Source organism: Candoia aspera, chromosome 6 (genome assembly GCF_035149785.1).
Source record: "Candoia aspera isolate rCanAsp1 chromosome 6, rCanAsp1.hap2, whole genome shotgun sequence".
NCBI classification, from domain to species: domain Eukaryota; kingdom Metazoa; phylum Chordata; class Lepidosauria; order Squamata; family Boidae; genus Candoia; species Candoia aspera.
The window spans coordinates 5017321-6170753 of record NC_086158.1 but is presented as its reverse complement, the minus strand read 5'-3'; the positions used below and the strand labels follow the sequence as shown (position 1 = coordinate 6170753).

The 1153433-nt window shown below is 44.4% G+C and overlaps 21 protein-coding genes across 30 annotated transcripts; 8 read left to right on the top strand and 13 right to left on the bottom strand.

The window, feature by feature from the left end:
- Positions 1–44399: 44399 nt before the first annotated feature.
- On the top strand, positions 44400–56249 carry LOC134499617 (uncharacterized). Its single transcript, XM_063306344.1, has 2 exons — positions 44400–44480; positions 54807–56249. Exon 2 carries the CDS (start codon positions 54833–54835, stop codon positions 55958–55960), a length of 1128 nt encoding a protein of 375 aa, XP_063162414.1. The 5' UTR covers positions 44400–44480; positions 54807–54832; the 3' UTR covers positions 55961–56249.
- A 1911-nt stretch (positions 56250–58160) lies between these two features.
- Positions 58161–65042, bottom strand: LOC134499616 (PHD finger protein 13-like). Its single transcript, XM_063306343.1, has 6 exons — positions 64552–65042; positions 64288–64331; positions 61145–61237; positions 60511–61009; positions 59847–59891; positions 58161–59536 (listed from the first exon to the last, which is right to left on the bottom strand). The coding sequence occupies exons 1-6, from the start codon at positions 64574–64576 to the stop codon at positions 59310–59312; spliced, it is 933 nt and encodes a 310-aa protein (XP_063162413.1). The 5' UTR covers positions 64577–65042; the 3' UTR covers positions 58161–59309.
- Positions 65043–71987: 6945 nt separating this feature from the next.
- Positions 71988–95345, bottom strand: ABCF3 (ATP binding cassette subfamily F member 3). Of its 2 annotated transcripts, none has more exons than XM_063306340.1 (21): positions 95233–95345; positions 92159–92306; positions 91801–91880; positions 90399–90451; positions 89851–89948; positions 88596–88718; positions 87938–88204; positions 87743–87823; positions 86993–87052; positions 86637–86693; positions 86230–86252; positions 85267–85322; positions 84932–85132; positions 82769–82845; positions 81816–81860; positions 80093–80225; positions 78699–78787; positions 77634–77725; positions 76246–76378; positions 74830–74917; positions 71988–73173 (listed from the first exon to the last, which is right to left on the bottom strand). In XM_063306340.1, the coding sequence occupies exons 1-21, from the start codon at positions 95306–95308 to the stop codon at positions 73015–73017; spliced, it is 2139 nt and encodes a 712-aa protein (XP_063162410.1). In that variant the 5' UTR covers positions 95309–95345; the 3' UTR covers positions 71988–73014. The 2 variants fall into 2 exon arrangements, with proteins under 2 accessions (XP_063162410.1, XP_063162411.1); XM_063306341.1 differs by lacking the exon at positions 95233–95345 and adding an exon at positions 93949–93995.
- A 23090-nt stretch (positions 95346–118435) lies between these two features.
- On the top strand, positions 118436–148881 carry LOC134499613 (cytochrome P450 2J5-like). Its single transcript, XM_063306339.1, has 9 exons — positions 118436–122481; positions 124046–124208; positions 127431–127580; positions 127721–127881; positions 129536–129712; positions 137810–137951; positions 141960–142147; positions 144883–145024; positions 148493–148881. Exons 1-9 carry the CDS (start codon positions 122305–122307, stop codon positions 148681–148683), a joined length of 1491 nt encoding a protein of 496 aa, XP_063162409.1. The 5' UTR covers positions 118436–122304; the 3' UTR covers positions 148684–148881.
- Positions 148882–182898: 34017 nt separating this feature from the next.
- Positions 182899–208573, top strand: LOC134499858 (cytochrome P450 2J5-like). The gene is made up of 9 exons (XM_063306728.1): positions 182899–183066; positions 189592–189751; positions 198534–198683; positions 198872–199032; positions 200554–200736; positions 202878–203019; positions 205914–206101; positions 207238–207379; positions 208383–208573. The coding sequence occupies exons 1-9, from the start codon at positions 182899–182901 to the stop codon at positions 208571–208573; spliced, it is 1485 nt and encodes a 494-aa protein (XP_063162798.1).
- A 15071-nt stretch (positions 208574–223644) lies between these two features.
- LOC134499857 (cytochrome P450 2J5-like) lies at positions 223645–243353 on the top strand. Its single transcript, XM_063306727.1, has 9 exons — positions 223645–223815; positions 231749–231815; positions 235098–235247; positions 235539–235699; positions 236703–236879; positions 239953–240100; positions 241284–241471; positions 242365–242506; positions 243151–243353. The coding sequence occupies exons 1-9, from the start codon at positions 223645–223647 to the stop codon at positions 243339–243341; spliced, it is 1395 nt and encodes a 464-aa protein (XP_063162797.1). The 3' UTR covers positions 243342–243353.
- Positions 243354–248435: 5082 nt separating this feature from the next.
- On the bottom strand, positions 248436–291959 carry LOC134499612 (cytochrome P450 2J5-like). The gene is made up of 10 exons (XM_063306338.1): positions 291870–291959; positions 291126–291514; positions 267952–268114; positions 264052–264201; positions 263674–263834; positions 261610–261786; positions 256572–256713; positions 254813–255000; positions 254150–254291; positions 248436–249025 (listed from the first exon to the last, which is right to left on the bottom strand). The coding sequence occupies exons 2-10, from the start codon at positions 291291–291293 to the stop codon at positions 248820–248822; spliced, it is 1497 nt and encodes a 498-aa protein (XP_063162408.1). The 5' UTR covers positions 291294–291514; positions 291870–291959; the 3' UTR covers positions 248436–248819.
- Positions 291960–318954: 26995 nt separating this feature from the next.
- LOC134499610 (cytochrome P450 2J5-like) lies at positions 318955–361714 on the bottom strand. Its single transcript, XM_063306336.1, has 10 exons — positions 361610–361714; positions 360859–361126; positions 341845–342007; positions 337934–338083; positions 337556–337716; positions 335493–335669; positions 331775–331916; positions 330013–330200; positions 329353–329494; positions 318955–319401 (listed from the first exon to the last, which is right to left on the bottom strand). The coding sequence occupies exons 2-10, from the start codon at positions 361024–361026 to the stop codon at positions 319196–319198; spliced, it is 1497 nt and encodes a 498-aa protein (XP_063162406.1). The 5' UTR covers positions 361027–361126; positions 361610–361714; the 3' UTR covers positions 318955–319195.
- Positions 361715–387234: 25520 nt separating this feature from the next.
- On the bottom strand, positions 387235–414476 carry LOC134499611 (cytochrome P450 2J2-like). The gene is made up of 9 exons (XM_063306337.1): positions 414261–414476; positions 410089–410251; positions 402247–402396; positions 401866–402026; positions 396456–396632; positions 395194–395335; positions 391958–392145; positions 391311–391452; positions 387235–387484 (listed from the first exon to the last, which is right to left on the bottom strand). Exons 1-9 carry the CDS (start codon positions 414426–414428, stop codon positions 387279–387281), a joined length of 1497 nt encoding a protein of 498 aa, XP_063162407.1. The 5' UTR covers positions 414429–414476; the 3' UTR covers positions 387235–387278.
- A 42496-nt stretch (positions 414477–456972) lies between these two features.
- LOC134499609 (cytochrome P450 2J2-like) lies at positions 456973–486536 on the bottom strand. The gene is made up of 9 exons (XM_063306335.1): positions 486277–486536; positions 479294–479456; positions 474699–474848; positions 474318–474478; positions 468899–469075; positions 467636–467777; positions 463768–463955; positions 463116–463257; positions 456973–457405 (listed from the first exon to the last, which is right to left on the bottom strand). The coding sequence occupies exons 1-9, from the start codon at positions 486445–486447 to the stop codon at positions 457200–457202; spliced, it is 1500 nt and encodes a 499-aa protein (XP_063162405.1). The 5' UTR covers positions 486448–486536; the 3' UTR covers positions 456973–457199.
- A 36783-nt stretch (positions 486537–523319) lies between these two features.
- On the bottom strand, positions 523320–686532 carry LOC134499608 (cytochrome P450 2J2-like). The gene is made up of 9 exons (XM_063306333.1): positions 686359–686532; positions 669522–669684; positions 666723–666872; positions 662126–662286; positions 661324–661500; positions 657886–658027; positions 654107–654294; positions 645121–645262; positions 523320–523559 (listed from the first exon to the last, which is right to left on the bottom strand). Exons 1-9 carry the CDS (start codon positions 686530–686532, stop codon positions 523369–523371), a joined length of 1488 nt encoding a protein of 495 aa, XP_063162403.1. The 3' UTR covers positions 523320–523368.
- Positions 541985–1070755, top strand: ABCC5 (ATP binding cassette subfamily C member 5). Of its 6 annotated transcripts, none has more exons than XM_063306328.1 (30): positions 1008563–1008697; positions 1011315–1011494; positions 1030489–1030646; positions 1031082–1031237; positions 1032898–1033045; positions 1037421–1037654; positions 1038818–1038991; positions 1039904–1040051; positions 1040433–1040581; positions 1041589–1041696; positions 1043257–1043607; positions 1046404–1046475; positions 1047329–1047453; positions 1047976–1048048; positions 1049136–1049339; positions 1050093–1050236; positions 1050780–1050882; positions 1051577–1051761; positions 1054556–1054702; positions 1055026–1055155; positions 1056494–1056647; positions 1057867–1057995; positions 1058309–1058495; positions 1059063–1059152; positions 1062379–1062568; positions 1065155–1065314; positions 1065839–1065917; positions 1066406–1066519; positions 1068124–1068288; positions 1069194–1070755. In XM_063306328.1, exons 2-30 carry the CDS (start codon positions 1011366–1011368, stop codon positions 1069293–1069295), a joined length of 4308 nt encoding a protein of 1435 aa, XP_063162398.1. In that variant the 5' UTR covers positions 1008563–1008697; positions 1011315–1011365; the 3' UTR covers positions 1069296–1070755. The 6 variants fall into 6 exon arrangements, with proteins under 6 accessions (XP_063162399.1, XP_063162400.1, XP_063162398.1 ...); XM_063306326.1 differs by having other exon boundaries at positions 1050780–1050888; XM_063306327.1 differs by having other exon boundaries at positions 1030486–1030646.
- Positions 551974–578211, top strand: LOC134500524 (cytochrome P450 2J6-like). The gene is made up of 9 exons (XM_063307860.1): positions 551974–552144; positions 555146–555308; positions 557704–557853; positions 561348–561508; positions 562468–562644; positions 565928–566069; positions 566733–566920; positions 569206–569347; positions 578021–578211. The coding sequence occupies exons 1-9, from the start codon at positions 551974–551976 to the stop codon at positions 578209–578211; spliced, it is 1485 nt and encodes a 494-aa protein (XP_063163930.1).
- On the bottom strand, positions 727531–783769 carry LOC134499607 (cytochrome P450 2J5-like). 2 transcript variants are annotated; one of them, XM_063306331.1, is made up of 9 exons: positions 783442–783698; positions 776012–776174; positions 775050–775199; positions 765738–765898; positions 765272–765448; positions 754580–754721; positions 753195–753382; positions 730515–730656; positions 727531–729081 (listed from the first exon to the last, which is right to left on the bottom strand). In XM_063306331.1, the coding sequence occupies exons 1-9, from the start codon at positions 783607–783609 to the stop codon at positions 728891–728893; spliced, it is 1482 nt and encodes a 493-aa protein (XP_063162401.1). In that variant the 5' UTR covers positions 783610–783698; the 3' UTR covers positions 727531–728890. The 2 variants fall into 2 exon arrangements, with proteins under 2 accessions (XP_063162401.1, XP_063162402.1); XM_063306332.1 differs by lacking the exons at positions 775050–775199; positions 776012–776174 and having other exon boundaries at positions 783442–783769.
- Positions 786508–809447, bottom strand: LOC134499854 (cytochrome P450 2A3-like). The gene is made up of 9 exons (XM_063306724.1): positions 809280–809447; positions 797297–797459; positions 796644–796793; positions 796321–796481; positions 795285–795461; positions 793204–793345; positions 788857–789044; positions 787764–787905; positions 786508–786686 (listed from the first exon to the last, which is right to left on the bottom strand). Exons 1-9 carry the CDS (start codon positions 809445–809447, stop codon positions 786508–786510), a joined length of 1470 nt encoding a protein of 489 aa, XP_063162794.1.
- On the bottom strand, positions 836915–882871 carry AP2M1 (adaptor related protein complex 2 subunit mu 1). 2 transcript variants are annotated; one of them, XM_063306323.1, is made up of 11 exons: positions 882826–882871; positions 866423–866539; positions 856309–856574; positions 854765–854853; positions 849388–849523; positions 849131–849272; positions 846791–846910; positions 842703–842838; positions 840595–840692; positions 840318–840429; positions 836915–837999 (listed from the first exon to the last, which is right to left on the bottom strand). In XM_063306323.1, exons 2-11 carry the CDS (start codon positions 866494–866496, stop codon positions 837865–837867), a joined length of 1308 nt encoding a protein of 435 aa, XP_063162393.1. In that variant the 5' UTR covers positions 866497–866539; positions 882826–882871; the 3' UTR covers positions 836915–837864. The 2 variants fall into 2 exon arrangements, with proteins under 2 accessions (XP_063162393.1, XP_063162394.1); XM_063306324.1 differs by having other exon boundaries at positions 854771–854853; positions 882826–882870.
- On the bottom strand, positions 887537–938976 carry DVL3 (dishevelled segment polarity protein 3). Of its 2 annotated transcripts, XM_063306319.1 has the most exons (16): positions 938780–938976; positions 917285–917354; positions 909616–909737; positions 908097–908203; positions 907121–907256; positions 905712–905805; positions 905428–905497; positions 904550–904689; positions 903671–903747; positions 901089–901156; positions 900012–900062; positions 899749–899898; positions 898063–898194; positions 895147–895314; positions 893983–894195; positions 887537–891414 (listed from the first exon to the last, which is right to left on the bottom strand). In XM_063306319.1, the coding sequence occupies exons 1-16, from the start codon at positions 938944–938946 to the stop codon at positions 890996–890998; spliced, it is 2184 nt and encodes a 727-aa protein (XP_063162389.1). In that variant the 5' UTR covers positions 938947–938976; the 3' UTR covers positions 887537–890995. The 2 variants fall into 2 exon arrangements, with proteins under 2 accessions (XP_063162389.1, XP_063162390.1); XM_063306320.1 differs by lacking the exon at positions 900012–900062.
- EIF2B5 (eukaryotic translation initiation factor 2B subunit epsilon) lies at positions 950072–977814 on the bottom strand. The gene is made up of 16 exons (XM_063306322.1): positions 977637–977814; positions 970305–970429; positions 967323–967508; positions 967030–967207; positions 965786–965866; positions 964494–964571; positions 963248–963557; positions 961632–961777; positions 960849–960987; positions 959788–959889; positions 958642–958749; positions 958359–958449; positions 955508–955631; positions 954082–954207; positions 952726–952836; positions 950072–951841 (listed from the first exon to the last, which is right to left on the bottom strand). Exons 1-16 carry the CDS (start codon positions 977790–977792, stop codon positions 951776–951778), a joined length of 2127 nt encoding a protein of 708 aa, XP_063162392.1. The 5' UTR covers positions 977793–977814; the 3' UTR covers positions 950072–951775.
- Positions 1070756–1076102: 5347 nt separating the features above from the next.
- RNPEPL1 (arginyl aminopeptidase like 1) lies at positions 1076103–1104137 on the top strand. The gene is made up of 11 exons (XM_063306318.1): positions 1076103–1076929; positions 1084879–1085019; positions 1087282–1087433; positions 1087800–1087916; positions 1090332–1090567; positions 1092688–1092801; positions 1094924–1095036; positions 1096201–1096309; positions 1098084–1098311; positions 1101100–1101242; positions 1102016–1104137. The coding sequence occupies exons 1-11, from the start codon at positions 1076153–1076155 to the stop codon at positions 1102283–1102285; spliced, it is 2400 nt and encodes a 799-aa protein (XP_063162388.1). The 5' UTR covers positions 1076103–1076152; the 3' UTR covers positions 1102286–1104137.
- A 4089-nt stretch (positions 1104138–1108226) lies between these two features.
- CAPN10 (calpain 10) lies at positions 1108227–1129607 on the top strand. The gene is made up of 12 exons (XM_063306317.1): positions 1108227–1108430; positions 1109718–1109849; positions 1111845–1112041; positions 1113246–1113463; positions 1114413–1114554; positions 1116090–1116256; positions 1116455–1116738; positions 1119333–1119535; positions 1120599–1120854; positions 1122129–1122334; positions 1123527–1123572; positions 1127502–1129607. The coding sequence occupies exons 1-12, from the start codon at positions 1108287–1108289 to the stop codon at positions 1127529–1127531; spliced, it is 2025 nt and encodes a 674-aa protein (XP_063162387.1). The 5' UTR covers positions 1108227–1108286; the 3' UTR covers positions 1127532–1129607.
- Positions 1129608–1133097: 3490 nt separating this feature from the next.
- LOC134499598 (cytochrome P450 2J2-like) lies at positions 1133098–1153151 on the bottom strand. Its single transcript, XM_063306316.1, has 9 exons — positions 1152895–1153151; positions 1146609–1146771; positions 1142429–1142578; positions 1141759–1141919; positions 1140004–1140183; positions 1139421–1139562; positions 1137728–1137915; positions 1136191–1136332; positions 1133098–1134443 (listed from the first exon to the last, which is right to left on the bottom strand). Exons 1-9 carry the CDS (start codon positions 1153057–1153059, stop codon positions 1134265–1134267), a joined length of 1470 nt encoding a protein of 489 aa, XP_063162386.1. The 5' UTR covers positions 1153060–1153151; the 3' UTR covers positions 1133098–1134264.
- Between the last annotated feature and the right edge of the window lie 282 nt (positions 1153152–1153433).

Sequence of the window (1153433 nt, the reverse complement as noted above, 5' to 3'; positions counted from 1 at the left end):
GCAATCTGCAGCAAAATCAGGGCTTGAGCTCACGGGAGGAAAGGGGGATGCGGATACTTCGAGGGCTACCCGGAGCGGGGGAGAGCCTGGGGGAAAAGCATACAGCACCCGTTATTCAAAGAGGTAACGAGGCAAAACAGAGTATGGGCTTAGACGGTGCAGAGGAAGCTTGCCACTGGTTTGAAGCAGCCTACAATGCCAACTACTCAACCACTACCCCGGGTGCATGAAGGCTCTGACCCAGACTCTCCCCCATTGCTCCGGGCCCACCATTCCTCCTTGTCCTGCTCCTTCAGCTGCTCAGTCTCTCTCCATCGCACACAGCTGCCAGGATGTCTTGCTTCTCTTGCATTGAGCTGTGGGCCGGAAATGCAGCCGTGCCTTCCCTGCTCTGGGCTGCAATCTGCAGCAAAATCAGGGCTTGAGCTCACGGGAGGAAAGGGGGATGCGGACACTTCGAGGGCTACCCGGAGGGGGGGAGAGCCTGGGGGCAAAAGCGTACAGCACTCGGCATTCTCAGGCGGTCTCCCACCCAAGCGGAAACGAGGAAAACGGAATATGGGCTTAGACGGTGCAGAGGAAGCTTGCCACTGGTTTGAAGCAGCCTACAGTGCCAACTACTCAACCACTACCCCGGGTGCCTGAAGGCTCCGACCCAGACTCTCCCCCATTGCTCCGGGCCCACCATTCCTCCTTGTCCTGCTCCTGCAGCTGCTCAGTCTCTCTCCATCGCACACAGCTGCCAGGATGCCTTGCTTCTCTTGCATTGAGCTGTGGGCCGGAAATGCAGCCGTGCCTTCCCTGCGCTGGGCTGCAATCTGCAGCAAAATCAGGGCTTGAGCTCACGGGAGGAAAGGGGGATGCGGATACTTCGAGGGCTACCCGGAGGGGGAGAGACTGGGGGCAAAAGCGTACAGCACTCGGCATTCTCAGGCGGTCTCCCACCCAAGCGGAAACGAGGAAAACGGAATATGGGCTTAGACGGTGCAGAGGAAGCTTGCCACTGGTTTGGAGCAGCCTACACTGCCAACGACTCAACCACTACCCCGGGTGCATGAAGGCTCCGACTCAGACTCTCCCCCATTGCTCCGGGCCCACCATTCCTCCTTGTCCTGCTCCTGCAGCTGCTCAGTCTCTCTCCATCGCACACAGCTGCCAGGATGCCTTGCTTCTCTTGCATTGAGCTGTGGGCCGGAAATGCAGCCGTGCCTTCCCTGCGCTGGGCTGCAATCTGCAGCAAAATCAGGGCTTGAGCTCACGGGAGGAAAGGGGGATGCGGATACTTCGAGGGCTACCCGGAGCGGGGGAGAGCCTGGGGGAAAAGCATACAGCACCCGTTATTCAAAGAGGTAACGAGGCAAAACAGAGTATGGGCTTAGACGGTGCAGAGGAAGCTTGCCACTGGTTTGAAGCAGCCTACAATGCCAACTACTCAACCACTACCCCGGGTGCATGAAGGCTCTGACCCAGACTCTCCCCCATTGCTCCGGGCCCACCATTCCTCCTTGTCCTGCTCCTTCAGCTGCTCAGTCTCTCTCCATCGCACACAGCTGCCAGGATGTCTTGCTTCTCTTGCATTGAGCTGTGGGCCGGAAATGCAGCCGTGCCTTCCCTGCTCTGGGCTGCAATCTGCAGCAAAATCAGGGCTTGAGCTCACGGGAGGAAAGGGGGATGCGGACACTTCGAGGGCTACCCGGAGGGGGGGAGAGCCTGGGGGCAAAAGCGTACAGCACTCGGCATTCTCAGGCGGTCTCCCACCCAAGCGGAAACGAGGAAAACGGAATATGGGCTTAGACGGTGCAGAGGAAGCTTGCCACTGGTTTGAAGCAGCCTACAGTGCCAACTACTCAACCACTACCCCGGGTGCATGAAGGCTCCGACCCAGACTCTCCCCCATTGCTCCGGGCCCACCATTCCTCCTTGTCCTGCTCCTGCAGCTGCTCAGTCTCTCTCCATCGCACACAGCTGCCAGGATGCCTTGCTTCTCTTGCATTGAGCTGTGGGCCGGAAATGCAGCCGTGCCTTCCCTGCGCTGGGCTGCAATCTGCAGCAAAATCAGGGCTTGAGCTCACGGGAGGAAAGGGGGATGCGGATACTTCGAGGGCTACCCGGAGCAGGGGAGAGCCTGGGGGCAAAAGCGTACAGCACCCGTTATTCGAAGAGGTAACGAGGCAAAACAGAGTATGGGCTTAGACGGTGCAGAGGAAGCTTGCCACTGGTTTGAAGCAGCCTACAATGCCAACTACTCAACCACTACCCCGGGTGCATGAAGGCTCCGACCCAGACTCTCCCCCATTGCTCCGGGCCCACCATTCCTCCTTGTCCTGCTCCTGCAGCTGCTCAGTCTCTCTCCATCGCACACAGCTGCCAGGATGCCTTGCTTCTCTTGCATTGAGCTGTGGGCCGGAAATGCAGCGGTGCCTTCCCTGCGCTGGGCTGCAATCTGCAGCAAAATCAGGGCTTGAGCTCACGGGAGGAAAGGGGGATGCGGATACTTCGAGGGCTACCCGGAGGGGGAGAGACTGGGGGCAAAAGCGTACAGCACTCGGCATTCTCAGGCGGTCTCCCACCCAAGCGGAAACGAGGAAAACGGAATATGGGCTTAGACGGTGCAGAGGAAGCTTGCCACTGGTTTGGAGCAGCCTACACTGCCAACGACTCAACCACTACCCCGGGTGCATGAAGGCTCCGACTCAGACTCTCCCCCATTGCTCCGGGCCCACCATTCCTCCTTGTCCTGCTCCTGCAGCTGCTCAGTCTCTCTCCATCGCACACAGCTGCCAGGATGCCTTGCTTCTCTTGCATTGAGCTGTGGGCCGGAAATGCAGCCGTGCCTTCCCTGCGCTGGGCTGCAATCTGCAGCAAAATCAGGGCTTGAGCTCACGGGAGGAAAGGGGGATGCGGATACTTCGAGGGCTACCCGGAGCGGGGGAGAGCCTGGGGGAAAAGCATACAGCACCCGTTATTCAAAGAGGTAACGAGGCAAAACAGAGTATGGGCTTAGACGGTGCAGAGGAAGCTTGCCACTGGTTTGAAGCAGCCTACACTGCCAACTACTCAACCACTACCCCGGGTGCATGAAGGCTCCGACCCAGACTCTCCCCCATTGCTCCGGGCCCACCATTCCTCCTTGTCCTGCTCCTGCAGCTGCTCAGTCTCTCTCCATCGCACACAGCTGCCAGGATGCCTTGCTTCTCTTGCATTGAGCTGTGGGCCGGAAATGCAGCCGTGCCTTCCCTGCGCTGGGCTGCAATCTGCAGCAAAATCAGGGCTTGAGCTCACGGGAGGAAACGGGGATGCGGATACTTCGACGGCTACCCGGAGGGGGGGAGAGCCTGGGGGCAAAAGCGTACAGCACTCGGCATTCTCAGGCGGTCTCCCACCCAAGCGGAAACGAGGAAAACGGAATATGGGCTTAGACGGTGCAGAGGAAGCTTGCCACTGGTTTGAAGCAGCCTACAGTGCCAACTACTCAACCACTACCCCGGGTGCCTGAAGGCTCCGACCCAGACTCTCCCCCATTGCTCCGGGCCCACCATTCCTCCTTGTCCTGCTCCTGCAGCTGCTCAGTCTCTCTCCATCGCACACAGCTGCCAGGATGCCTTGCTTCTCTTGCATTGAGCTGTGGGCCGGAAATGCAGCCGTGCCTTCCCTGCGCTGGGCTGCAATCTGCAGCAAAATCAGGGCTTGAGCTCACGGGAGGAAAGGGGGATGCGGATACTTCGAGGGCTACCCGGAGGGGGAGAGACTGGGGGCAAAAGCGTACAGCACTCGGCATTCTCAGGCGGTCTCCCACCCAAGCGGAAACGAGGAAAACGGAATATGGGCTTAGACGGTGCAGAGGAAGCTTGCCACTGGTTTGGAGCAGCCTACACTGCCAACGACTCAACCACTACCCCGGGTGCATGAAGGCTCCGACTCAGACTCTCCCCCATTGCTCCGGGCCCACCATTCCTCCTTGTCCTGCTCCTGCAGCTGCTCAGTCTCTCTCCATCGCACACAGCTGCCAGGATGCCTTGCTTCTCTTGCATTGAGCTGTGGGCCGGAAATGCAGCCGTGCCTTCCCTGCGCTGGGCTGCAATCTGCAGCAAAATCAGGGCTTGAGCTCACGGGAGGAAAGGGGGATGCGGATACTTCGAGGGCTACCCGGAGCGGGGGAGAGCCTGGGGGAAAAGCATACAGCACCCGTTATTCAAAGAGGTAACGAGGCAAAACAGAGTATGGGCTTAGACGGTGCAGAGGAAGCTTGCCACTGGTTTGAAGCAGCCTACAATGCCAACTACTCAACCACTACCCCGGGTGCATGAAGGCTCTGACCCAGACTCTCCCCCATTGCTCCGGGCCCACCATTCCTCCTTGTCCTGCTCCTTCAGCTGCTCAGTCTCTCTCCATCGCACACAGCTGCCAGGATGTCTTGCTTCTCTTGCATTGAGCTGTGGGCCGGAAATGCAGCCGTGCCTTCCCTGCTCTGGGCTGCAATCTGCAGCAAAATCAGGGCTTGAGCTCACGGGAGGAAAGGGGGATGCGGACACTTCGAGGGCTACCCGGAGGGGGGGAGAGCCTGGGGGCAAAAGCGTACAGCACTCGGCATTCTCAGGCGGTCTCCCACCCAAGCGGAAACGAGGAAAACGGAATATGGGCTTAGACGGTGCAGAGGAAGCTTGCCACTGGTTTGAAGCAGCCTACAGTGCCAACTACTCAACCACTACCCCGGGTGCATGAAGGCTCCGACCCAGACTCTCCCCCATTGCTCCGGGCCCACCATTCCTCCTTGTCCTGCTCCTGCAGCTGCTCAGTCTCTCTCCATCGCACACAGCTGCCAGGATGCCTTGCTTCTCTTGCATTGAGCTGTGGGCCGGAAATGCAGCCGTGCCTTCCCTGCGCTGGGCTGCAATCTGCAGCAAAATCAGGGCTTGAGCTCACGGGAGGAAAGGGGGATGCGGATACTTCGAGGGCTACCCGGAGCAGGGGAGAGCCTGGGGGCAAAAGCGTACAGCACCCGTTATTCGAAGAGGTAACGAGGCAAAACAGAGTATGGGCTTAGACGGTGCAGAGGAAGCTTGCCACTGGTTTGAAGCAGCCTACAATGCCAACTACTCAACCACTACCCCGGGTGCATGAAGGCTCCGACCCAGACTCTCCCCCATTGCTCCGGGCCCACCATTCCTCCTTGTCCTGCTCCTGCAGCTGCTCAGTCTCTCTCCATCGCACACAGCTGCCAGGATGCCTTGCTTCTCTTGCATTGAGCTGTGGGCCGGAAATGCAGCCGTGCCTTCCCTGCGCTGGGCTGCAATCTGCAGCAAAATCAGGGCTTGAGCTCACGGGAGGAAAGGGGGATGCGGATACTTCGAGGGCTACCCGGAGGGGGAGAGACTGGGGGCAAAAGCGTACAGCACTCGGCATTCTCAGGCGGTCTCCCACCCAAGCGGAAACGAGGAAAACGGAATATGGGCTTAGACGGTGCAGAGGAAGCTTGCCACTGGTTTGGAGCAGCCTACACTGCCAACGACTCAACCACTACCCCGGGTGCATGAAGGCTCCGACTCAGACTCTCCCCCATTGCTCCGGGCCCACCATTCCTCCTTGTCCTGCTCCTGCAGCTGCTCAGTCTCTCTCCATCGCACACAGCTGCCAGGATGCCTTGCTTCTCTTGCATTGAGCTGTGGGCCGGAAATGCAGCCGTGCCTTCCCTGCGCTGGGCTGCAATCTGCAGCAAAATCAGGGCTTGAGCTCACGGGAGGAAAGGGGGATGCGGATACTTCGAGGGCTACCCGGAGCGGGGGAGAGCCTGGGGGAAAAGCATACAGCACCCGTTATTCAAAGAGGTAACGAGGCAAAACAGAGTATGGGCTTAGACGGTGCAGAGGAAGCTTGCCACTGGTTTGAAGCAGCCTACACTGCCAACTACTCAACCACTACCCCGGGTGCATGAAGGCTCCGACCCAGACTCTCCCCCATTGCTCCGGGCCCACCATTCCTCCTTGTCCTGCTCCTGCAGCTGCTCAGTCTCTCTCCATCGCACACAGCTGCCAGGATGCCTTGCTTCTCTTGCATTGAGCTGTGGGCCGGAAATGCAGCCGTGCCTTCCCTGCGCTGGGCTGCAATCTGCAGCAAAATCAGGGCTTGAGCTCACGGGAGGAAACGGGGATGCGGATACTTCGACGGCTACCCGGAGGGGGGGAGAGCCTGGGGGCAAAAGCGTACAGCACTCGGCATTCTCAGGCGGTCTCCCACCCAAGCGGAAACGAGGAAAACGGAATATGGGCTTAGACGGTGCAGAGGAAGCTTGCCACTGGTTTGAAGCAGCCTACAGTGCCAACTACTCAACCACTACCCCGGGTGCCTGAAGGCTCCGACCCAGACTCTCCCCCATTGCTCCGGGCCCACCATTCCTCCTTGTCCTGCTCCTGCAGCTGCTCAGTCTCTCTCCATCGCACACAGCTGCCAGGATGCCTTGCTTCTCTTGCATTGAGCTGTGGGCCGGAAATGCAGCCGTGCCTTCCCTGCGCTGGGCTGCAATCTGCAGCAAAATCAGGGCTTGAGCTCACGGGAGGAAAGGGGGATGCGGATACTTCGAGGGCTACCCGGAGGGGGAGAGACTGGGGGCAAAAGCGTACAGCACTCGGCATTCTCAGGCGGTCTCCCACCCAAGCGGAAACGAGGAAAACGGAATATGGGCTTAGACGGTGCAGAGGAAGCTTGCCACTGGTTTGGAGCAGCCTACACTGCCAACGACTCAACCACTACCCCGGGTGCATGAAGGCTCCGACTCAGACTCTCCCCCATTGCTCCGGGCCCACCATTCCTCCTTGTCCTGCTCCTGCAGCTGCTCAGTCTCTCTCCATCGCACACAGCTGCCAGGATGCCTTGCTTCTCTTGCATTGAGCTGTGGGCCGGAAATGCAGCCGTGCCTTCCCTGCGCTGGGCTGCAATCTGCAGCAAAATCAGGGCTTGAGCTCACGGGAGGAAAGGGGGATGCGGATACTTCGAGGGCTACCCGGAGCGGGGGAGAGCCTGGGGGAAAAGCATACAGCACCCGTTATTCAAAGAGGTAACGAGGCAAAACAGAGTATGGGCTTAGACGGTGCAGAGGAAGCTTGCCACTGGTTTGAAGCAGCCTACAATGCCAACTACTCAACCACTACCCCGGGTGCATGAAGGCTCTGACCCAGACTCTCCCCCATTGCTCCGGGCCCACCATTCCTCCTTGTCCTGCTCCTTCAGCTGCTCAGTCTCTCTCCATCGCACACAGCTGCCAGGATGTCTTGCTTCTCTTGCATTGAGCTGTGGGCCGGAAATGCAGCCGTGCCTTCCCTGCTCTGGGCTGCAATCTGCAGCAAAATCAGGGCTTGAGCTCACGGGAGGAAAGGGGGATGCGGACACTTCGAGGGCTACCCGGAGGGGGGGAGAGCCTGGGGGCAAAAGCGTACAGCACTCGGCATTCTCAGGCGGTCTCCCACCCAAGCGGAAACGAGGAAAACGGAATATGGGCTTAGACGGTGCAGAGGAAGCTTGCCACTGGTTTGAAGCAGCCTACAGTGCCAACTACTCAACCACTACCCCGGGTGCATGAAGGCTCCGACCCAGACTCTCCCCCATTGCTCCGGGCCCACCATTCCTCCTTGTCCTGCTCCTGCAGCTGCTCAGTCTCTCTCCATCGCACACAGCTGCCAGGATGCCTTGCTTCTCTTGCATTGAGCTGTGGGCCGGAAATGCAGCCGTGCCTTCCCTGCGCTGGGCTGCAATCTGCAGCAAAATCAGGGCTTGAGCTCACGGGAGGAAAGGGGGATGCGGATACTTCGAGGGCTACCCGGAGCAGGGGAGAGCCTGGGGGCAAAAGCGTACAGCACCCGTTATTCGAAGAGGTAACGAGGCAAAACAGAGTATGGGCTTAGACGGTGCAGAGGAAGCTTGCCACTGGTTTGAAGCAGCCTACAATGCCAACTACTCAACCACTACCCCGGGTGCATGAAGGCTCTGACCCAGATTCTCCCCCATTGCTCCGGGCCCACCATTCCTCCTTGTCCTGCTCCTGCAGCTGCTCAGTCTCTCTCCATCGCACACAGCTGCCAGGATGTCTTGCTTCTCTTGCATTGAGCTGTGGGCCGGAAATGCAGCCGTGCCTTCCCTGCGCTGGGCTGCAATCTGCAGCAAAATCAGGGCTTGAGCTCACGGGAGGAAAGGGGGATGCGGATACTTCGAGGGCTACCCGGAGGGGGGGAGAGCCTTGGGGCAAAAGCGTACAGCACTCGGCATTCTCAGGCAGTCTCCCACCCAAGCGGAAACGAGGAAAACGGAATATGGGCTTAGACGGTGCAGAGGAAGCTTGCCACTGGTTTGAAGCAGCCTACACTGCCAACTACTCAACCACTACCCCGGGTGCATGAAGGCTCCGACCCAGACTCTCCCCCATTGCTCTGGGCCCACCATTCCTCCTTGTCCTGCTCCTGCAGCTGCTCAGTCTCTCTCCATCGCACACAGCTGCCAGGATGTCTTGCTTCTCTTGCATTGAGCTGTGGGCCGGAAATGCAGCCGTGCCTTCCCTGCTCTGGGCTGCAATCTGCAGGAAAATCAGGGCTTGAGCTCACGGGAGGAAAGGGGGATGCGGACACTTCGAGGGCTACCCGGAGGGGGGGAGAGCCTGGGGGCAAAAGCGTACAGCACTCGGCATTCTCAGGCGGTCTCCCACCCAAGCGGAAACGAGGAAAACGGAATATGGGCTTAGACGGTGCAGAGGAAGCTTGCCACTGGTTTGAAGCAGCCTACAGTGCCAACTACTCAACCACTACCCCGGGTGCATGAAGGCTCCGACCCAGACTCTCCCCCATTGCTCCGGGCCCACCATTCCTCCTTGTCCTGCTCCTGCAGCTGCTCAGTCTCTCTCCATCGCACACAGCTGCCAGGATGCCTTGCTTCTCTTGCATTGAGCTGTGGGCCGGAAATGCAGCCGTGCCTTCCCTGCGCTGGGCTGCAATCTGCAGCAAAATCAGGGCTTGAGCTCACGGGAGGAAAGGGGGATGCGGATACTTCGAGGGCTACCCGGAGGGGGAGAGACTGGGGGCAAAAGCGTACAGCACTCGGCATTCTCAGGCGGTCTCCCACCCAAGCGGAAACGAGGAAAACGGAATATGGGCTTAGACGGTGCAGAGGAAGCTTGCCACTGGTTTGGAGCAGCCTACACTGCCAACCACTCAACCACTACCCCGGGTGCATGAAGACTCCGACTCAGACTCTCCCCCATTGCTCCGGGCCCACCATTCCTCCTTGTCCTGCTCCTGCAGCTGCTCAGTCTCTCTCCATCGCACACAGCTGCCAGGATGCCTTGCTTCTCTTGCATTGAGCTGTGGGCCGGAAATGCAGCCGTGCCTTCCCTGCGCTGGGCTGCAATCTGCAGCAAAATCAGGGCTTGAGCTCACGGGAGGAAAGGGGGATGCGGATACTTCGAGGGCTACCCGGAGCGGGGGAGAGCCTGGGGGAAAAGCATACAGCACCCGTTATTCAAAGAGGTAACGAGGCAAAACAGAGTATGGGCTTAGACGGTGCAGAGGAAGCTTGCCACTGGTTTGAAGCAGCCTACAATGCCAACTACTCAACCACTACCCCGGGTGCATGAAGGCTCTGACCCAGACTCTCCCCCATTGCTCCGGGCCCACCATTCCTCCTTGTCCTGCTCCTGCAGCTGCTCAGTCTCTCTCCATCGCACACAGCTGCCAGGATGTCTTGCTTCTCTTGCATTGAGCTGTGGGCCGGAAATGCAGCCGTGCCTTCCCTGCTCTGGGCTGCAATCTGCAGCAAAATCAGGGCTTGAGCTCACGGGAGGAAAGGGGGATGCGGACACTTCGAGGGCTACCCGGAGGGGGGGAGAGCCTGGGGGCAAAAGCGTACAGCACTCGGCATTCTCAGGCGGTCTCCCACCCAAGCGGAAACGAGGAAAACGGAATATGGGCTTAGACGGTGCAGAGGAAGCTTGCCACTGGTTTGAAGCAGCCTACAGTGCCAACTACTCAACCACTACCCCGGGTGCCTGAAGGCTCCGACCCAGACTCTCCCCCATTGCTCTGTGCCCACCATTCCTCCTTGTCCTGCTCCTGCAGCTGCTCAGTCTCTCTCCATCGCACACAGCTGCCAGGATGCCTTGCTTCTCTTGCATTGAGCTGTGGGCCGGAAATGCAGCCGTGCCTTCCCTGCGCTGGGCTGCAATCTGCAGCAAAATCAGGGCTTGAGCTCACGGGAGGAAAGGGGGATGCGGATACTTCGAGGGTTACCCGGAGCGGGGGAGAGCCTGGGGGCAAAAGCGTACAGCACCCGTTATTCGAAGAGGTAACGAGGCAAAACAGAGTATGGGCTTAGACGGTGCAGAGGAAGCTTGCCACTGGTTTGAAGCAGCCTACAATGCCAACTACTCAACCACTACCCCGGGTGCATGAAGGCTCTGACCCAGATTCTCCCCCATTGCTCCGGGCCCACCATTCCTCCTTGTCCTGCTCCTGCAGCTGCTCAGTCTCTCTCCATCGCACACAGCTGCCAGGATGTCTTGCTTCTCTTGCATTGAGCTGTGGGCCGGAAATGCAGCCGTGCCTTCCCTGCGCTGGGCTGCAATCTGCAGCAAAATCAGGGCTTGAGCTCACGGGAGGAAAGGGGGATGCGGATACTTCGAGGGCTACCCGGAGGGGGGGAGAGCCTGGGGGCAAAAGCGTACAGCACTCGGCATTCTCAGGCGGTCTCCCACCCAAGCGGAAACGAGGAAAACGGAATATGGGCTTAGACGGTGCAGAGGAAGCTTGCCACTGGTTTGAAGCAGCCTACAGTGCCAACTACTCAACCACTACCCCGGGTGCATGAAGGCTCCGACCCAGACTCTCCCCCATTGCTCCGGGCCCACCATTCCTCCTTGTCCTGCTCCTGCAGCTGCTCAGTCTCTCTCCATCGCACACAGCTGCCAGGATGCCTTGCTTCTCTTGCATTGAGCTGTGGGCCGGAAATGCAGCCGTGCCTTCCCTGCGCTGGGCTGCAATCTGCAGCAAAATCAGGGCTTGAGCTCACGGGAGGAAAGGGGGATGCGGATACTTCGAGGGCTACCCGGAGCAGGGGAGAGCCTGGGGGCAAAAGCGTACAGCACCCGTTATTCGAAGAGGTAACGAGGCAAAACAGAGTATGGGCTTAGACGGTGCAGAGGAAGCTTGCCACTGGTTTGAAGCAGCCTACAATGCCAACTACTCAACCACTACCCCGGGTGCATGAAGGCTCTGACCCAGATTCTCCCCCATTGCTCCGGGCCCACCATTCCTCCTTGTCCGGCTCCTGCAGCTGCTCAGTCTCTCTCCATCGCACACAGCTGCCAGGATGTCTTGCTTCTCTTGCATTGAGCTGTGGGCCGGAAATGCAGCCGTGCCTTCCCTGCGCTGGGCTGCAATCTGCAGCAAAATCAGGGCTTGAGCTCACGGGAGGAAAGGGGGATGCGGATACTTCGAGGGCTACCCGGAGGGGGGGAGAGCCTTGGGGCAAAAGCGTACAGCACTCGGCATTCTCAGGCAGTCTCCCACCCAAGCGGAAACGAGGAAAACGGAATATGGGCTTAGACGGTGCAGAGGAAGCTTGCCACTGGTTTGAAGCAGCCTACACTGCCAACTACTCAACCACTACCCCGGGTGCATGAAGGCTCCGACCCAGACTCTCCCCCATTGCTCTGGGCCCACCATTCCTCCTTGTCCTGCTCCTGCAGCTGCTCAGTCTCTCTCCATCGCACACAGCTGCCAGGATGTCTTGCTTCTCTTGCATTGAGCTGTGGGCCGGAAATGCAGCCGTGCCTTCCCTGCTCTGGGCTGCAATCTGCAGGAAAATCAGGGCTTGAGCTCACGGGAGGAAAGGGGGATGCGGACACTTCGAGGGCTACCCGGAGGGGGGGAGAGCCTGGGGGCAAAAGCGTACAGCACTCGGCATTCTCAGGCGGTCTCCCACCCAAGCGGAAACGAGGAAAACGGAATATGGGCTTAGACGGTGCAGAGGAAGCTTGCCACTGGTTTGAAGCAGCCTACAGTGCCAACTACTCAACCACTACCCCGGGTGCATGAAGGCTCCGACCCAGACTCTCCCCCATTGCTCCGGGCCCACCATTCCTCCTTGTCCTGCTCCTGCAGCTGCTCAGTCTCTCTCCATCGCACACAGCTGCCAGGATGCCTTGCTTCTCTTGCATTGAGCTGTGGGCCGGAAATGCAGCCGTGCCTTCCCTGCGCTGGGCTGCAATCTGCAGCAAAATCAGGGCTTGAGCTCACGGGAGGAAAGGGGGATGCGGATACTTCGAGGGCTACCCGGAGGGGGAGAGACTGGGGGCAAAAGCGTACAGCACTCGGCATTCTCAGGCGGTCTCCCACCCAAGCGGAAACGAGGAAAACGGAATATGGGCTTAGACGGTGCAGAGGAAGCTTGCCACTGGTTTGGAGCAGCCTACACTGCCAACGACTCAACCACTACCCCGGGTGCATGAAGACTCCGACTCAGACTCTCCCCCATTGCTCCGGGCCCACCATTCCTCCTTGTCCTGCTCCTGCAGCTGCTCAGTCTCTCTCCATCGCACACAGCTGCCAGGATGCCTTGCTTCTCTTGCATTGAGCTGTGGGCCGGAAATGCAGCCGTGCCTTCCCTGCGCTGGGCTGCAATCTGCAGCAAAATCAGGGCTTGAGCTCACGGGAGGAAAGGGGGATGCGGATACTTCGAGGGCTACCCGGAGCGGGGGAGAGCCTGGGGGAAAAGCATACAGCACCCGTTATTCAAAGAGGTAACGAGGCAAATCAGAGTATGGGCTTAGACGGTGCAGAGGAAGCTTGCCACTGGTTTGAAGCAGCCTACAATGCCAACTACTCAACCACTACCCCGGGTGCATGAAGGCTCTGACCCAGACTCTCCCCCATTGCTCCGGGCCCACCATTCCTCCTTGTCCTGCTCCTGCAGCTGCTCAGTCTCTCTCCATCGCACACAGCTGCCAGGATGTCTTGCTTCTCTTGCATTGAGCTGTGGGCCGGAAATGCAGCCGTGCCTTCCCTGCTCTGGGCTGCAATCTGCAGCAAAATCAGGGCTTGAGCTCACGGGAGGAAAGGGGGATGCGGACACTTCGAGGGCTACCCGGAGGGGGGGAGAGCCTGGGGGCAAAAGCGTACAGCACTCGGCATTCTCAGGCGGTCTCCCACCCAAGCGGAAACGAGGAAAACGGAATATGGGCTTAGACGGTGCAGAGGAAGCTTGCCACTGGTTTGAAGCAGCCTACAGTGCCAACTACTCAACCACTACCCCGGGTGCCTGAAGGCTCCGACCCAGACTCTCCCCCATTGCTCTGTGCCCACCATTCCTCCTTGTCCTGCTCCTGCAGCTGCTCAGTCTCTCTCCATCGCACACAGCTGCCAGGATGCCTTGCTTCTCTTGCATTGAGCTGTGGGCCGGAAATGCAGCCGTGCCTTCCCTGCGCTGGGCTGCAATCTGCAGCAAAATCAGGGCTTGAGCTCACGGGAGGAAAGGGGGATGCGGATACTTCGAGGGTTACCCGGAGCGGGGGAGAGCCTGGGGGCAAAAGCGTACAGCACCCGTTATTCGAAGAGGTAACGAGGCAAAACAGAGTATGGGCTTAGACGGTGCAGAGGAAGCTTGCCACTGGTTTGAAGCAGCCTACAATGCCAACTACTCAACCACTACCCCGGGTGCATGAAGGCTCTGACCCAGATTCTCCCCCATTGCTCCGGGCCCACCATTCCTCCTTGTCCTGCTCCTGCAGCTGCTCAGTCTCTCTCCATCGCACACAGCTGCCAGGATGTCTTGCTTCTCTTGCATTGAGCTGTGGGCCGGAAATGCAGCCGTGCCTTCCCTGCGCTGGGCTGCAATCTGCAGCAAAATCAGGGCTTGAGCTCACGGGAGGAAAGGGGGATGCGGATACTTCGAGGGCTACCCGGAGGGGGGGAGAGCCTGGGGGCAAAAGCGTACAGCACTCGGCATTCTCAGGCGGTCTCCCACCCAAGCGGAAACGAGGAAAACGGAATATGGGCTTAGACGGTGCAGAGGAAGCTTGCCACTGGTTTGAAGCAGCCTACACTGCCAACTACTCAACCACTACCCCGGGTGCATGAAGGCTCCGACCCAGACTCTCCCCCATTGCTCCGGGCCCACCATTCCTCCTGGTCCTGCTCCTGCAGCTGCTCAGTCTCTCTCCATCGCACACAGCTGCCAGGATGTCTTGCTTCTCTTCCATTGAGCTGTGGGCCGGAAATGCAGCCGTGCCTTCCCTGCGCTGGGCTGCAATCTGCAGCAAAATCAGGGCTTGAGCTCACGGGAGGAAAGGGGGATGCGGATACTTCGAGGGCTACCCGGAGGGGGGGAGAGCCTGGGGGCAAAAGCGTACAGCACTCGGCATTCTCAGGCGGTCTCCCACCCAAGCGGAAACGAGGAAAACGGAATATGGGCTTAGACGGTGCAGAGGAAGCTTGCCACTCGTTTGAAGCAGCCTACACTGCCAACTACTCAACCACTACCCCGGGTGCATGAAGGCTCCGACCCAGACTCTCCCCCATTGCTCCGGGCCCACCATTCCTCCTTGTCCTGCTCCTGCAGCTGCTCAGTCTCTCTCCATCGCACACAGCTGCCAGGATGCCTTGCTTCTCTTGCATTGAGCTGTGGGCCGGAAATGCAGCCGTGCCTTCCCTGTGCTGGGCTGCAATCTGCAGCAAAATCAGGGCTTGAGCTCACGGGAGGAAAGGGGGATGCGGATACTTCGAGGGCTACCCGGAGCAGGGGAGAGCCTGGGGGCAAAAGCGTACAGCACCCGTTATTCGAAGAGGTAACGAGGCAAAACAGAGTATGGGCTTAGACGGTGCAGAGGAAGCTTGCCACTGGTTTGAAGCAGCCTACAATGCCAACTACTCAACCACTACCCCGGGTGCATGAAGGCTCTGACCCAGATTCTCCCCCATTGCTCCGGGCCCACCATTCCTCCTTGTCCTGCTCCTGCAGCTGCTCAGTCTCTCTCCATCGCACACAGCTGCCAGGATGTCTTGCTTCTCTTGCATTGAGCTGTGGGCCGGAAATGCAGCCGTGCCTTCCCTGCGCTGGGCTGCAATCTGCAGCAAAATCAGGGCTTGAGCTCACGGGAGGAAAGGGGGATGCGGATACTTCGAGGGCTACCCGGAGGGGGGGAGAGCCTTGGGGCAAAAGCGTACACCACTCGGCATTCTCAGGCAGTCTCCCACCCAAGCGGAAACGAGGAAAACGGAATATGGGCTTAGACGGTGCAGAGGAAGCTTGCCACTGGTTTGAAGCAGCCTACACTGCCAACTACTCAACCACTACCCCGGGTGCATGAAGGCTCCGACCCAGACTCTCCCCCATTGCTCCGGGCCCACCATTCCTCCTTGTCCTGCTCCTGCAGCTGCTCAGTCTCTCTCCATCGCACACAGCTGCCAGGATGCCTTGCTTCTCTTGCATTGAGCTGTGGGCCGGAAATGCAGCCGTGCCTTCCCTGCGCTGGGCTGCAATCTGCAGCAAAATCAGGGCTTGAGCTCACGGGAGGAAACGGGGATGCGGATACTTCGACGGCTACCCGGAGGGGGGGAGAGCCTGGGGGAAAAAGCGTACAGCACTCGGCATTCTCAGGCGGTCTCCCACCCAAGCGGAAACGAGGAAAATGGAATATGGGCTTAGACGGTGCAGAGGAAGCTTGCCACTGGTTTGAAGCAGCCTACAGTGCCAAGTACTCAACCACTACCCCGGGTGCATGAAGGCTCCGACCCAGACTCTCCCCCATTGCTCCGGGCCCACCATTCCTCCTTGTCCTGCTCCTGCAGCTGCTCAGTCTCTCTCCATCGCACACAGCTGCCAGGATGCCTTGCTTCTCTTGCATTGAGCTGTGGGCCGGAAATGCAGCCGTGCCTTCCCTGCGCTGGGCTGCAATCTGCAGCAAAATCAGGGCTTGAGCTCAGGGGAGGAAAGGGGGATGCGGATACTTCGAGGGCTACCCGGAGCGGGGGAGAGCCTGGGGGAAAAGCATACAGCACCCGTTATTCAAAGAGGTAACGAGGCAAAACAGAGTATGGGCTTAGACGGTGCAGAGGAAGCTTGCCACTGGTTTGAAGCAGCCTACAATGCCAACTACTCAACCACTACCCCGGGTGCATGAAGGCTCTGACCCAGACTCTCCCCCATTGCTCCGGGCCCACCATTCCTCCTTGTCCTGCTCCTGCAGCTGCTCAGTCTCTCTCCATCGCACACAGCTGCCAGGATGTCTTGCTTCTCTTGCATTGAGCTGTGGGCCGGAAATGCAGCCGTGCCTTCCCTGCGCTGGGCTGCAATCTGCAGCAAAATCAGGGCTTGAGCTCACGGGAGGAAAGGGGGATGCGGATACTTCGAGGGCTACCCGGAGGGGGGGAGAGCCTTGGGGCAAAAGCGTACAGCACTCGGCATTCTCAGGCGGTCTCCCACCCAAGCGGAAACGAGGAAAACGGAATATGGGCTTAGACGGTGCAGAGGAAGCTTGCCACTGGTTTGAAGCAGCCTACACTGCCAACTACTCAACCACTACCCCGGGTGCATGAAGGCTCCGACCCAGACTCTCCCCCATTGCTCCGGGCCCACCATTCCTCCTGGTCCTGCTCCTGCAGCTGCTCAGTCTCTCTCCATCGCACACAGCTGCCAGGATGTCTTGCTTCTCTTGCATTGAGCTGTGGGCCGGAAATGCAGCCGTGCCTTCCCTGCGCTGGGCTGCAATCTGCAGCAAAATCAGGGCTTGAGCTCACGGGAGGAAAGGGGGATGCGGATACTTCGAGGGCTACCCGGAGGGGGGGAGAGCCTGGGGGCAAAAGCGTACAGCACTCGGCATTCTCAGGCGGTCTCCCACCCAAGCGGAAACGAGGAAAACGGAATATGGGCTTAGACGGTGCAGAGGAAGCTTGCCACTGGTTTCAAGCAGCCTACACTGCCAACTACTCAACCACTACCCCGGGTGCATGAAGGCTCCGACCCAGACTCTCCCCCATTGCTCCGGGCCCACCATTCCTCCTTGTCCTGCTCCTGCAGCTGCTCAGTCTCTCTCCATCGCACACAGCTGCCAGGATGCCTTGCTTCTCTTGCATTGAGCTGTGGGCCGGAAATGCAGCCGTGCCTTCCCTGCGCTGGGCTGCAATCTGCAGCAAAATCAGGGCTTGAGCTCACGGGAGGAAAGGGGGATGCGGATACTTCGAGGGCTACCCGGAGCAGGGGAGAGCCTGGGGGCAAAAGCGTACAGCACCCGTTATTCGAAGAGGTAACGAGGCAAAACAGAGTATGGGCTTAGACGGTGCAGAGGAAGCTTGCCACTGGTTTGAAGCAGCCTACAATGCCAACTACTCAACCACTACCCCGGGTGCATGAAGGCTCTGACCCAGATTCTCCCCCATTGCTCCGGGTCCACCATTCCTCCTTGTCCTGCTCCTGCAGCCGCTCAGTCTCTCTCCATCGCACACAGCTGCCAGGATGTCTTGCTTCTCTTGCATTGAGCTGTGGGCCGGAAATGCAGCCGTGCCTTCCCTGCGCTGGGCTGCAATCTGCAGCAAAATCAGGGCTTGAGCTCACGGGAGGAAAGGGGGATGCAGATACTTCGAGGGCTACCCGGAGGGGGGGAGAGCCTTGGGGCAAAAGCGTACAGCACTCGGCATTCTCAGGCAGTCTCCCACCCAAGCGGAAACGAGGAAAACGGAATATGGGCTTAGACGGTGCAGAGGAAGCTTGCCACTGGTTTGAAGCAGCCTACACTGCCAACTACTCAACCACTACCCCGGGTGCATGAAGGCTCCGACCCAGACTCTCCCCCATTGCTCCGGGCCCACCATTCCTCCTTGTCCTGCTCCTGCAGCTGCTCAGTCTCTCTCCATCGCACACAGCTGCCAGGATGCCTTGCTTCTCTTGCATTGAGCTGTGGGCCGGAAATGCAGCCGTGCCTTCCCTGCGCTGGGCTGCAATCTGCAGCAAAATCAGGGCTTGAGCTCACGGGAGGAAACGGGGATGCGGATACTTCGAGGGCTACCCGGAGCGGGGGAGAGCCTGGGGGAAAAGCATACAGCACCCGTTATTCAAAGAGGTAACGAGGCAAAACAGAGTATGGGCTTAGACGGTGCAGAGGAAGCTTGCCACTGGTTTGAAGCAGCCTACAATGCCAACTACTCAACCACTACCCCGGGTGCATGAAGGCTCTGACCCAGACTCTCCCCCATTGCTCCGGGCCCACCATTCCTCCTTGTCCTGCTCCTGCAGCTGCTCAGTCTCTCTCCATCGCACACAGCTGCCAGGATGTCTTGCTTCTCTTGCATTGAGCTGTGGGCCGGAAATGCAGCCGTGCCTTCCCTGCTCTGGGCTGCAATCTGCAGCAAAATCAGGGCTTGAGCTCACGGGAGGAAAGGGGGATGCGGACACTTCGAGGGCTACCCGGAGGGGGGGAGAGCCTGGGGGCAAAAGCGTACAGCACTCGGCATTCTCAGGCGGTCTCCCACCCAAGCGGAAACGAGGAAAACGGAATATGGGCTTAGACGGTGCAGAGGAAGCTTGCCACTGGTTTGAAGCAGCCTACAGTGCCAACTACTCAACCACTACCCCGGGTGCCTGAAGGCTCCGACCCAGACTCTCCCCCATTGCTCCGGGCCCACCATTCCTCCTTGTCCTGCTCCTGCAGCTGCTCAGTCTCTCTCCATCGCACACAGCTGCCAGGATGCCTTGCTTCTCTTGCATTGAGCTGTGGGCCGGAAATGCAGCCGTGCCTTCCCTGCGCTGGGCTGCAATCTGCAGCAAAATCAGGGCTTGAGCTCACGGGAGGAAAGGGGGATGCGGATACTTTGAGGGCTACCCGGAGGGGGAGAGACTGGGGGCAAAAGCGTACAGCACTCGGCATTCTCAGGCGGTCTCCCACCCAAGCGGAAACGAGGAAAACGGAATATGGGCTTAGACGGTGCAGAGGAAGCTTGCCACTGGTTTGGAGCAGCCTACACTGCCAACGACTCAACCGCTACCCCGGGTGCATGAAGGCTCCGACCCAGACTCTCCCCCATTGCTCCGGGCCCACCATTCCTCCTTGTCCTGCTCCTGCAGCTGCTCAGTCTCTCTCCATCGCACACAGCTGCCAGGATGCCTTGCTTCTCTTGCATTGAGCTGTGGGCCGGAAATGCAGCCGTGCCTTCCCTGCGCTGGGCTGCAATCTGCAGCAAAATCAGGGCTTGAGCTCACGGGAGGAAAGGGGGATGCGGATACTTCGAGGGTACCCGGAGCGGGGGAGAGCCTGGGGGAAAAGCATACAGCACCCGTTATTCAAAGAGGTAACGAGGCAAAACAGAGTATGGGCTTAGACGGTGCAGAGGAAGCTTGCCACTGGTTTGAAGCAGCCTACAATGCCAACTACTCAACCACTACCCCGGGTGCATGAAGGCTCTGACCCAGACTCTCCCCCATTGCTCCGGGCCCACCATTCCTCCTTGTCCTGCTCCTGCAGCTGCTCAGTCTCTCTCCATCACACACAGCTGCCAGGATGTCTTGCTTCTCTTGCATTGAGCTGTGGGCCGGAAATGCAGCCGTGCCTTCCCTGCTCTGGGCTGCAATCTGCAGCAAAATCAGGGCTTGAGCTCACGGGAGGAAAGGGGGATGCGGACACTTCGAGGGCTACCCGGAGGGGGGGAGAGCCTGGGGGCAAAAGCGTACAGCACTCGGCATTCTCAGGCGGTCTCCTACCCAAGCGGAAACGAGGAAAACGGAATATGGGCTTAGACGGTTCAGAGGAAGCTTGCCACTGGTTTGGCGCAGCCTACACTGCCAACGACTCAACCACTACCCCGGGTGCATGAAGGCTCCGACCCAGACTCTCCCCCATTGCTCCGGGGCCACCATTCCTCCTTGTCCTGCTCCTGCAGCTGCTCAGTCTCTCTCCATCGCACACAGCTGCCAGGATGCCTTGCTTCTCTTGCATTGAGCTGTGGGCCGGAAATGCAGCCGTGCCTTCCCTGCGCTGGGCTGCAATCTGCAGCAAAATCAGGGCTTGAGCTCACGGGAGGAAAGGGGGATGCGGATACTTCGAGAGCTACCCGGAGGGGGAGAGACTGGGGGCAAAAGCGTACAGCACTCGGCATTCTCAGGCGGTCTCCCACCCAAGCGGAAACGAGGAAAACGGAATATGGGCTTAGACGGTGCAGAGGAAGCTTGCCACTGGTTTGGAGCAGCCTACACTGCCAACGACTCAACCACTACCCCGGGTGCATGAAGGCTCCGACCCAGACTCTCCCCCATTGCTCCGGGGCCACCATTCCTCCTTGTCCTGCTCCTGCAGCTGCTCAGTCTCTCTCCATCGCACACAGCTGCCAGGATGCCTTGCTTCTCTTGCATTGAGCTGTGGGCCGGAAATGCAGCCGTGCCTTCCCTGCGCTGGGCTGCAATCTGCAGCAAAATCAGGGCTTGAGCTCACGGGAGGAAAGGGGGATGCGGATACTTCGAGGGCTACCCGGAGCGGGGGAGAGCCTGGGGGAAAAGCATACAGCACCCGTTATTCAAAGAGGTAACGAGGCAAAACAGAGTATGGGCTTAGACGGTGCAGAGGAAGCTTGCCACTGGTTTGAAGCAGCCTACAATGCCAACTACTCAACCACTACCCCGGGTGCATGAAGGCTCTGACCCAGACTCTCCCCCATTGCTCCGGGCCCACCATTCCTCCTTGTCCTGCTCCTGCAGCTGCTCAGTCTCTCTCCATCGCACACAGCTGCCAGGATGTCTTGCTTCTCTTGCATTGAGGTGTGGGCCGGAAATGCAGCCGTGCCTTCCCTGCTCTGGGCTGCAATCTGCAGCAAAATCAGGGCTTGAGCTCACGGGAGGAAAGGGGGATGCGGACACTTCGAGGGCTACCCGGAGGGGGGGAGAGCCTGGGGGCAAAAGCGTACAGCACTCGGCATTCTCAGACGGTCTCCCACCCAAGCGGAAACGAGGAAAACGGAATATGGGCTTAGACGGTGCAGAGGAAGCTTGCCACTGGTTTGAAGCAGCCTACAGTGCCAACTACTCAACCACTACCCCGGGTGCCTGAAGGCTCCGACCCAGACTCTCCCCCATTGCTCCGTGCCCACCATTCCTCCTTGTCCTGCTCCTGCAGCTGCTCAGTCTCTCTCCATCGCACACAGCTGCCAGGATGCCTTGCTTCTCTTGCATTGAGCTGTGGGCCGGAAATGCAGCCGTGCCTTCCCTGCGCTGGGCTGCAATCTGCAGCAAAATCAGGGCTTGAGCTCACGGGAGGAAAGGGGGATGCGGATACTTCGAGGGCTACCCGGAGGGGGGGAGAGCCTTGGGGCAAAAGCGTACAGCACTCGGCATTCTCAGGCGGTCTCCCACCCAAGCGGAAACGAGGAAAACGGAATATGGGCTTAGACGGTGCAGAGGAAGCTTGCCACTGGTTTGAAGCAGCCTACAATGCCAACTACTCAACCACTACCCCGGGTGCATGAAGGCTCTGACCCAGATTCTCCCCCATTGCTCCGGGCCCACCATTCCTCCTTGTCCTGCTCCTGCAGCTGCTCAGTCTCTCTCCATCGCACACAGCTGCCAGGATGTCTTGCTTCTCTTGCATTGAGCTGTGGGCCGGAAATGCAGCCGTGCCTTCCCTGCGCTGGGCTGCAATCTGCAGCAAAATCAGGGCTTGAGCTCACGGGAGGAAAGGGGGATGCGGATACTTCGAGGGCTACCCGGAGGGGGGGAGAGCCTTGGGGCAAAAGCGTACAGCACCCGTTATTTGAAGAGGTAACGAGGCAAAACAGACTATGGGCTTAGACGGTGCAGAGGAAGCTTGCCACTGGTTTGAAGCAGCCTACAATGCCAACTACTCAACCACTACCCCGGGTGCATGAAGGCTCTGACCCAGATTCTCCCCCATTGCTCCGGGCCCACCATTCCTCCTTGTCCTGCTCCTGCAGCTGCTCAGTCTCTCTCCATCGCACACAGCTGCCAGGATGTCTTGCTTCTCTTGCATTGAGCTGTGGGCCGGAAATGCAGCCGTGCCTTCCCTGCGCTGGGCTGCAATCTGCAGCAAAATCAGGGCTTGAGCTCACGGGAGGAAAGGGGGTTGCGGATACTTCGAGGGCTACCCGGAGGGGGGGAGAGCCTGGGGGCAAAAGCGTACAGCACCCGTTATTTGAAGAGGTAACGAGGCAAAACAGAGTATGGGCTTAGACGGTGCAGAGGAAGCTTGCCACTGGTTTGAAGCAGCCTACAATGCCAACTACTCAACCACTAACCCGGGTGCATGAAGGCTCTGACCCAGATTCTCCCCCATTGCTCCGGGCCCACCATTCCTCCTTGTCCTGCTCCTGCAGCTGCTCAGTCTCTCTCCATCACACACAGCTGCCAGGATGTCTTGCTTCTCTTGCATTGAGCTGTGGGCCGGAAATGCAGCCGTGCCTTCCCTGCGCTGGGCTGCAATCTGCAGCAAAATCAGGGCTTGAGCTCACGGGAGGAAAGGGGGATGCGGATACTTCGAGGGCTACCCGGAGGGGGGGAGAGCCTTGGGGCAAAAGCGTACAGCACTCGGCATTCTCAGGCAGTCTCCCACCCAAGCGGAAACGAGGAAAACGGAATATGGGCTTAGACGGTGCAGAGGAAGCTTGCCACTGGTTTGAAGCAGCCTACACTGCCAACTACTCAACCACTACCCCGGGTGCATCAAGGCTCCGACCCAGACTCTCCCCCATTGCTCCGGGCCCACCATTCCTCCTTGTCCTGCTCCTGCAGCTGCTCAGTCTCTCTCCATCGCACACAGCTGCCAGGATGCCTTGCTTCTCTTGCATTGAGCTGTGGGCCGGAAATGCAGCCGTGCCTTCCCTGCGCTGGGCTGCAATCTGCAGCAAAATCAGGGCTTGAGCTCACGGGAGGAAAGGGGGATGCGGATACTTCGAGGGCTACCCGGAGCGGGGGAGAGCCTGGGGGCAAAAGCGTACAGCACCCGTTATTCGAAGAGGTAACGAGGCAAAACAGAGTATGGGCTTAGACGGTGCAGAGGAAGCTTGCCACTGGTTTGAAGCAGCCTACAATGCCAACTACTCAACCACTACCCAGGGGGCATGAAGGCTCTGACCCAGACTCTCCCCCATTGCTCCGGTCCCACCATTCCTCCTGGTCCTGCTCCTGCAGCTGCTCAGTCTCTCTCCATCGCACACAGCTGCCAGGATGTCTTGCTTCTCTTGCATTGAGCTGTGGGCCGGAAATGCAGCCGTGCCTTCCCTGCGCTGGGCTGCAATCTGCAGCAAAATCAGGGCTTGAGCTCACGGGAGGAAAGGGGGATGCGGATACTTCGAGGGTTACCCGGAGCGGGGGAGAGCCTGGGGGCAAAAGCGTACAGCACGCGTTATTCGAAGAGGTAACGAGGCAAAACAGAGTATGGGCTTAGACGGTGCAGAGGAAGCTTGCCACTGGTTTGAAGCAGCCTACAATGCCAACTACTCAACCACTACCCCGGGTGCATGAAGGCTCTGACCCAGATTCTCCCCCATTGCTCCGGGCCCACCATTCCTCCTTGTCCTGCTCCTGCAGCTGCTTAATCTCTCTCCATCGCACACAGCTGCCAGGATGCCTTGCTTCTCTTGCATTGAGCTGTGGGCCGGAAATGCAGCCGTGCCTTCCCTGCGCTGGGCTGCAATCTGCAGCAAAATCAGGGCTTGAGCTCACGGGAGGAAAGGGGGATGCGGATACTTCGAGGGCTACCCGGAGGGGGGGAGAGCCTTGGGGCAAAAGCATACAGCACCCGTTATTCAAAGAGGTAACGAGGCAAAACAGAGTATGGGCTTAGACGGTGCAGAGGAAGCTTGCCACTGGTTTGAAGCAGCCTACAATGCCAACTACTCAACCACTACCCCGGGTGCATGAAGGCTCTGACCCAGATTCTCCCCCATTGCTCCGGGCCCACCATTCCTCCTTGTCCTGCTCCTGCAGCTGCTCAGTCTCTCTCCATCGCACACAGCTGCCAGGATGTCTTGCTTCTCTTGCATTGAGCTGTGGGCCGGAAATGCAGCCGTGCCTTCCCTGCTCTGGGCTGCAATCTGCAGCAAAATCAGGGCTTGAGCTCACGGGAGGAAAGGGGGATGCGGACACTTCGAGGGCTAACCGGAGGGGGGGAGAGCCTGGGGGCAAAAGCGTACAGCACTCGGCATTCTCAGGCGGTCTCCCACCCAAGCGGAAACGAGGAAAACGGAATATGGGCTTAGACGGTGCAGAGGAAGCTTGCCACTGGTTTGAAGCAGCCTACAGTGCCAACTACTCAACCACTACCCCGGGTGCCTGAAGGCTCCGACCCAGACTCTCCCCCATTGCTCCGGGCGCACCATTCCTCCTTGTCCTGCTCCTGCAGCTGCTCAGTCTCTCTCCATCGCACACAGCTGCCAGGATGCCTTGCTTCTCTTGCATTGAGCTGTGGGCCGGAAATGCAGCCGTGCCTTCCCTGCGCTGGGCTGCAATCTGCAGCAAAATCAGGGCTTGAGCTCACGGGAGGAAAGGGGGATGCGGATACTTCAAGGGCTACCCGGAGGGGGGGAGAGCCTTGGGGCAAAAGCATACAGCACCCGTTATTCAAAGAGGTAACGAGGCAAAACAGAGTATGGGCTTAGACGGTGCAGAGGAAGCTTGCCACTGGTTTGAAGCAGCCTACAATGCCAACTACTCAACCACTACCCCGGGTGCATGAAGGCTCTGACCCAGACTCTCCCCCATTGCTCCGGGCCCACCATTCCTCCTTGTCCTGCTCCTGCAGCTGCTCAGTCTCTCTCCATCGCACACAGCTGCCAGGATGTCTTGCTTCTCTTGCATTGAGGTGTGGGCCGGAAATGCAGCCGTGCCTTCCCTGCTCTGGGCTGCAATCTGCAGCAAAATCAGGGCTTGAGCTCACGGGAGGAAAGGGGGATGCGGACACTTCGAGGGCTACCCGGAGGGGGGGAGAGCCTGGGGGCAAAAGCGTACAGCACTCGGCATTCTCAGACGGTCTCCCACCCAAGCGGAAACGAGGAAAACGGAATATGGGCTTAGACGGTGCAGAGGAAGCTTGCCACTGGTTTGAAGCAGCCTACAGTGCCAACTACTCAACCACTACCCCGGGTGCCTGAAGGCTCCGACCCAGACTCTCCCCCATTGCTCCGTGCCCACCATTCCTCCTTGTCCTGCTCCTGCAGCTGCTCAGTCTCTCTCCATCGCACACAGCTGCCAGGATGCCTTGCTTCTCTTGCATTGAGCTGTGGGCCGGAAATGCAGCCGTGCCTTCCCTGCGCTGGGCTGCAATCTGCAGCAAAATCAGGGCTTGAGCTCACGGGAGGAAAGGGGGATGCGGATACTTCGAGGGCTACCCGGAGGGGGGGAGAGCCTTGGGGCAAAAGTGTACAGCACTCGGCATTCTCAGGCGGTCTCCCACCCAAGCGGAAACGAGGAAAACGGAATATGGGCTTAGACGGTGCAGAGGAAGCTTGCCACTGGTTTGAAGCAGCCTACAATGCCAACTACTCAACCACTACCCCGGGTGCATGAAGGCTCTGACCCAGATTCTCCCCCATTGCTCCGGGCCCACCATTCCGCCTTGTCCTGCTCCTGCAGCTGCTCAGTCTCTCTCCATCGCACACAGCTGCCAGGATGTCTTGCTTCTCTTGCATTGAGCTGTGGGCCGGAAATGCAGCCGTGCCTTCCCTGCGCTGGGCTGCAATCTGCAGCAAAATCAGGGCTTGAGCTCACGGGAGGAAAGGGGGATGCGGATACTTCGAGGGCTACCCGGAGGGGGGGAGAGCCTTGGGGCAAAAGCGTACAGCACCCGTTATTTGAAGAGGTAACGAGGCAAAACAGACTATGGGCTTAGACGGTGGAGAGGAAGCTTGCCACTGGTTTGAAGCAGCCTACAATGCCAACTACTCAACCACTACCCCGGGTGCATGAAGGCTCTGACCCAGATTCTCCCCCATTGCTCCGGGCCCACCATTCCTCCTTGTCCTGCTCCTGCAGCTGCTCAGTCTCTCTCCATCGCACACAGCTGCCAGGATGTCTTGCTTCTCTTGCATTGAGCTGTGGGCCGGAAATGCAGCCGTGCCTTCCCTGCGCTGGGCTGCAATCTGCAGCAAAATCAGGGCTTGAGCTCACGGGAGGAAAGGGGGATGCGGATACTTCGAGGGCTACCCGGAGGGGGGGAGAGCCTGGGGGCAAAAGCGTACAGCACCCGTTATTTGAAGAGGTAACGAGGCAAAACAGAGTATGGGCTTAGACGGTGCAGAGGAAGCTTGCCACTGGTTTGAAGCAGCCTACAATGCCAACTACTCAACCACTACCCCGGGTGCATGAAGGCTCTGACCCAGATTCTCCCCCATTGCTCCGGGCCCACCATTCCTCCTTGTCCTGCTCCTGCAGCTGCTCAGTCTCTCTCCATCACACACAGCTGCCAGGATGTCTTGCTTCTCTTGCATTGAGCTGTGGGCCGGAAATGCAGCCGTGCCTTCCCTGCGCTGGGCTGCAATCTGCAGCAAAATCAGGGCTTGAGATCACGGGAGGAAAGGGGGATGCGGATACTTCGAGGGCTACCCGGAGGGGGGGAGAGCCTTGGGGCAAAAGCGTACAGCACTCGGCATTCTCAGGCGGTCTCCCACCCAAGCGGAAACGAGGAAAACGGAATATGTGCTTAGACGGTGCAGAGGAAGCTTGCCACTGGTTTGAAGCAGCCTACACTGCCAACTACTCAACCACTACCCCGGGTGCATGAAGGCTCCGACCCAGACTCTCCCCCATTGCTCCGGGCCCACCATTCCTCCTTGTCCTGCTCCTGCAGCTGCTCAGTCTCTCTCCATCGCACACAGCTGCCAGGATGCCTTGCTTCTCTTGCATTGAGCTGTGGGCCGGAAATGCAGCCGTGCCTTCCCTGCGCTGGGCTGCAATCTGCAGCAAAATCAGGGCTTGAGCTCACGGGAGGAAAGGGGGATGCGGATACTTCGAGGGCTACCCGGAGCGGGGGAGAGCCTGGGGGCAAAAGCGTACAGCACCCGTTATTCGAAGAGGTAACGAGGCAAAACAGAGTATGGGCTTAGACGGTGCAGAGGAAGCTTGCCACTGGTTTGAAGCAGCCTACAATGCCAACTACTCAACCACTACCCAGGGGGCATGAAGGTTCTGACCCAGACTCTCCCCCATTGCTCCGGTCCCACCATTCCTCCTGGTCCTGCTCCTGCAGCTGCTCAGTCTCTCTCCATCGCACACAGCTGCCAGGATGTCTTGCTTCTCTTGCATTGAGCTGTGGGCCGGAAATGCAGCCGTGCCTTCCCTGCGCTGGGCTGCAATTTGCAGCAAAATCAGGGCTTGAGCTCACGGGAGGAAAGGGGGATGCGGATACTTCGAGGGTTACCCGGAGCGGGGGAGAGCCTGGGGGCAAAAGCGTACAGCACGCGTTATTCGAAGAGGTAACGAGGCAAAACAGAGTATGGGCTTAGACGGTGCAGAGGAAGCTTGCCACTGGTTTGAAGCAGCCTACAATGCCAACTACTCAACCACTACCCCGGGTGCATGAAGGCTCTGACCCAGATTCTCCCCCATTGCTCCGGGCCCACCATTCCTCCTTGTCCTGCTCCTGCAGCTGCTTAATCTCTCTCCATCGCACACAGCTGCCAGGATGCCTTGCTTCTCTTGCATTGAGCTGTGGGCCGGAAATGCAGCCGTGCCTTCCCTGCGCTGGGCTGCAATCTGCAGCAAAATCAGGGCTTGAGCTCACGGGAGGAAAGGGGGATGCGGATACTTCGAGGGCTACCCGGAGGGGGGGAGAGCCTTGGGGCAAAAGCATACAGCACCCGTTATTCAAAGAGGTAACGAGGCAAAACAGAGTATGGGCTTAGACGGTGCAGAGGAAGCTTGCCACTGGTTTGAAGCAGCCTACAATGCCAACTACTCAACCACTACCCCGGGTGCATGAAGGCTCTGACCCAGACTCTCCCCCATTGCTCCCGGCCCACCATTCCTCCTTGTCCTGCTCCTGCAGCTGCTCAGTCTCTCTCCATCGCACACAGCTGCCAGGATGTCTTGCTTCTCTTGCATTGAGCTGTGGGCCGGAAATGCAGCCGTGCCTTCCCTGCTCTGGGCTGCAATCTGCAGCAAAATCAGGGCTTGAGCTCACGGGAGGAAAGGGGGATGCGGACACTTCGAGGGCTACCCGGAGGGGGGGAGAGCCTGGGGGCAAAAGCGTACAGCACTCGGCATTCTCAGGCGGTCTCCCACCCAAGCGGAAACGAGGAAAACGGAATATGGGCTTAGACGGTGCAGAGGAAGCTTGCCACTGGTTTGAAGCAGCCTACAGTGCCAACTACTCAACCACTACCCCGGGTGCCTGAAGGCTCCGACCCAGACTCTCCCCCATTGCTCCGGGCCCACCATTCCTCCTTGTCCTGCTCCTGCAGCTGCTCAGTCTCTCTCCATCGCACACAGCTGCCAGGATGCCTTGCTTCTCTTGCATTGAGCTGTGGGCCGGAAATGCAGCCGTGCCTTCCCTGCGCTGGGCTGCAATCTGCAGCAAAATCAGGGCTTGAGCTCACGGGAGGAAAGGGGGATGCGGATACTTCGAGGGCTACCCGGAGGGGGAGAGACTGGGGGCAAAAGCGTACAGCACTCGGCATTCTCAGGCGGTCTCCCACCCAAGCGGAAACGAGGAAAACGGAATATGGGCTTAGACGGTGCAGAGGAAGCTTGCCACTGGTTTGGAGCAGCCTACACTGCCAACGACTCAACCACTACCCCGGGTGCATGAAGGCTCCGACCCAGACTCTCCCCCATTGCTCCGGGCCCACCATTCCTCCTTGTCCTGCTCCTGCAGCTGCTCAGTCTCTCTCCATCGCACACAGCTGCCAGGATGCCTTGCTTCTCTTGCATTGAGCTGTGGGCCGGAAATGCAGCCGTGCCTTCCCTGCGCTGGGCTGCAATCTGCAGCAAAATCAGGGCTTGAGCTCACGGGAGGAAAGGGGGATGCGGATACTTCGAGGGCTACCCAGAGCGGGGGAGAGCCTGGGGGCAAAAGCGTACAGCACCCGTTATTCGAAGAGGTAACGAGGCAAAACAGAGTATGGGCTTAGACGGTGCAGAGGAAGCTTGCCACTGGTTTGAAGCAGCCTACAATGCCAACTACTCAACCACTACCCCGGGTGCATGAAGGCTCCGACCCAGACTCTCCCCCATTGCTCCGGGCCCACCATTCCTCCTTGTCCTGCTCCTGCAGCTGCTCAGTCTCTCTCGATCGCACACAGCTGCCAGGATGCCTTGCTTCTCTTGCATTGAGCTGTGGGCCGGAAATGCAGCCGTGCCTTCCCTGCGCTGGGCTGCAATCTGCAGCAAAATCAGGGCTTGAGCTCACGGGAGGAAAGGGGGATGCGGATACTTCGAGGGCTACCCGGAGGGGGGGAGAGCCTGGGGGCAAAAGCGTACAGCAATCGGCATTCTCAGGCGGTCTCCCACCCAAGCGGAAACGAGGAAACCGGAATATGGGCTTAGACGGTGCAGAGGACGCTTGCCACTGGTTTGAAGCAGCCTACATTGCCAACTACTCAACCACTACCCCGGGTGCATGAAGGCTCTGACCCAGACTCTCCCCCATTGCTCCGGGCCCACCATTCCTCCTTGTCCTGCTCCTGCAGCTGCTCAGTCTCTGTCCATCGCACACAGCTGCCAGGATGTCTTGCTTGTCTTGCATTGAGCTGTGGGCCGGAAATGCCGCCGTGCCTTCCCAGCGCTGGGCTGCAATCTGCAGCAAATTCAGGGCTTGAGCTCACGGGAGGAAAGGGGGATGCAGATACTTCGAGGGCTACCCGGAGGGGGGGAGAGCCTGGGGGCAAAAGCGTACAGCACCCGTTATTCGAAAAGTTAATGAGGCAAAACAGAGTATGGGCTTAGACGGTGCAGAGGAAGCTTGCCACTGGTTTGAAGCAGCCTACAATGCCAACTACTCAACCACTACCCCGGGTGCATGAAGGCTCTGACCCAGACTCTCCCCCATTGCTCCGGGCCCACCATTCCTCCTTGTCCTGCTCCTGCAGCTGCTCAGTCTCTCTCCATCGCACACAGCTGCCAGGATGTCTTGCTTCTCTTGCATTGAGCTGTGGGCCGGAAATGCAGCCGTGCCTTCCCTGCGCTGGGCTGCAATCTGCAGCAAATTCAGGGCTTGAGCTCACGGGAGGAAAGGGGGATGCAGATACTTCGAGGGCTACCCGGAGGGGGGGAGAGCCTGGGGGCAAAAGCGTACAGCACCCGTTATTCGAAGAGGTAACGAGGCAAAACAGAGTATGGGCTTGACGGTGCAGAGGAAGCTTGCCACTGGTTTGAAGCAGCCTACAATGCCAACTACTCAACCACTACCCCGGGTGCATGAAGGCTCTGACCCAGACTCTCCCCCATTGCTCCGGGCCCACCATTCCTCCTTGTCCTGCTCCTGCAGCTGCTCAGTCTCTCTCCATCGCACACAGCTGCCAGGATGTCTTGCTTCTCTTGCATTGAGCTGTGGGCCGGAAATGCAGCCGTGCCTTCCCTGCGCTGGGCTGCAATCTGCAGCAAAATCAGGGCTTGAGCTCACGGGAGGAAAGGGGGATGCGGATACTGCGAGGGCTACCCGGAGGGGGGGAGAGCCTGGGGGCAAAAGCGTACAGCACTCGGCATTCTCAGGCGGTCTCCCACCCAAGCGGAAACGAGGAAAACGGAATATGGGCTTAGACGGTGCAGAGGAAGCTTGCCACTTGTTTGAAGCAGCCTACACTGCCAACTACTCAACCACTACCCCTGGTGCATGAAGGCTCCGACCCAGACTCTCCGCCATTGCTCCGGGCCCACCATTCCTCCTTGTCCTGCTCCTGCAGCTGCTCAGTCTCTCTCCATCGCACACAGCTGCCAGGATGTCTTGCTTCTCTTGCATTGAGCTGTGGGCCGGAAATGCAGCCGTGCCTTCCCTGCGCTGGGCTGCAATCTGCAGCAAAATCAGGGCTTGAGCTCACGGGAGGAAAGGGGGATGCGGATACTTCGAGGGCTACCCGGAGCGGGGGAGAGCCTGGGGGCAAAAGCGTACAGCACCGGTTATTCGAAGAGGTAACGAGGCAAAACAGAGTATGGGCTTAGACGGTGCAGAGGAAGCTTGCCACTGGTTTGAAGCAGCCTACAATGCCAACTACTCAACCACTACCCCGGGGGCATAAAGGCTCTGACCCAGACTCTCCCCCATTGCTCCGGGCCCACCATTCCTCCTGGTCCTGCTCCTGCAGCTGCTCAGTCTCTCTCCATCGCACACAGCTGCCAGGATGCCTTGCTTCTCTTGCATTGAGCTGTGGGCCGGAAATGCAGCCGTGCCTTCCCTGCGCTGGGCTGCAATCTGCAGCAAAATCAGGGCTTGAGCTCAAGGGAGGAAAGGGGGATGCGGATACTTCGAGGGCTACCCGGAGCAGGGGAGAGCCTGGGGGCAAAAGCGTACAGCACTCGGCATTCTCAGGCGGTCTCCCACCCAAGCGGAAACGAGGAAAACGGAATATGGGCTTAGACGGTGCAGAGGAAGCTTGCCACTGGTTTGAAGCAGCCTACACTGCCAACTACTCAACCACTACCCCGGGTGCATGAAGGCTCCGACCCAGACTCTCCCCCATTGCTCCGGACCCACCATTCCTCCTTGTCCTGCTCCTGCAGCTGCTCAGTCTCTCTCCATCGCACACAGCTGCCAGGATGCCTTGCTTCTCTTGCATTGAGCTGTGGGCCGGAAATGCAGCCGTGCCTTCCCTGCGCTGGGCTGCAATCTGCAGCAAAATCAGGGCTTGAGCTCACGGGAGGAAAGGGGGATGCGGATACTTCGAGGGCTACCCGGAGGGGGGGAGAGCCTGGGGGCAAAAGCGTACAGCAATCGGCATTCTCAGGCGGTCTCCCACCCAAGCGGAAACGAGGAAACCGGAATATGGGCTTAGACGGTGCAGAGGACGCTTGCCACTGGTTTGAAGCAGCCTACACTGCCAACTACTCAACCACTACCCCGGGTGCATGAAGGCTCTGACCCAGACTCTCCCCCATTGCTCCGGGCCCACCATTCCTCCTTGTCCTGCTCCTGCAGCTGCTCAGTCTCTCTCCATCGCACACAGCTGCCAGGATGTCTTGCTTCTCTTGCATTGAGCTTTGGGCCGGAAATGCAGCCGTGCCTTCCCAGCGCTGGGCTGCAATCTGCAGCAAATTCAGGGCTTGAGCTCACGGGAGGAAAGGGGGATGCAGATACTTCGAGGGCTACCCGGAGGGGGGGAGAGCCTGGGGGCAAAAGCGTACAGCACCCGTTATTCGAAAAGTTAACGAGGCAAAACAGAGTATGGGCTTAGACGGTGCAGAGGAAGCTTGCCACTGGTTTGAAGCAGCCTACAATGCCAACTACTCAACCACTACCCCGGGTGCATGAAGGCTCTGACCCAGACTCTCCCCCATTGCTCCGGGCCCACCATTCCTCCTTGTCCTGCTCCTGCAGCTGCTCAGTCTCTCTCCATCGCACACAGCTGCCAGGATGTCTTGCTTCTCTTGCATTGAGCTGTGGGCCGGAAATGCAGCCGTGCCTTCCCTGCGCTGGGCTGCAATCTGCAGCAAAATAAGGGCTTGAGCTCACGGGAGGAAAGGGGGATGCGGATACTTCGAGGGCTACCCGGAGGGGGGGAGAGCCTGGGGGCAAAAGCGTACAGCACTCGGCATTCTCAGGCGGTCTCCCACCCAAGCGGAAACGAGGAAAACGGAATATGGGCTTAGACGGTGCAGAGGAAGCTTGCCACTGGTTTGAAGCAGCCTACACTGCCAACTACTCAACCACTACCCCGGGTGCATGAAGGCTCCGACCCAGACTCTCCGCCATTGCTCCGGGCCCACCATTCCTCCTTGTCCTGCTCCTGCAGCTGCTCAGTCTCTCTCCATCGCACACAGCTGCCAGGATGCCTTGCTTCTCTTGCATTGAGCTGTGGGCCGGAAATGCAGCCGTGCCTTCCCTGCGCTGGGCTGCAATCTGCAGCAAAATCAGGGCTTGAGCTTACGGGAGGAAAGGGGGATGCGGATACTTCGAGGGCTACCCGGAGGGGGGGAGAGCCTGGGGGCAAAAGCGTACAGCACCGGTTATTCGAAGAGGTAACGAGGCAAAACAGAGTGTGGGCTTAGACGGTGCAGAGGAAGCTTGCCACTGGTTTGAAGCAGCCTACAATGCCAACTACTCAACCACTACCCAGGGGGCATGAAGGCTCTGACCCAGACTCTCCCCCATTGCTCCGGGCCCACCATTCCTCCTTGTCCTGCTCCTGCAGCTGCTCAGTCTCTCTCCATCGCACACAGCTGCCAGGATGTCTTGCTTCTCTTGCATTGAGCTGTGGGCCGGAAATGCAGCCGTGCCTTCCCTGCGCTGGGCTGCAATCTGCAGCAAAATCAGGGCTTGAGCTCACGGGAGGAAAGGGGGATGCGGATACTTCGAGGGCTACCCGGAGGGGGGGAGAGCCTTGGGGCAAAAGCGTACAGCACTCGGCATTCTCAGGCGGTCTCCCACCCAAGCGGAAACGAGGAAAACGGAATATGGGCTTAGACGGTGCAGAGGAAGCTTGCCACTGGTTTGAAGCACCCTACACTGCCAACTACTCAACCACTACCCCGGGTGCATGAAGGCTCCGACCCAGACTCTCCCCCATTGCTCCGGGCCCACCATTCCTCCTTGTCCTGCTCCTGCAGCTGCTCAGTCTCTCTCCATCGCACACAGCTGCCAGGATGCCTTGCTTCTCTTGCATTGAGCTGTGGGCCGGAAATGCAGCCGTGCCTTCCCTGCGCTGGGCTGCAATCTGCAGCAAAATCAGGGCTTGAGCTCACGGGAGGAAAGGGGGATGCGGATACTTCGAGGGCTACCCGGAGCGGGGGAGAGCCTGGGGGCAAAAGCATACAGCACCCGTTATTCAAAGAGGTAACGAGGCAAAACAGAGTATGGGCTTAGACGGTGCAGAGGAAGCTTGCCACTGGTTTGAAGCAGCCTACAATGCCAACTACTCAACCACTACCCCGGGTGCATGAAGGCTCTGACCCAGACTCTCCCCCATTGCTCCGGGCCCACCATTCCTCCTTGTCCTGCTCCTGCAGCTGCTCAGTCTCTCTCCATCGCACACAGCTGCCAGGATGTCTTGCTTCTCTTGCATTGAGCTGTGGGCCGGAAATGCAGCCGTGCCTTCCCTGCGCTGGGCTGCAATCTGCAGCAAATTCAGGGCTTGAGCTCACGGGAGGAAAGGGGGATGCAGATACTTCGAGGGCTACCCGGAGGGGGGGAGAGCCTGGGGGCAAAAGCGTACAGCACCCGTTATTCGAAGAGGTAACGAGGCAAAACAGAGTATGGGCTTGACGGTGCAGAGGAAGCTTGCCACTGGTTTGAAGCAGCCTACAATGCCAACTACTCAACCACTACCCCGGGTGCATGAAGGCTCTGACCCAGACTCTCCCCCATTGCTCCGGGCCCACCATTCCTCCTTGTCCTGCTCCTGCAGCTGCTCAGTCTCTCTCCATCGCACACAGCTGCCAGGATGTCTTGCTTCTCTTGCATTGAGCTGTGGGCCGGAAATGCAGCCGTGCCTTCCCTTCGCTGGGCTGCAATCTGCAGCAAAATCAGGGCTTGAGCTCACGGGAGGAAAGGGGGATGCGGATACTTCGAGGGCTACCCGGAGGGGGGGAGAGCCTGGGGGCAAAAGCGTACAGCACTCGGCATTCTCAGGCGGTCTCCCACCCAAGCGGAAACGAGGAAAACGGAATATGGGCTTAGACGGTGCAGAGGAAGCTTGCCACTGGTTTGAAGCACCCTACACTGCCAACTACTCAACCACTACCCCGGGTGCATGAAGGCTCTGACCCAGACTCTCCCCCATTGCTCCGGGCCCACCATTCCTCCTTGTCCTGCTCCTGCAGCTGCTCAGTCTCTCTCCATCGCACACAGCTGCCAGGATGCCTTGCTTCTCTTGCATTGAGCTGTGGGCCGGAAATGCAGCCGTGCCTTCCCTGCGCTGGGCTGCAATCTGCAGCAAAATCAGGGCTTGAGCTCACGGGAGGAAAGGGGGATGCGGATACTTCGAGGGCTACCCGGAGCGGGGGAGAGCCTGGGGGCAAAAGCATACAGCACCCGTTATTCAAAGAGGTAACGAGGCAAAACAGAGTATGGCCTTAGACGGTGCAGAGGAAGCTTGCCACTGGTTTGAAGCAGCCTACAATGCCAACTACTCAACCACTACCCCGGGTGCATGAAGGCTCTGACCCAGACTCTCCCCCATTGCTCCGGGCCCACCATTCCTCCTTGTCCTGCTCCTGCAGCTGCTCAGTCTCTCTCCATCGCACACAGCTGCCAGGATGTCTTGCTTCTCTTGCATTGAGCTGTGGGCCGGAAATGCAGCCGTGCCTTCCCTGCGCTGGGCTGCAATCTGCAGCAAATTCAGGGCTTGAGCTCACGGGAGGAAAGGGGGATGCAGATACTTCGAGGGCTACCCGGAGGGGGGGAGAGCCTGGGGGCAAAAGCGTACAGCACCCGTTATTCGAAGAGGTAACGAGGCAAAACAGAGTATGGGCTTGACGGTGCAGAGGAAGCTTGCCACTGGTTTGAAGCAGCCTACAATGCCAACTACTCAACCACTACCCCGGGTGCATGAAGGCTCTGACCCAGACTCTCCCCCATTGCTCCGGGCCCACCATTCCTCCTTGTCCTGCTCCTGCAGCTGCTCAGTCTCTCTCCATCGCACACAGCTGCCAGGATGTCTTGCTTCTCTTGCATTGAGCTGTGGGCCGGAAATGCAGCCGTGCCTTCCCTTCGCTGGGCTGCAATCTGCAGCAAAATCAGGGCTTGAGCTCACGGGAGGAGAGGGGGATGCGGATACTTCGAGGGCTACCCGGAGGGGGGGAGAGCCTGGGGGCAAAAGCGTACAGCACTCGGCATTCTCAGGCGGTCTCCCACCCAAGCGGAAACGAGGAAAACGGAATATGGGCTTAGACGGTGCAGAGGAAGCTTGCCACTTGTTTGAAGCAGCCTACACTGCCAACTACTCAACCACTACCCCGGGTGCATGAAGGCTCCGACCCAGACTCTCCGCCATTGCTCTGGGCCCACCATTCCTCCTTGTCCTGCTCCTGCAGCTGCTCAGTCTCTCTCCATCGCACACAGCTGCCAGGATGCCTTGCTTCTCTTGCATTGAGCTGTGGGCCGGAAATGCAGCCGTGCCTTCCCTGCGCTGGGCTGCAATCTGCAGCAAAATCAGGGCTTGAGCTCACGGGAGGAAAGGGGGATGCGGATACTTCGAGGGCTACCCGGAGCGGGGGAGAGCCTGGGGGCAAAAGCGTACAGCACCGGTTATTCGAAGAGGTAACGAGGCAAAACAGAGTATGGGCTTAGACGGTGCAGAGGAAGCTTGCCACTGGTTTGAAGCAGCCTACAATGCCAACTACTCAACCACTACCCCGGGGGCATGAAGGCTCTGACCCAGACTCTCCCCCATTGCTCCGGGCCCACCATTCCTCCTGGTCCTGCTCCTGCAGCTGCTCAGTCTCTCTCCATCGCACACAGCTGCCAGGATGTCTTGCTTCTCTTGCATTGAGCTGTGGGCTGGAAATGCAGCCGTGCCTTCCCTGCGCTGGGCTGCAATCTGCAGCAAAATCAGGGCTTGAGCTCACGGGAGGAAAGGGGGATGCGGATACTTCGAGGGCTACCCGGAGGGGGGGAGAGCCTGGGGGCAAAAGCGTACAGCACTCGGCATTCTCAGGCGGTCTCCCACCCAAGCGGAAACGAGGAAAACGGAATATGGGCTTAGACGGTGCAGAGGAAGCTTGCCACTGGTTTGAAGCAGCCTACACTGCCAACTACTCAACCACTACCCCGGGTGCATGAAGGCTCCGACCCAGACTCTCCCCCATTGCTCCGGGCCCACCATTCCTCCTGGTCCTGCTCCTGCAGCTGCTCAGTCTCTCTCCATCGCACACAGCTGCCAGGATGTCTTGCTTCTCTTGCATTGAGCTGTGGGCCGGAAATGCAGCCGTGCCTTCCCTGCGCTGGGCTGCAATCTGCAGCAAAATCAGGGCTTGAGCTCACGGGAGGAAAGGGGGATGCGGATACTTCGAGGGCTACCCGGAGGGGGGGAGAGCCTTGGGGCAAAAGCGTACAGCACTCGGCATTCTCAGGCGGTCTCCCACCCAAGCGGAAACGAGGAAAACGGAATATGGGCTTAGACGGTGCAGAGGAAGCTTGCCACTGGTTTGAAGCAGCCTACACTGCCAACTACTCAACCACTACCCCGGGTGCATGAAGGCTCCGACCCAGACTCTCCCCCATTGCTCCGGGCCCACCATTCCTCCTGGTCCTGCTCCTGCAGCTGCTCAGTCTCTCTCCATCGCACACAGCTGCCAGGATGCCTTGCTTCTCTTGCATGGAGCTGTGGGCCGGAAATGCAGCCGTGCCTTCCCTGCGCTGGGCTGCAATCGGCAGGAAAATCAGGGCTTGAGCACACGGGAGGAAACGAGGATGCGGGCACTTCGAGGGCTACCGGGAGCGGGGGAGAGCGTGGGGGAAAAGCCTACAGCACCCGGTATTCGAAGACGTAACGAGGCAAAACAGAGTATGGGCTTAGACGGTGCAGAGGAAGCTTGCCACTGGTTTGAAGCAGCCTACAGTGCCAACTACTCAACCACTACCCCGGGTGCATGAAGGCTCCGACCCAGACTCTCCCCCATTGCTCCGGACCCACCATTCCTCCCTGTCCTGCTCCTGCAGCTGCTCAGTCTCTCTCCATCGCACACAGCTGTGAGGATGCCTTGCTTCTGTTGCATTGAGCTGTGGGCCGGAAATGCAGCCGTGCCTTCCCTGCGCTGGGCTGCAATCTGCAGCAAAATCGGGGCTTGAGCTCACGGGAGGAAAGGGGGATGCGGAGACTTCGAGGGCTACCGGGAGCGGGGGAGAGCTTGGGGGAAAAGCCTACAGCACCCGGTATTCAAAGAGGTAACTAGGCAAAACAGAGTATGGGCTTAGATGGTGCAGAGGAAGCTTGCCACTGGTTTGAAGCAGCCTACAGTGCCAACTACTCAACCACTACCCCGGGTGCATGAAGGCTCCGACTCAGACTCTCCCCCATTGCTCCGGGCCCACCATTCCTCCCTGTCCTGCTCCTGCAGCTGCTCAGTGTCTCTCCATCGCACACAGCTGCCACGATTCCTTGCTTCTCTTGCATTGAGCTGTGGGCCGGAAATGCAGCCGTGCCTTCCCTGCGCTGGGCTGCAATCTGCAGCAAAATCAGGGCTTGAGCTCACGGGAGGAAAGGGGGATGCGGACACTTCGAGGGCTACCGGGAGCGGGGGAGAGCGTGGGGGCAAAAGCGTACAGCACTCGGCATTCTCAGGCGGTCTCCCACCCAAGCGGTAACGAGGAAAACGGAATATGGGCTTAGACGGTGCAGAGGAAGCTAGCCACTGGTTTGAAGCAGCCTACAGTGCCAACTACTCAACCACTATCCCGCGTGCATGAAGGCTCCGACCCAGACTCTCCCCCATTGCTCCGGGCCCACCATTCCTCCCTGTCCTGCTCCTGCAGCTGCTCAGTCTCTCTGCATCGAACACAGCTGCCAGGATGCCTTGCTTCTCTTGCATTGAGCTGTGGGCCGGAAATGCAGCCGTGCCTTCCCTGCGCTGGGCTGCAATCTGCAGCAAAATCAGGGCTTGAGCTCACGGGAGGAAAGGGGGATGCGGACACTTCGAGGGCTACCCGGAGGGGGGGAGAGCCTGGGGGCAAAAGCGTACAGCACTCGGCATTCTCAGGCGGTACTCCACCCAAGCGGTAACGAGGAAAACGGAATATGGGCGAAGACGGTGCAGAGGAAGCTTGCCACTGGTTTGAAGCAGCCAACAGTGCAAACTACTCAACCACTACCCCGGGTGCATGAAGGCTCCGACCCAGACTCTCCCCCATTGCCCCGGGCCCACCATTCCTCCCTGTCCTGCTCCTGCAGCTGCTCAGTCTCTCTCCATCGCACACAGCTGCCAGGATGCCTTGCTTCTCTTGCATTGAGCTGTGGGCCGGAAATGCAGCCGTGCCTTCCCTGTGCTGGGCTGCAATTTGCAGCAAAATCAGGGCTTTAGCTCACGGGAGGAAAGGGGGATGCGGAGACTTCGAGGGCTACCCGGAGGGGGGGAGAGCCTGGGGGCAAAAGCGTACAGCACTCGGCATTCTCAGGCGGTCTCCCACCCAAGCGGTAACGAGGAAAACGGAATATGGGCTTAGACGGTGCAGAGGAAGGTTGCCACTGGTTTGAAGCAGCCTACAGTGCCAACTACTCAACCACTACCCCGGGTGCATGAAGGCTCCGACCCAGACTCTCCCCCATTTCTCCGGGCCCACCATTCCTCCTTGTCCTGCTGCTGCAGCTGCTCAGTCTCTCTCGATCTCACACAGCTGCCAGGATGCCTTGCTTCTCTTGCATTGAGCTGTGGGCCGGAAATGCAGCCGTGCCTTCCCTGCGCTGGGCTGCAATTTGCAGCAAAATCAGGGCTTTAGCTCACGGGAGGAAAGGGGGATGCGGAGACCTCGAGGGCTACCGGGAGCGGGGGAGAGCTTGGGGGAAAAGCCTACAGCACCCGGTATTCGAAGAGGTAACGAGGCAAAACAGAGTATGGGCTTAGACGGTGCAGAGGAAGTTTGCCACTGGTTTGAAGCAGCCTCCAGTGCCAACTACTCAACCACTACCCCAGGTGCATGAAGGCTCCGACCCAGACTCTCCCCCATTGCTCCGGGCCCACCATTCCTCCCTGTCCTGCTCCTGCAGCTGCTCAGTGTCTCTCCATCGCACACAGCTGCCAGGATGCCTTGCTTCTCTTGCATTGAGCTGTGGGCCGGAAATGCAGCCGTGCCTTCCCTGCGCTGGGCTGCAATTTGCAGCAAAATCAGGGCTTTAGCTCACGGGAGGAAAGGGGGATGCAGAGACTTCGAGGGCTACCCGGAGGGGGGGAGAGCCTGGGGGCAAAAGCGTACAGCACTCGGCATTCTCAGGCGGTCTCCCACCCAAGCGGTAACGAGGAAAACGGAATATGGGCTTAGACGGTGCAGAGGAAGCTTGCCACTGGTTTGAAGCAGCCTACAGTGCCAACTACTCAACCACTACCCCGCGTGCATGAAGGCTCCGACCCAGACTCTCCCCCATTGCTCCGGGCCCACCATTCCTCCCTGTCCTGCTCCTGCAGCTGCTCAGTCTCTCTCGATCGCACACAGCTGCGAGGATGCCTTGCTTCTGTTGCATTGAGCTGTGGGCCGGAAATGCAGCCGTGCCTTCCCTGCGCTGGGCTGCAATCTGCAGCAAAATCGGGGCTTGAGCTCACGGGAGGAAAGGGGGATGCGGAGACTTCGAGGGCTACCGGGAGCGGGGGAGAGCTTGGGGAAAAGCCTAGAGCACCCGGTATTCGAAGAGGTAACGAGGCAAAACAGAGTATGGGCTTAGACGGTGCAGAGGAAGCTTGCCACTGGTTTGAAGCAGCCTATAGTGCCAACTACTCAACCACTACCCCGGGTGCATGAAGGCGCCGACCCAGACTCCCCCCCATTGCTCCGGGCCCACCATTCCTCCCTGTCCTGCTCCTGCAGCTGCTCAGTGTCTCTCCATCGCACACAGCTGCCAGTTTGCCTTGCTTCTCTTGCATTGAGCTGTGGGCCGGAAATGCAGCCGTGCCTTCCCTGCGCTGGGCTGCAATCTGCAGCAAAATCAGGGCTTGAGCTCACGGGAGGAAAGGGGGATGCGGACACTTCGAGGGCTACCCGGAGGGCGGGAGAGCCTGGGGGCAAAAGCGTACAGCACTCGGCATTCTCAGGTGGTCCCCCACCCAAGCGGTAACGAGGAAAACGGAATATGGGCGAAGACGGTGCAGAGGAAGCTTGCCACTGGTTTGAAGCAGCCAACAGTGCAAACTACTCAACCACTACCCCGGGTGCATGAAGGCTCCGACCCAGACTCTCCCCCATTGCTCTGGGCCCACCATTCCTCCCTTTCCTGCTCCTGCAGCTGCTCAGTGTCTCTCCATCGCACGCAGCTGCCAGGATGCCTTGCTTCTCTTGCATTGAGCTGTGGGCCAGAAATGCAGCTGTGCCTTCCCTGCGCTGGGCTGCAATCTGCAGCAAAATCAGGGCTTGAGCTCACGGGAGGAAAGGGGGATGTGGACACTTCGAGGGCTACCCGGAGGGGGGGAGAGCCTGGGGGCAAAAGCGTACAGCACTCGGTATTCTCAGGCGGTCTCCCACCCAAGCGGTAACGAGGAAAACGGAATATGGGCTGAGACGGTGCAGAGGAAGGTTGCCACTGGTTTGAAGCAGCCTACAGTGCCAACTACTCAACCACTACCCCGGGTGCATGAAGGCTCCGACCCAGACTCTCCCCCATTGCTCCGGGCCCACCATTCCTCCTTGTCCTGCTGCTGCAGCTGCTCAGTCTCTCTCGATCTCACACAGCTGCCAGGATGCCTTGCTTCTCTTGCATTGAGCTGTGGGCCGGAAATGCAGCCGTGCCTTCCCTGCGCTGGGCTGCAATTTGCAGCAAAATCAGGGCTTGAGCTCACGGGAGGAAAGGGGGATGCGGAGACCTCGAGGGCTACCGGGAGCGGGGGAGAGCTTGGGGGAAAAGCCTACAGCACCCGGTGTTCGAAGAGGTAACGAGGCAAAACAGAGTATGGGCTTAGACGGTGCAGAGGAAGTTTGCCACTGGTTTGAAGCAGCCTCCAGTGCCAACTACTCAACCACTACCCCAGGTGCATGAAGGCTCCGACCCAGACTCTCCCCCATTGCTCCGGGCCCACCATTCCTCCCTGTCCTGCTCCTGCAGCTGCTCAGTGTCTCTCCATCGCACACAGCTGCCAGGATGCCTTGCTTCTCTTGCATTGAGCTGTGGGCCGGAAATGCAGCCGTGCCTTCCCTGCGCTGGGCTGCAATTTGCAGCAAAATCAGGGCTTTAGCTCACGGGAGGAAAGGGGGATGCAGAGACTTCGAGGGCTACCCGGAGGGGGGGAGAGCCTGGGGGCAAAAGCGTACAGCACTCGGCATTCTCAGGCGGTCTCCAACCCAAGCGGTAACGAGGAAAACAGAACATGGCCTTAGACAGTGTAGAGGAAGCTTGCCACTGGTTTGAAGCAGCCTACAGCGCCAACTAGTCAGTATGGCTGTAGATGCCGCTGCTTTTAAGCGTTCTAGAGGCTGGCCACACAGTGCCCTACCGTGCCACACCGCCACTGTTGCTAATTTGGAGGAAAGTCAGATTGTCGGTCTATTGGTGTGGGTTGGTGGTGTAATAGGAGGTGGAGGAAAAAGGGGAATTTGGAACAAGAAGCAGACATGGGCAGGTTGGACGCGGTAAGGTCAAGTAGCCAGTTTTAAAACAATGTAAGGAAAAAATAATATAGATAAAAACCAAATGTAAAGTGTAAAATACATATCCATAGGTATCAAATATTAAACATCTCCTGAATAAGATATTGTAATATATTAAACGTTTTTAAGATATACCATGCGTACTTTGTATATTGAATAGTATCTCACCCAAAATTTCAGTTTTCTTATGTTTAGAGTTCATATTTTAACTTGATATATCACTCAATCTATTGTTCTTTATAGGTTTTATAACAACCTGTACTATGTTCACCAAGTTCAATAGGGAGATACAGATTTTGTTTAGAAAATGGATATGTAATATCTTATATTAATTTTCTAATGATGTACTGGAAGATATTCTTCTTATGACCTATTAGATTTGTTGACTCTCCTCCTGTATTGTACTACCTGTACCTTAATTTTCCTCCTTTCATGGGATTTGTTTCATCGTTTTCTAATATTAATAGTAAATAGCAATTAAATTTTTTTAAAAAACGCTATTGACCGGACTTCCCTGTTTTGCGTTTGAGTTGTACTCGTAGTCTGCTGGGATGATCCTGACAGGAAGGATAGGAGGTTCTTTTGGTAGGAACGTGGGTCTTTCCTGTGCAAAAGTCGCTGCATAATTCATTTCTGAGCACTTTACTCTGCTTGTCCCAGGATCCTGTCCTGTGAAAAAGTTTTATTAAGTTTTTAATTCAAGAGGAAATGAAACATTTTGGAGGAATTGAGGATTCTTATCTTTTTGTGGGGGGGCGGTTATTGTTCTGTCAAAGGCTAGCTTGGGACACTGAATTCATAGGGGATACCGTCAGTCTTGTGAGGTAGTCCAGGTAAGGAACACACCAAGAAGTGCTAGCTCTAACTTAATTGTAAGGTTACATTAACAGAATCTTGCAAGCCTGAAATTCTTTATAGCCCAAGAAACTAGAGAGGATCCCTTCTGAGCCTCTTGCCCCATCCCCATTCCTTCTGAGGGCTCAGCTGCCTCTTATTTGACCGTTATCTAGTCTGCAGCTCTTCCTGTCTCCCAAGGTCATTCCCACATACCATTGCAGATACAAACCAGTTTCCTATGGGTATTAACTATTCTTTCTTGAACATATTTTCCCCGTTGTGAAAAACGAGATTTAGATAGATGCCTGCTCAAAAGGTGAATTGCGACCCATCGTTGGGATTCATATCAAGGCCACCACCAGCAGGTGTGCAAGTTGCGCGCGGCACGAAGGCGCTACGACACGGTGGTGGTGGTGGTGGTGGTGGGGGGGGGGGGGGGGGGGGCACCAAATTTAGTTTCAAAAATCAAATTCTCCACTCCGAACACGAAGCGCGTGTGCTCGTTTACGCCAGATTTCGCTTCTTGCGACGCCAGCGCTGTTTATGAGTTCAGAGAAACCCTATCTATTGCGCAATCTGAAGCTATCAGCGCCAAACCTCCCGTCTAGTTTTAACCACAGTCCTTCCTGTTTCTCAATGGAAAAAAAAAACAGCCAATGAAATTAGGGGCTGGGTGGCAAAAAGCTTTCCGCACAAAGGCGCCTTACAGGTCAGCGGCGGTGCCGCTTCGTATACTGGGAAAGGCGTTGGGCTGGATGCCCTCAACGGCCCCCGTTCAAAACGATACTTCCGGATCTTGAACTGAGCCAGTCAAATCATCTGTGCCAAAAGCAGCAACAGCGACGTCGTAAGACCGTGTAGAACAGCCGCTCTCCACGGCCGTTTATCTCTCTGGCTGGGAACCATGGGAAGTATAGTCTGTAGACATCTGGAAGGCCCCATTTCGGGAGAAAGTCATTCCAATCACCCAGGGGGCCTTTGTACGTGCGGGCCCCTTCTTTCCACTGGTTTTATCCGTCGGGTTATTATTATTTTCATTTGCTTTTTAAGAAACGAACCCCGCCTCACAACGCCTCTCCTCTCGCGTTCTGAAAAACGGTTGCCAGCGGAGGCGGGGCCGAGGAAATCCGTTCGCTCCGAAGGGCGCATGCGCGGCTTTCCTCGGCGTCCTCGCGGGGTTTCCCTTTTTCCAGAGCGCTTTTCTCCCGCGCGCGCGAGCTTCGCGTTTCCTCCCTTGGCCCGGAGCAGGGTGGTAAGTTTGCTGCGTGAGCGGCGCTCGCCTTTTCCGCCAGGCTGGGTGAGCGGCGCCGCTTTTCTGTTTCCCTTTTGCTTGCTTTCCAATCTGCGCCCGAGGACCGAGAAGCGAATACAGTGCAACTAGAGAAATGGGTTCAGTTTCTTCGTTTGAGATGGGAGAGTGATTCGGAGGAGCTGCTCCGTATGACAAGTTGGGAAGCTTGCTTTCTCTCTCTCTCTCTCTTTCTCTCCCCCCTCCCTTCTTTCGTTCGTTCGTTTTTGAGGTGGCTCAGAAAAGCCCGAGAGGGCTAAAACTATGAATGGGTGTAGGTCACACATTGTACGAAGCTCGGATTGTTTAATCCTGGCTTGCTGAACAAATCCCAGTTCGCTGGGTTTGCGCCTCACAGCATTGCGGCGTAGCGCGAGATCGGTTTCCGGGCGCAGTTTTCCTCTTGCGCTTAACTTTAGTAGCAGGCGGAAAATATTGAAATTGACCGGCCGCCAGTTCGCATCCGAGAGAGGAAAAAAACAGGTGGCTCGCTGTGGAATAGTTGTAATACGATGCTCGCTGACTGTAATGGACTTTAAAATAGTTTATAGGTGTGCTTTTGTAGTGTACGCGGGGAAATGCATGAAGTCTAGACCCTGGAAGGGTTAAAGTAGGCTTCCTGAACCTTGGCGACTCTAAGCTGTGCCGACTTCAACCCCCAGAATTCCCCAGCCAAAGCTGCCTGGGGAATTCTGGGGGTTGAAGTCCGCACAACTTAGAGTCGCCAAGGTCCAGGAAGCCTGGGTTGAAGGATCTGCCCATAATGGCAGGATAAACCGAATTCTGGAAAATCAAATCAGACATCAGGAGGGAGGGCTTCCCGCCAGATGTGGTTTTATAAGGAGAGCCCTCAGGTGCATTTTGGTGTTGAGGTTTCCATCTGGGAAAGAAGCAACGGGGGGGATGCATTCAGCCAGCTGGCAGCAAGTAAATTCACTAGATCTGGTGAATTTGGAGAGTAAGCTAGGATCTGTGAAGGTAGCAGCAGGATAAATGTGTGGGAGGTTGGGTGTTGATGAGGGAGCAGCTATGCCCTGGAACGAGAGGGCCTGGGCTCAAACACTCCCGAAAACCATTGTGCATTCCTTCTTTCCAACTTTCTTCTAGGTCTCTGACCTTATATATAATCAGGATTTAGAATTCCTAATGAACCTGTGGTGCTCCTTCTAGAAAAGAGATGGAATCTTTCTGCCAGGGAGATTCCTGAAGGAAGAAGATTGTGAGGATGTAAAATCCTGCCATTATAATTGATGGGTTTTGTAGTAATTAGTGTAGCATGCTGGCAGTAGGAGATGGAATTGTTGATTAGGGTTGTTAAGGCTTCAGTTAGGCTCCGGGCTGGTGAGATCAAAAGGCCGGCAGTTAGGTGTGGAATTTGCAGCTGGGACTCAGGCCATTAGACAGATAAAAGCAGAGGGGAGGGTTACTACAGCACCTAGCCGTTAAGGGGAGTGGCTGAGGAGGGAATGTTTACACCAGCAATTGCACCGGCAGTCCTCGCTCTGATCTTTGTATTGGAGCTGATCATTTGTATTGATGGAGAACTCTTACATATCCTCAGATGGCTTGTGTTGGGAGGCTCTACATTAATAACTAGGACCAGGTTCATCACAGAAAGATCAGACTCAGGATTGCTGCGCAGTTGCTGGTTTAAACATTCCCTTCTCAGCCACCCCCCTGTGCTCCTTCCTGAAAAGAGATGGAGTCTTTCTGCCAGGGAGATTCCTGAAGGAAGAAGATGCTGTTGCCTCCTCCCGGTTGAACCAGGGGCAGAGCAGATTTCTTTGAAGTAAAAGGGCTGGTGGCAGCTGCCATAGCCAGCTGTGCACTCAGAGCTGTGGGAAGCGTGCAGCAGGGCTGTGGGAGATCTCAAATGCCCTGCCCCTTGTGTACACCATCCCCAGCTTCTGTGGATATTAGAGTGTGCTCTAATAGATGGCTAAACATAGAAAAAGGAACTCTGGTGTTGGCCTAGTTGGCAGAACATGCTGAGCTATTTTGTGGTTGGTTTAGTTTTGATGACGGATGCTTCCCTCCAAAGGTCTAGGCTGAGAAGTGGTTTGCTCATGACTTTGACAGATTTTACATACGCAGTACTTAAATACAAATATATCATTCACATATATTATATGTAGCATTCATATGTTAGGGACATTTGCACTTGTATCATGGCCCTGAAACCATGCTGTATTTCCTAGAAGCGTTCTGTTTACTTTCTCCCTGTTCCTTTCTCACAGGCCTACAGGCCTTGATAGATAGCTGTGTGCATAGAAACAAGATATGGTGTACATTCCGAGGACAGCTTCTCCAGAGGAAAGGCACTGTTTAAGAACGGTCGAGGGGCCCTCGCAAGGATGGAAGGAAGTCCCTTATAAGGAGTGATGAGAGGGTAAAGGAAGGAAATTCCTCACATGGAATAAGGCTAAGGTGGATCATGGGTAACTGAGTAAGGGGTGGTCTTCTGAAGGAGCAGTTGAATGGAAGGTACATAATGTGCGGTAAGGAGGGGGTCCTGCGCAGCCGCCCACCTAACAGCTGGATGTCGTTGCTTTTGCGCTTGGGTGAAGAATAAAGAACTTAATTTCACGCAGCTGCCTGTGTCTTTGATCCCAGCTCAGAAACGAACCTGGTAAGGAAATATAAAAAATTTCTAACAGCTTCACAGTGTTGTGTGAATTTGGGTTTGGGGGTGATTCAGAATCACCCCCAAACCCGAATCGAGTATTATGTAAATGCCACTTTATGCGTTGGGTGAAGAGTATAAACTGCGATTTTGTACCAGCGGGGTAGTGTTAACAAGGCTCCTTTGCCAACATCTGGAGCACAACCACAGGTTTGTGACGTGGATGCTAGGTTGCCTATCCTAGAAGCCAGCTGGCCAGGTCTCCTGGGTTTGGGGGAGTAGGGATCCCCAAACTTCCCCTCCCTGCTGGGTCCAGCAAATTAAGGATACAACTACTGTGGAATATCCCTTTGCCTGTATCTTTTAAGGTGTGGTGTTTCCCTCCCTTGGAACTATCTAGAAAACTCATGTAAATTAGTACAAATATCTGTTTAGATCAGTGTATCTCAACCTGGTTGGCAGAGTGCTAGAAAGCATTTGGCCCAGGAGAGATCAGAAAAGTCACACACCAGGCATTTCTGTAAAAATAAATTTATTCACAGGAAGCACAAAAACATATTTACAGGCTTCGGCATTCTCACAGGCTTTCAGAGAGGAGAGAGATCTGCCTCAGCTGCTACTCTCTACATGCCTGAAGAGAAGGGAAAACTGAAACTAAAACAAGTCCAGGCAAGGTTCCTCCCCCTCAGTGCAAGTATTAACACCTGAAAAGGGGACAATTAAATTCAACCTCTTAACCCGGTCAAAATGATTAGTTACCATAGTAATCTTAATCTGTAGCAGAAAACAATATACTAACAAACCTTGGCCACTTGAAGATGTGTGGACTTCAACTCCCAGAATTCCTCAGCCAGCATCTCAAGAATTTTCTCAAGCCTTGTCATTGCAGGTTTCAGGGTCTGTACTCCTCAAACCCTTGGAATAAGTTATCAGAGATAATGAACTCTCAAACCACCTCCCTCAAAACAAGGAAAAACATAATGCACTCTTTAATAATTACAGGATCTCTGACTTCGTTTAGTCAGCAAGGTTTTGCTATGTCCGATTCCTGTTGCCCCTATTTACAGAATTTGTGGGTAATCCCTGATCCAACAAACTGACATGCTAAGTGAGCTTTAATGGTAGGAAGTGCTATCTCCTCTGCATCACCTCAGCTGGGCCTGTTCAAAGTCGTAGCAAAGCAAATGCCCAACATGCTAAGCTTGGATAGTGTTGGTTTTGGCGGGCTTAGCATGTTGTGTGAACCCAGCTCTTTTAATTTGTTTGTGGTTGCCTGCTTGGTGCAGATCCAGAAAATGAGTTAATTTAGTTTCATTGTGTTGTATAAACCTGGCTTATGTGACACTGCAGCAGGTCCCCGGTTTAAGAATGAGTTCTGTTCCTAAGTCTGTCCTTAAGTCGAATTTTATTGTTGGAAGGTTTCAAAACGCACCCCGCTTTTATATTTTTCCTTGGCAAACCGCCACCCCCCCCAGAACACTGTCTTCCCCCAATATTGCCTTCCCCTTGAGCAAGGTAAAAGGTTAAAAGTTACAAAATAGACTGAGTTCCAAAAGGGGATGCCAGAGAGTAATATGCAAAAGGAAGCCCAACTTTAAACAAAGGATTCCCTTCCAATTTAATCAGAAACCTTGGAACACAAAAGGCCGCTCATTCACAGAATTTAGCAGAGCCCATTCAGGTGAACAGCCAAACAGATCTCCATAATCAGATAACAAAAGGTCCCTTCCAAGGTGAACAGTCCAGGTTGTAGACTAAGCCACAGCCCCGCAGGGAACCCAGATGACCAGGAAACACCAACAGCAGGGGGCCTGACCACAGAGCGCCTCCTCTCTGAAATCCGGTAAACTGCACTTCTCTCAAGCTCCAAGGGAGTGGGAAAACCTTTGCATAGCAACCACCAAGCTCTCCTATATAAGGGGCTGGTGGGGAAATACATGAGTGCCCACCTTCCAACCAGCATACTCTGCACATTTTCTTGGAGAATAAAATTATTTCTGCTCAAGCAACTGCCTGCTTTTTTTAATTCCCAGCTCAGGATGAACCCTTGGTAAGTTTTCCTTCCAACAGTATGTAAGTCAGAACAGTTATTTAGCATCAGTTAGTCAAATGTTTGTCTTAACATATAGTATATCTTTTACCTTTCTATGCATATAAAACACTTAAACACTTCCAAATACACTAAAACATCTTTAACATAATAATACACTAAGTAGTATTGTGTATTTAACCCGAAACATTGTACTTAACTCAAATTTTTAATATAGTCTTTATGGCAGTCCATTCTTAACTAGGAGTTGTCTGTAAACTGGGTCTAGCTTTTGTTTACATCCACTGGGGTTCTTCCTACAGCTTTGCCCTCTGATTTGTACCCTGCTTGCTGGTTGGAGAACAAGTGTGGATTTTGTGTTCTCCTTTTCTCTTCCGTTTTGCAAGTAGTTACGGCCCTTCCAGCTCCTCTGTTACAGAATTTTCCCTTTCATTCACTCTCACCCCTCATGTTTGCTTACTTGGCTAGAAGAGATTTCGAGGGCTAGCCATTGTGTTTGGTTTTGGCATGAAGCAATGCAGAACTCAGCCTAAGCGTAAACCTGACATGGTGTAAAACAGTCGTTTGAACAAAAGCTAGACCCAGTTGACAGACGAATGGACTGCCATAAAGACTATATTAAAAATTCGAGTTAAGTACAATGTTTTGGGTTAAATACACAATACTACTTAGTGTATTATGTTAAAGATGTTTTAGTGTATTTGGAAGTGTTTAAGTGTTTTACATGCATAGAAGGTGCACTGCAGGAGCAGCATGCAGTCTGTGCTGTTTTCATTTTTATTTTTGTTCCTTCTCACCCTCACCCAGCAGCTGTTCTGAAGTTGGATCTGGTTGGCATTGTCAAAGAACAAACAGTAAATTGAGATCTCAAAATCATTCGGAGTATTCTTTGTATCATATTTTGGAAGAAGCCCCAGTGAAGCTGGGGAAATTTACTTTTTAAGTAGGCAAGCCTACAGTTGTATTTTGTGAATCAAGAAGGGAGAGTCTTTGCAATGGAGAAAAAAAAAAGTGTAAAGGATTAAGTTGCATTCCTTTCTCAAAGCTGTTTAGGATATATATGGGTAATAGAGTAGGATAAGCAATATGGTGAGAGGTTGGATACATTCTAAAGAACCATATTTCTTCATATTAATATCTTAATTTGTCTTCTAGATAAACTACTTACACACACGTGCACATATATATATATACACACACACGTATAGTATATTGAATTTCCAGCTTCACTACCATAAAGGCACAAGCCTTTTTTTTTTAAACCTTTTTCTGCCTTCCAAAAATGTTTCTTGTTTATCAAGTCCAGAGTATTGGAATGCTTTACAGGTGTTTTGTATGTTGAATGAAAACATGTTTTTTTTAGTTTTCATTAATAGCTTTGGAGAGGGAAGGGGAAACCTTGCATAACTTTAACACCTTTCAGCTGGTAGCTGTTGCATGAGAATATTAATGAACTGGGTGGGACTTGGTTGCTGAGGTTAATTTCATACTTGTACAAGTGGAAGGGGCCACAAGGGTCATCTGATCCAATTGTAGTAATCATTTAGTATTGGGATGGGAGACCATGCAGAATTGTAGCCTAGATTGGGAAGTAAAAAAAATTCTAGAAGGTGACAGTGGGAATCCAGACATGCTTTGCTGTCATGAAAATTACATGGAATTACATAAATCAAGCTTGACTCAAAGGAGAGCCAGTTTGGTCTAGTGGTTAAGGTGCTGGGCTAAAAACCAGGAGGCTGTGAGTTCTAATCCTGACTTAGGCATGATAGCTGGCTGGGTGAGCTTGGGCCAGTCACTCCCTCAGCCCAACCTACCTCACAGGGTTGTTGTGGGGAAAATAGGAGGAAGGAATATTAGGTATGTTCACTGCCTTTATTTATAAAAATAATAAAGGCAGGATAATAAATCAGTGTTTTTCCACTTTGGCAACTTTAAGATGTGTGGACTTCAACTTCCAGAATTCTGCAGCTAGCGTGTCCACTTATCTTAAAATTGCCAAGGTTGAAAAACACTGCTTTAAACAAACAGGTTTATCTGTAAATCTCAGATGCTGACTTCCATAGGGGCCTCAACTCATCTTTCTCCTGTGCGTACTGCACCTCATGGGAAGAGATCTTGCTCACAGAGGGGCCTTTTCTGATTCCTTTCTCCCTGTTGATGGAAAAGATGAAAGAGCATGTAGGGGGTGATTTGTTATGCTCCAAAATATACCAGTAGAGCTTTAGCTGCTTTTTTTTTTTTTTTTTTTGGCAGCAGCCATGCTGGGTGGGGAATTCTGAGAAATGAAGTCTTTGTACTTACAGGGAGGACTGCATTAAGCCTTTTTTTGGAGTCATAATGTACCATGTGGTTTGAGTGAATCCAACTGTTGTGGCTAATAAACCATGGGTTATATTTTACCTGCACTTGCAGATACCAAGCTTGATCAGTTTTAACCTTGGTAGTGTTGTTGTGGCTTGATGTATTGTGCAAAGTTGGTTAGTTTATATTTCGGAGTTGTGAGTGAGCCAGCAGGAACTAGGTTAAGAGGGTTGCATGAACGTACCCACTGAGTGCTTCAAAGCCATAGCAGTTGCTTCGCCTCTTTAAATCTTGTTAAACAGTTTGTGCTATGGTTAGATTCAAAGTAGTTGAACTCTGTATGTGCTGCCTTTGTAATGAGCTGCTTTCTAAACTTATTTCACTATTGTCCCAGATCACACTAAGCTTGCTTGCTTTTGGCTACATGTGTGATGTGAACCCATTCAGAGAAGTTTGGAAACATGATTTATGGGGTAATCCTGTGTGCATACTTGGTTAACAGTGGCTTACTCAACAAACCGTATTTTGATGTGTGAACCTAGTCCCTGGAAAAGGCTATGTTGGAAATATATACATGTTTTGATGAGATCTAAAATGAAGAGCTCCCTGCAAGCTGATCTGCTCTCATTATCCAGAGTCAATCCTCAGCCCCTTAAAGCCTCCTTGGGATTTTAAATCATAAGAGAGCAAAGAGAATGATGAGGCTGAAAGGGCTTTTTGGACGCAGCTTTCCTCAACCAAGTATTTTCAAGGCAGATCAGACCTTGCTACAGAGCCAGCATGATTAAAACGGCCTCATTGGCTAAAGTACAGGTAGTCCTCACTTAATGACCGTAATTGGGACTGGAATTTCAGTTGCTAAGTGAAGTGGTCATTAAGCAAATCCAACCCGATTTTATGACCTTTATTGTAGCAGTTGTTAAGCGAATTATTGCAGGCATTAAGTGAGCCATGTGGTTGTTCCCCATTGATTTTGCTTGTGGCTGGGAAGGTCGAAAATAGCAATCATGTGTCCATGGGACGCTGCGATAGTCATAAATGTGAACTGGTTGCCAAGTGCCCAAACTATGATCCCATGACTGCAGGGACGCTGCAATGGTCATAAGTGTGAGGACCAGTTGTAAGTTGTTTTTTAGCACTGTCGTAAGTCCAAACTGTCACTAAACAGGTGGTTGTTAAGCGAGGACTACCTGTAAGTAAATGGGAGCGGTAGTCCAGCAATTTAGAGGATAAAGACAGGACATAAAGCAGGCAATGCTCTGGAAGCAGGCTAGGCGCAAACAGCGTTCAGAAAAGCATTCATTTTTGTGAACTCAGCCTGTTCTTTTGTTTGCAGCCAATAGAATAGGAGGATCTCCCAGATCTTTGCAGGCTCCATTGCTTACAGAGGAAAATGACACTTTGTGCATGTGCAAGGGGGTGTGTCCACCTGTTTCCAATCTGCTTCTGTGAGACTGGGCTGAAGCTGCCGTAGCTAAAGATGAAGCAGGCACCTAAGCAGAGAGGACCGAAAGCCAGGAATCTTGTCTAAAAGGTCCCTTAAGGGAGGTAGATCAGAAGGAAACAGGCCATTAAGGAAACAAAGGGAAAAAAATGTCACCTGAACCAGACAAAGGAAGGTGGGCCTGAGCATGTGGAAAAATACCCCAATCCCAGCTATCAACAAAGCAAGAACTTTTGGGGATAAAAAGGGGTCCTGAAGGCTGGCTGGGGAATTCTGGGTGTTGAAGTCCACACATCTGAAAGTTGCCAAGGTTCAGAAATGCTGCTCTAGCTAGTGCCTGGCAGCCTAGTTGAAAAGGAGGTGAGTAACTGTAGATGAGTGTGTGTGTGTGTGTGTGAGAGAGAGTGAAAGAGCAAATGCAACCAGTAAAGTTTTGCTGTTATTTTAAATTCACTGGGTCTCCGTGTATTACAAAGAAGCTGTTGTGCCTCAAGTTTTTTTTTTTTTTTTTTAATAGTATGGCATAGCAGTTCGGTGTTCATGCTGCTTTTTCTTGCTGGGAAATCCTTGTGAGGTCCAGCAGCCAGATGTGTAGGCTATTTAGCCATGACAAGTTGTGTTGCTGGGGTGCACCATGAGGAGGCTGGTCTACATTGCAGCGAGTTGGGCTGAGAGAGAGGGACTGGCCCAAGGTCACCAAGCTAGCTTTCGTGCCTAAGGCGGGGCTAGAACTCACAGACTCCTGGTTGGAAGTGATTTGTGTGCGTCCCTAATTATTTTCCAGCTGTTGACCAGGGCTGTGTGTCTTGTCTGCTCTAGCCTCACCTATCTGGAAAACCCAGGTCGAAAGCAAGGGGGAGTCACAAGATCTGCATGCCTCAACAGGGTGTGAGTGTGTGAGTGAATGACCATAAGCCAAACCTGGGAGTGCATGTAAGTGTGCAATCAGCAGCACACATACAATCTCATTTAAAATACTCTAGGCTTACCCTGCTGTTGGCTGAAAAGGCTTCTAGAATGGTTTGGATACATGTTCCATTATGCTTACTTGCAGACTTATAATATAAAAGGTGGAAATCAAAAGGAAGGGGGAAGAGGAAAAATGCAAACTTGGGCACCAATTTTTTGCATTAAATTGCCGACAGTGTTATACCAGCTGGATATGATCATTTGAGAGATGCAGTGTAAGAAAGCTGGAAACCTAGCCCTGAAAGATACTTGCATTCTTGTTTAGGTATTTGTCATGTTCGCCGTTGCAATGTTTAAGGTTCATCGTAACGTTTTGCATGCCATGGTGCTGACGCGCGTTCCGGTTGGGAGGGAGCTGCTGGGAGACCTTGTACCAGGCTTTCTATCTGTTCTCATGGGTATGGAATGTGTTTGGGTTATCGTTTGTGTTCAAGGTCCTTTTTACCCGTTGATTAGCAGAACTCGTTAGGAGCACCTGGGATGGGGAATTTGAAACGGTTGTACGGGGGGAGGGCTTACATTCGCACCAAGGGTTTTTAGTTTGTATTTGGCGCGCTTTTGCTCATTCTCAGCTTTCTTTGTACTTGCATACTATTCTTAAATAAACCAGATTTGATTCAAGCTCTTGCTTGTGAGTCTGAGTATAATCTAGGATAGGCAACCATTACAGTATTAAAGTAGTCGCTATAGTTACTGTAGATGCGTGTGGCACATGGTCTGTGTTATATCTCTTGTACTTTTCAAGAGCTACTTGGTCACCTGTGGATGATTTTGTCTTTTTAGCCATAGATGAATAAAAGGCAGCCAGATACAACTAGTGGAGCAGAAATTCCAGGAGATGATTTCCTAGGTATCTCTTCATCTGCCTTAACTCTTTCCTTCTCTCTCTCCCCCCTGCCCCAGATATTTGCAGAACAGGAAATTGAAAAATGGGGAGACCCAGGAAAACGTCTGGCAATGTTGCATCTCCACGACCAGCTGCTGCAGCCCCAAAAGCAGGTCGGGTTGCTCCTCAATCATCTGCCTCTTCCAGGTCAACCCCTGCAACCTGCGCAGACCCAACGGGTCCTGCTCCTAAGAGTGGAAGTGGTAGAGGATCATGCCCAGAGAAGGTAGCCTGTGCCACAAAGCCCAGAGGAGCAAGGCAGAGTGGCCAGCCAAGGTCTGCAGCAGCCTCTGATGGCCAACGAACAGACGCAAGGAACAGCAGCGGAGCAGTGGCCAAGAGCTCCACTGCATCGGGTGGAGCAAAGTCTTCTGCTGCTTCTGGTGGCCCGTTACAGGCCATGAGCAAAACCCAAGGCAAAGGGAGGGACCTGCCTGCGCCCCTTCCCCCTGAAAAAGTGGCTGAGATCGAGAGGAAAACACGGGGTCAGCGGACAAACCCCGAATGGCACAGTTGGCGGGCGAACCGCATCACGGCCTCCATCGCTCCCAAGATCTCCAACAGCAAGTTTGCAAATGGCCGGACCTCAGAGGTGCCTCAGTCGTACCTGAAAGCGGTGGTGGAACCGGGTTCTGCGGTACAGACCCCGGCCATGTCTTGGGGTGTCCGCAACGAGAAGAAGGCAGTGCAAGCCTATGAAATCCTCAAGTCCAGCACAGCAAGGAAGAAGGTGAGTGTGCATGACTGTGGCCTCTTTGTGGACAAAGAAAAGACGTGGCTGGCTGCCAGCCCTGATGGCATTGTCCGGGAAGCGGATACCGGCAAGGAGCTCGGCCTCTTGGAGGTCAAGTGTCCCTACAAACACAGAAATAAGACCGTGACTGAAGCATGCAAAGACAAAACTTTCTGTCTGGAAAAGGAGGGTAGTTCCTACTCATTGAAGAAAAACCATCACTATTATGCACAAGTTCAGTATCAGTTGGGAGTCACCCGCCAAAAGAAAGCTGATTTTGTTGTTCACACCAGCAAAGAAACAGCAATCGTCCCGGTGGATTTTGATCCTGTTTACTGGAAGCAATCGGTACCCAAGCTAGAGAAATTCTACACAGATGCTGTAGTCCCTTATCTGGAGGAGAAGAGCAGCTCTGCAGCCTGGGTGAAGGAAGAATGAAGCTGGGGAGTTTCTAGTTTTTTCTTCAGAGATGTGCCTTCAAACGTTATCTATCCTCCTTTGCTGTTTCATCTCCAAGAGGACAGAAGGAGCTGTTGCCTTTGCGTTTGAATGCAGCTTTGTACATAGAGCAGCCTAGAGCATAGCCTGCCTGCTCTCTGTGTGCCTGTCCGCTAGCAGTTTAGAACAGCAGGGCTCCAGTGGCTGCATTCCTCCCAGAAGCATGTGAAAAAACACTCCCAGACCAGTGTTTCTCAACCTTGAGAACTTTAAGATGTGTGGCCTTCAGCTCTCAGAATTCTCCAGCCAGCCATGCTGCAGACTTCTGGGAGTTGAAGTCCACACATCTTAAAGTTCCCAAGATTGAGAAACACTGGACCAGACCAATGTCTAGAGGAGCCCCATCTTTTCTGCTGAAGGCTGTGAAAATAATTGCTTATCCTTTTATTGGACCAGGCAGCAGAGATCACACTGTAGTAGATCAGGAGGAGGAAAACCTGCCTTGCTGCTTTCGTAGTTCCAGATCTATTTCCATGTAACTTCTACGTAGACGATCTCTGAAGCCGAAGTGGTTTTTCCTTGAGATGTACTGACTACCAGAAGCACTAAGGGCCTGGAGCACGATATGCTAAAAATCAAGCACTTTAATGTTTTGATTGGTGGCAGAGCTAAATTCTCATTGAATGTGCTGACAGTATTTCCTGGGGCCTGCATTGTCCAAGAAATATCCTGTCTGATAGCAAAGGCCACAAGTCGCATGGAATAAGGTGGTTACCTGGTTAATTAAGAGCTGTAGGTTTTGAGCATGGAAGACTTCAATTTGGTTTTGATCCATTTCCTTTCTGAATTGTAAATGGTGTGGAACAGCATGCCCTAGGTTTTGTATCCAGAACAATAGGTTAACCAGCGGGGGAAAAAATTATATATTGTTTCCGCAAGAGGATCAACATGCTGACCCACTGTTTTTCAGCAAAAGTGAAAAAGCACCTCTGCTTGGGAAGTTAAAAAAAAACCTTTGTAATTAAAAAAAAAGCAAATTTTGGGGAATTGCAGCTGAGGTTTTGAAAAGGCGGTTTGTTTGCAACATTTTTCTTTGAGCATAGTAAAACACAGTTGCTTATGTTAGAGCATAGTAAAACACAGTTATGTTTGCCCCTGGCTTTAGTTGTGAAAATAAAAATAATTCATACTGGATATTGTCCTGTGGTCTTTAGTGCAAACGGAAATAGAGTGAGAAAATATGGTATAATGCCCTATTCATTCTTATTTTTACTACTTCCCCACCAAGAATATCCTAATGTCTTTTTGTTAAGGCAGGGAATTGATAATTTATCCCGTGCCTTTCTGCTCAAGAGCACAAGATGTCTGGAAATGAGGCTTAAATCCATGCCGTGAGGAGGAAAAAACAAAAGGAATTGATTTGGGATAGGTGCAATGATGCCACCTCTATTCCAACCCTGACTGAACTGTTGAGCCAGAGATTCAAGTGTCTGCCTTTAAAGCTTAACCTATTATTATTGGCATTAGAAACATTAACATGCCATGAGATTAAACTGAGCAAGCCTTGGCTCCAATGCAATCTTGCCTTGTGGGGTAGCAAGCAGGGGGGAACGAGAACAAATTGTGATGCACGGTAGTGGATGAGAAAGAATGGAGGTTATTGAATTCAAACTTGGGGATATCGGACAAGAGCCTTGCGTGCAAATGCAGTCTGTCCATGGAGTGGTGGTTTGATTTGCATCGAAATGAAGCAGTAACAGCTGCTTAAAAGTATTTTAATCTATACATCACTCAGACACCCAGTATACAGCATGTACTGTGCTACCTTACATTTTTAAAGAGACTAACTGTAAAAATGTAAACACTCAAGGGTGGGGGGGGGCAGAGGTACTGATTGAATCACAGGCAAGGTCTGGATTTTTGCTCTTTAGCAGTGACCAAGCAGCCTATTCCAAACAGGGCAAAACCACATTAAAACTTCTGCACATTCCGTGTGCCATCAGAACAGAGCTTTAGATCAACGTGTGGCTGAAGGTGCAACGCGTGGATGAGATGAAATAAAGAAGGCACATGGGTCAAATTGGAGAAGGCTCGGTGGATTGGATAGAACAGTGTTTCTCAACCGTGGCCATTTTAAGAGGTATGGACTTCACTCCCAGAATTCCCCAGCCAGCATGGCTGGCTGGGGAATTCTGGGAGTTGAAGTCCACACCTCTTAAAATGGCCACGGTTGAGAAACACTGGGGTAGAGTGACAGTCATCTTTGAGACAAGCATTTGCTTGCTGGCACAATTTTCCTGGGAACTACCAGTAGTTTGCATAGTACACAGATCTTGTCTTTCTTTTAGCAATCCCCAGAATGCTCTTCCAAAAGCAGCCTGGAAACAAGCAGGACCCAATCTGCTTCTGCCAGGTGGCCCACCATCCATCTACCTTGGCTCCCCCTTTTTAGATCCTAAGAGGGCCCCACTGCCTTTCCCAGTTTGCCCCCTTCCCGCGAGACCCACATTCCCTTCAAACAAGACAGTAGTGCAACTGGAAGTCTAGGCTGGGTAAGTGAGTCGAGTAGGTACAACTAAATATTTTCTAAGCCTCTGCATACCAAGTATGTACAGTAAGGGAATATTAAACCCCCCTTTCCTGGTCCAATAGTGACTAGCCTGGTGATAGCATGGCATCTTGCTCGAATGCTGAAAGAACGGGGAGCAGGATGCACGGCTCTGGTGTTTGATGCCAGCTGTCCTGGGGACAGAGCCCTCCAGAGGGGCTGCAGGAGATTCCTCCCTAAGCTGTGTGCGCACAAAGAGGGGACTGTCCCCCTGGAAGTGTGCTTTTGGGAAAGGGGTCAAGGAGCTTCCCAACCCACTGTTCTAAGGGGCAAAGAACGACCACAAAACCGGGGTGCGCAATCTCACCCATTCTAAGTCCAAGCAGCTAGCGTACCACAGAGAAATTCTGTTTGGGCCTACTACTCCCTTTTTTGTCTGCTGAGAAAAGGCACCTCTGCACAAGGGCAGAGAGGCTACTGGCTGACTTAGTGCATTGCCTGCTGCAATTCCACCCACCCCCTCCCCAGACGTCCCCCGCGCCTGCCAGGCGTCTGTGCATTTGCTGCTCTAGCATAACCCTGAGATCTCAACAGCACCCTCGACAGACCATTTCGGGAAAGAACCTCAGTGTGTCCTCTTCCCCATTTCGACATTTGGAATAAGATACCCATGTCAACGTTTTGGAAACTCCCAGGGATGCCTCGCTTCTCTCCCTAGGGCAGTTCCCACATTTTGATTGTCTTGGCAGCAGAAATCCAATCAAAGCTCTGAGGGCGGCCCCTCATCCCGCCCAGCTACAGTTAATCACAGAAGCGCTTGCGGGGGACGGTCCGGGCTCTGTTTGACCGGCGAATCTCTTGCTTTGCGTCACGGCAGCGTTGACAGATGAAGATCTCAGGCACGTTGGACTTGCGAATCTTTGCGCAGGAGAGGTGTATCCAAGTAGCGCACTCGTTGCATTCGATCATTGGCCGCCCAGCAAAGGGCTTTAAGCAGAAGCAAGTGATTAAATCCCAAGCATCATCTTCTGCGTAGGATGAAAAAGGAAGTGTTAAAAGCAATGGACGGCTCCTTTGCTTGGGTTTCTCAGCCAGCACATCCCGATCTAACGTTGTGGTTAATAAGAGATTTTCTTTTTAGGCTCTTTAGAGATTAGAAATTAGCCCTGTTTTAACTTCCCTTCACTTTTAACCCACTTACCTTACACAAAAAGTTTTAAATGCAATGCCTGTTGTGATTGAGCGAGCCTCTATGGGCTTATGAAAGAACCCAACTAAAATGCATTTTCTCCCCCTACTGGCAGCTAGTGATGCTACCATAAGCCTCGATCAACTCACCATCTGTTTTGGAGTCTGAGGCCGCAACAAACTCCTTTGGCAGATCTGCAACGGGGAGAGAGAGAGACGTGTCAGATAAAGAGGGTCGTTGCGTTGGAATTCTGACCTTGGATACGCTGCTTACTGCCTGGGTGCGCATAGCACCCTTCAACCCCAACAGAGTAGGCCATAGAAAATTGAATGAAGCGGACACTATGCCTTTAATTGACCTGGTTAAGGAGGTTGTGTGAATCTAGCCCTTTAATTGACCTGGTTAAGGAGGTTGTGTGAATCAAGCCGTTCTCAATCAACAGACTCTGGAAAATTCTTGTAGTTTATTGGATCCTGGTGTTAGACTGTAAACGTCATGTTGCCTAACCTCTACGTGCACAAAGTCCACTGACTGTAGGGAAATGACGCCATTTGGCACTCGTCACGGTAATAGGATCACTCACAGGGAAGATACAAGCCAAGTCACTTCCAACGGTTCTCTAGGGCAGGCTGGGGAATTCTGGGAGTTGAAGTTCACACATCTTAAAAGTTACTGAAGCCGAGAAACACTGCTCGAGGGGGCCACTGTGTTAAAGGCCTGTGGGCTACATGGATCAAGGTTTGATGGTGGAGCTGGTTAAGGGGATCAACCTTGTTGGATTTCTTCTGAAAGTACCACCACTTGCATACTTACTGCTAAGCTGTGGGCCGCCTCCTTCAAGTTCTTCCGTGCTTTGCCCCACAACATTCCAAGAGGCAGGGCTGATTCTCTCCTCCTCAGGCTTCTCTTCAGTGTAAAGCCCAGGGATCCAGTCTTTCTCCAGGAGAGGTCTGGATGGGAGTTCCTGGAGACAGGGTTTCAGCTCCTTCGCTTCCTCACAAGCCTCAAGTGTTCTCTGCACATGGTCCTTCAAGGGGATCAACCCCTTGTCCGCCACTTGGTTCACACTGAGCTTCTTTGCCGACTGCTTCCTCTTCTTAGTTTGCTGGTGCCGACCGGTGCAAAAGCTACTGGCAACGTTAGGGCAGCTCAGCAGCTCTCCTGTCCCCTTGTACACTCTGCTCCTGGCTCCTCCATCATCTGAAAGCACTTGGGAGTCGCAGGACTGCGATGATCCCCAACTGTCACTGTCTTGTGTGCTTCCTGTACTGTTCTGAGGGCTCCTGTTGCCTCGATATGTCCATGGCTCATTCTGGGAGTGGAAAGAGAGAACGTCACGAGACCTGCCTTACAGTGGACAGGAGAGGCTGGGAACCCCCAGCAACACAGAATATGAAAGCAGGGAAAGAGGAAAGCACATGGCTCCGTGACCTGCAACTTTTCTTACCTCCTTTGGATATGGAATGTAGCCTGCGTAGGCTAGCACAAAGGTGCAGAACTGATTGAAGTCTTCTACAGTTCTCTGTCTTTTCTGGGGGGGCTGCAAAGACACATGGGTTTACAATCTGGATCTCAGTACCTTAAGGGTATCAACAAACTTTTTTTTTTAACCCGTTCAATCGTGTCTGATTCTCGGAGACTGCCTGGACAAGTCCCTGCAGTTTTCTTGGCAGGGTTTTTCAGAAGTGGTTTGCCACTGTCTTCTTCCTGGGGCTGAGAGAGAGTGACTGGCCCAGGGTCACCCAGCTGGCTTTGTGCCTAAGGCAGGACTAGAACTCTGGGCCTCCTGGTTTCTAGCCTGATGCCTTCACCACTACACCCACCTGGCTCTCACTTTGATACTTAGATATTTACAAACTAGTTCAGCGTAAATAGTAAGAGTTTCTGTGACACCGCCCCAACAAGTGGAATGCTGTGAGAACACAGCCAATGCAGGTTAGTCAACAAAACTCAGGCAATCTCTGATATCTGTCCCATTCCGTTCCACCCTACTCGTACCAACAAACTACCATCTTGCCAATATGTCCTTGGTCAGCACTGTGAGCAAAATACCCTTTAAGGCAGATTGCTTGCTGTCCAAATATAAGCACCTCCCTTACTCAGAGACAGGCCATTGATCATCCCAGCTCAATATCATTGACAGTCAACATGCAACACCAGGTCAGGCAAAGACATGGGGTGCACCTCACACAAGGGGCTAAGCTTGGTTAGCACTGAACCTGGTTTGTGTGGGAGATTTCCCCTTTCAAACCATCCAACGTGGCTGGCTGATAATTCTATTATTTAATTACACATCATGTGAAAAATGCTTCCTTCTCTCAGCCCTGAATCTCCCTGTGTCTAGTTTCAGTCAATGACTTCAGGCGCTAACACTGAGAGAAAGAGAATGCATCTTTTTTTGCCCGGTGCTTATGCTGTGTGATTTTGTACCCTTCTAGCTCTATCATGTCTTCCTTTATTATCCTTCAGCCCAAGCTAAAGTGCCCCCACTGATGTAGTCTTTTCTTGTAAGGGAACTGCTGCAGCCCACTGATTTTTGGGAACTAGCTCTGTAATGATGATCTTAAAGTGTGAGCTGACCAGAACTGTACGCTGAACTCCAAGCATTGTCGCGTCATAATGTTTAAACCCAGCCTAAATCCTTCAGTGTAGTTTTACAAACACGGAAAACAGCTTCATTCAAAAACCAAGTTAAAGATGATTTGGATATACAGCCAGGAGACATTTTACAGGCAAAACATGCTTTCTGCCTCTGTGACACTGTCACTTCCCCCGAGGATCCCAGCTTATCTTAACACAACGTGGGGAGAATTTTGTTTTTAACAGTCGGCACATCGAGCTTCCCAAGATAAAATAAATATTATAAACAGGGAGAATACACAGGCCACCGAATCTCAATTTCTTAGCACGACAGATAGCGCAGTTTGGCCCTGGGGTTTTCTTGGTCCCAAAACCAAAGAGAAAGAGAGTGGATTCCAGCAGTAAATTTCAGAGCCGCCAGAGACGGCTCTCCAGGGAAAGGAACTCTCCTGCTATTTGGTGGGGAAAATGGTGATAACAGTGATAATGGTGTGGAAGTGTTGAGACATTTCCCTGCAGGCTCCCTGTCAAAGCAAACAAGTTCTCTTGCCCTGCAGACAAAGGAAAGCAGGAGCTCAGATTCCAGCCAAAACAAGGGAGGTGGAAGAACTCTTAATATCCCCCTTCCCCATTTTGAAGCATACCAGGACAGCTTTTGCAAAAGGCTGTGCTTCAATAGCCCCGCATTGATTGAAATGCCCTGCCAAGCTGTCCAATGGCCCTTATGGAGAAGGGAGAGAACCCTAAGAAATGACAAGGGGAATAATCTGGCCCAGCCCCCCAAGTTGAGAAGGAGGCAGGGCAAGTAACTGCCCTGTGGGAGAAAACCTTCCCCCCTTCAAAAAGGGGGGAGGGAGGATGGTTAGAGTAAAGGGCGGAGTCTTTCCTACCCTCATGTCTGTAAGGAACTATAAGCTCCCCTGGGGAGTACTTGGAAGAAAAGGATGCTGTTCCTCATGGAGGTTACATTTAGGGAAGAGAAAGTTGTCTGAATGCATCCAGGCCAGGTTCCCTAAAAAGGAGGCTTTCCTGCCAACTCTCGAAACAGGAAGAGAGAGGGGCATTAATGGGAGTAAGATTATCACAACAAACACAAACTAACTACATCCATCTTTGCAGGGAGGGAGAGGAGGAGATAAGCCACCAGGGTGACCCTGCGACTAAGGGGGCGGAGCCACCAAACCCTGGAAATTTCCTTTTTCCGAGTGGAGAATTGTCCTCTCTACACACCAAGACCTCAGCAGAGGCGGCGGGAGACCCCCCCCGCAAAAAAATGGGGGGGGGGAGGAGAAATACTAAGGGAGAGGGCAACTCACCAAAATGCCATCCGATCGTGCGGCGTAAAAAAATAAAGAACGAAAGCAGGCCAGCTGAGCGCGCGGAGCTCGCGCACCACACTCTCGGCCCCCCTCCACAAAGGGACCAAGCGAACTTTTTGCCCCCCGCCCCGCCCCATGCTGGGCCGGCTTCTGCCTGCGCCCCGAGCCAAGGACACCGGGAGGGCCGGGCTCCAAACCACGCTCCCACTCGGCTGGTGCTTAAGATGGCGCCTGCGCCACCGCCACCGTCCGGGGAAAAGACCGGGGGCACACGGGGGAACTTCGCCGCCGCCGCCGCCCCGCCGCAGCACCGGAGGGAAGGAGGCCAGCGGGCCCCGCCCCGCCGGGCTCCCCCGCTAAAAGGCTCCCGCGCCAGAAAACGCGGGACTGCGCTGCCAAACTCCTCCCCGGGCCCCGGAGCCGGGGCGGAGCCGCCGTCGCGCCAAGGAGACCCGGAGAGCGCCGCCCCCCCCGCCAACCTGAAGGCGCCCGCTCTCCGCCCCCGCTCCAAAGCAGGGGGGGGTGTCTCCACGGGGCCGCCGCCAGCCCGCCCCCCCCCCCGTCGGAGCCCGGCCGGTGGGCGCGCCCGCCCGGTTCCCTTCCTCCCTGCCCCGCCGCTCTCCTCCCCGAGGGCTGCGCGCCGCTGCCACCCGGGCAGGCGCAGGGGACCGGGACGCCAGCTCGCACTCACCTCGTCGAAGGGGGGGACGCCCGGACTGGGCACGGGGCTCGCTCCTGAAGGGGGAGAGAGGAGATGGGGCGGTTAGTCGCGCCGGGAAAGCAGCCGCCCTGCCCCACCCCACCCAGCGCGGCCCGGACACCGTCGCCCTCTGCCCGGGAGGCCAGGCGCGCTTTTGGCCCCGGCCCGGGGCCTCCCGCTTGCAAGCAGCCCCGCCACCCCCCACCCCCCCCGCCGGCACCGGGGGCGAAGCTGGCGGCTGCGCGGCGCACCCACCTGCGTCCTCCTCGGGGCTGTTCATCCCCGCCGCGACTCGAGCCGACCGCTGGTCCGCCCGCCCCCGCTCTCGGCCGCGGCTCCCCAAGTGCGGGCGCGCAGGGATCGGGCCGGGGCGGCGAGCTAGGCCGGCTGACCCCGGGCGGCGGAGCAGCGGGATCGCCGGCACCGCGCGGAAAGCGGGCTGCGGTGCTGGGCGAGAGCCGGGCAAGGCGAGGGCGAGGGCGGCGGCGGCGGGGCGCGCTTCCTCCTTCTCCGGCGGCGACGCAACGAGGGCTGGCGGGACTCGCCGCTCGCCTTCCCAGCCCCCTGCTGCAACCGGCGCCGGCTGTTGAGCGCCAACCCCGCCTCCCCCGGGCCGGCTCCGCCCAGCCAGGACTGGCGCGGGAGGGCAGTACCACCTGGGAAGGAAGGGGAAGGGGCGGGAGCGCGCGTGCAGAAGCCAGCGCGGGGGGAGCTTCGACGGAGTCCTCCTCCCGCCCCCCCTTCGCGCTCACTCCCTTGGATTCGCCTACCAGCTGAAGCGCCGCGGGGGGCCTGGCTGTTTTGCCCCGCTGCCCGGACATCTCCGCCAGCGCCTGGCTGGGCGACGGCATCGCTCTAGAAGGGGAAGGTGCCAGCTTTGCGCCAGGATCTCCGGGCAGAGAACCAACTTTCCCTCCTTCCTTCCTTCCCTCCCGGTGGGACAGCCGCGGGGATTTTCCATCCCCGTCCCGCCAGAAGCGCGGGGTGATGGCGCTTTCCCCCTTCTCTTTTGCCGAAGGGGGCCGAGGCGCACCCGAACCGGCTTGCGAGGCTTCCTCACGTCATCCCTGGGGCCTTCCAGATGTGCCTGACTCCGGTTCCCGTCCTTCACAGCCTGCAGAGCTGAGTGGGCGAAGTGGTGAAAGAAGGAGACAGGAGCCTCCACAGACGCTCCAAGGGCTGCAGGTCTCGGAAAGCCTACCGGTTCCTACTCCGGATGGACATTGGGTGTTGACGAAGGGAATTGTACTCTTAGTTTGCCAGGGGTGGACGAAGGCTGCTTTTTCCATCATCTTCCAGCGGCATGGATAAAAAGCCTGTGGGAAGTTTTCTTCAGTCTTCAGATTCACAGACTCTTCTGGGGTAAAAGCCGAGGGAAGCAGTCCTGCTTTTGTGGCCCTGCAAACTTTAGAGTGGAATCTGACCGACTGCTGTGTGGGATTGCTCAGGCCAAGGGTCTGATGCTCAGCGGAACTGAAAAACTGTTCTTTCTTTTTCAGGCATGTTTAAAGCACCATCTGATTAACCTGTGCCCAAGACCATTTTGCAAACAGGATGTAACCAGGTGATTCTGAGGGTCTCAAAGGGAACGACCGGTGCTTTTGTGTGCATAGTGCATTCTGAGTGGAGGGTTGGTTCCTGCTATGTGCCATGTTTCAGACAGAGCATACTAAAACTTAGTTTTGCTGGAATAATAAAACTGGACCATCCTGTTTCAGACTGTAGGTGAACATCCGTATAAATAAATGGTATTTTAAAAAGTTAGTTTTAACTGAAACTTAACAATTGTTTCACTTTCCCTGTCTAACACATTTGCCTTGGTTTGGTACATTAATTTTCATTAATACCTCTTATGGTTTATGTAATATCCATTGCAAATTATTCAGGTTCTCAGCCTTAACTTCTGCATAAAAAATGGACACTTTTGCATGCCCCCCAACTAACCTTGCCTTTTGTTACAAATGCCCCTTATGCATTTATCCATGAATACACTGAGCAGTCGAAGAGACATCACCCATTTTTGTTTTACTCCTTGTTCAACACTGAATTATCCAGTTAGCATTCAGTTTATTCCCCTATACTGTAGCCTTTACTTCCATCAGTTATACATTCATCTACCAACCTTCAAATGTGGAAAACATGTCATAATTCAAATCTATTCACTTTCCCTAAATCAACAAATGCACAGTAAATTTTTGTGCTTTCATACATTTCCCAGTGATGTGCTGAAAAGCCAAAACCTGGGTTTTCACATCTCTTACTCAGCATAGAGCCACACTGCACTTCCCAAACTTTGTGTATTGTTGTCTTGTACCCTTGTGATCACAATTCTGCCAAACAACTTCCCCAGCACAACTTAAATTAGTCCCTCTGCAGTTTGTGCGTTCGCTCTGACAACTTCCTTTAAGTAGCGGGACAATAACAGCATTCTTCTGGCACAGATGTGGTCTTCACACAGCCACTCTGTTTGCAAACCACATCTGTATTTAACATTTTTTTCAGTTATACTCTCCATCCCTGAAGCATGTTACAACATGTTCACAGCATTTAGGACTTCCTTTTCATCCGTATTTTTTTTCTTGGACGTTCACATTTAGAGTGGCCGGTTCAGTGGCACCACCTTTCTCATGCAAAACTAACATACTTTCTGCAGCATTCCCTCCCTCGAGTTTCAATCCACATCATTTTTATTTTCAGTTCCACGCATTGTGCTAGAAGCTTTCTATTTAGCTTTCTTCACTGACTTCCAAAACAATGTTTAATGTTTTAATTTCTATAAAAATCGCTCTGCATTTTGTAATATTACCCATTCTCTTTAACTGCGTTATTTGCAACACTTTATATGTGGATTATACATCTTTTCGTCATCTTTTCTGGAGCGATCGTTCTCTTACCTCCCAGCAAACATTCTTTTTCATACTGCCAATTAGTCCAACTCCACACACTTCTGTGGTATTGTGTAACCCAGGGTTTCTCAACCAAGGTTTTGTGGCACCCTAGGGTTCCGCAAAGGGTCACTAGGGATTCCCTGGGAGATCATGATTTATTTAAGAATGATTTCAAATTCGGGCAACTTCACATTACAGACGTAAATTTCATTCTTTATTTTCAGTTTAAGAACACTGTTAGGTAAAGGTAAAGGTTTCCCTTGACATTAAGCCCAGTCGACTCTAGGGGGCGGTGCTCATCTCCGTTTCAAAGCCAAAGAGCCGGCGTTTGTCCATACACACTTCTGTGGTCATGTGGCCGGCATGACTACACGGAACGCCATTACCTGCCCGCCGAAGTGGTACCTATTAATCTACTCACATTTGCATATTTTCGAACTGCTAGGTTGGCAGGAGCTGGGACTAGCAACAGGAGCTCACCCCGTCATGTGTATTCGAACCGCCGACCTTCCGATCGGCAAGCTCAGCAGCTCAGCGGTTTAACCCACAGTGCCACCGCATCCCTTAAGAACACTGTTAATGCATATATAAAGGCATACCCATGAAACAAATATAATAATTTTGTAACTTCTGGCCTATATTTGAGCCTGAATGTGCAAGGGTTCCCCGAGGCCTGAAAAATATTTCATGGGTTCCTCCAGGGTCAAAAGGTTAAGAGGGTGGTATAACCCAATTCTTTTGACTCTCTTCCAAGCAGCTTCCACATCCTGTTTCCTTGTCCACTTTCCAGTCATTCTTTTGAGAGAATGATCTGTCTTCTTTTTCGTAAGGACTCATAGTTTTTCTTCCTATAATCATTCTACTTACACTTTTTTTCTTGCTTCATTCCTCCATTTTTCCCAAGGTATACTGTTGACACTTGCCAGAAATGATGTGTCCCATATTCAGAACCTGTCCTCATCCTTGTCTCCTTCTTCACTAATTCTTTGAGTCTTTCATTATAAATAATACAGTCAATCATGCTTTTAGGTGTATGTTCATCTTGGGAGCATCCTGTCCAATCAGGCAGAATTAGCCTGCTCCAGTTCCCATCCATTAAGCTATGTCATCTGATGGGATCTAGGAAGTAGACCTTCTTTGTTATAAAAGACTACCTGGGCAGGCAGAATATATGGATGAGGCCTTTCTTCATCAGATGAACAGTGTCTCAATAGCGGTAATGGTGGTTTTCAGTTATCCTGACATCTGCTAAAAATCTAACTTTGCCAAGAATCAGAGGTCCAACAAATCCTTGTCCTGTCTCACTGACAACTTCATTTGTCAGAAGGTGCAAGAAAGAACAAGGGGGTCTGCTTATCCTGCACTTTATCCTCACCACGAGGGATGAATTGGCTGAAGCAATAAAGGTATTAGCATTTTGGGGGAAAGTGATCATACTGTCTTTATGATATCTGTAAGATGAGCAACCGAGAACAGGTAGACCTGCATACAGGACTTTAGAAGAGCAAATTTTGTTGAGCTCTGAGGAATGTAGATCAGATCCATCCACTGGTTTGAAATCCTGAAGGAGAAAAGTGTCCAGGAAAGATGGGAAAATGAGATCCTGAAGGCATGATTGCCAACAATCCCCATCAGAAGGCCAAAGGGGGATGGGGGAGGCCATTGTGGATATATGGAGAGCTCTCTGAAATGCTAAGAAGAAAAAGGAACATGTAGAGGAAATGGAAGGAGAACATCACCAAAGCCGAATACAAGGTAGTTGTCCTAACAAGCAGGAACCATGCCGAGACGAGGAATAGGTCTCTAGTGTTTTATTACTGCTACATTAGACAGAAAATCCTACCAAACTGAAGCAGTGTGAGAAAACCCATACAGATAAACCCCAAAAGTCAAGGTGGGTCTGTTCTGGGTCTTTTTGAGTGGCAGCTCAAAGTCTCTAAACTACGCATGCGTTTTCCCGCCTGGATAGGGGCCCCCTCCTGCTCACTATCAGTGCTCATGACAGTAGTCTCCAGAAAGTTCAAGAATTCTTTCAGAAAAACTAAAACTCAAAACGAGTTGAGTTGTTGTGACATGCCATCAATCAATCGATCAATCAATGATTTAGATACGTTAGAAATAAAAGGAAAATTGATGGGGATGTAGATCCTTGTTTAAAGAAAGTGGTAAATTGGTAAGGCAGAACTTCTCAACTCCTGTTTTGTCTGTTTGCTCAGAAGGGAAAAGAAGCCCGAGCTGATCATTGCCGTGCCACTGGGAGAATGAGTGAATTTCAGCTTAGGATAGAAAAGCAAAGGGTAAGAGAAAATTGAGCTAATTTAAATGAATTGAAATCTCCAGTGCCAGATGAATGTACAGATGAAATCTCCCATGTACTGAAGAAACTAGCAGAGGTCACAGCAGAACCATTCTTAGTTTTCTTTGATATCTTCTGGAGGACTGCTGAGATCCCAGAAGACAGGAAGAAGGCAAATGTCATTCCCATCTATCAAAAGGCGAAGTTAAGTGTCATCTTGACATCTCTACTGGGCAGGTCCTTGAACAGATTATCAGGCAACATAATTGTCAGCACTTGGATAAGCATCCCGCAATTAATAGAAGCCAGCATGAGGTTCTTGCAGACAAATTATGCTACACTATCCTGATTTCTTTTGAGAGAATTATTAGCTTAATAGTTGAGGGGACTGCTGTAGACATGATGGATCTGAACTTCAGCAAAGTCTTCATCGGATAACCTCATGATACTCTCCTTCAAAACATGATAAAATATGGACACCCTTTGGGTGTGATCATTCAGCAAATGAACTCTGGGTGCTTTTTAATGGCTCCACTACAACTTGGAGGGAAGAACTGAATGGAGTGTTCTGGGCCCTGTGCTTTTCAACATTTTTATCAATGATTTAGATGAGGAAGTTGAGGGATCACTTGTAAAATTTGCAGAAGGCACAAAACTGGTAGGGATGGCTAATAATTTTTGAGTGGAAGAACAAAGATTCAAAAAGATCTGGACAGGCTTGTGTGAGCTGAAATGAACAGAATGGAATTTAACTGAAGTGTCACGTTCTAGATCTGGCTAGGAAAAATGAAAGGCACAAATATAGCATGGGAGAGACTTGGCTTGGCAGCAGTACATGGGAAAGGTGTCCAGATATCATTGTTGACCATGAATTAGTGGTGTGATACAGCTGCTAAAAAGGTAGCTGCTATCTTAGGATGCATTAACAGGATCAGAGTCCAGAACATGGGAATTATTTGTTCTACTCTGTTCTGTCCTGGTCCGACCTCATGTGGAGTTCTGCATATAATTCTGGACACCAGAAGTCAAAAATAGTGTGACAAATTGGAGCAACTTCAGGGGACAGCTACCAATATTGTGAAGGATCTGGAAACCAAGCCCTATGAGAACAGTTGGAATCTATGTTTAGCCTATAGGAAATATGACTAACCGGAAATGTAATAGCCTGAAGGGTCATCACACAGAAGAGGAAGTTGATTTATTCTCTATTACCCCAGAGAGCAGGACCAGAACCAGTGAATTAAGCCTACAAAGAAGTTTCAGTTCAAGCTAGGCATCAGGAGGAACTTACTTAACTTTACAAGCTGTCAACCAGTGCAACCAGAGATCCTGAGAGTATGGATGATGATTTTTCAGAGATGTATAGTGGATCCTGCACCCAATGAGGGATGGGTGGAGATGGGCTATATGATCTCTACTTTCTCTTCCAACTCTGCTTCTGTGATAACAATCCAGCCTTTTTGACCTATTCTCTCACCCTTTCACTCATAATCTAAATACCACTAAACTCTCATGTCTGTAACCTTCAACTGGGCAAAACGGTGCATTGTAGGGCAACCGTTTTTGAACCAAGGTACCTCAAATGGGCTAACTTACAGAATGTGTCCAAAATCCGGGACCCATGACTCTTGTGGAATAGAAATTTGGTAAATTTTGTAAAACGTTTTATGACACAAAATTATCATAAAACATTTTATGACGTAATACATTTCCTACATGTCATAAAACATTTCCTGTGGTCAACTCCTGGTGTTTGACTGGGCTATACAGTTCAATATGGGCTATTTTCAAGGCACATACATCTCTCTTTGAATTTTTAAGAACTTTTCCAGGACATTAGCAGCCTCTGCTATTGTTGGAGGCATTGAGGAATCTGGAGATATCTCTGAAACGATGACCCAACGGGTACAGGTTGTCTAGTAATTTTGTAAAGCCTTTTGGTCCAGGCAAATGGGAAAAGTGGCACTTAGGAAAAGCAGACATTCACAGGTCCTGATGCAAAGGCAGCTTGTTGTATTGTTTGGGTTTCATTTGTATACAGCTGCTTTACCCAATGTGTTTAACCTGGTCAGGTAAAGACCAAGCTCAACATGATTGTTTACTGAATCATGGTTCATTTCTGTGGTTTAGTAGGCTGGGAGAACAAGGCTGAGTAGTTCATTGTTGTGCATGCAAAAGATGGTTTACCTTGATAAACAGGCTCAATGTGTTGTGCGAATGTAGATATTCAAGCCAGTGTTCAGACCTGTTCCTTGAGTTCACCGAGTACCCTAATACTCCCAATGCCTACCCTACACTCAATGAGTATCTGCTACAGTATTCTTCCTTTATCTGCTTCTGGACTGTTTCCAAGAACATTTTAGCAAACAACACAGAGATTCTATGCTGTCCAATTAGTCGATCATACAAATGCACTTTGTGAATGGAGTATACCGTCCGCTCTCCTGGACGCTTTTTTTTGGGCCAAGGTAGAGCTATTCATGCTGCTAAAGAGCAAGTAAATGAAATCCAAGACCAGAGAGATCCCATTTTATTTACACAGTGATCTCAGTGCTGATGAACAGGGGGTTGAAAGTGTATGTTGCAATGTAAAACCCCTTAATGTTATTATCAAGACGTGGTGCGTTAGCTGGGATAGAACTTAGTCCTACAAGGAGTGTAGGCCTTTCGAGACTCGGGAGACTAATGTGGGCACGTGGGCCACTTTTAGCGATAAGCCCCCAAACAGAAGAGCCACGGCCACCACCTTCTGGCAGAAGAGGAGAAGCTGCTGCATTTCCACCACCCGGCACGCTGCATCGTGGGACTGTCTGTACTGCGTCTACCTCATTTCAAGATCACATCTGAGAGCAGTGGTGAGGAGGGTCTCCTATCAGCATACAGAAAGCATCACCTTCTGAGTGGGAAAGAAAGGGACCTTTGAGGCCACGCCATGGAGAGAGAAGCCGTTTCAAGAGAACCTGGCTTGTGCGCTCGAGTGGTGCTTGGAGGGGCCGCACCTCTTCACAAAAGGCAGGGGGAAGGAAAGGAAGGGTCCTCACCCTGCCAGCGTCAAAGGGATGGTTTGGAGCTCCGCCCCGTTTCTGGGAGGAGCTACTGCATGTGCAACATCTAGCAGCATCCGACACCCAGAAGCCTTCTTACATTCCTCGGCAGTGGGTTCGGCTCTACAAACAGGCAGGGGGAGAGAAGGGGCTACTGGGAGCAGCAGCTTCTCCTCCCCACCCCAACTGCCCCTCCACTAAAACAGCCCTGGATGCCCCCACCTCTCCCTTTGCGGTCCTTCGGTCCCTGCCCAGCAGAGACGTGGCACAGATCGAGCAGCAGAATTGGCGACTCGGTTCCTTTCTTCCTCTCTTCTGCAGTCCCCAGCAGATGCTGGTTTCTTGGGGAAGGAAGGTCAGCTCAGCAGATGGCACAGCCAATGTTCACCCAATGGCAGTGGAATCCCCTGCGACCCTGTCGGGCAAGCGGAGGGCTGCTGTGTGGTGTGCTCCCCACCAGCTCACGCACGCAGTCTGGGCACTCCTGGCTTTATAGAAAACCTTCCTTCCGGAACTGCTCCTGCAAGATGTCTCTGTACTCATCAAAGCCTCCCTCAATACGCTGAACAGTGCCGTTCCCGCACACCCACAGCTCCTTGCACACCAACCGGATGAACCTTTCATCGTGGGAAACCAGGATCAAGCCGCCCTAGAACAAGAGGGAGGAAGGAAGCCTCACATCATAACCGGGGAGAGCTTAGGCTCCAAAGTTAGCTAGTAGTCTCTCCTGCTCCCTCATCACAACTTTCTTGCTGTTTGGTTCTTAATACAATTAAGATCCTCCCTGCCATTGGCAGTAACTGAATTTCTACTTGAAGGCCTGCTCTGCATTATGATCTTCAAACTCCTAAGCGGGTGACAACAGCTGGTTGGCCTTATCTGAGCTTGGAAGCTAAGTAGGATTAGGACTTGGATGAGAGAACTCCAGGAATATCAGGCTATAGACTAGATGCGACTGGTAAATTGGACAAACATCCCAGAGGTTGGCAAGGGCAAACCACCTACAGACTCTTGGATTGTGGGGATTCTCTGAGCTTGGGTTTTTCATTTGCAGATGGTTCATCAGCTGCCTAGGCAACATCTGTAATGACATCTCTGCAAATAAAAACCCAAGCTGGAAACTCCTACAACCCGATGCTCTAACCCTGAGCTACCTATAATCTCTAGGCTGCACTTACAGATGGTTGAGAAGAACACTACACGGGTGCATCCATAAAGTCACCAGGTGTTGTAGTTGATTTGGCATCTCTACCTTCATGTTCAACATACAGTAGAGCAAAAAATGATAAAAGCTCAGCCAGCCATCCCCAGCCTGGTATTTTCTGGTCTGCTTGGAAAATGTGGGGATTGTAATTTCAGCACGTAGAGAGAACATCATCTTGGGGAAGGCTGGGCTAAACTCCACTGGCTAAGCATTCAGGGACAACTTACAGAGTGTTAAACCTTGGGCTAATAGTCCCATTTTGGGGAAGCTTTAAATCATGGGTGTCCAGCCTTTTGGCTTCCCTGGGCCACACTGAGCGAAGAGGAATTGTCTTGGGCCACATGTAAAATATATAATATAGTTAATGCATATAAGTAATAAAACTTGATTTATTTTTTAATATTTTTATTATAAAATTTTAAAAAGAGGGCAATGTAAAACTACTGGGATATTGGACCCTGTTTTTGTGAAACTAATGCATCAGTGTTTGGCTCGATGAAAGTGGTTGCCATTCTCAGTGAGTTCTCAAGGTGTTTGTCAGAAATTTTAATTCTAATTTTACTCTTCATCCCTGGGGCCACATTACTAGCTGTTCAGGGCCGCATGTGGAACTCGGGTTGGGCACGCCTGCTTTAAAGGGAAACATTGTGCAAGACAATGCACAAAAAAACCAAGACAGCCTTTGGCCCTGCCTGCTCTGATGACTTCAGTTTTCCACTTGCCCTTCCATCTGTTTCAGAAAAAAACACTACGGCATGGGATTTGGTTATGACTAAACAGGGCTATGCAGTGTTCTGTATTCAACCTTCAAATGTTGCTTTGCAGTGTGAACTTAGCTCCTAAGTGCAGCACCTTAAAGCAGCCGTGCCTTTCCTCAGGATTGTATGACAGATTGTACCAAGGTGGAAAAAGATGAGGCTGCTTTAAGCTGTTGCAGACAGATGCTACACGATCTGATGCGTCTTCTGGGGATCCAATCCCAGGTACAGACCTATTATCGATCCACGCCTCTCCCCCCACCAAAACTAAAATTTACAAGAAAAGAATGAACTAAACGTGCCGCTGCTAACATGCTGTACAAAGCCAACGCTGCAGATTTACCCGGAATTTGTTGAGTGCTTTTGCGAGAGCTTCAATGGTCTCCATGTCCAGGTGGTTTGTTGGCTCATCCAGTATATAGAAATTGGGACTAGGAGGAAAAGAAATTACAATCACAATAATCTGATTCTTCTGCAGGAGTTCCAAAGGAAGCGTCCATATTTATCAGGCATGGGCAAAATGCTGTTACAGATATGCAACATTCTGGAGAGGTCTGGAATATTCAGTTTCTGCCCTGATCTATCTGCTCATTCTGGGCTGGTACTTTTCCAGGAATTAGTATTCTGGAAGCAGCTTGTGATGTTCCACATGATGTTGTTCTGGGTAGAACAGGCCTGTTTTGGGGGCCAGACCATGTTCAGAATACTTCGAACTACTTCGAATTAGGAAGGCTAATTTATAGAAAAGTGCCAGATCACCACCATACCAGCCAGACCATGAGATCTGGAGAGAAGCAGAACATTCCAGAACTGTTTGGAACACACTGTTCCTGGAATGGGAGGGTCTGCCCTTCCCTATCCAGGGAACAAGCCTGCTGTCCTGACCCTTCATCCTAGGGAGACAAGAAATCCCAGAGGCTGCCCAACCCAATGAATGCAAGACCCCCACTGGCCATCAACCGAGATTCTCAAAACACTGTGACCGTCTCCTTGAAGGAAGTTGGGAAGGAAGGTGGTAAAATGTAAGCCTTCATCTTGGGCAGACAGGCCACAGCTCAGGTGGAGTCCAAGTGCCTTGGCTGTGGAAAATGCAGGTCCAAAGACCCCGTCATTCTTATTCACAAGAGTCACGGTTGTCATGACCTCGTTGCAAGGCACAAAGAGCCTCACAACGTAGATCATGATCATCAAGGAATAGAGGAAGAAGATAATTAAACCAGGGATTAAAACAAGCACCCAAAGCACCCACACCCAGGGACCCATATACAGTTGAAAAGAAGGACATCGGATGAGCAGAGATAAGCCGCACCTGGTGCCCCGGAGGGCACACCAGAATCAAGAGGACAAGAGAAGACAGACACCGGGAAAACGCCCATGCAGCCATCAAGGATCCCATCAAGAGGGATTGGGACAATAGAGGGTGGAGGAGCCCGGGGCCCTACAAGAGGGTATAAAAGGGGCACCTCCACACCACACACCCCCGTTCCCGTTTTTCGTTCTGTCAGCCACCATTCCAATAAACCAGAAATCCTTAATACCCATTAAGTGAGTCTGTGTCTTATTGCGAAGCGAGACTGACCCTGACACGATATGCTTCTACCTGGTGGCACAAGGAAGTCATAGGGATGCTTCTGTTCCATGAGAAGGACTACAAAGTCACCCCCAGACTGAGTAATTTATTTATTTAGCATATTTTTATTACTGCCCATCTCCCCCACTTGGGGGACCCGAGTAATGCAAGAAAAAACGGCAGGATTACCAAGGCATGGTCATCTGGGCAAAAGCCACTCTGCTCTTCTGTCCCCCCGACAGGCTGGCAACAGGGCGGACAGCCAACTCTCCAGAGACTCCATAGCACCCCAGCTGATGGCGGTACTCTTCCTCGGTCTTCCCTGGATCACGTGGGCAGAAAGAGAAGCGTGAAACTCATGCCTAGAAAGTTTTTAGGCAAGATAGCTAAACCAAGAACCATCTGTGACTGGGAAGCCACATTAGGGGATGCTACTGGCCATGCGGATGAGGGATTAGGGGAGTTAAAATAAACGCTATTTTGAACATTAATTTGTGGCTGGATTCATGCAGCATCTTAAAATGCGTTGTTTTAAACACGTTTTGCTGGGACATAAAGGCCCACGCCCCGTGGTTTACAAACCGTAATGGACAAATTTATTCACAATGGTATGAATCCAGCCAGTCTGTAGACCATGATTTGTGGCTTATTCAGAGAGATACAAAAAGTGGGACCCGGGGGCCTATCGGGCCCACCGGCATCCTTTCTCTGCCTCTCAGAGCTCATTCAGAATAGATGAGCAAAAAACAAAGATCCCCCCCACCCCTTTTCTGTTTCTTAGAGACGAGATGTGATAACTGCAACCCTCTATTACCATTAAATCCAATTCATACGTAAATCCAGTAGAAGTCTTTTAGTGGAAGAAGCGTACAGAATGGCGAAAAAAGTTGTGAATGAATATTCCCATGCTTTGTTGGACTTAAATAGCCCAACGAGTAGAAGATTCCCCTCCCTCGCTCTGGTATGCAGCCCCCCTTTCCCTCAGTTCATGCCAGTCTCTTGCAGGTGTCTACAATGGCTCAGCCAGTTGACCTTGGGCACGAGAGTCCAAACGTGATGCCTTCTCACTCCTGACTGTGCCCCCTCCCTTCTACTGACTTGCAAGGTCTGACACGTGTTGACTTCATTCATGCATGCGAGTCCAATCAGATGTTCTGGGAAGGTTTTATCGGGGAGCATGACACGTGAAGAGGAAAAATAGGTGCCTTAAGACCAATGCCGTAACATTGGTGGCTTCTGGAGAATGGCCTTTGACGTGCTGGACAAAACCCAGTGTGGCCCATGAATGGATGAAAGTTATTGCTGGCTTACCGTGTTCCAGGAACCCTGCCAAGTGTAGCTTAATAAACTCTGGCTATAATCCATGTCTTAGAATGAGGTTATAAACTCAGGTCACTGTCTTTAATCTTCAGTGTCCAGTGAGAAGAGCAGGGTGGGGGAAAATTGCACGTAAGGTTTTCTGACTGTTAACTAACTCCTGGCAAACTACTAGTAGACAACAGGTACTTGGTCATGTGGGCTATGAGACTGTGGGAGCTGAAATCTAACAAACCGTGAAAGGGCGTGTGGTAGCTTACCTGGAAATTTTTTTGCTAGTAGCTCTGTGGCACTAATGTCCAAATCCAGCTGATCCACATGATGCTGGCTGAAATAGCCAATTTTAAGATTTCTGCCAGGCAGGAGAAACCGTTGTTACCGCCAGAGTTTGAAATGGCCTATTGCTGAAAATGCCTAGCGGAAGGAATAACTTACTCTTTTGATAGATAAATGTGTTCCCCTGGCTGTCAAGGAGGGAATAAGAAGTACAAACTGAACCTCACTTCTGTTGCTTAAGGAGATCTACTGCTTATCACTGTTCTGTTAGGGCTCTGGAGCATTTCAGGATCAATTCCAGAAAGGGACTTTGGTGCACATGGCGTGCTGACATCACGTCTATCTATAACTCTTCAAAGCCTCTGCATCTTCTCCCAGGATCACTTGACCACAGCAAAGGGCTGCCTCTTTTCCAAGGTCAATCCTCCCTCCTGGTGGCTTCCCTCTGCCCACCCTGGCTGAGGGGGTAGAGGTATGGGGAGTGGGGGAAGAGGAGGAGACAAGGCTGGCATTGCTCAGGGCCTTGTGTTCTGCAGCCCTCAGAGTGAGACAGAATGGCAGGAAAGAAGGGCAGAGGTAAGAAGCAGCAGTGCTGTATCTCCCAGCAAACATTGGCAAGCTCGGGGTAGCCCACCTCCCCTAGTGAAGGAAGGAGCTGCAGGAAAAAGCATGCGCTCCTGGTGTAGCTTTGTCCAGCTGTACTGGTGGTGAGCTGATAAGCCCTGGCCTGAGCTGTGATGGTGCTTCAAAGTGGAGCATATGTTGCACAAAATGGGCACAAAATGGGCTATATGTGGCCTTTAGCCTGTGAATTCAAGACCCCTATTCTAGTCAAGGTTCTGAGATTTTAGCAAAAAATTCCCATCTTTGCAGAGAGATTAAAAACGTATCTCCAAAGTAGATAGAAAGCAACACAAAGCACAGGCACCGCAGGAACCTAGGATACTGCCAGAGTTACTTAGCAACAAGTTCGCAATATTCTACAGTGTGTTCTCTCCTTCCCGTTCCACCGTATCTCTGCCATGCTCCCTGACTGGTTTGAAAACTACCTGTGAGCATGTCTAATCCCTTGCACAGGTGCTAGGTCTCCCATCAGGATCTTCAGCATGGTAGATTTGCCAGCTCCATTCTCTCCAACCTAGGAGTAAAGAATATATAACTTACAGAAACATCTTCCCAAACTCTATCTTAGGATGCGAGAACTCAGGGAAAGGGGAAAAAACGTTGATGTCTGTATATTTACTTACAGCCTTCTTAGTCTGCTTTTTAGTCAAAGAAATGCCCAGAGTAGCTTACTTGCAAATAATGGTAGAAAAGGATGGGAAGGGAAGAGGGGAGCAGTAGCAAATTCAGGTACTAATTCCTGACATTGAAGAACTTGTTGTGGCCAAATGAAATGGTGCTGTGGTTAAACACTGCCACGCAATCATGCTATACAGCCTGGCACTTTCCTTTTTTGCTTTTTGGTTAACAAAAGCTAAAATTAAGTAGGTCCCCAAATACAAGACTTTAGGTAGTATGCCAGACATGGTGCACATAGGTTAAAGTAAAGCTAAGTGTATTTGGCAGTTAATGAATCTGGGATAAACTACTTAAGTTCAGGCAGAACTGTCAAGCTTTAAGCAACCTCACCTGCAGTTTCTATGAAAAAAATATGGAGGTCAAGCTGCCACATGCCAGCCACATTCTTGCTGTTTATTGTCACAAAACTCAAACATCGCTAGTTTTGCACGAATCTTCCTTTACAATTGTGGGAATGATTCTTAATACATAGCTCAAATAATTTGGGACCCCTGTGAACTGAATTAGCATCTGTTGAACACAAGCTTTTACAAGCCAAGAATCTCAGTGTGTCTTTCCAGTGATGTCCTCTCTAGTGCTTCAGTTTACATGAGAAAATTCCCTTTTACAACTCAAAAAGAATGACAGTCTGGGATAGACTGACCGACTGGTCGGGTTTTTGAGGCTAAAATATTGTTCTATAAATGGAATTCTTACTTTACTAGTATGTCTTGATCTGGGTGTGCCACAGCTCAAACAGGAGGGCTGTCTTTACGTGAGTCCATTAAAGAGCTATGGGCTGCATTTCCACACCCTGCAAAGCTTGGTTAGTGTTTATTTTGGTTGCTTTTTTGTGGCTTAGGGTATTATGCCTGTTGGTTTATTTATGCTCACTGAATTGTGCTACTCCAGAAGTGGGTTAATTCAGTAACCAGGTTAAGCATGCTGTATGAATACGGACAATACATTTTCCTACTGAGCTGATGAGAGCATAGCAACAGTTCTTATTAGGCTCTTCTGTTAAAAACACTTGCAGCGTTTCTTTTTTTCTCGGTCCATCCACTGATACAAAACAATTGCTGAAGGGCTGGATTTTTGTTTGTAGTAGAGAATGCTTTATTGCTCCCATGTAGTTAACCTTTTGCTGAATATTTTATCTTACCACACAGATGCGGGAGTCCAGGTCAGCAGAGACAGAGAGGGAGCAGAAGATATAGCTATTGGGCTCATAGTAAAAGTCCACTTCATCAAGCTGCAAGATGGGAGGAGAAAACTTCTCAAAGCCATCTGGGAACCTGCAAGGGGGGAAACAAAAAGGGTCACAGGAATGAGCAAAAACGGAAGTGGCCAAAAGGGTCCTCATCCCCTCCACTAGATCAGGAGGATCACCTTTGCATTAATTTTGCCTTAGGCAGAACGTAATGTGGTAGGAATGCATAGCAACTGCATTTATAGAAATGTTGTATTTAATGTAAGAATGCGTATGCACTGCAGACATTACTTAGAGGTATGATCTAAGGTGCACAATACTGCCATTCTGTTGAAGCTAAACAGTCCTACAACTGGACAGTACCTAGATGGGGGACGGGCTGGGAATTCTAGACGTTGCCACAGGAGAACAAAAGCTGGGATATTAACTTATCAAATATTGAATTAACTTGATTCAATCCTTATAAAATCCACGTAAGGCAGGCCAGCATTATCGTTTCCATCTTGCAAATTAGATGCAGAGGCTGGGCGATTTGGCGAAGGAGCTCATAGCAGAGGCCAGGTTCAAATGAGAGATTCTCCATTTCCTAGGTCCACATTTTGTTATACTAGATCGCTAGGATACTGCTCGTACTACAAGGAACCGTCACTGCAGTCTGCTAGAGGAGTTGTGTGAACAGAATGACTGTCCCACGAGACAAGACGCTGCAGAGCTTTTCAGCCTTTGGCAGCAGCACTGGGCCAGGAGGATGTGAAAAGGCCAAAGTGAAGAACATGTGGACCATTTACTGTCTTTCCATGCAGCCAGAAGATATTTAAATATCCTGCATTCAAAAAAGCCTTTGACAAAACCTTCCACGGGTATTTTACTGGGATGTGAAGCCTTCAGAGGCCTACAAGGAAATCAGTGAAATAGCCGAGAAGAAAAGATGCATCTGGTACAAACAGTTTTGCCGTTAACTTGAACATACCAGGGCCAGCAGTCTGAACAGAAAGCAGGTACTTTTTGGTACAGAGCTTCTGAACGTGCAGCTGTCTATGCACTCATTGGCTACTGATAATACACTGTGCATTTCTAGACTGACTGACTAGCTATGACTGGAAGTTATTGACCACACAGGATTTGCAAGACCAAGAACGGGCATTCAGGAAGCCAGCCCCAGGCGGCTCGCAAGCAGGCTGGCAGATGGCTGCTGCCGGGCGAGGGAGAGTGCGTGGGCAGCTGCAGCAGCATGTGAGCGATTTGGGGCCCAGGGGTGGCTGCTGCCGGGTGGGGGGTGGTGTGGTGCAGCGGCGCGCTTGAGCGATTTGGGGCCTGGGAGCGGCTGCTGCTGGGCAGGGGAGACTTAATGGAGCAACTTGTGACCTTCCCTGCTGGCTTCCTCATTGACTTTGCTTGTGGGAAGCTGGCAGGGACTGCCGCAAATGGCCATCACGTGACTGTGGGATGCTGCGACAGCTGGAACCTTGAGGACCATTTGCAAGCATCACTCGTTCAGTGCCACTGCATCTTCAAATGGCCAATGAATGCGTGGTCACTAAGTGAGGACTACCTGTACGGAGTCTGAGAAGGCCGACAGGAGAATGGGTCCGCTTGTGGGTAAGAAGACTTAAGTCTTTCGTTCCCTATGAGGCTAGAATGCCGGGCTTCCTCGTGCCTATTAAGATTCACTTACTTCATTATCACCTCAGATTCTTTGTCCACTGGTTTCAGTTTTGGCCTGATAGAAAGAGAGAGACTAATCAGCCTTGTAGCAATAAGGGATGGGTATCAAATATCCAACTGCTGACATTTAGAAGCAGGTAAGTTCTCAAGACTGAGGCCTTGAGAACCACCATAACTACTCCCTGTGGATTTTGTTATAAAATAGGAAAAAAAAAAATAACTTGCAGAGGAGGATAAGTTTTTTTAAATTCTGTCTTATAGAGACAGAAAGAGGAGGAGTTTGCCAATTTCCCTTGGCTTAGTATGGAAATCGCTTTAGACTGTCACCTGAGCTATTCTTTATTTCCTCTTTTATGGGAGGGAAGAATTTTCTAAAAAATTCAAAACCCGTAACCATGGGGAGAAGCGAAAGAGGGATAAAGGGAAATTATTGGGCTAAAGCCCGCCATCTGGCTATTTCGCGCTTTCTGGATCAGAGATTCTCAGCCTTTGGCTGAGTTGGTGGAACCTAAAATCAAGATCACTCAAAATAGAGACAAGCAGCCCAGGTTTCCCTATGTTTACCAGCATCCTGTTGATATATTTGTCCGTTACAGTCAGGTTTAAAGGGGTAAACATTGGCAATAATACCGTTGATAATGGTTGCTTTGTCACTATAACTGTGAAATAACGATTGAGAGATAACTGGGGCTGAAGTTTGTCACAGGAGCAGCCTTCCCCTCACCAAGAAGTACATCCAAATAATGAGAGCTAATCAGAGCAAAGTATTGTTTTAGTTTCCAAATGGCGAGACGAATGCCGCAGAACGTGAGTGGGACATGTTGGCGCGTGTCCCAACGGCACACGGGCACCATTTCAGAAATGGCTCCAAAACGGCTCCTCGGTCTGCAGGTCCTGCAATTATCAAACCGTGGACAGAGCTAGACAGTCTGCCTGGACGTTCCTCTTCTTTTGGATACTCACAGCTTCTCCAACAGTTTTAGCTTGCTCTGAACTTGAGACGCCCGGTTTGCATTATAGCGAAATCGATCGATAAAGACCTGCGGGGGAGAAGAGAGAAGCCGAGTCACATATGCAGGAGGAAGCAGCTGCTGTTGCAGAGACACAGTCTGGCAAACAAAGCTTGAAGCAACGATCCAAACTACAGGGAGTCCTCGCTTAACAACCACAACTGGGACCAGGATTTCAGTTGCTAAGTGAAGCGGTCGTTGAGCAAATCTGACCCGATTTTACGACCTTTTTGCGGTGGTTGTTAAGTGAATCACCGCGGGCGTTAAGCTAACCACATGGTTGTTGAGCAAATCACACAGTTCCCCATTGATTTTGCTTGCCAGAAGCCAGCCAGAAAGGTTGAAAATGGTGACCACATGACCATGGGACGCTGTGACGGTCATAAATGTGAAGCGCTTGCCAAGCGCCCAAGTCATGATCAAGTGACCGCAGTGATGCTGCAATGGTCGTAAGTGTGAGTTCCAGCCATGCGTTGCTTTTTTAACAGCGTTGTAAGTCCGAACCATCACTAAATGAATGGTTGTTAAGCGAGGACTAGGTAAAGGTAAAGGTTTCCCTTGACGTAAAGTCCAGTCGTGTCCGACTCTAGGGGGCGGTGCTCATCTCCGTTTCAAAGCCTTGGAGCCGGCGTTGTCCATAGGACACTTCCGGGTCATGTGGCCAGCATGACTCACGGAACGCCGTTACCTTCCCGCCGAAGCGGTACCAATTAATCTACTCACATTTGCATGTTTTCGAACTGCTTGGTGTGCAGGAGCTGGGACAAGCAACGGGAGCTCACCCCGCCGCGCGGTTTCGAACCGCCGACCTTCCGATCGACAGCTCAGCGGTTTAACCCGCAGCGCCACCGCGTCCCTTTAAGCGAGGACTACCTGTAGTTTATTTATGTGAGTGTGCCATAGGGGTTTGGAATAGAGGGCTTTTCAAAACTGCACACCCTGAAGTGAACTGAACACGGTAAGAAATGAATCAGATCTCCCCTCCCTCTCTGAAAGCAAACCAGAGCATTGGGATGATACGCAGCGGAGGCTGAAGAAAGTATCTTCTGTATACGCGGAGCTGTAATATTCAAAATGTTATTTATAATGTTCTTACTGCTGGTGCACAAAAAATTCTAAGTCTTTGGCCTGTACTAATAATGGAGGCACAGGCATATTTATTTATTTATTTTTCACATTTCTATCACCGCCCATCTCCCCCTAAAACATAGCTGGAACAGAATGGAAAAGAGTTATAAAAGCCTCTTCTCCATCTTATGGAGACTTAGCACTAAGTCTGTGATAGTATCAGCTCTCACCATAAACGAATAAAGGCCTACATTTCCAAGATGGAGAATTGTTCACTGAGATGTGTTGAGGGCTCTCGCTCGCTTTCTCTCTCCCCCTCTCCCCACATCCATTTTACACTCTTGTGTAAAGAGTGCCCAACTCAAAAGACTCTGGGAAAATTGTAACACATTAAAATAAGAAAAGCAACTCTAGCAACCCAAATTATAAATAATTGATAACGAATCAATCAACCCTCCCCCAAGATGGATGTTGGTAAAACTAACCAGGGTTGAAGGCCCAGCGAAATAAATCTGTTTCTAAAGATATTACAGAAAACACAAGGACAGAAGCTTTATGGCGTTCCGATGGTGGAGTTCCAAGGGGAGTGCAGGGGCTGTCACAGAGGAGGTCTGTCTTCTTGCCCACGCCCCCTCACTTCAGATAGAGGGGGGCTCTTAACAGACCTTCCCAAGATGTTCTCACTGGAAGAGCAGATTCAACGAACCACACCACATGCTAAGCTACCCATCCACCCTGCCTCAAAAATCTAACTGAGGTTAAAGGGAGCTTCCACGTTTGAGAGCCACATTAAGCACACTGTGCAAACTCGGGCATAAAGTAAAATCCATCAGAACTTCATTCATCTGCACACTTAAGGAAAAAATCCTGGTTTGTCTTTAGATGATGGTTACATAATACACAGAGGGAAGCATCTGAGAAGAGGCAGCCCCTCTTTTGTCTAGTGCGCAGGATAAAAAGCCTTATTTTAAAGACCTGTTCCTGGTGCTGCTCATGTGGCATCGTTGGATCAGCATCAGCTCCACCACTAACAATACCACTCTCTGACCTGGATATGCTCCCGGTATTGCTGCTGGGCCTCGTATTCACGCTGCTGGTTTTTCAGCCGTTCTTCCTTGATCTTGACAAAGTTCTCAAAGTCCCCACGGTAACTGTCAAGCCGCTGTGAGTGCAGGTGGATGACATCTGTAGCCACGGCATTTAAGAAGTTCCGATCGTGCGACACTACAAGGATGGTGGACTGCCAAGTCTAGAAGGGCCCAGAATCAAAAGGTGGCAAGATTAAGGCCTCAGCCAGATCCAAAGGCCCCAAGCTAATTCCCTTGAACTAACCCCTGCCCAACTGTGGATGGCACATCTCTGGCTTTCAAACTTTGAACAAACCTGCAAATAATTTTCCAGCCAGATGATCGCCCTCACGTCCAGCATGTTGGTTGGCTCTGGAAGTGAATGAAAAGAGGTTGTTTTTCCATGAGAGGCAATTCCATAGAAAGGTGACTGCTAAGCACACAGCCCCTTTGGACAAAACTCACAGGGGAAAATTAAAAAAAATGTCTCTTGGGTCTGCCCAGTGCTCATGATGGAATGGCCAAATTTTGAATTAAACAGGTTGAAGAAACAATGCCTCAACAGTTCTAATACCCCATGAACATGATCCAAACCAAACAAAGGAAATGAGTTAATTTAACACAGAGATAGCCAGCTCTTTCATAACACTCGCAAAATACTTTATGGAGCAGGCAGAACCAAAGTTTTTTGGTGGAGATTGGTAAGGTTTTACGTGATGAAATGGGTGCCTAAAACCTTGCAAAGATTTAGGGATCCACTTCCCCTCTTTAACCTTCCTTCCAAATTAGGCTGATTTTCCCCATTTTGGGGTGGTGGGTTACTGGGCTAAATGGGTGTCTTAATTGTACCAATCAAAGTGAAATGGGTGTCTTAATTGTCCACAAGGCTTAAGCCTTCAAAGTAACCCCTTACAATATAGGCTTAAAATTCTGGCCTGCATGTGCCACGGATGCCGTATCTCTCTGACAACTCCCAAATGCAAGAAAATTGGTCACACCATCCTAGTGGGTCATATTAATAAATCAGGCAAAAATGGTTCTGGCAACGTTTCCCAATCTTGGCGACTTCCAGATGCTGGAAGTGTGTGGATTTCACCTCCCAGAATTCTGAGTAATGGCTGTGTGGAAACCCTGGGTCAGAGCAATTTGAAAATCAGGAGGCTGCCAGGGGTGCAGGAAAAAGACCACATAAGCATTCCCTGGAGGATTCTTTGAAGTGGGTTTGAGTAGTCTGCTCCACCCCTTCCCTTCCTCCCACATATTTCCAGAAAAGACTTACCATCAAGCAGGAGAAGGTCAGGCCTGAGGACATTAAAATCAACAGAAGAGGAGACAGATGTGAACATTATTAGTACAGCAATCATTATTAGTACAGTTACATGGAGGATGTAACTGCCATTTTGCGTAGGCATTTCTCAGTCTAGTCTTTGCATTGGAAATGATCACTTGTATTAATAAAGAACTCTTTTATATCCTTTTATATCCTTTGATTATAATTCAGAGACTTTGTAATAAGAGTCTCTGAATTAATAGCTAGAGGATCACAACCATCACACTGTTCTAGATCCTTCCTCAACACAATTAACTGGGATTAAAAATTCAAGTTAGGTTTTACTCCATCGTCGTTATTATCAACACATTTTCTGGGAAGGATTTTGAGCAGAACAGAGATCCTTGAGGACTTACCGGGCAAAAAGGGCACGAGCCAAAGCCAGTCTCATTCTCCAACCTCCTGAAAACTCTCTGGGGGGAAGGAATAAAGGAGAAATCAGTTTCTCTGGGCCAGATGGACACCAGTTTGCCTGTAGATACAGAAGGTCGCCTTACATTTCTCAAGGGCTGGTGTCAGAGATGGCCAAGTTCACTTCCCCCTCTATCACAATTGTAATGTGAAGGGACAGCTACCAGGCTTCCTATCTCTGGAAGCGCCCCTCTGTCCCAGCACCTAGCAGTAGGCAAGATCAAAAAGAAAAAAAAAATCTAGGATCCCATAGTTCAAATCACAGAAGGGCAAAATTCAGTCTTGGGTAAAGCCCACTTACTTGGTTGTTTGTTGTTGCATCTTTGCACTGAAACCCAGCCCAGCCAGAATAACAGACGCTCTGTAGGAGGAAAGGAGAGTAACTGTAATTCCTCGATTCCAGAATCTGGATAGGACTAAAAGAGAGTATGAAAGGCTTTAGGAAAAGCACGGACTACTGTAAGAACTTGGAATAAGGATTGATTGGAAGGGTAAGTATTCAGCTAGGGGAACTAGCCACAAGTTCTTCCTTCATCAAAAGCATATCAAATAGATAAGGAAAAACTAACAAGCAGGAGAAAGAGCAGCTCAACATGACCCCTCAAAGCACGATGACTGGACAGCCTCGTGGTCCCTCACCAAGCCCCTCTCTTTCTCATCCTGGTGTTTCTATAGATGGAAAAGCCAAAGCAACTAAGAGGGTTTTCTGGCAGCCGGGTTGCCCTTCTACAGCATCCTAAACCATGACTCCAGGAAGATGTGAAGTCCATTCTGCTGATGTTGGATGAATGTTCTTTCCCTGAGAGAACCAGAGAAGCAGCCAATTTTCATTCAGAATTTAGGAGACTTGAGTTCTTAGTGGAATTTTATTACTCTCTGTTGATGAAGAGGCTGCCTTTTCCCAGCCAAATGGGAAATTACCACAGACTTCTGTGCATCAGGATTCGCTATTTTAGACCTGGATAATTGCGATTCAGCTGCACTTTTGCCAGGAGTTTCTCAGAAAACCAAGCATGTAAATGCAGAGCTGTATCTACGAGTTTCACCTTACCTTGCTGGGGCCTTGTCTGCCTCAATCTCTTCTAGCCTGGCATAGATTTCTGACAGTCGAGCGCCTTCTGTGCCTACTCCCCTGGAAGGAGACAGAAAAGCAGCATGGTAGTTTGTAGACAGCCAAGGAAAACCAGCTCTGCTCCAGAGGATGCCTGCATCTGAGTTAGAGAGCATTCCCTGGGAACAAGGTTACCTTCCAGAATTAACCCGGGCAGTCAGCTCCTTTTCCTCCTTCAGCAGGCCCTCACGAACCGTGTCACATTCCAGCACGCTCTGCAGGGCTGGTGTATCATCCCCTGCCACTTCTTGCTCCACGTGAAGAATGCTGATATGCGAGGGGATGCGCAAATTACGGCTGGCGATCATCTTCAACAACGTGGTCTTGCCCAACCCATTCCGGCCTACCAAGCCATAGCGCCGTCCATAGGCCAAGTTCAGATCTGCACCTGTGAGGAGGACCCTGAAAGAGGAGAATAAAGGACAACTTTAATCTGCGCATAAAACAATGGGGAGTTTTTGAGACAGATGTTTGGAAACCTCACTTGTGCCATGTCAGGTAACAACTTTACTGGACCTGATAGGTGGAGTACAATTGCAGGAATATGGAGCAACTTGTCTAGAAAGTCACCCCACACCTAGATGCGCACCATAATTTTTCACAATCCAGCATTAATCCTTTTCTATGCTCACATCCATTCAACACAAATACTAACGTCTTCCCCCTATAATGACGTTTGAGTTGAACATCATGCTAGGCCTAACCATGAGTTAGCTTAGAGGGTTATGCCAAACAAGTCTAAATTGCCAATTCTGAGATGCTATATAACGTAACCCATAGCTTGAAGACTCACCGCTCACCGAAGGACACATCAAAGTTTTCAATGCGCACATCGTAGGACTTGTTCTTGCCTGACATCTCTAGGCGGTTCTCTTTCTTACTGGCAGCTTGGCTGGCAGATGCTTCTTCAAGAACCCTGCAGTCCAGCACAAAATCAAGAGGAACTATTAAGACAAGGGAGAGCAAATGCTTCTTCCTGTTATATGGAAAGTGTCAGTTTCCCCATGTGCAATAATGCAGTTCTCGCTAGGTGAGGTCATCTGTTGGCTTGGGATCAGGTATCCTCAGTATGCTGATGATACCCAATTATACATCTTGACCCTGGGCTACCCAAGTGATGTCATCAGTGTCTTGTCCCAGTATCTGGAAGCTGTGAGGGTCTTGATGCCAGTTTAATCCTGACACTTCCCCACTCAAGACAGGTGTGTAGTTTGGAGCTTTCTGGACGTGCCGCTCCTGCTCAAAGAGTAGGTGTTAACTGTAGCCAAGACGACCTTTGCACAGATTCATCTTGTACACCTACTGCTCCCATTCCTGGACTGGAAGCCCCTCCAGGTGGTCACTCACACCTTAATTACCTTGAGTGGACTACTGCAATGGTGCAGTCCTTGAAGAGCACTTGGAGGTTACAGCTGGTCCAGGATGAGGCAGAGTGGATGGTAATGGACATGCCCTGGCTCTATTGTTCTGCAAACTGCACAGGTTGCCACTTGGTTCCCAGGTGCAATTCAAAGTGCTGGTTACCACCTATAAGGCCCTTTATGGCTTAGGGACTGGCTAATTTGAGGGAACACTTATGGCTATCCTGTATGATCAGCCAGAGTAGGTGCTCTCTGGTCTCTTCAATTAAACAGTGTCATCTATAGGGACCTAGAAAGTGCACCTTCTCTGTCATGGTACCTGCCCTCTGCAACACCCCCCGCCCCAAAAGATTCATATGGCTTATGCTCTGATGAAGTTCAAGAAGTCTTTCAAAACCTGGTTCTTGCCCCAGGCCTTGGGTTAGGATGGGTGCCAAGCTCCTGTACAATTCTATTTGACTGGAATGCAGTTGCTAAATGAGGTTATGTTCTATTCTATTCCAATTTAATTCTCCTTTATGCCAGCCCCACCCTGATCTCCTCCACTTCCTTCCCTGAAATCAGTGGAAAGACTTATGTAAGTCATTAGGAAATTGAGTCTGGTTCTTATAATTAACCCTTGGCAAGCCCTCCCCAACTCTGAGAAGCAGATAACCCTCCACCCCAAGATGATCATCCCTCACTCACAACGGGCTCCCAGATTTGACGGAATCTCGCTCCTGCTTCTTGCATTGCTTTGCTTTAAGGCGGGCCTCGGCTTTCTCCAGCTTTTTGGCATTCACCATCTGCAACGCAGGAAGTGGACAAGAAGCAAACATCAGAGGTACCCACCAGCAGCCAGGTGGAAGATGTGAGAGGAAGGGAGAAGAAGAGGATAGGCAGGTACTTGGTCTGCTCTTTTAACAAGGAGTTTGATTTGGGAGTTTTGTGGTCTTTTTTTGAGATTCCAAGAATGTCAACATAACTGAATTCTGTATCTGTGGATAAAAGGGCCAGGGCACAACAGCAAAAAAAAGCTGTTTAATGGGGCTCTAAAGCAAATGTGGGGAGCTGGTGGGTCTCCAGATGGTTTTGAACTACAGCTCCCAGCATCCCACAGTACAAGCCATACTAGCCGGTGCAACTAAGAGTTTCCCCACCTTGCTCCAGAATGGGAGGGATCCAGCTTTGAAACTTACGCCGACTCAATTGTTTGAGATCAACAGTAACAAAAACTGCTGCTCTGGTGCCCTTACCGAGGTCTGATCTCTCTTCAACAGCAATCCTGGCAACAGGTCCAAGTTAGAATCTGAAACCAACAGAAGACATTTCTTGCTTCAAGAATCCCAGCATGAATTCAGACCCTTTTCCCTCTTCTTCTTTAAGAACGTGCCAGGCTGCATATGCAATAAATATGGAACCTTCCATTAACTGGTGCATTTAGCATATCAGATATTTAACTAACAGATCACCCAACTCCATCATACCCCAATGTTTCCAGTTTTGGCATGCTGAAACATGGCAGCCACACCGAGTGAGTGAGTGTGTGTGTGTTAAAAATCTGTGTAAAGATTTTCCCTACTCCCCCCCCCCCACACACACACTATAATTCTTGTCACTTCCAGAGCTTGCTCTTCCCAGCCATGCTGAAGCCACAGTGCTCCACTTCTGGTATAAGTGGGAACAAAGTTTTCACCCACTGCAAGGTAACCCACCAGCCTTTCTCATGGCTTCCTCTTCCTCAAAATAATTAACATGCAGTCCTCTAAATCTGCTCTAGAAAGGAGAAAGGTCTCCCATCATTATAATTCAGAAGATCTTTCCTCCCCAGATCCCCCAATTTGTACCACACTCGGTACTGCACAGGCTGTTCATTAAGCCAGACTTGGAGGAGGGGGCCTGGCTGCATATTGCACAAAGCTCCCCCTCCTTCTCCAGGATCCCTCTGCAAGCAAACGTTGCACAGGTTCCTTCAGGAAGAAACCGGATCTTCATGCTCTGAATTGCTATAATTTTCTCTCCTGGGTTTGAAAGGACAGGACAAAGGGGTGGGGAGATAAAGAGCTAGAACTGTTTTAAGCTGGGCTGCTGCTGTTGTAACTCAATGGTCACAAAATCATAACCACGATAAAAGGTTGTCCTGAGTTCAGGTGGCTTTGAAGGGGGATAAGACAAGTTAAGATTCTATCAAAAGAACTGCCAGATGCAGAGGCAATCCACCACCGAACATCCGATGCACTTGGGAGGGAGTAAAGCTGTGCACATTTTGAACACGACTGTGAAAAAGTGCTCTGGACCTCACGTGAGCATAGTTTCCCTGTGCTGTTCGTTAAAGTTTCGTTAAGGCCTCTGTACAAACCTGAAAAAAAGTGCTGCTGCTTTAAGAGTCCCATTAACATCAATGAATGGATTCTTTAAAGAAGCTGTATCTCCCCCCACCGCCCCAAATTTATCTGGCAGCCTGAAAAGGGTTGGGCTGAAAAGGGTTTCCATGAAGCCTTTTTTTGGAATCCTCTTCAAGGCATGCAGTCCTAAAAGGAGGAAACTACATGCCTTCATTGACCTCTGGTTGGTACTGGTAAAGAAATGGGTGGATCCCTCAGGGTCCTTACGTACTGAACCTATAAAGGCAAGCAGCTTCACTGCTGCACTACTCACCATAACTGTCAGCGATCTTAGAAAGCTGAATTGGGGCATCCAGGAGCACCTGCCTGCTGCTCGGAGAGTTTTCGTTCTCCCTGTCCAGATACAAGAGTGGTTAGTTAAGAAACTCCAGATTCTTCCCCGGTCACCTCATCCCATTACTGTGAACCCCTCCCACATTTGGGGATGATCGTTCAGCCAGTGCAACAACAGCAAGTGCACTGACTCCCCTGATACTTAATTAAAATAACATATAAATGTTGCCTGGGTTCTAAAATTGTACCCAAAGGGTCTTGGTGGAACCTGGATCTCTAGTGGCTGCTTTATGCACAAAATCACACGTGAAATCTGACTTGCGTAAGAGTCAACTTACAGGTGAAGGGTGTTGAACATACGCTGGCAGACTGCACGGATGTCCACATCATCTTTGGAGTCGCGGGACACATCTTGCAAGAGCTCACCCACAGCTTCAAACAGATCATCCACCGACTCAAAATCTGAGCTGCCGCTATGCAGGACCCCTGCCAAGGAAACCAATTGTTAATGCAAGGCTGAGTCCCACATAATTTTACAGCAATGTTTCTCAACCTTGGCAACTTTAAGACGGGTGGACTTCAACTCCCAGAATTCCCCAGCCAGAATTCTGGGAGTTGAAGTCCACCCGTCTTAAAGTTGCCAAGGTTGAGAAACACTGTTTTAGAGGCTTAGTTAGCAAAATGCTTGAAAGAGGGAAAGAATCCCATTCTCCCTGCAGATGACATTTTGCCAACCCTCACTGGCACAGACGCTGCTCATCTATATGTGCATCTTGTTTCTGATATTGGGAATAATGGCAATAGAGCAGGGTGGGATGATGGGAAGAAAGAAGGTGAATTAAATCCAGGGAGTAACTGCTTAGCCCACACTTCCTGAACCTGCTGCCTCCAGATGTACTGGTTTACAACTCCCATTATTTCAACGCAATAAAGCATGGTAGCCAAGCTTCAGTGAACATATGGGAACCATCACCCGCAAGCAATAAATACACTGTTTTAATTTTTTCAAGAAATGTTTGCCACATTTCATCCTCAGCCATTCATAGTCTTATAAAGAAAAAAAGAAGTTTCCCAGGATCAAGTGGAAACTGCAGAGAAGAATCTGCACACTTCTGGAAAAGATGTGCCAGCAGACAAGCAATATATTTATCGCACATATTAAACAAACAAACAAACAAACGAATATCTGCCCTCCTATAGGCCCTGAAATTATTTTCAGCACTTTACATGGTTAGCTCACATCTCAGTTAAACAATAGTGTTTTCCCCCTTCTCATCTTACAGTGCAGATTTAAACTACAATACTAATTATAAAATAGAAGCTCATACAGTTATTTAATCCAGAGTTAAACAGATATGACCATGCATATGCTGTTACTTCAGCCACAGTTTAGCTACGTGGGATGTCTCCTACTATAACACAAAATGGCACACCTTGCAGCTGTAGCCACAGAGCCTCACCTAGGCCTTGGCTGATCCATACCCTACAATGGCTTGCCAGAGTGACTCAGAATTAAACTTTGGAAGGGAAACAAGAAGAAGAGGGAAAGTGTTTTATCATTCCCAAATGCCAGGCCTGGAAGGACAGGATCCATCTCTTGAAACAAAAAGCAACATCTCAAGGCTTTAGTACCCTGAATTCATCTCAACAGAAACTTAACTGAAATAAAAGAGACTTACTTCAGTATAAACACATATTGAATTATGGGTGAAAATGAAATATGAAAAGCAATTTGCTCAATACTTAGCTGAGAGTGACAGATGAAAATACAGACTCAGCAATAATTAAGGAACAATTCAATTTAAAAACATATATGCTTTTTTATAGCATGTCCTCCTTTATAGATACATGAGCTTTTCACACTGGTGCTCATATTTTTCTTACAGAGGTCACGGGCTAAAAATATGTGAGAGCATCTACTCTGGAATAAGATATTGGACTTGCTGTATAAGTATCCAGCTACTATCTGCTTACATTTATACAGAGCTTTTGAATATACAAAGCATTTCACATGTATGACCGACAGTGTGAGATGGTACTATTATCTCCATATTTCAGAGGGCTGGAGAGCAGCTGCTAAGAGTTGTGAGACCTGATGTCAAACCAAAAGTTAACAGAAGAAATGAACTCTTTCCATAAGATGACCCTTGCCCACAAACAGCACTCCCAACAATTACTCAAATATATTTTAAACCAATTTCCAAGCAAGATAGCTGGAATGGGGGGTTACAGAAGTTGATTTCCCAATACACCTGTTGAAAGGAGGGCAGCCTCTAATCTGAACCACATCTTCCACTTCTGAGCAGCATTTCCCAACATGAGACCTTGTGGACATGCTGGGAGGGAAACTGACAGAGATTAAGATACAGATTTTCTTGGGTTGAGCAAACTAACAGAGTCAAGCTGATGTGGATGGAATACGACAGCTGCAGCCTAGGACAGGGAAGTTGAAGAAGCATGTCAGAACAAGGCATTAGCAAATCATTTTCTGTATTGCTGGCAAGAAAACTTCATAGCTATGTCCATGAAATCATCCAGAGTCAAGCTCCTGTATAAAACAAACTTGAGCTTACCTTTCTCCTGGACATGGCTATGTATTTTCTAAGTAAGTGACATATCGTTGATATTGACATCTTCTGGGGTGTTTGAGTCCAGCCCAAACTCCAGAATTGCTTTTTGAAACAGAGAATGTTGCTTTATAGGTAGAAAGTCTATAATTAAGAGGGAAGTTGGCTCATTGTCATTTAGAGTTTTAAATCTAAACAGGCAGTTTTTAGGCTCTGAAATGCAATGCTTTTTCTGCAAGCCCTTAGTTTCACCCAATAGTCCCAAGTGGAAAAATGTCCCAGGAAGATGAATTGTTAGATTTCTTGGATGGGAGACCACTAGGAAATCTCAGGAACGCGTGCACGAAGTTGCTAGCAGTCGAACGCAACTGGAAGGTGCTTTTACCAGGAGTTGAGCTTGGAGAAAAAGCTGCTGCCGCTTCTCCTCTTTGCCTAATTTAAGGCTGCTCGTAATATGCTGGGAAGCGCAAACCTTCGCTGATCTGGAGAACAAGCGCTTCACCTAGCAAAAGCCCCCCCCCCCATTCCAGGCATGGACGAGTCCAGGGACGCGCTGTCCACAAGGGTCGAATACAGGCGACGCTTCCAAGAGGAGGTACCAATGCACTGGGGAAGGGGGGGAGATCCAGGAATCTCGTGATCCTCCGGGCCCATCGTGCGATGTTCAAGCGGTCCCTCCTGCCCGCCAGGGGCCCAAGCGACCCTTCCAGCTGCGCCTGGGAGACTCCACCGCCCTCGCAGTCTTCAACCCTCCCCAGAAGCCGGAACAGCCACCGCGGGAACGGGAAGCCGAGGCCCAGGCCGACCCCAGACCCCCAACCTTTCGCCGGCGCAGCCTCACCCACCGGTCACGTATTCGAACATCTCTCCGTCGAGTTCCGGGAACTCCCTCCGCAAAATCTCCGCGCAGGAGGCCGCCATGGCAGCCCGGCCGCTGGGCCTTCCTCCCTCAGCCGCCGGCTGCAGCGTTGGCTACCGCGGTGCTTCCTGGAAAATGTAGTTTTCCGTGTTGGCCGTAGGCCGGCGCAGAGGTTTCTGGGAAACCGAGGCTGGCTGAGGCGGAATGGCGGCCCTTAGGCCCTGCTTCCTTTGGAGCGCAAAGCAAAGTGGCTTAGTGGACATCAACCTTAATAACCAGACGAGGCCTCTGTGTGTATCTCTGCTCATATCGCAGCTGGTGGCAATTCCTGGTTGATCTCCAAAAGCCAAATAAGGTCAGTTTGGATGGGAGACCACTAGGAAAGCCCAGGGCTATTGGCTAAACTGGGAAATTCATGGTGGAATAAGACAATGGGAAATCTCTTGGCAAGAAAAAAATAAGCATGCCCATGAAGTCATCAGGAATTGAATGTAAGTCAGAGACTTTGGCATAGCAGATAATAATAATAATAATAGTAAAAAATTTGTATGCTGCCCGACTCTCTGATAACAGCATCTTGGTTGATTTCCATCTATCTAACCAGGTCAGGCTTAATGCTTGGATGGGAGACCACCAGGAAATCCATAGCTTTACGCTAGACTGGGCAGTTCAAAAAGGCTTCTCAGAATTAGGCAGCAGCAACCCATTTTTATCTTATCTTATCTTATCTTATCTTATCTTATCTTATCTTATCTTATCTTATCTTATCTTATCTTATCTATCTTATCTATTATATTTTTATACTGCCCTTCTCAAAATGACTCTGCGCGGTTTTGTTGTTGTTTATTCATTCAGTTGCTTCCAACTCTTCGTGACTTCACGGACCAGCCCACGCCAGAGCTTCCTGTCAGTTGTCAACACCCCCAGCTCCCCCAGGGACGAGTCTGTCACCTCTAGAATATCATCCATCCACCTTGCCCTTGGTCGGCCCCTCTGCCTTTTGCCTTCCACTCTCCCCAGCATCAGCATCTTCTCCAGGGTGTCCTGTCTTCTCATTATGTGGCCAAAGTATTTCAGTTTTGCCTTGAATATCATTCCCTCAAGTGAGCAGTCTGGCTTTATTTCCTGGAGGATGGACTGGTTTGATCTCCTTGCAGTCCAAGGCACTCTCAGGATTTTCCTCCAACACCACAGTTCAAAAGCATCGATCTTCCTTCTCTCAGCCTTCCTTATCGTCCAGCTGTCACAGCCATATGTTATTAGGGGGAACACCATTGCTTTAACTATGCGGACCTTTCTTGTCAGTGTGATGTCTCTGCTCTTAACTATTTTATCGAGATTTGTCATTGCTCTTCTCCCAAGGATTAAGCGTCTTCTGATTTCCTGACTGCAGTCAGCATCTGCAGTAATCTTCCCACCTAGAAATGCGAAGTCTTTCACTGCTTCTATATTTTCTCCCTCTATTTGCCAGTTATCAAGCTGGTTGCCATAATCTTGGTTTTTTTGAGGTTTAGCTGCAAGCCAGCTTTTGCACTTTCTTCTTTCACCTTCATCATAAGGCTCCTCAGTTCCTCTTCACTTTCAGCCATCAAAGTGGTATCATCTGCATATCTGAGATTGTTAATGTTTCTTCCAGCGACTTTAACTCCAGCCTTGTATTCCTCAAGCTCAGCTTGTTGCATGATGTGTTCTGCATACAAGTTGAATAGGTAGGGTGAGAGTATACAGCCCTGCCGTACTCCTTTCCCAATCTTAAACCAGTCCGTTGTTCCGTGGTCTGTTCTTACTGTTGCTACTTGGTCGTTATACAGATTCTTCAGGAGGCAGACAAGATGACTTGGTATCCCCATACCGCTAAGAACTTGCCACAATTTGTTCTGGTCCACACAGTCAAAGGCTTTAGAATAGTCAATAAAACAGAAATAGATGTTTTTCTGAAACTCCCTGGCTTTTTCCATTATCCAGCGGATATTGGCAATTTGGTCTCTAGTTCCTCTGCCTTTTCTAAACCCAGTTTGTACATCTGGCAATTCTCGCTCCATGAATTGCTGAAGTCTACCTTGCAGGATCTTGAGCATTACCTTACTGGCATGTGAAATGAGTGCCACTGTTCGAAAGTTTGAACATTCTTTAGTGTTTCCCTTTTTTGGTATGGGGATATAAGTTGATTTTTTCCAGTCTGATGGCCATTCTTGTGTTTTCCAAATTTGCTGGCATATAGCATGCATTACCTTGACAGCATCATCTTGCAAGATTTTGAACAGTTCAGCTGGGATGCCGTCGTCTCCTGCTGCCTTGTTATTAGCGATGCTTCTTAAGGCCCATTCAACCTCACTCTTCAGGATGTCTGGCTCTAGCTCACTGACCACACCGTCAAAGCTATCCCCGATATTGTTATCCTTCCTATACAGGTCTTCTGTATATTCTTGCCACCTTTTCTTGATCTCTTCTTCTTCTGTTAGGTCCTTGCCATCTTTCTTATTGATCATACCCATTTTTGCCTGGAATTTACCTCCGATGTTTCTAATTTTCTGGAAGAGGTCTTTTGTCCTTCCTATTCTATTGTCTTCTTCCACTTCCACACATTGCTTGTTTAAAAATAATTCCTTATCTCTTCTGGCTAACCTCTGGAATTTTGCATGTAATTGGGCATATCTCCCCCTATCACTGTTGCCTTTTGCTTTCCTTCTTTTTGGGCTCCTTCTAGTGTCTCAGCAGACAGCCATTTTGCCTTCTTGGTTTTCTCTTTCTGTGGGATGTATTTTGTTGCCGCCTCCTGACAATGTTGCGCACTTCTGTCCATAGTTCTTCCGGGACCCTATCTATTAAGTCCAGTCCCTTAAATCGATTCTTCACCTCCACTGCATATTCCTTAGGGATATTAGTGAGCTCATATCTAGCTGATCTGTGGGTCTTCCCTAATCTCTTTAGTCTGATCCTAAATTGTGCAAGAAGAAGTTCGTGATCAGAACTACAGCCAGCTCCAGGTCTTGTTTTTACCGACTGTACAGATGTCCGCCACCTTTGGCTTGAAAGGATGTAGTCAATCTGATTTCGGTGTTGTCCATCTGGCGAAGTCCATGTATAAAGCCGTCTCTTAGGTTGCTGGAAGAGAGTGTTTGTTATGCAGAGTGAATTGTCTTGGCAAAATTCTATCAGCCTATGTCCTGCTTTATTTTGTTCTCCCAGGCGATACTTACCTGTAATTCCAGGTGTCATTTGTCTCCCCACCTTAGCATTCCAGTCTCCTGTGATGAAAATAACATCTCTTTTAGGCGTGTTGTCCAGTAGGTGCTGCAGATCCTCATAGAACTGCTCTACTTCAGCTTCTTCAGCATCTGTGGTTGGGGCGTATATCTGGATCACTGTGATGTTAGATGGCTTGCCCTGAATTCGAACTGAGATCATTCTATCGTTTTTTGGATTGTATCCAAGCACTGCTTTAGCCACTTTACTATTAATCATGAAGGCTACTCCATTTCTTCTGTGGTCCTCTTGTCCACAGTAATAGATCTGGTGGTCATCTGATGTGAAGTGGCCCATTCCAGTCCATTTCAGTTCACTGACACCCAGAATGTCTATCTTTAATCTTGACCTCTCCCCAATAACCACATCCAATTTGCCCTGGCTCATAGATCTTACATTCCAGGTTCCAATGGTGTGTTGATCCTTAGAACATCGGATTCGCCGTTCACCACCAGCACCGCCGGCCGCTAGCCGTCCTTTTGGCTTTGAGCTAGCTGCGTCATCACGTCTGGGGCTAGTTGAGCTCATCCTCTGTTCCTCCCCAGTAGCATTTTGACCATCTTCCGACCTGGGGGTCTCATCTTCCGATGGTATACCGACATATCCCTGGTTGTACTGAATAACAGTTGAAGATCAATTAAAAATACATTATAAAAATACAAATCTACAAATCTAATAAAAACTCTGGAATATTAAATAGGAAATATAATATATAATATATAAACCCAAGATGGTGAAATTGCAGTCTTGTTAAAATTTCCTGAGGCCACATCAGGGCACCAGCCACCCCCATGATGAACTATCCCCCCTCCCACCCCACAGCCACCTTATGGAAGACCAGGAGAGTGGGAGCTTGTCTTATTTCCACATTGTTGGCAAAAAAACAGCAGTTAATCTCAGTTTGGAGATTTTGCCTTTTCAGCTTTGCCTTAAAACACCTGATTATTTCTTCTGGTTTTATTTTTTATTAATTTACCAAACAAGCTGCAAAAAAAGCAACAACAAAAAAAGGGAATACATATACCTACATAAGCTTTACAGTAGAGCAAAATTTGAAGTGAAATCATGAGTAAAAAACAAAATTTTAAAACGTAATACAAATATTTTTTAAAAAAGAAAAAATATAGGAAAAAGCATTCTACTGGAACCCCTTTCCCCCCTTTTTTTCCTCAACCGCTAATTAGCAGTTAAATTAGCGGTTGGGAATTTATACTATTAAAATAGTATAAATATTTTTATACTATGCTTTGGACACCTATGATTATTGCTTAATCCTATTTGGATTGTTTTGATTATTTTTTAAGCGGTTTCTCTTTTTCTTCAAAAATATTTTAAGTATCTTAGCTGGCCTTGCTGTGTAGTATGTTGTATATAAAGCAACCATTCCTGCTCAAATTTGGTTAGACTTCTGCTGTAAATATAGACAGTCATTTTTGCCATTCCTGCTTATTCTCCAATTAGTCTCCAAATCTTACATTGTCAGCAAGGTTTCTCTTTTCCAGCGTTGTGGCAGATTGATTTCTGCAGCTATCAGTATATATCTTAATAAATTATGGTGCTTTTCATTATTATTTTCTGAGATTATACTAATAAAATATGTGTGGTTTTTATTTGAATTTTATTTTCAGAATTTTCTGTATGTTTTGGTTTATTTCTTACCTTTGAGTCTTTTTGCATAACCATTACATATGGTAAAATGTTCCTTCTGGGTGACCAAAGGAACCATAACTGATCTAACCAGCCACCTGCAGTTTCACTGTCACAGTGATGGGGAGTTAGACATGCATGGCTTAATTAAGACGAACATGTGCAATTGGCAAGATCAACCAGGTGTTGCCTGGTTGACACTTGTGGGAAGCATGAAACAGATTGCTCTGGCCGCGGCTGTTTTTGTACAACGTGGTAAATTAGTGTGAAACAAGCCATGGTTCTCAACCAGGGTTCTGTGGAACCCTAGGGTTCCACTAGAGGTCACTAGGGGTTCCCTGGGAGATCACGATTTATTTAAAAAATTATTTCAAATTCAGGCAACTTCACATTAAAGAGGCATGTTGCATTCTTTATTTTTAGTTTAAGAACGCTGTTAATGCATCTATACAGGCCTACCCATGAAATGAATATACTAATTTTATAACTTCTGACCTATATTTGAGCCTGAATGCGCAGGGGTTCCCTGAGGCCTGAAAAATATTTCCAGGGTTCCTCCAGGGTCAAGAGGTTGAGAAAGGCTGGTTTAGTGATTAACCCCAATGGGTGGGGTTCAGACAGTATGTCCTAAACCAAGGTTTGCAAACCACAGTGTCTAGGTTCACTAAGCCTGAATCAAACCAGCTCTCCGTAGCAGGTGTTGAGGTGGGCTGGCCCTCCTTCTCTCTTATCCAGCATTACTTCAATGTTTAGATGATATTATTGTTGTTGTTGATTGCACAGCCAGCCAGATGTTTAGGCTGGATTTGGCATTTTTGTTCACCTATCGAGTCCTTCCCAAGGACCTGGGATAGGCAGATGTTGTTGTTTAATAATAGTAAAGGTAGCTTTGCAAGATGTAGGCTGTTCCAAGTAAAGCTGCCTTTTGCAATTGACTGATGGTGATTTTGTCAATGCTGATGGTGTTCAGTGGTGCTCCAGATGTTTTGGAATTGCACCCAAGGAGCCTATTACTATTGGTAGTATCTTTGCTTTCTTTGGCCGCAGTCGTCCTACTTCTATTTGCAGGTCTTTGTATTTTGTGATTTTCTCCAGTTCTTTCTCTTTTATTTTGCTGTCTCCAGGTATTGCAATGTCCACTATCCAGACTTCCTTCCTTCCACCTGAAGTGGGTCCTGAGAGATGACATTGTTTAATCGAAGGAATCCAGAGTGCGCCAACCATGCAGGATTGAATTGGCCGGGCAGATGTTATGGGAGACAGGCAGTCCCTCAAGTAACCAGGCCCTATGCCTTGTATATTTTTTGTATTCAATAAAAAAGGTAACTTACAGTATTTCAGCAAAGAATGCGAGAGAAAGATATAGTGTTAAATCTAAATAATAGTCTAATTTTAAACCAGAGAAAAAGTTCTGGCATGTTGATGTTAAGCCACCAGATGGCAATATGGACTTGCTTTGGATGTGCATTTCATTTACTGTTTCATTAGCCTAATGCCTATGTATCAGTAAGCTATAAACAGGGGCTTGTTGTTGTTGTTTATTCGTTTAGTCGCTTCCGACTCTTCGTGACTTCATGGACCAGCCCACGCCAGAGCTTCCTGTCGGTCGTCAACACCCCCAGCTCCCCCAGGGACGAGTCCGTCACCTCTAGAATATCATCCATCCATCTTGCCCTTGGTCGGCCCCTCTTCCTTTTGCCTTCCACTCTCCCTAGCATCAGCATCTTCTCCAGGGTGTCCTGTCTTCTCATTATGTGGCCAAAGTATTTCAGTTTTGCCTTTAATATCATTCCCTCAAGTGAGCAGTCTGGCTTGATTTCCTGGAGGATGGACTGGTTTGATCTTCTTGCAGTCCAAGAAACAGGGGCTTACAATTCATAAAGATCAGGTTTGTGTGACGTGCTAGATCAAAACCAGGCAAAGCCACATATGATGTGAACCCGGTAAGCTAAACAGAAATAACAGATTAATAGTAGGTTAAGTCAACACCAAACAACGTTATTGCCTAACATGATGAACAAACCCAGTTTCTTTTTTTAAAATAATTTTTATTGAAAAATATTTTAAAAGAATAATAAAAGACAATACAAACTACTCAGAAAGGAAAAAAGAAAGAAAGAAAGAATAGAAAGTAGAAAAAAGAAAAAGAGGAAAAAAATAAGAAAAAGAGAAATATTAAAAGAAGTGACTTCAGAGCAGGTATTCAAGAGGGAGTGGGGGGGTGGGGGGAAGCCTCAGGGGCTCCCCGCTTTGTGAGAAAATCAATTAGACAGCAAACAATGGAGCCACAAAGACAACATGAAAAGCTAGCACAACTGAAAGTGGCTGACACCACCACAGGAGCAGCTGGACTGTTCGCTCTTAGAATCGTAGGACAAGCTTAGAAAAATTCCTACATACTTGAGATGCTGGAAAGCTCCCAGCTCAACTTGGAATGGGTGAGAAACAAGCTATTTTTCTAAACAGAAACTGGCAGAGATTTTTGGAAAATTATGGTAAACAAAATTGGCCAGAATGGGAAACTTTTAATTGCTGTCAACTGAAACTTTTGAAACTTTTTTTTTTGGTGAAAAGAAGAAGAAAAAATAAAAATAAAATAAGAATGGGATACTGGTATTGTTGGGCACAACTTCCAGATGAAATTTGTCCCTGCAATCCAGAAGTCCACTGTAACACTGTCTCAAGACTTTCTTCTAATTTGGCCACGAAGCAAAATTAACCCTATTAAAAGTATTCAAAGAAATACCAGAAAACTAATTGTTCAGAGCTCTGATGAAACTCATGATGCATTTTACACCAAGTAGCACAGAAGAGATTTTAAGCAGGTGCAGCTTAGTACTAAAAATGAAAAAGATCTTGAAGCTATAGTTGTTTTCTTTTTGTGAATTAATTTACCACTGACCTTTGTAATTTTTTTTAATAAGTATTGCTCAGGGTAGAGTAATGAGCCAATTGGAAAGAGGGGGAATACAATGCTTAAACCAGGGTTTCTCAACCAGGGTTCCGTGGCATCCCAGGGTTCCACTGGAAGTCACTAGGGGTTCCCCGGGAGATCACGATTTATTTAAAAAATTATTTCAAATTCGGGGAACTTCACATTAATGAAGTAAGTTTCATTCTTTATTTTCAGTTTAAGAACACTGTTAATGCATATATACAGGCCTGCCCATGAAGTGAATATAATAATTTTGTAACTTCTGGCCTCTATTTGAGCCTGAATGAACCCTCAGGGGTTCCCCGAGGCCTGAAAAATATTTCCAGGGTTCCTCCAGGGTCAAAAAGTTGAGAAAGGCTGGCTTAAACCGATGGGAACTGACTCCACCCCACCCCACCCCGCTTTTCAGGACTTTTGCAAAACTTTTTATTCACAGAGCCCTGGGGACGAAGAAAACCAACAACAGAAGGCTGGATACTATACTAAAGTTGTTGGAAGTTGAATTGGAAGGAAAATTGTTTTTATACCTTTTCTGTCAAAACACTCTAAATTGCCTTATGGGGAGAAACTTGCTCTGCTTACCTGAGGCAACCTTAACCTGCTTTCCTGGCAAGGTAGGCTTGATTCACCAGTTGTTAGTGGTTTGCCATGGGCCCCTTCTTTCCCTAGACCAGTGTTTCTCAACCGTGGCTACTTTAAGATGGGTGGACTTCAACTCCCAGAATTCCCCAGCCAGCCATGCTCTCCAGTTTTTATCAAATTTGTTTTGGAAAGGGAGGAAGGAGATGTTGGATCTTTGCTTTCTGCAGACCAAGTCAAGATTCATGTAAAACCCTTCCTTCCTCCTCCATGAGTGCCACAATATCCTCTTTCACCAGAACCCAAAGAAGGCATCCGCTCAATATCAACTTCTTTTATGGGCAACCGAGTAATTGTTTCTCTGCGCTCCGCCTGCAACACACCACTGCTAACAAAAGAACCTGGCAGGCCTTGGAGACTGGTTCAGGACTGGCACATAATTAAATTACGTTGTCCCGCTTCACCCAGTGGTACCCAATTGTTCGTCAATTATTGCCCAAATCCCTTGGGATGCAAAATGTTTCCTGGTGATAGACTTGAGGGTTCAGGACAGCTGCGGGGAAACATTCAGCATTTGCAGCTTGTCGTAAGTCTTTTACAGGAACTCCAAACTCCAAAGGAATTAGCCATCGGGCACTGCTGAACCCATAAAAGTATGACGAAGGGGTCACAAACAGCTTGGCAGATCTAGCAGCTCAAAAGGCTGCTGTCGAGCCACTTAACCTTTGAAGGTGTCATGAGTGAGGATGGCGAGCAGGGGGCTCCCATCCAGGCTGTAAAACGCATGCGTAGTACTGAGGAATTAGGTGGCCATTCAAAGAGACACAGATCGGGCCCGCCTTAGTCTTTGGGGTTTATATGTCTGGGTTTTCCCACGCTTCTTCAGTTTGTTAGGATTCTCTGTTATGTAGCAGTAATAAAACACTAGAGACCTACTCCTTGTCTCAGTGTGGTTCCTGGCTGTTAGGACAGAAGGGTTGGCAAGTGTTCCCACAGAGTATGTTCTCACCGTGGGATCTCTCAGGTATGAGAATGACATTGACTACTGGAAAGAGAAATGTGAAGCAGCGAAGGATGTCCAAGGTATGCGGAGAATTCTGGACCAGAGGGCATGCCTACCCAGTGCTATTTACCTCATAGCCACTGAATGGTACCATCGACATTCAGGGCATAAAGGGAGAGAGGCATTGAAAGCCTTTATTACAAGAACCCGGTTTGCCCCGGGATTGGAGACAATCCCACAGGGTTGTGATATTGGCCATCAAAACTCTCCCTGTCCCAGAAGGCCCCAGCTGCCACTAGGGGGGTCGACCAATGCCCCCAGCTCCCTTGCAGCATTTGCAGCTGGACTTTGCAGAGCTCCCGCGAATGGAGAAAAAAAAGTATCTTCAAGTGATGGTCTGCCACCTAACTGGCTGGATCAAAGCTTTTGCCTCCAGAGACTGTACTGCAAAGGCCATAGCCAAGGACTGGTCCTGAGGTCTTCATCTCCAGAACACTGGAAACCTGGAATTTTTTTTAAATTAAAGTTTTTATTTTAATAATATATTTTTATGATGATTTTTACTTATTCGCTGTTTTATCTAATTGTCGTACGCTGCCCAGAGTCGCTTTGTGTAAGGAATGCCTAAGACCAAATAAAAGACTCAGACTCTAAATCAAGTTTAAGCTCTGGCTTTTATTTAGAATAGAATGCACACCAGTAAAAAGCTGAGAGTGAGGGAAGCGCGCCAAAAGTTGAATTAAATAGTCTCGCGCCAAACAGCGCTCCACCCCCACACTCCCCGGGTGTGCCCCACGAGTTCCACAGACTGACAGTTCATCAAGGCTTGATAGGTGAGAGGTCGTCAAGCCCCATTTGCCCCGGGCATCGCCTTGTTTATCTTCCTGCGAGGTAATGGTCCATTACCGGGCGATTAGACCTCGATATTCCTCGAAAGCCCGGACGCGCCCTTCCGAACCTCGCCCTGATCATTTCTTTGACAATGGTGTCAATGGTCGATTACCGGGCGATGAGACCTTGTTGTTCACTAGATCTCCCAAACCCATTACCTTCTTTGTCCGGTTTATCGCCCGCCCCTCTCCAGTCATTGACATGCATCCGCGCTTTGTCATGCGAGCCGTTACAATGTCGCAAACATCGCAACGGCGATCATGACACTTTGTGTGAGGTGGGCAGTCACCTAACTATGACAAATAAATAAATAAATAATGCTTGGGCATCAAGCATCATCTCCATGTTGGAACAGGGAGATCAAAACAGCCCTTAGGAAATATTGCCAGGAAACAGGTTGGAGGTGGCCTCAGGCTTTGTTGTTGGTGTTAGGCATCCTCCAGCAAAAGGGGACCTTTTTGCCATCTCAATGCATCTGTTGTGCAGGGGCAGGGGGGGGATGAATTAACTGCCAAACAGTTTCTACCCTAACGTCAAACAGGGAAACTTTTCAAGGTTCTCTTAGTTGTGCCACAGAGAACACTCCACAGATCCCGTGCAATTTGAGATGTTAACTGCTGTCAGACTCCCCGATCAAATGTTCCCAGAACATGTTTATCGGACTTGCATCCACCTTCATGAAACCCGTGTCAGCAGACTGCGAGTCACCAGCAGGGAGGGGGACTTTGACTGGAATGTGAATTATTTTGTTTGGGTTAGATACCTCTGCCCAAGGTTAATGGCCAGCATACCGTTCAAGCCATCTGCTGGTATGGGGAGGTACATGCCTTTCAGGGTAGTAAGGGTGGGAATTAGAACTTTGTGTGATTTTAAACTGCAGAACGCACGGGAAATGCCATTCGCAACTTTTACCTTGTCTCAAACGCTTCACTTCATTAAGCAGTGAAATGAGCAAAAGTCTCTGGACTGTCACTGAGTGAATGCTTGAGCATTCTGGTCATTACAACTGCTCACTTCCTTACTAAATATCAAAGTGGCTCAGCAAACTATTAATAGTTTGAGAACCAAATGGGGGAGTGGTTGCCTGGAATTTTAGGCTTCGTTATTATCTTTTAAATAAAGGTGATAATTAGCATTTTAGCATGGCATCCACGCCTCCTTTTGAAGTTCAGGAAATCCTGTTTTCCTTTTAGCCAAAACCATTTCTTTCTTTCTTTCTTTCTTTCTTTCTTTCTTTCTTTCTTTCTTTCTTTCTTTCTTTCCTTTCTTTCTTTCTTTCTTTCTTTCTTTTCCTTCCTTCCTTCCTTCCTTCCTTCCTTCCTTCCTTCCTTCCTTCCTTCCTTCCTTCCTTCCTTCCTTCCACATGCAAAAACTTGCCTTTTCAGCAACGAAACAATAGGGAGCGTATTCTGGAAGTCCTTGAATACACTTGCAAGTGTTAAGAAAAAAAGAAACTCAATTGGGAAAGGGAGTGATGTAACTCATAAATTTGCCACTTGTGGAATGTTATCTAGAATCAATGTCTTCTATTGTTTGGTTCGTTGCTTCTTGGCCCATCTTTCACAGATACTGAATATATGTATTATTTGTTTCTGCAACCTATAGAAAGACTTGACACCCCCACCCGCTTAATAAATGCTTTTCACTTTGCCTGAAGTGCTTGTGGTTTGTATTGTCAGGAGGGCAGAAAAGCCACTTTGCAAAGGTATAGTGTTTCTCTCCCAAATTCAGGGACTAGATTTCTTTTCAGCCCCACGCCACTTGGGTGCCTGAGTTTTAAAGGCAGCAATCTGAGCAGGCCGACTTATAACGGCAGTTCTGGCAGTCCCAGTTGCCATGGTTAGGCAAATCCCACATGGTTGCAGTGTCCCATGGTCACTTGATCGCCATTTGCAACCTCCTGTCGGCTTCCCCGTTGACTCTGCTTGTCGGAAGCCAGCAGAGAAGGTTGCAAATGGTGATCGTGTGACTGTGGGATGCTGCTACTGTCGTAATTGTGAGCCAGTTGCCAAGCACCCTAATTATGATCATATGACTGTGGGGATCCTGCAACTATGAGGACCCGTCGTAAGTACCTCTCGTTCAGTGCCTTTGAATGGTCGCTGAATGAGTGGATGTTAAGCAAGGACTACCTGCAAATATTATTACGCTATTCTGCAGGAATGTAGTTTGCTTCCTTGCTTAAAACAGGCACGCTAGATCACTGTTTAAGAAGCTTTTTCTGTGTCTCAGTCTTTGGTAACTTCAGGCCGATCTCCAATCTATCATGGCAAGATGGCTTATTCTGAAGACGATGGCTTTTCAGTTTCAGGCAGTCCTACACGCAATAGATCAGTGTTTCTCAACCTTGGCAACTTGAAGATGCGTGGATTTCAACTTCCAGAATTCCCCAGCCAGTTTGCTGGCTGGGGAATTCTGGGAGTTGGTCCACACTTCTTAAAGGTGCCAAGGTTGAGAAACACTGCGATAGATTATTATGCTCACTCATTCCAGACTTGTTTCAGGGCAGGTTATGGGGTTGAGGCTATCTTGATCAGCCTGATAGATTATCTGCTCTTGAGAGGAAGTGAAGGAAACTTCTCTGTTGATTCTCCTACACACAGAAGTTGCCCCGTGGAGACGCTCAAGGTCTCCCTATATTTTGTCCTCATTTATAGGAAATGATGGGGACAGATTGACAAGAGGTTTGAAGCTAAGTGTTAATAGTGCACCAGAGGCACCCAGATCCATGTCTCCATATAAATGTCATCATCAGGCTCCCCTCATGGTTTGCCTACAAAGAGAAATGGGCTGGATGGGTAAGGAAAAATCAACTGAAACTGAATCCAGATGAGACGGAAAATTTAATGGTGAGATGCCATAATTCCAGGTTTGTGATAGACCTGGATGGTAAGAGCAGGTATGCAGCTTGGGAATGATTCAGAATTCAGCTTATTTATTTATTTTATTTATTTATCAAATTTTATCACTGCCCATCTCCCCCCCCCCCAAAGGAGGGACTCTGGGTGATTTACAACAAAAACAAATTATCATTATAAATACAATAAATATAAATAGACAGTTAGCTCGATCCCTGATGCTTCAGAAGGACCACCCTGGAGTGACTCAGAAACTTCATTTGGTACAAAATGCCAGATTGGTTTAATCTTGCAGAGACCAGGTTATACCCATTCGGAAAACCCTGCCTTTGTGGCTGATTTATTGCTGGGCACAATCTAATGATTGCTGAACGGCTTGGACCAGGGGTACCAGAGAGAATCGCTCTTCCCGCACGATTTGCACCTCCTACATTTTCATCTGGCTGCTACTTACAAGGAGAGCTCACTCCCCAATGGGATACAGAGATACCTATCCAAGTTGGCTTTTAAGAAGGTTTTCAAAGCACATCCTTTTCAGTTGATCTTAACAACGTCCTGTTAATGTTTTGAAAGCTTCAGATGCCTGATGTCTGAAGTAGCAATTCATAATTTTATTTTATGATGGTTTGCTGTTCTGCTTTTCACACACACCCCACAGGAACTTTGGTAGCCGATGGTGTAAAAACGGAAGGGAGGGAGGGAGGGAGGGAGGGAAGGGATTGTTAGGCTATCAGTCGCAACTGATGATTGCTGAAATCACACCAGGGAGCAAGATGGGAACATCCCCCTGCTTGTCCTTGTGAACTCTTTGAAGGCATCTGCTGGGCCATCCATGACACAGAATGCTGAACCAGCAGGGGCATCAGGCTGACCCAAGTAAGACTCTCCTGATATTTGGTCTTCTTTCGTATCATCTGTGTCATCTGATCAGTCTCCTGATAGCAGCACACGGGGCTCTTGGGACAATTAACTTCCTACTACTTGTTAAGCTATGAGACTGAACAGGCATAGTTTTATATCTCTGATCTTGCAAATTATAAAGGAACACATGATCAAAGCCTATTTCCAACTCTACCAACCCCCCTTCCACCCTCCCAGACTGCTTAAGAATCCCAGGCGATATCAAGTATGTAATACTTAGTGTTGAACTTAATTAACTTAATCGTCCCAGGATGCTTGACTACAACTGGGGCAGGATGTGTCTTTTCCCAGCTCAGATTGATGTGGCATAGTTACATGAAGCTGATGACACCTCTTCGCTATTTGATATGTGTTTCATTTTGATTAGCACAACTGGCCCTCTATGGGGCAGAGTTTGTGACTCATCACAGGGCTCCAATTACTAGGAAGAAGCGAAGCTTTTGGCTGGAGCTGCCTGTTAAGCATATACCTCCTTGCTTAGTGTTTAATTGGGACCTGGGCCCAGAGGTATCCAAAGTGATGCAATAACAACATTTGTGTAATGATATCACAGTGTAAGCTCTACTCTTCTGTACCTGCCTCACAACATACACACAAGTGCATTAGGCAAGAGTTTTGTCACGATGCATGTTTCATTAGTCCCTCTCCCCACCGCCCACCCGGATACCTACCATGCCTGGGCCTTTTACAAAATAGGGGTAAAATTTGAAGCCCTTTACAGTTGGGGATTCCGTTATCGGAATAACATTTTCTGCTGTGTGATCTGCCAAGATCCTCCATGGAAACTTCCTTAATTGCTTCATGTTCAGCAATTCTTGGGAGCCTTGTCAAGAGTTGTTATTCTTATTGCTATTTATTAGATTTAATATAGCCCCCACTCCAGTGGACTCTTACAAAATGCAATACTAAGTTAAAACAATTAAAAACTTAAACAGGACAGCCCAGACTAAACAGCCATTAAAACCAATCGTAACAGGCACCCCTCCCCCAACACATTAACCCCAGGCCTGGGACCAAAGCTAGGTTTTAAGGGCTTTTTGGAGCCCCAGGAGAGTGGGGACCATCCATGTCTCTGGGGGGCTGCTGTTTCAGAGGGTGGGGGCGGCGACAGAGAAGGCACACTTCCTAAGTCCCGCAAGATGGCAACGTTTAATAGAAGGGCCCTGGAGTGCACCCACTTTGCCCAAACAAGCTGGGCAGGCAGAAACAATGGGAGAGAGGCAGACCCCCAGATAACCAGTACAAACCAGTATTTGTACAAATGAAGCCTGGGTCTTCCTCTTGTGCTTTAATAGCACTCAGCAGATGGCAGAGACCTTTCTTTTAAGAATGCTTTGAATACACTCAGCTATATAGAAACTCCCAGGGTCCCTTGGGGCAGATCTGCACGTTGTGCTTGCCCTCTGCAGGAGGGGCCACCCACTGCTCCTCAAGGGCCAGAAGGGATGGCGTCGTCCTCCCACTACCAGCCCGTCGCAAATGCACCCCTGTCTGTTCTGGCGCTTGATTTCCAGACTGCCATTCTCCTTGCTAAGCCCTCTTATGCTTTTACAAGTGGATGCAGTCCCAGATCCAGCTCAGACTGGCTAGGGCTGCAATGGGGGGGGGGGGGGGGAGGAACCGGGGCATGTGCCCCAGGCACTGTGAAGGGGCGCCAAAATGAGCACTGGGGTGTGTGTGCCAAAATAGGTGTGGAATCCTTGTTTGCCCTGGGTGACACAGACCCTAGTTGCGGCCCTGAGATTGGTTACAGCCTCTGCCAGCCCCTTCCTCTCCAGCCACTGCCCTCTCCCTGGGTAGCCATGCTGAGATGGGCTGCTATGTTCTCTGCTGGTTGGCAGCTCCCCTTTTTTAAAATTATCTTGTGTTGATTCATCAACGGCCCATTAAGTCAGTGAGTTTAATGAACTTTGCTTGTCCTGTGGTTTCTCTGTATATAAGCTCATGGCTCCATTCAACCCCGTTGTCTCCCAGCAGGCACCCTTTCAGTTACTGTTCAGGCTGGATAAAGCCTGCTCCCCTTGCTTGCCCACAGTACTGCAAAGTTTCCATCCCGTCCCCTCCCCTCTCCTCCCCTCCCTTCTAAAGCTTTTAAGTTGAAAGTAGTCCGATTAAAGCTACACAATGTCAGTGTATGCTGCTTTAGCTGGGGCCCAGCTATATGGAAGAGGTAGCTGCAGATTAATTTCGGAACAGCTTCAAAACTGGATTTTAAAGCCTTGGTCTGAAAGCATTCCAGTCAGAAAGACGAATTCCCAGACTCTTTTAAGACAGTTTTGGATGTGATAGAGTAGAGAGCAACAGTGTTGTAGAAATGAAGACTAGGACGCTCGGGTCTTCATTAAGGAAAAGAGTTTAATATGCGCATAGGTTCAGACAAGCTCAAGCTTCAAATTCTGAACCCCGAAGGTTCGGGGTCCTACTTCTTTTATACCCCCCCATTGGGTGATTATACAGCCTAGACTAAGTGTCAACTTCGAGATATATGATACAACTTTAAAAACAAGCTGGGTGAGAAAAGCCTGGAGGGAGCTGGAGAGCTTCCCTCCCGTACCTTATCTTTGCTCAATTAGCTGCTACAGAATACACATGGCTCTTCTCCACATTCCACACTTGCAACAGATAGCTTACTTGCAATAGACAATTGCCTGATGAAAGGGCTTTAGTTTTCTGTTGTTTCCTTGACCCTAATTCCAATTCCACCTCATTCCCCCCTTTGAAAGTATTCAGCCTTTTCAGGGCAGATTACTTTCACTAAGGTTATCATCGGGGATAGACTGATATTCCCACATGGCCAGGACTTGTAAGGTAGCCTCTTTTTTGCCAATAGTGAGATACTGTTGGTGATCGCACAGGGCAGTATCACACACCCCGCAGCGATTAATCCAGTTAGGGCTACGATAGCCTGGAGTCCTGGTAGCTTTGGGAACAATTCCCCAAAAACGTCTCCCAAATGCAGTCCCTTCCAGGTCTGTACAGGCACGTGGGATAGTTTCACCATCCTATCTGTGATTTCTTGTACCACTTTTCCACTTTCATCTATTTCAATGCAACAATTTGACAGATTAAAATTTCCACACGCTCCTTCAGGACATTTCGGACCAGGATGGCCCACATTATAAGAATAATCAATCCCTATTTTCCACATCTCCCATCTACCAAAATTTGAAATGCAAAAAGTGTTCCCCTTAATTCCCCTCATTCCCCCCACCAGAGTCACCAGGGTGACGATTATCCACAGCTTCTCCAGTGCGTAGAGGGTCAGCTTCCGGGGGTGACCCAGCAGTGGGATGCAGTAAAACTTCCCCGGTTCCTGGTGGTGAGTTCTTAAAGAGTTCAATCCTAAGAGGATCAGCTGTTGGGCATACGTGCCACTTCCCCTGGTCCTTTGCTATTAGCTAATATTAGTATTTACACCTTAAAATCTCCTCCAACCAAGATCTATATGATATTGCTTTATATGGATATATATATAGATCTTCCTTATTTACAAACTGTATTTTTCTATACCTTACAATTCCCCCCTTTTAATCTTTATCAGTTTGTTCAATTTGTAACTCGAATTGTTGTAAAATGTTTCTTGCCTCTAGATATCCTGGAGTATCAACTCCCCAGACAGTGCAGCCAGACCCTGAAAGGCCCGAGCAACAGTTCCGTCGGGGGCTGTGCTGCCCAGAATAAAGGCGCAACAGCTCCCCCCCAGCACCACACAGACTCCCCCTTTCTCCGCCAACAGCACACCCAATGCCATCCCACTCTCCCAGGCCACCCCACTAGTGGCATCCAACCGTTCTGCAATACCCTTCACAACATCTCCGGTACAGTTCATGAACCCTTGTTGGCCACAATAGATGTAGTTGATCCAATCCACATCCCCGTCGACCGTCACCCACCAAAACAGAAAGGATTCAAATCCCGCCAAAGTTTGGCCTCTAGCCCTGACCTCAGGCACTCCCCTAGGCACTTCCACCCCGTCTACACACACTTCACTGTCAAATGATCCTCCCGGTGCATCTCTCTTATTCCTTCTGGGTTTTAAGTACCCCTTTTAAATGCAAGAGTAAATGGAATGGCCACTTAGCTGCTGCTCACAAGCAAGCTGGCCAGCCTTGTGCTTCAGCTGCTTAGAGAAGTTTGCCACAGGCCGTTTTCAATTTCCCAATTTCTGAGTTAGTACCCCATTTGCAACCCCTTTGTTTCTGGAAGCAAACAAAACAAAACAAAACAAAAGGCTTCCTGAGGTTGGCAAACCTAAAGCTGGAGCTTTCTCTTCCCCCGTAAGGCTTTATATTATCTCAAAAAAGGGGAGAGCCCCAGTCATTCGGATGTCTGAAGACTTATTCTCAGGAGAACAATTGGCAAGGCCTGGGGCCACCTCAATTTCGCCTCCTGAGCCAATTTTGCCACTGCCCTCTTTAAGAGCCCATTAGCTTTTTCTAAATCCATGTCCACCATGAAGAGTTGTCAAGATGCTGATTCTAGGGAGAGTGGAAGGCAAAAGGAAGAGGGGCCGACCAAGGGCAAGATGGATGGATGATATTCTAGAGGTGACGGACTCGTCCCTGGGGGAGCTGGGGGTGTTGACGACCGACAGGAAGCTCTGGCGTGGGCTGGTCCATGAAGTCACGAAGAGTCGGAAGCGACTAAACGAATAAACAACAACAACAATGAAGAGTTGTCAACCCACACAACCAGCAATTAAGATATTTAGCCTGACAAGCTATTTTCTGAGTTAAAGCTATTAAGGTGTTAAATTTTTCACCCTCCTTCAATAGTTGTTCATCAGTCCACTCGTGACTCAGGCGCCAGCCTATAAGGCTAACAAATTCAAACCAGTGGATTAACCGTAGTTCCATACTACAGGTAGGCTGGATTTCAGAATTGTATCTTAATACCTTTTCATATGGAAATATAAATTCCCTATTGTTCTAAATTGAGTACATCTTCAAAGCTTCCCTTGAACCCTGTGACTCTCTTTTCCAGGTTCAGGGATCCGTATGGTCATCAAAACTACAAGGTATTAGACAAAAAAGTTCAGGCGCATTTTTTTTCTTTTTCTGCACAGTCCAGTGTCCAGCAGTATTTGGCAACACCAGTGTCTTCTTTAGGGTTTCTCCCAACTCAGTTGCTGACTCCCCTCCATCTGGTTTAACTCGATTTCCAGACTTAAAAGGATGCGTCTGCTGTTCCAACAGTTAGACTCTGTGTTCCTGTAGATAGGGAGACAAGGACAAGACTTGCGCAGATAACTGTTTCAAATACTTGCAGACAAATTTCTTCCCCATGGCATGCATGTCTCCTACTTCTCCACTAAGAATTCCAAGATAGAGTCACCCATCTCAACTGGACTGACTGCTAGTCTGTTCTTAGGAGCAATCCAGAGACTTAGTATTGTCACTAAAAAGGCCTGTGTCCATGTTAATCCTGCCTTTGGTCCTAGCCCCTCCAAGTGTCTTTTTAGCCTACAAAGAAAGCCTTTCACCCATTCTAAGAAACAGTTCACCCCAAACTCCCCTTTTGGAGGTTCCCCTGGAGTTGAACTTGGTTGGCCTTTGGGTTGTCCTTTTGGCATACCACACATCTCTCACACACACCTGTTTGGCTTTCAGAAAGATTCCAGGACAAAGAAAGAGTCTAGACACACAATCCCCTAAAGCGTTTGTCCCACATGACTAGATTGGTAGGTGTAGTTTTGGATATATTTAAGCACTACTTTGGATAAAACTAATTTTCCTGCCTTAGCAAAATACCACCCTAAGTAAGTAGGCTGGCCATCTCTTCGCCACCTGACCCAATTGCTTAAACAACAAGTCTCTCTCTTTTTTTTTTTTAAACCCCCCAAATTGGGTTAAGACTTTTACAGCCAAACCTCTAATTTTAATATATATATAATGACTTAAAGTCATTTTTTTTCAATGATAACAATATTATACTTCAATTGCCAATATTTAATTCCCCAATAACTTCCCTAAAATCAAAACTTGTAGAACTAGAAAAAAAAAAGCATTGACATAAGAGTTTATCTAGTGTTTGGACTGTTTCCATAGTCAAAATTGTTAAAACAAAAAACAAAAACAAAACTCCGATAGATCATACCAGTCCATGGAAGCTCTACTAAAACCATATGTTGTCCAAAAAAAATTTTTTTTCTCTCTCCCTCTCCTGTTTTTATCATCATGTGCCATGTTGAGGAGGTATTAAAATTTAATCCATATAAAATTTATGAAAACACACACACTTTTCTAAAACTGGAATGCCAGGGGCAGAGCAGAGTGGAGCTGTAAGAGCAAAGGGGTGCCCCCCCCTTCTCTGAGTCATTGCTTCTCTGAAACTGCCCACATTCCCCCCCCCCCTTTTCACAAGAAGAGTAATCATTTCCTTCTACAACAGAAAGAGAAATCTCTGAAACTTAAAAGATTGTCCCCGGTGTGTGTAAAGGTATTGTAAAAGGAAGAATCCTAAAAAGATGGGGGAGTAAAGGATCTTCTGTAAAAGCATTGCCCCTCCCCTCTGTCACCCTTCTGTCCCCTCATCTGGGTCCTCAAGCCTGTAACAAGCAGGCAAGAGGCAGACTGAAGGGGGGAGTTTGGGTGAGACTGGGCAAATAATGAAACACACATACCCCTCCTCAAACAATTAAAAAAAGTGGGAAAGGATCGACAAAAACCTTTCAACTTTCCCATAATATGCATTCAAATTACACAAATCACAACACACACACACAAAACCAGAATTAATGGTGGATGCAGGCATGGCCAGAACCTGCAGCCTCCTAAGGAATAGACTCACATAATCTCTCAACTCTCTTTTCACAACTCAAAACAGTTTCTCAACCTTATATGTACGTGCACATTCAGACAAACAAATGCTCCCAAAAAGAAAACTGCACACCAATGCCTCAACAGGCTGTTGCCACATGCAATCCATCACAGCCCTGCAGGAACACAGAAGCTCTTCCTCCCTGCCTCTCAGCCAGGAGAAAGGAATGCTTTATTAAAAGGGCGATCGCTCCCATCAAGATGAATCTAGCCGCTCCCATGCCTATTGGAGACAATCCACACTCAACTGCCCTATTGTGATTCAACTCAACTCCCTTCCCAGAGAGCCTGCGTCTCTCCAGGTCCTTTTCGTGCCTGTCTGTTTCCCAAGCTCTCCATCCCATGGAATACCTCCTCGATCAATCTTCCGAGAATTCCCCTGCCTCCCCCTCTTTGGGGCCGCAAACCTTGAGTTAAAAACAAGGCATTTCATCTTTCTTTTTCTCTCTTCCTCCTGGGGTTGCCCTGCAAACACCCTGTTCATTTATGGGCTCTGCCAGAATATCCTCCCAACCTTTTCCTTTCCTGTCCTATTTCAATAACCATCCTCTGTTCCTCCAGTGTCGGGAAGACTGATAACAAAGTCTGAATATCTTGTCACCTTGGATTGTGGGTTTGCATCAATCCAATCCACAGACTCTCAACTAAATCACTGACACTTCATCCATCCAACCTTCCATCCACATACAGTTGCCAATCCTCAGCTCTCGTTTCCAGATTCGAATTAAGCAAACAACACAAAACACAAGGCTTGTGTTCCTCAGTGTGACCTTTGGTATACCCTTTGCATAATTGGTTTAGTTACTATTTCTATCCCTTCTGGCAACATTAGTTTATTGTTACTGCCCCATGGGTAATCCAGCTTGCTTCTTCCTCTGGGGTTAGGATAACTTTACTTAAGCTCCTGTAATTGTGGTGTTATTACAGGGAAAAACTTCTTTCCCTTTAGTCCCCTCTCTAACCATATTTTCCCAAAATTGTGTACCACCCCATAGGCATTCTTTCTCTCAAGTCATCTCAACATCACAAGTTCATTCTTATTTCTCCTTCACTTTATTTAATTCACTTTTGCCCAATTCCCTTCCACACAAATTAAAGTGGTCACCTACTCACAGCACTGAACACATGGCACAATCAAATCCCATGTCCCTCCATTCGCAGCAAAGCCAAAAATGTGGGAGACCCGCAGCCTGGCCAGGGCTATGGATTTCCAAAAAAAAAGCGGACTCTCCTTAGGTATGTTTCTAGGTAATTCTGGAAGGGACACCTTCCTTTCGGAACTTTTATTGTTGCCCATATTGATTACTGCCTTCCCTCACCCTGATCCCTGATCAGTACAGCCCTCTCTTGACCTTCTTGTTGTTTTTAACCCCCCCCCCCCAAGGTAGAGCACTCCAGCCTCGCTGGATTTGCTTTTCAGCAATTTTAAGCCTCTGACTGTCGAGGGGGTAAAACCGGGCCGGCCTCCCAGCAGGCGCTGGCTAATTTTAAAGTCCGACCTCAACCTAACACATTGAACCAGTCATGCGGGTCTCCGCTTTACAGCGAATCGCCACTGATCTATGCACTGAAACTGATCCCAATGTCCATCTTCGGTCACCTTCTGATGGACTTTACTAATAACATTAGAATTGAATGTCCCCTCTTCTGGCCAGCCGACCCCGAAGGTGGGCCACTCATTTCTACAAAAAAATCTTCAGTGTCTGGGTCAGCCAGGGGATCTCCATAATCTCCACCAAAAGCATCAGAAAAGTTTCTCACCATACACTTCAGTGGGGTGTCGGAGGTGCCACTTCCTCCCCCCATTTTCTTCTATTTTCTTCTACAACCTGAGGTTCGGGGCAATCCAGTCACCCCCCTTTTCTCCACAGACTTCACCCTGCTGGTCTCCCAGCAGACGCTGGCTCTCTTTAAAGACCACTAACTTCCCGTCCGGTCTCCCAGCAGTCGCTGGCTGTCTTTAAAGACTAGGGATGACGGTATTTGCGTGAAAAAGGGTTTCTCGGACCTATGTTTTTCTCCTAGGGTTCCCTCCCTGGGTTCCTTACACACTACAGCCGACCTGTGGCACCGGACTCTCACCAGGAACTGCGACTGTTTAACCACCCACACAACCTACACAGACTTCATTGGGCACGCCGGCCCTATCTGTTTCTCTTAGTGTGCCCTCCCTGGGTTCTGCACACACTACAGCCGACCTGTGGCACCGGACTCTCACCAGGAACTGCGACTGTTTAACCACCCACACAACCTACACAGACTTCATTGGGCACGCCGGCCCTATCTGTTTCTCTTAGTGTGCCCTCCCTGGGTTCTGCACACACTACAGCCAACCTGTGGCACCGGACTCTCAATGGCTACCACCAGGAACTGTGACTGTTTAACCACCCACACAACCTATATGGACTTCATTAGGCACGCCGGCCCGAGTCCAGGGGGGTGTATGGGCCCCCTCTTCTATCCTCAAGCAGGATAGGTACCCCTTAGTTTAAGTATATACTCGCCTCAGTTATCTTGGTTCCACGTTCACTCAGCCCGTCATTCGCACCACGCCGGCCGGCTCTCCATTCAGACCTCTCTTTTCCTTGTCATGAAGGGTTCTTGGAATCGGGAGGAAGAGTCCCAGGGATCGAACCGTCGACTCGGTCGAGACCTTCAGGAGAACTCTCCTGCGGTGCCTAGGCATCGACTCCAGGCGGCGGCTCCATGCCTTGGGGTTCCTCCCGTTCCAGCAAAAAATCGCCCTCGAGCAGTCCCATCTGGGTCGCCAAAATTGTTGTAGAAATGAAGACTAGGATGCTCGGGTCTTCATTCAGGAAAAGAGTTTAATATGCACATAGGTTCAGACAAGCTCATGCTTCAAATTCTGAACCCCGAAGGTTCGGGGTCCTTCTTTTATACCCCCCCATTGGGTGATTATACAGCCTAGACTAAGTGTCAACTTCGAGATATATGATACAACTTTAAAAACAAGCTGGGTGAGAAAAGCCTGGAGGGAGCTGGAGAGCTTCCCTCCCGTACCTTATCTTTGCTCAATTAGCTGCTACAGAATACACATGGCTCTTCCCCACATTCCACACTTGCAACAGATAGCTTACTTGCAATAGACAATTGCCTGATGAAAGGGCTTTAGTTTTCTGTTGTTTCCTTGACCCTAATTCCAATTCCACCTCAACAGTATATGGATTTTGGAAAAAATATTTAAAATAATAGTAATTACAGTACTCAAGGCCACAAGTAGATGTGTCAGAACGTTAAGTAGTTCCTGATTAGTGAAAAGAAACTGGGCGATTTGACTACGTGCCTTTTTTTCCCCCCTAAGGAAGCATAGAAATCTAGAAACAACATTGATATGGTTTGGTGAATCCAATAGCTCTTTTGGCATCATGAACCCTAGTGACAAGTGGGTAGAACTGACAATATTTTATAATGGGATATTGGCCAATTCTAAGGGTCATCTTGGTTTGTTTATCTGCTAGGTGTGGCTCCTGACTAGATGTGGAGTGCACAATTACAGGTAGAAACTTCCTCAGGTCTAATTAGTGGAGGTATGCAAACATCTCTCTTTAATTCAGCTATTCATACGTAGCTATTTCCATACTGCTAGAACAGTTTTGACCTTTTGCATCCAGAATGTGGTTTTAAAAGGTTCAGATGCTGCAAGCCCGTGTAGAGTTTTGGCAAAGACTTTCCAAAATCAACCTACACATTATATTCATGAACGTCTGGTAAGCCGTTTTGAGACAGGTCTACAGCGGTGCTTGTGAGCCTTTTGAATTTTCAGTATTTCTGCATAAATGTAGAAATACATCCAGAAGATCAAAAATGTGATCTGATTTCCGCACAAGTCCTAAAATGATGCGTATAGCCCATTTCTGGTTACTCAAAGTCTTTGCCCTACTCATCCAGCATGAGGCATAAAGAGAACCCAATTAAGCAAATGAGTCAAAAAACATTATACTTGTTCATTGATTTACTGAGGTAAGTGATCCAAAGCTATCTATTTGTGTGTGGCAAAAGTATGTGAACCTTTGCTTCCAGTAACCGGTGTACCTCCCTTGGGCAGCAGTAACTGCAGCTAAACGTTTCTGATAACTGTTGATCAGTCCTGCACATCGGCTTGGAGAAATTTTAGCCCACTTCTCCTTACAGAGCAGCTTCAATCCAGAGATGTTGGTAGGCTTCATTGCATGAGCTGCTAGCTTCAGATCTTTCCACAACATTTCTATAGGATTAAGGTCCTTAAAGAAGGACCCTAGGTGGTGTGGGTGCTGTGGCAGCGGGCAGGGCTGGGCAGCAGGGGCAGCTGGTGGCAGCGGGTAGGTGGGAGGCCAAAAGGGTAGAGGTGGGGGGGAGATAGGCAGTTGGGTGCAGTTCAAGGGGAGGCAGAGGAGGTCGTCCCTCACCTTACCGAGATTCGGGGCTGGGAGGGACCAAGCTGGGAATGGCTTGGACTGGGATGGGTCCTCACCTAGCGGCTGGTGGGATTCGGTTAATGGCGGCAATGGGGACTGCTGGGATTGCCATCGCTAAGCGATGCAGTCATGTGACATTGCACTTTATGACCACATCGCTTGGCGATGGAAATTCTGGTCCCAATTACTGTTGTTAACCAAGAACTACCTCTACACAATTTGGGGCTCTTCCTTGATTCACAATCCCTGTCTGATGAGCAGGTGGCAGCTGTGGTCAGGCAGGCCTTTGCACAGCTTCATCTGATGAGCCAGTTGAGCCCTTTCCTAGATCGGGGTCCTTCAGACAGTCAATCATGCCCTCATCACCTCACGGCTTGGCCACTGCAATATGCTCTACATGGGGCTGCAGTTGAAGACCACCTGGAAGCTTTAACTGGTCCTGAATGCAGCTGTGTGGGCAGTGATGGGCATGCCTCGCTGTGTGCACATTACACCTCAGCCTTGTGACCTGTGCTGGTTACCACTTTGCTTCCTGGTGTGATTCAAGGTGCTGATTGTTACCTATAAAGCCCTACGTGGCATAGGGCCTGGTTACTTGAGGGACTGCCTACCTCCCAGAGTATCTGCTCAACCAGTTTGATTTGGCAGGATTGGTGCATTCCAGGCTCCATCGATTAAACAATGCCACCTATTGGGACCCTGGAAGTGCGCCTTCTCTGTAGCAGCGCGTGCCCTCTGGAATGAGGTTCCCCCTGAGATTCGAACTACTCCCACCCTACTGGTATTTCAAAGGGCCTTGAAGACCTGGCTTTTGCCCAGGCCTTAGGCAAGGACAATTGATGTCCCCTTTTTCTTTGTTCCCATCCAGTTTTGTCATTTCTGCCATCTTTATTTTTGTTTGTTTGTTTGTTCCCTTGTTTTTAAAAGTTTTTAACAATTTTGTAAACTGCCCAGAATCACTGAGAGTTGGCCAGCATATGATAATGATAATGATAATGATAATAATATGCAGTAATTGAATGCCACTGTGTTTTGAGAAACTATTCCAACTGCAGTCACATGGAACAAACTCTTATCTTGCCTGGAGCTTCCTGGCTGTGAAAAAAGAGCTGGTTCACTAAATTGCATCCCCTTGTAGAACCCGTCTGTATGACTGGATCTTCCACCTTTTTCTTCTCTCAGATGGTGGGAAGTTAATGTTGCTGTGGCAGAAAGAGATGAGTTTAGCTCATTCTATGTTGGCATGGGGGATTTTTCCAAAATGGCTCCTGATAGGTAGGCACTGGTGATGTTGCCATGATCACTGGGGACCTGTTTATCATTCTTCCCCAGTTGTCTGCTGCTTGGAAGAGTGTTCCCCCCACTCATTACTTTCTGGGCTCAGTGAAAAGAGAATTTGATCTGCATGGTACTAGCCCACGTTGCATCCCAGTCCAGTTGACCACAGACTGCTGTGACATATACCCTTGCTTTCAGCTCCTTCCAAGACACTTACCATTTTTATCCTTCTTACTAACCACAGGTGTCATGTCATTTCGACTCTTGTAAGGAGGAACACATTCCTACACAAATTACATGTCATACAAGCATTTATGTTGTAAACAAGTCCTGAGCGGAGTATATAAAGAGCTCTTTAAGGAAAACAAAAATGCTAGACACTACGCTGTGTAAGATATTGGAGAAAACAGATTTGATCCACCCAGCTGTCCTGGAGACACTGAAAGAGAAAAAGGGAAAGTGGAACAATGGGGCAATTCTGGACATTTCCAATGGTTTTGTTTCTGCTGCTGGGTCTTTCAGTTGTGTACTTTCTGAAACAACTCTGGTTACGTAGAAAATATCCTCCTGGACCTTTTCCACTTCCTTTAATTGGAGTCAGCTGGCAGACTGGTTTTAAACTTACTCCTGATATTCTAGTTCAGGTACTTTTTCAATGTGTATTTTATTTCTTGATTATGAAGTTTATTGAAGAGCACTGTAGTCATTTGATTTCTGTGGCAGTGATGGAGAAGGATCTTGTGTCTGTAAAATCTGGATAATGAATATATGATATTTAGGGGAGCTGAGAATTTGTTTAGTAGAGAAATGGATAGTGATACAGTTAGTCCTTATTTAGTGACCCCAATTGGGACTGGTCGCTAAGTGAAACCACGACTGTGCTTGTGATATTACTTCAGCTTTCCTTTGCTTTACAGACCTGCGAAGGTTGTAAATGTGATGACTGGCCATGAAGTTACTTTTTCATCACTGTCTTAACTGTGAATGGTCGCTAAACAAGGCAGTCGCTAAATGAGGACTACCTATATATGTGATCAGGAAAACACCTGCTGGTTTTACAGATTGTCTCTCTCTCTGGGATGAAATCTTGCTGTCTCTACAATTACGAGTTTAAAAGAATGCCAGTTTTCTCATCCATCCATCCATCCATCCATCCATCATTCATTCATTCATCATATTTATACAGAAATATGGAAAGAAGTCTCTTCTCCTTATTTACAGCTCCAGCAATAAGCATTTGTTTTATTATATTATGAACACTGGAATTAGGATGATTCCTGCACATTGCAGAGAAGTTGTGCGACCCTTGTGTGATAAAGGTATTCCCAGGCTGTGCAGCTCCAGCCCAGCCTGTGAAGAATCTAGTGTGCATCCCAGACAGGCTAGCTTAGAGACCTCTTGGCACCAGCTAAGGAGTCTCTCAGGTTAGGTGGCTCCAAATTGGGCTGCAGGGAAGCCTTCTCTAAGCGGTCCTTCCATTTGAAAGTAGCCGGGGGTGTGGAAAAGCCTCTTTCAGGCTGCTGGGCTCACTGAACTGCTCCCCGGGTGACCAGTGGATAAGAGGCCAGCAGCAGGAAGGGACCCAAACCTCTTGCTTCCAGATGCTGCAGAAGAAGATTGAGGAAAATCACCACCTGCAGCGAAGTCTAAAGTTCCTCCTCCTCTGAAGGCATCCAGCTTGGAGCTCTCTTGGCTCATGCCGAAGGTCTTCCAAATGGGCAGATTCAGTGTAGGCAGTCTTGAACCCACTTGACCTGGCAGCTTTTAGCCCAGGCTAGGAAAGAAGGCTAGGACGAGACTTTCCCTGTAGCACTTGTCCAATTCTTTCCTTGGCAGCCTAGACTGTTTCACTGAAGCAAACCTGTGTCACTTTGCCCAGTTCATTCCCAGCAATGGGCTGCAACAATCTGGTGTAGCATGTTTAGTCCTTTGCCACAACAAGACAGAAAATGATAGACAGAGAAAACCAGGGAAAGAAAGGCGAGAATGTAAGAAGAGGAACCTTGGCTGAAAAAGCAAAATTAGGAGGGGGAACAGGCTGAGAAGAGATGATTATAAGTCAGATGGGAAGCTGAAGAGCAGATCTTCAGAATGATGATCAAGGTGATGTTGATGATGGTGACGATTTTTACACCTCGCTTGCTGTGAAAGAAGGAACCAAATACTCTTGTTTGTCTGAATATAATATTTCCTTTTTCCAAATGGCAGCTCGCAAAACGTTATGGAAATATTTACACGATACTGGTTTGGAATTTGCCGATAATAGTACTGTCCGGATACCAAGTAGTAAAACATGGGTTGATCAACCATTCCGAAGATTTCTCTGAGCGAGTAGAGACCCCTTTTTTAAGGGCTGTGTCCAAAGGAAAGGGTAAGTTGTGAAATGTACTTATTTTCCTTTCCTTTTATTTACAGTATTTACCACAGGATATATGCTGTTCAGTCCAGCAAGGCTCAAAATGGCTTTCAAAACAACAACTTCAGAATAAAAACCATAATAAGCAGTGCCATGAGGAACAGCCCCAACATTTCAATACACGATCTCATTTCTGATCCATTCCGATAAATACTACATTAACAGCTATGGATTATTTAAGTCTGTCTCTTTCATGAGCTGGGGAATTGCTGAAGGCCACGTCATGGGGACATAGCAAAAAAAAATATTTTGGGCTACAGCAGGTTGTGTGTGGTGCACATAAAAACTGTGTAGAGCTTCAGTCGCAGCCACTAACTGTGTGGAGCTTCATCGCAACCACCATGACTCTTTTGACCCTGTTCTGTGGACACCCCTGAATGGTTGGGTAGAAATTGGGACATGACCTCAAAGTAATCCATGGGTTTTCCCAAGTGATATATGATGGTTGGGTCTTCTGGGAAGCATCTGAGCAATGTGCCAATGGAAGACTGCATTTCTGAGTTTGGGTGAGATCTGGAATAAAATCTGTACCAGTCTTGAGCAGTGCAGCCCCAGAAATAGATGTTCACTATTACGACCATCCCCTGGAGGGGTAGTCGTACTTCTGTGGTACCCAGGAGGACAACCAAAACTGAGGAGCTGAGTCTCCCCCAGGTTTACTCAGAATCATGGCAAAGAGTGTGATGGGGTCTCTAAGCTAAGGGTTATCCATGCAATGCTAAAAAGCTAGAGGGGCCTTTATGCAGCTTTGGCTGATGTCCTAGTTGTGGCCCTACCTGGCACAGGAGGATCTACTATAGTAACTCACACCCTCATTACCACCTGGATAGTCTACTGCAATGTGCTTTGCCATGGCTGCCTTTAAAGACTGCTCAGAAATTTCAAGTGGTCCAAAACACAGCAGCCATGTGCTAACAGTTTCATGACACTGGACACATATAACACCAATACTGTAAACCTTGCACTGGTTACCAGTTCAGTCCCATGTACAGTTTAAACAATTTAACCTTCAAAGCCCTTTAGCATTTGACAACTGGCTACTTGCAAGCCCATATTCTCCAACCTGCATCAGGCTGACTCTACTAGAACATTGAGGAAGAAGATCTTCATGGTCCCACAGTTCTGGGCAGTGGGAGGAATGAAAGCTAGTAGGTGCTGCTTCTCAATGGCAGGATTAGTGCTGTGGAACAGCCTGCATGTGGAAATCAGGCTATCCCTTCCTTAGTGGCCTTTAGAAGTGGAGCCAATTAGTGGATGGCTAGGACCACTGAATTGGAGCAGAGTTTAGCACAGCAGAGAAGCTGTGCGCAGAAAAAGAATATTATATTAGATAGCTTTAATGAGCACGTCAGAGAAACATAGGTTATTGATTTTACACACTCAGCCCTCCCAAGCATGAAGAATTACACACTTAGACATAGTAGGTTTAAAAGTAAAATAAAAAGAGTCTTACTGATTCTTGGTTCTGTTACATCCATCTCTGATGGAAAATTGATGTTCCTTGTTTCTTCTGTTCTTTCCCTATACTTAGTGATCTCTTAGTCCTATAGCTGCTAAGAGCTGCATGGAAGAAAGGGCTAAGCATATGGCTTTAGGCCCAAGATGGAGGGAGAAGCAAAACATGCTTCTTCTCCGATGGTGAAAGAGGAAGAGAGAGAGACAGGAAGTGGGAGTGGCAACAAACAGCTTCCTCAACAGCACAGAGAGTTAGCATCCTAGAGCAACCATCCATATGCTAATGAGGCATGCTGGATTTGCCAGGACTTCCAACAAGAAGGCTGTTAAAAACTGAGCTTTGCTGGAGGGCATTCCAGTGATGCTCACTGTCTTTTAAATTCTTCATTGCTAGGTGATATGTGGTTGATAACATTATGATTGAATTCATCTTTGTTTTACACTGTGGATGTTTTAATTGTTTTCCTTGCATGTCATGAAATTGCAGTGGAGATGTAAATTCAGTAAATAACTAAAATAATAAATAAAAGATGCAGCTCAAGCAATTGCAGTCTGCTGCAATCGGAATAGATGTACTGTACGTAGTAGAGAGCCGTGGCTTGATGCCAGTGTCAGATTACATATTATTGATGCAACGTTAACAAATGGAATTGGGAGTTCTAAGGGCTAAAGTCACTGACCTTGAGGGTAGAGCCAGGAAAACGAAGCTGTGTGTAGTCGCTGTAGCTAAATAGGTATAAAGGTGAACGGGTACACTGACTGTGTATAATTCTGATCAAGTCTCTTGCAAATTAAGCTCAGCTTCTAGTACTCCCATGGATATCTCCCTATTTTTTCTTAGCAGCTGTACAACAATGGTTTGCCACTGCTACCTTCTGGATGCGTTTTTTCTTTTTTAATTTTCCAGTCTAGTCTACAGCCCTGGGGTTTTCTGGTGGTCTCCCATCCAAGTAGTAACCAGATGCAAAACTGCTTAGCTTTTTAAGATCAGCCAACAGCGGCTGGTTGTATAATTGCACTAAGGAAGAATTCCTAGGTAGAACATAAGCAATTTTTTTACTCCAGGGCCCTGTGTATATGGGAGTGCATACATGCCCAACTATTTATCAATGTTCACTTCCTTTATTAGGAGAAAGGAGAAAGCCATAAGACTTCCCTTTCCCCTTGCAAAGAATGAGGGAGGTACTTATTTATTTCATTCATTGATTTATATCATTGTTTTTTCAAGTTGGCTGGAGAATTCTGGGAGTTGAAATCCACACATCTTAAAGTTGCTGAGTTTGGAAAACACTGATTTATATGGCTGCCCATCTTACAATGTGACTTTGGGCAGCTAAGAATACATGAAGAACAATACAAACGAATTAGGAATTAGCAAGGATTCCAGATCAGATCTAATGACAAGACATGCTTAAAACAAACCTGGATATGTAAACCAAATTGTGGCTTCAAAGGAGAATTTATGGCTTAAAAAGTAGGCATGATGTGTTACCTGGTCCTGGTCTCAGACAATCAAGCCGATGTGAACAAATCCAGTTTTAGAATTTTGTGTTCAAGAATATTTCCTTAAGCTTGTGTCTGATTCTGCATCATTCTAGTAAATTCTTTATGCCTGCAAGAATATACAGATATGACCTGTCCTCTTCTAAGCTGATGATTTAATCATTTTGATGCATCTCTTTTTGCGAGTAATAATTTCTCACTTATTTCTGATGGATCCAGGTATTATTCTTTCCAATGGCCACACCTGGAAGCAGCAGAGGCGATTTGGTCTGCTTACTATGCGGAAACTTGGACTGGGGAAGAAAGGCATAGAGGGTCAAATAGAAGAAGAGGCCCATCGACTGGTGGAGATCTTTGCCCATGCAAAGGGTAGGTGACACCAGCTAAACCTGCTGGCCTGCATAAATCTTTATATTCCATTTCTGCAGGCACTGGGATGGAATTCCAGGCCTTCTTACTGCCATCCTCATGTATTATATTCACCTGACAATCAATTTCTTAATTTTCAGGTCAGCCCCTGGATCCTTTGCTGCCAATCACTAATGCTTTCTTCAATTTGATAACCATTTTGGTGTTTGGGTACCGATTCCCTCTTGAAGATGAAAACTTCCAGAAACTAACGGAAGCCATGAGTTTTGGCTCAAGATTTATGGGTAGCTTCTGTCATGTTGTAAGTAAGCTTTTGTTTTCCTACCAGGTTGATTCAGACTGGTCTGAAAACCTGTTATAGTGGCCTAAAAACCTATATTATAGCAATAAGAGCCCTGGACTTTTAACGAGAGAGAGAGTGTAAATGAATGTATGGAGTAAACAGTGCAGTGAGGGGGGAAAGCAGAGGGAAAGGCGAGAGACTACAGGTAGTCCTCACTTAACGACCACTAGTCCAGCAACCGTTCAAAGTTACGAGGGCACTGAATGAGTGGGACATCACTGGCCTTGTAGTTGCAGCCGCCACAACGTCCACATGATCCCAATTCGAGCACTTGGTGACCAGCTTGGAATTACAACGGTCGCAGCATCCCACAGTTGCATGATCCCCATTTGCAACCTTCACTGCCGGCTTCCAGCAAGCAACGTCAATGGGGAAGCCAGTGGGAGGTTGGAAATGGTGACCAAGTGATGTCATGCTTAACGACGGCATGGGATTCACTTAACGATGGCAACTGGAAGTGCCAGAACTGCCATCATAAGTTAGCGCAGTCATGTGACATTGCGTTTTATGCCGCGTCACTTAGGGATGGAGTTGCCGTCCCAATTACCATCGTTAAGCAAGGACTACATGTAACTATGTGTATGTGACAAAACTCTACTTTTTCGTATGTCACAACTGACCTCATATTGAAGTCCTGAATAGCAATAAATTAGATTTTCTTTCCCCCCCAAAACTTATCCCATTAAATCTTTTTAATGAAATGGCATAACTATTGTAAATTAGTCAACACCTTTATCATCTAACCCAAACCCATTATGATAATTGTCCACTAGAAAATGTCTTATTTGTTGGCTTGTCTCAGAGCATCTGAGGTGGATCATTTTTGCTCATAATTGCCCATTTCTGCCATAATTGGGCAAAGCAACAGTCAGTCACCCTAGATAAGTTCAGATTCACTTATCCCTACATCCAATAAATCTGAGCCTAACCCTTAGAGGGAAGAAAGAAGACATAAATTGAAGAAGAGGAAAGAAGGGCCTGCCCAACAACATCAAAGCAGGAGCTCCAGGTGATCTATCTCATTTCTCTGCAATGAAGCCTGAATATGTTCTGAAACTCAGATTTAATTCAAGTAGCTAATAACCAAACAGTTTAGCTAGTCTGGCTACATTGATTTTATTTGGAATTCCATCCAAGTGACTGTTGCCTTATTTTGTTTTTCCAGTATTCCTCTGTTCCCAGTAATATCCTTTTTTTAATATCTAGAGGTTTGATTTCATTGGTTAATAGGAAACGTTTTATTAAAACATGCCCATGTGCAAGATGTCTGTTCCTTGTTTTTCAGGACTGACCCAAGGTTTTTAAGGTCTATAAACCCAGGCTTTGGGATGGAAGATTGAAAGCTCCTTCTGTTTTATTTTCTAAGAGGCTGAAGGGAGAAATCCTAGATTGCAGAGCTAAGCACTCCTCAGCTGGGCAGATTAAGGGGTGTAGGGCCTGGATGCCATGTCCACCATTTTGCTTGTTTTGACCCCCTTCATAGATATCACTGTGCACTAGCAATGATCCGGCCCATGTTACCAAACAGTTAATTCCAAGGAGTGGCTCATAGGTTGTGTTACTGTGACAGAGAGGAGATGATGATGATGATGATGATGATATTCTCTTTTAGATTTATGAAGTATTTCCCTGGCTGATGCGACATATTCCTGGGCCTCATCAAAAGACATTGTCCTACATGGAGTTTATATATGAATTGGCAAAGGAGGAGATAGAGAAGCACAAGGATGACCAGTCCTCTCATGAACCCCGGGATTTCATTGATCACTATCTTCTTCAGCTGAACAAAGTAGGTATCTTTTCTCAGTGGAGTACTTTCTTTGCTAATTTTGGAACCTAAGCAACAGCCCCACCATTTGAACAGAGTACTGTAATTGCATCATTCAGATTAATCTCTCCGCCCCCTCGACTGCCTTCATAGTATTAAAGAAGGCTGTTTCCCTTGCTACATGGCAATCTTCTTGTCATGAGTACTGATGGTGAGCAGGAGGGGGCCCCTATCCAGGGGGAAAAACGCATGCATAGTACTGAGGAGTTAAACAGCCATTCAAAGAGACACAGATCAGACCCGCCTTGACTTTTGGGGTTTATCTGTCTGGGTTTTCCCACGCTGCTTCAGTTTGTTAGGATTTTCTGTCTTGTGTAGCAGTAATAAAACATTAGAGACCTATTCCTTGTCTCAGCGTGGTTCCTGACTGTTAGGACACTTCTTAAGTAAACATTAGAGCTATGAAGCCCATACATTCACAGGCAGAAAGGTGCTTCAGAGCATGCAGGGGATGCTCATGTAGTCCCTGTCTGCAACTAAAGATTGTGTTGCTTCTTGGAATCATGTGGCCCAGCTGCAGCTTAATCCCGGAAAAAGATGCATTTGGCTTAAGGAGCTGCAGACAGATGCTATGTTGGTGCAATCACAGAGCCCGAAGCATCTTTTGCCTACACATCCAAAGTGCTTCCCAACCTTGGTAAATATCCACTTTGGACATGTATCCAAAGTACTGTAGCGTTCCCTGCTATGACTAAAGCATAACATCTGCAGAACGATCATAAGATTTCCTAGGCCTCAGGTTTTATTGGTCTATGATTTATCTGTCCTTCTAGACTGGTGAGTACTGAGGTCTCCTGATGATTCACAATGTAAAGATGAAACAGTAAAAACTAAATCTTTTAGGCATGTGTGGCTTTGAGTCAATCTTGACTTCTGGTGACTGCCTGGACAAGTCCCTGCAGTTTTCTTGGCAAGATTTCAGAGGTGGCTTGCCCTTGCCTTCTTCCTAGGTCTGAGAGAGAGGCCCAAGGCCCAAGGTCATCCAACTGGCTTTGTGCCTAAGGCGGGACTAGAAATCACAGTCTCCCAGTTTCTAGCCTGGTGCCTTTACCACTGCACCATGCTGGCTCTCAATCTTTTATGAGTCAAATATAATTAAGTCAGAACCGAGGCTATTAAAAACAGCATGAAATTACCACCTACTTAAAGCCTATCTTAAGGCCTTTAGAAAAGGTTAGCTCTCATCTGCTCCCATCAACCCAGGCCATTAGTATCATCTGCCCTGTGGGAAGGACCCTAGATATCTCTTTGTTTTTAAATGACATTTATTGTATTTTTATCTATAGTTGTTTATGTTGATTGTATTGATCTATTATTATCTGCAAAAGGCAGAATATCAATCATTTAAATAAGTACATATATAAACTCAGCATGGAATGCATTGCAAAGATCTGGGACAGCTATAGAGAAGGGAACCATGAATTATACCCACAGCTATTCAGGTGGACCTGTTCAGGTTATCTCGGTGAGCATGGAGGGAAATATAATTAAGAAAATGATCTCTTACATAATTCACTCCATCACCTCAGGATTTCAAAGACTCCTTCAAGTTAAGTTTGACTCCTGGTGAATTCATGGAATAGAACCATGAACTTTTTCAGGAATAATGCAGAAGTGGTTTGACATTTTTTCCTTCCCTGCTGTTTTCTCAACTTTCCCAGTCTATTTGAGAACCTTGAGATTCCTGTCTGAATTATAACCAGTCCCATCTTGTTGACCTTCTTCAAGATCAGCTAGGGATGGCCCGAAAGAATATGGTCTTTTCATTATCCTTGACTATATGAAAGGACAGCTAACAATGGCATGGGACAATATATACATGGGAAGTGATCATTCATAAGATGTCCAACTTTCATATTGAGGATTAGAGTTCATTCCATGTCAAAGTTATACTAAATTGTGGCACTGTCATCATGTTTGTTTAGTTATTTTTCCCTTCTGCTTCTTTCACAATGTCAATTTACATGTTTCCAGCTTAGGCTGGCTAATTTATTTTATTTTTATTTATTTATTTATCAAATTTGTCACCGCCCATCTCCTCCCACCAGAGGGACTCTGGGCGGTTTACTACTGAAGTAATTGATCAAAACAATAAATATAAAATACAAATGCAATACATAAAAACATAAATACCATTAATAAATAACTAAAAAGATAGGAGTAAAAATAAAGTCCAAGTGGCAAGATCTAACACAGTCCATGTACATGAGGAGCACCCTAGGGTGCCAGCCATCCCCAAGCAGAGCTGCTCCCTTCTCTGCCCCAAGCAAGACGGCAGAGCCAAGTCCGGAAGGCCAGGAGCGATGGGGCCAACCTCACCTCCGGGGTCAGCCTGTTCCACAGGGTGGGAGCTTCTGCAGAGAAGGCCCACTTCCTGGACCCCGCCAAACATAATTCTCTTGTAGACGGGGTCCACAGCATGCCCTCCCTGCATGATCAGGTGGGACGGGTTGATGTAATGGGGAAGAGGCAGTCCCTCAGGTAACTACACAGTAATGACACAGTATTATATCAACTTTGTACAAATATGCAGTCAGTGACTACTTTATGATAAGGGATGGGCCAAAGGCTTAGTGGAAAAACCCTTCTGGGCATCACCTTCTTAGACTTGGACTTCCTCTTATCTCTAGCTGTCATAGTATCAGAGTCCCCCATTGGGGGAGATGGGCGGTGACATAAATTTAATAAATACATAAATAATGATGTTTGGTTGAAGCCCTGACTGCGACTCTCCTTCCCTCTGATGCAGTAATTTATTTATTCAATGTTTTGTCCACTGCAATTGAGAGAGGGAGTTGGAATTGAACTCTGAGATAATTTATGCAGAGTCTCAAAGCTAACTTTCTACCTCACAGTATCCCACACTGAAGGAAGGTCTTGTGTGTAGAAGTAGATGAGAAGCCCATGGAGAGAATAAAGAAGGATTATCACATGAACAGGACAATGAAATAGAGGAATGATTTTGGCAGCAATGGGATGGACAGACAAAGAGAGGATCAGGCCAAGGCAATTAAACAGCAGAATGCAAATGGATGTGGTAGTTGTACAACCAGGGTGTAAAGTGTGGTTTGTGCCATGAATACAAGAAATGATCTGATATTTTTCAGTTTATAAAGGGTTAGGGCTAGGGTTAGGGTTAGGGTTACTTACTTGGTAGAAAAGAAAAGAGAGATACACAGAAGTTGATAAAATCAACAAACCACGTGTCTTTTCAACTGGGTGAAAAGCAGGTTGGAAAAGCAGACACAGAAAATGATTTGAGGACCCACAAGATGGTGATTCTTCATTGATGGACCTGGAGCACTGTGGCCCTGCCCGATCTTATTGGGCAGGGAGAAACAACCAGAGAAAGGCAGGTCCATAGATTTCCAGGCCCTAAGCCGTAAAGGGATTTATATGTAACAACCACCACCTTGAATTGCACCTGGAAGCCAGCTGGTAACCAGGACAGCTTGCAAAAAAGTGTTACATGGACAAAATTAGGAATGCCCTTAGCTAATTAAGAAGTTGCATGCTGTAGCTTCCAAGTGGTCTTCAGGGGCAGGCCATTGTGGACTACATTGCAGTAGTCCAAATGGGAGACTAAGGCATCAGCAACTGTGAAAATGGTCTCTAATCCAGAAAAGGGCATTGCTGGTGCCCCAGATGAGTCTGGCCAGAGGCCCTCCTGACTAAGGCTCATGCGAGCAAAGTAGTTATGGGCTGCCTAAAATGGTCTCTCCTCCCCGGGCAATCACTGCCTTAAACATTCAGCCAATGTCTGAATGCCATATTCAGAGGCTGTGGCTATATCCCCTTTTTGGGAGAGATGGGCGGTGATAGAAATTTGAAAAACAAACAAATACATAAATAAAATAAATAAAATATCAGCTAAGAATTGCTACCACGTGGCTGAAGAGAAGCTCTGTAATGTTCATTGAGAAAGTAAGCTTTGAGCCTCCATATCGGAATAAGAAGCAACAAAAAGAGCTGCAGCTTAAGCCCTTGGTGGTGTTTTTTAGAGGGTTATGGACTCATGAGGTTTTGATGTCACCCTTCACATGGAAAAGGAAGAGACAGACATCAGGCCACAACCAAGGATCCTGTCTGCAAATGATCAGAATGGAAGTATGAGAGAGATGGAATAAGAACATTGGAATGAGGAGGCCAGTTGTAGGGAAGACAGTCACAGCTGGGCTGGAATCCTATTCTTATCCCACAGTTCAAGATAATGGTCACGCATGGGATTGGGTTGTTAGAAACAGTTGTTCCAACCCTCCCAAGTATACATATTCAATTCAAGTATATCTGTATTGCTGCCCAGAAAACAACACTGCCGTATCCATAAAGTCACAAGGATTTGAGCTTGACTTGAAGGAGATTTTACTTTGGTTTTCACTTTTTTTTAAGTGTTTCCCCTTTCCTCTCCAAGCAGTCTGACTATTGTCATCACATTCTTGTTAAAGAGGTAAAGAACATATCTGTGAAGCCCCACACAGATGGGCAAGATCAAAGAAGCAAGAACTGCACAGATTTCAGTAAGGATTCATTCATGGTCATCTGGGTAAAATCAGACACTTGGAAACTATAAATGGAATTTTCCAGCCTTCTTCCTAGTAAGTTCATTAAGGTGAAGTCTCTTTGAAGGATTTGAAAGGCTTCTTCCCAGGTTCCTTGCCACCTGGACTAAGTTGATGTTTATGAGATAAACTGCCAATTCTCACCTCCTATCTATTTTTATATCTAAATTCCCTTCCTTTCCTCTCCAAGCCTCCTCACAATCTCTCACATCACCTTATAGATGCTGTACATGTCCTCCTAACTAAAAACGAAGGACTGATGTCCCTTTCTAGACAGCAGGAGAATGTGACCTGGTTCATGCTCCTTGATCTCTCAGTAGAGTTTGCCACAACTGACTGTGATTTCCTTTTGTAACTCTTGATGGGTTGGGAACTGGAGGTTTGTACAGTGATTCTGATCCCATTGCTGGGCCAGTTCCAGAAAAAGTGGCAAAGGAATTGGCAATTGAAATCTATCTGGTACCCTATAATATGTATAATCTCTATGAAGTCATTGTCAACCATGTCAGTCATCAGATCCTGGCTATCAGAAAAAGCTAAATGGGGTTTAGCGCTTGGATGGGAGATCTCCAGGAGATCCCAGGTCTGTAGGCTACACTGAAAAGTTTAAAAACATCCTGGAATAAGGCAATCGTTTACTAGTTCCATATTGTCTATGTAATCACTTAATTACACATGCTAGCAAAATAATGTTTACAGTTGGATCATCCAATGCAGATGAGAATTCTCGATTGGAAAAGTGATGCCAGATGTTCCAGCTGGCTTTAGAAAAGGCCAAGGAGTATGAGACATTATTGCTGATGCATGCTGGATAATTAAGGAAGCCCAAAAGAAGTCATACATGCTTCATTGATTATAGAATGGCCTTCAGTTGTATCAGTCACATCAAGCTGTGGAATGTGCTTACAAAAATGGGAATTCCAGAACATCTCAGTGTCCTCATGTGAAACCTATATACAGGTCAGGAAGCCACAATATGGAGAGAGCATGGTGAAACAGGCTGGCTCCAGGTTGGCAAAGGAATAAGATGAGGCTGGGCACTCTTCCCTTATTTATTCAGCCTACAGTATATGCTGAATATGTATATTGAGAGAGACTGGATAGGAAGAAGATGAGCGTGGTTGTAAAATTGGAGGAAGAAACATCAACAATCTGCACTATGCTGATGACACTCCTTCGATAGCCAAAAATGTAAAGGATTTGCAAGCTGTAGTAATAAAAGTCAAGGAGCACGGTGAAAAATGTGACTAAGGTTAAATATAAAGTAGAGCAAACTAATGACAGCAGGTACAACAACCAGTCAAGACACTGAAGTGGTGGATAGCTTCTGCCTTTTAGGATCAACCATCAACAATAAAGGAAAAAGCAGTAAGGAAATACACAGTAGACAAGCATTTGGTAGAGCAGCCATGAAGACCTTGGACTCCTGAGAACACCCTGGATGGACAAGACTAAATATAAAGCAGGGCAAACTAATGACAACATGGATCATTGAACAAATCAACCCACAGTTCTCATTTGAGGCACAAATGACCAGGCTCAAATTATCCTATTTCGGACACATTATGTGAAGACCCAGCTGCCTGGAGAAGGCTCTAATGCTGGGAAAAGTGGAAGGAAAGAGAAGAAGAGGAAGACCAGCAGCAGGATGGATGGACTCAGTTACAGTGGTGATAGGTTCTAGCTATTCTTTCCACTGAAATTAGAAGTTATGCCTATGTTTAATTCACACTTGGGCGAGTTGAATAAGGTCAGTACACTGAAGCTGAATTTCAGTGAGATAGTAATGCTGTAAATGGCAAGTTCTCTGGTATGAAAATTAAGAGAGGAAGCCTGCCTTATATGGAGGCCTGCCTTACCTTGGGTCATTCTTATGAGGAGCAGATTTATAGTTTGGGAAATTGCAATCTCTAAATACAAGTTGCAGCTTGCACAAAATTTAATTGTGAGTTTAGGCTGGCTGGCTGGCTGGCACAGCATGAATCTTTCAAACTGCACAGCAGAGACAGCCTCAGAGCCCTTCACTTCAAGGTCCATAGGAATGCTACTTTATTGTTTATAATAACAGAACCATGAAAGCCCACCAAAGTTCCTTTGCCCCTTCTTATACCACATAAAGTCAATGCAGGGTTATTTTGAGTTTTCCAGGACTAGGTTGTCATTTCTTTTCCCTTCACAGCTCTTGGGGGTCTTCATGAGGATTATCTCCACATTCCTCTGTGCAGCTTCTCATTCAGGGTAGAGAGGACAGTGCTCTCATCTGTGTCAAGGATTCTGGTTTAGTTCCTTGCCTATGAGCCTTGGTGCCACCCAGTTACCCAGCTCTCTGTTCTTCTGACTACAGCAAGTATCACTCACCACTGGTTGCTCTTGGTCATTGAGACCAATTCAAAATGTTAATTTTGATACATACAACCACTGTTTCTCAACCTTAGCAATGTGAAGAGGTGTGGACTTCAACTCCCAGAATTCCCCAGGCAGTAGGCTGGCTGGGGAATTCTGGGAGTTGAAGTTCACACCTCTTCACACTGCTGAGGTTGAGAAACCTTGCATACAGCTATAAATGGCTAAATGGAGAATGACTTATGATCTTCTGGAGAGGTCCTCTTACTTATTCCATCATCAGCTAAAGCTCTGGCTTCTGGAGATCTTGAGGATTCTCCATGCAGAGAATCCTCAACTGCAGAGGAATAGACCACTATATCAGTGAAGAAGATGCTTTTTGCTAGGGGTTTGATTAATAATTAGGACTGTATATCAGTGTACAGAGGCTTAAGGGTTATGTTTTGTAATAAAAAAGGAAAAATGCATTGAAATATTTTCTATTTAACCATTTTTCCTAGGAGAAATCCCAAATGGAATCTACAGTGTCTCCCTAAAAATGAATTATCTTTATAAGCATAGCTGGAGGCGTATTGATCAGTTATAGATAAAAAGTTGTTAAAAGCTTCCCACAAATGTTTTCAGAGTCCAAAAATATTAACATTATCATTTCTTTCGCAAGCTATGTCACTACTTGTCCACATTTTTATAGCCATAGTAGGGTCTTTGTGATTTCAGCATTATAGTACATTACTTTGGACTGACTGAAATTACTCTAGATGTGTGCTTAGTACATCAGTGGCAGTCGAGATAATGGGACTGGGAATCAAAGTCAAGAGGGGTACCTAAAATAACAAGATGATGACTGTGACTTCACAAATTAAGCCCTTCCACTTTTTGACGTCTGTGCAACTTATGCCATTATAAAGGGTGGGGCTTTGGTCACATGGTTGCATCCATCCTCTTCACTTTTTTGCCTCCCTGAAAGGAATGGGCTCAGTTCCAGAAAGGGATTCTAGATGGAACTTCAGAATAAACTTTTTCTGTCTCCTCATTAATGGCCACGGTAGATTACTATCCCAGCTCAGAACTCTTGGCAGGTATGCTTATCCAGGAAACAGTCGATCTGTACTTTCCTTCTTCTGATATTTCACCTTCTTTTTCATGATCTATACAGAGCAAGAGTGATCCCAACAACACCTATGATGAAGATAATTTGGCTGAGTGTATTGTCGATTTTTTTATAGCTGGGACAGAGACAAGTGCCACCAGTTTGCAATGGGCACTGCTTTTTGTCACAAATCATCCAGATGTCCAAGGTGAGAGATACATGATTAAAGAGGTGTTCTTCACCCCATGGGAAGGAACTTATTTTCTCTAGCAGGTAGTTGTAATCTTCCTTGGAATTCATACAGGATGGATTATGAACATTTAAAATAAGGAACTTGGGAAAAGATGCCCTTCAAATGTAATAATCCAATTTAGACCTTTAATGGAATCTACTTCAAGCAGGACGCATTAATTTTTTATATTTGGGAAGCACTAGAAGACAATGGAGTAACTTTGATATATATCCAAAAGGGGGGAAAAACCCCACATTTCCTTCAGTACAGTCAATTTTGATACTACATGTTCTGAGTAAACATGTTCAGTGGAATTTTAGTGGTAATTACATGTCTACTCACACACCGATCTCTTTGAATTCAATGAAACTTACATCTAGTGGGGAATAGGATTGAAATCTTAATAAGTTCAAGAGATATTTAATTTTTTTGTCAGATACTTTCACATTTTTATCACCGTTTTCCTTCTTTAATATATAACAAGTTCATTGAACTGGTAATACTTAATTTATTAACTCTGTGTTCATTTTAGAAGAGAGTGTGTGTACAAAAGAAGTTTGTAAGCATATGATTTTTGTATTTGTAAAAGATACCTGTGTAAGTTATCATATCCTCAGGCAGGATTTATTTATTTAATATAGAACTTAAATATAACTACTCCCCAATAATCTAGAAAGAAGATGTGAACCTAACCTTCCATTTAACCCCCATTCTGATCTGTACAAATGAATTCCATTCTTTTACCTTTGTGCCTTTTACCAAAAAGTTGTGCCTTTTACCAAAATGACAATGTTATTTCTCCAGCATTGACTTACAGCATCTTCTGAAGTCATCCAGTAATCGTTATGACAAAATAAGAATGGCTTGTGTTATGATGCCCTAGCAAGGGCTTCATCACTTGTACCCCCTTGCGGACCTTCACAAGACAGCAATGGCTGGGTGATGCTGTGAAGATGTTGTAAGTTAAAGGCTACTGCCTAGGAGTGTCTTTTTCTCCCTTTCACCACGAGCAGGCAGTTACAATGCCGTGCGGGTCCAAGTAGTAGAGAGAGATTCAACTGTCACCTGATCTTTTTGCTTACGAAGTAAGATGCGTTGACAGTGAGTGAGGCTAGACCAGTTATTTCCCCTAGCTTCCTGGAGCCATTCTGTCAAGAGGAAGGGTTAGAACAAGGACGTTTTCCATTTCTCCCTCTTACTTCTTAGAAACTTTCTATTTTTTCTCCCCCTTTTTTTTTGCGCTCCCCATCGGCACATCACCTGCCATAAAATCATCCTATCCTTACCTGTCAGTCAGTCAGTTGGCACTGAGAGACAGTGTTGGAGATGATATCATTTCTTTGATCAAGTTCTGTCATGTTGGTGTCACTCTTAGTGACCATGTAGATAGGCTTTTTCCAAGGTGATCTGATTTTGTCCTGGCCTTTTAGGTCTCTCACCGGTGAATTCATTTTCTTTTAATTGAGTGCGTCCACCTTGTTGCTGGTTGCCTTTTTATTCTTTCTCTTCCACATGTCCCACCATGATGGACTTCTTAAGGGAGGTCTTTACATAATGTGTCCAAAATACGATATTTTGTGCCTTGAGCGAGAACCCTAAATTGATTTGTTCTATGATCCATTTGTTTTCTTGGATAACCATGGTATTTTCAGGAGTGTTTTCCAACACCGAAAATTTGAAAGCATCAATACTCTTCCTATCCTGCTTCTTCAAAGTCTGACTTTTGCTTGCCTCAACGAAGACCTGCTCCTTGGTATCAGGAGTGGACATCCCATGGACCACAAGTTTCCCTTTTTTTCTGAAGCCTCTGGAACCCCCTCTCCCCTTTTCAGTGGGAAATCAGATATGTATCCGTTAAAGTTAATAACAACAAAAAAAGCCCAGTGCAAGGGCCACCATTCCAGTTCTATGCCTTAAATGCTGTCTTTCCATTTGATCATTGTCATATCTGTTGTGGCTCAGTAGTATGGCTTTTGGCTTAAGAAAGATTGGTCAATTTTCAGCCTGACCTGCTTCATTTCAATGGAGGCTGAAAACAGAAGGTTATATGCTTTCGGTATTCTACTTTTTCTTCTTCTGTTATCTCTAAGGTACTGTAGATCAGTAGGGACGCGGTGGCGCTGCGGGTTAAACCACTGAGCTGCCGATCGGAAGGTCGGCGGTTCGAAACCGCGCGGCAGGGTGAGCTCCCGTTGCTCGTCCCAGCTCCTGCTCACCTAGCAGTTCGAAAACATGCAAATGTGAGTAGATCAATAGGTACCGCTTCGGCAGGAAGGTAACGGCGTTCCGAGTCGTCATGCTGGCCACATGACCTGGAAGTGTCTATGACAATGCCGGCTCCAAGGCTTAGAAACGGAGATGAGCACCGCCCCCTAGAGTCGGACATGACTGGACTTTACGTAGAGGGAAACCTTTACCTTTACTTTACCGTAGATCAGTAGGCTACATAAGACCATATGGCAGCCTTTCTCAACTTTTTGACCCTGAAGGAACCCTTGAAATATTTTTCAGGCCTTGGGAAACCCCTGCACATTCAGGCTCAAACATAGGCCAGAAGTTACAAAATTATCATATTCATTTCCTGTGTAGGCCTGTATATACTGTATGCACTAACAGTGTTCTTAAACTAAAAATAAAGAATGAAACTTACCTCTTTAATGTGAAGTTGCCCAAATTTGAAATAATTTTTTTGATAAATTGTGATCTCCCAGGTGATCCCTGGGAGATCTCTCGCAGAACCCTAGGGTTCCACAGAACACTGGTTGAGAGGCCCTGCCATATGGATTCATTTCATCCAGTGTTGTTAGAGCTTTACTCCCAGGGCAAATAATTCTTCTAGGTTTAGTTTTGGTTTTCTGAAATGGATCCCTGTTTAGGACCTCATTGATACCTTTAGGTAAATTTTAAAGCAAGAACAAACATCACTTCCATAATAGTTCATGGATCCCTTCTTGTGATCAACTGGATTCTTAAAGAGCTAGGATAGTAACTGAGCAATGTAAGGATGCCAGTGTTGCTTGTCTTCTCATCACTGGGGTAAGATTGCCTCATTATCTTCTTCTTTCCATGCAAATTGCTCACCCAACCTTTTGAATGTTCCATCGTAGACAGTGATTCTTCAACCTGATTTCTCCTTTGTTCCTTTTTCTTCTCTTTTGACATCCCAGGTTGAGACCCTTTCTTTGTTACATAAAGTCCTTCAATTAGTTTTCTCTTTTTGTCATCTAGAAGGAGAGGTAGAAGTAGGACTCCTTCCAAAACTTCCACTCCTTGTGGATTGAGGCTTGCAAGACAGAATTCTAAGGAAACCTCTTTCTTTTTGAGATCTTAGCTTATTCCCTCCAAGGAGAAAGGTAACGCTTGAGACATTAGTTTTAGAGAACATTCCCTGAAATGGTTGTGTAATGTAACAAACTGGCCTTCTCTTCAGACACCTTTGTTTGGAAAAGAACTGTAGGTTCTTCTGATGGAGTTGGTTTCAGCTCTCATTATCCCTGACCATTGGTCATGGTGGCTGAGGCTATTGGGACTGCCCCAAATAACATCTGGAGGAGAGGTTCAACATCCCTATATTATACACTTAGTTTTTGCCTTGGCCGACAGAGTTTTTGACCATTATAATTCAGTTATGACTCCTCACCTTTATTAAACCCGTGTCTGGACCACTGGATAGCATAAAAAAAAAAGTCTTCTCCTCTGAATTCTCTTTCTCCTTATTTTCCTGATAGTGGTCCAGCTGCTGAACTCTTTTAACTGATCTTGCTTTGTTGCCAGAGCCTACATGGGAATGAGAAATAAAGATTATTGGTTAAGTGTTGGCCTTCAGAAGGAAGAACTGCTCCCTAGCCTAGCCAAATTGTTCTTCAATTAAAAAGACACCTCCCTGTAGGCAAAACAAAGAGGACACAGGGATCTGGGTCATGGTCTGATGAATAAGTTGAGGTCACAGGTAAAGAAACCACTTTGTTCTCTTATTTTCCTCAGATAAAGTATACCAGGAGATGGAAAATATTTGTTGTTCCTCAGGCTCAATTTGCTATCAAGATCGAAAGAAACTGCCCTATACCAATGCTGTGATTCATGAGATCCAGCGTGCTTATTATATCTTAAGTTTTGGCCTTGCCAGAAGATGCAGGAAGGATGTGAACATGCTTGGTTTTCACATTCCAAAGGTACAGAAAATTTATACCACTACACTCCTGTATCAAAGGCAGCTCTTTTAGATATTATCACTTGGGAATTTCTGATCTGGCACAGAATCTGATAGGTGAGAAATTGTTTTCTTTCTTCCCCCAGAAATAGGAAGAGCAAGAACCATAATATGCTAGTTACAAGTTATATATTTGTATTGTCATTTGGGATGAAAATTTGGAGCCCAAAACCAATGTTTGAGGTATTGCATAATACAAAGTTTCAGAGTATGTGGTGGGATTGTGAAGTTTATGGAAATTAACATTTCAGTATACTGTATCGAAAAGAAATAGGGGATTCCACAGTTGAAGAGAAGTTACTAATGCAAGATAAATATGTCATACACTGACATGAAGTTATTTAAATAGGACTAATAAATTTGCTTCAACATACAAGAATTTCAGAGTCTCATACCCATTTCCAATACAAAATTCTGATCCCCCCTGTTGTTAATGGATTTTGCTTGGTGCAGCTGTGTTGACCATATGCCAATAACTTAGTAGACTAAGACTTATGGAGATTCACATGGAATATGATATGTTGATGGTAACTTCAGGAGCAATTGGCCTAGTTTAAAACATCAGCCTTCTGGTAATTTCTTAAGATTAACCCAGTGTTTCTCAACCTTAGCAACTTTAAGAAGTATGGACTTCAACTCCCAGAATTCCCCAGCCAGCATGGAGAGATAAAGGCCACAGACTTTCCATTGATGACAATAGCAGTGCTATTTAGCATCTCCATGTCTGTTCATGCGCATGGATTGGCACATAATTATTCTAGCCCAGATACTATGCCATAAAATAAAATATGAAGGGAAACTACATCTTCTGTCTTTTATCAACTGGGTAGCGGAGTTCTTATCTCCATCACTAAACCATTCTTGTTTACAGTTTAAAGTCACAGTTCACAGTTTAACCACCAGTTTTCCCTTTACATTCTAACGTCCCCAAAAGCAATTGCCAGAGGCTAGGAACACTTTGTTTTCCTTCACTCTGTCCTGATGAATCTGCTTGCAGAGTATAGCTATATCTTTTCCCCACTGTCAGAAAATAGTACGGTGTTGGGTCAGACTTAGCACTTCTTTTTCATCTCTGGCTTGTACCATTTGTGAAGGGATATTTATTCCTACCTCTTGCTAATCATTGTTGTTTTCATCATGGTCCATTGAATTAGCTGAGTTTGTACAACACCCTCAACTAAAACTTATCATACCATATGATGGTTATCCAAAGGTAACTGTTTTATTGAGAGGCTGATGGTGATTGGGTGCTCTTAATACATGTCAAACACATTTTCTGAGCCCAGAAACTAGAAGCTGCTTATTATGGTGGTGTTCATGTAACATGCTTAACTAGATCAGCTAATAATACCTACCAAGTATTATGGTGGCTGCTGGAGAGAATGGTGTGTGGTTTACCTCTATATGTCTATTGATGGCTGATTTGTCTGAATGCCAAGCTTCCAGACAAGTCAGCCATCAATAGACACATAGAGATAAACCACATTTACACACCATTCAAAAGAGACAATAAAAAAAGCTAAGGAGGAAACAAAAAGACCAGAGCACATCCTCTCCAGCGGCCCACACCCAGATAAGCAGGGATTAACACCAGACAGACAATCAAGCAGAAAACAATACCCCAATCAAGGAACTACCAAGGAGACAACCAACATCCCCACCAACACTGGCAGGGCAAGCTACTGTATATAAACAGGGGGCAAACTCCACACTCACGAGCACTGATGAAGTTACCTAGCTGGGTAATGAAACGTCTGCAAGCAAAAACCAAGCTCAGAGAGCACCAAGGACCCCACAGTTTGGGGTGTAGTTGTGGGGTGAGCATAGAAACAGCTCATAAGGTTGTTCTTATTATTTTCTTCAAAAGAAAAAAAGATATGTGTTTCAGCATGGGCATCTGAGGGAGGGACCAAATGAGTCCCTGTGATAGTCTTCAGTTCTGACAGTCTTCAGTGCTCAGCTATTGACCAGAAAGGGCATACGTTGGCTAGTAATTCTTTTCCTAATAACTTTATTAAACTTTTAAACAAGAAAGATAAAAACTAATATTTAAGATAAGGGGAAAAAAAGTAAAGAAAGAAAGAGAGGACAAAGCCTAAAATGCAGAAAGAAAAGAAAGGAAGAAGAAATATAGAGAAATGACTTCCGATTTTCTTTGACAACAGTTATAGATATAAATTTAAATTGAAGTCTTATTCTAAGGTTACGACATAACTTTCATTTTTTCTATCATCTAATACTTTTTCTGATAATCAAACCCATATATCATAATTTCATTTTTTTTCCTGTTTCATGCAAAAAGTCCAAAAGGGGTTTCCAATTGGCACATTGGCTAGTAGTTTTCTGGGAGCTGAATTCCTAGGCTTGCAACATGTAAAGGTGTCCCTGGCTATGCCAACCTGGTATTTGAAGAGAGTTGATAATGCCTATCACTGTCGGAATTAGGGTTGTGCATGTTTCATGCTGGAGTCAGAAGGTTGGAAGGTGGAAAGGCTGTTTGTCAGGAAGTGATCTAAGTAAGGTCGTCCTATTTTTTTCTGGATCAATAAAGAAATATTGCCATGGCAATTTGACAGGGATGATGACTGCCACAAACACTGCAATTTCATTCATATGCCTGAAATATATTTTGAATAAGAATAGAATAGCTGAGTGTTGATTTAGAAGCATTCTGAGTCAGCTGTTTTTTCCTTCCAGGGATCTATAATTGTACCTGATCTCCGCTCAGTTCTTCTGGATCCCACGGAGTGGGAGACACCTGAAAAATTCAACCCCAATCATTTTTTGGACAAAGATGGAAATTTTGTGGCTAGAGAAGCATTTCTTCCATTTGGAGCAGGTAAATGTATTTTATTGTTGTTTATTCGTTTAGTCGCTTCCGACTCTTCGTGACTTCATGGACCAGCCCATGCCAGAGCTTCCTGTCGGTTGTCAACACCCCCAGCTCCCCCAGGGACGAGTCTGTCACATCTAGAATATCATCCATCCATCTTGCCCTTGGTCGGCCCCTCTTCCTTTTGCCTTCCACTCTCCCTAGCGTCAGCATCTTCTCCAGGGTGTCTTGTCTTCTCATTATGTGGCCAAAGTATTTCAGTTTTGCCTTTAATATCATGCCCTCAAGTGAGCAGTCTGGCTTTATTTCCTGGAGGATGGACTGGTTTGATCTTCTTGCAGTCCAAGGCACTCTCAGCATTTTCCTCCAATACCACAGTTCAAAAGCATCGATCTTCCTTCGCTCAGCCTTCCTTATGGTCCAGCTCTCGCAGCCATATGTTACTACGGGGAACACCATTGCTTTAACTATGTGGACCTTTGTTGTCAGTGTGATGTCTCTGCTCTTAACTATTTTATCGAGGTTTGTCACTGCTCTTCTCCCAAGGATTAAGCGTCTTCTGATTTCCTGACTGCAGTCAGCATCTGCAGTAATCTTCCCACCTAGAAATACAAAGTCTTTCACTGCTTCTACATTTTCTCCCTCTATTTGCCAGTTATCAATCAAGCTGGTTGCCATAATCTTGGTGTTTTTGAGGTTTAGCTGCAAGCCAGCTTTTGTACTTTCTTCTTTCACCATCATAAGGCTCCTCAGTTCCTCTTCGCTTTCAGCCATCAAAGTGGTATCATCTGCATATCTGAGATTGTTAATGTTTCTTCCAGAGATTTTAACTCCAGCCTTGGATTCCTCAAGCTCAGCATGTCGCATGATGTGTTCTGCGGACAAGTTGAATAGGTAGGGTGAGATTATACAGCCCTGCCGTACTCCTTTCCCAATCTTAAACCGTTGTTCTGTGGTCTGTTCTTACTGTTGCTACTTGGTCGTTATACAGATTCTTCAGGAGGCAGACAAGATGACTTGGTATCCCCATACCACAAAGAACTTGCCACAATTTGTGATGGTCCACACAGTCAAAGGCTTTCGAATAGTCAATAAACAGAAATAGATGTTTTTCTGAAACTCCCTGGCTTTTTCCATTATCCAGCGGATATTGGCAATTTGGTCCCTAGTTCCTCTGCCTTTTCTAAACCCAGCTTGTGCATCTGGCAATTCTCGCTCCATGAATTGCTGAAGTCTACCTTGCAGGATCTTGAGCATTACCTTACTGGCATGTGAAATGAGTGCCACTGTTCGATAGTTTGAACATTCTTTAGTGTTTTCCTTTTTTGGTATGGGGATATAAGTTGATTTTTTCCAGTCTGATGGCCATTCTTGTGTTTTCCAAATTTGCTGGCATATAGCATGCATTACCTTGACAGCATCATCTTGCAAGATTTTGAACAGTTCAGCTGGGATGCCGTCATCTCCTGCTGCCTTCTTATTAGCAATGCTTCTTAAGGCCCATTCAACCTCACTCCTCAGGATGTCTGGCTCTAGCTCACTGACCACACCGTCAAAGCTATCCCTGATATTGTTATCCTTCCTATACAGGTCTTCTGTATATTCTTGCCACCTTTTCTTGATCTCTTCTTCTTTTGTTAGGTCCTTGCCATCTTTGTTTTTGATCATACCCATTTTGGCCTGGAATTTACCTCCAATGTTTCTAATTTTCTGGAAGAGGTCTTGTCCTTCCTATTCTATTGTCTTCTTCCACTTCTGTGCATTGCTTGTTTAAAAATAATTCCTTATCTCTTCTGGCTAACCTCTGGAATTTTGCATGTAATTGGGCATATCTCCCCCTATCACTGTTGCCTTTTGCTTTCCTTCTTTCTTGGGCTCCTTCTAGTGTCTCAGCAGACAGCCTCTTTGCCTTCTTGGTTTTCTCTTTCTTTGGGATGTATTTTGTTGCCGCCTCCTGACAATGTTGCGCACTTCTGTCCATAGTTCTTCCGGGACCCTATCTACTAAGTCCAGTCCCTTAAATCGATTCTTCACCTCCACTGCATATTCCTTAGGGATATTAGTGAGCTCATATCTAGCTGATCTGTGGGTCTTCCCTAATCTCTTTAGTCCAATCCTAAATTGTGCAAGAAGAAGTTCGTGATCGGAACTACAGTCAGCTCCAGGTCTTGTTTTTACCGACTGTACAGATGTCCGCCACCTTTGGCTTGAAAGGATGTAGTCAATCTGATTTCGGTGTTGTCCATCTGGTGAAGTCCATGTATAAAGCCGTCTCTTAGGTTGTTGGAAGAGAGTGTTTGTTATGCAGAGTGAGTTGTCTTGGCAAAATTCTATCAGCCTATGTCCTGCTTCGTTTTGTTCTCTCAGGCCATGCTTACCTGTAATTCCAGGTGTCATTTGACTGCCCACCTTAGCATTCCAGTCTCCCGTGATGAAAATAACATCTCTTTTAGGCGTGTTGTCCAGTAGGTGCTGTAGATCCTCATAGAACTGCTCTACTTCAGCTTCTTCAGCATCTGTGGTTGGGGCGTATATTTGGATCACTGTGATGTTAGATGGCTTGCCCTGAATTCGAATTGAGATCATTCTATCATTTTTTGGATTGTATCCAAGTACTGCTTTAGCCACTTTACTATTAATTATGAAGGCTACTCCATTTCGTCTGTGGTCCTCTTGTCCACAGTAGTAGATCTGATGGTCATCTGATGTGAAGTGGCCCATTCCAGTCCATTTCAGTTCACTGATGCCCAAAATGTCTATCTTTAATCTTGACCTCTCCCCAATAACCACATCCAATTTGCCCTGGCTCATAGATCTTACATTCCAGGTTCCAATGGTGTGTTGATCCTTAGACCGTCACATTCGCCATTCACCACCAGCACCGTCGGCTGCTAGCCATCCTTTCGGCTTTGAGCTAGCTGCGTCATCATGTCTGGGGCTAGTTGAACTCATCCTCTGTTCCTCCCCAGTAGCATTTTGACCATCTTCCGACCTGGGGGTCTCATCTTCCGATGGTATACCGACATATCTCTGGTTGTACTGATCCATTGAGTTTTCACGGCAAGAATACTGGGGTGGGTTGCCATTACCTTCCCCAGGGATCGCATTTAGTCTGACCTCTCTGTCATGACCTTCCCGTCTTGGGTGGCCCTTCACGGTTTAGCTCATGGCATCATTGAGGTGCTCAAGCTCCAGCACCACGACAAGGTAATGATCCTTTGCTGAAGAAAATGTATTTTATACTCATAACTATAACCTCAAGTGGCATAAACAGACATCCTGCTGTTTCAAAGCAGGCTGGCAAAGCTTCTCTGTTGGCCATCAGGCAGCTTCTGAGCCCTGTCTTTATGGCCTCCACGGCCACCAAGTTGTCATATGATTCTTAAGGTCAAACTCATTATTGATAGAGACACCTGCTTAGAACAATATATCGTTTAGTTTCTTACCTGCTGCTATCCTCTGTTTCCTCTTCAGGGGCTCGTGTGTGTTTAGGGGAGCAGATGGCGAGGATGGAGATTTTCCTTTTCTTTACCAACCTGCTGAGGAACTTCAGGTTCCAGCTGCCTAAAGGAGTTAAACAATTCCGACAAGATCCTATAAACGGACTTACAGTCCATCCCCATTCTTACAAACTCTGCGCTGTTCCCCGCCACAATTCATTGTAAAGATCAGAATAATGATAGTGGCTTACTTATTACTGGGAAATTCTAAGTCTCTAATCAGTCTTCAAGCAGATCTGTTAACTGTGTTAATATGGCCTAGCTGACTACAACATCCTTCCATTCCCTAACTCCATGCACTTGCTGTGCACAGTCAGGAATCTTCTAATTGGTAATTCCCAGAATCATTGCAAAAAAAGATGGGAGGCTGGCACCTTCCTTCTCATTTCCTTCAGAGGTGTTTTTCTTCAGAGCAAAAAAATATAATTGACCCCCCCCCCCATAGTATGGTTGGGGTTGAGGCTACCTGTCACGTTCACCGTTTCAATGTTTTGTATACATCGTAACGTTTCGCATGTCATGTTTCTGATCCGTGTCTATCAGGTGCGGGGTGGGGACTTTCAGCTCTGCTGGGCTGTTATCTCTGTGCTGTTGCTCTGAAAGAATGTATGTTTGGGTTAGGACATGCATTCAAGGTTGCTTTCCCAGGCCGATCTGTGACGCTTGCCAGCACCTGGGGTGGTGGTGGTTACGCTGCTGGGGTGAGGGGCGGGATCGGGTTAGAGGCGAGGGTTTTTAGTTTGTATTTGGGGCGCTTTTGCCTATTCTCAGCTTTCTTCGTATATGCACACTATTCTTTCAATAAACCAGTTTTATTCAGAAACTGCTGGTAAGACTGAGTCTGTTGGGATAGGCAATCGTTACACTACCACTGACAGAGTTGGAGAGGCTGAACCCAATCTCCACCCATTCCAGGCCTCTTTTCAGATCCCATGTGGTTGCTATGAGATGACAACTGAAAGGGCCACAAAGATGGAGTGCCTAGAGATACCCTTTGGTGAATTATTCTTGACAGAGACAGGGGAAAGGTTAACCTTGTTTAGATGATATGACTGATCTGGGAGAATTAGTTCAATCTCCTGAAGTCTCATGGTTCTGCAGAGCTCAATCTAACCCCATCAGAGTTAACGAGCTGGATTAATTGACCCAGGTTTTGCATGCTCACCCCAATTCCCTTGGCCCAGCTGGCCATGACGTGCAAACCAGGCTGTAAGTTTTAAATGAATCAATGTCACTGAGAGTGTTTCCAGATGACCAGATTCACAGCTGAGCCAACAGGACTGTTTTTCAATCAGTGCTCAATTGCTGACCAACTTCACTCCACTCTCCCACCCTATATCCATGCTGAGACACCTTGTGGCTCATTTGGCCACAAGGTGCCTCAGGGATGGATGTCATAGTCCTGTCTGTCATTTTATAATCACAGTTGTGATTGTTTTTAAGCTAATTTTCTTCAGATGAAGAAGATACTTTCTCATTTTGTTGAAACACAGTATTATAATCTCTGTGTATAGCTAGGAATGTTCCTTGTAATTCTAGGTCAATGGCCCCCACGTGTACACACACATTCTTCCACATGGATGAATGAAGACACACTTAATGTACCATTAGGACTGTTGCTGACACACAACTGATTTCCAGAATATCTACTTTTCAAGTACATCATTGCAGTCAAAACTGAACCAAAATTCAGAGTACACTGATCATTTAATAGCAAGGAATTGTAATGGTTGCCTAGCCCAAATACTCAGACTCACAAGAGGTTGCTAAATGAAATCTGATTTATTAGGAAACTTTAGACAAATGCAGAGAAAGCTGAGAATGACAGAAAGCGTGCCAAATACAAACTAAAAACCCTCGGCTGCAAACGTAACGCCGCCCCCAGCAGCGTCACCCCCACCCATCCCAGGTGCCTGTAACCGTCTTTCCTTCTAGCCGGGGAAAGCAACCTTGAATACATGAGGTAACCCAAATACATTCCAAGCCTGCAGCCAAGAGATAAGCACTCCCAAGCAGGAACCGTCCTCCCTTCAGAGATGAAACACGCATCTGGCTAATGACATGCGAAACGTTACGATGTACCAAGCACATTGAAACGGTGAACATGACATACTGCCCCCCCAAAAAAATTTGAGGGACCCGGTTTAGAGGGGTATGTGGAATGGAATCGGGCAACAAGGATAGGAGAAGCCATGTCGTGGGCAGCTACCCACTCAGGATGAGGGAAATGCTTCCAGCGAACTAAATATTGTAGTGTATTGCGAATGCGTCTAGAGTCTAAGATTTCTTTAACTTCAAAGTGTTGTTGGCCATCAATCATGATGGGAGGCACATTTAGACAGTTTGGCATACAACTCAGCTTTTCGAAGCTTGCGAAGCACCTGTTTGACCAGAGATACATGTTCTTCCATAGTTTCAGTATAAATCAATACATCATCCAGATACACCAATACCCCTTTAAACAGATGTTCATGAAGTACCTCATTAATCAATTGCATAAACACCCCAGGAGCCCCAGCCAAACCAAAAGGCAGAACCTTATACTGAAACGCTCCCAACGGGCAGTTGAATGCTGTTTTCCACTCATCCCCCTCTTTGATCCTCACACGGTAATAGGCTTCTCTCAAATCTAGTTTAGAGAAGATTCTCCCTTTGGCCAGATGAGACAACATATCCTTTATCAAAGGCAAGGGATATTTATTGGATATTGAGACTGCATTTAGCCCCCGGAAATCGGTACAGAGTCTTAATGTCCCATCCTTTTTTGGGCGGAAGAGGACCGGTGCTCCCACTGGGGAGTTGGCTGGTTCGATGAACCCACGAGCCAAGTTTTTGTCCACAAATTCTTGGAGCAAAGTTAATTCCTTTTGCGTCATTGAGTAGATTTTTGGCTTAGGTAATTGGGTATTGGGCATCAGTTCAATGGCACAGTCTGTTTTCTGATGAGGGGGCAGTTGATCCGCTTCTTTCTCTCCAAACACATCAGCAAACACCTGGTATTCCACAGGCAGGCCCTCCAGAGGAGGGGCCGGGCAATGCGGAGTCGCAGCTGCCGCTACCCCCACCACCTCCTCTGGGGTTTCCCTTCCCTCAGGTGCTTGATAAAATCCGTCCTTAAAGGTGACAGTTCGATAAACCCAGTTTATTTGGGGATTTTGCTGGACCAACCAGGGTACTCCCAAAACCACTAGCGGACCCCCCACCGGAGCCACCACAAACGACAACCCTTCCCGATGGCTACCCATTTGTAAGGCCACTAGCCCAGTGAAATGCGTGACCGGTTTGCCACCAGCCATGGACCCATCCAATTGCGTAAAAGCAATGGGTCGTTGCAAGGGAAAGGTGGGTAGCTCCAGGGCTGCTACCACATCAGGGTGCATCAAACACCGTGAACACCCCGAGTCAATCATGGCCCACACTTCTATTGTCTTAGATCGGGAGCCCAACTTTAACTTCACCGTGAGAATGCAATAACTGCCACTCACCGACATCGGCTCGCGCCCTTCTTCCACCACCTGCCCTGCGGTGCCCTTTAAAGCAGATGGCTGGCATTTCCCGCCGGCTGCAACAATTCAGGTTCCCCCTCGTCTTCATAGAACGGTACGCTGTCCACTTCACTATCGGCCACCGTTGCTTTCATTTTCCTCAGCAAGGAAGGAGACTTCGCCGTCGACTTTCCCTGTCGTTCATCACCCTTCGCCCGCGGGCACGCCGCCGCACGATGTCCCTCTTTACCGATCGCAGGCATTGCCCCTTCGCATAACGCCTATCCTTCTCCTCTTCCCAGGATCTTTGGCCGGTTCTTCCACCGGTGCCCGGCGGGTGACTAGGTTTCCCATCTCGCCCCGACTTCGCTGCTCTCCTCTGGGCGAACACCTCATGGGCATGTTCAGCCCTCCCAGCGAGCTGGATCCACTCGTACAAACTGTACGGGTCATCCCGTCCTAATGACCAGCATAGCACTTCTGTATTTAGGCCATCCTTGAACAGCTCGATGATGGTTGCTTGTGACCAGTCGTCCACTTTCCCCGCCAGTGCCTTAAACTCCAGCGCATAATCAGCCACTGATCTCGATCCCTGCTTAAGCTCTCTTAAGGCACGCTTCGCCCGCTCTTTAGCTAAGGGATCTTCGAAGTGCTGCCGTAAAGCCCAGAGGAACTCGTTGAATTTTTCCAGCTCGGGCGCTTCTGACTGGCACATCTGTACATACCAGTCTGCCGCCCTCCCTTTAAGTTTGGTAGCAATGGTGATAATTTTCGCTTTTTCTGAGCGAAAGAGCGACCCCCACTCCTCCATGTATGCCTTGGCATTTGTTAGGAAGAACGAGAGTTTTGTTGGGTCCCCATCGAACTTGACGGAGAAATCCCTCAAACCCCCCGCCGACGGGCTGTGCCCCTCCACTGAGGGTTCAGTTGGTCCGACAGCTCTTGCCTGCCGCCGCTCAGGGACGGGCAGAGACGTTGCGGGCAGCGACGCTAACTCCACTCGGACAGCCTGGTCCCCTTCTTTTGGACGTGCTGCCCTTCTCCGCTCAGGGGACTGCCCATGGGACGAAGGGGTCGAATGCCGCTGGCTTGACCCCTCCCATGTTTCCTTCAGCGAACTCAGGTCCAGACTCATCTGTTTCAGGATAGTTTCTAACGAGTCCATTTTCGACTCCAACACTCGGATACGGTCCGGAGTGGGGGAGTCCCCTTTTGGCGGCACTTGGATTACTGTAGGGGATAGCGGGTACCTCTGCCACCAGGATGGGCCCCCCACCACCGAGACGTCCACCCGGCTTTCATCCCAGGTGACCAATTCACCCGGGGTGGTTACGGTGGTCTCCAGCGCGGTTTTCATGCCTGCTGCTTCGCCTTCCGACCCTGAACTCGCCTCCTCTCAAATTGCTGAGAGCTCACCCGGGTGGGGCGGCCAGTTCCCCTTCACTCGACTTCTCACTTTCCACTAGTAATATGTCAGGATCAGTCATCGCCAGCACTCTCCCTCACAGGGTCGGACAAGCCTGTCTTTTCCTGGAAAGGGGCCAGCGGAATTTCGAGTTTTGGGATTCTCAGCTTTATGTAATGGTTGCCTAGCCCAAGTACTCAGACTCACAAGAGGTTGCTAAATGAAATCTGATTTATTAGGAAACTTTAGACAAATACAGAGAAAGCTGAGAATGACAGAAAGCGCACCAAATACAAACTAAAAACCCTCGGCTGCAAACGTAACGCCGCCCCCAGCAGCGTCACCCCCACCCCTCCCAGGTGCCTGTAACCGTCTTTCCTTCTAGCCGGGGAAAGCAACCTTGAATACATGAGATAACCCAAATACATTCCAAGCCTGCAGCCAAGAGATAAGCACTCCCAAGCAGGAACCGTCCTCCCTTCAGAGATGAAACACGCATCTGGCTAATGACATGCGAAACGTTACGATGTACCAAGCACATTGAAACGGTGAACATGACAGGAATTCTCAAAGAATGTTATATATGTTGATTAAACTAAGCTAAGATACAAACACTGGCATTTTATGTATTTGATTTTATTTTAAAAGCTTCATCCTCCATATTAGTTTGTTCAAGGTGATTAATTAAAGCCAACTTTAATCTTATGTGAAAGAACAACAGTATTTCTAAGAATAAAAATTAAACATGACAATAAAACAGACCCAAGAACTATTATTTCCAACCAACTACTTTCTTAAAAAGCCATTTTTTTTGTATTCACTGCCTGAAACAACTAATTGTGCCCCAACAAACATCTGTTAATGCACTTCTTTAGAAGGTAGTCACAGCTACAGGGAAGTTTTAAAACTAGGGAAAGAACTTCCAACCCTCACTGGATGAAGGTCACAGATGCCAGGCTTAGATCCTTTTCCTTTCCTGAATCCTTCCAACTGGAAAAAGGCACTCCCTCCTTCAAGCATCTCTGTGCCTGAGAAATTGGGGAGAGTGCCTTCTCTGCTGCAAATGGAATGAATAAACATCCTCTTACCTATGCAAGAAAGGAAGACAACAGTAATTTCTCACCCCTTTGTCATATAAAAGGTGATCCACCTGCCATCTTCTGCATGGAGAAAAACCTTCTCTAGGATGAACTGGCTCCATCCTGGCCCTTCAGATCTTCCACCGGTCACCCATCACTGCTGTAACTGAGTCCATCCACTTTGCTGCTGGTCATCCTCATCTCCTCTTTCCCTTCTCATTTACCCAGCATTACAGACTTCTCAGGAGAGCTGGGTCTTCACATAATGTATCCCAGATATGATAGTTGGAACCTGGTCATTTGTGCCTGAAGTGAGAACTCTGGGTTGATTTGTTCAATGATGCATTGGTTTGTTTTCTTGTCTGTCCATGGTATTTTCAGGAGTCTTCTCCAACATCAAAGTTCAAAAGCATCCATACTGTTTCTGTCCAGCCTCTTCAAAGTCCAACTTTCACTTCCACACAGGGAATATCACCGTCTACACTATTCTGATTTTAATAGGTATAGACACATCACAGTATCTGAATATCTTTTCAAAGGCCTTCATTGCTATCCTATTAAATACTTGTCTGCAGCATATTCCTTCACTGTTGACAGTTGATCCTAAAAGGCAGACGTTATCTGCCTCTTTAATATCAACACAGTCTTAAACTTAAGTCTGTATTATAGCCTTAGAGCCAGATAACATAATATGCATGAAATATGTATCAGATATATAAACACATTCACCTAAAATCTATAGATATAAATAAAAGTAAGCACAAAATACAATAACATAGCAATAATAGTGGTGATCACCAAGGTAGTCATATAAAATTGATGGGAGTTTCATTGTCAGCTCTAAGGCTGGTTGCTGATTATGGTGGCCATTAGTGTGGTCATCTTTACATTTAATCATTGCCCATTTTTTCTTTTTCACTGTGCTCCTTGACTGTCATTATTGGAGCTTGCAGATCATTTGCATTTTCAGTTTTCAGAGTAGTGTCATTAGCATAGCACAGATCATTGATGTTTCTTCCTCCAAGTCCACACTCATTTTCTTCCAATCCAGCCTCCCTACTCAGCATACAGATTGAATAAATGTGGAGACATTTTGCTGACCTGGAGCCAGCCTCTTTCAACTTGTTCCAACCAGATTCTGGCTTCCTCTCCTGTATATAGGCTTATCATGAGGACAATGAGATGTTCTGGGATTCCCATTTCCTTAAGGACATTCCATTGCTTGACATGGCCAATGCAATAAAAGACCTTTTATAATGAGTGAAGCACATTTCGACTTCTTTTTGGTATTCACAACTTAACCCAACCAGATTTTTTAATTACAACTGAATCCTACATCTACATACAGTATATTTAAACTTTAGGAACCTCTGATATTTACTGTATTTATTTCGTGTCTATAATTCTTGCTGCCATCGTTATGAGGATACTTTTGTTTAAGTAGCTAACGAGCATAGAATATTGTCAGTAAGCCCCATCCTGACAAAACGGAGTGCTGCAGGCATAAGTGAATCCTTCCCAGGAGGGGTCATGATTGCTAGCCAATGCCAACTTTTCTGGAATCCTGACATGTCAAAAACTGTGATCAGAGGCAACAAAACAGCCACCCTATAAGGACCAAGGATCATTCTTCATGTGTAGAACTCCAGAACAGCAAGTCAAAAAGAGCTTACTTCTTAAACAGTTTGGGAAACATTTTACTTTTAAGACGGGATGTGACACTTTTGCATTGGTTCAACACAAGTTGGGTTGTTTAATGGACAGTTTGGAAGCTGCTGTGCTGTTCTTTCCTCTTCCTCTTCAATCTTTGCCTTAAAGGAGATGCAGGGGAAACAGTACAAAAATACTGCGATGAAACCCTTGAAAACAGCTATCTGGAAACCGTGGAATAAGAGGTTGTTGACATTTATACTTACAACTGGTGCAAAAGAAAGTCGGAAGTCATTTTTAATATTTATTTTCTTTCTTTTCCCTTTCTTTTCCTGCACTTTTAGCTTTGTTCTTTTCTTATTTCTCTTTGTTCTTCTCTCTTTATTCTAAATATTAGTTCTTGTTAGTTTTCATCTTTCTAGTTTTTTTAATAAACATATTTAAAAAAAAGAAAAAAAAACACCCAGCTATCTGGTGGGATTGATGATCCTCTAAAGGACAGAGGCATTGGAGAATGTAATCCAGCTAGGTTGGTAAGGCAGCCTAGTTTTCAGTGATGTTTGTGTTATAAACAATTATGTGATTTGCTGATTATACGAGCTTCCATGTGGCAGCGGAAGTTCTCTGTGTAAACAAAGATCCTTATCGTGCTATGAATGTTGATCAGCTCACTAAAGTAATAATAATAGAGATGGCATCCTCATCTGTCCGATGAATATTTACTGTCATTGATAGAATGTCACATGGAAACAAAAGGCCTCATATGTTTTTGGTTTCTGAACATATAATAAGTCTTAACTGGTGGTAGCACACACATCTTAGTTTGAGCAGACATCTGGGCTTAAAAAATAAGCAGCAGCAGGTCTGGTTGATATCTGGATGAGAAAATATGGTGGAGTTAAAAAAGATATTCTGAAAGAAAGCATTTGCAATCCACTTTAAGAAAACTAGAATATTCTCTTCGATTGAAACTAGAATGATGCCTCTGTGGATCATCAGGAGCTGAACCTGAGTCAAGGAAAGACTTTTTCTAATGAAAACAAAGCACTATAAGGGTGTTGGGTCAGAAGGAAAGGCATTCTGGAAAAATTTTTATTTCTATTTCTAATTTTATATTTAAATTATACCCAATTAACCATTTTGTGACGCATTTTCTAAAAAAAAAGTCATTTATCATTTATCTTTAGCACAGGAATGTGTTAGGGTGGGGCCAAACTGTGTATGGGAGTGATGGGTGGGAATCTGAGTCATAGAGCCTATCTGTGATCAGTCATTAAAGGAAGAGAATGTTCCTAAAGGCTTCGGAATGTTATGGAATTATGGGAAACAGGAGGAACATGGCATGGAGAATGAGGAGCATAGGCTAAACTCTGGGATTGAGGTAGAAAAGTGAAGAGGAGCTAAAGGATAAGAGGTGAAAGAGGAAGGAAAATGGAGTAGCAAGGGAGTGAACATACAGAAAAAGTCTGAGTTCACACAACATGTTTTACCAGCTCAGATCAAAACCCAGAACCCAGAATTTGCACAACATGCTCAGCTTAAGTAGTGCTAAGCTTTATTGTGGTGAGTGTGCTGTGCAAAACAGTCCCTTTGGTTGGTTTGAGGTCTAATGAATAGCCCAACTCTGAAAAAAAGGTTAATTCAGTAACCTGGTTAAATGTGGTGTGTGAATGGAGCAATACTCATGAAGTCCAAAATTCTCCAGCACGAGGGGCCTGAAAAACCTGTGAACAATTACTCAGGTATGGTTTAGGATGAGGACGATTTATGTTTCCTTTATATTGTTATAGTTGGTATTTGTTAGTCAATGAAAATCATGTAAGTAGTTTCTGAAATGAATGCCGATCTGTCCTATCTCATCTGCCCACCCCCCAGTTCTAAGGTATTAATTTGCATCCGGTCATCTTAAGGGTGTGAAAAGGTCCAATCTTCCCCTCTTCCCCTTTAAATTAGGATGACGACTAAAGAGCAGAAAAGTCTGATTTATAGGTGTACAACTCGAGTTTAAAACCTGCATTCCTGATCCTTCACATAATTATTTACTTCCTACATTTCTAAGTCTTCCTAATTATCAAATAGCTGTGCCCTGACCTGCTTTCTGATACCAGATCTTCCCCAAGGCTCAAAGGTTGCCTATCCCTTTCATAAGGTGGCAACACATAACTGAGAACAGGAAACTATATTAAAATAAACCAGTGCAAAATTTAATAACAGAGAACAGCAGTGAAATATTTAGCACTTTTAAATATGTATATATAATTTTTATTGAAAGAGAATTTTACACAAGATATAGAACACTATAGAAGCATAAAAAGTGAAGTAGAAAAACAAAAAGTGATATGAAAGAATAAAAGCAAAAGTAAGAGAGAACAAAAGACACAAAAAAAGAAAAAGAAAGAAAAAGGAAAAGGAAAGTATCTGAAGAAGCAACTTCTGATCTTCTTTGCAACAGTTACAAACAGGATTATTACCATTTCCATCCTCCCAAATTGCATATCATGGTTCCCTTTTTCCTACAAGCAATCAGTAAATCCCAAAATCTCCAATTCATTTTTGTCCATTTTCAGCAAAAAGTCCACAAAGGGTTTCCAGTCTTTTATAAAGGTAATGGTTCCCTTCTTAAATAAGTCAGCTGAGCCATCTCGGCAAGTTCTGCATTCTTCACGATCCATTCTTCCGCTGTGGGTATTTCTGCATCCCTCCATCTTTGTGCATATAATAACCTTGCTGCAGTTACCATATATAAAACTGATCGTCCATGAGTCTTTTCTAATGGACCATCCATAAGTCCTAACAATATTTAGCACTTAAAAAAAAAGCAGAGGCAATGAAAAGCCAGAAAGAGTAAAGTTTTGAATTTAATTCTGAAAATATCTTAACAAGCATAAAAAGGAGTCTCTCTGGGAAGGACCTTTCATAACCCTCATAAAAATAGTTCCATAGGGCTTTCTTCTCTTGTCCTATGAAGTTGTCTTAATCTCACCGACTCATTAGTGAGACAACCTTAAGCCATATTTTGGTGTATCCGTGTTAAATACTGTTTTTCCTTTTTTTTTTTTTACACTGCCTGAGGGCAGCCTTAATGTGTGTAAAATCTGGTCTGTCACCCATTAACCTGGAGCAAATTCAGGGGCCTGGTAGGAGCCAGGCACAAAGGCAACATAATGTAGATCTCCTCTGCAGTTGGGAGAAAACATGGTGTTTGCAGAACGATGTCACAGCACAATCCCCACCCTTTTCTGCTTACATCCTGATGCTGGAGACAAGTACTGTCATGAGCACTGATGGTGAGCAGGAGGGGGCCCCTATCCAGGGGGGAAAACGCACGTGTAGTTTAGAGACTTTGAGCTGTCATTCAAAGAGACCCAGAACAGACCCGCCTTGACTTTTGGGGTTTATCTGTATGGGTTTTCTCATGCTTCTTGTCCGAACAGTCAGAAATCACGCTGAGATGAGGAGTAGGTCTCTAGTGGTTATGACTGCTACATAAAACAGAATCCTAACAAACTGAAGAAGCGTGGGAAAAACCCAGACAGATAAACCCCAAAGGTTAAGGCGGGCCTGATCTGTGTCTCTTTGAATGGCTGCTTAATTCCTCAGTACTACACATGTGTTTTCCCCCCTGGATAGAGGCCCCTTCCAGCTCGCCATCAGTACTCATGACACTTCTTCAGTTTGGTAGGATTTTCTGTCTACTGTAGCAGTAATAAAACACTAGAGACCTACTCCTCGTCTCAGCGTGGTTCCTGCTTGTTAGGACAAGTACGCAACTCATGGGTTTGCACCATGGAATCATGATCCCCGTTTTATTCTTTGTATCCCACTTGCCCCCTCTGTGGACACCTAAGCAGGATGGGGATCAGTGGTGGACAATGCAGACAATGCATTTCATGGCAGGATAGCTTTTTCTCCCTCGAGGATGGGTGGAGAGCACTTTGCCTCCCCCTTCGTTAGCTAGTGATATCACCACTTTTTCAGAAATTAGAGACCTTGAAAATTATCTTCAGATCTGAATAGATGTTGGTAGCAGGAAGAAGTGATCCATGCCATTTTAAGGGATGGAGAACTATTAAATTTGTACTTGTTGTGATGCAGATAGGAAGTCATTTCTTTAAACATTGCTCTTTTTTCTTATTCCTTTCCCCCCCACTCTTTTCTTTTCCTTTTTTCTTTGCACTTTTTCTTTCTTTTTTTCCTACTCTTTTCTCTCTGATTTCAGTTTGCATTATATTTTATTATTGTTAAAATCCTAAATATATATATATATATATATATATATATATATATATATATATATATAAAGATCTGAATAGAGGTATATTGAATTATAATGGATGGGACACCTCTTGGGAATCCTAACTGCAAATTGTTTAAATCTTTAAAGAAGAAAATTAGTACTCTGCACTGGTTCAAGAAACAACGTGGATCAGAAATATATTGATATGGAAGCAGCCCCACATATCAGTAATGCAGACAAAAAGGTGATTTTAAGAAAGAAGGAGGGACCTTGACAGAGATGACGAAACCTGAAACACATTAAAAATCAAAATCATTTATTGGATGGAGGAATGATTGGTGAAGATGACAGAATTTGCAGCTGGCAAAATTGACTTATTTGATTAGGGAAAAGACAATAACTACATTTGTTAGTGACTGGAAACCCTTTATGGACTTTTTGCTGAAAATGGAAAAAAAACGAACTTGTGATTTATGGGTTTTAGAATTACAAAAAGAGGTGACTTCCGACTTTTAACAGCAAGGATATACAACAATTTTTCATAATCAATCCCTTACTCTATATTAAACCAAAATCACATTATTTCTATAAATCATTCCATTGGCACATTATAAAAATCACTAAATACTGTTGCTCCATCTCCTTATGTTAAAAGAAAAGAAAGAAATACGTATATACAGTATATAAACCTCCTAATCAACTACCCCCTCAAGGATAACATTTATCTTATTATTTCCTTCCTACTACTATTCTACACATTCCTGTCTACTATAATAAAGATCAAACTAAAAAGCATATAAATTGTCTACCATTATACAACAATTTTAATAATCTTAATTATATTAAACCCAAAAGCAAATATTTTTTTTATTCCTTAGTAATCTTAATCCAAATCATTAAAGATAAATGAAATCAGCCAAACCCTAAGAGCAATCCAAATAGATATTCTTAAACCTTTATCCCACTTCAAAATAAACCAGAGCATTTACATATTCCCACAATGCGCACAGAGCTTTTTTCTTACAGAAATCAAACAGCCCAACTGCCCCCCTCAAAAACTCTGACTTCTCTTCAGGAGACTTCCCATACATAATAACCCCTTCTTTTCCATGGCGTTCCACCAGAAGATCAATTTCACTTATGGCTTGCAACTCGCTCTCTCCATTTAATTTCTTCAACGCGACTATCTGATCTTCATCCAGCATTTCAACAGAGATCGAAGAGACATTTCTGTTGCTGTTAAATTCTTCAATTCCATCCACGACATCCCCATCCAAGTGATACATTTTAAAGCTCATATTTTCCACAATGTCCTGAATGCCTTGCATAAAAACTTGGTAAGGATCAGAAAGAATCTGTCTGAAATCACAGTGGAAGTCAGAGAGTTTCTTCAAGATCCTCCATGCCTCAAACAGTAGACTATAGTGCCCCCTAGGAGCTTAACTAGTGAAAGTTGAGGATATGAAGGAGTTACAGAGTATGTTTACACAAGTGAAAGTGATATGCAGACAGTTCCCCAAGGAAAGTAGAAGCAGAAAACTGAAAGTTCAAAACAGCCAATTCAATGTGTAGGAAAATGTTAATATCTTCAAATTTAGTACAAAAATAAGAACAAGGAGACAATTATTTACTCTCAATCCTTCTTAGTATTTGGATGGAAAACAAGCTAAAACTTAAAAAAGATTTAAAAAAAAATTAATCCCCCAAAAAACAATAAGCACCAAGACAACCGCTTCTCCTTGCTGTCGAAAGCCTCTCTTAGGGTACATATACTTACAAAAATATATATAAATTGAGTGATTTAGAAATGGGGTGGCCAGTCTCAATGTCCCTTTAAGGCTACAGCATGGCTTGGAAAATGGTGATGTCCCAGCATCCTGGCTACTCTTACCAGTCGAGCGCAAATGCTGTGATCTTCTGGCTGCAAGCCACCATGCGGAGGACAAATGGGTTGATTCCAAGTGATTTCCTGTCCCAGAAAAACTCTCCTGGGCTTCAGGAAAAACCTGCCTGAGCCCCCCAAAAATGCATTGTCAGTTCTACCTGCTAAGCCTGCAGGGACAGCTGTTCAGTCCACCATGTCCCACTGGAAGTCTTGTGATTTATGGGTTTGATGATTAGAAAGAGTAGAATATGGAAAGAAGGGAGCCATGATGCAACTTGAGAGAGAGAGGATAAAATATAAGTGCATTTATAACTGCTGTAAAGAGGATAGGAAGCGGCTCCTTTATATCTTTTTTTTCTTTCTTTCTTTCTTTCTTTCTTTCTTTCTTATTTACTTATCACATTTCTTTACTTTTAAAAAATTGTATTTTTATTCTGTTTTTAAAAATAATATATTATTTTATAATAAATATTTTTTATTTTTTTAAAAAATTAATACATTAAATAAGAGTTAATTTTTTTAAAAAAGATCATTTTGGGGGATGCAGCTATAAATTGTTACTTAAATAAAACAGGGTCAGAACAAATGAAAAACTGCATGATACAATGAATGCAAAATTTCAGAGAAGTAATTACGGTGAAACAATGGGAAGAGTTTATAGGAAAAAATCAGTAGCGTTCAATCCAAGCTACAATCTGAGGGAAATTGGTACAAAATGTTTTATAGAGGATATATAACTCCTCCAGTGATTACCAGGATGGACAAATGCTAGAAATGCCATAATAAAGAAGGAACATGTGATGGCCTTGTAAAAAAAAACCCAGAAGTATTGGAAAGAAATACTCCAAAATATTAAAGAAAATTAAAAATAACTTTTGAATTGAAACCCTGAACACTTTTATTAAGACTCTTTCCAGAGAGTATAAAAGAGAAGTACCATAATTAATTAAGATCCATGTTGACCGTGGCAGAAACTAACTTGGCACATCTTTGGAAAAGGGAAACCTTGGCAACCATACAAGAATGGGAGACCAAAATTAGAGAAGAGGCAAAAATGACTGTATATATTCATAACAGAAATTTAATTAAATTCAAGCAGGAGTGGCTCCTTTATATACAATATTTCACACAGCAGGACAAGTTTAGACATCTGGAATACAGCTTCTAAGAAAAAGAGCCAAGAGACCAAACAAAGATAGCAGAGGAAATGATTTAAACAGACATAAACAATAATATCTAGTCCTCAAAGAAAAGTGCAAACATCTGAATAGCCGTTAATGGTTGGGAACAATGGAAGGCAAAGGGGAAATGTGCTATTGTAATATTATAAACAGAGTTTTTATGCTCTGTTTCTTACTTTGCTTAAAGCATTCCACTTTTTGGCATCTATATTCTTACTACTTAATATGAAGACAGCAATCTACAGTTGACGCTGAACAATTTCTCAGACGCCTCTGTGCTCTTCAGCCTGACTATCAGCCTGAATAAGACTAAAGAACTTCACCAGCCTGCACCACATACCAACCCCGTAGAACCAAAAATCACTGTTGACTTTAAAAAGTTTATAAAGTTTATAAAGAGGGACTGCAACTCCACCCGTCTTTAGTCCAGACGTAGCCTCCAGGACTGTCAATAAACCAATTGGTGCTTCAGTGTGAGCTGCCTTGGTGTGGAGGGCAGAAGAAATGGCCCTGAGGGACAGGAGGAACAGCCACTACCAAGGCAATGGTCAGATAAAAGACGTCTGTGTCCTGAGCAAGAATGTAGTGTAAATAAACATCTCAGATGAGACCCTCCCTAATTCTCACAAAGATAAAGGGAGGGGGTGGGGAAGCGCATTCAGACTTGCAAGATTCTGTTACTATAGCTTTACAATAAAAGTAGTACTGACCTACATGACATTGGATTCCTAATCTGATCTACCCTGAAGGGCTGACATCAGGTCTCTGGTCCAAATGTACCCCTAAGATACTCTACTGTAAATGGAATATTTTGTTTTGATTCTCTTCACCACCCAACATTTCTTTGGATAGATAGGGAAGCCATATAAATTGGATCAATACATTTGGCTGATGCCCAGGCTGCTTACAAGTTTCAAGCCGATAAGCATCGTTCCTTGCAACATGACTTCAAGATTGGGGATCAGGTGTATCTATCTACCAAATTCATCAAGTCACCACAACCCTCTAAAAAACTTGCTCCCAAGTTCATTGGTCCTTTCCCTATTGTTGGTCTTATCAATCCAGTTACTGTTAAGTTGGACCTGCCTCACAATTTGAAACACTTGCACCCTGTTTTCCATTGCAGCTTGCTCAAGCCTATGCACCACTCCTCCCGCTGGCATCCCCAACCTCCTCCTCCTGCTCCGATCATGATTGATGGCCAACAGCACGTTGAGGTCAAGGAGGTCATTGATTCTCGCAAGCTTCATGGCACCCTCCAGTATCTGGTCCGATGGAAACACTTTCCTCATCCTGAATGGGTGTCTGCTCGCCATGTTAACGCTCCTGATTTAATTCGCCGTTTCCACTTGGCTTACCCTTTGAGGCCTGCTGTTTAGTGTTTTCTTTCTTTTGGGGGGGCAGTATGTCATGTTCACTGTTTCGATGTGCACTGTACATCGTAACGTTTCACATGCCATGGTGCTGACACGCGTTTCTGTTTGGGAGGAAGCTGCTGTGAGACCTTGTACCAAGGTCTGTATCTGTATTCATTACAATGGAATGTGTTTGGGCTATGTTCTCTGTTCAAGGACTTTTCCTGCAGACCATCAGAAGCTGTTAGGAGCACCTGGGATTGTGAACTTGGGAAGATTCTACAGGGAGAGGGATCTCATTTGCACCGAGGGTTTTTAGTTTGCATTTGGCGCGCTTTTATCATTCTCAGCTTTCTTTGTGATCCTGCATACTATTCTTTAATAAATCAGATATCTTTGAATTCCTGCTTGTGAGTCTGAGAGTGTTTTAGAATAGGTATTCATTACACATATGAACATTCTTAGCAAGTGCTAACAGAGAATAAGGCTGTGTAACAAAACAACACAGCTTTGCAAGAATGCCACCACATTGCGTAACAAACATGTGATGGACAGGGGAAGGGTCCTTTCTGAACAGAAGGCATGAATGGACACAGAAATGAAGCAAATCTTAATCAATTAATGTGGGCCAGGTGAGCCCTGCAGAAGGGCTTAATTTACTTTCGTATATGTGATTATAACAAACCTGTAACAAATGACAACAAATTTATTTTGTTTTTGAGAGGCTCCTTTAGACTTTGAGTCCTTAAGTTGCAGCTTGTTTAGTTTACACCTAAGTCAGTCTGCTAGGGAATTCACATTGCACAGGTCTGGGTATCCATAACAAAAGCAAACTTTCATGTGAAAACAGCAATCCACACAGTCTGAAATCACTAGCTATTATCTCCGTGGCTTGGGAGGGGCTCGGCAGGAGCTGCTCCATCTCAGTTGATAAGAACATCTGAAGGAAACTGTAGAGGTTCTTCCTACAAAGCATTTGGTTTTAGGAACTTGTTCTGAGAGTGCAGGAGACCTGCATTTCATTTCTCTTGTGCTCCTCATGTTAATCCAAATGAGTTGTGATCAGAGAGAGATGAGCTGAATTATTTGAAGGAAAAGCTAGAAGTTTGACTGGGAATATCTTGTTTTCATGACTCTGGAATTTAGTTCAAATGTTCCACCAGCTGATAAGAATATATGATCTCCATTGGGTGGAGGAACTGAGCATTAGCAAATCACAGCCCATTTGCTGCATGCATCATAACCAGTTTATTGCCCAATTATGGAAATTATCACTAGGCATATAGCCTTCTATCAATTGTTGCAGCTTCAGTCTTCAAACTGGTCTTTCTATCTCTTATCAGGAGGATTGTTATGTCTTTTTAACAACATGTTGTAGTTACTTTCAGGAAGGTTATTTGAAATAATATGCACAGCATCAGTTTGAAGGAAGCCATCAATACCTGCAAATTACAGGTAATTAAGAATTATGACTATGTGACCTACTTTCTTTAGGCAGTGTGGTTACGAAATGGGGACAGCCATCTTCTTTCCCAAGGAGTATCCCAGTGATATCAACAGTAAAGGAACCAGCAGTCAAGAAAAATGCCACAGCCTAGCACTTGGTAGAATAGTAACGAAGATCTTTGAAAAGATATTCAGATGCCAGGAGGTGTCAATACCTACAAAGGTCAGAATCATGGGTTTTCCTCTGATACTCTATGGAAGTAAAAGTTGAATTTTGCAGAACAGAATAGAATGAGTATTGACATTTTTGAACTTTGGTGTTGGAGAAGATTCTTGAGAATACCGTGGACAGCCAGAAAACAAACCGATGGATCATTGAATAAATCAACCTAGAGTTCTCACTCAAGGCACAAATAATCAAACTATCATATTATGTTACATATCATGTGAAGGCCTAGCTCTCTTGAGAAGTCTACAATACTGGGAAAGGTGGAAAGAAAAAGAGGATGACGAGTACATGGACTGGTTACACAAGCAATGGGTGCACCACTGGAAGAACTTAAGAGCCAGGTTGGGGCACAGTGTCCAGGAGAAAATCTATCCATGTGGTTGCTAAGAGTTGACACTGACTTGATGGCACATAATCAATCAATCAATCTATCTGTCTGTCCCAGGGATATTTTACTATATTTTAGTACCATTGTCTTCTGTCAAAAGATTAGTATGGCGCAACATCCACACAATTAAATTGCTATGGCATTTGTACATCCAGGCTTGCAAAGTAAATCACTTAACAGGTTTATTTAAGCAATACAAGAAGGAACTGAGCTTGCCATTCAGATGGCAGAACGTCGCCTTTTGTAATCTTCCTAATCTAATCTTCATTTAGTTGTTACTTTCTCATGTTTGACAGGTAGCTTGAGGTTGACAACATCTTTTCTCCCAAATCACAAAAATTCTCATGTCTAATATCATTCAGTGTTTATTTTCCAGAGATGCATTTATATATGTGACAGTGGTACTCCCAACATCTTGAATTTCTGTGCAGGGCCTTTGACAACTCTTCTGTCACTTCCTGGAGGTCAATCTATCTAAGAATCAAACAAGGAATTTATGACTCTAGCAGTTTTCATCTGATAGTCCTTACAAATTTGAAATCCACTGAGGCAGTGTCAATAAATAACAGCATCTTAGAACAAGGAATCTACCTTCCTTTCTATCCCACTTGCTGTGAGTTTCTTCTTCCCATAACCCTTTGTATTGCATTTCATATTTTCTTGGAGATGCTCCAACATTTTTATCCAAATTAAATTGTGCAGGGCATGCTTTTTCTCAGACACTTCATAGAGGTAGCACGTGACAGCTGCTTAGAGCTGTCGTTTAGCTTGGCTTGACATTTTTTACAAGATCAACTTCTGCAAAGGCGAATGCTCTCAAATCCTTTTGGTTTCTCCTTCTAGTCACTCCTAGTATGAAAGCCGATCTTGCAGGCTGCAATCAAAGAAGCAAAAAACCCACACAGACCACCATGAGGCGTTTTAATGCTAGAATTAGAAGTCAAGGGCAGGATCTTGGAAGCTGAGATACGAACCTCCAGCCTCCTTTCATGAAAGTTCATTCAGGTGGAGTCTCTCTTCTTCCTGGGATTTTTATAGCTTGGCAGCATCCTCATGATTTCTTGCAAATAATCACCAACCTTACCTTTTGCAGAGTAAAACAGTCCAAAAATATTATCAATGCGTATGTTGAAGACAGTCAAATCTGTTTCTCCATGCCAGGGTCATCAGACAATGCCGAGACTCCCTTCCATGCTTCTGTTTCAACAGGGCTGGATGGGAGAAAATTGAAACGGGATCCTTCCAGACCTGTGATACATCTGTCTGTTCTGGATAGGATCCTGCTCTCCCACAAACAGCAGGTACACAGCTGGGCAGCGATTCTGGATTCAGATCCCTCCCTGGTCCCTCTGGTGGTGTCCATGGCTGGCTGGAACTGATGAAGCTGATAAAGGTTCCAACTGTCAAGCCATCTGCATCCATTCCTAGGCAATCATTACCTGAAATTATCTGAGCGGTGTCCCGTTTATCGATAAACTCCAGACTTGGTTTCTGTCATGCATGCTGCACAGGGCTGCCTGTTAGAGGATGAGAAAAGAAACAGCTACACCCCCCCCCCCCATTCTCTGAATTACATCTCAACACTACAGTGACACGTCTTTGTTTTGGTGCTTTTAGGTAAATAATTTGGGTTTACTTTGCATATATATAGTGGCCATAGCTTAACAAACTACAGTATAGAGAAGATCTATTCAGACATTTTTCTATTAAGCTTTTCACAGTTTCTTAATGGTGAATTCCCATTCTTCCTGGTTCCTGTAGGTGTTTCTTATCATGGCTCAGTCCATTAGACAGCTTCAAGTGCTTTCATGTCAGCCTTCCTAGGTAGACCAGACAGGAAACACGACCAGATGAGCCAATTCTACTTTATTGCAAGGCTACATTGACAGAATCTTGCCAGTCTGGAAGTACAAATCTCCCCCCGTCTCCTTTACAGCCTGGGAAGCTAGGGAGGGTCCCTTCTGAGTCTCTTTCTCCACCCATTATGCAGCTGTGGGCTGTGCCCTCTCTTACCTGACCATTCCCTAGGGAGCAACTCTTTGCCCCGTCTCCCAAGGTCTTTCCCACATACCATTTCATCGCTTCTCAACTTGCTTTTAGTTTAGAGAAAAGGATGGAAAGAGGGAGAAATAACTCATTCCTGAACTTCTAGGAATTCCAGCACCTTGATCAAGCTGTCCTCAAGTTGACTTCTACTCTGTCCTTTGTTCTTAGATCTTTGGCATTTTGTAGCCTGTTGATGGGTAATTGAAAAATCAATCAAACCAAAAGGTTTATGTGGAACAAAGAAAGGCGCATCACTATGACATATGAGAAGTTCTGAAGTTCTTTTCATTTCCAAAAGAGCAACAATGATACACACTAAAATAGAAGATTATTACTTTTTAAACCCACCATAAAACCCAACACATTTCAGAGTTTTTTAATCCAGTGGACCCAAAACCTGGACAGCTCATACAGCTTAGAGAAAACAGTATCCACTTCTACTATTCCTGCTATATCAGAAGGACTTTTTTTTATCAATCTCTTTAATTTAGGAATTTTAAAAGATTATTTATTATTTGATGGATATGTGATATGTAGAGATAGCATTTAACCGCCTGCTGTCATTTCTTTCTTGTTTAGTTTGTTATTACTTTTTTTTTTTGCTTTTTTTGTTTTTTTCCCCATTTTTGTGTGGGGTGTTTTTGGAAAGATTTGTTTAAATCATAAAAAACCATTTTTTTTAATGAACGCAATTTAAACAATTGCCCTGTTATTATATTATTATGTCTATGATGCTGGGAGAACATCTGGTGCCTGAGAAGCATCGTCATTTAAGTTAACACAGAAGTAGCTGCTATCAAGTTGGATGACATAGAAGGGACTGAGTCAGCTCTATAATGCTATACTTTAACAAAACAGATCCCACTCAGAAATAACAAAGGAAGTACACAACTTAACGAAAGAATTTCCTACGGATACCCTATACAGACACACCTCCAGAGACACAACCACAGCTCTTCTGCTATCCAAAATATTCTATCCATCAAGTATGGATAGCTTAGATAGTTTCTTACAATGATAGGAATTACATTTAGGGAACAGATGCAGACTGCCCTTCTTCAGAAAAGAAACAAGCTTCCAGCCTGATACATTAAAAAAGTGGAAGGAAACAGAGATGAGTGTTAATGTTTTCTACTACAGATTAAGGTTACTATGGTAACTAATCATTTTGGCCGGGTGAAAAGGTTGAATTCAACTGTCCCCTTTTCGAATGTTAATTTTTGCACCTGGGGGAAAGAACTTGCTTGGACTTGTTTTAGTTTCTGTTTCCCTTCTGTGTAGGCATGTAGCTGCTCTCATTGAGAGCCTGCAAGAATGCAGAAGCTTTGAAATATGTTTTGCTTTCTGTAAATAAAACTATTTTTATAGAAATGCCTGGTGTGTGACTTTTCTGATCTCTCCTGGGCCAAAGGCTTTCCCAGCAATCTGCCAACAATGAGTTCTGACACTTCCTAGAGAGCCCAAGTATAGGTGCCTTCTTTTGAAATAGGGTACTTGCTGGAATTCTGTTATAATTTAAGTCTTCCTTCTGTTGAATACTATTGTCAGGGTAGCCTTACTCCCAATAAGACATGGACTACATACAAAAAGTTGTATGTAGTCCATGTTTTATTGGGAGTAAGGATTTCCTGTTTATTGGAAGCAGATTGCATACAGAGAAAAAGATGGGAATGCGGGCGTGGTAGCGGGGTACCCCATTTATACCCTGGTGGTGGACCTTGTCCTCCTCCACCCCCCATTGTCCCACAAGCCGGGTCCAGATGGGCGATCTGAATTGGTATGGGTCTGACGATGGGCGATCCGGGTGATCTCTGTTGGTTTCCTTTGTCCTTTTGCCTTCGTCCGGTGCAGGTGCATCCCCCGGGGTAATGTGTGGGAGTTTCCCTGATCTGTTAATGGTTTCTAGGTCCGGGCTGAGGTGTGTTTCTATTGTCCTGGTGATTGTTTTAGGAGTTTGTGTGCTTAAGGGATGATGTGTGTGTTTAAAGGATAATAGTTATCCCTTCCTCTTTCCTGATGGGCATGTTCCCCGTTGTGATGCACTTATGCCTTGCAACAGGGAACATGACATGCTGCCCCCCTAAGGAAATTCTAAGGTGCCGGTTTGTCCGGGTATGCTTCGTGGAAGCTTTTGACAAGCCGTTTTGCTGAAACGTTTTGCGCTTGGACCCACTCCAGGTGGGGAAAATGTCTCCATTTGACGAGGTACTGTAAGGTGCCCCTTAGCCTCCTGGAGTCTAGTACCTCCTTAATTTCAAAATGTTGTTGACCATCTATCATGATAGGTGGGGGCAGGGGGGGGGTTGTTGTGCCATTTTGAAGGGGTGGCTGGTTTCAGTAGGGCACAGTGGAACACTGGGTGTATGCGCCTCAAGTTGTGGGGTAGCTCCAACTTGAAAGTCACTGGGTTGATAATTTCTATGATTCGGAACAGTCCAATGAATTTGGGTGCCAGTTTCTTTGAGGGCTGTGGGGACTTGATGAACTTAGTGGAGAGGTAGACCCTATCTCCCACTTTGTAGTTCGGTTGCACCACCCTGTGGTTATCTGCGAACTTTTTGTATGTAGCTTGCACGTCTGCGAGAGCCAGCTGGATGACAGGCCAAACCATGGCCAGTTGTGCTGCCCAGTCATCTGGGGAACAGGGCGGGGTGTCTGGTTGGGGCAGTTCCGGGATTGGAACAAAGTCTCTACCGTAAACCACTTTGAATGGGGTGTGACCTGTGCTCTGGTGCACTGCATTGTTGTAGGCTACCTCTGCAAAAGGTAGCAGGTCCACCCAATCGTCCTGTTGATAGTTTATAAATGATTGTAGGAATTGCTCCAGGGTGGAGTTAAGAATCTCCGTAGAGCCATCTGTGTGGGGGTGCCAAGCCGTGGACAGTGCCTGCTTGGTACCGATTAGTTTTAAAAATGCCTTCCAGAACCTGGAGGTAAATTGTGTCCCCCTATCAGTCACCAAACAGGAGGGGGTGCCGTGGAGTTTATAGATGTGATTTAGGAAGAGGCGTGCCAGCTGTTGCATGGAGGGGATGGACGCGCAGGGTATAAAGTGTGCCTGCTTGGAAAAATAGTCTTTTACCACCCAGGTGACCGTTTTTCTTTGGCTGGGTGGTAGATCTACAATAAAGTCCATCGAAATTTCCTCCCAGGGGTGGGAGGGGCTTGCTACTGGCTGCAACAGTCCTTGGGGCTTCCCCACTTTATATTTTGACATGGCACATGTGGGGCAAGCAGCGACATATTCTTTAACGTCCTTCCTGAGAGTAGGCCACCAGAATTGTCGCCTGATTAAATGTAGTGTTTTGACAAATCCAAAGTGCCCGGCCATCTTGTCATCGTGAGAGCAGTTTAAAACTTCCGCTCGCAATAGCTCTGGCATGTACAGGTTCTTCTGTCTCCAGGCTAGACCGTTCGTGAAAGATACATTGTGTTGGTTGGTTTGCAACCATGTATCTGTTTTGAGGGCTTGAATGAACTGTTGTTGCAAGTTCGGTGAAATTGACCTGCATCTCCCTCCGTCCACGGGTGTTTGTGCTGGGGTGCATTGGGTTCTTGTCTGGCTGCGCGTGATGGCAGAGCAGCCGAGCTGTGTGTCGGTCCACACAGTACCCACAATGTCCGATGGCATCCTGAGGCCATCTGGAAAGAGCATCTGCTAGGAAGTTCTTCCTCCCCGGTATGAACTTTAATTTAAAGTTAAATCGGCGGAAGAACTGCGCCCAGCGTACTTGCTTGGGGCTGAGGCGTTTTGGAGTGCTGAGAGCCTCTAGGTTTTTATGGTCTGTTCAGACCTTGAAGGAGCAGGTGGCCCCTTCCAGGAGGTGCCTCCATGTCTCTAGGGCTGCCTTGACCGTGAACACCTCCTTTCCCCACACGTGCCATCTCCGTTCCGTTTTGGAGAACTTGTGGGAAAGGTACGCACAGGGCTTCAGCTGATTGTCAAAATCCCGCTGAAGCAGGAGTGCCCTGATGGAGAAGTCGGACGCGTCGACTTGTACGACAAAGGGCTTGGTGGGGTCGGGGTGTTGCAGCACTGGCTCTGCTGTAAAGAGGCTTTTGAGGCGATCAAAAGCCCTTTGACAGTCAGCAGTCCAGTTCAGGAGCGCTCCCGGGTTCCGTGACTTTTGTGTGTCACCCAAGCCCTTTGTCCAGAGTAGGTTAGTTAGAGGCAGCACAATTTCCGTCAGCCCCTGGATAAAATCCCTGTAGAAATTCGTGAAACTGAGGAAACTTTGCAGTTGCCTCCTCGTGCATGGGCACTCCCACGCCAGGATGGCTTGGACCTTACTTGGGTCCATCTCGATGCCCCTCGCCAAGATTCTGTATCCTAGGTAGTCAATTTGTGATTTATGAAACTCGCACTTGGAGAGCTTGGCGAATAGCTCTGCCTTGCGGAGTTTCCGGAGCACTTGCTTCACTAAGCATTTGTGCTCTTCTTCCATCTCTGAATAGATTAAAACATCATCTAGGTAGACAAGTACCCCCTTGAATAAGTGGTCATGCAAGACCTCATTAATTAACTGCATAAACACTCCCGGTGCCCCCGCCAACCCAAATGGTAAGACTTTAAATTGAAAAGACCCCAGCGGGCAGTTGAAAGCCGTCTTCCATTCATCCCCCTCCCATATTCGTATTCGGAAATAGGCTTCCCTCAGGTCCAGTTTTGAGAATATGTTGCCCTTTGCCAGGTGGGCAAGGATGTCCTTGATGAGGGGTAAGGGGTATTTATTTGAGATGGACATGGCATTCAAACCACGGTAGTTGGTACAGAGCCTCAGTGACCCGTCCTTTTTTTCCCGAAAGAGGACTGGGGCTCCGACTGGTGAGTTTGCGGGCTCAATAAAGCCCCGCGCTAAATTTTTATCTACGAACTCCCTTAATGCTGCCAGCTCCTTCTGGGTCATCGCATAGATTTTGGGCTTTGGTAAGGGTGTGTTAGGGACCAGTTCTATAGTGCAGTCTGTTTTTCTATGGGGTGGGAGTTTGTCAGCCTCCTTTTCGCCAAACACATCGGCAAACTCTACATATCTGGCTGGCAGGCCCTCCAGGGTTGCTGCCTCCAGATGCATTGATGTAGTCACCATCCTCCCCATTGCAGCACGGGGAACCTGATCCCCTGTGGGTGCTCGATAGCGCCCATCTGAAAACATGATTTCCCTGGTTGTCCAGTTTATTTGTGGGTTGTGTTGTACTAGCCACGGGATCCCTAGGATGATTAGGGGTTGGCCCACCGGTGCCACGACGAACGGCATTCTTTCTTTGTGGCTGCCGAGCTGCAGCGCAACTTTGTGTATTGGGTGACCGGGCCCCCTCCCGCTGCTGATCCATCCAACTGTGTAAAAAACAATGTGGTGCTGAAGTGGATAGCAGCGGAGGTTTAGCGCGGCCGCCAGGTCCGGGTGCATAGGGCACTTGGAGCAGCTGGAGTCAATTAGCGCCCAAACTTCTGCCGTTTCTCCACCGTGGGTCAGGGTGACTTTCACGTATAGGGTGGGACAATTAGCACTCACCCCGAAATTGTCGCACCTCTTGTTTTCTTCCACCTGTCCTCTGGCGCTCCTCAGGGCAGGTGGCTGGCGTTTCCTGCCGGTTCGTCTTTGTCGCTTTCCTCTTCTTCAGTGGAGTAGGGGAAGTCCTTTGCTGCGGTTTCCCCCATCGCGGCTGACATTTTCCTGGGTGCTGGGGTTGGCTTGGTTGGCATCTTCCACGAGCTGTCTCTCGCCTTCAGTTTCGGGCAAGCTGCCGCCTTGTGGTCCTCCTTCTTGCACCAAAGGCACTGACCCTTGGTGAACTGTCAGTCTCTTTCTTCCTTCCAGGGCTGGGGTCTCGACCTCGCTGGTCCTGCTGCTGCTTGGGGTCCTCTTGCTGCCTCTGCATGCTGCGCTTCCCTCTTTGCCTGGAGGAAAGTGTCCTGGGTGTCCTCTGCCTCTCCGGCCAGCAGGATCTGCTCCACCAGAGTGTTGGGGTTGCTCCTGCACAGTGCCCACCTGAGTACATTCAGGTTTAGACCCTCCTTGAACCGCTCAATGAGGGTGGACTGCGACCAAACTTCGACCTTCCCAGCCAGGGCTTGGAACTCCATGGCATAATCTGCCACGGAGCGCTGTCCTTGTTTGAGGGTTTTCAGGGCTCTTTTCGCCCTTTCCCTTTCCAGGGGGTCCCTGAAGTGCAGGTCTACTGCCCAGAGGAACCCATTGCAGTTCTCGAGCTCTGGGCAGCTCTTATACCTGCCTGGCATAACTGGACATACCAGTCAGTAGCCCGTCCTTTTAATTTGATTGCGATGGCATTTACTTTGCCCTTTTCCATTCGAAAGCAGGGACCCCATTCCTCCATATAGTTCCTTGCGTTTGTGAGGAAAAAGGAGAGTTTTGTGGGGTCCCCATCGAACTTAACCCTGAAGTCCTTTATCGCCGCTCTTGGTGGGCTCCAAGCCGCATCTGAGCGTCAAGGTGTGCTTCGGGCGGTCAGGGCTCTTTGGTCTCGACATGGGGATTCCCTCCATTGGGCTTCGGGTGGCATTGGTACCATCTCCTGCTGGCTCCCGCTTTGTTCTGGTTGTCTTACCATCAGGGTGGGAGGGGAGGGGGAGTAGCCCATCTGGCGGGTTCCTGGAAACGGACTCTGCCTGGTGCTGTGTCGTCCTCCAGACCTCTCCTCCGGCTCTCCGGCTGGAGCGTCTTCAAGGGGGGGGGTAAGGGGTGTCGGGCTTCTGGTGCCTGGCCCCTCCGCGCCCCGGCTGTGGGATTCGTATGCCTCTGCTAACCTCAGGAGCATCTGCTGCATCGCCTCCAGCTTGTCCTCGACTGCACTCAGCCTTGCCGCTGTTCTCAAGCCCTTCTCGGTGCAGTGGCCCTGCTGCTCTCCTTCGGTTCCTGATGCCGTGGATGATGGGACGTCCCGCGGGTCCCCCGAGGCTCCGGGTGATCCGGGCGAGGATTCCTCCGTCTCGTCAATGGTGACCCATGTGCCTTGGGACTCCAAACTTTTGCCTTCCACTCTCCCCAGCATCAGCACCTTCTCCAGGGTGTCCTGTCTTCTCATTATGTGGCCAAAGTATTTCAGTTTTGCCTTTAATATCATGCCCTCAAGTGAGCAGTCTGGCTTTATTTCCTGGAGGATGGACTGGTTTGATCTTCTTGCAGTCCAAGGCACTCTCAGAATTTTCCTCCAACACCACAGTTCCAAAGCATCGATCTTCCTTCTCTCAGCCTTCCTTATGGTCCAGCTCTTGCAGCCATATGTTACTATGGGGAACACCGTTGCTTTAACTATGCGGACCTTTGTAGTCAGTGTGATGTCTCTGCTCTTAACTATTTTATCGAGGTTTGTCATTGCTCTTCTCCCAAGGATTAAGCGTCTTCTGATTTCCTGACTGCAGTCAACATCTGCAGTATTCTTTGCACCTAGAAATACAAAGTCTTTCACTGCTTCTACATTTTTTCCCTCTATTTGCCAGTTATCAATCAAGCTGGTTGCCATAATCTTGGTTTTTTTGAGGTTTAGCTGCAAGCCAGCTTTTGCACTTTCTTCTTTCACTTTCATCATAAGGCTCCTCAGTTCCTCTTCGTTTTCAGCCATCAAAGTGGTATCATCTGCATATCTGAGATTGTTAATGTTTCTTCCAGAGTTTTTAACTCCAGCCTTGCATTCCTCAAGCCCAGCATGTCACATGATGTGTTCTGCGTACAAGTTGAATAGGTAGGGTGAGAGTATACAGCCCTGCCGTACTCCTTTCCCAATCTTAAACCGTTGTCCTTTGGTCTGTTCTTACTGTTGCTACTTGGTCGTTATACAGATTCTTCAGGAGGCAGACAAGATGACTTGGTATCCCCATACCACTAAGAACTTGCCACAATTTGTTATGGTCCACACAGTCAAAGGCTTTAGAATAGTCAATAAAACAGAAATAGATGTTTTTCTGAAACTCCCTGGCTTTTTCCATTAGCCAGTGGATATTGGCAATTTGGTCCCTAGGTCCTCTGCTTTTCTAAACCCACCTTGTACATCTGGCATTTCTCGCTCCATGAATTGCTGAAGTCTACCTTGCAGGATCTTGAGCATTACCTTACTGGCATGTGAAATGAGTGCCACTGTTCGATAGTTTGAACATTCTTTAGTGTTCCCCTTTTTTGGTACAGGGATATAAGTTGATTTTTTCCAATCTGATGGCCATTCTTGTGTTTTCCAAATTTGCTGGCATATAGCATGCATTACCTTGACAGCATCATCTTGCAAGATTTTGAACAGTTCAGCTGGGATGCCATTGTCTCCTGCTGCCTTGTTATTAGCAATGCTTCTTAAGGCTCACTCAACCTCACTCTTGAGGATGTCTGGCTCTAGCTCACTGACAACACCGTCAAAGCTATCCCCGATATTGTTATCCTTCCTATACAGGTCTTCTGTATATTCTTGCCATCTTTTCTTGATCTCTTCTTCTTCTGTTAGGTCCTTGCCATCTTTGTTTTTGATCATACCCATTTTGGCCTGGAATTTACCTCAGATGTTTCTAATTTTCTGGAAGAGGTCTCTTGACCTTCCTATTCTATTGTCTTCTTCCACTTCCACGCATTGCTTGTTTAAAAATAATTCCTTATCTCTTCTGGCTAACCTCTGGAATTTTGCATTTAATGGGGCATATCTCCCCCTATCACTGTTGCCTTTTGCTTTCCTTCTTTCTTGGGCTCCTTCTAGTGTCTCAGCAGACAGCCATTTTGCCTTCTTGGTTTTCTCTTTCTTTGGGATGTATTTTGTTGCTGCCTCCTGAACAATGTTGCGCACTTCTGTCCATAGTTCTTCTGGGACCCTATCTACTAAATCTAGTCCCTTAAATCTATTCTTCACCTCCACTGCATATTCCTTAGGAATATTAGTGAGCTCATATCTAGCTGATCTGTGGGTCTTCCCTAATCTCTTTAGTCTGATCCTAAATTGTGCAAGAAGAAGTTCGTGATCAGAACTACAGCCAGCTCCAGGTCTTGTTTTTACCAACTGTATAGATGTCCACCACCTTTGGCTGCAAAGGATATAGTCAATCTGATTTCGGTGTTGTCCATCTGGTGAAGTCCATGTATAAAGCCGTCTCTTAGGTTGTTGGATGTTTAGTTAGTTGAAAAAATAATCCTCTCCACACAAGTAGAAACTGTCCGTATACTCAAGAAATGCTACATCAGAATCCAACTAACACAGCAGTGTTGGCAACATTTGAAAACCTAGGGTTTCACAGAAACAAAACAAGTAAAAAGAGTCAGTTACAATGGTACAAAGGAACCCAGATTAAACGTATTTCATTTACATTTAAGTTTCTTTTAAATTGAATCTCACTTCTTTTGGTCTTATAATCACGAGCTTCCTGTAGCATGGGAACTTATGATGCTGAAGCTATTTTGCGTATCATCATTTGGGATGTGATGCAATAGGAAATCATTTGGAGTGGTGATACAAAGGAGTTGTAGAGAGTAAGGAAGATGACCTTGATGGAGACATGCAGGAACTGTTACCTAGACAAAAGGGGCTAAAACATTTTTAAAGTCCAGAATGAGATAACAGTCAGAACTTACTTTGACAGACACCTCCCTAATTCACTGAACTATTAGGAGGAGCAGGAGGTGCAGTGCAGTCAGACTTGCAAGATTCTGTTATGATAGCCTATCTCAATAAAGGTAGTTTTAGCCTTCCTGTGGAGTTGATTTCCTGGTCCGGTGTCAGCACCTGATCATTACAGATTGTAAAAGTCCTTGCGGTTCCCCCCCCACCCCTTTCTCTTTGCTTGGGCACAGACGTGGCATGATGTGACATAGGATTGTACATCAGCACAGAGGGAGGGCCACCAAAATTGGTGCCTCACCAAGTGGAGAGTTTTTGTGAAGGCAAAATGACCTGCAGATTTAATATCATGGGAACGGTGTAAAATTGTCTGGTGAAGAGACTCGGGCACGTAGATTTTGCCTTACAATACCAGACGTTGTCAATTTCAGTTAATTGGGCTTTGTTACATTGTAGCCAGGGATCCTTAGAGAGGCCTGAAGCAGTTCCTCTTTTAGGTCAGCCTGCACTTCCACTTTCCCAGCTACTGCTTGTTTCCAACAAGTCAGTTAGAGGCAAAGCAATTTGAGCAAACTGGGGGATAAAATTTCAATAGAAATTTGCGAAGCCTAGAAAACTTTGAAGTTGACGCCTGGTGCGAGGGGGTTCCCACCTCATGATGTCTTGTACTTTGGCAGGATCCATTTCAACCCTCTTGGAAGAAATACGATAGCCCAAATAGTCCACCTGGGACTTGTGGAACTCGCATTTAGAGAGCTTGGCATACAGCTTAGCATCTCTCAGTTTGCGCAAGACTTTCTTGACAAGCTGAACGTGGTCTTTGAAGTTGTCAGAATAGATTAAAATGTCATCTACGTAAACCAGGACCCCTTTTTACAAATGTTCATGGAGGACCTCACTGATATATTGCATAAACAGTCCAGGAGCCCACGCTAACCCAAATGGGAGGACTTTGTATTGATAGGAACCTAGAGGGCGGTTAAATGCTGTTTTCTATTCATTCCCCTCCCGAATTTGAATTCTAAAGTAGGCTTCTCTGAGGTCAAGTTTGGTGAATACCTTTCCCTTCAATAGGTGTGATAGCATGTCCTTCATTAAGGGGAGAGGGTATTGATTGTTTATTGAGATGGCATTTATTCCACGGTAATCCATGCAGAGTCTCAGAGAGCCATCTTTCTTCACCCGGAAGAGCACTTCAGCTGCCAAAGGTGAATTGGCAGGCTCAATGAATCCCCTCTCTAAGTTTTTATCAATGAATTCCCCGAGAACCTATTTCTCAGTTTCTGACATAGCATACATTTTAGGCTTACATAGTTTAGCCTTTGGGTCAATTTCAATGGCACAGTCAGTTTTTATGTGAGGAGGCAATTGGTCACACTCCTTCTCATTGAACACATCAAGAAAGTCTGTATACTCTGGTGGAATGTCGGCTGTGACACAGGTTCTGCCGCAGGGGTGTGGTTGAGGAGGGTGCTGGTTACATTCCGTCCAGGGTGTGGTACAGTAAGGAGGTTGCCAGCCCCATTTTTAAATAATAAAGCACCTGAGTCCCAGTCAATTTGTGGCTTTCTACTCTTTAGCCATGGGAATCCCAGGATGATAGAATAGTTGGCAATAGGAACCACAATAAATTGCAAGGTTTCTTTATGCCCCCCCAACCTCATGGCCAAAGTCTCAGTTTGGAATTCCACAGGACCCCCGTGGGCAACTGAACCATCCATCTGAGTGAAAATAATTGGATTTTTAAGTCTTTTGGTTTTAAGGCTCAGTGTGTCAATTAGGGCAGGGTGTATCAAGCATTTTGTGCACCCCGAGTCTAACATAGCTGTCAGATAGGCTTTGTGCCGAGTTCTTAAGTTTTTCAGTTCTACTTTCACCAGCAAGGTGGGGCAATCATCACTCACCAAAGGGTCTTCTTTGTTGTCTATCTCTTTGTTGTCTATCTCTGAAGTAGGCACATTGCACCCTGGAGTTTCCACCTGCTCACGGGTGCGATTTAGAACAGGTGAAATTTGTTTCCCACTGGCTCCAGTTCCTCCTGTTTGGAGTCTTCACTGGAGTCAATCAGGGACTTCACCTCTGGATCCTTTCTGGCCAGCGCCATTGCAGTGGCTGCCTTGCCTCTAGTTGGTGGGGTTTTAGCCGGTTTGGTTGCTCCTTTTGGGGCATCTGACTCCCCATGTGGGCATGCTGCTCTGTGGGTGGGTGTCCTTCCTGCATTTAAAACAGCTGCCTCTTTTCCCTGGCTGGTCTTTCCAGTCCTCCTTGTCATGGAAGAGTTCTTGCTGGGTGAAGGGAAATTGACCTGGGGCTACAGTATTTCTTCCCATTGTTTGCGCTCGGAGTTGCCAGAGGAATTGTTATTGGGTATTCTCCACCTCCCTTGCTAGGCAGATCCCTTCTTTCAAAGCGGGGGGGGGGGGGTGTGTCTCCACAGCAGAGCGCCCATCTCAGGATTTCTGGCTGCAAGACCCCCTTGAAGTAATCAATCTTAGTGGTTTCCGACCAGTCCATAACTTTTCCAGCAAGAGCTTTGAACTCCATGGCATACTCCACCATGGTCCTTCCCCCTTGCCTAAGTTGCTGGATACCTGTCTTCACCCTCATCTTGTCAAGTGGGTCCTTGAACCGATCCCTCAGTGCCCTCATGAAGTCACGCAGGTTGCTCAGCTCCAGGGCCATGGCATCATGCAGTTGCACAAACCACTCTGCTGCAGGTCCCCGTAGTCTGGCTCCTACTTGGCTCACTTTCTTGTACTCAGTAGGAAAGCAAGACCCATTTTCCTTCATGTATATGGACATGTTGGTCAAGAAGAACACCAACTGTTGTGGGTCTCCATCGAACTTAACTTGTATGTCTTTCAGGGTTGCAGCTGGTGTCACCCTGCTGGGCAGAGCTCTTCCCCAGTCACCTTGGCTCTCTGGGTGGCTTCCACTCCGCCGGCGCCTCACTGGGGATTTGAAATCCTGGGTTGGGGTTAGGGTACGCTGTCTTCCTTGTGAGTCTGATGACGCCACTCTGGATAGCTGAGTCGAGATTTCTGCCAAGGGGTACGCCATGGTCTCCAGGGTTCTCAATACCTGCTGCAACACCACTTCCATAGCAGACATCCTCACCTCCAAGTTCTACATTTCTTGCAGAGTTCCATTGGGGTCTGGAATGGTCCCATGCGACCCCGGCCTCCACAGGTGGAGGGGCTCTTCCCTCTTCCTCTCTAGTACCAAGCTGGGAAGGACCCATCTGTGGTTCTTCTATGTGGTTCTACTTGGCATCTGAGGCTCTCTCATGAAATTGAGGGAATGGAGGGCACTTTCCAACTTCATAGTGTTGAGCCAGGGTTCCATCTCCCACTCACTGTCCCTGCTCCCTGAACTCTCCTCCATCTCAACTTTTTCTTCTTCCACTTTGGCATACAGCACTGTCCTCTCCGATGACGGTAAAGGCGATGGCTGCTTAGCCCAGAATTTTCTGTGTTTAGACATGGTTCGTCAATTCTCAGCTGATTACTTGCTCAGGAAGAGTTTTTGAAAGATGGATTCGCAGCTTAATGTCAGCACCTGATCATTTGAGCATTCACACAAACACAGTCAGGAAGCTGGGATTCCTTTAACTGTTTTAATGAAGCATAATGAACGGTACAGAAGGCAAGCTGCGAATAAAGATTTCCCGCTCAAACCTAACTTAAAACTACATTCCCTTAGTTAGTCCCCTTTCCCATGAAACCATGTCATCCCCCCCTCCCATCCAGATGGTATTCCTGGCATATCTCAACCCCATGTCCTTGATGTCCTCCATAGCCATAATAAACCACTTCACACTCCAACTTCACACCCCCTCCCATCTGGCAACATGGATTCCATTCCTTAAAGAAGGAAATGATGGTAGGTGCTCCAATAAGGGTTTCTGTGAAACCTTTGATCGGGGAGATCTGACATCTGGTCTCCCTGGTGGGGCTGACAGGTGTCAACTCATCTGATTCTTCCACGCTTGAAGATCACAAATCCACTGTTCACACAGTGGCCTTTGACTGAGAGGGACTGGCCACCTACTGTAGCTGCTATTTTTGTCCATCTGCTGATCTGAAGGCTTGACTGTTCTGGGCTGAGCGTAGCATTTGGCATGTATCACTTCCCCAATTGTAACTCACCCAACTGTATGTAGAACTGTGTTGCTAAATTCTCTGCCCTTCAATTATGTAAATGAAGAGCATCCAAGCCTTAACTATGTTTTCATATTCTATTATAACAGGTTTGAAGAGAAGGCATTCCTATCATTATTGAATATGGTGTAAGAAGTGGTGTTTACATTTTTATCATGGAGAGTATAAAAGGTTGAAAAACAAAGGTGTCCTCTCTCAGGAAGGCAAAATCCAGAGGAGAAGGCAGATCCAGCTCCAGCCAGCTTGAAATATACAAAAAGCAGTTTTTTAAAAAAAGGCAAAAAAATGGAGACAATTGGAAAATTGTTTGCTCTGTTCCTGTTTGGGGTACTGTTGTATTTCCTGAAACAGCTTTGGTCCCGCAGAAGTTACCCTCCTGGGCCCTTTCCACTTCCTTTCATTGGCGTTGCCTGGCAGACGGGAATCCGAATAACTCCGACACTTTTAATTAAGGTATTGTCTCCCCAAACCAGTGACTTAAATCATGACGTTATTTAGCAAGGAGAATATTTTGTTCCTGCTAGGTCAATAAAACTTTCTGGAAGGTAGTTATGGAAATTGGCTTAGCAGAAATGCTTCCTGGTAGAGTTTCATTCACCAGATGTTGACCAGATATGATACCATAGCTTTGTATCCTATGATTTATTTAATAATTAACATCATCCCACCTGGTATATAATGACTCTTCTGCTACTTTATCTACCAATAATCAGTTATTTTCTTATAAAACAACAAAATGACTGGCTGCATAATTTGCTATGTTTAATGTGTATATTAAAATGGAAGTAAGTTGTATGTAAGTGTGCGTACAGGTGTAAACTTATTTTTTATCTGGTGCCTTTTATAGTTTATTACATGTAAGTTTCTGTTTTTATGTTTGTTAGCTGGGCAGAGGTATTTGATTAAGATGGGTGTCCATAGAAGTTTGTAATAATAATAATTTATGATTACAAAGTTTGTAATAATAATAATAATAGTAATAATAATCTATCACCTCTCTCTGAATGAATGAATGAATGAACGAATGAAAGAAATACTATTAAAGTGGAAAGACAAGTAGCACTTTTTGAAAGTTATTCTGGGTTGTGTCTTTCATTCTATTGACTAGTCCTTTAACCTTAACCAGAACAATATTACATGATGTATCATTCAGATTAAAATCCCAAAAAGATTAAAGGCCTCAAGGTGCTTTCCTTTTCTGTGCATTAATTCTGCATATGGCCCTCGGTATTCTGGTACTACAGTTCTTCTCTCAAAAATTACAGGAATAAATTCACATTATCCTTAAATTGTGGACCAGTGCAATGATTCTTTTTTTTTTTTGGCCATAGGAACTGACTTTTAGTTTTCTTTTTTCAGTTCTTTATTATATATTTTGAAAGCACACAAGAAATAAGTAGATGAAAATCAGGTACAGATACCAAAACACAAGTAGATAAACAACAAATCTGAAATATCATGAAAGTGATATATTCTAATGCATCATTAGAAGTTTATAGTATATTTCACACCCATTTTCTAGATAAAATCTAGTATCCATGTTGAGCTTTAAGCTAAAAAATACTTGGTTAACATTCTTCAAATGATTAAAACCAGAAGTGGCAAACAACACATTCTACAAATTCTATAAATTATACAGTGTTAAAATATGAACTTTGAAAGCAAATTTGGGGTATGGCACAATTCCATGCTTAATATTATAATCCAATGGTTTCCATTTAAAATTAAATTCTGAGTTGGATTTACTTTTTAAACACAAAGTTATTCTAGACATTGAGGCATACACCTACAATTTGGTTAGCCATTCTTCTAAAGAGGGAATCAAAGGTCTTTTCCAATAAAAGGCATGTGAAATTCTTGTATCCTTTAACATATACAGTGATAATTCAATATATTTTGAAGGGGTGTATGGTTTGGTGAAATCTAGTAAAAATACCTCAGGTTGCAATAGGATGGCAACCTTCAAATTTTGTTCCAGTCAATATAATGATTCTAAATACAAATTCATACAGGTAATTATTTGCTACATATCCTAATGCATATCCCCAAGTTTGCTTTCACTGTCGATGTTTATCTGACTATTAAGGGACAAAGGATGGCTTTCATGGGGAAACCGATAATGGGCCTTTTTAGTTACCCATCAGGAATCTAGACAAAAATTCTAATTCTCCAAGCTTTGGCTTGTGAAATTGATAACACCACAGATTAAAACCTTTTGCTAGCTAAATAACAGTAGTATCTTTAAGAAAGCTAGGAAGTTATTTTTCCCCATCTCACTTATGAAACTCTTTCCAAATTATGCTGGCATAAATGTTTTAGTTAATACCCCCAAACCAATGCAAATGAATATAATCAACTGGGCTTACTGTGTTAATGCCTTTTTTCTTAATTTTCTTTCTGTAATACTTTGCAACATAGGTATACTTTGATTGATTGATTGATTGATATACAGTCAATCAATCAATCAATCAATCAATCAATCCTTTGTGCTGTTGTTCAAATACCCTCAAAACCACAGCCATCCAACAACATCATGCAGCTGCTTGATTCCAAGTTCACCAAAAAGCCTTTGTACTTCAAGGGCTTTTAAAGAGCATTCTTTTCCTTCTTTCCCCCTCAGTCTCATTTTTCCCATGCACAGCAGACCTGAATTCCTTGATTTACCCTCTTCTGGTTCTCTGCCTTCTGTATACCTTCTCCCCTTTGCTTTCTTGATTGCTTTGGAAATTTCAATTCCTGTAGATCAGCCAGCAGTTTACCATTGCCAATCATTCCCCAAACGTGAAGCATTAGCTGTCTGTGAAGATGCGTTCTAAGTCATTGGTTAACATCCTTCGCATATGTCTTTCCTCCGGTGTTCATCCTTCTCATCTCTCTGGTCCTTCATCCCCCACCCCAGTCAACCAACAACATGCCCCAAATCTGATTTTGTATGCAAATGCCCTGCCATATTTCACCGTAACAGCCTGGCATTGTGTCAGCTCTTAGTATGTCATCACACTAATTGCTGCAAATCAATTGCCTATCATTACAGCCTGGCATTCTATCAGCTCATAGAATGTTATCACAGTAATTGTTGCAAGATCATTTTGGAGCTGGGTGGATTACAAGTTTGACAAATAAATAGAAACCACTAGTTTATATGGTGCCTATGGAAGATTTGTATTTTACATCCTTGGTACCTTCTAGTTTTGTGTAACTAGGGATTTTAGCTGGATTGGTGAGAACCAGTTTTGTCTAGTGGTTAAGGCAACCAGCTAGAAATCAGGAGAGTTCTAGTCCTGCCTTAGGCACGAAAGCCGGCTGGGTGACCTTGGGCCAGTCTCTCTCTCTCAGCCCAACTCACCTCACAGGGGTGTTGTTGTGGGGAAAATAGGAGGAGGAAGGAGTAGTTGGAATGCTTGCCACCTTGAGTTATTTATAAAAATAATAAAGGCAGGGTATTAAATAAATAAATAAATAGGTATTCTGGGTCATTTTTTAAAAATGTATTCCCCTTCTCACCAGTTGGGGGTGGTGGTGGTGGAACATTGTTTCATGGACATTTTGAATTGGCTTGCATCAAAACTTTCTAACCCTACCAGACCTACCGATGAGTTTGATTATTCTGGCTGGTTGCAAAGTTGGTGTTTGGACAATCCAAGCTGTTACAGGTGGATTTCAGTTTTTAAAGAATGTGCTCATTTATCTCTACTACTTTCTGCCATAAGTTTCCTTTCAACAGTGCTTTTCCTGGTCTGTTCCAGCCCATTCTATCTTTATACCAACTCTAACTCACCTATTCTTTTTCTAACAAGTCCCCTGGTCTAAAATGCAATTACAAGCTATTCCTCCAAAGAAGAAAAGAGGACCTTCCCTTGCTGATCACTAACACAGACAACCACAAATGAAACACACCCTCTTCCAACAGAGTCTCCTCTCTCTCCTCAGTCCCCAGCTCCATATTAGTCCTTATTATTAAGAACTAATAATAAACTAGTGCTAAGAACTGATTTCATTCAGTAGAGGACATAAAATCAGCTATGATGGACAACTTGGTTCATCTAATCTAACATTCAGGGTCTCAGCCACCCAGGTGAATTTAGAAGTTCACAAGGAAGAGTCAGAGGTCCATCGGCCTCTTTTACTGTTGCTTCCGCAGCTGCTTTTTTGTCTGCGCTGCTTGGGATTCAGTTGGCAGTACAGAACCATCAGAATGAATAGTCTCTGACAAACCAGCCTTCCATGGATTTATCTAGTTCCCTACTTAAAGCTGTCTAAATTGATGGTCATCAACACATCTGGCAGCAGTGAATCCCACAGTTTTTGCATTGCATACATAAGGACTTTGTTTTATCAGACCTGAATCACGTTGCATTTAATTTCGGGGGATGATCCTGATTTCTTGTTTTGCAAGAGAGAAAGAAAAAATTATCTCTGTTCAACTTGTTCCATACTGTGCATAATTTTAATGCTTCTATCAGGCCCCCTTTCTTAAGGGGCAACAACAGGGCAGGGAAGGTGGGATTTGCTGGTTGTTTATCTATAGTAGCTTGCCCTACTTATCTTGGCTGGGAATTGATTTCTTCCTTAATAGCTTCTTGATTAGGATATTGTTTCTTCCGATTGTTTATATGGTGCTATTTACTGCAAGACAATATTCACGCATAAGGAAAGCAATAGGGTGCCATTATGTCCTGTACTCTGGAAAATACTGTCTTTCGTGGGATTCTGGTTGGGATTGTGTGACATGCCACTGATGCATATTGAGCACTGGCTACCCAAAAAGGAGCACTTTCTTTTGGTCACCAACCTATAGCTTAGGAAGATAATGCACAGTGCATTTCTGCCCCAGGTGCCTGCAGATGCCTCTCTTTTCTTTAACAAGATGCAAAGCATGCCACTCTTGCAGGAGGCCAGCATGCTTGTGCTCACCATAAAAAAAACACTTCTAGAATTAGCTGATGCTAAAAGTAGAACTTGCGATCAGTGTTCAACTTACTTCATGTGGACCAGCCTCCTTGCCTCTGATAGGGCCATCCTTACAACAGGAGGCCTTTCCCCCTTGTGTCTGTCACTGCTGATGGTTGCCAATATACAGGTGGCATCATTATGCAGTACTTCATAAGGTACATGATTGAAGACTTCAGACCATTTGCTAAGACTTTTCATTCCCCACAGGTGAACTTCTTCTAGATGTTGCTTAAAGTCTTTTCTAGGAAATTGACCAAGGTAGCACCTGACTAACCATGGTGTTTGTACTCAAGAAGTACAAAGAAAAAGAGAAGGATTTCAGCAAGGAGAGAGGGTGAATTGTGCAGCTATTGCTCACCATCGCTGTGCCTGCCTGGCTGCCTTGAAGATGTGGGATCATTGCTGGTAACCATGAAGTAGAGCTTGAGATTTGTCTGTGTGGCAGCAAGGCGTCAGCCATGAGAAGCATGGCCCATCCAGCCCATCTGTCTTGTGGCTGACATCCACCAATTCAGCATGAAGCAGCAGCCACCTATGCCTGTTTGTGCAACAAACCATGTGTTGCAGCAGTAGCAATGTCCCTTCTCACATGTCTCATCTTCATCAGATTGTAGGGAGAAAGAGGCAAGCAGTGTTCATGCCCACCCATCCTCTCCCAAGGTTGAGTTGGCCAGTGTAGAGTACACATTTGTGTTGAAGCAATCCCAATTCTTCTTCCTTCTATGCCTGATGTAGGGAAGACACCATCTACCTGATGAAGGTAATGCAGGGATACTCTATTCAGGAGCAAAAGCTGGAGGAAGTGTTGGAAGCCGCATTCACTGCCATGCTGAAAGGAAACACATTTGACTTATGTTTCCTTTGAGCCACTCTGCTGTTTATCTGCTGACTGCTGCTTCCTTGGGAGATACCTTGCTCAACTTCAGAGCTGGTTCCTTGCCACAAATTAAGAGCATACATTTTCATGTGCTGTCACCTGTTGCCAGAATACCTGGCTGATGCTTACGCAGAACCATGTAAATAAAGTTCAAAATTGGATTGTGAAACATTGTCCCCGGGGTCATAGCACGCCTTGTTCAATTGTGGTGGGGCTCTGTTGGTGCTTCTGGATTGATATTGAGGAAGCAGAGGCCAGCTAGACCTGAGCATTACTTCTCTGCTTGTCCCAGCAAAAGATCCTCCCCCTCCCCCACACCCCTCAAATTGATCTCTGATTGTGTCCCAGGACTGTCCAACATTGTAAATCCTGCTGCAGAGAATGATATTCAATGGCTGTTGGTCTACCCAAGTCAGATATATTCCCATGCCTCTGCCTTTTAACATGATCCATTCTTGCACTGCTTTCACTAAAACCAACTAAAAGAAAAGGTACAAATATTGCTAACTATTAAAGGGTTAATAATAGGGGATGCAGATAGGCCCCAAAATGTTTCGTTCTCTGCTCTCCACAAACAAAGCCCAGCTTGGTTTATTTCAACCTGAACATACATTTATATATTTGCTGTTCCTCCTCACCCTGACCCTCTTCTGACCTAGTTTAGACTTAACCAATGGCAGGACGAGCAATGCCATCTGCTTTTGTGCATCTGAGCTGAACAAACTCTAGTCCCTTGAAAGGTAGGGTGACTGTTGACTTTGTTTAGCTTCTGCTCTATTGGACCAAGCAGCTCCTCCAAAGTGAGGGCCTGGAAGACTGGAAACAGTGGTCTAAAGGAAGAAGAATTCAGCCTAATCTCAGAATTGCTTGTCTTGTGTTAGTTAATGCTGAAGGGTTTAATGCATTGGAAACAACAAGCTAATTGCAATTGATAAAGCAACAAGCCAAGTTAGGGGCAAAACTATTGGAACAAGGAATTTTGTGGGGCACTCAGAACACTTAAAACCATTGCTCTGAACTCAGAATATTTTGCACACCTTTGATCAGATTCTGCAGCTTTGGGAAAGCCTTAGTTCATATAGTAGTTGGAAATAAACGACTAGGACTGAATGTAATATTTGCATTTTCTGTTTTGATTCAAATGGCAGCTGGCTAAGCAATATGGAAACATTTACACAATATGGTCAGGACACATGCCTATAGTAGTATTCTCTGGATTTCAAGCAGTAAGAGAAGCCCTTATCGAAACAGAAGATTTTGCTGAGCGACAAATGACTCCATTTATTAGAGATGCCTTTAAAAACAAGGGTAAGTTTTCATGAAGCTTAAGGGGCTAGTTATCGGTTCTCTGGTGAAATAGCAGAGAATTTTCAAGCAAATGACAACAAAGGAAATCTCTGAACGGATCAGCCTCTCATGGGTTCTTTTTAAACTATGCCCAATTTGATTGCCTCAGGCTCAAAAGATCCCCCCAAAACACTGGACCCTAGACAACTGGATTTTTTATATCTGCCTATAAGGCAGTGCTTCTCAACCTTGGCCACTTCAAGCTGTGTGGACTTCAACTCCCAGAACTCCCCAGCTAGCCTAGGAAATTCTGGGAGTTGAAGTTGAATTCTGGGAGTTGAAGTTGAATTCTGGGAGTTGAAGTTGAATTCTGGGACTTGAAGTCCACACAGCATGGAAGTGGCCAAGGTTGAGAAACACTGCTCTAAGGATTGGGGAGATGTTTTATTTTGAAAAAATATAAAAGTGAAACTTACAAATATATAGGTGACTATTTTCTATAGCTATTATCCTATACTCTGTCTCTATTACCATACAATGTTATCCTATATGCTATTACTAATTATTCTATACAGTGTTATACTACTATTTCTACACTACATTCTGTACTATGACTTCTATACTATTACAGGTTACTTGTCTACTATTACTAGCATACTATTCCTATTCCTAGTATAGAGCAGTGTTTTGCCCTTACCAACCCTGGTCTGACTGTCAATCCTCTCTCCTCTCTGGGATTTCTTCTATTGCATTGCTGAGCAGCTTGTAAAGCACCTGCACCTTCTCAGGGTTGTTCTGGGTTTTGCTTTGCTGCTGCTTTTTTTCTCTGGACCCTCTAGTCTTTGTGAAGAAAAAAGTTTTTTTATTTGGCTGCTTTCCATCTGTTACTCCTGCAGAGCTTCAAACACACACTCACACATACCTCTCCTCCCCCAGCTGTTTCAAGGTTGCAGCTTTTATAAGCCACTCTGCCATCCTGATGCGGAAGAGAAGGCTCAAATAGGAGGGAAAGAAGGCAGTGTGGGTGCCTGCAATTTTTTTTTAAGCAGCCTGCTCTTCCACACAGCCATCTTGAAGTTTTTTCTCTAGGGCTGGAATTGGGATTCAATTCACTTCCAAAAGGTGTCATTTCAGACATTGAAACTGCCACATCCAAGCTGCTGGTTTAACCTGGTGTTTTCTTGTCCAAGGTTTTCAAAATTTTTTCAGGCTGTGGAACCTATGAGTTAAAAAAAAATTCTGGAATCCATTATTAAGAGGCAAAGCTTTATAATGGAGAATTGGCTGTGTTCAAGTGGACTTTGTCTTGAGTCTCATGGAAACCCATCACGTTCTCATCTAGAGATCCACAGAACACAGTTTGAACAACCCTGCTGTAGTCCATGAGTTGACACCGAAATATGCTGACATAATTTGCTCTGTTCCAAAACTGAATTACAACGTAACTCGGTAATGAGGCCAGTGTGTTTGCTCTCCTTACCGCTTTACTGGTGGGACAAAGAAGCAGTTAGATTTTGTACTGGTGGGAAAAACATCAAACAGTTCCTTTCTCCTACATGAGGTATTAGGATGCACTTAAGCTATTTTTACTGAAGAAGACAGAATCGAAGTACCAGATACATTGATGTGGGCCAGAGTCCTGCTTTGCAAATCCTTGCAGATTGGGGCAGATGATATATGCTATAAAATAAGTAAGAGAAACAGAGAGAGAAAGGGAGGGAGGGAATGGGAAGAGCACTGAGAAATCAAATGGGAAATTCTCATTAATATGCAGAAATTCCTGATCAGTGGGAGAAAGTGGTGATGGCATGACCAGGCACACAAGTATCAGCAAAATGCATGAATGGCAAGTACAGGGGGTTGGAAAAACTGGCAATGAAGCAAGAGTGGTAGCTCCTTTGAAGGCAGGATATACAATTCAGATATTGTTTTCTGCTTTATTGTTCATCTGGTTTTAATCCCTTCTTAAGCAGGGATTAATCTGCGTAAGCAGGGATTAAGCCTAACATACAGTTTATATACAGTAGCTTGTTCTGCCACAGTTGGTGGGGGTGGGGTTTTCTCATTGGCAGTTCCTTGATTAGGGTATTGTTTCCCGCTTGATTGTTTGTCTGGTGTTAACCCCTGCTTAAACAGGGAATAACCTGCTTATACAGGGATTAAGCCTAAACAGGCGTGTGTGATACGTATGTAAAGGAGGGAGACTTTGATTGTACAATCATGACCACTATCTTTTTCTGACATCCCCCCCCCCCAATGTTCCCTACTGCTTCTTCAATAGGGATTAAGTAGTTTAGCACCCTCCAGTTGCTTTGAACCAATTCTCATAATCCCAAACTGGCACAGTCAAGGATGGGAGCTGTTCTCCAAAACACCTGGAGGGCACTGCTTTCTTTCCTGATAGATCTGTGCCCAGTACTGTGCTTTTATTTGAAAACATGTTCTTTGGAAGTTCTCAACCAACCATTTTCATTTAATCTGCATCCGTCGTGAATCACTTGCTTCTATGTGATTCACTGCATTTGCAGAGCCTGGAGGAAAAACAAAAATGTTAAAATGCATTCCAGACATGCAAAAGTGCTGCATAATGCCTATTATCCATTGCCTATTTATTTCCTGGTTCGTCTTCTAAAATGGTCCCAGGATTTTTTTTTTCTTTGAGTAGTCAGTGCTGCTTATAAAACAACTGATAGCATCAAGTTCTTCCATTCAACATTTCTCTTTTCCCTTATTTTTAAATATCCTTCTCAGTTCATACCAATAATAGCCTGTTTACTGTATTCTTTTTACCACTTGATTTGAGCTTCATCATTTACTATCTCAGTTTCTATTCTGGGTTCTGATCATCATCCATTGGTGCCTGAATTATCATAGAAATTGAAAGGCGATTCCATTTTTATTGCATATTCTTTTAAAATAGCAATTCTACCTGCAAAATCTTTTAGATCTTTTATGCAAAATATAGCCATTGATCTATGGCAGTGTTTCTCAACCCCAGCAACTTTAAGATGTGTGGACTTCTGGGAATTCTGGGAGCTAAGTCCACATATCTTAAATTTGCTAAGATAAGCCCACATATCTTAAAATTGCTGAGGCTGAGAAACACTGACCTGAGGTATTGAAAAAGTTCCATTTGTTCAACATGCTGCTGGGAGAGGTCATTTGGGATTTTAGAGCAAGGTGTCATTAATAGGCTGATGTCAGCCCTACAGGGTAGAACAGACTAAGAAACCAATGCCCTATAAGTCAGAATTATTTTTATTGAATCAGCTGTAGTAACAGAAACTTGCAAATCTAAATGTGCTTCCTCGCTCCATCTTTTCCTTTATTTTTATGTGAACTAGGGAGGGGCTTGTCTGAGATGTTTTCTCATGTTATTTTCTTGGCCCGGACTCAAGCCCTGCTTATATGACCACTCCCTTGGTAGCTGCTGTTCCTCCTGTCCTTCAAGGCCATTCCCTATGCCCTCTGCAGCTGAAGACAGTCAGCTCCCTTCCCTCCAGCTCCAAGGAAGCAATCACTACCCTGAAGATTGCCTAAATTTGATCAAAGACTGAGAAGGAAAATGAAATTACGTTAAAAACAGAGGTAAAAAAGAAACTGTTCTTTGGTACTGAGATTCAGTCTGGTTTGCATTCTCCCTGAAAGAGCAGATTTGTCATCTGTGAGTGCTCCTTGATCTTCAGCTGTTATTGGATTCACAGGTGTCTGCTGGGGCAAGAAGTGTCTTTGCACAATTATGTCTAGTGTATTTCTTTATTTCTGTATTTCTTCTTGAGCCAGGTGGAGCTGATGATGATGGGGCTATGTAGGGCTGTCCTTGAAATGCCTGGAAGTGCAGTTGGTATAAAGTGTCGCAGCATAGGCCACTAACCAGCATAAGGTGATCATAGGATATCTGAACTGAAAGATCTGTCCTGGTTGCCAGTTGCTTACTGGGCATTTAATGTTTTAAAGCCTGACTGTCTAATGGCCAACTTCTCCCATTAAGAACCTGTCCAATATTATTCCTGTAAGGAAAAAACAAAAGCTTTGAATGCTTTGAATGTAAAGACATCAGAGGGTAACTATTTTAAGATATACCCCAAGATATCTTGCATAAATGAAAAGAGTCTAAAATGTATGTTGATGAACTAAGAAAAGCAGATTTCATCTTTTAAATGGGATTTTCCATTTAAACTGATGGTCTTTCATGGAAGGCAAGTTCTCATGACAGCTGAAATAGGTCCTTTTATGCGACAAAATTTTTATTTATATATTTATTTAATATTTCAAGTTTTGTCACCACCATCTCACTCAAAGAGTGGGCGGTTTACAAGAACACTAAGATAAATACAGATTAAAATACAATACAAACAGTATTTTTAAATAAAATATAAATAAAAAATAAAATCCTTTAAGCCTTTGAAATCCGATCAAAGTGCTTCAGCAATCAGAATACAGTATTTTGCCCCTTGGAACAGAAAGAAACCCTTATTTTATCTGGATGGGACTGATACTATCATGTGTGAAACTAGCCATTTAACTGAAATATGAGCAGTCAGCTAATCTGGGATCTTGCCATGTTCTTGCTGTTACTTATTTTCCTAAAATCATGGGGCTACCAAGGCCATCAGGATCAAACCCCTGAAATTTTATCTTTATAGTTTGCAAATCTTAATTCTACCTGACTGCTGTTATATTGTATACAGTTATTGTCAGAGTGGAAATAATCTTCTTAAGCAGTGGATCAGAGAGGGGATGTCATGAGTGAGGATGGTGAGCAGGAAGGGGCTCCCATCCAGGCTGTAAAGCGCATGCGTAGCACTGAGGAATTAGGTGGCCATTCCAAGAGACACAGATTGGGCCCACCTTAGCCTTTGGGGTTTATCTGTCTGGGTTTTTCCCACGCTTCTTCAGTTTGTTAGGATTTTCCTGTTATGTAGCAGCAATAAAACACTAGAGACCTGTTCCTTGTCTCAGCATGGTTCCTGGCTGTTAGGACAGGGGAGGCACATTCATTCTCGCAAACGTAAAACCACCCTGGAGGAATTTCAGCCAGACAAACTGAGGGATGTGCTATTCAGTTTACTGTACCTAAGGAAAGAACACTTCTTTGGAGCAGGATCTTGTGTCGTCCCCTCCCCTCCCCTCCCTCCCCTCCCCTCCCCTCCCCTCCCTCCCTCCCTCCTTTCCTTCCTGGTGTTAGATGCTATGAAGTTAGAATCACAGAATCATAGAGCTGTGAAATTAGAAGCAGAACCCCAAGAATCAGTTAGTCCAATGATTTGCAATATGCAGGAAAATCAATCCATAAAAATCTTCAGAGGTGATTATACAACATCTGTTGGTTGTATAGATCTTACTGTCAGGAAGTTGTTTTATATTTAAACAGAATCTAGGTAACTGCCATTTGTACCTGTTATTTCTGGTCCTACTTTCTGTGGCCGCGGAAGATAGTTCTTGGCCATCTTCCTTGCAGCTTCTCTTTATGTACCTGAACATGGCTATCAGGTCTACCCTAAGTCTTCTTCTCTCCAGACAGAACATCCCAAGTTCCTTCAGATTGTCTTAATTTGGCATATCCTCAATGTGCCTATGGGATATTTGAAAGCTGGGGCTGAATCTTTTCTATCTCAGGTATCTAGAAAAATGATGATGTGATGAAAATGTAGATCTGTTATTACTCTATAGCTACTGGCCATCTTACTCGGATAATGCTAAGTCAAATAAAGATTCTATCTGATGTGGTAAGGCACTGAATTAATAAAAAAGTGGGGACATAATTCTCAGTAGGGATTTAAACGGTGCACTCTAACATAATAGGAAGTTGGAGACCAATTAATTCCAGTGCCAAGATTATACTATCTACTTCAGGACTGCACAATTTCTATCAGCTTAAGAGTCTGCAAAACTGTTTTTGGTCCTACTTATTTTGGGAGGGCTCAGGGGTCTACAGAATGGGTGCTACCATGGCTGCTATTTAGTCCAACTCCCTGGTCAACACAGGAATCCAAATTAAAGCATCCTGGATAGATGGAGGTCAGGTCTCTGCTTGTGTAATGGTATGTGGGAATGACCTTGAGAGATAAGGGGAAGAGCCACAGCCAGGGGAACAGTCAGTTAAGAGGTAGCTTAACCCACAGAAGGAATGGGGGCATGGCAAATGTCTCAGAAGAGACCCTCCCTCGTTTCTTGAGCTGTAAAGGGGATGGGGGAGAAATGTACTTTCAAACTTGCAAGATTCTCTTGATGAAACCTTACAATAAAGTAGAATTAGTTCATCTGGGCATGCTTCCTGTCTGGACTATCTTGCTAGGCTGACAGCTTGAACGCATCCAGTGAAGGGGAGCCATTATCTATCCTGGGTAATTGGTTCCATCAAGGCTTGATATTCATAGGTGTGTGCAAATTGTGTGATAATTTGGAATAGTATTGTGTTGTTCAAGTTTTGAGAATGGACTTGGAGGACAACATTTAGTTTTGGAACACCTGTATGAAGACTTTGAATAATTGGGCATAAAAGACAGCCAGTTGCCCTGGCAAGACAAATCATCCCCTCTTGTTTTTCTTTTTTTGCAGCTCCCACAGTACCACTGATATGTTCACAGTCCATTTGTTCTCTTCCTAGAATCAAGGGAGTAAATATGAATGGCATAGAACATAGAACTAGTTTATTTGCAGAAAACATTCTATTATTTTTCCCTAACCCACTATAAGCTATTTTATGTTCTTCATTTTGTGATGCCTTAGATGTACGTATAAACAAGAATAAATGGATCCCCTCCCACCTTTTCTGCATCTCTAGATTTGCAGTGTGAATATCAAGGGTTACCAGGACTATAGCTGTTTGTTTAACAAATACTATTAATAAGTTATTAACACATTTATAGCCTATTATTGTATTGGCTAATTCCTGGAAATTACAATCCATTTCTGAAAATGAATAAAGACCTATGATAGACGTATTTGAAAAAAAGAAATTCTGCTTCCTTGAAGGATAGGTTAAAAAACAAAGAACAGCCAATGATTTCAGTTCATCTTTATATCATCAACCCTTATCTCTCATTCTGTCAAAGGATAGTGTAATGGGATGTGGGAATGACCTTGGGAGACAGGAGGAAAAGCCGCAGTCTGATCAACCAGCATGTAAAAAATATTGCAGTCCACAGAAGGGGAGGAGGGGTGAGAAGCGTTTCATAAGGGACCCTCCCTAGTTTTCTGAAGAGTAAAAGGAAAGGAGGGGAGAAATACTTTCAGTCTTGCAAGATTCTGTTACTGTAACCTAACAATAAAGATAGGTAATTCTGGTTGTGTGTCTTGTCTGGACTACCTCAAAGGGCTAACAATCTTAAATGCTATCAGTCTTAGAGCATTAGAACAAAGTGCATTAAGTAATACAATTAGATTCTCAACCTCCCCCAAAAAACCCATGGGGAGAAATTTATCAATCTCTTGATATATATTTAGTAATATGCCTTATACATAATCTTTTATAAAATATTAGGGTGAGATGTCAGTGAAGATTCTCAGTTATCCAGGTGGAATTACCTGTAAATTGAGTCATGGCAACTGGATTTCTTTCTTTTTGGTAGAAACGTTTCACTGCTTGTCCAAGCACCTTCTTCAGTCTGGGCAAAGGTTGGTGAGGGGACACCATATATGTCTTCCAGAGTGGCTGCATTGTCCCTACACCTGAACGGCTTGTTAATTGTGCCATGGAGGAATGGATTGTCTTTGGGATGTCTTACTCCTAGATCCCTTGCTCATCCCCAAGTGGATCGTTAAGTGTGGCCTTCCTGGTGAAAAAGCAGCATGAAAAATGTGGGACAAGTTGTGTCTGAGGCCTCTGCCTCTATTGAGGGAAGGATTTTCCACTTTGGTATGAATGGATTCCTTAAGAGGGAGGGTTTAGACACAACTTGTCCCACATTTTTCATGCTGCTTTTTCACCAGGAAGGCCATACTTAACGATCCACTTGGGGATGAGCAAGGGATCTAGGCATAAGATATCCCAAAGACAATCCACTCCTCCATGGCACAATTAACAAGCCATTCAGGTGTAGGGACAATGCAGCCACTCTGGAAGACATATATGGGGTCCCCTCACCAACCTTTGCCCAGACTGAAGAAGGTGCTTGGACAAGCAGTGAAATGTTTCAACCCAAAAGAAAGAAATCCAGTTGCCATGACTCAGCCTACAGATTAGGGTAAGATATTCTACTGGCTGGGTAAATATGGAGATATGAGTGGCAAGTGATAAATGCTCTGCTATTCCATTTTTTACTTGGTTGTAATTGTACCTGGAATCAAATTATTTAATGATAAGGTTCTTCTTCTTTTTTTGCAGGGGAGGACCTATAGGCTTTCCCTGGAAGTGAAAAGATCATAGACTCAATAGCTTTGGAATATTTGAGCAAAGATTCCAAATATAAGTATCTGGAGCATGCACAATCAACATGGAAAAATCAAATTATAACTTTGAAAAAGGCAGATGTGAGACATGACTGGTAGAGGTTAGTGTAGGGAGGGAGTAAAGAAAACCATATAACAATGGCTGAATATTGTAGGTCTTTGACTTCTCTGCTCTGTTTAATATAATGCATGAGATTTCAGATCGGATACAATCTCGTTCTGACAGTCTCACCTGCACCATTGGAACAGACAGAAGCTGATTTTGCATCACTGACCATGTTGTTCATAGATTCTGAAAAAAATGAGAGCTCTGGGATGCCGTGCATAATTTGCACAAAAACAAACTAAGCTACCCAACAATATTTAATGGTTATTAGTATAATTTCTTACTGGTTTCCAATGGCTTCAGGTATTATATTTGCAAATGGTCCAAGCTGGAAGCAGCAGAGGCGGTTTGGTCTGGTCACCATGCGGAAACTTGGACTGGGGAAAAAAGGCATAGAGGGTCAAATAGAAGAGGAAGCTTATCGGCTGGTGGAGATCTTTGCATGTGCAAAAGGTATGTTATGTACAATCTCGGTATGTTTCAGAGTGATATCTCTGGTTTTCTTCTTAGTGGTTAAAAATAAATGTTGGCTGATGGATTCCCAACTACCTCCTTTCTTCTGTCCTGAAATCCCACTGTGGATATAAATAGGCAAAGTAGAATAATATCTGTCTGATGGTAATTTTTTTTTTCATTTCCAGAACAGCCACTAGATCCTTCATTGCCTATCACTAATGCAGTCTCCAATTTGATATGCATTTTGGTTTTTGGATACAGATTTTCTGTTGAAGATGGAAAATTCCAGAAAATGTTAGAAAATTTTAATTGTGCTATGAAATTTGGAGGCAGCTTTTTTTATCTGGTGAGTTGTCTTCTTCTTGTTTACTGATTCAGACAGGTCTTCTGGAGAACTTCATCCTATCCTCCATCATCTTTCTGATAACTTTTATTATAGAGATTCATTTATCAGTGTAAACAAAAGAGACTGGAGCTTAACACAGAATTTTAGCTGTGGAGGGCAACCACATGATCCCAGGAAGGCAACTGTTTTAAGGACTCGCTGAGAGCTCCTGCGTGAACAACTCCATGCATACCTCTTCAGATCTGAAGTTCAGCAAAACCCTAAAGTCTTTACTGGAATTTTTCTGGGGAGAGGTGGGATAAATAGCATAATAACCTATCACTGAACCTTGAATTCTCAAAGATTAGTGGTTTGAAACAAAGCAGGAGCAGGATAAGTTTTAAAAAAATAAGGCCAGAGACTCACAGAAAGAGCTATCAAAGGACCCAGTGCCACCTCTAGGTGGACCCAGTGCCCCAAATAAATGAAAACCTTTTTCAGAGGGGCTTGACCTCCCCTCCCCTCCCATGTGTGCCCTGCCTCCATAGGTATAAGTGCCTATAAGTGTTTTTGACTCACAGTCCGGTCAACCCACTTCATTTCCTCCAATACATTGGATTGTGAAACTCTACTTCATGCTTTGTCAAACAAGTGCCACATTGGACTTCTATTTATCCCCCTTCCTCCCCCTTTCATCATCTGGACTCATAGAATCCAAAAGGCTTGGATTATAGATTACACCATGCAGTCTGCAAGATTCAAAATGGACACCCCTTTCTCTCAAACCCTAACATAATCAAAGTGGAAGCATCAGAATAAAAATCAACATAATTGTAATTTTAATATCTTTGAAAATGTAGGAGGGGCAGTTTGGTGTAGAGTTCTTTGTCTTAGGTGTGAAGCCAGCTGGGTGACCTTGGGCCAGTCACTCTCTCTCTCTCTCAGCCCTAGAAGGCAGGTGATGGCAAGCCACATCTGAAAACTGGCCAAGAATACTGCAGGGAGTAGTCCAGACAGTTGCCAGAAGTCAGCACTGATGTGAAGGTGTGCACACACACACACACAGAAAGCGTAGAGAAATAATTGCTCATAGCAACATCTGTCCTCTTCAGGAACTCACCTGAATGAGAAAGAAGATAAATCAGCAGGATATTCTCAGAAAGATCATGCCTTGGTTCTGGGGTCAGCATGGACTACCCATCTACCATATTTCTAAACATTCAAGTTTAATCTTTGGAACTGTCTTTTAATACAATCCTATGAAGCCAAAGTTAAAGTTCTGTAATGTGTATTCATAAACTAAATGTGATGGACAAAGCCTTCCAGGCAAAAGGTGAAACAGGTGAACTGGTCAGATTAGGTAAAAAGTATGTCCCTGATCAATTCAGCCCACTGGCATCCAGGAGCCATTTACTGAATATATACAAACTATATAGCCTTAAGAATTATGAATTATTCAGACAATCTTATCAAAGTGGTAAACTCAGGTAATTGGCTGATGATATTATTATGATAGGATTTTTTCTTGCATCTTTCCTTTAGCTGTATGAGTTGTTTCCACAGTTGATGAAATATCTTCCAGGGCCTCATCAGAGGGCAATGCGTTCTTTAGGCTTTGTGATCTCATTTGCAAAGGAAGAGATAGAGAAGCACAGGGAACTTCAGTCACTGCATGAGCCACAAGACTTCATTGATTACTACCTTCTTCAGATGGAGAAAGTAAGTGTCTGGCACTATGGAAAGAAGTTTTTGTGGGTCTTCAGAACTCAGAATAGCATCCCACTTTGCCAGGACCAACATACTGAACAATTTTGCTGCATTGTTCAGATATAAATTCGTTCCTTCACCTATCCTTCCCTCCACTTTGTTGCTTGAAACAAATTGCCAGAGTCCTGCATGTCTGGATTGATTAATTAAGCATACATTTTGTGTGCAAATATCATTCATCTGAGGACTCAGTCAACTGTGATTAAACAGGAACATCTGCAGCGCCCACAAGATATTTTTATGGGCTTCAGATAATATTTGCATGTAGATGGTTCCCAATCACTTTTCCCTATACAATAGAATGAAAAGGCCTAGTGCAGTCTTTCATTACTTGTGATGGGAACGTGAATGGAATTCTCTAGCACATGGAGGTCATCAAGTTGGGGTGAGCTGGCCTATTGTACTCTGTTCGAGGATACAGGTATGGTCTATGTATATTGGATTTGCTGTGCTCAGACCTTTGGAAGTTCTCTTGAAGGCTATTTAAAAAAACACACAGATTTCCCATTCCATCAGAACCTATTTTAATTCTAAATCCAAAAAAGCTTACCAAGTTCTTCAATCCAGTAGATTTAGGCTAAAATGGTTAGTAAGTCCTATATATAAACATGCATGAAAATAATTGGAAAGATTGGAGTATTTTTTATTCCCCCATGAATTGGATGAGATGCCTCATGATTCCATGTGGCAGCAGATTTGTGTTATGGCAACATTCCTATGGACTTCAATTTTTGTACTTAAAAGTGCTGCAGATTAGGGTCCATTCCAAATTTAAACTGGCCCCAAGGCATAATTAATGCAAACAACATTTTACAGCATAGAAGAAGGCCAGCTTTTGCTTTGCAATCAGGGACTTTTGCAGTCTGTGTGTGTGTGTGTTTGTGTGTGTGTGTGTATGAAAAATGTCAAGATGGTGGTTGCAAATGCATGATTGAGCTCCATCCTTTTTACATGCATCTTGCAATTACATCTTGAATGCTATGCAATTATTGGGAAGGCAGTTCCAAATATACACGATAAGGTAGAAAGACCGAGTTCTTTGAAGCTGCAGCAAAGCATTGGGTATTAATCGGTGCACTTAGGATGAAAGCAAGATGGCCAGAAAAGACTTCTGTATTTTTCTCCTCAAAGAACCAGAGATCCACCAACCAGAGTCCAACAGAGAAGTTGTATATCTAGAACCAAATTGTTCTGAGCAAAGGAATCTGTTCTGAATTCTGCAACTAAGCAGGGGTCTCAGTATTTCCATGCAAATGCCAACCCCTGGTGAGCTCTAGCTTCCAAGAATATCTATTTTGGGAAGCGGGGTGCATTCATTTTATTAAAAAGAATGGAAAGACAGTAACAAAACAGGTAATCGAGTACAGAGAGCAAGGGAGAAAAAAGAGGACATTGTCCTAACTTCTAGTGTGCTTTTTATACAATTTATTCCTCATTCCAAGGCAGTGTTTCTCAACCTTGGCAACTTTAAGATGTGTGGACTTCAACTCCCAGAGTCCCCCAGCCAGCAAACTGACTGGGGAACTCTGGGAGTGTATTTATTTTATTTTATTATGTATTTATTCAATTTATATTGCCACCCATCTCAGACTAGTGACTCTGGGCAGCTAAGTTGAAGTTGAGTTGAAGTCCACACATCTTGAAGTTGCCAAGGTTGAGAAACACTGTTCTAAGCAGTTGTGTTTTGTTGAATGTGCCTGAGAGAGATTTCAGAGGGCCTTTCCCAATACTGAACTGAAATGTTCTCCACCCATTTGCAGAATACTGTATGGGCATGACATTGGCTGTCCCCTTTGCCAATCATTATCCTCTCTCAACTGGCTCTGTTTCAAGTCACTGCTAGACCCGATTTCCCTCCATGGCAATAGGAGACAAAGCCTGCATTGCTTCTCAAAGGAGATTCAACCTTGAATCTTAAGCAAAGAACCCCCAAAGATGTGTGGACCCCTTTGAGATGCAAAGATCTTTTTGCATCTGGAAAGGAAATGAAAGATGTAGTCTACAAAGGGAGGACCTCCCTTCAACACAGCAGAAAATGATGAATTGGGACTTTTAGGTTGATTTAAACAAGACTTCATATTTTCTATTATCTACAACAGAGTAAAGATGACCCTGAATCTGCTTATGATGAAGAGAACCTAGCTCAGTGCATTGTTGATTTCTTTATCGCAGGGACAGAGACCACTGCCACCACCCTGCAATGGGCACTGCTCCTCATGGTGGCTTATCCCGAGGTTCAAGGTGAGAATGATGTGTTACAAGGGTGTGAAATGCTTCTCCTGGTCCTGAAATTGACGTTTGCTTTCGTTTTAGCAATAGATTCCAAGATTTCCTGCTTGAGTAGATGAGCAATTGATTATTGCTCATCTCTAACTCGCAACTATAAAGAGGAAATCCAAAACCAGCAAGAAATGCTATTTAATGGAACAGACTGCAAAGCGAATGCCTGCTTGACTGATGTCTTGAAAGGGTATAAGATAGTAAACTAAACTCAGTGTCTTTGATATGCATTTGATATGCATTTTCTCCTGTTTTTTCCCCTACATCAGATTTCCTCTCTTTCTCATAACAGCAGGGCGACCCTATCGGAGCTGCCAAAATCTAAATCCATATCAGATGGCCATAACTGGACTCTTTTCTGCCATCTATTGGTTGTCTGGATTTTGCAGCCCAAATATGGCAGCCCCTCATAAGGGTAAACATGCAGAACTTGGGTCCTAGAAGTCTTTCTAAGTCCTTACAATAGCTCCACACTGGGTCATGTGGCCAGGATGGATGTTGCAGAGGCTTAAACATATATTGTTGGAAGCATTCTGACCCCCACTTCCATGCATCGGGTTAGGATTAGAGCTAGGGCTAGGTTTAATTTTTTTCCAGATGTTTTCCTCCACAGCTCTTGGATGGATCTGGACTATTTTTAGATTTAACCTTTCTTTTGCCAGCATCTCTCCACACACAGATTTGGTCCTGTTCCGCACAGCTTTCAGAGGGTTAGCTGCTGGTGGGCAGGAAGATAGACAACTAGATGGACAGACCAAGTCTTGAGCCCCTTTATATAATTCCTTTCCAACATTCGGTGGGGTTGGGAAGAATACAAAGTCTCTTTGAAGTCAAACTTAGATCATGGTGAGGATATGGACTCATCCATGTGTTCTTGGCAGTGTTTCAGAGCAGTTTACTCTCCTTTTCTTCAGGGATGTCTTTTCATCTTGTCTAGCTTGCAGCCCTGGGATTTCCTGCTTAGCTACTGAGTTCAGACATCTTTTGAGGTGCTGCTATCTCAATAATACTATCTTAGATTCTATAATATTATAATATTTTACTCTCCAAAACTTCCCTGGATTCATCCTTATCAAGCATGAGAATGGATATTCTTTTTTGTTGTTGAGAGAGTATCAGTAGCAAATTTTCCTGCCACTGCATGAGAGGACACTTCCAAGAGTGGGCTTAGCTCACACAAGTCTCCCCAGTTCTCTACGTTTGATTAAAATTTACCATACCGGAGATCTTAACCATGTATTGTAATGAAAGCTGGTAGCTAATCATGGCCCATAATTGATAAAGGAGATACTGTATTAGTATGTCTATGTATTCTACCTACAATGAAACCTTGATTTAGCAGGCCTTGGAACAACAGATTTGCATGCAGTGGACCAAATTTACATCACTTGCATGATGTTGTTATGCAAATAAAGCAAATGATGTCATTTGTATTATTTGCATGAAGCAAATGATCCAGTTACATAAGAACATCATCACACAAATGACATCAATTGCTGCGGTGTTGTGCTTTCATATTTTATGGACATTTGTAAATAACAGACACCTTCTTCACCAATTAGTCCACAGAAATGAAGGTTCTCTGTATGTATGTATGAATGTATCTCTTTTTCTTTTTGAATATATGACTCATCCCTACCCAAGGAGAACAAGAATTCTGCTCACCCAAAATTCATGCTTTGGCTGTCATAGTAGTTTAGTTGGCTCTAAATGAACAGTTGGCTCCAAAATAATACTTTGAAACACCACTGAAGACTGACCTTCTGTCTTTGTGAAATAAACCAAAATTCTAAGAGATCAGCTTGATTCTTTCAAGGCAGTCAGATGCATCTATGCCTGAAAGCAACTGAAGCAACGGTTAAACGCTGCAGATGGCCTTTTGTGGCAATATGGAACAGGATTCATTTGTCACTTCTTGAAGGGACTTAGTTGGCTGAAAACCCAGGGAAGGTTTGGAGAATTTATGGAAGGGAATGGAAATTTAGGGATTCAGCAGAATGAAGTAGCTTGGTCACCAAACACAACAGATTGGCACTCTTCTTAGGTACTTTTACTTCTGCCATTAAGTCTGCAAATACAGTGTCAGTTATTCTCATTTCCATTCAATCTGGAAAAAAAAATCTAAATATTCTTGTGCTTTCAGTTGTCTCTTTGAGGCACCTTCCCCTGCCTGAATGCTCTCCAGATAGACTTCACCTCCCACAGTTCTCTGCAATGGCTGTGCTGGTTGAGGAATTTGGGGAGCTGGAGTTCACAGATCTATGGGGCATTCCAGCTGAAGATGGATGCTACAAAGCATTAAAGGAAAAAAAAAAGTACTTTGTGCAGGTAAAGACAAATATGGCAAAATGAAAGAGGCATTTGAACAGAGTTGGTGAAACAGCTATCCCAAATAATAATTCTGTAAGTTTCTGCAGCTCACAGTTCATTTTGATGTATTGACATATCAGTAAGCTGAAATTGACACATCAGGAGGGTGCCTTTTTTGGGAAACATGACTACAGAGGATCCTGGTGTTTTAAAGGAAGCTGATTGCTATATACAAAAACAAGAGATCAGCTTCCTTTAAAACACCAGGGTCCTCTGTAGTCGTGTTTCCCAACAAAGGCACCCTCCTGATGTGTCAGTTTCAGCTCCCAGAATTCCCCAGCTAGAATGGCTATTGCTGAGAAATCTGGGAGTTGAAGTCCACCTATCTAGAAACTCTCCAGGTGTAGAAACACCACCTTATGCTCTGCCGTCACAACTCAGTTCTTACTCAGGTCCTTTGTGGAATATGTCCCATGTTCTTCAGTGAATGCATCAATTGTAGTGGAGAATCTGAGATAATTTTCCTTTTCTATCATGGCCTTCAGAGAAAGTCCGCAAGGAGATAGAAGACACTTTGAATCCCTCTCATTCAATCTGCTATCAAGATCGGCTGAAACTCCCATATACCTATGCTGTAATTCATGAAGTTCTTCGTTTGAAATATGTCTTAATTGTTGGTGTTCCTAGGCAAAGTGCCAAAGATGTGAACCTCTATGGGTTTCACATTCCAAAGGTACTGAAGCTGATACAAAATTGATTGTATTTATTAACATATGAGAGGACGTTTCATTCACTAAGGAATTTCCTGTGCAATGGACATGTTGAAACCCTATTTTTTTTTCCTAATATGAAAGTCAAGAAATTCATGCACTGAATACAAGTAATGATTCAATTGTTGGGAAACATAAGACGTTTCACGTTTTTCAATAACGTGAAAAACTTTATTGCAGTCATTAACCAGCACAATTTTTCAATAATATGCTCTTACATTTTTTGTGACCAAGAGTAACTGAAACCTGCTGCTATATTTCATGAGACCCACATTAGCTTCATTTGACTTGGTTATTGACTTAATCCATTTTCTGTGTTTGCACAATACATGAACCAGCCTTTCTCAACCTTTTGACCCTGGAGGAACCCTGGAAATATTTTTCAGGCCTCGGGGAACCCCTGCACATTCAGGCTCAAATACAGGCCAGGAGTTACAAAATTATTATTCATGTGTAGGCCTGTATATATGGATTAACAATGCCCTTAAATTAAAAATAAACAATGAAACTTACTTCTTTAATGTGAAGTTGCCCGAATTGGAAATAATTTTTTAAATAAATTGTCATCTCCCGGGGAACCCCTAGTGACTTCTCATGGAACCCTAGGCTTCCACAGAACCCTGGTTGAGAAGCAGACTAGGTTCACACAGCACCCTAAGCACCCACAAAACCGAACCAAGGTTAAGACTGGTTACTTATTGTATGCTGTATGAACGCAGCCACTAAGCCTGTAGCTGATCTGGTTAAGTGCCTTGTATGAACACAGTCCATGAGATGTTGCTGTCAATAATGAGGTCCTACATGGGAAGATTCCAGTTCTCTAGCAGGTTGCCACCCATGTGCATTTCCTTTGCACAAACACTCATTTGTTTCCTGTAAAAATGGTGTGTAATGGATAGTCAGCTGATTCTCAAGGAACAAATACCTTCAAACATTCTGCACTGGGGGTGGGGGAATTGGCCTAGCCTACATTTTAGTGAAGGTGGCAGTAGGAGATAGTTATTATCTTCCTTATGCAGTTAAGGGAAATTTGCTAGGAATTAGGAGGCTCTAGAAACTTGATCAGCTGTATGTTAAAATGTATTTCTTCCCCCTTCAGGGGACTTTGGTTGTTACAGATCTGAACTCAGTTCTTTATGATCCCAAGAGATGGGAGACCCCTGAAAGGTTCAACCCACACCATTTTTTGGACAAGGATGGACAATTTATATCTAGGGAAGAATTTTTGCCATTTGGAGCAGGTAAATCTGTAACCCATGTTTACCTGAATTTTATTTATTTATTTATATTTATTTATTATTGCATTTATTATTAAATTTATATACCACCCATCTCACTATGGAAGTGACTCTGGGTGGCTTACAAATAAAAGGTCATATACATGTTAAAAGAGAAAAACTAAAAGGTGGAGAGGGCATCTTCAAACAAGCAACCACACCCAGGGCTGCCTACCACTGTTGGATCTATTAGAATAGATTAAAATATTATCTATTAGAATATTAGAATATTTAAAGTAAGTTCCTCTGCTGTACATAATGGGCTATCGCCATTTTCTTGTGATTTATAGCATCATCCAGCCACTGTCGTGCTGAGATATCATTAATAAGGAGAGGCTGTATAATATCTTAATGGTGGCTGGTGACACTCTAAATGCATCCAAGCCCCTGTTGATGTGCTCTCCTCCTGTTCTTCAGACCAACCTTTGTTTGGCTTGTCCAGTTTTGTCCACAATAATACTATAAGCTGCTTTGAGCGCTTATGAAAGGAGAGGTGTGGGCTATAAATTCCATATATAGATAAACAGAAATAAAAGGAATGCTTCTGTAATTGATAATGAGACGTTGGAACTTCACTGGCAGGGATTGGGAGGTTGTCCATCACTGACTATTCTTGTCTTCTGTGCTCTTCTGGTTGTGATAGTCATTTTTCCGAAGGATTGCATTTGATTAATAATCAAAGGAAAATCACAAGAGTGCTATGCTTTACTTATGCCAGCCCCTAAGCTGTGGAAAGACCCTTCCTTTTTGAAACTGCAAGCTATGGGGACAAGTGCTGGTAGCCAAGAGGGTAAAGGAAAATAGAGAAGTAGAGGTTCCAAGAATAGAATTTTAGAGTAGACCACCTGAAGAAATGAGCTTTTGCCTACCAATCCAAATTCCTCTGTTAGGATTGAAACCGGAAACCTTAGTGAATAAGTGTCAATCACTTCTAACCACTTCTATTTTCCTCATCTATCCATTGCAGGGCCCCGAGTGTGCCTGGGTGAGCAAATGGCGAAGATGGAGCTCTTTCTTTTCTTGACCATCCTGCTGAGGTCCTTTAGGTTTCAGCTGCCAGAAGGAGCCAAAGAAGTCTGTCAAGAACCTATGGTGGGAATATCATTGCACCCTCATCCTTACAAACTTTGTGCTGTTCCTCATTGTAGGACACCATAAAACCAAGACAATTACCATAAATTTGAATGTTGCTCTTTACCCTTTGACTGAAATTCCACCCTGAGCATATTGCTCAGATTTGCTTGCCCTAAAAGCTCTTAGGACATTGGGGACTGTTCCATGTGAAAAAGGATTTGCTAAGATGGGAAAAATTACAATTGTCTCTTATGGGGAGACTATCTATGATTAAGATGAATGTCTTGCCCAGGATGTCGTTTCTTTTTCAGACTATACCAATTTTGTTGACAGATTTACCATTTAAAGAATGGCAGAGAGATATTTCAAAGTTCATTTGGCAAGGCAAGAAACCAAGAATTAAATATAAATTGTTACAAGATGCCAAAGAATGAGGAGGTTTGGGTTTGCCTCATTTAAAATTGTATTTTGATGCCTGTTGTTTGCTTTGGATGAAGGAATGGATAACTTTGAAGAATAAGAAATTATTACAGCTTCAAGGACATGAATTAAGATTCAGGTGGCACAACTATTTGTGGTATGATAAAGTAAATAAGGATTTTTTAAAAAATCACTTTGTCAGGAGTGCCATACTAAGGATCTGGAACAAATGTTAGGTAAGATTGTCTCCTAATGTACCATTGTGGTTCTCACCTCAAGAAGCACTTGTTAGAAGAGAAAACATGGGAGGAATAAGTTGGTTAAAGTATAAAGATTTGTTAATTTTTGAAGAGGGTGAACCAAAGCTTAAAACAAGAGAAAATGTTAGAGTTGGAAGGTTTTACATGCCATTGGTTTACTTATGTACAATTGCCAGAACATTTTAAATTGGATAAAAAGAACTATAATTTTGTTAATGAAATAACTCAATTTGAAACAGAACTCTGCATAAATGATGAACATGTTATTACTAAGATGTATTAAATGTTGTTACAGATGAGTATGGAAGATGAACATGTTAAAGACTGCATGATTAAATGGGCTAAGAACTTTGGATATAATGTTATGTTGGAGCAGTGGGAAAATATGTGGAACAAAGGTTTGAAATTTACTCTGAATTATAATTTAAAAGAGAACTTTTATAAAATGATGTATTGCTGGTATTTAACCCCTGACAAGTTGTCAAAAAGGTATAATGGTGTGATGAATGTTTGTTGGAAATGTTGACAGGGTGAAGGGACTTTTTATCATCTTTGGCGGACCTGTGAGAAGGCTAACAAAATTTGGGAGCAAATATGCATGACTATTCAAAAGATTCTCAAAGTGAATATACAAAAAAACAAAAACAAAACAGAGCTGTTCCACTTGAGTTTGATGGAGGAGTTAGAGAAAGAATATGGAACTTTGCTTCTGTATATGATTATAGCTACAAGGCTTTTATATGCACAATGATGGAAAGATTTACAAATGCCTACAGTGGAAGACTGGATTATTAAATTAGTGGAGTTGCCTCCGATGGCTAAGTTTAATAAGAGACAATACTGCCTCTGGATTTGCCTCTACTTGGCAACCACTTTTAAATTACTTGCTTGTGTTGGAAAAAAATGAAGTTTTGATTGTGGGTTTTAGTGATTACATGGTTTGTCTTGATAAAAATAATGTTACTACGATTTAACTACTGGTAAGAGATTATATTTTAAATTTTATCTGTATCTGTATTGGAGAAAGCTGGAAGTCATTTTCCCTATCCGTTTTTCTATTTTCACTTTTACAGTTTTTTCTTTTTTCTTTAGCTCTATTTTCTAACTTTCCTATATTTTCTATTTTGTATTTTAACTATACTTTGAAAACTAATAAAGTTCTTATAAAAAAAAAATAACGTCAGGACTATTCCTAGTCCTTACCATTTGTCTTATTTTCATACTGTTCTTTCACCTGAAAGAGCTATACAAAACATGATAAATACCATCTGCTGTAAGACTATCACAGTCAAACCATAAACAATTAAAGCAATTTTGTACAGAACAAACGAAAAAGGAATAAAACAAGGGGAACGCTGTGATTTAGTAAAAGGGCCATTGGTTCTGCTGGGGCCATTGTTACTCTGTTAGTGCACAGGTGAAAACAATGTTTCTAATAAAGTTTAAAACAAGATAGCCCAGGGACCACTTGCCTTCCACCAGCAGAGAAATCCACAACTGTGGCTTTGCCACTAAAAAAGCCCTTCTTGTCATGAGTAAGGATGGCGAGCAGGGGGCTCCCATCCAGACTGTTAAGCGCATGCGTAGCACTGAGGAATTGGTCAGCCATTCAAAGAGACACAGATCGGGACCGCCTTAACCTGCGGGGTTTATATGTCTGGGTTTTTCCCACGCTTCTTCAGTTTGTTAGGATTCCTGTTATGTACTAGCAATAAAGCATTAGAGACCAGTTCCTTGTCTCAGCGTGTTTCCTGGCTGTTAGGACACTTCTTTGGCCCTACATTGCAAAGTACACCTGTCATGAGTAAGGATGGCGAGCAGAGGGCTCTCACCCAGACTGTCAAGCGCATGCGTTGCACTGAGGAACTGTTCAGCCATTCAAAGAGACACAGATCGGGACCGCCTTAACCTGCGGGGTTTATATGTCTGGGTTTTTCCCACGCTTCTTCAGTTTGTTAGGATTCCTGTTATGTACTAGCAATAAAGCATTAGAGACCAGTTCCTTGTCTCAGCGTGTTTCCTGGCTGTTAGGACACTTCTTTGGCCCTACATTGCAAAGTACACCTGTCATGAGTAAGGATGGCGAGCAGGGGGCTCTCACCCAGACTGTCAAGCGCATGCGTTGCACTGAGGAACTGTTCAGCCATTCAAAGAGACACAGATCGGGACCGCCTTAACCGTTGGGGTTTATATGGCTGGGTTTTCCCACGCTTTCTCAGTTTGTTAGGATTCTTGTTAAGTACTACTAATAAATATTAGAGACCAAGTCCTCGCCTCAGTGTGTTTCCTGGTAATCAGGACAACACCCACGGGTAGACCATGAACATGGCCTCCTTGGCTGGTCTTAGTACATGAGTTAGGTGGAATTGGAGAGGCATATATTTATCATATAATTGGTGCATAATACAGTAATGAAGACTCATATTGTAATGAATGCCTCTCCAAATAAAGTACTCAGACTCAAAATCAAAGTTTAAGTTCTGATTTTATTAAGGATAGAGTGCAAACAGAAAGAAAGCTGAGAATGAGAAAAGCGCGCCTAAAGTCAAACTAAATAGCCCCGTTACAAACAGAGTCCCCCCCCCCCTCAATCATCTCAAATTCACATTCCCAGGTGCTCCTAACGAGTTCTGCTGGTCAATGGGCAAAAAGACCTTGACAGAAAAAGATAACCCAAACACATTCCTGCTTGGCACAGTGAGATACAGCTCCCTGTACAAGGTTTATCAGCAGCTCCCTCCCAGCCAGGAACGTGCGTCAGTGCTCTGGCATGCGAACTGTTACAATGTACAAATACATTGGAACAATGAACATGACACATATTCTGAGAAAGGTGGAAGATTGAAATCAAGGAAGTGTGATCCATCAGACACTGGTGATGCATTACACACAACAGCTCATTCAGCAGCATTCCTGTTTCACAGAATTGGAAGGGACCTTAGAGGACAATCTAGTACAATCCTCTGTTCAATGCAGGTTCTACTGGAGCATCTCTGATAGATGACCAACCAGCCAATGTTTAAAGAACCTCTAGTGAAGAAGAATTCATCATGTGGCAGCCTCTTCCACTGGCTGACATCTCATACAATGCAGACATTTATTTATTTACTTACTTACTTACTTACTTAATGAATTTATATAGCTGCCCATCTCAAACAAGTGACTCTGGGCAATGAACAATACTAAAAATAAAAATAAAACAATAACAATTACAAAAATCAAAACACACAGCAGAAATACAACAATCATTAATCATCAATTCAGCCAGGAAACACTTGGGGCCCCAGGCCTGGGCACAGAACCAGGTCTTTAGGGCCCAGGGAAAGGCAGCAGGGTCAGGGCCAACCCAAGCTCCAGAGGGAGAGTATTCCAGAGGGCCAACGCTACGGCAGAAGTTCCTCCTGATGTCCAGCTTAAACCTGCTTCCTTGTCATTTTAAGCCATTCGTTCTGGTCCTGCCCTCTGGAGCAATAGAGATTAAATCCATTTCCCTTCTGTGACAGCCCTTTAAATATCTGAAGATAGCCTTTCCACCTCCTGCTGGAAATGTTCCTAAGGTGAAGGAGCCTTTTACCATCTTTGATGGACCTGTAAGAAAGCTAAGAAAGATTAGGGCCAGCTATGCATTATAATTCAAAAGATTCTTAAGGTGAATGTACAATTGAAACTGGAAGTTTTCTTTTGGGCTTGATGGATAAACAACTTGAAACAAAATTTGGGACTTGTTTTTGCGTATGACAACGGCAGCAAGACTTTTGTATGCACAAAGGTGGAAGGATTCACAAATTCCCACAGTGGAAGAATGGATAGTGAAATTAATGGAACTGGCAGAGATGGCAAAATTGACAGCATTGATTAGAGAAAATAATTTGACTGGTTTTGTTTCTATGTGGAAACCGCTTTTGGACTTTTTGCTTGCAACTGAAAAAAATGAAGCTGTTTACAATGGTTGTTAAGTGAACCACTGCAGTCGTTATGTGAATCCCACTTCCCCAATGGATGTTTTTGCCAGAAACTGGCAAAAAAGATCACAAATTGCAATCATGTGACCACAGAATGCCGCAACTGGTCGTAAATGCGAGTTGGCTTCCAAGTGCCCAAACTGCAGTCAGGTGACTGTGTGGGGATGCGACAATTTGCAATGGTCATAAGTGCGAGTACAGGTCATAAGCACTTTTCCTGAGGCCATCATAACTTTAGACCATCATTAAATGAATGGTTATTAAGCGAGGACTACCTGTAACAGTTCCCTCTGGTGACTCCTTTAATTATTATGTTGGTATATTTTTCTGAGGTTTCAAAGGCAGCCTAGTTTGCAATCATGATTGTTTTGAAAGATTATTAATTATGCTGTTTGCTGATTATATCAGTTTCCATGTGGCAACTGAAGTTCTCTGTGTAAACAAAGATTCTTATTATGTTACTTACATTGATCAGCTCACTAAATGGAGGTGTCATCCTCACTATCTGTCCTATGAATAGCTGCTGTCTTTATTTTATAGTAATTTTATTAAGCATTACAATTAAAATGATAAAAACAATACAAACTAAAATAATAAAAGAAAAGAAGACTAGAAAGTGCAGAAAATAAAAAAGAGAAAAAAAGAGAAAAGAAAGAGAAAATAAGAATATATTAAAAAGAAAAATATACAAAGAAATGACTTCCCCCTTCATCACAACAAGTATAAACAATTTTAATAACTCATCACCTTCTCTTAAAATACAAATAATCTCTTCTTCCCATATCCCATTTCTTATCTATAAACAAATCCATACAACCTCATTTCAGTCCTGATGTCAGCAAAATCCATTAAGGGTTACCACAGATAAAGCATATCTATTTTAACCTTGATCAAATAAACCAACTTTATATTCCTTCCCTTTGCTTACAACAATCTTGATCTTTAATCCCTTTAAATCATGTCCCCAAACTTGATTTCCTTTCATTTTCTCTTTTTCTCTTCTCAGAAAATTCTTTAAAACTTTAACTAATCTCTTTTGTAAATCCAATATAGGAAAGTTATCCAGTTCACTCTTTTGGTTTGTTATTTGTATATCCCTTTTAATTATCAAGACATCAGCCGGTTTCATTTGTTTCATTTGTATATCCAGTGTAGCATCTTTTTCCATATCATTCTTCTAGTCTGCCATTTTTAAATCCACTTTCAGATCAGTCTCAGTCTTGTTGGGTAAAATGTGTTCCCCTTCCATAACATCTTTTAAACATAGTCTATCTATAATGGCAGACATTCTTAAAGTTAACTTTTGGGTCTATTGTTCACAAATATCCCTCAATATGTCCAATGTTACAGTATTTTGCTCTGTTCTGTATTAGTAAATTAAATTTAAATGTTCTTCTCCTTTAAGTATAATCTTTTAATTCCTTCTGGCTCCCTCTAGGATCCAATCTTCAAAGTCCCATCCTATCATGTTTTTTTTTCAAGAATTCAAAACAGCAGCATTTTCCCATGGGAAGGATTCTTATAATTAATATCAAAATCTTATTTCAAATCCATCTGGACCCTTAGTCCATTTGTAGCTTTCCAAAATCAATGTTCTAATCACCCTTTTGCTGTTAATTGCAAAATAAAAAAATATTTTTTTTAAGTTCTTAAACTTGCATTTAAAATTTCTTTCATTAGGGATTGAAGGAAACTCATCTGGTGTGTAAAACATGTGAATACAAAGATTCCTAATATCCAAAAAACCCAGTTAATATGCAATTTCTAAAAGTGATTAAGAAAGGACGTGTGCGAACCCAGTGTCCTTTTGAAGGGCCTGACTGCACTTTGGGCAACTATGGCATTCCCTTGTCTCCCAGAGCATTAAACCTTCCGAAGACCGCTGTCTGGTAGTCTCCTCATGAGGAACAACTGTCTGGAGCACTTGTGGGCAATCTCAAGTTCTTTTCTTGTTTGGAGAGGAATCCTGAAGAGCCGGTCCACTCGCTGGCTCTTCATTCCACCATGGTCATTGGCTCTGCTCTCATCAGAGCCATCTTCAGTTCATAATTTCTTCCCTAGAAGCATGAATAGCCACTGTCTTTGACAGAAGGACACATTGAAATGAAAGTCCTCATATTTTGGGGTTTCTGAACATAAAATAAGGCTTAGCTTGTGGTAGCATACAGCTTGATCACACCTCTGGGATGAAAAGGTGAGCAGAACCAGATCTGGCTGGCATGTGGATGAGAGAAGGTGATGGAATTTCAGGGCGGTAAGAGTGGAGTTGTAAGATATGTGGAGGCTGTTTCCTGGGCCTTTTTTTCACTGAACATGTCTTGGAAATCCTTCTGTCATTGATGGGAGAGCTTAAAAGCAAAGCTAGCTCCTGCATTCAGTTTAAGAACAAATCCCTTCCTTTTGCCAAAATAGTATTTGCTGGGGGCAGCAAGCATTCCTGGTTAATGTTTTAAGAGGATTATTCTTTTCCCTGCAGAAATCATATGTTACACAAGGCAAGGAGGTTTCTACTTTCTGTTCCTGGATCCCTGTATAAATAGTATTTGCTGCTAGAGGCCAGTGGTACTCCAAACATTTACTTGAGGAAGCACCTATTTTCCCAGACAATCCATTTATTATAACATTACAGTATATTATTATAAATAATATAACATAATAATCCTGAGCAACTAGCCAAACTAGTCCCAGTGCAGAGGAAAAAGGATAAACTGCCACCACATAGAATTGCTTACTTTTTTTCCCTATGTCCATGTATCCAAATAGGAATAGACCCGGTGCGCAATCTGGAGGTCCTCCTGGACTCATGACTCCTGCTTGATGAGGCTTTGCACAGCTTCATATTGTGCGCCAGTTGAGCCCGTTCCTAGATCGAGGGGCCCTACTCATGTTCACTCATGCCCTGGTCACTTCCCAGCTGGACTACTGCATTGTGCTCTACATGGGGCTGCCCTTGAAGAGTATCCAGAAACTTCAGCTGGTGCAAAATTCAGTGGTATGAGCAGTTATTGGTGTTCATAGAAGAACATGTGTCACACCTCTGCTTTGCGAACTGCATTGGTTACCAGTTTGTTTCCAGGTCCCATTCAAGGTGCTGGTGTGGACCTTTAAAGCTCTTCATGGCATGGGACCAGGCTATTTGAGGGACCCCCACTCCCTGATTTCAGCAGCCCATCCTACCAGATCCAGCAGAGAGGGCATGTTACGGGTTCTGTCGTCTAGGAGCTACATTGGGCAGGCCCTAGGCAGCGGGCATTTTCTGCTTGGTGCCCATGTTGTGGAATCTTCTGCCCCCTGAGGTGAGGTTGGTCTCCTCACCTCTGAGCTTCTGAAGGTTCCTCAAGACCTAGTTATGTCAGCAGGCCTGAGGACCTCAGGGGATGGGTGAACTAGTGAGGCAACACTGTTATTATTAATATCCCCTCATCTATATTCTTTAGTTTGGTTTTTATAGTTTTTAATGTTTTCTAATATTTAATAATGATAGTGGTTTTAGATATTTAAACTGTTTTAGCTTTGTTGTATGTTGCCCAGAGTCGCTTACTTGTGAGATGGGTTGCTGTATAAATTGGATGGATGGATGGATGGATGGATGGATGGATGGATGGATGGATGGATAGATAGATAGATAGATAGATAGATAGATAGATAGATAGATAGATAAATAAATAAATAAATTAGAAGAGAAGGTCTCTGATTGACTCTAACCAAAGGACTCTTTTAACACTGGTATGACTAAGAACATCTAAAGACTGTCTCACTCACTCATGGGCTGGAGAAGCGGTGAAGGCAATGTCATGAGGACATAGCAGACAAAAGAAGTCAGCAAGGCATGTTTGTGCCCTCATGAGGTGCAAATGGGGAAAAGCTTTAGGTGGAATGAGAAAGAACCTCAAAATGTGCACATTGTATCTTAAGAGGTAAAACTGCTTGCTTATCCCTGGTGAAAGTCCACCAGCCCTTTGCTTTACTCCTTCTTCAGGGTGAATCAAATCTGGCTGGAAGTCCAGTAGATGGAAGGAAAGAGATAGAGAAAATTCTGTTTCCGGTTTCGTCTGGTGGCTGTCTGGCCCACATGTGGCAACCTATCTTCTAAGAATGAGGCTATGACTCACATTCATCCACTAAGGTGTTAATACTTCCCAAATTTCAGGGGTGCAGCATATTCCAAAACATGGGTGCCACAACGGAGAGACCACACCAATGAGCACTCCCCAGATCCCATTCAGCTGTTGTCAGTATACATAGTGGGACTTCCCTGATGATCTTGGTGATCAACTAGATCTATAATGGCAAGAGGGATTTGACAGAGAATCTGGTCCCAAGTTGTTCTGAGACTTAAATGTGAGGATCAAAACCATGGATCTGGTTCAGGAGCTAACTGGTAGCCAGTGCCATTGCTTCAACAAAAGTGGAACATGGGCATGGCCAGGTGCCCCAGTCAGCAACCTGGTTGCCATATTCTGTACCAACTGCAGTTTCTAGTCCAGTGCGAGGGTGTCTCACATAGTGTGCATTACAGTTAACTAAATGTAGGATTACCAGCACATGAACAGTGAAAATGGAAACTAAGATGTCCCTGCCCAGAAAAGGACATACAGTGACTGGGGTCCCAACTGAAACTGGCAGTAGGCATGCCTAGCTATAGGACAATGATGATTAGGAGCACTCCCAAGCTATGTACCTATTCTTCTTGGGGAACTTTAATCCCATTCAGAATGGGCAAATTCTCCAGTTCTCAAAGCCAGGCATCACCTGTGCTCAAGATCTTCATCTTGTCAGGGCTCAGCCTGAGTTTATGGACGATCACCCACCCATTGCTGTATCCAAACATTAGTTCAGGCCATGCTGTGATGGAACATAAACCTGGCCCTAGGAATGGGGAAGGGATGAATGAACTGTTCATGGAGGAGAAGGTTCAGAAGAGATGACTCAGTCTGGGGAAAGAAGAAAACGTGATGACACTTAAAATAACCCCACGTTGATTCTGTCTGGTATAAGATGTAGTAGAGAGAAAAGCTGAGAGGCTTTCAAGATTCTGTTGTTATACCCGATAATAATAAAAAGCGTTCCTGAAACCCCTGCTGGTCTTGTTTCCTGGCCTTGTCTACCTTGAAGGACTGACACATCACAGTTTCTCCTGATTCAAATGTTATGAAGTATAACGGAGTGTCATCTGCATATTGGTGACCCACCTGGCTCCAAAACCTTTGATACCACCCCCAGTGGTTCCATACAGATGTTCTAGAAGTCCAGCCATTCATTGAGTAAAGATAGATGAACTGGCCTACACATCTAATGTTCTCAGCTTCAACCACGGAAATCTTGACAATACACTGATAGGGTCTGAGCTGTTTATAATTAAGGTCTTGGGTCATAATATACAGCTTGGTGGAGATGTTGACTCATTGTGCAGCTGCTCTACAGGTCTGTGCTAGGGATCTTTAAGAAGAGGATGGAAAATAAACATGCCAGCACTTGAATGTCCTTTACAAATCTATGGGGCGTCACTAATGGAATATGGTACAAATAATCACCACATCTGTAAAAGCATATCAGAACTGGAAAAGATACAAAACAGGGCAACCAAAATAATCAAGGGGGTGGTGCACATGTCTTACAAGACAAGGACAGAATATTTGAAAAGAATGACAAGGTAAGGCAACGACATTATCAACAGTGGCCTAGGAAGTGCCTGAATTTTGTCCTGGGCAAGGAAGTAACATGATCTCTCTCTTTCTGGGCATGTATGTATTTCATCCCCATTGACTAATCTGGATGTGTGTATATGTATTACCTGCGTGTGTGTATGTAAAAAGGATTCCGTTTAGGTACGTCTTTCTGATCTTTCTTCAAATGGCATTTAGATGTGTTTGGGTGAAGGTGTGCGTGGAGAAGCACTGGGCAGCTGCACACACTCCAGGCTGGGCCAGATGACCAGGAGGGAGAGGTGCTTAGAATGGAAGGGTTGGCAACAGCCTGAGAGACTGCCCAGCTGAATCTCCTATAGGGATGCATGAGGGGAATTGGGGGAGATTTTTTTTTCCCCAGCTGCCTGATCCAGCCCAATTTTGAACCCAATCATTCTTTTACCTGCTTTTACCACAACACAAAATTTAGTCCTGCTCTGTTCTGTTTTCAGGGACTTATCTGGCTGATGGACTGGCTGACAGACAAAGACCCCCTCCATCCCCCTTTATATAATTTCCTTCCAATATTCCATTAGGTGGGGAAGAATAAAAAGTGACTGAGAAGGAGATGTCTCTGACATGTATAAAATCATGCCTGGCATGGAGGAACTAGGCAAGGAGAAGTTTTCATCCATCTCTCCAAACAGTTGTGACAAGTATGGCCCTACCCTAATTAGAGTTAGGATAGCATTTATTGCTGGTTGCATAGATGCTAGATTTAATCTTTTGCTCAGATCAGTTCTTACTTGAAGGACAGGAACTCAAAACCATGGTGCATGAGTAGTGATCTCCAGACTGAACTACCTCAATCAGCTTTTCCATGGCTGGGGTTCCATAGTCTCACTGTTGTCATGAACAGATCACTTCCTGATTAAGGATGTCTTACAGTGATGACCAAGCCTTCCAGAGGAAATGGGCCTTTTAGAATGACTAGCCTGCTGGATCCAGGGGGAATTTCAAGAGGCTTTGGAGGGCTTTACACTTGATTCTGCTAGTGATTCTGTCAGCGCCCTGGTGAACTCTCCAGTGAAGTAAATACAATCCTTTCTTAGTATCTTCTCCAGCCAAAATTAGCTGCATGAAATATAGAACTATAGGAGCTTAAATGACAAGGGAGGTGACTAGAGGGCAAACAGAGGAGGATCATTGTGAATCTGATGACTTGCCACCAAGCTCAGTTAAGGCCTAAGCTGTGGCAATACATGTGGCAAAGGATTAATTTATTCCATGTGTATTGCCCTGGCGAGTTTACATCTAGCAGACATTTCCCAGGTTTCTAGGATTTAATCTGAGCTCCTTCCATTTTGGGTAGCTGCTGGCAGCTATGTCTGAAAAGAACAGCTTAAATAACTTCAGAAGTTCAGCAAACTCAGCTAAAGACACATCCAGCAATGCTGTAAGATTACATTGGACCTGCTTTAGCCTGTGATGTCCGAAGAATGTCTTTTTCTGCATGATCCAAATGCTCACTAAGAATATCAAGAGAGGTCCATCTTTGGATGCCATTAGTTGATTAGGTCATAATTTGGGACCAAGCTTCTTAGATATTGCCTCAAAATTGCTTGCTGAAGCTGAAAGAATCTCAGATATACAAAACGCTACTTCGAATGTTCTATGGGAGGACACTTCAGAATGTGGAGTCATGAGGAGGGGGTGATGACTGGGCATAGTTTTGTGGTTTGAGAGAACTGTGGCTTGCCCTTCCTGATGTGAAATGGAATGCAGGGCAAGCTAGGGCTTCAGATAAATATCCCAACTTTTTTGGTGGAGTTCCAAAGGAAGGACATGTACGTAGGACTTCACTTAGACCACCTAACTCAATATGGGGTTTATCTGTGCTCTCCCAAGGGACAACCTAAGATTGTCCAAAAGGATGACTATCTTTACAGGAATGAGGTGCCAGGTTATGCTGCCCACATTTGGTTAGAAATAAATAATTGCTTACCTGCCAAGCCCAATGCAGGTGTTCAGGTGAGTGTCGGTACATACAAGGTAACACTGCGTCAGCAGGGCAATTACCGCCCACTCTTTTACTATGGCTTATCCAGATAACCTTACTGACGATCCATATGAATGATCACTAATGCCCAAATAACCCTACTGCTCTTGAATCAGGACAGCCTATCAAAGATATTATTCAGCAAAATGCTTCCTGTCACATTGAACCTCAAGGTAAGGCCAAAGGGTGGCATAGAATGGGTGAAAAACAACCTTGAGCAAGTGCCAATGAGCTGCAGAAGGGAAGAAAAATCTCCTTTGGCAATCTGACTGGCATTTGTCCACACCACTTCATTAAGAGAGGGTGGGAGCCTGTTGACTAGCAAAGAAGGAGAGGCAGAAAGCAATGACAAGGACTTCTGCATCTTCTGCTCCCCCTGTCCCCCAACTTGTGGGGAGTGACTGTGTATTCCAAGCTGCTTAACTTGGTACTCCAGGATTATATTGACCAATAAGGAGGCAACCTGCTCCTCCATTCTCAGGTGGGATAGAGGCAACCATCTACCTGCTCCTATCATAACTGCATCTTCTTCTAATAACAGGGTTCCCAGAATTGTACAAGCACCATTCTTTGTGGGATGGATGTTGAAGAAATACTTTGCTGGATTATTTCAGTTTTCAAGGGAACACAGCATGGGGTGTTTGCCTGGAAGGTTTTGGAGATTGAAATCTGTTGATTTTGGCCACAATGGAACTTGAAATTGAGTTTTCTCTCCTAATCCCACCCTAGGCATCTTGATGGCATTCTTGCCTAATTCCATTCTTACACAGCTTTATTCTCTGTTAGCACTTGCCAAATACAGCCTCTACAGTTTCTCAGAGCTTAGGACCTCACCATGTCTAAATTTGGTGTTGTCCAAATGTTTGGGAATCCTTGAGCAGATATTCTCTGACACTGCTTCTCTAATATTAAAGAGGCAGGGACGGTTGTGCTGGGGCATGGACAGTGAGAAGAAGATATGGATCTGTGGTATGTCAACTACTCCCTACTGAAACCAGTGAGAAGGAATTCATATACAGTATGTATGTATGTATGTATGTATGTATGTATGTATGTATGTATGTATATGATCAAAAACAAAGATGGCAAGGACCTAACAGAAGAAGAAGAGATCAAGAAAAGGTGGCAAGAATATACAGAAGACCTGTATAGGAAGGATAACAATATCGGGGATAGCTTTGACGGTGTGGTGAGTGAGCTAGAGCCAGACATCCTGAAGAGTGAAATCAGATAATCTGAAATGATATCTTGGAGATGTTTGCCAAATGAACCACGGACCATTTTAAAGTCTATAGTGGGTGGCAGTTCACTTTTATAGGGTGCTGTAGAAACTATATTGAGCAAACTTACTGCAGGTGACAGCATTTAGCTGATCTTAGCTGATCTCAAAAGCTAAGAAGGAACAGACTTGGTTAATTCTGTATAGCAGCCTTTCTCAACCTTTTGACTCTGGAGGAAACCTTGAAATATTGTTCAGGCCTTGGGGAACCCCTGCACATGCAGGCTCAAATATTTATAGGCCAGAATTTACAAAATTATTATATTTGTATCATTGTAGACCTGTATATAGGCATTAACAGTGTTCTTAAATTAAAAATAAAGAATGCAATGTACCTCTTTAATGTGAAGTTGCCCAAATTTGAAATCATTTTTTAAATAAATTGTCATCTCCCAGGGAACCCCTAGTGACTTCTCATGGAACCCTAGGGTGCCACAGAACCCTGGTTGAGAAACCCTGGTGTATAGGGAGAACAGTCCAACTGCTCCTTGAAGCAAGTGGGGAGGATTGGGGTGGAGGTGACAGTAATGGTGGCAAGACATCATAGTACTCTGGTTAAAGCAGGGGGAGAGAAAATCCCAGAAGCTGGGAACTGGGATGAGATGGGAGTTTCTGCCAACTGGAAACATACCTCTTCACAGCACTTTTTTCTGGATCAGGAGCTTCCCCAGATCCTCACAAGCTCCATGACATTTTGGGAACGCAGGAAAAAAACCCCCTCAAAGAATTGAGAGTTTTCTGTATTTCCTTGCTGCCATCTCACATGGCTATTTGCATTTCTGCAACCTAGATTTGATAGTGCTGTTCAGAGGTATCCTTTTGTATGTGTGTTTTAATCACAGTATAAGAGAGCCGGTTTGGTGTAGTGGTCAAGGCAGCAGACTAGAAACTGGGAGACCGTGAGTTGTAGTCTTACTTTGGGCACGATGCCAGCTGGGTCACCTTGGGCCAGTCCCTCACTCTCAGCCCTCGGAAGGAGGCGATGGCAAACCACTTCTGAAACCTTGTCAAGAAAACTGCAGGGACTCCTCCAGGCATCAACACTGACTTGAAGGCTTGCACACGCACACACACACAAGGTATCTGCAAACCCAGAAAATGGACTAATTCAGTAATCTTGATAAATGTGTTCTGTGAATACAACCCTTAACTATGTGCTAAGTTAAGTGTTCTAGATTACGTATATCAAATTGGACCTGTGCTTGACCCAGTGTGAATTTTACTTGCTGCTTCCAGTTCCTTCAATTATATGAACAATTCATGCTTGAATTAACCATGCCTGATAAGATGCATGTGGATGGTGCAGTAAAAATTGCATCACTAGTATTAGCATGAGCCTTAATGGATTCATACCTGGCAGCTGATCTTGCAAGCTTATTAGTCTAATGATGTCAGTCAAGTGATTTTCTACTTTCATTTAAAAGGGTGTTGTAGGCTGACTGAAAGAACTGGAACTGTCTATGAGAAAGCTGAAGCCAGAGGAAGAAGGTTCAGCACATCTATGTGTAACTAGTCAAGCACTGAGGGAGAAAAAGAGAAGAAAAAAGAATGTCTCTGATACAGCTCTTGTCGGTCACCATTCTTTTGTGTCTTTTGATGCTCTACCTCCTAAGACAATTCTGGTTACGCAGTCATTATCCTTCGGGGTGGCTTCCACTGCCTACCATTGGAAGCTTATGGCAAGCTGGCATCAGGCTTTATCAAGAGACTCTGTCTAAGGTAACCCTTCTGAATTAATTGCTAAATTAAATTTGTTAAGTTCAGTGACTTAAAGGATTTTGGAAGAGGACTGTGAACTATTTTCCATTGAAAAGTAATGTTGGTTAAAATGATCTGGGCCATACTTGGGCACATTGTTTTAAACCCTGGGAAGAAATCCAGTGAAGACTTCTTGGAGCTCAGTCTTCAAGAAGAAAGAGAGGGAGGGAGGGAGATGCCATCAGATCGGATCTCAGAATTGTTTTCTCCGTTCTACTGGCAGAGCCAGATGGAGGCATAGGCTAAGCAAGCTACAGCTTAGAGCCTCATAGTCTGAAGGGGTCTCTCAAAATTCTGATTCCTCCCCCCCCCATTTGTTACAGTTTTATTCTAATTTCATATATGAAAGTCTTCATAAATTAAGGCCTCCTGTATGACTCACTTGACCCTCATTAGTTATGATATGCCTTCACACCTTCTGTTCAAAGAGGGTTCTTCTCCATCTTAGGCATCTTGATGGCATTCTTGCCTAATTCCATTCTTACACAGCTTTATTCTCTGTTAGCACTTGCCAAATACAGCCTCTACAGTTTCTCAGAGCTTAGGACCTCACCATGTCTAAATTTGGTGTTGTCTATGAGAATCCTTGAGCAGATATTCTCTGACACTGCTTCTCTAATATTAAAGAGGCAGGGACGGTTGTGCTGGGGTATGGACAGTGAGAAGATATGGATCTGTGGTATGTCAACTACTCCCTACTGAAACCAGTGAGAAGGAATTCATATACAGTATGTATGTATGTATGTATATGATCAAAAACAAAGATGGCAAGGACCTAACAGAAGAAGAAGAGATCAAGAAAAGGTGGCAAGAATATACAGAAGACCTGTATAGGAAGGATAACAATATCAGGAATAGCTTTGACGGTGTGGTCAGTGAGCTAGAGCCAGACATCCTAAAGAGTGAGGTTGAGTGGGCCTTAAGAAGCATTGCTAATAACAAAGCAGCAGGAGACGACGGCATCCCAGCTGAACTGTTCAAAATCTTTCAAGATGATGCTGTCAAGGTAATGCATGCTATATGCCAGCAAATTTGGAAAACACAGGAATGGCCATCAGACTGGAAAAAATCAACTTATATCCCCATACCAAAAAAGGAAAACACTAAAGAATGTTCAAACTATCGAACAGTGGCACTCATTTCACATGCCAGTAAGGTAATGCTCAAGATCCTGCAAGGTAGACTTCAGCAATTCTTGGAGCAAGAATTGCCAGATGTACAAGCTGGGTTTAGAAAAGGCAGAGGAACTAGGGACCAAATTGCCAATATTCGCTGAATAATGGAAAAAGCCAGGGAGTTTCAGAAAAACATCTATTTCTGTTTTATTGACTATTCGAAAGCCGTTGACTGTGTGGACCATAACAAATTGTGGCACGTTCTTAGCGGTATGGGGATACCAAGTCATCTTGTCTGCCTCCTGAGGAATCTGTATAACGACCAAGTAGCAACAGTAAGAACAGACCATGGAACAACAGACTGGTTTAATATTGGGAAAGGAGTACAGCAGGGTTGTATACTCTCACCCTACCTATTCAACCTGTCCGCAGAACACATCATGCGACATGCTGGGCTTGAGGAATCCAAGGCTGGAGTTAAAATCTCTGGAAGAAACATTAACAATCTCAGATATGCAGATGATACCACTTTGATGGCTGAAAGTGAAGAGGAACTGAGGAGCCTTATGATGGTGAAAGAAGGAAGTGCAAAAGCTGGCTTGCAGCTAAACCTCAAAAAAACCAAGATTATGGCAACCAGCTTGATTGATAACTGGCAAATAGAGGGAGAAAATGTAGAAGCAGTGAAAGACTTTGTATTTCTAGGTGCGAAGATTACTGCAGATGCTGACTACAGTCAGGAAATCAGAAGACGCTTAATCCTTGGGAGAAAAGCAATGACAAATCTCAGTAAAATAGTTAAGAGCAGAGACATCACACTGACCACAAAGGTCTGCATAGTTAAAGCAACGGTGTTCCCAGTAGTAACATATGGCTGCGAGAGCTGGACCATAAGGAAGGCTGAGAGAAGGAAGATCGATGCTTTTGAACTGTGGTGTTGGAGGAAAATTCTGAGAGTGCCTTGGACTGCAAGAAGATCAAACCAGTCCATCCTCCAGGAAATAAAGCCAGACTGCTCACTTGAGGGAATGATATTAAAGGCAAAACTGAAATACTTTGGCCTCATAATGAGAAGACAGGATACCTTGGAGAAGATGCTGATGCTAGGGAGAGTGGAGGGCAAAAGGAAGAAGGGCCGACCAAGGGCAAGGTGGATGGATGATATTCTAGAGGTGACGGACTCGTCCCTGGGGGAGCTGGGGGTGTTGACGACCGACAGGAAGCTCTGGCGTGGGCTGGTCCCTGAAGTCACGAAGAGTCGGAAGCGACTAAACGAATAAACAACATGTATATATATACACACACACAATGTATGTGTATGTGTGAAGAGAGACACAGAGGAATGGAGGGAGCGAGGGAACAAGAAAATGCTACTTTTTTAGTGTGATGAATTTAGTAAGATTTAAGTCTTGCTTTGCTTCTAGAACTCCTTAAGGAGCAGATAGTTTGCTCTATAAAGTGCAGTTCTTTATATGTGTTCGCTCAGAACTAAGCCACTTCATCATTTCTAATTATTCCTATTAAGTACAGGTACTTCAGAAAGGATTGTTACCTTGTCATGGTGCTGGAGCTTGAGCACCTCAATGATGCCATGAGATAAACCATGAAGGGCCACCCAAGACGGGAAGGTCATGACAGAGAGGTCAGACTAAATGCGATCCCTGGGGAAGGTAATGGCAACCCACCTCAGTATTCTTGCCGTGAAAACTAAATGGATCAGTACAACCAGAGATAAGTTGGTATACCATCGGAAGATGAGACCCCCAGGTCGGAGGATGGTCAAAATGCTACTGGGGAGGAACAGAGGATGAGTTCAACTAGCCCCAGACGTGATGACGCAGCTAGCTCAAAGCCGAAAGGACGGCTAGCGCCCGACGGTGCTGGTGGTGAACGGCGAATCCGATGTTCTAAGGATCAACACACCATTGGACCCTGGAATGTAAGATCTATGAGCCAGGGCAAATTGGATGTGGTTATTGGGGAGAGGTCAAGATTAAAGATAGACATTCTGGGTGTCAGTGAACTGAAATGGACTGAAATGGGCCACTTCACATCAGATGACCACCAGATCTACTACTGTGGACAAGAGGACCACAGAAGAAATGGAGTAGCCTTCATAATTAATAGTAAAGTGGCTAAAGCAGTGCTTGGATACAATCCAAAAAACTATAGAATTATCTCAATTTGAATTCAGGGCTAGCCATCTAACATCACAGTGATCCAAATATATGCCCCAACCACAGATGCTGAAGTAGAGCAGTTCTATGAGGATCTGCAGCACCTACTGGACAACACACCTAAAAGAGACGTTATTTTCATCATGGGAGACTGGAATGCTAAGGTGGGCAGTCAAATGACACCTGGAATTACAGGTAAGCATGGCCTGGGAGAACAAAACAAAGCAGGACATAGGCTGATAGGATTTTGCCAAGACAACTGACTCTGCATAACAAACACTCTCTTCCAACAACCTAAGAGACAGCTTTATACATAGACTTCCCGAGGTGGACAACACCGAAACCAGATTGACTACATCCTTTGCAGCCAAAAGTGGTGGACATCTATACAGTCGGTAAAAACAAGATCTGGAGCTGACTGTAGTTCCGATCACGAACTTCTTCTTGCACAATTTAGGATCAGACTAAAGATTTTAGGGAAGACCCACAGATCAGCTAGATATGAGCTCACTAATATTCCTAAGGAATATGCAGTGGAGGCGAAGAATCAATTTAAGGGACTGGACTTAGTAGATAGGGTCCCGGAAGAACTCTGGACAGAAGTTCGCAACATTATTCAGGAGGTGGCAACAAAATACTTTGGGAGGGGGTGCTGCTGTTCATCTTCTAATGTAAATCATCAGGAGTCAATTCTGATTGCAGTGGGATATAAATGCACTTAATCAAATACATTAATAAATACTTAAAATGTAAAGCAACAGGAAAACTTGACACACTGCTTGAGATAAAAGTACAGAAACCATTACATGAAAAGACAACATATTGGTTTTTGATGATTAGTATCCTTTTGCTCAAAAGCCCTAATTTCAGTGGAGCTATTTCACATTCTTAGCCAAAAGTTCCCTCTAATATCCAGCCAGGTGGCCTATTAAGGTAAGTTTATTAACATCTATGCTAATTTTATCTCTTGCAAAATATGGCTGCCCCAGCATTTCCCAAGCAGTTGCTAAAACCTCACTCAGAGGAAGATAACATTCTGTAAATCAGGGCAGCTTTCCCAGACCTGCCTTATATAGCTGAAGTCGATATTGTGTCAGCTTAAGTAGGTAGAACAAATAATTAAAGAGCCAGCCCAGATGTGTCTGCATGTTCTCTTTCTGTCTGCTTGCAACATCTCCGTGTGCAATATGTCCTAGATAATTCTGCATCATAAAATTAAATCTACCTATGTCTTCTTTCAGCCCAAAGACTGCATCCCTACAACAATCCTTAACCAGGTTATTGAAACACATTTTCTGGGCTTGCACAGTACATTGAACAATTGATGAACTCAATGGGCTTAGTCTGCATGGTGCAAAAGCAAACCAAGGTTAAAAGTAAGCAAGCTCAGTGCACTTTGCAAATGCAGATGTATGCCTTCAGTTGATTTGGTTCACCATGCTTTGTGAACAGATACGCACAAAGAATTTTAAGAACTGGAACAGAGCCAATGAGAAAAAAAAAACCCTGTCCTTCTCTTCCTTTATCTATATTGGGAGCATGTTAATTTGGTCCCTATTTTGGGCAGGGAATTAGAGTTAATGGCCTACATGGGTCCGTCCAAATTCAGGGCCTGCTATGTCTGTAGTGTTGGCTAAAATGTTATGCTGTTGTGAATTGGAGCTCAGTCAGAAGCAGTTCCAAGAACTAAGCTTGTCAAGCTGAGGAGTAAAAGCAGGTTGCTGGAAGATAGGACGATTGTATGCCATATTTTGCTACGTGACCCAAAGCTAGCCTGTGCCTTTGCTGCACTAGGTGACAGTGTGCTGAAATCAGTACTGCTGGGACTGTTTAGCTTGAAGAAGAGAAGGCTGAGGGGAGACAGGATTGCAATTTTCAAATACTTGAAGAAGGGCTGTCATAGGGAAGAAGATGTGTGGATTTATTATCCAGAGCTCCCAGGGTAGGACAAGAATCAACGGTTGGAAGGTCTACAGAAGGAACCAACCTTGAAATAAGGAGAAGTTTCCTGACCATGAGAACTATTAAAAGCAGGGGAACAGCTTGCCTCCTAGAGTCATAGGGAGCTCCATCACTGGAAGTTTTCAGACAAAGATTGGACAGCAGGTTGGACAAGAAGACCTCCAAGGTCTGGTAATACATGCCAAGTCAGACATGTGATTAAATCCCAGAGGAGGGATGCCTTGTTACAGGCTGACCTGGCATCCAGCAGCAGCATCCGGAAGCCTGGTTTAATTTATAGGGCAAAATAAGCTTCTAAAGAAACAATAGAAGCAAAATAAGGTACTGTTCATCAGTTATCTCTGGAAAGAGCTTAACACCTGGCTGTTTGCCTGGACATGGGGGTCAGGAAGATAGTGAGGCCTGTGTGGTTTGTTGTTACTTCGAGTTTTTTAAAATTCTTGCCTGCCATTTCTTTTCCTTTGATTATACTGTATGTTGTGTGTGTTTTTTCTTTACAGTCATTTACAGTATATTGCTGTTTTAATTTTAATGCTTCTGAATTGCTTTGGTGAGAGGGGCGGCCATATCAGTAGAAAGAAACAAATAAATGTATCTTCAGAAAATAGCTTTTCCTGGTGTCGGATCCAGCTGCTAAATCTTAAAGCTTACAAAACACCCTTAACATGATGAGAATGGTGGAAGAATTTATTATTGGGTCTCTTGCTGCATTCAAAGCCCCAGTCAGATTAAGGCTGTAACGTGATAGGTAGTCCTCTTTTAGCGACCACAGTTGGGACCACCAACTTGGTCATTAAGCGAAGCAATTGCTAAGTGAAACCTTATGATTTTCCTTCAGCTCTTGTTTGTTTTACAGACCTGTGAAAGTTGTAAGTGCAAGGAGTGGTTACAAAGTTACTTTTTCATCACCATCATAACTGCGAATGGTTGCTAAACAAGTTGGTCACTAAACAAGGACTACCTGAAACTGTATTCACCCAATACCCTTAACCTGGCTACTGAATTCATTTTTGGGGGATTCACATAATACAGTGGATAATAAACCAAGCCAAAATGGTGGGCTTATATAACACCCTAAGTTACCAAAAAACCCTATTTTAACTAAAATTAATGCCGGCCAAGTGTATCACGTTATGCAAATGTAACCACTACATCTTTTTATTTGGATGTTGTACTGAAGGGGAAGAGGAGAAGGACCTAGATAACAGACATGCCGATGCCAGCTCACCACTTTTTCTAGGATTGGGTCTCACTGCCTCTGACTCCTTCATGGTTCAGCTTGGTCCTCCTCCTTTCTCCATCTGAGAATTACACCGACCTGGTTAATGCTGGAACTGGAAATGTTTTGTTTGTGCATGTGGGCATTCCTGAGAGCAGGCATCTGAGCAATAATCAATGAAACAGAAAATACAATATGGGGTAGGCAAAGCCTAGCAGCTAGGTAACTACATCCTGCCTGGAGCAGAGTGGAAGAGTGTATGGGTGCTGTATGGGTGGATTCCAGGGAAGAAAGGCAGAAGGTTAACTTTGTCTTTCCCTTTGCCCGATCTTTGTCTAAGTTTGTTGTTGTTGTTTATTCGTTTAGTCGCTTCCGACTCTTCGTGACTTCATGGACCAGCCCACACCAGAGCTTCCTGTCGGTCGTCAACACCCCCAGCTCCCCCAGGGACGAGTCCGTCACCTCTAGAATACCATCCATCCACCTTGCCCTTGGTCGGCCCCTCTTCCTTTTGCCCTCCACTCTCCCTAGCACCAGCATCTTCTCCAGGGTGTCCTGTCTTCTCATGATGTGGCCAAAGTATTTCAGTTTTGCCTTTAATATCATTCCCTCAAGCGAGCAGTCTGGCTTTATTTCCTGGAGGATGGACTGGTTTGATCTTCTTGCAGTCCAAGGCACTCTCAGAATTTTCCTCCAACACCACAGTTCCAAAGCATCGATCTTCCTTCTCTCGGCCTTCCTTATGGTCCAGCTCTCGCAGCCATATGTTACTGCGGGGAACACCATTGCTTTAACTATGCGAACCTTTGTTGTCAGTGTGATGTCTCTGCTCTTAACTATTTTATCGAGATTGGTCATTGCTCTTCTCCCAAGGATGAAGCGTCTTCTGATTTCCTGACTTTGTCTAAGAGAGAACACAAAATAAATCCTTAATGCTGTCTCTATTGCCCCCTTGTGGTCAATGGGTCATGAGGTGCTGAAGAATCAGCATCTTTGGATTTGTACCCCCATAAGTGAAAAGCATCACAGGAACAAAACCGTTAGGAGAGGGAAGATTAATTATGTGCAGTCTTGAAATTGCCTTCAAGAACCTGCCACAAGAATTAAAATATTTGGTGTCCATATGATACCTGTAGAAAATAGGGTGGAAAAGAGTCAACTAAGTAAACTAACTTGCAGCTGAATTTGCTGTTTGGAATCAACATGGGAAATCCCTTCTTGCATTTCCTGCAATCTTGTTTATTTGTTCTCCAAAAATACAATTAGGAAAGAGTATTCTCATTACTCTAAAACTTTTTTTTTTTTTTGCCATGGATAGAGGGGAAGATTCCCAGCAGGAGAAGCTGAAAATTCCATTTTCACTTGAAAGAACCCCATCCAAGAATAACATTTCTTATTTTTTATCTCGATCCAAACAGCAGTTGAAAGAACAGCATGGAATCTCTAAGACATCTACGACTCCTTATGGTAGCATACCCGATGAAAATGGTAAGTTTTTATAAAAAATAAAAGCATTGGTGCTAGTCTTCTCTTTGGAAACCTTGGATGCTTCCACACAAGGTTTCTGGCATTCCGACCTGAACTTGGGATTTTATTTATTTATTTATTTATTTAATTTGTGTCCCGCCTTTATTATTTTTATAAATAACTCAAGGCGGTGAACATACCTAATACTCCTTCTCTCCTCCTATTTTCCCCACAACAACAGCTCTGTGAGGTGGGTTGGGCTGGGAGAGAGTGACTGGCCCAGGGTCACCCAGCTGGCTTTCATGCCTAAGGCGGGACTAGAACTCTCACACCACACCTGATTGGCTCTTGGACTGAGAGAGGGAGTGACTGGCCCAGAGTCGCCCAACTGGCTTTCGTGCCTGAGGTGGGACTAGAACTCTCACACCACACCTGATTGGCTCTTGGGCTGGGAGAGAGTGATTGACCCAGGGTCACCCAGCTGGCTTTCATGCCTAAGGCGGGACTAGAACTCTCACACCACACCTGGTTGGCTCTTGGGCTGAGAGAGGGAGTGACTGGCCCAGAGTCGCCCAACTGGCTTTCGTGCCTGAGGTGGGACTAGAACTCTCATACCGCGCCTGATTGGCTCTTGGGCTGAGAGAGAGGGACTGGCCCAAGGTCACCCAGCCGGCTTTCATGCCTAAGGCGGAACTAGAACTCACAGCCTCCTGGTTTCTAGCCCAGCACCTTAACCACTAGGCCAAACTGGCTATTACTGGGGATCTGGATGTTGTGAGAAAATGCTCACTTTAAATTAGAAACCAAAATGATTGGAAATAGATGCAACAAAGTTTATAGGAACGCATTATGGTGATCACTACATGTCTCACCAACAGACTGTGGGAGGGAGAGATGTGAGTAAATCATCTCTACAGATTATGTAAGTTTGATTGGTCACCTGAAAAAAGGGAGATAAAAGAAGCAATACAATTACAATATGACCCTTACACAGGAATGCTTTGATAAACTTTTGGAATTGCCTCCCTATTACACTTCACACTAGTAGAACCCTTTCAAATAATATCAGCATGTACAATAAACAACACTGTTTGTGTTGCTAGTATCCTTTTACACCAGTCCATTCACACTCACAAGGAAGGTGTAATGGTAAGTGGGAAAGGCCTTGGGAGACGGGGCAAAGAGACGGTGCCTGGGGAACGGTCAGATAAGAGGGAGCAGAGCCCACAGCTGGATAGTGGGCGGGTCAAGAGGCTCAGGAGGGACCCTCTGTAGCTTCTCAGGCTGTAAAGGAGACAGGGGGAGTTGCAAGATTCTGTCAATGAAGCTTGACAATAAATTAGAATTAGCTCATCTGGTTGTGTTTTCTGTCTGGTCTACCTCATAAGGCTGACAGAAGGACAGCTGTCTGGTTTCTGTCTCCATTCCAGGGTCACCGCACTGAGCTACATACACTTTAATACTTAACCTAACAGAATATACGATTTATTTCTAGAGGATGCAAATAAACATATAAATTACAGCCAACCATTTCTGTTGGTAGTTTTCAGGTGCTTCAAATTCATAAGCAGTTCCCCATTGGTCAGGGAGATCACAGTGAACGTAGTTTGTGCGTTGGCAGCCCGTCTGTGCTAGGGACTCTACCACAGAGTTCTATAATGAAGACCCTTACCTTTCAGACACTCTATATTTCCAACTCTTTTCTTTGGAGTACGTATTAGGTGGAACAGCTCCACTGCATTCTGGAGATGGGACCACACAGCACATTAACCCATCCTTAATCCAGAAAGGCAAAAAGTTACTTTAGAGGGCATAAGTATCCCAAAAGAGACCAAACATGTTTTTTCTTAGAATTGCGCTGTGGCTGTGGAGGACAGCCATGTGATCCCTGGAAAAGTCACAGCTGCTTAAAGGAGTTGTGGGCTGGTGCTTTCTGAGCATCCATGCATTTCCTGACAGTTTTGTTTTTTTCCACTTTGAATACAAAGTGCTATGTGGAAGACATGAAACTTCATCAAGAAAGACACAGAAAGGCAGTGAGCTACATTTGTTGAGAGGAATTGATAGAACAGATAATAAAAAGCTACACTCTTCTAGTTTATGGTTGTGGATCTTCTACCTTAACAATATACAAACCAAAATACTTAATGATGGAAATATTCATAATTTCCAGATCTCCTCCACTTCCAGACTTAGAATCCTACAAGGAATGGACTAAGTGGTTGAGCACATGATTTGCATACAGAAAATACACAGTTTAAACCTCAGAATCTCCTGGTAGGGCTAGAAAAAAGTCCTCCTGGTATATTGCTGCCCTCAATGCCACCCTCACTGATCTGTGGAAACATTAGCACTTTGATTCAACAGAAGGGCTTTCCTGTGTTTTTATCCTGGGCCGAATCCATGTTTTGCAAACACTCAGTTGCAGACGTTTTCCCAGTCAACTATTCCACGTGACTCATCAGCACTAAAACTGGGGTGGTCAAGTCTACTTAAGTGATAAAAATGTCTTATATGAATGTATGAATCTATTGTCTCCTATCTTTGATTATCTAAACGCTCTCTATTGGCCAATAACAGAGACACAATATTACATTACAGAGACTCATTTTGTGTCAGCATGGAATTGTATAGATTTTATGGATGAGATAGGTCTTATATGCACTAAATTGAAGAGGGGAAGAATTCACTATATTTACATTTTGATAAGAACATACTAAGTTCTCACTTCTTCTCTTGGTATAAAAATCTAAAGCTAATTATCTCGTAGTATTTGCACTTACTGGAATCTTGCAATGCAGGTCACCAAACCAAAAATATTATTTATTATTATTATTTATTTTATTTTTATCCCGCCTTTATTATTTTTATGAATAACTCAAGGTGGTGAACATTTATTTATTTATCAAATTTTATCACCTCCCATCTCCCCCCAAAAGGGGGGACATATACAGCAATGTATAGATTATGACAAAGCTAACCTCAGTATACTCAGGAAAACAGCTTAGAAATGCAGCATATGTTAATTATTTGCAAAACAAAAATGATGACATATTAGGAAAAAAGGTGCCCCCAAATGCATCCAGTATAGATATTTGTGCTCATTTATTTTTCTATTGCAGAACACAGGAAAAAAAATCAATTCAAGATGGAAACTTTGTGAGAAAATGTAATTTACAGACTCTTTTGTCCTAAATATGAACTACCCTTTTGGTGGTTGATAACATAATGCATTGCTTTATTGCTTTCTTTATTTTTGTCATCAAGGGTTTCTTTCTTTCTCTTACTTCTTAATGGTCTCAGATCTGGTATTTTCAGATGGAGATATCTGGAAGCAGCAAAGAGAGGTGGGGCAACTTATGTTGTCAACGCAGGAGGAAGGGAAGAAAGGAGTTGAGAGCCAGGTTGAAGAGGAGGCCCCTCGGCTGGTGAAGACTTTCGCACGTGTAAATGGTACGTAGCACTGGGAGATTATGTTGGCACTTACTTTGCTTTGCCCAAATGTTGATGGAGTCTCTGCAGGCTTTGAAGCACAATCTAGTACATTTTCAGTTGCATTCTAACATATATAGTCTCCTTTTCGGGAGAGATGGGCAGTGATAGAAATTCAAAATATAAATAAATAAATAAATAAATAAATAAATAAAAAAAATATAAAAAAACAATTAAGTGGGTTCCACCATGAAATTCCAACCTGATATTAGGACGGTAGTGGAAAATATTTGTCAACAATTTCATTTGTAGGGCAGCCATTTGACCCTTTGAACGCCATCACCACTTCTATTTGCAAAATGGTCTGGACCATGACGTTTGGCCACCGGTCCCCTCTTGAAGACAAGGAAGGCCAACAAGTGACTGATGCCATTGAATCTGCTGTAAAATCTGGAGGGAGTTTTGTTTATGCTGTAAGTTGTTCTTTGCTTTATTGCTGAGACAGGAAATTCTCCCCAAAGGACTGAAGCTTTCAGAGAGCCATTGTGATGACCTTAAGTGAGGGCGAAAAGAATTGCAATCTGGTCTTGTCCCACATGCAGTTTGTGATTGACTCAGGCCAAGACAAGATCAGCCATTCAGCTCAGCTCAGCCAGGACAACAAGGATGCTTCTGCATAATGGACTAAATTTAATCCTACAGTTTTACTTCCTTACAATTCCTACTTTAAAATATACTGCTGACTGTATTTTCCCCTCCCTCCTTCCCTCATTCACTCACATCACAGTACTCATTAATGTAATCTAGTTCACAAAGATAGGTGGATAAAAGGTGTGGAGTGATAGATCTCAGTGTAGGTGTGTGCGCAGACGTACATAGATGCGTGGATAGCCAGGATGAAGAGGAGGCGCCTTGGCTGGTGGAGACTTTCACACATGTAAATGGTACATAGAACTCAGAGATTACTTTGGCACTTACTTATACTCTGCCCAAATGTTCATGGAGTCTCTGCAGGCTTTGAAGTACAATCTAGCACATTTTCAGTTGCATTCTAAGATATATATAAAAATAATTAAGTGGGTTCCGCCATGAAATTCCAACCTGATATTAAGAAGACAGTGGAAAATAATTGTGAATAATTTCATTTGTAGGGCAGTCATTGACCTTTTGAATGCCATCACAACTTCCATTTGCAAAGTGGTCTGGAGCATGATGAGAAATCTGTGTGAGAGGGAATAAATGGGAGAAAAAGAGAGAGGTGGAAGAAATGAGATGGCAGAAGGACAGAGAGGAAGAGAAAAGGAGTTTTCCAGCCCACAATTATCATTGGCCTCCTTCATTTGTTTTTCATGAGAGAATGCATCTGCACCTTCAGAAAATAAAGCTTCTCTTATTGAGAAATGCTTGGCCCAGAGTTGGGTGGTCCCTTGGGTGACTCTTGGCAGTGACTTTACTTTGCTCATGTCTCCTCCATAGCTACATAAACAGTTCCCATGCCTCATGAGATATTTCCCAGGGCCGCACAAAAATGCCCTGTCTAGCAAAGAGCTGGTGCTTTCCTTTACAAAGAAGGCGATAAAGAAACATAAAGAGGCAGAGGCAATGAAGGAGCCACAAGATTTCACTGATTTCTATTTGCTACAAATGGAGAAAGTAAGTATTCGTCTCATACTTTCTTACTACTGTGTATTTGTTTCTATCTATCTATCTATCTATCTATCTATCTATCTATCTATCTATCTCTATCTATCTATCTATCTATCTATCTATCTATCTCTATCTATCTCTATCTATCTATCTATCTATCTATCTCTATCTATCTCTATCTATCTATCTATCTATCTATCTATCTATCTATCTATCTATCTCTATCTATCTATCTATCTATCTATCTATCTATCTCTATCTATCTCTATCTATCTCTATCTATCTATCTCTATCTATCTCTATCTATCTATCTATCTATCTATCTATCTATCTATCTATCTATCTATCTATCTATCTATCTCTATCTCTATCTATCTCTATCTATCTATCTATCTATCTATCTATCTATCTCTATCTATCTCTATCTATCTCTATCTATCTATCTATCTATAGCTCCCTACCTACCTACCTACCTACCTACCTACCTACCTAATTTGTCACCGCCCATCTCCAGGGCTAGTCAAAGGAATCAACACATTCCTTGCAATACTGAGGTTTTTTAGGTGTCAAGAAGGCATCTGAGCTTCTTCATATTACACTTATTTTTGGAACTCCTGCTTGTTGCACTTTCCCACACTTCCCTTTGCTATTACAGTGGGAGATTACCCACAAATAAACATAGATTGGAAATTCTGGGGAAAAGTATCAAAAGTGGTGGATACCACTGAATGTCATTGAAGAACTTGAGTTGTGAATGCCATTGAATGACCAGGGAGTTTAAATAACAACTGGTTGGTATTTAAGGATTTTATCTATGTAGAATCAAAGAGTTGGAAGGGGTTATTGAGTTATACCCCCTTACTCAATGCAGGAATCCAAATCAAAGTATCCCTAAGAGATGGCCGTCCAACTCTTCACGAACACATCTAGCGATGTCTTAATGAAGATTCATAGAACAATCAGATAACTAAAGGAGGTGGTAATTTCTCAAGTTCATTTTATTGTGGGATATTTATAATGCTGGATGCCAGTGAAGATTCTGTGTTGAAAATAATGACTTTGAAGTTAGCTTTTGTCTGTTGAAATGATGTGCTTGTTTCATGAAAATTTACTATCCAACCTGTGATTTGCCATAGATAGAGATTTGAGTGTTTCACATGGTGGGGATCAAGCAGCTTGTAACTGGCAAAACAGAATGGAGTATGGAGATATTGTAAGAACAAAGTTCCAGAATAATCCTAATTTATGCCAAGCCTGATCCATTGCAAAAGTCATGTTTGCCCTTGTAGCTACAGTATAGGAGAATAGGGCTTGTTCCAACTTTATCTTTTTGGGTGACATAAACATAAGTTGTCACCTGGGCACCACCATTAGATGAAGAGCAAGTGAAGTTCTACCCCACTGCTACATCCCTGATTTCTACTCCTAGTGGAATCCCACCAATATGTTATTGCTACTCTCAAAAGTCTGAAGAATCCAATTAGTGCTGCATGTGATTTTTGAAGGGGCATTTGGATATCATTCCACAAGGGCATAAACATAGGATCAACAGATTTCTGAATGGAGCCATGAAGTAAAAGGATTGTAAGTATAAGTTGCAGAATCTCCATCAGTCTGCTACCTTGAAAATCTTTACACTGATTGATAAACAAGGCATAAGATGATGCATATGATAAAGCATTTAGTCATGTTGCTTTCTTAGCACCACACACTTGCAGAAAAATTCTGTATTTTCCCCTTGCCGCTACCATATGGATTTTTGCTGTAAACCGCCCAGAGTCTCTCTGATGGGAGGAGATGGGCGGTGACAAATTTGATAAATAAATAAATATTTCTAGTTGACTTAAGGTTTAATGTGATTGAACTAACACAGTGATTGTCAGCCTTGTGAGGTAGTCCAGACCAGAAGCACACCCAGAAGAACTAATTCTACTCTATTGTAAGGTCACATCTTGCAAGTTTGAAAGTACATTTCTCCCCCGTTGCCTTTACAGCCCAAGAAACTGGGGAGGGTCTTTTCTGAAATGTTTTCCACACCCATATAACTGCTGTGGGCTAAGCTGCCTCTTATCTGACCATTCTCCTGGCTGTGGCTCTTCCCCTTGTCTCTAAAGTTCTTAGCCACAAACTTTACTTGTATTCTCCTGTGACTACAGTGCTCCCTGTCAAGTTCAGTTCAGAGGAGGTGTAATCACAGGAAAACACAAGTAAGATAAACAAATTACAGGTATCCCATTCAAAATTTCTGCCACTAATTGGCCAATGGCCTATGTGGTAACTATGACAAGGTAGATGTGGATTTAATGTTACAGAACAGGATTCATTTTACAAGATGTGATGCATTTGGAGAAGTAGAACAAAGCTGGTCAAGAGAAGGAGGAAGAATGGAAGGATCTGGATATAATGCTCCTGTGCTCCTCTACCAGATAAGCTAGGAACTGAAGGGTCCCTAGCCAAAGGTAGTTAAACCATATTGGGCAAGTATGAGGAACTATGTCCACACTGCCCTAGATGTGACAAAAGAGAGTCAAGAAAAAGCTGGTCATTAAGAGATGGCAAGTACTGTCCCCTCCTTAACACCAGTTAGCCCTTAGGCAGGTTGACACACCTGCCAAAGCCAGATGTCTAATCTGTCCTGTGGCCAAAGGTGTTATGGCCCTGGAGGAGAGGGAACAGAAGGGCAGTATTAGCCTAAAAATACCAATAAGCATTTGGTCAATCCTCTCCCCTTGGTTCACCTGACTGCCCCTGGTCAGAATGGTTGTTGAAGCCCATGGCAAAGACCGTGTTGGAACGAGGGGAGGGGAGGCACTTCTTTAACACTAGTGCAGTTTTAAAGGCAGTGGCAACAATAGGGCAGAAATAGGAGGGTGTCAGGGAGGGGTAAATTGGGAAGGGTCTTGAGAACAGGATCTGAGAAATATTTTTCTAAACTCACAAAAAGTGTGCAAAGATCCTAGTACATTACTAGCAAATGTATGATCTTGTAGAATAGGGAGCCACACAGAAGGTATGGCAAGGTTGGAAGACTAGGCAAGAACTTGTAAATGACATTTGCTTTGCTTTTCTTTTTTATCACAAACAGAGCAAGGCTGGGCACAATTCTGCCTATAATGAAGAGAACCTGGCTGAATGTATTTTGGACTTCCTTATTTCAGGGACAGAGTCAAGTGCAATCACCCTGCAGTGGGCACTGCTGCTGATGGCATCTCATCCCGACATTCAAGGTGGGAGAGGGCTAGACCATGGAAAGGAGATTGTTATTGATCCCGGTTAGGGCAGAGGGGATGGTTTCCATTTTAGTACAGCACCCAAGGGTCCCTGCTTTTAAAAAATAGTAAGAGGGAAGCTGTTGCTCTGAGCAGTGCTTGAACTGAGCTTGGCAGCCTGAACATCTCCAGAAGGTACAGTAAGTAAAAATGTCGAATTGCTCCCAGCAGCATTCTTGGGGTGGGGAGTGGCATCGGGTGGGAAGATGACTTCTTCGGTAGCTCCTGAACTTATTCCTGGGGTGATTTTTGCAACTTTATAAAAGAAAATTAAAGATGAGTTATTATGCACAGACAAGCTGCAACTTGGAGCAGCAGGTTTAGTTTTTTTGTTTGTTTAACGAGCAGAAGAAATAATAAGCACAGTTTTGGCTATCTCCTTGTAAATAATTCCCCACCACCCTAGAATGATGTCATTTTCACTCACCTCTTACAGGAAAAGAAATTCTTCAACTACTTTTTTGGGGGGGGGGGTTATGTGATGGGGGAAATTTCACTAACATTGATAATTCCTTCTGTACTTGTTTTCTTCTGAGATACTTGCAGCTCCACAGAATGGCAGCTCAGTGTTGCTTTCACACCACACACTAAGTTAGCTCATCTCCTGGGTTTGAATAATACAGTCAGCCATAACCCAGCTTATTGGGCTGGCTTCCCACAATATATTAAGCCCAAACCAAAGTCACTAACCCAGCTTGATATCAACCAAGCTTGGGTGGTTGTGTGCAGTAGCTGCTAGGTTTGTGACTTGGTAAAGCACCTTGTGGGAACACAGGCGAAGCCAAGCGTTCCCTAGAATGTCTCAGGCTTCCCTCCAGATGGGCTGCAAAGGAATATCCGTGGATGTATTGTCTTGGAGCACTGGGAGCAGTGCTACCATCCACCTGGGAAAGACAAGACTGAGAAAGTCAGGTTTTGGCATTGTGTAGCAACGAAAGTTGGCATGCGGTGTAGGACCAGGAAGACCCAGATTCAAATCCACCTTCAATGACTTTGCTCAGTGATTTTCTTTCAGTCCAACCTACTTCATAGGGCTGCTGTTAAGGGGAGTAGCCTAACTAGGACTGCCTTACCCAGCAATCATGGCACAGCAATGCACATTTCTGAAAGTAAAATGTTCTCCCCCTATCATTCTCCTCAGATAAAGTTCACAAGGAGATGGAAAAGATTTTGGGTTCCTCCAACTCAGTTAGCTATCAAGATTGGAAGAAACTACCTTATACCAGTGCTGTGATTCACGAGATACAGCGAACCAAACATGCATTCTTATTCAGAATCATCAAACAATGTGCAAAGGATGTGAATGTCTTTGGTTTTCTCGCTCCCAAGGTATAGAAGAGTGATGATATAGCAATGAGTGAGTGAGTGAGTGAGTGAATGAATGAATGAATGAATGGCTCCTATATATTCTGCCTGTGACTCCGTTGCAGGCCCTGCCCTATAAAAGACTCTTTCCCCAAGATCCAGCAGGCTCCTATCCTCCTGGCCTTCCAGAAGATCTTGAAAATTTGGCTCTTCCCATGAGCGTTGTGGTAGGGTGAGGCTGAAGTCCAGCAAAACTGAACGCTGAAGGATGGAGGAGTGTTTGCCTTTGGGATGCTGAGAGTTTTTGTTATAGTTTTGTGGGTTTGGGATGTTTAATTTTCAGGATTATAGCATATAAGATGGAGGGCCATATAAATATTATAAATGAATAAAAAACAATCCATTTAGACTCTTTATTGCATCAGTAAAGATCTGTTGATTTCTTCTTTTCATAGAATCCTAGAGCTGTAAAGTACCTTAGGTCAACTACAGACATCTAGTTCAATCCCCACTCAGTGCAGGATCCACTAAAGCATCTCAGACAGAGGACCATCAGCCTCTGTTTGGAGACCTCCAGTGAAGCTGTACTGAAATCTCCATGTAGCAGCCTGCTCTTTCCACCAGTGGCTACAGCTCATAGGTTTTGTGAGGATTTCAAAAAATAGAAGGAAGAATATAATATTACTTTATCCATGTTCAGAATGATTCTTTACTCTCCCCGTTTCATGAGAGACACACAAACTGGTCTAGGATCAGATGTGCCACAGAAACACACTATGATCCGTTCCAAATGGATGAAGTTTATACACACTCTTTGAAAAGTGCTCATTAATTATTCCTGTGAAAGTGGGGAAGTAATCTGAAATGGGATAGTTTGGATACATTCTGAGTTAACTTTTTAAAAAAATTATTTCCAGGGAACTTTTATTAATCCAGATCTGAATTCAGTATTTCTTGATTCCAAACTATGGGAGACACCTGAAAAATTCAACCCAAGTCATTTTTTGGACAAGGATGGACAATTTGTTGCCAGAGAAGAATTTCAAGTACTTGCTACTGGTAAATCTAGAAGTGGTTTATTGTCATATTGACTGTGCTGTTTTATGTAGGAGGTTTGTTTTAAGTAGGAAAGTTGTGTTTTATTTTCAAAGACAAAAGGCACATTTAGTCCATGTAGCAGGATTTGGAGATTAATTATGAGTCCCTAAATTATCTGTTTCTTATTTAAACTTGAAATCTTTCAACGTTCTATAACTTGGTTAGTGAAAGAAGAAAAATACTTTGTGTTGCAGAAATAGGGCCATGACAAGGTTTATGAGTCCTGCTAAATCATTGTTGGCTAGATTTTCACCACACACTAAACTATAGTAGCATGATTTACAGACCACTCTTCATGTGGGTTAATACAATACATGGTAATCTGGAATTAAATTCCTAACAAGGAATAAAGTTAAGCAATATTGGGAGAATGAAGATGGTTTTCATATACTAAAATTACTTATGACTCTTGTGTCTCAGCCAGTTCTCAGAGAGTGCTAGCTGAAATGAGAGAAGAGATATGGAGGAGGGTTTCAAGATGGTTAGGAGGGCATCTTGCAAGACTGTATCCTCAGATACCTTCCTTTCTCAATGCTATCACTGGTTGTTGTCTCATGATTATTTTGCTATGGTATTTGAAATTACACTTCCCATTTCCTCCACAGGGTCAGATGTATCTTTAGAGGATAAGTTAGCAAGAGCTGAGCTCTTTATCTTCTTTACGAATCTGCTCAAGACATTCGTCTTCCAGCTACCAGAAGGGGAGGAAAAACCCAGCAAAGAACCAAGGACTGGGTTGATAACATACCCTCATTCTTATAAAATCTGTGCTGTTCCTCACTGCAAGACATCATAAATTATCATTATCATTAGCACACTCTGGTTTTACAATAAATTTATCCCATTGTGAAGTTCAACCTTGGCTTGCTCAATTCAGTCTTGGGTAGAAATCCACAGAACTTGAGTCAAATCTTTGATGGATTGGATTGCTCAGTCTGTAATTATTGCCTGAGAAATTCTTCGTTGTTTGATATTATTACTCTAGTGTACAATATTGGTTCCTTGCAATACATAACCTTTTTTTGATTATGTGCCATCAAGTCTTTTTCGACTCCTAGTGACAACATAGATAGATTTTCTCCATGACAATCTATCCCTAACCTGTTCTTTAGGTCCCCCAATGGTGCACTCATCCCCATCATAATACATAACATTACATTCTCTCATTTTGTGCTTTTGGAAAAATGTTCAAAAATCTTTATTGACTAAATTGTAGGTAACCTGTTTTTACAGCATTGGGAATATAGCACATTCTCTTTTACAAGTTGATTGGTAGTGTGGAATCAACACAGAACTCAAAGCAAAAATAATCAAGGCTGACTGCAGTCTTTATTGACACAGTGTGCACCAGAGGGGTCCTCACCAAAACGGTGGGTGCCTCCCCTGCAGGCAAAATAAATTCACTGTTATTTATGCATTACAGAAAAGGAAATGATGTAAGCATACATCTTCATCTGATGATGCAGGCAAGCACACATCTTCATAAGCAATAGACCTCAAGTTACTTTCTGTCCTACTTACCTACTCTGAAGAAAGCCGTTGTCTTGGTGGGAAGAAGGGAGGGAGCAAACTTCTTGAATACAGGGATTCGTGGGTTGCTCTAGGAATGTCCTGATAAAAGTCAGCAAAAGCTGCAGAAGCTGGTGTGAGATGACTTCCAAGGTCGTTGCCACCTACCTGTAATACAGATGAGTGGAGAGGTTAAACAATTTAAAGGAAAAAAAATTGGAAAATGAGAAATAATAAATAGAGAAATGGAAAAAGATTTGGTAATTTGGCACTCCTGGAATTAAGAGAGAAAGAGTTTTGTTCTAGACTGAGAGCAGTTCCAGAGGAACCTGGTGAAGATATTACAGAGCGGGTTGTTGAATCCTTAGGAAAAAAATTGGAATGGGATGAAGAAGATACGGATGCAGAAGTGGACAAAGTGCACAAAATTAATACAAGACATGCAAAACTAAGAAATGTGCCAGGAGATATATTTGTGCGCTTTGTCAGGAAGAAGATAAGAGACCAGGTTCTACAACATTTTAACATGAAGTTATGGATAAATAATCCAGAAGTAATTTTGTTCTATAAAATTTTGTTGCGGAATATTGGAATTGGAGGAAATACAATTGGATCAAAACGACGGATCCGCAACAACATCAAACACAACAAGAGACTGAGGAAGGGACTATTACACTGGAAGCTACAGGTGTAGACTTTGCTAATGAAGGACTGTGAAGACAGTAGAACTGATCTGTTTGATTGGGGACAAAACAAGCAGCACTTTTATGGAAACCCTTTATGGACTTCTTGCTGAAAATGGAAAAAAAATGAGTTGGTGACTTTGGGATTTGTAAATGAAAAAGGGTTGAATATGGGATAGAGTGAACCTAGGTAATGTAATCTTGGAGATGGAGGAGGGAATAATACATTTGTTTATAAATGCTGCAATGAAGATTGGAAGTTACTTCTTTAATTATCTTTTTCTTTTTTTCTTCTTTCTCTGTAACGTCTTTCAAACTTTTTCTTTTCTTTTTTCCTGTTCATTAATTTTTCTTTATATATGTTTTCCTAATTTTCTTTTATTCATGTAAACATCATATGTATATGTGCATGTACAGGTATTTATTTATTTAAATTTCTATCACTGCCCATCTCCCCCAATGGGGGACTCTGGGCAGTTTACAATAAAAATAATGATAAAAGCCTAAAAACCTAAATTACAATCTACCAACATGAATAAGATAATACATATAAAATCCAAGATGAGATAAGATCGAATTTAATAAGGGGTGCTATGGTGCCAACCATCCCCAGGTGGAGGTGTTACCCTCCCCATCCCAAGCAAGGTGGCAAAACCAGGTCTTCAATTTCTTGTGGAAAGCTGGGAGTGAGGAAACCCATCTCAACTCTGGGGGCAAGATATTCCAAAGGGCGAGCGCCACTGCAGAGAAGGCTCCTGGACCCCACTAGATGAAATTCCTTTGCTGATGGAGTCCATAGCATGCCCTTTCTCCCTGACTGGGTGGGGTGGGTAGATGTAACGGGGAAGAGATGGTCCCTCAGGTAGCCTGGTCCCATGCCATGTAGGGCTTTAAAGGTGATAACCAACACCTTGAATTGGACCCAGAAGCAGACTGGTACCCAATGCAGCTCACGCAGCAGTGGTGTCACATGTGCCGATTTAACAGCACCAATAACTGTCTGCACAGCCGCATTCTGGACCAGCTGCAGCTTCCGGATACTCTTCAAGGGTAGCCCCATGTGGAGTGCATTGCAATAGTCTGCGTGGGAGATGACCAGGGCATGAGTGACTGTTCGGAGGGCATCTCGATCCAGGAATGGGTGGAGCTGGTGCACCGAAGATGTGCAAAGGCCCTCCTGGCTGTGACTTCCACCTGCTCTTCAAGCAGGAGTTGTGAGCCCAGGAGGACCCCCAAGTTCTGCACTGGTTCCAAATGGGGCAGTGCTACTGCAGTGCTACCGCATCAAAAACCAGAGATGACAACTTCCTGGAAACCGAGGGGCCATCAATCCACAGCCACTCTGTCTTACCAGGGTTCAGTTGAAGACTGTTGTTCCCCATCCAGACCTCCACAGCCCCCAGGCACTTGTAGAGGGTGGAGACTGCATCACTTACTTCACCTGGGATGGAGATATATAACTGGGTATCATCTGCATATTGGTGATACCTCATCCCATGGTGACGGATGATCTCACCCAGCAGTTTCATGTAGATGTTGTATAGGAGAGGAGAGAGAACCAAACCCTGAGGCACCCCACAATGGAGGGGTTGAGGGTCGGATCTCTCTTCTCCTATCACCACCGACTGGGAACCACCCTGGAGGAAGGAGGTGAACCAGCGCAAAACTACACTGCCCACCCCTAACCCACTGAGCCACCTCAAAAGGATACCATGGTTGATGATATCAAAAGCTGCTGAGAGGTCCAGGAGAGCCAGGATGGATGCTCTTCCTCCATCCCACTCCCATCAGAGATCATCCATAAGTGTGACCAATGCGGTCTCCGTCCCATATCCTGGCCTGAAACCTGACTGAAAGGGGTCCAGATAATTTGCTTCTTCCAGAAACTTCTGGAGCTGCAACGCAACCGCTTTCTCAACCACCTTTCTCAAAAAGGGAAGGTGGGAGACAAGGCGAAAATTGCCCAATATAGTGAGGTCCAGGGATGGCTTCTTGAGGAGGGGGTGTACCAGTGCCTCCTTAAAGGCAGCCGGAAACACCCCCTCCCTCAGGGTTGCATTAACCATCGCCTGGACCCAACCACAAGTTACCTCCCGGGCTCATTTTACCCGCCAGGAAGGACATGGGTCAAGGTAGCATGCGGTTGCGTTAACATTCCAGAGGATCCTGTCCACTTCCTCAGGCCCAACAGGATCAAACCGTTCCCAGATAACAGGGTAAGTATGCTCCCTGGGCATCTCCCCAGACTCCACATCATGCTTAGAGTCCAACTTAGAACGGATCTGAGCGATTTTATCCTGCAGATGCTTCGCAAACTCTTCCATGCGGCCCTGTAGATGGGTCACTGAGTCTGCCTGACCCAGAAGAGATTGAGCGATCTTAAACAGGGCCATTGGGTGACATTCTGTGGATGCAATAAGAGTGGAAAAATATGTTTCATCACTCTTACCGCCACACGGTAGGCCTTAATAGTGGCTCTAGCTTGTGTTCAGTCAGATTCAGTCTTCGTCTTCCTTCAGCGATGCTCCAGATGTCCCTTAACCCTCTTCAAAACCCTCAACTCTTCTGTAAACCATGGGGAGTGACGGGCTGAACAAGATAAGAGAGGTCACACAGGCGCGATACTGTCCAAGGCTGCGGTCGCAGCTTTATTCCAGGCTGCGGCCAGGACCTCCACTGAATTGTGCAGCAGATCCTCAGGAATAACCCCCAGCTCCCTCTGAAACCCTACTGGGTCCATCAGTCGCCAGGGGTGGACCAATCAAATGTGTCCTGCCTCCCTGCGGAGTGGGGCAGCACAATAGAACCTCAGGGTCACCAGGGTGTGGTCTGACCATGACAATGGGGACAGATCTAACTCTCCCCTCAGATCACATTGCCACTGCTTAGACAAGAAAACCAAGTCTGGGGTGAGGCCACTGTCTCGAGTTAGGTCCCGAATAATCTGGGACAGGCCCATGGCTGCCATGGTAGCCATGAACTCCTGGGCCGCCTCCGAGACATGTCCCAGGGACGACAGGTTGAAGTCCCCCAGAACTATAAGCCTCGGGAACTCCACCGCCAACCCTGAGACGGCCTCCAGCAGCCCAGGCAGGGAGATTGCTATGTGGCAGGGAGGCTGGCACAATAGCAACACCCCCAACTGTTCTCACAAACCCAGCTTGACAAACAGGGTCTCACAACTGGCCACTTGTGGAGCAGTGCCCCTGAAAGCCACTAAAGATTCTCTGATGACAACTGCCACCCCTCCTCCCCTGCCTTGGTGTCTTGGCTGGTGCCACACCTGGAACCTGGCCAGGCACATTTCAGAAAGGGCTACTCCCCCTTCTGAACCCAGCCAAGTCTCAGTGATACATGCCAGGTCTGCCCCCTCCTCTGCGCTCAAGTCATGTATAAGGGGGGCTTTGTTGTTCACTGACCTGGTGTTAAAAAGCAGGAGCTGGAGACCAGGGCTCATGAGGATCTGCCATCCTGGCCCCACCAGGAAAAATGAGAGGGGAAATGCTCAGTTTAGGAAAGACCTAGTTTGGATGCTGTATAAGCTGAGCAGATATACTCTACCAAGGGTCTATGCACTGAGAATGCTTCCCATTTCTCTCTGGAAGACATAGGATTAAAAAGTTTAATTTTAATACTTTTTGCTCTGGACAGAAAATGTGAAGTCCATAGGAGAAACAAAAGAAAAAAGATACTAAGAGTAAATTGAAAGTGACATGTTTTATTGACACCGAAAAGGAAACCAAGGTAAAACTTAACAGGCTCACTTAGCACATTGTTCACACACAACCTCCAGGTCTTTCATTGACCTGGTTAAGCATGCTGTATCAACCCAGCAACGGGTTTAAGAACTTTCAGCACAGAGTAAATGCAGGTAGTTGTTAGTTGCCGTCCAGTCATTTACGACTCATGGTGACCCTGTGTGTAACAGAACAAAATGCTGTTTGGATTTGCACCGTATGGCCAACTGTTCCACTGTTCGCATCCGTTGTTGCTGTAACATGGAGGCAGAACATGAAATTAAGTGAACAGGCATATAGGAAACACCATACTGAAGAAGTACACTGCAATTAGTATTAAACTTTTCATGGTGTTTTTATAAGGTTTATGCCTGTGTGGGGAACAGCACAGAGTTTGTAAGGATGTGGATGCATTGTTAACTTTGCAATAGGTGCTTGATTGAGTTCTTTCACTCCTTCAGGCAGCTGGAAGCTGAAGGCCCTCAACAGGCTGGTCACAAAGATGAAGGTCTCAATTCTGGCCAGCTGCTCTCCCAGACATGCACGCTCACCTGAAGATGAGACAAGGCACACACAAAGGGAATAATCATCTATTCTCAGGGTATATCCCCATCAGCCTTCAGCAAAGGATCGTTACCTTGTCGTGGTGCTGGAGCTTGAGCACCTCAATGATGCCATGAGCTAAACCGTGAAGGGCCACCCAAGACGGGAAGGTCATGACAGAGAGGTCAGACTAAATGCGATCCCTGGAGAAGGTAATGGCAACCCACCCCAGTATTCTTGCCGTGAAAACTAAATGGATCAGTACAACCAGAGATATGTTGGTATACCATCGGAAGATGAGACCCCCAGGTTGGAAGATGGTCAAAATGCTACTGGGGAGGAACAGAGGATGAGCTCAACTAGCCCCAGACGTGATGACGCAGCTAGCTCAAAGCTGAAAGGACGGCTAGCGGCCAACGGTGCTGGTGGTGAACGGTGAATCCGATGTTCTAAGGATCAAGACACCATTGGACCCTGGAATGTAAGATCTATGAGCCAGGGCAAATTGGATGTGGTTATTGGTGAGATGTCAAGATTAAAGATAGACATTCTGGGCATCAGTGAACTGAAATGGACTGGAATGGGCCACTTCACATCAGATGACCACCAGATCTATTACTGTGGACAAGAGGACCACAGAAGAAATGGAGTAGCCTTCATAATTAATAGTAAAGTGGCTAAAGCAGTTCTTGGATACAATCCAAAAAACGATAGAATGATCTCAATTTGAATTCAGGGCAAGCCATCTAACATCACAGTGATCCAAATATATGCCCCAACCACAGATGCTGAAGAAGCTGAAGTAGAGCAGTTCTATGAGGATCTGCAGCACCTACTGGACAACACGCCTAAAAGAGATGTTATTTTCATCACGGAAGACTGGAATGCTAAGGTGGGCAGTGAAATGACACCTGGAATTACAGGTAAGCATGGCCTGGGTGAACAAAACGAAGCAGGACATAGGCTGATAGAATTTTGCCAAGACAACTCACTCTGCATAACAAACACTCTCTTCCAACAACCTAAGAGATGGCTTTATACATGGACTTCACCAGATGGACAACACCGAAATCAGATTGACTACATCCTTTCAAGCCAAAGGTGGCGGACATCTGTACAGTCGGTAAAAACAAGACCTGGAGCTGACTGTAGTTCCGATCACGAACTTCTTATTGCACAATTTAGGATCAGACTCAAGAGATTAGGGAAGACCCACAGATCAGCTAGATATGAGCTCACTAATATTCCTAAGGAATATGCAGTGGAGGTGAAGAATCGATTTAAGGGACTGGACTTAGTAGATAGGGTCCCGGAAGAACTCTGGACAGAAGTGCGCAACATTGTTCAGGAGGCGGCAACGAAATACATCCCAAAGAAAGAGAAAACCAAGAAGGCAAAATGGCTGTCTGCTGAGACACTAGAAGTAGCCCAAGAAAGAAGGAAAGCAAAAGGCAACAGTGACAGGGGGAGATATGCCCAATTAAATGCAAAATTCCAGAGGTTAGCCAGAAGAGATAAGGAATTATTTTTAAACAAGCAATGCGCAGAAGTGGAAGAAGACAATAGAATAGGAAGGACAAGAGACCTCTTCCAGAAAATTAGAAACATTGGAGGTAAATTCCAGGCAAAAATGGGTATGATCAAAAACAAAGAGGGCAAGGACCTAACAGAAGAAGAAGAGATCAAGAAAAGGTGGCAAGAATATATGGAAGATCTGTATAGGAAGGGTAACAATATCGGGGATAGCTTTGACAGTGTGGTGAGTGAGCTAGAGCCAGAAATCCTGAAGAGTGAGGTTGAATGGGCCTTAAGAAGCATTGCTAATAACAAGGCAGTAGGAGACAACGGCATCCCAGCTGAACTGTTCAAAATCTTGCAAGATGATGCTGTCAAGGTAATGCATGCTATATGCCAGCAAATTTGGAAAACACAAGAATGGCCATCAGATTGGAAAAAATCAACTTATATCCCCATACCAAAAAAGGGAAACACTAAAGAATGTTCAAACTATCGAACAGTGGCACTCATTTCACATGCCAGTAAGGTAATGCTCAAGATCTTGCAAGGTAGACTTCAGCAGTTCATGGAGCGAGAATTGCCAGATGTACAAGCTGGGTTTAGAAAAGGCAGAGGAACTAGGGACCAAATTGCCAATATCCGATGGATAATGGAAAAAGCCAGGGAGTTTCAGAAAAACATCTATTTCTGTTTTATTGACTATTCTAAAGCCTTTGACTGTGTGACCATAACAAATTGTGGCAAGTTCTTAGTGGTATGGGGACACCAAGTCATCTTGTCTGCCTCCTGAAGGATCTGTATAACGTAGCAACAGTAAGAACAGACCACGGAACAACGAACTGGCTTAAGATTGGGAAAGGAGTACAGCAGGGCTGTATACTCTCACCCTACCTATTCAACTTGTACGCAGAACACAGCATGTGACATGCTGGGCTTGAGGAATCCAAAGCTGGAGTTAAAATCTCTGGAAGAAACATTAACAATCTCAGATATGCAGATGATACCACTTTGATGGCTGAAAGCAAAGAGGAACTGAGGAGCCTTATGATGAAGGTGAAAGAAGAAAGTGCAAAAGCTGGCTTGCAGCTAAACCTCAAAAAAACCAAGATTATGGCAACCAGCTTGATTGATAACTGGCAAATAGAGGGAGAAAATGTAGAAGCAGTGAAAGACTTTGTATTTCTAGGTGCGAAGATTACTGCAGATGCTGACTGCAGTCAGGAAATCAGAAGACGCTTAATCCTTGGGAGAAGAGCAATGACAAATCTCGATAAAATAGTCAAGAGCAGAGACATCACACTGAGAACAAAGGTCCGCATAGTTAAAGCAATGGTGTTCCCCGTAGTTACATATGGCTGCGAGAGCTGGACCATAAGGAAGGCTGAGAGAAGGAAGATCGATGCTTTTGAACTGTGGTGTTGGAGGAAAATTCTGAGAGTGCCTTGGACTGCCAGAAGATCAAAGCAGTCCATCCTCCAGGAAATAAAGCCAGACTGCTCACTTGAGGGAATGGTATTAAAGGCAAAACTGAAATACTTTGGCCACATAATGAGAAGACAGGACACCCTGGAGAAGATGCTGATGCTAGGGAGAGTGGAGGGCAAAAGGAAGAGGGGCCAACCAAGGGCAAGGTGGATGGATGATATTCTAGAGGTGACGGACTCGTCCCTGGGGGAGCTGGGGGTGTTGACGACTGACAGGAAGCTCTGGTGTGGGCTGGTCCATGAAGTCACGAAGAGTCGGAAGCGACTGAATGAATAAACAACAACAAACATCCCCATCAGCAAGTAAACCTGAAAAGATTTGTAACATCCCCTGTTGATGCTGCTCAGTCAGGGTGCTGACTTTAACTCAAGTGGCACCTGTAGCTAATCCAATGGCCCACCATTCCAAAGGCAAAGCTCTACAGCATGAAAAACTCATCTGGCATGTTTTCCCAGAGATTGGCCTATAAGAGGGAAGTCACGTTCTCACCTCTCTCTCCACCAACTTATTCTAGGGTGCATCAGGCTCCAGCTGGAGTAGAGGGAGGTGGTATGGACATAACCTATAGGAATTCCCTTTCACTGACCAAACACCTACTCTGACAGTCTACCAACCTGGTATATGTGCTTGCTAGATCTGGAGGGATGTTGGGATAATCCTCTGCAAAACAGCCTTACTTTCTGGCCTCATCATAGTAACTGCCAGTGTGGCATTGGACAACCTTTGACTTCTTTTCCTCGGGGATTTAAACATTCATGCTCAGTTTGTCAATGCAGGAATGGCCAAGGATGTCAGGTTTGCCATGACTACTATGGGTCTGTCCCAACTGCTATGGAGCCCCAGATGCTGGGTTTGGTATTTTGTTTCTATCTGAAGAAGAATAAGCTTTGCATTGGACTTATTGCCATGGAGAGATGTGGACTGCCATTCTGCAGGGATGGAAATCAACTTCTGTAGAAATTGCTGATTACGTTCTACAGATCATCTTCTGCAGGGATGAAGGGCCCTAAAATAGTCTGGCCCATGTACCTGATTGATCTGGTTGGACTACACTAAGGGAATTTTATGCCTTGTCTTTTCTGGAGTCCTGGCTGATTTGTGAAATATGGAAGTGGCCCAGGTAGTTACAGCATGACTCAGGAGTGCATCTTTCTACTAGTAGAGTTTAATCACCCCTTGGTTTATGATTATAGTTCATTCTCAAATATAGCAGGTGATCCAGAGAGCAATGATCTCCCAGCTCCAGATGCATTTGGATGAAACTGGACCCATTTCAGGTGGGGCTTTATCCAGACTCTGCTACTGAATCTGTTTTGGTTATCTTGGCAAAGGAGCTATGCCAGAAAGGTGATGTGAGGAAGGCTAATTCTCCTGCATCCCTCAGTTGCTTTCAGGCCACCGACCACGGCATCCTTCTGGGCCTTTTTTTGGAACGGGGCTTTTGGGGCACAGTGGTTCCAATCTTCCCTGTGGGATTATACCCAGATGGTGATTCTGGGGGATTACTATATCATTAGATCATTGAACCTGGGACAGGTGAATGGAGTGTGGGAGTGGAGTGACATCAGTACATGATCCCATGTCTAGTGCTTCCTACCACCCAACTCGAATGAAATAACCAGTATCCTTCAAGGTGGCTTCATCCTGAGAAATGGTTGGCTTTATCAAGGAAGGAAAACAGGCTGAAATCAAATCCAGACCAAAGGGAGGTACCACTGCTAAGGAGAAAGATGGACTTGGGCACTGAGGTGGAATTTATTTTGGAAAGGACTAAACTCTCCCAGAAAGAGCAGGTCTGAAGTTCAGGAGTCCTTGCTAACCCCCAGGTATTACTGGATTTACAGACAATAGTTGCTGCAATGTACAAGTGCTTTATACAAGATAATAGTGCCATCTTGTACACGTCTTACAAAGCCCTACTGTGTAAGTTTGCAACCTAAATCTAACTAGTATTCCTTTGTTCTTCAAAGTTCATAGCCTAAGAAGAACTTCAACCTCTTTGAGTTTTGAAAGTAGAAGGAATCAGGATTTCTTGGTTCCATATTCAGACCATGATGACCTCAGAGCTACCCGGGGTGGTTGAGGTGGGGATCTATAAAATGTAAGCTGCTCTGGACCCACGGATTTACCTATTCCGAATGGGAGAAACGCTTCTCGAGCGATGAACTTCCCATCCTTGTCTAAAAAGTGATTTGGGTTGAATTCTTCAGGCGTCTCCCATTGTTCAGGATCATGAAGAACAGAGCGCATGTCTGGGAAAATAAAGGCCCCCTGTGAAGGAAGAGATGACCAAACAGAGCAGTTTCATAAGGGAAACAGGGAAAAACAGTCAAAGAACATTGATGAAGCATTTGCTCACAGCTTGCCTTTCTGGACCCATATCTGTTCATTTTCGAAGGAGTTTCTGACAGCAGCGGCTGCTCAACAGCTGAGCTTCCCTTCTCCCCTTCCTTCCATGAAAACAAAGGGCTGGCTCCATATTGCTTTATCACTCCAGGTTGCCCCAGGAAGGGGACATATCAGTGAAGAAACATGGCCATATATGACTACAAGTCTGAACTGAAGTTCAGCCCTTAATTTCCTATCATCATTTTTTCCTAGAATAATTATAAAACATTCAAGGATCTAGCTTTAACCACCCCCCACCCCAAAATAAATATGTTCTTCTTGCCCATTTGATTTTGCACAAGTAAACTGGCAGTTCCTGAGCAGGTGGCATCTATCCAAGTGCCATCTTCTGCTTTTCCTTCCATGTTGGACTTCTGGAATGCAGCCAGAAGGAGTTTCTCTACCTTTGGAATGTGGAAAGCCCTCATCTTCACATCCTTTGTACTTTTCCTGGGAAGGCCACTAATCAAGACATATTTGAAACGCTGCATTTCATGCAGCACAGCATTGGTGTAGGGCAGCTTCTTCCGATCTTGATAGGAAATTGACCCCGAGAAGCCAAACACATCTTCAATCTCCTTCTGGACTTTCTCTAGAAAAAAATGATGGAAATAGAAGCTTCATTTCCAATATTGTGCTTCACTTATTTATTTCCTAATTTTAATCGTCGGTAGGATTTTAGGAAGTGGAATAGCCTTCATAGCATTAAATGTAATCCCATCTTCCTTTTGTATAGTATGAAAGAATTGTAGTGGCATTGTGGAAGACCATTGTTATCTCAAAGAGTTAAGTGACAAATGTTGATTTTCTCCCTCACACAAGTAAGATTAGGGTTTACTTTGAGCTATGCTGATGTTTAATTGGCTTGTTTTTATTTCTGTTTGGCATGAGGGGTGGAGATAAAACCACAAGGTTGTTACTTTGAGAATAAGCCCACTCTTCCAACAGCCCTTCCAAAAGTCTGGAGTGGCGGGGGAGGGATGAGGGGAACCCCCACCCCCGATTGTTTTGTTAAGCACTGGCTTAACTGTAAAGCTTCCCAAGCTTTGGGGTGAGGTCATAAACCGGTGCTCCAGACCCCAGTCAAGGTAAGGCCATACAGCCTCGGTAACATGGAAACTTGGTCACGAGGTTTCAGAGCCAGCCTTGCATAGAACCTTTAGAATTGTTTTGGAGGTTGGATACTTCTGTACAGATTCAGTGCACTGGATGCTGTAGAACATTGCCACCCTGGGGGGTCCCTGTTGCCTTGGTCAGGAGACTCCTGGCAACATAAAAGGGACTGGGTGTCAACTTGCTTAGGAATGTTATGATTTCTCTTTATGCTATGCTTTTGATGCCTTTGTAGTGTCTTTGGACGCTGCTGGCTCTTCGGCCATGAAATGGAGATGAGCACTGCCCCCTCATGTTGCACACAACTAAACGGGAACCTTTACCTTTTATAATCTGCCTAAACTGTGTTTGTTTAACTTTGTTTGCTTAAGTTTATAATAAAGCTTAAAGTTTCTTTATCCACTGGTGTGCTTTATTTATTTATTTATTATTTTTATTATTCAGATTTTGCTACTGCCCATCTCCCCCAAAAGAGGGACTCTGGGCGGTTTACAAGAAAGTTAAAACTATAATAATAAACAATTAAAATCCTATAAAAATAAAACAATTTACAAACATAAAATACAATATAAATAAATGTAAAATACAAGGGGCTATTAAATTCTAAAACCCAATAATTCTCTGGAAAATAATCTGGATCAAATTTTTGTGCAGCCCTTGTACGTTCATTATCATACTCTGCTTTGGTCATCTACATACGATTTAGGCTTAAAACAAGTACCAAATCTGAAAACATCAGTAGATTTCTGCATTTAAACTGGGTTAAATGCTTTAGATCTGTACAGATTCTGAGTTTTTAGTTCATCACTCAGTATTTTATTGGAGATATCAAGGAAGGAGCTCTGTAAGTACATTCTTTGCTTTCCTTTATTTGTGGTAAGATCATATTCCTGACTGTAGGTTCAAGAATCCACATAGGAAAATTATTATGAAGAATAGATTCAGTTTATCATTCAATAGCCATTAATATTTCAAATAATTTCAAATAATTCCCGTGTGTCTTGGAACCTCAGAGTGGCCCTTTTTTCTCAATGCCCAGATTTCTCTCACCTTGGATGTTCGGATGATTTGCCAAGAGGAGAAGGGCCCACATCAGAGTAGCAAAGGTTGTGTCTGTTCCAGCAGCAAAAAGATCAAAAATACACTGAGCCAGGTTCTCTTCATTGTAGGTGGAGTTGGGGTCATTCCTGCTCTGATATTTAAAATGGAAAATGAAAATTACATTGAATTCTATGCAACTTTCCTGTGGTTATTTTTGCTACTTTGTCACAAGTCATGAAAGTAAGTATATTTCTGGTTGTTAGATAGGACAATCAATGCCTTAGAGGAGGGTTTCTCCACCATGGCAACTTTAAGACCTGTGGGCACATGGCACCGACTGACCTAGAAAAAGCATTTGATCAAGTACCACATGACCTCATCTGGCTATCACTTAATTCATACAGTGTATCTGCTGTGTTCAACTTCTGTCCTGATCTTTATTCTCTGTATGGACACTGTAACCAGAAACCTACAGTCACAACACCCATGGATGCTGTTATATGCTGACAATATCTTGATAGACAGTGAAACGTGAAGCAGCCTCAAACAATTAATAGCAAGGTGGAAGGTGCCTCTTAATGGTTTAGGAAGGAGGCTGAAGATTAACAAGCCTGGATACCTTGAATGTGCTGACCAGACCAATGGTACACTCAAGACTGTAATCAAATGAAATAAAGTGACCAGTTCAAATAGGTGGAGTCATAACTGACTTCTGATTGTGAGGCACTACTGCACTACCATGCCTTGTGACTGTAGAGACACTACAGACCATGTGAAATGGTGAGCACAGTGCAAAGTAACTTCAAATTGATTAAAGTTGCTTCTAAAAAAAAATCATTCTGGGTCTTTTTGTGAAAACATTGGAGATCTTTTTTCCTTATTTCAAAATGTTCAAAATACTTTGTGAAAGTATCTGTCCTTTTCCAATCATTTCAGGAATGAGTCAAGTATGAATTAGTCAAAAGTCCTTACCCTCCAAGGAGTGGTAGGAGTGAGAAGATGACAAATGTAAGCTACTAATTTCCATCTCCCCCCAACAAAGAACCTTCCGTGTCTAACGAGAGCAGAGGTACAATATAGCTCTTATTTAGAAGCAAACTAATTTGTTGTTTATTTATTTGTTCAGTCGCTTCCAACTCTTGGTGACTTCATGGACCAGCCCATGCCAGAGCTTCTGTCAGTCGTCAACACCCCCAGCTCCCCCAGGGACGAGTCCATCACCTATAGAATATCATCTATCCATCTTGCCCTTGGTCGGCCCCTCTTCCTTTTGCCCTCCACTCTCCCCAGCATCAGCATCTTCTCCAGGGTGTCCTGTCTTCTCATTATGTGGCCAAAGTATTTCAGTTTTGCCTTTAATATCATTCCCTCAAGTGAGCAGTCTGGCTTGATTTCTTGGAGGATGGAGAAAGGCTGAGCTTTATGCTAAACTTTCTAAGTGTGAATTTCATAAGACTCAGCTTGACTACTTGGGGTACAAAATTTCAGACAAGGGTATTGAAATGGGCCCTGCGAAGATTCAAGCTATTTTGGAGTGGGAGCACCCATGTACTCGCAGGCAGCTCCAGAGTTTTCTTGGCTTTTCCAACTATTATCACCAGTTCATTCAGGGGTTCGCAGAAATTGCATTGCCTCTCACTGATTTATTACATACGAAGGGGCTGGGGGACACACGAAAGGTGAAGAACCCGGGAGCATTGCTCAATTGGACACCTGAATGCCAGTTGACTTTCAACAAACGTAAAAGCCTGTTCACTGCTGAACCCATTCTGCAACACCCTGATCCCACTAGAACCTTTGTGGTTCAAGTGGATGCTTCCGATTTCTCAATTGGAGCACTCTTGCTGCAGGCGGATGCTGCGGGCCACCTGAAGCCTTGTGCGTATCTGTCCCGCAAATTTTCTGAGACGGAAAGGCGATGGCATGTTTGGGAAAAAGAGGCTTTTGCAGTCAAGGCTGCTTTGGACACATGGCACCACCTCTTAGAGGGGGCCAAATGTCCTTTTGAGGTTTGGACTGACCATAAGAATTTGGAAGCGCTCAGCTCACCCCGTAAACTCAGTCCTAAGCAGATCCGCTGGGCTCAATTTTTCAGTCGCTTTCATTTTAAATTGAGGTTCATTCCGGGTAAGAAAAACTTCCTGGCTGATGCGCTTTCCCGCCTGCCCCAGGACTCTGTCCAGGCACCTGACGTTGTGGGTACACTGTGGACAGAACCACAGTTGGGACTGCAAGCTGTCACTCGCAGTCAGACTTGTGCGCAGCTGCCCTCTGCTTCAGTTTCACCGGCTGGGGGAAGACCGGAGGTTCCTTCGCAATTGCAACAAAAGTTTCTCTCAGAACTGAAATCTGACACTTGGTTGCAAGCGAATAGAGACAATGTTACATTTGACCGAGGCTTCTCATGGAAGCAGAACCACCTCTATGTCCCTGACAGTTTGCGAAGGGAGATTTTGAGTAGGTCTCATGATGATAAAGTGGCTGGTCATTTTGGCTTCGTGAAAACCTTAGACCTGGTGCGCTGCCAATTCTGGTGGCCTACATTAAGACGTGATGTCAAGGAATATGTTGCTTCGTGTCCTGTCTGTGCCATGTCAAAATGGAAGGGAGGCAAACCGCAAGGCTTGCTACAGCCTGTGGCCAGTCCCACCCATCCTTGGGAGGAGATCTCCATGGATTTTATTGTTGACCTGCCTCCTAGTCAGAGAAAGACTGTGATTTGGGTGGTGAAAGACTACTTTTCCAAACAAGCCCATTTCATTCCATGTGCCCCCATTCCGTCTGCTCAGCAGTTAGCCCTATTCCTAGTCCACATCTACAGGATTCATAGGAGCCCTTCCCGTTTGGTCACAGACCACGGAACACAGTTTACTTCTCAGTTTTGGAGGGCATTTTTTAAAGCTAGTGGGCACTAAGCAAGCATTGTCCACTGCGTCACATCCTGAGACTGACGGATCTACAGAGGCTCTTAATTCTACCCTTGAACAATTTTTGCGGGCATTTGTCAACTATCAGCAAGACAATTGGGTTGATCTCCTGCCTTTTGCTGAAGTCGCTTACAACAACACCGTCCATCAGAGCACAGAGCACACCCCTTTCCATACTGTGTTTGGCAGGGATTTTGTTCCCATTCCTGATTTACCTCAACCCACGACACCGCCCTGTTCTGCTTCTGATTGGGCTGCACACCTGGCTGATTCTTGGCCAGTTATTCAACAGGCGTTGGCGGATGCCCAGTCTACCTACAAACTGCATGCTGATAAGAGACGGGCCTTTCAACCTGCTTTCAAAGTTGGTGATAAGGTCTACCTTTCCACCAAATTCATTAAGTCTCCTCAGCCGTCAAAAAAATTGGCTCCTAAATTTGTTGGTCCTTTTCCCATTGTGGGGGTTGTGAACCCTGTCACGTTTAAATTGGATTTGCCTCACAATCTTAGATGTTTACATCCTGTTTTTCACTGCAGCTTGCTCAAGCCTGTCAACCACTCTGATCGCTGGCATCTCCAACCTACACCTCCTGCGCCAATTATGATTGACGGACAGCAACATTTTGAGGTGAAGGAGGTCCTTGATTCTCACAGGCTTCATGGCACCCTGCAGTACCTCATTCGGTGGAAGCATTTCCCCCACCCTGAATGGGTGGCTGCCTGCGATGTTCAATATCCTATTTTAGTTAGATGCTTTCATATAGCTTATCCTATGAAACCTGCTCCTTAGTAATTTTTGGGGGGGCGGTATGTCATGTTCACCGTTCCAATGTTCCTGGTACATCGTAACATTTCGCATGTCATTTCACTGATACGTGTTTCATCTGGGAAGGGCAGAGGATTCCATCTCGGGGAGTTATCCTTTGGCTTCTGGGTTGGAATGTGTTTGGGTTATCTCATGTCTTCAAGGTTACTTTCCCAGGATAGTAGTTGAAATGGTTACCAGCACCTGGGGGGGGGGGAGTTTGCAACGGCAGGGCGAGGGGAGGGATTACGTTTGAGGCAAGGGTTTTTAGTTTGTATTTGGCGCGCTTTTACTCATTCTCAGCTTTCTCTGTATTTGCATACTACTTTTTTAATAAATCAGATATCATTAAGTACCTGCTTGTGAGTCTGAGTATATTAGGATAGGCAATCATTACAGAGGTCTCTTGTCCTTCCTATTCTATTGTCTTCTTCCACATCAGCACATTGCTTGTTTAAAAATAATTCCTTATCTCTGCTGGCTAGCCTCTGGAATTTCGCATTTAATTGGGCATATCTCCCCTTGTCACTGTTGCCTTTTGCTTTCCTTCTTTCTTGGGCTACTTCTAGTGTCTCAGCAGACAGCCATTTTGCCTTCTTGGTTTTCTCTTTCTTTGGGATGTATTTTGTTGCCGCCTCCTGAACAATGTTGCGAACTTCTGTCCAGAGTTCTTCTGGGACCCTATCTACTAAGTCCAGTCCCTTAAATCGATTCTTCGCCTCCACTGCATATTCCTTAGGAATATTAGTGAGCTCATATCTAGCTGATCTGTGGGTCTTCCCTAATCTCTTGAGTCTGATCCTAAATTGAGCATGAAGAAGTTCGTGATCTGAACTACAGTCAGCTCCAGATCTTGTTTTTATTGACTGTACAGATGTCCGCCACCTTTGGCTGCAAAGGATGTAGTCAATCTGGTTTCGGTGTTGTCCATCTGGGGAAGTCCATGTATAAAGCCGTCTCTTAGGTTGTTGGAAGAGGGTGTTTGTTATGCAGAGTGAGTTGTCTTGGCAAAATTCTATCAGCCTATGTCCTGCTTCATTTTGTTCTCCCAGGCCATGCTTACCTGTAATTCCAGGTGTCATTTGACTGCCCACCTTAGCATTCCAGTCTCCCATGACGAAAATAACATCTCTTTTAGGCGTTTTGTCCAGTAAAACTGAATTTAGCATAGGCTAAATTCAAAATTGGAACTGAATGAAAAATAAAGACAGACCCAAAATGAAGGAACACAATATCAGTACTCCTCCTGTTTACTGCTAGCCAGGAAGGTCATCCGAATTCCTTGCCCACGTATGGAACTACAAGAAACCCATACCTTCTCCATCTGAAGAAGGTAGTGATCGATGAAATCTTGTGGCTCGTGCAGAGAGTGGAATTCCTTGTGTTCCTCTATTTCCTGCTTTGCAAAGGAACGGATCAACTCTGCAGAAGCCAGGGCCTCCTTGTGGGGCCCTGGGAGGTAGTTCATTAACCGTGGGAAGAAATTATACATCTAATTGAAAACAGAAAAACAGCAAAGGTTATTTATTTATTTCCCACCACAATTATAGAGGACTCCCAGCAGCTCACAGTAACAGACAGCACTTAATAATCAAACACAAATATTACAAACTCAGTAAACGTGGCAGAAAAATACATGGTGTCAGACCCCCAAAGCCCCCCAGAAAAACTCTGTTTCTAACTTCTTCTAGGAAGCAGATAATGTTGGAGAGAGAATGATTATTAAAAAGCTATGATAAAATTCTCTTCTTGTCTACAGCAGCCTCTGTAAATATGCTTACCTGTGGCTAACTGAGCTGTGATTTAATACATTAGCCCAAATGGATTCCAGGCTCAATAATCCATTAACGACATGGGTTGGATTTTCACAGTCTGCTAGTTTGTTGTCTAGATTGCTTGAGTTAGCACCTCAGGATAATGCTTTGAATCAAAAATGGGCATCCCTGATCAAAGTGATTCAGATGTCCCCAACCCTGTTAGTGTTTCAGACGACACTGAAGGCCTGATCGTTTCCAAAAACGTTTGAGTCAAGTGGCTAGATGAGCTCTGTTATTCCTGATGACAAGTGAGGTCATTGTTTATCCTTGGGTTGGGGGGTTATATCTGGTGGGTTTGCCTGTTTTAACCCTGTCAGCCACCCAGAGCCACAGGTATGACTGGAGAGTTCACAGGTTCAGAGGAGGTGTTGAGAGGTGTAACACAGCTACATTCTAGGCCCTGCATTCTGACCTGAAGGAAAGTTAGAAGACACGATTATCAGATTTGCAGATGACACAAAGGTGTGGGGGAGGGGTATAAGAAAACGCCTTAGAAGACTGTATTCAAGAGAATCTTGACAGGAACACATGAAAAATCTTACCTACAAGTAGGAAAAATCAAAGGCATATTTCTGTATTATGGGAGACAATACATGTGAAAAGCATCTAGCTGTCTTGTTGGATCACTAGCTGACCATAAGCTAACAAGGTGTTGCAGCTGCCAGAAATGGAAAAGGAGTCCTAGGGTAGATCAGCAGAAGCACAGCGTCAAGATCAAGAGGAATCATTGTTCCTCTGATTCCTCATAATTCAGACCCCAGTGGAATATTGCATCTAGTTCTCTACACTAAACTTCAGAACAACATTTACAAATTGAAGTGTATTTGGGGGAGAGCAGCTGACATGACCAGGGTCTTGGAAGGAAAAACTTAAAAGGAACCATTGGAAGCAGTAGGTCGGTTTAGCCCGGAGAAAAGAAGACTGCAAGGGACCATGATCGCTGCCCTCAGGTATCTGAAGGAGCATCGCGTAGAAGAGAAGCAGGATGGCTCAGAGTTGCTCCAGAAGCCAGGGGAACATAATGGGTTTAAATTATAAGGAAGCAGATTTTTCTTGGGTGTCAAGAGATAATGGTAGGAACTGTTCAATGATGGGCTGAGGAAGTGGTGGATCACCTTTTTCTAGAGGTGGGTGTTTAAACATGGGGTAGATGGGCATCTGCTGGTGGTACTGAAATGATGGATTCTTGCACTGGGGAGAGCCACTTTGGTGCAGTGGTTAAGGCACCAGCCTAGAAACCAGGAGACCATGAGATCTTCTAGACTCAGGCACTCAATCAACTGGGTGACCCTGGGCCAGTCCCTCTCTCTCAGCCCTAGGAAGAGGGCAATGGCAAACTACTTCTGAAATCTTGGCAGGAGAACTGCAGAGACTTGTTCAGGAAGTCACCAGGACTGACTCGAAGGCACACAGACATACTGGGGAGAGAAGTATCTTAGATGACTTACAAGGCGTCCTCCATGCCTTACTTTCTGTGATTGTCATGCCTTACATTCAGTCAATACTGGTAGAAACGTAGGGTTCTGGGGACCTTTGTCTCTTTAGTAGAAAATATGACTCACCATATAGAAAAATTCACCAATGACTTCCAAAATAATTTTAAGGGCTTGAATGAGCTTCTGGAAGTTTTCATCTTCAGGAGCAAACTGATGTCCAAAACTCAAAGCACATATGACATTACAAACTGAATTTAGCACTGGAATTAAAGGGTCAAATGGCTGTCCTGCAAATGAAGATATTTTATAATTAATTCAGCCTCTCCTGTTAACCCGTTAATACTAAAGAACAGAACTCCTAAGGGGATGAGGGAAGCAAATTGGGAACTCTCGTCATTTTTAAAAAAAATATCAAATATATCTGTTTTTATTTGAAATACCCAGAGTGGAAAAGACTTCTGCAGACAGGGACATGAGCCCGTGTCTTTGCCCCAAATGACATACCCTTTGTTTGTGCAAAGATCTCTACCAGCTTCTGAGCAACTTCCTCTATTTGATGCTCAAGGCTCTTCTTCCCCAGGCCCAGCTTCCGCAAAGCAGAGACGCCGATGTGTCGCTGCTGTTTCCAGGTGTGGCCATTTGAAAGAATAATTCCTGAGGGCATCATCAGACAATGATAAATTATTTCCGATAACATTCATGTGAAAAAATGGTTGATGAGACTTTGCAAATCTTTTCGTGGCTTGACGGTGCCCTGGAGGGGAGGAGGTTCTCTTTACCAATAACCTTAATGTCTGCAGCTGGTTCCTTACCTTACAGGCATGTGAACCTTTAGCCATCTAAGAACCAATCGTACCTGGTGTGGTAAAAGCAGGTTAGGCGAGAAGGAGAGGAGGTGAAAGTCTTTGTGGAAATGAAGGAGGAATAGGAAAAAAAATCAAACTCTTAATATTACCTGGTGAGTCAGGAATACCACTTTTACAAACTGGGTGGTGAAAATTTTAGTTTTCTTTCAGGTGTGACCATTTGAAAGTCCAATATCTGAGGGCATCCGCAGACAATGATAAATCATTTCTGATAACTTTCATGTGAAAAATGGTTAGATCTAGTTCTTGCCAAAAATCTCTCTGGATTTCAGGTGGGAATATGAAACTCTTGTGACATGCTGCAATTTTATAAGATTCTGGCCATGTATGCCCAAATGAAGATAAAGTGACTTTTTATAAATTTATGGAGAGAGTAGTGGATTTTTCCTATGGGAGTTAGTATTTGATGGGGTATTGGAATGGTCTCCCCCCAACTGGACAGGACTTCTGAGAAAAATATTAAAATTATTCTGGGTAAATTGCCAAAAGTTTTCTTTGATTTGATGGACAATTTCGGGTTGGTTGATGTATGGGCACAGAAGAATGGGAGTTCAAGAGGGTACAGCTATTTTTCAAAACGACACAGATCTTTTTCAAGAATAGATATGAGTTGGATTTCAAGAGACCCGGCTACTGACATTATGTCAGGTGGGCCATTTTTAGAGTATGGACTAAAGAGAAATCTAGGTTGTGCCAAGAAGCAAGAAACATTCTATAGAGGAGAAACAATAAGAAAACACAAATGGTTAACTCGCCGTGATGTACTAGAATTTTCTCAAAGGAATTGTAAGATAAAATCAAGAGAAGAGTTAACAGTAGAAGGATATCTTGTCAATGGTTTTCTTATGTAAAATTATCAGAAAGAGTTAAAGTGGATAAAATACTTTATGGTTTTGTACAATCTAAGATTGAGTTTGAAATAGAATTGTGCACAAATGAGGAACACGTTATTGATAAAATGTATAAACCTCTATTGACATATGAGACAGAAGCAGAAGAAGTGAAAGAATGTATGATAAAATGGGCCAAAAACCTTGGTTACAATATACAAATGGATCAATGGGAAAATATGTGGCTGAAAGGATTGAAATTTACATTATGTTCTAATCTTGAAGAGAACTTTTATAAAATGATGTATCATTGGTATCTGTCACCAGAGAAATTGTCTCAAATGTGTAAAGGGACTTTGAATCTTTGATGGAAATAGGAACAACAAGAAGGGATATTTTAGTATGCTTGGTGGATGTGTAAAACAGCTAAAAAGGTTCGATACAAATACATGCATTAATCCAGAAGATTTTAAAGATTAAAGTCCAATTGAAACCAGAGGCTTTTCGTTTGGGACTAATGGACAGGCAATTAGAAAAAAGTCATGGAACTTTATTTCTAGAGTTTATACAGTAAAGTAAAGCAAACAAGGTAGCAAAACCCAAGATGCATTGTCATTAACCTTCTTAATGCCCATATGAGGGACAATATTCCTTGAAATGCTCATGAGCTGGAAGAGATAAGATGGGCAGTGCATAAATTTGATAGAGAAATAAATAAATAAATATATTTTGAGAAATGGTATTTTGATCCTGGAACAAATATAAATCAAGTTGATTACAAAAATTCAAAATTATTAGCTGACAGGTTGGAAAAGTGAAAGCCAAATTACTGCATTAATATAAGTCTCTAAAAACCAAAGTGCTCCTAACTTTTTTTAAAAATAAGGGATTCTTAATGTTACCCAAATGCTGTCTTTCTGTGCAATTCCTTTGGAATGGCCTTGCACTCATTTGCCCGCTCCCTACTGTCTTCAAGAAGCTCTCCATAACCAACTTTTCATGATTCTGTTGGCTTAATTTATTGTTTCATTTTTATTGTTTCCTTCTCTTTGTTGTCGTTTATGTTGGTCATTTATGAAGATGTTTAAATTGTCAACCTGCAGTCATCATAAATGGCTGAGACTCAACTGATTATGGTGGGGTATAAAACCAACCAACCAACCAACCAACCAATCAATAAGTGAAATAATTAAACAATGGAGGAAGTCAGTAATTACTTAAGTGTATTGGAACTTTCAGACTTATCAGCAGGTGACCGTCTTAATTAGTCTGCCATCCATGACAATAACCTGCAGCTTGACTAAGAAATCAGCTGACCACTGGAGAAAGGCTGATGACAATCTCCTCCGTTTCCAGATCATGCACCATTTCCTCTGAGGTGAACATGAAGTCTACCATGTAACTGCCAATATGAAGTGGGGCTGAGATAACTGGGGAGAAGCCCATGGTTGCCACTTTGACCATAATTCTTAAGCAGCACTGGACCCATCCACAGGTTTTGGTAGTTGAAACCCCCAACCCTTACGTTCCCCAGTAAAATGTGCCCAATCAGTTTGTTCATCTTCCACCATATTGTGCATGGATGAGGTCTTATTCCAAATCGACCTAAGATTTACCAACAGTAGCCTGAGAACAAGGCTCCTAGCAATCTGACCTCCCTGCCTCCAAGAGATACTGGCCCAGAAATGGGGATCTGCACCAAAGTGTTGGTCACAGTTATTCTGGCATGGCCAGTTCTCATCATCAAACTTCCCTCTGCCAATTACCATAGAAATCTGGCCATACCAGGAAACCCCAAACTGGTTCCGTTCCATCTTATACACGCCTCACCTCACCCCACTGATTTCAGTCAAATGCTATCATACTAAAATGCTGACTTCCAACATACAGCAGATGATAAGCTTAAGTTCTCCAGCAGTTATATTTGTTAGACACATCCTATGCCTTTTTCCATTCCACATCAGAGCTCATCTGAGATTATTTGCTAGTAACTCAGTCCTTTGTTGAATTGATTAATAAACATAATAAAGAGCATGTCCTCCTAACATCTTCAATAGCTACAAGCAATAGTTATCTTATTTTTTCTAATGTGCCATAAATATAACTTGAATCAAGAATTAACTTTTTATAAACCAGATGCAACAGAAGTTGGAAGAATATTTTCTTATCACACTTTGAGAATCTATTAGTTGTGTGGGATGACCTCAACACACATACAGTTAAGTGGATTTGGTAAAACAAAAAGAGGTAGGACAGGCGATCAATGAATGTAGATTGAAGACATATGCGGGTGGTCAATATGAAATTAGTACCTTTCGACGGGTTGGTCCTATAGAGAGTATTGATGAAACTCAACTTTGCAAAACAAATATATGAAGGATGAGGGAAGGGGTCAAGAGGAAGGGGAAGCTGGAGAAAGTTGTAGCTGGATGAGGTGGATGAGATCCTCAGAAGAAAGAGGTAGAAGTTTAAGGAAAAGAGGCAATGTCTGAGTCAAAGTATGGGTGTAACCGACCAGACGGAAAGATATGGACATAGACAATAATTAGGTGTAAAGGGAATTGAGCAATATTTGTTTTGCTTATCTCATGCCTTTAAATCATTTTGTGTGTTATGACTTACTCTTTTTCTGTGCTATGCATAATATTACCACAAACTGGAAGCGTGTGATGGTTATTTATGTACAATTCCGTACTATTTGCACTTACCCTTTCCTTTCCCTAAAGCATTCAGGAAAAGATCATCTGGTCGATCAGAGAATACTTCTGAGAAGCTGGTCATTCCTTCTTTCACAGTTTTGAATCCAGACAGCACTACTAAAGGGGTACGCCCTAAAAGCATGGTGGATATATTTCCATATCGTTTTGCATTCTGCCAGGTGAATCAAAGATGAGAAATGTTAACAATCAAATAAAACAGATTATTTGCCAGTAATATGTCACCTAAATGCTCAATTCTAAGGCCTTTCAGCATATGCCATTCTCTTCTCTTTAGAATTCTTTTTTTCCTCAGATCCCTGCCCAGAACTTCTTTAACTACTTCCATTTATTCTCCTGGGATGTTCCTTCTTCTCTGTTTCTACTTGAAATCCACCATCTCCCATTTGTTGGCTCCCTTCTCCCTTGCCTGGGATGAGGGAGGATCTGCTGAATGCCCAGTCCTTCTGTGACAGACAGATAGGTGAGTCAGTCATTGTCTGAAACTGCTTGTCCATGAGCCACATCCTTTGAGCACTGAAATTTGGATGGTTTTCAGAAGCTTTCTCACCCTGTTTGCTCTCTGCTTTGTTAAGCCATCCACTCCCCATGTTCCAACTGACAGCTACTGTCTATTGTGGCCTCCTTGGTGCTCTCTAAGCCCAGTTGTTTTCTTGCAGATGTTTCATTATCGCATACTCACTGGCACTGATGGTGCTACCTGGTCAGGTAATGAAACATCTGCAAACAACCAACCAAGCTCACAGAGCACCAAGGACTCCATAGCTCAACCCTGAGCTACAGAGATTCTCTTCTATTGGACCCACATATGGGCAAGGTGTTGTTGTTTATTCGTTTAGTCGCTTCCGACTCTTCGTGACTTCATGGACCAGCCCACGCCAGAGCTTCCTGTCGGTCGTCAACACCCCCAGCTCCCCCAGGGACGAGTCCGTCACCTCTAGAATATCATCCATCCACCTTGCCCTTGGTCGGCCCCTCTTCCTTTTGCCTTCCACTCTCCCTAGCATCAGCATCTTCTCCAGGCTGTCCTGTCTTCTCATTATGTGGCCAAAGTATTTCAGTTTTGCCTTTAATATCATTCCCTCAAGTGAGTAGTCTGGCTTTATTTCCTGGAGGATGGACTGGTTGGATCTTCTTGCAGTCCAAGGCACTCTCAGAATTTTCCTCCAACACCACAGTTCAAAAGCATCGATCTTCCTTCGCTCAGCCTTCCTTATGGTCCAGCTCTCGCAGCCATATGTTACTACAGGGAACACCATTGCTTTAACTATGCGGGCCTTTGTTGTCAGTGTGATGTCTCTGCTCTTAACTATTTTATCGAGATTTGTCATTGCTCTTCTTCCAAGGATTAAGCGTCTTCTGATTTCCTGACTGCAGTCAGCATCTGCAGTAATCTTTGCACCTAGGAATACAAAGTCTTTCACTGCTTCTACATTTTCTCCCTGTATTTGCCAGTTATCAATCAAGCTGGTTGCCATAATCTTGGTTTTTTTGAGGTTTAGCTGCAAGCCAGCTTTTGCACTTTCTTCTTTCACCTTCATCATAAGGCTCCTCAGTTCCTCTTCATTTTCAGCCATCAAAGTGGTATCATCTGCATATCTGAGATTGTTAATGTTTCTTCCAGAGATTTTAACTCCAGCCTTGGATTCCTCAAGGCCAGCTTGTCGCATGATGTGTTCTGCATACAAGTTGAATAGGTAGGGTGAGAGTATACAGCCCTGCCGTACTCCTTTCCCAATCTTAAACCAGTCTGTTGTTCCGTGGTCTGTTCTTACTGTTGCTACTTGGTCGTTATACAGTGTCATGAGTGCCGTTGAGCTAAAGTCATCAGCGCAATGGCACACATGACAATGACAAGGAAATAAGTGAAGGGGCACAAGTTAAGTAGCCATCAACCCACAACGACTAACGGCTAACAAACAATAGCTAAACGGATCACGGAGCCACCCAAGCCATCAGCGGCAATACAACGGGGATCGCCCAGCTGAAAGCAATCAGCAGAAGAATGGAAACCTGATGATGGGCGATCCTGGAAACCCTCACCCACCGGCAGGGCAACGCATGGGACAAAGGGGGGTGACGTGACCGTGAGCGAGGGGGCGCTGACCGGCGCGGGGTATTTAAACCCCGCACCGGCGCGCTCCTGTCACTCTCAGCTTTTTTCTACCAACGCTGTACCTGCCCTGCAATAAACCAGAGCCTGATTCGCAAACCAGTGTCTGAATGTTATTCAGAGGGAGGCAGAGGAGCCGCGCGGCAAGAGACAGAGGAGGACCGACCAAGGCCAGAGGCACCGCGGACTCCCGGAACCATGGACGCCCACCCCACCCGACCCGAGCCTCAGCTCCAACCCCAAGGGGAGATGGCGACGGAGGCAACCCGACCGCGGGAGGGAGCAGCACGACTTCCGAAACCAGCGGAGGACCCCGCGCCCCACATCGCACCCCAGCAACGGGCGTGGAGCGACAGCCCCACGCCGCTCAACACGGAGGAGGACGACGGAGACACCCATCAGACGGCGGAGGAAGCGGACCCGCGGCAGAGGGACGATGAACCCCGCCGGCAACCCACCCCCGAGGACGCGCCAACGGAACCGGCCCCAGCGGCGGCGCGGGCTGTGGACGAGGAGGCACGAGCTGAACTCGCGGCCATGCGGGCTCAGCTGACGGAACTCCGGACCATGCTCCAGGCGCTTATGCCCCCCGCGCCACCCAACGACGTCCCCGCACAAGCCCACACCCCGAGCGAAGCATCGAACCCACACGGGCCAGCGGAGGGCCAGCAGACGGCACAGGCGGCCGACACCACACCCCGAGAAGCGAGAGGCGGGGCCGCACAAAACGCCCGGGCCCCAAAGGACTTCCCCATCTTCTTCGATGGGACCCCCACAAAACTCTCGTTTTTTGTGACCAACGCTAGGGAGTTCATGGGGAGGCACGGACACTCCTATGACTCCGAGGCCGACAAGATCGCCGCCGTGGCGATCAAACTCCAAGACAGGGCGGCGGACTGGTACGTCCAACTGTACGAGTCCAGCTCCCCCGCCCTCGCCACCTTCCCTGCTTTCATCAAAGAGATGAAAAACTACTTCGAAGACCCCCTAGCCAAAGTACGGGCGAAAAGCGCACTCCAAAGACTTAAACAGGGCACCCGCACGGTCCCTGACTACGCCCTGGAGTTCAAAGCCCTTGCGGGGAAGGTCAGCGACTGGTCCGAGACCACCCTGCTGGAAATCTTCAAAAGGGGGCTCAACCGCGACGTTCTCCAATGGGCCCTCTACCGCGACGACCCAGAAACGTTACACGGGTGGATCCACCTCGCGGGGAAAGCCGAACACGCGCACCGCACCTTCCTCATGACAACCACGGAAGACACAAACGATGCCGGGAAAAAGGTACCCGCACCACACGGGGGGATGGCCGGCCCCATATACCCAAAAAAGAAGTTCAACCGGGAGCCCTGCGGGAGGTGTGGCAAATTAGGGCACAAGACGGCGGATTGCTTCGCCAACCGACCGCCGACCAGCGCGCCCAAGCCCACCCCGAAAATTAGCCCCAAACCACCCAACCCGGGGCCGCCGCCTCACCGCCGAATGACCGTGGCCACAGCGACACCGGAAGAGGGCTGGGACGCTTACTGGGGGGAAGAGGACAATACCGACCCCGACCAGCCGGCGGGAAATGCTCCCCGCCTGCTCTGAGACGCGTGGCGAGGCAGGCGGTGGGACAGCAACGCGGACCACCTCAACGAAACGACAAAAGCTCCGTAATATTGGCAGCAATTCAACTCTCTACCGGCAACGGAGCCACCACGGCCGCGGCACTAGTGGACTCGGGGTGCTCAAAAAACCTCATCCACCCCGACCTAGTCGCCAAACTCGACCTCCGCTGCTTCCCCCTCCCCACGCCGCTGGCATTCCACCAGCTGGACGGCTCTACAGCGGGAGGGAAACCAGCCACGCTACAAACCGAGCCGGTCACCCTGCAAATGGGCACTCACACCGAGCGCACATCGTTCGTAGTCACGCACATCGGACGGCCCATTGCAGTCCTGGGGATGCCATGGCTCGCGACAAACAACCCGCGGATCAACTGGGCGACCCGCACCTTCACATTCGGCGACGGCGAGTATCGAGCACCAGTTCCAGCTGGCAAAAGCAACCCCACGGTAGGACGAGCGGAGGCGACCACACAAGACAACGCCGCTACCACAGCAGACCTACCAGAACAATACGCCGACTTCTCCGAGGTCTTCGGAGAGGCAGAGGCTGACCAACTACCCCCCCACCGCAAGACGGATTGCCGGATCGACCTACTGCCCGACGTCCCCTTACCTCGACCAAAAATCTATTCGATGACCCCGAAGGAGATGGCAACCCTCCGGGAGTTCATCGATAAAAACCTAGACAGGGGATTCATAGAGCCAGCATGCTCACCGGTCGGAGCCCCCGTCTTATTCCGGGAGAAGAAAGACGGGACCCTACGGCTCTGCACCGACTACCGGGGCCTAAACGCGGCTTCCCTGTCCAACAAATACCCCTTACCCCTGGTGAAGGACATGCTCGCCCACCTGTCCACGGGCAAAGTCTTTTCCAAATTGGACCTTCGCGAGGCGTACTATCGCATCCGAATCAGGGAGGGGGACGAATGGAAGACGGCGTTTAACTGCCCCCTAGGCGCTTTCCAGTACAAGGTACTGCCCTTCGGACTCGCGGGGGCCCCTGGGGTGTTCATGCAGCTCATCAATGAGGTACTGCATGAACATCTGTTTAAAGGGGTCCTGGTCTACATCGACGACGTCCTTATTTACACAAAAACGCACGAGGAACATGTAACCCTGGTCAGGCAAGTCCTCGACAAGCTCAGAAGGGCGCAGCTCTATGCAAAGCCTACAAAGTGCGAGTTTCACAAAGAGCGCCTAGACTATTTGGGGTATCGAATCTCCGGGGACGGCATCGAAATGGACCCCGCAAAAGTCGAAGCGGTGCTAAACTGGGAGCGGCCCCGCAACAGACGGCAACTACAGAGCTTCCTGGGATTCGCGAATTTCTACAGGTCATTCGCCCGGGGGTTTGCTGAGATAGCCCTCCCCTTAACGGACCTCCTCAAAACCAAGGGGTGGGGGACACCCGACGCGCCAAGAACCCAGGCACAGTGCTGAATTGGACTCCCGCGTGCCAGACCGCATTCGACAAGCTGAAAGCACTGTTCACTACGGAGCCAATCCTCGCGCACCCGGACCCAGAACGGCCGTTCGTGGTCCAAGCCGACGCCTCAGACTTCTCCCTGGGAGCCATCCTGCTACAGAAAGACCCCACGGGACTCCTGAAACCATGCGCCTACCTGTCAAGGAAGTTCTCCGAGACAGAGAGGTGATGGCACGTCTGGGAGAAAGAAGCCTTCGCGGTGAAATCGGCACTAGAGACATGGCGACACCTACTCGAGGGAGCCACCCAACCATTCGAGGTCTGGACGGACCACCGGAACCTCGAGGCCCTACGAACGCCTAGACGCCTTAGCCCAAAACAGGTCCGATGGGCCCAATTCTTCAGCCGCTTTGATTTCCAGCTGAAGTTCATGCCGGGCAAGAAGAACTTCCTGGCCGACGCCCTCTCCCGACTGCCTCAAGACGAAGAGCCCGCCCCAGACACCATTGGGACGGTCCTATCCGCCTCGCAACTGGGGATGGCCGTGACCACCCGAAGCGGCGCACGGAGGCAGCTCGACTCTACGGCGCAGCCGACGGCGGGACAACCGGCGACGGAAAGAAGCCAACCGCAACTACCAGGGGGAATGCGCACGGACCTCGCCGCCGCCCTCAAAACCGACCCCTGGTTCCTGGCAAACCCCGACAAGGTAACGATGGCGCAAGACCTGGCATGGGGGGAAGGCAGAATCTACGTCCCGGACTCGCAACGCCAGGCGATCTTGCATAGGTCACACGACGCCAAGCAAGCGGGACACTTTGGGTTCCTCAAGACCCTACACCTAACACGGCGTCAATTCTGGTGGCCCGCGCTCAGGCGAGACGTAAAAACCTACGTGGCATCCTGCCCAACGTGCGCTAGGGTCAAACGGGCACCAGGCAAACCCGCGGGGCTATTGCAACGGGTGGCAGAACCCTCCCGCCCATGGGAGGAAATCTCTATGGATTTTATAGTGGACCTCCCACCCAGCCAGAAGAAAACGGCCATTTGGGTGGTGAAGGACTACTTCTCAAAGCAGGCCCACTTCATCCCCTGCACGTCGGTCCCATCCTCACAACAGCTAGCCAAACTCTTCCTCATCCACGTGTACAGGCTACACGGATGTCCCGCACGTGTGGTGACCGACAGGGGCACACAGTTCACCTCCAAATTCTGGCGGGCCTTCCTGAAGCTGACGGGGACCCAACAGGCCCTATCTACGGCTTGGCACCCTCAGACGGACGGAGCCACTGAGGTTCTTAATGCCACCTTAGAGCAATTTATACGATCATATACTAACTACCACCAAGACGACTGGGCTGAACTGCTCCCGTTCGCCGAAGTCGCATACAACAACGCCGTCCACATGAGCACGGGGAAAACTCCGTTCGAAGTAGTCTCGGGGCGCGACTTCGTCCCCATACCGGAGCTACCTCAACCCCCGGAACCCCAGGTGGACGCGAGCGACTGGGGACGGAAGATCGCGGAAGCATGGCCAGTAATCACGGCGGCGCTGAAGGAGGCACAGGCTGCCTACAAAGAGCAGGCCGACAAGCACCGGCGCGAACAACCGACGTTCCAGGCGGGGGATATGGCCTATCTATCCACCAAGTTCCTAAAGTCAACCCAACCCTCGAAAAAACTGGGGCCTAAGTACATTGGGCCGTTCCGAGTCACGCAAATAGTGAACCCGGTAGCAATACGCCTGGACCTGCCACACAACCTCCGGAGACTCCACCCGGTGTTCCACACCAGCCTCCTAAAACCGGCAACCACCTCCCGATGGCACCCAAGCACGCCACAGCCCGCACCGCTAATGATCGACGGGCAGCACCACTTCGAGATAAGGGACATTCTCGACTCCCGCAAGCAACGAGGAACTCTACACTATCTGGTCAGGTGGAAACACTTCCCCCACCCGGAATGGGTGGCGGCGCACAACGTTAACGTGCCTGACCTGACCAGAGCATTTCACCGGGCATACCCCGACAAACCGCAACCAAGGTCAGCAAAACCAAACCCCCCCCCGCAGGCCCCCCCCCGCCTCCCGTGCCCCAAGGGAAAGGGCCCCCCCCAAGCCCGCGACTTGGGTGGACCTTCCCCCCCCCGGGACTCACTCCCCCCGCCCCGGGCCCACGGGGTGGTGACAAACGATCGCCAGCACCCTCCCCCCGCCCCCCGGCCGCGGGGGAGTGGCAAGCAAGTTAACAGGGCAACCTGGGGGCAACGCCCAGGAGACACAACAAAGGCGACGCACTCTAAATAAGAAAAGAAGGGCCCTACCTGGAGCTGAGAAGCACCCGACCAGCCACGCCTCTCGCCTCGCCGAACTGAGCCAAACAAACAGGGTGTGGCTGGAGCATGCGCACGCCAGGTCAGGACCCGAGCATGCGCACCATGGACACACCCTGGGAAGACACGTGGCAGAGGGAGGAGCAAAGGGAGGGGCGACAACTACTCCGGCGGGAACTTTGAAAAAAAAAAAAAAAAAATGTGGCGTTTTGACAGCTCCACGGGGAAAACCCAGAAAACCGGGGGAGAACACTATTCGAAAAGGGGGCAGTATGTCATGAGTGCCGTTGAGCTAAAGTCATCAGCGCAATGGCACACATGACAATGACAAGGAAATAAGTGAAGGGGCACAAGTTAAGTAGCCATCAACCCACAACGACTAACGGCTAACAAACAATAGCTAAACGGATCACGGAGCCACCCAAGCCATCAGCGGCAATACAACGGGGATCGCCCAGCTGAAAGCAATCAGCAGAAGAATGGAAACCTGATGATGGGCGATCCTGGAAACCCTCACCCACCGGCAGGGCAACGCATGGGACAAAGGGGGGTGACGTGACCGTGAGCGAGGGGGCACTGACCGGCGCGGGGTATTTAAACCCCGCACTGGCGCGCTCCTGTCACTCTCAGCTTTTTTCTACCAACGCTGTACCTGCCCTGCAATAAACCAGAGCCTGATTCGCAAACCAGTGTCTGAATGTTATTCAGAGGGAGGCAGCGCATGACATACAGATTCCTCAGGAGGCATACAAGATGACTTGGTATCCCCATACCACTAAGAACTTGCCACAATTTGTTATGGTCCACACAGTCAAAGGCTTTAGAATAGTCAATAAAACAGAAATAGATGTTTTTCTGAAACTCCCTGGCTTTTTCCACTATCCAGCGGATATTGGCAATTTGGTCTCTAGTTCCTCTGCCTTTTCTAAACCCAGCTTGTACATCTGGCAATTCTCGCTCCATGAATTGCTGAAGTCTACCTTGCAGGATCTTGAGCATTACCTTACTGGCATGTGAAATGAGTGCCACTGTTCGATAGTTTGAACATTCTTTAGTGTTTCCCTTTTTTGGTATGGGGATATAAGTTGATTTTTTCCAGTCTGATGGCCATTCTTGTGTTTTCCAAATTTGCTGGCATATAGCATGCATTACCTTGACAGCATCATCTTGCAAGATTTTGAACAGTTCAGCTGGGATGCCGTCGTCTCCTGTTGCCTTGTTATTAGCAATGCTTCTTAAGGCCCACTCAACTTCACTCTTCAGGATGTCTGGCTCTAGCTCACCGACCACACCGTCAAAGCTATCCCCGATATTGTTATCCTTCCTATACAGGTCTTCTGTATATTCCTGCCACCTTTTCTTGATCTCTTCTTCTTCTGTTAGGTCCTTGCCATCTTTGTTTTTGATCATACCCATTTTTGCCTGGAATTTACCTCCAATGTTTCTAATTTTCTGGAAGAGGTCTCTTGTCCTTCCTATTCTATTGTCTTCTTCCACTTCCGCGCATTGCTTGTTTAAAAATAATTCCTTATCTCTTCTGGCTAACCTCTGGAATTTTGCATTTAATTGGGCATATCTCCCCCTATCACTGTTGCCTTTTGCTTTCCTTATTTCTTGGGCTACTTCTAGTGTCTCAGCAGACAGCCATTTTGCCTTCTTGGTTTTCTCTTTTTTTGGGATGTATTTTGTTGCCGCCTCCTGAACAATGCTGCCAACTTCTGTCCAGAGTTCTTCCGGGACCCTATCTACTAAGTCCAGTCCCTTAAATCTATTCTTCACCTCCACTGCTTATTCCTTAGGAATATTAGTGAGCTCATATCTAGTTGATCTGTGGGTCTTCCCTAATCTCTTTAATCTGATCCTAAATTGTGCAAGAAGAAGTTCGTGATCTGAACTACAGTCAGCTCCAGGCCTTGTTTTTACCGACTGTACAGATGTCCGCCACCTTTGGCTGCAAAGGATGTAATCAATCTGATTTCGGTGTTGTCCATCTGGTGAAGTCCATGTATAAAGCCGTCTCTTAGGTTGTTGGAATGGGCAAGGTGGATGGATGATATTCTAGAGGTGACGGAATCGTCCCTGAGGGAGCTGGGGGTGTTGACGACCGACAGGAAGCTCTGGCGTGGGCTGGTCCATGAAGTCACGAAGAGTCGGAAGCGACTAAACGAATAAACAACAATGGGCATCAAAGGCTTTAGAATGCACGCGGATGGGAGAAATGTGAAGGTAGGCAAAGCCCCACCAAGGGATAACTATTCTTTGTGCACAGATGCCTAGGACAGCATGCCCTGCCCACCAGTGCCAGACACAAATCTCCAATAAGCTGCACAGCTGGATGGAAAATAGCTGAACAAAGCAGCCGAAAAATGGCATGGCTAATGATCACGGCTGCTCACCTCAGGCTAAACAAATACCAGCACACCACAGATCACCCCAAGGAGCAACTGGAACAAACCATGAACCAGAACACACGGGAATGTGGACCACCCCCATCAAGACTACATTGCTAAGACAAGCTGAAGAAGGAAAACAAATCTCCAAACCACAGTGCTCAAGCCAAACCCCAGAAGCAAAGAGGTACCTGATCCCAAATGGGTAGTCAACATGTCCAGCTGCCCACTCTCCCTGTAGAACACAACCTCCTCCCGAAGGGCTTCAACTATAGCATGCGCGATGCTAATCAATTTGATTTCTTTGCAGCCTTAGAAGCAGCATTGAAAACCACAGCATTTGCCCCAGAGACCCGAGAAAACATAAGGCAGACGATCATACCACAGACCAGAAGAACCCAGAGGCAGAACCAACTCTCAGCAGAGGACAGAGCAGCCCTCAAAAACCTAGTGAAGGGCAAACCATCACCATCCTCCCAGCAGACAAAGGCTGAACCACAGTGATCGTGGCCAGAACACAATACATAAACAAGCCAAAGAATTACTGGAGGACAAAGAAACCTACATCCCAGTAAACACCGACCTAGTGCAGAAGCTGGACAACCTGATCAAGAGGACCCTGAATGACCTAAGGAAGAAAGGTCAAATCACAAACAAACAATGGTGGATGAAAATCAGTGGACCCATCCTCCCACGCTTCTATAGGTGCAGCACTAGCAAAAGAATCCATGGCAGCAGTCCGACACAACACGCCTGACCTAGCCAAATACGCTACGATCGAAATACCCAGAATCATGGACCTCATTGACCTCTGCCTCACCACCTACTCCCAGTTTGATGGACAAACATACCAACGGGTCAGAGGGACACCCATGGGATCACCGTTCTCAGGACTCATAGCCGAGACCGTAATGCAGCATCTAGAAACTACAGCACTCCCAGACATACAACCCAAAGGATGGATCCCGTATGTAGACAACACCTTTGTCATACCAAAGGAGCAGTTCTATCTCCATACAAAATATTGGGTAAGTGGTTAAAAAAAATGACCAACCTCCCTGTGATATATGATTCATGCAGATACTGTGGAGGAGAGCCATGTTAGTCTGTGTATGGCAGAACCAATTTCTCTGGCTCCAGAGAAAGGCAGAAAAGCTGGGGACAAGAGGCTGCAAGTACTGCATATTTTTGATACAGAAGTGATGCTGAACAGCTGGTCTGCTGCTGCTGCTGCTGTTGTTTTCCGCCTCCTTTCAGTGTATCTCTGCCGAAAGGGCAACAGAGACCTTTCCTGAGCTGAAATGGTAAAATCTATTCAGGGGCAAAGGAAGGTTTTCCCCTACCACCCTTACACAGACAGACAGACAGACAGACAGACAGACAAATTAGTCTCAGAGGAAAGGAATGTGGGTCTAGTAGCAGACCCTTAATGGTAAGGAGGAGCACCAGCATGATTTTGCAAGACATACCACATGCTGCTCAGATTACTAACAGGGCAAACTGGTCACTGGCTTTCCCCAGACCAAGAAGAGAAAGGGAATGAGCTTTTCTCTCTCTGCAGCTGAATCACTCCTCTGAGAATGCACATGCTTTGCTTGGAAGACACCCATGGACAAACAAATGTGTACAAACATTCCCTGGTCATAAATTCTTTTTTCTTCTGTTCTGTGTAACTGTTGCTTGGAGATACATTAGTTTAAGTAAAATCTGATTGGTGCTTCCTCAAGGGTTGAATCCTGATGCTTCTGTAGTGTTCAGGCATCCCAAAATAATTCTACAGTTCTCAATCACTTTAAAAGAATCTGCTACCACATCCTGAATTTTATGGTTGTTGAACCTACATCTTGAGTTGTACAATTCTTCTCCCTCTGATTTTCTGGTGAAATAGCGGAACCCAGAAGAAGAAAGTAGCTCTCATTATCTAGACAAAAGTCTTACTTCAGTTTATTTAGCACAGAATGTCTAATTATGGTAGGGCCCTACTGGAGGAATATTACTAGAGTACTATAATTCTGCCAACAGTAGTGCCTGACTAAATGATATTCCCCGTCACACACAGTTTCTTGCAAACCATTTTTGAACACTAAGAAGTTTGGTATCTTCCATGGTTAAGGGCCTAGGTGCTGGAGAATGTGCCAGAAGAGGAGAGGGAGTTAAATTAGACTTTATAACCACCATTCTCCAGCTCATCCTGTACTACATACCAAGCAGATATGAAGGGTGTTGTCATGTTCACTGTTTCAATGTAGTTTATACATCATAACCTTTCACATGCCGTGGTGCTGATGCGCGTTTCTGATTGGGAGGGAGCTGCTGTGAGACCTTGTACCGAGCTCTGTATGTGAAATCAGTACAATGGAATGTGTTTGGGTTATTTTCTCTGTTCAAGGACTTTTCCCGCAGACTGTCAGAAACCGTTAGGAGCACCTGGGATTGTGGACTTGAGAAGATTCTATGGGGGGAGGGATTTCATTTGCACCTAGGGTGTTTAGTTTGAATTTGGCACACTTTAATCATTCTCAGCTTTCTTTCCGATCCTGCATGCTATTCTTCAATAAATCACATATCTTTGAAACCCTGCTTATGAGTCTGATATCCATTAGAGTAGGCAATCATTACATAAAGCTGAGAATCCCAAAATTATACCGTTAGCTCCTACCAAGATTAGTTTCTTGTGAGGGAAAGTAGTTAACGATGGCTGAGTCGAAATCCATGACCGGGGGACTCGAGGAAACAGCTAGCTTGATGCCCGAGTCGACGGTCAAAAGTGGAGAACTAAACATCACCACAGAACCTTCGGAATCCTGAGACCTGTCAAAGGATGAATCAAATTCCAATTCTGATTCAGAAGAATCCAACAATGGGGAAGAGCCAAAGCAACCGGCACCAAGCGAATCGCTCACCGAGTTGATCATCTTGGATGAAGTGGGGGACCCCCAACCAGGAACGTCGGGGACACCCTGGAAATATCAGTTCCCACTAACCCCAGACAAAGAATCTACTATGGTGTCGACTGAGAGGAAACCGGGCACACAAAAGAGAAGGGACTCTCAAATCCCTGAGAGACTAAGAGTGGTGGAAGCCAAAATAGAATCGATAGACTACATGCTGAAAAACTTGTCTTTGTCACTGAAGGGGCAGGGGAGACGCAGAGGAGATCCCAGCTTCCCGCAACCATCCCCATCCTCCCATCTAGACCACCGGCGGAACGGCGCCGGAGATGGTTCCGGGATGACTCTCCACACCGCAGAGCCTGGCCATCAGTTTCCCCACCCCGTAAAGGTAAACCTACTGTAACCTGGGGCCAAACCACTCAAGCGCCTACTGGTTCCACTCCAGCCAGAGGCGGAGTGAGAGACTTTTCTGTCAAATTTGATGGGGATCCAACAAAGTTATCTTTCTTTTTGACTAATGCTAAGAATTATATGAGAGAGTTTGGGGCATGCTTCCCTTCCAAAGAGTCTAAAATAAATGCCATTGCCACCAAGTTGAAGGGTCAAGCAGCTGACTGGTATGTTCAATTAAGTGATGCTGACTCCCCTGCACTTGATTATTTTGATGATTTCATCTGGGTGTTAAAGCTGCATTTTGAAGATCCTCTAGCCAAGGCAAGAGCTAAGAAGGCGCTGAAGGATCTTACCCAGGGCCAAATGTCAGTAGCTGATTACGCTCTAGAGTTTAAAGCTCTGGCTGGTAAAATCACTGACTGGTCTGAGTCAACTCTAATAGAGCATTTTAAAGAGGGATTCAACCGAGACATCCTGCATTGGGCATTGTGTAGAGACGACCCGAGTCATTGTACAACTGGATCTGTCTGGCAGGAAAGGCTGAGAATGCTCAGCAGACCTTCCTGCAAACCAGAAAATCTGAAAAACCACACGCCACCATGAGAGGACCCCGAAGTGCTGCGACTGCTGCCCGGCCAAGCCAGAGAGCCTGGGATGAGGAGAGAGATTGGCGCTACACAAGGGGTCAGTGTCTCCAATGCAGAAAGGATGGTCATCGAGCAGCTGATTGCCCGAAGGCCCAGGCTGGAGATCGAGCAGGAAAGCCACCAGGCAAATCGCCCCCTGCTTCACGGCGAATGACAGCGGCCAAAGGAACAACTGACGCTGAAGAATTAATCTACTTTTTGGGAGAGGCTGAAGATGAATTTAAAGACGCAGTGGGAAATGCCAGACACCTGCCATGAAGGGCGCCAGCAGGCAGGTGGAAGAGGATGGGTGCGAAGATGCTCTGGTGAGTGTTGACTGTCCCACTTTAGCAGTAAAAGTGAAATTGGGTTCCTGCTCATCTACCAAGGTGTGGGCTTTAGTTGACTCTGGGTGTTCCAGGTGTTTAATTCACCCTGATATGGTTGCCGCTTTGGAACTGCCAAGTTTCCCCCTCCAGCGTCCTTTGATCTTTACACAGCTGGATGGTTCAGCTGCGGGGTGGGGGGGTGCGGCAACCCATTTCACTGGAACTGTGAATGCAATGCAAATGAGCAGCCACCATGAGACTTTGAAATTAATTGTAGCACCTGTTGGCAATCCCTTGGTAATCCTCGGGATCCCATGGCTGACCTATCGAAGCCCCTATATAAATTGGGAGCACAGAACTGTGACTTTTAAAGATGGATTTTACCAAGCTCCTACAGTGGAGATAGTCACCCATGCGGGGGTTGGAAGGGCAGCGATGGCCCCGCCGCACCCTGACTTGACACATTTAGAAGGCTTGCCTGCTCAATACCAAGAATTTGCAGGTGTATTTGGGGAGATGGAACCAGATCAGTTACCCCTTCATAGGAAAACTGACTGTGCAATAGAGTTGGCCCCCAATGCTCAATTACCCAAGCCAAAAATTTATCCAATGACTCAGAAGGAGCTGGAGGCACTCCGGGACATCATTGACAAAAATCTGTCAAGGGGGTTTATTGAACCTGCGAATTCCCCAGTTGGGTCTCCTGTGTTGTTCCGGGAAAAGAAAGATGGCATGCTTTGGCTCTATACAGACTATTGAGGGTTAAATTCCATCTCTATTGTCAACAAGTACCCTCTTCCCCTCATGAAGGACATGTTAGCTCATTTGTCAAAGGGCAAGATTTTCTCCAAGCTCGATCTTTGCGAAGCCTACTTTCGCATTCACATAAAAGCTGGGGATGAGTGGAAAACTGCTTTTAATTGCCCACTAGGATCATTTCAGTACAAAGTCCTCCCTTTTGGATTGGCAGGGACACCCGGAGTATTCATGCAATTAATTAATGAAGTATTACATGATCATTTATTTAAAGGGGTCCTGGTTTATTTAGATGATGTTCTCATTTACACTGAAACCGAGGAGGAAAACGAATGCCTCCTCAAATAGGTATTATGCAAACTTAGAGATGCCAGACTCTATGCCAAACTTTCCAAATGTGAGTTTCACAAAGTCCAACTTGACTATCTGGGCTATCAAGTGTCTGACTGGGGTATAGAAATAGACCCTGCTGTCATGTTCACTGTTGCAATGTTTGATTTACATCGTAATGTTTCGCATGCCATGGTGCTGACGGGTGTTCTGGTTGGGAGGGAGCTGCTGGGAGACCTTGTACCAGGCTGTCTATCTGTTTTCATGGGGATGGAATGTGTTTGAGTTATCATTTGTGTTCAAGGTCTTTTTACCCGTTGATTAGCAGAACTCGTTAGGGGCACCTGGGATGGGGAATTTGAAATGGTTGTACAGGGGAAGGGCTTACATTCACACCAAGGGTTTTTAGTTTGTATTTGGCATGCTTCTGCTCATTCTCAGCTTTCTTTGTACTTGCACACTATTCTTAAATAAACCAGATTTGATTCAAGCTTTTGCTTGTGAGTCTGAGTGTATTTTAGGATAGGCAACCATTACATAAAGCTGAGAATCTTTGTAATTCCCGTTAACTCCTTCCAAGGATATTCCTTGCGAGGAAATTAGTTAGCGATGACCGAATCAAGACCACCATCCGAGGACCTGGAACTGCAAGCTGGACCAGCGCTGAAGAGCCCCCATCCCCCCGACCTTTCGTTCTACCTGAGGGGCTCCAGCTCAAGCCCTGAGCTGGGGGGATCCAGCGATGAGGGAGAACCCAAGGAAGAGGTGGCTGGGACTTCCTGGAAGTATCGGTTCCCCTTGACTCCTGAGGGAGAGTTGACCAAAGTGGCCCCAGAGAAGCGACCTGACACCTGACGAGAGGAAAGATCAGTGACCCCCGAGAGGGTGAGGAGGTGGGAGGCGAAGGTGGAGTCGATGGAAGACCTGCTGAAAACCCTGTCGATTGCGAAGGGGGACCAGGGAAGCCGCAACGAGAGTCCTCCTTCCCGCAACCCTGCCCCCTCCTCCTAGTGGACCACAGCTGGTGCGAGGCTGGAGAAGACATCGCGAGGGAGCCTCACCATGGAGAGGGTCCTCTGGGGTGTCCTGGGCCCCTACAGCTCCAACCACACCTGCATCCCCTCCAACTGGGAAGGTGGCAAAGGACTTTGCTGTCAAATTCAATGGAGACCCCACCAAAATCTCCTTTTTCATAACCAATGCAAAAAACTACATGAAGCAATATGGGTTGTGCTTCACCTCTGAAGAGGCTAAGAAATTGGCCATCACCCCTAAGCTGAAGGGCAGAGCAGCGGACTGGTATGTCCAACTGACAGAAGCGAATGCTTCTGAGCTCAGGTCGTTCGACGACTTCATGTTTGCCTTGAAGCTGTTCTTTGAAGACCCCCTAGCCAAAGCCAGGGCTAAGGAGGTGCTCAGGGAACTCACCCACGGACCCAGATTGGTAGCTGATTATGCCCTTGAATTCAAAGCTTTGGCGGGCAAGGTTCCCGACTGGTCCCAATCAACACTCATCGAGAGATTCAAAGAAGGGCTTAACTGAGACGTCCTCAGGTGGGAACTGGGCAGAGATGATCCGGAGTCACTGTACAAGTGGATCTGTCTGGCCAGAAAGGCTGAGCATGCCCAGCGCACCTACATGCAGACCCATCGAACCAAGAAAACAACAACGGGGACCCCGGAGCAGAGCAACAGCTGCCCCACCAAGCCACCAAGCTGGGGAAGAGGAGAAGGATAGCCGCTATGCATGAGGGCAGTGCCTCCATTGTGGGAAAGGAGGCCATCAAGCCACCAAGTGCCCGAAGCTCAAGTCCAGAGAGTGAACAATGAAAGCCCCGGCTAAATTGCCCCAACTGTCATGCCGAATGACCACAGCCAAAGGTGCCACTGACCTGGAAGAAGCCCTGTATCTCTATGCAGAGGTTGAAGAAGATGCAAAAGAGCCGGCGGGAAATGCCAGCCACCTGCCCTAAACGGCGCCCTGGGGCAGGTGGAGGAAGATGGGCATGAGGATGCTATGGTGAGTGCTGATTGCCCCACCCTGGCAGTGAAAGTGAAGCTGGGCTCTCACACCCAAACCACAGAAGTTTGGGCTCTGGTTGACTCTAGGTGTTCGAGATGCCTCATCCACCCGGATCTAGTGACTGCCCTAGACCTGCTCAGTTTCCCTCTCCAGCAGTCTTTAATTTTTACCCAGCTAGACGAGTCAACAGTGGGAGGGGGTCCAGCAACGCATTTCACTGGGACTGTAGCAATGCAAATGGGCAGCCACAAAGAGGCTTTAAAATTCATCATTGCTCCTGTGGGTGATCCCATGGTAATTCTAGGGATCCCTTAGCTAACTTGGCGAAACCCCTACATAAACTGGCAGCACCGAACCCTTACCTTTAGCGATGGGTCTTACCAAGCCCCTCCAGTGGGGAGACCCTTAGTTGGGGGAGGGGAGCCAGGGCTGCAATTGCAGTGCCACGCCCCAACTTACTGCAGCTCGAAGTGCTGCCGGACCACTACCGAGACTTTGCAGACGTTTTTGGAGAAATGGAGGCAGACCAGCTACCACCCCATCATAAAACTGATTGTGCAATCGAGTTGCTCCCCAACACGCAACTGCCTAAACCGAAAATTTACCCAATGACCAAGAAAGAACTAGAGGCACTGTGTGAGTTCATTGACAAAAACCTGGCATGAGGATTCATTGAAACTGCCAATTCCCCAGTGGGCGCGCCTGTGCTCTTCCGGGAAAAGAAAGACGGCACCCTCAGACTCTGTACAGACTATCGGGGGTTAAATTCAGTCTCCCTATGTAACAAATATCCTTTGCCTCTAATGAAAGACATGTTAGCCCACCTGTCAAAAGGGAAAATTTTCTCTTTTCCCCCTTTTCATGGGGATGGAATGTGTTTGGGTTATCATTTGCATTCAAGGTCTTTTTACCCGTTGATTATCAGAATTCGTTAGGGGCACTTGGGATGGGGAATTTGAAACGGTTGTACAGGGGGAGGGCTTACATTCACACCGAGGGTTTTTAGTTTGTATTTGGCATGCTTCTGCTCATTCTCAGCTTTCTTTGTACTTGAACACTATTCTTAAGTAAACCCGATTTGATTCAAGCTTTTGCTTGTGAGTCTGAGTGTGTTTTAGGATAGGCAACCATTACATCTGCAAAAATTCAGGCAATTCTGATTTGGGAGCATCCCTGCACCCAGAGGCAATTACAAAGTTTTCTAGGTTTCAGTAATTTCTATAGGGAATTTATTCAGGGGTCCACTGAGATTGCTCTGACCCTCACTGATTTACTCCGTACCAAGGGCTTGGGGGAGACACGCAAAGTAAAGAACCCTGGGGCGGTGCTGAATTGGATGCCTGAATGCCAGGCAGCTTTTGAGAAGTTGAAAACTCTTTTCACTGCTGAGCCTATTCTACAGCACCCTGATCCTGAACGCACCTTTGTGGTCCAAGTCGATGCTTCTGACTCCTCGATTGGGGCTATTTTGTTACAAAGGGATTCAGAAAATCGCCTAAAATCCTGCGCTTATCTATCCAGGAAATTCTCTGAAACAGAGTGCCATTGGCATGTTTGGGAAAAGGAGGCGTTTGCAGTAAAGGCAGCTTTAGAAACTTGGCAGCATCTCCTTGAAAGTGCTAAATGCCCTTTCGAGGTTTGGACCAATCACAGGAATTTGGAAGCCCTCCACACCCCACAATGTCTCAGCCCTAAACAGATTCGCTGGGCTCAGTTTTTCAGTTGCTTTAACTTCCAGTTAAAATTCATTCTGTGAAAGAAAAGCTTTCTGGTCGATGCTTTGTCACATTTACCTTAGGACCTTGCCCAGGTGGCAGAAGTGGTTGGAACTGTTCTCTCTGAACCACAACTGGGCTTGGTTGCTGTCACTGGGAGCCAAACCCATGTGCAGGCACCCCTGCCCCCAGCACAGTCTGGGAAGCAGAAAGTGCAAGTTCCTTGTCAGTTACAGAAGGACTTTCTCCAGGCACTGAAATCTGATACTTGGTTGCTAGCTAATAGAGATAATGTTTCTTTTGAAAACAGTCTTGCTTGGGTGGAACACCAACTCTATGTGCCTGAAACATTAAGAGCTGATGGTTTGCAGCATTCCCATGATGATAAACTTGCTGGACACTTTGGTTTTGTTAAAACCTTACATTTGGTTTGCCATCAATTTTGGTGGCCAACCTTAAGATGTGATGTTAAAGACTATGTTGCTTCTTGTCCTGTCTGTGCCATGTCCAAACGTAAAGGGGGGAAACCACAGGGGCTTTTACAGCCAGTGGCCAGCCCATCCCACCCCCAGGACCAGATTTCTATGGATTTCATTGTGGACCTGCCTCCCAATCAGAAGAAAACTGTCATTTGGGTCATAAAGGATTTTTTCTCTAAGCAAGCTCATTTCATTCCATGTGCATCCATCCTGTCAGCCGCACAATTGGCGCGCCTATTTTTCCACCACATCTACCACCTCCACGGTAGCCCCTCCCACTTAATTTTGGACCGCGGCACACAGTTCACTTCTCAATTTTGGAAATCATTTTTAAAATTGATTGGCACTAAACAGGCACTGTCCACATCGTCCCATCCACCACTGACGGTTCTACTGAGATTTTAAATGCCACTCTTGAACAGTTCCTTAGAGCATACATTAACTACCATCAGGACGATTGGGTGGAGTTGTTACCTTTTGCTGAAGTTGCTTACAATAATGCTGTCCGTCAAAGTACCGGACAAACCCCTTTTTGTATGGTTTCTGGTCACGACTTTGTTCCCATCCCTGAACTGCCACAGCCCTCTTCCCCAACATGTTCCGCATCTGACTGGGCTGTTAAACGGTCTGCTTCCTGGCCAGTAATTCAACAAGCTTTGGCTGATGCCCAGGCTGCTTACAAGTCTCAAGCTGACAAGCATCGTTCTTTACAACACGACTTTAAAGTTGGGGATCAGGTGTATCTATCCACTAAATTTATTAAATCGCCTCAACCCTCTAAAAAACTTGCTCCCAAATTCATTGGTCCTTTTCCTGTTGTTGATATTGTCAATCCAGTTACTGTTAAATTGGAACTGCCTCAGAATTTAAAGCGCTTGCACCCTGTTTTCCATTGCAGCTTGCTTAAGCCTGTGCACCACTCGCCATGTTGGCACCCTCAACCTCCTCCTCCTGCTCCAATTATGATTGACGGCCAACAACACTTTGAAATCAAGGACATCGTTGATTCTCGCAAGCTTCGGGGCACCCTGCAGTATCTGGTCTGATGGAAACCCTTTGCTCAACCCGAATGGGTGTCTGCTCACCATGTTAACGCTCCTGATTTAGTTAACTGTTTCCACCTTGCTTATCCTTTGAAACCTGCTGCTTAATGTATTCTTTATTTTGGGGGGGGCAGTATGTCATGTTCACTGTTTCAATGTACTTTATACATCGTAACGTTTCACATGCCATGGTGCTGACGTGCATTTCTGTTTGGGAGGAAGCTGCTGTGAGACCTTGTACCAAGCTCTGTATGTGAAATCAGTGCAATGGAATGTGTTTGGGTTATTTTCTCTGTTCAAGGACTTTTCGCGCAGACCATCAGAAACCATTAGGAACACCTGGGATTGTGGACTTGAGAAGATTCTACGGGGGGAGGGATTTCATTTGCACCGAGGGTGTTTAGTTTGAATTTGGCATGCTTTCATCATTCTCAGCTTTCTTTTCGATCCTGCATGCTATTCTTCAATATATCAGATATCTTTGAAACCTTTGTTTATGAGTCTGATATCCATTAGAATAGGCAATCATTACAGGTATGCACAGAGAAACCTATTCTATTCCTTCTTCTCCAGCCAGCTACCTATGAGTCATTTTCTGAAACTGATGTTTCAGAACCTTAGGACCTCAGACCCAGAAAGGCTTTGGAGTTACGTATATTTATGATTTTTACATCATTTTGCCAGATGTTACGGGGAACAGACTCAATACAATTTAGTAACTGTGATTTGTGGCTCCTGCAAGATCAATCATGGTGCTGCAGGAAGGCAATGGGCTCAGCTTGGAAAGATCTGTACAAGCTCATATCTTTGTGAAGGTGCAGGGCAGGGTCAAAAAAGTCACGATGCAACTGCATGATCAAAGACCTGCCTCTATGTTTCGTGTGTTGTGATAGACACAGAAAGGGACCTCACAGAAAGGGATTCTGGGTGGTTTACAATTAAACAGTACCCAAAAAATCAAAAATTAAAACAAGGAAACAAACAATATAAACATTAAAAACAACAGCTAAAGGCAAACAGTACGATCCACTGGGAGAGCAGAGCCATTCAAGAACAGGACAGCCAATTTATGGGCTCCACCCCACTCTCTGATCCCCAGGCCAGACGGAAGAGCCAGGTCTTCAGGCCCTTCCAGAAGGCCAGCAAGGTCGGGGCCAGCCTGACCCCGGTGGGGAGGGGGGAGCTCAACTGAATTCAGTTCTTCATATTTCAAAGGACTTAATTATTGTAAATAGTTATTTAATAAAGAATAATTATATTCCTCCGCCTGGTTTCATAGTCTCAACAGGACACGGGGGTCCCGCCAGATGACACTCTCTAGTGGACAGAACCCACGACAGCCCATTGGCTATTCTTAGGCTGAGGTTTTGTAAACCGTTCCCTGACAATAGGCCCCTTGAATTCAGCAAGCTTTAATTCTGAGTAGACATACAGGAATTATACAAGGAGACCTATAGGCATTATAATTGGCTGAATTTGCTGAACCAAAATCTTTACCTCTTTCTGGTTTTATTTTTTTTCAATGTAGGTCCCCTTAATTATAAGAAACAAAAATAAAAGTTTCTGATGACTTGATTGATATTTATCTGGGGCTGCCACACCCTAGCTGAGTGCAAACCCTCAGTGGAAATAATTGAGTTGGAGATGATGATGCCTCTTGTGTCTGAAGAGACAAAGGTGTGAAAGTAATAGGAAGGAAACAGAAATTCAATAACTGGAAAAATCCATTGAATGTTACATGGAAATATTTGACTGAAGACAGGAATAAACATTGGATGGAATGGATGGAAATTCTGGAGGATGGTTTACATACATCCAGCCCAATTCCAATTAGGGAGGGTTTTAAGGAATTCTACTAAATTTTAGCTACAGTTCCGATTTATTAGAATGACCTAATTCTGACAGTGGTGGTGATTGTGATGCAGCCTTTATCAGAATCTCACCACGGTGATGTCAGTATCAAACATCTGGCTGATATAGGGTTAAAAGGCTTGTCCCACACCCAATGCAGTACCGGGATAACAATGGTTTCAGTTCCACACAACATGCCTCTTTTGCTTTTAGTTCTGTTTAGTCTTCTTGCCAGCTAAAGCCCCCGCATTTACTCCTATAAATTGGTGCCTGTCATTCCATTTTACTGGAGAGAGTAAATGCAGATTATAAGGTTCTTGTATATCACACATATTCTTATCATCTTTTGACTATAGAACGTTTGCCATTTAGGGAAAGTTTGAACTCAAAAGCAATAATGAAAATTTTATCATTAGAGAATTGCAGAATTAGAAGGGGCCATTTAGGCTATCAAGCTCTACCTACTGTCCAGGGCAGGAATACAAAATAAAGCATCTTCAACAGAGGGATGTCTAGCCTCCATTTGAACAGAGTGGAGGGGAATCCATCCTCTGACAAATTGCTTCCATCATCAAAGGCTTCTTGGTGAGACTGAACTAGAATCTGCCTTCTAAAAATTTAACCCCATTATTTCACATCCTGCCCCGTGAAACGGTGGTGAGCAGGACTTGCCTGGAATCATCTGGCAGGATGAGGAAAATAATCAATAAGGTGTCATCACTATCACTTGATTAATTGTATTCCTCATCGTGCAAGAATATTTCACGAGGTTTATACACATCTGTCCATAATTATTGAACAAAGAAAGCAGTTGAGAATTACCTTACTTATTACTGGTTGATTATTCAGAATAAAATACCTTAAGGAAAATATCTTCCTGAAGTCCAGTCACATTAGCCCACAAGGTCCCAATGAGAGGTAGAGCCAAGGGACCAGGAGGCAAATGTCTTCGAGTCCAGAGCTGATTCAGGAAGAACAGAAGCAGCAGAGCCAGCAGCAAAAACAACAAAAAGGCCCCGATCGCCATCGTTGTCCAGCTAGTTCTGTCTCTTCAATGCTTTCTAGTCGATCTGGAGGTGGCTGTATCCTTTTACCTGATGCGTTTGCTTTGCCTCCTGTTTTATATACTCCATTGAGTGAAAACAAAGTGCAATATGTCTTCTGATGCTCTAATTAGCACTGGTGTTTTGCCACCATTATATTATCATGTTAATTCACATTACTGAGGTTACTTCTGACCATGTGACACTAAAATAGAAGAGGAGGAGATTTCATTTTAAATCAAGGGCAGAATAACCCAATTTGTCCTAAACATATTTTGCCAGAATTATTTGAAGACAATGGTGTACTGAATGTCCATGAAATCTACCTTGTTGGGTCACCAAACTATTACCCTGCCCAGTGTTAGGTCTCATGTATGCACCTGGAAGAACCTAATCAGGACATTATGATTGTATTGCAAATGGCCCAGAGTCCCCTTTTGGGGGAGATGGGTGGTGACAGAAATTCAAAATATAAATAAATCAATAATCATTTTTAAAAAAAAACCCTCACTCAACTTCCCCTGCAAAGAAGGAAACCTCTTATGAGGGCTTCATCCTACCTGAGAACCATCTCTGGATCTGCGGAGTTGATCAGCCTTCTGCAAAGGAAATGAGTCTAATTCTGATGCTCTTAAGGAGGGGCTCTTCTGATGGATTCTGCAGCAGCTGTTATTGTTTAAAAGGCTGGGTGCTTCCTGCAAGCATCAGATTATAGGGAGATAAATACAGATGTGTAGCAATGCCTACCTAACAATGAGGTCACCACCTCACCTGCCTGACCCATGAGCTTATCAGGAACAATTGCCCAACTCTGAAGCATCAATTAACCCAACAGGGATCAGGCAGGTTCAGGAGTACTTAGTCATCCTTCAGGATACTGTGTTTTGCCTTGTGGGCCACTATTTCTATTATTCTTTGTATTCCTTACAACCAACTTACTGATTGCCTTGATTTTTCCCAATCTGAGCACAGCCTGAAAGTGGAATCTTTTAAAGATTTCTTTCTGAAGCTCACAACTGCCCTTGTTCCTGAGCACCAGGTGTTTTCCTTTTCTCTTGGGTGCCCAGCAGAGCTCTAAGATGACTCTGGTTTCACTGGTTTCTAGGATCATTCCACAATTATCCTTTCATAGGACCACCCTTATGGTAAATTGGGGTCAGGCCTGTGCCTCCAGGATAAGAATCTCTCATTTCTCTCCTTGAATCACCTTGTTGCTTGTGATTAATTTACTCATTTCCTTAATGTGTAAGTTGTCCCATTCACCAAAGTGACTCTAGGTGGCATACGACACATGACTTCCTTTCCGTGACTTCTTTTGCCCCCACCTCATCTCCTTGATCCCACATGATGGCATACTTTTATCAATGGGACCTACAGCAGCCCAGTCCAATTACTTCTAATAGGAGGGGCAGATGTATGTAATTGGAGTATGACCATTTTGTACAAATCTAGGCACCCAGCGAATTGCATTCAGCCCAAAAATGTTACTCAGTTAAACTAAGTAGTCCATCACTCCTTCGTACATTCCACTGGATTCTCCCCCCCCCCCCGAAAGCTGAAAGTGAAGCCATTAATTAGCACTTTGGGTGAGCATCCATGTTCCCTTTCAACCCTGGCTGTTGTAATTACTCAAAAGTATGACTTGGGGGAGTAAGTTACCATCCCTTAGCTGTTGGGGGATCTTTCAAGAGCTTTGTAAGTCACAGCTGGTCCATGTCTTCTCCATTCCACTCTTTATGACTAGTTAAAAGGAATAGGAAACAGAACAATACAAGGAATGCATTGTTGTATCAGCACTGAGTATCTTAATTAAAAGAGCACAAGAATTCATTTGCAAACTGCATAATCAGTTGGAGGAAGTTAACGACTTAGTCTCAACCTCAATAAGGAATCAATGTGTGATGACCAAACTTATTACTCTATTTGACATGGTTATAGGCCTTTGAGTGGGGGCTTACAGATGCTTTGACCTACATGTCCCATCTTTCCTAACCACTCAGTAAACTGCCTTTGGCTGCAGGGGATGATGATCCAAAACATCAGAGTAACCCAGGCTGGGAAGGCTGATCTGTAAATAGTACAAATGAACTTTACCAAGAAAGGTAGTCAGAAGAGATAGGTATTTTTATAATTTCTCCATGTTCTTCTGGTAAGATAATGGGAAACCCATCTTCCTGCATAGGAGAAGGGCAGAAAAAGCAGACAAGCAACTAAACAGAAGTAAAATTCTTATAGTCATGCACAAACGCACACAGACAGAAAATATCCTCACCATGGCTAAAAGTAAACAACCCCAGCCTGCTGTTCACACGCAACTTTTAGACTTTTCATTGACTTTGCTAATCACGTTATGTGAATCAGAGCCAAAGGTGACAATAAGACTGATGTCACGTTATAGCCTTGACTCCTGGATCTTTTGGTACAAAGGACCAATCAGTCCTTGTAATCTTCTAGAGTAGATTGGAAACTAATAAACAATCCTTTGGATCCTCTCCAGCTGTTGACGTTATTGGGTGAGTTTTCCACCACAGTGGGAATAAAGGAAATATTTTTTCAATAGCAGCTATAAATATTCTTCAACATTTTAGGATGTTACTGTTGATTTGTCATTTTGTGTTTGTATTATTTGTGTAAATAATTGAATAAAGACTATTTCAAAAAATATAGATATATAACAGGCCAAGAACATTTCCCAGATTGACCCAAAGGCACTTTAATTTCCAGAGCTGCTTTCTCCCTATTTCTCAGGAAGATGGCTTTGTCTAAGATCACACCAGTCAAGCTGATGGAACATAATTTCAAAAGGAAAGCAGCACAACATCTTAGTAGCATTGTGTCCAGAAAAGATCAGTAAAAAAAATAATTAGTCCCCTCAGTATGGAGCATAGATGGTTGTAGATTATTAACCACAGTTTAAGAGTTTACACAAGACACATAACCAGGGTGCCTTCCAGATGAAAACACAGTTCCAGATCTGGAACAAGATGAGCCTCCTGGTAATCCGATTATATTCTAGTCATGGATTTAGTATTGTAAGAAGTCTCTCTCAGCGGATGATCTGCGCTCTCACTAGAGTGGAATCTCTTTATCCCTCCCAGTTTCTGAGTTCCCATCATGGTTCTGAGCTAACCTAATGAGATAAATGAGATAAAGGGGCCTAGAGGCAGATCTGTCGTTCTGCCAGCATTGCTGGTTTGGAAGGAAGTGGAGGCAATAAGTGGACAGCTAGTAAAGCTGATTTTTTTTTTTTAAATTTCTGTGAAGAGGGAAGGGATGTGTGAATATTTAAACAAAATCCAGGGAGCAGCCACTTATACGGATTACTTCTCCTCCTAGTTCCTGAGGCCATGGAAAATAGTTCTTGACCCTCTTCCCTGGAGCTTCTCTTTATCTCCCTGAGCACTGCTTTCACGTCTCACCTCAGCCCTCTTTTCCAGATTGAATATCCCACCCAGAGTCCCCTTTTCAGGAGAGACGGGTGGTGATAGAAGTTTGAAAAATAAACAAACAAACAAACAAACAAACATGCTCTGGTTTCACACAGCAGGTGTAACTGGGTCATTTCTCCTAAGAGAGAAATGCTCCTCTCTCAGAGCTTCCACGAGGACAACACAGGAGAAGGAGGAGAGGTACAGGGTGTGCCATGGAGAAACTTCTGCTAGGTGTGCCACCCTTGGCAACGTGCCCTGGGTTCTAGGGTGAAGCCCTCCGTTGCTATCATGCATCCAGCTGCTCCTTCAGTGCAACTTCTCTATTGTTGCTTCTTCGTTCCTTACATATGTTTGTTTGTTCGTTTAAAACATTTGTATGGCCGCCCATCTAAAAACACAACTCTAGGTGGCTCACAACAACAATAAAACCCAGAGGTATAAAAATCACAAACCATAAAGCCATAGAAGCAAAACAAATCCTGGCACCTCAATCATCCCCTTGGGATGCCGAACAACCAACTCGAGACACCCACCTCTACCCCACCACCTGGGTACAAAGCCAGGTCTCGATGGCCTTACGAAAGGCTAAGAGGGTGGGGGCCTCTGGATCATGTCCTTTTGTTTGCAAGTTTTTAAAATTATGATGATCACGGGCACATTTGTTTATTTATTTATCAAATTCATCATTGCCCATCTCCTCCCACTGGAGGGACTCTGGGCAGTTTACAAGAAAATCCTCAATAAAACAATAAATATATAAAATACAATATAAAATTACATATGATTAATAATATAGATAAAAATAAAGTCCAGATGGCTAAATCTCATTCAGTCTTCACGTGGAAGGGGTGCTTCAAGGCACTAGCCAACCCCAGGTATGACTCCTCTCCTCCCTGCCCCAGGCCAGCTGGCAGAGCCAGGTCTTCAAGTTTCTCCAAAAGGCCAGGAGCGATGGGACTAGCCTCACCTCCGGGAGCAAGATGTTCCAAAGGTCGGGCATGACTGCAGAGAAGGCCTACCTCCTGGACCCCGCCAGATGGAATTCTGTTACTGACGGGGTCCTCAGCATGCCCTCTCTGCAAGATCGGGTGGGCCGGGTAGATGTAACGGGGAAGAGATGGTCCCTCAGGCAGCCTGACCCCATGCCATGTAGGGCTTTAAAGGTGATAACCAACACCTTGAATTGGACCCAGAAGCAAACTGGTACCCAGTGCATCTCACGTAGCAAAGGTGTTATATGCGCCCTTCTAGGGGTGCCACAAATAGCCCACGCGGCTGCATTTTGGACCAGCTGAAGTTTCTGGATACTCTTCAAGGGTAGCCCCATGTAGATTGCATTGCAGTAGTCAATATGGGAGATAACAAGGGCATGAGTGACCATTCAAAGGGCCTCCCGATCCAGGAAGGGGCATAACTGCTGCACAACATGAACCTGCACAAAGGCCCTCCTGGCCATGGCTGCCACCTGCTCTTCGAGCAGGAGCCGTGAGTCTAAGAGGACCCCCAAGTTATGCACCAGGTCTGTCTGGGGCAGTGCAACCCCTTCCAGAACCAAAGATGACAACGTCCTGGATAGGGAAGAGCCCTTAACCCACAGCCACTCTGTCTTACCAGGATTCAGCTGAAGTCTGAGGTTCCCCATCCAGGCCCCCACAGCCTCCAGGCACCTGGAGAGGGCAGTCGCAGCATCACTTACTTCACCTGGGATGGAGATATACAGTTGAGTATCATCAGCATACTGATGATTCCTCATCTCATGGTGACAGATGATCTCACCCAGAGGTTTCATGTAGACGTTGAATAGGAGAGGAGAGAGAACCAAACCCTGCAGCACCCCACAATGGAGGGGTTGACAGTTGGATCTCTCCCCTCCTCTCATCACTGACTGGGACCGGCCCTGGAGGAAGGAGGTGAACCAGCGCAAGACCACGCTGCCCACCCCCAACATCCTGAGTTGCCCCAGAAGGATACCATGGTTGATGGTATAGAAAGCTGCTGAGAGATCAAGAAGAGCAAGGATGGATGCACTGCCACCATCCCGCTCCCGCCAGAGATCATCCATAAGTGCGACCAATGCAGTTTCCATCCCAGATCCGGGCCTTAATCCTGACTGAAAAGGGTCTAGATAATCCGTTTCATTCAGAACCCTTCGGAGCTGTAATGCCACCACTTTCTTAACCACTTTCCCCAAAAAGGGGAGGTGGGAGACTGGGTGAAAATTGACCAATATAGTAGGGCCCAGCAATGGTTTCTTGAGGACGGGCTGTACCAATGCCTCCTTAAAGACAGATGGAAACCACCCCTCCCTCAAGGATGTATTAACCATCGCCTGGACCCATCCACCTGTCACCTCCCGAGCAGCTTTCACCATCCAGGAGGGACATGAGTCTAGCTGGCACGTGGTGGTGTTTACTGTCCAGAGGATCCTGTCCACTTCCTCAGATCCAACAGGATCAAACTGTTCCCAGATAACTAGGTAAGTCGGCTCCCTTGGTATCTCCACGGACCATGCCTCATGCTTGGAGTCTATTGTAGAGCGGATCCGAGCGATTTTATTCTGCAGATTCTCTGAAAACTCCTCCACGTGGCCCTGTAGGTGGATCACCCAGCCCACTGTCCCCAAAAGGGATCGAGTGATTTTAAACAGGGCCATCGGGCAGCATTCTGCAGACGCAATAAAGGCGGAGAAGTATTGGTGCTTCGCCGCTCTTATCGCCACCAGGTAGGCCTTAATAGTGGCTCTAACTCGTGTTCGGTCAGATTCGGTCTTTGACTTCCTCCAGCGCCACTCTAGACGTCTCCTAATCCTCCTCAGAACCCTCAGCTCTTCCGTGAACCATGGGGAGTTTTGGGTTCGGTGGGGTAAGAGAGGTCGCACCGGCGCGATCCTGTCCAAGGCCTCAGCCACCTCTCTATTCCAAGCAGCAGCCAGGGCCTCTGCTGGACCATGCAGCAGATCCTCCGGTATAACCCCCAGCTCCCTCTGAAACCCTACCGGGTCCATAAGTCACTGGGGGCGAAGTAATTGAACGGGTCCAGCCTCCCTGTGGAGGGGGGCAGCATAGGAGAATCTCAGGGCCACCAGGGCATGGTTTGACCATGACAATTGGGACAGCTGTAACTCTCCCCTCAGATCATGTTGCCACTGCTCTGACAAGAAAACCAAGTCCAGGGTGAGACTGCCATCTCAAGTTGGGTCCCGAATAATCTGAGACAGGCCCATGGCTGCCATGGTAGCCATGAACTCCTGAGCTGCCTCCAAGGCACGCCCCAGGGATGGCAGATTGAAGCCCCCCAGTACCATAAGCCATCTCGGGGTTGGAGTCTCATCAGTAGTTACTAGAGAAAACTAATTTATTGAATGAATAGTATGCAAAGTACGAAGAAAGCTGAGAATGAGCAAAAGCGCGCCAAATGCAAACTTAAAAAGCCTTCCTCCCGTTGCGAACCCTCCCCTCAGGCTAGCATAGCAACCACCCCCCCAGATGCTAGCAACCGTTAGAATCGGCCTGAGAAAGTAACCTTGAACAGCAGAGATACCCCAAACATACATTCCAGAAGATTACAAGTCAGCACAAAGGAAATTTACCAGCGTGGCCAGGCAGGCATGCAACTGCAGATATGACATGTGAAACGTTACGAGGAACCATAAACATCGGAACGGGAACATGACACCTGCCCTACAACCCCCAGAGACTCCCTCCAGCCCCATTCCAGCATCTCCAGAATCCCCAATCTGAAGTAGGGACCCTCCATCACTCATACCCTCTCATGCATGCACAGTTACCCACAAGGTGGTGGCAGGCCCTCTGGCACACCAGCTCCCACTCGGCGCCGTCAGGTCTCAGCCATCACCAGCCCATTCACCATTCACTGCAATACCCCCACCAGCTCGTCCTCTCTCTCTGGTCAGCCAGAGGGGTATCCCACATCCTGCTTCTCACTCTCCCACACCACACCTACACCTACACACACTCCCCAACTCCCCCCCCATCTCTGGGGGGCCCTACAGCTCTCCACTTTTACTGGGCAGGTAGAGAGGGGATGGCTATTTTTTCAATGCCAAGTCCCCCACTCCAGGTCACTGAGGCTTATGGCGCTGACGTCTGCACTCCTGGGTCTGTCACGTTGGCTGGTTGGTTCTCCCAGACTCTCCCAGCCAGGCTGGTCTTCCATGACCGGTCTACCGGACTGTCCCACTGCCGGTCTACCGCACCACCAAGTTGCCTCCCAGAGACTGTGGCAGGGTTCATGGAATGTAAGACAGGACTACAGGAATTAGGCAAGGACTTTGTTCCTTAAAATGGTGACCTCTAACAGAGTGTAGCAGAGATAAGGGAAATAAGAAACACTTTAATGGATGGTATCAAGATTCAAAAAGATCTCAACAAGCTGCAGAAAGGGAAACCGGCCAGATGAATTTCAAGAGGAAGAAATGTAAAATCACAGGCATCCATATTTGGTTGGGGGGGATCATTCTAGGGAGGTGTAGTTGTGACCTGCAGTTTTCTTGGCAATATTTTTCAGAAGTGATTTGCCATTGCCTTCTTCCTAGGGCTGAAGACCTGTGACTGGCCCAAAGTCACCCAGCTGGCTTTCATGCCTGAGGTAGACTGGAACTCATGGTTTTGTGGTTCACAGTCCAGTGCCTTTAACCACTCCACCAAACTGGCTCTTGGAAAGAGACTAGTGAGTGAAGGAGCATGACCATCCATGACCACAGCTCTGAATTTCAGTTCAGCCCTTCATCCCTTGCCATCTTGCTAGAATAAATGAAAAACATTTGGGGTTCTAGTTTTGAACTCCGCTCAGTTTGTGACCTTACACTCATAAGAAACTATTACGTTATTCTTCCCACCTGATTTTGCACAACTCCACTGGCAATTGCTGAGCAGATAACATCTGTTCAATTGCCACCTTGTGCTTCTCATTCCATGTTGGACCATGGAATGCAGCCAGAACAAGTTTCTCTACCTTTGGAATGTGGTAACATTTTCCTGGGAAAGCCAAATAGCAAGACATATTTGAAACACTGCATTTCATGAAGCACAGCATTGGTGTAGGGCAGCTTCTTCCCATCTTGATAGGAAATTGACTCCGAGAAGCCAAGCAGACCTTCAATCTCCTGCTGGACTTTCTCTACAGAAAAATGATGGAAACAGAAGCTTCATTTTCAATATTGTGCTTCACTCCTTTATTTATTTATTTCCTAAATTTAATCCTCAGTAGTATATTAGGAAGTGGAGGAGCCTTCAGAGCATTAAATATAACCCATTGTCCTTTTCTGTGGTAGAAAAGAGTGCAGATTTAACTATATTTCCTGGGCTCTGATTTGATCCAGTCTAATCTGATTCAGAATATTGATGCAAATGGTTGCTTTAGCTCAAGGATTCCACTGAATCTCCTTCAGTCAAGTCGATCTCCAGAATTCAATCGGAACCAGTTTGGAAATCTGATTCAGTTTACAACCCCCCCCCCCCCAATAATTGTCTGGAAAATAATCTGGATCAAATTTTTGCACAGCCCTCACCTCGTAGGTTCACTATTGTACTCTAATTTGTTTGCCTACACACTATTCATTCATTCATTCATTCATTCAGTCAGTCAGTCATACATTGATTCATTCATCACATTTTGCCATCGCCCATCTCCCCCCAGAAGAGAAACTCTGGGTGGTTTGCAATAAATTTTGGGTGAAAACAAGTGCCAAATCTGAAAACATTAGTAGATTTCTGCACTTCAAGTGTGTTAAATGCTTTAGATCTGTATGGATTTCCAGGTTTTAGTTCATCACTCAATATTTTATTGAGGATAACAAAGAACACTCTCTGTATGTACGTTGTTTGCTTTCCTTTAATTGTGGTCAGTTCATATTCCTGACTGAAGGTTCAAGAATCCACATAGGAAAACTATTATGAAGAATAGATTCAGCTTATCATTCAATAGCCATTAATGTTTCAAATAATTTCAAATAATTCCTATGTGTCTTGTAACCTGAGAGTGGCTCTTTTTCCCGATGCCCAGATTTGTCTCACCTTGGATGTTCAGATGATTTGCCAAGAGGAGCAGGGCCCACATCGTAGCGGCAAAGGTTGTGTCTGTTCCAACAGCAAAAGAGTCAAGAATACACTCAGCCAGGTTCTCTTCATTGTAGGTAGAGTTGGGGTCATTCCTGCTCTGATGTTTAAAAAGGAAAATGAAAGTTACATTGAATTCTGTGCAACTTTCCTGTGGTTATTTTTGCTCCTCTGTTGAATGTCATGATAAAAAGTATTCTATTCTTTATTATTACGGTCACAGAACAGAATTAAAGAATAAGTGTATTTCTTCTGGTTAGGTAAGACCATCAATGCCTTAGAGGAGGGTTTCTCCACCATGGCAACTTTCAGACGTGTGGGCACATGGCACCGACTGACCTAGAAAAAGCATTTGATCAAGTACCACATGACCTCATCTGGCTATCACTTAATTCATACAGTGTATCTGTTGTGTTCAACTTCTGTACTGCTCTTTATTCTCTGTATGGACACTGTAACCAGAAACCTACAGTCACAACACCCATGGATGCTGTTATATGCTGACGATATCTTGATAGACAGTGAAACATGAAGCAGCCTCAGACAATTAATACCAAGGTGGAAGGTGCCCCTTAATGGTTTAGGAAGGAGGCTCAAGATTAACAAGCCTGGATACCTTGAATGTGCTGACCAGACCAATGGTACACTCAAGACTGTTGTTATCAAATAAAATAAAGTGACCAGTTCAAATAGCTGGGCTCATACCTGACCCAAAATATGCAAAATCCTTGAGCTCAAGGTTGTGAAAACATATGTCCTTTTCCAATCATTTCAGGGAATGAGTTAAGTATGACTTGATCAAAAGTCCTTACTCTCCAAGGAGTGGTAGGAGTGAGAGGATGACAAATGTAAGCCCCTAATTTCTGTCTCCCCCCACAAAGAGCCTTCCATGACTAATGAGAGCAGAGGTACAATATAGCTCTTATTTATAAGCAACCTGAATTTAGCATAGGCTAAATTCAGAAAAGGGAGCTGAATGAAAAAGAAAGAAAGACCCGAGAAGAAGGAACACAATATCAATACTCCTCCTGTTTACTGCTAGCCCGGAAGGTCATCTGAATTCCTTGCCCACGTATGGAACTACAAGAAACCCATACCTTCTCCATCTGAAGAAGGTAGTGATTGATGAAATCTTGTGGCTCCTGCAGAGAGTGGAATTCCTGGTGCTCCTCTATTTCCTGCTTTGCAAAGGAACGGATCAACTCTCCCCTCCTTGTGGGGCCCTGGGAGGTAGTTCATTAACCGTGGGAAGAAATGATACATCTAATTGAAAACAGAAAAACAGCAAAGGTTATTTATTTATTTCCCACCACAATTATAGAAGGCTCTCAGAGGCTCACAGTAACAGATAGCACTTAATAATCAAACACAAATATTACAAACTCAGGAAAACATGGCAAACAGTATATGGTGTCAGACCCCCAAAGCCCCCCAGAAAAACTCTGTTTCTAACTTCTTCTAGGAAGCAGATAATGTTGGAGAGAGAAAGATTATTTAAAAGCTATGATAAAATTATCTTCTTGTCTACGGGAACCTCTGTAAATATGCTCACCTGTGGCTAACTGAGCTGTGATTTAATACATTAGCCCAAATGGATTCCAGGCTCAATAATCCATTAACTACATGGGTTGGATTTTCACTAGTTTGCTTGAGTTAGCCCCTCAGGATAATCTTTGGAAGAAAAATGGGCATCCCTGATCAAAGCGATTCAGATGTTCCCAGCCCTGTTCGTATTTCGGAAGGCACTGAAGGCCTGATTTTTTTCCAAAAACATTTGGGTCAGATGGGTAGATGAACTCTCCTATTATTGATGGCAAGGGAGGTGATCGTTTATCCTTGGGAGCTGGTCCAACTGGTTTGTGTGTTTTAACCCTGTCAGCCACCCAGAGCCACATCCCATGGTCCAGCTATGATTGGATAGTTAGCCAGTTCAACCTCTTGTCCAACTAAAGAAAAGCACGATTCTCTATTTCACCCTCTAGTCCAAGTGGGCTGTCCTTCACCCCTCCCACCCTTCCCCCACTGTTGAATGCTGCAATCATTGCTGGAGAATAACCTTTCTGAGGCAGCTCAGCATTGCCTGTCTGTGGTGCTTTGCACAGCATAAACATGTGATTCTCCTCAACAGGGGGAAGAGGTGATGTGATTGACTTCTGTGAGGTGTTCTGTGTTCTGGAATCCAGAAAAAAGATCTACCTTCAGGGGGCAAGTTGGCAAGGGTGTCCCTGTGATATCCCGGGACTAGACTTGATCAAGATTACTCTGGAGGGCAGGGATGACTTATGGGCTCAAGCTGTTGGAAGCTGGAGAGGGATTTCCAAGGTATTAGGTTGACTGAAAGAGTCACAGTATGGATTCATGGAGAAGAGGGCTATTTAGTGCTCTTCCAAAATACTGTCTTGGGTGACAGTCCCAATAGAGACCTACTGTCGTATCTTAGAGTGAAGAACCACGCTGAGATGGTATCTTGGTCTCTAGTGTTTATTGAACTACTCTATTAGACAGAAAATCCTGCCAAACTGAAAGACTGTGGGAAACCCACAGAGATAAACCCAAGACTTAAGGCAGGCCTGCTCTGAGTTTCTTTGAAGGAAGGTTCAAAGCCTCTAACCTATGCATGCGTTTTGTTGATGTTTTCCTACTAACGATTAAGACTGCTATTGTACCAAATCATTTTGGCCAGGTGAAGAGTTTGTATTTGATTGTCTCCTTTCACGTGCTTGATGCAAATCGCCTGGGGGGAGGAACCTGCCCGGACTTGTTTCTCACTTCCTCTTTTTTCTCTCTGCCGATATGTAGCAAGCCAGGAGAGCTAAGTCCTTTAAATATGTTTTGCTTTTGTTTTGCTTTTTGTAAATAAATTATTTTTATAGAAATGCCTGGTGTGTGACTTTTCTGATCTCTCCTGGGCTAAAGGCTTTCCCAGCATTCTGCAACAGGTTATGTGCCCAGTGAGCAACCCAGTAAAACCAAGAGAGATCAGCTCCACACCTCATGACAATTTAAAGGCAGGTAGCAAAGACCTGTGAAGATTTTCTTTGGAGCCACCTGGAGATTTTCCAGCAACTGCTGGTCTACAGGACAAAGAAGCTAGCTGAGGTGACTTGCAAAAGAAGGAAGAAGCCATGGCTACCTCCCAGCCCTCAGCGATGCCTCTGGAGCGCCTATCAGAGACCAACTATTTGAATTGGGCCCTGAAGATGGAGATGTATCTTCGCAGAGAGAATCTTTGCCTGCCAATTGGTGAGCAAAACCCCCCAAATCCCAGTGCTGAATGGCTGAGACAGGATGAGCGGGCTAGAGCCACCATTATCTTGGGAGTTGAGGACAATCAGCTAGTCCACGTGTGAGGCATGCAGTCTGCAAAGCAACTTTGTGATGCTTTGAGAGACTTATACAAGTTTAGATACCTAAAGGCAACAGCAGGGAGTAAAGTTACCCTGACGAAAAAGCTGTACAGAGCCTACCTTGCAGAAGGAGATAGCCTTCCTGAGCACCTGCATTATATTCAGCAGCTGTTTGTTGAGTTGCAGGAGAGAGGAATGGAATTTACACCTCTCACAAAATCCTATATTCTCCTGTCCTCACTGAATGAAACATGGGACACGCTGATTTGTACCCTGGAGGCTATGCCTGAAGCAGACCTCACCCCATCGTATGTTACACAGCGCTTACTCACTGAATGGGAGAAGAGAGAGGAAAGATCCCCCCCCCCATCTCTTCTGGAAAGCTGCAATACCAGAAAATGAGGGAAAAGAAAGGAAAGGAACCTGAGGCCCCAGCGCTAGCCAGCCAGCAATGCTTCACTTGTGGTTCAGCTGGACATTTGCAAAGAGACTGTGCCATGAGACCCAAGAGTAGAAAGACAGAGAAGAAAAACAGAAGGGCAACACAGAAGAACGCTCTTCAGACAACCCAAATTGAGCAGGTTGCTGAGAAGGGTAATTCTGATGTATGGGTGTTAGATTCTGGGGCCAATTGTCATTTATGTAATTGTAAAAGCTCTTTTGTGTCACTGTCTAAAACTGAAAGACAAAGTGTATCTTTGGCTGATGGGTCTGTGACCAAAATTATGGGACAAGGTGACTTGTATTTATCCTGCTTAGGAGAAACTGTAAAAGGTGTGTTGTATGTGCCAAATTTACAATCAAACCTTTTATCTGTGGCACAATTGGCTGCAACAGGGTATATCATAACATTTAAGAAAAATGGTTGTGAGATACGTAAAAATGGGAAATTGTGTGCTACTGGTATGTTAAAAGACTCCTTGTACATTGTGCAAAATGCAAGGAAGCCAAGCTGCAAGGCTGCAGTTGGCAACACTCCATATCATGACCAATGTGTACACCTGATGCACAGGAGATTTGGTCATGCTAATTTCAAATATATAGCACAAATGCCACAGCTGTGTGCTGACCTAAAGATAAAACCCTGTGATAAATACTTAGATTGTGTAGTTTGCAAAGAATGCAAAACACTAAAAGCTCCTGTGAGTAAGCACAGTGACAGAGTTACAACTAGACCTTTGGAAATTGTACACTCTGACATTATTGGTCCTTTTGCTCCAAGTCTTGGACAAGCAAGGTATGCAATGACCATCACTGATGATTTCTCAAGATACACATTTATCTACATCTTAAAACATAAAGATGAGGCATTTGAGAAATTTAAAAGTTTTGTGACATGGGCAAATGGAAAATTCCCTAGGCCTGTATCTGCACTCCAATGTGATAGAGGAGTACCTTTCTCACAAATTCAGAAGGTTCCTAGTGGAAAAGGGGATAGAACAAATTCTTTCTAACCCTTACACCCCTCAGCAAAATGGTGTTGCTGAAAGAAAGGGCAGAACCTTGCAAAATGCGATGGAATGCATGATTAAAGATTCACAATTATCCTTTAAGTACTGGGGAGAGGCCATATCTACTGCCACTTATGTACAAAACAGATTGTATAACTGTTATTCAGGACACTCCATTCCATTTGTTTTATGGTGTGAAACCAAAGGTAAACCATCTTAGAGTGTTTGGTAGCACTGCATGGGTTCACATTCCAAAACAGCAGAGAAGGAAAGGAGGCCCCACAACAAAGAAAGCCATCTTTGTTGGCTATGAACAAAGCCAAAGGAGCTACAGGTTCATAATGGGAGAGAAATTAATAATTAGCAAAAGCGCTTCTATTGCTGAACAAAACTGGGGGAGATTAAATTCTAGCTCTCCAGTTCAACTGACCACCACAAGAGAACAGCAAGGACTTGCTGATGGTGATCTTTTGCCTGATGAGGACATTAAACCAGAAAAGCAAACTGAAGATCTGTCTCATGAGACAGATACTTCTCAGGAAAGTGATAGGAGTCAAAATTTAAGCCCGGTATTACCTCACAGATCTCAGAGGAGTAATAAAGGCGTTCCTCCATCACGTTTTCAGGCTGAAACAGTAAAGGCTTTTCACATATTCACAGAACCTGAGTCTTTAGAACAAGTGAATGCTTTACCACCTGAGATTGCACAAAATTGGCATTCTGCCATGCAACAGGAATTAGCATCCTTGAAAGAAAATAAAACATGGAAACTGGTAAATCTACCTCCCAATGAACGCTGTCTGGGTTGTAGGTGGGTTTTCAAACTGAAAAGGGATGCTGATGGCAAAATCCAAAAATATAAAGCAAGGTTGGTTGCAAAAGGGTTCACTCAAAGGAAAGATTTAGACTTTGACAAGACTTTTGCACCAGTTACTAAAGGTGAATCAATTAGATTACTGTTAAAAGTTACTGCACTAAAAGGAATGTCAGTTAACCACTATGACATTCAGACTGCATTTCTCTATGGTGAATTAGACCACAAATTATACATGCATCAAACCCCCTTGCTATGAAAAAGGGGAGAATCTAGTCTGTGAACTGCAGAAGTCAATCTATGGGTTAAAACAAGCTGCTAGATCCTGGAACCAAAATCTAGATGAAAAACTGCAGAATTTTGGTTTTGAAAAAGGAAAAGCAGATCCCTGTGTATATATGAAGAAGGACAAACAAGGCTGTATTTATCTGTGCATTTATGTTGATGATTTGCTGCTGTTCACATCAACAGAAAAACAAAGGCTTGATTTTGAAGCCTGCATGAAAAGCCATTTCATATTAAAAAGCAATTGGAGTTGTGACCAATTACCTAGGTTTGGAAGTACACAGAGAGAAGGATGGTAGCTTTCTGTTAAACCAATGTAGTAAAATTCAAAAGCTCCTAGAGGATTTTAGCATGCAAGACTGTAAACCAGTCTCTACTCCGATGATAATAGATTTTCAGAAAGATATAGGAGAAACTCAGTTAACTGAGGCAGAGAAATATAGATCTGCAATTGGAAGTTTACTGTACATTGCAAATCATTCTCGCCCAGATATCTCAAATTCTGTGGCCATTTTAAGTAGACAGGTAGAGAAGCCTACATCTACTGGAAAAGCAGCATTGAAGAGGTTAATGAGGTATTTGCAAGGAACAAAGAATTATTGCCTGAAGCTAAATGCCTCTGGAACCGAGAAATTGCAGGCTTTTGCCGATTCTGACTGGGGAGCAGATGTCAGTGACAGAAAATCCACTTCTGGGATTTTAATTCAATTTGCTGGGTCTAGCTTAGGCTGGCATTCTAGAAAACAAACACTTGTTGCTCTTTCCACTGCAGAAGCAGAGTTTTATTCTCTAACACAAACCTGTAATGAGGTTACATGGTTTAAACATTTGTTAAAAGACATAGGCATGGAAGTGAACCAGCCTATAACTTTTTATGAGGATAATCAAGCTTGCATTGCTATGGCAAAATCTGAAGCCTGCAGAAATAGAACAAAACATATCGATATTAGATATCAATATATCAAAGATATGATAAGCAAAGGAGAAATAATGTTAAAATATTGTGAATCAAAAGACATGATTGCTGATATTTTAACCAAACCTCTTCCTGTACCAAGACACAAAGAGTTGTCAGAGAAGATTGATTTGCATCTTAATCTATAGTGTAAAAAGGGGAGTGTTGATGTTTTCCTACTAACGATTAAGACTGCTATTGTACCAAATCATTTTGGCCGGGTGAAGAGGTTGTATTTGATTGTCTCCTTTCACATGCTTGATGCAAATCGCCTGGGGGGAGGAACCTGCCCGGACTTGTTTCTCACTTCCTCTTTTTTCTCTCTGCCGATATGTAGCAAGCCAGGAGAGCTAAGTCCTTTAAATATGTTTTGCTTTTGTTTTGCTTTTTGTAAATAAATTATTTTTATAGAAATGCCTGGTGTGTGACTTTTCTGATCTCTCCTGGGCTAAAGGCTTTCCCAGCATTCTGCAACACGTTTTTCCCCCTGGATAGCACCCCACTCCTGCTCACCATCAGTACTCATGACATCACCCTCCCCTCAAGATTCACATTCCATTACAGCCCGCTCCCTTCCAGTGTTCCCTCCTCCCTCCAAAGTCTCATGAGAGTCCATCTCCTCCTCCAAGCTCCCATGGGAACTGGGCAATGGTGGGAAATCTTCAAAGGAAAACTCTTCTAAGGATGAGTCGCTGCTGCTCTCCAAGTCTGATAATGCTTCTGGCCCAGGTGGCTGCTTCTGGAAAATAGCTAGATGATTATAAGATTCCTTCCCCTCCCCTTTGGGAAATGCAAGCCCGAGATGGAGGGCTGAGGCTCCCCCTCCCCCTTCTCCTTCTCCTCCTGCTCTGTCCTCTGGACTTCTCGCAGGCATGGAGGTTGCCAACTTACCAACCCCTTTGCTTGGGATTCCTCTGCTTGCTCAGCCAAGTGAGAAATCTCTGGGAGAGTGCAAGGTTTGGGTTTGTGAGAGAAAAGCCAATGAAATTGTTGAACCAGTACTGGTGCGTGTCCATCTCTGGCATTTTCCCATGTTCTCTCTTCCTCAGGGTATTGTTTCCAGTGTGTTTAATATTGGATGCTCCTTTCCCTCCTCCTAGAGTCCAGAATTTCCTCGACTTTATATTCTTCCTCCCCATCCACCATTACTGGAGGTTGAGGGGCAGCTGTGATTGCAATGCACTTGGGGGGGATCTTTGGCTAGCAATGATCTGTGAAACACAAGATGGATTTTCATGGAGGCTGGCAACTGCAAACGATAAGCCACTGGATTTATCTGCTGCACCACAGTGAAAGGGCCTACAAACCTAGAGTCCAACTTTTTGGAAGGCCTGCTAGAAGTCAAAAACTTGGGGAAGAGCCATACTTTGTCTCCTTCAGCAATCGCTGGCCCTTCTTGTCTGTGGGCATCTGCAGCTCTCTTGTAAGCATTTTTTGCTCTCTTCAACTGTTCCTTTAACAACTCCTGTGTGGCTTGTTGCTCCTTAAGAAAATCTGCAGCTGCTGGAACTGTTCCCTGCTGGGAGGAGGTGAGCAAGTCCTGAGGGTTAACCCCATAGAGTGCTTGGAAAGGGGACATCTTGGTAGAAGAATGCACAGAGTTGTTATCAGTAAATCCTGCCATGGGGAGCAGGGCTGGCCAATTGTCTTGCCAATAAGTGGTGTAACACCTGAGATATTGCTGCAATCATTGGTCAATTTTCTCAGCTTCTCCACTCGATGACAGATGATGCAATGAGGATAGGTGGATCTGGACCCCTAATGACTGGGAAAGGGGTCTCCAAAACCTGCAAGTGAACTGAGGACCTCTGTTGCTCACCAAGTGATCAATCGTGCCTCTATATCTCAAAACATGATCTATAAACAACTGCACTGTGGCTTGTGCAGATGGGAGGCCTTTGCAAGGAATAACATGTGCCATTTTGGTGAAGAGGTCCACCACCACTAGTATGGAAGTGAATCCCTGGTCCGGAGGTAAATCAGTGATGAAGTTCATGGAGACTATATACCAAGGGCCAGGGAGGTGTGGGAAGGGGCTGCAAGAGTCCTGTGGGCCTCCCTGGGATAGCTTTGGCCCACCTACAGGTATGACAAGAAGCAACGTAACTGCTAATGTCTGCAGTCATCTTAGGCCACCAGTAGTCTTTCAGAGCTCTATGGGGTGTTTTGAAAACACCTCCGTGCCCAGCCGTTTGATGGTCATGGCAGAGTTTCAGTACCTCTTCCCTCAATGAGAGGGGAATGTATAACCACCCACTATGCCAGAGAGTTCCTGTTTCTGCAGTGAATGGGGAAGCAGCGCCTTGCAGGGCTCCCTGGAGGTCATCCATCCTGGCCCTGGCATCTGGGTCCTGCTGCTGCTGAGCTTTGTCCCTTGCAAAGAGGTCCTCCGCCTGTCTGCCTTCTGCTAAGATCTCTGTCTGGTTCTTCCCAGGTGACTGATCAAAGTTATGAGGTTGTAATACTGTAGCCTGGGCCTCTTGGTGTGCAGCTGAAACGGCCTGAGTGGTGTGGGACAAGGCATCTGCTAAGCAGTTCTGAGTTCTGGGCAAGTAAGAGATAACAAAACTGAAAGGGGAGAAAAACTGGCTCCATCTGATTTGGCATGGGGTAAGCGATCTGGTGTTTTGTAGAAGCTGTAAATTCTTGTGATCTGTGCAAAGTTTCACCTCAAAGGTCATACCTTCTAGCCAGTGCCTCCAGTCTTGGAACGCTGCTTTAATTGCAAGCAACTCCTTGTTAAAAACATCATAGTTTCTCTCTGACAGTGAGAGCGTGCAAGAGAAAAAGGCACAAGGAAGCATCTTCTTCCCTTCCTGGTCGGTAGTCTGGAATAACACAGTGGCAACTGCAAAATCTGATGTGTCTGAGTGTATTATGAATTGATTCGTGGGATCTGGATGTTTTAGAAGGGGCTGGGATGCAAACAGTTGCTTAGATTCTTGGAAGGCTGCTTGCTCCTTTTCCCCCCAAAAGAATTGGGTTCCTTTCTTCAAAAGCTGTGAGAGGGGCTTAGCCCTGTCAGCAAACGTATGTATAAAATGTTGATAAAAAATGGGCAAACCCCAGAAATCTCTGTGCCTCTTTCACATTGCGGAGAGAGTTCCAAGAGAGAATTGCCTGGACCTTTGAAAGGTCCCTAGCTATGCCTTCTGTCGATATTCTATAACCCAGAAAATGTAATTGAGTTAAATTGGAAGCCCACTTCTCTAGCTTGGCAAACAGCTTCTCTCTTCTCTCAGTCTTTGTAAGACCTTATGTACATGTGTTACATGCATTGTAGCATCCTTAGAGAATATTAATAAATCATCTCGATGGATGATCAGATGCTTATCTAATAGATGAGGGAAAATTTGATTCATAAATTGGGAAAATACAGCCCCAGCATTAGCTAAGCCAAAGAGGAGAACACGGTACTCAAATTTCCCATACCAGGTATCGAAGGCCGATAGATATTCATGCCCTTCTTTCATCTGGATTAGATTGTATGCATTCCTGAGGTCCAACCTAGTAAAAATGCATGCCTTCTGTAAGAGAGGGAGCAGGTCGGATATCAGAGGCAGCGGATTGCGTTCTCTTAGGGTGATTTCATTGAGAGAACTGTAATCGTGGACTACTTGCATGGGTGCCTCCTTTGCTTCCTTCTGTGCTGAAGGTGCCAACTGGTCAGGCTTCTTGGGTACAAAGAATGTAGGGGCAGATGCTGGGGGTGTAGGTGGCCGGAAGAATCCCTTTTGGAATTTAGTGTCCAAATATTCTTTCAGAGTAGCGAGTTCCTTGGGCTACATGGTATATTGTTTTTTTGCTGGAATTTCCGCTCCTGGTTTCAGTTCAATAGGGCAATCACAGTCCCGATGGGGAGGGAGTGCTGCGGCCTCTTGTTCGCTGAAAATGTCTGTGAAATCTGCATACTGGGCTGGTAGTTGCACCCCTCCTGCTCCAACGACTGTGCTGGTTGTTGGAGACAGAAGGGCGGCTTGTATCTTACGATGTCGGCATTCCTTAGCTGGGAAGGAGATTGCTCCTGTAGCCCAGTCCAACAATGGGTTGTGGAGCTTCAGCCAAGGCATGCCCGGGATTATAGGTACTTTAAGTGACGCAATGACATAAAGTTGAATCCACTCAGTATGGTCTCCTGTCGTTAGTTGCAAAGGTTCTGTGAAACTTCTAACCGGCCCTGCCTTGAGGGGCTGGCCGCCAATGGTCTCAACCTCTATGGGATGTGTCAATTCTATGGTTGGGATGTTGAGGTCTTGTACAGTCTGTACATCAATAGAATTGGTGGAAGCTCTGTAATCCACGAGGGCCTCTAGCTTGACCTGGTGCTCTGGGTTTACGTGCATTATGACTGGTAAGTAGTAAAAGGATTGCCTGGAATCCTCAGAATGAGCCCTTCTTAATTGATTGATGGTCTCCCTGCTGAGCTCTGTGGAGGGAGACCGACGGCGTTTCCCTGGTTGGAAGTCAAGGTGGAGGTGGCTCTTGGTTCTTGTTTTCCTTGTGGGCCACTATTTCTATTATTCATTCTATTCCTTACAACCAACTTACTGATTGCCTTGATTTTTCCCAATCTGAGCACAGCCTGAAAGCGGAATCTTTTAAAGATTTCTTTCTGAAGCTCACAGCTGCCCTTGTTCCTGAGCACCAGGTGTTTTCTTTTTCTCTTGGGTGCCCAGCAGAGCTCTAAGATGACTCTGGTTTCACTGGTTTCTAGGATCATTCCACAATTATCCTTTCATAGGACCACCTTTATGGTAAATTGGGGGGCAGGCCTGTGCCTCCAGGATAAGAATCCCCCATTTCTCTCCTTGAATCGTCTTGTTGCTTGTGACTAATTTACTCATTTCCTTAATGTTACCAAAGGGACTCTAGGTGGCATACGACACATGACTTCCTTTCCCTGACTTCTTTTGCCCCCACCTCTGCATGCCAAGAGTATGTACTCCCAGCAGGGTCACCCCAGGTGTGAAGGTCATCCCAGCAGCCCAGGTAAAGCAAGCAGGCACCTATATTGGGCAGCCAAGATATAGGAAGAGGCTGCAGGCGGAGGATCACTTTAGTGACGATGGCAAAGGCATCAACTCATACTAAGCAGGAGAAGGCAATGGTAAAGCACTCCCAGGTATTTACCAAGAAACCACACGGAGAAAATATTTATTTATTTATTTATTTATCTAATTTGTCACCGCCCATCTCCTCACACTGGAGGGACTCTGGGCAGTTTACAACAAGATAGTCAATTAAAACAGTAAATAAAATACAAATACAATATGTAAAAGATAAATAACATTAATAAATAGATACAGAAATAAGGATAGGAATAAAATCCAAGTGGCAGATCTAATTCGGTCCATGTGTATGAGGAGCCCTCTAAGGTGTCTGCCATCCCCACGTGGAACTCCTCCTTTCTCTGCCCCAAGCAAGAGGGCAGAGCCAAGTCTTTAGATTCCTCAGGACGGCCAGGAGCAATTGGGCTAACCTCCCCTCCACAGGGCGAGAGCTACTTTCTGGACACTGACAAGCGAAATTCTCTTGTAGACAGGATACGCAACGTGACCTCTCTGCATGATCGTGTGGGATGGGTTGATATAATGAGGAAGAGGCGGTCTCTCAGGAAACCTGGTCCAAACCATGTAGGGCTTTTTAAGGTATTTTATGGTATTATTAAGCTATTTAAGGTAATAACCAACACCTTGAATTGGACCCAGAAGCAAACTGGCACCCAAGGCTGCCAGGGGTCCACCATGTTGCTGATGCCCATCCATCATGCCAAAGCCTACTGTGCCACCAGGGCCCACTCCCTGCACTAGGAGGGGCTGGTCCCACAAAAACCTGCTCTTTGCAGTGAGGTCCACCATTCCACCAACATCCAGCTGCACTGGTGGCCCATCGATCTATTCAGGCCCATCCCCTGCACAACCAAGGTCCCCCTGTGCCATAGAACTCCCCAATGCCAAGGTTTGCTCACTGTAGCTCCAAAGTTTGTCATGCCCCCAGAGTCCACCCCACTGCCATGGCTGATCCTGGGGCTCAGTGTGCCAGAACCTACCGCTCTGCTCATTGCCCCCACAGCCTCAACCAGACAGCTCCAAAGGCAGGCCCAAAGAATGCCACGGCCTCACATGCTGGGCTCTGCCATACCACCGAGCTCCGTGTTGTTCCTCACCACTCCATCCAGGGGGCCTGTCCACCCCCAATACAGGTATAAAAACCCTCCAATAATCTTCCCCAAATCACTGGAGGCAGAAATTATGGGGTCAGGGAGAGTTTGAGGGTGTCAGGAATCTCCCCTTGGAGCGGCGCCAAGGTGTGAATCTTGTCAGACACACTTCTCCCCACTTTTTGAGTCACCACATCAAGATGCTGCCAGTTGCAAAAATAATAAACCAGCCCCTGTCCTTGGGGGAAACTTATTCCGAGAAACCCTAACTTGGCAGGCAGTAAAAAGGGACAGCAGGAGATTTGCACTTTCAGACTAGCAAGCCTGATGTCAGCACGCCCAGGTCAACCAGGCAGGAAACGCAGAGAGGAGGACCGATTGCAGCTGAACGTCAAGAGGCAGAAGGAATTGACACCTCTGGAGCCTGCCAAGCTGTGAACAGGAGGATTTCTCGAAGAAGTTAGAGGATCTTATGTAACTTTAACCACAGTGCACAAGACAGCTGCCCCCCTAATTGACTTGGTCTCTGTGCCGTATACAGAAGGCTGCAAAAACAGTGCCAATGTGAGTTTGTCTCTGACACCCCTCGAAGACAGGCCACTGGACAGACAGCCACCCTGCATCACTGAAGATTCGAATACGCCACCAGGAGATGCAGATTCAGTTCCACCAATTACAGAGCCTGCAGATCAGCCCTTGCTGAACTCTGTCCTAGCTATATTAAACGGCACTTGGGCATCGGACATGGGCTGTTCCAGCGCAGCAGTGGGCAGTGCAGGAGCCACCGGATATGATCCCCAGTGTTTCCCAGGACATGTCTCCAGTAATACGTTTGCCTGCCCAAACTGAATGATATTCAGTGTAGAGATCACCCTTCAGGATTTTTGGAAGAAACTGTTCCAAGGTGATAGGAGATGTCTGTCAGTCCCCACCAACTCAAATGCCTCTTTCAGACTTGCAAGATCCTGTTAATGTAGCCTAACAATAAAATAGAAGTCACTCATCTGGTCATATTTCCTGCCTGGTTTACCTGTCAAGGGCTGACATCAGTCTTGCAAGTGATTGAAAGAACCAATCTCCTGTGGTCCCATTTTACTGCCTGCCAATCGAAGAGGATCTCTGTAGCTCAGGGTTGAACTGGGGAGTCCTTGGCGCTCTCTGAGCCTGGTTGTTTTCTTGCAGATGTTTCATTGCCAGACTAGGCGACATCTTCACTGCAAAGAGACAATAGAAAAGCCCAAAGACCAGGACACTCCCTGGCCAGCAATCAACACCCAGATATGCAAAAAGCCACACTAGGATTAACACCAGATGAACCGTCAAACAGCACAGCACACCCTAATCAAGGAACTATCAACTCAGGCAATCAACCAAGCAGCAAACAACAATCAAAGAACTCCCAAGGAGAGAACAACCCCCCCCCCCCCACCAACACAAGCCGGGCAAGCCATGGTATATAAACTGAGAGCAAGGCCCACTCCCTCTTCGCACTGAAGATGCTGCCTAGTCTGGCAATGAAACGTCTGCAAGAAAACAACACGGCTCAGAGAGCACCCGGGACTCCACTGCCTGCCAAGTTAGGGTGGATTCTAAATTTCTTTCTCTGGCCATTACTCCTTTGGGGGCTCCCCACGCTTTTATCTGATCGTTCCCTAGGCTGCATCTCTTCCCCCCGTCTTCCAAGGTCTCCATTACACCAGTGAATCTCCTGGCTGACTTCAGATTGGAATCTGGATTTCCGAGGACTGTGGAAATCGGCTGCAGTTCAATTGAATTAAATTGCAGCGATGATTCGATTTGAATGTTTTGATTCAGAAAGTGGGTTCCATTCAGATATTCAGTTGAATTGCCTTCAGATAGAATCTTGGTATCAGTTCTTTGCATAGACTTAATCTATTTTTCCAAACTTTGTGTAACTGCATAACCCTCCCTCCCATTTCCCTCAATTCATTGGCTACTGAGTATCATGGGCTACTGAGTTTAAAAGTACACTGTTAAGTCTGCTGTTAATATTTATTTAATTTCTTAAAGGCTTCTCTTGCAAACCAAGAGAATTTGGGACACTCTTGAAAACTGGCTGCTACAATCGACAGTCCAGTCCCCTAAATCAGAGATGATCTTACCAGGGGACTTCAATCCCAGGGTGACTTCTGATAACAGATCTCTCTCCTCACATTTCAATGCCCCATACAGCTATTCCGTGACTTAGGACCACACTTGGGACTGGAATTTCCATTGTAAGTCATTGCGGTCATAAGTCGAGTCAGCAAGTGAGCAGACCCGATTTGACAAACATTTTTAAGGTGATTGTTAAGCGAATCATGGGTCATTAAGCAAATCAATGCAGTCATTAAGTGAATCCATCTTCCCCAATGGGCATTTTTGATTGGAAAATGGCAAAAAAGTCACAAAACGTGATCATGTGACCACACAACACTGCAACCAGCTGTCAATGTGAGCCAACCGCATTTTCCCATGGGAAGAATACTTATAATTAATTTCAAAATCGTATTTCAAATCTATCTGAACCCTTTGTCTGTTTATAAGTTTCTAAAATCAAGACTGAGGAAAAAGAGGTCTCTGTTTTCTCCTTCTCCTTTCTGGATTATACATTAAAAGAGAAAAAAGGCTCCAACTCAGAAAGCAGCAAAAATCGCAAAAGGGAGGAGAGGATAATTTGTAGAGCAAATAACAGAAAGAGGCATTACACCGGAGATTTTACAAAAGATGTTTGAAGAAATGGGGAGGAACGTCACAGCATCAGTGACAGCATCAGTGACTGTGGCTGCATCAGTTAAGAGAGATCTGGCTTTTCTGGAAGGGAGAATGGAAGAAAGATTTGGAAACATGGAAGAAAAGATGTACAAAGAATTTAAAGAAAATTTGAAGACTTTGCTAACAGAGGAATGGATTGCAAAGATGGCCGGGTTTGCAGAGATGGCAGAATTAATCTGTTTGGGGAAAAAACTATGTAATTTTATGAAAGATTGGAAACCCTTTATGGAATTTTTGCTGAAAATGGAAAAAAAAAAGAGTTGGTGACTTTTGGATGTGTAGAGTAAAAAGGGTTGAATATGGGAGAGAGTGAAACGAGGTAATGTCATAGGAGAGATGGAGGAGGGATGATAGGTTTGTCTGTAACTGCTGCGATTCAGATCGGAAGTCGCTTCTTAGACTGTCTTTTTCTTTTTTCCCCTCTTTCTTTATCTGTACTGCCTTTCATGCTTTCTTCTTTTCATTTTTCCTGTTTCTTAATTTTTCTTGATATATGTTTTCCTATTTGTTTTTTATTCAGGCAAAAATAATATATTTTATGATTTCTATCATTCATTTACTTGATTTCTATACGTGTCCACCAGGAACCCTGGGAGAGGAACTGTTCCGTTCCCCCTGGGCCTGCTGACTGGCCCAGACTCCTCCCACAGGCATCCAGGCTGGTGTCCAGCTAGTCAGATGGCCACACCTGGACATTTGACTGCCATAACTATGTCCCCATCTGGCTGGTTTAGCCACCCCCTGCCTTTTTCAAGGATGTACCTGCATCCATTGGCTGCCAGCTTAGTGCACCTCATACCACCCACACCCTCAGCCTAGCAAAAAGAAAGCCAACCCAGACGGTATGCGGGCAAAGGGGAGAACAGAAAGAGATGGCAAACAGATGAGGAAGCAACTTATGGACAAATGCAACAGCTACAGGGAAATAAGTCAACTGCCAAGACCACAAGTCATGGTAAGTGGCCCATCTCTTTTGGGAGCTTGGTTTGGGAGCTCAGCTGGGGAGCTCAGTAGCAATGTTGCTTAAGAGCAGAGCTTGGAGCCTAGCCTAGAGCTCAGCAACAACTTTGTTTCTGCAACTATGGTTGTAAAAGAAGTGACCAAGCTGAGGCAGCACAAAATAAAAACAGCTAAAACTCAAGGAAATACAAATAAAACAAGATGGGCCCAGATTGGTTAGAAGGCTAGAGCAACTCAGCCTTCAGCATTTCCAGAATGAAGCTGGGGATGGTGCTAACCTGATCTCTACTGGGAGTTGGCAGCCCTGCTGCCTGCTTCAGGGTAGAGGTAGGGCTACCCTCCATCACCATTAGAATAGTCCTTGCATTGTTGGGGCACTCTAAGAAACTAGAAAGCCTTCAAGAATCCCACCTTCCCAAATTCCGTTTCCTCCATTACCAAACGTTTGTCATCCATCCTAAAAAGGTATCCCCTACCACCCTTAGGAGCTCTTGGAACAGAGAAAGTATTAGAGATTGGCTTTTTGAAAGGGATGTCAATAAAGATGGCAGTGCAGTACAATTGTCCAAATTTTCATCTTGGTCCCATCAGATCTTCTTGCAGATGTGTCTCCAACTGTCAGCAGCCAAGTTGCTACTTTTGCTCTGCTGTCATTTAAATTTAGAAAGAAATGCTTAAGTTCTTTGTTGTAGCCTTGGTTTTATTTTGCTGTAACCTTTCTACATATTATACTCCTTTTATTATTTTATTGTACAATATTTACTGTTATATTACTGTATTCTATGGCACGTTACATGTTATGAGCTTGGTTACAACAATAATTTGACTGACTTACTGACTGACTTACGCTGCTGGGGGTCTGTCCCAGAAAACAGGCACTGCAGCCGAGGATCAGTGGTTCCTTGCTTCAGATCCATTAAGTTCCTCACAGTGGGAAGCTACCAGAGGATTTTCCCCTGCTGACCTAATAGGTTGAAATGATTCTGGCTGGAGCAGGCAGTTCTGTAAGGATCGCGGTACCCAGCCATAAAGGGCTCTAGAGGTCAAAACCAGCACTCTGGAAGGAATTGGTAGCCAACGCAGGGCCCATTGGGTAGGTGCACTTGGCACATGGACCACTGTGGTTTGGACTAACTGCAGCTTCCAAGCGGTCTGTAAAGGCAGCCCCACGTAAGGTATATTTTGGGTTATAATCCAAAGGTTTAGGAAAGACCTAGGTTGGATGCTCTATAAACTGAGCACATACAGCATACTTTCCCAAGAGTCTATGCAATGAAAATGCTTCCCTTTTCTCTTTGAAAGACATAGGATTAAGAAGTGTAATTTTAATAAAAGCTACCTTTTGCTCTGGCTGGAGAAATGAAAAAAAATGAAAACAAGATACTAAGAGTAAATTGCAGGCAATGTTTTTTATTGGAACTCAAAAGGAAACCAAGGCTTACTTAGCGCATTGTTCACACACAACCTCCAGGTCTTCTGTGGACCTGGTAAAGTATGTTGTGTAAACCCAGCAATGGTTTGAAAAAGTTTCAGCATAGCGTAAATGGAGGCAGAAGATGAAATTAAACAAATAGGCATATAGGAGGCATTTACCAGGCTGAATAAGTGTACTGTAATTAGTTTTAAGCTTTTCATGGTGTTTTTATAAGGTTTATGCCTGTGTGGGGAACAGCACAGAGTTTGTAAGGGTGTGGGTGCATTGTTAACTTTGTAATAGGTGCTTGATTGAGTTCTTTCACTCCTTCAGGCAGCCGGAAGCTGAAGGCCTTCAACAGGCTGGTCATAAAGATGAAGGTCTCAATTCTTGCCAGCTGCTCTCCCAGACATACACGCTCACCTGAAGATGAGACAAGGCATGCAGAAAGGGAATGATCATCTATTCTCCAGAGTATGTCCCCATCAGCAAGTAAATCTGAAAAGATCTGTAACTGCCCAGGAAGATGTCCTAATTGAATCTTAGTATCTTCTCGCTGACTCAATTACTAGAGTGTGCCCAGGGTGCCGCACTGGGGGGTTTCCAAAATGAGTGCTGGGGGGAGCCACAATGGGCCCAGAATCCATGTTTGCCTCACGTGACACAGACCCTACTTTTGGGCCTGGTGGAGTCCTGGCTGATTTCTGAAACATGGAGGTGGCTCAGGCAGTTAGAACATCACTCAGCCTCTTTCTATTAGTAGAGCTGAAGCTGGTCTTATCAGTGCTTTTGGTTCTCTGCCCAGGAAGGAACCAGATAATATAATACATAAGCTGGAAAATCTTAAGAAAACCTAATTGGTCACGATTGCTACAGCAGAACCACTTATTCATCTTGTGTCTTGAAATACTGACACAAATTGCCATTATTCGGTGGACAATCAAATGGATGGAAATCGCCACCCAAATAACAATTGTTCCAGCCTTTATGGGATGAATGGGGAGCCAGCTGGAGAGTGCCAGACCTTGCTAACTATTGAGGAGGAAGTATTTCCCATACCACAGACAGATGCCAAACAATGCTCTTTGGATCATAGACCTTTCCCACATGATGCCCTTTTCTTACACCCCCTGGAGCCTACTAGCCTTCTTCCCCAAAATCTAGATCTGGATACTGCTACTGGAAGTTCTAAAATCATCCTACCCCACAAACTCGGGTGGTGTCACTGCAGGCAACACTAGAGGAAACTCCAACTCTGGCCCCGATCCAGAAGAAAGGCGCTGTATGTACAGCTAATTCACTGATAGTACCCTCAGACTCTAAATGACTCTTGCCTACAGAAGGGGGCATCTCTATCCTCTCCTGGAATGTTGCAGGCTGGAAAGCAAAGAGGTCAGATGTTTCATTTATGGAAGATATTTCTTCTTTCGATATTCGTTTGTTCCAAGAAATATGGGCTAGGGAGGATCTATTACTATCTGGATATATTCCCTTTACTTTGAATGCAATTCCCAGTGCAAAAAAGGTGGACCATCCGGTGGCCTGAGCTCTCTGGTTTCTGTTAAGCTCAATGTCGCAGCATTTATGCTGGAGTCATGCTCAAATGTGGCTCTAGCCCTCCTACTCAGACTTACATTTTACACTGTACTACTTGTTAATGTATATTTTTCCCCTGTTTGTGGGCATAGAGAAATAAATAATTGGGGATCAGTTTGACACCTACATAAATTTGCTATCACGTCAATACTCAGACTCTATCATAACAATAGCTGGTGATATGAACGCATGGATTGGCCAATCTGATGCCTCTCTGCAAACTCATTTTAAGTGGCCAATGCCCCCTAAAACAGATGTGGGCGATTTATCAGCCAGACAATCTAAAGAGCAAAAATGTAATGTTGCAGGATTTCGTTTGGCTCAATTTGTGGACAGTTTAGATCAAGTTATACTTAAAGGCACTGTCAGGGGTGACATAAAAGGGGAGTTTACATTCTGGTGCCCAAATGGGGCCAGTGTAGTTGATTATATGATTTCCCAGAACTTTGTACATCATATAGTTTTTTTGTTGTTTATTCGTTCAGTCGCTTCTGACTCTTCGTGACTTCACGGACCAGCCCACGCCAGTGCTTCCTGTCGGTCGTCAACACCCCCATCTCCCCCAGGGACGAGTCCGTCACCTCTAGAATATCATCTATCCATCTTGCCCTTGGTTGGCCCCTCTTCCTTTTGCCCTCCACATGTCATATAGCTTATATCTATATCGGAACTCGCCCTGATAGTGACCACTTACCACTAATTTGTCTTTCTGATGCTAAAACAAACCTCGAACTCGCCCTGATAGTGAATCTGCTGTAATCTCAGATGTGATTCCCTCTTGCAATGACCTCCCGGATTGGCTGCCAGTATCCATAGCTGAGGTTAAAGATCTTATTGTCCAACTAAAACCAGGTAAAGCATCCGGAGGTGATTTTATCCCCCCAGAATTAATAGGGGAAAACAGAGACTGGTGGGCCCCAGTTTTGGCCACCTTATCTTATTTATTTATTTATTTATTTATTTATCTATCTAATTTATCCCTGCCCATCTCCTCCCATCAGAGGCCTCTGGGAGGTTTACAACAAATGATTAAAACCATCAGAATAATAAAATACAATAAAAATACTATAAATAGAAATAAAAATAAAGAATAAAAATCTAAGCGATGAAAGATCTAAAACAGTCCACGTGTGGGAGGAGTGGTCTATAACAACCATCCCCATGTAACTCTATTCCCCTCTCCACCCCAAGCGAGGCAGCAGAACCAGGTCTTCAGACTCCGCCAAAAGCCCAGGAGCAATGGGGCCAATCTCACCTCTGGGGGCAGCATGTTCCACAGGTCGGGAGCTACTGCAGAGAAGGCCCGCTTCCTGGACCCTGCCAGATGGAATTCTCTTGCAGACGGGGTCTGCAACATGCCCCCTGTGCACGATCGGGTGGGACGGGTTGATGTAATGGGGAAGAGGTGGTCCCTCAGGTAACCTGGTCCCATGCCATGTAAGGCTTTAAAGGTAATAACCAACGCCTTGAATTGGACCTGGAAGCAAACTGGTACCCAATGCAGCTCATGCAGCAGTGGTGTTACATGTGCCCTTCTGGGGGCACCAAAAACAGCTTGCGCAGCTGCATTCTTGACCAGCTGATGCTTCTGGATACTTTTCAAGGGTAGCCCCATGTAGAGCACATTGCAATAGTCTATCTGAGAGATAACAAGGGCATGAGTGACTGTTCGAAGGGCCTCCTGGTCCAGGAAGGGGCGTAACTGGTGCACAGCAGGTAGCTGCACAAAGGCCCTCCTGGCCACAGCTGCCACCTGCTCTTTGAGCAGGAGCCGTGAGTCCAGGAGGACCCCCAAGTTACGCACCGGGTCTGTCTGGGGCAGTGCAACCCCATCCAGAACAAGAGATGTTAATGTCCCGGATACAGAAGAACCATTAACCCACAGCCACTCGGTCTTACCAGGGTTCCGTTGAAGCCTGTTGTTCCCCATCCAGGCCCCCACAGCCCCCAGACACTCGGAACGGGTGGTCACGGCATCACTTATTTCACCCGGGATGGAGACATACAATTGAGTATCATCAGCATACTGATGATACCTCATCCCATGGTGACGGATGATCTCACCCAGCAGTTTCATGTAGATGTTAAAAAGGAGAGGGGAGAGTACTGATCCCTGTGGCACCCCACAAAGAAGGGGCCGTGGGGCCAATCTCCCCTATCAACACCGACTGGGACCGCCCACCCCCAACTCCCTGTGTTATTTACATACATTAATAACACAGGACAATTTCCATCTGACTGGAGTTGTTGTACCAATATACAAAAATAAAGGAAATAGACTTGACCCAACAAATTATAGGCCTATCAGTTCATTAAACAGAATAAATGAGCTTTATGCCAGATTTTTTATATTCAAAGTTAGTGGATTGGGTACAGAATGAAAATATTATTGCTGAAGAACAGGCCGGATTTAGAGAGGAACAGTCAACACCAGATCATGGTTTGGTTCTTCCACCATTTGGCAGAAACATATTCTACCCCCACCCCCTTTGTGGTTCCTTTTTTGCAACCATGTTGATTTTAAGTCAGCTTTTGACCTAATACCAAGGGAGAGGTTCGCAGGATAGTCTGAGACATTCCATGATTGAAAAAAGGCTGCTAGCTCTTATTCAGTCGCTTTATTCAAACACCCCCCTGAAAATTAGATGCACCCCCTGGGGACATCTATCTAAAGCAGTCTGAACTTATAGAGGTTTATGACAAGGTTGCGTATTAGCTCCATTACCTTTCAATTTTTATCGAAATCCAATAATTCAAGTTCCAGCCCATCATCCACCTATTTTGGTTGACTGTGCAATTTAAAAATTACTGGGCGTCTCTATGCAAAGCCTGTGCTCATTAGGATTTGATAATGCTAGAACTGCCCTGAAACAAAGAATCTGGGATATAGATCTCCAAACAAATTTAAGTAAGGTGCTATACCCCAATATCTGCCATTTTCTTCCAGAAGGGTTCATTCCAGCTTATTTGTCATCCATCACAATTTTGAAATTTCGTAAAGCTCTCACCTTAGCCAGACTGGACGCACTGCCCTCAGGAGTCCTGTTTGGACGTTTTAAGGGTACTCCTATGCGCCTTTGGTTATGTCCATCTGGTGACGGCTCAATAGAAACTCTAAGGCATATGATACTATACTGTTCCCTATATAAGGACTCTAGACAGATCCTTATATATCCATTACTGAAGAAATTTCCAGGCGGGGAGTATGATTTTTAAATAATGCTACTTCTTTCAGACAAGGACCTGAAAATATCCTTCCAGGTTGCCCAGTATTGTGCTACCATCTGCACATATATGCTGCACCATCACACAGATTTAGAATTTCATAACATAGTATTATATTTCAATTTATTTCAGTATTTTCATTCTTAATTAATTTTAGATCGTAGTGCACTAACAGTGCTTAATCACCCCTTAACCAATTATTATAGTTGTTGTTTATTCTTTTAGTCGCTTCCGACTCTTCATGACTTCATGGACCAGCCCACGCCAGAGCTTCCTGTTGGTCGTCAACACCCCCAGCTCCCCCAGGGACGAGTCCGTCACCTCTAGAATATCATCTATCCATCTTGCCCTTGGTCGGCCCCTCTTCCTTTTGCCCTCCACTCTCCCTAGCATCAGCATCTTCTCCAGGGTGTCCTGTCTTCTCATTATGTGGCCAAAGTATTTCAGTCTTGCCTCTAATATCATGCCCTCAAGTGAGCAGTCTGGCTTTATTTCCTGGAGGATGGATTGGTTTGATCTTCTTGCAGTCCAAGGCACTCTCAGAATTTTCCTCCAACACCACAGTTCAAAAGCATCCATCTTCCTTCTCTCAGCCTTCCTTATGGTCCAGCTCTCGCAGCCATATGATACTACGGGGAACACCATTGCTTTAACTATGTGGGCCTTTGTTGTCAGTGTGATGTCTCTGCTCTTAACTATTTTATCGAGATTTGTCATTGCTCTTCTCCCAAGGATTAGGCATCTTCTGATTTCTTCACTGCAGTCAACATCTGCAGTAATCTTTGCACCTAGGAATACAAAGTCTTTCACTGCTTCTACATTTTATCCCTCTATTTGCCAGTTATCAATCAAGCTGGTTGCCATAATCTTGGTTTTTTTGAGGTTTAGCTGCAAGCCAGCTTTTGCACTTTCTTCTTTCACCTTCATCATAAGGCTCCTCAGTTCCTCATCGCTTTCAGCCATCAAAGTGGTATCATCTGCATATCTGAGATTGTTATTGTTTCTTCCAGAGATTTTAATTCCAGCCTTGGATTCCTCAAGCCCAGCTTGTCGCATGATGTGTTCTGCATGCAAGTTGAATCGGTAGGGTGAGAGTATACAGCCCTGCCGTACTCCTTTCCCAATCTTAAACCAGTCCATTGTTCTGTGGTCTGTTCTTACTGTTGCTACTTGGTCGTTATACAGATTCTTCAGAAGGCAGACAAGATGACTTGGTATCCCCATACCACTAAGAAGTTGCCACAATTTGTGATGGTCCACACAGTCAAAGGCTTTAGAATAGTCAATAAAACAGAAATTGATGTTTTTCTGAAACTCCCTGGCTTTTTCCATTATCCAGCGGATATTGGCAATTTGGTCTCTAGTTCCTCTGCCTTTTCTAAACCCAGCTTGTTTTGTTGTTTATTCGTTTAGTCGCTTCCGACTCTTCGTGACTTCATGGACCAGCCCACGCCAGAGCTTCCTGTCGGTCGTCAACACCCCCAGCTCCCCCAGGGACGAGTCCGTCACCTCTAGAATATCATCCATCCACCTTGCCTTTGGTCGGCCCCTCTTCCTTTTGCCCTCCACTCTCCCTAGCATCAGCATCTTCTCCAGGGTGTCCTGTCTTCTCATTATGTGGCCAAAGTATTTCAGTTTTGCCTTTAATATTGTTCCCTCAAGTGAGCAGTCTGGCTTTATTTCCTGGAGGATGGACTGGTTGGATCTTCTTGCAGTCCAAGGCACTCTCAGAATTTTCCTCCAACACCACAGTTCAAAAGCATCGATCTTCCTTCGCTCAGCCTTCCTTATGGTCCAGCTCTCGCAGCCATATGTTACTACAGGGAACACCATTGCTTTAACTATGCGGGCCTTTGTTGTCAGTGTGATGTCTCTGCTCTTAACTATTTTATCGAGATTTGTCATTGCTCTTCTTCCAAGGATTAAGCGTCTTCTGATTTCCTGACTGCAGTCAGCATCTGCAGTAATCTTTGCACCTAGGAATACAAAGTCTTTCACTGCTTCTACATTTTCTCCCTCTATTTGCCAGTTATCAATCAAGCTGGTTGCCATAATCTTGGTTTTTTTGAGGTTTAGCTGCAAACCAGCTTTTGCACTTTCTTCTTTCACCTTCATCATAAGGCTCCTCAGTTCCTCTTCACTTTCAGCCATCAAGGTGGTATCATCTGCATATCTGAGATTGTTAATGTTTCTTCCAGAGATTTTAACTCCAGCCTTGGATTCCTCAAGGCCAGCTTGTCGCATGATGTGTTCTGCATACAAGTTGAATAGGTAGGGTGAGAGTATACAGCCCTGCCGTACTCCTTTCCCAATCTTAAACCAGTCTGTTGTTCCGTGGTCTGTTCTTACTGTTGCTACTTGGTCGTTATACAGATTCTTCAGGAGGCATACAAGATGACTTGGTATCCCCATACCACTAAGAACTTGCCACAATTTGTTATGGTCCACACAGTCAAAGGCTTTAGAATAGTCAATAAAACAGAAATAGATGTTTTTCTGAAACTCCCTGGCTTTTTCCATTATCCAGCGGATATTGGCAATTTGGTCTCTAGTTCCTCTGCCTTTTCTAAACCCAGCTTGTACATCTGGCAATTCTCGCTCCATGAACTGCTGAAGTCTACCTTGCAGGATCTTGAGCATTACCTTACTGGCATGTGAAATGAGTGCCACTGTTCGATAGTTTGAACATTCTTTAGCGTTTCCCTTTTTTGGTATGGGGATATAAGTTGATTTTTTCCAGTCTGATGGCCATTCTTGTGTTTTCCAAATTTGCTGGCATATAGCATGCATTACCTTGACAGCATCATCTTGCAAGATTTTGAACAGTTCAGCTGGGATGCCGTCGTCTCCTGTTGCCTTGTTATTAGCAATGCTTCTTAAGGCCCACTCAACCTCACTCTTCAGGATGTCTGGCTCTAGCTCACCGACCACACCGTCAAAGCTATCCCCGATATTGTTATCCTTCCTATACAGGTTTTCTGTATATTCTTGCCACCTTTTCTTGATCTCTTCTTCTTCTGTTAGGTCCTTGCCATCTTTGTTTTTGATCATACCCATTTTTGCCTGGAATTTACCTCCAATGTTTCTAATTTTCTGGAAGAGGTCTCTTGTCCTTCCTATTCTATTGTCTTCTTCCACTTCCGCACATTGCTTGTTTAAAAATAATTCCTTATCTCTTCTGGCTAACCTCTGGAATTTTGCATTTAATTGGGCATATCTCCCCCTATCACTGTTGCCTTTTGCTTTCCTTCTTTCTTGGGCTACTTCTAGTGTCTCAGCAGACAGCCATTTTGCCTTCTTGGTTTTCTCTTTCTTTGGGATGTATTTTGTTGCCGCCTCCTGAACAATGCTGCCAACCTCTGTCCAGAGTTCTTCCGGGACCCTATCTACTAAGTCCAGTCCCTTAAATCTATTCTTCACCTCCACTGCATATTCCTTAGGAATATTAGTGAGCTCATATCTAGCTGATCTGTGGGTCTTCCCTAATCTCTTTAGTCTGATCCTAAATTGTGCAAGAAGAAGTTCGTGATCTGAACTACAGTCAGCTCCAGGCCTTGTTTTTACCGACTGTACAGATGTCCGCCACCTTTGGCTGCAAAGGATGTAGTCAATCTGATTTTGGTGTTGTCCATCTGGTGAAGTCCATGTATAAAGCCGTCTCTTAGGTTGTTGGAAGAGAGTATTTGTTATGCAGAGTGAATTGTCTTGGAAAATTCTACCAGCCTGTGTCCTGCTTCATTTTGTTCTCCCAGGTGATACTTACCTGTAATTCCAGGTGTCATTTGACTGCACACCATTCCAGTCTCCTGTGATGAAAATAACATCTCTTTTAGGCGTGTTGTCCAGTAGGTGCTTCAGATCCTCATAGAACTGCTCTATTTCAGCTTCTTCAGCATTTGTGGTTGGGGCGTATATTTGGGTCCCTGTGATGTTAGATGGCTTGCCCTGAATTCGAATTGAGATCATTCTGTCGTTTTTTGGATTGTATCCAAGCACTGCTTTAGCCACTTTACTATAAATTATGAAGGCTACTCCATTTCTTCTGTGGTCCTTTTGTCCACAGTAGTAGATCTGGTGGTCATTTGATGTGAAGTGGCCCATTCCAGTCCATTTCAGTTCACTGACACCCAAAATGTCTATCTTTAATCTTGACATCTCACCAATAAGCACATCCAATTTGCCCTGGCTCATAGATCTTACATTCCAGGTTCCAATGGTGTGTTGATCCTTAGAACATTGGATTCGCCGTTCACCACCAGCACCGTTGGCCGCTAGCCGTCCTTTCGGCTTTGAGCTAGCTGCGTCATCACGTCTGGGGCTAGTTGAACTCATCCTCTGTTCCTCCCCAGTAGCATTTTGACCATCCTCCGACCTGGGGGTCTCATCTTCCGATGGTATACCAACATATCTCTGGTTGTACTGATCCATTTAGTTTTCACGGCAAGAATACTGGGGTGGGTTGCCATTACCTTCCCCAGGGATCGCATTTAGTCTGACCTCTCTGTCATGACCTTCCCGTCTTGGGTGGCCCTTCACGGTTTAGCTCATGGCATCATTGAGGTGCTGAAGCTCCAGCACCACGACAAGGTAACAATCCTTGCTGAAGAATGATTATAGAGAATTCTTAAATATTACTGGTGATCCAGAGAGCAATGGTCTCCCAGCTCTAGATGCATTTGGATGAAACTGGGCCCATTTCAGGTGGGGCTTTATCCAGACTTTGCTACTGAATCTGTTTTGGTTATCTTGGCAAATGAGCTATGCCAGAAACATGATGTGAGGAAGGCTAATTCTCCTGCATCCCTCAGTTGCTTTCAGGTCACCGACCATGGCATCCTTCTGGGCCTTCGTTTGGAACTGGGCTTTTGGGGCACAGTGGTTCCAATCTTCCCTGTGGGATTATACCCAGAAGGTGATTCTGGGGGATTACTATATCATTAGATCATTGAACCTGGGACAGGTGAATGGAGTGTGGGAGTGGAGTGACATCAGTACATGATCCCATGTCTAGTGCTTCCTACCCCCCAACTCGAATGATATAGCCAGTATCCTTCAAGGTGGCTTCATCTTGAGAAATGGTTGGCTTTATCAAGGAAGGAAAACAGGCTGAAATCAAATCCAGACCAAAGGGAGGTACCACTGCTAAGGAGAAAGATGGATTTGGGCACTGAGGTGGAATTTATTTTGGAAGGGACTAAACTCTCCCAGAAAGAGCAGGTCTGAAGTTCGGGAGTCCTTGCTAACCCCCAGGTATTACTGGCTTTACAGATAATAGTTGCTGCAATATACAAGTGCTTTATACAAGATAATAGTGCCATCTTGCACACGTCTTACAAAGCCCTACTGTGTAAGTTGGCAACCTAAATATAACTAGTATTCCTTTGTTCTTCAAAGTTCATAGCCTAAGGAGAACTTCAGCCTCTTTGAGTTTTGAAAGTAGAAGGAATAAGGATTTCTTGGTTCCATATTCAGACCATGATGACCTCAGAGCTACCCGGGGTGGTGGAGGTGGGAGTCTATAAAATGTAAGCTGCTCTGGACCCACGGATTTACCTATCCCGAATGGGAGAAACGCTTCTCGGGCGATGAACTTCCCATCCTTGTCAAAAAAGTGATTTGGGTTGAATTCTTCCGGCGTCTCCCATTGTTCAGGATCACGAAGAACAGAGCGCAGGTCTGGGAAAATAAAGGCCCCCTGTGAAGGAAGAGATGACCAAACAGAGCAGTTTCATAAGGCAAACAGGCAAAAACAGTCAAAGAACATTGATGAAGCATTTGCTCACAGCTTGCCTTTCTGGACCCATATCTGTTCATTTCCAGAGCTGTTTCTGACAGCAGCGGCTGCTCAACAGCTGAGCTTCCCTTCTCCCCTTCCTTCCATGAAAACAAAGGGCTGGCTCCATATTGCTTTATCACTCCAGGTTGCCCCAGGAAGGGGACATATCAGTGAAGAAACATGGCCATATATGACTACAAGTCTGAACTGAAGTTCAGCCCTTAATTTCCTATCATTTTTTCCTAGAATAATTATAAAACATTCAAGGATCTAGCTTTAACCACCCCCCACCCCAAAATAAATATGCTCTTCTTGCCCATTTGATTTTGCACAAGTAAACTGGCAGTTCCTGAGCAGGTGGCATCTGTCCAAGTGCCATCTTCTGCTTTTCCTTCCTTGTTGGACTTCTGGAATGCAGCCAGAAGGAGTTTCTCTACCTTTGGAATGTGGAAACCCATCATCTTCACATCCTTTGTACTTTTCCTGGGAAGCCCAAGGAGCAAGACATACTTGAAACGCTGCATTTCATGAAGCACAGCATTGGTGTAGGGCAGCTTCTTCAGATCTTGATAGGAAATTGACCCTGAGAAGCCAAACACATCTTCAATCTCCTTCTGGACTTTCTCTAGAAAAAAATGATGGAAATAGAAGCTTCATTTCCAATATTGTGCTTCACTTATTTATTTCCTAATTTTAATCGTCGGTAGGATTTTAGGAAGTGGAATAGCCTTCATAGCATTAAATGTAATCCCATCTTCCTTTTGTATAGTATGAAAGAATCGTAGTGGCATTGCGGAAGACCATTGTTATCTCAAAGAGTTAAGTGACAAATGTTGATTTTCTCCCTCACACAAGTAAGATTAGGGTTTACTTTGAGTTATGCTGATGTTTAATTGGCTTGTTTTTATTTCTGTTTGGCATGAGGGGTGGAGATAAAACCACAAGGTTGTTACTTTGAGAATAAGCCCACTCTTCCAACAGCCCTTCCAAAAGTCTGGAGTGGCGGGGGAGGGATGAGGGCAACCCCCACCCCCAATTGTTCTGTTAAGCACTGGCTTATCCGTAAAGCTTCCCAAGCTTTTGGGGTGAGGTCATAAACCGGTGCTCCAGACCCCAGTCAAGGTCAGGCCATACAGCCTCGGTACCATGGAAACTTGGTCACGAGGTTTCAGAGCCAGCCTTGCATAGAACCTTTAGAATTGTTTTGGAGGTTGGATACTTCTGTACAGATTCAGTGCACTGGATGCTGTAGAACATTGCCACCCTGGGGGGTCCCTGTTGCCTTGGTCAGGAGACTCCTGGCAACATAAAAGGGACTGGGTGTCAACTTGCTTAGGAATGTTATGATTTCTCTTTATGCTATGCTTTTGATGCCTTTGTAGTGTCTTTGGACGCTGCTGGCTCTTTGGCCATGAAACGGAGATGAGCACTGACCCCTCATGTTGCACACAACTAAACGGGAACCTTTACCTTTTATAATCTGCCTAAACTGTGTTTCTGTTTAACTTTGTTTGCTTAAGTTTATAATAAAGCTTAAAGTTTCTTTATCCACTGGTGTGCTTTATTTATTGATTTATTATTTTTATTATTCAGATTTTGCTACTGCCCATCTCCCCCAAAAGAGGGACTCTGGGTGGTTTACAAGAAAGTTAAAACTATAATAATAAACAATTACAATCATATAAAAATAAAACAATTTACAAACATAAAATACAATATAAATAAATGTAAAATACAAGGGGCTATTAAATTCTAAAACCCAATAATTCTCTGGAAAATAATCTGGATCAAATTTTTGTGCAGCCCTTGTACGTTCATTATCATACTCTGCTTTGGTCATCTACATACGATTTAGGCTTAAAACAAGTACCAAATCTGAAAACATCAGTAGATTTCTGCATTTAAACTGGGTTAAATGCTTTAGATCTGTACAGATTCTGAGTTTTTAGTTCATCACTCAGTATTTTATTGGAGATATCAAGGAAGGAGCTCTGTAAGTACATTCTTTGCTTTCCTTTATTTGTGGTAAGATCATATTCCTGACTGTAGGTTCAAGAATCCACATAGGAAAATTATTATGAAGAATAGATTCAGTTTATCATTCAATAGCCATTAATATTTCAAATAATTTCAAATAATTCCCGTGTGTCTTGGAACCTCAGAGTGGCCCTTTTTTCTCAATGCCCAGATTTGTCTCACCTTGGATGTTCGGATGATTTGCCAAGAGGAGAAGGGCCCACATCAGAGTAGCAAAGGTTGTGTCTGTTCCAGCACCAAAAAGATCAAGGATACACTGAGCCAGGTTCTCTTCATTGTAGGTGGAGTTGGGGTCATTCCTGCTCTGATATTTAAAATGGAAAATGAAAATTACATTGAATTCTATGCAACTTTCCTGTGGTTATTTTTGCTACTTTGTCACAAGTCATGAAAGTAAGTATATTTCTGGTTGTTAGATAGGACAATCAATGCCTTAGAGGAGGGTTTCTCCACCATGGCAACTTTAAGACCTGTGGGCACATGGCACCGACTGACTTAGAAAAAGCATTTGATCAAGTACCACATGACCTCATCTGGCTGTCACTTAGTTCATACAATGTATCTGCTGTGTTCAGCTTCTGTACTGCTCTTTATTCTCTGCATGGACACCATAACCAGAAACCTACAATCACAACACCCATGGATGCTGTTATATGCTGATGATATCTTGATAGACAGTGAAACATGAAGCAGCCTCAAACAATTAATACCAAGGTGGAAGGTGCCTCTTAATGGTTTAGGAAGGAGGCTGAAGATTAACAAGACTGGATACCTTGAATGTGCTGACCAGACCAATGGTACACTCAAGACTGTTGTTATCAAAAGAAATAAAGTGACCAGTTCAAATAGCTGGGCTCATACCTGACTTCTGATTGTGAGGCACTACTGGACTACCATGCGTTGTGACTGTAGAGACACTACAGACCAGGTGAAATGGTGAGCACAGTGCAAAGTAACTTCAAATTGATTAAAGTTCCTTCTAAAAAAACCATTCTGAGTCTTTTTGTGAAAACATTGGAGATCTTTTTTCCTTATTTCAAAATGTTCAAAATACTTTGTGAAAGTATCTGTCCTTTTCCAATCATTTCAGGAATGAGTCAAGTATGACTTAATCAAAAGTCCTTACCCTCCAAGGAGTGGTAGGAGTGAGAAGACGACAAATGTAAGCCACTCATTTCCATCTCCCCCCACCACAAAGAACCTTCCGTGTCTAACGAGAGCAGAGGTACAATATAGCTCTTATTTAGAAGCAAACTAATTTGTGGTTTATTTATTTGTTCAGTCGCTTCCAACTCTTCGTGACTTCATGGACCAGCCCACACCAGAGCTTCCTGTCAGTCGTCAACACCCCCAGCTCCCCCAGGGACGAGTCCATCACCTATAGAATATCATCTATCCATCTTGCCCTTGGTCGGCCCCTCTTCCTTTTGCCCTCCACTCTCCCTAGCATCAGCATCTTCTCCAGGGTGTCCTGTCTTCTCATTATGTGGCCAAAGTATTTCAGTTTTGCCTCTAATATCATGCCCTCAAGTGAGCAGTCTGGCTTTATTTCCTGGAGGATGGACTGCTTTGATCTTCTTGCAGTCCAAGGCACTCTCAGAATTTTCCTCCAACACCACAGTTCAAAAGCATCCATCTTCCTTCGCTCAGCCTTCCTTATGGTCCAGCTCTCGCAGCCATATGTTACTATGGGGAACACCGTTGCTTTAACTATGCGGACCTTTGTTGTCAGAGTGATGTCTCTGCTCTTGACTATTTTACTGAGATTTGTCACTGCTCTTCTCCCAAGGATTAAACGTCTTCTGATTTCCTGACTGCAGTCAGCATCTGCAGTAATATTCGCAACTAGGAATACAAAGTCTTTCACTGCCTCTATGTTTTCTCCCTCTATTTGCCAGTTATCAATCAAGCTGGTTGCCATAATCTTGTTTTTTTTCAGGTTTCGCTGCAAGACAGCTTTTGTACTTTCTTCTTTCACCTTCATCATAAGGCTCCTCAGTTCCTCTTTGCTTTCAGCCATCAAAGTGGTTCATCTGCATATCTGAGATTGTTAATGTTTCTTCCAGAGATTTTAACTCCAGCCTTGGATTCCTCAAGCCCAGCTTGTCGCATGATGTGTTCTGCATAAAAGTTGAATAGGTGGGGTGAGAGTATACAGCCCTGCCGTACTCCTTTCCCAATCTTAAACCAGTCTATTGTTCCGTGGTCTGTTCTTACTGTTGCTACTTGGTCGTTATACAGATTCCTCAGGAGGCAGACAAGATGACTTGGTATCCCCATACCACTAAGAACTTGCCACAATTTGTTATGGTCCACACAGTCAAAGGCTTTAGAATAGTCAATAAAACAGAAATAGATGTTTTTCTGAAACTCCCTGGCTTTTTCCATTATCCAGTGGATATTGGCAATTTGGTCCCTAGTTCCTCTGCCTTTTCTAAACCCAGCTTGTACATCTGGCAATTCTCGCTCCATGAACTGCTGAGTCTTCCTTGCAGGATCTTGAGCATTACCTTACTGGCCTGTGAAATGAGTGCCACTGTTTGATAGTTTGAACATTCTTTAGTGTTTCCCTTTTTGGTATGGGGATATAAGTTGATTTTTTCCAATCTGATGGCCATTCTTTTGTTTTCCAAATTTGCTGGCATATAGCATGCATTACCTTGACAGGCATCATCTTGCAAGATTTTGAACAGTTCAGCTGGGATACTGTCTCCTGCTGCCTTGTTATTAGTGATGCTTCTTAAGGCCCAATCAACCTCACTCTTCAGGATGTCTGGCTCTAGCTCACTGACCACACCGTCAAAGCTATCCCCAATATTGTCGTCCTTCCTATACAGGTCTTCTGTATATTCTCGCCACCTTTTCTTGATCTCTTCTTCTTCTGTTAGGTCCTTGCCATCTTTGTTTTTGATCATACCCATTTTTGCATGGAATTTACCTCCGATGTTTCTAATTTTCTGGAAGAGGTCTCTTGTCCTTCCTATTCTATTGTCTTCTTCCACTTCCGCACATTGTTTGTTTAAAAATAATTCCTTTTCTCTTCTGGCTAACCTCTGGAATTTTGCATTTAATTGGGCATATCTCCCCCTATCACTGTTGCCTTTTGCTTTCCTTCTTTCTTGAGCTACTTCTAGTGTCTCAGCAGACAGCCATTTTGCCTTCTTGGTTTTCTCTTTCTTTGGGATGTATTTTGTTGCCGCCTCCTGAACAATGCTGCCAACTTCTGTCCAGAGTTCTTCCAGGACCCTATCTACTAAGTCCAGTCCCTTAAATCTATTCTTCACCTCCACTACATATTCCTTAGGAATATTAGTGAGCTCATATCTAGCTGATCTGTGGGTCTTCCCTAATCTCTTTAGTCTGATCCTAAATTGAGCAAGAAGAAGTTCGTGATCTGAACTACAGTCAGCTCCAGGTCTTGTTTTTACCAACTGTATAGATGTCTGCCATCTTTGGCTGCAAAGGGTGTAGTCAATCTGATTTTGGTGTTGTCCATCTGGTGAAGTCCATGTATAAAGCCATCTCTTAGGTAGCTGGAAGAGAGTGTTTCTTATGCAGAGTGAGTTGTCTTGGCAAAATTCTATCAGCCTATGTCCTGCTTCGTTTTGTTCTCCCAGGCCATGCTGACCTATAATTCCAGGTGTCATTTGACTGCCCACCTTAGCATTCCAGTCTCCCGTGATGAAAATAACATCTCTTTTAGGCGTTTTGTCCAGTAAAACTGAATTTAGCATAGGCTAAATTCAAAATTGGAACTGAATGAAAAATAAAGAAAGACCCAAAATGAAGGAACACAATATCAGTACTCCTCCTGTTTACTTCTAGCCAGGAAGGTCATCATAATTCCTTGCCCACGTATTGAACTACAAGAAACCCATACCTTCTCCATCTGAAGAAGGTAGTGATCGATGAAATCTTGTGGCTCGTGCAGAGAGTGGAATTCCTTGTGTTCCTCTATTTCCTGCTTTGCAAAGGAACGGATCAACTCTGCAGAAGCCAGGGCCTCCTTGTGGGGCCCTGGGAGGTAGTTCATTAACCGTGGGAAGAAATTATACATCTAATTGAAAACAGAAAAACAGCAAAAGTTTTTTATTTATTTCCCAACACAATTATAGAAGGCTCTCAGAGGCCCACAGTAACAGATAGCACTTAATAATCAAACACAAATATTACAAACTCAGGAAAACATGGCAAACAGTATATGGTGTCAGACCCCCAAAGCCCCCCAGACAAACTCTGTTTCTAACTATTTCTAGAACACAGATAATGTTTGAGGGATAAAGATTATTAAAAAACTGTGATAATATTCTCTTCTTATCTACAGGAGCCTCTGTAAATATGCTCACCTGTGGCTAACTGAGCTGTGATTTAATACATTAGCCCAAATGGATTCCAGGCTCAATAATCCATTAACTACATGGGTTGGATTTTCACAGTCTGCTAGTTTGTTGTCTAGTTTGCTTGAGTTAGCACCTCAGGATAATCTTTGGAAGAAAAATGGGCATCCCTGATCAAAGCGATTCAGACGTCCCCAACCCTGTTAGCATTTGAGAAGGCACTGAAGACCTGATCGTTTCCAAAAACGTTTGAGTCAAGTGGCTAGATGAACTCTGTTATTCCTGATGGCAAGTGAGGTCATTGTTTATCCTTGGGTTGGGGGGTTATATCTGGTGGGTTTGTCTGTTTTAACCCTGTCAGCCACCCAGAGCCACAGGTATGACTGGAGAGTTCGCAGGTTCAGAGGAGGTGTTGAGAGGTGTAACACAGCTACATTCTAGGCCCTGCATTCTGACCTGAAGGAAAGTTAGAAGATACGATTATCAGATTTGCAGATGACACAAAGGTGTGGGGGAGGGGGTATAAGAAAACGCCTTAGAAGACTGTATTCAAGAGAATCTTGACAGGAACACATGAAAAATCTTACATACAAGTAGGAAAAATCAAAGGCATATTTCTGTATTATGGGAGACAATACATGTGAAAAGAATCTAGCTGTCTTGTTGGATCACTAGCTGACCATAAGCTAACAAGGTGTTGCAGCTGCCAGAAATGAAAAAGGAGTCCTAGGGTAGATCAGCAGAAGCACAGCGTCAAGATCAAGAGGAATCATTGTTCCTCTGATTCCTCATAATTCAGACCCCAGTGGAATATTGCATCTAGTTCTCTACACTGAACTTCAGAACAACATTTACAAATTGAAGTGTATTTGGGGGAGAGCAGCTGACATGACCAGGGTCTTGGAAGGAAAAACTTAAAAGGAACCATTGGAAGCAGTAGGTCGGTTTAGCCCGGAGAAAAGAAGACTGCAAGGGACCATGATCGCTGCCCTCAGGTATCTGAAGGAGCATCGCGTAGAAGAGAAGCAGGATGGCTCAGAGTTGCTCCAGAAGCCAGGGGAACATAATGGGTTTAAATTATAAGGAAGCAGATTTTTCTTGGGTGTCAAGAGATAATGGTAGGAACTGTTCAATGATGGGCTGAGGAAGTGGTGGATCATCTTTTTCTAGAGGTGGGTGTTTAAACATGGGGTAGATGGGCATCTGCTGGTGGTACTGAAATGATGGATTCTTGCACTGGGGAGAGCCACTTTGGTGCAGTGGTTAAGGCACCAGCCTAGAAACCAGAAGACCATGAGATCTTCTAGACTCAGGCACTCAATCAACTGGGTGACCCTGGGCCAGTCCCTCTCTCTCAGCCCTAGGAAGAGGGCATGGCAAACCACTTCTGAAATCTTGGCAAGAGAACTGCAGAGACTTGTTCAGGCAGTCTCCAGGACTGACTCGAAGGCACACGCACATACTGGGGAGAGAAGTATCTTAGATGACTTACAAGGCGTCCTCCATGCCTTACTTTCTGTGATTGTCATGCCTTACATTCAGTCAATACTGGTAGAAACGTAGGGTTCTGGGGACCTTTGTCTCTTTAGTAGAAAATATGACTCACCATATGGAAAAATTCACCAATGACTTTCAAAATAATTTTAACGGCTTGAATGAGCTTCTGGAAGTTTTCATCTTCAGGAGCAAACTGATGTCCAAAACTCAAAGCACATATGACATTACAAACTGAATTTAGCACTGGAATTAAAGGGTCAAATGGCTGTCCTGCAAATGAAGATATTTTATAATTAATTCAGCCTCTCCTGTTAACCCATTAATACTAAAGAACAGGACTCCTAAGGGGATGAGGGAAGCAAATTGGGAACTCTCGTCATTTTTTTTTTTAATATCAAATATATCTGTTTTTATTTGAAATGCCCAGAGTGGAAAAGACTTCTGCAGACAGGGACATGAGCCCGTGTCTTTGCCCCAAATGACATACCCTTTGTTTGTGCAAAGATCTCTACCAGCTTCTGAGCAACTTCCTCTATTTGATGCTCAAGGCTCTTCTTCCCCAGGCCCAGCTTCCGCAAAGCAGAGACGCCGATGTGTCGCTGCTGTTTCCAGGTGTGGCCGTTTGAAAGAATAATTCCTGAGGGCATCATCAGACAGTGATGAATTATTTCCGATAACATTCATGTAAAAAAATGGTTGATGAGACTTTGCAAATCTTTTCGTGGCTTGACGGTGCCCTGGAGGGGAGGAGGTTCTCTTTACCAATAACCTTAATGTCTGCAGCTGGTTCCTTACCTTACAGGCATGTGAACCTTTAGCCATCTAAGAACCAATCGTACCTGGTGTGGTAAAAGCAGGTTAGGCGAGAAGGAGAGGAGGTGAAAGTCTTTGTGGAAATGAAGGAGGAATAGGAAAAAAAATCAAACTCTTAATATTACCTGGTGAGTCAGGCATACCACTTTTACAAACTGGGTGGTGAAAATTTTAGTTTTCTTTCAGGTGTGACCATCTGAAAGTCCAATATCTGAGGCCATCCGCAGACAATGATAAACCATTTCTGATAACTTTCATGTGAAAAATGGTTAGATCTAGTTCTTGCCAAAAATCTCTCTGGATTTCAGGTGGGAATATGAAACTCTTGTGACATGCTGCAATTTTATAAGATTCTGGCCATGTATGCCCAAATGAAGATAAAGTGACTTTTTATAAATTTATGGAGAGAGTAGTGGATTTTTCCTATGGGAGTTAGTATTTGATGGGGTATTGGAATGGTCTCCCCCCAACTGGACAGGACTTCTGAGAAAAATATTAAAATTATTCTGGGTAAATTGCCAAAAGTTTTCTTTGATTTGATGGACAATTTCGGGTTGGTTGATGTATGGGCACAGAAGAATGGGAGTTCAAGAGGGTACAGCTATTTTTCAAAACGACACAGATCTTTTTCAAGAATAGATATGAGTTGGATTTCAAGAGACCCGGCTACTGACATTATGTCAGGTGGGCCATTTTTAGAGTATGGACTAAAGAGAAATCTAGGTTGTGCCAAGAAGCAAGAAACATTCTATAGAGGAGAAACAATAAGAAAACACAAATGGTTAACTCGCCGTGATGTACTAGAATTTTCTCAAAGGAATTGTAAGATAAAATCAAGAGAAGAGTTAACAGTAGAAGGATATCTTGTCAATGGTTTTCTTATGTAAAATTATCAGAAAGAGTTAAAGTGGATAAAATACTTTATGGTTTTGTACAATCTAAGATTGAGTTTGAAATAGAATTGTGCACAAATGAGGAACACGTTATTGATAAAATGTATAAACCTCTATTGACATATGAGACAGAAGCAGAAGAAGTGAAAGAATGTATGATAAAATGGGCCAAAAACCTTGGTTACAATATACAAATGGATCAATGGGAAAATATGTGGCTGAAAGGATTGAAATTTACATTATGTTCTAATCTTGAAGAGAACTTTTATAAAATGATGTATCATTGGTATCTGTCACCAGAGAAATTGTCTCAAATGTGTAAAGGGACTTTGAATCTTTGATGGAAATAGGAACAACAAGAAGGGATATTTTAGTATGCTTGGTGGATGTGTAAAACAGCTAAAAAGGTTCGATACAAATACATGCATTAATCCAGAAGATTTTAAAGATTAAAGTCCAATTGAAACCAGAGGCTTTTCGTTTGGGACTAATGGACAGGCAATTAGAAAAAAGTCATGGAACTTTATTTCTAGAGTTTATACAGTAAAGTAAAGCAAACAAGGTAGCAAAACCCAAGATGCATTGTCATTAACCTTCTTAATGCCCATATGAGGGACAATATTCCTTGAAATGCTCATGAGTCGGAAGAGATAAGAGGGGCAGTGCATACATTTGATAGAGAAATAAATAAATAAATATATTTTGAGAAATGGTATTTTGATCCTGGAACAAATATAAATCAAGTTGATTACAAAAATTCAAAATTATTAGCTGACAGGCTGGAAAAGTGAAAGCCAAATTACTGCATTAATATAAGTCTCTAAAAACCAAAGTGCTCCTAACTTTTTTTAAAAATAAGGGATTCTTAATGTTACCTAAATGCTGCCTTTCTGTGCAGTTCCTAAGGAATGGCCTTGTGCTCATTTGCCCGCTCCCTACTGTCTTCAGGAAGCTCTCCAGAACCAACTTTTCATGATTCTGTTGGCTTAATGTATTGTGTCATTTTTATTGTTTCCTTCTCTTTGTTGTCATTTATGTTGGTCATTAACGAAGATGTTTAAATTGTCATCCTGCAGTCATCATAAATGGCTGAGACTCAACTGATTATGGTGGGGTATAAAACCAACCAACCAAAAAACCAATCCAATCAATCAGTAAGTGAAATAATTAAACAATGGAAGTAATTAAGTAATGTAATTACTTAAGTGTATTGGAACTTTCAGACTTATCAGCAGGTGACCGTCTTAATTAGTCTGCCATCCATGACAATAACCTGCAGCTTGACTAAGAAATCAGCTGACCACTGGAGAAAGGCTGATGACAATCTCCTCCGTTTCCAGATCATGCACCATTTCCTCTGAGGTGAACATGAAGTCTACCATGTAACTGCCAATATGAAGTGGGGCTGAGATAACTGGGGAGAAGCCCATGGTTGCCACTTTGACCATAATTCCTAAGCAGCACTGGACCCATCCACAGGTTTTGGTAGTTGAAACCCCCAACCCTTACGTTCCCCAGTAAAATGTGCCCAATCAGTTTGTTCATCTTCCACCATATTGTGCATGGATGAGGTCTTACTCCAAATCGACCTAAGATTTACCAACAGTAGCCTGAGAACAAGGCTCCTAGCAATCTGACCTCCCTGCCTCCAAGAGATACTGGCCCAGAAATGAGGATCTGCACCAAAGTGTTGGTCACAGTTATTCTGGCATGGCCAGTTCTCATCATCAAACTTCCCTCTGCCAATTACCATAGAAATCTGGCCATACCAGGAAACCCCAAACTGGTTCCATTCCATCTTATACACGCCTCACCTCACCCCACTGATTTCAGTCAAATGCTATCATACTAAAATGCTGACTTCCAACATACAGCAGATGATAAGCTTAAGTTCTCCAACAGTTATATCTGTTAGACACATCCTATGCCTTTTTCCTTTCCACATCAGAGCTCATCTGAGATTATTTGCTAGTAACTCAGTCCTTTGTTGAATTGATTAATAAACATAATAAAGAGCATGTCCTCCTAACATCTTCAATAGCTACAAGCAATAGTTATCTTATTTTTTCTAATGTGACATAAATATAACTTGAATCAAGAATTAACTTTTTATAAACCAGATGCAACAGAAGTTGGAAGAATATTTTCTTATCACACTTTGAGAATCTATTAGTTGTGTGGGATGACCGCAACACACATACAGTTAAGTGGATTTGGTAAAACGAAAAGAGGTAGGACAGGCGATCAACGCATGTAGATTGAAGACGTATGTGGGTGGTCAATATGAAATTAGTACCTTTCGACCGGTTGGTCCTATAGAGAGTATTGATGAAACTCAACTTTGCAAAACAAATATATGAAGGATGAGGGAAGGGGTCAAGAGGAAGGGGAAGCTGGAGAAAGTTGTAGCTGGATGAGGTGGATGAGATCCTCAGAAGAAAGAGGTAGAAGTTTAAGGAAAAGAGGCAATGTCTGAGTCAAAGTATGGGTGTAACCGACCAGACGGAAAGATATGGACATAGACAATAATTAGGTGTAAAGGGAATTGAGCAATATTTCTTTTGCTTATCTCATGCCTTTAAATCATTTTATGTGTTATGACTTACTCTTTTTCTGTGCTATGCATAATATTACCACAAACTGGAAGCGTGTGATGGTTATTTATGTACAATTCCTTACTATTTGCACTTACCCCTTCCTTTCCCTAAAGCATTCAGGAAAAGATCATCTGGTCGATCAGAGAATTCTTTTGCGAAGCTGGTCATTCCTTCTGTCACAGTTTTGAATCCAGACAGCACTACTATAGGGGTATGACCTGAAAACATGGTGGATATATTTCCATATCGTTTTGCATTCTGCCAGGTGAATCAAAGATGAGAAATGTTAACAATCAAATAAAACAGATTATTTGCCAGTAATATGTCACCTACAGTCTTTCCTAAATGCTCAATTCTAAGACCTTTCAGCATATGCAATTCTCTTCTCTTTAGAATTCTTGTTTTCCTCAGATTCCTGCCAGAACTTCTTTAACTACTTCCATTTATTCTCCTGGGATGTTCCTTCTTCTCTGTTTCTACTTGAAATCCACACTCTCCCATTTGTCGGCTCCCTTCTCCCTTGCCTGGGATGAGGGAGGATCTGCTGAATGCCCAGTCCTTCTGTGACAGACAGATAGGTGAGTCAGTCATTGTCTGAAACAGCTTGTCTGTCATGACCCCGTTGCAAGGCACAAAGAGCCTCACAACGTGGATCATGATCATTAAGAAAGAGAGGAAGCAGATAATCAAATCAACGCTTAAACCAAGCACCCAAAGCACCCACACCCATGGACTCATATGCAGATGAATAGAAGGACTTCAGATAAGCAGCGATAACCCGCACCTGGTGCCCTGGAGGACACACCTGACCCAAGAGGACAAGGACAGCAACCAGGAAAACACCCACACAGCCATCAAGAAACCCATCAAGGGGAATGGGGACAATGGAGGGTGGAGAAGCACGGGACCCCGCAAGAGGGGTATAAACAGGACACCTCACCACCGCACCCCCATTCCTGTTTTTCTCTCTGTCAGTACCATTTCAATAAACCAGAAATCCTTAATCCCTATTAAGTGAGTCCATGTATTATTCAGAACAAGGCTGGCCCTGACATTGTCCATGAGCCACATCCTTTGAGCATTACAATTTGGATGGTTTTCAGAAGCTTTCTCACCCTGTTTGCTCTCTGCTTTGTTAAGCCATCCACTCCCCATGTTCCAACTGACAGCTACTGTCTATTGTGGCCTCCTTGGTGCTCTCTAAGCCCAGTTGTTTTCTTGCAGATGTTTCATTATCACATACTCACTGGCACTGATGGTGCTACCTGGTCAGGTAATGAAACATCTGCAAACAACCAACCAAGCTCACAGAGCACCAAGGACTCCATAGCTCAACCCTGAGCTACAGAGATTCTCTTCTATTGGACCCACATATGGGCATCAAAGGCTTTAGAATGCACGCGGATGGGAGAAATGTGAAGGTAGGCAAAGCCCCACCAAGGGATAACTATTCTTTGTGCACAGATGCCTAGGACAGCATGCCCTGCCCACCAGTGCCAGACACAAATCTCCAATAAGCTGCACAGCTGGATGGAAAATAGCTGAACAAAGCGGCCGAAAAATGGCATGGCTAATGATCACGGCTGCTCACCTCAGGCTAAACAAATACCAGCACACCACAGATCACCCCAAGGAGCAACTGGAACAAACCATGAATCAGAACACACGGGAATGTGGACCACCCCCATCAAGACTACATTGCTAAGACAAGCTGAAGAAGGAAAACAAATCTCCAAACCACAGTGCTCAAGCCAAACACCAAAAGCAAAGAGGTACCTGATCCCAAATGGGTAGTCAACATATCCAGCTGCCCACTCTCCCTGTAGAACACAACCTCCTCCCGAAGGGCTTCAACTATAGCATGCGCGATGCTAATCAATTTGATTTCTTTGCAGCCTTAGAAGCAGCATTGAAAACCACAGCATTTGCCCCAGAGACCCGAGAAAACATAAGGCAGACGATCATACCACAGACCAGAAGAACCCAGAAGCAGAACCAACTCTCAGCAGAGGACAGAGCAGCCCTCAAAAACCTAGTGAAGGGCAAACCATCACCATCCTCCCAGCAGACAAAGGCTGAACCACGGTGATCGTGGCCAGAACACAATACATAAACAAGCCAAAGAATTACTGGAGGACAAAGAAACCTACATCCCAGTAAACACCGACCTAGTGCAGAAGCTGGACAACCTGATCAAGAGGACCCTGAATGACCTAAGGAAGAAAGGTCAAATCACAAACAAACAATGGTGGATGAAAATCAGTGGACCCATCCTCCCACGCTTCTATAGGTGCAGCACTAGCAAAAGAATCCATGGCAGCAGTCCGACACAACACGCCTGACCTAGCCAAATACACTACGATCGAAATACCCAGAATCATGGACCTCATTGACCTCTGCCTCACCACCTACTCCCAGTTTGATGGACAAACATACAAACGGGTCAGAGGAACACCCATGGGATCACCGTTCTCAGGACTCATAGCCGAGACCGTAATGCAGCATCTAGAAACTACAGCACTCCCAGACATACAACCAAAAGGATGGATCCTGTATGTAGACAACACCTTTGTCATACCAAAGGAGCAGTTCTATCTCAAAAGCGGAGAACTAAACATCACCACAGAACCTTCGGAATCCTGAGACCTGTCAAAGGATGAATCGAATTCCAATTCTGATTCAGAAGAATCCAACAATGGGGAAGAGCCAAAGCAACCGGCACCAAGCGAATCGCTCATGGAGTTGATCATCTTGGATGAAGTGGGGGACCCCCAACCAGGGACGTCGGGGACACCCTGGAAATATCAGTTCCCACTAACCCCAGACAAAGAATCTACTATGGTGTCGACTGAGAGGAAACCGGGCACACGAAAGAGAAGGGACTTTCAAACCCCTGAGAGACTAAGAGTGGTGGAAGCCAAAATAGAATCGATAGACTACATGCTGAAAAACTTGTCTTTGTCACTGAAGGGGCAGGGGAGACGCAGAGGAGATCCCAGCTTCCCGCAACCATCCCCATCCTCCCATCTAGACCACCGGCGGAACGGCGCCGGAGATGGTTCCGGGATGACTCTCCACACCGCAGAGCCCTCTGGCCATCAGTTTCCCCACCCCGTAAACGTAAAGCTACTGTAACCTGGGGCCAAACCACTCAAGCGCCTACTGGTTCCACTCCAGCCAGAGGTGGAGTGAGAGACTTTTCTGTCAAATTTGATGGGGATCCAACAAAGTTATCTTTCTTTTTGACTAATGCTAAGAATTATATGAGAGAACCGCTGAGCTGTCGATCGGAAGGTCGGCGGTTCGAAACCGCGCGGCGGGGTGAGCTCCCGTTGCTCGTCCCAGCTTCTGCACACCAAGCAGTTCGAAAACATGCAAATGTGAGTAGATTAATTGGTACCGCTTCGGCGGGAAGGTAACGGCGTTCCGTGAGTCATACTGGCCACATGACCCGGAAGTGTCCTATGGACAACGCCGGCTCCAAGGCTTTGAAACGGAGATGAGCACCGCCCCCTAGAGTCGGACACGACTGGACTTTACGTCAAGGGAAACCTTTACCTTTACCTTTTCCCTTCCAAAGAGTCTAAAATAAATGCCATTGCCACCAAGTTGAAGGGTCGAGCAGCTGACAGGTATGTTCAATTAAGTGATGCTGACTCCCCTGCACTTGATTATTTTGATGATTTCATCTGGGCGTTAAAGCTGCATTTTGAAGATCCTCTAGCCAAGGCAAGAGCTAAGAAGGCGCTGAAGGATCTTACCCAGGGCCAAATGTCAGTAGCTGATTACGCTCTAGAGTTTAAAGCTCTGGCTGGTAAAATCACTGACTGGTCTGAGTCAACTCTAATAGAGCATTTTAAAGAGGGATTCAACCGAGACGTCCTGCATTGGGCATTGTGTAGAGACGACCCGAGTCATTGTACGACTAGATCTGTCTGGCAGGAAAGGCTGAGAATGCTCAGCAGACCTTCCTGCAAACCAGAAAATCTGAAAAACCACACACCACCATGAGAGGACCCTGAAGTGCTGTGAGTGCTGCCCGGCCAAGCCAGAGAGCCTGGGATGAGGAGAGAGATCGGCGCTACGCAAGGGGTCAGTGTCTCCGATGCAGAAAGGATGGTCATCGAGCAGCTGATTGCCCGAAGGCCCAGGCTGGAGATCGAGCAGGAAAGCCACCAGGCAAATCGCCCCCTGCTTCACGGCGAATGACAGCAGCCAAAGGAACAACTGATGCTGAAGAATTAATCTACTTTTTGGGAGAGGCTGAAGACAAATTTAAGGAGGTGGTGGGAAATGCCAACCACCTGCTATGAAGGGCGCCAGCAGGCAGGTGGAAGAGGATGGGTGCGAAGATGCTATGGTGAGTGCTGACTGTCCCACTTTAGCAGTAAAAGTGAAATTGGATTCCTGCTCAAGGTCTACCAAGGTGTGGGCTTTAGTTGACTCTGGGTGTTCCAGGTGTTTAATTCACCCTGATATGGTTGCCACTTTGGAACTGCCAAGTTTCCCCCTCCAGCGTCCTTTGATCTTTACACAGCTGGATGGTTCAGCTGCGGGGTGGGGGGGTGCGGCAACCCATTTCACTGGAACTGTGGCAATGCAAATGGGCAGCCACCATGAGACTTTGAAATTCATTGTAGCACCTGTTGGCAATCCCTTAGTAATCCTGGGGATCCCATGGCTGACCTATCGAAGCCCCTATATAAATTGGGAGCACAGAACTGTGACTTTTAAAGATGGATTTTACCAAGCTCCTACAGTGGAGATAGTCGCCCGTGTGGGGGTTGGAAGGGCAGCGATGGCCCCACCGCGCCCTGACTTGACACATTTAGAAGGCTTGCCTGCTCAATACCAAGAATTTGCAGGCGTATTTGGGGAGATGGAACCAGATCAGTTACCCCCTCACCGGAAAACTGACTGTGCAATAGAGTTGGTCCCCAATGCTCAATTACCCAAGCCAAAAATTTATCTGATGACTCAGAAGGAGCTCGAGGCACGACGGGGCTTCATTGACAAAAATCTGTCAAGGGGGTTTATTGAACCTGCGAATTCCCCAGTTGGGTTTCCTGTGTTGTTCCGGGAAAAGAAAGATGGCATGCTTTGGCTCTATACAGACTATTGAGGGTTAAATTCCATCTCTATTGTCAACAAGTACCTTCTTCCCCTCATGAAGGACATGTTAGCTCATTTGTCAAAGGGCAAGATTTTCTCCAAGCTCGGTCTTTGCAAAGCCTACTTTTGAATTCGCATAAAAGCTGGGGATGAGTGGAAAACCGCTTTTAATTGCCCACTAGGATCATTTCAGTACAAAGTCCTCCCTTTTGGGTTGGCAGAGACACCCGGAGTATTCATGCAATTAATTAATGAAGTATTACATGATCATTTATTTAAAGGGGTCCTGGTTTATTTAGATGATCTCATTTACACTGAAACCGAGGAGGAAAACGAACGTCTCCTCAAAAAGGTGTTACGCAAACTTAGAGATGCCAGACTCTATGCCAAACTTTCCAAATGTGAGTTTCACAAAACCCAACTTGACTATCTGGGCTATTGAGTGTCTGACTGGGGTATAGAAATGGACACTCTTGTCATGTTCACCGTTGCAATGTTTGACTTACATTGTAATGTTTCACATGCCATGGTGCTGACGTATGTTCCGGTTGGAAGGGAGCTGCTGGGAGACCTTGTACCAGGCTGTCTATCTGTTTTCATGGGGATGGAATGTGTTTGAGTTATCGTTTGTGTTCAGGGTCTTTTTACCCATTGATTAGCAGAACTCGTTAGGGGCACCTGGGATAGGGAATTTGAAACGGTTGTATGGGGGAAGGGCTTACATTCGCACCGAGAGTTTTTAGTTTGTATTTGGCGTGCTTCTGCTCATTCTCAGCTTTCCTTGTACTTGCACACTATTCTTAAATAAACCAGATTTGATTCAAGCTTTTGCTTGTGAGTCTGAGTGTGTTTTAGGATAGGCAACCATTACATAAAGCTGAGAATCTTTGTAATTCCCATTAACCCCTTCCAAGGATATTCCTTGTGAGGAAATTAGTTAGCAATGACCGAATCAAGACCACCATCCGAGGAGCTGGAACTGCAAGCTGGACCAGCACTGAAGAGCCCCCATCCCCCCGACCTTTTGTTCTACCTGAGGGGCTCCAGCTCAAGCCCTGAGCTGGGGGGATCCAGTGATGAGGGAGAACCCAAGAAAGAGGTGGCTGGGACTTCGTGGAAGTATCGGTTCCCCTTGACTCCTGAGGGAGAGTCAACCAAAGTGGCCCCAGAGAAGCGACCTGACACCCGACAAGAGGAAAGATCAGTGACCCCCGAGAGGGTGAGGAGGTTGGAGGCGAAGGTGGAGTCGATGGAAGACCTGCTGAAAACCCTGTCGATTGCGATGGGTGACCAGGGAAGCTGCGATGAGAGTCCTCGCTCCCCGCAACCCTCCCCCTCCTCCTAGTGGACCGCAGCTGGTGCGAGGCCAGAGAAGACATCACAATGGAGCCTCACCATGGAGAGGGTCCTCTGGGGTGTCCTGGGGCCCTACAGCTCCAACCACACCGGGGTCCCCTCCAACCAGGAAGGCGGCAAAGGACTTTGCTGTCAAATTCGATGGAGACCTCACCAAACTCTCCTTTTTCATAACCAATACAAAAAACTACATGAAGCAATACGGGTTGTGCTTCACCTCTGAAGAGGCTAAGATATCAGCCATCACCCCTAAGCTGAAGGGCAGAGCAGCGGACTGGTATGTCCAACTGACAGAAGCGGATGCTTCTGAGCTCAGGTCGTTCGACGACTTCATGTTTGCCTTGAAGCTGTTCTTTGAAGACCCCCTAGCCAAAGCCAGGGCTAAGGAGGCGCTCAGGGAACTCACCCAAGGACCCAGATCGGTAGCTGATTATGCCCTTGAATTCAAAGCTTTGGTGGGCAAGGTTCCCGACTGGTCCCAATCAACACTCATCGAGAGATTCAAAGAAGGGCTTAACCGAGACGTCCTCAGGTAGGCGCTGGGCAGAGATGATCCGGAGTCACTGTACGGATGGATCTGCCTGGCCGGAAAGGCTGAGCATGCTCAGCGCACCTACATGCAGACCTGTTGAACTGAGAAGGCGACAACCCTATCACAGGGACCCCGGAGCGGAGCAACAGCTGCCCCAGCGAGCCACGAGGAGAAGGATTGCTGCTATGCATGAGGGCAGTGCCTCCATTGTGGGAAAGGAGGCCATCGAGCCACCAAGTGCCCGAGGCTCAAGTCCAGAGAGTGAACAATGAAAGCCCCAGCTAAATCACCCCAACTGTCATGCCGAACGACCGCAGCCAAAGGTGCCACTGACCTGGAAGAAGCCCTGTATCTCTATGCAGAGGTTGAAGAAGATGCAAAAGAGCCGGCGGGAAATGCCAGCCACCTGCCCTAAACGGCGCCCTGAGGCAGGTGGAGGAAGATGGGCATGAGGACGCTATGTTGAGTGCTGATTGCCCCACCCTGGCAGTGAAAGTGAAGCTGGGCTCCCACACCCGAACCACAGAGGTTTGGGCTCTGGTTGACTCTGGGTGTTCGAGATGCCTCATCCACCCGGATCTAGTGACTGCCCCAGACCTGCCCAGTTTCCCTCTCCAGCAGTCTTTAATTTTTACCCAGCTAGACGGGTCAACAGTGGGAGGGGATCCAGCAACTCATTTCGCTGGGACTGTAGCAATGCAAATGGGCAGCCACAAAAAGGCTTTAAAATTCATCATTGCTCCTGTGGGCGATCCCATGGTAATTCTAGGGATCCCTTGGCTAACTTGGCGAAACCCCTACATAAACTGGCAGCACCGAATCCTTACCTTTAGCGATGGGTTTTACCAAGCCCCTCCAGTGGGGAGACCCTTAGGTGGGGGGGGAGCCAGGGCTGCAATTGCAGTGCCACGCCCCAACTTACCGCAGCTCAAAGGGCTGCCGGACCACTACCAAGACTTTGCAGATGTTTTTGGGGAAATGGAGGCAGACCAGCTACCACCCCATCGTAAAACTGACTGTGCAATCGAGTTGCTCCCCAACACGCAACTGCCTAAACCGAAAATTTACCCAATGACCAAGAAAGAACTAGAGGCATTGCGTGAGTTCATTGACAAAAACCTGGCACGAGGATTCATTGAAACTGCCAATTCCCCAGTGGGCGCGCCTGTGCTCTAATGGGAAAAGAAAGACGGCACCCTCAGACTCTGTACGGACTATCGGGGGTTAAATTCAGTCTCCCTATGTAACAAATATCCTTTGCCTCTAATGAAAGACATGTTAGCCCACCTGTCAAAAGGGAAAATTTTCTCTAAACTCGACCTCCATGAAACCTACTTTTGCATACGCATACGGGCTGGAGACGAGTGGAAAACTGCTTTCAATTGCTGAGGAGGAGCATGAATGCCTTCTTAGGCAGGTGTTAGCAAAACTGAGGGCAGCCAAGCTGTATGCCCAACTGTCCAAATGTGAATTTCACAAAACCCAACTAGACTATTTGGATTATCGAGTCTCTGACAAGGGGATTGAGATGGACCCTGAGAAAATTAGGGCCATCTTAAATTGGGAATGCCTTCGCACCCGACGCCAGCTACAAAGTGTTCTGGGGTTCAGCATCTATTACTGCCAGTTCATCCAGGGGTTCGGTGAAATTGCCTTGACCCTTACCGACCTGCTTCGCACAAAAGGGTTGGGGGAAACACGTAAAGTAAAACACCCTGGGGCAGTGTTGAACTGGACTCCAGAATGCCAGGCTGCATTCAAGAAACTAAAGACTTTCTTTACTGCAGAACCTATTCTGCGGCACCCTGATCCTGAACGCCCCTTTGTTATCCAAGTAGATGCCTTTGACTTTTCTATTGGAGCTATATTGCTGCAAAAGGACTCTGACAACATCCTGAAACCCTGCGCTTATCTGTCCAGGAAATTTTCTGAGACTGAGCGCCGGTGGCATGTTTGGGAAAAGGAGGCTTTTGCTGTCAAAGCTGCTCTAGAAGCTTGGTGCCACCTCCTCGAGGGGGCTGCCTACCCGTTTGAGGTTTGGATGGACCACAGGAACTTAGAGGCTCTCCACACACCCCGCCGCCTCAGCCCCAAACAAATTTGCTGGACTCAATTTTTCAGTCGGTTTAACTTCCGACTGAAATTCATACCCGGCAAGAAAAATTTTCTCATGCTTTCTCCCGCTTGCTGCAAGATTTTGACCAAACCCCTCAAGTAGTTGGTACTGTTCTCTCTTCGCCACAATTGGGACTGGCTGCCGTCACCCGAAGCCAAACCTGTGCTCCGCCTGTGCAGAGCACCACCCCAACCCCACCCCTCAGGCAGCCGCTCCCTTGTCAATTACAATCAGACTTTCTGCAAGCAGTGAAATCTGACACTTGGTTGCTGGCTAATCGAGACAAAGTATCCTTTAAGGATGATCTTCCATGGGTCGGCCACCGCCTTTATGTGCCTGAAACTTTACGAACTTCAGTGTTGCAACGATCCCATGATGATAAATTGGCAGGCCATTTCAGGTTCATCAAAACCCTGCATTTGGTCCACCACCAATTTTGGTGGCCTTCGCTGCAGCGGGATGTCAAAGACTATGTTGCCTCTTGCCCTGTCTGTGCCATGTCCAAACGCAAAGTGGGAAAACCACAAGGTCTTCTCCAATCTCTTGCTAACCCCTCTCATCCCTGGGCTGAGATCTCTATGGACTTTATTGTTGACCTCCCACCCAGTCAAAAGAAAACTGTCATTTGGGTGGTAAAAGACTTTTTCTCCAAACAAGCATATTTTATTCCATGCGCCTCCTTGCCATCTGCTCAGCAGCTAGCTCACCTCTTTCTATGCCACATCTACCGTCTCCACGGCTGCCCCTTCCGTTTGGTGACCGACCGCAGGACACAATTTACCTCTCAATTTTGGAGGGCTTTTAAAAAACTGATTGGCACCGAACAGGCATCGTCAACGGCATCGCATCCGGAGATGGACGGATCTACTGAGATTCTTAACTCCACCATGGAGCAATTTCTTCACTCCTACACCAACTACCATCAGGACAATTGGGTCGAACTTCTGCCCTTTGCAGAAGTTGCTTACAACAAAGCCATTCACCAGACTACTGGGCAAACCCCTTTTCGAGTTGTTTTCAGCCAGGATTTTTTTCCTATTCCTGAATTACCTCAACCCCCGTCTACCTCCTGCTCGGCTTATGATTGGGCTGTGCAGCTGGCTGAATCCTGGCCCATCATTCGGCAGGCTCTGGACGATGCCCAGGCTTCCTACAAACGTCACGCTGAGAGACACCATTCTCCCCAACACACCTTTAATGTTGGGGATCTGCTTTACCTCTCCACAAAGTTCATCAAATCCCCTCAGGCTTCAAAGAAGCTTGCCCCTAAATGTATTGGGCCATTCCCCATTGTGGCTCTTATCAATCCTGTTACTGTCAAACTCAAGTTGCCTCACAATTTAAAACATTTGCACCCTGTTTTCCATTGCAGCTTGCTCAAACCAGCTCACTCCTCCGCTCACTGGCATCCCCAACCTCCTCCACCTCTGCCGATCATGATTGATGGCCAGCAACACTTTGAAATCAAAGAGGTTGTCGACACCCGCAAGCTTTGCAACCCCCTGCAGTACCTAGTTTGCTGGAAGCACTTCCCCCACCCTGAGTGGGTACCTGCTCGACATGTCAATGCTCCTGATTTGGTTCACCACTTTCACCTCGCTTATCCTCTCAAGCCTGTGGCTTGATGGTTCTTTTCACCATTATTGCTTTTGCTTTGCTTTCTTTTGGGGGGGTGGTATGTCATGTTCACCATTGCAGTGTTTGATTTACATCGTAACGTTTCGCATGCCATGGTGCTGACGTGCGTTCTGGTTGGGAGGGAGCTGCTGGGAGACCTTGTACCAGGCTACCTGTTTTCATGGGGATGGAATGTGTTTGGGTTATCATTTGCGTTCAAGGTCTTTTTACCCGTTGATTAGCAGAATTCGTTAGGGGCACTTGGGATGGGGAATTTGAAACGGTTGTACAGGGGGAGGGCTTACATTTGCACCGAGGGTTTTTAGTTTGTATTTGGCATGCTTCTGCTCATTCTCAGCTTTCTTTGTACTTGCACACTATTCTTAAATAAACCCAATTTGATTCAAGCTTTTGCTTGTGAGTCTGTTTTAGGATAAGTGACCATTACATCTGCAAAAATTCAGGTGATTCTGAGTTGGGAGCATCCCTGCACCCAGAGGCAACCACAAAGTTTGCTAGGTTTCAGTAATTTCTATAGGCAATTAATCCAGGGGTTCGCTGAGATTGCTCTGCCCCTCACTGATTTACTCCGTACCAAGGGCTTGGGGGAGACACACAAAGTAAAAAACCCTGGGGCAGTGCTGAATTGGATGCCTGAATGCCAGGCAGCTTTTGAGAAGTTGAAAACTCTTTTCACTGCTGAGCCTATTCTACAGCACCCTGATCCTGAACGCACCTTTGTGGTCCAAGGCGATGCTTCTGACTCCTCGATTGGGGCTATTTTGTTACAAAGGGATTCGGAAAATCACCTAAAACCCTGCACTTATCTATCCAGGAAATTCTCTGAAACAGAACACCATTGGCATGTTTGGAAAAAGGAGGCGTTTGCAGTAAAGGCAGCTTTAGAACCTTGGCAGCATCTCCCAGAAAGCGCTAAATGCCCTTTCGAGGTTTGGACCGATCACAGGAATTTGGAAGCCCTCTGGACCCTGCAACATCTCAGCCCTAAACAGATTCACTGGGCTCAGTTTTTTAGTTGCTTTAAGTTCCAGTTAAAATTCATTCTGTGAAAGAAAAGCTTTCTGGCTGATGCTTTGTCACGTTTACCTGAGGACCTTGCCCAGGTGGCAGATGTGGTTGGAACTGTTCTCTCTGAACCACAACTGGGCTTGGTTGCTGTCACTGGGAGCCAAACCCGTGCGCAGGCACCCCTGCCCCCAGCACAGTCTGGGAAGAGGAAAGTGCAAGTTCCTTGTCAGTTACAGAAGGACTTTCTCCAGGCACTGAAATCTGATACTTGGTTGCTAGCTAATAGAGAGAATGTTTATTTGGAAAACAGTCTTGCTTGGGTGGAACACCGACTCTATGTGCCTGAAACATTAAGAGCTGATGTTTTGCAGCATTCCTATGTTGATAAACTTGCTGGACACTTTTTTGTTGTTTATTCGTTTAGTCGCTTCCGACTCTTCGTGACTTCATGGACCAGCCCACGCCAGAGCTTCCTGTCGGTCGTCAACACCCCCAGCTCCCCCAGGGATGAGTCCGTCACCTCTAGAATATCATCCATCCACCTTGCCCTTGGTCGGCCCCTCTTCCTTTTGCCTTCCACTCTCCCTAGCATCAGCATCTTCTCCAGGGTGTCCTGTCTTCTCATTATGTGGCCAAAGTATTTCAGTTTTGCCTTTAATACCGTTCCCTCAAGTGAGCAGTCTGGCTTTATCTCCTGGAGGATGGACTGCTTTGATCTTCTTGCAGTCCAAGGCACTCTCAGAATTTTCCTCCAACACCACAGTTCAAAAGCATTGATCTTCCTTCTCTCAGCCTTCCTTATGGTCCAGCTCTCGCAGCCATATGTTACTACGGGGAACACCATTGCTTTAACGATGCGGACCTTTGTTGTCAGTGTGATGTCTCTGCTCTTAACTATTTTATCGAGATTTGTCATTGCTCTTCTCCCAAGGATTAAGCGTCTTCTGATTTCCTGACTGCAGTCAACATCTGCAGTAATCTTCGCACCTAGGAATACAAAGTCTTTCACTGCTTCTACATTTTCTCCCTGTATTTGCCAGTTATCAATCAAGCTGGTTGCCATAATCTTGGTTTTTTTGAGGTTTAGCTGCAAGCCAGCTTTTGCACTTTCTTCTTTCACCTTCATCATAAGGCTCCTCAGTTCCTCTTCGCTTTCAGCCATCAAAGTGGTATCATCTGCATATCTGAGATTGTTAATGTTTCTTCCAGCAATTTTAACTCCAGCCTCGGATTCAAGGCCAGCTTGTCGCATGATGTGTTCTGCATACAAGTTGAATAGGTAGGGTGAGAGTATACAGCCCTGCCGTACTCCTTTCCCAATCTTAAACCAGTCTGTTGTTCCATGGTCTGTTCTTACTGTTGCTACTTGGTCGTTATACAGATTCTTCAGGAGGCAGACAAGATGACTTGGTATCCCCATACCACTAAGAACTTGCCACAATTTGTTCTGGTCCACACAGTCAAAGGCTTTAGAATAGTCAATAAAACAGAAATAGATGTTTTTCTGAAACTCCCTGGCTTTTTCCATTATCCAGTGGATATTGGCAATTTGGTCCCGAGTTCCTCTGCCTTTTCTAAACCCAGCTTGTACATCTGGCAATTCTCGCTCCATGAACTGCTGAAGTCTTCCTTGCAGGATCTTGAGCATTACCTTACTGGCATGTGAAATGAGTGCCACTGTTCGATAGTTTGAACATTCTTTAGTGTTTCCCTTTTTTGGTATGGGGATATAAGTTGATTTTTTCCAATCTGAAGGCCATTCTTGTGTTTTCCAAATTTGCTGGCATATAGCATGCATTACCTTGACAGCATCATCTTGCAAGATTTTGAACAGTTCAGCTGGGATGCCGTCGTCTCCTGCTGCCTTGTTATTAGCAATGCTTCTTAAGGCCCACTCAACCTCACTCTTCAGGATGTCTGGCTCTAGCTCACTGACCACACCGTCAAAGCTATCCCCAATATTGTTATCCTTCCTATACAGGTCTTCTGTATATTCTTGCCACCTGTTCTTGATCTCTTCTTCTTCTGTTAGGTCCTTGCCATCTTTGTTTTTGATCATACCCATTTTGGCCTGGAATTTACCTCCAATGGTTCTAATTTTCTGGAAGAGGTCTCTTGTCCTTCCTATTCTATTGTCTTCTTCCACTTCCGCGCATTGCTTGTTTAAAAATAATTCCTTATCTCTTCTGGCTAACCTCTGGAATTTTGCATTTAATTGGGCATATCTCCCCCTATCACTGTTGCCTTTTGCTTTCCTTCTTTCTTGGGCTACTTCTAGTGTCTCAGCAGACAGCCATTTTGCCTTCTTGGTTTTCTCTTTCTTTGGGATGTATTTTGTTCCCGCCTCCTGAACAATGCTGCGAACGTCTGTCCAGAGTTCTTCCGGGACCCTATCTACTAAGTCCAGTCCCTTAAATCTATTCTTCACCTCCACTGCATATTCCTTAGGAATATTAGTGAGCTCATATCTAGCTGATCTGTGGGTCTTCCCTAATCTCTTTAGTCTGATCCGACATTGTGCAAGAAGAAGTTCGTGATCTGAACTACAGTCAGCTCCAGGTCTTGTTTTTACTGACTGTATAGATGTCCACCACCTTTGGCTGCAAAGGATGTAGTCAATCTGATTTTGGTGTTGTCCATCTGGGGAAGTCCATGTATAAAGCCATCTCTTAGGTTGTTGGAAGAGAGTGTTTGTTATGCAGAGTGAATTGTCTTGGCAAAATTCTATCAGCCTATGTCCTGCTTCGTTTTGTTCTCCCAGGCCATACTTACCTGTAATTCGAGGTGTCATTTGACTGCCCACCTTAGCATTCCAGTCTCCTGTGATGAAAATAACATCTCTTTTAGGCGTGTTGTCCAGTAGGTGCTGCAGATCCTCATAGAACTGCTCTATTTCAGCTTCTTCAGCATTTGTGGTTGGGGCGTATATTTGAATCACTGTGATGTTAGATGGCTTGCCCTGAATTCGAATTGAGATCATTCTGTCATTTTTTGGGTTGTATCCAAGCACTGCTTTAGCCACTTTACTATTAATTATGAAGGCTACTCCATTTCTTCTGTGGTCCTCTTGTCCACAGTAGTAGATCTGGTGGTCATTTGATGTGAAGTGGCCCATTCCAGTCCATTTCAGTTCACTGACGCCCAAAATGTCTATCTTTAATCTTGACATCTCACCAATAACCACATCCAATTTGCCCTGGCTCATAGATCTTACATTCCAGGTTTCAATGGTGTGTTGATCCTTAGAACATCGGATTCGCCGTTCACCACCAGCACCGTCGGCCGCTAGCCGTCCTTTCGGCTTTGAGCTAGCTGCGTCATCACGTCTGGGGCTAGTTGAGCTCATCCTCTGTTCCTCCCCAGTAGCATTTTGACCATCTTCCGACCTGGGGGTCTCATCTTCCGATGGTATACCAACATATCTCTGGTTGTACTGATCCATTTAGTTTTCACGGCAAGAATACTGGGGTGGGTTGCCATTACCTTCTCCAGGGATTGCATTTAGTCTGACCTCTCTGTCATGACCTTCCCGTCTTGGGTGGCCCTTCATGGTTTAGCTCCTGGCATCATTGAGGTGCTCAAGCTCCAGCACCACGACACGGTAACGATCCTTTGCTGAAGCTGGACACTTTGGTTTTGTTAAAACCTTACATTTGGTTTGCCATCAATTTTGGTGGCCAACCTTAAGACGTGATGTTAAAGACTATGTTGCTTCCTGTCCTGTCTGTGCCATGTCCAAACGTAAAGGGGAGAAACCTCAGGGGCTTTTACAGCCAGTGGCCAGCCCGTCCCAACCCTGGGACCAGATTTCTATGGATTTCATTGTGGACCTGCCTCCCAATCAGAAGAAAACTGTCATTTGGGTCGTAAAGGATTTTTTCTCTAAGCAAGCTCATTTCATTCCATGTGCATCCATCCTGTCAGCCGCACAATTGGCGCGCTTATTTTTCCACCACATCTACCACCTCCATGGTAGCCCCTCCCACTTAATTTCAGACCGCGGCACACAGTTCATTTCTCAATTTTGGAAATCATTTTTAAAATTGATTGGCACTAAACAGGCACTGTCCACATCGTCCCATCCACAGACTGACGGTTCTACTGAGATTTTAAATGCCACTCTTGAACAGTTCCTTAGAGCATACATTAACTACCATCAGGACGATTGGGTGGAGTTGTTACCTTTTGCTGAAGTTGCTTATAATAATGCTGTCCGTCAAAGTACCGGACAAACCCCTTTTTGTATGGTTTCTGGTCATGACTTTGTTCCCATCCCTGAACGGCCACAGCCCTCTTCCCCAACATGTTCTGCATCTGAGTGGGCTGTTAAACGGTCTGATTCCTGGCCAGTAATTCAACAAGCTTTGGCTGATGCCCAGGCTGCTTCTAAGTCTCAAGCTGACAAGCATCGTTCTTTACAACACGACTTTAAAGTTGGGGATCAGGTGTATCTATCTACTAAATTTATTAAATCACCTCAACTCTCTAAAAAACTTGCTCCCAAATTCATTGATCCTTTTCCTGTTGTTGGTATTGTCAATCCAGTTACTGTTAAATTGGAACTGCCTCAGAATTTAAAGCGCTTGCACCCTGTTTTCCATTACAGCTTGCTTAAGCCTGTGCACCACTCGCCATGTTGGCACCCTCAACCTCCGTCTCCTGCTCCAATTATGATTGACAACCAACAACATTTTGAAATCAAGGACATCGTTGATTCTCGCAAGCTTCGGGGCACCCTGCCATATCTGGTCTGATGGAAACCCTTTGCTCATCCTGAATGGGTGTCTGCTCACCATGTTAACACTCCTGATTTAGTTAACTGTTTCCACCTTGCTTATCCTTTGAAACCTGCTGCTTAATGTATTCTTTATTTTGGGGGGGCAGTATGTCATGTTCACTGTTTCAATGTAGTTTTTACATTGTAATGTTTCACATGCCATGGTGCTGATACACATTTCTGTTTAGGAGGAAGCTGCTGTGAGACCTTGTACCAAGCTCTGTATGTGAAATCAGTGCAAAGGAATGTGTTTGGGTTATTTTCTCTGTTCAAGGACTTTTCGCGCAGACCATCAGAAACCATTAGGAACACCTGGCATTGTGGACTTGAAAAGATTCTATGGGGGGAGGGATTTCATTTGCACCGAGGGTGTTTAGTTTGAATTTGGCACGCTTTCATCATTCTCAGCTTTCTTTCTGATCCTGCATGCTATTCTTCAATAAATCAGATATCTTTGAAACCTTTGTTTATGAGTCTGATATCCATTAGAATAGGCAATCATTACAGGTGTGCACAGAGAAACCTATTCTATTCCTTCTTCTCCAGTCAGCTACCTATGAGTGATTTTCTGAAACAGATGTTAGTCTTAGGACCTCAGACCCAGAAAGGCTTTGGAGTTATGTAACAATGATTTCTGCTAAAGGCAGTATATTTATGATTTTTACATCATTTTGCCAGATGTTATGGGAACAGACTCAATAGAATTTAGTAACTGATTTGTGGCTCCTGCAAGATCAATCATGGTGCTGCAAGAAGGCAATGGGCTCAGCTTGGAAAGACCTGTACTAGCTCATATCTTTGTGAAGGTGCAGGGCAGGGTCAAAAAAGTCATGATGCAACTGCATGATCAAAGACCTGCCTCTATGTTTCATGTGTTGTGATAGACACAGAAAGGGACCTCACAGAAAGGGATTCTGGGTGGTTTACAATTAAACAGTACCCAAAAAATCAAAAATTAAAACAAGCAAACAAACAATATAAACATTAAAAACAACAGCTAAAGGCAAACAGTACGATCCACTGGGAGAGCAGAGCCATTCAAGAACAAGACAGCCAATTTATGGGCTCCACCCCACTCTCTGAACCCACAGGCCAGATGGAAGAGCCAGGTCTTCAGGCCCTTCCAGAAGGCCAGCAAGGTCGGGGCCAGCCTGACCCCAGTGGGGAGGGGGGAGCTGAACTGAATCCAGTTCTTCATATTTCAAAGGACTTAATTATTGTAAATAGTTATTTAATAAAGAATAATTATATTCCTCCACCTGAATTTAGCAAGCTTTAATTCTGAGAAGACATACAGAAATTATACAAGGAGACCTATAGGCATTATAATTGGCTGAATTTGCTGAACCAGAAGCTTTACCTCTTTCTGGTTTTATTTTTTTTTAATGTAGGTCCCCTTAATTATAAGAAACAAAAATAAATGTTTCTGAAGACTTGATTGATATTTATCTGGGGCTGCCACACCCTAGCTGAGTGCAAACCCTCAGTGGAAATAATTGAGTTGGAGACGATGATGCCTCTTGTGTCCGAAGAGACAAAGGTGTGAAAGTAATAGGAAGGAAACAGAAATTCAATAACTGGAAAAATCCAATGAATGTTACATGGAAATACCTGACTGAAGACAGGAATAAACATTGGATGGAATGGATGGAAATTCTGGAGGACGGTTTACATACATCCAGCCCAATTCCAATTAGGGAGGGTTTTAAGGAATTCTACTAAATTTTAGCTACAGTTCCGATTTATTAGAATGACCTAATTCTGACAGTGGTGGCGATTGTGATGCAGCCTTTATCAGAATCTCACCACGGTGATGTAAGTATCAAACATCTGGCTGATAAAGGGTTAAAAGGCTTGTCCCACACCCAATGCAGTACCGGGATAACAATGGTTGCAGTTCCACACAACATGCCTCTTTTGCTTTTAGTTCTGTTTAGTCTTCTTGCCAGCTAAAGCCCCCGCATTTACTCCTATAAATTGGTGCCTGTCATTCCATTTTACTGGAGAGAGTAAATGCAGATTATAAGTTTCTTTTATATCACACATATTCTTATCTTTTGACTATAGAACGTTTGCCATTTAGGGAAAGTTGGAACTCAAAAGCAATAATGAAAATTTTATCATTAGAGAATTGCAGAATTAGAAGGGGCCATTTAGGCTATCAAGCTCTACCTACTGTCCAGGGCAGGAATACAAAATAAAGCATCTTCAACAGAGGGATGTCTAGCCTCCATTTGAACAGAGTGGAGGGGAATCCATCCTCTGACAAATTGCTTCCATCATCAAAGGCTTCTTGGTGAGACTGAACTAGAATCTGCCTTCTAAAAATTTAACCCCATTATTTCACATCCTGCCCCGTGAAACGGTGGTGAGCAGGACTTGCCTGGAATCATCTGGCAGGATGAGGAAAATAATCAATAAGGTGTCATCACTATCACTTGATTAATTGTATTCCTCATCGTGCAAGAATATTTCACGAGGCTTATACACATCTGTCCATAATTATTGAACAAAGAAAGCAGTTGAGAATTACCTTACTTATTACTGGTTGATTATTCAGAATAAAATACCTTAAGGAAAATATCTTCCTGAAGTCCAGTCACATTAGCCCACAAGGTCCCAATGAGAGGTAGGGCCAAGGGACCAGGAGGCAAATGTCTTCGAGTCCAGAGCTGTTTCAGGAAGAACAGAAGCAGCAGAGCCAGCAGCAAAAACAACAAAAAGGCCCCGATCGCCATCGTTGTCCAGCTAGTTCTGTCTCTTCAATGCTTTCTAGTCGATCTGGAGGTGGCTGTATCCTTTTATTGGATGCTTTTTTGGTTCTTCCTGTTTTACACACTCCATTGATTGGAAACAAACAGCAATACATCTTTTGATATTCTCTATGATTAGCATTGTTGTTTCATCAACAAGATATTATCATATTAATCCACATTAATGAGGTTACTTCTGACCATGTGACACTCAAATAGAAGAGGAGGAGATTTCATTTTAAATCAAGGGCAAAATAACCCAATTTGTCCCGAACATGGTATTTTGCCAGAATTATTTGAAGATAATGGGGTACTGAATGTCCATGAAACCTACCTTGTTGGGTCACCAAACTATTACCCTGCCCAGTGTTATGTCTCATGTATACACCTGGAAGAACCTAATCAGGACATTATGATTGTATTGCAAATGGCCCAGAGTCCCCTTTTGGGGGAGATGGGCGGTGACAGAAATTCAAAATATAAATAAATCAATAATCATTTAAAAAAAAAAACCCTCACTCAACTTCCCCTGCAAAGAAGGAAACCTCTTATGAGGGCTTCATCCTACCTGAGAACCATCTCTGGATCTGCGGAGTTGATCAGCCTTCTGCAAAGGAAATGAGTCTAATTCTGATGCTCTTAAGGAGGGGCTCTTCTGATGGATTCTGCAGCAGCTGTTATTGATTAAAAGGCTGGGTGCTTCCTGCAAGCATCAGATTATAGGGAATAAATACAGATGTGTAGCAATGCCTACCTAACAATGAGGTCACCACCTCACCTGCCTGACCCATGAGCTTATCAGGAACAATTGCCCAACTCTGAAGCATCAATTAACCCAACAGGGATCAGGCAGGTTCAGGAGTACTTAGTCATCCTTCAGGATACTGTGTTTTGCCTTGTGGCCCAATATTTTTATTACTCTTTCTATTCCTTACAACCAACTTACTGATTGCCTTGATTTTTCTCAATCTGAGCACAGCCTGAAAGCGGAATCTTTTAAAGATTTCTTTCTGAAGCTCACAGCTGCCCTTGTTCCTGAGCACCAGGTGTTTTCCTTTTCTCTTGGGTGCCCAGCAGAGCTCTAAGATGAATCCGGTTTCACTGGTTTCTAGGATCATTCCACAATTATCCTTTCATAGGACCACCTTTATGGTAAATTGGGGTCAGGCCTGTGCCTCCAGGATAAGAATCCCCCATTTCAATCCTTGAATCACCTTGTTGCTTGTGATTAATTTACTCATTTCCTTAATGTGTAAGTTGTCCCATTCACCAAAGGGACTCTAGGTGGCATACGACACATGACTTCCTTTCCCTGACTTCTTTTGCCCCCACCTCACCCCCAAGTCCTGCTGTGCTGCTTCATCATGGTGGGAGGTATTCCTGGGAGGGATGAGCGAGGAACGTTGGGACTGCATGCCAAGAGTATGTACTCCCAGCAGGGTCATCCCAGGTGTGAAGGTCATCCCAGCAGCCCAGGTAAAGCAAGCAGGCACCTATATTGGGCAGCCAAGATACAGAAAGATGCTGCAGGCAGATGATCACTTTAGTGATGATGGCAAAGGCATCAACTCATACTAGGCAGGAGAAGGCGATGGTAAAGCACTCCTGTATGTTTACCAAGAAACCACATGGATAGAAAATATTAATTTACTTATTTACTCAATTTATAAGTTGTCTCAATGACCAAAGTGACTCTAGATGATATGTAGTACATGAAAACATAAAAGGTAAAAGAAGCAATAAGAGAAATCACAAAACCACATTAAACTACTGTATTGGGAAGGAAAACACCATGAATACCAAAGAATTAAAATCAGTGTGGGGTTGCAAATCGCCCTGCTGAAAAAGCCAAACTCTTAGAGCTTTCCTAAATGACAGCGGGGTCAGAGGCACGTGGCCCTCTGCAGGAACTCCTATGCTAAGGGTCAGGAATGGCCAAGAAAAGGTACATTTCCTTGATCCCACATGATGGCATACTTTTATCAATGGGACCTACAGCAGCCCAGTCCAATTACTTCTAATAGGAGGGGCAGATGTATGTAATTGGAGTATGACCATTTTGCACAAATCTAGGCACCCAGTGAATTGCATTCAGCCCAAAAATGTTACTCAGTTAAACTAAGTAGTCCATCACTCCTTCGTACATTCCACTGGATTCTCCCCCCCCCCCCAAAAGCTGAAAGTGAAGCCATTAATTAGCACTTTGGGTGAGCATCCATGTTCCCTTTCAACCCTGGCTGTTGTAATTACTCAAAAGTATGACTTGGGGGAGTAAGTTACCATCCCTTAGCTGTTGGGGGATCTTTCAAGAGCTTTGTAAGTCACAGCTGGTCCATGTCTTCTCCATTCCACTCTTTATGACTAGTTAAAAGGAATAGGAAACAGAACAATACAAGGAATGCATTGTTGTATCAGCACTGAGTATCTTAATTAAAAGAGCACAAGAATTCATTTGCAAACTGTATAATCAGTTGGAGGAAGTTAACGACCTAGTCTCAACCTCAATACGGAATCAATGTGTGATGACCAAACTTATTACTCTATTTGACATGGTTATAGGCCTTTGAGTGGGGGCTTACAGATGCTTTGACCTACATGTCCCATCTTTCCTAACCACTCAATAAACTGCCTTTGGCTGCAGGGGATGATGATCCAAAACATCAGAGTAACCCAGGCTGGGAAGGCTGATCTGTAAATAGTACAAATGAACTTTACCAAGAAAGGTAGTCAGAAGAGATAGGTATTTTTATAATTTCTCCATGTTCTTCTGGTAAGATAACCCATCTTCCTGCATAGGAGAAGGGCAGAAAAAGCAGACAAGCAACTAAACAGAAGTAACATTCTTATAGTCATGCACAAACGCACACAGACAGAAAACATCCTCACCATGGCTAAAAGTAAGCAACCCCAGCCTGCTGTTCACACGCAACTTTTAGACTTTTCATTGACTTTGCTAATCATGTTATGTGAATCAGAGCCAAAGGTGACAATAAGACTGATGTCACGTTACAGCCTTGACTCCTGGATCTTTTGGTACAAAGGACCAATCAGTCCTTGTAATCTTCTAGAGTAGATTGGAAACTAATAAACAATCCTTTGGATCCTCTCCAGCTGTTGACGTTATTGGGTGAGTTTTCCACCACAGTGGGAATAAAGGAAATATTTTTTCAATAGCAGCTATAATTATTCTTCAACATTTTAGGATGTTACTGTTGATTTGTCATTTTGTGTTTGTATTATTTGTGTCAATAATTGAATAAAGACTATTTCAAAAAATATAGATATATAACAGGCCAAGAACATTTCCCAGATTGACCCAAAGGCACTTTAATTTCCAGAGCTGCTTTCTCCCTATTTCTCAGGAAGATGGCTTTGTCTAAGATGACACCAGTCAAGCTGATGGAACATAATTCCAAAAGGAAAGCAGCACAACATCTTAGTAGCATTGTGTCCAGAAAAGATCAGTAAAAAAAATAATTAGTCCCCTCAGTATGGAGCATAGATGGTTGTAGATTATTAACCACAGTTTAAGAGTTTACACAAGACACATAACCAGGGTGTCTTCCAGATGAAAACACAGTTCCAGATCTGGAACAAGATGAGCCTCCTGGTAATCCGATTATATTCTAGTCATGGATTTAGTATTGTAAGAAGTTTCTCTCAGTGGGTGATCTGCGCTCTCACTAGAGTGGAATCTCTTTATCCCCCCACTGGAGGGACTCTGGGCAGTTTACAACAAAATCCTCAATAAAACAATAAATATATAAAATACAATATAAACTTACATATTATTAATAATATAGATAAAAATAAAGTCCAGATGGCTATATCTCATTCGGTCTTCAGTGGAAGGGGTGCATCAAAGCACTGGCCAACCCCAGGTATGACTCCTCTCCTCCCTGCCCCAGGCCAGCTGGCAGAGCCAGGTCTTCAAGTTTCTCCGAAAGGCCAGGAGCGATGGGACTAGCCTCACCTCCGGGAGCAAGATGTTCCAAAGGTCGGGCACTACTGCAGAGAAGGCCTACCTCCTGGACCCCGCCAGATGGAATTCTCTTACTGACGGGGTCCTCAGCATGCCCTCTCTGCAAGATCGGGTGGGCCGGGTAGATGTAACGGGGAAGAGATGGTCCCTCAGGTAGCCTGGCCCCATGCCATGTAGGGCTTTAAAGGTGATAACCAACACCTTGAATTGGACCCAGAAGCAAACTGGTACCCAGTGCATCTCACGTAGCAAAGGTGTTATATGCGCCCTTCTAGGGGTGCCACAAATAGCCCACGCGGCTGCATTTTGGACCAGCTGATGTTTCTGGGTACTCTTCAAGGGTAGCCCCATGTAGAGTGCATTGCAGTAGTCAATATGGGAGATAACAAGGGCATGAGTGACCGTTCAAAGGGCCTCCCGATCCAGGAAGGGGCGTAACTGGTGCACAACATGAAGCTGCACAAAGGCACTCCTGGTCATGATAAAAAGTATTCTATTCTTTACTATTACGGTCACAGAACAGAATTAAAGAATAAGTATATTTCTTCTGGTTAGGTAAGACCATCAATGCCTTAGAGGAGGGTTTCTCCACCATGGCAACTTTCAGACGTGTGGGCACATGGCACCGACTGATCTAGAAAAAGCATTTGATCAAGTACCACATGACCTCATCTGGCTATCACTTAATTGATACAGTGCATCTGTTGTGTTCAACTTCTGTACTGCTCTTTATTCTCTGTATGGACACTGTAACCAGAAACCTACAGTCACAACACCCATGGATGCTGTTATATGCTGACGATATCTTGATAGACAGTGAAACATGAAGAAGCCTCAAACAATTAATATCAAGGTGGAAGGTGCCTCTTAATGGTTTAGGAAGGAGGCTCAAGATTAACAAGCCTGGATACCTTGAATGTGCTGACCAGACCAATGGTACACTCAAGACTGTTGTTATCAAATGAAATAAAGTGACCAGTTCAAATAGCTGGGCTCATACCTGACCCAAAATATGCAAAATCCTTGAGCTCAAGGTTGTGAAAACATATGTCCTTTTCCAATCATTTCAGGGAATGAGTTAAGTATGACTTGATCAAAAGTCCTTACTCTCCAAGGAGTGGTAGGAGTGAGAGGATGACAAATGTAAGCCCCTAATTTCTGTCTCCCCCCACAAAGAGCCTTCCATGACTAATGAGAGCAGAGGTACAATATAGCTCTTATTTATAAGCAACCTGAATTTAGCATAGGCTAAATTCAGAAAAGGGAGCTGAATGAAAAATAAAGAAAGAGCCGAGATGAAGGAACACAATATCAATACTCCTCCTGTTTACTTCTAGCCAGGAAGGTCATCCGAATTCCTTGCCCACGTATGGAACTACAAGAAACCCATACCTTCTCCATCTGAAGAAGGTAGTGATCGATGAAATCTTGTGGCTCCTGCAGGGAGTGGAATTCCTGATGCTCCTCTATTTCCTGCTTTGCAAAGGAACGGATCAACTCTCCCCTCCTTGTGGGGCCCTGGGAGGTAGTTCATTAACCGTGGGAAGAAATGATACATCTAATTGAAAACAGAAAAACAGCAAAGGTTATTTATTTATTTCCCACCACAATTATAGAAGGCTCTCAGAGGCTCACAGTAACAGATAGCACTTAATAATCAAACACATATTTTACAAACTCAGGAAAACATGGCAAACAGTATATGGTGTCAGACCCCCAAAGCCCCCCAGACAAACTCTGTTTCTAACTTCTTCTAGGAAGCAGATAATGTTGGAGAGAGAAAGATTATTAAAAACCTATGATAAAATTATCTTCTTGTGTACGGGAATCTCTGTAAATATGCTTACCTGTGGCTAACTGAGCTGTGATTTAATACATTAGCCCAAATGGATTCCAGGCTCAATATTCCATTAACGACATGGGTTGGATTTTCACAGTCTGCTAGTTTGTTGTCTAGTTTGCTTGAGTTAGCCCCTCAGGATAATCTTTGGAAGAAAAATGGGCATCCCTGATCAAAGCGATTCAGATGTTCCCAGCCCTGTTAGTATTTCGGAAGGCACTGAAGGCCTGATTTTTTCCAAAAACATTTGGGTCAGATGGGTAGATGAACTCTCCTATTATTGATGGCAAGTGAGGTGATCTTTTATCCTTGGGAGCTGGGGGTTGTCCAATTGGTTTGTGTGTTTTAACCCTGTCAGCCACCCAGAGCCACATCTCATGGTCCAGCTATAATTGGATAGTTAGCAGGCTCAACCTCTTGTCCAACTAAATAAAAGCACGATTCTCTGTTTCACCCTGTAATCCAAGTGGGCTGTCCTTCACCCTTCCCGCCCTTCCCCCACTGTTGAATGCTCCAGTCATTGCTGGAGAATAACCTGTCTGAGGCAGCTCAGCATTGCCTGTCTGTGGTGCTTTGCACAGCATAAACATGTGATTCTCCTCAACAGGAGGAAGAGGTGATATGATTGACCTCTGTGAGGTGCTCTGTGTTTTGGAATCCAGAAAAAAAGATCTACCTTCAGGGGGCAAGTTGACAAGGGTGTCCCTGTGATATCCTGGGACTAGACTCGATCAAGATTACTCTGGAGGGCAGGGCTGACTTATGGGCTCAAGCTGTTGGAAGCTGGAGAGGGATTTCCAAAGTATTAGGTTGTCACAGTATGGATTCATGGAGAAGAGGGCTATTTAGTGCTCTTCCAAAATACTGTGTTGGGTGACATTCCCAATAGAGACCTACTGTCGTATCTTAGAGTGAAGAACCACGCTGAGATGGTATCTTGGTCTCTAGTGTTTATTGAACTAGTCTAGTAGACAGAAAATCCTGCCAAACTGAAAGACTGTGGGAAACCCACAGAGATAAACCCAAGACTTAAGGCAGGTCTGCTCTGAGTTTCTTTGAAGGAAGGTTCAAAGCCTCTAACCTATGCATGTGTTTTGTTGATGTTTTCCTACTAACAATTAAGACTGCTATTGTACCAAATCATTTTGGCCGGGTGAAGAGGTTGTATTTGATTGTCTCCTTTCACGTGCTTGATGCAAATCGCCTGGGGGGAGAAACCTGCCCGGACTTGTTTCTCACTTCCTCTTTTTTCTCTCTGCCGATATGTAGCAAGCCAGGAGAGGTAAGTCCTTTAAATATGTTTTGCTTTTGTTTTGCTTTCTGTAAATAAATTATTTTTATAGAAATGCCTGGTGTGTGACTTTTCTGATCTCTCCTGGGCCAAATGCATTCTAGCACTCTGCCAACAGCCTTTGTGACAACACAGATGGCAAACAAGGATGTAGAATGCTTTCCCAGCATTCTGCAACAGCTTATGTGCCCAGTGAGCAACCCAGTAAAACCAAGAGAGATTAGCTCCACACCTCATGCACAATTTAAAGGCAGGTAGCAAAGACCTGTGAAGATTTTCTTTGGAGCCACCTGGAGATTTTCCAGCAACTGCCGGTCTACAGGACAAAGAAGCTAGCTGAGGTGACTTGCAAAAGAAGGAAGAAGCCATGGCTACCTCCCAGCCCTCAGCGATGCCTCTGGAGTGCCTATCAGAGACCAACTATTTGAATTGGGCCCTGAAGATGGAGATGTATCTTCGCAGAGAGAATCTTTGGCTGCCAATTGGTGAGCAAAACCCCCCAAATCCCAGTGCTGAATGGCTAAGACAGGATGAGCGGGCTAGAGCCACCATTATCTTGGGAGTTGAGGACAATCAGCTAGTCCACGTGCGAGGCATGCAGTCTGCAAAGCAACTTTGGGATGCTTTGAGAGACTTGTATGTAAAGACAACAGCAGGGAGTAAAGTTACCCTGACGAAAAAGCTGTACAGAGCCTACCTTGCAGAAGGAGATAGCCTTCCTGAGCACCTGCATTATATTCAGCAGCTGTTTGTTGAGTTGCAGGAGAGAGGAATGGAATTTACACCTCTCACAAAATCCTATATTCTCCTGTCCTCACTGAATGAAACGTGGGACACGCTGATTTGTACCCTGGAGGCTATGCCTGAAGCAGACCTCACCCCATCGTATTTTACACAGTGCTTACTCGCTGAATGGGAGAAGAGAGAGGAAAGATCCCCCCCCCCATCTCTTCTGGAAAGCTGCAAGACCAGAAAATGAGGGAAAAGAAGGGAAAGGAACCCGAGGCCACAGCACTACCCAGCCAGCGATGCTTCACTTGTGGTTCAGCTGGACATTTGCAAAGAGACTGTGCCATGAGACCCAAGAGTAGAAAGACAGAGAAGAAGAACACAAGGGCAACACAGAAGAAGGCTCTTCAGACAACCCAAATTGCACAGGTTGCTGAGAAGGGTAATTCTGATGTATGGGTGTTAGATTCTGGGGCCAGTTGTCATTTATGTAATTGTAAAAGCTCTTTTGTGTCACTGTCTAAAACTGAAAGACAAAGTGTATCTTTGGCTGATGGGTCTGTGACCAAAATTATGGGACAAGGTGACTTGTATTTATCCTGCTTAGGAGAAACTGTAAAAGGTGTGTTGTATCTGCCAAATTTACAATCAAACCTTTTATCTGTGGCACAATTGGCTGCAACAGGGTATATCATAACATTTAAGAAAAATGGTTGTGAGATATGTAAAAATGGGAAATTGTGTGCTACTGGTATGTTAAAAGACTCCTTGTACATTGTGCAAAATGCAAGGAAGCCAAGCTGCAAGGCTGCAGTTGGCAACACACCATATCATGACCAATGTGTACACCTGATGCACAGGAGATTTGGTCATGCTAATTTCAAATATATAGCACAAATGCCACAGATGTGTGCTGACCTAAAGATAAAACCCTGTGATAAATACTTAGACTGTGTAGTTTGCAAAGAATGCAAAACACTAAAAGCTCCTGTGAGTAAGCACAGTGACAGAGTTACAACTAGACCTTTGGAAATTGTACACTCTGACATTATTGGTCCTTTTGCTCCAAGTCTTGGACAAGCAAGGTATGCAATGACCATCATTGATGATTTCTCAAGATACACATTTATCTACATCTTAAAACATAAAGATGAGGCATTTGAGAAATTTAAAAGTTTTGTGACATGGGCAAATGGAAAATTCCCTAGGCCTGTATCTGCACTCCAATGTGATAGAGGAGGAGAGTACCTTTCTCACAAATTCAGAAGGTTCCTAGTGGAAAAGGGGATAGAACAAATTCTTTCTAACCCTTACACCCCTCAGCAAAATGCTGTTGCTGAAAGAAAGGGCAGAACCTTGCAAAATGCAATGGAATGCATGATTAAAGATTCACAATTATCTTTTAAGTGCTGGGGAGAGGCCATATCTACTGCTTGTTATGTACAAAACAGATTGTATAACTCTGTGATTTAGGACACTCCATTCCATTTGTTTTATGGTGTGAAACCAAAGGTAAACCATCTTAGAGTGTTTGGTAGCACTGCATGGGTTCACATTCCAAAACAGCAGAGAAGGAAAGGAGGCCCCAAAACAAAGAAAGCTACCTTTGTTGACTATGAACAAAGCCAGAGGAGCTACAGGTTCATAATGGGAGAGAAATTAATAATTAGCAAAAGCGCTTCTTTTGCTGAACAAAACTGGGGGAGATTAAATTCTAGCTCTCCAGTTGAACTGACCACCACAAGAGAACAGCAAGGACTTGCTGATGGTGATCTTTTGCCTGATGAGGACATTAAACCAGAAAAGCAAACTGAAGATCTATCTGATGAGACAGATGCTTCTCAGGAAAGTGATAGGAGTCAAAATTTAAGCCCTGTATTACCTCGCAGATCTCAGAGGAGTAATAAAGGCGTTCCTCCATCACGTTTTCAGGCTGAAACAGTAAAGGCTTTTCACATATTCACAGAACCTGAGTCTTTAGAACAAGTGAATGCTTTACCACCTGAGATTGCACAAAATTGGCATTCTGCCATGCAACAGGAATTAGCATCCTTGAAAGAAAATAAAACATGGAAAGTGGTCAATCTACCTCCCAATGAACGTTGTCTGGGTTGTAGGTGGGTTTTCAAACTGAAAAGGGATGCTGATGCCAAAATCCAAAAATATAAAGCAAGGTTGGTTGCAAAAGGGTTCACTCAAAGGAAAGATTTAGACTTTGACAAGACTTTTGCACCAGTTACTAAAGGTGAATCAATTAGATTACTGTTAAAAGTTGCTGCACTAAAAGGAATGTCAGTTAACCACTATGACATTCAGACTGCATTTCTCTATGGTGATTTAGATCACAGATTATACATGCAGCAACCCCCTGGCTATGAAAAAGGGGAGAATCTAGTCTGTGAACTGCAGAAGTCAATCTATGGGTTAAAACAAGCTGCTAGATCCTGGAACCAAAAAGTAGATGAAAAACTGCAGAATTTTGGTTTTGAAAAAGGAAAAGCAGATCCCTGTGTATATATGAAGAAGGACAAACAAGGCTGTATGTATCTGTGCATTTATGTTGATGATTTGCTGCTGTTCACATCAACAGAAAAACAAAGGCTTGATTTTGAAGCCTGCATGAAAAGCCATTTCATATTAAAAAGCAATTGGAGTTGTGACCAATTACCTAGGTTTGGAAATACACAGGGAGAAGGATGGTAGCTTTCTGTTAAACCAATGTAGTAAAATTCAAAAGCTCCTAGAGGATTTTAATATGCAAGACTGTAAACCAGTCTCTACTCCGATGATAATAGATTTTCAGAAAGATATAGGAGAAACTCAATTAACTGAGGCAGAGAAATATAGATCTGCAATTGGAAGTTTACTGTACATTGCAAATCATTCTCGCCCAGATATCTCAAATTCTGTGGCCATTTTAAGTAGACAGGTAGAGAAGCCTACATCTACTGGAAAAGCAGCATTGAAGAGGTTAATGAGGTATTTGCAAGGAACAAAGAATTATTGCCTGAAGCTAAATGCCTCTGGAACTGAGAAATTGCAGGCTTTTGCCAATTCTGACTGGGGAGCAGATGTCAGTGACAGAAAATCCACTTCTGGGATTTTAATTCAATTTGCTGGATCTAGCTTAGGCTGGCATTCTAGAAAACAGACACTTGTTGCTCTTTCCACTGCAGAAGCAGAGTTTTATTCTCTAACACAAACCTGTAATGAGGTTACATGGTTTAAACATTTGTTAAAAGACATAGGCATGGAAGTGAAACAGCCTATAACTGTTTATGAGGATAATCAAGCTTGCATTGCTATGGCAAAATCTGAAGCCTGCAGAAATAGAACAAAACATATCGATATTAGATATCAATATATCAAAGATAGGATAAGCAAAGGAGAAATAATGTTAAAATATTGTGAATCAAAAGACATGATTGCTGATATTTTAACCAAACCTCTTCCTGTACCAAGAAACAAAGAGTTGTCAGAGAAGATTGGTTTGCATCTTAATCTATAGTGTAAAAGGGGGAGTGTTGATGTTTTCCTACTAACGATTAAGACTGCTATTGTACCAAATCATTTTGGCCGGGTGAAGAGGTTGTATTTGATTGTCTCCTTTCACATGCTTGATGCAAATTGCCTGGGGGGAGGAACCTGCCCGGACTTGTTTCTCACTTCCTCTTTTTTCTCTCTGCCGATATGTAGCAAGCCAGGAGAGCTAAGTACTTTAAATAGGTTTTGCTTTTGTTTTGCTTTTTGTAAATAAATTATTTTTATAGAAAAGACTGGTGTGTGACTTTTCTGATCACTCCTGCGCTAAAGGCTTTCCCAGCATTCTGCAACACGTTTTTCCCCCTGGATAGCACCCCACTCCTGCTCACCATCAGTACTCATGACATCACCCTCCCCTCAAGATTCACATTCCATTACAGCCCGCTCCCTTCCAGTGTTCCCTCCTCCCTCCAAAGTCTCATGAGAGTCCATCTCCTCCTCCAAGCTCCCATGGGAACTGGGCAATGGTGGGAAATCTTCAAAGGAAAACTCTTCTAAGGATGAGTCGCTGCTGCTCTCCAAGTCTGATAATGCTTCTGGCCCAGGTGGCTGCTTCTGGAAAATAGCTAGATGATTATAAGATTCCTTCCCCTCCCCTTTGGGAAATGCAAGCCCGAGATGGAGGACTGAGGCTCCCCCTCCCCCTTCTCCTTCTCCTCCTGCTCTGGCTTCTGGACTTCTCGCAGGCATGGAGGTTGCCAACTTACCAACCCCTTTGCTTGGGATTCCTCTGCTTGCTCAGTCCAGTGAGAAATCTCTGGGAGAGTGCAAGGTTTGTGTTTGTGAGGGAAAAGCCAAAGAAATTGTTGAACCAGTACTGGTGCGTGTCCATCTCTGGCATTTCCCCATGTTCTCTCTTCCTCAGGGTATCCTTTCCAGTGTATGAAATATTGGATGCTCCTTTCCCTCCGCCTAGAGTCCAGAATTTCCTCGACTTTATATTCTTCCTCCCCATCCACCATTACTGGAGGTTGGGGGGCAGCTGTGATTGCAATGCACTTGGGGGGATCTTTGGCTAGCAAGGATCTGTGAAACACAAGATGGATTTTCATGGAGGCTGGCAACTGCAAACGATAAGCCACTGGATTTATCTGCTGCACCACAGTGAAAGGGCCTACAAACCTAGAGTCCAACTTTTTGGAAGGCCTGCTAGAAGTCAAAAACTTGGTGGAGAGCCATACTTTGTCTCCTACAGCAATCACTGGCCCTTCTTGTCTGTGGGCATCTGCAGCTCTCTTGTAAGCATTTTTTGCTCTCTTCAACTGTTCCTTTAACAACTCCTGTGTGGCTTGTTGCTCCTTAAGAAAATCTGCAGCTGCTGGAACTGTTCCCTGCTGGGAGGAGATGAGCAAGTCCCGAGGGTTAACCCCATAGAGTGCTTGGAAAGGGGACATCTTGGTAGAAGAATGCACAGAGTTGTTATCAGTAAATCCTGCCATGGGGAGCAGGGCTGGCCAATTGTCTTGCCAATAAGTGGTGTAACACCTGAGATATTGCTGCAATAATTGGTCAATTTTCTCGGCTTCTCCACTCGATGACAGATGATGCAATGAGGATAGGTGGCTCTGGACCCCTAATGACTGGAAAGGGGGTCTCCAAAACCTGCAAGTGAACTGAGGACCTCTGTTGCTCACCAAGTGATCAATCGTGCCTCTATATCTCAAAACATGGTCTATAAACAACTGCACTGTGGCTTGTGCAGATGGGAGGCCTTTGCAAGGAATAACATGTGCCATTTTGGTGAAGAGGTCCACCACCACTAGTATGGAAGTGAATCCCTGGTCCGGAGGTAAATCAGTGATGAAGTTCATGGAGACTATATACCAAGGGCCAGGGAGGTGTGGGAAGGGGCTGCAAGAGTCCTGTGGGCCTCCCTGGGATAGCTTTGGCCCACCTACAGGTATGACAAGAAGCAACGTAACTGCTAATGTCTGCAGTCATCTTAGGCCACCAGTAGTCTTTCAGAGCTCTATGGGGTGTTTTGAAAACACCTCCGTGCCCAGCCGTTTGATGGTCATGGCAGAGTTTCAGTACCTCTTCCCTCAATGAGAGGGGAATGTATAACCACCCACTATGCCAGAGAGTTCCTGTTTCCGCAGTGAATGGGGAAGCAGCGCCTTGCAGGGCTCCCTGGAGGTCATCCATCCTGGCCCTGGCATCTGGGTCCTGCTGCTGCTGAGCTTTGTCCCTTGCAAAGAGGTCCTCCGCCTGTCTGCCTTCTGCTAAGATCTCTGTCTGGTTCTTCCCAGGTGACTGATCAAAGTTGTGAGGTTGTAATATTGTAGCCTGGGCCTCTTGGTGTGCAGCTGAAACGGCCTGAGTGGTGTGGGACAAGGCGTCTGCTAAGCAGTTCTGAGTTCTGGGCAAGTAAGAGATAACAAAACTGAAAGGGGAGAAAAACTGGCTCCATCTGATTTGGCATGGGGTAAGCGATCTGGTGTTTTGTAGAAGCTGTAAATTCTTGTGATCTGTGCAAAGTTTCACCTCAAAGGTCATACCTTCTAGCCAGTGCCTCCAGTCTTGGAACGCTGCTTTAATTGCAAGCAACTCCTTGTTAAAAACATCATAGTTTCTCTCTGACAGTGAGAGCGTGCAAGAGAAAAAGGCACAAGGAAGCATCTTCTTCCCTTCCTGGTCGGTAGTCTGGAATAACACAGTGGCAACTGCAAAATCTGATGTGTCTGAGTGTATTATGAATTGATTCGTGGGATCTGGATGTTTTAGAAGGGGCTGGGATGCAAACAGTTGCTTAGATTCTTGGAAGGCTGCTTGCTCCTTTCCCCCCGAAAAGAATTGGGTTCCTTTCTTCAAAAGCTGTGAGAGGGGCTTAGCCCTGTCAGCAAACTTATGTATAAAATTTTGATAAAAAATGGGCAAACCCCAGAAATCTCTGTGCCTCTTTCACATTGCGGAGAGAGTTCCAAGAGAGAATTGCCTGGACCTTTGAATGGTCCCTAGCTATGCCTTCTGTCGATATTCTATAACCCAGAGAATGTAATTGAGTTAAATTGGAAGCCCACTTCTCTAGCTTGGCAAACAGCTTCTCTCTTCTCTCAGTCTTTGTAAGACCTTATGTACATGTGTTACATGCATTGTAGCATCATTAGAGAATATTAATAAATCATCTCGATGGATGATCAGATGCTTATCTAATAGATGAGAGAAAATTTGATTCATAAATTGGGAAAATACAGCCCCAGCATTAGCTAAGCCAAAGAGGAGAACAAGGTACTCAAATTTCCCATACCAGGTATCGAAGGCCGATAGATAATCATGCCCTTCTTTCATCTGGATTAGATTGTATGCATTCCTGAGGTCCAATCTAGTAAAGATGCGTGCCTTCTGTAAGAGAGGGAGCAGGTCGGATATCAGAGGCAGCAGACTGTGTTCTCTTAGGGTGATTTCATTGAGAGAACTGTAATTGTGGACAACTTGCATGGGTGCCTCCTTTGCTTCCTTCTGTGCTGAAGGTGCCAACTGGTCAGGCTTCTTGGGTACAAAGAATGTAGGGGCAGATGCTGGGGGTGTAGGTGGCTGGAAGAATCCCTTTTGGAAGTTAGTGTCCAAATATTCTTTCAGAGTAGCGAGTTCCTTGGGCTACATGGTATATTGTTTTTTTGCTGGAATTTCCGCTCCTGGTTTCAGTTCAATAGGGCAATCACAGTCCCGATGGGGAGGGAGTGCTGCGGCCTCTTGTTCGCTGAAAATGTCTGTGAAATCTGCATACTGGGCTGGTAGTTGCACCCCTCCTGCTCCGACGACTGTGCTGGTTGTTGGAGACAGAAGGGTGGCTTGTATCTTACGATGTCGGCATTCCTTAGCTGGGAAGGAGATTGCTCCTGTAGCCCAGTCCAACAATGGGTTGTGGAGCTTCAGCCAAGGCATGCCCGGGATTATAGGTACTTTAAGTGACGCAATGACATAAAGTTGAATCCACTCAGTATGGTCTCCTGTCGTTAGTTGCAAAGGTTCTGTGAAACTTCTAACCGGCCCTGCCTTGAGGGGCTGGCCGCCAATGGTCTCAACCTCTATGGGATGTGTCAATTCTATGGTCGGGATGTTGAGGTCTTGTACAGTCTGTACATCAATAGAATTGGTGGAAGCTCTGTAATCCACGAGGGCCTCTAGCTTGACCTGGTGCTCTGGGTTTGTGTGCATTATGACTGGTAAGTAGTAAAAGGATTGCCTGGAATCCTCAGAATGAGCCCTTCTTAATTGATTGATGGTCTCCCTGCTGAGCTCTGTGGAGGGAGACCGACGGAGTTTCCCTGGTTGGAAGTCAAGGTGGAGGTGGCTCTTGGTTCTTGTTTTCCTTGTGGGCCACTATTTCTATTATTCATTCTATTCCTTACAACCAACTTACTGATTGCCTTGATTTTTCCCAATCTGAGCACAGCCTGAAAGTGGAATCTTTTAAAGATTTCTTTCTGAAGCTCACAGCTGCCCTTGTTCCTGAGCACCAGGTGTTTTCTTTTTCTCTTGGGTGCCCAGCAGAGCTCTAAGATGACTCCGGTTTCACTGGTTTCTAGGATCATTCCACAATTATCCTTTCATAGGACCACCCTTATGGTAAACTGGGGGCCAGGCCTGTGCCTCCAGGATAAGAATCCCCCATTTCTCTCCTGGAATCGCCTTGTTGCTTGTGACTAATTTACTCATTTCCTTAATGTGTAAGTTGTCCCATTCACCAAAGGGACTCTAGGTGGCATACGACACATGACTTCCTTTCCCTGACTTCTTTTGCCCCCACCTCACCCCCAAGTCCTGCTGTGCTGCTTCATCATGGTGGGAGGTATTCCCGGGAGGGATGAGCGAGGAACGTTGGACTGCATGCCAAGAGTATGTACTCCCAGCAGGGTCACCCCAGGCGTGAAGGTCATCCCAGCAGCCCAGGTAAAGCAAGCAGGCACCTATATTGGGCAGCCAAGATATAGGAAGAGGCTGCAGGCGGAGGATCACTTTCGTGACGATGGCAAAGGCATCAACTCATACTAGGCAGGAGAAGGCAATGGTAAAGCACTCCCAGATATTTACCAAGAAACCACATGGAGAAAATATTTATTTATATATTTATCAAATTTGTCACTGCCCATCTCCTCGCACTGGAGGGACTCTGGGCAGTTTACAACAAGATAGTCAATTAAAACAGTAAATAAAATACAAATACAATATGTAAAAGATAAATAACATTAATAAATAGATACAAAAATAAGGATAGGAATAAAATCCAAGTGGCAGTTCTAATTCAGTCCATGTGTATGAGGAGCCCTCTCAGGTGTCTGCCATCCCCATTTGGAACTCCTCCCTTCTCTGCCCCAAGCAAGAGGGCAGAGCCAATTCTTTAGATTCCTCAGGAAGGACAGGAGCAATTGGGCTAACCTCCCCTCCACAGGGCGAGAACTACTTTCTGGACACTGACAAGCGAAATTCTCTTGTAGACAGGATCCGCAACGTGACCTCTCTGCATGATCGTGTGGGATGGGTTGATATAATGGGGAAGAGGCGGTCTCTCAGGAAACCTGGTCCCATGCCATGTAGGGCTTTTAAGGTGATAACCAACACCTTGAATTGGACCCGGAAGCAGACTGGTAACCAGTGGAGTAGAGGTGTTATGTGCACCGATATCAGGGCACCAAAAATAACCTACGTGGCTGCATTCTGGACCAGCTGTAGTTTCTGGATACACTTCAAGGGTAACCCCATGTAGAGCACATCTCAATAGTCTATATGTGAGATGACCAGGGTATAAGTGACTGTTCGAAGGGCCTCCCAATCCAGGAAAGGCATAGCTGGCACCCAACACAAAGTTGAGCAAAGGCCCTCATGGCCATGACTGCCACCTGCTCTTTGAGCAGGAGTCATGAGTCCATGAGGACCACCAGATTACGCACTGGGTCTGTCTGGGGCAGTGCAACCCCATCCAGAACTAAAGATGTTAAATTCTCTGATAACAAGGAGGCCCCCACCCACAGCCACTCCATCTTACCAGGGTACAGCTGAAGCCTGTTGTTCCCCATCCAGACCCCCACAGCCCCCATGCACCAAAAGAGGATGGTCACAGCATCACTTACTTCACCCGGGATGGAAACGTATAATTGAGTATCATCGCCATATTTATCATACCTCATCCCTTGATAATGGATGATTTCACCCAGAGGTTTCATGTAAATGTTAAAAAGGAGTGGAGAGAGTGCTGAGCCCTGTGGCACTTCACGAAGGAGGGGCCACAGGCCAGTTTGCTTGCTCCCTATCAACAACAATTGGGACCGGCCCTGGAGGAAGGAGGTAAACCAGCGCAGGACCACGCCACCTACCCCCAACTCCCTGAGCCAACCCCAAAGGATACCATGGTTGATGGTATCGAAAGCCGCTGAGAGATCAAGGAGAGTGAGGATGGATGCACTGGCTCCATCCCACTCCCACCAGAGATCATCCATAAGAGTGACCAACGGAGTTTCCATTCCATATCTCGGCCTGAAACCTGACTGAAAGGGGTCCAGATAATCCAGAAACCTCTGGAGCTGCAAGGCTACCACTTTCTCCCAAAATGAGGCGGTGGGAGACTGGACAAAATTTGTCCAAACAGTAGGGTCCAGCAATGGTTTTCTGAGGGGGGGGGGTGCACCAGCACCTCATTAAAGGGTTAAACACTCTGTCTCTCAATGATGCATTTACCTCATTTGGAACCAACCATATGTCACCTTCTCAGCTGCTTTCACTAGCCAGGAGGGGCGATGGTCTAATTGATAGGTGGTGGCATTTACTCTCTGTAGGATCCTGTCCACTTCCTTGGGCCCAACAGAATCAAACTTTTCCCATATAACAGGGTCAGTCTGTTCCCTCAGTATCTTCACAGACCCTACTCCATGCTTGGAGTCCAACTTAGAGTGGATCTGAGTGATTTTATCTTGCAGATGCTCAGAAAACTCCTCAACATGGCCCTGAAGATAGGTCACCGCCCCCCCCCCCTTCCCAGAAGGGATTGAGTAACCTTAAACAGGGTCACTGGGTGGCAATCTGTGGATGCAATTACTCTGCAGAGTAATATTGACATTTTGCTGCTCTTATCACCACAAGGTAAGTTAATAGCGGCTCTAGCTTGTCTTTGGTTGGGTTCAGTCTTTGTCTTCTTCCAGCGGGTCTCTAGACATCTCCTCACCATCTTCAGAACCCTCAGCAACTCTGTAAACCACGGGGAGTGCCGGATTCCATGGGACAAGAGAGGTTGCACAAGCACAATCCTGTCCAAGGGCCTGGCTGCCTCCCTATTCCAAGCGGTAGCCAGGGCCTCTGCTGGACCATGCAGCAAATCCTCGGGTATAACCCCCAGTTACATCTCAAACCCTGTCAGGTCCTGCTGGGGACAGACCAATCAAATAGGTCCTGCCTCCCTGAGGAGGGAGGTAGCATTGGAGAATCTCAAGGCCACCAGGGCATGATCTGACCATGATGATGGGGACAGCTGTAACTGTCCCTTCAAATCACATTGCCATTGCTCTGACAAGTAAACCAAGTCTGGGGTGAGGCCACTCTCCTGAGTTGGGTCCTGGATAATTTGGGACAGGCCCATGGCCAGCATTGTGGCCATGATCTCCTGAGCCACCTCCAAGGCACACCCCAGGGATGGCAGGTTGAAGTCCCCCAAAACCATAAGTCTGGGGAACTCCACTGCCAGCCCTGAGATGGCCTCCAGCAGCTCAGGCAGGGAGGTTTCCATGCAGCAGGGAGGCTGGTACAGCAGCAACACTCCCAACTATTCTTGGGAACCCAACTTGAAAAACAGGGTCTCACATCCAGCTACTTGTGGAGCAGCACCCCTGAAGGCCCCTAGAGACTCTCTGATGACAACAGCCATCCATCCTCCCCTGCCCTGGCATCTTGGCTGGTGCCACACCCAAAACCCAGCTGAACACACCTCCAACAGAGCTACTCCTCCTTCTGGGCCCAGCCAGGTCTCAATAATACATACCAGATCTGCTTCCTCCTTAGTGATGAAATCACACATAAGGGAGGCTTTGTTGTTAACTGACCAGTGTTAAGAAGCAAAAGCCAGAGACCAGGGTCCCCACGAGTCTGCTCTCCAGGGCCTGGGTTTGAGCACAGAGGGCTGGAACATGCCACCGGTAACAAACACTGAGGGCGTCTTCCCCAAAATGGCTCACCCTCTGGCTCCTGTCATAACATCCCCAGCCTGTCACCAATTCAATTGCATGGCCCGACCCGCAACCCCCAGAACCAACAGATCCAGTACCCAATCCTGGGCCCCTAGAATCCCGTGTTAAGGGACCCTCCATCCTTTCATGCAATCTCACCAACAACCATCAGCCACAGGGTGATGGTGGGTCCCCCAGTGTATCAGCTGTCACCCTCAGTGCTGTTAGAACCCAACCATCACTCCTCCATCCACCCTATCCTCTCCTCAGCCCTTCTCACCAGTTAGCAGGGGACACCTTATCCATTACTCCACCACCTCTTGTCTCCTATTCAAGGGGTGAGTGCTCTTCATTCACGCTGGAGGGCCCTAATAACCTCATCCCCCACTCTCACTAGGTAGGCAGGGAGGGGGTGACTAATGTCCCACCACCTTAGGCCCCCCAGGCACATGGGGTACAAAACTTCCCTGATGCCTCCATTTGATAAAGGGGCCCAGAGAGCACTTGTTTCCCCTCACCACTAGGGCCTATTGCGCCGAGACTCACCACACTCCCACAGTCCGTTATATTTCCAAGGTCCGCCAGGTTGCACTGTTCGGGGTCTTCACCACTCCAACCAGGGGCTCTGGCTGAGGGGATTGAAATAGTCTAGGTCCATCGTTCCCCTTCCACCAATGTCCTCCACAACAGGGGTCGTTATTGCTCCTGGTCCTGCACCACCCAAGTCCACTGCACTGCCAAGGCCTGCTTCCATACCATTGAGGCCCATGCCACAAAGGCCCGTCTGCTGCCCCCAAAATCTGCCATGCTGCCAGGGGTCCACCATGTTGCTGATGCCCATCCATCATGCCAAAGCCTACTGTGCCACCTGGGCCCACTCCCTGCAAAAGGAGGGGCTGGTCCCACAAAAACCTGCTCTTTGCAGTGAGGTCCGCCATTCCACCAACATCCAGCTGCACTGGTGGCCCATCAATCTATTCAGGCCCATCCCCTGCACAACCAAGGTCCCCCTGTGCCATAGAACTCCCCAATTCCGAGGTTTGCTCACTGTAGCTCCAAGGTTTGCCATGCCCCCAGAGTCCGCCCCACTGCCATGGCTGATCCTGGGGCTCAGTGTGCCAGAACTTACCGCTCTGCTCATTGCCCCCACAGCCTCAACCAGACAGCTCCAAAGGCAGGCCCAAAGAATGCCACGGCCTCACATGCTGGGCTCTGCCATACCACCAAGCTCCGTGTTGTTCCTCACCACTCCATCCAGGGGCCTGTCCACCCCCAATACAGGTATAAAAACCCTCCAATAATCTTCCCCAAATCACTGGAGGTAGAAATTATGGGGTCAGGGAGAGTTTGAGGGTGTCAGGAATCTCCCCTTGGAGAGGGGCCCAGCACAGGTTTGCGGTCGACATTTTGGATCCTAGCCATCATTGTTTATTTATTTAAAATATTTGTATGGCCACCCTTCTAAAAACACAACTTCAGATGGCTCACAACAACAATGAAACCCAGAAGCATGAAAATCAGGCCTGAGGTAGGACTGGAACTCATGGTTTTCTGGTCCACAGCCCAGTGCCTTTAAACCACCCACCAAACTGGCTCTTAGAAGGAGACTAGTGAGTGAAGAAACATGACCATCCATGACCACAGCTCTGAATTTTGGTTCAGCCCTTAATCCCTTCCATCTCCCCAGAATAAATGTAAAACATTTGGGGTTCTAGTTTTGAACTCTGTTAAGTTTGTGACTTTACACTCATAAGAAACTATTATTTTTTCTTCCCACCTGATTTTGCACAACTCCAGTGGTAATTGCTGAGCAGATAACATCCTTTGTACTTTGCCTGGCAACCCCAAATTCCATTATTTTAAAGAACACAAATGATCATTTGGAGATATTTTTTTCAATTTTTTTTTCTAATAAGCCTATCCATGAATATGAAGTAAAGCTCCTTTTTGTATTTGTATCCCACACTTTTCTTCAAGGCACTATATATTTCCTGATCTTGATCCTCACAGATAGAAAGCTCCCCACTGAATTTCATGGGTGACTGCTGGTTGGATTTCAGACTTGCAAGATTCTCTTAATGTCACCTAACAATAAACAGGGGTCCAAAAATCATCAAGCCATGGTAACCCAAAGTAAAGACTCTGTAATTGAATCTACTGAGAAAGGGGAAACCCCCACCCCCCAAAACCCCCTGCCCTTCAACTTCTGAGTCACAGAAGGGTTGAAAACCAAAATCAAAACAACTGTGTTTTGCAAACTAACCAGACTTACATACAAATCACCCTTAATAGACTCAACAGCACATGGTGGGGTTCAAAAAAGAAATACGTTATTCCCTAAGTCAGCTACTTTGATGTCATTCCTGCGCAGTTTACTTACAGTGGGTGGAATGGCTTCCTGGTAAGTTGAGTTGCACACGAATCGTACTGACATTCAATGAGTCCAGAATTCCAATATAGTATGCTTCTTAAAACAAAGCCTATGCCGACCACTTTCCTAATATTTCCAAGGTGTGAATCTTGTCAGAAACACTTCTCCCCACTTTTTGAGTCACCACATCAAGATGCTGCCAGTTGCAAAAATAATAAACCAGCCCCTGTCCTTGGGGGAAACTTATTCCGAGAAACCCTAACTTGGCAGGCAGTAAAAAGGGACAGCAGGAGATTTGCACTTTCAGACTAGCAAGCCTGATGTCAGCACGCCCAGGTCAACCAGGCAGGAAACGCAGAGAGGAGGACCGATTGCAGCTGAACGTCAAGAGGCAGAAGGAATTGACACCTCTGGAGCCTGCCAAGCTGTGAACAGGAGGATTTCTTGAAGAAGTTAGAGGATCTTATGTAACTTTAACCACAGTGCACAAGACAGCTGCCCCCCTAATTGACTTGGTCTCTGTGCCGTATACAGAAGGCTGAAAAAACAGTGCTAATGTGAGTTCGTCTCCGACACCCCTCGAAGACAGGATACAACTCCAAAAATGACAGAATGATCTCAATTCGAATTCAGGGCAAGCCATCTAACATCACAGCGATCCAAATATACGCCCCAACCACAAATGCTGAAGAAGCTGAAGTAGAGCAGTTCTATGAGGATCTGCAGCACCTACTGGACAACACGCCTAAAAGAGATGTTATTTTCATCATGGGAGACTGGAATGCTAAGGTGGGCAGTCAAATGACACCTCGAATTACAGGTAAGCATGGCCTGGGAGAACAAAATGAAGCAGGACATAGGCTGATAGAATTTTGCCAAGACAACACACTCTGCATAACAAACACTCTCTTCCAACAACCTAAGAGACGGCTTTATACATGGACTTCACCAGATGGACAACACCGAAATCAGATTGATTACATCCTTTGCAGCCAAAGGTGGCGGACATCTGTACAGTCGGTAAAAACAAGACCTAGAGCTGCTGTAGTCCAGATCACAAACTTCTTCTTGCACAATTTAGGATGAGACTAAAGAGATTAGAGAAGACCCACAGATCAGCTAGATGTGACCTAACTAATATTCCTAAAGAATATGCAGTGGAGGTGAAGAATAGATTTAAGGGACTGGACTTAGTAGATAGGGTCCCGGAGGAACTATCGACAGAAGTTTGCAACTTTGTTCAGGAGGCGGGAACAAAATACATCCCAAAGAAAGAGAAAACCAAGAAGGCAAAATGGCTGTCTGCTGAGACACTAGAAGTAGCCCAAGAAAGAAGGAAAGCAAAAGGCAACAGTGATAGGGGGAGATATGCCCAATTAAATGCAAAATTCCAGAGGTTAGCCAGAAGAGATAAGGAATTATTTTTAAACAAGCAATGCACGGAAGTGGAAGAACACAATAGAATAGGAAGGACAAGAGACCTCTTCCAGAAAATTAGAAACAGCGGAGGTAAATTCCAGGCAAAAATGGGTATGATCAAAAAGAAAGATGGCAAGGACCTAACAAAAGAAGAAGAGATCAAGAAAAGGTGGCAAGTATATATGGAAGACCTGTATAGGAAGGATAACAATATTGGGGATAGCTTTGACGGTGTCGTCAGGGAGCTAGAGCCAGAGAGTTTGAATGGTCCTTAAGAAGCATTGCTAATAACAAGGCAGCAGGAGACGACGGCATCCCAGCTGAACTGTTCAAAATCTTGCGAGATGGTGCTGTCAAGGTAATGCATGCTATATGCCAGCAAATTTAGAAAACACACGAATGGCCATCAGATTGGAAAAAATCAACTTATATCCCCGTACCAAAAAAGGGCAGCACTAAAGAATGTTCAAACTATCGAACAGTGGCACTCATTTCACATGCCAGTAAGGTAATGCTCAAGATCCTGCAAGGTAGACTTCAGCAACTCATGGAGCGAGAATTGCCAGATGTACAAGCTGGTTTTAGAAAAGGCAGAGGAATTAGGGACCAAATTGCCAATATCCGCTGGATAATGGAAAAAGCCAGGGAGTTTCAGAAAAAACATCTATTTCTGTTTTATTGACTATTCTAAAGCCTTTGACTGTGTGACCATAACAAATTGTGGCAAGTTCTTAGTGGTATGGGGACACAAAGTCATCTTGTCTGCCTCCTGAAGCATCTGTATAACGACCAAGTAGCAACGGTAAGAACAGACCACGGAACAACAGGCTGGTTTAAGATTGGGAAAGGAGTACGGCAGGGCTGTATACTCTCACCCTACCTATTCAACTTGTATGCAGAACACATCATGCGACAAGCTGGCCTTGAGGAATCCAAGGCTGGAGTTAAAATCGCTGGAAGAAACATTAACAATCTCAGATATGCAGATGATACCACTTTGATGGCTGAAAGTGAAGAGGAACTGAGGAGCCTTATGATGAAGGTGAAAGAAGAAAGTGCAAAAGCTGGTTTGCAGCTAAACCTCAAAAAAACCAAGATTATGGCAACCAGCTTGATTGATAACTGTCAAATAGAGGGAGAAAACATTGAGGCAGTGAAAAACTTTGTATTTCTATGTGCAACGAATACTGCAGATGCTGACTGCAGTCAGGAAATTAGAAGACGCTTAATCCTTGGGAAAAGAGCAATGACAAATCTCAATAAAATAGTCAAGAGCAGAGACATCACACTGACAACAAATGTCTGCATAGTTAAAGCAATGGTGTTCCCCCTAGTAACATATGGCTGCGAGAGCTGGACCATAAGGACGGCTGAGAGAAGGAAGATTGATGCTTTTGAACTGTGGTGTTGGTGGAAAATTCTGAGAGTGCCTTGGACTGCAAGAAGATCAAACCAGTCCATCCTCCAGGAAATAAAGCCAGACTGCTCACTTGAGGGAATGATATTAAAGGCAAAAATGAAATACCTTGGCCACATAATGAGAAGACAGGACACCCTGGAGAAGGTGCTGATGCTAGGGAGAGTGGAGGGCAAAAGGAAGAGGGGCCAACCAAGGGCAAGGTGGATGGATGATATTCTATAGGTGATGGACTCGTCCCTGGGGGAGCTGGGGGTGTTGACGACTGACAGGAAGCTCTGGCGTGGGCTGGTCCATGAAGTCACGAAGAGTCGGAAGCGACTAAACGAATAAACAACAACAAACCACCTTTAGGAGCTCTTGGAACAGAGAAAGTATTAGAGATCGGCTTTTTGAAGGGGATGTCAGTAAAGATGTCAGTGCAGTACAATTGTCCAAATTTTCGTCTTGGTCCCATCAGATCTTCTTGCAGATGTGTCTCCAATGTCAGCAGCCAAGTTGCTACTTTTGCTCTGCTGTCATTTAAATTTAGAAAGAAATACTTAAGTTCTTTGTTGTAGCCTTGGTTTTATTTTGCTGTAACCTTTCTACATCTTATACTCCTTTTATTATTTGATTGTACAATATTTACTGTTCTATTATTGTATTCTATGGCACGTTACATGTTATGGGCTTGGTTACAACAATAATTTGACTGACTTACTGACTGACTTACACTGCTGGGGGTCTGTCCCAGAAAACAGGCACTGCAGCCGAGGATCAGTGGTTCCTTGCTTCAGATCCATTAATTTCCTCACAGTGGGAAGCTACCAGAGGATTCTCCCCTGCTGACCTAATAGGTGAAATGATTCTGACTGGAGCAGGCAGTTCTGTAAGGATCGTGGTACCAAGCCATAAAGGGCTCTAGAAGTCAAAACCAGCACTCTGGAAGGAATTGGTAGCCAATGCAGGGCCCATTGGGCACTTGGCACATGGACCACTGTGGTCTGGACTAACTGCAGCTTCCAAGCGGTCTGTAAAGGCAGCCCCACATAAGGTGTATTTTGGGTTATAATCCAAAGGTTTAGGAAAGACCTAGGCTGGATGCTCTATAAACTGAGCACATACAGTATACTTTCCCAAGAGTCTATGCAATGAAAATGCTTCCCTTTTCTCTTTGAAAGACATAGGATTAAGAAGTGTAATTTTAATAAAAGCTACCTTTTGCTCTGGTTGGAGAAATGAAAAAAAATGAAAACAAGATACTAAGAGTAAATTGCAGGCAATGTTTTTTATTGGAACTCAAAAGGAAACCAAGGCTTACTTAGCGCATTGTTCACACACAACCTCCAGGTCTTCTGTGGACCTGGTAAAGTATGTTGTGTAAACCCAGCAATAGTTTGAAAAAGTTTCAGCATAGCGTAAATGGAGGCAGAAGATAAAATTAAACAAATAGGCATATAGGAGGCATTTACCAGGCTGAATAAGTGTACTGTAATTAGTTTTAAGCTTTTCATGGTGTTTTTATAAGGTTTATGCCTGTGTGGGGAACAGCACAGAGTTTGTAAGGGTGTGGGTGCATTGTTAACTTTGTAATAGGTGCTTGATTGAGTTCTTTCACTCCTTCAGGCAGCCGGAAGCTGAAGGCCTTCAACAGGCTGGTCATAAAGATGAAGGTCTCAATTCTTGCCAGCTGCTCTCCCAGACATACACGCTCACCTGAAGATGAGACAAGGCATGCAGAAAGGGAATGATCATCTATTCTCCAGAGTATGTCCCCATCAGCAAGTAAATCTGAAAAGATCTGTAACTGCCCAGGAAGATGTCCTAATTGAATCTTAGTATCTTCTCGCTGACTCAATTACTAGAGTGTGCCCAGGGTGCCGCACTGGGGGGTTTCCAAAATGAGTGCTGGGGGGAGCCACAATGGGCCCAGAATCCATGTTTGCCTCATGTGACACAGACCCTACTTTTGGGACTGGTGGAGTCCTGGCTGATTTCTGAAACATGGAGGTGGCTCAGGCAGTTAGAACATCACTCAGAAGTGCCTCTTTCTACTAGTAGAGCTGAAGCTGGTCTTATCAGTGCTTTTGGTTCTCTGCCCAGGAAGGAACCAGATAATATAATACAGAAGCTGGAAAATCTTAAGAAAACCTAACTGGTCACGATTGCTACAGCAGAACCACTTATTCATCTTGTGTCTTGAAATACTGACACAGATTGCCATTATTCGGTGGACAATCAAATGGATGGAAATCGTCACCCAAATAACAATTGTTCCAGCCTTTATGGGATGAATGGGGAGCCAGCTGGAGAGTGCCAGACCTTGCTAACTATTGAGGAGGAGGTATTTCCCATACCACAGACAGATGCCGAACAATGCTCTTTGGATCTTAGACCTTTCCCACATGATGCCCTTTTCTTACACCCCCTGGAGCCTACTAGCCTTCTTCCCCAAAATCTAGATCTGGATAGTGCTACTGGAAGTTCTTAAATCATCCTACCCCACAAACTTGGGTGGTGTCACTACAGGCAACACTAGAGGAAACTCCAACTCTGGCCCCGATCCAGAAGAAAGGCGCTGTATGTACAGCTAATTCACTGATAGTACCCTCAGACTCTAAATGACTCTTGCCTACAGAAGGGGGCATCTCTATCCTCTCCTGGAATGTTGCAGGCTGGAAAACAAAGAGGTCAGATGTTTCATTTATGGAAGATATTTCTTCTTTCGATATTCGTTTGTTTCAAGAAATATGGGCTAGGGAGGATCTATTACTATCTGGATATATTCCCTTTACTTTGAATGCAATTCCCAGTGCAAAAAAGGGTGGACCATCCGATGGCCTGAGCTCTCTGGTTTCTGTTAAGCTCAATGTCCCAGCATTTATGCTGGAGTCATGCTCAAATGTGGCTCTAGCCCTCCTACTCAGACTGACATTTTACATTGTACTACTTGATAATGTATATTTCCCCCAGTTTGTGGGCATAGGGAAATAAATAATTTGTGGGATCAGTTTGACACCTACGTAATAACACAGGACAATTTCCATCTGAGTGGAGTTGTTGTACCAATATACAAAAATAAAGGAAATAGACTTGACCCAACAAAGTATAGGCCTATCAGTTCATTAAACAGAATAAATAAGCTTTTGCCAGATTTTTTATATTCAAAGTTAGTGGATTGGGTACAGAATGAAAATATTTTTGCTGAAGAACAGGCTGGATTTAGAGAGGAACAGTCAACACCAGATCATGGTTTGGTTCTTCCACCATTTGGCAGAAACATATTCTACCCCCCCCCCCGCCTCTGTGGTTCCTTTTTTGCAACCGTGTTGATTTTAAGTCAGCTTTTGACCTAATACCAAGGGAGAAGTTGCAGGACAGTCTGAGACATTCCATGATTGAAAAAAGGCTGCTAGCTCTTATTCAGTCGCTTTATTCAAACACCCCCCTGAAAATTAGATGCACCCCCTGGGGACATCTATCTAAAGCAGTCTGAACTTATAGAGGTCTATGACAAGGTTGCATATTAGCTCCATTACTTTTCAATTTGTATCGAAATCCAATAATTCAAGCGCTTGCTGTTCCAGCCCATCATCCACCTATTTTGGTTGACTGTGCAATTGAAAAATTACTGGGCATCTCTTGGAAAGCCTGTGCTCATTAGGATTTGATAATGCTAGAACTGCCCTGAAGCAAAGAATCTGGGATATAGATCTCCAAACAAATTTAAGTAAGGTGCTCTACCCCAATATCAGTCATTTTCTTCCAGAAGGGTTCATTCCAGCTTATTTGTCATCCATCACAATTTTGAAATTTCGTAAAGCTCTCACCTTAGCCAGACTGAACGCACTGCCCTCTGCAGTCCTGTTTGGATGTTTTAAGGGTACTCCTATGCGCCTTTGGTTATGTCCATGTGGTGACGGCTCAATAGAAACTCTAAGCCATATGATACTATAGTGTTCCCTATATAAGGACTCTAGACAGATCCTTATATATCCATTACTGAAGAAATTTCTAGGCAGGGAGTGTGATTTTTAAATATTGCGACTTCGTTCAGACAAGGACCTGAAAATAGTCTTCCAGGTTGCCCAGTATTGTGTTACCATCTGCACAATATGCTGCACCATCACTCAGATTTAGAATTTCTTAATATAGTATTATATTTCAATTTATTTCAGTATTTTCATTCAATGCGGTGGCACTGCGGGTTAAACCGCTGAGCTGCCGATCGGAAGGTCGGTGGTTCGAAAGCCCGTGGCGGGGTGAGCTCCCGTTGCTCGTCCCAGCTCCTGCTCACCTAGCAGTTCGAAAACATGCAAATATGAGTAGATAAATAGGTACCGCTTCGGCGGAAAGGTAACGGCGTTCCGAGTCGGCATGCTGGCCACATGACCCGGAAGTGTCTATGACAACGCCGGCTCTAAGGCTTAGAAACGGAGATGAGCACCGCCCCCAAGAGCCAGACACGACTGGACTTTACGTCGAGGGAAACCTTTACCTTTAACATAGTATTATATTTCAATTTATTTCAGTATTTTCATTCTTAACTAATTTTAGATCGTAGTAGATGAACAGAGCTTAATCACCCCTTAACCAATGATTATAGATAATTCTTAAATATTACAGCTGATCCAGAGAGCAATGGTCTCCCAGCTCCAGATGCATTTGGATGAAACTGGACCCATTTCAGGTGGGGCTTTATCCAGACTCTGCTACCGAATCTGTTTTGGTTATCTTGGCAAATGAGCTATGCCAGAAAGGTGATGTGAGGAAGGCTAATTCTCTTGCATCCCTCAGCTGCTTTCAGGCCACCGACCACGGCATCCTTCTGGGCCTTCGTTTGGAACTGGGCTTTTGGGGCACAGTGGTTCCAATCTTCCCTGTGGGATTATACCCAGACGGTGATTCTGGGGGATTACTATATCATTAGATCATTGAACCTGGGACAGGTGAATGGAGTGTGGGAGTGGAGTGACACCAGTACATGATCCCATGTCTAGTGCTTCCTACCCCCCAACTCGAATGAAATAACCAGTATCCTTCAAGGTGGCTTCATCTTGAGAAATGGTTGGCTTTATCAAGGAAGGAAAACAGGCTGAAATCAAATCCAGACCAAAGGGAGGTACCACTGCTAAGGAGAAAGATGGACTTGGGCACTGAGGTGGAATTTATTTTGGAAAGGACTAAACTCTCCCAGAAAGAGCAGGTCTGAAGTTCGGGAGTCCTTGCTAACCCCCAGGTATTACTGCATTTACAGATAATAGTTGCTGCAATGTACAAGTGCTTTATACAAGATAATAGTGCCATCTTGTACACGTCTTACAAAGCCCTACTGTGTAAGTTTGCAACCTAAATATAACTAGTACTCCTTTGTTCTTCAAAGTTCATAGCCTAAGGAGAACTTCAGCCTCTTTGAGTTTTGAAAGTAGAAGGAATAAGGATTTCTTGGTTCCATATTCAGACCATGATGACCTCAAAGCTACCCGGGGTGGTGGAGGTGGGGATCTATAAAATGTAAGCTGCTCTGGACCCACGGATTTACCTATTCCGAATGGCAGAAACGCTTCTCGAGCGATGAACTTCCCATCCTTGTCTAAAAAGTGATTTGGGTTGAATTCTTCAGGCGTCTCCCATTGTTCAGGATCATGAAGAACAGAGCGCAGGTCTGGGAAAATAAAGGCCCCCTGTGAAGGAAGAGATGAGCAAACAGAGCAGTTTCATAAGGCAAACAGGCAAAAACAGTCAAACAACATTGATGAAGCATTTGCTCACAGCTTGCCTTTCTGGACCCATATCTGTTCATTTTCGAAGGAGTTTCTGACAGCAGCGGCTGCTCAACAGCTGAGCTTCCCTTCTCCCCTTCCTTCCATGAAAACAAAGGGCTGGCTCCATATTTCTTTATCACTCCAGGTTGCCCCAGGAAGGGGACATATCAGTGAAGAAACATGGCCATATATCACTACAAGTCTGAACTGAAGTTCAGCCCTTAATTTCCTATCATCATTTATTCCTAGAATAATTATAAAACATTCAAGGATCTACCTTCAACCCCCCCCCCCCAAAGTATGCTCTTCTTGCCCATTTGATTTTGCACAAGTAAACTGGCAGTTCCTGGGCAGGAAGCAACTGTCCAAATGCTTTTCCTTCCATGTTGGATTACTGGAATGCAGCCAGAACAACTTTCTCTACCTTGGGAATATGGAAACCCATCATCTTCACATCCTTTGTACTTTGCCTGGGAAGCCCAAATAGAAAGACATATTTGAAACGCTGCATTTCATGAAGCACAGCATTGGTGTAGGGCAGCTTCTTCCGATCTTGATAGGAAATTGACCCCGAGAAGCCAAACACCTCTTCAATCTCCTTCTGCACTTTCTCTAGAAAAAAATGATGGAAATAGAAGCTTCATTTTCAATATTGCGCTTCATTTATTGTATATATATTTGTTTATGTATTTCCTAACTAACTCTCAGTAGTATTTTAGGAAGTGGAGTAGCCTTCAGAGCATTAAATATAATCCCATTGTCCTTTTCTGTAGTATGAAAGAGTGCAGATTTAAATTTATTTCCTGGGCTCTGATTTGATTCAGTCTAATCTGATTCAGAATATTGATGCAAATGGTTGCTTTAGTTCAAGGATTCCACTGAATCTCCTTCAGTCACATCAGTCTCCAGAATGCAGTCCCAACCAGTTTGAAAATCTGATTCATTTAAAAAAACGACCACCAATAGTTATCTGGAAAAGAATCTGGATCAAATTTTTGCGCAGCCCTCGTATGTTTATTGTTGTTGTTTAGTCGTTTAGTCATTTCCGACACTTCGTGACTTCATGGACCAGCCCACGCCAGAGCTTCCTGTCGGTCATCAACACCCCCAGCTCCCATCAGGGACGGGTCCGTCACCTCTAGAATATCATCCATCCACCTTGCCCTTGGTTGGCCCCTCTTCCTTTTGCCTTCCACTCTCCCTAGCATCAGCATCTTCTCCAGAGTGACCTGTCTTCTCATTATGTGGCCAAAGTATTCCAGTTTTGCCTTTAATATCATTCCCTCAAGTGAGCAGTCTGGCTTTATTTCATGGTTTGATCTTCTTGCAGTCCAAGGCACTCTCAGAATTTTCCTCCAACACCACAATTCAAAAGCATCGAACTTCCTTCGCTCAGCCTTCCTTATGGTCCAGCTCTCGCAGCCATATGTTACTAGGGGGAACACCATTGCTTTAACTATGCAGACATTTGTTGTCAGTGTGATGTCTCTGCTCTTGACTATTTTATTGAGATTTGTCATTGCTCTTTTCCCAAGGATTAAGCGTCTTCTAATTTCCTGACTGCAGTCAGCATCTGCAGTATTCATTGCACATAGAAATACAAAGTTTTTCACTGCCTCTATGTTTTCTCCCTCTATTTGCCAGTTATCAATCAAGCTGGTTGCCATAATCTTGTTTTTTTTTCAGGTGTAGCTGCAAGCCAGCTTTTGCACTCTCTTCTTTCAACTTCATCATAAGGCTCCTGAGTTCCTCTTCGCTTTTAGCCATCAAAGTGGTATCATCTGCATATCTCAGATGGTTAATGTTTCTTCCAGCGATTTTAACTCCAGCCTTGCATTCCTCAAGCCCAGCATGTCGCATGATGTGTTCTGCATACAAGTTGAATAGGTAGGGTGAGAGGATACAGCCCTGCCATACTCCTTTCCCAATCTTTAACCAGTCCGTTGTTCCGTGCTCTGTTCTTACTGTTGCTACTTGGTCGTTATACAGATTCTTCAGGAGGCAGACAAGATGACTTGGTATCCCCATTCCACTAAGAACTTGCCACAATTTGTTATGGTCAAACAGTCAAAGGCTTTAGAATAGTCAATAAAACAGAAATAGATGTTTTTTCTGAAACTCCCTGGCTTTTTCCATTATCCAGCGGATATTGGCAATTTGGTCCCTAATTCCTCTGCCTTTTCTAAAACCAGCTTGTACATCTGGCAATTCTCGCTCCATGAGTTGCTGAAGTCTACCTTGCAGGATCTTGAGCATTACCTTACTGGCATGTGAAATGAGTGCCACTGTTCGATAGTTTGAACATTCTTTAGTGCTTCCCTTTTTTGGTACGGGGATATAAGTTGATTTTTTCCAATCTGATGGCCATTCTTGTGTTTTCCAAATTTGCTGGCATATAGCATGCATTACCTTGACAGCACCATCTCGCAAGATTTTGAACAGTTCAGCTGGGATGCCGTCGTCTCCTGCTGCCTTGTTATTAGCAATGCTTCTTAAGGACCATTCAAACTCTCTGGCTCTAGCTCCCTGACGACACCGTCAAAGCTATCCCCAATATTGTTATCCTTCCTATACAGGTCTTCCATATATACTTGCCACCTTTTCTTAATCTCTTCTTCTTCTGTTAGGTCCTTGCCATCTTTCTTTTTGATCATACTCATTTTTGCCTGGAATTTACCTCCGCTGTTTCTAATTTTCTGGAAGAGGTCTCTTGTCCTTCCTATTCTATTGTCTTCTTTCTCTTCCATGCATTGCTTGTTTAAAAATGTTTCCTTATCACTTCTGGCTAACCTCTGGAATTTTGCATTTAATTGGGCATATCTCCCCCAATCACTGTTGCCTTTTGCTTTCCTTCTTTCTTGGGCTACTTCTAGTGTCTCAGCAGACAGCCATTTTGCCTTCTTGGTTTTCTCTTTCTTTGGGATGATTTCTTTGGCAATTTGGTCCCTAATTCCTCTGCCTTTTCTAAAACCAGCTTGTACATGTGGCAATTCTCGCTCCATGAGTTGCTGAAGTCTACCTTGCAGGATCTTGAGCATTACCTTACTGGCATGTGAAATGAGTGCCACTATTCGATAGTTTGAACATTCTTTAGTGTTTCCCTTTTTTGTATGGGGATATACAAAAAAGGTAACAATCCTTTGCTGAAGTGTATGTTTATTATCATACCCTAATTTGTTAGCCTGCACACAATAGATTCATTCATTCATTCATTCATTCATTCATTCATTCATCAAATTTGGCCACTGCCCATCTCCCCCCAGAAGAGAAACTGTGGGCACTTTGCAATAAATTTTGGTCATCTACATACAATTTAGGCTGAAAACAAGTACCAAATCTCAAAATATTAGTAGATTTCTACATTTAAAGTGTTTTAAATGCTTTAGGTCTGTATTGATTTCCAGTTTTTAGTTCATCATTCAATATTGTATCGTGGATATCAAAGAAGGCTCTCTGTATGTACATTCTTTGTTTTTCTTTATTTGTGGTAAGTTCATGGTCCTTACTGTAGCTTGAAGAATCCACATAGGAAAATTATTACAAAGAATAGACTCAGTTTATCATTCAATAGCCATTAATATTTCAAATAATTTCAAATAATTCCTCTGTGCCTTGGAGCCTGAGAGTTGCCCTTTTTCCCGATGCCTCGATTTGTCTCACCTTGGATGTTCGGATGATTTGCCAAGAGGAGAAGGGCCCACATCAGAGTAGTAAAGGTTGTTTCTGTTCCAGCAAGAAAAAGATCAAAAATACACTGAGCCAGGTTCTCTTCATCGTAGGTGGACTTGGGGTCATTCCTGCTCTGATATTTAAAATGGAAAATGAAAATTATATTGAATTCTGTGCAACTTTCCTGTGGTTATTTTTGCTTCTTTGTCGCAAGTCATGAAAGTAAGTATATTTCTGGTGGTTAGATAGGACAATCAATGCCTTAGAGGAGGGTTTATCAACCATGGCAACTTTCAGACATGTGGACAAATGGCACCGACTGACCTAGAAAAAGCATTTGATCAAGTACCACATGACCTCATCTGGCTATCACTTAGTTCATACAATGTATCTGCTGTGTTCCACTTCTGTACTGCTCTTTATTCTCTGCATGGACACCGTAACCAGAAACCTACAATCACAACACCCATGGATGCTGTTATATGCTGATGATATCTTGATAGACAGTGAAACAAGAAGCAGCCTCAAACAATTAATACCAAGGTGGAAGGTGCCTCTTAATGGTTTAGGATGGAGGCTCAAGATTTACAAGACTGGATACCTTGAATGTGCTGACCAGACCAATGGTACACTCAAGACTGTTGTTATCAAATGAAATAAAGTGACCAGTTCAAATAGCTGGGCTCATACCTGACTTCTGATTGTGAGGCACTACTGGACTACCAGGCCTTGTGACTGTAGAGACACTACAGATCAGGTGAAACGGTGAGCACAGTGCAAAGTAACTTCAAATCGATTAAAGTTGCTTCTAAAAAAATCATTCTGGGTCTTTTCCTGAAAACACTGGAGATCTTTTTTCCTTATTTCAAAATATGCAAAATCCTTGAGCTCAAGCTTGTGAAAGCATATGTCCTTTTCCAATCATTTCAGGGAATGAGTTAAGTATGACTTAATCAAAAGTCCTTACTCTCCAAGGAGTGGTAGGAGTGAGAGGATGACAAATGTAAGCCCCTAATTTTTGTCTCTCCCCCCACCAAGAACCTTCCATGTCTAACGAGAGCAGAGGTACAATATAGCTCTTATTTATAAGCAACCTGAATTTAGCATAGGCTCAATTCAGAATGGGAGCTGAATGAAAAATAAAGAAAGACCCGAGATGAAGGAACACAATATCAGTACTCCTCTTGTTTACTGCTAGCCCGGAAGGTCATCCGAAGTCCTTGCCCATGTATTGAACTACAAGAAACCCATACCTTTTCCATCTGAAGAAGGTAGTGATCGATGAAATCTTGTGGCTCATGCAGAGAGTGGAATTCCTGGTGTCTCTCTATTTCCTGCTTTGCAAAGGAACGGATCAACTCTACAGAAGCCAGGACCTCCTTGTGGGGCCCTGGGAAGTAGTCCATTAACCATGAGAACAAATTATACATCTAATAAAAAAAAGAACAGCAAAGTTTATTTATTGTTTTTCCACCACAGTTATAGAAGGCTCCCAGCTATGATTGGATAGTTAGCCGGTTCAACCTCTTGTCCAACTAAAGAAAAGCACGATTCTCTATTTCACCCTCTAATCCAAGTGGGCTGTCCTTCACCCTTCCCGCCCTTCCCCCACTGTTGAATGCTACAATCATTGCTGGAGAATAACCTGTCTGAGGCAGCTCAGCATTGCCTGTCTGTGGTGCTTTGCACAGCATAAACATGTGATTCTCCTCAACAGGGGGAAGAGGTGATATGATTGACCTCTGTGAGGTGCTCTGTGTTCTGGAATCCAGAAAAAAGATCTACCTTCAGGGGGCAAGTTGGCAAAGGTGTCCCTGTGATATCCCGGGACTAGACCCGATCAAGATTTCTCTGGAGGGCAGGGCTGACTTATGGGCTCAAGCTGTTGGGAGCTGGAGAGGGATGTTCCAAGGTATTAGGTTGACTGAAAGAGCCACAGCTGGATTCATGGAGAAGAGGACTATTTAGTCCTCTTCCAGGACACTGTGTTGGGTGACAGTCCCAATACAGACCCACACACAGTAAATACCTAGTGAAAAAAAGTCGGCACATCTTGGACCTCGTGTATCTTGACTTCAGCCTAGTGTTTAATCAAGTTTCCCATGAGATCCTAATGGAGAAGATGGTGAAATGTGGGTTAGACGTTGATACTGAACAATTGATTGTTGATACGCTGACTGAACAATGGTACCCGATGAGGATTTCTTCCTGGCCCTGCTTCAGGCTGGAAGGAGGTGTCGAGAGGCGTAACAAAGGGCTACATTCCTGACCCTGCATTACTCTGTCTCGCTTTCTGGTTTGGAGAAAAGCAAGAAAATACTATCAAATTTGCAGATGACACAAAGATATTGGGGAGGGGACATAAGAAGACCCCTTAGAGGACAGTGCTCAGGAGAATCTTGGCAGGAACACATGTAAAATCTTACATTCAGGCAGGAAAAATCAAAGGCATATATCTGTATGACGGGAGACAATACATGTGGAAAGGATCTAGCTGTTTTGTTGGATCACTAGCTGACCGTAAGCCAACAATGTGATGCAGAAAAGGAAATGGAGTCCTAGGGTAGATCAGCAGAAGCATAGGGACAAAATCAAGAGGAATCATTGTCCTTCTTTATTCCTCATTATGCAGACCCCAGCAGAATATTGCATCTCGTTTTCTACACTGTACTTTAGGAACAACATTGACAAATTGAAATGTATTTGGGGAAGAGCAGCTGAGATGACAAGGGTCTTGGAAAGAAGACTTAAAAGAAATGGTTGGAAGCAGTAGGTAGGTTTAGCCTGGAGAAAAGAAGACTGCAAGGGGTCATGATCGCTGCCCTCAGGTATTTGAAGGAGCATCACAGAGAGGAGAAGCAGGATGGTTCAGAGTTGTTCCAGAAGACAGGGGGACATAAGGGGTTTTAATTAGAAGGAAGCAGGTTCTGGTTTGGTGTCAAGAGATAATGGTAGGAACTGTTCAATGAAGGACTGACCCAGGAAGTGATGGATCATCTTTTGCTAGATGTGGGTGTTAAACGTGGGGTAGATGGGCATTTCTTTCAGCATTTCCTTCAGCAAAGGATCGTTACCTTGTCGTGGTGCTGGAGCTTGAGCACCTCAATGATGCCATGAGCTAAACCGTGAAGGGCCACCCAAGACAGGAAGGTCATGACAGAGAGGTCAGACTAAATGCAATCCCTGGAGAAGGTAATGGCAACCCACCCCAGTATTCTTGCCGTGAAAACTAAATGGATGAGTACAACCAGAGATATGTCGGTATACCATCGGAAGATGAGACCCCAAGATCGGAAGACAGTCAAAATGCTACTGGGGAGGAACAGAGGATGAGTTCAACTAGCCCCAGACGTGATGACGCAGCTAGCTCAAAGCCGAAAGGACGGCTAGCGGCCGACGGTGCTAGTGGTGAACGGCGAATCCGATGTTCTAAGGATCAACACACCATTGGAGCCTGGAATGTAAGATCTATGAGCCAGGGCAAATTGGATGTGGTTATTGGGGAGAGGTCAAGATTAAAGATAGACATTTTGGGCATCAGTGAACTGAAATGGACTGGAATGGGCCACTTCACATCAAATGACCACCAGATCTACTACTGTGGACAAGAGGACCACAGAAGAAATGGAGTAGCCTTCATAATTAATAGTAAAGTGGCTAAAGCAGTGCTTGGATACAATCCAAAAAATGATAGAATGATCTCAATTTGAATTCAGGGCAAGCCATCTAACATCACAGTGATCCAAATGTACGCCCCAACCACAGATGCTAAAGAAGCTGAAGTAGAGCAGTTCTATGAGGATCTGAAGCACCTACTGGACAACATGCCTAAAAGAGATGTTATTTTCACACAGGAGACTGGAATGCTAAGGTGGCAGTCAAATGACACCTGGAATTACAGGTAAGCATGGCCTGGGAGAACAAAACGAAGCAGGACATAGGCTGCCAAGACAACTCATTCTGCATAACAAACACTCCCTTCCAACAACCTAAGAGATGGCTTTATACATGGACTTCACCAGATGGACAATACCGAAATCAGATTGACTACATCCTTTGCAGCCAAAGGTGGCGGACATCTATACAGTCAGTAAAAACAAGACCTAGAGCTGCTGTAGTCCAGATCACAAACTTCTTCTTGCACAATTTAGGATGAGACTAAAGAGATTAGAGAAGACCCACAGATCAGCTAGATGTGACCTAACTAATATTCCTAAAGAATATGCAGTGGAGGTGAAGAATAGATTTCAGGGACTGGACTTAGTAGATAGGGTCCCGGAGGAACTATCGACAGAAGTTTGCAACTTTGTTCAGGAGGCGGGAACAAAATACATCCCAAAGAAAGAGAAAACCAAGAAGGCAAAATGGCTGTCTGCTGAGACACTAGAAGTAGCCCAAGAAAGAAGGAAAGCAAAAGGCAACAGTGATTGGGGGAGATATGCCCAATTAAATGCAAAATTCCAGAGGTTAGCCAGAAGTGATAAGGAAACATTTTTAAACAAGCAATGCATGGAAGAGAAAGAAGACAATAGAATAGGAAGGACAAGAGACCTCTTCCAGAAAATTAGAAACAGCGGAGGTAAATTCCAGGCAAAAATGGGTATGATCAAAAAGAAAGATGGCAAGGACCTAACAGAAGAAGAAGAGATTAAGAAAAGGTGGCAAGTATATATGGAAGACCTGTATAGGAAGGATAACAATATTGGGGATAGCTTTGACGGTGTCGTCAGGGAGCTAGAGCCAGAGAGTTTGAATGGTCCTTAAGAAGCATTGCTAATAACAAGGCAGCAGGAGACGACGGCATCCCAGCTGAACTGTTCAAAATCTTGCGAGATGGTGCTGTCAAGGTAATGCATGCTATATGCCAGCAAATTTGGAAAACACACGAATGGCCATCAGATTGGAAAAAATCAACTTATATCCCCGTACCAAAAAAGGGAAGCACTAAAGAATGTTCAAACTATCGAACAGTGGCACTCATTTCACATGCCAGTAAGGTAATGCTCAAGATCCTGCAAGGTAGACTTCAGCAACTCATGGAGCAAGAATTGCCAGATGTACAAGCTGGTTTTAGAAAAGGCAGAGGAATTAGGGAACAAATTGCCAATATCCGCTGGATAATGGAAAAAGCCAGGGAGTTTCAGAAAAAACATCTATTTCTGTTTTATTGACTATTCTAAAGCCTTTGACTGTGTGACCATAACAAATTGTGGCAAGTTCTTAGTGGTATGGGGATACCAAGTCATCTTGTCTGCCTCCTGAAGAATCTGTATAACGACCAAGTAGCAACAGTAAGAACAGACCACGGAACAACAGGCTGGTTTAAGATTGGGAAAGGAGTACGGCAGGGCTGTATACTCTCACCCTACCGATTCAACTTGTATGCAGAACACATCATGTGACATGCTGGGCTTGAGGAATCCAAGGCTGGAGTTGAAATCGCTGGAATAAAGATGAACAATCTCAGATATGCAGATGATACCACTTTGATGGCTGAAAGCGATGAGGAACTGAGGAGCCTTATGATGAAGGTGAAAGAAGAAAGTGCAAAAGCTGGCTTGCAGCTAAACCTCAAAAAAACCAAGATTATGGTAACCAGCTTGATTGATAACTGGCAAATAGAGGGAGAAAACGTAGAGGCAGTGAAAGATTTTGTATTTCTAGGTGCAAAGATTACTGCAGATGCAGACTGCAGTCAGGAAATCAGAAGATGCTTAATCCTTGGGAGAAGAGCAATGACGAATCTCGATAAAATAGTCAAGAGCAGAGACATCACACTGACAACAAAGGTCCGCATAGTTAAAGCAATGGTGTTCCCTGTAGTAACATATGGCTGTGAGAGCTGGACCATAAGGAAGGCTGAGAGAAGGAAGATCGATGCTTTTGAACTGTGGTGCTGGAGGAAAATTCTGAGAGTGCCTTGGACTGCAAGAAGATCAAACCAGTCCATCCACCAGGAAATAAAGCCATTCTGCTCACTTGTTGATATGATATTAAAGGCAAAACTGAAATACTTTGGCCATATAATGAGAATACAGGACACCCTGGAGAAGATGCTGATGCTATGGAGAGTGGAAGGCAAAAGGAAGAGGGGCCGACCAAGGGCAAGGTGGATGGATGATATTGTAGAGGTGACGGACTCGTCCCTGGGGGAGCTGGGGGTGTTGCCAACTGACAGGAAGCTCTGGCGTGGGCTGGTCCATGACGTCTCGAAGAGTTGGAAGTGACTAAATGAATAAACAACAACAAAGATGGGCATCTGCTGGTGGTACTGAAATGAAGGATTCTTGCACTGGGAAGAGCCACTTTGGCTTAGTGGTCAAAGCACCAACTAGAAACCTGTAGACCATGAGATCTAGTCCTGACTCAGGCACTCAATGAACTGGGTGACCCTGGGCCAGTCCCTCCCTCTCAGCCCTAGGAAGAGGGCAATGGCAAACCACTTCTGAAAACTTGGCAAGAGAACTGCAGAGACTTGTTCAGGCAGTCACCGGGACTGACCCAAAGGCACACACACATACTGGGGAGAGAAGTATCCTAGATAACTTACAAGGCGTCCTCCATGCCTTACTTTCTGTGATTGTCTGCCTTACATTCAGTCAATACTGGTAGAAACGTAGGGTTCTGGGGAGCTTTGTCTCTTTAGTAGAAAATATGACTCACCACATGGAAAGTATCACCACTGAATTTCACAATAACTTTAAGGGCTTCAATGGGCTTCTGGAAATGTTCATCTTCAGGAGCAAACTGATGTCCAAAACTCAAGGCACATATGACATTAGAAACTGAATTTAGCACTGGAATTAAAGGGTCAAATGGCTGTCCTGCAAATGAAGATAGTTTACAATTATTTCAGCCTCTCCTGTTAACCCGTTAATCCTAAAGAACAGGACTGCTAAGGGGATGAGGGAAGAGAATTCAGAACTCCTGTCAATTTTTTAAAAAATTAAATATCAAACATCTGTTTTTATTTGAAATACTCAGAGTGGAAAAGTCTTCTGCAGACAGGGACATGAGCCCGTGTCTTTGCCCCAAATGACATACCCTTTCTTTGTGCAAAGATCTCTACCAGCTTCTCAGCTTCTTCTTCTATTTGATGCTCAAGGCTCTTCTTCCCCAGGCCCAGCTTCCGTAAAGCAGAGACGCCGATGTGTCGCTGCTGTTTCCAGGTGTGGCCGTTTGAAAAAACAATTCCTGAGGGCATCATCAGACAATGATAAATTATTTCCGATAACATTCATGTGAAAAAATGTTTGATGAGACTTTGCAAATCTTTTCGTGGCTTGACGGTGCCCTGGAGGGGAGGAGGTTCTCTTTACCAATAACCTTAATGTCTGTAGCTGGTTCCTTACCTTACAGGCATGTGAACCTTTAGCCATCTAAGAACCGATCGTACCTGGTGTGGTAGAAGCAGGTTAGGCGAGAAGGAGAGGAGGTGAAAGTCTTTGTGGAAATGAAGGAGGAATAGGAAAAAAATCAAACTCTTAATATTACCTGGTGAGTCAGGCATACCACTTTTACAAACTGGGTGGTGAAAATTTTAGTTTTTTTTCAGGTGTGACCACTTGAAAGTATTATACCCTAACTTGAGCACATCAGCAGACAATGATAAATTATTTCTGATAACTTTCATGTGAAAAATGGTTAAGTCTAGTTCTTGCCAAAAATTTCTCTGGATTTCAGGTTGAAATACCAAACCTTTGTGACATGCTGCGATTTTATGAGATTCTGGCCATGTATGCTCAATTGAAGATAAAGTGACTTTTTATAAACATGCAGGGATTAATGGATTTTTCCTGTCAAAGTTGGTATTTGGTGGGGGATTGAATTGGAGTGGTCTCTCCCAAACTGGATAGACTCCTGGTAAATTACCAAAAGTTTTCTTTGATTTGATGGACAATTTAGGGTTGGTTGATGTATGGAGACAGAAGAATGGTAGTTCAAGAGAGGACAGCTATTTTTCAGAAAGACACAGATCTTTTTCAAGAATAGATATGAGTTGGATTTCAAGAGACCTGGCTACTAAATTTTGTAAGGTGAGATTTTACCAAACACTTTTTCAGATCGTAATTCTGTAAGTCTGGTTTATAAAAGAAAATCTAGTTCTTTCAGATGGAAACTAATGTAGCATTGTTACAGAAAGATGAAATTGTTGAGGATTGTAAAAAAGAAATTAAAATAATTCTTTGAAAATAATTTAAATAAAAGTACTATATGAAAATGGTTTGGGATGCAAGTAAAGCCTTTATTAGACGTTATCTGATACAACATAAATCTGAACTTAAGAAGAGGTGGCAAGAGAAAATACAACATAATTTGGATGAGATTAAAAGAAAAGAAGAAGAATTAAGGAACTCCCCAGGGAATACAAGTATCTCCCAACAAATTAAGATTTTACAGCAACAGTTATCTATGTTAACAATAAGGGAAATGAAAATAAAATTGAATTATGCAAAGCAAAGAAATATGAATTTGTGAATAAACCAGAGAAATGGCTGCCTTATGAATTGCAGAAAGAAAAAGAAAAAGAAAAGAAAATGATATGGAAATTACAAGAGGGAGATAGTGTGTTAATGGACAATGTGGCCATACAAAAAACATCTTATCAATATTATTCTAATTTGTATAAAGGACGTCATATTCTGTTGAATATGAGAGATAAACATCTTGGAAAACAAAATTTACCGAGGATTATGGAAGAACAAAGACAAATAATGTATGGACCAATAATGATCAGGGAAGTTTCATGAGCAGTTAAGAAGAGTAAATCAGGAACGGTGCCCGGATCAGATGGACTATTGAATGTGTCTTATAAGGAGTTTGCAGATGAACTTTTACAACCTTTACAAAACATGATGAACTCTGTTCTACAGGGAGGAAAGTTGCCAGAGACTTGGAAGGTGGCTAATGTGACATTAATAGCTAAGGTGGGAGAAGATTTGACTTTAGCAAGGAACTCTAGGCCAATGTCTTTATTGAATAATGACTACAAGATGTTTGCAACTGCTTCAGTTGAAAGATTGAGAATAATTTTGCAAGAATTTATTCATGAGGATCAGTGTGGGTTTTCACCTGAAGGACAGTTGAAAGATAATGTTGGACCTGTGTCGAATATTTTGGAATATTTGGAACAACATCATGAAAAACAAGCCACATTGATCTTTTTAGATGCAGAGAAGACCTTTGGCAATACGAATTGGACTGACTTGTTTAAGTTTTGGAAAATAAGAAGTATGGAGAGAATTTTATAAAATGGGTGAAACTGATTTATACTTTTCAGATGGCACAAATAAGTGTTAATGGAGATTTAACCGAACCACGTGAGATACAAAAGGGATCAAGACAAGGTTGCCCACTGTCTCCTCTTCTGTTTACTGTAGTTCTTGAATTACTGACCAGAGATATAAGACAAGATGAGAGGATCATGGGCATAGAGATTTAAGCAGAGCTCTTGCAGATGACCTGGGTTTGGTTTTGGCAGCCCCTTTAAAGGGAATTGAAGTTTTCATGAGTAAATTAAAAGAATTTGGGGCATTAGCAGGTTTCAAGATTAATAAACAGAAGACAAAGATGAATAAAAGTTTTGAGATTGAGAGGGCAGCAAAATAATTGGGTATTACTATGACAAATACAAATTGTATGTTATTCAAAGTAATTATGTTAAGACATAGAACAAAGGTAAAAAAGATATGTCAAGATAGGACAAAGTACACTTGTCCCTGTTGGGTAGAACTTCTGTGATTAAGATAAATGTTCTACATGGAGTGTTACTTTTCTTTCGGGCAATACCTGTTTTGACAACTGATGTACCATTTAAACAATGGCAGAAGGAAATATCTAAATTTGTATAGCAGGAGAAAAAACCATGAGTGAAATATAAGATATTACAAGATGAAAAGGTAAGAGGAGGACTGGGTCTTCCAGATTTGAAATGATATCTTGCTGCCTGCTGTGAGGAAAGAGTGGGTGTTGTTAAGAAATAGAAGGCTATTGGGGTTAGAAAGACATGATTTGAGATGTGGGTGGCATGGGTACCTGTGATATGAGAAAGTGAAGGTTAATGTAGATTTCAAACACCCTCATGTCAGGTGGGCCATTTTTAGAGTATGGAAGAAATATACATCTAGGATGTGCCCCAAAAGACTTTTGTGGCTTTCATCCAGTGCAAGAAGCATTCTATAGAGGAGAAACAATTGGAAAACAAAAACGGTTAACTTATTGTGATGTACTAGAATTTTCTCAGGGGATTGTAAAATAAAATCAAGAGAAGACTTGGCAATAGAAGGATATCTTGTCAATGGTTTTCTTATGTACAATTATCAGAAAGAGTTAACGCAGATAAAAGATTTTATGGTTTTGAACAATGTAAGACTGTCTTTGAAATAGAATTGTGTATAAATGATGAACATGTTATTATAAAATGTATAAAGATTAGTTGAAACATGAGACAGGAGAACAAGTGAAAGAATAGGCTAAAATTTTGGTCACAATATACAAATTGATCAATAGGAAAATATGTGGTTGAAAGGATTAAACTTTACATGATGTTATCATCTTAAAGAGGACTTTTATAAAAGGATGTATTGTGGGTATTTGTCACCAGAGAAATTGTCTCAAATCTATAAAGGTGCTTTGAATCTTTGCTGGAAATATGAACAACAAGAAGGGATGTTTTAATATGTTTGACGGGTGTGTAAAAAAGCTAAAAATGATGGATACAAATACCTAAATTAATGCAGAAGATTATCTGGATTGATTTAAGGCATGTTTGATTTAATTCTTCTTTAATTTATTTATATTTATTTATTTATCAGATTTTATTTATTTATTTATCAAATTTTTAACACTGCCCATCTCCCCCCACAAGGAGGGACTCTGGGCTGTTAATGATTTGGATTAAGATAAATAAGGCAAATAATAAATGCTTGGTTTTAAGTTTAATATGATTAAGATTGTTATAATAGTAGTATTATTAATCATAAGGGCAGAAATTTTATACGCATTTTAGTTTGATTCTTATCATAGTAGACAGAAATGTATAGCATAGGGGTTGGAAGGAAATAATTCAGTGAGTGTTTTTTGGGGGGGGGAGTTGTTTAGGAGGTTTATATATTTTCTTTTCTTTTAATATAAGGGGAGGGAGCAGTTTTATTTAGTGATTTTTACAACATGCTAATGAAAAGATTTATAGAAATAATGTAATTTTGGTTTAAGATAGAGTAAGGGTTCCCTAATTATGGAAGACTGTTGTATATCCTTGCTGTTTAAAGTTGGAAGTCACCTCTTCATGTAATCTTGAAAAAACAATTTTATTCCTATGTTTCTATACCTTTCTAGTTTTTTCTTTTTGTAGTTTTTTTTTCTTTTTTTAGTTTTTATCTTTGCTTCAAACTTAAAATTCCTATGAAAAAGAGAATCTCTTAGTTGTGTGGGATGACTTCAACACATATAAAGTGGATTTGGTAAGACAAAAAGAGATAGGGTCAAGAATGGATACGTGATCAGTGAATATAGATTGAAGATGATCTCATGCCTTTAAGTCATGCTGTTTACTATGACTTACTCTTTTTCTGCTTCAGCAAAGGATCGTTACCTTGTCGTGGTGCTGGAGCTTGAGCACCTCAATGATGCCATGAACTAAACCGTGAAGGGCCACCCAAGACGGGAAGGTCATGACAGAGAGGTCAGACTAAATGCGATCCCTGGGGAAGGTAATGGCAACCCACCTCAGTATTCTTGCCGTGAAAACTAAATGGATCAGTACAACCAGAGATATGTCGGTATACCATCGGAAGATGAGACCCCCAGGTCGGAAGATGGTCAAAATGCTACTGGGGAGGAACAGAGGATGAGCTCAACTAGCCCCAGACGTGATGACGCAGCTAGCTCAAAGCCGAAAGGACGGCTAGCGGCCGATGGTGCTGGTGGTGAACGGCGAATCCGATGTTCTAAGGATCAACACACCATTGGAACCTGGAATGTAAGATCTATGAGCCAGGGCAAATTGGATGTGGTTATTGGTGAGATGTCAAGATTAAAGATAGACATTCTGGGCGTCAGTGAACTGAAATGGACTGGAATGGGCCACTTCACATCAAATGACCACCAGATCTACTACTGCGGACAAGAGGACCACAGAAGAAATGGAGTAGCCTTCATAATTAATAGTAAAGTGGCTAAAGCAGTGCTTGGATACAACCCAAAAAACGACAGAATGATCTCAATTTGAATTCAGGGCAAGCCATCTAACATCACAGTGATCCAAATATACGCCCCAACCACAAATGCTGAAGAAGCTGAAGTAGAGCAGTTCTATGAGGATCTGCATCAACTACTGGACAACACGCCTAAAAGAGATGTTATTTTCATCACAGGAGACTGGAATGCTAAGGTGGGCAGTCAAATGACACCTCGAATTACAGGTAAGTATGGCCTGGGAGAACAAAACGAAGCAGGACACAGGCTGATAGAATTTTGCCAAGACAACTCACTCTGCATAACAAACACTCTCTTCCAACAACCTAAGAGACGGCTTTATACAGGGACTTCGCCAGATGGACAACACCGAAATCAGATTGACTACATCCTTTCAAGCCACAGGTGGCGGACATCTGTACAGTTGGTAAAAACAAGGCCTGGAGCTGACTGTAGTTCAGATCACGAACTTCTTCTTGCACAATTTAGGATCAGACTAAAGAGATTAGGGAAGACCCACAGATCAGCTAGATATGAGCTCACTAATATTCCTAAGGAATATGCAGTGGAGGTGAAGAATTGATTTAAGGGACTGGACTTAGTAGATAGGGTCCCGGAAGAACTCTGGACAGAAGTTGGCAGCATTGTTCAGGAGGCGGCAAGAAAATACATCCCAAAGAAAGAGAAAACCAAGAAGGCAAAATGGCTGTCTGCTGAGACACTAGAAGTAGCCCAAGAAAGAAGGAAAGCAAAAGGCAACAGTGATAGGGGGAGATATGCCGAATTAAATGCAAAATTCCAGAGGTTAGCCAGAAGAGATAAGGAATTATTTTTAAACAAGCAATGCGCGGAAGTGGAAGAAGACAATAGAATAGGAAGGACAAGAGACCTCTTCCAGAAAATTAGAAACAGCGGAGGTAAATTCCAGGCAAAAATGGGTATGATCAAAAACAAAGATGGCAAGGACCTAACAGAAGAAGAAGAGATCAAGAAAAGGTGGCAAGAATATACAGAAGACCTGTATAGGAAGGATAACAATATTGGGGATAGCTTTGACGGTGTGGTCGGTGAGCTAGAGCCAGACATCCTGAAGAGTGAGGTTGAGTGGGCCTTAAGAAGCATTGCTAATAACAAGGCAACAGGAGACGACGGCATCCCAGCTGAACTGTTCAAAATCTTGCGAGATGATGCTGTCAAGGTAATGCATGCTAAATGCCAGCAAATTTGGAAAACACAAGAATGGCCATCAGACTGGAAAAAATCAACTTATATCCCCATACCAAAAAAGGGAAACACTAAAGAATGTTCAAACTATCGAACAGTGGCACTCATTTCACATGCCAGTAAGGTAATGCTCAAGATCCTGCAAGGTAGACTTCAGCAATTCATGGAGCGAGAATTGCCAGATGTACAAGCTGGGTTTAGAAAAGGCAGAGGAACTAGAGACCAAATTGCCAATATCCGCTGGATAATGGAAAAAGCCAGGGAGTTTCAGAAAAAAAAATCTATTTCTGTTTTATTGACTATTCTAAAGCCTTTGACTGTGTGGACCATAACAAATTGTGGCAAGTTCTTAGTGGTATGGGGATACCAAGTCATCTTGTATGCCTCCTGAAGAATCTGTATAACGACCAAGTAGCAACAGTAAGAGCAGACCACGGAACAACGGACAGGTTTAAGATTGGGAAAGGAGTACGGCAGGGCTGTATACTCTCACCCTACCTATTCAACTTGTATGCAGAACACATCATGCGACAAGCTGGCCTTGAGGAATCCAAGGCTGGAGTTAAAATCTCTGGAAGAAACATTAACAATCTCAGATATGCAGATGATACCACTTTGATGGCTGAAAGTGAAGAGGAACTGAGGAGCCTTATGATGAAGGTGAAAGAAGAAAGTGCAAAAGCTGGTTTGCAGCTAAACCTCAAAAAAACCAAGATTATGGCAACCAGCTTGATTGATAACTGTCAAATAGAGGGAGAAAATGTAGAAGCAGTGAAAGACTTTGTATTCCTAGGTGCAAAGATTACTGCAGATGCTGACTGCAGTCAGGAAATCAGAAGACGCTTAATCCTTGGAAGAAGAGCAATGACAAATCTCGATAAAATAGTTAAGAGCAGAGACATCACACTGACAACAAAGGCCCGCATAGTTAAAGCAATGGTGTTCCCTGTAGTAACATATGGCTGCGAGAGCTGGACCATAAGGAAGGCTGAGCGAAGGAAGATCGATGCTTTGGAACTGTGGTGTTGGAGGAAAATTCTGAGAGTGCCTTGGACTGCAAGAAGATCAAACCAGTCCATCCTCCAGGAAATAAAGCCAGACTGCTCACTTGAGGGAATGGTATTAAAGGCAAAACTGAAATACTTTGGCCACATAATGAGAAGACAGGACACCCTGGAGAAGATGCTGATGCTGGGGAGAGTGGAGGGCAAAAGGAAGAGGGGCCGACCAAGGGCAAGGTGGATGGATGATATTCTAGAGGTGACGGACTCGTCCCTGGGGGAGCTGGGGGTGTTGACGACCGACAGGAAGCTCTGGCGTGGGCTGGTCCATGAAGTCACGAAGAGTCGGAAGCGACTAAACGAATAAACAACAACAAAACTCTTTTTCTGTGCTATGCATAATATTATCACAAATTGGAATACGGTAATGGTTATTTATGTACAATTCCTTACTGTTTGCACTTACCCCTTTTTTCCCCTAAAGCATTCAGTAAAGGATCATCTGGTCGATCAGAGAATACTTCTGAGAAGCTGGTCATTCCTTCTTTCACAGTTTTGAATCCAGACAGCACTACTATAAGGGTACGCCCTGAAAACATGGTGGATATATTTCCATATCGTTTTGCATTCTGCCAGGTGAATCAAAGGTGAGAAATGTTAACAATCAAATAAAACAGATTATTTGCCAGTAATATGTCACCTAAATGCTCAATTCTAAGGCCTTTCAGCATATGCCATTCTCTTCTCTTTAGAATTCTTTTTTTCCTCAGATCCCTGCCCAGAACTTCTTTATCTACTTCCATTTATTCTCCTGGGATGTTCCTTCTTCTCTGTTTCTACTTGAAATCCACCCTCTCCCATTTGTTGGCTCCCTTCTCCCTTGCCTGGGATGAGGGAGGATCTGCTGAATGCCCAGTCCTTCTGTGACAGACAGATAGGTGAGTCAGTCATTGTCTGAAACCGCTTGTCCATGAGTCACATCTTTTGAGCACTGAAATTTGGATGGTTTTCAGAACTTTCTCAACCTGTTTGCTCTCTGCTTTGTTAAGCCATCCACTCCCCAACTTTCCAATGGACAGCTATCTTCACAGGACATTCTTGAGCAGGGTTTCTCAACCAGGGAGTTTATTTTTCTTCATTATTCACATTCACATTTCTATTACCGCCTAGGTAAAAGGTAAAGGTTTCCCTTGACGTAAAGTCCAGTCGAGTCCGACTCTAGGGGGCGGTGCTCATCTCCGTTTCTAAGCCTTGGAGCCGGCGTTGTCCATAGGACACTTCCGGGTCATGTGGCCAGCATGACTCACGGAACGCCGTTACCTTCCCGCCGAAGCGGTACCAATTAATCTACTCATATTTGCATGTTTTCGAACTGCTTGGTGTGCAGGAGCTGGGATTAACAACGGGAGCTCACCCCGCCGCGCGGTTTCGAACCGCCGACCTTCCGATCGACAGCTCAGCGGTTTAACCCGCAGCGCCACCGCGTCCCTATAATTTCTATTACCGCCTATCTCCCCCCAAAAGGGGGGGAGTTATTTTAAAAATAAAAAAACCCATAAGCAGTACCCAAAAAATCAAAAAATAAAACAAGCAAACAAACAATATAAACATTAAAAACAATTAAACAGCTAAAGGCAAATAGTATGATCCCCCAGGAGAGCACAGCCATTCAAGAACAGGACAGCCATTTTATGGGCTCCACCCCACTCTCTGATCACCAGGCCAGATGGCAGAGCCAGGTCTTCAGGCTCTTCTGGAAGTCCAGCAAGGTCAGGTCCAGTCTGACCCCAAGCTGGGGAAGGGGGAGTGGAATGATGTTCCACAGGGCAGGTGCAGCAACAGAAAAGGCCCTGCTCCAGGTGTCAGAGTCAAGCCTGCCTCTGACTCGGAAAACAGACCCCTTTTGTGAGTCACAGGAGGAAACAGAAACTTACTGGGCTGAAACCAGTAAGAAATTCCATGATGAGCCAGCAGTGTGGGAAGGGTCCAAGGAACGGATTGGCCAGGATTTGGGGGAGGATTCGAACCTGCCAATCAGTGCACACCAACGATGACAGAAAAGCGTGGGAAAGAGAAGGCAGCCCGACTGGCTGCGGAAGGGCCCAAGCACGCCAAGGATCGGGATGAAAGGCAGACATGAGAAGAGCAAGCTGCCAGAGACAACCGAAACTCCCAGCCTCCAGCTTCTACGGAAGAGTCCCCACCTGCATCGGGGACAGCGTCTGTTGCCAAAGAGGCATCAGCACCTTTGTTCTGCCCTGAAGAGGACTTGAATCCTGCTTCTGCTGCCATTGAGGATCCTTTGCTTGCCGAGCCCCGCAGTCTCAGCTTTGCTTGAAACTCCACGAACTTCCAAGCAGCTTCTTTGTACCTTGAAACTCCAGCGCCGCCGGGTGCCTTTAGCTCCATCCAACCGTGCTTCGTGTGCTCAGCCGTGTTCAGGTATTTCACACCTATCTTGTTCTGGATCTGGGGTCCAGCCCAGTCTGGGGCTTCCAGCCGTGTCCAGTCTTGTTCCAAGTTCCCAGCCTTGTTTCCAGTCTCCAGCCCAGAGAATCCAGCCTAGTCCTGGGCTTCCAGCCGAGTCCTGCCTTGCTCCGAGTTCCAGGCTTGCTTCTAGTCTCCAGTTCTGAGTATCAAGTCGAATCCAGCCATGTTTCCAGTTGCTAGTCTTGCTTGAGGCTCCAGTTACTGTCTTCCAGTCCAGCGTGAGTCTTCAGCCCCATCCAGCATGCCAGTGCCAGAGTAATTCAAGTATTGTTCTGGTTTGAGACCTGCGTCCCCAGTACCCTGCATTCCAGTTCACCCAGCCTCCTGGTTTCCAACTGGAAGGTCCTGTTCTACTGTTCCATTGTGGCCCTGTTGGGCTCGATTGAATCCAGTTCTTCATATTTGAAAGGACTTAATTATTGTAAATAGTTATTTAATAAAGAATAATTATATTCCTCCGCCTGGTGTCATAGTCTCAACAGGACACGGGGGTCCTGCCAGATGACACTCTCTAATGGGCAGAACCTGCAACAGCCTCTTCTGCCAGATCTGATGGGACAGGTAGATGTCCCTGGGGACAGATGGTCCCTCAAATGACCTGGCTGCAGGCCACGTAGGGCTTGAAAGTCACCACAACCACCTTGAATCGCACCCAGAGGCAAATCGTTCAGCAGTGCAGCCTGTGGAGCAGAGGTGCAATGTGCGCAGATCTAGGAGGACACATAACTCTTCAAGGGCCTCCTCAATAGTCTTCAAGGGCCTATTGTGACCTTGGGGTAGCAATGGCTCCTGTGTGGGGAAGGGCCCTCTCTCAATGCACTGAGGACATGGCAGTTAACGGCATTATTAGACATAGTTATGTCTGCATAATTCAGGGTTGGCTATTCTTAGGCTAAGGTTTTGTAAACCATTCCTTGACAATAAGCCCCTTGAATTTAGCAAGCTTTAATTCTGAGTAGACATACAGGAATTATACAGGGGACCTATAGGCATTATAATTGGCTGAATTTGCTGAATTAGAATCTTTAACTGTTTCTGGTTTTATTTTTTTTAATGTAGGTCCCCTTAATATAAGAAACAAAAATAAAAGTTTCTGATGACTTGATTGATATTTATCTGGGGCTGCCACACCCTAGCTGTGTGCAAACGCTCCATGCAAATAATTGAGTTGGAGACGATGATGCCTCTTGTGTCTGAAGAGACAGAGGTGTGAAAGTAACTAGGAAGGAAACAGAAATTCAACAACTGGAAAAATCCACTGAACGTTACATGGAAATATTTGACTGAAGACAGGAGTGGATGGAAATTCTGGAGGATGGTTTACATATATCCAGCCCAATTCCAGTTGGGGAGGCTATTAAGGAATTCTACTACATTTTAGCTACAGTTCCGATTGATTCGAATGACCTAATTCTGACAGTGGTGGTGATTGTGATGCAGCCTTTATCAGAATCTCATCACTGTGATGACAATATGCACCCAAAGACACACACATGCCCAGACACACAAACAGACATGGATGAGCACCAAATTCATTTTACAGCTTCTAGCTGATAAGTTCTTCCTTGCTAGGGCTTACAGGCTTGTCCTACACCCACTCCAGTATCCTGATAACAATGGTTTCAGTCATGCATAACATCCCTCCAAGGCTTTTAGTTCTGCTTAATGCTCTTGCCAGCTAAAGCCCCCTCAGTTACTTCTGTAAGTTAGTGCCTGTCATTCCATTTTACTGGAGAGAGTAAATGCTGATTAAAAGTTTCTTTTCTATCACATGTATTCTTATGTCTCTCGTGACTATACAGTGTTTGCCCTTTAGGGAAAGTTTCAATTCAAAAACAATATATGAAAATTACCATAGTTATCATTAGAGAGTTGCATAATTAGAAGGGGCCATTCAGGCTGTCCAGTTCTACCTAGTGCCCAATGCAGGGTTAGCCGGTGAGCTGGTGAGCAGATCTTGACCGGAATATTCTGGCAGGATGAGGAAAAGAATCAATAAGGTGTCATCACTATCACTTGATTAATTGTATTCCTCATCGTGCAAGAATATTTTACGAGGTTTATACACATCTGTCCATAATTATGGAACAAAGAAAGCAGTTGAGAATTACCTTACTTATTAGTGGTTGACTATTCAGAATAAAATACCTTAAGGAAAATATCTTCCTGAAGTCCAGTCACATTAGCCCACAAGGTCCCAATGAGAGGTAGAGCCAAGGGACCAGGAGGCAAATGTCTTCGAGTCCAGAGCTGTTTCAGGAAGAACAGAAGCAGCAGAGCCAGCAGCAAAAACAACAAAAAGGCCCCGATCGCCATCGTTGTCCAGCTAGTTCTGTCTCTTCAATGCTTTCTAGTCGATCTGGAGGTGGCTGTATCCTTTTACCAGATGCGTTTGCTTTGCCTCCTGTTTTATATACTCCACTGAGTGAAAACAAAGTGCAATATGTCTTCTGATGCTCTAATTAGCACTGGTGTTTTGCCACCATTATATTATCATGTTAATTCACATTACTGAGGTTACTTCTGACCATGTGACACTAAAATAGAAGAGGAGGAGATTTCATTTTAAATGAAGGGCAGAATAACCCAATTTGTCCCGAACATGATATTTTGCCAGAATTATTTGAAGACAATGGTGTACTGAATGTCCATGAAATCTACCTTGTTGGGTCACCAAGCTGTTACCCTGCCCAGTGTTAGGTCTCATGTATGCACCTGGAAGAACCTAATCAGGACATTATGATTGTATTGCAAATGGCCCAGAGTCCCCTTTTGGGGGAGATGGGCGGTGACAGAAATTCAAAATATAAATAAATCAATAATCATTTTTAAAAAAAACCCTCACTCAACTTCCCCTGCAAGGAAGGAAACCTCTTATGAGGGCTTCATCCTACCTGAGAACCATCTCTGGATCTGCAGAGTTGATCAGCCTTCTGCAAAGGAAATGAGTCTAACTCTGATGTTCAGGGCTGAAAGTGAAGAGGAACTGAGGAGCCTTATGATGAAGGTGAAAGAAGAAAGTGCAAAAGCTGTCTGGCAGCTAAACCTCAAAAAAACCAAGATTATGGCAACCAGCTTGATTCACAACTGGCAAATAGAGGGAGAAAATGTAGAAGCAGTGAAAGACTTTGTATTCCTAGGTGCGAAGATTACTGCAGATGCTGACTGCAGTCAGAAATAAGAAGACACTTAATCCTTGGGAGAAGAGCAATGACAAATCTCGATAAAATAGTTAAGAGCAGAGACATCACACTGACAACAAAGGCCCACATAGTTAAAGCAATGGTGTTCCCCGTAGTGACATATGGCTGCGAAAGCTGGACCATAAGGAAGACTGAGCGAAGGAAGATCGATGCTTTTGAACTGTGGTGTTGGAGGAAAATTCTGAGAGTGCCTTGGACTGCAAGAAGATCAAACCAGTCCATCCTCCAGGAAATAAAGCCAGACTGCTTATTTGAGGGGATGATATTAAAGGCAAAACTGAAATACTTGGCCACATCATGAGAAGACAGGACACAGATGCTGATGCTAGAGAGAGTGGAGGGCAAAAGGAAGAGGGGCCGACCAAGGGCAAGGTGGATGGATGATATTCTAGAGGTGACGGACTCATCCCTGGGGGAGCTGGGGTGTTGACGACCGACAGGAAGCTCTGGCGTGGGCTGGTCCATGAAGTCACAAAGAGTTGGAAGCAACTAAATGAATAAACAACAACAACTGATGCTCATAAGGAGGGGCTCTTGTGATGGATTCTGCAGCAGCTGTTATTGATTAAAAGGCTGTGTGCTTCCTGCAAGCATCAGATTATAGGGAGAGAAATACAGATGTGTAGCAATGCCTTCCTAACAATGAGGTCACCACCTCACCTGCCTGACCCATGAGCTTATCAGGAACAATTGCCCAACTCTGAAGCATCATTTAACCTAACAGGGATCAGTCAAGTTTAGTAGTACCTAGTGATCCTTTATGACACTGTGTTTTTCCTTGTGGGCCACTATTTCTATTATTCTTTGTATTCCTTACAACCAACTTACTGATTGCCTTGATTTTTCCCAATCTGAGCACAGCCTGAAAGTGGAATCTTTTAAAGATTTCTTTCTGAAGCTCACAGCTGCCCTTGTTCCTGAGCACCAGGTGTTTTCTTTTTCTCTTGGGTGCCCAGCAGAACTCTAAGATGACTCTGGTTGCACTGGTTTCCAGGATCATTCCACAATTATCCTTTCATAGGACCCCCCTTCTGGTAAACTGGGGGCCAGGCCTGTGCCTCCAGGATAAGAATCCCCCATTTCTCTCCTGGAATTGCCTTGTTGCTTGTGACTAATTTACTCATTTCCTTAATGTGTAAGTTGTCCCATTCACCAAAGTGACTCTAGGTGGCATACGACACATGACTTCCTTTCCCTGACTTCTTTTGCCCCCACCTCACCCCCAAGTCCTGCTGTGCTGCTTCATCATGGTGGGAGGTATTCCTGGGAGGGATGAGCGAGGAACGTTGGGACTGCATGCCAAGAGTATATACTCCCAGCAGGGTCATCCCAGGCGTGAAGGTCATCCCAGCAGCCCAGGTAAAGCAAGCAGGCACCTATATTGGGCAGCCAAGATACAGAAAGATGCTGCAGGCAGAGGATCACTTTAGTGATGATGGCAAAGTCATCAACTCATACTAGGCAGGAGAAGGCAATGGTTAAGCACTCCCATATGTTTACCAAGAAACCACATGGATAGAAAATATTAATTTAATATTATTTGGCCAATATTTGGTCACTTTGGTCAATAACCAAAGAGTCTGTACATGATATGTAGTACATGAAAACACAGAAAGTAAAAGAAGCAATAAGAGAAATGACAAAACCACATTAAACCATCATATTGGGAAGGAAAACACCATGAATACTGAAGAATTAAAATCAGTGTGGGGTTGCAAATCGCCCTGCTGAAAAAGCCAAACTCTTAGAGCTTTCCTAAATGACAATGAGGTCAGAGGCACATGGACCTCTGCAGGAACTCCTATGCCAAGGGGCAGGTATGGCCAAGGAAAAGGTACATCTCCTTGATCCCACATGATGGCATACTTTTATCAATGGGACCTATAGCAGCCCAGTCCAATTAGTTCTAATAGGAGGGGCAGATCTACATAATCAGAGTATGGCAGTTTTGCACAAACTATTCTAGAGGTGACGGACTCGTCCTTGGGGGAGCTGGGGGTGGCGACAACCTACTGGAAACTCTGGCATGGGCTTGTCCGTGAAGTCACAAAGAGTCAGAAGCCACTGAACAAATAAACAACCACAAGTCTGGCACAAATCTAGGCACCCAGTGAATTGCATCCAGATTCTGACTGGCAGCCAGTGCAAAAGTATTAGCTGGTTAAATTAAGTAACCCCTCACTACTTGTGGCATTCCACTGTATTCTTCCCCCGTCCTCCAAAGCTGAAGTGGAGCCATTAATTAGCACGATTTGGGTACAGTCACCCAGCCAATGAAAAGTTGCATAATTTAGCCCCTATTTTACCACTTTATAAGAACGTCATCATGAAGCCTTGATCCAATGCTTTGCCTATGTTAAAGAACACCATGTTTAGAGCATTCTCTGAAAACTATTTCAGAAAATTTATATGGCTGCCCAACTTACATATGGACTCTGGGTTGCTAGCTACAATGAACAAAAACACAATGTAATAAAACCTCTATCAATCAACAAATAAACAGAATTAAAATGATCCTAATACAATAGCCAAGGCACTTCTAAAAGACTCAGTCACACAAACCACACCTATCTGAGGCTTATCTAGCATCCTGGCCCAGTGTCTGGAGGAAAGGTTGGGTCTTCACAGCCTTCTGGAAGGCCATGAGGGTCAAGGCCCTCCAGATCTCCCTCCTTCCATTTCTGATGCACTTATTTCGCTAATGAGTATCAAAAAGGGAAAGAAAGTTAGTCTGATGTGACTTGTTTCTGCCAAGCTATGCTGGCTCTTCTCAATTAAGGCATTATTATTCAAGTGTTCACAAACAAACTTTTGAAAAGTCTACTTGAGGGCCTTGTCCAGTATAGATATCAAACTGACAGTGTCAAGTGGACTGTAGTTTCCTTTATTTCTTTTCCCTCTATTCCTTCCAATCTTCTGAGGCCCCATCAGTTCTTCAGGAAGCCTCTTGGATCACAGTTAGCAATTTGGTGTTCACCTGTACCAGTGCCAGATTTAGGCATAAGCTAAACCAGGTGCAGTTTAGGGCCTCACAATCTGCAGGGCCTCACAAAATTTCAGAAGATCCGTTTTCTGATTTTGCAAACAAGTCCATTTAAATGCCTTCATTTGGAAATTATTTATTTATTTATCAGCTTTGTCACCGCCTATCTTCCCCCACCAGAGGGACTCAGGGCAGTTTACAACAAAATGATCAACAAAACAATAAATGTACAATAAAATTACACTATATAAAAATACAATTACAAATAAACAATTAGAGATAAAAATAGAGTCCAAATTTGTATTTTTCACTTTAAATACCTAGCTGTTAAATAATTATGGTTACTCAATATGGTATCAATGTGTGATGGCCAAACTTAGTACTCTAGCTGACATGGTTATAGGCCTTTAAGCGGGGGCTTACAGATGCTTTGACCTCCACGTCCCATTTCCGAACAATTAAATAAACTGCCTTTGGCTGCAGGGGATGATGATCCAAAACATCAGAGTAACCCGGGTTGAGAAGGCTGATCTGTAAATAGAACAAATGCACTTTACCTTGCATAAGGAAGATGATAAAAAACATGTAATTTTGTAATCGGGCACTTGGAAGCTGAAAGTCCTCAGCAGGCTGGTCAAGAAGACAAAATGCTGAGTTCTTCCCAGCTGCTCTCCACACATACATGATGCCCTGCAGAAGACAAAAGAAGTGCAGAAAGGGAGTAATAATCTCTTCTTCAGAAAATATGTCCCCATCAGTTACTACATTTGCACTGGGGAAAGGAATACACGTCCATAACAGGCCCAGAACATTTCCCAGACTGACCCAAAGTCTCTTTAATTTCCAGAGCTGCTTTCTCCCTATTTCTCAAGAAGATGCCTTTGTCTAAGATGACACCAGTCAACCTGATGGTACATAATTTCCAAAAGGAAAGCAGCACAACATCTTAGTAGCGTCGTGTCCAGAAAATATTAGTCCATTAGTTATGGAGCATAGGTTTTGGTAGATCATTAACCATAGTTTAAGAGTTTACACAAGACACTTAACCAGGTGTCTTCCAGATGAAAGCACAGTTCCAGATCTGGAACAAGATGAGCCTCCTAGTAATCTGATTATATTCTAGTCATGGATTGAATATTGCAAGAAGTGTTACTCAAGGGATGACCTGTGCTCTTATTAGAGTGGAATCTATTTACCCCTCCCAGTTGATGAGTTTCCATCATGGTTGTATGCTAACTTGATGAGATAAAGTAGCCTAGATGCAAAACTGTCATTCTGCCAGCATTGCTGGTTTGGAAGGAAGCAGAGGCAATAAGCAGACAGCTAGTAAAGTTATCATTGTTTTGTTTCTGGGAGGGGGGACGGGATGTGTGAATCCTGACAGATGTGACAAGAGATGGGACACGACTGTGAGGCTACCAATTATAGTACTTGCCGGCTGATTGTCTTCTGTGTTCAGCTAAAGAAAGAGCCATCATGGATTGGCTGGTATTCTCTGCAAAGGGGAAGGCGATTCTGAACTAGTATGCAGAGTTCCCAAGAACTTTGGTGGATAATGGGAATATCACTTCTGTTCTTTGTAGAGCTCCTTATGCAAGATCCCAGTGTCATTGCCAGTATCCTACAACTGTAGAGTTGGAATGGACCCCAAGGGTTATTTAGCCCAACCCTCTGCATTGTTAGGTAAACCAAATAATCCTCCCATGAGATGTAGTTGTCCAACCTTTTGAAAGCCTCCAGAGAAGGTTTTCCCTACAACCTACATAAATAGACCGTTCTGCTGTTCTTCAGACCTTATCATCCAATTTTTCCCTTATATTTAAACAAAATCGAGGGAGCTGCAACTTATGTCCATTACTTCTCCTCCTAGTTCCTGAGGCCATGGAAAATAGTTCTTGACCCTGTAGCTTCTCTTTATGTACCTGAGCACAGCTTTGTTTTTTATATATATATATATATATGATTTTTATTGAAACTTTTTAAAAAGAAGGTAAAAACAAATATAAAGTAATATAAAGGACAGAAGGAAAACGAAAAAGAAAGCAAAGAGAAAGAAAAAAGTGCAAGAAAACAAAAAGAAAGTTGAAGAAAATAGAAAAGAAAGAAAAAGATATAAAAAGTGGCTTCTGATATTCTTCACAGTAGTTATAAGTACACTTATATTTAAGCTATATATTTCATTTATTTGATAAAGCATAATAAACTGTCCCTTCATGTTTTTCACATTTCCAACCTACATTTGAAATGCCTTTAGACATTCTAGATAATTGCTTGGTGTCATAAACCAACAATACATCATTTTATAAAAGTTCTCTTTAAGATTTAATTTAATTTAATTTTCAAATTTTGCCACCGCCCATCTCCCCTCCACAAGAGGGACTCTGGGTGGTTTACAATAAAAACAGTCAATTAAAACAATAACCCTAAAATATAAATTGTTGTTGTTTATTCGTTTAGTCGCTTCAGACTCTTCGTGACTTCATGGACCAGCCCACACCAGAGCTTCCTGTTGGTCGTCAACACCCCCAGCTCCCCCAGGGACGAGTCCGTCACCTCTAGAATATCATCCATCCACCTTGCCCTTGGTCGGCCCCTCTTCCTTTTGCCCTCCACTCTCCCCAGCATCAGCATCTTCTCCAGGGTGTCCTGTCTTCTCATTGTGTGGCCAAAGTATTTCAGTTTTGCCTTTAATATCATTCCCTCAAGTGAGCAGTCTGGCTTTATTTCCTGGAGATAGACTGGTTTGATCTTCTTGCAGTCCAAAATATAAATACAAATACAAAAAATATAAATACAATTATCAAATATAGATAAAAAATAAGAATAAAATCCAAGTGCCAAAAAGTTGTAACTCAGTCCATATGTGTGAGGAGCACTCTTAGCCGCCAGCTATCCCCAAGAATAACTACTGCCCTCCTCGCCCCAAGCAAGGTGGCAGAGCCACGTTTTCAGGTTCTTCCGGAAGGCCAGGAGCGATGGGGCTTTCCTTACCTCCTGCCTGCATCCCTCTCCCACCCGAGAACATCCATAAGTGCAACCAATGCCATTTCTGTCCCATTTCCAGGCATGAAACTTGACTGAAAGGGGTCTAGATAATCCGTTTCATCCAGAACCCTCTGGAGCTGCAACGCCACCACTTTCTCAACCACTTTCCCCAAAGATGGAAGGTGACTGGATGAAAATTGTAGGGTCCAGTGATGGTTTTTTGAGGAGGGGGTTTACCAGCACCTCCTTAAAGGCAGTTGGGAATGCCCCCTCCCTCAAGGATGAGTTCACTATTGCCTGGACCCACCCACACGTCACCTCCCGAGCTGCTTTCACCAGCCAGGAGGGGCATGGATCTAGATGACAAGTTGTGGCATTTACTGTCCAGAGGATCCTGTCCACTTCCTTGCATCCAACAGGATCAGACTGTTCCCAGGTAACTGGGTAAGTACGCTCCCTTGGCATCTCCACAGACCATGCCTCACACTTGGAGTCTAACTTGGAACGGATCCAAGGAATTTTATCCTGCAGATGCTCGGCAAACTCCTCTGCATGGCACTGTAGGTAGGTCACTGGGCTCACCTTCCGCAAAAGAGATTGAGCGTCATGTTCACCGTTGCAGTGTTTCTGCATCGTACCGGTTCACTTGCCAAAGTACTGATACGTGTGCTGGCTGGGAGGGTGCTGCTGAGAGCCTTGTACAGGAGACGTGCTGGACTGTGCCAGGGAGGAATGTGTTTGGGCTATCTCTTAAATGTCAAGGTCTTTTTGCCCGTTGATCAGCAGAGCTGGTTAGGAGCACCTGGGAATGTGGGGTAGTACTGGATGCGAAGGAGGGGGTGGGCTGATGTTTGAAACAATGCTATTTAGTTTGAGTCTAGGCGCGCTTTTCTCATTCTCAGCTTTTTACCTGTTTGCACACTATTCTAAATAAACCCAGAACCTGAACTGCAATTTTGAGTCTGAGAGTTTTATTTAGATTAAGGCAATCATTACATCGAGTGATTAGGTCCTAACTTGTCATGAGTAAGGATGGCGAGCAGGGGGCTCCCTTCCAGACTGTTAAGCACATGCGTAGCACTGAGGAATTGGTGAGCGGAGTTTATATGGCTGGGTTTTCCCACGTTTGTTCAGTTTGTTAGGATTCCTGTTATGTATTAGCAATAAAACATTAGAGACCAGTTCCCTGTCTCAGAGTGTTTCCTGAGAGTCAGGACATCAATCCTAACAAACTGCTACTCCCATCGAAAGAGGGAGGAACAAGAAATTAAGGAGAAATTTTTAGAAATGTCTGCAGAAAACCAAGAAATGCGGCTCACCATCCAGCAATTGGCAGCAGCCCTGCAGCATCACCAACAACAGGTAGATCTCCAGATCAACACATTACAAGCTGCCATGCTACAGCGGTTACAACAACCAGCTCCGATTAACCCACAACCGGTGCCAGCAGCAGCAGCAGCATGCCCGCCAGTAGTCTTGAGATCCCAGGGCAGTCTACCAGACAGGTTTGGAGGAGAAGCAGGACAGCTGAGAACCTTTCTCACACAGTGCACAATGTTCTTCGACAGCAGACCCGCAGAGTTTCCCACAGACAGAACCAGAGTCACTTTCATCCTAGGCCTGCTAAAGGGACCAGCTGCCAAATGGGCTATTCCCATGGTGGAGAACAATGACCCGATTCTCAACGACTACCAGAACTTTTTGGCAGGGTTCCGAGCACACTTTGACGACCCCATCAGAGAAGCCACGGCCAGCCGGGAAATTCGGAGGCTCAAGCAAGGTAACAAGAGGGTGGGACTCTACATTGCTGATTTCAAGTTGTTAGCAGGAGATCTGGACTGGAATGAGAGTGCATTAAAAGACCAATTCAAACAGGGGCTGGATGAAGAGATTAAGAATGAATTAGTGCTCCAGGGAACCCAGGCTACGCTAGAAGCCCTATATCAGCTATCGGTGGTCATAGATGCCAGGCTAGAGGAGCTTAGGCAGATGCAACTGGGGAGAAACAGAACCCTCAGAGAGTTTTCAGGATTTCCAACTCTCCCTGTAGCAGCCGCTCACTCAACACAAGAGGAGCCAATGCAGATTGGGGCAAGCAGGAGACTGATTTCTGAAGCTGAGAGGCAGAGAAGGAGAGAGAGAGCCCTACTGCGGAGCCCAGGGGCACATGGTGAGAGCTTGCCCAGCAAGAGGCCAAGCAGCCTTAGTAAGACCCCCAGGGCAGGCAGCTGAAACAAGACCCATCCCCGTCTCTGTTTCCAATCAGGGAAACTCCGTCGGTCTCCCTCCACAGAGCTCAGCAGGGAGACCATCAATCAATTAAAAAGGGCTCATACCGAGGATTCCAGACAAGCCTTTTACTACTTACCAGTAATAATCCATGTCAACCCAGAGCACCAGGTCAAGCTAGAGGCCCTCGTGGATTCCGGAGCTTCAACTAATTTTATTGATGCACAGACTGTACAAGACTGCAACATCCCGACCAGAGAATTACCATGCCCCATAGAAGTGGAGACCATTGATGGCCAGCCCCTCAAGGCAGGGCCGATTAGAAGGCTCACAGAACCGGTGCAACTGACAACGGGAGACCACACTGAGTGGATCCAGCTTTATGTTACTGCATCGCTTAATGTGCCGGTAATCCTAGGCACGCCTTGGCTGAGGATCCACAACCCCTTGCTGAACTGGACTACAGGAGCAATCTCCTTCCCAGCTGAGGAATGCCAGCACCACAAGATTCAAGCCGTACCACGCTCTCCAGCAACCAACACACTCACTGAAGCAGGGGGGGGTCCAGTTGCCAGCCAAGTATGCAGATTTTGCAGACGTTTTCAGCGAACAAGAGGCCACAGCACTACCCCCCCATAGGGACTGTGACTGCACCATTGAGTTGATACCAGGAGCCAGGGTTCCAGCAAAGAAACAATATTCCATGTCTCCCAAGGAACTAGCCACCTTAAAGGATTACTTAGACTCCAATCTCCAAAAGGGATTTATCCAGCCATCTACTTCCCCAGCGTCTGCTCCGACCTTCTTCGTACCAAAGAAGCCTGACCCGTTGGCACCTGCCCCCCAGGAGACACCCATGAGAGTGGTCCACGATTTCAGTCCCCTCAATAAAGTAACCAAGAGAGAATCCTATCCTCTGCCATTAATCTCGGATCTGCTAGATCGCTTACAGAGGGCACGCATTTTTACCAAGTTGGATCTCAGGAGTGCGTACAATCTCATCTGGGTGAAAGAGGGCCATGAATACCTGACTGCCTTCGACACCAGGTTTGGCAAATTTGAGTACCTTGTTATGCCCTTTGGCTTGTCTAATGCAGGAGCCATATTTTCCAGATTTATGAATCACGTTTTTGCTGATTTATTAGATAAGTATCTGGTCGTTTATCTAGATGACATATTAATTTTCTCTGAGGATGCCACAACTCACGTAACCCATGTACGTAATGTTTTGCAAAGACTGAGAGAGAACAGGTTGTTCGCCAAGCTAGAGAAGTGTGCCTTTGATTTAACTGAATTACATTTCCTGGGCTATAAAGTATCAACAGAAGGCATATCCATGGATCCTGCTAAGGTCCAGGCAATTCTCTCTTGGCCACCTCCCCGAAATGTTAAAGAGGTACAAAGGTCGTTAGGATTCTGTAATTTCTATCACCGTTTTATAAAAAATTACAGTGACCGTACTAGAGCCCTCACACAGCTTTTGAAGAAGGGCTCAAAATTCATTTGGGGGGAGAGACAGCAAGCAGCCTTCCAGGAATTTAAGCAGCTCTTTGCATCCCAGCCACTCTTAAGGCACCCTGATCCCACAAAGCAATTCATAATGTATTCAGATGCTTCAGATATGGCCATTGGGGCAGTGTTATTGCAATATACTAACAAGACAGAGAATACATTGCTGCCTTGTGCATTTTTTTCACGCCTGCTCTCACCAGCAGAGAGAAACTATGATGTTTTCAACAAGGAGTTGCTGGCAATTAAAGCAGCATCCCAAGAGTGGAGGCACTGGCTGGAAGGTGCAGCCCTTCCTGTGAAAGTTTGTACCGATCACAAGAATTTACAGCTTCTACAAAACACCAGATCCCTCACCCCACGCCAAATCAGATGGAGCCAGTTTTTCTCCCGTTCCAATTTTGTTATTTCTTATGTGCCCGGGGCGCAAAACTGCTTGGCAGACGCCCTGTCTCGATCCTTTCAGGCAACCCCCGCCACTCACCAGGAGGTACAGGCTACTATATTACAACCTCACAACTTTGATCAGTCTATGAGGGGGAGCCAGACAGAGATTTTAGCAGCAGGCAGACAGGCAGAGGACCTATTTACAAGAGCCAGAGCTCAGCAGCAACAGGACCCATATGCCAGGGCCCGGATGGATGACCTCCAGAGGGCCCCGCAAGACACTGCCTCACCATTCAATGTGGAGGCAGGAATCCTCTGGCATAGTGGGCGGTTGTATATTCCCCCTTCATTAAGGGAAGAAGTACTGAGACTTTGCCATGACCACCAAACGGCCGGCCATGGAGGCGTTTTCAAGACTCTCCATAGAGCTCTGAGAGACTACTGGTGGCCCAAGATGGTTGCAGACATAAAGGGTTATGTTGCCTCTTGTCACACTTGCAGACGAGCCAAGCCTCTCCCAGGGAGGCCCACAGGCCTTTTGCAACCCCTACCCACCCCCAGTCAGCCTTGGGATACTGTCTCCATGGATTTCATCACTGATTTACCACCGGTCCAAGGGCTGACTTCCATACTGGTGGTAGTGGACCTTTTCACAAAGATGGCGGATTTTATTCCTTGCAAGGGCCTCCCGTCTGCACCAGCCACAGCACAGTGGACCATGTCTTCAGGTATAGAGGCATGGTTAATCATGTGGTGAGCGACTGAGGCCCACAGTTCTCTTCCAGGTTTTGGAGGGCCCTTTTCCAGTCATTAGGGGTCCAGATCCACCTGTCATCAGCACATCATCCTGCCAGTAATGGGCAAGCAAAGAAAATTAACCAATGGTTACAGCAGTATCTCAGGTGTTACACCACTTATCAGCAAGACAATTGGCCAGCCCTGCTACCCATGGCAGAATTTACATATAATAATTCTGTACAGTCCTCTACCAAGTCCTCTACCTCTTTCCAAGGCCATGGAAAATAGTTCTTGACCCTCTTCCCTGGAGCTTCTCTTTATCTCCCTGAGCACTGCTTTCCCGTCTCACCTCAGCCCTCTTTTCCAGATTGAATATCCCACCCAGAGTCCCCTTTTCAGGAGAGACGGGTGGTGATAGAAGTTTGAAAAATAAACAAACAAACAAACAAACAAACATGCTCTGGTTTCACACAGCAGGTGTAACTGGATCATTTCTCCTAAGAGAGAAATGCTCCTCTCTCAGAGCTTCCACGAGGACAACACAGGAGAAGGAGGAGAGGTACAGGGTGTGCCATGGAGAAACTTCTGCTAGGTGTGCCACCCTTGGCAACGTGCCCTGGGTTCTAGGGTGAAGCCCTCCGTTGCTATCATGCATCCAGCTGCTCCTTCAGTGCAACTTCTCTATTGTTGCTTCTTCGTTCCTTACATATGTTTGTTTGTTCGTTTAAAACATTTGTATGGCCGCCCATCTAAAAACACAACTCTAGGTGGCTCACAACAACAATAAAACCCAGAGGTATAAAAATCACAAACCATAAAGCCATAGAAGCAAAACAAATCCTGGCACCTCAATCATCCCCTTGGGATGCCGAACAACCAACTCGAGACACCCTCACTCTACCCCACCACCTGGGTACAAAGCCAGGTCTCGATGGCCTTATGAAAGGCGAAGAGGGTGGGGGCCTCTGGATCATGTCCTTTTGTTTGCAAGTTTTTAAAATTATGATGATCACGGGCACATTTGTTTATTTATTTATCAAATTCATCATTGCCCATCTCCTCCCACTGGAGGGACTCTGGGCGGTTTACAACAAAATCCTCAATAAAACAATAAATATATAAACTACAACATAAAATTACATATTATTACTAATATAGATAAAAATAAAGTCCAGATGGCTATATCTCATTCAGTCTTCACGTGGAAGGGGTGCTTCAAGGCACTAGCCAACTCCAGGTATGACTCCTCTCCTCCCTGCCCCAGGCCAGCTGGCAGAGCCAGGTCTTCAAGTTTCTCCGAAAGGCCAGGAGCGATGGGACTAGCCTCACCTCCGGGAGCAAGATGTTCCAAAGGTCGGGCACTACTGCAGAGAAGGCCTACCTCCTGGACCCCTCCAGATGGAATTCTCTTACTGACGGGGTCTCTGCAAGATTGGGTGGGTCGGATAGATGTAACGGGGAAGAGATAGTCACTCAGGTAGCCTGGCCCCATGTCATCCAGGGCTTTAAAGGTGATAACCAACACCTTGAATTGGACCCAGAAGCAAACTGGTACCCAGTGCATCTCACGTAGCAAAGGCGTTATATGCGCCCTTCTAGGGGTGCCACAAATAGCCTGCACGGCTGCATTTTGGACCACCTGAAGTTTCTGGGTACTCTTCCAGGGTAGCCCCATGTAGAGTGCATTGCAGTAGTCAATATGGGAGATAACAAGGGCATGAGTGACCGTTCAAAGGGCCTCCCGATCCAGGAAGGGGTGTAACTGGTGCACAACATGAAGCTGCACAAAGGCCCTCCTGGCCATGGCTGCCACCTGCTCTTCGAGTAGGAGCCGTGAGTCTAAGAGGACCCCCAAGTTATGCACCGGGTCTGTCTGGGGCAGTGCAACCCCTTCCAGAACCAAAGATGACAACGTCCTGGATAGGGAAGAGCCCTTTACCCACAGCCACTCCGTCTTACCAGGATCAGCGGAAGTCTGTTGTTCCCCATCCAGGCCCCCACAGCCTCCAGGCACCTGGAGAGGGCAGTCGCAGCATCACTTACTTCACCTGGGATGGAGATATACAGTTGAGTATCATCAGCATACTGATGATTCCTCATCTCATGGTGACAGATGATCTCACCCAGAGGTTTCATGTAGACGTTGAATAGGAGAGGAGAGAGAACCGAACCCTGCGGCACCCCACAATGGAGGGGTTGACAGTTGGATCTCTCCCCTCCTCTCATCACTGACTGGGACCGGCCCTGGAGGAAGGAGTTGAACCAGCGCAAGACCACGCTGCCCACCGCCAACATCCTGAGTTGCCCCAGAAGGATACCATGGTCGATGGTATAGAAAGCTGCTGAGAGATCAAGAAGAGCAAGGATGGATGCACTGCCACCATCCCGCTCCCGCCAGAGATCATCCATAAGTGCGACCAATGCAGTTTCCATCCCAGATCCGGGCCTTAATCCTGACTGAAAAGGGTCTAGATAATCCGTTTCATTCAGAACCCTCTGGAGCTGTAATGCCACCACTTTCTTAACCACTTTCCCCAAAAAGGGGAGGTGGGAGACTGGGTGAAAATTGACCAATATAGTAGGACCCAGCAATGGTTTCTTGAGGACGGGCTGTACCAATGCCTCCTTAAAGATAGATGGAAACCACCCCTCCCTCAAGGATGTATTAACCATCATCTGGACACATCCACATGTCACCTCCCGAGCAGCTTTCACCATCCAGGAGGGACATGAGTCTAGCTGGCATGTGGTGGTGTTTACTGTCCAGAGGATCCTGTCCACTACCTCGGATGCAACAGGATCAAACTGTTCCCAGATAACTAGGTAAATTGGCTCCCTTGGTATCTCCACGGACCATGCCTCACGCTTGAAGTCTATCGTAGAGCGGATCCGAGCGATTTTATTCTGCAGATGCTCTGAAAACTCCTCCACATGGCCCTGTAGGTGGATCACCCAGCCCACTGTCCCCAAAAGGGATCGAGTGATTTTAAACAGGGCCATCGGGCAGCATTCTGCAGATGCAATAAAGGCGGAGAAGTATTGGTGCTTCGCCGCTCTTATCACCACCAGGTAGGCCTTAATAGTGGCTCTAACTCGTGTTCGGTCAGATTCGGTCTTTGACTTCCTCCAGCGCCACTCTAGACGTCTCTTAATCCTCCTCAGAACCCTCAGCTCTTCCGTGAACCATGGGGAGTTTTGGGTTCGGTGGGGTAAGAGAGGTCGCACCGGCGCGATCCTGTCCAAGGCCTCAGCCACCTCTCTATTCCAAGCAGCAGCCAGGGCCTCTGCTGGACCATGCAGCAGATCCTCCGGTATAACCCCCAGCTCCCTCTGAAACCCTACCGGGTCCATAAGTCACTGGGGGCGAAGTAATTGAACGGGTCCAGCCTCCCTGTGGAGGGGGGCAGCATAGGAGAATCTCAGGGCCACCAGGGCATGGTTTGACCATGACAATTGGGACAGCTGTAACTCTCCCCTCAGATCATGTTGCCACTGCTCTGACAAGAAAACCAAGTCCAGGGTGAGACTGCCATCTCAAGTTGGGTCCCGAATAATCTGAGACAGGCCCATGGCTGCCATGGTAGCCATGAACTCCTGAGCCGCCTCCAAGGCACGCCCCAGGGATGGCAGATTGAAGCCCCCCAGTACCATAAGCCATCTCGGGGTTGGAGTCTCATCAGTAGTTACTAGAGAAAACAAATTTATTGAATGAATAGTATGCAAAGTACGAAGAAAGCTGAGAATGAGCAAAAGCGCGCCAAATGCAAACTTAAAAAGCCTTGCTCCCATTGCGAACCCTCCCCTCAGGCTAGCATAGCAACCACCCCCCCAGATGCTAGCAACCGTTAGAATCGGCCTGAGAAAGTAACCTTGAACAGCAGAGATACCCCAAACATACATTCCAGAAGATTACAAGTCAGCACAAAGGAAATTTACCAGCGTGGCCAGGCAGGCACGCAACTGCAGATATGACATGTGAAACGTTACCAGGAACCATAAACATCGGAACGGGAACATGACATACTGCCCCCCCCCCACCAAGAAAAAAACTTAATTGTTAAGGCACAGGTTTATCAGGGTAAGCAGCGTGAAACTGAGCAACCAAGTGGGGAGAGCGCACATGTTGTGCAGGGACCCACTCTGGATGAGAGAAATGCTTCCAGCGAATCAGATATTGCAGAGTGGAATGGAAACGTCTAGAGTCTAGTATTTCCTTGACTTCGAAATGTTGTTGACCATCAATCATTATGGGGGGAGGTGCAGCCGGCTCAGGATGCCAATGGGTAGACTCCACGAATGGTTTAAGCAAACTGCAATGAAAAACAGGGTGTAAGCACTTGAGATTGTGAGGTAAGTCCAACTTAAAGGTAACAGGATTAATCTGAGCAACAATAGGAAATGGACCTATGAACTTGGGCGCCAGTTTTTTGGATGGTTGAGGGGATTTGATGTATTTGGTGGAAAGGTATACTCTATCCCCTATTTGAAAAAGAGGTAGTGGTGCCCTTTTTTCGTTGGCATGTCGTTGATAAGTGGCTTGAGCATCGGCTAAAGCTTGCTGTAGTTTTGGCCAGGAATCTGCCAGTTGTGAGGCCCAATTGGTCGGGGAGGTGGGCGAGGTAGACGGTGGAGGCAATTCAGGAATAGGGACAAAGTCATGGCCGAATACAGTACGAAAGGGCACCGCCCCAGTACTTTGATGCACAGCATTATTGTAAGCAACTTCAGCAAATGGCAGGAGGTCTACCCAGTTGTCTTGTTGATAATTAACAAAAGCACGTAAATATTGCTCCAACGTGGCATTAACCGCCTCAGTATTCCCATCCGTTTGGGGATGAAAAGCCGTGGATAGCGCCTGTTTAGTGCCCAATAGTTTCATAAATTCCCGCCAAAAGCGTGAAGTAAATTGTGTTCCTCTGTCGGTCACCAAGCGGGCGGGGCTACCGTGTAATCTGTACACGTGAACTAGAAAGAGGCGTGCCAGCTGTTGTGCAGATGGTAGAGATGCACAAGGGACGAAATGAGCTTGCTTCGAGAAAAAATCCTTAACAACCCAAATGACAGTCTTTCTCTGGCTAGGAGGTAGATCCACAATAAAATCCATAGAGATTTCCTCCCAGGGGTGGGAGGGATTGGCCACTGGCTGCACAAAGCCCTGAGGTTTCCCCCCTTTTTGTTTTGCAGTAGCACAGACAGGGCAAGACTTGACATAGGCTTTTACATCTCGCCGGAGGGTTGGCCACCAGAACTGTCGACGCACTAGATGAATAGTTTTTGTAAAGCCAAAATGCCCAGCTGTTTTATCGTCATGAGACCTGAATAGCACGGTTTTGCGCAAGGTTACAGGCACATAGAGGCGATCATCTTTCCATGCCAAACCTTGCTTCAAAGTAACCTCGCTCTGATTGTTTTGCAACCAAGTATCCAATTTCAACTCTGCCGGAAACCTTTGTTGCAAATCTGCAGGAACGGATACATGTATCGCGCTAGGACCGGCAGGAGTGTCAGGTTGCTGCGCTCGCGTCTGACTGCGAGTGACTGCTGCTAGTGCCATTTGGGAATCTGTCCAGAGGGTTCCCACCACATCTGGGGCTGTTCCTGAATCCTGGGGTTGGCGCGACAGTGCATCAGCTAAAAAGTTTTTCTTTCCCGGAATGAATCTGAGTTTAAAATCAAAGCGGCTGAAGTACTGAGCCCATCGCACTTGCTTAGGGCTGAGCTTGCGAGAGGCAGTAAGGGACTCCAAGTTTTTATGATCAGTCCACACTTCAAAAGGGTGTGCCGCCCCCTCCAATAGATGTCTCCAATTCTCCAAAGCGGCTTTTACCGCAAAAGCCTCCTTTTCCCAAACATGCCAGTGTCTCTCTGTCTCAGAGAATTTACATGACAGATAAGCACAAGGCTTTAATTGTCCTTGCTCATCGCCTTGCAATAAGAGGGCACCAATAGAAAAGTCTGAGGCATCGACTTGCACCACAAATGGTCTGTCAGGATCATGGTGTTGCAAGATTGGTTCAGAGGTAAACAGTCACTTGAGTTGGTCAAACGCCTGTTGACAAGCAGGCGTCCATTTTAGGAGTGCCCCTGGATTCTTTGATTTGAGGGTGTCTCCCACACCCTTTGTTTTGAGTAATTCAGTTAGGGGTAAGGCAATCTCAGCAAATTTTTCCAAAAATGGATGATAGAAATTCGCAAATCCGAGGAAAGATTGTAGTTGTTTGCGTGTGCGTGGGGGTTCCCATACTAAAATAGCCTCAATTTTGGCAGGATCCATTTCAATGCCTTTATCTGAAATCCTATACCCCAAATAATCAATTTGTGTTTGATGAAATGCACATTTGGATAGCTTGGCATACAATTCAGCATTTCTCAATTTGGTTAACACTTGCCTAACCAATTGCACATGTTCCCTCATGGTTTTTGAATATATTAACACATCATCTAAATAAACCAAAACCCCATTGAACAAGTGGTCGTGCAAGACCTCATTTATCAATTGCATAAAAACCCCAGGTGCCCCAGCCAATCCAAACGGTAACACTTTATACTGAAAAGCCCCAAATGCACAATTAAAAGCTGTTTTCCATTCATCCCCCTCCCGAATGCGAATGCGATAATACGCCTCCCTTAAGTCCAATTTAGAGAAGATTTTCCCCCCCGCCAAGTGGGCTAACATTTCCTTGATGACTGGGAGGGGAGATTTGTTTAATAGGGAGACTGTGTTTAACCCACGGAAATCCGTGCATAGTCTTAAAGTTCCGTCTTTCTTTGATCTAAAGAGTACTGGAGCACCCACTGGTGAATTGGCTGGTTCTATGAAGCCCCGCTGTAAGTTTTTGTCTATGAATTCACGAAGAGTAGCCAATTCCTTTGGGGTCATTGCATATACCTTTGGTCTGGGCAACTTGGCATTGGGAAGAATTTCAATGGCACAGTCAGTTTTCCGATGAGGCGGCAGCCGATCTGCCTCCTTCTCCCCAAACACATCGGCAAAGTCCTGGTATTGGTCCGGTAGCCCTTCCAATGGTACAGCGAGGGTATGCAGCGTTGACACTGCTGCCCTCCCCACATTGGTATCCTCCTCCTCATCATCCCCAGGAGGGGCTTTATAGAACCCATCTGCAAAAGTAACAGTTCGGTGTACCCAGTTTATACTAGGGTTCTGTTGAACAAACCAAGGCATCCCCAGAATGACCAAGGGACCACCCACTGGTGCAACCACAAAGGGCAACTTTTCCCAGTGGCTACCCAGTTGCAAAGCCACTAACGCTGTAGACTGGGTGACTGGTTTTCCCCCCGATATAGATCCATCCAATTGGGTGAAAATCATGGGACGTTTCAACGGGAAGGTGGGTAACTCCAAAGCAGCTACTACATCAGGATGCATTAAGGAACGTGAGCATCCAGAATCAATCATAGCCCATAGTTCCACAGTTTTTGTAGGGGAACTGAGCTTAAGTCTCACGGTTAACGTTGGGAAATTTCCACTCACCGAGACATGATCGCGCCCCTCTTCTTCCACCTGCTCCTTGGCACTTTTTAGAGCAGGTGGCTGGAGTTTTCTGCCAGTTGGGAGGCTTCTTTTTCGTCTTGCCCACCATAAAACAAGTCCACATCCTCCACCAGCTCTGCTACTGTCACTTTCAGCTTCCTCGGTGCCACTGGTGATTTCCCCCCCGATCTGTCTCTCCGTTCCTCTGGTTTCCTGCGGGGACATGCAGCTGCCAGGTGCCCCTCCTTACCACACCGCAGGCACAATCCTTTGGCAAAACGGCTTTCTTTTTCTTCTTGCCACGACCGTCTCACTGGTTTGCTAGCAGTAGCTGCTGGCCTTGTAGGTTTCCCCATCGCTTGTTGTTTGGGACCTCTTTTAGTTTGAGTATACTTAGCTTGGGCTTGCTCAACCTTCGCAGCCAATTGTATCCACTCATACAGCGTTGCTGGGTCGTCCCGTACAACTGCCCATCGTAGTACATCTGGTCTTAGTCCATCTTTGAACATCTCTACAAGGGTGGTGGCAGACCAATCCTCTACTTTGCCGGAGAGTGCTTGAAACTCCAGCGCATAATCCAAGACTGATCTGGAGCCTTGAACCAACTCCCTTAGGGCTACCTTTGCTTTTTCCTCAGCTAGAGGATCACCAAAATGCATTTTCATTGCCCACATGAAATCATCAAAGCAATCCAACTCCAAAGCGTCCATGTCAACCAGTCGCACGAACCAGTCTGCTGCCCTCTCCTCTACTTGGATCGCGACAGCATTAATCTTAGCCCGCTCAGAATGAAATACGCTCCCAAACTCTTCCATATAGCTGTGTGCATTAGTCAAAAAAAATGACAGCTTTGTAGGATCCCCATTAAACTTCACATTAAAGTCTCAATATCGAACCCGGGTTGGGCTATCGTGTCTCTTTTTTGTTTGCTTAGCCTTTCGTGGCTGTGGTGGCTCTTCCTCCTGCACCTCTGGTGCTATTTCTTGAGCCTCTGCCAGTCGAACTTTCACATGTCTCCCCCCCTCCCGGCTCCGTCCTCTCTCCTTCTGCTCCCTACTTGGGGAAGGTAAGGAGGCTTTCTTTGGAGGCTTGCTCGGCGGGGGCCCTCCCCCCCAATATTTCCGTGGCTTTCTCTGTTTGTCTACTGGGGGAGGGGGGTTGGGGATGCGGAGGTGTCGGGCGAGTCACTACCTTCTTTACCTCCCGTCTTTTTCTTTTTCTGAGTGTCCCTGGTAAAGGTTAACTTTTCGAACAAATCCTCTATGGATTTCATCCTCGCCTCCAGCTGCTGGGATTTCTCCGTCTCCATCTCCGTTGGTGTCACTGCTCTTGTCCTTTTGGTGATCTGCACGGTCGGAAACAGCGAGGAATACACCGGCTTGGCTGGGGCTGGTGGCGACCCATACAAGGGTCCCTCCATCTTCTTGACTACCACTGACTTCACTGCCTTCTCCGTATCGCAACTGGAATCCGTTGCCTCGGAGAGGTCATCCGACCCTGGCGTAAGAGTCCCCTCTCTCTGCGGTCCCATGGGCTCTTGTTCCCCCCCTCTGGAGAGCTGACTTTCCCCCGAGCCGGTGGTTGAGGTTGGGGCAGTTTCAGTCATCGCTAATTAAACTCCTCACAGGAAACTGGATGGATGCTAGCGGACTGATATTAAAGATTCTCAGCTTTATGTAATGATTGCCTATTCCAATAAAAGGAGTCTCATCAGTAGTTACTAGAGAAAACTAATTTATTGAATGAATAGTATGCAAAGTACGAAGAAAGCTGAGAATGAGCAAAAGCGCGCCAAATGCAAACTTAAAAAGCCTTGCTCCCGTTGCGAACCCTCCCCTCAGGCTAGCATAGCAACCACCCCCCCAGATGCTAGCAACCGTTAGAATTGGCCTGAGAAAGTAACCTTGAACAGCAGAGATACCCCAAACATACATTCCAGAAGATTACAAGTCAGCACAAAGGAAATTTACCAGCGTGGCCAGGCAGGCACGCAACTGCAGATATGACATGTGAAACGTTACGAGGAACCATAAACATCGGAACGGGAACATGACACCTGCCCTACAACCCCCAGAGACTCCCTCCAGCCCCACTCCAGCATCTCCAGAATCCCCAATCTGAAGTAGGGGACCCTCCATCACTCATACCCTCTCATGCATGCACAGTTACCCACAAGGTGGTGGCAGGCCCTCTGGCACACCAGCTCCCACTCGGCGCCGTCAGGTCTCAGCCATCACCAGCCCATTCACCATTCACTGCAATACCCCCACCAGCTCGTCCTCTCTCTCTGGTCAGCCGGAGGGGTATCCCACATCCTGCTTCTCACTCTCCCACACCACACCTACACCTACACACACTCCCCAACTCCCCCCCCCCATCTCTGGGGGGCCCTACAGCTCTCCACTTTTACTGGGCAGGTAGAGAGGGGATGGCTATTTTTTCAATGCCAAGTCCCCCACTCCAGGTCACCGAGGCTTATCGCGCTGACGTCTGCACTCCTGGGTCTGTCACGTTGGCTGGTTGGTTCTCCCAGACTCTCCCAGCCAGGCTGGTCTTCCATGACCGGTCTACCGGACTGTCCCACTGCCGGTCTACCGCACCACCAAGTTGCCTCCCAGAGACTGTGGCAGGGTTCATGGAATGTAAGACAGGACTACAGGAATTAGGCAAGGACTTTGTTCCTTAAAATGGTGGCCTCTAACAGAGTGTAACAGAGATAAGGGAAATAAGAAACACTTTAATGGATGGTATCAAGATTCAAAAAGATCTCAACAAGCTGCAGAAAGGGAAACCGGCCAGATGAATTTCAAGAGGAAGAAATGTAAAATCACAGGCATCCATATTTGGTTGGGGGGGATCATTCTAGGGAGGTGTAGTTGTGACCCACAGTTTTCTTGGCAATATTTTTCAGAAGTGATTTGCCATTGCCTTCTTCCTAGGGCTGAAGACCTGTGACTGGCCCAAAGTCACCCAGCTGGCTTTCATGCCTGAGGTAGACTGGAACTCATGGTTTTGTGGTTCACAGTCCAGTGCCTTTAACCACTCCACCAAACTGGCTCTTGGAAAGAGACTAGTGAGTGAAGGAGCATGACCATCCATGACCACAGCTCTGAATTTCAGTTCAGCCCTTCATCCCTTGCCATCTTGCTAGAATAAATGAAAAACATTTGGGGTTCTAGTTTTGAACTCCGCTCAGTTTGTGACCTTACACTCATAAGAAACTATTACGTTATTCTTCCCACCTGATTTTGCACAACTCCACTGGCAATTGCTGAGCAGATAACATCTGTTCAATTGCCACCTTGTGCTTCTCATTCCATGTTGGACCATGGAATGCAGCCAGAACAAGTTTCTCTACCTTTGGAATGTGGTCACATTTTCCTGGGAAAGCCAAATAGCAAGACATATTTGAAACACTGCATTTCATGAAGCACAGCATTGGTGTAGGGCAGCTTCTTCCCATCTTGATAGGAAATTGACTCCGAGAAGCCAAGCAGACCTTCAATCTCCTGCTGGACTTTCTCTACAGAAAAATGATGGAAACAGAAGCTTCATTTTCAATATTGTGCTTCACTCCTTTATTTATTTATTTCCTAAGTTTAATCCTCAGTAGTATATTAGGAAGTGGAGTAGCCTTCAGAGCATTAAATATAACCCATTGTCCTTTTCTGTGGTAGAAAAGAGTGCAGATTTAACTATATTTCCTGGGCTCTGATTTGATCCAGTCTAATCTGATTCAGAATATTGATGCAAATGGTTGCTTTAGCTCAAGGATTCCACTGAATCTCCTTCAGTCAAGTCGATCTCCAGAATTCAATCGGAACCAGTTTGGAAATCTGATTCAGTTTACAACCCCCCCCCCCCCCCCCAATAATTGTCTGGAAAATAATCTGGATCAAATTTTTGCACAGCCCTCACCTCGTAGGTTCACTATTGTACTCTAATTTGTTTGCCTACACACTATTCATTCATTCATTCATTCATTCATTCATTCAGTCATACATTGATTCATTCATCACATTTTGCCATCGCCCATCTCCCCCCAGAAGAGAAACTCTGGGTGGTTTGCAATAAATTTTGGGTGAAAACAAGTGCCAAAACTGAAAACATTAGTAGATTTCTGCACTTCAAGTGTGTTAAATGCTTTAGATCTGTATGGATTTCCAGGTTTTAGTTCATCACTCAATATTTTATTGAGGATAACAAAGAACACTCTCTGTATGTACGTTGTTTGCTTTCCTTTAATTGTGGTCAGTTCATATTCCTGACTGAAGGTTCAAGAATCCACATAGGAAAACTATTATGAAGAATAGATTCAGCTTATCATTCAATAGCCATTAATCTTTCAAATAATTTCAAATAATTCCTATGTGTCTTGTAACCTGAGAGTGGCTCTTTTTCCCAATGCCCAGATTTGTCTCACCTTGGATGTTCAGATGATTTGCCAAGAGGAGCAGGGCCCACATCGTAGCGGCAAAGGTTGTGTCTGTTCCAACAGCAAAAGAGTCAAGAATACACTCAGCCAGGTTCTCTTCATTGTAGGTAGAGTTGGGGTCATTCCTGCTCTGATGTTTAAAAAGGAAAATGAAAGTTACATTGAATTCTGTGCAACTTTCCTGTGGTTATTTTTGCTCCTCTGTTGAATGTCATGATAAAAAGTATTCTATTCTTTATTATTACGGTCACAGAACAGAATTAAAGAATAAGTGTATTTCTTCTGGTTAGGTAAGACCATCAATGCCTTAGAGGAGGGTTTCTCCACCATGGCAACTTTCAGACGTGTGGGCACATGGCACCGACTGACCTAGAAAAAGCATTTGATCAAGTACCACATGACCTCATCTGGCTATCACTTAATTCATACAGTGTATCTGTTGTGTTCAACTTCTGCACTGCTCTTTATTCTCTGTATGGACACTGTAACCAGAAACCTACAGTCACAACACCCATGGATGCTGTTATATGCTGACGATATCTTGATAGACAGTGAAACATGAAGCAGCCTCAAACAATTAATACCAAGGTGGAAGGTGCCTCTTAATGGTTTAGGAAGGAGGCTCAAGATTAACAAGCCTGGATACCTTGAATGTGCTGACCAGACCAATGGTACACTCAAGACTGTTGTTATCAAATGAAATAAAGTGACCAGTTCAAATAGCTGGGCTCATACCTGACCCAAAATATGCAAAATCCTTGAGCTCAAGGTTGTGAAAACATATGTCCTTTTCCAATCATTTCAGGGAATGAGTTAAGTATGACTTGATCAAAAGTCCTTACTCTCCAAGGAGTGGTAGGAGTGAGAGGATGACAAATGTAAGCCCCTAATTTCTGTCTCCCCCCACAAAGAGCCTTCCATGACTAATGAGAGCAGAGGTACAATATAGCTCTTATTTATAAGCAACCTGAATTTAGCATAGGCTAAATTCAGAAAAGGGAGCTGAATGAAAAATAAAGAAAGACCCGAGAAGAAGGAACACAATATCAATACTGCTCCTGTTTACTGCTAGCCCGGAAGGTCATCTGAATTCCTTGCCCACGTATGGAACTACAAGAAACCCATACCTTCTCCATCTGAAGAAGTTAGTGATCGATGAAATCTTGTGGCTCCTGCAGAGAGTGGAATTCCTGGTGCTCCTCTATTTCCTGCTTTGCAAAGGAATGGATCAACTCTCCCCTCCTTGTGGGGCCCTGGGAGGTAGTTCATTAACCGTGGGAAGAAATGATACATCTAATTGAAAACAGAAAAACAGCAAAGGTTATTTATTTATTTCCCACCACAATTATAGAAGGCTCTCAGAGGCTCACAGTAACAGATAGCACTTAATAATCAAACACAAATATTACAAACTCAGGAAAACATGGCAAACAGTATATGGTGTCAGACCCCCAAAGCCCCCCAGAAAAACTCTGTTTCTAACTTCTTCTAGGAAGCAGATAATGTTGGAGAGAGAAAGATTATTAAAAACCTATGATAAAATTATCTTCTTGTCTACAGCAGCCTCTGTAAATATGCTTACCTGTGGCTAACTGAGCTGTGATTTAATACATTAGCCCAAATGGATTCCAGGCTCAATAATCCATTAACTACATGGGTTGGATTTTCACTAGTTTGCTTGAGTTAGCCCCTCAGGATAATCTTTGGAAGAAAAATGGGCATCCCTGATCAAAGCGATTCAGATGTTCCCAGCCCTGTTAGTATTTCGGAAGGCACTGAAGGCCTGATTTTTTCCAAAAACATTTGGGTCAGATGGGTAGATGAACTCTCCTATTATTGATGGCAAGTGAGGTGATCTTTTATCCTTGGGAGCTGGGGGTTGTCCAATTGGTTTGTGTGTTTTAACCCTGTCAGCCACCCAGAGCCACATCTCATGGTCCAGCTATAATTGGATAGTTAGCAGGCTCAACCTCTTGTCCAACTAAATAAAAGCACAATTCTCTATTTCACCCTGTAATCCAAGTGGGCTGTCCTTCACCCTTCCCGCCCTTCCCCCACTGTTGAATGCTACAATCATTGCTGGAGAATAACCTGTCTGAGGCAGCTCAGCATTGCCTGTCTGTGGTGCTTTGCACAGCATAAACATGTGATTCTCCTCAACAGGGGGAAGAGGTGATATGATTGACCTCTGTGAGGTGCTCTGTGTTTTGGAATCCAGAAAAAAAGATCTACCTTCAGGGGGCAAGTTGGCAAGGGTGTCCCTGTGATATCCTGGGACTAGACTCGATCAAGATTACTCTGGAGGGCAGGGCTGACTTATGGGCTCAAGCTGTTGGAAGCTGGAGAGGGATTTCCAAGGTATTAGGTTGACTGAAAGAGTCACAGTATGGATTCATGGAGAAGAGGGCTATTTAGTGCTCTTCCAAAATACTGTGTTGGGTGACATTCCCAATAGAGACCTACTGTCGTATCTTAGAGTGACGAACCACGCTGAGATGGTATCTTGGTCTCTAGTGTTTATTGAACTAGTCTAGTAGACAGAAAATCCTGCCAAACTGAAAGACTGTGGGAAACCCACAGAGATAAACCCAAGACTTAAGGCAGGTCTGCTCTGAGTTTCTTTGAAGGAAGGTTCAAAGCCTCTAACCTATGCATGTGTTTTGTTGATGTTTTCCTACTAACAATTAAGACTGCTATTGTACCAAATCATTTTGGCCGGGTGAAGAGGTTGTATTTGATTGTCTCCTTTCACGTGCTTGATGCAAATCGCCTGGGGGGAGAAACCTGCCCGGACTTGTTTCTCACTTCCTCTTTTTTCTCTCTGCCGATATGTAGCAAGCCAGGAGAGGTAAGTCCTTTAAATATGTTTTGCTTTTGTTTTGCTTTCTGTAAATAAATTATTTTTATAGAAATGCCTGGTGTGTGACTTTTCTGATCTCTCCTGGGCCAAATGCGTTCTAGCACTCTGCCAACAGCCTTTGTGACAACACAGATGGCAAACAAGGATGTAGAATGCTTTCCCAGCATTCTGCAACAGCTTATGTGCCCAGTGAGCAACCCAGTAAAACCAAGAGAGATTAGCTCCACACCTCATGCACAATTTAAAGGCAGGTAGCAAAGACCTGTGAAGATTTTCTTTGGAGCCACCTGGAGATTTTCCAGCAACTGCCGGTCTACAGGACAAAGAAGCTAGCTGAGGTGACTTGCAAAAGAAGGAAGAAGCCATGGCTACCTCCCAGCCCTCAGCGATGCCTCTGGAGTGCCTATCAGAGACCAACTATTTGAATTGGGCCCTGAAGATGGAGATGTATCTTCGCAGAGAGAATCTTTGGCTGCCAATTGGTGAGCAAAACCCCCCAAATCCCAGTGCTGAATGGCTAAGACAGGATGAGCGGGCTAGAGCCACCATTATCTTGGGAGTTGAGGACAATCAGCTAGTCCACGTGCGAGGCATGCAGTCTGCAAAGCAACTTTGGGATGCTTTGAGAGACTTGTATGTAAAGACAACAGCAGGGAGTAAAGTTACCCTGACAAAAAAGCTGTACAAAGCCTACGTTACAGAAGGAGATAGCTTTCCTGAGCACCTGCATCATATTCAGCAGCTGTTTGTTGAGTTGCAGGAGAGAGGGATGGAATTTACACCTCTCACAAAATCCTATATTCTCCTGTCCTCACTGAATGCAATGTGGGACACGCTGATTTGTACCCTGGAGGCTATGCCTGAAGCAGACCTCACCCCATCGTATGTTACACAGCGCTTACTCGCTGAATGGGAGAAGAGAGAGGAAAGATCCCCCCCCATCTCTTCTGGAAAGCTGCAATTCCAGAAAATGAGGGAAAAGAAGGGAAAGGAACCCGAGGCCACAGCGCTAGCCAGCCAGCGATGCTTCACTTGTGGTTCAGCTGGACATTTGCAAAGAGACTGTGCCATGAGACCCAAGAGTAGAAAGACAGAGCAGAAGAACACAAGGGCAACACAGAAGAAGCTCTTCAGACAACCCAAATTGCACAGGTTGCTGAGAAGGGTAATTCTGATGTATGGGTGTTAGATTCTGGGGCCAATTGTCATTTATGTAATTGTAAAAGCTCTTTTGTGTCACTGTCTAAAACTGAAAGACAAAGTGTATCTTTGGCTGATGGGTCTGTGACCAAAATTATGGGACAAGGTGACTTGTATTTATCCTGCTTAGGAGAAACTGTAAAAGGTGTGTTGTATGTGCCAAATTTACAATCAAACCTTTTATCTGTGGCACAATTGGCTGCAACAGGGTATATCATAACATTTAAGAAAAATGGTTGTGAGATATGTAAAAATGGGAAATTGTGTGCTACTGGTATGTTAAAAGACTCCTTGTACATTGTGCAAAATGCAAGGAAGCCAAGCTGCAAGGCTGCAGTTGGCAACACACCATATCATGACCAATGTGTACACCTGATGCACAGGAGATTTGGTCATGCTAATTTCAAATATATAGCACAAATGCCACAGATGTGTGCTGACCTAAAGATAAAACCCTGTGATAAATACTTAGACTGTGTAGTTTGCAAAGAATGCAAAACACTAAAAGCTCCTGTGAGTAAGCACAGTGACAGAGTTACAACTAGACCTTTGGAAATTGTACACTCTGACATTATTGGTCCTTTTGCTCCAAGTCTTGGACAAGCAAGGTATGCAATGACCATCATTGATGATTTCTCAAGATACACATTTATCTACATCTTAAAACATAAAGATGAGGCATTTGAGAAATTTAAAAGTTTTGTGACATGGGCAAATGGAAAATTCCCTAGGCCTGTATCTGCACTCCAATGTGATAGAGGAGGAGAGTACCTTTCTCACAAATTCAGAAGGTTCCTAGTGGAAAAGGGGATAGAACAAATTCTTTCTAACCCTTACACCCCTCAGCAAAATGCTGTTGCTGAAAGAAAGGGCAGAACCTTGCAAAATGCGATGGAATGCATGATTAAAGATTCACAATTATCTTTTAAGTGCTGGGGAGAGGCCATATCTACTGCTTGTTATGTACAAAACAGATTGTATAACTCTGTGATTTAGGACACTCCATTCCATTTGTTTTATGGTGTGAAACCAAAGGTAAACCATCTTAGAGTGTTTGGTAGCACTGCATGGGTTCACATTCCAAAACAGCAGAGAAGTAAAGGAGGCCCCAAAACAAAGAAAGCTATCTTTGTTGGCTATGAACAAAGCCAGAGGAGCTACAGGTTCATAATGGGAGAGAAATTAATAATTAGCAAAAGCGCTTCTTTTGCTGAACAAAACTGGGGGAGATTAAATTCTAGCTCTCCAGTTGAACTGACCACCACAAGAGAACAGCAAGGACTTGCTGATGGTGATCTTTTGCCTGATGAGGACATTAAACCAGAAAAGCAAACTGAAGATCTGTCTGATGAGACAGATGCTTCTCCGGAAAGTGATAGGAGTCAAAATTTAAGCCCTCTATTACCTCGCAGATCTCAGAGGAGTAATAAAGGCGTTCCTCCATCACGTTTTCAGGCTGAAACAGTAAAGGCTTTTCACATATTCACAGAACCTGAGTCTTTAGAACAAGTGAATGCTTTACCACCTGAGATTGCACAAAATTGGCATTCTGCCATGCAACAGGAATTAGCATCCTTGAAAGAAAATAAAACATGGAAACTGGTCAATCTACCTCCCAATGAACGCTGTCTGGGTTGTAGGTGGGTTTTCAAACTGAAAAGGGATGCTGATGGCAAAATCCAAAAATATAAAGCAAGGTTGGTTGCAAAAGGGTTCACTCAAAGGAAAGATTTAGACTTTGACAAGACCTTTGCACCAGTTACTAAAGGTGAATCAATTAGATTACTGTTAAAAGTTGCTGCACTAAAAGGAATGTCAGTTAACCACTATGACATTCAGACTGCATTTCTCTATGGTGATTTAGATCACAGATTATACATGCAGCAACCCCCTGGCTATGAAAAAGGGGAGAATCTAGTCTGTGAACTGCAGAAGTCAATCTATGGGTTAAAACAAGCTGCTAGATCCTGGAACCAAAAAGTAGATGAAAAACTGCAGAATTTTGGTTTTGAAAAAGGAAAAGCAGATCCCTGTGTATATATGAAGAAGGACAAACAAGGCTGTATGTATCTGTGCATTTATGTTGATGATTTGCTGCTGTTCACATCAACAGAAAAACAAAGGCTTGATTTTGAAGCCTGCATGAAAAGCCATTTCATATTAAAAAGCAATTGGAGTTGTGACCAATTACCTAGGTTTGGAAATACACAGGGAGAAGGATGGTAGCTTTCTGTTAAACCAACGTAGTAAAATTCAAAAGCTCCTAGAGGATTTTAATATGCAAGACTGTAAACTAGTCTCTACTCCGATGATAATAGATTTTCAGAAAGATATAGGAGAAACTCAATTAACTGAGGCAGAGAAATATAGATCTGCAATTGGAAGTTTACTGTACATTGCAAATCATTCTCGCCCAGATATCTCAAATTCTGTGGCCATTTTAAGTAGACAGGTAGAGAAGCCTACATCTACTGGAAAAGCAGCATTGAAGAGGTTAATGAGGTATTTGCAAGGAACAAAGAATTATTGCCTGAAGCTAAATGCCTCTGGAACTGAGAAATTGCAGGCTTTTGCCAATTCTGACTGGGGAGCAGATGTCAGTGACAGAAAATCCACTTCTGGGATTTTAATTCAATTTGCTGGATCTAGCTTAGGCTGGCATTCTAGAAAACAGACACTTGTTGCTCTTTCCACTGCAGAAGCAGAGTTTTATTCTCTAACACAAACCTGTAATGAGGTTACATGGTTTAAACATTTGTTAAAAGACATAGGCATGGAAGTGAAACAGCCTATAACTGTTTATGAGGATAATCAAGCTTGCATTGCTATGGCAAAATCTGAAGCCTGCAGAAATAGAACAAAACATATCGATATTAGATATCAATATATCAAAGATATGATAAGCAAAGGAGAAATAATGTTAAAATATTGTGAATCAAAAGACATGATTGCTCATATTTTAACCAAACCTCTTCCTGTACCAAGAAACAAAGAGTTGTCAGAGAAGATTGGTTTGCATCTTAATCTATAGTGTAAAAAGGGGAGTGTTGATGTTTTCCTACTAACGATTAAGACTGCTATTGTACCAAATCATTTTGGCCGGGTGAAGAGGTTGTATTTGATTGTCTCCTTTCACATGCTTGATGCAAATCGCCTGGGGGGAGGAACTTGCCCGGACTTGTTTCTCACTTCCTCTTTTTTCTCTCTGCCGATATGTAGCAAGCCAGGAGAGCTAAGTACTTTAAATAGGTTTTGCTTTTGTTTTGCTTTTTGTAAATAAATTATTTTTATAGAAAAGACTGGTGTGTGACTTTTCTGATCGCTCCTGCACTAAAGGCTTTCCCAGCATTCTGCAACACGTTTTTCCCCCTGGATAGCACCCCACTCCTGCTCACCATCAGTACTCATGACATCACCCTCCCCTCAAGATTCACATTCCATTACAGCCCGCTCCCTTCCAGTGTTCCCTCCTCCCTCCAAAGTCTCATGAGAGTCCATCTCCTCCTCCAAGCTCCCATGGGAACTGGGCAATGGTGGGAAATCTTCAAAGGAAAACTCTTCTAAGGATGAGTCGCTGCTGCTCTCCAAGTCTGATAATGCTTCTGGCCCAGGTGGCTGCTTCTGGAAAATAGCTAGATGATTATAAGATTCCTTCCCCTCCCCTTTGGGAAATGCAAGCCCGAGATGGAGGACTGAGGCTCCCCCTCCCCCTTCTCCTTCTCCTCCTGCTCTGGCTTCTGGACTTCTCGCAGGCATGGAGGTTGCCAACTTACCAACCCCTTTGCTTGGGATTCCTCTGCTTGCTCAGTCCAGTGAGAAATCTCTGGGAGAGTGCAAGGTTTGTGTTTGTGAGGGAAAAGCCAAAGAAATTGTTGAACCAGTACTGGTGCGTGTCCATCTCTGGCATTTCCCCATGTTCTCTCTTCCTCAGGGTATCCTTTCCAGTGTATGAAATATTGGATGCTCCTTTCCCTCCGCCTAGAGTCCAGAATTTCCTCGACTTTATATTCTTCCTCTCCATCCACCATTACTGGAGGTTGGGGGGCAGCTGTGATTGCAATGCACTTGGGGGGGATCTTTGGCTAGCAAGGATCTGTGAAACACAAGATGGATTTTCATGGAGGCTGGCAACTGCAAACGATAAGCCACTGGATTTATCTGCTGCACCACAGTGAAAGGGCCTACAAACCTAGAGTCCAACTTTTTGGAAGGCCTGCTAGAAATCAAAAACTTGGGGAAGAGCCATACTTTGTCTCCTTCAGCAATCGCTGGCCCTTCTTGTCTGTGGGCATCTGCAGCTCTCTTGTAAGCATTTTTTGCTCTCTTCAACTGTTCCTTTAACAACTCCTGTGTGGCTTGTTGCTCCTTAAGAAAATCTGCAGCTGCTGGAACTGCTCCCTGCTGGGAGGAGGTGAGCAAGACCTGAGGGTTAACCCCATAGAGTGCTTGGAAAGGGGACATCTTGGTAGAAGAATGCACAGAGTTGTTATCAGTAAATCCTGCCATGGGGAGCAGGGCTGGCCAATTGTCTGGCCAATAAGTGGTGTAACACCTGAGATATTGCTGCAATAATTGGTCAATTTTCTCGGCTTCTCCACTCGATGACAGATGATGCAATGAGGATAGGTGGCTCTGGACCCCTAATGACTGGAAAGGGGGTCTCCAAAACCTGCAAGTGAACTGAGGACCTCTGTTGCTCACCAAGTGATCAATCGTGCCTCTATATCTCAAAACATGGTCTATAAACAACTGCACTGTGGCTTGTGCAGATGGGAGGCCTTTGCAAGGAATAACATGTGCCATTTTGGTGAAGAGGTCCACCACCACTAGTATGGAAGTGAATCCCTGGTCCGGAGGTAAATCAGTGATGAAGTTCATGGAGACTATATACCAAGGGCCAGGGAGGTGTGGGAAGGGGCTGCAAGAGTCCTGTGGGCCTCCCTGGGATAGCTTTGGCCCACCTACAGGTATGACAAGAAGCAACGTAACTGCTAATGTCTGCAGTCATCTTAGGCCACCAGTAGTCTTTCAGAGCTCTATGGGGTGTTTTGAAAACACCTCCGTGCCCAGCCGTTTGATGGTCATGGCAGAGTTTCAGTACCTCTTCCCTCAATGAGAGGGGAATGTATAACCACCCACTATGCCAGAGAGTTCCTGTTTCCGCAGTGAATGGGGAAGCAGCGCCTTGCAGGGCTCCCTGGAGGTCATCCATCCTGGCCCTGGCATCTGGGTCCTGCTGCTGCTGAGCTTTGTCCCTTGCAAAGAGGTCCTCCGCCTGTCTGCCTTCTGCTAAGATCTCTGTCTGGTTCTTCCCAGGTGACTGATCAAAGTTGTGAGGTTGTAATATTGTAGCCTGGGCCTCTTGGTGTGCAGCTGAAACGGCCTGAGTGGTGTGGGACAAGGCGTCTGCTAAGCAGTTCTGAGTTCTGGGCAAGTAAGAGATAACAAAACTGAAAGGGGAGAAAAACTGGCTCCATCTGATTTGGCATGGGGTAAGCGATCTGGTGTTTTGTAGAAGCTGTAAATTCTTGTGATCTGTGCAAAGTTTCACCTCAAAGGTCATACCTTCTAGCCAGTGCCTCCAGTCTTGGAACGCTGCTTTAATTGCAAGCAACTCCTTGTTAAAAACATTATAGTTTCTCTCTGACAGTGAGAGCGTGCAAGAGAAAAAGGCACAAGGAAGCATCTTCTTCCCTTCCTGGTCGGTAGTCTGGAATAACACAGTGGCAACTGCAAAATCTGATGTCTCTGAGTCTATTATGAATTGATTTGTGGGATCTGGATGTTTTAGAAGGGGCTGGGATGCAAACAGTTGCTTAGATTCTTGGAAGGCTGCTTGCTCCTTTTCCCCCCAAAAGAATTGGGTTCCTTTCTTCAAAAGCTGTGAGAGGGGCTTAGCCCTGTCAGCAAACTTATGTATAAATTTTTTATAAAAATTGGCGAACCCCAGAAATCTCTGTGCCTCTTTCACATTGCGGAGAGAGTTCCAAGAGAGAATTGCCTGGACCTTTGAATGGTCCCTAGCTATGCCTTCTGTCGATATTCTATAACCCAGAGAATGTAATTGAGTTAAATTGGAAGCCCACTTCTCTAGCTTGGCAAACAGCTTCTCTCTTCTCTCAGTCTTTGTAAGACCTTATGTACATGTGTTACATGCATTGTAGCATCCTTAGAGAATATTAATAAATCATCTCGATGGATGATCAGATGCTTATCTAATAGATGAGAGAAAATTTGATTCATAAATTGGGAAAATGCAGCCCCAGCATTAGCTAAGCCAAAGAGGAGAACAAGGTACTCAAATTTCCCATACCAGGTATCGAAGGCTGATAGATATTCATGCCCTTCTTTCATCCGGATTAGATTGTATGCATTCCTGAGGTCCAACCTAGTAAAGATGCGTGCCTTCTGTAAGAGAGGGAGCAGGTCGGATATCAGAGGCAGCAGACTGTGTTCTCTTAGGGTGATTTCATTGAGAGAACTGTAATCGTGAACAACTTGCATGGGTGCCTCCTTTGCTTCCTTCTGTGCTGAAGGTGCCAACTGGTCCGGCTTCTTGGGTACAAAGAATGTAGGGGCAGATGCTGGGGGTGTAGGTGGCTGGAAGAATCCCTTTTGGAAGTTAGTGTCAAATATTCTTTCAGAGTAGCAAGTTCCTTGGGCTACATGGTATATTGTTTTTTTGCTGGAATTTCCACTCCTGGTTTCAGTTCAATAGGGCAGTCACAGTCCTGATGGGGAGGGAGTGCTGCGGCCTCTTGTTCGCTGAAAATCTCTGTGAAATCTGCATACTGGGCTGGTAGTTGCACCCCTCCTGCTTCGATGACTGTGCTGGTTGTTGGAGACAGAAGGGCGGCTCGTATCTTACGATGTCGGCATTCCTTAGCTGGGAAGGAGATTGCTCCTGTAGCCCAGTCCAACAATGGGTTGTGGAGCTTCAGCCAAGGCATGCCCGGGATTATAGGTACTTTAAGTGAGGCAATGACATAAAGTTGAATCCACTCAGTATGGTCTCCTGTCGTTAGTTGCAAAGGTTCTGTGAAACTTCTAACCGGCCCTGCCTTGAGGGGCTGGCCGCCAATGGTCTCCACTTCTATGGGACGTGGCAATTCTATGGTTGGGATGTTGAGGTCTTGTACAGTCTGTACATCAATAGAATTGGTGGAAGCTCCGGAATCCACGAGGGCCTCTAGCTTGACCTGGTGCTCTGGGTTTACATGCATTATGACTGGTAAGTAGTAAAAGGATGGCCTGGACTCCTCGGAATGAGCCCTCCTTAATTGATTGATGGTCTCCCTGCTGAGCTCTGTGGAGGGAGACCAACGGAGTTCCCCTGGTTGGAAGTCGAGGTGGAGGTGGCTCTTGGTTCTTGTTCTTGTTTCCCTTGTGGGCCACTATTTCTATTATTCTTTCTATTCCTTGCAACCAACTTACTGATTGCCTTGATTTTTCCCAATCTGAGCACAGCCTGAAAGCGGAATCTTTTAAAGATTTCTTTCTGAAGCTCACAGCTGCCCTTGTTCCTGAGCACCAGGTGTTTTCTTTTTCTCTTGGGTGCCCAGCAGAGCTCTAAGATGACTCCGGTTTCACTGGTTTCTAGGATCATTCCACAATTATCCTTTCATAGGACCACCTTTATGGTAAATTGGGGGGCAGGCCTGTGCCTCCAGGATAAGAATCCCCCATTTCTCTCCTTGAATCGCCTTGTTGCTTGTGACTAATTTACTCATTTCCTTAATGTGTAAGTTGTTACCAAAGGGACTCTAGGTGGCATACGACACATGACTTCCTTTCCCTGACTTCTTTTGCCCCCACCTCACCCCCAAGTCCTGCTGTGCTGCTTCTTCATGGTGGGAGGTATTCCTGGGAGGGATGAGCGAGGAACGTTGGGACTGCATGCCAAGAGTATGTACTCCCAGCAGGGTCATCCCAGGTGTGAAGGTCATCCCAGCAGCCCAGGTAAAGCAAGCAGGCACCTATATTGGGCAGCCAAGATATAGGAAGAGGCTGCAGGCGGAGGATCACTTTCGTGACGATGGCAAAGGCATCAACTCATACTAAGCAGGAGAAGGCAATGGTAAAGCACTCCCAGGTATTTACCAAGAAACCACATGGAGAAAATATTTATTTATTTATTTATTTATCGAATTTGTCACCGCCCATCTCCTCACACTGGAGGGACTCTGGGCAGTTTACAACAAGATAGTCAATTAAAACAGTAAATAAAATACAAATACAATATGTAAAAGATAAATAACATTAATAAATAGATACAGAAATAAGGATAGGAATAAAATCCAAGTGGCAGATCTAATTCGGTCCATGTGTATGAGGAGCCCTCTAAGGTGTCTGCCACCCCCACGTGGAACTCCTCCCTTCTCTGCCCCAAGCAAGAGGGCAGAGCCAAGTCTTTAGATTCCTCAGGACGGCCAGGAGCAATTGGGCTAACCTCCCCTCCACAGGGCGAGAGCTACTTTCTGGACACTGACAAGCGAAATTCTCTTGTAGACAGGATCTGCAACGTGACCTCTCTGCATGATCGTGTGGGATGGGTTGATATAATGAGGAAGAGGCGGTCTCTCAGGAAACCTGGTCCAAACCATGTAGGGCTTTTTAAGGTATTTTATGGTATTATTAAGCTATTTAAGGTAATAACCGTTGGGACGCGGTGGCGCTGCGGGTTAAACCGCTGAGCTGCCGATCGGAAGGTCGGCGGTTCGAAACCGCGCGGCGGGGTGAGCTCCCGTTGCTAGTCCCAGCTCCTGCTCACCTAGCAGTTCGAAAACATGCCAATGTGAGTAGATCAATAGGTACCGCTTCGGCGGGAAGGTAACGGCGTTCCGAGTCGTCATGCTGGCCACATGACCCGGAAGTGTCTATGACAACGCCGGCTCCAAGGCTTTGAAATGGAGATGAGCACCGCCCCCTAGAGTCGGACACGACTGGACTTTACGTCGAGGGAAACCTTTACCTTTACCTAAGGTAATAACCAACACCTTGAATTGGACCCAGAAGCAAACTGGCACCCAAGGCTGCCAGGGGTCCACCATGTTGCTGATGCCCATCCATCATGCCAAAGCCTACTGTGCCACCAGGGCCCACTCCCTGCACTAGGAGGGGCTGGTCCCACAAAAACCTGCTCTTTGCAGTGAGGTCCACCATTCCACCAACATCCAGCTGCACTGGTGGCCCATTGATCTATTCAGGCCCATCCCCTGCACAACCAAGGTCCCCCTGTGCCATAGAACTCCCCAATGCCAAGGTTTGCTCACTGTAGCTCCAAAGTTTGTCATGCCCCCAGAGTCCACCCCACTGCCATGGCTGATCCTGGGGCTCAATGTGCCAGAACCTACCGCTCTGCTCATTGCCCCCACAGCCTCAACCAGACAGCTCCAAAGGCAGGCCCAGAGAATGCCACGGCCTCACATGCTGGGCTCTGCCATACCACCAAGCTCCGTGTTGTTCCTCACCACTCCATCCAGGGGGCCTGTCCACCCCCAATACAGGTATAAAAACCCTCCAATAATCTTCCCCAAATCACTGGAGGCAGAAATTATGGGGTCAGGGAGAGTTTAAGGGTGTCAGGAATCTCCCCTTGGAGCGGCGCCAAGGTGTGAATCTTGTCAGACACACTTCTCCCCACTTTTTGAGTCACCACATCAAGATGCTGCCAGTTGCAAAAATAATAAACCAGCCCCTGTCCTTGGGGGAAACTTATTCCGAGAAATCCTAACTTGGCAGGCAGTAAAAAGGGACAGCAGGAGATTTGCACTTTCAGACTAGCAAGCCTGATGTCAGCACGCCCAGGTCAACCAGGCAGGAAACGCAGAGAGGAGGACCGATTGCAGCTGAACGTCAAGAGGCAGAAGGAATTGACACCTCTGGAGCCTGCCAAGCTGTGAACAGGAGGATTTCTCGAAGAAGTTAGAGGATCTTATGTAACTTTAACCACAGTGCACAAGACAGCTGCCCCCCTAATTGACTTGGTCTCTGTGCCGTATACAGAAGGCTGCAAAAACAGTGCCAATGTGAGTTCGTCTCCGACACCCCTCGAAGACAGGCCACTGGACAGACAGCCACCCTGCATCACTGAAGATTCGAATACGCCACCAGGAGATGCAGATTCAGTTCCACCAATTACAGAGCCTGCAGATCAGCCCTTGCTGAACTCCGTCTTAGCTATATTAAACGGCACTTGGGCATGGGACATGGGCTGTTCCAGCGCAGCAATGGGCAGTGCAGGAGCCGCCGGATATGATCCCCAGTGTTTCCCAGGACATGTCTCCAGTAATACGTTTGCCTGCCCAAACTGAATGATATTCAGTGTAGAGATCACCCTTCAGGATTTTTGGAAGAAACTGTTCCAAGGTGATAGGAGATGTCTGTCAGTCCCCACCAACTGAAATGCCTCTTTCAGACTTGCAAGATCCTGTTAATGTAGCCTAACAATAAAATAGAAGTCGCTCATCTGGTCATGTTTCCTGCCTGGTTTACCTGTGAGGGCTGACATCAGTCTTGCAAGTGATTGAAAGAACCAATCTCCTGTGGTCCCATTTTACTGCCTGCCAATCGAAGAGGATCTCTGTAGCTCAGGGTTGAACTGGGGAGTCCTTGGCGCTCTCTGAGCCTGGTTGTTTTCTTGCAGATGTTTCATTGCCAGACTAGGCGACATCTTCACTGCAAAGAGACAATAGAAAAGCCCAAAGACCAGGACACTCCCTTGCCAGCAATCAACACCCAGATATGCAAAAAGCAACACTAGGATTAACACCAGATGAACCATCAAACAGCACAGCACACCCTAATCAAGGAACTATCAACTCAGGCAATCAACCAAGCAGCAAACAACAATCAAAGAACTCCCAAGGAGAGAACAACCCCCCCACCAACACAAGCCAGGCAAGCCACGGTATATAAACTGAGAGCAAGGCCCACTCCCTCTTCGCACTGAAGATGCTGCCTAGTCTGGCAATGAAACGTCTGCAAGAAAACAACATGGCTCAGAGAGCACCCGGGACTCCACTGCCTGCCAGGTTAGGGCGGATGCTACGTTTCTTTCTCTGTCCATTACTCCTTTGGGGGCTCCCCACGCTTTTATCTGATCGTTCCCTAGGCCGCATCTCTTCCCCCCATCTTCCAAGGTCTCCATTACACCAATGAATCTCCTGGCTGACTTCAGATTGGAATCTGGATTTCCGAGGACTGTGGAAATCGGCTGCAGTTCAATTGAATTGAATTGCAGTGATGATTCGATTTGAATGTTTTGATTCAGAAAGTGGGTTCCATTCAGATATTCAGTTGAATTGCCTTCAGATAGAATCTCGATATCAGTTCTTTGCATAGACTTAATCTATTTTTCCAAACTTTGTGTAACTGCGTAACCCTCCCCCCCCCCATTTCCCTCAATTCATTGGCTACTGAGTATCATGGGCTACTGAGTTTAAAAGTACACTGTTAAGTCTACTGTTAATATTCATTTAATTTATTGAATGCTTCAACCAAGAGAATTTGGGACACTCTTGAAAACTGGCTGCTACAATTGACAGTCCAGTCCCCTAAATCAGAGATGATCTTACCAGGGGACTTCAATCCCAGGGTGACTTCTGATAACAGATCTCTCTCCTCACATTTCAATGCCCCATACAGCTATTCCGTGACTTAGGACCACACTTGGGACTGGAATTTCCATTGTAAGTCATTGCGGTCATAAGTCGAGTCACCAAGTGAGCAGACCCGATTTGACAAACATTTTTAAGGTGATTGTTAAGCGAATCATGGGTCATTAAGCAAATCAATGCAGTCATTAAGTGAATCCATCTTCCCCAATGGGCATTTTTGATTGGAAAATGGCAAAAAAGTCACAAAACGTGATCATGTGACCACACAACACTGCAACCAGCTGTCAATGTGAGCCAACCGCATTTTCCCATGGGAAGAATACTTATAATTAATTTCAAAATCGTATTTCAAATCTATCTGAACCCTTTGTCTGTTTAGAAGTTTCTAAAATCAAGACTGAGGAAAATGAGGTCTCTGTTTTCTCCTTCTCCTTTCTGGATTATAAATTAAAAGGGAAATATGGCTCCAACTCAGAAAGCAGCAAAAATCGCAAAAGGGAGGAGAGGATAATTTGTAGAGCAAATAACAGAAAGAGGCATTACACCGGAGATTTTACAGAAGCTGTTTGAAGAAATGGGGAGGAACGTCACAGCATCAGTGACTGAGGCTGTAACTGCAGCTGTGGCTGTATCAGTTAAGAGAGATCTGGCTTTTCTGGAAGGGAGAATGGAAGAAAGATTTGGAAACATGGAAGAAAAGATGTACAAAGAATTTAAAGAGTATTTGAAGACTTTGCTAACAGAGGAATGGATTGCAAAGATGGCCGGGTTTGCAGAGATGGCAGAATTAATCTGTTTGGGGAAAAAACTATGTACTTTTATGAAAGATTGGAAACCCTTTATGGAATTTTTGCTGAAAATGGAAAAAAAAATGAGTTGGTGACTTTTGGATGTGTAGAGTAAAAAGGGCTGAATATGGGAGAGAGTGAAACTAGGTAATGTCATAGGAGAGATGGAGGAGGGATGATAGGTTTGTCTGTAACTGCTGCGATTCAGATCGGAAGTCGCTTCTTAGACTGTCTTTTTCTTTTTTCCCCTCTTTATCTGTACTGCCTTTCATGCTTTCTTCTTTTCTTTTTTCCTGTTTCTTAATTTTTCTTGATATATGTTTTCCTATTTGTTTTTTATTCAGGCAAAAATAATATATTTTATGATTTCTATCATTTATTTACTTGATTTCTATACGTGTGCACGGGCGCGCGCACACACACAGAGTAGTCCAGTTCTCGCAAATAGTCTTCTCAGCGCATCTGTTACATGTGAACGGGTTATGGACAATGTGAGGGGGAGGATCTTCTGTCCGTGAGAAAAGCACCACTGAACACACTGAGTGGAGTGGCTGCAGCCTGGCAGAAATGTTCCCCCCCCTTTCCCATGCTAAGCATACTTCATCCCTAGCCCCCAAAAGGGACAGAAGAGTTTTATAGTCCTGGTCCACCAGGAACCCTGGGAGAGGAACTGTTCCGTTCCCCCTGGGCCTGCTGACTGGCCCAGACTCCTCCCACAGGCATCCAGGCTGGTGTCCAGCTAGTCAGATGGCCACACCTGGACATTTGACTGCCATAACAATGTCCCCATCTGGCTGGTTTAGCCACCCCCTGCCTTTTTCAAGGACGTACCTGCATCCATTGGCTGCCAGCTTAGTGCACCTCATACCACCCACACCCTCAGCCTAGCAAAAAGAAAGCCAACCCAGAGGGTATGCGGGTGAAGGGGAGAACAGAAAGAGATGGCAAACAGATGAGGAAGCAACTTATGGACAAATGCAACAGCTACAGGGAAATAAGTCAACTGCCAAGACCACAAGTCATGGTAAGTGGCCCATCGCTTTTGGGAGCTTGGTTTGGGAGCTCAGCTGGGGAGTTCAGTAGCAATGTTGCTTAAGAGCAGAGCTTGGAGCCTAGCCTAGAGCTCAGCAACAACTTTGTTTCTGCAACTACGGTTGTAAAAGAAGTGACCAAGCTGAGGCAGCACAAAATAAAAACAACTAAAACTCAAGGAAATACAAATAAAACCAAGATGGGCCCAGATTGGTTAGAAGGCTAGAACAACTCAGCCTTCAGCATTTCCTGAATGCAGCTGGGGATGGTGCTAACCTGATCTCTACTGGGAGTTGGCAGCCCTGCTGCCTGCTTCAGGGTGGAGGTAGGGCTACCCTCCATCACCATTAGAATAGTCCTTGCATTGTTGGGGCACTCTAAGAAACTAGAAAGCCTTCAAGAATCCCACCTTCCCAAATTCTGTTTCCTCCATTGCCAAACTTTTGTCATCCATCCTAAAAAGGTATCCCCTACCACCTTTAGGAGCTCTTGGAACAGAGAAAGTATTAGAGATCGGCTTTTTGAAGGGGATGTCAGTAAAGATGTCAGTGCAGTACAATTGTCCAAATTTTCGTCTTGGTCCCATCAGATCTTCTTGCAGATGTGTCTCCAATGTCAGCAGCCAAGTTGCTACTTTTGCTCTGCTGTCATTTAAATTTAGAAAGAAATACTTAAGTTCTTTGTTGTTGCCTTGGTTTTATTTTGCTGTAACCTTTCTACATCTTATACTCCTTTTATTATTTTATTGTACAATATTTACTGTTATATTATTGTATTCTATGGCAAGTTACATGTTATGATCTTGGTTACAACAATAATTTGACTGACTTACTGACTGACTTACACTGCTGGGGGTCTGTCCCAGAAAACAGGCACTGCAGCCGAGGATTAGTGGTTCCTTGCTTCAGATCCATTAATTTCCTCACAGTGGGAAGCTACCAGAGGATTTTCCCCTGCTGACCTAATAGGTTGAAATGATTCTGGCTGGAGCAGGCAGTTCTGTAAGGATCGCGGTACCAAGCCATAAAGGGCTCTAGAGGTCAAAACCAGCACTCTGGAAGGAATTGGTAGCCAATGCAGGGCCCGTTGGGTAGGTGCACTTGGCACATGGACCACTGTGGTCTGGACTAACAGCAGCTTCCAAGCGGTCTGTAAAGGCAGCCCCACATAAGGTGTATTTTGGGTTATAATCCAAAGGTTTAGGAAAGACCTAGGTTGGATGCTCTATAAACTGAGCACATACAGCATACTTTCCCAAGAGTCTATGCAATGAAAATGCTTCCCTTTTCTCTTTGAAAGACATAGGATTAAGAAGTGTAATTTTAATAAAAGCTACCTTTTGCTCTGGCTGCAGAAATGAAAAAAAAATGAAAACAAGATACTAAGAGTAAATTGCAGGCAATGTTTTTTATTGGAACCCAAAAGGAAACCAAGGCTTACTTAGCGCATTGTTCACACACAACCTCCAGGTCTTCTGTGGACCTGGTTAAATATGTTGTGTAAACCCAGCAATAGTTTGAAAAAGTTTCAGCATAGTGTAAATGGAGGCAGAAGATGAAATTAAAGGAATAGGGATATAGGAGGCATTTACCAGGCTGAATAAGTGTACTGTAATTAGTTTTAAGCTTTCATGGTGTTTTTATAAGGTTTATGCCTGTGTGGGGAACAGCACAGAGTTTGTAAGGGTGTGGGTGCATTGATAACTTTGTAATAGGTGCTTGATTGAGTTCTTTCACTCCTTCAGGCAGCCGGAAGCTGAAGGCCTTCAACAGGCTGGTCATAAAGATGAAGGTCTCAATTCTTGCCAGCTGCTCTCCAAGACATACACGCTCACCTGAAGATGAGACAAGGCATGCAGAAAGGGAATGATCATCTATTCTCCAGAGTATGTCCCCATCAGCAAGTAAATCTGAAAAGATCTGTAACTGCCCAGGAAGATGTCCTAATTGAATCTTAGTATCTTCTCGCTGACTCAATTACTAGAGTGTGCCCAGGGTGCCGCACTGGGGGGTTTCCAAAATGAGTGCTGGGGGGAGCCACAATGGGCCCAGAATCCATGTTTGCCTCACGTGACACAGACCCTACTTTTGGGCCTGGTGGAGTCCTCGCTGATTTCTGAAACATGGAAGTGGCTCAGGCAGTTAGAACATCACTCAGAAGTGCCTCTTTCTACTAGTAGAGCTGAAGCTGGTCTTATCAGTGCTTTTGGTTCTCTGCCCAGGAAGGAACCAGATAATATAATACAGAAGCTGGAAAATCTTAAGAAAACCTAACTGGTCACGATTGCTACAGCAGAACCACTTATTCATCTTGTGTCTTGAAATACTGACACAGATTGCCATTATTCGGTGGACAATCAAATGGATGGAAATCGCCACCCAAATAACAATTGTTCCAGCCTTTACGGGATGAATGGGGAGCCAGCTGGAGAGTGCCAGGCCTTGCTAACTATTGAGGAGGAAGTATTTCCCATACCACAGACAGATGCCAAACAATGCTCTTTGGATCTTAGACCTTTCCCACATGATGCCCTTTTCTTACACCCCCTGGAGCCTACTAGCCTTCTTCCCCAAAATCTAGATCTGGATACTGCTACTGGAAGTTCTAAAATCATCCTACCCCACAAACCCGGGTGGTGTCACTACAGGCAACACTAGAGGAAACTCCAACTCTGGCCCCGATCCAGAAGAAAGGCGCTCTATGTACAGCTAATTCACTGATAGTACCCTCAGACTCTAAATGACTCTTGCCTACAGAAGGGGGCATCTCTATCCTCTCCTGGAATGTTGCAGGCTGGAAAACAAAGAGGTCAGATGTTTCATTTATGGAAGATATTTCTTCTTTCGATATTCGTTTGTTTCAAGAAATATGGGCTAGGGAGGATCTATTACTATCTGGATATATTCCCTTTACTTTGAATGCAATTCCCAGTGCAAAAAAGGGTGGACCATCCGGTGGCCTGAGCCCTCTGGTTTCTGTTAAGCTCAATGTCGCAGCATTTATGCTGGAGTCATGCTCAAATGTGGCTCTAGCCCTCCTACTCAGACTGACATTTTACACTGTACTACTTGTAATGTATATTTCCCCCAGTTTGTGGGCATAGGGAAATAAATAATTTGTGGGATCAGTTTGACACCTACGTAAATTTGCTATCTTGTCAATACCCAGACTCTATCATAACAATAGCTGGTGATATGAACGCATGGATTGGCCAATCTGATGCCTCTCTGCAAACTCATTTTAAGTGGCCAATGCCCCCTAAAACAGATGTGGGCTATTTATCAGCCAGAAAATCTAACGACCAAAAATGTAATGTTGCAGGATTTCGTTTGGCTCAATTTGTGGACAGTTTAGATCAAGTTATACTTAAAGGCACTGTCAGGGGTGACATAAAAGAGTTTACATTCTGGTGCCCAAACGGGGCCAGTGTAGTTGATTATATGATTTCCCAGAACTTTGTACGTCATATAGTTTTTTTGTTGTTTATTCGTTTAGTCGCTTCCGACTCTTCGGGACTTCATGGACCAGCCCACGCCAGAGCTTCCTGTCGGTCGTCAACACCCCCAGCTCCCCCAGGGACGAGTCCATCACTTCTAGAATACCATCCATTCACCTTGCCCTTGGTCGTCCCCACTTCCTTTTGCCTTCCACATGTCATATAGCTTACATCTATATTGGAACTCGCCCTGATAGTGACCACTTGCCACTAATTTGTCTTTCTGATGCTAAAACAAATCTCGAACTCGCCCTGATAGTGAATCTGCTGTAATCTCAGATGTGATTCCCTCTTGCAATGACCTCCCAGATTGGCTGCCACTATCCATAGCTGAGGTTAAAGATCTTATTGTCCAACTAAAACCAGGTAAAGCATCTGGAGGTGATTTTATCCCCCCAGAATTAATAGGGGAAAACAGAGACCAGTGGGCCCCAGGTTTGGCCACCTTATCTTATCTTATTTATTTATTTATTTAGTTAGTTAGTTATCTATCTAATTTATCCCTGCCCATCTCCTCCCGTCAGAGGCCTCTGGGGGGTTTACAACAAATGATTAAAACCATCAGAATAATAAAATACAATAAAAATACTATAAATAGAAATAAAAATAAAGAATAAAAATCTAAGCGATGAAAGATCTAAAACAGTCCACGTGTGGGAGGAGTGGTCTATAACAACCATCCCCATGTAACTCTATTCCCCTCTCCACCCCAAGCGAGGCAGCAGAACCAGGTCTTCAGACTCCGCCAAAAGCCCAGGAGCAATGGGGCCAATCTCACCTCTGGGGGCAGCATGTTCCACAGGTCGGGAGCTACTGCAGAGAAGGCCCGCTTCTTGGACCCTGCCAGATGGAATTCTCTTGCAGACGGGGTCTGCAACATGCCCCCTGTGCATGATCGGGTGGGACGGGTTGATGTAATGGGGAAGAGGTGGTCCCTCAGGTAACCTGGTCCCATGCCATGTAAGGCTTTAAAGGTAATAACCAATGCCTTGAATTGGACCTGGAAGCAAACTGGTACCCAATGCAGCTCACGCAGCAGTGGTGTTACATGTGCCCTTCTGGGGGCACCAAAAACAGCTCGCGCAGCTGCATTCTTGACCAGCTGATGCTTCTGGATACTTTTCAAGGGTAGCCCCATGTAGAGCACATTGCAATAGTCTATCTGAGAGATAACAAGGGCATGAGTGACTGTTCAAAGGGCCTCCTGGCCCAGGAAGGGGCGTAACTGGTGCACAGCACGTAGCTGCACAAAGGCCCTCCGGGCCACGGCTGCCACCTGCCCTTCGAGCAGGAGCCATGAGTCCAGGAGGAACCCGAAGTTATGCACCGGGTCTGTCTGGGGCAGTGCAACCCCATCCAGAACAAGAGATGTTAATGTCCCGGATTCAGAAGAACCATTAACCCACAGCCACTCGGTCTTACCAGGGTTCCGTTGAAGCCTGTTGTTCCCCATCCAGGCCCTCACAGCCCCCAGACACTCAGAGTGGGTGGTCACGGCATCACTTATTTCACCCGGGATGGAGACATACAATTGAGTATCATCAGCATACTGATGATACCTCATCCCATGGTGACGGATAATCTCACCCAGCAGTTTCATGTAGATGTTAAAAAGGAGAGGGGAGAGTACTGATCCCTGTGGCACCCCACAAAGAAGGGGCCGCGGGGCCAATCTCTCCTCCCCTATCAACACCGACTGGGATCGGCCCTGGAGGAAGGAGGTGAACCAGCATAAGACTACGCCGCCCACCCCCAACTCCCTGTGTTATTTACATACATTAATAACACAGGACAATTTCCATCTGACTGGAGTTGTTGTACCAATATACAAAAATAAAGGAAATAGACTTGACCCAACAAATTATAGGCCTATCAGTTCATTAAACAGAATAAATGAGCTTTATGCCAGATTTTTTATATTCAAAGTTAGTGGATTGGGTACAGAATGAAAATATTATTGCTGAAGAACAGGCCGGATTTAGAGAGGAACAGTCAACACCAGATCATGGTTTGGTTCTTCCACCATTTGGCAGAAACATATTCTACCCCCACCCCCTTCGTGGTTCCTTTTTTGCGACCATGTTGATTTTAAGTCAGCTTTTGACCTAATACCAAGGGAGAAGTTGCAGGACAGTCTGAGACATTCCATGATTGAAAAAAGGCTGCTAGCTCTTATTCAGTCGCTTTATTCAAACACCCCCCTGAAAATTAGATGCACCCCCTGGGGACACCTACCTAAAGCAGTCTGAACTTATAGAGGTCTATGACAAGGTTGCGTATTAGCTCCATTACCTTTCAATTTTTATCGAAATCCAATAATTCAAGTTCCAGCCCATCATCCACCTATTTTGGTTGACTGTGCAATTTAAAAATTACTGGGCGTCTCTATGCAAAGCCTGTGCTCATTAGGATTTGATCATGCTAGAACTGCCCTGGAGCAAAGAATCTGGGATATAGATCTCCAAAGAAATTTAAGTAAGGTACTCTACCCCAATATCTGCCATTTTCTTCCAGAAGGGTTCATTCCAGCTTATTTGTCATCCATCACAATTTTGAAATTTCGTAAAGCTCTCACCTTAGCCAGACTGGACGCACTGCCCTCTGCAGTCCTGTTTGGACGTTTTAAGGGTACTCCTATGCGCCTTTGGTTATGTCCACGTGGTGATGGCTCAATAGAAACTCTAAGCCATATGATACTATAGTGTTCCCTATATAAGGACTCTAGACAAATCCTTATATATCCATTACTGAAGAAATTTCTAGGCAGGGAGTGTGATTTTTAAATATTGCGACTTCGTTCAGACAAGGGCCTGAAAATATCCTTCCAGGTTGCCCAGTATTGTGCTACCATCTGCACAATATGCTGCACCATCACTCAGATTTAGAATTTCTTAACATAGTATTATATTTCAATTTATTTCAGTATTTTCATTCTTAATTAATTTTAGATCGTAGTACACTAATTTTTTTTCTGTTGTTATATAGTGTATATGTATATTAATGTAAGATAGTTGCTATTATATAATTTTATTGTATCTGGCCTTAGGGCTGTAATAAACGTGTTGTTGTTGTACTAACAGTGCTTAATCACCCCTTAACCAATGATTATAGAGAATTCTTAAATATTACCGGTGATCCAGAGAGCAATGGTCTCCCAGCTCCAGATGCATTTGGATGAAACTGGACCCATTTCAGGTGGGGCTTTATCCAGACTCTGCTACTGAATCTGTTTTGGTTATCTTGGCAAATGAGCTATGCCAGAAAGGTGATGTGAGGAAGGCTAATTCTCCTGCATCCCTCAGTTGCTTTCAGGCCACCGACCACGGCATCCTTCTGGGCCTTCGTTTGGAACTGGGCTTTTGGGGCACAGTGGTTCCAATCTTTCCCTGTGGGATTATACCCAGACGGTGATTCTGGGGGATTACTATATCATTAGATCATTGAACCTGGGACAGGTGAATGGAGTGTGGGAGTGGAGTGACACCAGTACATGATCCCATGTCTAGTGCTTCCTACCCCCCAACTCGAATGAAATAACCAGTATCCTTCAAGGTGGCTTCATCTTGAGAAATGGTTGGCTTTATCAAGGAAGGAAAACAGGCTGAAATCAAATCCAGACCAAAGGGAGGTACCACTGCTAAGGAGAAAGATGGACTTGGGCACTGAGGTGGAATTTATTTTGGAAGGGACTAAACTCTCCCAGAAAGAGCAGGTCTGAAGTTCGGGAGTCCTTGCTAACCCCCAGGTATTACTGGATTTACAGACAATAGTTGCTGCAATGTACAAGTGCTTTATACAAGATAATAGTGCCATCTTGTACACATCTTACAAAGCCCTACTGTGTAAGTTTGCAACCTAAATATAACTAGTACTCCTTTGTTCTTCAAAGTTCATAGCCTAAGGAGAACTTCAGCCTCTTTGAGTTTTGAAAGTAGAAGGAATAAGGATTTCTTGGTTCCATATTCAGACCATGATGACCTCAGAGCTACCCGGGGTGGTGGAGGTGGGGATCTATAAAATGTAAGCTGCTCTGGACCCACAGATTTACCTATTCCGAATGGGAGAAACGCTTCTCGAGCGATGAACTTCCCATCCTTGTCTAAAAAGTGATTTGGGTTGAATTCTTCAGGCGTCTCCCATTGTTCAGGATCACGAAGAACAGAGCGCATGTCTGGGAAAATAAAGGCCCCCTGTGAAGGAAGAGATGACCAAACAGAGCAATTTCATAAGGGAAACAGGCAAAAACAGTCAAACAACATTGATGAAGCATTTGCTCACAGCTTGCCTTTCTGGACCCATATCTGTTCATTTTCGAAGGAGTTTCTGACAGCAGCGGCTGCTCAACTGCTGAGCTTCCCTTCTCCCCTTCCTTCCATGAAAACAAAGGGCTGGCTCCATATTTCTTTATCACTCCAGGTTGCCCCAGGAAGGGGACATATCAGTGAAGAAACATGGCCATATATGACTACAAGTCTGAACTGAAGTTCAGCCCTTAATTTCCTATCATCATTTATTCCTAGAATAATTATAAAACATTCAAGGATCTACCTTCAACCCCGCCCCCCCCCAACAAAGTACGCTCTTCTTGCCCATTTGATTTTGCACAAGTAAACCGGCAGTTCCTGAGCAGGACTCATCTGTCCAAATGCTTTTCCTTCCATGTTGGACTACTGGAATGCAGCCAGAACAACTTTCTCTACCTTGGGAATATGGAAACCCATCATCTTCACATCCTTTGTACTTTGCCTGGGAAGCCCAAATAGCAAGACATATTTGAAACGCTGCATTTCATGAAGCACAGCATTGGTGTAGGGCAGCTTCTTCCGATCTTGATAGGAAATTGACCCCGAGAAGCCAAACACATCTTCAATCTCCTTCTGGACTTTCTCTAGAAAAAAATGATGGAAATAGAAGCTTCATTTTCAATATTGTGCTTCATTTATTGTATATATATTTGTTTATGTATTTCCTAACTAACTCTCAGTAGTATTTTAGGAAGTGGAGTAGCCTTCAGAGCATTAAATATAATCCCATTGTCCTTTTCTGTAGTATGAAAGAGTGCAGATTTAAATTTATTTCCTGGGCTCTGATTTGGTTCAGTCTAATCTGATTCAGAATATTGATGCAAATGGTTGCTTTAGTTCAAGGATTCCACTGAATCTCCTTCAGTCACATCAGTCTCCAGAATGCAGTCCCAACCAGTTTGAAAATCTGATTCATTTAAAAAAACAACAACCAATAGTTATCTGGAAAAGAATCTGGATCAAATTTTTCCGCAGCCCTCGTATGTTTATTGTTGTTGTTTATTCGTTTAGTCATTTCCAACTCTTCATGACTTTATGGACCAGCCCACACCAGAGCTTCCTGTCGGTCATCAACACCCCCAGCTCCACCAGGGACGGGTCCATCACCTCTAGAATATCATCCATCCATCTTGCCCTTGGTCAGCCCCTCTTCCTTTTGCCTTCCACTCTCCCTAGCATCAGCATCTTCTCCAGAGTGATCTGTCTTCTCATTATGTGGCCAAAGTATTTCAGTTTTGCCTTTAATATCATTCCCTCAAGTGAGCAGTCTGGCCTTATTTCGTGGAGGATGGAATGGTTTGTTCTTCTGGCAGTCCAAGGCACTCAGAATTTTCCTCCAACACCACAGTGCAAAAGCATCGATCTTCCTTCGCTCAGCCTTCCTTATGGTCCAGCTGTCACAGCCATATGTTACTACAGGGAACACCATTGCTTTAACTATGCAGACATTTGTTGTCAGTGTGATGTCTCTGCTCTTAACTATTTTATCGAGATTTGTCATTGCTCTTCTCCCAAGGATTAAGCGTCTTCTGATTTCCTGACTGCAGTCAGCATCTGCAGTAATCTTCGCACCTAGGAATACAAAGTCTTTCACTGCTTCTACATTTTCTCCCTCTATTTGCCAGTTGTCAATCAAGCTGGTTGCCATAATCTTGGTTTTTTTTTAGGTTTAGCTGCCAGACAGCTTTTGCACTTTCTTCTTTCACCTTCATCATAAGGCTCCTCAGTTCCTCTTTGCTTTCAGCCATCAAAGTGGTATCATCTGCATATCTGAGACTCTTAATGTTTCTTCGAGAGATTTTAACTCCAGCCTTGGATTCCTCAAGCCCAGCATGTCGCATGATGTGTTCTGCGTACAAGTTGAATAGGTAGGGTGGGAGTATACAGCCCTGCTGTACTCCTTTCCCAATCTTAAACCAGTCCGTTGTTCCGTGGTCTGTTCTTACCTTTGCTACTTGGTTGTTATACAGATTCTTCAGGAGGCATACAAGATGACTTGGTATCCCCATACCATGAAGAACTTGCCACAATTTGTGATGGTCCACACAGTCAAAGGCTTTAGAATAGTCAATAAAACAGAAGTAGATGTTTTTCTGAAACTCCCTGGCTTTTTCCATTATCCAGTGGATATTGGCAATTTGGTCTCTAGTTCCTCTGCCTTTTCTAAACCCAGCTTGTACAACTGGCAATTCTCACTCCATGAACTGCTGAAGTCTACCTTGCAGGATCTTGAGCATTACCTTACTGGCATGTGAAATGAGTGCCACTGTTTGATGGGTTGAACATTCTTTAGTGTTTCCCTTTTTTGGTATGGGGATATAAGTTGATTTTTTCCAATCGGATGGCCATTCTTGTGTTTTCCAAATTTGCTGGCATATAGCATGCATTACCTTGACAGCATCATCTTGCAAGATTTTGAACAGTTCAGCTGGGATGCCGTCGTCTCCTGCTGCCTTGTTATTAGCAATGCTTCTTAAGGCCCACTCAACCTCACTCTTCAGGATGTCTGGCTCTAGCTCACTCACCACACCGTCAAAGCTATCCCCAATATTGTTATCCTTCCTATACAGGTCTTCTGTATATTCTTGCCACCTTTTCTTGATCTCTTCTTCTTCTGTTAGGTCCTTGCCATCTTTCTTTTTGATCATACCCATTTTGGCCTGGAATTTACCTCCAATGGTTCTAATTTTCTGGAAGAGGTCTCTTGTCCTTCCTATTCTATTGTCTTCTTCCACTTCCGCGCATTGCGGAAGGATGTAATCAATCTGATTTCGGTGTTGTCCATCTGGTGAAGTCCATGTATAAAGCCGTCTCTTAGGTTGTTGGAAGAGAGTGTTTGTTATGCAGAGTGAATTGTCTTGGCAAAATTCTATCAGCCTATGTCCTGCTTCGTTTTGTTCTCCCAGGCCATACTTACCTGTAATTCGAGGTGTCATTTGACTGCCCACCTTAGCATTCCAGTCTCCTGTGATGAAAATAACATCTCTTTTAGGTGTGTTGTCCAGTAGGTGCTGCAGATCCTCATAGAACTGCTCTACTTCAGCTTCTTCAGCATTTGTGGTTGGGGCGTATATTTGGATCGCTGTGATGTTAGATGGCTTGCCCTGAATTCGAATTGAGATCATTCTGTCATTTTTGGAGTTGTATCCAAGCACTGCTTTAGCCACTTTACTATTAATTATGAAGGCTACTCCATTTCTTCTGTGGTCCTCTTGTCCACAGTAGTAGATCTGGTGGTCATTTGATGTGAAGTGGCCCATTCCAGTCCATTTCAGTTCACTGACGCCCAGAATGTCTATCTTTAATCTTGACATCTCACCAATAACCACATCCAATTTGCCCTGTCATAGATCTTACATTCCAGGTTCCAATGGTGTGTTGATCCTTAGAACATCGGATTCGCCGTTCACCACTAGTACCGTCGGCCGCTAGCAGTCCTTTCGGCTTTGAGCTAGCTGCGTCATCACGTCTGGGGCTAGTTGAACTCATCCTCTGTTCCTCCCCAGTAGCATTTTGACCGTCTTCCGACCTGGGGGTCTCATCTTCCGATGGTATACTGACATATCTCTGGTTGTACTGATCCATTTAGTTTTCACGGCAAGAATACTGGGGTGGGTTGCCATTACCTTCCCCAGGGATCGCATTTAGTCTGACCTCTCTGTCATGACCTTCCCATCTTGGGTGGCCCTTCACAGATTATCTCATGGCATCATTGAGGTGCTCAAGCTCCAGCACCATGACAAGGTAACAATCCTTTGCTGAAGTGTATGTTTATTATCATACCCTAATTTGTTAGCCTCCACACAATAGATTCATTCATTCATTCATTCATTCATTCACAAATTTTGCCACTGCCCATCTCTCCCCAGAAGAGAAACTGTGGGCACTTTGCAATAAATTTTGGTCATCTACATACAATTTAGGCTGAAAACAAGTACCAAATCTCAAAATATTAGTAGATTTCTACATTTAAAGTTTTAAACGCTTTAGATCTATATTGATTTCCAGTTTTTAGTTCATCATTAAATATTGTATGGTGGATATTAAAGAAGGCTCTCTCTATGTACATTCTTTGCTTTCCTTTATTTGTGGTAAGTTCATGGTCCTTACTGTAGGTTGAAGAATCCACATAGGATAATTATTACAAAGAATAGACTCAGTTTATCATTCAATAGCCATTAATATTTCAAATAATTTCAAATAATTCCTCTGTGTCTTGGAGCCTGAGTGTGGCCCTTTTTCCCGATGCCCCGATTTGTCTCACCTTGGATGTTCGGATGATTTACCAAGAGGAGAAGGGCCCACATCAGAGTAGTAAAGGTTGTTTCTGTTCCAGCAGCAAAAAGATCAAAAATACACTGAGCCAGGTTCTCTTCATCGTAGGTAGAGTTGGGGTCATTCCTGCTCTGATATTTAAAATGGAAAATGAAAATTATATTGAATTCTGTGCAACTTTCCTGTGGTTATTTTTGCTTCTTTGTCGCAAGTCATGAAAGTAAGTATATTTCTGGTGGTTAGATAGGACAACCAATGCCTTAGAGGAGGGTTTCTCAATCTTGGCCACTTTAAGATGTGTAAGCACATGGCACCGACTGACCTAGAAAAAGCATTTGATCAAGTACCACATGACCTCATCTGGCTATCACTTAGTTCATACAATGTGTCTGCTGTGTTCAACTTCTGTACTGCTCTTTATTCTCTGCATGGACACCGTAACCAGAAACCTACAATCACAACACCCATGGATGCTGTTATATGCTGATGATATCTTGATAGACAGTGAAACATGAAGCAGCCTCAGACAATTAATACCAAGGTGGAAGGTGCCTCTTAATGGTTTAGGAAGGAGGCTCAAGATTATGAAGACTGGATACCTTGAATGTGCTGACCAGACCAATGGTACACTCAAGACTGTTGTTATCAAATGAAATAAAGTGACCAGTTCAAATAGCTGGGCTCATACCTGACTTCTGATTGTGAGGCACTACTGGACTACCAGGCCTTGTGACTGTAGAGACACTACAGATCAGGTGAAACGGTGAGCACAGTGCAAAGTAACTTCAAATCGATTAAAGTTGCTTCTAAAAAAATCATTCTGGGTCTTTTCCTGAAAACACTGGAGATCTTTTATTCCTTATTTCAAAATATTCAAAATCCTTGAGCTCAAGGTTGTGAAAATGTATGTCCTTTTCCCATCATTTCAGGGAATGAGTTAAGTATGACTTAATCAAAAGTCCTTACTCTCCAAGGAGTGGTAGGAGTGAGAGGATGACAAATGTAAGCCCCTAATTTTTGTCTCTCCCCCCACAAAGAACCTTCCATGTCTAATGAGAGCAGAGGTACAATATAGTTCTTTTTTATAAGCAACCTGAATTTAGTATACGCTCAATTCAGAATGGGAGCTGAATGAAAAATAAAGAAAGACCCGAGATGAAGGAAAACAATATCAGTACTCCTCCTGTTTACTTCTAGCCAGGAAGATCATCCAAATTCCTTGCCCAGGTATTGAACTACGAGAAACCCATACCTTCTCCATCTGAAGAAGGTAGTGATCGATGAAATCTTGTGGCTCGTGCAGAGAGTGGAATTCCTGGTGTTTCTCTATTTCCTGCTTTGCAAAGGAACGGATCAACTCTACAGAAGCCAGGGCCTCCTTGTGGGGCCCTGGGAAGTAATTCATTAACCATGAGAACAAATTATACATCTAATAAAAAAAAGAACAGCAAAGTTTATTTATTGTTTTTCCACCACAGTTATAGAAGGCTCCCAGCTATGATTGGATAGTTTGCCGGTCCAACCTCTTGTCCAACTAAAGAAAAGCACGATTCTCTATTTCACCCTCTAATCCAAGTGGGCTGTCCTTCACCCTTCCCACCCTTCCCCCACTGTTGAATGCTGCAATCATTGCTGGAGAATAACCTGTCTGAGGCAGCTCAGCATTGCCTGTCTGTGGTGCTTTGCACAGCATAAACATGTGATTCTCCTCAACAGGGGGAAGAGGTGATATGATTGACCTCTGTGAGGTGCTCTGTGTTCTGGAATCCAGAAAAAAGATCTACCTTCAGGGGGCAAGTGGGCAAGGGTGTCCCTGTGATATCCCGGGACTAGACTTGATCAAGGTTTCTCTGGAGGGCAGGGCTGACTTATGGGCTCCAGCTGTTGGGAGCTGGAGAGGGATGTTCCAAGGTATTAGGTTGACTGAAAGAGCCACAGCTGGATTCATGGAGAAGAGGACTATTTAGTCCTCTTCCAGGACACTGTGTTGGGTGACAGTCCCAATACAGACCCACACACAGTAAATACCTAGTGAAAAATGTCGGCACATCTTGGACCTCAGCCTAGTGTTTAATCAAGTTTCCCATGAGATCCTAATGGAGAAGATGGTGAAATGTGGGTTAGACGTTGATACTGAACAATTGATTGTTGATACGCTGACTGAACAATGGTACCCGATGAGGATTTCTTCCTGGCCCTGCTTCAGGCTGGAAGGAGGTGTCGAGAGGCGTAACAAAGGGCTACATTCCTGACCCTGCATTACTCTGTCTCGCTTTCTGGTTTGGAGAAAAGCAAGAAAATACTATCAAATTTGCAGATGACACAAAGATATTGGGGAGGGGACATAAGAAGACCCCTTAGAGGACAGTGCTCAGGAGAATCTTGGCAGGAACACATGTAAAATCTTACATTCAGGCAGGAAAAATCAAAGGCATATATCTGTATGATGGGAGACAATACATGTGGAAAGGATCTAGCTGTTTTGTTGGATCACTAGCTGACCGTAAGCCAACAATGTGATGCAGAAAAGGAAATGGAGTCCTAGGGTAGATCAGCAGAAGCATAGGGACAAAATCAAGAGAAATCATTGTCCTTCTTTATTCCTCATTATGCAGACCCCAGCAGAATATTGCATCTCGTTTTCTACACTGTATTTTAGGAACAACATTGACAAATTGAAATGTATTTGGGGAAGAGCAGCGGAGATGACAAGGGTCTTGGAAAGAAGACTTAAAAGAAATGATTGGAAGCAGTAGGTAGGTTTAGCCTGGAGAAAAGAAGACTGCAAGGGGTCATGATCGCTGCCCTCAGGTATTTGAAGGAGCATCACAGAGAGGAGAAGCAGGATGGTTCAGAGTTGTTCCAGAAGACAGGGGGACATAATGGGTTTTAATTAGAAGGAAGCAGGTTCTGGTTTGGTGTCAAGAGATAATGGTAGGAACTGTTCAATGAAGGACTGACCCAGGAAGTGATGGATCATCTTTTGCTAGATGTGGGTGTTAAACATGGGGAGGATGGGCATTTCTTTCAGCATTTCCTTCAGCAAAGGATCGTTACCTTGTCATGATGCCGGAGCTTGAGCACCTCAATGATGCCATGAGCTAAACTGTGAAGGGCCACCCAAGACAGGAAGGTCATGACAGAGAGGTCAGACTAAATGCAATCCCTGGAGAAGGTAATGGCAACCCACCCCAGTATTCTTGCCGTGAAAACTAAATGGATCAGTACAACCAGAGATATGTCGGTATACCATCGGAAGATGAGACCCCAAGATCGGAAGACAGTCAAAATGCTACTGGGGAGGAACAGAGGATGAGTTCAACTAGCCCCAGACGTGATGCCGCAGCTAGCTCAAAGCTGAAAGGACGGCTAGCAGCCGACGGTGCTAGTGGTGAACGGCGAATCCGATGTTCTAAGGATCAACACACCATTGGAGCCTGGAATGTAAGATCTATGAGCCAGGGGAAAGTGGATGTGGTTATTGGTGAGATGTCAAGATTAAAGATAGACATTTTGGGCATCAGTGAACTGAAATGGACTGGAATGGGCCACTTCACATCAAATGACCACCAGATCTACTACTGTGGACAAGAGGACCACAGAAGAAATGGAGTAGCCTTCATAATTAATAGTAAAGTGGCTAAAGCAGTGCTTGGATACAATCCCAAAAATGATAGAATGATCTCAATTCGAATTCAGGGCAAGCCATCTAACATCACAGTGATCCAAATATACGCCCCAACCACAGATGCTGAAGAAGCTGGAGTAGAGTAGTTCTATGAGGATCTGAAGCACCTACTGGACAACGAGCCTAAAAGAGATGTTATTTTCATCACAGGAGACTGAAATGTTAAGGTGGCAGTCAAATGACACCAGAATTTACAGGTAAGCATGGCCTGGGAGAACAAAACGAAGCAGAACATAGGCTGATAGAATTTTGCCAAGACAACTCATTCTGCATAACAAACACTCCCTTCCAACAGCCTAAGAGACGGCTTTATACATGGACTTCAGCAGATGGACAACACCAAAATCAGATTGACTACATCCTTTCCAGCCAAAGGTGGTGGACATCGTAACAGTCGGTAAAAACAAGACCTGGAGCTGACTGTAGTTCCAATCACGAACTTCTTCTTGCACAATTTAGGATCAGACTCAAGAGATTAGGGAAGACCCACAGATCAGCTAGATATGAGCTCACTAATATTCCTAAGGAATATGCAGTGGAGGTGAAGAATAGATTTAAGGGACTGGACTTAGTAGATAGGGTCCCGGAAGAACTATGGACAGAAGTTCGCAACTTTGTTCAGGAGGCGGCAAGAAAATACATCCCAAAGAAAGAGAAAACCAAGAAGGCAAAGTGGCTGTCTGCTGAGACACTAGAAGTAGCCCAAGAAAGAAGGAAAGCAAAAGGCAACAGTGATAGGGGGAGATATGCCCAATAAAATGCAAAATTCCAGAGGTTAGCCAGAAGAGATAAGGAATTATTTTTAAACAAGCAATGTGCGGAAGTGGAAGAAGACACTAGAATAGGAAGGACAAGAATCCTCTTCCAGAAAATTAGAAACATCGGAGGTAAATTCCAGACAAAAATGGGTATGATCAAAAGCAAAGATGGCAAGGACCTAACAGAAGAAGAAGAGATCAAGAAAAGGTGGCAAGAATATACAGAAGACCTGTATAGGAAGGATAACAGTATCGGGGATAGCTTTGACGGTGTGGTCAGTGAGCTAGAGCCAGACATCCTGAAGAGTGAGGTTGAGTGGGCCTTAAGAAGCATTGCTAATAAGAAGGCAGCAGGAGACGACGGCATCCCAGCTGAACTGTTCAAAATCTTGCAAGATGATGCCGTCAGGGTAATGCATGCTATATGCCAGAAAATTTGGAAAATACAAGAATGGCCATCAGATTGGAAAAAATCAACTTATATCCCCATACCAAAAAAGGGAAACACTCAAGAATGTTCAAACTATCGAACAGTGGCACTCATTTCACATGCCAGTAAGGTAATGCTCAAGATCCTGCAAGGTAGACTTCAGCAATTCATGGAGCGAGAATTGCCAGATGTACAAGCTGGGTTTAGAAAAGGCAGAGGAACGAGGGACCAAATTGCCAATATCCACTGGATAATGGAAAAAGCCGGGGAGTTTCAGAAAAACATCTATTTCTGTTTTATTGACTATTCTAAAGCCTTTGACTGTGTGGACCATAACAAATTGTGGCAAGTTCTTAGTGGTATGGGGATACCAAGTCATCTTGTATGCCTCCTGAAGAATCTGTATAACAACCAAGTAGCAACAGTAAGAACAGACCACGGAACAACGGACTGGTATAAGATTGGGAAAGGAGTACAGCAGGGCTGTATTCTCTCACCCTACCTATTCAACTTGTATGCAGAACACATCATGCGACAAGCTGGGCTTGAGGAATCCAAGGCTGGAGTTAAAATCTCTGGAAGAAACATTAACAATCTCAGATATGCAGTTGATACCACTTTGATGGCTGAAAGCGAAGAGGAACTGAGTGGCCTTATGATGAAGGTGAAAGAAGAAAGTGCAAAAGCTGGTTTGCAGCTAAACCTCAAAAAAAGCAAGATTATGGCAACCAGCTTGATTGAGAACTGGCAAATAGAGGGAGAAAATGTAGAAGCAGTGAAAGACTTTGTATTCCTAGGTGCAAAGATTACTGCAGATGCTGACTGCAGTCAGGAAATCAGAAGACGCTTAATCCTTGGGAGAAGAGCAATGACAAATCTCGATAAAATAGTCAAGAGCAGAGAGATCACACTGACAACAAAGGTCCGCATAGTTAAAGCAATGGTGTTCCCCGTAGTAACATATGGCTGCAAGAGCTGGACCATAAGGAAGGCTGAGTGAAGGGAGATCAATGCTTTTGAACTCTGGTGTTGGAGGAAAATGCTGAGCGTGCCTTGGACTGCAAGAAGATCAAAGCAGTCCATCCTCCAGGAAATAAAGCCAGACTGCTCACTTGAGGGAATGATATTAAGGGCAAAACTGAAATACTTTGGCCACATAATGAGAAGACAGGACACCCTGGAGAAGGTGCTGATGCTAGGGAGAGTGGAGGGCAAAAGGAAGAGGGGCCGACCACAGGCAAGATGGATGGATGATATTCTAGAGGTGACGGACTCGTTCCTGGGGGAGCTGGGGGGGTTGACAACCGACAGGAAGCTCTGGTGTGGGCTGGTCCATGAAGTCACGAAGAGTTGGAAGCGACTAAATGAATAAACAACAACAAAGATGGGCATCTGCTGGTGGTACTGAAATGAAGGATTCTTGCACTGGGGAGAGCCACTTTGGCTTAGTGGTCAAAGCACCAACTAGAAACCAGTAGACCATGAGATCTAGTCCTGACTCAGGCACTCCATCAACTGGGTGACCCTGGGCCAGTCCCTCTCTCTCAGCCCTAGGAAGAGGGCAATGGAAAACCACTTCTGAAATCTTGGCAAGAGAACTGCAGAGACTTGTTCAGGCAGTCACCAGGACTGACTCGAAGGCACACACACATACTGGGGAGAGAAGTATTCTAGATGACTTACAAGGCGTCCTCCATGCCTTACTTTCTGTGATTGTCTGCCTTACATTCATTCAATACTGGTAGAAACGTAGGGTTCTGGGGAGTTTGTCTCTTTAGTAGAAAATATGACTCACCATATGGAAAGTATCACCAGTGAATTTTATAATAACTTTAAGGGCTTCAATGAGCTTCTGGAAGTTTTCATCTTCAGGAGCAAACTGATGTCCAAAACTCAAGGTACATATGACATTAGAAACTGAATTTAGCACTGGAATTAAAGGGTCAAATGGCTGTCCTACAAATGAAGATAGTTTACAATTATTTCAGCCTTTCCTGTTAACCTGTTAATCCTAAAGAACAGGACTGTTAAGGGGATGAGGGAAGAGAATTCAGAACTCCTGTCAATTTTTTAAAAAATTAAATATCAAACATCTGTTTTTATTTGAAATACTCAGAGTGGAAAAGACTTCTGCAGACAGGGACATGAGCCCATGTCTTTGCCCCAAATGACATACCCTTTCTTTGTGCAAAGATCTCTACCAGCTTCTGAGCAACTTCCTCTATTTGATTCTCAAGGCTCTTCTTCCCCAGGCCCAGCTTCCGCAAAGCAAAGACGCCAATGTGTCGCTGCTGTTTCCATGTGTGGCCGTTTGAAAGAATAATTCCTGAGGGCATCATCAGACAGTGATGAATTATTTACGATAACATTCATGTGAAAAAATGGTTGATGAGACTTTGCAAATCTTTTCGTGGCTTGACGGTGCCCTGGAGGGGAGGAGGTTCTCTTTACCAATAACCTTAATGTCTGTAGCTGGTTCCTTACCTTACAGGCATGTGAACCTTTAGCCAACTAAGAGCCAATCGTACCTGGTGTGGTAGAAGCAGGTTAGGCGAGAAGGAGAGGAGGTGAAAGTCTTTGTGGAAATGAAGGAGGAATAGGAAAAAAAATCAAACTCTTAATATTACCTGGTGAGTCAGGCGTACCACTTTTACAAACTGGGTGGTGAAAATTTTAGTTTTCTTTCAGGTGTGACCATCTGAAAGTACCATACCCTAACCTGAGCACATCAGCAGACAATGATAAATTATTTCTGATAACTTTCATGTGAAAAATGGTTAGGTCTAGTTCTTGCCAAAAATTTCTCTGGATTTCAGGTTGGAATACCAAACCTTTGTGACATGCTGCAATTTTATAAGATTCTGGCCATGTATGCTCAATTGAAGATAAAGTGACTTTTTATAAACATGCAGGGATTAATGGATTTTTCCTGTCAAAGTTGGTATTTGGTGGGGGATTGAATTGGAGTGGTCTCTCCCAAACTGGATAGACTCCTGGTAAATTACCAAAAGTTTTCTTTGATTTGATGGACAATTTAGGGTTGGTTGATGTATGGAGACAGAAGAATGGTAGTTCAAGAGAGGACAGCTATTTTTCAGAAAGACACAGATCTTTTTCAAGAATAGATATGAGTTGGATTTCAAGAGACCTGGCTACTAAATTTTGTAAGGTGAGATTTTACCAAACACTTTTTCAGATCGTAATTCTGTAAGTCTGGTTTATAAAAGAAAATCTAGTTCTTTCAGATGGAAACTAATGTAGCATTGTTACAGAAAGATGAAATTGTTGAGGATTGTAAAAAAGAAATTAAAATAATTCTTTGAAAATAATTTAAATAAAAGTACTATATGAAAATGGTTTGGGATGCACGTAAAGCCTTTATTAGACGTTATCTGATGCAACATAAATCTGAACTTAAGAAGAGGTGGCAAGAGAAAATACAGCATAATTTGGATGAGATTAAAAGAAAAGAAGAAGAATTAAGGAACTCCCCAGGGAATACAAGTATCTCCCAACAAATTAAGATTTTACAGCAACAGTTATCTATGTTAACAATAAGGGAAATGAAAATAAAATTGAATTATGCAAAGCAAAGAAATATGAATTTGTGAATAAACCAGAGAAATGGCTGCCTTATGAATTGCAGAAAGAAAAAGAAAAAGAAAAGAAAATGATATGGAAATTACAAGAGGGAGATAGTGTGTTAATGGACAATGTGGCCATACAAAAAACATCTTATCAATATTATTCTAATTTGTATAAAGGACGTCATATTCTGTTGAATATGAGAGATAAACATCTTGGAAAACAAAATTTACCGAGGATTATGGAAGAACAAAGACAAATAATGTATGGACCAGTAATGATCAGGGAAGTTTCATGAGCAGTTAAGAAGAGTAAATCAGGAACGGTGCCCGGATCAGATGGACTATTGAATGTGTCTTATAAGGAGTTTGCGGATGAACTTTTACTACCTTTACAAAAGACGATGAACTCTGTTCTACAGGGAGGAAAGATGCCAGAGACTTGGAAGGTGGCTAATGTGACATTAATAGCTAAGGTGGGAGAAGATTTGACTTTAGCAAGGAACTCTAGGCCAATGTCTTTATTGAATAATGACTACAAGATCTTTGCAACTGCTTCAGTTGAAAGATTGAGAATAATTTTGCAAGAATTTATTCATGAGGATCAGTGTGGGTTTTTACCTGAAGGACAGTTGAAAGATAATGTTGGACCTGTGTCGAATATTTTGGAATATTTGGGACAACATCATGAAAAACAAGCCACGTTGATCTTTTTAGATGCAGAGAAGACCTTTGGCAATACGAATTGGACTGACTTGTTTAAGTTTTGGAAAATAAGAAGTATGGAGAGAATTTTATAAAATGGGTGAAACTGATTTATACTTTTCAGATGGCACAAATAAGTGTTAATGGAGATTTAACCGAACCACGTGAGATACAAAAGGGATCACGACAAGGTTGCCCACTGTCTCCTCTTCTGTTTACTGTAGTTCTTGAATTACTGACCAGAGATATAAGACAAGATGAGAGGATCATGGGCATAGAGATTTAAGCAGAGCTCTTGCAGATGACCTGGGTTTGGTTTTGGCAGCCCCTTTAAAGGGAATTGAAGTTTTCATGAGTAAATTAAAAGAATTTGGGGCATTAGCAGGTTTCAAGATTAATAAACAGAAGACAAAGATGAATAAAAGTTTTGAGATTGAGAGGGCAGCAAAATAATTGGGTATTACTATGACAAATACAAATTGTATGTTATTCAAAGTAATTATGTTAAGACATAGAACAAAGGTAAAAAAGATATGTCAAGATAGGACAAATTACACTTGTCCCTGTTGGGTAGAACTTCTGTGATTAAGATAAATGTTCTACATGGAGTGTTATTTTTCTTTTGGGCAATACCTGTTTTGACAACTGATGTACCATTTAAACAATGGCAGAAGGAAATATCTAAATTTGTATAGCAGGAGAAAAAACCATGAGTGAAATATAAGATATTACAAGATGAAAAGGTAAGAGGAGAACTAGGTCTTCCAGATTTGAAATGATATCTTGCTGCCTGCTGTGAGGAAAGAGTGGGTGTTGTTAAGAAATAGAAGGCTATTGGGGTTAGAAAGACGTGATTTGAGATGTGAGTGGCATGGGTACCTGTGATATGAGAAAGTGAAGGTTAATGTAGATTTCAAACACCCTCATGTCAGGTGGGCCATTTTTAGAGTATGGAAGAAATATACATCTAGGATGTGCCCCAAAAGACTTTTGTGGCTTTCATCCAGTGCAAGAAGCATTCTATAGAGGAGAAACAATTGGAAAACAAAAACGGTTAACTTATCGTGATGTACTAGAATTTTCTCAGGGGATTGTAAAATAAAATCAAGAGAAGACTTGGCAATAGAAGGATATCTTGTCAATGGTTTTCTTATGTACAATTATCAGAAAGCGTTAACGCAGATAAAAGATTTTATGGTTTTGAACAATGTAAGACTGTCTTTGAAATAGAATTGTGTATAAATGATGAACATGTTATTATAAAATGTATAAAGATTAGTTGAAACATGAGACAGGAGAACAAGTGAAAGAATAGGCTAAAATTTTGGTCACAATATACAAATTGATCAATAGGAAAATATGTGGTTGAAAGGATTGAACTTTACATGATGTTATCATCTTAAAGAGGACTTTTATAAAAGGATGTATTGTGGGTATTTGTCACCAGAGAAATTGTCTCAAATCTATAAAGGTGCTTTGAATCTTTGCTGGAAATATGAACAACAAGAAGGGATGTTTTAATATGTTTGACGGGTGTGTAAAAAAGCTAAAAATGATGGATACAAATACCTAAATTAATGCAGAAGATTATCTGGATTGATTTAAGGCATGTTTGATTTAATTCTTCTTTAATTTATTTATATTTATTTATTTATCAGATTTTATTTATTTATTTATCAAATTTTTAACACTGCCCATCTCCCCCCACAAGGAGGGACTCTGGGCTGTTAATGATTTGGATTAAGATAAATAAGGCAAATAATAAATGCTTGGTTTTAAGTTTAATATGATTAAGATTGTTATAATAGTAGTATTATTAATCATAAGGGCAGAAATTTTATACGCATTTTAGTTTGATTCTTATCATAGTAGACAGAAATGTATAGCATAGGGGTTGGAAGGAAATAATTCAGTGAGTGTTTTGGGGGGGGGAGTTGTTTAGGAGGTTTATATATTTCTTTTCTTTTAATATAAGGGGAGGGAGCAGTTTTATTTAGTGATTTTTACAACATGCTAATGAAAAGATTTATAGAAATAATGTGATTTTGGTTTAAGATAGAGTAAGGGTTCCCTAATTATGGAAGACTGTTGTATATCCTTGCTGTTTAAAGTTGGAAGTCACCTCTTCATGTAATCTTGAAAAAACAATTTTATTCCTATGTTTCTATACCTTTCTAGTTTTTTCTTTTTGTAGTTTTTTTTTCTTTTTTAGTTTTTATCTTTGCTTCAAACTTAAAATTCTTATGAAAAAGAGAATCTATTAGTTTTGTGGGATGACTTCAACACATATAAAGTGGATTTGGTAAGACAAAAAGAGATAGGGTCAAGAATGGATACGTGATCAATGAATGTAGATTGAAGATGATCTCATGCCTTTAAGTCATGCTGTTTACTATGACTTACTCTTTTTCTGTGCTATGCATAATATCACCACAACCTGGAAGCGGTTATTTATGTACAATTCCTTACTATTTGCACTTACCCTTTTTTTTCCCTAAAGCATTCAGGAAAGGATCATCTGGTCGATCAGAGAATACTTCTGAGAAGCTGGTCATTCCTTCTTTCACAGTTTTGAATCCAGACAGCACTACTATAAGGGTACGCCCTGAAAACATGGTGGATATATTTCCATATCGTTTTGCATTCTGCCAGGTGAATCAAAGATGAGAAATGTTAACAATCAAATAAAACAGATTATTTGCCAGTAATATGTCACCTACAGTCTTTCCTAAATGCTCAATTCTAAGGCCTTTCAGCATATGCCATTCTCTTCTCTTTAGAATTCTTTTTTTCCTCAGATCCCTGCCCAGAACTTCTTTATCTACTTCCATTTATTCTCCTGGGATGTTCCTTCTTCTCTGTTTCTACTTGAAATCCACCCTCTCCCATTTGTTGGCTCCCTTCTCCCTTGCCTGGGATGAGGGAGGATCTGCTGAATGCCCAGTCCTTCTGTGACAGACAGATAGGTGAGTCAGTCATTGTCTGAAACCGCTTGTCCATGAGTCACATCTTTTGAGCACTGAAATTTGGATGGTTTTCAGAACTTTCTCACCCTGTTTGCTCTCTGCTTTGTTAAGCCATCCACTCCCCAACTTTCCAATGGACAGCTATCTTCACAGGACATTCTTGAGCAGGGTTTCTCAACCAGGGAGTTTATTTTTCTTCATTATTCACATTCACATTTCTATTACCGCCTAACTCCCCCCAAAAGGGGGGGAGTTGTTTTAAAAATAAAAAAACCCATAAGCAGTACCCAAAAAATCAAAAAATAAAACAAGCAAACAAACAACATAAACATTAAAAACAGCTAAACAGCTAAAGGCAAATAGTATGATCCCCCAGGAGAGCACAGCCATTCAAGAACAGGACAGCCATTTTATGAGCTCCACCCCACTCTCTGATCACCAGGCCAGATGGCAGAGCCAGGTCTTCAGGCCCTTCTGGAACCCCAGCAAGGTCAGGTCCAGTCTGACCCCAAGGTGGGGAGGGGGGAGTGGAATGATGTTCCACAGGGCAGGTGCAGCAGCAGAAAAGGCCCTGCTCCGGGTGTCAGAGTCAAGCCTGCCTCTGACTCGGAAAACAGACCCCTTTTGTGAGTCACAGGAGGAAACAGAAACTTACTGGGCTGAAACCAGTAAGGAATTCCATGATGAGCCAGCAGTGTGGGAAGGGTCCAAGGCATGGATTAGCCAGGATTTGGGGGAGGATTCGAACCTGCCAATCAGTGCACACCGATGACAGAAAAGCGTGGGAAAGAGAAGGCAGCCCGACTGGCTGCGGAAAGGCCCAAGCACGCCAAGGATCGGGATGAAAGGCAGACGTGGGAAGAGCGAGCTGCCGGAGACAACCAAACCTCCCAGCCTCCAGCTTCTACGGAAGAGTCCCCACCTGCATCGGGGACAGCGTCTGTTGCCAAAGAGGCATCAGCGCCTTTGTTCTGCCCTGAAGAGGACTTGAATCCTGCTTCTGCTGCCATTGAGGATCCTTTGCTTGCCGAGCCCCGCAGTCTCAGCTTTGCTTGAAACTCCACGAACTTCCAAGCAGCTTCTTTGTACCTTGAAACTCCAGCGCCGCCGGGTGCCTTTAGCTCCATCCAACCGTGCTTCGTGTGCTCAGCCGTGTTCAGGTATTTCACACCTATCTTGTTCTGGATCTGGGGTCCAGCCCAGTCTGGGGCTTCCAGCCGTGTCCAGTCTTGTTCCAAGTTCCAGGCTTGCTTCTAGTCTCCAGTTCTGAGTATCAAGTCAAATCCAGCCATGTTTCCAGTTGCTAGTCTTGCTTGAGGCTCCAGTTACTGTCTTCCAGTCCAGCGTGAGTCTTCAGCCCCATCCAGCATGCCAGTGCCAGAGTAATTCAAGTATTGTTCTGGTTTGAGACCTGCGTCTCCAGTACCCTGCATTCCAGTTCACCCAGCCTCCTGGTTTCCAATTGGAAGGTCCTGTTCTACTGTTCCATTGTGGCCCTGTTGGGCTCGATTGAATCCAGTTCTTCATATTTGAAAGGACTTAATTATTGTAAATAGTTATTTAATAAAGAATAATTATATTCCTCCGCCTGGTGTCATAGTCTCAACAGGACACAGGGGTCCTGCCAGATGACACTCTCTAGTGGGCAGAACCTGCAACAGCCTCTTCTGCCAGATCTGATGGGACAGGTAGATGTCCCTGGGGACAGATGGTCCCTCAAATGACCTGGCTGCAGGCCGCGTAGGGCTTGAAAGTCACCACAACCACCTTGAATTGCACCCAGAGGCAAATGGTTCAGCAGTGCAGCCTGTGGAGCAGAGGTGCAATGTGCGCAGATCTAGGAGGACACATAACTCTTCAAGGGCCTCCTCAATAGTCTTCAAGGGCCTATTGTGACCTTGGGGTAGCAATGGCTCCTGTGTGGGGAAGGGCCCTCTCTCAATGCACTGAGGACATGGCAGTTAACGGCATTATTAGACATAGTTATGTCTGCATAATTCAGGATTGGCTATTCTTAGGCTGAGGTTTTGTAAACCATTCCCTGACAATAAGCCCCTTGAATTTAGCAAGCTTCAATTCTGAGTAGACATACAGGAATTATACAGGAGACCTATAGGCATTATAATTGGCTGGATTCGCTGAACCAGAATCTTTACCTCTTTCTGGTTTTATTTTTTTTTAATGTTTGTTGTTTATTCGTTTAGTCGCTTCCGACTCTTCGTGACTTCATGGACCAGCCCACGCCAGAGCTTCCTGTCGGTCGTCAACACCCCCAGCTCCCCCAGGGACGAGTCCGTCACCTCTAGAATATCATCCATCCACCTTGCCTGTGGTCGGCCCCTCTTCCTTTTGCCCTCCACTCTCCCCAGCATCAGCATCTTCTCCAGGGTGTCCTGTCTTCTCATTATGTGGCCAAAGTATTTCAGTTTTGCCTTTAATACCATTCCCTCAAGTGAGCAGTCTGGCTTTATTTCCTGGAGGATGGACTGGTTTGATCTTCTTGCAGTCCAAGGCACTCTCAGAATTTTCCTCCAACACCACAGTTCCAAAGCATCGATCTTCCTTCGCTCAGCCTTCCTTATGGTCCAGCTCTCGCAGCCATATGTTACTACAGGGAACACCATTGCTTTAACTATGCGGGCCTTTGTTGTCAGTGTGATGTCTCTGCTCTTAACTATTTTATCGAGATTTGTCATTGCTCTTCTCCCAAGGATTAAGCGTCTTCTGATTTCCTGACTGCAGTCAGCATCTGCAGTAATCTTCGCACCTAGGAATACAAAGTCTTTCACTGCTTCTACATTTTAACCCTCTATTTGCCAGTTATCAATCAAGCTGGTTGCCATAATCTTGGTTTTTTTGAGGTTTAGCTGCAAACCAGCTTTTGCACTTTCTTCTTTCACCTTCATCATAAGGCTCCTCAGTTCCTCTTCACTTTCAGCCATCAAAGTGGTATCATCTGCATATCTGAGATTGTTAATGTTTTTTCCAGAGATTTTAACTCCAGCCTTGGATTCCTCAAGCCCAGCTTGTCGCATGATGTGTTCTGCATACAAGTTGAATAGGTAGGGTGAGAGTATACAGCCCTGCCGTACTCCTTGCCCAATCTTAAACCAGTCCGTTGTTCCGTGCTCTGTTCTTACTGTTGCTACTTGGTTGTTATACAGATTCTTCAGGAGGCATACAAGATGACTTGGTATCCCCATACCATGAAGAACTTGCCACAATTTGTTATGGTCCACACAGTCAAAGGCTTTAGAATAGTCAATAAAACACAAATAGATGTTTTTCTGAAACTCCCCGGCTTTTCCATTATCCAGCGGATATTGGCAATTTGGTCTCTAGTTCCTCTGCCTTTTCTAAACCCAGCTTGTACATCTGGCAATTCTCGCTCCATGAACTGCTGAAGTCTACCTTGCAGGATCTTGAGCATTACCTTACTGGCATGTGAAATGAGTGCCACTGTTCGATAGTTTGAACATTCTTTAGTGTTTCCCTTTTTTGGTATGGGAATATAAGTTGATTTTTTCCAATCTGATGGCCATTCTTGTGTTTTCCAAATTTGCTGGCATATAGCATGCATTACCTTTACAGCATCATCTTGCAAGATTTTGAACAGTTCAGCTGGATGCCGTCGTCTCCTGCTGCCTTGTTATTAGCAATGCTTCTTAAGGCCCACTCAACCTCACTCTTCAGGATGTCTGGCTCTAGCTCACTGACCACACCGTCAAAGCTATCCCTGATATTGTTATCCTTCCTATACAGGTCTTCTGTATATTCTTGCCACCTTTTCTTGATCTCTTCTTCTTCTGTTAGGTCCTTGCCATCTTTGTTTTTGATCATACCCATTTTGGCCTGGAATTTACCTCCAATGTTTCTAATTTTCTGGAAGAGGACTCTTGTCCTTCCTATTCTAGTGTCTTCTTCCACTTCCGCACATTGCTTGTTTAAAAATAATTCCTTATCTCTTCTGGCTAACCTCTGGAATTTTGCATTTTATTGGGCATATCTCCCCCTATCACTGTTGCCTTTTGCTTTCCTTCTTTCTTGGGCTACTTCTAGTGTCCCAGCAGACAGCCACTTTGCCTTCTTGGTTTTCTCTTTCTTTGGAATGTATTTTGTTGCCGCCTCCTGAACAATGCTGCCAACTTCTGTCCAGAGTTCTTCCGGGACCCTATCTACTAAGTCCAGTCCCTTAAATCTATTCTTCCCTTCCACGGCATATTCCTTAGGAACATTAGTGAGCTCATATCTAGCTGATCTGTGGGTCTTCCCTAATCTCTTTAGTCTGATCCTAAATTGTGCAAGAAGAAGTTCGTGATCTGAACTACAGTCAGCTCCAGGCCTTGTTTTTACCGACTGTACAGATGTCTGCCACCTTTGGCTGCAAAGGATGTAATCAATCTGATTTCGGTTGTCCATGTGGTGAAGTCCATGTATAAAGCTGTCTCCTAGGTTGTTGGAAGAGAGTGTTTGTTATGCAGAGTGAATTGTCTTGGCAAAATTCTATCATCCTATGTCCTGCTTTGTTTTGTTCTCCCAGGCCATACTTACCTGTAATTCGAGGTGTCATTTGACTGCCCACCTTAGCATTCCAGTCTCCTGTGATGAAAATAACATCTCTTTTAGACGTGTTGTCCAGTAGGTGCTGCAGATCCTCATAGAACTGCTCTACTTCAGCTTCTTCAGCATTTGTGGTTGGGGCGTATATTTGGATCACTGTGATGTTAGATGGCTTGCCCTGAATTCGAATTGAGATCATTCTGTCATTTTTGGGGTTGTATCCAAGCACTGCTTTAGCCACTTTACTATTAATTATGAAGGCTACTCCATTTCTTCTGTGGTCCTCTTGTCCACAGTAGTAGATCTGGTGGTCATTTGATGTGAAGTGGCCCATTCCAGTCCATTTCAGTTCACTGACGCCCAGAATGTCTATCTTTAATCTTGACATCTCACCAATAACCACATCCAATTTGCCCTGGCTCATAGATCTTACATTCCAGGTTCCAATGGTGTGTTGATCCTTAGAACATCGGATTCGCCGTTCACCACCAGCACCGTCGGCCGCTAGCCATCCTTTTGGCTTTGAGCTAGCTGCGTCATCACATCTGGGGCTAGTTGAGCTCATCCTCTGTTCCTCCCCAGTAGCATTTTGACCATCTTTCGACCTGGGGGTCTCATCTTCCAATGGTATACCAATATATCTCTGGTTGTACTGATCCATTTAGTTTCCACGGCAAGAATACTGGGGTGGGTTGCCATTACCTTCCCCAGGGATTGCATTTAGTCTGACCTCTCTGTCATGACCTTCCCGTCTTGGGTGGCCCTTCACGGTTTAGCTCATGGCATCATTGAGGTGCTCAGGCTCCAGCACCATGACAAGGTAACGATCCTTTGCTGAAGTTTTAATGTAGGTCCCCTTAATTATAAGAAACAAAAATAAAAGTTTCTGATGACTTGATTGATATTTATCTGGGGCTGCCACACCCTAGCTTTGTGCAAACGCTCCATGCAAATAATTGAGTTGGAGACGATGATGCCTCTTGTGTCTGAAGAGACAGAGGTGTGAAAGTAATTAGGAAGGAAACAGAAATTCAACAACTGGAAAAATCCACTGAACGTTACATGGAAATATTTGACTGAAGACAGGAGTGGATGGAAATTCTGGAGGTTGGTTTACATATATCCAGCCCAATTCCAGTTGGGGAGGCTATTAAGGAATTCTACTACATTTTAGCTACAGTTCCGATTGATTCGAATGACCTAATTCTGACAGTGGTGGTGATTCTGATGCAGCCTTTATCAGAATCTCATCACTGTGATGACAATATGCACCCAAAGACACACACATGCACAGACACACAAACAGACATGGATGAGCACCAAATTCATTTTACAGCTTCTAGCTGATAAGTTCTTGCTTGCTGGGGTTAAAGGCTTGTCCTACACCCACTCCAGTATCCTGATAACAATGGTTTCAGTCAGGCATAACATCCCTCCGAGGCTTTTAGTTCTGTTTAATGTTCTTGCCAGCTAAAGCCCCCTCAGTTTCTTCTGTAAGTTGGTGCCTGTCATTCCATTTTACTGGAGAGAGTAAATGCTGATTAAAAGTTTCTTTTCTATCACATGTATTCTTATGTCTCTCGTGCCTATACGAGAGTTAGGGACTTTAGGGAAAGTTTCAATTCAGAAACAATATATGAAAATTACCATAGTTATCATTACAGAATTGCAGAATTCGAAGGGGCCATTTAGGCTGTCCAGTTCTACCTAGTGCCCAATGCAGGGTTAGCCGGTGAGCTGGTGAGCAGATCTTGACCGGAATATTCTGGCAGGATGAGGAAAATAATCAATAAGGTGTCATCACTATCACTTGATTAATTGTATTCATCATGCAAGAATATTTTACGAGGTTTATACACATTTGTCCATAATTATGGAACAAAGAAAGCAGTTGAGAATTACCTTACTTATTACTGGTTGATTATTCAGAATAAAATACCTTAAGGAAAATATCTTCCTGAAGCCCAAACCCATTGACCCAGAAGGTCCCAATGAGAGGTAGAGCCAAGGGACCAGGAGGCAAATGTCTTCGAGTCCAGAGCTGTTTCAGGAAGAACAGAAGCAGCAGAGCCAGCAGCAAAAACAACAAAAAGGCCCCGATCGCCATCATTGTCCAGCTACTTCTGTCTCTTTGATGCTTTCTAGTCGATCTGGAGGTGGCTGTATCCTTTTATTGGATGCTTTTTTGGTTCTTCCTGTTTTACACACTCCATTGATTGGAAACAAACAGCAGTACATCTTTTGATATTCTGTCTGATTAGCATTGTTGTTTCATCAACAAGATATTATCATATTAATCCACATTAATGAGGTTACTTCTGACCATGTGACACTCAAATAGCAGAGTTTTAAAAAAAAAAAAATCAAGGGCAGAATCACCCAATTTGTCCAGAACATGATATTTTACCAGAATAATTTGAAAATAATGGTGTACTGAATGTCCATGAAATCTACCTGCATATATAGGAGTCTTGTTAGGTCATCAAGCTATTATCTAGTCCAGTATTATGTCTCATGCATACACTTGGAAGCCCATAATCAGGACATTATCATGAAAAAACCCTCAGCTTCCCCTGCAAAGAAGGAAACCTCTTATGAGGGCTTCATTCTGCCTGAGAACCATCTCTGGATCTGCAGAGTGGATCAGCCTTCTGCAAAGGAAATGAGTCTAACCCTGATGCTCATAAGGAGGGGCTCTTGTGATGGATTCTGCAGCAGCTCTTATTGATTAAAAGGCTGTGTGCTTCCTGCAAGCGTCAGATTATAGGGAGAGAAATACAGATGTGTAGCAATGCCTACCTAACAATGAGGTCACCACCTCACCTGCCTGACCCATGAGCATATCTGAAAGTGATACATGCTGAAGCCTTATCAGGAACAATTGCCCAATTCTGAAGCATCATTTAACCCAACAGGGTTCAGGCAGGTTCAGGAGTACTTAGTGATCCTTCAGGATACTGTGTTTTTCCTTGCGGGCCACTATTTCTATTATTCTTTCTATTCCTTACAACCAACTTACTGATTGCCTTGATTTTTCCCAATCTGAGCACAGCCTGAAAGCGGAATCTTTTAAAGATTTCTTTCGGAAGCTCACAGCTGCCCTTGTTCCTGAGCACCAGGTGTTTTCTTTTTCTCTTGGGTGCCCAGCAGAGCTCTAAGATGACTCTGGTTTCACTGGTTTCTAGGATCATTCCACAATTATCCTTTCATAGGACCACCTTTATGGTAAACTGGGGGCCAGGCCTGTGCCTCCAGGATAAGAATCCCCCATTAGTCTCCTTGAATCGCCTTGTTGCTTGTGACTAATTTACTCATTTCCTTAATGTGTAAGTTGTTACCAAAGGTACCCTAGGTGGCATACGACACATGACTTCCTTTCCCTGACTTCTTTTGCCCCCACCTCACCCCCAAGTCCTGCTGTGCTGCTTCATCATGGTGGGAGGTATTCCTGGGAGGGATGAGCGAGGAACGTTGGGACTGCATGCCAAGAGTATGTACTCCCAGCAGGGTCATCCCAGGCGTGAAGGTCATCCCAGCAGCCCAGGTAAAGCAAGCAGGCACCTATATTGGGCAGCCAAGATATAGGAAGAGGCTGCTGGTGGAGGATCACTTTAGTGACGATGACAAAGGCATCAACTCATACTAAGCAGGAGAAGGCAATGGTAAAGCACTCCCAGGTATTTACCAAGAAACCACATGGAGAAAATATTTATTTATTTCTTTATTTATCGAATTAGTCACCGCCCATCTCCTCGCACTGGAGGGACTCTGGGCAGTTTACAACAAGATAGTCAATTAAAACAGTAAATAAAATACAAATACAATATGTAAAAGATAAATAACATTAATAAATAGATACAAAAATAAGGATAGGAATAAAATCCAAGTGGCAGTTCTAATTCAGTCCATGTGTATGAGGAGCCCTCTAAGGTGTCTGCCACCCCCACGTGGAACTCCTCCCTTCTCTGCCCCAAGCAAGAGGGCAGAGCCAAGTCTTTAGATTCCTCAGGAAGGCCAGGAGCAGGCACCTATATTGGGCAGCCAAGATATAGGAAGATGCTGTAGGCAGAGGATCACTTTAGTGACGATGGAAAACACATCAACTCATACTGAGCAGGAGAAGGCAATGGTTAAGCACTCCCATATGTTTACCAAGAAACCACATGGATAGAAAATATTAATTTAATATTATTTGGCCAATATTTGGTCACTTTGGTCAATAACCGAAGAGTCTGTACATGATATGTAGTACATGAAAACACAGAAAGTAAAAGAAGCAATAAGAGAAATGACAAAACCACATTAAACCATCATATTGGGAAGGAAAACACCATGAATACTGAAGAATTAAAATCAGTGTGGGGTTGCAAATCGCCCTGCTGAAAAAGCCAAACTCTTAGAGCTTTCCTAAATGACAATGAGGTCAAAGGCACATGGACCTCTGCAGGAACTCCTATGCCAAGGGGCAGGTATGGCCAAGGAAAAGGTACATCTCCTTGATCACACATGATGGTATACTTTTATCAATGGGACCTACAGCACCCCATTCCAATTAGATCTAATAGGAGGGGCAGATCTACATAATCAGAGTATGGCAGTTTTGCACAAACTATTCTAGAGGTGACGGACTCGTCCTTGGGGGAGCTGGGGGTGGCGACAACCTACAAGAAACTCTGGCATGAGCTTGTCCATGAAGTCATGAAGAGTCAGAAGCCACTGAACAAATAAACAACCACAAGTCTGGCACAAATCTAGGCACCCAGTGAATTGCATCCAGATTCTGACTGGCAGCCAGTGCAAAAGTATTAGCTGGTTAAACTAAGTAACCCCTCACTACTTGTGGCATTCCACTGTATTCTTCCCCCGTCCTCCAAAGCTGAAGTGGAGCCATTAATTAGCACGAGTTGGGTACAGTCACCCAGCCAATGAAAAGTTGCATAATTTAGCCCCTATTTTACCACTTTATAAGAACGTCATCATGAAGCCTTGATCCAATGCTTTGCCTATGTTAAAGAACACCATGTTTAGAGCATTCTCTGAAAACTATTTCAGAAAATTTATATGGCTGCCCAACTTACATATGGACTCTGGGTTGCTAGCTACAATGAACAAAAACACAATGTAATAAAACCTCTATCAATCAACAAATAAACAGAATTAAAATGATCCTAATACAATAGCCAAGGCACTTCTAAAAGACTCAGTCACACAAACCACACCTATCTGAGGCTTATCTAGCATCCTGGCCCAGTGTCTGGAGGAAAGGTTGGGTCTTCACAGCCTTCTGGAAGGCCATGAGGGTCAAGGCTCTCCAGATCTCCCTCCTTTCATTTCTTATGCACTTATTTCGCTAATGAGTATCAAAAAGGGAAAGAAAGTTAGTCTGATGTGACTTGTTTCTGCCAAGCTTTGCTGGCTCTTCTCAATTAGGGTATTATTATTCAAGTGTTCACAAACAAACTTTTGAAAAGTCTACTTGAGGGCCTTGTCCAGTATAGATATCAAACTGACAGCGTCAAGTGGACTGTAGTTTCCTTTATTTCTTTTCCCTCTATTTCTTCCAATCTTCTGAGGCCCCATCAGTTCTTCAGGAAGCCTCTTGGATCACAGTTAGCAATTTGGTGTTCACCTGAACCAGTGCCAGATTTAGGCATAAGCTAAACCAGGTACAGCTTAGGGCCTCACAATCTGCGGGGCCTCACAAAATTTCAGAAGATCAGTTTTCTGATTTTGCAAACAAGTTCATTATTACTTATATTAATAAAATTGATTCTCATTACTTATTTTGTCAGCATTGTGTGTGTGTGTGTGTGTGTGTGTGTGTATAAATGTATCTTAAAATTATTTTTAAAATTACATTTAGGTATTGTTTCCAGGGCATATTATATGATATTTTATGAGAGAGATCAAGCCAGCCAAATGATACTTATATAATCAGTAAATGCCTTCATTTGAAAATTATTTATTTATTTATCAGCTTTGTCACCGCCCATCTTCCCCCACCAGAGGGACTCTGGGCCAAACTTAGTACTCTAGTTGACATGGTTATAGGCCTTTGGGTGGGGGCTTACAGATGCTTTGACCTCCATGTCCCATTTCCTAACAATTAAATAAACTGCCTTTGGCTGCAGGGGATGATGATCCAAAACATCGGAGTAACCTGGGTTGGGAAGGCTGATCTGTAAATAGAACAAATGCACTTTACCTTGCATAAGGAAGATGATAAAAAACATGTAATTTTGTAAACAGGCACTTGGAAGCTGAAAGTCCTCAGCAGGCTGGTCAAGAAGACAAAATGCTGAGTTCTTCCCAGCTGCTCTCCACACATACATGATGCCCTGCAGAAGACAAAAGAAGTGCAGAAAGGGAGAAATAATCTCTTCTTCAGAAAATATGTCCCCATCAGTTACTACATTTGCACTGGGGAAAGGAATACACGTCCATAACAGGCCCAGAACATTTCCCAGATTGACCCAAAGTCTCTTTAATTTCCAGAGCTGCTTTCTCCCTATTTCTCAAGAAGATGGCTTTATCTAAGATGACACCAGTCAACCTGATGGTACATAATTTCCAAAAGGAAAGCAGCACAACATTTTAGTAGCATTGTGTCCAGAAAATATTAGTCCATTAGTTATGGAGCATAGGTTTTGGTAGATCATTAACCATAGTTTAAGAGTTTACACAAGACACTTAACCAGGTGTCTTCCAGATGAAAGCACAGTTCCAGATCTGGAACAAGATGAGCCTCCTAGTAATCTGATTATATTCTAGTCATGGATTGAATATTGCAAGAAGTGTTACTCAAGGGATGACCTGTGCTCTTATTAGAGTGGAATCTATTTACCCCTCCCAGTTGATGAGTTTCCATCATGGTTGTATGCTAACTTGATGAGATAAAGTAGCCTAGATGCAAAACTGTCATTCTGCCAGCATTGCTGGTTTGGAAGGAAGCAGAGGCAATAAGCAGACAGCTAGTAAAGTTATCATTGTTTTGTTTCTGGGAGGGGGGACGGGATGTGTGAATCCTGACAGATGTGACAAGAGATGGGACACGACTGTGAGGCTACCAATTATAGTACTTGCCGGCTGATTGTCTTCTGTGTTCAGCTAAAGAAAGAGCCATCATGGATTGGCTGGTATTCTCTGCAAAGGGGAAGGCGATTCTGAACTAGTATGCAGAGTTCCCAAGAACTTTGGTGGATAATGGGAATATCACTTCTGTTCTTTGTAGAGCTCCTTATGCAAGATCCCAGTGTCATTGCCAGTATCCTATAACTGTAGAGTTGGAATGGACCCCAAGGGTTATTTAGCCCAACCCTCTGCATTGTTAGGTAAACCAAATAATCCTCCCATGAGATGTATTATTTAGATTAAGGCAATCATTACATCGAGTGATTAGGGCCTAACTTGTGGCAATAAGGATGGCAAAACATCCATATTCCTCCACTCTTATTGCATACTCAGAATGCCACCTGACAGCCCTGTTTAAAATCACTCAATCCCTTTTGGGGAAGGTGGGCCCAGTGACCCCCCTACAGGGCCATGCGGAGGAGTCCCCCCGCTCATTTCCCTCGATTCATTGGCTACTGAGTAGCATTGGCTACTGAGTTTAAAAGTACACTGTTAAGTCTACTGTTAATCAACATGCATTTTCTTTCTTGCAGGCTTGTCTTGCAAACCAGCAGAATTTGGGACCCTCTTGAAAACTGGCTACTAGAATGTTATCCAGTCCCCTAAATCAGAGATGATCTTATCAGGGTACTTCAATCCAAGGATGACTTCTGATAACAGATCTCTCTCCTCACATTTCAATGCCCCATACAGCTAGTCTTTGACTTACGACCACAACTGGGACTGGAATTTCCATTGTAAGTCATTGTGGTCATAAGTCAAGTCACCAAGTGACCAGATCTGATGTTATAACCATTTTAAAGCAATTGATAAGTGAATTATGGGTCATTAAGCAAATCAATGCAGTCATTAAGTGAATTCAGCTTCCCCAGTTGCATTTTTACTGGAAAATGGCAAAAAACATCACAAAACATGACCACATGACTGCAGGATGCTGCAACATGTCGTAAATGTGAGCTGGTTGCCAAGCACCCAAAATGCAAACATGTGACAGGGGGGCAATCTTTTGTGATACTCAGAAGTTCTTTACAGGCCATAAACTACCCATTCTGAGGCTGTCATAACTTCGGACCATCATTAAATGAATGGTTGTAAGTCAAGAATTACCTGTATTTATATTCAACCCGTTTTTTTCCTTTATCCCTTCTCACAAAATCCTTCAAAACTTTAACAGGTCTCCTTTGTACATCCAGTATAGGAAGGGTTTGTGTGTGTGTGTGTGTCATCAGAGTGGAATTTATTTATTTATTTATTATATTTCTATTTCAAATTAGGTCACCACCCATCTCACTCAAAGAGAGACTCTGGGTGGTTTACAATAGAACAAGAATACTAATTAAAATACAATAAAACAATGTTCTTAAATATTATCCCAGTCTGTATGTTTCCATCATCATTGTGTGCTAAATTAATGAGATAAAGGGGCCTAGAGGCAGAACTGTCGTTCTGCCAGCATTGCTGGTTTGGAAGGAAGTGGAGGCAATAAGTGGACAGCTAGTAAATCTGATTTTTTTTTTTTAATTTCTGTGAAGAGGGAAGGGATGTGTGAATATTTAAACAAAATCCAGAGAGCAGCCACTTATACGGATTACTTCTCCTCCTAGTTCCTGAGGCCATGGAAAATAGTTCTTGACCCTCTTCCCTGGAGCTTCTCTTTATCTCCCTGAGCACTGCTTTCACGTCTCACCTCAGCCCTCTTTTCCAGATTGAATATCCCACCCAGAGTCCCCTTTTCAGGAGAGACGGGTGGTGATAGAAGTTTGAAAAACAAACAAACAAACAAACAAACAAACATGCTCTGGTTTCACACAGCAGGTGTAACTGGGTCATTTCTCCTAAGAGAGAAATGCTCCTCTCTCAGAGCTTCCACGAGGACAACACAGGAGAAGGAGGAGAGGTACAGGGTGTGCCATGGAGAAACTTCTGCTAGGTGTGCCACCCTTGGCAACGTGCCCTGGGTTCTAGGGTGAAGCCCTCCGTTGCTATCATGCATCCAGCTGCTCCTTCAGTGCAACTTCTCTATTGTTGCTTCTTCGTTCCTTACATAAGTTTGTTTGTTCTTTTAAAACATTTGTATGGCCGCCCATCTAAAAACACAACTCTAGGTGGTTCACAACAACAATAAAACCCAGAGGTATAAAAATCACAAACCATAAAGCCATAGAAGCAAAACAAATCCTGGCACCTCAATCATCCCCTTGGGATGCCGAACAATCAACTCGAGACACCCTCACTCTACCCCACCACCTGGGTACAAAGCCAGGTCTCGATGGCCTTACGGAAGGCTGGGGGGTGGGGTGCTGAATCATGTTCTTTGGTTTGCAAGTTTTTAAAATTGTTATCACAGGCACATCCCAGAGACTGTGAAAAGGTTTGCAGAATGCACGACAGGACTACAGGAATTGGGCAAGGGCTTGGTTCCTTAAAATGGTGGCCTCTAACAGAGTTTAACAGAGATAAGGGAAACAACAAACACTTTAAAGGATGGTATCAAGATTCATAAAGACCCTGACAAGCTGAAGAAAGGGAAACCAGCCATATGAATTTCAAGAGAAACAAATGTAAAATCACAGGCATCCATATCAGGTTGGGGGGATCATTCTTGGGAGCTGTATATGTGAAAAGTGTTTTTGTGTCTTGGTAAATCACAAGTGAAACATGAGCAGATGCAAAAAAAAAAAAGAGGCTGGATCAACAAAAATATAGTGTCAAAATTAAGGGAAGTCATTGTTCCTCCCTGTTCTACATTAATCAGACCACCCAAAGAATATTGCGTCCAGTTCTGGATACGAAATTTTAGGAAGGATGTTGACAAACTCGAGCAAGTCCAGAGAAGAGCAAAAGATGATGAGGGACCTTGAAAGGTCAACAGCTGGGTTTTCTTTCTCCCTTCTTTTTTATTAAATGAAAAGACTGCATCCAGTTATCAATCCAATGAGGCCTTAGCAGGAGAATCTTTTTGCTCTCTCTTTGAACTCTTGATTCCCGGTGACCACATAGACAGCTGTGACCTGCAGTTTTCTTGGCAACATTTTTCAGAAGTGATTTGCCATTGCCTTCTTCCTAGGGTTGAAAAAGTGTGACTGGCCCAAAGTCACGCAGCTGGTTTTCATGGTTTTCTGGTTCACAGTTCAGTGCCTTTAACCACTACACCAAAGTTGTTTTTGGAAGGACACTAGTGAATGGAGAAACATGACCATCCACGACCAGAGCTCTGAATTTCAGTTCAGCCCTTAATCTCTTGCCATCTTCTTAGAATAAATGTAGAACATCTGGGGTTCTAGTTTTGAACTCTGTTAAGTTTGTGACTTTACACTAATAACAAACTATCATATTGTTCTTCCCATCTGATTTTGCACAACTCCAGTGGCAATTGCTGAGCAGATAACATCTGCCCAATTGCCATCTTGTGCTTCTCATTCCATGTTGGACTATGGAATGCAGCCTGAACAAGTTTCTCTACCTTTGGAACGTGGTAACCCCTCATCTTCACATCGTTTGTACTTTGCCTGGAAACCGCAAATTGTAAGGCATATTTTGCATCTTGAACCTTGTCAATCAGAGCACTGGTGTAACACAGCTTCTGCCAATCTTGGTAGGAAATTGATCCTGAGGAACCAAAGACATTTTCAATTTCCTTGTGGATTTTTTCTAGAGGAAACAATGGAAATAGAAGCTTCATTTTCAATATTTCAATAAAAATTTAATTTCAGAGAACATGAATGATCATTGATATTTTCTATCATTTTTTTTTAAGGAGCCTATTCATGAATATGAAGTAAAGCTCCTTTTTTTATTCAAGGTACTATATATGGTTTTCCTAATGTTAATCCTTGCAGAAGCCTCATGTGGCACAGAGTGGTAGGCGGCAGTATTGCAGTATCAACTCCCTTAGATTTTCTGAACCAATAAAAAATTGAATTGAATTGAAGCGATGATTCGATTGGAATGTTTTATTTGATTTGGAAAGTTGATTCATTTCAGAGATTCAGTTGAATTGCCTTCAATATTATTATCAAATAGAAATGGATTTTAAAATGCCTAAAAATACTACTTTATTGTAAAATATTGTAAAATCTATACCAAGAAAGAATTGCTTCATTTTCTGATTAGATGATAATATTGCCTTTTCCAAAATGGATAAATTACACATTTCCAAAAGCCAGTATCAAATAATACATTTCCAATTTCTCAGAATGAATCTTTTAACAACCTCCCATTCCTGGTACAACCATAATTGCTCAAAGACAGTCAGACTCCAAAGTTTTGGGATATAATTCAGCATCACATTAATATCTTTAACATTTAGGGATTTCCCCCTAAATCTTAGATAAACAAACAAATGGATCATCAAACAAATCAACCCAGAGTTCTCACTCAAGACACAAATGGCCAGTCTCAAATTATCCTGTTTGGCACATAGACATAGACCTAGCAGTCTGGAGAAGGCTCGGATGCTGGAAGAGGTGGAAGGAAAGAGAAGAAGAGGATAACCAGCAGCCAGATGCATGGACTGACTTACAAAGGTGATGAAGGCCCCATTGGATGACTTGAAGGACCAGGTTAGTGACAGATCATCACAGAGAAATTCTCTCCGTGTGGCTGCTAAGAGTTGACACTGACTTGATATCACATAATCAACCACAAATCTATTTATATACATTGAAATGCTGTCCCAAAAGGACACTAATAGTTCCTCAGGCTAGATCAAAAGGGAAAGTGAAGAATAAATATGCATTTTTAATTTTGGATTTTCAGGTGAAAAATAACTTGTTTCAACTTTACCCTAAGCAAAGCAAGACTGTGAGAGATGAGCCTTCCAAAACCCTTCCCCAGAAAGTGGTTCATGACTCAGCATGGGTTTAATCTTAAACTCATCTGACACCCTTTTATTATGATGATTATCTTCTCACAAGAAGCTTACTTCATTCAACTAAAGACTAAGCAAGTGCATGCATACATACAACATTTGAAGATTGGTTAGATTTTGTGCAGCTTAGTTTATCATGTGAAGCCACCCCATTTCTTTAAGTTATGGTTCAAAGTATTGTGTCAACACAGAAAATGATTAACTCAGTAAATATACTGGGTGATGCAACCAGAGTTTTTCCAAACAATTGATGGGAAACAGAACTTTTGGGGACCTGTCTATTTTAGTAGAAAAGATTTCTCACCAGATGAAATATGGTAACTTCAAATTTTGTGATAACAGTAAGAGCCCCAATCAATTTCTGGAAAAGTCCATATTCCAGAGCAAACTGATGTCTAAAATGTAAAGCACATATCACATTAGAAACTGATCAATGGTAATGGTCAAATGGCTGTCCTGCAAATGAAGAAATATTTTGATTGATTCAGCCTCTCTGGTTAGTACTGGGAATGGGGCTTCTGGAGGGGTGAGAAAAGAAAACTGGGTTCACCTGCAATGTATGTATGTATTATTTCATTAGAAATCAGATCAAATACATCTCTTTTTATTGGAAATAGAGCGGAAAAGACTTCTGCAGGCAGGAACTTGAGTCCTTGTCTTTCCCCCAAATTGCATGCCTTTTGTTTGTGTAAAGATCTCTACCAGCTTCTGAGCTCCTTCTTCTATGTGATGCTCAATCCACACACACACTGCCCCCTGGGGCAGCTTCCATATAGGAGTGATGCCAATGTGTTGCTGTTGTTTCCAGGTGTGGCCATTTGAAAGCACAATACTTAAGGGCATTAGCAGTCAATAAAAAAATTATTGCTGGTAACTTTCATGTTCAAAAAGTTAGGTTGCCAATCATATGAGAAGTCACCGTTCCTACAGATCATGCTTTCGCACCCACAGCTTCCCATCCTTTCAGAATTTAAGAAGTCCACAGGTGATGCAGAATCACACCTAACTCAATATTAAAAGGCCGTTACTGGATGTTTAAGAACTGAGAAAAAATGCTCTTATTAGAAGACCAGTTCAGTTCTTTACTATTTGCAACATGCCCCTTCCTTTTCCAATAGCCATAAAGTTAGTACTGTCAGGTTGATTAGAGAATTCTTCTGAGAAGTCTATCGGTCCTTCTTTAATAGCTTTAAATCCAGACAGCACTACTGCAGATAGATTCCTGTGCCATATTGTGAAAATGCTTCCATATTGATCGGCCACCCATTAGGGTTTTTCTTAATATGGTAGAGAACACAGACACAAAAAAACAAAGTATTTGTTTTTCCCACACAAAACTGTTTTGTTGTAGAAAATTAAACTCCCATCTTACAGTATTCTAACACCCTCCTATTACTATAAGTTTACAGCTATTTCCATTCTTATTGGATCTATAAACTTCGACCTGCATGTTCTCTTTCTATGCCCCTATTCCTACGTTGGCAGCACTGTTTCCGTAGCTCTTTAGATCTTTCCTCCCCCCCAGGTCTTTGGCTTTTGTAGCCAATCTCGGTCCGTTTGCATGTGGAAACCCGTTTCACCCCCTGACAGACTTGCGAACGGGCTTTTCTCCCCACCGCAGCACTCAGTCCTCTGCTTCTGGAGCAGGTTTGTCGGGCTCTGCCCCTGGGCTGCTGCAGGCAGTGGCTGGGCTGGGCTTGGCTTGCCGAGTCTGGTCGGGCCTTTCCCTCCCCGGTCTCTCAGCTCTGCCTCTCAGTAGTCTTCCACTCCAAGAACGGACATTTTCTCTGCCTGTCTGAAGACCGCTGCTGAGGCGCGTGCCTTGGGGTTGGACTTTCTCTTTCCCGAGGAGTCTCTGCGGTCCTCTGGCCTTGATGCTTTTCCTTGGCACACCCACACACCTGCCTCCTTTCCGTTCCCTTTTTGTAAAGCAAACTCTCCAATGAAGGAGAGGGTGGGGCTGTGTGAACCTTCCTTCCCAGGCAGCAGCAAAACTCTGGGTCCCAGGAGGGAAAAAATGCCTGTCATTCCAAGTGGTGAGTTCACTCGTCCACACCACCTGTCAAGTGACTCAAAGGTAGGAAGAAAATGATTAGAATTAAATAAAGCTGACTGTTTCACCTTTCCTCAGATCCTCAACTCTGAGACTTTTTGTCATGTGGATATCTTTCTCTAACAGATGTCTCTTTTCCCTAAGATTCCTACTGTACTTTTGTTCTCCTCTTCCATTTCTTCTCTTTGAATATTCAAACTCTTGTCTTTGACTTAGATTTATGTTGAAGAAAAAGCTAGACCATACAATATGATTCCATATTGTCTAGGTTTAATTCATTGTTTAAGAACTGTATCATAATGTTGACATTGAACAATATTCTATAATTTTAATAGCCTAATATGTCTTGTTTTTCCTTTTAAAATTTTTTCTCCATCTATTTTCTCCCCAATAATTTAGTATAAGGTTTCCTTTCATTTCCTTTCTTTATTTTCTCACTCTTTACATCTTTTCATATAATAGAATGGGTTTCTTTTTAAAAATATATTGCCTTTTATACAATAATAATAAAATAGCTATACAGTTATAGGTTATAGGCAATATTACAAACTAATAACCAATGTTTTTAAAGAAATGTTAATTGTAAATTTATATATTTATAAATTTAATGCGCTTTTACCAAACCGTGCAAATGGAAAAGATCTAAAGCAATAAAGTTTGAACGAAAATGAGAAACATTGCATAAATGAAATAACTGGAAAACTAAGTTGAAGGCTATATAGAAATGTTTGAATAAACAGAGGTACCAAGAGCTGAGAAGTAGATGCTGTGACATCATTTTAAGGCATTCCAATTCTGCCACGTTAAGGGTTCAATAGCACTTAGTGAGAAACCAGAATTGTTAGAAGTGATGCTAGTTTAAAGATGTAAGTTTAATACATATACAGGTTGAGCAAATTATGCAGATTAATATAATGGTAGCAACAACAATTTTCTGTTTATCACCATATTTGGCCAACAAAACCTTGCCTACCAAAGAAATGCTCTGGATTTCTTTAAGACTCTGATGAATGCAAAGTTTCAATCAAGAGAAATAGTTGCTTTCAATTATGTTTAAAGCTGTTGCCATTCTTTTTGTTGTGGTTGTTGCTATGTTATTGGCTATAATTCTATTTTAAAAGAGACAGTAATTGAAGTGTAGAATGTGTTTTATTTCACATATATTCTTATTTTTGTTTTTAATGTAGCAATTTAGGCTGTTTGCCATTTGAGGAATGTTCAGCCCCAAAACGGTATTTAAACATTATTCTGATAATCTATAAGTTCTACAGACTTACAGAATTGGAAAGAGCCACTGAGGCCATCACGGGAATATTCTCCTTATAGCGGCTGTCTGGCTGCCTAGTTCATGCTTGGGGACATTATCTTTGCTTGGACACAGTTGCTCTGGGTAATCAGATCTACTCGCAAACAGCTCTTTTTCTAACTTCTGTGTTCCTGGACTTTAAGCTCATGATTCTGTAGTTTGCATTCTTGAATGATGAAGAACAGGTCATAGCTGTCATCATCATCACAATCAATATATCAATTAAATTATTTTCCATATTAATAGATCCAAATATTTTACCAGCAGAACACATTTCCACCAACGATAGAAGGAAAATAATTTAGAATGATCTCCATTGAATTTACCTTAAGTAATTCATAATTTAGAAGGCAATACCTTAATGAAGGTATTTTAATGAAGCCTAGTTCCTACAGCCCACATATTTCCAATGAGAAGGAGGGAAAGGGGCCTAGGAGGGAAGTGTCTTCTGGACCAGAGTTGCTTCAGGAAGAGCAAAATCAGGAGAACCAGCAGTGACACCAGCCAAAATGTCCATTAACCCATCATTCAATTGCCTTTTCTTTCTAGTATATGCAAATGGGTTGAATCCATTTTCTCCACTGCCTTTTGATATCCTTGTAGATGCTGCCACATCTCTCTGTCAGTTAAAATGAACTTCTTTTTATATATTCCTCTCCATGCAGAAAATGTCCTATTGCTTGCCCAAATACATTTAATGGGACGCTGTCTCAATTTCCTGCCTTCTGGGCATAATGCAATCTATACATGAGCTTAAGAGAGGAAGACTTTCCAACTGACAAACATCGAGTAGGATTCATAATCAGTGGGTTATCTGGAAATGCTGCCAGGTGGGTCACACCATTGTTAACTCAACAGCGTCCCCTGCTGAACAATTTTAATGCATTTAGTCAAAAACTTCAAGCCATGAACCTGGTGAAAACTCAGACAGCAAATAACCATATCTGAGAGCTGAAACAAGGGCACCACTCAGTGGCTGAATACATAAGTGCTTTTAGGCTCATTTCCCAAGATCTGGCCTGGAATGAAGTTGCTCTGATTGACCAATTTCAGGAAGGGTTGAAGATGAGATGAGATTCTTGATGAGTTAGCATGAACTGAGCATCCAGGCATAATGCAAGAATTAATTCAGCTGTGTTTGCAGATCAATGGGTGCCTACAACAGCAAAAGGCCAGGGCCCATACTAACAAACCTGTTGTTAAGCCTGCAACATCTCAGCCCAAGTCTAATCTTGAAAAAACCTCTGCTGAAGAACCCATGCAGACTGGGGGTGCATGGCCTCATTTGACAGATGCTGAGAAGGTGCAGAGGTGGAGAGAGGGGCTTTGCTTCTACTGTGGTGGCCAGGGACATATGACAGCAAAATGTCCTATCAAGAAATCCAGCTCAGCCCTCTCAGGAAAATAGATCTCACCCAGTTTAGGTGGGCTACTAAATCAGGGGCAGGTTCTGTAAGCAGAAGCCCAAACACCATATCACACTCCATCAAAACACTTAATGGTTTCAGTGTCATCGCAGATACCAGGAAAACCTGCTTTGGAAACCTGGGCCATGTTTGATTCTGGAGCTACAACCAATTTCATGGACCTCTGGTTTTCAGTAGACTATGGCATTCCTATGTATGCTCTCCAATCATCCCTAGTGGTCAATGGACATCCAGTATGATCAGATCCTGTGGCTTGGGCCATGACACCAATGAACATGCAACCGGGAACTCATCAGGAAGAGAATGAGTTCTACCTTGCTTCAACATCTCATTTCCCCATTGTCTTGGGCTTGGAATGGTTTCAGTCACATGATCCACAGATTGTGTGGTTTACAGGAACCATACCTTTCCCTGCTGTTTGTTGTAACCACCACATGGCTACCATCTCTGTGGCTTTAGCTGCTGAACAAAAGGGAGAGATGCTTCAAGACTCCAAATACTGAAACTTTGCAGATGTATTCAGCAAAGGAGAGACAGATAAGTTACCACCTCATTGACTATATCACTGCCCCATTTATCTGATACCTGGGGCCAAGATTCCAGTTGGGCATCTCTACTCCCTCTCAGAACCAGAGATGGCTGCATTGAGGGAGTTCATTAACTGCACTGAGGGACAAAAATCCAAACAGGAGTTTTATGCAACCCTCATCCTTTCCTGCAATGTCTCCCGTATTATTTGTAAAAAAGAAATCAGGAGAACTTAGGCTGTGCAATGACTACAGGCAGTTGAACCAGATTACTGTGTGTAACCGTTACTCTTTGCCACTCAGTTTGGAACTTCTAGAACACCTCCAAAATGCCCAGGTGTTTACCTAGTTGGACCTTAGGGGTGTCATGAGTACTAATGGTGAGCAGGAGGGGGCCCCTATCCAGGGGGGAAAACGCATGCATAGTTTAGAGAATTTGAGCTGTCATTCAAAAAATCCAGAACAGACCCACCTTGACTTTTGGGGTTTATCTGTCTGGGTTTTCCCACGCTTCTTCAGTTTGGTAGGATTTCTGTCTACAATAGCAGTAATAAATCCCTAGACACTTCTTCCTCGTCTTGGTGTGGTTCTTGCTTAGTCAGGACAAGAGGTGCTTATAACCTGGTATGAATCTGGAAAGGGGATGAATGGAAGACTGTGTTTCGCACCTGGTATGAGCAATTTGAATACATGGTCATGCCTTTCGGATTAACTAATGTTCTTGTAGTCTTTCAGCATTTCCTGAATGATGTGTTCCATGATCTCCTGGACTGCTATGTCATCATTTACCTCAATGACATTCTGATTTTTTTCAAATTCCCTTGCAGAGCATGAACAAAATGTTAGAACTGTGGAGTCCTTGGTGCTCTCTCAGCCTTTTTTCTTGCAGATGTTTCATTGCCAGACTAGGCAACATCTTCAGTGTGAAACAGAGAGAACCAAGGACTCCACAGTTCAACCCCGAGCTACAAATATTTGCTTCAATTGGTGTTAGAACTGTATTACAAAGGCTCTGAGAAAATCGTTTGTTTCCCAAGCTCATCAAGTGTGAATTCAAAAGGACTACCATTGACTCCTACACCATCACATCTCTTCCATTAGTATTGCCATGGATCCTGATAAGGCGGATGGTATCATATCTTGGCAGCCTCCACACAAAGTCAAGGATATACAACACCTGTTGGGTTTTGCAAACAATTACCAGCCTTTCATTCCTTGGTTTGCTGAAGTCACAGCCCCATTACTCAATCTCCTCTGGAAGTCCCCTTTCAATGTGATGAGAGGGTCCAGAAAACTTTCAAAACTTTGAAATCTGCATTTGCCTCTCAACCCATCCTTCATCATCCAGATCCAATAAGATCCTTTGTTATGGAGACTGATACCTCTGATGTTGCCTTGGGAGTTTATTGCTACAGACAGATACACATTCTTCCAGTCTCTTCCCCTGGGAGTATTACTCACAGAAACTAAACATAGCCAAGAAGAACTACACCATCTGGGATAAGGAACTCCTGGCAATCAAAGCTACCTTTGAAAACAGGTGGCATTTACTTGAAGGGGCCAAATATCCAGTAGAAGTCTGCTCAGACCATCAGAATCTTGAACATCTGCAAACATCCAGGAAGTTGAACCAAAGACAAATCCAGTGGTGTAATGGTTGCCTAATCCCAAATACTCAGTCTCACAAGCTCGAGCTTAAGATAACTGATTTATTAAAGGAATAGTATGCAAATACAGAGAAAGCTGAGAATGAGCAAAAGCGCACCAAATGCAAACTTAAAAGCCTTGCCTGCAAGCCAGTCCCACCCCAAGCACTCGTCAGTACGCACCCCCTCCCAGGTGCTAGAAACCGTTACACACGCCTGGGAAAGTAACCTTGAACAGGATCGCAAACCCAAACATACATTCCAAAGCTCCAAAACAAAGGAGGGCGCAGGAATGGAAAAAACCCTGAACGAGCGAAACGAATGGACACGGAAAATGAATTGACATGTGAAACGTTACAATGTTAACAGAACATTGAAATGGGAAACATGACATATCGCCCCCTCCCAAAACAATGCTAAGGAGCGGGTTTGTCAGGGTAGGCAGAGTGAAAGCGTGTAACCAGACGAGGCGAGTGTACATCGGGGGCAGCAACCCATTCAGGATGAGGGAAATGTTTCCAGCGAACGAGGTACTGCAGAGTGGAACGCTGGCGACGAGAGTCTAGGATGTCGGAAACCTCGAAGTGTTGTTGGTGATCAATCATGAGAGGAGGTGGTGGAACCGGTTGGGGATGCCAGTGGTCCGACGGCAGGTAGGGCTTGAGCAAACTGCAATGGAAAACAGGATGTAAACGTTTGAGGTTGTGGGGCAAATCGAGTTTAAAGGTAACAGGGTTAATTTGTGCCACAATAGCAAAAGGACCCACAAACTTAGGGCCAAGCTTCTTTGAAGGTTGTGGTGACTTGATGAATTTGGTTGACAAATAGACTTTATCCCCTACAGCGAAGGCAGGTTCAGGGGAGCATTTAGCATCAGCATGTCGTTTGTAAGTGGTTTGGGCATGGAGCAGAGCTTGCTGAATGTTTAGCCACGAGTCTTTGAGAGAGTCAGCCCAGTCGGTGAGGGAGGCTGGTAGGGGCTGCGGGTGCGGGAGTTCCGGGATTGGAACGAAGTCCCGGCCAAAGACAGCCTTAAAGGGAACTTGGCCAGTGCTCTGATGAACGGCATTGTTATAAGCGACTTCAGCAAAAGGGAGTAGGTCGACCCAGTTGTCCTGTTGGTAATTGACAAAAGCACGCAGATATTGCTCAAGAGTAGAATTAACCGCCTCCATAGAGCCGTCCGTCTCCGGATGCCAGGCGGTGGAGAGGGCTTGCTTGGTGCCCAGCAGTTTCAAAAATGCCCGCCAAAATTGTGACGTAAATTGTGTGCCCCTGTCACTCACCAAACGGGCGGGGATACCGTGAAGGCGGTACACGTGAACGAGGAAGAGGCGTGCCAGCTGTTGCGCGGTGGGGATAGAAGCGCATGGAATGAAATGGGCCTGTTTTGAAAAAAAAATCTTTGACCACCCAAATGACGGTTTTTCGTTGACTGGGGGGTAGGTCAACGATAAAGTCCATGGAGATGTCCTGCCAGGGGACGGATGGGGTGGCAACGGGTTGAAGGAGACCTTGAGGCTTGCCTGTTTTGCGCTTTGTAGCTGCACAAACAGGGCATGCGGTGACATAGGCTTTGAGGTCTTTAAGCAACGTTGGCCACCAGAATTGCCACCGAACTAGGTGGAGTGTTTTTACATATCCGAAATGCCCAGCCAGCTTGTCATCGTGGCAGCGCTGGAGGATTGTCTTTCGCAAAGCATCAGGCACATAGAGATGATCGTTGCGCCAGGCAAAACCGTCAGTGAAAGTTACAATGTTTTGATTTGTTTGTAACCAAGTATCATTTTTAAGGTGGAGTAGCAACTGTTGTTGCAAATCCGATGGAATTGGCAAGCGCGGTGAGCGGCTGGGAGGCGGGGCGGCTGGAGGCTGCGTTTGATGCGCTCGCGCCTGACTGCGCATCACCGCTGCCAAACTCAATTGTTTTTCGGTCCAGACCGTACCTTGGACTGTTGGCCCTGGGCCAGCATCTTGGGGTCGGCGGGAGAGCGCATCAGCTAAAAAGTTTTTCTTGCCTGGTATGAATTTAAGGGTGAAGTCAAAACGGCTGAAAAACTCAGCCGAGCGAAGTTGTTTGGGGCTGAGTTTACAACTGGTGCTTAGTGCCTCCAGATTCTTATGGTCAGTCCAGACTTCAAAAGGGTTTGAAGCCCCCTCTAATAAGTGGCGCCAAGTCTCTAAAGCAGTTTTTACAGCAAAAGCCTCTTTTTCCCAAACGTGCCACCGTCTCTCTGTTTTGGTGAATTTGCGAGAGAGGTATGCACAGGGTTTTAAGGTGCCAGACTGGTCTGACTGAAGTAGTAGTGCTCCAACGGAGAAATCAGAAGCATCCACCTGTACAATGAAAGGTTTGGTAGGGTCTGGATGCTGTAAAATTGGTTCGGTAGTGAAGATTTGTTTGAGCACTTCGAACGCCTGTTGACAGGTTGGAGTCCATTTAAGGAGCGCTCCTGGGTTTTTTGAATGCCGCGTATCCCCCTGCGCTTTAGTTTTTAACAGTTCAGTAAGGGGGAGGGCGATTTCAGCAAAATTTTGGGCAAATGCCCGATAGAAATTGGCGAATCCAAGGAAACTTTGTAATTGTCTCCTGGTATGTGGAGGCTCCCATGCTATAATAGCTTCCACTTTGGCAGGGTCCATTTCAATGCCCTTAGCGGAAATTCTATATCCCAGATAATCAATTTGTGATTGATGGAAGGCACATTTAGACAGTTTAGCATACAACTCTGCTTTTCTCAATTTAGCAAGCACCTGACGCACCAAGTGAATATGTTCTGACATGGTTTCAGTATAAATCAATACATCTTCCAAATACACCAGTACTCCCTTAAACAGGTGGTCATGCAAGACCTCATTGATAAGTTGCATAAAAACCCCAGGTGCCCCCGACAAACCAAAGGGTAAGACTTTGTATTGAAAAGCCCCGAGAGGACAGTTAAACGCTGTTTTCCACTTGTCCCCTTCCCGTATGCGAATGTGAAAATAGGCTTCTCTTAAATCCAGTTTTGAGAAGATTTTGCCTCTGGCCAGATGTGATAACATATCTTTGATCAGGGGCAGAGGATATTTATTTAATATTGAGACTGCATTGAGCCCGTGAAAATTGGTACAAAGCCTCAATGAACCATCCTTTTTTGGTCTAAAGAGGACAGGAGCCCCTACTGGGGAGTTAGCAGGCTCAATGAAACCCCTAGCCAGGTTTTTGTCAATGAACTCCCTTAGCGTAGCCAGCTCTTTGGGAGACATGGGGTAAATCTTTGGGTGAGGTAACTTTACATTAGGTAAGAACTCAATGGCACAGTCTGTTTTTCGGTGAGGTGGCAAGCGATCTGCTTCCTTTTCCCCAAACACATCAGCTAGATCCTGATATTGGCTGGGCAAACCTTCTAGTGGTAAAAGAGTTTGTACTGTAGTACTAGCCACCCGACCTCCCTCCATGTCCTCTAACAAGTCCTTTTCAGGTACTTTATAAAACCCATCAGCAAACGTTACTGTTCTATGTAACCAGTTGATAAAAGGGTTTTGTTGCACAAACCAAGGCATTCCCAGAATCACCAAAGGGCCCCCTACTGGAGCTACGACAAATGGCAATTTTTCCCAATGGGTGCCCATCTGTAAAGCCACCAGTCCCGTAGAGTGAGTGACTGCCTTCCCCCCTGCCATGGTCCCATCCAATTGCGTGAAGATCATGGGCCGTGGCAGAGGGAACGTGGGCAGTTCTAGGGCAGCTACGACGTCAGGATGCATCAGCGAACGAGAACAACCCGAGTCCAGCATGGCCCAGACTTCGACAGTTTTAGTTCTAGAGCCCAATTTCACTTTGACAGTCATTGTAGGGAAGTTCCCACTCACCGAATCGTGGTCGCGCCCGGTTTCCTCCACCTGTCCAAGGGCGCCCTTCAGGACAGGTGGAAGGCGTTTCCCGCCGGTTTGTCAAATTGTAATTCCTCATCCTCATCCCCGAATGGGAGGTCCGGAGGGTCGAGCTCAGCACAGGCAGCCTTCAGCTTGCACAGCAGGGAGGGCGATTTTCCCGGTGCTTTCCCGGGCCGCTCTTCTGGTCGGCGCCTCGGGCACGAAGTAGCGCGATGCCCCTCTTTTCTGCATCTTAAACACTGCCCTCTCGCTAATCGCCGTTCCCTTTCTTCTTCCCAAGTTTTTGGCTTAGGGCGACTCGAAAATCCAGCGGCACGAGCCCCCTTCGCGGCTCGGATCTGTCTCATCTCCTTACTCTGGGCATACATTTGTAGGGTGCTTCTGCACTGCCTGCCAATTGTATCCAGCCATATAATGTTTTGGGATCGTCCCTGCCCAAAGCCCAGCGGAAGATTTCCGTCTCCAGTCCTTGTTTGAACATCTCCACCAAAGTCGACTGGGACCAGTCCTCCACCTTCCCCGCCAGGGCTTTAAATTCTAAAGCGTAGTCTGTGACAGAGAGGGTCCCTTGGTAGAGTTTCCTCAGGGCGTTCTTCGCTCTCTCCTGGGCTAAGGGGTCTTCAAAGTGCTGCTTCAGCGCCCACAAAAACTCATCAAAGTCCTCTAACTCGGTGGCTTCAGCTTGGCACAGTGTTACGTACCAGTCAGCTGCCCTCCCCTTCAGCTTATTGGCAATGAAATTAATCTTGCCTTGTTCAGAGCAGAAATTTCGGCCCCAATCTTCCATATGATGTCTAGCATTGGTAATGAAGAAGGAAAGGGTGGTAGGGTCCCCATCAAACTTTACCCCAAAAGGTGGGAAGGTTCTTACCGGTTCCACCGGCTGTGGTGGCTCCGTGAACAACAGCGGGCATCGAGCCGCCAGTGGTGGCCGATCTCGGGACGCCCTTGACTCTCTTCCCCCCACGGTCCGGGGAGTTCGAATCTTGCTTCTTCCCCTGAATGACAGGGAACTCCGTCGGGGGGGGGGGGGGTGGTAACAGCTGAGAGGGTTCCTCTTCCCAGTCTTCCTGTAGGGACCCCGAACTTTTAGTGGCATCTTTGATGAAGGTCACTATCATTTCCATCTTGTCCTCTATGGCTTTCATGTGGGCAGGAGTGACCGGCTCTTCTAGGGGTCTGTTGGTTACCACCACCCTCGGGGATAAGGGGATTTCGGGTTCCCAGGATGGCTGTGGAGATCCCCCCCCCCTGTGCTGCTCCCACTTCGGTCTGGGGTTGGAGTACACCCCCCGTGGCACCCTGCACCGCTGACAATAGCTCATCCAGTTGAGCATCTCGCCTCTCCCGACATGCGGCTCTTTGCGCTCTCGAAGTTGGAGCTAGCAGAGTCTTCGTCGAGTCCGGCTCTTCTTCGCTCCCCTCACTCTTGCGAAGTGGAGGTTCGATCATCGCTAGCGCTCCTCTCTACCCAACTTTGGATGGGGCTAGCGGGAATGATATAAATGATTCTCAGCTTTATGTAATGTTTGCCTAATCCCAAATACTCAGTCTCACAAGCTCGAGCTTAAGATAACTGATTTATTAAAGGAATAGTATGCAAATACAGAGAAAGCTGAGAATGAGCAAAAGCGCGCCAAATACAAACTTAAAAGCCTTGCCTGCAAGCCAGTCCCGCCCCAAGCACCCGTCAGTACGCACCCCCTCCCAGGTGCTAGGAACCGTTACACACGCCTGGGAAAGTAACCTTGAACAGGATCGCAAACCCAAACATACATTCCAAAGCTCCAAAACAAAGGAGGGCGCAGGAATGGAAAAAACCCTGAACGAGCGAAACGAATGGACACAGAAAATGAATTGACATGTGAAACGTTACAATGTTAACAGAACATTGAAATGGGAAACATGACAAGTGGTTACTGTTTTTCTCCCATTTCAGTTATGTACATCCCCAGAAGCCATAATAAATGGGCTGATGCCCTTTCCAGGAAACCAGAATTTGAACGTTCTGACACTGACTTCCAGCCTACCACTGTCATACTGTCATGTTCACTGATTCAATATAGTTTATACATCGTAACATTTCACATGCCATGGTGCTGACGCGCGTTTCTGTTTGGGAGGGAGCTGCTGTGAAACCTTGTACCAAGCTCCGTATGTGAAATCAGTACAATGGAATGTGTTTGGGTTATGTTATCTGTTCAAGACCTTTTCCCGCAGAGCACCTGGGATTGTGAACTTGTGAAGATTCTATGGGGGGAGGGATTTCATTTGCACCGAGGGTTTTTAGTTTGAATTTGGCTCGCTTTCATCATTCTCAGCTTTCTCTGTGATCCTGCATACTATTCTTTAATAAATCAGATACCTTTGAATTCTTGCTCATGAGTCTCATGGTGTTTTAGAAAAGGCAACCATTACATAAAGCTGAGAATCCCAAAGTTGTACCGTTAGCTCCTACCAAGATCAGTCTCTTGTGAGGGAAAATAGTTAACGATGGCTGAGTCAAAATCCATGACTGGGGGACTCGAGGAGACAGCTAGCTTGATGCCCGAGTCAAGGGTCAAGAGCGGAGAGCTAGATGTCACCCCAGAACATTCACAATCCCAAGACCTGTCAAGGGAGGAATTGAGTTCCAATTCTGATGCAGAGGAATCTGACAATGGGGAAGAGCCAAAGCAACCAGCACCCAGCGAATTGCTCACAGAGTTGATCACCTCGGATGAAGTGGGGGAACCCCAACCAGGGATGTCGGGGACGTCCTGGAAGTATCGGTTCCTGCTAACCCCAGACAAAGGATCTACTATGGTGTCAACTGAGAGGAAACCGGGCACGCGAAGGAGAGGGGACTCTCGAACGCCTGAGAGACTAAGAGTGGTGGAAGCCAAAATAGAATCGATGGAGCACATGTTGAAAAACCTGTCTTTGTCACTGGAGGGGCAGGGGAGATGCGGAGGAGATCCCAGCTTCCTGCAAACATCCCCCATCCTCCCATCCAGACCGCCGGCAGGGCGGGGCTGGAGACGGCTCCGGGATGAATCTCCACCCTGCAGAGCCTGGCCATCAGTATCCCCACCCCAAAAAGGGAAAGCTACAGTAACCTGGGGCCCAACCACCCAAGGGACTGCTGGTCCCACTCCAACCGGAGGCAGAGTGAGAGACTTTTCTGTCAAGTTTGATGGGGATCCAACAAAGTTATCTTTCTTTTTAACTAATGCTAAAAGTTATATGAGGCAGTTTGGGGCATGCTTCCCTTCTGAAGAGGCTAAAATAACTGCCATTGCCACCAAATTGAAGGGTCGAGCGGCTGACTGGTATGTCCAATTAAGTGATGCTGACTCCCCTGCACTTGATTATTTCGATGATTTCATGTGGGCGTTAAAGCTGCATTTTGAAGATCCCCTGGCCAAGGCAAGAGCTAAGAAGGCTCTGAAGGATCTCACCCAGGGCCAATTGTCAGTAGCTGATTATGCCCTAGAGTTTAAAGCTCTGGCTGGTAAAATCACTGACTGGTCTGAGTCCACTCTAATAGAGCGTTTTAAAGAGGGACTCAACTGGGACGTCCTGCATTGGGCGTTGTGTAGAGATGACCCTGAGTCATTGTATGACTGGATCTGTCTGGCAGGAAAGGCTGAGCATGCTCAGCATACCTTCATGCAAACTAGAAAATCTGAAAAACCACCCACCCCCATGAGGGGACCCTGAAGTGCTGCTACTGCCGCCCGGCCTAGCTATAGAGCCTGGGATAAGGAGAGATCGGCGCTACGTGAGGGGCCAGTGTCCCCGATGCGGAAAGGAGGGCCATCGAGCAGCTTATCGCCCAAAAGCCAAGGCTGGAGATCGAGTGGGGAAGCCGCCGGCCAAATCGCCCCCCCCCCCTCATGGTGAATGACAGCAGCCAAGGGAACAGCCGATGCTGAAGAAGTAATTTACTTCTCAGGAGAGGCTGAAGATGGCTCTAAGGAGCTGGTGGGAAATGCCAGCCACCTGCCATGAAGAGCGCCAGTGGGCAGGTGGAAGAGGATGGGTGCGAAGATACTATGGTGAGTGCTGACTGTCCCACTGTAGCAGTAAAAGTGAAATTGGGTTCCCGCACAAAAACTACAGAGGTATGGGCTTTAGTTGACTCTGGGTGTTCCAGGTGTTTAATTCACCCTGATCTGGTTGCTGCTTTGGACCTGCCTAGTTTCCCCCTCCAGCGGCCTTTGATCTTCACACAGTTGGATGGTTCAACAGTGGGGGGGGGCGGCAACCCATTTCACTGGAACTGTGGCAATGCAAATGGGCAGCCACCATGAGACTTTGAAATTCATTGTAGCACCTGTCAGCAATCCCTTGGTAATCCTGCGGATCCCCTGGTTGACCTATTGAAGCCCCTATATAAACTGGGAGCACAAACTGTGACTTTTAAAGATGGATTTTACCAAGCTCCTACAGCGGAGATAGTTGCATGTGCGGGGGTTGGAAGGGCAGCAATCGCCAAACCGCACCCTAACTTGCCACATTTAGAAGGCTTGTCTGCTCAATACCAAGACTTTGCAGACGTATTTGGGGAGATGGAAGCAGATCAGTTACCCCCACACCGGAAAACTGACTGTGCAATAGAGTTGGTCCCCAATGCTCAATTGCCCAAGCCAAAAATTTATCCGATGACTCAGAAGGAGCTTGAGGCATTACAGGACTTCATTGACAAAAATCTGTCAAGGGGGTTTGTTGAACCTGCTAATTCCCCAGTTGGGACTCCTGTGTTATTCCGGGAAAAGAAAGATGGCACACTTCGACTCTGTATGGACTATTGCAGGTTAAATTGCATCTCTATTGTCACCAAGTACACTCTGCCCCTCATGAAGGACATGTTAGCTCATTTGGCAAAGGGCAAGATTTTCTCCAAGCTCGACCTTCGCGAAGCCTACTTCCACATTTGCATAAAAGCTGGGGATTAGTGGAAAACTGCTTTTACTTGCCCACTAGGATCGTTTCAGTACAAAGTCCTCCCTTTTGGGTTGGCAGGGGTGCCCGGAGTCTTCATGCAATTGATTAATGAAGTATTAGATGATTATTTGTTTAATGGGGTCCTAGTTTATTTAGATGATGTTCTCATTTACACTGAAACCAAGAAGGAAAACGAACGCCTCCTCAGACAGGTGTCACGCAAACTTAGAGATGCCAAACTCTATGCCAAACTTTCCAAATGTGAGTTTCACAAAACCCAACTTGACTATCTGGGCTATCGAGTGTCTGACTGGGGTATACAAATGGACCCTGCAAAAATTCAGGCGATTCTAAGTTGGGAACGTCCCCACACCCGGAGGCAATTACAAAGTTTCCTAGGGTTCAGTAATTTCTATAGGCAATTTATCCAGGGGGTTGCTGAGATTGCTCTGCCCCTCACTGATTTACTCCATACCAAGGGCTTAGGGGAGACACGCAAAGTAAAAAACCCTGGGGCAGTGCTGAAGTGGACACCTGAATGCCAGGCAGCATTTGAGAAATTAAAAACCCTTTTCACTGCTGAGCCTATTCTACAGCACCCTGATCTTGAACCCCCCTTTTTGGTCCAAGTTGATGCTTCTGACACCTCTATTGGGGCTATTTTGTTGCAAAGGGATTTAGAAAATTGCTTAAAACCCTGCACTTATCTATCCAGGAAATTCTCTGAAACAGAACACCATTGGCATGTTTGGGAAAAGGAGGCGTTTGCTGTAAAAGCAGCTTTAGAAACCTGGTGCCATCTCCTTGAAAGCGCTAAATGCCCTTTCGAGGTTTGTACCGATCATAGGAATTTGGAAGCCCTCAGCACCCCACGACGTCTCAGCCCTAAACAAATTCACTGGGCTCAGTTTTTCAGCCGCTTTAACTTCCAGTTAAAATTTATTCCAGGAAAGAAAAACTTTCTGGCCGATGCTTTGTCACGTTTACCTCAGGACCTTGGCCAGGTAGCAGATGTGGTTGGGACTGTTCTCACTGAACCACAACTGGGCTTGGATGCGGTCACTTGGAGCCAGACTCGTGCGCAGGCAACCCCACCCCCAGCCCAGTCTGGGAAGTGGAAAGTGCAAGTTCCTTGTCAGTTACAGAAGGACTTTCTCCAGGCACTGAAATCTGACACTTGGTTGCTAGCTAATAGAGAGAATGTTTCTTTTGAAAATGGTTGTAAAAGATTTTTTCTCTAAACAAGCTCATTTCATTCCATGTGTATCCATTCCATCAGCCCCACAATTGGCGCCCCTATTTCTCCACCACATCTACCACCTCCACAGTAGCCCCTCCCGTTTGATCTCTGACCGCAGCACACAGTTTACTTCCCAATTTTGGAAATCATTTCTAAAATTGATTGGCATCAAACAAGCACTGTCCACATCATCCCATCCTCAGACTGACGGTTCTACTGAGATTTTAAATGCCACTCTTGAACAGTTTCTAAGAGCATACATTAACTACCATGAGGACGATTGGGTGAAGTTGTTACCTTTTGCTGAAGTTGCTTACAACAATGCTGTGCATCAAAGTACCGGACAAACCCCTTTTCGTGTGGTTTCTGGTCACGACTTTGTTCCCATCCCTGAACTGCCACAGTCCCCTTCCCCAACGTGTTCTGCATCTGACTGGGCTGTTAAACTGTCTGATTCCTGGCCAGTAATTCAACAAGCTTTGGCTGATGCCCAGGCTGCTTACAAGTCTCAAGCTGATAAGCATCACTCTTTACAGCACGACTTCAAAGTTGGAGATCAGGTGTATCTATCTACTAAATTTATCAAATTGCCTCAACCCTCTAAAAAACTTGCTCCCAAATTCATTGGTCCTTTCCCTATTGTTGGTCTTGTCAATCCAGTTACTGTTAAACTGGAACTGCCTCACAATTTGAAATGCTTGCACCCTGTTTTCCATTGCAGCTTGCTTAAGCCTGTGCACCACTTGCCACGTTGGCACCCTCAACCTCCTCCTCCTGCTCCAATTATGATTGACGACCAACAACACTTTGAAGTCAAGGACATTGCTGATTCTCGCAAGCTTTGAGGCACCCTGCAGTATCTGGTCCGATGGAATCACTTTCCTCATCCTGAATGGATGTTTGCCCACCATGTTAATGCTCCTGATTTAGTTAACTGTTTCCACCTTGCTTAACCTTTGAAACCTGCTGCTTAATGTATTCTTTATTTTGGGGGGGCAGTATGTCATGTTCACTGTTTCAATGTAGTTTATACATCGTAACATTTCACATGCCATGGCGCTGATGCGTGTTTCTGTTTGGGAGGGAGCTGCTGTGAGACCTTGTACCAAGCTCTGTATGTGAAATCAGTACAATGGAATGTGTTTGGGTTATGTTATCTGTTCAAGGCCTTTTCCCGCAGACCATCAGAAGCGGTTAGGAGCACCTGGGATTGTGAACTTGAGAAGATTCTATGGGGGGAGGGATTTCTTTTGCACCGAGGGTTTTTAGTTTGAATTTGGTGTGCTTTCATCATTCTCAGCTTTCTCTGTGATCCTGCATACTATTCTTTAACAAATCAGATATCTTTGAATTCCTACTCATGAGTCTGATGGTGTTTTAGAAAAGGCAACCATCACACATACCCATAGAAAGAAGGGGGAAGCTGAGGGTTCCAAAGAGGATCAAGCGATGTCTAGAGTGCCGCTGGAGAAAGACAAGGACTGAACTCAACCAAACACAAGCTAGAGCTGCTGTTAAGGCCTACCTTGTGGTGCTAAGAGTGTCAAAACATCAGTATTTCTCCGCTCTTATTGCATCCACCGAATGCCACCCAACGGCCCTGTTTAAGATCACCCGATCTCTCTTAGGGAAGGTGGATCTAGAAACCCACCCACAGGGCCATGCTGAGGAGTTTTCTGGGCATCTGGAGGATGCAGCAGATTGGAGCAAAAAAGATCGCTTCAGCCTCACCATGTTAATGCACCTGCTTTACTTAAAAATTCTATGTACCGACCCTTTGGAACAAGCTTCCCTCAGGGGTAAGACAGGCCCTGCTCTCCCGGCCTTTCGGAAGGGAGTAAAAACATGGCTATGCCACCTGTCCTGGGATGGGAGGGGGGACAGCTATTCATGGGAGTGGATGGCCCCTTTAGGGTGCCAAAGTTAAGATCTTACTTCCCATCTTGAATTTTATATTTCATATTATTGTTTTTGCATTTTTATGTATTTATATTGAATTCTTTTAGTGATTTGCCATTTTTATTATTTGTAAGCTGCCCAGAGTTATTGTACACAAGATAGGTGGCAGATAAATTTAACAAACAAACAAATAAATAAATAAAAGTTTGCTGCGACTAATGTTCCAACAGACATGTTTCAGCAGTTACAAGAACAACAACATCTAGGCAGCTATGCCCAAGCTCATCAGAGGGAAATTGAGGCTATACCAAACAACTCTCCATGATATTGGACTCTGACGTGAGGCCTGTTATATCTTAAAGGCTGGTACTATGTGCCTACTGTACCCCTGTGGGGTACAGTTCTGAGACTGTGCCATGATAGCCCACCGGCTGTGCATTTTGGCTGGTTTAAGACATTGCACTTAGTGGCTAGAGATTTCTAGTGGCCACATCTCAAGACAGAGGTAGACCAAGATGTTGTGTCTTGTCCAGTTTGCTGTCAATCCAAGGACGTTCCAGGCAAGCCAGTTGGTGAACTTCTACCATTGCCCACACCAGAAAGACCCTGGCAAGCTGTGTCCCTCGACTTTATTACTGAACTACCTCTGGCAAAAGGAGCAAATACCGTATTAGTGGCAGTGGACACTCTCACCAAGGTGGCTCATTTCATTCCCTAGGCAGGCTTACCCACAGCCAAGGAGACAGCAAATCTGTTTCTTCGTCATCTCCACATATTGCCCAAACACCTGATTTCTGATCGGGTCCATAGTTCATTGTGAGGTTTTGGCAGGCACTCTTTGAAGGTCTGGGAGTGCAGGTCCATCTTTCCTCCACATATCATCCTCAATTAGATGGGCAAAAAGAATGTGGGAATGCTATCCTTAGGCAACACCTCTGGTGTTATGTAAATTATCACAGGGACCACTGGGTCAAGCTTCCTTGGACTGGCTACCAGCCTTGATCAGGCTCTTGAATCTTGGATCAACTTTAGATTTCATAGGCAAGCCTTTGCTTTGTTTGACATTCCTGAATACACTGCTAACTCTGTTACCTGAAAATAAATCTGATAATCTTCCAAAAGATCATGTATGTATGTGAGGCTGAAACCTGAAGTAGGACATTCCCTAGGCAGCATCTCTTCCCCTCACCCCTCAAGGTCATTCCCACATACAATTACAATGTCCCATCAACTCTACATTTACTGGGCTCACTCCCATCCAAGCCCAGTGCCTGAGGGAACAGCCATGTCTTTGTGGCCTTTCAGAAGGCTAAGAGTGTAGGAACCCTCTGGATCTCAGGGGGAAGGTTGTTCCAAAGGGTCAGAGCAGCTATGGAGAAGGCAAGTGTCTGAGGTTCCACCAGATGGTACTGTTTGGAACCAGTCACTCAGGAAGAATGGCAACCACTGTCAAACAATTCCTCTAATCCCAAAACTACATAGGTAGTCTAAAATGATATCATGCTTGAAGGTATGAAATGCTGATAAAAGAACTAACAGAACAAGAAAGGGTGTGTGTCCCATCCAAGTCCCATTGCAGAGCATCCACAAGAGCAACCAATGCATTTTTCATTCCATACTTAGGCCTGAACCTAGACTAGATCCAGATAATATGCTTTATCTTGAGCCCCCTGTGGTTACAGCCTAATCACCTTCTCTACAACTTTCCCCTAAGGGGATGTTTTTTGCCAGTACTGCTCCAGCTGTCTTTACTGGCACTTCTTCTCCCAGAATTATTTGATGATTCAAGGTCTTCCTCTGAATCAATGCAAAGAAAGAGGTTCCTTCGGGGTAATCCTGTCTAATGCCTTTGTTACCCCTGTATTCTGGAGACTGATTAGGTACCCAACAGAAGTGCCTGCCAGGCCTCTGGAACATTCCCCAAATGCCTCCTGGAAACCAGTTGGATATGAATGATATGATCTTAATAGATCTGTCCTCCCTACAGAGGTGGGTGGTAGCAGCAAGCCCCCTGGTATATAGAAAGTGATCTGACCATGACATCATCTTCAGATCACATGCTAACTGGTGAAAATCAGACCAAGTGTGTTGCCCTCAATGTGAGTGAGGACCATGATGATTTTTTGAGATTTGTCTTGGGGCCCATGAATTTCTGAGTCACCTCAAACCCTACTCTGAGGGCTTATGATTGACATTTCTGAATACAAGAAGCCTGGGTGAATTTACTGACATCATGGCAATGTGTCCAAAGACAGTCAGGGCAGTGAGGAAGGCAGTGCACCAGCAGTAGTCACAGCTTATACTTGGTTCCTTATGCAGGGCCCCACAACCAGATACCTATGCAAGGCTGCAACTAGGGTCTGTGTCACCCAGGGCAAACATGGATTCCGCGCCCATTTTGGCGCCCCCCCAGTACTCATTTTGGCGCCCTCCCAGTTCTCATTTTGGCACCCCACCAGCGTGGCGCCCAGGGCTCATGCCCCGGTTGCCCCCCCTAGTTGCGACCCTGTACCTATGGAACCACCAAGTTCTCTCAGAGGATCGTGTCCATCTCTCCTCCTCTTCCTTGGAGTCATGGCTGGTATAAGAGTTGAAATCCTGGCTGGAGAATCTCAGACAGTGGCACCCCTGATCTTCATGGGCCCAGACAAATTAGAAGGCTAGAAACTTTGTTCCTTGCTATGGCTATAAAGAGTCAGGGGAATTACCAGGAAACTAGTATGTTATCATTAATAACTTTTTACTTTTTGCTTTTTACTTTATACTCTTATTTATTAAGAGTAATTTTATATTTATATATCATATTTATATTCTATGTTTGTTGTTTTAATAAATTATTTTATTGTAAACCACCCAGAGTCCCCCGATGGGAGGGGATGGGTGGGAACAAATTAAATAAATAAAATAAATAAAATAGATCTCGCACTGGTGATGGAGGTGAGGCCCTCATAAGACAGCTAAGTGAAAGAATTGCTCATTCTACCTTTGTTTGTTATTATTCACATTTCTAAAGCTACAGAACTTCCAAATAACTCCAGGTGGTTGAAGGAAGGCAGTGACTTTGTTGCTAAACAACATGGCTACTTTTCCTACTCCCCTCCTTTTGATGTTAATGAAGTCCAGACAGCAGAAAGACACTGCTGCAACAAATGCATCCAAAACCAGGAACTTTATTCTTTGCTATGGCGAGAGTGAGTGCAGCCAAGAAAAAGACCTTCCTTCTTCATGGGACATTCCCCCAACTCTTCCTAATAGATGAGAATGATTATGGCAAAACCAAGAAAGCACTGACAAAGTATTATTCCCCTCCCCAAAAAGTTGACTTTGAGATACAGGTAGTCCTCCCTTAATGTCCACTCGCTCAGTGACCATTTGAAGTTATGACAGCGCTGAACAAGGGGGACTTATGATGGATCCTTGTAGTTATGGCTGTGCAGCATCCTGCAGTCATGTGATCATGATTCAGCTGCTTGGCAACCAGTTCACAATTACGATGGTCACAGCATCCAACAGTCATGTGATTGCCATTTGTGACTTTCACTGCCAGCTTCCAACAAACAAAGTCAATGGGGAAGCCAGCAGGAAGTTGCAGATGGCAATCATATGACCGTGGGATGCTGCAACTGCATGGGATTCACCTAATGGCAACTGCGACTGCTAGAACTGCTGTCATAAGTCATGCCTTACAACTGCATCACATAGCAACGGAGTTCCCAGTCCCAATTACTGTCAGTAAGCAAGGACTACCTGTAAATAAACCCCTCCAGGCTCAGCAAAGAAAACAGAATACCTGAAGAATTTCATGAGTATTTGAGGCACCTGACACCATCATGTGAATTCAGCAACATGACGAAAGATATGAAGGCCCATATACTTGTAGGGTTGCCCTTGCCAATGTCTTGAGACAGATAACAAGAGATCCAGACCTGCCAGTGCAAAGAATTTGGATATGGCAGAAGTCAATGAAATTTCACCAGTGTATGTCCAGGTGATGGAATCCCACTGGGGCCTTGCAATGGGAGAAACAACAATGGCCAATCAGCCTGTAAGAAACTAGAATCCTCTTCAAAGCTGTGGTGAAGTAAAAACAAAGCACATCATAGCAGGAAGCTAACTGCTCAGAGTCACTCTTTAGTGAGATGGGTGGTAATGAAATATGAAATATAAGTAAATAAATAAGATATTTCCCCACAAGCATGCTTGTATAGGCAAAGCTGAACCATTTTGCAACACAATGTGCATTACTCCCTATAGCTGTTAGATTACTGCAAAGCACAAAGATATAACTATGCAGTAATATCAACAGGATTAAAATTGAGTCAGAGAATACCTCCAGACCAGGATCAGCCATGTGCTGTAGCACACTGGATGAAAGATCAGATAGGACTTACCCTTTTTCTTGTTTGCACCATCTACAAAGTGACTAGTCACAAAAGCCTATGCGGGAACAAGAACCTGGGGCTATCAATGCTACACGTAACATAATGGACAAGCAATCCTCTGACATATTAATGAAACCACATTTCCTTTAACATACCTAGATTTAGGATCAACAAGACAGGGTTGTCCATTATCCCCACTTTTGTTTACAGTGGTTTTGGAAGTTTTGAACAGAGATATAAGGCAAGATGAGGGGATAATGGGTGTAAAAATTAAAAAAGAGTACAGTATAATCTTAAAGAGATTTTTTATAAAATGATGTATCAATGGTATTTATCACTGGAAAGATTGTGTCAAAAATATATAATGAGACTCCAAATATTTGTTGGAAATGTGAACAACAAGAAGGGACTTTTTATCATCTTTGCTGGACATGTAAAAAAGCTAAAAAACTTTGGACTCAAATACATACAGTATATTAATCCAGAAGATTTTAAAGAGTAATATACAGTTGAAACCAGAGACATTTCTTTTGGGACTGATGGGTACACAGTTGGAAAAATCATACGGAACTTTGTTTTTATATATGATAACCACAGCGAGACTTTTATATGCTCAAAGGTGGAAAGACTCGGTATTACCTACAATGGAAAAATCGATGGTAAAGTTGATGGAGTTGGCTGAGATGGCAGAATTGACAGCTTTGATTAGAGAAGACATTAACTAATTTTATGGCAATTTGGAAACCCCTTTTGGACTCTTCGCACAAAACAGAAAAGAATGAAGTTATGATATACAGATTTGATGATTAATAATATTAGTTGACAATAGAAAAATTGATCTTATGTTGTAACCTCAGAGTAAGAGTTTAATGTAAGTTTTGACTATATATATTGTAAAAGAAGTTGGAAGTTATTCCTTTTCTATTTCTGTTCTTTTCCTTTTTTTCCTGCATTTTTAGATTGTTTTTATCCCACCTTTATTATTTTTATAAATAACTCATGGTGGTGAACATGCCTATTACTCCTTCCTCCTCCTATTTTCCCCACAACAACAACCCTGTGAGATAAGTTGGGCTGAGAGAGAGTGACTGGCCCAAGGTCACCCCGCTGGCTTAGTTTCTGTTAGATTTTATCTCTCTGTTTTAAAACTTAAAGTTATTATTAAGAAAAATACCTACATCAAGGATCATACAGATGGGACACAATGACTGCTGCAGCTTCATGGAAATTTTTTAATATAGCTGCAATTCCAGAGGGCCCAAATGACCACTTCTTTCTTAGTTGTCACAGGTGAGAGTGATACTGAAGTTGGGCGGCCAATATATTTAAATAAACAAATAAATAGATAACGGTGATGTACTGCACCACTGGCCTGAAAAACTACCCATAGTGCTACAATATTGTGGAACGAGAAGATGTAAAGTCAAGATAAAATACCTCCATCCTCTCAATTCCCTTTTTACCAGGCCAAGCCTTTATATGGGGTGTAGTTGTTATATGGGGTGAAACATGTTGGGGTGGGGGACGTACCTTTATCTCATTCACAGTCTGCTATTGAGGCATCCAAAAGCCTAGCACAAGGGAATATCAACTGGGTGAACAGGGAAATGATTGCGCCTCCATCCCGCACAGGGTTTCTAAGGATTGATAGTCATTTTCCTTTTGCACTTACATGTTACCTTTTTTTCTTAAAAGCAGAGAAATGGAGATCTGCAGGCCTTGTTCACAGTTACCCATGCCTTAGTCATCTCCTGTTTGGATTAGTGCAATGTGCTCTACGTGGGGCTGCCCTTGAAGACCATTTGGAAGCTGCAACTGGTCCAGAATGCAGGAGCACAAATAGTTTTGGGTGTCCCATGGTTCACCCAAGTAACACTACTGCTGTGTGAGCTGCACTGGCTTCCATTTGATTTTGGGTGCAATTCAAGGTGCTGGTTCTCACCTTTAAAGGTTACTTGTGGGTCTGCCTCTCCCTGACAGTATCTGTCTGTCCTACTAGGTTAGGTAGGGTGGACACGCTCTTGGTCCGCTCCCTTAAATGTTGCCACCTTGGAGGTGTGCCTTCTCAGTCACTGCCCCAGTCCTCTGGAACAGCTTCCTGCCTGAGATCAAAGGGACCCCACCTTTTAGCCTTCCAGAGGGCTGTGAGGACTCCTTCCTCACAATGTGCTCCCTCCTTCCTGACAACCAGCAGTGTTACTGAAGTCCATCACATCCACCCTTTTAGCTTTCCAGAGGGCTGTGAGGACCCAGCTCTTCCCACAAGCATTGGGCTAGGATGGGAGTTGAACTGTGAGGATGTTTGGTCTAGTGCCTGGGAGGAAGGCTGTGTTTTTAACTATGTTTTATGGATTGCTGTGAGCTGTCTAGAGTCATTGTATGAGTGGCCATATAAGCCCTGGAAATAAATGCATAAATAAATAAATTCTGTGAGGATATTGATCTTGCAAGTTTGATATTTCCTGGAGATTCAGGGACTGATATCCCCATGGGAATAAATAAATAAAAATCAAAGGAAGATTTTAAAAAAAAAAACCTGGCTGTGAAATACTTGGTAGGGGAGGGGGAGACCCCGCCAAAGCCCCTCAATCTCCACTTCACCGCAGAGAGAGGAGAGGGACTGATGTGCTCTTCCTGCTGATAGCAATGCTGGATGGCAGGGGAGAGGATGGCATGGAATCCACGACTCATGGCCTGAAACTGTGCCCAGGAGGAAATGGGGGCACAGAGAAGCTCAGCCATGGGGGCAACATGATTTACTGTATGTCAAGAACAGCTCTCCCCTCCCCACCCCTGACCTTAAAGTGGCTCCTTCTTCTCTTCAGAAAGCCCATTAAAATATGGTCATTTCATCAGTCTGTTCTAGAATGTCCTTTCCAGGAAGGAATGGTATGTTAATTTCTGATTTCTACATTTTGTTTCCTACTACTGAATTGGCTTATAGCGATCATTTATATTGTTATGTTAACTTTGTTCTTCAGCTGAATGTATGAAGATGAGGAATCATATGCTGCTCAGAATCAGCTTTACCTGGAATATAAGTAAGCAAACAAACAAACAAATAAATAAATAACATTTCCCCTGTAAAACACTGGATGACAGACCAATGTCAAGACAATGGACCTGACTGCTTATCAATAGCTGAATCTTGTCGGGATTGAGAAGCAAAAAAGTGTTGGCCCTTAGATGGGAGACCTTCAGAGGCTAGACTGGGAAGCAAAACAACAACAACAACAACAACAACAACAACAACAACAACTCACTTTCTGGAAATAGGCAATAGTAATGGTCTGGGGGATTGGAGAATTGTAGTACAATACATCAGGAAGAATCCAGGCAGACACAAAGCTGCTTTATCATACGGAGAAAGTACAGTTCACCAAGGTTTACCCAATGAGAAGGGTGCCTTTTTGACTTTTCAAAGCACATGGTTTAAAAAAATTGCGTAATTTTAAAATTGTAATTGGTGGCAGTTGAACATGGCACCCATTGTGGTTTGTGAGAGAAGTGAAGGAATATCTACAAGCAAGTCAATTGAAAGTAAGCTGTTTTATTGCTGCAGAAAACTTCACCAAAGGCAAAATTAAATAAACTTAAATGCTGTACACATAGAACGACTAGGATGAGGACATTTTAGGACCAAATAGACTGAATTTAATTCATAGCAAGACTGAATTTAATTCCTGAGTCAAAAGCAATAAAGGAAACATTTACATGTTTAACAAGCAGAGTTTTATAGAGTTTATGATGTCGTTTGGCAGGGGACGGCACAGAGTTTGTAAGGATGTGGATGCATCGACATTGCTACTATAGGTTTGTCATGGAGTTCCTTCACTCCTTCAGGAGGCTGGAAGCTGAAGGCCCTCAGCAGGCTGGTTAGGAAGGTGAAGATCTCAAGTCTTGCCAACTGTTCTCCCATACTCGCACGAGCCCCTACGGAAGAGAGATGGAAAGGGCAGAAAGCACGTAACAGTCTAAGACACACACCCCTGTAAGCAATTTGATTTGCATCTGAGAAAGTGTGAGAGACTGGGAAGCAAGTGGGGGAAGAAGAGTTCAGGGGGTGCAAGTAGTGGCAGCACGGCCCAAATTTGGGGGCCGTTGGGAGGAAATATTTTAAAGAGACTCTGCCTTAACTGGCTTACCATACCCCTGCCCTGAACTTTAATAGCTTTCAAGATTATGTGTTTTTTTTTACTTCTGACTAGTACTAAAGATACTTTTCTGAAATCTCGTGGTTCTCACTTCTTTGGTTGGCCAGCTGTGTGTGTAAATAATAGGTTCATAACAGCCCAAGGAAGGAATAAACTTCCTACATTAAAGTTTATTCCTTCAGTCCCTGAATTGGCTAAAAAGTACATTGAAATCAACTGAGTTTCCCCAATGGTTGAGCTTTAAGAGGTCTCAGGAACAAGGCCGCCAAGTACCATTACCCTTACAGTTTTGATGCAGGAGAAATTAAGGGAAGGGTTGGATGAATTCCCTGTGGTTCATTTCCTCATCTACCCAACATCCCATGCTGCTGGGAGAACAACCACCATCCACCCTCCCAGTGGGCTAGGGTGGGCATGTGTAGGCAGGTGTAAGAGGTTTCACCACTTTCCTGGTTCCCAAATGGCAGGTTGCCAAGGCAGAAGTGCTCTGCATCAGGGCCTGCTTACACCTGAGGCAGAAAGCCAGCTGGGTGACCTTGGGCCAGTCCCTCTTTCTCAGCCCTAGGAAGAAGGCAAGGGAAAACCACTTCTGAAAAACCTTCCAAGAAAACTGCAGGGACTAGTTGAGGCAGTCACCAGGAGCCAACACTGACTTTAAGGTGTTAAAAAATAAAGTTGATACAGATACGCAATACTAGAGCGAAAGTTCAGAAATGAATTCATTGATTTAAGCAATATTAGTATCCTGCTGGTCACAAATGGCTTTGGAAATCCTCCAGCCAATGTGTGGGGAGAGAAATTGGGTGGAGGATTACTCCAGGGGAATTTTTCTTCCCCTTGGCAACTGAAACCAAATTCTGGGGCATCCAATGGAGAAGAGAACCGAGACAGAAAAAGTGCAGGTTTTCTCTGCCCGGCACAACATCAGCCCCATTTCAGCCACCATGTGGAGAAGCCCAAAAGAAGCGAATTATGCTTTTCCTATGGAGGTTGTGTGCTGCCTCGGAGAAAAAAAAGGAAACATGCGAAAGGAAAGAGAAGCGCGAGAAGTAGAGACTTCTGGTTTCCAGGCATTTACTGTATATAAAAAAATCTTCATTCGGTTCTGCTATTGAACTGAAAGGAGGGCATGTCCATCAGTCTACATGCAGTTTCTGAGAAAGACAAGAATGTCACCTGGACCAGACAAAGACAGCAAAGGGCCTGAGCACATGGAAACCCCCACCCCTATCCCATCAACAAAGCAAGGACTTTAGGGGACGAAAGGGGTCTCAGAACCCGCCCACTCCTTGAGTCGTCTTTGGACCCAGACTTGGCGGCTTCCATCCCTCTAGCTAGTGCCTGGCAGCTCAGTTGGACGTGGGTAAGTGTGGATGAGCATGCGTGTGCATGTGAGAAAGAGCAAATGTATCTTGCAACCAGTAAAGTTTTGCTGTTACTTTAAATTCACTGGGTCTCCGTGTATTTCAAAGAACCTGTTGTGCCTCAGAGTTCGGTTGAAAGTTATTTGTGTGTGTCCCTAATTACTTCCCGGCTGTTGACCAGGGCTGTGTGTCTTGTCTGCTCAAGCCGCACCTATCTGGAAAACCCAGGCAGAAAGCAAGGGGGCTGACAAGATCCGCGTGCCTCAACAGGCTGTGAGTCTGTGGGTGACTTTTGTTGTTTATTCGTTCAGTCACTGCCAACTCATTGTGACTTCATGGACCAGCCCACGCCGGAGCTTCCTGTCAGTCATCAACACCCCCAGCTCCCCCAGGGACGAGTCCGTCACCTCTAGAATATCATCCATCTTGCCCTTGGTCGGCCCCTCTTCCTTTTGCCTTCCACTCTCCCTAGCATCAGCATCTTCTCCAGGGTGTCCTGTCTTCTCATTATGTGGCCAAAGTATTTCAGTTTTGCCTTTAATATCATTCCCTCAAGTGAGCAGTCTGGCTTGATTTCCTGGAGGATGGACTGGTTTGATCTTCTTGCAGTCCAAGGCACTCTCAGAATTTTCCTCCAACACCAGAGTTCAAAAGCATCGATCTTCCTTCTCTCAGCCTTCCTTATGGTCCAGCTCTCTCAGCCATATGTTACTACTGGGAACACCATTGCTTTAACTATGCGGACCTTTGTTGTCAGTGTGATGTCTCTGCTCTTAACTATTTTACAAAATTGGTCATTGCTCTTCTCCCAAGGATTAAGCGTCTTCTGATTTCCTGACTGCAGTCAGCATCTGCAGTAATCTTTGCACCTAGAAATACAAAGTCTTTCACTGCTTCTACATTTTCTCCCTCTATTTGCCACTTATCAATCAAGCTGGTTGCCATAATCTTGGTTTTTTTTCAGGTTTAGCTGCAAGCCAGCTTTTGCACTTTCTTCTTTCACCTTCATCATAAGGCTCCTCAGTTACTCTTCGCTTTCAGCCATCAAAGTGGTATCATCTGCATATCTGAGATTGTTAATGTTTCTTCCAGCAATTTTAACTCCAGCCTTGGATTCCTCAAGCCCAGCATGTCGCATGATGTGTTCTGTGTACAAGTTGAACAGGTAGGGTGAGAGTATACAGCCCTGCCATACTCCTTTCCCAATCTTAAACCAGTCCGTTGTTCCATGGCCATTCTTGTGTTTTCCAAATTTGCTGGCATGTAGCATGCATTACCTTGACAGCATCATCTTGCAAGATTTTGAACAGTTCAGCTGGGATGCCGTCGTCTCCTGCTGCCTTCTTATTAGCAATGCTTCTTAAGGCCCACTCAACCTCACTCTTCAGGATGTCTGGCTCTAGCTCACTGACCACACCGTCAAAGCTATCCCCGATATTGTTATCCTTCCTATACAGGTCTTGTGTATATTCTTGCCACCTTTTCTTGATCTCTTCTTCTTCTGTTAGGTCCTTGCCATCTTTGTTTTTGATCATACCCATTTTGGCCCGGAATTTACCTCCGATGTTTCTAATTTTCTGGAAGAAGTCTCTTATCCTTCCTATTCTATTGTCTTCTTCCACTTCAGTGCATTGCTTGTTTAAAAATGATTCCTTATCTCTTCTGGCTAACCTCTGGAATTTTGCATGTAATTGGGCATATCTCCCCCTGTCACTGTTGCCTTTTGCTTTCCTTCTTTCTTGGGCTACTTCTAGTGTCTCAGCAGACAGCCATTTTGTCTTCTTGGTTTTCTCTTTCTTTGGGATGTATTTTGTTGCCGCCTCCCTAACAATGTTGTGAATTTCTGTCCAGAGTTCTTCCGGGACCCTATCTACTAAGTCCAGTCCCTTAAATCGATTCTTCACCTCCACTGCATATTCCTTAGGAATATTAGTGAGCTCATATCTAGCTGATCTGTGGGTCTTCCCTAATCTCTTGAGTCTGATCCTAAATTGTGCACGAAGAAGTTCATGATCTGAACTACAGTCAGCTCCAGGTCTTGTTTTTACCGACTGTATAGATGTCCGCCACCTTTGGCTGCAAAGGATGTAGTCAATCTGATTTCGGTGTTGTCCATCTGGTGAAGTCCATGTATAAAGCCGTCTCTTAGGTTATTGGAAGAGAGTGTTTGTTATGCAGAGTGTGTTGTCTTGGCAAAATTCTATCAGCCTATGGCGTGCTTCATTTTGTTCTCCCAGGCCATACTTACCTGTAATTCCAGGTGTCATTTGACTGCCCACCTTAGCATTCCAGTCTCCCGTGATGAAAATAACATCTCTTTTAGGCGTGTTGTCCAGTAGGTGCTGCAGATCCTCGTAGAACTGCTCTACTTCAGCTTCTTCAGCATCTGTGGTTGGGGCGTATATTTGGATCACTGTGATGTTAGATGGCTTGCCCTGAATTCGAATTGACATCATTGTATCATTTTTTGGATTGTATCCAAGCACTGCTTTAGCCACTTTACTATTAATTATGAAGGCTACTCCATTTCTTCTGTGGTCCTCTTGTCTACAGTAGTAGATCTGGTGGTCATTTGATGTGAAGTGGCCCATTCCAGTCCATTTCAGTTCACTGACACCCAAAATTGTTGGCAGATTGCTAGGAAAGCCTTTGGCCCAGGAGAGACCAGAAAAGTCACACACCAGGCATTTCTATAAAAATAATTTTATTTACAGAAAGCAAACATATGTACAGGCTCTCAGTGAGAGCTGCTACAACTCTCTTCCCTTCTACACAGAAGGGAAAGTGAAACTAAAACAAGTCCAGGCAAGTTCTTCCCCCCAGGTGCAAAAATTAAGAACTGAAAAGGAGACAATTAAATTCAACCTCTTCCTCTGGCCAAAATGATTAGTTACCATAGTAACCTTAATCTGTAGTAGAAAACATATTAACACTCCCCTTTTTATACTACAGAATAAGATGCAAACCAATTTGCTTTGTTAACTCTTTGTGTCTTGGTACAGCAAGAGGTTTGGTTAAAATATCAGCAATCATGTCTTTTGATTCACAATATTTCAACATTATTTCTCCTTTGGCTATCATATCTTTCATATAGTGATATCTAATATTGATATGTTTTGTCCTATTTTTGCAGGCTTCAGCTTTTGCCATAGCAATGAAAGCTTGATTATCCTCATAAACAGTTATAGGCTGGTTCACTTCCATGCCCATTTCTTTTAACAACTGTTTAAACCATATAACCTCATTAAAGCTTTGTGCTAGAGAATAAAACTCTGCTTCTGCAGTGGAAAGAGCAACAAGTGTTTGCTTTCTAGAATGCCGGCCTAAGCTTGACCTGGCAAATTGAATTAAAATCCCAGAAGTGGATTTTCTGTCACTGACATCTGCTCCCCAGTCAGAATCGGCAAAAGCCTGCAATTTCTCTGTTCCACAGGCATTTAGCTTCAGGCAATAATTCTTTGTTCCTTGCAAATACCTGATTAACCTCTTCAATGCTGCTTTTCCAGTAGATGTAGGCTTCTCTACCTGTCTACTTAAAATGGCCACAGCATTTGAGATATCTGGGCGAGAGTGATTTGCAATGTACAGTAAACTTCCAATTGCAGATCTATATTTCTCTGCCTCAGTTAATTGAGTTTCTCCTATATCCTTCTGAAAATCTGCTATCATAGGAGTAGAGACTGGTTTACAGTCTTGCATGTTAAAATCCTCTAGGAGCTTTTGAATTTTACTATGTTGGCTTAACAGAAAGCTACCATCCTTCCCCCTATATATTTCCAAACCTAGGTAATTTGTTACTGTTCCAAGGCTTTTTAATGTGAAATGGCTTTTCATGCAGGCTTCAAAATCAAGCCTTTGTTTTTCTGTTGATGTGAACAGCAGCAAATCACCAACATAAATGCACAGATACATATAGCCTTGTTTGTCTTTCTTCATATATACACAGGGATCTGCTTTTCCTTTTTCAAAACCAAAATTCTGCAGTTTTTTTATCTAATTTTTGGTTCTAGGATCTAGCAGCTTATTTTAACCCATGGATTGACTTCTGCAGTTCACAGACTAGATCCTCCCCTTTTTCATAGCCAGGGGGTTGCTGCATGTATAATTTGTGGTCTAAATCACCATAGAGAAATGCAGTTTGAATGTCATAGTGGTGAACTGACATTCCTTTGAGTGCAGCAATTTTTAACAGTAATCTAATTGATTCACCTTTAGTAACTGGTGCAAAAGTCTTGTCAAAGTCTCAATCTTTCCTTTGAGTGAACCCTTTTGCGACTAACCTTGCTTTATATTTTTGGATTTTGCCATCAGCATCCCTTTTCAGTTTGAAAACCCACCTACAACCTAGACAGCGTTCATTGGGAGGTAAATTTACCAGTTCCCATGTTTTATTTTCTTTCAAGAATGCTAATTCCTGTTGCATGGCAGAATGCCAATTTTGTGCAATCTCAGGTGGTAAAGCATTCACTTGTTCTAAAGACTCAGGTTCTGTGAATATGTGAAAAGACTTTACTGTTTCAGCCTGAAAATGTGATGGAGGAACGCCTTTATTACTCCTCTGAGATCTGCGAGGTAATACAGGGCTTAAATTTTGACTCCTATCACTTTCCTGAGAAGCATCTGTCTCATCAGACAGATCTTCAGTTTGCTTTTCTGGTTTAATGTCCTCATCAGGCAAAAGATCACCATCAGCAAGTCCTTGCTGTTCTCTTGTGGTGGTCAGATCAACTGGAGAGCTAGAATTTAATCTCCCCCAGTTTTGTTCAGCAAAAGAAGTGCTTTTGCTAATTATTAATTTCTCTCCCATTATGAACCTGTAGCTCCTTTGGCTTTGTTCATAGCCAACAAAGATGGCTTTCTTTGTCGTGGGGCCTCCTTTCCTTCTCTGTTGTTTTGGAATATGAACCCAAGCAGTGCTACCAAACACTCTAAGATGGTTTACCTTTGGTTTCACACCATAAAACGAATGGAATGGAGTGTCCTGAATAACAGTTATACAATCTGTTTTGTACATAACAGGCAGTAGATATTTCCTCTCCCCAATAGTTAAAAGATAAATGTGAATCTTTAAGCATGCATTCCATCACATTTTGCAAGATTCTGCCCTTTCTTTCAGCAACAGCATTTTGCTGAGGGGTGTAAGGGTTAGAAAGAATTTGTTCTATCCCCTTTTTCACTAGGAAACTTTTGAATTCTTGAGAAAGGTACTCTCCTCCTCTATCACACTGGAGTGCAGATACAGGCCTAGGGAATTTTCCATTTGCCCATGTCACAAAACCTTTAAATTTCTCAAATGCCTCATCTTTATGTTTTAAGATGTAGATAAATGTGTATCTTGAGAAATCATCAGTGATGGTCATTGCATACCTTGCTTGTCCAAGACTTGGAGCAAAAGGACCAATAATGTCAGAGTGTACACTTTCTAAAGATCTAGTTGCAACTCTGTCACTGTGCTTACTCACAGGAGCTTTTAGTGTTTTGCATTCTTTGCAAACTACACAGTCTAAGTATTTATCACAGAGTTTTATCTTTAGGTCAGCACACAGCTGTGGCATTTGTGCTATATACTTGAAATTAGCATGACCAAATCTCCTGTGCATCAGGTGTACACATTGGTCATGATATGGAGTGTTGCCAGCTGCAGCCTTGCAGCTTGGCTTCCTTGCATTTTGTACAATGTACAAGGAGTCTTTTAATATACCAGTAGCACACAATTTTCCATTTTTACGTATCTCACAACCATTTTTCTTAAATGTTATGACATACCCTGTTGCAGCCAATTGTGCCACAGATAAAAGGTCTGATTGTAAATTTGGCACATACAACACACCTTTTACAGTTTCTCCCAAGCAGGATAAATACAAGTCACCTTGTCCCATAATTTTGGTCACAGACCCATCAGCCAAAGATACACTTTGTCTTTCAGTTTTAGACAGTGACACAAAAGAGCTTTTACAATTACATAAATGACAATTGGCCCCAGAATCTAACACCCATACATCAGAATTACCCTTCTCAGCAACCTGTGCAATTTGGGTTGTCTGAAGAGCCTTCTTCTGTGTTGCCCTTGTGTTCTTCTTCTCTGTCTTTCTATTCCTGGGTCTCAAGGCACAGTCTTTCTGCAAATGTCCAGCTGAACCACAAGTGAAGCATCGCTGGCTGGCTAGTGCTGTGGCCTCAGCTTCCTTTCCCTTCTTTTCCCTTGTTTTCTGGTACTGCAGCTTTCCAGAAGAGATGGGGAGGGGGATCTTTCCTCTCTCTTCTCCCATTCAGCGAGTAAGTGCTGTGTAAAATATGATGGGGTGAGGTCTGCTTCAGGCATAGCCTCCAGGGTACAAATCAGTGTGTCCCACGTTTCATTCAGTGAGGACAGGAGGATATAGGATTTTGTGAGAGGTGTAAATTCCATCCCTCTCTCCTGCAACTCAACAAACAGCTGCTGAATATAATGCAGGTGCTCAGGAAGGCTATCTTCTTCTGCAAGGTAGGCTTTGTACAGCTTTTTTGTCAGGGTAACTTTACTCCCTGCTGTTGCCTTTACATACAAGTCTCTCAAAGAGTCCCAAAGTTGCTTTGCAGACTGCATGCCTTGCACATGGACTAGCTGATTGTCCTCAACTCCCAGGATAATGGTGGCTCTAGCCCGCTCATCCTGTCTCAGCCATTCAGCACTGGGATTTTGGGGGGGCAGCCAAAGATTATCTCTGGGAAGATACATCTCCATCTTCAGGGCCCAATTCAAATAGTTGGTCTCGGATAGGCGCTCCAGAGGCATCGCTGAGGGCTGGGAGGTAGCCATGGCTTCTTCCTTCTTTTGCAAGTCACCTCAGCTGGCTTCTTTGTCCTGTAGACCAGCAGTTGCTGGAAAATCTCCAGGTGGCTCTTAAGAAAATCTTCCCAGGTCTTTGCTACCTGCCTTTAAATTGTGCATGAGGTCTGGAGCTGATCTCTCTATTCTCTCTGGGTTTTACTGGGCTGCTTACTTGGCCCATAACCTGTTGGCAGATTGCTGGGAAAGCCTTTGGCCCAAGAGAGATCAGAGAAGTCACACACCAGGCATTTCTATAAAAATAATTTTATTTACAGAAAGCAAACATATTTACAGGCTCTCAGTGAGAGCTGCTCTCTACATACCTACACAGAAGGGAAACTGGAACTAAAACAAGTCCAGGCAAGTTCTTCCCCCCAGGTGCAAAAATTAACAACTGAAAAGGGGACAATTAAATTCAACCTCTTCACCTGGCCAAAATGATTAGTTACCATAGTAACCTTAATCTGTAGTAGAAAACATATTAACAAAAATGTCTATCTTTCATCTTGACATCTCCCCAATAACCACATCCAATTTGCCCTGGCTCATAGATCTGACATTCCAGGTTCCAATGGTGTGTTGATCCTTAGAACATCAGATTCGCCGTTCACCACCAGCACCGTCGGCCGCTAGTCGTCCTTTCGGCTTTGAGCTAGTTGCGTCATCACATCTGGGGCTAGTTGAACTCATCCTCTGTTCCTCCCCAGTAGCATTTTGACCATCTTCCAACCTGGGGGTCTCACCTTCCAATGGTATACCAACATATCTCTGGTTGTACTGATCCATTTAGTTTTCACGGCAAGAATACTGGGGTGGGTTGCAATTACCTCCCCCAGGGATCGCATTTAGTCTGACCTCTCTGTCATGACCTTCCTGTCTTGGGTGGCCCTTCACGGTTTAGCTCATGGCATCACTGAGGTGCTCAAGCTCCAGCACCACGACAAGGTAACTGTCATGTTACCCATTTCAGTGTTCTATTAACATTGTAACGTTTCACATGTCATCTTCTGTTCCGTGTTCCTTTGCCCATCCCGGGTTTTTCCATTCCTCCGCCCTCCGTTGTTTTGGGGGCTTGGAATGTATGTTTGGGTTTGCGCTCCTGCTCAAGGTTACTTTCCCAGGCGCGTCTAACGGTTCCTAGCACCTGGGAGGGGGTGCGCATTGACGAGGGATGGGGGCGGAACTTGCTCACAGGCAATGCTTTTAAGTTTGTATTTGGCGCGCTTTTGCTCATTCTCAACTTTCTCTGTATTTGCATACTATTCCTTTAATAAATCAGTTATCTTTAAGCCCAAGCTTGTGAGACTGAGTATTTGTGATTAGGCAACCATTACATAAAGCTGAGAATCATTTCAACCATCTTCCGCTAGCCCCATCCAATCGTTGGATAAGAGGGAACGCTAGCGATGACCGAACATCAGCTTCGCGCGAGTGAAGGGAGCGAGGAAGAGCAGGAGGTGGCAAGGATCCGGCCAGCTCTAACCTCGAGAGCGCAAAGAGCGGCACGTCGGGAGATGCGGGATGCCCAATTGGATGAGTTGTTGATATCCATGCAGGAGAGCCTCAGGAGTGAACACAAAACCGTAATGGAGAGAACAACGGGGAGGGGGTCTCCACAATTATCCTGGGAGCCCGAAATCCCCTTGTCACCCAGGCTGGTGGTAACCAACCAACCCCTGGAAGAGCCGGTCACTCCTGCTCGTATGAAAGCTTTAGAGGACAAAATGGATCTAATAGTGACAATCCTTAAGGATCTCCCCCGGGGTGCAGAGTCAATCCAGGAAGACTGGGAGGAAGAGCCGTCCCAGTACCCAAGGCATAGTACCTTACCACCCAGGGGAAGAAGCAAGACTCGATCATCCCGTCAGGTGGGGGGGCGAGAGGCAAGACCTCCCAGGGATCGGCCACCCATGGGGGCTCGGCGCACGCTGACATTCACAGAGCCGCCACAGCCAGCTGAGCCGGTAAGAAACTTCCCACCATTTGGAGTGAAGTTCGATAGGGATCCCACTACCCTCTCCTTTTTCATCACTAACGCTAAGCATTATATGGAGGATTGGGGCCGAAATTTTCGTTCAGAACATGGCAAAATCAATTTTATTGCCAACAAACTGAGAGGGAGGGCAGCTGATTGGTATGTGCAACTGTGCCAGACCGAGGCAACAGAGTTAGAGGACTTCGATGACTTTATGTGGGCACTTAAACAGCATTTCGAAGACCCTCTAGCCCAAGAGACAGCCAAAAACGCCCTGAGAAAACTCTACCAAGGGTCCCTCTCAGTTGCCAATTATGCGCTGGAATTTAAAGCTTTATCAGGGAAGGTGGAAGACTGGTCTGAGCCAACTTTAATTGAAATGTTTAAGCAGGGGCTAGAACCAGAAATCCTTCGTTGGGCACTAGGAAGAGACGATCCTAAGACGCTATACGGGTGGATTCAATTGGCGGGCAGCGCAGAAAATGCCCTGCAAACCTATGCCCATACTAAAGAGCTTAGACAATCCCGACTTGCCAGAGGAGCGCGCACAACTGGACTTGCCAGCTGCCCTAAACCAAAAGCCTGGGAAGAGGAAAGGGAATGACGATTCTCCAAAGGTCAATGCCTGAGATGTGGAAAAGAAGGGCATCGCACCACTTCATGCCCTAGACGCCGTCCAGAGGAACGGCAGGCGAAACCGTCAGCGAAGTCGCCTGCTCTGCCGCAGAAACTGAAAGCTGCCGTCGCAGAACTGGACCCACCAGAACTACCCTTCGGGGAAGAGGAAGAAGAATTGCAATTTGAACAGCCAGCGGGAAAAGCCTACCACCTGCCCTGAAGGGCGCCCTAGGGCAGGTGGAAGAGACCGGGCGTAACCACGATTCGGTGAGTGGAAACTTGCCTACACTGACTGTTAAAGTTAAACTGGGATCAAAAACCAAAACTGTGGAAGTTTGGGCTATGCTAGACTCAGGCTGCTCCCGTTCCCTTATGCACCCTGATGTCGTAGCGGCTCTGGAACTGCCCACGTTTCCTTTGCCAAGACCTATGATCTTCACCCAATTGGATGGAACTATGGCGGGAGGGAAAGCAGTCAATCATTCCACGGGACTGGTCGCCTTGCAGATGGGCTCCCATCAGGAAAAACTGCCATTTGTTGTAGCTCTAGTGGGGGGTCCTCTGGTTATCTTAGGCATGCCCTGGTTTGTGCAACAAAATCCTTTTATCAACTGGCTACATAGAACTGTGACTTTTGTGGATGGATTTTACAAAGTACCCGAAAAAGATCTACTTGAAGACATGGAGGGTGGAGGGGTAGTGTATACTACTGTACAAATGCTTCAACCTCTTGAGGGACTGCCCAGTCAGTATCAGGATCTTGCTGAGGTATTTGGGGAAAAGGAAGCAGATCGCTTGCCACCCCACCGAAAAATGGACTGTGCCATTGAATTCTTACCAAATGTAAAATTGCCTCACCCAAAAATATACCCCATGTCTCCCAAAGAGCTCACTACGCTAAGGGAGTTCATTGACAAAAACCTAGCTAGGGGTTTCATTGAGCCTGCTAACTCCCCGGTAGGAGCCCCTGTCCTATTCAGGCCAAAAAAGGATGGGTCATTAAGGCTTTGTACCGATTTCCGCGGGCTCAATGCGGTCTCAATATTAAATAAATATCCTTTGCCCCTGATCAAAGATATGTTATCACATCTGGCCAGAGGCAAAATCTTCTCAAAACTGGATTTGAGAGAAGCCTATTTTCGTATTCGCATAAGGGAAGGGGATGAGTGGAAAACAGCGTTTAACTGTCCTCTCGGGGCTTTCCAATACAAAGTCTTACCCTTTGGTTTGTCGGGAGCACCTGGGGTTTTTATGCAACTAATCAATGAGGTCTTGCATGACCACCTATTTAAGGGGGTACTGGTATATTTGGATGATGTATTGATTTATACTGAAACCATGTCAGAACATATCCACTTGGTGCGTCAGGTGCTGGCTAAATTGAAAAAAGCAGAGTTGTACGCTAAACTGTCAAAATGTGCCTTTCATCAGTCACAAATTGATTATCTAGGCTATCGAATTTCAGCTAAGGGCATTGAAATGGACCCTGCAAAAGTGGAAGCTATTGTGGCATGGGAGCCTCCCCGTACCAGGAGACAATTACAAAGTTTCCTCGGATTCGCCAATTTTTATCAGGCATTTGCCCAAAATTTTGCTGAAATCGCCCTCCCCCTTACTGAACTGTTAAAAACCAAAGGACAGGGGGATACGCGACGTTCAAAGAACCCAGGAGCGCTCCTTAAATGGACTCCAACCTGTCAGCAGGCGTTCGAAGCGCTCAAACAAATCTTCACCACAGAGCCAATTTTACAGCATCCAGACCCCTCTAAACCATTCATTGTACAAGTAGATGCTTCTGATTTCTCCATCGGAGCACTCTTGCTACAATCTGACCACTCTGGCGCCTTAAAACCCTGTGCTTACCTCTCCCGCAAATTCACCGAAACAGAGAGGAGATGGCACGTTTGGGAAAAAGAGGCTTTTGCTGTAAAAACTGCTTTAGAAACATGGCGACACTTATTAGAAGGGACTTCCAACCCTTTTGAAGTCTGGACTGACCATAAAAACCTGGAAGCCCTAAGCACCAGTCGCAAACTTAGCCCCAAACAGCTTCGCTGGGCTGAGTTCTTCAGCCGCTTTGACTTCGCCCTCAAATTCATACCAGGCAAGAAAAACTTTTTGGCTGATGCACTCTCCCGCTGACCCCAAGATGCTGGCCCGGGGCCAACTGTCCAAGGAACTGTCTGGACCAAAAAACAATTAAGTCTGGCAGCAGTGACGCGCAGTCAGACGCGAGCGCAGCAAACGCAATCTCTAGCCGCTCCGCATCCCAGCCACTTGCCATGCTTGTCAATTCCAACAGATTTGCAACAACAGTTGCTTCTCCACCTTAAAACAGATACTTGGTTACAAACTAATCGAGACACTCTAACTTTCACCGACAATCTTGCCTGGCACAATGATCGTCTCTATGTACCCGATGCGTTGCGCAAAACGATACTCCAGCGCTGCCACGATGACAAGCTGGCTGGACATTTTGGCTATTTAAAAACTCTTCACCTTGTTCACCGACAATTCTGGTGGCCAACCTTGCTTAAAGACCTTAAAGCGTATGTCACCGCGTGCCCTGTTTGTGCAGCAACAAAGCGCAAAACGGGCAAACCCCAGGGTCTCCTTCAACCCGTCGCCACCCCATCTGTCCCCTGGCAGGACATATCCATGGACTTTATCATTGATCTACCCCCTAGTCAACGCAAAACAGTCATTTGGGTGGTCAAAGATTTTTTCTCGAAGCAAGCTCATTTCATCCCATGCGCTTCTATCCCCACCGCACACCAGCTGGCCCGCCTCTTCCTCATCCATGTGTACCGCCTCCATGGTGTCCCCGCCCGTTTGGTGAGTGACAGAGGCACACAATTTATGTCACAGTTCTGGCGGGCATTTTTGAAACTTCTGGGCACCAAGCAATCCCTCTCCACCGCGTGGCATCCGGAAACGGACGGATCTACAGAGGCGGTTAACTCTACACTGGAACAATATCTCAGAGCTTTTGTTAATTACCAACAAGACAATTGGGTCGACTTACTCCCTTTTGCAGAAGTCGCCTATAACAATGCCGTTCATCAAAGCACTGGTCAAGTTCCTTTTAAAACAGTTTTTGGGTGCGATTTCGTTCCTATTCCTGAACTTCCCCATCCACAACCTCTACCAGCTTCCCTCACTGACTGGGCTGACTCTCTCAAACACTCATGGCTTAACATTCAACAAGCTCTCCTCCATGCCCAGGCTACTTACAAACGCCATGCCGATGCAAAGCGTTCCCCTGAACCATCTTTTACTGTCGGGGATAAAGTCTACTTATCAACCAAATTTCTCAAGTCCCCACAACCCTCCAAAAAACTTGGCCCTAAGTTCGTGGGACCTTTTCCAATTGTGGCACAAATTAACCCTGTTACTTTTAAACTTGCTTTGCCTCACAACCTCAAACGTTTACATCCTGTTTTCCATTGTAGTTTACTCAAGCCCTACCTGCCGTCGGACCGCTGGCATCCCCAACCCGTTCCACCACCTCCGCTCATGATTGATAACCAGCAACATTTCAAGGTGACATCCATCCTGGACTCTCGCTGCCAGCGCTCCACTTTGCAATACCTCGTTCGTTGGAAACATTTCCCTCATCCTGAATGGGTCGCTGCTACAGACGTACTCTCCCCTCGTCTAGTAGCCCAATTTCACTCTGCCTATCCTAACAAACCTGCTCCATAGCATTCTTTTGGGGAGGGGGCGATATGTCATGTTACCCATTTCAGTGTTCTGTTAACATTGTAACGTTTCACATGTCATCTTCTGTTCCGTGTTCCTTCGTCCATCCCAGGTTTTTCCATTCCTCCGCCCTCCGTTGTTTTGAGGGCTTGGAATGTATGTTTGGGTTTGCGCTCCTGTTCAAGGTTACTTTCCCAGGCACGTCTAACGGTCCTAGCACCTGGGAGGGGGTGCGCATTGACGAGGGATGGGGGCGGAACTTGCTCACAGGCAATGCTTTTAAGTTTGTATTTGGCGCGCTTTTGCTCATTCTCAACTTTCTCTGTATTTGCATACTATTCCTTTAATAAATCAGTTATCTTTAAGCCCGAGCTTGTGAGACTGAGTATTTGGGATTAGGCAACCATTACAGTAACGATCCTTTGCTGAAGTTGGATCCTTTGCTGCTGCTTATTTTTAAACATTTGAAATAATTTAGGCTGGTGGGGGTGTTCTCTCCTTGGTAGTTCCTTGATTGGGGTATTGTCTCCTGCTTGATTGTTCATCTGGTATTAATCCTGGTGTTAATCTTTGCTGATATGGGTGTTGATTGCTGGCAAGGAGGGGTTCTGGTCTTTTTGTTTCCATTTTAGCTTTTTTATTGTCTCTTTTGAATGGTTTGTAAGCGTTGTTTACCTCTATGTGCCTGTTGATGGGTGACTTGTCTGAGTACCAGGCTCCCAGGAATTCCCTCACATGTTTGGATTTGGCTTGGTCTAGGGTGCTCAGAGACAGAGCACCTGGTGGCCTTTCCCTCCTTTGGGGCCACTTGGATGACCAGCGAGGCTCCCAGAGAGCAGGGATGCTTCGTGTCTCCTGCCATTCCCCAGAGGCGCTCAGAGGCCTTTCTTCTTCCCGCCTTTTTTCCCTCAGCAATGTCTCCGGCTGAGGAGCTGCTCCCATTTCCTCAGCCCTTCTGAGAGGCAACGCAGTCTTTTTGTTTCCATTTTAGCTTTTCTATTGTCTCTTTTGAATGGTTTGTAAACACAGTTTACCTCTATGTGCCTGTTGATGGGTGACTTGTCTGAGTGCCAGGCTCCCAGGAATTCCCTCACGTTCTATCGTTTTTTGGATTGTATCCAAATGATGAACTAACCAACTATATTTTTTTAAAAGTTGTGGAACTCTACCATATGTGATTAATTAATGGTTTAATCTGTCATGTGGACTCAAATGGGTAATTTACTGATGAAGGAGAACTTTGTGGGTCAAGTTAAAAGCCCCTAACCCAAATATAACTTTCCAGAGAAAATAGAACACTGGCTTAGCTATCCTTCTACAAAAAACACTTTCCCATGGAAACTAAAACTCTCAGTTCAGCTATAAAACTTTTAGAAGGCCAAGGATAATAAGCTGGGGAGAGATACTGGGAGGTGAGTAGAGTTCTGGGAAAGCAGTAGAAATTATACTCCTCAAAAGAAACTATGTTCATGAACAACAGCCTCCTTGTTCTTTCAAAACCCCAATTGTAGTCCTGGCCCATTACCTCATAGTTACACCTGTTACCTCATAGTTACACCCTAATGGCCTCACTGACTTAATTAAGTACATGATGCAATTGAATACTTGCTATTGTCTTTACCTAATCAGATATCTTGATTCTGTTTCCAGTCACATGTATATTCTCATGTGCATATGTCTATAAAGATGGCTATAACACACCCACACACACACACCCATCTTTAGGCCTGTCTTGGCCTCCAGTGCTGTCAATAAACCAGTTTGTGCTTCAGTGTGATTGGGTCCTGGTTTCCAGTTCAAATGTATCCCTGTGATTATTCTCCTACACTAAACTATGGCACAACCATGGGAAGAATGTCATGTGAACTCCACAACTATGTTCTCAAGGCTCCTTCAGATACTGACAACATTTTGCTTTTTTCCTTTCTTTTTGATGTATAAATTCTTCCCCTGGTTAATTAAATTTCTATTGCTTTCCCAGAACTCTACTCACCTCCCAGTATCATTATTTGACACCCCAAATGAAAACTAAGTTTAGAGTTGAACTGTACAAAGGAACTAAAATCTCTGTTCCCATCCCTTCTTTAAATGTTGGCACACTTCTACAGCTGTGCAGTAAAAATAGAATGGGGATTTCCCAGTGTGAATGAGCCAATGATTTTCTTGTTGTTTATTCTTTCAGTCACTTCTGACTCTTCATGACTTCATGGATCAGCCCACACCAGAGCTTCCTGTCGGTTGTCGCCACCCTCAGCTCCCTCAAAGTCAAATCTGTCACCTCTAGGAAAAGGAAATTTCTGTAGAACTTGGAGCTATGCTTTATGATAGCAGCAATGAATTTTTCATTGCATGTAGCATCCAATGGTTTGGAATTGTTTCATTTGAATTGTATTTATTTATTTGCTACAATTTATATGCTGCTCAATCTGACAAGATTTAAAGCAGCTTTCAAGAATAAAAGAGGGAGCCAATCTAACCTTGGGAGGAACGCTATTCCAAAGAAGTGGGGCTACGAGTGAAAAGGTTGGTTCCCATGGTTTTTGAAGAGGACATTGCTTGAGAGAAGGGAACTAGAAAGACCATACCCTTCTCAATCTTATTGAGTGAGTAGAAGCCACTGGGAGAAGGCAGTCCTATAGATAAATAGATCCTAAGCCAGGTAGAGATTTAAAAATAACAATCAGCACCTTTAATTGCACCCAGAAGGAAACCAGTAAGAACTGCAGTTCGCATAGGGTTGTTACATGGAAAAAGCCAGAAGTCCCAATTGCTACACAAGCCATTGCATTCTGGACCAGCTTAAACTGTAAAGGCAGCACCCTGTAAGGTGTTTTGCAGTAGTCCAAATGAGAGGTAAATGTGGCATGAGTGATCATGAGCAGGATCTCGCAGTCCATGAAAGGCTATGGTCTCAGTTCCATACCAGACTTGAAACCTGACTGGAAGGAATCCAGATAATCTGTTTTCTTCAGGGTTCTTTGCAATTGTACCTGTCACCTTCTCCACAACCTTTGCTAAAAAAAAAAAAAAGAGGTAGGAAGCCAGATGATAGCTATTCAATATTGCTTGGTCAAGTGATGTCTTCTAAAGGAGAACACACACCACCTCTTCAAGGCAGGTAGCATCATTCCTTCTTTCAAGGATGCATTAACCACCATCCCAACTCACCTCCCTGGATGCTTTCACTGACCAAAAAGTATTGGGATCCAAGCCTCATCTGGCTGGGCTAATCTCAGAAAGAATCTTCTCACTTTCTCAAGATTAATAGGCTCTAACTCCTTCCAGGTCACCTGGCAAGATGTAGTCCTGGTCACTTCAATAAAATGTGCATCCATCTCTAAATGAATCTGAGTGATTTTATCCTCTACTTGTCTTGAAAACTTCTCACAAAAGCTCAGCAGATGCTCTTATGATCCATACAGTACATCCTAAAAGCATCCATATAATTTTAAACAGAGCCACTGGCTGACGACAATCTGCGGATTCAAATTTTACTGCCCTGGTGTAGACTCAAGTCTGAGTTCTTAGCTACTGTATGTTCAGACAGATTCACTCTTCCACCAACATCACTCTAGGCATCTCTTCTGTCACTTGGTCTCCTTGGAGCCCCTTGATAAACCAAGGCATTCCTCTGGATTAATGAACAGGCAGAGACCACTCAGGTGCAATTCTGCCCAAGGCCTCTGAAAAACTGCCCACCAGGCCTTGCAAAACTCCCTGAGAGTTCTCTGGAAATTGAGAGACTCCATTAGTTAGATAGGTCATTCTTTTGAGGGTTGATGGCACTATAGCAGTCACAGAGTAATATGACCATGACAAAAGACAGATGCTAACGTCCTCCACTCTCAGATCATGTCATGTCTGCTCTGAGGCAAAAAACAGAACATGTGGCCACCCATATAAGTCAGGGTTGTGGAGAAGCCCATGAACTCCCAGGCTACTTCAACGTGTATAACATCCCCTGCAAGACTCATAGTCTTGTTACTCCTACCTAACAGACAATTGATTACACTAATGTTAAATCCTCGCTTAGTGACAGTAATTGGGCCCAGAATTTCCATTGCTAAATGATGTGATCATACAGCATGATGTCACTTGACCACACCACTTAGCAATGGCAGTTCTGGCATTCTCTGGTCACCGTTGTTAAGTGAGGACCACACAGGTTGTTAAGTGACCTGACTGCCATGTTTCCAACAGCCCTGATGCCATAGTCAGGGAGGGGTATTCAAATTCTTCTTGAGACCCTGGCAGTGAAGAAAAGGCACTGCTCCATAAGGGAAGTGGATATGAGGGGTTGCACATTACATTCGGCCTTAGGAACAAGATGGGGCTGCTGGTGGTGTTCCAACTGTCCTGATGTGTGGCAGTGGGCTTGCTTGAGTTCCTTGACCTTGTTGCTGGACTGGTGGTGGAGTCCCCAGGTTTATGGGTTCTGGATGATTTCAACCTCCAGGCTCTGGCACTGGGCTCCAAATGGCTTAGGAGATTATGTTCTTCATGGGAACCACAGGCTTGTGCCATGAAATCCTGAATGACACATATAAGAGATCACGTGGTAGGCCTGACCCATATCTTCAGCAGATGCAACATGTTCTGAATGGAAGATATCCATGCTTTGCCATGATTACTTCCCTGAGTCAGTTAATTTGTTTGACCTCCTTAAGGGCAGCAAAATATGTTAGACTGTATGTGGAGATGACCGGGGCAATGAGACACAGCCAGGAACAGTCAGATAAAGAGCAGCTTAGCCCGCTGCAGAAATGTGGGTAGGGGAAGAGGCTCAGAAGCCATCCTCCCTAGTTTTTTGGGATGTAAAGGGGATGGGGAAAGAAGTACTTTCAGACTTGTGAGATTCTGATAATGTAGCCTTACAATAAAATAGAATCTTCTGAGCCTTTTGCCCCACCCACATTCCTGCTACAAGCTTAACTGCCTTTTATTCCCACATACCATTACAATACGTAAGATGGTCCTTCCCAACTTCTCATGGACTCTTGGGGGTTTCGTTCTTTTTTCTAAGATGTGCATATATTTCTTATTTATCATAGAGTCATAGGGTTAGAAGGGACCCTGGAGGACTTCTACCCCAACCCCCTGCCCAGTGCAGGAATCCTCATATCATTCCAGACAAAAGGTTGTCTCGTCTCATCTCAGCTTAAAGAGTACGAAAAAGTATGAAGATACAAAAAGCAAAATTAAACATAGAACATAAGTCAAAACATTATGAAGGGGAATTTGGTGACACATTCTCCCCTTCTCTTCCATTCTTTTTCCTCAACCACTAACCACTACTTAATTATGTATGCTATGCTTTTAATGTTTAATATTAAGACTCTTTTTTATGGCATTTAGGGAACTTCCCAGCAATCTCGTAGACAGCTATGCCAGATTTCTTGTTAGTCTCTAGAATCTTCCATTGCAGATCACAACAAGCTGCTTCTGCTGAGGAGCTGGGGGCACTGACACAAGTGAAGGGATTCCTGGATTGACAGTGGAGAAAACCAACATGAAACAAGAAATAATGGCTTTGTATTGTTGCAGAACATTTCTGTAACCTTTAATCTGTTACATTTTGTTATTTTTTCATGCTATGGAAGCTTTAACAATAAAAGCTTCTTCTCCATCTCCTTTATTTTATTCATGGCCCACCCCTCCATTTTTTCTTTCTTTTTGTTCCTCCCTGATTTTTCATTGTTCTTCTAATATGTCCTCCTGTCATGTTCACCGTTCCAATGTTCCTGGTACATCGTAACGTTTCGCATGTCATTTACCTGATATGTGTTTGATCTGGGAAGGGAGGAGGATTCCATCTCGGGGAGTCGTTATCTGTTGGCTGCTGGTTTGGAATGTGTTTGGGTTATCTCATGTGTTCAAGGTTACTTTCCCAGGATCAGTAGAAATGGTTACCAGCACCTGGGGGGGGGGGGGAGTTTGCAATGGCCGGGTGAGGTGAGGGATTACGTTTTGAGCTGAGGGTTTTTAGTTTGTATTTGGTGCACTTTTACTCATTCTCAGCTTTCTCTGTATTTGCATGCTATTCTCACAATAAATCAGTTATCATTAAGTACCTGCTTGTGAGTCTGACTCTGTTAGGATAGGCAATCATTACATAAAGCTGAGAATCTAAAAAAAAAAAAATTCCGTTAGCCCCTTTCCAGATTTATTTTGTTAGGGGATTGCTAGCGATGAGCAAACCAAATCCACAAGCTATGGAAAGGGAGGAGTCGAGCAAGGGGGAACCCGATTATACGGTGGTAAGAACAGAAAATGTTCCCCCTAGAGAGACTTCAGAAGTTCGGGAGGGGTTGAGCTTCAGCCTCGGGGATGAGGAGGCTGGAGGCAAGAGAGCCCCTGAACCGACCGGCGAGTCGCCAGGCGAGTTGATCACCTGGGATGAGACACAGGGAGCCCTACCCGGGACGTCAAGAACGTCTTGGAAGCAGCGGTACCCGTTGTCCCCAACTGTGGTGAGGCAAGAGAGAAAGGAGGAATCCCAAACCCCTGAACGTATAAAACTGCTGGAGGCTAAATTGGAGTCCTTAGAATTTATGTTCCGAAAAATGTCCATGGACTGGGGTCCCCAAGAGAGGAGGAGAGAGGAGTCCAGCCATAGGTACTCAACTCCTTCTTCACCCCCACCTTCCCCAGAGGAAAGGAGTAGGACCTGGCACCGAGAGGAAGTGAGAGCACCGAGGGTGAGAATTTCAAGGTCCCCTCCTTGAGACCAGAGATCTTTGGGGGCTACAAGGAAGGCCGATCGTCCAGCTGTGACGGAGGGACCACCCGGAGTGGGGATAAAGGACTTTACTGTTAAATTTGATGGAGACCCAACCAAGCTGTCCTTTTTCCTTACCAATGCAAGGAGTTATATGGACGAATGGGAACAGTGCTTCCGTTCAGAAAGGGCTAAGATTAATGCCATTGCCACTAAGCTCAAGGGGCGGGTGGCCGATTGGTACATGCAGTTGTGTCAATCGGAGGCCCCTGAGTTGGAGGAGTTGGAGGAATTCTTGTGGGCGTTAAAATTACACTTTGAAGACCTGTTAGCTAAAGAAAGAGCAAAACGGGCATTGAAGGAGCTGTGCCAAGGACCACGATCGGTGGCAGACTATGCTCTGGAGTTTAAGGCTTTGGCTGGGAAAGTCGAGGATTGGTCCCAATCCACCTTAATAGAACTTTTTAAGGACGGTCTAAATACGGAAGTCCTAAGGTGGTCACTGGGGCGAGATGACCCGGACTCCTTGTATGAGTGGATACAGCTGGCAGGGAAGGCTGAGCATGCCCAAGAAAATTTTGCTCACCGAAGGGTGATGAAATATGCTAAGCTCAGCAAGTGTTCCCGCACCGCTGCACCCACTGGGAAGCCTGGGCAACGTGCGTGGGAAGAAGAGAGAGAGTGCCACTACGCGAAGGGACAATGCCTCCGATGTGGGAAGGAAGGTCACCGAGCGGCGGCGTGCCCGAAAGGTAAGACCAAGGAACATCCAGGAAAGTCGTCGGGGAAGTCACCCTCTTTACCCAGGAAGATGAAGGCGGCTTTGGCTGAGACCGAGGCAGAGGAAGTCCCTTATTTCGGGGACGAGGGGGAGCCCAAGCTGCTCCAGCCGGTGGGAAACGCCAGCCACCTGCTTTAAAGGGCGCCACTGGGCAGGTGGTAGAGGAAGGGCGCAACCACATTTCAGTGAGTGGCAACTATCCTACACTGACAGTGAAAGTGAAGTTAGGCTCCCGCACAAGAACTGTCGAAGTGTGGGCGTTGATTGATTCAGGGTGTTCCCGTTGCTTGATGCACCCTGACGTGGTGGCTGCTCTGGAGTTACCCAGGTTTCCATTAAAACGTCCCATGATTTTTACCCAGCTGGATGGTTCTACGGCAGGGGGGAAGCCAGTCCCCATTCCAAGGGGAAGGTGGCGTTGCAAATGGACAGCCACCGTGAGAGGCTGCCATTTGTAGTGGCGCCTGTGGGGGGTCCTTTGGTCATTCTGGGGATTCCTTGGTTGGTCCAGCAAAATCCGTATATAAATTGGGTGCACAGGACTTTGATTTTTGGTGATAGTTTCTATCAAGCCCCTGGAGAGGACGATGCTCCACAGGCTGCAGTGGGGAGGGCAGTGACAGCAACCCCGCACTTCGCTGCCACCCCACTGGAAGGCTTGCTGGAGCAATACCAGAGTTTTGCAGATGTGTTTGGTGAGAAAGAGGCAGACCAACTCCCACCTCATCAGAAAACTGATTGTGCCATAGAGTTGGTCCCTGATGCACAACTACCCAAGCCAAAAATCTATGCCATGACACAAAAGGAACTGGCAGCGTTGTGGGAGTTTGTGGACAAAAACTTGGCCAGGGGTTTTATTGAACCAGTGAATTCACCAGTAGGCTCCCCTGTTTTGTTCCGTGCGAAGAAGGATGGGACATTGAGACTTTGCACAGATTACCGCGGATTAAATGCAGTATCAATATTGAACAAATATCCTTTGCCAATAATAAAAGACATGTTAGCACATCTGGCCAAGGGGAAGATCTTTTCTAAGCTGGGTTTGAGAGAAGCCTATTTCTGTATCCGTATACGGGAGGGGGATGAGTGGAAGACTGCTTTCAATTGTCCTCTGGGCTCGTTCCAGTACAAGGTTTTGCCGTTTGGTTTGGTGGGGGCACCTGGGGTGTTTATGCAATTGATCAATGAAGTGTTACATGAACATTTGTTTAAAGAGGTACTGGTCTATTTGGATGATGTTTTGATTTATACTGAAACGATGGAGGAACATGAACGTTTGGTGAAACAGGTGCTTAGCAAACTGAGAAAGGCTGAGCTTTATGCTAAACTATCTAAGTGTGAATTTCATAAGACTCAGCTTGACTATTTGGGGTACAGAATTTCCGACAAGGGTATTGAAATGGACCCTGCAAAAATTCAAGCTATTCTGGAATGGGAGCGCCTGCGTACTCGCAGGCAGCTCCAGAGTTTTCTTGGCTTTTCCAACTATTATCGCCAGTTCATCCAGGGGTTCACAGAAATTGCATTGCCTCTCACTGATTTATTACGAACAAAGGGGCTGGGGGACACACGGAAGGTGAAGAACCCAGGAGCGTTGCTCAATTGGACACCTGAGTGCCAGTTGGTGTTTGACAAACTTAAGAGCCTGTTCACTGCTGAACCTATTCTGCAACACCCTGATCCCACTAAGCCCTTTGTGGTTCAAGTGGATGCTTCCAATTTCTCCATTGGAGCACTCTTGTTGTAGGCGGATGCTGCAGGCTGCCTGAAGCCCTGTGCCTATTTGTCCCGCAAATTTTCCAAGACGGAAAGGCGATGGCATGTTTGGGAGAAAGAGGCTTTTGCAGTCAAGGCTGCTTTGGACACATGGCGCCACCTCTTAGAGGGGGCAAATGTCCTTTCGAGGTTTGGACTGACCATAAAAATTTGGAAGCGCTTAGCACGCCCCGTAAGCTCAGCCCTAAGCAAATCCATTGGGCTCAATTTTTCAGCCACTTTGATTTTAAACTGTTCATTCTGGGAAAGAAAAACTTCCTGGCTGATGCGCTTTCCCGCCTGCCCCAGGATTCGGTCTAGGTACCTGACATGGTGGGAACACTGTGGACAGAGCCCCAGTTGGGTATGCAAGCTGTCACACGCAGTCAGACTCGTGTGCAGCTGCCCTCAGCTTCAGTTTCACCGGCTAGGGGAACGCCGGCGGTTCCTTCGCAATTGCAACAAAAATTTCTCTCTGAACTGAAATCTGACACTTGGTTGCAAGTGAATAGAGACAATGTTACATTTGACAGAGGCTTCGCATGGAAGCAGAACCGCCTCTATGTCCCTGACAGTTTGCGAAGGGAGATTTTGAGTAGATCTCATGATGATAAGGTGGCTGGTCATTTTGGCTTTGTGAAAACCTTACACCTGGTGCGCTGGCAATTCTGGTGGCCTACATTGAGACGTGATTTCAAAGACTCTGTTGCTTCTCACCTTGTCTGTGCCATGTCAAAATGGAAGGGAGGCAAACTGCAAGGCTTGCTACAGCCTGTGGCCAGTCCCACCCATCCTTGGGAGGAGATCTCCATGGACTTTATTGTCGATTTGCCTCCTAGTCAGAGAAAGACTGTGATTTGGGTGGTGAAAGACTTCTTTTCTAAACAAGCCCATTTCACTCCATGTGCCTCCATTCCGTCTGGTCAACAATTAGCCCGCCTCTTCCTAGTCCACATCTACAGGATCCACAGGAGCCCCTCCCACTTGGTCACAGATCGCGGGACACAGTTTACTTCCCAGTTTTGGAGGGCATTTTTAAAGCTGGTGGGCACCAAACAGGCGTTGTCCACTGCATCGCATCCTGAGACTGACGGATCTACAGAGGCTCTTAATTCAACCCTTGAGCAATTTCTGCATGCATTTGTTAACTATCAGCAGGACAATTGGGTTGATCTCCTGCCTTTTGCTGAAGTGGCTTACAACAACGCTGTCCATCAGAGCACAGGGCACACCCCTTTCCGTACTGTTTTTGGCCGGGATTTTGTGCCCATTCCTGATCTGCCTCAGCCCACTACACCGCCCTGTTCTGCTTCGGATTGGGCTGCACACCTGGCCAATTCCTGGCCGGTAATTCAACAAGCGTTGGCTGATGCCCAATCCACCTATAAACTGCATGCTGATAAGAGACAAGCACTTCAACCTGCCTTTAAAGTTGGTGATAAGGTCTACCTTTCCACCAAGTTCATTAAGTCTCCTCAGCCCTCGAAGAAATTAGCTCCTAAATTTGTTGGTCCTTTTCCCATTGTGGGAGTTGTGAACCCTGTCACGTTGAAATTGGATTTGCCACACAATCTTAGACGTTTACATCCTGTTTTTCATTGCAGCTTGCTCAAGCCTGTCAACCACTCCAATCGCTGGCATCCCCAACCTACACCTCCTGCACCAATCATGATTGACAGGCAACAACATTTTGAGGTGAAGGAGGTCCTGGATTCTCGCCGGCTTTGTGGCACTTTGCAGTACCTAATCTGATGGAAACATTTCCCCCACCCTGAGTGGGTGGCTGCCTGTGATGTTCACTCTCCTGTTTTAGTTAGATGCTTCCACATTGCTTATCCTATGAAACCTGTTCCTTAGTATTTTGGGGGGGCGGTATGTCATGTTCGCCGTTCCAATGTTCCTGGTACATCGTAACATTTCGCATGTCATTTCACTGATACATGTTTGATCTGGGAAGGGAGGAGGATTCCATCTCGGGGAGTCGTTATCTGTTGGCTGCTGGTTTGGAATGTGTTTGGGTTATCTCGTGTGTTCAAGGTTACTTTCCCAGGATCAGTAGAAAACGGTTACCAGCACCTGGAGGGGGGGGGAGTTTGCTATGGCCGGGTGAGGTGAGGGATTACGTTTTGAGCCGAGGGTTTTTAGTTTGTATTTGGCGCGCTTTTGTTTATTCTCAGCTTTCTCTGTATTTGCATACTATTCTCACAATAAATCAGATATCATTAAGTACCTGCTTGTGAGTCTGACTCTGTTAGGCTAGGCAATCATTACACCTCCACTTCCTCAAGGCAGCAATCAATTACCACAATACCACATGCATTGTTTGAATTTCACTCCTCACAGCTTGTTAAGTGTCCATTACTTAATGAGTTCTGTGAATCATTGCATCTAGCACTGTTCTTAATTGCTGTTAATAGCGCAACCTCCTAACCACTAAAACCCATTAGGATGTTCCCTCTGCCATAGTTTCCAAAATATTCCCTGCTTTCTTACATCATTCCAGTTGGCAAAGGAGTGAGGCCAAAAGGCTGTATTCTCTCTCTGTCTTGCTGAATATATATTGAAGGAGGCTGGATTAGAAGAATCATAGAATCATAGGGTTGGAAGGGACTTTGGGGGTCTTCTTGCCCAACCCCCTGCTGAGGACAAGAAGCTTCAATCCATCCCAGACAAATGGCTGTCCAACTTTTGACTCTAGGAGATTTCCACTGCTTAATAACTCTCATGGCCAGGAAATTACTCCTTATTTTGAGTTTGGATCTCTCTCTGAAAAGCTTTCACCTGTGGAGTCCTTAGTATTCTTTCAGCCTTGTTGTTTTCTTGCAGACATTTCATTGCCAGACTAGGCAACATCTTCAGTATGAAGAAAGAGTGGGCCTTGCTCTCCCTCTTTGCACTGAAGATGTTGGCTAGTGTGAGAAATTTGATCTTAAGATCTAAGCCCATATGGCTGTGAGAGCTGGACCATAAGGAAGGCTGAGTGAAGGAAGATCGATGCTTTGGAGCTCTGGTGTTGGAGGAAAATTCTGAGCGTGCCTTGGACTGCAAGAAGATCAAACCAGTCCACACTCCAGGAAATAAAGCCAGACTGCTCACTTGAGGGAATAATATTAAAGGCAAAACTGAAATACTTTGGCCACACAATGAGAAGACAGGACACCCTGGAGAAGATGCTGATGCTAGGGAGAGTGGAGGGCAAAAGGAAGAGGGGCCGACCAAGGGCAAGGTGGATGGATGATATTCTAGAGGTGACGGACTCGTCCCTGGGGGAGCTGGGGGTGCTGACGACCGACAGGAAGCTCTGGCGTGGGCTGGTCCATGAAGTCACAATGAGTTGGCAGTGACTGAATGAATAAGCAACAAAATATATGAGAAATATATTTAAACCTATATTAAAATACTGTAAGAAGTGAGAGATGCCTATGCAACACTTTTCCCAATTCCAGAATGTAAAATAAGGTATCATTACCTTTCACCTTGTTTGCATGTGCTAAGGCCAAAAATAAATAAGGTGCAATCATATGTCTCTAAAGGTGACATCCACCATTCAGTCTGAGCAAAGGATTGAGCCAAAGCATTGGTGAAAATAGTCAGCAAAGGTTGATGATCAGTGATGATTGTAAGTGGCTGGCCATACAAATATAAATGAGGATGTAAACAGCCACACATGACAACAGATACTTCTTCAATATGTGAACAGCTGCATTCCATACTTGATTCATCTTTGCTGGCATAAGCCATCACACCCAATCTATGTTACAATAGCACTTGGCCAATAATTGTGGCATTTGTAATAAGTTCTATATCTTCAAGCACAGTACTGAGGCTTTATGGTAAACCTTTGCAGTATCCAATGGACCCCATGTATAGTAATCAACTGCAATGTAGCATCAAACCAAGGTTATTTTGAAATTGGAATTTCAGCTTCTCCCTGAAACATACCATCTCCAAATACACCTTTTATCCCTTCATCCTAGCAATTTATGTGTACCTTAATTTCTGATATCCATCTTTCTTGAACAACCACACAAAAACAACAAATAGAAAACATATCTATCATCTATCTATCTATCTATCTATCTATCTATCTATCTATGTCTGTCTGTCTGTCTGTCTGTCTGTCTGTCATGATCTCCAAGTCATTCATTATTGATCTACTGCACAGATCCAGAGATAATTCTGAAACAGAACCCGAGTCTGATGATGTAGTACCTCAGTTTCTGGGGAAGTTGACTGAGATTGATTTATCATTGCTAATATTCTGATTGTGCAATACATCCAAAGCTATTTGGATACAGGGTCAACAGATCTATTGCTTAATTATTTTTAATCCATGAGTAATATAAAAAGAAGTTGGCGTACTAGAAAAAGAGAAGTGACAACATCTATAAGGCAACTGAGTATCAGGAGAAAGAAAAAATCAACTCCTCTAGAAGTATTAGAAAAAATCAAAGAGGAGGAAAGGCAGAATGATGAAGATATGGATATTTTTGTTTCTTCTGCTGCTTGCTCTACTGATTCTGCTCCTCCTGAAACAGCACTGGTCCCGAAGACACTTCCCCCCTGGTCCTCCTTCTCTTCCAGTCCTTGGAAATATATGGGCTCTTGGGACTACAATTCATGAAGACATTTTTAATAAGGTATTTCTTTCTCAGTATTGATCCAATAATTAACAGAGGCAATTCTACTTTATTTTCTTTCTCCCATGATTATGGGAAAGTCTGTTTGCTTGTAAACTATTCTGGCACTATATTAATATTGAAAATAATTTAATGAATAAAACGAGAGTGATGCTTATCATGGTTAAGACTTGCTTTTCATCTTTTCAGAATTAGGTTGAGTTCCAGGAATGTAGATTCTGTCTGAATTCTAGAAAACAAGTCCTAATTATAAAGGCAGTTTGACAGTGGATTTCAAGATGTGTTCAAGCAGAGGCTGGACCACCATCTTTGGGGATTCTCTTAATTTTAATTTCTGAACTTTTCACAATGTTCAGCTTAGTCACCCCAGTGACTCCTTCCAGTGCTATAAATCTACTGTACTGATACAAAAATATCATGTTTCCATTGTGTTTTTGGCTGAGACATTCCCCAAATGGCAAAAAACCTATGTGGCTACAATAAAAATAAGGCTAAATGTGTAGTAAAGCAAATTATAAACTTCATAGGATAATAGTAACTCACAGATATACAAACGTGTGCTAAGGAAATTAAACTGAATGAAAAACATACCTGAGACTGAAACTATATGTTTATCAAAGTGATGGAGCACTCCTCTAAGCTGTGGTAGGCAAGCTCCTGTTGGCCAGGGGCTTACACATCTGATGATGGTCAAGAATTGCTTGTGGTTAAAGCCTTATGAATTTGTGTCATACACTTAGCCTGTGAATGTATACAAATTAAACTTATCTCTCCAAGCCAGCATCACTTGTGGATGAGCTCTGACCTCTGTTTATATTGAAGACATACTTATCAGAACTGGGATGTATGGACACAGTCTTGTAGAACCCACAGGTCAACTCTTCATGCTTCTCTTTGTTCAAAAATTTCCAAATAATAATCAACTTGTTTTTCCAATCATTGCATTGTTATGCCTTTTCTAATTTCTCTGAAACCCTTGCTTTTTTATGGAAAAGGGGTGCTATATCTTCTTTGTCTGGTATTCTTATATTGGTATTATTAAACCCAACTTACCAGGTGTTAAGTATGTATTAACTTTCCCTAATTTTAGCTATTTATTTAAATTGGGTTTTTGTCATGTCAAAGTCCAAAAATTACTATGCAAATCAATGATAAATCAGTCTTCCATACCTGTAGATACATCAAACAAAATCTTGTAGATACTATTCTTTTTAATGAAATTTTATGAAGGAGTACTTCAGATCTAGTAAGTGTCTTTATTCCTTGTTCTTTGAGAGATGGTATTAATATAAAATGTAAAATCTTATGTATCTGTACCCAAGACAATAAATATTGTCCTATTTTTATTTGTTCTCCGGATAATAATGTGGAATCTGAAAATAATTTTTTTAGTTCACTACCATTCCTTTATTTTCAGATTCTTAAAATAAATTAGGTTTTTAGTTTAAATTAGTCTATCTTTATTGAAAAAGTAAGGATGGAATAAAAAAGACTTTAGAGGTGAAGGTGCTCAACTTACTTTGCTATGTCTTCCAAATCAACTATGCTATAAAAAAGTGGGTTGATGTTTTACTTGATTGTTTTGAACCCCTAGAAAATGGTAATACTTCATCTATATTCAGAGTTTTGATCTGAAGCCAATCTGGGAAATATTCTGAGCTTATAATAATAAGTATATGATTCAGTCTTGTTGACCTTCACTAAGACCTTGAAAAGCTGGTTTCCCCCCAGCTTTTCAAGGCCTTAGTGAGTAGTATTAATCTTAGACTTAGTGTTAGACTTAGCATTAGGTGAGTACATCCCTTAATAGTTTTAGGATTGAAATAAGTTGGGGTTTGGCCTCAGTGTGCTGTATTGGGTGTGTCCTTCTGTTTTTAATGGTTCTTGTTTTTATGTTTTAACCTATATTATCTACCTAGAGTTGCTGTTTAGGAGTTGGGTAGCCTAAGGTAACATAACAACATAACATAATGTAGTTAATTTTTTTTTTTGCATTGTTAGTAACCTTCTGCATGTCAGGTAAATATTCTAACTATCATGCTACTGGAAGAAAATAAGCCTTAGTAGCCGCAGCAAAAGTTTTTATTATCGATTTATGGAATTTATATACTATCCCATCTCAGCCTTGTAACTGGGCAGCTCACAATACCAAACATAAAAATAAAAAGTAGTGAAACAACATTGCAACAAAACCAAGGCCTCTAAAAACTACAATCCAGTCAAACTGTGTGTGTCAGATTCTACTAACGGCCTGGCCCCAGCACCTGAGGAAAAAGCCAGAACTTCAAGGCTTTCTGGAAAAATCAGTAAGCATCAGGACCATCCAGTTCTCAGGGAGTGTGGCATGTGAGATGCTATTCTAGAAGGGAAGCGCAAATACAGAGAAGGCATGCTTCCTGGATCCCAGTAGATGGCGTTGTTTCAGAGAAGGGACCAGAGCATGCCCATTCTGTTGGGATGAGCAAAAGCAAACAGTCCTGCAAATAACCTGGCCTTGTGCCAAGTAAAGCTTTATAGGTGACCACCAGCACCTTAAGTCGTACCTGGAAGCCTATTGGAAGCCAGTGCAGTTCAAGAAGCAGAGGTTTTACATTAGTGCACTGGGGTGCACCCTAAACTGTCTGTTCCACTGAAGCCTGGACCAACTGAAGCTTCTGAATGCTCTTCAAGGGCAGCCCCCTGTAGTGTGTATTGTAATACTCCCACCAGGAAGTGACTAAGGTGTGAGTGCCTGATAGTAGAGCTTCCAGTTCCAGGAATGGGCACAGCTGGCCCAGAGGATGAAGTTGTGCAAAGGAGCTAGTGGCCGTGGCTGCTACCCGCTCATCAGACAGGAGCTGCCATGAGTCCAGAAAGCCCTCCAAATTGTTTCACCAACTCTGCCTGGGGGAGCGCAACCTATCCAGAGTCAAGGATGGAACATCCTTGGACCCTTGGCAGCAACTTAAATTGTTTTATTTGATTGTAACATTTTTCTTCCCATTTCTGATTTACTTCACAGCTGGCCAAGAAATATGGAAATATGTACACCTTGTGGTTGGGGAATCAATCTGTAGTGGTGCTGTCTGGATTCAAAACTGTGAAAGAAGGTTTGGTTGGACATTTAGAAGAATTTTCTGGTCGAGCTCAGAGTGCTTTCTTTACGTCTCGAGGAAAAGGAAGGGGTGAGTTGCAGGTAGTAAGGAATTGCAATGCTCTGTTTAACCCAGCCCCATTAGGTACACCAGATCAGAAAATCAACTCGTCAGGAAGAGCAGAACTACACTCTACTGAGACAGGCTATAATAATAGCATCTTGCAAGCCTGATTGTGCTGTGCCTCCCCTCCTTCGTATACCTCAGTGAATGAGGGAGGTTTTTACCTGATCCACTTTTGAATATTACCTTGTTTCCCAGGACTTAACAAATGTTTCAGCCTTCTTTGCCTTGGGAATAGTTCTTGCGTATCTCTATCATGGTCACTTCTCCTAATCTCCATAGCAGTGTTTCTCAACCTTGGCCACATTAAGGTGTGTGGACTTCAACTCCCAGAATTTCCCAGCCAGCCAGGAGTCAGCATGGCTGGCTGGGGAATTCTGGAAGTTGAAGTACACATACCTTAAAGTGGCCAAGGTTGAGAAACACTGCTCTATATTTTATCAGAGTTTTGCTAGACTACAGTAAAAGAAAATGAACTGTCTCACTCTAAGTGGAGACACCCCTCCCCCCAAATTCAATAGTGTGAATTCACCAGCTTTGTCAGTAGGCACCACAATTGCTACCTGTAGAACATTCTCTTAATTAATTGATTTTAACTCATTTGCTGAGTTCGCTCAACATGCTTTACCTGGTTATTGAACTAGCCTATTTTCCATTTCCACACAATCCCTTGAACCATAACCTAATGAAATCAGTATAACACGGAAGCCCATACCCACGTAAACAAACTTCTAAGCAAACACTAAACAAGCTAATTATGTTTAAATGAAATTGCTTGTCTTTATGTTATTTTATTAATTATAGAGTTTTCAGTTTCATCTCCACTAGCATCACTGGGCAATCTCCACTTACCATCCAGTCCACGTGCTGGTCACACTCAGCCTGTCCCTTGGTGAGGGTTAGAACAGGCCCACGCCATTTCCCACCTGTAGGCATTCATCATCCATTGACTCTCCCTCCTCCGAGGTGGTATCACGGGGTTGCCCCCTCTTGGCAGTGGATGGGTCCCCCTTACCCTTGGCATTTGGGGTCTTGGGACCAAGAGTCTTTATTGGGTCAACATCCAAAACACGTTAAAGGTTTGAGTAACTTAGTGACACATGAGTAACCGTTTAAGTATCTTTCTCTTCCCCCCTCCCCCCCGCCACTGTCCAGGAGCCTCTGGTGTCCTGGTTCATTCCTCCATCTTGCACTCTCCCATGCGAATCAACTGACAGCCTCTCGCTTTCACCTGTCCAGGATGCTGAATCACTGTTCCTGCCTGCCTGTGAATCCACAAAGCCTGTCTGCCACGTTTTGCACTTCAGCCTCCTCCTGTTCTGATTTATATCTATGGGCTGATCTGCATTTTCCTGTCAATGCCTGGCCGAGGTGGCCTGGTGGCTGCCAATTGTCTTGATGGTCCCCGAGGGGCCATCATGACATATACATTATATATGCATGTATTTTTTTGTTTTCAAGAACTTTATTAATTTTCAAAATATAGTTAAAATACAAAACGTAGAATATAGAGAAGACAGAAAACAGAACTAAAGAAAAAAGAAAAACTATAAAAGTGCGAAATTAGATAGAAAGCAGAAACAGAATGACTTCTGACCTTCTCCAATACATACATGAATGCATTTATAAATATAATCTCTTACCATTAGTTAAACCTTAGTAACATTATTTCTATCAAATCAAGCCATTGAATCATCAAAACCCAAAATCAAAACTTTATTTTTTTCTGACACAAGCGAATAGTCTAAAAGTGGTTGCCAAACAGAGGCAAATCCAGTCACGGTATTTTCTCTTATCGATGCAGTTAACTTGGCCATTGGGGCCAGTTCCACCAGTTTAATCATCTTTTCCTCCACTGTAGCAATTTGTAGATCTTTCCATCGTTGTGCATATAAAAATTCTGCTGCTGTAATCATGTATAAAAGCAAAGTCCCATATTGTTTCTCGAGTCCCAAGAGAAACAGTCCTGTTTTTTTTCCCAAGTTCACTTTGAGAATCTTTTCAATATTAACACCTATTTGATCCCAGAATTTTTTAGCCTTCTCACAAATCCATCAAAGATGATAAAAAGTTCCTTCACCAAGAGAACATTTCCAACAAACATTTGTTACTCCATTATACATTTTTGACAACTTATTGGGAGTTAAATACCAACAATACATCATTTTATAGAAATTCTTTATTAAATTATAATTCAAAGTAAAATTCGGACCTCTGTTCCACATGTTCTCCCATTGCTCCAGCATAATATATGCATGTACGATCTGCAGGAAATGTGGTTTCTTCTACAGTGCTAATCTGAACTTTAAAAAAAAATGAATGTAATCAGTAATAATTCCTCATTGATTTATTATGTCCTCAGGTATTATATTTTCAAATGGTCACATCTGGCAGGAGCAGCGACAGATTGGTAATGTTTCTTTGCGACTGCTGGGAATGGGGACAAAAACCATTGAACATCAAATAGGAGAAGGAGCCCAACAGCTTGTAGAAATCTTTGCACATACAAAAGGTAGGGAATATTAGCAATGATAGTGCTCAGAGGGTAACTGAGGTATAATGGGCCTCTGGCAAAGTAAGATTGACTCTATAGAGCATGCACACCAGGATGAAGAGCATGCACAGAGAGCAATAATAACAGAAACAATGGTGAGCTCCATAGCAAACTGAACCAAAAGATTTGTTTTTTGCATGTTTAAATGCAACCAGAGACTGAAAGACTGAATAGTGAACAATCCTATAAATGACACATTAGCAGCAGTTCTCTTCTTACTTTCCACGGAAGCAAACAGGAAATGCAACAAAGTCAGTTGATCCTCTTGTTTCCTTCTTCTTTTTCTGGCTGTGCTGTGCTGGCTAAACTGCCCATCATAACTTGTGTGTTGTACAGACTCAGAACCAACCCACTTTGTACAACCTAGTTGGGTCAGTGACTGGGGGCTGGCAAATATCAACCTTGGCTCTAGGCAGGTGAAGGCCATGGAAGCTGAGTTGTAACTAATGTCTGCACCATTTTTCTTGCAATGCTTTTACAAATGGGGTGATAATCTTTACAATATCCAGTTTTCAATCTCCCTTAGGGCAAATCCATGCCTTCTTATCACAGTGAGGTTGTCCCCTAACTATTACATGGCCATATGCCTCCACTTGCATTTGTGTTCTTCCCACTGCTGATACAGCCCAAGGATGGTTTAAAATAGTGTTTCCCTTAGTCTTCTGCCTCATAATACTGTGTGCAGGAAATGGAGGGTGTGTTGATGTCCTTTGGGGAGGAGGCCTGAAAGTGGCTGGAACTGGTTCTCCTGGTTTCCCATAGGACCACTTCCTTTAGTCTGACCCAAGAGCTCTTTGCTCATCCCTGCCCACTTCTCACACATACGGTAATACTTTTAAACAGTACCTGTATATTCCACATATACTCGCATATAAGCCCATCTGTGGATAAGCAGACCCTCAATTTTTTAACCAAAACACCACAAAAAATGTGCCACCCACAGATAAGCCAATTGTGAAAATTAAAATATGCAAATATTTTGATAGTCGGCTTATTTGCAGGTGGTGCATTTTTTGTGGTATTTTGGTTAAAAAGTTTGAGGGTCGGCTTATCTGCAGATCGGCTTTTACATGAGTATATAGAATAGGAAGCTATTATACCATAAAACTAAAAATCAGACCTACTGTGTCCATTGGGGAACTGAGGTGATTAACTGATCCATGGAAAACAAACAAATACCAACTGAAGTCTGTAAAAATAATGGAGATTGGCAGGCATCTATATTAGCAGTTCATTTTACATTTATCAATAACAACACTCACATCCTGAAAGGTTGGGCTCTTGCTATTACTGTCCTAATACATAAGAAAGAAGGAGCCTGGCAACTAACTCCCAGTTAGTCTTCTGAACATAGTTTGTAAAATGTATGTTAAACATTTATATGAAAAACTCTGTGATTGGGTAGAGGACAATAACAGCAGACAAGCAAGCTGGATTTAGATAAGGTAAATCCACAATCAATCAGGCAGTGACCTGATACCATCTGGCAGAGAAATATGCCTTAGGCCTCAAAATTCTATGGCATGTGGCCCTTGTAGATTTAAAATCAACTTTTGATTCTATATCAAGAGACAATCTATGGAATAATGTGGAGGACACTACTGATGACAGAAGACTCCCTATTAATTATAATCCCTACAAGAATACATCCTCAAGGTTGTATGCCCAAGATCAGCTAACAGATTCAATCTCCCTTTGGTGCCATGGTTTAAACAAAGATATGTATATTACTTGCAGATGTTTCATTGCTAGGCAATGCAGTCTAGGCAACATCTTCAGTGCGAAGATGGAGCGGGCCTTGCCCTCTATTTATATACCATGGTTTCTCCAGCTTGTGTTGGTGGAGGTTGTTGTTCTCTCCCTGGGAGATCTTTGATTGGGCTGTTGTTTGCTGCTTGGTTGATTGCCTGAGTTAATAGTTCCTTGATTAAGGTATAATGAATTGTTATATAACAGTATATGTTATGTATATACTTATACGTATATCAATACACACACACACAAACACCTTAATCAAGGAACTATTAACTTGGTCAATCAACCAAGCAGCAAACAACAGCCCAATCAAGGAACTTGCAAGGTGTTACAGAGGGTAGACAAAGATCCTTTATCTTGGAACATCTCTGCTCCTGCAGCTCACCTTAACATCTTGAGGATGTGAGTCATGTTTTATTACACTGTAACTTTCACTGGGACTTTTGAGTCACTCTAATCCTCCCTTATCTAAAGAATTTACCAGGCTGAGAAGATGAAGTATATGCTTCTCTTCTCCTCTTAGGCTACCCAACCAATTTTACCTACTCCATCGCTAAATATCGCACCATCACTATGAAAAGTCAGTTGATATTTGACTTAGGGGAACACCTATTACATCCATAATGCCCACTAGACTTTTAACTGTCCCCTTCTGTTTCCTCTGTAATATCAAAGATAAATTCATTCATTTGGACTACATAAATATAGATAAGTGTCCCCTCAACAGTAAGTAACATTTTGTCATATTCTGCTATTATGGCAACTAATGACAAATTTACTTGATTTGGGGTCTTAGCCAGATGACATATTTTAGAGTAGATGTTCTCTGGTGTTCTACCCATTTAGTATGTAGATTGTCCTGGAAATGGTACATCATTCCTCCTGTTACATTACAGTTCTATGTCATTTTACTTTTTTCTGTTTTTTAGGTATTGTATTTTCTTAATTGTACACTGGCCAGAGTCCATGCTGAATGGAGCAGCCTTTATAAATCTACATTTTAAGTAAATAAATCGATTAATTAAAATCCATTACTTTTTGCTGACACCCTGTGGTTGATAGGTCAAACATATTCCTTGACCATCATTTCAAGGAATGAAAAACAAAGTCCAATTGGTCAATGGTACTAAAAAAAAAATGCAGTTATGGAGTAAACAGGGCCATTCATGTCCTGTATGATATTGGGTGGATCTGGAAAGCTGTATGGACAACAGTATAAGCCAGATCTATTCCAAATGTGTGGTAAGGGTGGGCAGCAAGATTTAGGATGGCATGATTTCCTGCCAGCTCCAGGTGGATTTGGCCTTAGTAATTTAGGCACTTGTATGACAAGTTGCTTTGCAGATGGTCATTTGTGATCTCTATTTGGAGTGAAAATGGATGTACTTTATGTGATTTTCTATAAAAATAAAAAAATTGCCATGAGATCCCAGTTTGTTTGTTTGTTTGTTTGTTTGTTTGTTTGTTTTCCATCCTGCCTTTATTATTTTTATAAATAACTCAAGGTGGCGAACATACCAAATACTCCTTCCTCCTCCTATTTTCCCCACAAGAACAACCATGTGAGGTGGGTTGGGCTGACAGAGAATGACTGGCCCAAGGTCACCCAGCCAGCTCAGTTGTCCCTGAGATCCCATTAGAAGTTCTCAGTACTGACAGGGGAAGCTGAATTATTGTTAATATATTTTCATTTTCAGGGCAGCCATTTGATCCTTCATTTCCATTTGTCAATTCAGTCGCTAATGTGATATGTGCTTTGAGCTTTGGGCACCAGTTTGCTCTTGAAGATAAAAACTTCCGGAAGTTGGTTCAAGATGTTAATAACATTGTAAGAACGTCAGCTGGTTTTTTTCATCTGGTGAGTGACCTTTTATACTGAAGCAACCAGATCTGCCTATCTACATTTTGAAATCTTTTGGCTGCATCATAGAAATGTTTGTTGCTATATTAACCCTTTGAGAAACTGAGTGGTCCCATCTGTGCTTAAGGAAGCATTAGTCCATTCCCTTTTCAAGGAGCCATTGCTAGTTCTGACTGTCCTGATAATTTCCAGCCTGTCTCCAAACTTCCTTTCTTAGGGCCTTTTGTTGAAAAGGTGATTGTGCTGCAGCTCTAATGAGATGGGGATAAAACACATTATTTGGATCCCTTTCAGTCAGGTTTCAGACTCTGACACAGCATGGAGATGACATAGTCATGCTTACTGATGACCTGTAGTGGGACTGGGATCCATCCTAGGCCTCTTTGATCTCTTGGTGGCCTTCAATACTATCTACCATGGTATTCTTTGATCTGACCTAAGGCCCTTGCTCATATCTACCCTTAGGAACCAAATATTTGTACATGGCTTGGGACCTTGTTATCTTTGAGATCACCTGCTTTGAGTAGAATCTTCCCACCCATTGGAAGATTACAGAGAGGCCGTATTATGGGTCTCAATGCCAAAGGACTGTCAATGAGAGGAGACCCACAGAAAACCTTCTTTGTGTTGGATACCCCTTTCTGGAAAAGCCTACCCCTGGAGGATGGCACCATTGTTCATATTTTAAAAGGCAAAATATCATATTAGGACCAGGTTATTCTGGAGGGCCTTTGAAGATGAAAGGGATGTGCAGATTGAACTACTACCCTAACAACTCCAATTTGGAATTCTCAGCTGCTCAAATTCTTGGGACTGAAGAGGTGCAAAAACCAAGCAAACAAGGAAATAACTTCAGTCTAATCAAATTATGATAATCATGTCACGTGCACTCTGCCACTATGTTACCCAGGTTTCCTTTGAAAATGAAGGACTTCTCTTCTTTTTTTCCCTTTTAGATCTATGAGGCAGTCCCATGGTTAATGAAACATCTTCCTGGGCCTCACCAAAAGGCACTAACCTCTGCAGAGTTTATCCTTTCATTTGTAAGGCAGGAAATAGAGAGGCACAAACAATATCACTCCCTGCATGAGCCACAGGATTTCATTGATTTCTATCTTCTACAAATAGAAAAGGTATTTTGCCTATTGATTGGGGTATATGTTTATTATTTATTCCAACAGAAGATAACATTTGCTGCTCTGGGTTGAACTGCAGAGTCCTTGGTGCTCTCTGAGTTTGGTTTATTATTTATTTATTTATTTATCGAATTATACCACCCATTTTATTATGATCGATGACACAATGGGGCATGCATTTGGGAGTATGTATTCATGTAATGCATTCAGAATTTTCTTATTATTTAAAGAATGCAAATTATTGTTGATTGGTTTAAAAACTGAGGTATTTGGGTCATGACGGCTGGCTGGAATGAAAGAGGGAAGCCAAACTAGAAGATGGAGGAGTAGGATGTACTGGATGTGTCATGGAGGATTGGAGAGAGCAAACATCCCTAATATCATGCAGTATGGAGTAATTGTGGGCAGGCTGTGTAACACTGAAGGACTGAGTCAACTGGTGTCCTACATACAGAGGGATGTATCTGAAGACATTACCATTTGGAGCCCTGTGAGAAAGAACAGCTGATGGAGATAGAGTGGAAATAGGCCCGGAGATTACCAGCCATCATTCTCTCAAGAGGCCCAAAAAGGAGGAAAGAGGCATTCAGAATACCATGGCAGGGTGGAAGACAAGATTAAATGGGAAAACCACACTTGGAATGGCCTTGGTGGTGAAGATGAAAAAGATTGGTTAGAGACCTCTTGTTACCTTTTGTGGAATCCAGGTGACTGTAATGCAAAACACTGGAATGCTTTGTCTTGTTTTAATCCTCTGAGTCTGTGATGGAGCTCAGAGCTGGGGGAGAAGACAGAGCATCCCAGGCTGATAAATGTTCTCACATCTTGGAGAGCTCGGGTGGGGGGGGGGGCAAGGAAGAAAGCCCCACCCCAGTTTTCCAAGAGTATTTTTTCTTTTAGATCAGCTAGGAGACCTTTAGTCTGGCAAGATTCTGTATGTGGCAAGAACAATAAAGAAACTAGAGTTGCAAACCTGACTCAGCATGGTTTCTTCACCAATTCCCCTGACAGAGTCAGAGGCTGAAGAGGCAGACCAGAGGCCATTAGCCTGAAGAACCAGGAGGCAATCAGGCACCTGTTACAACTCCAGGAGAGAGCAAGCTTGGGCAGGTAGAATCTCAGTGAGATCATGATGAGCCAGAACACGCTGGCTATTATGAAGAGCTGAGCAAATGAGATCAACATGGTTTCTTGAGAAGAAGGGACCCAAATCCTTAATCAGGCCATGCCAGTGCTTGGAACTACAGGTGGTCTTTGCCTAATAGCCACCAGTCCAGCGACTACTCAGTTACGATGGTGCTAAATGAGCGGTATTTACCACCAGCCCTTGAAGTTCCAGCCATCGTGGCACCCCTGTGGTCATCTGATCACAATCCAGGCAGCAGGCAACCAGTTTACAATGTTGCAGTGTTCTGCAGCCATGTGATTACCATTTGCAACCTTCACTGCCAGCTTCTGCCAAGCAGTGTCAATATGGAAGGAGGTTGCAAATGGCAACCATGTGACCTTGTGCTTAACAATGGCATGGGATTTGCTTAACAATGGCAGCTGGAAGTGATGTTGCTAAGTGGCACAGTCACATGACATCATGCTTTATGACCGCATCACTTAGTGATGGAAATTCCGGTCCCAATTACCGTTGTTAACCAAGGACTACCTGTATATGAGAACAGCCTCCCTCTGTTGGAAACAATTATCCAACTCTTGACATGCATTCCTGTAGCTCTTGCTCCTTGCTCTGCATTCTAGGTTTGGTTTTTGAATTGGCTCATGAAAGTCTCTAGTGCTCAAATCCTGGATTGTTACAACTAACCTTTATGGCACTGTCTTTGCCTTTTCTCATTCTAACAGATGTTACAAGGCAATGCATGGACTCCTTGTATTCTTTTAAGTCTTAAATGCTCTCTGGGTAATTACTCAATTTCTGGCTATGACCAGAAAGTTTTACAACATAGCAACAAAGTCTTGCAAACTTTATTTGCAAGGGTTGAATGAAAAGTAATGCCTCCATTTTTATACATCCCCAACAGATGGTAGTACTCATGTGCAGGAAGCCCTGATGTGTTCTCTAGTGTTTGTTTTTTCACTCCAGTCAATGGGAAGTCTCTGTGAGAAAAGGTTGTTTTGCTATAGTTCGTGAAATGGAAGCCTGTAGTGAGTATTTGTGTCCTAACAGTCAGAAATCACGCTGAGACGAGGAGTCGGTCTCTGGTGTTTATTACTGCTACATAAAACAGAATCCTAACAAACTGAAGAAGCGTGGGAAAAACCCACACAGATAAACCCCAAAGGTTAAGGCGGGCCTGATCTGTGTCTCTTTGAATGGCTGCTTAATTCCTCAGTACTACGCATGCGTTTTCCACCCTGGATCAAGGCCCCCTCCTGCTCGCCATCAGTACTCATGACAATTTGTCAGTGTACTAAACAATGCACCATGACTGAATTTTTTACCGCCAAAGGACCTCTCACAAAAGCAGAATCTAGTTTCTGTGCTTCTGGTATCCCACTGCTAACACTAGTTTGAAGGAGAATTTTTAAAGAGTATGTTTAAGCTGGAGAGCAGGACATAACTGCCCAGAGTCCCCTTTTGGGAGAGATGGGTGGTGATAGAAACTTGAAGAATAAATAAATAAATGATGACATGAAAGCATAAATTCGTTTCTTGACAGTATTGGTACTAGAGACAAAAGAGAAAGAAGTGGGGTTACACGCCCTCTTTATAGATGTCTGCTAATAATCCTGTATAAAAAAACTAGAGAGTCATTAATGATGCAATAGGATGTATCAATAAATCTGATTGACAAGGTTAACCTCACTGACTGGCTTAATTCCTATGCATATTGGAAAATATAATAAATGGTGCAGAAGATGAAGTCATACCTTCCTAATACAATGGATCCTTTAGCCACTATTTGAAAACTTGTGAATTCCTAGAGCTAATTGTTAATTGTGGCCAGGCTTACAATCCTGCAACTGATACTTTCATTTACCTTGTTAGCCTTGTGTTACATCTGAAGCAGCCAACAATTCTCAGGGTCTAGCTGCTTTATAGCTGAGTTCGTGATGCTGTTTATTCCAAGAACTGGACCCCTCACATTTTCTTCTACAATAAACTAATTAATCAATTATTTTTTAAAAAATTGACAGATGTAATCACTATATGCAGAGGATTGTGTAGGGAGCATGCACTGTTATGAATGTGATTTGTGCCTAATAACATTAAAAATACTGAAGGCAGTCTAGAGTTTATTGTAAGCTGAACTTCTCATTGTAAACATAGAGCAGGGATGACCTCAACTCTGTCTATAATGAAGAGAACCTGGCTTGCTGTCTCCTTGAATTCTTTATTGCTGGAACAGACACAACCTTTGCTACCCTGATGTGGGCCCTTCTCCTCTTATCAAATCATCCCAACATCCAAGGTGAGGCAGATCTGGTCAGTGGGAACAATGGCCAGTCTCAGTCTTGAAAATAGACATGAATTCTTTGACATCTTAATAACTACTGAATTATGAACTTAAATTAATCTTTACAATAGTATTTCTATTTGGATTCTGGAACCTGTAATAAAGATCAGTAGTTCTGCAAATTAAAAGAAACCAGCTTGTGTAAATACACACACACACACACAAATATTGTGTCAGTAATGAGAAACTGATAACCAGTTGACATCAAAAAGCTATAATAAACTTGAAATGCAGACATCTCCAATGTTCTCAGATTAAAGAGTTGTTTTCAGTCCAAGCACATATAGGGAAATAATTAAATTGAAACTGGGTGAATGCTCAGGCCTTTTAAACTTTATTTAGAAAAGGAGATTAACTTAATTTTCAGCACTGATTTCAACCATACTGAATAAGATTTCAGGTTTGACTGGTTCAGGTAATATAGATTCAAGACTGCATTTAATTGTGAAAATGATGGGAGGGGACATAATTGTAATAGTTCTTCAAAGCTTGCTCAACGTCCTTAAATATTTAATTCAGAATTAAGATCATAGGATATCATTTGATAAAATGAGCTGTAGGAGATTAGTCAATCATAAAATGTACCATTCAAAATGGATTGCCTTTCTCTCCTTCCAGAAAAAGTCCACAAGGAGATTGAGGAGGTCTTTGTCTCCTCTGGATCGATCTCCTATCAAGATCGGAAGAAGACGCCCTATACCCATGCTGTGATTCATGAGATCCAGCGAGCAAAATATGTTGTATTATTACCAATTCCTAGGCAAAGTATAATGGATGTGAAGATGGAGGGTTTCCACATTCCAAAGGTAGAAAAAAGTTGTTCAGAGTGCACCTCAGAATTGTACTATGGGTGTAAAAGCACAACATGGCACTTGCAGAGATGTGTCTGCTCAGGAATTGCAGTGAAATAGTGCAAAACAATACAGGCAAGAAAAACATAAATGCAGTTTTCTCTGAATGGGTTTAAAGTCACAAATCTGAACAATTTTGAAAGTAGAACCCTAAACATTTTGCATTTATTCTAGAGCTTAATCTCTTAAAGGCTGAACTGAGGAGAACTGTGGTCTTCAGTGGTCTAATTCTTCCTTGGCTAGTCTCATTTGTCATGTCCCCTCACTGGTTGTGGGGTCTTTTCTTTATCATCTCCTTGTTCTGCTGCCACCATGTGTGGCCTCCTGGTGGCCCACCGGGAGCTAATAGGTTCTTTAGGTTTCACAGACGATGGGTTCTAAAGAGGATGAAATGCCAAAAAGGATTGGAATGAATAAAAATAAGAGAGTCTCAAAGAGAAAGATATACTACTCCACATCCCTTCAGCTTGCCAATAATCACAAGAATAGCAGGGGATGGAACCCCCCCCCCCCCCAGATCTGGCAGTTGCAAAGCACCTTCTAGGACTTTGGGTCTATGCCAAAGTTCCAAGTGTCTGCAGGCTTTTGCTGCCTTTCAATACTTTTCTTCAGAGACAGGGAGTTTAAACAATAACACCTGAAAATGGCTTGGTAGAACATCTTGTCAGTGACTTGGTCCCAGCTGAAGTTGATCAAATGCCAGGGGTGTTGTTTTAAAAATAGGGGTCTTTAACAGACAACACTTGCAGATGGTCTGAGGACAACTCTGGTCAACAATTTGGGAATCCCAAAAAGTGACTGTTTGCTAAGAATATTACTGGGGGGGAGGGATTGTTTCTTGTGTACAGCTACTGCTCCCCCTTCTTAGCAGGTGTTAGATTACCAATAGAGGAAAATATCTGTAACTCAGGATTAAACTGCAGAGTCCTTTGTGCTCTATGAGCTTGGTTGTTTGCTTGCATACATCTCATTGCCCAACTAGGCAACATTTGAAGATGTTCCCTAATCAGGCAACAAACCATCTGCAAGCAATCAATCAAGCTCAGAGAGCACCAAGGACTCCACAGGTGTTAGATTATTTGTCTTCTATCCTGATTGTTATAAGTATGTAACAAAAATTGTTCCAAATAACAAGACAGATGAAAGGTTCACAGGTGACACTAATTTAGAATAAAAGTATGCCATCTCAAAGCTTGCCAACTAATTTTTACTAAGTGTGTGTGTGTGGAGGAATTGGCAATGCAAAGCTTAGTAAGCTACACACACATTAAATCAGTCGACCAAATAAATCTTTCTACACAGGAATATGTTACATGTGTAAAGGGGAAAGGAGGGGTCCATGCCACTAACTCCTTGTCAATCTTAAATGATGCCACTCACACACCAACAACTCCCTTTTCTGGTTTAGAGATTCTTTAAGTCACCATGTTAGCATAACCGGAGGAAACATGGGGAAGGTACAGGGCAGAGTGCAGATATTGCATTAATGTCGAAACAGAGGAAGAAAAGGAGCTTTATTAAATAAATATATGCAAGATTTTTGAACAAATAAACTTATACAAAATTTACGTTTCCCGCCAATAGCAGTCTATCTGGGGACCAAACGTATTCCTAGCCCTGTCTCACTGATGACAGGGTGAGTTCCAGTCTTGGACTCTGTGCTCCCCTCAGACCTGTCCTGCAATCTTGGCACTTGGTGACTACATGGACAGGTCCATGAAGTTTTCTTGGCAACATCTTCAGAAATAGTTTGCCAGTACTCTCTTCAAGAATGTTTGGACTTCCCAGTCTAGGACTGGGCAAAGTCACCCAGCTGTTTTTCATGCCTAAAGGAGGACTAGAACTCAAATGTCCCCTGTTAGTCCTGCACCTTTAACCACTACACCACATGGGCTCTCCATCCTTCCATCTAGAACACCATAATGCCTCTCCTCCAGTTCCCTCCTCCTGCTGGAATATAATTTGGGAGGAGATGCTCTGCATTGTCATGCTGTAATTCTTCTGGGGCAAGTTGGAGTAATAAAGAAATGTGAAACTAGCCCTTTCCTTTCATGGAGGGAGGGAGAAACCAACCTGCAGATCAGGTATTGCCTTCCAAAGGAGCTTGGAAAGGGGGAAAAAGATATCTATAGTTGTAGGTAAAGGTGTACTTCAAGAAATGTTTTCTCTAAATATATTCAACTTCCTTGGTTTAATCCTACTATGAAACAGCCATGTTTTAGTTTATTTATTCCTTTCAGGGGACCATAATTATCCCAGACCTACGCTCGGTTCTTCTAGATCCTGAAGAATGGGAGACGCCTGAAGAATTCAACCCAAATCATTTTTTAGACAAAGATGGGAATTTTCAAACTCGAGAAGCATTTCTGCCATTTGGAGCAGGTAAATCCAACAATTCAAGGCAGTTTGTAATTTACTGGTTTCTTTTCCTGGGTGGTTTCAAGGCTGTTGATCTGTTTTTCAGGCAATCTAAAACCATTCCTCTTCTTTTTGTTGGCTGCCTGGACCTGAAACAATTGTCTCATCTGAGTCCTTATTTCTCATAGTTTGAGATGTGATTGAAGTTTCTATTAGCTTTAGATCATGGATAAGTGAATAGCTTATTGCAAAGAATAACATTATCTGGACAATACATATACCACATGAAATCAATGTGTCCAGAATCTAGAGCAAAGTTGGCCTATTCCAAATGGAATCCAAAAACTCTGGTTCCCTGGTCTGAAAAAGACTTCTGGATGTGTCATTCCATTTAATTTCCTCTAATTTGACCTAGGTTGCCTTCTCTTGTGATTTGGAATGTTAAATGGTAATATCTTTTGAATTCATGTCTGGGCCAGTAGAACAGAAGAAATTGCTAGACTATCCCAGCAGACTGGACTGCATTGGTGCATCTGTGGCTCATGAGTGGTGGGCTGGTAAATTACCTGATTGTCTAAGTGCCTCTGATGCAATCCACAATCTTAATATTCCATTTTATTTTAGTTTATTAGTTTTTTTAAAATCAATTTCAGTTTAATTCAGTGTATTGTGGTGGGCAGTGGTTTTAGTTAGATAGAGAAAGGGATTCCCTTAACCCTCCTATTCCCTTGCTCTTTAAAAAATGTTTTATTAAAGAACTTTATTCATTTTCAAAAGGTAGAATATAGAAAAAGTAGAATACAGAACTAAAAAAAGGAAAAACGATAAAGGTGCAGAATAGATAGAAAGTATAGAAAGAAAGTGACTTCCGAACTTCTCCAACACAGATATAAAAAGCATATTATACAAATACAATCTTTTACCATTCATTAAACCTTTAGCAGCATTATTTCTATAAAATCAAACCATTTAATCATCAAAACCAAAATCAAGATTTCGTTTTTTTCAGATACAAGCAAATAGTCCAAAAACAATTTCTAAGTAAAAACAAATCCAGATGCAGTATTTTCTCTTTTTAGTACTGTTAACTTAGCCATTTGGGCCAGTTCCGTAATTTAACCATCCATTCTTCCATTGTGGGGATTTGAGGATCTTTCCATCTTCGTCCATATAAAAGTCTTGCTGCTGTTATCATGTATAAAGGCAAAGTCCCATGCTACTTCTCAAGTTGTTTATTCATGAAACCCAAGAGAAACAGTTCTGGTTTCAACTGTATGTCCACTTTAAGAATCTTTTGAATCATAGTACATATTTGATCCCAAAATATCTTGGCCTTTTCCCAAGTCCACCAGAGATGATAAAAAGTTCCTTCACCAAGAGAACATTTCCAACAAACATTTGTTACCCCATTATACATTTTTGACAACTTATCTGCTGTTAAATACCAACAATACATCATTTTACAAAAATTCTCTTTCAGATTATAATTCAAAGTAAATTTCAAAACTTTCTTCCATGTATTTTCCCATTGTTCCAACATAATATTATACCCAAAATTCTTAGCCCATTTAATCATGCAGTCTTTAACATGTTCATCTTCTAAGTTCATTTGTAAGAACTTATTTTATATCTTTGTAATTACATGCTCATCATTTGTACAAAGTTCCATTTCAAAATGTTTTTTTTATTAACAAAATTATAAACCTTGTTGTCCAAGTTAAATCTTTCTGACATTTGCATAAATGTAAACCAGTGGCAGCTATGATCTTCCAATTCTAATTATTCCCTTGTTTTAAGTTTTGGTTCACCCTCCTCAAAGTTCAGCAGATCTTTATATCTCCACCAGCTTGGTTTCCCCACATTTTCTCTTTTAACAAAGGCTTCTTGAGGTGAGAGCCACAACAATCTTGTTTTTATTTATTCCAAACCCTCATGCCTAACAAAATTAAATCTCTATTAACTTTAACTTCATCATACCACAAACAGGCATGCCACCCAAATCTCAGATTGTGATCTTCAAGATCCAACAACATCTTGTTCTTCAAAGTCACCCACTCCTTCATCCAAAGCAAACAACAAGCATCAAAATACAGTTCCAAATCAGATAAACCTAAACTGCCCCCCCTTGTTCTTTAGCATCTTGTAACAACTTGTGTGTAATTCTTGATTTCTTGCCTTGACAAAGAAACTTAGAAATATCCTTCTGCCATTGTTTGAATGGTAAATCTGTTGTCAAAATCAGTGTAGTCTGAAAAAGAAACAACATTCTAGGTAGGATATTCACCTTAATCATAGATATCCACCCCATAAGAAACTATTGTAATTTTTCCCATCTTAACAAATCTTTTTTAACATCATTCCAAATTTTAAAAAAATATATTCTGAAACAACATACAATTTGTATTTGATAAAATCACCCCAAAATATCTGACTTTTTTTCAATTTTTAAATTGAAACAATTCTTGATTATGTGTAGTCATATTCTTAATCAGCATATTTCTTTTTTGTTTATTTACTTTGAGGCCAGCTAATGACCCAAATTCCTTCAATGTCTTCATCAAATGCTCAGCAACCTCCAAAGGATTCTGTAATATCAAAACTAAATCATCAGCAAAAGCCCTCAATCTGAAGACCTCTTTCTTAATCTTTAGATTAAGGTTAAAGGTCTTTAGGTTAGAGACCTCTAGCACTAAAATAAAGAGCAAAGGGGACAGAGGGCACCCTTGTCTTGGTCCTTTCTGTATATGGCATGTTTCAGTTAAGTCACCATTCACGATAATGTTTGCCTTCTCAGGTGTGTAAATTGACTTAATTCCTTGAATAAACTTTTCTCCAAAATCCATATTTTCCAAAACTTTAAACATAATAATCCAGCTCAAATTGTCAAAAGCCTTCTCTGTGTCTAGGAAAATAAGAGCTGCTTGATGTTCATTATGATATTGTAAATATTCTTACTAGTTATAGTAAGATCTTGTCCTTCTTTTGGTAAAAGTGCAATATTGGCTTCTTTCCAAGAATCTTTGAAAAGGTTGGAGGAGCTGATTCTCAAAATGCCTATATTATAATGCTGGCATACCATCTGGATCTGGTGCTTTCCCCAATTTGGTCATTATTATTTTCTGATTGTGAGAGTTTTGGCAATTTTTTTTCTCCAGATATTCATCTATCTTTCCCAAAGAAATGTCTTGCTTTTTATACAAAGTAGAAAAAAAACTGTGAAATGATTTCTTAATCCTGTCTATTCCCTTGCTTTTTAAAACAATCCCTTTTCCAGTTAAAACTTTCCCACCACTCCAAGAAGCCTTCTCTCTACAAATAAGACCTGCTTGCTTTGAGGCATGATTAATTCTTCCCCTTCGGTTTGTGTGTACTTTGTGACTTCAATGCCATAAAGAAAATCTTAGGCCAGGAGCTGAGGATGAGAAGGTCAGGAGGAAGAGCAGGTGCCTCTTCCTGAATCTGAATTCATGACAAATGATGGAAGTGCTGACCCAGGAGACTGACATCTTCCTGCTAGGCAGATATTCCATGAGCCCAAGAACAGCATGAGATGGGAATATTTCAAGTTTGTAACTCAAGATTCAAACTATTGGGTCTGCAACCACTGCAAGATATGGATATCATCAAGGGGAAGACGTTAGACATCTATTGATCTGAGGGAGGTTTACCCACATATTTAGGCATCATGGGGGTGACCTTCCTACCTCAGACACTAGGCAGTTTGTATTGCTGACTCACAGGGAGCCATCATCTCTCAAGAAAAGCAAGATTCCACCCCAGCAATGAAAGCCACCATTAGGTGGTTAATGGCAGAGTGTTCCAAAGGCATAGATATGATGCATGCTACTTTGCAGGTGATGGTGGACCATGTCAGTTTCTGGCACTTCCTTCATCTGGTTGTTCTGGTTTCCCCATATTCTGTCTCTAATAGTTTGGTATTGCCCTCCATTCAGTTCAGTAGCAGAACTGAATGAAGATTCTTCTATATAACAATTCAGCGGAAGCCCAGAAGAATCAGTAGTCTAGTTCTTTCCTTTCCCTTTGCATCTCCCTAATTTGCATAGAGTCAAGCAATCATAGAAACAAATGATTGGAAAAGACCTTGGAAGTCTTCAAGTCCAACCCTCTGTCCACAACAGGAATCCTGAGACCATCCAACCCCAATGGCTATCCAATCTTTTCTTGAAAACTGCAATGATGGAGTATCCGTGATTCCAGAAAGCAGGTTGTTCCACTGCTTAATAGATCTCACAGTCAGGAAAGTCTTCCTTAGTTTGAGTTAGGATTTCTTTCTGTAAAACATCCCACCATCGCTTCTTGTCCAACCCTGAGGAACCCCAAAGAATCCACATCCTCTACCCTGGACAGCCCTTCAAGTATTAGATGATTGCTACCATGTCTCCCCTTAGCCTTTTCTTCTTTGGGCTAAATATATTCAGTTCCTTTAAGTGTTCTTCATGGAATTAACCTCCAAGCTTCTCATTATCTTTGTTTCTCTTCTCTGCACTTTTTCCAGTTCCTCAGCATCCTTCTTGTATTGTGGCAACCAAAACTGGATATAATACTGCAAGTGTGGTCTGACCAGTGCAGTGTAGATTGGAAGTATTACTTCCCATGACCTTGACACTTTACCTCCCTTGATGCAGCCCAATATTGCATTGGCTCTTTTGGCAGCTGCAGCATACTGCTGGCTTATACTTAATCTACAATCTGCCAGAACACCCAGATCCTTCTCACAAGCACTGCTGCCAAGCTAGTTACTGCTCTGTTTCTACTTTTGGGATTTGTTGTGAGGTGGTTTGAAGAATTCAAGGGTTCTTGTATAAGAACCCTTCCAGTATAAGAGGTTTACCCAGGGCTGCCCCCAAAACTCTGGCTGTCTGAGTTGTTGTTTATTCGTTTAGTCGCTTCTGACTGTTTGTGACTTCATGGGCCAGCCCACGCCAGAGCTTCCTGTCGGTCATCAACACCCCCAGCTCCCCCAGGGACAAATCCGTCACCTCTAGAATATCATCCATCCACCTTGTCCTTGGTCAGCCGCGCTTCCTTTTGCCCTCCACTCTCCCTAGCATCAGCATCTTCTCCAGGGTGTCCTGTCTTCTCATTATGTGGCCAGAGTATTTCAGTGTTGCCTTGAATATCATGCCCTCAAGTGAGCAGTCTGGCTTTATTTCCTGGAGGATGGACTGGTTTGATCTTCTTGCAGTCCAAGGCACTCTCAGCATTTTCCTCCAACACCACAGTTCAGAAGCATCGATCTTCCTTCTCTCCGCCTTCCTTATAGTCCAGCTCTTGCAGCCATATGTTACTACGGGGAACACCATTGCTTTAACTATGCGGACCTTTGTTGTCAGTGTGATGTCTCTGCTCTTAACTATTTTATCGAGATTTGTCATTGCTCTTCTCCCAAGGATTAAGCATCTTCTGATTTCCTGACTGCAGTCAGCATCTGCAGTATTCTTTGCACCTAGAAATATAAAGTCTTTCACTGCTTCTACATTTTCTCCCTCTATTTGCCAGTTATCAATCAAGCTGGTTGCCATAATCTTGGTTTTTTTGAGGTTTAGCTGCAAGCCAGCTTTTGCACTTTCTTCTTTCACCTTCATCATAACGCTCCTCAGTTCCTCTTCACTTTCAGCCATCAAAGTGGTATCATCTGCATATCTGAGATTGTTAATGTTTTTTCCAGCGATTTTAACTCCAGCCTTGGATTCCTCAAGCCCAGCTTGTCGCATGATGTGTTCTGCGTACAAGTTGAATAGGTAGGGTGAGAGTATACAGCCCTGCCGTACTCCTTGCCCAATCTTAAACCAGTCTGTTGTTCCGTGGTCTGTTCTTACTGTTGCTACTTGGTCGTTATACAGATTCTTCAGGAGGCAGACAAGATGACTTGGTATCCCCATACCATTAAGACCTTGCCACAATTTGTTATGGTCCACACAGTCAAAGGCTTTAGAATCGTCAATAAAACACATTTAGATGTTTTTCTGAAACTCCCTGGCTTTTTCCATTATCCAGCAGATATTGGCAATTTGGTCCCGAGTTCCTCTGCCTTTTCTAAACCCAGCTTGTACATCTGGCAATTCTCGCTCCATGAACTGCTGAAGTCTACCTTGCAGGATCTTGAGCATTACCTTACTGGCATGTGAAATGAGTGCCACTGTTCGATAGTTTGAACATTCTTTAGTGTTTCCCTTTTTTGGTATGGGGATGTAAGTTGATTTTTTTCCAATCTGATGGCCATTCTTGTGTTTTCCAAATTTGCTGGCATATAGCATGCATTACCTTGACAGCATCATCTTGCAAGATTTTCAACAGTTCAGCTGGGATGCCGTCGTCTCCTGCTGCCTTGTTATTAGCAATGCTTCTTAAGGCCCACTCAACCTCACTCTTCAGGATGTCTGGCTCTAGCTCACTGACCACACCGTCAAAGCTATCCCTGATATTGTTATGCTTCCTATACAGGTCTTCTGTATATTCCTGCCATCTTTTCTTGATCTCTTCTTCTTCTGTTAGGTCCTTGCCATCTTTGTTTTTGATCATACCCATTTTTGCCTGGAATTTACCTCCGATGTTTCTAATTTTCTGGAAGAGGTCTCTTGTCCTTCCTATTCTATTGTCTTCTTCCACTTCCAAACATTGCTTGTTTAAAAATAATTCCTTATCTCTGCTGGCTAACCTATGGAATTTTGCATGTAATTGGGCATATCTCCCCCTGTCACTGTTGCCTTTTGCTTTCCTTCTTTCTTGGGCTACTCCTAGTGTCTCAGCAGACAGCCATTTTGCCTTCTTGGTTTTCTCTTTCTTTGGGATGTATTTTGTTGCCGCCTCTTGAACAATGTTGTGGACTTCTGTCCATAGTTCTTCTGGGACCCTATCTACTAAGTCCAGTCCCTTAAATCTGTTCTTCACTTCCACTGCATATTCCTTAGGAATATTAGTGAGCTCATATCTAGCTGACCTGTGGGTCTTTCCTAATCTCTTTAGTCTGATCCTAAATTGTGCAAGAAGAAGTTCGTGATCTGAACTACAGTCAGCTCCAGGTCTTGTTTTTACCAACTGTATAGATGTCCACCACCTTTGGCTGCAAAGGATGTAGTCAATCTGGTTTCGGTGTTGTCCATCTGGTGAAGTCCATGTATAAAGCCATCTCTTAGGTTGCTGGAAGAGACTGTTTGTTATGCAGAGTGAGTTGACTTGGCAAAATTCTATCAGCCTATGTCCTGCTTCATTTTGTTCACCCAAGCCATGCTTACCTGTAATTCCAGGTGTCATTTGACTGCCCACCTTAGCATTCCAGTCTCCCGTGATGAAAATAACATCTCTTTTAGGTGTATTGTCCAGTAGGTGCTGCAGATCCTCATAGAACTGCTCTACTTCAGCTTCTTCAGCATCTGTGGTTGGGGCGTATATTTGGATCACTGTGATGTTAGATGGCTTGCCCTGAATTCGAATTGAGTTCATTCTATCGTTTTTTGGATTGTATCCAAGCACTGCTTTAGCCACTTTACTATTAATTATGAAGGCTACTCCATTTCTTCTGTGGTCCTCTTGTCCACAGTAGTAGATCTGGTGGTCATTTGATGTGAAGTGGCCCATTCCAATCCGTTTCAGTTCACTGACGCCCAGAATGTCTATCTTTAATCTTGACATCTCCCCAATAACCACATCCAATTTGCCCTGGCTCATAGATCTTACATTCCAGGTTCCAATGGTGTGTTGATCCTTAGAACATCGGATTCGCCATTCACCACCAGCACCGTCGGCCGCTAGCCGTCCTTTCGGCTTTGAGCTAGCTGCGTCATCATGTCTGGGGCTAGTTGAACTCATCCTCTGTTCCTCCCCAGTAGCATTTTGACCATCTTCCGACCTGGGTGTCTCATCTTCCGATGGTATACCGACATATCTCTGGTTGTACTGATCCATTTAGTTTTCACGGCAAGAATACTGGGGTGTGTTGCCATTTGTCATGACCTTCCTGTCTTGGGTGGCCCTTCACGGTTTAGCTCATGGCATCATTGAGGTGCTCAAGCTCCAGCACCACGACAAGGTAACGATCCTTTGCTGAAGCTGGCTGTCTGAGATAAAGCATAAATTGAGTGAACTGGCAGTTGGTCAACTTGAAGGAAAGCCATGTGGCATGTGGAGCTTTCTCCTAATAACTCCTTCTCTCAATTGTTTTGCTTAACAATAGGGCCAGCCAAGACCACAGAGGCTGCTGCAAATGAACAGCTTGGACCATAGAATTTTGTGGGGTTCATACAATTATACACTGACTCATAAACCAACCAGTTGGGTTGGGATTGTACAACATGCTAATCCACACCCACGAAGCCAAAGGTTGGCATGATTTGCATTGCATTTGCTAGGTGTTCACCAATCCTTGGGCATTTCCAGACAGCAAACATTTCTGCCTCGCATCTCTTCTGTTTCCAGATTTATACATGACAAAGGTTGTGTTACACCATTCTGGCCATTTACAGATCTATTTTGAGACTGAGATGCCATGAGCATATTTTGGATGGGGTGTGTGCTGCTTTGAAATGCTTTTCCCAATTCACCAAAGCACTAGGGATATATCAGAATATCTACAACAAGTGCCCATCATTTGTTGGCTACAGACTCATCTCGCTACAGAACTGGAACTTCAGTACAGATTATTTTCCATTATCTCTCCTTCCCATGTCTCTTCCACAGGGCAGCGTGCCTGTTTGGGAGAAAAATTGGTAAGAGCAGAACTCTACATCTTCCTAACCAGCCTGCTGAAGGCCTTCAGCTTCCAGCCACCTGAAGGAATGAAAGAGCTCAATGACAAATCTATAGCATCTATGGCACTGCATCCACATCCCTATAAAATCCGTGCTATACCACATCACACAGCATCATAAAATCCATTAAAATGTTACACGTATTTAGTATTATAAATATTTGCTTCTTTCATTTTAACTTATTTTTGTGTCCTGCCTTGAAACTCATTCTTTTTACTCTATCCTGAAACTTCTTTATCCTAATGGCTGCTTGTGTACAATCAACTAAGCTTGTTTAGGTTTGCCTTTGGTTATGTTTTCTGTAGAAATAAATATCTTGCCTTCAGTGTACTTGCTTGCAGTTATTTGTGTACTTTTCTCATGGAAGAAGGTGGGTTCCATATTCAACTCCAAAAGAAAAAGAGGAGCCTAAAGTTATACTTTTCTTTTATTTACCTTGCTCCTTCAAAAGACAAAAAACAACCCTTTTTTAGTGAGTAAAATCCTGGTAAATAAACCATTCTCACCAACCCACTGCCTTCCTCCAGAAGATTTTGGTTCCCAGACTAGCCTACAGCTCTGAGATTCCTTGGAACTCTCCTGTCCAAGTCATATCCAGGCCCATCCCTGCTTTGCTTCCCAGTCCAGACATGATTCAGTCACAGTTAGGCCAACTGTTTTACTGTTATTTTACATACTAACAAAGTTACTGGTCTGTTTCTTCACCCAACTGTGAATGGTGGGCAGAGGATAGGGTTAGCTTTATAGCTAACAATTGAAATAGAGCTTTCCAAAAACATGAAATGAAGAATAGGCCTTGGTCAGAAACCAGGTGATCAGGCAAAAAATGGCTCTGGAAAACCTGATGGATGAACAGAAGAACTGTTGCAGTGTGGAAGGGAGAAAAATGAATAGCTGGCTTGAGCCCAGAAACCAGGGGCAAAGTAAGGCATGAGTCCCCATCAGTGGTAGAGTGGACCATCCCAAGCTGCAGTACTGCAATATTTGAAATGAAAAAAAAAATCTTGCTACAGTTATGGATACACTGCAGCTTCACTTAGAAATCTAAATTATATATTATTAAATAAATAAATCAAAATCAATTCCTGCACAGAGGACATCATAATCTTGGACTGGTCTGGAGCTGCTTCTAAATTGGCACAAAAAAGCCTGGGTGGAAATGCCCTTAAAATTAAAAAAAAAAAAAAAAGCTTATAGGAAACTATTCATATTAATCTCAGAAACCACTGTTTCTGGCTTTGTAGAAGAAAATCTCTTAGTCCAATTTATAGAGTAAAATCACAATTTTTAGCTGAAGAGTGAACTAAAAATTGTTTCTCTCTAGGTGTCCTATATTTTGAACATAAGCTTTATAGCGAGTAAAAATGTATATTTTCAGGTATCAACACTTAGCAAAGCTACAGACATTGCTTCATTTTCTTGCTTCCTCCCTTTATAATACATAAATTGTTCTTTTCCAGCTTAATTTTTACATAACATTAGAATTTTATGTAAGAGAAAAGAATATTCCTTCTTGAGCAGAGCCACGAAAGCCTCCCTCTTGCTGGCTTTTGGGCAGAAGAGAAGCAAGATGGCCTCCCTCTAGCACATCAGAAGCCACGGGGAGATCAGGGGCCTCAACTTCTTCCTTAGTGTTGGCCAAGAAGGCCTGTGACTCGGTGCGAGTTGTCACCCAATAAACCACACCAAGGCGGGAACGTCCTTTGTTCTTTTATTTCTGTGCACAGCAACAAGAGAGGGCTCCTGCCCAAGTGCAAGAGCCCTGAATGACACATCTGACTTCTCTTTTATACATTTTCTAGCGAGGAAATAAAGGCAACAAAAATTCTTTATTGGCTATTTCTTTTAGCACTTGTGCAGTACCTCTACATGCTACATGCTATCCCATAATATCCCTTAGCATGTCCTATGTTTTCTAAGACCCCCCACCTTAGGGGTGTGTGTTTTACTATGTTAATTAGTCTTTAGGTTTCAGCTGCTGTATGTCAGCTGGTGGTTTTGTGACTAGGTTGTTCTGTGGTTTCTGAATACCCTGAAACCAGTCTTCCCTTTTCCCAAGCACAGCAAGCCTTCTTCCTGCTGTTAGTCATCTGTTCAACCCACATCCTCCTGAAACTTAACCACAAGTGTCTAATGTTTTCTGTCAGCAAGCAAGCATTAAACACTAATTTTTCCACCTGTGCCCTCACTAGGAAAGGGGGCCAGGCTGCACAGGGGAGGCCTTTCTGGCCAGAGGGCTTCTCTCCTCCTCCATCTTGCCTGCGTTGCCTCTCAGAAGGGCTGAGGAAATGGGAGCAGCTCCTCAGCCGGAGACATTGCTGAGGGAAAAAAGGCGGGAAGAAGAAAGGCCTCTGAGCGCCTCTGGGGAATGGCAGGAGACACGAAGCATCCCTGCTCTCTGGGAGCCTCGCTGGTCATCCAAGTGGCCCCAAAGGAGGGAAAGGCCACCAGGTGCTCTGTCTCTGAGCACCCTAGACCAAGCCAAATCCAAACATGTGAGGGAATTCCTGGGAGCCTGGTACTCAGACAAGTCACCCATCAACAGGCACATAGAGGTAAACAACGCTTACAAACCATTCAAAAGAGACAATAAAAAAGCTAAAATGGAAACAAAAAGACCAGAACCCCTCCTTGCCAGCAATCAACACCCAGATCAGCAAAGATTAACACCAGGATTAATACCAGATGAACTATCAAGCAGGAGACAATACCCCAATCAAGGAACTACCAAGGAGAGAACACCCCCACCAGCCTAAATTATTTCAAATGTTTAAAAATAAGCAGCAGCAAAGGATCCAAAGGATCTCTTAATTACAAGGGAAAGGTAAAACTGGCAAACGTAATTCAAAATATAAATGACATAAATTAGTGTTATCTTGATATAGTCTCAACTGACAGAAGGGAAGGAGCTTAGGTTCTCATGTTCAACACCATGAACATTTTAACTTAGTATGCAGCTGACTGTTAGGAGAGGAAAGAAAACAATATCACAAGTAAAATAGTATGAAAATGATACCATAGAACTGGAAAACCTGAATGGAATAATTTCCTTTTGGGAAATACATATCAAAGTTGGAGCTTTTTAGCTTAGAAAAAGGGCTTGTAAGTGGAAATATTAGAAGTGTGACATTATCTGTAGTATGTACCAAGTTGTCAAGGAAAACAGTTTTTCTCTCAGTGTCATAACACTAAATTTATGGTTATCCAATAATAGTGAATAGTGAAAGAAGCAGGATGGATAGAAGGAAATGCTTCTTTACACAGTGCAAACACAAACATGGCCACCAGCTTGGAAGATTTTAAAAGGCAATCTGTCTCTTGGAGATAAGGTTAGTAATGATCCCTATACACTAGAAATGTGCCTCACTCCAAGATGTGTTTCAACCTGATTTGACAATTTGGAAAACAGCCAAATTCAAGTTTAATTTTGCTTCTGCAATAGAAAGTAGCAAAGATAATTTTCCCTGTGAAACACAACTATTTGGTCTTTGATCAATTAATCTTCAAATCCATGCTCCTTGTTGCATTAAATTATCTAGGAACTGATGCAAATCATTCAGATTCAAAGCCAAAAACAGCTTTCTCAGCACAGAAAACTACACGTCACCACAAGCCTTCCCGTCTTTTTAATAATGTTCTCATCCAGGAACTATCATATCCCACTGGATCTCTCCATTCCACCACGGTACAGAACATGAATCAAGGTTTGGGAGAATGGTTATAAACTGCTGTATTTCTATTTTCCACAGAAGAGGGATAAAGAGAGCTTTGCATTTTCAGAACCTGTGGTGGATCAGGAATGGTTGCTGGTGGACCTAGATTTTTTTTTCATGTTCCTACCAATCAGATGTAAGGACATTAATTGCTACATGTTGTTCTCTGTGTACTGAGCTTAGCAAAAGTAAAGATCACAGGAAGATTTTGGACTGCTTTCTACTAACTGGATAGTAGAAATGGAGGGGTGTGGAAATTACCAGTGGCTGGAATAGTATTACAGTAATAATAATTTACTATATTTACTTTAGAAATTGGTATTAGGAAACCTTAGTATTCTTCCCTTTTTCAAACACAATAAAATAACTAAAACATTGTTAAAAAGTAGTATAATAAATGAGACAGCCTCCACTCGACTGGAAAAAAAGAAAACTAGCGTATATATCTAAGGCCTGTCTCAGTAAGCTGACCCACTTTTTCCATCACAATAAAAATAATGTGAAACTTCTATTGCAGCTGTCTTCAAAGAAATATCTTCCAGATGTATTGGGCAGCCCTCAGAATTCCCAGCCAGCATGGCTGTTAGCCATTCAAAGTTTTCTGGTTCCAGCACATCTGGAGGGCCTCAGTTTTATTTATTTAATTAATTAATTTCTGTAGCCACTCATCTCAACAAGTGACTTGGGTGGCTTGAAGGTGATTCTAATCCAACTGCTGAATGGTATGTTATTTCAGACAGCTTACTAAGCAGGTTGGGTACGGTTTTATTGGAGACAAAGGGCGAGGGGAGTTACCTTCATAAATAAGGATAGTAACATCCTATGAATGAAAAGAAATGCATAGCAGAATTTTGTGAGAGTAACAGAGTCATGCTGATGCAAAAGTGATGGGCAGTTAGAAGGATTTCTGTTAATGCTTGTTGAAGTGCTCAGCCTCAGTGTAGGAATAAGGCAGGCAAGAAAGAGGGCAAGGACTTAAATGGAAGTTGCTACAAAAAGAAATTTAAAATAAACAGTGCCTTGGAGAGAGAGGGGGGGTGAACAGAACACAAGAGGAAAGAAACTGGAATGAAGGGATACATATTATACTGAAGCTATCTATTATAATAGAGAACATTTCTTCCAAACTGCAGCTGGCAAAGCAATATGGGAGCATTTATAGTCTGTGGATATGGAATTATCATATGTTAGTATTATCTGGATACCAAGCAATGAAAAAAAGGGTCGATTGACCTTTCAGAAGATTTTGATAAGCATCCAGTCACTACTTTCTTTTTAATTATTGCCAAAAAAAGCGGGGGGGAATAAGTCATTGTCAAAAATGTAGGGAGTTACTGTGTTCTTCCTAATAATACCTTATCAGCCACTGTCAGCCCTTCAAGGAAGACCAGACTAGGAAACAAAAGTCATTTAGGCCAGTAGTACTTTTATTGTAAAGTTATGCATGTCTGAATGCGCCTCCCCCTCCCTCCCTTCATCTTTATGTGAACTAGGAAGGTGCTTATCTGAGATGTTTATGTACATTACATTCCTACCCCAGACTTGGGTTTCTTTTATCCCACCATTGCCTTTGCAGCAGCTCTTCCTCCTGTCCTTCAAAGCCATTCCCTCTGTTCTCTACAGGCACATTATCATGGACAGTCATCAGGAGTGACAGGAAAATAAGCATCTGGAGAATAGAGAAAGTCATTTTTCAGAAACAGCAAAGGAAAAGGATACAAGAATGTTCTTCTCTGCTGACAAACACTGGAAGTACCACTCCCTTGCATTTGTCAAGCTGTTTACAAAACATTGAGATTGCCACATAATCTGCTGTATAAGGATATCAAAGAATGAAGAAGTTTAGGTTTATCTGATTTGAAATTGTACTTTGATTCCTGTTGTCTGCTCTGGATGAAGGACTGGGTGACTTTGAAGGACAAGAAATTATTGGAACTAGGAGGACATGATCTTAGATTTGGGTGGCATGCCTATTTGTGGTATGTTAAAACTAAAGTCAAAAAAGTATGTGGATGAAGATTCTCAGTCATCCAGGTGGAATTGTCTGTAGGTTGAGTCATGGCAACTGGATTTCCTTCTTTTTGGTAGAAACATTTCACTGCTTGTCCAAGCAGCTTCTTCAGTCTGGGCAAAAGTTGGTAAGGGGACCCCATATATGTCTTCCAGGGTGGCTGCATTGTCCCTATACCTGAATGGCTGTTAATTGTGCCATGGAGGTATGGATTATCTTTGGGATGTCTTACTCCTAAATCCTTTGTTCATCCCCAAGTGGATCGTTAAGAGTGGCCTTCCTGGTGGTCTTAATCTTCCTGGGGACTGATGAAAGAGCAGCATGAAAAATGGGGGACAAGTTGTGTCTGAGGCCTCCACCTCTATTGAGGGAAGGATTTTCCACTTGGGCATGAATGGATTCCTTAACCCTTCTCTCAAACCACCTATCTTCTCTGTCCAAAATGAACCAGATTGGACAGGCAGAAACAACTGGGAAAAGAATTGATGAACTGATGTCTTTGCCATTGTCACTAAAGTGGTCATCTGCCTTCGGCATCTTCCTATATCTCTGCTGATGTCAGGCTCAGCCTAAGAATGACATAGAAGCAATCCAGCCAAAGTTCAGTTCTTTATTTGCTTACACCATATAGACAGGATCTTGCCAGACTAAACCCGCATTACCTAATAACCTAATGGATATACCCTGGGAGATTCTAGGGAATGACTATTCTAAATCTCTTCCTCTTCCCATGATCCAACTAAGGACTGAGTTGTCCTTTGTCTCTCCCCCCTCCTTGAGCTAATGTGCTCCCTCCTTCCTGAGAACCTGCTGTGTGACTGTAGTCCATTACATCTAACCAATATAGATGCCTAAGTGCTTTAGCTGGATATCTGGGATGACCTTCATAACTTGGATAACCCTGTTGGGAATATATACTTTTGGCATACACTCCCGATGTTCTTCACTCATCCCTTCCAGGAACATAGACACATAGACACCTTCCACAATGAGGCAGCACAGCAGGATTGGGGAGGGGTGGGGGGTAAATACAAGTAGATATATTTAAATATAATCTGCTTAAATGAACAACTAAATGAATATTTAGGATTGGAATCCCTACATTTTTTATTATCCAGCTCTTAATGAAACTTAGCAAACTGTGCCTGCAATTTTCATTTCATCACACAGGGATTTCAAAATGGTTATATTCTTATCCAATATACAGATAGCAGCCATTTCCCTGACAGAGAGCAAACTGTGCATGCTTTAAAATGATTTGATTCCATCTCAAACTGTAACTTGACATGGTTAGACTCCACAAAATCACACATTGATTGCAACTTAGTCATAAACAGGAGAACAGGCTCTTCTTTAGAAGAAGCCCCAAACTCAGCTTGTATTGTATCAGATGTCACAGCAGACTTTTCCAGCTGAATATAAAGAATCTCAGCTGCAGACCTTCAGCAAAGGATCGTTACCTTGTCGTGGTGCTGGAGCTTGAGCACCTCAGTGATGCCATGAGCTAAACCGTGAAGGGCCACCCAAGACGGGAAGGTCATGACAGAGAGGTCAGACTAAATGCGATCCCTGGGGAAGGTAATGGCAACCCACCTCAGTATTCTTGCCGTGAAAACTAAATGGATCAGTACAACCAGAGATATGTCGGTATACCATCGGAAGATGAGACCCCCAGGTCGGAAGATGGTCAAAATGCTACTGGGGAGGAACAGAGGATGAGCTCAACTAGCCCCAGACGTGATGACGCAGCTAGCTCAAAGCCGAAAGGACGGCTAGCGGCCGACGGTGCTGGTGGTGAACGGCGAATCCGATGTTCTAAGGATCAACACACCATCGGAACCTGGAATGTAAGATCTATGAGCCAGGGCAAATTGGATGTGGTTATTGGGGAGATGTCAAGATTAAAGATAGACATTCTGGGCGTCAGTGAACTGAAATGGACTGGAATGGGCCACTTCACATCAAATGACCACCAGATCTACTACTGCGGACAAGAGGACCACAGAAGAAATGGAGTAGCCTTCATAATTAATAGTAAAGTGGCTAAAGCAGTGCTTGGATACAACCCAAAAAATGACAGAATGATCTCAATTCGAATTCAGGGCAAGCCATCTAACATCACAGTGATCCAAATATACGCCCCAACCACAAATGCTGAAGAAGCTGAAGTAGAGCAGTTCTATGAGGATCTGCAGCACCTACTGGACAACACGCCTAAAAGAGATGTGATTTTCATCACAGGAGACTGGAATGCTAAGGTGGCAGTCAAATGACACCTCGAATTACAGGTAAGTATGGCCTGGGAGAACAAAACGAAGCAGGACACAGGCTGATAGAATTTTGCCAAGACAATTCACTCTGCATAACAAACACTCTCTTCCAACAACCTAAGAGATGACTTTATACATGGACTTCACCAGATGGACAACACCGAAATCAGATTGATTACATCCTTTGCAGCCAAAGGTGGCGGACATCTGTACAGTCGGTAAAAACAAGGCCTGGAGCTGACTGTAGTTCAGATCACAAACTTCTTCTTGCACAATTTAGGATCAGACTAAAGAGATTAGGGAAGACCCACAGATCAGCTAGATATGAGCTCACTAATATTCCTAAGGAATATGCAGTGGAGGTGAAGAATCGATTTAAGGGACTGGACTTAGTAGATAGGGTCCCGGAAGAACTCTGGACAGAAGTTGGCAGCATTGTTCAGGAGGCGGCAACAAAATACATCCGAAAGAAAGACAAAACCAAGAAGACAAAATGGCTGTCTGCTGAGACACTAGAAGTAGCCCAAGAAAGAAGGAAAGCAAAAGGCAACAGTGATAGGGGGAGATATGCCCAATTAAATGCACAATTCCAGAGGTTAGCCAGAAGAGATAAGGAATTATTTTTAAACAAGCAATGCGCGGAAGTGGAAGAAGACAATAGAATAGGAAGGACAAGAGACCTCTTCCAGAAAATTAGAAACATTGGAGGTAAATTCCAGGCAAAAATGGGTATGATCAAAAACAAAGATGGCAAGGACCTAACAGAAGAAGAAGAGATCAAGAAAAGGTGGCAAGAATATACAGAAGACCTGTATAGGAAGGATAACAATATCGGGGATAGCTTTGACGGTGTGGTCGGTGAGCTAGAGCCAGACATCCTGAAGAGTGAGGTTGAGTGGGCCTTAAGAAGCATTGCTAATAACAAGGCAACAGGAGACGACAGCATCCCAGCTGAACTGTTCAAAATCTTGCAAGATGATGCTGTCAAGGTAATGCATGCTATATGCCAGCAAATTTGGAAAACACAAGAATGGCCATCAGACTGGAAAAAATCAACTTATATCCCCATACCAAAAAAGGGAAACACTAAAGAATGTTCAAACTATCGAACAGTGGCACTCATTTCACATGCCAGTAAGGTAATGCTCAAGATCCTGCAAGGTAGACTTCAGCAGTTCATGGAGCGAGAATTGCCAGATGTACAAGCTGGGTTTAGAAAAGGCAGAGGAACTAGAGACCAAATTGCCAATATCCGCTGGATAATGGAAAAAGCCAGGGAGTTTCAGAAAAACATCTATTTCTGTTTTATTGACTATTCTAAAGCCTTTGACTGTGTGGACCATAACAAATTGTGGCAAGTTCTTAGTGGTATGGGGATACCAAGTCATCTTGTATGCCTCCTGAAGAATCTGTATAACGACCAAGTAGCAACAGTAAGAACAGACCACGGAACAACAGACTGGTTTAAGATTGGGAAAGGAGTACGGCAGGGCTGTATACTCTCACCCTACCTATTCAACTTGTATACAGAACACATCATGCGACAAGCTGGGCTTGAGGAATCCAAGGCTGGAGTTAAAATCGCTGGAAGAAATATTAACAATCTCAGATATGCAGATGATACCACTTTGATGGCTGAAAGTGAAGAGGAACTGAGGAGCCTTATGATGAAGGTGAAAGAAGAAAGTGCAAAAGCTGGTTTGCAGCTAAACCTCAAAAAAACCAAGATTATGGCAACCAGCTTGATTGATAACTGGCAAATAGAGGGAGAAAATGTAGAAGCAGTGAAAGACTTTGTATTCCTAGGTGCAAAGATTACTGCAGATGCTGACTGCAGTCAGGAAATCAGAAGACGCTTAATCCTTGGAAGAAGAGCAATGACAAATCTCGATAAAATAGTTAAGAACAGAGACATCACACTGACAACAAAGGCCCGCATAGTTAAAGCAATGGTGTTCCCTGTAGTAACATATGGCTGCGAGAGGTGGACCATAAGGTAGGCTGAGCGAAGGAAGATCGATGCTTTTGAACTGTGGTGTTGGAGGAAAATTCTGAGAGTGCCTTGGACTGCAAGAAGATCCAACCAGTCCATCCTCCAGGAAATAAAGCCAGACTGCTCACTTGAGGGAATGATATTAAAGGCAAAACTGAAATACTTTGGCCACATAATGAGAAGACAGGACACCCTGGAGAAGATGCTGATGCTAGGGAGAGTGGAAGGCAAAAGGAAGAGGGGCCGACCAAGGGCAAGATGGATGGATGATATTCTAGAGGTGACGGACTCGTCCCTGGGGGAGCTGGGGGTGTTGACGACCGACAGGAAGCTCTGGCGTGGGCTGGTCCATGAAGTCACGAAGAGTCGGAAGCGACTAAACAAATAAACAACAACAACAGCTGCAGACACACCTTCATTTTTAGATTTCACCAACAGTACTAATTGTTTTATGGAGGAGAGGTTTGGAATGTCTTCATCCAGCAGAGAAGATGAGACTTTATTTTCTGTTTATTTATCAAATTCATATAGCCAACCATCTCACAAACAAGCGACTCTGGGCAGTGTAGAAAGAGCTAAAAACAATCGATAAATAAATTTTAAAAATATTTTAAAAACCAACTAAAACAAAAAATGAAAGATGAAGGTATGTTAAAAATAAGGGACCCACCTCACTAGTTCACCTGTCCCCTGGGGTCCCCAGGCCTGCTGGCACTGTTGGCATTTTTTTTCTGCTCTTGGTTATCATGGTAATTAAGTACTTCCTTAAGCATCGGCCGGGTAAAGAGGTCAAATTTAATTGTCCTCAGTTTAGGTGTTAATAGTTGCATTGCCTGAGGGGAAGGCAGCTTGCAGGACTTTTGTTTAGTTTTTAGCTTTTGCAGCCGAGTAAGCAGCTCAGTTCTCTCTGAGCGTGTGTGAATGCACAAGTTTGTAAATATGTTTTTGTGCTTTCTGTAAATAAAGTTATTTTTATAGAAATGCCTGGTGTGTGATTGATCTCTCTGGGCCAAATGCTTTCCAGCACTCTGCAAGAGGTTAGGGTCCAGTAAAGCAGCCCAGTAAACCCAGTAAGAAACCCAGTAAAACCCCAGAGAGAGCAGAGAGATCAGCTCCACACCTCATGCACATTTTCAAAGACAAGTAGCAAAGACCTGTGAAGAGTTTTCTTTGGAGCTGCCTGGAGATTTTCCAGCAACTGCTGGTCTACAGGACAAAGAAGCCAGCTGAGGTGACTTGCAAAAGAAGGAAGAAGCCATGGCTACCTCCCAGCCCTCAGCGATGACTCTGGAGCGCCTATCAGAGACCAACTATTTGAATTGGGCCCTGAAGATGGAGATGTATCTTCCCAGAGAGAATCTTTGGCTGCCAAAGGTGAGCAAACCCCTCCAAATCCCAGTGCTGAATGGCTTAGACAGGATGAGTGGGCTAGAGCCACCATTATCCTGGGAGTTGAGGACAATCATTTGGTCCATGTGATAGAGAAGGAGAGTACCTTTCTCACAAATTCAAAAGGTTCCTAGCAGAAAAGGGGATAGAACAAATTCTTTCTAACGCTTACACCCCTCAGCAAAATGCTGTTGCTGAAAGAAAGGGCAGAACCTTGCAAAATGTGATGGAATGCATGGTTAAATATTCCAGGTTATCATTCAGGTTTTGGGCAGAATCAATATCTACTGCCTGTTATGTACAAAACAGACTTTATAACACTGTGATTCAGGATACTCCATTCCATTTGTTTTATGGTGTGAAACCAAAGGTAAACCATCTGAGAGTGTTTGGTAGTACTGCATGGGTTCATATTCCGAAACAACAGAGAAGGAAAGGAGGCCCCACAACAAAGAAAGCCATCTTTGTTGGCTACGAACAAAGCCAAAGGAGCTACAGGTTCATAGTGGGAGAGAAATTAATAATTAGCAAAACTGCTTCTTTTGCTGAATAAAACTGGGAGAGATTAAATTCTAGCTCTCCAGTTGATCTATCTACAACAGAACAGCAAGGACTTGCTGATAGTGATCTTTTGCCTGATGAGGACATTAAACCAGAAAAGCAAACTGAAGATCTGTCTGATGAGAAAGATGCTTCTCAGGAAAGTGATATGTTGTTGTTGTTTATTCATTTAGTTGCTTCCGACTCTTTGTGACTTCATGGACCAGTCCACACCAGAGCTTCCTGTCGGTCATCAATAGCCCCAGCTCCCCCAGGGACGAGTCCATCACCTCTAGAATATCATCTATCCATCTTGCCCTTGGTTGGCCTCTCTTCCTTTTGCCCTCCACTCTCCCTAGCATCAGCATCTTCTCCAGGGTGTCCTGTCTTCTCATTATGTGGCCAAAGTATTTCAGTTTTGCCTTTAATATCATTCCCTCAAGTGAGCAGTCTGGCTTTATTTCCTGGAGGATGGACTGGTTTGATCTTCTTGCAGTCCAAGGCACTCTCACAATTTTCCTCCAACACCACAGTTCAAAAGCATCGATCTTCCTTCGCTCAGCCTTCCTTATGGTCCAGCTCTCACAGCCATATGTTATTACTGGGAACACCATTGCTTTAACTATGTGGACATTTGTCTTCAGTGTGATGTCTCTGCTCTTGACTATTTTATCGAGATTTGTCATTGCTCTTCTCCCAATGATTAAACGTCTTCTGATTTCCTGACTGCAGTCAGCATCTGCAGTAATCTTCACACCTAGAAATACAAAGTCTTTCACTGCTTCTATATTTTCTCCCTCTAATTACCAGTTATCAATCAGGCTGGTTGCCATAATCTTGGTTTTTTTGAGGTTTAGCTGCAAGCCAGCTTTTGCACTTTCTTCTTTCACCTTCATCATAAGGCTCCTCAGTTCCTCTTCGCTTTCAGCCATCGAAGTGGTATCACCTGCATATCTGAGATTGTTAATGTTTCTTCCAGAGATTTTAACTCCAGCCTTGGATTCCTCAAGCCCAGCATGTCGCATGATGTGTTCTGCGTACAAGTTGAATAGGTAGGGTGAGAGTATACAGCCCTGCCGTACTCCTTGCCCAATCTTAAACCAGTCCGTTGTTCCGTGGTCTGTTCTTACTGTTGCTACTTGGTCGTTATACAGATTCTTCAGGAGGCAGACAAGATGACTTGGTATCCCCATACCGCTAAGAACTTGCCACAATTTGTTATGGTCCACACAGTCAAAGGCTTTAGAATAGTTAATAAAACACAAATAGATGTTTTTCTGAAACTCCCTGGCTTTTTCCATTATCCAGCGGATATTGGCAATTTGGTCCCGAGTTCCTCTGCCTTTTCTAAACCCAGCTTGTACATCTGGCAATTCTCGCTCCATGAACTGCTGAAGTCTACCTTGCAGGATCTTGAGCATTACCTTACTGGCATGTGAAATGAGTGCCACTGTTCGATTGTTTGAACATTCTTTAGTGCTTCCCTTTTTTGGTATGGGGATATAAGTTGATTTTTTTCCAATCTGATGGCCATTCTTGTGTTTTCCAAATTTGCTGGCATATAGCATGCATTACCTTGACAGCATCATCTTGCAAGATTTTCAACAGTTCAACTGGGATGCCGTCGTCTCCTGCTGCCTTCTTATTAGCAATGCTTCTTAAGGTCCACTCAACCTCACTCTTCAGGATGTCTGGCTCTAGCTCACTCACCACACCGTCAAAGCTATCCCCAATATTGTTATCCTTCCTATACAGGTCTTCTGTATATTCTTGCCACCTTTTCTTGATCTCTTCTTCTTCTGTTAGGTCCTTGCCATCTTTGATTTTGATCATACCCATTTTGGCCTGGAATTTACCTCCAATGTTTCTAATTTTCTGGAAGAGGTCTCTTGTCCTTCCTATTCTATTGTCTTCTTCCACTTCTGCACATTACTTGTTTAAAAATAATTCCTTATCTCTTCTGGCTAACCTCTGGAATTTTGCACTTAATTGGGCATATCTCCCTCTGTCACTGTTGCCTTTTGCTTTCCTTCTTTCTTGGGCTACTTCTAGTGTCTCAGCAGACAGCCATTTTGTCTTCTTGGTTTTCTCTTTCTTTGGAATGTATTTTGTTGCCGCCTCCTGAACAATGTTGTGTACTTGTGTCCATAGTTCTTCCGGGACCCTATCTACTAAGTCCAGTCCCCTAAATCGATTCTTCACCTCCACTGCATATTCCTGAGGGATATTAGTGAGCTCATATCTAGCTGACCTGTGGGTCTTCCCTAATTTCTTTAGTCTGATCCTAAATTGTGCAATATGAAGTTTGTGATCTGAACTACAGTCAGCTCCAGGTCTTGTTTTTACCGACTGTATAGATGTCTGCCACCTTTTGCTCAAAGGATGTAGTCAATCTGCTTTCGGTGTTGTCCATCTGGTGAAGTCCATGTATAAAGCAGTCTCTTAGGTTGTTGGAAGAGAGTGTTTGTTATGCAGAGTGAGTTGACTTGGCAAAATTCTATCAGCATATGTCCTGCTTTGTTTTATTCTCCCAGACCATGCTTACCTGTAATTCCAGGTGTCATTTGACTGCCCACCTTAGCATTCCAGTCTCCTGTGATGAAAATAACATCTCTTTTAGACGTGTTGTCCAGTAGGTGCTGCAGATCCTCATAGAACTGCTCTACTTCAGCTTCTTCAGCATCTGTGGTTGGGGCGTATATTTGGATCACTGTGATGTTAGATGGTTTGCCCTGAATTCGAATTGAGATCTTTCTATCATTTTTGGGATTGTATCCAAGCACTGCTTTAGCCACTTTACTATTAATTATGAAGGCTACTCCATTTCTTCTGTGGTCCTCTTGTCCACAGTAGTAGATCTGGTGGTCGTTTGAGGTGAAGTGGCCCATTCCAGGCCATTTCAGTTCACTGATGCCCAAAATGTCTATCTTTAATCTTGACATCTCACCAATAACCACATCCAATTTGCCCTGGCTCTTAGATCTTACATTCCAGGTTCCAATGGTGTGTTGATCCTTAGAATATCGGATTCGCCGTTCACCACCAGCACCGTCGGCCGCTAGCCATCCTTTCAGCTTTGAGCTAGCTGCATCATCATGTCTGGGGCTAGTTGAACTCATCCTCTGTTCCTCCCCAGTAGCATTTTGTCCACCTTCCAACCTGGGAGTCTCATCTTCCGATGGTATACCGACATATCTCTGGTTGTACTCATCCATTTAGTTTTCACGGTAAGGATACTGGGGTGGGTTGCCATTACTCGCAGATCTCAGAGAAGTAATAAAGGCATTCCTCCATCCCGCTTTCAGGCTGAAACAGTAAAGGCTTTTCAAATATTCACAGAACCTGAGTCCTTAGAAGAAGTGAATGCTTTACCACCTGAGATTGCACAAAATTAGCATTGTGCCATGCAACAGGAATTAGCATCCTTGAAAGAAAATAAAACATGGGAACTTGCAAATCTACCTCCCAATGAATGGTGTTTAGGTTTTAGGTGGGTCTTCAAACTGAAAAGGGATGCTGATGGCAAAATCCAAAAATATAAAGCAAGGTTAGTTGCAAAAGGGTTCACTCAAAGGAAAGATTGAGACTTTGACAAGACTTTTGCACCAGTTACTAAAGGTGAATCAATTAGATTACTGTTAAAAATTGCTGCACTCAAAGGAATGTCAGTTCACCACTATGACATGCAAACTGCATTTCTCTATGGTGAATTAGACCACAAATTATACATGCAGCAACCCCCTGGCTATGAAAAAGGGGAGAATCTAGTCTGTGAACTGCAGAACTCAATCTATGGGTTAAAATAAGCTGCTAGATCCTGGTACCCAAAATTAGATGAAAAACTGCAGAATTTTGGTTTTGAAAAAGGAAAAGCAGATCCATGTGTATATATGAAGAAAGACAAACAAGGCTGTATGCATCTGTGCATTTATGTTGATGATTTGCTGCTGTTCACATCAACAGAAAATCAAAGGCTTGATTTTGAAGCCTGCATGAAAAGCCATTTCACATTAAAAAGCCTTGGAACAGTAACAAATTACCTAGGTTTGGAAATACACAGGGAGAAGGATGGTAGCTTTCTGTTAAGCCAATATAGTAAAATTCAAAAGCTCCTAGAGGATTTTAACATGCAAGACTGTAAACCAGTCTCTACTCCTATGATAGCAGATTTTCAGAAAGATATAGGAGAAACTCAATTAACTGAGGCAGAGAAATATAGATCTGCAATTGGAAGTTTACTGTACATTGCAAATCACTCTCACCCAGATATCTCAAATTCTGTGACCATTTTAAGTAGACAGGTAGAGAAGCCTACATCTACTGGAAAAGCAGCATTGAATCAGGTATTTGCAAGGAACAAAGAATTATTGCCTGAAGCTAAATGCCTGTGGAACAGAGAAATTGCAGGCTTTTGCCGATTCTGACTGGGGAGCAGATGTCAGTGACAGGAAATCCACTTCTGGGATTTTAATTCAATTTGCCAAGTCAAGCTTAGGCTGGCATTCTAGAAAGCAAACACTTGTTGCTCTTTCCACTGCAGAAGCAGAGTTTTACTCTCTAGCACAAACCTTTAATGAGGTTATATGGTTTAAACAGTTGTTAAAAGACATAGGCATGTAAGTGAACCAGCCTATAACTGTTTATGAGGATAATCAAGCTTGCATTGCTATGGCAAAATCTGAAGCCTGCAAGAATAGGACAAAACATGTAGATATTAGGTATCACTATATCAAAGACATGATAGCCAAAAGGGAAATAATGTTAAAATATTGTGAATCAAAAGACATGATTGCTGATATTTTAACCAAACCTCTTGCTCTACCAAGACATACAGAGTTGACAAAGAAAATTGGTTTGTGTCTTACTCGTTAGCATAAAAAAGGGGGACTGTTGGCATTTTTTTTTCTGCTCTTGGTTACCATGGTAATTAAGTACTTCCTTAAGCATCGGCCGGGTGAAGAGGTCGAATTTAATTGTCCTGTTTATGTGTTAATAGTTGCATTGCCTGAGGGGAAGGCAGCTTGCGGACTTTTGCTTAGTTTTTAGCTTTTGCAGCTGAGTAAGCAGCTCAGTTCTCTCTGAGCGTGTGTGAATGCACAAGCCTGTAAATATGTTTTTGTGCTTTCTGTAAATAAATTTATTTTTATAGAAATGCCTGGTGTGTGATTTTTCTGATCTCTCTGGGCCAAATGCTTTCCAGCACTCTGCAAGAGGCACAACCAGGTCTTAAGGGACCTCTGGAAGCTCAACAGTGATGAGGCCAACCTCACCTCAGGGGGGAGAAGGTTCCACAATGTGGGCCACACAGCACAAAAGGGCCACCATCTAGGGCCCACCAAATGTAACTCTCTAGATGATATACCCATAATATGCCCACTCTGTTGGATCTAGTGGGATGAAGAGATGCAATCAGGGAGAGGCAGTCCCTCAAATAACCTGTTCCCATGCTATGAAAGGCTTTAAAGGCCAATACCAGCACCTTGAATTGGACCCAGAAGCAGACTGGTGACCAATGCAGCTCACAAAGCAGAGGCATAGCATGTGTTCTACCAGAAACAACTATAACTGCTCAAGCCACTGCATTTTGCACCAGCTGAGGTTTCCAAATACTCTTCAATGGCAGCCCCATGTAGAGCACATTGCAGTAGTCTAACAGGGAGGTGACCAGGGCATGAGTAACCATGAGTAGGTCCCCCTGATCTAGGAATGGGTGCAACTATTGCACAATATGAAGTTGAGCAAATATTGACTGATGATCATAATAGACAGGTTGGAGTGGAAATTAATCTACAGGGGGCTAAGATTTTGATACTGGGAATTTATGCCCCAAATGAAGATAAAACAGTATTTTTTGAAGGACTTATGGACAAATGGGCAGAGAGGTACATACTAAAGATACCTCTCCCCATGGCAACAGATGAGCTCACCCAGTGGTCTCATGTAGATGTGGAAGAGGAAAGGAGAGGAGCAGAGAGGAGAGGAGAGGAGAGGAGAGGAGAGGAAAGGAGAAAGCACTGACCCCTGCGGCACCCCACATAGAAGGGGCTGAGGGCATGACCTCTCCTCCCCAATCACCACCAACTGGAACTGACCCTGTAGAAAGGGAGTTGAACCTGCACAACACTGTGCCACCCACCCCCAGTCCAGAAGGATACCATGGTCAATGGTATAAAAAGCCACTGAGAGGTCAAGTAAGGCAAGGATGGATGTGCAGCCACTATCCCACCCATGCCAGAGATCATCCAAAAGTGTGACCAATACCATTTCCATAACAAACCCAGGTCTGAACCCTGACAGGAAAGGATCCAGATAATCCACTTCATCCAAGGTCCTCTGAAGCTGCTGTGTAGCCACCTTCTCAATAACCTTCCCCCAAAAGGGGAGGTTAGATACGGAATGAAAATTGTCCAGTATTATGGGGTCCAGCGATGGCGTCTTGAGGTGGGGGCAAATCACAGCCTCCTTAAATGGTGAAGGAACAACTCCCTCATGCCTAGAAGAATTCTCCACTGCTCAAACCCACCCACACCACATCCCCTGGGCCACTTTTACAAGCCAGGAGAGGCAAGTGGCTGAGCTCACAGTCCTAAGGACCCTGGCCACTTCCTCAGGTCCAACAGGTTCAAACTATTCTGAGATAACCAGACAAGACTCCATTCTAGGCATTTCTTCCAAACCTGCAGCAAAACCAGCATCCAACAGGGAATGAATCTGAGCAATTTTATGTGACAGACATTAAGTTAATTCCTCTGCATGACCCTGCAAAAACCTCTCTGAGTCCCCTTTACCCAAGAGGATTTGTATCACCCAAAACTGGGCTGCAGGGCAGCAATCTGCAGATGCAATAAGGGTGAAGGAGTACTGACACTTCACTGCCCTTACCACCCTTGGTAGGCCTTAATGTAGATGTTGAATAATTATGAGGCATAATTAAATCTGGGTTTTCTTCTCTTAAAAAAAATCAAGATCAAAGTACATGTAATGAGTTTAAGAGAAAATAAACAGATAATTCACCCGCTGCACGGTCCAATGCAATAAATTAAAAAAACAAGGGAGGAAAGGGAACAGTAAAGGCAGCCACTTAAGCCCTGGGGAAAAAATGAGATGTGATATTCTCACTGGATTACTTGACTGGGTTTTCAATATTTGACTACCCTCTGACTCCAGAAACTTTTTAAAAATATATCAGAAAACAGATCTCCCACCAGGTTTAAACCTCTGACTCCTCTCCAAACTATCCATTATTATGTAGCATCTGCTGGGGGAGGCTCCAAGTCTCTGATATGCTGGTTCAAGATGTAAAGCCAAGATGATGCTAGCTTCAAAATGTCAGTTTATTCACAGGAACCAGCCAGACAGGCACAGCAGCTAGACTACATAAAATGCCTACAAGTAAGCCATCTACCACAGACAGGGCTACAGCCCTAGTACTAATAAAATAAAATTCTTATAGGCAATTCTTCCTTTGCTGACTCAGCCCCACTTAAAGGCATAATATCATATGCCACATATTGGTCTACTGAACATGTATGATTTGGAAACAAGGTCACACCTCAGAAAAATGCCTGATGTAGATTTATCATGCTAATTCAGTATTTTGATTGTGCAGTACACCCTGTTACAAGATTGTCCATTCTGATACAGTCAGCAGATCTAGTACTTCCTTTTTTTAGCCCATGAAGTAATATAAAAAGAGGTACTACTAGAAAGTAGTCATATCAATAAGACAATCAAGTAGTGGGAGAGAAATAGTTTCAGCTCCTCTCAATATATTAGAAAGAATCAAAGAAGACAATATGGCAGAACAATGGACATATGGACATTTTTGTTTCTTCTGCTGCTTGCTCTACTAATTCTTCTGTTCCTGAAACAGCTTTGGATAAGAAGACACTTCCCTCCTGGACCTCTTTCTCTTCCCTTCATTGGAAATGCGTGGGCTATTGGGATTATACTTCATGAAGACACTTTCATTAAGGTATTTCTTAATATTGATCCAATAATTAATTAAACAGATAACTAATGGAGGCAATGCTATATTATTTTCTTTCTACCATGGTTATGGGCCAATAAATTCTGCTATTAAAATATCCTGGGAAAGTATTAATATTGCAAATAATTTAATAAATAAATAGAGAGTGATGCTAGGGAAAATTAAGACCTGCTTTTCACCATTCCAGGGTGAGATTAAATTCCAGAAATGCAGATTCGATCTGAATTTTAGGAAACAAATCTAAATGATAAAGGCAGTTTAACAGTGGAACCAAAAGCCCAGAGACAGTGGGCTCCTCTTTAAGGATATGTTCCAGAAGAGGCTGGATAGCCATCTTTGGGGAATTCCCTTAATTTGGATTCCTGAAGTTAGCAGAATTTTCAGATTGATGGCCTTCCTTCCAGTTTAATAAATTTAGGATGACGATGGTGATAGTGTTTATATCATGGTTTTGGCTGCAATATTCCCCAAATGGCAAGCAGCCTATGTTTGTTGTTGTTGTTTATTCGTTTAGTCGCTTCCGACTCTTCGTGACTTCATGGACCAGCCCACGCCAGAGCTTCCTGTCGGTCGTCAACACCCCCAGCTCCCCCAGGGACGAGTCCGTCACCTCTAGAATATCATCCATCCATCTTGCCCTTGGTCGGCCCCTCTTCCTTTTGCCTTCCACTCTCCCTAGCATCAGCATCTTCTCCAGGGTGTCCTGTCTTCTCATGATGTGGCCAAAGTATTTCAGTTTGGCCTTTAATATCATTCCCTCAAGTGAGCAGTCTGGCTTTATTTCCTGGAGGATGGACTGGTTGGATCTTCTTGCAATCCAAGGCACTCTCAGAATTTTCCTCCAACACCACAGTTCAAAAGCATCGATCTTCCTTCGCTCAGCCTTCCTTATGGTCCAGCTCTCGCAGCCATATGTTACTGCAGGGAACACCATTGCTTTAACTATGCGGGCCTTTGTTGTCAGTGTGATGTCTCTGCTCTTAACTATTTTATCGAGATTTGTCATTGCTCTTCTTCCAAGGATTAAGCGTCTTCTGATTTCCTGACTGCAGTCAGCATCTGCAGTAATCTTTGCACCTAGGAATACAAAGTCTTTCACTGCTTCTACATTTTCTCCCTCTATTTGCCAGTTATCAATCAAGCTGGTTGCCATAATCTTGGTTTTTTTGAGGTTTAGCTGCAAACCAGCTTTTGCACTTTCTTCTTTCACCTTCATCATAAGGCTCCTCAGTTCCTCTTCACTTTCAGCCATCAAAGTGGTATCATCTGCATATCTGAGATTGTTAATGTTTCTTCCAGCAATTTTAACTCCAGCCTTGGATTCCTCAAGGCCAGCTTGTCGCATGATGTGTTCTGCATACAAGTTGAATAGGTAGGGTGAGAGTATACAGCCCTGCCGTACTCCTTTCCCAATCTTAAACCAGTCTGTTGTTCCGTGGTCTGTTCTTACTGTTGCTACTTGGTCGTTATACAGATTCTTCAGGAGGCAGACAAGATGACTTGGTATCCCCATACCACTAAGAACTTGCCACAATTTGTTATGGTCCACACAGTCAAAGGCTTTAGAATAGTCAATAAAACAGAAATAGATGTTTTTTCTGAAACTCCCTGGCTTTTTCCATTATCCAGCGGATATTGGCAATTTGGTCTCTAGTTCCTCTGCCTTTTCTAAACCCAGCTTGTACGTCTGGCAATTCTCGCTCCATGAACTGCTGAAGTCTACCTTGCAGGATCTTGAGCATTACCTTACTGGCATGTGAAATGAGTGCCACTGTTCGATAGTTTGAACATTCTTTAGTGTTTCCCTTTTTTGGTATGGGGATATAAGTTGATTTTTTCCAGTCTGATGGCCATTCTTGTGTTTTCCAAATTTGCTGGCATATAGCATGCATTACCTTGACAGCATCATCTTGCAAGATTTTGAACAGTTCAGCTGGGATGCCGTCGTCTCCTGTTGCCTTGTTATTAGCAATGCTTCTTAAGGCCCACTCAACCTCACTCTTCAGGATGTCTGGCTCTAGCTCACCGACCACACTGTCAAAGCTATCCCCGATATTGTTATCCTTCCTATACAGGTTTTCTGTATATTCTTGCCACCTTTTCTTGATCTCTTCTTCTTCTGTTAGGTCCTTGCCATCTTTGTTTTTGATCATACCCATTTTGGCCTGGAATTTACCTCCAATGTTTCTAATTTTCTGGAAGAGGTCTCTTGTCCTTCCTATTCTATTGTCTTCTTCCGCTTCCGCGCATTGCTTGTTTAAAAATAATTCCTTATCTCTTCTGGCTAAACTCTGGAATTTTGCATTTAATTGGGCATATCTCCCCCTATCACTGTTGCCTTTTGCTTTCCTTCTTTCTTGGGCTACTTCTAGTGTCTCAGCAGACAGCCATTTTGCCTTCTTGGTTTTCTCTTTCTTTGGGATGTATTTTGTTGCCGCCTCCTGAACAATGCTGCCAACTTCTGTCCAGAGTTCTTCCGGGACCCTATCTACTAAGTCCAGTCCCTTAAATCTATTCTTCACCTCCACTGCATATTCCTTAGGAATATTAGTGAGCTCATATCTAGCTGATCTGTGGGTCTTCCCTAATCTCTTGAGTCTGATCCTAAATTGTGCAAGAAGAAGTTCGTGATCTGAACTACAGTCAGCTCCAGGCCTTGTTTTTACCGACTGTACAGATGTCCGCCACCTTTGGCTGCAAAGGATGTAATCAATCTGATTTCGGTGTTGTCCATCTGGTGAAGTCCATGTATAAAGCCGTCTCTTAGGTTGTTGGAAGAGAGTGTTTGTTATGCAGAGTGAATTGTCTTGGCAAAATTCTATCAGCCTGTGTCCTGCTTCGTTTTGTTCTCCCAGGCCATACTTACCTGTAATTCGAGGTGTCATTTGACTGCCCACCTTAGCATTTCAGTCTCCTGTGATGAAAATAACATCTCTTTTAGGCGTGTTGTCCAGTAGGTGCTGCAGATCCTCATAGAACTGCTCTACTTCAGCTTCTTCAGCATTTGTGGTTGGGGCGTATATTTGGATCACTGTGATGTTAGATGGCTTGCCCTGAATTCGAATTGAGATCATTCTATCATTTTTTGGGTTGTATCCAAGCACTGCTTTAGCCACTTTACTATTAATTATGAAGGCTACTCCATTTCTTCTGTGGTCCTCTTGTCCGCAGTAGTAGATCTGGTGGTCATTTGATGTGAAGTGGCCCATTCCAGTCCATTTCAGTTCACTGACGCCCAGAATGTCTATCTTTAATCTTGACATCTCACCAATAACCACATCCAATTTGCCCTGGCTCATAGATCTTACATTCCAGGTTCCAATGGTGTGTTGATCCTTAGAACATCGGATTCGCCGTTCACCACCAGCACCGTCGGCCGCTAGCCGTCCTTTCGGCTTTGAGCTAGCTGCGTCATCACGTCTGGGGCTAGTTGAGCTCATCCTCTGTTCCTCCCCAGTAGCATTTTGACCATCTTCCGACCTGGGGGTCTCATCTTCCGATGGTATACCGACATATCTCTGGTTGTACTGATCCATTTAGTTTTCACAGCAAGAATACTGAGGTGGGTTGCCATTACCTTCCCCAGGGATCGCATTTAGTCTGACCTCTCTGTCATGACCTTCCCGTCTTGGGTGGCCCTTCACGGTTTAGCTCATGGCATCATTGAGGTGCTCAAGCTCCAGCACCACGACAAGGTAACGATCCTTTGCTGAAGCAGCCTATGTTGCTACAATAAAAATAAGGCTAAATGTGAAGTAAAGCAAATTATGAACTTCATTTACTGCTTGCTATAAATTAGGATGAGAGCCAGTTTGGTCTAGTGGTAAGACAATGGGCTAGAAACCAGGACACTGTGAGTTCTAGTCTCATCTTAGGCATGAAAGCCAGCTGGGTGACTCTCTCTCAGCCCCAGGAAGGAGGCAATGGCAAACCACTTCTGAAATCTTGCCAAGAAGACTGCAGGGACTAGTCCAGGCAGTCGCCAAGGATCAGACATGATTGAATGGCAAAATAATAATAATAATAATAATAATAATAATAATAATAATAATAATAATAGGATGATAGCTACTTACTTACAGAAAAAAGAATGTGTGCTAAGACTAAAGGAATTGCTTTCTCATGACTAAAGCTACATGTTTACTACATGGAGCAAGTCCAGAGCACTCCTCAAACCTCTGTCAAGCAAGATTTTGTTGGCCAAGTGCTTACACATCTGATAATGATCAATAATTGGTTGGTATTAAAGCCATATGTACATGCAACATATGTGCAGCCTATAAATATGTACAAATGAAACTTAACTCTCCAAACTAGCATCACTTTTAGGCAAGCTCTGACCTCTGTTTATGGTGGGGAACCCTCTAAAATTCTCACTTGGCAGAATTGAAATGTATGAACATGGCCTTGTAGAAACCACAAGTCAACTCTTCATGCCTCTCTTTATTCAAATATTTCCAAATAATCATCAACTTGGTTTTCTACTTATTGCATTGTTGAATGTTGCATATTGCCTTTCCTAATTTCTTTGAAATTTTGTCCCTTCACAGAAAATAGTCAATATATCTTCTCTGTTTGTATTGTTTGTATCTGTACTGACACTGCATCAACTGAGATATGAGGGCTTTCAAATTTTCAAATTAATAATTCTAAAAAAGACAGGCTTTTACTTCCCATCCCTCCTTATTATTAAGAGAGCAGTGATTTTTACTCAAAAGATCAGTCATTCATTTCAGAGGTTTATTTCTAGCAAAGCAAGCAGCTGAAGAATGATACAAAATTTTCTTCAACAACATACAATCAATGGTAGTAATATAACTCCAATAATAAAATGATTGGTACATTCATGCATTAAACTTAGGCTTCTACACACAAGGACAATAGCACTGATCATCATGGCCCACTGCCTCCAGTATTCCATGTGGAGGTCTTTGCAAGCTGAGATGATAAACCTGTTATTTCTTCAGCTTCTACTCCTAAGCAATGTTTTGCAGCATTTCCTCCAGGGCTATGCCCATTTAAAGAAGTCCAAAAATTACTATATAAATTAAGATTTAAATCAGTCTTCCAAACCCTGAATTTGAAGTTTGCACCGGCAAAATCATTAATTTTCATATGAATTCTTTTCCACTGTATGTATTGAATGTAAGTCAAGGGGTGTTACAAGAGATGTCACATAGCATATGGCTGTAACATTTGCCTGATAGTGTCAAGGCATCAAGCAAAGAACCACGCTGAGCCGATATTCCAACTCTAGGTCTTTATTGTTCTTACCATAAAACAGAACCTTGCCAGACTAAACCTATCCTAACTAACCTAAGGATAAATGCCCCAGGAACTCTAAGGCAGGTCTACTCTAACTCTCTTTCTCTGCTGGTCAAGGCTCTCAAGGCTGTGAGAACGCTTATCTCCTTGGAATGCACTCTCTCCTTCCTCTGGCCCAAAATCCATCACAGATAGGCAGAGAAGATACTGGTGAAGCACTGGAGACATTTTACACCTCTCTGCCTTTGACCTCTAGGGAAGGGTCTTCATACACTGCCCCTGGGCCTCTCATCCAAATTATAACTAATAAATCTCTGTTGGACAAATAGCCAATTATGCCAGCACAGAGAGGCTATTGAGATCCACAAACCTCCCAATAGCTTCAACAAGAAAGAAGAAAGTCTGAAGGTTAACAGAGCCTGGTTACCTGTCCTGCACCATACCAAGATCCTGCCCAAAAGCAGGACCAACCAAGAATCAGCACCCAACCCCGCATCCACCCATTGGCAAATCAGAATTTTGCCTGAACAAGGACCCAATCAAGACTCAGCTGCTCAGACTAACCAACCAGAGCCCAGCCCAAAGAACCAATCAGGAATCAGCACTCCAAAAATGACCAACCAGAAGTCAGATCACCTGGCTATAAAGACAGGGGCCCAGTCCCTCCCTGCTCATTTGCCTGTGGTCTGCATAGCAGACCAGCTTACCTCTGAAGATGCCAGCCATAGTTGCTGGTGAAACGTCAGGAAATCTGTTGTTTAGACCATGGTCACCAAACCCTGAAGCTCAACACTGCCCAACAGATAATGGCTATGAAAGCCCTCTCATCTCTCTCTCTCTCTCTCCAAGGTGTCATTTAGATAAGTTTTCTACCTTATTTTGTTCTGAATCAATTTTCCTTTTACTTTAAATATAAGAATTTTTGGCTAGCATTCATCAATAGTCTATTCTCTGCATTCAAGACAAAGATGATATCAGCATTTTTCTTTCTGAATAGGATCTGCTCCTGCTTTAATTACTTGGTATTATTTCAGCACTTTGCATATGCTCAGGAACAGACTTTCTAACAAGGGTTCCTATGTCATGGGCCCAGACCAATATTCAAACTGAGCTACTGGACAACCAGAGTAAACGATTACAAAAATAAGCGCAGTGGAGGGAGGGAGGAAGGAAGGAAACGCTGCAATTCTACTGTTCTTAAAAACCTGGTAAAATAGTTGGTCAATTTACCCGGAAAAGAAAAAAAAATTAAGGTCCCTTATGAACTTGTAAAAACAAATCCAGAGAGAAAGTTACTTTAGACAAAGTCAGGCAGCCAAGCAAATCAGGATGAAAGTGAAGGGTGCTGACCAGTAAACAGAGAGGAGGAGATTTTCCACCACAATGCATGTAACCAGTTGGTCCATTTACTTGCTTCCAATAAAATGAAGTTCAATAGGCAAATTGCACAACACTACACTTGTGAAGCTGAACAACACTACTCTTGACCGAAAGCAGGAAAGCAGGAAAACTTTGGCAAAGGTTGCATCTGCAGTGGGATGGGTGGGGGGTGTTGAGGAAAATATTGTGCATTTGTCTCTCTTGAAGGAATGGTTAGTGGGCCATCTACATGACAAGCTAAGAAGGACACGTTGATAAGCTCACATCACATAGAAAGTCAGTTTTGGTTCCTCTTCATATATTATTTCCTAATAAAATAGCAAAATGTTTTATGGTTTTAATTGTTAATTTTATTGTAAACTTCCCAGAGTCCCCCTTTTGGGGGAGATGGGCGGTGATAAAAATTTGATAAATAAATAAATAAATAAAAATCTTAGAAAACAAAACCGCTAACAATGTGAGAATTGAATGTGAGAATACTTCTTTGAGTTGGAGAACAGAAAAAGGCTGATACCGACATAGTAACTTAAAATATTCTGTTTTATTTGATTGTCACATTTCTCCGCCCACCTCTGATTTACTTTGTAGCTGGCCAAGAAATATGGAAATGTGTTCACCTTGTAGTTGGCAAATCAACCCATAGTGGTGCTGTCTGGATTCAAAGCTGTGAAAGAAGCTTTGGCTGAACCCTCAGAACTCTCTAACAGAAAAGTGACTGCTTCCATTATGGCTCTTGGAAAAGGAATGGGTAAGTTGCAAAAAATAAGGAATTGTACTGCTCTTTCCACCAGAGGAACCATATCTAATGAGGTTTAGTACTATAGATCCTAGCCAAAAAAAAAAGATGAACTGTCTCTAAATTGAGATAGCACCCTCCACTAAACCCTAAAAATAATATTTCTGTGAGTTTACCAGGTATGTCAGCAGGCACTGAAATCGCTATGTCTAGGGGATTCTCTCAATGTGTTGATATTAACTTATAGAAGAGAATATCCGTTGCTCAGGGTTGAACTGTGGAGTCCTTGGTGCTCTCTGGGCTGGGTTGTTTGCTTGCAGACGTTTCATTGCCTGACTAGGCAACTTCTCCAGTGCATATTAACTTATTTTTAATAAGTTTATATTACCTTATTTGCTGCGTACACACTGTGGGGTTTAAAAGTCTTAATTTTATTCTTGGCTAGCTCAGCAAAGAAAGCCAGAAACAGATCCTTTCTATGTTTATATTGTTAGAGTATAGTCAGCTGTGTAACGCAATTAACAGGTGAATAAGAAGATAAGAGCGTAAATCTGCTACAAGGGGAAGCATGAAGTAGGATCCCTTATTGCAGTGAATGGAATATTCAGTCAGGAGCAAACAGAAGAACCAGCTTTTCTGCTCAGGGGGCAAATCAGGGAAACAGAAAAACCAAGTGCCAGCCTCAAGGTTTGGGTTCAAGTATATGCCTCATTAGTGATGGAAAATTGGCAGCTATGCTATATGATTAATTATGCACTATGAGTTAGCATATTTTCTCTCTGTTTCTATATAACCCTCACTGACCTAAGCTGGGCCCAGTGATCACTTGACTGGTGTCTTAATAAAGAAAATCCAGCTCAGACCTCTATTGCTCTGGTTCTCATTTTAGTGGAGTATGTTTTTCCCCACAACAACCCAAAATGTGTTACATGATTGTTGAATTAACTCATGCTGATGGAAGGCTTCCTGAGATGACAACCACAAGGGTACATTGATATTATTCCAAATCCTCAGTATGGCATGCATAACAAAATGATTTTTAAAATCTTTATTAACTTTAACTCTATCACACCACAAGTAGGCATGCCACCCAAATTTCAATTCATGTCCTTCCAACTCCAATAATTTCTTGTTCTTCAAAGTCACCCACCCCATCATCCAGAGCAAACAACAAGCATCAAAATACAATTTCAAATCTGGTAGACCTAGACCCCCTCGTTCTTTGGAATCTTGTAACAATTTATACTTAATTCTTGGTTTTTCCCTTGCCAAATAAACTTAGAAGTATCTTTCTGCCATTGCTTAAATGGTACATCCATTGTTAAGATTGGTATTGTCTGGAACAAAAACAACATCCTAGGCAAAACATTCTTCTTAATCACAGAGCTCCAACCCATAAGTGACAATTGCAATTTATCCCACCTTAACAAATCTTTTTTAATATCATTCCAAATTTTAACATAATTATTCTGAAACAATGTACAGTTCATATTTGACAATATAACTCCCAGGTACCTGATCTGTTTTTCAATTTTAAAACCAGTCTTGGTCATCAATTAATCTTGGTTTTGTACGGTCAACCAACATCTTTGTTTTTTGTTTATTTACTTTGAAACCTGCTAATGACCTGAATTTCTTCAATTTCTTCATCAAGTATTCAGTATCATTCAAGGGTCTTGTAGAATCAAAACCAAACCATCAGCAAAAGCCCTCAGTTTGAAAACTTCTTTAAGCCCTTTATCTGTCCTGTTTAGTTGATAGACTCTGAATTAATTAATAACAATTCTTTATTAAGCTAATTTACCTCAGTGGAAGGTCTAATAATAATTAACAGAAATTTATTATTTAAATTTTTGAAACTGAATTCAGTATGGAATTCTGAATAGGAAAAGAATGGATTCTACATACAAGGTAATTAATTCTGAGGAAAATTGATTCTTAAAATTAAGGTATAAACAAAGAAAGTCATAGGCAACAGACAGAATACAACTGAGGAGTAAATGGATTGTTTGCGCTGTACTGTTTTACCAATTGGTTGAAGATTGTAGAAGCCGTTGACTCTGAGGCATTAAACAGGGCGGTTCCGAGGGAGTAGAATTAACACAGAAGCTGAAGTAGAGGGATCTGGTGATCTGAGTATTTAGCAAGATGAATCGATGGTAGAACTGGAGAATTGAGACAGACTAATGTGAAGGTGGTGACAGTGGCTTTTCGAAGGAATCAAAAGTAAGTATACGATGCTGGGGCAAAAGGTATAGATATAATTACAACAGGGCTGAATTCAGGAGCTGACAGTTGAATGATGTCAGAGGCTGACAGGTGAAGCCCCACTGCACAAAGTGTTCTAAGGCAGAGAAACGGCAGTGACTGCTGAGGTAATTAAGTCCTTAAGGAATGCGGAATTAGGAGCCAAGACAAATGGGGAGGCAGGTGGAAGAATGACAGGCTCTACAGGAAGATCGGGGTTATCAGGATCAAGAGTGCTTTCTGAATTCAAAGACAGCTCTGAACACGCTGAGGAGAATTCGTGAGGCTGTAGAGAGGAACGGTTATCTCCGACAACTGGCTTTGGCTTCTGGCACTCTTTATATCTTCGGCTTTCCCGCCTTTTTCGCGTAGGAGCCAATCGGGCTTTTCGTTGCTTGGCCCTCCTTGCCGCCTGCCGCTCTCGAGCACTGATTGGTGGTGGCGAACCCAGTTCAATTCCTGACTCCTTCAGCTGTTCTGCTTCTTCCCACTCGAGGCTTTTCTTTAATTGTATGTCTTCTTCAGTTTTTTCCTCAGCTTGGCTTAGCTGTTTTCCCTGGCTGTCCCATTCATCCTCCAACTCAGTCTCTATTCTAACATTATCTTTTCATCTTATCTAAAGTCTCTGTTTAGTACTTCTGGCACTAAAATAAAAAGCAAAGGAGACAGAGGACATCCCTGTCTTGTTCCTTTCTGTATATCACATGGCTTAGAAAAGTCACCATTGACAATAATATGTTCCTTCTGAGGTGTATAAATTGACTTAATGCCTTGAATAAAATTGTCTGCAAAATCCATGTCTTCCAAAACTTGAAACATAAAGGACCAATTCAAATTATCATGGCTTTCTCTGCAACTAGAAAGATGAGGGCTGCTAGTTTCTCATTATGATGTTGTAAATATTCTACAGTGTCCAATACTATTCTCATTGTCTCTTAGTCGTCTTTTGGGTAAGAACCAACATTGGTCCTCACGTATAAAATCCTGCAAAATCTTTTTCCGTCCATCAGCCAATATTGAAGCAAATCTTTTGTGGTCATTATTCACTAATGAAATTGGTCTGTAATTCTTAACTAAAGTAGAATCTTGGCCTTCTTTTAGTAACAATGCAATAGTGGCCTCTTTCCAAGAGTCTGGCATTGTGGAGCCCTGCAAAATAGAATGCATCAATCTTTGAAGAGGTTGGAGAAGCTGGTCCTCAAAGCATCTATAATATAAGATTGGCAGACCAACAGGAGCTGGTGCTTTCCCCAATTTAGATTTTTTTATGGCTTCTACTATTTTAAAGGTAGTTATAAGACTGCTCAGTAATACTTTCTGTGACTGTATGAGTTTTGGCAATTTTTGTTTTTGCAAGCTTTCATCCATCTTTTCCACAGAGACTTCTTGCCTTTAACAGATTAGGAAAAACATTATGGAATGACTTCTGAATTCTCTCATTGTCCAACAACTCAATATCTCCTTCCTGAATCTTTAATATCATTTTCTTGTTTCTCTCTTTTCTTAATTTGTAAGCTAGCCATCTCCCTGGTTTATTTGCAAATTCAAAATGTCTTTGTTTAACTTAGTTCAATTTTGTCTCAATTTCTCTCATAGTCCACATAGATATTTGTTGATACAAAAGGTTCAACTGATATAAAACAACAGTATCCATTGGTTTTTTCTGTAACTCAGTCTCTTTTACTATAATTTGGTCCATTATCGTTTGCATTTTTTGTTGCGTTTTCTTTTTTAAGTCCCAATTATGTTGAATAAAATGACCTCTCATAACAGCTTTACTGGTGTCTCAAACAGTTTTTAACGCTACCTCTTTGTCCAAATTAATATCAAAAAAATCATTTAATTTCCTCTTACAATCCTCCAACACATTCTTTCTTTGTAATATTGCTTCATTCAATCTCCATCTAAATGCAACAGGGCTTTTTTAATTATTAAACTAACTGGATTATGATCAGAAAAAGTCTTTGGTAAAATATCCACTTTACAAATCTTATTGGCCAAATTACTTGAAATCCAAATCATATCAATCCGTGAAAAAGATTTATGTCTTTCAGAGTAAAAAGTATACTCTCTTGCCAGTCCATTTTTATGTCTCCAAGAGTCCACCAAGGCCAGGTTATCAATCAAATCAAAGAAGGACTTCAGCAATATTCCTTCTTTAAGCTTAATTTCTTTATCGGATGTCCTGTCAATTAAAGGGAAAATTACACCATTCCAATCTCCCAATGGATACCAGCTTTGGGGATAAAATGAGGATAAAAGTAAATTTTTTAAACATCTTATAGATCAACTGTCCTCTTTTTCATACCAAAGTCAATGGGAACTGTTAATAGCTAAATTATTGGAAAGTTTAATGAGGAGCTGAATTAGGAACAGTTTAGCTAGTCATTCTCTTCTTATACTACTTGGAAGAACAATGTGTTGAACACCAATCAGCAATTCCTAAGTAATTCATATCTGGACATCTATTACAATTTTACCCCCTGTTTGGAAGGGAGACAAATGAACCATTATAGGATACTGTAATAATGCATGTTGAAATGAAGCATTAATCTCACTGCATCTCCAGCAGCATGACATTTTAATCAAGATGTTTCTATATAAGCCCACTGCAATCTAATAAGTATGAAATATTATTCTTTATTGAATAAGAGGTAATTTCATTTCTACTGATTTTTTAATATTAATATTACTGTTTAGTTCCATGGACTGGACAAATTAGGAACCTCTAATTCTTTACTTCATTCAGCCTACAGACTGCACAACAAATTGATTATGGGCCAACAAAATGTTAAAAAGAGTAATTGTAGGCTGAATCAAAGGATTTAATGATCACTTATAATAGATACAAGCACCTCTGGTGGAGGAGCCTGCTGTGTCCTTTTTAGGGCTGCTCATTCTCGTTTAGTCCCCACCTAATGCTCTGCTCTCACCTGTGGCTCCAAGTAGCTGTAACATGTGCAGTGACCACACCCCAGTAAACCGGCTCAGCAGACCAGCCAAACTAGGTGAGGGTAGCTTATGGGTCTTCTAGTCTCAGTGAGATGGGGGATTTATCTATCCCAGCATGTGAAGTCTGGCCCTGGCAGACTGAGCAGAGGAGACTGATCAATGGTCCAACAGTCAAGAAGGCAGGTCTAGCAGGTGTTGTCGAGTGCTAAGAGCACAACAGGACACTTAGATGTCCTGGCCTTCCACTGCAGCAGGAGAAGTCTCCAGTCATAATGGTTCTGCATGCCACTGGATTAAGGTTTCTAATGACGAGGGAGTTGGACTGCCCCTGTGCAATGGCTATTCCATTTAAAACTCCATCACGCACAGGTTTCTGTTGTACAATTCAACTTCATCTACAACCCATCTGCAATTCATCTCAGTCCAAACCTAATTTGTTGGGCCCTGCAGTGATGGGGGAGTGGCGAAGTAACAGGTGGAGATGACCACTGGCAGTTATAGTCACAAACCTGCACATGGGCAGCCCTTGGACCAGTGGTCATTCATCTCAGTACCCGAGATAGCTCTGCCCACCCTCACATGAGAGAGGGGGTTAGCAAAGGTATCCTAAGCATTGCCTGCCCCTCTCCCAAAGTATGGCTAGCTACTCCCAGCTGGCAGATCATCCACTCAGTGGTTGAGAATCAAGAAAAGCAAATAAAAGAACACTCATTTTCAGAGCATGGAAGATCCGCAGCTTGCTGGATAAAGACCCGGATAATTAGTGCTTTTAAATCCAGAGACAATAAGCACACCAGTGAGTAAAGAGATTTTAAGCTTTATTATTAACTCAAGTAAACAGATTTGAACAGAAGCACAATTAGGCAGATTGAACAGAAACATACAAAGCATAATGTAAAGAAAAACCATAACATACCAAACAAGTTGATACCCAATCTCTCATCAATATTTGGCCCTAAAACCTCATGACCCTGTTTCCATGTTAACAAGACTGCACGATCTGACCTTGACTAGATAGTTCCCAGGATCTCACCTGTTTATGACATAATCCAAGAGGCTGGGAAGCTATACAGATAAGCTAGTGCTAACATAATCTTGGAGTTTTCTCTTCTCCCCCCTTTTCAAGCAAGAGTGGAAAACAAGCAGGTTAAACATAGCTCAGAATGAACTCTAAACTTCTATAATTTTCTAAATACGAAGAACTCAAAAAGATGTCACTTAAACTCCTAGAAATACAATGGTCTTCCTCATTGCCACTGCACAGGCTTGCAGATGAGGGTTCATTACAGGAAGCAGCGTGTGGATATACATTCTTTTGGAAAGGGAAGCCACAGACTGACAACAGAACTCACAGAATATGGTTTGCAATCAGAACTTCTCTGCTGAAGAACATCTCCACTCTACCCACTGGAATAAATGAACATATTATGGAATTCTGTTTTCCTCTCAGCAAGTCCTGGTATATCACCATTGTCAGCACCTATGCACTAATTCTCACGAGTCTGTCTCACAAGTCTGAATTAGTACATAAGACAAGGAAGGTTTCTACAAGGACCTGGACCAAATTGTTCTAACAACCCCCACCAATGGCAAACTCATCATTCTGGGCAACTTTAACGCTAGGGTGGGAACAGACAGCAACAACTGAAATGGAGACCTTGGTAGTCATGGGATGGGAAAACTAAATAATGGCCTGCTGCTTCTGAGCAAATGTGCCAAACACAACATGTGCATCAATAACACAATGTTCAGACTTGTAAAGAAATACAAAACAATCTGGATGCATCCCAGGTCCAAACACTGGCACCTACTTGACTATGTCATAGTATGTCAGCACGACCTTAAAAACATCACCATCACCCAAGCCATGCAAGCTGCTGAGTATTGGACAGATCATGGGCTACTTTGGTCAGTCCTTAACCTGCAGATAGCCCCTTTACATGGTAAGCAACCAACAACTGTCAGACTGTCAGAAAGTTGTCATCAGACAGACTGCAACAACTGTACTCGGACTGAAAACCTAGGTCCATCAAGACTGATTTGATGAAAACCACAAGACCATTTCAGCAGCCCTCCAGGCCAAGAATAGAACCTATACAGAATGACCTTTGAGACCTATCTCAAAGAGACAAGTTTAAGTGCCTGCAGTCCAAAGTACAAGTGAAACTGCAAGAAATGCAGGATGAATGGTGGCAGAGAAACTCTGAGCAGGTGGAATGCTGTGCAGACATCCATGCCACCAGAGGGTTCTTCAGTGCTATAAAGTCAATGTATGGTCCTTTTAAACCAGGATGCTCTTTCCTGCCATCATCTGATAGGTTGAGCCTGATCAAAGACCAGGAAGGACTAAAAACCACTGGGCTGAACACTTTCCAACCTTCTGTCTACAGTTGATCATGATGTCTTACAGCAGATTCGTCAGCTTCCAGACTTGCATGAGATCAAGAAAGCAATCTTGCAAATGAACTCAAATTAAGCAACAGGGCAGGATTGCATTCCTGCTGAGATCTACAAAGCACTGGATCCAAACACCTCTCAGGCATTCCAAGACATCTTGGAAGACATTTGGTCCACAGAGGAGATGCCTGACAGCTTCCATGATGCCTTCATCATGGCTCTTTATAAAAATAAGGGAAGCAAATCAGACTGTGGAAACTACAGGGATATCTCACTGCTGTCCATTGCAAGCAACACCTTCACCTGAACAGACTTATCACTGTCTCAGAAAGGAGCCTCCTAGAGATGCAGTGTGGCTTTTGGCCAGAAAAGAGTACAGTAGACATGATATTTGCCATGAGGCAAGTCCAGGAAAAGTGCATCAAGCAGAACAAGCCTCTTTACTCTGTCTTCATTGATCTGACAAAGGCATTGGACACCGTAAACAGGGAGGCTCTCTGGATCATCCTGAGATGTTATGGATGCTCAAGGAAATTTGTGAAGTTGATTCCACTACTCCATGACAGAATGACAGGACAGGTTCTTTACAACGATGATACATCAGCTGCATTTGCCATTTTCAGTGGGGTAAAACAGGATTGTCTGCTAGCTCCAGTCCTGTTCAATCTGTTCTTCACTTGCATGTTGTCACGTGCTGTCCAGGATCTGAACGAGGGAGTGTACATCAGGTACTGATTGGACAAATCTGGCTCTCTCTTTGATCTTCACTGCTTGAATGCACAGACAAAGTGCCTCCATACAGTCATCCATGAAACCCTCTTTGTTGATGACTGTGTGCTCCTGGCGTACAAAGTCAGTGATCTACAGTTGATGCTGAACAAATTCTCAGAGCCTGCTGTGTTCTTCAGCCTGACAATCAGCCTGAATAAGACTGAAGAACTTCACCAGCCTATGCCAAATACCAACCCTTTAGAACCAAAAATCACTATTAATGACACCCAACTGACAAGTGTAAATAGCTTAAAATACTTGGGAAAGTATTTGCTGCCAAAAACTGATAGAAAACTGTGAGCAGCATCACAACATAATACTCAGAGATACTACAACAATGGATTTCCAGTGCCCACATTGTGCTAGATTCTGCATTTCCAGACTGGGACAGCAGAGCCACCTCTCTGTCCAAAGATGAACTGCACAACAGCGTGTCTTCTTTGAGCCCAAGGGACTACCATATATATATAGATATGGAGTTCCCAATGCTGAAAACATCTAAAATCTAAATTGAGATATCAATAGATGTAGCGGTGAACCCTGCCACTGGATTAAACTAAGCAAATGTTTGTTCTTTTAGAGCAAAGAATAGTTTCCAGAAATAATCATTTTCTCCTACGATTTGATCCAAAGTATGAATCCCAATTTCCATCCAACTTTTCCATATGTCAGCGTGGTCTTTAACAATTCTAAGACTTGAATTATCTCACAGCATCAACCAAATAATGTCTTCTTTGAACCCAAAAGACTACTATATATATATAGATAGATATGGAGTTCCCAATGCTGAAAAAATCTAAAATCTAAATTGAGATATCAATAGATGTAGCAGTGAATACTGCCACTGGACTATTTTGTTGTTTATTCATTTAGTCACTTCCGAATCTTCATGACTTCATGAAGAGTCAGAAGCAACTGAATGAAACAACAAAAACACTGGACTATACTAAGCAAATATTTGTTCTTTTAGAGCAAAGAATGATTTTCAGAAATCATCATTTTCTCCTACGATTTGATCCAAAGTATGATTCCCAGTTTCCATCCAACTTTTCCATATGTCAGCATGGTCTTTTACAATTCTAAGAATTGAGTTATCTCACAGCATCAACTAAATATGAGAAAAAGGATCAAAATGCCATTTCCTAGGCAAAAAGTATGTACACAATCTTCAGTTTGATTAGTTAGAGGAACTATTTGAAATCTAATGTATTTTAATCCAAAAATAGTCCAACTAACCAAAGGTATAATATGTGGCTATTTTAGAAAGTCCCAAGAAGGAGGGTGATTTTTTCCTGATTTTTCTCTAATGCCACCGTGGCATTTGGTATCAGCCCACCTGCATCCTCTCCTTCTATGAGCATTTTCCTATGAGCACCTGAACTAATCACCACTCTTAGCCCCTATCAAAATAGTGAGCACAATTTCTTCTTCTGGGTATCCATATGGATGTACACCTATGTGAAGGGCCAATGAGAAGCTATGGCCAAAAGTAGGCTCATCACGCTATCCTTTTTCTGTCTTTCACAGAAACATTTACTTTCTCTGTGCTGGGCCAATAACTTAGTTGAGGAAGTGTTTTATGTTCCTGGAGCATGGGGTCCAAACTTGCAAAGACAATTGAAGGAGGCTTTATAACATTAAGATAAAGATATATTTATGGGAAAAACATGAAGCATGCAGAAAAGTTTAGTACCAGAGCTGGACCATAAGGAAGGCTGAGAGAAGGAAGATCGATGCTTTTGAACTGTGGTGTTGGAGGAAAATTCTGAGAGTGCCTTGGACTGCAAGAAGATCAAACCAGTCCATACTCCAGGAAATAAAGCCAGACTGCTCACTTGAGGGCATGATATTAAAGGCAAAACTGAAATACTTTGGCCACATAATGAGAAGACAGGACACCCTGGAGAAGATGCTGATGCTAGGGAGACTGGAAGGCGAAAGAAAGAGGGGCCGACCAAGGGCAAGATGGATAGATGATATTCTAGAGGTGATGGATTTGTCCCTGGGGGAGCTGGGGGTGTTGACGACCGACAGAAAGCTCTGGCGTGGGCTGGTCCATGAGGTCACGAAGAGTCGGAAGCAACTAAATGAATAAACAACAACAAAAACTGTACCTTACCAGGGAATGTTTTAAGAGGATTATGCATACCTAGGGAACAAAGTCAGGAGGTAAGAGCCTGAGATTCGCAATTAAGAGGGAACAGGTAGAACTGCCAATTCTTTATCTCTACCCCACTGCATCTTTTGATCAGTAGGTTACGAGGTGCTGAAAATGCACCTGCAGGCCTTTTTGCAACACTCCTTCTTACTAGTCCATTTATCATTACATGTCCTGAAGGGATCTTTGTCACTGCAATTCCTAACTTCCTCGTAGTCGGAAAGTTATGTGGTACTGAGAGACAGTGCTTCTGAAGTCACATCTTACATAAAAAGATGTGTTGCAAGAGAAGAAGGGCCTCTTAGTAAGTTTCTTAAACAACTAGCAATGGCCAGTTAATAGTCCCTTAACAAAGCACTAGGTTTCTTTGATTCATTATCAACAGGGGAGTTCACAGGTACTGAAAGAACAGGCAGCTCTGGGTGAAAAATATATATAATCTGCAGAAAATGTGGCTTTTCTTATGGGGACAGTCTAAACTTTTTTAGCTTGATTTTTATCAGTAATAATTCCTCTTTGAATTTTGATGGCTGCAGGTATTGTATCTTCAAATGGTCACACCTGGAAGCAGCAGTGACATGTTGGTAGTATTTGTTTGCGGATACTGGGAATGGGGGAAAATAACATTGAGCATCAAATTGAAGATGGAGCCAAACAGTGTGTAGAAATCTTTGCATGCACAAAAGGTAGGAAACAGACTTTGACATCCTCCCTCATTTTTAGCCACCAGAGCTCTCTGAATGAAAAATATAACATCTTAAAAACTTCCTCAGGCCCTGCAGTCTCATGAGACAGTTGCATCAGCTCTTCTGAGTGAAGAGTACAAAGAACCATGATGAAAAAGTTGTCCTTCAGTCCTTCATAAAGGAGAAGAATCCATATCTGATTCTACCTGAGGCCATCCACCCAAGCCGTGACATAAAGTTCCTGTTGTTACAAGCAAATCTAATCCAACAGATCTATTGCTTGCCTCCTCACCCCTAACATCTCTAGAGTGTTCCTTCTGGGGGGAGAAAATTGTCAATTTTTAGATCATGGCAGGAGAGGATGCCCATGGAGCCTCATATTCAGGCCTGCATGACCGAGCATCTGGCAGTTTAGTCAGTTAGCTAGGCACATATGTGATGCAAAAGTTATAGCAAGAGGAAAAAAGATATTTATACCTTGCTGATCTGACATAGGGTCAGGTCTACAGGTTCTGCAGGTATTCAAATTCTTGTGGTCTGTTTATACCTGTATGGGGTGGGCCGCTCCCTGTAGAAATATCTCCATTGTTGGAAAAAATGCTGCTTTTAAATGCTGCTTTTTATGCCTAGCAACCCTTTATTGAATATGTTCTGCTCAGCCAGGAGAAGGTGTCTAAAATGAACTGCACAAAGTTACAGGTTCTTCTCCCACCCTTACTGAAACCTGAAGCAGAACAGTGCCCTTCCATCTTCACAAAAAAAGGGGCAGCTGTGATCCAGACCCTAGATCAGATGCTGGGAGGAGAAAAGGAGTTTCAGGTCCTGAATGGCTGCTTGTTCTGGACTAGGCTACTTGCACTGGCATCTCTTTTCCAGAAGCTGTGTTAGCACGCTTGGCACTTGGCAAAATTAGGGATGAATGGCCTGTAGTAGTTGGCAATGCTCAAAAAACTTCAGATATCTTTAGCATTTGTAGGTGCCTGACATGAAAGAATAGATTGTACCTTTATTGGATCCATCTGTATCCCTTCTGTAGAGATCTAATAACCCAAATAGTCCAGCTGAGAATGACCAAACATATATTTTTCTAACTTAATTTAAAGTTTGTGTTTCCATAGATGCTCAAACACATTTCCTATGTGAGTAGAATGCAGAGAAGGATCATGTGAGAAAAATCAAAGCCTAATTTTCCAGAACACCTGAGAATGCCTCATTCATGAATCTGGAGAAGATTTCCTGTCAGCTCCAGAATGGGAGGATTGCACAGCATATAACTAGCTGGATGTAGCCTTAGGAACTTAGACACTAGTGTGACAAGTTATTTTGCAGGTGGTCTTTTATGGTCTCCATTTGGAGTGAAAAGTGATGCATTTTATTTGATTGCTTATAAAAATAAATAAATTGCCAAGAGATTCCCAATTATCCCTAATTATTCTTAATACATTTTCTTCTTCAGGGCTGCCTTTTGATCCTTCATTTTCATTCATGAATGCAGTTGCTAAAGTGATGTGTACTTTGATGTTTGGATACCAGTTTTCTCCTGGAGATGGAAACTTCCAGAAGTTGGTCAAACAAGCTGAAGTTCTTGACAAAGTGGCTCCAGGGTTTTTTCATATAGTGAGTCATCTTGCCTACTGAAGCAGTCAGATCAATCCATCACCATTCTGAAAACCTTCAGCTGCATCACACAAATCTTAACCTTTACTGTTTTGACCCATATTCTGGATTTGCACCATATTTTGAAGATAAATTAACTCAGTGCTTGGGATTCAGAAAATAAGTTAAGCCATAAGGAAACTAACCAAATTTTGTATGTGGTATAAATATAAAATTATTCTTACACGTCTGGGGACGTGGTTATCTTTGGGACCACCTGGTCAGAGTAGAATCAGGAGATCATAGGGAGGCCATATTATGGGTATCAATGTCTCTGGAGTGTCAATGAGAGGGGACCAAGAAAAAAACCTTCTTTGTGTTGGACACCCTCTTCTGGAAAAGCCTACCCTTGGAGACCAGGATTTCACTGTTCCTGTTCATAATTTGGAGGGCAGTTAAGATCCTCTGTAAGGCCTCTGAGCATGGTAGGGGTATGGGAATTTAACTACTACTCTAACCTAACTACTGCAATTTGGAATTGTCAGCTGCCTAATGTATTAAAGCTGTGTATAGTCTTTGCATTGATGAAGCGCAAAAGCCCAAACAGCAAGTAAATAACTTCAGTGTAATCAAATCATGGTATCATGTAAACTCCACCACTATGTTACTAAGCTCCTTTAGACAGTGATAGAATTTTGCTTTTTTTTTTCTTTTTGCTTTTAGGCATTTGAGACAGTTCCGTGGCTGATGAAACATCTTCCCAGGCCTCACCAGAAGGCACGAGACTCTGCAGAGTTTATCTTTTCATTTTCAAGGCAGGAAATAGAGAAGCACAAACAGTATCACTCCCTACATAAACCATGGGATTTCACTGATTTCTAACTACTACAAATAGAAAAGGTATTCTGTTTATCCTTTTTTTTTTTTGACACCCATTTGATTGCAACACATGCCATCATGATATATGCATTCAGAATCATGTATTTGTTAAACTTATTCAGAAGATATGTAAATGAGATGATGAGACTGGTGTGTATGTTTTAGCTTAGATATGGGGAGAGTGATAATGAGAAGACCACAGAGGTCCGATGATTTCAGGATGACAAATTAATCTGATTGTCTAATAGCTGGAATAAGGCCTCACAATTTGCTCTGTGAGCCAAGAATATGCATAAAAATTGAAATGAGGGAAAAAATTGTGCCCACACAACCTGACAAGGTGTGGGGGATTGTGGTTTAATGTTATAGTTCCTTTAAGCTGAGAGGAGCTCTTTGGCCATTTATATATTTATTATCCCAGCTTTCTATTATTTTTATAAATAACTCAAGGTGGGGAACATACCTAATACTCCTTCCTCCTCCTCTTTTCCCCACAACAACCCTGTGAGGTGAGCTGGGCTGAGAGAGAGGGACTGGCCCAAGGTCACCCAGCTGGCTTTCAGGACTAAGGCAGGACTAGAACTCACAGCCTCCTGGTTTCTAGCCCCGTTGCCTTAACCACTAGACCAAACTGTCCCTTTGGAGTGAAATGTACATGGCAGATCTCTCCACCCACACAACCCTCTTGCAACGCCAGCTTCTTTTTTCCCCAAGATGCTGACAGCTTAGAAGCCTTGTCAGCAACACATCTTACTGCCTACCTAGCCGTTTGTTTTCAGAGCAGAATGTGTATCCCCCATACCAAGATGGGCAAGAAGAAGAGACATAGATCTAGCCCTGAGACTCTGTAGTGGGTGAAGACTGACAAACAGTTGAAGATTAATGTCTGCCTAACAGCCAACATTTCTACTGAATATCAGAAGCCTCCTGCAAGGATACCACAAACAGAGCACTAACTCAAACTTATCAACCAGAGGTTATTATGAAAGCAAGAGCTGTCTGCCAGGATAAGGAGGACCAACAGTCAGATACCATCGCTGACAAGCAAAACAATGTATTAGAAGTTAGTACCTGCTCTCATAATTCTCTTGATAGAACAGCCAATTATGAGATTATCAGATGCCATCTAAATCTACAGCAGATGCAATGACTAGATACTCCCTCTTAACCGCACAGACTGTGCTAGCTCTGTCTGACCAACTTGCATCCATTTCTGTTGGGATTAACAAACTGAGCAATGAAATAAAAGCTTGTGCAGAACTTTCTTCAAAGTGACAAAAATCTCCACACACCCCTTGTTAAATTGCTGGGTCTACCACTATGCCTCTGATATGCAGATAGAAAACAGACTGTGGAGTCCTTGGTGTTCCCTGAGCTTGGCTGTCTGCTTGCAGACGTTTCATTGCCTGACTAGGCAACGCCTTCAGTGCTAGAAGGGAGTGGGGTTTGGTCTCTGTTTCTATACAGTACAGTAGCTTGTCCCGACAGTTTTGGTGGGGGGTCGGGTTGTTCTCCCCTTGGTAGTTCCTTGATTAGGCTGTTGTTTAATGCTTGAATGTTCATCTGTTGTTAATTCTGGTGATAATCTTTGTTAATCTGGGTGTTGATTGCTGGCAAGGAGGTGTTCTGATCTTTTTTGTTTTCTCTTTAGCTTTTATATTGTCTCTTCTGAATGGTATGCAAATGTTGTTTGCCTCTGTGTGCCTGTTGATGGCTGACTTGTCTGAGTGCCAGGCTTCCAGGAATTCCTCCCCTCCTCTATTTTTACTTTCCAGAAAACTAGAGAGGGTCCCTTCTGAAGTGCTTTCCATGTCCCTTTTGCTTCTGTGGGCTGAGATACCTTTGCATGATGGTTGTCTAGGCTGCAGCTCTTCCTCCTGCCTCCCAAGGTCATTCCCACATACCATTACAATAACCCTCTTACAATGCTTCTTCAAACTGATCTCCATGCTCCTCTATGGATAACCAACCATTGATGGGCAACTTATCAAGATAATACCAGTCAAACAAGCCCACAGATCTTCTCAAGCTTCACCTCAAACTCTCATAGAGCTGGGCAACATTTAGGCAGTCTTATGAAAACATAAATCTGCATCTTTAATTTTTACTCTAGTTCATAAAGTCTATGGGAATAGAGTCACATAAAAACTTTAGTAAAACATGTAAATAAATAATCATATGTACAGGATATGCACAGGATGGTGCAAGAGACATGCATTGTTGGGAATATGATTTCTTTTGCTAATGACACTAGAAAATCTGGAAGACAGCTGAGAAATTATTCTAAGTTAAATTTCTTTTTTAAACATCAGGGCAGGAATGACCCCAACTCTACCTATAATGAAGAAAACATGGCTTGTAGTCTTTTTGATCTTTTTTTTGCTGGAACAAGCACAACCATCCCTAGCCTGAACTGGGCACTGAACATCTTCGCAAATCATCCAGAAATCCAAGGTGAGAAAAATCTTGGCAGTGGGAACAAGGGCTAGTCTCAGTCTCTAAAGCACACATGAATTCTTTGACATGTTAATAGCTATTGAATGACAAACTGAAAATATTCTTCGATTTTCCTATCTCAATTCTGGAACCCATAATGAAACTCAGCAGCTTAGCAGAGGAAAAAAAAACCAGAGATGGTAAATATACTTTTACAATATTGACAAGCAAATGTTGAGTTACTAATGAGAAACTGAAAATCAGTTCAATTCTGAAAGATTTATAATGCCTTTCTGGTGAAGGGGAGGAAGGAGGAAAGAATCAGTGCTAATCCCATAAACACTGAGAGACAAATACAAATAAAGGACAAAGGAGCCACACCTTTGCCCTGACCCGAGAAGCCATCATCCTATCTCCCTGACATCTCTGCATTACCTCGGGGGACACACCTGCTCCGGACACAGGAAGAGGACAGAGGTAACCAGCGCTAATCCCCCTGATCGCCCATCGAGACTCCGGAATCGCCCCCTGATTGCCCATTGAGACTCCGGGTTCACCGTCGGGTAAGACTTTGGGACAATGGGGGGTGGGGAAGGATCAGGTCCGCACCGTGGGTATTTACCGGCTACCTCACATGCCATGTGCTCATTCCCATCTTTCTCCGTGTATGCATTCTATTCCTAATAAACCAGAAATCCTTAGCCCTGGCTGGTGAGTCTGTGTTTTTTGGAATAAGGCAACCATCACATAAAGATGGGAATCAAAAAAAAATTTTTCCGCTAGCACCATTCCAGATTTCGTCTGTGAGGGATCAAAGCTGGCAATGGAAAGACTCAACCCACGAAGAAGTGGCTACCAGAGGACCGGCAATGGGGCACCCGACTCCACGGCACGGGCAATTGGTGAGGACCCTATTCCCAGATGGTACAAAATCCAGGAGGGTTCGAGATCAAGCTCGGAGGAGGAGGAGGTCAGAAGGAGCAGGACACCTGAAGCCACCAGAGAGTCGCAGGGTGAGTGGGTCATCCTGGATGAGACGCCGGGATCCCTACCAGGGATGCTCGGGGCATCTAGGAAGCCACGGGACCTGCTGTCCTCGTCGATCGCAGGAGTCGAGGGAAGGCGCCAGATCGGACGAACCGAGGAAGGCTCCCAGACAGCAGAGAGGCTGAGGATAATGGAGGCAAGGCTGGAGTCAATTGAACAGCTGTTCCTGAGATGGTCGGTGGCGTGGGAATCCCGAGGAAGGGGTGAGGTAGAACCAGGTGCCAGAAGTTCATCACCCCCCCCTCCCACCCCTGAGACGTGACAGCCAGGGAGAGGAAGGAGATGGCAGGAGGCTGAGGCAGCGCTGGGCAGAGTTCACTTCACGGAATCCACCAGGTCATCTTCCCCCCCTCCCACCCTGGAGACGCGACTGCTGGGAAGAGGCTGGAGCCGGCATGAAACTGAGGCAACGCCGCCCGGAGTCCGGCTTAGGGAATCCCCACACCGAGACCAGAGAACCCCAGCAGCCCAAGGTACGCCCAGACGACCAGATGTGGTTTGGAGCCCACCAGGAGCAGGGGTGAAAGACTTTGGGGTCAAATTCGACGGGGACCCAGCAACATTATCCTTCTTCCTGACAAATGCCAAGAACTACATGGAAGAATTTGGGCCATATTTCCGCTCAGAAAAGGGCAAAATTAATGCCATTGCTAACAAACTTAAAGGAAGGGTGGCTGACTGGTATGTGCAGCTATGCCAGGCAGATGCCCCAGAGCTCAATGAATTCGACAAGTTCCTCTGAGCACTAGATCTGCACTTCAGAGACCCCTTAGAAAAGGAGAGAGCGAAGAGATCCCTAAGGGGAATCAGCCAAGGGCAACGATCTGTGGCAGATTATGCTATGGAATTTAAAGCACTGGCTGGAAAGGTGGTGGACTGGTCGTAGTCTACCCTAATTGAACGAGGGCCTGAACTTGGACGTTCTGAGGTGGGCATTATGCAGAGATGACCCAAACACTCTACACGAGTGGATACTGCTGGCTGGTAAGGCGGAAAATGCCCAGGAACCCTTCCTACAAGCCAAGAGGGTGGTGCAACAAGCAGCGACAGTAAAGGGACCCCGACCCACTGCAGGACCGGTGAGGCCAACATCCCAACCCTGGAGAGAGGAGAGGGAGTGATGGTTCACCAAGGGGCAGTGCCTTCGATGCGGGAAAGAGGACCACAAAGCAGCGGCGTGCCCGAAGACAAAGGTAGTTGACAGGCCAGGAAAAACACTGGGCAAACCACCCATGGGGCCCAAAAAGATGCCAGCGGCCAGGGGAGAGATCGGAGCAAAAGAACTACCTTACTCCAGTGAAGAGGAGGAGAACGACCAGGAACAGCTGGCAGGAAATGCCAGCCACCTGCCCTGAGAAGCGCCAGAGGGCAGGTAGAGGAGGAGAATGGGTGCAGCGACATCTGGGTGAGTGCCAACTGTCCCACCCTGTACGTAAAAGTTAAGCTAGGTTCCACTCAGAAGTCGGTTGAAGTCTGGGCCCTAATAGACTCGGGCTGTTCCCAGGTGCCTAATGCACCCGGACGTGGTTGCCAATTTAAATCTCCCCTGCTTTCCACTTCAGCACCACATAGTCTTCACGCAATTGGACGGTTCGGCAGCGAGAGGGGGCCCAGTCACCCAATTCACCGGAGAAGTGGCGCTGCAGCTAGGCAGCCACCAGGAGAGACTGGACTTTGTTGTGGCACTGGTGGGCCACCCTTTAATCATCTTAGGCATTTCGTGGCTGGTATGAAGGAACCCATACATAAATTGGGAAACCAGGACGATCACATTTGCAGACGGCTTCTACCAAGCACCTACAGGGGACCGAATTCCCCATGCTGCGGTGGGGAGAGCAGCGTCTACAACCACACATCTGGCTGCAGCGGCCCTGGAAGGCTTGCCAGACAAGTACGCTGAGTTTGCAGATGTGTTCGGGGAGAATGAAGCAGATGAACTCCCACCCCACAGAAAGACTGACTGTGCGATAGAACTGGTCCTCAACACACCCTTGCCAAAGCCCAAAATATATGCAATGACCCAGAAAGAACTGGCAGCATTGCGGGAGTTTGTGGACAAGAACTTAGCACAAGGCTTCATCGAGTCCACAAACTCGCCAGTTGGAGCCCCAGTGTTGTTCAGAGAAAAAAAGGATGGGACATTAAGACTCTGTGCGGACTACCGCGGATTGAATTCGGTTTCCATATCAAACAAATATCCCTTACCCCTAATCAAAGTCATATTAGCACATCTGGCAAAGGGGAAAATATTCTCTAAACTGGACTTGCGAGAAGCCTATTTCCGCATACGCATACGGGAGGGGGTTGAGTGGAAGACGGCTTTCAATTGCCCACTGGGATCATTCCAATATAAGGTATTACCGTTTGGTTTGTCAGGGGCACCAGGGGTATTTATGCAATTGATCAACGAGGTCTTGCACGAACATTTGTTCAAGGGGGTCCTTGTGTATTTAGACGATGTATTGATATATTCTGAGACTGAAGAGGAGTACGAACGCTTGGTTAAGCAGGTGCTCAGGAAACTCCGCAAAGCCGAGCTATTTGCCAAGCTTTCTAAGTGTGAGTTTCATAAATCTCAGCTAGATTGTCTGGGTTACAGAATCTCTGAGAGGGGCATCGAAATGGACCTGGGGAAAGTCCAAGCCATCCTGGCATGGGAGCGCCCACGCACTAGGAGGCAACTACAAAGTTTTCTGGGATTTTCTAATTTTTACAGGGGGTTCATCAAGGGACTAGCGGAAATCGTTTTGCCCCTAACTAATTTACTCCGCACCAAGGGTTTGGGAGACATGCGCAAGGCATGAAACCCGGGAGCGCTTCTTAACTGGACACCTGAATGCCAAAGGGCTTTTGATCATCTCAAAAGCCTGTTCACAGCCGAACCGGTTCTACAACACCCCGACCCCACCAAGCCCTTTGTAGTCCAAGTAGATGCCTCCGATTTCTCAGTTGGGGCGATCTTGCTTCAGCGGGATCCAAAGGATCAGCTGAAGCCCTGAGCATACCTCTCCCGCAAGTTCTCCGAAACAGAACAGAGATGGCATGTATGGGAGAAAGGGGCTTTTGCTGTCAAAGCTGCCTTAGAGGCTTGGTGACACCTCCTGGAAGGCACCACTTGCCCCTTTGAGGTCTGGACAGACCACAAAAACCTGGAAGCACTCAGTACCCCGAAACGCCTCAGCCCCAAGCAGGTTCGCTGGGCTCAATTTTTCAGCCGCTTTGATTTTCAGCTGAAGTTCATACCGGGAAGAAAGAACTTCTTAGCTGACGCTCTCTCTAGGTGGCCCCAGGATGACAGTCAGGCATCAGACATTATAGGTACTGTGTGGACTAACACACAGCTGGGTTGCCAAGCTGTCACGCGCAGCCAAACTGGAACGCAGCATACTCCGGCACAACCGCCTGCAAGGGGAGGGAGATGCATGTCAATTTCATCACAATTGCAACAGCAGTTCGTACAAGCCTTAAAAACAGATACATGGTTGCAAACCAATAAAAACAATGTTTCTTTTGAGAATGATTTGGCCTGGAAACAAAATAGCCTATACGTGCCGGAGCAATTGCAAGCAGAGGTTCTGAGATGTTCTCACGATGACAAAACGGCAGGACACTTTGGTTTTGTAAAAACGTTACATCTGGTAAGGCGACAATTCTGGTTTTCTACACTTAGGAGGTGTCCTAACAGCCAGGAAACACGCTGAGACAAGGAATTGGTCTCTAATGTTTTATTGCTAGTACATAAATCCTAACAAACTGAAGAAGCATGGGAAAAACCCAGACATATAAAACCCAAAGGTTAAGGCGGTCCCAATCTGTGTCTCTTTGAATGGCTGCCCAATTCCTCAGTGCTACGCATGCGCTTAACAGTCTGGATGGGAGCTCCCTGCTCGCCATCCTTACTCATGACAGGAGGGATGTAAAAGATTATGTCGCTGCTTGCCCTACATGTGCTATGGCCAAGCGAAAAGTGGGTAAGCCCCAGGGACTATTGCAGCCGGTGGCAAGCCCCTCCCGCCCTTGGGAGGAAATCTCGATGGATTTCATCGTAGACTTGCCACCCAGCCAGCGGAAAATGGTCATCTGGGTGGTTAAGGACTACTTTTCGAAACAGCCCCTTTTTTTCCATGCACCTCCATTCCCTCCGCTCAACAGTTGGCACGCCTCTTTTTAAATCACATTTACAAATTACACGGTACCCCCTCCCACTTTGTCACAGATAGGGGTACACAATTTACTTCACAATTCTGGAAAGCATTTTTGAAGTTGATTGGCACCAAGCAGGCATTGTCCACTGCTTGGCACCCCCACACAGACGGCTCTATGGAAATCCTTAACTCCACCCTGGAGCAATTTTTGCGCTCCTTCATAAGCTACCAGCAGGATAATTGGGTAGACTTACTCCCCTTTGCTGAGGTGGCATACAACAATGCAGTGCACCAGAGCACGGGCCACACCCCCTCCCAGGTAGTCTATGGACGAGACTTCGTCCCGATCCCGGAGTTGCCACAGCCAGCTACCCCACCTTGTTCCCCAGATGACTGGGCTGCTCAGCTAGCCAACGTGTGGCCAATCATTCAGCTGGCTCTCTCCGAAGCCCAAGCTACCTACAAGTGTTACGCGGACAACCACAGGGCTGCGCAGCCAGACTTCCAAGTTGGAGATAAGGTCTACCTCTCCACTAAATTCATTAAGTCTCCGCAGCCCTCAAAGAAGTTAGCCCCAAGTTCATTGGCCCTTTCCCAATAGTGGAAATAATCAACCCGGTAACTTTTAAGTTAGAATTGCCACACAACTTGAAATGCATACACCCAGTGTTCCATTGTGCCTTACTGAAACCGGCCACCTCTTCAAAGTGGCATAACGAACCCCCCCCCCCACCTCCTCCCACCATGATCGATGGGCAACAGCACTTTGAAATAAAGGAGGTTCTAGATTCCCGAAGGCTACGGGGCACCCTTCAGTACCTGGTCCGCTGGAGACATTTCCCCCACCCTGAGTGGGTGCATGCCCAGGATGTCTCAGCGCAACAGCTAGTCAAACGCTTCCATGCAGCGTATCCTTCCAAACCAGCGCCTTGAAGTTTTTTGGGGGGAGGCAGTATGTCATGTCCCCCGTTGTGATGTATACATACATCACAATGGGGAACATGCCTTTCTGGTGAAGGAGAGGAAGGAGGAAAGAATCAGTGCTAATCCCATAAGCACTGAGAGACAAATACAAATAAAGGACAAAGGAGCCACACCTTTGCCCTGACCCGAGAAGCCATCATCCTATCTCCCTGACATCTCTGCATTACCTTGGGGGACACACCTGCTCCAGACACAGGAAGAGGACAGAGGTAACCAGAGCTAATCCCCCTGATCACCCATCGAGACTCCGGAATCGCCCCCTGATTGCCCATTGAGACTCCGGGTTCACCGTCAGGCAAGACTTTGGGACAATGGGGGGTGGGGAAGGATCAGGTCTGCACTGCGGGTATTTACCGGCTACCTCGCACACCATGTGCTCATTCCCATCTTTCTCCGTGTATGCATTCTATTCCTAATAAACCAGAAATCCTTAGCCCTGGCTGGTGAGTCTGTGTTTTTTGGAATAAGGCAACCATCACAGTCCTGCACCTTTAACCACTACACCACATGGGCTCTCCATCCTTCCATCTAGAACACCGTAATGCCTCTCCTCCAGTTCCCTCCTCCTGCTGAAATATAATTTGGGAGGAGATGCTCTGCATTGTCATGCTGTAATTCTTCCGGGGCAAGTTGGAGTAATAAAGAAATATGAAACTAGCTCTTTCCTTTCATGGAGGGAGGGAGAAACCAACCTGCAGATCAGGTATTGCCTTCCAAAGGAGCTTAGAAAAGGGGAGAAAAGATATATATAGTTGTAGGTAAAGGTGTACTTCAAGAAATGTTTTCCCTAAATATATTCAACTTCCTTGATTGAATCCTACTATGAAACAGCCATGTTTTAGTTTATTTTCTTCCTTTCAGGGGACCATGATTGTGCCAGACCTATGCTCGGTTCTTCTAGATCCTAAAGAATGGGAGACGCCTGAAGAATTCAACCCAAATCATTTTTTAGACAAAGATGGGAATTTTCAAACTCAAGAAGCATTTCTGCCATTTGGAGCAGGTAAATCCAACTCTTCAAGGCAGTTTGTAATTTACTGGTTTGTTTTTCTGGGTGGTTTCAAGGCTGTTGATCTGTTTTTCAGGCAATCCAAAACTATCCTCCTTCTTTTCGTTGGCTGTCTGTGCCTGCAGCCATTCTTACTTGAATCCTTATTTCTCCAAGTTTGAACACTGAATGAATCTGAAGTTTCTCTTAGTTTTATATCAAGGATGTGTGGATGACTTCCCAAGTGGAATGACTTTGTTTGGATGTTACGCACACTGGGTGAAATCCACTTGCCACAACCCAGAGCAAAGTTGGCCTATTCCAGCTGGAATCCAAATGTATAGTTCTCTGGTCTGAAAAGGATATTTGAATGTGACATTCCATTTTATTTCCTCTCATTTGATCAAGGTAGCCTTGTCTTGTGATTGGAATATTAGGCTGCAATATCCTTTGAATTCACTTGTCTGGGCCAGTACAATGGAGAAAATTCTGGACTGTCCCAAAGGACTGGGCTGATGATTCAGAGGCTCATGAGTTGTGGACTCATAAATTATTTGGTCACCTGCCTGCCTGCCTTTGATGCTATCCATATTCTGAATGATTCCACTTTATTTTGGTTGATTAGTTATTGAAGTTTCAGACTGATTCAGTATAGTTAGGTAGTCTTAGTTAAATAGAGAGATGGGTTTCCCCACCCCTCTTTTCCCCTTGCTTTTAAAACAGGCTCTTTTCAGGGTGAAAGAAAACTTCCCCATCACTCCAAAAAGTTTCCTCCCCACAAATAAGACCTGATTACTTTGGGGAAAAGATTAATCCTTCCCATTCATTTTGTCCATACTTTGATTTATGACTTGAAAGAGGATGGTACCCCATGTCAGATTCCAGCACTTCTTTCATCCAGGTGACCTAATGATCTCATACATGACCACTAACAGGCTGGTGCTGCCCTCCTTTGAGTTCAGTATCAGAAGAAAATGAGAATCCTTTTATACAGCAAATGTTTGGAAGCCCAGGAAATCCGCAGCCTAGCTGTTCTCTTTCTCTTTGTATCTCTCTCAATTTCTTACTTGGGGGATTTATTGTGAGGCAGTGTGAAGAAGGCAAGGGTTCTTGTTTGTCATTCACCATATAAGAGGTTTACACTGGGCTGCTCCCAAACCTTTGGCTATCTGAAATAAAGCATAAATGGAATGGAAGAGTAGCTGGCTAGCTTACAGGAAGAAGGAGGCCAGTGGGGCATGTAGAACTTTCAACTAATGACCCCTCAACGACTCTAGCTAGCTAGATAGCTATCTGTCTATCCATCTAATTTATATGACTGCCCATCTCATGAAAAGTGACTCTGGGAGGCATACAACAATCCAATAAAAGAGTAGATATATAAAACAAGCATTACCTAAAACCATTATATAATACTTATCATAAAGCATTATAAACTTTAAAAGCAGAACTGAAACAGAGAAAAGGAAATAATACACAAAGGGATGTTAATAATAACAGAGCCACAGCATTAGTTCACCCATCCCCTGGGGTCCCCAGGCCTGCTGGCATAACCAGGTTATGGTCCCAGGTTAAGGAAACTTCAGAAGCTCAGGAGTGATGAGGTCAACCTCGCCTCTGGGGGGAGAAGATTCCACAATGCAGGCGCCACAGCAGAAAAGGCCCACCATCTAATGCCTGCCAAATGTAGCTCCCTAGATGATATACCCAAAACATGCCCACTCTGTTGGATCTAGTGGGATGAACAGATGAAATCAGGGAGAGGCAGTCCCTCAAATAACCTGATCCCATGCCATGAAGTGCTTTAAAGGTCAACACCAGCACCTTGAATTGGACCCAGAAACAGACTGGTAAGAAATGCAGCTCGCAAAGCAGAGGTATAACATCTGTTCTATCAGAAACACACATAACTGCCCATGCTGCCACATTCTGCACCAACTGAAGTTTCTGAATATTCTTCAAGGGCAGCCCCATGTAGAGTGCATTGCAGTAATCCAACCAGGAGGTGACCAGGGCATGAGTGACAATGAGTAAGGCTGCTCGGTCCAGGAACAGGTGCAACTATCACACAATACAGTTGTACGAAGGCCTCCCCTAGCCATGACTGGCACCTGCTCATCAAGCAGGAGTCATGACTCCAGGAAGACCCCCAGATTGCACATAGGGTCTGTTTGGGGCAGTGAAACCCTATCCAGCACCAACAATGGTATAGTCCCAGAACCGGAGGCCTCAAAATCCAAACCCACTCAGTCTTGCCAGGGTTCAGTTGGAGCCTCTTGTTCTCCAATTAAACCCTCAGAGCCTCCAGACACCGGGATAAGACATTCACAGCTTCACTTAATTCATCAGGAGTGGAGATGTACAATACATCAGCATATTCATGATACCTCACTCCAGTGAACTCATGTAGATGTTGAATAGAAGAGGAGAGAGCACCGACCCTTGTAGCGCCCCACACAGTAGGGGCTGAGGGCGGGATCTCTGCTCCCCAATCACCACTGCCTGGAATTGAGCCCAGAGAAAGGAGGTGAACCAGCACAATACCCTGCTGCCCAACCCCAATCATCTGAGCCAATCCAGAAGGATACCATGGTTGATGGTATCAAAAGCCACCGAGAGGTCAAGTAAGGCAATGATGGATACATTGCCACAATCCCACCCACTCCAGAGAACATCCAAAAGTGCAACCAATGCCATTTCCATTTCATACACAGGTCTGAATCTTGACTGAAAATGATCCAGATAATCTATTTCATCCATGGTCCTCTGAAGCTGCAGCACAGCCACCTTCTCAATTGCTTCAGACCTGCAGCAAGGACAGCATCCAGCTGCAAGCAAATCTGAGCAATTTTGTCAGACAGATGCTGAGCAAATTCCTCCACATGTCCCTGCAAAAGAGGGCTTGTGTCACCCAAAACAGGACTGCGGGGCAGCAATCTGTGGATTTATTTATTTATATTTCAAATTTAGTCACCACCCATCTCACTCAAAGATGCAATAACGATGGAGATGTATTGGCACTTTGCTGCTCTTACCACCACAAGGTAGGCCTTAATAGTGACTCTGACCTCTGTTTGGTCAAGTTTGTCCTTAGTTGAGTGCCAATACCACTCTAGATGTCCCTACTCTCATTTCATCTCCCTCAGCGCCTCCGTAAACCATGGGGAGTAACAGGATCCCTGAGAGGGGAGAAGTTGCATGGGTGGAATCCAAACCAATGCTTCAGCTGCCCCTTTATTCCAAGCAGCCACCAAGACCTCTAATGGACCATGCAGCAGACCAACAGGAACAATCCCCAGCTCCCTCCAGGTTCATCAGTTACCAGAGATGGACTGATCTAATGGGTCCAGCCTCCCTGCAGTGGATAGCAGCACCAGAGAATCCCATGGCAATCAGGGCATCATCTGACCAAAACAAAGGGGACACCAAAAGCTCCCCCAGTTACAGATCACATAGCCACTGCTCTGACAGAACACCAGATCTGGTGTGTGACCACTGCCCCTGTCACTCTCACACTCTGGATGACCTGAGATGGGCCCATGACTGTCATAGTGGCCATGAACTCCTGAGCCACCTCAAACACCACTCCCAGGGGAAGACAGATTGAAGTCCTCCAAGAGCATAAGTCTGGGAAACTCTACTGCCAACATAGAGATGGAGTCAAGGAGCTCAGGCAGGGAGGTTGCTATGAAGCAGTGAGGCTGGTGCAACAGCAACAATCCCAACTGATCCCTACAGCTGAACTTAATGAACAGGGTCTTACACCTGGTCACCTGCAGGGCAGTGCCCCTGAAAGCCATAAGCAATTCTTGGATCTCAATTGCCACCCCACCACCCCTGCCCTGGGTTCTCAGCTGGTGCCACACCCAAAACCCAGCCACGCATATCTCTGAATGGGCCACCCCCACTTCCAGACCCAGCCAGGTCTCAGTGATACATGCCAGGTCGGCCCTCTTACCCATGATCAAATCACAGATTGGGGAGGCCTTTTTATATATTGACCTGGCATTTAAGAGCAGTATCTGGAAGCCAGGGCCTCTGAAGTTCTGCTGTTCAGGTACAGGGGCTGAGACCAAGGAGCTGGAAACCGAGACCAGTATAAAACATCGGTCCCATCTTCCCTTGGTGAATTATTGGGCCAGCCCAGGCACAGGGGATAGTGATTTTGAATGGCTTCAATGATCCAGTTTTGAAGGATTTATGCAGTTACACCATAAACCTTTAGGGGGACGCGGTGGCGCTGCGGGTTAAACCGCTGAGCTGTCGATCGGAAGGTCGGCGGTTCGAAACCGCGCGGCGGGGTGAGCTCCCGTTGCTCGTCCCAGCTTCTGCACACCAAGCAGTTCGAAAACATGCAAATGTGAGTAGATTAATTGGTACCGCTTCGGCGGGAAGGTAACGGCGTTCCGTGAGTCATGCTGGCCACATGACCCGGAAGTGTCCTATGGACAACGCCGGCTCCAAGGCTTTGAAACGGAGATGAGCACCGCCCCCTAGAGTCGGACACGACTGGACTTTACGTCAAGGGAAACCTTTACCTTTACCTACCATAAACCTTAAACCAAATAGTTGGGCTGGGACTGTACCACATTCTAATACACACTCACACACACAAAGCCAAAGGTTGGCATGTTGTGCACTGCATCTGCTAGGTGTTTAACCAACCCTTGGGCGCTTCCAGACAGCAAACATTTCTGCTTCTCAATCACTTCTGATTCCAATGTTATACGTGTCAGAGACTGCCATGCTTCTCTGGATATTTTGAGATGTATTTGGATACTGAGATGCCATGAGCACATTCTGGAGATGGCACGTGCTGCTTTTCCCAATTCACCAAAACATTGGGGATGTAACAGAATATTGACAACAGTGCTCATGTACAGTATCATTTGTTTACTGCAGACTCACCTGGGTCCAGAAGACCTTTATCTGGAAGACACCTTGGATAAATGTGTTGTGTGATCAAAGCCCTGGTGTTAAATTAATGTCAAACTAATAATCAAAGAAATATGACTTAGATTTGTTGCTGCTGTACCCGCCTCCCAGCTGTTCAGTGACATCTCTGCTTGAGCTGCTAGACTCCATCACCAGGCTGGTGGTGGAATCCTCAAAGCATATGATCCTCGGGGATTTTGATCTCCACTTGGGTGACGTTGAGTTGTGGGCAGCTCAGGAGTTCATGTTCATCATGGTGACCATGGACCTTAGCTGAGAAATTGAGAGTCCAACACATACCTTTATGAGAAAGTGAAAAGTACGTGAATTACTCGAGAGAAAGTAAAAAGCAGGCTTCTCCCTTTTATTCTCTTTTGGTTTTCTTAGTCTTTTAGTCCCAATTGGCTCTCCAAAGGTGTTTAAGAAAGTGAGGCACATTTCTGTGCAGAGCTTTTTATAGCTTCTTGATTGTCTCCCTCCCAGATACACACAGGGGTTTCTTATCTTGACTTTGATATGCTTACTCGTTTACCAACTACTTTCATTTCAAGACTTTTTGAAATTCCAGCACCTTGGTCTTTCCTTCCCAGATGCTGCAGTCTATTTACAGCCAGATTCTTTCTGATCCTGCTTTTTTGTGTAAGATGTTACTTCAGATGTTACATATTTGACTTTTGGGATTTTATGGAGAATTCCAGAAGACACAGCACATAGAAAGACTCTGTTAACCTCTTAGCTTTGTTTATTGGAATTGCTTAAGACTCACACATTTGTACTTACCAAGCCCCTCTACCATACTGAATGTTGATGAAGGTATTGAAAGGCAGGCTGGAGAAGACAATAGATGTTTGTGTGCATGGATGGGGTCTTCAGATAAGTTCTTTGTATAGCCCTTCATTTTATCTTGTGACTTCACATTTCCTTCATGCTTTATTGTGGCTAGGTTGTATAACTCACTACCTTGTAGTTACTTTGTATTTTTCTTGTCAGTTGTCATATAGTCTTTTCTGGTTTCAACTAATAGCTTGCTTGCTCATGTGCAGATACAGAACTCTCTCTGGGGTTATTCTCAGTCTTTCCTACTGCTGCTTCTCTCAACAAGTTGTGTGTGTGTGTGTGTGGTGGGGGTTTCTCTAATGCAGGGATCCTGTCTCCAACCTCCAAGGTCTCTTCCAACCCACAATTCTATGATTCTATGTTCCTTGGCTCCTCCTCCACCTCCAGTTCCCACAATATCAGCAATCTCCATTACCTAAGGCATCTGCCTCTTATATATCTTCCCTAAAAGATAGCAATGCCTGCTCATAGGTGTCTTAATTACACAAGAAGCTTCTAGATGTCTATGTGTCTCTTTACATACAGTTGGCATATAGACAAAACAAAAGCCATCCTTAAAACCATTTACAAACACCCCTTGTCCATCAGTTTACCTTGCCAGGCAGTATAAAAGGGAGAAAGCATCCTCAGCAATTAATTGGGGTTAATTGGGAAATATTATTAGGCTGTTATGGAATCTGTATTGCTTTCTCAGATGCAAATAATAGCTTACAGAAATATGTGTCTTGAGAACAGATTGCTACCCACTTTCTGTCCTTCCCAACTCTCTTCTGTAGGTTCTCGTGTATGTTTGGGAGAAAAGGTGGCAGGATTAATGATCCTCATCTTCCTAACCAACCTGCTGAGGTCGTTCAGCTTCCAGGTGCCTGAAGGAGTGAAAAAGCTCAATGAAACACCTATAGTAAACATGATGCTGCACGCACCACCTTATAAAATCCGTGCTGTTCCCCATTACATGTCATCATAAAATGTATTATTGTGTACTACATGTGATATAAAATATCATCTGTATCGATGTATCTATTCAAATCCATTTTTTTTAGTATTTTTACATGTCCACCAAGCATGACAGAATGTCCCTTCATGATGTTCACATTTCCAACATACATTTGAAGTGCCTTTATACATTCTAGATAGTTTCTCTAGCATCATCACCAATGATGCATAATAATGATACATCATTAAGTTATGATCTTAAAGAGAACTTTTATAAAATGATACATCATTTAAGATCATAACTTAATGTAAATTTCAACCCTTTTATCCACATATTTTCCCATTGCTCCATCTGCATGTTATAACCAAAATTCTTAGCCCACTCTATCATGCACCTGTTCTTCCTCTGTTTCAAATTTCAACAAAAGTTTATACATTTTAGCAATTACATGTTCATCATCAGTGTACAATTGTACTTCAAATTCTGTCTTGCTTTGCTCCTTACCATAAGTCTTTTTGTCCATTTTAAATCTTTCTGATAACTGTAAATGGGAGAATGTTAGACATCTCTGCCAGCAGCTCTGAGAGCGGGGACAGCACCATGGTGAAATCAGTGGCCAGGTGGCAGGTTCTGGCTGCCAAAAATCTCTCCAGAGGATGGAGAGATCAATGGGACTGGCCACTTATGCTCTGAATAGCCACTCCTCATGAGAAGACCACAGGAACTGAGCTTCTTATGGGTTGGGCCCAAGGGAATACCAACATTCCCTTAACTTTTATAGACATACTGTATGACCAGCCAAAACCTCACTTTCTTAAACACCTTTTGATTATAATTAATTTACAACTTAAGTGAGATATTGTGGATGGCAGGGAACAACAATGACTTTTGGTGAGCTGCCTTCTTTTTGAAATTAAGAAAAGGAAAAAAAAAAAGTGCTATTTTAAAGGATGTCAATTTAAAAGCAAAAAAGCTTAACAAGATTGTGATGCAAGAAAGTTTTAAACAGATATATATATATATATATATATATATATGGGATAGTAATTTTTGAAAACAGAAGAATAAGTGTTTTTTTCTGATGAATGCGCCTTTGAAAATAGTAAATGTCAGAACTGGAGCAATCCTGAGGCAAAAGTTGAGAGCATCTGGATGCATCTTCCTCACATGGGTTTTGTAGTTAATTAATTAGAAAGCAGAGCACAGCATTGCAAACAGCAGCAGCAGCAGATTGGAACAGTAGGGGAGCAGGCATTCCTGCATTCCTGCAGATTGTAAAGGATTGTTTGGGGAAAGCATTATCACTGCTTGGTAAACAGGGCAACAGAGAGAGATCAAAGGTGAGGTGAGCTAGGCAGGGTCATCAAGGACTGGTAGCCATGGCAACAGAGAAGGCAGGGGAAGGAAAGGAATTTGTTCAAGCACTTTAGGCTCGAAGCCTTGGTTGTGTCTTTAACAGACTGCTAGTCAATTCGCCTTATTAAAGAATCTATGTATATCCTAATGGCCTGTACTGTGGATTACTGAAATAAGGGTGCAAGGGCCACGTTCCTCACAGAAAGACACAACTCAGTATACCATATGGCGACTTCTCTGAAAGACCTTTCTAATCTGGAGGATCGCCCCACAAAGGCTTTATTGGAGGCTTGCTCAAGTCTTCAGGAAGGTCTTTTATCCAAAGTATTGGAGGTGGAGGCCCACTCACAGAGAGCGGCAGAGAGTGGGGAAGAGCAGTTGGGAGCCATACTGAAGACACTCTCCACCCTGCAAGAACCTCCACCCCATGACCACCAAGGGTGTGAGAGCTCAGGAGCATGAGAGCTTCTAACAACACTAAGAAAGATGTAGGAATACTTGGTGGTAGAGGAGGCAGAACCCCCTCACTCCATAAGACTGAGTGAGTTGGACCCCTACATGACCAGTTACATGAATGTGCAGGACAGGAGAGGCTGCTACCAAGAAGAGGGGCTGCAAGAACAGGTGGAGAAGGTGGTGCCGAGAGTGAACTCCATAGATGCTTAGCTGTCCCAGCTGCAGGGAATGATGGATCACTTGCTAGCGAAACTTGAGCAGGGTTCAGCCAGCAATGGGAGAGTGGGTACATTGATGGCCACAAGGCAGTGGAGGTCCCCAAGAGCAGGGAAAGCTGACAAGCAAGCAGAGGCCAGGAGGTCCATGGGCTGGTCCACCATTGCACCAACCTCCTGGGCAGGCAGCCCGGCAAGGCTAAGCCTAGGACAGAGGAGGGATGAAGTGTTTGGAGGCTGAGAGTTGAGTGTGAAATTTGACGGCAACCCCAAATGCTTGGCCCACTTCCTTAACCACATGAGGAGCTTCATGAGGGATTTTGAGGACTCGTTCCCCTCGGAGGAAGCCAAGATAAATTACATGTCCAAACACCTAGAAGGCAAGGCAGCACAGTGGGTGGTGGAAATGGATGATGCAGAGGCCCCAGAGCTGGAGCATTTTGATGAGTTTATGTATGCACTGCAGGAGAGATTTGAAGATTCGTTACTGAAACTAAAGGCCAAGTCTGGCCTCCACCAGATCATACAAGGGAGCAGATCAGTGTCAGAGTATGCCCTGGAGTTTAGGAGACTCGCCAGTAAGTTGAGTGACTGGCCAGAGTCTCTGAAGCTAGAACACTTCAAAGCCAGGTTGAAACCTGAGATCCTGGAATGGTCTCTAGCCCGGGGAAGCCCACAGATGCCATGAGACTGGATTTGCCTAGCTGGAGGAGGATGTACGCCTTGAGATCAAGCAGCAGCATGGCTCGTATGGGTCGGGAAAGCGCCCTGCCCCTGCCAGTCCCCTGACTAGTAACAAGGGAGCCAGCAGGTCCTGGGAGGAGGAGAGAGAATGCCAGAGGAAGAAAGGCTTATGCTTTAAGTGTGGCAAGGAGGGGCACCAGCCACTAACTGCCCCCAAACCGCAGCCCCACCAAAGGCTAAGCCAGAAGGTGGCAGCATGAAGACGCCGGCCCATAAACCAAAAGCGACAGTGGCTGCTGTAATGGAAAGGAGGAGCAGCAAGCCCAGCCCTGATCCTCAGGGCTCCACAGATGCTGAGTACCAGCTGGTGGGAAATGAAGGGAGCCTGTACTGAGTGGCACTGAAGGACAGGCATGGAACCCTGGGCGTGAGGATCAATGGTGAGTGAGGATTGCCCCGCAATGTTGGTGGGAGTATAATTAGAAAAATTGAAAAGTGGCAAGGGGTCAGACCTGATGGGGTTACTTGATTCTGGCTGCACCCAACCCTAATGCACCCTGCGATAGTGACTGGACTGAGACTTAAGGTGGGGAGGCTAAAGGATCCCATCATTTTCACCCAATTAGATGGGACAGATATGAAAGGAAGCCTAGTGGAGTATTATACTGAACCAGCAAGGATGTGGGTGGGGACCCACAAGGAGGTTCTAAGGTTCATCATAGCCCTGATTGCCAGCCAATCCATAATCCTGGGCCTAGTGTGTCTGAGAGATAGAAACATGAAGGTGGACTGGAGGTCGGGCCAGATGGTGTTTTGCAATGGGAGTTATCCAGGCATGACCCTGATTGAGTCCAGCCACAAGACAGAGATAGCGGGAGCACTAAACGAAGCGGGACCCAAGGCATCCATGGAAGGAGATTGCAACATCCCACCACAGTGAAGTGTTTGGAGAAGCCAAATCAGACCAGCTGCCTCCTCACAGGAAATAAGATTGTGCCATAGAGTTGATCCTCAAGGCAGACTACTATACCACCAGTCTGTTTTGCCAGTACCCAGATGCATTAGTTATTATTGCTGGTGATTTCAACACTAATATTAGAGAGTCAGATGCTTTTTTTAAAGGATTTACAAGTGATTTCTTGAAGAAAAGGATTTACTTGTTTCTTGAAGAAAAGGATTTACCTGTTCCTTCTTTCTTTGCTATGTTCCTGCAAAGCTGGCCAGCTCTCTCAGCCTCAATGTTCTTTTTTAAGACATTAGGAATACATCTCAATTGAATTTATTACTGACCTCCTCCCTGTTCAGAGGCATATAGTACTTCAGAGACATTTGCATGAATGTGGCTTTCTTTTCTTTTTTTTTTAATTTGGCTGCTGGTGCAGAACAGCAGAGAACAGAAGGGAGTTTGTGAGGACCAGGCTGTAGTGTCAGCACTCTGCAGCCATTTCGTTGGTCTTCTTCACTCTTTTTGGCAGCTGGAAAATGAATGCCTTCAGCTGCTGACCGAGAAGGTCTGTCCTTGCCAGCTGCTCCCCAGGCCACACTCAGGACCCTGCAAAGGAAATCACAGGAAGGTGGGAAGGACTTTTCCACTTTCCTCCGGCACACCGCACTCCCTCAGGCATTGAGCAGCTGCACCAATTCCCTTCAGGATCCAAAACGTTCCAGCCTGTTTTTCAGATGCAGCAGTTTGGAAGTGGAGAGATTGGGGGAACACGAACCCTCATGGACCCAAAGCCTCCCAGAGCGCTCCATGATCAAGCTGGGACGGAACCTGGGTTTCTGGAGACACGCTTTACTTTTTTTCCTAACAATGATTTTTATTCCTAAGTGGGCTTTTTTTCTTTCTCCTTTCCCTCCTCTCCTTTTGTGAGGGACAGAGCAGGCCAAGAGGTCACCCGGTGGCCTCTCTCTCCTTCAGGGCCACTTGGGCGGCCAGTGAGGCTCCCAGAGAGCAGGGACGCTGCGCGTCACCCGCCATTCCCCAGAGGCGCTCAGCGGCCTTTCTTCTTCCCACCATTTCCCCTCAGCAATCTCTCTGGCTGAGGAGCTGCTCCCATTTCCTCAGCCCCTCTGACAGGCAGCACAGGCAAGATGGAGGAGGAGAGAACCCCTCTGGCTGGAAGGGCCCCCCTTGCACAGCCTGGCCCCTTTTCCTGGGGGAAGAAGTTGAGGGCCCCGATCTCCCCCCAGCTTCTGATGCACTAGAGGGAGGCCATCTTGCTTCTCTTCTTCCAGAAAGCCAGCAAGAGGGAGGCTTCATGGCTCTGGTGTTGCTTCCGCTGCAGCCTTGGGCCAGAGATGCAGGATCAAGGCCAGCACAGTTGCTTTTCCCAAGTGAAACACAAACACGGCTTCTGCAGTATTAATTCCCTTTATTAAAGCTTTTTTTCATTCCCCTCAGCTTTGATTACAAAGGAATCCAAAGAAAGAAGGTCATATTGACTTTTCCAGTTGTGAGTCAGTGAGTTTCCAGATCTCTACAATACTGTATATGGAGAGTTGGGTATGTCAAGAGAAACATAGAAGTAAGCTGAATGCTGTGGGAATGGGTAGCAGTGTCTGTGGTGGGTGGAAGTAAAAACGGTAAAGATGGTGGACATGATATTGTGATCCCCCCCGCTTCTGTACATAGAAAAAGGGAGGGGATTCGATCACGATGCCACATCCTCCATCTTGGCTTTTTGAATACTGCTGGGAATGGTGTACTTAAGTACTGTGTGTGGTAAAAACAAAGAGAGACTGGATCAGTATTGAAAGGATCTGAATAGATATGGACTGAATATAAAACTGACTAGTAAAGTGGTTGGGTCATACAAAGAAAATGAATAAGGATTGAATTTTAAGCAAATATTTCCCTACAATTGGTCATATAAATTGAAACAGCTGACCCCTAATATTATAAAGCTTAACCTAAAAATGGCAAAAAAAAAAAAAAAAGATCTGCCAGTGAAATTTGTTAACAGCAGTAATAAAACAGAATGACTGTCTCTGTAAAATTGGCAATACATACTCCACTGTTTCAACCATTCCCATCTGACCAGGTACTCATGCAACTCTCAATTACGGTAGAAAACAAGTCCCAGAAGAGACCAAAATGTCTTGAGAACTGCAAGACTGCAAGAGAGAGATTTTGCCAGAACAAATGTTTCATTATGATTCCCCACCACCAAACAGCATGAGATCAAATGTCTGTCTCTTTGAAGAACTCCATCCCAAACTTCCAGTGTTGGACAGAATGGGCTCCAACATTTCTGTGCATCTGGAGCAAATGTTATCAACCAGCATCAGAGGAGATATAGCCACAGGGCAGAACATCAGAAATGGATTGTGTGAGGTCGGGATCAAACTTTTGAGGAGACTGTTCCAGATTGTACCCAGAGAGCAGCATTAGGGATGCATCCCAAAATGACCCAAAGGGATAAAATATATGAAGGAAGATTGAATGAGTTGAGAGCAAGGGGAAAACCTAGAAAGTTGTGCTTCAGTTGAATTAATGAGATCCTCAAAGTGAGAGTCAGAAGTTGAAAGAATGAGAGAGAATGTATTTGGTGGTGGTAGATGAATGGCAAGAATAGAAAGATAGAAAAAAGCATAGTGAATGGTAGTGGAATAAACTAGATTGAGTTTGATTTCCTTTCCTTTTCTCTTATCTCCTGTTTTTATTTCCTTTTGCTTACTACTTTCCACTCTTTTTCTGCACATTGCAAAGTATTGCTCAACCCCAAAAGGAATACCATAAACGGTATTCCTTGATAGGTATGATTCCTATTCCCTCAACTTACTGTACCTGCTCAACTATTAGCCAACTGAGATTTCCTTATGGGTAATTGTAGCAGTACATAATCAAACTATTTGGAGACTACAATTCCCACTTGCTTTCCCAAGTAAATGCCTAGTATCTTATGATTCCTTGCACTAGGAGAGCATTGGCAAGGCTTCTTTCCTTATTAACCCCTTCCCCATTGGTCAGCTAGACAGCACCCACCACTCTAGGTAACCAATGTGTGAAAGCTATGCTTACATTGCCAAGGGGAGGCAGGGAGCTGACCAATCCCAAGGCATGCTGGGAGGTGGCTTTCAACATCTGGAGAACCAACCTTGAAACAGAATTATGTGCAAATGAGTTCAAATAGAAAGAGACAGTAAGATGTGCAGATATGAAGAAGCCCCTTTGTCGCTTGCCCATATTATGATGATTTGGTACGAGGAAGAGCACAAATCTTGTAAGGAGAGGGACGTATAGTCGCCCCTATTATGGGTCTTTGACCGAACTTTTCCACTCCTTCTGGTGGCTCCAACCTAAATTCTCTCAGCAGGTTGGTAAACATAATGAAGATCTCAATCTCTGCAAGGAGTTCCCCCAAACAGACCCGAGCTCCTGTAGAGAAAATAAAAGTAGAAAATCAAAAGTAACCCAATCTTTGCTAGGAGTTCTCCCAAGCAGACATGAGTTCCTGCACAGAAAATACAGGAAAAACAGAAGGTCTGTAATAATCCTTTCCTTCTATTCTTTAAAAAAGGAAGAATACCTCAAGTGCAGGTAAGAAATATTTCAGTGTATAGAAGCTGTAGCACTTACAGTTCTACTGGAAGATTCATGAGGTTTTTATCTTATATTTTATTTTATTCATGAGGTATTTATTTTAGTCACTAAAGGGTTATACCTGGGTTATACTTTGTTTTGCCCTGTCTTGGGTGAGACACCTACTGTATGTGGAGTAGGATGATCTTTCTCATCATCAATCCAAAAACCTTGGGAAACAGATACTCCTTAACTTTGAAATGGTCTCACCACCACCTGACAAAAAAATACTCCTTAACATTCATGGTCTTATTTTTGGCAGAAATAAACAAAGCATTCTAAGCACAAGATAAGATGAACTTGTTCTTGGTCTCAACTCCAGTGACAAGAGAACATCAAGAACAGGTGTGAGTAATGGTAGTTCAGAGCCTATATAAACTAGTCAAAAAACCACATGGGCTGGAACTTCAATGCAGACTGCTGCATATTTGCTGGTTTTGAAGGGGTCTGGCTGACATAATTTCTTTGAGGTTGCCTATCAGAAGGGGTATAAGATCTTTCTTTGTCTTATTGTATTCTTGAATATTCTTTGATCATGGGTTATGTTATATTCTTTAATATTCTTCAGTATTCTTTGATTTCTATCTCATGTTATTACGTTATTTCCTTATTCAGCCTTGAAATAAAGCCTCAAGTATTCATATTGGTATGGCCGTTGCTTCAAAATTGGAAAGAACCTGTGACCCAATCTTGCTGGGATGGGGAAAAAGCAATACAGAAGCCCAATACATTAATGATTTCTAATTGAAATGTTTTAGTTAACAAGAAAGAAGCCCTTGACAAAAGACTTTTCTTTAAACTTGTTGGGCTTCTCTATGGTAAAATATTTCCGACTGACACCTCAAGTAGTGTTTTGAGATAGTTTGAGTCATCTCAAAAGATGCCCTCTTTTTCCTACTATTCTTTAACCATTTACTCAGTGGGCAACTAATTTTAATCCTGAGAAAGGAATCAGTGCTGATGGGCCAAAGCCTCCATCATCAGTAGCCTCATTGCAACTGCTATTAAGAACATGGGAAGTTCAGACCAAATCTCCATCTAGTCCAAGCTTCTATTCGTACAGAGGGCAACCAGGTGGTGATGGAAAACCACAAGCAGAAATGGCTGGTGCGATAGCATTCTTCTAACCATTATCATCTAAACAAGTCAAGAAAGAGGCAGGAGGTTTTACCCAGACATGACCTCATGGCTTTGGTTGCATAACATGGAGAAGCACATCATGAAGTGTCACATGTGTGACACACAGAAATGCTAAGCTTATTCAGGTAGAACTGTTGTCACAATTCATTTCTATTAAATGTAAAATTTCTCATGTCCCATTTATACCATGGAGGATAATAGGATGTTTTTCACCCATCAGCCTCTGCCTTTTTCTTCTCTCCTGCTTATTCCTTCTTTCTCTGTTGACTCCTCTGAACCCATACACAGTTATGAACATGCCCACATATGTGCTCCAGCACTTGCATATGGATCACTTTCTATTTTTCTTAAATTTAGAGTTCCAAAATATTACTGGTCATAACACATTCATGTTATCTTGTCATTCCAACATTTACAAACAATGAAAATAAGCTATTAGTTGCATAAAAAACTCTAATATGAGGAATACATTAATTCCCTAAAATGCAGCCATTGGGGATTGCTTTGCCGACTCCTTTCCCATCCTCAGGGAGCTGCCATTCAGCCCTGGAACTCACAATAGAGACTGAGGGATAGACCTGTTGAGAGATTCCATATTTCACCCAAGTCTCAGCCAGTTTCTACTGGCTCTTTCTTGGAGCTTTTCCTATGATGCAATCCAGCTGTCCTCTCTGAGTCATTGCTATCATCATCACACACTGGCAGCATCTGATATGATGGCCAGTTTTATAATTCTTCCAGCTTTGGTGAAGGTACCCAGGAGGCTCTCACTTCCTGACTAATTTCCTTTTTCCTTTCTTTTCCCCTCAAGCTGAAGTGAATCATTTTTAAGGAATACACAGAGGAGGAACTAGATCTGGGGCAGTATGGAAAGATTCAGAGGTGTCCTACTCACTTCCCACCTTTTTCTGCTCCGTTTTCAACCCTTCTATGTGCCTGAGGGAAAGAAATGAACCAAAATACGTAAAGATGGAGGGCCTACAAGGACTTTATAGGGCCCCTGGAACATTTGCTTCCATCTTGGGAGAAGTAAGTTTTAGTTAACATTTCAGTCTGGAAAGTGGTTGGAATTAGCTTAGCTCTATTCATTACTGAATGCCTGAGGTTAATCTAATATCATGTGAGTTAGTTCTTGGGGTCAGTGAACCCCTTTTAGAGTTTTTATGCTACTCTAACCTCCATCCTCATTGATCCAGTTAAGTGTTGTTGGAATAACAACCCTAATTCTACCATTTTCCAAATCCTCAGATGACATGGAACAATTTTTTCTTTCCTTTTTAAATCCCAGCCCCAAGCCCAACTAAACATTACCTGCTCCAAATGGCACAAATGCTTCTCTTAATACAAAATTTCCTTCCTTGTCCAAAAAATGATTGGGGTTGAATTCCTCGGGTGTCTCCCAATGTTCAGGATCAAAAAGAGCAGAACGCAGGTCTGGAGCAATAATGGCTCCCTGTAAGAAAGAAAAAAAGATTGCTCATCAATCTAGACAAGCACAATTCTTACCTCTACCCATCCCTTTTGTATCTCTTGCTTTCTTCAACTAAATCTAAATTACATTTGAACTTAATTTGGAAGGAATTCCTGCTATTTTATTTAATTGGGATGGGTGAGCAGCTCTGAATCTATGCTCTGTTTTATTCTTGTTTAGTTTATCTTTCAACTTGCTATTTTCATTTTTATATGCTTTTAATTTACTTTTTATAAACTGTAATGCCTGGAAGGTCATCTATCTGCTCCAGCTACAACTCAATAAAATATAGAACAGGACTCAAGAATGGGAAAAATGAAGAAAAGACCGCAAGTGCCCTCCACAACACAGACTTCTCATCATGTGGCCAAAGTATTTCAGTTTTGCCTCTAATATCGTTCCCTCAAGTGAGCAGTCTGGCTTTATTTCCTGGAGGATGGACTGGTTTGAACTTCTTGCAGTCCAAGGCACTCTCAGAATTTTCCTCCAGCACCACAGTTCAAAAGCATCGATCTTCCTTCACTCAGCCTTCCTTATGGTCCAGCTCTCGCAGCCATATGTTACTACAGGGAACACCATTGCTTTAACTATGCGGCCCTTTGTTGTCAGTGTGATGTCTCTGCTCCTAACTATTGTATCGAGATTGGTCATTGCTCTTCTCCCAAGGATTAAGCGTCTTCTGATTTCCTGACTGCAGTCAGCATCTGCAGTATTCTTTGCACCTAGGAATACAAAGTCTTTCACTGCTTCTACATTTTCTCCCTCTAATTACCAGTTATCAATCAGGCTGGTTGCCATAATCTTGGTTTTTTTGAGGTTGAGCTGCAAGCCAGCTTTTGTACTTTCTTGTTTCACCTTCATCATAAGGCTCCTCAGTTCCTCTTCACTTTCAGCCATCAAAGTGGTATCATCTGCATATCTGAGATTGTTAATGTTTCTTCCAGGGATTTTAACTCCAGCCTTGGATTCCTCAAGCCCAGCTTGTCGCATGATGTGTTCTGTGTACAAGTTGAACAGGTAGGGTGAGAGGATACAGCCCTGCCATACTCCTTTCCCAATCTTAAACCAGTCTGTTGTTCTGTGGTCTGTTCTTACCATTGCTACTTGGTCGTTATACAGATTCTTCAGAAGGCATAAAAGATGACTTGGTATCCCCATACCACTAAGAACTTGCCACAATTTGTTACTGTCCACACAGTCAAAGGCTTTAGAATAGTCAATAAAACAGAAACAGATGTTTTTCTGAAACTCCCTGGCTTTTTCCATTATCCACTGGATATTGGCAATTTGGTCTCTAGTTCCTCTGCCTTTTCGAAACCCAGCTTGTACATCTGGCAATTCTCGCTCCATGAATTGCTGAAGTCTACCTTGCAGGATCTTGAGCATTACCTTAGTGGCATGTGAAATGAGTGCCACTGTTCGATAGTTTGAACATTCCTTAGTGTTTCCCTTTTTTGGTATGGGGATATAAGTTGATGTTTTCCAATCTGATGGCCATTCTTGTGTTTTCCAAATTTGCTGGCATATAGCATGCATTACCTTGACAGCATCATCTTGCAAGATTTTCAACAGTTCAGCTGGGATGCCATCGTCTCCTGATGCCTTGTTATTAGCAATGCTTCTTAAGGCCCACTCAACCTCACTCTTCAGGATGTCTGGCTCTAGCTCACTGACCCCATCGTCAAAGCTATCCCCGATATTGTTATCCTTCCTATACAGGTCTTCTGTATATTCTTGCCACCTTTTCTTGATCTCTTCTTCTTCTGTTAGGTCCTTGCCATCTTTGATTTTGATCATACCCATTTTGGCCTGGAATTTACCTCCGATGTTTCTAATTTTCTGGAAGAGGTCTCTTGTCCTTCCTATTCTATTGTCTTCTTCCACTTCCAAACATTGCTTGTTAAAAATAATCCTTATCTCTTCTGGCTAATCTCTGGAATTTTGCATTTAATTGGGCATATCTCCCCCTATCACTGTTGCCTTTTGCTTTCCTTCTTTCTTGGGCTACTTCTAGTGTCTCAGCAGACAGCCATTTTGCCTTCTTGGTTTTCTCTTTCTTTGGGATGTATTTTGTTGCCGCCTCCTGAACAATGCTGCCAACTTCTGTCCAGAGTTCTTCCAGGACCCTATCTACTAAGTCCAGTCCCTTAAATCTATTCTTCACCTCCACTGCATATTCCTTAGGAATATTAGTGAGCTCATATCTAGCTGATCTGTGGGTCTTTCCTAATCTCTTTAGTCTGATCCTAAATTGTGCAATAAGAAGTTCGTGATCGGAACTACAGCCAGCTCCAGGTCTTGTTTTTACCGACTGTATAGATGTCTGCCACCTTTGGCTGCAAAGGATATAGTCAATCTAATTTCGGTGTTGTCCATCTGGTGAAGTCCATGTATAAAGCCGTCTCTTAGGTTGTTGGAAGAGAGTGTTTGTTATGCAGAATGAATTGTCTTGGCAAAATTCTATCAGCCTATGTCCTGCTTCGTTTTGTTCTCCCAGGCCATGCTTACCTGTAATTCCAGGTGTCATTTGACTGCCCACCTTAGCATTCCAGTCTCCCGTGATGAAAATAACATCTCTTTTAGGCGTGTTGTCCAGTAGGTGCTGCAGATCCTCATAGAACTGCTCTACTTCAGCTTCTTCAGCATCTGTGGTTGGGGCGTATATTTGGATCACTGTGATGTTAGATGGCTTGCCCTGAATTCGAATTGAGATCATTCTGTCGTTTTTTGGATTGTATCCAAGCACTACTTTAGCCACTTTACTATTAATTATGAAGGCTACTCCATTTCTTCTGTGGTCCTCTTGTCCACAGTAGTAGATCTGGTGGTCATCTGATGTGAAGTGGCCCATTCCAGTCCATTTCAGTTCACTGATGCCCAAAATGTCTATCTTTAATCTTGACCTCTCCCCAATAACCACATCCAATTTGCCCTGGCTCATAGATCTTACATTCCAGGTTCCAATGGTGTGTTGATCCTTAGAACATCAGATTCGCCGTTCACCACCAGCACTGTTGGCCGCTAGCCGTCCTTTCGGCTTTGAGCTAGTTGCGTCATCACGTCTGGGGCTAGTTGAACTCATCCTCTGTTCCTCCCCAGTAGCATTTTGACCATCTTCCGACCTGGGGGTCTCACCTTCCAATGGTATACCGACATATCTCTGGTTGTACTGATCCATTTAGTTTTCACGGCAAGAATACTGGGGTGAGTTGCAATTACCTCCCCCAGGGATCGCATTTAGTCTGACCTCTCTGTCATGACCTTCCCGTCTTGGGTGGCCCTTCACAGTTTAGCTCATGGCATCATTGAGGTGCTCAAGCTCCAGCACCACAACAAGGTAACGATCCTTTGCTGAAGTAGATGGGCATGCTGAAGATCAAACTGACAAAGGAGAAGAATTCTTATCCCAGCAATTAGCAACCACTCAGAGACAAAAGTCTAGCTTTGGGCCTCATCCCATCCCTGGAATTGCTTCTTCTGATATTGTTTTCTCTGACACCCAAAGTACATGCATTTCTCCAACAGTTGATCTTCACACCAAACAGTATGTACCAACTTATGTTCCCACCATTCCTGAGGATCTGCCTCTTACAATGGCTACTACTGGGAACTCAGATTGACATTTCAATACCTCTAAAACCCTAACAATTCTTTCATGGAATATCGCAAGCTGGAGTGCTAAATCCAAAAACTCCACTTTCATGAATTATATTGCTGAATTTGACATACTCCTACTTCAAGAAACCTGGCTAGATAACAGCTTGTTTATAAGTGGGTATAAGTCTCATTTGCAGCATCTCCTGGAGCAGAATGAGGTAGAACGTGTGGTGGCTTAAGTATATAAATTTCAACTAAGCTACATTCAAACATTATACAGTTAGGCCCAATGGAGTGCTATGCAATGCCTGTGCTGATAATTTTAGGAATGCTCTATTGGTCAATGTCTATCTTCCACCTTCTCAAATTGGTCCCATTTTAACAGCTTATGGACCAAATTCGAAGCATACATAAGTACCCTTACGTTTCATAACCCCTCTGCATATGTCATAGTTTCTGGTGACCTAAATACAAGGGTGGGGACAAATTAAAAGGCACTTTTTACTCAGTTCCACCAATACCCTCCAGAACTAGTTACAATCCCCCTTCTATCAACCCAGCAATCTAAAAATTCAAAAGGGGATTACAAGGGTCTGTGTTTATTACAAACAACTAACAAACTAAATTTATATCTATTGAATGGATCGATCAGTAGTGACTTCCCTGGCAAATTCTCCCACTGCCTTGGCTCAAGACCTTCCCTGACTGATTACACTGTAATCTCATGGAATTTAATTACTCTTGTACAAAAACTGCTGAAAACTGCTTTATTACTGCTGAAATATTATGCAACAATTGGAAAATATTATACTTCAGCACCTGGATGAAAAATACACATCTGAAACAGGCTCAATATTATATACTGCATTTATTGATTTTAGGTCTACATTCAGTCTAGTTCCCACAACAAGGCTATGAACTAAGCTGATGAACACTACCACTGATAGATGGTTACTGCTGCTTATGCATAATCTTTAAAAGAATTCTAGAATCAAAGTTTGATGCAGTATGCAAGGCCACCACATCAATGATAAGCCAACTTACAGAGGAGTGAGGCAGGGATGTATTTTATCTCCCCTGCTATTTAATCTGTACATAAATCCACCCGTGGCCAAAATAAATCAATTAGAACATCACTCCCCAAAACAAACATATATATTGCAACTATGTTTTATGCAGATGACATAGTATTTCTATCACAAACACTACATGGACTTAAACAAGCTCTGAATGTTTTGGCCAATTACTGCTCTGAGGAAGCACTTGAAATCAACTATAGTAAAACTACGATCCTGATCTTTGCAAAGAGATCTAAACTGCACACCTGGAGGATAAATGGCCAGAGTACTGGACAAGTGAAATCTGTTAAATATTTGGGCATGGTTTTCCACAGCTCCACCAAATGTAATGCACACGAAAACTATGTCAAGTGACTCAAAAAAAACAGGGGCCGCAATTCAATCTTTTCACTTCACCAGAGGAGCACAGCATATCCCAGCAGCACTGAAGTTATATTCACCTAAGGTACATGCACAACTATTTTCCAGTGCCCAGCTACAAACTTACACTTCATTTACTCCTCTTGAAAGGATCTAATTAAATTACGAAGGGCTATATTCCAAGGAGCTCCTTTCATTCCAAATATAGTGTTTAGGAGGGAGGCAGGGCTATCTAAAGTCAAAACAGGTGCATGGACCTGAATCATAGCACACTGGTTGAAGTTACTGTTCTTTCTCACAAGTTTGAGTTCTTTCCTTATTGAGGACAGTTAGAAAACAATATGGTTCAGGACAATCTCACAAAAACTTTGACATCTTGGCTTTTCCAGGGAGGCATTCCTAATGATGGGTTATGAGCATGCACTTAGTGCATTTAAAGAACATATCAAAGACCTGGAAGCCCAACAGGACCAGTCTGCTCTACCTAAGAATGTTTTTCTCAGGAGTCAAGCCCCTTTTACAAACCAGTGAGATACTTACACCACATCACTGTTTCTAAATTCCCAAGAGCACTAACTTAAGCATGCTTCAATGTCCTCTTCACAGCAGTTTTGGAGAGCCGATTCAAAAAAGTCCCCTATAAGCTGAGACTGTGCCCCTGTGGACAAGGGGCTGTTGAAACTACAGTTCATGCCCAGCTATCCTATACCCTCTATAGGACTCAAGGACCTGCCCTATAACTCCTTACCTTGTAAAACACCCAGGAAATTCTGAGCTTTTTAATGTATAGTTGTTGTTATCAGATCAGTATGATTCAGTCTCTTTGAATGTACTTAATTTTATAATACTCTCTGTAAAATTAGGCAGACTTTTATTATCTATTGACAAACCCACCACCAATTGTCTACCTTGTTTTGTTTTTACTTTATTTTTATTTTTAATGTGATTTTGTTTGCAATTCTGGTCAGTGACAGTAATAAAAATATTCATATTATTTAATTATCGATTTTCTTATGCTGTTCTCTTGAGAAAAGGGACATCCAATTTCTTTAAACTTCCTTTCTTCCAACTTTCCCCATATGCATTCAAACTATAATTGTGCCAGGAGTTTCCTTCAGGAGTTTTCTTTCCTTCAGGAGTTTTCTTGCATGGCTCCCTCCCTTTGTGTGTCCATAGGGGACTCTCACTCCAAGCCCCTCTTTGTACACAAAAGCAGCTGGAAGAGAAATGGGGAGGATCACCAGGACAGGTTTATCCCCATTAGGACAGTTGTTCCTCCCCAAAGAATTGTCTATGAACAGGGGTATTATCCTAAGTTTGTAGAGGAACTGTGGGAACTAGGTTACTGACACATAAATTGCATGCATGCATGCATGCATGCATGCATAAATAAATAAATAAATAAGCTAGCTAGCTAGCTAGCTTTTGGAATGGTACAGATTAAATTTCTATAACATGTTATGGCAAAAATGGATATCCTTTAACTTTTATTTCTTAGATTAAAATGTATTATTTGAAATCCCTCTACTTGAATTATTACAGATGGGGTTATCTCTGTCAGAACCAGAGGAATCCAGAAGCATAGCTGATGGCATCTGGATGCATCTTCTTGACATGGGTTTTGTAACTGATTAAATAGTAAGCATGGGGTTTGTTTGTAGCTAAGTAGAAAGCAGAGCACAGCTGTAGATTAGAATAGTGGGGACAGCAGGCATTAAACTCCTGAAGGCTGTAAAGGATTGTTTAGGTTAAGCATTATCACTTAGTAACCAGGGCAACGGGCAGACATCAAAGACGAGGTGAGCCAGACAGGGTCATCACAGCTGGTAGCCATGGCAATGGAGGTGGAGGTGAAGGAAGGAAAAGATTTTATCCAGTTGCCTGCGTGTGAAACTTTAGTTGTGTCTGTAGCTAGAATGATGGACATTTCTCCTTAATAAAGAATCTATGTATATCTTAATGGTTTGTACTGTGAATTACTGGAATTAAGGGTGCAAGGGCCATGTCCTCACAATCTCCTTATCAAGTAAGACATTCTGTGGAATTTTTCCAAGATGGCTGCTGTCTCTTCTCATATTTACCTTGGAACCCTTGACCTGTCTTACTAGACATTCTATTAACATTCAAGTTGCAAAGATGCTGGAAGTGAACAGAAGTTGCTAATATACACTGATGACATTTCAGATCTTCTCAGCAATTCTCAAAGCTCTCTATCTAGATTTTGGATACCAAGTTTTATAATATAGTAAATTTTCTGACTATATGATAAATTGGAATAAATCTAACATTTTGAAAATTGGTAATAAAGGTTCTAAGGAGATACATAAAAGGGGCTTGTTTATTGTTCAGAATCACTTAAATATTTGGAAACAATAGTGCCAAGTTGTAGTGGGGAGCCCTTTCAACCAAAAGTCAGCCTGACGGGCCCAGAGGGAATCACATGACTGCTGAGGGCCAATAGAAGGAAGAGAAGGAAGGAGAGGGCTCTGTCAGGTTTGGGCGGGAAGAGTTTTGGGTGTCTTGTGTGAGGGACCTGGCAGGAGTCCTGGAGGAGGGGGTTACCTCAGGCAAGGTTGAAAGTTCCTTAGTTAGAATTGTGTTAAGATTTTTTGTACTTAAACTGTGTGTTGTGTGTGGAAACTTATTTTCTTTTGGTACCTTTAATAAAGTTGCATTTGTTTAAATCCTGGAGTTGACCTGTAGCCTTCTAGCACCTGTCTCAGCCTGAGCTACTGACTCCACAAAGGTTTTGCCTTTTTTTTTTCCTTCCTGTTTTTAGGCAGACCCAGGACAGGGTGAGGATGTGCCCTTCAGTCCTCCCCTGGTTCCCCAGAGGGCTGGTGGGAAAGGGAGAAACTGGTTTCTAACAAAGAGTTGGCAGCAGTAAAGGGGGCAATTTTTCCAGCCACTCTTTACCCCCAGATGCGAATTACCTCAGAACTGAAATACCTCAGAAGGACAGGCTGGCTTGACCCTCAGGGTCCCTTCCTTATTACCCAGGTAAATGTAGTTGATGTGATTGCTGTAAATTACATAACTCAGATTAACTGTCATACTAAGAGATGGTTGAAAATACCAAATTTTTATGTGAACCATCTACTTCAGGATTTAAAACCTTACATTACGTGTACAGTTGCCAAATTCTGTGTTGCTGCAATGAAAATAAGACAAATCCAGACAAAGAAATAACTCCCTATTTTAAAAAGTACTTTTAAATTTGAAATATTTTAATTGATAAATTGTCAGGGGATATATATATTTTACTTTTATTTTATAAGTTCTTACCATATAATTTCTAATGTTTTAGGCTTACCCCATAAGGTAACAAATGTATTAATACAGTAATAGCAGAGTGAATGCTGTATTATTATGTGATATATTTTGTTAGTTTGTAGTTTATTATTGTATTTCTTGATTGTACTTTGTTTTTCCTTTAAATTTTGCTGGTCATTGACCGAATAAATAAATTTACTAAAAAATTACCCATGAATTTTATCTCAAAACCACATATTTGAATTTGCTAGGAAGCCCATGGTCATTCTCATGAAATGAGAAAAAATTTGAGAGAATTCATATTTTCAACTGTGTGTTTTCTGGGTTCACACACTGTGCTAAGTATCACTTGCTTAACCATGGTTGATTAAATAAACCCTAACTGGCTGGATTCATATAACATGCTAAGCCAAAACCAACCCAGCACCTTGTGTCTAGCACCAAGTGAAAGTTTAGGCAAAGAGTTCCTGTATGAAGATGCAGACCTCCAGAAATTTAGTAAGTTAATATTCTTTACCTTGGGAATGAGAAAACCATCCAGATAGACATCCTTCAAACATTGTCTTGGTAACCCAAATAAAAAGATGTATTTGCTTCTGATGATCTCATGAATCACAGCGTTGGTGTAGGGCAGTTTCTTCCAATCTTGATAACGTATTGAGTGAGATGAACCCAAAGCATCTTCTATTTCTTTATGGACTTTATCTGAGAAAAAGAGTAAGAAAGGGAGTTTTACTGAACACCTTGCAATTTATCTTAGGAAAGAAACAAGACAAATATTGAGGGAAATTTTTCCAGTGAAAGACTTTCATATGATTGCTGTTTGAAAAAACATGAATTGTAAATAATCTGCATGAAAATGGCAGTGAAACAAATTAAAACAAATGCTATTATTGTTAGTGTCCAATAAAAATTGATGGAAAGGAAATCATAAATGTTGCAAGAAAGGTGAAAAAAGTTAAGTCTGTATAAGACATATCAATATGAAAATAAGTATAACGAAGATTAAGCCAGCTGGGTTTGACAGGAAAAATGAAATGAACAATTGTTAGTTATAGATAAAAGGCAAAAAACCTGGAGCAGGTACAGTAAATTAATTGTGTGTACCTTAGCAGAATGTTTACTAATTATTTATGAATGTATTTATTTAAACAATTTACATGGCTGTCCACCACAAGACATTAAACACAAGGAATTGAAGCCAAAACACAACAGAAGAAATCAATTAATTAAAAAGAAATTGATTGATTGTTTATGTGCCATCAAACTGATGATGACTGTTAGTGACCACATAAACCGATTTTATCCATGATGATCTGTCCCTAACCTGATCCTTTAGGTCTTTCAATGGTGCACTCATTACCACTGTAACTGAGTCCATCCACCTTGCTGCTGGTCTTCCTCTTCTCTTTCCTTCCACCTTTCCCAGCACTGGACCCTTCTCCAGAGAGCTAGGTCTTTGCATAATGTGTATGATAATTTGACCCTGGTCATTTGTGCCTCAAGTGAGAATGCTGAGTTGATTTGTTCAATTATCCATTTATTTCTTTTCTTGGCTGTCCATAATATTTACTTTATCAAAAAGTGGCTGACCCCTCAACCCATTACAACACAACCAACAGAAGCGATGAAATGGATAATGCTGCCATACATCAGAAACATCTCAGAAACTACCAACAGACTTCTACAACCACACGGCATCACCGTAGCACATAAACCAACCAAAACCCTTCAAAACATCTTAAGTAACCCGAAAGACCCAGTGGCCCAAGAAGAGAAAACAGGAGTTATCTACAACATACAGTGTAAGGACTGTAGCAGCCACTATGTAGGACAGACAGGCAGAAGGCTAGCAGAGTGCATCCACGAACACCAACTAGCTGTCAGAAGACACAATGAAAACTCCTTCATCTCACAACACATGGGTCAAGTGGGTTCAACCACAGTTTCAACTGGGAAACTGTGAGCATCCTAGACCAAGCCAAATCCAAAAACACCAGAGAATTCCTGGAAGCTTGGCACTCAGACAAAGCAGCCATCAACAGGCACATCTAAGTAAACAACATTTACATACCATTGAAAAGAGACAATAGAAAAGCCAAAAGACCAGAACACTACCTCGCAGCAATCAACACCTAGATGTGCAAAGATTAACACCAGGTGAACAATTAAACCATACAATATACCTTAATCAAGGAACTATTAACTCAGGCAATCAACCAAGCAACAAACAACAGCTCAATCAAGGAACTCCCAAGGAGAGAACAACACCTCCCCCAACATAAGCAGGACAAGCCATGGTATATAAACAGAGGGCAAGTCCCACTCTCTTTTCGCAATGAAGATGTTGCCTAGTCTGGCAATGAAAAGTCTGCAAAAAAGCAACAAGGCTCAGAGAGCACCAAGGACACCACAGTTCAACCCTGAGCTACAAATATTCTCTTTGATTGATTCTCAAGAGTCTTCTCCAACACCAAAATTCAAAAGCATCAATACTCTTGTGTCATCAGCATAGTGCAGATTGTTGATGTTTCTTCCTCCAGTTTTAAAACCATACTCATCTTCTTCAATCCAGCTTCCCTTAATATATATTCAGCATATAGGTTGAATAAATAAGGAGAGAGTATAGACTTGTCTCACTCCTTTGCCAACCTGGAGCTAGTCTATTTCATGGTCTTCTGTCCATGCTATGTTTGACCTGCATATACTGTAGGCTTCACATGAGGACAGTGAGACGCTCTGGGATTCTGATTTTTCTAAGCACTTTCCACAGCTTTACATGAACAACACAACTAAGGCCTATCTATAATCAATGAAGCACATGCTGACTTCTTTTTAGTATTCTTTGTTTTCTCAATTATCCAGCATGCTTCAACAATAATATCTTGTGTTCCTCAGCCTTTTCTAAAGGAAGCTTGAGAAATTATAGCCATAAAAAGATGAGAACTCAGGAGAAATTTTAATATGGGCAAATGCTGGTAGAAAGACAATGTAGTTTGCTGTGAAAAAGGATGATAGAGGTAGTGAATATGGCTGTGTATAAGAGCATGCTTCTTTAAATCCATCAACTTCAATGAATTTATTTTAACTGACAATACTTTTTATAATGGTGTCTTCTAAATAATTTCATAGACCATGGGTGAGAAAAGATATTCTCACTCTGTGAACCAATAGGGAGACCTAATAGAAGTTTGGAGGAGAGCTTGGGATAAGAGATTTAGGAGGAGTTCCTAAAACATTTTCCCTCCATCCAAGAATTTATACTTAGTTTACCTGAAAGTGAAAGAAAGAAAGAAAGAAAGAAAGAAAGAAAGAAAGAAAGAAAGAAAGAAGAAATAAAAGCCTTTCTACTAGTGGTGCTGTCAGGGGATGGGAAAGGGACACACACACGTACACACACAGAGTGGTGATCTCCAAACTAAGGTGTTGTCTGTTGTATTATTTACAGTGCAATTTAGAACGTACAGTAAGTGAAGATGAACAGGGGTTTGAAATTGTGATCAGCAATGCTTTCTGAAAACTAACTAGGATATGTTTGCAGCAAGCTTGTAGCAGTACTTAAAGAAAAAGTCAAAGTATTGGAGCAGCCCAGGACCATGCTTCACTTAATTTTCTTGACTGCTGGCACCATATGAGTTGCACATCAAAAAGACTGGTAAAAATCTGGTTAATTATGGAACAGTTGATCTGGAAGGCTTTAAACTGAATCCAATGGGAGCAGAAATGAAAACCCTAATTTAAGGACCTCAGATAAAAAATTCTGCACAGTATAAAGTTGGAATATTCCTGAAATGGGGCTTCTGAAAATATTAAAAGAAAAAATCAAGGGGAAAAAAACATTAGACCATTAAGGCCACTGTTGTCTTACTGATGCTGATAAGGTGGGAAATAAACAAGCTTCCGTTGTTAATACTGAAGGCCAATATAATTAACAGGCATAATAGATACCTGGTGGGATGATTCACATAACCAGACTACAGCAACCAAGATATACTGTAACAGTCTGCAGATAGAACAGAAACAACAGAAAAGGAGGAAGCATTGCACTGAAAAAAATTAAAAGCAATACTGTTTTTGGTGTCTTCTGTTGCCCTCCCAACCACAGAGATGTTGATAATGCCTTCCAAAAGCAACTTGCAGAAGGACCATGAAATGATCTGAAATCAGATCAAGAAGTGTATACACAGCCCCAGTACATAAATATATTAGCAAGCAACTTAGTATGACAACATTGAGGAATTCTAATCCATAATTCTAATCCTATTTCACTGTCAGCAGTGCAGCAATTTGTCTCACCTTGTATATCCAGATGAGTCGCCATGAGTAGCACTGCCCATTGGAGAGAAGCTGAAGTTGTCTCTGTCCCAGCAATAAAGAGGTCAAAAATGCATTGAACCAAATTGTCTTCGTGATAGGTAGAACTGGGATCATCCTTGCTCTGTGTTTAACAGTAAGGTAAAGGTTCTCGTTTAGTCATGTCTGACACTAGGGGGCTGCGCTCATCTCTGTTTCATGGCCAAAGAGCCAGCATTGTCCGATGATGAAATGGCATTTATAAGCATGTTTCTATTATTGCTCATACTTTCCCAACTTAGTATCCCTTGCTCAAGTCCATGGGCCATATTGTATGAGGGGAATAGGTTTGTTGTTCAAATAAGTCTTGGGGTGGTAAATATAAATACTGGGACATAATAGAGTGCAAGCTGAATTTTGAGAACTTCAGGCCATTTCCACATTAGTGATGTTAACATCTGGATAGCATTATCAAGCTATCATGGAAGTGATGTACTGCCTGTCCCCATCAGTGCTGTTTTGGTACAATGACGGAAGTGGGCAGATAATGCAAATGTCTTTTGTATGACTTGCTGAGCCAAAACATCCAAGTGAAAGTTCATCTGTTGTGACGGATAGATATCTCAGCTTTGTATTGGAGTGCCAGCCTTTCACAAGTGAAAAGGAAGTCCACAAATACAAGGAAACATCATGTTCTTAACAATATATTAAGAACGTTGTTGGGTTCCAGAGCACACAATGAATCATAAAATTCCCAATCCTAACAGAATGTCCTAGTGTTGTGTCCCAGGTGTTGTGCAAACTTAGCATAGGTTGGATTCATACTGCAACATTAACCTAATTAAAAAACTAAATGCTTTGTTCATATACTAAATTTGGTAAATATTAGCCTTAGTTTGTTTTTTGTTTATTTTCATGTAATACAAATCTATCATCTGATTAGTGTATGGTTCAATATACCATGTAGAATGAAATCATTTCAGTGACAACAAAGGTCAGAATAGTTAAGGCAATGGTCTTTCTAGGGATATTTATTTTATTTATTTTATTTTTATCCCACCTTTATTATTTTTATAAATAACTTAAGTTGGCAAACATACCAAATATTCCTTCCTCCTCCTATGTTCCCCACAACAACGACCCTGTGAAGTGAGTTTGGCTGAGAGAGAGTGACTGGCCCAAGGTCACCCAGCATTCATGCCTAAGGCAGGACTAGAACACACCATCTCCTTGTTTCTAGCCTGTTGCCTTAACCTCTAGACCAAGCTGGCTCTATATTTGACTTTCCTCATCATACAGAAACAGTGGGAGAAAGAATTTTAGTTCAACATTTTATTGGTCAATCAGATGCTTCTGGAATGTTCACAAACAGGAAAAGTTAGACATATCCCTTTCCTACTACTATTCCTCTGCAATTGGTATTTGGAAGCATTCTGGCTCCAATGAGAAGGTAATACAGAATTTTCAAGATGAGTAACCCATGATAGATATGTCTTCCACAAATTTAACCAGACACTTTTTAACACTAAAGTAGTTGCTCTCACCATGTCCACAGGTTAATACTGCTGTATCTCTTCTAACTCTTCTGCTCAGCTTTATTGGATGATTCCTGGTTCTAACATTTAAAGGGAAGGATAACATTTCTCCTTGTCCATTTTCTGCTAACTATGCATAGTAAAGGTAAAGGTTTCCCTTGATGTAAAGTCCAGTCGTGTCCGACTCTAGGGGGCGGTGCTCATCTCCGTTTCTAAGCCTTGGAGCCGGCGTTGTCCCTAAGGACCCGTCCGTGGTCATGTGGCCGGCATGACTCACGGAACGCCATTACCTTCCCGCCGAAGCGGTACCAATTAATCTACTCACATTTGCATGTTTTCGAACTGCTTGGTGTGCAGGAGCTGGGACGAGCAACAGGAGCTCACCCCACCGCGCGGTTTCGAACCGCCGACCTTCCGATCGGCAGCTCAGCAGTTTAACCTGCAGCGCCACCGCTAACTATGCATGGTTACACACAAATCCATCATTTCCCTCCTTCAAAAAAAGAATTGCCTTCTAGACTAAAGAAAGAAATGATCAGGTTCGTTTGGCAAGTTTTATTCTTGATAAACCCATGCTTGCTCCTGAGACACAATACTTTCTTTTCTAAATGCTCACAAACCAACTACTTAATAATCTCTGCCTAAATTTCACTTACTATCGATATCTAGCTGACTACTCTAAAAATTTCCAAATCCTCCCTCCACCCCTGCACTTTTTGAAGATAAGAACTACATTTGCCACTTCCTCCTCTTGTCAACTATTCTGCTTAGTTCCATTTGAACATAGTTTCCCATTAGGGAGAAAACATGGGAAATAGAGGGTGAGGAGCACTGCCCTCTTCCTATCTTCTGTTACTGTTGAACTAGCTTCTCTTAGCAGTGGTCCCACCCCTTCTTTTTTTCTTCCTTTTACTAATGACATAGCCAGAAAAGTCCTTTTTGTGATTTTTAGCTTCTCTACTGAGCAGAGCTTCATTTAGGCACAAGCTAAGCAAACTGCAGTTTATGGCCTCACCATCTGAACAGGCCTCTCAAATGTTCACTTTTCTTCATAGGTTGTAATTTCATCTATGAAAGCCTCCAGAAATTAAACCCTCCTGTATGGCTCACATGACCTTCATTAATTAAGATGATTTCACATTTGCTGTGTGAATATGCATACATAAGATATGCATGCATTCACATTTTCTGTTCAAAGAGGGCTCTTACCCAGACCATGATAGGTTTTTTATTCACCTTAGCTACATTCTTGCCAAGTTCAGTTGTTATACCTAATTTCCCATTATCACTTGCCAAATAAGGCCTCCCCAACTTCCCAAAGTTTAGGGCTTTACCATGCCTAAACCCAACCCTGCTTGCAAGCATAAATTCTTCTGATGCTTTAGCCTTTTTAATTTTCTGCAGATAGTAGCTACTTGCTAATACACCTCCTTGGTGATTATACCCACCTTACATTTCCTATACATGCCTCTTTCACCTCTTAGCTCAATGAAAAACTCTAAGTTCTCTTTGACCTAAAGATTTCCATCTATGGAATTCTATCTCTTACTTCTCTAAAATGATTAAAATCGACTGTCCTCAAATCTAGTGTCCATGAATGATGATATTCCATTTTCCTTTTGGATGTCAAATATATATCATGTTAGCTCTTACTCCTTTCACTTGCTTCTTGTTATTGAACCAGTTAGCAATCCAAAAAGGTCCTCCTATCCCATGACTACCAACATTATTCCAGAGCCTTGCAGAAGGAACTTTGTAAAAGATTTTCCAAAAGTGTAAAGAAGGCAATGAGAAATGTGGGAACATGAATTGGAAGTGGATCTACAGATAACATCCTCAGTCATACACAGGAAGGGTGCAATGATTTCTCTATCAATCAATATTCTCATATAAAGTAAATGCTTACTTTTTCCATTTGAAACAGATAGAAATCAATATAATCCTGTGGCTCATGCAGATTCTGGTTCTCCTTATGCTGTTTAACCTGCTTCCTTGCAAATGAAATAACCTTCTTAAGTGCAGATAGGACAGTCTGGTGAGGGCCTGGCAGATGTTCCATGATACGTGGGAAAATTTCATAGAGCTGCAAGAATGACAAAGCAGACCTTGTTGCAACACAGGGAGGTGTTTTCATATGGACAGTAAGCCAACTCCTATGGATTACCACTTCAACCATATTTCCTTGAGCTGCATGAAATTTAGGACTCAGGGAGACCTGGGTAATTCACAGAGAAACCTATTGTCTTGTTTCTTAACAACAGACTCTCACACTCATCCGTTATGTGTATATATGTCCATCTACACAGCAATTCTACACCTGCCTGGACCTCTCCATCTATGTTGAAACTACATTGCCCAAATTCCAGGTTATAACCCCACTACATTTGAAAAGCATCTCCCTGAAGAAAAAGTTGCCACTTGGATAATAGTCTCTTCTGTCAACAAGCCTCATGGACATACATTCTTACTCATTTCCACCTTCACTCCAAAACATCTAACTTTTAGTTTAAGGATCAACTAATTTGAAAGTGTACAACATTCATGTTGCACTGAAATTCAAGAACGAATAAGAAAACAGAACTCAGTAAAATGTGAATTTCTGTTAATACGGTAATCTTGAACAGAATCTTGAACACTGCATTAACAGAATACAGTGAATCTTGATTAAGCTGGGAAGAACAGAGAGAAGCAGAAGTACTAATACTCACACCATGACAGATGCTGCCTCCAAAGTTTAAGGAAACCTGAACTGCTTCCATCAACTCCAGGAAGTTCTTGTCATCAGTGGAAAACCGGTCTCCAAAAGTTGCAGCACAGATTAAGTTGCAGACTGAATTTGTGATGGGTAGTGCTGGATCAAATGCCTGCCCTGAAAATGAAAGGTTTAGTTCTGTTACTACCAAAACTGGGATGCCCTGATTGAGCTTGTTAGAAGTAAATAAAAGAAGTTGGGATTATTATTTAGTGTTTATCAGATATCCTAACTTTCTGTTGAGAGTACAGCTTTAATACATTGTGGTGTAGCTAGCAAAACTGAAAAAAACCTATCAATGTCCTTGAATAATATCTCCATCTGAAATTCCTTGGCTGCCAATAAGCTTTTTTCAGGCATTTTCAGGTCCACTTCCTCTATTTTGGTTTATCTATTACATGCTTGAAGAAAAAGGGGTGAAGTATGGTAAAAAACATAATGAGATTTCGGACTTTTTTGGTCACATTGAAGGTAAGCTGCTTGTGAAATGTATCCATTTGGTCATCATAAAACCTTAAAAATTAAATATTTGAGGCATCTACAAGATATTAGTGCTAGATTTTTGTTTTGTTGTTGTTTATTCATTCAGTTGCTACCGACTCCTTGTGACTTCATGGACCAGCCCACGCCAGAGCTTCCTGTCGGTCATCAACACCCCCAGCTCCCCCAGGGACGAGTCTGTCACCTCTAGAATATCATCTATCCATCTTGCCCTTGGTCGGACCCTCTTCCTTTTGCCTTCCACTCTCCCTAGCATCAGCATATTCTCCAGAGTGACCTGTCTTCTCATTATGTGGCCAAAGTATTTCAGTACTGTCTTTAATATCATTCCCTCAGGCGAGCAGTCTGGCTTTATTTCCTGGAGTATGGATTGATTTGATCTTCTTGCAGTCCAAGGCACTCTCAGAATTTTTCCTCCAACACCACAGTTTAAAAGCATCGATCTTCCTTCTCTCAGCCTTCCTTATGGTCCAGCTCTCGCAGCCATATGTTACTACAGAGAACACCATTGCTTTAATTATGCGGACCTTTTTTGTCAGTGTGATGACTCTGCTCCTAACTATTGTATCAAAATTTGTCATTGCTCTTCTCCCAAGGATTAAATGTCTTCTGGTTTCCTGACTGCAGTCAGCATCTAAAGTAATCTTTGCACCTAGAAATACAAAGTCTTTCAGTGCCTCTATGTCTTCTCCCTCTATCTGCCAGTTATCAATCAAGCTGGTTGCCATAATCTTGGTTCTTTGAGGTTTAGCCGCAAGCCAGCTTTTGCACTTTCTTCTTTCATCTTCATCATAAGGCTCCTCAGTTCCTCTTCGCTTTCAGCCATCAGAGTGGTATCATCTGCATATCTGAGATTGTTAATGTTTCTTCCAGCGATTTTAACTCCCTGGATTCCTTGGATTCCTCAAGCCCAGCATGTCGCATGATGTGTTCCGCATACAGTTGAATAGGTAGGGTGAGAGTATACAGCCCTGCCGTACTCCTTTCCCAATCTTAAATCAGTCCGTTGTTCCGTGGTCTGATCTTACCATTGCTACTTGGTCGTTATACAGATTCTTCAGGAGGCAGACAAGATGACTTGGTATCCCCATACCATTAAGAACTTGCCAGAATTTGTTATGGTCCACACAGTCAAAGGCTTTAGAATAGTCAATAAAACAGAAATAGATGTTTTTCTGAAACTCCCTGGCTTTTTCCATTATCTAGCGGATATTGGCAATTTGGTCCCTAGTTCCTCTGCCTTTTCTAAACCCAGCTTGTGCATCTGGCAATTCTCGCTCCATGAATTGCTGAAGTCTACCTTGCAGGATCTTGAGCATTACCTTACTGGCATGTGAAATGAGTGCCACTGTTCAATAGTTTGAACATTCTTTAGTGTTTCCCTTTTTTGGTATGGGGATATAAGTTGATGTTTTCCAATCTGATGGCCATTCTTGTGTTTTCCAAATTTGCTGGCATATAGCATGCATTACCTTGACAGCATCATCTTGCAAGATTTTGAACAGTTCAGCCGGGATGCCGTCGTCTCCTGCTGCCTTGTTATTAGCAATGCTTCTTAAGGCCCATTCAACCTCACTCTTCAGGATGTCTGGCTCTAGCTCATTGACCACACCATCAAAGCTATCCCCGATATTGTTATCCTTCCTATACAGGTCTTCTGTATATTCTTGCCACCTTTTCTTGATCTCTTCTTCTTCTGTTAGGTCTTTGCCATCTTTGTTTTTCATCATACCCATTTTTGCCTGGAATTTACCTACAATGTTTCTAATTTTCTGGAAGAGGTCTCTTGTCCTTCCTATTATATTGTCTTCTTCCACTTCTGTGCATTGCTTGTTTAAAAATAATTCCTGATCTCTTCTGGCTAATCTCTGGAATTTTGCATTTAATTGGGCATACCTCCCCCTATCACTGTTGTCTTTTGCTTTCCTTCTTTCTTGGGCTACTTCTAATGTCTCAGCAGACAGTCATTTTGTCTTCTTGGTTTTCTCTTTCTTTGGGATGTATTTTGTTGCCGCCTCCTGAACAATGTTGCGAACTTCTGTCCAGAGTTCTTCTGGGACCCTATCTACTAAGTCCAGTCCCTTAAATCTATTCTTCACCTCCACTGCATATTCCTTAGGAATATTAGTGAGCTCATATCTAGCTGATCTGTGGGTCTTCCCTAATCTCTTTAATCTGATCCGACATTGTGCAATAAGAAGTTTGTGATCTGAACTACAGTCAGCTCTAGGTCTTGTTTTTACCGACTGTACAGATGTCCGCCACCTTTGGCTGCAAAGGATGTAGTCAATCTGGTTTCAGTGTTGTCCATCTGGTGAAGTCCATGTATAAAGCCGTCTCTTAGGTTGCTGGAAGAGAGTGTTTGTTATGCACATTGAGTTGTCTTGGCAAAATTCTATCATCCTATGTCCTGCTTTGTTTTGTTCTCCCAGGCCATGCTTACCTGTAATTCCAGGTGTCATCTGACTGCCCACCTTAGCATTCAAGTCTCCCGTGATGAAAATAACATCTCTTTTAGGTGTATTGTCCAGTAGGTGCTACAGTTCCTCATAGAACTGCTCTACCTCAGCTTCTTCAGCATCTATGGTTGGGGCATATATTTGGATCACTGTGATGTTAGATGGCTTGCCCTGAATTCGAATTGAGATCATTCTGTCGTTTTTTGGATTGTATCCAAGCACTGCTTTAGCCACTTTACTATTAATTATGAAGGCTACTCCATTTCTTCTGTGGTCCTCTTGTCCACAGTAGTAGATCTGGTGGTCATTTGATGTGAAGTGGCCCATTCCAGTCCATTTCAATTCACTGACACCCAAAATGTCGATCTTTAATCTTGACATCTCACCAATAACCACATCCAATTTGCCCTGGCTCATAGATCTTACATTCCAGGTTCTAATGGTGTGTTGATCCTTCGAACATCGGATTCGCCGTTCACCACCAGCACCGTCGGCCGCTAGCCGTCCTTTCAGCTTTGAGCTAGCTGCGTCATCACGTCTGGGGCTAGTTGAGCTCATCCTCTGTTCCTCCCCAGTAGCATTTTGACCATCTTCTGACCTGGGGGTCTCATCTTCCGATGGTATATCGACATATCTCTGGTTGTACTGATCCATTTAGTTTTCATGGCAAGAATACTGGGGTGGGTTGCCATTACCTTCCCCAGGGATCGCATTTAGTCTGACCTCTCTGTCATGACCTTCCCGTCTTGGGTGGCCCTTCATGGTTTAGCTCATGGCATCACTGAGGTGCTCAAGCTCCAGCACCACGACAAGATAACAATCCTTTGCTGAAGATTAGTGCTAGATGAACAACCCTATTTTTTCTGGACTTAAGGACACATTTGGAATTTGAAAACATGTTCCAGACCACATCACAAAATGGCTAGTTATAAAATGTTGGAATCATCTCTCCACACATGTTTTCTATGTTCATAAACACATACAAACATACATGCTATGGATAAATTAGCATAACACTATAATAAAATTGGATTGGATCATTTATAATTCATCAGATTGCAGGAATAGGCCCATTGTATGTTTGAGTGGTATTTCCTTTAGCTTTTTCTTTCAAAGGAGAAACCTTTGACAATCACTGTTACTTCTTGCAGGATCTTGCAACCAGCCATTTCAAAAATCATGCAGGATCACATAAATATCACAATATCCTGCTTTAAAATCTTGTGTCATATGTATTTCCTCCTTCCTCCTCCCTCCCTTCCTCCCTCCCTCCCTTTCTTCTCACATACATACACAAGAAACCTTTGACAAGCCTTCTTATTTCTTTTGCAACCAATAATTTCACAAATCTTAGAAGGTTTTATGACTTTACTGGTTCTCAAAATCTTACATTAAATCTCACAAGAACATCCATCTGATAGAAGCTATTTCTTTCCCCAAAAATAGGAGTCTATGAAACAGAGGAAAGTTGGGAGACTTAAGGACACAATAGAAGGTTCTGAATGAACTTAGTCATAAGTGAACAGCGACAGACCCTTGAAAGATTTTTGCAAGCTGAGACTCAATCCACCATCACCTCAGATGATCACATACCCTTTGTATGTGCAAAGACCTCGATCAGCTGCTGGGCCTCCTCTTGGATTTGACTTTCCAAGCCTTTTTTCCCTAGTCCCAGCTTCCTCATGGTAACAGCACCAAACCGTCTTTGCTGCATCCAGATGTGACCATTTGAGAAGACAATACCTGAGGCCATCAAGGAACAATCAGAAATTATTGCTCACCAAAATTAATAGAAAGATATTAGGGTTGATAGCCTAGAAAATATCACTGTAATGTTCTGTTCCTTCATATACTTTCGGATGCCGGTTTTTCACTGATGACGCTGGATCCCACCGTACTGGACAATTTTCATCCAGTCTCCCACCTCCCCTTTTTAGGGAAGGTAGTTGAGAAAGTGGTGGTATTGCAACTCCAAAGGATCCTGGATGAAACAGATTATCTGGACCCTTTTCAGTCAGGTTTCAGGCCTGGATATGGGATGGAAACAGCATATTTCCATCGCACTTTTGGATGATCTCTGGCGAGAGCAGGATGGGTGCAATGCATCCATCCTTGCTCTTCTTGACCTCTCTGTGGCTTTCAATACCATCGACCATCATAATTTTGTGTTGATTCTGGGAGTCATGGGTGGGTGACGCGGTTTTGTGCTGGTTCACCTCCTTCCTTCAGGGCTGATCCCAAGAGGTGTTGATAGGGAGTGAGAGATCTGGCCCACAGCCCCTCCTTTGCAGGGTGCCTCAGGGTTCAGTACTCTCTCCACTCCTTTTTAACATCTACATGACCACTGGGTGAGATCATCTGTCACCATAGGATGAGCTATCATCAATATGCTGATGATACCCAATTATACATCTCCTTCCCAGGTGACTTAAGTGATGCTGTGACCACCCTCTCTCAGTGCCTGGAGGCTGTAGGGGTCTGGATGGGGAACAACAGGCTTCAGCTGTACCCTGGTAAGATGGAGTAGCTGTGGGTTGGGGGCTTCTTGGCATCCAGGAACTTACCATCTTTGGCTCTGGATGGAGTTGTACTGCCACAGGCAGACCCAGAGCAGAACCTGGGGGTTCTCCTGGATTCACGACTCCTGCTCAAAGAGCAGGTGGCAGTTGTCGCCACCTTTCCTGGATCAGGAGGCCTTTGTGTTGTGCACCAGCTACACCCTTTCCTGGATCAGGAGGCCCTCCGGTGAGTCACTCATGTCCTAGTCATATCCTGTACAGACTATTGCAACATGCTCTACATGGGGCTACACTTGAAGAGCATCCGGAAGCTACAGCTGGTTCAGAATGCAGCCACGTGAGCAGTTTTAGGAGCCCCAAGATGGCGCATATAACACTTTTGCTGCACAGGCTGCATTGGGTGCCAGTTTGCTTCTGGGTCCAATTCAAGGTGTTGGTTATCACCTTTAAAGCCCTACATGGTATGGGTCCAGGTTACCTGAGGGACCGCTCACCCCCATTGCATCAACCCGTCACACCCTGTCAGGCAGAGAGGGCATGCTACAGACACTGTCCATGAGATATTGTTGATTGGCAGGGTCCAGGAAGAGGGCCTTCTATGTTGTGGCCCCCACCCTGTGGAACACATTACCCCCAGAGATGAGGCAGGCCCCCAATCTCCTGGCCTTCCAAAAGGGGGTGAAAAACTGCCTTTGCCACCTTGCTTGGGGTGGGAGGGGGGATAGACAATCATAGGGTGGTTGGTGCCATGATGTGACTCCGAGGAACTTATATTTTATATAAATTTTAAATATTTTTCTATATTTTATATTTCATATTTATATTTCTATGATGTATTTGTTTTAACTGTATGTTTTACATTTCTTGTTATTTTAACTGAATTGTAATCCGCGCAGAGTTGCTTGCGAGACGGGCAGCACAGGAATATGAGAAATAAATAAATAAATAAGAATCCAATCCCTACTTTATCCTTTGAACTACCCAGAGACACTGGGAATCAGGTGGCATATACATTTAATAGATGATGATGATGTTGATGTTGATGATGATGATGATGATGAGTGTAGGATTCAAAAAATGCAATCAAGAGAGGGAAAAATCATGTTTCTCTACCTAGAAAAAGCCATAGAAAATCTTGGCCTTTAATATTATAGAAAGCCTTAATTGTTACAAAGATAAGATAAAGAAGTTCACCCTGATTATGTGAGAGGTTTGAGGTCATAGCTGACCTCATGGTGGGCCACTAGCTCTATTTTAAAGTATTCAGACAGACTCCTTCTGATAGGATATATAAAATATCTCTGAAATTAAAACAATATATAATATTAATCACAAGATCGGAAATCATGGAGAGAGATGGCTTATGGAATCACCAAGGGTTGGATACAACTGAATGGATAATTTGATTCAATAATATTAATATAATATTAATATTGTAAAATGGCTGGCTATATTTTCAAGTTGCTTCTTAATTTTCATATAAGATATGCTGTGCCTTGATTTGAGTCTATCAAGAGCCCCATGTTCCATGGAGTGGCTCCTCGTATAAAACACCATATAACCTTCCTTTTAAGAATAATTTCCTATCACTTTTCTTGATTTATGTAAGCTCTACCAAATAGATGATGTGACACTCTCTTTGCCTCATAACATATGTAGTTAATAAATGCAGGGTAATGGCACTTCTAGAAGTGGCTGGCAAAACTGGCCAGCAGGTAGAATGGTCAGAGAAAACTTGTGCTACTTTTCATGTTTCTGTAGAATAGCCTTCTCTAATCTCCAGATACTTTAATTCAAACCCTGATTGTTAGCCACATTGGTTTTGAGTGGTACAGTATAACAGTAATATCCTACAGTTTTGACTGTGGCTTACCTCTATTTTTGAAAACAGCTAAAACAAAAGGTGTGAGCGGACGATCAGCAAAGGCTTCTGAATGGTCAATCAATCCTTCTTTCACAGCTTGGTATCCAGAGAGGATTATAGCATGATAATTCCCTACCCACAAAGAATAAATATTCCCATATTGCTTTGCAAGCTGCAGTTTGGAAAAAAGAGATATACATTATTAGAATATATATTATTCTTACACAGTTTCAGCTTAATAATAAACCTTCCATTCTAGCTTCTTGCCTTGTAACTTCCCATCTTCCTTTCCTTCTCTTACATCAAGGCTCAGGAAACTTCAGACCATAGCCATGTGTGACTCCCAACACCGGTGCTGGATTTTGGAACAAGCTAAAGAGGCTACAGCTTAACAGCTTAGGGACGAACACTATGAGGGGCTTCTGAATATTGAATGATTTAATGTCAAATGAAGAGAAAGTAAATATCATTGAGAGTATGTGGTTTATACTATGATGATAAACTTAGGTAATGTTGTTTTAAGAGATGATGTTAAATTTGTTGGAAGTCCTGGCAAATCCAGCATGCCTCATTAGCATGTAAATTGAGTTGTCCCACAATGCAACTCTGAGGAAGCTGTTTGTTGCCACTCCCACTTTCTCTTTCTCTCTTTCCCCTTCTTCCACCCAGGGAGAAGCAAGCATGCTGCTCTCCATTCATCAAGGCCATGTGCTTGGGCCTTGATGAAGGATTCTGCCCCTTTCTTCCATGCAGCTCTTGGCAGCTGTAGGGCTGAGAGTTTAGGGCAAACTAAGTATTTAGAAAGAAAAGAAGAACAAAGGAACTTCATCTTTTCCACCAAGATGGATGTAACAGAAGCAACAAAGAATAAAGTCAGTAAGAAATTCTTTTACTTATCTTAACCTAATCTGTCTAAGTGTGTAATTCTTTATGCTTGGGAGGGCTGAATGTGTAAGATCAATAACCTGTGTTTCTCTGACATGCTCACTGAAGCTATCTAAGATAATTTTCTTTTTCTGTGTCAGCTTCTCAGCTGTGTTATAAGCTCTGCTCCATTTCAGTGGTTCTAGCAGGCCACTAAATTGGCTTCAAAATTCCAGAGGGAAACATTCTGGTAGGCTGAAGGAGGACCTGGATACAGGGTGCTATATGATGCACAGACCATTGTTTCAAGCACAGAGTGTCCTAAGCTATCCATGACTGAAGCTGTCATAAAATGTGCCTAACACAATACAATCAATGAGTTGAAAGAGACTTCGGAGACCTTCTAGTCCAATTGTAGTGCCATCCCACATAAATGGTTTTGCAGCTCCTGTGGTTTTGAACATTAGCATCTTTGAAAATTGTAAGTAAGAAATCATGATGAATTTGCAAGATAACTGTTTTTATAAGATTCTTAAGGCTTTGGGGGTTTTTTGTTTTTGTTTTTGTTTTGCATCTTCATGAAGTATATATAGGAAAAATCCTTATTATCTATTTTTTATTATTCTTTTGCTATAATATATTTTTTAGCGTTTTGCAGCTTCAAGCTTCACATAGTTTAAGTCTGGACATTGCTTAATCTGGCCTCACCCAGCACTATGTTTGTGGCCCTCCCAAGATGACATCATCATCATCATCATCATCACCAACAATAGAATCATAATAATATTGGCCTTTTCTCTTTTGAAATAATTCCACAAAAAGAGTGTAGCGTTGGGATTCAAGATGATGAGTTGTGAACAGAGAGAGAGAGAAAGAGATTAAAAGCTGTTCGCTGACTTTGTGGAAAACATTTGCAGCCCAGAAGAAATACAACCTTGATAGAAGCTACTTCACTAGACACAGCATGTATGAAGAACTTCAAGGACAAGCTCTTGGCCAAGCCGTGGCAATAAAAGCAATGTCCCACTAGTGCAGGGGGAGGAGCATTTTAATATATCAGTTACTTTGTTTTCACCACGCAGGTGTGAGTCTTTCATGCAAAACTGTTGCACACTGTACAAGTGTTATAGTGTGATCTGGAGGACTTCTGGATAGAACCTGCAAAAATGTCCCATTCTTTGGGACAGCATGCAGCCATAAACAGTTCTTTTTTGAAGGTAACAGTGGCAAAGAACTCTCTTGGGGGAAGTTTACCTGGTATAAACTTGGAGAATCAACTGTGAGTGCCAACATTAACTGTTCAGCTTGACTATGAAGAAACAACCACAAACGACCCAGCAATATCCATACATATCCATATCAAGCAGAGGAAGTGCTTGATATGAGCCAGTTTGGTCTAGTGGTTAAGGTTCTGGGCTAGAAACCAGGAGACTGAGAGTTCTAGTCTTGCCTTAGATGTGAAAGCCAGCTGGGTGACCTTGGGCCAGTCACTCTCTCTCAGCCCAACTCGGTGCAATGTAGATTAGCCTCCTTGTAGACTTGTCATGGCTAAATAGTCTACACATCTGGCTTCTGGACCTCACAAGGATTTCCCAGTAAGAAAAACAGCATGAACACTGAACTGCTATGCCATATGATAAAAAAAAAAATGGAAGTGCCATGGCAAGACAAGACCCTGCAGGAGATGTACCATCGACTGATAGCTGAGGTGGCTGACTTTGGAAAATCCTACCAGTGGCTAGAAAGGGCTGGACTAAAAGACAGCACTGAGGCACTGATCAGAGCAGCACAAGAACAGGCACTAAGCACCAGATCCATAGAAGCAGGGGTCTACCACACTAGACAGGACCCAAGGTGCAGACTGTGCAGAGAGGCCTCAGAGACAGCCCAACACACAGTGGCAGGGTGTAAGATGCAGGCAGGAACAGCATACACTGAATAGCACAACCAAGTTTGTTGTTGTTTATTCGTTTAGTCGCTTCCGACTCTTCGTGACTTCATGGACCAGCCCACGCCAGAGCTTCCTGTCGGTTGTCAACACCCCCAGCTCCCCCAGGGACGAGTCCGTCACCTCTAGAATATCATCCATCCATCTTGCCCTTGGTCGGCCCCTCTTCCTTTTGCCCTCCACTCTCCCTAGCATCAGCATCTTCTCCAGGGTGTCCTGTCTTCTCATTATGTGGCCAAAGTATTTCAGTTTTGCCTTTAATATCATTCCCTCAAGTGAGCAGTCTGGCTTTATTTCCTGGAGGATGGACTGGTTTGATCTTCTTGCAGTCCAAGGCACTCTCAGAATTTTCCTCCAACACCACAGTTCAAAAGCATCGATCTTCCTTCGCTCAGCCTTCCTTATGGTCCAGCTCTCGCACCCATATGTTACTACAGGGAACACCATTGCTTTAACTATGCGGGGCTTTGTTGTCAGTGTGATGTCTCTGCTCTTAACTATTTTATCGAGATTTGTCATTGCTCTTCTCCCAAGGATTAAGCGTCTTCTGATTTCCTGACTGCAGTCAGCATCTGCAGTAATCTTTGCACCTAGGAATACAAAGTCTTTCACTGCTTCTACATTTTCTCCCTCTATTTGCCAGTTATCAATCAAGCTGGTTGCCATAATCTTGGTTTTTTTGAGGTTTAGCTGCAAACCAGCTTTTGCACTTTCTTCTTCCACCTTCATCATAAGGCTCCTCAGTTCCTCTTCACTTTCAGCCATCTAAGTGGTATCATCTGCATATCTGAGATTGTTAATGTTTCTTCCAGAGATTTTAACTCCAGCCTTGGATTCCTCAAGGCCAGCTTGTCGCATGAGCACAACCAAGTAGCTGGCATTATATACAGGAACATCTGCACAGCATATGGGCTAGACCCTCCCAAATCCAGATGTGAGATTCCACAGAAGGTTGTGAAGAATGACAGGGCTAAGATCCTGTGGGACTTCCAGATACAGAAAGACAGGCAGGTCCTGGCCAATCAACCAGACATTGTGGTAGTAGACAAGGACCAGATGACAGCGGTGGTGATAGACGTAGTGGGGGAGGGACTCCCACTCCCCCAAGCTGGGGGAGGGGCTCCCACAGACCCCAGGAACAACATCACAGCTCTCTGTCCAGAAGAGTGCTGTGCTAGGAGCAGCTGAGATCCTGCGCAGAACCCTCAAACTCCCAGGCCTCTGGTAGGGGACCTGAGGTTCAGGAAGACACATACCACTCATATGGGTGAGAAGGGAATTTTATATATATGTATGAATGAATGTATGTATGTATGTATATGTTGGGGCCAAGGGAAAGGATATATATCTTTTCCCTTGGCCCCAACACCACTGGATACACATTTGGGGGAAAGAGAGAATTTTTTCTCTGCAATGTTTCTCAGGCTTTGGAACTCTCTGCTTAAATAGATTAGGCTGCCTACCTTTCTGTTATTGTCCCACCAGTATCAGAAAAAGTGATTCAGGCAAAACTTTGATCAGTAAGATGATTTGTGGCTCAATTGGGTGTGGACTGTTAAGGCTGTGTTAGTGTGTGTGTGTGCACACGTGCATGCTCTTAATTTTACTTTTATTGTTCTCAACTGCCTTGAGTGACACTTCTTGGCTGAAAAGGTGTGTATCAATAAAATAAAAATAAAGAATTGACAAGGATGTGAAGAAAATCCTTCTGGACTCCAGCAGGGTCCATTTATTCCAAGACCTTTTGGAGCTCTCCACAGCATTAGAGCCAGCATGGAATGTAGTTGAAAAGATGCCAAGAAATAGCTCATTAAAGGCAAGAAACACACTGTGGATTTCCTCCCTTGGATCATGCTGCATAAAAAAAATTCCAATAGAATAGAATATCTGTAGCTCAGGGTTGAACTGTGGAGTGCTTGGTGCTTTCTGAGCTTGGTTGTTTGCTTGCAGGCATTTCATTACCCAACTAGGTAACATCATCAGTGTCCAATGTACCTACTTGGCCAATGAAATGTTTGGCTAATGGCTAATGAAACAACCACACTCAGACAGCACCAAGCACTCCACAGTTCAACCCTGAGCTACAGATATTCTCTCCTATTGCAATTTTTGGAGCTCTCCACAGCATTAGAGCCAGCATGGAATATAGCTGAAAAGATGCCAAGAAATAGCTCATCAAAGGCAAGAAACACACTGGGGATTTCCTCCTTTGCAGCATGTTGCATAATCCTGCCTTGAATATCATAATTCTCTTATGTACCAAGAAAAATACATCACACAAGTCAATTTGTTTCGAGCTGTAGTTCCCTGTGAAAACTTCTCTGATTCTTTATAACCTGAGCTAAAGCTTACAATGTCATTTCAGTGGCAGCAAGTGAGTATTTAATAAACAAGTACTTATTTAACAAAGCCACTTAAAAGGCTCTTTCTAGATCAGATATTTGCAATGCAACTTCAAAATAGTTTCCAGGCATGATGAAGATAATAGTGAGCTGACTCACATATATACAGGCTGTGTTTACGCAACATGTTTAACTAGCTCAAGTAAAGGCTCAGAAGATTTATTTGCTGAACACTGTAAGATAGTTATCTTTAGGTAATTTTTATTTGAGTGATGTTTTTGTAGTGGCTTATCACTTTGTGCAAATTCAACCCAGGTGGTTGTTTTATCATTCAGAGTATGTGCAAATCCAGCAAATGGAGAATCCAGTTACCAGGTAAAGTATGTTGTTTGAATCCAACCATACCATCTTGCAGGACCAAAGAATGGGCTTTTGGTTTACAATGTGTGCAAATCAGCTGCCATGAAAAAATAAAATTAAATGTCCATCCCTGTTGGAGGCATGTAATGATGGGGTGGAATAGTTCAGTAGCAGATGACAACAGAGACATGTATGTGCAGCAATAATTGGCATCTCCAATGAAAAAACACAGGATAGCTGCAAAAAGTCCTTCCCTGAGAGCTTGGGAATTTCTTGCCAGTGGGCAGACTTAGTGACACCCAATTCAGCCCATCAGGTGTAATTCAGAAATTGGAGGTTGACCCAGAAGTCACTTCTGAGATGGTTTAGCTGCAGTTCATAAGCAAGGCAAGGAAGGACTCCCCATGCCTGTGGAAGTAGAGGTGTATAACCACTCCCTCCCTCTTCCTGACAGTTTTCTACTTTTACAAAATCACTTTCACACAACAGCCACTACAAAATTAAATGGATTTCAGAGGATGAATACGCAGATAGTGCTTTCATCAATCAGAAAGGGAATAACTGCTTTGTCTGAAGCAAATGTAGACATTGATTTATCTAGGTCGATTTCTTGGCCACAAGGTGGAGGTGATTTTCCATTGCCACTTGCAGGACAATTTTGAAGTCTCAGTTACATCCCTGGAATTCCTAGGCTGTCTCCCAGCCAAGTATTAACTAGGCCTATTATACATAGCTTCCCAGGCCAGATCAGAACATGCATGCTGCCACTTACTGGAATGAGGTAGCACACATGTCCCAATGAGAAATAAGTCCCATTGAGTTTCTTAAAAGTGCTTTCCATTTAACAGTTACAGCCTAAGTCAGAGGTTGAGTTCACACATTACATTAAATCATAATGCAATGTATTGGATTTGGAGCGGCACATGATGCAAACCCTGCTGTTTGTATAATTATTCAGTACACCACTAAAGTAAATAAGGCCTTGGTGCAAAATATGAGCCCAGTTAGTAGTCCAGGACCTCTGTTGTTTACACTGAGGAAGTGAGCAAACCTGTGCTTACCATATACCAGCCTTTCCCACTGCTTCCTTCCAGATAGGCTGGGACTACAATTTCCAGAATTCCCAGACAGTATAGCTGAAGAATTTTGTCAATTGTATTTCTGAATCCTTGGAAAACTACCAAGCTGGATGTGCTTGCCAGTAAGATGTAGAAAAAAGAAAAAGAAAAAAACAATTCTTCATTGGCCAAGCTCCACCCCAAATATCATGTCCAGTTGTGGACCCCATACAGGATTCACACAAGGGATTCAGAGAAGGGCAACAGGGATAGTAATGAGACCAGGAACTAAGGGTAAATCCACATTGCCTTCTTATTCTGGGGTAAAATAGCCCACTACCCATTTTCCAAGCACAGTTCTGCCTGCATCTTCCTGTTTCTCAGTGTCCTCCCCCAGCTGAGATAACCTAAGAACAGCTTAAGGTGCCACATTCTGATGTTTTCTCTAATGTCCCACCTCAAAATGCTGTGTGCAAGCAATGGAGGGTGTGTTGACATGCATCAAGATGGTGGCCTAAAATGATGTGCTCCATGCTGGCAATGTTGTAGCTCCAGTTCATTCTGCTGGTTTCCTGTGGGACCACCCACTTCAGTCTGGCCCCTGACCTCTTCACTCACTCCTTAGTCCACTTCTGAGTTGCAGAGATGCTCAGAACTCTGTCTTTCAGAGCCCCTTTAATTTCTTTTTTTAATGGGTTGGAGAGTGTGAAGCCCTGAAATTCATCAGCCCATGCCTGACTTAACACAAGTAATTGAAAGTGTAATGGCAAGAGCTTAGCTGTAGTCCTTCTATAGCTTGCCTAGCAAAGAATTCCTTCCCAGTGACAGCTGCTCCCAGGGAAGCCCTGGCAGCTCACTTCCTCTCTTCACATTATGTTCTTAGGTTATGTTACAGATTCCACTCAGATTCCCCAGGTTAAAGCCATTTCCCAGATCTTCAGCAGCATGTCTCCATTGGCTGCATCTCAGCTGCACCTAGCCAGATGACCACTAGATGGCGGCCTATAGATACAAAAACCTAACTCTTTGATGCCATCTAGCAGTCAATAAGTCAAACAGGTGGATGGTACAATGGGAAAAAATGGATTGTGTGGAATAACTAAAACACTGTGCACACCAAGTGGAAGAGACCTTTCACATCCTGGATGACAACATGCAGAGCAGGAATTTCAGCTGAAGGAACTACTAATCATGACCCTTAGAATGTTGCACATTGGAATTTTGCATGTTAAAGGTGTATGGAGAGTAATGCAGCATAGACCTGTTTTGGGGACATGATAATGACTCACTGTGGGAACAGCAAGGTTTAGGGCGCCATGATTTCCTGCTAACTCAGAGATAAGAGGAAAACATGGCAAAGCAGCTGCATGGATGTGGCAATGAGGCTGCTCAGGAGAGCAGAAATTCCTACAAAGAAAGATGGAAGTAATTTGATATATTTAGCATTGAGAGGACTGAGTGATAAAGAAGTACTCCCTCAAGTCAAGCTTGGTTCTTGGTGATTGCAACCCTGAAGTTTTCTGGCAACAGTGTTGATGTGATTTGTCATTACATTCTTCTGGATTAAAAAAAAATTATAGCCTGCCTTTCACCTTATATAAACACCCTACATCTCAGTATAGCCAGGAATCTTAATATACTGAACCTGGTTATTAAATTAATCCCTTTTCTGGATTTCTACAACACATGAAATAACTAAAGCCTAGGCTGAGTGACATATTAAACCACAAAAGAGCAATCAAGATTAAAACTAATCAAGTTTAGCATGCTGTGCAAATGTAGGCAGGAGGCCTCTGACTGACCCAGGAAAACATGTTGTGCTGTTTCCAAGTGATCTTCAAATGAGGTGAGGCAGGCCCCATCGCTCCTGACCTTCAGGAAGGCCCTGAAGACTTGGCTCTGCGGTCTCGCTTGGGGCGGGAAGGGGGGTAGCCATTCTTGGGGGTGGCTTGCGCGTCAGAGCCCCTCCCACCAGATTGGCGCCTCAGAGCCACTTGGATTTTATATTTATTTATATTGTATTTTATATTGGTAATTTGTTTATTTTTATCGGATTTTAATGTTTATTGTTGTGGTATGAATTTTATTGTAAAGTCCCTCTTGGGGTAGATGGGTGGTAACAAAATTTGAGTAATAAATAAATAAATAAATAAATAAAATAGGGCACATTGCAGTAATTCAGGTGGGTGGTAATAAAAACTTTAGTCACTGTGGTTAGTCATCCTTTCAAAGGTAGGCAAGGTCAGGAAACAGGAGTTGCTAGAAGCCTTGGCTTGCTTGCTTGCTTTCTTATTTATTTATTTATTTATTTATTTATCTATTTGTTTGTTTGTTTGTTTGTTTGTTTATTTATTTATCATACCCATTGCATAACTACCCATTGCATAACCATGACCCTGGGTGGCACATAGAAGATTAAAACTTTCAAAACATCATACAGCAATAGATACCTAAGATGATGATGATCATCATAATGCATAACATATGCCTGGGCCTAAAAAAATCCAATATTAATCTGTACAGACGAAACAACAATATACTTTAATGCAGTTAGGGCATGATAACAGAATCTGGAAAGCCTGTTACTGTTCCCCTCTACTTCAACTTACACTTAACATAATCAAGGGTAAGTTGTGTTGAGTCTCTTTTTCATATTTTCTATTTTCCCAGGACTAAGATATCTCTTCTGAGATGTCCTTCCCAGTTTTCAATCAAATCCATATTCCATCACAGGCTAGGGTGTCCCACCAACTGGGCCATAATTAGCACACCATCCAAATCTGGGCAAAGACTCACCGGCCACAGCATCTGTCAACCTATCAGTAGCCATGAAGTTAGGAAGACTCCCAATTTGCTACCTCCTTCTTTGAATGGGGGAGCACCACATTTTCAAGAGTTATTTACAGAGACCCCTTTTGCATAAACAGTAACTCCAATTTATTTGACCACAAATTCAGCTTTTTTGGTTCCAATACAGAATTGAAGAGCCTCCAAACACTGGTTTGAGACTTCCACAGCATCACTAGATTGGGCCAGTTTAGAAATATATACCTTAGTGTCATCAGCTTACTGATGGAATCTTCCCCTGAACTGGTAGATGTCCTCTTTATCAGTTAAGTATCAAAGGGAAATCACTGAATCCTAAAGGATTCTGCAAGTGATGGCCACCAGGCCAACCTCTCTTCCCCCACTGCCACCAACTCAGGTAGGAGTGAAAGCACTGAAACATTATGCCCCCAACACCCAACCCTCACAGGAGGTATAGGAGCATACCATAGTTGATTGCATCATTCACCACACAGACATCTGGGGGGAAAAAAAACCAGGAGTGGAGCACTTCCCATATCCAGACCACAATGCAGAAGAACCAATGCTATTTTCACCCCATGTCCGATCTAAATCCAAGCTGAAATACTTCTATATATTCTGACTCTTTGAGAATGCTCTGTAGTTGGGACTTCCAGGAGAGTTATGATAAACTGAAGAAACTCTGCCAAAGCAAAGCCAATGACTACAGCAAAGACCAAGGAACAGGTGAGTAGACCAGTTCCTAGAACCTCTCCGGATAAGGAGAGGATGGAAGATAGCCCACACGTGTGCTAGACGGCTGCTCCTCACAAGGAGACCACAGGACAGTGGTTTTCTGTGGGTTTGAGTGCCGGGAGATGACGGGATCAGCCATCTTGCTGGCAACTGTGGCAGATCCTTTTAAAGGAAAATAAGTTCTCAAACCTCACTTTCTAATCACTTTTGGAAATTGCCTGTCAACTATTCTAAAGCTATTAGAGATCTTCAGAATGACAGGTTTGAAATGTCTTCATTGAGTGAGTTTATCTTCACCTCTGAACAAAGAAAAATTAATTACAAGCTTAAGAACTTAAAGAATTTGAAATAAACAGCAAAAAGCTAAATAAGATTTTGATCTAAGAAAGTTATAAATAGATTAAAGGACCAGATAAATTTGGAATACTAACCTTTACTATAAGATTTTGGAATGAACTATAAAAAAAATAAACAACTTCTCTTGGGAAATAAACTTATTTTGGTTATTCTGGCAATTGCAAGTCATAACAAAAGATAAGTGATGATTTTATAAACTGGACACTAGAAAGGACTAAAAGTTTTAAGGAAAAGAAAAAAAAATACAAAGCCTGATGACATACAGAATGATAACAAAACGTTATAACATTGGAAATATTAAAGGAGATCTTTGAAGAATGGAACCAGAAGATAGTAACGACAATATCAACACTGTCAGTAATAGATATCTGCTTCTATGGATAGACCATATCTAAAAGATGTTAATGAAGGAATGACAGATGTGGAACAAATTTCATTTGATATGATAGAGAAAGTACAGAATGTGGAACTACAAATGACAGGTCAAGAGAATGATTTGGAAAAGAATGCTTTACTGGATATACAAAAGAAACTGGCCAAAATTTTAAAAATTAAAAGGGAAATACAAATGATAAACCAAGAGAATGACCTGGAAAAAAAATTTTATTTATTTATTTATTTATTTATTTATTTATTTATCATATTTTTATTACCGCCCATCTCCCCCACTCAGGGGATGTTTTCTTATTGGATCTACAAAAGAGGCTTGTTAAAGACTTGATGAAATATGTGTGATAGAATAAAGAAGAATTGAAGAGAAATCAAATCCTACGACAATATTTGATTGAATTAAAGAGCAAGCCTGTTAGAAGTAAAAGGAAGGAATATAAAGTTGGTTTATTTGATCAAGGTTAAAATAAGACTTTTTTTTTTTTTGCAATGTTCTGGCAACCCTTTATGGAATTTTTTTCTGACACCAGGATTGAAAAGTTGATGTTTTATGGATTTGCTTATAGATAAAGGATGGAACATGGGATGCAGACATATCTGTTTCACCCTTTAGGTGGTGAAGAGTTACTAAATTTGTTGAGCTGACCAAAGGAGGACATGGAGGCTGCCAATGTGAAGACCCGGAAGCTCCTCTCAATGTACACAGGTTTCCACCCCAAGTCCAACACCCAGAGACTGTACACCAGGTGGAAAGAGGGCAGGCAGAGTCTGGTGAGTGTCAAAGCCACTGTCCTGGACTAAAGAGCATCCAGGGTACATCAGAAAGATGGCACCCAAAGATGAGCTGCTGAGAGAATGCCTGAGGCAGCAGCAGACATGGAAGGAAGATCAAGCAGAGGAAGTGCCATGGCAAGACAAGACCCTGCATGGGATATACCATCAACAGATACTGTAGCTGAAGTGGCTGACTTTGGGAAATCCTACCAGTGGCTGGAAAAGGCTGTACTAAAAGACAGTACTGAGATACTGATCATAGCAGCACAAGAACAGGCAATAAGTGCCAGATCCACAGATGCAGGGGTCTACCACACTAGACAGGACCCGAGGCGCAGACTGTGCAGAGAGGCCTCAGAGACAGTCCAGCACATACTGGCAGGGTATAAGATGCAGGCAAGAACAGCACATACTGAATGGCACAGCCAAGTAGCTGGCATTGTGTACATCCCAAGTCCAGATGGAGATTCCACAGAAGGTCGTGGAGAATAACAGGACTAACGTCCTGTGGGACTTCCAGATCCAGACAGGCAGGCAGGTACTGGCCAATCAACCAGGCATTGTGGTAGTAGACACGGACCAGAAGACAGTGGTGGTGATAGATGTAGTGGTGCCAAGTGACAGCAACATCAGGAAGGAGTATGAGAAGCTGGAGAAGTGCCAGGGCCTGAAGGAAGAACTAGAGAGGATGTGGGAAGTAAAGGCCGAAGTGGTCCCAGTGGTGGTAGGGGCACTTGGGGCTGTGACTCCCAAGCTGGGAGAGGGGCTCCCACAGACCCCAGGAACAACATCAGAGCTTTTTGCCTTCTATCCTAGCCCTGAGCAAATGTGAATGCAACCCTTGGCTAATAGAGTATAAGGAAGCCCATAACTTGTAATTGTTCCAGAGAAGACAAAAGAAGATTTGGTAAATTGTTTGCTAGTGCAGTAAATGGTGTTAATCAAGATTTGGTTGGGGTGGTGGTGGTGTTATTCCCACAAATGTTGACCATGGCTCCCTAAGTACTTATGTCTCTGTGGGCATCTCCTTTGACACTCACTAATCTTTCTACCCTCTTTTTAAAAAAAGAAAAACATGGGAGAAAGTATACTGCAAAGAAAGATGACAGCAGTGCTACTTCCAGTCTTAGAAAATATAAATGGATGCATCATACTCAGCCATCCCACATGTAGTGAGAGATAATAGTCCTTTGCTTGTCATCTAGGGGCATTTGTGGTTGGGGTGTTTGGGCATAAATGTATTAGTTTTTCATGTCCTTTGTGCGTGTGTGTGTGAAAGCATACAGTCACCCATGGTTCTAGGTTAACCTGTCACATATACAGTAAACCCAGAGAGACGTATTGTTCTTTCTAGTTTCTGGCAACCTTGAGCATGGAAGAGATAACATGTTTTCATAAACTATGCCATAAGAAAAGATGGCTATTACTGAGCTGGCAAAGGAGGAGAAAGCTGTTGATTTAAATAAGTCTTCCAGAAAGAAGAAAGAGAAGAGACGGCAGTGCTTTGAGTGGCAGACCAGCACGGTCTCTAGGCAGCATTGGCTGTTGACTGTTTGCTGTTTCTGGGGCCGCCTCAGGCAAAACTCTTGATTTGATTGTGAAGGAAGGGTCCAAAGACCCACATGGCACAAATGTACCCTGTGCTGATGGCTTCTGGGAAGCCAGAAAACAGGGAGGCCACATCTTGCCAACCAGAGAAAGTAACTTGCAGCCCAAGGGAGAAAAATGCCAGCCAACGCAATTAAGCCCTTTATTTATTTCTAAGTACAAACTAGGAATACAGAATAGAAGCACCAGTGCTCAGAGTTAGCCAACATTCTAGACTGCAAACATGACATGTTAGACTTTACCAGAAGAAGAAAGCTTTGCTTTGCTTGTAGAAAAGAAATTTTGCTTCGCAATTTCTGACTACTATATTATCTGTTGGCTCTACATTGCTTCATGTTTTTTATCGCTGCTTCTTGGCTATTTATCAGTAAGAAAGGATGGAGAAGAAAGAGAAAGGAATTTGGCCTGTTTAGTTGAGATGCTGTGATGAAACACTATCTGGAACCAAAACCTGTTTTGCTTTGCTGTGTTAATGCAAATGCAAAGGAAAAAAAATATCACAAGAAATGAGGTTGCTGTATCTTGGACCAAATCCTATGAACTCCAAAGCCCTCGTGTGTGTGTGTGTGTGTGTGTGTGCACTTCACCTGCGAGGGGATACTCTGTGTGCCCACAGTCTATGAAGCGGGAGCTGGAGGCAGGCCTTTTTCATGTCTTCACCATGCTTGTTGATCTGGAAGCCATTGGAGAGAGTTTTGTTTCACTGGGACTCAGAACCTAATTGGTGGTCATAGTTTGCCTATTTGCCAGTTTGTTTAATTATTTTTTACTTTCAAACTGAGATTTTAAGATGTTTTTTGGATGGGTATTTGGGGCTGAGGAACTATTTGGCTCGTTCTCTTTATTGTTAATCACCCAGAGTGGTAAGATAGGGGAGTATATCATTTTCTGTAATCTGGTTAAGTAGGCTGAATTAATATGGAGCTCATGAAGTTCAGATCCCACTTTTGCCCATTATCTATAATGGTTGGGATCTGGACACTAAAATATCAAGTTGTCAGATTTGTTAAAACAGGAATTGCTGTTAATTGCACACTTTTACCTTTTAACAGATCCCGCAGCTGCAAAAAGCCTTGGTCTTTATTATCTACAATGCTCAATACTATAAGTGAGAAACTATATAGGCCTCCCCCAATCATTGTAGCATAATCTTTCATGGACTATAACTTGTTTCTCCAGATGCATGGAATAGTTTTCTGAGATAACACACCAACAGTTGAGGAGAAGGAAGACGTGTAAACAAGGATATCAGCAGTATGTGAAATACACGTGATACAAGAATGATTATAATCTTATTAATAGTGGCAATGCACAAAATGTAATGAGCTGATTAATATAAGTAGGTAATCTCTGTTGTTGTTATTGCGGTTGAAGACACAGGAGACAGAACCTCATGATCAATTATTTTTAAACCTCTGCAATTATGTACGTGAAGCTATTTTATTTTCTCTTACTGCCAAGTAAACATTTCATTTTTTTATCTCTTGCAAAAAAAAAAAGCTTAAATTCACAAAAGCCAAATCATCATCATCATCGTCTAAAAATAAATAAACAAACAAACAAACAAACAAACTATGTTTCAAATTCTACTTTAATCAAATCATACAAGTTTAAATGAATAGGATACCTACTTTAGACACTATGGCTGGGTTTACGTAATCTTTTAGACCAGAGTTTCTCAACCAGGGTTCTGTGGCACCCTCAGGTTCCATGAGAGGTCACTAGAGGTTCCCTGGGAGATCACAATTTATTTAAAAAATGCTTTCAGTTTGGGCAACTTCACATTAAAGAGGCAAGTTTCATTCTTTATGTTTAGTTTAAGAATACTGTTAAGGCATATATATAGGCCTGCCCATGAAACGAATATAATAATTTGGTAACTTCTGGCCTACATTTGAGCCTGAGTGTGCAGGGGGTCCCTGAGACCTGAAAAATATTTCAAGGGTTCCTCCAGGGTCAAAAGGTTGAAAAAGGCTGTTTTAGACTAAGATAAAATGAGGATGGTAGCTTATGACTGAACATGCTGCCATTACTGGAATGGCAGCTGCACCCAGAACAAAATTATGTTCAGACATGTGTATTCCTACATGATAGATGATTCTCACAAAGAACTCTACAATCTAGCTCCACCAGGGTTATAAATTAAATTAATATAAATTAAAATAATCTTCATCTATGTAACCTACTTAATGATGTTGAACCAGATGAAGGTATTTTCCCTTTAAATCTGAATTGTCTCTGAATGAAGTAAGACCTCAGTGAGAAGCAACCTGCACTAGACACCATCTAATTCCAACAATCAGAGAATAGCCATTTTCCACAGTTCTTTCCACTGTTGTACTGTATCTGTTTCTTTAAAGTTTTGCATCCATTTTGCATCCAGTTTTTTGTTTGTTCTATCTCTGCATTATATCCAAGTAAGAGTTTCTATATGCAGTCTAACAGATGGTGCTGGTTTTGTACGAGCATTTCAGATTCTGCTTTTCTTTTTCTTAATGTAGTAGTAGTACCAGAGAGGTTTTAATATTAAGTAATTAGTTTAAGATTGAAACTATTATCATAAAATCAACACTCTGATGTGAGGTGCAGCAGTTGTCTTTTGAATTTTATATTTTTTCAGATGAAAAAGGCAAATAATTTTTATGTTTGTACTAGTGACATCCTAAATTGTAATTAATATTGATAGAATTTTTTCCTTTGTTTTCTCTATTTTCAATACTTTAAGCAATCTAAATTATTTTATGTATTTATTACTATCAAATTTATATAGCTGCCCATCTCACACAATAGAATGTTAATAATCATATCATATAAACATCACTGTATTGAAACAATACAATGCATACAATATAATAAAAAGGGGGGAAAACAGCCATTTTCATGGGAAGTCCGCCCACTCTATCACTTATTTGAGGGAGGGATAACATAGCACATTATGCACACTCAGCCACATGAAGTTGGAAAGTGGCACTGAGGGCATCAAGTCTCATCTCCTGCTCAGTTCAAGAAGAAAAAATTAAGTATCCCTGGTGGCTGTCCACCAGCTGCTTGAAGAACATCCACTAGAAAGGTCACCATCTCCCTTGGTAAGTGGTTCCACAACTCTTATTGCTAGGAATATGTCTGCTTTTCTGGATATTGTTATTTTTTCAGATATACATGGAAAGCCCAGCCTATGTAATCCACTCTTTCAGAAACTGTTGTCAGACTGGCCACTGAATCTAATCCTCTGCTCAGTGCAGAATCCAGATTAAGGCATCCCAGACAGATGGCTCTCTAATTTTCCTAGAACACACTCAGTGAAGACCAGCCCATCTTTTCTCTAGTTAGGCAATCTTAAGGTCAAACTGCTCTTGCTGTTAGGAAGCCTTTTCTAACATTCAACCTTTTCTCTTCAGACAGCCTTTTTGAAAAGAATTAATAAGTATTGAACTGATTGGCTTTGATTCTTTCTCACACGGTTTTCCTTGTGACTCTTAGGTGCCTTTAGCGCTTTATCATAGAAAGGTGGCATCTACATGGAATCAATGAAAAGAATAAACAAAGTTTTGCACCTCCTCCTCCTCTGGTTCTTGATGTAGCAAGTATTTAGAAAGACGTACCTTAGTGAAAGTCTTCTCCGATAGGCTAATCCCAAGCCGCCACACGCTTCCTATTAAAGGAAGCCGAAAAGGTCCTGGTGGATAGCGTTTGTGTTTGCGTGAGCAAAATTTTTTCAGAAAGCAAAGAATCATGCATAGAATCGTAGTGATAAAAAATAATAGATGCTTCAACATTATTCTGCCTTCTCACCCTCTAACTTTGAATGCCTGCTATATAACGTTTGGGAAGGAAGTTCTTCTCTATCAGTTATTTGCTTTCTTCTGAGATATTGTATCTTCTTTCTCTTGGGTTTTCTGCTACTATCAGCTCTTATATTCTCTACTAATTAAGACACCTTCTGACTCCTCAATCAAGAAGCCCAGGAATGTGATTCTCTACGGATGTATGAGACAAATTTAATTGTCACTGTCATGTTACTCCTGAAACATTTGATGAGGTGCTCAATACCAAAGGTCACTATAATCCAATCCTGGCCTTGCAGATGACCAATTATAGATCATATTGTTCATGTACAACTATGTCTTTATGAAAATGATATGGCAAATTCTTTTATTTCCAGTGTGTTCTACTGTTCCTCACCACACTCTCAAATATCTATAAAAAAAAAATTATATCTCAAGTTTTCAGATATCTGTGGTTGTTTATTATACTGCCCCTCACCATCCCTTAATCAATCTGTCTTTATATTTATGTAATTGACATGATTGTCAGCCTTATGTGAGGTCACTCCAGCAAACAAATTAACTTCTAAAACAGTTCCAGGATGTAACTTCAATCCATAGCTTTGAGCCTACCTTGGTTCTGGAATGTAATAGGTGTTAATCTGGCATGGCAAATACATCCTGATTATGACTTGGCCCAAGGAGTACAACCACATATAGCTTTGGTTTTGTCTCAGAGTCAGCTGTCCTCTTAATCCATAGGTACGCCATCCTGCTAGGGTTATATCTTATCCTGTTTCTCACCACCCAGAATCTTACAGCCTCTAGACTTTGACACAAGACTTCCAGTGCTTCTCCAAGATGGCCTGTAGTAGAGATGAATAAGTGGACATAATTAGCATATTGATGAGATCAAATTCCAAACTGTCAGATGGCTTCCCCTATTGATGTCACATTAAATGAAGATGGGGAAGATTGATACACAACAATACTTAAAATATATTTTAAATGATTATGTGCTATCAAGTTAATTCTTAGCAACAACATAGATAGACCTCTTCCAGGATTATCTGTCCCCAACCTGTTCCTTTAGATCTTCTTAAAATATATATCTGACAATTTATCAGCCTGACAAGTAGTATCTGACTGCCCTCTCTCGGTGCCTGGGGGCTGTAGGGGTCTGGATGGGGAAAACCAGGCTTCAGCTGAACCTGGTAAGACAGAGTGGCTGCGGGTTAATGGCTGTTCCATAACCGGGACTTTATCATCTTTGGTTCTGGATGGGGTTGCACTGCCCCAGACAGACCTGGTGCATAATCTGGGGGTCCTCCTGGACTCACAACTCCTGCTCAAAGAGCAGGTGGCAGTCGTGGCCATGAAGGCCTTTGCGCAACTCCATGTTGTGCTCCAGTCACACCATTTCCTGGATCAGGAGGCCCTTCAAACAGTCACTCATGCCCTGGTTATCTCCCACATAGACTATTGCAATGCGCTCTACATGGGGCTACCCTTGAAGAGTATCCAGAAACTACAGCTGGTCCAAAATGCAGCCATGCGGGTTATCTTTGGCACCCCTAGAAGGGCGCACATAACACCTCTACTACACGAGCTGCACTGGATACCAGTCTGCTTCCAGGTCCAATTCAAGGTGTTGGTTATCACCTATAAAGCCCTACATGGCATGGGGCCAGGCTACCTGAGGGACCGCCTTTTCTCTGTTACATCAACCCGTCCCACCCGATCATGAAGAGGGGGCATGCTGCAGACCCTGTCAACAAGAGAATTCCATTTGGTGGGATCCAGGAGGCAGGCCTTCTCTGCAGTAGCCCCTGCCCTGTGGAACACACTGCCCCTGGAGGTGAGGTTGGCCGCATCGCTCCTGGCCTTCCGGAGGAACCTGAAGACTTTGTTCTGCCATCTCATTGCCATCAATCACTGTGTGATTGATACACAACAATACTTAAAAGATATTTTAAATGATTGTCATGAGTACTGATGGTGAGCAGGAGGGGGCCCCTATCCAGGGGGGAAAACGCATGCATAGTACTGAGGAGTTAAGCAGCCGTTCAAAGAGACACAGATCAGACCCGCCTTGACTTTTCGGGTTTATCTGTCTGGGTTTTTCCCATGCTTCTTCAGTTTGTTAGGATTTTCTGTCTAACGTAGCAGTAATAAAACACAAGACACCTATTCCTTGTCTCAGCGTGGTTCCTGACTGTTAGAACAATGATTATGTGCTATCAAGTTAATTCTTGGCAACAACACAGTGGCCAACAGATTGGAAGAGGCCATTCCAGTACCAAAAAGATGGAGACTTAACAGAGAGTGCAAATTGTGGTACCATATCCTTAATTTCACATGCTAACAAAATAATGCTTAGGATCATTCAACACAAATTACAGCCCTACATGGAATAAGAGATTCCAGATGTTCAAGCTGGCTCCAGAAAAGGCCAAGGAGGACCAGACATTGTTGCTGGTGCACTCCAGATAATTAAGAAAGCCAAAGAAATCCCCACAAGAAATTATTGTGTGCTTCATTGATTACAGAAAGGCCTTCAATTGTGTTGATCGTTTCAAGCTGTGGAAAGTGCTTAGAAAAATGGGTAACCTGGAACATCTCATTGTCCTCATGAGAAACTTACAGTATATCAGGTCAGGGAACCACAATACAGACAGAATGTGGTGGATCTGGCGCTAGGTTGGCAAAGGAGTGAGACAAGGCTGTATACTCCTCCTTTATTTATTCAACCTATATGCTGAATATATTAAGGAAAGCTTTATTGGAAGATGAGCATGGTTTTAAAATCGGAGGAAGAAACATCAATAACCTGCGCCGTGCTGATGACACAAAAACACAAAGGATTTGCAAGCTCTAGTAGTAAATCACTACACTCTGCTAAGAAGGATTTCATCGTGGAGATACCTTGTGCCCAAGTGGAGGCAAGATTATTTAAATCCTATTGTTGTTTGCTAAATATATCTGTTAATATTAGCAAACCTAATCCTGATGATTCATTAGAATGTTAAGCATAAAATTGGAGGATCATTTATATTCTCACATCTCCACACCTCTCAGAGTAGTCTGGTTCCCCTCTGTGAGACGATTATTCATGGTCAGTACGTAAGATGTTGATTCATGAAGGCAAGTTCCTTGGCTAGATTTACTCCTGTTTTTACTGGCTCTGTTGTAATGGGGCCTTAATGATCAGTCATGGAAAGACAGAACTGTAGGGTCTTCAACTGAGACAATGGCTAAAGGAGAGTAGGATGAGGGTCTGGTTGGAGGAAAAAAAATCTGTAATCTTGGCTTGGCTTCCTCCCTCTTTATATTTCTCTGCTATTCCAGAGTCTGGCTCTAATCCTAGTCAATGATAACCACTTCGTTAAGTATTTAAATAACTGCCTTCCTTCTCATTACTGTATTATCAATCATTCTTCCATCTTCCTGCAGTACATATTTTCAGCTTTATTAACTGGCTGCCTGTATTATTGTTAGGAGAGCTAAAATAATTTTTTTGTGACTTAAGATCCTGGGAGCTCCACATTTAGTTTACATACTTTGCTATCAGCCCACCATACTTCTGCAATAACTTAGCTTATCACAGACAAACCAAAACTAAGGCTAATGCTGAATGCTGAATGTTTCAGTTAAAAACTCCAACCCCAACATTTATGGTATAAAATTTAAAATTATCATATGGTGCTTACAAATATGCAGCCTCATGCATTGCCATCTCAATGGAAGTCAACTGCAGCTTAGGATGTCACATTGCAAGCTCTACTAATAAAAGTCAAGAAGTTCAGTGAAAAAAATGAGATTAAAATTAAATATAAAGAAGACCAAACTAATGATAACAGGTAGAACAACCAGACTTAGAATTGACAATGAAGATACTGAAGTGACACATAGCTTCTGCCTTTTAAGATCAACCATCAACAGTAAAGGAACAAGTCAAGAAATATGCTGCAGATGAGCACTTGGCACAGCAGCCATGAAGGCCGTGATGTTTCTATATCTGCAAAGATCAGAATACTGCAAGCCATGGTATTCCCTGTGACACTCTATGGAAGTGAAAGCTGGACTTTGAAGAAGCAGGATAAGAAGAGTATTCATGCTTTTGGAGAAGATTCCTGAGAATACCATGGACAGTCAAGAAAACAAACAAAAAGATCATTGAACAAATCAACCCAGAGTTCTCACTTGAGGCAGAAATGACCAGGCTCAAATTATCCTACTTCAGACACATTATGTGAAGACCCAGCTCTCTGGAAAAGGCTCTAATGCTGGGAAAGGTATAAGGAAAGAGAAGGACAACCAGCAGCAAGGTGGATGGATTCAGTTACACTGGCAATAGATGAGCCATTGGAAAACCTAAAGGACCTCCATCCGTCATGGAGAAAATCTATCCATATAAGAGTGACAATGACTTGATGGCACATAATCTATCTATCTATCAATCAATACAATAAAATACAATAGCCTATTCACTGCACTTATTTATTTCTATGCTCTTGTAGCACCCAGGGCAAACTTTAGTTAGAAGTGAACAGATTCTTCCTATTATTTGTGGTCATTAGAAAAATTAATACTGTACATCTGCTCAATATTCTTCCTCTCCAATATAAGAAATAGAAATTGTGTATGGACTGAGTTTGAAACAGGAAAGTAAATATCTATCTATCTATCTATAGAGAGAAGTTCTCTTCCTCCCCGCTATGCTGTCTTTCTCAAACACTGTTTCCTGTCACATTGCTTCTCCTACTTGAGCAAGGTAAAAGATTAAAAGTTACAAAATATAATGCGTTCAATACAGAGAGGATGCAAGAGATTAAAATGTGACAGGAAGCCCCAACTGTTTAGACAAAAGATTCCCTTCAGACTTAATCAGAGGCCTTGTAAGACAAAAGGTTGCTCCTTCCAGAACTTAGCAGAGCCCATCCAGGTAGACATTCTTCCCCAGCCAAACAGATCTCCATAACTGAGTAACAAAAGGTCCCTTCCAAGGTGAACAGCCCAGGCTAGTAGACAAAGCCACAGCCCAGCAGGGAACCTGGACTATCAGAACAGGAAACACAAACAGCAGGGCGCCTGACCACAGAGCGCCTCCTCTCGGAACCCCAGTAAACTGCACTTTCCTAGAATTCCTACCAATAAACCAGCTAAGTGTGCCTAAGCGCCCCCTGCCAATAAACCAGCTAAGTGTACCTTCTCAGAAGTTCCTAGAGAGTGGGAACACTTGCATAACAATATGTCAGGCTCAGCCCAAGAACAACGAAGAGTCAGTCCATCCAAACTCCAGTTCTTTATTTGCTCACACCATATAGACAGAATCTTGCCAGACTAAAGCTACTCTACCTAACAGAAGGGGAAATAACCTGGGAGACTCTAGGGCGGGGCTATCCTGAACCTCTTTGTTTTCCCACCATTGCCTCCTGGACTGTGCTTCCTCTTATCTCTTCCACCTCCTTGGAATGTGCTCCCTCCTTCCTGAGAACCAGCACCACCACCAAAATTCACCATATCACCCCCTCCTTCAGAGACACATTCCATAACACAATAGCCAAGCTTGTGGGGAAAATACAAGCATGGCCACCTCCAACAGCTGATTGCTCTGTAGTTCATGATATCAGACAATAAATTTTATCTCTGTTCATTCCCAGCTCAGAACGGACCTGGTAAGATTTTCTTCCAACAGTATGTATGTACTGTATGTATGTATGTATACACTGTGTGTGTGCATTATCTATCTCATGGCTAATACCTAACTGTGGTTTCAATCTTGGTTTCATTAAAGATCTTCTAAGAAGAAATATGAAATGAGCTTGAGATAGACTTTTTATTCATGAATGCTGCCCAGAGTTGCAGTTCCATGAGTTAGGCAGCTACATAAAGCTATTGCCATGGCCTCAGAGCCAGGCTCCAAGATGCGGGCAGATCAGGCCCCACTGAGCCTACTGATTCAACAGCCACTGAATCCAACACAGATACCCTCCCAGGCCTCTCCTCAGCCAGCACTGATCCTTCTTTAGCCAACACAGATGCCGAGAAGCAGGGAAAATCCTGGCCTGAAAATCCTGCATATCAAAGTAAACATCTCGCAAGCAAATGGCAAGAGGTTGATTCTGCAAGCAAGGTGATGCCTCATTATTGGCAACTGCTGAGCAGAGAGAGGATTTAAACTGCGCGGGGACTGCCTTCCATTGCTGGATGCAACTTTGGCATCTGGTTTTGTGCTCCATGAAATCCTGCTGTTGACTCCTGGTTCATTTGGACCTTATTCTGGATCTTCCCTCGGTACTTTCAAGCTATTGTGTGGTATTTGATTACAGACTGTCTGACTCGGATTACGTCTTCTACTCAGCCTCTAGTAAGCTGTCCTACACATACTCTCTCTCTCTCCTGCTTCCCCAACTCTTCTTCTGTTGCCTCCCCCTGCCATCTCTCCAGAGAAGGCTTCCTAATGTTTTTCAAGCCTCACTGCAAACATATTGCTCCTAAATGCTCCACTCCTTCCACAGTGTGTATATTCCCTCCCAGCACCTCTGCAAGCCTTGCCCCCAAATGCCTGCATTACGCCCACACTTTGCCTGCCAATTGCATGGGCGTTTTCTCCCTTTGCTGAAGCCAGGACACAAGAGCTATCTTCTGGATGGAGGGAAGGAAGGAAGGAAGGAAGGAAGGAAGGAAGGAAGGAAGGAAGGAAGGACATTCAGTTTTATTTTATACTTCATCCATGAATACTAGGTGTAGGTTTATCACTTGCAATTGTCTTCCAGTCCAGTTTGGTACCTGTACTAAGAACTCTGAAATTCTAGTTACAGTAGGTGAGTGGGTGAATCAGATTCATCATGACCCTGGCGATCAGATTGGCCTGACCCCACTGGTCTCCCATAAGGCCTTAAAGACCTGGTTCTGTCCTCCATCTCCAGAGGCCTGGGGGCCAGGAGGTAGGGTTGAGCCATGCATTGGTTATATTGTTATTATCTGTTTTACCCTGGCTGCTCTTTGGTGCTTTCTGTGTGCTGTTGTTTGTTTTCTTCTGTCTTTCTGTTTTTTATATTTTTTAACATTATAAGCCACCCAGATGGGTAATTTGAGATGGGTAGCCATATAAATTGAATAAATAAAAAAGCTTCTGCTTTTAAGAAGGGAGAATGAGCCTCTAGAGCAGCCTTTCTCAACCTCTTGAACCTGGAGGAACCCTTGAAATACAGTGTTTTTCAGGCCTTGGGGAACCCCTGCCCATTCAGGCTCAAAAACAGGCCAGAAGTTAAAAAATTATGATATTCATTTCATGGCTAGGCCTGTATATATGCATTAATAGTGTTCTTAAACTAAAAATAAACAACGAAACTTTCCTCTTTAATGTGAAGTTGCCCAAATTTGAAATATTTTTTTAAATAAATCATGATCTCCCAGGGAACGCCTAGTGACCTCTCATGGAACCCTCAGTTTCCACAGAACCGTGGTTGAGAAACCCTGCTTTAACCTGTTCATCCTCTGTTTTGAATCTCAACAGACTTTTATTCATTTTAGCAATAAAATGTCCATCAAGAGTACATAACTGTCCCACACAAAAGGAGAAGAAAGGAAGGTTAAGGTAAACCTTTATTGTGGTCTTTGACCATACACATGTAGACTGACATGTCTGTGTGTGTGTGTGTCTGTGTGTGTGTGTGTGTGTGTGTACACACACACGTAATATATATACATTTTTAAAAGGCAATTAAAAGAAGTTAAATGAGTTAGAGAGGAAGAAAGGAAGGGAGGGAGAATATTTTAAAGGTATCAAAGAAATGCAGTTTTATTGGACAATATTTGTTGCCCACCCTTGTAGCAGTGAGGCAAAATTTGGCTATGTTATGGGTGGTACAGGTTTTACAGTCTGCTAAAAGATAGGAGATGTACCATTGGTCGTCTCTCCCTGGAAATGCCTTTATGAGAGGCTGAATCAATACCTCATGCAGGTTCAGATAGAAATTACAGTGCAAGAGGACCTGCTGAATATCGTCTATGGTGTGGGATTCACTGGGCCAAAGTCATTGTTGGAAGGCAATTTTTTGGTATTTACCAGGAATAACTGGGTGATCCTGGAGTTTTGGAGTATAACTCTTTTTAAAAAGCTGCCAATTCTCCTATAACAATATGTATCCTTTCTTTATCACTGATACTGTTTGTGTTTCTTTCTTTTTTCTAAGTTGGTAAGCTAATAGTTTCTGTGGTTTCATAGCATCATAAGGTTGGAAGGGCCCTTGGGGTCTTCTAGTCCAACCCCTGCCCAAGGAAGGAATCCTCATCCCATCTTGGACAAATGGTTGTCCAATCTTTTCTTGAAAACCTCTAGCAATGGAGTACCCACAACTCCAGGAGGCAAGCTGTTCCACTGCTTAATAGTTCTTACTGTCAGAAAATTCCTCCTTGTTTCCAGGTTGGATCTCCCTCTGATGAGCTTCCACCCACAGCTTCTTGTCCTACCCTCAGGTGCCATGGGGAATAAGTCGATGCCTTCTTCCCTGTGGCAGCCCTTCAAGTATTGGAAGACTGCCATCATGTCTCCCCTCGGTCTTCTCTTCATTAAGTTAAACATACCTACTGTAGTTCCTTTAGCCCTTCATCATAGGGTTTAGCCTCCAGACCCCTTATCATCTTTGCTGCTCTTCTCTGCACTCTTTCAAGGGCCTCAGCATCTTTTTTGTATTGTGGTAACCAGAACTGGACACTGTATTCCAATTGTGGCCTCACCAGTACAGCGCAGTGGTACTATCACTTCCTGTGACCTTGATACTACCCCTCTGTTGACTCAGCCCAGGACTGTTTTGGCTTTTTTGGCAGCTGCAGCACACTGCTGTCTCATCCCTAAATGGTGGCCCACCAGGACACTCAGATCCCTCTCGTAGGCACTACTGCTGATCCAGGTACTGCCTATCTTGTACTTGGGCATCTGGTTTTTCCTGCCTAAGTGCAGGACCTTACATTTCTCACCATTGAACTTCACCTTGTTGGATAGGGCCCAACGCTCAAGTCTGTCAAGGTCCTTCTGAATCCTGAGTCTATCTTCTGAAGTGCTAGCAATTCTCTCCAGCTTTGTATCATCTGCAAATTTGATGAGTGTCCCTTCAAGCCCCTCATTTAGGTCATTTATGAAGATGTTGAAGAGCACTGAACCCAAGACAGAACCTTGAGGTACCCTACTGCATACTTCCCTCCACATAGATGCAGTTCCTATTAAGGAGCACATTCTGAATGTAGTTGCAAATACATCTGGTAGTCATACTGTCTATCCCACATTGTTCTATCTCAACAAGAAGTACACTGTGATCTGCTTTATAAAATGCCTTTCTGAAATCTAAGTATACTATATCCCACTTCTCTGTTGCTCATGGTGAGTTCCTCTTCACTCTCCCAGAATCCTCCAGCGGTGTGCAAACGCTCCCAGTGAGGCTTGTTTGCATATTAGAAATTTCCCAGTGAGGCTTTGTTTACATATTCAATTTTTTCGGTTTGGAAAATTTTATTTTCTTCTGTCATTCTTCTTTTTCTAATAGATTTAGTTGCAGTTTAGTTTCTTGTAATTTTTTCACCAATTGTTTGGGTTGGTTTTCTGTTTTTGTTCCAATTCTTTTATTTTAGCATCCAATTGTTCTTTTTGTTTATTGTATTGTCTTTTTTGTTTGCAGCTAATTTAATTAAAAGCTCTGTCATATATGCTTTACTTCTTTCCCAAATAATATTATCAGAGATTCTTGGTATGCTATTTGTGTTGAAGAAAAATTTCAATTCTTCTTTGCATTTTTGTAAAACTGTGTCATTAAGTAATATCCTGTCATTCATTTTCCATCTGAAGGGTAACTTTTCGCCAGAGCTCCACATTATTAAAATTGAATTGTGATCTGCATAAGTCACTGGGGGAATTTGTACTTCTTTGAAGGATGGTGTCAGAGTCTTAGAAGCCCAAATGTCTTGCCAAAAAAAAAGGTGTAATCTCTTTTTGTTGGATACTGTAATCTCCAAACATGTGTTACTGCCAATTCCCCCATGTACTGAAATATTTTTGTGGAAATTTTCCAACTTTTTTGTATGTATCAACTTGTCTAGATGCAAATCCGTGACTCCATTCATAACTCTCAAAACAAGTATTTCCCCTTCTTCAAATTGTATTAATTTTCAAAATATTCTGTTATAAAATTGTTTTTTATATTTATTTGGGGCATTTATAGACACCAAGGTGATTATTTTATCTTCTCATATTTTCAAAATTAATATCCTCCTTGTTTTATCTTTAAATTGATCCAGAACCTCCCAGACTGATGATTTAATATAGTTTACTATTCCATTTTTTTTCTGTCCAAAGTATATATTCTTGCCCCAATTTCCATTGCTTTAGCAAATGAGAGTGTCCTGTTTTTATAAGTGTTTTTTGTAGACAAACAATATCCGCATCTTCTTTTTTCGATTTATGAAAGATTTTGTTACATTTCTGTGGTGAATGTAATCCATTAATATTAAGTGAAATTAACTTTGTTTCTGTTTTGAAATCAATTTAAAACTGCCACTATACTAAGTTTCCCTTTTTCTTTATCAGCTGTATCTACTTCCATAGTCATACATGTCTGGTCTGAACCATCTTGAGCTATTAATTCTCTTTCCAATTAAAGGGCTTGTGAGGACGTTTTAATTATAAGCATCCAAAAAGACTTCTAGGATGAATGGAATCTTTCATCTGTATCTGAGTTGTTTTGTCCTTAACACAAATGTCAAAGATATAAATTTCTTTTCCTTAACATTCTTGGGGAGATATCTTGAAATATTTGAATTTGCTTCCCTTGTATAGTCAATAAAGTTTCTATTTGCTGTTTCAGTATGACATTTCTTGGTTTTTTATGTTCAAATCTTACTAATATACTTTGTGGTAATTGTCTTCTTTGTGCATATTCTATGAGCATTATCGATATTTGGGAAATTCCCTTGAATTTTTAGAAATTTTTGCAGTTGATCTCTAATTTTGGCTTCTATATCTTCTTTACTGGAATCTTCCAGGTGCCTCTAAGTTTAGTTGTCTTTGCTGAGAGTCCAGAATTTCCAAAGTATGCTCTATCTTGTGATTTTTAAGTTGTTGAGCTTCCTGGTCTTTCTTCAGACTTTCATATTTTTATTTCAGTTTTGATATCTTACACATTTTTAGTCTTCTTATTTCATCTTTCAGCTGTGCATTTGATTTCTCCAATTTGTAAAATACTTTATCTTGTACTTGCTGAAATTAATTGCTCTTTGAATAGATGTTTCAAACATCTGACTGATTCTGTCAAATTCTGATTCTTTAGATCCTTTTGAGTCCCCATCTCTCTTCCTACATTCACAAGACATTCTTTTTTCTATATTTAAAGGATGAGAAAATGCTCTCCATGCAAGTTATATTCTACTGCTTATATATTTACTGAGGAATCACAGGGTTCCTATATAAAAAAACAAAACAAAAACCATTTTGCAAAATTGCCAGTCTGGTAAATATAGTATTATCTTTTGCTCCCTCCTGTGGTTTCTGAAACTCCTGTATCAGTTGTACAATGTTCTTGTATATTTAGAAAATAAGTGATAAGGTCCTTCATTCAAGGAATGTCAAGGTCAATATCTAGCTCAAACTCAGAAAAAATCATTGCTTAAAGATATTACAACATGTTACTGCCCCTTCACATTCAACTCCTGTTTCTGGTTATTTTAATTCTGCACAAGCTACATTGCAATCCATGCTGAATTCCAGTTATAATTGTTATTGTTATTTATCCCCTATAAAAGATATATATTATAAACAAGTTAATAATATTTTGAAAGCTTATGAAGTTCCTTTCTTTTTTTCCCCTCTTTTGCTGTTTTCCCAGTCTCCCTGATGGTGGTAAATCCAGTTAGAGAAGTGCAATTTTCTCTTTAAGATTCAGCATCTGTGTCTTACCCAAACAGAGTTTTTAAAATGCACCCAACTCTCGTAGTCATTGCAAGAAGATATTGCTAACCCTTCATAAACCTCAATATTATCAGTGCCTGTCCCTTTAACTAAAGTTGACTTTACAAAATGCCTTACAATCCATACTTAAATTCTGGTTCCAATTGTAATTCTTGTTGTTATTTAGCCCCTGTAAAGGATGTACGTTATGAAAAAATTAAAATTAAATCCCAGGAAAGAAAAGTTTACTTATCACCACAATTTTCTCTGAAAGATGTTTATAAAGACTTCGGAGTCCCTTTTTGTTTGTTTAATCTCCCTGACGATTCTAAATCCAATTTAGATGGTTTGTTCATAATCTGGCAAACAGAAAGCAAAAATGATCTGTGGAGCCCTTGGTGCTCTCCGAGCTTGATTGTTTGCTTGCAGACATTTCATTTCCTGACTAGGACTCCACAGTTCAACCCTGAGCTACAGATATTCTCTTCTATTTGCAAAAATGATTGTAAAATCAGCTGGTTGTAAATCCTATAAAATAAATGATCTCCAAATCTCCACATGGAAAGAGCTGGCTTATGGAATCGCCAAGGGTCGGATATGACTGAATGGTTAATTCGATTCAATTCAATTCAGAATCTTCACAGCAATTAGCTTCCCAACCATTGCTAGCATAGAAAGACAAAGAAGTCAGTCCTTAGCTTAAAAGAAAAGAAAAAGGAAGGGGGGAAGAAAAATTCAGTGTCAGTTATGGGCTGGTTGGCTTTACAATTCTGCTCGCACAGGTTGTTGATGTTAAATTGAAATTGGCAGCCTGGGGGGATTTCTGCCCCTTACAGCTACACTTTCTAAGCAGAACCTCCAATATAAAACCTGGAGTTTAAAAAAGAAAAAGAAAGAAATGCAAGACACAGAACAGGACAAGAAAGTTCCTGTCTACAGCCACCATTAACGCTCCTCCCATTTGCATTTAATTTGGAAGACACTAGCAGATTTAACAAATTTTGAAATTAACAAATGGATTGTGAGTTCAGACTTTTAACCCCTATTTAGCAGACTCATCCATAAATCCGAATTTAGTATAGAGAAGTAATATAATTTACATTGTTATGTAATTATACAAAAGACATAAATTTGGATTTATCTTCCTGTAAGGAAAAAATAAACTGACTCAGACATCTAGACAAGCATGGTTCTTGTTTCTGGTTACTCCATTTCTGCTTCTTTATAAGTACATTTTTAAAAACTACATGAACTTAATTGGGAATGTATTTTAGCATTATTGCTTCCTTTCTCTTTCCTTTTAACATGTATCTAAATAATAATAATAATAAATTAAGCCTGTGTGCCACCCAACTCTTGATGACTCTGGGAGCCTCACAACAATCAAAGAAATTACAATATACTCAATTAAGCATATAACAAATAATGATAAAATATGGCAAGCGTGATGAAGCAGGGAGTCTCATTCTCCCTTACCAAAGGCCTTCACGGCTCTTCTAAACAGCAGGGTGTGCCATCCAGACCTCAGGGGAACAAGAATTTTTGCTTTAGTTAATTCAGTTTATATTGTACCATCTTTGCCATTCAATGCTCCTTCTCCCAGCTAGAGGAGAATCTTTGGAGCTGTCCATTAAGGTCTACCAGATACAGAAATATTCTGTTTTTTTCATCAGGGATTCCCATGGCATTCTCATTCTACCATCTGCAATCTGGCAACAGTAACTCTGGAAGTGGCAATAATTTGGCTACCTAGCAAAGGTTGGAATGAGTCTCCTTCCTATGCTATGAATCTGCGTCAGGAGCTGACATTGCGTGGCTTCCTCCTCCTGTTTTTCTATTGGAGAGGCTGACTCCTCACAGGCCCTCTGACTCCCAGCCCTTCTCTTTTATATGGAAGAAGCTGAGAGAGATGGGGATGGTCAGCAGGCCAGGTTGCCCTCTTTCTGAAATTCCTTGGGCCACCAATAAATTTTCTCCAGGTACTCTGGAGAAGAGAGCCATTTTGGTATAGCAGTTAAGGCACCAGGCTAGAAACTGGGAGACAGTGGACATTGTTTCTTTCAGCTGGAGACAAAGTATGCAAAGCATAGACCAGGCTTTCTCAACCTTTTGACCCAGGAGGAACCCCTGAAATATTTTTCAGGCCTTGGGGAATCCCTGCACATTCAGGCTCAAACATAGGCCAGGAGTTACAAAATTATTATATTTCTTTCATGTGTAGGCCTGTATATATGCACTAACAGTGTTCTTAAAATAAAAATAAAGAATGAAGCTTACCTCTTTAATGTGAAGTTGCCTGAATTTGAAATAATTTTTTAAATAAATTGTGATCTCCCAGGGAACCTCTAGTGACCTCTTGCAGAACCCTAGGATTCCAAGGAACCCTGGCATAGACTATAGCCTCTTGTTTTGAAGTAATTATGTCCCTAAACCATCCATGGAGCCATCTACCTGCACTTGAAGCTTTTTGGGGGGTCAAAGAATTGCAGCATTTTCCATACCTGTAATGGTTTCAAATACTCCATGGGCTGCTATCATTCAGCCTCCTTCTTAACCAGTTTCCTTACTGTTGCCACCAAGTTAGACTCGTTTAGGATGTATTTTAGGAACCTTTTTATTAGGCTGTTCCAGATCAGATATTTGCAATTCAACTTTGCCTAGAAAATGTAAAGACAGTAACTATAGAGTTAATAGAGACACCATCTAGATCAGAGTTAAATCTCTGAATGAAGCTTTAATATCATACGATGGTGAGAGAATAAGGGGAGTTGAGTTAAACTGGACCCTTCAGTCTAATCAAATTTCTTTACATACAGGTAATCCTCGTTTAGCGACCACAGCTGGGACCAGCAACTTGGTTGTTAAGCAAAGCAGTTGCTAAGTGAAACTGCGACCTTATTTCAGCTTTCCTTTGCTTTACAAACCTCTGAAGGTTGTAAATGCGAGGATTGGTCGCAAAGTTTTTCATCACCATCATAACTGCGAATGGTCGCTCTACGAGGCAGTCACTAAACATGGACTACCTGTTTCCCCCTTAATGAATTCAACTGGGGTCTAAAAGGGCCACTGAGGTGCTAAAAGGGCCATTGTCTCATCATTAAGCTAGCTTCTTTGTTGTCAACATCATGCAATTGATCTTTTGGCAGTGGAATGGCTCGCTAGTCAAATTGGACACAAAAGAATTTTACTGACATTTAAACACCCCACAACCCCAAGCATGCCATTTGAAATGAAACCCTTTCTGAGCATTTTTCAAATATTACCATTGCATGTGTTCAGCAATGCCAGCTGTTTCATTTATCCAGTCGAGTTGAGGATACTTCTTTTAGCAATAGGAATAGCCTATGGAGCATAATTAAACTTGAGAACTCAGCATCAGAAATGTCCTTGACAAAGTGCAACTCTGATAAACACTCGGAGATGAACTCAGTGGAAAACACTGCAAAGAGATTTGAAATTTCAGGAAAGATCATTGTACAAATAAATCTACCTCATGAGTCCCTACACTGATAAAAATGTTTGACTGAAAATATTTTACAATTTGCAATAGAAGATAGCATTATTTCAGACTGTCACTTATGAAACATGAATTATTAAGTAAATACCAAAAAGCATTAAAGGGGATTTGTACAGAAATTACTTCCATTATCCAAAAAGGAAAATCCACATTCCCTCTCACTTATGGATTTCATTTTATAAACCATGATACACAAATGAGCTAGGGAACTGAGCACACTACTATCACATGCTAAATTAACTTGTCACCTTGTGATAGCATTTGAATTAGGGTTGGTAAAATGTTCTGATCTATTCTGAGTGTTTTGTGCATTTCCAACACCAGAAAAACCCCAAACGGCCCATTAGCATGTTCTGCAATAGTATATTTTACACTTCTATTATTGTAATCTGTTTTAACCTGTAAAATATTTGTGGTTTAGTAAAGGAGAGAGAGAGAGAGAGAGAGACTTAAAGTGTCAGAAATTGTTTGAAAAATAAATGCTGTGTGTATCTAACCCTGCCATCCCTGATTGTATAATACACTGAACCTTTATTTCCCCAATAGACAATTTTTATGTAAAATGCCTTTCTTTCTCCTTTCCTTCCTTTCCTTTTGTGAGGGACAGAGCAGGTCAAGAGGTCACCCGGTGGCCTCTCTCTCCTTCAGGGCCACTTGGGCGGCCAGTGAGGCTCCCAGAGAGCAGGAACGCTGCACGTCGCCCGCCATTCCCCAGAGGCGCTCAGAGGCCTTTCTTCTTCCCGCCATTTCCCCTCAGCAATCTCTCCGGCTGAGGAGCTGCTCCCATTTCCTCAGCCCCTCTGACAGGCAGCACAGGCAAGATGGAGGAGGAGAGAAGCCCTCTGGCTGGAAGGGCCCCCCTTGCACAGCCTGGCCCCCTTTCCTGGGGGAAGAAGCTGTGGGCCCCGATCTCCCCCCGGCTTCTGATGCACTAGAGGGAGGCCATCTTGCTTCCCTTCTGCCAGAAAGCCAGCAAGAGGGAGGCTTCACAGCTCTGGTGTCGCTCCCGCTGCGGCCTTGGGCCAGAGACGCAGGATCAGGACCGGCACAGTTGCGTTTCCCAGCGAGGCACAAACACGGCTTCTGCGGCATTAATTCCCTTTATTAAAGCGTTTTCATTCCCCTCACAAAGGAACCCAAAGAAAGGAGGTCATTTTCACACTCCCCACTGAAAGAGAAATAGCAGAAACACGAGAGCCCAATTTTCCCCTTCTGTCAGCCTGTTTCAAGGAGCGCAATTCCATAAAAATATCTCCGCCAGCAGGCAGAAGCCCCAGCCTCATAATGAGTTGATTAGACATTTATTTGTCTGTCAGATTGATATCCTGCCTTTTCTCTAAGACGTTCCCTGGAGAACCGCCCTTCTTATTAACCATGGCAACAACCCTGTGAGGTAGGCTGGGTGGGGAGCAGCAGTGGCTGAAGGTCACCAAGGAGCCTCCGGGGCAGGCAATGCTCTAGATCCCTGGTCTCCCCACTCCCAGTCCCACAACGTCACCGCTACCCCACTCTGGCTCTGGGGCTCAGAGGGAGGGACTGGCCCAGATTTCTCCAGGGAGCTTCTGTGGCTGAGGGAGAACTTCCCACTCCTGCAGATTCATTATGTTATGGTTCTGTGTCTTTTGGAAAGCCAGAAAATTGGTAACTTCAGTAATGAGATTAATTAGCGTGTTGTGTGACTAGGTGCATGCTCAGAACATTTCCTGAGTTTGCATAATCTACTATCTGCTGAACCATAAACTAACCAAAGAGGCAGAATTTGCAACACCACACTAAGAAGCCGCAACTTATCTCATGCACCTACCAAGGTTAGCCTATTTGCAAATGGATCTGCTAAGTTTTCACACATGTCACTGAAGGAGGAATCAGGTTTGGTATTTAAGGGTCATATAGCTCCCTGCAAATGATGTTGTTTATGATTCTACAGGTAGTCCTCAGGTTATGACCATTTGTTCAACGACCATTCAAAGTTACAATGGGACCGAACAAATGGTACTTATGATGGGTCTTTGAAGTTCCAGCTGTCACAGCATCCCTGCAGTCACGTGATTGTGATTTCTGACATTTCCTGCTGGCTTCCCACAAGCAAAGCCAATGGGGAAGCTAACAGGACTGCAGGAGTTGCTGTCGCTAAGTGACATGCTCACATAATGTCACACTTTATGGCCATGTTGCTTAGCGATGAAATTTCAGTCCTAATTGCCATAAGCCGAGGACTACCTGTATTAGTTTTGCTGCTTCAATTAATTAATTTTGACAATGTTACTGTAATGGTTGCCTAATCCCAAATACTCAGTCTCACAAGCTCGGGCTTAAAGATAACTGATTTATTAAAGGAATAGTATGCAAATACAGAGAAAGCTGAGAATGAGCAAAAGCGCGCCAAATACAAACTTAAAAGCTTTGCCTGCAAGCCAGTCCCGCCCCAATCACCCGTCAGTGCGCACCCCCTCCCAGGTGCTAGGAACCGTTACACACGCCTGGGAAAGTAACCTTGAACAGGATCGCAAACCCAAACACACATTCCAAGGCTCCAAAACAACGGAGGGCGGAGGAATGGAAAAACCCTGAACGAGCGAATGAACACGGGAAAGAACTTGACATGTGAAACGTTACAATGTTAACAGAACATTGAAATGGGAAACATGACATAACGCCCCCCCCCCAAACAATGCTATGGAGCGGGCTTGTCGGGGTAGGCAGAGTGAAAGCGTGCCACTAGACGAGGCGAGTGCATATCAGGGGCAGCCACCCATTCAGGATGAGGGAAATGTTTCCAATGAACGAGGTACTGCAAAGTGGAACGCTGGCAGTGAGAGTCCAGGACTTCTGCTACCTCGAAGTGTTGCTGGTTATCAATCATGAGAGGAGGTGGTGGAACCGGTTGGGGATGCCAGCGGTCTGACGGCAGGTAGGGCTTGAGCAAACTGCAATGGAAAACAGGATGTAAACGTTTGAGGTTGTGGGACAAATCGAGTTTAAAAGTAACAGGGTTAATTTGTGCCACAATAGGAAAAGGACCCACAAACTTAGGGCCAAGTTTCTTGGAAGGTTGTGGTGACTTGATAAATTTGGTTGATAAATAGACTTTATCCCCTACAGTAAAAGCAGGTTCAGGTGAGCGCTTTGCATCAGCATGGCGTTTGTATGTGGCTTGGGCATGGAGCAGAGCTTGCTGAATGTTGAGCCATGAGTGTTTGAGAGAGTCAGCCCAGTCAGTGAGTGATGCTGGTAGGGGTTGTGGATGTGGGAGTTCAGGAATAGGAACGAAGTCTCTGCCGAAGACAGTCTTAAAGGGAACTTGGCCAGTGCTCTGATGTACGGCATTGTTATAAGCGACTTCTGCAAAAGGGAGTAAGTCGACCCAGTTGTCCTGTTGGTAATTGACAAAAGCTCGCAGATATTGTTCCAGAGTAGAGTTGACCGCCTCTGTAGAGCCGTCCGTCTCCGGATGCCACGCGGTGGAGAGGGCTTGTTTGGTGCCTAGTAATCTTAAAAATGCCCGCCAAAATTGTGAGGTAAATTGTGTGCCTCTGTCAGTCACCAAATGGGCGGGGATACCGTGAAGGCGGTACACATGAACGAGGAAGAGGCGTGCCAGCTGTTGCGCGGTGGGGATAGAAGCGCATGGAATGAAATGGGCTTGTTTAGAGAAAAAATCTTTGACCACCCAAATGACGGTTTTTCGTTGACTGGGGGGTAGATCAACGATAAAGTCCATGGAGATGTCCTGCCAGGGGACGGATGGGGTGGCGACGGGTTGAAGGAGACCCTGAGGTTTGCCTGTTTTGCGCTTTGTAGCTGCACAAACAGGGCATGCTGTGACATAGGCTTTAAGGTCTTTAAGCAACGTTGGCCACCAGAATTGCCACCGAATGAGGTGGAGTGTTTTTAAATATCCGAAATGCCCAGCCAGCTTGTCATCGTGGCAGCGCTGGAGGATTGTCTTTCACAAAGCGTCAGGCACATAGAGACGATTGTTGCGCCAGGCAAAACCGTCGGTGAAAGTTACAATGTTTTGATTTGTTTGCAACCAAGTGTCACTTTTAAGGTGGAGGAGCAACTGTTGTTGCAAATCCGATGGAACTGGCAAGCGCGGCGAGCGGGTGGGAGGCAGGGCGGCTGGAGTTTGGGTTTGATGCGCTCACGCCTGGCTGCGCGTCACCACTGCCAAACTCAATTGCTTTTCGGTCCAGACCGTACCTTGGACTGTTGGCCCTGGGCCAGCATCTTGGGGTCGGCGGGAGAGTGCATCAGCTAAAAAGTTTTTCTTGCCTGGTATGAATTTAAGGGTGAAATCAAAGCGGCTGAAAAACTCAGCCCAGCGAAGCTGTTTGGGGCTGAGTTTATGACTGGTGCTTAGTGCCTCCAGGTTCTTATGGTCAGTCCAGACTTCAAAAGGGTTTGAAGTCCCTTCCAATAAGTGGCGCCAAGTCTCTAAAGCAGTTTTTACAGCAAAAGCCTCTTTTTCCCAAACATGCCACCGCCTCTCTGTTTCGGTGAATTTGCGGGAGAGGTAAGCACAGGGTTTCAAGGCGCCAGAGTGGTCCGATTGCATGAGTAGTGCTCCGACTGAAAAATCAGAAGCATCTACTTGTACAACGAATGGTTTGGCAGGGTCTGGATGCTGTAAAATTGGTTCAGTAGTGAAGATTTGTTTGAGCGCTTCGAACGCCTGTTGACAGATTGGAGTCCATTTAAGGAGCGCTCCTGGGTTTTTTGAACGCCGCGTATCCCCCTGCGCTTTGGTTTTTAATAGTTCAGTAAGGGGGAGGGCGATTTCAGCAAAATTTTGGGCAAATGCCCGATAGAAATTGGTGAATCCAAGGAAACTTTGTAATTGTCTCCTGGTACGGGGAGGCTCCCATGCCACAATAGCTTCCACTTTAGCAGGGTCCATTTCAATGCCCTTAGCGGAAATTCTATATCCTAGATAATCAATTTGTGATTGATGAAAGGCACATTTAGACAGTTTAGCATACAACTCTGCTTTTTTCAATTTAGCCAGCACCTGATGCACCAAGTGAATATGTTCTGACATGGTTTCAGTATAAATCAATACATCATCCAAATACACCAGTACTCCCTTAAATAGGTGGTCATGCAAGACCTCATTGATAAGTTGCATAAAAACCCCAGGCACCCCCGACAAACCAAAGGGTAAGACTTTGTATTGAAAAGCCCCGAGAGGACAGTTAAACGCCGTTTTCCACTCGTCCCCTTCCCTTATGCGAATACAAAAATAGGCTTCTCTTAAATCCAGTTTTGAGAAGATTTTGCCTCTGGCCAGATGTGATAACATATCTTTGATCAGGGGCAAAGGATATTTATTTAATATTGAGACCGCATTGAGCCCGCGAAAATCGGTACAAAGCCTCAATGACCCATCCTTTTTTGGTCTAAAGAGGACAGGAGCCCCTACCGGGGAGTTAGCAGACTCAATGAAACCCCTAGCCAGGTTTTTGTCAATGAACTCTCTTAGCGTAGCCAGCTCTTTGGGAGACATGGGGTAGATTTTTGGGTGAGGTAACTTTACATTAGGTAAAAACTCAATGGCACAGTCTGTTTTTCGGTGAGGTGGTAAGCAATCTGCTTCCTTTTCCCCAAACACATCAGCTAGATCCTGATATTGACTGGGTAGTCCCTCAAGAGGTTGAAGTGTTTGTACAGTGGTGTGCGCTACCCCTCCACCCTCCATGTCATCTAGGAGATCCTTTTCAGGTACTTTGTAAAATCCATCAGCAAAGGTGACAGTTCTATGTAGCCAGTTGATGAAAGGGTTTTGTTGTACGAACCAGGGCATACCTAAAATAACCAGAGGCCCCCCACTGGAGCTACAACAAATGGTAGCTTTTCCCGATGGGAACCCATTTGTAAGGCAACCAGTCCTGTGGAATGAGTGACTGCTTTTCCCCCCGCCATAGTTCCATCCAATTGGGTGAAGATCATAGGTCTTGGCAAAGGGAACGTGGGCAGTTCCAGAGCCGCTACAACATCAGAGTGCATAAGGGAACGGGAGCAGCCCGAGTCGAGCATGGCCCAGACTTCCACAGTTTTGGTTTTTGAGCCTAGTTTAACTTTTACAGTCAGTGTAGGGAAATTCCCACTCACCGAATCGTGGTCACGCCCGGTTTCTTCCACCTGCCCAACGGCGCCCTTCAGGGCAGGTGGTAGCCTTTTCCCGCCGGCTGTTCGAATTGTAATTCCTCTTCCTCTTCCCCGAATGGTAGTTCTGGTGGGTCTAGCTCCGCGATGGCAGCTTTCATTTTCCGCGGGAGAGCAGGCGACTTCGCTGATGGTTTCGCCTGCCGTTCCTCTGGACGGCGTCTAGGGCATGAAGTGGCGCGATGCCCTTCTTTTCCACATCTCAGGCATTGACCTTTGGAGAACCGTCGTTCCCTTTCCTCTTCCCAGGTTTTTGGTTTGGGGCGGCTGGCAAGTCCAGTTGTACGCGCTCCTCTGGCAATTCGGGATTGTCTAAGTTCTTTAGTATGGGCATAGGTCTGCAGGGCATTTTCCGCGCTGCCCGCCAACTGAATCCATCCGTATAGCGTTTTAGGGTCGTCTCTTCCCAGCGCCCAACGGAGGATTTCTGGTTCTAGCCCTTGCTTGAACATTTCGATTAAAGTTGGCTCGGACCAATCTTCCACCTTCCCTGATAAGGCTTTAAATTCAAGCGCATAATTGGCAACGGAGAGGGACCCTTGATAGAGTTTTCTCAGGGCGTTTTTTGCTGTCTCTTGGGCTAAAGGGTCTTCGAAGTGCTGTTTAAGTGCCCACAAAAAGTCATCGAAGTCCTCTAACTCTGTTGCCTCAGTTTGGCACAGTTGCACATACCAATCAGCTGCCCTCCCTCTCAGTTTGTTGGCAATAAAATTGATTTTGCCATGTTCCAAATGAAAGCTTCGGCCCCAATCCTCCATATAATGCTTGGCATTAGTAATAAAGAAGGAGAGTGTAGTGGGATCCCCATCAAACTTCACCCCAAATGGTGGGAAGTTTCTTACCAGCTCGGCTGGCTGTGGCGGCTCCGTAAACGTCAACGTACGCCGAGCCCCCAGGGGTGGCCGATCTCTGGGCAGTCTTGCCTCTCGCCCCCCCAGCTGGCGGGACGCTCGAGTCCTGCTCCTTCCCCTGGGTGGCAGGGTGCTGTGTCTTGGGTAAGCCAGCTGTGACGGCTCTTCCTCCCAATCTTCCTGAGTTGGCTCTGCACCCTTGGGGAGATCCTTTAGGATTGTCGCTATCAGATTCATTTTGTCCTCGATTGCTTTTATACGAGCAGGAGTGACCGGCTCTTCCATAGGTTGGTTGGTTACCACCACCCTCGGTGACAAGGGGATCTCGGGCTCCCAGGATAGTTGTGGGGACCCCCTCCCCGGTGCCCTTTCCACTATGGATTTGTGTTCACTCCTGAGGCTCTCCTGCATGGATAGCAGCAACTCATCTAATTGAACTTCCCGCATTTCTCGACGTGCTGCTCTTTGCGCTCTCGAAGTTAGAGCGGGCCGGGTCCTTGTCGAATCCTGCTCTTCCTCGCTCCCTTCACTCATGCGAAGCTGTTGGTCGGTCATCGCTAGCACTCCCTTTATCCAACGTTTGGATGGGGCTAGCGGGAGATGATTGAAATGATTCTCAGCTTTATGTAATGGTTGCCTAATCCCAAATACTCAGTCTCACAAGCTCGGGCTTAAAGATAACTGATTTATTAAAGGAATAGTATGCAAATACAGAGAAAGCTGAGAATGAGCAAAAGCGTGCCAAATACAAACTTAAAAGCTTTGCCTGCAAGCCAGTCCCGCCCCAATCACCCGTCAGTGCGCACCCCCTCCCAGGTGCTAGGAACCGTTACACACGCCTGGGAAAGTAACCTTGAACAGGATCGCAAACCCAAACACACATTCCAAGGCTCCAAAACAACGGAGGGCAGAGGAATGGAAAAACCCTGAACGAGCGAATGAACACGGGAAAGAACTTGACATGTGAAACGTTACAATGTTAACAGAACATTGAAATGGGAAACATGACAGTTACTCAGTGTTACTGAGGCTAGAAAAGAATTGGGATCTTCTAAAATTTCTCCTTTTTAAAAATGTGTGTTAAATAAAATATAACATTCAAATTTATATACAGGATATTGAACTGAATAGCAGCCCAATGCCTCCTTTTAACTATAATTTTTTTAGCAATAGAATGCCAATATTTTCTCACCTTTATAGGCTAACAGATTATTTCCTGTCCCAATTCAAAAATTAACCTTCATGAGAGCAATTGCTTCGAACTGTAACTTTTTCAATAACAGTGTAATAATTTGTTGAAATAGAAAAAGCCACTAAGATGTGGAGAAATAAACAAACCCTTTTGTTATTTTTTCATACTATGGTGTCCTGAAGCGAGGAACAGCACAGATCTTGTAAGGAGAGGAATTCACAGTTATGCCTATTATGGGTTCTTGACTGAGCTTCTCCACTCCTTCTGGGGGCTGGAACCTAAATTCCCTCAGCAGGCTGGTGAACATGATGAAGAGCTCAATCCTTGCAAGGATTTCCCCCAAGCAGATCCAAGCAGCTACAGAGAAAATAAAATAAAAGAAGGCAATTAGTAGGAACCTTTATTGCCTATTCATTGACCATTTAACACACTTAGCAACCATCTAAAATGTCAATCTGGCAGAGCAAGGCCTCCTTAACTCAGTAATCCCATACCAAATAACAGTAATATCATGTTCCCCGTTGCAAGGCATAAGTGCATCACAATGGGGAACATGCACATCAGGAAAGAGGAAGGGATAACCATTATCCTTTAAACACACACATCATCCCTTAAGCACCCAAACCCATAAATAAATCAACAGGACAAATGAACCACACCTTGGACAGGATCTGGAAACCATTAACAGATCGGGAGAACTCCCACCCATTACCCCGGGGGACACACCTGTACCGGACGAAGACAACGAGACAAAGGGGAACATCGGAGATTGCCCGAATCGCCCATCGTCGGACCCATACCAATGCTAATCACCCATCCGGACCTGGCTTGGGGGACAATGGGGGGTGGAAGAGAACAAGGTCCGCCACCAGGGTATAAATGGGAGACCCTGATACCACACCCACATTCCCGTCTTTTTTCTCCGCATGCATTCCATTTCAATAAACCCGGAAATCCTTAAACCCTTTAAGTGAGTCTGCATTTTATTTGGAGCAAGGCTGCCCTGACATAAAGATGGGAATCGGAAAAATTTTTTCCACTAGAACCAGTCCAGATCCAATCTGTGAGGGAACCAAGCTAGTGATGGAAGATTGCATCTCACAGCGAGGCGGCTACCCAGCGACTGGCAACAGAATGCCCATCCCCACGAACGGAAGGTGCCCGAGGCCCCAACAGCGTGAGGACCAGGTGAGCTCGGGATCGAGTTCGGAGGGGGAAGCAACGACGAACGCCACCCGTGAGCCCCGTGGCACGCGGGCCACCATCGACGAGATGGGGGGATCCTCACTCGGATCACCTGGAACCCCGGAGGAACCGCGGGACGTCCCATCATCCACGGCGTCAGGAGCTGAAGGAGAGCGGAGGGACAACTGGACCAAGAAGGGCTCACAAACGGCGGCAAGGCTGAGCGCGGTCGAGGAAAAGCTGGAGGCAATGCAGCAGCTGCTCCAGAGGTTAGCAGAGGTGTACGAATCCCACAGCCGGGGCGCGGAAGGACCAGGCACCAAATGCCCGACACCCCTTACCCCCCCCTCGGAGACACACCAGCCGGAAAGATGGAGGAGAGGTCCAGAGGACGATGCGGCACCAGGCAGAGTCTGCTTCCAGGAACCCGCCAGATGGACTGCACCCCACCCTCCCACCCCGATGGCGCGACGACCAGAACGAAGAGGGAGCCGGCAAGAGATGGCACCAACACCACCCGATGCCCAATGGAGGGAATCCCCACGGCCAGACCATGGAGCCCTGACTGCCCGAAGCACACCTTGACACCCAGATGTGGCGTGGAGCCCACCGAGAGCAGCGATCAAGGACTTCGGCATTAAGTTCGATGGGGACCCCACAAAACTCTCCTTTTTCCTCACCAACGTGAGGAACTATATGGAGGAATGGGGCCCCTACTTCTGAACAGAGAAAGGCAAGGTAAATGCCTTAGCAATTAAATTAAAAGGACGGGCCGCCAACTGGTATGTCCAGTTATGCCAGGCAGGTGCCCCGGAACTCGAGGACTGCAATGAATTCCTCTGGGCAGTGGAACTGCACTTCAGGGACCCCCTGGAAAGGGAGAGGGCAAAAAGAGCCCTGAAAACCCTCAAACAAGGACAGCACTCCATGGCAGATTATGCCATGGAGTTCCAAGCCCTGGCCGGTAAGGTCAAAGTATGGTCCCAGTCCACCCTCATTGAGCAGTTCAAGGAGGGTCTCAACCTGAATGTGCTCAGGTGGGCACTGTGCAGAAATAACCCCGACACTCTGGTGGAGTGGATCCGGCTGGCAGGAGAGGCAGAGGACGCCCAGGACACTTTCCTCCAAGCAAAAAGGGAAGCACAGCAGGCAGAGGCGGCGAGAGGACCCTGCACAGCTGCAGGACCGGCAAAGCCGAGACCCCAACCTTGGAAGGAGGAAAGAGACCGACGGTTCACAAAGGGTCAGTGCCTCAGGTGCGGGAAGGAGGATCACAAGGCGGCGGCTTGCCCGAAAGTGAAGGCGAGGGACAGCTCGGGGAGGGCACCAACCAAGCCAACCCCATCACCCAGGAAAATGCCAGTCACAATGGGTGTAACCGCAGCAAAGGACTTCCCCTACTGCACCGAAGACGAGGAAAGTGACAATGACGAGCCAGCGGAAAACACCAGCCACCTGCCCTAAGGAGCGCCAGAGGACAGGTGGATGAAAACAAGAGGCGCAACAACTTCAGGGTGAGTGATAATTGTCCCACCCTATATGTGAAAGTCACCCTAACCCACGGTGGGAAGACGGGAAAAGTTTGGGCACTAATTGACTCTGGCTGCTCGAAGTGCCTTATGCACCCGGACCTGGCGGCCACGCTAAACCTCCGCTGCTATCCACTTCAGAACCATATTGTTTTCACACAGTTGGATGGTTCAGCAGCGGGGGGAGGGGCAGTCACCCAATACACAGACAAGGTCGCGCTGCAGCTCAGCAGCCACAAGGAAAGACTGCCCTTCATCGTGGCACCAGTGGGCCAACCCCTAATCATCCTAGGGATCCTGTGGCTAGTGCAACACAACCCACAAATAAACTGGACAACCAGGGAAATCACGTTTGCGGATGGGCGCTATCATGCATCCACGGGGGATCGGGTTCCCCATGCTGCAATGGGGAGGGCGGCGACTACCTCGATGCGTCTGGAGGCAGTGAACCTGGAGGGTCTGCCAGCCAGATATGCAGTTTGCCGATGTGTTTGGCGAAAAGGAGGCTGACAAACTCCCACCCCATAGAAAAACAGACTGCACCATAGAGCTGGTCCCTGGCACACCCCTACCAAAGCCCAAAATATATGCAATGACCCAGAAGGAGCTGGCAGCATTAAGGGAGTTCGTCGATAAAAATTTAGCACGGGGTTTTATCGAGCCCGCAAACTCACCAGTCGGAGCCCCTGTCCTCTTTCGGGAAAAGAAGGAGGGGTCACTGAGGCTCTGTACCGACTACCGCGGGTTGAACGCCGCGTCAATATCAAATAAATACCCCCTGCCCATAATAAAGGACATTCTTGCCCACCTGGCAAAGGGCAAGATATTCTCAAAACTAGACCTGAGGGAAGCCTACTTCTGAATACAAATAAGGGAGGGGGACAAATGGAAGACGGCTTTCAACTGCCCGTTGGGGTCTTTTCAATATAAAGTTTTACCATTTGGGTTGGCCGGGGGCACCAGGAGTGTTTATGCAGTTAATTAATGAGGTCCTGCATGACCCCCTATTTAAGGGGGTGCTTGTGTATCTCGACGATGTTTTAATATATTCAGAGACTGAAAAAGAGCATGAACTCTTAGTAAAGCAAGTGCTCAGGAAACTCCGAAAGGCAGAGCTATACGCCAAGCTCTCCAAGTGTGAGTTTCACAAGGACCAAATTGACTACCTGGGCTATAGAATCTCGGCAAGGGGGATCGAGATGGACCCAAGCAAGGTCCAAGCCATACTGGCATGGGAGCACCCACGCACGAGGAGGCAACTCCAAAGTTTCCTCGGTTTCACAAATTTCTATAGGGGTTTTATCCAGGGGCTGGCAGAAATTGTGCTGCCTCTAACTGACCTACTCCAGACAAAGGGCCTGGGAGACGCACGTAAATCAAGGAACCCGGGGGTGCTCCTGAACTGGACAGCTGATTGTCAAAGGGCTTTCAAATGCCTCAAAAGCCTCTTTACAGCGGAGCCAGTACTGCAACACCCCGACCCCACCAGACCCTTCATTGTGCAAGTTGACGCATCCGACTTCTCCATCGGAGCACTCCTGCTTCAGCGAGATTTTGACAATCAGCTGAAGCCCTGCGTGTACCTTTCCCGCAAGTTCTCCGAAATGGAACGGAGATCGCACGTGTGGGAAAAGGAGGCGTTTGCAGTCAAGGCAGCCCTAGAGACATGGAGGCACCTCCTGGAAGGGGCCTCCTGCCCCTTCGAGGTCTGGACAGACCACAAGAACCTAGAGGCTCTCAGCACTCCAAAACGCCTCAGCCCAAAGCAAGTACTCTGGGCGCAATTCTTCAGCCAGTTTAACTTTAAATTAAAGTTCATACCGGGAAGGAAGAACTTCCTAGCAGATGCTCTTTCCCGACAGCCTCAGGATGCCAGCCAGGCATCGGACATTGTGGGTACTGTGTGGACCGACACACAGCTGGGCTGCCCTGTGGTCACGCACAGCCAAACAAGACCCCAACGCACCCAAGCACGAACACCCGCGAACGGAGGGAGCCACAGGTCAATTTCAACGAACTGGCAACAAAGACTCATTCAAGCCCTCGAGACAGATACATGGTTGCAAACCAACAAACACCATGTATCTGTTACGAATGGTCTAGCCTGGAGACAGAAGAACCTGTACGTGCCAGAGACACTGCGAGCGGAAGTTTTAAACCGCTCCCATGATGACAAGACGGCCGGACACTTCGGGTTCGTCAAAACATTACATTTAATCAGGCGACAATTCTGGTGGCCTACTCTCAGAAAGGACATTAAAGAATATGTCGCTGCTTGCCCCACATGTGCCATGTCAAAACGAAAGGTGGGGAAGCCCCAAGGACTGCTGCAGCAAGTAGCAAGCCCCTCCCACCCCTGGCAGGAAATTTCCATGGACTTCATTGTAGACCTACCACCCAGCCAAAGAAAAACGGTCATCTGGGTGGTAAAAGACTATTTTTCCAAGCAGACACACTTCATACCCTGCACGTCCATTCCCTCCATGCAACAGCTGTCACACCTATTCCTTACCCACATCTATAAACTCCACGGCGCCCCCTCCCATTTGGTGACTGATAGAGGCACACAATTTACATCTAGGTTCTGGAAAGAATTTTTAAAACTTACTGGGACCAAGCAGGCACTGTCCACGGCCTGGCACCCCCACACAGATGGCTCTACGGAGATTCTCAACTCCACCCTGGAGCAATTCCTACGATCCTTCATTAACTATCAGCAGGACAATTGGGTGGACCTGCTACCTTTTGCAGAGGTAGCCTACAACAACGCAGTGCACCAGAGCACAGGTCACACCCCTTTCAAAGTGGTTTATGGCAGAGACTTCGTGCCAATCCCAGAACTGCCCCAACCAGACACCCCACCCTGTTCCCCAGACGACTGGGAAGCACAACTGGCCACAGTTTGGCCCGTCATTCAGCTGGCCCTCGCAGACATGCAAGCTACATACAAAAAGTTTGCAGACAATCACAGGGTGGCACAACCGAACTACAAAGTGGGAGATAGGGTCTACCTCTCCACTAAGTTCATCAAATCCCCACAGCCCTCAAAGAAATTGGCACCCAAATTCATTGGACCGTTCCAAATCATAGAAATTATTAATCCAGTGACCTTCAAGCTGGACCTACCCCACAATTTGCAGTGCATACACCCAGTATTCCACTGTGTCCTGCTGAAACCGGCCACCCCTTCAAGATGGCACAAGGAAACCCCCCTGCCTCCACCCATCATGATAGATGGGCAACGACATTTTGAAATTAAGGAGGTACTAGACTCCAGGAAACTAAGGGGCACCCTACAGTACCTCATCAAATGGCGACACTTTCCACACTCAGAGTGGGTCCAAGCGCAAAACGTTGCAGCCAAATGGCTGGTCAAAAGCTTCCACGAAGCATACCCGGACAAACCGGCACCTTAGAATTCTCTTAGGGGGGCAGCATGTCATGTTCCCCGTTGCAAGGCATAAGTGCATCACAACGGGGAACATGCACATCAGGAAAGAGGAAGGGATAACCATTATCCTTTAAACACACACATCATCCCTTAAGCACCCAAACCCATAAATAAATCAACAGGACAAATGAACCGCACCCCAGACAGGATCTGGAAACCATTAACAGATCGGGAGAACTCCCACCCATTACCCCGGGGGATGCACCTGCACCGGACGAAGACAAGGAGACAAAGGGGAACATCGGAGATCGCCCGAATCGCCCATCGTCGGACCCATATCAATGCTAATCACCCATCCGGACCTGGCTTGGGGGACAATGGGGGGTGGAGGAGAACAAGGTCTGCCACCAGGGTATAAATGGGAGACCCTGATACCACACCCACATTCCCGTCTTTTTTCTCCGCATGCATTCTGTTTCAATAAACCCAGAAATCCTTAAACCCTTTAAGTGAGTCCACATTTTACTTGGAGCAAGGCTGCCCTGACAAGTAATAGAGTCTGCTGGAGTGGGTGGTTATAATAAATTTAATGAAATAAACGAACATAAGAAAAGATATGCCAGTTCAAACCAAAGGCTTATCTAGTCCAAGCTTCTATTTCTAACATGGAAACCAGATGTTGATGGGGAGTCACCAGCAGGAAATGACTAGTGCAATTCCATTTTTCTAACCATTTTTGTAGCCATTGTTCTCTCTGTATTTGTCTTTTACTCACTTACTCATTAACATTCATTAGAATGGCTCACATCAGAGGACTGTCTTAGGCTGAGAAGTTTCCAGGATTTGACTCCTCTTCCATACAATATCAGGAGGAATCCCTAAGCAAGACTACCACTTCTGCCTCAAGACAGAGGAAGGAGGCTTTATCCAGATTCTAATGTGCTTCAGCACATGCGCCATTTTTATTTTTCTCAGATTTATTTTCCAGCAAGTTTTAGAATTCCAACACCATAATCCTACCTTTTTTAACAATTAAAAGAAGTGGCTACTTTTAAGGAAACATCTAATAAGGTGAGAAAGGACAGATGGGTACATTAACTTCCCTAAAAAGCAGTGATTCGGACATTTTCTGCCATATCACTGATTGCTTTGCAGAACTCTTTCCATCCCCAGTGGGCTGCCATTCTGCCCTCCAACGTAGCATACAGGCTTTAGGGATAGACCTGTTGAAGGATTCCATCTTACATGTGAGATTTGTGCAGTTTCTTCTCTTTCTTGGACCGTTCCTCTGACTCAACCCAGCTGTCCTCTCTGAGTCACTGTCCTTGGTTATCATGCACTGTCAGCACCTGATCCAGGATGGTGGGGTCTGTTGGTGGTGGCTGCAGTATATGAGACACCCCCTTCCCAGCTGCAGTAAAGGTACCAAGGAAGCTCTCATTTCCTGATCAACTTCCCTTTTCCTTTTTTTTTTCCAAGCTGGGACATTTTTTTAATGAATACAGAAAGGAAGAGTTCAGATGTGGGCCACTGTGGAAAGATCCAAAGGTGTCTTTTCTGCATCCCACCTATTTCTGCTCATTTTTACCCCTGCCATGTGCTTTGTGGGTGGGGATGGAGGAACCAAAAGGCACAGAGTACTGGGACCTCATTTTTTGGAGAGTCTGAGACATTTGTCTCATCTCAGGAGAAATAAGGGTTAGCTAACCTCAAGATCTGACAACACAACTCACTGGCTGGAGCTAATATAGTTGTATGTATTACCAAGTTTTACTGAGGCTAAGCTAATATCATGGGAATTTGCATCAGTAAACACTTCTTTCAGTTCTCATGGTACACTAACCCCACTCTCCATTGATCCAGTTACATATTGTGGAAAGAAGCTCCTTAATTTACCATTCCCCAAATCCCCAGTAGATATAGAGTAAATATTTCTTTGCCCTTTTAAGCTGTACTTTCAACTTAACATTTTTAGTTGCAGTTTCTTTCCTTACAAGCAAAAGAAATCTACACATTACCTGCTCCAAATGGCATAAATGCTTCTCTTGTCACAAAATGTCCTTCCTTGTCCAAAAAATGATTGGGGTTGAATTTTTCAGGTGTCTCCCATTGTTCAGAATCAAAAAGAAGAAAACGCAGGTCTGCAACAGCCACAGTTCCCTAAAATGAAGAAATAAACAGAAACATCTAAGCAAGCTCAGTTCTTGTTTCTGGATATCCCATTTCTTTTCCTTGCGTGTTTCAGGTATATTTCAAGCACCACATGTACTTAGTCCTACAGGATATTCCTACTATCTCTTTATGATTCCCTTTTTTATTTCTTAACTAAACTTTTCTCTGTAGTTTCCCTTCAATCGCTGCCACCAGTGATTTTGTCAGTATATAACATAAAGCAAGAAAGTTTGCTCCATCTGGTCCACTTTACTCTTGTTTATGTTGCACCATATTTGCCATGCAATGCTCAGTTTCCCAGCTACAGCAGAATCTTTTCAACTTCTTCACTAAGGTCTAACACATGCTGAGATATTGTGCTTATGTCCTCAGATTCCCATGGCACAGTAAGTCTGAAGGAGGCAATAAGTTAAGCGCCAAATGTCCTGTGCTTCAGGAACATTGGTGTCCAGGCTCCTTCCCTTGTTTTTTCCACTGGAGATCCTGATTCCCCCCATACCTTTGACTCCCAACCCTTCTCTTCATGGAAGCAGCTGAGAGGCAAATGGGGAAGATGAACGTCAGTGGATTTATCCTCCACTGACATAGTTTGTGTCCCCAAAGACTTGTGTGATAGGGCTAATATTCCATTTTTGTTTTAAGTGCCCTAAAGAACAGCAATGTTGGTAGCAAACTATGTTGGCAGATTGCTGGGAAAGCCTTTGGCCCAGGAGAGATCAGAAAAGTCACACACCAGGCATTTCTATAAAAATAATTTTATTTACAGAAAACAAACATATTTAAAGGCTGTTTGCTGAGAGGAGAGATTTCTCTCAGCTGCATATTCTCTGCAAGCCTACACTGAAGGGAAACTGAAACTAAAACAAGTTCAGGCAAGTTCCTCCCTTAGGCAATGCAACCATTAACACGTGAAAAGGGGACAATTAAATTCAACCTCTTCGCCCGGCCAGAATGATTAGTTACCATAGTAACCTTAATCTGTAGTAGAAAACAATATATTAACATCACCAACATTGCCAGGAATTTCTCACTCACCATAGGGTCCTTGCACCCACCAGTCCATACCTGCCCTTTGGTGCTGTTTAGGGCAGGCTCCCTTCATTTCCCAATGACTGGAATTCTTCAGATGAGTCCTCTGAGTCTATGGAGGTCTCATTGTGCCTCCCTTTGATGGCTGCTGCCTCTGTCCCTTTGTCCTTTTTGGTCAGAGTCTTCATGCTGCCTCCTTTGGCTCTTCCTGATGTGGTAGACAGTGGGCAGTTGGCTGCTCAGTGTCCTTCCTTGCCACATTTGAAGCATAAGCCCTTCCTCACTCTCCACTCCTTCTCATCCCAGGGTTGGCTGGTTGCATTCCTTTCTATGGGGTTTCTTGGGTTGCTGGGCACTTCACTATGGTGTATGATCTCTGCTGTGGTTTAACTTGGATCCGTACCTCCTCCACCTTGCCTGCCAGGCATATCAATTCTCTCAGTGATTTGGGGTTCCCTCAGGCCAAGGGGCATTCTAAGATTTTGGGGTGTACACTGTCTTTGAAGTACTCTATTTTAAGGAATTCTGGACAGTCAGTTAGTCTTCCCACCAGCACCTTAAACTCCATGGTGTACTCCAATACTGACCTGCTCCCTTGCTTTATGTTCTGCAAGTCCATCCTAGCCTTCATTGCTGACAGCGGGTTCTCAAACCTCTTTCAAAGCATGCATAAAACTATGGAAGTCTCATAGTTCTGGGGCTGCTGCCTCATGCAGTTCCTCCAACCATTGCGTGGCCTCAGCCCTCAAGTGTGCTGACACATACCTCACTTTGGCATCCTCTGAGTGGAAAGTTCCTTTGAATTCCTCCATGAACCCCCTTAAGTGAGTTTAAAAACATACCAGCTGTTTGGGGTCTCCATTGAACTTGATGCTCAGACCCCTGCCTCCAAACAATTCCTCCTTTCTCCAGACTCCGCTTGCTCCCATTGAGGTCGGGGCTCTCATGCTCCAGGGGGTCGGCACAATCCACATCCAGGTTGCTGATTCCCTCACCTTAGCCCTGGCTGCAATGCTTTCACTTTCGGGGAGCGCCTGCCTCTCTGTTGTCATTGCCCCAACCACTGCTGCTTGAATCTGGGTTCCATGGTCTAGCCTCCAGAGCAGGCATTCCATCACTCCTCATAGGGTAGACAGGACTTGCTCTAGTCTCACCACTCAGTCCTCCATCTCTGGTTATGGGAGTCAAGCACCACAGCTGACATCCACCTCCATCCCCGCACTCACGTCTGTGTACCAGGTGGTCCTGGGGGTCCCCAGGTTGCTGGTCAGCCACGGTTCGCTCACCGTGGTCCAGGGTGTCTACACAGTTCATCACAGGTTCATTTGGGGTGTCATCACCAAGGCCATCAGAATCTCCCCTGTAGCCTCCTGCTGCTCCCCTCATCCTCCTGGGGTCTGTCTCAGTGATGCAGTCCCAGGCTCACAAGTGTCCTTTGCTTGCCTGCTGAGAGTTCCCTTCTGCTGCTTCTAAGAAGTTTGTTGTTCGACTTTCCAGGTTGCTTGTGTCATCCCCTGGTGAAGTCATCATGAGCAGGCTGCCTTCGGGATGCAACACATTATCTGGTAAAGTCACCATTTGGACAAATTCATAGCTTTCTGTGAGGATCACGATCTTTAAAATCCAAACCAAGTAACTTCCAACACAAGCTACGGAAGGTACGTGAAGTTCTTTATTGAGTCAAGCATCATTCTCCATCAAAGCTATGAATAATTCCCCTTTGCTCAGATCCCTTCTTTAAATGTTTAGCTCCCTCTTAGCCCTGCCCCTCCTCTTCCTCTGGTTTCTCTTCTTTGTAATTCAATTTTATTTTGTGCTGATCTCCACCTTCCTGCTTTGCACTGGCCAGCACCAATAGTTCATTCTTTCAATGGGCTTTCGTGCTGCTTGCCCCAGAGATGCTAATTGCTGTCTCATCACCCTCTGCTGTCTTGCAGGTCCACACATCTCCAGAACCTCCTATTGTTCTTCATTCTTTACATTCCTTATATTCCTTTCCTATCAAACCCATGTAAGGTTGGAGCATCCAGATGCAATCAACCATTGTCTCTGGATTTTCCATCCTTACAAAGGCTAGAGAAGCAGGATTTAAAGAAAACTGTTTGTGCTTTAAAAAGGGTTTTCCCATATTCAGCCACGTTCTTAGGTTAAAACACCATTTTAAACCGCTGCCCAAGTTGGCTATTGCAGGGTTAAAAATGCAGAGTTAAAAACATAGCGTTAAAATCATAGAGTTATAGCCATAGAGCTAAAAACGTAGAGCTAAAAACATAGAGATCTTCAAACCATGTGATCCAGGGACATGCCTGGACATGATACATAAACATTGCCTTGCTTGCTGCCATGTAAGCAAGAAAAAGGCAATAAACTATACTTGTTTTCAAAGCTCTGTAAGCTTTATAAACATCCTCCACTGTTGTTGTGTTTTCCATCCTAGATAGTTAAGGAAAGAAAAGTCAGTTTCTCCCTGTCAGAACAAGGTGTTGGATCTGATAGAGGCAGTGTAATGGTTGCCTATTCTAAAACACCATCAGACTCATGAGTATGAATTCAAAGATATCTGATTTATTAAAGAATAGTATGCAGGATCACAGAAAAATCTGAGAATGATGAAAGTGTGCCAAATTCAAACTAAAAACCCTCGGTGCAAATGAAATCCCTCCCCCCGTAGAATCTTCTCAAGTTCACAATCCCAGGTGCTCCTAACGGGTTCTGATGGTCTGCGGGAAAAGTCCTTGAACAGATAACATAACCCAAACACATTCCATTGTACTGATTTCACATACAGAGCTTGGTACAAGGTCTCACAGCAGCTCCCTCCCAAACAGAAACACACGTCAGCGCCATGGCATGTGAAACGTTATGATGTATAAACTACATTGAATCAGTGAACATGACATACTGCCCCCCCAAAATGAAGAATACATTAAGCAGCAGGCTTCAAAGGATAAGCAAGGTGGAAACGGTTAACTAAATCGGAGCGTTTACATGGTGAGCAGACACCCATTCAGGATGAGCAAAGTGATTCCATCGGACCAGATACTGCAGGGTGCCTCGAAGCTTGCGAGAATCAACGATGTCCTTGATTTCAAAGTGTTGTTGGCCATCAATCATAATTGGAGCAGGAGGAGGAGGTTGAGGGTGCCAACGCGGTGAGTGGTGCACAGGCTTAAGCAAGCTGCAATGGAAAACAGGGTGCAAGCATTTCAAATTGTGAGGCAGTTCCAATTTAACAGTAACTGGATTGACAATATCAACAACAGGAGAAGGACCAATGAATTTGGGAGCAAGTTTTTTAGAGGGTTGAGGTGATTTGATAAACTTAGTAGATAGATACACCTGATCCCCAACTTTGAAGTCGTGTTGTAAAGAACGATGCTTATCAGCTTGAGACTTGTAAGCAGCCTGGGCATCAGCCAAAGCTTGTTGAATTACTGGCCAGGAATCAGACCGTTTAACAGCCCAGTCAGATGCAGAACATGTTTGGGAAGTGGGCTGTGGCAGTTCAGGGATGGGAACAAAGTCATGACCAGAAACTACGTGAAAAGGGGATTGTCTGGTACTTTGATGCACAGCATTGTTGTAAGCAACTTCAGCAAAAGGTAACAACTCCACCCAATCATCCTGATGGTAGTTAACGTATGCTCTAAGAAACTGTTCAAGAGTGGGATTTAAAATCTCAGTAGAACCGTCAGTCTGTGGATGGGACAATGTGGACAGCACTTGTTTAGTGCCAATCAATTTTAAAAATGATTTCCAAAATTGGGAAGTAAACTGTGTGCTGCAGTCAGAAATTAAATGGGAGGGGCTACCATGGAGGTGGTAGATGTGGTGGAGAAATAGGCACGCTAATTGTGGGGTTGACGGGATGGATGCACATGGAATGAAATGAGCTTGTTTAGAGAAAAAATCCTTTACAACCCAAATGACAGTTTTCTTCTGACTGTGAGGTAGGTCCACAATGAAATCCATAGAAATCTCATCCCAGAGGTGGGGCGGGCTGGCCACTGGCTGTAGAAGCCCCTATGGTTTCCCCCCTTTTCGTTTTGACATGGCACAAACAGGACAGGAAGCAACATAGTCTTTTACATCATGCCTTAAGGTTGGCCATCAAAATTGACAGCAAACCAAATGCAAGGTTTTGACAAAATCAAAGTGTCCAGCAAGTTTATCATCATGGGAACACTGCAAAACATCAGCTAGTAAAGTTTCAGGCACATAAAGGCAGTGTTCCACCCACACCAGACCATTTTCAAAAGAAACATTCTCTCTATTAGCTAGCAACCAAGTGTCAGATTTCAGTGCCTGGAGAAAGTCCTTCTGTAACTGACAAGGAACTTGCACTTTCCGCTTCCCAGACTGGGCTGGGGGCGGGGTTGCCTGCACATGGGTCTGGCTCCAAGTGACAGCAACCAAGCCCAGTTGTGGTTCAGTGAGAACAGTCCCAACCACATCTGCCACCTGGTCAAGGTCCTGAGGCAACCATGACAAAGCATTGGCCAGAAAGTTTTTCTTTCCTGGAATAAATTTTAACTGGAAGTTAAAGCGACTGAAAAACTGAGCCCAGAGAATCTGTTTAGGGCTGAGATGTCGTGAGGTGCGGAGGGCTTCCAAATTCCTGTGATCGGTCCAAACCTCGAAAGGGCATTTAGCACTTTCAAGGAGATGGCACCAGGTTTCTAAAGCTGCTTTTACAGCAAATGCCTCCTTTTCCCAAACATGCCAATGGCATTCTGTTTCAGAAAATTTCCTGGATAGATAAGCACAGGGTTTTAAGCAATTTTCTGAATCCCTTTGTAACAAAATAGCCCCAAGAGAGGAGTCAGAAGCATCAACTTGGACCCCAAAGGGGCGTTCAGGATCAGGGTGCTATAGAATAGGCTCAGCAGTGAAAAGGGTTTTTAATTTCTTAAATGCTGCCTGGCATTCAGGCGTCCAATTCAGCACTGCCCCAGGGTTTTTTACTTTGCGTGTCTCCCCCAAGTCCTTGGTACAGAGTAAATCAGTGAGGGGCAGAGCAATCTCAGCAAACCCCTGGATAAATTGCTGATAGTAATTACTGAACCCTAGGAAACCTCATAATTGCCTCCGGGTGCGGGGACGTTCCCAACTTAGAATCGCCTGAATTTTTGCAGGGTCCATTTCTATACCCCAGTCACACACTCGATAGCCCAGATAGTCAAGTTGGGTTTTGTGAAACTCACATTTGGAAAGTTTTGCATAGAGTTTGGCATCTCTAAGTTTGTGTGACACCTGTCTGAGGAGGCGTTTGTGTTCCTCCTCGGTTTCAGTGTAAATGAGAACATCATCTAAATAAACCAGGACCCCATTAAACAAATAATCATCTAATACTTCATTAATCAATTGCATGAAGACTCCAGGTGCCCTTGCCAAGCCAAATGGGAGGACTTTGTACTGAAATGATCCTAGTGGGCAATTAAAAGCAGTTTTCCACTCATCCCCAGCTTTTATGCGAATGCAGAAATAGGCTTCGCAAAGATCGAGCTTGGAGAAAATCTTGCCCTTTGACCAATGAGCTAACATGTCCTTCATGAGGGGCAGAGGGTACTTGTTGATAATAGAGATGAAATTTAACCCTCGATAGTCAGTACAGAGTCAAAGCGTGCCATCTTTCTTTTCCCAGAATAACACAGGAGCCCCAACTGGGGAATTAGCAGGTTCAATAAACCCCCTTGGCAGATTTTTGTCAATGAAGTCCCGTAATGCCTCGAGCTCCTTCTGAGTCATTGGATAAATTTTTGGCTTGGGCAATTGAGCATTGGGGACCAACTCTATTGCACAGTCAGTTTTCCGGTGGGGGGGTAACTGATCTGCTTCCATCTCCCCAAATACGTCTGCAAATTCTTGGTATTGAGCAGGCAAGCCTTCTAAATGTGGCAAGTCAGGGTGCGGTGTGGCGATCGCTGCCCTTCCAACCCCCGCACGTGCAACTATCTCCGCTGTAGGAGCTTGGTAAAATCCATCTTTAAAAGTCACAGTTCTGTGCTCCCAGTTTATATAGGGGCTTTGATAGGTCCACCAGGGGATCCCCAGGATTACCAAGGGATTGCCAACAGGCGCTACAACAAATTTCAAAGTCTCACGGTGGCTGCCCATTTGCATTGCCACAGTAACAGTGAAATGGGCTGCCCCCCCCCCCTGTTGAACCATCCAACTGTGTGAAGATCAAAGGATGTTGGAGGGGGAAACTAGGCAGTTCCAAAGCAGCAACCAGATCAGCAACCAATTGAACACCTGGAACACCCAGAGTCAACTAAAGCCCATACTTCTGTAGTTTTTGTGCGGGAACCCAATTTCACTTTTACTGCTAAAGTGGGACAGTCAGCACTCACCATAGTATCTTTGCGCCCATCCTCTTCCACCTGCCCACTGGCGCTCTTCATGGCAGGTGGCTGGTGTTTCCCACCGGCTCCTTAGAGCCATCTTCAGCCTCTCCTGAGAAGTAAATTACTTCTTCAGCATCGGCTGTCCCCTTGGCTGCTGTCATTCACCATGAGGGGGGGGCGATTTGGCCGATGGCTTCCCCACTCGATCTCCAGCCTTGGCTTTTGGGCGATCAGCTGCTCAATGGCCCTCCTTTCCACATCGGGGACACTGGCCCCTTGCATAGCGCCAATCTCTCTCCTCATCCCAGGCTCTATAGCTAGGCCGGGCGGCAGTAGCAGCACTTCAGGGTTCCCTCATGGGGGCGGGTGGTTTTTCAGATTTTCTAGTTTGCATGAAGGTATGCTGAGCATGCTCAGCCTTTCCTGCCAGACATATCCAGTCGTACAATGACTCAGGGTCGTCTCTACACAACGCCCAACACAGGACGTCCTGGTTGAGTCCCTCTTTAAAACGCTCTATTAGAGTTGACTCAGACCAGTCAGTGATTTTCCCAGCCAGAGCTTTAAACTCCAGGGCATAATCAGCTACTGACATTTGGCCCTGGGTAAGATCCTTCAGCACCTACTTAGCTCTTGCCTTGGCCAGAGGATCTTCAAAATGCAGCTTTAACACCCACATGAAATCCTCAAAATAATCAAGTGCAGGGGAGTCAGCATCACTTAATTGAACATACTAGTCAGCCTCTCGACCCTTCAACTTGGTGGCAATGGCAGTTACTTTAGCCTCTTCAGAAGGGAAGCATGCCCCAAACTGCCTCATATAACTTTTAGCATTAGTTAAAAAGAAAGATAACTTTGTTGAATCCCCATCAAATTTGACAGAAAAGTCTCTCACTCTGCCTCTTGCTGGAGTGGAACCAGCTGGCGCCTGAGTGGTTGGGCCCCAGGTTACAGTGGCTTTCCCCTTTTGGGGTGGGGATACTGATGGCCAGGCTCTGCAGGGTGGAGATTCATTCCGGGGCTGTCTCCAGCCCCGCTCTGCCGGCGGTCTGGATGGGAGGATGGGGGATGTTTGCGGGAAGCTGGGATCTCCTCCACACCTCCCCTGCCCCTCCAGTGACAAAGACAGGTTTTTCAACATGTGCTCCATCGATTCTATTTTGGCTTCCACCACTCTTAGTCTCTCAGGCGTTCGAGAGTCCCCTCTCCTTCGCGTGCCCGGTTTCCTCTCAGTTGACACCATAGTAGATTCTTTGTCTGGGGTTAGCAGGAACCGATACTTCCAGGACGTCCCCGACATCCCTGGTTGGGGTTCCCCCACTTCATCCGAGGTGATCTACTCTGCGAGCAATTCGCTGGGTGCTGGTTGCTTTGGCTGTTCCCCATTGTCAGATTCCTCTGGAACAGAATTGGAATTCGATTCATCCCTTGACAGGTCTCAGGATTCTGAAGGTTCTGGGGTGAGAGTCAGTTCTCCGCTCTTGACCGTCAACTCGGGCATCAAGCTAGCCATATCCTCGAGTCCCCCAGTTATGGATTTTGACTCAGCCATCTTTAACTATTTTCCCTCACAAGAGACTGATCTTGGTAGGAGCTAACGGTACAACTTTGGGGATTCTCAGCTTTATGTAATGGTTGCCTATTCTAAAACACCATCAGACTCATGAGTGTGAATTCAAAGGTATCTGATTTATTAAAGAATAGTATGCAGGATCACAGAGAAAGCTGAGAATGATGAAAGCGCGCCAAATTCAAACTAAAAACCCTCGGTGCAAATGAAATCCCTCCCCCCGCAGAGTCTTCTCAAGTTCACAATCCCAGGTGCTCCTAATGGGTTCTGATGGTCTGTGGGAAAAGTCCTTGAACAGATAACATAACCCAAACACATTCCATTGCACTGATTTCACATACAGAGCTTGGTACAAGGTCTCACAGCAGCTCCCTCCCAAACAGAAACGTGTGTCAGCGCCATGGCATGTGAAACGTTACTATGTATAAACTACATTGAATCAGTGAACATGACAGGCAGTGTTTGTGTGTCTGGAATTAAGGGAGATGGCTGAATAGATCAAATCCTTTTTTTTTCCTGTTTTTCTCTTTTTTCTGATTAGAAAACTGATAAGGCTTTAAAAAGCAGGCATTAAGGAATTAAGGAAAACTGTGCAAGGGCTGAACCCTTAGATCTATCAGGCTGGTGGCTGGGAGGAAAACCCCTTCCTTCAAAACCATGCCGTCATGGGCACCATGTGCTTCCTGGCATGTGGCTGGGGATCCATGTGGGGTGGGTTGCCGTGCATGTAACATTCAGACACCTCACTTCTGGTAAAACATGCAGTGGATGGTGCAGGGGGTGCACACATCAGTTCTGGCAAAACACGCAATGGATGATGGGAGAGGGAGTGGAGCATACACATCGCTTATGGGACACATCACTTCTGGCAAAACATGGGGGCGGCCTATGACATCACTTTCTTATCTGACTCAGCACTTTCTTATCTGATCAAGCCCTGTCAAAAAAGGTATACACTATTACTACTGTTGTAAACAAGGGCCACAGCCAATTGTTGTGAAACTGGAATGGAATATAGTAGAATGGGCTGGAACAGCATTCTGAAAATAGAATATATATAAGAAATATGGGGATACACTAGAGTTAAATGACAGCAATAATTAAGAACTGTAGCCCTTTCCGTATTGTGACAGAAGACAATCCCAAAAATGTGGTCAACAGTCACTTGCTTTCCCCAGGAACTGCCCAGTATCCCATCAGCCCTTGCAATAGGACAGTTCTGGCAAGGTTTCATTACATCATTAGCCCTTTCCCCATTGCTCAAGCAGGCACCAGTAGTCCCCACAGCAGTCAGTGGGAGACATCCAAGTTTCTGCTGCCAGGGATGGATGGGAAGGTCTGAAGCAATCCTGAGAGATGCTGGAAGAAGTCATTCACAAGATCTGAAAAGCCAACCCTGAAGGTGATCAATCTACAAACATGTTGAACAAGAGAGAGATCATAAGATGTAACAAGGAAGCCCCTCTTGTTATTTGTCCATATTATGGTGTCCCGATACAAGGAAGAGCACAAATCTTGTAACGAGAAGGATGTACAGTCAACCCCATTATGGGTTCTTGACTGAGCTTTTCCACTCCTTCTGGTGGCTCCAACCTAAATTCCCTCAGCAGCCTGGTAAAGAGGTTGAAGAACTCGATCTTTGCAAGGAGTTCCCCCAAGCAGGCACGAGCTCCTACACAGAAAAATAAAGGAAAAACAAGAAATCAGTAATAATCCATTTTGGCCATTCATTGACCATTCCCCCTACTTTGAAATGAATCTAGAAAAGCAATTTGAGCTGGTACATGAACCCCTCCTCTTTCAACACATTAGGAAAGCATCCTAAGTGTTCTCTTCCCGAATAGGAAGGGTTAATTCACTAACCACGTTAATCATATTATGTTAATGCAGCAAAACTATTGGTGGTTTTCCTTTATTTTTTGCCTTGCAGAAGGGGATCAGCTGTTGTGACAATGCATTTCTATTAAATACAATTTTGTCATGTCCCATTTATACCATGGAGGATAATGGGATGTTTTTCACCCATCAGCCTTTGCTTTTTTCCTCTCTTCCTTTCCCTGTTTCTTCCCTCCTTCTCTGTTGACTCCCCTGAACCCACCAAGAGTTGTGAGCATGCACACAGATGCACTCGGACACCTGCCCATGGACCACTTTTTGTACAGGAAATTCCAAAATGGCCAGAAAGGGCAGAGGGATACATGAATTCCTCTAAAAGGCAGCGGTGGGATTCTTTGGCAGACCCCTTTGCCATTCTCAGGGGGCTGCCATTCTGCCCTTCAGCTTAGGATACAGACTCAGGGACAGACCTGTTGAGGGATTCCATATTTCACCTGAGACGCCACTGGCTCTTTCTTGGCACTTTTCCTATGATGCAACCCAGCAACTCTGAATCATTACTGTCTTCAGGACACACGAGCAGCACCTGATATGGGGTGGCTGGGTCTGCATGGTGACGTCTGGTTTCACACCCCTTCCAACTGCAGTGAAGGTACCAAGGAGGCTCTGACTTTCTGACCAACTTTCCTTTTCCATCCCTTCTTTTCCCAAGTTGGAGCAAACTATCCTTTAAGGAATACACAGCAGAAGAAACCAGATCTGGGCCACTGTGAAAAGATTCAGGGGAGTCCTACCCACCTCCCACCTGTTTCTGTCCATTCTTGAAGCCCACTATGTGCCAGGGAAGGGGGAAGAAACCAAAAGCCATAGAGACAGGGTGCCCACAAGGGATCCATTTCTATGGGGCCTCTCTAGGAAGTTTGTCTCAGTGTCAGGAGAAATATGGGTTAGCTAGCCTCATGATCAGTACTTCCCAAAGATGTGAGACTGACTGGAGTTAGTTTAACTGACTGCATTAATGAGTCTGTTTAGGGTAAATCTAAGTCCCTGAGGTTTAGTTCTCTGGGTCAATTAACTCTTCCTAAGTTCCAATGAACACTAATCTTTCCCTCCATTGATCCAGTTGCATGTTGTGGAAAGAGAGTCCTTCATTTTACATTGGCCAAATCCCCAGATGTCATGGACCAAATGTTTCTTTTTCTTTTTCACACACACCTCTCCTAAAATAAACATCATTTGCCAATCATTAACCCTATTATTATAATTAACCTGCTCCAAAGGGAAGAAATGCTTCTTTTAGCACAAAATTTCCTTCCTTGTCCAAAAAATGATTTGGGTTGAACTCTTCAGGTGTCTCCCAGTGTTCAGGATCCAAAAGAACAGAACGTAAGTCTGGAAGAAGTATAGCTCCCTATAAGGAAGAAATAAACTGACGTAAACATGTAGACAAGCATGGACTGATTCTTGCTCATTCTTTGGCTGGGCCTGACAAGAGCAAACCCCACCCTCACTAGCACTGAAGATGTTACCTAGTTGGGTAACAAAACATCTGCAAGAAAACAACCAAGGTCAGAAAATACCAAGGACTCCAAAGTAGGGACCAGTCTGATCTCCACTGGGAGGCTGTTCCACAGTATCAATACTGCCACAGAAAAGCAGTACCTTCTTGCTTCATCCCCCTGAACCGCCCAAAAGTATGAGATTTCTAGCAGGAGAACCTGGTTGATCTGATTATCAGTCCCCTACTGGTTGGAGTCCACCAGCCGTCTGTCAGTTTGTCGTACTGTGGTGGCTTGCTTGTTGCTAGGATTCTGGAAGCTCTGCCACCAGTAGTTCTACTACTAAATGTGTCACCCATGGTGGACAGGTTTCAGCAGAGCTTCCAGACAAAGAACAGACTAGGGAGCAAGGCCTGGCAATCTACTCCCGAAAACATGCCAACGAAAACCCTCTGGATTATAACAGAATGTTTTGCAATATAGTACTGGAAGATGAGCCCCTCAGGTCAGAAGGCACTCAATATGCTACTGGGGAAGAGCTGCCTTCTCAAAGTAGAGATGACTGACCTTAATGATGTGGATGGAGTAAAGCCTCTGGGACCTTCATTTGCTGATGAGGCACAACTCAAAATGAGAAGTAACAGCTACAAACTTCCATTAATAATTAGGACATGGAATGTACAAAGAATGAATCAAGGAAAATTGGAAGTTGTCAAGAATGAAATGGAACACCTAAAGATCAACATCTTAGGCATTAGTGAGCTGATGTGGAATGGCATTGGTCACTTTGATTCTGACAGTCATATGGTATAATATGCTGGGAATGAAAAATTGAAGAGGAACTGCATGGCATTCATCATTTAGAAGAATAGTTCAAGATCAATTCTAAAGTACTATGCTGCCAGTGATAGACTAATATCTATATGCCTACAAGGAAGACCAGTTAATACTACTACTATTCAAATGTATGCACCAACCACGAATGCTGAAGATGAAGAAAGTGAATACTTCTATGAAATGTTGCAATCTGAAATTGATCAAACATGCAATCAAGATGCTCTATTAATCATTGGCGACTGGAACGCAATAGTTGGAAATAAAGAAGGATCAGTAGTTGGAAAATATGGCCTTGGTGACAGAAACAATGCTGGAGATCACATGATAGAATTCTGTAAGACCAATGATTTATTTATTTGCAACATTTTTTCCAACAACACAGTCAATGACTATATACATGGACCTCACCAGATGGATTACATAGAAATCAAATTGATGATGTTTGTGGAAGGAGACAATGGAGAAGCTCAATACTATCGGTTAAGACAAATCCGGAGCTGACTGTGAGACAGATGATCAATTGCTCATGTGCAAGTTCATGCTGAAGCTGAAGAAAACTAAAGCAAATCCCAAAGTGCCAAAGTATGATCTAGAAAATATCCCACCTGGATTTAGAGATCACCTCAAAAATAGGTTTGATGTACTAAACACTGATGACCAAAGACCAGAAGAGTTGTGGGAAGACATTAAGAACATAATATGCGAAGAAAGGGGAAAATCATTAAAAAGGCAGGAGAGAAAGAAAAGATCCAAATGGATGTCAGATGAGACTCTGGAACTTGCTTTTAAATACCAAGTAGCTAAAGCTAATGGAAGAAAGAATGAAGTAAGAGAACTAAATAGAAAATTTCAAAGGGCAGCTCGATAAGATAAGGAAAAATATTATGATGAAATATGCAAAGACCTAGAATTAGAAAATCAAAGAGGAAGAACACAATCAGCATTTCTCAAGCTGCAAGAGCTGAAGAGAAAATTCAAGTCCCAAGTTGCTATCCTTAAAGATTCTATGGGCAATACATTAAATGACACAGGTAGTATTAAGAGAAGATGGAAGGAATATACAGAATCACTGTATAAAAAAGTTAGTCGATGTTCAGCTATTTAAGGAAGCAGAATATGATCAAGAACCACTGGTTCTGAAGGAAGAAGTTCAAGCTGCACTGAAGGTTTTGGTGAAAAACAAGGCTCCAGGAATTGATGGATTATCAATTGAGATATTTCAACAATCAGATGCAGCAGTGGAGCACTTAATCATCAGCACGTCAAGTTTGGAAGACAACAACCTGGCCAACTGACGGGAAGACATCCATATTCATACCCATTCCAAGGAAAGGAGATCAAACAGAATGTGGAAATTATTGAACAATTTCGTTGATTTCACATGCTAGCAAAATGTTGCTGAAAATAATTCAACAACATTTGCAGCCTTACATTGGCAGAGAACTACCAGAAGTCCAAGCTGGATTTAGAAGAGGATGCAGTATGAGAGATATCATTGCTGATGTCAGATGAATCTTGGCTGAATGTAAAGAATACTGGAAAGATGTTTACCTCTGTATCATTGATTACACAAAGGCATCTGACTGTGTGGACCATAACAAGTTATGGTTAATATTATGAAGAATGGGAATTCCAGAACACTTAATTGTACTCTGTCATGTTCACTGTTTCAATGTGCAATGTACATCGTAACGTTTCACATGCCATGGCGCTGACGCGCGTTTCTGGTTGGGAGGGAGCTGCTGTGAAACCTTATGCCCAGTTCTGTATCTATGTTTGTTTCAATGGAATGTGTTTGGGTTATCTTTTGTGTTCAAGGTCTGTTTCTCACAGATCAGCAGAACTCGTTAGGAGCACCTGGGATTGTGCACTTGAGACGGTTCTACGGGGGGAGGGATTTCATTTGCATCTGGGGTTTTAAGTGTGATTTTGGCATGCTTTCATCATTCTCAGCTTTCTTTGTACCTGCATACTATTCTTTAATAAATCAGATATCTTTGTATTCCTGCTTATGAGTCTGAGAATGTTTTAGAATAGGCAACCATTACATAAAGCTGAGAATTACCAAAGTATACCGTTAGCTCCTACCAAGATTCATTCTTGCGAGGGAAGTTAGTTAACGATAGCCGAGTTGAAACTCACGATCAGAGGACTTGAGGAGCCGGCTAGCCCGATGCCCAAGTCGACGGTCAGGAGTGGAGAACTGACCCCCCCTCCCCCCGAACTTTCGTACCACCTGAAGGATTCAGGGTCCAGCCCTGAGCTGGAGGAATCCAGCGAGGGGGGAGAACCAGAGCAACCGGGACGGAGTGAATCGCTCACGGAGCTGATCACTTGGGAGGCAATGGAGAAACCCCTGCCAGGGGCGTCCCGGGCATCCTGGAAGACCGGTTCCCGCTGACCCCAGATGTGGAATCCCCCACAGTAGCAACGGGGAGACGGCCTAACGGGACAAGGAGGGAGGAATTGCAAACCCCTGAAAGGCTGAGAGTGATTGAGGCCAAAATAGAATTGATAGAGTCTATGTTAAAAAACCTGTCTTTATCATTGGCCAGGCAGGGAAGGCACGACGGAGGCCCCAGCTTCGTGCAACCATCCCCCATCCTTCCACCCGAACCGCCGGTGGAGCGAGGGAGGAGGCGGCTCTGGGCTGGATCTCCGCCTCACAGAGGGGCAACTACCATGTCCCGGAGCCCCACCACCCAAGCAGTCGCTGGTTCTGCTTCAGCAGGAGGGGGAGTGAAGGACTTTTCTGTCAAATTTGATGGAGATCCAACCAAGCTATCTTTCTTCCTCACTCATGCAAAGAGTTACATGAGGCAATGTGGACCATGTTTCCAGTCTGAAGAGGCTAAGATAACGGCAATTGCCACCAAGTTAAAGGATAGAGCGGCTGATTGGTATGTACAATTAACTGAGGCTGACTCCCCTGATCTCGAGTATTTCGAGGACTTTATGCTGGCGTTAAAGCTGCATTTTGAGAATCCTTTGGCCAAGACAAGAGCTAAGAAAGTGCTGAGGGACCTCACCCAGGGCCAGATGTCGGTAGCCGATTATGCCCTGGAATTTAAAGCTTTGGCTGGCAAAATTCCTGATTGGTCTCAGTCAACCCTCATAGAACGGTTTAAAGAGGGGCTCAATCAGGATGTCCTAAAATGGGCGCTGTGTAGAGACGACCCAGAGTCATTGCACGAGTGGATCTGTCTGGCAGGGAAGGCTGAACATGCCCAGCAAACTTTCATGCAAACCAGACGAGCTGAGAGACCACCAGCCACCATGAGGGGACCCCGAAGTGCCGCAACTGCTGCCCAGCCAGGCTACAGGGCCTGGGAAGAGCAGACAGATCGGCACTACATGCGGGGTCAGTGTCTCCGATGCGGAAAGGAAGGCCACCAAGCAGCAGACTGCCCAAAAGCCAAGGGGGCCGTTCGAGTGGTAAAGGCTCCGGCCAAATTGCCCCCCCCCTTTGTGACAGGGGACAGCAGCCAAGGGAGCAGCCGATGAGGAGGAAGAGCTTTACTTCTTTGAAGAGGCTGAGGCTGCCTCTAAGGAGCCGGCAGGAAACGCCAGCCACCTGCCCTGAAAAGCGCCGGTGGGCAGGTGGAGGAGGACGGGCGCGAAGACTCTATGGTGAGTGCTGATTGCCCCACTTTAACGGTGAAAGTGAAAGTGGGCTCCCACACTAAGTCTACGGAAGTCTGGGCTCTAGTTGACTCTGGGTGTTCCAGGTGTCTCATCCACCCTGATTTGGTTGCTGCTTTGGACTTGCCTAGCTTTCCCCTCCAGCAGCCTTTGATCTTTACCGAATTGGATGGGTCACCGGTGGGAGGGGGCCCAGCAACCCATTTCACTGGAACTGTCGCAATGCAAATGGGCAGCTACAGAGAGGCTTTAAAATTTATAGTGGCTCCTGTTGGCAATCCCTTGGTGGTGCTGGGAATTCCTTGGTTTACTATTTTGTTGTTTATTCATTCAGTCGCTTCCGACTCTTCGTGACTTCATGGACCAGCCCACGCCAGAGCTTCCTGTCGGTCGTCAACACCCCCAGCTCCCCCAGGGATGAGTCCGTCACCTCTAGAATATCATCCATCCACCTTGCCCATGGTCGGCCCCTCTTCCTTTTGCCCTCCGCTCTCCCCAGCATCAGCATCTTCTCCAGGGTGTCCTGTCTTCTCATTATGTGGCCAAAGTATTTCAGTTTTGCCTTTAATATCGTTCCCTCAAGTGAGCAGTTGTCAGGGTCAGCCTCGCTTCGCAATAAGACACAGACTCACTTAATGGGTATTAAGGATTTCTGGTTTATTGGAATGATAGCTGACAGAACGAAAAACGGGAACGGGGTAGGTGGTGTGGGGGTGCCCCTTTTATACCCTCCCGTATTGCCCCAGGCTTCCCCACCCTTCCTTGACCCGATCCCTCTTGATGGGACTCTTGATGACTGCCTGGGCGTTTTCCCGGTGTCTTCTTTTGTCTCCCAGCGACGGTTGTGTCCTCTGGGGTACCAGGTGTGTCTTATCTTCGTTCCTCTGACGTCCTTCTTTTCAGCTGCCTATGGGTCCATGGGTGTGGGTGCTTTTGGGTGCTTGTGTTAATCCCTGGTTTGATTATCTCCTTCCTCTTTTCCTTAATGATCATGATCCACGTTGTGAGGCTCTTTGTGCCTTGCAACGAGGTCATGACATGCTGCCCCCCAAAAGATGTTCTTATGGTGCTGGTTTCTCAGGGTATGCCTCGTGGTACTGTCTTGTTAGTTGTCTAGCCATGACGTGTCATGCCTGGACCCACTCTGGGTGCCGTTTTGGGGCATGCGGCTGCTTTGTGATCTTCCCTGCCGCACGTGAAGCATTGCCCTTTAGCAAAGCGTCTGTCCCGTTCCTCCTTCCAGGGTTGGGGTCTCACCCTCACCTGCCTTGCGCTGGTGCGTGGGGGTCTCGCTGCCTCCATCTGCTGTGTTTCCCTCCTTGCGTGGAGGAACGTGTCGTGAGCATTCTCCGCTTCCGCTGCCAGCCGGATCCAACCCGTCAGGGAGCTGGGGTTGTCACGGCCGAGTGCCCACCGGAGGACATTTAAGTTGAGTCCGTGTTTGAACTTCTCAATCAGTGTCGATTGAGACCAAGTGTCCACTTTTCCAGCTAGGGCTTGGAACTCCATGGCATACTCTGCCACGGAGCGCGGGCTTTGTCTGAGTGTCTCTAGCGCCCTTTTCACCTTTTCTTGCTCCAGGGGGTCCCTGAAGTGCCGTTCCAGTGCCTGCAGGAATTCTGTGCTGTCCTGCAGCGCCCGGGCACCTGATTGGCACAATTGGATGTACCAATCGGCGGCCCGCCCTTTAAGTTTTATGGCCAGGGCATTGACTTTGCCCTTTTCGGTTCTGAAGCAGGGACCCCATTCTTTGAGGTAGTACCTCGCGTTAGTCAAGAAAAAGGAGAGTTTAGAGGGGTCCCCGTCAAACTTTATGCCAAAGTCCTTGGCAGGTGTCCTGGTCTGGCTCCTGGCGCCCTCTGAGTCATGCCTTGGGCTCTGCGGGAGCTGCTGTGGGTCGGGTTGTCTCCAGTTTTCTTGCGGCATTGGTGCCTCTCTCTGGGTCTCCTCGCAAGGTCGTCGTCCCGTCGTTCGGGGGGGAGGGCGGGGCGTTCTCCCTCGGTCGGGCTCCTGGATCCAGGCTCCGCCGTCACCATCGCCGCCCGCTGGGTCGTCCCTCCGCCTCTCAGCCTGGTGCGTCTCCTGTCGTGGGGTGGGTTCCTGGAACCGGGCGCCGCCGCCGCCAAGGTTGTCCCTGCTGGCAGATGCTGGGAAAGCCTTTAGCCCAGGAGAGGTCAAAAAAGTCACACACCAAGCATTTCTATAAAAATAATTTATTTACAGAAAGCAAAAACAAAAGCAAAACATTTAAAGTACTTAGCTCCCTTTTTGGAGCAAGCCTTGCTGAGCTACATTTCCAGCAGAGAGAAAAAGAAGAAGTGAAGAACAAGTCCGGGCAGGATTCCTCCCCTCCCCCCAGGCTATTTGCATGAAGCACGTGAGAGGAGACAATCACTTGCAACCTTTTCACCCGGCCAAAAATGACTAGGCACATATAGCAGTCTTAATCTGTTAGTAGGAAAACCTCAACACTCCCCTTTTTACACTACAGATTAAGATGCAAACCAATCTTCTCTGACTTTATATGTCTTTCCATTCACATTACCATTATCTCCCCTTTGGTTTAACAGAAAGCTACCATTCTTCTTCCTGTGTTTTTCCAAACCTAGGTAATTGGTCACAACTCCAAGGCTTTTTAATATGAAATGGCTTTTCATGCAGGCTTCAAAATCAAGCCTTTGTTTTTCTGTTGATGTGAATAGCAGCAAATCATCAACATAAATGCACAGATACATACAGCCTTGTTTGTCCTTCTTCATATATACACAGGGATCTACTTTTCCTTTTTCAAAACCAAAATTCTGCAGTTTTTCATCTACTTTTTGGTTCCAGGATCTAGCAGCTTGTTTTAACCCATAGATTGACTTCTGCAGTTCACAGACTAGATTCTACCCTTTTTCATAACCAGGGGGTTGCTGCATGTATAATCTGTGGTCTAAATCACCATAGAGAAATGCAGTTTGAATGTCATAGTGGTTAACTGACATTCCCTTGAGTGCAGCAACTTTTAACAGTAATCTAATTGATTCACCTTTAGTAACTGGTGCAAAAGTCTTGTCATAGTCTAAATCTTTCCTTTGAGTGAACCCTTTTGCAACCAACCTTGCTTTATATTTTTGGATTTTGCCATCAGCATCCCTTTTCAGTTTGAAAACCCACCTACAACCCAGACAGCGTTCATTGGGAGGCAGATTTACCAGTTTCCATGTTTTATTTTCTTTCAAGGATGCTAATTCCTGTTGCATGGCAGAATGCCAATTTTGTGCAATCTCAGGTGGTAAAGCATTCACTTGTTCTAAAGACTCAGGTTCTGTAAATATGTGAAAAGCCTTTACTGTTTCAGCCTGAAAACGTGATGGAGGAACGCCTTTATTACTCCTCTGAGATCTGCGAGGTAATACAGGGCTTAAATTTTGACTCCTATCACTTTCCTGAGAAGCATCTGTCTCATCAGACAGATCTTCAGTTTGCTTTTCTGGTTTAATGTCCTCATCAGGCAAAAGATCACCATCAGCAAGTCCTTGCTGTTCTCTTGTGGTGGTCAGTTCAACTGGAGAGCTAGAATTTAATCTCCCCCAGTTTTGTTCAGCAAAAGAAGCGCTTTTGCTAATTATTAATTTCTCTCCCATTATGAACCTGTAGCTCCTCTGGCTTTGTTCATAGCCAACAAAGATGGCTTTCTTTGTTGTGGGGCCTCCTTTCCTTCTCTGCTGTTTTGGAATGTGAACCCATGCAGTGCTACCAAACACTCTAAGATGGCTTACCTTTGGTTTCACACCATAAAACAAATGGAATGGAGTGTCCTGAATCATAGAGTTATACAACCTGTTCTGAACATAACAAGCAGTCGATAAAGCTTCTCCCCAGAACTTAAAACATAAGCGTGAATCTTTTAACATGCATTCCATCGCATTTTGCAAGGTTCTGCCCTTTCTTTCAGCAACACCATTTTGCTGAGGGGTGTACAGGTTAGAAAGAATTTGTTCTATCCCTTTTTCCACTAGGAACCTTCTGAATTTGTGAGAAAGGTACTCTCCTCCTCTATCACATTGGAGTGCAGATACAGGCCTAGGGAATTTTCCATTTGCCCATGTCACAAAACTTTTAAATTTCTCAAATGCCTCATCTTTATGTTTTAAGATGTAGATAAATGTGTATCTTGAGAAATCATCAATGATGGTCATTACATACCTTGCTTGTCCAAGACTTGGAGCAAAAGGACCAATAATGTCAGAGTGTACAATTTCCAAAGGTCTAGTTGTAACTCTGTCACTGTGCTTACTCACAGGAGCTTTTAGTGTTTTGCATTCTTTGCAAACTACACAGTCTAAGTACTTATTACAGGGTTTTATCTTTAGGTCAGCACACAGCTGTGGCATTTGTGCTATATACTTGAAATTAGCATGACCAAATCTCCTGTGCATCAGATGTACACATTGGTCATGATATGGTGTGTTGCCAACTGCAGCCTTGCAGCTTGGCTTCCTTGCATTTTGCACAATGTACAAGGAGTCTTTTAACATACCAGTAGCACACAATTTCCCATTTTTACGTATCTCACAACCATTTTTCTTAAATGTTATGATATACCCTGTTGCAGCCAATTGTGCCACAGATAAAAGGTTTGATTGTAAATTTGGCACATACAACACACCTTTTACAGTTTCTCCTAAGCAGGATAAATACAAGTCACCTTGTCCCATAATTTTGGTGACAGACCCATCAGCCAAAGATACACTTTGTCTTTCAGTTTTAGACAGTGACACAAAAGAGCTTTTACAATTACATAAATGACAACTGGCCCCAGAATCTAACACCCATACATCAGAATTACCCTTCTCAGCAACCTGTGCAATTTGGGTTGTCTGAAGAGCCTTCTTCTGTGTTGCCCTTGTGTTCTTCTGCTCTGTCTTTCTACCCTTGGGTCTCATGGCACAGTCTCTTTGCAAATGTCCAGCTGAACCACAAGTGAAGCATCGCTGGCTTGCTAGCGCTGTGGCCTCAGGTTCCTTTCCCTTCTTTTCCCTCATTTTCTGGTCTTGCAGCTTTCCAGAAGAGATGGGGGGGGGTCTTTCCTCTCTCTTCTCCCATTCAGCGAGTAAGCGCTGTGTAACATACGATGGGGTGAGGTCTGCTTCAGGCATAGCCTCCAGGGTACAAATCAGCGTGTCCCACGTTGCATTCAGTGAGGACAGGAGGATATATGATTTTGTGAGAGGTGTAAATTCCATTCCTCTCTCCTGCAACTCAACAAACAGCTGCTGAATATAATGCAGGTGCTCAGGAAGGCTATCTCCTTCTGCAAGGTAGGCTCTGTACAGCTTTTTCGTCAGAGTAACTTTACTCCCTGCTGTTGCCTTTACATATAAGTCTCTCAAAGCGTCCCAAAGTTGCTTTGCAGACTGCATGCCTCGCACGTGGACTAGCTGATTGTCCTCAACTCCCAAGATAATGGTGGCTCTAGCCCACTCATCCTGTCTCAGCCATTCAGCACTGGGATTTTGGGGGCTTTGCTCACCAATTGGCAGCCAAAGATCCTCTCTGCGAAGATACATTTCCATCTTCAGGGCCCAATTCAAATAGTTGGTCTCTGATAGGCGCTCCAGAGGCATCGCTGAGGGCTGGGAGGTAGCCATGGCTTCTTCCTTCTTTTGCAAGTCACCTCAGCTAGCTTCTAAGTCCTGCAGACCGGCAGTTGCTGGAAAATCTCCAGGTGGCTCCAAAGAAAATCTTCACAGGTCTTTGCTACCTGCCTTTAAATTGTGCATGAGGTGTGGAGTTGATCTCTCTTTTCTCTCTGGGTTTTACTGCATTGTTTACTGGGCCCATAACCTGTTGGCAGATGCTGGGAAAGCCTTTAGCCCAGGAGAGGTCAAAAAAGTCACACACCAAGCATTTCTATAAAAATAATTTATTTACAGAAAGCAAAAACAAAAGCAAAACATTTAAAGTACTTAGCTCCCTTTTTGGAGCAAGCCTTGCTGAGCTACATTTCCAGCAGAGAGAAAAAGAAGAAGTGAAGAACAAGTCCGGGCAGGATTCCTCCCCTCCCCCCAGGCTATTTGCATGAAGCACGTGAGAGGAGACAATCACTTGCAACCTTTTCACCTGGCCAAAAATGACTAGGCACATATAGCAGTCTTAATCTGTTAGTAGGAAAACCTCAACAGTCCCGCCGTCTCACGTCCGGGCGCACCTCCGATCGGTGGGTGGGCTCCTGGGGTTGGGTTCTGCCATGGTCGCTGCCGTCCGCTGGGTCTCCGCCCCGTCTCTCGTCCCGGTGCGCCTCCGATCGTCAGGTGGGCTCCTTGGGCCGGGTTCCGCCGTCACCGCCGCCCCGCTCGCCCCACTGCCGTTCATCCGGGGGTGCTTCTGCGCCGCCTCCGCTGCGGGGTCCCTGCGCCGCCGTCAGCTGTTGGAGCATCAGCCGCATCGCCTGCATCCCTTCCTCCAGCGCGTCGAGCCTCTCCACCATCCACGGCTTCCCACCGAGGTGTTCGCCGCTCCGCTCACCCTCGCCGTTGGCCGTGGTGGAGGACAAATCTTCCCTTGGTCCCTCCGCGGCGCCAGGTGCGCCCTCGCCTCCGTGTGCCCAGGGTGGCGGTTCGTCTCGCGCTTCCTCCGGGGTTGCCTGTGGGCCTGGAGAGGGTTCCCTCGTCTCGCCCCCGGTGCCTCGCAGGCTCCGGGGCACTGGGGTGGGTCCCTCCCCTGCCGCTTCCCCCCAGCTGGGTCCCATACTTACCGGGGCGTTGCATCGCCCGGACCTCAGCTGCATCCCGCCCTGCGAGAGCGGGGCTTCGTCGCCAGGCGCCGAAGGGTTGCGCCGCCTCGGTTCCTGGATTTCCATGCCTGGCTGGGTCCCTCACAAGCTTGTTGGATAGGTGCCAGGCGAAAAAAAAAAATTTGGGGTTCCTGTTTTTATGTCAGGGCCAGCCTCACTTCACAATAAGACACAGACTCACTTAATGGGTATTAAGGATTTCTGGTTTATTGGAATGATAGCTGACAGAACGAAAAACGGGAACGGGGTAGGTGGTGTGGGGGTGCCCCTTTTATACCCTCCCGTATTGCCCCAGGCTTCCCCACCCTTCCTTGACCCGATCCCTCTTGATGGGACTCTTGATGACTGCCTGGGCGTTTTCCCGGTGTCTTCTTTTGTCTCCCAGCGACGGTTGTGTCCTCTGGGGTACCAGGTGTGTCTTATCTTCGTTCCTCTGACGTCCTTCTTTTCAGCTGCCTATGGGTCCATGGGTGTGGGTGCTTTTGAGTGCTTGTGTTAATCCCTGGTTTGATTATCTCCTTCCTCTTTTCCTTAATGATCATGATCCACGTTGTGAGGCTCTTTGTGCCTTGCAACGAGGTCATGACAGCAGTCTGGCTTTATTTCCTGGAGGATAGACTGGTTTGATCTTCTGGCAGTCCAAGGCACTCTCAGAATTTTCCTCCAACACCACAGTTCAAAAGCATCGATCTTCCTTCTCTCAGCCTTCCTTATGGTCCAGTTCTCGCAGCCATATGTTACTACAGGGAACACCATTGCTTTAACAATGCGGACCTTTGTTGTCAGTGTCATGTCTCTGCTCTTAACTATTTTATCAAGATTTGTCATTGGTCTTCTCCCAAGGATTAAGCATCTTCTGATTTCCTGACTGAAGTCAGCATCTGCAGTAATCTTTGCACCTAGAAATACAAAGTCTTTCACTGTTTCTACATTTTCTCCCTCTATTTGCCAGTTATCGATCAAGCTGGTTGCCATAATCTTGCTTTTTTTGAGGTTTAGTTGCAAGCCAGCTTTTGCACTTTCTTCTTTCACCTTCATCATAAGGCTCCTCAGTTCCTCTTTGCTTTCAGCCATCAAAGTGGTATCATCTGCATATCTGAGATTGTTAATGTTTCTTCCAGTGATTTTAACTCCAGCCTTGGATTCCTCAAGACCAGCATGTCGCATGATGTGTTCTGCATACAAGTTGAATAGGTAGGGTGAGAGTATACAGCCCTGCCATACTCCTTTCCCAGTCTTAAACCAATCCGTTGTTCCATGGTCTGTTCTTACTGTTGCTACTTGGTCGTTATACAGATTCTTCAGGAGGCAGACAAGATGACTTGGTATCCCCATACCGCTAAGAACTTGCCACAATTTGTGATGGTCCACACAGTCAAAGGCTTTAGAATAGTCAATAAAACAGAAATAGATGTTTTTCTGAAACTCCCTGGCTTTTTCCATTATCCAGCGGATATTGGCAATTTGGTCCCGAGTTCCTCTGCCTTTTCTAAACCCAGCTTGTACATCTGGCAATTCTCGCTCCATGAATTGCTGAAGTCTACCTTGCAGGACCTTCAGCATTACCTTACTGGCCTGTGAAATGAGTGCCACTGTTCGATAGTTTGAACATTCTTTAGTGTTTCTCTTTTTTGGTATGGGGATGTAAGTTGATTTTTTCCAATCTGATGGCCATTCCTGTGTTTTCCAAATTTGCTGGCATATAGCATGCATTACCTTGACAGCATCATCTTGCAAGATTTTGAACAGTTCAGCTGGGATGCCATCGTCTCCTGCTGCCTTGTTATTAGCAATGCTTCTTAAGGCCCATTCAACCTCACTCTTCAGGATGTCTGGCTCTAGCTCACTGATCACACCATCGAAGCTATCCCCGATATTGTTATCCTTCCTATACAGGTTTTCTGTATATTCTTGCCACCTTTTCTTGATCTCTTCTTCTTCTGTTAGGTCCTTGCCATCTTTGGTTTTGATCATACCCATTTTTGCCTGGAATTTACCTCCAATGTTTCTAATTTTCTGGAAGAGGTCTCTTGTCCTTCCTATTCTATTGTCTTCTTCCACTTCTGCACATTGCTTGTTTAAAAATAATTCCTTATCTCTTCTGGCTAACCTCTGGAATTTTGCATTTAATTGGGCATATCTCCCCCTATCACTGTTGCCTTTTGCTTTCCTTCTTTCTTGGGCTACTTCTAGTGTCTCAGCAGACAGCCACTTTGCCTTCTTGGTTTTCTCTGTCTTTGGGATGTATTTTGTTGCCACCTCCTGAACAATGTTGTGAACTTCTGTCCAGAGTTCTTCCGGGACCCTATCTACTAAGTCCAGTCCCCTAAATTGATTCTTTACCTCCACTGCATATTCCTGAGGGATATTAGTGAGCTCATATCTAGCTGATCTGTGGGTCTTCCCTAATCTCTTTAGTCTGATCCTAAATTGTGCAAGAAGAAGTTTGTGATCAGAAGTACAGTCAGCTCCAGGTCTTGTTTTTACCAACTGTATAGATGACCGCCACCTTTGGCTGCAAAGGATGCAGTCAATCTGATTTCTGTGTTGTCCATCTGGTGAAGTCCATGTATAAAGCTGTCTCTTAGGTTGTTGGAAGAGAGTGTTCGTTATGCAGAGTGAGTTGTCTTGGCAAAATTCTATCAGCCTATGTCCTGCTTCATTTTGTTCACCCAGGCCATGCTTACCTGTAATTCCAGGTGTCATTTGACTGCCCACCTTAGCATTCCAGTCTCCCGTGATGAAAATAACATCTCTTTTAGGCGTGTTGTCCAGTAGGTGCTGCAGATCCTCATAGAACTGCTCTACTTCAGCTTCTTCAGCATCTGTGTTTGGGGCATATATTTGGATCACTGTGATGTTAGATGGCTTGCCCTGAATTCGAATTGAGATCATTCTATCGTTTTTTGGATTGTATCCAAGCACTGCTTTAGCCACTTTACATTTAATTATGAAGGCTACTCCATTTCTTCTGTGGTCCTCTTGTCCACAGTAGTAGATCTGGTGGTCATTTGATGTGAAGTGGCCCATTCCAGTCCATTTCAGTTCGCTGATGCCCAGAATGTCTATCTTTAATCTTGACATCTCACCAATAACCACATCCAATTTGCCCTGGCTCATAGATCTTACATTCCAGGTTCCAATGGCTTGTTGATCCTTAGAACATCAGATTCGCTGTTCACCACCAGCACCGTCAGCCGCTAACCATCCTTTCGGTTTTGAGCTAGCTGCGTCATCATGTCTTGGGCTAGTTGAACTCATCCTCTGTTCCTCCCCAGTAGCATTTTGACCATCTTCCGACCTGGGGGTCTCATCTTCCGATGGTATACCAACATATCTCTGGTTGTACTGATCCATTTAGTTTTCATGGCAAGAATACTGGGGTGGGTTGCCATTACCTTCCCCAGGGATCGCATTTAGTCTGACCTCTCTGTCATGACCTTCCCGTCTTGGGTGGCCCTTCATGGTTTAGCTCATGGCATCATTGAGGTGCTCAAGCTCCAGCACCATGACAAGGTAACGATCCTTTGCTGAAGTGGTTGACTATGGAAAACCCAGATATAAACTGGGAACACAGGACTGTGACTTTTAAGGATGGGTTTTACCAAGCTCCTGCATCGGAGAGAACTTCACATGTGGGAGTGAGAAGGGCCATGATCGCCATGCCGCGCCCCAGCTTGGCACCCTTAGAAGGCTTGCCTGATCAATACCAAGGCTTTGCAGATGTCTTTGGGGAAGTGGAAGCAGATCAACTGCCCCCCCATCGGAAGACTGACTGTGCAATAGAGTTGGTGCCCAAAGCTCAATTGCCCAAGCCAAAAATTTATCCGATGACTCAGAAGGAGCTTGGGGCCTTACGGGACTTTAGTGACAAAAATTAGTCAAGCGGGTTTATTGAACCGGCTAATTCCCCAGTGGGGGCTCCTGTGCTATTCAGGGAAAAGAAAGATGGCACACTACAGCTCTGTACGGACTATCGGGGGTTAAATTTTTTCTCAATATGCAACAAGTACCCTCTCCCCTTAATCAAAGACATGTTAGCTCATCTATCAAAGGGCAGAATTTTCTCCAAGCTAGATCTCCGCGAAGCCTACTTTTGCATTCGCATAAAAGCTGGGGATGAGTGGAAAACAGCCTTCAATTGCCCACTAGGCTCGTTTCAATACAAAGTCCTCCCATTTGGCTTGGCAGGGGTGCCAGGAGTCTTCATGCAGTTGATTAATGAAGTCTTACATGATCATTTGTTTAAGGGGGTTTTGGTTTATTTAGATGATGTCCTCATTTACACTGAAACCGAGGAGGAACACGAACGCTTCCTCAACCAAGTGTTAAGCAAACTCAGAAATGCCAAACTGTATGCCAAGCTTTCCAAATGTGAGTTTCACAAAACACAACTTGACTATCTGGGTTATAGGGAGTCTGATAAGGGCATTGAAATGGACCCTGGAAAGGTTCAAGCGATTTTAAGTTGGGAATGTCCCCACACCCGGAGGCAATTACAAAGCTTCCTTGGGTTCAGCAATTATTATCGCCAGTTTATCCAGGGGTTTGCTGAAATTGCTTTACCCCTGACTGATTTGCTCCATACCAAGGGCTTGGGGGAAACATGCAAGGTGAAACACCCCGGGGCAGTGCTGAAGTGAACGCCTGAGTGTCAGGCTGCGTTTGAGAGGTTAAAAACCCTCTTCACAGCTGAGCCCATCCTACAGCACCCTGATCCTGAATGCCCCTTTGTGGTCCAAGTTGATGCTTCTGACTTCTCAGTTGGAGCAATATTGTTGCAAAGTGATTCTGATGGTCACCTAAAACCCTGTGCTTATTTGTCCAGAAAATTTTCTGAGGCTGAGCGCCAGTGGCATGTTTGGGAGAAGGAGGCTTTTGCTGTGAAAACCGCTTTGGATGCCTGGCATCACCTCCTGGAAGGGCTAAATGCCCTTTCGAGGTGTGGACCGATCACAGAAACCTGGAAGCCTTCCACACACCCCGGCGCCTCAGCCCTAAACAAATTTGCTGGGCTCAGTTTTTCAGTTGCTTTGACTTCCGGTTGAAATTTAGAAGAACTTTTTGGCCGATGCGTTGTCCCGTTTACCTCAGGACATCAACCAAGTGGACGATGTGGTTGGGACTGTTCTCACTGAACCACAACTGTGCTTGGTGGTGGTCATCCACAGTCAGACCCGCGCGCAAATGGCGCCGCCCCAGACGCCTTCTGCAAAGCCAAAGGTCAACGTTCCTTGCCAATTGTGGAAGGACTTTCTCCAAGCGCTGAAATCTGACACTTGGTTAAAAGGTTTCCCTCGACATAAAGTCCAGTCGTGTCCGACTCTAGGGGGCGGTGCTCATCTCCGTTTCTAAGCCTTAGAGCCGGCGTTGTCCATAGGACACTTCCAGGTCATGTGGCCAGCATGACGACACGGAACGCCGTTACCTTCCCGCCGAAGCGGTACCTATTGATCTACTCACATTTGCATGTTTTCGAACTGCTAGGTGAGCAGGAGCTGGGACTAGCAACGGGAGCTCACCCCACCGCGCGGATTTGAACCACCGACCTTCCGATCAGCAGCTCAGCAGTTTAACCCGCAGCTAATAAAGACAAAGTTTCTTTCGATGATGGCCTGCTGTGGATGGCTCACCGTCTTTATGTGCCTGAGGTTTTAAGGGCGCGTATTTTGCAGCATTCCCATGATGACAAACTGGCTGGACACTTTGGGTTTGTCAAAACCTTGCATTTACTCCGCTGTCAATTTTGGTGGCCCACCTTAAGACAAGATGTCAAAGACTATGTGACTATGTGACTAAGGGGGGGAAGCCACAAGGGCTTCTGCAGCCTGTGGCAAGCCCCTCCCATCCCTGGGATGAGATTTCTGTGGATTTTATTGTTGATCTTCCTCCCAGTCAGAAGAAAACTGTCATTTGGGTGGTCAAAGATTTTTTTTCCAAACAAGCCCATTTCATTCCATGTGCATCCATCCCATCTGCCCAGCAGTTGGCACACCTCTTTTTACATCACATCTACCATCTCCGCAGTAGCCCCTCCCGCTTGGTCAGCGGCCATGGGACACAGTTTACTTCCCAATTTTGGAAATCATTTTTGAAATTGACTGGCACCAAACAGGCGCTCTCCACGTCCTCGCATCCCCAGACTGATGGGGCCACGGAGATTTTGAACTCCACCCTTGAGCAATTCCTTAGAGCATACATTAACTACCATCAGGACAATTGGGTGGACCTGCTGCCTTTTGCTGAGGTAGCTTACAACAATGCTGTCCATCAGAGCACCGGGCAAACCCCTTTTCGTGTGGTTTCTGGTCATGACTTTGTCCCCATCCCTGAACTGCCACAACCCCCTGACCAGGCTTGCTCTGCCTCTGACTGGGCTATTAGGCTTTTAATACTCCAGGAAATTGTCTGAAACAGAACACCATTGGCATGTTTGGGAAAAGGAGGTGTTTGCAGTAAAGGCAGCTTTAGAAACTTGGCAGCATCTCCCTGAAAGCGCTAAATGCCCTTTCAAGGTTTGGATTGATCACAGGTATTTGGAAGCCCTCTGGACCCTGTGATGTCTCAGCCCTAAACAGATTCACTGGGCTCAGTTTTTCAGTTGCTTTAACTTCCAGTTAAAATTCATTCTGTGAAAGAAAAGCTTTCTGGCCAATGCTTTGTCACATTTACCTGAAGACCTTGCCCAGGTGGCAGATGTGGTTGGAACTGTTCTCTCTGAACCACAACTGGGCTTGGTTGCTGTCACTGGGAGCCAAACCCGTTCGCAGGCACCCCTGCCCCCAGCACAGTCTGGGAAGCGGAAAGTGCAAGTTCCTTGTCAGTTACAGAAGGACTTTCTCCAGGCACTGAAATCTGATACTTGGTTGCTAGCTAATAGAGATAATGTTTCTTTTGAAAACAGTCTTGCTTGGGTGGAACACCGAATCTATGTGCCTGAAACATTAAGAGCTGATGTTTTGCAGCATTCCCATGATGATAAACTTGCTGGACACTTTGGTTTTGTTAAAACCTTACATTTGGTTTGCCATCAATTTTGGTGGCCAACCTTAAGACATGATGTTAAAGACTATGTTGCTTCTTGTCCTGTCTGTGCCATGTCCAAACGTAAAGGGGCGAAACCGCAGGGGCTTTTACAGCCAGTGGCCAGCCCATCCCGCCCCTGGGACCAGATTTCTATGGATTTCATTGTGGACCTGCTTCCCAATCAGAAGAAAACTGTCATTTGGGTCATAAAGGATTTTTTCTCTAAGCAAGCTCATTTCATTCCATGTGCATCCATCCTGTCAGCCACACAATTGGTGCACCTATTTTTCTACCACATCTACCACCTCCACGGTAGCCCCTCCCGCTTAATTTCGGACCGCGGCACACAGTTCACTTCTCAATTTTGGAAATCATTTTTAAAATTGATTGGCACTAAACAAGCACTGTCCACATCGTCCCATCCACAGACTGACGGTTCTACTGAGATTTAAATGCCACTCTTGAACAGTTCCTTAGAGCATACATTAATTACCATCAGAATGATTGGGGGGAGTTGTTACCTTTTGCTGAAGTTGCTTACAATAATGCTGTCCATCAAAGTACCAGACAAACCCCTTTTTGTATGGTTTCTGGTCACGACTTTGTTTCCATCCCTGAACTGCCACAGCCCCCTTCCCCAACATGTTCCGCATCTGACTGGGCTGTTAAACGGTCTGATTCCTGGCCAGTAATTCAACAGGCTTTGGCTGATGCACAGGCTGCTTACAAAGTTCAAGCCGATAAGCATCGTTCTTTACAGCACGATTTTGAAGTTGGGGATCAAGTTTATCTTTCTACAAAGTTCATCCAGTCTACACAACCATCGAAAAAGCTTGCTCCCAAGTTTATTGGTCCCTTTCCTGTTGTGGGTATTGTCAATCCAGTTACTGTTAGGTTAGATCTCCCTCACAATTTGAAATGGCTGCACCCTGTTTTCCATTGCAGCTTGCTGAAGCCTGTCCACCACTCTTCCTGCTGGCATCCTCAACCCCCACCTCCTCCCCCTATCATGATCGATGGCCAGCAGCACTTTGAAGTCAAAGAGGTCATCGATTCCTGCAAGCTCTGTGGCACTCTCCAGTATCTGATTCGCTGGAAGCACTTTCCCCACCCCGAATGGGTGCCTGCTCGCCACATTAACGCTCCTGATTTAGTTCGCAGTTTCCATGCCGCCTATCCTTTCAAGCCTGCTGCTTAATTTTTTTTGGGGGGGGGCTGTATGTCATGTTCACTGTTTCAATGTGCAATGTACATCGTAACGTTTCACATGCCATGGCGCTGATGCGCGTTTCTGGTTGGGAGGGAGCTGCTGTGAAACCTTGTGCCCAGTTCTGTATCTATGTTTGTTTCAATGGAATGTGTTTGGGTTATCTTTTGTGTTCAAGGTCTGTTTCTCACAGATCAGCAGAACTCGTTAGGAGCACCTGGGATTGTGCACTTGAGACGGTTCTACGGGGGGAGGGATTTCATTTGCATCAGGGGTTTTAAGTGCGATTATGGTGTGCTTTCATCATTCTCAGCTTTCTTTGTACCTGCATACTATTCTTTAATAAATCAGATATCTTTGTATTCCTGCTTATGAGTCTGAGAATGTTTTAGAATAGGCAACCATTACATACTCATGCACAACCTGTACACAGATCAAGAGGCAGTCGTTAGAACAGAAAACAGTGATACTGAGTGGTTCAAAATTGGAAAAGGTGTGTGGCAAGGTTGTATACATTCACCCTACTTATTCAATGTGTACACTGAACAACTAATTCGAGAAGCAGGAATCTGCGAAGAAGAACTGGGTATCAGAATTCGTGGAAGACTCATTAACAACCTGCAATATGCAGATGATACAACTTTGCTTGCTGGAAGTGAAGAAGATTTGAAGTACTTGCTGATAAAGATCAAAGATTGTAGTCAGCAATACGGACTACATCTGAATGTGAAGAAGACAAAGATGTTCACAAATGGACCAATAAACAATGTCACAATAAATGGAGAAGAAATTGAAGTCTTCAACAGTTTCAGTCTACTCGGATCAACAATAAATGCCAAGGGAAGTAGTAATCAAAAAATCAAACGACGTAGCATGCTGGGAAAATCTGCCATCAAAGACCCATCTAAAGTTTTCAGAAGTAAATATGTCAGTTTAAAAACAAAGGTGCAGCTGACTCACGTCATGGTCTTCTCAATTGCCACTTATGCCTGTGAAAGTTGGACATTAAAAAAAGAAGATAGAAGAAGAATTGATGCATTCGAATTGGGTGCTGGTGAAGATTATTGAAAATACCATGGACTGCCAGAAGGACAAACAAATCAGTTTTAGAAGAAATACAGCCAGAATGTTCCCTAGAGGTGAAGATAACTAGGCTTAGACTCTCATACTTTGGGCACATCACCAGGAAAGACTGATCGCTTGAAAAGGACATCATGTTTGGTTAAGTGGAGGGCCAGCAGAAAAGAGGAAGACCTTCAATGCGATGGATTGATACAATTACTGCAACAATGGATGCAAACATTGGAACAATCAGGCATATGGTGCAAGACCAAACAGCATTTCGTTCTGTTATACATAGGGTCACCATGAGTCATAAACAACTCAACAGCAACTAACAACAACAACTGGTTGGAGTAGGTGGCCCTGCAGGAATCCAGACATCAAGCCACTGAAGGACTTTATAGATTCAAACTAGCACCTAAAATTGTATCCAGAAACCAATCAGTAACCAATACAGGGTTCACAAAACCAGATTTTACATGCTCCCAATGCCAGGAGCCAGAAAGTATGTGGACCACTGCATTTTGGACCAATTGTAATTTCTGAATGGTCTCTAGGGGCAGCCCAAGTACATTACTATATAGTCTGTTGGCTCATATCCAGACCCTGACAGTTTCCAGACTCTGGGCAGGATATCAACAGTATCTCCCTAACAGCCTGCAATAGCCATGTACAGTTGGGTATAATTAGCTTACAGATTGCTGCGAATTATCCAACACCAGAGGATCCAGAGATGGCCTCTTCAGGAGGGTGCAAACCACAGCCTCTTTCAGGTCTGTCAGGAACTCTCCCTCCCGTAACAAGGCAGTGCCAATTTCCTAGAGCCAAGTGGTCACTACCCCATACAAGTCAGGAAGGGCAGGGATCCAGTGGCCAAGTAGCAGAAGACAACCGAGACGGTGCCCTGTCCATTTCCTTGGAGGACCCAGACCAAATGGAGTCCCAGATAACAGGGTCCAGCAGTTCCCCAGTCACCACCAAAGACTGTCTAAGCAAGGCTGTAGTGAATCTAAGCAACTCTGTCAGCAAAATGCCACACAAGACTGTGTCTTTCCCAAAAGAGAACTCACCATCCTGAACAAGGCCGCTGGAAGGCAGCCCTCTGACACAATAAAGGAGGAGAAGTAAGAACGCTTCTCCTCCCTTCTCATAACCATGTGTGGTTGGCTTTGCTCCTAGACTTCCTCCACCAGCACTCCAGACACTGTTTTGCACTTCATCTCCCAAAAGGACTCAGTAAATCAAGGAGCTGCCCCCAAAAGAAGTTGTTTTGTTTTATTTTGTTGCCCCGGTCGCAATGCATTGCATGAGATCAGTATTCCTACCGGTAACCACTGCCATCTCCCATCTGGGCAATCCCTGCCCTTACCCTCTGGCCCGCAGCTCTTGGCCTTCGGCTGCAGGCACGCTACCATCATGGATCCAGGCCTTCCAGAGATGATCTTTTCTGCAGATTCTCTGGCTGGAAGGATCTGCCCTTGGGAGGGGAGAGGAGCAAGGGTTCCCACTCTCCAGAACACTCATACACATTCACAAACACTTCCCTTGCAACAATTTCGGGTTGCACTTGCTTGCCAGAGAGGAAAATGAACACACAACACCCACCAAATATCTCAGCAAGTGTATCATGCTGTGCAAATCCATCTGCTAGATTTTTACCTGAGTGATTAAACATGTTCTGCAGACCACAGCCACTACTTTATCAGAAATGTATACTTGAGGTTGTGACACAGCTTTTGTTCATTTGTGAAATAAAAATCTGAACTTTCAGCTGAACATCTGCTGAGTTGATACAATGTGCTAAGTATAGTTTGCTTAACCATGTTTTACTGACTTATCCCTAATTGCTTGGTTTCACTAGGCTATATACAGCCAGAAGGATCCATATTCTGTACCTTGGGGATGAGAAAACCATTCAGATAGACATCCTTCACACATTTTCTTGCAAGCCCATAAAGTAAGGCATATTTGCTTCGCATGATTTCATGAATGACAGCGTTGGTGTATGGCGTTTTCTTCCGATCTTCATAACAGATTGAGTGAGATGAACTGAAGACTTCTTCCAGCTCCTTGTGCACATTATCTGAGAAAAAGAGTGAAAACGTGTTTTATTTCAGTCCCTTCAATTTATCTTCAAAAAGAAATAAGGTAAACTGAGAGCTATTATTCTGCATATGAAATGATTTCATATGATTGCCATTAAAAACAAAATGGCCCTGAATCGTAAGTGACCTGGAGGGTAGCATCCTGGCATCAAGGGAAATCTGCTTGCTTATTTAATTATTTGTTTATTTGCTAATTTAGTCAATGACCCTAATCAATGAAAATTCTGGGCAGTGTACAACAAAGAAATGAAACAGGTCAAATAATCTAAAAAGAGGAGTCTACAGTAAGGACCTTCTCTCTACAATGGGTGCCCACAATCTACCAAGACCAAAGCCATGCTGCATAATGAGGAACCACACTGCAACATGCAAGGAGGGGTGGGGGGTGGCATGTTCCAAAGCACGGGGGCCAGGACAGGTCTCCCCCCATGCCATACCCCATATAGTACTTATCCTGGTATATTTGTTTACTCTGATGACAATTGGATTGACCCCAGACTCAGAGACGTATCAAGTCTTGGACTCCAGCTGTGTTTCATATTATCTCCCTCCAGGGTAAGGGAGAATTTTATTACACAAAGTCAGCTTTGAGCTTGACATGTAGAACTGTATGCTAGCAGATCTATATTTATTTCTAACTTAGATCTTATTTCTAAATCTTATTTATTAAACACTAAATCTATGTGAGAAGAATGTGAGAAGTTGTGAGAAGGATGTTCTAATGGCTTATTGACTTTCTTCGACTTGTTCTTTTTCATTGGTTCATCAATAGAATTTTATTTCTATCAGTCTGTTGATGGCTAATTTGACAGAGTGCCAGGCTTTGAGGAAATCTCTTGCATTCTTAGACCTGGCTTGGTCTAACCTGTATCCAGTTTCCCAACCTTAACTGGGGTTGAACTTGTCTTTGTGCTATGAAACTATGAAACCTTCCTTGTATCTTTTGACAGTTAACTGCTATTGATGGATGTGTTCCGCCATCTTCTACCTGTTGGTCCTACATGGTGGTTTTTGTAGTCCCTTTATTGTACAAGAGTTGAATTAAAAGTAATGCTTTCACCTCCATAACTTTAAATAGGAACATTGTAAGAAATAAATTTTAAAAAATTCCTGAAATGAGCTCTTTTGTTGCCTGTATTACATCTCATGGTCACCACAGCATCTCTTTGTCTCACCTTGGATATCCAGATGACTTGCCATAAGTAGCACTGCCCATTGGAGAGAAGCGGAAGTTGTGTCTGTCCCAGCAACAAAGAGGTCAGCAATACAATAAACCAAGTTGTCTTCATCATAGGTAGAACTGGGATTATCCTTGCTCTAGAATTAACAGTAATAAAGCTGAAATGCCATTTGCATATTGTTATCAATACCTGCCAACTTAATGTCTCCCTATTCTATTCCATGGGCCATTTTGTCTGGGAAGAAAGGCACTGTTGCCCAAACCATCAGGATGGCATGAGATTTGGGAAAAGAATTTATTTCAGTAGGATTGAAAAAAAAATGGAGTTGTTTTGTATATAAATCCTCAACTATATCCAAAACTTATATTGACTCAGGATTATGGCAGATATGTCAGGGTGGGAGTTAATCTAAAGGGAGCTAAGACTTTTGATATTGGGAATTTATGCCCTAAAATGAAGATAAAACAGCATTTTATAAAGGACTTAGGGATAAATTATTGGATTTTACTTATGAAAATTGGTGTCTCCTGGGGGATTGGAATGGAATGGCTTCCCCACAAAAAGACAGAACTTCTGAGAAAAATGTTAAAAATACACAGGGTAAAGTACCAAAGATTGATTGATTGGATAATATGGAGCTTGTTGATGCATGGAGGTATAAAAATGGTGATTCAAAAGAATATACTTATTTTTCTGAAAGACAGATCTTTTTCTTTTTTTTAATAAGAACTTTTTTTAATCAATATAGTTAAATACAAAACAGTAAATACAGTAAAGATAGAAGATAGAATTAAAAGAAAAAAGACACAAACTATAAAGGTGAAAATAGAAAGAAAATAGAAACAAAGAGATGACTTCCTGCTATCCCAATTACAGATATGAGTATAATTAAAATAAAATATCTTACCACTAATTTTTCCATATTAACATTATTTCTATCCAAACAAACCCACTAATAAGTAAAACCCACAATCATAACTTCACTTTTTTCCATCACGAGCAGGTAATCTAAAAATGGTTGGCATGAATCTACAAATCTGGAAACAGTATTATCTCTTATTAGAGCAGTTAGCTTTGCCATTTGTGCCAAGTCCGTTAATTTAATTATTCATTCTTCCATTGTTGGTATTTGTGGTTCCCTCCATCGTTGAGCATAAAGTATTCTTGCAGCAGTGGTCATACACAGAAGCAAAGTTCCATGCTGTTTCTCCAGCTCTTTCTCCATAGGCTGACCATATGTACCGTTTTGAACGGGACAGTCCCGTTTTTTTAACATTTCCCGACCATCCCGTCATTTTAATATAAATGTCAATTTTGTCCTGTTTTTTTAAAAAAACATTGGAGCCATTATTAGAAAAAGCAGGAAAAAATTGAAATTGAAATTGAAAAGGAGGCTGATTTACCCATTGGCAGTAGTTCTCAATCCGGCAGGAAACCTAGAGGGGGAACTGCAGGAACAGCTGATTGGCGGTGAGCAAGAGGAAGAGGAAGAGTCACTGCCGCCAATCAGTGCAGTGGAAGATGGTTGGAAAAGCGCACCCAGCAGAAAAGAAGCTGATTGGCTCTCAGGCCAAAACGGTGGGAAGAAAATAAAATAAAAGGGCATGCCAGAGAGGAACAGGTTGTCAGGGACAACTGTTCACTAGAATTCTCCATTCCTGTTCTTCTGCCCCAGCTCGCCACCACCTTCAGCCCTCCTGCACTTCTCCACCCAACCCCACCCCTGCACCAGCTTCTCTGGACCCAACCACTGCTGTACCTCCCCCTCCTGCACCTTCCCAGCAAGGACCAGCAAATGGATCTTAAAAACTCTTTAAAACTTTTTGTATCATCTTACTTTTCCATGAATATGTAATATTACATAATATTACATAATTTAACCCTGTCCCGTTTTGCCATCCGAATGTTCCATTTTTGTCTCAAGGAAATAGGGTCAGCCTATTTCTCCATCAAACCTAATGAAAACAATTCTGTGATTTTTTATATTTACTTTAAGAATTTTTTTGGATAACAATGCATATCTGATCCCAAAATTTCTATGCTTTTTCACACCAGAGGTGGTAAAAGGTTCCTTCTTCCTGTGAACATTTCCAACAAACATTTGTTACACTGTTAAACATTTTCAATAACTTGTCAGGCTTTAGGTACCAGTGGTACATCATTTTATAAAATTTTTCCTTTAAATTATAATTCAGTGTAAATTTTAAACCTTTTGTCCACATTTTTCCCACTGTTCCATCACAATATTATATCCAAAATTCCTAGCCCATTTAACCATACTCTCCTTGACTTGTTCATCTTCCAGATTCATTTGTAGTAACATCTTGTACAATTTGGTAATAACATGTTCATCATTCATACAGAGTTGAGTCTCAAGACAAGTTATTTTGTTTACGAATCTAAAATTCTTTTTATCCAACTTAAAATGTTCAAATAATTGCATATAAATAAACCAGTGGCACGTGAGACCTTCTGTCTCTAATTTTTCTCTTGTCTTAAAGATTGGTTCACCCTCTTCAAAATTCAATAAATCTTTATACTTTAACCACTTTATTTCTCCCACATTTTCTCTTCTAGCAAATGCTTCCAGAGGCATTTCTTTAAGCACAATTATATCCTCACCTCCAATATTAAGTTTAGCATCAAAATATGCTTGCAAAACCAAACCTCTTTTTTTTTCTAGAAAACTCTACCAGTACATCTCTCGGTTTATTATGTATAATTGCATATTTAGAATTAATACATTTTTTTTCTATTTCATCCAACATCCTGTCTTCTTCCCAATCAATTAAAGATGCCAAAGCTTGTATAATCATTTCTTTTAAGTCTTCTTCTTTAACTTCAGGTATTCCCCTGAATCTGAAACAAAATTCCTTGTCTCTTAATTCCAATAGTACAATTCTATCAAGTTCATTCTCTCTTTCACTCTCCAACAGGTCAACTCTATCATTAACATTTTAAAATTCTCCTTCCATTTTCTTTTCCATCTTCTCCAATGTTTGGTCAAGCCTTTTTTCAAAATCAGCAAAGTTTAATTCCAATGATCGGTTAACACTTTGAATAATGGTTTGCAAAGTTTTAAGGGTGTATTCTTCAAACGTGCCTTTTCTCCAATCACATTCTCCAGACCCATGCTTTACGTGCTTTCTAGTATTCATTACGTAATTTATTTAAAAGGCAAATTAAACCAACTTGTATCTTTGTTTAAAGTAAGAAAAAAGCAAAAAGAGAAAAAAAAGGAGGCTGCCATACAATGATAGATATTTCAAGTTGCCTGCTCAAGTTGTTCGCCCTTTAAATTCAGTAGAAACACACTAAAGAAGCCTTGAATATAATGAAAAGACCACCAAGAGAAAACGTTTTTTCTGTAGTAGAGATAGCCTCTTCGAATTTTCTAGTAAAAGTACAACAAAGTGATTTTAGAAATGAGGTGGTCGGAAGTAATGTCCTTTTAAAGGCTTCATACATGGCTTCTACAAGATGGTTCTCGCACTTCCCAGCTGCCTATCACCATTCAGTCATGTCTCTGCGGTTCCTTGATGAGTTCCAGCCATCCAGAAGATACAGGGAGCGATTAGCCAGCTTCTCCTTCCCTGGAGAATGCTTTGTGTCTCAAAATAAATCCTAAGACACCCAATAATTGCCACATTGAAAGTCCTAGCTATGGAGCTTCGCTAGGACCAGCCTTCCACCATTTCCCCGCACCAGAAGTCTCCAAGACAGATCTTTTTCAAGAATAGATAGGATTTGGATTTCTATGACTCTGGCTAATAATGTTTATAAAGACATTACCAAAGACTTTTTCAGATCACGCTCCAGTGACTTTAACTTTTTAAAGGAAAAATGGATCTTTTAGGTGGAGATTGAATGAGATGTTGTTACAAAAAGAAACAGTGGTGGAGGATTGTAAAAAGAAGTTAAAGGATTTTTAAAAAATAATCTTAATAAAGGCACAGAAGTATGGATGGTTTGAGATGCAAGTAACACTTTGGTAAGAGAATATTTTATACAAATTCACTAGTGAATTTAAAAAAGAAAAGGAAAGACAAAATACAAATGATTTTGGATGAGATAAGAAAAAGGAAGAAGAATTTTTAAAATCCCTGGGGATGACAACTTTTACTCACTAAATTAAGCTTTTACAGAGACAATTATCTATGTTAACAGTGAGAGAGATGGAAATAAAGATGAACTATGCAAAACAAAGAAATTTTCTATTTGCAAATAAACTGGGGAAATGGTTGGCATGTTGTTATTGTTGTTCAGTCGTTAAGTCATGTCCGACTCTTCGTGACCCCATGGACCATAGCACGCCAGGCCTTCCTGTCCTCCACTGCCTCCCAGAGTTTACTCAAATTCACATTCATTGCATCAGTGTTGCTATCTAACCATTTCATCCTCTGCCTTCAGTCTTTCCTAACTTCAGGGTCTTTTCCAGTGAGTCCTCTCTTTGCATTAGGTGGCCAAAGTATTTGAGCTTTAGCTTCAGTATCTGCCCTTCCAATGAGCAGTCAGGGCTGATTTCCTGTAGGGTTGACTGATTTGACCTCCTTGCAGTACAAGAGACTCTCAAGAGTCTTCTCCAGCACCACAGTTTGAAAGCATCAATTCTTTGGCATTCAGCCTTCCTTATGGTCCAACTCTCACAGCCATACATTACTACTGGGAAAACCATAGCTCTGATTATATGGACCTTTGTCAGCAAGGTGGTTTCTGCTTTTTAATATGCTGTCTAGGTTTGCCATAGCTTTCCTCCCAAGGAGCAAGCTCCCAAGGAGCAAGCATCAAGGAGCAATTATCTATGTTAACACTGAGAGAGATGGAAATAAAGATGAACTATGCAAAACAAAGAAATTTTGAATTTACAAATAAACTGAGGAAATGGTTGGCATACAAGTTGTGAAAAGAAAAAAAATAGAAAGTGATATTAAAGTTACAAGAAGGAAATACTGCAATAAAAGATAATGCTAATATGCAAAAAGTGTTTCATCAGTATTATACTACTTTATACAAAAGTCAAGAAATCTCCTCGGAAAAAGTGGATGAATATTTGCATTGACAGAATTTACCGAAGATTACAGAGAATCAGAGACAAACTTTGAATGGACCTATAACAATAACAGAGCTGTGTGAAGCTATCAAAAAGACTAAAACAGGAAAGGCACCTGGTGCAGATGGGTTGCTGGCCTTTTACTATAAATGTCTAGAAGAGGAGCTTTTACAACCTTTACAACAAATGATGAATATTACTTTACAGAATGGAAAGATTCCTGATAGCTGGAAGGAGGCTAATATAGCATTAATACCTAAAGAGGGACAAGATGAACTATCAACCAATATCTTTATTGAATAATAACTATAAACTGTTTACCACGATTTTGGCAAAAAGGTTGAAGATAATTTTACAGGATTTTATTCATGAAAATCAATGTGGGTTTTTACCTAAAAGACAATTACAAGCTAATATTAGGAATGTCTTGAATATTTTGGAATACTTGGAGCAACATAATGAAAAACAAGCTGCATTGATATTTTTAGATGCAGAAAAGGCCTTTGACAATTTGAATTGGATTATTGTTTGTTTGTTTGTTTAGGGTTCTGGAACATATGAACCCTGGAGATAATTTTATTCAGTGGGTAAGATTGATTTATACTTCTCAGAAAGCACAAATAATTGTTAATGGGGAACTAATGAAATCTTGTGAGATTCAAAACGGGACAAGACAAGAATGTCTGCTGTCTCCACTTCTGTTCTTTTTAGTTCTTGAGGTAGTGAATAGAGACATAAGACTGAAGACAAGGACTGAATCTGACCAAACACAAGCTAGAGCTGCTATCAAGGCCTACCTTGTGGCAGTAAAAGCGGCGAAATGTCAATATTTCTCTGCTCTTATTGCGTCTGCAGAATGCCACCCAGTGGCCCTGTTTAAGATCACCCGATCCCTATTGGGGAAGGTGGGTCCGGTAACCTACCTACAGGGCCATGCAGAGGAGTTTTCCAGGCATCTGGAGGATAAAATCACTCAGATTCATGCCATATTGGATGCCAAGCATGGGGCATGGCCTGTGGAGATGCCTGGGGAACATACTTACCTGGTTATCTGGGAACAGTTTGATCCTGTTGGGCCTGAGGAAGTAGACAGGGTCCTCCGGTCTGTAAATGCCACCACTTGCCAATTAGATCCATGCCCCTCCTGGCAGGTGAAGGCAGCTCAGGAGGTGATGTGGGGAGGGGGGGTCCAGGCAATGGTGAACTCATCCTTGAGTGAGGGAGTATTTCTGACAACTTTTAAAGTGGTGCTGGCGCACCCCCTCCTCAAGAAACCATTGCTGGATCCCACTGTACTGGACAATTTTTGTCCAGTTTCCCACCTCCCCTTTTGAGAAAGTGGTGGCATTGCAGCTCCAAAGGATCCTAGATGTAACAGATTATCTGGACCCTTTTCAGTCAGGTTTCAGGTCTAGATATGGGATGGAAACAGCATTGGTTGCACTTTTGGATGATCTGTGGTGGGAGCAGGATGGGGGCAGTGCATCCATCCTTGCTCTTCTTGACCTCTCAGCAGCTTTTGATACCATCAACATGGTATCCTTTTGGGGAGGGTCAGGGAGTTGGGGGTGGGTGGTGCGGTTTTGCGCTGGTTCACCTCCTTCCTCCAGGACCAGTCCCAATAGGTGTTAATAAAGAGCAAGAGATCTGGCCCATGGCCCCTCCTTTGCAGGGTGCCCAGGATTCGGTACTCTCTCTGCTCCTTTTTAACATCTACATGAAACCACTGGGTGAGATCATCTGTCACCATGGGATGAGATATCAATATGCAGATACCCAGTTATACATCTCCATCCCAGGTGACTTAAGTGATGCTGTGACCATCCTCTCTCAGTGCCTGGAGGTTGTAGGGGTCTGGATAGGGAACAACAGGCTTCAGCTGAACCCTGGTAAGACGGAGTGGCTGTGGGTTGGGGGCTCCTTGGCATCCAGGAACTTACCATCTTTGGTTCTGGATGGGGTTGCATTGCCCCAGACAGTTTTGGTGTGGAACCTGGGGGTTCTCCTGGACTCACGACTCGTGCCCAAAGATCAGGTGGCAGCTGTGGGCAAAGGAGCCTTTCCCCAACTTCATGTTGTATGCCAGTTACACCCCCTCTTGGATCAGGAAGCCCTCCAGTCAGTCTCTCATGCCCTAGTCATCTCCCGTATAGACTATTGCAACGTGCTCTACATGGGTCTACAGCTGGTTCAGAATGCAGCCATGTGAGCAGTTTTAGGAGCCCCAAGGATGGAGCATATAACACCTTTGCTGCACAAGCTGCATTGGGTGCCAGTTTGTTTCTGGATGCAATTCAAGGTGTTGGCTATGACCTTTAAAGCCCTACATGAAATGGGTCAAGGTTACCTGAGGGACTGCCTCAGCCCCCTTAAATCCACCCATCCCATCCGGTAAGGCAGAGAGGACATGTTATGGACCCCATCCATGACAGACTGTCAATTGGTGGGGTCCAGGAAGAAGGCCTACTCTGCTGTAGCACCCGCCCTGTGGAACACGTTACCCCCAGAGGTGAGACAGGCCACCACTCTCCTGGCCTTCCAAAAGGGAATGAAAACCTGGCTTTGCCAACTCACTTGGGGTGGGAGGGGAGATAGTCAACCATGGTGGTGGTTGGCACTGTGATGCGGCCCTGAAGAATTTTATCAAAATTGTTTGTCCATCCAGGATTTTATATTTTGTATTTATATTTATATGGTGCACTTGTTTTTATTATTTTAATCTCTTGTTATTTTAATTGAATTGTAAACCTCCCAGAGTCACTTGGCGAGATGGGCAGTGAAGAAATGTGAGAAATAAATAAATAAGACAAGATGAAAGAATCATGGGAGTTAAGATTTAAAAAGAAACCTGTAAGTTAAGGGCATTTGTGGATGATTTGGTGTTAATTTTAGAAGATCCACTACAGGGAGTAGAAACATTAATGGAAAAGTTAAAATTAGTAATCAGAAGACAAATACGTTAACAAAAAGTATGAAATTAGAAGATCAAATAGAACTGATGGAGAAAACTGGTTTTAAGATTGCGAAAAAAAGTAAAATACTTGGGTATTACTATGACAAATATGAATTGTATTTTATTTCAAAATAATTGTGTTTAAGACATAGAATGAAATTAAGAAGGACATGTTAAGATGGAAGAAATTAAAAACTGTCATTGTTGGGAAGACTCTCTGTGATAAAAATGAATGTTTTGCCAAGAATGATGTTTTTGTTTCAGACAATACCTGTTTTGACAACTGATGTACCATTTAAACAATGGCAAAAAGATATATCTAAATTTATATGGCAAGGGAAAAAAACACAAGTTAAATATAAAGTGTTACAAGATGCAAAGGAAAGAGGAGGATTGGGCTTACCAGATTTGAAATTGTATGTTGCTGCTTGTTGTTTGGCCTGGATGAAAGAACAGATGTTGCTGAGAAACAAAACATTTTTTAGAGTTAGAAGGTCATGACCTGAGGTATGGATGGCATGGATATTTATGGTACAATAAGTTAAAGTTAACATGGATTTCAAAATTCGTTTTATTAGATGTGCCATATTGAGAATGTGGAATAGATATAAATCCAGGTTGTGCTGAAAACATCCTTATGGATCTCAGCTCAAGAAGCATATCATAGAAGAGAAACAGCAGACAAAGAAAAATGGTTGTCATATTGGGACAATATGCTGATTCAATATGTTGATTGCAAACAATCAACAATTTGTTGATTGCAAAACCATCAACAGGAATTTAAAATTAAATCAAGAGAGCAATTAATAGTAGAGGGATATAGTTGTCAATGGTTTTCCCATTTACAGTTATCAGAAAGCTTCAAAATGGACAAGAAGATTTATGGTATGAAGCAAAGTAAGACAGAATCTGAAGTACAATTGTACACTGATGATGAACACGTAATGGCTAAAATGTATAAACTTTTGTTGAAATTTGAAACAGAGGAAGAACAGGTTAAAGAATACATGATAGAGTGGGCTAAGAATTTTGGTTATAACATGCAGATGGAGCAATGGGAAAATATGTGGATAAAAGGGTTGAAATTTACGTCATGTAATGATCTTAAAGAACATTTTTATAAAATTTTTATTAAATGATGTATCGCTGGTATATGATGCCAGAGAAATTATCTAGAATGTACTTCAAATGCATGTTTGAAACGTGAACAAATGAAGGGACTTTTTATCATCTTTGGTGGACATGAAAAAAAGCTTTTAAAAAATGGATTCAAATACATACTTTGATACAGAGGATTTTAAAAATTAATATTCACTTGAAGCCAGAACTTTTCCTTTTAGGACTAATGGATAAGCAGTTAGAAAAAAGCCATGGAAGATTATTTCAATATACAGTATGATTACTGCAGTGAGATTATTATATGCACAAAAATGGAGAGATTCCACACTCCCCACTATGGAGGAATGGTTGGTGAAATTGACAGATCATGCTGAGATGGATAAATTAACTTCTTTGAGTAGAGAAAAGACACTATCTACATTTATTGGTGACTGGAAACCTCTTATGGACTTTTTGCGTAAAAATGAAAAAAAGGAACTTGTGATTTATGGCTTTGATGAGCAGACAGGATAGATTATAGAAAGAAGAGAGTCATGATGTAACTTTAGAGAAGGAGGTTAAAAGATAATTGTACTTGTAACTGCTGTGAAGAATATCAGAAAATATCATTGTGTCTTTCTTCTATCTTTTCTACTTTTTTTCTTTTCTTGCACTTTTTGCTCTTTCTTTGCTTTCCTTCTTTTTCTTTTCTCTTCCTTACTTTATATTAGTTTGTATTAATTTCTATCTTCTTTTTTTAAAGTTTCAATAAAAATCTTATTTTAAAAAAGGGTGTCATGAGATTGAGGGGGTTGAACTTAAAATTGGGACAAATTCAGAACTGAAGACCTCAGTGGAAGGAAGCATTAGAAGCGGTTGGGACACCTTAATTGAACCTGCTGAATTGAGAATGGCACAGAAAATGGCTCTACCCATTTCAATGTTCCATGTGGAAACTAGTCCTATAGAGTTAGAAAGACTTCTAGCTTAGCCTTATATTGGAGAACCAGCCTATCCACCACAAGTGGAAAAGAATTTCAGAAACATGGAGTTCCATCCCTATTGGGTCCACAAAATACAATATGCGACACCCGCCCCCCCACCAGATATACTACATTATGGCTTAATATGATGGTCTTATTCACATTTCATATGAAGACAATCAGTGGATTTCATGGACCATCACAAACATCCCAACCCCATCTAGTGTGTTAAATAATGTATTCTTAATGCCAGTTAAAGACCTCGTAGCTGCTTTCACACAACTTGCTAATTTTGCTTAGTGTTTACCCTTGTTTGGGTTTTTTGTTTATCTTTGTCAGGGAATGCAGTAATGGCTCATCATCATCATCATCATCATCATCATCAACTTACTGAAAAGCCTTTGCTAAGGAATATTACCAAATGCTTTTTGAAACAATGTCATTCTGGTCTTTATGTACAGTATATGTGTATTTACCATTTACTGTTACCGTTCACCCTGGGAATCTTATTAATGATTCCATAGAAGACATGCTCAGCAATAAATGGGAGTTACGCACTGATTCTTGATCAAGCAGTTTTCCCTGACAAAGCGAATGCTTACTTTCTCCATTTGAAATAAATAGAAATCAATGAAATCCTGTGGTTCATGCAGGTTCTGGTACTCCTTGTGATGTTTAATCTCCTTCTTTGCAAAAGAAACTACCATCTCCCCAGCAGATAGGGCAGTCTGGTGAGGGCCTGGCAGATGTTTCATGATACATGGGAAACCTTCATAGAGCTACAACAGAGACAGAGGAGAACAAATCCAGTTACAATAAAGGAGGTGTTTTCACCTGGGCCATGAACCACCTTCTATGAATTACTACATCAAGCTAAGGGACCAAACTAGACCAGCTGGCCAGCAAACATTCTTGATCTTAAGTTAAGACTCGGAGTGATCCAGGCACTCCATGAACTATGGCTTTAATTACCATACATCCATTACTCTGAAAAATCCTGAATTGAATAGAATGACTCAGATGAGAAGGAGAAGAGGGAGAAGGAACAGCAAGAATACTACTACTTACTGCGTAATAGAAGCTGCCTCCAAATTCTAAGATCAACTGAATGGCTTCCATCAACTCCAGGAAATCCTTGTCATCAATGGAAAACCGATGTCCAAAAGCTGCAGCACAGATCACGTTGCAAACTGATCTCATGATTGGTAGTGATGGGTCAAATGGCTGCCCTGAAAACAAAAAGATCTGCATTCACACACATATGGATTCTGCTTTTCCTGGTTATACCAAAACTGGGGTGCCTGGTAGAGCTTATTAGAGATAAAGAAGAGAGGATGGGTTCTTATTTGATTTTATTAGATAGGTTGACTTTCTGTGGAGAGTGCAAAACACAGGAACTTTAGCAGACCCAACATAATTGGAAAAATTTATGAATGTCCTTAACTAGACACTTCATCTGAAATTCCTTGGTCACCAATATCCTTCCTCCAGGTACTTTGGACTCTACCTCTCTCTTAGGTTTTTCTTATATATGTGCCCAGAATGGGTAGATGAGGTAAACTCCATAATGAATATGGTCTTGATCACTTTGATGCTAAGACATCTTCAACTTCATTCCACAGATCCTCTGGTTCCCTATCAATGAAATTCAGGACTTCAAAGTGATTCCTGATGTTCTCCTTCAAAATAATCAGTATATGGTCAAGATCATATCATGGAAATGAGCTGGCTTTCTTCTTCCACTTTAGCTTAACTTGGAAGTTATAATTCAGGATCTGTTCCACAGCCCCAGGCCATATTTTTGCTATTATAACTGAGCTCGTTTACTTCCTCATACCAATAATATATTCAGTTTGATTTCTCTGTGCTTCACCTGGTCATGTCCATGTATATGGGCATTGTTTTGGTTATTAAAACTCTGTGTTAACATTGAAGAAATCATTGGATTGGAAGAAATTGATAAATCATTCTCCTGCTTATTTCTGTTTCCTAGATCATTCAGTCCAAGTATGTTTTCCTTGGAATATTCCTAGTTTGGCACTCCAGTCTCCAACCACAAGCAGCACATCTTGCTTGCATATTCTATTGATTTCAAATTGAATGTGACCATAAAACTCATCAACCTCCTCTTCTTCTTCATTGGTAGTTGCAGCATAAACTTAGATAATTGTCATATTAAAGGGATATCTGCAAAGTCTAATTATAACCCATTCAATTGGTCCACTCCCGGCAACTGATGGACCCGGCAGGGTTTCAGAGGGAGCTGGGAGTTATACCCGAGGATCTGCTGCACAGTCCAGTGGAAGCCCTGGCTGCTGCCTGGAATAGGGAGGTGGCCGGGGCCTTGGACATGATTGCACCTGTATGGACTCTCTTGTCCCATCAAGCCTGACACTCCCCGTGGTTTACGGAGGAGCTGAGGGTTCTGAAGAGGATTAAGAGACTAGAGCACCGCTACAGGAAGACGAAGACCAAATCCAACTGAACACAAGCTAGAGCCACTATTAAGGCCTACCTTGTGGCGGTAAGAGCAGCGAAATGTCAGTATTTCTCTGCTCTTATTGCATCCACGGAATGCTGCCCGGCGGCCCTGTTTAAGATTACCCAATCCCTTCTCAGGAAAGGGGATTTAGAGATCCATCTACAGGGCTATGCTGAGCAATTTTCTGGGCATCTGCAGGATAAAATCGCTCGGATCTGTTCCAGGTTGGACTCCCAGCATGGGACAGAGTCTATGGAGATACCTAGGGTACATTCTTACCATGTTATCTGGGAACAGTTTGACTCTGTTGAACCCAAGGAAGTGGACAGGATCCTCTGGTCTGTAAATGCCACCACTTGCCAATTAGATCCATGTCCCTCCTGGCAGGTGAAGGCAGCTCGGGAGGTGATGTGGGGGGGGAGGTCCAGGCAATGGTGAACTCATCCTTGAGAGAGGGGGTGTTTCCAGCAGCCTTTAAGGAAGCACTGGTGCACCCTCTCCTCAAGAAACCATCTCTGGACCCTACTATACTGGACAACTTTCGCCGAGTCTCCCACCTCCCCTTTTTGGGAAAGGTGGTTGAGAAAGTGGTGGTGTTGCAGCTCCAAAGGATTCTGGATGAAATGGATTATCTAGACCACTTCCAGTCAGGTTTCAGGCCTGGTTATGAGATGGAAACAGCATTGGTCACACTTATGATCTGTGGCAGGCAGTGCATCCATCCTTGTTTTTCTTGACCTCTCAGTGGCTTTCAATACCATCAACCATGGTATCCTTCTGGACCAACTCAGGGAGTTGGGGGCGGGTGGCGTGGTCTTGTGCTGGTTCACCTTCTTCCTCCAGGGCCAGTCCCAGTCGGTGTTGATAGGGAGCAAGAGATCCAGCCCACGGCCCCTACTCTGTGGGGTTCCGCAGGGCTCAGTACTATCTCCACTCCTTTTTAACATCTACATGAAACCACTGGGCAAGATCATCCATCACTATGGGGTGAGCTATCACCAATATGTGGATGATACTCAATTATATATCTCCATCCGAGGTGAAGTAAGTGTGCCGTGGCCACCTTATCCAAGTGTCTGGGGACTGTGGGTGCCTGGATGGTGAATAACTGACTTTGGCTGAGCCCTGGTAAGACAGAGTGGCTGTGGGTTAATGGTTCCTCGGTTTCTGGGAAATTGCCATCTTTAATTCTGGATGGGGTTGCACTGCCCCAGACAGACCCAGTGCATAATCTGGGGGTCCTCCTGGACTCACAACTCCTGCTCAAAGAGCAGGTAGCAGTCATGGCCAGGAAGGCCTTTGCACAACTCCGTGTTGTGTGCCAGTTACACCCTTTCCTAGAATGAGAGGCCTTTCAAAGAGTCACTCATGCCCTGGTTATCTCCCACATAGACTACTGTAATGTGCTCTACATGTGGCTACCATTAAAGAGTATCTGGAAGCTACAGCTGGTCCAGAACAAGCCGTGTGGGTAATGCATGGTGCCCCAAGGATGGCACACATAACACCTTTACTGCACAAGCTGCACTGGGTTCAAGTTTGCTTCTGGGTCAAATTCAAGGTGTTGGTTATGACCTTTAAAGCCCTACATGGCATGGGGCCAGGCTACCCGTGGGCCTGTCTCATCCCCATCACATCAACCCATCCCACCTGGGCATGCAGAGAGGACATGCTATGGATCCCATCTGCTAGAGAGTTCCATCTGGTGGGCTCATGGAAGCGTGCCTTCTCTGCAGCAGTACCTGCCCTTTGAAACATTCTCCCCCCAGAGTTGAGACAGACCCAATCACTCCTGGACTTCCACAAAAATTTAAAAACCTGGTTTTGTCATCATGCCTGGGGCAGGAAGGAGAACAGCTCCTCCTGGGGATGGCTAGCTCCCTAGAATTGCCCTGTTGTGCTTACGGGTTGAGAAAGAACTCTGCCATCTGGATTCTATTACATTTTAGTATATTTATATTTTATTGTCTATTTATATTATATTACATTACATTACATTACATTACATTATCATATAGTATTTATTGCATTGTGGTTAATTGTTTTTTACTGTAAATTGCCCAGAGTCCCTCCTTGAGGGGAAATGGGCAGTGATAAATTTGATAAATAAATAAATAAAATATTATCTGGTCATTGATTGCTGTCCTGTTCAGACTATGAAATGGCCAGGCAGAATTACTTTTAAATCCCTTATTACAAATAACTATTCACAACAATGAAGTCCTTAGTAAATGAGGCAGTGCAGATCAATCAAGGCTATCCAGGCACTGGAGGAAAACAAGGCAAAACTGCAGGATCAGAAACAGCAGGAGATCGAGGCAAAACAGCTAGGCAGAACTCGGCTAGACCACTCACGGAGGTGGCCAGACCTGGCATGGCTATCACGTGTGGCAAGGAGGACACTGGAGATGAAGGACTCAGGTTTGACAGGGAGGCTACTCAAGGCTTGCCTGGATCAACAAGGCAAGGCTCGGAACCTGAGGGAAGGCAGGACAAGGATTTACATTTTCTCTGCTTGTGGAACTCGAAGCAGAGCTAGGCTTGGCTGGAGCACCAAGGCAAGGCATGGATCCGGAGGCAAGACAGGACTCGGCTGGGACAGCAGGGCTAGGCATGGAACTTGGAGCAGAGCTGGGCTTGGCTGGAATGACGAGGCTGGGCTTGGAAGTGGAGGCAAGGCTGGACTGGACAGGGGCAGCAAGGCAAGACTTGGAGCTGGAAACACAACTGGACTCAGCTGGAGCGACAAAATGAGGCTTGGAACTGGATGCGAGGCTGTGTTCTGCTGGATTGGCAAGGCTGATTGGGGTGACGTGCAGAGGGAGTGGGTCCGCAATGGTAGAGGAAGCTGGCTCTGATTCCACAATGGCTACAGATGAGGCTTCTGACTCCAGTAAGGACTCTTCCGCGGAGGCTGAGAGCTCGAAGGATCAGTAGTCGCCGGCAGCTTGCTCTTGGCGCACCTGCCTTTCTATTCGATCCTTTTCGGGCCATTTTCCTTCAGCAGCCAATCAGGCTGCTTTTTCCTTCACACGCTTCTCTACTCTCCTCTCTCAAGCACTGATTGGAGGCTTTGAATCTCCATCTGGAGTTTGTCCAATCAACGTCTGCCATTTCTCCCACTCTGCTGAGTCACTCCTGTTTTCTTTCACCTTGAATATCTCTGGATAAGTTTTGTTTTCCCCTTTTTGCTCAAGATAAATTTCATTTTCAGAGTCAGGCTCAGACTCAAACCTCACAATAGCACTGAACCCAAGTAGTGTCCTTGCTATATCCTTCCTGACTATGAAAACAACATACCTTCTTTGTTTTTCATAATAAACAATATGATAACTAAAAGTGCCAATCCCAGATGGTTTCAATTAGCTGATGCCAAAATGTCAGTCTGTAGTTGATTCATATCATCTCTCACTATGTTGAGCTCTCCCATGTTCACCTTCTTACCATAATTCTGTCTTTTCAACTTCAGATTTTCCTTTCCTGTATGGCACCATCAGGAACTAGATGTGCCAAAGGCTTTAACTGTCAGAACCAAGCTTGCCTCTGACTCAGAATTAGTTTCACTTTCTGAGTCAGAGGAGGAATTGGAAACTTATTGGGCTGGAATCGGAGAAACAAAACTCCAGCATGATTCAGCAGAGTGGGAAGAAGCTACAATTCTGATTGGGCGAGATCCGGAGGAGAAATTGAATATGCCAATCAGCGCGTGCCAGAGATGGGCTGAAAAACACGTGAAGGAGAAGGCAGCCTGATTGGCTACAGGACACTCCAAGCACACCAAAGGTTAGCATAAAAGGCAGCCGTGCTGAAAGCGAGCTGCCAGAGACAACTGATCCTCTAAACCAGCAGCTTCGGAAGAAGAATCCTTACCGGCATCAGAAGCAGTGTCTGTAGTTGAGGAAGAACCAGCGCTTGACTTCCAGCCTAAAGAAGTGGATTTTGTGCCTGCTGCATGCAAGGAATCAGCATCGACCAAGCCCAGTAATCTGTGCCTTGCCTTGAGCCTTGAAAGCCCGCATTTTCCTCAGCAATGCAGCCAAGTTGGGTGTGTTCCACACTGCTGCTTGATTTCAGCTCCTTGTAACCGCGCCTCACAGACCCTAGTGAGTTTCGTGGATTTTCACCTATCTTGTTCAGGATCTGGGTTCGTGGCACACACGGTGCATTCAGCCAAGTCCAATTGAGTTCCGAGTTCCAAGTATTGCTTCAAGTCTCCCATCCAGAGAATCCAGCCTAGTTCCGAGTTCTGAGTTCCAAGCCTTGCTCCAAGTCTCCCATCCAGAGATTCCAGCCTAGTCCGGGGCTTCCAGCTGAGTCCAGCCCAGTTTCGAGTTCCAAGCCTTGCTCCAAGTCTCCCGTCCAGAGATTCTAGATGAGTCCAGGGCTTCCAGACGAGTCCAGCCTAGTTCCGAGTTCCAGGTTCCAAGCCTTGCTCCAAGTCTCCCGTCCAGAGATTCCAGCCTAGTCCAGGGCTTCCAGATGAGTCCAGTCCAGTTCAAGTTTCAAGCCTTGTTTTGAAGCCTTCGTTTCAGAGTACTCAATCTAGTTCAGAAACCTCAGTTGAGTCTAGCCTTGCTCTGAGTTTGAGTCCTGTGCCAAGTCTTCAGTTCATCCCTGTCTGCTGCTCGTAGTCCTGCTTCCAGGTCCAGGGAGCCAGTCACCTAGTGTCTGTGTTGTTCCAGTATTGTCCCAGTATTGATCCAGTTTGAGAACTGCTGTCTCCAGCTCTTGTATTCCAGTTGAATCCAGTCTTGCCTCCAGTAGAAGATCCTCTCTGCTGTCTTGTTGTGCCCATTTGGTCTTGTTTATTCAGTCTTCATATTTCAAAGGACTTATTTATTGTAAATAGTTATTTAATAAAGAAACTTTATTGAGAACCAGTCTGGTGCATGGTCTGAACAGGACATTAATCTAGCCACATCATAACACCATTAGAATTATGAAAGCTCCTTAGCTCTTCCTCAGTGGCATGTTGAGCACCATCCAACCGGGGGGGGGACATCATCCAGCACTACAATATTAATCACTCTATGTTGTCTATCCATGTAATTTTCTTCATAAATAAGGAAGTAGTTTACCATTGCCTTCTCACACTCAGTATGAAATGATGCCTTTGCTGTTGTCACTGAAGTCATCATCTGCTTCCAGCAATTTCCAACATCTCTTCTGCCCAATATAGGTGCCTGCTTGCTTTGCAGACAGCCGAGATGCCCTTCATGCCTTGGGTGACCTTGCTTGGGTGTATATACTCTTGGCACACACTCCTGTTGTTCTTCATGCATTCTTCCCAGTAACACACACACATACACACAGACACACATGTGCATAACCTGATACAATGAGGCAGCATAGGAGGACTAGGGAGGGATGTACTGAATATCTGGAGTAAATACAGTCCAGATCATTCCCCTCTTGCATCATTATTATTTATTTTTACTAAGAGAAATGTACCAAAGATATTATTCTGTGGAGAGCTAACAATTCATTCAGATTGCATGACTTAATTATTCATTAAATTAATATAAGCTGCTTTGAAACTCTTACAACTAGTTTACTTCATTGGTTTCAATATCTTCAAATAAATAGCATGGTATCGTAAGAATTGCAGAACACAAGGAAATACTTAGAGTTTTGAGTGAATTTGAAAATTGTATTCTACATAACTTGAAGCAGGAATCATGAGTCCAAGAGGACACCCAAATTTCACACAAACTGACTGGGGACGTGCCACCCACACAGAGTTAAAGATGGAAACACTCTGGATCTTAAAACCCACAGCCACTCAGTCTTGCCAGGATTGAGGTAAAGCCTGTTGTCCCCACCCAACTCCTCACAGCCTTCAAGTACTGGGAAAGAACCTCAACAGCATCACTTGGTTGGCCCAGGGCAAAGATAAACAGCTGGATATCATCAATGAGCTTCACTAATTACAACTCCTGTGCATGTTTCTGATAAACACACTGTTAATGGGCAAAGCTTAGGCAGAAGCCCTGGGGGTATCCACCTGGCTGAAGCCAAGAGTCAAAAGGAGAAAAGCATTTGGGGTAGATCCCCTATTGTAATGCCCCAAAGATGTTTCACACAACTATTTCTGCATGCAAACGTAACAGGGAATACTCTTACAGTAGGCTCCCTTAAGCACATAAATGCCATGAGTTCTCAAATGGAAAAGGACTAACCCAGAACTAGGAAGGGATGATCACAGAGAGAATGTAACAACTTCTTCAACCTCTTCTCATACAGTTGCACTCTAAAGTGGGCAAACTATATATATACTGATGTGGTATTATATTGTATTATATTGTATTATATTATATTGTATTATATTATATTATATTATATTGAAGCATAAGTCTTAGAATGTGTAAGTTAGAATCTGATATGAAAGCTAGATAATTGCTATATTCTGCATTATTTCTGTATTTTAATTTCTTGGAGTACCAATGAAACTTTTTGTTAACTTCTCACTAAAAAAGAGGTAAAATTCTTTCTACTCTCTGAGTCATGACTTTTTCTCTGTACAGGCATTAATATCCCCCACTGAAGCAAGTAGAAATGAAAGCCCATCAAGTCCCACAGGAAGCTTCTGCCCTTAAGCATCTTGTCTTCTGGGTGAGTTGCCCATGGAAGACCTTGGTCCTCAATAATCACACCAAAGTGGGGACTGAAAAGAGGTCTATCTATCGTTAGACCTTAACCTGACAATGGTGATCTCACAGGAACTCTGGATACCACAAAATTAGCAGCCATTTCCTTGCTCAAGGATCTGGGAAATGAAGCAGAGCAGAACCAGAGAGGTTTCTGGACACCATGGAAAGTGCTAAATGAACATAAGCCTGCAGGGGAAAATGGGGGGAAAGTGGGCCAGGAAGGTACACAGCTTGGCATTGTTCCTGGGAAAAATCATTGTAAGTTAGAATGAGTTTGTTAAAAACAGGCCGTGCTAGACATTTTTTTTTTCACAAAATGATTAGTGGAACAGAGGAAGATATCATGTACTTAGATTTCAGTAGGGTGCTTGATGGCTGCCTTCTTGATACAATGGAACAATGTGGGATGGATGCTCCCATTACCAGATGGATTTGCAGCTAGTTTTGTCCTGGGCTCAGGGCTCTTCAACCATTTATTTATTTATGCAATTTATGCAATTTCATAAATGACTTAGACAAGGAGACTAAAGGGGTACTCATCAGATGTGCAGATGGTACAAAGCTGGGTGAGATTGCTAAGAGCACAAAAAGAAGGCTCCAGGTTTGAAAGGAGTTTGACAGACTTGAACATTGGGCACTGTCTAATGAAATACGGACTGTTCATGAGCCAGCAGTCTTTGGCCGCATCAAAATGGGGTTAGTGCCAAGTTTGGAGAAAGTGACCGTTCCACTCTATGCTGCGCTTTTCAAACCTCAGACCCGAAACGCTGTGTCCAGTTCTGGTTGCCACAATGCAAGTAGGAAACTGAGGAACTGGGAAGAGCAACAAAGATGGCAAGGTGTTTGGAAGCTAAATCCTATGAAGAATGATTAAGCTGAACGGGTATGCTTAGATTAAAGAAGAGAAAGCTAAGAGGAGACATGATAGCAGCCTCATAATACTTGAAAGACAGTCACGGGGAAGGGGTGTGGATTTATCCTCCACTGCTCTGAAGGGCAGGACAAAAACCAGTGGGTGGGAGTTGTACAGCAAGAGATCCAAATCTCAAATAATGGGGAAATTCCTGACTGTGATAGCAATTCAGCAGTGGGAAGGCCTGCCTCCTGGAGTCATAGATGCTTGATCAGCCATTTGTCTGAGATGGTACAAGGATTTCTGCCATCGGCAAGATGTTGGTCTAGAAGACATCCATGTATGATTGAGGTGCACTTATACTCATGCCACTATCATCTCAGATTATCACATACCCTTTGTCTCTGCAAAGAATTCCACAAGCTGCTGGGCCTCCTCTTGGATTTGGGATTCCATGCCTTTTTTCCCCAGTCCCAACTTCCTCATGGTAACAACACCAAACCGTCTTTGCTGCTTCCAGGTGTGACCATTTGAAAAGATAATACCTGAAGCCATCAAGAAACACTGGGAAATTATTGTTCTCAAAAATACAAAATTAATTAGGTTGACAGACTTCAAAACGTGCAATTTGTGCTCCTATATTGAAGAATCCAACCCTTTCTGCTCAGCTTTTTATATTGAATGGTAGTCTATGTCTCTAACCAACAATCCTAATGGAAAATGTGGACTCTTAATAATATAGAAAGCCTCAATTGATACAGGGAAAGTGATGCTACAGACATTCATCTTTACTGTGTGAGAGTTCTGGGCACACTTTTAACCTCATGGGTGGGCTACTGAAGTCCCATATCCTTCCTCTTTCCTGAAGGCTCCTCCTTACGTGTCATATAATGTATGATAGAAACCTCTGAAATGAAAATCGTAACATTATTACAGACATGCGGTTGCCAATATTTCTGTTCTTCCTGCACCATTTTCAAATAGGGTCTTCCCTACCTTGATTTGATCCATCGAAAGGTACCCATTTAATGATCCTTCTCCCCATGGGAACCACCATATCACCTCCCTTTTAAGAATTAATTGCTTTCACCTTTCTAGAGCTTTGCAAAATCTGATGAATAGATGATATAACACTCTCCTTGCTTCATAATATGGTTGACAAATCCAGGTCAATGGGTAATTCCAGATTTACTGGCAGACAGAATGATCATGTTCCCTTTCAGGTGATGTTTGCCTGAACAGCCTTCTCTGATTGCCAGATACTTTAATCCAGACTTCTGACTGTTGGCCATACTGATTTTGAGGGGTATAACAAGACAACACACCATAAGTCCCTATACTCTTAAGTATGACGTACCTCTTTTTTTGGTAGCAGCTAAAATGAAAGGTAAGACGGGGCGATCAACAAAGGCTTCTGAATGGTCAATAAGTCCTTCTTTCACAGCCTGGTATCCAGAGAGGATTATAAGATGATAACTGCCTCCCCATAGAGAATAAATGTTCCCATATTGCTTTGCCAGCTGCCGTTTGGAACAGAGAAGATGTTCTACATTATTACACATAATTGCAGGTGAATATGAAACCTTCAATTCCAGTTTCCTATTTCTTGCCTTCTCACCTTCCCTTTTTTCTCTTACAAGCAGCTTTGTAAACTGCAGCATTATGTACCCCACAGAAAGAATTGTTTGTTTTTGTTTTGACCAGCTGATAATGCTGACAGCAGAATAGTAGCTGTAGCTGCATTTGTAGTACTAGAAGTAACAGAAGACCGTTTTTTTCCCTCTTAAACAGGTGATGGTTGTGGTGAAATGGCTGCCCAGAAAAGGTGTGGAGCTGCAACTGAGAATGGTGCGTTCCAGGATTTGTGGACTGTGGATTCTTATTTTATAAATGGAAATGTTTTCCTGATTTGGGGGAAGCATTTCCTGCCCACAAGAAATGCAAACTTGATGGGATCATCTTCACTAGACAGAGTACTAATGAGTATTTGAAGCACAGACTTGTGGTGACAAAATAGTAGAGCTGAAGCAAACAATAGCCATTCACTGGTGCCTGTTCATCAAGGCTGCTTTGGGGAAGGAAACGGTCGTGTGGATGAGTTACTGCTGTCTGTGAAATGGTGGCAACGAAGCTACTGCCTTCTAATGAAGGGGAAGAAGTGCTTCATTACCACAGCTGCGTTGCTCACACCAGACAGGAAGAAACATCTGGAAGCCTGAATTATTCCCCTGTAGGAAGGGTTTGAGGCAACCCACCCCCTTCTTTCCCAGACCACCATTTTCAAAACACCGCTTCCCCCAATATTGCCTTCCCCTTGAGCAAGGTAAAAGGTTAAAAGTTACAAAATAGAATGCATTCAATGCAAAAGGGGATGCCAGACATTAAAATGTAAAAGGAAGCCCAACTGTTTAGACAAAGGATTCCCTTCCAATTTAATCAGAAACCTTGGAACACAAAAGGCCGCTCATTCACAGAATTTAGCAGAGCCCATTCAGGTGAACAGCCAAACAGATCTCCATAATCAGATAACAAAAGGTCCCTTCCAAGGTGAACAGCCCAGGCTAGTAGACAAGGCCACAGCCCAGCAGGGAACCTGGACCGTCAGAGCAGGAAATAGCAACAGCAGGGCGCCTGACCACAGAGCGCCTCCTCTCTGAAATCCGGTAAACTGCACTTCTCTCAAGTTCCTAGGGGGTGGGAACACTTTTGCATAGCAACCGCCAAGCTCTCCTACATAAAGGGCTTGTGGGGGAAATACACGCGTGGCCACCTCCAACCAGCAGACTCTGTAAATGCTCTTGGAAAATAAAATCACCTCTGTTCAAGCAACTGCCTGCATATCATCATTCCTGGCTCAGAACAGACCCTAGTAAGATTTCCTTCCAGCACCCTGAACAACCAATGCACGCTGCATGAGTGATACAGCCATGATTATTGAGGCCTTCTGGACAGAAGATGCTAACTGTCTCACTCTCAGAGAAAATACACAACTGTAGGCAGTTCCTTTTTAAGAAAGAGAAACAAAGAACTGTCATTGGAACAAAAATAGGCAGGTGACAAGAAGCTGGATCCTACGATGAGAGATTGAAAGAGCTGGGAGCACTTACTCTTGAAAAGCCTGAATGGGGGCATGATATAAGATGAAGATTTCTTCAGATGGCCTCACCTCCTGGTAGGTATACCCTACAGTATTCTTGCAACAGAAGTCATTGGTTCTTTCCTTCCCCTGGGATTTAAAAAAAAACACCAAACCTATACACTTCCTTTCTGTTTATATGAGCATTCAGTTTCCCAGTACCGCCAGCAGTGCTGTCATTCCCAAGGGGTTTCCCATCCAGATAGAAATCAGAGCCAACCCTGCTTAGCTTTCTAGATCACCCAAGGACAGAGCGCTCCTCAAATAAATGGAAGTATGGCATATAGGAGAACATTGAGATCTTTCCTCAATCATTCCAAAGCTCAGGACACAGAATAAGGGATTTGAATTCCAGGAAGACGGACTCTGAACTGAATGCTAAGAAAAGAGTGAAAGCAATTGGACAGTAGAATCACATGTCCAGAGAGGTGGTAGAGCTTCCCGCCGCTTGGCATGAGGCTGCCCAGCCATGTCACAGATGCTTTAATAATGTGTTCACATCACATGCTTTGTCTGCTTACTGAATTAACCCATTTTCTGGATTTGTATAATGCATTAAAACATACATTATCCAAACAGCCTGGGTATACCAAGCAAACTAAAGCACAAGGGGTGAGAAAACACCAAGATTAAAATCGATTAAGCTTAGTGTTGTTGTACAAGTGAAGCTGGGGGGCTCTGGCCTTCATGCTTGGCTTTGGAAAATTATTCCCCTTGCACCTTCTGCACAGAATAAATATTTTACTGTCTCCACCCTTGACATGTTTTATTGGGCAAAACTGTATGCCACCCAGAGCTTTTGGGAAAACATGTTGAAGGTATATAAGATGGATATGTCCTTTCAAGTATTTGTTTCCTCTGTGCTCTCAAATAGGCCAACACATAGCATTTTACTTGTGCATAAATAGGCATAAGAGGGTGTGACAGAAGACCATTTTCTTTTATAATCATCTCTTACAAGCTATTTTGAAAATGGTTGTTTATTCATTCAGTCGCTTCCGACACTTCGTGACTTCATGGACCAGCACTTCAGGGTCCCCTCATGGTGGCTGGTGGTTTTTCAGGTCTTCTGGTTTGCATGAAGGTATGCTGAGCATGCTCAGCCTTGCCTGCCAGACAGATCCATTTGTACAATGACTCTGGGTTGTCCCTACACAACGCCCACCGCAGGACATCCCAGTTGAGTCCCTCTTTAAACCGTTCCATTAAGGTTGACTGAGACCAGTCGGGGATTTTCCCAGCTAGAGCCTTAAACTCCAGGGCGTAATCAGCTACAGACAGTTGGCCCTGGGTAAGATCCTTCAGCACCTTCTTAGCCCTTGCCTTGGCCGGAGGATCCTCAAAATGTAGCTTTAACGCCCACATGAAGTCCTCGAAATAATCAAGTACAGGGGAGTCAGCCTCACTTAATTGAACATACCAGTCAGCCACTCGACCCTTCAACTTGGTGGCAATGGGAGTTATCTTAGCCTCTTTGGAAGGGAAGTATGCTCCAAACTGCCTTATGTAACTGTTAGCATTAGTTAGAAAGATAACTTGGTTGGATCCCCATCAAACTTGACAGAAAAGTCTCTCACCCCCACTCCTACTGGAGCAGAATCGGCGGCTGCTTGAGTGCTTGGGCCCCAGGTTACAGTAGCTCTCCCTCTTCGGGGTGGAGACACTGGTGGTTGAGCCCTGCAGGGTGGAGATTCATCCCGGAGCCGTCTCTGGCCCCACTCCGCCGGCGGTCCAGATGGGAGGATGGGGGATGGTTGCATGAAGCTGGGATCTCCTCCATGCCTCCCCTGCCCCTCCCAATGACAGAGACAGGTTTTTTAGCATATACTCCATCAATTCTATTTTGGCCTCCATCACTCTTAGCCTTTCAGGGGTTTGAGATTCCTCCCTCCCTCACGTGTTAGCCTGTCTCTCTGTTGATACCGTGGTAGATTCTATGTCTGGGGTCAGCGGGAACCGATACTTCCAGGACGCCTGGGATGTCCCTGGCTGGGGTTCTCCCGCTTCATCCCAGGTGATCAACTCTGCGGCGATTCACTGGGTGCCGGTTGCTCTGGTTCTCCCCCATCGTCAGATTCCTCTACCTCAGGACTGGAACTCAATTCCTCCCGGAAATCTGAAGGTTCTGGAGTGAGGCTCAGTTCTCTGCTCTTGACCGTCGACTTGGGCATCAAACTAGCCGTCTCCTCAAGTCTCCCAGTCGTGAGCTTAGACTCGGCCATCGTTAACTATTTTCCCTCACAAGAAACTAATCTTGGTAGGAGCTAACGGTACAACTTTGGTGATTCTCCGCTTTTTGTAATGGTTGCCTATTCTAAAACACTATCAGACTCAAGAGCAGGAATTCAAAGATATCTGATTTATTAAAGAATAGTATGCAGGATCACAGAGAAAGCTGAGAATGATAAAAGCACACCAAATGCAAACTAAAAACCCTCGGTGCAAATGAGATCCCTCCCCCCGTAGAATCTTCCCAAGTTTACAATCCCAGGTGCTCCTAACGGTTTCTGACAGTCTGCGGGAAAAGTCCTTGAACAGAGAAAATAACCCAAACACATTCCATTGTACTGATTTCACATACAGAGCTTGGTAAAAGGTTTCACAGCAGCTCCCTCCCAAACAGAAACACGCGTCAGCGCCATGGCATGTGAAACATTACGATCTATACTATACATTGAAACAGTGAACATGACAGACTGTGAGTGATTGTACAAACGGTAACAGAAGAATTAACACACAAACCTCAGGTATATAATTATGTCCTCCCCTCCCTTCCCCAACACTAATTATGAGATAGGACTCAGCAGTTCTGCAAAACTCTTTTCTCCCACGGGAACCTTAAGGCTGTCATGGGAGGCTCCCTGGGTATCCCATCACCTCTGGATTAAAGCAAATGGGCAGGGGCTCAAGTCTTAGCAATGAATTGTCCTCACAGAAGTGACTGGCTTCTTCCTGCCTTTGCTTGTCCTTCGAAGAATAATCAAGACATTTCATTCAGCAAGCCTTGGCGACTGACATGTTGTTCTCCACAGGCTTTGATCAGCTATTTTTCTGCTGTGATTTATGTGACTTATGATTTAGAGCTCAGTGTCCTAACAGCCAGGAAACACGCTGAGACAAGGAACTGATCTCTAATGTTTATTGCTAGTACATAACAGGAATCCTAACAAACTGAAGAAGCGTGGGAAAAACCCAGACATATAAACCCCAAAGGTTAAGGCGGTCCCGATCTGTGTCTCTTCGAATGGCTGGCCAATTCCTCAGTGCTACGCATGCGCTTAACAGTCTGGATGGGAGCCCCCTGCTCGCCATCCTTACTCATGACACTCAGGGTGAGCAGGTCACTCCAAAGGATGGCCCAGCGGATATCAGGCTAGTGAGATGCGACCGATCTAAAGGTTGGTGGCCCCACGTTGGGGGCACAATGGAAGGCTGGGGGGACCGAGGGATCCTCAGGACCTCCCACCTGAGCACGTTCCCTGGGGGGGTTCTGAGATCAGGGTTTCCTGATACAAAAGACTACATCCAGTCTCAGAGACCAGAAGAATTACAGAGAGAACTAAAATAGCCTATGGCCTATGCAGCTTGTTGCCTTTTATTCATTTGCTGTGATTGGAAAAGGACAATCTTCCCAGGTAGGTTAAGACAGAGATTCACTCATGCGTAAAGTAGGTGTAAGAGGGTGTTAGGACACCATGTTCTTTTATAATCATCTCTTACAAGCTATCTGGAAAATGCCAAAGCACAAATATTCTGAGAACAGAACACAGAGCAATGACTGTGGGAGATTGTACAAACGGTAACAGAACAATTAACACACAAACTTCAGGTATATAATTATGTCCTCCCCTCCCTTCCCCAACATTAATTCTGAGATAGGACTCAGCAGTTCTGCAAAACTCTTTTCTCCCACGGGAGCCTTAAGACTGGCATGGGAGGCTCCCTGGGTAACCCAGCACCTCTGGATTAAAGCAAATGGGCAGGGGCTCAAGTCTTAGCAATGAATTGTCCTCACAGAAGCGACTGGCTTCTTCCTGCCTTTGCTTGTCCTTCGAAGAATAATCAAGACATTTCATTCAGCAAGCCTTGGCATCTGACGTGTTGTTCTCCACAGGCTTTAATCAGCTATTTTTCTGCTGTGATTCATGTATGTAGAGCTCAGGGTGAGCGGGGCACTCCAAAGCCCTGCAGGATGGCGCAGGATGGCCCCCTCCTCAAGTGAGGTAAAAGGTTAAAGATTACAAAATAGAATGGGTTTGATACAAGGAGGATGCAAGAGATTAAAATGTGACAGGAAGCCCCAACTGTTTAGACAAAAGATTCCCTTCAGACTTAATCAGAGGCCTTGTAAGACAACAGGTTGCTCCTTCCAGAACTTAGCAGAGCCCATCCAGGTAGACATTCTTCCCCAGCCAAACAGATCTTCATAACTGAGTAACAAAAGGTCCCTTCCAAGGTGAACAGCCCAGGCTAGTAGACAAAGCCACAGCCCAGCAGGGAACCTGGACTATCACAACAGGAAACACCAACAGCCGGGCGCCTGACCACAGAGCGCCTCCTCTCGGAACCCCGGTAAACTGCACTTTCCTAGACTTCCTAGAGAGCACCCCCTGCCCAGAAACTGGCCAAGTGCACCTTCTCAGAAGTTCCTAGAGGACGGGAGCACTTTTGCATAACAATAGCCAAGCTTTCCTATATTAAGGGCTTGTGGGGGAAATACAAGTGTGGCCAGCAGACTTTGTACCATGCTCTTGGAAAATAAAGTTCACCTCTATCCAAGCAACTGCCTAAGCTCTTTTGTTCCCAGCTCAGAACGGATCTGGTAAGATTGCCTTCCAACAGTCCTTTCCCTGTAAAATTCCATGAAGGAGCCAGGGACGTCGCACAACTCACTAGGAAGAACCCACAGTGTCAGCTGTTTGGGGTATGTCCAAACAGTAGTTGAAATAAAAATACTATATGCTTAATGAATTCTAGTGGTTAAGTGTATAACCTATTCCCGACTGAAAGCCTTTTGTGAGGGATGAGTTTTAACTAGGGCCAATGGAGAGAAAATGTATGTAAGCATTAAAAAAAAAAAACCTAATCAGCAGTAGACTGTTGCTATGAAAACAGTAATAACTGCCAGGTTCACACAACACCTTTAGCAAGGTTAATTAAAACACAATAGATGCATTCACACAACTTAATATACCAGGTTAGTTTTTACTGTATTTTCTTATGCTACTCCCGTTACATCATATTGCTTAAATACATTCCTACTAACCAGGTGAAGGGTGTTGTGTGAACACAGCTCCTGGGTAATAACACTGAAAGGGAGCCAATAAATTGGAATTGCTCCGGAGGAGACAAAATTAGGTTTTTTTAGTGGTTCACTAAATGATAAGTAGCATTCAACTCAATCTGGATGGGATTTTGATTCCTACTAATTCTGGGGAGCCATGTGGTATAGCGGTTAAAGTGCTTAATTAAGAGCAGAAAGACCCTGGTCCATCCACAGCTATGGAAATTTACTGAGCGACTTCTCCCAATTTCTCTCTCCCACCTATCCCACAGGGTTTGGGGTCCTCTAAATAGAATAAACAGAAGCATCAAGCTGCTTTGTGACTTCCCTTTGCTTCTTGTTGGATTACATATTTAGAAAGTCATACCTTCTGGAAAGTTGTCTGTGACAGTACAATCCCAATCCTCCACATGCTTCCTATCACGGGAAGTGGAAAAGGCCCTGGCGGATAGTGTCTGCGTGAGCAGGTCTCTTTCAGATAGCAGAGAATCAGGCGTGGAATCCGAAAGATCAGAATGAAGAGGAGCTTCAGCATTCTGCTGCTGTCTCACCTCCAGCCCTACCATCCGCTGCAGAGCTTGTGCCTGGAATGCTTTTCTCTGCTGGCTCTTCACTTTCTTCAGAGAGGCGAGTTCTTTTGATGTCTTTGCTACCACACCCTTCTGTATTCTCATGGTTTTGAAATGAGATGATCCATGGCTATTAATTCTCAGCCAGAGTCTTTTTTTTTTACTTCTCTTTTATTGGTTCTTTTTTATTGGTTCTTTTTTATTGGTTCTTTATTTGTAAGCCAGTCAGAGTTGCTAGGGAGTTGGGTGGCCTTCAAGTGTGGATTAATAATTAAATAAATTCTGAAAAATCGACAAACAACAAAGGTCACTATTTCCCAATTCTAGCCACATTTTCTCAACTACTCACTTTGACAGTCATCGTGTGTTTCTGCTCTCTTTTCCTCAGAAACTGTGATGAGCACTTCTCATTGGTTGCCTTGATGTAATCGTTTAATCCATGTTTCTCTTCTTCAACTTTGTGGATGCAGTGGTTGGTTGGTTGGTTTTGTATCTCTCTACTGTGCCTGGAGAAGACTTTACATTTGATACAACAAGGATGTTTTACAAAAGTGGACTGTAGGATTGTGACTTTCTTCAACTATAATATAAGTTCGTACACAGTATTACTGCTGGCATTCTATCTATATCTATGCCTTAATCCTACTGTCTTTATTTAATCTAGTTGTCCTACTATCCTACTCCTAAATCAATATTCTTAGTGATAAGCTTACATTCTATTGTTCGATTTATTTTCTATAGCTTATATATCTGCATTGTACCTTTCAAGTCCTATTTCATATATAGTATTGCTCTATTCTATATCACTACAATATATTTCTCAGTTGATAGTCACTATATTTCTTTGGCGCTAAACTCTATATGGGGTTGGTCCTTGTCTCCGTATGTCCCTGTTGCTACTCTTTAAGGGTCTGTATTCCTCCTCTGCAGATTTCAGCCTGTCTTTCTGCTCCATTGCAGCCTTCAATGGCCAGCAGGTGGAGGTCTGCCATCTTTTCAGTTCATCTGTTTCCCGGCTGAACTACTGTACTTTACTTTTCTGCTCTGCGATGCTTGCTTCCTACAGAAGGAAAACTCCTTCCCCCCTCTCCCCCACCAAGGTAGAAGAGCTTTTCTCTCCCTCCGACTCTGAGGGGAATGCCTCTCCCACCCCAGTTTTCCCAGCTGTTGCCTCCCAATTCTGAAATAGCTGAGCACCAACAGCCTCAGGAACTCACTTGCCAGCTCAGCAATGGAATCCAGCAGCACAGGAAGGGATGATGCTGGGCAGCAGGGAAGGCAGTACACCAGCAACAATCCCAAGCCTTCCCTAATAAACTGTGGGTTTTGCTGTTCTTGATGTTGTTATTTTTCTAGCCTAGTCTTCCTATTTGGAGGAATCATCTTCAATCCTGAGTCCTGTTGGAGGTCCCAGCAAATCAGCAGGCCTCCTTAGCATGTAGATGAGTTCGCTCCATGATGCAATTCTTTATATGCTTCTGGAGGAAGCTGTTGTTGTCCCTCCCACATTCCTCAGTTCTACCTCCTTCCACCATCAGAAGAGAAAGCATGCTTTTGCTGCTCCTTCCACCTCTGGGCCACATGTTTGGGCCTAGAGTCAGGAGGTTCCCCCTTCCTCCATGCAGCCTTCAGCAGCAATGAGGGCTGAGGGTCAATTCAGTTTAGGGAAAAGAAAGAAGAATGAGAACCATCATTTTTCTTCTGAATAGATGTAACTGGACCAAATACAATGAGTAAGATATTCTTTTACTTACTTTTAAACCTACTTTGTCTAAGTGTGTAATTCTTTATGCTTGGGTGGGCTAAGTGTGTAAGATCAATAACCTATATTTCTCTAACATGCTCATTATGCTATTTTAGATAATATTCTTTTCTGTGCAAGTCTTTTCGCTGTATTAAGCTCTGCTCCACTCAGTGGTCGTAGCTGTCCACTAATGGCTTCATAGGGTTATGGGCCCAGGCTTTTACAGAAAGAGAATTTTTCTTTTTTGGCTTGTTTTGTTTTTGCATGAGCATTGTTGTTTTTGAAAGAATACTCAGTATAAATGCTGAGGAGGATATCTTGCACAAGGAAATAGCCAGAAAGCATAAAGGGAAGATTTTTTTTCTTTTTGAAGTGATCTTTGTTTTACCTTTTGCTTAGACAAAAATGGCCAGTGTACTGCCTCACAATCCAGTGATTTTTAAACTCAGTCCCAGAGAGTTTTATCCCTGGAAAATTTGGGTGGAGAGGCAGGCAAGAATTCTGAATCTGCATAACATTTTGAAGGAAGATCCTCCTAGTTCAGCAGAAGGCTATGCAAACTGAGTAACCAATGACCTTAAACTCCAAGGACTAATCATGAATTCCTTAAATGGATCGGTGTTGGTACAGATCCAACACAGAGAAACTGCAAAAGGAATGATGGAGGAATTGTTTAAATTCTTTGGGGAAGGAGGAGATTCCCAAGTTGTTAATTTGGTGAGAGAGTTATCCAATATAAAACTGCAACCAAACGCAGACATTGATGAACATATGTCCCAAATTCAGTCATTATTACACAAACTTGCTTGTAATGATGTGCTTTTTATTAGGGTCTTTACCTCAGAGTTATTCAAGCTTTGCTGCTAGTTATAGAGGGTCAAGGCAACCCCTATCAGACTTTTCACTGTAGTAAGCTCTGCTCCATTCAGTGGTCCTAGCTGTCACTAATGGCTTCAGGTCCTTCATTTTGGATAAATATGGTGATGTGTGTATGAAGACTTCATGAACATATATCACTGAGCAAGCATATGATATGGAGACATCAGGAGTAACAGATAAAATTAAGCCATGGGAGGGTCAAAATCCGTTGCGACAAGTCAACCACTGACAGTGCTGCAGGCTAATGAGGAATTGCACAGATCTTCAATGGGTGAAATTGCATCCCAGCCCCTATTGCAGGCTCCATGTTAACTTCCTTCATTCCTTCTGGCTGCTGAAAGGTAAATGTTTTCATAAGGTTGGTAAAGAAAATGAAGAGCTCCATCTGGGCCAAAGTCTTCCCCAGACATTCACGGCACCCTACAAAAAATAAAATAATAAAATAAAATAAAATAAAAATAAAGGGAAGATCATGAGACTCAGACTTGAACCACTATCAAAAGAACTGTTTCACACATTATTTAAGAGCCAAGCTTGGTGCAACACTTGATGTGTCTATTTATTTAGGTAATGCAGTCATCAGGGAGGAGGGGTGTAACGGTATGTGGGAAAGACCTTGGGAGACTGGGCAAAGGGATGCTGCCACGGGAATGGACAGATGAGAGACAGCATAGCCCACAGCTGCATAATGGACGGGCAAGAAGCTCAGAAGGGACCTTCCCTAATTTCTTGGGGTGTAAAGGAGACAAGGAGAAAATTGTACTTTCAGGCTTGCAAGGTTCTGTCAACGTAGCTTTACAATAAAGTAGCATTAGCTCATCTGGTGGTGTTTCCCATCCGATTTACCCCACGGAGCCAACAGTGGGGGAGCATAAGGGGAAGAGAGGCTGCACTTTCCCACTGCAGCTTCAGCCTCTTCCACACGTAAGGACTGGCCCAGTCCAAAAGCTGCCTTGTGTCCCACAGTGTCATCAGGTTTCCTTGGAGCCCTGCAGGCCCTGCACCCCAAAGCACCCTTTTGCTTTTCAACCCAGAGCCACGCAGAGTCCATTTCTACCACATTTGTACCCAGTAGCAGGGAGAAACAGCAGAGAAGTACAAGAACATGGAGGTGAGTGTATATATGTTGCACCACCCACGCTGCAATTCCAGGTGCTTATCTGGAACAACTTCCACACCTCTGGATTTATTTGCATGTATCCTTGTAATGGAAGTATAGGAAATGGCAATTCCACCCATTTCTTTCCCTGTCCAAGCTGTGGTGGTGGTTTTAATGTATTTCCATTTAAATAAATTAAATGGAACACTGGTATGCTGTCATGTGTCACAATTTATTTAAAGAATTATAATACAAAACTCTTAGCTTCAGAAAACTGTTACCTAAAGAAACCTTTGTAAAGCCTAAGCATCAGTCTTTTCTCAAAAGCAGCCAAAACCATGGTTCAAAGCTGCTGCTAAAGTTTGGAGATAAGTCAATTAAGCTGTCAGTGCATTTACCTGCCCCATAGGTAAAAAAATCTTCTCTGAATACAAATTTCCCATCTTCATCCAAAAAGTGTTTAGGGTTGAACTTTTGCGGTGTCTCCCATTGTCTGGGATCAAGCAGAACAGAGCACAGGTCAGGGATCACCAGGCTACCCTGCAAAAGGAGAAAAGAGAACTCAAAACTATTTCTTAACTGTGGTTTTCACGAAGCATGCATAGCCCAAAGAGGAGTAAGTTCAGTTCTGAGCGGGTTTTGTGTCTGTGTGTGCCTTCTAGTCAGTGCTGACTCCTGGCGACTGCCTGGACAAGTCCATGCAGTTTTCTTGGCAAGGTTTTTCGGGAGTAGTTTGCCATTGCCTCCTTCCTAGGGCTGAAAGGATGTGACTGGCCCAAGGTCACCCAGCTGCTTCATGCCTAAGGTGGGACTAGAACTCTTGGCCTTCCAGTTTCTAGCCTGGTGCCTCAACCACTGCACCAAACTGGGTCTCTTTCTGGGTATACCTGAACTACATACTCCCCAATGGGTAGGGTTTGCACAGCACACTCACCTACAAATAGACATAACCAAGATTAAATGGCCTGCATTAGCATGTCCTCTTTATGCCCACAGCTGAGGCACTTAAAGCTCTCCTTGACTGTTTCAAAGAAGTGTTTTTCCTCCTTTGCCAACAAGATTTTTGCCATGGGCATGACCCGGCACGATTCACTGGCCCCTTTATTACTGACACAGTCAAGGCCTGAGATCTGCCCCAGTTGGCCACCTTAGGCTCCTGCAGTCATGCCTGTCCCCTCCATGTTGGCTTGGGCTGCAAGGAAGACAGGAAGCTGGCCTCCATAGGGGCATCTACCTGACCTGTGTTTTCCTTAGAACACATCAGGTCTTACACAGGCCCCTTATTACATGGAATTGAAACACCACTGGTCCTGTTTCTTCAGCACGGGCTTAGTGCTCTCTTGAAAGAGTGCTAGTCCTGTGCTACACAGAAGGTGAACTGCACGTGGGGGAGTTCTGCATTGCTGATTCTGCCCCCCACTAGACGCCTCCCAGGTTTTCTATTGCTTTGGCTGACAAGATGTTTTGCATTGCTGTACTCTTAATTTGTACCTTTGGAATGTAAGAATCAAATATGTTCAAATCTGTTGTGCACAACCTAGAGAGGGTGAAAAATGGGTTACTGCTGAGGCGCTGGATTTCATGAATGACGGCATGGGAATAAGGCAATTTCTTCCGATCCTCGTAGCAGATTGTTTTGTGGGGATCCAGTGCATTTTCTATCTCCTTCTGTACTTTCTCTGAAAATAAAACAAATGCATTCTGGTTGACAAGCAAGAATATAACCTCTTTAGGGAAGCCTCAAGAAACTCAGTCTCTACTTAGTTAAAGTGCGGGTTAAATTGCAGTTACCAGCTAATCTTGTAAAAGTTGTAACTAAAGGGAAGATTAATGCTGTTGTGCATACTTGGATACCTGAAATGGAATACAGGTAGTCCTTGCTTAACAACCATTCGTTCAGCAACCATTCGAAGTTACAACAGTGCTGAACGAAGGGTACTTATGCCCGGTCCTCGAAGTTACAGCCATTGCAGTGCCTCTGTGGTCATGTGATCAAAATTTGGGCACTTGGCAGCCCGCCCACATTTATGACTGTAATCTGTGCTTCATTTCCTCCCGCCCACCTATCTCCCCCCAATCTCTGCCCTTTTAGCCACCCTGAGCTTCGCCGCCTCTGCCACCTGGCACTCTACCCTGCACCCCCACCGCCCTGTGCTCTGCCACCCCTGCCGCCCCCCAGCTGACCTTCTTCCTCCGACTGCTGCCGAGGTGCACCCAGCCCGGCCCTTTGTGCGGCAGCTGACAGTGAAGGTCAACTGGGGGTGGCAGGGGGGGCAGAGTGCAGGGTGGCAGGGATGCAGGGTGGAGAGCAGGGTGGCAGGGGAAGCGAAGTGCAGGGCTGCCAAAAGGGCAGAGAAGGGGGGGAGATAGGCAGGTGGGGACAGTTGAAGTGGAGATATGGCAGGGCAGGAGAGGCATGAGGTCTTCGCCTAACAATGGCACGGCCCTGGACTAACAACCGCAGCTGGACTAACGAAACTGCCATCGCTAAGTGGTGCAGTCACGTGATGTTTCTCCTAACAATCATATCACTTGGCAACAGAAATTCCAGTCCCAATTAGGGTCATTAAGCAAGGACTACCTGTACAACTGCTTGGGGATTAATTTTCCCCCACACAGAGCATCTTCAGGTTTTGGAGCTACTGCTTTTTATATGTTTCCAGATACGCAAACCATCCAGCTCCGTTTCTGGAGTAGAACAAGTTCTGGCTGCAAATCTGGCAACTATGCACATATCTTCAGGGGAGGAAAATGTAATATGAATATGACTCCAAATAAGGAACTTGTCACAGCACAAACGTTCCTGCTCTGGGTTCCAGCCAATTAATTATGCCTTGGTTTGCTGTAAGTTTTCCCTCAAAAGTCACTCAACATCAACTTGCTACTTAACAATAACAATAATAATGATAATGATAATAAAATAATCCACCTGACTCCCAGTAATTCTGGGCAGATTACAAGTTGTTAAAACATTAAAAACAAGAAACAATACAAAAACACAAAACCAGCACAAAACAAAAGAGCAGAGATCGTAGAGGAAATAAACCCAGATGGGAACAAGGAAAAGCAAGAAAGGGGCATCAGTCGTCCTTGCCTAAGGCCTGGGCAAAGAGTCCGGTCTTCAAGGCCCTTCAAAATACCAGCAGGGTGAGGGCAGTTCAAATCTCAGGGGGAACCTCATTCCAGAGGGAATGCACTGCTATAGAGAAGGCACACTTCCAGAGTCCTGATAGCTGGCATTGTTTAATCGATGGAGCCTGGAGTGCACCAATCGTACCAGATCAAACCAATGGCAAGATACTCTGGGAGACAGGTTACTCAAGTAACCAGGCCCTATGCCATGTAGGGCTTTATAGGTAACAACCTTGAATCACACCAGGAAGCAAAGTGGTAACCAGCGCAGTTCACAAGGCTGAGGTGTAACGTGTGCACACCGAGGCATGCCCATCACTGCCCACACAGCTGCATTCGGGACCAGTTGAAGCTTCCAGGTGGTCTTCAGCCACAGCCCTGTGTATAGGTTACTGCAGTAGTCAAGCCTTGAGGTAACTGTCTGAAGGACCCCCTGATTTAGGAAAGGGTGCAAATGGTACACCAGATGAAGCTGGGCAAAGACCTTCCTGGCCAAAGGTGCTAGCAGGAGCTATGAATCCAGGAAGACCCCCATATTTGGACAGCAACGGCCCAGCAGATACCCAGTAGAGATTGGGACACCCTAAATTCTGTAGTTCTGCTAGCTGGCTTTCAGCGGACGCAATAAGGGCAGAGAAATAGTGACATTTCACCGCTCTTATTGCCATGAGATCATCCCTAATATGGTCTCTTACCCACCTCCAGTCAGACTCGTTTTGGTTCTTTCTCCAGCACCACTCCAGACATCTCTTCTGGCACTTCATCTCCCAGAGCTACTGGGTAAACCAAGGTGCACCTTGGGATCTGTGCACAGGGAGAGGCCACATGGGAGCAAAGTGATCCAAGGCCCCAGTGGGTGCCTATTCCAGGCAGCAACGAGGGCCTTGGCCAAACCGCCCACCAGATCCTCAGGGAAAACCCCAAGCTCTCTTTGGAATGCCACTGGTCCATCAATCACTTGGGGCAGGCCAATCAAATGGGCCTCATTCATGAAGCTGTTTTTCTTTATGATGTTGTTGCCATTGTTTTGATCTTCTACAAATCTTGGGATTCTCAATATACAGCCTTCACAATATCCCCCATCTTGAACATAGATGGTGCTATTTTGAATATGTGAGGATTACCATATGGAGAATGAGGTTATTATTTGCAAATAGCAGTCCTGAACAATCTTTTCCCCAGCAAAGTGTTATGAGTCCTATTGTTTCCAGCCAGTAAGGCCACTGGATGTGCTGAATGGGGAACAATAAGCCTTATGATCTAGTATAACTAGAGGAGGGCTGCCACAGAGGACTTCCCTATGATACAAAGCTTAGGATACTGGGCAGGAGTTGTACATTGAGGCTGCTTTTACGCCACCATTTTTCTTATTCTCCAATCCCTCAAAAGCAGTGTGAAATTATTAACAATCATTCATCACTGTCCTGCTTTGAGCTGCAGTGAGGCCTGGAGCCACACAACTACCCTCACACTAAGACTGACTTATTTGTTTGTTTGTTCATTTGTTTGTTTATTTTTCAGATTTCTATCACTGCCCATCTCCCCCAAAAAGGGGGACTCTGGGTGGTTTACAATAAAATCAACAACTAAAACCATAAAAAACATAAAATTACAATATAAATAGAGCATAAAATAGATATACAGTCCAAGTGGCAAAAGATCTCATTCACTGGGGAGGGCTCTACAGTGCCAGCCACCCCCAGGAAAAGCTATTGTCCTTCCCACCCCAGACAATGGGTCAATGTTATGGGGAAGAGGCGGTCCCTCAGGTAACCTGGCCCCATGCCAAGTAGGGCTTTAAAGTTCATAACCAACACCTTGAATTGGACCCGGAAGCTAACTGGTACCCAATGCAGCTCGCGTAGCAGCAGTGTTACATGTGCCCTTCTGGGGGCACCAAAAACTGCCCACGCAGCCACATTCTGGACCAGGTGAAGCTTCCAGATACTCTTCAAGGTTAGCCCCATGTAGAGCACATTGCAGTATGGGAGATGACCAGGGCATGAGTGATTGTTCGGAGGGCATCTTGATCCAGGAAAGGGCGTAACTGGCGCACAACATGAAGTTGCACAAATGACCTTCTGGCCACGACTGCCAACTGCTCTTCGAGCAGGAGCCGTGAGTCCAAGAGGACCCCAAGATTCTGCACCGGGTCTGAATGGGGCAGTGCAACCCCATCCAGAACTAAAGATGACAACTTCCCGGATACAGAGGAGCCATCAACCCGCATCCACTCTGTCTTACCAGGGTTCAGCTGAAGCCTGTTGTTCCTCATCCAGACCCCCACAGCCCCCAGGCACTGAGAAAGGGCAGTCACCGCATCACTTCCCTCACCCGGGATGGAGATATATAATTGAGTATCATCAGCATATTGATAATACCTCATCCCGTGGTGATGGATGAGTTCACCCAGTGGTTTCATGTAGATGTTGAATAGGAGAAATGCTAGGATGGGCTGAAGCCTGGCTGAACTTCAGAGTTCCTGCAAATGGGAAAACTCAATGCCCACAATTTCTACAGGTTGCAGTGTCGGCATGTAGAAGAGACAAATAGATTTAGCGCAGTTTCAAACACACCCCCACTGGGTCAGAAATAAATTGGTCAGGAGTGAAAGACAGACCATGGTGTGAGATCCACTAGAAGCTGATTCTAGTACCCAGGGACAGAATAAGAATTCCACATATGCTTACCACAAGCTCTTCTCACCTTGAATATCGGGATGAGCCACCATAAAAAACAGACCCCAAGAAAGGGTGACAGCTATTGTGTCTGTGCCTGCAATGAACAAGTCGACGGTAACTTGAACCAAATTGTCTTTATCGAAAGTAGATGTGGAGTCCTTTTTCTCCTATGGATCAGAAGAACAAAACTGAAGCCTATGATATTCAGAGTAATAAAGCTTAATTCCAACCATTGCATTGCACTGTTACTTAGAAGGATGTATTCCTGGCTACTGAATTGTAAGCCAAATCTATCCGTGAGACAAGGAACAGGACCTTCTCAACAGATCTTAATACATAAGGTGGATGGTACTGGAGAATAATCCTTTGGGTCCTAAGCCACTTAGGGCTATGTAGACTAATATTAATACTTTAAATTGTCACCTGATAGGTGTCAGCAGGCCTTCCAGCACTTTCAGGACCATTGTTATGTGGTTCCATTTAGCTACACCGCTTAAGGACTGGGTAGCCCCACGTAAAGTGCATTGCGGTTACCAGATCAAGAGGTTTTTAGGACCTGGATCACTGAGGCTAAGCTATTCCAGTATGGTACAGTCATAGCTAGAGCACCAGCTGAGACTGGACAGATGGTCTCCTTTCCCTAAAACTACTGTAACTCTATTGTCAGACTGGATTCAAGGAGGGTATTCAAATTATGCACCTGTTCCTTTGGATGCTGGTCCAGAACAGGTCACTTGTCTCACTCCTACCTGAGAACTCCTTAACCTCAATACTTCTATCTTATGAGACATTCTATCACTGTCTCTAGCTGGCTGTTAAGCAGCTGCATGGCCTCTCAGGTGGAAAGGAGAAATAGAACCAACTGCCAGTGACACTATACTCCACATCTCTAGATGGCCACCCTAAAAGCTTCTTGGGTCTGAACAGAAATCTCTTGTTGCCACTCTCTGGGTGGTACTCATGCACACAGGAACAGATCCTCCATAGTATTCTCCTGCCCTATTGCCATGACTGTGTCTCCAGTTCCCAACCCACTCAACTGGTGTAGCCATATCCCTGCTTTCAGAAATGCTTATAGGCACACCTGAAATGTTTCCACCTCCAACACTTCTGGAAGAACATTGTCTGTAAAACACACCAGAAATTCACAGATGATTCCATACTTAGCCAAGTCTGTTGCCCAGGAAGTATCAAAATAACTGAAGTTCACATGATTTTTACTTTTGCTGTCCATGAAACTCCTCTAACAGAGGTAGGCGAAGTCAGATGCTTTGGGGGCTGCAACTCAGTCTGCTGACCTTAGGAGCAGCTATTGTCTACCCAGTGATGTGATAACATCATTAGAAGGGATGGGGGTCAAAAGACTTTGGCCCATTTTTTTCAAGGGCTTATGGGTAGGCATGGCCTCTGGAACAACTTTTCCCATCCCAGACTTAGTTCCCCCAGTTCCTAACAAATGGCCCTAAATTAGAAATGTTGATGTGTTTTGGGCTAGGCTGGGCTGGGCTAGGCTGGGTTGGTGTTGTTTAAAGCAAGGATGAAAGCAATTTTCTTCCCAGGGACCTCCTCTCATACATTCCCACTATAAACCCTCTAAAAGAACCTAAATAATGAACCATTTTGGAGGAGGTGGGGGTTAAAAGTGGAAATGGGATTAGTTTTAATTCAAGAGGTCTCTTGAAACCATTTCCAGCCTTTCTCATCATTATTTTTTATTCCGTCTTCCATTTGTTTCTAGCCAAATCCATTCTGAAAGTAACCATGTGTTCATACTTTTTCACGTTTGCAGGACATACAATGACGCTCCTCCACCCTTTCTATTCCAAGTATTCTTCCTGAGCACATTGTGCTCTTCAGATGTTCATTCCAACTGTGGGAATTACCCTTTGTTGCTGCTTATTCATTCAGCCGCTTCCAACTCTTCATGACTTCATGGACCAGCACACGCCAGAGCTTCCTGTCGGTCGTCAACACCCCCAGCTCCCCCAGGGACAAGTCCGTCACCTCTAGAATATCAGGGAATTACCCTACCACAGTGTTTATCTTGGTGATTCAAAACCTAGACAGGCCTAAGCAGGTTTTGCACATTAAAACACAGAAACTTACTTTGTCCATATGAGCTAAATAGAAGTCAATGTAGCTTTGTGGTTCACTAGATGACTGGGAATTCTTATAATTTTCTATCTCCTTCTTGATAAAGGAATGTATAAGTTCACAGGAGGAAAGTGCCTTCTTGTGAGGCCCAGGGATGTATTGCACAAGTGAAGGGAGGATGTTATATATCTGCAGGAAGAGCAATAGTCATAATCATAATTGCCAATATCCTTGGTAGCATGGGCATGTAACATCTAAGCTACCATATGGAGTTCTTGCTGTTCTCTGAGCTTGGTTGTTTGCTTGCAGATGCTTCATCACCCAACTAAGTAACATGTATTTATTTATTTATTTGTTTCTCAAATTTGTACCACCACCCATCTCCTCCCAAGGAGGGACTCTGAGCGGTTTACAATAAATTAATCAATTAAAACATTAAAACAATTATCATAATAAAACATGAAATACAATACATCATCATGATTTTCCCTCTGCATTGTAAGATGTATTATCAATGCTTGATCGTGCAGAGAGGGCATGCTACGGACCCCGTCTGTAAAAGAATTTCATCTGGCGGGGTCCAGGAAGCGGGCCTTCTCCACAGTAGCTCCTGCCCTGTGGAACATGCTGCCCCCAGAGGTGAGATTGGCCCCATCGCTCCTGGCCTTTCGGCGGAGTCTGAAGACCTGGTTCTGCCGCCTCACTTGGGGTGGAGTGGGGAATAGAGTTACATGGGGATGGTTGTTATAGACCACTCCTCCCACACTTGGACTGTTTTAGATGTTTCATCGCTTGGATTTTTATTCTTTGTTTTTATTTCTATTTATAGTATTTTTATTGTATTTTATTATTATGATGGTTTTAATCATTTGTTGTAAACCGCCCAGAGGCCTCTGATGGGAGGATATGGGCAGGGATAAATTAGATAGATAAATAAATAAATAAAGATAGATAGCATTGGATGAGGTGGAGCAATGAAGCATTTCAGGGAATTATAAAGCAATGCATTCTAATGCAGTAGGAGGGGGGGGGACTCTTATTTACTTACCATCTCTCCAAAAGTGCCTCTGAATTTTGTAATATTATTAATGTGTTCAACAAGCTTTTGGAAAGCATCATTGTCTCTGAGAACAGTCTGTCCAAAAACTGCTGCATGAATTATTTTGGAGGCTGAATGCATGATGGGCAATGAAGGATCCAATGGTTGTCCTATATACAGAAATTAGCAATCCATTACGAACACAACAGAACAGGTAGTAGGAAAGAATATTATGTATAGCAAAATGCCTGCCATTGCTAAATAATGAAACAGTAGGCAGGTTAGCCAGAGAAAGTCTGCCTCCCTAACCTTTCAACCATTAGCCTACATACCCTTTTTCTGGGCAAAGGTCTCCACCAGCTGACAAGCCTCCTCTTGTATGTGATGTTCCAGACTCTTCTTCATTTGTCCCAACTTCTGCAGGATAGATTTTCCAAACTGTCTCTGCTGTTTCCAAGTTTTTCCATTGGAAAACATGATGCCTATAGCAAACAAGAACCATTAGTATGCTTTATTAGAAATATATTCTTGTTTATTAGAGACATACTGTACACCATCTTTCATTCAGGAAATCAAGGCAGTGCACATCACATCTTCTCCTCCAGTTTTTCCCCACAGCAACAAAGCTGTGAGGTAGGCTGGGCTGAGAGCAACTGGCCCAAAATCACCCAGTGAGATTCAGTGGCTGAGGGCAGATGAGAACCTGGATCTCCCAGTTACTATTCAAACACCTTAACCACAACGCCATATTGGATCTCAGCAAAGGGTGGTCTACAGCAAGATCTGAGATCTGGCTTCCAAAGCTGTTTCACCTACCCATCCCCCAAATCCCTGTCTTCCTGAACCATTGTTACCCACCTGACCTAATCTTTCACCAAATATCCTAAAATCACTCTCATTTTATGTTGGTGGCAATCAGAAATAAAGATCTACCCCAGTATAAAATGACTGAAAAGAAACAAGCATGTATTGTCTGTCCACTTACCCTTTCCATTTCCCAGAATTTTAAAAAAAGGAATTACTGGTCGCCCAGACATTGCTTCAGAATGATCAATTAGCCCATTTTTCACCGCTCTGAATCCGGTTAATACAATCACTGGTATGTGTCCGATCCACAAGGTGAAGACGTCTCCATAACTGTTTGCAAGCTGTAAATGGAGTCAAAACATCTGACAAAGTCAGGGCAAGGAAAGAGTTAAGTATTATGTGAAAAATATTGTTGCATTTCAAATATTTGTGGTTATTAATTTCAAAGCAACTGCAGATACGGCTTTTTCAGTCTGGATCTGTCATGAGCACTGATGGTGAGCAGGAGGGGGCCCCTATCCAGGGGGGAAAACGCATGCGTGGTAGCGAGAATTTGAGCTGCCTTCAAAGAGACCCAGAACAGACCCACCTTGACTTTTGGGGTTTATCTGTCTGGGTTTTCTCATGCTTCTTCAGTTTGGTAGGATTTTCTGTCTAATGTAGCAGTAATAAAGCACTAGAGACCTATTCCTCGTCTCGATGTGGTTCCTGCCTGTTAGGACAGGATCAGAATTATAAGAGATGGTGGTTGAGAGAAAATTTACCCTCTTTGATCATGCTGTGGTTCAGATAGAAATCAAATATGCATGCATCAAAGCTAGAGGGGAAGGAAATATTTTGATAATGGTCTGTCCACAGCAGAAGGTCCTGTGGAATTTGGAGGAAGAGGAAGAAGAAGAGAAGGAAAGAAAAAATGCCAGGATTGTGTGGTTAGTCATTTAGTGAATTCATTCATTCATTCATTGGTTGGTTTCACTCCCATATTGTTGTGGGCTAAATGGTTGCTGTCATGCACTGCCTACCGCAGAGTAAAACACAGACGCTGATTCCTAGGAGAGCAGGTTCTGGTTTATTTCATACGTAGTGTCAGTTGCGAAAAAAGCTGAGAGTGAGGGGAGCGCGCCGGTGCGGGGTTTAAATACCCCGCGTCGGTCAGCGCCCCTCACCCTGGGTTACGTCATCCCCCCTTTGTCCTGCATGCTGTCTTGCCGGTAGGTGAAGGGTTGCGAGGCCCCGCTGGTGCCCCGGGATCGCCCATCATCGGTTTCCTCATTCAGCCGGTGATTGCTGTCAGCTGGGCGATCTCCGTTGCGCTTGTGCTAACAGCTTGGGTGTGCCTCGCGATCCGCTTAGCCTTTGTCTTTTCTTCTTTCTCCTTTGTGAGCTGATGGCTGCTTCCTCCGGCTAGAGTCTGTGGCTGTTGTTGTGCGTGCTATGCTTATCTTGAGCCCCTTCCTCTGCTTCCTCGTTATTGTCATGTGTGCCGTTGTGCTGATGTCTTCAGCTCAACGGCACTCATGACAGTTGCATTAACTCACAAAAAAGAATGAGATTTGGGTCTGTTCTTGAAAGACATAGCTGTCATGCTGAAGGTGTATTTTGTATAGACCTACCTTTCACCTGCCATTTTTGTTTCAGCAAAAGTATGTGGCTGCATCACCTTTCTGAAGAATCTGTGGATTTCCTGGACATTGGTCCACGATGATCTCAGCTATAGCACCCAGGCTGAGCCCATCCATTTCAAAATCCACAAGCAACTTCCTCTGTGCTTTGAAATGATCCAAAATCAGACTGATAGCTGCAAATGCAGTAGATTATATGGTATTCTTCACAAGTGGGTCCATTGCTCACACAATGCACGTTGAGGTAATGGTAAGGAAACTGAGTAGAAGTCTAGGAAGGCAAAGTATAATTTCTGAAAGAAACAGAGTCTGTTTCTCGAGGGCTGAAGGTGAGAAATAAAGAGACCAAATTTTATAATCACCACCTATTGCTGCTTTGAAGTGCCCTTCCGCATAAATTGTTCTTGTCACATTGTATATTTTTCCTTTGCACTCCATTACTGTTGCACTCCGAGATTTACACTTTTCCCTTTCCACCCATGGATGTAGTCATGTAGCAAGACATTCCGGAAATTCTGGATTTCACTTGGATTTAAGTTCCTTAGACCTGCTTGTCCCCACACCAATCTCAGTATTCTTAGTCAGATTACCAGACTGAAGGAAGCAGCTACAGGGCACTCAGTCTGGTGCTCACCTGTTGTTCCTGTCCTGAATGCGAGTTTTCCATCTCTTGAAATCAGGTGCATACTGTCAGCAATACCTGGAAGCAGGAAGAGTGCCCAATGCCATTCCAGTTTGCAGAAGAAAGGTTTTTCAGGTTGGTTGTTGTTGTTTTTGTGTGTGTTTGCCAAAGGAGAAGAATAATGGCTGACAATGCTGCAGATGCCAAAACAGTGGTGATACAGAAGGGTAAAACACTTTGGACTACTTAGAATTTTAGCAGGAGTAGGGATTTTCCAGCTTCTGATGTAAACTCTGCTCAGCAAAGTATTCATCACAAAAGCAGTTTGCAAAATAAGAGGTGCAGTCTGGAGATCTGCTTGGTAAACATCAGAATTGCAAAACAGCCTGATCTTGGCTGAGCAAACAGGTTCCACAGCAGTTGAGGGCTTCTGCCCCCAGCCCTGCCTCTTGGAATGTCCCATCCACTGTGCCCATATCTCCATGGGGCAGCCAGCTGAAGTGGAGGGAAGGGAGGGAAGAAAGTGATGAGGAAAAAGCTGGGAATTCCCCACAAGTAGCTCTATTTTACATGCACACACACACTCATGCAGATTCTGCACATATTCCCTGCCAGAGCAAAGCTGATGGCAACTGAGGTCTGGTTGCAAGCTTTAAATTCACAGGAAGTGTTTAACCAACTCAGGTGAAGAAGAAGGAGAAATGCATTCGCATAACAAGCTAGCCTTAGTTAATTCCCATTGCTTAGAATTCTGTTGGACTGTCCATTTGCTTAGTTTATGCATCATGTGAACCCACAAATGGGCTAATTCAGTGACTGGGCTGAGTGTGCTGTCTGAGTGCAACCAATTTTGCAATCATAGAAAAACATTGTAATCCTTCTTCAGAACAATGGAGAGATTCCTCTCTTTCATCTATGCCAGCCTTTCTCAAGCTTTTGACCCTGGAGGAACCCTTGAAATATTTTTCAGTCCTTGGGGAACCCCTGCACATTCAGGTTCAAAGATAGGCCAGAAGTTACAAAATTATTATATTTGTTTCATGGGTAGGCCTGTATAGATGTATTAACAGTGTTCTTCAACTAAAAATCAAGAATAAATTACCTCTTTAATGTGAAGTTGTCTGAATTTGAAATATTCTTTTTAAATAATTCGTGATCTCTCAGGGAACTCCTAGTGACCTCTCACAGAACCCGAGGGTGCCACAAAACCCTGGTTGAGAAACCCTGGCCTATGCATCTTTGGTCTCTCGCTTTTCAGCCATAAAGTTGTGTAAGGAATGGCGGGCAATTCAGAACAGTAAAGGGAATACTTTTTTGTTTCTCTCTTTCTAACTTTACAGCATGAATAATATGTATCTACTTTTGTGAGTGCAAAAAACAATTATGTCAGATCCCCCGTTCAAGGGTTTCACAGAAACCCTTATCAGGGCATCTCCCATCGTGTCATTCTCACAGGTTGCAGGATGGGAGGAAGATGGGAGGGGGTGTGTGAAGTTGGAGTGTAAAGGGGTTGTTTTGGCTATAAGCCCATCAACGACGCGAGGTTGAGATACGACAGGAATACCATCTGGATGGGAGGGGGAGCGACACGCTTCGTGGGAAAGGGGACTAGCGAAGGGAATGTAGTTTAAAGTAGGTTTTGGCGGGAAGTCTTTATTCGCAGCTTGCCTTCTGTACCGTTCATTACGCTTCAATAAAACAGTTCAAAGAACTCCAGTTTCTTGACTGTGTGTGTGTGAATGCTCGAATGAGCAGGTGCTGACAAATAATTACTGCAGGATCAACAAAGAATAAAATATAACATATTTTTGCCCCCATTCTGTTCAGCATCTCACACCACCAAGTCTTTCTCAATGCTGACTTTTCCCCACAAACTAGAATTCAACTTTATTGACAGGATAACAGGATCTTGAAAGCCTGACAGTGTTTCTCCTTTTTTCTATTTTATACCAAAGAGAGTCAAGGCAGGGCTATCGTGAGCTTTTTCCTCAATCCACCCCATTTTTCTGCGCTAAGTTTGTGTTTTCCTAATGGCTGCCAGATACCTTCTTCAAGGCTATCTCCATACTCCTCTACAACAGGATGCAAGTCATTCCAGATTCAGCAGCATGCATGCATGCATGCATGCATAAATAAATAAATAAATAAATAAATAAATAAATTGGTGCCAGATGCCTTCATTTCTCCAACTATAGAATGTGCCATAGTTGTAGGAAGTAAAGGATAAAATCCAAGAGAGGAAGGCAATGACAAACCAAGATAATGAAAGATAAAGATACTGATAAAACAGTAACATAGTCATGGTGATGTATGACTGTGAAAGCTGCTCATTGAGAAAGGAGGAGCAAAAGAAGGTAATTTTGGAGATAGTTACTCCTGTGGGCTGCAAGAAGAACCAACCAACTGGTCCTGCATCAAATGAACTCTGACTACTCCCAAAAGGTAATGATTAGCAAATAGAAGCTTACAGATTAAGGAGATGTGATACCAGCAGATGATGGACTAGAAAAAAATATAACCATGGCTGAGTCCAACTCACCTCTTGGGAATGTTGTTGTGGGGAAAATAGGCAGGAGCATTATTACTTACTAGTATTAGAATTAGTATTATTTGTGTATAGCTTTGTTTCACAAGTAGCTCTATTTTACACTAAATGGGATACCCACACACATTCATATACGATTTTTATTAAAGATTTTTTTAAATGGAAGATAAAAACTAATACAAACTAATATAAAGTAAGGAAAAGGAAAGGAAAAGGAAAAGAAAGAAATCAAAGAGAAAGCTAAAAGTGCAAGAAAGGGAGAAAAAAGTAAAAGAAAAATAGTAAAGAAAGAAAAAAGATACAAAGAAGAAGCTTCCTATCTTCTTTACAGCAGTTATAAGTACAATTATAAATTTACCTCTTACTCTATGGTTACAACATAGCTCTCTTCTTTCCATACTGTCTAATCATCAAAACCATAAAGCATAAGTTCATTGTTTTCTGTGTCACGCAAAAAGTATCTTTAGTGATATATACCAACAGTACATCATTTTATAAAAATTCTCTTTAAGATTGGGATTAATTTGAATTAAATTAGAAAAACAAACTGGACCTCCATGAGAATGTTTTTTGTTTAGTATTAAAGAGTGCAGACGTATGGTGGATTTTACAAAGCGAAAGATGAAGGTAGTAGGAGCCAGACGGTGATGCTGACTGTAACTATGGAGTGCCACTTGAGACCAAAGTATTAAGGGCACAGGAAGACAAAAGAGGAAACCAAGGGGGTAAGTTTGCCTTTTCTTTTTCCCTTGCTTGAGACACTTTCATTTTGGGATTATAATATCATAATTATCATAGAAGAAAAGCAGCAAGAATGGAGTGGAGGAGAGGATCACTAGAGCAACTTGTAGAGAGAGAAATTACACCGGATCTGCTTCAGAAAATGTTTGAGCAACTGGGCAGTAAGCTATCTGAATCGCTTGACACTAAATCGACAGCTTTGAACAAACAATGGGTGGAAGACCTGTGAAGATGAAAGAGGAGATGAAGGAATGAGCTAAGAAGATGAAAGCTCTGTAAAGCAAGTGTCTGGAGACGTAAAACAAACTAATGGCAAAGCGGAAATTTTGGAGAGTAAGGCAGAAGTTACAGATAGAGAGTTGGAAAGAGGACTAGATAATCTGGCTCTGTTGGAATGGAGAGAGAAGGAGTTTTGTTTCAGATTTAGAGGAATCCCAGAGGATTCTGGTGAAGATATTAGAGAAAAGATTATTAAAGTCTTGGCAATTTTTTTGGATTGGAATGAGGGGGATACAGAGGCAGAAACTGATATATAGAGTAAAAATATTTGTGAGAATGTGAAATGTTCCGAAGGATGTTTTGGCGCACCTTGTCAGGAAGAAGACAAGGGATCACATTTTGCAGCAGCATTTTAATAGAAGACTGAAGATTGATGATACAGATATAATAGTTCTTAAAGAAATTCCTATTAGAATTTTGCAGAAGAGAAAAGTATTCTTTTTCGACTGAGAGATCAAACTAGAAAAAGATCCCGTTTTGATGGGACAAATTGGAAGATGTGGTTTTTACTTTTAAACAGCAGAGGTTTCGACTGAATTCTGTCCAGAAGGCAGGGAATTTCTAGAAAAATTCAAAGAGGAATTGGAGGAGATTGAAATGGAGGTGTCAGAGGAGAGGACACAAAAACTCCAACCGGTGCAACAGGAAACAGAAAGGGATGATACTGAACTAGGTACTACAGGTATCAATTTTTATAAAATTTTTGCTTGATTATGGATTACCTATGCTTGACATCGAATATCTTCAGCAAAGGATCGTTACCTTGTCGTGGTGCTGGAGCTTGAGCACCTCAATGACGCCATGAGCTAAACCGTGAAGGGCCACCCAAGACGGGAAGGTCATGACAGAGAGGTCAGACTAAATGCGATCCCTGGGGAAGGTCATGGCAACCCACCCCAGTATTCTTGCCGTGAAAACTAAATGGATCGGTACAACCAGAGATATGTCGGTATACCATCGGAACAGGAGACCCCCAGGTCGGAAGATGGTCAAAATGCTACTGGGGAGGAACAGAGGATGAGTTCAACTAGCCCCAGATGTGGTGACGCAGCTAGCTCAAAGCCGAAAGGACGGCTAGCGGCCGACGGTGCTGGTGGTGAACGGCGAATCCGATGTTCTAAGGATCAACACACCATTGGAACCTGGAATGTAAGATCTATGAGCCAGGGCAAATTGGATGTGGTTATTGGTGAGATGTCAAGATGAAAGATAGACATTCTGGGCGTCAGTGAACTGAAATGGACTGGAATGGGCCACTTCACATCAAATGACCACCAGATCCACTACTGTGGACAAGAGGACCACAGAAGAAATGGAGTAGCCTTCATAATTAATAGTAAAGTGGCTAAAGCAGTGCTCGGATACAATCCAAAAAATGATAGAATGATCTCAATTCAAATTCAGGGCAAGCCATCTAACATCACAGTGATCCAAATATACGCCCCAACCACAAATGCTGAAGAAGCTGAAGTAGAGCAGTTCTATGAGGATCTGCAGCACCTACTGGACAACACACCTAAAAGAGATGTGATTTTCATCACAGGAGACTGGAATGCTAAGGTGGGCAGTCAAATGACACCTGGAATTACAGGTAAGCATGGCCTGGGTGAACAAAATGAAGCAGGACATAGGCTGATAGAATTTTGCCAAGACAACTCAATGTGCATAACAAACACTCTCTTCCAGCAACCTAAGAGACGGCTTTATACATGGACTTCACCAGATGGACAACACCGAAATCAGATTGACTACATCCTTTGCAGCCAAAGGTGGCGGACATCTATACAGTCAGTAAAAACAAGACCTGGAGCTGACTGTATTTCAGATCACGAACTTCTTCTTGCACAATTTAGGATCAGACTAAAGAGATTAGGGAAGACCCACAGATCAGCTAGATATGAGCTCACTAATATTCCTAAGGAATATGCAGTGGAAGTGAAGAATCGATTTAAGGGACTGGACTTAGTAGATAGGGTCCCGGAAGAACTATGGACAGAAGTCCGCAACATTGTTCAAGAGGCGGCAACAAAATACATCCCAAAGAAAGAGAAAACCAAGAAGGCAAAATGGCTGTCTGCTGAGACACTAGAAGTAGCCCAAGAAAGAAGGAAAGCAAAAGGCAACAGTGATAGGGGGAGATATGCCCAATTAAATGCAAAATTCCAGAGGCTAGCCAGAAGAGATAAGGAATTATTTTTAAACAAGCAATGCGTGGAAGTGGAAGAAGACAATAGAATAGGAAGGACAAGAGACCTCTTCCAGAAAATTAGAAACATCAGAGGTAAATTCCAGGCAAAAATGGGTATGATCAAAAACAAAGATGGCAAGGACCTAACAGAAGAAGAAGAGATCAAGAAAAGGTGGCAAGAATATACAGAAGACCTGTATAGGAAGGATAACAGTATCGGGGATAGCTTTGACGGTGTGGTCAGTGAGCTAGAGCCAGACATCCTGAAGAGTGAGGTTGAATGGGCCTTAAGAAGCATTGCTAATAACAAGGCAGCAGGAGACGACGGCATCCCAGCTGAACTGTTCAAAATCTTGCAAGATGATGCTGTCAAGGTAATGCATGCTATATGCCAGCAAATTTGGAAAACACAGGAATGGCCATCAGATTGGAAAAAATCAACTTATATCCCCATACCAAAAAAGGGGAACACTAAAGAATGTTCAAACTATCGAATAGTGGCACTCATTTCACATGCCAGTAAGGTAATGCTCAAGATCCTGCAAGGTAGACTTCAGCAATTCATGGAGCGAGAATTACCAGATGTACAAGCTGGGTGTAGAAAAGGCAGAGGAACTCGGGACCAAATTGCCAATATCCGCTGGATAATGGAAAAAGCCAGGGAGTTTCAGAAAAACATCTATTTCTGTTTTATTGACTATTCTAAAGCCTTTGACTGTGTGGACCATCACAAATTGTGGCAAGTTCTTAGCGGTATGGGGATACCAAGTCATCTTGTCTGCCTCCTGAAGAATCTGTATAACGACCAAGTAGCAACAGTAAGAACAGACCACGGAACAACGGACTGGTTTAAGATTGGGAAAGGAGTATGGCAGGGCTGTATACTCTCACCCTACCTATTCAACTTGTACGCAGAACACATCATGCAACATGCTGGGCTTGAGGAATCCAAGGCTGGAGTTAAAATCGCTGGAAGAAATATTAACAATCTCAGATATGCAGATGATACCACTTTGATGGCTGAAAGCAAAGAGGAACTGAGGAGCCTTATGATGAAGGTGAAAGAAGAAAGTGCAAAAGCTGGCTTGCAACTAAACCTCAAAAAAACCAAGATTATGGCAACCAGCTTGATTGATAACTGGCAAATAGAGGGAGAAAATGTAGAAGCAGTGAAAGACTTTGTATTCCTAGGTGCAAAGAATACTGCAGATGCTGACTGCAGTCAGGAAATCAGAAGACGCTTAATCCTTGGGAGAAGAGCAATGACCAATCTCGATAAAATAGTTAAGAGCAGAGACATCACACTGACAACAAAGGTCTGCATAGTTAAAGCAATGGTGTTCCCCGTAGTAACATATGGCTGCAAGAGCTGGACCATAAGGAAGGCTGAGAGAAGGAAGATCGATGCTTTGGAACTGTGGTGTTGGAGGAAAATTCTGAGAGTGCCTTGGACTGCAAGAAGATCAAACCAGTCCATCCTCCAGGAAATAAAGCCAGACTGCTCACTTGAGGGAATGGTATTAAAGGCAAAAATGAAATACCTTGGCCACATAATGAGAAGACAGGACACCCTGGAGAAGATGCTGATGCTAGGGAGAGTGGAAGGCAAAAGGAAGAGGGGCCGACCAAGGGCAAGGTGGATGGATGATATTCTAGAGGTGACGGACTCGTCCCTGGGGGAGCTGGGGGTGTTGACGACTGACAGGAAGCTCTGGCGTGGGCTGGTCCATGAAGTCACGAAGAGTCGGAAGCGACTAAACGAATAAACAACAACAAAACATTGAATATAAATTTACCAATAATCAAATTTGTCACTGCCCATCTCCCAGAAGGGACTCTGGGCGGTTTACAGTAAGACATAAATGAGAGAAATATAAAACTGTAAAATACTATAATACATAATAAAATAAATATGATAAAAACCCCAATGGCTGGAAGTTCTCTGTGATTTGCAAGCAGAGCAGGTCCTTCTAAGAGACTAGCCATCCCCAGGAATGACTACTCTCTCTCCCGCCCCAGGCATGATGATGGAACCAGGTCTTCAGTTGTTTCCTAAAGTCCAGGAGGGAGGGAGCCAATCTCACTTCCAGGGGAAGGATATTCCAAAGAGTGGGGTCTGTTGCCGAGAAGGCCCGCCTCCTGGACCCCACCAGATGGAGTTCTCTTTTTCCTCCTCAGAAGAGGAAAAAAAATCATTATTTGAAAAAAATTAAAACAACATATAATTTGTCTACATGAGACATGTTTTAAAGAAGGACATAAAATAATTTATTTTTAAAAATTTGGGTAAAGAATTTATTTCAGCAGGAACAGAAAAAGAAAAAAGAAAAAGAAATGGAGTTGTTTTGTGTATAAATCCCCAACTAAAACCAGAACTTGTATTGACTGATAAGCATAGTAGATTTGATGGGGTGAAAGTTAATATGCATGGGACTAAGACTTTGATACTGGGAATTTATGCCCCAAATGAGGACAATATTGTTTTATAACTGACTTATGGAGAGAATAGGTTTCTCTTACAAAAATTTGTGTTTGATGGGGGCTGGAATGGAATGAGCTCCCCAAAATCGGACAGAACTTCTGAGAAAAATATTAAAATCACTCAAGGCAAATTATCAAAATTTTCTTTGATTTGATGGACAATTTAGGGCTGGTTGATATACAGAGACAGAAAAATGGCAATTCAAGAGAGTATACCTACTTTTCTTAAAGACATTGATCCTTTTCAAGAATAGACATGATTTGGACTTCAAAGAACTTGGCTACTAAGGTTTATAAAGTAGAGATATTACCAAAGACTTTTTTGGATCATAATCCTGTGAGTTTGGTTTATAAAAGAAAATCTAATTCTTTTAGATGGAGACTAAATGGAAGGTTGCTACAGAAAGAAGCAATAATGAAGGATTCTAAAAAGAAATTAAAAGAATATTTTGAAAATAATTTAGGTAAAGACGCTGCTTTAAGAATGGTTTGGGATGCAAGTAAAGCTTTTATTAGAGGTTATTTTATACAACATAATAGTGAACTTTAAAAGAAGAGTCAAGAGAAAACACAAGCTATTTTGGATGAAACCAAATGGTGTTTATTATTATTATTATTTGATTATGTTTAATGGCATACCACAATTCTCTTCATCTTCTTCCTTTTTGACTCACCACAGACTTTTGTATCAATGTCTAATGCTCCAGTACTGTGGTCCTCAGGTAAATGAACTAGTCCTTGCACAGCCCTTCCGATGATTTCTTTGAGACCTCTGAAGCAGATGGAGCAATCAGGGATATCACAAGATATTCCTGAAGAGCTGTGGATTGTCACCAGGTGTTAGTTAAGATGGAGAGCATTTGCCCATACAGTCACTAGGAGTTTGGGCCAGCTTTTTATTCCTGGACATAACTTGGCATTTGGTTACAAGAGCCATCCTTACTCCACACTCATGGTTCCAGAATCTATCTCTATAAGTTAAGATCTTTCTCAAGCATATGTAGCTCGGAAGGAAGCTAGCCAGTTAGCTGATGTTGTTGCTAGGTTAACCTGCTCCCTCGCTCAGTGCACATTTCTTAGAATCATGAGCCCTTGCAACACAATATTAAAGGTTGGGGAGTGTTAGGGAGATCCCTGGCAAGGAAGGAGGGGGCCCCTTCCGGGGGGAAAAATGCACGCGCAGTGTAGAAAGCCTTGGGCATCTGGCCAAGAGGATCAGACAGGACCCACCTTAGAGTTTCTGGAGTTTTTCCCTTAGAGTTTGCTAGTTCGGTTCAGTTTTGGCAAGATTCTGTTTATAGGGTAGAACAATAAAGACCAGAGTTTCATTCCTGATTCAGCGTTGTTTCTTCAGCTCATTCCTGACAGGGAGTGTCCTGGGATGACACCTATCCCCCCACCTGCCACTGTGGGCGATCCACAAAAGCCTTTTAAAAAGGGAGAAGACATCCCTTCAGACAACTGACACCATTAGGAAATTTCTCCTAAACTTTTGCCTGATCTTCTCCACCATTCATACAAAAGCCCTTCATATACCTAAAAACTCCAGTCTTGTTCCCCTGATTCTTCAGAGTCAACATATCCATCTGCTTCCAGTTTTTATCATAGATTTGGTTGCAGGACCCTCACTGTCTGCTCATCTGAACATACCTGCTGCCTTGTGAGGATTATTTAGAAAAATACCTTCATGAAAGTATCATGGCGAACCGTCCATCCAATTCTCCAAAGGCTTCCGAAGAGAGGGAAAGGAACAGGTCCAGGAGGGAATTTTCGACGTGCCCAAAGAAGCTTTATGAACTGTATTGTCAGGAAGCAGATTCCTACAGCAGTCAGGAACTGATACACTTCCATCTTTAACTGACAGCACTCTGTCTTAAATGAATCAAAATATTGTCCTTTTCTGGTTTATGTTCTTGCAAGATTTTGTTGCTTCATCTGGAGAAGATGCCAGCTTAGTATATGTGATAATTAGAAGGCAAAACAAGCAAGAATGCTGGCATCCTCTAAGCCTCATTAGAGACATTTACCACATCGGAATGTGTCCTTTATCTTGTGTGATTTATACAGGAAGACAAGCTTAACTGCAATGGATCTTGTGACTGTTTGCAAGGAATTTAGGGGAATATGGGAAATGAGGAAGTTATTATTACCACTTGACTTTTTCTAGCTAGTCAGTGACCATTAATTTTGTGTTGCAATCAGTTGGATGCCATCTTTATCAGCTCCAAGCATAACAAAAAAATAGAACACCAAAAATATAAAAATATCTGGCTCAGTATGTAAACCATCACATGGTCATAACATCCTAAAACATCCCTCAGCCATCAACAGACAGTGAAACAGTAGTGCGAACTCCATGGATATCAGATTGGAATAGGATGGAAGATAGGTATCAATGAAAATTACAATAAGGCTTTAATGAAGCTACAGTATTTAGCATCGTATACGTTAATGGATGTCTGCAGTGATTAAAAACTCATCTCAGTTCAAGCCACTGCTAATTGAAGCAAGTGCTTCAGAAGAGTTCAACACTTCACACAAAATTCTCTCTTTAGCTGCTTTATTATTTCTCTCCTTCGTTTACCAAGAAGGCTCTGTATAGATGGTGCTCTTCTCCCCCAAAAATATGCCATGCAGTTGAAGAACATACTTTTTTAGGTTAGTAAATTTCACAACCACCTGCCCATTGTTGACTATATAATGACTATCCCTTAATCAATAGGGTCATTCCTGCTTAATGATTGGCACAGCCTTTCAGTTTTATCTGTTGCATAATACTAGACTTCCACACTACCTCTGCTACCAAAACTGGTACTGTCTGAGAATTTGTAACTGGGTGTTGTGAGAAAAATGCCAGTTAAGGAAAGCAATCAGTGGCTTCCCTGGCTTCGTTTCCCCACCCCCACCCCTCCCACTAACACCACCTGCCAGTGAGAATAACAACCCCCAATCACTCTCCTTAATGTGGTAGGAAGCTTGGTGAGGGTACACAGGGTCTTTGGATGGCAGATTTAGCTGTAAGGTTGCCCAGCTAGTAGGTCACAGGAACAGATGCTGTCTACGCCTGTGATCTATCAGTGGTAGTTCACTTAATTTCGGAAAATAGTGTGACAGAGAGGTCCCATGCTGGAAGAGGGGTGCAGGGTGAAGCAGGAGACACCTTCTTACATCTGGAACTGCCAGCTGGATTATTATTTGGACTGAATTATTATTATTTTATTAGCACTCTTTCAAAAGATGCCTTTAAGCTGCTTCAAATATGTGGAGGAGTTGGTTGGAATCGGCTGCTGGTTTTTGAATACCACGCATACTGATAATACAATTTGCCCTTGAGATAAGAACATAAAAATAGCCCTGAGACCAGACCACAGACCTTCTCAGTGATGGAGACATACTTCCATCCCTATGTTGTTCCCCTGCAAAAGTTGTTTGGAGTTACGCTGCTCCCAACCCAAAAAAATAATATTGAGGTTTCTAGACCATTTGCCTTGGGTTGCAATCCAACATATTTTATAGGTCAGGAAATTTCACAACCACCTGCCCATTGTTTCCAGAGATAATGACAATCTCTTAATCAATAAGGTCATTATTGCTTAATGATTGGCACAGCCTTTCACAGTTTTATCTGTTGCACCCATCCTTCTCTGCAGTTTAATTTTCAGGAGTAATAGACCTGTTTGATGGAATTCGACACAATTGGATAGAATTAACATAATGGCTTTCCAAAACGTTGTTTACTACCAATGATCTATAATAAGATATCTGACCTTCTGCTTTTTTGGAAAGCCATTAAATTATATTAAATTGTTCCATCAGATTGTATCCATCCAAGTTCTTGTTCCTGCTCTCAGAGAGCTCCAAATATTTGATGAGACAAGACATGCCTTTCATCATTTATTTATGTGGGATCGCTGAAAAGACATTGGGATCTTTCCTCTGCAAGATTTGACTACATACCACAAGAGTAAGTAACATGGTATTTGACCACCATCTACACATTACCCCTGAAACATGCCCCACAGACTCCCCAAAATTAAAAGTAAAATCAAAAGTATTGTTTGGTTTAAAAAAAATACCCAAATCTCATGAAATCACAGAACCGCATCTCAGCAATCTCACCTGAATATCAGCGTCTAGTGTGGACTTCATTTATGTGAATCTCTCTGGGTTTCACATATCAAAAATATCACTGCAGAATAGAGATTTATTAAAAAGGCCCACCTCTCCAAGAAACAAAAAGTAGGCTGGGATGGAAGAGATAATCCCTGGTGCCAAATGTCAGAGAGAGAGAGCACCCATTCCAGTTTTTATTGGTGCTTGATGACTAGGAGGCTAAGAATTCTCCCCTGAGCATGACAGGCTTTTGTGGGAATATCCATGACATGCTCACATTTCTAAGTATGCCCTCCAGCCAAAATTGTTTTGTCCATCTCAACTCCTGGCTAAAACAACTTCTCACCAGCAAAAGTGAGCTATCTAATAAAGACACTGACCCAAGATCCAGGCCTTGCCTCAAATCCAAGTCACTTTTCTTATCTAGCTAACAGTTATTAGAATTGTAACTTTGCAGTTCAGTGATGAGTTGAGTTCAACCGATCCTTCACCCAAGAATCTAAATTAAAGCATCTCAGACAAATGGCTGCTGACTCTCCACCTGCACATTTCCAGCAAAGGGAAGCCTGCCGGCTCTCTGGGTAACTGGTTTCACTGTCAAGTTACTCTTATGATTAGAAAGTCTTTTAAGCACTAAATTGGAGTCACTTTTCCTGTAACTAGAATCTACAGGTAGTCCTCGACTTATGACGACAATTGGGACTGCAATTTCCATGCGAAGCGATGTGGTTGCGCTTCATGACCACATCGCTTATAAACAGCAATCCCTGCAGTCCAAGTTGCCATTGTTAACTGAATCCCATGGTCGTTAGGCGTGGCAATTTCCCACCAGCTTCCCACAGTCAAAGTCACTGGGGAAGCCGGTGGGAAATTGCAAGTCCCAGGACAGCAGGCGGTATGTAAGTGGCTGCTGCAGGGTGGGAGAGGGAGTAAGGGGGTGCACAGGGGTGCAGGGAGGGTGCGCAAGGGTGATGTCATGGAATGTGTCTCTAAGGGGGGAGGTGATGTGGATTTCAGTAATGCTGCTGGTTCTTAGGAAGGAGGGAGCACATTCCATGGAGGGGAGCAAGATAAGAGAAAACACAGGCCAGAGATGGAATGTGGGAAGACCACGAGGTTCAGAGTAGCCCCCTCTAGAGCCTTCCCAGGTTATTTCCCCTCAGGTTAGGTAGAGTAGCTTTAGTCTGGCAAGATTCTGTCTGAACGGGGTGAGCAAATGAAGAACTGGAGTGTCATGTTCATCGTTCCAATGGTTTGAATACATCGTAACGTTTCACATGTCACTCTCCTGTTCCGTGTCTGTCATTTGCGGGGAGGGGAATTTCAGCCGTGCCAGGCTGTAATCTCCTTGCTGTTCTGCAGGAATGTATGTTTGGGTTATGACATGTCTTCAAGGTTACTTTCCCAGGCCGATGTGTGACGGTTGCCAACACCTGGGAGGGGGTGGTTGCTATGGTGGGGCGAGGGGCGGGATTGGGTTTGAAGCGAGGGTATTTAGTTTGTATTTGGCGCGCTTTTGCTCATTCTCAGCTTTCTCTGTATTTGCATACTATTCCTTTAATAAATCAGTTATCTTTAAGCCCGAGCTTGTGAGACTGAGTATTTGGGTTTAGGCAATCGTTACATAAAGCTGAGAATCATAATGAAATTTTCCGCTAGCCCCCATCCAAGCCTTTGGTGAAGGGGAGAGCTAGCGATGACTTTAACAATGGATGGACGAATCGGGGCGCAACAGCGCTCCAGCGGGGACGGCGTGGCGGAAGCTCGGTCGGGGCTAGCTCATGCCACCTGGAGACCCCAATACCCCACGTTTCCGGAGGTGGAATTCGCTGATCGGCGGGTCAGGCCGCAACGGGCAGAGTCGCGGGGGAGCGACCTCAGCGCGGTGGCCGGTAGCGATGTTCCGGAGTCGGGGATGGGTTTGGAGGTGGAGAGCGGCGCCCCGGTGTGGTCCCCGGAGTGGCTGGCATCCTTGATGGCCCAGGCTGGGACGCGGCGTGGCTGCATGGTTCCGGCGAAGGAGGGCGGCACATCGGCATTTTCGTTGGAGTGGTGGGTGTTCCTGCTGACCGAAACCGAGCTGCGGTGCGAGCGCTCGGAGGCGCAGCGGGACTGGATGAGGAACTTCCTGTGGCTGGAGATGGCGCTGCTCCACGGGATGCAAGCGCGGCAGGAGAGAGCCATCGTTCCTGCCTGTGTCAGCGCCAAGAAGGGTGCGGCCTCGAGGGGCCTGGGCTGCGTGGAGAGCGGCGGCGGTCGGGCGGGATGCAGCGGAGAGGCCGAGGTGAGACAGCCCGCCTTGGGGCCCGAGGAAGAAGGCGACGCATTCATCGCACTGAGGGCGGAGGAGGTGGACCCACCGAGCGAGGCTGGCGATCAGCAAGAAATCCTGGATTTCGGGCGAGATAGGGGTGGGTTTCAGGGCTTTGTTTGCTGGAAGCATGTCCCTCCGGACTGAGTGGAGGGGCGGGGCTCTGTGGTTTGCTTTAGCATTCTCATGCTGTTTAGCCTTTTGCATTTATATGCTGTTTAACCACTGTAACCTGTTCCTTGCGTTTTGTCATGATCGCAATGTTCAATGCTAATATCTGCATCGTGAAAATTTTCATGCCAATGCTTAGATCTTGTGTAGAGATGAATGGGAGCGTTTCACATGTGGATTCTTTGATGCGTGTCTTCCTATGTATAGGTGCTGATGCGTGTCCCACACTGTAAAATCACTTAGCCCGTCTTTATTCTGCCTAGCCGCATGAACTTGCTGCTTAGTTTAGTTTCTTTAAGGGGGGCGATATGTCATGTTCATCGTTCCAATGGTTTGAATACATCGTAACGTTTCACATGTCACTCTCCTGTTCCGTGTCTGTCATTTGCGGGGAGGGGAATTTCAGCCGTGCCAGGCTGTAATCTCCTTGCTGTTCTGCAGGAATGTATGTTTGGGTTATGACATGTCTTCAAGGTTACTTTCCCAGGCCGATGTGTGACGGTTGCCAACACCTGGGAGGGGGTGGTTGCTATGGTGGGGCGAGGGGCGGGATTGGGTTTGAAGCGAGGGTATTTAGTTTGTATTTGGCGCGCTTTTGCTCATTCTCAGCTTTCTCTGTATTTGCATACTATTCCTTTAATAAATCAGTTATCTTTAAGCCCGAGCTTGTGAGACTGAGTATTTGGGTTTAGGCAATCGTTACATGGAGTTTGGATGGACTGATTCTTGGTCGTTCTTGGGCTGGGCCTGACAGGTGCAAGGGGGTGCACGGGGTGCAGTGTGGGGTCAGGAAGGGTACACAGGGGTGTGCGAGGGGGCACGGGGTGTGTGAGTGGACAGTGCGGCACAAGCGCAGAGGGGCTGGGGAAGGTGCGCGGGTGGGGGAGACTTACCCCAGTGAGTTGCGACCTTCCCTGCCAACTCCCTCACTGACCTTCTGGAGAAGCTGGCAGGGAAGGTTGCAAAGGGCGATCATGTGATCGCAGGGTGCTTGGCAACCAGCTGTAAGTGCAAACATGTTGCCAACTGCCCAGATCTCAACCATTTGACTGCGGGGGGCACTGCAACAGCCGTAACTTCAGGGACCAGTCGTAAGTCCCGTATTTTAGCACTGTCATAACTTTGAATGGTTGCAGAATTAATGGTCGTAAATTGAGAACTACCTGTATTATTATTTAGAGCTGTATACTCTGCGATAATGGAGAACAGGCCTTGATCTTCTGGGTGACATTTTTCCAGTTATTTGATTAGCCTTTCCAATTATTAGTAAACTACACTTCTGTTTATTCAGTATAAAATTAAATTTGACTTTTTTGCAGTAATCTAATCCAAGTTTCTTTTTAATAAGTACTATTACCAAGCCAGGTATTCTCAAATCTATCCTTAATATTTGATTTTAGATTCCTAAGTGAAGAACATGGTATTTATCTCTGTTAAATTGGTTTCTGATTTTCAAATCATTTTTCTAATCTGTCGAGATAATTATGAATTTGATTTCTCGCTTCTAGGGAATTCACTATCCAATCCAATTAGGTTATTAGCTGTCCCATTCATCCTGGGACAAGGAAGTAGATGGAGATATTTTAAGAAATTAAAATACTAGGAAAAATGTATGCCTTCAGTTGCAAGAAATAAATATTAGTCAAAAGAGTATGCTTTCATTCATTGTATATGGATAAAATGATCTGTTTTTATATAAATAATTATTCCTGGATTTTTATATATGGATCTGAGAAGTGAGGATGTCAGAAGAAACATAAAAGTAATGGAGTAATGATGCAGACAGCTGCTTTGGTACTTGGGGATACAATTCATACCGTCCTGGAAATTTAAAATCATTCACAAGGTTGTTGGATGAAAAACTGAGAGAAGAGAGGTTGGTACCTCCGTTTCATTATTAATTTTCAGGTTTAGTTTTCCTATTCTTTTAAGTATTGTATCTGTTTTATTGCTCTGGGACTGTAAAGAAACAGATAGGATAACCAGAAAGAGACCTAAGAATTTCACAGAGGGAAGGAAATATCTTATTTAAGAAAAGTAAAACAACAGAAGGGCAAATTAAGAAACTAGGAGGATTTATGTTATATAAATTCACTATAAATAATAACTCACATAATAAGCCTTATTTTGTAATTAAAGCTGATTTTGGCAGCCAATCAAGCCAAAAAAGGCGGTGTCCAGCCTCCAGGTGGTGATGTTCATGCTACTGTGAAGAACTTGTCATCTGGTCCATGTTAAAATTTATAGCCCGAATGGTCTCCTGCATCTGGTCTCTCAGAAACACCTGAATGTTAATAATCCAAATATTATTTCTTTGTCATTCCTGGAAGCAACTCAGTTGTTTTTTTCATCTACCTCAGTCATGATTACACTTGATGAGGTAAACAACAAACACCATAAGTATTAGTTCATCTGAGATAAGGCAATGCTTCCACAGGTTTAAACGCCACACCATAATTATTTCAGCAGGGCAAAATAATACTTATAGTGCACTGTGAGTTATCAGAGCCACCCTTAAATCTAATACTCCATACTTTCCCACACTGATGACAAATAGATGTCCATGTGCTTACCAGGATAAAAGCCACAGTTGCAACAAACATACTTTTGCCTTGTGAAGAACTGCCAACTTCAGCAAACTGAGTTGGTTTATCTCTCTTCTCTTGGCAGATGTGTATGGAACTGGCAGAAGATGTTTGAGAAGTAGAAGATAGTCTCAGAGGCTAGGTGAGCAGGGCTTCCATTTTTAGAATGTAATAGCCATTCCTTCTTTTGTTGGGAAGAAAGAACAGTCACAACCAGCAAAAACCGGGCGGGAGAAACCCAAAAAAAAAAGCTTTATCTTCTCCAGAAGATTGCATTCCAGAAGCTGTCTTGAACCAGCCCTTGAAGAGCCTTTGAGAAACCTTGTTATGGAGTCTTGACTAGTTCCTCCAAGATTTTGTAATGTGGATTCTTGGAATTCAAGGAGGGCCCAACCAGGTACAGTTCTGAACTAGCAGATTAGCTCAATGTGAAGATGTGCAATTGCTCAGGAATTTGTGATCAGTACTAGATAGAAAAACCCACTAACTTTCCATATAAAAATCCTGTGCAGCTCTGGACACCACCAGACAACTGCTTTAAAGATCAATCCTTTGATCTGGCGGAGAAATACACTGTCCTCAATTTCCTCCCCCAGTTGTGAATCTCTAGTCTGCCACAAGAACAAGGCCAGTGATAATAGTCCACAGCTATTCAGATCCAAAGCAGAAAAGGTGCTTCAGGGGGACATGGATGTACTTGCTGCAACAGCCAAAGCCTCCTTGAAGAACCCATGCCTTTTCCTGGGCTTGCTTATGTGGTCTCCCCCAAATATATTTGAATTAAGGAGGTGGCAACTGAGTATGACAAGCTACCATACAAGGGAACAAGAACTGCCCAGAGTCTTTTGTTGAGATGGGCGGTGAAGAAATGCGATAAATAAACCAACTGCACAGACATCCGTAAGGAATTGCAAATACTAGCCTGAGGAAAATGCACCACCTTTGAAACTATGGATTTCCCACCTTCTTTTACAGTACATATAAAAGATGGAATGCCTTTGAAGGATTTGAGGTGCCTCTTCCTACGTTTCTTGCTACCTGGACTAAGTTGTCATATATGAGATAAGCTGTCAACAAACTCAATTTCAGTTATTGTTATTAGAGCTATATATTGTACAACCAGCATTTTAGTTGATTGCGTTTTTCAAATCTTCCTCCATCAGCTGGCTTGAATGCTTAGGAAGCCAGAGAAAGAAACATTCCAATTAAATCAATAATTTGCATAATGATGAGGACTTTATGATCAGCAGCCTTGCCAGATAGACAATTATTGACTGAATGACCAATCTGATGATGGCTTTGTAATAGTAGTAAGTAGCCCACTGGGCATGATTGTCTCTTACTTCAGTGTTGTGACTCAGTGCAGTGAGAAAAATGCCATTGCTCTGGTTTAATTTCTTTTTAAGACAGTTTTCCCCAGCTTGGTGCCTTCCAGATATATTGGTTTACAGGCCCCGGGATCTTACCCCCCTTACTAGATTGCTGAAAATTAGAGAGTAAGAGTCTAAAACAACATCTTCCTCCCATTTGTGTTCACTGCAGATAACTAATGATAAGGTTTTCCAGTTTCTTGGCAGGGTAACCAAAATAGTGCAACTAGGTCATCAGTTCTTCTTGCATTGGCCAATTGTCTAGTATTTACATTTCAAACCTAAAAACATTTTCAAATGCAAATTCCAGAGTTCAGTGAGAATTGTTTCCAAATAAGAATTGCAATCTTATTTTATTTGGATTAACTTTCAGAGTTGTGGAAAACGTAAATGTTTTTCTGAAGCATTTATCCAGGATTTTAGTTAAATTTGTGTTCCTGTATATGTCTGGTCTGTTTGATAATTGTCTTATTTTTTATTATTTTATTGAAAAGAATATAAATTTAAAGAGTACAAGAGCAGGCTATAAAACATATAAGAAAACAAATGGTACTTATAGTTATTGAATTTTTAATTGAACAATCTTGGTTAACAGTGTAGAAATTACTAACAGAACTATAAGCCGTAAACAATACATTAAATCACATTTTTCCACTGCCCATCTCAACAATGACCTGGGCGGTTTTTATATTTCCCAAAGTAGAAATCACCTCTAATCTCCTCCTCCTCCTCCTCCTCCTCCTCCTCCTCCTCCTCCTCCTCCTCCTTCTTTTTCTTCCTACCAACCTGAAACCATCTCAGGATCTGATAAAAAAAAACAATTGTGTATCTATTGATTTCCTCCATGTTATACCAGATTGCAGCCAGTGTGGTATAATGGTAAGGTGCTGGACCAGGAGGGGATAGCCCCCGGTCTAATCCCCTGTTAGGCATGGAAGCCTGCTGGGTGACCTTGGGCCAGTCACTGTCTTTCAATTCTAGATTGGGTTAGCATTATTAGGGTTAGGGTTAGGGTCAAAAAACATCTATCTACCAACCTGCATTGGACCAACATGGTAAACCATGTTCCATAACTTTAAATGAAGATCCCTTCATCCTGCAGTAGATTGATCTGGGAGGAGGAAAAGGATGAAAAGAAAAGGTTATATAACCCAACTTCTTATAGTACTCTAGGATATTTTTGATCCTGAAGGAACCAAATTAGATTCTTTTTTTTCCAATTAATAAGCATCCACAGGATATGAGCCATAGTGTTGCACAACTTCAGTAAGCTTTGTAATGATAGTTAAGCAGGTACCAAAAATTCCCAAAATGTCATCAGGATATAAGAAAAGGTTATAAACAGTGCTCCTTCTGATCTGTCTAGTAAGTAACGCTAAAGGTTCAAGTACAGATTGGAGGGCCATAAGCTCTGTCATGTCCCTGAGTGTTCAACATTTTTATCAGTGATTGGATGAGAAGGTCAACTTATTTATACAGTGAGCAGTTAATACAAAGCTGGGAGGCTAATAAAATGGGTTTGCCATTGCCTCCTTCCAGGAAGTGGAGGTATTTTTCCATTTTTACTTCCATGTCTATCTCATAGCCCTGGGTCAAACCTGTAAGTCTGGCAAACTCAGGAAACAAGGACCTCTTCGTTTTCTGAAGACATCTTTATTGCTTTTCTGCAATGGCCCCACTCCCTCCTATGAATGTTGTACTTGGTCCTCTGCTTTCCCAAGTCTGTTAGACATGCCTTCACACCACCTCCCATGGCAGACTCACTCTCCCCTTTTCCAGGAATGCCCAGAGAGCAATGACCGACCACCTCCCTGTGAAGAAGGGCTAGATATCTCCTAAGGGTAAGACTGAAAGGGAAAAAAACACAGAGGCTGGAAAGTGTCCCTCCCTCTCCTGTTCAACTCCTAAAGCCGGGAGCTGTTCAAGAGAATGAGACTTCTTTGGAAATTTCAGATGGAACTGGTGAACAAGTTGGGGTGTGGGTACACCTGTTGCCATGTTGCCATGTCTCACAATCTCCCTGTCTCAGGATAGGTCTTCCAGTGCATTAAAAATTCTAACCACCATCTCCTGTGTCCAGAATTCAGAATACACTCCTCCACTTTGGTCTGATCTGTAGGAAACTTCACTGGCATACCTGCCATAAACAATTCACACTGAGTTTAGGAACTGATCCTAAAACCAGGGCCGCAACTAGGGTCTGTGTCACCCGGGGCAAACATGGATTCCGCGCCCATTTTGGCGCCCCCCCCAGCGTGGTGCCTGGGGCACATGCCCCGGTTGCTCCCCCCAGTTGCGGCCCTGCCTAAAACCCCTTCCCCCTCCCCACAAAAAAACCTTCTCCAGCAGGCTCTCAGGGGATCAGTAGTCTGCACAGCCACTCTAACTTGAGGCAAACCATGAGCCAAATGCTGCACTACTGCACCTTTATCACAGCCTTGTGCAAGTTCATGGTCTGTATATCAACCAGCTGCCTATCCCACAGCAATGCCTTCACCGCTTGTTCTGCAGATCCTAAGATGCCTCAAGGGTCTGAAGTCATGATCTAAATCAAGAAGGCAGGATCTGGGGCCTCTCTGATGAGAGTGGAAGGAGGCTTTCAAGATTAATAGCAGGGCCTGTGAGGCTCCCTTCCCTTTGCTCGCCTGCCATCGAGAATTGCTGCACGTTTCAGCCTGCTACACGCATTAGCCAGGAGAGAGCAAACCCATGTCAGCTTCGCAGACATTCTTTCATGAGCCAAGCCGTTAGAGCCAAGGACCAGCTGCTGATAAGACACCTGGACTCTAAATCACTCTAACAAACTAATGAGCTGGGAGGGGAAAGTCAGGAGTGAGAAAGAGCTTGTTTGCAAGATAGGGAGGAGGGAGGAGGTCAGAGAGAAGGAATCACTTTGAATGCTTTGGTGCCGAAACCTTACTCGGATTTTAATAAAGAATTCTTTAAGCTTCCTAATGGACTGTCTGGAGAATTTCTAAGTTAAGATCCTGGTACTGGGACCGTCGCAAAGAAGAACCACTTGGATTTCTGGAAAGATATTATTGTCAGAAGGAACAGAATCTTGAAAGCCTGCCCGAGCAATTCTCCAGATCAAGTTATACCTAGTGTAATTAAGGTGGAGTTATTCTGAATCCCTTTCTCATATTTTCCCCATCTCCTAAGGAAACTTTTCTGTAACAGACTAACCCACTCCTGTAGCTGTTTTGCTGCCTCTCCTGTGTTCCCAGAGTCTATTAGACATCCCATCACAACCTGAGATATCCTGGTGATCTCCCATCCAAATATCATTGAGGTCTATCCCTGCTTAGCTTTTGGAGATCTACCAAGTTTGACTAGATGCTGCCACATAGTGGCTGGGCAGGTGTGTATATGAGTGATGCATAGGATGACATTTTTTGGCCTCTTATTAGAGCCTTGCAATCATAGGATTGGTTGTGTTTCTTTTCCAAGTCAAAGGGTGAAACAAATCTCATCGCTTTGGAACAAGACCTGGGAGGGGCTCAAAATTTCCAAATGTAAATGAGCAAGAACAATAGAGGCTACTAAGGAAACCTGGCAACTGAGGAATCCAGATTGCCTTATTCTAGCTAGCTAGCTAGTTAGCAGGGGCGGGGATCAAAACCTGCAAGAAGCATTGTGATCAAAGCTCCACCTGCCATCTTGCAGATTTTGACACACGTACCCCACATGGATGCCTATGTTAAATAGCTAGCTTTCTAAACCAAATCTCCTATCAGACCTGCAAGGAGTCATCATTCCCCTTCCAATCTTTCTATTTTAATAAAAATCACTCACTCTCTTCCACTTCCCCACCACCACCCACAAATTCAAGATACCCCGTTCCTACTGTGTCCCTCCACGGTGGTCTGCAATCCTCCATTTTCAGCTTCATCTAACTCCCTTGATCTTTCTTTAAGTAAAACAGATGCAAAACATCTACCTGTGGGATGTCTCAGATGGCGTGAGCATGCTTGGAAGAGAAAGAACTTCGGCAAAAGAGTTACAGAAGAAAGGGCCTCTATCTGTCTTTCTTTGAGCTTCAGGACATTTTGTCTTCCCAGGGCACTGCCAAGCAAGACCATTTGTCAGAAACCAAAAGCAAAATGCGACTGCCTTTCCTCATGGAACACAAAATAATAGGAATGGAGAAAAGTAAGTTGAACGTCAGAACCTGCTTTTCATAAAAACCTTTGCTCTTTAGCTGTTGCAGAAATAGATACACTCAGGAGCCACCCAAATAAGATTTAAGCAGATGCCCTCCAGATGTTTTGGATTTGAGCTGGCATCAGCTCCAGTTGTCATCATCAATAGCAAGGGATTGTTCAGACTGGAGGCTAAACCAAGTGGGACCATTTTGCCTATTTTATTAGAGAGCCAGTTTAGACAACAGGTTAGAAACTGGGAGATTGTGTGCTCTAGTCCTGCCTTAGGCACAAAACCAACTGGGTGACCTTCAGCCAGTCCTTTCCTCTCAGCCCTCAGAAGGAAGCAGTGGTAAACCACTACTGAAAACCTTGCTAAGAAAACTTCAGAGACTTGTCCAGGCAGTCCCTAGGAGTCAATGCCAACTCAAAGGCACCTCCCCCCACAAAAAATAGATTGCCTAACCTTGGTTTAATTATTCTGAAATTTTCTAGCCATCATCATATCTGCTGGTTGTGCACTGCCTAATATGTCTGGTTTTTCCCCAGCCTAACATCTAGACCTGCTGGGAACTGAAATACCCAGAATTGCAGTTGAGTCAGTTGGGAGCTTATCTCATAAACTCGGAAGGAAGGAAACTGGGAAGAAGCATTTTGAATCCAGAGAGACTCCACCTTAAATAATTCACGATAAAGGAGGGTAGGAAATTTTATTTGCAATTTCCAAGTCTGGAGTCTGCATTTACTCCAGACTACCATTAAAGATCCTTTACAGAAATGTGTCTAGAAGACCAATCTGTACTGAAGTTTTTGTTTCCTTGATCTTGTCCATCTTCATGGAGTTTGACAGCTACTAAAGGGAAGGGAGGATTTCTGAGCACCTACTGGTGTGTGGGGTTGTGCACATGCATGCATGCATACATACATATGTAACAGCTTCTTTCTTTTGTTTGGTCCCCTAAGCCAGTGCTTCATAAAGGGTGGCCCTAGGACCCCTGGGGATCCCCCAAGATCCTCTCAGGGGTCTGCACAATCAAAATTATTTGCCAGCCTATGTTGAAAAGTACAATATTAAAATCCCATCAAACAATCATGAGAAGCTGTAGTAGCAATGAACACGTCATTTTTAATTTTTAATATGGTAAATATCGATAAATATAATCCATACAAAGAAAAGCTCTTTTGGGATCCTCCATAATTTTTACTAGTGGGAAGGGGTCCTGAAAGAAAAAAAGTTTAAGAAACACTGCCCTAAGCAATTCATCAAGACTGAATGATGGCATTTACCGCCCCAACTTCAAGAAAATGCACTTTCAGTCTGCAGAAATTAGAATGCCTCTCCCATCCAAAAGGAAAAAGAAAAGTTGAGAGAGAGAGTTAACCTTTGAGCCCATCTCTTTAACTCTGGGTCCTCTGCCATTGCCTAAAACAAAAACATTACCCCAAATTCTCTCTTAAAAGGAAGCATTCCCACACCAGTCCATCTGTCAGGTTATAGAGTGAAGAACCACGCTGAGATCAGGAAGTGTAGCTCTAGCATTTATTGCTCTACCCTGCTAGACAGAATCTTGCTAACCTGAAAAGGCACCAGAAAACCCAACCAGAAAACCCAGAAGGCTGAGGTGGTTTGTCAGGGTCAGGCTCGCTTCGCAATAAGACACGGACTCACTTAATGGGTATTAAGGATTTCCGGTTTATTGGAATGGTAGCTGACAGAACGAAAAATGGGAACGGGGGTGCGGTGGTGAGGCGCCCTGTTTATACCCTCTTTCAGGGTCCCGTGCTTCTCCACCCTTCATTGTCCCTAATCCCTCTTGATGGGTGCCTTGATGGCTGTGTGGGCGTTTTCCCAGTGTCTTCCCTTGTCCTCTTGATCCCGGTGTGTCGTCCAGGCCACCAGGTGCGGCTTATCTCTGCTTATCGGAAGCCCTTCTTTTCAGCGGTATATGAGTCCATGGGTGTGGGTGCTTTGGGTGCTTGTTTTAATCTCTGATTAAATTATCTCCTTCCTCTATTCCTTTATGATCATGATCTACGTTGTGAGGCTCTTTGTGCCTTTCAACGAGGTCATGACACGGTTCATCCTTGCTCCTCTTGACTGGGAGGGAAAGAGATTCAGTACTGTGTGCGCCCTTTTCGCCCTGGCGAGGGCCCCTCTCTTCTTTCCCAGAAATCTCCATGACACCATCGGCATTTTCCAGAATACAAATTAGGGCAAGCTTTAGAAAGAACAGAGCTACCATCTTACCTGGCCCCTCGATTAAAGCAGAGTTCTTATTTTCCATGAGAAGCAGGCATCTGTAGAGAGGAGCAAACTTACCTGCCAACCTCCTGCATGTCCAGGATTTGTGCAAAACACCTGTCACCACTGTTCCCTTTCCATGTACACCTTTCCAAAGGGGTCGTGTACAGTTTTACAGCAAAACTGTTCCCATGCATCTGTGCCAGTGGAAGTCTCTGTCATGTTCGCCGTTCCAATGTTCCTGGTACATCGTAACGTTTCACATGTCATTTCACTGATACATGTTTCATCTGGGAAGGGAGGAGGATTCCATCTCGGGGAGTCGTTATCTGTTGGCTGCTGGTTTGGAATGTGTTTGGGTTATCTCGTGTGTTCAAGGTTACTTTCCCAGGACATCAGCAGAAATGGTTACCAGCACCTGGAGGGGGGGGGGGGGGAGTTTGCAACGGCAGGGCGAGGGGAGGGATTACGTTTTGAGCCGAGGGTTTTTAGTTTGTATTTGGCGCGCTTTTGCTCATTCTCAGCTTTCTCTGTATTTGCATACTATTCTTCTAATAAATCAGATATCATTAAGTACCTGCTTGTGAGTCTGACTCTGTTAGGATAGGCAATCATTACATAAAGCTGAGAATCCAAAAAAATGTTCCGTTAGCCCCTTTCCAGATTTATTTTGTGAGGGGAAATGCTAGCGATGAGCAAACCAAATCCACAAACCATGGAAAGCGAGGAATCGAGCGAGGGGGAACCTGACTCTACAGTAATAAGAACGGAGAGAGTCCCCCCTAGAGAGACTTCAGAAGTTCGGGAGGGGTCGAGCTTCAGCCCAGGAGATGAGGAGGCTGGAGCCAAGAGAGCCCCTGAACCGACCGGTGAGTCACCAGGTGAGTTGATCACCTGGGATGAGACAAAGGGACCCCTACCTGGGACGTCAAGAACGTCTTGGAAGCAGCGGTACCCGTTGTCCCCAACCGTGGTGAGGCAGGAGGGAAAGGATGATTCCCAAACCCCTGATCATATAAAACTGGTGGAGGCTAAATTGAAGTCCTTAGAATTTATGTTTCGGAAAATGTCCATGGACTGGGGTCCACGGGAGAGGGGGAGAGAGGAGTCCAGTCATAGGTATTTGACTCCTTCTTCGCCCCCACCTTCCCCGGAGGAAAGGAGTAGGATCCGGCACCGAGAGGAAGCAAGGGCGCCGAGGGTGAGAATTTCAAGGTCCCCTCCTCGAGAGCAGAGATCCCTGGGGGCTAGGAGGAAGCCCGACCGTCCAGCTGTGGCGAAGGGACCGCCCGGAGTGGGAGTAAAGGACTTTACTGTTAAATTTGATGGAGATCCAACTAAGCTGTCGTTCTTCCTTACCAATGCAAGGAGTTATATGGACGACTGGGAACAGTGCTTCCGTTCAGAAAGGGCCAAGATTAATGCCATTGCCACTAAGCTCAAGGGGCGGGCGGCCAATTGGTACATGCAGTTATGTCAATCGGAGGCCCCTGAGCTGGAGGAGTTCGAGGAATTCCTGTGGGCATTAAAACTACACTTTGAAGACCCGTCAGCTAAGGAAAGAGCAAAATGGGCATTGAGGGAGCTGTGCCAGGGGCCACGATCGGTGGCAGACTACGCTCTGGAATTTAAGGCTTTGGCTGGGAAAGTTGAGGATTGGTCCCAATCCACCTTAATAGAACTTTTTAAGGACGGTCTGAATACGGAGGTCCTAAGGTGGTCACTTGGCCGAGACGACCCAGATTCCCTATATGAGTGGATACAGTTGGCAGGGAAGGCTGAGCATGCCCATGAAACTTTTGCTCATCATAAGGTGATGAAATATGCTAGGCTCAGCAAGGGTTCCCACACTGCTGCACCCACTGGAAAGTCCAGGCAACGTGCTTGGGAAGAGGAGAGAGAGCGCCACTATGCGAAGGGACAATGCCTCCAATGTGGGAAGGAAGGTCACCGAGCGGCGGCGTGCTCAAAAGGAAAGACCGAGGAACATCCAGGAAAGTCGTCGGGGAAATCTCCCTCTTTACCCAGGAAAATGAAGGCAGCTCTGGCTGAGACTGAAGTGGAGGAAATTCCTTACTTCGGGGATGAGGGGGAGCCCGATATACTCCAGCCGGTGGGAAACGCCAGCCACCTGCTTTAAAGGGCGCCGCTGGGCAGGTGGTAGAGGAAGGGCACAACCATATTTCGGTGAGTGGCAACTATCCCACACTGACAGTGAAAGTAAAGCTAGGCTCCTGCACAAGAACTGTTGAAGTGTGGGCTTTGATCGATTCAGGGTGTTCGTGTTGCTTGATGCACCCTGACGTGGTGGCTGTTTTGGAGTTGCCCAGGTTTCCGTTAAAACGTCCCATGATTTTTACCCAGCTGGATGGTTCTACGGCGGGGGGGAAGCCAGTCACCCATTCCAAGGCATGGTGGTATTGCAAATGGGCAGCCACCGTGAGGGGCTGCCGTTTGTAGTGGCGCCTGTGGGGGGGTCCTTTGGTCATTCTGGGGATTCCTTGGTTGGTCCAGCAAAACCCATATATAAATTGGGTGCACGGGACTTTGATTTTTGGGGATGGTTTCTATCAAGCCCCTGGAGAGGACGACGCTCCGCAGGCTGCAGTGGGGAGGGCAGCGGCAGCAACCCCGCACTTCACTGCCATCCCACTGGAAGGCTTGCTGGAGCAATACCAGAGTTTTGCAGATGCGTTTGGTGAGAAGGAGGCGGATCAACTCCCACCTCATCGAAAAACTGACTGTGCCATAGAGTTGGTCCCAGATGCACAACTGCCCAAACCAAAAATCTATGCCATGACACAAAAGGAACTGGCGGTGCTGCGGGAGTTTGTGGACAAAAACCTGACCAGGGGTTTTATTGAACCAGCAAATTTGCCAGTGGGCGCCCCCGTCTTGTTTCGAGCGAAGAAGGATGGGACATTGAGACTTTGTACAGATTACCGCAGATTAAATGTGGTTTCGATTTTAAACAAATATCCTTTGCCAATAATAAAAGACATGTTAGCACATCTGGCCAAGGGGAAGATCTTCTCTAAGCTGGATTTGAGGGAAGCCTATTTCCATATCCGTATACGGGAGGGGGATGAGTGGAAGACTGCTTTCAATTGTCCTCTGGGCTCTTTCCAGTACAAGGTTTTGCCTTTTGGATTGGCGGGGGCACCCGGGGTGTTTATGCAATTAATCAATGAAGTGTTACATGAGCATTTGTTCAAAGGGGTATTGGTTTATTTGGATGATGTTTTGATTTATACTGAAACGGTGGAGGAACATGAGCGCTTGGTGAAGCAAGTACTTAGCAAACTGAGAAAGGCTGAGCTTTATGCTAAACTGTCTAAGTGTGAATTTCATAAGACTCAGCTTGACTATTTGGGGTACAGGATTTCCAACAAGGGTATTGAAATGGACCCTGCAAAGATTCAAGCTATTGTGGAGTGGGAGCGCCCGCGCACTCGCAGGCAGCTCCAGAGTTTTCTTGGCTTTTCCAACTATTATCACCAGTTCATTCAGGGGTTCGCAGAAATTGCATTGCCTCTCACTGATTTATTACGAACAAAGGGGCTGGGGGACACACGGAAGGTGAAGAACCCAGGAGCGTTGCTCAATTGGACACCTGAGTGCCAGTTGGTGTTTGACAAACTCAAAAGCCTGTTCACTGCTGAACCTATTCTGCAACACCCTGATCCCACTAGACCCTTTGTGGTTCAAGTGGATGCTTCTGATTTCTCCATTGGAGCACTCTTGCTGCAGGCGGATGCTGCGGGCCACCTGAAGCCTTGTGCGTATCTGTCCCGCAAATTTTCTGAGACGGAAAGGCAATGGCATGTTTGGGAAAAAGAGGCTTTTGCAGTCAAGGCTGCTTTGGACACATGGTGCCACCTCTTAGAGGGGGCCAAATGTCCTTTTGAGGTTTGGACTGACCATAAGAATTTGGAAGCGCTCAGCTCACCCCGTAAACTCAGTCCTAAGCAGATCCGCTGGGCTCAATTTTTCAGTCGCTTTCATTTTAAATTGAGGTTCATTCCAGGTAAGAAAAACTTCCTGGCTGATGCGCTTTCCCACCTGCCTCAAGATTCGGTCCAGGCACCTGACGTTGTGGGTACACTGTGGACAGCACCTCAATTGGGGTTGCAAGCTGTCACTCGCAGTCAGACTTGTGCGCAGCTGCCCTCTGCTTCAGTTTCACCGGCTGGGGGACGGCCGGCGGTTCCTTCGCAATTGCAACAACAGTTTCTCTCAGAACTGAAATCTGACACTTGGTTGCAAGCGAACAGAGACAATGTTACACTTGACTGAGGCTTCGCATGGAAGCAGAACCACCTCTATGTCCCTGGCAATTTGCGAAGGGAGGTTTTGAGTAGGTCTCATGATGATAAAGTGGCTGGTCATTTTGGCTTTGTGAAAACCTTAGACCTGGTGCGCTGCCAATTCTGGTGGCCTACATTAAGACGTGATGTCAAGGAATATGTTGCTTCTTGTCCTGTCTGTGCCATGTCAAAACGGAAGGGGGGTAAACCGCAAGGGTTGCTGCAGCCTGTGACCAGTCCCGCCCGCCCTTGGGAGGAAATCTCCATGGATTTTATTGTTGATTTGCCTCCTAGTCAGAGAAAGACTGTGATTTGGGTGGTGAAGGACTACTTTTCCAAACAAGCCCATTTCATCCCGTGCTTCCATTCCGTCTGCTCAGCAATTAGCCCAGCTATTCCTAGTCCATATCTACAGGATTCACGGGAGCCCCTCCCGCTTGGTCACAGACCGTGGAACACAGTTTACTTCTCAGTTTTGGAGGGCATTTTTGAAACTGGTGGGCACTAAGCAAGCATTGTCCACTGCATCGCATCCTGAGACTGACGGATCTACAGAGGCTCTTAATTCGACCCTTGAACAATTTTTGCGAGCATTTGTCAACTATCAGCAAGACAATTGGGTTGATCTCCTGCCTTTTGCTGAGGTGGCTTACAACAATGCCATCCATCAGAGCACAGGGCACATCCCTTTCCATACTGTTGTTGGCAGGGATTTTGTTCCCATTCCTGATTTACCTCAACCCACGACACCGCCCTGTTCTGCTTCTGATTGGGCTGCACACCTGGCTGATTCCTGGCCAGTAATTCAACAAGCGTTGGCAGATGCCCAGTCCGCCTATAAACTGCATGCTGATAAGAGGCGGGCCTTTCAACCTACTTTTAAAGTTGGTGATAAGGTCTACCTTTCCACCAAGTTCATTAAGTCTCCTCAGCCCTCAAAAAAATTGGCTCCTAAATTTGTTGGTTCTTTTCCCATTGTGGGAGTTGTGAACCCTGTCACGTTTAAATTGGATTTGCCACACAATCTTAAACGTTTACATCCTGTTTTTCATTGCAGCTTGCTCAAGCCTGTCAACCACTCCGATCGGTGGCATCTGCAACCTACACCTCCTGTGCCAATCATGATTGACGGACAACAACATTTTGAGGTGAAGGTCGTCCTTGATTCTCACAGGCTTCGTGGCACCTTGCAGTACCTCATTCGGTGGAAGCATTTCCCCCATCCTGAGTGGGTGGCTGCCCGAGATGTTCAATCTCCTGTTTTAGTTCGACGCTTTCATCTGGCTTATCCTCTGAAACCTGCTCCTTAGTATTTTGGGGGGGCGGTATGTCATGTTCGCCGTTCCAATGTTGCTGGTACATTGTAACGTTTCGCTTGTCATTTCGCTGATACGTGTTTCATCTGGGAAGGGAGGAGGATTCCATCTCAGGGAGTTGTTATCTGTTGGCTGCTGGTTTGGAATGTGTTTGGGTTATCTCATGTGTTCAAGGTTACTTTCCCAGGACATCAGTAGAAATGGTTACCAGCACCTGGAGGGGGGGGGGAGTTTGCAATGGCAGGGCAAGGGGAGGGATTACGTTTTGAGCCGAGGGTTTTTAGTTTGTATTTGGTGCGCTTTTACTCATTCTCAGCTTTCTCTGTATTTGCATACTATTCTTCTAATAAATCAGATATCATTAAGTACCTGCTTGTGAGTCTGAGTCTATTAGGATAGGCAATCATTACAGTCTCTATCACCAGTTGAGAAAAGTAGCTTTCTCTATGACTATTAGCTAGGATGACTTCATGATCTTTCCAGGTACAAGATGCCTCTGGTTACCAGATGCTGGGACTGGCACCAGAAAACAGCAAGCTGATTCCTGCCACAACAGCAAGCTTCTGACATCTGCTTCAGAGACACCGTAAGGTGAGATAGATCACCTTTTCCCTGACTGAGTGGAACTGCAGCTTTCAGAATCCCTAGCCAACGCAAACTACTGGTTAAGAATTCTGGGTGTTGCAGTCCCGACATAGGGAAAGGTAGTCCTCAGCAGGCTGTTGAAGGTGGAGGTGGACCTTCAAGGATGATCTGTCGAGACAATCCTTGCAGCCATGTAGCTGCACTCCAGATCTTTGAGACACGTGGTCTTGCACAGTAGCCACCCATCCCATTGGCTTGCTCTATTAGTCTTACAATACCCATTACAAAACCCATTACTGATTAAAAAGGAAAGCTTGATGGGCCAGTCCTGACATTAATAACACCCCTAATAAAGGAGAATTCTGGGTGTTGCAGTCCCAACATATGGAAGGGTATGGGACAAAAAGATATTCAAGCACCTCTAAGTAGTCATTTCAGGAGAGGGAGAAAGATCTAACTACCCAATATACTGCTGTGGTTAGCTCAGAGAGAGGCATTGTTTTCCTACAAAATTCACATAAAGATGTAACTCAGGGGGAGAGAACCTGCTTTGCATTAATCTTTGATAATTTTAGAGAAGGGAGAGAAAGTCCCCTTACCTGAAATGTTGGCAGCACCACCCAGAGTCGCTCTTTGAGTGAGATGGGCAGTAACGAAATTTGAAATATAAACTAGCCTCCTCAAATGTGTTGAGTAACCTTGCTGGTAGGGTGATAGGGTCAACAGTCATATCAACACCAATCCTGAGGGAGCAATGATCAGGCTTGGTAAAAAAACAACTTCTTACATTGGTATTGCCAGCAAATGTCCTTCCTAAGACCCAGGGCACAATCAGGCCCCACAAAGAGTTTTCTTATGCCATGCCCTCGTTACATTGCATCTGTCCTACCCCAATGCACAGCTTAAGCAGCTTGAGGTCATCTTTAGTCGTTCCAGTTTTAAGTGTTTTCCCTTCTTATAAGAGATTTCTTTTGTTGCAGATACAATCTAGCATGCTTCATGACTGATGTAGTGGCTGGCATGGGCAGAGGTGGGCTCTGGTTGCTGAGAACTGCCCTGTATGGCTAGCTTGGCTCGGGCTGCAGGAGAAACCAAGCACCTAGCTTCTATAGAGGCATCTGCTTGTGTCATGCCAGGGTGGCACTTTCCAGTGCAATTTTCAGGCATTGCACAGGCTCAAGGTGTAAGGCACAAGGCGTAAGACTTTGGAGAGAACACCGGATCTATATTGCACAGGCTGATTTCAACCAGGAAAGAGCACCAGGATTTGCCAGTTGGGTATTGTTAATTCTGGCACCAAGGACTATATTACAGATTTTCTGCTGCTTTTCCAGCAAGGCTGTACTTTTGTACTGTTTTCATTACTCAGAGGGGCAATGGGACCATTTTGCCTTCTCTCTTCAACTCCAGAGCTGCCCTTGAGCTATTTCTAGGTGGTTCCAGCAATGACGGTCGGAAGGTCGGCGGTTCGAAACCGCGCGGCGGGGTGAGCTCCCGTTGCTCGTCCCAGCTCCTGCCCACCTAGCAGTTCGAAAACATGCAAATGTGAGTAGATCAATAGGTACCGCTTCGGCAGGAAGGTAACGGCGTTCCGAGTCATCATGCTGGCCACATGACCCGGAAGTGTCTATGACAACGCCGGCTCCAAGGCTTAGAAACAGAGATGAGCAGCGCCCCCTAGAGTCGGATGCGACTGGACTTTACGTCAAGGGAAACCTTTACCTTTACCTAGATATCCTGCCCGCAGTGCCTTTCCCTTGCAGCACGAATTGCCAAGTAATCTTGATCCTTATCACTCCCCCTTACTTTACCTTGAGCCCCTCTTGGCACTTGTAACCTGCCAGCAAAGCTATTTCTGGACATGGGTTTGGCTCTTTTCCAGAAGACAGGTAGTTAAAAATCCCATTCCAAACACCCACCTACACACTGGATGAAGCTGGCAGGTCTTCATACGACTCACCAGTAGGCTTGGTGCAGTTGTGCTTTTTGTCCTGGGACAAAGCACAGGGACACCCCACCTTTTGCCAATAGCATGGGACAATATATGGAGCATTAGGTATTTAGGCTGGGGCTGGTGATTCATGGTGAAATTAAACAAGTGATTGAATTTTGGCATTAGAGTGTTGGCATACACGCAAACATTGGAAATGGGAGAAACGGCAAAGCCATGGGCTAGATAGAAACTACTCGACTTCCAGTCTGGCCAACAAGGGATTTCCTCCCATGCCTTTGGTATCATAAGGGGAGGGAGTTAAAAAAAAGTCAAGATGATGGCCACCATTATGCAATGAAAACACGCATGGATGAAATCCCACATACAATGCACGTAAGAATGGGTGGGGCTTCAATTGTTCAGTCACAGCTGCCAACTTCACTGTTTGACCCTCTGCACTCACCTGCCCTTTGGACTTTACCATCACTCAGTGGAACAATGGGGGTGGGGGGATTACAATGAAGGGGACATTTGAACATCTTTCCATTGCAGGTTTCCTCCCCATGGAGCTACTCCACTGACCAGCAAAAGACAAGCACTGTGGAGAACAGTATCTGTGCAAGGAATGTGTGGGTGTGTGGGTGTGTGCATACATGTGCTGACATGCAAAAAAAAGGGAGGGACAGGGGAGGTGAGGTGAGGGAGAAACAGAAAGAAAGAAAGGAGGCAGTTGATCGTTTTTGCCTTTGGTTGTACTCATTGCTGGCTTCAGTTCAGCTCCAACCGGTTTTCCTACATGAAATAAAGGCTTAGGAGGGAAAGGTTCCTGTCTCTGCTGGAAAAGTTATACCAACTTGTCAGATGGTGTGGTGTTGCAAACACAAGGAAGTATCATCTTGTCATCTCAGAGGAAATAATAGTTAGAGTGTTTCTTCCACCCTGTTGCTTGCCTAATCACTTTCAAGTGCAATTATGACTGGAGGGAGAGACAATGGAATTGTTTCAAGGAATGACAAAAAGATATTCGGAAGTTTAACATCTGGCCTTCCTGAGGGGCCACATGCAAAAGTCCATGCGAGCTATAGATTTTAACACAGAGAAGCCACCCAGCCAACATAGCGCCAACATAGAAAGTTGGGTACTACTTGCAATGGGGAATTGAGAAGAGGTGGCTGGTGTGAGGAAGTTGGCATTTATGTTATGGGGAATAAGGATATGTTCACTGCAGTATGTTACATTCATTTTTGTTCCAGGTTTTAACAAAGACGTCCACCTCCTGAGTCATTTTCACTTCATAAACGAACTGCATACCTGCAACTCTCCAGGCCCAACCACAGCAGATGGCAATAACCTTTCTAAATTCTTCATAGACTTGAGCACTTTCACTCAACCCAGCAAAAATCTCACGTATCAGTAGTGGTGCTGGGATCACTGGTCTCTATGATTACAATCTTACAGATCAAAATTAGAATGCATTAGCATTAAATAAAAAGCCAGCATACTTTATCCGTTGCTCAGCACTGTTCAAACATGAGGATACCATTCCCAAATGAAACTCGGGGCAAGGACCGATGGATGTTGGGCAAACCCCCGCTAGCAGTTCTTAAGCCACTCTGGAATACAAGGAAGTTAAGCAGCGGGTGGGTTCTGCAGGCTGCTTCGGTGAACATGGCTGCATTTCTAGCCATTATTGAACGCGGAACAGATAAAGGCCAGTAGAGTTGGCCATTCCTGCTGTCATTGGCTTAGCTCAGTGTTTCTCGACCTTGGCAACTTTCAGAGGGGTGGGCTTCAACTCCCAGAATTCCCCAGCCAGCATACGTGGACTTGAATTCCCAGAATGCTGGGGAATTCTGGGAGTTGAAGCCCACCCCTCAGAAAGTTGCCGAGACTGAGACATTTTGGAGCAAAGCAGCAGGCATTTCACTAGCACTTCTGGCAGGGAGGAAGAGCGCGTGCTGGAGGGCCGGGGAGGGAGCTACAGGAAGACATGGCTGCAAAGGACCACTGGGCGCAACACCGGGCTGGCCCTTTGGCTAGCAGTGCTCTGTGGTAAGCACCCAATGGCTTATCTGCCTCTGAAGCAAACTCTACATCCCAACCCCATTTTTTTTCAGTTTTAGTTTTGATTGACTGAAGTGTGTGGTAGCTTTAGTTGAAGAGAGAGATTTCCCCCATCCTTCCCCATACCCTGGCTTTTCAAATACCCATTTCTCCCCAAATAAGGACTGCTTCCTGCTTATTGGAATGGGGAGGGGGTATGGCCCAAAATTCTTCCTGTTAGTTTCTTGCACCGATAGCACTGCAGTCATGTATGTGAAATGGGCAGCTATACAAATACAAATACAAGTGCATTCACATTAAACAGCTCCCTCTTCTGTTTTAAAAAGAAACCTGCCTTTAAGATTTTTCTCCCTGCCCCAACTCTGTTGTTACCCCACCCGCCCTCCCACCCAGCCAAGAACCCAACTGGAAAAGGCTTGCCTGAGAGCACTAGGCCAGTGAGATGGTTAATCAGAGCGCAAACAGGGCCAGGATTTGCTACCGAGAGGAGAGGCTGATGTAAGGCGGCTTGGTTTTAGTTCCACAGTCACAGCTCCTGCAGCAGCACCAATGCCACTAGCTGGCACTGTGGTGGGTGAGGCTGAAGAAGGGCCCAGTGCTGGCGAGGGACTCCTGTCCCTGTCCAAGCAGTCAGCCCGGTCTCCCCGGCCAGCAACCAGGGCCTGAAGGCAAAGCCCAGAAGAGCTGCCTCTCCCTTCTAGATCCAAGTCCACAGTGCGTGGTAACAGCTACCCAATCGCTCACAACTCTGAAAGTGGGCATGCCGCAGGCCCAAGATCAGCGCACTAAGGAAGCGGTTTATAGACCCATGCGATGACTACAGACACTGCAAAGCGCGTGCTACAAGAGGGAAGACGCTAACCCTCTTTTGATCTTTGGAATGTCACAGTACTTGCTTAAGCATCATCCAGGTCCTCTTCCCCCACTCTGGCAGTGTATGCCCTTGTTGCTGACTCTGCTGACGGAGGCATCTGCTCGACCCTGCAGGTCATGGCTTTGGATGATCATCCGTTCAGATTCTAGCACCATCTCCATCTGGCTGCCCAGAATGACCAGACCCCTTTAGACACCCCTTTAACAGGAGAGCGCTGCCACCCGCTGGATGCCACCCGAACAGAGGTAGTGTCGGGATTTCTGTGAGAAGCAGGCCGTTACCCACATCCTCTTATTCTCAGCTAGTCAAGGGTGTGTGCTTTCCTCTCCTTCATCACTGCTGCTGGAGGCAGAGTGAAACTAGTGGAAGTCTTGCCACTGAAGGCCCTAATGCTTCCCAGGACAGCAGATGAGGTGAGCATGGCTGCAAGTGACCTGAGCAGCCACTGGGACTTCATTGTCACAGAACATGCAAAGGGCAACCCATCAAGTGCAATAGATTGTGATCACTGGCTGTCCCTCTGAGTCCCCTGAACAACCACTGAATGTGGCGCACACTGGAGAGATACCGCATGGCTCACCTGGTTTCCCCAGAATGATTATTATTCTCTCCCACAATTCACTTATCCATGGATAAGTCATCTTTCCAGAAGTGAATCTTCCAAAGAATTAATAGTCTCCTTCACAAAATGTGCCAGACCAGCACTTTCAAATAGAAAAATTGAATGCTTCAGGAACACTGGATCGTTCCAGGACCATAACATGTAGCTTTGCATATTTTTGTCTTGTGCAACTGACCTGGACTCCATAAACCAATGGCCTACTCTTTTGTTTTTAATTATTTTAACTGTTTTGTGGTTTTTATGATTGTAAGCCACCCAGAGTCACTTGTTGAGATGGGCAGCTATAGAAATTAAACAAACAAACATTTCCCAGCAGCCTCTGCAACAACCAAGAAGTCATGCAGGGTTTTTTTTTAGCAGAAGACTCTGTTTTAATCTACTTCCGCTTGGTACATAGAGAATTACATGACTAACAGGTTTACATCCCTGTAAGCTCCAGCAGACAATGGCAGTTTTCCTCACCAACTCTTTACCCATCCAATCTCAGATTACTGCTACAGTGCTTCAAAGACCAAGCAACAGAATTTGATTTTTAATTGCAGACCGCCATCAGTGCACTCAGGTGCACAACGCATTGTTGCAGCATGTTCCCTGGTTTTAGAGCAGAGGTAGCAGTCTCTACTCTAGAGACAGCAAGGCCTCTGGCCCAGGACATGTCCATTAAGAGCATCACCCACAAAAGAGCTGGTTCTATATACTTTATTGTGTTTATAACTGGACAATCACAAGTGTACAAAATGGGAGACCACACTATCTGAAGCAGAGGACTGTGGATTGCAGCAGCATTTCCATTGACCCAAAAGCTTTTAGTAGAAGAAAGCATCAGCTGATTGGGCAAAAGAAAAATGGGAAGAGGAGGAGGAGGAGGAAAGGGAGGAAAGATTGCTGGTCAATTTTTAATCAGAAGACAAATCCTTTAGGTATTACTGATCAAATCGGTCTCTCCTCAGTTATATGCGATTTCGGGCGAAGGGATTGTGTGTGAGAGAGAAAAGGTACTGGCTTTGTCAGCTCTCATCAGCGCTCCAAGGAACTTGCCCTCTACGGCTGTGAAACTCTTTGCTATCCTCACCATCCATGATAACAACCCTCAGAATTTTTGGTCATAAATCTTCCTCGAGCTGAGCTCCTTATCAAGGAAATTGTAGGAGAAAGCAACGAGGAAAAGTCCCACCTTTGCCACACAACAACAATTACAACAGCAATAGCCAAGTACAAGAGCCAGAATTAATTCAAGGGTTGTCCAGTCTATGATTTCATGTCTATTCTACCGATACAGATGCACAAGAATTTCCAAAAATACTAGGATATAATGCAAGTAGTGACAACAGAAGAAGAGGGTTTATCACATGGTGGATATTCCCTAGAATGACCACAAGGGGGTGGTATTAGACTGGCCCTTTTGTATCCTGGGACAGAAGTAAGACATGAGCCAGACTCTCAAACCACCTGACGTCAGCTGCATCTCCAACAGTAACTGAAACAAAGCAGGTGCCGGTGTCCTTTTTCCAGGGAGCAGCTGCAGGATTCTAGCTTCCAGCCTCTGGATGAAGGAGGGGCCAGAGAAGCGCTCTTGTACTTCGAGACCAAGGGAGGCCGGGTGAGAGAGAGCCAGCTTGCTGCACAGGGCTGGCTAGCATCTTGTCTCGTAGATCCCACTCCTGCCAATGTACCTCACCCATTTGATCACATCATGGTCACTGTAGTTCAGCTTTGGCTCAAAGACTTTCAGATAGCGCACCTTCAGCCCAGAAGGTGCAAAGGGAACCTGTACGAAGGCAGAACACAAGGACGGGAAAGTGAGCATCCTACAACTAGACCTTTCAAAAGCTTTCTTTCCCCCCTCCAAATCGTCTGAAGTCGAAGTGAGACTTACCGAGTGCCCCATAATCATTCTAATGAGGCACAAACAATTACTACAGCAAAGCAGAGAACAGGGAAGAAAAAGAGGAGACAGTTTAGCTAGTACATCTAGCTTGCTAAAACAGGGTTCCAACTACTTTCCCTGAAAGAGACTGCAGTGGCTGAACCTCCATTTTGACTGCATCCTTCCCACAAAAGCAACAGGCAAACTCAGCTTTCAGACCAACCCTCCTCGTATGCATGTACAAAAATTATCCTGTGATCTTCTGTCATTACCCCAAGTATGTTTTCATCAATCCTTTCATTTGAGGGTCACGGTGCAAGGAGAGAAAACACGATCCTGGAAACCAACAACTGGCTAAAGAGGCGACGTTGCCAAGGAAGTCCGGATTCTCTGACAGTAGCCTCTTCTACCTTCACTGAGGTCTCCAGGGAAGAGACAGGATACATCTAACAAAGCCTGGGATGGAAATGTTCGGCAGGTGCCTTGGTACAACAGAGAGGCCAGTAGATGGTGCTGCTCAAACCCTCAGATGTTTCAACACCAACACAGAGAGTAACAAAAATGAACAGGGAGAAGCAGAGAGCCTAAAAATATGGTAATTATCACTGAACCCTGCTAGGACAATACTGGTGATCGGCATGCAGCACTGGACAGCTACAACATATTCAAATAGAACAGACCCAACTGAAAGACTGGCGGTGTTGCCCTCTATGTAAAGAAACAATATATTTGCAAAAATAATAATTCAAAAATCCTGTTGAAAGTATTTGGGTAAGCATAAAGAGAGAATCAAAAGCGATTTCACTGTCGGAATTTATTACAGACCACCTGAGCAGGCAGAAGATACAAATGAGGCCTTTCGTCACCAGATGACCAATCTTTCGAAGAGGTGGGTGACGGTGATGGGGGGCAGGCTGTCCAAATATGCTGACATTTGCAGCTGAGTGTCAGAGGTCAACAAATTCTTGCCCTCTTCTCTTGCTGACAACTTTAATTCTCAGAAGATGTTAAGAAAGAACGAGTGGGGTCTACTATCTTTGATGTAATCCTGACACAGAAGGATGGTACCATAACCAAGTAAGTATATAAAGCAACCTACAGAAACTGTAGCTCAGAGTGAACTTAGACTTGTAAGAGTTACCCAAAACCAACACACCAAAAATGGTTCTTTGGGTGTATCAGAAACAAAAGGAAAACTAAAGAGGGAGTGGAGCTGTTGTGAGAAGGAAGTGGTGAATTGGTAGCAGGTGAGTGTAAGAGGGCAGAACTTCTAACTCCTAGTTTGAGTCTGTCTTCTTTAGAAGAGAGATATGGAACCCCAGCATGATGCCCAAAGAGTTGCAACTAAGGACAGAGAGGATGAGAAAGAAGTTAGTCATTTTTAAAAAATCCAAGTATCCAGAGCCAGGTGGATTACATCTGGGTTACTGAAGGAACTTGCCGAGTTGATCACAGAATTGCTCTCATAATCTTTGAAATTACCCAATCTTCAAAACGAGGGAAGAGGATGATCCAGGCTATTTATGTGGGATAAGGCCCTCAAACAGATTTTGAACAGCTTGTCCGTGAGCACCTGGATAAGCATGCTACAATTTAACGGGAACCAGCATGGATCTGTCACAAACAAGCTGTGCCAAGCTAAACATCTCCTCCTTTGACAGAGTAACTAGCTTAACAGATAATGGGAAGGGTGGTGTCACTGAGTACGGAACCTTACCAAAGCCCTCAACAAAGTCTGTCATGAAATTCTCCTTAATAAAATGGTAAAATATGGACTATATGTTGTTCATGATAGATAGATGCATGATAGGCTCACAATTGGCTGAATGACTGCACCTCAAGAAGGCTCCACTTCAGCTTGGAGGGAAGTACTGAGTGCACAGAGGTCTCCAATACACTGAATGACAAATGAAAATTCTTCCCTGTCATGCTGTTATTCTTCTACTTAAAGATGCATAACTGTATCAGCATAAGCAGTTCTGCTCTTTGCCCCATTAATACTCCAATAACGCTGCAAACTTACCTTTCCCTTTCTAGCTATTGGGATTACCTAAATCAGAGTTTTTCAAACTTGGCAACTTAAAGATGCATGGCTCGCTGGGGAATTCTGGGAGTTGAAGTCCACAGATCTTTAAGTTGCCAAGTTTGAAAAACACTGACCTAAGCTGTAGCAACCTCCCCTTCCAGGCAGCCCCTTAGGAAGAACTTGTGCTGCCTACCTCAAAGTTCATAGAGATGGGTGGCCGAGCCCATTTCTTCTTGTCGTTCGTTGGAAGTAGTTCTATCTCTGCGCTGATCTGGGACTCTTTCATTCCAGCCATCCGTTTAATTCTACAAAATTGAAATAGGGAATTGTTCTCTTAAGATGTGCTCAAGTATTCTAAGCATGCTCTACCTGGTTCAGCCTAGAGGTAAGCACAACCTCTCCCAGGACCAACTACCACCCAGCATTTGTGCAGAGCTCCAGCTGCCCAATTCAGAAAACATGCCACTTACTTCCAGACAATGGCATTCTCACTGGCCTTGTATTTTGCCTTCCCTTTCATGCAGATGACTTGTACGCCACTAGTATTAAGTGGAGTTGGAATTCGCACCTGGAAGATATATTATTTGAATCTCATTTGGCTGCCTGGGTCAAAAAGATAGTGAGGGGTTTTTTGGGGGTGGTAGTAAAGGAATAGAAGCTAAACGGCAGTTTTAAAAGCAAAAATACACATCCAAGGAAGAGCAAAAAATCATTTTGGCAGGATTGCACTATAAAGAGAAGGAAGTGAGTTGGAAGAATTCCTTAAGAATCACAGCACAATTTGGTTATCGAAAGCTCAGTATATGGAGGGCACTATTAGCCTTATTTATGAGACCTGTTGCATTGACTTAAAATAATATTATGGAAATTTTTATGTTTCTATGTCTTTTACTCTGTTACAGTATGTTACATTTTATTTTAAGCTCCTATAGCTTCAAGAAAGGCCTTTTCTCCTTTTCCCTCGTTTTACTTGCAGAAGTGGACTTCACTCCCTGCTTTCACAAGGCATCCTCAGCATTACTGGATCTTTCCTGAAGAGATCAAGTTTCTCAGATGGAGCTCAACTAAGACTGAACTTTACCTGGCTACAAGCATCCTTTGCTTGAATCCTTCCTATGTGCGCTTCTCAAGGCGTTTATTAAGTGCCTATAACTCAACAAGTACTCCAAATCATTGTGCCTAGCACTGCTCTTAATCACTATTACCACTGAAACTCAATGTTCCCCCAGTTGTTGTTCCTATGATTTCCTGTCCTTTTGTCCTATTGATTTTTTTTCATCATTTTAGTGTTATATATATTTGAAAGGAAGTTTTTAAAAAGATGGTACAGATAGGAAAATCTGGTACACGTAGAGAAATCTAGGTGGAAAAGTAACAAATCTGAAATATCATAAAACAAATGTGCTCTATCATTAGAAGTTTGTAATATTGTAAGTATTTCATATCTATTTTCTAATAAAAATCCACATGTCCCTGACCAAGAATGCTTGGTTCACCCAGTTCAAGTAATTAGAAAAGACTATAGCTAGTAAATAACGCATTAAACCAATTCTACAAATTATACGTCAAGTTACAAACTAAACTCTTAAAGCCCAAATTTTAGATATGGCATGGTTCTCGGTATAAGATTTTAGTCCAAGAATAGTTTCCAATTATAATTAAATTCTACATCAGATTTACTTTTTAAATACAAGGTTATTCTAGGCATCAAAGCATACTCTCACAATTTAGTCAGCCATTCTTCTGGAGAGGGAACTGAAGGTCTTTTAAAATAAAGTCATATAAAATTCTTGCCACGATTAACATATACGACGCCAAAACAGTCTATTTTGAAAGGATATATAGTTTAGTGAAATTTAGTAAAAAAATTTATCAGGCTGCAATAGGATTACAACTTTCAGAATTTGTTCCATTGCATAGTGCATGTCATGAGCGCTGATGGCGAGCAGGAGGGGGCCCCTATCCAGGGGGGAAAACGCATGCGTAGTACTGAGGAGTTGAGCAGCCATTCAAAGAGACACAGATCAGACCCGCCTTAGCTTTTGGGGTTTATCTGTCTGGTTTTTCCCACGCTTCTTCAGTTTGTTAGGATTTTCTGTCTTATGTAGCAGTAATAAACACTAGAGACCTATTCCTTGTCTCAGCGTGGTTTCCTGACTGTTAGGACAGCGCATCATTTTTCCAGTATTGTTGAGATTTACAACCTGCCCATATTTCCAACATTATAGTTTTAAGCTCACCTGTGTAAACAAAATGTGTAAAAACCTTTTATCAAAATGCTGTGAAGGCAATGAAGGTGCAGCAAGGTAAAAAGAAAGGGCTTCTCCCAATTACGGAATTTAAAACAAAGTGTCATTGATTTTTGCCCTGTCTGCAAGTGCTACTAATTTTTTTAACAGTAATAAAGGTGGTTCTAATCCCAGGAAAATGACTGAGCTGGCCTTAGTTGCTACAAGCAAAAGGTTAGGGTGAAACTTTCACAGCCTGGAGAACGGAAGCTCTGTACCCTTTTTCAGAGTTGCAGTACTGAGAAAGCTGGCAATTCACTGCTGTGCCCTGAATGCAGTCAGGCGCTTACCTCTATCTTCTGAGCCAAGAGGGAAGGCTTAAAGTTAGACTTGATCACCACCTTCACCTCCAGCTTGGTGCGGCCCACCTCACGCACCAGGGGGATAACGCGGAACGGCAAAATAATGTCCTTAGTGGTTCGGTACCTGGGGAAAGAGAATGACAACATTTACAGAACGGAAGAGATAAATCTGTCATTGCCCGCACAACTGGCAAATCCTCATAACTGAAAACTTACCTGAAGCATGCTGATACTTTAATCTTTAGTCTCATGAATTATTTCAGCCCTATTTTTCAACAACTTCTTTAAGCTCTTAGCTAAACTGAAAAAAAAAATGCTTATTCTGTAAACCTTCACATAACTCTTTAAAAGACCACTGCTGGACCCAATGGACCAGGACACCTTTCATCCAGTCTCCAACCTTTCCTTTTCGGGAAAGATTTCTGAGGTGGTGGTCAGCTTACAGCTTCTGGGACAAGCAGGTTATCTGGACCCTTTTTGGTCAGGATTCAGGCTTGATTACAGTACTGAGATGGCATTGACTGCGCTTGTCGAGAAGCTCTGGCAGGTTCAGGGTGGGGGCAGTGCATCCATCCTGGCCCTCCTTTGCTGCGCAGGGGCTTTCAACACCACTGACTGGGGTATCCTTCTTTGGAAGTGAAAGGCACTGTATGAGGGTGGTTTTCCTCCTATCTCCAGGGCCAGCTCCAGTTGGTGCTGATGGGGGAAAGAGGTTGAGCCCAAGGCCCCTACTTTGTGGGGCTCCCTGCTCCCATTTAACATCTACATGAAGCTGCTGCGTGAGGTCAGCCACTGGCACAGGGGGTACTATCATCAAAAGGCTGATGATGCCAACTTGTGTATCTCCACCCTGGGCTGACCAAGCAATGCCCTCAAGATCCTTTCCCAGGGCCTGGGGGCCGTGAGAGTATGGATGGGGAGAACAGGCTTTGGCTCAACCCTGGCGAAACTAAGTGGCCGTGACTTTTAAGGCCCCCAGGGCCCTAGAGATTTTCCATCTTTAGCTGTCAGCCCTGCGGGGTAGATCAGACTCAAACACCAAAGCCACGAGTACTAGACCTACTTTTATTGTAGAGTTAGAGTAAGAGAATCTTGCAGCTCTGAATGTGCCTCCCCCTCCCTGCCTTTATCCTAAAGAAAACTAAGGAGGGTCAAATCTGAGACATTTTCTCAAATTCCATTCCTGCCCTGGGCTGAGATCTCTCTTATCTGACCGTTGCCTTGGCTGCAGCTCTTCCTCCTCTCCCTCAAGGCTATTCTCACAGCCATTACATCAGCTCTGCATGGGGGTGCACTTCCCATCAGAGTAGGGGTGCAATCTGGGGGTCCTCCGGGATTCATGGCTCCTGCCCATGGAGCAGGTGGCAGCCATGGCCAGGGGGCCTTTGTACAGGTCCATCTTGTGCACCAATTGTGCCCACCGCTGGACTGGGAGGGCTTGCTTATGGTGACTCACGCCTTAGTCACCTCCCATTGGATTACTGTGACACACTGCACGTGGGGAGGCCCCTGAAGGGCATTCGGAAGCTGCAGGCGCAGAACGCAGCAGTATGGGCAGCTTGCTGCTTCTCAGACTGGACTGGCTCCCAGGTTGAGAGTGGGTCAAGACCCAGGCTAAGCTGCTGGGTGAGATTCAAGCTGCTGGTTATACAGCCAGGCTACCTGCAAGGCCGCCTTTCTCCCACTGCCTCTACTTGCCCCACCAGATCTTGCCAACAGGGCACGCTCTGAGTCCCTATCGAACAATACCAATTTGTTGGACCTGAGAGTTGCGCTCTATCGGTAGCAGTGTCTGCCCTATGGAACAGCAACTCCTCCAGAGATCCAGATGGCCCCCACCCGTTAGCCTTTCACAAGGCACTGAAGATCTGGCTGCTGCCCAGCGGTTATGTCAGGAAGTTAAGGAAGCTCGGCTGCTGTTGATATGCTCCTCTATGAATCTGGCTGCTGTTTCATCCTCAGATGCTGGAGCTTATATGCCATGTTTTTTGTGTTTTAACCATGTGCACAGCCCAGAGTCACCACTGTGAGATGGACAGCCATATAAATCATAAAATCATAAAATAAAAATAGAATAAAACAACTACAACTTTTGACTTGTATGTGCACATTTGGGATTTGCAGGCATGTCTATAGTTAAAATTCTACATTCCATACTAGCTGTGTAAGATATTGTATTCTTTGTTTTGATCAAAGTTTGCAATATTCATTGCTTGAGTCCTTAACAGAATTTCATAGATAGGTTTCTATAGTTAGTATGCTTGGTAGCAGAATTCTTGACCTCTATTTAGTGTTTATTTAAACTGGCAGTTTATGTTCAGAATTATGAAAACTTTCCCAAAACTTGCTTATCCAAGACATGGAAAAATACGGTATTTTAAATAGCTTTTAAGATCACTTCTAGGAGATATCTACCCACAATTTCTTTATCTTCTGCTATACAAATGACCTGACATGGGTAACTATTGCCAAAGTAACAATACGAGGAAAATGTGCCACTGTCTCTACGTCCCCCGGCAGAACAGATATTTTTGAGCTTGGAAGGCTTCAAGATTTGGGCAGGTTTCTTTGAGAATTATTTTGGTAGAATGCATTTCTGGCTAGGCAGAGTAATGGTGAATCCCTCCTAGTAAGAAGTGGCAACATTCTTCAAGCTAAAAAAGCAATGGCAAAATTCTTGTTAACAAACCTCCCTGCGTCTCACTGCATTCAATAATTTCTCACCATGCTGATACTTCATTCTCCATCACAGTGCAGCAGTAGTATCATAGTCCCAATGATTTTATCACACCTTTTTTCAGCATTATACTTCAATTTGTTTGCCCTCTATTACTGACAGCACGTCAGGCTCCTCGATCAAATCTCCCCAGAACATTGTATCGTGCTAGCATCCATTTTGGTGCAACTCGTGTCAGCTTGCGAGTCGACCAGCAGGGAGGGGGAACATGCCTGGAGTGTGAATCATCCCGTTTAGACTGCCACCTCCCAGCACCAAGGCCATCCACAGAAAACCGTTACAGACAACTGCTGGCACGAGAAGGAGGGGTGCATATCTAAGGGGGCAGTGGGAGGGAATTTGAACTCACTGAGATTTTAAATTGTAGAAATGCGCGGGAAATTTCATTCGCAACTTTTCCCCTGCACTGGACGCTTTGCGCCATTAAAATAGATTTCTAAGCAAAGCTTATGCATCGTAATTGAATGAGTGCGTGAGCGTTCCAGTCATCACACAGCACTCCGTTGCACTATATTCCTTGAAGACCCAGGTATACTAAGGGTGAGTTTACTCCTTAAATTACCCCTAAACCTGGATAACCACAGATAAGGCTTCTTGATAAAACAGTTTCACTGGCCTGATTACTAGGCACATTTCAAATTTGACTGGGAATATCTAGCTCATATTAGAAAGGCATTTTGGGGGCACACAATTATGACAGTTCTCCTAGAAGTTATTCCCAGGCTTTTGAATCCAGTGCTAAAGATCAGCCTGACTCCCTCTGTTATTCTTCCAGCAGAGAACAAATTTTTCTACTGAGACAGGCCTTTGGCTGCTCAGCTGGGTGAACAATGTTTCTTTTCTCAATGCGTTGAAGGAAAAGTGGATTGGGGTCCACACCTGACATTTTGGGGGACTGCAAGATCCATACTGGAAAGGTGATGATGCAAAACGAACCACAGGCTGGACTTTTTCTCCTTTAAATGGGAATTTGTGCTTTACAATATTTAAAATCAATTTAGTAGCTTGGCTATAGTTGTTGCTTGTTTTCCACCTCAGTAAGACAGGAAATCGTGCTGCAGGGCAATCAAAGTCAGTAAGGGCTCTGAAGACGGTAAAATAAAAAATATGAAATTAAAATAAAACAAAAATAACAGGCTCAGGGGCATGTGCAGTCCTAGAGTTTCAAGTTGGGCACCCCTGTGTTAGGAGGACTTCCAGCTGATTGTGTTTCATTCTTACTGACAGATGTCTTGGTACTTCTTTTACAAGGAGACAGGCGAAATTCAGTAAATAACTGACTAGACTCATATCACACACCAGAGCAACTGATACAGAAAGTTCTTCCCAGCAACCTCACCTCATGAGCTCAAACTCTCCATCTGGGGGTATGAAGCTGATACTCCTCTCTGAGTCAAACTTGCTGAGTCTCACACATTGGTGAAAAGTGCAGTCATCAATGGCAATTGACTGCTTCCCACTACGACACAGAAGCAGAAGGATCAAAATCAGCATGTTGCATTTGCAGAAGTGTACAGCAGCAGCATCCAGGCTCCTCATTGCAAACTCTAGAGGGAGCACATTCTCATCAGAGGCTAAGTCACAGAAGTAGCCAAGATAAGGAGCACATGTAAAAAATGGGCATTTCTGGGAGCCACAAAGCCACTGAAATTGCCTGATCACCAGGAAGTTCAGGCAACAGCTTCTCTGGCCTGGACTGATGCTCTACCCACACCTATTCACTTGGGGGACGGCAGCCCCATCAGACTTGTCCAAGCATACCTCTCTTTAAAGCATACTTCGAATGGGAGTGACAGTTTTTGGCTGGGTATAAATGTTGCATTAGGCCATAACTGTTTTAACTGAAATAAGCCACAATGGCTGATTTCACCTGCACTAAGCTATAAATCACAGCTTACAAAGCATAACAATTATACATGAGACTGACCCAAAACCAGGTAAGCCATGTTATGGCTTAGCACAACATTCAAATGTAAGCCAAGATGGGGCTTTGTCTTCTAGCTTCATCAAGGGCTTGAGTGGCGTAAGATTTCCGTTCTGAGGGGGCATTATTTTTCTAGCAGGTTACTAAAAACCTCTCTGCTGAAAACAGAGGGATCCTTTGCATCTCTTCAGAGATCTTCCAACACCAACAAAATCTCACTGCAAATCTTTCAAAAAAAGCAACTGCTGGGTGGTAGCAAGGGAATGACTTAGCCAGCAGAGTCATTCAAGGACAGTGTGCCAGCATATTGAGAAGGAGCTGCACTTCAGGACAGAGAGTGAATGCTCAAGACACAGAATGGGCATCAGATGCAACTTGCTTCACACACACAGCTCAGATTTCAGAGGATGCAGCTCAGATTTGGTTCAGAGGATGCTGTCTGAATAGTTTTCTCAAAAATATAAATGGAAAGGTTCAACTTAACAACTTGCTTTTGCATCCTCCAAGGAGCATTTCTGTTACTCCTCCTAGATTAACAGTTAAGATCGCTGCTCTGACTATTGAATGAACTGCCATATAAAATGGTGTTATTTACAGGCCTTGAAAATAAACTTAGCAAAAATCAGCAGCTACCACACTGTTTTGACTCCATTGGTGATTTTACCGTTAATGGCTAAAGCATCTTAGTTCTCAGCATGGAATTCTGAAGAACCTCTCTCACACCTCAAGGGCATTGGCTCTGCTATTGCCATCACCCAAACTGGGCACTACAAGTCTCAAGCCCTCCAGTTACACTATTCTAGGGGGTTTCCTGTCTTGCTTTTGTAACACGAAGGTAGGCAGAGCTTCCCATGCTATGTTGTTTCTCAGTTAATCCAAGAAGCCAACTCCTGGCTCAGTTAAGAAAGACTATCCCTACTTAAAGCCTTGGAAAATTTTGCCCAAGTCACTCAGGCAAGTTCCTATGGCAACTGATGAGACAGCAACACCTGAGTCAGCTTTGTTCCTATGAACAAGCACATGGTAGCTGAGCCTTCAATCACAGGTGTGACCTGTGTGGAAGTGTCTAAAGATGGTGGTACATGCACAAATCACACAAAGCAAAAAGGGCAAGGGGTGAGGAATACGTGCACACAGCAGTAAGCAGGTTATCTACCTTCCTGTTTCACTGGAGTCAGCAGAACACAAAAGAAAAAGAGAATTCAGTATCAAAAGTCGTTAAGAGGAAGTATGGAGGACCTCTGTGCATACCAACCCTGACAATCTCCTTTAAAGCAGGAAATTTACAGACTATTATATACTAATTAGGGCTGGCTTATGGAATGGAATGCAGAATGATACTGGGTACAGTGCCCTTCTCCCTTGGTTCCTACAGCTCCACAGACAGCCATTCTGGAATAAGATGACCTAACCCAGTTTAATAGCAGGTAAGAGATTTGCCGGCTCTCTCATTTTCCAACCTCACAATTTCTCTGAAAATATAGATTAAGATAATGGGATGAGTGCATGAGCTAATTCATGGAGAATTGAGTAGAACCAGAATTTAAGTTTTCTTGGAGACCTTCTGCCTTTAAACCACAACAGAAGTTGACATAGCCCACTCATTCAGCTCCTGCTTTTACAAGGGAGCAAAGCAACAAAAATAATCTTAAGAAAGCTATGGCATCTTTCCAGATGAGAAGGGAAGAGCATACAGACATCGCTTAGACCAACACACCACTTGAAATCTATATTCTCCCTGTCCATCACACTTACCTTTTCCCTGTTTCGTCTGCAGTCCCCTTGCCTTGTTTCTCGATTACAATCTTGTCATTCATGCCAAACTTGCATTCTGGCATTCCACTTAGGTAGCTTTTCATGACCACTCTTCCTGAGACATGGGCGCTCAACACCTGGCCTGGAAGAAAGGAAAGACAAGCACTGCAGAGCAGAAGAGTGGCACTGGAAGAGGGGTGGAGAATGGCTGGCCTGATTTTCTTTCTGACTGGGGAAAGTGCACGTGACTGACTTACCTTGTGGTGACATCAGCAAGTTCACACTCTCTAGAACATCCAGGAAGAGTTCGTTGCGACGGTATTTGATCCCTTCACGCCTCCAACCAATCTGACCAGTTACCTGGCTTGTAATCTGAGACTGCTCTTCCTTAGTCTGAAGGAAGAGAAAAAGGGAGATGTGCTTTGGTGAGATCAGTCACACAGGGTTCAGATTTCAGGGTTCCAAATGCCCTGGAATTTGAAATAGTCTTATTACCAAAAAAAGCCGCCTCCCTTCCCTCCCAATTGCTATGGAATCAATCGGGAATAGCTTGAATTGGGAACATCGTTTAAATATTATCAGGTTGGAGGTACCGTTGCATTGTAAGAAGAACCTCTACCTTTTTCTCCTTGGTTGCTCTTCTACCCAGAGAAAAATAAATTACTCATGTGCCCAAAGGTCAATGACTCTAAGATGCCCAGTTGGAATCCCGTTTCAGAATTTGGGTCTGGTATCAAATATCCTCTGGAGGGATCTGCTGGATTACCACCGTGGAGGGACAGCAGATTCTCCTACCTGGTGCTATAGGCAGGTCCAACCATATGCAGAAAGTGAGAAAACAGATGAAGAGCAGCAGCAAGTACAGCACACACAGGGTTAGGAGGCAAGCAGGTCAGTAGAAGGAAAAGAGGAGAAGAGGACTGTTAGGTTTGGGACCAACTGAGACACCACAACACTTCTCCTCTACGCTGTTAATAACCTTGAAGGGGGGTTTCCTCTTGCCTCAGGAAAACGGGGACATAAGAAACAGAGGAAGTAACTGCACAGACACTACTGCAAGGCAGGATCCTTGAAACTAGCAGTCCACTCCAACATCTCAGAAATCCAGGCAAGGTGGCAAATGTTAAAGTAAAACAAGCTTCCACTTTTTTCTGAAGGCATCTGTTATGCAAATGCCTAAACAGATGTGGGAGCCAGTCAGATGTGAACTGACTTTACAGCACGGAGTTCATACATCAATCTAAACTGGATCAACTGACCAACTGTATCAGTCATCATGCACTTGTAGGCAATTTTTCTTATCCTTCCCCTAGGCCAGACCGTACCTTCCAAATTACCTATCACCTGCCAGTTTGTTCATCGTGTTGCCTTGATAACTTCAAGTTACTGGGGTTTTCCATTAAATAATGCACATTAAATCTCTACACATGAATTCCATATCTTCTGGAGTACTTTATATATTTATCATATTTTTATCACCACCCATCTCCCTCATATGGGGGACTCTGGGCAGTTCACAATAAAAGAGTTTAAAATTTGATAAAATCATAATAATATCATTAATCTATAAATATCAATATCAATAAATATAAGATGTAATGAGATCCAAGTAATGGCAGATCTAATACCACCCAGAGGGGAACAAGACCAGCCTTGGCAGGACTAGGGGATTTTCATGTCAAGCCACTGCTGAACTATGGTTTGTTGATTACATCACTATTGACTGGATTCACACAATATATCAAGCCAAACCCCCAAGAAAACCTGATCTCTGTGTTAGAGAAGATCCGACTGTCTAGTTCTTTCTTTATAGCGTAATATAACCGACATTATGCATTTCAGTCCTCAGCCCTTATACCAAAGCTAAGCCTGTCTTTCATGAGGCAGGATTTAATCTGACTAACATTACATATGGAAGTATCCATCCACCCCAGATTTCCTGCATGGAACTTGACAGAGTACAGTTCCCTTGTAATCATCCTCTAAGAGAGTCCTCTCTCTCAATCCTACCTGAGGTCACCTACTGAAAGATGTGAACTAGGTTCATCCATCCTAGTCTAGCACTAAGCAATCATCTACTGTAGTTGCCTGCCATACTAGTTCTACATCTACCACATCTACTGCAGCTGCCACACAGCTGTTCTGAATGGCAAAAATATCCTTCTTAACAGCTTCTCTCTAAGAGCCCAACTCACAACTGATGCCTGAAAATCCACAGAATCTCTGCTTGTTCTCTGCAGGCAAGCAATAGGTTTCTTTCACAGCCTGTGAGGAAGATTCTAAAGGAAGCAAACAGCCGGCTCAGTTTTCTGGCAATCCTTCTACCCTGTTTGATACAAGACAAGAAGATATTGTTGCAAGAGTCCATTTCCTGTTATTACAAACAGCTGGGCAGATGGCCAAGGAATCCAATCTTTCCCCATCTCATAGAAAGCTCACTGTTTTTCTTGGTATACAATTTTTAAATCCTTTAATCAATGTTTCTATTGTGTTAGTTCAGCAAAAAAGGAATCCACCACAGTTTCTGGTTTTCATTTTTTAAGAAGATAAATCTTCAGATGTTGAGCAACTGAATTAAAAATGTGACAGGAATATCACTGGCTTTCAAAACTGCCAAGATGGCAACAAATCTTTCCTCAAAATCACAGAGCTTGTGGCCAACCTGTTCCATTATCAGGCTCGTGCTTACTCTACGTTTAGGCTGATATATTTACTTGTAAGAAATTCAAAGAATTTCATTAAGAGCAGCATGCCACTGTCCTACTTCTTCATTCCTATGCTGCTAACACAGCTCTTTGCCGTTACCCAGTCTCCTCCAATTTGGTGCCCACCAGAGGTCTGAACAAATTCCCACCATCCCAGAGATCACTATAGCCCAACCCATATAGAAGGCTTCAAACTGTAAAGATTCTTTATCTAGGCACCAATCCTGTTGCCTACTTTCTGGTTTATATAGCATATTAAGTCATAAATAATTTACAAACTAAAAACTCATAAAAATGCAAAGCCAAAATCTAGCAAATCACACTATGACCCATGAGATACTGTATGTTAGCTCACTTTACCAAATGCTTCAAAATATGGCATCTCCATATCTTGAACAATCCAAGTAAGGCACAACCTAAACAGAAAGCTTACTAAGGGAAAATCACTTCTCTGGCTCAGCAAGCTTAACTACTATAAAGGGATGTCGCCCTTTCCTGTATTTCTTAGTAGGGGGGAAAAAAATCAGGAAGCAGCCTTGCACATCAAACCCCAAATGTTTTATCAGAAAGCAAAATGGACTTTTACAGGAAATGAGACAGGAACTGACCAGAAACATCTAAATGTCTATGTGAAGCCATTTATGAGATACATGGTCTGTTAAAAGACTCCCATTCTGAAAAGCTCCAAAAAAAAAAAAAGTTTGAGACATTTAAAAAAGCACTTTAGGAAGAAAAGTTTCTGAAGCATGTCACACTGTGGCAGAGTTAGACATGAGATGATGCAATGGTCTTAAGTGAAAAGAATTTCTTTCCCCCCAGACTCAGCGTCACACAGATATTAAAAAGCTTTGCACTTGATTAAAACAACTGGGTGCAGCTACAGCACCTTACAGCTGAAATACATAAAAGGCAGACGTACTAAGCAATGGTTGTTGGATAATGCTGGAATTGTTATGATATAGCATCGCCTGGAGATACTGTGCAATCAAGGAACAGATGGAGGAGGAATCTATAACTGAGGACCCAACAGAACTGAAGGAGGGATCTGCTAAGTAGACCAGCTAGTAGAGGAGAATGGAGTCTTTAGAGGACATCAGTGAGGACAGCCTGATAAAGATGCTGGAACTCAAGAAGTCCAGGAAAGAGTTTTGTTTCCCTCTGCCTTCACCCTTTTGGAGATAAGGCACTCTAAAAAGGTCCATTTGAAATTGAGTGTGTAAAATTGTGTATGTATAGTTTATTAAGCCAAGGCCTCTTTATTGGAAATACACACAAATTATCTACTTAAAAGCACCACAATAATAAGGACTTAGAGAACAGCATATATGTTCCTGCTGTTTTCCCCACCCTTCAACACATCACATCACCCCTCTGAACTGATACCTTGGGCATCTTTCCCACCATCAATAATCTATCAGGAAAGTAAGGCAGTAAAGACCCTCAGGTGTATAGCTGTAGCTGGACAGTATTACTGTTATGCAGGTGATAATTTCTTCTGCCAGCATCTGGAGAAGAGGATGCTATGCATGATGGTGGCTGTGTTTTATCCAGTTGCTTGCACAGTTTTTAAAGTATTCTGAATTTTGTATGTTTTTATGATCTTTTAACTTTTAAAATATATTTATATAAACTGCCTACACTCTATGATTTGGCTGACAATAAAAAAAATAAAACCAATTTCCCGACCATTACATAAGCTGAATCAGCTGGGATAACAGCATGGGGATCAAGAATTCCTGGAATATATGACCTCCCTGCTATCAATGGGCAGGTGCAGAAGCATCTTTGTGCCTTAAGATTTTATACATCCTCACAACTCACACTGAAATCACACCCAATATCTATTCCTGGCACAACCTCTTCTTAACCCAGTCCAAAGCAAAAATAAGACTCTTTCACAATATGTATTCATTCTTAGATTAAGTTGATGTGCAACATTCAGAAGACTCTGGTATCAAGATCCGTGGGGTATGAATGGCCAATAGCTATTCCCCTCCTCCTCTTTCACCTGGTTGGCCTACATGAAGAACAGGGTGGACATAAGCTAACAGGTAGCAAAAACTAACTATTCCAGCCTCCTCACTCCTCGGCCGTTCCTAGGGTTTCAGTTCTCCACACCATGGACAGTATCTCCATGGACTGCAATGACCCAACAGTTGCTTCACCTAATATAATACCGAGTATGGCATACAATAATTACAAAGTAAAATAATCAGGATGACCTATAAGCTTCTTTTCTTTCATCTCTGAAAACCAAATTTATTGTAGGTTATTTATGATAGAATGCCCCCATGCCTCCTTTCTGAATCATTTACATTATTACATTAACTCTCTACTCCAGATTCCCATTACTCTGTAAATGTCCAACATTAACTCATCTCCCTTCCCAAACTAGCTTTCTCTGCCTTCCATTTATGCTAAAAGTAGCTTGGAAGAAAATGTTTCAACCATACCCTTCCCTTTTACTGAGGCACTAAATACAGGGCCACAGTAGCATCTCAGTGCTAAATACAATGCGAATACCAGAAATATTAGATCAGAAAACTTTGGCAATACATAGTCCATGATATGGAAATCTGGGAGAAAGAAGAGTTAAATAAAAAGGTTGAGATTTGGAGCTTATTCTAGAATCTACAAAGTTTAATATTTAGACCAATTAAACTGTGTTCTGGGACAGAGAATTACAGCCTTTATGTCCAATTCTTTTCAGGGCAAAAGAAAAGACTTTTAAAAAATCACACTCTCACAATAGGAAGAATTCAGAGCTTGAAATGTTGCCATCCATATAAGGGAAATTAAGAGTGGCTGCAATTTAAATATTCAACTGTGCTATGCATCCTAAGGATGCTGTCAAAGAACATGGTGGAGATTACTATTTTTTCTTAAACACATAGGATTAATTAAAACATGCACACATATATCATCCCACATTTACCTGGCTCTTGATTCCTTGTTGGGTGATGAATGTTTTCAGGGCTCCCGTCTCAGAGTTCTGAGGGTAACCAAAGTCCAGGATTTCTACAGAAAGTAAACAGTTACTGAAGAGAACCAACAGCCAGGCTAGTTTTTCAGCTGAACCCTTTGTGCAAATGGCAAGCAAACACCGCTCAGGGAAAGTTTCCCCACACCACATGTTGTCACACAGATTCCATAAGAGGCAATCCAGCTGGCCTACAGTTAGCAACAGTTAAAACAAGATGACAAACCCCTTAAAGTCAGTAGAATCATGACTTCCAAGGAAACCTGCTCTGAAGCAGGATAATTCAATAGCAGCAGAATAATCTATCTTTGCAGCATTTTCTTTAGGTTTTGATTTTCACATGAGCATGGCATAAAAATTAAAACCTAAAAAAACAACAGCAGAGTAGCAGATATTGTAGGATACACAGACAAGTCAAGCTTTGGAAAGAGAGAACTGCCATTAACTACTTCCTTCCAAGGGGAGATAGACAAGCTTCTCAAGATCCAGACCTGCAATACAAATACAAAAGGACACTGCGCTCTCACTAGTTTTATTCAGCCTGTGGCAATTCACAAATCTATCGCCATCCTGCTGCCTCTCCTGCCCAAGTCTTTTAAATACCATAACCTGAAATCAGGCCTTTGAGCCACAACCCATCCAGGGGCTCATTCTTGGAAACCCACTATCATTTGATAACATGATTTAAAAAAAAAGAGTTCAGTGGCGCTAAAGAACTACATACTCTGGATTCCAGAAAGGCCACTATTAAGAATTAAAACAGTTACTTGTATTAGAGATTATTTATTTATTATTCACATTTCTGTTACCACCCATCTCCCCCCAAGAGGGGGACTCTGGGCAGTAACAGAAATGTGCTGAGGGTTAAGAAACATGTACCCTCCAGATGTTCCTGAAATGTAACTCCCAGCAGCTCTAATCAGCACAGGAGGGATGCTAGGAGTTCTAGTTCAGTATCTGGTGAGTCACTCGTGACATGGATGAAATTAGTAAACCATGTGCGCAGCATGTTAACCTACCATTTCAGCATAACTTTGGACATGGAAGTCAGAGGTATTGTGTTACACTCACCTGCATGACATGAAACTTTAATCTTCAATCTGCAATTTAGTTCTATAGGAAGTGATTTACAGCACACTGAAACTTTTGACCATGAGCTAGGTTCACTACACACAATCACATTCACTTTGCAGGTCGATCTTCTTATCTCAACTATGTTCAGAATTCAATAGTGCACATTGCAGAAGTAAAATATTTACCGAGAAGAAATAATTCTCCCACTGGGGTACGTTTAGCAATTTGCCCTTATCATTAGCTTAAAAAACTAAATGCAAACCAAAATACATGGAGCCTAGCATCTTTACACTAAACATAGTTTAAATTTATTATCCCAGATTTTATGCATTCTATACAATAAAAGCATCCCCAAGCCTACCATGCTAGTGTTGGAGCCTATTACTAAATACTCCTAGTAGTGAACAACTTATCCTTACCATCCAGAAGCTCATAGATGAGCACGAAGTTGTTCTTGATGTTCTCTTCACTGATCTTTCCGAAATAGGCAGTCATCACGTCACACATTTTGTAGAGGAACTCAAAGACCATAGCAGCATTAACATTTTGCTTGGTGACAGCAGCCAGCCAGATGTTGGAACGTTTAACATGGAAGAAACTGGTACGGGCAATGTTGGTGACCGGTGAGCGCACTTGTTGTCGTGCATGGATGACATTGACTCGGAAAGCATCCACTGCGTTCCGCCTGGAGAATTGGAATATGATAGGGAGGCAAGAGTGAGGTGACCAAAGCACTAAGAATAATGAATTATAAAAAATTAATTATGTAAAGCAAAAAAATTGAGTTTCCGAATAAACCAGAGAAGTGGCTAGCATATAAATTACCGAAAAAAAAATAAAAGAAAATTATACTGAAATTATAAGTAGATATTGAATTAATGGACAATGCAGCCACACAAAAAGCATTTCATCCATATGATTCCAACCTCTACAAAGGAAGTGACATCTCTCTAGAGAAAAATAGATGAATATCTAAAGAAACAAAATTTACCGAGGATTAGAGAGAAACAGTGACAGATTATGAATGGATCTACAACAATAAGGAGAAGTTTCTGAAGCTTAAAAAAAGATTAAAACAGGAAAGGTGCCTGGACCAGATAAATGGTCCAGGCACCTTTCCTATTTTTCTTATTATAAATGTTTCGAGGATGAACTTTGCAACCTTTACAAAACATGATGAACTCTATCCTACAGGGAGGAAAGATGCCAGAGTTGGAAACAGGCCAATATAGTATTAATACCTAAAGAGGGACAAGATTTGACTTCAGCAAGAAACTACAGGACGATATCATTACTGAATAATGACTACAAGTTATTCACAATGATTCTAGCTGATAAGACTGAAAATAATTCTGCAAGGATTTATTCATGAGGATCAATGCAGGTTTTTACCTCAAAGACAGTGTTGTTGGACATTTTGAAATATTTAAGGTTTTTGACAATTTGGACTGGGCTTTCTTGTTCAAGGTTTTGGAAGATATGAATTTTGGAGAGAACTTCATCAAGTGGATAAGATTGATTTACGCTTCACAGAAAGCACAAATAATTGTTAATGGAGATCTAACAAAATCCTGTGGGATACAAAAAGGAACAAGACAGGGATGCCCACTGTCTCCTCTCCTGTTTATTTTGGTTCCTGAAATACTGAATAGAGATGTAAGACAAGATGAGAGGATTGTGGGAGTAAAGATTTAAAAAGAAACTTAAAAGTTAAGGGCTTTTGAAGATGACTTGGTTTTAGAAGATTTAAAGAGAATTGAAATATTAATGGGCAAATTAAAAGAATTTGGTGCATTAGCAGGTTTCAAGATTAATAAACAGAAGACAAAGATGTTAACAAAAAATATAAAAATAGAAGATCAAACAGAATTGATGAATAAAACAGGTTTTAAGATAGAGAAGAAGATAAAACATCTGGGTATCACTATGACAAACATGAACTGTATGTTATTTCAAATAACTATGTTAAGACATGGAATGAAGTTTAAAAAGACATGGGAGAAACTACAACTGTCATTGCTGGGAAGAATTTCTGTGATAAAAATGAATGTCTTACCGAGAATGATGTTTTTGTTTCAGACAATACCTGTTTTGACAACTGATGCACCATTTAAATAGTGGCAGAAGGATTTATCTAAATTTGTGTGGCAGGGGAAAAAAACATGAGCTAAATATAAGGTGTAACAAGATGCAAAGGAAAGAGGAGGATTGGGTTTATCTGATTTGAAATTGTATTTTGCAGCTTGCTATTGGGTTTGGGTACTGCTGAAAAACAGAAGGTCTTGGGAGAAGGACATGACCTGAGATTTGGGTGGCATGGATATTTGTGGTTCGACAAAGGTAAGATTAATGTAGATTTTAAAAATCATGTTAGATGTGCCATATTGGGAATATGGAATAAAGCATGTGCCCAAAAACAGCTTTGTGGATCTCAGCACAAGAAGCATTTTATAGATGAGAAATAATAAGCAAACCCAATGGCTAACTTATCATGATACGTGAATTTTATCAAGAGGAATGTAAAATAAAATCAAGAGAAAAACTAGTGGCAGAGGGATATAGTTGTCAATGGTTCCCTTATTTACAATTATTAGATTTAAAGCAGACAAATAAAGTTTATTTATTTATTTGATTTCTATTCTGCATATAGGTTGCTCCTTCTCCGCAGCACAATCACATTGTTTCTCAGAGTTATTTGGTTCTCTGGAAAAATGCGTAGGAAAACCGTACTGACATGGATTTCCACTTAGGGTTAGGCTTTCATGAATTTGTAGAGGAAAAGCGACATCGCCAAACGGCGATCTCAACAGGTGACCCTATTGTTTTGAACACTGTAAGACTGAGTTTGAACTAGAATTGTGTACAAATGATGAACACATGATTGCTAAAATGTCTAAACTTTTACTGAAATTTGAAACAGAATAACAAGTGAAAGAATGTATGATAAAAGTGGGCTGAAAATTTTGGATATAATATATACTATGTATCTATAATTTTTTTTAATCCACTCAATCATGTCCAATTCTCAGTGACTTCCTAGACAAGTCCCTGCAGTTTACCTGGTAAGGTTTTTCAGAAGAGGTTTGCCATTGCCTTCTTCCTAGGGCTGAAAGAGAGTTACTGGCCCAAAGTCACCCAGCTGGCTTTGTGCCTAAGGTGGGAGTAGAATTCACAGTCTCCCAGTTTCTAGCCTGATGACTTAACCACTAGACCAAACTGGCTCTCATATTATATAATATGTTACAATATTAAAGAGAATTTTTATAAAATGTGCCATTGGTATATGTCACCAGAGAAACTGTCTAGAATGTATAAAGGCACTTCAAATTTATGTCTGAAATGAACAAGAAGTGACATTTTATCATGTTTTGTGGATGTGTAAAAAAGCTAGAAAAATTTGGATTCAAATACATACACTACTTCAGAGGATTTTAAAGATTAATGAACAATCGAGACCAGAGATTTTTCTTTTGGGATTGATAGACAAACAGCTGGAAAAAAGTCATGGAACTTTGTTTTTGTGCATGATAACTGCAGCGAGATTACGGTATGCACAAAGATGCAGAGATTCGGCACTACCCACAATGGAGGAACGATTGGTGAAAATGATGGGACTTGCCGAGATGGCTAAACTGACTTACTTGATCAGAGAAAAGACAATACCTATGTTTATTGCTGACTGGAGACTCCTTATGGACTTTTTGCATAAAACAGAAAAAAAATGAACTTATGATTTATGGTTTTGATGATTAGACTGATTATAGAAAGAAGAGTTAAGTTGTAACCATAGAGTAAGAGGTAAATTTATAATTGTACTTATAACTGCTGTAAAAAGATCTGAAGCTACTTCTTTGTATCTTTTTTTCCCTACTTTTTCCTTTGTTGCACTTTGATTTTTCTTTTCTTACTTTTTATTAGTTTGTATTAGTTTTTATATTCCTTCTTTAAAATCTTTAATAAAAATTATACATCATCCTAAGCATCTAGCCAAAACACTGCAGAAGGAACCAGAATCTTGTTGAAAGTATGCTTCTCCTCCATTTAGTCTGCTTGCAAGACAGATAATAGAACTTACCGTGTATGCGATACAAAAACTACTGATATTTAGGGATTTTCAACTGATGTTACATATACAGGCTGTATATTATAAAATACCACAAGCTACTATTACCCTAATCAATACTTACTTAACAGTTGAATCAGCTGCCTAAAGAGTAAAAAAATCTTCTTCCTGAGGAAATATTTTATCAGGCACATGTAGGTGATGTCATTACAAGGGAAGGGTCTACAAAATTCACTGCATGTTTTTCAATCACAGTAAAATCAACTGATCAACTATTGGTTCTAGCTTCAAGAACACATTGCTGTCTTCCATTTACCATTTAATGCTTTGAAGTTCAAGACAGCTATTTGTCATTCAAGTACCCAGCACCACATATTACTTAACATTTAGCATCAACAGACTGAGACCCTATTGTAATAATGATGCAACGAACAGACAGAAAATATACTGATTAACATTTCCAGAGCCTTGGATTAATTTCCTGAGGAATCAGCCCCAAACCCATTATTCATGTCAAGCTTAGCATTGCAATCATCTGAGCTTGTTTAGAATTCTAAAAATTTTACAGGCAAATTAACTTGTTTTAATGGATATTTGATTGCTATTGAATGAATTCTCTAATATTGTATCTCCTTTTCTTATGTCTGCTTAAATAGCAACAGTTTTCCAAATGGGAAAGTCTCCAGTTTCTAACGTTCTAAGAATCTTAAGAATTGTCTTAAACGGTAAAAATAATAAATTGGTCTGCTCTGACATGAGCCAAACTTCATGTTGTCATGACATTTTTTATTTGACACTGCCTTAGAATCTGATAATACCAGTGAACTTGACTTTATACACCAGGTGCCCCATCTTGAAGTGCCCATTATGGCCTGCCATTCTTCTCTTACCTATTACTACAGCAGCCAATGAGATGGGATGAACAGAAATGGCGTCAGCGAAGAAAAGGAGGAGTGACAGCAACAAGAGAAAGGTTAGAACACACACATACACACAAAGCACAATGAATCAAAACAAAAGGAGAAGAGACAACAGACAGCAACCCCCCTCCCACAAAAAGATTTCAAAGTGCTATATGAATTCCCTAGGCCAGCTTTCCCTACGCCCATACTTCTATAATTCACAACTAGTATGATCGCTGGACAATTAACATGCTCAATGGAATTTATGTATATTTCACTCTAAGACATTTGGAGAATACCAGGTTGAGAAAAGCTGGGCTAGGGAGAGAAGCAGAAAAGCTCTTAAGAAAAGGCAAGCAGCGCATGGGTTGTACAGTGTGGAGCAACCAGGCCGTGAGATCATGGGACAAGCACAAACCCATATCCATCTTTTATCTCATGATGTAAAATGCCATTGAAGCCAACATCGGAATCAGCTTTGGATCAAACAAAACAAAACAAACACAGAAACCCTTCCATTCATTTATTTTTTGTTTTAATCATCGCCAGCCCTCAACCCAGATGCTAGGAACCAAATAGACAGCACAGAATAGTTTAGAATTTAAATTAACAGCTTTCAAGATTGGCTTGGAGGTTAACATAACTGTTCTTCTTTAGAGGTAAGCAGCATTTATTTGCCAATTCAGAAAAATCCCTTGAGGTATGAATTTATCCATCAAGGATTCAATTTGAACAGTGTGTTTTCTCTTACTCAAGACAAGCACTTTTGAGCAAATATTTAACAGAATTTTGCAAGTTCAGTCAGACAAAGTCACAGCCCAAATTTAACTGCTTCCTGACAAAAACATACCACTTTACACTGGCACCCAAAGGACAGACATGATTGTACAGGTAGTCCTCACTTAACCCTAATTGTGACTGGAATTTTCATCACTAAGGAAAGTGGTCATTAGGCAAAACTTCATATAATTGCACCGCTTAACGATGGCAGTTCCAGTAGCCCTGGCTGCAGTTGTTAGGCAAGGACCTCATGCTTCTCCTGCCCTGCCACGCTCGCCTCTGCTTCAACACCCCCCACTCACCTATCCCCCCCATTTCTGCCCTTTTGGCTGTCCTGCCCTCTGCCGGCTACCCCTGCCGCCCCTAGCTGAGCTTCGCCATCTTCTTCCTCCCACTGACAAGGCATGCCTGGCCAAGGCAGTTGCTGGCCCTTTGTGAGACAGCACAAGGCCTCCCCAGGATCACACAGTGCTCCCCTGAGGTACAGGCCACTCCAGAGGGAGCATGTCTCCCCCGAGGAGAGGCCTGGGAAGGGCTCACACAGCCTCGCAAAAGGCCAGCAGCTGCCTCAGCTGAGCGTGCCCCTTCAGCAGCAGGAGGAACAAGACAGTGAAGGTCAGCTGGAGATGGGAGAGTGCAGAGTGACCGAAAGAGCAAAGATGGGGGGGGGGGAGTTAAAGTGCATGCTGTGGTCAAAAATGCAGGGCAGGCTGCCAAGTACCCAAATTTTGATCACATGGCTGCAGGGGGTGCAGCAACAGCCATAACTTTGGGGACCCACCATAACTACCATGTGTTCAGCACCATCATAACTTTGAACAGTCACTGAATGAATGGTATTTAAGCAATGACTACCTGTAACAGCTACATAAATAATGTTTCAAACAAGACTAAAGGGCACATAAAAAAAGATATTTGTAATGGTTGCCTATTCTAAAACACCACCAGACTCATGAGTGTGAATTCAAAGATATCTGATTTATTAAAGAATAGTATGCAGGATCACAGAGAAAGCTGAGAATGATGAAAGCGCGCCAAATGCAAACTAAAAACCCTTGGTGTAAATGAGATCCCTTCCCCCGTAGAATCTTCCCAAATTCACAATCCCAGGTGCTCCTAACGGCTTCTGATGGTCTGCGGGAAAAGGCCTTGAGCAGAGAAAATAACCCAAACACATTCCATTGTCCTGATTTCACATACGGAGCTTGGTACAAGGTCTCACAGCAGCTCCCTCCCAAACAGAAACGCGCGTCAGCGCCATGGCATGTGAAACGTTACGATGTATAAACTACATTGAATCAGTGAACATGACAATATTAGAGCTCCATTATGTGGTTTTAAAATAGCGAAATACAATTTTAAAAGAGAAATACAGTTTTAAAAGACTGCAAGAGGCAATCTAAATTGTGCCAAAGACTCACAAGACAGGGAAAAATTCTGAAGCTGACAGTTTTCTTATTCAATAGGTGACCACAAAACTAAGTGACATAGAAATACTGTATACAATCAACATATACAATTTTTTCTGCACTCAAAACTATTATGGTCTGTACTGGGATATTCCTGAGAAACCAACAGGCACTTGACCACCACAAACAAAATACAATTTCTATGTATCTTTTAATGCTACTCTTTGAATGAAAATATTTGCATATACAGTATAATTTTATATTACGGTTTTCTTACATAGGATATAAGGTTAATATTCAACAAATTAGCAGTTTGCCCTTGAGTACACAGGTTTCAATCCATACTGCTTGAGTAACAGAATGTATAATGAATTGATCATTTTCTTTTTGCAGAAAATAAGGATAGCATGGCTAGCATTAACAGTTTTGCAGGTCCTTTTATATCTAATCTGCTCCTTATGCCTACTTATAAAGGTAATAATTATTTATGTAATTATTACATTGATTTCATATTGTAATGTGTTCGCTCTGTAAGATACCTAGAGACTGTCTAGTTTCAGGCAGTAGACAAATCGCAAATAAACAATTAAATATTAGCCTTCTTTGGTATGAATAGAATACAACAATGGCCTCCCTAATGTTTTATTCTACAGCTAGTGTTTCCTCTGACGTCATTGGGGAAGTACTGCATTAAGAATGAAAAAGACAGCAACGGGTTTATTGAAGAACACCACCAATAACTAACTCGATGGTTCTTTTTTACAACTCTGATAGCTACTGGCAGCAACCATCTAGAAAAAATAAAGCAAGGACAGTATATTGAGGCATATTCCCTTACTTCTTACCATCATACTATCTACACAGAACTCCCATCGGTAAACCTGTTTTCATTGAAAAATGGCAGTTGTTTCAGGAAGCATAATGGCAAGAGCTGAACATCTGTAAGATGATGCCATACATGCCTGACTATAACAGCTTTGAACTGCGAATCACATCAGAGGTTCTATGAGTCTCCTACCATTTTTTTTAAATACAAGCTTTGAACTGATACAATTATTGCATTATTTCTCAGAATATGCACCACCCAGCGTTATTGTGATGGATCTCAGAGCTAAGGGATGAGAGAGCGCATTCCAGGGAGATAAACATTCTCACAGCGTGGACAGCATTGGGAAGCCAGCCAAGAAAGTTAGGTTGGCCCCACCTTAGAGTCCCGGGAATGTTCTTCCTTTAGAGTACTTAGAGTACCTTTAGTCTGGCAAGATTCTGTATAGGGTAGAATAATAAACAAACTAGAGTACAGCTTTGGCTCAGCATGGTTCCTGCCCGTTTTCCTGACAGTTATACAGGACATTGCCCTCAGTGCTTAAACAAAATATTGAACTCTAATTTCCAAGTAAATTCAACAGTGTCACACAATATTACTATATGCTGACTGCTTAACCCTGGATGCAATTTCAATCATGTAGCTGATTAATCTAAGCTTACATTTACATTCTACATGGTGTTTCTGCAAAAGTCAGAAGCTTCCTCCGAGGTTAGCCACCATGTCTCAGATTTTAAATGCTACCTTAATCCCTTGCAGTCCTTTCATAGCTAGGGAAATATGACATTTAATTTTATTGGCCACCCATCTCCAGTGGACTCTTTAAAACGAGGCTTTCATAAAATTGAAATTTCAGAGAGCACATTTGAATTGTTAACATGGTGAGAGATAGCAGCACAAAGCAACTAAAATTAGTTGTGTAGATATCATAAGCTAATGCAGACAGCCAAACCTGTGACTGGCAGGAAGATCAGCACTCTTCATTCTTCAAAAATCAGTAGCCTGTATTCAACACAACTGGTTCTAGTCTAAACACCAAGTAAGAATTGCAATATAAAACTCTGGTTCTGGGCATCGCTGCAAGACCAACAAAGCATAAAGCCAATGGAAAGGGAGGGATTTTGACAAACATTTCTTCAACTCCATGGTAACTCCCTCAAGGACCCAAGTTTCAAACCACCATACTCTGATTGACAAGCAACTAGGCCAGTGCCTCAACTATATTTATAAAGGATTCCATGCCTACTCATCTGATAGTGATTAACTTTTTACAGTTTGAATTACCAAATTATAATGTTGCTAAATAGTTAACACTGAAGGGATGCAAGCACTAGAGCTTACAACAATTTTAGTTTTCAGTTCCTAAATTATCAGTATTAAAATAAGTGAAATTTCCCAAGTTAAAAACCAAATCAAAACAGCACTCTGTGCTGATGAGAGTAACAGAGATGAGTTACTGCAGGCAAGCCAAATGTCCAACAAGGTAAAAATTCCCACAGTGTATAATGGATCGAGAGCCAGTATGGCATAAGGCTGAAGGTATTGGACTGGCATTAGGAAGACCCAGGTTTTGATTCCCCCTCAGCCATTAAAGCTCCCTTGGTGACTTTGAGCAGTCATTCTGCCAGCCCTACCTATCTCACAGGGTTGTTGTTGTGTGGAAAAAAATTCACATCAGTGCAAGTTTGTAAACCTTTTAAATTATCCTTAATTCTGCAATATTGGATCTACAACATAATCTGAGTTTCACCTAAGTTCAACTGATAAAAAAATTCTGATTAAACAATGCACAAAATAGTATACTATGTCATATCTTTATTGAACACAATGAGTCAACATTTTCTGTCTTTGATGGAAAAGGTATGTGAGGCCCATACTATGGAAAGAAAGTACTACAACTTAGGAGTGGTTTAAAATATATTTATGTAGCTAGGCCTTTTAATGTCCTGTTTTAGTTTTTTATTTGGCATATTTTAATACTGTTTCTATTGCTTCTTATAAGCCACTTAGAGCTGTTAAGGAAATAGGCAGCATATAAATCTTTTGAATGAAAAAAAACCCTTCAAATACTTCAAATAATAATTCCAAATTCCTTTATTATGCAAAGTAGTTTAGAAAAATGAACAGTTATACACAGTTGTATGTAAAAGAAATACACCAGAGAAATATACCTTGGAAATAAAAGGCTTCAGCTTATGTTAAAATACATCTTGAGAAAATTTACTAAGCTTGTTATTTCTATCTCTAGATCTGATACAAATATTATATTTAAAACTAATGAATATTGTATTTAAAGAACAAAGATCTACTAGACTCAAAACAACGCATAAGAAGAGTTGCTTCAATAAATGCCTCTTTTTCATTATAAGTGCCTCAGAATAATGTAAGGTAACATATACCCAGAAAGAGAACAAGATGAACACAGCCTGGATGCAACACACAATACACAAATTCCACATGCACAAAATGTATAGCAACAGCAGCTCAAAAGTTACAAGAAGTTGGACCAGGGTTCAAAAGCAATGCAGGATGAAGACTCTGTCAGGTACTTACCCAATGTCATCCCTGTAGACACGGGAGATTAAAACCTCTCCCTTATGATTATAAATGAACAGCCCTCCAATCATGATGAATTCTTAGTCTTCTCCTTCCATGGTGCTTATATCCGATCTACAGTTATAAGAGAGAAAGATATGGTTATGGTTGAAAACAAAGAGTAGAGGCAATAACGTTGCAAGGCAGGCAGTTACCAATCGACCTTTCAGCAAACCAATGTTTAGTTTCCTATGCACTGTCATATACAAGGAAATAATCAGAGTCCACAAATCTCCTTGCAACACAAGCTTCCCTGATACTTCTGACAAGTAACAGATAATTTATGAGCATTGTACCATCTCCTGCTCTTCTCAGGATTAGCTTGTGCTGAGCACATCTCCCAAGCATAGCAAAACACTTCCTTACTCTACTCCTGAATTAGATGCATGGACAGAGAAATTGCCTTCAACAAGCAGGAATCTCTGAAGGTCTATCTATAGTAAAGTTCACTGTGATGAATGATCCTATTGGACTGAATCGTAATAATGGTATGTTTTGGCCAGATATCACTGCCCTGTCATGTTTACAGACATCTACTCTTCTAATTCCAGATTTAATTAGTATCGCTGGTTTAAATGTGATGGCTCTTTTCCTCTCATTTAGCCACATGGCACTGCAATATTTCGTGTGTTGGTCCAGTGAGATATCGTGTTTCAATCTATAGTAATAATAAACTTCCCATTAAGTTGTGTTTCTCTGCTAACATTTGCTTATTAGAGCAAATGAATTAATTCAGCAGTTACCAATTTCTATTGTCATGAACCTAACTTCAATATATTCTGAAATTCTGAACTTAATAATTAAGGTTTGCCAACAACAGATGCCTTGCCCCAATTCAATTTGCAGACCGTCTAAATCAGCCTGGGCCAATTTTTCTTATTTTTAAAATGCTTAAAAAGACTAAGAAAAAAGAGAAGAACAGCAACAACAGAAGACAAAACAAAAAGATTTACATAATTACAAAAATTTGATAAGATTTTACAAAATATTAAGGAAAAAATTCTAACATTAAATTGGTACAACATATAAAGGTAATATCAATTTGGCACTTTTAACTCCATTATTAAATTTGAATCAGAAATTAACAAGGATTGTCAAAATAAGGGTTAAGAAGAATTTCTAACCAATCTAAGACCATCTGTCCTTGACTTGACTAATTAGACAAACCTAATGCTTCAAAACCTGTTAAGAGAAATCCAAATTTCAAATGTGCCAGAAGTCTAGTGCAGAATTATAATCCATAAAGGTTTTCCTTTTTTTTTTAAATATCAAGTTTTTTTTTAACATTGATACATACTCCCACAGCTTGGTCTACTAGCCTCTAAAGATGGAATTGTGTGATTTCCAATGGGAAGCCTAAGTAGCCTAGCAGCTATTATAAAGTACAAAGCCAATTCAGTAATCTTTGAAAGAATAAAAGGTTTAGTGTTCTCCCATTGCTCCAACATATTATATCCAAAACTCTTAGCCCATTTAATCATGCATCCTTTAACTTGTTCATCTTCTAAATTCATCTGTAACATTTTATACATCTTTGTAATAACATGTTCATTGTTTAACATTCCAACGTTGATTCTAGGGAATTTACTGGAAGAGTAATATGAGTACAACATCCCTGGCATATGGTTTTAATTATGCTCTTGATTATGCCAGGTTAATTCCTTGCCATATCTTCCCTGACAGTGGTTTTAATGCCAGTAAAAACAAAGAAATTGAGAGAGGCAACCTTGTCTTTTTTGTAATAATCTATTTTTGTGATAAAAAGTCATTTACAATTACCCTGAATTCTTCCTCGTAGATACTCTAGATCTATGAAAGAAAATGCAAGCCACAATTTATATTTTTTCAGAGACTTGAATATAAACAGCTGTAATGGTTGCCTATCCCAAACACTCAGACCCACAAGAGGTTACTTAAATGAAATCTGATTTATTAGGGAAATTATGGCAGATACAGAGAAAGCTGAGAATGACTAAAAGCGCGCCAAATACAAACTAAAAACCCTCGGCTCCAAACGTGATCCCTCCCCCCTACCAGCCATAGCAACCACCCCCCTCCCAGGTGCTGGTAACCGTTTTCCACACATCCTGGGAAAGCAACCTTGAACACATGAGATAACCCAAACACATTCCAATCCAGCGGCCACCAGATAACAACTCCCTGACGAGGAATCTTCCCCTCTCCCGAGAGCAAACACGTATCAGGCAAATGACATGCGAACCGTTACGATGTACCAAGCACATTGAAACGGTGAACATGACAACAGCCCTCCCAAACTATCAAAAGCCTTTTCTCAATAATATTGTCAATTGCATTCAAGATGTATCCCATATTAACTCTTCAGGACCAATCTGATCAGGCCATTGAATCTCTTTCCAAGGATAACCATGGAAATCTTACAGTCTACAATCGATAAAGAGATAGGTCCATATGACTCTGGACAGGTTGGATCATTTCCTTGTGCATAAATAAAATAGATATAAAAGCCTCCTGTTTTTAAAGAAGTGTCAATATTGTTATAAACCATTCATTAGTTAGTTAAATAGTTTGATCAGAATTTCTCTGAAAGTCTATATAGGAGCCATCTGATCCTGGGGATTTCCTTCCACTTTTCCAGCATTATAGATTTCTCCATTAAGCCTTTGCATAATGTGTCTGAAATAGCATAATTTGACCTGGTCATTTGTGCCTCTGAGTTGATTTGCTTGATTGTCCATTTGTTTATTTTGTTGGTTATCCATGATATTCTCAGGAGCCTTCTCCATCACCAAGTTCAAAAGGGCTTTTTCTATCCTGCTTCTTCAAAGTTCAGCTTCTGCTTCCATAAAGTGTCATAGGGAAAATCATTGCCCACACAATTCTGACCTTTGTATGTATAGGCTCATTTTAGTATCTAAATACCTTATCCATATGGTTTTACTGGTAAAATACAGGAATGGTTTACCATTGTCTTCCCTTGTACAGTATGAAATGATGTCTTGGTCACCTTGGTTTCAGAAGTGCTCTTCCACCTCCAGTATCTTCCTATGAAATAGAGTAGCACTTGCATTTGATCTTTCTTGGAGGCTGGATATTAAAAATCTCATATCGCTGCATTTAGGTTTACCCAATGGAACATTCAGCAAAATGTATATTATTCTAACTCCAAGCTGTGGAGGTACATTCCACCTTTTTAATTGCAATACTGCATCTTTTGTCTTTAAATGCATAAATATAATAAGTATGTCACACTGTAAGTTTCTTCTAGATTTTCTGACTTTCTAATGATTCATTTTGGTTTATATCAAGATATTCTTTGATATTTTCCTATTTCTTTCTCTAAATCTATCTCTCCCAAAACCTTCTTGCGTCCCTCTGAAATTTAAATTGTTTCTGCCCAATTCTGTTCCAGCTATTTGATGTCTTCTGGACTGTCATGTGAATTCTCTATTCTGGAGATGATTATGGCCCATAGGTCACACTTGGTCTGCTTTTAATCTCAATCAGTGTGCCATGAGAATGTGGAAAATGTCTGAGTAGTGTACATTCAAGATGAAAATCTGCTTCAAGAAGGCCACTAGCTAGTAAGTCAGAAGAAAGAAAAAGGGTATGATCTTAACTAACCACTCCTGCTGAAGTTGAAGTTGCATTACGATAATCAAATCAGGCTGTCATGTTTGTTTTAAGAGAGCTTTAATTCTAAACAACATCAGCAAGCACTTTTTCCCATCCCTTCACTTTCTGAGAATACTACACATCTGTTAGATGAGTTGGCCAACCACTTTAGCCAGAGAGTTACAGCACTAGAAAATTCTTGATTAAGCAATGGATTGGTAACTTTCTAAAGAAAAGAATAATTAAAACAAAGGTCTAATGGGAATGTCTGTATTATGTTGCGGTAAGATATATTACAAAGCAATCTGACTCAGGAAACATGTCTACTAAGAACTATTCCATACCAAATACAGACTCATGTTTTCAAGTAACTCTTCTTAGCTATTCCACAGAAATGAGAAAGAGGAACATGTGTCCTCATAGTTCTGCCCAAAATGAAAATCGGAGTATGCAGAAAGAGTTTGGTTAAACAATATAGAAAAGAAGCCATAGGCAGAGCCCCAAAGCTATCACAATGGCATCAAAATATCTCAGTCAGGCTTCACATTCTGTACTATCACACAAGTTGACAAGGAAGCCTTTGATCACTGGCTCAACATATGCTAAAATCATACAACATTTATAACATAACTCCAGCTTTAAAGAAACACTAAAATGCATTAACATTGTTAAATAAATTCCCAACCAATAAAATCCTATCATGTTTGCCCTACTAAGGACCCCAAAAGCCTAATTTGGCAGATCTCTCCACCAGGTTCCACACAAAAGTTGGGGAGATTAATTCCAAGATTCTCAATCTGGTGTTGAAAAATATTGGAGCATAATCATACACATGCACTAGATTCCACAAGAGCGAATTTCAATATGCTTAGATAACAAGGTGGGATTTCACAGTCAAAAATGTTCAAGGGAATGCAGAAAAATTGTGAACATCTCAGCACTAAAATACTTGAAATGTAACTGCACAGCATTCCAATGAGGAAAAAAATAGGGAAGAAAACTTAGGAAACTAAGATGTACAGAAAGCTTTTGCCCCTGTTGAAATTCATCTTTCTAGTTTCTGTCCACTGGACACATAACAGGTTTAAATTACAAGGAAGTAGATTCCAATTGGACAACAGAAAAATATTCCTAACAATTAATGATGCCCAGCAATTGGACAAACTGCTTTGGGAGCCCACTTCATGGTATTGAAATCAGACTCTTTAACATTAAGGAAAGCAGCCACCAGAATTCAGGTTTAATTCAGACAAATAGATCACTGCTGATAACATAGGCACTATAAACTATTCCAACTTTCTGTACTAGTACAGAGATTAATAAGAATCAGCATCATTCATATACGCTCAGAACTATTGCCATGATGGCTTTTTCTTGTTTTTATAGCAGTATTGCACAAGTGAGGGCCAATTTGAAGATCAGACTCCCTTGGACAAAAGTGTGTGTGGTGGGGTTTCGTTTTTTTTTTTGGCAGCGGTTTAAATGTGGAAGAATGGATCATAAGCACTTCTGCATGCTGCTATTTTAACTCTACCTCCTGTCTGGAGCAATGGCTTTGAATGATTATGCAAAAAAAAAGCCTGTCCTCAGAGATAAAGAACAAAAAGCCAACAGTAGACTAAGTACATTCTGCTTTGGCTCCTTATCTTTCCCTTCAATTACATCATTTTACCTCAGCTGCTGATTCTTTACATTGGGTTTCCTTATTAGCAACCAATAATTTGAAGGGGAAAGTAGGCATTCCAGAAAAAAACAATAGGACATTTCTACATAAACTCACTGTTACTCTGCATTATTCAAAGAGAAGTAAGGCGATGGAGTTAAAAAGAGTTTTATACTTTAAGTAGCTTCCTGACAGCAATAGTTTTAGGAAGGCAATGGGATAATGGCACCGGCGTACTTTAATTCAGTTGAGGTAAATATACTGAATTACGTATTCAGGTTTATTCATAAGCATATAAGCAGATTTCTGCTGTCAAATTCTAACCTCCCACATTCAGTCAATACAAGTTTACCAGAATATCAAAACAGTGAGGGCAGTATGCTTTAGGATATGAATCTACTGGAATTCCCTATAACTGACCAGAAGTTCTATCCAATAGCCTAATTTTGAGTATTTGCTGCTACATTTCACTGGCTGAGGCAGTGTAGGGATACTAATAAAGCACCATCCACCCTGTTGAGCGATCTCTTTTCCCGATCCTATCAAAAGTGATTTCCGGCATGGCAGCGGACTATTCCAGACTCCCTACTTTGGGGGATTTGAAAGTCCATGCTGAGAACCCAGTCAAGAAGCCGCTCTTGGACTATTTGCTTGTAATGCAAAAGAATGAAGTCTTGATTCTAGGTTTTGATGATTGGTTTGATTTTAGAGATACAATGTTACCAAATATTTAATAGAAAGAGATTAAATTTTAAGTATTTTTATACCTGTGCTGGGAAAGGTCAGAAACCACTGGTCTGATATGCTTTTTTGCTTACTCCTGCACCAGGTTAGCGTTCCCTGTTTCTTTCTTAGATTTGTATTCTGTCAGTCTTATATTTACATTATGTGCCTTAATTATATCTTGAACAATTACTAATTTTTTTTAAAAAAAAATTTTTTTAAAGAATGCCTCTGGATTATATGTCCGCTATGATTTCAATACTTCTCAATTAGCATCTCACCCAGCATCTTGCAGCGGGGCATATGCTTGACTTGGTATTATGTATGGTGTTAGCAGTATGAAAATGGAGGCGCTTTCTGTATCTCTGTCATGGACAAAGCATTTTCTGGTTAAATTTCAGACTGGCAGCTGCCATAAACCTCATTAGAGGTGGAAGACTAATTAAAATGATCTGACCCAGATGCCTGATGGATTCAGATACAGTAGCTTTCTGAATATGTTTGGGGAATTTTCCACATCATCTGCTGGCGATATGGTCAAGGACTTGGCTGATGTATGGAATACAGAGATGATCTGGGTGGCCAACATTATTACTCTAAGTACCCCTCCAGCAAAGCTCAGGAGCTTCGCTAATCAAGGAGATAAGCACAATGAAGTAGATAGACGGAAGGATGGAATGCAAGTAATGTTTACAACCACTTGTCATATGGACTCTTTTCAGCTTGTAGATCTCAAAACTGGAGACTGGGTGCAGAGGGAAATGAGGGCTGTCATGTTCGCCGTTCCAATGTTGCTGATACATCGTAACGTTTCACATGTCATTTCACTGATACATGTTTCATCTGGGAAGGGAGGAGGATTCCATCTCGGGGAGTTGCTATCTGTTGGCTGCTGGGTTGGAATGTGTTTGGGTTATCTCACGTGTTCAAGGTTACTTTCCCAGGATGGCAGTTCAAACGGTTACCAGCACCTGGGGGGGGGGGGGGAGTTTGCAATGGCAGGGCGAGGGGAGGGATTACATTTGAAGCGAGGGTTTTTAGTTTGTATTTGGCGCGCTTTTGTTCATTCTCAGCTTTCTCTGTATTTGCATACTATTCTTACAATAAATCAGATATCATTAAGTACCTGCTTGTGAGTCTGACTCTGTTAGGCTAGGCAATCATTACATAAAGCTGAGAATCTAAAAACTTCTTCCGTTAGCCCCTTTCCAGATTTATTTTGTGAGGGAAGGTGCTAGCGATGAGCAAACCAAATCCACAAACCATGGAAAGCGAGGAGTTGAGCGAGGGGGAACCCGATTCTACAGTGGTAAGAATGGAGAGAGTCCCCCCTAGAGAGACTTCAGAAGTTCGGGAGGGCTCGAGCTTCAGCCTCGGGGATGAGGAGGCTGGAGCCAAGAGAGCCCCTGAACCGACCGGCGAGTCACCAGGCGAGTTGATCACCTGGGATGAGACACAGGGACCCCTACCTGGGACTTCAAGCATGTCTTGGAAGCAGCGGTACCCGTTGTCCCCAACCGTGGTGAGGCAAGAGAAACAGGAGGGATCCCAAACACCTGATCGTATAAAACTGCTGGAGGCTAAATTGGAGTCCTTAGAATTTATGTTCCGAAAAATGTCCATGGACTGGGGTCCGCGAGAGAGGAGTCCAGTCATAGGTACTTGACTCCTTCTTCGCCACCTTCCCCAGAGGAAAGGAGTAGGACCCGACACCGAGAGGAAGTAAGAGCACCGAGGGTTAAAATTTCAAGGTCCCCTCCTCAAGAGTGGAGATCCTTGGGGACTACGAGGAAGCCCGAGCGTCCAACTGTGACGAAGGGGCCGCCCGGAGCGGGGATAAAGGACTTTACTGTTAAGTTTGATGGAGATCCAACCAAGCTGTCGTTCTTCCTTACCAACGCAAGAAGCTATATGGACAACTGGGAACAGTGCTTCCGTTCAGAAAGGGCCAAGATTAATGCCATTGCCACTAAGCTCAAGGGGCGGGTGGCTGATTGGTACGTGCAGTTGTGTCAATCGGAGGGTCCTGAGTTAGAGGAGTTTGAGGAATTCCTGTGGGCGTTAAAATTACACTTTGAAGACCCGTTAGCTAAGGAAAGAGCAAAACGGGCATTGAAGGAACTGTGCCAGGGGCCACGATCGGTGGCAGATTATGCTCTGGAATTTAAGGCTTTGGCTGGGAAAGTTGAGGATTGGTCCCAATCCACCTTAATAGAACTTTTTAAGGACGGTCTAAATACGGAGGTCCTAAGGTGGTCACTTGGGCGAGATGATCCGGACTCCTTATATGAGTGGATACACCTGGCAGGGAAGGCTGAGCATGCCCAAGAAACTTTTGCTCACCGAAGGGTGATGAAATTTGCTAAGCTCAGCAAGCATTCCCGCACCGCTGCACCCACTGAAAAGTCCGGGCAACGTGCGTGGGAAGAGGAAAGAGAGCGCCGCTATGTGAAGGGACAATGCCTCCGATGTGGGAAGGAAGGTCACCAAGTGGCGGCGTACCCAAAAGGAAATACCGAGGAACGTCCAGGAAAGTCGTCGGGGAAATCTCCCTCTTTACCCAGGAAGATGAAGGCGGCTTTGGCTGAGACCGAGGCAGAGGAAGTCCCTTATTTCGGGGAGGAGGGGGAGCCCGATCTGCTTCAGCCGGCGGGAAACGCCAGCCACCTGCTTTAAAGGGCGCCGCTGGGCAGGTGGTAGAGGAAGGGCACGACCACATTTCGGTGAGTGGCAACTATCCCACACTGACAGTGAAAGTGAAGCTAGGCTCCCGCACAACTATTGAAGTGTGGGCTTTGATCGATTCAGGGTGTTCATGTTGCTTGATGGACCCTGACGTGGTGGCTGCTTTGGAGTTGCCCAGGTTTCCGTTAAAACGTCCCATGATTTTCACCCAGCTGGATGGTTCTACGGCGGGGGGGGAAGCCAGTCACCCATTCCACGGGCATGGTGGCGTTGCAAATGGGCAGCCACCGTGAGGGGCTGCCATTTGTAGTGGCGCCTGTGGGGGGTCCTTTGGTCATTCTGGGGATTCCTTGGTTGGTCCAGCAAAACCCGTATATAAATTGGGTGCACGGGACTTTGACTTTTGGGGATGGTTTCTATCAAGCCCCTGGAGAGGACAACGCTCCGCAGGCTGCAGCGGGGAGGGCGGCGGAAGCAACCCTGCACTTCGCTGCCATCCCACTGGAAGGCTTGCCGGAGCAATACCAGAGTTTTGCAGATGTGTTTGGTGAGAAGGAGGCGGATCAACTCCCACCTCATCGAAAAACTGTGCCATAGAGTTAGTCCCAGATGCACAACTGCCCAAACCAAAAATCTATGCCATGACACAAAAGGAACTGGCGGCGCTGCGGGAGTTTGTGGAGAAAAACCTGGCCAGGGGTTTTATTGAACCAGCTAATTCGCCAGTGGGCGCCCCCATTTTATTTTGAGCGAAGAAGGATGGGACATTGAGACTTTGTACAGCTTACCGCGGATTAAATGCAGTTTTGATATTAAACAAATATCCTTTGCCAATAATAAAAGACATGTTAGCACATCTGGCCAAGGGGAAGATCTTCTCTAAGCTGGATTTGAGGGAAACCTATTTCCGTATCCGTATACAGGAGGGGGATGAGTGGAAGACTGCTTTCAATTGTCCTCTGGGCTCTTTCCAGTACAAGGTTTTGCCTTTTGGATTGGCGGGGGCACCTGGGGTGTTTATGCAATTAATCAATGAAGTGTTACATGAGCATTTGTTCAAAGGAGTACTGGTTTATTTGGATGATGTTTTGATTTATACTGAAACGGTGGAGGAACATGAGCGCTTGGTGAAGCAAGTACTTAGCAAACTGAGAAAGGCTGAGCTTTATGCTAAACTGTCTAAGTGTGAATTTCATAAGACTCAGCTTGACTATTTGGGGTACAGGATTTCCAACAAGGGTATTGAAATGGACCCTGCAAAGATTCAAGCTATTCTGGAGTGGGAGCGCCCACGCACTCACAGGCAGCTCCAGAGTTTTCTTGGCTTTTCCAACTATTATCGCCAGTTCATTCAGGGGTTCGCAGAAATTGCATTACCTCTCACTGATTTGTTACGTACGAAGGGGCTGGGGGACACACGGAAGGTTAAGAACCCGGGAGCATTGCTCAATTGCACGCCTGAATGCCAGTTGGGTTTCGACAAACTCAAAAGCCTGTTCACTGCTGAACCTATTCTGCAACACCCTGATCCCACTAGACCCTTTGTGGTTCAAGTGGATGCTTCCGATTTCTCAATTGGAGCACTCTTGCTGCAGGCGGATGCTGCAGGCTGCCTGAAACCCTGTGCATATTTGTCCCGCAAATTTTCTGAGACGGAGAGGCGATGGCATGTTTGAGAAAAAGAGGCTTTTGCAGTCAAGGCTGCTTTGGACACATGGCGCCACCTCTTAGAGGGGGCCAAATGTCCTTTTGAAGTTTGGACTGACCATAAGAATTTGGAAGCGCTCAGTATGCCCCGAAAATTCAGTCCTAAGCATATCCGTTGGGCTCAATTTTCCAGTCGCTTTGATTTCAAATTGAGGTTCATTCCAGGCAAGAAAAACTTCCTCGCTGATGCGCTTTCCCGCCTGCCCCAGGATTCAGTCCAGGCGCCTGACGTTGTGGGTACACTGTGGACGGAACCCCAGTTGGAGTTGCAAGCTGTCACTCGCAGTCAGACTCGTGAGCAGCTGCCCTCAGCTTCAGTTTCACCGGCTGGGGGACGGCCGGCGGTTCCTTCGCAATTGCAACAAAAGTTTCTCTCCGAACTGAAATCTGACACTTGGTTGCAAGCGAATAAAGACAATGTTACCTTTGACAGAGGTTTCGCTTGGACGCAGAACCGCCTCTATGTCCCTGACAGTTTGTGAAGGGAGGATTTGAATAGATCTCACGATGATAAGGTTGCGGGTCATTTTGGCTTTGTGAAGACCTTACACCTGGTACGCCGTCAATTTTGGTGGCCTACATTGAGACGGGATGTCAAAGAATATGTTGCTTCATGTCCTATCTGTGCCATGTCAAAACGGAAGGGGGGCAAGCCACAAGGCTTGCTGCAGCCTGTGGCCAGTCCCTCCCGTCCTTGGGAGGAGATCTCCATGGATTTTGTTGAACTGCCTCCTAGTCAGAGAAAGACTGTGATTTGGGTGGTGAAGGACTACTTTTCCACACAAGCCCATTTCATCCCCTGTGCTTCCATTCCATCTGCTCAGCAATTAGCCCAGCTATTCCTAGTCCATATCTACAGGATTCACGGGAGCCCCTCCCGCTTGGTCACAGACCGCGGAACACAGTTTACTTCTCAGTTTTGGAGGGCATTTTTGAAACTGGTGGGCACTAAGCAAGCATTGTCCACTGCGTCGCATCCGGAGACTGACGGATCTACAGAGGCTCTTAATTCGACCCTTGAACAATTTTTGCGGGCATTTGTCAACTATCAGCAAGACAATTGGGTTGATCTCCTGCCTTTTGCTGAAGTGGCTTACAACAACGCCGTCCATCAGAGCACAGGGCACACCCCTTTCCATACTGTCTTTGGCAGGGATTTTGTGCCCATTCCTGATCTGCCTCAACCCACTACACCGCCCTGTTCTGCTTCTGATTGGGCTGCGCACCTGGCTGATTCCTGGCCAGTTATTCAACAAGCATTGGCAGATGCCCAGTCCACCTACAAACTGCATGCTGATAAGAGACAAGCCCTTCAACCTGCTTTCAAAGTTGGTGATAAGGTCTACCTTTCCACCAAGTTCATTAAGTCTCCTCAGCCCTCGAAAAAATTGGCTCCTAAATTTGTTGGTCCTTTTCCCATTGTGGGAGTTGTGAACCCTGTCACGTTTAAATTGGATTTGCCTCACAATCTTAGACGTTTACATCCTGTTTTTCATTGCAGCTTGCTCAAGCCTGTCAACCACTCTGATCGCTGGCATCTGCAACCTACACCTCCTGCGCCAATTATGATTGACGGACAGCAACATTTTGAGGTGAAGGAGGTCCTTGATTCTCGCAGGCTTCATGGCACCTTGCAGTATCTCATTCGCTGGAAGCATTTCCCCCACCCTGAGTAGGTGGCTGCACGCAATGTTCAGTCTCCTGTTTTAGTTAATCGCTTTCATCACGCTTATCCTCTGAAACCTGCTCCTTAGTATTTTGGGGGGGCGGTATGTCATGTTCGCCGTTCCAATATTGCTGGTACATCGTAACATTTCGCATGTCATTTCACTGATACGTGTTTCATCTGGGAAGGGAGGAGGATTCCATCTCGGCTGCTGGGTTGGAATGTGTTTGGGTTATCTCACATGTTCAAGGTTACTTTCCCAGGATGGCAGTTCAAACGGTTACCAGCACCTGGGGGGGGGGAGTTTGCAACGGCAGGGCGAGGGGAGGGATTATGTTTGAAGCGAGGGTTTTTAGTTTGTATTTGGCGCGCTTTTGTTTATTCTCAGCTTTCTCTGTATTTGCATACTATTCTTACAATAAATCAGATATCATTAAGTACCTGCTTGTGAGTCTGACTCTGTTAGGATAGGCAATCACTACACTACCATTTGTCTGTTCAACCTTTCCCCCTTTAAATCAGCCAGGCTGGGACTGGCTCCATAATTCAGGGGGTAAGTAACACTGCTTCAAGGATGCAATGAACCTTGGCATGCTCAAAAGATATTAAGATTCAGCATTTTAACCAATTCTGTTATATTTTAAGTCTGGAATGTATATATATTTACTGTGGTTGTATATGTTTATATTTTCGTCTCTTACAACAGCTTAGAATTTTTACACCTGGGCAGTATATAAAAACTGGAAAATAAAGGAGGCTATTATAAAATCACTGCTGAAAAAGCCCTATCTTGACCTGCAAGCTACCTAATCAGAGGCAGTCTCAAATATTCAATTCTTGGATTAAATGACTGGGAAAATGGTATCCTTGCAACTGCAGATGTATCTGGATGATACTTATTTTGTGGACCATTCAAATCAGGATTTTGTCTGAAATATATTACCCACCCTCTTTGGCCACCATGGTGGATGACCCACACTGGGAACAATGGAGGTGGAAGGGTAAAGCTTTCTACAACATTGACTGTGGTATTCATTTGGACTGTGCGATAGAATTGGGTCTGGGGACACTCTTTTGCAGTATTTCCATTTTGTTGGGATATGGCTGGAAGGTGGTGCTGATGGTCTACTGCTTGACACTTAGAAGCTTGAGAAACACCATATGTCAGAGCCCTATTTTGGCCCCTTTGCTATTCAACATCTGAACAAAACCAGTGGGGTGGAGGTCATTTAGAGCATTTAAGTAGGACGCAATCAGCATCCTAATGAGGAAGAGCTCAAGTGCTTCTAATTCTAAGGAACCAAAAAGCATTCTAGAATGTTGCTTAATCTTGATAATGGAATAAATAAGAGAACAAGACAAGCTGGAAGTGCTGTTAGTAAAGTCAATGCTGGGGTCCAGAACTGAGGTAAAGACTGCCATGTATGGGTTGTATTCTTTCAGAAGGAGAATAACCAGTTTGTGAGTGCTCCCTGATCACCAGCTATCAGTAGATTTACAAGTAATAGTTGCAAGGAGGACATTTGCACAATTAGTGTATTAATTGGAACTCCTCTTGAGCAGCCAGACTTAACAACAGTTACACATGTCCCAGTTACAATCTGCCCTTACAACTGCAATGCACCATACATGGTACTAATTTGAAAAGTGCCCAATGGTGCAAAAATGCAGCAGCTAAATACAGGAATCATTTGGTACATACACTGAAAAATCAGAACCACCTACCAAGAGCCTCACAGGCACAATTCGTTATTTGTATTGACCATTAAAGTTCTTCAAAGCTTGGTACCTGACTATCTGTAGAACTATTTGTACTTTCAGCAGAAGAGGGACTTTTGAAGACCCCCCCCCCTGCACGCACACACACAGAAGCCTGACCATCTGTCTCTGGTACATGGGAAAGGTCCTTTTCCTGAATGGCTCCCAGGCTCCCAGCAATGGCTCCCTTAGGAAGATACATTTAACCCACCCACTTGGGGTAGGAGGGGCATCAGTTCTTCTTGGGGGTAGCTAGTACCACAGATCTCTCCCCAACAAATAAGATCTTCACCACTTGGACTTTATACCTATTTTATCTTTATTATTTTATTGTATTGTAATTTATGTTTTTAATTTTGATTTTATTGTAAACCGCCCAGAGTCCCTTTTTTGGGAAAGATGGCCAGTGATAGAAATTTGAAAAATAAATAAACCCCACTCCCCCAATGTTCAGGCATTGCTTCTGCCAAACATTTTGTTAGTAAGGACTTTAAGTATCCATCTATCATATTTGTATATAACTCCCACGGAAGCCAGTCTACAACAGCTTAACTTTAATTGTGCTAATGTGGCTTTATTTTAAATTTTTTAGTATAAGCAAGCATAATTTTGGGAGAAACAGAAAAGGATAGAAATCTAGTAAGTACATTTAGTAACTTGTATTGTGAGCTTGTGATGGAATGTGGGGGCAACCTTGTAGAACAAAGAGATGCTGCCCTGGGAAGAATCAGATAAAAGGAAAGGGAGTCCAAGAGAGAGTGACGGTCTAAACAAGAAACTTAGGAAAGACCCGCGCAGACCACTCAGGTGATAAATAGGGAGGGCACGAGATTTGTACTTTCAGACTTGCAAGATTCTGTTAATGTACTCTTACAATAAGATAGGAAATATGACTAGATGAACTAATTCTGTCTGGTTTAATTTCTGTTAATTCAACATACATAATTCCCCCACCCTCATACAAACAGACAAGCAGCCATCCTTCACACTTGTCATGAAGTGACAGGATTTTCCTTTGCAGCCAAAACCCCCTGGACTCAGTCCAGGCATCCGTACACAGGAAATTCTTCTGTTCTCAGCCTTGATACACAAACTGTGGTCTATTACTGCTGGTATCTTGCCAATTAAATCAAATAAAACGTTCCTTAGCCTGTAACTGTGGCATTAATAATCTGAACAAGACAAGTTGTTCTCCAAACTTCAAAACATGGTTTCTAAACAAGCCGTGTGCTTCAATCTCTCCAGAGCTCCCCAAACTAAAGAAGATCTACACCAAGGACAAGTACCATCTTACTGTCTGCTTAAACTGGCAGCACCAAAACTCAAATGCTGAGGACCCAGCCAACCTGGAATCACAGACCCAGATCTCACAAATCTGACATCCAACTGTCTAAGGAATCACAGACCCAGATCTCACAAATCTGACATCCAACTGTCTAAGGTTGTACCACCAGCAAGGCTCCATGAGCAGCTTCAGAAACAATGGCGTGCCTCCCATTTTAAACTTCTCAAACAACCCTATCCAAGTCTTGTTTTGAGGTCTATGGAATGGGTTGAAGTGAGGAAAAAGCAACAAGTGAATCAGAGAATCTTTAAAGACTGTTTCCCACCCAACTTGAATAGTTCAAACACAGCACTACAGGTAGTCCTAATGCTTTATCAATACAGTCAAGGAACAGACTGTACTCACTCACCCTGCTCAGACTCTGCTCCCGCAAAACCCATCATCCTCACCCAGCCCAGCAAATGGGATTTGCAGTCCACCCTTTCTGAAAAGCAGCTGATTGGGGAAAAGGTCCATTCTCCCCTCCTCCCTTCTTCTCAGCAGATGCTGCCCAGCCAGCAGGTCCTCTGCTGATCTCATAGTTCTCCTCCCTTGAGAGTAACAGGGGGTCTTCGGTTTCCACTTGGGGTGTCCGAGATTTAAAGGCCCTCAAGGACAAGGAGGGAGAAGACAGTTGATTGCAGCTAGAGAACCCCCAAAAGCCACGCCCGTCTACATTTATTACTTTACACCGTCAAATTACCGATTGTAGGGTTCATGGCACTGATCGCCGCTGTAACGAAGCGGTTATAGCACTTGGAAGCCTGTCCGTGAAAACGCCCGTGGTAAGAACTACGATACGTGAAACGTCCCCACCCGAACCTTGAAGGGAGGGCTGAGAAGCCCTCGGCCTGGCCGCCCCATCCCTCCCCGCCGAGCGCCCGAAGAAGCTTCAGGCGGCACCCGCGACCCAAGCAGCCCCGGCAGGTCGACCGGGCGGAGAAAGCGCGACGGGCCCGGCACGCAGGGAGCTCCCTGAGCAGCCGAGGGGCTGCCACCTCCCCCGCGAAGCCCGTGACCCCTCAGCGCCACGCACCGGGAGAGCGAGCCTTGGAAGGCGGACCCCCTGCGGAGCCTTCCCTCAGCAAAGAAGCGGCGCCTCAGAAGAAAAGAGCGGGAGAAAGGAGCCGCTCATTCAAGGGCGGGCGGAGGGAAAGAGACTCCACGGAAAATCATGCTGGTCCGGCTCAGACGGAGCAAACAAGGTCCTCCTTCCCAGGGCGCTCCACGTCCCGACTCACCTGGTCCCGCCGGCCGAGGCAGCCACCCGTCCAGCCGTCGCCGCCGACACCGACTGGTAAGATGGCGGCCACCCCCCCTCAGCTATCACTGCAGCAGCGACCCCGGACGCATGCGCGGGGCACGCCCGGCACGGTGTACGCATGCGCGCACTTCGTGGGTGGAGGAGAGCGGTTCGGGAGGGGCGGTTACGAACCAACGAAGGATCCCGGCGCCGAGGAAAGAAGAGGAGACTTCTGAGACCAGCGTGCACCGCGGTCGAAGTCTGGACGGCGCGCAAGGCATTACGGGATAGGTAAGTTTTAGTCTTTCTTTCGGGGCACGTTACTGCTTTGAGCGATATGTAGACTCAATACAGTGTGTGTGTATGTATGCACGTGATTTGTTGTAACGTGTTCGTTGGTACACGTGGGTTAAAAGCAACCCCTTTGACAGCTGCCCGTATGAGTGCAAAAGAACACCGGTAGAGACTGCCACATGCAAGCGTGAATAATCTAGAAATGCTTTACGCTTGCAGAAACACCACACGGAGGAGAGCAGCCTGGGGGGAGCGGCTCTATTCCTGCCTCAGTTTACACGTGTGAACTGGGCCCATGGAACAAGTGCCGGCGCTGTGGAGTCTGGCGCTGCTGTTAGCATTTCTGAAGAAGTCTCTACCCGGGCTGGGCTCGCACGGCACGTCGGAGCTTAAATTCCCAAAACAGACCGAGTTTGCACAAGCTAAGACAAAAGAGGTTTAGGACGTTGTGCGTATGCAGCCCCTAGCTGTGGTTGAGACTCTTTGCAAAGCCAGCCTTTTGATATTCCGAGGCCTTGAGCTCAAGTCCATGTTTCAACCACACTGTTCTGGGTTGGAGGCTAGATCAGGCATTACAATCAACCAGACCGCGGGGCCTTGAGATCAAATTGGCATGGGCTGCAGGTGGAACATCTGATAGATATTTCACATTAGCGTTCTGATCTCCGGGGCACATTAGGACCGATATGAATCTCACACTTAAGCGTTAATACTTTTTGCCCATAAAGGAATTTTGGCCTCTACCACACACTCTGTATAGTAACTACCAATAATCAGTGAGCAATACCTACAGCATCGCTAGAGTAGTTCTTGTCAATCTTATATAAAAATGGAAGAAATACAGTACTTATATCAGGATAAAGGAATTTTCCTTATCTTAAAAAAAGTTGCAAATCCCAACATAAGGACAATGCAAAGGGGATATATGTATATTTGTGAAGGTCAAGAGTGTTGTGCAAACGCAGACCATAAATGTTAGCCTCCAAGACAGATCCGTTTTTGTCCCTAGCAGAACAGAAGCCGAGGCTAGACTTGTAGAAAAAATGCTTAGCAAGCATCACATTTAAGAAACACCATTTCTAAAGCAAGAAACTGCAGCTCAGACATCCATTCTCCCTGCTCAAGGGGCCCACAAGCAAATGCTAAACTATGAACCTCCTTCCCTAGATTGGGTTGATATAATTAACCCAATTCAAAGTACTCCTTTTTTGTATTTGATTTCCCTTTATTATATTAAAAAATACAAGTTTGGGACAAGTTTGAAGCCATCCCCATCTGCCTGTATATCAGGGATCACTCATTATACACCCAATTTAACTATTAAAAATGTTTTGAGACACAGAAAAAAAAATTAAGCAAAATGTTATCAAGTATCTCCTGAAGTTCTGTTTCAATGTTATTGGTGGTTAAAGGGCATCTTTGTTGCAATAACTGAGAATCATGTTGGTTGTAATTACTGTATCAGAATTGAAATGTAGCAACTATCTTCTCTTTGCAATGGGGGTAAGATTACACATTTATGGTATTTAAGGGCCATGTTCACATAACATACTTAATTTGGTTATTAAATAAACCCACTTTCTGGGTTCACAAAAGACTTTAAACCATAAAGCAATTCAGTATGGTTAATTCAGAAACCAGTTTGCACCAGATTCTAAGCCAAGAGAAAACAACCTACAATTAATTCTGACCAAGTCATTTGTGTACATTGTTCCTGTGCCTTGCTTCCACCTTATTAAGCCTGTTGTGTGACGTAGCCTGAAATGTAGATCAGTTTTACTTTTACACCAAATGTGATGCCTGGGTGTTAACATAACCCAAAATAGATAGCTCTGCTGGGGGAATTTCATTTGATTAGAGAAAATTGTGCTGTTAAAGTTCACTGCCTCCCTGGAAGCACTGCAAATACAAAACTTGAATTTACGAAGGTGTTTGTAGTGAACAGGTAGTTTTAAAGGTAACTCTAACTGCCCAGATTTGGTGGCCACCAAAATGTTAAGAGGTTTGCTGATGTTACAGATGATCAGTTCCACAGAGAATGCTACATTCTGGAATATGATATAATCAATACATGGGAGGATATTCTCTGTATTAGATTGATCCTTTTACAGGAATTTTATGGCAACTGATTTTAAGAACAAAGCTATAGGTGATAGTCCTTTGACCAGGTTGTGTGTGTGATTTTGACCAGGTTCACTAGTGATTCCAAGTTATTGTAGAGATCTAAGCAGTTCCAGGTTGAGGGGTACCATTTACACCCCCTTCCCTTGTACCCCAGGGAATTTATCTTGACCTGATGTTGCCACGTTCCCAAACCCAAAAGAGGGTTATCTTGATTGTTGATCTTGTTTTCCAATGTCCAACCATGAGCCTGCAAATGTGAACTCTTTCAGCCACTTACATTTTCTTTTGATTTTTGGAAACGCATAGGAATATTGAAAATGGTAGCCAGGATTCAGGGCAGCCAAACCTTCCATCTGCTAAATCTGTATTAATTTTGACCCTCATCAGGCAACTGTGAAAATGCAGGAACCAGCCAGCCACTGCAATGTTGGCTAGTAAATACTCTCAAATGTGTAACCACAGTAGGTTGCAGTCTCCTGCTTCACCTGGCACACTCTGGTCAGCACCAGACTCAGCTTGTACATTACAAAGAGATCAAAGAATCAGGAGAAAAGATTCATGTAAACATGCTTAAATTCTCTTTTGCCAGATTTGGTTAAAGGCCTCATTTGTTGAGGGATTTTAATCCCAATCTTCCTGAGTTCAGAGAAGGCTGACCTAATTTATGAACACTGAGTATCTTTCCTGATGTCCAACTCGGATGCCACAGATTCAAACTTAACCAAATTAATTGAGCACCTAATGGATGCATTCATGCAACACATTAAGCACGGCTAAGTTTTTGCAGCATGTATTATGCAAAGCTGATGTGTTTGATTAGTTCATGGTTCCATGTATTGTCTGACCCCAGAAAATGGATTAATTCAGTAACCAGGTGTAGAGAGTAAATAAGATGACCTTGATGGAGATACACCAGCTCTGTTGCCAAGGCAACAAGGGGTAAAATGTAAGTCCACAACAGCCAGATAACATTTGGAAGTGGCTCAGATACCACCCTAATTCACTGAGCTCTCGGAGAAGGGGCTACAACATGATCAGACTTGAAAGATTCTGTTACTATAGCCAGTCAATAAAAGTAGTTTTAGCCTTCCTGCGGAGTTGATTTCTTGGTCTGGTCTACCTAGTGGCACTGATACCAGGTGAGGTTTCCACAAATCCATACGTGACCAAAAACCAAAGCAAAATAGTCAAATTGTATATATCCCTCTTGCAAGCTCACTTCTGTAGTTCTATCACTGACTGCTTTTCTCCTGTTTTAATATTGTTTCTATTATGCTTTAATTATTTTGACTTCACTATTCCTTCCACTTGTAAGAGTATTTTTTTCCTTTATTTATTATTTCAATTTCAAGGCCGCCTAACTCCAGTGACTCTGAGCAACTTAAAATTCAATGTTTTTCAAGAAAACAAAAAATATCAAAGAGCACAAAAGATCCAGTACAGGTAGTCCGCACTTAATGACCACAGTTGGGACTGGAATTTTGGTTGCTAAGCGAAGTGGTCATTAAGCAAATCCGACCCGATTTTACGACTTTTTTGTGGTGATGGTGGTTAAGCAAATCACCGTGGATGTTGAGCAACCCATGTGGTCATTAAGTGAATCATGCAGTTCCCCACTGATTTTGCTTGCCAGAAGCCAGCCAGGAAGGTAGAAAATGGCGATTGCGTGACCGCAGGATGCTGTGGTCATAAACGCAAACCGGTTGCCAAGTGCTCAAATTGTGATCACGTGACTGTGGGGACAGTGTGATGGTTGTAAGTGTGAGGACTGGTCATAAGTTGGGTTTTTCAGCACCACTGTAAGTCTGAACCATCGCTAAACGAATCATTGTTAAGCAAGGACTACCTGTATTTTGGTTTCTTGTCTCCTCCCCACTATTCCTTCTTTGTTCTTTATTTTCTAATAGCCCTTCTGGAAAACAAAGTAATAACAACACAAGTCATTCCTCCAAATCCTCTTTACACTTCTCATGCTCTAGGCCAGAAAACAAAAATGTCTTTCTGCAGGAGGCTTAAGGTCGTAACATTAGAGCAGAGTGAAAACAGAAAGAGGGGCAATCTATTTTAGGAGGTTAAGGAAGCAGAGGTGTTCACAAGGTGTGGTAAAAAAGGTGAACATGGTGGCCGTGCGGGTACAAGTGAAGTTTCAACTGCACCATCAGGCCACATTTTGAGTTTTTATACCACGCCCTGCAGATGCACCTGAAGCTCAGTCACCTTTGTGAGCCAGTGTCTGAAGCAGGCAGATGGTTTTTTGGAAATGAAAGAACAGGAGGCACACGCCAACAACATGGAGTCCAATAAAACTATTTTATAAATAAAAACACATAGGAAGTTTTCAATTTGTATAAAACCAAGGAAGAGGAGGTAAGGCAATATGTGTGATGAGAAAGTAGCACCAAAGTTGGAGGAAGAGAATCAAAGGGGAGGAACCAGCAGAGGGGGAGGGGAACCAAGGTTGCACTTAGGGCAGGAGGGCATAAAAAGAGGGCAGCAGGAGACTGAAATTAGGGGCAGTGGCCAGAAAGAAAATGTAATTGTGAATCTGGGCAGGGGGAGAAATTGGCAGAACGTTGAAAAAACATGAACAAAATCCTTGAGTCTAAGGGAACCCACATGGATGATGTTGACACGGAGGACAATGAGGGAATGTGAGTGTGCTAATGGAACTGCACAATCCTCGTACAGTGAAGGGAGAGAGCTCAGTGTGGGCTGTGTACCTATCCAAAGTGCTTTCAGGATAGCAGTCACGAGGTAGGGTTTCTTGATCCTGCTTCTTCAAGGCCCAACACTTGCTGTCCCTTCACCCATACAGAAAACGCAACAGGACAGAAATCCCCAAAGCAAACCAAGTGTAAAGGGGGAAGGGAAAAGAAAGCAGACTCTTTTTTCCTACACTGATTCTGCTCTGCTCCCTGATTGCTAGACTTCAAAAATGACTTAAGTGATAGTTCTGTTGCCAGCTAGCACTGCTTCCAAGCCCCTTCCTTCCCTCCCCTGCCACAGACTGAAAGATGGCTGCCCTATTCAAGCCCAGCACAGGTGGCGGTGAATGGCAACATGAAAGGTGCTGGGCAGTGTGTGGCCTCAGACCCTCGTGCACCAGCAAATTCTGCAAGGTTCTACGAATGCCAGGCAAACAGGACCAAAAAAGGCTCACCATAAAATGCCTTCTTGTTCTTGGCTAACAAACCATCAGAGAGAGAGTGTGGGCTTATTTGAGTCAGAGCATCATAGAAGTGATGGAGCCTACAACCCCCCCCCCACCTGTCAGAAAGAATGGCCATGCCCACCAGACCTACGGGAGGGAAAGGAATTTCATGGTAAACTAGTAGACTCCTACCTAATACGAAGACCAAAACTGGCCAAACAAAGCAGAATTTTACATCAAGGTAAAACCAAATGATGCGACAAGAGCTACTAGGAAGTCACTTGGCGTGATTATAGCATTTTTCCCGTGTCAGATGGTAGACATGGACAGCGTGGGTCCTTTTGCTTGTAAAGCAAAGGAGGTGAGCTTGCCGCCTCCTTTTTTCTTTTATGGCATTCCAAGCACCAAGAGGCAGCAGGGACTAGCCCCCATCATAAATTTCCCACAAGTGTCACTCTTGGGAATTGGGCTCTCTGGACTCGCTCTTCACAGTGATGCTCGATTGATGGACAATGGTGCAAAAGCAAAGGAACTCTGTGGACCACACACCCCCGACAGGGTCCCGCACAAGCAGCAGCAGCTAATCTAGAGCCACTGCCACAGCTAAAGGGGGAATGCCTAAAACTAGCTCATTAGATTGGTTCACACCACATATTAGGGTAGGTAAAGCAGGGTTGGATAATCACAGCATGTGGCACCTCCTAGCTGACCTTGCTGATCTCCAAAAGAAACCCTAAGCGAGCTTGCACCTGGTTAGTACTTGGATAGGTCAGTAGGAAATCCATGTTGCTGCCAGACTAGGAAGTAAGACGACAACATTCCAGGAGGATAAGGAAACTACATGGATGCGTCCATGAAGTCATTAAGAGTTGAATCGTAAGGATCTTTACAGTTTGTGCTTCAGCATGTTGCAGGGACCCAGCCCTTGAGAACGAGAATTTGAGTGTGCGTGTTTCAGTGGTGGGACAAGGTCAGAGAGCGCGTGGAACACCTGGCTGGCAAATCCCAGCTGCTTACTCTGTGCAGTAATTATCCTGTCGCCATGTGCTGAGCCATGGGAGGAATGGCCATCACAGCCCTTCCACCCTGGAAGATTTCAAAAGCCACTCTCCAGACCATCCAACTTCAAAACCAAGAAGATGCAGAAACTTGGTTTGCTGAAGACAGGAATTGGAAGTTGTATGATGAGACCAGTACTATTTTCAAAGAAGCTGCACACAAGCAGAAAGGTTTGTGACTCCCAGAAATCATGGAGAAGGAATGAGGGAAGGAGAGAACAAGAGTTTGTCAACCATAACACAATCTCAAAAGTCAGGCCTTCCATTCAGGAATAATTGCTTTCACGTTTTTCCCTGCCCTCCTGGCCCTTAGTTGTTGGGTTCCCCCCCCCCCCCATGTTTTGGGATTCTTTTAAAAAAACAGAATGAAATCAGCGTAAGTCCACATAAAGAGGAAAGAACCAATGCACGTTTAGTCCGAACACAGCCTGGGCATATGGAGTTTAAAACAAAATAGGGGCAAGGCAAGTGATGGGAGGGAACTCAAAATCTCCACTAGAGACAGGAGGCAGAAGATTGTAAGCGTGTGAAAAAGTAGTAGCAGAAAGAGATCTACTGAAGTGTCCCTTAGATGCAGGCGCATTGCAACCAGAACGTGATTCGTTATCAGCATTGGTGTTTCAAATAGCCAGCAAGAAAGAAATCCTGGGTTTTCAAGAGAGCTTTTTTCGCATTTACTCAACGGTGCTCTATCAGAAAGGTTTTTCCAGAAGAAAGCAATGGTCCTTCAGCTTTGGGTACCTTGAGGAAGTTGGCCTTGCAGTGGAAATAGTGTCCTGGGCCCCTTCAAGACATGAGGCATCCAAAAGTCGAGTTTAGCTTCCTGCATTTTCCTAGGAAGACCTTCATTCCAGGTTGAGGAGCAGGGCTTTAGTGAGGAAGGGGAAGTCACCACCGTCCAGCAGGTGGGGGCTCGCCCTTTCTTCCACCTCATAGTCCCACATGTGGGGCCACGCTGCTGCTGAAGAGGGACGCAGCTGAGCTTAGCCCCGCTGCCCTCCTGGGCTTATGGATAAGGAGGGGCATCCTCCAACAAAGCATTCATCTTCTGCCCCCAGGGAGGCCCCAAAGGCTCTGTGTCTTCCTCTCCTGGTGTCAGGGGAAACCAAACCACCACATGTGCTGCGGCTCTCCCCACCGTGGCTCAAAGGAAGTCAAACACCCCGTAATTCTTGGCTGCTCGGCAGAGAAGAACACAAGAGGGGCGAGGAGAAGAAAGAGGGCGTGTGTTTAGGGCCGGCGTGGAAAACGACAGGAGAGCAGCAGAGGCCCCAGGCAGATGCAGATTAGTGGATTAGAGCACAGGTTAGCAAGTCAGAATACAGGCAGGGTTAGGGTTGTTCGTTTCTGCAATCACATTGGGAGGGGGGGTTCAGCCGAGGCTGCTGCAACCACTTGCAGGGAAGTTTAGAATCAAACCATTTAGTTCGCTTTATTTCCTCCCCGCCTCTTCAAAAATGCCAAGTTAAAAAAGAGAGAGAGAGAGAGGGAGACACACACAGAGACATCAAGCCCACACAGGCAGAGGGAGGAAGGGGGCTTCACATTACATCCACAAAGAACTCACTGGGGTTGCCCATGGCCATTCGGAATGACTGTCTACTGGCCGTCAGTTCAGGGGGCACCGAGGCCAGATCTCGGCCCGGGGGAGCCCCGGGGGGTCCCAGGGCAGAAGGTGGCGGCGGCATCAGGAGCATGGGAGGGCTGTAGAGAGGCGGGAGGCCGGGAGGCCCGTAAGACTGCTGGCTGTGGTGGCTGCGCACACTGTGAGCCATGGAGTGGTGGCTACGCTGGCTGCCTGGCACAGAGCACTCACTGGCTGCTCGCTCCCGCCGAAGGCTGCTCCGGCTGGTGTGGTCCGACTCACTGCCACTGCCACCCGACTTGGACTCTCCGGCCTTGGGGTCTCGGTCCTTCCTTCTCTCACTGCCACTGCGGTTTGAACCACTGCTCCGGCTTCCTACACAAGGAGTAACAATTGGGGAGAGATTGGTTAGAGGACTTGTCTCACTGTACACTGGGGACTTGGGGAGGAAGAGGGCCAGCGATAACTAAAACACACATTCTGCTTTGCTACATCAGGCCAGAAATCCATTGTATTTGCTGGCAAAAACAGCCTGATATATCCCCTCCTGCTGGCTCTACCATCTCCTGGAGCTCAGAAGCAGAGTGGAAAGACTTTCGTGCCCCCCACTCTATCCACAACAGGCCAGAGCAAAGAAGATGCTGTGTGAATCAAACAACCTTTTCCCTGGGTAGAGCACAATAGAAGGAGGAGCCTAGGAACTAAAGCCGAGAAAAACTGGGGAATCACTGAAGTTATGCTAACCTTGGCACCCTGCATCTATTCTCCAGGAGAGAACAGAAACATAGCCCTTTACGAGCATCGCAGAGAGAAGAGGCCAAGGACCCGGCATGTTCTCCAGCAAAAATACACAAGTCGCTGGACACCAACAACGTTGGACTGCTGCCTTCTTGCCACTCTTGAAAGCAGAGTGAAAACAAGGGAGATCTCTTTTTCTCAAAAACGAACGTTCACATTCCATTTTGCAACTCCCTTAAGCCACCCGAAATGACTTATGGCATTAAAACAGTGGGAACAAGAGGCAGATCGCTGAAAGGACTATTAAAAGGGAAAAAAAATTAGGCAGGAGCCAAACAGACATCGGGCACAGGACGTCCAACATCTGGGCTGCCACAGGAGTGTTTTTTTTTCCTCTTTCTTCCAGCATGCCGTCCTTATTTATAGGGAACCCCCTTGATCACCACCACCAAGTAACAATGGAATTTCCATGCTTTTTCACACGATAAACAAGAATAGGCTCTGTTGCATTTAGTGCAGCAGTTTTGTTTATTTATATTTCAAATTTAGTCACTGCCCATCTCACTCAAAGAGTGACTCGGGGCGGTTCACAATTAAATTCCATCTGAGGAAGGAATGCCCATCGTGTAAGATTTTTAGAAACCATACAAAACCAGGTCTGCAAAAGATTATTGGAGCTCTGCGCTCATCTTCTACAGCCGGACTGTGTTTCCTCTCAGCTAAAGCTCACGTTGATCAGATCTCTCTCAACTTTTACAAATTTCTCTCAAACAACCCAGATTTTTGGTCAGGTAATGCTGGGATTTCTTAAACTAACAATGGTGCTGGAAACCTGCCAGATATGAATGGCTGGATAGCTGTTCACCCTGAATACCAACTATTTCATTGGAATCGAAGGAGCTGAAGTAGTTAATTTATATTCTGGACACTAGGAAGAATAAGAACTTTATTGTGACAATGTGTTTAGTTGCTATAATCTTCCAGGAAGCTCACCAAGCGTTAGGACCTAACCTTTTACTAACTATGCCCAGAGCAATAATCAATGATCCACCCTATACCGCACTGGTGAGGCCACAATTGGAGTGTCCAGTTCTGGTCACCACAATACAAAAAGGATGCTGAGGCCCTCGAAAGAGTGCAGAGAAGAGCAGCAAAGATGATAAGGGGTCTGGAGGCTAAACCCTATGACGAAGGGCTAAAGGAACTACAGTAGGTATGTTTAGCTTAAGGAAGAGAAGACCAAGGGGAGACATGATGGCAGTCTTCCAATACTTGAAGGGCTGCCACAGGGAAGAGGGCGTCAATTTATTCTCCATGGCACCTGAAGGTAGGACAAGAAACAATGGGTGGAAGCTCGTCAGAGGGAGATCCAACCTGGAAACAAGGAGGAATTTTCTGACAGAACTATTAAGCAGTGGAACAGCTTGCCTCCCGGAGTTGTGGGTGTTCCATTGCTAGAGGTTTTCAGGAAAAGATTGGACAACCATTTGTCCAAGATGGTAAGACGATTCCTGCCTTGGGCAGGGGTTGGACTAGAAGACCTCCAAGTGTAGATATCAGCAAATCCCCAATTTTGTCCTTGTGGTTATCCTCAAATCAAGGATTTACCACACTGTCTTTTATACTGCCCATTTGATTTATCAATCTGTAAGAAAAAATATTGAAAAAAGATGGGCAACCTCTCAGTTCAGATGGGAAAAAGCTTCCTTTTATCTTATTTTAATGAAGCCCTGTCACAAACGATAGCTTTCTTTGCCATCACTGCCCAAAAGATTCATCTCAATCTTTTTTTTCAACGTCTAAGGCCACCCACTCAACAATGACTCTGGGCAGCTAACAGAAAGTAAGAAATGAAAGAAGGTGTGGGGTCAGTACTGAATTAAAGTCTCCTGTTTTAATTTAATTGTAATTGTTCACTTTGTTTTTACTGTGTTATTTTGTTTATAATGTTATCGGATTTCGTTGAACCGTTATACACATTTAATACATAAATCTGAAACTGTTATTTTGAATGCAGCACTACCTTACTCAGTTTTAAAGTTTCTTTGTCATTTCCAGAGAGGAACCCAATGGGACAGGGGTAGGGGTAGGAATAGGACACATGGCATGATTCACTGCTTGGGCAGAAGAAAGAAGCGCCATGCTCTACAAGACTTGAAGGTGGAAGAGAAGATCCTGCCCAAATCCCTCCTTGCAGATACTAACCTTCACTGTGCTGGCTGCCTGCACTGCCCCCTCCATAGCTGTAACCCGGCTCAGGAAAGCCAGGGTGGGGATTGTACGGGTGTGGGGGTGGATACTGGTAAGGGAAAGCGATGGGCCAAGGGGCCGCTCCTGGGTGAGGTAATGGAGCCAGCGTGTCTTGGTCGGAGGCCCCACTGGATCCATCGTGGTCGTGCAAGGATAGGTTGGCCATGTCTGCGGGGGAAAAAAGAGGCACAGAAGACCAGCAAAGGTTAAGTAGCAAGACAGGCTCATTAGGAAACTCCTAACCTGCAAGAGGGGAAGTGAGTAGACAGTGTGGGAAGGGGTTCATCTAGGAACAAGAAGGGCTTTCCCACAAGGTAGACCAGATCCAAAAATCAACTCCACAGGAAGACTAGAACTATATTGGCAGGCTCTAATGGCAGAATCTTGCAAGTCTGATTGTGCTTTTCCTTCCCTCCCTCTAATACCCCAGTGCAGTGTTTCTCAACCTTATCAACTTTAAGATGTGTAGACTCCAACTCCCAGAATTCCCCAGCCAGCATCACTGGCTGGGGAATTCTGGGAGTTGGAGCCCACATGTCTCAAAGTCGCTGAGGTTGAGAAACACTGCTCAGGGAGTCAGGGAGAATCCACCCTGAGTCTCTTCTTAGTATTATCTCTGTTCCCAGGACTTAAGGGATGCTTTTGTTGTTTTTGCTTACAATAACTGTTTCTGAACATTTGCTTCAAGGCCACCTCCACAGCTGTCTACCAACAGTGATTATTTTGTCAGGCACCCATCCAAAGGCAGGAGAAAAGGAAAAGGAGAAGTGCAGGATTTAGCAAGTTCAGGGTCTGCTCTGCACAGCCTCTTCCTGTTGCTTGCCTTCCCCCTCCCCACCGCTGAGTGCCTTCCACCCCACCCTGGAGCCTCACAGGATCACCCATCTGCTTTTTCTGCTAAACCATCTGCTGTTTCTGCTAAATCATCCCTTCCTTCCCAGAGAGGCGTGTAAAACGCTTTGCATGCAAACCACATTCAACTCAAAATGCCCCGCCTTGAGCACCATTGGTTTTGTGCTTCCAAAATGTCAAAACTCCGGTTCAACTTGAAACAATCTGGAGTTTGAAATATTTGGCCCACCCCTCCTGCCCAGCCCGTGGCCAAGGGAAAGTCCATACTGCCACAGAGGTCTCCAAAGATGTAGTAGCACTGCTCCGAGAAGGTGATCTTGTTGACTGTATGTCGGATATAACCGGCCTTCAGCAGGTTGCTGGCATACTTGCGGGACTCTCGCCGGTCCGTAAAGCCCTCCACGTGATGGTAGAGCCAGTCGACCACATCTGAACCTGGCAAGGGACAGAAGCAACCGAGGTTCAACGAGGAAGGAAGGCAACTGTGATGGTTAGCATGGGCGCTGGGGACACTCAGGCTTGAGGCCTGCCTCTGCTACAGAAATTCCCTGTGTGACTTGGGCCCAGTCACTCTCAGCCCAATCTAGCTTTCAGGGTTGCTCCTGCAGAGAAAAAGGAGCATTTTTCTCCCTTCATTTTCTGCAGCTCAAGTCCAAGTAAGCTATAGAAATCAGTAAGCTATAGAAAGGACCATTCACACAATGCATTGTTTATATGCAGAACCCATTATTTTGGGGAACAATGTAAGATTCCGTTTTAATTCTAAAATGTACCAATCCAGTCAAGGTTGATGGTTTTCTGGAAGTGAGTCTTTTGGAATGGGAAGCAATTCACGGTGTTCTCCAAATGGCCTGTCATGAAAAGAGTGATTTTTCACATTCCTTCCAAGCCGTCTTAAGGACTTCATGTTCATCTTAATCAGAAACCACAGAGTTGGAAGGTTTCTTCAAAGTCTTCTCCTGTAGTCCAAGTCATCTAATTAAACCCCCTGCTTGGTGCAGGATCTGCTCAAGTAATCTATCCATCCTTACTTGAAAACAAATCCAATCAGGTTCAATAAGACTGAATGGTTGCAATCAAAGCACAGTATCCATGGTGGATTCAACCTGGCTGGGACTTCTAAACCTTTGCAGCATGAATTATGAACAATCTGAACTCAGTAACAGTGAGTGCAGCAGTTGTAAAATTGAGGCAGGAGTAAAGAGAAACTGGACAAAGAATGGGGTATTTATTTATATGCTCACTCCAGCTCAGACTGTGACCCTGGGTGGCTAGCATAGGATTAAAACTAATATAAAAACCTACAAAATAAAAGAACGACAAACTAAAGGGACATGATACAATCAAGGCCAGACCACAATCGTTCAGTCAAAAAACATTTCAGAGGGCTCATCCATTACCCTGGCCCACCCTGGGAAAAGCAAACTCATCAAGATCCAAGGGAAGGCCAGCAGAGGCAGGACCATTTGAATCTTGGGGAAGAAATAAGCTGTTCCAGGGTGGAGGACATCACTAAGAGAAACTGGTGAAACAGTAATGGGTGATGGTGATAAGCCAGAACTTCTTAACTCCTACTTGGCACCTGTCTGCCCTCAGAAGGAAATGGGACTCTAACTGGTCATCATTATGCCACTGGGGGAAGTAGGAACCTGCAGCTTAGAACAGACAAAGAGAGGGAAGGAGAGAAGTGATCTCATTTAAATGAATTTGAATAACTAGGACCTGAGGGATTATATCCCAGGATACTAGTGGAGTTGTCAAAGAACCACTTCAGATAATCTTTGAGAACTCCTGGAGAACTGGCAAGGTCCTAGAAGACTGGAAGAGAGGAAACGTCCCCACAGTCTTCAAGAAAGGGGAGGAGGATGACTTGGGAAACTACAGACCTATCAGATTGATGTCTATATTGGACAAAGTCATTGAACAGATTACCAAACAGCTCTTTTGGACAGGTATGTCACAATTAACAGGAACCAGCAAGGGGCATAAACAATTCATGTCAGGCTTACCTTAATATCCCTTTTTGATTAGAGTTACAAGCTTAATAGATCAGGAGAATGCCTTAAATATATTGTACCTGGGCCTCAACCAAGCCTTCAAAAGAATCTCTCATAGTATTCATGGTAAAATATGGGCTAGATGATACTATGACTAGATGGAATTATAGTTGGCTGAATGACTATGCCCAAAGAGTGCTCCTTAATGGTTCCACTTTAGCTTGGAGGGAAGTATGGAGTGGGGCCACAGGGCTCCGTCCTGGGCCCTAGGCTCTTCAACGTTTTTATCAATAACTGGGATGAACGAGTTGAGGGGACGCTTATCTAGTTGTCAACTAAGACAAAGCTGAGAGGGGTGGTAAATAATTTAGGGGAGGGAGGGAGGGAGAGAAGATTAAAAAAGATTTAGACAAGCTTGGGCAATGGACCAAAATGAATAGGATGGAATCTAACAGGGCAAAATGTTGAGATCTGGATAGAAAACATGAAAAGCACAAGTATAGGAAGGGGGAGATCCTGCTTGGCAGTATACATGTGAAAAGGAACTGGATGTCCTTGTCAAACACAAATTAAACATGACTCAGCAGCTGCTAAAAACACAAGTGCTGTCTTGAGGCATATTAACAGGAGCACAGAGTTCCTATCACAGGAAGTAACCGTTCTACTCCATTCTGCTCCTGTCAGACTCCAACTGAATCCTGTGTCCAATTCTGCACACCACAGCACAAAAAGGAAAGCAAGAAACAAACCATATTATTGCCTTTTTTTTTTTTAAGTCCTGCAATCCTCAGGCAAGTTAAGTCTAGCACAACGGACTACAGAGACAACGTTGAAGGAGAAAGAAAGCACACAATTCAGACAAGACAGCCTCAACCCCCTCCTCCATCTAAAGCATGGATATAATCTCACTTTCTTTATAGGGGTGTTGTTTTAAGATGACAGACATGAAGCATTTTGAACATATGAACTGGCTGTTATAATTCTACTGGAGAAGGGTCTGAAGAGGAACAGATTCCTCAGCTGCTCTTCAGTCATATCCCCAATAGTTAGCTTGTCCTCTTCCTTAGGAAGCAAAATTGATATATTTCTGCCTCTGTCTACCATCTGCCCATCCAGGCTAATATTTGAGAGGCCCGCTGAACACTTAACAGCTCTCAAAACGTTCTGCTCCTCTAGTCAGTCTTACCAATGAAGGCACTGGGAATGGTGATCTTCAGCCACATGCGGTCACGCACTTCCAAGCCCGACTCTGGTGAGGCCATGGCTTTGACAATGGTGGCCATATCGCTGTGGATGGAGAGGTGAAAGTCATCGAGGCCTGTGTGGAGAGAAGGGGGTAGAGGGAAGGAAGAGAGAGGTGAGAGGTGACAGAAAGGTAGAGGAATGCACATGAGCACCACATACAGATTCTGATGCCCTCCAGATCTGTCAATGGGAGACCCGACACATTTGAAGAACAGAAAGTTGGAGAAGGCTGCAAGAGAGGTGGGGGCCAGGAAACAATACAAGACAGGCATATCCTAAAGGCCATTTGTCCGTACAGTCTCCCTCTGAATAGGACTCCTCCTTATAACCACTGGTACATGTCAAAGGCTGCTGTGAAGTCAGAATCTTCCCCAGCTGCCATTTTTCATTTTAGCAAATCATTCCCTGCTGCCTTACAACAGCCTGAATTCATTCTTCTGCTTTGACTCTTCCTTTAAAAATCCCAGGGCAGCTGTAGTGGGACTTTTCATATTCCCAAGCAGGAAGTGATCAGGTCAACCTCAAGTTTATTTCAGGAATGCTGAAGCATGAGCTCTCCCAGATGTTTCAGTATGCCAAACGGATATCCACAGCTACTGATGTGCAAAACATTTCCAGCACAAAAGTTTCCTGTTTCACTTCAAATATGCCTTCTGGACTTCCTGGAAATGTTGCAGTGCTTGTTTCACCATCCTGGAAGTCCCCTAAACTTGGAACAGCCCAGGGAGGCCCGCAGATTATGGTCAGGATGGCCACTGGGACAGTGCAATCAGCGCTCCACCCGTTTTTAACACGTTAGAGTAGCCATCTTGACTTTTTTGACCCCACACTGCACCCCTGGAACAGGCCCATTTTGATTGGGTTGTGATTGGAAAACTCTTTTGTGCTCAAAACCGTTGCTTATTCAAATCGTTTTGCATGGCTGTTCCCCAGACCCCAATCAGTAGCCAGCTCCTGATCATCCCCAGATCATCTTCACGTCCGTATTAGTTCCAATGAGGATCCTGCCCTTTCTTTGTTCTTGTGCTCCGTTTCAGAGGATGGGCTCTCCTGGGCTTTAATCTCCGTTCTCCCTAACTTCTTTCCCCATCTGCAACGTAGGAAAGAAGCCCTGTGCCCATGTGAACCAAAGATGCTATACAAACTTGTTCTGAGACTAAATACTGCCTTCACTTAACACAACGCCGCTCTGGAAGCTACCCTACCCACAGTCCACCTTGGCCAGAAGAAGCCAAGGACAGACTTTATCACCTTTTCACAGCTACCGTTCCTCTCTGGACACTCACCAGACTTTCTAATTGATCATCACACCTGGAAAAATGATTGTTTAAGTCAACGTCTACTTCCTCCTGGCTGGCTCCCTGTGCCTCCCTCTCTCTGCTTTCCTCTCGGAAGCAGCTATGTCTCAATCGCTGCAAATACTTCAAAGAGGGAGCAAACGTCCCTGCTCAGCAGTTTAGAGTCTGCGAGGAAACCAATCCTTTGTTACTGATGTCGTTTTAGAGGGTCAGATTCTTCTTCCACAAATGGGAACTTTGCCCTGTGCCGGTATGGTTCCTATCGGATGAGGCGTGCAGGTGACTGGAAGCCGAGCAGGGGTGGGAAATGCGCGGACACAAGAACTTACGTTCAGTTTCTGGGATGGAGCTGGTGATGGAGGAGCTGGTGGAAGTGATTGTGCTCATGGATGGACTCATACCGTACGCAGGGAAGGTGCCCGTCATCGCTGCAGTGTGGGAAACCCAAGCTGCTGGGTCGATGGGTCGGATGGGCTCACCTAAAAGGGAACATACGCCCTGTGAGAAAGTCCCCTCTTCAAGAGCCATCCCCTACACCAAACCCAACACCTCTGGGCAGCCCTGTACTCCCCCGGTGTCAGCCGGGACTCACCCGGATCGGAGCATGGAGATTCTGGCCCAGCCCAGATTCGCTGGGGAGCAACTGGGGGAGAAAAGAGAGGGGTGATCAGCAAGAGGGGAACAGAAAGATCCATCTGGTGGCCATGGATTAGGAGGCATGCGAGGTCAGGAAGGGGAGGGAATTTCCATGCAGGAAAGGGACTCGTCTCCGATGTGTTGCAGGAGGAAAAGATCAATCAGGTATGAAGTCCCAAAAGATGGAAGGAGAGAGGCAAAGAGAAAGGAAGAGCAACAGAGCGGGCCAAAGAGGAGAAGGTTGGAGAACCTCTGCAGCTTTCTCACTCACTCCAAGCCAATTTATGCATTTAGCCAAAAGTAGGAGAAAAACCTTCCTGGGAATGTCTCAGTGGACTGCTTCTCAAAAGCAATCACTTCTCAAAGTCTCTCTACATGTAGAAAACAAGAATCTTCAAGGAGAACCTTTTCTTCCAGCGTGCTGGTCTCCTACACACAGAGTCCTCGCTGAGCACTGGCAGACTATGAACAAGGAACCCTCAAGCGCTATATTGCTCCAAAGTCTGTAGTTTTACTCCACCAATTTTATCCCTAGTTTTGTATTTTCACCTTCATTTGGTAAGCAGCTCTATTATTCTCTTATGAAGGGCAGCAAGCATATATCCATCATTATGATTATTCCTCCCATTGAGCTGGGAGGAAACCACCCGGTCTGTAGACATTTTTGTAGTCAATACAGGGGTTTTATTCTTTCTTTGTTTTTTAAATGTTTTTAACAATTGGTAAACCACCCAGAGTCACTGGGAGTTGGGGGCATATAAATTAAATAAACTACTGTTGTTGTTGTTATCATCATCATCCCCACCAGTCACAATGATTGATTGATTATGCGCCGTCAAGTTGGTCTTGATTCTTTGCAACCATATAGATTGATTTTCTCTGCAATGATCTGTTCCTAACCTGGTCCTTCAGGTCTTTCAATAATACAAACCAGGGAAAAGTTTTTTTTAAAAAAAATCAGCTCCATGCTATATAAACTTGGCTGGCACATACACCCCTGACCCGAAAAAACTACAGGCAGAAGCTCACTTACTCCTGGGTAACGAGAAGCAGCCCCTGGGACTCGGATCCCAGCACTTGGCGACAGTCAGCGTGATGGGCCTGCAGCAAAACACACGGGTTAGCATCCTGCAAGCTGGCTCGCAACACGGGCATCCTCGCTGGGATTTCCCATCTCCTCAGGGAAAGAAGAAGACAGCCCCACCCCATCCCAGTCCCTTCTCATAGGTACTTTGGGAATAGCTTCTTTGCTAGACATCAGAACTAGGATATCCATAAGAAAAGGCTGGGAAGCATTTGAGGAATTCCTATATCCTTTGGGTCCATTTCCCAAGACAGAAAGAAGAGGCATAAGGCTCATTAGTCAGCATTCACAGGAGATGCAGGGCCATCAAAACCCAGAATGTGCAGCTTTAACAGAAGAGGTTTGCTGCATTTATTGATTGATTGTTGGATTGCTATCTTATGCTTCCTCCAGAACAGCAAGAACCATCTTGGTGGATTCAGACAGGACGAACAGAGGAGCCCTTCAAGCAGAGGCTTCCTGTGGTTCCTTCCGGCCCTTCTACGCCTGCTTCCTCCCAAGGAGATGCTAGACCACTCGCGAAACTCTGCTTGCTGACTTGCTGGCAGTACTCCCCACCCTTCTCCCTCGGTTGCAGGACCACAGGGTACCTTGTGGGAAACCAAGCGTGAGCACCTGCCAGGGCCCGTTCCACATGGAGAGGTGTTTCTCTACTCAGGTTCTGGCCCATCCCTGTCCTAGCGAATGGACATCACGCTAGGCAGGGGCTGCCTAAAACAGCTTTGGGGAGGGAAGAGGGTAAGAATAATCAACCCGGCATTTCTGAAAAGGGTTTTCTACGTTCTGAGCATTTACTGCCGTGTTGCACTGCATCTTATCCAACAGTTCTCTAAGGAAGGCCAGTTTTATCATCCCCGTAGGGCGCAGATGGATGCTGAGGCTAAAGAACCGGCAGCAGAAGTGGAATCTGGATTTTGTGATTCAGAAAAACCTGAAGAACAGCCCTGATGGACCAGGCGAAGGACCATCTTTTCCAGCATTCTGCTTGCACAGTGCTTGCAAAGAGAAGATGAAAATACTCCCTTCACCAGATGTTGTTCCCCTGCAACTGGGATTTGGAAGCACAGTGTCCCCACCCAGCCCCGGAGGCAACACTGACTCCTCGAGGCTGACAACCGATGTAGACAGGCCCTCCATCAAGTTATCCCATCTCCCTGTGAAGCCCTCCAGGCTCAGGTCTATTGCCAGGACTTGTGTAATGAATTCCACAGGTTAACGATATGCTATTTCAAGAAGGGCTTTTGTGTCCGTGTGCTCTAACTCTCTTTCCACCCAGCTTCATTAGATGGTTCCTGGTCCTAGTTTTTGGAGAGAAGGCGTAAAACTTCCAATTTCTCCATGCGGTTCATGATTTTGGGCATCACAAGGATGCCCCCCTTCACCTGTCTTTTTTCCAACTTGAAGAGTCGCCAACATCTAACCCAGAGCTTCTCAACCAGGGTTCTGTGTAACCCTAAGGTTCCACAAGAGGTCACTGGAGGTTCCCTGAGAGATCACGATTTATTTAACAAATTATTTCAAATTGGGGCAACTTCACATTAAAGAGGTAGGTTTCGTTCTTTTAGTTTAAGAACACTGTTAATGCATATATACAGGCCTAAACATTAAACAGCTATAATATTTTTGTAATTTTTGGCCTATATTTGAGCCTGAATGTGCAGGGGTTCCCTGAGGCCTGAATATTTCAAGGGTACCTCCAGGATCAAAACGTTGAGAAAGGCTGGTCCAACCTTTCCTCAAAGGGAAACCGTCACAGCCCCTGTGCTGAGACGGTTCCCCTCAATTGGGTTGCCCTTTCTACTCTTCTCCCAGCATTATTTATACCCTTCCCTCAGTGTGGCAACTTGACTATAACGCTATTCCAAATGCAGATGTAATGCAGATTTGCAGAAAGGCAATGCTGGTGTTTTTATTTTTAATCCCTTCCTTAATGCCCCCTAGCGTGGAATTTGCTGTTTTCACAGTTGCTGCACACTGAGTCAAGCTCTCCACTGCTGTGAACACAAGACCTTTTTCCTAGTTAGTTACAGAAAGCTCAGACTCCATTAGTGTGCATGTGAAGTTAGAAGGTTTTACACTCAGTATGCATCACTACACTGGCTTAAATTGAACTGCATTTGCTAGGCAGCTTGGCTGAGGTCTCCCTTCATTTTATCCTCACCATAACCACCTTTTCAGGTGAGAGAAACAGTGACCGGCCTCAAATTTCCCACCACACTTCCATGGTTGTGGGTGGATTTGACTCTGGGTCTCCCTGGTCCTAGTCTAACTCATCAACCATCATAACCCACTGTCTCTCTTTGCCCTTTGCAAAAAGCAAAAAAGCTGTTTGCCTCAGGAAAAGTTTCCTTACAAAACTGTACCATGTGATCTTGCCCATTTTGTGTGAGCAGAATTCCATGACTGCCAGGCCCAGAGGGCCCTGCTAAACAACTGAGCCTCTGCCTGTATCACCAGGCAACCCCAAGCTACATCATTCAAGCCTGCACCAAAAGGAAACTGGGACCAAGGAGGCTGAAGAGATGACCTACCCTGGCTTGTGCACAATCTCCCTCAGCACTCGTACAGCATCATCGTTGCTCATGTTCTCAAAGTTGGTATCATTCACCTGCAAACGCAGATCAAAGGGGAAAGGGGATGAGGTAAGAACACACGGAGCTGTCAAGAAAGGACTCGAGGCATTGCTCTGTATAGACCAGTATTCCCAACTCAGATAAGTAGTAGCTCTTCGGGACTTTTCCAGTCCCAGCACATGGCAGCACCAGGTCATCCTTGCCTGAGCTTGAAAGCTAAGCAATGTCAAGACTTAATATCTGGATGAGAGACAATCTGGATATGCCAGGGATGTAGATTAGACTAGGCAGTTAAAAAAAAGATCCCAGTTAAGTGGCAAACTACTTCTGCATTGTTGCTAAGAAAACAATGTGGACACATTTATGAAGTCACCAGGAAGTGAACTGGATGGAGACTTTATTTTTACTTTCCCAGACCTACCTGGAAAGACTATCTCTGCTTCAGATGAATACTGAAACTGTCTCTGCTTTCATCCTTGTTGATCAGCACACAAACTACATGTTTCTGAAGCTCTACTCACACCATCAAAATTACACCATTTATACAAGTTTTCACAAGCTTAAGAGCAGCCACAAAAAGCAAATGAGCCATCAGTGGCCAAGTCTTGAGCGCAAGTCACCAACAAAAAATGGGAGAAAGATAGAGCATCTGCATTCCCACTCTCTTACATTACTCTAGGCATGAGCAAAGCACCTCTCTACTCTTTTAACTCACTTAAGTTTTTAACTTATCATTTGAATGTGAGCTCAGGAGTTCCATAGGAGCCTGACTGTTACTTGTTGAACCCAAGGCCTTTCTTCCAGTCATGACACTAAGAATCAAATTAAGAGAGGCACCTGCAGCAGCATGTCTCCTGGTTCAATTCTTCCATCAGCTGCAACAGCACCTCCCTTCATGATGGAGCCAATGTAGATACCTCCATCACCACGTTCATTGCTTTGCCCAACTATGGAGATGCCCAGGAAGTTGTACTTCTCTGCAGAAAAGGGTGTGTGTGGTTAGAACATCGCCCAACCCAACCAGCACTACTCAGTCAAGTCAATCATCTGTGATCTAGCTAAAAGAAATGGCTAGTAGGCATTTATATAATTTATAGCTTATCATACTTTCTAACAGGAAGCTGAGGTGACTGTAAGGCTTTGGAAGGCTGGATGATCACTCTTAATTACCTTGTTTTACAGTAATTCAGGAAGTAAAGTGCAAGGGAAAAAAATCAGAGTTTGAAAAGAACTGGCAAAGGACAATAAGCAATATACAATATAAGACCTGAAATGGAAGAACTATAGATGCGCAAAACGTTTGAACGGTACTGAATTTGAAACATCCCAGCTTGAGTTAGAAGCAACCTATTTCAAGCACAAAACATCTGTTACAAGTGGAAAGCGGGCCATCCCCAGCATTTCAAAAGCGTTTCAAACTCAAAACGGTATTCCACACCTAAAGAAAAGTGGTTTCAAACTCAGGGTGGCTGCTTTGCGCTTAACCTGAGCTGTTCTACATTCAAATTTTAAAAGGTTTGTGCATCTCTAGTAAAAAAAAAAAAATTTTTTTTTTTTGCACACTGTAAAAATGTGTACAGTATTGGATCAGAAAAAAACTCCCCGGTGGCCTTCTCCATGCCCAGCAGCTAATTCATAATGTTAAACTGGTTATCTTCCTTCCACCTGCTACGTTCCAGTGCTGGGCCCAACTCCAAGCAGCCATATGGACTCACCCATGTTGAGAGTAACTGTGATAATATTCAGCGACATGGTGGAATCGGTGATGCTGCTAAAAGACGAAGACTGCAAGAAAAGGAGAGGATGAGATAAGAACGTGTCCGATTCTCCAGCCACAACTGACAGATGGATTCTGGGTCCAACCGCTAGGGAGAGGGTGGGGGTAACAATGCTTTGCAAGGCCCTCCCTACACATTTTTAGAATGCAGGCCTAGCTCTAACACTTCCAAAGTCATTGGTCGCACTGTCCCATCTCCAGCCCTCCAGCCAGGCCTCTCACCCTCTCAATTCGAGCTACTTTCTGTTTCCGCCGACGGCGCTTATGTCTTCTCATAAGGCGCGAGGCGCTGCTTTGCTCTGTAGAGCTGCTGAACCTACAACACAGAAGGCAGAGTGAGAGTCAGAAGCTTGCCAACCAGGAAGCAATAACAAGGTACAAAGGAGAACATCCTGTCTGGGTCCCTGGATGAGAGCTTGGAGTCATTCGGTCCAATGCCCTTCACAAAACAGGATCATCTCAGATACCATCCCTATTCCAGCACCAAATAAAATGGCCAGGTATACCACCAGCAAAAGCAAGGGAGTACAGAAACATTTATGGCCAAATGTAATTTACTTCTTTAAAGAATTTATATGGCTGCCCAACTCAAACACTGCAGCTCCAACTCTGGGTGGCATTCAATAGATCAAAAAACAAAACAAAAATTCCAGTTGATCAGGAAGTCACATTCATATTCCTCCCCGTTACTATCCTGTATTGACTTGGGCCAAGTGACAAGAACCGAGTCATACGCTGAAGGGGAAAACAGCCAGCATTCCAGCTAAACCTGGTCTCCAAAGAACTCAGTGCACCTAATACAAAGAATCCAGTTCAATTCTGAAAGCGAGAGAGGAAAATATAGCTGAGCAGACACCAGGAGACATGAATTCCCAAGACAAACAAACTATATAACTCCACCTCAGTTCAGGACCAACCTTAGTTCCCATCAAGAAGACTGTTATTTATTCACTAGATTTTTCTGCTGCTCCATTCCAGGCCGATACTTTCCTTTCCATCAAAGTCCTCCAATACTCTGATATGCAATTTCCCAACCCTAAACTGAACATGGCCATCTATTTCTTCTTTCAAGGAAATTTTACCTGAGTGCAGGTTTACATCAGTGACAAAACCAAAGCTTTAACTTAACCAGCACGGTTCAGCATCCAAAATTAAAATATTCCAAGATACGAAACTATAGGCGTAGGGTTGGTGAGATACATTACGATTTTTTTAGATGATCTCCCAAAATTAGAAAAGCAGTCTTACTTTTATTCATAGGCAGAAAATGAGTCCAATATTTTTGAACATGAATGGTCCAGAGAGGCACACTCCACAGAAAGCCAGGGCCAGATGCAGAACCTATCCATGATCCACCTCCTATATCAGCCATAATATGCTCTGCTTGCTTTGTCTTAGTAGGATTTGTGTCCCCAGCCAACCTGATTTATAAACCATCCTTTCAGCTTAGCATGTTAAATAAACCTGGGCAATTGGAACTTATTCAATAAATCAGCTGGATGCAATATGCAATCCCAGCCAAAGTTAGAGAAGACTCTCCATCTGCAGGTCACCTAACACCAGAAAGGAAATGGGATCTGAAGCATCCTTCACATGAGTTCTTTCACTTTCCCCTTTAACTCTCTCCTTACCTGCTGGTGGAATCATCCTCATCGGAATCAAAGAAGCTGGTGGTCTCCAGTTCACTACTCATGAGGGTGGAGGAGCTTTCATAGCCCCCGAGTTCCCGCCGCCGGTCCCCCTTGGCCATCCCGTTCACCCTGGGTGCTGGAGGAAACAGGTGCTCAATTTTTCTCCATGAAAAAGTGTACAATCCATCTACCTGTTTTGTTTATTCACTGTTGCATTTCCATTCGAACTTCTCTCTTAGAGCTCAGGGCACTGCATGTGGCCAGTTGGGGGCGGGGGGGAGCCTTCTCCATTTTAATTCCAAAATAACCACACCGTGAGGTAGATGAGACTCAGAGGGAGTGCATGGCCCAAAGTCACCACATGTCACCTGTCATTCCCTGCTTAACCCAAATGCCCAGAGCCCCTCCTTTTGGGAGGAGATGGGTGGTGATAAAATTTGATAGATAAATTAAAAATTAAAAAAAATTAAAAGCGCACATTTTCCTGACATTGCATGGCTACCCTGTAAGCCCAGGACAAGGCACAGCTCTTTTAAGGAGGCCCAGACCAGACTGGAAGCATTTTGTACTTGTAATCATATCATATCATATATTTATTGGATTTATAAGGCCACCCAACTCAAACAATGTGACTCTGAGTGACATCAACAACAAAAACTAAACAATAAACCAAAAAAGAACCATGTATGGTTAAAATATAGACAATATATAAATATGAAATACAGAATATAAAATGGCAACCAAAAACAACCAAAAGGGGACCCCCCCCCTCAATATTTTCCCACTCTGGAGCCAAATCCTGCATGTGTCTATTGGCTAAATTCACCCAGTTCCCAAACTTGCTAACTGCATTTTAGCCTATCATGTTGGGGAAATCCAGCCCCAGGGGCGAACTGAGTAAATTAGTAGTAAAATGCGGAAACGTGTTGTGCAAACACAGTCACAGAACTGATCTCAAGGGGGAAGAAATCCTCACCGTGCTCGGGACCCTCTTTCCTGCGTGGCCGTTCCCTCTGAACTGACACCACAGAGTCTGTCTCTGTCTCATTATCCAGATTCTCTCGACTTCCTCCACTATTTGGGCTGCAAGGCAAAAAATATGTATTTCAGTAATTAGTGAACACACGCAAATGGGTGCCTCTGTTCTATGCAAGCTGCCATCAAGAAGTCCTGGTGGCCAACTCAAGCATGCAGCAAACAGGCAGGCCACTCTGGATAACACCACTTTGTGTTGCACAGCAGGAACCGCACACAGATCTTCCCCACTTTCATGTTAAAAAGGAAACAAATCAAAATATATACTACCCACTCTGTATGTGAAAAGTAGCGTGTTTGTGCGAAAGCTATTCAAACTGCTTCTACTTGCTAGTTTTCCATGTGTAAAGATTAAGGTAAAAAAGGGAGTTTCCAATCAGATGAATCCCCAATGAATTCTTGAAGTGGGATGATCCAGAACAGGTAGCAGCACATGCTACTTTTTGCACATTAATAATTAGCCTGGGACTGATGCCATTCTCAGCAGGTGACAGCCCCTGACTGCCCATCTTTGCGTTCCACAGCTAAGCAGGCCTGGTCAGTACTTGGATGGGACATCACTTGGAAATCCTGATATTGTAGGCCAGACTAGGAAGTTGAAAAACTTCCCTGAGGAAGGAAATGTCAAACCATATCTCTACTGTTGCCATAATGTTGTATGGAGTGAGTACAAAGCCACCAGGAGTTGAACTCAACTCAGAGGTGACCTTACTTCACTGATGCCACAAACTGCCCACATCTTTAACAAGGCCCCAGTGTCGTCCAGCTGCCCCTCCATACTGCCCCAATCTCAGGCCGATCCACTCACTCCCGCTGGTCCAATCGTAAAAGAAATACTGCCCACTTTTACCACCTTTGGATATTACTACAAGGTGAACATCCAAGGCTGGTAGAAGTGGGAAATATTCCTTAAAAGTAGAAGAACATTTGTTGCCAGGTGCACAACTCCATCACTCCCTTCCCCAACCAATCTACCCACAGCATTCTCTAGAGTTGGCTTGAGGCCAATTGTATGTTCCTAGCAGAAGACAAAGATGTGCAGCTGTGAAGCACTCCACATAAAGAAAGGCCACTGGTTCAACGGTCCAAGATCTTCAGGCAAGGGGACTTCCCACTTCTGCTGCCAAAGACCCTTTTTAATTGAAGCTGTTAGCTATTAATGCTTTTTCTAACCACCAAAAGCACATCCACAACCTCTGAGCTGTGAGCTCTTCAACACAAAAGTACAAATTTGCAATCAGCGTCCTTAACATTTGGTGTCAGGTTTGGTATCCGAAGAGGAAAGCCCACTGTGCTGCTAATGAATCCATACAGACCACTACGCCACCAAGCCTAGAGAACTGTCCCTGCCACTTATATTGCAAAAATGCCCACCATCTCCAGGCTCAAAGTGTTCCGGATCTAAAACATAGTACTTTCTGCTCAAACCAAATTTCTCCTTAAATTGCTACTTAACTTACTGAAAAGAAGGGGGCCTGGAATCTCCAATTCCTCCAGTTCGCTCGATGGAGGGGGGGAGTTCTGGCTGACTGTCGGCACAGACAGACCCAGCATCCGAATGAGATCCCTCAGCGGACACCAGCTGGAAGAAGAAAGGATGCAGAGGATAAGCCAACCTGGAGAGGTAAGAAAATCTTCCTTTTGGAAGAGAGGAAAAGGCAAGGTTCTCGCAAAATATCGAAGCGATCATTAGCCTGATGCATATATTCAGTGACACCAAGCAACAAAGAAGGATGTAACTCAACCTCTGTAGCTGAGAACAGAATCCCCCGTATTCAACTTCTAACAAAAGACCCCAAGCATAATGCATTAACGAGGGCTCAGCAAAATATTCACTTCTCCCAATATCCTATTAGCAAGCTCCCATACGTCTGCTAATAGGATTTTCAGAACTTACTTCCTTCCTTCCTTCCTTCCTTCCTTCCTTCCTTCCTCCCTCCCTCCCTCCCTCCCTCAGTCATTCGGTTTATATAACCACCCATGTACCATGTACATGACTCTGGGCAACTCACAACATTACAATAAAGTTATTATTATGATTAGATTTTTATCCTGCCTATATATATATATATATAACTAACTAACTAACTAACTAACTAACTCAAGGCAGCGAACATACCTAATATATATTAAAATAAAATAAATAAAAAATAATTATCATCTGGGAGTAATAAAAAGCAGACCAGATCAAGACAATCCTAAAGATTTCTAGATCCCTTTCAGCTAGAGTTTAAGACTAATTTTGGCAATTAAAAAGTTTTAGTCACCCTGCAGTCTCACCTTTGCCTGCAATAAATCAGGAGACGTGCAATCCTATTGATTTTCCTGGATCTCTGTACAGCTTTCACAACTACTAATCAAGGTATCTTCTGAAAAGTTCATCTGTGGTACAGTTTTGCAATTTTCTCTCATACTGGGATGGTCATTTCTAGATGGTAGTGCTGTAAGACTGCTGATCAATCCTGTAATATTGATGCTTTGAGGTCCCAGAGTGTTCCATTATTAACCCCCAAGCTAAATAAAATCTACAAGAATTGCTGAATAAAGTTATTCAGAAATTCAAATTTCCATTCTATGATTGTCTTCACACAACATATTGCTGAATGAACCCTTTTTCTAGGTTTACACAACACTCTGAAACTTACAGTAACTGAATAGGCTGGGTTCACAACCACAAAATAAAACCAAAATTAACACAACCCAAGCTTAGCGTGTTGTTTGAAAACAACTGCCAGATCTTTACATGATCTGGTTAAGCAAACTGGGTGAAGGCAGACCATAAACACAGCAGTTACAATATCTCTCTCATTATTTTCATCAGTTCCAAATGAAACAGTAGAAGTGCTTAATCAATGCCAGTCATGTTAATGGACTGGATGAAAGCCAATAAACCCACATTCAGTTCAGACAAGAAGCTATTAGTAAGTACTTGAGGTGCATTTGATCACTTCTGACATGCCCTCCCCTTGCATAAAGTCAAGCACATCGTTTGGGGGTGTTGCTGGACCCATCTTTGCCTTTAAGGAGTCAGGGGTATCCTTTCTGGAACGTTTTAGAGCAGCCATGGCATGTCTGAAACAGAAAAGCTACCTCCCATGTAGATCATTAGAATGTGCTGAATGTCAGGCAGTTCATGAACATGGGATAAAAACTTCAAACTGAACACAACAGTAAGAATATTGTCTGGAACTCATTATAGGCCGCTGCCAATATCCTTTTCCTAGTTAAAATGCTCAATATTGTGGTGCCCTTAAAGGACAGTAAAAAGACAAAAATTGACAAGCAAGAGAAGACCTTCTATTAATGCCACTATCCACAAAAAAAATATTAAGAAAGTCAAGATATCAAAATTATGTGTGGTTTGTTCCCTGAAAATAGGAAAAAATTTCAAGAGAATATGGGCAGATCCTACTTTTCTCATACTGATGATGTGAGAGAGCCAATATGGTTGCAAAGTTCTACAGCAGCTTTCCTCAACCTCTTGACCCTGGAGGAACCCTGGCAATCTTTTCCAGGCCTCAGGGAACCCGTGCACATTCAGGGTCATATAGAGGCCAGAAGTTACAAAAGTATTATATTCGTTTCACGGGTAGGCTTGTATATATGCATTGACAATGTTCTTAAACTAAAAATAAAGAATGAAACATACCTCTTTCATGTGAAGTTGCCCGAATTTGAAGTAATTTGTTAAAAATCATGATCTCCCAGGGAACCCCTAGTGACCTCTCGCGGAACCCTGGTTGAGAAATCCTGGTCTAAATTCACTGCAAATGGTCTAAGAAATAGTGTGTGTGTGTGTGTGTGTGATAATCATGTAATTATTATCAGCCTGAATCAATCCGTTACAGGATGCAGGCATCATCATTGAAAGTTATGGACCATAACCTACCATGCTGGTCCAGTGGAGATGGCTAGATAGATGTTTTTCCACTTACACTCCTAGGCGGAGAGAGAAGTACTGGCCCAAGGTCACCCAGCTGGCTTCCATATCTAAGGGAGGACTAGACCCTAGGCCTCCCTCCTCCTAGTCCAGCACCTTCACCATTGCACCACACTGGCTCTCATTACATTTAGAGAGACAGACAGACAGCATCTGTTTGCACTTATAAGGAACAGAAAAATAGATCAGAATAGAAAATAGGTCAAATAAGTATTTTACTACCTTCTCCACTTTTACCTGTACACATAACCTTTGAAGAAATAATACAAATGATTAATCTTAAGAAAATTGGATTCCTTTCATAGTTAAGAAAAAAATCCCTCTGAGCATATTAAAAGGCTGAGGTTGGAATGTTAAGATAGCTCTGATCCACTCTAAAAACCATAGAGCTGTCTGTCAGTAATCGAGACAATATCTTAGTATCTTGGCTGGATTAATTTAATTCACTCTGTCTTTATGTCTTTCAACTATTTTTATAACATATTTTTATCTCTTTCTTTTTCCTTTTAAATTACTGGTCCTTCTAAACCTAATGAAGGATATTCTCACTCTAAGGTAAGGGTGTTTTTTTTTTTAAATTTTGGGATTTTATTCTCTCTACATAGCAATCTTTAAGATATCCTTAATCACATTTGTTTGATATGGAAGAAACTCAGAAAAAGCTAAACCCACCTCAGTGATTAATCAAGCGTAGCCACTCTTGGATAAAATGGATTCTCTACATCCATTCCTATTAGGATAGAGGCTTGGTCTGGTACCAAAACTGCTTTGATCACACCCTTAGATGATCTTTGCTAGAAGAGACACAGGGAAAACACAACCCCGTTCATTCTCCTGAATCTCTCAGTGGTTTTCAATGCTATCAAACATGGTATCCTTCTGCAGAGATCATCGAGTTAACTGTGGGTGGAACAGTCCTCAAGTGGGGAGGCTGTGCTGGGGAATTTTTGCTCAACCTCTTATCTCTTATATTGTTGCTCTCCACAAGGTTCTGGTTTATCCCCCATGTTCTTTAAGATCTACAGGAAACCACCGAGTGAGATTATTGAGAGATTTAACATAAAATGCCAATGACACCTAACACTATCTCTCCTTTTCATCAGATCCAGGTGAGGCAATGAAAATCTTGGAACAGCGCCTGAACTGGATAAGGGCCAACGCACTGAAGCTCGATCCAGGCAAGACAAAGGTGCTGTTACCTGCCTAGAGAAATGGGGTTCAGTCCCTCTAAAACAATGTTTTTCAACCTGGGCAACTTTAAGATGTGTGGACTTCAACTCCCAGAATGGCTGGCTGTTGAATTCTGGGAGTTGAAGTCCACACATCTTAAAGTTGCCCAGGTTGAGAAACACTGCTCTAAAAGATCGGATTCATAGGTTTGGGGCGCTTCGAGAGTCACCTTTGACGCTAAAGACGTAGGTAGTCCTTGTGGGGCAAAGCACTTTTCAATGCACCAGCTGCAGCTCTAGTTAGATCATCCTAATCAATGCCGTAGTAACTTCACATGTAGATTGCTATACGTTGGAATAGTTTACTTGTGGCCACCCTTGAAGACAGTTCAGATGCTTCAGTTAGTATAGGAGTACTGTTTGGAACCAAGTAATACAGTATGAACAGATCATGGCAGTTCTTCATGACCTCCGTTGGTTCCCACTTAACTTCTGACCCCAACTGAAGGTGCTGGTTTTATCCTATAAAGCTATTCCTGGCTTGTAACAAGGGTGTCTGTCCTACCCATAGCCGAAGGTCATCTCTGGAGAACTTACTTGGAGGGGCGGCAAGTAGTGGCCCGAGAGTGGGCCTTTTCAGTGGCAGTCCGCTCACTTTGGAATACCCTCCCCAGCAAGATACATCTATATCAGGGTTTTTTATATATATAACGATTACAACAAATCAACACATTATGATGGTGATGGTACTATTTGTGGGGGGAGGGGCAAAAGTTCTGACGTTAACTACTTGGACTCCCCCAGGATTGAAGCAGTGTAAAAATTGCATGCGTATATGCGGATAAACTGCATGCATACCTGCATGCATGCATAAATAAGCAAGCAAGCAAAATAAGCTAGTGCCAGAGTGATGTAGTGGTTAAGTGCTGAACTGGCATCAGGGAGACCCAGGTTCAAGTCCCGCTCAACAGCAGAAGCTCTAGACTGCCAGTCCCTCTCTCACTCAGCCCAACCTCTTCACAGGGTTGTTGCTGTGAGGAAAAACGGGCAAAAGGAATGCTTGTCTGCCTTTTAAGCTCCTGAACAAAAAGGTGGGATGTAAATCTAAGAAACACATAAACAAATAAAATATCTGCTTCTTCCTGTACATTCCTACTCAAACTCTAAAGTCATCCATGCAAGGAAAGAATATTAAGGAATGCTTGATGCCAAGCAAGATGGATTTTATTCTCAGATGCCTTCTTATCCTCTTATTCTTTCCGCTACCATGCTGCACGTAAGAAGTTTCATCCTGAAGATACCTTAACACCCCTTTCAGACTCTACAGCTTTTCATTGTTTTAGTATGTTGCTTTTGACTGGCATGGACTTAAGACTTGGTATTCTTCACTGCACTGTGCCATCAAACACTAACAGTTCTTTTTTAAAAAATCACCCAAGAAAAAGAAAACATTCATAGGGCGAGCAGGGATTAACAGCAGAATGTTTAATTGCCAGTTATGTCTCAGGAGCTTCCTATTCTCCCTGCTGTTGCAACACTCACCCATGCCAAAGACTTTGTACAACTGCTAAGTCATCACTAACCGATGATTCATCGCAGAGGGAAGGCCGCTAAAAGCAGAGTTATAACTCTGCTTAAAGGAACGGGGGAGGGGAGGCTCATGTGTCCAAGGGCCTTAAGACTTAAAGCTGCAAGGACAGCGAGTAAACTGTATTCATTCTCCTTAGAGCAATCAACAAATCAGTCCACCAACATGCCTGAGGTCAATTCCAGCCAGCCCCTGGCCTCTTGGGCTGTCTGGCAGAATTCCCAATTCCAATCTCCCCACTTCTATCACTAGTGCCACCCCAACAGTGACTGCTATTGGCAAAGGCTGTGGAAAACGTTATTCTTGGGGCAAAGGAGTTCCATCACTTTGCCACTCCTACAGATTCTTACTTGGACTCAAGGTCCTTGTTCAAAATGTCAGGAAATAGGAAGCATGTGGTGGTACTGTCAGCCACTGCCACCAGGGAGTCCATCAGGCAATCAGACAGACTCAGAGGTTCTGGATCCTTCAGGCCTAAGGTCTTGTCGACTTTTCTGAGCATTGGGAAGAGTCTGGCTTCTGAAAAAGTCTGGAGCAAATGGAAACTGACTTGTCCTATCTTAGAGCGAAGAACCACACTGAGATGGTATCTTGGTCTCTAGTGTTTATTGAACTACTCTAGTAGACAGAAAATCCTGCCAAACTGAAAGAGTGTGGGAAACCCGCACAGATTAACCCAAGACTTAAGGCAGGTCTGCTCTGAGTTTCTTTGAAAGAAAGTTCAAAGCCTCTAAACTACGCATGCGTTTTTCCCCCTGGATAGGGGCCCCCTCCCGCTCACCATCAGTACTCATGACACGACTAATGGTCATTTTTCTCATCTAGGAATAGCTCCCCTTCCTCTCTACCTATTGGTTCTGATGGGCAGAGTCTGAATTGGATACCAATTGAGGAGAGAATCTAAGTCTCACTCCATCTCACTCCATCTGCCCTTCCCCATGGAGATCAGTTGTTACTCACCCTCTGTGGTGTGGATTAGGGGAGGAGGCATCTGAGGAGCAGAAAGAAAGAGAGGGCATGGATAAGCCCTGCTTCCTCTCTCCGGTGGGCTGTTTTGATCAGAGCACTCCCAGATGGTACTTCCCACCTTCTTCCTTCTTACTAGGTTGATGGTCGATGGGATAGGTTTGTCCCAGGAGGCTGACACCCAGTTGGGGTTCCCAAAACTGCCTCAAGGGCCCCTGGAGTGCAGGCTGGACTTGGGCCTTCAGGTACGGGTAAGACCCACAAAAGCCACTGAAGCAGGCCTGGAGTTTTCTCTGCCAAAGGAGGTGAAGAAAGTTGTCCAGTGCCTCTCCTCTGACCTGGGTCATCTGACTTCCCAAAAATTACAAGCCAACTGGAGACTGCAAGCGGTGCCCTGTTCACAGGTAGTGGCTCAGCAACCACAGCTTTGGTAACACTTCCTTGAAGGGTATATGGCAGAGAGATGAGAAAGCACATCTCTGTACCATTCTAGCTTAGCACCCCTGACTGGCCACAGCCAGGAGGGAAATCCTCCAGTGGGTCCACAAACAGTGAGCTGTTGTCTGTGCTAAAGAAAGTGGAAAAGGAAAAAGAAGACTGAGCTAGTCTAAACTGAAATCCTCTCCATGTGGATTTGGGATCGGATTTTGCTAGCTCCAAATCAGTCACACCCACTCACTTCTTTTTGAATTTCTCCTTCCTTCAATGCAGTTTTAATAACACTAGTTTGGCTGAAAGCTGAACACAGTGGAAGGTACTTCTGTAACATAAATGCAGAATAATGTCATTGTCTTATCTAGTGAACTTTCATCTTGCAACCTGGATTCCAAGAGGAAGTAAAAAAAAAAAAGGCTTTTCTGGATTTTGGACTCTGGACTGAGCGAAGCAGAGCAGGAAAGGTGATCCCCAGCCAGTTTATTTCAATATTTCAAATCAGCAGATACCAACAAATCAAGCAATTCACTGGGAAGCAGCAGACAAACCTCTTTTTAGATATGGTGAAACACAGCAGGCTTTCATCCTATGAAGGACTGGGTGCAGAACCAAGAATCCATACAAAATTTACCTCTCCCACCACACGTACTGCCATATGTTTTCTCCCACCCATTCAATCAACTTCGGTCCTCCTACTGCTGTCATTGGGTCACATTTAACTTCAAGCAAACAAGGTTAAGTAACCAGTCCAACATGCTGCTGCATTTCTGCAACCTGCAGAGCCAGTCAGCCACTGGATAGGAAAACAGATGGGTTGCTTCTTCTGTACCCGAGGCAAAGGTGTGCTGCTATAGCCTTTTCCTCCTTTCTCCCCATGCCAAGGGACAGAGGCAAAAACAGCACATACCCCATCTTAAATGGAGCAACCTCCAGGTCAGGGAAGAAAAACTGTGAATGGGGCATGCCAAGTGGGATCAAAACCACTGAGCCTCAGAAGAGCAAAAAGATATTGCATCAAAAATGCTACTTACCCAAGACACCACTCGCCCATTGAAACAGGGAAGCTTTGCATTGTCATCTGAAATTTCCTCTTTCACAACCCTGTTTTTAAAAAGAGACAAAGCGAAATGAAAAGGGATAGGTATTGCACACACCATGGCTGGGGCCTTCAGAATCAAAACATCCTACGGATAATTCTTAACAGGGAGGATCGATAATGCAGAAGCATTATTATTTCCTGTGCTTCAGAGTTACAACCCCCAAGTAGGAGTCAGAAGCCCAAAATTTCCCAACAAAAATAAGGTACAAAAGCTGTGTGCTTTTGGATTTTGATTTGTTGGGAGTTGGGCAGCATACGAAATAAATAAAACTTTGGAATAGGATGACACAAGATAAGGGAGACAGACGCTTGTGCCGAGCAGAAAGATCTAATATTCTATGAGCCTTCCTGTATCAGGAGTCCACTTATAACAACATCACTCCTTCAACATCACTCCTACAATTAGAAATGTATGATGATATATTTTCCTTGGTTTGAAAATACCAAATATTGCTGCTAGTAGCGTATGAGCTAGAAACTTTTTTTTTTTATGAAACCCTTTAGAGGAGTGATTCTCAGCCTTGGCAGCCTGAAGATGTGTGGACTTCAATTCCCAGAATTCCCCAGCCAACTTCTGGGAGTTGAAGTCCACACATCTTCAGGCTGCCAAGGCTGAGAATCACTGCTTTCAAGACAAACTGTTTGCCAAATACTGTATCTTCATGGAACAGGAGCTCACCTGGTTAAGTTGATTAACCAAACGGCCTCCAATTCTACAACATGAAAACATAAACCTCAGCACGTTTCTTCTGAACGTAAAGCAATATTGCCAGGCTGACTCATAAACATCCATCATGGCCCAAATCCTTGGATACTCCAAAACTCTTTATCCCAAAACAGCTGGAACACATGCAAGATGATCTTCAAAGGCCAATCTAGCTACCTGAATGAAGTCAGAATTAGGGACAGAAAGATTAAGAAGCAAATGCAAAGACAGCCCCAAAGTTACTCAGGAAAGTACAGACCCTCCCCGATCCCCACTGCACCTCTCGCACACCCCGTCACGCCCTCACACCTCCTCCCTGACCCGCGCCGTGCCTCTCACTGGCACCCCCTTGCACCCTACCCAATCCGTGCCTCTCACATACCCCTTCTTCCCACACCCAGCAACAGCATTTATGACTGTCACACCATACTATGGTCACATGATCACCATTTTCTACCTTCCTGGCCAGCTCCTGGCAAGCAAAATCAATGAAGAACTTTATGATTTGCTTAACAACCACATACTTCATTTAAGACTTGCAGTGATTCGCTTAACGACCACCACAAAAAGGTCGTAAAATCAGGTCAGATTCGCTTAATGACCACTTCACTTAGCAACCAAAATTGTGGTCCCAATTGTGGTTGTTAAGCGAGGACTACCTGTAGGTCACAATTTATATATAAGTAAACAAGTCACTATTGAAAAGCCTTTTTATAAACCCTTCCCCAAAACTAAATTGGGGTTGGAATAACAGCTTACAATGACCATTGCTAAGCATATTAGAAACCACCATCTCTGAATGAAAATTTAAATCATTAAAATGTTGTGGTTATAACAGGCCCTTTATATCCTCTTATTTGGTCTTCTTATCAAGTCCAGAAAATGGCATGGAAATGACTATTAACCTCTTTGTTAATGCTGAGCAGACAGCAACTGGCCAATAAGGTCGATGGAAGATCCTTCAGGTTTCTTCCCTGCACACTTACGAACATCCTGTAAGAGGGAAAGGGCATGACACAACTGTGGTTGTGTAGTAAGTTGGCCTTACTTCAGCCTCTTTTCAAATAATGTAAGAGCACTGAGTCACAGACTTTCCCCAAAGGATATACTGTACTAGTTGCTTCCTCCAGGTATATGGACTTCAACTCCCAGAATCCCCCAGCCCAGCATGGTCACTGCTCAGAATTGTAGGAGTTGAAGCTGGTACATTCAAAGGACTGTATAAGCATGACTGACACCAAAACAGTCACCAGCAAAAAGCCTCTCTCATTTCTTCCCTTGGTGAGAAAGGACTGGTCAACATGATCTTGCAATGAAAAACATTTAAAGCTGAGCAATGATGCTAACACCAGCTATGTTTTCAAACTGTAGTAATATCAACCCTATCTTGCTGCTAGGGCTCCTTGACTAATCTCATGGTGCTTGACTCCATCCAAACTCCCCGCAAGCCATAGAATGTACTCCCTCAAGAGTTGCTACTCCCCAGTTATAATCTTCCCTATCCAGCCAACTCTTGAATTGGACCAGTAATAATTTTTACTATTTTCACTGGCTTTCAGTTTTTTTCTATTTTATTTTAGCTCATTAATCTCTAGAGGTAGAAACGTAAAGGCACTTTCAAGTCAAGCTCAGTGCTTAGTGACTATCTATGAAACTTTCTTAGAAGTATTACAGAAGTGTTTTGTTTTTTAATGTCTTTTTCTGGGACATTTCTTCAACTCCCCAATCTAGCTTGGGATTCTCTCATGCCTCCTCCCAAAGTGTTAATCAGATATAAACCTACTTATCTTCGGAGATCAATCAAGGTCACTTAGATGCTACAACCAGCTAAGGCATATAGGTAGAAAGGAAGGGATATAAAGTGATTTTTTTTTTAAAAAAATGCACTAGCTATCCCTACTCAAGAGAATACAGTAATGGCAATGCCAGTTCTTCCCATACAAAGCTCTCCAGCCTAAACGCTTACAGAAAGCCTCTTTGTTCCCCCAGAGACAGGAGGCCTTTTGAAGGGTCAGAGCAGAACAGGCTGACAATTGAGGAGGGTCTGTAATAGCTTCTTTGCCTCCATCCCATCCCACCCCACCCCACTTCAGCTTTTGTAAGAAGACTGTCAAACTGGGCCTGGCTTTGACTTAAACAGCAGGCAAAAGTTCCTGCCAAAAAGGAGTTGAGGCCGTGTGGAATGTGCTTTGCAAGCAGAAAAGCTCATTCCTGGAAGAACCTCAGCTCTGCAGGAGGGCAAGAAGGGAGGAGGGAGAACGAGCGGCCTTGGGCACTTTCTCCTGCACACCTAGGAGAAGGATCACCACCAAACAGCTACTTAACCCACAACCCCGTCATTCCAAAACTATTGCCAATTTAGTTGAAACAGAAATACGTGGCTTACAGCAAAGCTAAATCAGCATATTTAGTATACTGCATGCATGGGATGGATGTAAACTTGCTTATCTGCATAATTTATTTGAGCGCAACTCTGGGGCTTCCTTCCAGAAATGGCAAATACAACAACTCTGACCAACAGGACATCTAGATGCTGGCTGCCCTCAGAAAAAAGAGAGCCAGTTTGGTCATGATTCGTGCCCAGCTTCAAAGCTATATTCTCCTGGTAGATACAGTTTTTGAAAACCAACATCATAGCTTAAGTGTCACTTCCCAGGGCAAGAAATCCACCAGTCTATTCCCAGATCCCTTTTCATCAGCCAAAGACCTTTTCTTTTTGACCAGTGAGATGACTTAGTAACAAAACAAGCAACGTTTAGGATAGGCTAGCCCAGGTTTTCTCAACTAGGGTTCTGTGGCACCCTAGGGTTCCACGAGAGGTCACTAGGGGTTCCTTGGGAGATCACAATTCATTAAAATTTTATTTCAAATTCGGGGAACTTCACATTAAGGAGGGAAGTTTCATTCTTTATTTTCAGTTTAAGAACACTGTTAGTGCATATATACAGGCCCACCCATGAAACGAATATAATGATTTTGTAACTCCTGGCCTATGTTTGAGCCTGAATGAACCCTCAGGGGTTCCCCGAGGCCTGAAAATATTTCAAGGGTTCCTCCAGGGTCAAACGGTTGAGAAAGGGCGGGCTAGCCTATTCCTACAAAAGAAACCACAAATGGCACAGCATTCCTATTAGCCATCCATCTCAGAGAATGCAAGAGTAAGCATTACCTCATGTACCCATCTCACAACCTGTTTTTCCCAACACTTAAACAGCCCACCTTGGTTAATCCAGAAAAGCCAGGCAGGGTAGGATGTGGTTAGTTCTTAGATGGGAGACCAGCAGGCTACGCCAAGGCCGCAGAAGAGACTGGGAGGTTGGAAAAAACAGCCACAAAGAAAAGCTACAGCAAACGACTTCTGCTCTGCAGCCAAGAAATCTACGTGGATGTGTCCATGAAGACACCAAGAATCAAGCTCAACTTACTTTTATCCTGTTTCAGACCAAATGGTGTGGGAGATAGATGACCATATGTCCCCCCAATCCAGCAAGGAAGAGCCTCACATTCAGCCCACAAGGACAGATATCCAAACAAACACCCAGAACAGATCTGGTTCCTGTTTAACTTGATGCACTCCTCTGCCCCATTTATAGACAAATAACACACCATAGCCAAGTGCTGTTTGCAATGAAATGCACTCTGGATGAAAAAAAAAATCCTGTTCACACAGAGGAAGAATCACTGTCAGTTGGGTTTAAACCTGTTTCGCAACCAGTTTTCACCCATGGCAAACAAGTTCCAACCTTGTTTTTCCCCTGTGGCCCCTCTGTCCAGGTCCCATCACCAGATACGGACATGGGACAGTAACTGGTACATTTTCCGGCATTAACAAGTCAGTATTTGCAGTATAGAGAGCCAGTCTGGTCTAGTGGTTAAGGCCCCAGGCTAGAAAGCGGGAGACTATGAGTTCTAGTCCTGCCTTGGGCACAAAGCCAGCTGGGCGACCTTGGGCCAGCCACTTTCTCTCAGCCCTAGGAAGGAGGCAATGGCAAACCACTTCCAAAAAACCTTCCCAAGAAAATTGCAGGGACTTGCCCAGGCAGTCTCCAAGAATTGCACAGAATTGAATGGACAAAAAAAAATTGCAGTACAACACACTTTGCTTTTCTGTGGCCCCTCAACATGTGTCGTGGCCCCCATTACATGTTTTTCACTGGTGGCTCCTTTAAAATATCCTAGGGCCCCCAGGGGGCTATATGGTCTCCGGTTGAGAGCCACTGGCATCTATCAGACTTCAGCCTGAGTTCACACAACATGCTAGTCTAGGCTAGAGGGGGCTAGGATAGTTTGATGTTCAGTGTTTTGCATGTACCAGGCAATCATAGTAAACCATACTGTGGCCTGTTTGCTTATTTTGTCTTCGCTTGTACTGCAAACAGAGCAACTGTGTTTTGTGGAATGTAAGGAAAGACAGCTTGTTACAAGGAAGCTGGGACAGAAAGCTCAGGGAACTTGGAGAGAGAGGGGTGGAAGGAAAGAAGACAAGAGGAACTTTAGTTGAAAGAGTAAAAAGAGGGAAAGAAAAATAAATGAGGGGGAGTCATTGTTGGCCCTGATAAACTATCAGTAAACTATCATTCTGTAATCAGACATATGGTTTTGTAGATGTTAAAATAGCAGCAACTTACATCCTTTACCAGTTGTTCATAGAGTGCTGTTAAATACAGCTTTAATTGTTCATAATCAGCCATTCCTCTAAGTGTGAATAACAAAACATTATAACCATCACCACCACCACCACCTCTTTCCACGCCTGGCCAATTTATCACGCTATCAGGAGAAGAACCAATACGAAAAGAGATAAACACAACCTCTAGCTTTATCTATCTATCTATCTATCTATCTATCTATCTATCTATCTATCAAATTTGTCACCTTCCATCTCCTCCCACCAGAGGGACTCTGGGCGGTTTACAACGAAGTATTCAACAATAAATATAGAATAAAATTACAATATATAAAAGTGCACTATCAGACATGACTCGGTGCTTGCACAGGGGACCTTTCACCTTTCACCATAGGAAACAATTACAGATAGCTAATAAATATAGATAAAAATAAAGTCCAGATGGCTATGATCTCTTTCAGTCCTTGCATGGGAGGGGTACTTTAGGGCACTAGCCGACCCCAAGCATGAATATTCTCCCCACCCCAAGCCAGGTGGCACAGCCAGGTCTTCAAATTCCTCCGGAATGCCAGGAGCGATGGGGCAAACCACACCTCTGGAGGCAGGATGTTCCAGAGGGGGGGAGCTACTGCAGAGAAGGCCCGCTGTTTAGATGTTAAAAAGCTTGGTGTGATGTGGGTGTCCACAGTATAGGGTTATCGAAATGGAATATAAGAAGGAGAAGGCAATGGCAAACCACCCCATATAGTCTGCCAAGAAAACAGTCGCAAAAGCAGTCTCCCCCCAAAGGGTCAGACGTGACTCAGTGCTTGTACAGGGGACCTTTCACCTTTCACACAAGATAAGAAGGAACAAGATTTAATCAATGGGAGGTAGTGTTTTACATGTCAACTGACAAAGTTGGTTAATTGTCTATTATATCTTTCAGGTCAGGGACATGCAGACTCCCAGAAACATATTCTCCAAATCCACTATTTGGATAAGCATATATCCTTATCCTAACCAGACTGCTATTTAGCTACAAACCATTTCTGTAAAACCTAAAGGTTTCACTGTCAAGAGATTCTAACTCTCTGCTACAGTCTTTAACAATTGGTTCATGTCTTACTCTTTCTCTTCCACATAAACACAGATTCTATTATTTCCCAAAAGCCATTTTCTTAAAAAAGGGGGGAGGGAGGGTAGGACAGACTGGATTGGAAGTATGTTGGGAGACTAGAACTGCAATTTAATGGGTCAGGTTGTGTTTGAATTAAAATGGTTTCAACAAAATGCCCATTTCCACACTATGATATCAGAACTATTTTATGACTGCAATGTCTTGGTCATGCTGTGCTGTTCCTTCACTCCTGAGAAATAAGGGCATTTCTGATCCACATGGTATGGAAACAAAGGAAATTTAGACCATCTCTTGGTTACACAATTTCTGCTTCAACAGGAGCCAAATGTTTTGCATAACAGATGCTTCCTGAGTTTATATTTTACTCCTGTTCTGCAAGTTATGAAGTGAATCCCGGACTACTGTATTTGAAATCCTACTGTGCTTGCTGGCGTCCAATGTTCCATCAAGCGTTACTCACATACTTTAAAAGCCTGCAAGTGCTAGACACTCAATCCTAAATTTTGCATCCAATTCCAAACACTGGACACGTTTATACTTGTGCTGATTACATGCTATCCTGAAAGTGCTACGGAAAAGAAAGCACCAGTCAGTGTGCAGTGTTCTTTTTTTAAATCGGGGTTGACTTCCCATCCAAGCTTTGATGACAGATACATCAACTGTTGGCCAATTGCAGAGGATTTTCTGACCCAACTTGCAAAGAACAAAAATAAATGGCAGGTATGGGCTTGATGTGCTGTGCTTGAAAGCGAAAAAGGACTGCATCCAGTTAGTATTTGAGACCCTAAAATCCAGGGCTATAGGCTAGACTGGGAAGCCAAAACAAAGACCCAAAATGGGACAATGGTGAACCACCTCCATAGTATTGCCAAGAAAACAGCAAGGATGTGTCCACACAGTTACCAAGGTTGAACTCAACCTGAAACCTACCCTTCACATTTTATAAAATACAGATCCCAAAACACTACTGCCCATTGCCCTCAGCTTAGATCCTCCACCTAAGACGGATCTTCTTCAAACAGGAAAACTAAGCTAAAATAACAGTTATTATTAATTTATTGGACTTATACCACACTTATTGTCAGCTGAGATGACCCAACCTTATAGTTGGCTACACCTTCTGTGACTGATATACATTTTCTGTACAGCATCATGTGCCTCCTAAATCCGAGACACAACCAAGAGCTACTAGATGTAGCTTGCACCAAAAATTCCAAAGACAGTCTGTTTTCTTCCTTTAAGAGCCATTTGCTAGAAATGCAACACAGCCCTTAATACTTTTTTTAAAACCCCACCACACACAGCAGCTAGCCAGAGGCCTCTCTATTTCCCTGTTTCTCCATCTGAAGTGTTTGTCGCAAGGGGTGTTAACGGAAACTGAAGGGAACAGACAGAAACTGTAGGTCCGTTGACCAGACAAAGGTAAAAGATTCCAAGCTGGTCCAGCTGCAAGTTTTATCTTGCCAGCAGAAGCTGATGGAGCACCTCATTATTTCTCTTCCTGAAAAGGGAATCTTCAGAATGAAGCATATCTAGTCCAATATCCACAGAAGGGCCTTTTGGTCCTGCCAATCAAAATACAGCTCCTCAGACTTAAATGGACCTTTTTTTTTCAGAAAGAAAAAAAAACGTAGGGAATGTAGAAAGCTTTCACATGAAAGACACAATCATCTGGATCCCTTGAAAACATCTGTGAACAGAACAGAAGGTACTGAACCTGAAAAGCCCAGCCTGGAGGTACCAGGCCTCTCTCTCTACTCCACCCCTCCAGATTCACACCATGGTGCTCCCACTTCTAGCTCTGAACACCCCAACTGAACAAATAGCACATTTTCCTTCTGACAAGCCAAACTACCAAACCAGCCAGAAATGGGAAACCTGGGTTAGGGGGGAAAAAAAAAGTTGAAGAAAACAAAAGTGTGCATGGATTTCGCATCTTCTTCCTTCCAAAGTTCTACTGAACGAGGACTGATCCCATTTCAGTTTCAAATCATAAAGATTTCACTGAAAGCCAGTAAGTGGCTATTAGTTTAGAAGTATCCTCTCTCAAGAGGACAAAATAACGCCAAAGGAACAATGAAGTGAATTTGCAGAAGCTTCAGGACGGAAACGGCTGCTTGAAAATCAAAACTGGCAGGTTATGAGAGAAAATTATTTTGCCAAACACACACATCCCAGCATGCTAGCCTGTTTGGATCTTTGCCATTCCAAATATAGGCCCTAGAGCAGTGTTTCTCGACCTCGGCCACTTTAAGTTGGGTGGACTTCAACTCCCAGAATTCCCCAGTCAGCAAGGAGTTGAAGTCCACCCATCTTAAAGTGGCCGAGGTCGAGAAACACTGCACTAAAGGGACACAAGCATTGTAGTTCAGTATGTGTGCAACACAGGTTTAAGATGGTAAGAAGTTCCAAGTTAGATGAGCGGGTCCAACGTTCTATCTGGTCCAACATTGTGTTCCTGCACAGGCCAATCTGGAAAACCCACAAGCAAGATGCAAGATGGTCTTCCTAGTCATGTTATTCAGGAAGTGGGCTTGAAACCCACCATTTCTGATCCCGGAAGTAATATATGGCCATTATGAAGAGCCATTACACAACAACCTCCAGAAGTTTATTTAACCCTCTTTCAAAGCCTTCCAAATCAGGAGCCATCACTACATACTAGCTGGGTTCACATAACAACACTCAACTTGGTCACTGAATTAACCCAATTTCTGGATTGATACAATACCCTGACCCATCCCTTTTGACTTTTCCATGATGCATCTTATAATCTATATGGCCTTTAAAATTGGCCTTCTACTCCTGCCATATTGATCCAAATACTTCTTGTATTGGTACAATATCTACATTTGGTCTGCTGGACCTCACAAAGATTTCCCAGCAAGAAAAAGCAGCATGAATACCGAACTGCTATGCCATACGATAAAAAAATAAAAAAAAACTATACGTGGTGTTTCTTGCCACCTAACTGACAACAAAGGTCCGCATAGTTAAAGCAATGGTGTTCCCCATAGTAACATATGGCTGCGAGAGCTGGACCATAAGGAAGGCTGAGAGAAGGAAGATCGATGCTTTGGAACTGTGGTGTTGGAGGAAAATTCTGAGCGTGCCTTGGACTGCAAGAAGATCAAACCAGTCCACACTCCAGGAAATAAAGCCAGACTGCTCACTTGAGGGCATGATATTCAAGGCAAAACTGAAATACTTTGGCCACATAATGAGAAGACAGGACACCCTGGAGAAGATGCTGATGCTGGGGAGAGTGGAGGGCAAAAGGAAGAGGGGCCGACCAAGGGCAAGGTGGATGGATGATATTCTAGAGGTGACGGACTTGTCCCTGGGGGAGCTGGGGGTGTTGACGACCGACAGGAAGCTCTGGCGTGGGCTGGTCCATGAAGTCACAAAGAGTCGGAAGCGACTAAAGGAATAAACAACAACTGGCACTTTTTGCAACCTCTTTGGTGATCTTCTTGCCTATGTGCTTGGGGCATTTCTAATCTCTGCCATCTCAGGCAGAAAGAATAATTTCCACCTCATCTTTCCAAACCAGACTCTCAAGAACCTATCAGTTTCTCCTTAGCATTTTATTTTAAGGTTCATCACACACACAAACACACACACACACTATACACACACAGGTTCTAATGATAGGCCCACCTACAAAGCACCAGAGCAACGTCCAGGAGCAGAATGTAGAAAATAAATGATGGAAATGAAATGAGTCTGAGCCCAGAATACACCAAGGGATATCCACTACTTAGGAATTAAAGCTGAAAAGGTGCTTGTGGGGGGGGGGGGATGCACTGCACTGGCCAGGGGCTTCTTTAAGAAGCCCCATCTTTTCTTGGGCTTGCAGAGTAGCCACATGATCCCAGGAAAATAGGTTTTTGAGTTAGGGGGATGTTTATACTGCTCCCATGCCTGCTCCAAGGTGTCCTGTGGGCACTTTCGTAACTCAGACACATATCCCTAAATACAAACTAGGTAGTGAAGGGAGCAGCTACACAACATTCAGAAAAGACCCTGGTAGTAATCACTAGATCCAAAGCTAGTGAGGCAAAGAAAGAATTGTTCTTCCCTGCCTATGCCACAAATCAGGAGTGCATAACTTTTTCTGAGACAACAGCTGCACTTGGACCACAGTCCAAGAAGGAGTGAATGGAGCCAGGACAAATCTTACATGGGATTTGATTTAATGTACTGTTATTACATTTGTATTCCACCTTTCTCAAGGGGAAACTCCCTACAACAACCCAACCCAATGAGCAGCGTGGTTGAGTGGGGACTCAAGTGTGCCTTTTCCTGATCTAAGCTCTGTACTTAAAGCACTACGGTAACCTACATTGAGTCTCTGTATTTATGCTTCAATGTATTTAAATATAATTGCATTAAATAAACAGTTGATATTGTTAAATATATTTAATAGAGTCATATGTTGAATACCTTTCCCCTTCTGCCACATTAAAATCGCAATTACAGTCTCCAGGGAGTATAGCCAAGGATTTATGAATTGTAAGAGGAAATAATCTGCAACTGAAATACCCTGGATCTCCACATTAGCGTGTCTGTGCACTGTATTATAGCTTCTAAGCTGCAATCACAACAAAGAGAGGTTAGAGAACTAGTGTCTCTTGACTGACCAAGCACAGAAGAGGAACAGCGTATCATTCTACAAGTTGTGACAGAATTGGCACACTCTGGGTCCCATCGACTGAACAATGCCATCTGGTGGGACCAAAGAAATATGACGTCTTTGGCATGGGGACTGCTCTCCAGCATATCTGTACTGCCCCAACCCTGGCCCTACTTAAATGAGTCCTTAAGACCTGATTCTGTCCCCAGGCCTTGAGTAAGACTGGATGATAGACCTGTGCCCGCTCCTTTCACCCCCAACTATGTCCACATAAACAAAAACTGCTTTCATCATGGAGACCAAACCACATTTTATGCTCTGCCTGGGGCTCTACCAGTGGTCTGGAGTGAAACATGTAACCCTTCTCTTGATACTAGGAGAAAGAGCAAAAATGGTGCTTTGGGACCTTGCAGAGATTTAAGACACCCATTTTGCTCCTTTAAACCCCAAAGCTTGATAGTTTCACACGGTTTTTGAAAGGTGGTACTGTACGCCTTAAACACTGAAGGCACTCTCTTGGGCCCTTAAACCTCCATGTTCTACCCAGTCAGGGGGACATACAGTATATCTCCTGCAAGTTGCCTATCCTATCATATAACTTGTTTCAAATTTGTTTTTTACACGAATTTCTGACCTTTCAAATTAAAATTCAGCCCCCCACCAAGGAAAGCAAATTGCTGGTTACCAGAAGATACACGGATGGCAGGTATAATTGAGTGGATATTTATATTAATGTGCTCTTTAAGCCACTCTCCAAATGTCCATTTTCAAAATGGCCTTACACTAAGGAAAGAGCAAATGGCCACCCAAGTGAGTCTCTATTCCACATAATTGGGTTCTTGCATGCAAAAATGCTTTAGTGTAAACATTTCTCATTTCCACCCACCCACCCAAGATTCATGGTCTTGCATCCGCCTCTGCAACAGGCAAAATTCACAGCCCGTTGAACTGGCCTCGAAAAGTCGGATCCTGTTTTTGTTTTGTTTTTTAATCAAGTGTTGCATATTTGCAAGCGGACTCTGACAACTGAAGTCTTTGGTATATGTTGCAGAAAATATGGACTGAAATATAAGGGCCCCCAAGCCAAGCTTCTCCCTTGAGGGAGGAGATGCTATCAGAAGTAAGCACACACAACAATAAACACTTCAACTTTTTTCCTGCTCCTCCCTCGCTTAATGATCTTACTGAGCAGGAAGAAAATTCCATCTGTTGCATCGTTTTACACATCGTTAGCCTTTTTCTTAATGAAAATGCCATGAAGAACAAGAGGCCAATTAGAACCTATGCTGAATCACAGGATCTGCTGTTCACAAGATACGGAGAAGGGAACTCTTTTGAGGAGAAATGAGTTGCACTGTGCCCAGAAAAAGGACTTTTGCCTCTAGTCAAGTCAGGGCACAAAATAATTTACGGGAAGAAGTTTAAGGTAATCCAGGAAGTAAAGTATCAAAGGATGGGTTTAGATTGTACTGGTAGTCCTAACTTAATGACCACAATTGGGACTGGAATTTCAGTCACTAAGCAGAGTGGTCATTAAGCAAATATGACCCCATATTACGACCTTTTTTGTGGCAGATGTTCAACAAAGCGGATCACAGCAGCCATTAAGCAAATCACGTGGTCATTAAGTGAATAATGCGGTCCCCCACTAATTTTGCTTGCTGGAAGCCGGCTGGAAAGGTTGAAAATGGCGATCACATGACACTGTGACGGTCATAAATGCTAGCCAGGTGCCAAGAGCACGAATTGCGATCACATGACTGTGGGGACACTGCAACGGTTCTAAGTGCGAGGACCGGTCCTAAGTAGATTTTTTCAGCACCATCCTAAGTCTGAACTGTTGCTAAACGAATGGTTGTTAAGCAACGACTACCTGTACACCATGCTTTGGACTTCCAAATATAAAGGTATTATCAATTTATAGTTAAGATCAACTTGGTTTCTCCTCTGCTCAGTGCTCCAATCTATAAATTAATGGGCTCAAAACACTATTTGTCAAAATGTACCCAAAATGACACATCAAACTATAGCTGGTATCAACCATGCTTTTCAAGCTGACTTTGAGACAACACTTCTAATTTTGGCTTGTCGCTAACTACAAACCTTGGCTTATTATTTTAGTCATTACCAAAAGATCTTAGTTAAGCTTTTTCACAACTGATTCTTATTATGAGCTCTTGACTAGAAAGGTCTTAGAAGTGGCCCCCTAACTGATTTAATATCCAATGAATATCCCATGCCAAGGAGAACCTGGTGGGAATTTACAAATAGGAGCAGGTGTGGAAGTTTGCAATGGCACTTAGCCCTGATCTGAAATATTATCTTATAGATCTATCAGCAGATCAAACAACTAACTTCACAAGCAACTTAAGAGTTAGGCAGGCGAGCTAAGCCAGAAAACCATGCCAGTGTCTTCTTCCATGCAGTCGGCCTCATCTGGCAAGTAAGTCTCTTGGCAGTCCTTATGAGTCAGGTGGCAATCCCCAAGTCACCAAAACATCTAGATTCTGAAGACAATTCTTTTCAGAACTGGAAAATGTCTTAGTGTCAGTAAAACACAGAAAGGCCCTGGGCTTCCCAAGCGGAATCTAAATGTCCATTACTGTATTCAGCTATCAGGTTCCGCGCGGATCTGGAAGGCAGCCATTTTCTTACACCACAAAAGAGAATGTCAAGAGCCTTCTGTCTGCAGCTCGACTGCCTCACGTTTAACCTGATCTCCATGTCAGAAACACTGGAAGCGCACTCTCTGAAAAACATCTGCCAGGAGTAGTTATGCTCCGTAGAGCAACGCAGCTATTGCACTGTGTTAAAAAAAAAATAATAATCACAGCATCACAGAGCTGGCAGGTACCATGAGGCTTTTGAATCCTGTTCCCCGTCCAGTGCAGGAACCCAAATTAAAACACCTCTGGTAAACAGCTGCTAGGCTTCTGCTGAACACACCGACGAAAGGGAGGTCCACTTCTCTCTGGGCCACCGGTTCCAACGCTGAACGGTTCTTACCGTTCTTCAAAATATGCCACCAGAATCTACCCTTAAATCCATTTTGCACTCTGAGATGATACAAAACGTATCTCTGAGACCTTTTTAGGGACTGGAAGAGTGCTATCCTGTGCACCTTCAACTGCCTTTTCTCAAAGCTACCCATACAAAGTTCCCTCATTCTTACTATACTTACCCAAAATGTGAGCCTGCATTTTAGGCAACCCCACCAGCCCAAACGCAAAAGGAGACAGAAATCAAACATAGACAAACAAAAACACCACCTTCCCTACAATGTTGACCTAGGGCTGCCAATTTCTCCCCCCCACACACACACATAAATTCACACCTGTACATCTGTGTGAATATGTGTGTGTGTGTGCCTGTGTATCTTCCAAAAGCCACACTCCAAGGAAGGACAGTACTATGGCAAAATGATATAAATTCATATCAATTAAATAACTGCTAATCAAAAGTTGAGACCCAGTTTAGTGTAGTGGTTAAGGCACCAGGCTAGAAACCGGGAGGCCGTGAGTTCTAATCCCACCTTAGGCCCAAAGCCAGCTGGGTGACCTTGGGCCAGTCCCTCTCTCCCAGCCCTAGGAAAGAGGCAATGGCAAACCACTTCTGAAAAACCTTGCCAAGAAAACTGCAGGGACTTGTCCAGGCAGTCTCTAAGAATCGGACACAATTGAACGGATTAAATTTAAAAACTGTATGAGGAAGGTCCCAGGCTCAATCCTTTGTCTTTGCAAGTAGATCTAGAAAAGTAAAAATCAAGTCTCTTCTGAGCTGAGCTCAGCTCCTGATGACTTCACAGACTTACACTCCATGAAATGTACTTGAAAACAGTACAGAATTGGTTTTCCATTGCTTTCTTCTGGGATTTTTTTTTTTTTTTACTTCCCAGAATAGCCCACAACCCTATACTAGGAAGGTCTCCCGTTCAAGGACTCAGCCAGGTCCAACCTTACTACATTTTCCAATTTTCTTTTTTTATATATATAATTTTATTTATTTAATCATCAAAGCCCAAAAGGTCAGCCAAGGCTGTCTAGGTGCTACCAACCAGCTGAGCAATTAAAAGGTTTTTTTTAAAGAAATCTTTAATTTCTCCCCTTAACCCCAGGAAGAAAAGAGAACATGGCCCTGGTCACTTGACATCACTACCATCCTTGGGCTCCCGCAAAATGCTAACTCTGGCCACCAAAAAGATAGCCTACCTTGGTCTACAGCAGCCTTTTCCCAGCCACATACCATTCAATCCCTTAGCCAGCATTTCTTTGGATTATGCTGGCTGAGGATAATGGTTTTAGCATCAACACATCTGTAAGGCACCAGACTGGGGAAGGCTGATCTACAGGTTTCTTTAAGTTAAATTAATGAGATAACTCCTGCCAAGTAGTTACTCAGAATGAAAAAAGTACAGTAATGATTTATACTGTGCTAAAGGACCCAGCCATTTCTTAAGCAAAACAACCAGCCCTTGTCCGATGGCGCTCTCACCCTACAATCCCAATTAAGGGGCAAGATGGCAGAGAAGAGATGCAAAGGTCCCCAAAGATAAGTATGGGTGTGACCTATAGGGTATTTCAGTTGGAGATCTAAGCAATGAAGGCTTAAAAGCAGGGTTTCTCAACCAGGGTTCTGTGGCACCCTCGGGTTCCGCGAGAGGTCACTAGGGGTTCCCTGGGAGATCACAATTTATTTAAAGAATTATTTCAAATTCGGGCAACTTCACATTAAAGAGGTAAGTTTCATTCTTTATTGTTAGTTTAAGAACACTGTTAGTGCAAATATACAGGCCCACCCATGAAACGAATATACTAATTTTGTGACTTCTGGCCTCTATTTGAGCCTGAATGCGCAGGGGTTCCCTGAGGCCTGAAAAATATTTCCAGGGTTCCTCCAAGGTTGAAAGGTTGAGAAAGGCTGTTTTGAAGAATTGGGGTAGTATCATAATAGTCCTGCACAAAACCCTAGCTAATTCCTTGGAGAGGACACAAGAGGCGCCAAACTAATCTGAAGACAGAACTTTCCTTGATTCTTGACTGAGCCTGATGGCAAAAGATGGGTGGAGCAACATGTCAGTGCCTGGAGCTCAAGGCAAGGCAAGGCAAGGCCAGGCAGGGCAGGGCAGATCTGCCACTTAGCCAAATGAGCAACAAGGGAAAATTAGTAAAGAAAACAATTTGCATTGTATACCCAGGTCTTGCAAACAGTGCTGCTCTCACATTCCCTTCGCTCCAAGCGCCAGAAGCAAGCAGAGCTGGCCCAGAACATGGCACGGTTAAGGAGCTCCTACAAACCGTCATCAGCAAGATGAAATGTCAGTTTGGAACACCAACAGCTGGTAGAGTACAAGGCAGAGGTATAACACCAGCCACTTGCTAATGTTTTAAAAGCTGCAGCTTATTAGGTGAGGGATCCATCCCTTTAGTTAGGAACTGTCTCTGCTAGGAAGGGAAATATTCTGGCACTGATTTCAAACAGATCGCACAATGAAAATAAATCAGTGGACTGGCCTATCCACATCAACGCATTGCTCCCCCCCCCCCCCCCCCGCACACATGCGTGCAAGAGAAGGCTGCCAAAAAGGAGCAACAGAACTCCAGCCTTGTCTCCTTTGTTCTGCTCCCAGTCCAGTCCCGCAGAAGGCAGTCACAAACCCCTTTGAGGAAAATGGGGTGATAGTTAAGAGGCCCTAGCTTCATCCTCAGATTAGCAGTTGGGACTGCAACTTCACTTGCAGGCGGAGAACAGGGACTTGCTTGGAACTGAAAGGGACACACTAGTTCCAGTCAGTAGAAGCCTGGATTGGGAGAGGAGGCCTCCCACCGCCCCATCGCTCTGTCTTGTTCGTGTTTGCTTCAGAGGAGGAGAACACTGGGGTCCCTCAAAAGAGCAAACAAGGGCTTCTTGTCAGGGCCAGGCAGAATCCAGAGTCAAAATGGAGGCCGCTGCAATACAGCCCTTTGGAGAAACTGGCAGCTTGAACTGGAAGTCCAAAAGTAACAGAGAACATGATGGACCGCTGAGTAGAAAAGGGTGGAAGACCACCGTTCCTCAGAGTTGCAGTAGGCCTAGTTATCTAGAGGCCTCCCACTGCACGCCAGTTGTGGGAAGGGAGAGGGCCCAGAAAATGCTTACTTTAGCAAATAAAAGTAAGTCCTTGTGGGGGGAGATGGGCAATGATAAAAATGTGATAGATAAATAAATAAATAAAATGCAGCCAAATAATATTTTCTCTCCACAGAGATTTATTTTTTGCTTATTTTATTGCATAGTTTTTCTCCCATCCTTCCTCCCCAAAATTCAGGGCGGCACATTTGTCGTCCCCTCTCCCTCATGCTATCCTCCCTGCTCTGGTATCTGGCTTATAAACCACACTCAGCTATTGTTGGTTTACCAGAGGTTTGCTGAACAAATCACACAACCAGCTGGGGCCACACAATAGGCCAAGCCATAAAGTAAGGATAGCAAACCACCATGGGGGGAGTTAACCCAATTTGCTAAAGTCCAAACCAAGGAAACTATATTGTCATTTAGCACGTTGCCTGAACCATGGCTGTATGGCAGATAGTGAACCTGATGGCTGAATTGACAGTTTGGCTGCAACACTTCCTTGCTTAAAGCCCCCCACTCTATAGTCTAAACCCTGTGGCGATTTTGAACAGGAACTCTCACAATCCCTTGCCACTGATCCGATGGCTGGAGTTGATAAGAACATAAGCAATGCCCTGCTGAACTGGACCCCAGGCCCATCTAGTCCAGCAGTCTGTTCTCACAGTGGCTAACAATGGCACAAGGAAGCCTACTGGTCTCCTAGAAGATGGCCTTCAGAGGCAATCACACTGCCATCCAGGCTAACAGACATAGATCCCCATGACAGCTCATAGAAAGACATTCAAAACACCAGGAGGGCAAACGGTCGCCTGCCTCTTCACCAAAACCAATTGGAAGGTCTCTCTTCCATCTCCAGAACCTCCAGGTTCTTTGGATGCCATCACTGAGAGGAAAAACAGAGGAAGAAAGAATGAGGACTCCAACAAAATGCCAATTTTGAAGGTGAATCCTAAGCAGGAAAGATGCTTAGGCTGAAGTAGGATTCCACTGTTATCTCAGACTTCAGCTTCATTTGGTTTCAGGGTGTTCCCCATTAGCAAAGCAAGGGGAGGCTATTCCCGGTTTTTTATTTATTTATTTATTTTCTATCCTGCCTTTATTATTTTCATAAATAACTCAAGGCAGCGAATATACCTAATACTCCTTCCTCCTATTTTCCCCACAACAACTCTGTGAGGTGAGTTGGGCTGAGAGACAGTGACTGACCCAAGGTCATGGAAAATGAGATTAGGCCTAAAGCAGATACATACTGAGATAATAAGTGTAAACTAGCATAGCAGTGGGGGGGGGTGAGATTGGCCATCCGAACAAACTTCATTCATACACTGCAAACAGATATGGCTTAAACTAGGTATGATTACCTGGGAAAATATCTTGGGAATCATGCCAGAAACCTCACTGAAAATTGGTAGGTATGTCAAATAAAGCTTCTCGCATCATAAAAAGAAGAGATTTCAGGTTTGCATGACCACCTAGAGACGTCTGCGATCTTGAGGAGCACAATGATTTTAATCATCCCTACATACTTCCAAATTACAGTTCTATACTACCGTTTTTTAAATCATTCCTTTTATATCTTCAGTGTTTTTGTTGTCCTAATACACAACGTAAGAGCCACAATGGTACTGGACTGGCACGAGGGAGAGACAGATTCGAGTCCACCCTGAGCTACAGAAGCTCTCCGCCAGTCATTCCCTTTCAGTCTAACCTTCCTCACAGGGTTGTTGTGGGGAAAAATAGGAGGGAGCACTATGTATACCACCTAAGGCAGCTTTCAGTCATCAGAACACCATGCATCAGCTTGTTACATGTTGAAAAAAAGTGGGAAAAAGGTTAAGCCTTAAAATAGTTAAAAAGAAAAAAACACAGTCTTAAAATTATTCAGACCAGATCCATTCATAAAAACTGCAAAGTGGATTCCAGGTTGGGTGGCCTTTATGGAGGGCCAGAAAGCCAGCCAGAAGCAAGAGATCACCAATACCCTTGATCCCCCAGAGAAGGTACCTAAGGTCAGCCTGGTCTTCAGGCCAGCTTTTATTTTCCCGATGCCCTGGAGTGAGACAACTGACTCAGACAGCCCATGTTTTCAAGAAGACGGAATTGTAGGTTCTATGCTATCTAAACTGGTCTTCTGCCTTTAATTGGCTGGAAGATGCTACCATCTCCAGTAAACTGGCAGCCCAATGAAGCACTGTGCGTGGAGTCAGGGAGAGGGGCCTCCTTGTCCACCCCTGGCATTAACACTTACTAGGCTGACTCTACCACACCAGCTGAACCCTGAACTAGCAAAGACAAAAGGGCTATTTTAGGAAACCATTTGTTCAGAAGATATTTAGTTCCATGAAAACTATTTTCCAGCCAGGCAGTTACAGCAGTGAAGGAAGGAGGGGACAAGAAATCTGAGTCTTTGGCAGGATCCTGTCCAGACCCTGACTGATCAAAGACTAATCATTCCACCATCTTTCTGAAAGATTTCAAATTTGGCCTTCAAACTCTCCTGTCCTCCCAGAATTTCCCACAGATTTCCAACAGGATCCCAGGACAGCAGCCAAAAACAATCTACATTCACTACATTCATCATTTGGATTATTTGTTTGCAAAAGGACCACCTTGCTGCTCTGAAGATCTGTCACCAGACAACTGTACAGTACTGCAGGCTTGGAGAGCAGGAATCTGATGACTTTGAGAAAGGAAGCCCTCTAGTTTCCATAGGGCAGGAAAACAAACCAGAATCCCCCTTTGGCAGCAGCTGAGTCCAGAACTGCAACTGTCTCACTAATACATCTCCCTTTGCCTGACAGTTTCACCATCTTAAACGAGCATCTTTTCTCTATTAGCCCATGTAATTTGCCAGGCTGCTTGATCTGGAGCAGATCTTCATTCCTTCAAACCCCCAAACATGAATTATGGACTTGACGAACTTCAGGTTAGGGTTAGTAAGATTCTAAAGCATTGAGAGTCCTGGGGAAGAGACTTAGAAGCTAGGAATTTATCATGAGTACAGTTCTTAGTAGAATTTAGTGGAGGCAGCTGGGTTGGGAAGGAGCAAATCTTAAATCCTTCATTGCAATAATGGGTGTTGGAGACACACCGCTTAAGTTGAGTTGCTAATTCATTCCTGGCACAGCCGAGAAACCTAGAAAAACGTTAATACCATCATCTAACCTTCCACAAGTCTGTGTCTTTCATAAATGTTGAAGCTACAGCCAGCATGGAGCTGCTCTCAAGTTTCAGACAGGCAGGAGATGTTTCAAGCTCTCCCCCAATCAAAGCTGGGACCTTGCATCTGCAAATTATGGCCTATTGTTTACAGACTGCAGGAACACAACCATCTTAATTGAGATAATGAGCAGTCCAGCAAAAGGGATTTTCATGATGTAAAACATGGTGCCCCAGGTTAACCTGGGTTAGGATTTCTGGGGCTGTGCATCTTGTATGGACCCAGCCTGATTGGGTAGCTTAAAGTAAAACCTATTGGGCAACGTCCCCATGGGTGAAGTTGTTACACTACACCTTAAAGAAATTGGTGGCATAAAAATTTGATGAATAAACACGCGATCAAAGTAAGTGGCTTAACTGCAATGGAACCCGCCTCTGCTCCTCTTTGGGAGAGAAGAATTTGACTTCCCTGGTCGGGAAGAGGGTAGAGATGGGCCTTCTCCTTTGCAGAAGACGGAGCTGGAGAAGCATTTGATGGCTCGAGGCCGGCCTTTGAAGGTACCCCACCCCACCCCAAGCCGGGAAAAAGGCAACAGCTGGGCGAATCTGGGGTTTTTCCTGCACGGCAGGGTTCCCCCAAACCATTAATGCCCGAGCCAAGCTGCCCTCTCAGGGTCGCGTGATTCCGATCCGCGTTAAGCTGCCGTAAGTCAGGCAACCCCAGGCAGCTGAGTTAACCGCGTCAGCCATGATTAGGTCAGCCGCGGGACGCCACCCCGACCCGAGCTCGCTTTGTGCTCCCGCTCCCCGCGCAGCGAAAGGCAGGGGCGCAACCAGCGCGCAATCCCGCCCGGGCGACGCGGCGCCGGCGGGCCAGCCGCAGGCCATCCGGCGCCTGGCCGCTGGGGAGGATGGGCGCCGCAATCCCGCGGGGGAGCCGAGGGGGGCGACGGCTGCGGGGGGGGAGGAGGAGGAGGGGGCGCGGAGGCCCCGCAGGGGGACTCCAACGCCCGTCACCGCCCGCGGGGAAGGGGAAGGGGCCGCCGCTCCCGGCTCGCCGCCGCTCACCCGAAATCATCGTCCATGGACTTGAAGTAGAACTTGTAGTTGGGCCGGTTGAGGAGCGCCTTGAAGTCGCCCAGCGTGACCCGCTCGGCCGGCAGCGGCAGCTTCACCAGGTACGGCGTCTCCTGGTCGTCCAGGTGGTAGATGATCTTGGTCTCCGCCGCCGCCATGGCCCCGACGCAGGCCCGCCTCGGCGCGCCGCCCGGCCTCGTCCCTTGTTCTGGGACCGGGTGCCAGCGCCGCCCGCCCCAGCGCGCAAGCTCCGGCCGCCCCAGCGCCGCCTCCTCCGGCTCCGCCCCTGCGCGAGCCTGCGCCGCCGCGCCCGGGACCTCCTGCCGCTGCGGAGCCGGGAGGTCGCGCGGGATGCGGCGCCGCCGCTCTGCTGCGGGAGCCTTTGGGCTGCCCCGCGCCCTCCCCCTCCCCCGGAGGCGGGGGTCTGCGCAGCGGGGGGAGCGCGGATCGGCCCCCTTTCACGGCCGTCCCGGTGGCCGCCGATTCCACCACCTCACCCCGCGCGGGGTGAAACCGCCTTTCCTTTGGTCGCTCCCTGCGTTGAGTTTTGCTGGGTGAATCGCTAACGCGGTGCGCGAGAGAGAAAACCTGCGTGTGTTTGTGTTATGTAGGCCAGGGTTCCTCAACCTTGGCGACTCTAAGCTGTGCGGACTTCAACTCCCAGAATTCTCCAGCCAGCAAAGCTGGCTGGGGAATTCTGGGAGTTGAAGTCCGCACAGCTTAGACTGGCCAAGGTTGAGGAACCCTGAGCTAGGCCATAACTTTGGGGTGTGGGGGGGCAGGTTATCACGTCTCCTCTTGCCATCTGTCATTCTAATCTAAGATCCCAACTGCGGTTTGGGAGCTGCTCCACCCCACCCCCCCATCCAGTACTTCCCAAACCTGGGTTGTTGTTTATTCGTTTAGTCGCTTCTGACTCTTCGTGACTTCATGGACCAGCCCACGCCAGAGCTTCCTCTCAGTCGTCAACACCCCCAGCTCCCCCAGGGACGAGTCCGTCACCTCTAGAATATCATCTATCCATCTTGCCCTTGGTCGGCCCCTCTTCCTTTGGCCCTCCACTCTCCCCAGCATCAGCATCTTCTCCAGGGTGTCCTGTGTTCTCACTATGTGGCCAAAGTATTTCAGTGTTGCCTTTAATATCATTCCCTCAAGTGAGCAGTCTGGCTTTATTTCCTGGTTTGATCTTCTTGCAGTCCAAGGCACTCTCAGAATTTTCCTCCAACACCACATTCCAAAGCATCGATCTTCCTTCTCTCAGCCTTCCTTATGGTCCAGCTCTCGCAGCCATATGTTACTACGGGGAACACCATTGCTTTAACTATGCGGGCCTTTGTTGTCAGTGTGATGTCTCTGCTCTTAACTATTTGATTGAGATTTGTCATTGCTCTTCTCCCAAGGATTAAGCGTCTTCTGATTTCCTGACTGCAGTCAGCATCTGCAGTAATCTTTGCACCTAGAAATACAAAGTCTTTCACTGCTTCTACATTTTCTCCCTCTATTTGCCAGTTATCAATCAGGCTGGTTGCCATAATCTTGGTTTTTTTTGAGGTTTAGCTGCAAGCCAGCTTTTGCACTTTCTTCTTTCACCTTCATCATAAGGCTCCTCAGTTCCTCTTTGCTTTCAGCCATCAAAGTGGTATCATCTGCATATCTGAGATTGTTGATGTTTCTTCCAGCGATTTTAACTCCAGCCTTGGATTCCTCAAGCCCAGCATGTCGCATGATGTGTTCTGCATACAAGTTGAATAGGTAGGGTGAGAGGATACAGCCCTGCCGTACTCCTTTCCCAATCTTAAACCAGTCCGTTGTTCCGTGGTCTGTTCTTACTGTTGCTACTTGGTCGTCATACAGATTCTTCAGGAGGCAGACAAGATGACTTGGTATCCCCATACCACTAAGAACTTGCCACAATTTGTTATGGTCACACAGTCAAAGGCTTTAGAATAGTCAACAAAACAGAAATAGATGTTTTTCTGAAACTCCCTGGCTTTTTCCATCAAACCTGGCTAAGTTACCCCAAATTGGGTAAAAGTGGTTTTTCTTTGGATAATGACACACAAACCCATTAAACTGACTTAAAGTGTTTTACCTACATTGGGTACAAAGGACTTTCTGATAAGCGGTTTTGGGTACTGGACAAAGCTTGGGAAGGCCTGCCCTAATCACTTAAGTTGCCTGTTTTTGCACCTTTGCATTTCCAACTTCCTCTGAGCTCCAGGGAGTAGAGCTGGTCCACCACTCTCCCTGGTATTTATCTTCACACCACACCCATGCCTGGAGGTTAGTGAAGCTGGGGGGCATTGCCTCCCCTCTGCTTTCTGGTTGGGCAGGGAGGGACACCGCCACACTCTTCCTGTAGTAATGACCTGGTTCATATGTTGCAGGAACCCATGACTGGAATAAACGGTTATTGAATGGGCTTGTTGATTTCATTCAGCCATTCCTTGTAAAGCATAAAATGGTTGGAAACACGGGACGTGCTGTGTGGAAGGGCTTTCCTTGCTTGGTAGGCCCAGCAGATTTCTACTGGTCTTTTATAGACTAGATTTCTGGTCACGTCTCCTCTTGCCATCCGTCATTCTAACCTAACTGCTGGAGTCTTGTCAAACTGGAGGTGACACAGTGGTCAGATCAACGCTGCATGGAAGTCTGGTCACGGTGCCAGTATTAAAAGAGCAGATCCTTGTTGTACAAAGACACTTGCAGAGTGATAAGAACGAACCAAGGAAAACTTGAAATTCTTTCAAAACTTGAAAATCTAAGTGAAATGCACAAGAATGGCCATCAGACTGGAAAAAATCAACTTACATCCCCATACCAAAAAAGGGAAACACTAAAGAATGTTCAAACTATCGAACGGTGGCACTCATTTCACATACCAGTAAGGTAATGCTCAAGATCCTGCAGGGTAGACTTCAGCAATTCATGGAGCAAGAACTGCCAGATGTACAAGCTGGGTTTAGAAAAGGCAGAGGAACTCGGGACCAAATTGCCAATATCCGCTGGACAATGGAAGAAGCCAGGGAGTTTCAGAAAAACATCTATTTCTGTTTTATTGACTATTCTAAAGCCTTTGACTGTGTGGACCATAACAAATTGTGGCAAGTTCTTAGTGGTATGGGGATACCAAGTCATCTTGTCTGCCTCCTGAGGAATCTGTATAATGACCAAGTAGCAACGGTAAGAACAGACCATGGAAAAACAGACTGGTTTAAGATTGGGAAAGGAGTATAGCAGGGTTGTATACTCTTACCCTACCTATTTAACTTGTATGCAGAACACATCGTGCGATGTGCTGGGCTTGAGGAATGCAAGCCTGCGGTTAAAATCTCTGGAAGAAACATTAACAATCTCAGATATGCAGATGATACCACTTTGATGGCTGAAAGCGAAGAGGAACTGAGGAGCCTTATGATGAAGGTGAAAGAAGAAAGTGCAAAAGCTGGCTTGCAGCTAAACCTCAAAAAAACCAAGATTATGGCAACCAGCTTGATTGATAACTGGCAAATAGAGGAAGAAAACGTAGAGGCAGTGAAAGACTTTGTATTTCTAAGTGCAAAGATTACTGCAGATGCTGACAGCAGCCAGGCAATCAGAAGACGTTTAATCCTTGGGAGAAGAGCAATGACAAATCTTGAAAAATAGTTAAGAGCAGAGACATCACACTGACAACAAAGGTCCGCATAGTTAAAGCAATGGTGTTCCCAGTAGTAACGTACAGCTGTGAGGGCTGGACCTTAAGGAAGGCTGAGAGAAGGTAGATACATGCTTTGGAACTGTGGTATTGGAGGAAAATTGTGAGAGTGCCTTGGACTGCAAGAAGATCAAACCAGGAAATAAAGCCAGACTGCTCACTTGAGGGAATGATATTAAAGGCAAAACTGAAATACTTTGGCCACATAATGAGAAGACAGGACACCCTGGAGAAGATGCTGATGCTAGGGAGAGTGGAAGGCAAAAGGAAGAGGGGCCGACCAAGGGCAAGGTGGATGGATGATATTCTAGAGGTGACGGACTCATCCTTGGGGTAGCTGGGGGTGGTGATGACCGACAGGAAGCTCTGGCGTGGGCTTGTCCATGAAGTCATGAAGAGTCAGAAACAACCGAATGAATAAACAACAATAGTTATATCTACAGCTTACCTTTCATTTAGGTCAATAGAAAAGGAAGCAGCAGCCAAGAAATACGCCACACGCTAGCACTCAGTAGTGTAGCCAAGGCGGCCTTGGAAGATATTCAGATGTTCTGATGTGTCTGTACCTACAAAGATCAGAATCATGCAAGCCATGGTATTCCCTGTGATACTCCATAGAGGTGAAAGAGTTTGAAGAAGCAGGATAGGAAGAGCATTGACACTTTTGAAATGTGGTGTTAGAGAAGACGCCTGAGAATACCATGGACAGCCAAGAAAACAAACCAATGTATCATTGAACAAATCAACCAGAGTTCTCACAAGAGGCACAAGTGACCAGGCTCAAATTATCATACCTCAGACACATTATGTGAAGACCCATTTCTTCTGAGAAGTATCATGCTGGGAAAGGTGGAAGGAAAGAGAAGAGGACAACCAGCTGCAAGGTGGATGGACTCAGTTACAGAGACGATGGGGGCACTGTTGGAAGACCTGAAGGACCAGCTTGGGGACAGATTATCATAAGGAAAAACTATGTGGTCATTAAGAGTCAACATCTACTTGATGGCACATAATCAATTTCATTCAGGAGCTCAAATCATGATACATTGTATAGGAACTGAGGACACCTTCAACTTTGTATTCTATTTATTAAGATAATTCTGCATAAAAAATATTTTGCCTCAGACCCAACATTTAATAATTGTGAGCTATAAATCACCCCATTTTAAGGATTTTGGTATGGAAAATGGGGAGGGGCAATGCCCTCATTTTATCTTCACAACTTGAGATAACCAGCAGCAAAGGTCTAAACTCTGCTCTCCTCCATCCAAGCCCAGTACTCCAATAAAATCTACTCTATCACATCTTTCTGTTGTTTTAGCGCATAATACTTACCCAATTGTTATGGTATGTTTTGTATATTGTTATACAGCTCAATCCACACAACAGCTTTGCATTGCAACTGTGCCAATTCTTTTCCAGTGTAGGATTTCAAAGATTCTAAGTTGCTGGTTTATAAACAAAATAACCACAGCAAGTTGTCCAACATGAAGCAAGAAAACAAATGAATCACCCAGAAGCAACACACAGCAAAACCTCAGCTGAAATACTTGAGGCTAAAGTAAAAGATGAAAATATACTGAAATCAACAACAGTGAAAAAAGAAATCTTCCAGTAAGCACTTCAGCCACATCTCCTTATATCGGGGTTTCTCAGCCAGGGTTCTGTGGCACCCTCGGGTTCCATGAGAGGTCACGGGGGGTTCCCTGGGAGATCACAATTTATTAAAAAAATTATTTCAAATTTGGGCAACATCACATTAGATAGGTTTCCTTCTTTATTTGTAGTTTAAGAACACTGTTAATGCGTATATACAGGCCTACACATGAAACTAATGTAATAATTGTGTAATGTCTGGCCTATATTTGAGCCTGAATGCGCAGGGGTTCCCCGGGGCCTGAAAATATTTCAAGGGTTCCTCCAGGGTCAAAAATTTGAGAAAGGCTGCCTTACAGAGTTTTATTTTAGCAAAAGATTTCAAGCAGAAGTAATTCCTGTGAAGTTGTGGGCGGGGGGGGGGGGGAGGGGGAGGTATCCAAGCTGGGCTCCAAAACTCCAGACATCCAACAGAAGACAACTAAAAATTACTGTATGCACTTTTTCCGGTTCCCTTTGCTGTCACCCCCTCACCGTCCAGATTCCTGCAGTCCCAATCTTGTAGCAAGAGATAATATCAAGATTACCACTCACTAGTTTACTCACTACTTTCAGCAAGTTGTGTCAGAGGTTTCTGGACATTTCTGTTTGGATTCAAACTATGTTTTAAATCCATCAAAAGAAGGAGAATGAGAGTGAGGAGAAGCTGCTATGAGACTGTATGATTTCCAGGGATGAGGAAAGAATCAAAAGAATCAAATACATTTCCAACGAAATGTGTTCTTTGCTAGAAAGGCAGATCACCAAGAAAAAATGGCTCTAACTTAGCCTTCATGTGGCAACATTCTTTGGATAGGGAAACAATTATGCACAGTTCCCACGTAAAGCCACAGAATTCCCAAATGTTTGGCTGATGTCTATTTTTTAAAAAAATTGAACACCATCTCCTTACAAAAACAAAATCACAGGGTTTTTAAAGCCTGCGATAAGTTTGGAGAAGAGGAATGCCATATGCTCCACTTTGGGTAGAGAAACTAATCAACTTCTTGTCAGTTCCCGTAAAAAAAAAAAAAATCCTAGGAAATAAAAGGTTAAAGAACAGTTCGCTCATCCTGGATCTTAAAAGCACAAAGAATCAGGAAATTTCTGTACGTGCAAATGGAACGCCGTAGGTAAGATGATGTGTGGCATGGCTGTATTTCTGCAAAGCAAAGCTCCAAAGCAGAGGGGGAAAAAAGAACATGCCATACAAAGAAACCGCAGCCACACATCAGGAATTCCTTAAAGAGGAATTTCTTGGTGTCCTAGAATATACAATCAGAGCCTGGAAAATTACAGGCCCTTCTGAAGAAAGGATGACTTTGGAGATGAGCACACAGATTCAGCTGACACCCCCCCCCACCTGCAAAAAAAAAAGGGCTAGGATCCCTTCAATAAAATCAGGATCTTTTAACAAGACTAGTGTTAAGAGAAAAAAAAAAAAACATTCCCTGGGACTTTGGGAAAAGAACCCACCAAAACATACAAGATAGCAAAAGTGCAAATCAGTGTTCAGTTCCCCTGAAACAGCGAGCCTTGGAGGCAAGGGACAGCCATGACCAGGACTGTTGCATAAATCTGTTTTGTGCACCAGTTAACACCCCATTCCTGGGTTGGGAGGCCCTGCTCATGCCTTAGTCACCTCTTGTTTGGACTACGGCAATGCGCTTTACATGGGGCTACCCTTGAAGACCACCCAGAGGTTGCAGTTGGTCCAGAAGGCAGCAGCACAGAGTTATGAGTGCACCATGATGTGTTCATGTAGCACCAGTACTTTGCAAGCTGCACTAGCTCCATATAGGCTTCTGGGTGTAATTTGGTTATTACCTCTAAAGCCCTTGCTGGCACAGGGTTGGGTTACTTGCAGGACCATCTATCTCCAAATCTCTCTACCCGTCCTGTGAGATTTGGCAGGTTGGGCAAGCTTCAGATCCCTTCTATGAAACAATTGTCAGCCGGTAGGACCTAGGAAATCGTGCCTTTTCTGTTGCAATGCCCGGCCTACAGAACAAAATTCTGTCTGAGGTTCAGTTGGTCCTAACCCTTCCCTAAGGCCCTGAAAACCTGGCTTTTCCCTGAGCATTGGGCAGAGCATGGGATGACCCCACCCCAAATAGAAAGAAAGTGAATGGAATACGCGGAGGTTGTCCTTGTTTATTCAGTTTTGTTTTTTGCTTTTTGGTTCCTTTGTTTTTTACATTCCTAACTATTTGTATGCCATCCTTTGCATGTTGGGGAGCCAAATAAATAAATAAATAGGACATTGTATGTATGTGCTTTGCTATAACAATAGGATTGTGTCTGTTAGAATTAGTGGATACTCTGAATTAGAGGATGTTCATTGAACATCCACGTTATAAAAGTGTCCCCGTTACAGATAACATGATGGAAGACATTAAGAAATGCTGCAAGAAAATGCAAGAGGGGATGAGTCTAGAATGGATCGGAGAAATGGAGGAATATGGAATTATAGGAAGACTCGGAATGGGCTAATGCAATAATACGTTAGATAGGTTAGTAAGAGTTTTGTGAAGATAATTCTATGTTCATTTCCAGTATCTGCTTCAAGAAACATAAATGCAGTCTCTCTGCCTGGATGTCACCGGAATGATCACATTGTCAACACAGTAACAAATGGAAGATGGAAAAGTCCAATCCAGACAGCCAGGACCCTGCTGGATATGAACTGTAGCTTGAATTATTGGTGGCAGAGAGAAAATTAAAGAGAGTAGGTGTGCTAGCAAGATTTGACCTGGAGGACCTACAGTCAGAGTATCAGATAAATGAAAGGAACATATTCAGCACACTTAATATACAGTATGTGAGAGAACCTGTGGAGCCATGAGAAGATCTAAGAAATAAGAGACATTATGGAAATCAGTATGGAAAAAAAAAAGAGCCAAGTGGCTTCCAGAGAAGCTGTTAAGATAGCTGGGAAAAGACAGGCTGAGAGCATTGGGCAATAAGGATGCCCTGTTATTTAATGCAGACTTTCAGCACATAGGAAGTAAGGACAAGGGAAGGTATCTCAATCAAGAATGTCAACAAATAGAGAAAAACAAGGAAAATGAGATATATAAAGGATCAGAGAAATCATAGGAAAACGTACAGCTGTGTTGATAAATATCAGAGAGGCGCTGAGTTCCTCCAAGTTCTGAAGCACTTCTTTCAACTTTACTCCAAGGAAAGGAGATGAAGGAAAGCATGTAAATTAGCAAATCATTGCACTAATTTCTCACACAAGCAACGTTGTGCCTACAAAACAGAATAGGACCATATTTAAAGAGAAACATTACATGGTCAGGCAGAAAAAGCAGAGGGGCATTAAGATCAGATAACGTTAAAGGATGATGGGTACTCAGATAGCTAAAGTAAGATGGATAACGGAGAAACATTTAAGGAAGTTTATCTTCAACTTCTTACATCAAGACCCTTGAGTGTGTAAATCATGCCAAGGTGTGGGATATACGTACATACACGCATACATACGTGGAGTGCCAGAACATCTGGTTATGCTTCTGAGGAATCTTTACAAGGAACAGGAGGCTACTGTAAGAACCGCGCTAGGAGAAACAAAGCGTTTAGCATAAGCGAGTGAGGGAAACCAGACGGAATATTATCTCCGTATACCGTATGTTTGTTCTGTTCAGTGAATATAGCATCAGGATTAGAAAACCTGCCAACTGGAATCAAAATCAGAGTTTAGAAGACAAACAATTTAAGATATGCAGGCAACACCACTTTGCTGGATGGAAGTAAAAAAGACATAGAACGCCCACTGGGAAAGTAGAAATGGACAGTAAACAATCTGGGGTAATGTTAAATATTTTAAAGACAAGGAGAATGCGTTGGAGAAGTAAAGATTCATCTTAGGAAGGCAATAACAAACTTAGACAAAATCATGAATGGTATTTCTATCGCAACAGAGATCTAAATAGATAAAGTAGTGGTTTCCCCCAGTGGATGTGAGAGCTGGATGTCAAAAAAAGTTGAGATATTTAGAAGCTGAATTGGAGATTGGAGATACTTAGTAAAACCACTATGGACTGCAAGTAATATCAATCAGTCCTGGATCAAATCAAGGTTGACTGTTCTTTTGAAGCAAAAATCAACAAGAAGCTCATGTAGTTTTATTGTCAACTGATGAGTGAGAGAGATGGGTGGCAATGTTGAAATATAAATAAATAAAATTTGAGCATGTGATGCAAGCAGATTGTAGTGTAGAAAAAACGATTATGCTTAGTAAGGCTGAGCAAAACAGAGGACAATGGACAAGATATCAGTGTTTTTCAAACTTGGCAACTTTAAGGTGTGTGGACTTCAACTCCCAGAATTCTCCAGCCCACATGCTGGAAATTCTGGGAGTTGAAGTCCACACACCTTAAAGTTGCCAAGTTTGAAAAACACTGAGATAGATGAAAGACAATGGAAAAGGTGGGTGGAAGGATTAGGGATATCACTGAAAAAGTCCCTGGAAGAGCTGTAGATTGTCACCAAGAAGAGATCCAGATGGAGGGCATTTGACCATAGTCAGGAGGAGTCAGTGAGCCCTAACTCAACAGATACTGCACCTTCTTTCCCTCCACATCGGTATTTAATTTCTAAACTCTTCAATACCCACTTCATGCATCTGCTGGAATACACTGCTCTCCATAATGCCTACTTAAAATAAATATTTTAGTCTTTATGGTCAAAAAAATGCATGTTATTGCTGGTGTTTAAATACATACACAAAAGTTATTCTCAGTTATGGCTGCATGACTCAGTCACCGCCTGACAACAATCCATTGCCAGGCAAAGGAACAATGAGCAACTTCAGTCAGTTGGTTTGGGTTTGAGGACAGAGAGAGCAGCACCAGTGGCTGTGCATGCTTCATTCTACTCCAGTCTTTATCCCTCCTTGTATCTCAGTTGGGATTCCTGTAAACATTCTTCTGTATCTTCTTCTAACACGTGAGTGATGGATTATGCATTAGGTTTATGCCTTGCCTTTCTCCTTACATAAGCTTTACATACAATTACTAAAAATCCTTTTGTTTGGATTTGAAGGTTTTGCACATCCAGAGATGCAGAGGTGGCTATTCTAAATGTTTTGCATATTTTACTCACTGCCATTTGCTACTCAGTCTAATGAAGTTGTGTCCACTAAAGTGAAACCATGTTAATCGAAAGAGGCAAACGGAGAACACCTTTTTTGTCCCCTCCTCCAAAGTCCACTGCTAACCACAGGGATTTTAGTCCTAGTTTAACTCCACAACTATCTTTCCGATCACATTTACACACATTCCATGCAAAACTGCGTTGGATTATAGTGTTAATAATTGTCAGCCTTATCAAATAGCAATACCAACTCTTGTTTGGGTACAATGGTAAGTTGTAGCTTTAAGTTTTGGCTTTAGGGGTACTGGGGCTTGTAGGGTTGGCTGTGGATTTAGGAATGGTCACTCTGAAGCCCACTGAAATAAAAGAGTAAAAAGAAAGCCTTAAATCTGGTGGAGTCTACTTTAACAGTCAACCCTTACCAAGATGATAATTCTTATCTGGGGCTCTTTCAAATGCCCAGTGCTGTTTCTCGATACTTACTGCCAAGGTTACAAAGCAGAAGAAAACGACCTAGGAAAACGTGGGGTGGACAAATCAATTAGATGAAAAGCAGCGTGTGAGTTCCCATCATTTTGAAACAATTTGTACTAGATCTTAAATGAGAAAGTGTGCAGTTAGGTCACTCCAACGCTGCATGCAATTCAAGCAAGGAAACGCAGAACACAAGTATTGTAAGAACCGCAAAAGGCTTTACACACATACACACCAATGAAACAGCACTTGCAGATTCCGAACTGACTCGCTGCAAAGGGTTTTTAAGCCTGAGGTGCTGTCAAGCTCCTTCTAGCACTGGCTCTAATGTAAGCCCTTTGATTCAGATCCCAACGTATTAGAGAAGAGACAACTCATTCTTTGCATCAGAGGGGTTTAATGGCTCCCTGAATTGAATATTAGCTGGGAGGAGAGAAAAAAAAAACCTTCTTTCCCAGCATTTACAAGTGGATTTTATAACAGTGGTCAAACACCACAGTTAGCGTCCAAGCTCTTCCCTCCCAACAGGAAATGTTTCCCAGATATTTAAGCAACCCAATGGGAGAATCCAGGGATGGTATGCACTTTTTCTGAAATCTGTTGTAGTTCCTTTCTAGAAAGAATGGTGGCAAGATCAAGAGACCACCCCAGCAATTCCAGAGGTGGAAACCTGTTGGCTTCCAGATGTTTCTGAAGTACAACCCAGTCAGTAAAAACCACTATGGCCAATGGTCAAGATCTGGAGGGCTGCAGGTTTGTCACCCCCGATTTAAACGCAAGTTCTTGTCTCTGAATTCTTCTTACCATCAGCAGCATCCAAGAAGAGAGATCTCCATCAGCGATGACCGCAGAACAAAGAGGAACAGGTTAGCGGGAACATGCCACCACAACACTGTCATGCCACCAGCACTCTAACGTACACTATTAGGAGAAGTCCTCTTCAATTACATCAAGCATGGTTTAAAAGCCGTTAGAATGAGCAGAACCCTATCTGAAGTGTCTATGACAGGCCTAGCTTGGATCTATGTGGAGTCAGTATGGTTGTGGCCAGTCAAAACTACAAAAGTTGCCAAAGAGCTCTATTTGTCAGAGCCTGAGAGGAACTGGCTCCAGCAGCTTCACCAGCAATGCAAAGAACATCTTTTCCTCAAAAACAAGATGGGACCCACGCCTTCCAGGTCCAAAGAATCAGACTTGTCAGCAAGACGGATGCACAGCAGGGAGCCAACGCAAGAGGCCTAAGAACGCTTCTTCGTTACAGATTTTCTCTTTATGAGCAAATGCTTTGTGAGGTAGGTGAGCATTTCCCCCCCATTTTATGCAAAGAGAAGCAAAAGAAAAAAGGCTCCATGATTTGGGATAGCTTCACATTGGAAGTGGGTGTCTGAAACTAGCTTGACTTCAAAAAGAAGATTCCGTTCAGGCAAGTTCTTCTTTTCCTTAAGGTTGAATCCTGAGCTTAGGGTTAGGGTTAAAGGACAATTTGGCTACTGCCAGTACCACCACCTCTGCCCTGAGCTTATACTACTAGCCTATGTTTCTCTGTGTCGTCTGCTTTACAGCTGGCTCTTGGACTAAAGAGTGGGCCGTCACCCATGCACACAAGGAAATACAGGAAATTCAGGGGATCTTTTTTTGAAGAACTCAAAACGATGCGAATCCTAACTGTTAAGGTTGATTTGGAATTTGCATGTATTTGCTGCTTACCTGGCCATTAGTAGAACCCCATATCCCTCCCCTGCCCCAGAGGGTAGCTTTATACATAACCATAAGCACACATGTGTGCACACAGACACTCTTAGAAAGACTTTCAATAGTATACAGGTCTCTGGTTTATCCAGCAATTGTTTTCTTCTGTCCCACACATGGTGTCTTGCCAGGGACAACATTAAGTACACAACTAAATAAGCCACAGGATTGTCAGCCAGCCGGGAGTTCGAATCCCACATGCACAGGCCACGCGCACGGCTTGTTCTTGCTCTTCTGCCACCTCTTCCTCTGCCAAGATGGCTACTTTGGGCTTCCTCCTTCTGAGAAAGAGAGAACAAAGCTTGTCTTTCCTTCTGACGGAGGCTGCTGGGTCAGTTTTCTTCTCCTTCGGATGACTCTTCTTCCGCTTCCTTGAGCCACTTGATAAACTTCTGAAGCTGCAAAAAGATGTCGTCCTGAGAGCTTATCAACATGCAGTGATGGTGATGCCCCAGAAGAACAATCTGAAAGTTCTTGACAATAAACAGAACAGGGGGGGAACAGGGGTGGACCGCACCTAAAAATGCCTTTCGTAAGTTGCTGTGCTTCAGATGTTGGATTTCAACTACAATAACTTGGCCAACATGGCTACTGGACTTCGTATATTATGCTAAGCCATGATTTGTTTCACTGCAGCTTACTAAAACTACTACGAGCTGTTTTTGCCTTATGGTGATTAATAGGGTTCACACATTGTGCTAAGGCATTAATTTAACCATAGTCTGCCCCCAAAGATGATTCAGAAGCTACCACTGGAATGGAATTCAGGGCCCAGCTAATGGAGAGACTCTACTGCAGAGTTGTTGCTGAGCCTAATTCAAACTGCTGGCTTTAATCTATAAAGCCCTCCCTGCCTCTGTTCTGGAACACCTTAGGGACCATCTCCTCAAGCCAGATTCTGTCTTGTGTGGTCATCAAGGGAAGAAACCCTAAGTCTGGTGACTTTTTCTGTGGTGGCCCTGACACTCTGGAACCACTCAGCCCTAAGGTACACCTGTCCCCTCAGTTCTGTTTTTTTAAGGCAGTGAACACAATTATGTTTAACAGGTTTTTTTAAGCTCAGTGGTGTGAATTGGGTGCTGTTTTGTTTGGATTTGATTTTGTGCATCCTGTTTATGGGTATCTTTCGTGTAATCATTTTACTGCTTTTTTAAAAAAAGACGGTGTTTTATTGTGTTTTAATGGTCGCAAGCCACCTGGAATCTGGGGATGGAATATAAATAAATGTGATGGATGGATTTGGTTCACAACAACTTGAGCCTAACCAGTGATGGTAACTCACCCGCTGGTTTTTACGAAGCTGTCTGCCTTTATCCGATGGGTCCCGTTGAGAAAACCAGGCTAGAATCATCTCTTCTGCTAAGATTTCCAGTTGATAGAATGTCATCAGCACCTGAAATGACCACAAGGGAAGCTTGGCTTGTATGAGGTGTTATGCATGGTCAGGAGGCAGGGAGAAATAATGAGCTGTATAGACAGGAAACTCAACGCAAATTCCTTAAATTGTCTTACCATTGATAGAATTGTTTTTTAAAAAATCAAATGCTAATGTGAAGAATGGTACCAAAAAGCAAAGTATTTTTAAAAAGGCAGCTTTCCTCTCCAGGATAAAATAGACAAGGGAAGGGAAAGGGGAATTAACATTAATAGCATCTATTCGGCAAGCAAACAGGATCTGAGAATATAAGCTACATATAAGGAATATAAGCTAAGGAAGATGCCTCCTGCCTTCATAACTTAGACAAAATACCTATTTAGAAGGAAAAAGCGGATCACTGTAATTAAATGGCAGAAATGAAGCCTGCAAGCATTCTTCTGTCAAGGATACCAGGCGGTAAGATCTAATTCAAGACTGATATGGATGCAGCTAATTAGAAGAAGTTGGCCACACAAAACGAGTCTCATCTAGCCCAGTATCCACAAATTCTGGCAGCAGCCAATAATTCCTGAAATTCAAAAGCAGATTACTTTCCTAGGCAGCCGTTTAGCATCTCTTAGGTGAAAGCAGTAAAGTCCTACATCTGGATTCTGCTGCCCAGAAAAGCCTATTGTCCACTCCTGACCTCTAGCCTACTATGACTACCATCCCATGGCCAGGAACAGAAATCAGAGATTGTATGTGTGGTCACCCAAGAGAGCTAATCATACTTTATGATAAAATCCACAAAGAAGTGGAATCCCCAAGTCCCAGTCTTCACATAACACTGCTCTTCTACTCAACACGAATATGGGGGAAAAACAAACCAACACCTACAGCGTGGTACTTTTTATTCAAAGTACAGAGGACCCACAGAAGGTTTACCATGGACTTTTGTAGTCTGAACAGCCCAAATCCTTACAAAAGCTTATTGTCCCAGGCTTGCTTTTTCCTTGCTACAAACCAGGACTTATATTTGGGGACCAATATTCCTTTTCAACAAGCAAGGTAAAGCAGAGGTATAGGCCAACTGGGTGAACTCAATGTCTGGCCAAACAAACAGGGACCTTTTAGGGGCCGGCAAGCAGCTCCTTCATCCAAACTTGGTGACAGGAACATGGGACCTTCCCATGGAGTTAAGAGACAGAACAAAATCCTGGTTCAACAAATTCAGCCAGGGATCGACCTCCAGCTACGCTACCAACACCCATGGAAACTTACTTTGGCCACAGCCATGGACAGGCTCTCATGTTCCAAGAAGAACTCTTCAATGGCATGCAAAGCATCCAAGTGATCTGATGCTCGCTTGATGTAGTTCTTGAAGAGTGGAGCCCAATTCGTCAGTAACTGGGAGAGGGTGAGCAAAGAGAATTGAATGATAAGAAGGGAGCCACTGAAATAAACATATAGGATAATTAAGAACTGGGTATTTTTAGCAGCTCTTGAATCTGAAAGAATGACCAAGAAACACTTAATGGCAAAAACATCCTGTTCTGCAATATTTTAAAAAATATATATTTTTTATTGAAGAAATCTTTAACAAGATAAAAGAGGGATTCTTTAAACAGAGGAATGGATGAATAAACTCTCCCTAAAAAGCAACATATAAGCAATGATTTCAAGCCTACTCCCAATGATGGTATCTCTACTTCATCAATGTGTTCTCTGGGTGACCAAGAATGAAGGAAGGACTGATTTGCAGCAGCTCATCCCAACCAGCTCCAACAAGCTGCTGTTGTATGTTCTGCCATGGTTGGGCCAAGTGTTCCAGGAATGGTCTAACCCAGAAACAGACTGTGGGGAGTAATCCAGAACCCATCTAATTCTGAAACAGGCCATTCTGGTTCAACCCCATCCCCACCCCCAAGGGCCATTGGGAGTCTTCCTGAAGTGGACTGAGCCCAAAAAGAACCTATTAGAGCACTATTGTCAGCCTTCTCAGGCAGACCAGACAGGAAACACAACCAGATGAGCTAACACTACTTTATTCTAAGGCTGCGTTAACAGAATCTTGCAAGTCTGAAAGGACATCTCTCCCCCTGTCTCCTTTACAGCCCGAGAAACTAGGGAGGGTCCCTTCTGAGTCTCTTTCTCTTCCCATTATGCAGCTGCAGGCTACGCCCTGTCTTATCTGATTGTTCCCTAGGCAGTATCTCTTCCCCCCCACACCATCTCCCAAAGTCTTTCCCACATACTATTACAGCTATGGAAGTAGTCTGACCCCTAAACAAGCCATTCTGAGTCTTCTGGAACTGTCCCATCCCCAAGCATTCCCAAAATGGCCTAATAAGTCAGGACACTCAAAATAGTCATTTTCTCCAGAACGCTCAGAATACCCTATTTTGCAGCTGGATCATTCCACGACAGAATATTTGCTAACCTCTACAGTGGCTACTTTATCGTGCACGTGACCATGGACTTATTTGCATACTGTTTTGCAAAGAGTAGTCCTTAAACAATAATGCTTTTGCAAATCATGAAACAAAATGCAAGAATCCTTGCCATGGGAGACCTTAGCAATGCATCCTCAAGCTTAGCTCACATACCTGTCTGAAGCAACAGCCCCCTGTCCCTGACCTCTGGGCAGAACACACCCTAAAGGAATTAAAATGCAGACTGAATCAAGCAAGGAAGGAAGGATGCTCACAGGGACTACCAGCATGCAGTAGTGTTGAGGGTCCTTTTCAGTGTTCATCTGCTGTAGGGGGAATTCTAGCACAACCTTGCTGAGCACCGCCATCACCTCTTTCAGGTCAATATTATAGGCATATCTATAAGGGGAAGGAAAAATATTAAGAGGAATCCTTAATGTTTATATACCATGCAAATCTTTGTTTGTTTTATCTGTCTGATGATGCACAGCTCTTCTAACAATGCTGAACACTAACGATCTGCAAAGAGGCACAGATTTCAGACTAGGACTAAACATTTAAACTTACTAGAAAAATGCATGGCCAGAAGAGAATTCCACTGAAATCGCTGAAGAAAAGGCAAGTTACAAACTCACCTGACAAGATGTTATTCTGATATATAATAATAAATATTAAATAGCAACATCCATGTTAATTAGAATTAGGATCTGGAGTTCTGTGGTCCATGCGGAAGGCCCCACACATACAGCTAAGACACACACCCTATCTGAAACTATGGAAAACAATATAGATAATACAGGTGTGCTAACTGGGCAAAACCAGACTGTCCATTTGATGTTTGTGACTGAATCCAGTTTGGGCTTCCAATTGCAAAAGCAATGCAATTCAGAAGCCTGAAGTGTTAAATCATCCTTCCAAACTGACTGAAGAAAAATCCATTTCTGAATAAGCCCAGAGTTCATCAAATGATCTAAATCAACTTGGAGGCATCCATGTCAACGCAGTGATTCAAATCAATTTGCTAATTTAATTTGGAAATGTGAATGAATTGCTTTCAAATCAAATGTCTGAACTCATTATTCGCAAAACCCTAATAAAATATTTTAAGCTAGATAAACCAGATTTTAAATAATGGAATAGTGGAATTAAATAGTGGAATTTTAAATAATTTTAAGCAGTTATACTTTGCCCTTCAGTAAAATTCTCAAGGTAACTTGCTCTGTTCCAATGGCAGTTTATACAGATTTTCAGAAGCAGTATTACCATAAAAAATTCCAAATTACCGGTGACTATATCCAAAGTACTTACAATTTAAATTTGACTGATGGGGATAATGGAAAAGAAGGGATGAGGAAAACAAGAACAGAAAGGGGCCAGAGGTAGTTATATATTTTTGCCTTACAGGTGGGGATGAAAATTAGGTCTCTAAACCAATTAATGGGAAAGATGAACAAATGTGTGTGGACCGATGCTGCACCAGATTAAATTGGTACAGAACAATGCAGAATTTAAAAACTGGCAAAATATCCTAGGAATCTCAGCATACTTTTCTTGAAATGGCTAATTTCTGAGCTCCTGGAATTGAATATATTTGGCTGAAAAAACAGAGTGTATTTTAAAGTAGAAAGAGCTTCTAGGACTTATACCCAGGACCTTCTTGCTTGTTGCACTGCATCTCTTTCCATCACGATTCCTCTCATTCACTGCCTTCGTTTAAAATCTTTCTAGATGGGGGGGGGGGGGTTGGAAAATCCAGATTTTGCAAAAGATTCAAACAGCAGACTGAAAAGACAGCATATCTGACAAAGAAATCATACCATTTCATACAAGAAATAGGAAATCTTTCTAAACGCAATGTTATATTGTTATAAAAATCTGCTGGGCAAATCAGGTGTGCGTTTTTTTAAGTGTTCAAGATATACAGAAATTAATTCAATCTGTCTGATCTATATCAAGCCTAATGAGAATCACCGGTACGGAAGCTTGCTGAAAAATTCAAGTTCAGAAGCAATATTACCATAAAAAAAAAATTCCAAATTACCGGTGACTGCCTCCAAAGTCACTTTTACATTTACAATTTAAATTTGACCGATGAGGATAACAGAGAATTATGTCTCGCGTTAATTTATTTTGATTTAATAAGATACTTCCTTGCTTCTGTATCTAAGAGTGGAAGCTAAAAATCCGCAGCAGTTCTTCCATCCCTATTTTGAGTGCAGGAGGGAAGTGAATGAAAACACAGAGGAGAAAGGATCTTGAAGGAGGCAAATGCAGAACCATTTCTTCTCAACAATGGGTTCTCCGTTGCCACCAAACTTCTCTGCTTATCATGGAAGTAAACCAGAGGCAGGGAGCATACAGGAACTTCCAGCCACAGCAACTCCTGGCTTCCTGTCCTCTGGCTGGATGATTTTGGGAGTGAGATTCATCAGGCCAATCCAAGAGGTAGATCCATGCCCCAGTTTAAATTTAAATAATAAACCGAATGCTCTCATGCACGAAGTGATAGACTGCATACACACATCGAAGAGAATATCTGTAGCTCAGGGTTGGACTGTGGAGTCCTTGGTGCTCTCTGAGCTTGGTGGCTGGTTTTCTCGCAGACATTTCATTGCCCGACTAGGCAACATCTTCAGTGCTAGCAGGGAGTGGGGTTTGCTCTGTTTCTCTACAGTAGTTATAAAAGAGTTATTAAAAAAGCTAAAAAGGCAACAAAAAGGCCAGAACCCCTCCTTGCCAGCAATCAACACCCAGATCAGCAAAGATTAACACCAAGATCAACACCAGATGAACAATCAAGCAGGAGACAATACCCCAATCAAGGAACTACCAAGGAGAGAGCAACCCCACCACCCCCACCAACACTGTCAGGGCAAGCCACGGTATGTAAACTGGGAGCAAGGCCCACTCCCTCTTCGCACTGAAGATGTTGCCTAGTCTGGCAATGAAACGTCTGCAGGAAAACAACCAAGCCCAGAGAGCACCAAGGACTCCACAGTGCATACATACATCTCTGCACATGAGCTCTCCGCACACGCCTGCCTCTGGAAAGGGAGCCTTTGGACACCACTTTCCTTTCTCCTGATGCAGAAGTAAAAAAAAACAAAACCCTGACAAATGTCTTACTTGAGAGAGTTGATCTCCAGAACCAGGTTGTCACAAGAGATTTTTTCTTCTTCACCTCTCTGCAAAGTCCCCAACACCTCATTCTGGAACACTGAAATCAAGAGCAGATCCGGAGAGAACCCATGTGTGTGAAGAGCTGACAGAACCAACCTCTGGCATCAATTCCCAAATCCAGAAAGCCCAAGTCGCTCTTTTCTCGTACACAATTCAGTTTCTCCTTTAGTGTCATGCAGGAAGGTGCGTGTAGCCCTAACGTCCTACCACAAAATAAAAACATGATTACCTTTGATATCATCCATCTGAGGGGAAGCTGTCCAACTATCCGTCTGCTCAGACCCAAAGCTCATATCGCTTTCAGACTCACTTTCTTCTTCGGTGTTTAAGGTGTGGCCTAGTCAAGATGGAGAAAAGGCTCTTCTGAAGTTCTCTGATTTTGCTCAAGCACCCTTTCACAAGTTCACATTTCTATCCAGTGTTTCCATTTCAAGGATTCTATTTTATCAACGCTTTTTGCTATTGGTTACTCTTACAAACTGGATCTTGAAGAGCCCTTTTATTCTGCCTTCCAGGATATCTGCTTAGAGAGAACGCTCTCAAGTCATCATAGACGGCACAATGCCCGGGGGGCACAAAACATGCAAGACCAAATGAAGGTAAATCATATTGATCCAGGATGCCATGGAAACCCAGGCACTATCTTAACAGGCTATGTAAATGAAACCATCACTTTAAACCAGCCTTTCTTAACCTTTTGACCCTGGAGGAACCCTGGAAATATTTTTCAGGCCTCAGGGAACCCCTGCCCATTCAGGCTAAAATAGAGGCCACAAGCTACAAAATTATTATATTCGTTTCATGGGTAGGCCTGTATAGACTGTATGCACTAACAGTGTTCTTAAACTAAAAATAAAGAATGAAACTTACCTCTTTAATGTGAAGTTGCCTGAACTTGAAATAATTTTCAAAATAAATCGTGATCTCCCAGGGAATGCCTAGTGACCTCTCGCGGAACCCGAGGGCTCCATGAGACCCTGGTTGAGAAACCTTGCTTTAAACCATTAAATGGTTTGTCTGAGTACAGTTTTATGTGAAAACAGCAACTGTGTTTTGTCACCTCAGTTTAGACTTAATGGATTGTGTTCCTCTTCACTAGAGTCTTCAAACTGGTTATCCATCTGTCTGAAAGGCTAGATCCTGCACTAAGCAGGGATTGGACTAGAGTTTAGATCCTTCTAACCCTATGATTCAACGACCCGTGAGACCAAGACAACACAATCCCTTGCCAAGAAAAATGACTGCTGCACCAGTATTCTTGACAATTCTCTCCTCTTTCAAGAATTGCACAGGACCATAGATTAACCTGCCACTCCATGCTGGCCATGGCATTCTGCCTGCTGAATCCCATGTTCCTGGGCCCCAGTTTGCTTACCCCAAAGACTTTGTCTTTGTTCCTCTTGGTCCACATCATGCCCATCAGCTGCTTTCCAGAGGTAACCTCTGCCTTCTAAGCCAACATCTGCTGTATTATAGCCTAAGATAGAAAATTAATGTTGGCTTGATTACCATTGTTTGAAAAAAAACAAAAGGCGAAACTAAACAAAAGAAAAACTGGTTTGTTGACAGCAGCCCCAAACAGATCTACCTCATTAGCTAGATTTTCTTATCCCAACACCAAGTTGGGAAGAGCTGCAATGGAAAACGGTAGATTAGGAACAGCAGTCTTATGCCCTCGCCCCTTCTAGCCAAGGTAACAATGACTAGTAGCCTTTTGCTTGAAGTACTGATTGGCTTTGGAGGAAGTGACAGAAACTGTATGGTGAACTAAGCATTGTACTTCTACCTTCACCCCACAAACAAACAAAAACATCCTGTGGGGTTAACTGCTTCAGCAGCAGCCTCTGGGAACTATTAAACCAAGAACCCACAAGATATAGTGGCAAAGGTGTGGGACTAGGCTCAAGGTGCAAGCCTGCTCTTGGCCACAGGAACTCTCTCTCTCTGCCTAATGCACCTTGCAGTATTGCTGTTGTAGGAAAAAATAGGAGGAGAGAGCTATATATATGCCAACTAGAGCTGCAGAAGGCAGGACACAAATCTAATCAATCAATCAATAAGATCTCTGCATTGCAAAACAACAACAGAAAACCTGACTGCTAAGTACAGTCAAAGGGCAAGTAGATCTCCAGCTGGAAAAGGAGATTTCAGTTGTGTCCAAGCTGGCTGGGGATTTCTGGGAGTTGAAGTCACACCCCTTCAAGTTGCTCAGGCTGAGAAACACTGGCCTAGAACCCTTTTTCCCACCACTTCATCACCTCCTTCCCACCTACTCTTTCAAAGCAGTTTCCTTCTTCAGCTGCTTAACCCTTAGCGATCATTTTCTAAATGCAGATCAAGCTCCCAAAGAAAGACTGTATAGAATTAAGGCAGAAAAGAAAACAGGCAGAACAGTCTCCCTCGTGAACAAACCTGGGGGACAAAACATCCCCATACCTCTTTGCTTCGCTTTGTTCTCCTCCTCGTTCATGTCAGCATCATCGCTGAACTCATCCTCGTCGTAATCTTCCTCATCTGCAGGATGCAGGGATATGACTGTGCCTTCTTGAAAGACCTTGTTAGGGCCCACCACCACCTAAAATTAAGCAATGTTCCCATGTTTACTTCCTCCAGGAAGTAAAAAGGCTTGCAGATTCCAAGCCCACAACTCACTCACTGGGGGTAAGGAATGCAGGCCCCCACCAAAGCAGCAAGAGAATCAGCCATGTGGTCAAAGCTGCTAACCACACCTCATTCTGAGCACCTCTCTCTTGCTGAGCAGCAGGACAGAGAGCCACATTCCATTACAAACTGTTTAGATAGGGATGAGAGCGGGTTGTCATCTTGAGCAAAGGACCCTTGTGAGACCGCCATGATTTAAGAGGACAGTCAAGGTTCAGTTGGGGAGCCAACTGTCAGCCAACAGACGAATAAGGACAGTGCCTTTGGAGAAGACTGAAGTAGGGACAGGGCAAATGACTGGTGACATCAGGTCTGCCCCAAGATGCTTTGACCCTCTCATCTTTGACCCTCTATCACAGTGTTTCTCAGCCTTTGTAACTCTTAGATGTGTGGACTTCAACTCCCAGAATCCCCCAGCCAGCATTCTGGGAGTTGAAGTTCAGGGAGTTGGATTCTGGGAGTTGAAGTTCACACATCTAAGAATTGCCAAGGTTGAGAAACATTGCTATATCAGAACAAAAATAAAGGAGTAACAAAGAAGTACCTCCTCCAACTCACCTGGGAAGTAAGGACGCAATGAGGATTCAAAGTTACACCTTCCTTCACCTCTGCCTCATCACAAACAATGGACTGATAGATTTTTACACCATCTCCTATACGGACCCCATTCCACAGGAATGCCCGGTCCAGAAGGACACCGTTACCTGTTCAGTGCCCAAAAAACAGACCATTGCTCTATGCCACACTCATATGGGTGTTTGTTTACAACACATACATTAGCTGCATCTACATATTGTGCCACAGCATAACATGGCTTGTTTCTTTAGTACCTTATGTGAAGTCTTATGGTTTATAAGCCATGATTTATGCTTAGGATGTTCTATGAACCCAGCCATTACCACATGAGGTTTTGTTAATATACGGTTGATCGGCTTATTCTCAATAGCCATTTTACGCGTTTTGTTATTCTTGTGATTTGTGCTGATATTTTAAACCGAGTTAGCTGCCCAGAGTAGCTATTGTAAGATGGGTGGCCATATAAATCTAACTAATTAACTAATTAAATAAATATGGGCTTATTCAACAAATAGTTAAAATAAACCAAGGCTTGGTGCAACATGTGAGATCCAACATCATGATTAACACTGATTTTCAGTACAAAATCTGGTGGCAATGGCCATAGATGCGTAAATCATTCTTACCCTCTACTGAACTGCTCCTCCCAAACCATGAGTTCATCTCTGACATTCATCATCCCATCATCTCTTATAAACTGTAAACACTGGGCCAAGTTCTGTGTTTGGACCAGGACCAATACTGTTTTTACAGCCCTATGTCTCAGACATCACTGCGAAGTTGGCATTCTTGTTTATTTAAGATATTTGTATCTCGCCTTTCAACCCAGTGATTCTCAAGGCAACTTGCAAGAAAGGAGTAAGGGGCAATTGAAATGAGTGTGGGTCTCCCAAAATCATGCAGCCTGAGCTTTTATTTCAGCTTGAACATTTCAACTGTCCCCTTTGATCAAAAGCTCACACTGCAAGATGCTGGAAATCCTATGCAGTAAAAACACTCTCAGACCCAGTGATGCCCTAAGAACCACGTGGTTCCTTCCTTTTCTTTCCCTTTCCCTTCTCTTCCAGAGAGATATACCAGCAAGGAACTAGGAACTCTGCTCACAGGGCATTTTCACCGTTTTTGTTCAAAAGTTCAGCTTGGTAATCAGTGAACCTCTGAGGGAAAAAGGCGCCTGTAAAGAGTAGAAGGAAGCCACCAGTCTTCATGCACATCTTTGCCCCACAGAGACTTCATGAAGATACTTTTAAATCGAGGGAGCCTCAGTTTACATGTGATGGGGGCAGACCTGGATTTAAATCAATCGTTTACCCAATATTGTATGTAGTTTGTATCTAGACCCCTGCAAACCTCCAAACACTCTCTTCCTCTCTGGTTTTCCCTCTGCTTGTATCTCTCTCCAGTCAATTGGCAACTGCACAAAATCACTGTGATGGGAATGGATGGTTTGATCCTATCTTCTCATTTTACCTCCCCACCCCTCTTGGCTCACCAGTCAATAAGACTTCCTTCTGTCATGCTCCCTGTTCCTGCAGCCCAAACATGTCAGATGACCCCTCAGGCCAAACTGCCCATATTTTATGGCCTTCAGAACTTACCTACTTTGCAGTTAGGCCCAATGACACTGTTGGTTATAGAGCATTTTGTGCCTACAGATGTTCCATGCCCAATGAGTACATTCTCTTCTAGCACACTCCCATGGCCCAGACTAACTTCTGCCCCACGGTAGATGTTGTGGCGGGAATGAGTGCAACTCTGCTTCTCATCAATGAAGTTCATTTCTGGGGTGATTGGATAGACCCAGCGCTGCAGAATGTCTGAGGACACAGACTCATACATCAACAAATTGGACACAGAGGCGCCATATTCTTCTGATGTCACATGCATATGGATCTGGTTCCCCAGGACCTGAAGAACAGAGAAGGGCTATTAGGAAAGCCCTTGGGCCCTCTTTTCCAATGAAATGCGGAGTCAAGGTTATAATTTGTAATTTCTTTGTCTGATTGTTGTGAGCCACCCAGAGTCATTGAGAGTTGGGTGGCATATAAGTTTAATAGGTGATGATGATGATGATCATGATGATGATGATGATCATGTCCTAGCTTCCACAAATCAACAGGAATTAATAAGGATCTGACCTGGAATTTGGGTTCTTAAGCAGCCATCCCCCCAAACCCCACCAGAATACTCAGAACTCTGAGCGTTCTTGTAGAATTGCTGTCCAAATCATCCAGAGGGCTCCAGGCTGGGGGAAGCTGGATTTCAGTACTCTTGAGAATTTTAGCCCCTCAAGAGTTTACTTGCACACTCATGTTGACATTCAAATGTCTCCTTATGTAAGAAGCTATCTTCATAGGTTAGTTCATCAGTCAATCAATATTTATATTACACACAAAGGTGAGCATACGGACACACATGCTCCCTTTAAGCTGGGCACTGTTATTTACACAAACAATTTAGCTATAAACAAGGTCAAATTTGCTGCAACAACAGGAGACCTTTTTGGCTGCTTAGGGCCACTTTCAGGAAGTGGGTCTTTGGATGTAGTGAGTGTGGCAAAACGGGTGGAGCTGTGTAATTTACATGGTCTGAGCAGTCACTGAATCATTTTGAATTCCATTCACCTGCTTCTTGCCAATTACTCCAAAATCAGATGGAAGTTCAACCGTGGCAAATTATTATCTATATCCCGTTCATAATTTATTCCACTAGAAGAATGCAAAGTATTTTTGCATAGAATACACGATGCCCTGATGATACATTTCCTAGATTTTCCTCCTCCTAAACACCATTACTCGGAACGAGACCACCGCTCCGCTATAGAGGCCTCCACTACATATTTACCTCTTCATTCACCAACAAGCCACGTACGAAGTCATCCCGAGTTTGATAATCAAAATTATCCGTAAACAGCTCAGCCACCTACAAGAGCAGAACAAAAATAGCTGATTTTGTATAAGTTCAATTTTATAATTCTGTCTGAAACAAGATCAATATGGCAGTAAAATCTCAACCTTTGGCACAAGGAACTATGAATGTGTCTCATCGCTCATTATCAAACATAACTATAGACTAAAGTGTTTTAAACGTATTTGGCACTGTATGGAAAGATTTTCCAGCTACTGCAATCGGTGACTAGGTTTCCAAGCTCAGGCATGTTTCTGTCTTCCGGCTTCTTATATTCTGGCCTGCCCATTGTTTGCCCAAGCAGTCTGCCTCTCCTGAGCATCTCAAAACAGTAGGAGGAGGTTACCTTTTCAGACCACAGTTTCTCCCCATGTCCTGCATGAGATCTGTAATGATGGTCAGTTATGTTTTGAGCAGGGCTGACAGTTATGGACTATTCTGGGGGTTACCCTCTGGGAACAGCGGAAGGGATAGGAGTGTTTAACATACTATTGGTACTTTTAAAGCCTCTGCAAGGCTTACACTAAGGCACACATTTTGCCTCCTCAGATAGCCATTTGTCCTCCATTCAGCAGGAAGCTGGACTAGAAGACCTTCAAGGTCCTTTCTGACCCTTTGATTCTATAATTCTACTCTTATTCCATTTAGCAGAGCTTTACTTATTATTTGCAGCTTCTCTCTCTACAAACAAATGCAACTTGCCCCCTCAAGCTCTGGAGAAGCTAAAAGCCTTTCCTGTTCGCTTCACAGTGGACAGCAAGAGAGCATCAGTCCCAGCCTGGGAAAATAAGACACTCTACTTTACTTCAGTATCACTCAGCCTGATACTGCTTGTAATATGGTGCAGTGCAAGAAGCTAATTCAGTTATTACCAGCTGATAGGTTATTAATAGAAGTTTTTGGAAACAAACATGTGTCCTTTCTGGATGAGATGTACTTAAAATGCAGAAAATAGCTTAGGCTGAAAAATCAACAGCAAGAGATCCTGGATTCCTAATAGATCATCTCCGTCTCTGCACATGTCTTTTTGAGTAGAAATCTTTGATATTACAAATGCATTACAAGACTGGATTTATACATTATATGAGTTCATTTTGTGGCTGGTTTGTTTCCTGCTTAGGGTGTTATTTAAATCCAGCCAACTATGGTTAAGCAAATTATAGTTCAGCATGATGAGAGAACATAACCCAGGCCTGCTCGTAATTCCTGATGCTTTTCGTACAACGTACCTGTGGAGAACAGATGCTAATGTGGCAGTCTAGCAAATCGTTCCGTACTTGCACTTCTTCAATATTGCTCTGAAACAAGCTCTAGAACAAAAAGAATATAGTGAAGGCCTATATATTCATTCTCTGCCAGAGCCACTCCCTGCTAACTGGGGATTTCAATGGGAAAAATGGGGCTGGAGAAGAGTGTAGAGCAGACTGTGGGGGGAAAACACACAACACCCACCCAGCACAAAACAATCAAGCTTTGCAAAGCCCATGTCATGAGTACTGATGGCGAGCAGGAGGGGGCTCCCATCCAGGGTGGAAAACACATGCGTAGTACTGAGGAATTAAGCAGCCATTCAAAGAGACACAGATCAGACCCGCCTTAGCTTTTGGGGTTTGGGTTTTTCCCACGCTTCTTCAGTTCGTTAGGATTCTGTTTTATGTAGCAGTAATAAACACTAGAGACCTACTCCTCGTCTCAGCGTGATTTCTCACTGTTAGGACAGCCCAGCTCAATTTCCAACAAGTAAAATGAGAATTTCAAAAAGATCCACTTCCTTTCTGGCTCCAGAAACAGCTCTGCATGTTGGAAAGTGGCACTAGTAAAGAATACAGAAGCAACTGGCTCATTTTCTGGGGAAAGATTTAAGCTGCCTCCTGCTGGAGGTCACCATTAGTCCAACAGCTCAGCATGCTCCTCTCTGCCTGGCAATAGTTCCCAGGAATTCAGAGAAGGCAAAAAACCTTTTTCCCTAAAACACTTTTTCCGGCAACCTAATATTCTTTAAACAGAGAGTTGCTATTGACTGAACTTGTGTCTTTAAAGCAAGTGTCCCATCAGTGAAGTCTGGCTGTCACTAACAACGTGGGTTTCCTTCTTGTCCCCAGTTATATGGGCTTGTCTAACAAGGTGGAGAATCAGTTACACCACCATCACACTTGTCCATCTTTTGTTGGTGCTTGCATTCAAACTCATAAAACTGTCCCAAGAGGACAGTGACCCAAAATTCAAGCTTGCTACCTCTTAGAAGTACATTTTCATATTCATCCATCCATCCATCGATCCTACATTGGACATTGGCAATCCAAGCCTGATGTAGAATAAACTGCCCAAGGCCACCAGCCAACCCAAGACAGAGCTAGTATTTGAAAGCCAATTCTTCTGATAGTCCTGGGTCTTGACGGGAACAGAACTGCTTCCCTAGCCACTGATTCATGGCAAAACGGGCTGCTTGACCCTTGCTCCTTGGTTTACCCACCATAGGAAAAGAGAAGTGCTTCAGCCCTTGCGTTCTCTGGTAGTGTAGCACTCGTTTTGTGACACTGTCCATGACAAGGATGACGTCATCCTCCTGGCATCGGGCTCGGTGACCCGGCGAACACTCTTGAAAAATCATCGTCATCACAGACACGTTCTTCTCCAACTTACGCCGTGTCCTGTACCCAGAGAGGGAGAGAAGTTAAAAAAAAATAATTAAATTACTATCACAGAAGAGATAGCAGCAAATCATCCCAGCCAGAAGGGCCTCATCCCTTCCTCTTGAACACCCACCTATGTTCCTGTAAAGCTGTGGAAATATTAATATTGGACACCACATCTCCAGAGACAAGGATAAAGTCAGAACGAACCAGAGACTTGGCATCCACATCCCTCAGCATGTCGCCAAGTGAGCGATAGAGGTCTGAGGTCACAAACCGCACGGTGTTTGGAGATGTTGGACAGCACCACTTAGAGTTTCTGGGGGGGAAAAAATCAGACAGAAGCAACTGAACGAGAACCTTGCAACAGGAATGTGCGGCAAAATGACTTGTTGGCTTTTTGCCAAGATGAGTATATAAATAAATGACATTATAAAACAGAGGGTTCTGAAATATTGATATAGGCACAGAGGTAATGAGTTTAAAGGCAAGCTCTAATAGCTACTGAGGGGGAAAAACATGAAAGTTATAGACAAAATTAAAGTTTCAGGGGTGATTCCCCAGCCATTTGGACTTCTTCCCCCTATAACGAAGTCTTCAGCAGCAGCCATCCATCAGCATTTTGCTGCAGAGTTTGTTTACAGTGAAGACTGTGAGCTACCATGGTTTCAAAACTCCACGCTTAATTTACAACCCTGAGCTCACAGAATCAGGACATTTGAGAAAGTACCTCCTGTCTGCTGACACATTCGATAGAATCCCTTTGAATTGTCACAGAAAGAGGGAGAATTTAGTCTTGTAAGAAGTTGAGGGAATTTCACGCACAGTGATGGCAGAACAGAAATTAGGAACAATAGTCTACTAAGTGAAGGGTATCATTCCAAACTCCCAGTTTCAATGCTCTGAGTTTTTTAGCACACATTCCAACCGGTGTTTAGCTCTTTCCTACACAGCCCTCTGTGTAGGGTAAGATATATGGGTATTATATTATATTATATTATATTATATTATATTATATTATATTATATTATATTATATTATATTATATATGTAATATATAATATATAATATATAATATTATATATTATGTTATAAAGCAAAAGGAAGGTCAAGACTGATAGTGGGCACACTCTGCTATATTTTGCATTCTGTGGCAAGAATACAGCCATGCATATTCTACAACCAGGGTACAGAATAACAGTTCATCTCATTCTCTGGAAGGAGAGAAATTCAATCTTGACATTTGCCTTGTAAAACAGAGATTGTAGCACATGCCTAACACATTCTCAGGACTAGCAAAAATCAGAACAAGACTTTTCATATACTTTTTTGTAGTTCCAACAAAATATTTTGGCAAACCGAACAAGAATTGTTCACTGACTGCAGCTTCTTTACCTCCTGTTCCCATTTTCACATAAACTAACCCCCGTTCAGCAACCTCGAGTTCCCAACTGCTCTGAAATTATGGGAGGAGGAGAGAGGTGAGAGAGGGAGAGAAGAAAGGAAAGTCCTAATGCCCAAAGTGTGTCGGGATGCCTTGGAGTTGTCTTTCATGCTGCTTCCATTCTAAAATTCAGAAAACAAAGCCTGCATTTTTATACACGTTAAACCATTCTGGAATAGCAAAATTTTCTTCCAAGTGAAAATGGAGACTTCAGTAAAAGTTCTTCACATGTGGGAAAGTTGTAACTGTAATTTTAGAAAACCCCTCTGGTGCTTGCTTGCTTGCATGCATTCTCTCTCTCTCTCTCTCTCTCTCCCCCCTTTCCCATATCCAGCTAAAGTATTTTAGGTGACTGTCTATACGCACAAGAGCTGCTAATAGTTACTCTGATCCATAAAATGGGGTATGATTCCTTATGCATACACAAAAACTAGCTTTGTAACATTCATTTCTTTACATTTATCTATCTGGACAGAGTATCAAGGGAGATGCACCAACTGTTCAGGCCAACTGAGTTATTTTTAATATAGTCTGATTGCCAAGTGGAGTGGAACGAGTAGTTATCTGAGGCTGGCATGAGGTACAAAGGCGCTTTTGTCTAAACATTGCTCCCAGCCAGGAAGCTCTCTGTGCAAGTTTCCTTAAAACGGAAAGAGTTTCACAGAAACGTCCACTGGATTTGATTATTTAGCCTTGTCAATGGATATGTTTCTTGCTGACTTGTGGGAAGCAAGGACTGGTCCCTTATGACTTTTTCACTCACAGCCAGTTCTCTTCCCGTCCCATTGCCAGATCATACGCTGCCTCAGCTTCTACCTATCTTCAACCTGGGCACCTTGCCCAGGGTTGACTTCAGGTCTCGGAACTCCCAGGCCAGCATGGCCATTGCCGAGAATTCTGGAGGTCGAAGTACGACGTCTGGAAGGCCCCAAGACTGGAAAAGGCTGCACTAAACGGGAGCACAACTGACAAATTCAGCCTCTACCCTTTTAGTGCAAGCTCACATACCTAGAATAGATCACTATTCCGAGCCACACAACATAAAGGCCCAAGCCTCCTGTTTTAAAGAGGGCACTGGCAGACTGGAGTGTGTTTAAGGGATGACAACGAAGATGGCGAGTGGATTGTTCCAAAAAGCTAGCGATGTTCAGACTTAATGGGGAAGATTAAGGGGATACTTGCCCTCAATAGCTCTACGGACAAGTAAGTATGGGACGGCAATAAATGGCAATGAAGCAGAACTTGTCTAAAGATGAAACTTCTTTAATGGAGAGAAGTGTTCAGCACTGGACAGGAAGGGTGGTAGATCTGTTCCAATGTTGGGATCTCCACTGGAAGCATTTATGGAGGAAGGGATGGCTAGTTGTCAGGGATGCTGTAGCTGCAAAGTTTGCACTAAGTGAGGGCAACACTAGCTAACCCTCAAGGTCCCCTTCAACTCTAAAAGGTGTTGGTTTTACGAAAGCTGACAAAGCCATAAGCTACTGTAATTATAAGATGTCCATCTCCAGGGGGCCCTCCAGGTCTTTCCCATGCCTATCCCAACATGCTACGAACTTGGTTACATCTTTCCAACCACAATTATCCATCTGTCCTCAGCCACCTCAAACTCTGATAGGCAAAGGGAAGATACTCCCTTCTTGGAGCGACCAAGAAAATGATGGCTCTTACTGTAAATGTTCCTTGATCTCTGCTGATTTCCAGCAGCAAAAGACGAAGGTTTCCTCCACCCCAGTTGCAGTTAGGAATTCCAGGGTATAATCTATCATGGCCACATTTGCCAGAGGAACAAGAGCCTAGGGAAGCAAAGAAAAGTCAGCCAAAAAACAACCACACTATAATCTACAGTTTTGCTTACGGTTAAGATTCACACAATCCTTCTAATAAAATAACAAGCAGCATGGGAGATGCGGCATTCATTAAACATGGGTGGCCTGTTTAAAAATAGCAGCCATGGGGAAAATTACTAGAAATTGGACTGCGACCAGGGGACTGCCTTAACCCAGGGATAGATTAACTGGTGCCTCACAGACGTTGAGGACGACAGGTCTCTCAGTCCCCTGGCCGCTGGCCATGCTCTTGGGGCTGATGTTGAAGCCCAAGACACCATGCTGAGTACCCCCACCTTGTATTTTTTTCTCCCCATGCTTGCAAGAACACATACATGCCCATGTTATTTTATCCCAGGTGGAAAAGTGTTTTTAGCACTTGTACAGCTTTCATTCCAAGGCAAATATTTGTCTGAGCATAGCATGGAAAGAAAGAGTTTATTTCCCTTCACACTTAGACCTTCCCCGCTGCTATTTCAAGAGACACAGAAATGTAACCACATGTTTAACATCGTTTGGTTCCTGAAATTAATAAATAAGCCCAGATTTATAAAATTCAGATAACTGAAACAGTCTTGTCTATCTGTAGCTTGCTGGAATAATGTTTTACCCTTTCCAGTAGTGTCAAATATATTTAAACAATATATTTGTAAAATAGAGCATTTATATAATAGGACAAATGGCACCCAAGACAGGTTAACAATGATACAGGGAGGATAAAATATTCAATTAAAAACACATCAATAAAAAGTTGCAAACCTTCAAGTAGCCAGTCACAATAATTGCAAATAAATCACCAAAAACACCAAAAGGCAGGCTTCTAAAAACTTATCTTGTGATAAAAAAGCAATAAAGAGGAAATTACGGAAGAAACTTGCAGGAACTCCAAAACGCAGAGCCATGGCCTGAAATCACAAACTTTCTGCCAATTTTTCAGAGGGAGTTAAAGGTGGAACTTTTCACCAGTGGCGATGCCAGCAGATTTGCTGGGAGGTGTGGTCAAACAATGGAAGTTCCCCATCCCTGCACATACCCAGATGCATAGATAAAAGGCGGGGGGGGAACCAGATCCAGAGGAACATGCCCTCCATTTCTACAAGTAAAAAGCAAAATATGTCTTCAAATTGAACTCTACTACTGATGACTTGCATCCATTAAGTTTTCTTGACAGGGTTAGAGAAATGTTTGGCCAGAGCTGTCTTGATTTTTTTTTTTTTAATTTCTCAGTCTGGCCAAGAGCCCTGGAATTCCCAAGAAATCTCCCATCCAGGTACTACCCACAGCCACCCATGCTCAGTATCCTAGATCAGGCAAGATCAGGTAGGGGCTACCACCTGCTAACACTGCCACTTTGATCAATAAAATAAACACTCTTCAATCTTGTTACCAAATTAATGAAAAATAAGTGTACTGAATGTATACTTATGCTAAAGACACCTTTTTGAGGACAACGGGCCACTTCACGTGTCCCACATATGGCTTAGTCATATGCCAGCTTGCTATGCCAATGCCTCTCCTGGAGTGACATGGCTAGGGAACCACATTCTGGCAGCTACTCTGTTGCAGGGAGGTGGTCTAGCCTAGGACTAGGGAGACCCAGCTTGAGGTCCATCCTCAGCGGTGGAAACTCCCTGGGCTGTTCAGTCTCAGAGCTGTTGAAGGGAGCCCCTTTGAGTTCCTGGAGAAAAGACAGAACAGAAATCTCATACATACACCACCCATCCATAGTTCGTAGTCATAAGTAACTTAAAATATGGCATGCTTAGATTTTCCAATTAGCTCTGGCAGATGACACCTATTTCCTGCTTTCAGGATAGATCGATGGGTAACTCTAAACCAACCATGAATGAGTGACCCCTCTGGGGAAGGGGATCACACTGCAAGTTGCACAATTTCTTTTACACTAAAGCTGTGTGTGGCCTCTGGGGGCATCCAGGTAAAGAACTGGGCAGGACCAGAACAAAAATGACATTTAATTTAAAAGTAATTTAAAATTACATTGATGAACTGCAGTTCTTATGATTTCTCCCTCAGTCTTTAATCAATGTACTCTTCAGCCAACTTTAACATTACAATTTGGTAGCAGCTTTTAGAAATGCCCTATGGCCACCTCCAGGACCACATTCAACCCTTTGGCTTCCAGGTGCTGACCCCTAGCTTCCTGGGCACTGAAACTGCAGGACAACTTGACAGCAACCCGCAACTCCGAGGCAGTCTTCATGCAACATGCCGAGCTACAGTCTGCTTAAAAATGATTATAAAATAAATCACAAGTGGCTAGCTACACACAGTAAGCTCAGCCACTCACAAAAAACCTCCATTTGTTGTATGAAGGTAACCTGACTAAAAGACTGTAAGGGCTGAAACTGATGAGATGGGAATCTGATTCCTATGCCAGAGAAAGTGCAGAAGATATTGCTGTAAAGCATGCATGCACCCCCACTTCCCCACTTTTTTTTTAAACTAGGGCAGCGGTGCACAACTTGTGAACCAGACCCTGAAAGCACTGGGAGCGATCTCCAGACAATTCCAAACATTACCTATCTTAATTTTTCAGGCGACAGAAGGGGAAAACTTAAATACATGGGCACAGAGCAACTATATTATCAACTGTAATTTTTTTTTTTGTTTCTCCCAGTCCTCCCTCTCTACTTTTCTGGATCCTGATCTGGACAGGCAACTCAAAAGCCAAGTGAGGTCACTGGCAAGGGAAAAGCTCCCAGCCCTGAGGCCAACATCCAAATTCGTGACACAGCATCCCAACTACACTAATAATAAGCATAGGAGCTGCCACAAATTTGTGCCGTGCCATTTTCCAGGGATTTGGCTCAGTGACATTTCCCTGATGCGACATTCCGTCTGTTGCATCTTTTTTATTACTGTAATTTTGTGATAAGAATCACTGTTTTCAGTTCATCCAGATACATAAATTTCAAGGTGATCTTTGCTCTGAATGTTTGACACCATCCTGACAACCCAGAAGCCATAGCCTCAACTATCTGGCTATAAAAGGTTCCTGGCCAGACAGGCTGGTCATTATAACCCAACAAAGCTTGCCTCCTGGTGAGTCCATGGAGACATCTGCGTAGCTGCCTTGGCAACAAGACAAGAGGAGTCTGCCACTGCCATCATGGACACCTGTTTTCCGCATCTGGCCTACAGCCCCGGAATTCCCTTGAGGCCTCCCAAGTGAGCCCAACCCTGCTCAGCTTCCATGCCCAGACATGGCTGGCCACGTGCTGCTGCCTGCTGAGATGCAGCTTTTAATAAACTTGTCCTTCTTTCTTCTTTGGTGACAAAGGTATAATTTCCACATTCTCCACGTGATGAATATAACAACAGCTGCCCCAACATTGTCATTTAAAGATGCTGTTGTGATTTGGTGGAGGAAAATACACACACACAGAGCATTTAAAAAACAAAAAAACAAAAACCCAGCCATAGTCTTGATTCAATGTTTATTTTTGTTCGCCATAAAATCTCATCTGGACCATTAATACCATGCAAAAATTATCAGATTAACCCTTCCATGCATTCTCTGACTAAGGGTTTCATTCCTCAAAGTCTAGACAAGCTATTGCTAGAAACCTCTGCTTCTACTTTTGTTTAACTAGAAGCATTTTCATTCACAAGGATCCTAGGAAAGGAGTTACAACATCGCACTCCTACTTCAATAAATGTCCCTTTAACATGTCATCGTAAGAGCAATCACATTTTAGGCATCAAAAGGTAACCCTATCACACTAACAACTCACTGCTCCCAGCACACAATGCCCACTTCACCATTAAATAGCATTCAAAATGCCTACTAGTGCAAAGTGCTTTTTCATTACTCCTGACCAGGGTTTGGTGTTGATCTCCCCTTCATTCTACTTGCATGGGTAGCCCTTCATATATTTCAACTTAAAGTTGCCAAGTTTGAAAAGCATTCATCTAGAAGGCCACAGGTTCCCCAACCTTTCATTATAATAAAGATTCCTGGTTTGGAGGGCTTCTCCCAAATTCAAGTTAAGTCATAACCAAATGCCCTGGTTTGTACCTAGCAGTTTGCCACTGTCTTCTGTTGTTGGTTTTGCCCAATTTTCCATTCTCGCCTCTATCTCTGGAATTTCTCTGGTAGCCTCTTCTCCGACCAAGAAGGTCTGACTCTGCTTAGTAATGCAGGTAATATGGCAACATGTGCCTTTTTTTCTGGCAATGGTTTCTAGCTCCATATTTGGTTTAGCAAGGAATACCGGAACATCTTCAATGCTCTTGAGCAATGTCCCCACAACCATTTGTAAAAAGTTTTGGGAGCATTATGCATTTTATTTTTCAGTGAATTATACCACTTCCAGGTCATTTCTGGGTATAACATCTGGGGCTGTTATCACCTTTATACCTATCAGAGGTCTGGGCTTGATAATTTGAAGGAGTGCTCTTTCTCCCATGTTCTTCTAGTTTTTCCTGAACTCCACAAGTATCAGTAGGACGTCCTTCAGAAGTTAAAATTAGCTCAGCGACCTTCCTGCAAATCCTAGTAACCCAATCAAATCCTGCACAGTATGACAGTGACACTGCCTATAATCAGAGAACATGAAGTCCAGAAGTGTCTTCTCACAACAGCATCTTGCAATATTCACTGATACAGGAAAATACCTCTTGGAACTAAATGATGGGAATAGCAACCCCACAGAAGCAATCACCGTGATGTACTTCCTTGTGATGGCAGTAGTAAAATTTTAAAAATCCCAGTAGGACAGTTCAAAAGTGGCTGAGTTCCTTTTTTTATATAAAAGCTTCTCCTGAACCTTAAAAAAATTATAATAATAAATGCTTGCTCTTAACTGGCTGTTTTTACTAACTGTAGACAGAAATGTCTAATCAGCAATTAATTCTGTGCAGGATAGGCTGGTTGCTACAAGGTAATCCAGCAAAGCCTGTTTAGCTACTGGCAGTAATGCAGAGTAAAAGTACTCCTAAATAATGGATACATTCACTCTCCTATATAGGACAACTAAAAAGGTGCCATTCCTTCTACACCAGCTATGATTTCAATGGAAAGACCACTGGTCAAGAATCACAAAATTTGCTGTGTCAGAAGGACGAGCTCAACTCAAGATTTTACAAATACAGGTAGTCCTCAACTTACAACCATTCATTTAATGACCGTTCAAAGATACGATGGCACTGGGAAAAGTGACTTACGACCAGTCCTTGCACTTATGGCCCTCACAGCATCCCTGTGGTGATATGATAAAAATTCAGGGGCTTGGTAACCGGCATGTATTTACAACGGTCGCAGCATCGTGGGGTCATGTGATCGCCATTTGCAACCTTCCCAGCCAGCTTCCATCAAGCAAAGACAATGGGGGAAGCCGGATTTGCTTAACAACCTCATGATTCACTTAATGACCACTGTGATTCACTTAACGACAGCAGCAAAAAGGTTGTAAAATTGGGTGTGACTCACTTAATGACCACTTTGCTTAGTGATGGAAATTCTGGTCCCAATTGTGGTCGTAAGTCAAGGCCTAACTGTAATTCCATTGACTGCAGTGAACAAACAGCTGAAATGTTTTCTATTTAAAAAGATACCACAGACATCCTGATACAAGGAGTGATGTTGTTGAACTGAAAAAAAAAGTCTAAGGGAAAAAAAGATACAACTGGGGAATTTTTTTAGTTTGCATTGGAAAATTTTTGCAATTTGAGAAACACACTTCATGATTGACATGGGATGTAACATTTTTGCACAAAAAAAGCCCTGGAAGTTTTTCTACATCACACCACTGTATGCAGGAAAATTAAATTCAACTTTGTACTTAGGCAATCTCATTGCAAAGGCAATACAGAACTACTTGCAAAGTAGTGCATGAAATCATGGAGAAGTAAATGAGGAAACTGACAAAGGTGGGCTTGAAAGACTTCACCTAGCCTCTGTTCCCATAACTGATATACTCTCAAAGGATGGAGCAAGCACAATTTCACATCCCATGGTTACTGGCAAAAGTATATGAAAACACTAATGCCAAATATAAGTCAACAGAAAAACCAGAAGCCTACAAATAGATTGCTTCTCCATAGAAAAGAACCTCCAACTATGTGATTAGAGAAAACTGATTACCGTTCAGAGAATAGTATACATAGGCTCTGTATTACTTATTTTACAGAATAAAATTACAAGGACACCCTACTGGATCAGGCCAAAGCCCATCTTAAGTCCAGCATTTTATTTCTCACAGTGGCTTACCAAATGCCCCCAGGCGTATTCCTTTCCTCCTGCTGTAACCCTGCAAATGTTGTTTTATTTATTTACCGCATTCCTTCACCGCCCATCTCGACAAATGACTCTGGGTGGTTATTTGGAGCCACAGCGTCCTCAACCCAGAGACGACACTGGATCTTCAAGAACGATAGCCTTAACTAACCCTGTCCTTAATGAAGTATCCAATCCTCTCCTAAAGCCACCCAAACTAGCGGCTACCATATGGCAATAAACCCCACAGGTTAACGATGCTGTACGAAGTTTGTTCTTTTGTCTGTTTCAAATTTCCTTCCAATCAGCCTCATTGGATGATACTAATCCTAGTGGTTGGAGAGAGGGAGAAAAACGTTATGCGTAAATAATGTCTGCTTCGGTCGCCTTCTTCCCACGCTAAAGAGTTCCGCGCATTCTAGCCTTTTCCCAAAGTTCAGCAGGACGGGGAGGGTCGCTAAACTGTCTCCGCTAAACTTTTTTTCTGATTTCTAAAGACTTCAATTGAATAGATTAAATAAATGAGGTTCATTTAAGAAATGTTTATCCAGATACTGTTACTTTAAACGTTGCAGTTGAAGAAAAAGTTGGTAGTTAGGATAACTGCGGCCCAAAAGAAGCTGGAGAATCAGTTTCGAAACCCTGCTTAGATAAGGTGCAAAGTACTTTTCTTTTTAAACCAAGAACATTTTTATGCCCTGAACATACACAGAGACCGACCGCTTATCCATTTAGTTCGTGCAGCCGAACTGTTGGCGCCAGGTCAGGTGCAACCTCTGGAGCCTTCCAGATGTTAGACTACAACTCCCTCAACCCGCTGCCCCGGGCCATGCTGGCAGGGGATGACGGGAGTCGAAATCCAGAGCAAGAGGGCGCCGGGCTGCCTAGCAAAGGGGCCTCCGGAGCCACGAGGGAGGAAGGGAGGCACTCGCTCACCCGCGGCCGGTCCTTGGAAATGGGGAAGAAGCGGCGGTTGAAGCTGTCGGCGACCAGGACGGCCTGCAGCGGAGGCGGCGGCTCCTCTTGGGGGTCCGACCCCCGCGAGCCCCCGGACCCGGCGCCACGCTTCCCAGCAGGGGCGCGGGCCGCCATATCGGCTCCGCTCTCCCACGCGTTTGGGACGCGCCTCTTCCGTTTCCGGAAGAAACCGGGGGAAGGGACGGTGTCCCGCAGAGGACAAAAGGCCTCCGAACACAAACGCAGCCGGTTGAGGCGAAGGGGTGGCTTCGAATGCGGTCTGTCATTCGCATGCGCCTTTCGCAGGGACTGGGTCGTCAGAGGTGAATGAAGACGCGCTTAATGCTGGATGGGACTTTAAGCAAGAAACGCGGTCTAAAATAACTAGCTAAAGCAGTGTTTTTCAAACTTGGCAACTATATGTATATGTAAAATTTGTATTAAAGAAATGTTTAAAAGGATAAAAACAATATAAATGTTGCAAATGTTCTCTTTCAAAGAGAAAAGGAAGTAATAAGTGCAAAAAGGTGCAAAGAAAGAAATGGAAAAGAGGAAGAAAAGAAAAGGTTAAAAAGAAGGGGCTTCCGGTGTTCTTAACAGCATGTTACATTTATATTTTACCCTCTCTCTCTAAGGGTACAGTAGAATTTCCTTCTTTCCGTAATCTGCCCTCTCTAATTATCAAACCCACAAATCACAAGTTCGGGTTTTTTTCCAGCAAAAAGTCCATAAGGGGTCAAACTCGGCAACTTTAAGAGGTGTGGACTTCAACTCCCAGAATTCCTCAGCCAACCACACCTCTTAAAGTTGCCAAGATTGAAAAACACTGATCTAAAGCTATCCAAAATAGCTGAGTCAAGCAAACGCCTCTTGAAAAGAGGGCACAGCATATTTAGAGATGACCAGCTTGGCATAGGCTCCATTCAAAAATTTGGTACGAGAAGGCAATTAATTGTATGGCATTAAATAAGTTGCAGTAGGCTTAGTTTCCCGCCCCAACTTCTAGTCTAAAAGGGTTAAATTTAGTAACTGCTTTTGTCCAACAAGGTGTTCCTTTGCTGACAAAGCATTGTTTTTTCCCAAGCAGATGGTCCCCTGTACTGATATAATCTAGTCCTCCCTTGGCTGTTTTTAATAAGCTCGGGGCCACTTTATTTCCCCATGAACATCTGGTGCCTGATGCTGCATCTGTTTCTCCAGAAAGTCTAGCTGAGCTGTTTTATTTCAACTTGCTAGGCAGGAGGAAAACTTACTTCTTCCATTTTGCCTTTGCAAATACATAGGTTGGAAAATCTTTGCCAAACACCCTCCAAACAGATCAGTTCCCCTGGAACATAAAACTGGTGTAAACTGGTGTTGACTTTAGCAAAAGCAGTCTCCTCTGAGTCTACTATAGATCCATTTGTTTTGAGAGTGTTAAAATACATATGTCCCACTCCTGGTTGGATGTAAATGTGTATTCCATATGTCTTTTGATAAACCACTAGTCTGCCAATCAATTGTGGTAGGCTTACTCAGCTCTAGCGGCAATGTCAGCGATGGTTACCTCTACTGTACACATATTTTTACCTTCCCACAATGGCCCAGAGCATCTTTAAATTAGGGCATTGTGGGTAATCAAATGGTTAGCTTTGTGAGTTGCAATCTGAAAAAAAAAGGTGCCGAGAAGTAGCTTTGCCACTGCAGGTGTTGTACGATAATTGTCCATGGATCTAAGATGCTGATACTGCCCACACAACCATCAGACAGCAGTTAAATTTTTGTTTCAGCTATGCTTTCTGCCCACAGGTATCTGGTCTGAACTATGTTGACATCACGTGTCGTGACATCATCAACCCAGTGACATCATGATGTACATTATATCACTCTTTTCACAAAAACACGTGTCTTTGCCTTGGTGCAAACTATCAACTGATAACACAGGCCAATCTTGGCTCTATGGGGATTTGACATAGCCCTTGAAGATGCTGAGTGTGTTCTGTACTATAGCTGTTCCTCTCTAGATACAGGCTACACTCACATGACGCACCAGTCCCACCGCTCCCTTAATTGGCAACTGAGCCCCACACTACTCCCCTTCCTATTATGCACAGCTCTTTAATTAACTTTGAGGCATGTTGTGTGTTCTCTAAATATGAAATGGCAGCCACCTGGGAATTCCTGCAGCTGGGGCAAGTTTTGCTGGAGGTTACAGATCCTGGTTTCAAACCCCACTCCCCCGTGGTTGTTTTGAGTTCAGACAACAAGGCACAAGATTTAGTTAAATGACCCCACAGTATGGGAGTGACAATGCATCATCGTTAACCAGGTTGTTTACTGTGCTGTGAAAAGGCCCAACAAGCAAGATGTTCTGTGATCTAGGACAGCGATTAGCCTCGGGCAGCATTCTTCACCCTTAATAGGTGTAATTGTTTTGGGTAAAAAGCTCCTGCCCCAGCTGTTTCCCAGGTGTTTTGGGAGAGCAGCTTCTTGAATTCCCAGCCAGCAATGAAAAGACAGACCAGTGTCTCTGCAAGGGAATGAACTTAATCAAGAACATCCCACAGCTTCATAAAAGGTAAAGTCTCCTTCAGGTCAAACACGGCTCCTGGTGACTTCATGGAGACATCTGTGCAGGTTTTTCAACAACAGTGATTTACTATGGCCTTCTTCTGGAATGTTTTTTTACTTCTCTGTTTAGCCAACAGCTCTGAGTTTCCCCAACAAGGTCAGCCAGACATTTTATACTTGCCTCTTTATTCAGACCAAGACCATTCCCCACATGTTCTCCATCCATCCATCCCTGAACTTTCAGAGAACCAGACTGGAGTGAAATGTCCCATCCTCATGGCTGATCCTTCTCCTGCTTCATGAGTCATGAAGCCTTTGATAGGATCCATATCTGCAAATACAGGCATCCAGTACAAGCCCAGATAACGCCCCATGCATCATAATGTCATCACACAAATTTTATGATTTGAGTCACTTACATAATGCTATCAGTCTCACACCCATATCTGGAGACGTACTTTTCTTCCTGCTTCTGAAATCTTTTTTCCTCACCCTTTCGCTTTCTGGTTTCCCCCAAATCTTTGTCTGTCCATATTTTGGTGTCTTAGGAACGAGGGCCAATGGCAGCCAGACATATGTAGTAGGCAGATCAGGGTGAGGAAATGAATGGGGACAGAAGCCATCCATGGCAACAGGAAGCTCAGAACTACAGTACTGCTTATAGGAAGAGTCATTCCTTTACCAAAAGATACTTGGTTATTTTGCTCCACAGCTTCAACCATCCCAGCAGATCTTTCATCAGTTTCATGAAACTGTCCCAGCAGATCTTTTGTAGGCAGAAGTGTTAGGATCTGGACAGGGCAACACCAGCTAGACTTAAACCAGCTGTTGGGAGCCCAAGCAGTTAAACATGGTTCATTCACGTAACACCAGTACTATGGGAGCTGCACTGGCTGCCAGTCAACTTCCAGGTGCAAGTCAAGGGGTTGGTTGACACCTTTTAGCTTTACATGGTACAGGGTCTGGATATCATATAGGACAGGGTTCCTCAATCAAGCAAAGCTGGCTGGGGAATTCTGGGAGTTGAAGTCCGCACAGCTTAGAGTTGCCAAGGTTGAGGAACCCTGATATAGGAGAGCACTTTCTCCAGCTTGGAGAATATTATAGAATCCATCCCGTAATATCAGGGAGAAGGGGCTTCTTAAAGGACCCTCCCCCAAGGGCATGTCATCTACAGGAACCGCAGTGTCGAACCTTCTCGGTAGTAGCCATCCTTTTACAGTAACAGCCTCCACCCAGATATTTGGACCTCTTTCGTTTGCTTCCAAAGAGCTGTAAAAACATGGTTCTTTGGGGCAGCCTTTGGAGACAGATAACCATTATTTTATGCCAAGGCAATGCATCTGGTTGTCAGTGTTTATACGTTTTTTGGTTTAATCTTAAAAACCAAAGCAGTTCTATAAATCGTATAGAACTGCTGTTCTATAAGCCACTTAGAGGCTGCTGGAATTGAGCAGCACAGAAACCAGAGTAAATAAATACATTCCACTGGGCACATCAGTGAGTGAAAGTCCCATGAAGTCCTGAGTTTGGCATAGAGATTAATCTTGCTGGCCTTGAATTTCATTCTGTGCTGTTTCCTTGGAAGCAAATCTGGCGAGATGAAGGGGACCGACACCAAGCAAATAGAAAGTTCTCTTCAAGCCAGAGAGCCCTCACTGCTTCTTTAACCCAGGCGTGTGTCCAGGTAGTCCAGCTTCCAACCAGGACTCCCCTTAGAGAATTTGGCTCACTTGCACATTGCACTAAGCCAAACTCTCCTAGCATGTCTAAACACTACAACCATCACTCATGAGCAGAAATGTTTCACCATTTGTATCAATCCAACAAATTATCATCTAATTATTGCGACCATAATTTGTGGGTCATCTGATCCAACAGGATGAGGTAAAACATTAAGAATTATTAACAAATTGACTGTACTATAGTTTCTTACCAGTGTGGCTTTCTCATAAGCAATTCCCTGGCTAGCCACAAGTTGGAGCTACAGCACTGTCTAGTCCAAAGTTTGATTATTTATTTATTTACTATCCCGCCTTTATTATTTTTATAAATAACTCAAGGCGGTGAACATACCTAATGCTCCTTCCTCCTCCTGTTTTCCCCACAACAACCCTGTGAGGTGAGCTGGGCTGAGAGAGAATGACTGGCCCAAGGTCACCCAGCCGGCTTTCCTGCCTAAGGTGGGACTAGAACTCACAGACTCCTGGTTTTTAGCCCATTGCCTTAACCACAATTTTATAATAAATTAATTAAAATCCAAAGCAAGGGGAGGATGGCTGATTAGGTATGTTCACTGCCTTGAGTTATTTATAAAAATAATGAAGGCGGGATTATAAATACATACATACATACATACATACATGTAGGGGTTAGAAGGGACCTGGGAAACCATCAAGTCTAACCTTCTGCCCAGTGCAGGAACCCACTTCTAGAACATCCTCCAATAAATTGCTCTCCAGCCTCTGCTTAAACACCTCCAATAAATGAGGTTCTAATACCTCCCAAAATTTCAACTAGCACAATCCCCAATGTTGGCTAGAGATAGTGCTGAAGTCCAATGCATAAGAACACCAGCTGGAAGGAGCTTAATTGCAGAATTGTGCTAAACAATGTTCCAGATTTCCAGCTCCAAAAACGGGAATATGCTGCTATATATTAGATGCTTGTTCCACTGAAACCTTACTAATGTCCATGCATCCCACCGTTTTCAGTTTCCTACCACTGTAGATAGGTGATGGCCTTCAACCACTTCCTTCAGGGCAAATGTCTATCCTAGTTTGCCCCAGAAGCATATCAACCCGGGCGAGGAAGATGTACAGTATTGCTTTAGCTGCATCTTTAGATTGGATACAGGACTGGAGTGGCGGCAGCAAAGTTCACATTTCTCGTTGTGTAAAGGACAGATTGGTACAACTGTAGTGTGGAAATGAGCCATGAAGGATGATTCCTACTTTAATTCGTCAGAATCCAAATTAAAATATTTCAGACAGATGGCTGGTAAGCCTTTGTGTACACGCAGCTAGCGAAGAAGATCCTACCCCTTCCACTGTCAAACTGCTTTTTGGAAGTCTTTTTCCTGACAATCGGTCAGAATTTGGCTTGCCGTAACTTGTCTGCAGCTCCATGTTCTACACAAGGGCTTGATCTCCTCTATGAGATTTCTTTTCATGTCTTTGCGGGTCATACCTGAAAGCTGTGGATTACTCATGCCTAGGTAAAAAGTTGGCACTGGGTGGGCCACTGGGCATCCCCAGCCACCCTCTTCTCAATTTTTCACAAATGAACGTCACCAAGCGTTCTAGAGCAACCTTCCCCAACCTGATGCCCTCCAGATGTGTTTGATTTCTACCCGCTTAATCCCTAGCCAACATGCCCACTGCCCCTAGGAGTAGGAACACAATGCTAACACTTCTCTGCTTGTCCAAGCCTGATGGGACAGGCATTAGCCTTGATGTGGCCAGTTTTGCGGGTGTGGCCCTTTCCTTGTATTGGGATTGAAAAAAAAACAAAAACAGCCCCTGTAATTCCCTTCTTGTCCTGATTTAAGCAAAACACCATGCTGAGACAAGAAATTAGTCTCTAGTGTTTATTAACTGCTCTAGTAGACAGAAAATCCTGCCAAACTGAAGGAGCGTGGGAAAACTCAGACAGATCAACCCAAAACTCAAGGCGGGTCTGTGCTGGGTCTCTTTGAATGACAGCTCAAAGCCTCTAAACTACGCATGCGTTTCCCCCCTGGATAGGGCCCCCCTCCTGCTCACCATCCGTACTCATGACACTTCTAGTCGATGCTTATTGTTCAGAAATGCTGCCAGCTTTGGGTAATTTTATAATTAACCCCCTGACAATAGATATTTACCTGGATGGAAATTGTCTCATTCTTATGCAGCCTGTGCTATTTAACCAGAGGAGGTTTCACTGGCGCCTTCTCTGGGTTACACTAGGGCAATATGAAGAAAGGGAAGTCTCTAGAGTTTAGGTCAAAAACTATGGACACCTCAGTGACTTGCAGAATCACAGAGTGGTTGACTGCATCAGTTGGAAGGCACCTTCAAGGTCATCCAACTTCTGCCCAGTGCAGGAATCCACTAAAACATCCCTGAGTGGTAGCCAGCTAGCTCCCATTTGTGCCTCCACAGTGTTCTAACCAGAGCAGCAGACTGTTCCACCACTGAATGTTCTTACTATCAGGAAGTTCCTCCTAATTTTCAGCCTGAATCTCCTTCCTTTTAGTTTCAACCCACTGCATCTTGCCTTGCCCTCAGTTTCAACAGCAAACAGTTCAACCTTCTCTTGCACATGGCAGACTTTTGTTGACATCTTTCCTGTTTCCCTCAATCTTCTCTTCTGCAAGCTAAACATGCCTAGCTCCTTGAACTGTTTCTCACAGGGCTTGGCTTCCAAACCCCAATTTCCTGGAGGCTGTCTTCTGGACTGGCCGCAGCATCTCCATGTCCCTTTAAAAATGCAGTGCCCAAAACTGGATCCAGTTGTGCAAGTGTGATCTACCCAGTGCAAGAGTACAATTGATCTTTTGCTTTCTGTGATCTGGATGTGATCCTTATGCAGCCCAAAATTGCACTGGCCCTCAGATCAGAAGACCAGCCCAATGCAAAAAGGGCCCTCCTTGGTCCTAAGTTAGGTTGCTGAAAAGAAGGAATCTTGGAGGAAAACCAGGAATTAGGCAAAGTTTTAGAAAGGTGTTCCAGTTTAAGGAGGTTTATGCAAAGCAACACACCCCATTTAATGGAACTGCCAAATGAGAAGCTGAGGTGAAATGAAATGGTTTCCGAAGGGAAATTGGGTCTACTTTGTAGCACTAGCTGAGTCATCAAGATGAAGCACAGCTGCCCCACCCACAAGGAGATAATTGATGTGGGAAAGTATTTTTATCACTGTGGGCTAAGTATAAAGTATCTTGATTCTTTGGTCTGATTCACACTTCACATTCAATAATGCTTTGCTGAACCATGGTTACTGAATCAACCACATCTGACTGGGTTTACCAACATGCTAATCCATGGTTCTCCAAATTAATAGTACTACAAATAATAATATCAACAATAATGGATAGTCCCATTGACCCTTGGAGGTTGATATTGACCACTTTGGTCAATATCAACCTCCAAGGGTCAATGGGACTATCCATTATTGTTGTTGTTATTATTTGTAGTACTATTAATTAAAGTAGTATTTATTCAATTATTTTCATATAATAAATGTTTGGGGGTCGATGAACAACCTGAAACGTCATGAAGGGGTCAATGAGATGAAGAGTTTGGGGACCCCTGTGCTAACCCATAAACCATGGTTTATAAATGAAAATTGTTGAGTTCTCACTAAACCCCAAATAAGTACACCATATGATGGCTTTGTTCTTGTCTTTGCATAAGATACACATCCAGAAACAGGCTGCTTTGCATGGTAGAATAAGCAGCAAACTTCCCAACAAGGTTTCAGCCAGGTAAATCTAGGATATATTTGAGAAGCTAGAGCAGGATGTAAGCTAGAAAGTGTACGCCCTGGCTTTCTTCCAGGAGCCCAAGCAGTGAGGACCCTCATGTAAAGTCAGACCCTCAAGGATCCTTCAGAGGGAGTGCTATACCTTCCAGAGTTACCACTAGAGCAGAGAGAAATCAAACGGATTTTGGAAGATAAATATACCATGACTTGGTACGTTGGATGAACTCAGAAAATGGTTAATACAGTAACCAGGTTCAGTGTTACAAGACTGGAAGTTGATATCTATACTTGCCTTATAGCAAGGCATTGTTGGTATGTGTCATGCTCCCCGATCAAATTTTCCCAGAACATCTTATCGTACTCACATCCATTTTGGTGCACTGCGTGTCAACCTGCAAGTCAACCGGCAGGGAGGGGGAGAATGTCTGGAGTGTGAATCATCTTGTCTGGACTATCTTCCAGCACAAGGTCATCCACAGAGAACTGTTACAGCCATCTGCTGGTACGAGGAGGGGTGCATACCTAAGGGGGCAGTGGGGGGGAATTTGACTTTACTGATACTTTTAATTGTAGAAACGAGCAGGAATTTTCATTCGCAGCTTTTTCTCTGTACTGAATGCTTCGCACCATTAAAGTAGATTTCTAAGCAAAAGCTTATAAGTCATAATTAAATGGGTAGTTGAGTGTTCCAGTCATCACAGTACGTCTTATTAATATTTGAATTTGTTTCTTTTCTTTTTTCTTTTTCTTTTTGGCAAAAGGGTAAGGAAGAAGACTTTTGAGCAATATGACGATTTCTTTTTGGAGCTGTTCTGTTGATAACATCATTCAGCAAATTTCTATCCCTCCTTTTCCTTTTTATAATTACATTTTTAATTCTGAAATTGAATTATTAATCACGTTCTATGTACCTAGACTTTTTTCTTCAGTTCATTCATTTAAATTGGTTTTTTAAAAAGGTGTACAAACAGCTTCCATGGCATCTTCTAATTATGAACCTTCTCTGCCTATTTTACCCAAGATGAGATGTATATTTCTAGACACGTTTGAAGGCAGTGACAACACTCTGCTTTTCCTCCCTGAAGATCCACCAAAGGGAGTGCTGAAACTCAAGCTCCAAACCATCTCCATGGGGAAGAAGGCCCTTGGGACATTCTGAAGACATTGTCACCCAACTCACAGAAAGATGAAATTCTAGGAGGTTCCACCCTTCTTTTTAAAGACTTCTTTTTAATGAATGACATCTCTTACTCAGCCTCTGAATTTCCTACTTACATTTATTATGGTGGCCCCTGTTCTTCCTCTCTTCCTGACTAACTTTCAACAATTTCAGTACTCCATCAACAGACCTATTGACTTTCTGTGATGCCACCAAGCTGCTAGACCTCCAATAGGTTGGTTGTGAGACTTTAGGATGGTACTTTATGCCTGGTATGCCAAGATGTCTGAATACGTTATGTAAGCCACCACATCATCACTTCTTATTTGTTTGATTGTTTGGGCTGAGCATGTTATAAGATCACAGCAATCATATTTTATTAAACTGAGTTTAGAGTTTAACACGTTGAGTTGGCCCAGCCCATAAGAATGATCAGATTCTTACTCATTACACTGACATTCTGGCTTTCTCTGCCAGATCTTCAAAAATGTGAAGAGATCCAGGGTTGTTGTGAATATAAAACACTGAGGGAGAATCATGCAACATTTTATCTTCACAACCCTGGATCTCTTCACTTCGACACCAATATGCTAAATCTGTAATTCCTGGTGCTTTCCAGATGCCTTAGGACTTTAGCTGTTTGAGAATTAGAGTAGTTCCCACACATGTAAAGGACTCAGGGTTGGAAAAAGATTATCTATACACAGTCTGTCAATTGTGGATCACTTGATGTGTTCAACTAAAGTTTCCATCATTCCAGATAAGAACTATGGAAGCTGTAATCCAATATATTTAAGAGGGCAACCAGTTTGGGAACGATGAAATCTTTCATATTTTCTTCCCTTGTTCAGTTCCTAAGACTGCTGAGCCAGTTCTCTCTTCCCCTTTCCAAGCAATATACAAAAAGAACTATCCAGACAAAATTCCTGATGTGCTACCACATACAATTCTGTACAAATTGGTATCTCAAATATCTACAAAATATATGGAGTCCCAACAAATGCTCTTAGCAGCGGGGTCAATCTTCTTTTTCCCTTAATTACATATCTGAGCATTTCTAATGACCTTACAGATATGGCTGGAACAAATAGAAATGGCCCTAAACGAAGAGCTTTCATGTTTTGATTGTTTTTTACTGGTTCAGCCCAGTGTGCTCTCTTGCAGAGAACAGGATCAAGAAAGAAACCTCAAGGAAAGCAGATGTTTTAAACAAATGCATGTAACAGCAGAATGTAAAAAAAAAAAAGAGGCCCTCCCAATCAGCTTGTAACTTAAACTGAGAAAGTATGCTTTTCTCTCCCTGGATTACAGCTACACCTTGGGAGCAAAAGACAGTTTCCATGGTTCTTCCTCAAGAGAATGTCCCACAAGCATGCTTAGTGCAGGGACAGAGCACATTTTACCTGTAAACACGTCCAGTTTCCATCCTGGGCTTTCTCCTAAGTTACAAGGCAGAGAAGGACAACATCCGCAAGGTTTATCCCAGTCATGCTAACTCTGTCATCCCACACCTGGTTCCTTTCAGATATGTGAATTCTAGCACTCATCATCTTCATCTAGAAGACTGGCCTGTTGACAGGGGAAAACGGAAGTACAACCGGAGAGCCCAAAATTAGCAAAAGGTTGTGCAAACTATGGTTTTGCAACAGGCGTGAATTGCGTCCTTGCTTACTACTACAACAACAGGAAAACCCCACTGCCGTCATAAGCTGAGCTACAGCACAGTTATCTGGAAGTTCTAGGAAAACAAAGAATGTGACCTCTGTTCTGTTTTTGTGACAATCAAGCCCTACATCTAGAGTACACTCAATACTTACACAGTGGAAGAAGTGTCAGTAAAGGAAAATAGTTGGAGAAGTTCCAGTGGTAAAAAGGGACTCCTGAAGGACTTGTTAAATCAAGGTTTCGTTGTCATAAACCTACTAAAAACATTGGCAGTGTAGGAAATATGGCTCAAATCAGACTTGCTCAGCTCCGTAAGTTATAAGAAGAGCCTTGAGGTTGATTTAGGCCAAGAGTCCATCTCAGTCAGCCTTCTGTAGCCCAGTATGCCCAACCAAGCACATTCAGGATGCTACCAAAATGAAAAGTCAGGGTGTTACCTTTTTTCCTCTGTTGCTCAGTAGCAGCTGGGTTTAAGATCTGCCTTTTGCAGTTCAGGAAGTAATGAACTGCCATTAAGAGAGCAGCCATTAATAGCTCAATCCATCATGGTTTAACAAAGTCCCCTTTAGGAGTAATCTAAATGGATGGCTACCACCATGTTGGATGGAAGGAAATTCCAGTTTAGCCCTTGGTTATCTCTAGAAAGAGGCATGAATGTCCACTGAGCAGAGAAGGTTTTTGTCAATGCCACAGTAAGGGAGTACAGTCCTCCTCCTCCTCCTCCTTCCTCTTTTCAAAGTGAACTGAAGTAACTATACAGTAGTACAGAAGCTTCTGACAATAACTTGCAAAGTGGACCTCGTGTCACAGAGAGGGGGAAGCAGAGAGAAGTTTTTCCAGCTGCCCCTGGCTGAGATGTTCTGGGCTTTGCAAGGGAGAGAAGAGGTGGCAGGGCAGAGAGGGAGAAGAAGTGAATAAGGTGGAGACAAGACAGGCAAAGGAGTGAAAGTAGTAAGGAAAAACTGAACGGCACATGAACAGAGAGAACCCAGAAATGATAAAGTTCTGTATACTAAGCCTCCGAAATCTACAGTTAACAAAACCAAACTCAGCATGTTGTGAGAATGCATCTGTTAGGTCTTCCACTGACCTGGTTAGGCATGTTGCATGAGCTCAGCTAATAATTTTGCAGGATGCACCAGACCATCCTTAGGGTTAACAAGGCCAGATGACACGGCGATTCAAAATTATAGGCAGGGATAACCGGTTGGGATGCTTGCCTTCCAGAATCTAAGAAAGCACTTCAAACTACTTGTGACCCTTGGTTGCAGATAACATGGCCTGGGCATTTTTATTTTCTTTCCTATAATGTAGTATGAACCCTATGAAAGCTTGCAACCAGGGATGTTTGTGGGGAGGGGTGGTGTGGAGTCAAAAATGACAATTGGCAGTCACAACTATATGATTGAAATCCTGCCCTCTTTTACTAGCATTACAAGAAAGGGGTGAGGTTGGCACAGGTGCCAACTTGACCCTTCTGACCTTCTGCTGTAGATGTCCCTGGCTACAATGCAGCAAACAGTATTAATAACCATATGTTTTAAAAAATGAATGCTCATAAAATGAGAACTTTGCTGTTGGCATTCTTCTCTGTTGACTGTAATATCTATCTATCTATCTATCTATCTATCTATCTATCTATCTATCTATCTATCTCATACATACATTCCAACTATTATCTTTATAGATGAGGAACTGTAAACCAACCCAATCTTCAAGTTCTGGGTTCAAGAAATAATGCCAAGGGCAAGATAAGCCAATGTTTCCCTCTCCCCACATTCATTTGTTCAGCATATATTGTATTCTGAAACCCATAATGGAGTGTAGGTGTTGTTCAGAAAGCAAGAAATGTATTGTGGAAACATCACAAGTCCCAACTCTTCCATGAAAGTCCTGGTTGGCCTTGGGAAGCTACCTCTCTGCTGAAGTCCATGTTGTCAGAGCAAGAATTCCTCCTGACAGGGGTGGTTTGTGGGCAAAACAGTGATTGCAAAATAAAAAATTAAGGTTGCAAAACTGCCTAAAGGGCTGACAGAATAAAGGCATTGCGGCAGAAATAACAGTAGAATCATAGTTAAACCGGGAATTTTATTAGGTAAATTTGGGCGTGTCAGCAGGTGAGAGGCCAGGTGTACAGACTTGTATTATGGATCACATCAGAGGGCAGTATCGAAGTATGGAGTCATTAGGAGACAGGGCAGTTTCAAAATGCTGAGTCACAGGCCTATAAAGGGGTAATCTACTGCTACGCATGTTTCTTCTCCCCATGCTGTTCTGATAAGGATGACAATGGGCACCACCAAAGCATAACTTAAATGCATCAATTTGCAGAGAGGTAGCCCTGTTCATCTGTCACAGACTGAGTTCACCTAAGGGAAGCATGTAAGCCAGCAGCAATGTAGTCCTGGATCCCACAGTGGTCAACGGATGCCTTCAGGAAGCCTACCAACATGGATGGAATTCTTCCAAAGTTGCTCCAAGCAGCTGGGATTTAAGATATGCTACCTGTGATGCTGGACATAGCAAACAGGAATCAAGACAAGCTACATATTTGATCCTCTGTGATGTGTCCAGGCCCCTTCTAAGACCAGTTAGATAAGTGGCCATCACAACCTCAGATGGTAGCAAATTCCACAGTTGGGCTATATATTATTTAGCTAAACAGTAGTTTATCAATTCAACTGCTGTTTGTTGGGTTTGCCCAAAGCTAAAAACAAGCAAATCCAATTATGGCTTAGTGTAATGTGTAAACCTAGTTACTATTTTTTTGGCACCAAACAGGTAACAAACTTAACTGTGACCAGGCACCATAACATGCTAAGATTTACTTAACTCTGATTACTGAATTGACTCTATTGCCTGATTTGCACAACACACTGACTTATCTCAACCTATATGGTGTGACATTAAGGGCATTGAACTTGGGATCAGGAAGACCCAGGTTCACGTTTACCCTCAGCTAGGAGAGATTGTGGGGAGGCTGGGAAGGTAATGGCAGGCAGAATAGACCAAAACAGTCCATTAATAGAGGGTGAATCTGCTGGCAGTTTATCTCATAAACAGCAACCCAGAGGAAACCACAAACACCATTTCTGAGAAGCAGTATCTAAACAGAGATAAGGGCACTTGGAATGTCCAAACACTGTAGGAGCTTTTGTCGTGTTCAGACCGGTTTTGGCAAAAGTTAGTAGCAGGTGGGCATAACTGTTCTGTTGAAATCACCCACAATAGCTGCGTTCACACATCACACCAGACTACCGTCTGTTTAAATCCCACAGCTTCATTCACAATAACTTGCTACGCTTCTTTTTTTTTAATCCATTCAATCGTGTCCAATTCCTGGAGACTGCCTGGACAAGTCCCTGCAGTTTTCTTGGCATGTTTTTCATTAGTGGTTGGCCATTGCCTCCTTCTTAGGGCTGAGAGAGAGTGACTGGCCCAAGGTCACCCAGCTGGCTTTGTGCCCAAGGCAGGACTAGAACTTGTAGTCTCCCAGTTTCTAGCCTGATGCTTTAACCACTACTCCAAGCTGGTTCTCTGCTAAGGTATAAATTGTGGTTTATTAAAGACACTGGTTGCATAAAGCCAGAACCAACAAACCAAACTGTGACTTCCAATTCTGGGTCCTCTTTTGCCCTTCTCCTGTTGGTTCAACATCCTCTTTCCTTCTGGTGAGCTAGGGTGAGTTTCCTGCACTACTTCTGGTATTATTTTCCAGAATCTTCCATCCTCCACCTCCCCCTGCAGCCACCCCTACCTCCTAAATTCAAGGCATAACACCCTATCCAACTTTTCTCTGAGCTTTTAATTAAAAATGTTCAGTGAGTTACTGTATGTTTATTTCCACCATTAATATATTTGGGTTTGCCAACAGGAATTTTCCTCCTGTGTTTTCTGGTCAGAGAAATATGCCCACATTGCTGGGCATGAAGGATGCTCAGTGAAATTTGTACAGTCCTTGATTCCTTGATGTTGCCTACTGAAGGACCTTGACATCAGCCACGGTCAAGGAAGGTCCCTGGGAGGCCTTGTGCCATTCACTTTCTCTCAGCCCAGCTGGCCCCAGAGAGTTGTCATTGTGGGGAAAAAAAGAGGTGAAAGAGTTATGTACTCCATCCTGAATTCCTTCAAGGAAGACATGGCAAATAACTAATTAGCCATTAATTAGCCAACTACATGTGAGCCTAGCCTGTTGTGTGCCTGGGCTTGCAGGTCTGAGTGGGCACACAACACATTCTGTCAGAGAGCTAGGATGAGCCAGCTCTTGTCCTTTAGACAGCTCTCCCATCTTTACATGAATTTCTGGGGCTTGCAGAAATCTAGACCACTGCCTACCTGGGAAATCAAATATATTAACTTCCAGGGATTCATAACAAAAATGAGCATGCTTCTTCCATCATACAATTTTCTGATTTGTTTGTGCCCAGCCCAAAGGCAAAGAAAGAAGAAAAAGTATAGGCTTTTATATATTTGTCATGTTATCTTGATATACAGCGGTCTCAGAAGAGGCAATTCTTATTCATGCACTCTAGAGCCAATTCATTCTGGCTGGGGAATTCTGGGACTTGAAGTCCGCACATCTTAAAGCTGCCAAGTTTGAAAAGCACGGTTCTAGACTTTCAGCTTGTGCCTTCAAGATGTGGTGGGACTACAGCTCTCAGGAAATCCCCAATCAATGCACCAAAGGCCTTGCAGTCTCCCAGATGAGCAGCCCAGACTGGGCAAGGCTGATGCAGAAGAAGGGGCTTCTCTTTCCTTTCTGAATATGCCCCCAAGACAATTGATAATATTCCCAAACTATATTATAAAGCAGCCTTTCTCAGCTTTTTGACCCTGGAGGAACCCTTAAAATATTTTTCAGGCCTCAGGGAACCCCTGCACATTCAGGCTCCAATACAGGCCAGAAGTTACAAAATTATTATATTTGTTTCATGGGCAGGCCTGTATATGCCTTAACGGTGTTCTTTAACTGAAAACGAAGAATGTGAAGTTGCTTGAATTTGAAATAATTTTAAATAAATCGTGATCTCCCAGGGAACCCCTAGTGACCTCTTGTGGAACCCTGGTTGAGAAACCCTGATATAAAACCACAAACACAGTTTCTGAGCAACAGTACTTAACCAGAGCCGTGTAAAATCATCACCATGACAGATAATCAAAAGGGTATGCCTTGGAACTATCAAACGCAGTGTGAGCTTTCATAGTTTTTAAGCTGGTTTCGCCAAAAGGTGGTAGAAACCAGACATACAATACACATTCCATTGAACCTACTAACCACCAGTGGCTGAGTTCCCACATCACGCTGGACCACCGTTTGTTTAAATCCCATGACTGCATTCACATTAACTTGCTAAACTAAAAGTCATGGTTTATAAAAGACAATGGTTGGCATAAACGTTCTGTTGCAATCACCAACCACAACTGTGTTCACAGATCACACTAGGCCACCATTGGTTTAAATCCCATGACTGCATTCGCTGTAATTTGCTAAGCTATAAATCATAGTTTATAAGAGTCAATGGTTGGGTTCATGTAATGCATGAAGCCAGAACCAAACAAACTGCATTGTGGCTTCCAGGTCTGGTTGTTCTCCTGTCCTTCTCCTTGGTTCAACATCTTTTTTTCCCTCTTGCAGAGTTTCCTGTGCAGCCTCTGGTATGGCTTTTCAGAATCTTCCATCTCTTTTGAAGTCATTCCCCCTATAAATTCAAATACATTCAAACCATAATATACTATTCAACTTTTCTCTGAACTTTTAATTAAAAGACCTCAGTGAGTAACTGTGTGTTTTTGTGTTAATTTTTTGTGTTCGCCAACAGGAAAAGTTCCCACCCATGCTTTTTGTAAGAGAAATATGCCCACATTTGTTTGGCCGAAAATCTTCCCAACAACAGGAAAATTCCAGCCCAACCAGTTTAAATTTGCACATTCCAAGCTTTTAATCATGAAATATTTCACAAGAAGATATCTGATTTAATCTCTGGAGTGAGCCCGGCTAACACACTTGGTTTCACTTCCAGCTATTTTTTGGCAGAGACTAATGTTTGGCATAACTGTTCTTAATGCAGCATGAATGAACAAACAAAAGCACTTATTTGCACTTATAGGCAAGAAGCAAACAGGGTAAAACAGGCAGAATTTAGCACTAAGATCATCAGATGCAGCGGTCAGATCTGGAAAGGGCCTCTTCTTAGAAACAGAGGCAATGTTGCCAGTCAATCTGCAGGGTATGACTGTATCCCTATTGCAGAACAAGGGCCACGCTTGACCAAGGACCCCTCACCCAATCATAAAGTGGGCACAATCAGAACAATGAGGTGGGTGTGGTAGGCAGAACAAAAATAAAGTGGATGAAATTAGAATATTCTTCTGAACTACAGGTAGTTCTTGACTTACATTCATAACTGGGACTGGAACTTCTGTTGCTAAGTGAGGCGGTTGTTAAGTGAGTCACACCCAATTTCACCTTTTGCCATGGTCATTAAGTGAATCGCCATGGGTGTTAAGTGAATCACCATGGTCGTTAAGTGAATCCGGCTTCCCCCATTGACTTTGCTTGTCAGAAGCCGGCTGGGAAGGTTGCAAATGGTGATCACGTGACCCCAGAATGCTGCAAATGTTGCAAGTGCGAGCCAGTTGCCAAGCGCCTGAATTTTGATCATGTGAGTGCACACTGCAACAGTTGTAAGTGCGAGGACCAATCATAAATAACTTTTTCCAGTGCCATTGTAACTTTGAATGGTCACTAACGAATGGTCACAAGTCGAGGACTACCTGTACACTTTGTAAATGGAATTTGACAAATGGATTCTCTGTGCCCTTGCTATGGCCAAAAGCCTGATATTGCAGCATTGGAAAAATAAATGTATGGCCCCATTTATTCAATGGATTGAAGACCTGACTGCACTTGCTAATTATGAGCGGATTGCTATAGACTTTGTATGGAGAAGTATAATGAAATATGGGACTCATTTATACAAAATACAGTAGGTTAAAAAAGAATGATAGTTATATAAATGTATTAGAAATTAATATATACGTACTTGAATAATACTTTCATTAGATAAGTATATATAGAATTGTAACTGCTTACTGTTATAATGACATATTAGCATGTTTTTTTCCTTTGTTGTATTTCTTTCACTTTTTTGTTAAAGCACTTTTTATGTGCTTTTTTTTCCCTTCCCTTTTTGTAATTAAAAATTAAAAAAATAAATAAAGAAGTGGATGAAATGAACGTGTTGAAACAGAGGTAACATGATCTTTCTCTCCATGTATTCATTTCCCTCTTCTAGTTCAGTAGAAATAGGAGGTTAGTGAAAATGGGATAGACTGGAAGGCAACGACATCCATAACAAGCCACAGTGACGTCCGAATGATGGCACGCGTATCATGGCATTATCACGCAAATGACTGGATTATGTAGTTGGATCATGACAACTGAACTAAACCGTTTCATTTGCATGGTGATGCCATGATGCACCTGCTGTCATCTGCCCCCCTCCTTGCCCCTGGATATTCCAAGAAGTGATACCACGCACTGCATCATGCCCTGCAAATTACATCATGCAAATGTGTACCGTGATGTCATGACACCTGTGACATCACAGTGGCTTTTACTGGACCTCAGTGGATGGTCAACTTGTGGCATTCTGGATGTTAAAATAAAAAACAGTATAACAACATCTTGAGCCCTAACCAGGTCTGCTTAGTTTCTGAGCTCAGACAAAGTTATCATACACAGATATGTAGCTTTGGATCATTTTCCTCCATAAATCAATGAACAAGTATAATGTTTTGGACTCATTCGTTTAATTGGGTTCTCTTTATCTAGTTTTAGGACATGTGGAGAACAAACCACGTTTTAGGTCATATTTATGCAGAAATATTGAAAATTCAAAAGGATTCACAAACTTATAAGCGTCACTGTATGGTCATTGGCCATAGAGGCTGGGAGTTGTAGTTACAGGTAGTCCTCACTTAATGACCACAATTGGGCCTGGAATTTTGGTTGCTAAGTGAAGCAGTCATTAAGCAAATCTGACCCGATTCTATGACCTTTTTTGCAGTGGTGATTAAGTGAATCACTGCAGGTGTTAAGCGAACCATGTGGTTGTTAAGTGAATCACACAGTTCCCCATTGATTTTGCTTGCCAGAAGCTGGCCGGGAAGGTCGAAAATGGCAATTACATGACCATGGGACGCTGCGATGGTCATAAATGTGAACCGGTTGCCAAACATCCAAACTGTGATCATGTGACCACGGGGAGGCTGTGGTGGTCCTAAGTGTGAGGACCAGTCGTCAGTCATGTTTTCCAGCACTGTCATAGGTCTGAATCATCACTAAATGAATGGTTGTTAAGTGAGGACTACCTGTAGCAGCTTATGGAGGGCAAAATTATCTACCTTGACACTGAATTATAATGTGGTTTGCTTAAGTTTATCATGTTGAGGGTGGGTGGGTTCCTTCAGAAATTATATGTCATGTTCACTGTTTCAATGTGCACTGTACATCGTAACATTTCACATGCCATGATGCTAACGCGCGTTGATGTTGGGAGGGAGCTGCTGGGAAACCTTCTGCCAAGCTTTGTATCTATGTTTATTTTAATGGAATGTGTTTGGGTTATGTGCTCAGCTCAAGGACTTTTCCACCGCACCATCAGGAGCCGTTGGAGCACCTGGGATTGTGAGCCTGGGAAGATTCTACGGGGGGAGGGATCTTGTTTGTACCGAGGGTTTTTAGTTTGCATTTGGCACGCTTTTCCCATTCTCAGCTTTCTTTGTACTTGCATACTATTCTTAAATAAATCAGATCTTATGAAGCTCTTGCTTGTGAGTCTGAGAGTGTTTTAGGATAGGCAACCGTTACATAAAGCTGAGAATCTACAAAAGACACCGCTAGCTCAAGACCAATTCTTGTGAGGGAAGCAGTTAGCGATGGCAGAGTCGAACCTAGCGCCCGGGGAGCTTGAGGAGCCAACTAACCCATTACCCGAGTCGACAATCCAGAGTGGAGAGCCGAGCCCCACCCCCCGAACTTTCATGTTACCCGAGGGATTCGAGTTCCAGCCCTGAGCTGGGGGGATCTAGCGATGGGGGAGAACCAGCGCAACCGGCACCAAGTGGATCACCCGCGGAGCTGATCTCCTGGGATACGATGGGAGAGCCCCAGCCAGGGATGTCCCAGGCATCTTGGAAGCACCGGTTCCCGCTGACCCCAGAGGTGGAATCCACCACGGTAGCAACGGGGAGGCAGCCTGGCGTGCGACAGAGGGAAGAATCTCAAACCCCTGAGAGGCTGAGTGTACTGGAGGCGAAAATGGAATTGGTAGAGTATTTGCTAAAAAACCTGTCTGTGGCGATGGGCAGCCAGGCGAGATACGATGGAAGTCCTAGCTTCACGCAACCATCACCCATCCTCCCCCCCGAACTGCCGGCGGAGCAGGGCCGCAGACGACTCCGGGATGGATCTCCCGGAAGAGGGACCACTACCATGACCTGGGGTCCTACCACTCGACCTGCTGCCGGTTCCACTCCAGCAGGAGGGGCGGTGAAGGACTTTTCTGTCAAATTTGATGGGGATCCCACCAAGCTATCCTTTTTTCTAACTAATGCGAAGAGCTACATGGAGCAATTCGGGCCATGCTTCCCTTCCGAAAAGACTAAGATAATGGCAGTGGCCACTAAGCTAAAAGGCAGAGCGGCGGACTGGTATGTCCAATTAACGGAAGCTGACGCCCCCGAGTTACAGTCCTTTGAAGACTTCTTGTTGGCATTAAAGCTGCATTTTGAGGATCCTCTGGCCAGGGCAAGAGCTAAGGAGGCGCTAAAGGATCTCACCCAGGGCCCCAGGTCGGTAGCTGACTATGCCCTGGAATTTAAAGCTTTGGCAGGCAAGGTCCCCGATTGGTCTCAGTCAACCTTTGTAGAAAGGTTTAAAGACGGGCTCAATCGGGATGTTCTAAAATGGGCGCTGGGCAGAGACGACCCAGAGTCGTTGCACGACTGGATCTGTCTGGCCGGGAAGGCAGAGCATGCCCAGCGCACCTACATGCAAGCCAGAAGGCACGAGAGACCACCAACTGTGATGCAAGGACCCCGAACCGGGGCAACTACTACCCCATCAGGCTACCGAACGTGGGACGAGGAGAGGCAGCGACGCTACACGCGAGGCCAGTGTATCCGATGTGGAAAGGTCGGACATCGAGCCGCAGACTGCCCAAAAACCAGGGCTGGAGATCGAGCGACAAAAGTGCCGACCAAATCGCCCCCCCCCCATCGCAACAGATGACAGCGGCCGTTGGGGCTACTGACGTCGAAGAAGAGATCCACTTCCCAGGAGAGGCTGATGTTGCCTCCACAGAGCCGGCGGGAAACGCCAGCCACCTGCCCTGAAAAGTGCCTGCGGGCAGGTGGAGGAGGATGGGCGCGAAGACGCTATGGTGAATGCTGACTGCCCCACTCTAGCCGTGAAAGTGAAGTTGGGCTGCTGCACTAGGACTACCGAAGTTTGGGCTCTCGTAGACTCTGGGTGTTCCAGGTGTCTCATCCACCCCGATCTGGTTGCTGCTTTGGACTTGCCTAGCTTTCCCCTCCAGCAGCCTTTGATCTTCACCCAGCTAGACGGGTCAATGGCGGGTGGGGGTCCGGCAACTCATTTCACTGGAAATGTAGCGATGCAAATGGGCAGCCACAGGGAGGCTTTAAAATTTATCATGGCGCCTGTTGGCAATCCCTTGGTAGTTCTGGGAATTCCCTGGTTGACTTGGCGCAGCCCATATATAAATTGGGAGCACCATACTCTCACATTTAAGGATGGGTTTTACCAGGCTCCTACAGCAGAGAGACCTTTACGTGTGGGGGTGGGAAGAGCTGCGATCGCCACGCCGCGCCCCAGCTTACCACACTTAGAAGGCTTGCCTGACCTATACCGAGACTTTGCAGACGTCTTTGGGGAAGTGGAAGTGGACCAGCTGCCCCCCCATCGAAAGACTGACTGTGCAATAGAGTTGGTCCCCAACGCTCAACTGCCCAAGCCGAAAATCTATCCAATGACCCAGAAGGAGCTAGAGGCATTGCGGGACTTTATTGACAAAAATCTGTCAAGGGGGTTTATTGAACCTGCAAATTCAAGGGGCCCCTGTCCTTTTCCGGGAAAAGAAGGATGGCACGCTTAGACTGTGTACGGACTATCGGGGGTTAGAATAGTTAAATAAACCCCTGCTTAGCATGTTCAGTGAACCAAGCCAGTGGTTATTAAACAAACTCTTGAATGCAAGAAACTATGTATGTGATTATCTCTTCAATGATCTCTACAACTTTTCACTGTTACCTAGTTTCTTCCTGGTGCATTTTTGTTGTTTTTGTTCTTTCCAGCCCAATGGAAAGTTAAAAATAAGTTGCCTAAGAGGCTGGGAAATTCAGGAACATTATCCCAATGTACCCCTATGGAGATGTTGGGCACCAGCTAGAAAAGTTGCGGATGTTTCCATTCAATGCCTCCAGACAGAGCAACTATTAAGGAAAGACTTCCAGAGGCTGGGCACTGCAGGGTTTCTCTTGCTTTCAAATTTTCAGAATGTTTGCACGATAAAATTATTAGCTGTATAGGAAACTCTTAAAAGAAATCAGAGCGCCGCTACATTGGTTCTGAGGCCCCAGAACCAATATGCCCCTCTGAAGAGTTTGGCTCTGGTCTATCCCTGGTTTGGCAAGTTGGGTGAACCAGGCAACCTTTCTAGTGTTCTCAAGCAGTTGAGATTTTAAAGAAAGCTGAAGGTGATGGACACTGACATCAGTAGAAATCATTAGGATATCATGTGAGTCCCATGATTTGCATTTGCTGACTGATACAAATCCCATAATTTGTATAATTTGCATGGAGAAACCAAGACACACCTGACGTCACACCCTTTCCTGCTCCCGTGGTGATGGGAAACACAGCACCTGTGCCTGATGTTGAAGACAATATGACCACTGTACTGCTTTACCCAAGCTGGTATGAGAATGGGTCACTCAATTCCAGACCATGCTTCTCAAGGGAAATCGATCCATGAAGTTTATAGCCTGGTGTGAGGCCTGTTGTCTGATTATTGAGTTGCCCTGCATTGCGTATAATAAGGCCTGGTTTACACACGCTGCAACAATTGCCGACGGCCTGCAGAGTCGTCTCATAATACCTCAGAATGAGGAAGGAGGACTTGCCTTCTCCTCCCAGACCCACCTGGGCTTGTTTTTTGCACTAGTAATGGCCACACATGCAAGCCATCTCATCCGCCTTTAGGCCTCCCCCTGAGTTATCCTTGTTCAGAGTGAGGTATCCACAGTACTTCCTGCATTGTGGTAACTTGGCAGTGCCTCAGTTGCGCTGGTTGGCCCAGGAGATCACATCCTGCCTTCCAAAGCACCCTAGGCTTTCAACCATCTGCCCCAGGGCTTTTGGGCTAAGCCAGGCCTGGCCACGGGAAGAGGTAGGTATGCCATACAACTGCAGTTTAGACATGGCCAACTTTCTCTCAGCGCCCTGTACTATGACCTGTGCTGGCTCTTCTCCAAGAGCCTGTCCTTAAGGCTGTTGTGTCGCAGCATCCAGTGTGGAATTCTTCAGATTGTGGGAAATGTTCTGAACTGACCTAGCCATCCCCAAATGGGGGAGAGCTGGGGAGAGCTCTAATGGAATATGATACCAATCGAAAATAATGGAATATGATTAGGATTTCTAATTTTTCAGGGAACCCTGTATTCTCCTCTTGCAGAACTATGTTCTATTCATGCACTAAAATATCATTACAGGCTACATTAGCTTTCACATTCCCTTTCTGGAAAGTCCTCTGTCACAATAGGGAAACCTCCACTTGTTCCTTCATTGCTCTGTTTGTGTTTAGAAGGAACTGATGGTTTATTTGTCTTAATTTAGGAAAAGATTTCGAGTTGGAAGAATGAGCTGCACAAAGAAGCAATGTAGTTGATTCCACCATCTCAGGGGTCTTCTCCTTAGTTCTTCTGCATGCATGCCCACAAACATATCTAGTTGGCATTTTAATTTTAACTGGCTAGCTTGAAAATTGAACATAAAATACAATCTCCTTCAAGCTGTGTTTAACTTCTGATGATGACATAGTTTGCCATACAGGTAGTCCTCACTTAACAACCACAATTGAGACCAGAATTTTGGTTGCTAAGCGAAGTGGCCATTAAGCGAATCTGACCCGATTTTATGACCTCTTTTGTGGGAAGCCGTTAAGTGAATCACAGCAGGCGTTAAGCGGACCATGTGGTCATTAAGCGAATCACATGGTTCCCCATTGATTTTGCTTCCCAGAAGCAGGCCAGGAAGGTCAAAAATGGTGATCATGTGACCACGGGACACTGCGACAGTCATAAATGCAAACTGGTTGCCAAGTGCCCAAATTGTGATCATATGACCGTGGGGACCTGCAACGGTCTTAAGTGTGAGAACTGGTCATAAGTAGCTTTTTTCAACATTGTTGTAAGTCTGAACCATCACAAAACAAATGGTTGTTAAGTGAGGACTACCTGTAGTTCCAGGATTCCCCCCTCCCCCAACTTTCCAACTTAGTTTACAACCTGGGATATCTTGATAATCTCCCATCCAAATATGACTAGTTCTGACCCTGCTCAGCTTTCCAAGATCAGAGATGGAAATACTTTTTATTCAGTTCAGTGACATTTACTCTCTTAGTATGCTTAGGGTTAGACCCTCAACACTATTCAACCCCCCAGAGTCCCTCCTCAGGGGGGAGATGGACAGTTATAAAAAATTGAGAGATAAATAAATAAATAAAATAAAATAAAAAATCTTCTAGATGGAACTGTCATCTGAGCAAATATGCAAAAAACACAGCAGCCTATTTTACTAGTTTAACATGGATTCTAGTTCAAGAAAAAGAAGCTCAGTGAAGACTGTTCCAAACAATAGAAATATAAATGGTGACTTCACTAGTGATAATATGTGTGATTTCAAGCTGAGACAGTGCTGAATTCTTATTCTTCTGGAAATCATGCAAGCACTCCATTTGGTAGTATGTTAAAAAAGCCCAATGGATCTGTGCTTAAGGTCATTACAAGTCTCTTATTATACATTGGATTCTTTGTGGTTTGGTTCTTAGGTATCATTTTGCAACCCTTTCTATTAGCCTGTTATTAAACATTTGCAATGGATTTTATAGGGCGGGACCGTGGTGTGGGAACTTGGACTTGAGGGCGTGGGAATAGTACACAACCTTGAATCCACAATCTCAGCACAGTTGTTTAGAAGTAAATTCAACTGAGGTTAATAAATCAGAGAACCAGAAAGTTCCTAAGAAGAGAATAATGGAGGACTCAAAGTTCCTCTGTTTTCTGTCATGACCAATACTGGTAAAGTCTCCTTCATGTTGACCTCAACAGTTGATGAATTCATGGACACATCCATATAGTTTTATTGGCCACAAAATGAAAGTGATCTGCTATTACCTTCTTCCAGGATGGTCATTCAACTTCCTAGTCTAGCCTCCAGCCCTCAGATTCCGTGGTGGTTTCTCCTTCAATTACTAACCAAGTCCACATTGGCTTAGGCTTGAGCCCGCTTAAGGTCAGCTTGGCATTGGCACCTGCTGAAACCCTGCCTAATTGGGTCTGGCAGATATCCAAACTTCACAGAAAAACAGGAAAGCAAGAATCCTTTCATCTTATTGCTCCCCTTGATCTTTAGCAATGCATTTTCAGATGTTGTCAGCCCCTTAAGGTAGGTCAGGTCAAGAAACAGACATCATAGGGGTTCCAGGAACACTGTTTATTGTTGAAGGGCAGTGTTTCTCAACCTCGGCAATTTGAAGAGGCATGGATTTCAACTCCCAGAATTCCCCAGCCAGCCATGCTGGCTGGGGAATTCTGGGAGTTGAAGTCCACACATCTTCAAGCTGTCAAGGTTGAGAAACACTGTTGTAGGGTATATTAACATAATCTTGAAAGCCTAGCCAAGTTTCTCTGTCCCATCTTATATTGAACAAAAAATAAAGGCGGGGCTATTTTGCATTTCTTTCTCATGCTTCCTTCAATCTCTGGACCACGAAATCTCTTGTCCAAGTCCCTCCTTAACAGCTTTCTCACACTTTCCCCAGGGTCAGCTTTAAATTCCTCTATAGGCATGTGATATCTCTGAACGTGACTGACTGATAGAGCCATCAGAAGTAACACCCCAACAGGCGTTCAAATTTATCTAAAATAATGTTTAGTATATTGTGTGGCTGTGGATTTCAAATTAATTTTGAACTATAAGGAGAAATGTTTATTGTTTATTAAATTAATAAGCTGCCTTATCACAAGGCAACTTAAGGTGACAAGGATGATGTCCAAAGAAGGCCATCACTTATCAAACTGTGAACAGCAGCAGAACTCAGCAAGGAGTATCTACTTCCACTACAACCCCCATATAAAAAACAAGGGCAGGGCATCTTGACTCTTTTGACCAATGCCTGAATGCCCCTGCTCCAAAATGTGCTAACCCTCCCCCCCTCCCCGCCGCCAGTCTCCTAGAACAGATTTGGAGGGAGAGTCTGCAAGGAGAGTAGGAATTGTCTAATCTTGTACGCTGTTCGAAATAATTGTCAACATAAGGACAGCACTGGATCCCACCGTCCTGGTTTTATCTGACACGGATGTACTGCAAATCGGTTTTGGCTACTTAAAAATGTTTGTGCCCTTCTGGACCATAGGGGACCTGGCTGGTGATATTGTGCATGATTTCACCAGAAAGGGCATGGCCAAAACGTTCAGCCTTGCAGAGGCAGCAGTTCAGAGAAAAGAACAGGGGCTCACCTGTCTGTGGACCAAAGGTGATGGATTATATTACAATGCTTTATAAACTTTATAACTCACCTGTGCTTTATAGGGTTGTTCTCTCTCTCTCTCTCTCTGTAATCTACCTGTAACTAAGGTCCATATCCTTCTTAGCCTTAGACCTGGGATCTTGCACAGTCTCCTTCAAGACAAACGCAGCTCCCGGTGATTTCATGGATCCATCTTAGTTTTCTTGGCAGTTGAATCGGGATGAGTTTTTGAAATTCCATGGTGGTCTCCCATCCAAGAGCTAACCAGGAGTGATTTTGCTTACCTTCCACGTCCAAGGAAGGTTTGTAACTGCTACCTCTTGCTACAACTCAGTTACTTTGGTCAGGGAAAGTTCTAGCATTCCCACAATGTGCTAATCTTGATTAAAGTTAGCCTGGCTAATTGTGTGTGTGTTGTTTAATAATTTGTGTGAACCCAGGTTAATTGGCTTGTTTATGGTTCACTTTATTCTGCAAGATACAAAATAGGTTTATGGGAACCAGATTAAACCTTTTGTTTTAACACAGCAGTAATCAAATGTCTTGAAGGTCAAGAAGCTACATTTCTTGTACCACCTACTGTATTCTAAACTTGAGATCTTCCACTGCACCAGTGTTTTTGTTTCTGCACACATTCAATATATCCAAATATCAAGATAACCCTAGAACTGTAGAGCTGGAAAAGGCCACAAGAATCACCCTCTGCAATGTGCAGAAAAACCAATTAAACCATCCATGAGAGGTGGCTGTCCAGCCTCATCTTCAAAGCCTCCAGACATGGAGAATCCACAACTTCCATAGACAGACTTTTCCACTGTTGGACAGATTTTTCCATCAGGAAGTTTTTCCTCATACTTAAATGAAATCTGGGTACTTGCAACTTATACACATTATTTCTGGTCCTAGTTTCTGTGGCCACAGAAAATGCAGATGATCACTTTGGCATCATTTTCTGTCAACTGTTTGGGCATCTGTCCTAATAATTTAAAGTGTGAGTGGGGGTTTCCTCCCCCACCCACCCACTTACGTCTTTAATATGCAAGCAAAACCTGGGGGTCTTAGGAAGGGATGTGATTTCTGTACATTTAACACTGCATAGATTGGTCCTTCCTGTTCACTTTTGTCTTCGGTTATTCCGGAGCAGCAACCTTCAGTCTAGTTTATGACATCTGATCCTCTAAACTGAAAAAGGAATTAATCACAAGCGGGCAAAATGAACAGCAAGATCCAATAGCACCCGATAAAATCTAGAGCATTCTTTTCTCATTTGCCTTTCAAAGTCAACAGAACCTCAGTAATGGGTGTGTTATTCCCAGTGATTAATTAAGTCTTCCACAGGTATTGCTGTTTATTCGTTTAGTCGCTTCCGACTCTTTGTGACTTCATGGACCAGCCCATGCCAGAGCTTCCTGTCGGTCGTCAGCACCCCCAGCTCCCCCAGGGACGAGTCCATCACCTCTAGAATATCATCCATCCACCTTGCCCTTGCTCGGCCCCTCTGCCTTTTGCCCTCCACTCTCCCTAGCATCAGCATCTTCTCCAGGGTGTCCTGTCTTCTCATTATGTGGCCAAAGTATTTCAGTTTTGCCTTTAATATCATTCCCTCAAGTGAGCAGTCTGGCTTTATTTCCTGGAGGATGGACTGGTTTGATCTTCTTGCAGTCCAAGGCACTCTCAGAATTTTCCTCCAACACCACAGTTCAAAAGCATCGATCTTCCTTCGCTCAGCCTTCCTTATGGTCCAGCTCTCACAGCCATATGTTACTACGGGGAACACCATTGCTTTAACTATGCAGACCTTTGTTGTCAGTGTGATGTCTCTGCTCTTGACTATTTTACTGAGATTTGTCATTGCTCTTCTCCCAAGAATTAAGCGTCTTCTGATTTCCTGACTGCAGTCAGCATCTGCAGTAATCTTTGCACCTAGAAATACAAAGTCTTTCACTGCTTCTACATTTTCTCCCTCTATTTGCCAGTTATCAATCAAGCTGGTTGCCATAATCTTGGTTTTTTTGAGGTTTAGCTGCAAGCCAGCTTTTGCACTTTCTTCTTTCACCTTCATCATAAGGCTCCTCAGTTCCTCTTCGCTTTCAGCCATCAAAGTGGTATCATCTGCATATCTGAGATTGTTAATGTTTCTTCCAGCGATTTTAACTCCAGCCTTGGATTCCTCAAGCCCAGCATGTCGCATGATGTGTTCTGCGTACAAGTTGAATAGGTAGGGTGAGAGGATACAGCCCTGACGTACTCCTTTCCCAATCTTAAACCAGTCCGTTGTTCCCTGGTCTGTTCTTACTGTTGCTACTTGGTCATTATTCAGATTCTTCAGGAGACATACAAGATGACTTGGTATCCCCATACCGCTAAGAACGTGCCACAATTTGTTATGGTCCACACAGTCAAAGGCTTTAGAATAGTCAATAAAAGAGAAATAGATGTTTTTCTGAAACTCCCTGGCTTTTTCCATTATCCATCGGATATTGGCAATTTGGTCCCTAGTTCCTCTGCCTTTTCTAAACCCAGCTGGTACATCTGGCAATTCTCGCTCCATGAATTGCTGAAGTCTACCTTGCAGGATCTTGAGCATTACCTTACTGGCATGTGAAATGAGTGCCTCTGTTCGATAGTTTGAACATTCTTTAGTGTTTCCCTTTTTTGGTATGGGGATATAAGTTGATTTTTTCCAGTCTGATGGCCATTCTTATGTTTTCCAAATTTGCTGGCATATAGCATGCATTACCTTGACAGCATCATCTTGTAAGATTTTAAACAGTTCAGCTGGGATACCATTGTCTCCTGCTGCCTTGTTATTAGCAATGCTTCTTAAGGCCCACTCAACCTCACTCTTCAGGATGTCTGGCTCTAGCTCACTGATCACATCATCAAAGCTATCCCCAATATTGTTATCCTTCCTATGCAGGTCTTCTGTATATCCTTGTCACCTCTTCTTGATCTCTTCTTCTTCTGTTAGGTCCTTGCCATCTTTGTTTTTGATTATACCCATTTTGGCCTAGAATTTACCTCCGATGTTTCTAATTTTCTGGAAGAGGTCTCTTGTCCTTCCTATTCTATTGTCTTCTTCCACTTCCGCGCATTACTTGTTTAAAAATAATTCCTTATCTCTTCTGGCTAACCTCTGGAATTTTGCATTTAATTAGGCATATCTCCCCGTCACTGTTGCCTTTTGCTTTCCTTCTTTCTTGGGCTACTTCTAGTGTCTCAGCAGACAGCCATTTTGCCTTCTTGGTTTTCTCTTTCTTTGGAACATCATAATATTTCCTCTTTATGAAGGGTTATTAATTCAGCAAGCTAGTGGCACCCTAGGGTTCCCTGGGAGATCACAATTTATTTAAAAAATTATTTCAAATTCGAGCAACTTCACATAGACAGGTAAATTTCATTCTTTATTTTCAGTTTACCAACACCGTTAGTGCGTATCTACCCGGCCTCCCATGAAACGAATGTAGTAATTCTGTATTTGAGCCTGAATGGGCAGGGGTTCCGCAAGGCCTGAAAAATATTTCAAGGGTTCCTCCAGGGTCAAGAGGTTGAGAAAGGCTGGTCTACAAGGTATGCTCAAAACCTTGTGGACAGAATGCAGGCAATTGATGCTCTGCCAGGCCATGCACGTAAGAAATGGGCAGAGCGACAATGTGCAGCCTTGCCTTTTTTTTTTTTGACGATACCCTGCACACACCAGAGTCTGGAAGGAGCATAATTTTGGTGCACGACAGAAGAATGAGGAGTCTGTTCTGACCCCTGCAATGAGAGAGTGGGGGAGGAGAAAGGGGAGAAAAAGGCTTGGTTGCTCCCTCAACTCAGGGCTCAGGGATCCTTGGAGGACTGGCGCGGTGCCGTGCCTGCTCTGAACCCCGAAAGGGGGCCCCTCCTGGAAGCGGGGTCCGCTCAGCCCCGGGACTCCTCCCGCGCCCCCGAGCTCGCGCTGCAAAAGCCTCGCCGGGCTGCCCGGCCGCGCACGTGGCCCCAGGCTTTTGGGCGCACGTGCCGGCCGGGGTCCGAGGGACGCGCGCGAGCCCATGCGAGCCGGCGGGCGCTGCGGCACCGGCGATAGGAGGTGGGGCAGGGCCGGCAACGAGGGGGAGGGCGGGGCGTATGGAAATGAGCCGGCTGCGCCGACGGCCTTGTGGGAGACGTAGTTTCTATCCCAGGCGGCGCCGAGACCCTCGGAGGGCGTGCGGACTACGGTTCCCGGAGCGTCCAGCGAGAGGCGGAGGCGGCGGCCGTTGTGCTCGCCCAGGATGCCCGCGCAGGCGCATTGCGACGGGTCGCGACAGAGGAGCCGCTTGAAGGTCTTTCTGCCTGGCTGCTTCCTTCTCCGCTGAGCTGGAGCGCGGCCGCTCGAGCAGGTAGGAGGGCGCCTGCGCGCCCCGGCTGGCGGGGGGCCGCGCTCCGCGGTGGAGCCAGGGGGAGGGTCGGCGGGGGTGAGGGGCTCCCCATTGGGGCGGGGGGCTGGGGGAGAGGAGGCCGTGCCCGGGCGCGCCGAGGAGGGGCCCCTGTCTGGGAGGGGGCGCTTTCTGCAGGCGCAGCCTCCCGCACCTGCCCCCTTCCAGGGGCTTCGGATTGCAGTGCTCATCATCCGCAGCCACAGGCAAAAGCTGCCTTTGTTGAGGATGGCGGGGGGGGGAGCTGTAGCCCCGTATAGCCTTGGCGGGGGGCTCTCCAGGCTGTGGAGCTCTTCAGGGCGAGGGGCCCCTTGCAGAGACCCGGGCAGGGCGGGGGAGGCTTGAACGGGGAAGTGGGGATGCTTTGCCCCGGAGAGGAGCCTCGGCGGGCGGGCGCACCGGCTCGCCCGCGCACCAGCCCTTCTGCCGGCCTGCCCGCTGGAGGGTCCCCCCTGGGCTGAGGCCGCCACAGGCTTCTTCCCGGGCGCCCGGCAGACGGCCCTTGCTTGCGCCGCCCGCCCGGCTCGTCCCCTCCCTCCCTCCCTCCCTCCCTCCCTGCGGGCCCCGCTTCCCGTCCTCTTGGGCGGGTTCGGGGCCGGGGGGCCGCTGCAAAGCTCTTGGGAAGGCGCGGGAGGAGGGCGAAAGGTGGCGGCGAAGGGGCCTGGGCAGCCCTCCTGGGCCGGTCGATGCTGAAGCGAGCCAGCCGGTGTTGGGACCCCGTGCGCCCGCCTGCAAGGATCCCCTTCCAGTCCTTTCCCCGGCACAGTAGTCCTGACCTCAGCAGAATAGCGTGTGAAGAGATGTATTGGGGGCGCGGGGTGTCTGATCCCCTTTGCCTGAAAATATGTCAGTCAAAGAGGAGTGGGTGGTGAAATTATGCCCGGAAGGGGGTGAAAAATTCTGAAAACAAGGCTGGGAGAGCAGATTACAGGTTGAAACCCCCCTCCTTGGCTCACCGGTTGTTTCTCCCAGTTGCAGCAAAGGCTGCCCGGAATAGGGGAGCGAGTAGGCGAGCGCTGTCTTTCTGCAGGAAGTGGACCCTTTCTGGAGGGGTTAGGAGATGGGCTGCCTGTTCCCATTTCCCAGATCTGAAATGATGCTTGAACATGTGAATTACTGGGTGCGGTTTACAGATGGGTCCTACAGAGGGTGCTGCAAACAAGGGAATGAATGAACCGGCAGCCAAGCAGGAGGTGCCCAGCTGAGGCCTTTCTGGTTGATGCCAAGCCATTATGTAAGCAAGGCACCTTGTGTCACTGGGGAGGGGAATGGAGACATGAACCATGTGGCATAAATAGTACAGAATTACTTTAAGAAATTGCAAATGAAATAGTATGCTGGTTGTAGTAAGCAGCATCTTACGGTAATTGCTTTGCTTTCCTTTCCTGGCTGTTTTGAAACAAGTTGTTTAAAACGTTTGTAAGGCTTTTTGTTAGTTCCAGAAAGGGGAACTAACATGGTCACCACATCATGGTGACAGAATTTTGCCGACTCATGCAGTCTGAGGAGGGTGTTTTTCTCCTGGTCTTCCTCTGTCGTGGTGGTGATGCCCCAGAGATATAAAATATAGAAGGCAATACAACAGGGTGACTTAGAAGGAAGCAGTATAATCCAGGTGATTTGGCATAGGGAAGGAGAAGGAAGGAAGGAAGAGGGAGCATTAAGTTTTCAGGAGAGGAAAAACAACTGTGACACCAGGGAGTCCTTACTGACCTTAATGTACTCTGTTAGCTCTAAACAATCCAGAGACTGACTGCATTTAAAACAGTGAGTTCCTTGTGTCTGTTGAACAGCATAAGGAAACAGTGCCATGAACTTACAGATATTTGTTTCTTGGAAGGATATGTCTGGGGAATAAATTTGTAATTGGTTAAGAATAAATGAAAAGAGGTTGATGGATCGTTTCTGCATTATGTAAAGCTTTATCACTTCATGCAGCAAGGATGAAGACAAAGCAACGTGCCTCAGCCACTGAGCAGAACAGCGTTTTTCAGTGATTCGGGCACTTACGGCTAATGTTTGTGTTGCTGACAAGAGCTGCTTTTCAATTCTGCCTAATGAAGAATTCTAGATAAACCAGGTGTTTGGATAATTTTGCTTAACGAAATTGGTCCCCCCCGCCCCAAAAGGCTGTAGCCCCATTTTTGTAGCTGTACTGTAATGAGATTTTTTTTCTAAAACTCAGCAACTTGAAGGAATACTTGCCTGAATAGACTTTGCATTGTAGTTGATATCTGTGCCTGTCGAGTATTTATTCAGATGGCCGTTTGTAGGGGACTTGCTGCATGTTCCGTACTTTGGGCACAGAATTGAAATGCCACTTGCAATTTCTTATGCAGATTTAGGACTAAGAACCTGTTTCTCCCCATGTTGGGATTATCTGGGGCCACGGCTACCAGAGTCCATCTGGAATAGTATCCCTTCTGTTAAGAGTAGCGGAAGTACAGTAGGCAGGCTGTATTTGGGAATAGGGTTACAAAACTGTAATCCAACCCTGTTTTGGACACCCTTTAAGAGGGAAGAGATAGAGTGCAGCAGATGTCCCCATGCATTATTTCTTTGTCTCTTTCTTTTTCCCCAGAGTTTTCTGAGTGGCAAACATATTTGTTAACCCTGGCGTTTATAGAAAAAGATGAAAGATATCGATCTAGGAAAAGAGTACGTTATACCCAGTCCTGGATATAGAAATATCAGGGAGAGAAACAGCCTGAATCAACGTGAAGGACAAGATGGGATCAAGTTCCGGCAAGATAAATACAAGGTCAGGAGCAATGACTGTTTTTTAAAATGATATTTATTCATTAGATTCATATCCTGCTGTTATTCCTGGAGCTCAAGGCAGCTGGGGATCATTCCTCATTTCATCCCAACCTCAAGAACTCTGTGGGATAGGTTGGGCTGAGAAAGAAGGACTGGCCCAAAGTCCCCAAGGGAGTGAGGATGAAAGGGGAAGTCTCACCAGTGCTAGTCCTAACACTTTAACCCAGTGTTTCTCAACCTTGGCAACCTTAAGATGTGTGGACTTCAACTCCCAGAATTCCCCAGCCAGCATGCATGGAATTCTGGGAGTTGAAGTCCACACATCTTAAGGTTGCCAAGGTTGAGAAACACTGCCTTTAACTACTATTCTACACTGGCCCTGGGTCCAGCATTGGATTGAATTGCATAATGTCATTGATATAACTCTGTGTTACATAAATGATGAATGTAGTGCTCTTTCAGCTTTATGCTTTGTGTGCCAATCAATGAAAAGGAGACTCTATCTATTAAAGATTGATTGATTGCTGTGGAAGTATGTCTGGGAAGAACCTGAAATTCAGGTTTTTTGCTTGGCATAGTTAATGGTGTGTTAATGAAGCTACTAGCAAAGGTATTTCCTTCAGAAAGTGGAAAATTTAAGGAAAGCAAAGAATCATAGCACAGACAACACAAAAAATGCAAACTGCCAATATAGAGATTTAAAGGAAGATTATGAGGAACATATTCCTCATATCAAAGAATAACTAGAGGAATATTTTATTTTTTTAGATTTTACGATTAGACAATAGATAAATATTTTTTGCTAAATAATAGTAAATAATAAATATAATAATAATATATAAATGGAACTGATATTTCCTGGATGGGAGTCTTAGGAGTTAAAGCAAATAGTGGTGATATGAGTTAAAATTCTAAAATGGAACAAATGACATGATTCTGATCAGTTCACCGTGCAAATGTTGTAAAGGGAATCAAATGTGAACTTTACACTCTTCTAACCAGTATATGGACAATTATTTAAAAGAACCCCAGGAAGTGAGCAGAGAAATTCAGGAAATTACAGGCTGAGTTAACTTTATTTCTGTTCTGGCTAAGTTGGTGGAAATTGCTTTGAAAAAACATCAATATACAGTAATTTCTGTGGGGAATCTGACTAAAGTGCATATGAAGCAGTTCTTCTGGCGAATAGCATGAAAATATGTGAGGGAAGGATCTGGTCCCTCAGCCTTATTCTCTTCTTATTCCCGCTGCAGGATCCCTTCTAAAAGCAATGTAAATATCACAGCCAATGGGAAGCCCAATTTGCTATCTTGCATCTTCTCCCACATTGTCATCTAAATTTGACTTTGCAAATTCCATGACCTCAGCACCAGATTAGACCTTTTACCCCTGCAGGTTGGCTTTTATAGCACCCAGCTGGCTGGGAGAGGGAGGGAAATTGCAAGGGCTTGCATATTTATGTGAATTTGGAGTTGGCCTAATGAAAGTGTTGCCCTAGGGTAGGTAAATAAAAATCTGTGAGGTGGAGCTGAGGAAACTGATGTTGCCAAAGTAATTTCTGCCTCTCGTTTAGAGTTCTTTGGAGTGTCAACAAGCATGTGGAGAAAAGAAATTGGTATGACATTGTTTCTTAGAAGTTTCAAAGGACTTTTAACGAAGTCCTTGACCATGAACTTTTAAGCAAAATTAGCAGTCACAGGGTAAAAGGAAAATCCCTGAGCAAGCTGAACAATATTTCTTAACCACTATCTTTTATTTTTCAAAAATAAGCAGAATATGGGAAATGTCTTGCATAATTAAGCCATAGGAAAATGGAATCTTTGTTTCCTTTTAGAACAATAAATTTCAGGGGGAATAAACATTGTTCTACTTGTTGATTAATATAAATTTTTGAGAATCAACTGAATGTAAACTTAGCTGCAGGAAAAGTTCAGAAACCTATTTTGCTGGTGATAATGAATGTATTACCTTTTTTTCCCTTTTATAATTGTTGCAATTGTTATTAGTACCTTGCTATTGCAAATACATGGCCGTAAATGTGGAAATATTGCCACATAATGAAGAGCTGTGGGCCACAGTTCCAAGTTCTTGGTTAGCCTTTAGTTATCTCCTAGCTGCTGTTATTGTTGGACTTCCTGATAATTTGTGACTCAGCAGAAATTACTAGGGGACGTTAGAGTGGCTGGCTGCTGTATTCAGAAATAGCTGGTGATGTTGAGCTGCTTTGTAGCCTTTAATTAAGCGGATGCTGTTGGCAAAATTCACCATCCAGTAGTAGTACAATAGTATTGCTACTGGCAGGCAATCCTTGCTTTTGAGCTGCAAGGACCTGAAGTTACCTTTCATTGTATTCAGCTTGGCTTATGTCCTAAACGTCCTAAACTGCTCTCAGCAAAGCTAATGATGGCATTTTGCCTGCGCAGTGTGTCTGTTCATCCTGGGTGGTCCCTCCAGCCTCAAAATCCTGCTTCTCACTGCCAGGCTAGTTGCTGGCAAAACATCTATTGTCCAGTGTTTAATCCGGGACAAAAGTGCTGACCCAACGTCGATCATAGAGATGTGGCTGCTGGAAGAGGCTTGGGGGAGTTCATATCTCCCAGTGCTACCAGCCAGATGACTCCGTGGTAAAAGGCAAGAAGGTGGAGTGGCGGCATCTATAGAAATTTTCTCTTAGTGCCCACCTAGCAATCTGCCAGTTTTGAGCATGGGCTGCTGTGTTTGAATGACCAGGACAGCGCAGGAATGCTCTTAATGTACCACCCACCCTCCACCTGATATTTTCCCTTTCTGAACGAGGTGGGACCATCCAAGTCATGGCACTGAATTTCCCCAGGTTCCTACTTCTGGGGAGTTTCAGGGTGCACACTGAAGTTGTCCAATTAAGCCCTGCTCCAGACACCATGATCTCTGTGATGCCAAGTAACTGCTCAGTTCATGCAGCAGAGCCCAGCTGCTTTGGGCATTTTGTTTGGATCAGGCTGGGCTCTGAAGGTGGAAGAGGCCTGTGTGATTCTGTTGTCCTGGACAGACCACTCCTTGATTTAGTTTTAGGCTGATGGCTGGTATACAACAGCTTGCAGGTTGGGAGCCCTGTTGGGACGGTCCATGTCTCGCACCTGGTGGGCCTGATGGTTTCATGAATGCGGTTGGGGAATTTTGACTGTTGCCTGTCATCACTGATAGAATGTGAGGGTGTCACAGGCAGTTTCGACCATCACTCCTAAGCAGCCTTGTCCATCTTGCAGAGCCAACAGGCCTCTGTTTATTATGGAGTTGGGCGTGATAGAGTTGGAGTGCAAGTGGAGTGTTTTGGGGATGGATCAGCTGGAGTGCAGAGGGAGGCATATCTCAAGAGAAGACTTACTTCTCTGCTTCTGTTGTATTCATACACAATAGTTGCACCATTACTTTTCTGGACTATGCTGCATCTTCTCAAGCAACACATTCCAGGCTGGGGAGAATTGGCTCTGTGGTATCTCAGAGATTCTATCCTGCCCATATGCTGTTCAGATGCCACTCAGTTGCTCCTTACCATCCAAGGAGACAATTTGTACCTTCAAATGTTGCCTAAGTCCAATAATGACATGGATGAGGAGGAACAAGCTGAAAACCTTGCTTTTGATGGAGCTGCAACCTGGAAGAACGTTCTCCAGGGAGTGCTCCCCTGTCATTGAGTTCATTCCACTGTACAGCTATGCACAATGTGCCACAGAGGTACAGTCAGTGGTAAACACAGTTGCTGGGCTGCTAAGTTGTGCAAGATATAGGGATTATGTGATGCCTTTAGTGAAATGCCTGCAGTAGTTGCCAATGGCTTACCAAGAACTGTTTTGAGAAAACCTCTACTATCAGAGACCCTGTCTTTCTGCCATGCAGGAGAAGGCTTTCTCTTGGCTGTGGAACGGACATTTCCTTGGGAGTTGCATTTGGCCTCCTCTCTCATGTGCAGAAAAGACATTTCTTTCATCGGGCTCTTCATTGTGAATTGATTTTAGTGTTCATTTTAATACCTTTTTTAAAACTAGTTTTTAGTTTTTAAAATGTTATTGCCCATACTGGGTCCTTTGCACAATCCTTCCTGAGAAAAGGGAGAGCTGAGGAATTGGGTGACAGCTAAATAGCTTCTTCTTCTGATTTCACCATGTGCTTTTCTTGTTTCTGGGGATGGGCAGGGAAGTCTGCAAGTGGGAGAAGACAGCTACTCCACTTCTGCTTCTGGTTCTCCTTTGTCTGGGGACTGTGGACAGAAGGACAATCGGTCTTGTAAAGGAGCAGCCGCCTCACTTGCTAACCTGTATCTGGGCAGGGTCCTGTCTCTTGATGTGATTCTTGTACTTTGCCTCTTCAGTGTTTTAACTGCTTGCTCATCCTGTCTTTCCAGCATACTTCCAGAATCCCCCCGTAGGGGAGAGATGGGCAGTGAATAAATGTATAAATAAATTAAAATAAAATATAGCAAGAAGGACTGATCTTTAATAGGACTGCTTGCTAATGGGAAGAGCAGAATCGGGACACATGGTGTAAAAATAAGTCCATTTTCAAAAATGCTTTGTAGGTTCCCATATTTTTTTTAATGCATCAATATAAAACAACATGCCAATTTTAATGAAAGTCTTACCAACCCAGAAGGACTGGTTTTTGTCATTTGTTTCTAGTCACTTAATAGGGATCTGGTTAGGAGGTGCTGGGGGAACTCATTTCATTTGAGGAGTTTACAAATCAAATTTAATCTCTTGTGTGTGTCCTGGTCTTTTGTCTGAGGGCCTGAACGACAGTGATTGTCATTTGAGAGCAGATACAGAGCCATGAAAACTGGTTCTCCACACTTCATGTGTTTTTTTTGTCCATAGAATGAGTTACTGGTAGCATTTATTTTTTAGAAATAAAAAATAGGAAAATAGCCTTGCCATTTAGAAAAACTTAAGTTCATGATAGGTAGTTCAGTGGAAATTGATTTGTGCAGCAATAATGGTGGGGAAGGGAGGGTCCATATCAGAGATTATTATGAAAGACTAAAAACTAAAACAGTTGGCTTCTATACATTACCAGTCTGCATGGGCATTCAAATCTACCGCATATTGCAGCTCAGGGATGCTTGGAGGGAGGGAGGGAGGGAGGGAGGGAGAGAGATTGTTTGATTGATTGATTGATTTGCCCAAAGAATAAAATAGAATGGAGAAGGCTAAGAACAGGACTTCTTATCTGGAAAGAAGTTAAATAAAAAGACAGTAGGGTTCTCCAAATTAGCGCTAGGGATGTTCTCCAGTTGGGTTGGGATTGCAGGTTCGTGCCAACTTCTCTAATTTATTTTGCCATTTTCTTAGCTTCTTGTTTCCGTTTACCTTCTTTAGCCTCTTGATAATCATGTTCAGCGACATGGCTTCCCTTCCTCGTTTTGAAATTACATTTTTATCCAAGAAAAAAAAAAGAAAGAAAAATTGGTGATGGCACAGTTGGGGTCATTGCCACTGTGGATGCGAACAGAGTGGCTTTACTCATGTCCTCCATCCATTCCAAAGGAGTTTGTGCATGGAAACTGGGAATAGGGCCTCTCTGGATGGTGGAAGAAGGAAGGGTTGGTTAACCGCTTCTCCCAATCTGGTATGTGGCTGCACATGGAAATACTTCACCCTACCCCATAGCTCTGTGACAGTTTGGGGCTAAAACTAACCATCTTGGTTTAATTGCCTAGCTCGGTTCACCCAGTTTTTCTGTTTTTAGAGCACCATACTCCCTTGCCCTTGAACCAGTTAAGTGTGTTGTACAAAAAGGTTTTGTGTTGGATGGGATGGCTTTTTCATTTTAATAAGTTTCATTTTTATTCGCTTATTTAAATAATGTTAATGCTGCTTTATAAATAAGAAGAGCCTCAGAGTAGTTGACAAAACTCAGTGCAATGGGCCTTGCTTGCAAGCTAAAAGACACAGTGGTAAAAAGCGTGTGTGTGTGTGTGTGTGAAAAGCTTGCATGTGAACAAATTCTGAAAGGTACAGTTCTTATTGTGAAGAAAGTGATTGAAGTAGCGTGAGAGAATAGAATAGGTAGATCTCAAACAATCCTTACATTTTATCTTCTCTTAAATCAATGTTTCTTCTTCTTTTTTCTCAGGACCCCTTCCCACCTTTAAAAATTATGGAGGACCCCAAAAGAGCTTTTGTTTGTATGGGTTATATGTAAAAGGAATAAAAATCTAGAGAGGCCCAAGTTTTAATTGAACTTATTATTGATATAGAAGTTATTACTATGTGAGAAAAAGTAATTTGTCTGAAGACCAAACAAGATCGCACAGTTACATATTTGAGTAAGAAATGAAAGTATAGCAGCTCTTGTATGCAGCCAAAGCTTTGTATTAGGTTAATAATATAAGAATATAAATAATATAAGAATAATACAACAATTCATCATTCACAATGGTCAACAATTGTGTAGGTGTGAAAGCGCTAGTCACAGGATATATAGGGCATACTTTTCTTCAGAAAAAATTCCTCAAAATTCCTACTTCCCCATCTAGGGGATAGACCCTACAGAGTACAGTGCAGATATGTTGCATGTTAGCATTTAAATTTAGGTACTATCTAATATTTTCAAATGGCTTTCTGAAACTTTCAGGTATATTTGAACCTACCATTGCCCTAACACGGATTTCCAACTCTGAGCACAAATATGAGGCCCCCATCGGAAAAAGGATTGCATTCCCACAACCCTTGCCAAGGGTGTACTGAATTAACCAGGCCTGGATGATATAATTTGCCCATAAACATGGGCTGGATTTGTATAACATGCTAAGCTTAAATGGACCTGACCAGTGTTAGATTGTCTGTATTATGTAAATACAGCTAAGATACCCCAGGTGACCTGCCAAGCCACTAAAGTAAACGAAAGGCAAAGATTTCTTTCGTCTATCTTGACTCCCTACAGGTTTTCTGGTGGTGTAATGGGAGTGCTTTGCTGTCTCCTTATTTCTGGATCTTTTATAACTTCCCAGTATATTCAGCTGCCATGGGATTCCCAGGTGATTCCCCATTCAAACAGTAATTAAGGCTGACCCTGCTTAGCTTCTGAGACAGGCTAACATTAATTAGATGTTGGTACTTTTTGAGGTAAAAATCAAGTAGCTTTCTTGGTCCTTGATCACAATTTGAGCGCTCGGCAACTCGTTCGCATTTAGGTCTGTTGCAGCTTCCCGTCACGTGATTGCCATTTTTGACCTTCTTGGCAAGCAAAATCAATGGGGAACTGCGTGATTTGCTTCATGACCATGTGGTTTGCTTAACGACCATGGTTTTGCTTAATGACCAGTGCGAAAAAGGTCATAAAATCGGGTTGGATTTGCTTAATGACTGCTTTACTTAGCAACCAAAATCCTGGTCTGATTTGTGGACATTAAGTGAGGACTACCTGTGAGGCTGAAGCCCCAGATACCCAACTACATATCTGACCAAAGGCAGAATATCTGTTCCATACAGCTGAAACCAAGATAGCTTGAAGAGAAGTTGCCCAAGAAACCTGAAAATAAGGCAGAGATTGGGGCTGTCTATGAAATACTAAATCATATAGTTGCCACCACAGAGCATAATGAAATAACCATTTCACCAAAGGAAAGCTAAAGATGCTGAGAGAAAGCCCTCTCTCCACTGTAAAATATCCACTCAGGCTTCTCCCCAAGAAAAACAGTTTTTTTCTTTAAAAAAAATGCTGGCTTGTTGGTCTTTTGGGTTTTTTTTTGAAAACAGAATTCCAGCTCCAGGTGCTGTACTGGTTGAGATCCACATGGTGCCCAGAAGTGTGCTGAGCTAGAGGCAGGAAGAGAAGAGAATGGAGTTGCTGGAAGGCCAAAGCCCTGCTTTTAACTAGCTTTTTTTTTTAGAAGTTAAGATGGCTGAATAGGAAGGTGGGGTAGGAATTAAATAAAAGAAGTACAATTAAAAATAGCAAGGGCAGGAGCTAAATTGGTGCCAGTGAGGACTGTGCTGTGATTTAATAACAAGCAAGCTGGCATCTGGTTGCATCTACTGCTATTCCTTTTGCTACTAACAGTTCATATAAACAATTACATCTAGTTTTCTCTTGACTGATACTTTAATTCACTGATTTCAGTTTGAATCAAAACCCCTGTCAGGAAAAAAATTGGGCATAATTGCTTATGTAAGCCACCCATAATAATAATAAGAGCTGCAGTTGCCATTCTGCAGCCACAGATGGCTGGTTCTGCAATATTTTCCCCTTGCTACTCCCCTGCCAGCTGAGTGGCATGGTTGTTGGATAGACTGAAGACTTCTTTGAATAGGAAAACCTGGCTTTGAAGGGCAGCATACGTGTTTTAAAAATAAGATGAAGTTTGCTATAAAATCAAGCTTCCTGTTCTGGAAAGTTTTGGTGCCTCAGATACACAGTATGTGGCAAGCCCTGGGATGCTCCGTAAAATGTAAAGTGATGGCAACCATGCTGAGCAGAGCTGGGTGATCAGTCTCAGGAGGAACCTGATGCTTTTCAGGCTTGGTGTGCGTGCAGACCAAACTGGAAAGATTTCAGATAGAAATGTTCCTTTTTCATTGCTGAATTGCAAAGAGTGATTCATCCAGGACAGGGCATAGGGTGCAATAGCTTGGTCCAGTCCACAAGTGTTCCTCATCTGTTTCCTAGAATATGTTCCCACTTCTCTCTGCAGTGGCCCAGCTGTGGAAGCTATTTTCAATCTTTTTTTTTTTTGTATGGACAGTAGCAACTTTGAAGGGGAGGGGAGAAGATATAAACAGCTCATGCTGGACTGAAGTATCTGTGACTTTCTGAACCATGATCTAAGGAAACTGAGTAGGAAATGGTTCTGCTACAGCATCACAAGTACAGGGGGAACTGGTAACAACCTTGAAGTTCTGGGCATGCTGCATTTCCAAGCAGAAAAGTTCCTTGACTGTCTTTCGGGCTGTATTTTAGTTGACCTTGTGGGCAATAAGATAGTAAGTTGCTGATTGCGGTGCCAACACTGGTAATCTATAGCAGGCATGTTTTCCTAATACTGTTTCAGAAAATGAGTAGCTATCAGTATAAAGGCCCCGTGATCTTCAGATCTTCTGGAGCAGCTGTAAGTGTGGGATTTGCAGAGGATGAGAAGCGTTTCTATTGCTGTTTCTCTGGAGCAAAGGGGAGAATGACCTTGAAAAGGTATAATGTTGCAAGCCACATTATTTCATTTTAAAAACATCCTCTTCCTGTAACCGAGGCTGATGCTTTGGGCTTGGAGGTTTGAAATCTTTTTAATATTATTAACTGAAAAGATAATACAACAGTTGTGATGAAAGGAACTGCGTTATCTGACAGTTTTCACTCTGTTTGGCTCGAGGTGGCATCACACAGGCTCTTACAGGTATGAGCCAAACATTTAGTGGCAAGCAACTCTGATTATATTACTCTGGGTTCAGGACTTTATTGCTGTTGGCCTTCACCACCAGAAAATTCAGTGCCATTATTTTAACAGGTGGGTGACAAGAAAAAATTGTGAAACACCATTTCAAAGGCCTTTATAAATAAAATTCAGTATAGATAAACAGGTGGGAAAATAAAAATCAGGCAAAATAAAATGTTAGTGCTTGGATGAGAGAGCACCAGGGAAATCCTTAGACTGGGGAGTAAAAAAAAAAAAATCCTGGAAGAAGTTACTATTAAGCTTCTTTGGTGGTCCTGTTGCCAAGAAAACTGTATGGGTGTTGTCCAATTTTCCTGCTAGCAATCTGGACTATAAAAAGTTAATCCAAAAAACAAGGGTCTCAGAGTTGTGATTAGTATAATATTTATTAGAAGGAAGGTTACGCTTACAATAAAAGAACTTCTGTGTGTGGCCTGCTTTCAAATTATATGTATTATAGCTTAGAAGGAGTGTGAGACGCTGGAGAAGTCCCAGGGCCTGAGGGAGGAAGTGGAGAGGATGTGGAAAGTGAAGGCCAAAGTGGTCCCAGCAGTGGTGGGAGCACTCGGGGCTGTGACCCCCAAGCTGGGAGAGGGGCTCCCACAGACCCCAGGAGCAACCTCAGAGCTCTCTGTCTCTGTCCAGAAGAGTGCAGTGCCAGGAGCAGCTGAGATCCTGCGCAGAACCCTCAAACTCCCAGGCCTCTGGTGGGGGACCCGAGGTTCACTGAGGAAGACCCATACCACCCATGGGGGTGAGAAGGGATTTTTTATATCTATATCTCTATATCTGGGGCAACATAGCTCTGGCTTACTTTCTCATGATCTTTTGGTGCTAAGAAAAGGACCTTGTCTCTTTTGTGAAAGCAGAATAGTTTGCATTTCTTGATTGTTTTGGTAAGTGCTGCTGAACTGCTTATCCATATGTGAAGTTATTCTCACAGATGTGTCCATGTAATTCATTACCAGGAGTCAAGCTTGACTCTTAATTTGTTCTTAAAAGGAAGAGTTGTTGTTGTTTATTCGTTTAGTCGCTTCCGACTCTTCGTGACTTCATGGACCAGCCCACGCCAGAGCTTCCTGTCGGTCGTCAACATCCCCAGCTCCCCCAGGGACGAGTCCGTCACCTCTAGAATATCATCCATCCATCTTGCCCTTGGTCGGCCCCTCTTCCTTTTGCCTTCCACTCTCCCTAGCATCAGCATCTTCTCCAGGGTGTCCTGTCTTCTCATTATGTGGCCAAAGTATTTCAGTTTTGCCTTTAATATCATTCCCTCAAGTGAGCAGTCTGGCTTTATTTCCTGGAGGATGGACTGGTTTGATCTTCTTGCAGTCCAAGGCACTCTCAGAATTTTCCTCCAACACCACAGTTCAAAAGCATCGATCTTCCTTCGCTCAGCCTTCCTTATGGTCCAGCTCTCGCAGCCATATGTTACTACAGGGAACACCATTGCTTTAACTATGCGGGCCTTTGTTGTCAGTGTGATGTCTCTGCTCTTAACTATTTTATCGAGATTTGTCATTGCTCTTCTCCCAAGGATTAAGCGTCTTCTGATTTCCTGACTGCAGTCAGCATCTGCAGTAATCTTTGCACCTAGGAATACAAAGTCTTTCACTGCTTCTACATTTTCTCCCTCTATTTGCCAGTTATCAATCAAGCTGGTTGCCATAATCTTGGTTTTTTTGAGGTTTAGCTGCAAGCCAGCTTTTGCACTTTCTTCTTTCACCTTCATCATAAGGCTCCTCAGTTCCTCTTCACTTTCAGCCATCAAAGTGGTATCATCTGCATATCTGAGATTGTTAATGTTTCTTCCAGAGATTTTAACTCCAGCCTTGGATTCCTCAAGACCAGCTTGTCGCATGATGTGTTCTGCATACAAGTTGAATAGGTAGGGTGAGAGTATACAGCCCTGCCGTACTCCTTTCCCAATCTTAAACCAGTCCGTTGTTCCGTGGTCTGTTCTTACTGTTGCTACTTGGTCGTTATACAGATTCTTCAGGAGGCATACAAGATGACTTGGTATCCCCATACCACTAAGAACTTGCCACAATTTGTTATGGTCCACACAGTCAAAGGCTTTAGAATAGTCAATAAAACAGAAATAGATGTTTTTCTGAAACTCCCTGGCTTTTTCCATTATCCAGCGGATATTGGCAATTTGGTCTCTAGTTCCTCTGCCTTTTCTAAACCCAGCCTGTACATCTGGCAATTCTCGCTCCATGAACTGCTGAAGTCTACCTTGCAGGATCTTGAGCATTACCTTACTGGCATGTGAAATGAGTGCCACTGTTCGATAGTTTGAACATTCTTTAGTGTTTCCCTTTTTTGGTATGGGGATATAAGTTGATTTTTTCCAATCTGATGGCCATTCTTGTGTTTTCCAAATTTGCTGGCATATAGCATGCATTACCTTGACAGCATCATCTTGCAAGATTTTGAACAGTTCAGCTGGGATGCCGTCTTCTCCTGTTGCCTTGTTATTAGCAATGCTTCTTAAGGCCCACTCAACCTCACTCTTCAGGATGTCTGGCTCTAGCTCACTGACCACACCGTCAAAGCTATCCCCGATATTGTTATCCTTCCTATACAGGTCTTCTGTATATTCTTGCCACCTTTTCTTGATCTCTTCTTCTTCTGTTAGGTCCTTGCCATCTTTGTTTTTGATCATACCCATTTTTGCCTGGAATTTACCTCCAATGTTTCTAATTTTCTGGAAGAGGTCTCTTGTCCTTCCTATTCTATTGTCTTCTTCCACTTCCGCGCATTGCTTGTTTAAAAATAATTCCTTATCTCTTCTGGCTAACCTCTGGAATTTTGCATTTAATTGGGCATATCTCCCCCTATCGCTGTTGCCTTTTGCTTTCCTTCTTTCTTGGGCTACTTCTAGTGTCTCAGCAGACAGCCATTTTGCCTTCTTGGTTTTCTCTTTCTTTGGGATGTATTTTGTTGCCGCCTCCTGAACAATGCTGCCAACTTCTGTCCAGAGTTCTTCCGGGACCCTATCTACTAAGTCCAGTCCCTTAAATCTATTCTTCACCTCCACTGCATATTCCTGAGGAATATTCGTGAGCTCATATCTAGCTGATCTGTGGGTCTTCCCTAATCTCTTTAGTCTGATCCTAAATTGTGCAAGAAGAAGTTCATGGTCTGAACTACAGTCAGCTCCAGGCCTTGTTTTTACCGACTGTACAGATGTCCGCCACCTTTGGCTGCAAAGGATGTAATCAATCTGATTTCGGTGTTGTCCATCTGGTGAAGTCCATGTGTAAAGCCGTCTCTTAGGTTGTTGGAAGAGAGTGTTTGTTATGCAGAGTGAATTGTCTTGGCAAAATTCTATCAGCCTATGTCCTGCTTCGTTTTGTTCTCCCAGGCCATACTTACCTGTAATTCGAGGTGTCATTTGACTGCCCACCTTAGCATTCCAGTCTCCTGTGATGAAAATAACATCTCTTTTAGGCGTGTTGTCCAGTAGGTGCTGCAGATCCTCATAGAACTGCTCTACTTCAGCTTCTTCAGCATTTGTGGTTGGGGCGTATATTTGGATCACTGTGATGTTAGATGGCTTGCCCTGAATTCGAATTGAGATCATTCTGTCGTTTTTGGGGTTGTATCCAAGCACTGCTTTAGCCACTTTACTATTAATTATGAAGGCTACTCCATTTCTTCTGTGGTCCTCTTGTCCACAGTAGTAGATCTGGTGGTCATTTGATGTGAAGTGGCCCATTCCAGTCCATTTCAGTTCACTGACGCCCAGAATGTCTATCTTTAATCTTGACATCTCACCAATAACTACATCCAATTTGCCCTGGCTCATAGATCTTACATTCCAGGTTCCAATGGTGTGTTGATCCTTAGAACATCGGATTCGCCGTTCACCACCAGCACCGTCGGCCGCTAACCGTCCTTTCGGCTTTGAGCTAGCTGCGTCATCACAACTGGGGCTAGTTGAGCTCATCCTCTGTTCCTCCCCAGTAGCATTTTGACCATCTTCCGACCTGGGGGTCTCATCTTCCGATGGTATACCGACATATCTCTGGTTGTACTGATCCATTGAGTTTTCACGGCCAGAATACTGGGTGGGTTGCCATTACCTTCCCCAGGGATCGCATTTAGTCTGACCTCTCTGTCATGACCTTCCCGTCTTGGGTGGCCCTTCACGGTTTAGCTCATGGCATCATTGAGGTGCTCAAGCTCCAGCACCACAACAAGGTAACGATCCTTTGCGGAGAAAAGGAAGAGTAGAATTTATAATTTGAATCCTGACCCAGCATTCCTGCCACTGTTTCTATGAGCAGTCTCAATATATTCCCCTTAGCTAAGATAGGGGAAAAGATCAGAAAAGGGGATACTGACGGTAGCAAATTATCAGGGTTTAGATAGAGTGTGAACTTGTGCTCACAGTAAATCAGTACTGTACTGTACAAAGAAAAATAGTAAGTGCACCCTGACCAGGGAACTCTGATTTATTTGATTGCTTACATTATCTTGCATTCTTCAAGAGAAAAGAGATGGTTATGAACATTCACATAGCAAAATAATGAACTCTGTGACCTGTTTGGTGCTTGATAACAAGCACATAAGGCACACTCTGCCAAAGTGTTCCTTATGTGCTTGTTGACAAGATGGTAACATGACAGGTAATTCAAAGTTCTATTTCAATTTTGGGAAATTCCCATCAATTCAGCCTTCCTCAACCTTTTGCCCCTGGAGGAACCCTTGAAACATTTTTCAGGCCTCTGGGAACCCCTGCACATTCAGGCTCAAATATAGGCCAGAAGTTACAACTTTATTTTATTTGTTTCATGTGTAGGCCTGTCTATATGCATTAACAGTGTTCTTAAACTAAAAATAAAGAAGGAAACTTACCTCTTTAATGTGAAGTTGCCCAAATTTGAAATGATTTTTTAAATAAATAGTGATATCCCAGGGAACCCCTAATGACCTCTTGCAGAACCCTAGGATTCCAAGGAACCCTGGTTGAGAAACCCTGACTTAATTAGTGGAGGCACTTCTTAATTCAGTTGGTGGCAGAGATTTATGAACAACAGTAATTAAAGTTCTTTTTTCCTTCCTGACTAATTCTATCCATGTTTCTCAGTTGAGCTCACTGTCAAGAACAAGCATGCAAAAAAAAAAAAAATGGAAGCGAGCCAAGGTTTTCTGAGTATAAGGCTCTAAAATAGATATCTTGGTAGGTGGCAACCCTTAACTGACCTTGGCTGATCTCATAAAGCTAAACAGAACTAGCTAGTCCTGGAATAGGAAACCTTCAGGGAATATCAGTGCTGAGAGCTAGAGTGGGAAGACATTAAACTCTGATGAACTCAGCGGCAAACCACTTCCTTTTTGCTGCCAAGAAACCAGAGAGCTAATATGCCTGACCTTTTATGTGACGTCTCCTCTCCCCCCCGCCCTTTTTTTTACATCCTCTTTGAGGAATATATTTTTCCGAGGGATTAGAAAAGTGCATGGGATTATCAACTATCTCATTGCTCAACTGACATGAATGCTAGTGCTTTTCAGCACAATTTAAATAACCCCAGAAACTTGGAAGGAGTCTGGTAGCATCTTTTCCAAGTAACACATTTTATTAAAAAGCATAAGCTTTTGTGCAGCTCATGGAAGCTCATGGCTTTTGACAAAATGTGCTAGCCAGAAAAGTTGCTGCCAGACTCCTGATCTTTTTCCTACCCTAGGAGACAGATATATAATTAACATTTATAGTCAGGGCCTTTCCTCTTAGCCAGAAAATTATTCAAATAAAAAGAAGGGCCCCTCTGTATTTGAGAAAGAAAGCCAACCCTGGTTTGTTTGTTTGTTTACTTTGCATTATCTGCCTAGAGTGGACAAGTTGTAGAATACTCTCTTCAAATCACTTGAAGCAAACTAGGAATGTATTTTAGAAATGGTTGTGGGGGAGTGGCATTAATATGCAAATAGATCTAACAGACCTCTCATCTCTTTCATCCAGGGTTTGAATCAGAGGTCATTAGCATTTGGTTTTAAAGTGCAAGGTGGTGATAGGCATTTTAGTTTGAGTAGTGCTCAAAATCTCAGGGGGCACTGCTTGGTCAAGCTTTCCTGTTCTTGGAAGCTAAACGGGGTCATGCATGGTTAACGCATGAATAGGAGACCTGCAGGAATGTCAGGGCTATAGGTTAGACTGAAAGGTAAAAAAAATCTGAGAAGGTTCATGACTTGGGAGTCCTCTTGGATTCCCAACTCCTGCTAATGAGCAGAAGGAAGCCATGGCTTTCTCCTGGTGTAACTGGATGACCCTGTCTGGACCAGGATGCCCTGGCAATGGTGACTCACACGGTGATCCCCTCTTGGCTGGATTACTGTAATACGTCTGTCTTTGGTGATGACTCAGAAGTTGCAGCTGGTACAAAATGTAGCAGCAGAAAATTGCTGGTGCGACAATGCTGACAATCCAGAATCATGCCTGTTGTAAAGTCGTTGCATTGGCTACCAGTAGGCTTTTGAGCCCAGTTCAAAGTGCTGGTCATTACCTTCAAAAGCCCATGCGACACATCGCTTGCATTTGACAGCACCTTGCCAGAGTAGAATCTGCCTGTCTGGTCCAGTCCCTCAGAGAGGGCTTGTTGTGGGTCCCCGTCCTTTCAGGGAGTAGTGGGGAGCAGCTGGCCCTTTAAAGAAGAAACCCACCTTCTGTGCCCAGAGAGAGTCACCTGACCCCTGAGAACCAATAGAGGAAAAGAAGGGGGATCTGTCAGGTTTTGGGGGGTCTTTTGTGAGAGAGTTGGCTGGAGTCCTGGATGAGGGGTGACCTCAGTCAAATCTGGAAATTGAGCTGTTTGGCTGTACAGGTAGTCCTTGAGTTACAGCAGCAATTGGGACTGGAATTTCCCTTGCTAAGCGATGCGGTCGTAAAGCACGACTTCATTTATTAATCAGATTTATCACTGCCCATCTCCCCAAAGGGACTCTGGGCGGTTTGCAATAAAACATAAATAAGAAAAATATAAAACTGTAAAATACTATAATACATAATAAAATAAATATGTTAAAAACCCCAATGGCTGAAAGTTCTCTGTGATTTGCAAGCAGAGCAGGGTCCTTCTAAGAGACTAGCCATCCCCAGGAATGACTACTCTCTCTCCCGCCCCAGGCATGAAGACAGAACCAGGTCTTTAGTTGTTTCCTAAAGTCCAGGAGGGAGGGAGCCAATCTCACTTCCGTCATGCAGTGTTACAAGATGCAAATGAAAGGAGGATTGGGTGTACCTGATTTGAATTGTATTTTGCAGCTTGCTGTTTGGTTTGGATGAAAGAGTGGGTATTGCTGAGAAATAGAAGGCTTTTGGAGTTAGAAAGACATGACCTGAGATTTGGGTGGCGTGGATATTTGTGGAACAATAAGGTTAATGTGGATTTTAAAAATCATTAAGTTAGAGGTGCCATATTGAGAATATGGAATAGATTGTAAATCTACTATTGTAAACCATCCAGAGTCCCCCCTTTGGGGGGAGACGGGCAGTGGCAAAATTAAATAAACAAACAAACAAACAAATAAATAAAATAGATACAAACCCAGGCTGTGCCTGAAAAAACCTCCGTGGATCTCAGCACAAGAAGTATTTTATAGACGAGAAATAATAGGCAAACGCAAATGGCTAACATATTGCAAGATACTAGAATTTTGTCAACTAGTGGCAGAGGGATATAGTTGTCAGTGGTTCTCTTATTTACAAGTATTAGAAAGATTTAAAGTAGACAAAAGAAGATATGGTTTTGGACATTGTAAAACTGAGTTTGAAATAGAAATGTATACAAATGATGAACATATAATTGCTAAAATGTATACACGTTTATTGAAATGTGAAACAGAAGAAGAACAAGTGAAAGAACGTAGGATAAACTGGGCTGAAATTGTTGGTTATAATGTACAAATGGAACAATAGGAGAATATGGGGTTGAAAGGATTGAAATTTACATTATGTTATAACCTTAAAGAATTTTTTTATAAAATGATGTCCCATTGGTATATGTCACCAGAGAAACTGTCTAGAATGTATAAAGACACTTCAAATTTATGTCTGAAATGAACAAGAAGGGACATTTTACCATGTTTTGTGGATGTGTAAAAAAGCTAGAAAAATTTGGATTCAAATACATACACTACTTCAGAGGATTTTAAAGATTAATGAACAATCGAGACCAGAGATTTTTCTTTTGGGATTGATAGACAAACAGCTGGAAAAAAGTCATGGAACTTTGTTTTTGTGCATGATAACTGCAGCGAGATTACGGTATGCACAAAGATGCAGAGATTCGGCACTACCCACAATGGAGGAACGATTGGTGAAAATGATGGGACTTGCCGAGATGGCTAAACTGACTTACTTGATCAGAGAAAAGACAATACCTATGTTTATTGCTGACTAGAGACCCCTTATGGACTTTTTGCATAAAACAGAAAAAAAATGAACTTATGATTTATGGTTTTGATGATTAGAGAGGATAGATTATAGAAAGAAGAGAGTTATGTTGTAACCATAGAATAAGAGGTAAATTTATAATTGTACCTATAACTGCTGTAAAGAAAATCAGAAGCTACTTCTTTCTATCTTCTTTCTTTTCTATTTTTCTTTTATCTTCCCCTCCTTTTCTTGCACTTTTAGCTTTCTCTTTGATTTCTTTCCTTTCCTTTCTCTTACTTTATATTAGTTTGTATTAGTTTTTATCTTCCTTTTAAAAAATTCTTTCATAAAAATTATATATTAAAAAAAAAGTAAAGCGCGACATGACATGACTTCATTGCTTAGCGATGGCTATCCTGGCAGTCTCTGTTGCCATCGTTAAGTGAGGATTGTGGGTTGTTAAGCAAACACCTTGCAACTTCCTGCCGGCTTCCAACAACCGGTCAGTGGGGAAGCCGGCAGGAAGTTGCAAGTCCCAGGCGGCTCGCAAGCAGGTTGGCAGGTTTGATTTCCTTTCCGTATTTAGCCAGAGCCAGGGTGGAGTGAGGATGTCCCCTTCAGTCCTCCCCTGGTTCTCGAGGGGGCTGGTGGGGCGGGGAGAAAGCGGTCTATAGTGGTGGCAGCAAAGAGACCTAATTTCCCAGCCACTTTTCTCCCCCAGGGGCGGGTTACCTCAGAACCAACAGGTTCGACCCCCGAGAGCCCCTTCTTTATTACACAAGGTAAAGGGGGTATGGACAAGGCAGTGGGCCCTCTCGGTTGCAGCTCCCACTTTCCAAAACTCTCTCCCCAGAGAGAAAGTACATGCAGCCCCAACACTCTTGGCCTTCTGAAAGCAAGTGAGAGGAATCCTAACCTGTCATGTTTTTGCCACGAGTTGATTGGGGTTGCCCCTAAAGGGCTTTCTGGTTTTCTTCTTATAATTTTAACTTTAGCTGCTTGCTGCCCAGAGTCCTTTGGGATGGGGCCAGCCTGGAAACATTGCTAATCAATCAATCAATCAATCAATCAGTCAATCGATTTGGGAGTGCTAGGGGTTAAACCTGAATGCATTGTAGGATTCAAATAAAATTTTTGGGACATAGCGAGTTTAGAGTTCATTTTTTTCAGTAATACTTAAGGTTTAACTCTGTGCTTTGTCTCAAGCAGGTGGAATGCCAAGACGCCTTGGAAACAGCTGCACGGGCAGAAGGCCTGCCTTTGGAGAGCTCAACAGATTCTCACTTACGAGTGTTGGATGAAGACCATCCCAAAGGGAAATATCATTATGGCCTGAATCTGATGAAGCCCATCCGGACTACTTCCAAGTATGTATGGCTTTCTTTTAGTGAGCTGTAAGTGGCAGCTGTTTTTAAACCAGGAACACCTAGCTGGATAGAAGTCTGTCCAAAAACAACAGAAATTTTACTTCAAAATATAGGCAGGGTTCCATATATTGTGCTAGGCATGGTTTGTGGACTGAGCCGCTCCAGCTTGTCTTCCACAGTCATGCGTGGCAAAAAGCTGTATGTTGTGTCTACAGACAAAAACGAGTTCATATGGGTTCCTGTAAAGCACTAAGCCAAAAATAAACAAGCCGCTTTCTGGTTTGGTCCAATATACAGTATGTACCCAGCCATGTACTCAAACTGGTTCCTATACCATGTTAAGCTATAGTATAGATTGACTCAGACATCATCTGATAAAACAAAGTGTGTGCTGCAGCCGTTAATGTTTCTCTTTCTTCCATACTATACTTTTAGGCATCGGCACCCAACTGACAATGCTGGCTTGTTTTCCTATATGACATTTTCTTGGCTTACTCCTTTGGCACGAATAGCCTACAAGAAAGGAGAACTGCTGACTGAAGATGTGTGGCCCTTGTCGACTCATGAGTCTTCAGAGGTTAACTGTAGAAGGTATGGGCTTGCAGTGCTATCAACTAACCGTGAAAAACCCTGCTCTCCCCCAAGGACCACTTTACAGGCAGTCCTCGCTTAACAACCGTTTGTTTAGTGACAGTTCAGACTTAGGACGGTACTGAAAAAATCCCAACTTATGACCGGTCCTCACACTTACAGCTGTTGCAGTGTCCCCATGGTCACATGATCACCATTTTTGACCTTCCCGGCCAGCTTCTGGCAAGCAAAATCAATGGGAAACTGCATGATCCGCTTGTCGACCACATGGTTTGCTTAATGTCCGCAGTGATTCACTTAATGACTGCTGCCAAAAAGGTCATAAAATTGGGTTCGATTCGCTTAATGACCTCTTTGCTTAGCAACCAAAATTCTGGTCCCAACTGTGGTTGTTAAGTGAGGACCTCCTGTATATCAGCTCAGAGACACATATAACGGAACTCTGTCCCCTTTCCCCCCCCCCCTCCATAAATCTTAGCACTTAACATGCAGCTTTCACCTCTCTCAGTGTTTCAACATCTTTCCTATTTGTCGGCACACCTGCATTCCAAAGGCTCGTCTCCTCCCTGAATCCATCAAGCCTGCACAATGTCTCCTGTTCCTTTCTTAATCTATTTTGCCATTTTCATAGTTCTAATACCCCCAACATATACAGTCCTTACCAAGGATTTGGCTAACACTAACAGTATCTGCCTCTTCCTTCCACCCCGGGGCACTGGTCTCCTCCATCCCAAAATACGATTTTCTGCTGCTGCTTTTTCTGAGCCACCCTCCTCTAGTCTCTTCTTCTCCTTACTTTTCCCTGTGGAAAACAATTTTGGTTTCTCCTTCTCTGTCCGCCTCTTTTTACCACCCCAGCCAGGCCAGTCTCCAGCAACAGACTGCCAAGTTCCCTTACACTTTCAGTCTTGCTTTTTCGTTCGTAAGCAGCCCGCCCCCCCCCCCGTCCAGCCAAAATCCTATCCCAGTGGTTCCTTTCATGCTGACTAGCCAGAAAATCACCCCCTTCCCACAAGAGGCTTTTTGAAATAATTGATTTAAACCGTTACTGCTTTAAAGCCTAACTGCTTTATCAAACGTGTGAGTTGGGCAGCCTCATAAATCTGTTAAGTAAACAAACAAACATGACTGTGAATTCATGTCTGTTTGCAGCAAGAACTGATTCTGCTTTTACAGTGAGGCTTGCATTTCTCTGTTGCAGCCTGCCTTCCTTCCTTCTCTAAAGTACAGAGAATTTTACCGTGTTTGATCTGACTGACAATCAGTCCCCTTCCTTAAAAATACAAAGCAGTAGCAAAAAATAAATGTCCATGGCAGGTGGATTGAAGGAAAGCTAGTAGGCATGCTACAGTTGTTATGCTCGTGAAGTTGAAATCAAATACCCATATTTGAGCAGTAAGAAAACTGGTTCTCCGTTTACACAGAGCCTCCATAAACTCATTGTTTCCGGTAAAAGGCATGGATTCTTTTTAGTGATGAATTATAAAGCTCGTGTCCTATATTAATACTAACCAACTTACTTTTAGAGAAAGGTAAATCCCCTTTTTAAAATAACATCTGATTAAGAGCCTTTTTTAAGTAAGAAGAAAAAAATGCACTTTTCCTGGCCCTAGGCAGAAGGATTGCTTGGATGTACTGTATGCGGTTTTGGTTCTTCCAGGTTGGAAAGACTGTGGCACCAAGAGCTGCATGACTCTGGGCCAGACGATGCCTCCCTCCGAAGGGTTGTGTGGGTCTTCTGTCGCACTAGGCTCATCATTTCCATAGTGTGTTTAATGGTCACACAACTTGCCGGCTTCAGTGGACCAGTAAGTACAATCCATCCTTTACCTTACACCCACACTGGCCTCTGTCCCACAGCCAGTGCTAATGTACTCCAGTTGCATTGCAGAGGATCTCCTAAGTGTTGCCATTAGTTAGAGACATGCCTTCCAGCTTACAGAGAAGAAATAGGCCTTCCAGAATGCTGCAGGAATCCTAAGGTTTTCCAACTCTTCTCGCTTCCTCTCTCTCCCCCTCCCTTCTCTCTCTCTTTTTTTCTTGCTTTTTGTGTGCCTAAGGTTTTATTGCTTGCCATCAGCGGCTGTGGCTGGAGCGGGGCGGGGGTCAGGAACTTTCCTGGGCTAAAGCTACAGTTACCTATGAATAAAGTTGTAAGCTACTTGTTTGGATATCTCTTCCCAAGAAATGGAACTGAATGCTGGTGACAACTTACAGGTTAAGGTCCCTAGGAACCAGGGTTCGTAGGAGTTTGTAGAGCTAGTGTTGTTCAACTTGTGTGAAAGCACAGTTGGGCAGGTTCCGGTGGCATGATTAGATTGCTCCTAGCAATGCTGGCTGATGAGGAAGAGCGCAGCGTGTAGGTCTTCATATTCACAGCATTTTCTTTCGCCTGTTTGTTGCACGTGCTGTGCAAAATTTACTTTTTGACATCTTGACTAAATCTATTCTCTACAAATTTCCCTTGAGGAGTAGGAGCAGTGTTATTGCTTGCAGTACACATTTCAGTGTGCTGATAAGCGGGAAGGTTCAATGCTCTGGGTAAGTACAGCTGAGGTTAATGTTGAAACAGTTTTGTCTTCTGTCTCTTAAAAAAAACCAATCCTATCCCATCCTTAAATCTGAAAAGCTTGCTTGCATTTCTTATTAAGAAGGAAGTAAATAGTTTTTCTTAGCATGTTTTAAATTGTTGTTGTAATGGGAATTAAAGCTCTCACAAGCAATTTCACTGGATATGCTTTTAATTGTCAGTAAGAATGAGGTTTTAACAGAACCAGTTCCCCCAAGAAGAGCTTCTGTCATTGTTTCACTACAGGGCCCTGTGGATGCTCTTAGTTCTAGCAGAGAGTGGGCAACGGAATTGTCATCTTTATTCTGCATAGTTTCATCCCATCAGGTCTGAAACACAAGACAAGAAGGAAGGAATAGCATGCAGTCTGTCCTGGATTTGGATGTATGCAACAATTTGTACGCATCCTCCATTGCCCAGGAATTCGTGTTACTTGAAAGAACTCTGAAGGTACTCCATTATTTGGAGTACCAGAGGAATTCTTATCCATACCCTTTGGAGCCTAACTGCTGTCTCTACAGGAATTTCAGTGGTTTGGTTTGGTTTGCTTTTTGATCCAAGCATATATTTTCACGTGGAATTGATCCCTGGAAAAATTGATCTATCCCTTTGCATTGATAAGTGAAGGGTTGTTTTTTTTTTTTTTTTGCAAACTGCCATTCTCATCTGAAGGTCCTGAAACCTAGAGTTCTGGGTGGGAAGTAGCAGAGTGGGGTTGTTGAAATTCTTTGCGTTAATGATGCCTCAAAACAGAAGTGCTGTTGTTCAAAAGCTCCTTGTATATCCAGACTAGCAACAGTCTGTCCTCTTTTTAAGGAAAGTAGTTTCAGAAATTCCTTGTCTGGTACCTGGTTTGCCCTACGACCTTCCGAGACAGCTTATAGTCTTCTAAAAGCCCCCAGAATCAGCACGAGATTCATTTTTTTGAAGGAGACGCCTCTGTGTACATTTGCTAAACAGGTCAAGCAAAGCACTCTAACTCAATCCAGCCAAGGTTTTTCAACCTTGCCTTGGTTTCGGTTGGACGTCTCGTTTCTCGTTGGAAGACTAGTCAACGTATTGAGGAAGTGCCCTCCGAGGTCTCATTTGCAGAGGGTATTGTGGGATGAGGGAAGGGGGTGGACTGGTTGGGAGAGCCATTTAAGATAAGCCTCCCACCCTTCCAGGTTCACTCCAGTCACAGCTTGTTTTCCGCTGTAAAATGCTGGACGTGGATTGGGGGAATTTTCTCTGTAGTGGAACCAATGACAGAAGCTGTTCTTTAGAATTTCCAGGATGGCTGTATTCTGCGATCAGAATGAGACAGTCAAGCTGGGCAGAATCCAACGCCAAGATGAAAGGTAAGGTGACGTTTATTTGTGGGAATGTTTACGACAGCCAGGCAGCTAAGGGCAGCTACTACCATTAATGGTTTCAGGAATAATTTCCTACACCTCTGCTAGTTTTGGGTAGCTGTATGTTTTTCGATGGAAACTATATGCTGGTATTCTCATCATGATTTTAACCAAAGCAATGTTTTAAGATTGCATATATTGTCTCTTTTTCCCTTTTAATCTTTCTACAACTACTTTCTTTACATCTATAACAAAACCCCCTAAGCCACTTTGTTGTTCTTCCCTGGAATTGCTGGTTCTGTGTGCAAAAAAACCCCCTTACTCTCTATTTGTTACGGTAGAAGAGAGTTCCTGCTGATGTTGCATATATTACCCCTGGGGCCTTTTCCTCCTGTATCGCGTTGATTTGTGAGAAAACGTTGGCCGCCCTTGTCGGCATGTTGGGTCATAGCTTATGAAAGTAGAGCACAGAATGGTTATTCGCTCTGCCAGTGACTTAATTTCAGTTGATGGATTGGATCCTAGGAACGAAGCCGACAATCTTGTCGCTAAATAGTGCGAACCAGCCAGTAGCCGGTTGTGTCTCGGATGCAGAGAAAGGAAAACCAAGCCAAAGGAGGAGCAAGCTGGCGTAGTGTGACCTTGAAATGTGAGCTTGTGTATTGCGATCAGAGATTTGTGTGAGGCTCTTTTTTGCTTGTTTTGTTTCGTCTTTTTTCGGAGCGCTTTGGGCACATGATGGACATCCGGCTGTTACCATGTGCACGTGGAAACTCGGGGGAGGAATCGTGCCGCCGAGTGAGTTCTCAGTTGGGAATTCAGAACCAACCACTTCAGGACTTACCTCTTGTGGTCCCTGCCGTCCGTTTTTAACCTGTCTCTTGATCCTGGGCCTTTGCAGTCCTGCTCTTTGCTCGCGAGGCATGGGCTTTGATTCCCCACCCATTCTTGCCCAGAACTGCGATTTGCAAAGCCAGTTTTAGTCGTGGGGACTTCCTGCAGACTCTGAAAATCCACCCCAAGCATCTCCATCCTTTCACATTTTTGTGGCGGGCCGCAGTACTTCTCGCCTTCGATTAAAGAACCTTAAGCTCCGGGATTTGTCCGTCTCCTTGTCGGAAACGCCCAGCTGGAAAAGCTTCCGTGTAAGCAGAGCTGTATTAAACCGAAGGGGGAACCCGTCTGGCTGTGGAAGTCTTCCCGATTAGCCACAAACGTTCCCCTCCTCTCTGGACTTTGCCAACGAATGCTGGTCCTGCTTTTTCTTGTAATATTTGATTTTTTGTGTCTTTGCAAAATGTGGGCTCGATTTTGTGTTGGAAGCTAGAGTTGGATTCAGGCCTTGTGTAACCTTTTGTTGTGCATGCCAATTGTACATTTTCCACCGTACCTCTCTCTTCTTTTGTACAGTGTCTGTGACATGCTGCTACTCCCTTGCGTAAGATGCTCCTGTTTTGCAAATAAAACGTTTCCTGCTTCCCATTTATTAGTACTTCATACTGCTCATGAGCCTGAGTTGTAATACTGCGCTGTCCCTTTGGCCAAGGCACGCGAGGGGGGGACTTGCCTTGGGAGCTGTTTTTCTCTTTTTGCAGGTGGTGTTTTGAAATGTGATTCCTGAGGTAAAATTGTTTTTGTCTTTAAAAGGAGGGGGGCCGGTCGGGAGGGGGCGGGCTGAGGGTTGAGGGCTGGTTTTTTTGTTTTTTGCTTTTAAATTGGTATCGCCTGATTTGATTCTTTTTTCTCTTTTTCTGCTTGTCCTTGTCTTTACTTTTAAACTGCTGATGTTTATTTTCAGGAATGTTTTGCAAAATGTCCTTCTCACACTCTTCCCCAGTTCAACTGTAGGTACATTTGTTCCTTTTTCTCAAATAAGCACGTTTGAAACAAAGAATGAAAAGGTCTTATGTTTGTAATGTGCTCAGCTCTTGCATAAGTACGCAGTATTGTAAAATCTACAGGGATGGTGAATTGTTGCAGCGAACATGTCAGGTTTATGTTAAGTTGGACAACGTGTGAAGGAGCAGCAACGGGGCAGTGTGAAGGATTGGGAGACTCCAAATTATTCCCCGGGGCCTGTGTGTTTGATTTCCTTTTGGAAATCCAGCAGGGTGTGTATAATACCCGCGGTTCTTCACCCCTCAGAAGACTTCCGGTTCATAATAAAAATTCCTGCCTGAAAATCAAAGAGCTCCTTTTTTCTAACTTAACATAAAAAAAAATTGAATGGTTCCTCTGACATGCCAGGGTGTTCATGCAGTGTTGCATTTCTTCCTGTAGGCATTTGTGGTGAAACATCTCCTTGAATACACTCAGCAGACGGAGCCCAACCTGCAGTACAGCCTGTTGTTAATTTTGGGCCTCTTAATGACGGAAATAGTGCGTTCCTGGTCTCTGGCTTTAACATGGGCTTTAAACTATCGCACGGGGGTCAGGCTACGTGGAGCTATCCTTACGATGGCTTTCAAGAAAATACTCAGATTGAAAAACATCAAGGAGAAGTCTTTGGGCGAGGTAAGCTGAAATGATGGTGGATCTCGTTTCGCTGATCGTTAAATTTGTAACCTGCCTTTCCATGTACTTCAGCACTGAAGGGGCCATACAGCAATAAAGCAGTAAATAAAATAGCAAACAGGCCGTTAGCTGCAATATAATTAATAGATAAACACTTGGCAAAAGAGAAGTATTTTCGCTGATCTGTTCTACTGATTTAAATAACCAGCCAAATTCAGAGTGGGAGGGAGAGTTCTTGAGATGGCCTCCCCTAAGTGGTTTCAAACTTTAAAGGTCCCTACTAACACCTTTACTTGTAATTGTAAAATGGGTAATTGCTAATACAGTGTGCTTAAAAGCTTGTGAACCGTTTTGAATTTTCAATATTTATGCATAAATGTGACCTAAAATGTGATCTGTTCTCCACACAAGTCCTAAAACTAGATAGAGAGAACCCAATTAAACAAATGAGTCCAAAACATTATACGGGTAGTCCATTCATTTAGTGACAGTTCAGCCTTCCAGCTGTGCTGAAAAACCCAACGTATGACCAGTCCTCACACATGACCGTTGCAGCGTCCCCGCAGTCATGTGATCACAATTTGGGCGCTTGGCAGTCAGTTCGCATTTATGACTCTCGCAGCGTCCTGTGGTCACATGATTGCCATTTTAGACCTTCCCGGCCGGCTTCTGGCAAGCAAAATCAATGGGGAACTGCATGATTTGCTTAACGACCACATGACTCGCTTAACACCGATGGTGATTCGCTTAATGACTTCTACAAAAGTCGTAAATCGGATCAGATTTGCTTAATGAGCACTTCGCTTAGCAACTGAAATTCCGGTCCCTATTGTGGTTGTTAAGCAAGGAGTACCTGTACTTGTTCATTGATTTACTGAGAATGGTCCAAAGCTATGAATTTGTGTATTCTCTTACTTCTCCCTTATTATCTGTCCAGCAGCCTTGTTTAGGGTGGTGAACTCCCTGCTGGGGAGGAGACACTGTGATTACCTTATGGTCTCCCCCTCATTTTTAATGAATTATTAACTGGTCTTCTTTTATTAGTAGTACACTACTTTTCTCTCCTGTACCTGTTCAGCATAGAATATAGAAGACAGCAAATCTAGCAATGATTTCTGTCCTTTGCCCTTGATAATTTCTGATTTGCACTGTATATGTTTCAGCTCATAAATGTATGCTCCAATGATGGCCAGAGAATGTTTGAAGCTGCAGCTGTGGGCAGCTTGTTGGCTGGAGGTCCTATAGTTGCCATTCTTGGCATGGTTTACAATGTTGTTATTCTTGGACCAACGGGCTTCTTGGGTTCAGCTGTTTTCATTCTCTTCTACCCAGCAATGGTGAGTAGAAACCTATCTGCTTAAAAGTGAAACCACTGTTGGACTGCAACTGTGATGAGGGCTGAAACCGGGGTCAATATATTGTGGATATTGTTATTCACACTGCAGCCTGACTCTGTAGGGGTTCAAAATAATCTCAAAAATCACTGAGAAAATTAACTGCTTAGTCCAACACAGGAATATTGAACCATGTATATTTTTTTGGTTATGCTACCCTATAGTTCGCCTGGGTTTACTACTTCTGTGCTGTTGTGGTGCTGAAATAGTTTTCAGGCCCTTGCTAAGGAAGCATGCAAATTGCTGATGATGATTGTAAGAACTGAAATTAGGCCGCACGTCTGCTTACCAGCAGGTAGATCTAGTTTAAAGAAACTCTTCGTTCAATGAAATGTTTCTGTGAAAATAATTCAGAAACTGTAGCACTTTGAACGGCTACCATGATGGCTTTTGAACATCCTCCCCTCCTTGCCACCCAACTGACAGATAGGGTGCAAGATGGAGGGATCTCCAAGAGTAATGAAGAAGCCGAGAAACGTTGGGAATGTAGCTAGCAGAGCTCATGGTGAAGGGAAGAGGCCGTTTTTCTTATCCACCATCTGAGGAGAAAGATTCCTGTGGGCTGGTCTTCTAGGACAGTCGTTCTCAACCTCAGCAACTTCAAGATGTGTGGACTTCAGTTTCCAGAATCCCCCAGCCAACATGCATTGACTTCGACTGTCAGAATTCCCTAGCCAGAATGTTGGCTGTGGAATTCTGGGAGTTGAAGTCCATACATCTTAAAGTTGTGGTTGAGAAACACTATTCTAGGATATTAGCTAATTCACCCACTAGATGAAGCTTTTGACATTGTTTTATTCGTTGGCTGAAGAAGTCTGCACCTTCTGTTCTGCTGATACTTTCCTTCGATTCCAGATGTTTGCATCCCGCCTTACAGCTTATTTCAGAAGGAAGTGTGTGTCTGCAACTGATGAGCGTGTCCAGAAAATGAATGAAGTGCTTAACTATATTAAATTCATCAAAATGTATGCTTGGGTGAAAGCCTTCTCCCAAACTGTTCAAAGTGAGTGTCCCTTTTCTTTACTGTCTCATCCATGGGTCTTCCTTTTGCCTCCTCTCCAGCCAATGGAATGGCTAGACTATAGAAGTCTGTATTCTGCTGCTGCTGCAAATACTGCTCCGTACGTAAAATGGAGATTTGTTTGGTTTTTCTACTCTTACTACACATGCATGGCTAGTCATAGGATAAAATCGAGCTTGCATTTCGTTGCCAGGAGGGGCCCATCTGAATACAAACTAATTCTTTTAAAATGTATAAATCATGCTAACTTTTGCATTTTCCTTTTAGGCTGCTGTAAATGTGGTTCCTGCAGATGACAAAACCACAGTTGACTTGGCAATTAACTTAATCCTCTGGTAATTACTTTGTGTCCTGTCTTCCCAGAAATCAGAGAGGAAGAACGCAAAATTTTGGAGCGTGCAGGATACTTCCAGAGTATCACTGTGGGAGTGGCACCCATCGTTGTGGTCATAGCTAGTGTGGTGACCTTCTCCGTTCATATGATCCTGGGCTATGATCTCACAGCAGCTCAGGTAATTCTTGGGAGCAGGTGGCGTTCCCTTCAGGCAGGGGAAGGGATGACTTTGTGATCTTGATACCATCTACACTTGGCTCACGTGGTCCAATACAAATATGCATACCGTTTTCCTGTGCCACGAAAAGTCGTTAGGGGCAGGTTTAGTTCTTCATGAAGATATCATTAATGACATTTGTGAACTGGGAACTAAACTGACCCTAGGAAAAAAAACTCCAGGGCAATAGTAAGCTGTGGTCAGCATCTGTGATAGCCTTTTGTGCTTCTGATTGCAGTAAGTGCTCAGGAAAGTTGATAACTTTTCGGGATGTTCCTGCAGGACCCTCTTTCCTGTAATGTTTATTATTCCAAGCGGACTTATCTTACGGCTTCAATAGTATTTGAAAATAACGAATGAAAAGTACCTATTTCTGCATGAGGCATTTCATTGTTGCTGCATATAAACTGAGGAGTCAGATTTTTGTGCCAAAAATGTGTATCAGTGCTCGATGTTCCCCTAAAAGCGGATTGGACTGTTGACATGGTAAAAAAAAAAAAAGACCTGCACTGCACTGTTCATGTTTTATGAAAAACCTTCCATGGGAATTCTGATTGTCACACTTGTTATAATTAGGGATTAAAACAAGTCCAGCTATGAACTTTCTCCTATTATTAGTTAGGAAGAAAGAAAATCATCCAGGTCATCGGTTGAGTGATACCTGGCTCTTTTTGTTCTTGTTAGCAGTTGGTAATTAATTATTTATCCTACAAGAAGAGTGCAGAACAACGATCAAGTTTTGATCTCCTCCTCAAAACAATGAAAACACAAGAAGTTTGAACTTCTGGAGCAAAATATCATTTCCTCTTCTCCATTCCTTCTATCCATTTTCATCTGCAATCTGTAGAATATTTATTTTTAATCTGGAAGGATATTGTCAGTGTTGCTGATTACCTGTAAATTCTTGGGTTTGCTTAGGGCTTATGATTGCTGCTGCAGTCAAAAATGGTTATTTCCTTCTGTTTCAGGCTTTCACAGTGGTGACAGTGTTCAATTCCATGACCTTTGCTTTGAAAGTCACTCCGTTTTCTGTGAAGTCCTTGTCTGAAGCATCCGTTGCGGCTGACAGATTTAAAGTGAGTCATTCTTGCCTTGCTGTGTTTTCCTAGTTGGTTGGAGCCTTTTGCATATTCTAAAATATTCACCTATTAAATCTTTTGCTACCTTCATCACTCTTTTCTCACCGCAAGGAGGTCTAAACCCCCTGAAATTCTTATTGGTGAAAGCTTGCGAACGTGGTCATTTTGCTGTAAAATACTAACATCCCTAATGTTAGTAATTAATCGCATTCAGTTTACTACCAAGTCAAAAAGAGGATAGGATTGCAGCCTTTTAAAAATAAATTTAAAGCATGGAAATGGAGCATGATACACGCATGCACAATCTTGTAGAATGCAACCTAAAGCATGCCTTGTGATAGCTTATAGTATCAAATTCCTTGGCAGTGATTTTCATATTTTAAAAAATCTTTTCCATATTTGCTTGTCTACAGTAGAACTCTTACGACTTGCTGAAAATTCTAGCATGCGTAGTTCATTCAGATGGAAAGCTGGCCTAGCTGATGGGCCTCGTTCTTGTCACAATTACTTAAAGTGCATTTCAGAACATAACCAGGAAAATATTGGGGACAGCCCAACTGAGATGTGCTCTTCAATTTTCATTTTTTCTCTCGGTTTCTGAATGTTTGCAGTTCCTCTCTTACTGTGCCTGAACTAGCTAATGTCCAACTTTTTTTTTCACTGTAGAACTATGTTATCAGCAGAATTATCTACTTGAGATTGCATGAAGGCATTGTATATACGCTTTGAACAGTAAATTGCTTTTAGGTCTGTCATTTGAATACGCAGGAATTCCATCAGCAAGCAAGTCATTTAGGCCGGTAGAATAATTTTTTTATTGTTGGCGAGAACAACATTATCATTTTGAAATATGCAGGATGCTAAATCTTAGTTAAAAGAAGGTAGGGAAAGAGGAATGCTTCAGAGAAAACCAGTAATATTGTCTCTTAAAACAGAGGCTTATAGTTTGCTTATCTGTGGATCATCTCAGTGCAATTCCCATAATTATTTCGGGGACGGGAGTCATTAAAGAAATCGGTATCTTTGAAAATACTTGTTTAACTAACTCAAACTGTTTCTGGTTTTTCTGTGTAAACTGTTGAACAAATGCTGCGGAACCGTCTGAGAATATTTTCGAACGAGACGGATGCGGTGGGAAACATGACAGAGAGGCTCTAGCGTTTAATGACGCTGTTTTGTCCCCGGTGACAGCAGATGGTCAAATTCCCAAGTGCCTGATTTTTGCGCAGCGGAGAATTGAGCTTTCTCTGAACCTTGGCTAAGAAACGCTGTCACCCTTTTAAGCTTGCGGTGCTGCTTGTACGCAAAATTTCCAGTCTGCAAAATGGATCCAGAGCCTAAGGCTCTCTGTCTGGCGACCACTGCATCCGTGGGTGGCCAGGCCCGTTTCACGGACCGGGGCTTAGTTCCCGCTAATGAGCTGCTACCTTTTGCTCTTCAGCTCCCTCGCACTGTATAGCCTGATGTGTTTTGCTGCGTGAGTGTGCCGTAGACTTGTCCCCCCCCCAGTCTTGACCAGGTGTCTCATCTTTGCACCTTTCTCACAACCACTATCAGAGTTTGTTGCTAATGGAAGAGGTTCATATGGTAAAGAAAAAACCAGCCAGTCCTCACGCAGCCATAGAGGTGAAAAATGCCACCTTAGCCTGGGAGTCCTCCCATGCTAGTGTCCAGAGCTCACCCAAGATGACCCCTAAAATGAAAAAAGGCAAGACGGCCATCGGCAGGAAAGAGAAGGTGAAGCTGCAGCAGCACGAGGGGCGGCAGACCACGTTCACTGAGCAGAAAGGCCACCTTTTAGTGGATAGCGATGACCCCCCAAGTCCCGAGGAGGAGAACCAGCGCGTCCAGCTTGCGAATGTCCGGCTGCAGAGGGTTCTTTACAGTATTGACCTGGACATAGAGAAGGTGAGGAAGCAGTTCCCCCACACCTCTCTCTCACTCCAGCTAGAAAGTAATTTTTATATTAACAAAAGGCTTTCTAGGTGGTTTTGGGGGGATTGTAATCAAATCTGCTGGTAAAGTCCCTCAGGATTAATTTTGATTGGATTTTGAGTAACTTGGGGAAAACGCCTTGGCAGTCTTTAATTATCAGTGCTAATTTAGCCTTACAGCTAGTCCTCACTTAACAACCATTTGTTTAGTGATGGTTCAAACTTACGACGGTGCTGAAAAAGCCTGCTTACTCGGTCCTCGCACTTACAACAGTCAGAGTGTCCCCGTGGTCACATGGTCACGATTGGGTGCTTGGCAACCAGTTCGCATTTATGACCTTATGTGATGGAATGTGTCTCTGAGGACGGAGGTGATGCTATGGAGGTCACAGGAGAGGAAGGAGGGGGTGCGTTCCAGGGGGAGAAACCGTCTTACCGTTTGGAGGACCTTGGGCAGCTGGCCAAGAAGCTGAGACAGGACCCGCCTTAGATTCCCTGGAGTATTTCTCCCCAGCACCTTTTGGCTTTGCCTAGTTTGGCAAGATTCTGTGTATGGTAGAAACAATAAAGAACAAGAGCCTAATTCCTGGTTCAGCGTTGTTTCTTTGCCTCATACCCTGACATCTTTGCAGTGTCCCATGGTTAGAATTGCCATTTTCAACCTTCCCGGCCAGCTTCCAGCAAGTAAAATCAATGGGGAACCACGTGATTCGTTTAACGACCACGTGGTTCACTTAACACCTGCGGTGATTCACTTAATGACCACTACAAAAAGGTCGTAAAACCAGGTCGGATTTGCTTAGCGATCGCTTTGCTTAGCAACTGAAATTCCAGCCCCGGTTGTGGTTGTTAAGCAAGGACTATTTGAACTATATTGTGCATTTTCCCTAGGTTTTGTAAAATGGTTTAATGCAAGGAATTAATTCCAGTTCTGTTGCTACCTGCTAGATTTATAAACTATAAGAAAACCCTGGAAAGCCAAAGTACATGGGGAGGAGTGGGAAATCACTGATGCCTCAAAGCAAGGAAAATGGCTTTGACTGAAAATGGGGACACAATAAAGACTCATGAAACCTATGGTTAAATATTTTTTTATGCACATTGAGGTTCCACTTTTTATTTATGTGAACAAAATAATAATAGATTTCCTTCCTTCTCTGCAAAGGTCTTTAGGGATAATGAATTGGATATGAAAGCTTGGGAAAATCTCTCATTAGCATTATAAATGCATTTGTACATTCCCAAACTATATGTTTTTTGTTGAGGGAAGCCTTTTTGTTTTCTTGTTCTGGATGTGGTTATAGTTATTTTTGTTGCTATGTTCCTCTTTTATTTTTAGTGCTTTGTTGATTGCTACATGCTTACAGAGAGTAACAAGAGTCATTTGATATAGACTGCAGTGCATTAGCACACTATGTTCATTTGGGCTTCTTGCTAAGGGTGGGATGCACTCGTTGACTCCTTTCTTTCCCTGGCCAGTGCAGCAGACAACTGTTACATGTTAGTTTAGGGCAGTGTTTCTCAACATTAAGACGTGTGGACTTCAACTCCCAGAATTCCCCAGCCAGCAAGATTGGCTGCAGAATTCTGGGAGTTGAAGTCCATATGTTTTAAAGTTGCTAGAGTCGAGAAATGCTGGTTTAGGGCCTGAGCCTAGGGCGCACACACTGCTTGCTTTCAGCCCTTGAGTGTGGTCATGGATTGTTTATACAGCTGGAAGTAATGCTGTGCATTGGATGGTATGCTAAGGCCTAAACTAATCAGAGCCAGCTATTTGCCAGCTATGCCAGCTGAGGGGAAGAACTGGCAGGTGCATGTAAGCCTAGGTAAGCTAAGGACAAATCGGTCCTTTGTGTAGCAACATTATTTTCAGTCCAATTAAAGATTTTATTTTTCAGAAAGTTAGGCGCATAGCAGAGATATGCTAGAGCAACAGTCTTATCACAGACTAACGCTGATAATATCAGGCAGCTGCATTTTCATTTATTAATGTATGCAAAGCCCTCTGTTCCACATAACTTCAAACAACTCAGATCATGTGTATAGTAAATAAAGGGACAGAATTGCCTCCCTTTCAGCGGTATCTTTGGGAATCAGCTTGACTGAGTGCAGGAGGACTTGGTTCTAAATGAATCTCCACAGGGTTTTGCTGTCCATTTAGTGTAGTTTTTCTTTCAAGGAGGCATTGACCGCTGGTGGCATGAGCCTAAAAAGCTTTACGCTTGGGGCTGCATTGAACAATCTCATCATCCACTAATACTACATACAGTGATTGGATTCTGTTTAATGTTTATTAAATATTGGGGCTGTAAATAGCATTACAGGTAGTCATTGCTTAACAGCCATATGTTTAGTGATGGTTCAGACTTAGGATGGTACTGAAAAAACCAACCTGTGACTGGTCTTCACACTTAATGACCATTGCAGCCTGCCCATGGTCATGTGATCACATTTTGGGTGCTTGGCAACTGGTTTGCATTTATGACTGTCGCAGCATCCCGTGATCGCCATTTTTGACCTTCCCGGCTGGCTTCTGGCAAGCAAAATCAATGGGGAACCGTGTGATTTGCTTAACAACCATGTGGTTTGCTTAATGCCTGTGGTGATTCGCTAAACATCCGCCACAAAAAAGGCCATAAAATCAGGTTGGATTCACTTAATGACCACTTTGCTTAGCAATTGAAATTCCTCTCCTAATTGTGGTTGTTAAGCGAGAACTACCTGTACTTCCTTGGGCACTAATTTTTTCTCCTTTTCTGGTCCAATCTAGGGGAAACTTGTTGGGATATGTGGCAGCGTGGGGAGTGGAAAAACCTCACTCATCTCAGCCATTTTGGGACAGGTGAGATACCATTACTTTTTTAAAAACCTATTTTTTTTCTAAGCTGTTGGTTCTTCTTTCCTTGTTTGTTCTTTGGCTGTGACAAAAGCATATTAAAGTTAACAGCAAATCAGTCTTGTTTTCCTAGTGCCCCTGGCAGGCATAACTAATTGCATTCCAGTGTGAAATTCTCCCTCCTCCCAAGCCTTGATAGCACAGAGAAGCTGCCTTCCCTTTAAATCGTAAGAACCAGGTACCAAAGTTGCTTCCAGCAGTCGGGACACAGCACTGATGTTGTTTAAACCTCTCCCGGCTGAACGGGCACAACTGCACCATTGGTGCGGTGACCAGCCTGCCTAGTCTGGGAGAGGTTTCCTGCTTGCTTGTGAATCATGTAAGTGGATGATTACATAGGAGCGTCATCCTATGGCCCAGGTGGCCCATCCCTCTGCATAGCGCCATGTTGATTGGGGAGGCCTCTGCCCAGGCAGAGGAGATGCCTGGTAACATCACATCCAGGGGAGGTCTCCTTGGCATGTGGTGCACCCCAGCCTACTAGCATCAGAGTCCCTCTTTGGTCGAGATGGGCAGTGACAGAAATTTGAAAAATAAATAAACAAACAAATAAAATCTCCAAGCCTGCTCTTTGAACTGTGCAACTGCTTCATAGGCATCTTGCTGAGGGTCCTTTCTTTGAGGGAATGCCATCTGCAAGGAGCCCAGGAATGCATTTTGGGATGTGATCGTTTAGCCTACCTCCAGAAGTGGAGGGGTGTGGGTGGGGAGGGAAAGAAGAGTCTGAGAGGGAGGGGAGGGAATTTCTCCACAAGACTTTGGGGCAGCATCATTGACAGACCTGTTGCTGCTGTTTCAGATGACTTTATTGGAAGGCAGCATTTCCGTGGATGGCACGTTTGCCTATGTGGCCCAGCAGGCCTGGATTCTCAATGCCACGCTTAGAGACAACATCCTTTTTGGAAAGGAGTTTGAGGAGGAAAGGTCTGTCAGCTGGAGTTACATGCACTTGCTCTCTGTGATGCAGGTGGGAAAGGGTGCTGGGGGGAGGCTGTTCCTGAACTGGCCTTGCAGCCATTCCGGATGGATAGCTTGTGTCCAGTAACAAGACTGTGATGCCCTGTCCGTGCTCCCCTTACTGCATGAGCGTCCTGCTTTTCACCTTCACTGGCCGCATTGAAATAAAACCTTGAACCAGGCCTTGTGTAACACGAAGCCGTGATTTAGCGTTAAGAATATGAGACTCAGTGAGCCTGGACTAAGCGCTGGATCCATACATCTTCCTAACAGTCACACTTCTACCTGGGCCGAAACCAGATAAATTTCTAAATGTCCCAATGTCATAGTCATATATATGAGGTAGATGTTCTAGATCTGTCTTTCACTCTTTGAACAGGCCCTGGGAAAATGCTGTGGGGGAGGAATTACTGTCCCAATTAACTTGGAATTGTTCTATTGTTGACTGCTTTTTAAAATATGCATATCCATCTATACATATATATTTAGGTACAATATGGTGTTGAATGATTGCTGTCTCCGACCTGATCTGGCTATCCTGCCAAACGGGGATCTGACTGAGGTAGGACTCTTGCTAGACAGTGCCAGCCCACAATTCTAGGAGGCCCATCTGTGGAAGGAAGACATGTGCAGCGCCTGGGCATTGATGAATGGCTTTGCTTGTTAACTTCATTACGTTCTTAATTGCTCTGAATATGTAATCAGTCTCTAAAATATGGGAGCTGTTTACCATGCTATGTCATTAATGATTTCATGGGTTAATTAAAAATAGCGATCAGGGCATGTCCTGGTTGTACTTTGAGGGGAGAACTTTGTGTTCCTCAATGTACAAAAAAGTAGGTACCTTGAGTGAGTGGTGAGTTTGGTAAGGTATTTATTGTTAAAGGAAAGATTTCTTGCTGGAAGGAACAGGTGCTGCTTGTTGTTTCAAATTAAGTTCAGTGGATGAGAATATTATACAGGGCTTTTTGAATGGCAGCACCCAAATTGTACAATTTCCTCCCAAAGAGGCAAGGGTCAACTCCATCTTTGGAGGTATTTAGGTAATAAAGACATTTCTCTTTTAAATGTTTTTGAAATGTTTATTTTACTCCTTTCTGCTTTTTAGGGCGATGGTTTTCATTTCACTGTTAATTTCTTAGGGTAAGAAAATAGTTGAAGAGACTTTCCGATAATTGATTAAACATAACTGAGTGTTGCCTTGGATGTACTTTCTGCTTCTCATCTCAGCTTAATTGTAAGGTCATGTACCTGCGTTGAAATCAGTGGATGCCCATCCACTGATTATTGCTGCTGTTCTTTTAAATGGGTATCTGCTGTTTCAGCTAATTGTATTTTATGTTTCTGTTGCTTTTAAATTTTATCTTAAAAGCTTTGTCTCAAAATTCTTTAAGTACACATTCTTTAAATAAATAACAGGATGCAGACATTCAATAGCCTACAGCACTGGATTGTTCGACTCAACAGGGAACTGAGTTTTGAATCTTTGCTATCAAATTCAGTAAATGTTTCAGGTCAGGCCTGAATTATTTGAATCCTGTTCTTTGAAAGCTGCTTTGAGTCTTTGGACACATGGCAGTATTGATAGGTAAGGAATGTGCCTTAAGTGATGCCCAAACAAATATTTCAGCAAGGCATGTTTTATTTAGATTGGTGAGCGGGGTGCAAACTTGAGTGGGGGACAGCGCCAGCGGATCAGCCTTGCCCGTGCGCTGTACAGTGACAAGAGTATCTTCATCCTTGACGATCCTCTCAGTGCCTTGGACGCCCACGTTGGAAACCACATCTTCAACAGTGCGATCCGGAAGCACCTGAAGTCCAGAACAGTTCTTTTTATTACACACCAGCTCCAGGTATGCTAACCGTGTCTGCTGCTGCCCTGTTCTGCTCAGGATTTTATTGGCTGAAAAATGTGTAACTTTTGTGGTCTAGAGCAGTGTTTCTCATCCTTGGGCGACGTCACGCTGTGTGGACCTGGCTGGCTGGGGAATGCTGGGAGTTGAAGTCCACCCAGCATAATGTTGCCAAGGTCGAGAAACACTGTTGTGGAGTAACTCTTAATTTGGTCAACCTAATTGAGTTACTGTTTTACAGAGGAAATAAATAGAGGATTTTAGCAGAAGTGTGTTTGAGAGTCCAAAGCAGCAAAGAGTGAGAAGGAAAAGCAAATAATTTGTTTACTGATACACAAATGTATATTCTGCACTTCTGGTGCATATGGACTGCTTATACCCCAAGTTATTGTGGGGTGGAAAGGTGGGAAGAATTTTTCCATGTGAAGAGAGGTTACAGGAGTGGCTGCTTCCAAGTTTAGAAAAATCTAGTGGCTTATTTAACATGAACATGAAGTGCTCTGACAAAGCTGGCTCAAGATGAAGAGATGAAAGCATTTCTTTGGCGCATAATCAAGTGCGTTATTAACCTCTTCTGCCTTGCAGGGTTGTGACAGTGACTAGTATAAGAAAAATGAAAAGGGGTGGGACTTAGGCAGAGTAAATCCTGTGGCGCATGGGAGTTGCGAATGGGTGGCCATACTGAATGAACGAATACATGAATGGTCAGTCTGCCTCACCGTCAGGGTTCCTCTTCTTTCAATCGGTCTTCAGTATCTTGTGGATTGTGATGAAGTGATTTTCATGAAAGAAGGTTGTATCACCGAGAGGGGAAGCCATGAAGACCTGATGAATCTCAACAGCGACTATGCAGCCATTTTCAATAGCTTGCAGCTGGGGGAGACACCACACATTGAGGTATTTATTTCTGTGCTAAGATTCCTGTCCCAAGCAAAAATAAAGTCATATGTGAATTATCCTGAAGCCCAGTAGCGTATTGTTACAAGCCATTCATGTAACAGCAAAATTATCGTACCAGCTTGTAATGTGTCTTCTGGACCAACCAGGATTCCACGTGCTTGTGAAAATCTGCCAGGATGAAGGCTGGGTAAGCCTCCGACTTCTGTGAATCTCCAGCCAGGGTTGCTGATGTTTCTATCATGCTTTTGGCCCTTCACTTGGCTCTCGTTGTCAGGCATATAAAAGAACAAAGATACAATAAACAACTGTTCAAATAAAACAAAGCATAATCCATGTTTTTACTCAGTGGCTGGTAGAAAGAGAGGGAAGTTTCTACTGAAGTCCGTCTTTAAAATGGCAGTCCTAGTATATGGGACAACTATTTATGGAGGCTATAGCCATGCCCTCTCCCCCCCTGGGGGGCAGAATATGCTTATGAAGCTCCCCAGTTTGCAAAGCTGAGGTTGGCTGAATCTCAGTTACCTCCTCTCCCTTTGGCAGGTTAACTTAAAGAAGACTGCAAATAGTTCATTGAAAAGACACCCGGAGAAAGGCACCAAAACAGGATCTGTGAAGAAAGAGAAAGTAGTCAAGAAGGAAGAAGGTACAGGTGGTCATCCAAAAATGCAAATGTAGCTTCTACCCACCTTGTGTGCATGCAAGTATTCTGTTACAGTTCAGTAGGTTCCAGATGGTTTTAGTGGTGATTTTAGGATCTGAACTCAAGATTTTTTTTTAATCTGTTCAATCATGTCCGATTCTTGGAGACTGCCTGGACAAGTCCCTGCAGTTTTCTTGGCAAGATTTTTGGATTTGCCATTGCCTCCTTCCTCAGGCTGAGAGAGAGCGACTGGCCTAAGGTCACCCAGCTGGCTTTTTGCCCAGGGCGGGACTGAACTCACGGTCTCCTGGTTTCTAGCCTGGTTCCTCAACTGCTACACCAAATTGGCTCTCGAGCTAAGATTAGGTCTTGCCTCTCCTTTACCCACAAAGACTGGCACTAAATTTGAAGCAGTGTGCTTCCTTGGTGAGTTTTTTTTCTTCAAGATGAGCAAAGGACTCTAAGCAAGAACTTAAAAGTAATTTAAGTCATGATTTCCCAAGTGTGGGAAAATTTAACCAGAGTTTAATTGTAGCCTATTTAGAGATTTTGGTTTGCTACATTTGTACACTGTCCATGTATATAAACATTCTCAGGGAACTCTGTATAATAATTACTCAGCAGTACATGTAGTATAGATTGCATTTGTTTAATTCTATCTGCTTACCCTCTTCCTCTGTCCATATGTGTGCTTTAGTTCAGCTAATGCAACTGGAAGAGAAAGGCAAAGGTTCTGTCCCCTGGTCGGTTTACGGGGTCTACATCCAAGCAGCTGGAGGTCCAGTTGCTTTCCTGACCATCATGGCGCTCTTTATATTGAATGTGGGCAGTACTGCCTTCAGCAACTGGTGGCTGAGCTACTGGATCAAACAAGGCAGTGGGGTAAGAGCAATAATATTTTTGAATTGCTGTTGGATTAAGAGAAGTCCCAAGATCCCTGTTCTGTTTGTAAATCAGGAAGCAAATAATATTTATTTATTCATTCATTCATTCATTCATTCATTCATTCATTCATTCATTCATTTATTCAATTTATATAGCCGCCCATCTCAGACCAGTGACTCTGGGTGGCTTACAATAATAAAGACAGACAATAAAAACGATACAAAAAATTAAATATAAATATTAATACAGCCGAGAGATCTTAAAAGCCATTGGTGTTAGCAGAGCCATGAAATGGGGCCCTTCACACACTCGGGGCCCCAGGCCCAGGCACAAAGCCAAGTCTTCAGGGCCTTCCGAAAAGCCGAAAGGGTCAGGGCCATCCAAATTTCTGGAGGAATGATGTTCCAGAGGGCAGGTGCTACGGCTGAGAAGGCACGCCTTCTAGTTCCTGCCAACTAGTTCCTTGGCTGATGGGACCCGCAGCATACCCAACCTACTAGATCGAATTGGACAGGCAGAAAAAACTGGGAGAAGACGGGCCCTTAGGTAACCCGGTCCCAAGCCATGAAGGGCTTTAAAGGTGACAACCAGCACCTTGAATTACATCCGGAAGTACACCGGCAACCAATGCAGCTCACGTAGCAGTGGTGTTATGTGCGTCAATTATCTGACTCCATTTACTACCTGTGCAGCCACATTCTGCACCAGCTGAAGTTTCCAAATGCTCTTCAAGGGCAGCCCCATGTAGAGCGCATTGCAGTAATCCAGACGGGAGGTCACGAGGGTATGAGTGACTGTGAGCAGAGCCTCTCGGTCCAGGAGTGGGCACAACTGTCATACAACCCGAAGGTGTGCAAAGGCTTTCCCTAGCCATGGTTGCCACCTGCTCTTCCAGCAGGAGCCGTGAGTCTACAGGGACCCCCAGATTGCGCACCGGGTCCGTCTGGGGCAGTGCCACCCCATCCAGGACCAGTGATGGAAAAACCTTGTCACCGGGAGGCCCACAAACCCAAAGCCACTCAGTCTTGCTTGGGTTGAGTCGAAGCCCACTGCACCCCATCCAGGCCCTTACAGCCTCCAGGCACTGGGTCAGGACATCCACGGCATCACTCAGACGGTCTGGGGTAGAGATATAAAGCTGAGTATCGTCAGCATATTGATGGTACCTCACCCCAAACCGTTGGACCACCTCACCCAGCGGCCTCATGTAGATGTTAAAGAGGGATGAGAGACTGAGCCCTGCAGCACCCCACAAAGTAGGGGTAGAGCCCTTTGAAGCTGCTGTGCGACCACTTTCTCAACAACCTTCCCACACAACCTTCCCACACAATATTGTTGTCATGTGTGTTAACTGTTGCTGAGCAAATGGTGCACTATTAGCAGGATGCTGGAGCTAGTCTCCTGGTTCGCAGAACCAGTGCACAGCACCAGGACAAATGCTTTAAAGATTTCTCTTTGTGGGATCTGTGGTCCAAAAAGGAAGTCTTCCCAAGAAAACTGGGAAAAGGGCACGATAGACACAGCAAACTTTATTGTCTAGTTAAATGTGTCCAAAGTCCAGTGGTAGATGTTTCCCAGTCATTTTTCTCACGCTTTTTAAAAAATTCAGAATCTTTGAGAAACCATTTCTTACTATTTTGTTTAGATTGCTTTGAAAATCATTTAAACAAACACCTGAGATGGAAGCCAAACATCCTTTTTATAGCCCTGGTAATGGATTGCCTCTTCAGTTTGAAGGTGGTGTCAGCAGGAAGGCGCTCTCCACGTTGCCTGTAGAGTACGCTGGCATCATGTGCTATAGTCACATTTACACGGAGACAATTAGTGCGTGCCATGCTGTGCTCGTGAACAGCCACATTCATTTTGTGCACAATGCAGTGTGTGCTGAGATTCTGTTTTTATCTGTCTTCACAACTTGATGACAAATGATCACCATCATCATCATGTCTTCATTCTAACTGAACAAACAAACACGAACTCATGTCAGTAAATGTTAGGTTGCATAGTAATATTACATATGTTTAGCAAAATCTCCTGCCAATCAGCATAGAATTAATACTTTGCACTTATAAAATATTTTGAACTTTCAGATTATCTTCTTGTTGTAGTATTTGTATCAACCCTGTAAGATAGGTCAATATTATAGCCAAATAAACATGTAACTTACTTAAATTGATTGGGAAGATTAATACATAGTTGGTTGATTGGGAAAAGATTTGGTTAAGCTGATGGTGATCCTGTGTGTAATTAATTTAGAGATCCAGTAATCAAACTGTTCATGACTATTTCTAGGGAAGCTTTAATACTGAAGCAGTACCAGGTTTCTGGGAGAAAGCTCTGTTGGTCCTATATTTAGAAAGAGCTAGGAAAAAGGATGGAGAATGCTGTAAATTCTAATAACACCAAATGTTCTCAAGATATTGCCAGTCAAAATACATTAGAATCAAGTGGGTTTTATAATCTTGGAATAATTAAAAATAAAATGAAACTAAGGACTCTAATCTGATTTGGTGGTTTGGCTTAAATAAATGTCCTGAAGTTGTCAAAGGCCTATTAAACAAACGGTTGCTCTCCTTTAAAACATGGTTTATTCTAGAAGGATAAGTTTGAGGGGAGTTCCATAGTGTGAGGAATCTTCAACCTTACTTTTTTTAAGTATTCAGGCAAAATTGTGGACAAGGTAATTATCTGCAGATTCCTTAGCTGTATTTGTGAAATGGGCCAATGTGTATCTTATTTCTGTCTTAACCAACTGGTCTTTGGGTTTTGTTTTTTTTAAAAACAAACACAGAACACTACTTTGATGCTGGGGAATGAAACCGTGGTGAGCAACAGTATGAAGGATAACCCTCATATGCGTTACTATGCTGGCATTTATGCACTCTCAATGGGCATCATGCTGATTCTGAAGGCTGTTCGTGGGGTTGTCTTTGTCAAGGTACGTATTTGTGTGGGGAGGAGAGAACAAAATAATTCCTGTCTCTTTTTCTCATCCTGCTGTTTCAGACAGCAGACTGCTCCAGTGAAAGCAGCTGCCTTCGTTTCCTGATTCCTCCTTCCATAGCTTGGTGTCATCTCAGAAACTATGTTGGAAGACATTCGTCATGTATTTCCTTTCACAGCTCTTTTGGTGGCTTCTCTTGCCTAGCAAGGGAGGAAAAATACTTTCTGGGGACTGCAGTCCCTTCTGATCATTTGTGAACTTCCTTTTAAAACTCCTATGTGCCTAGCTCCAACAGTCCTCTATTATGGCCATTACAGGGGACGTTAAGGGCCTCATCCAGGCTGCATGATGAGCTCTTCCGGCGGATTCTTCGTAGCCCAATGAAATTTTTCGACACCACACCTACAGGGCGTATTCTCAACAGATTCTCCAAAGATATGGATGAAGGTAATAAACTCTCATTCTGTAACCTGTTTGTGCTAATACAGTCTGGAATCTCCAGGGAGAATGACCAGCAACCCCAAACCGCAGAACTCCGTGCTAAACGATAACTGCTTTTTCAGCCTCTTCAATTCCTTTGAGTTTACTGGGCTCTTCCTACAGATATTTCATTGTAGGAAGAGAAGCAAATTTAGATCACACCAGGAACCCAACAATTGAACGCTGAGCTACATTATTCTTTACTACAGCATCCTTTTGTTTTGTCTGAATGTTACGGAAACTACAAAAACCTGCTTATAAAGTGAGTTCTTCCAAGTCTTTTGCTAACTTCTAGTAGTGAAATTAGCAAGCCCAGGAAAATGTATGAATTGCTCAGAGACAGAAGATTGATCTCTGATGCAGTGGTTAATCTTTGCTCATAGTGCATCACAGCAGCTCTTGTGATGTCTGCCAGAAGTTCAAGGTGAGTACCTCTTGTAACCAAGCTTTCCATTTAGGATGTTTCAGGTGTAATCTGGTATATAAAACACCAACATGGTGTTGAGGATCAGGTGTTGGTCTAGGACCACAGACCCAGATTCAAGTCCATCCTCAGCCATGGAAGCTCTCTGGGCGATTTTGGGCCAGTGTGTTACACCAAGCTTACCTAGTCAAGTTGTCGAGGATAACAACTGTAAGAGGGTGTGCCATGTATTTCATCTTGAACTTCTAGAAGAAATGCAGGTTATAAGTCGAAGAAATAACACGATTAATGAGGTAGAGTTATTTGGTCAACTCACTGATGTCTTTTCACTGGAGAACGACTAATGTTTGTCCAATTGCATATAGCTCTTAGTGAAAGCATGTGAAGGTGTTTACCATTCTAGGCGGGGCTTCCTAAAATAGTGAGGGCCAGTAGCCATTGGAACTTTGGTGGGGCTGGCAGTCTGGCTTCTGAACACTTGAACAGTCCAACTGATGAAAGCAGAAGGAGAGTCCTGAATGAATCTTACGTGTGTTGGCCTTATATAGAAGAAGATTTCTCTCCCTGGACAAGGTGTTGATCCCCCCTGTGTTGTGTATATACACAGGATACTATTATATTTTTGTCCTGCCTTTTTTATATATGAAACAAGGCAAGAAACTCCTATTTTCCCCGCAACTACCCCGTGAAGTGGGTTGAGCTTAGGGTGACTGGCCCACAGTCACCCAGATGGCTTTCAGGCCTAGGGGAGGCCTAGAACTCACACTCCTGGTTTCTAGGCCAGCACCTTAACCGCTACACCAAACTTGGCTCTCTATATTGTTCAAGTTGGTGAGGATTTTAGTATGCCCTAATCTGCTATCTCTGTCCATCTCCTCCAGTTGATGTCCGCCTGCCATTTCAAGCTGAAATGTTCATACAGAATGTCATCCTGGTGTTCTTCTGCGTGGGAGTGATCTCTGGTGTCTTTCCATGGTTCCTAATGGCAGTGGGGCCTCTTGTGGTCCTTTTTACCATTCTTCATGTTGTATCCAGGTAACAGCAGCAATTGTTCTAGGTTGTTTAAGTCAGTGTTCCCCTTGGGGTCTTCCATAACTCTGTGCTGGAGCAACTTCATTGGTTGTCAGTTGCCTGCCAAACCCAGTTCAGGTTGCTGATACAGGTGAATAAAGCATTGCATGGATTTATAGGACTGCTTATTCTCATGAAGTCTGGCCTGCACTTGCGTCATCAGGGAGGCCACAGGTGTATTTGACATCTCCTGTACTTTAGAAGAGAGTTCAAAATGCATTCCTTTTCCCAGGCAGTTGTATGATCCTGTTTGCATTTTATCTGTAATAGTTAATTTAAAAAAATAAAAAAAAATTATTTTCTGTACCTTGTTAGCTGCCCAGTGTAGTTGAGGGGCTGAGCAGCCTATAGCTACAAATGTTAAAGTGATTTTAAACAGGTTGCTGGGCCAGATCATCAAGTTAGAAGGGAACATTTAGACCACAGAAAGCTCAGTGCAAGAGTCCCCACCACCACAAATTCCAAATGATGGCTGTAGACCTCCACTGAATGGAAGCTGACCACATATTTGGGTAACAGGGTAATGTTCCTACTATTAGGAACATTCTAACATACTGTCAGAATCTACCAAGCCATTATTCTGTGTCCTGCCCTCTGGGATGAGGTAAACACTGACCTTTTATGGGATATCCTTTTAGGTATTGGAGGAGTGCAATTATATCCTCCTTCAGTTGTCTTTTCTCAGGGCTAAACATACCCATCAATCCTTCCTTCCGTCTTAGTTTCTAGTCCCATTTCTAGTCTTCGTTGCCCTTCTCTAGTCTGTTCCATTTTCTCTAAACTGCACACGGTCCTCACGGTAAGGTCAACAATTACTTTGATTGGAAGCTATTTGGAAACTCTAGTTCTGCTGAAGCAGCCTGAAATTGTGCCTCCCTTTACTGCTGCACATCCTACTGCTGGTTTATATTCATTTTATAACTATTTACTGTCCTTCGCCTATTGCGAAGCCACCAATCCCCAGCTCTTTACCTGTACATTTGATTAACTTTTGCTCCCTAGGTGCGTAATTTTGTAGTTCTCTCTGTTAAATTTCAGCTTGTTATTTTCAGCTCATTTCTCTAACTTCTTCAATGTCACCAAATCATTTTTATGTTTACTTCTCTTTTCCAGGACGCTGGCTATCCAACCCAATTTTTTTGTTAGATCTCTCACTTCCAATTGGTTGCTTTTTTGTACGCAGAGTCTTCATTCGGGAGTTGAAACGGCTGGACAACATCACACAGTCTCCATTCCTCTCACACATCACGTCGAGCATTCAAGGTCTCTCCACCATCCATGCCTACAATAAAGGAGAGGAATTCCTGTTCAAGTTAGTACTGTCTCTCCTTTGAAGCACAGTCCTATCTCGCACGCAACATATAAGCCAGGAGTTTCAAGCTTGGGTTTATTGAGCAAGTCATCGTGGCCTAATTCACTCAGAATGCAAGTTCACCTATTACGCCAATTTAGAAATAGTAAGCTGTAGTTTGGGCTTAATATTTCAGGCCAATCGGGCCACTACGTTCATAAGCTGCTGACTTAAATTTGGTAGCCATCACGTCCTTCGTGTTTTGTGAAATTTCTCCTCCATCTCAGGTTAGAAATGAGATATTTCCATTGCAGATATTTTCTCTTTCTTCTAGATACCAACAACTGCTGGATGATAATCAGGCGCCGTTCTACTTGTTCAGCTGTGCAATGCGCTGGCTGGCTGTCAGACTGGATGTTGTCAGCATTGCCCTCATTACAACCACCGGCTTGATGATAGTCTTAATGCACGGCCAGATCCCGCCGGCTTACGCTGGGCTTGCCATCTCTTACGGTGTTCAGGTGAATGCTTCTTTTGCGTGTCAGAACGAAGCGGCAGGTTGGAGCTTCAGCTGGATTAGCTTTGTATTAGAGGCTAACAGGTAGCACCCTTCTGATGGCTCCTTTGTCCATCAAATCCCATGATGCTGACAGCAGTCTAGTGGTAACACTGCGGGGTATTGATGAGCATCCTCCATTAAAGTCGCTTCCTTGGAAGAGAAAGTGGCTGCGGACAAGAAAAACGGGAACTTTTTCTTGTCCACAGCCACTTTCTCTTCCAAGGAAGCCACCTCGAGGTGTGGCTGAGGAGGCAGCAGGGTGAATAAAGTTAAGTATATCTTTTGGTGGTGCTTGTGCTTTTACACACAGGCCACTTAATGGAGCTCGACCACTAAGAAGGAATGGACAACCCTTGAATTTTACGACCCAGCTGCCCTTCCTTCCCATGAGAATGCCCCAGTTACTGCACTGACCGGGTGGATTAAGTTGTTCCGTGAATAATCCCTTTGAGGTTTTCACAGCTAACAGGTTGATTAATTAATGCAGCGTAGTGGTGGTGCAAGTAACAGTGGTTTGTTTCCTTCTCAGTTAACGGGGCTGTTCCAGTTTACAGTCAGGCTGGCCTCAGAGACCGAGGCCCGCTTTACTTCTGTGGAGAGGATTGACCATTACATCAAGGTATTTAAGCATTCCGTCCATTGCCCAATATTTTCCTTGGTGACCTGTCTCTAGAAAAGTGCTCCCCGCTCCTGCTGCCAAACTCTAATTGATTTCTGTGGTATATTCTTAAACCATCCAATAATAGAAGTCTCTAGGCAGTGTACAAATTAAAGATAAAATTAAAAATCAAAAGGACAGAGAGTAATGTCAGCAATGAAATGGTGCAAAAATCTGAAAGATTCCTCAAATGCCTAAACAAATTATTCATCTGGAACCAAAAAAAGAATATAATCTTAGCACCAGGCTACCATTTCACAGATGAGGTGCTACTCTTAAGACCCAGTATTAGCCTCTCACTGGCCCCCAATAATGAAGGGGGACTCAGAAATTCTACTTGAGGAACATTTAGAAGCACCCCCTTGGGAATTGTATTGGGGAAATACAGGTAATCCTTGCTTAATGACTCTTCATTCAGTGACCTTTCTAAATTATGATGGTGCTGAATGAGTGGTAGTTATGACCGGTCTTTGAAGTTATGGCCATTGCAGTGTGCGCGCACACACCCCTGTGGTCACGTGATTAAAATTTGGGTGCTTGGCAGCCCACCACATTTATGTCTGCAATGTATGCTTCAACTCCCCCACCTGCCTTTCTCCATCCCCATCTCTGCCCTTACGAATGCCCTGCACTCCTACGCCTACCGCCCCCCCAGCTGACCTTCAGCATTATCTTCTTCCCGCTGCTGACGAGGTGTGCCTGGAGGCCTCACGAGGCGTTGCAAAGGGCCAGCAGCTGTCTTAGCTGTGTGTGGCTTGTCAGCAGCAGGAGGAAGAAGACAGCGAAGGTCAGCTGGGGGCGGCAGGGGTAGGCAGCAGAGTGCAGGGTGGCCAAAAAGGCAGAGATGCGGGGGTGGGATAGGCGGGTGGGGGAAGTTGAAGTGGAGGAGAGTGTGGCAGGGCAGCAGAAGCATGAGGTCCTGGCCTAATGACTGCTACTGGAACTGCCATCCCCAAGCGGTGCAGTCACATGATGTTTCACCTAATGACTGCTTTGCTTAGTGACAGAAATTCTGGTCCCAATTAAGGTCGTTAAGCGAGGACTGCCTGTAAGTCAAAGCTATCCTCTTTAGCTATACTCTCATCTGAGTTAGCTATAGCAGTGATTTTAACTGTTTTTATAAGATTTCGTATTTTTTGGGTGCTGTTTGGGATAACAGGTGGGATATAATTTGTGTCAGTAAATGCAAAGGCTAAAATCAGCTAACTGGGCCTAGAAATAGACATGCAACTAATGTGGGCTGCAAAATTCTACTATGTTGTCATCATACTGTGCACTCTGTATTATCTGCTTAGCTGACCTGATTTGGATTAGATGAAGTTTCTAACCCATGTTTATTGGCAGCTCCTAAATTTATTTTCCTCATAGGGTATTATAAGCTGCCTCGGGTCTTAAGGTATACAAACCTGGTATACAAACCTGAGTAAATAAAGAAATACATGAAAGAGAACTTTGCAATAATATTATAAAGGGAAATTACTGGAGCATGGATAAAACTGTCTTTATCTGCATAGAAGTCTGGTTGGCTAATTAAAGCCATCAAGGACCCTTTTGTAGGCAGAATGATCTGCAAGATGGATGGGATTTGATATCTTCTGTGAGAGAAAGTTTGACTTTAAGATATTTTGGGCTATTATGTGCGATGTTCAGTGTGCTGAAAAAAGCAGTGGTTTGCCTGAGAAATAATCAGTGGTTGACTCCTGATCTGTACTGGTTCCTCCAGCAAGCCCATTGCTAGGCCCTCGCTTTAGGGCAACCTTTCCCCACACCTCCCCTAGAGCATTCCATAAAAGCTGCCCCTTCTAGCTCCCTAGCATGTAAACACTGGTTCCTGATGACACTTGCTGCTGATTGTGCCAAGTTGAAGAGCAGGTGGCAGCCGTGGCCAGGAGAGCCTTTGTGCAGCTACGTGCTGTGCACCAGTTACGCCCCTTCCTGGAGCGAGAGGCCCTTTGAACAGTCACTCATGCCCTTGTTATCTCTCATATAGACTATTGCAATGCGCTTTACATGGGGCTACCCTTGAAAAGTATCCGGAAGCTTCAGTTGGCCCAGAATGCAGCTGCGTGAGCTGTTTTTGGTGCCCCCAGAAGGGCACATATAACACCGCTGCTGCATGAGCTGCATTGGGTACCAGTTTGCTTCTGGGTCCAATTCAAGGTGTTGGTTATTACCTTTAAAGCCCTACATGGCATGGGGCCAGGTTACCTGAGGGACCGCCTCTTCCCCATTACATCAGCCCGTCCCACCCGATCATGCAGAGAGGGCATGCTGCAGACCCTGTCTCTAAGACAACTTTGTTTGGCGGGGTCCAGGAAGTGGGCCTTCTCTGCAGTGGCGCCCGCCCTATGGAACATGCTGCCCTGGGAGGTGAGATTGGCCCCATCGCTCCTGGCCTTTCGGAGGAGTCTGAAGACCTGGTTCTGCCGCCTCGCTTGGGGCAGAGAGGGGAATAGATCTACGTGGGGGTGGCCGCTATAGACCACTCCTCCCACACTTGGACTGTTTTCGATTCTTTCGCCACTTGGACTTTTTATCTTTACCTTTATTTATATTATTTATCAATGTATTTTTATACTGTGTGTTTTATGGTTGTTGTTTTTAATCGATTGTTGTAAACCGCCTAGAGTCCCCTGATGGGAGGAGATGGGTGGGGACAAATTAGATAGATAGATAAATAAGTAAGTAAGTCTTTCCAGCTTTACAGGTAGTCCTCCATTAACGACCACAATTGGGATCAGAATTTTGGTTGCTAAGCGAAGTGGTCATTAAGTGAATCTGACCAGATTTTACAGCCTTTTCTGCTGTGGTCATTAAGCAAATCACTGTGGTCATGAAGCGAACCACATGGTTGTTAAGTGAATCACACCGTTCCCCATTGATTTTGCTTGCTGGGAAGGTCAAAAATGGCAATCGTGACTGTGGGACACTGCAGCAGTCGTAAATGCGAATCGGTTGCAAGCACCTGAATTGTGACCGCGGGGACACTGCAAAGGCCGTAAGTGCGAGGTCTGGTCAGAAGTCGGTTTTTCAGCACCGTTGTAAGTCCAAACCATCCTTAACAAATGGTCGTTAAGCGAGGACTACCTGTAGTCTATTAAGAAGAATCATTCCTAGAATGTTGTCCACAGTTGACATCTTTTCTCTTCCCTCTGCCACCTCCCTCCCCCCCCACACTGATTCCAAGACTCTTTCCCTGGAGGCCCCAGCTCGGATCAAGAATAAGGCTCCTCCTCCAGACTGGCCCCACGAAGGAGAAATTATCTTTGAAAATGCAGAAATGCGGTATCGCGAGAGCCTGCCACTTGTCCTCAAAAAAGTATGCTTCACCATCAAACCCAAGGAGAAGATTGGAATCGTGGGGAGGACGGGCTCAGGTAAGGTGGGGGTGCTCTAGCCCCTCCCATTTAGATTTTTAAAAGCTCACTGGAGCCACCTTGTGGGGCCTGGAAGTGGAAAAATACTGTTTCCAAAGAGGAAAAGAACAGCAACTACCATTTTCTGTGCCAAAATAAGTTTTATGGAGATGGCTGTGACTAATTCACATTAGCCAGGGTACATGTGTGCTCAGCCAATGCACAAGTCCTCCTCATTGCTTCTCACTGAAATACGTCCCAAAAATGTCCTTGTTTCGGTAGTCAAATGATACCTGGAATTACAGGTAAGCATGGCCTGGGAGAACAAAATGAAGCAGGACATAGGCTGGTAGAATTTTGCCAAGACAACTCACTCTGCATAACAAACACTCTCTTCCAACAACCTAAGAGACGGCTTTATACATGGACTTCACCAGATGGACAACACCGAAATCAGATTGATTACATCCTTTGCAGCCAAAGGTGGCGGACATCTGTACAGTCGGTAAAAACAAGGCCTGGAGCTGACTGTAGTTCTGATCACGAACTTCTTCTTGCACAATTTAGGATCAGACTAAAGAGATTAGGGAAGACGCACAGATCAGCTAGATATGAGCTCACTAATGTTCCTAAGGAATATGCAGTGGAGGTGAAGAATAGATTTAAGGGACTGGACTTAGTAGATAGGGTCCCGGAAGAACTCTGGACAGAAGTTGGCAGCATTGTTCAGGAGGCGGCAACAAAATACATCCCAAAGAAAGAGAAAACCAAGAAGGCAAAATGGCTGTCTGCTGAGACACTAGAAGTAGCCCAAGAAAGAAGGAAAGCAAAAGGCAACAGTGACAGGGGGAGATATGCCCAATTACATGCAAAATTCCAGAGGTTAGCCAGAAGAGATAAGGAATTATTTTTAAACAAGCAATGCGCGGAAGTGGAAGAAGACGATAGAATAGGAAGGACAAGAGACCTCTTCCAGAAAATTAAAAACATCGGAGGTAAATTCCAGGCAAAAATGGGTATGATCAAAAACAAAGATGGCAAGGACCTAACAGAAGAAGAGATCAAGAAAAGGTGGCAAGAATATACAGAAGACCTGTATAGGAAGGATAACAATATCGGGGATAGCTTTGACGGTGTGGTCAGTGAGCTAGAGCCAGACATCCTGAAGAGTGAGGTTGAATGGGCCTTAAGAAGCATTGCTAATAACAAGGCAGCAGGAGACGACGGCATCCCAGCTGAACTGTTCAAAATCTTGCAAGATGATGCTGTCAAGGTAATGCATGCTATATGCCAGCAAATTTGGAAAACACAAGAATGGCCATCAGACTGGAAAAAATCAACTTATATCCCTGTACCAAAAAAGGGGAACACTAAAGAATGTTCAAACTATCGAACAGTGGCACTCATTTCACATGCCAGTAAGGTAATGCTCAAGATCCTGCAAGGTAGACTTCAGCAGTTCATGGAGCGAGAATTGCCAGATGTACAAGCTGGGTTTAGAAAAGGCAGAGGAACTAGAGACCAAATTGCCAATATCCTCTGGAGAATGGAAAAAGCCAGGGAGTTTCAGAAAAACATCTATTTCTGTTTTATTGACTATTCTAAAGCCTTTGACTGTGTGGACCATAACAAATTGTGGCAAGTTCTTAGCGGTATGGGGATACCAAGTCATCTTGTCTGCCTCCTGAAGAATCTGTATAACGACCAAGTAGCAACAGTAAGAACAGACCACGGAACAACGGACTGGTTTAAGATTGGGAAAGGAGTACGGCAGGGCTGTATCCTCTCACCCTACCTATTCAACTTGTACGCAGAACACATCATGCGACAAGCTGGGCTTGAGGAATCCAAGGCTGGAGTTAAAATCGCTGGAAGAAACATCAACAATCTCAGATATGCAGATGATACCACTTTGATGGCTGAAAGCGAAGAGGAACTGAGGAGCCTTATGATGGTGAAAGAAGAAAGTCATTACTCTTAAATAAATATAAAAAGAAGAATAAGAATAAGAATAAAATCCAGGCGGCAGGAGAATCTGATAAAGTCCATATGTGGGAGGAGTGGGCTAAGGTACCAGCCGTCCCCCTGTAGAACCATTCCCCTCTCCGCCCCAAGCGAGGCGGCAGAGCCAGGTCTTTAAATTCCTCTGGAAGGCCAGGAGCGACGGAGCCAACCTCACAGAGCATTCCACAGGGCAGGGGCTCCTGCAGAGAAGGCCTGCCTCCTGGACCCCGCCAGACGGAATTGTCTTACCAACGCACATTATTCCTTACACCATGGCTGTGTATAAAGACTCCAGACTCCTACATAGTCATGGATTCTGGATGTGTCTATTTTTTTTCCTCATCTTTCTCTCTGCATTTTTCTTTTGCATAATGTCTACTGCATCGTAAAGCCCTCGTTTTAAACTCTAAACTGCCTTGGATGTACTGGCCAATAGTATTAAAAAGTAGCAGATAATTTCTTTTTTGAAACAGCTGCTGAAGCTGCTTCTGTGATAGTGATGGAGTAAATCACATATTTGTTTTTTTCTAATTTGTGAATACAGGCCAAGCTTGCGCATTCCTCAGCATGACAGCTAACTGTGACCCTCCTTGCTTTTTCCAGGAAAATCCTCTTTAGGAATGGCTCTGTTTCGCTTGGTGGAACTCTCAGGAGGCTGCATTAAAATCGATGGAGTGAAAATCAGTGACATTGGCTTGGCAGATCTTCGGAGCAAACTTTCCATAATTCCCCAAGAGCCAGTCCTCTTCAGTGGCACTGTGAGGTTGGTACAAGATTATAGCAAAAGAGGGGTGGGGCGGGGCGGCGCGGGGGGGACTGCCTTCTTGTTAGTCATGAAAATGAGCTTACTGAGAGAAGTAATTCTGAAACTGGGTCCACAGATTGTGCTAAGCCACAATTTGCTTGACCAGAATTGATTAATCTTTATTGCCAGGCCATTTTTAGTAGTTACAAACTACGATGGCTGGGTTCATACAACAGGTTAATACAATGTTTCTCAACCTTGACAACTTTAAGATGTGTGGACTTCAACTCCCAGAATTCCCTAGTCAGGGAGTCGAAGTCCACACATCTTAAAGTTGCCAAGGTTGAGAAACACCCAATTCAACTAACCATTCTGCTCCTCCTTCCTTGTGTTCACTCTACTTTATACAAGATAAAATATCCTTGAAGATAGAATGTCCTTCTTACCCAAGAACGAATTGTCCTTGAATAATGTTTAGTTTCCATGGTTTATATTTTGATGGAAACGGGTAGTGATTTGCTATTATATTTTTGCTCCTTTAGATCTAATTTGGATCCTTTCACACAGTACAGTGAAGAGCAAATCTGGGAGGCTTTGGAAAGGACTCACATGAAAGACTGTGTAAGTGCAGGAGTTGATAGCCAAATTCCTGTCTGCTCCAGTGCCCCACTGTGGTCCTAACGGCAAGACCTTGCCAACTTTTCTGCCGTTTCTGTGATAGTTGTTGGCTTTCTTCCTCTTTCCAAGTAGTATACACATCTTTAAAAAAATGTCTGGCTTACAGATGCTGAAACCTTCATTCTCAGAATCACCTTCACTTCTAGTGACATACCAGGTCAAATATTGTATGCACTCTTGATTGGACTGATGTAACCTACTTTGGAATTTTCTAAAAATCAGCAGTGTATAATGCTTGCTTTATTTTGGGTATCTTCTTTCTGTATTCTGTTCCCACCGGTGGAAAGGATTTTATCTCTTAAGACGAATCAGAGGTCGATTCTGTCATTGTTGCAAGTTCATAACTCATGGGTTCTGAAAAGATGGTGGAGCATCTGCAACCATTAGTAGCCGCGTGTTTGATCGTGCTCTATTACTTTGTTCCCACTTAGATTTCTCAGCTGCCCATGAAACTTGAATCTGAAGTGATGGAAAATGGTGAAAATTTCTCCGTTGGGGAGAGGCAGTTGCTTTGCATTGCCAGAGCCTTGTTGCGTCGTTGTAAGGTGAGCGTTGTGTAGGAAGTTTCTACTGTTAGAGAAGTCTGTCCTGAAAATAATCTTCCATACTTTATTTTAACTTTGTCCCAAGTGGCAGGTTGGTTTCTTCTACCAGTCCAGCAGGATTCATGTTTAGCTTTCTGCGAATTGTCTAGGCAAAGTTTCAAAACTTTGTGGGGTCTGGGAGAGGTTTGTTCTTCAGCATGACTCACTCACATATTCTTTTTCCTGCTTTACTCTTTAAAAACTTCTCTGGGTCCTTGTGGGGTTCAGAGCAATTCTGGGAAAATGAAATGGCAGCAGGGGCTTGTGTTGAAGTGCTCCCTGTCCTAAATTTTGTTTTTGTAATTTAAATCACAAGGATTATATTTGTTCAGGGAGGGTGTAGGGCACTCTGAGATGCCACATGGTTAATTCCTGGCCTAGGATTAATATTGGTTTGATACAACCCTAACCCAGTCCAACGAATTAGGGGAATGGGAAGAATATTCTTCTGTTTGGTTACTTTTGCAGAAGAAGCTGTAGGCACTAACCTTTTGCAAAAGGAAGAATTCCTTCACACACTTATATGTCTGGAACTGAGTGTCAGGTGCAGCAATTTAAACGTTTTGCTCTTTTTGTGGCACTTTAAAGCATATGCTTTTGTACAGTAGGCCACCGTCTGCCATGAAAGCTTAACATTATAATGAATGTATTCCTTATAAATAAAAAAAATCAGCCATTCCCTTCAAAGATGGAGCGGCAGTCATCAGCTCTGTGAATTTTGAAAAATTTGTGTGCTGTGCTTGCCTAGTTCTTACACCAAGATTACCAGTGCATGATGTAACAAGGGGCTTGGATTTTCAGGCAGCTTGTCTTGGACCCCGACACTGATTAGGGCTGAGAGGGAATGACTGGCCTAAGGTCATCTGTTGGGTTCTGTGCCTAAGGGAAGACTAGAACCCGGGTCTCTCAGCTCTTAGTTGAGTGCCTAAACCTCTACACCATGCTAGCTTTCCAAATACATACTCAGTGATGGCTGTATATTATCTGCAGCCCCAGACAGCATTAAGCCTCTTGAACTGGGAACACAAATGCAGGGTTCCTGTTGTGCTCCTGTCCTGCTTATGGGTTTTCTGAATCCTTGATCAAAGTGGAAAGATGATATGCTGTTGGCCTCAGGAGCATCCATGGTGCATCTGTGTGTGCCAAAAATGTCAAGATGGTGGCCACATGGTTGGATCCCTGCCGTTTTAATGGGCATCATGTGTAAAAAAGAGGCAAGATTTTGATTGCAGAGTCACGTCTGACATCTTAACTCTTTTGGCCCCCTTCCCTCCTGCAGATGTCCCTAGTTGGCCTGATCCAGCATTGTTCTTTTAATGTTTCTTCATCCTTCTTCAAATTTTTTTTTTTACTTATTGGTAACTTGAACATTATTCTCAGAATAGGCTAAGCTGTTATTAGTTAAATGAAAAGAGCTGTATTCCATGGTGCCCCCCAAGCCCCTCTTCTCACTTTCAACATTTTAGGTATTTCATTTTGTGTTCTGCTAATCTTTTAATCATAATGGAGGTACAAAGAAAGGATTGTAGCTATGTTTTTAATGAAGTCCATGCTGTGTTCCACAGATCTTGATCCTGGATGAAGCAACAGCTGCTATGGACACCGAGACCGATTTACTGATCCAAGAGACTATCAGAGAAGCCTTTGCAGACTGCACAATGCTGACAATCGCTCATCGTCTGCATACAGTTCTGGGCTCTGATCGGATTATGGTACTGATGCAAGGACAGGTGAGCCAGCCACAAACTTCTTTTTCTTCTACAAATTACCATAGAACCGGGGTTTTCAAACCATGGATCCAGGAGCCATTTCTCAAGGGGTGGCAGAACTCTGCAGCTCTCATATAAATAAAGGAGTTCTTGCAAGGGAAATTTGGTTCAAATCCTAGTCATTTAAAAGCAGCTGAGCAATGAAGCAGTCTTCCTTGTTTGTAATGTAAAAAAGCTCTTCACAGCAATGTTTCTAAAATGTTAAGTTTCCCTGGAATTAACCTAGACTCCTAGTGACTTTGAGGGACGCGGTGGTGCTGCGGGTTAAACCGCTGAGCTGTCGATCGGAAGGTCGGCGGTTCGAAACCGCGCGGCGGGGTGAGCTCCCGTTGTTAATCCCAGCTCCTGCACACCAAGCAGTTCGAAAACATGCAAATGTGAGTAGATTAATTGGTACCGCTTCGGCGGGAAGGTAACGGCGTTCCGTGAGTCATGCCGGCCACATGACCACAGACGGGTCCTTAGGGACAACGCCGGCTCCAAGGCTTAGAAACGGAGATGAGCACCGCCCCCTAGAGTCGGACACGACTGGACTTTACGTCAAGGGAAACCTTTACCTTTTACCTAGTGACTTTATGGATATGTCCCTGTACTTCTCATGGCAGCATTATGGAAATGATGAGCCATTGCCTTCTTCCAAGATATTTCCTGGTGGTCTCCTTTCCAAGCACTAATAAACCACACCGCTTAGACTCCCCTCCCCCCGAGGTTAGCTAAGAGTGGTACTGTCACTTGCTTGGCCCTTGAACTTTAATCCTTTATCTAAAATAAAGGAACAGGAGATCTTTTGGTCCTTTTTCAACAGCAATGCTATTTACTTCTGTAATGTGCTGTATTTCACGAACTTTCTCTTCCGTTTGTTTCAGGTGATGGAATTTGATACTCCATCCAATCTTCTGTCCAATGAGAATTCCCGCTTCTATGCCATGTTTGCTGCTGCAGAAAATAAGGTTGCTGTAAAGGGCTAAAATTCAGGGCAAAGTCACTTTAATACGGAGTGTAATTCTTCTCTGCCTGTGGCAGGGGGTTCCTCCTCCTCCATTTCCATGTCTTTCAAGCAGGTTGTCTTTTCACCTTTAATTTTTTAGGATCGTGGGTCAAGGCTGAGTTCTTTTTTTAAGAAAAAAAGTACTGTAAGGAGAATTCTTTATGGTTTTATTATGGTATTTATTTCATATTCTTCTTACTAATTTTTGCTATTAAATGCACTCTACAGAATGGCTCAGGGAGCCATGTTATAAATGTATCCAGAGGCCTATATTGAAGCTTTATACACGTAGCTATATCTATACAGAATTCTGTACATAGCCTATATTTACAGTGGAAATGTAAGCTGTTTATTTTATATTAAAATGAGCGCTGTGGTAATACCAGTGCATATTCTTTTCTATCATTTTTTTTGTACCGTTGAACGGGGTTGGGAGTCTGGCTTTGGCCAGGCTGCACAGGACTCTTGCCTGGTTTCTTGCAATCAGGTTCGGTCTCCGTGCTGGATTTCCCCCAACTTCCTTGCGTGGCCCCCCTCCCCTCCTCCCCATTTTCGTCGTCCTACACAAGGGGTGTGGGCCCCGATGAGACGGCAGAGGTGCATCCAAGCAGTCAAGGCCCTTGACAAACCGTTGGGACGGACAGATAGGTACCACGGCCTCCCATGGTACTGTCCCCTGGAGGGATTAACCTCTTTTTCCTTCTGGGTGATTTTGTTAGTGAACTCGTATCTGTAGCAGTAAGTGCAGAGCCACCCACAGCTCAGGTACCTTCAAACCCCTTGCCATTCACTCAGCTGCAATAAAGATGGCACTGCCAGTTGGCTGGCTGGTATTTTATCAGATGCAAATTCAAGCCACTCCCCTTTTGCTAAGCAAAAGCACCTATCCAGAGCGTGCGGCATTACTCCTAAGCTACAGCAGCGAATCTTCTTCAGACTGGACCCTGCTACTTCCTACAGCGTTTCTCTGCTAAGTTGCAGATTTAGAGATGTTAACGCTTACTTTGGAAAGTTCTCCAGATATTTTGATATTTTTAACAGTTATCCATTCACCCAACTCTGTATGTGCAAACTTTTGCTCCTGCATACTTGTTACTGAAATTACTACATCCCCAACACCTTGCAGCTTTCAGCAGGCCACCTGATCAGGTTTGACACTGGTGTAGGAAATTTTATTTTCTAATTTTAAAGAGACCTACCTCAGGTTGCTGGTCCTGTGTTGTACGTTACCATGGTTACTGTACACCATCTGTGTTGTAAGGGACCTGTAGCCCAGACGGGCATGGTCAGTCTTGTAATAGCTGTTTCAATTGGTCAGCACTGCATGTTTGTTGGTTTGTTTTTTTGTCCAGGTGGACATTTTATAGCCTTAGCATGTTTGCAAATTGTCTTGTCAAGACACATCTGCAAGTGAATAAAGATTATTTTGGTTTTTGTAAAGACGTGTGTGCACTTTTATTGTGGAGCATTTTGGGTTTTTTTTTCCTATTAAGTAGCTGGGATGAACCGTATTGTTGCTCTTTAATCAGCAATGATTTAGGAATCATGACTGAATCCAGTTAAGCTACAATGGCTTATGTTGTTTTATTTAGCATGCTGTGTGAGCCAAACCATTGTGCTTTCTAAAACCCATTGCTTTATTGCTTAGCATGAAAAGTGAGCTCAGCCTTCATGGCACATTCAGTAATCCATAGTTAAACAATCCATGGTTTAAGATGTGTAAATCCAGCTGAAACATCACCATTTAATTACTCTTAGCATTTTTCCCATCCTTCAGCCAGAATCTTGCTTTCGTGTAGGTTAAACCCATTCTTCTGTATCCTGCATTCTGGGAAGATTTGAAATGTGGTCCTCTCCTCCTTTTCTGTGGTACCTTTTAAGACATTTGAAAAGTGCAATTGTATCCCCATTTGATCTTTTCTACTTGATCTTTTTTCAAGTTTCCTGTCTCCTTCACTCTCTCGGACTACATTCCTTATCCTCTGATCATTATTTTACCTTTCTCCAAACCTGTGCTAGTTCTCTTCTAAAAACCAGGAGTCTGGTAGCACCTTAGCTGACTAATAGTTCTGATTCAAAGGCATAAACTGAGAAAATTTTATGCCTTTGAGTCAAATGTCAGTCAGAAAAAGTACTACCAGATTCCTCCTGATTATTTGCTACCATAGAGTAACACAGCTCTCCTCCTATAATGTCTGGTTCTCTTTTAGTCTCTCTGAATCATACTTAAAACGTGCTCAGAACGACATAGTCCCTGAGGCCAGATCTGAGCAATACCATATAAAGTGGAAAAATAACTTCCTGAGATTTTGAAGTTATATTTTCTGGATGCAGCCTAAAAACTGTACTTCCCTGTTTTGTATACAACTGCTCATACACATACAGTATACAGAACCAGGAAGAAAAGTGATTTGGGTTTACAGTATTTCCACAGCACTTGATTCAACTGATTAAGAGTGTGATTTGAAAGATAAGTCAGAAATCTCTGTAGTTCAGAAGAATAATTAAAAAATAAATATAAGAAGTTACAGCACATGTATGTTGAATTCAACAGACATTCCAACTATGACAGCCATTTTATTCCTCTCCCATTATATTATATTTTCATTCAAACAGTATATAAAGATAGAAGTGATGTAACTGAACAAAAAGATTATGGAAAATTGGCTTTGCAATCATTTATTCAACAAAAAGTTAACAAATATGCCATTTCCTTCTATGGAAAAAGTATACCCTTGGTTCTAACACCTGGCATTGCCCCTTTGGCAGAAACCACCTCAGGTAGGTATTTCTCGCAACTGCCGACCAGTCTCAGACATCAACCAGGAGGACTTCTTTCAACTGTGCGATGTTTGAGGACCTTCTTGCATGCACAGCTTGTTTCAAATCACTTCACATCATCTTGATGGGATTTACATCCAGGCTTTGACTTGGCCATTCCAGAACCCTCCATTTTCTTTTTCAGCCATTCCTTGGTGGATTTACTGAAATGCTTAGGGTCAGAATCATGTCGCAGAGTCCACTTTCGGTGGAGCTTCAATCTTCTGACTCATGTTATCCTCAAGCACCTTCCGGTTCAATGAAGAACTCATTGTGGATTCAGTGACGGTGAGCTGCCGGGGCCCCAATGCAGGAAAGCAGCCCCAGATCTTAACATTTCCACCCCCATGATTTATAACTGTGATCAGGTTGTTCTGGTGAAATGCTGTGTTTGGTTGTCACCAAACGTGCCTTCTGGTACTGTGGCCAAATAACTCTTACCTGAAGATGTCGCCTAGTCTGGCAATGAAACGTCTGCAAGAAAACAACAAGGCTCAGAGAGCACTCAGGACTCCACAGTTCAGCCCTGAGCTACAAATATTTGCTTCGATTGGTACTCTCATCTTTGCTTCCTCTGCCCAGAGCACATTATTCCAGAATTCCAGGTTTTTGCCCAGATGTTTGCGAGCAAACGTTAGCCTTGCCCTGATGTTCTTTCTGGACAGAAGATAAGAGTCCTCCCAGATCCTCTCTAATGATGTTCTAATAATTTGCACCTGATCTGGTGTACCTAATTCCAATTTTAGGTATTTGAAGTAGAGATAAAGGTAGGGGTGTGCTTGCTTTTTTTTTACATGCGGAATTTGTATTTATGTTTATTTAAATTACACAATGGACTACAAAATGTAAACGGTGCATGATACTTGTTATGTTATATCCCCTTTATCTATCAGTATTGTTGAAATGAAGATCAAATATATGTTGCAATACGTTGAAGTCAAAAATTTCAGTGGGGTATACTTTTTTTCACACGACTATCCTTTAGAGTTCTTGGAATAGAAACTGCTGAATTTGCTATTCCATGTACGGGGGCAATGTACAGCATACAATGAAAATGGCCTGCTTTTAGGGGCATCTGTCCTAACAGTCAGGAATCACACTGAGACGAGGAATAGGTCTCTAGTGTTTATTACTGCTACATAAGACAGAAAATCCTAACAAACTGAAGAAGCGTGGGAAAAACCCAGACAGATAAACCCCAAAAGCTAAGGCGGGTCTGATCTGTGTCTCTTTGAATGGCTGCTCAACTCCTCAGTACTACGCATGCGTTTTCCACCCTGGATAGAGGCCCCCTCCTGCTCGCCATCAGTACTCATGACAGCATCCAAAGTCAAGATGGTGCTTATAACTCCACCCTTTTTTTTTTACATTTGATGCATGTGGAGAGGCAGGACTTCGACTGCATGGTTGTGGGCACCTGCTTGACTTTTCTGACCCCCTCTCCTTCCCATAGACTTCCCTGGATTAATTTTTATCTGTTCCTGGATTCTTTCCGAAGAAGTACAGGTAGTCCTTGTTTAACAACCATTTGTTAGTGATGGTTTGGACTTCGATGGTGCTGAAAAAACCAACTTACAACCAGTCCTCACACTTATGACCATCACAGCTTCCCTGTGGCCATGTGATCACGATTTACGCACTTGGCAATCAGTTCGCATTTATGACCATCGCAGCATCATGTAGTCACGTGATCGCCATTTTTGACCTTCCTGGCCAGCTTCTGGCAAGCAAAATCAATGGAGAACCACGTGATTTGCTTAATGACCATGTGGTTTGCTTAATGACCACCACATAAAGGTCATAAAATTGGGTCAGATTTGCTTAATGACCACTTTGCTTAGCAACCAAAATTCTGGTCCCAATTGTGGTCATTAAGCGAGGACTACCTGTATGTAGGCACTTGTAGCAGATAAAAAGCTGTAAATGAATAGGGCTGTGCAATGCTAAAGATCAGAAGGGGAAAGGATGCTTTGGGATATGTATGCAGCTGGTCTGCAGTGTTTCCCAGAACTCTGCTGCCACCTTCTGCAGCTTTAATGGAATCCCAGGAAAAGAGGCATTTGCTTTAAGGCGTTGTAAGCAAGCACTGTTTATGCACCCACGTGTGTTTCTAAGCAACTGCACAGCCTTATAACTGAATCGGTTATGAACGAATTGACTCAAACTTTTACCTATTTGACCTACTATCTGAATCTCTCTTCCCTCCCCTGAACATCAGAGGGTGCAAGTTCCTGTTTTGTATGTCTGTACCCAGAGCAAAGCATGAAAAATACAGGTCAAGGTATTCTCAACCCTGGTGCCCAACATGGGGTCTTTCTATCGATACTATTGCTGTGCATACTTGATCAATGAAAGAGCTGTTGTTTGCCACTGCACCTTCAGGAGCAGCACTGTTAGGTCAGGGCATGTTAATCTGAAATCCAGATGTGGAAACACAAGAAGCATCAGATGCCATGCAAAGTGAACTTGGATGGTGAAGTTGGAGGGAAATCCCAGAATTCTTGTGCAATGGTGAATGTCTATGGCAGTGTTTTTCAACCCTGGCAACTTTTAAGATATGTGGACTTCAACTCCCAGAATCCCTAGCCAGCCATCCTGACTGGGGAATTCTGGGAGTTGAAGTCCACGTATCTTAAAGTTGCTAAGGTTTGAGAAACACTGGTCTTGGGACATACTCCTACTAATGCTTGGGAGTAAATGGCATCATGCTATAGGGCCGTGTTTTTTTTTTCTCCTCCACAGCAGTTATTAGTACAATATATTTTAACCTCTCTCATGGTACATCGTATCTTTCTATAATCTATCCTAATTGTCAAAACCATAAATCACAAGTTCTTTTATTTATTAATCAATCAATCAAATTTGTCACCGCCCATCTCCTCCGACCGGAGGGACTCTGGGCGGTTTACAATATAGAATAAATATACAATAAAATTCTAATAAACCCATTAAAACTAAAACAATTTCTTAACTACCCCAGCTCATAAAATCCAGATGGCTATGATCTCTTCAATCATCATGTAGGAGGGGCACTAGCCAACCCCAAGTATGTCAATTCTCCTCCCTGCCCCAAGCCCGGTGGCAGAGCCAGGTCTTCAACTTCCTCCGGAAGGCTAGGAGTGATGGGGCTAATCTCACCTCCAGGGGCAAGATGTTCCAAAGGGCGGGCGCTACTGCCGAGAGGCCTGCCTCCTGGACCCCGCCAGATGGAGTTCTCTTATTGACGGGGGTCCGCAGCATGCCCTCTCTGCATGAGCGGGTGGGACGGGCTGATGATACGGGGAAGAGGCGGTCCCTCAGGTAGCCAGGTCCCATGCCATGTAGGGCTTTTTTTACGCAAAAAGTCTGTAAGAGGCTTAACCTCAGCTACTGTTAAGATGTGTGGTCTTCAGCTCCCAGAATTCCCCAGCCAGCACCGAGGCCCACACATCTTAAAGCACCTTGGCTGGGGAATTCTGGGAGTTGAAGTCCACACATCTTAAAGTAGCTGACGTCGGGAAACACTGCTAAAGGGAGTACCACCTTCGTGTTCATGGCCTTTCTGGCTAAACAGATGGTCCCTGCTAAAAGAAAGTCTCCTGCCCATCCAGCTCACCTTCTGTGGGCGACACGATCCATCCCTGGACCTTACTCGGCAAGAGCCGAGAAGCGGATCGCTCCTGCCTTCTTGCGCAATGCGGTCCGTTGCGGGGCCGTCCCATTGCTAAAACCCGGCCACGGCTACTCTGGGCAACGGGATAAAGGGGTCAATAAGGCACCGAGGCTGCCTCACCCCGAGGCTCCCGTCCAAGGCCCGGCCAGGCAGGGCGCGCGGCCGAGGCCTAGCCTGGACGCCCCGCGCCGCTCTCTGGCGCCGCCCAGCGCCGCCGCCCGCCGCACGCAGCGCGCCCCGCTCGGGGCAGGCCGGCTGGGCCTCGCCTCTTCCTGGCGCCGGCGAGCGGCTTCCCGGGCGGCCTGGGTGAGTCGTCCGCCGCGCCCGGGCCTCCCGCGCCCGCCCATGGATTTCACCTAGGCCCCATGGCGGCCCCCGAGACGCCCCCGGACGTGGCCTCGGCCTCCAGCGCGTCGCTCTTCCGCCTCCGCCACCTCCGCCTCGGGCTGGACCTGCGGCCCGAGGCCCGCGCCCTGGCCGGCTGCCTGGTGCTGGAGCTCTGCGCCCGGCCGGCGCCCGGCGGGGCCGAGCAGGAGGCGGCGGAGGCGGAGGGGGACCGCCGCCCCCGCCGCCGCGCCCTGGTGCTGGACACGCACCCGGCCGTGCGGGTGGCCTCGGTCGCCTTCCGCGCCTGCCCGGGCGGCGAGGCGCGCTGCGGCTTCGTCTTCCCCTGCGCCGGCGGGGGCGGCGCGGATGGCGAGCCGGGGCCGGCCCGCGGCCCGCCGCCTCCGCCCGCCCGGCCGTCCTCGGCCCCCGCGGGGCACCCACACCCGCACTGCCCGCTCAGCACCGCCAGCGCACTTTTGGCCCTCGGCCCGGCGTCCCCCGAGGCGGACCGGCCCGGCCCCGGCGCCGCCCCGGACGCCCCCGCAGAGGGCCCCCCGCCGTGGGGGGAGGCTCCCCGCGGGTCCCCGGCCGGCCTCTGGAACTGCGCCCCGCTGGAGAGCCCCGAGGCACCCGCGCCGCCCCTGCCCGCCTTCCCCCGGCCGGCGCCCCCCGCGCACGCCCCCTGCCCGCTCTTCTTCCGCGTGGACCCCTTCAGCGACTACGGCTCGGCGCTCACCATCTCCCTGCCGGCCTCCCTGGAGCCGCAGCAGCCCTTCCAGGTCATCATCCGCTACACCGCCGTGGATGCCCCCGCGGTAAGTGCCCCCCGGGGAGCCGCTCTGTGGGGCGCGAGGGAGCCGGGGGGCCGAGGCTGGTCTCCGGCGCAGGTGGGGCCGCGGAAGGTCAGGACCCGGCCTTCCCCGGCAGCCGTGGTCGGGGGTCCCCAGACCCTTTCAGGGGGTCCGCGAAGTCAAATCAATAAACGTTTTTAAATCGCTCCACTTTAAAGGCTAATACAGTAAACATCGGTAGATACAACCCACATAAACCAATGCTCTTTGGGGTCCTCCATCATTTTTAAGGACGTAAAGGGGTCCAGAGACCAAAATGTTGGCTGTTCTATGTCCTCTTGGGCAACCTCCTCTTTCCACTGTCCCCCAGGCCCTCTCAACAAGCCCTGTTTGGCATTCGCCAGCAACTTCTACGAAAAGCCACCTAGGGCACAAGGATAAAATCCAGGCTAGCATACTGGGGTAGCCCAGATTAGCAGATGTCCCATGAAGAAGTTACCAGCATGGTTAATGAGCAGCACAAGGAGGACTCCTGCAGGTCATAGAAATGATCTTGCCCCACAGAGCAAAAATCTGGGAAAGCTAATGCAAGCTGGGAGACCCCAAGGGTTGTGAAAAAAGAATCTAAAAAGCATTTTCCTGCCTTCCCTGCTAGCAAATCACAGTAAGCCATGCCTTCTTTAAAAGCAGCAGGAGACAGAAAGATGTAAAATAGGATGGGAGGATTTTAGGGAGGCCTAACAAATTCTTTGCATCTCTTTTCTTTTGGGGGAGGCTTTGGGGGCAGGGGTGTAGAAGGAGGCAGACAAGCAAATTCTAGGATTTAGTCAGAATAATCAGCCACTTTGGATGTCACACGCTTGATTAATCATTGGTGCCACATTTACTTGACAAACTATGAAACTTCTGATCCCCTAACAAAAATACATCGTCGCCCTAAAATTGGTCTTTCTGTGTCCGAAGATTGAAAAGTAGCTAGTGTTAGTTTTAACAGTGGGTTTCAGGAGGAAGCCTAAAATTACGGGCTTCATTGTTTCAGATACAGATTGCTGGAAAGCATTTATAAATATAAAGTCATCAAACATAAAAAGGACAAATTTAGCAGCAGAAGAATTAATACAGATTCAGGGAAGCTACAGGCCTCCCTTGCTAACCTTTTTTTTTACTTCTCAGAGTTCTTCTAAAGTGGCTTGCATGACTTAGCAAAATTTATTTACTTAGATTTTCAAAAGGTTCTTGATGAAGGCCCTCACCACCAATGAACTTGGTTATCAAGGGAGAAAAGGGTAAATTTCTTTTGTTTAAAGGTCAGAAAACAGACAATAGGAAAAAAAAATATTTGGCCAACATCCAGGATGACAAAACAAGATTGCAATGTAATCTGGACAGAATGGAAGCTGGGCTGAGAGGAACAAGGTGTTCTTCAGCAGGGAGAAATGTAAGGTATTATATTGAGGGAAGAAAAACCGTAGGACAGACATACAAGATGGGGGACTCATGGCTTGGAAGAGGAGGACTTAAGTGAGGTCATAGGCAACATGCCAAATGTGAGCTAGCAGAATGAGATAGTTGTGGAAGAGCTAATGCAACTCTGGGCTGCATTAGAAGAAGCATTGTATCAAAGGTGTGTAAAATCATCATTCCTCTCAACTGTGACCAGGTGGGACCATGCCTAGAGTCTTGTGTACACTTCTGGGCACCACATTTCCAGGAGAATATTAACAGGTTCAGTTCAGAGAAGGACGACAAAGATGATATAGGGAATTGAGGATGTGCCCGATGAGAAGAGGCTGAAACAACTTCAGATGTTCAGTCTTCTTGAGAGTTCTGCTATGGTACATAAAGGGAAGCTATAGGGGAGATGGTCGATGGTCGATGGTCGAGAACTATTTTTCATGGCCTCAGAAACTGGGACAGGTACGCACTGCAGCTACATAGGTTTTGTTTAATTACCGAACCTCCTCTCCCGTCTTCGTGATGGTAAGATCTGTCCAATAGAAGAATAGTCTGCCTGTGGAGGCTGTGGGTCCTTCATCTCTGCAGGTTTTTAAGAACAGCCACCTCTAATGGATGTTTTAAATCTTCTGCAGATTGCAGAGGATTGGACTAGATGATCCTTCTGGCCCCTTCCAACTTCCCAGTTCTTCAGTTCCTTTGAAATTGGGTAATTCTTATAACAGACGAATATAAGGAAGGGCTTCCATCAAAGACCTCTATTGTGCTTTTTAAACAAAAAACAGAACTTGTTCATAAATAATCAGAGTTGTGCAAACAGCGATGGGATGAGACTAGATTTCACTGGTTGAAAATAAAAGCGGAGTGTGAAGAGCTGCGGAAGGATATGTCCGCTATGTGGGGTTGGAAGACCAAATACAAAACCTGTCTTGGTATATTGGAGTGTGCGTTACAGCAAAAATCCTAAACTTCACATATCTTTGGATGGAATGCAGTTAGCAGGGCCTCATAGAAAGAATATTTTGTGGTTATGTTGGAAATCTCAGTGAAAACATTGACCCAGCATGTGGCCATTATGAACAAATCAAATTCTGTGCTTGGATAAAAGGAAAAAGAAATGAAACTGTCATGCTCCCTGATCACATGTTCCCAGAACATCTGATTGGACTCGCATGCATGAATGGACTTAACACGTGTTGGGACGTGTGGGTCAGTGGAGTGGGGAGGGGGAACATGCCAGGAGTGTGAAAACATCTTGCTTGGACTATCTCTGGTATCCAAGGTCAAGCTACTGAGCCGTTGGAGACATCTGCGTGGAGTTGAGCTGACTGGCGTGAAGAGGGGGGCTGCATGCCTGAGAGAGGGAGGGGGCTTGTACTCATTGGGTTGTTTAACTTGGGGAAAATGCGGGAACTTTCATTTGCAACTTTTTCACTGTTCTGTGTGCTACTTTCCATTAAAGAGATTTCTCCTGAAATCATGTATGAATCGAACTTAATGGTAGATTGAGTAACACAGTCATTACAGAAACTGCCAATATTGAAATGACCATATACCAATTTTTATTTGTTTGTTTATTTATAATGCAGTGTAGGATGTTGGTTGTCATATCCCCCAAAAGGATAACGTAGAGCCAACATCAGTGCAGAAGCAATTTTTCTATGGGGAAAGACTGCGATGTTGGGAGTTTCAGAAATACTGTGTGTGTATTTGGTCTGGCTTAAATGACATTATTTTCCTCTTTCTTGTGAGGCTGGAAGTAACAAAACTGGGAAGTGATTCAGGCTGGGGTGTCTGTGAAGGGCACAAAAGTCAAGATGGTAGCTGCAACCCTGGATTCTAAATGAAAGAAGTTCTACTTCACAGAGTATGTCATGAATTCATGTGAGGACAGTCAGGAAAATAGATGCCCCTAATAGGAAATGATGCCACTTGTGTGTGTGTGTGTTTTTTAGAGTGTCTAAATGTCGTCTTCTAAGCAGGATAAGATTTTATAAATAAATAACACTCGCTCTCCGTAATCTAATCTTGTCTAATCCCATTTTAAGGCCAGAGCTTGTGGCTCTCCTACGCACGTCTTAAAGGGAAATTCACCCGGCTGTGACTTCTATGAATGATTTAAGTTTTAAGTTTCTCCTGAATCACAGTGGGAGAGATCCATATCTGAACTGGAAAAGCCCTGAAAACAAACCAGAACCAGTTCTGGTTGCTAGAGAGTCTTTAAATCATGGTAACCTAATTTGAACATACTGTAATAGATGATCTACTCAGGGAATTGGAATGCTCTTCTGCGTTTAGAATCATGGAGTCCTAAAGTTGGAAGGGGCTCTTTGAGGCTATCAAGGCCAACCCTCACTCAGTTTAGGACTCCGAAACTCGCTTCCCCAACAGAAGGCTGTCTAGGCCGTGCTTAAAATATTCAGTGAAATTAATATACGGATGGAACAAGAAATGCTCATGCTAGTTGACCCCTAATTCTCAGCAAGTTACTGTTTTTTGAAATGGCCCCGCTGGGCCAGAATTTGATGACTGCTTTCATTCTGTTATAGGACAGTTTTTCCTACAGAGCTGCAGAGGTGATTCTATCATTTTGCTATGCTTATAACAAACTCTGCATTTTTAGTTAAAAAAAAAAAAAGAAATTAACAGGACCGTGCTACTGGTTACTCTGACGAGTCCAAACCAGAGGTGACCAGGGCATGAGTAACCACAAGCAGAGCCTCCCAATCCTGGAACTGCTACAATTGATGAACAAGATGGATTTGTAAAAATTTGATAAATAAATACCGCCCAGAGTCCCTCCTTGTGGGGGGAGATGGGCGGTGATAAAAATTTGATAATAAATTTGTGCAAAAGCCCTCTTCACCACGGCTGTCATCTGTCCTTTGGGCAGGAGCCGAGAGGGCTCATAGACGACACCCAAAGTGCACGTTAATTTTGTCTGGGGGAGTGTAATCAACGGTAGTCTCCAGAGTCGGGGGGCCCTAAAACCAGAGCTACTCCATCTTGCTTGGGTTAAACTGATGACTGTCCTTCATCCAGACCCCCACAGCCTTCAGACATTGGAAAAGAACTTCACTTGGTTGATCCAGGGAAGAGATGTGTACGTGGGTATCACCAGCATATTGATCCTGTACCAATGGAAGACCTCACCTGGTAGTTTCACAAAGAAATTAAATAGGAGTGGGGGGAAAGTAGAACAGGATTTACTGGATTATTTTGCAAAGAAACTGGCACTCTTTTTTAGATATTGAGGAAATTGTGTGTACTGTAGTAGAGAATTAATTAAGATTCATTCTTATTTCTAGGACCATAGAATTAAAAAGAGCTGTTTGTTGTCATAGATTCTGTGACGATTAAATCTGATTTACAATTATAGGAGTCAGATAGGGTTGCAACCACCATTCTATAAATGAATTTTTGGGAACGTGTGATCCAATTTGATTGAGTTTATGGCGGTTGCTAGATCTTAGCTTGGATTCATCGTTGATCTTTTTTCATCCCTTCTGACATTAAAACCTTTTGAATTTGGTTTGCTCTACAAGTTGCTATCTTTTTTTTCCCAGTGAATTTGTTACAGTATAGCTCAGTTCTATTTGGTCGGTACAGTAATGTCCGGACCAGCCTATCTCTCCGCAGTTTTCCATTTTCCAGATGGTTTTTGGATAGACAGACACATTCTTGTTTCTTTAGAGAAATTATTTTGGTACTGGCTCAGTATCTGATCCTTGGAACAACTTACTTTTCAGATGGAATAACTGACGAAAGTTATTCAGGGAAAGTTTTTCCATGATCATTTGTTTTTCCACAGCCCAGGGAGTGAATATTCTGTTGCAGTAAATTGCTTCTCAGTATAAGACACTTTCTTAATGTTTAATTGTATATAAATATATGAGTGAAAGCCTTCCTCGATTAGGAACAATGAAAAAACAAAGGTTGCTGATCACACACCATTAAATGCATGTATGGAATAGAAGAGGACTATTGTGGATAGGGGGGCGTGGTGGCTCAGCGGTTAAGACGCCAGGCTTGTCGACCGGAAGGTTGCAGCTTCGGCGGTTCGAGACCCGAGCACCACATGACGGAGTGAGCTCCCGCACTCGTCCCAGTTCTTGCCAACCTAGCAATTCAAAAGCATGCAAGCGCGACTAGGTAAATAGGTACCACTTCAGCAGGAAGGTAACAGCGTTTCTGTGACTGTCATGCTGGTCACATGATCGCGGAAGTGTCTTCGGACAACACTGGCTCTTCAGCCATGAAACGGAGATGAGCACCGCCCCCTAGTGTCGGACACGACTAAACGGGAACCTTTACCTGTTGTTGTGGATATGCGTAGTATTTGCCTGTTGAGGGATAATAAAGTGAAAAAATACTGTCCCTTGTTTCAATGAAGTAGAGGGGTCCTTGAGGGTTGGGCAGGGTACAATTGTAATTAATAATATGAATAATAATTTAATAAATAATAAGTGTGCTCAGATTCAGGTGTTTCTACACATGGGAATGGATGGCCGTGAGTTGGCCATATTCCATTCGGGGTGGACTTCAGCATTCACTGTCGTGTACTTCTCTATTAGGTGATGGCATTCTATCCATCCTGCCTGAAGTAGATAATATAGATGCATTAAAAATAGAATTTCATGGCACGATATGCCACCCCTGGCCAGCCTTTCTGATCTCTCTCTCTAGGAGATCAAAAAGGCTGGCCAGGGATGGCATATTTTAAGGTGGTGGCATATTGTTCCATGAAATACTATTTTTAATGCATCTCTATTATCTCCTTCTGGCAGGATGGATACCTCTCCAATAGGGTGTGCTTGGAGGCTATTTTTGGAGAGGGTCTTCAAAATGAGGCAGGGGGGTGAACTTGCATCCCATTGCTGTTTGATCTTGTTATAAAAATAGTGACGTCCCGTATCTGCTAAAGCTTAAAGCTCTTGGGGAAAAAAACAGTGACTTTAGGAGGCAGTTTAATTGTAAATGAAAAAAAATCTGAGATGGGGCTTCTTTATACCCTATACCAGGGATTTTTAAACTCTGTACTCCTGTGCCCACCTTCCAGAATGGCAAGAACTCATGTGGCCCACCCCACCCCACCCCACCCAGCTCACAAACCAAAGCAGTGATTTGACTGGGCTTAAGGTTATAACAACAACATTTCAATTTCCGCAGGCTCCCCTGGCTGGTCCCCACATTCATTCATTCATTCATTCATTCATTCATTATCCCGCTTTTATTATTTTTACAAACAACTCAAGGCGGCAAACATACCTAATACTCCTTCCTCCTCCTGTTAGGCCACACCCCTGCTTAAACATGGGCAAGCACTTGTCCAGGCAGAGCAGGAATGGGTTCTAGGAGGAATCCTGCCTGAGGTGTGCAAGGGCCCCCCAGTTTCTGACCCTGCATTTGAGACCCCCTATCATAAACCTCGGGATTGTTTCTTCTTTGCAAGTAATGCAGCTGGGTACTCTTGTGCTGAGAAAAGATTTTCAGCGTTCCCACTGACATAAGAGGACGGTTACAAGTGTGCATCAAAGCCCCACCCCTTTTTCACATGCACGTGACGGATAAAAAAGGAGCAGGACATCAACTCCGCAGGTGTGACGTCCATCTTGATGTTTTTGACCCCTCCTAGATACCTGTAAATAAATAAATGAAGTCTTGAATGCCGCCCAGAGCTTATATATTGGATGGGTGGGTGGGAGTTCTGCCCTATCTGCTCCTTGGGGAGGGAAGGCTGGGGGGTTGAGCAGGTGGCCTCACATGCCTTGCACATAAGGCAGTTACGTAATTTGCATGACTTGTGTCTCTGTGCAATGATTGTTTATAGGCAACATTTTAGTTCCATAAATGCTAAAGAATTAAAAACACATGCCCAGTTTAAAAAAGAGTAGCTTGAGTAATTTTAAAGAAACACACATGATCAGCTTGTTATTTTCACTCTTTTGAGTTGTTTTCCTGGCTTTACTTTTATGGCAAAAAAAGTGCATAGGAATGGAAATCCGTATGTTTCCTCAAGGTTACAAGTCCCTAGAAAGATACAGTGAGTGAAGCTGACATTAGAGAAGGATAGTGAATGCTGAATATTGTTGGTGTAAACTAGATTTAGTTCAGTTTCCTTCTCTTTTCTTATATCTTGCCTTTAATTTCATTTGTCCTTCTGAACTTTGCATAATGTTGCTTCCCTTGAAAGGATATCGCACAATGGGTAAGGGACGTCTTTATGGGTGGGATGAGGCCAAGGGAAGAGGCTGTAACTCCGTGAGATCCATTCCACAATTTCATGAATTGCTTGCCTTTGGGGTTCCCAACAGGAAGGGAGATCTCCTCTGAGGCCGCCTTCCCCAGGTGAATTGGACTGAAATTCCCATCATTCCCAGCCAGCCAGCCCTTCTTGGACTAAATCCCATCGTCAGTAAATGTATTGATAGCACTACTGGCTGGGGGTGATATTAGTGGGTGCAAGTGCAATAACAATCATGGTTTTTTCTCATGTGTTCCTTCTTGTCTTCCATCAGATCTGGTGGCTGGATCCTGAGCTAACCTATGGCAACTCCAAGCCGTTTGTGTTCACCCAAGGCCATTCGGTGTGCAACCGCTCCTTCTTCCCTTGTTTCGACACGCCAGCTGTGAAATGTACCTACTCTGCGGTTGTCAAGGTAAGGAATTTTCTTAGCGCAGGAATGAGACCGTAGCCATCGGGATTTTATTATATTTGGTAGTTTTTTAAATTGTTTTAGTCTATATTTTATATTGGAATGTTATTATATAGTTATTGTTTTGTGTTGTAAACCGCCCAGAGTCCCTCTGTTCGGAGGAGATGGGCGGTGACAAATTAGATAGATGGATGGATGGATGTAAGAAGAGGCAGACTTGATCAGCCCCCAAGCAGGGCTGAATGTTGTGTTCAGTAACAGCCAGAATTCAGCAGCCTTTGAATTCTGCCTCTGGTCCAGGAGCTCTGACGGCCAGTAGCAGGCCCTTTTCTCCGTGAATTTCCTAATCCCCTTTCTAAATCATCTCCCTTGGTGGTCATCACTTCATTTGGAGAAAGCGAGCTCCATGCTGTCATTTTCTTTGTCCTTCCTGGAGCTCCCACTGTTCTGTTTCACTGGACGACCCTTGGTTCTAGTGACACTTAATTTTTCAGTTCTAGCATCAGTTAATAGTTTTTATAAACAGCATCTATCGGTTTTAGTAGACTTGGTTTCATGAGCATTGTATAGATGTCTTGATGAGTTTATTACAAGCTGTGAGAAAAGGCAGCCCGCAAATGCTAATAAATTGGAGTGGGAGGAAGACACCTCCACATCTTCTTAGCCTAGGACCTTCATCCTGGTGTGTGTGGTCACCAGCCTGCCCACAGAATCTCTCTCAAAATATCTGGGGGTCTTACTGGACTCGCAACTCCTGCTCAAGGAACAGCTGGCAGTTGCGGCCAGGAAAGCCTTTGTATGGGACTGTCTGGTACACTAATTGCACCCTTTCTTAAGGTGGGAGCCCCTTCAGACAGTCACTCATATCCCAGTCATCTCTTGGCTGGATTACTGCAATGCACTCTGTACGGGGCTCCCCTTGAAGACCATTTGGAAGTTACAGCTGGTCCACAATGTGGTGACATGGGCAGGGGTGGATGTATCACATGACATGCATGTGTCATCCCTACTTTGTGAGCTGCGCTGGTTACCAGTTGGCTTCCAGGTACAATTCAAGCTGCTGGTTATCACCTATAAAGCCCTTCATGGCAGAGGACCTGCTTGTCTGAAGGAACATCTGTCTTTAGTAGTTTCTGCCCACCCAGTGATAATGAGCAGAGTGGGTGTGCTCCAGATCCCTTCCATCAGGCAATGCCATCTGTGAGGACCCAGGCAATGTGCCTTCTCTGTTGCAGCACCTGCCCTCTAGAAGAGCAGGGCTCCCACCCTACAGCTGTTCTAGAAGTCCTTGTAAACGTGGCATTTCTCCCAGATCTGGGGTTAGGGTGGATGCTGAGCCTTTGCTCATTTTTGCTGGTTTGGGGTATGGTTGGTTGTTTCACTCTTCCAGACACACATTTTTTTTATTGTTTGGGGTTGTGTGTGTGGGTGTGTGTGTGTGGGTGTGGGTGTGTTGTAAGCCACCTTTTGGGAGTTGGGCAGTCTCCAGATCTATAAGTAAATAACTAAATGCCTCCAGAATCATTTTTATTTCCCAAAATGCTCTTGAATCCCACAGAAACCCCATGCTGCTCTTAGAAAATGATGAGTGACTATAACCTTGTGCTTTGCTTGCAGTTGGTTCCACTTGTCTATAGAAAAGTCAAACACAACTGGGGAGGTAGTGGCTTTGAAAGAAGCTTAACTCAGTGGCTCCATTAATCCCTGGTCTAGATTTGCCCATTACATTAGATCTGAAACAAATACACAAAAGCAGCAGCAACTGAGGTTCATATTAACCATGCTTTGCGTGTGGTAAGACTGCACCTGCTAGACTTCTACGTGTGACTTGGCAAACCAAGGTGTGAAAACCCAGCCATTGGGTGCCACGCAGTGGCTGCCAAAGACTATGGCAGGGAGCATCCTCACATTTGCATTTAGGTAAATGGCTGTTTTGTGATGATTCACACCCCCTGTGGTAGCCATTTTGTGAATGGGCTAGCCTGCCCCTTCCAGTAAACTATTTCTGGCACCCCACCTCATGATCTCAGAATGTCAAGTGCTGCTGTTGAAGCCTCTGATCCCAGGGAGGTGGTGGGATTCATTTTAGGATTGGGCATGGGATTTGAGCATCGTAACACAGCTTAACTGCACAACTGATGCAGAAGCTAGCTTTCCTCAGGACAGAGTTCGGATTGCTAGGATGCGTGGGCCAGTTCACGTTTTTGGAGTAGAGATTGTGGATGTTCCTCACATTTTTGTCAGAAGATTCTCCCTTTTTTCCAGGCCCCTGCAGGTATGCAGGTGTTAATGAGTGCTACCCAAAGTACCTATGAGGAAGAAGAGGGCATATACCAGTTCTACATGGAATACCCCATTCCTGCTTACCTGGTGGCCCTCGTGGCTGGGGATCTTGTAGCTGCAGACATTGGTCCTAGGTAAGGCGCTCTTGTCTGATTTAGCAGCGTTGGTGGAAGGCAGGGATATTGCTAAGCCATGTCTTACCACCAGGCTTGCTGGGAATTGTAGTTCTACAACTTGTGAAAAGCCATAGGTATCAGGTCAGGTTGTCCTGCTCACCTGCAAGCTTGAGCAAATGTAAGCCCTGACCTTGCTGCTGGTTGGCTCTGCTGCAAGACGTGTCTCACCAAACTTGCTTTTCTATATTCCAGAGAATATTAGATGATCACGAACTTCCTTTAGAATGTATGCTTAAGCGTGAGTTTGCACCTTCACAGCAGGAATGCAAAAGTAGTGCTGGGCCCAGCATGAATTCTGTTGTTTGTCTGCCTTCTTTGCAACAGGAGCAAAGTGTGGGCAGAGCCATGCCTGCTGCCAACAGCTATTGGCAGACTCTCAGGTCGGGTGGAGCACTGGCTCAGCGCTGCAGAGAGCCTCTATGGTCCATATATATGGGGCAGGTAAGCTTGCTTTTGTTCACCTAGCATGCTATTACAGCATGCATAGGTCTCTGCTGGGGGGAAAGTAATGAAATGAAAATTGTGGTGCAAATTCTGTCCCTTACGTGTTTGTGTGTGACTCGCAACACAGGTTGAAAAAGGCAGAGCTTGTGTCGTGATGTCATGATACACATTTCCTCATCTTGGTATCATCATGGTTAGAAACAGGCTGATGACAGAATGTTTTTTATATATACACGCAGTTGCGAGTATTCACACATGCTTAAAAATACAGACAATAATAGGTGTTTTCGCAGGAATGTCTTCTGTACATAGTAGAGCATGCACAATACATTTAAACAAAATAGGGACATCAGCAAAGACTTCAAGGAAATGTCCAACAGTGGGCAACACCTTGTCAATCTTGGCTGATCTAAGAAAACCCTAAGCAAAGCTGGACCTCGTTAATAGTTGGGTGGGAGACCACCAGGGTATCTCAGGGCTAGGCTGGAAAGTTGAAAAAACTTTCCCAAAGAAGACCTTGGCTAACCATGTCCATATTGTTGCCTCCAAAAAGTCCATGGCCATGTCCATGTAATCTCCAGGATTTGAGCTCAGCTGAAGCGAGTCTTGTATTTATTCACAAGGTTTATCATAGGTGTTTACAGAAAGGAGAAAGTATTGAAGGAGAAAATAACTAATAAAACCATTTGGCCCAATTAAAATGGCTACTGAGATGCTTCAACATTTAGCCTAATGCTTGAGAATATAAACTACAGATTGCTTACTAAGGGGTTGAAGCTGCAAACTCAGGGCCCGTGTACTGGAGAAGAGGAAGTGGATCCCTTGCCGATCCCTGACTGTTACTCAAGGCTTGCTTGCTAAATCAACTGAAGGCTAAAAATGCTAGGTTGCTATGAAAATGGGTTCAGGTGGGCTCTGTCACTAAGGTGTCATACTGTCTTTTTCCTGTAAACAAGACCTTTCTATAAACTTTGTCCCTCCCCTCCCTCAGTGGGCCAGACTTTCTATTCTGTCCCCTGTGCAGCTCAGTAAACTTGGCTCAAGCAGATTGGGGGGGGCCTCCATTTGTCATTTGGGTCAGGGGGAGTTCTTCCCCTTCAGTATGCAATCCCTGGCATTGGATTGGCAGACTGTTTCTACTACCAGCTTCCAAGGATAAAGAGGATGTGTGGGAAGATATGTGAGGACCTGTCATGTTAGGGCTTGAGAGACTACAAGGCACAGCGGGGTTCTTGAGTTTTAATTGCCCAGGATGAACTACAGGATGGATTAAGCATCATTTTAAGAGAAAAATAAGAAACAGAGCCAAAATGGATTTATTGAACTTGTTTCAGAAGCACAACTTACCATCTGTTCTTGTCAAAAAGGGGTCATCAACAAAACTCTTTAGACCAGCCTTTCTCAACCTTTTGACCCTGGAGAAACCCTTGAAATACTTTCCAGGCCTCGGGGAACCCCTGCACATTCAGGCTCAAATATAGGCCAGAAGTTAGAAAATTACTATATTCGTTTCATGTGCAGGCCTGTATACATGCACTAACTGTTCTTAAACTGAAAATAAAGAATGAAGCTTACCTCTTGAATGAGAAGTTGCCCAAATTTGAAATAATTTTTTAAAATAAATTGTGATCTCCCAGGGAACCCCTAGTGGCCTCTCACGGAACTCAAGGGTGCCACGGAACCTTGGTTGAGAAACCCTACTTTAGACCATCTGGTGTACCATCCCATTGAGGAGCTGTCAGAATGTCTCTGAATCCCATCCTGGTTGGACTCAAGGCAGAGAAGATGATGTAAATACCAAATGGCTGAGTGAGCCGTCACAAAGGACCCCAAAGCCAAACCAAATACGATTGCGGAGACTTGTTTGGAAGATGAGAAGCTAAGGCTGGGTGTCTCCTTGGACTTTGTGTTCAGGCAGTTACCATGAGCTCAAGAATAAAAACAAATCTGCTAATTCCTCTTAATAATCTCAGGAGAAGGATCAAGCAAGGAGGAAATCTACTGGTGATGCAGAGCTGCAGCACTCATTCATTTCCCCAAGATAAGTAGAAAGGTGTAGAAATGAGGAATGGCATTATAAATTAATTCCAGAGACATCTGAAGGAGGTGGGTAGAAGAATCATATTTCATGTTTAGCCGCAAAACCAGTTCCTGCCTTTCAGCTTAAACTACTTGGTTAGGATTACTGACAGGATGTGGAGGAGAGGCAGGATACATTTGGATCACAGATACCTGACGTGCAGCAGTTCTCCAATTACATTAACCCCAACCCTGATTTTTTCCCCCTTCCTTTTTCCTTTTATTACTGCTTTAATAAATTATGGGGAATTTTATGTCTCTGTCTCCTTTGAGAATTATGACTTCAGGGTTCTGAAACTGACCTGGGTTGTCCCTCCCTCCTCTCACTTCCAGGTACGACATTGTTTTTCTTCCTCCCTCGTTCCCTATTGTAGCCATGGAGAACCCATGTTTGACCTTCGTAATCTCTTCCATCTTGGAGAGCGATGAATTCCTCATCATTGACGTCATCCATGAAGTAGCCCACAGCTGGTTTGGCAATGCGGTCACCAACGCCAGCTGGGAAGAGATGTGGCTGAGCGAGGGGCTGGCCACTTACGCTCAGCGCCGAATCACCACGGAGACTTATGGTAAGCTTCATCTTAAGCTGAGTATTGCACCTCCCAGGTTGAGGGTTGCCAAGGCAAGCCTTCCCCAGCTTGGACACCCTCCGAATATGTGGACTTCAACTACCAGAATTCCTTACAGTGGATATTCCAGCTGAATAATTTTGGAAGTTGAGAGCCCAGATCTGGAATTGGGGAAGGCTGACCTGGGATGTTGGAGAGCTTGTTGGATATATTTGAGGAGAGTTTGCTCCTGCTGGCAGATGCATTAAAACACCAACCTGGTTTTGTGCCTTGCAGCTCCAGCAGAGATTCTAGATAACTGCACCGCTGCCATTTAGGTGCAAAGACAATTCCTAATAAAAGTCCAGTTGAGCAGAATCCCCTTTTAGTTGTTTAATTATCTTGTTTGGTTCACCATTTTATATATTGGGGTGTCTTTTAATGATGGGTTATTTTTGTTGATGTGCCCAGGGTTACATTGCTTGGGTTGGGCAGCCTTATAAATGTGTGAAATAAATAAATAAGGACTGGGGACTAAAATCTTGGTGGTCTTTACTGTTGTAGCCAGCGTAGATGTTGCTCACTTTGATTCTTTGTCCAAGAATGTGGTCCTGAGACCAGAACTGGTGGGCAGCTGGTCTCAGGACCATATGCAACCTGCTGCTCTTGTCTTCGCTGGACTGAATTTTCACCTTGTCCTTTCTCCAGCATCAGCAAAGCTGTTGGACAGGACATAAGTGTTAATTTGTGTTAAGGAGGAAACTATATTTTATGAAATGGGCTTGGGAAAATAAGCCTAAAGGAATGCAATTAGCTTGCAGCTACTGATTTTCTTTTTTCTTGGCAGCTTAATTCTAGAGTTTTAATAGCTTTCTAGAATGAACTTGAAGGTAGTTTTGCTGCTACAGCCAGAGAAAGAAGATATTTTTTTTCTTTTTAAAAAAAATTAAATGGTACATTAGTACGGGAACTAATGATATATGCTAAGTAGCAACAATCAACAACTCAATTCCATCTGAATTTCTTCATCTTCTTCATCTCTTTTCAAACCCTCTGACTGTACAGCTCTCCATTCCATCCACCTTCAATCTCAACAAGTACCTTGAGAGAGTAAATCATGGAAACTGCAATCAGTTAACCTTAGTATGACTTTCTTTCCTTCTTTCCTTCTTTCCTTCTTTCTTTCTTTCTTTTGTGCCTTCAAGTCAGTTTTTGACAAGTCCCTGAAGTTTTCTTGGCAAGGTTTTTCAGAAGTGGTTAGGGTTAGGGTTTCAAGCCTGTTGCCTTAACCACTACACCAAACTGGCTCTTAATATGATTACTGCAGAGCAAATATACTCTATACCACACCCTGAGTTTAATCACTGATATATAAAAAGTAACCTTTGAAGTCATATGCAGAAACTCTCATAGATGGTATGATGTAGCTGAATAGCTCACCACATCTCAGGAGTTGCTGCCCAGAATTATTTGAAAATGCCTTCTGGGTCTTGCTTTTGGAAGTCCTGTATCATCAGCTGCAACCAGAACTCTACTTTTTCAAATGGTTATGATGAAGGCAAATTAAATAATTACTTGCCTTCAGTCTTTGGGATGTGACAAACCATATTGAAGTTCTTCACTGTAAGACACTGACTCTCTAGAGCAGTGTTTCTCAACCTTGACAACTTTAAGATGTGTGGACTCCAACTCCCAGAATTCCCCAGCCAGCCTCCCAGAATTCTGGGAGTTGAAGTCCACACATCTTCAAGTTGGCAAGGTTGCAAAACACTGCTCTAGGGCATAAGATTACCAATCACCTCTGGTGGTGATTAGCTGAGCTGCCATGATGTCACAGATGGGTGGGGCAGACTACCAGTGGCTGAGTTACTCAGATTGCAGTTGGAAGGGACAAATATGCTTCAGAAAGGCAGCAGGCAAGATTGAGTGGGGCAAGGGAATGAGGCCATGCAGCTTGGATCAGGGAAGGTTCCAGAACAAGGATGGAATAAAAGCAGGAGTTTGAGAGGACAGGACTCATGGAGAGAAACCATACAAAGAAGGGTAGGTGTCGTACGCTGGAAGGTAAAGGCATCTGAAATTCTACGTAATCTGGAAATATTGTAGGTCTCAAATTAAAATACATGCGTTTGGGGGGACAGGTGCTGCTTTTACATGCCTGGAGACAGCCTTCCGCCTTGATGCCCTTCACCGACAAATGAAGCTCCTTGGGGAGGACAACCCTGTTAGCAAACTTCAGGTTAAACTTGAACCAGGTAATAGGGTGGCTGGGTCTTGGTCGTTTATAAATCAAGCCAACAGATTTGCCTTCTTGTGCCTAAATGCATGCTCTTCCTCTTTCTCTGCCCTGGAGCCCTGTGGCGTCGGTAAGAAACCACAAACTCACAGTGCCCACGTGTGCATGCTGGTAGGCAGACGTCAGGATTATCCTGACATCTCGAGATGGGGTGAAGTGCAAACTGGCCTTGAGAACTGGGAAGAGGTGAACATTAAGAAGTTCAGAAAAGACTCTGGGGAAGGAGAATCTGCCAGAAAGAAGCCCACTTTGATTTTGTTTAGTATAAGATGCAGTAGGGAGAAACTCTGGCAGGCTTGCAAGATTCTGCTATTATACCACAGTAACAACAACAACAACAACGTTATTCTTGAAACCCTGCTGGTCCTGCTTCTCAGCCTTGTTGACCTTGAAGGGCTGACCCAACATCTGGCTGAAGTAGGGAAGTCACAGCGTTTGCGTGACAGCATCATTGTGTGCATATCCCGATTTGATGCTCGTGTCTGCCCCCTTTCCAGCAGCGGTTCAGGGACGCTGTTAGATATGAAGGCCCCTGTCAGCAGGAGGAACTGAATTCCTACTCGTACCCGTGTTTAATCAACCAGCGTTAGCTGTAACTAGCTGAAAACTCCACAAACACACCGGAAGACTTGGGCAGGATGCAGGGACAGGACTTTTAACTGTAAAAAGCAATTAAAATATGTAAGGAATAATTACTTTTATGTTTGGTGTATGGAGTATGTGCCTTAATTGTGATTTTTTTTTCTAACTGACCCTCCCCTGTCTGAAATTAGAGAAAATTTGATGAAATTGCAAGAGCTGGGCTAAGGGACAGTGGATGTACTCCGTCTATAAATGTTCAGAATTAGGCCTGTTTCCTGTAGGAATGTGTGTGCGTCGGAAAGTTTATGCTTTGTGTTAAGCCACTAAACTTAAGGTTTAATGTGTTGTGATTATAAACGGGGTTTAGGGCTTAGCATGAGCCCACCCCATTGTGGTTTCTTCAGTATACCCCAGCTTAATGCAACAACAACAACAGCTTAATATAATAATAAACCACGATGGTGTGTTGCCTTTAAAACTGTAACCCTGTATTCAGTTCCTTAGCAACATTAAGATGTTTGGACTTCTAAGATGTGTGGAGATGGAGAAACACTGCTCTAGAGCAAGTGTTTCTGTATAAGGATCTCAGCTCTTATATAAGGCTTGAATTCACATCCATCCCCTATATGAGAGAGCCAGTTTGGTCTAGTGGTTAAGGTGCTGGGCTAGAAACCAGGGGGCTGTGAGTTCTAGTCCCGCCTTAGGCACAAAAGTGGGCTGGGTGACCTTGGGCCATCCGCGCTCTCTCAGCCCAAGCCAATCAGGAGTGGTAGGAGAGTTCTAGTCCCGCCTTAGGCATGAAGGCCAGCTGGGTGACCTTGGGCCAGTCCCTCTCTCTCAGCCCAACCCACCTCACGGGGTTGTTGTTGTGAGGAAAATAGGAGGAGGAAGGAGCATTAGGTATGTTCACCACCTTGAGTTATTTATAAAAATAATAAAGGCAGGATAAAAATTAAATATGTTTCTGCCTTTATGACCCCAGAAAGGAGATCTCCAAAATTTGCCTAATCCACTCCACTCTTGTGCACAGTGAACTGAGGAAATTGCTCCCAAGTTACATGGTGAATCCGTTGAATGGAAGGTGGCCAGGCATGTTTTTTCTTTTTATAGCCACAGGAATATGGGTAACCTTTCCTTTCCCTTCTCCTCCGGGTGAATTGTTCAGGGAATTACCAGAATGAAAGCTGCTGTTTGACCACAGAAGGAGGTGAAGAGAGGAAACAATGGCTTGGTTCATCATAGCTTGTGTGATAAACACTGGTTGGCCGGGTTCACAGAACACGCTAAACCAAACGCTGGTTTCTGACTCTGAAGCTGCTTTGTCAGCTGTTTGATCCTGGGCTTTGTATTTGTGGAACAACATGCACAGTGGTAGTTCTAGAAAAGTAAATTCTAAGGAAGGATATAATTTGTAGGGGAAGAAAACAATGCCCTCCAAAATGTTTATTGTCATTTTTTTCCCTATAAGCATATCAAAAGTCCTTCCTTTTTTTTTTCAGGTGTGAATCCCAGCAACCTGATGAACCTCTTTACGTATGAGAAGGGGTTCTGCTTTGTTTACTACCTGTCTCAGCTGTGCGGAGACCCAGCACATTTTGATGCCTTTCTCCGAGTTAGTAACCTGGTTTGGGGGTGGGAGGGGAGTGATTTCATGGGTGCCCATGGATCCCTAACGCACCTTCAACCTTGCCAATGAATTTCAGTTGAGTCCTTCAGACAAACAGATGGCCCCACCCAAAAACTAAGGGTGGAGTTTAGATCTTAGTCACTTGTTCGGAAGTAGGATTGTTAGTTGAAACATACCAGCAAAGTGTCTTGGTGTATATTACTCTGGCATAACCTGGCTAAAGCTTTTCTGAGAGTAACGGGTAAACAAGTAGTAACATGAGAACGCAGGAGGCAAAAGTAAAGAATTCATTAGGTCAGTCTTGGCTGACAGTCATGTCCGTGTAGATTTTTTGGCAGCAATGTGGAAGGGTTTTGTCCTTGCCTCCTTCCAAGATGCTTTTCCAACTTCCCAATCTAGCATTGGGATTTGAGACCTGGTGGTCTCCCATCCAAGAACAAATTAGGTTCAACCCTTCTTAGCTTTTTTTCCAAGATCCGATAAGCCACCTGAGAAAGACTGTGTATGTGTTTAAAATCACTTTAGTGTAAGTTCAGCTCTGATGACTACAGAGTTAGGTAGCTTTTAAGGCAGAAGTACGAAAGAGTTTTGCCATTGCATTCTTCCTGGAAAATGCCTTTCTTTTTTTCAGCAGTGGCTCCTAGCTCTGTCAGCATTTAGCCTGGGTAACATACTCAGTTTTGTGCAGAATATCCGAAGGTCTCTGGTGCATGTGAATATATCCCTGCGGCCCCTTGTTGTAAGCTCTGGAGCAGTACTGATTTCATTTCAGGATTTAGCCTCCATCTCCTAAATTACTGTGCCGTCATAAAGGCCTGGAGCCCACTGTAATTTAAAATAAAAGACATTGTGATGGAGGAACGACCTTTGGAAATGTTCCAGGAGGCGGGGGCATTGTGTGTCAGAGCATTAGAAGTGCAGCACTGCTGTTGATTTATTTTTATTTATATTTATGATCATTTGCTGCTGTCTCCTCTTGGAGGACAGGAACTCCCTTCACCGTAACATTTTACTTTATCCTCTAGCATGTTTGCCCCCATCTCTGTTGCTCTTCTGATTATTCCCACTCCCTGCCCCCCAGTTCTGTGACCTTGCTCAACCCTGCTGTTTCCGTGAATTCTGTAACGCGTTATCCTGACTCTCTTCCAGGCTTATATTGAGAAGTACAAGTTCACAAGCGTTGTAGCCCAAGATCTGCTGGATTCCTTCCTGGCATTCTTTCCAGAATTGAAAGAACAATGCATTGATTGCAAAACAGGTGGGAAAGAGGACCTTGACAGAATGTCAACACACGCACACGCGCGCACACACGATCTTAGGGGTGCTGCCCACACCCACGCACAAAGACCTTAGGGGTGCTGTCCAGATGTAGGAGACAATTGCTAGCACCCTGTGTCTTCAGTGAATGTGCCACATGGGTCTACTTTTGATTGGGACAAAGATAGGGTAAAGTTCGTTCTCGCCCCGTTGTTCCCTGTCTTGTAACCCTAACCCAGAATTTAAAAAAGGGCTGGGAAAACAATGCAGGTATTAACACACATTCCCCTGGCTGACATTTGCACACTTGCACAGTAAGAAACGCTTTAGTAGTGCAAAAATTGCACTGTAGATTAGGGTAGGGGGTCTTGTAGACAGGCTGCCCGTGTGAATTGGTCAGCTTCAGCTGTAGAAGGGACAGGCCTTCTCTAAACCTTCTGCCTCAGCTGGAAAGGCCTCTTCTGAGGAGAGGAGGGACAGCTCTGAGCTTCTTTACCAGCTTGTACGTAGAGCACTCTGATCTCTCCACAGCCCTGGGATAACTTAGGATATTTCAAGGTTATACTCTTGAAAGGTGTCTTTAAATTGGTGTTGGTGCAAAATACAGCAGTAAGAGTGCAAATAGATGTGAGATACTGAGGTAATCATGAAGCTTGTTCTGAAAGAGCCATGTTGATTGCCAGTTGCATACCAAGCGTGGATAAAGCCCCCCCCCCCGCTTTTTTTTGGACTCCTGGCGACTGCCTGGCCCAGTCCCTGCAGTTTTCTTGGCCAGGTTTTTCAGAAGTGATTTGCCATTGCCTCCTTCCTAGGGCTGAGAGGGAGTGACTGGCCCAAGGTCACCCAGCTGGCTTTGGGCCTAAGGCAGGACTAGAACTCACCGTCTCCCGGTTTCTAGCCTGGTGCCTTACCCACTGCACCAAATTGGCTGTCTGGATAAAGCCCTAACTGTTTAAAAATCTGGCTATCTAAGGGACTGCCTCTCCCATTATGAGCCTCTCCTTTCCTATGATCAGCAGATGCCCTCTTAAAGATCCACGCCTGTCTTTCCAGGATGCAGGATCTGGTCTTCTCCGTCATTGCTTCGAAACTCCTTGATAGTAGTTTGACAACCTTGGGAATTAACTTTGGCCCCACTTTCTCAGCATCTAGGAAATATGTAAATAGGTGCCCCTTTTGCCAGGCTTTTAACTGTTAAATTGTTAGCATGGCTTTTTAACTTGTGTTTTTATTTATTATTATTTATTATTTATTAAACAAATTTATAAGGCTGCTCAACTCATGGTGACTCCAGGTGGCTTACAGAATTAAAAACCATAAAAAAAACACACGCACACAAAATACACACCCCACGATGGCAGCAAACACATTCGTATCAACCACTTAATATGAATCATTGTATCTTCTTTGTTTTTAAGTTGCTTTAGCTGGTTGGAGTGCCATTTCCCCCCCAAAAAAAACAACAACCCTGCGAGACGGTCTTACCTAACAAATCCACTGTGAGTCAGCACATAGGGCTGGGCCAGCAGTCAAAGCCTGACTGCTTCACTTACCACCTTGAACTGTAAATTTGTTAAAACAGGCTTGCTATACCTAACCAGCTAAGCCACAGAAAGCTAACCCAGAATTGGCTAAGTTGAGTGTGCTATACAAACGTTGCCAGGTGACTTCTTGGTGAAAGCTTTCTGTACGAGCCTAGCTGAGGGATCACAGCAGCAGATACTCTGCACACCTGCAGGATGTGTCCAGTTTGACCCTTGGCAAATCTGTTTCAGGGCTAGAGTTTGACCGCTGGCTCAACGCAACAGGGCCTCCTTTAATTGAACCAGACTTATCTCAGGGATCCAGCCTGACCCAGCCGGTGGAGACGCTGTTCCATCTCTGGACCACGGAGCCTCTGGATGCAGGAGCTGCTGCTAACAGTGTCAACATCACCGAGTGGCGAACATTCCAAACGGTGCTTTTCCTGGATAGGTTACTGGATGGGTCGCCCCTGCCGCACGGTGAGCTTTGTTGTTGGAGATGCAAGAAGACTAACGCTTCATTAAAAGACATGCCTTTGCAGTGTCCTAAAGTTACTGGGTCCTGGGAGGAAGTAAGTACAGGTAGTCCTTGCTTGGCAACCACAATTGGGACTGGCAACTCTATCACTAAGTGCCGCATTCACAAAGCGAAACATCACATGACTGCGATGGGCTTACGACCTCACTTCTGCTGTGGTCATTAAGTAAATTACCTGTGGTCCTTAAGCGAGACATCATGTGTCCACGACTTGCAGTTTTACTGCCGGCTTCTCCATTGACTCTGCTTGTTGGAAGTGGCTGTGAAGGTCGCAAATGGTGATCATGTGACCGTGGGATGCTGCGATGGTCATAAATGCCCACTAGTTGCGAAGCACCTGAATCTTGATCACATGACCACAGGGACACTGTGATGGTCATAAATGCGAGGACTGGTCGTAAAGTTACTTTTTCAGCACTGTCATAACTTCAAACGGTGGCTAAACAGGGTAAAACGAGATCTGTTTGTGCATATATTGACTTTTAGATAAGGTTTAATATTTTCAGATGTCTCCCTCCCTCCCTCCTTCCTTCCTTTTAGCTGCCCATCTCACCCTAGTGCCTCTAGGTGGCTGACAAAAAAATGTAAAGCAAAAGAACAAAGCAATTTAACAATATACAGGAAAACTATAATATGAAACATGGTTATATTGGTTTCTTTTTTCTTTTTAATTTTTTTTCTCTGATTTACTTCCCTTCTGTTTTATTAAATAAATAAAGCAAAAATTAAAAAAGTGCTCCAGGTAAAGTGGAATGGAAGTCAAAGATTGGCTTCACATAACTCACAATGCATTAATTGATTTGTTTGGTTTTACATTAATGTGTTGAGTGATTTATGGCATGTTATGTTGTTTTTTTGCTAAAAGTTGGCTCAGCATGATTTGTCAGTCAGGCCTTTGCATAAGATTAAAAGGTGCAGCCAGGTGGTAATACTGAACTCTTAGTATAATTCAGACCCAGGAGCCAGTAATCAAGTGGCAATAACTTTGCAGTACTTGATTTCTGGATTCACATGTCCTATTCCAAAACCAAACTAATCACATTACAGCTTAGACAGTGGAAGACAGTTCACAATGATTAATTTTAATAAATGGCAGACTGAGCCTAAACACTTTTTTGTTATATTTTGGTCTGACTGAACAACGTTCCTGGATTGAGTTAGGCTTTCTGATGAAATCTCCAGTAGGCTCTGAGCTACTTCTAGATGACCACAGTTCCTGTTGGGGGACCTGTTTTCTCTCTCTCTCCTGGGCTCGGGACCAGGCAGTGATGTCTGCTTCTCTGAGGGAGGTGGTGGTCCCCACAACCCTGAAGGACACTGTGGTGTGCCCTCTCCTAAAGAGTCCTTTGCTGGACCCAACCATCCTGGACAATTTCTGTCCAGTCTCCCTTTTGGGTGAAGGTGGTAGAGAGAGCGTCAGGCTTCAGCTCCAGAGAATCCTGGAGGAAGCGGATTATTTAGACTCATTTCAGTTGGGTTTCAGGCCGGGTTCAATACAGAAAGAACCCTGGTCACTCTTGTTGATGATCTGTGGTGGAGCCAGGATGTGGGATATGGGAAGTGCATTCATTCTTGTGCTTCTTGATCCATCAGTTTCAGTCGATCATGGTAGCCTTCTGGACCAGCTGTTAGGTTTGGGAGTGGGGAACACAGTTTTGTGGTGGTTCTCCTTTTTTCTTTGTTGCCGGTTTCAATCAGTGCTAATGGGAATGGAGGGAAAGAGATTGAGTCCATGGCCTCTCACTTGTGGGGCACCACGAGGCTTGATGCTCTCACCCCTTCTGTTTAACATCTACATGAAACCACCAGGTGAGGCCATCTGTCTGTTCGGGCTCAGGTATCATCAATATGGGAATATAAGCAACTGTGTATCTCAACTACTGACTGACCAAGTAATGCTGTCAAAATCCTGTCCAAGTGTCTGGAGGCTGCGTGGTGCTGGATGGGGAGGAACAGAATCCTGACAAAACCGATTGTCTATGTTTGTTCGGCCCTCCCAGTTCTGGGGATATTCTGTCTTTAGTCTTCAACAGGGTTGCATTCCCTCACCCAAGACTTGTTTGCAATCTGGGGACCATTTTGGACTCACAGCTGCTCCTTGAAGAGCTGGTGGCAGCTGTGGCCAAAAACGTCTTTGCACAGACACATCTGGTGCACCCGTTGGGCCTGATCTGGATTGGGAGGCCTTTCAGATAGTCACTCATGCCTTAGTTGGCTCAATATTGGAGTACTGTAATGCACTCTAGAAGGGCCTGCCCTTGAAGACCACCCAGAAGCTACAGCTGGTCCAGAATGTGGCAGCACGGGCAGTGATGGGTGTGTGGCACTGTGCTCACTTGTCCCCACTGCTTTGTGAGCTGCACTGGTTAACATTTGGCTTCTGGGTGTTGGATATTACCTATAAAACTCTTCAAGGCCTAGGGCCTTGCTTCTTGAGGGACCGCCTGTCTCCAAATATTTCTGGCTGTCCATTGAGGTCAGGCAGAGTGGGCACACTGTGGGTCCTGTCGATTAAACAATGTCATCCTGTGGGGCCCAGGAAGCGTGCCTTCTCTGAGGTGGTGCCTGCCCTCTGGAATGAGATCCATATTGTTTCCACCTCCATGACTTTCCAGAAATTATTAATTAATATGCACGTCCGCACGCCACCCAGAGTCATTGGGGAGTCGGACGGCCTCTAGATCGAATAAAGGAAATGAAAGCAAATAAGATAAAATTTGTCCTCCACAGAGGTGATAACGAAGTTGTCTGAATGCTACTCGGCCCAGCTGGACAACATGAATGCCGAGATTCGTATCCGCTGGCTGCAGATCATCGTCCGCAACGATTACTACCCCGACCTTCACAAAGTCCGTCGCTTCTTGGAAAGCCAGGTACCAGCTGCTGGGTCTAAAAGCTTTGTGCCGCTCCGGGTGTGAGATTTTGGCAGGAAAGCCCTTGATGCACAAAGACCTTGGAAGTTTTGATGCAAAATAGATGTTTGTATGGCGGTTGTTGGCTGAGGCGGTGGAAGGGAAGGACCCCAGGCAAATGCCTTTTGTGTTCAATTCTGTATTTTCAGCAGTGTGGTTTCAGCTCCACTTGACTGCCCCATGGCTGACTGCTGTTTACCCAACTGTTCTGAGACTCTGCTTTCCCTCATTTACCTTGGTCAAGGAGTAATTCCCCCAACTTCACTCCAGACAGACTCAGGTTTTTGCTACAAATTCGGCCAGTCACACACTCTCACAGCCCAGCCCACCTCACAGGGTTTTTGTTGGGGGGGGCGGGTAAAGGGCAAGAGGAAACACTGCGTGTGCCGCCTTAAACCAAAAGGTGGGATATAAATCCAACAATAAGGAAATAAATATGCCTCCCTGCTTGTCCTGGCAGAATGGGCCACTAGGTGGCAGCAGAGAGGTTTCAGAGTGCTTAACAGACATTATCTGGACCCAGCCCAGCATTACTGGGCATGGTAAGCCAGCATTACTCCCCTATTGCAGATAAGGAGCTTTGGCTTGGAGAGAAAGTGGGAGTTTCAGGAGAGGTTTGGCCTTTGACTACTTAATTTGTAGCTAGTACCAGGTCCCTGTCATCACGACAGTCAAATTCTGACTCAAAATGGGTCCCTTGGAATGACACTCGGCTCCTTCTGCTTTCATCACAGATGTCCCGGATGTACACGATTCCGTTGTATGAGGACCTCTGCACTGGAACCCTCAAGTCCTTTGCCTTAGAAGTTTTTTTCCAGACCCAGAGCCAGCTCCACCCGAATCTGCGGAAGACCATTCATCAGATCTTGACCCAGGGCTTGAACCCGCCACTCCTTGCCACGGACACGGCTGCCGTCACGGCAGACCCTCCAGCCACTGAGCTTGAGGACAGAGGAGCCGCGCACGGTGCCGTTTCTCTCAGGGACGTCAATGTGTCTGCTTAGCTCTCCAGCTCATGCTGGGCCTTGGGAGCTGGCGGGGCCGGCTGGAACGCTGACCTCGTACTGCCCAGTGGCCCTTTGTGCCGCTGCCGGGGGGCTGGACTTCTTAGATTTCTCCCCAGGTGTGCATCAAGAGCCCTACGTGCCTTCAGGTGCCTGACCCCTAGGCACAGCAAGATATCAGGGATGTATCTTCTTCTAACTCTAAGCAGCGACTGGTGTCAGGTGGCTCTTTTGCCTTGATGCATCATGAATGTGAACTCCAGGTTGATTTTTGTCTCTGCCAACAAAGCGTTTCCAGCACTTGACAGGCGTTTCGTTTGTCCCCCTCCAAGCCTTGAAGGAAACAGAATCATCGCTGGCCACATGCTGTCCACGCACTAAGAAGAGAAAAACTGATCAGGATCATGGAAATGTGAAGGCGAGGCACTGCTCTGCAGAGCAGGCTGTTTTCCTTCCTTCCTTCCTTCCATTTACACACACACACACACACACACACACACCATTCATTCATTCATTGTGTGTGTGTGTGTGTGTGTGTGTGTATATATGTGTGTGTGTGTGTATATATATATATATATACACACATATATATATATATATATATATATGAATGAGTGAATGAATGAAACCGTTGAAAGTAACGTGGGAATCTGTTCTGTTTTATGCTCTGCTTGTGACTCAGAATCCTGAAGAACGAAACATTTCTTCCAGGCAACGCCTAGATTTCAGGAAAGCCGTGAAGATGGGTAGGGGTCAGATATCAAGAGATTTGCGTGGGGTTTACAGGCCAGGGGTGGACGCACAGCAGGCTTTATAGAGAAGCTTCATCTGAAGCAAAGAATGGGGTGGAAGAAGCCAACCCTTAAGGTGTGGAGCAGGAACATAGGTGTGTTAAAATTGCTTTGCTTTCTTCGGAGACCAGCATGCCCAATGGTTACGGTGTACAAGGCACACTCTGCCAAGCAGGGATGGGAAGGCCTTTCAAGATTGCACCGCTGAGGTCAGTGGCCATCACCAAATGCAGCAGTGCAATGTTCTGTTTGATTTTCCTTCCAAAAAAGTAAAATAGGAATGTTAAATCTTTGCAAAAAAAAAAAAGTGTCCTGACTGTGCTGTAAACATACTGACTTGTCCCACATCCTTGGGACTGTATCTTTGGACAGTGCTGCTGGTGGCTTCCAGCCCTCTGCCCATGTTCCTTGCACACATGAGCTCATGCAACCATTTTCATGTGTTTTACCAAAGCTACTCTGGGATTTATTTCTCTGCATACCTCCCTTGTTCAGGAGTAATATTTATTCTCTGTCCTGGAAAAGATGGGCAGAGTAACCCCTGGATGCCCCTCTGCGTCCAGCTCTGGTGCGGAGGATGCCTGTCTGCTGCCACCTCCCTTGTGAAAACTAGTTCCAGATCCACAGAGGTGCTTAAATTGTCTGTTTCCTCTTCCTTTGCTCTGCTTCCCTCAAAATGCATTCTCCCCCGGGGTGACTCTTGACTCCAGACAAAAGGAGGAGAAGCAATAATGAAGTTGGACTCCAAAATCTTGCCTCAGTTGGGTTGTGATGATTTGGCGTTTCGGCTGTGGGAGTCCTCCTCTATTGGGAAATGTGCAGGGTTCTCGTCTCCCCAGGCATCCCTTCGACTTTTAAGGTGCCTGATTTGCAGCACTTTTGACACCCAGTCTGGCAGAGACCGCAACCACTAGGCCTTCCTGCCATCCTAAGCCTGTTATCCTACGTTTTTATTTTTTCCAGGAGAATGTATGCAACCCAGGGTGGAGATTCCTTGGAGATGTACATGGATGCCTTACAATAACATCACTTATAAATGTTGAATTAAACTAAACTTTGTGTTTTTTTGGAGTTTTGTGGTTCCCTCCCTCAGTTATTTACAGTATAAAGTATATTGGTCCCCACCTTCTGGCTTTCTGGAAGAGTGCCAAGGCCTGGTTCTGCCAACTAGCTTGGGGGTCCAAGAGTGGTAAGCAGTCCTGGGGTGGTTGGTGGTGTAAAGACGTGCTCTCCGCCTTTTAGTTGCCCTCTTTTATCTTCTATTTTTGTAATTTGATAATGGTCTTTATTTGTAAACCTCCCAGAGTCACTTTCATAGTGAGATGGGCAGCATAGAAATTTAAGAAAAGAAATAAAAATTAGAACGTGGACACAAGATACGCAGAACTTTGCTAAAGACAGAGTCCAGACGATTTTTTGACCCCCATGGACGCCTCTGACTTCATGCTCAAGAAGCTCCTCATTGCATGACACCTCCTTTTTCCAACATTATTTTAAAGCAACAGTTTAAAAGCGTTTTGTTTCACTCAGCAATGCAATAAGCAATCTGCATCAGTTGAGGTGTGGATGTGGGGTATCCCCACCTTTCTGCTGTAGATACTTGGAACATCTTCATGGTGGTACGCAACCAGTGTTGGAGGCAAAGGTTTGTCACCGTTACGTTGGCACAAGGATTGGGTGACTCCAGATGAGGCAATAAATCACTACAGCAGAAATGTAGTGCCGGTAAATAAACACATTCCCTGTAAACGTGACTTCTAAGGGAATTAAGCCTCAGTTAAGAGCTTGGGAGAGCCAGTTTCGTGTAGCGGTTAAGGCATCAGGCTAGAAGCTGGGAGACTGAGTTCTAGTCTCATCTTGGGCACAAAGCCAGCTGGGTGACCTTGGGCCAGTCACACTCTCCGCCCCAGGAAGGAGGCAATGGCAAACCACTTCTGAAAAACCTTGTTAAGAAAACTGCTGGGACTTCTCCAGTCAGTCTTTGAGAATTGGACATGATTGAACGGATTAAAAAAAAAAAAGCTCTGTAAAGTGGGGTGCAGGTGTATACGTGCTCCTGAAAAGCTAAGGGAGGGCAGAGGGAAGCATATTAAGCCACGGAGGGCAGTGTGGCTGGTTGGATGTGCGTGCCTGCCCAAATACTAGGATGCCTTTGAACAGGCCCAGTATTATGAACAAGGTTCCCTTTATAACAGCACAGCTGGCTGGGGAATTCTGGGAGTTGAAGCCCACAAATCTTAAAAGTCACTAAATTTGAGAAACGCTGCTCTAGAAGTATTATTGCAGAAAACGAAACCTTCCCAGTAAAGAGAACTGCTGGAGAAATCTGCTTGAAACGTTCCAATTACGCATTAAGCTTTTTAACCAGAAGCCTTCCAGCTAAGACTAACTTGATTCCTGAGAGAATAGCCTACAGTCCCAAATGCAAGTTCCTCTGGGGTACGGTGACTCTATTTTCTTGGGAAAAAAATAAAGGACAAACCTGAAAACGGGGGAGATCTGAAAGAGGCTCAGAAGGGTGATGGTGATGATGATGATGATGATAATAATAATAATAATGGCGGCTTATGTTTATAACTTTGCTTCACCAAGGAGAATTCAAGAGCAAAGCCAAGAAGAATAAATAAATCTAAAGGACAGGTTTCTGAAATAAAGGACTGTCCTTTATGATAAAAGGACGGATGGTCGCTGTGCGTTGGGAACTTTCCAGGTCCTCCGTTTGGCTGCCTCCTGAATTGCGGAGCACCGTTTTTGGGAGTCCCCACCCCACATCACCGCGCCTATTGCCCCCACCAAGGCTCCCGGGAAAGCGGGGGGCTGATGGAAGCGCCACGTGCTGCCAAAAGTGACCGCGCCCACAGGTTAACTAGCAGGGAGCTTCCGCGCCTGCGCTTTGTGCCCGAATTGCGCCTCGGCCAAGCAGTCGGGGGCGGGCGGGCTAGAGGGAGGAGGGTGCCAAAGGGCTGCTGGGACATGTAGTTCTTTTCCTCCTGCAAGGGATGCTGGGGACTTGGGCGGTTCCTTGCTCCCGCTGCAGGCTGGGAACGGTAGTTTTCTAGTCGCCCAAGGTGGTGCCCTGGAAGGATGCGTGCCGGGTGTTTTGGTTCGGCGGCGGCATCCTGAGGCTTTGCCGCGGGGCTCGTGGGGATCGGGCCGCCTTTGGGGCTGGCTGGCTGGCTGGAGAGAAGAGACCCCTCGGCCGCGATCTTGGGGAAAGGTGGGGAAGGGGAACGGAGGGTCGGTCGGCAGGCTGGCAAGGCGCAGCCAGCTTTGTCTGCCCGGGCAGCTGGCGAGGAGGGAGAGAGTTGTGGGGAAGGGAGGGGCCGGGCACGGCCGGGCAGGGGTTGAATGAGGTGGATGAGGTACCGGCGGCTTCAGAAGCCGGGGGAGATGCGGGTCCCTAAGAGAGCCTCCTTGCCTAGGAGCAGTGTATCTCTACGGAATGGTGGGATGCCTGGCGAGCGCCGCCGGGGAGGTCCTGCCAGGCTCCTTCGCTGGCCGCGGCGGAGACGGGGTGCGGACGGCGGCCTTCGCCTTCCCCGCGATCGGCTGCAGGAGCGTTTGGAGGGCGATGGCTGCCCGGGCCTGGCTTCTGGCTCTGCAGTGCAGGGCAGTGTTCCTGCCAGACCCCGGGAGGGAGCCAGGCGCCTGTGGCCGGGGCGGCGCGGGGTCTCGGCTTGTAAAACGCACGGTGGCTGCAAGGCAGTCCCAGTCTTTGGGCTGGCTGCTCTGGCCCTGAAGCTGCGAGGGGCTGAGCTAGTTGCTTAAAGATCTAGGAGAGCATGCAAAGGATAATGGTGATGATCATGATGATTTTCTCAGTTGCCTGTGTCATTTCCATTGAAGGCTTTGAGCAGCCCCGCAGTTCCTCCATAGAGTATTTCAAGCGAAAACGTAAACCTAGTTTATCTGACGCAGGTCTTGTTGGCTGTCAAAGCTAGGCACTTAGCCACTTTCTCTCTCTCTCTCTCTCTCTCCCTCTCTCTCTCTCCAGATTGGGGACCCCAGCATTTCCCAACCTGGGATGCTCCAGTGTGTAAAAAAACAACTCCCGCTGTTCCTGTCCAGGATCTGACTTTGATGGGTTATGAATTGCTTTTGATCTGCAGCTTTTCTTTTCCAAGTGCTCTACTTCTCGATTAACCAGAATGTAGCCGGGGTGTCCAGAGAGTTCAGCAACTAAAGCGGATGAAAAAAAGAGAACTGACATGGTAAGCAGATTCACTCACCTGAATTAACTCACCAGAAGGAGCAATGAAAGCAGTCCTGTTGCTTCAGTGTAGAAGCAAAAAAGCACCAGGTTCACCCTGGATTAGGAGATCATCAAATGAATTCACAGCTTTAAAGGGAATGTCAAGGTCATGGTTTATAACCTCTTTTAAATATGTCAGAAGGGTTTTGCTAGATCAGACCAGATTTCTGTTTTTAATAATACCAACCAGCCATATCCTTCTAGGAAGTCCAGATCTACTTTAAGGGAAGATTGACTGTGAACCTGGAAGGTCAATTTAGTGCAGTGTTTTTGTGCAGTAAAGCAATTTAGTGCTTTAAGATGTGTGGACTTCAACTCCCAGAATTCCCCAGCCAACATGCTGGCTGGGGAATTCTGGGAGTTGAAGTCCACACATCTTAGAGTTGCCAAGGTTAAGAAACACTGATATAGTGGCAAGGCTGACCATCACTGATAGACCTACCTATTCTCTGAAACATCCTGCATCTTGTGGTGTGGAATTCTGCAGGTTAACCCTTTATTCACTGTATTAACAAAGCTTTTCCTTAAATATTGCTCGTACTGAATATGGATATTTCAAGGTAAGCGTTCTCTTTGAAATTGCACCTTTTCTTCTTTTTGTTCTGCTGTTTGCTTTTGTTTTGTTCTTGGTTTATCTTCCTTGTTTGCTCTGTCCCTTTTAATTTTATTCTGTGCTTTGTTCAGTTTAAAAAAAAAAAGCCAGCACGTTAAATATGTATAGAATGAAATATAACTCCAGGTTCTCTTATCAAGCATTTTTTTCTATTCTGTGTTGGCTTGCTCAAAAACGTTGTCATCGTCCCTTTACGGCCATCTTGGCTTTTCCAACTGTGCCTACTTTCTTAAATACCATTTTAAAGCAGTTTTCTCTCCCCTGGCCTCCTAATATGTTTTGCAGATTTAAATTAGAGCCCTGTTGCCTCTGAAGGGGCTGCAAGTACTTGCAGATTTGGAAAAGATGCTGGGAGACGGGATTTTGGCAGACCCCAAGAGAGACTTTTACAAGGACCTTGCGTTTCCGGCTAATGATGATTCTCTCTTTTACGACTGCTCTACTCCGTTGGCTCAGTTCAAAGGGGAGATTTATTGGCTGAGACCTCAGGTTTGTTTCTGAAACTCCAGTGGGATGATTGGTAAACCCCTAGTACTTTCCTATCTAGACAATAGTCCAAAGGAACTTTCCGTATTTCAGAAAGTAGAAATGAAACGCATGCCTGCTAGCAAAGATCTTCACATACATAGCACAGAAATCTGCAGGGGAACTTTAAGCACCTTTAATTGAACATGTTGATTACTTTACTACTTCTCAGAACTCAATTTTACTGGAATTTCCAGCTCAGAAAATTCCCCAACCCCACCATACCCATGCACAAGCAACTTTCTCTCCACCTGGAATGCTAGATCAGTCTTTTGCCCAGCTGATTTCTTGCTGTACCTGTTTAATAGTTCAGCTGTGTGCACATCCTCACCTGTTGTCCAACAGCTTCTCCGGCCTTCTTTCCTCCTTTCCTTTGGTGTGCACAGCATCAAAGAGATAATTTGTGGCCTGTGACAGTTGTTTCATTCTGGCAGCCAGAGGCTAGGCACCCCTCCAGTGATCAGATGTTCTCTCATTCTGAAATTATCTATCTATCTATCTATCTATCTATCTATCTATCTATCTATCTATCTATCTATCTAATTTGTCCCCGCCCATCTCCTCCCATCGGGGGACTCTGGGCGGTTTACAACGATCGAAATAAATAATTTCAAGTAATCGTTTTGCAGTTCTTCAAAGTGGTTCACGTTCCTGAGCCAGAAAATAAACCCTACATACTGTATATACTTGTGGATAACTGAGAATATTAGGTGCCAAAATACATCCCCAAATCAAGTTCAGCTTATCTGCAGATGGGTTTATATGTAATATATGGTAATAATTTTTTTAAGTACCCGTATTCCTGTGTATACTCGTGTGTAAACTCATTCACGGATAAGCAGACCCCTGAATTTTTAACCAAAATACCATGAAAAATGTGGGTCAGCTTATCCACAGATAGTGCATTTTTCATGGTATTTGGGTTAAAAATTCGAGGGTTAGCTGATCTGCAGATGGGCTTATCTGCGACTACATACAGGATACATTTTTAGGCTTTTTTGAAAGGGACAGAATTGATCAAATATGAGTAATTCATTGGATGGCGAGAACAGTGGGCTTGGTTTAGAAGCGAGTCACCCAGTCACTCTACTGCATGGGCTCAAGTCTAGGAAATGGAGGACAGGGAGTAAAATCAACCACATCTCTCAAACAGTTCAGAGTTACTTTATGGAGTCTGAACGCAGAAGGCAGGCAGGCAGGCAAACATGGTGGGTTTCCTTTCTAAATTTTCTTTTTCTTCTTCCCCAACAGGAGATCTGTTCTTCACCTCGATTATTTTCAGACAATCAACATGAGTGGCAGGTCAAGCAAGGGATGCTGGGAGATTGCTGGTTTCTCTGTGCATGCGCCGCTTTGCAGAAGAATAAATACCTGCTAGCCAAGGTAGGGCCTCCCCTGCCACTGGGGTGTCCTTCACGTCACAGCCTCCCTGTTCTCCTTCTCCAGATCATGTCTGCCAACTTGATCTGGCAGCAGGAAAGACAGCCAAATGGGTTAGCTCAAACTGAGCAGAAGCACGCACCAGCACATCTTTTTTTCTGTCTTATCCCCACAATGTTGGCTTGATCCCAGCTCTAGCCCATCTGCAGTGAAATGGGCTTAAGATGTCTTGAGTTCTTCCAGTATTAAAGCTGGGTTTTCTCCCTTCTCCCAACACAACCCAAGGGCAGCTTTGAGGCATGAAGGCTTTGTTACTACCCTGGAGGAATGTCAGGGCACTGGCAGTGACTGGGATCTGAGGAGTAGAGGCAGGGGAGGGATCAATGGCCCGGACCACTAATTTCATGACGGTCTAATTTTTTTCCTACTCCAGGATGGGTGGAGAGGGCTTCAGCTCAGCCCTAGGGAAAGATCCATGGTGTGATGTGTGTTGCTGAACACCAGAGGGCGCTTGGTGAGGAGATTTGGTGTGGTCATGAAATTGGGAGACTGTAGGCATGGAAGCCGGCTGGGTGGCTTTGGGCCACTCTCTCTGTCTCGGCCCCACTCACCGCACAGGGTGGTGGTTGTGGGGAAAATAGGAGGAGGAAGGAGCATTAGGTATATTCCCCACCTTGAATTGAACAAAAAAAGACGGGATGATCATCATCTTCCCCGCTCCTCCTCTTCCCTCCCCACACACAGCTGTCAAATGCCTTAGTACAGCTTCCAGACCTCCCCAGAACCTCTTGGCAAACTGTATTCTTTTAAGATCATAACTGGAAAATTACTAAGAACACAGGGAGTAATATTAGCAGGTGTAAATGCCTCAACTCTCACTACAGCGAGAACTCAGCATTGTCAGGAGGCTTCAGGATTTAAAGATGAGTTGGCTGCGTGCAGATACAGTAGATCCCTCTTTCCAGATGTTGCACCAGAGGGTGGGATTTCAGGCTAGGTAGCCAGTGGGGCAGACGACGCTTAGGAAGAAACGGTCTGTTTTCCCTTCTGGGCATTGGGTCAGTGCAGGAATTATGAACTGGGCTCAGTCTTGCAACTAGTCTGCGAGGGAGCAAGAGGTAAAGGGAGGGGGCTCTTTAGATTCATGCTAGCCTGTTGTTAACAGGCACCATTTTCATTCCCACTTTTAGGGTAGGTTTTGTTGTACTTTATATTTGTCAGTGTGGAAGGAATAGGACTGGGAGAAAAATGCTGCTTTACTGAGATCTAGCAATTCAGGTAGTCCTCGCTTAACGACCACAATGGGAACCAGAATTTCAGCTGCTAAGCGAAGGGGTCCTTAAGCAAATCTGACCTGATTTTACAATGTTTTTTGTGGTGGTCATTAAGCAAATCACGCAGTTCCCCATTGAGTTTGCTTGCCAGAAGCCAGCCGGGAAGGTTGAAAATGATGATCACATGACCATGGGACACTGTGACAGTCGTAAGTGTGAGGACCGGTTGTAAGTCGATTTTTCCAGCACCGTCGTAAGTCTGAACCATCACTAAATGAATGGTTGTTAAGTGAGGACTACCTGTAAAAGATTACTAAGTGAAATTTGTTACATCCATTCCATTTTATTTAACCTTAATAAAATTGCTGATTTTCCTTTGCATCCCTGCACCCAAAATCTCACAGTTCATGTATTTCCAGTTATGCCATGAAATGGTATTATTCAAATCAAGCAAATTTTTCTATTAAATTGAAGAAGAGGAGGACATGAATTTCCGGGGAGTGAGGAGGAGATGGAGCAGGGTGGGGAGGCATTGGGAAGAAGCGCCATCCTCACTGGATCCTGTTCTACAAGCATTTTCAAATATCCTTTATCTCCATAAGGTCTAGAACCTTGGGATATTCTGAAAGGCTGGATGGGAGGGCTTCAGTGCTCACATATAGGAAACTGATGGCTGTTCCAACCAAATATATTTGTACCAATGAGCAATTCTTCTCTTACCCAGGTTATACCTCCAGGTCAGCCCAGTTGGAGGGATGAGAAATATAGAGGATATTTCACTTGTCGTGTCTGGCAGTTTGGGCACTGGGTGGAGGTCACCATAGATGATCGCCTGCCTTGTCTCGGGGGCAAGCTCTGTTTCTCCCAGTGCCAGACGGAAGATGTGTTTTGGCTACCCCTACTGGAGAAAGCTTATGCCAAGTATGTGATGGGCATGTTCATCCTGGCTAGGGTGTCTGGAAAGATCCCGTTTCTCTCCAACTTGGAACAGTTTAGGTGTGTTGGATTGCCACCCCTAGAATTCCCATTTCGAGTGTGAATTAAAGTGGAAAAAATGGCACTTCAGAATCTAGTCTTTCTCCTGGTTTGAGCTGGAGCTATCTGTGCACCATTTGGCCCAAAGTGGTAATGTCACCAACCCATCACTTCCTGAAACCAATTTTCAATATTTTCAATAGACTTTTTTTTTAAAAAAAGAGGCCCGAAGTATGAGTGAACAATCAAAAAATGTGTAAGTAGCATTTTAAAAAAATGTGTTTTAAAATAAGTAACAACAATAAATGAGGGAGGGAGGAAGACATACCCATTTAGTTATAGAAAAGGAAAAAAACAAACGGATTTGCCTTTTGTTAAGAGCCCATCCTGAAGAATTCTCATCCTTTGGATGTAGGTTGTGATTTAAAAATGGGCCAGATAAATTGCCACAGACAACATATAAGCGCTGGTTTATAAACTTCGGATGTCAATAAAGTAAGTTACTTTCCCTCTCTCTCTGGTGCAGAATAGGACATAGGTTGGCAAAAATACTTTTTTTTTTCACCAAAATGGTCCAGCCAAAGTGTCCTTTCTTCTTTCCTCCCTCCTTCCCTCTATGGGGGTATGTGTTAAAAATGTCAATGCAGTGGCCACAGCTGTGCAACAAATCCCCACCCCTTTTTTGTGTATCACACGTGAGACTCATTAGAAATGGATGGGGCTTTGATGGCATAGCCTTGGCCACCATCTTAACCTTTTTGACTCCTCCCCTGCAGAAACCCTCCCTTCCACCAGTGATTCATTCCTCCAGTCTGCCTGCTTGCCCATCTGCCTCTGCTGGTGTCAGCCTTGCAAGGTAGACCAGACTGGAAGCACAGCCTGATGGGTGAATTCTACTTTATTGTAAGGCTACATTAACAGAATCCTGAAAGTCTGAAAGTACATCTCTCCCCCCTTGCCTTTGCAATCCAAGAAAAAAGGGAGGGTCCCTTCTGAGACACTTGCCCCACCCACATTCCTGCTGTGGGCCAAGCTGCCTTTTATCTGATTGTTCCCTTGGCCGCGTCTCTTGGCCCTGTCTCCCAAGGTCATTCCCACGTACCATTGCAGGTGGGTAATCTTACGGGTGTTTGTATCGTTCTGCTCTCAGGGTCCACGGATCTTACGAGCAGCTCTGGGCAGGCCAGGTGGCTGACGCCCTAGTTGACCTGACCGGAGGCCTCGCGGAACGCTGGTCCCTGAAAGACCTGAGCCCAAACACGGAACGAGAGAGGGCAGGCAAAGTCTTGGAGAAGACGGTGTTCAGGCGGTTGATGAACCTGAAGGAGAAATGCGTCATGAGCTGCTCGGTCTTTAGCTCACGGGAAGGTAGGGGAAGGGGAATTTTACAGAGCCACTTCTGTCATTGTTCTCCTGTCAGTCCCACCAAGTAGGCCAGACCAGGAAACCAACTCCACAGGAAGGCTGAAACTACCTTTACAGGTAGTCCTCGCTTAATGACCGCATCAAAACTCACTACTGGTTAAGTCCAGCTTCCATCAGGGCCATCTAAGTTAAATGGAAAAAGGCAGTTTACCAGCCTACTGCAAATCCCTAGTAAATCCCAATTACTTTGTGCCCACCCAAAGACTTTGTCCATACAGCTGCTTACCATGAGTACTCAAGGATAAGTCCATCTGCGGATAAGCTGAACCTGCGGATAAGCGGGTGGCACGTTTTTCATGGTATTTTGGTTAAAAATTTGGGGGTCGGCTCATTTGCAGATGGGCTTATCCATGAGTATATACGGGATATACCAGTACTTTAAAAAAGTATTACCATATATACTCGCGGATAAGCCCATCTGCAGATAAGCCGAACCCACTTTTTTCTGTGTATTTTGGCACCTAAAATTCTCAGCTTATCTGCGAGTATATACAGCATCTAGGGCACCAAGTGCAGGCCTAACAACTGCCTTTACGCTGCATGCTAATCTTGCTAAACATTATCCTTGGTTATTTATTTGTTTTGTAGTTTAGTGTGTTGTGTGAATTTGGCTCTCTTGATTTTAGTTTACCATTCGTTGTGCTATGCAACCCCGCCAAATGAGTGAATTCAGTCACCAGGTTATGGATGACGTTTGACTCATTTATTTTCTGGATGCTCCTGTCAAGGATGATGCCAGTGGGTGGGGACCATCATCTCTGAAGCCACACCCCCTCTCTGGAGCCCCTCCCACCACCCTCACATAGCTTCCCAGGAACTGCTCTGCCTAATTTGAGCTCTCGGGGGTGGGATGAAATGGCGGCCATCAAGTTGTCTCTTTTCTGCATGTCAGGGACCAGCCAGCTGGGGGAGTTCCACGCCTTCATTGTCGTCGACATGCAAGACCTCTCCAAGGTGTCCAGGAAGGAGACTGTCCTGCTGCGGATCCACAATCCCTGGGGGAGGCGCTGTTGGAAAGGGCCCTGGAGGGAGGGGTGAGTGGGCCATCTTTTGAGTCCAGTGTGTATGTTGGAGTTTGTGCAGAGTGCTGGAAAGCATTTGGCCCAAGAGATCAGAAAGAAGACACCAGGCATTTCAACAAAAATAATTGTATTTAAACAAAGCATAGAATATAAACAGTTTTCTCATCCAGAGCCTGGATGGGCTTAAAAGCTTCTTAAATACAAAAGAGCATACTTACAAATACACGCACACACCCAAGTGTGCTGAGCAGAAAGAGAGGCTGCAAACAGGAGAGGCAAAGAGGAGGCTCTGGCAGAGCTGGCTTATTTAAATGCAAATTAAGCAAGAAAGTGGAGGATGGTTTCAAACTACAGTTTTCCCATATAAGGTTATTTGACACTTAAACCTTGTTGCATTTTAACCTGAGATTAATGAAGCTGACTTGTTGGCTCTGCTGAACACTTATGAAACGATCTGTTATCATGGTAACCAGGGCGTCTTTGAGTCTCCTTAGTCCAAGCAGAAACAAATACCAACAGTATATGACAGTGTTTCTCAGCCGTGGCAACTTGAAGATGTGTGGACTTCAACTCCCAGAATTCTGGCTGGGGAATTCTGGGAGTTGGCTAGGGAATTCTGGGAGTTGAAGTCCACACATCTTCAAGTTGCTAAAGTAGAGAAACACTGGTCTACAAGAAGAACTTCAGCCCTCTGCGGCTTGTCACTGGCCCGGTGTCCTTTAGGGCAAAGCGTTCACTGGGCAAAGGAAATACCAAAGCCATCACCTGCAGGACTTCGTGAGAACTTTTCAAAAGAAGCCCCATCTAGCAAGATGCCCAGCTATTATCAGGAGACCAGCTCTGCTGATGGTGGGGCCAACCCACATCCATTTGTTTTAACACTTCCAGACCATTAAGCACAACAAATGTTGGCCTTTCTCTTTCATCAAGCCAAACTAGACCTGAAGAGAGAAACTCTCACAGCTGCCGGCCTGGCAGCATCTGCAGATAGTTGAAGAACCCCCAACTCAGAGCTGCCATTTTAATCCCGTTCCCACAACGCACCTGTCTGTGAAAGTCTCGCCGTTCCCTTTGAGGGGTGCCAGATGGAGGCCGGAGAATGGGCACCCTTGTGGGAGGGAAGTTAAACACCTCAGCCACCTGGCCCTATACCTAGCATGCTTGCTGTTCGATGGCCCTAACAATGAGGACTACCAGCCCCTCTCAGACTTAGCTCTAATGTTTCAGGACAGTGTTTCTCATCTTTGGCAGCTTTAAGATATGTGGACTTCAGCTCCCAGAATTCCCCAGCCAGCCATGCTAGCTGGGGAATTCTGGGAGTTGAAGTTCACACATCTTAAAGCTGCCAAGGTTGAGAAACACTGTTTTAGGGCAATAGATCAAGACTGCAGGGCTGAAGAGAGAGGATTGAGTTTCTCCTGCTACGTTCTGGTTCTAGATGAAAATGCCCCACTCACACCCAGTGGCACACTCACTCACACACTTACAAACTGCCATATTGACGCTTAGTAACCCTATTAATACTCATTCTGGTCTCTGGCCTTCAGTGGTCCAGGATGGAGTCAGCTGGATCCTGTGGTGGCCGCTGAACTTCTGTCCCAGATACAGGAAGGAGACTTTTGGGCCGAAGAAGAGGAATTTTTCACGGAATTCGATGAGGTCATCACCGGTTACCCGGTCACGGAAGAAGGGCAGCTTCAAAGCCTTTACACTGGTACGCAGTGCTGGAAAGGAGGCAGTTTTTAAGGGGAAAAGCCTCATGCCAGAATATTACCTTTCCTTTAGCCGCCGCCTCCATCTTGACTGCACCGTTCCCTTCGGTCTTGCCTGCGAGAAAAGCCGTTTTGAGAAGTTTCATTACTCTCACGCAGCGGAGTGATGTGATGTGGGGTATCTGTTCCTCTCCCGACAGACAGAGTGCTGAGCCACACGCAGAAACTGTATGGATCCTGGGTGCGGGGACAGTCTGCGGGGGGCTGCCGTAACAACAGCACCTTCCCGACGAACCCCAAATTCTGGCTGAGAGTCTGTGAGCAGAGCGAGGTGTGCATCGCCCTCCTGCAGAAACCCCGGAAGCACAGCACGGATTGGGCGGGCCGAATTCGGTCCTGGCCTCGCTTTCCAGAAGTCGATCCCTCCTTGGTGGTTGGCATCCGAGGGAAGAACTACCATGCCGTGGGCTTGCACATATGGAAGGTAGGAAAGACGAGCTGGGCGTAGAAGCGGACAAGTCCTTTCTGTGTTCTGGGGAGTAATGTTTTAGTCCTCAGCCTTGCGGACAGAAATGAATCCGGTTGAATGCTGTGGCTTGAAGCCCTTGGTTGGCCTTTCCAGTTTCAGGGAGGAATTGGAATAAGAATATTGCGATGTGCCCTGGATGCTTTGGCCTCTGAATAACTGTGTTCCTGAAGGTGATAGTATGTAATTAACACATATCTATTTAAATTTTGGTTTTCCTTTATGGGGGTAGGTGAGCTAGAGGATGTGACTAACCACATGAATTTTGCAGCCACGGAGCACTTGAATCTAGTTACTTGATTGGAGTTCAGTTAATTCAAAGCTGCCTAAAATACACAAAGTGACAGTAATCTTCCAGGCTGGGGAAGGGGGTCAAAAAAGTCAAGATGGCGGTTGTGTGAGTAAAGCCCCTCACATTTTTACTGTGGGAGTGGTGATGTATGCATGTTAAAAAAAGAGTGAGGCTTCAATCAAACAGTTGCAATTGCCATCTTGATTTTTTTTTACTTCCCTTGCGGATGCCCCAGTCTCCAGACCATCATCTACCTTCTGGCTGCCCCAGGTGGATAATAAAGTGCCATCTGTTCTCTTTCCTCAAGGAAATCCTTGCTGTAATTTCAGATACTTGGGGAGGGATGGCCTTACCCCCCACCCCCCCACCCCCCCACCGGTTTTGCCAAGCGTTTGGCTTTATCCTCGTCTCCCCCACTCGCGGTTTGCCTTACAAAATTTGAGAGGCTACAAGATAGAAAGTTCCTTGCGTTAAATTAAATGGCACTGAACAGCAATTCTGTCTTTTCTTCCTTAATGGATTTTTTATGGGAGAATAAAATACAAAAAAGACAAGGGAATCACCAGTACAAGTTGATGTCATTTGGATCTACCCTAAAATTCCTTGAAAGAGGTAGGGTTGTGGTGTGACTAGACAGCCTGACGAACTTGGAATGAAGCCAGCTTGTGCAAGATTTAATTTTGGGGCTTGTTCACAGGACATATTTTTGCATCACCCACTAACTTTTCTCTGAAGGTGGCATACCACCAAGCTAAAAATCCCAAAATGCAGCCCATCAGCTTATATAACTGACCAGAACAGCATAAGAACATCTAACTTACATAAAGCACATTGAAGGCAGTCACCAATTAAAGTGTCCCCAAAGAATCAAAACACTTTGGGCCAGAAATGACATTAAAGTAGGTTCTAGAATCACCTATCTGCAAGAGTTTTCCTACAGTTTTCTTCGATGCCACTGATTAATACTCAAGGACAGTCTTCTTTGTGGTCCTGTAATGGTCTGTGGGGATGACCTTGGGAGACAGGAGGAAGAGCCACAGACTGGATAACTGGCATGTAAAAGGTGTCTCAGCCCACAGAAGGAAAAGGGGCAGGGGAACCATTTCAGAAGGGACCCGCCCTAGTTTTCTGGAGAGTAAAAGGAAAGGAGGGGAGAAATACTTTCAGTCTTGCAAGATTCTGTTAATGTAACCTTGAAATAAAGATAGAGTTAAGATTCATTGTTGTGCTTCTTGTCTGGACTACCTTGAAGGACTAACAGGTCTACCCTCTTGGGATTATTCTTTCTTTGTTGGCCCTGAGAAGGCTTTGAAAGATTAACTCATCCTGATCTGTCTTTAAGAAGCATTAGCATCCAGTGCACTTAAGTCATGTTTTGGTCCACTGTTCCTATTTATTTTATTATTGATTTGATAGATTTATATCCTGCCTTTACTGTGGGTGCACAAGGTGGCCTATGTAGCACTCCATCTCACACTTTTCCCCCATAACAACAACCCTATGAGGTAGGCTGGGCTGAGTGAGCATGTCTGGCCCAGAGTTATCCAGGGAGCTTCCATAACTGAGGGTGGATATGAATCTGGGTCACTCAGTCCAACACCTTAACCACTATACTACCCAGACACTTTATTTTTATATTTTATTACTTACAGACCAAATGTTTTCTGTAGGGTTTAGCTATGCATGTTGCATTTTTAACTTGCAGTCTACTTCGCCCCCACCCCCAAAAGCAAGTCATAAAATCTGCAAAAATAAACTTTGGCTGACAGGGCTGGGGAAAACAAAGGCAGGGATTCTTCAGGGAATCTGGTCTCTAAGTTATGAAAGTTGTCAAAAGGCAAAAGTCACTGTTTAATTGGGTCTGGAAATGGACTGGGAGCCAATCATTGTGTGTTCAGGTTGGAAGGGATCTTGGAGATCATTTAGCTCCATCCAATGCAGGAACAAAATCCAATATAGTTGGCAAAGCAACAGTGGCCTGAGCTCGTGCTGCTCAATCCAGCCACTGTCTCCTGAAGTATCCAGGTCTTCTTCAATGAATGCCTTGTCACCAGAGCCTCTTTAATTTTGAGCACAAAAGGGGTTCTTAAAGGGTGTTTTAGTGGCCAACTGGACTGTAATTCAGGACCCAAGTATGAACAGAGAATATACATATGTTCCTGATCTGCTTTAAAAACCAACTCTGGTTTCTCATTTTGTAGAATGATACTCTTTCCCATACCTACGTATTCAGCACTGTGCTGTTGCTCTTGTCTTCCAGGTTGAGAAGAAACAGTTTAACCTTCCAAAGACTCTCTCTGCTCCCCCAGTTTCGAGCACAGCATGCCATTCTTTCAACCGAGAGGTGCATCTTCATTGTGACCTTTCTCCTGGGTACTACCTGGTTGTCCCCAGCACTTTTCTGAATAATGCTGAGGGAAACTTCCTGCTTCGGGTCTTCTCCAGTGGAAGAATTTCTCTCAGGTACATCCAGCAAAAGGCAAATAGGGGTGGGGGAAGGCAAAATGGAGAAGAGAAATGGGGACCCTTGAAACAGAGAAATTACAATGTATGGAGCCAGATCTTTGGTTTGTGGTCTGTCTACTGGCAACATCTCTTCAGATATTGAGGTACAGGGTCTCTTCCAGGCCAGATTGGACCTTTTGGCTTCTGCTTGCAAAATGAGTGTTCTCCCCCTAAATTTCAGCCCTGGATAATATGAAAAGGCTTCAATTTGCTACATTTTGGTTCTCCTGTGCTGCCATGATCTGAACAACGGTTGTGATGTTCCTGGAGAACCAATCAAATATAGCTTCAGACCAAAATATTGACTGCAGAGTTTTCCCATGAGGTCCTTCCCCTTATATTTAAAGGCTTACAATAAGCTTTTATTCTGCTTTTATTGAGAAGCTTCAGGAGGCTTTGAGACTCAAGCCTGTACTAGGTGGGCTGGGCATGATGAGAGGCGTAAAAATAGCAATGTTGAGTTACTAACTTGCATTGATAACATAAAATGCTAAGAAAAGGTGGAAATTTTTCAAGAGCCAGATAACATTAACTATTCTTGAAGTACTGTGAAGTATTAAGAGGCCCTACAGTACATCTTCCTTTCCCACCAATGTGGGGCTGCCATTGAGGAGGCTCTGTCTCCAACTCCCCTTGTTTTGATGGACCTTGATGATGCAGGAGGAGGGAAGCCAGTCTCAGAGGCTGAGTAGGTTTCTGTGGATGCTACGTCCTTGTTTGCCCTCATCCATCTCAAAACTTCCTCCAGACTTTCATTTGAGATTTCTGTTGCCTCCTTGAGATCCATAGATGGAAACAAGAAGCAGAGCCATTTTTCACCTGCCTCCTGATAGTAGCTTCTCCCCTACCTTGAGACATCTTTTCTTTTCCATTCCACACAGATGACAGAAAGCAAAGAGGACATGGAAAGCTACTGCTTGCAATGCTTTTGAAGCTGGTATTCTGGCTAGAGAGGCCTCATGGTATATAACTTCTATTATTTCTGCCACCCATCTCCCCCATCTTCTCTTTTTCTTGAAAGTGAGATCAGACTGCCAGTGCCTGATAACACCATCCATGAAGAGTTTCCAGGGGGCGAGTGGGAGACGGCTCAGCTGGAGGGATCTTGGAGGAAAGGACAGAATGCAGGGGGCAGCAGGAATTTCCCCTCCTTCCACACCAATCCCTGCTTCCCTTTGTCTGTTCCTGCCGGAGTTGGGCAAAGGAGCATCAAGGTCGCTGTCCGCCAGCATTGCCCAGATAACAAGTGCCGTCCAATTGGGTTTCATATCTTCCAGGTGACCTTCAAGTTCACAGTTGCTGATTGAATTAGATCTTCTTTCTCAGATTTTCACAATGTTGGAAAGGGGTCTTTTCCCCAGTTGTGGTGTATAAATTTCTAAGAGACCAGTTGCTGGCCATAGGAATATGTGAATAGGCCTGGTGGATCAGGCCAAGACCTGTTTTAGACCAGCATTTTGTTTCTCACAGAGGCCAATCAGATGCCTCTGGGGTGCTTGCAAACTTAAGATGGCTACCTCTCACCTCCTTTTGTTCCCCTGCAACTAGGATTTGGAAGCATGCCTCCAACCTAGAAGTTACATTGAGCTCTTAAGACCAAAGACAGCCCGTGACAGAGCTGTCCTCCATGAATTTATCAGGTGGCCATCACCAAGAGTTGCAATATCGGATTGCACAGGTTGATTATCTGCTGTGTGAAGAGCACCTGTCAGTCAACCTGGCAGAATGAGGAATTAGGCTCACTGTCCCACTGGCCTAAGCGTGCTGGTTTTGCATGTTGTGATAAGCCATAACTAGTCAAGTCAATCCTCCCAGCTCTGGATTATTCAACATGCTAAACCATAATCCATGGACAACTGAACAAACTAGCTTATGGCTTAGGGTGATGTGAATCAGGCCAGTGTTCTTTAATAAGAAAGCAAGAGACTGTAGATCAGATCATTTAGTCCGGCATTGGACCTCCTAGAATGGCCAAATAGAGGCTTCTGAAGGCCCTACCAGAAATGTCAGAAAGAAAGGTAAGTGATACTGCCCACTTTTTGACCTCATTGTGATCTACAGCAGTGCTTCTCAACCTTGGCGGCTTTAAGATGTGTGGACTTCAACTCTCAGAATTCCCCAGCCAGCAAGGCTGGCTGGGGAATTCTGGGAGTTGAAGTCCACACATCTTGAAGTTGTCAAGGTTGAGAAACACTGATCTACTGTGTTAAATGTGGATAGGGTAATGTGCTTTGCTAACCATAATTCAGGAATCTACCTATGATTTGAGCTTGTAAATGGACTTTTCTACTTTAGTTCTTCTCAGCATCCCCATCTTTATAATGGGAAATCATTGACTCTTTTGTTGGTCTGTGCATTCAGACATGACAGCAAAACATTTAACCTGCCATTTTCAAACCAGCCTCTAACCATGGCTTCAAATCCTGATTGCCAGCTGTGAAGCAGCAGCTGTCTGTGGGGAGGATCTGCATCCACGTTATGAGTAAACCTACCCTTTGATATCCAAAACATAAATTGAGATTACAGGGAAGACTTTCTTATTTCTCTTCAGGTTCCCAGTGATAACAACCATGTGAAAATGCCTTCCACAGCTTTCCTGCAATTGGAGCCAGTGGTTAGTTGTGTGCCTCATTGTTACTCCCAGGAAGTAAGTCAGACGTGCCGACTGTCTTCAGGAAATTATGCCATTGTCCCATCGACATACTTGCCTGACACCGAAGGCAGTTTCACAGTGATTGTAGCAACAAAAATAGACAGGTGAGAATAATAATTAATCTTTCTTTCTTTCTTTCTTTCTTTCTTTCTTTCTTTCTTTCTTTCTTTCTTTCTTTCTTTCTTTCATTCATTCATTCATTCATTCATTCATTTCTATCACTGCCCATCTCCCCCCAAAAAGGGGACTCTGGGCGGTTTACAATAAAATTATCCTTTTAAAAGCATCAAAATATAAAATTACAAAGTAATATGCTCAATAGCCATTCAACCACTTAGCCTTCCTCTGTTGCCACAGCAGCTCTAAGAATTTCCACCCAGCCAAAGGCCAACCTAGCTGAGAGTTTAGGGAATTTTAATCAGATCACCCATGCTGGGTGGGGAATGCTGGGAGTTGAAGTCCACCCATCGTAAAGTTGCCAAGATTGAGAAACACAGCTCTAGATGGACATATCTGAGGAAGTCCCCATTTGATTCCACCCCTGGTCATGACATTGGACTTGATGGCCTCATTGGCCCTTTTCAACTCTTAGCTGAGGTACAGTGTCTCTCATAACCCCTCCTTTGAACTCGGTTTTTTTTTTCCTGGACAAAAACAACAGCAGCAGTGTTCTTTAATAAGAAAGCAAGAGACTGTAGATCAGATCATTTAGTCCAGCGCTGGACCTCCTAGAGTGGCCAAGAAGAGGCTTCTGAAGGTGTAGAACCATGGGCAGTGTCATGAGTAAGGATGGCGAGCAGGGGGCTCCCATCCAGACTGTCAAGCGCATGCGTAGCACTGATGAATTGTTCAGCCATTCAAAGAGACACAGATCGGGACCGCCTTAACCCTTGGGGGTTATATGTCTGGGTTTTCCCACGCTTCTTCAGTTTGTTAGGATTCCTGTTAAGTACTAGCAATAAATATTAGAGACCAGTTCCATGTCTCAGTGTGTTTCCTGGTTGTTAGGACAGGCAGTGACATCCCTGAGAGATCACCCTGAGTGCTCTTAAAACCTGCCCACTTTCTACATTTCCCAAGAATTTCAGAAGATGCAGTTGATCTGGTTCCTGCTCACAACACGGCTCATTGGAGATTTTGCACAGCGCTCAGCTTGGGGATGATCAGAGGTGTTTTTCCTGCTGCTGGTAGTGAAGGAGAGCCAGAAGCGCCGAGGAATTCTCCAGGGAAGCCCGAGATAGGGCCCGTCCCGTATTTTTTGGCTCTTCTAATAAGGTTCTGTTTGTTTTTATACAGGAAGAGCCTTTGGTGCAAGGAGACTTTAGGACAAAGGTTACAAGAGGTGAGCTCCTTCTTCGCGGATTGATGTGAAAGTCAGGTTATTTTCAATTTCAGAATGTGCAGTTCCACCTGGTCGATCCCATCATTCCAAAGAAAACAGAACGGCTGACAGCATTAAAGAACCAAGAAGTCATTGACGCAGGAGAAACAATTAAAAACAGCAAAGATCCGAATAGCAGCGGGCGGGAAAAGGAAGCTACAGGCATGTCAAGAAGGGTGCAGCTCCATTGCCACCATGTTAGAAGCTGTAAGGGGGGAATAATTTAAATGTCTCTGGCAAGCTGCTTCTTTCAAGGGTCCCTGAGTAAAAGACATTTCCGCTGGGCTAAACCTCCTGACACACTTGAGTCTGTCCATCTGGGGAGTTTTTAGCCCTTCTATTAAGGACTTTTCCCTTTGGCCCAGCTCTGGGAAACCTTACAGAAAGCAGAGTGCTTCGGATCTTCCAGAAATACAGAACTGATACATCTTTTGCCAGTCAGAAACACATGAGGGTAGTTGGCTAGCCAGGTCATGTTGCACACAGGGGTGGCTTTAAAGAATATGTCTCTTACTGAATGAACAAGGCCAGCTCTCTAGATATGAGAAGGAGCTTATGGCAGAAAGAGAAATATCAGAAAGGCCAGAGAAGGCAAGAATTGCAAACACAATATTCCAGATAAAAACAAATACAGCAGGACTAGCTAAACTAGTCACTGCTTGCCTCCGATCTTTGTTTCAGCACAAGTTCAGTGTGCAGTGAAGAGAGGATGGTTAGAGAAAGTCATCTGGACCTCCTGTTCGGATGCTGTTTGGCAGGCCCACCTTGTTCTTTCAGTTTTATAGGATGTGGAGGATAATTGGAAGGCTCTTCAGTTATCAACAGCTCTCAACTCTCCAGCTGTTGTTTTGATTGATCAAGGAAAATATACCAACAGTTACGCCTTGGGTCTAAGCAGCCAGTCAAACATACGGTTGCTAAATCTGCCTTCCTACTCCAGAGTCTGGTTTTCCCTGGTTATGCCATTGGCTAAAAGGGTTAAGGGGGCGGGGCTTCTTTTCTTTTTCTTTTTTTTGCAAATGAATGCTAATTCCCTCCATTCAGGCTTCTTAGGATGGGGTCACATTGTCAGATGCTTTAGGGGACAGTTTTGCCATTCCTGAGACTAGAGATTTGTCACACCCAGCCGAAGAGAAGCCCCCTAAAACAACTGGCTTTGGAGAGAACAATAATATTTGTAGATAAGCAGCCAACTGGCTTTTAGGAGTTTGGTTACAATTTTCGTATGGGCTTAACCTGGCGACTGAATGGACCCCTATTCCCAGTTTTCACGATGCACTGACCCACAAGCTAGCTGAACAGGCTGGGTTCCCACAGGAGACCAAACTGCAGAACAAGCGAATCAAGATGTACGGTAACTTCTAAGTGCCCGTGATCCTGCTGCATATTTTCCAAACAGGGCTGAGCGTAAGTGCATCATGATATATGAATCTCTGGATTTCTGCCCGGTCACAGTGAGCCAGTTTTTAAAAGCTCCCCCTTTTTGCTGCCCCCTTCAGAACTCTCCATGGACTTCTCTTTCGCTCTTCCAATTTCTTTTTAATTTAAAAAGCAATAAAAACAGGCTTTTAAACTACTCAAATAGCAAGCAGTATAAATTAAATCCCCACATTGGCCAGCAGGTACAGTTTATGAGGGAGACCACAGGAGTTGTTTTACTGGGCCAGATAAAACATCCAGGAAAGAAGTGCAGGGTGCGGGGAGGCGAGTCAGAAAGTATTGCTGGTCATTCAGAGTTCCTTTGTAGAATCATAGACCGTCAAGGTTGAAAGGACCTTGAGATCATCTAGCCCAGCTCCTTGCCTTGGGCAAGAATTTACTACAGCGGTAGTCTTTTGCTTTTTGATTGCATTGATCTAATCTTTGGGGTCAGATTCACATCACCCCCTAAATCTGGGCAAGGTGTTCACACAACATGCCCAAATACAGGTAGACCTCGCTTAATGACCACAATTGGGACTGGAATTTTGATTGCTAAAGGAAGCAGTCATTAAGTGAATCTGACCCAATTTTACAACCTTTTTTGCAGCGATCGTTAAGTGAATTGCTGCCGGCATTAAGTGAGCCATGTGGTTGTTAAGTGAATCATGTAGTTCCCCATTGGTTTTGCTTGCCAGAAGCCAGTTGGGAAGGTCAAAAATCGTGATCACGTGACTGTGGGGACACTGCAATGATCGTAAGTGTGAGGACCAGTCACAAGTCATTTTTTCCATCACCATTGTAAGTCTGAACCATCACTAAACAAATGGTTAAGTGAGGACTGCCTGTAAATAAATAAATGTGCCATTCTGGTTCCCACCACATACTGGGTAAGACAGTGGTTGGATTCCCGTAACACTTTGAACCATGAGCTATCTACCCTCTTGGCTGTTCGATCTGATGCGCATAAGAAGCTAACTAGGTAATTGCCTAAAACAGTATTTCTCAACCATGGCCACTTTAAGATGCATGGACTTCAGCTCCCAGAATTCCCCAACTAGCTTGTGTCGACTTCCACTCTCAGAATTTAGAGTTGAAATCCATAGATCTTAAAGTTGCCAAGGTTGAGAAACCCTGGTCTAAACTACTTCCATTATATCACTCTGACTTGCAAGTATCCCAATTTCTAAGTTACAGAGTCTTCATTCAGGGGTTTTAGTCCAAGAGCGATCTCAGGTTTTTCTGAAATACCCATGAGCTTCCTTTTGGATTTTGAGTAGCATTTTATTGTAGTGAATCCTTTTCTTATCAACAGCAGAACACCTGCCTGGGTAGGAGGCAGAAGACAAAGTGAAATAAATGTCAGAGGAGCACCACAAGAGCTACCTTCTCACAACGGTCTTCTACGAGTGGTGGATGTTACTGATTTTCTGGGATTGTACTGTACGAAGTGTCCACAGGGAGGGGGACAAAAACATCAAGATGTTGCAATGCATGTAAAAAAGGGGCAGGACATTGGTCACATGGTTGTGGCCTCCATTTTGAGATTTTTGATACATACACCGACAGAGTGCACCGACAGAGTGCAAGCCACAAGAAGCTAACCCAGATTAACATGAGCCGAGTTTGCAATGCTCAGCAAGTGCATCTGCTGAGTCTCTATCTGACTTGGTCAGCTTCTTATGTGGACACTGGATTATTGAACCATAAAGTTGAAAGGGGCCATGGAAGTGATTGGGCCCAACCCCCTGCTTAGCGCAGGAATCCAAATTGAAGCATCCTTGCCAAATGACCATGCAGCTTCTTCTTGAACACATCCATTGAAGGGGAGCCCACCTCTGTTTGGGATCATGGTTTCCCGCCAACCTGCTCTTACTACTAGGACGTTTCTCTCAATGTCCAACGTATCTTTCCCTGTCTTTTCTCAACTGCCTTCCTGTAACTTAAATCCATGATTCCATGTCCTGTCCTCAGGAATGAGAGGCAATAGCTCTTGAGATCCTTTCAGATATTTGAAAAGGGCTACCATATCTTTCCTCAGTTGTCTTTTTTCCAGGCTAAAAATGTCCTATTCCTTCTGTCACTTCCAAGAATGTCCACAGGGTGTGGTCAGAAAAGTCAAGAGGATCCAAAGCTTTTATCTTGTGGACACCCCTGACCCCTTCTAAGTTTCTAGACAAAGGGACTAAAATCTACACTGAATATTGTTCTGCAACCCAGTTAGATCCATCCCTTAAACCCCCAGTGTGACTTTTCTCTAATTATCCAATATATTGTTGGGAATTCTCTTGGTTCTTATTTTTCTTGGACAAGATCTAGTCCTCTCAGTTTCTCAAGCTTTTGGATTCAGTGTCCAAATTACTGTTCTTTTGAAACAACTTCCTGAAGGAGATAACCTATTTTTTTTCTTTGTGGCTTACCCAGATTGTTTGTTTTTATCTCCTCCTTTCTCATCCCCCTGGTTTCTGCAGGTCTCTTTCAAAGCCGTGATGAAAATTTAATTTGGAATCAGTGCATCTGCCGCAGGAGGAAACGACAGAGACCTTTAGAAGGAGCAAAGCTTGTTTCAGTTTAAATTGAAATCATTCCAAATGTATGTTGGATCGAGAAGCTTCCTTCGGTTTGAGGAACATCCGTGACTCTTAGCCAACTTTTCTGTAGAAACAAACTGAGTGACATCCCAGCTCAAGTTAGTCTCCCATTTTTAAAAAAAATATATGTCTGAATTTCAACTGATGTTGGAGTCTTAGGAGTCTCTTCCTGGTTTTGCCTGTGTATCTATCCCTGTCTTTTCTTATTTCAGCCACCTTTAAATATCAGTGAAAAGTTTGTGTACATGTGCTGTGTTCAGACTGATTTTTGTTCTGTGGTGGTAATACTCTGGCTGTGTGTGTGTGCTTGTATGTTCATAGCGATCAGCACTTGTACAGAAAGGTCAGTCTATCAACGAAAATTGAGGGAATGATGGTGGGACAATAATGGAAGGTTGCAAGTTCCAGAAGGGAGTTTAACAAGCAAAAGTTGGAATATGCAACAGTTGGATTTCGTGGGTATTCAGAAGGTTTTGAATTTGGACTATTCGCATTCTCCTCCCCTGCCTCATCTTGAGTTTGAAACAGGAAGTTTTGGTCATGCTGGAGGTGTTTTGAACTTGAAACAAAGGTACTTTGAGCTTGAAACCCTTTCTAAATGATCAAAATTGCCTGTTCAAATGCGAGTCAGCTGTTTTGAGATCGAAGAGAGACGTTTTACATTCAAGATCATTCAGAATTCATGTGTTTTGCACACCACCAATGCTGGGTTCCTTTGTTCTATAGAGCTCGAGGGCAATAAATATAGGGCATAAATTTGGTTTTAGACACTTACGTGGCTTATGGACATCAGTGTCTGCATGAGGTTGTCAAGGCAGGGTAGGTGACATCATGTGTGCCCTGATGTCATGTAAATGATGTGAATTCTGCAGTTTATGTAGTTACATAATTTATGAAGAACGTAAGTTGCATTGTTTGCACAATGACGACATTGTGGCTTGGGCTGGACTCCTTATCACATGATAAGTCTGCTCTAAACCAGGTTCAGCTTGTGTAAACCTGGTCTAGGCCAGCCCAGAGACATTAGCTCCCCAGATGCTTCTGAACTGGGGTACTGTTTCTCCACTGTGGATTCTCTGTTTTCGTTTTATATTGCATTTTTTCTCTTGCGCATCACCTGCAGTTGCTGTCGGTATAGACAAACATCCCTCACCATTGATGGGGAACTGCTACAATGTGTAGTCGAGCAACACTTGGAGCACATTAAATTCCCCACAAGAGCCCAACTGAAGCAGAAGACGGCATAGCAAACCTAGAGACGGGTTCCTCTATACTACTAAATCTTCCTGGTTCTCTGTGCCCTGCCCAACCCTTTACATTCAGATGTTCCCCGAGAAAGAGATTGCACAAAGATGGGTATTGGAAGCACAGGGAGAAGAGGGTGGCTAATGGCTTCCTCTAGGATGTGTTTCCTTGGCATTTTTTCAGCCTCCATTCCAGTCCACCCCCCGTTTGCTTCGCCTTCCTCTTCTTGACTCCAACATCTTCTGTTTTTTTGTTACTTAATGAGAGTCACATTCACTGGTCAAAGAACATCTGGAAAGAAAAAAATGCTGTCCTTTTCCAGTCCCTGCCAAAATACACTGCCCCATTTTGCTCTTTGTTATCCAGGTAATCGAGACTGTGGGGTGCTAAAGTGCAGCCATTCAGGATAGTGATTTGCAGAAAAGATTGAACTCAATGGGATGGGAAAGATCTTTATGTTGTTTCTGGCAGGAGAGGGTGAACAGGCGAGTTGGAAGTATCTTGTAAAAGTGATAGGAAGAAATGTGTTTTCAGGCAAAAATATAAATCTGGGTTATTATTTTGCTGTTCTTTTTGTGCACGAAACAGTAGTTCATACAGTACTGGTTTTATTTCCCCAAGTATCCTCGGAGAGCATTTTTTAAACAAGATTTTGAAGCACTGTATTTTTGTTTTATTTTGTTTTTAAATAAGTGAGGTGTTGTTGAAATGTCTTTTGAAATAAAAAATGAAAATGTAAAATAGCAATCTGCAAAAACAAGAGTTTTTTGGGCCGTGTGATTTCTGATATTCTCACGCATTAACTGGGAACATTTGCATGGCTGGTCAGTTAAAAGCTGATAACGTTTAGAGCAGAAAGTAGGCCTAGGCATTCGCCCTCTTTTGACTTATCCAGTAAGTTTTCTATCCTTTAAGTTGGTAAGTTGTACTGTTGTGATCAGGGAGTGGTCAAAAAAGGTGCAATCAAAGCTCTGTTGCAACCCACATAAAAATGTGGCTGCCACCTTGACTTTTTTGACCACACCCTGTGGATACTCCTGGTTGTAATGGTACCAAATCAAATGAATGGAAGGGAAGGGAAGAGAAGGGAAGGGAAGATGACATCATTCAATTACGGGAATAACAGAAAATATTTTCCTGAAGCAAAAACCATAGTTTACCATGACTATTCACACACTCTTAACGTAGTTTCTGAGTGCACCCATTTTCTGGGTTTGCACACTACACTGAGTCATTGAAGTAGAAACTAGCTAAACACGTGGGATCCCACAACACTCAAATCCACCCATACCCAAACAACGTTATTACTGATCAAACTTAGCATCTTGTGTGAATGCAGCCAGACCTTTCCTGACCTGGTTAATCATATTGTGTGAACTCAGCCTTGGCGGCTGCAGTTACCTGCATACTATGGAAGCCAAAACATCCACATTTTTCAGATTCTGGTTCAAGAAGCAAGATTTTAGAGCTCATGGCTGAGAAGACTGAATTGAAAAGAACCCATGTCTCCTTCCCTCTTCTTCTGTGCTGTTGTTGTTATTGCTGTTTACACACAGTCTACTGATGGCATCTGACCCTTTTAAGTCAACATAGAGTCTAAGATAAAGCATTGTACTAGAGGCTCAGTTCCAAGTAATGCAACCTTTTGCAGTTGATGAGCTGAGATTCCCTGCATTCCTATGATGTCCGAGTTCTCCAGATGGCTGGGTATGGCACCAAGTACAGCGACTACTATTGGCATCATTATAACTTCCTTTTTTCACATTCACTCAATATTATTGTTACTATGATTAACAAGAGTTCGCCTAAATCAGTGTTTTTCAAACTTGGCAACGTTAAGACTTGAAGTCTCAGAATTCTGGGAGTTGAAGTCCACACATCTTAAAGTTGCCAAGTTTGAAAAACACTGGCCTAAACTGTCACCAACTACCTAAAACCCATTGTGGACTCTTGGATCTAGCCTTGCTGGCAAATGCATGTCTGTATCTGTCACACTCAACGCAATCTTTATTGTAAGTGCAGGTGCAAAGGGAAGGGTGTGCACGCTGCCATAAACTTGATGATAGTGGTGTGGAGGCATAAATGTAGAAATGACTTGTTGGTGAGCAACAAATCAGATGCTCTTTTTGCTAAAACCTGCAGAGTTATTCCTAGTTGGCCATTCTGCAGTTATAAAACTTTATTATTTTTCAGAATATAATTAAGATACAAAAAAGAAAGCATAGAATAGATAGAAAACAGAACTAAAGAAAAAAAGAAAAAACTATAAAAGTGTCGATAGAAAGAAAGCAGAAACGGAAAGTGACTTCTGACTTTCTCCAATACAGATGTAGATAAATTTACAAATCTAATCTCTCACCATTAATTAACCTATCATAACATTATTTCTATCACAACAAACCATTTAATCACTAAAACCCAAAATCAAAACATTGTTTTTTTCTATTACAAGCAAGTAGTCCAAAAGTGGTTGCCAAGTAGATATAAATGCAGAAACAGAATGATCTCTTGTTAAAACTGTCGATTTAGCCATTTGAGCCAAGTCCATTAGTTTAACAATCCAATCTTCAACCGTAGGTATTTGTGGATCTTTCCATCGTTGTGCATATAACGACCTTGCAGCCATTATCATGTATAACAGCAACACTCCATGTGGTTTCTCTTAACTCCTTTTCCATCAATCCCCCTAGTTGGCCATTCTGAGTGAACAGATGGATAAAGTAAAAAATGGAATTCAGACTAAGACTGGGCAGTGCTTCAGTTCAAAGACAAAAAGGTGCTTTGGAGGAGCATACTGTGCATCTTGTCCTGGGATTGTGTGGCCACTTAGAAAGGCCAAAGCTGTTTTAAGGAGTTACAGCTCCCCTTGAGCTGCTGCAAAGCACTTCTTTGCTTTCGAATCCACGGGCTGTACAGCACTAATGTAAACAGCAGGATCCGAAGGTGGTGCAGGACGAGAGGATCCACCTGAGGAACAGCTTATGGGAAGCCTAAGGATATGCCTGCAAGGTAAGCCATGTGATTCTTCACAGGGAGCTTGTGGTGAAGGAGTTCACTGCACGGAGCTTATCCTTCATACACTTTGCACAGAAGTATCACAGTCCGAAGGACAGTACATCCTGCCCTTCTGGCCACAAAGGTAAAAAGGTCAAGATGGTGGCAGCAATGGTGCAATCAAAGCTCTGCCTTTTTAAAATGTGTGTCCCCTGTGTGGCTGTGCTCCTGCCCTATGGGGTCCAATGTTTGAAAAAGGAGATGAAATTGCGCAGTCTAGGCCTCCTCCTCCAAATCGGTGTTTTCCCAATATGGTGACTTCAGCTTCAGAATTCCAGCATGGCTGTGAGATTTGGTTGACCAGATCAATTGATGCCTCTGGTGTTTTCACAACACATTCACCTTCTCCCACTGATGCAGCCAAGGATGTTGTTGGAATCATACAATACCTATGATTCTTCCTTTTATGTGTTTAGAACAAGAGTCAGTGGAATACACTTGCAAATCCCCTCCAGAATTACGGAAGGGAGTTTGATCCATGGAAATGTCAGAGGTGACTTTGATGTCTGCATATAGTTATGATCATGAATATATACAGGGGCTGGTTAAATCAGAATACAATGTGTCTTACCCAGGAGAACACCAGTGTCTTAGATCTGCATGTCCTGACCATAAATGTTGAAGCAAAGCTGTTCCAGTGCCAATCCTTTTCTAAGCTAGCACAGTAGACTCTTGGTTGGGGGATGATGGGTGTCTCCCAGTGTAAGGGCCTTGTGCTTGGAAGTAAAATGGCTCCCCAACCACCTTGGGCTGCTTCTTTCCTTTCTATGCTTCTCCGTGGCACAAAGAATGCACACTTTCCCATGAATCTTATCAGACACTCTCATAAATTCAGATTCAAATGGAAAATTGAGTATTTATTAAGGAATATAGTCAGGGATTCAACTTGTATGCACAACACATCATGCGACATGCTGGGCTTGAGGAATCCAAGGCTGGAGTTAAAATCGCTGGAAGAAACATTAACAATCTCAGATATGCAGATGATACCACTTTGATGGCTGAAAGTGAAGAGGAACTGAGGAGCCTTATGATGAAGGTGAAAGAAGAAAGTGCAAAAGCTGGCCTGCAGCTAAACCTCAAAAAAACCAAGATTATGGCAACCAGCTTGATTGATAACTGGCAAATAGAGGGAGAAAACGTAGAAGCAGTGAAAGACTTTGTATTTCTAGGTGCGAAGATTACCGCAGATGCTGACTGCAGTCAGGAAATCAGAAGACGCTTAATCCTTGGGAGAAGAGCAATGACAAATCTCGATCAAATAGTTAAGAGCAGAGACATCACACTGACAACAAAGGCCCGCATAGTTAAAGCAATGGTGTTCCCCGTAGTAACATATGGCTGCGAGAGCTGGACCATAAGGAAGGCTGAGAGAAGGAAGATCGATGCTTTTGAACTGTGGTGTTGGAGGAAAATGCTGAGCGTGCCTTGGACTGCAAGGAGATCAAACCAGTCCATACTCCAGGAAATAAAGCCAGACTGCTCCCTTGAGGGAATGATATTAAAGGCCAAACTGAAATACTTTGGCCACATAATGAGAAGACAGGACACCCTGGAGAAGATGCTGATGCTAGGGAGAGCGGAGGGCAAAAGGAAGAGGGGCCGACCAAGGGCAAGGTGGATGGATGATATTCTAGAGGTGACGGACTCATCCCTGGGGGAGCTGGGGGTGTTGACGACCGACAGGAAGCTCTGGTGTGGGCTGGTCCATGAAGTCACAAAGAGTCAGAAGCGACTAAATGAATAAACAACAACATAGTCAGGGAAGAAAGGCAAAAAAGCAGGCACACTGGGACACAGAAATATACAAGAGGGATTAACTTATGCCAAACAAGTAGAGGTAAATACAACAGCCAGTGCACACTTTAAACACCTAGGTGGTTTCTCTGAAGGACTTGCTATCCCCACCCCACCCCACCCTACCATGCCTGCCTGCTCTTGGGCCAAGACTTCCATCTGTCAACTCCCACCATATCTTCTTCCTGTCTTTGCCCACCTGCCTCCTGATCTTGCCTCTACCCATTCAATGGCAAATTCAACTTATGCACTTAAACCTTGAATGACCTGGATGCTGTTAATAACGACATGTTTGCAACCCCCAAACCAAGCCTGGAGAACTCCCATTGTACAACATGTTACTAATAAGCCCAAAATGACAGACATTTGCTTCTGAGTGGCTTCGCTTTATGCATTTCAAAGCAACAGACAAGCAAGACGGACAAAGATGGCTTCAAGAAGGTTGAGGACATCTATGTTTCAGCGAGAAGGGCTGAAATGAGTGCTTCAGAAGTCTTTCTCCCTTGCTCCACCAACTGCTCCTGGAAGGAAACAGCCATCAGGTGGTTTAGCGTGGAAGAGCACAGATTTTATACGGGAGTGGCTGACGTGTGCTCCCTGTGATTTCCTCCAAACAGACGTCATTTACTTCCGGTGGTAGCTGGTACTTGAATGAACGGAGAAGGTTGGTGAAGAAAACGAAAAGCTCTCTCCGTGCTAATGGCTCACCCAAACATGCACGGCGCCCTACAAGGGAAGCAGGAAGCAAGAACTGCTGGATTAAGGAGGGTTTGAAAACAAAGGACAGCAAATTCCAAATGAAATCCTACACTACTCACATACCCATGCCCTTCTACATATTGTATTTACCCCAAAAGAATGATGGCCATGAACTAAGGACTTAAATTAAATGGGGAAATATATAATAAACATAGCCAAAACTTCTATCCAAGGTTTAGTAACTTACAACGGTGGCTGGATATATACAGTATATAAATCTGTATCTGTGAAAAGTAAACCTCTGCTTAACGTTGGAGCACCCTCCTCAACACCTGAATACCCCACATGTTGGAGAAGTCCATCCAGAGGACTGATCTCACCCTGACATCACTTGAGACCATCCCAAGGGCAGCGAGGAGCAGTCTGGTGCTCCTTTGGCAATGCCAGCCATTTTGTTTCTTTGTGGTCCTCTGTACCTGTCAGCTGACGAAATCCCGTCCCTTGTGCTGTAGTAGCTGCACCTGTCATTCTACAGAGTCTTCTTTGGGGGTTACTTTGTAATAAAGCTAGCTCCAGTTCCATTAGTCTGATTTCAAAGCTAGGCAGGCTTCATTATACATAAATGGGACCTGATCTGGCAACGCTGGAGAGGAAATGGTCTCGGAATTATGGCGGACAGCTGCATGGAAGTGTCAAGGGTTGTCCATGTAGCCCTTTTGCCCACTTCTGAAATGACCAGCTTATTGAGGATAGATCCCCACACTGAGTCTCCATCTTGGGGCCAAGCTGGATTAAGTCGATAGGGCAGGAAACTGGAGTTTTCTGGTGGAAAGCATCCAAACCCTCCTCTAATTTCAGTTCACATGGAAGCTAAGGAAGAGTGGTGATCTGCAGGGGTCTTGCCATGGCACTGTGTACCTTCATTATTATTTTGCTTTTCGTTGCTGGAGAGAAGCTTGGCATCCAAATGTTTCTTCAGGGAAGAAACCAATGCCAACCTTGTAGAAGGATTGTTGATGTCCTACAAGTCACCTCTACCTCCCACTACGGTGATCTTCCCCTCTTCTTCCACAGTTGCTGGAGCACACAGCCATTCCTTCCATGGTCACAGGGGACAAGGTGCTTCTAGCAAGTGAGGAAGTAAGGACTGGGATTACCATGGTGGGAGGCTGTGGGGAAGGAAAGAGGGAGCCAGCAGAGAAGGGAGAAGTTCCTTTCCCTGTTCCTTGCTCCGCAACAGCAGCAGCAAAAACTGTCATCTCCATCCTCATGTGATGGCAGCAGCTTTCCTGACCTCATATTCAAGGCACAGCGAAAGGAGCACTGGGAGCGTGGTGGTTGTCCACTTTTGAGGATGGGAGGAAAGCCACCATCAGCCTGTGGGAAGTGCCCTCACCATAGGACTGGTGCAAAAAAAAAAAGGAATTTGCATTGTTCTTGGTGAAATTGTGGCATTTGCTGCCAGCAGTGGCTACCAGGACAGCCAACTTGGAAGGTCATAAAAGGGGACTAATCAGGAGGATCAGGCCATCCCTGGCTTTTAAGACCACTGACTGTGGACTCCCTCCAACCTCCTTGAGCCTTGGTGGTCAGGAAGGCAAAATGCAAGTGGGTCCTCACCCTTCAGGCCAGATTGGTGAGCTTCCCAGGGGCATCCAGTGTCCACTAGTGAACATAGAAGGCTCAACTATCTGGGCTTCTCTGAGGACTTTAGGGTTTTCAAAAAGTCAGTTCAAGCCGTATTCTAGGAAGAAGGATTGTATTGACCCATTACCTGCTGAGAAAGGCAAGTAGGCTTCATTGTTCACAAAGTTGCCTTCAGAATCAAGGAAATGCCCTGGATTGAACTTCCAAGGGGTTTCCCAGCACTCTGGGTCATACAGCACAGAATGGGAATTGGGCAGCATAAGGGTTCCCTGAAAGCAAAAAAGAAAGAAATTAAGAGGGCTTGTTTGTAAATCATCTGCTGCTGAACCATCTTGCGAAGGAGGCAAAACAGTTCTCCATGTTTTCTCCCTCCCAAGAGTGGCAGGAAATAGAGACCCAGCTGAACAAAGTTGAGATTCATATTACGGTATACAGTTGAGAACGGTGCTTCTCAATCTCAGCAACTTTAAGTTGTGTGGACTTCAACTCCCAGAATTCCCCAGCCATATGATTTTCCTCTTATTTTCACTGGTTTGTTTTTTCAATTTATCCATTTTTGTCTATGATTTTGCTAGCTGCCTTGAACTCTCAAAGCTAGCCTTGTGGTTTTGACACCAGCACGGACTTGCTTGCTACTGCATTCTGCTTAAGCAAATCCTTGGACCACTGCATTGAAATGGACCACACGTACTTCATTAACCTTGGATATTTGTCCAAGGGCCCCTTAGCTCATCATCCATCATGGGCAAAGAAAAGTTATTTGCTGAGCTTTTGCCTTCAGAGAACTTACAATTCCATTCAAACATGGACTCACTCTGGTTCATCTAGCCCAGCGTTTCTCAACCTTAGCAACTTTAAGCTGTATGGACTTCAACTCCCAGAATTCTCCCAGCCAGCATTCTGGGAGATGAAGTCCATACAGCTTAAAGTTGCTGAGGTTGAGAAATGCTGGGCTAGCCCTTGGTTTCTCTATGTCCAAAGTAAACCCTTGATTTCTGTATATCCAGGGTTTGATTAGTGGTTTCTCTTCTTTGGCCATGGAGAGATAATGGAAAAAATAGGCCAAGCTTGCTAGTGCTTGCTCCCCACTCTTCCTATTTTCCATTTGGAAAGGTGACCTGCATTTCAGGGCATTCTTACTGCTCTGAGGTTAATGTGATGGAAAGCTGGTGACAGATATAAGTTGCAGTGTCAACCATTGGCATTGCTTTCTTGGCAAGAAAGCCATGCTGAGCTTCCTGGAAACATCTCCCTGACCTCTGAAGAACCCGGAGGGTAGATCTGAAAGCCCATTAGTCTGTTTCCCAAGGCTCTTTGGTTTTAATATGATAATGATACCCCACATGTCATTGGTTTGGGCTGGATTTGCATGACTTAGGTAACCTGGTCAGCTAAAGGCCAAGGGCTATACTGGCAGAACACACTGAAGTTGCTCACTTTTAACCTTGTTTTACATTTCTCTGGCTTAGCATTTTGCAAATCCAGTCTATTTGTGACTCAGTGCATTGCAACAACCGAGAAAACGGAGTCATTGCATAACTAAGCTGAATGGAAATTTAGCCGGTATCTCGCAAGGCATGTATTAGCATAAGCTCCTACTTGTGCTAATAAGTGCCCTCCTGACGTGTTGGTGATGGTGGGGAGGACAGATATACCCACTTTACCTTTCTGATGGGGAATCCTAGGACAACAATGTCCTTCAAACATTTCCTTGGCGGGCCGGTGATTGTAACGTTGCTATAGCGAACGATTTCATGAAGCACTGCGTTAGTGTATGGCACCCGGTTCCGATCCTCGTAAGTGATCATTTGAGAATGTCCCAGAACAGTATCTATTTCATGGTGGATTTTTTCTATAGATAAATAAATTACAGGGTTATCTTAATCTTGCCTTTGCCCTTCGGTTGCATTTTCTCTCGCAGCCTGATTCCTGCAAATGCAATTAATTTGTTTCATTTGGGAAAGAGTTAACATTATTTTTATTGCTCCAGTGAAGCAAAGTATCCTGATTAACTTCCTGATCTCTCCCTCTTTCTCCCTGCCTCTTAATTTATCACAATTAAAGAATATATAATACATAAAAAGAATACACAACACATGCCAGGTTTCCCCCAGGACACAGGAGTGAAGTAACTAGGCAAGCTCGTAGGAATCCAATCATTTATGATAAACAATCTTTATTGGACGAAAGTTAGGAAACCGTAATAAAAGAATTCCACTGCTGTCTTTTGAGAGCCAGCCCTGCATATAAGAACAAGATTCAAATCATTTTTGCAACAAGGGGCTTTCTGGCCCCCTCTTTTGCACAGGTAGTAAAGGTAAAGGTTTCCCTTGACGTAAAGTCCAGTCGAGTCCGACTCTAGGGGGCGCTGCTCATCTCCGTTTCAAAGCCTTGGAGCCGGCGTTGTCCATAGGACACTTCCGGGTCATGTGGCCAGCATGACTCACGGAACGCCGTTACCTTCCCGCCGAAGCGGTACCAATTAATCTACTCACATTTGCATGTTTTCGAACTGCTTGGTGTGCAGAAGCTGGGACGAGCAACGGGAGCTCACCCCGCCGCGCGGTTTCGAACCGCCGACCTTCCGATCGGCAGCTCAGCGGTTTAACCCGCAGCGCCACCGACCAGCTTTTATGATCAGATTTGCCATCATGTTTTTTTTCACTGGCTGCGTGAGAACCCTCAGAACACATAACAAAGAACACCTAAGTTTCTATCCAGAAAAAGTTACAAGTTATAACTTTCCTAAATAATTTCTATCCATACAATCCGGCTCACAAAAAGTTCGTACCATTTAAAACGCTGACCTAGTTAATAAGATAACACTACTGAGAACGTCTGAAATGAATTGGTTTGGCAAACAAGCCGCAACAATTAAAGGATTTGCTTGCTTTGGGAAAACAGAGCATTGACAATATGCTGGGAAAGCAGCACGCAGGGACGTGTTCAGATGTCGGGTGTCCCGTACAAGCTCCAATGGCGGTATTCGCACAACATATTTAATCTGGTGACTGAATTAACTTATTCTCTGGGTCTGCAGAAGACACAGAATTATATATAAAATCACCCAAGAGACGGGGTTGTAAAACACGCTGATCCACTAAGATTAATGATAGTTGTGTGAATCCAGCTGCTAGACCTTTACCAAACCTGGTTAAGTGTGTTGGGTGAAAACAACCACTGGGTGATGGGATGGATCTTCCCATTCAGCCTGCAAGAAAGTGGTGAATGCACAATGGCATCAACTGTTCTTGGTTGGCCGGGACATACTTGCGTGGAATATAACTTGACCGGATGCACCACTTTTACCCAGTGAACGGACCCATATTCAGAGCCGTGGCAGCTGCATTCACCCACCTTGCACATCTGGATTTTTGAGCAAATAAAGTAGCCCCCAGTACAAGGTGGTGCTGCTGGTCTCTGCTCCTCCAATCAAAAGATCAACAATCATTTGAAGAACATTATCCTCACTGAAAATGGAAGCTGGGTCCTCTCTGCTCTGGAGACGGAACATATGAGAAAAGGCCATAAAGCAGGAGATTTTTCAATCCTATACAGATTATACTGCTTGGTCAGAGGTCATTAGATGTGCCCGTTGAAAGGATAAAAGCATTCCTGTGGAATCAGAAGAAAACTCTCTCCTGGGTTCCATCTCTTTCTCACTCTCCTGTGAAACCAAGAAAGAGGCTGGCATTCAGTATGAGAGGCTGGCACTATATTGACATCAGGACAGTGAGTCGTCATTTGGGTGCTGGCCATCTACAAGGTGTCTGGAGGAGGGGTCCAAAAGATGGTGGCCGCAGCTCTGTGGCCACAAACATCATCTTGACTCCTTGACCTGTCCCCCTCACCACATGCCCCTGGCCATCTAATGCCTAGCCAAGATGGGAACTGGGAAGGTTGAGCTGGGCAGGAAGCTATGCAAAAGCCCTCTCCTTGCCTTGGAGATTAAATCCAGGTAGAAGTCAATGAGATCCTGTGGTTTGTTGCCTTCTTTCCACCTCTCCTTGTGACTCTGGACCCTGTCCTTGACGAGATTGTGCATGAATTCGTTGTATTCAAACAATGACTGGTAGGGCCTCTGAAACGTACGCATAATCGTGGGGAAACTGTCGTACACCTACAGCAGGGCAGCAGAACAGAGACAATGAAGAACGAAGTTGAGTGAGAAATCATTAGCAGGGTATCTGCTGGTTGCTGGGTGATTTCCCAAACTCTGCAATGCTTCTGCACAGGTGGAAGATTTATTTCACTGAAAAAATGGGGTCGACTAAAATTACAAAAAATTAAACCGTCAGGAAGTTGCCTTATGCCAAACTGGAGAACATGGTAAGTCACAGTTAATCCTGGTTTAACAGTACCTCATTACCCAGGCAACGCCCAGGCCCTTTTCTCTCTTCCAAGCACTCCCCTCTCCCTGCTTCTTTACCTTCTTTCTAGCCAAGGAAAAGTTCTTATCTCTAGCTGGCATCTTGTGGAATACAAGAACCCAACCCTTTCACACAATCACCTTTCTGCAAACAAGAGGATAAGCAACAGCGAGGTCAATGGACTCAATTAAGCAAAATTATGCCCTTCTCCAGGGAGCTGGATCTTTGCATACAGGTAGTCCTCATTTAACAACCACAATTGGAATGGGAATTTTGGTTGCTAAGTGACTCTGACCTGATTATACAACCTTTTTTTGCGGTTGTCATTAAGCAAATCATCACAGATATTAAGTGAACCATGTGGTTGTTGAGCAAATCATGTGGTTCCCGATTGATTTTGCTTGCCAGAAGCTGACTGGGAAGGTTGAAAACAGCAATCATGTGACCACATGACGCGGCGACAGTCATAAAGGAGAACCGGTTGCCAAGCATCCAAATTGTGATCATGTGACCATGGCCATGCTGCAATGGTCGTAAGCATGAGGATCGGTTGTAAGTCAGTTTTGCCAGCACTGTCATAAGTCCAAACCATCACTAAATGAATGGTTGTTAAGCAAGGACTACCTGTAATGTGTCCAAAATCTAATCTGATGAGCCTGGTCATATGTGCCTTGAGTGAGAACTCTAGACTGATTTGTTCTATGACCCATTTATTTGTGTTCTTGGCTACCCTTGGTGTTCTCAAGAGCCTTCTCCAATGTCACTCTTGAAAAGCACCATTTTTTTCTAATGTTCCCTTGCATTTTCTCCAGCCCTCCTCCCACTGCTCCATGCTGCTACTACTTTTTTTTCCCCACCTTTTCTGGACAGGGTGATACTGAAGGTGATAATTTATTTCCCACCAAAGCTTAGGGAGCCTAGCTGGAGACTGAGACACACTTGGAAATAACACTGATGGTGACTCTCCCTTGCTGGAGGAGCTTCAGCTGAGGCTGGATGGCCGTCAGGCGGGGGTCATACAAAAGTGGATCCCTGCACTGGCTGGGAGTTGTGTTGGATTAATGATCTCTGAAGTCCCTTCCAACCCTTCCACTCCATGATTCCTTAGAAAGCTGGTGCTTCGCTTTGGAGCAGACCAAGTCTTTTTTTAATTAACCCCTGTTTCTTATATAGAGCATCAGGAGGTGCAAGGACCATAGGAAGTGGTAAAGGACCACCTGGGGGTACATGTTGAAGCCCGCGGCCCCCGGAATTGCAAGCCCTGAAATAGGCCAACTCAGATTAGGAGACATCCACGGAGGAGTAAAGACAGGAAGGGTGCTTACCCTGCCCCAGAAGCTGCCAGAAACATAGGTAACCATATGGATAGCTTTTAATAATTTGTTGAAATGGGCATCCTCTTCGGGAAAGCGTTGACCAAAGACAAAACTGCAAATGATGTTGGCAACAGCGTGGACTATAGCTGTTTGGGGGTCGAAGGCTGATCCTGTGAAGGCAGAAAACAGGGCTGTGTTCACACAGGAGGCTTAACCAGAGTGTGTGAAGACCCAGTGATGGAATCCATACAGCATGCTAGACTGGGTTCAGACACACACAAACACACAGAGAGAACTATCATCTATCATCTTCAACCTATCACCGATCAATCTCCATGCATTTTCGGGGGAACAATATGTACATCAAGTTATTCCACTGTCTTCCTCTGGGATGGCTTTCTAATGTCCCAGTCTCTACTTGATAGCTGGGGATATCCTGGTGGTTTCCTTTCCAAATATTAATCAGGCCCAAATTTGCTTAGAGTTTCAAGATCCTACAAGCTTGGCTATCTGCTGCCACTCAACTGGACATAAACTCAACCTAACAAAGTTTAAAAGAAGAACAATGAAAAAAACCCAAATACCACACTGGACCGTCACAGGTTGCTCATTGCTGCCTTGTGCAGGGAGGATAAAAATGGAAGAAACATTCACTTGAGCTGCACCGAGAAGAGGTTACCTTTCTTGCTCTCAAACACTTTCAGAAGATTATGTGCCTCCTCCTGGATCTGGTTCTCCAGGGCCTTCCTTCCCACGCCCAGATTTCGCAGCGTCATCATGACAAACCGCTTCTGCTGTTTCCAGGTATGTCCAGTGGTCATAAAAACACCTGCAGCACAAGGTTGGATCATCTTACCTTTGGCTATTGATAGCTGGAAAAACTGGATGGCAGCAGGGAGCGTGGAGTGAAAGTGGAATGGAATGGAAATGTTCCAGTTGCAGAGGGGGTGAAATTGAGATGTGTAATCGAACAAAGGCGGCTGTTAACAAGTAAACTGTTAGGAATGCGCAAGTTATCTGTGCTCTGTCCAAGCAGGAAACATCGAAAGGGAAGTCCCTGGGCTCCTCCGTCTGAGTCCTGATAAACGGGCTGAACGAAAGGTGGGAGGAGACAGGAGGATGAGCTATGAGACCCAGGCTGTGCGTGCCTGAGTAAGGCTACCTTGACCGGAAAGTAGTAACTTTTAGCTTATTAGCATACTAAAACACACACCCCTAGATCAGCTTTTCTGTAAAACACAGAACATGCTAAGGATTATTATGGGATGGCATGTAACATGTAAAACTATTGCTCAGATGCTAGAGGAAGTATCCAGTTAGAAGCTTTGCTAGCTAGATGGTAACTTTGATAACAGTTCCTGAAGTGTATAAAATCTGTTGCTTGCCTGTGTTTCCCTGCCTTTAAAGGGGAAGTCCAGTCCCCTTTTCTTGCAGATCTACAATAAACAGGTTTTGCTGTGAATTCTCTGGTCCAGTGTCGTAACTGGGTCTATTGCGCCGCACTAACGGTCCTACCCCGTTTTGGGGACAACACTATAATATCTCAGACAACAGCTAGGTTCTTTTATCTTGGGTTTGTTTCAACTATGATTAACTGTGCTTGTTATAACCATGATATATTGCAGGGTTTCTCAACCAGGGTTCCGTGGAGCCCTAGGGTTCCGTGACAGTCACTAGGGGCTCCCTGAGCGATCACGGTTTATTTAAAAAATTACTTCAAATTCGGGCAACTTCACATGAAAGAGGTACGTTTCCTTCTTTATTTTCAGCTTAAGAACACTGTTAATGCATATATACAGGCCTACCCATGAAATGAATATAATAATTTTGTAACCTCTGGCCTGTATTTAAGCCTGAATGTGCAGGGGTTCCCCGAGGCCTGAAAACTATTTCCAGGGTTCCTCCAGGGTCAAGAGGTTGAGAAAGGCTGGTCTATTGAATAAACTGCAGTGGTCAGATTAACATATTATGTTAAGCCACAAACCATATTTTAGTGGCTGGGGATTGTAATGCCACATATTAAGGTAAAAATCAAACAAATCACATTATGGCTTAGCCCAGGGAGTGTGCAGTTCTAGGTACACCTTCTTTATACCACAGGCAATAATGAGGTTAGCTAAAGGTGAGAACCCGTTCATCATGATCTGTAACCCTGATTTTGGGTTAGTATGCTGTGGTCTCATCAATAAAATAAAATTAAATAAAGTATGTCAAACAAAGTTTTTTTTAAGGCTGCTGGGCCTTATTATAGCAGGTTGAGAAGTTAAATAATGTGTATACCATCAAGTCTGAAAGGCCTTTCACAACAGCCTGTATTTATACAACTAGGTCAGGTAAAATTTTAGCAGATGCAGTCACCCTAAGCTTAATGTTAACTTGGGTTAGTTTTTGTTGTACCTCACTGTGTCATATGAGTTCTCAGCCCCTCTGATTAATTTATAATTAATTTATAATTATAATTTATAATATATAATTATATATAATTATATCATAATTAATTATAATAATTCAAAGCGTTGTGAGAACATAGAAAACAGGGTAATTGAAGAACCATGTTGTGTGCATGTAACCTTTGTGTTCCAATGGTAGCTACTGATCCCCCTGGTTTGTAACATAGATAGGCAATATGGTATTTCATTCAACAGCCCATGTATGCCAGGGGAGTGAAACCCCCTAGATCAGTGTTTCTCAACCTCAGCAACTTTAAGATGTGTGGACTTCAACTCCCAGAAGTCCCATGGCTGACCAGGGAATTCTGGGAGCTGAAGTCCACATGTCTTAAAGTTGCCAAGGTTGAAAAACACTGTCCTAGATTATCAGTTTGGATTGCTGGTGATCAACAAGAGGTCTCTTCTGGAAATCTATTCTTGGCAAAAAGAGTGAGTTTAGAAACTGTTTTTGAGGCCAATTTAGTGGCCTGCTAGAACCACTAAAATGGAGCAGAGCTTATAACACAGCTGAGAAGCTGGCACAGAAAAAGAATATTATCTTAAAATAGCTTCAGTAAGCATGCCAGAGAAACACAGGTTATTGATCTTACACACTCAGCCCTCCCAAGCATAAAGAATCACACGCTTAGATAGATTAGGTTAAGATAAGTAAAAAAGAGTTTTACTGACTTTATTGTTACTTCTGTTACATCCATCTTGGTGGAAAAGATGAAGTTCCTTTGTTCTTCTTTTCTTTCTAAATACTTAGTTTTGCCCTAAACCCTCAGCCCTATTTTGTTGCCAAGGGCTGTGTGGAAGAAAGGGGCAGAATCCTTCATCAAGGCCCAAGCACAAGGGCCTGATGAATGGAGAGCAGAGCAGCATGCTTGCTTCTCCCTGGGTGGAAGAAGGAGGAAGAGAGAAAGAGGCAGTGGAAGTGGGAGTGGCAACAAACAGCTTCCTTAGAGTTGCATTGTGGGACAACTCAATTTACATGCTAATTCACATGCTAATGAGGCATGCTGGATTTGCCAGGACTTCCAACAGTTTTATCATTAGCTTCATGCATCCAAATCTTGTTATGACTGTTGGGCTCAAATGTGAGCCTTCTTTGTTCTTCTAGAAAAGGAGTCAGTAAGAGATATTTGATAATTCTCTGGGTATTCCACATATGGCATCCAGACCTGTGACATTTAATGTCTGTACTATATAGAAACTTAATACCTTGAGTTTCTTTGCTCTGTCTGAAATTGTAGTCCGTTTCCCTGCTTTAATCTTTAGGTATTCCACATAGTTTTCAAAGCTTTTTTCCAACCACAAAACTTTTTCAGGCAGGGTTGAGAAGGGTCAGCAGTAAAACAATCCATAAGCTGGTTCACTTATCCCCCCAAGTCCTGGTTTAACCAAGGCTTATTGAATAAACCACAATTTTGTTTTATATATACTAGGTGAGCCACCTAGAATTGTTTGAGGCAGGGTAGAAATCTGTTGAATAAATAAAAGTTTGATTTTGTTTATGTTTTGCAAGATGGATTTATTTCCCAAAGGGAAGAAAGGATCAGAACCGATAGTTATATACCTTTATGCTCTCAGACCTGAATTGATACAGCTGGCATCATGCACAAATTTACATTATTGATATTTTTTACATCACTTGTGTCAATTTATGTAATTCGAATAAAAATCTAAATTACATACTAGCACAAAGTAGGCAAATTACAGACTACTTTGAAAAAAGTGCACTTTTTCTATTATTGGGGGTGAAGTCCAATGAGCAGATTTCAAGAGAATGGAGGTTTGGCTATATGCTAAGGCTGCCTTCACCCAACATGCTAAGCTTGCTTTTCTTAAAAAAAACTTTAATTTTAAAAAATTAATCTTATGTCTTAGCTTGTTGTGTGAATCCAGCTCATTTGCCAAATGTTCAGTGTATGGGTGAACCCAGAAACTGGGTCAATTTAGTAAGCAGGTTGTGTGATATGTGAACTTAACTCTGAGATTGATAGCCAGTTTGGTGTAGTGGTGAAGGCACCAGGCTAGAAACTGGGAGACCGTGAGCTCTAGTCCTGCCTTAGCACAAGGCCAGCTGGGTGACCTTGGGCCAGTCACTTTCTCTCAGCCCCAGGAAGGAGGCAATGGCAAACCACTTCTGAAAAACCTGGCCAAGAAAACTTCATGGACTTGTCCAGGCAGTCTCTGAGAACTGGACACAGATAAAAAAAATCCTCTGAGATAACTATCTATCCATCAGCCCAACCTATTTCACAAAGGGTTGGTTCTGGGGATCAGTTAGGGGAGACCCTCACATGTACCATTTAGAGGAAGGACAGCCAAGCATCAATATAAGATAAAATAACTGCAGCTAAAGGCATTACGAATATGCTCCAAAACTGTGTTAGTGTAATTCTAAGGAAAAAGTTCAGGGCTGACCTTTTTCACCCATCAGATCCTTAAACAAAGGAGTCAGTGGTCTCCCGGAAGTCTCTTCGGTGTAAGTGATGAGTCCCTCTTTCACAGCCTTGTAGCCATTCAGCACAACCAGAGGAGTTCTTCCCAGCCAAACTGTGTAGATGTTCCCATAGATGGTTGTTAACTGAAATATTGGTGAAGGTGAATTAGAAAAACAATTTAATGGTTTGAGAGAGAAAGATGGAGAGAAGAAGGGAGGGAGGAGGTTGATCCCTTGTATAAATCAATGGTGTGACAACATCTGGAATATTGTGTTCAGTTCTGGTTGCTGCACCTAATATACAGTATATAGATCAAGCAGAGGAAGTGCCATGGCAAGACAAGACCCTGCATGGGATGGAGCTATCGGTCTTGATGGCAGTTGGACAGCCTCTGAAGGCCATCTTCTGGAAGACCAGAGGGCTTCCTTGGGCAGTTGGTGGGCCACTATGGGACAGACTGCTGGACTAGATGGGCCTGGGGTCCCATCCAACAGGGCAGGGCTTTATGTTCTCAAACATAAAGATATTATAAATGTGTCCCTTGTTATTAAAGGAGGAGAAGGAGCTTTGTTCCACCAAAGCTTAGAAAGCCTTGAAAAATCATTCTTCATGCATCTACAAAAGCCTTCCCACCATTTGCCCAGGCCCAAGACCTTTATCAGAAACAATGAGGTCTGGTCTCTTTTTAACAATGGTGGATATGCAAAATGATCCAGAAGGATCTTGGACAAGTATACACTTTTGGCTCTGCTGATGCCTTCAATGTTAAGTTGGCAGATGGTTCATTGAGGGCCACATGTCCGTGTGTAAAATGTTGAGTCCTCAGCGGGGCTATTTGATTTTGCGCACTTCTGACTGTCATGGCTGTGAGGCCCAGTATGGCTGCATCAAATTGCTGTCACCCATTTAGCACCACCCAGGGAGCATGTGTAGCTTAAGGAATGCGATTAAGATTCGAAAAACAAGTATATAAGTAAATAATCTACTGGTGGGAAACAACTGAAATGGAACTAAACCCATATTAGGAACTGAAGCCTGATGAAGGTTGCAAATCGACACTAGAGGGAACTAAAGGACCAGGTAGAAAAGAGTTAAAATGGCTAAGCGGGCTATAACTTTTTTTTATCTTAAAGAGTTTTTTGAAACATGGACTGAAATATTAATATCTCAGAAAGGATACAGATTTCAATGGATAAACTTCTAGAAGGTGATGAAAAAAACTTTTACCTGACATAGAACGTTTGAAGGCTTGGGAGACAACAAAACTGAGATTACCAAAAGACAAATCAAGAAAAGGATCGGGACATACTTTTCAGGGCTTTGAGCTAGATTGGATCACCAGTTTAAAAAGACAGCTGTTAAGGGCTGGTTCAGAATTTGGCAATGACTGATTTAGTCAGCACTGTGACTATTTATCTTTTAAATTGGATAGATGACATAGTGCTGGAAACCTGGATCATATCTGGGGCATGGGAGTGAGGGGTCTTGAATACTTGGCCTCCCTCCTGAATCAGAATTGCTCCCCCTTGGCTTTGCTACATACAGGTAGTCCTTGCTTAACAGCCATTCATTTAGTGAAGGTTCAAACTTATGACAGTGCTGAAAAATACTAACAACCAGTCCTCACACTTACAACCACATGATCACGATTTGGACACTTGGCAACCGGTTTGCATTTATGACTATTGCAAGTGCCACATGGTCACGTGATTGTCATTTTCTACCTTCCCGGCTGGCTTCTGGCAAGCAAAATCAACAGGGAACCGCATGATTCACTTAACGACCACATGGTTTGCTTAACGCCCACGGTGATTTGCTTAACGCCCACTGCAAAAAAGATCATAAAATCGGGTTGGATTTGCTTAACGGCTGCTTTGCTTAGCAACTGAATTTCTGGTCCCAATTGTGGTTGTTAAGCGAGGACCACCTGCATGACAGAAGGATAGCTCCCCTATTCAATTCTGGGAGTTGGTCCACCTGTCTTAAAGTTGCCAAGGTTGAGAAACACTGCTGTAACCCATTGCAAATCCCAAGCTGAAAGGGACCAATCCAAGCTGCAAGTGAGACAGAGTTAACCCCCCCGTTTTTCATCCCTCTACTACACGCAGGCTGTTTACATTGCCATCCGCAGGAAAAGGAAAGGGAAGAAATGAAACACACATCGTGAGGTTGCAATGCACATTTCATCCTTTGACATCAGCATGGTGGGAAACGGATGCCTATAACTATCATGCTGCGAATCATCTGAAGGATTAACAGCTATGCGGCACAAAGTGACATGATGCAACATGCTTGGCCTGCTGATTGAATTAACTCACTTTGTGCAGGACATTAAACTGCAAACGAATCAAACCAGCTGGATTTGCAGAATAGGTGAAGCCAAAGGGGTGTGTGTGGGGGCAACCCCCTCCAGTTCTAACCATCTGGGTGACTGCGTCCGCTAGCTCTCTTGCTAATCTGATCTTACCTACTCTGGGAACATGGCCATGGTTTGACTTTGGCCCTCGCCGTAGGGGAGGCTTTGCCCTGGATCTTGAACTCAGCAACCTCAGGAGTTCACAAAGAGAATAAACAGATTTTAAAGACTCATAAAGTGTCAGTCCCTGGGAGGGCTAATTTTGGTCTCTGGGGAACTGTTGTTTGGGTAACTCTATTTATCTAATTCTGGTTTCTTTTCCAAAAAGGTTAGTTTTCCTCCACATGGGTAAGTCAACCATTTGGAAGGACATAAGGGCTTCTCAACTTAATCTGCATCTTCCTTTGAAAAATGCTTCTCCCAGAACCTTAGGTAGGTAGGTCGGTTCACCTCTTCATTTTTAAATTGGCATTTTTGTTATTGCCCTGGATAACCTACTAGGTGTTTGTCCCCCCCCCACCCCCAATATCGCTGTAGATTAGCATTTCTCAGAGTGTTGTCTGGGGACCCCTGGGGTCCCTGAGACCCTTTCAAGGGGTCCATTAAGTCAAATAAATGAATATTTAATATTTCTCAGTTTAAATTTCCAATCCAGTACATATTGATAGATATAACCCACATACACCAAAGTCCTTGGGGGTCCTCAATCATTCTTAAGAATGTAAAGGGATCCTGAGACCCAAAACTTTGAGAACAAAACTCACACATTTATAGCCTGCCTTTCCAGACCAAGTAGCCATTCAGCCAGCTGGCAGATCTATTGCTCTAATCAAAACTAAGGTTAGTACCAGAACTATCACTCAACATCATCAGCAGAAATCACAATTTCACCTGAAAGCAGAAAGCAACAAAAAGACACGACCAGCAGGCAACTATACTAAAACCCCACCTCAGCAGATAAAATTTTAAGTCTGAATCAAAATGAATCTTCCTCCTAGCACACAGGCAGAGAATATGCCAGCAAAAAATATTGCTTTGCCAGCAATCATCATGGGACAAAGAGAATGGCTTTTGGCTTTCCCAGATAGCTGAAAACCCAGGAGCAGAAGGAGGAGAAGGACGATGATGATAATGGCAAATGTGGTCTTCCAGGAGTCCTTCTCAACCCACGGGTTGAGGACCCTCAGTCATAATCAGCCCTTTTAATTCTGCTCTGAAACAACTCAGTAGTGAAGCTGACGGCATGAGTGAATTAAACACTGAGAAGTCCAGTTTAATTGCTGGTGGGTTGGTTGGACACATCAAGGCAGTTTTCTTGGCTGGATGCAACGGTGGAATCTTGCTGCCTTCTTCTGGCCATAAGCCATCACACTGCCTGTAACTGCCATGGCTAATGATCTGGATTCAGCATTTGGAAGCAGAGGGTCCTTTCCTAGCATTGTTTAAAGGAAGGCTGATGCAGAGCATGTCTCAGCAGACAAACTAGGCAGTCAGAAAGCTGCGTATCACTGCAGCCCAACCTGCCTGGCATCTCCAGAACAATCACGGTCCACAAACTAGTCTGAGCTACACACACCTGTTCACGTTCACTGTCAGATCCAAGTGGTTGGTTGGCGAATGGTCAATTGCCACGTTGAGCTTTCCACAGCAGCATAAACTGACTTTACACAGAATGAGTCCCCTGCCTTGTGACTGACTTGGAAGAGTTCTGTCTTGTCTGGATGAAGGGTCAGTTTGTTTTTCCTGCTCTAAGCCATTACCGGCATTGGGCATCAGAACCTCAGCGGAACCTTCCTAGCTTTCCCAGTTTGTCTCCCATAAACAACCCGTGGAGGGAGGGAGGGAGGGAGGGAGGAAATGGATGGCTGAGTAGATGAAGGAAGGAAGGAAGGAAGGAAGGAAGGAAGGAAGGAAGGAAGGAAGGAAGGAAGGAAGGAAGGAGATGGGTGGGTGAGCGGATGGAGGAAGGAGGGAAGGGAGGGAGGGAGGGAGGGAGGGAGGGAGGGAGGAAATGGATGGCTGAGTAGATGAAGGAAGGAAGGAAGGAAGGAAGGAAGGAAGGAAGGAAGGAAGGAAGGAAGGAGATGGGTGGGTGAGTGGATGGAGGAAGGAGGGAAGGGAGGGAGGGAGGGAGGAAATGGATGGCTGAGTAGATGAAGGAAGGAAGGAAGGAAGGAAGGAAGGAAGGAAGGAAGGAAGGAAGGAAGGAGATGGGTGGGTGAGTGGATGGAGGAAGGAGGGAAGGGAGGGAGGGAGAGAGGGAGGGAGTTTTTAAAGGTTAATAAAAGAATTCCAAGCAGCTAACAGCAATCTTGCAGAGTAGAAGCGTGAACCAAAAAAGGAACTTGCACATTAAGCTTAATTACGTTCAGAAATAAATTCAGTCTTCACACTGTATTTAGATGAAGAAAAATAGAGATAGCTTACTTGTATTCAGTAGATCTGGATACAGGTAGGTTCATAGTAGAAAGCACTTAATCATCACTGGTTCTTGGTAGACCCTTCTGACTGCCCGTGGGTGTTCGTGGATGCGCTCTGCTAGTCTTCTGCCTGTCTGTCCTACACAGTGGCTGTTACAGTCTTTGCACTGTATGTTGTAAATAACTCCTGTTTTTCTTCTTGGGCTATTGGGTCTTTTGGGTTGCTTAATATGTTTTGAAGAGTTTTAGTTGGTTTATGTGCTGGTTATGTAGCAGAAGACATGATGAGAACTCCTTAATCTCACAGCACATGGACAGACACAACCATAGTTTCAACTGGGAAACTGTGAGCATGCTAAACCAAGCCAAATCCAAAAACGCCAGAGAATTCCTGGAAGCCTGGCACTCAGACAAAGCAGCCATCAACAGACACATAGAGGGAAACAACATTTACATCCCATTCAAAAGAGACAATAGAAAAGCCCAAAGACCAGGACACTCCCTTGCCAGCAATCAACACCCAGATATGCAAAAAACAACACTAGGATTAACACCAGATGAACCATCAAACAGCACAGCACACCCTAATCAAGGAACTATCAGCTCAGGCAATCAACCAAGCAGCAAACAACAATCAAAGAACTCCCAAGGAGAGAAGAACCCCCCCCCCCCCACCAACACAAGCCGGGCAAGCCACGGTATATAAACTGAGAGCAAGGCCCACTCCCTCTTTCTCACCGAAGACGTTGCCTAGTCTGGCCATGAAACGTCTGCAAATAAAATATCAATAACCCTGCAGCTCACAACATTAAAAACAAAGAAAAATATATACAATGCAAAAATAAAACAAGAAATAAAATACACCACTGCTGAAGAATTACCAAAAGCCCTCAGCATATCCTTTAGTGGGTGGCCACAAAGCGACAGTGTTCATACAACACATTCTCCCAAGTCAACTCAATGCTGTATTCACATAACATGTTGAGTCTGTGTTACGTGCATTAGGGGCTCAGGGTGTTGTGTGAATCCAGCCATTTTGGTTCATTGACGATTCAGTGGACCTGTGATTGGGGAAGGCCATTTAACCACCTGAGTTTACCTGGATGGACTGAATTCATCTCAGAGGGTTGAGGGAAATTCATTCCCTGTGTATGTTTGGACTCCATGATAAGGCATCTGTTGTTTACAGTCCAAAATGGCTCATCCATTTGAATTGGCAAATTATTTGGGAGGTGTTCCTGTGTTTGCTTTCCTGCGATGAACCATCTGAAGTCCCAAAACTTTGCTGTTTCTTCTAAACAGACAAGGCTCTCCTGATAAATTCCACCCCACCAGAGTTAATTTGATAATTTTACAATCAACTTTAACAATATAGTTGGGGGCAAGGGGTGATCATTGCTAACCAAGCCTCTCCTGTTTTCTCCCTCCTCCCTCCCTCCCCATTTCTCTTATCCTGGAAAATAAGTAAGTTCGGAAAAATAGCAAATTACCTTCATCAGCACCTCTCTCTTCAGAGCAAAGCCCAGCAGCCACAAATTGCCAATAATGGGAAGAGGGACCGGGCCAGGGGGCAGCTGCTTGCGTGCCCATTGCAACTGCAGAAACTGCACAGCGAGGAACAAGACAGTGAAAAGTATGAAAAATTCGATGACCATCTCTGATTCAACCTCTTCCCTGCAAATCTCCTGGTTTTAATTATTTGAAAGAGCGGCTGTCCTTCGCGTCACCTCCTTTCCCTTGCCCATTCTCTCTCTCACTCTCTTTTTCTCTCCCCCCTTTTTATGGCTTAGAAATAAGCATTTTTTTTTTCCATTTTGCCAAGCCACTCCTCCCTGGCTGTGACTTCCAGTGGCTCGGCGGTTTCTGATGAGAACCAGCTGCAACAGGTCTGCAGGACAATGACCCCCTTCCTTGTCACCCAGTGATAATCTTCTGGACCCTGAAAGATGTGACTCAGGGCTATGCCTTGCACAACCAAGACATTTAAGGACACTTGGGGCATTACCCTGAAAGTGTGTGCCTGCATAAA

Coding starts and splice junctions, on each gene's coding strand:
- LOC134499608 (XM_063306333.1), bottom strand. CDS start 686,532: ATGTTGAAGCATCTATTATTTTTTATCACTACGATTCTATGCATGATT. Junction 669,685..686,358: donor CGGAGAAGACTTTCACTAAG/GTACGTCTTTCT, acceptor TCCAAACTGCAG/CTTGCAAAGCAATATGGGAA. Junction 654,295..657,885: donor GACTCATCTGGATATACAAG/GTGAGACAAATT, acceptor TCTTTTTCTCAG/ATAAAGTCCATAAAGAAATA.
- LOC134499610 (XM_063306336.1), bottom strand. CDS start 361,026: ATGGCGATCGGGGCCTTTTTGTTGTTTTTGCTGCTGGCTCTGCTGCTT. Junction 338,084..341,844: donor TGCTTTAGGGAAAGGAAGGG/GTAAGTGCAAAT, acceptor TGATGCCCTCAG/GAATTATTCTTTCAAACGGC. Junction 331,917..335,492: donor ACCTTCTTCAGATGGAGAAG/GTATGGGTTTCT, acceptor TTTAAATATCAG/AGCAGGAATGACCCCAACTC.
- LOC134499857 (XM_063306727.1), top strand. CDS start 223,645: ATGTCTCTGATACAGCTCTTGTCGGTCACCATTCTTTTGTGTCTTTTG. Junction 231,816..235,097: donor TAGCATACCCGATGAAAATG/GTAAGTTTTTAT, acceptor TAATGGTCTCAG/ATCTGGTATTTTCAGATGGA. Junction 236,880..239,952: donor ATTTGCTACAAATGGAGAAA/GTAAGTATTCGT, acceptor CTTTTTTATCAC/AAACAGAGCAAGGCTGGGCA.
- AP2M1 (XM_063306323.1), bottom strand. CDS start 866,496: ATGATTGGAGGGCTGTTCATTTATAATCATAAGGGAGAGGTTTTAATC. Junction 849,273..849,387: donor CTTGCTGATGTCACCACAAG/GTAAGTCAGTCA, acceptor CCTTTCTTCCAG/GCCAGGTGTTGAGCGCCCAT. Junction 838,000..840,317: donor CCATCTCTATGAACTTTGAG/GTAGGCAGCACA, acceptor GCCTTCGTACAG/GTTCCCTTTGCACCTTCTGG.
- ABCF3 (XM_063306340.1), bottom strand. CDS start 95,308: ATGGCGGCCTCCTGCGCGGAGATTTTGCGGAGGGAGTTCCCGGAACTC. Junction 92,307..95,232: donor GATGTTCGAATACGTGACCG/GTGGGTGAGGCT, acceptor TTTCCTTGGCAG/GGGTCCTGCATAGCGGCAGC. Junction 89,949..90,398: donor TGAAGAGAGATCAGACCTCG/GTAAGGGCACCA, acceptor CCTGCGTTGCAG/ATGGTGAATGCCAAAAAGCT.
- LOC134499858 (XM_063306728.1), top strand. CDS start 182,899: ATGGAGACAATTGGAAAATTGTTTGCTCTGTTCCTGTTTGGGGTACTG. Junction 198,684..198,871: donor GATCTTTGCATGTGCAAAAG/GTATGTTATGTA, acceptor TTTCATTTCCAG/AACAGCCACTAGATCCTTCA. Junction 199,033..200,553: donor GAGGCAGCTTTTTTTATCTG/GTGAGTTGTCTT, acceptor TCTTTCCTTTAG/CTGTATGAGTTGTTTCCACA.
- LOC134499598 (XM_063306316.1), bottom strand. CDS start 1,153,059: ATGGTCATCGAATTTTTCATACTTTTCACTGTCTTGTTCCTCGCTGTG. Junction 1,137,916..1,139,420: donor CAAAAATCCAGATGTGCAAG/GTGGGTGAATGC, acceptor ATTTATCTATAG/AAAAAATCCACCATGAAATA. Junction 1,134,444..1,136,190: donor CTACTTGCCTTTCTCAGCAG/GTAATGGGTCAA, acceptor CTTCCCTTGTAG/GGCGCCGTGCATGTTTGGGT.
- LOC134499612 (XM_063306338.1), bottom strand. CDS start 291,293: ATGGCGATCGGGGCCTTTTTGTTGTTTTTGCTGCTGGCTCTGCTGCTT. Junction 261,787..263,673: donor TTGGTGAATTTTTCTATATG/GTGAGTCATATT, acceptor GTTTTCAATTAG/ATGTATAATTTCTTCCCACG. Junction 256,714..261,609: donor ACCTTCTTCAGATGGAGAAG/GTATGGGTTTCT, acceptor TTTAAATATCAG/AGCAGGAATGACCCCAACTC.
- EIF2B5 (XM_063306322.1), bottom strand. CDS start 977,792: ATGGCGGCCCGCGCCCCTGCTGGGAAGCGTGGCGCCGGGTCCGGGGGC. Junction 959,890..960,848: donor GAACAAAGCGAAGCAAAGAG/GTATGGGGATGT, acceptor TTTCTATCTTAG/GCTATAATACAGCAGATGTT. Junction 954,208..955,507: donor ACTGCATGCTGGTAGTCCCT/GTGAGCATCCTT, acceptor ACCCTCTCCCAG/TTACTGACGAATTGGGCTCC.
- LOC134499617 (XM_063306344.1), top strand. CDS start 54,833: ATGGGGAGACCCAGGAAAACGTCTGGCAATGTTGCATCTCCACGACCA.
- DVL3 (XM_063306319.1), bottom strand. CDS start 938,946: ATGGCGGCGGCGGAGACCAAGATCATCTACCACCTGGACGACCAGGAG. Junction 901,157..903,670: donor GAGATTGTGCACAAGCCAGG/GTAGGTCATCTC, acceptor GTTTTGCTGCAG/GCCCATCACGCTGACTGTCG. Junction 895,315..898,062: donor CATTCCCAGTGCCTTCATTG/GTAAGACTGACT, acceptor GTCCCTTGCCAG/GTTCAGATGTGGTCGACTGG.
- ABCC5 (XM_063306325.1), top strand. CDS start 1,011,366: ATGAAAGATATCGATCTAGGAAAAGAGTACGTTATACCCAGTCCTGGA. Junction 1,059,153..1,062,378: donor GGATTGACCATTACATCAAG/GTATTTAAGCAT, acceptor ACTGATTCCAAG/ACTCTTTCCCTGGAGGCCCC. Junction 1,065,918..1,066,405: donor GGACTCACATGAAAGACTGT/GTAAGTGCAGGA, acceptor GTTCCCACTTAG/ATTTCTCAGCTGCCCATGAA.
- LOC134499607 (XM_063306331.1), bottom strand. CDS start 783,609: ATGCTGAAGCTCCTCTTCATTCTGATCTTTCGGATTCCACGCCTGATT. Junction 730,657..753,194: donor ATGGTTTTCTCATCCCCAAG/GTACAGAATATG, acceptor TCTTCCTTATAG/GGAGCTATACTTCTTCCAGA. Junction 729,082..730,514: donor ATTTCTTCCCTTTGGAGCAG/GTTAATTATAAT, acceptor TTTTCTGTGTAG/GAGCTCGTGCCTGCTTGGGG.
- LOC134499611 (XM_063306337.1), bottom strand. CDS start 414,428: ATGGCGATCGGGGCCTTTTTGTTGTTTTTGCTGCTGGCTCTGCTGCTT. Junction 396,633..401,865: donor GTGGTGATACTTTCCATGTG/GTGAGTCATATT, acceptor TTTTTTTATTAG/ATGTATAATTTGTTCTCATG. Junction 391,453..391,957: donor TGGGTTTCCATATTCCCAAG/GTAGAGAAAGTT, acceptor CTTCCTTCACAG/GGGGCCTTTATTTTCCCAGA.
- CAPN10 (XM_063306317.1), top strand. CDS start 1,108,287: ATGCTGGGAGACGGGATTTTGGCAGACCCCAAGAGAGACTTTTACAAG. Junction 1,120,855..1,122,128: donor TTGGGTTTCATATCTTCCAG/GTGACCTTCAAG, acceptor ATTTCTCTTCAG/GTTCCCAGTGATAACAACCA. Junction 1,123,573..1,127,501: donor TAGGACAAAGGTTACAAGAG/GTGAGCTCCTTC, acceptor TGGTTTCTGCAG/GTCTCTTTCAAAGCCGTGAT.
- LOC134499613 (XM_063306339.1), top strand. CDS start 122,305: ATGGGGCAATTCTGGACATTTCCAATGGTTTTGTTTCTGCTGCTGGGT. Junction 142,148..144,882: donor TTGGTTTTCACATTCCAAAG/GTACAGAAAATT, acceptor TTTTCCTTCCAG/GGATCTATAATTGTACCTGA. Junction 145,025..148,492: donor ATTTCTTCCATTTGGAGCAG/GTAAATGTATTT, acceptor TTTCCTCTTCAG/GGGCTCGTGTGTGTTTAGGG.
- LOC134499616 (XM_063306343.1), bottom strand. CDS start 64,576: ATGAACAGCCCCGAGGAGGACGCAG. Junction 61,238..64,287: donor GCGTCCCCCCCTTCGACGAG/GTGAGTGCGAGC, acceptor GTGTCTTTGCAG/CCCCCCCAGAAAAGACAGAG. Junction 59,892..60,510: donor AGGCGGCCCACAGCTTAGCA/GTAAGTATGCAA, acceptor TCCCCGTTGCAG/ATCTGCCAAAGGAGTTTGTT.
- RNPEPL1 (XM_063306318.1), top strand. CDS start 1,076,153: ATGGCGGCCCCCGAGACGCCCCCGGACGTGGCCTCGGCCTCCAGCGCG. Junction 1,076,930..1,084,878: donor CCGCCGTGGATGCCCCCGCG/GTAAGTGCCCCC, acceptor GTCTTCCATCAG/ATCTGGTGGCTGGATCCTGA. Junction 1,096,310..1,098,083: donor ATGCATTGATTGCAAAACAG/GTGGGAAAGAGG, acceptor AATCTGTTTCAG/GGCTAGAGTTTGACCGCTGG.
- LOC134500524 (XM_063307860.1), top strand. CDS start 551,974: ATGATGAAGATATGGATATTTTTGTTTCTTCTGCTGCTTGCTCTACTG. Junction 561,509..562,467: donor CAGCTGGTTTTTTTCATCTG/GTGAGTGACCTT, acceptor TTTCCCTTTTAG/ATCTATGAGGCAGTCCCATG. Junction 566,070..566,732: donor AAATCATCCCAACATCCAAG/GTGAGGCAGATC, acceptor CTCTCCTTCCAG/AAAAAGTCCACAAGGAGATT.
- LOC134499854 (XM_063306724.1), bottom strand. CDS start 809,447: ATGGAAGTGTATCAGTTCCTGACTGCTGTAGGAATCTGCTTCCTGACA. Junction 796,482..796,643: donor GACCTTTGCCCAGAAAAAGG/GTATGTAGGCTA, acceptor TTCTGTATATAG/GACAACCATTGGATCCTTCA. Junction 789,045..793,203: donor GGCTCATCCCGATATTCAAG/GTGAGAAGAGCT, acceptor TTTTATTTTCAG/AGAAAGTACAGAAGGAGATA.
- LOC134499609 (XM_063306335.1), bottom strand. CDS start 486,447: ATGATGGCGATCGGGGCCTTTTTGTTGTTTTTGCTGCTGGCTCTGCTG. Junction 479,457..486,276: donor AGGAAGATATTTTCCTTAAG/GTATTTTATTCT, acceptor TTCACCTGGCAG/AATGCAAAACGATATGGAAA. Junction 463,956..467,635: donor AAATCATCCGAACATCCAAG/GTGAGACAAATC, acceptor ATTTTTTTCTAG/AGAAAGTCCAGAAGGAGATT.